At 44.8% G+C, this 1,153,433-nt stretch overlaps 6 protein-coding genes and 1 non-coding gene across 42 annotated transcripts; 2 read left to right on the plus strand and 5 right to left on the minus strand.

The window, feature by feature from the left end:
- Positions 1 to 12,058: 12,058 nt before the first annotated feature.
- On the plus strand, positions 12,059 to 494,164 carry LOC119953729 (protein unc-13 homolog A). 15 transcript variants are annotated; one of them, XM_038778280.1, is made up of 45 exons: positions 12,059 to 12,324; positions 138,566 to 138,589; positions 166,168 to 166,267; positions 195,780 to 195,897; positions 211,868 to 211,991; positions 224,724 to 224,797; positions 228,017 to 228,068; positions 241,846 to 241,881; positions 247,525 to 247,747; positions 252,121 to 252,246; positions 275,626 to 276,000; positions 279,898 to 279,991; positions 281,583 to 281,638; positions 287,246 to 287,324; positions 315,856 to 315,861; positions 317,315 to 317,386; positions 318,151 to 318,370; positions 321,468 to 321,695; positions 345,191 to 345,332; positions 360,371 to 360,540; positions 364,914 to 365,029; positions 369,307 to 369,470; positions 370,311 to 370,461; positions 378,403 to 378,471; positions 381,437 to 381,526; positions 384,691 to 384,825; positions 387,050 to 387,183; positions 392,431 to 392,516; positions 404,870 to 404,996; positions 412,033 to 412,129; positions 417,639 to 417,782; positions 419,121 to 419,198; positions 421,459 to 421,536; positions 427,348 to 427,436; positions 428,713 to 428,865; positions 432,757 to 432,880; positions 433,876 to 433,881; positions 441,758 to 441,787; positions 441,936 to 441,992; positions 442,645 to 442,725; positions 444,891 to 445,038; positions 457,298 to 457,354; positions 458,129 to 458,221; positions 467,712 to 467,871; positions 480,591 to 494,164. In XM_038778280.1, the coding sequence occupies exons 1-45, from the start codon at positions 12,297 to 12,299 to the stop codon at positions 480,874 to 480,876; spliced, it is 5,100 nt and encodes a 1,699-aa protein (XP_038634208.1). In that variant the 5' UTR covers positions 12,059 to 12,296; the 3' UTR covers positions 480,877 to 494,164. The 15 variants fall into 15 exon arrangements, with proteins under 15 accessions (XP_038634208.1, XP_038634207.1, XP_038634209.1 ...); XM_038778279.1 differs by lacking the exon at positions 287,246 to 287,324 and adding an exon at positions 287,496 to 287,583; XM_038778281.1 differs by lacking the exons at positions 287,246 to 287,324; positions 441,758 to 441,787 and adding an exon at positions 287,496 to 287,583.
- Positions 488,203 to 637,483, minus strand: LOC119953728 (unconventional myosin-Va-like). Of its 2 annotated transcripts, none has more exons than XM_038778278.1 (36): positions 637,273 to 637,483; positions 629,121 to 629,231; positions 622,548 to 622,719; positions 607,993 to 608,137; positions 596,688 to 596,844; positions 596,218 to 596,361; positions 593,293 to 593,374; positions 592,007 to 592,114; positions 583,923 to 584,035; positions 582,336 to 582,601; positions 582,164 to 582,245; positions 568,522 to 568,662; positions 567,188 to 567,313; positions 563,415 to 563,498; positions 557,921 to 558,058; positions 556,612 to 556,709; positions 553,933 to 554,019; positions 551,542 to 551,650; positions 548,405 to 548,616; positions 546,872 to 547,028; positions 544,008 to 544,247; positions 533,628 to 533,861; positions 530,551 to 530,644; positions 528,525 to 528,673; positions 518,174 to 518,413; positions 516,833 to 516,930; positions 509,348 to 509,546; positions 502,930 to 503,008; positions 501,882 to 502,022; positions 498,736 to 498,890; positions 497,020 to 497,106; positions 495,767 to 495,917; positions 494,181 to 494,472; positions 491,086 to 491,260; positions 489,376 to 489,456; positions 488,203 to 488,379 (listed from the first exon to the last, which is right to left on the minus strand). In XM_038778278.1, the coding sequence occupies exons 1-36, from the start codon at positions 637,297 to 637,299 to the stop codon at positions 488,227 to 488,229; spliced, it is 5,127 nt and encodes a 1,708-aa protein (XP_038634206.1). In that variant the 5' UTR covers positions 637,300 to 637,483; the 3' UTR covers positions 488,203 to 488,226. The 2 variants fall into 2 exon arrangements, with proteins under 2 accessions (XP_038634206.1, XP_038634205.1); XM_038778277.1 differs by having other exon boundaries at positions 557,921 to 558,061.
- A 62,993-nt stretch (positions 637,484 to 700,476) lies between these two features.
- On the plus strand, positions 700,477 to 700,660 carry LOC119953791. The gene has a single exon (XR_005458107.1). It is a non-coding gene; the product is annotated as a U2 spliceosomal RNA (small nuclear RNA).
- A 26,927-nt stretch (positions 700,661 to 727,587) lies between these two features.
- Positions 727,588 to 754,213, minus strand: LOC119953218 (RNA-binding protein MEX3B-like). The gene is given in 4 exon segments (XM_038777243.1): positions 727,588 to 729,525; positions 753,473 to 753,663; positions 753,665 to 753,725; positions 753,728 to 754,213. Coding segments are annotated over 4 exon segments (1,776 nt in total). The 5' UTR covers positions 753,990 to 754,213; the 3' UTR covers positions 727,588 to 728,263.
- Positions 754,214 to 779,177: 24,964 nt separating this feature from the next.
- Positions 779,178 to 812,532, minus strand: mbd3a (methyl-CpG binding domain protein 3a). Of its 4 annotated transcripts, none has more exons than XM_038777121.1 (8): positions 812,230 to 812,532; positions 800,666 to 800,767; positions 799,723 to 799,882; positions 797,669 to 797,806; positions 796,686 to 796,776; positions 788,806 to 788,983; positions 782,821 to 782,955; positions 779,178 to 779,794 (listed from the first exon to the last, which is right to left on the minus strand). In XM_038777121.1, the coding sequence occupies exons 1-7, from the start codon at positions 812,337 to 812,339 to the stop codon at positions 782,826 to 782,828; spliced, it is 909 nt and encodes a 302-aa protein (XP_038633049.1). In that variant the 5' UTR covers positions 812,340 to 812,532; the 3' UTR covers positions 779,178 to 779,794; positions 782,821 to 782,825. The 4 variants fall into 4 exon arrangements, with proteins under 4 accessions (XP_038633049.1, XP_038633051.1, XP_038633052.1 ...); XM_038777123.1 differs by having other exon boundaries at positions 799,729 to 799,882; positions 812,230 to 812,531; XM_038777124.1 differs by lacking the exon at positions 800,666 to 800,767 and having other exon boundaries at positions 812,230 to 812,531.
- Positions 812,533 to 831,150: 18,618 nt separating this feature from the next.
- On the minus strand, positions 831,151 to 838,896 carry LOC119952938 (cytochrome b-c1 complex subunit 10-like). The gene is made up of 2 exons (XM_038776574.1): positions 838,832 to 838,896; positions 831,151 to 831,268 (listed from the first exon to the last, which is right to left on the minus strand). The coding sequence occupies exons 1-2, from the start codon at positions 838,894 to 838,896 to the stop codon at positions 831,151 to 831,153; spliced, it is 183 nt and encodes a 60-aa protein (XP_038632502.1).
- A 30,499-nt stretch (positions 838,897 to 869,395) lies between these two features.
- LOC119953376 (transcription factor 12-like) lies at positions 869,396 to 1,062,529 on the minus strand. Of its 18 annotated transcripts, none has more exons than XM_038777573.1 (20): positions 1,062,324 to 1,062,529; positions 1,061,076 to 1,061,170; positions 1,060,429 to 1,060,501; positions 988,079 to 988,167; positions 986,262 to 986,364; positions 955,690 to 955,757; positions 943,631 to 943,766; positions 943,152 to 943,201; positions 924,476 to 924,578; positions 920,249 to 920,388; positions 916,586 to 916,733; positions 912,260 to 912,324; positions 911,936 to 912,014; positions 909,310 to 909,383; positions 903,226 to 903,432; positions 895,108 to 895,228; positions 892,875 to 893,037; positions 888,932 to 889,164; positions 873,043 to 873,188; positions 869,396 to 871,586 (listed from the first exon to the last, which is right to left on the minus strand). In XM_038777573.1, exons 2-19 carry the CDS (start codon positions 1,061,148 to 1,061,150, stop codon positions 873,046 to 873,048), a joined length of 2,070 nt encoding a protein of 689 aa, XP_038633501.1. In that variant the 5' UTR covers positions 1,061,151 to 1,061,170; positions 1,062,324 to 1,062,529; the 3' UTR covers positions 869,396 to 871,586; positions 873,043 to 873,045. The 18 variants fall into 18 exon arrangements, 16 of the variants coding, with proteins under 16 accessions (XP_038633501.1, XP_038633507.1, XP_038633504.1 ...); XM_038777579.1 differs by lacking the exons at positions 888,932 to 889,164; positions 1,062,324 to 1,062,529 and adding exons at positions 885,836 to 886,059; positions 1,062,043 to 1,062,192; XM_038777576.1 differs by lacking the exon at positions 1,062,324 to 1,062,529 and adding an exon at positions 1,062,043 to 1,062,192 and having other exon boundaries at positions 888,932 to 889,161.
- Positions 1,062,530 to 1,153,433: the final 90,904 nt, after the last annotated feature.

Genomic DNA, 1,153,433 nt, shown 5'->3' on the forward strand with positions numbered 1-1,153,433 from the left:
CAGAATTTGTAAGGAGCATCCAGGAGGGTTTTCTAGAGCAGTATGTAAATAGTCCAACTCGGTAAGGGGCCATACTGGACCTGGTGTTGGGGAATGAGCCTGGCCAGGTGGTTGAAGTTTCAGTCAGGGATTACTTTGGGAACAGTGATCACAATTCCGTAAAATTTTAGAATACTCATGGACAAAGACGAGAGTGGTCCGAAAGGAAGAGGGCTAAATTGCGGGACGGCCTACTATACCAAAATTCAGGAGGAGCTGCGGAATGTGGATTGGGAGCAGCTGTTTGAAGGTAAATCCACATTTGATATGTGGGAGGCTTTTAAAGAGAGGTTGCTTAGAGTGCAGGACAGACATGTCCCTGTGAAAATGAGGGATAGAAATGGCAAGATTAGGGAACCATGGATGACAGGTGAAATTGTGAGGCTAGCTAAGAGGAAAAAGGAAGCATACATAAGGTCTAGGCGACTGAAGACAGACGAAGCTTTGGAAGAATATCAGGAATGTAGGACCAATCTGAAACGAGGAATCAAGAGGGCCAAAAGAGGTCAAGAAATATCTTTAGCAAACAGGGTTAAGGAAAATCCCAACGCCTTTTATTCATATATAAGGAGCAAGAGGGTAACTAGAGAAAGAGTTGGCCCACTCAAAGACAAAGGAGGAAAGTTATGCGTGGAGTCAGAAAATGGGTGAGATGCTTAACGTGTACTTTGCATTGGTATTCACCGAGGAGAGGGACATGATGGATGTTGAGGTTAGGGATAGATGTTTGATTACTCTAGGTCAAGTCGGCATAAGGAGGGAGGATGTGTTGGGTATTCTAAAAGGCATTAAGGTGGACAAGTCCCCAGGTCCGGATGGGATCTATCCCAGGTTACTGAGGAAAGTGAGAGAGGAAATAGCTTGGGCCTTAACAGATATCTTTGCAGCATCCTTGAACATGGGTGATATATCAGAGGACTGGAGAATTGCTAATGTTGTCCCCTTGTTTAAGAAGGGCAGCAGGGATAATCCAGATAATTATAGACCAGCGAGCCTGACGTCAGTGGTAGGGAAGCTGGTGGAGAAGATACTGAGGGATAGGATCTATTCCCGTTTGGAAGAAAATTGGCTTATCAATGATAGGCAACATGGTTTTGTGCAGGGAAGGTCATGTCTTACCAACTTAATAGAATTATTTGAGGAAGTGACAACGTTGATTGATGAGGGAAGGGCTGTAGATGTCTTATACATGGACTTCAGTAAGGCATTTATAAAGTTCCCCATGGTAGGCTGATGGATAAAGTGAAGTCTCATGGGGTCCAGGGTGTACTAGCTAGATGGATAAAGAACTGGCTGGGCAACAGGAGACAGAGAGTAGTAGTGGAAGGGAATTTCTCAAAATGGAGAACAGTGACCAGTCGTGTTCCACAGGGATCCCTGGTGGGACCACTGTTGTTTGTGATATGCATAAATGATCTGGAGGAAGGTATAGGTGGTCTGATTAGCAAGTTTGCAGATGACACTAAGATTGGTAGAGTAGCAGATAGTGAATGGGACTGTCAGAGAATACAACAGAATATAGGTAGAGGTGGTGGAGGTGGGCATGATAGCGTCATTTAAGATGTATCTGGACAGATACATGAATGGGCAGGGAGCAGAGGGATACAGATCCTTAGAAAATAGGCGACAGTTTTAGATAGAGGATCTGGATGGGCGCAGGCTTGGAGGGCCGAAGGGCCTGTTTCTGTGCTGTAATTTTTCTTTGTTCTCTGTCTACAGCCAGAACGGAATGAAGACGGTTGTCACATAAAACACGGTCCACTGCCTTTCATGTCAGAACGTGGAATTTCAAACACATCAGCAGCAGCCAAATGATAAAGAATGAGCGACCTCGGGTGCACTGAAGGTCTATAAAGATTGCTGTATTGGGCAGGTTTAAAATGGTTCCACTTGGCGTGCTTTTCAAAATGCCTCTTACCCTGAATATGTGAAATGGCCGCTTTTCCCCTTTCCGTGTCTCAGGCAGTGCAGTTTTGGCATCACTTCCACGATTATTCGTGTGGGCTGACAGTTTTGTTCATTTGCAAGTGTGATGACCGAGCTGGAAGCCGTTTCATTTCACCGCAACAGCATTTTATCTGCCTTCCGGTCAACTCCTGGGGTTGAGTCGAGCAATGTCCTGGAAAGCGGATCACGGTTCCCAGCATTAAGCAATAATTCACGGGTGTGTGCGCTGCGCTGAGTCATTACTTTGGAAGCAAATAAGAAAGAACGGAATGGATACAGAGTGAAGGAATGCATTTCGTGAGCATGAATTAATACAGCATAAATATCCCATAACTGCACCGTAGAAAAATCTTCATACGCACAGACATGAAATAACATGTAACAGATTAGCTTGACGTTATGGGAATTAATTTAATGGCCAGAGGACACTTGTGGACTTGGGTTTCAATGCCGATCGTCTCGCCCGTAGAATCCCAGGTATTCTTCCACGGAGGCAAAAAAACCCCACCTTTTCTTAAAAGAACCGACATTCATCACTACTGCCAGGGCGAGGTATCCACGATAGGAAGGGGAGTTATTACCCAGCCCTTTCACCATACATTTATACTTTAAAAAGCTACATGACTCTTGTTGCACCGTGTACACGTTTATTCTACTGATAGTGCTAAAATCTTTGAACACATCTGATCCCAGCGGGCAGTAGGCAGATGACGCAATTCATCATACGCCCAGCCAAGGAAACTGATACGACAACCTAAATGGTCTGTTTTTACTGGAGGCAGATCGAGGCATCGCGTGATTTAATCTAGATTTAACCCGCAGCGATAAAACATTCAGGGCGGCACGGTAGCACAGTGGTTAGCACTGTTGCTTCACAGCTCCAGGGTCCCAGGTTCGATTCCCGGCTTGGGTCACTGTCAGTGCGGAGTCTGCACGTCCTCCTCGTGTCTGCGTGGGTTTCCTCTGAGTGCTCCGGTTTCCTCCCACAGTCCAAAGATGTGCGGGTTGGGTGGATTGGCCATGCTAAATTTCCCTTGGGGTCCAAAAACGTTGGGTAGGGTTATGGGCATAGGATGGAGGTGCTCTTTCCAAGACCCAGTGCAGACTCGATGGGCTGAATGGCCTTCTTCTGTACTGTAAATGCCATAATTCTATGATTGCTACCTGAGCTAAGAAAAGTATGCTGTTGGGGTGGGGGCTTCGGAACACTCAAATGGATTTCCCTTAACACTGCCTCACCACTTAAATGTTGTTTTTTCACCCCCCCCCCCCCCCCCCCCCAATATTATGCCATTGGCCACTTGTTTGTGGTCTCCATTATTAACTGAAGGTTCAACTCCTAAATGCCCCACTTTGCCAAGTTTTGGTCAAAGCGGTGTGAATGCATGGAAAGTTGTGAACGCACAAGATAAATACCGCCGATGAGGAAAATCGGAAACCAGAACCTGCAGCAATAGCCTGGGAAATAGGAGATGTGGACGGCCAGACCTCAGCCCTGAGTTCTCAGGTGATAGCTGAATAACCCTCACCCCTGCATCTTCTGTTTTTTCTGGTTTGTATGAAGGTGGTGCTGGGTGACCAAATTTTCCACTGGTCTGGTTCAGCCCCTTGACTTCCTCCCCCGCTGCCTTAATCCCACCTGCAGCCATATTGTGAAATAGTGGGCGTTGGCCCCTCTACCTTTCATCTTGAGAAGAGTAGCCTCAGGTTTAAAGTTCTCTGTCTCACGATGAAGGTGGCATGGTAGCACAGTGGTTAGCACTATTGCTTCACAGCGCCACGGTCCCAGGTTCGATTCCTACTTGGGCCACTGACTATTCGGAGTCTGCATGTTCTCCCCGTGTCTGTATGGATTTCCTCTGGATGCTCCAGTTTCCTACTAAAAGTCCCAAAAGACATGCTTGTTAGGTGAATTGGACATTCTGAATTCTCCCTCTGTGTACCCGAACAGGCACCGGAGTGCGACGACTAGGGGCTTTTCACAGTAACTCCATTGCAGTGTTAATGTAAACCTACTTATGACAATAAAGATTATTAAAACATTAAATTAAGTCTGCCAATTTAATAGTTAAAACAACACACTAATAAAAACCTATTTAAGTACAAGCAAAAGGGAATCGTTTACAGAATGATAAAATGCAAATCATGACGGAGCTATACCACTAATCACTAGTATTTAATTTGAGATGTTTGAGGTCATAATTGACAAGAGCTGAACAACTTTTTTGGCAATGGTTATAAATGAACAAGTTCAGTGCAAGAATTTAGCCATGAGTTGCAAATCATCCCAGTCCTTTTGAGTTGAATGATAGCAAATTACATTTGAACTTATTTTTAAAGCAAATTGAATCTCCTCCATATATTTCTTAAATGTATAATGTACCATTCATAATGCTTTCCTTCTTTGTACCAGGTATGGAATACAAAAGCAGGGATGTAATGCCGGAACTGTATAAAGACTGGTAGGCCACAGCCAGAGCTTTGCACACAGTTCTGGTTACCACATTACAGGAAATACATGACAGCGGTGGAGTGCAAAAGAGTTTGACAAGAATGTTGCCAGGGCTAGAAAATTGCAGCTATGAAGAAGGATTGGTGAGACCGGGGTTTGGTTCCTTACAACCAAGGGGGCTGAGGGTGATTTGATTAAGGTGTACGAAAATATGAGGGGCCTAGAAAGAGTAGACAGGAAAGACTTATTTCCCCTAGTGGGGCGGTCAATTACCAGGGGGAAGAGATGTAAGGTGATTAGTAGAAGGATTAGAGGGGATGTTAGGAAAAACGTTTTCAACCAGAGGGAGAGGGGTGTCTGGAATTTACTGCACGAATTGGCAGTTGAGGCAGAAACCCAACTCATTTAGAATGTACCTGGATTTGGTCCTGAAATGCTGCAACTGGCAAGGCTACAGAATGGGCCTGGAACTTTCTTATGGCTTTATCTCCATCTGACGATTAGCTATGCAAGGGGACACTTAATTTAATTATTTTCCTCTGGGGCAAGAGAGGAATATCTCTGTAAGCATTTTGTAATTGCACATGGTATGTTAATTCAAATTAACAGTTACTCAGCATACTCAACAGTAATAATAATTGTCGAAAAATAAGCAAAATGACCAGGTTATTCAGAGCTCCACCACTTATATTGCCTATGTACTGGATGTGCCATATCACTAACGTCAAGCAGGCACCCTCTCTATATTAAAACGCGCTTTCCGTCTTTAAAAAAAAATGGGACGAGGTAAGTCAACAGAAATGTATTTGTGCCGCTCATGCATAATGCAGTCATGGTTGAAATAACTTTCCTTCCCCTACAAATAAGGTCTCAAAGGAATTTAAAAACAATCCTCGTTAGAGTGGCAAGCAGTGATTATCTACCATTCGATTAGTCCCAGTTCAGTGAAAAAATTCAATAGCCGTGGCAGATCAGGAGACAGCCCTTCAGGAACCTTAAGACGAAATCCAAATTTTGCACAGAGAATGTAGCGCCCCATTTTTGTCGAAGGGTGGCAATATAGTGTACCTTTAAAATTGCAAATATTCTCGGTTACAGAACCAGGAATGCTGACAAGGTTACATTTGTACCACAGCATGCAGATGGCACAATGATACATTATCGTAATTCATTAGCTTTGCTAAGCATTTTCCGTTGTGGCCACTGCTGTCGACCTATTTCCAAAAATGGAAGTTGTATTAAGGGTGTATGTTTCCTGCTCTGTCGGCACTTTGTCGATTTAGATGTGCCCTTCGAGTTTTGACAGTTACTGTATTTGGGACGGATGTAGCATGCTCTGGTGCCCTGGGTGTATAATATATGTGGGCAGTGGGAAGCGGTTTGTTGATATGTCCGCCGCCCGCTGCTTTCGAGTCGGCGAGTGTATGATTATCTCAAGAATGCTCCACCTTCCACAGTTTATTAATCCATGTTGAACTTTTTATTTGGGGTGGCGTGGGAGTGTTCCTGTCATTATCGCGGTGGGCTGTATTCTCTGGTTACAATTTGGAGGCAACGAGGAGGTTGCACCATGTTAGCGTTCAGCAACGGGATGAGTGTGAGCTCTGTCGGGGCTTGATTGTTGCCTGATAACTCTTCGGATGTCTCACAGTATGCTCCCTCGCGGATCCTTGTCCACAACTGGGCGATTGTCAAGGATTGTGTGCACCTTGTCACAAACCTCTGCAGGCTGCTGCCGTGACTCCGATATTTGGCCGGGCATTTTAATGTTAATTTTTAATTTATCTTTTCACTTTCTTTTCAAGTCGCACTGCTTCCCAATTGAAAAACATTAATGTGGCTGTTTATTGGTCTGTTTTTGGATTGGGATTATGTTTGGGGGTGCATGGGAAAGGATTGCACATTCCACAAATTGTGCATTGATTGGCTGATTGGAAAGAAGCTATCTGATAGTTTGTGGAATCCTGTGGAATCCACAGGAATCCTGTGGATATCCTGTGGAAGGATCCCTCCCACCCGGTTTACTCACTTTTCCAACTTCTTCCATCGGGCAGGAGATTCAGAAGTCTGAGAACACGGACGAACAGACTCAAAAACAGCTTCTTCCCCACTGTCACCAGACTCCTAAATGACCCTCTTATGGACTGACCTCATTAACACTACACCCATGTCTGCTTCATCCGATGCCAATGCTTATGTAGTACATTGTATATATTGTGTTGCCCTATTATGTATTCTCATGTATTTTCTTGAATTCTGTTTAATTCCCTTTTCTTCCCATGTACTGAATGATCTGTTGAGCTGCTTGCAGAAAAATACTTTTCACTGTACCTCAGTACACGTGACAATAAACAAATCCAAATCCAAATGATACCGTGAAGAAACATAACTCCGGCTAATGTTGGCCCAGTCAGTCAGGAAGTGTTTCATCTACTGGTACTCGGGGACGAAAGTTCCCAATTAAGCTGCTTTGCTTTCTGTCAGCGTGGCTGAAATCAGGTTAGACACAGTAAGAAGTCTTACAACACCAGGTTAAAGTCCAACAGGTTTATTTAGAATCACTAGCTATTGGAGCGTAGCTCCTTCATCAAGTGAGTGAGTGAAGGATCACTATGGTAATAACAGCAGGTCAGATGTTGGGAATTCTGTGGTGAGTAGCTCTTCTGACTCCCCAAAGCCTGTCCACCATCTAGTGGCACAATTCAAGGGTGTGATAGGATATTTTCTACTTGCCTGGATGAGTGTAGCAAACAGGCTTGACATCGTCCGGGACAAAGCAGCCCGCTTGATTGGCACCCCATCCACAAACATCAATCCCTTCACCACAGATGCACAGGAGAATCCGTGTGTATCATCTACAAGATGTACAGCAGGAACTCGTCAAGACTCCTTCAACAGCACTTTCCAGATGCACAACCTCCACTGCCTGGATGGAGAAGGACAGCGGATGCATGGGAACACCACCACCTGCACATTCTGCTCCATACCATACAGTATCCTTCACTGGCAATGTGTCAAAATCCTGGAATTCCTCAATGACTAGCACTGTGGGTGTATCTGCACTACGTGGGGTGCAGAGGTCCAAGAAGGCAGCTCAGCACCACCTTTGCAAGGGCATTTAAGGATGGGCAATAAATGCTGACTTAGTCAGTAATGGCCACATCCTGTGAACAAATAAAAATAAAGTAAATTTGAGGCCAAAACTGGAAAAAGTCATGCAGTTGAGAAATCATGGGAGACAGGAGGGCTTACTGTTGCAAAGCAGTAACACAGTTAAAAATAATTGAAAACAAAACAGTAAAGAATAAAAGTAATTGAAGTGAACAAAACAGAAATTAAACTTCAAATGGCCAAAGGAGAAAATCTCTGTGCTTCAGATATCCACATAATTGATTTGTTCTATTTTTGACTTTTCCCCGTTTATTCATAATCATCTTCCACTGCCTGATTTAAGATGAATTCTTCCAGGTAGTCCATAAGGAGTCCGTGGCATTTTGCCACAACGTTTTTGCAGTTGCAGAACTACTGTCTATTTTCAAATCAGGATACCAGAATCAGACTCAAAGCAAGCAAATGATATTACAAATTACAAAACGTGTTTCACCCATAACAGTATTTAATAGGTGACCAGAGAAATGTAAAATTATAGAGTTTACGTTTTGTGCTTTGGACAGATATGTAATGAATAAACTTAATGTTTCATTGCAATTGGTGGTAAACTTCAATATATCTAACTTAGTTCAATGTTTATGGCAATCATTTTAAGGACAATTCACTTTTTTTCAAAAATTGTATCGTAAGGATTTTAGAATCCTTATTAGTTTCACAAGTAGGCTTACATTAACACTGCAATGACATTACTGTGAAACCCCCTAGTCGCCACACCCTGGCACCTGTTCGGGTACACCGAGGGAGAATTCAGAGTGCCCAATTCACCTAACAAGCACATCTTTCGAGACTTGTAGGAGGAAGCCGGAGCACCCAGAGGAAACCCACGCAGTAATGTGGAGAACGTACAGACTCTGCACAGACAGTAACCCAAGCTGGGAAACGAACCCGGGACCCTGGCGCCGTGAAGCAACAGTGTTAACCACTATGCTACCATGCAAAAGATGGTTAAGCAGTGGTATCTTAATATTGAGACTGGTATTCCAAAAAGAACGTGAAGCCCTACATATGCCATCACAAATTCAGGACATTCTCACTGAAATCATGTGAATAAAATGGTTCCATTGCTTTGTATAAGACCATTGTCATTTACCGAAATGTATACTCTGTGTCACCAGCTATAGCTGGCAGTGCTCCTGCCACTGCTACTTTATAGTTTGCTGATGATAAACAAATTCACAAATACTCTTAGATCCATCTCATATTATGCCCTGTATGTTCTAACCCCCCCCCCCCCCCCAAAATATCTGTGAATAACAGAACACGAGCCAATCTTTACACAGCATTATATTTATTCAGAGTTATATCTTACAAGTATACAACTCATAACCCAACAACCACAGTTTTAGGCTGTGCCTATTGATAGCGGTTCAAATGGATCCCCAGTTAATACCCACCATCAATTTACAAATATATACAATTAATTTACAATTAAATTATTTCATGATATTTACACATAATAAATTATACCGTAACCTGTCATTCCAGTCCCTAATCTATAAATAACCCCTCTGCATTTGATTCATTTCCCCCCATCTTACTTACAATATTAATTCTATAATTAGCATCATTAACAAATATGGACGTGTTTGCTTCTGCTCACACTTCCAAGATGTTTCTGTACATTGCAAACAATATTAGCCTGATTACTGATCTCTGGAGCACCCCATTAGTCACTCCCATTCCCCACCATGTCGATTCAACCCAATATATAGCTGATCTTCAGTTCTATTCATTCAAAGAATATCTTAATTCACTTTTCCCCTCGCATTCTGTGTCATTGAATCTGAGTCCTAAATGTCATGATTTCAAAGCTTTTGCTAAAATCAAAATATTCTGCAATATTGTTCTTTGGTCAGGGCTACACTCATGGAGTGTATGGATCAGTGGATCTAGGCCACAATATTGAGCGTTATCTCTGCACTGTGCTTTCCGAAACTACAACATTGCGACATTGACGATAATATGGCAACGTGCCTCAATGACTACCGTCCGATGGCCCTGACTTCAGTTGTAATGAAGTGCTTCGAGAGGTTGGTCATGAAGCACATCATCTCCATGTTTCCAGAATGCCTCAATCCACTGCAATTCACATACTTCCGCAACCAGTCCACAGCAGGTGCCATCTCCCTGGCCGTACACTTATCTCTAGAGCATCTCGACAACAAGGACTCCCACATCAAACTCCTATTCATTGACTACAGCTCCGCCTTCAACACCATAATCCCAGCCAAGCACATATCAAAGCTCCAAAACTAAGGACTTGGCTCCTCACTCTGCAACTGGATCCTTGACTTTCTAACCCACAGACCACAATCAGTAAGAATAAACAGCAACACCTCCTTCACAATAGTCCTCAATACTGGGGCCCCACAAGGCTGCACACTTCGGCCCCTACTATACTCACTGTGCACACACAACTGCGTAGCAAAATTTGGTCCCAACTCCATCTACAAGTTTGCTGACAATACGACCATAGTGGGCCAGATCTTGAATAACGATGAGTCAGAATACAGGAGGGAGATTGAGAACCTAGTGGAGTGGTGCAGTGACAACAATCTATCCCTCAATGTGAACAAAACTAAAGAGTCTGGATCCAGTTGGGATCTGTCTGGATCAGTTGGAGTCTGCCTGGATCAGTTGAGATGAATCTGGATCAGTCGGGGTCTGTCTGCATCAGTTGGGATGGGTCTGGATCAGTAGCGAATGGTCTGGATCAGTTGGGATGAGCCCTAATCAGTTTTGGTCTGTCTGGATCAGTTGGGATGCACCTGAATCAGTTGAGGCCTGTCTAGATCAGTTGGGATGGTATGGATTAGTTGGGATCATTCTGGATCAGTTGGGGTCTGTCTACATCAGTTGGGATGGGTCTGGATCAGTAGCGAATGGTATGGATCAGTTGGGATGATCTCTAATCAGTTTAGCTCTGTCCAGATCAGTTGGGATGGGTATGGATCAGTTGGGACCTGCCTACATCAGTTGGGATGGGTCTGGATCAGTTGGGCTCAGTCTGGATCAGTTGGGATGAGTCTGGATCAGTTGGGATCTATCTGGATCAGTTGGGATGGATCTGAATCAGTTGGGATGGGTCTGGAGTAGTTGGGATGGATCTGAATCAGTTGGGATGGGTCTGGATCAGTTGGGATTGTCTGGATCAGTTGGGATGAGTCTGGATCAGTTGGGATGGATCTGGATCAGTTGGGATCTGTCTTGATCAGTTGGGATGGGTCTGGGTCAGTTGGGATGAGTCTGGATCAGTTGGGATGAGTCTGGATCATTTGGGATCTGTCTGGATCAGTTGGGATGGGTATGGATCAGTTGGGATGTGTATGGATAAGTTGGGATGTGTCTGGATCAGTTCGGATTAGCCTGGATCAGTTGGGATCTGCCTGGATCAGTTGGGGTCGGCCTGGATCAGTTGGGAGGGGTCTGGATTAGTAGCGAATGGTATGGATCAGTTAGGATGAGCTCTAATCAGTTTAGCTCTATCTGGATCAGTTAGGATGAGCTCTAATCAGTTTAGCTCTGTCTGGATCAGTTGGGATGGGTATGGATCAGTTGGGATTGTCTGGATCAGTTGGGATCTGTCTGGATCAGTTAGGATGGGTCTGGTTCTGTTGGGATGAGTCTGGATTAGTTGGGATGGGTCTGGATCAGTTGGGATGAGTCTGGATCAGTTGGGATGGGTCTGGATCAGTTGGGATTGGTCTGGATCAGTTGGGATCTGTCTGGATCAGTTGGGATAAGTCTGGATCAGTTGGGATCTGTCTGGATCAGTTAGGATGAGCCTGAATCAGTTTGAGTCCGTGTGGATCAGTTTGGATGAGCTTGGATCAGTTGGGATCTGTCCGGATCAGTTGGGATGAGCCCTAATCAGTTGGGGTCTGTCCGGATCAGTTGGGATGGGTCTGGATCAGTTGGGATCAGTTGAGATAAGCCTGAATCAGTTTGGCTCTGCGTGGATCAGTTTGGATGAGCTTGGATCAGTTGGGATCTGTCCGGATCAGTTGGGATGAGCCCTAATCAGTTGGGGTCTGTCCGGATCAGTTGGGATGGGTCTGGATCAGTTGAGATGGGCCTGAATCAGTTTGTCTCTGTGTGGATCAGTTTGGATCAGATGGGATGGGTCTGAACCGGTTGGGATGGGTCTGGATCATTTGGGATCTGTCTGGATCAGTTGGGATGGGTCTGGATCAGTTGGGATGAGTATGGATCAGATGGGATCTGTCTGGATTAGTTGGGGGTGTCTGGATTAGTTGGGACGGGTCTGGATCAGCTGGGATGGGTCTAGATCAGTTAGGGTGGGTCTGGGTCAGTTGTGGTGGGTCTAGATCAATTAGGATGGGTCTAGGTCAGTTGGAATGGGTCCAGCTGCTGCTTGTCTTCCCGCCAATTTCACTCTCGCGCCGCCTCATTGTGACGTCAGCCGGTCCAAGGGCTGCTCCCAACAAAATGGCGACTTCAGAGTAACCGTCAGCCAGAGAGAGAGAGAGAGAGACAGACAGACACAGACAGCCAGCCAGCTCGCTACTGAGTCCGGAATAACAGCGGGAGCCAGTCAGCACCTAGTCACTAACCAAACAAGAAGAAAAAAATATATAGTATATAGAAAGTAGCCGGAGGTAAAGAGAGGAAGAAAAGTCTGTGGAAGAGCGGGAGGATCAGTGGAGTGCAGCCGAGGAGAGGAGACATGTCTCTCCTTTGTGTTGGAGGTAAGAGCTGCTGCTTCTTTCCCCCCTCTGCCTGTCACTCACTGCTTCCAGGGCACTGCAATTGCTTATCAATGAATGAATGAATGGATATCAGCGGCCTCTATAGACTTTAGTAGGATCACACACACACACACATACGATTCATTCAGAAATTTTAAGCAAAGTAGTCATTTGGTCCATTTACGTTCACCTGACAGCGAGAGGGTTTGACTTGTCCTGGGGGTTAATTATTTTTTAGGGGAGGGGGTGGGAAGCGTTTCTCTTGGACGCTATAAAACCAGATGAACCAAGTCAGGCCTCGTAATTTGCACCCGGAGTAATATTCACCATTGCAATTAAAAAATAAGATAAAATGTAGATGGTGTATCTGTTTGTTATATATTTGAAAGAATCTGGACATTCTGTTTTGTGTTGTAGGTGAATAAGTACCACCCTTGTACCACTATCATTTATGAATGAATTCGCTGCACTCCATCGGGCATAGATGTCTCAAATTAATAAATGCAGTTTTTCGACCCCCCCCCCAATATTTCCAAATTAAAATATTAACGACGCTACTGTCCTATGCCAAAATATGGGCGGCAGAAGTTGCTGTCACACTCTCATTCTATTTAAATAACATTTTTACTTGTTCTGGGACGACTCAACCATCTAAGCTAATTCATTGGAGCAACATTTGTAAAGTAATGTTAAGTGCATTAGGGAATTAAAACAAACTTAAAAGACAAATTATGCCCCGCATGCTTTTCATATCGTGTCGCTTTCAATGCATGTTTCTGCCGGACATACTTTTTTTTAGACTGTTCCTTCTGCATAATATGATAGCTAGACAGACGGTTTGAACATTTTGTTTGAAAAGGTGGCTGATACAGCTATGTGGACTTTTAATATTTGTGTGCCCAGTGCTCGGGGAAATGGAAAACGAGTAAGTAGAGATGTCATGGCACCCTGCTGCAGCTCATCAGCCAGCGTGGTACAGCACCATGGACAGCTCCCGCACCCAAAAGCAATCAGCAAATGGTTTGATTCAAATCACACATCGCTTTCTTATCCAGCACTTCTCTGGGAAGGCGAATGTGACCTGAGCATTGATTTTTTTTTCTTTTAAGAGTAATTTCAATTTTTCGTGTACACTTCAATTATAGACCATCGCATGGGGCTAGGCAGAGGCGTTTTTTAAATAAAATAAATGTTGGGAGAATATTTCAATAATTTGAGATCTATTAGACCTCTTACTGTACATTTGGAAATAAAACTGGTAGCATTAGCCCAAATAGCCTGACTTTAATAATAAAATGAATTAATTTATACTGTTGTAACATTAAGAACTGGGTGTAATGTTTTTCTGCTACTGTCAAAATATAAAGTATGTGAATTAATTTAATATTTAATATTGAAATTTTATTCAAAATGCACAGCTAGACCCTACCGATGCTTTTCTGAAGATAGTAGTTGAAAATATCAAATGATAATTTGAGCTGGTTATTAGTGAATTAACCCTCATTTTGTAATCCTAGCGAATATACAAGAATATACAGTTGATTAAATTTGTTGAAATTGTTTGGATTTGGGAATTACAGCACTGGAATTGTTTATGGTCTTTATGAAGGCCATAACTTTATGAAGTAATGCTGTAAACTGTACTTCAGAAATTTAAATATTGTTACTGCTTTCAACTCAGTTAATTGTGTGAATGCAATTTTCTTTCCTGAGTCATGTGGATCACTTCCTAATTACCGATAGCATGTCTAAATTTATTTTTAAATGAATTAATAGATTCTATTTTGGTAAACAGTTATTGATTTCCAGTTTTAAAAATGTTAGTGAATAAAACTGTCAAGTAGATCAAGTTAGTTTTGTAATTCTATTTTCATTGAAGGTATCTTTCAATAACGCCACCACTTGTGCTTAAATTAGTCGAGTTACAGGAACGTTTAGGTCTTCTTGATTTGGAAATTAATATCTGAATATTGGATTTTGTAATGATGGAAAATATTTTTGCCATCTATTTTTAAAAATAAATTTAGAATACCCAATTCATTTTTTTCAAATAAGGGACAATTTAGCATAGCCAATCCATCTACCCTGCACATCTTTGGGTTGTGGGAGCGAAACCCACGCAAACACAGGGAGAATGTGCAAACTCCACACGGACAGTGACCCAGAGCCGGGATCAAACCTGGGAGCTCGGCGTCATGAGGCAGCAGTGCTAACCACTGCACCACCGTGCTGCCCTTTGCAAACTATTTTGACCCTACGTCTCATGATGAGATTCTGCTGTATTCAGAGTTGGCCACCTGACATTAATTTCATTTCATTGTGTGATTATAATTTAATTGTGGCTGTTTTGAAACTAATAGTTAGGCCTTCCAAGCTAAATTTCAGGTTTACTTGTAAAATAGCCTCCCGAGTTTTGTGATATGCAATATGCAAAACAATTGACAAAGTTGTTTTTGTTCAGGTTTGTATAAAATAATTTAAATTTCTGTTCATTTTCATCACACTCCAATTGTTGCACATGCATTGATTCAGATGCAGAGCAAACCCAGTTGAATTGGAATGGTGTGTATAATGTGCACTTATTCTTAGAAAATTAAGATCAAGAATAAACTATTCCACAGAAGAAACATCAGTAAATATTTTCATAAAATATCAGAAGGTGTTATCATAGAGATTGGAGATTATGTGATTGGAAAGTTTTGCCATTTTATCAATTAGTGAGATGCACTTAACCCTGCTAACAGCTATTGAACCAATAAATGTACAAATCAAAATTAATATGCATTTTAGCTTCCATAATCAGAAATATTGTAATTCATGAATTGATTTAAAAATGCATAATCTAGCCAAAATATTGTGGTAGGAATTCCACAGGATTAATGATGTTAGTAAATCTAGCAACAAAATATCATGCTTTCGTATCTGGGCGCACGCTGGAAGTTAGATTTATGGTGTACCGTACAGGTTAATAGTTGAGGACAAAGCCTATGTATTGCTTCTATCCTGAAATAATCTTGTAGGTTCACAAAACTGCATGATTCTATGAAATGGGGCTGAATTCTCTGCTTCCCGACAACGGAAATGCAATTTTTTTTTGAGAATCGAGGGTAATCCAAAAATCGTTTTTTGCCCGGCGTCGATTCCAACACCATGCCCTGGTCCTTCACTCTCGGCAATATTGATGTTTGTGCCCTGCGCTGGTGGGACCATGCAAAACTGTCATTTGCATGGATTTTAATATCATTAGCGGCTTGGACACTGTTTACTCAACACTTCCGCGATGCTCTTAGGTGTAAGTGTCACAGGCGCGAACTAGTCGAAGTAGTGAAAAGGGGAACATGTGCAATGGCTGTGGAGGAGGAGCAGGAGGCTAAATTAAAACTGAAAAACCCTCAAATTGTCAGACTTGCTGGGGTGGCTGCCCAAGCCAGGGGCAGTTGCGGGGAGCAACGGTGCCAAGTCCGTGAACTCGGTGTCCCCCTCAGAATCAGGATGGCATAGCTCAAACCGTCATTGCTGCAGTCTGTCTTTTAAATGCGCCCCTTTGTGCTCCTTGTAGGCCTCTGGCTGTTCACTCTGCTGAGAGCTCCCTGTGTCCTTTGAATGCTCAGTGAGCCTATGGTAATCTGGGAGCCCATCAGGCCTCCTCTATCTACACTCTCATACACCAGCTGTTTCATGAAGGGGATGGGCATGGCCAAGCTCAATCAAGCGCCCACCAGGTATTGGCACTCCTCTAAAGTGCTGCCCCACTGCAGAGGAAGCAGGCGATTAGCAGAGCTCATCCAAACCAGAGGTCACCTGCACCGTGGCCTTTGGAACCCTCCATAGTTCTCCACCCCTCTCAGGCAGAGGCCCCAGCAGTGACCCCCACCCCTCCGGATCACCAACTGTCTCCTCCTGGTGAGACTGGCAGCACTGACTGCCTCTGCCACCACCTCTGAGGTGGTGTTCAGGAGGGCAGGCTTGAGTCTGCAGCCCACCCTGGGGAACAACGTGCTCCTCACTGGCATGGGGCTGTGGATCCACCTTGGTCTCCCAACCTCGGAGGGGGCAGATCTTCTGTGAGCCATCTTCCTGGGGTGTAATAGTGGAATGCCTGAAAACAGCTCCAGCTGCCAGGCTCTTTAGCACAAACTCCAGCCCAGTGGTTAGAACGCCCGCTGAGCGAGAATAGCTCTGAAGTTGGGCCAGCAGACTGCTCATTTGCATGTCCTGACTCTCTTACCAAATAGCACCCCAAATGGGAATGCGAATCGCACTCAATTCAGTCCGGCAGCAACACTTACTCGACCAAATGGAGAATCCTGCCCATATTCTCTGTAAAAGACAAATGGTAATTTAGTTAGTCATCCTAGTGAAACACAGACATCTTGTATTTAAGTCATGTGTTGGGCAATGTCAAATTGCATCCAATCGCACTGAAAAAGTCCTGAACTCTTAAGTACCTACAGTAGCACTATTAAAACATTGGTGCAGATAACATTACAAATATGCTTCACGCTTATTTTAACGTACATGTAATATTAATGGTCCAGATTTTACACCCAATGGTGAAGGAATAACACTGCCTGCTGACCCCAGGTCTGGCTGAAGGTGGAGGAGTTGTCTCTAAAAAAAAACAGGTTTCCTCTATTCCAATGCTGTGTTGAGTTTGGCAATATTTTATGGGTAGTATGTGGAATCCAACAACAGGACAGGCAGCAGGCAGGCTAGTAAGCCTATCAGGTTGAATAATTCCAACAGTAAAGCAGAGAGTAAATGCATGCAATATAAACCCCATTAAATAATTTATTAAAAAGGGAAATAAAGATTGGGACATAGACCTGGGATTAAGGGAGAAGTAGAAATAACATTAACTTAAAAATCAAAAAGCATTGTTTTAGAAATCAATCAATTTTACATGTGCTTCTGATGGATTAGTCTCCATGTTAAATTAGCTTTTTGTGGCTCGAGAGGATAGAATTTACAGTGCTGAAGGAAGCCATTTGGCCCATCGAGTCTGCACCAGCCTTTGGAAAAAGCACCCTACCCAAGCCCACACCTCCACCCTATCTCCGTAACCCCACTTACCCTTTTGGAACACTAAGGGCAATTTACCACGCCAATCCACCTAACCCGCACATCTTTGGATGTGGGAAGAAACCGGAGCACCCGGAGGAAACCCACGCACACACGGGGAGAATGTGCATACTCCACATGGACAGTGACCCAAGCTGGGAATCGAACCTGGGACCCAGGAGCTGTGAAGCAACTGTGCTAACCACTATGCTACCATGCTGCCCTAATAGGATGCCCATTAGAAAGTCTGACATATTACACAGTTTTAAGAACCCATGACTGAACAAGGATTAACATTCTCCTTGGTTCTTACAGTGAGAATCGTATATAAAAAGTTACAATTCATGTCGAGTCAGTGATTTTGTGCTGGTTGATTGCATCTGCAAAGACTGCAACTGTGCACCCTATGGAGAAGCAGGGTATCGCTGACAGAAACTACCGGATGTCCGCTTTTAACTTCTCATGCGCGGATGCCAGAAGTTGCTGTCAGTTTGTATTGTAACATTGACATTTTTGAAAGTTTTGCTATTGTTACAATCACAAATCTGGGCTATTATCTTGCAAATATTTGGCACTATGAATACGCTCACAATAAGTAATTCCATTTCTGTAAGTATGAAAACTAGGTATAAAGATCACAGTTTTAAATTAAAAATGGTATCTGTTTTGATTGTTAATTGTTTTTCCTTTTGCGGCCCTTAAATGTAAATAACATACTGGTAATGTCTGAAGATCTGATAGTTGTTCCCATATGTTTAAATAAGCTATGTTTTAATTAGCACGATACCTCAACTTCAGGTTAGGCCTTTGTCGTCAGACACTGGATTTCCACCAAAAGTTGTTACTTTTCATAGTTTTGTATAACAATTATTGTAGCGTTGTTTACAATATACAATTAATTTTCCATGGCTCTGGAATGTTGACAGCTATTACAATATAATATGTAATGTAATTGCTTTTAGGTGATAGGTAGGAATTGTTGTTATTTAATTTTGTTATCATAGAATCATAGAATTTACAGTGCAGAAGGAGGCCATTCGGCCCATCGAGTCTGCACCGGCCCTTGGAAAGAGCACCCCACTTAAGCCCACATCTCCACCCTATCCCAGTAACCCCACCTAACCTTTTTGAACACCTAAGGGCAATTTTATCATGGCCAATCCTTTTAACCTGCACATCTTTGGGCTGAGGGAGGAAACCGGAGCATTCGGAGGAAACCCACGCAGACACGGGGAGAACGTGCCGACTCCACACAGACAGTGACCCAAGCCGGGAATCAAACCTGGGACCCTAGTGCTGTGAAGCAACTCTGCTAACCACTGTGCTATCGTGGTGCCTGTTGTGTTACCGTGCTGCCCCTATGCAGAGTTTATGCAGAATTTGGTCTCAAGTCTACAAATAAAACAATTGTAACGTGGTCACAAATTGTGGAAACCAGTACTGACTGGATGAATATTCTGGCTAGCTGTTCAAAAATTCAATCAATTGACAAACTAATATTTTCTTCAAAAAAAACCTTACGGTTTGCATTCACATTTTAATCATTGGCATCCTTCCATCTGCAAGAGATGATGTGAATGTAACCTCAGAACGTTGGTGATGTGTGATTAAATCATCTACTGCACTTCTTTTAATGGCTGAACAAGGATATCCTAAAAGGCAAATACTGCACACATGCCACAAATGAAGTTGTTCCTTGCTGGTGAGATGATCTCTTCTGATGCCTTTTTTGCAGGGCTGCTGTCAACTTTGGAGCATCTGAAACCATATGTCATAGTGGTGGTGAATTCCTGCAACAGTTGGTGTCCACATTTGCACTGATCATCAGCTGGAGTTTACTGCTTAATATGATTGATGTTGGGGGTGAGGGGGGACGTTTGTATCTCTTTTGACAGCATCCTTGAATTGGGGCTTTGCCCACCCTGCTGGTGTCTCGGTGCAGGATATCTCCCTGTATATTATATGCTTGGGGATGCAACCATCTTCTAGTCTGTGCATAAATAAAAGAAAAATACTGTGAATGCTGGAATTCTGAAATAAAAACAGAAAATGCAGGACAACCTCAAAGGTCTGGCGGCAGCTGTGGAGAGAGTTAATGTTTTGAGTCCTTATGACTCTTCTTCTATTTTGTAAACGTGCCCAAGCCAGCAAAATCTGCTTTGCTTGATTAGTACACGTGTGCGTGGAATGTTTGGCCCAGAAATTATTTCTTCATTGGTGATTTTGTCTTTGCATATGATGCCAAGGATGTCGGAAGCACCAGAGATGGAAGTTATTGAGCCTTTATTCTTGGTGGGTGTATGTTATCCAGGCTTCACTACCATTTGGATGGTACAAGCTTTGTAGATAAACATCTTAGTTCTGCAGGTCAGTTTATTTGTTTTCTATGTCTTTTTGTTAGTCAGCCAAAGATAGTGGCTGTTTTTCCAATGAGACAAGTTGTCTGTCACTATAGATCCAATGTGGCAGAATTTTCTGACTGCTTCAGATAGTGTGCGGTGAGTCTGATCACATGCAGAGATAACATGGACAGTGTTAACACTATAGTTTTCTGAACACTCGGGAGGGAGAACATGATATAGACTTTGGACATAGAATCCATGAATCTTTGGAGCTGGTATTCTGTCTGGGTAACTGGTGCAGCATTATCAGCATACAAGTTGTCTAATCAGAACATGCCAATCTTTTGTCTTGGCTTTCAGACTTGATAGATGAGGAGTTTCCTGTCAGACTTGATAGATTAGGAGTTTCCTGTCTGATCACGTGTGAAGTTACACTCCTTCCATGCCTAGGGGCTGTTTAGCAACAAGGCTAAATCGCTGGCTTTGAAAGCAGACCAAGCAGGCCAGCAGCACGGTTCAATTCCCGTAACAGCCTCCCCGAACAGGTGCCGGAATGTGGCGACTAGGGGCTTTTCACAGTAACTTCATTTTAAGCCTACTCGTGACAATAAGCGATTTTCATTTCATTTCATTTCATGTTGGAAGGGAAAGTGTAGGACAGGAGGACAGAGAAAGAAGTACCTAACAGAATAGCGGCTAGACACAACCGGTTTCATTTTATTCTTTATCTGAAAACTGTCAGAGGGTGAGTTGTCAAACTGAATAATGCCATGCATGTTAGCATGTAAGCGCCATTTGAGACTGCAAAGCTTTGCAGAACATCTAATTTTTCTCTGGTATCCAGGAGAGACTTCTCTTGCTAATAGTGTCAAATGCTTTTTGAGATTCACAATAACACTCTAATGTGATAAATGTAGGACATTTGTGTATAGATTGTGTTACATAATATATACATTATTAAATGCTTGGGTTAAGGTGTATATATGTCTGTTGTAGTAAGATATTTTTAAAAAATATCCTAGTTCAACATACAGACAGGTGGTGTGTCTGCTAAGGCTGCAATTAAGATGTTGCAATGTTGTGAAAGTAAGATAATCATTCATTACAATATGTACTTGTTACAGAGGGGAGCTTAATGGGACTTTTTTATGATTGCTGGCGATTCCCCAGAGATTGGATAATTTGAGACATTGTGTTTCGACTTGGCCAAGCAGGTCACAGGATTTGAGTGTGATAGAGATTATGCAATTAATGAGAGGAGCCAGGTCTGTAGCAAGGCATTTTGGCTGTAGGACCTTTTTAGTATGACAAGGACAGAAGGATTTTCAGGTTGTGCCTGAAAGGGGGCGGGATTCTCCCATACCCGGCGGGGGTGGGGTGTCCCGGCGGGATGGAGTGGCATGAACTGGCGCAGGTCCACGCATGCACAGGAGCGTCAGCGGCTGCTGATGTCATCTCCGCACATGCGCAGGGGGGGTTCACCTTCGCGCCGGCCATCGCGGAGGACCGCACGGCCGGAGTGTAGGAAAAGAGTGCCCTCATGGCACAGGCCCACCCGTGGATCGGTGGGTCCCAATTGCGGGCAACCCCCGGGGCCAGATCGCCCCCCCCCCCCCCCCGGACCCCGGAACCTGCCCGCGCCGCCAGGTCCTGCCAGTAAGGGACCTGGTCTAAATTACGCCGGCGGGACCTGCATAGAACGGGCGGGACTTCGGCCCATCGCGGGTCGGAGAATCGCCGGGAGGGGATCCCGTTGCGCAGGGGCGGGATTCACGCCGACCGTCCCCGCGCCCCCCGGCGATTCTCCGACCCGGCGGGGGGTCCGGGAATCCCGCCCAGGGTCTCTCTCTACTTTTCTGAAAGGAAATCTCTACACAATACTACAGCAAGTTTTGTTAACTTTATTTACAAGTGGCTTTTGATCTGTCATGGGCATTGCTTAATTGGAAATAGGAGGTATTTTTTTTTAGAAAATATTTTATTGAGGCATTTAATATTCTAAACAGAGAGATCCAACACACGCAAAAACCCCACAATAGCACACCCAAATCCACCATCCCTAAACCCTAACTACCCATACATTAGATTTCTTGCCCTTATACGTCACTTCCATGTCTCCCCTTTTCCACACCCCCCCCTCCCCCCAACCCCTGCTGATGGTCAATTTTCCTTGAAGCAGTCGATGAACGGCTGCCACCTCCGAGCGAACCCTTGTCGTGAACCCCTTAAGGTGAACTTAATTTTCTCTAGCCTAAGAAACCCTGCCATGCCACTGACCTAAACCCCCGACTTTGGAGGCTCTGGGTCCCTCCATCGCAGCAAATTCCGTCTCCCGGCCACTAGTGAGGCAAAGGCCAAACCACCCCCCCGCCAGGCTCCCGGATCTTTCAACACTCCACATATTACCATCTCTGGACTCGGAGTCACTCTCCCTTCCAGGACCTCTGACATGACATCTGAAAATCCCCTTCGCCTTGGACATGCCCAAAATATATGTACATGGTTCGCAGGACTTGCCCCACAGCACCCACACCTGTCCTCCACCTCTTCAAAAACCTGCTCATCCAGGTCACAATCATGTTAGCCCTGTGGACCACCTTAAACTGGATCAGGCTAAGCCTTGCACACAACGAGGATGCATTGACTCTCCTCAGGGCCTTCTCCCACAACCCGACTTCCAGCTCTTCCTCCCACTTCCTCTTCACCTCCAATTGGGACCCCTTCCTACTACATCAGTTCCTTATATATTTCCGAGACCCTCCCCTCCCCAACTCCTGTTTTGGTCAACACCTTATCCTGTAGTCCCCTTAGTGGGAGACGAAGGAAGCTCGGGACCTGCTTCCCAACAAAATCTCATACCTGCAGGTAACGGAACCCGTTCCTTTTAGCTCCTCCAAGCTCGGGAAACTCTTCTCACTGAAGAGATCCCCAAATCTCTCAATCCCTGCCCGCTGCCACCCCCTGAAGCTCCTGTCCAGCGCCCAGGAAAGAACCGGTGATTGTCACACATCGGTGACCACACCGACGCCCCCCCCCCCCCCCCAGTCTTCATTGCTGCCTCCATTGCACCCACACTCTCAGGGCTGCCACTGCCACTGGCCTTGTGGAGTACCGTGCCAGTGAGAACGGCAAAGGTGCCGTTAACAAAGCCTTCAGACTCGTGCCCTTACACTCGCTCCCACACCGACCCCTCCCCCACTACCCATTTCCTTACCATTGAAATATTAGCCACCCAGTAGTAATTAATAAAGTTCGGAAGGGCGAAGCCCCCTCCCCACACCCCCGTTCAAGAGGACCTTCTTCACCCTTGGGGCTCTTCGGCACATATAAAACCCCAGATCGCTGCATTCATCTTCCTAAAAATGCCTTGGGGATGAAGATTGGAAGACACTGAAACACGAACAGCAATCTCGGGAGGATTGTTATTTTCACAGTCTGTACCCTCCCCGCCAGTGACAGCGAGAGCACGTCGCACCTATGGAAGTCCCCTTTCATTTGCTCAATCACCCTGCCCAAATTTAGTTTATGTAGCTGACTCCAGTCCTTTGCCATTTGAATCCCCAGGTAGGAAATAGAGGAGGTATAGGGTAGTATTTAAAGAGTCTCGCCGCTTTATTTTGAACTGTTTAACTGTGGTGCCCCAGTAATTGTTGCAGTCCTCTCAATCACCGTTGTTATTGTATAAAGCAATGTTTGTGTCATGAATATCCTATGGTTCAGAGCTTCCTCACCTACATGACCTCTACTGCTGGAATGTCAGCAGGTGAGATGTTCCATACTTTTAATAGCTCAGATGGTATTCCATCATTTCTAGGTTCTTTCCTTGCTGTTAGGGAGTCAATGACCGTTTCAAGCTGATCTAATGAGGGTTCTGCATCAGACTAATACCTAACAGACAGTTGCAGAAGATCGTTGAACATAGATAGCGAGATATCCAGCTCTAAGTAGTGCTCTATCCAGTGGGCCATTTGCTTGTTGTCGTCAGTGAGTATTTCCCCATCTATGATTCCAAAAGAATTTTACAAATATGCTAGTAATAATGCTGTGGACTGAAATAAAACACCACTATATTCACTATGAAAATGTATGAAATTTGTACATAAGATTCAAAGAAATTTTGGAAAGATTATTATCCTTTCCCACGAAGGTGGGAGTTTCACCAAAATCATTTATACTCATTAACAGATCGTGGCAATGCCATTGGCAATTTGCTATTGTTTCCTGAAGTGGTGTTGCAAATGACATAATTAGAGGAACCAAGTTGGAGGAGTTGCTGAGTTAGGGACAGACTTAATGTCACAGAGTAATTTACAGCACAGAAGGTGGTCAGTTGGCCCATTGAGTCCATGCCGATTCTCTGTGGAGAATTCCAGTCAGGCCTATTCCCCTGCTGTATCGCCATAGCCCTGCTAGTACTTGTCCTTCAAGAGCCGATCCAATTTCCTTTTGAAATGATTGTGTCCTGGTTTCCACCACCCTTGTGGGCAGTGATTTCCAGGTCATAACCACCTCTCTGCTTAAAAAAAAAAGTAAATTAAAAAGTTCTCCCATTTATTTCCCCCTACATTTCTTGCCCAAAACCTTAAATTCCTGGTCTTTGTACCTTCAGCTAAAGGGAACAGTTTCCTCATGCACCTGTGTAGAATAAAATCAGGCAGATTTTGAATTTTTCTTAGTACGTTGCTCTGTCACCACAAATATTGATTGATTCTACCTCCGTGGTGGGAAACCCAGGCTAGTGCGTGGGCCGCACGAGTGGCCCTCCTTCATCTCAGTGGGCTGCAAGATTGAAATCAGACTTATTCACTAACCATGGCTTCACGAATAAGATTAAATACATTTAATGCACGTTGAATATTTCATAGCGAGTTATAGAAAATGTTTAAGTCATCAACTTCAAATGGTAATAATAAAATACATATTTACACTTTGGACGCAGAGGGAGCGCTTCGCTCTCACAGTCAGTGTTGTGTGCAATCATCATGCAACTCCCTTCACTTGCCCTTGTTCTATGTGCATATCACTTCAGTCATACCAGGAGGAAAAAAACAGAGATCAGCAGATTGTAGCAACCCTGCGCATGGCCAATGGTCAACAAAATGTCCAATGGGCTGCAGGTTGCCCATCACTATCCTACTTCCTTGCTATAATCAGGCTTAATAAACCTCTCCTCTAATGGGGTAATCTAAAAATAGGAGGCACAGTTTAGTCGTAAAGGGTTTCCCATTTAAGACTAAGATGGGGAGAAATATCTTCTCGGGGTCATTGGCCTTTGGAATTCTCTTCAACACTAGGCATGGCAGGGAAAAAAAGGTAAGATCACATCAGATCAGCCCTGATCTTATTGAATGGTGAAGCAGGCTGGGGAGTCAAATGGACTGCTACTGCTTCTAGATCGTGTGTTCTTAACAACATCCCATATCTTGCCTTTTATACTATTTGGCAGGTTTAAAATTAATACAAATGAAAGGTTAAGTAGTTGGTACTCATTTATTTACAACTGAATCAAATGCATAGTTACTGTTGTTGAAATGTTTAATATACATATTTCACTGAACTGAGAGGACTAGTTGGATGAAGATTAGTTGTGACCTAATTAGCCAATTGACTTAACTGCTGCATTGATCATTTCTCGACCAGAAATCTTCACGCCTCCTATGAGATTGTCAGTGCAGATTTTCCTGCTCATGAAATGGTAACTTCCACCCAACCTCAGACCATTTGAGAAGAAAACTCTGATCCAACGCAATTTGTCTTGCTTTATATTTTTGATTAATTACAAAGAAGGTTTTCTGGAGATATTTGTAACATGGCTTTCTGCCTCCTCACCCCTGCCTTGGCTGATGAAAATAACGCAAAGACAAATTGCGAGTAGGAAGTTAAATTGGGAAATAGTGTGTTGAAAAGATCATTAGTAGTAGTTTAGTTGTACAGTCTATAATCATTTGCATTGTTTTCACGCTTTAAGTGAAAAGGACTGTCACACTTGACATGCTTTATAATTTATTAGTTTTTACATCTGTCCTTGGCTTGTAATGCAATTACATTATTATAATGTTTATGAATCTACCAATTATTGTGCTTGCCAAGTCATAATACTATGGTATACAACTCTGGTCAAAAGAAATTGGCATTTTGTTCTGGAATTCCTTCCAGGCCCAAATAATAATAATAAAATAAAGCATTGCTTGGAAGTCTCCTATGTGTGGCAAGGCAGAGTGTTGAGAGACAGAGGGTAATCACTTGAAGGATGAGCTACTGAATGGAAATTATGTCAGGAATCGAGAAAAGTTAGGCTGGAGAATAAAAGGCAAATGGATAATCTGGATGGATAAATTGGCATTATTGCAAACTCTGCCCAAAGGGGTGAAGACTGAACTCGGAAGAGGAAGCAAAAATAATTCTGACTTAAATGCAATACGAAAAGTGGAGACTGTCCAAAGAGAGTTTGGAGATGAATGTCTGCAAATAAAAGAGGGAACTATATAATTTTGCGACAAAAGAAGCAATTGAGGGAAAAGGTTTAGCAGTAAATTTTCATTTTTAAAAAATCCTTTGAAATTTGCCAAATGGATTTGTATGTTTCTTAATTTTCTGTTTCTGGACAGATCTTAAACTCCCTTTTTAATTTTAATAACAGTTAATTGAAATGCTGTTGCAGTTTGATTTTCAGTTGGTGAGAACTGCAACAAAACCATGGGGCTGGATTATCCGGTTCCCCAGCCATGTGTTTCTTGACGCAGCTAATGATTTAAAAAAGAATTTTAAAAAATTATTTTAAAAAAAAATTATCATTCAGAAATGTTTTTAGAACATAGAACATAGAACAGTACAGCACAGAACAGGCCCTTCGGCCCTCAATGTTGTGCCGAGCCATGATTACCCTACTCAAACCCACGTATCCACAACCCTCCCCCCCCCCCCCACCTTACTTTTATTAGGACACTACGGGCAATTTTAGCACGGCCAATCCACCTAACCCGCACATCTTTGGACTCATTTAAAAAAAAATAATTTAGAGTACCCAATTATTTTTGGACAATTAAGGTGCAATTTAGTGTTGCCAATTCACCTAACCTGCACATCTTTGGGTTGTGGGGGAGAATGCACAAACTCCACACAGATGGTGACCCGGGGCCGGAATCGAACCCAGGACCTCAGCGCCATAGGCAGCAGTGCTAACCACCATGCCACCCCAGAAAAGTTTTTCATTATAGCAAAGTAAAACAAATTAATAACATACTAGGTGGCACTATGGCGCAGTGGTTAGCACTGCTGTCTCATGGCGCCGGGGACCCGGGTTCGATCCCAGCCCTGGGTTACTGTCCGTGTGGAGTTTACACATTCTCCCAGTGTCTGCGTGGGTCTCACCCCCACAACCCAAAAGATGTTCAGGGTAGGTGAATTGGCCGACTAAATTGTCCCTTAATTGGAAAAAAGAATTGGATACTCTAAATTTATATTAGAAAAACAATAACATACAGCAAACACCATTGCAAAATAAACTCACTCACATCTAAACCTCCCAACCCCAAGCCCCCCAACATAAACAAAAAAAACCCAAAAACCATGGGCGCGATTCTCCGCAACTGTGGCGAATCGTAAAGGCTGCTGTGAAACTGGCCGTGTTTCACGGCAACCTCCCGGGACCCGATTCTGCCCCCCCCCCCGGTCGGGGCTAGCAGCGGGGCCCCGTGAAGCACGGCATCGCGGCCTTAGCAACCGTCGCTAAGTCTGCGCGCCAAGCATCACGCCGGCTGACGCACACGATGACGTCATCCGCGCATGCGCGGGTTGGACGGCTCCAACCTGCGCATGCGCGGGGCCGTTATCTCCCTCGGCCGCCCCGCGGACTGATCCTGCGGGGCGGCGGAGGGAGAAAGAGTGCGTCTGTTATGGACGCACTGCCCACGATCGGTGGGCACTGATCGCGGGCCCATGCCCCCCTTGGCACGGCCGTGCCAATCGGGGCCCTGGATGCCCAGAACGGGCATGTTGCGGCCGTTTTTATGACGGCAGCAAGCAGGTGTGTTTGCTGCCGTAAAAACGGCCGTAAAGGCCTGGGAACTCGGCCCATCGGCCTGGGGAGAATCGCTGTTCGCCGTAAAAAACGGCGAGCAGCGATTCGTGTCGTGGGGCGGCCTTGGGGGAGGGGGGGGGGAATAGCGGGAGGGCGTGAAAAATGTCGGGGACGCCCTCCCGCTATTCTCCGACCCGTCGTGGACAGCGGAGAATCGCGCCCCATACCTCCTCAGCAACTGATGGTGATTAATTCACTGAAGAAGGAAATGAAAGACTATCATCACGAGTAGAACCCTTCCACCGACCTCCTCATGGTATACTTAACCTTCTCAAAATACAAAACTTCCATTAGATCACTCAGCCAGACCAGACTGGGCAGTACCGGGGACCTCTACTGAATAGCCGTGTCCGGGCTATTAACGAGGCAAAGGTGAGGACATTCGCCTTCACCTCTAACTGCAGAACCCGCAAGCCCGATACACCAAAAATAGCCACCAACAGGCATGACTCCAGCTGAGTACCCAGAATCTCCAATATGGTGCTGTAAAAGGAGACCCAGAAGCTTTAGGGCAGGACCAAAATATGTGTATATGATTTGCCGGCCCCGAGCACAATGATCGCACCTATTCCCCACCCACCAGAAGAAACCACTTATCCGCACCCTAGTCATGTGTGCCTTGTGCACCACCTTAAACTGGATCACGCTGAGCATAGCACAAAAGGAGATGGAGTTGATCCTGTGAAGAGCCTCACTCCACACCCCTCCATCAAAAAACAGATCCAGTTCACCCTCCCATTTTCTCTTTATTTCCTCCAATGAAGTCTGCTCTGTCGACAGGATCTGACCATAGATAACTGAAATCCTCCCCTTTCCCAATGCAGCCAGAGACGGGGCCCTATTCAAGAGAGAGGCAAAAGGGGAAATGAGGAATCTCTTTACGCAAAAATTTGTGACCTTGCAAATACCTAAATACATTAGTTCTCAGGAGCTGGAACTTCTCCAATAACTCCTCCGTACCGGCGAACCTCCCTTCAATAAAAAGGTCCCCATACCTCTCCAACCTCCTCCATGCTCTGAACAATGCTTCTTCAGTGGCCATTGAAATAATAACCTCTGGCTTGGGCACTGGGAAGGGGGACAGAACAATGTTTAACAATCTCCATATGTTGGCTGATAACTGCCGGCCCTTAACAAAACCAGTCTGCTCCTCCGAAATTACCACTGTAAGGCAGGGCTCCAAATGCATTGCCAACCCTTTCACCAACAACTTAGCATCAGCTTTCAACAACAAAATGGGTCGGTATGACCCACACTCCGTAGGATCCTTATGCTTCTTCAGGATCAAGGGGAATGATTCCTGTGCCAACGTGGCCAGCAACATTCCCTGGACAAGGACTCATTGAACGTATCCAGCAACAGTGGGATCAACTGACCCGCAGATGTTTTATAGAATTTGATAAATAACCCAACCGGACCTGGAGTATTACCCGACTACATTAATCTGTTATACTTCATAACCTCCTCTGGTCTCATCATTGCCTCCAACCCTGTTCAAAAGCTGCATCATTGACAATCTCTCCTCTGGAGGCTCCAACTTATAAAGCACTCGATAAAAGGCCTTGAATGTCGCATTAACCTTCCCTGAGGCAGAAACCAAACCGTCACCCGAATCCTTATGTGTACTATCAACCGGTAGATAGACTGCCACCACAGCTCATGTGTCAAAAGTCGAATGGTCTTCTCCCCCAAGGTTCCCCTCGAGCGCCACAGCTGGTTCACCGCTTTGCCCGTTGAGAGCAACTCAAAATCCGTCTGGAGTTTCTCCTTACTCGCCAACACCAGTGTCCGTGCAATCAAATCCTGGCGGTCCACCTCCACCAGCCTTTGCCTCTCCACCCTTCCAGATTTATCTTTATGTGCCTTGTAAGAGATTATCTCTCTCCCCCCTCCCCCACCCACCCACCCAACAACCACCTTCACAGAATCTCACAGTGTTGAAGGCGAGACTGCCTCGCTCTTTTTTAACTCCCAGTGGCGGAGGACATATGTTCACAGAATGCCTTGTCCACCAGCAAGGCTTTGTGCAATCTCCATGGGGGACATTGAGAGGGACCTGTCTCCAACATCAGATCCACAAAATGCGGTGTGCAGATACCAGGCCCATCCAAGATGGCCACCAACCCCCCACCCCCATAAAACCAGAACAAAGAATACCGGCAGTCTTGACCAGAATATCCCCCAGCAAATCCTCATAACTACATGCCCTCACCCACAATACAAAACTCCTGCAATAAATACAGATTCAAATGCACTGAACAATTAGTTTGTTCCCAGTTCATGCTTCTTTACAAATTCATCTGTATCCTCCGGCGCATAAGTTGAGCCAGGTACACCACAGCGAATCGCACATTATGTTTGTACCATGCGGTCTTGGCCTTTTGAATTTGCCAAGAAGCATAGCAGCAACTTGGTTGTCTACTGCGAAGCCAAAGTCGTAGCAGGACCCTCCGCCATTTTCGCCACCAATGAGGCTCGATGGGTCTCTGAGTCCGATGTGAATTTTTTGCCTGTCTGCTGCCTTGTATTACAAAAATAATCTTTATTGTCACAAGTAGGTCTACAGTAACATTGCAATGAAGTTACTGTAAAAAGCCCTTCGTCGCCACATTTCCGGCACCTGTCTGGGTACACCGAGTGGGAATTCAGAATGTCCAAATTACATAACAGCGCGTCTTTCGGGACTTCTGGGAGTAACCCAGAACACCCGGAGGAAACCCACACAGACACAGGGAGAATGTGCAGACTGTGACCCAAGCCAGGAATCGAACCTGGGACCTGGCGCTGTGACGCAACAGTGCTTACCACTGTGCTACCGTGCTGCCTGGCACTTGGGCATTACTTTTATGTGGGGACCTTATCCCATCGAACAACTCAAATTTGCCCTCAAACGTCACCCATAAACTGGGTGAAAAAGGCCAAAAACAAACAAAGTATCCTGGCAGGATCCACCGGGTATATGACTGCTCACCACATAGCAGTCACCGGATGTTCTCTGGTGGCATGATTCTATACTCCCGTCGCTTATCAATGGGATTTCCCATTGAAGCCACCTCGCGCTACCTGGAAACCAATAGGTGTGGATGCGCTGCAGGCGGGAACAGTGAATCACAATGGCTGGAGAATTCCAGTCATTATCCTTGAATTGTGGCAGCAGGCATTAAATTTTATGAAGAAAGCAATGTGGAAATCCATGTCAGGATTCTGTTTCTTAAATTTGACATTGTATGTTGAGATGTCATAACGAAACTGCTCCAGAAGTATTTTCTTTAAACCAAATGTTTATGATCATGAAGGGACTCCTTTTTTAAAGCTACAATTTTAATATTTTACTTGCCATTTTCCTTGAGGACAACATGCTATTCCAAATTCATGAGTAGATTTATAAAATTTACAGTGCAAAAGGAGGCTATTTGGCCCATCGAGTCTGCACCGGCCCTTGGAAAGAGCACACCACCTAAGCTCACACCTCCACCCTATCCTCACACCTCCCCCCCTATCCCCGTAACCCCACCTAACCTTTTTTGGACACTAAGGGCAATTTAGCATAGCCAATCCACTTAACCTGCACATCTTTGGATTGTGGGAGGAAACCGGAGAACCCAGAGGAAACACACACAGACATGGGGAGAACGTGTAGACTCTGCACAGACAGCGACCCAAGTGTAGTATTGAGGGCTAGTCCTGGAATTGATGCTGAATGTCTAATGCTTGCCTTCTCAATTCTTTATTACTGTCAGGGCTTGTGCATTTCCTGTTTCTGCTCATTGTGTATCCTGCGAAACTGACAGTAATATTCTGATTTGATGAGACTTATCAGATAATTTTGTTTCCATTTGAGAAACACTAAAACTCTTCCTTCGTATTTGCTGTGCTTCACAGACCTTGGATTTACATATTACCTTTCACAGTCTGCCATAAATCACTAGAACCATACTAGTCCATGCCATTTCTGCTTGGCATCCAGGCACTATTTATTGCCTTTGGTTAGTTAGGAAGCGTGAATAGTTTAGTTGCTTGGTAGTACAGAACTTGGAAACACTGCCACCCCAAATTCTCACAGCATTCTAATTTAGAAAATTCCTTCATGGACATTCCATCAAAATCCAGGAAATCTCATCCAAACATCTATGTGGTTGTCCCCTCTCCACACAGACTTCAGTTCTAAAATATGACTCACCATCACTTTCAAGGACAATTGGAGTGGTCCCACATTCAGTGAATATTAAAAAAAATCTGAATTGTTTCAGATTTATATACTTTGGTACACCCATTTCTGGGAACAAATATCCATTGTAAGACTGTCAAGTTTGACATGTGCTTGTCGGTCTACATTTCTTGATTGCAAGTGTGGAAACAACACAGGCTGTCTTCACACTGATACAAATCAAATAACTGGAATGAGCTGGTAGTAGTTTAAACTCCACATTGACAATTGAATCCTTTATTTGAACAGTGAGTTGTGGAATCAGACAGCTGTAAATTGTTTAAAATCTACAGCTGTAGTTGATGGGGGTTTTAACAGAGTGTAGCTTCAACTTATTGTTTGCAATTGATTTATCCTCTTAGGGTAGCTTTCACTGTTCCATCTCATTCCTGTTGTTAAATATTGTTTTTCAGCAATTGCCTCTTCCTTTTTCCATTCTTGCATTTTCTCCTAGTTCCTTGGATTACCTGAATGGTATAATTAGCAAATATCGACTGACCTGTTCAAGCTTTAGAACATATTTGTGGAGAAGGCAAAAAAAATCTGAAACAAACTGGTCAGGAAATTGCACCAATGATTTGGGCAGCACGGTAGCATGGTGGTTAGCATAAATGCTTCACAGCTCCAGGGTCCCAGGTTCGATTCCCGGCTGGGTCACTGTCTGTGCGGAGTCTGCACGTCCTCCCCGTGTGTGCGTGGGTTTCCTCTGGGTGCTCCGGTTTCCTCCCACAGTCCAAAGATGTGCGGGTTAGGTGGATTGGCCATGATAAATTGCCCGTAGTGTCCTAAAAGGTAAGGTTAAAGGGGGGGGGGGGGGGTTGTTGGGTTACTGGTATAGGGTGGATACATGGGTTTGAGTGGGGTGATCATTGCTCGGCACAGCATCGAGGGCCGAAGGGCCTGTTCTGTGCTGTACTGTTCTATCTATGATTCTGTCACTTCAGCACTGGTTATATGGAAGTAGTTAAAGATATTCTGTACTTCCATCATGCTCCATGGCAACTGTTAAGAACTTAGGTGTTATATTTTACCCTGAAATGTGCTTTCAACTACATGTATTTGCTCTATCAGCAAAACTGCCCAGTTTCACCTTCGTAACATTGTTCAACTCGGACTCCCTTTATTTGCTACTGAAACACTCACCCAAGCTTTTGCTACCTCTAGACTTGACTATTTCAATGCTCTCCTGGCTGCTATTCCAAAATTCTGTTGCCAGTATCTTAACTTTCATCAAGACCTACCCACTTGTCGCCCTGCACTTGCTGATCTACACAGGTGCCAGGTCCCGCAACTCAATTTTAAAATATCCTTGTTTCCAAATTCCTCCATGAACTTCCTACTCCTATCTCGTAACCTCCTCTAACGCTAAAGCTTCCCAGGATTTCACTCTCCCAATTCTGGCATCCCACATTTAAATGCTTCAACATTGTCAGCTGCCTTGTTATTAAGGACTCAAATTTTAAAACTCTCCACCTCGCTGTCCACTTAATATGTTCCTTAAAACCTAGCTGTTTGATTTAGCGGGTTATAGCTTGGAAGATCCTCGGTCCAATTCACTGTCTTCGGACACCTCTGCCATCATCCCGGAACTGTGTCCGGAGTTATTTTCGGGGCCTTCTGGTGACCAGGCGACGGGGGCGGCGCAGGCATCTGCACCACCATCTCCCACTGGCATGGGCCCCAGGAGGAGCCTGAGGAGATCCCATCTGTCGATGATCCCGGTGGCAGGCCCATGTCGCCCACCGCACTCAGTGTGGTGGAGGATTTGGGCCCAGAGGGTGACTGTCCGAAGGCTGTCAGCCGCCCAGTGTCGGGAGCGTAGGGTGTACGAGACGCGGGGTGCGGGTCTCACTCGTGCCTGACACTGTCGCCCCTCACCCCTTCTGGGGGACTCCGGAATCTGGCACATCGTAATTGACGGTTCTTTTATTTTTCTGCCTCCGTAGATAGTTAAGGCAGTGGCTTATTTCCAACACTTCGACTCCCTCCCTCCCCACCATCCTCCTTTCCCCTCTCTCCCCACCACCCACCTTCCTTTCCCTTCTGTTGGTTCAGAGGCGAGGGTATCTGGTCTCTCCAGCGCAAAGTTTAGTGTTTGTACCATTTGTTTTTTTGTAGAAACGTGTTGTGAACTGTTTTAATAATCAGAGTATCCTCCTCCTCCACCCCCCCCCCCCATACATTAGTGTTTGTACCATTTGGCCTTGCATATATTTTTTTACTGTTTTAATAAAAAGATATGACTGAACTTTTTTGTCATCTGTTCTGAATTCTTCTATGTTGAGATGTCCATGATAGCACTCTTGTAAAACACTCTTGTAAAACACTTTGGGACATTTTCTTCTCTTAAGTTGCTATATGACTGCAAATTGATGGTGGATTCCCATGATTTCAACTTCCCACCTTTCCGCAGCAGGGGCTTTGCTTTTGTATAATCCTGGACAAATCCGATTGTAATAGTGAAATGTGAAGGTTTAGAAGCTTGGTTTCTATCAATTATATTACTTGATACAAGCTAATTTATCATTAATTCAGATATTTACTGTTTTCACAGTTTTAATTGCAAGAAACTGAGTGATTAAGAGTAAAGTATAATGTCAAATTAAAGTAAATCTTTTTCTTAAAGTAATAGTGTGGTTGTGCAATGTGCATCATTACTGCTATATTATCAAGCTGTCATGACATTCCTCTTTGAAAAGATCACAAAATATGTTGTCACAATATTTCTGTGCATTACAAAGTTAAAACTCATGATTTGAGTTATAATGTGTTCAGTGCCATAAATATAAATCAATCAAAATGTGATAAATATGGAAAAATGAAAACTGATAACATGAGGCTACTAGATCATATTTTTATGTCCCAATATGTTGACAGTGATGCATGCACATCACCGCATTCACAGTCTGTAATTGCCATTTCTAGCCAGACTATTTTAGTTCTTCCTATAGTAAGTTAACTTTATTTTTCTGATGACTGCTTATTATTCTTACTTGCATGATGCACTTTTTAAAACATAAACTTTAACACGCTGTATTTTTGAATGATTAACAGTTGTTTTGTGTCATCAATTTATCTATTAAGGGAGACTAATCAAAAGGCATAAATGCTAATTAGTGGGGAAAGCACATTCGTCACTGTTGTAATTTGAGTCAGACAAGACCTTGAGTCTGCAATCGCTTTTTGGAATGAAGATATGAATAGACAATCAAATAACTTAAAGAAAAATCAAGCTTGACAACAGTGGATCAATCAACTCAATGGGGTTTTCTATGAGTTAGTTTAGGTTTTGCAATAATGTTTGCTCTAATTTTTGTTTGCTTTGCATGGCCTGCTTGTACTGCATGGTCGTCATAATCTTGCTGCATGACTGCACGTGTGCATGTCTTAAATTAGTCTATTTGGGTCCCTGCACAATATATTCCGCATTGTGCAGTCGAACAGCTTGGAGGGAATGTTGGTCTACAGCATAAAGTACAAGTAGAATGATTGAAATTGGTAGTAGTACGGCACAGTGGTCAGCACTGCTGCCTCATAGCGCCATGGATCTGGGTTTAATTCCAGCTTGCTGACTGTTTGGAGTTTGCACGTTCTCCCTGTGTCTACGTGGATTTCCTCTGGGTGCTCCAATTGCCCCTCTCATTCCAAAGGTGTGCAGGTTAGATGGATTGGCCATGTTAAAAATGCCACCTTATGTTCGAAAGATTAGCTGGGATAGGGTGAGGGAATGGGCCTAGGTTAGGCTGCTCTTTCAGAGGGTCGGTGCAAATTTGATGGGCTGAATGGTCTCCTTCTGCAATGTAGAGATACTACGATTCTAGGGGAGCATGGATAGCAGACCTCTGATACGGTGCTGAAAGGTCTGTGTTATAACCCGCACAGGTCTTAGGGGATGGGAACTACCCATTGGGCCTTGCAGAATACAAGCTCTGCTGATGAGGGGGTGGGGGACCTCTAACAATGTCTTGATATGTATAAATAGAGTCGGCCAGTAAGGCACCGACTAGTGAACACCCAGTAGAGAGCCAATGGAGCTGTGTGTAATAGTAGTTGTAAAATAAAGTAAGTTTTCATTTCTACAAACTTGGTGTGGACTCTTCATGGCCTTATAAAACTGGTGACGAGGATAATCCATGGTCCTCTTGTTGATTGACACCCATTCAAAGTGGCTAGAGGTGCACAGGATGGCGACAACCACATCCCGGGTACCCATTGAGAAGCTCCATACATAGTTTTGCATGCTGACATCCCTGAAGTACTTGTCACAGATTATTTTTTTAAATTTGGAGTACCCAATTATTTTTTTTCTCCAATTAAAGGGCAATTTACCGTGGCTAATCCACCGAATCTGCACATCTTTGGGTTGTGGGGGTGAAACCCAAGCAGACATGGGGAAAATGTGCAAACTCCACAAGGACAATGACCCAGGCCTGGGATTCGAACCCGGTCCTCAGCTCCGCAGTGCCGTATTCCCAGTGCTAACCACTGCGCCACATGATGCCCTGAAAAGTACTTGTCACAGATAACGGCATGTTCGGACTGGCCCATTCCACCCAGCTCTTAATGGCTTGTTGGAGCATGTGGAATAAACATCGGGTCTTAAGAAACTGTCTTCTGGTTCGATGGACACTAGGCTGGCTCAATTCTTGTTTTGCTACAGGACCATGCCACATGCAGTAACTGGAGTGCCCCCCCCCCCCCCCCCCCCCCCCCCCGCCCCTGCTGAAATACTGATGGGCCGGAAACTTGGAAACTACTTGGCACCCACCTTAGCATGATCTCTCCAGACCCGGGTGCGAAAGTGCGCCACAACCAGGAACAGCAAGGGCGTTGCCCCATTTTGGCATTGACCGTCTGGGCACTTTGTACCAGGCGACTACGTGTTTGTGGGTCTCTGGCATAATCCTTCGTCAAACAGGGCCGGATTCTTACCTGGGCAAGCCCATTGTCGGATTATGCAAAAGCACCTTGATCACATTCTGTTTGGGCGACCACTCCAGAAAATTCCCCTTCCTCAGAAACCTCTTCTCGAATCATGTTTGCTGTCTGATCAGACCAAGCGGTCAAGACAATGACGTGACTGAGATTGTTGATTCGGACTCTGAGATGGAAACATAGGGAACCTCCGATGGGGAGCTATCGAAGCCACAGCCTCGGCATTGCAGCCACAATGATATCCTTGTCAGAAGTGGCATTCACCTTTTAGATACACACCACCTGACCCAGCACCCCGGGTGCACGACACCCAGCCAGCCACAAAGAGAGTCCAGTGCCCTTCTTCACCATGGGCCTCGGAGGATTCTTTGGACTTTTCGAGGGGGTGGGGAAATAATCTGCGCGGGTCTTATGGGGTGGGAATGATTAACTACCCCGTGGACCTTGCAGATATGAGCTTTTACGATAAGGGGGCAGGGGTCCTCTAATAAAAACAGAAAATACTGGACAATCTCAGCAGGTCTGACAGCATCTGTGAAGAGAGAAGGGAGCTAACGTTTCAAGTCTAGATGACTTTGTTAAAGCTAGAGAGAACTGCAAATGGGGTGCTCTATATCTCTGGCTATGTATAAATAGTCAGTCAGTATGGTGCAGACTAGTGAAGGCCCGGTAGGGACATACTGGAGCTCTGTATACTATAATTGTAAAATAAGGTAAGTTTTCATTTCTACAAACTCGGTGTGGACTCTTCATAACCTTATAAGAATCAGGCTGGCCTCGTTGGAGATCCCGATTATTGGTGATCCTGATATGTTTGGTGATCCAAAGCAGCATTAAATGATTGAGATGGAGTGGACTCGATTCAATAAAAGGAAATTTTTGACTGGAAAACAGCCACATTTTGTTTTTGAGAAGCGGTTAGATATAGCACTTGGAGGGGAAGATGAGATTAGGCTATTGAGTTGGCCGATCAGCCATAATCATAATGAATGGTAGAGCATGCTCAAAGGGCCAAATGGCCTTCTCCTGGTCATATTTTCTATGTATCTATGTAATAAATAAGGAAAGTATTTTTGTTAGAAAACATGCATTTAAAATGCTATGTACTGTTAGTAATGTTTTGCATTTGATAGCAAAAAATGAATTCAATCCTTAGGGGGTGATTTCTCCAATACGGAGCCCAAGCGTTCGTGCCGTTGTGAATGCTGTTGCGTTTCACGACGGCGCAAAACGGGCATGGGGACAACCGATTCTGGCCCCCATAGGGGGCCAGCAGGGGGCTGGAGCGGTTCACGCTGCTCCAACCTCCCTTCCCGGCGCCAAATGGGGGCTGTGCCAACTTGCGCATGTGCAGGGGACTTCTTTAGCGCGCCAGTCCCGACCAACATGGCGTCAGTGTTCAGGGGCTGGCCGCGCCGGAAAGTAGGCTTGGGGGGGGGGGGAGAGGCCGGCCTGCCGAATGGTGGGCCTTGATCACAGGCCAGACCCCATCAGAGGCTCCACCCCCCCCCCCCCCCCCCCCCCTTAGTGTAGTATAATGGAGTGTGTTGGACTAAGTCCCACAGAGGTTTAATTGTAATGGTCTGTGATGTGACATAATTCATATGATCCAAGAGTCAAGGAGAAAGCAGCATGGAATGAAGCTAATGTAAGGCAAGTTTTCATAACTGTAAATATGTTAAAGTGCTTGTAGCCAGCAGTTATTGAAAATAATCTAACCCAAAATAATAATATACTTATTGGTATTCTTGATATTATTAAAGGATTCAGAAAAAACAAATCATGTATTTGGCATGAGAAGCCTACATTTGTAATTTATAAACCAGTGGACAAGTTAGCACCATGTGCATGTAATTTAGAATAATTTTAATTAAACTGTATCCATGAGAATTAGGAGAAGACTTCAAAAAGACATAGAGATTGGCCTCACGGTATTGACTGTGCTAATCTGTGCTTAAATAGAATAACGTAGCTTGTGCTTGGCACACGTTATTTATAACATTGTATTGAGGCTAATTAAAATAATTAGTTATTTGAGAGGGAAAGATAAGTGATAAATCTTAGTTTTTGTTCTTGGTTTTATCTGAGAAGCAGCTTTTCTTCATTTGGCCCAAACTAACTGCTTTAGTGTTCCCTCACACCACTTTTTTAGTTGTGCCATTTTCAGTTACTGGAATAAAATAAAGTAGGTTTGACTCTTAGTCCATTTTTGTTCTCTTTGCTGGAGACAGATCTTTAGGTTATTCCCAAATCTAGGTTCATTACCCGTCATTATATTTTACCCATTGGGAATTCAGGAAGCCGTGCAGACTCACCAATTGCAAATGCACATTGCACAATCAATAATGTTGAATAGTGATAAAAAGACTGCCCTTCTCAGCAATGGAGATAGGAATCTCCATGTTTTTAAAAAAAAAAGGGAAGTTTCTAGCATTTTCTGCTTTGAGTATACAGAACTCCCTGTGTCTAAAAAATGTTACGGTATATTACGAGAATGATTGTAACATACTTTTTAATAAAAACATGAGATAAATTGATTTATTAGAGATTTGTCAATTTGCACAGCATTTGGAAAGCAGTGGTACAATCAGACAAAATCAGCATGGATAAATGGATGATGGGTACGGGGGCCGGTTTGGGAGCGGATGGAGGCTGCTTCAAGCAGGGGCACCAGTTTGGCAGCCTTGGTTATGGCGCCTCTGCCGCTCCCGCCGGCATGATACTCCACCAGCCTAATAGTGGTGGCGGCTCTTCGGATCGGGGGCCAGTGGAGGAAGCATATAGGGGAAGTGAGAGCATTGGTTTGGTCCCCAATCCACCGATTTGCCCCGGGGAATATGGACGGTGGGCTCCAACTGTGGTGGAGGACGGGGATTGCGAGGATGGGCGATCTCTTCCAGAAAGGGAGCTTCCTGAGCATGAGGGTGTTGGAGGAGAAGTTCAGGCTGGCGAGAGGGAATGATTTCAGGTACTTGCAGGTGTGGGATTTCGTACGCAGACTGGTACCATCCTTCCCATGCCTCCCACGAAGGGGGATCCAGGACTGGGTAGTTTCCAGAGGAGAGGTGAGAGAGGGGAGAGTCTCCAACATCTATAAAGAACTAATTGGAGCAGAGGAGGCACAGACCGAAGAATTGAAGCTTAAGTGGGAGGAGGAGCTCGGGGAAGGGGGAGATAGAGGACGGCATATGGGCAGACGCTTGACCGCATCATGCGCCAGGCTCAGTCTGATCCGGTTCAAGGTCATACATCAGGCCCACATGACGGTGGCCCAGATAAGCAAATTCTTTGGGCTGGAGGACAAATGTGCTAGATGTGCCGGAGGACCAGCGAATCATGTACACATGTTTTGAGGTAGCAATTGGTGCAGGAGTACGCCATTCTGCCCTTCAAGCCTGCACCACCATTCAACATGATCATGGCCGATCCTGCAAATTCAGTATCTCATTCCTGCTTTTTCTCCATACGTGTTGAGACCCCCCCACGGGCCGTTCCACCTGGCCCATGTGTGGATCAGCACTGATCGTCATTGTTGCTCTGTTTCGGTCCCAACAGTGTTGCCAATACTGTGGGTATTTCTATTTATCTTAGTGAACCACAAGCCTTCCCTTATATCGATCAAATGACCACACAACCAGTTAGTTAGTTCAAAAGATGGTTTATTTACATACACAAGAATTATCTCAACATGCAAACACAAAATCTACTACGAGTTAAACTACACCTATCAGCTACAATAACCTATACTAACTTTAGGGCGACCAGCACTGTGCAAATGGATAAGGCCTTTATCTGGATTTCATTTGGCTGGTTCGAAGAAAGTGGCTCTGTCTCTGCTGGGCTCATCCATCAGGTAGCGATCGTTGGTCTTGAACTTAGCTGGCTGTTCCTGCTACAGTTGGGTTGGCACAGGCTGGATCCAAAGGAGACAGAACACATGGCTGTGTCCTCTTTTATCCCTCTGGGATTTCGTGCTCTTTGGGGCGGTCCTTAACCTTGGACCCAATAGTTCGATAAGGCTCTGATCACTGCCTTCGATTTCGGCCAATAAAGGTGCCTTGGTGGCTGGGCGGGTCCTTGGCGGTCATTGACCTTGGCAGTTGTGCTTGTGCTTTCTGAGTAAGGGGAGTGCCGCCAATCAGTCCGTGGCTGTACCGGCTGCTTGATTGGAGTTCTATTGTCCTGGGAAAATGGGCCATTAAATTGCAAACGAGCGGGGGTTTTGATCAGGTCTGGTTACCTGTGTTTTAGATACTGTCTTGTGAGAGTACCTTTAAGAAATGGGTGTTTATATCTGTAGTGAAATGTACCTAATTAGGCGGTGGATCAGCATTTAAAGTTGCCTGAGATACAGTTTGACTCATTGGAAATGGCAAAAATTCAGTCACAAATTAAACAAATGGAACATGAGAAATAATTAAAGCAGCTTGAATACGAAAGAGAGAAAAAAGAAAGAGAGAGAGCAGAATAGGAAAGGAAAAGAGATAGAGAGGAAAAAGAAGAGACAGAAGAAAGGAGAAAAGAAAGAATAGCCTGCAGAACAAAAAGAAAGAGAAAGGGAGGTACAGATCAAGGAAAAAGATAAGGAGAGAGAGTTTGAACTTCAGAAAATGGCCATGAATCATGACAGTCAGTTAAAATTGGCAGACATAAAGGGAAACGTACAGTTGGATGATAGTAATGAGGATAGTGAGAAAGAGCATCAAAGTCGAAGGCTTGGTGGGAATCTATTTAAATAGGTCCAAGCATTGGCAAGGTTTGACGAGAAGGAGGTAGAAGCCTTTTTCATTTCATTTGAGAAGGTAGCTAAACAAATGAAATGGCCACAGAAGATGTGGGTATTACTGATTCAAACAAAGCTGATAGGTAGGACTAGTGAAGTGTTACCTTGGAGGAGGTATCTGGGACGTATGAGGAGGTGAAAAATCCATCTTAGGTGCATATGAACTGGTGCCTGAAGCCTACAGACAATGGTTTAGAAATTTAAGGAAAGAATTTGGTCAAGCATACATGGAGTTTGAAAGGTTCAAACAGAGTAATTTTGATAGGTGGATAAGGGTTTTGAAAATAGACCAAACGTATGAAGCTCTCAGAGAAATTATATTTTTGGAGGAGTTTAAAAATTCAATTCCTGAAGTAGTGAGAACTCGTATGGAAGAGCAGAGGGTTAAAACTGCGAGGTTAGCAGCAGAAATGACATGATTATGAATTAGTTCGTATATCAAAGCTTGGTTTCCAACATCAGTTTCAGCCTGTGAGGGATTGAAACTGGGGACGTGAGAAATACTCAAGTGGTAAAGGTAAAGGTGATCTGATAGGAGATAATCAGGAGAGTGTACCTCAGATTAAAAAATAAATCCAGGAGGGTGGAAAAGAAATGAAAAGTTTCAAATGTTTTCATGGTAATAAAGTAGGCCATGTAAAGTCACAGTGTTGGTGGTTGAAGAAAATCACTGGGAAGGCTGATGTGATAAAACAGGATCAGACAGTGGGGTTTATTAAAGTGGCAAAGGAAAGCCCAAGTGAAGCGAAGGGGGAGCAGAAGATTGTACAGCCTGGTCAAGAGGTGATTGATCAGAAGGTGCCAGATCTTTTTCAAGAATTTACTTGTGTGGGTATAATTTACTCATGTGTATCAGGAGGAGCAAGTAAAAAAGTCACAATTTTAAGAGATACGGGAACTAGTCAATCTTTAATGGTAAGAGATGAGGAGTTATGTAGTTTGGGAAGAATGTTGCCTGAAAAGGTGGTAATATGTGGAATTCAGGGTGAGAGGAGTAGTGTTCCATTATATAAGGTAAGGTTGGAAAGTCCAGTGAAGAGTGGTGAAGTGGTAGTAGGAGTAATAGAGAAACTATCTTGTCAAGGAATACAGTTTATCTTGGGTAATGATATAGCTGCATCGCAGCTGGGAGTGATGCCTACTGTGGTTGATAAGCCAGTGGAAAATCAGACAACTGAAGTATTGAAGGTCGAATATCCTGGGATTTTTCTGGATTGTGTAGTAACAAGGTCGCAAAGTCCCAGGTTAAGAGAAGAGGAGAAATCAAAGAGTGAAGATAAAGGTGAAGTGCAATTATCAGAAACAATTTTTGATCAGATGGTGGAGAATAGAACATTACAGCGCAGTACAGGCCCTTCGGCCCTCGATGTTGTGCCGACTTGTGAAACCACTATAAAGCCCATCTACCCTATGAGGCAGATATTTTTAGTTCAGGAAAATTGGCAGAGTTACAACAGAAAGATGTAGATATAAACCAGATGCATCAGAAAGCATACACAGATGCATCAGAAAGCATACTCAGAAGAGGAATCTGCGTGTACTGTTATTACAGTAAAAGTGATGCCTTGATGGGAAAATGGAGACCTTTACATATGCAGGCGGATGAAAAGTGGGCAGAAGTTCATCAAGTAGTATTGCCGGTTTGGAGGTCCGGTCAAGGGTGCTTGCGCATCTTAAAGGTTTGAAAGCCGATGTAGCAATGCTGCAGCAGACTCACTTGAGGGTGAAGGACCAGGTGCGACTTAACAAGGGCTGGGTTAGTCTGGCGTTTCACTCTGGATTTGATGGAAGGTCTCGAAGGGTAGCGGTAATGGTCAGCAAAAGAGAATGCTTCCAGATGGAGAAGGTGGTGGCAGATCAGAGGGGTAGATATGTGATTGTGACAGGGGTGCTGGAGGAGAGGTTAGTGGTGCTGTTAAGTGTATACGGTCCCAATTGGGACGATGTGGGATTTGCAAAGAAGGTGTTTGGGGCCAACCCTGACTTGGATATACGCAAACTGATAGTGGGGGGGGGGGGGGGGGGGGGACTGGAACTTGGTGCAGGAGCCAAGGTTGGACAGGTCACGGCCGCGCTCGCTTATCCCATCATCGGGGGGGGGGGCGAAGGTGTTGGCTGAGCTAATGGTGGAAATGGGAGGGGTGGCCTTGGAGGTTTCTGCACCCGAGGGAACGGGAGTACTCGTTTTTCTCAGCAGACCATAAGGTATATCGCGGATTGACTTTTTTGTGGTGGGGAAGGCTTCGCTGGCTGGGATAAAGGGGTCGGAATACTCAGCAATTGCAGTGTCAGATCATGATCCGCATTGGGTGGATGTAGTACTGGAGAAGGGGGTAGCGCAGAGGCTGGGGTGGAAATTAGGTGTGGGACTTTTGGGGACCAAGGGTTCTGTGACAAAATTGGAAAGGTAATTGAGGAATATGGAGGTTTCAACTGTACAGGTGAGGTGTCGAAGGCAGTTGTCTAGGAGGCTCTAAAGGTGGTGGTGAGGGGTGAGTTGATTGTGTTTAAGGCCAGGGTGGATGAAAAGGAGAGGTTAGAGCGGCAGAGGGTGATAGATGAGATGTTGGAGGTAGATAGGAGTTATGCAGAAGATGGGGACCCAGCGAAGCTGGAAAAGAGGAAGGACCTACAAGCGAGCTTTGACCGACTATCTACCAGGAAGGCGATGCGCTAACTCGGACGAGCAAGAGGTGCAGTTTACGAACGTGGAGATAAGGCGGTGCTTATGTTAGCAGGTCAGCTCCGGAGAGAGGCAGCGGTAAGGGAAATTGTTCAGGTGAGGGATAGGGCAGGGAAGTTGGTGGTGGCTCCGGATCTGATTAACAATGTTTTTGAGGAATTTTATGAGAGATTGTACAGGTCAGAGCCACCTGGGGGAGACCGTGAGATGCAGGAATTTCTAGATGGGTAGGAGTACCTGAGGTTAGGGGAGGGGGACAGGGCTACATTAGAAGGAGTGATAGTGGAGCAGGAGATATAGGATGCGATTGGGAGATATAGGATGCGATTTGGAGGATGCAGTCGGGGAAGGTGGCAGGGCCGGATGGGTTTCCGGTGGAATATGATAAAAAAATTCAAGGATAAGCTGGCACCCCTGATGGTGGGGATGTTTGAAGAGCCAATAGGAAGGGGGTGTTGCTACAAATTTTGGGGCAGGCATCGATTTCCCTGTTGCTAAAAAAAAAGATAAGGATCCGACGGAGTGTGGTTCGGATAGGCCCATATCACTTCTGAATGTGGACGCAAAAGTATTGGCGAAGGTACTGGTGGGTAGGCTGGAGGAGTGCCACGTAAAGGTGATAGGTGAAGATCAGACGGGGTTCGTGAGAGGGAGGCAGCTCTTTTGAAACGTTAGAAGGGTATTGAATGTCGTTATGGCACCGGCAGAGGGGAAGGAAACAGAGGTGGTTGTGGCATTGGATGCTGAGAAGACGTTTGACCGGGTAGAATGGGGGTACTTGATGGCAGTTCTGGAGCGGTTTGGGATTGGACCAAGATTTGTGAACTGGATAAAGCTACTATATAAGGAGCCGAGGACGAGTGTCCGCACAAACGATATCAGCTCGAGATACCTTCCTCTCCACTGTGGGATGATCAGGGATGTCCTATGTCCCCCCTGGTGTTTGCACTCGCGATTGAGCTATTGGCCATCGCATTAAGATGTTCGGGGATATGGAAAGGAATAGTGCTGGGGGAGATAGAGCATAGGGTATCCTTATATGCCGATGACTTGCTGTTATACATGTTGGAACCGAGTGTGTCGATAGGTGGAATATTGGAGCTGCTTCAAGTGTTTGGGTCTTTCTTGGGGTACAAACTAAATCTAGACTAGAGTGAGTATTTTATGGTGTCTCGGCCGGGGGTGGGGGTAGGGGTGGGGGGCTGCCATTCTGTTGGGCAGGGGCTCACTTTAGGCATCTCAGGGTGCAGGTTGCCCGGACGTTTGGGGGGGGGGGGGGGTGGTGGTGGTAGGCTCCGCAGGTACAACATTTCTAGTTTGGTGGGGAGAGTGAAAGCTGATCTGGCAAGGTGGGATGATCTCCCTCTGTCACTGGCGGGTCAGGTACAGGCGGTTAAAATGAACGTGTTGCTGCGATTTCTGTTTATTTTTCAATGCCTGCCGATTTTCCTGCCAAAGGCTTTTTTCAGAGAGATTGAGGGAAGGATTACTTTGTTCATATGGGGAGGGAATATGGCCAGAGTTAGAAAGGTGCTGCTACAGAGGGGAAGGCAGGCAGGGGGTTTGGATCTTCCAAACCTGGTGTATTACTACTGGGCGGCGAATGTGGAGAAGGTGCAGAGCTGGGTCAGAGGGGTTTATTCCCATTGGGTCGGAATGGAGGAAATTTTGTGCAGAGGGTCGCGATTGAAAGCACTAGCAACAGCGCTGCCCCTGACGGCCCCGGGGAAATACTCAGGGTAATAATAGCTTCATTGAGAATTTGGAGGCAGTTTTGCCAACACTTCGGGTTGGAGCAGGGTCAAGGGAAATGCCGATTTGGGGGAACCACAGATTTGAGCCAGGGAGGTGGGATGGAAAATTCGGAAATGGGAGAAGGGGATTAAGAAACTAAAAGATTTGTTTCTTAGGGGTCGGTTTGCAGGGCTGAAGGAGCTGGAAGCGAAGTATGGGCTGGAGCAGGGGGAAATGTTTAGATACATGCAGGTTCGAGATTTTGCCAGAAAGGAGACACAGAGCTTCCCGGTGGAGCTGGCCTCTACATTGCTGGAGGAGGTGCTGACGACAGGGGGACTGGAGAAGGGGGCAATGTCAGCGGTTTATGGAGCTATTTGGGAAGTGGAGAAAGCACCACCGGAAGGGATCAAAGCAAAGTGGGATGGAGAGTTGGGAGAGGGTATGGAGGAGGTGTTCTGGTGTGAGGTACCCCGGAGAGTGAATGCCACCACATTGTACGCGAGGTTGGGGCTGATACAGCTGAAGGTGGTATATAGAGCACACCTCACGAGGGCGAGGATGAGCCGATTCTTTGAAGGAGTAGAAGTTGTGTGTGAATGTTGTGGGGGGGGGGCGGCGCTAATCACGTTCATATGTTTTGGTCCTGTCCAAAGCTAGAGGATTACTGGAAGGAGGTTTTTAAGGTAATTTCTAAAGTGGTGCACGTGAAACTGGACCCGGGCCCCCGGGAGGCCATATTAGGGGTGTCGGACCAGTCAGCGTTGGAAATGGGTAGGGAGGCAGATGTTGTAGCCTTCGCCTCGTTGATCGCCCAAAGGCGGATCCTGATGGGTTGGAGAGCAGCCTCTCCACCCTGTGCCCATGCATGGCGGGGGGACCCATTGGAATTCTTGATTCTTGAGAAGGTTAAGTTTGAACTGAGGGGAAGGATGAAGGGGTTCTACAATTCATGGGCATTATTCATTATGCACTTTCAAGAACTGGGTAACATCGAACATTAGTTGGGGCATGTAGGTGGGAGGGTTGGGGGGAGGGGGGCTGTGTGTCTTAATGGCGACTATGGGTGATCCCTAATTCCTTTTTGTCATTTGTTTGTGTGATCATGTGGGCTAATGTTTGGGGTTTGGTGGGAGGATGGGATCGTTGTTATTGATATGGGTATTGACATATTTGTTACTGATTATTGTTTATTGTTGGGGGGTGTAAATTTGGGAGAAAATATGAAAAAGGAGGAGAATAAAAAATATTTTAAAAAAAAAAGTAGTAGTAATGACCTCCCACTGGTATCTCATGTGCAACTCGCAACACCTCCTTTCTATACCCTACCGGTAGGGTATAGAAAGGAGGTGTTGCGAGTTGCACATGAGATACCAATGGGAGGTCATTTGGGAATGAGGAAAACTCAAAATACAAAAACATTTTTATTGGCTTGGACTATATAAAGGTGTAGTTAAATTTTGTCAATCATGTCACACATGTCAAGTGACAGGGAAACCTCAAGCAGTGATAAAACCAGCGCCCTTAATACCCATTCCAGCATGTGAGGAGCCTTTTACAAGGGTCTTAATTGATTGCATAGGACCACTTCCTAAAACGAAAAGTGGGAATCAATATCTTTTTACTGCAATGGTGCGTCTACTTGGTTTCTTGAGGTCATTCTAGTACATAATATTACACATAAAATGATTGTGGAGGTGTTACTTAAATTCTTTACTAGATATGGACTACCCACAGAAATATATTCGGATCAAGGATCAAATTTTTCCTCCAGGCTATCCAAAGAAGTTATGGATAGCTTAGGAATAAAATAATTTAAATCAACTGCATACCATCCAGAATCGCAGGGAGCGTTAGAAAGATGGCATCAGACTTTAAATCAACTGCATACATAGAATTTACAGTGCAGAAGGAGGCCATTCAGCCCATCGAGTCTGCACCGGCTCTTGGAAAGAGCACCCTACCCAAGGTAAACACCTCCACCCTATCCCATAACCCAGTAACCCCACCCAACACTTAAGGGCAATTTTGCACACTAAGGGCAATTTATCATGGCCAATCCACCTAACCTGCACATCTTTGGACTGTGGGAGGAAACCAGAGCACCCGGAGGAAACCCACGCACACATGGGGAGGATGTGCAGACTCCGCAGAGACAGTGACCCAAGCCGGAATCAAACCTGGGACCCTGGAGCTGTGAAGCAATTGTGCTATCCACAATGCTACCGTGCTGCCCGTCCAGAATACCGTCCAGAATCACATGGAGCATTAGAAAGTTGGCATCAGACATTAACGACAATGTTGAAGAAAGGGAAGACTCACCGAGAGTTTCATGTGAATATGCTTAAAAGGTAATTTGAAAGGGAAGAAGAGAAAAAGGAGGAGGTTTTAATGATTCTAACTCAAAGTGACGAACCAAATCCAGATGACTGTGAATTTGACATAGCTCAAATTAAATTGGAAAAGCAGGATGTTCTTAAAAATTGGGATAAACTGGTGAGTTACCTTCCAGAGGAAAAATGAACTGACCTGAAAGAGTTCTTGATATCACATAGGCAAGTTTGTGGAGATAAGTTGGGAAGTACTAAAAGGCTATACATGATGTAGATGTGGGAAATGCTGTTCCAATCAAACAACATCAATACAGACTTAACCCTTTAAAAGTGGCACAGGTTAACAAAGAGATTGAGAGTATGCTTAAAAATAGCATAATTGAAGTGGGTTGCAGCCAATGGAGCTCACCCATAGTGATGGTACCTAAACTGGACGGTACCCAACTGTTGTGTGTGGACCATAGAAAGGTTAATGCAGTCACAAGAACGGATTGTTATCCTATTCCACGTTTGGAGGATTGCATTGAGAAAGTGGGACAATCAGCTTTTATTTCCAAACTGGATTTACTTAAAGGTTACTGGCAGGTACCTTTATCCGAAAGGGCAAAGGAGATTTCAGCTTTTGTGACTCCAGATGGTATAAACCAATTCAAAGTTGTGCCATTTGGCATGAAAAATGCTCCAGCCACATTACACTGGTTAACAAACAAAGTTGTTTCAGGATTACCCAGTTGTGCGGTATACATCGACGATCTGGTAATTTACAGCCAGACATGGAAAGAACATTTAAAACATCTGTTGGAGTTATTCGATCGACTTCAGGTGGCGGGTTTGGTGATAAACCTAGCCAAAAGTGAATTTGGAAAAGCCCAAGTCACTTTCCTTGCCCATACAATCGGACAGGGTCAAATGATCACACGGGATGTGAAGACAGCAGTTTTTGAGGAGTTTCCAATACCCTCATTACAAAGGGAAATAATGCGATTTCTTGGCATGAGTGGATTTGATCGAACATTTGTGCAAACGTTTTGTAGCGTGATGGCTCCACTGATGGACTAGCTGAAGAAACGTGAAAAATTTCAGTGGACAGCAGACTTTCAACAGGCATTTGACGGCCTCAAAGCTGTGATAACCAATTTTCCTGTGCTGGAGAATTACAAGGGACTCTGTGATAAGATTGAACCAAAGTATCTGACTTTAAAGAGAAATGCTGAGACGTAGAGAAATGGGCGATTCGTGCAGATACCTTCTTGTTCAAAGAGACTGTCAATCGAGAAGGATTCCAGTTGGAGGAAAAACAAAAAATGAACTATATTGTTGTACCTGTTTGCGTGTGTTTTTTTTAAAAACAAAAGGTATATTCTCTGTGCGCATTTCTTGAAGGATAGTGAAAAGGTGAAAAATGAAACCATCTTGAAGTTCATGGTTTATTTGTTTTTTTTGGGGGGAGGTGTCATGTGAGAGTACCTTTAAGAAATGGGTGTTTATAAATGGGTTTGTATATAAATATTTGTAGTGAAATGTACCTTTATGAAATGGGTGTTATTAGTGATGTCAGTGTGGGTGGAGCTGGGCGGTCTTTCAGCTTTTTGCTTTCATTTTAGGCTGTTTGCTTCAGAGTGTGTTTTAGTTTCCTGTTCAGAGCTGGATACCTGCAGTCACAGCCAGAAGGGGTATTAGTCTCTCTCTCTCTAATCTAAAAACTGTAAATTGATCCATTGGTGATTTAAAACTAATAACTGCTCTCAGTAGTGACTTTAACCTAATGTGCTTCTGTTAAAAGTTCTTTTTTTTAAAGTCTTATGGATGTTAAAAGGACAGCTTAAGAATTACTTAGTGTTGTATTCTTTGGGGGTTGCATTTGAATTAATGGTTGCTAAGATGTTCACTGTATGTTTTTAAAAAGGTTAACTTGAGTTCATAGAATAAACATTGTTTTACTTTGAAAAATACGTTTCCATTTCTGCTGTACCACACCTGTAGAGTGGACCGTGTGCTCCCCATACCACAATCTATTAAAAGTGGTGGGTCAGGTGAACTCCATGATACACTTTGTGGTTCTCGAAACCCTGGTCCATAACAATACACATAGGCTGTGTATCTGTCTGAGTCCTGGGTTCGCTATAATTCCCATGGTCCTTTGCAGGTGGCCATCTTAGATGGCTACAGCACCCAGCTGCAGCTCCCTGGGGAGGCCAGTGAGCTGTGAATCAATAGAGGCCGGTGGATCCCGGGTGAGTAGGTCGTAAATAGGTTTGCGACCTACTTCCAGAAGTGGCGTTTGGTCACGCCCATTTGGGGAGGTGTTCTGACTTTGACATTTCGCAGGACTTCTGTGAATCTCGCGAAGTGTGGAGCCTGTCGGGAGGCTCACTGCAGGCCTCTCCCGAGATTCTCCAGCCACGTTTTGCTCTCTCTTGGGTGCAACACAGCCGGAGAATCATGCCCATTGCATGCAATTCCTTCATCCAAATCATTAATGTATATTGCGAACAGTTAAGGTCCCAACACTGAACCCTGCAGTACCCCATTAGCCACTGCCTACCACTCTGAAAAGGGCCCATTTATTCCCACTCCCAGCCTCCTGTCTGCCAACCTGGTCTCTATCCACGTCAATGCATTACCCCAATACCATGAGCTTTAAGTTTGCTCGCTAATCTCTTATGTGGGACCTTGTCAAAAGTCTTTTGAAAGTCCAGATACACAACATCCTCTGGTTCACCCTTGTCCACTCTACTGGTCACATCCTCAAAAAGTTCCAGGAGATTTGACATGCATGATTTCCCTTTAGTGAATCCATGCTAACTTGGACGATCCTGCCCCCCTTTCCAAATGCTCAGTTATTTGGCCCTTAATAATTGACTCTAGCATTTTCCCCACCACCATTCTGTATGATCTGGCTAATCTTTGTTTCAACTCCACGTTCCTGCCCATATCACTTGAGAGGCCAAATGTCTGTCTATTTCAGCCTTAAATATATTCAATGATGGAACATCCTCAACCCTCTGAAATCAATTGACATTTTTAAAATTAATCTTTTCGATCAGTTAATACCATTTTACTGTGTAGCTTTAGAAACGGGAAAAGATTAAATCAAAGATGACAATAGCTTTGAAAACGGTAAAACATTAAATCAAAGATGATAATACCCATTTGAAAGAGAGCCAATTTCAGTGATTGAGAAGAGATCTCTTACGGATGGACTGGAAACAAAGTTTGATAATGAAAAATGATAACTGGACAATGGCAGGTCTTTAAGGTGAAAATTAATGGTACAAACCAAACGTCTATCAATAAGGAGAAGTGATGAAACATCTAAAGTTAGAACTCTTTTGGATGACATAGGGTTAAATTAAAGCAAAAGGAGATTTATGACCAATACCTGAGACAATACAGTAAAAAATTAAATGGCATACGTGGGAGTGCAGATTGGGAATAAAAGGGTACAGGGATTAGTGCTGGGTCCCTTATTAGTGAGATATATAAACTATATAGAAGAAAATGTGGGGGTGGATGATAAATAAGTTTAAATAAAATTTAAAAAAATAAATAATCGCTTATTGTCACAAGTAGGCTTCAATGAAGTTACTGTGAAAAGCCCGTAGTCGTCACATTCCGGCGCCTGTTCGGGGAGGCCGGTACAGGAATTGAACCTGCGCTGCTGGCATTGTTCTGTATTACAAGCCAGCTGTTTAGCCCACTGTGCTAAACCAGTTTGTAGGTCATACAAAGTTTGGCTGAGTGGTTGACAGTGAAGAAGAAGGTCTTCAGTTACAGGAGGATATAGACGCATCAGTCAGATGGGCAGATCAGTGGCAGATGAAATTTAACCCTGAAAAGTGTGAGATGATGCACTTTGGAAAGAGTAACATGACAAGAATGTTATGGGCGGACACTAGGAAGCTCAGAGGGATCATGGGGTGCCTGAAGGCAGCAGGACACGTTAATAGGGTAATTAAGAAGGCATACGGTCATTTATCAGTCATGACATAGATTAAAAGAGCAGGGAGGTTATTTTGGAGTTGCACAGAACTTTGGTTAGGCCACAGCTGGAGTACTGTCTTTGGTTCTGGCCATCGCACTATAGGAAGGATGTGATTGCACTAAAGAGGGTGCAGCGGAGATTCACCAGGATATTTACTGGGACGGAGCATTTGCGTTTTGAACAGAGGCTGGATAAGCTCGGGTTGTTTTCTTTGGAGCAGAGAAGGTGGAGAGTGGACCTGATTGAGGTGTATAGGATTATGAGAGGCATGGACAGGGTGTATAGAAAGCAGCCGTTTCCCTTAGTTGAAGGGTCAATAACAAGGAGGCATAATTTTAAGGTCCATGTGAAAGGCAGGAGGTTTTGAGGGGATTTGAGGAATGCTTTTTTCACCCAGAGGGAGGTGGGAATCTGGAATACACTGCCTGGGAGGATATTTGAGGCAGAAAGCCTCAATCTTTAAAAGGCACGTATGAATCCTGGCCCTGGGTCACTGTCCATGTGGAGTTTGCACATTCTCAGTGTGTCTGTATGGGTTTCGCCCCCACAAACCAAAGATATGCTGGTTAGGTGGCTTGCCATGCTAAATTGCCCCTTTGAAAAAAATAATTTCAAATGTACTTGAAATGTCAGAATTTAAAGGTTATGTGCCGAGTGCTGGTAAGTGGGATTAGTGTAGATTAGAGTTGCTTTTCTTTGTCAGTGCAGGCTTGATGGGCCGAAGGACCTCTTCTGTACTGTATGATTCCACAAATATGACAAATGATTAACAGACAACATAAGTGGACACTATATAGTTAAAGGAACTCTGGGGTTTATAAGGGACCAAAAAAGAGAAAGCTTGTGGAGCAATAAAAGTACTTTGCACCTGTCATCCCAAAGGAAGATTTAAGTTCATATTGTAGTAAAAAGTGGCAAATAGAGATATTGCGTGGATAAAAATAGATTGAAAGGAGATGCTGAATAGGCACTCAAAATTTAACATATCACCTGGTCCAGATGGGATGCATCATAGCTTGCTGAGGTAAGCTTGATGGAAGCTTAACCACAATCTTTCAATCCTCCTCAGACATGGGAGTGGTGCCAGAGGACTGGAGGACTACAAATGTTCAAAAAAGGAGGGAGAAGGATGAGGCAGGTAACTTCAGGTCTATCCATCTAAAATCAGTAATGGAAAAACTAGAAACCATTTCGAGGACAAAATGAATTTTTATATAATAGTGGATCATAAGGGACAGCCAGCATAGTTAATCGCGCCTGATTGAGTACTTTTGAACACAGTACAGTAGGTGCATATATGAATGCTAAAAAGGATTTGATAAAGTACCATATAACAGACTTATTCAGAAAATAGAAGCTTGGAGATGATTCAAACTTGGCAACTTTGTAAATAATGAAGAGGATAAAAGCAGATTTCAGGAGGACACAGCCAGACAGACAGACTGGTGAAATGGGCAGACATGGAGCAAAAGCAATATGATGCAGATAAATAAGAAGCAATGCATCATCAGAGAATGAATATGAGGAGATAGTATTGGTACTGTTTTGAGGTCATGTAAGTGTAGAGGGACCTAACGGAGCACATTCACATCATTGAAGATGACAGACCAAATTGATAAGGCTGTTGAGAAGGCCTGTGGAATAATTGGCTTTGTAAACAGTGGAGTTGGGACTGCTTTCTTATTCTAATTCATTTTGTTATTTTAAACACTAGAGCACACAGCGACCAGTTGTAAAACTAAAACACAGAATCAGGTCATTAATAAGCTCATTACACAATTCAACAGGAGTACTCCGATAAATCATGCCACATGATTCCAGTATGATTGCACAATTCATTATTGAGTCCACAATTCACTATAAGAATGCAAGTACATGACACTCTACAATCCAATGTGACTACGGCATACATTGATTCACTAAAAGCTCTTAACCAAATCTACCTTTGATCTTTGCATTTTGTGCATACTATCACAGAATCAGGATACGTCAAAAGACACATAGAGACACTGGGCGCGATTCTCCGCACCCGCGGAAAATCGCGAAGTTGGCCATGAAAACGGCCAAGTTTTGCGACGGCCCGACACGACCCATTTCCCGAGGTATTCACGTCCGGGAAATGGGCTAGGAACGGGGCCGCGTCAATCATGTGGGTGATGACGCCGGAACGCGGCGACGCTACAAGCACGCCCACGTGACGCCGCCCGACGCCGTAAAAAGGCGCGGGCGAGCACAGAAACTGTAGGCCAAGATGTCGGAGCTGAGGAGAGCAGCCCGCGATTTGTGGAGGCTGATGTGGAGATGCTGCTCGATTCCATCGAGCAGAGGAGGGACACCATCTGCCCGCGTAGAGGGCATCGCCACCCTGCCAGCACGGTGCGCCAGGCCTGGCGTGAGGTTGCTGCTGCCATCAGTGCTGTGGGGCAGACCCCTCGTTCAGCTGACCAGTGTCGGAAGAAGATGCACGACCTCACCAGGGCTGCCAGCGTAAGTGCCAAGAGGGTGCCCCCGGGTCACAACCATCCCTCCCCCCCTTTACTTAATCACCCACCTCCCCCCCCTGGCACGGGGGGTGGAGGGGGATTGTGGCAGAGTGAGTTGAGGGTGGTTCACAAAGCTGTCACAGACCCAGCGCTCTGGCCCCCGTGGAGAGATGCAATCGTCTTATTACAACTTGACCCCCAAACTGTACCAGTATCTGAACGGACTGCTGATACCTGCCGTATTGTAATAATCTACCTATGCCCCCTCCCCAACAGGACAAGACCGCTCACAACACCCGTGAGCGGAACAAGACGGGAGGTGGTTCGCCCATCCTGCGGCCCCTCACCACTTTTGAGCAGAGGGCCCTGGACCTTGTTGGCGGATCTGATACTCGGGAGATCGCGCAATGCGAGGTTGGCGGAGCTGCAACAAGTGAGACAACCCTGCATGACAAACACCCCCTCTCCCCCATCCTCTGTCCCTTCACACACCCTGCCCACTGGGATACCTCCCCCATCCTCTGTCCCTTCACACACCCTGCCCACTTGGACACCTCCCCCATCCTCTGTCCCTTCACACACCCTGACCACTTGGACACCTCCCCATCCTCTGTCCCATCACACACCCTGCCCACTGGGATACCTCCCCCATCCTCTGTCCCTTCACACACCCTGCCCACTGGAACACCTCCCCCATCCTCTGTCCCATCACACACCCTGCCCACTGGGATACCTCCCCCATCCTCTGTCCCTTCACAAACCCTGCCCACTGGAACACCTCCCCCATCCTCTGTCCCTTCACACTCTGCCCACTGGGCCCGTCCAGCGCCCGGCCGAGCGTCTCTAAATAACCCGTTTCATTCTCTTCCCTAGGACGTGATGCCGAATGACCAGGGCCGTCTGGCTCCAGACGGACACAGGCATCTGCCCCACCTCACCCGGGGCCGCACGACAGAGGGTGCTTGATCAGCGGGGAGTCCCATCCTCCCCAACAGAATCTGTGGAGCAGGACGCCCAGAGGGCAGCGACACCGCTAGATAAAGAAATGGCCCGCGAACGCCCTGCGGCCTCTCAGCGGGCCGATGACATCGAGGAGGCGTCCACCCAAGACGACCTCGAGATTGCGGCACAGCTTTCTCCCACACCATCCACCATCCCAGAGACACTCACCCCGGCTGGCCTATTTAGTGATGAGGCTCCTGGGTCACAGTCTGGGTCGCACATCACAGCTGAGCAGGTACAGCAGGTGGAGGTTGGAGCAGCCGAGGGCCCGGACTGGCGGAGGCCAGGCCAGGCCCAGCATGCAGCTGGCTCCCAGACGTTTTCAGAGTTCCTGGACTTTCTCAACCCACCCGCACAGCCGATGCATCAAGAAACCCAGGGACACAATGACGGGATGAGGGCTGTCTTCCAGACTCTGCAGACGCTGTTAGAGGAGTCGAACCGCGTCCACGAGCAGGGAGTGGTGCCGCTCATGGCAGAAACCCAGGCCGACACCGCACGGGTGGCATCCGCGGTGGAGGCAATGGGTGAAACGCTTTCGGCCATGGGTCAGGTTATGCAAGACGTTGGGCTTCACGTGCAGGCGTCATCCCCAGCCCTGGACAGGGTTGCCCTCTCACAGGCAGCAATGCGCCAGAGCCAAAACGACATTGCCGGCGCGCTGCGGGCCTTGGCCGAGTCGCAGCAGGTCATGGCCCAGTCGCAGCAGTCAGTCGCGGAGAGCATCAACCGCCTGACACACGTGCTGGATGGCGTCGTGCACTCACAGGTTGAGGTCGCACAGTCCCTGGCGGGAATGCCTAACTCCCTGGACTCCGTCACTGCAAACCTTTGGATCCTGGTGGATACCGTTGCAGGCCTCCAGGACTGGCAGTGCCAGGTGTCCGTGGCGCGACGGGGCACCTCCCCACTCGCACCTCTGTCCCAAAGTGAGGCCCGGGGGCCACCAAGCTCCCCAAGGGAGGAGGAGGTTTTGGGGCCCGTCCCATTAACTCCATCACGGGTCGTCCCGGAATTCTTGGCCTCCCCCCGTCCCATCCCTGGTGCATCAGGTGGGCAGCAGGCAGAGCAGGGTGGCACAACGTCACCTGAGACGCCCGCAGAGCAGCCTGGCCCATCAAGGCCGGTCGCCCCAGGAAACGCTTGCCGAAGGTGAAACTAGTCGAAGAGGGCGATTCGCAGCAGTCCTCCTCCACTCCTGCTGTATCATCTGGGGAATCACTTAGACGTAGTGGTAGGGCCCGTAAGGCAACAAAGTGAGACACTGAGTAAGTTGGCACGGATGAAGGGCACAGTTTAGTTGTAGGGGCTAGGGCACCTGTAAATGTTTGTTCACATTAAACGCACTGTTCCACCTTACTTGTAATACCGTGTGATTGTTCCACAGCCACAGGATTCGTGATGGTGACCGAGTGTCGCTGGGGTTGACGAGCAGTGAAACTTCGGTGCCGGGTGTGCAGTCCCTTCCCCCCCACCCCCTCCCACAGCTAGCCCACGCGGGCACGTGATAGATTGTCCGTGATGATCTCAGCGGCCACCAAGGTGGATGGTTCAGCTATTGCCATGGGTCAGACTCTCTCTAACGATTCTGAGCTCACAGCTCTTCGCAGAGCGGGCTGTCATCATTCCACATGGCACTGATCACACCCGCTGACAGAGCCATCGATGTTGTACCATACCGTCTGGACCCAGTGGTAAGGGTGATGTCTAAGTGGAGCAGTGTACACTGAGAGGGGGTGGGGGGGGGGGGGGGGGGGGGGGGGGGGGGGGGCTGTGGTGGTGGCAGTTGTGTGTTGACCCTCTGCACGACTAGCGATGCAGGTGGTGGTTTGGTGTTCAGCGAGGATGTCACATGCGATGCGTGAACTGTGCTGCCATCAAGGCGTCGCGTGCCCGCCGCCCTCGCCTGGTCCGTCATGCCGCGTCCTGGACATCACCAGCACCTGGGTCGTGTCTGCGTGCTGCGCCCGCCACTCCGCCTGCCTCCTCCTCCTCCTCCTCCTCCTCCTCTGTGCTGGCACCACTGCCACTGGCTTCTCCCTCTGCCTCCTGCAGCAGGTCATCTCCCCTCTGCATCGCGATGTTGTGCAGCGCACAGCAGACCACAACAATGCGAGCGACCCTGTCGGGCTGCTACTGCAGGGCCCCTCCGAAGCGGTCCAGGCACCTGAATCTCATCTTCAGGAGGCCAAGGCAGCGCTCCACCACACCCCTGGTTGCTGCATGGGCCTCGTTGTATCGTGTTTCTGCATTGGTCTGAGGCCTCCGTATAGGCGTCATCAGCCAAGACCTCAGCGGATAACACCTGTCGCCTAGCAACCAGCCCCTCAGCCGGGGGGGGGACGCCCCTCAAACATCGCAGGGATGTACGACTGCGCCAGTATGTAGGAGTCATGCACACTCCCTGGGAACCTTGCACAGACGTTCATGATCCTCATGTGGGGGTCGCATACCACCTGGATATTCATGGAGTATGCCCCCCTTCTGTTTGTGAACACCTCCCTGTCCCCTGCAGGCGGGCGCATGGGGACGTGAACACAATCTATTGCCCCCTGCACCATCGGTATCCCGGCCACGCTGGCAAATCCACGAGCTCGTGAGTCTTGACTTGCTCGGTCCTCGGGAAAGGTGATGTAGCGGTCCGCGATGGCATAGAGGGCGTCGGTCACATCCCGGATACACCTGTGGACCGATGACTGGGAGATCCTGGAGAGGTCCCCGCTCGGAGACTGGAAGGAGCCGGTCGCATAGACGTTAAGAGCGACCGTCACCTTGATGGCAACCGGGATCGCGTGTCCTCCCCCCGTTCCACGTGGGGCGAGGTGCGTCACGAGGTGACAGATATGTATCACCGTCCGCCTACGCAGCCGGAGTCTCCTCCTGCAGGTGATGTCCGTCATTGTTAGGAAAGAGATCCAGGCACGGTACACTCCTGGCCTTGGTCGTCGCCTCTGGTGCCGTGGCTGCACCCTCACTCTCTCCTCCTCCTCCTCCTCCTCCCCATGCTGCTCGACGACTGGCAACTCCTCGGCCCTTCCCTCTGCTGCTGCAGCTGGCCCTGCATCCACTGCGGGTTGTGGCTGTGGATGCTGCTGCATCTCCAAATGCAGTGCAGCGGCCCCAACCACTGCGCAGAACATAGCTGTTCTGTTTGCAGACATTGTGCTAACCTACAGAAGGGTGGTGGGGGGCAGAGAAACGGGACATGTTAGACGGAGGTTAGTCGACAACTCGGCAGCCGCCTGCCACGGGATACCTGTGTGTCCCGGTGGCCTGGTCGCGCTGCTGACACGCGGGCAGCCTAACCCCTGGTCAATTTCTGCATCCAACGGGCAGTTAACTACGTCCTCTTCACCGGTGCGTCAGTGGCCTGTGTCCGTAAGCCACAGGGGAACCAGCGGCCGTGTACTCGTGACCGGCACGCCATGGCATGGTGGCAGACATTTTGTAACCGGGGTTGGACGGGTCACTCGCTCACTCTCTCTCCCTACACCCCCACTCCCAACCCCCCCCTCCGTCTCCCCCACTCCCCCCTCCGTCTCCCCCACTCCCCCCTCCGTCTCCCCCACTCCCCCCTCCGTCTCCCCCACTCCCCCCCCCCCCCCGTTGCCTTCCCCGTTGTGGCCAGAATCCAGCAGTGCGCTGAGCGGTGCGCTCACCTCCTCGAAGCTCTAGTCAGCCAGCACGACTGGTTGACGAACTTGAAAAGCAGGTGTGTTGGCCGGCGTGAAAACAGTGCGTGATGACGTTGGGACTTCGGCGCATCCGGGCCGGAGAATAGCGGGGGGCCAATAAGTAGCGATTCTGGTCGTGTCGGGGGCGCGTTCGAGGCCTTTGCCGGGAATGCCGACGTGTAGTTTGTGCGGGGTTCGGAGAATACCGGGAGGGCGTCGGACCAGCGTCGCCGTGAAAATTTGTGCGGCCCGCTATTCTCCGAACCAGCTTGAGTGCGGAGAATCGCGCCCATTGAATATGTAAACTTGGAACCAGCTTGATGCACTTTAGTCTACCTCATCTGCTTCTGATCATCCTGTTACCATGTTTATATGATCCACTTAGTCTCTTCAATTACTTTATTGCTATAAACATAGTGACCACAACATCTCTCCAGACTCTCAAGACATTGATGATTGATCTTCAGATATTCCTTCAGTTCCTCATTTTTGCCTTGGACCTTCTTCACAAAACATTTCAGTTCATGGTGTGCTGATCCCACTAACAGCCTAGACATTGAGGTTCATGGATGGTGTGAACTCATATTCACATAAGTGACATTGGATGCAATAACAAGGAAGTCATTGTGATGATAGGTAGACTATGATCTGTATATAATAGGAGTAGATGATCATCATCTGTATGTGTATTATAAGTTATATGTTAAAAGCAAAGTACTGCGGATATAGGATTCTGAAACAAAAGAGAAAATGCTGGATAATCTCAGCAAGTCTGGCAGCATCTGTAGGGAAAGAAAAGAGCTAACATTTCGAGTCCGATGAGCTTTGACAAAGAGTCATCAGACTCAAAACGTTAGCTGTTTTCTCTTCCCTACAGATGCTGCCAGACTTGCTGCGATTATCCAGCATTTTCTCTTTCGTCTAAGTTATATGTTTTACTGTTGTAGTTCTAGCATCCGACCAGCAGGTGGTTCGAGTATGCAGGTGCGGGACCCGGATGCACCATGTGTTCCAGAAGAAGGTGTCAGGAAAGAGTCGATAGCAGTTGCATGTTAGGGTACTCTGTGTTATATTACCTTGTGTAATATCGTTTATTATTCTTTTGAACCAACTGAGTTGATGAAATAAACAATAGTCTTCTTGTAAAGATAAACTAATTTATTGAGTAATATAAATAATATTTATGAGTCCTTTTTACTTAATACTCAACGAGTAAAGAAATAAAATATAGTAAAGATAACTAACTAACTAACTAACTATACAAAGTAATAATGAAATAACATAACTTCTCTCTCTTTTGCTATTCTATATCTTATCTTTTCACTCTCCTGAAGCACACTCTCAGAAAGAGCGGGAAAGTCCTTTTTATATCACCTGATAGTGAGACATCTAGTGTTGAATTGACTGTACTAGTTTTACATACATTGATCATGTATATTGATATACAGAGATCACTACAGCCCCCTTTTTTAAAAAACATTTTCTTGCAAATATTAAAAGAAAATTTTACATATGAAATGCAGTCTATACAATGTACAGAAATCACCAGAATTATGAAAAAGTTCACAAATTCAGACAATTGGGCCTTCTTCTTCTCCTTGCCGATCGTCTTAATGTCAAAGGTGATGAAGTTTTAATGTCTTTATTGATCAAAAAAATTGAATGATGTTGCTGTTCAATTTGTTTTGAAATTGTTTGATTCAAATCAAGATTAGAAAAAAATCTTTGCAGTATCTGTGACTTGAAGTAGGTCTCTCCGATTATTTCTCAGAATGTTTCCATCTGGATAGAATTGCCTAATTATGCAAGTAATGTCAGACAAACCTCCTTCAGGAAGTCTTAATCTAACAGTATCATTCTCAGATAGAGTAGACAATTCTTTTGAATGTAGATCAAAATATTGCGTTTGTTTCATTTTCTTGTTGAATTGTCTTCACAGTACGATGTTTTAAAAAAAAAAAATTTTTATTGAAAAAATTTGAATTTATACAACAACATCAAACCATACTAAAATACCAACAATAACAATAATGACAACAATCATGAACCTTCGCCCCTCCTCAATGAACAACCCAACATATTAACAACTTAAATTAACACAATGTTAGGTTACATAACCGTAGCGAGAAAAAAAGAATAGAAACTATAATAAGGAACACCCCCCCTTGCCTCCCCCCCCCCCCCCCCCCCCCCCCGGGTTGCTGCTGCTATTGACCAATATACATCTTTGAGCCAGGAAGTCCAGAAAAGGCTGCCACCGTTTATAGAACCCTTGTACTGATCCTCTCAGGGCAAATTTGACCCTTTCCAACTTTATAAATCCCGCCATATCATTGACCCAGGTCTCCACACTTGGGGGCCTCGCATCCTTCCACTGCAGCAAGATCCTCCGCCGGGCTACTAGGGACGCAAAGGCCAGGACACCGGCCTCTTTCGCCTCCTGCACTCCCGGCTCCACCGCAACTCCGAAAATTGCGAGTCCCCACCCTGGTTTGACCCTGGATCCAACCACCCTCGACACCGTCCCCGCCACCCCCTTCCAGAATTCTTCCAGTGCTGGGCATGCCCAGAACATATGGGCATGATTCGCTGGACTCCCCGAACATCTGGTGCACCTGTCCTCACCCCCAAAGAACCTACTCATCCTAGTCCCAGACATGTGGGCCCGGTGCAGCACCTTAAATTGGATGAGACTAAGCCTCGCACATGAAGAGAAAGAGTTGACTCTCTCCAAGGCATCCGCCCAAGTCCCGTCCTCTATCTGCTCCCCAAGTTCCCCCTCCCATTTAGCCTTCAGCTCCTCCACTGACGACTCCTCCACCTCCTGCATTACCTTATAAATGTCCAACACCTTCCCCTCTCCGACCCACACCCCCTAAAGCACTCTGTCCATCGTCCCCTGCGAGGGCAGCAAAGGGAATCCCTCTACCTGCCGCCTAGCAAACGCCTTTACCTGCAAGTATCTGAATATGTTCCCTTGGGGAAGCCCAAATTTATCCTCCAGTTCCCTCCCGCCAATAAACAGGTCCCTCAATTTACTGATGCCCACCCTTTGCCACCCCCTAAATCCCCCATCCTTGTTCCCCGGGATGAACCGATGATTGCCACCCAATGGAGCCTCCATCGAGCCCCCTGTTTCCCCCCTATGCCGTCTCCACTGTCCCCAGATTCTTAGGGTCGCCGCCACCACCGGGCTCATGGTATACCTCTTAGGGGAGAGCGGCAACGGCGCCGTTACCATGGCACCCAGGCTCGTACCTCTACATGACGCCATCTCCATCCATTTCCACGCCGCCCCTCCCCCCTCCATCACCCTTTTATGCACCATTGACACATTGGCCGCCCAATAGTACCCCAAAAGGTTGGGCAGCGCCAGCCCGCCTCTATCCCTCCCTCGCTCCAGGAAAACCCTCTTCACTCTCGGAGTCCCATGTGCCCACACAAAGCTCAACATACTGCTAGTCACTCTCCTAAAGATGGCCCTGGGGATGAAGATGGGCAGGCACTGAAAGAGGAACAAGAACCTCGGAAGCACCGTCATTTTGACAGACTGCACCCTCCCCGCCAACGACAATGGCAGCATGTCCCACCTCTTGAACTCCTCCTCCATCTGATCTACAAGCCTGGTGAAATTATGTTTGTGAAGATTCCCTCAGTCCCTGGCCACCTGCACCCCCAGGTACCTAAAACTCTCCCCTGCCCGCCTAAGAGGGAGCCTTCCAATTTCTTCCTCCTGGTCTCCAGGGTGCACCACAAACACCTCACTCTTGCCTAAATTTAGTTTATAACCTGAAAAGGTCCCACACTCAGCTAGCAGCTCCATCACCCCCGGCATCCCTCCCACCGGGTCCGCCACATACAGTAACAGGTCATCGGCATACAACGACACCCTATGTTCCTCCCGACCTCGCACCAAACCTCTCCACCTCTCTGAATCCCTCAATGCCATCGCCAGCGGCTCGATTGCCAATGCAAACAACAAGGGGGACAGGGGGCAACCCTGCCTGGTCCCTCGGTAAAGCCGGAAGTACTCCGACCTCCTCCCATTCGTGGCCACGCACGCCATCGGGGCCTCATATAGCAGCCTCACCCATCTAATAAACCCTTCACCAAATCCAAACCTCCCCAACACCTCCCATAAGTACCCCCACTCCACTCTATCGAAGGCCTTCTCCGCACCCAGCGCCACCACTATCTCTGCCTCCCCCTCAATCGCCGGCATCATGATGACATTCAACAATCTCCGCACATTCGTGTTCAGCTGCCTTCCCTTCACAAACCCTGTCTGGTCCTCATGTACAATCCCTGGCACACAGTCCTCTATCCTGGTGGCCAGGATTTTTGCCAGCACCTTGGCATCTACGTTGAGGAGAGATATGGGCCTGTATGAACCACACTGCTGGGGGTCCTTGTCCCTCTTTAAGATTAACGAGATCAGCACCCGCGACATCGTCGGGGGAAAGTCCCCCCTTCCCACGCTTCATTAAGTGTCCGCACCAGCAAGGGGCCCACTAGGTCCACAAACTTTTTATAAAATTCCACCGGGAACCCATCCGGCCCCGGTGCCTTCCCTGACTGCACCTGCCCGATCCCTTTAACTAGCTCCTCCAGCTCAATCGGCGCACCCAACCCTTCCACCTGCTCCTCCTGCACCTTTGGGAAAGAAAACCCGTCGAGGAACCTCTCTATTCCCCTCCTCTACCCCGTTGGCTCCGACAGGTACAGTTCCCCGTAAAAGTCCTTGAAGACCTCATTCACCTCTACCCCCTTCCGCACCACATTCCCACTCTTGTCTCTCATTCCAGCAATTTCCTTAGCCGCATCCCGCTTGCGGAGCTGATGAGCCAGCATCCTACTCGCCTTTTCACCATGTTCGTACACTGCCCCTTGTGACTTCCTCCACTGTGCCTCCGCCTCTCTAGTGGTCAGCAAATCAAATTTAGCCTGCAGGCTGCGCCTCTCCCCCAACAGGCCCTCATCTGGTGCCTCTGCGTACCTCCTGTCTACCTCCAGCATCTTTCCCACCAGTCTATCCCCCTCACTCCTTTCGCTCCTCTCCCTGTGTGCCCGGATGGATATCAGATCCCCACGAATCACTGCCTTCAGGGCTTCCCAGACCACCCCCACCTGAACCTCCCCCGTATCATTCACCTCGAGGTACCCCTCAATACTTGCCCGTACCCTCCTACACACCTCCTCCTCCGCCAACAACCCCACATCCAACCGCCACAACGGGCGCTGGTCCCGCACCTACCCCATCTCCAACTCTATCCAATGCGGAGCGTGGTCGGAGATTGCAATGGTCGAATACTCGGCCTCCTCCATTCTCGGAATCAGTCCCCTACTCACCACGAAGAAGTCTATCCGAGAGTAGACCCTATGTACGTGGGAGAAGAAAGAGTACTCCCGTGCCCTCGGCCTCACAAACCTCCATGGATCCACCCCACCCATCTGGTCCAGAAACCCTCTCAGTACCTTGGCCGCCGCCGGCCTCCTACCCGTCCTAGAGCTGGACCGATCCATTGAAGGATCCAACACCGTATTGAAGTCCCCCCCATGATCAGACCTCCCGCCTCTAGATCCGGGACCCGTCTCAACATACGCCTCATAAAGCCCGCATCGTCCCAATTTGGGGCATACACACTAGCAAGTACCACCTTCTCTCCTTGTAGCCTGCCCCTAACCATAACATACCTACCCCCCTTATCCGCCGCCACCTCCGATGCCTCAAACGACACATTTTTCCCCACCAGAATCGCCACTCCCCGGTTCTTCACATCCAACCCAGAGCGGAAAACCTGCCCCACCCACCCCTTCCTCAGACGGACCTGGTCCGCCACCTTCAGGTGGGTCTCCTGAAGCATTGCCACATCTTTCACAGTACGATGTTCAGTAGGATCACGAAAATTTTACTGAGGTAGAGTTGTTCTTAAATTCCTGTTATATAACATTTGAGATGGAGATAATCCTGTTAATAGAGATGATGTCCTGTAATTGAGTAAAGCTAGATAAACATCAGATTGTGAATCTTTTGATTTGCTAAATAGCTGTTTTATAATGTGAATACCTTTCTCTGCTTTTCCATTGGACTGTGGAAAACAGTTAAGTTACATGTTCAAAATTGTAATTCGATGAGAATTCTTGCCATTCATGACTCGAAAAACATGGACCATTGTCAGACATAACAATACGAGGAATACCATGCCTGGCAAATATTTCCTTACATGCCTTTATGACAGTACTGGATGTGATGTCGTTCAATTTCACTAGTTCACTAGGAAAATTGGAAAAATAGTCAATGACAATGAGATAGTCCTTGCCAAATAAAATAGAGATCAGCACCAACCTTAAACCATAGTGATGTAACTATATCATGTGGTTGCATTGGTTCTTTGCATTGATGATTATGATGTCACTGACACTTTGAACATGATGATATCATGTCCGAGATATCATTGTTGATACCTTGCCAATAGATTGATTGTCTGGCACGACGTTTACATTTCTCAATGCCTAATTGACCCTCATGAAGTCTAGAAAGCATTTCAGATCTCATGTTGTGTGGAATAACAATGCGATCTTGTCTCAGCAAAATACCATCCACAATAGTCAGTTCTGACTGAATGCTTTGGTATTGCGAACCTTTTGGCCATGCTTGTTGAAGATGATACATGACTTTCATCAAAGTAGCATCTTTTAGTGTTTCAGTGCGAATTTGTTGTAATTTGAAATTAGAGGCTGGAAGTAACTCTCTGAATAATTGCAGTTGAGAATCAATATCATTGATTGATTCTTCTTGAACAATTTCAGTATTGACTGATCTAGATAGTGTCAGCGATTACTAACTCTTTACCTGGAGTATATTGTAGAGTGAAATCATATCTTCTCAATTTCATCATCAGATGCTGAAGTCTGGGAGTCATATAATTTACATTTTTTTTAATGATGTGTACAAGTGGGCGGTGGTCAGTTTCTACTGTGAACTTGGGTAGACCATAGACCATAAACATAGTCGTGGAATTTGGTAATCCCAGTAACTAGCCCAAGACACTCCTTTTCAATTTGGGCGAATCTACACTCAGTCACAGTCATGGATCTTGATGCGTATTGAAATGGTCTTGTTGAAGTAAAACAGCACCTATGCCATTTTGACTCGCATCCATTGAGATTTTAGGATCAAAAAATGATCAGCATGTAGTTTGTATCAATTGTTGTTTTAGATCTGTCCATTCTTCATTAAGTTTTTCAGTCCAAACAAAATCTGTATTTGTTCTGAAATTAGTTACATGTTTTAGCTAAGAGTTTGAGATCTGTGATGAAGTTATTCACTGGTTCGCCAACTTTTTGAACTCATTTGTGAAATTTTAATCTTTCTAAAATTTCATTGGTTTGCATCTTGCAGTGCTCATCGAACTTTGCTATAACTTGATCAAACTTTGATTTATCTTCACCAGCATTAAAATTAAAGGAATTGAAGATTTTGATTGCTTGCTGTCTGCTATAGCAGAAGTAAAGCAATCCTTCTAGCATCTGGTGCAGAATTTAAATCACTATCTTCTAAATAGAGCTGGAACTGTTGATTGAACAATTGTTCCAATTCAAATTAAGATTACCAGTGGTCTTTAGATGTCTGGGTGCTTGAACTTGGTCCATCAAAAAGTTGTTTTCGTCGACGATTCCGATGTTGTGATGACTTCTGTAGTCGAATAGTTGAATCAGATCTTTCTATTTTTTGTTGTAAATCTTTACTAGTCTTTCTTAAAAGCTTAATTCAGTCTGATACCATGTCATGATACCTTGTGTAACATAGTATATTACTCTTTTGAACCAGCCGAGTTGATGAAATGAACAATAGTCTTCTTGTAAAGATAAACTAATTTATTGAGTAATATAACTAATATTTGTGAGTCCTTTTTATTTAATACGCAACTAGTAAAGAAATAAAATATAGTAAAGATAACTAACTATACAATGTAATAATGAAATAACTTATAACTTCTCTCTCTCTAGCTATTCTATATCTTGTCTTTTCGTTCTCTTGAAGCACACTCTCTCAGAAAGAGTGCGAAAGTCCTTTTTAAATCACCTGATAGTGAGACATCTAGTGTTGAAATGACATGTACTAGTGTTACATACATTGATCATGTATACTGATATACAGAGATAACTGCACTCTGTAGTATCTTAGTGTAGGTTAGTATTAGACCAGTATTTCCAACTGTAATAATCTTAAACATTATAGTAATCCTTTAGAGCAGTGTTTTTCAAACTTTTTTTCAGGGGACCCATTTTTACCAACCGGCCAACCTTTGGGACCCACGCCGGCCGACCTTCCCGGCCGACCTGCGCGACCCATCATTTTCTCTTACCTTGTTTGGTGCTGACAAGAATGGAGTAAATGGTTTTGTGTCTCTTTGGCTCCAATGGTCCCTTTGTCCCTTTGGTCCCTTTAGCCCCCCGAACTTGGGGGAAAAAAAAGGCTGCGACCATATAAAAAAAATACGGCCGCACTGCTACATGCGTGCCCGATGATCGGGCACGCATGCACAGTGCAGCCAAAATGTTTTTATCTGTTCCTGGCCATTTTGAAGGCCGCTTGCAGCCGGCATTATTAAAAGCTGACTGCTGCGGCTCTTGCGTGCAAATTTGCGTGATCGGGAGCTCCACGACCCTCCCGACACCTGCCCGTGACCCGCAGGCGGGTTGCGCCCCTGAGTTTGACAATGCCTGCTTTAGAGTAGTGTTAGTAATAAATTGTTTAGTTGTAAAACAAAGTTTAATGTTCTTTGTTAACACTATCACAGCAAGATTCAACATCAGCATAATCAAAGAACATTACAGTCATACATTTACAAATCACTGGTAGGCCTCAGCAGGATTATCGTATATAATTCCGGGTACAATACTTTAGGGAGAAGATGTAGAGAATGTTTATCGGGATGATGCTTTGGATGAAGAACTTCAATTATGTGGAGAAATTGGAGAATCTGGAATTGTTCTCCTTGGAGCAGGCAAAATTAAAGGAGACCTAATGGAGGCGTTACATTTTTTTGCGGGATTTTGATAGAGCTAGTAGGGAGAAATTATTTTCTCTGACATGTGGGTATGAATTAATAAATAGATATCATAGATGTAAAACAATTGACAAAAGAACGAGAGGGAAATGAAATCATTTCTCTGCTTATTAAGATCTGGAACACTGAAAGGCTGGTGGAATCCGGTGCCATATGAATTGCCAAAAGGTGATTGGACATGCACTCAGAGAAATAATTTGCATAGCTATGGGGAAAAATCTGAAGTGTGGGACTCATTTGGACATCTCTTTCAAAATGCTGGCACAGACACAATGGGCTAAATGTTCCCTTCTGAGTTTTGACATGGAAATACTACACTTCTGTTTTGTTTTGGGGATACACGCAGCTAGAATTCCCTGCTCCAAGGAATCCAGATGATCCAGACTATTAAAATCTATCTTAATTCATCCATCCAGAGATCCAAAAACACTTAACAGATATATTCCAGTATGCAATTGTTTCATAAAAGTCTCCAGGGTTTTTTATTTTAACCTTCACAGTGCTACCTGGAAATCCTTGGGCGCGATTCTCCGCTGCCCACGACGGGTCGGAGAATAGCGGGAGGGCCTTCCCGACAATTTTCACGGCCTCCCGCTATTCTCCCCCCCCCCCCCTCCGGCCGCCCCCCGACACGAATCGCTGCTCGCCGTTTTTTACGACGAACAGCGATTCTCAACTGGCCGATGGGCCGAATACCGCGGAGTTTACGGCCATTTTCACGGCCGCGATCACACCTGCTTTCAGCGTTCGTGAAAACGGCCGCAAAGTGCCCGTCCCGGACAACCATGGTACCGATTGGCACGGCCGCACCACGGCCATGCCAAGGGTGGCATGGGCCTGCGATCGGTGGGCACTGATCGCGGGCAGCGGGTCCGATACCCGCGCACTATTTGTTCTTCCGCCGCCCCGCAGGATCAGTCCGCGGGGCGGCTGAGTGGCATGACGGCCCGCGCATGCGTGGGTTTGACGCGTCTGCGTGATGATGTCATCCGCGCATGCGCGGGTTGGAGCTGTCCAACCCGCGCATGGGTGGCTGATGTCATCGTGCGCGTCAGCCGTCGTGACGCTTGTCGCGCGGACTTAGTGACGGTCGCTAAGGCCGCGATGCCGTGCTTCACGGGGCCCCGCTGCTCGCCCCGCCCAGGGGGGAGAATCGGGTCCCGGGAGGGGGCGCGGAGGCTGCCGTGAAACACGGCCAGTTTCACGGCAGCCTTTTCGACTCGCTGCATTTGCGGAGAATCGCGCCCCTTATGTTAGTCAATCACTTTTTGGGATAATTACCTTTTCACTAACTTAAGCCTATGTCCCCCTGTAGAACTCTGTCAATTTATTTCATAATAATTTGGATTTGTCCTTTCCATCCCCATTAACTGTCTTTTATCCCTCTATAGCATCACTTCTTCAATATCTCCTTTCCAAGCTGAAAAGCTCAATACTTCAGTCTATCTTCATGGCTTCATTCTATGATAAACCTTATTGTCATCTACTGCCTCTATCAGTTGAATGTCACCCTTATGTTTGTGTGACCATTACTAGGTGTACTTAAAGTGCACTCTGGTTAGAACACGATATAGTTTGATTAGGACTTGTACTGACTGTTCTAGTTCTGTAGGCCAGAAATATTTGGCTTTGTTTTTATAAATAACTCCAATCATTGGAACTTTTAGTGACATCCTGCAACTTCTTCCATCAACATTGCTGAAATAATTATATAAATAAAATAAGTAGAACGTATGTGAGCTTGGTGGCAATTGTGGAGTGAAGACATAAGTTTCTGTAGATTTAAATACAGATTCACAGAGAGCCAATAAACTTCACTGTAACAAAATACCAACATCTGATATGATGGCATATCTGTTAATTTGGTGATTTGGAGGGGCAACACAGTGGCACAATGGTTAGTATTGCTGCCTCACGGCACCAAGGTCCCAGGTGCGATTCCAGCTCTGGGTCACTGTCCATGTGGAGTTTGCACATTCTCCCCTTGTTTGCGTGGGTTTCGCCCCCACAACCCAAAAGATGTGCAGGATAGGCGAATTGGCCTCGCTAAATTGCCCCTTAATTGGAAAAAATGAATTGGGTACTCTTAAAAAAAATTATTAAAAAACAAATTGGTGATTTACTTTGCAAAGAGAACACCCGTTTTTGAAGTATTTAAGTTAGAAAACATTAATTGACTTTTATTTACAAATAGTTCTTCAATTGTTACAATTATGAGGTTTACAAGGTTGTTATGTTTGAGACTGTGTCTTTAAATTAGGATAAAATAAAAGGGTTGTATGATCTATTATGAAGTCTTCTTGCCAACAGGGCTAAGTGAAGGGGCTGTTAAAGGTTAAAAGAAGGCCCAGATTGTTTTACTGGAAAGAAATCTAAGGGGTTCACATTAGGAGACAATGGCAACAGCATCTGTATTAACAGTGGCTAGACTGCTTCAAAGTCCCAAGAAGGTGTTGAAGGGCTATTGATTTAACAAGATAATCAGCATTTATACCTGGATACAAAGCCTATGTGATTCACTTTGCCATGGAGATTAACTCTGACAAGAGGGTTTATAAGATATCAACTCTCAGACAAGTTAGTTTGCCAGGATCCGGGGGGAGAAGCGCAGCACGAAGCTGAAAGTCTCTATGGTTCACCATGCCGGAATGTGAGTGAAATCTCATGCTCGGTTTGGAAAGACCAAATTCATTGGGAATAAAATGAGGCTGGAAGATTTGTCTAGCTTCTGATAGAAAAGGAATATCTCACTGAGAAACAGTTCTGAAATTCCAGGTTACCACGCTGAGAAAGGAAAGGAACAGGTTTAAACCCAAGGGTGCCAAGAATTACTTTGGACTGAGTCCAGGAAGATGGAATAACTACTTAAGGCAAAATGTAAACTATATGTGTAAAGTGGGTTTTTGGTTGTATTATTAGTAAAAGGGGAACATTTTGTTCTGTAGTTTAAAGTATATGTTGCCTCCACGAATTGGGCCATAATTTCCGAGACCCCTAGTCTCTGATTTGGGGGATACCCCAAGATGCGTTGGGGAAAACCTAATTAGATGTTCAAAGGAAAGTTTTTTGACAGCAATTGCCCAGAAGTGCAAACTTCCTCTGGATAATTGCCCTGAACTGGGAACCAACCAAAAAATTTGATTTTAAATTGCAAACTTTGGATGATTCCGGCTGTGTTACACAAGTTGTAATCCAGAAAAAGTTAGAATTAAAACTGCTTCTAGCTTCTGGGTAACAATTGTAAAAAGACAGACTAATTCTCTGCACTGATGACTAACCCCCATTCCCCGATATCCAACCACCTAATCCTATCCACTGACCTTTGATACTTCTCTTCTTCATGACCAGCCCATTTCAATGGATATTTATACTTGCCTAGTTTACGACAGCTAGTGCCATAGAAAAGGGGAATACCTTCCTTCAATCTGACTCTGCTGCACTATGATGCTGGGCCTCACGGATTTCTGCGCTGCTTGGATCTTGCTAGGTCTGAGTCAGAGGAAATGTTGGTCAGGCCTGGCTTGTATCCACTGGAATTTAGAAAGCAACTGGCAACTTGATTGAAATATATAAGATCCTGAGGGGTCTTGTCAGCGTGGATGTTGAGAGGATGATTCCTCTTGTGGAAGAATTTAGAACAAGTGGTCACTGTTTTACAAATAAGAGGTCACCAATTTAAAATGGAGATGCAGCGGAAAATTGTTAGTCTTTTGGAACTCTCTTCCTGAAAAGGTGGAGGCACCAGAGTCTTTTTTTTTACAGCAGAGGTGGATGGATTCTTGGTAAGCATAGTGGTGATAGATTATCAGAGGTATGGAGTGGTAATCTATCATTGATTACCACTCTGAGCAAGTTGTGGCCCAGTGTTTAGTCAATAATACTTTATCCTATTAAATTAAAGTCTTAAAACATGAAATTTTGCCGACCATCCGGCTATCAACGTGAAGTTTAAATTTTCATTTAAAGTTACTGGTCTTGACAGGGATCGTAACAAAACCCCAGAATAACCTTGTTCACAGTTCTACGATTATGTAGTACTTCTTGAGCAGAAAGCAAGTTCAGGTTACAGGGGCAAACAACGTAATGTTAGTTTTCCTGTTCACCAATAAATAACTAAATAAAATATAGTGAACAACAAGGAAAAATATCTATGGTTCAATATATCTCTGTAGCAGTTGTATAATAAATGGCTGCTATCTCTCCAATTTTTGTTTTCCATCAAATCTGTGTCTCTTTTGTGACTACAGAATTATACAAAAACAGTTGAAAATTGTCTCTTACTGCTTTGTGATTAGCAATTTAAAATAGAATTGTGATTATCTTTCATTTATGTTAGAAATTAAATTCAGTCAATGGGGTAGGAGTGGAAGAAACAATCTGACCATAAGCAGAGGCTTAATACTTAGACTCTCCTTTCCGGGGACTAAGTCCCAACGTCTGCGGGAAAACTGGCGCGAACCACTCCGGCGTCAACAGCCCCTGAAAGTGCGGAATTCTCTGCACTCCCAGGGGCTAGGTAGACGCCGGAGGGGTTGGCGCCACGCCGACGGGACTGCGCGGGTTAGTGCATGTGCCGAAGGGCCGGCTTGATCTCGCGCATGCGCGGAACTGCCGGCATGGTTCTGCGCATACGCAGACTGGCCGGCGTATTCTGGCGCATGCGCAGGGGGTTGTCTTCTCCGCGCTGGCCATGCCGGAGTCCTACAGGTTCAATTCTATCATTGGGTGACTGTGTGAGTTTGTATATTCTCCCTGTGTCTGTGTGGGTTTCCTCTGGGTGCCCGGTTTCCTCCCACAGTCCAAAGGTGTGCAGCGCCGAGAAAGCCCATGCTATTAAATGGGACTCTGTTGCAATCCGAGGCCTCAGCGGGGAATGCCCTGCCGAGATCTCACTTAGTCCGTTCGCCAGAACTCCTCAGTGCAGAAGGAGGCCGACACACCATTTTTAAATGGCACCTTGGTCTCTTGACCCCCCCCCCCCCCAAACCCCCAACTCACCTATAAAGGAGTCTTTGGGGGAGGGGGGAACCCACACCCACCTCACGTGCAGGGCACAGGTGGGGTGCAGGGGGGTCAGTGACCCCCCTTATTGGTGAGTTGGTGCAGAGGCTATGCAGGAAATGTAACAGAGTCCTGTTCATTAGCAGGGTCGTTCTTGGTGCTGTCAGCATTGGGAAACATCTGGCTAAATGCGCTCGGCACGGTACTCTGCTTTATTTCCATTAAACGCGTCCATAATACCTGCACCAGACATTCATTGCAACAAAGTGATTAAAAAGTTTATTCTTGAGAATTATTTACAGAAACAAGGAACTGTGTTGTAATCTGCAGGTGTGGGTAGGGGCTAAAATTGGCAAAATTGTCAACACATTGGGGAGTGGGCTCAAACCTGCTGACTTTGCATTTTGCTGCAACGCATTAGGTTATGTATTTACTCCTTTGGGAGAGGCGATATGTTAAGATATGTTAATCAGTCAATTAGGACAATATTGATGTAGGGTTTCTACTTTATCTTTGAGTCTACGGGTTTCCTGGAACGTGCCAATGAAAGCGAGGTGAGAACCCAGCAGTAACTGAGTGCGCTGACGCCATGAAATATGCTAATAAATTCTCTGTACTCCCAGCCGCCATAATGCTTTATGCTGTGATTCCCCACCCCACCTGATCTCCTCACACTTTGAAGCACAGTTACCTGCCAACCGCTTGGTGATATGGCCAATTACACCTCTCAGAAGCCCACGGGATGATGCAATGAATGCCATATCTCCACAAGATAGATTATTGAACAAACTTGATTTATGTGCTGAAGATGCACTGGAGGGACAGAAAAGAGAGCCTCTTTGGGAGATTCTGAGGATCTGGGGAAAGGTCTTGCAGGCGATGTACATCAACAGGACACACTGCTGCTTGGGTTACTCACATTATTGTGAGATTCACTTGGATACTATTTGTGACATTATGATAAATGTACAGAACTGTAAAGGTTAAGGTTATCTCCAAATCAACCACTAGAGGGAGCTAGAGGCAGCACTTTAAGGCATCAATGCTAAGCCTTCTGGGTGAGAGGTTGAGGAGAAGGCTAGAAGACAGACTGTAGTGTAGGGCAGAGAGTGTGGGTGAGAGCAGATCATAGTTATTGTATTAGTGTAGAGATTAGTAATAGATGAGTGTAGATTATATTTTTATTATCAACTGTTTATTATATAGGAGTAAGTGTTGACTCCAATTAAGTAGTGTAAATAAATCTTTAGCTTTGTTCAATATAAAAGCTAGTTGTGGTCTTTGAGAACACTGCCAACCATCCTCAGATTAGAACCACAAAGAACACCACACTATTAAAAATCAATGATTAACCACAAGCAAATACCATTTTCTCCCTGCGACTGCACCAATGCCATGAGCAGAAAACAGTCCTACAAACAAACAAGCATCCCTTTCACAGCTATGACAGTATCTGTGGACAGAGAAACTGAGATAAGAGGAGCTGAAAACGAAGTGGGAGGGGGAACTGGGGGAACAGATCGAAGACGGGACATGGGCTGATGCCCTGGAGAGGGTAAATTCTTCCTCCTCGTGTGCGCGGCTTAGCCTCATCCAATTCAAGGTGCTGCATAGGGCCCACATGACTGGGACGAGGATGAGTAGGTTCTTTGGGGGTGAAGACAGGTGTGCCAGGTGCTCGGGGAGTCCAGCGAACCATGCCCATATGTTCTGGGCATGCCCGGCATTGGAGGAGTTCTGGAAGGGGGTGGCGAGGACGGTGTCAAGGGTGGTGGGATCCAGGGTCAAGCCAGGATGGGGACTCGCGATCTTTGGGGTTGGGGTAGAGCCGGGAGTGCAGGAGGCGAAAGAGGCCGGTGTGCTGGCCTTTGCGTCCCTAGTAGCCCGGCGAAGGATTTTGCTACAGTGGAAGGACGCGAGGCCCCCAAGCGTGGAGACCTGGATCAATGACATGGCGGGCTTCATTAAGCTTGAGAAGGTTAAATTCGCCCTGAGAGGATCGGTGCAAGGGTTCTTTAAACGCTGGCAACCTTTCCTCGACTTTCTGGCTCAACGATAGGGTACTGGGACAGTAGCAGCGGCAACCCGGGGGGGGGGGGGGGGGGGGGTGGGGGGGGACGTTGATTATGTTAGCTTATTTTATTTAAATTTGATTTATCTAATTTTAATTTATGGTTAAGTTCTCTTGTTTGGGGGGGGTGGGGGAATGTGATACATGTGATGTTACGGTATGGGGGGAATTGTGGGTGTTATGGGGCTGTTAGTTGCATATTACTGCTTTTTGCTATACTTTTTGTTATATTTTCTGTAAAAAATTCCAATAAAAATTATTTAAAAAAAAAAAAGAGAAACTGAGATAAAGTTGAACACCTCAGTTCTCCGCTCCGCGGTCCCTACCTCCTTCAAGAAGACCACCATAATACCAGTACCCAAGAAGAACAAGGTAGCATGCCTCAATGACTACCGACCGGTGGCGCTGATGTCTCTTATCATGAAATGCTGTGAACGGCTAGTCATGAGACAGATCAACACCAACCTCCCAGCCAGCCTCGATCCATTGCAGTTTGCCTATCGCTGCAACCAGTCCACAGCACATGCTACCCCCCCCCCCCCCCCTCCAATTACATCAATGGCTGCGAAGTGGAGATGGTCGATAGCTTTAAATTCCTGAGGGTCACCATCACCAACAGCCTGTCCTGGTCCACACATTGGTGCAACAGTCAAGAAATGTCTCTACTTCCTATGGAAGCTAAAGAAACTCAGCATGTCTGCATTGACTCTCTCAATAGTCTACAGATGTGCCATAGAGAGCTTCCTATTCGGCTGAATCACAGCTTGGTATGGCAACTGCTCGGCCAAAGAGCACAAGAAACTGCAGAGTGTGGTGAACTCAGCCCAATGCATCACACAAGCTTACCACCCCCATATTGATTCTGTATACACCTCCTACTGCCTCAGGAAGGCAGACAGCATTGTCAGGGACCTCTCCCACCCAGGCTTTGCCCTCTTCCAGACCCTTCCACCAGGCAGAAGATATAGAAGTCTGAAGACCCGCACATCCAGACATAGGAACAGCTTCTTCCCCACAGATCCTAGACTCCTCAACGGCTCTCCCTCAGACTGATCTGTTCCCTGCAAGAACACTTCACAACTCTCTCTATGCTGCTCTTGTTCATGTATTTGCTTTGTTTGGCCCTTGTTCCACACTGTAACCAATCACTATTGGCCGATGTACTATTTGTCAGTATACTTCGTTGATTATACTTTTTGTCTACTATGTACATTCCCTTGGCCGCAGAAAAATACTTTTCACCGTACTTCGGTGCATGTGACAATAAATCAATCAATCGAATACTGTATGACTCTTCTTCATACTGCCATACCTGGTGAGTATTTCTCGCATTTTTTGTTTTTATTTTCAGATTTCCAGCATCAGCAACATGGTTTTTATCCCTTTCATAGTCCCATTGGTCACCATCAATTCAGTCTGACCAATCCATTATCACGACTGAAAAGGCCACTTCCCAGCCAGCAACCAATCATAGAATTATCGAATTTATAGTGTAGAAGCAGGTCATTCGGCACATCAAGTCTGCACCAGTCCTTGGAAAGGGAACCCTACCTAAGCCCGCGCCCCCATCCCCGTAACCCAGTAACGTCTTTAGGACACTGAGGGGGAATTTAGCATGGTCAGTTCACCTAACCTACACATCTTGGGTCTGTGGGAGGAAACCGGTGCGTCCGGAGGAATCCCACGCAGACAGGGGGAGAACATGCAGACTCCACACAGACAGTTACCCAATCCGGAATTGAACCTGGGACCCTGGTGCTGTGAAACAACAGTGCTAACCACTGTGCTACCATGCAGCCTTTGGTATACAACAATAATAGGGGCTGGTTTAGCACAGGGCTAAATCACTGGCTTTGAAAGCAGGCCAGACCCATGCAGGCCAGCAGCACGGTTCAATTCCTGTACCAGCCTCCCTGAACAGGCGCCGGAATGTGGCAACTAGGGCCTTTTCACAGTAACTTCATTTGAAGTCTACTTGTGACAATAAGCAATTTCATTTAATTAATATTCGAGTGCTTCAAATTGAACTTCAGTTTCAAATTGAAACTGAAAAATATAACATTGTGTAAGACACCCATGTGGATACTGTTGTCCAACTAATCTTTACACTTACTCTTTCTAGCACTTCTATGTGGTGCAACCCTTGTGGCTTTGGCACTGGTCGAAGCAACTGCTCAGTTTCCTGCTCTGCCTGCTAAGCTCATGACTGACTCCCTCTGGGTTTTGTAGCCCATGAGGGCCTAGCCAGAGACTGATCCACCCACACATGTGTCGGAGCAAACTCTGCCAACGGGGCATGAAACAGCATGTCAGCTCTTGATTGAGGCATGGTGAGGGCAATAGGTGAGAAGTAAATGTTTTTTGAGCAGAGTCCCTACTTCCATGTTCTTTTGCACCGTCATTCCCTCATGTCCAGTTGCTACCAGCTACCACTCTGCTGGACAGCACTTAGTGCAGATGAGTTGGCTGATGAAAGGCAAAAGCCAAGGCTAGGGTGAGTGGGCTGATGAAATGCTAAGGCTAAGGTACTATTCATTCTTAAGGTAGCATTTATAGTATATATGCCATTGTTAAAGAGAACATTTATCAAAAAGGCCTGTGGTATCATGTCATTCATGCTTGAGATGGACTCCCCTCAATATCTCTTTGCGAGTGTACTTGGAATGCCTGCCAGAATGTTGCACATTCTCTGCAGTTACTCAAGAAGGAACTTGTTACGCTTGGATTTAACAGAGCTTGGAGAGTTCTGCACCCTCTGATGCCGACTCTATGCTGCTGCTCTTGATTCCAACATATAACCTTTACTCATTTTTAAAGTGCAAGTCATCATGTGAAAACTTAGCTATCTCTCTCCAACTAGTCTCACTGATGTGTGAGTATCTGAACTGATGCAGGATCTACATAAGCCCTGTGACAGTGCACCCTAGGAGAGTCAGTTCTTCTGTGGTGTCTTCATCATGGCTGACCATGATCTCCTGATGGATAAGTGAACGTCTTGTGGGACATGCGACCCAATGAGTACTGTAAGGATAGAAATACTTGAAGTCATTGTTAGACACAATCATATTTCAATCACTGTTGATATCAGAACAACATGACCAAGTGTTGTATGCCATGTGGCTAATTGATAGTTAATTCTGCCTGATTAATTTCAGACCAGTCTGCCAAACCTTTCTGGTGGGAAAATTAATGGAAAGAATTCTGAGACACTGTGCAATTGTTGACATTGCCCTTGCAAACCCTTGCCAGAACACTCTAAGCTCCGGGCATATTTCTGTCAGATTTCTACCTCTAAGAAAAAACAGTGCACAGAGTAGGAAGCCTCAACACTGAAGGAGTCATACTGTATGCATTTTTCTTCTGTTGATCCACCCTTAAATTGAAGCCAGATAATGTATTGCAGTCAGGAGATGGGAGCATTCAGATTGGGAACTTATTTTCTGAATACTATTTTTGAATAACTAGGTAGGAAGCTTAGCTGAATAATGTAGGAAAATTATATCTTTGCTTGATCTGTGAAGGGGAAGGGAACATACAATGTGAGGCATTGAAAGCAATTTACCACCCTTAGTGAATTTACAGTGGAGCTATTATTCCTCCTACATTTTTTTTGCTTTAAATAAGATCTTGAATATTATTTTATATCTAGAAAAACGTAATATTTTTTACTTTTTTGAAAGTATAATATTTATTAATTCTGAAAATAAATCCCTTGAATTATTTGCAGGTTCAGCCTAATGTTCTTTAATTAATTGGCTCGGTGTATACTTGGACTCGCTGCAGAGCATTTGCTCCACAAATGCACCACATTTGTAGCATCAGCTGGTAGGAGTGTTGACACCTCCTAAGTCAACACTGGGCAAATCACAAATGTGTTAATTAGTTGCAGCATACTGGTGTGGGATAAAATCTCACAGTGACTCATTATTTCTGCGCTGCAGATTTGCTATTAGTCACTTCTACAAATAAATTTAGTCAGTGTAATTGCCTGAAAGAAGTTTTATTCTGTTGACAAAAGGAATGCCTATTATTCCTTATGATTTTTTCCAATTGTACTAAAATAAATCATTTCAAAATAAAGACGACCACAGCAGAGACACATACAGGAGTTATAGGAGATGGTGATTGCAAGAAGCACATTTAATACGCATTCATATCTGCTGTTAATTATAATAAGTCTTTATTATTGTCACAAGTCGGCTTACATTAACACTGCAATGAAGTTACTGTGAAAATCTCCTAGTCGCCACATTCCAGCGCCTGTTCGGGTGCACTGAGGGAGAATTCAGAATGTCCAATTCACCTAATAAGCATGTTTTTCAGGACTTGTGGGAGGAAACCAGAGCACCCAGAGGAAACCCATGCAGACAGAGGAAGAACATGCAGACTCCGCACAGACACTGACCCAAGAAGGAATCGAACCGAGGATCCTGGCACTGTGAAGCAACAGTGTTAACCACTGTCACTGACTCAATCTTTTAACTCTTTACAAGGGCTATTAGCACTTACTTCATTTATAATTGTTTAGCACTATGCCTACTTAAGGAAGTAAAATTCAACTTCAGGCTGCAAAATTGGCAGCTTGATTAAACCATGTCCAATTTTTCAAAATTTACCCCAAACCATCACCAGGCACTATCAGAAATTTTTGATGGTTGGCGATCCACTCATCAAATTAATAAATTTTTTAAAATAATTTTTATTGAGATTTTCAAAAACATATCCAAAACAAAAAATAACAACAAGAAAACAATTTTAACAACAACAAAAAGGCAAACACACTAACCCCCAAAACCAAACCCACCTCCCCCCCCCAGTAACTACAAAGGAGAGATAGATAAACACCCGGCATATCCAATACCCACATATACACATTTCTCCCTTCCCCCGAAACAAACCCCCCCCCCCCCAGGTTGCTGCTGCTGCCGGCCTATTATCCTACCGTTCTGCCAGGAAGTCCAGGAAAGGCTGCCACCGCCTAAAGAACCCCTGTACTGATCCCCTCAGGGATAATTTCACCTTCTCCAGCTTGATGAACCCCCCCCATATCATTGATCCAGGCCTCCACACTTGGGGGCCTCGCATCCTTCCATTGAAGCAAGATCCTCCGCCGGGCTACTAGGGACGCAAAGGCCAGAACCCCGGCCTCTTTCGCCTCCTGCACTCCCGGCTCCACTGCAACCCCCAAAATTGTGAGTCCCCAGCCTGGCTTGACCCTGGATCCTACCACCCTCGATACCGTCCTTGCTACCCCCTTCCAAAACTCCACCAGCGCTGGGCATGCCCAGAACATATGGGCGTGGTTCGCTGGGCTCCCCGAGCACCTAGCACACCTGTCTTCGCCCCCGAAAAACCTACTCATCCTTGTCCCAGTCATGTGGGCCCTGTGCAGCACCTTGAACTGTATGAGGCTAAGCCTCGCACACGAACAGGAGGGATTCACTCTTTCCAGGGCATCCGCCCACGACCCCTCCTCAATCTCCTCACCCAGCTCCTCCTCCCATTTACCCTTCAGCTCCTCCACCGAGGCCTCATCCACCTCCTGCATGACGTGGTACACGTCCAAAATCCTCCCCCCTCCAACCCACACCCCGGAGAGCACCCTGTCCCGTACCCCACGTGGGGGCAGCAGAGGGAAACCCTCCACCTGCCGCCTGCCAAACGCCCTAACCTGCATGTACCTAAACATGTTCCCCGGGGGGAGCCCTAACTTCCCCTCTAACTCACCCATGCTCGCGAACCTCCCATCCACAAACAGGTCCCTCAACCTCCTAATACCTACCCTGTGCCAGCCCAGAAACCCGCCATCGATGCTCCCTGGCACAAACCGGTGGTTCCCCCGTATCGGGGACTCCATCGAGCCCCCCACCTCCACCCTATGCCGTCTCCATTGCCCCCAAATTTTGAGGGTAGCCACCACCACCGGGCTCGTGGTATACCTTGTTGGAGGGAGCGGCAACGGCGCCGTTACCAGCGCCTCCAGGCTCGTGTCCACACAGGACGCCATCTCCATCCTCTTCCATGCTGCCCCTGCCCCGTCCATTATCCACGTTCGCACCATCGCTGCGTTGGCAGCCCAGTAGTACCCACAGATGTTGGGCAATGCCAGCCCCCCCCCCTATCCCTGCCCCGCTCCAAAAACACCCTTCTCACCCTCGGAGTCCCATGTGCCCATACAAATCCCGTAATACTCCTATTGACCCTCCTAAAAAAGGCCTTCGGGATAAGGATGGGGAGGCACTGGAACAGGAACAAAAACCTTGGGAGCACCGTCATCTTGACGGACTGCACCCTGCCTGCCAGCGACAGCGGCAACATGTCCTATCTTTTGAACTCCTCCTCCATTTGCTCCACCAGCCTAGTGAGGTTAAGCTTGTGAAGGGCCCCCCGGCCCCTGGCCACCTGGACTCCCATGTACCGAAAACTCCTCCCATCCTTTTTAGCGGAAGCCTACCAATCCCCTCCACTTGATCCCCCGGGTGCACGACGAACAGCTCACTCTTACCCAGGTTGAGCCTGTACCCAGAAAAGCCCCCAAATTCCCTAAGGATCTGCATCACCTCTGGCATTCCCCCCACTGGGTCCGCCACATAAAGCAACAAGTCATCTGCGTATAATGACGGTACTCCTCCCCACCCCGCACCAGACTCCTCCAATTCCTCGACTCCCTCAACGCCATGGCCAGGGGCTCAATTGCCAACGCAAAGAGCAAAGGGGACAGGGGACACCCCTGCCTCATCCCCCGGTACAACCGAAAGTACTCCGATCTCCTCCTATTCGTGGCTACGCTCGCCATCGGGGCCTCATATTGCAGCCTCATCCAACTGACAAATCCCTCCCCGAACCCAAACCTTTCCAGCACCTCCCACAAGTACCCCCACTCAACCCTATCAAAGGCCTTCTCCGCGTCTAATGCTACCACTATCTCCGCCTCCCCTTCTACCGCCGGCATCATTATAACATTCAGAAGCCTACGTATATTGGTGTTCAGCTGCCTTCCCTTTACAAACCCTGTCTGATCCTCATGAATGACCCCCGGCACACAGTCCTCTATCCTTGTGGCCAAGATCTTCGCCAATAGCTTGGCATCCACATTTAACAAAGATGTGCAGGTTGGGCGGATTGGCCATGAAAAATTGCCCTTAGTGTCCAAAATTCTATGATTAACCTAGAACAGTACAGCACAGAACAGGCCCTTCGCCCTCAATGTTGTGCCGAGCCATGATCACCCTACTCAACCCACGTACCCACCCTATACCCGTAACCCAACAACCCGCCCCTTAACCTTACTTTTATTAGGACACTACGGGCAATTTAGCATGGCCAATCCACCTAACCCGCACATCTTTGGACTGTGGGAGGAAACCGGAGCACCCGGAGGAAACCCATGCACACAGGGAGAGGACGTGCAGACTCCACACAGACAGTGACCCAGCCGGGAATCGAACCTGGGACCCTGGAGCTGTGAAGCATTTATGCTAACCACCATGCTACCCTGCTGCCCCTATGTGCTGAACCTAGGACAAAGGTTCGGCACAACATCGTGGGCCGAAGGGCCTGTTCTGTGCTGTATTTCTCTATCTATAGGCCTATATGATCCACACTGTAGGGGGTCCTTGTCCCGCTAAAGGATCAAGGAAATCAGCGCCCGTGACATGATCGGAGGCAAAGCACCCCCTCCCTGGCCTCGTTAAAGGTCCTAACCAACAGGGGGCCCAACAGGTCTGCATACATTTTGTAAAATTCGACCGGAAACCCATCCAGCCCCGGCGCCTTCCCCGACTGCATACTGCCTATCCCTTTGACCAGCTCAATCGGCGCCCCCAGCCCCTCCACCTGTCCCTCCTCCACCTTCGGAAATCTCAGCCTATCCAAGAAGCGCCCCATCCCCCCCCCCCCCCCTTCCACCGGGGGCTCGGACCGGTACAGTTCCCCATAAATGTCCCTGAAGACCCCATTAATGTCCACCCCCCTTCGCACAACATTGCCTCCCCTATCCGTCACTCCACCAATCTCCCTGACCGCGTCTCGTTTACGTAGCTGATGTACCAGCATCCTACTCGTCTTCTCCCCATATTCGTACACCGCTCCCTGTGCCTTCCTCCACTGAGCTTCCGCCTTTCCGGTGGTCAGCAAGTCGAACTTGGCCTGCAGGTTACGTCGCTCCCTCAACTGTCCCTCCTCCGGAGCCTCCGCGTATCTCCTGTCCACCCTCACCATCTCCCCCACCAACCTCTCCCTCTCTCTTTGCTCTCCGCTCTCCCTATGGGCTCGGATGGAAATCAACTCCCCTCTAATCACCGCCTTCAATGCCTCCCAAACCGTCCCCACCCGGACCTCCCCTTTATCATTGGCCTCTAAGTACCTCTTGATGCACCCCCGAACCCGCCCGCCCACCTTCTCATCCGCCAGCAGTCCCACCTCCAGGCGCCAGAGCGGGCACTGGTCCCTCTCCTCCCCCAGCTCAAGGTCCAAAATGACTATGGCCGAATACTCGACATCCTTCACCCTCGAAATCAGCCCCTTGCTCAGGACAAAAAAATCGATCCGGGAATAGGCTTTATGCACGTGGGAAAAAAAAGAATACTCCCTGGCCCTCGGCCTCGCGAACCTCCAAGGTTCCACCCCTCCCATCTGGTCCATAAACCCCCTCAACACCTTAGCCGCCCGGGCCTCTTGCCGGTCCTGGACATGGATCGATCCTATGGGGGATCCAGCACCGTGTTAAAGTCCCCCCCCAGTATCAGGGCCCCCGTCTCCAGATCCGGAATGCGGGCCAGCATACGCCGCATAAAACCCGCATCGTCCCAATTTGGGGCATAGGCATTCACCAGCACCACCCGCTCCCCTTGCAACTTGCCGTTCACCATCACATACCTCCCTCCACTGTCAGCCACCACCTTTGACGCCTCAAACGACACCCTTTTTCCCACCAGAATCGCCACCCCCCCCCGATTTTTTGCATCCAGCCCCGAATGAAACACCTGGCCTACCCAGCCCTTCCTCAGTCTAACCTGGTCCGCCACCTTCAGTTGCGTCTCCTGGAGCATAGCCACGTCCGCCTTCAGCCCCTTCAGGTGCGTAAGTACCCGGGCCCGTTTGACCGGCCCATTCAGCCCCCTCACATTCCAAGTTATCAGCCGGATCAGAGGGCTCCCTGCCCCCCTCCCCTGCCGACTAGCCATAACCCATCCCCTGCCCGCCCCAGGCCAGCGCCCTCGCTCGGCCCGTTCCCCACGGCGGCATATCCCCCCCCCCCCTGGCCACCCCGCAGACTCCAGCTCCTTCCTGGCCATTTCAGCAGCAACCCGGTATCCCCCCCTCCCCTCCCCCCCAAGGCTAGGACCCCTCCCAGCCGCGTTACTCCCTCCGTAGCACTCCCGTGAGCCAGCTAACTTCTGCTGACCCCGGCAGCTCCCGCCACACCTCCTACCCCTCCCAACGTGGGGCTACTCCTCCTCCCCCAGACTCATCAGCAGACCCTCCTCCTCCCCCTCCCGCTCTTGCGCGGGAAAAAAGCCCACGCTTCTCACCTCCGACCCCGCCCCCATCCACCCTCAGCGCGGGAAACAGAAGAAAAGCCCGCGCTTTTCCTCTGCCCGACCCCGCCCCCGCAAAAAAAGACAGCATACCACCCACCCTAGAAACAACCCACAACCAGCTTAAAACAGCATGAAACAGCATAAAACAAAGACCCTTCCCGCCAAAAGTTAACACAGTTATTTACAAACCCCCGACCCTCAGTCAAAGTCCAACTTCTTGGCCCGCACAAAGGCCCACGCCTCCTCCGGGGACTCAAAATAAAAGTGCCGGTCCTTGTAGGTGACCCACAGACGTGCCGGCTGTAACATGCCAAACTTCACACTCTTTTTGTGGAGCACCGCCTTCGTCCGGTTGTAACCGGCCCTCCGCTTGGCCACCTCCGCACTCCAGTCCTGGTAGATCCGCACTACCGTGTTCTCCCACTTGCTGCTCCGCTCCTTCTTGGCCCACCTAAGCACGCACTCTCACTCAACGAACCGGTGGAACCGCACCAGCACCGCCCGTGGCGGCTCATTCGGTTTGGGCCTCCTGGCCAGTATTCTGTGGGCCCCCTCCAGCTTCAGGGGCCCCTGGAAGGACCCAGCTCCCATCAGCGAGTTCAACAAGATGACTACATAGGCCCCCAGGTCTGACCCTTCCAGCCCCTCCGTGAGGCCCAGGATCCTCAAATTTCTCCGCCTCGACCGGTTCTCCATCTCCTCGAACCGCTCCTGCCACTTCTTGTGGAGCGCCTCGTGCATCTCCATCTTTATCGCGAGGGCCGTGGCCCCATCCTCTCTTTCGGAGGCTTGTTGTCGGAGCTCCCGGATCTCCACCCCCTGGGCTGTCTGCGTCACCAGCAGCTTGTCCGTATTCGCCTTCAGCGAATCCAGCAGCTCCCCTTTGAGCTCCTGAAAACAGCGCTGGCGAGGCTCCTGCTGCACCTGCGCCCACTGCCTAAATTCCTCGAGGCCTTCGCCGGCCGCCATCTTGATTCTCTTCCCCCGCTTTTTCTTAGGCGCTGCCACCGCTATTCTGCTGGCCCCGTTCCTGGTCGAGACCATAGACCACTCGGGATCCGCTGCAGACACCTTCCCACGTAGGGAACCGTCGAGCAAGTACCGCTGGGGGCCCTTAAAAGAGCCGAAAAGTCCGTTCCTGGCGGGAGCTGCCGAACGTGCGGCTTAGCTCCACATAGCCGCAACCGGAAGTGCCATCAAATGAATAAATTAAGAGCAGTTGAAACATATGGGCCGGGATTCTCCGACATCTAACATCTTGCAGTTATAATCTGTTAGCATTTAACAATTGTAGCTTCTATCCACACATTCTCCATGAACATGGCCCCTAGAACAGTTGGATTGTACTAATTTTTATCAATATCCTCAAAAACCTAAGATCAACTGCAGTTCGCAGTGGCTTTTTAGGTTCCTAATCACCAGCTGATTCATTGGCTAGAGTTTGAGTGTGGTGTTGAGAGGCAAGAACATCGACTTAATGCTTCTGATACCAGTGATGTTGGGTATGTGAGGCAGTTATCTGGAGTGACGACAATCCTCCTATTCTTTCACTGATACGTTTTCTCCATTTTACCTATATTTGCAGACTTTGCACGTCTTTTCACAGGTCAATCTCGATGTCACTTGCCCAGTGCTCCACTCCGCTCTGATTTGTCAGTGCAGTCATATGACGCGATTGGACAAGTTTGGCTAATTCAAAGTTACTGGTGTGGATTTTCGGTTTATCATGAGCACTTCTATGGGATTTGCAATCCTGTTGGCAAGATTGGTTGACTAATTCGACATGAGGAGGATATTGTGTCATCCTTGTTTGACTCATCGCGATTTCACTGCAGTTTCATATGCCAAAGTGCAGAATTATGGTTGTTTCATTGTTATACCATTTACAGTTCTTTTGTACATCTAGGGTAAGTAAACTATTTCTTGGCTTAGAGCCTGTATCTCAACTGGTGAGAGTGAGTATTCGATTTGCTTTTGAAATGTAGAGCATCAGCAGCTTTTAATACATCCCAATAACTAATGTATAGAGTGGGAGTCTTCTGTTATAATCCTGAATCTCATTGTCTTTTAACCTAAATATTGGGCTAAAGAAGGTATATCCTGCAGTGCATTGGGCATGTGGGAATGCTTGGCGATGGTGAACTTAAAAGTATCTGGTATAACACACAAAAAGGAAGTCGCACTCCTCAATGTACGTGGAAAATTTTGTAAAATGAGCAAGCTTGTAATGGTTCCTTCAGATGACGAAAAAAAAAACACATGTTCAAACCGTGCAGCTAAATTATTTCTAGCAAAAGTTACACAGTACTGTGAGAACATGCTTATCTAAAATATTGTAAAACATAACACAATTTATTTATTTTTAATTCAGAAGTCTTGTAGTCTGCTAATTCTACTAGCGTGCACTCATTGCCAACAACATCTGCACTGGCTCAGCCGCATCCATTGGATGGATGATGATTGTATGCCCAAATGCCTTCTGTATGGTGAACTGGCCACTAGGTCATGGCCTCCATACCTATGCTAGAAGGACACCTGCAATAGAGATATGAAGATGGTGGACATCGACACTGACATCTGGGCGATGGTCATTGAAGACCGTGCCCTATGGGTGCTGCCTGCTTTGGAGGGGTACTAGAAGAGGCTAGCAAAGACCTAAAAGCTCAGCTGGTTGAGAAGAGAGCCTAGAGAAAATGATGAATCCTGCATCATCTTAGTGCACAATCTTCCTTTGTAGCAACTGTGGCTGAGACTGCCATGTCCGAGTAGGGCTCCTGAACCACACCAAATGACCCTCAACACAGTTGACCACCACGTCTTGAGACAGGAGGCTGCCAATTAAACTTAATAAGAAGTCTTACAACACCAGGTTAAAGTCCAGCAGATTTGTTTCAAACACTAGCTTTCGGAGCACCACTCCTTCCTCAGGTGAACAAAGAGGTATGTTGAGGTATGAACATACCTCTTCATTCACCTGAGGAAGGAGCAGTGCTCCGAAAGCTAGTGTTTGAAACAAACCTGTTGGACTTTAACCTGGTGTTGTAAGACTTCTTACTGTGCTCACCACAGTCCAATGCCGGCATCACCACATCAATTAAACTTAAGAACTGGATTGTGTACCATTTGAAGATTCTGTCAAAAATAGTTTGTCATGTTACATTGTAGTGTCTTCTGAAAACCCAGGTGTCATTTATGTTTAAGGGAGAATAAAAATAAAGGGAGGAGTAGACCATTTTGTTCCTTGATCTCCACCATTCACTAAGATAAGGGCTGATCGGATTGTGGCCTCAGTCCAATGTAGTCCTTTTTGAATTATTCATCCTAACCATTATACTTAATGATGTTCTATGATTCTACATATTTTAGCATGATTATGTGGCAGCATTCTTGGACATTCAGGTCACCTAAATAGCTCACGCAGAACTCATAATTTGACATCATCTGAATTACTGAAATAGATTGTTGCCGTGTTTTATTTCCCCTAGGTCCTCATTGTTACCAATATTGTTTTGCCTAGCATTTGAATATTGATTTTCATTTCTGTCTAAACGGCTTAGCGATGTGCAAAATTGGGGGCCTCCTCTACTTGGGTTCAAAAGCCTTCATCTTATTATAATTGGCACTAAATTATGAGGACAACTGTCAGATGAATAATGTAGCACAGGAAGTATGCAAGTATATTGAGTGGGATTACAATCGAATCCCCTCGCTGAGGAGACCTCAAATTGGTGCCATTTTGCATGAGAGGGGGTTGGTGGGGGAGGAGAGGAGGCAGAGTCTCCAAGGCGATCGGAAGCCCCTGGGTAGGCTCCTCAGTACAGGAAATGAAGGTAAGTGCCGCCGAGGCATGAAAAAATATCAGAGTCCCGTTTAATAGTGGGGTAGTTCCCGGCATTAAACCCGCCCAAACGGGACTTTTTTTTCCCCTGTTAAATTGTGCCCATAGTCCCTAAATTGTGAAGCCATTAAAAAGGGTAGCTTCCTATTGTAAATAAGCCATAATATATCTAATTTTGACTTTTCAAGTATTGCAATTACTCATCATAGTTTAAAAAAATAAAATTATTTATGTTCAGGTTTTCAACATTTTAACAAAATGAAAAACAAACAACCCCATCTTTGGTGGAACGCCTCATCTGCCCCTCTCAAAGCAAATTTCACCTTCTCTAAATACAGGAACTCCATTAGACCCCCCCCCCCCCCGGCCACGTTGAGGCATGGGGGGGGGGGGGGGGGGGGGGAACAGGCAGCTCATCTGTAACTTTATTTAGTGCACCCTATACACCATTTTCAATTGAATCAATCCCAGCCTCATCGATGCATTGACCTTTTCCAGCACTTTGCACAATCCCCAACTCTTCCTTCCACTTGGCCTTAATCCCTTCCATGGACTCCTTATCTTCCTCCATAATCCTGCTATAGATTGCTGAAGCGACCCCACTCTCCAGCCCCTTACCGACAGCACCTCCTCCAACAACAAGGAGGACGGTGCCACCAGGAATCTTAGGAAAACTTTTCTTGTGAAATTCCACACCTGAATATAGCTGAAGTCCTCTTCACGCTGGAGCCCAGACTTCACCCCCAGCTCCTCCAAAATTGCGAATCGCCCCTCCAGAAACAGTTCCTTCATCTCTTTTACCCCTTTCTCCATCCCTGGAACGTTGCATCCATCCTCCCTGGCTCAAACCCGTCATTCCCTCTTATTGGCATCACTCTCGACCCTGCACTCAACTTGAAGAGCTGTCGAAATTGCCCCCAATACATCAGCGTGGCTACCACTACAGGATTACCTGACTACTTCCCCGGGGTGAATGGTAGTGATGCCGTTGCCAGCGCACGCAACCCTGATCCTTTACGAGAAGTCGTGTCCATCCGCACTCACAAATCCTCCGTCTCCTTACTCCAGCCCTGCACCTTTTCTGCATTTGCCACCCAGTCATAGTGCAACCCCCCCCCCAATCTTTATTGAGCTAAATCGCTGGCTTTTAAAGCAGACCAAGCAGGCCAGCAGCACGGTTCGATTCCCGTACTAGCCTCCCCGGACAGGCGCCGGAATGTGGCGACTAGGGGCTTTTCACAGTAACTTCATTGAAGCCTACTCGTGACAAAAAGCGATTTTCATTTCATTTTTTATTTCATTTTCCCTGCTTTAACGAAAGATGAGACCAGCCTGCCCACCCCTCTAAAGATTGACATGACTTTGGCAAAAATGAACAGCAGACACTGGAACAAAAACAGGAACCATGGCAAAATATTCATTTTTACTGCCTGCGGTTCGACCTGCCAATTACAAAGGGAGACTGTCCCATCTCCCCAAGTCCCCCTTTACCCTCCCACCAGGCTCGTGAAATTCAGCTTATAAAGTCGTGCCCAGTCCTGCACCACCTGCACCCCCAAAAACCTAAAAGTGGATTATTGCTACCTGAAATGGCAACCCTGCCGCTCCCTCCCCTGTGCCTGGAGAAGACACCACAAAGTACTCACACTTCCCTAAATTAAATTTTTACCCTGAAAACGCCCCAAATTTCCTTAGCAACGCCATTATGTCCCTTGCCAATGAGCCCATGTCCGAAATGCATTGTAGCAAATCACTCGTGTACAGAGACACCCAATGCTCCACCCCCCCACCCCCCCCTCCCCTCACTATCCCTCTCCACAAGTCCGAACTCCACAGCGCAAAGTCAAAGGCTCAATCACCAACACAAACTGAAGGGGGGAAATGGGGCATCCGTGCCTCGTTCTCCATAATAGTGGGAAGTACACTGAGTCACACATGCTGTCGGATTCTTGTATAACAATTTCACACATGTCACAAACGTAGGCCCAATCCCAAATTCTCCAGCAACGCAAACAAATAACTCCCCTCCACTCTGTCGAACCGCCTTCCTCTTGGACAGGAGATCAAACTTTGCTTGCAACTACTTCCTCCTTACCAAAAGCCCCGATTCCGGATCCTCTACATATCTTCCATCAACCTCCCAAATCTTCTCTATCAGGCGCTGCCACTCCTCCCCATCAACCTTTGCCTTGAATGAGATGGCCTCACCCCTCACTACCATCTTTAATGCCTCCCAAACCATCTACGACAAAACACCCCCACATACTCCTCAATCACCTCCATCTTAATACAAAAATTTGGGTCTGCCAACAAACCCACATCTCGCCTCCACGCCAGCCTGTGGGTTGGAGCGTTCTCCAAGACCACATCCACCCAGTGCGGGGCGTGGTCTTATATCACAAATACTCTGCTTCACCCAGCTAGCAGCGCCTTCCCCACCACAAAAGAAGTCGATCCTTGAGTACACCATACGCACCGGTGAAAAGAACGAATACCACCCACAGAGCCCTCCGCACCCCCCGAAGGGACCAGCAAGTGCGGCTGGGATCTGTCCACCTTCGGGCCGAATGGCATATTCCAATACCCCCCCCCCCCCCCCCCCCCCCCCCGTCTCCCGCAATATCAACAGGTGAGACCAACATCACTAACCTCCCTCCCAACACCCCAGTCACTGTCACATACCTGCCCCCCCGGTCCGTCACCACCGCCTCTATTTGGAACCTCGCCCGTTTACCCATGCGTATCACCAACCCCCAGGCCCTACTGTCAAAACCGAATGGAACACCTGGTTCACCCAGCCCTCCCCGAGTCTCATCTGGTCCGTTACCCTCAGATGGGTCACCTATAAAAGCACTGCACCTGCTTTCAGGCCCTAAATGCAAGAAAGCTCACGCTCTCTTCACTGATGCCCCCAACCGTTGTACCACTCTGAACGGGGGCCCATCAAAATTGACCCACACAGGTTTCCACGACTGTGGCCACTCTCCCGCCTCACCCCCCCAGCCCCACCGTCCCTCCCAACTTGCTCCCGTTCACTAGCTAGCATTATGTTTGCTTGCATAGCAGCCCTGCCAGAGCACCCTCCTCCACATCGAGAAACAAACCACTCCAAAGCCCCCCACACCCACCCCTCCAAACTCCCCATACCCTGCACCCTAACAAACCTTAACAACCATGAACCCAAACCACCCCAGCACAAATCCTTATCCAGAAAAAATTAACCACAACCCCAAATAAAGAAAGAAAAACAAAAGAAATAAGGAAAAACCCAGTTAAAACTGTAATTTCAGTTCTGTCCCAGGCCTTCTACCTTCATAAGTGCCTCCATCGGCATCTCGAAGTAATAGTCCTTGCCATTGTGCATGCCAGCAGCTCGCCGGTATACCACACCAAACTGCACGTTGCACTAGTACAGCACTGCCTTGGCTTGACCAAAGGCCGCCCGTCTCCTTGCCAGCTCCGTCATCAAGTCCTGGCATTTGCGTATACCATTGCTGTCTCACTCCATCTCCCATTTCTGCTTCGCCTACCTCCTCCTTCACGTGAAAATTGTGAAAACAGACGATCATAGCTCTCGGTGGTTCATTAATTGTCGGTTTTGGCTGGAGCAACCAGTGAGCCCTGTCCAATTCATACTGGGAGGGATCCTCTCCCACCCTCGTCAACTTTAACAGCATATCGGTGAAGAATTCTGTAGGCCTCCAGCCCGCCACCCTCTCTGGCACACCCACGATCCTCAGATTTTGTCTTTGTGACCTGTTATACCTTGGCCCTCAGCCCTCTGTTGATCTCTGCCACCCTCCGCAGCCCCTCACCCATCGAGGTGAACTAGTTGCTGTGCTGCAACAATGCCTCCTCCACCCCCTTCACTTTTTCACCATGCTTCTGCACCGCCATCCAACTCTTCATCAACTCCTCTTTCATTGGGGCAAGGGTCTCACCCACCCACTCCTTGAGCGAGGTCATCATCTCCATCTGATGTCTTTCAAAATAGTTCAAAAACAACCGCTCAAACTCTCCAGCCATCACTTCAGCCACCTTCTCCACCCTCATAGGCGTGGCCCCACCCGAGGGGCTCTCTCCCTCCATCTTTCTTCTCACTGCACCCCTCACCACGCTCTGCGGCGGAATTTCGCTTGCTACCTTTGTCCCAGGATTCTTCTTCCCGGTTGTCGACATTCTATAAGTGCCCCAGAACTTCTCACAAAAGAATTTTCGCCAAACACTGGGTGTAAAGGGCTTAAAAAAGACTACTCCAACAGGAGCCATCAAACCTGCGACCTCCACCTGCATGCTGGCACCAGAAGCCTACTCACCATAGTTAATAGGTACACATGTTGGGAAAGAAACTGTAAAGACTCGTGTTTTTAAAAGTCTTATTTTTCTTTCATTGTTTTAGTCGTGAGACCTTGCCAGTTTTAGAAACAGTGAGTGAAATTTCCCCAGTGGCTTGAGTGGATGGAAAAATTCCAAGAGACTGGCAGTCATCTATAAATAGCTACTTGAACTGTTTTTCAAACAGCAGAAAATAATCCATCATAAAATTATGAAAGTGGTAGCTCGTGTACAATAAAGGACCATTTGAACTGTAGAAAACCTGCAATTTATTAAGACTATTAATGCAACGCTTGCTTGTAAAGATAAGGGCCTAAATTTTATGGATGAAAAGAAAGAAAGAAAATTGCATTTATATTCCACCTTTCATATTGTCAGGTTCTCCCAAGGATATTCCAAAACATTCATATTCAATGAAGTTTGTTGATTGTTGTTAAAGATATACAGGTGATGGACATTGTTTGATTAAAGATGCCAAAATAACATTTTAATTTGATTTGCTAAATTTCTTTTAAATATTTTGTCTTTTTCTACATAACTTGTTTAAGGAACTTTCAATTACTTAATTAGTTGGGCGGCACGGTAGCACAGTGGTTAGCATTGTTGCTTCACAGCGCAAGGGTCCCAGGTTGGATTCCCGGCTTGGGTTACTGTCTGTGTGGAGTCTGCACGTTCCACCCTTGTCTGCGTGGGATTGTTATGGGAGAGGTGTTTTCAGAACCCCAAAATGTATCGTGGAGTTCAACCAACCCCCACCTTTAATGGATTGTTGCTTTTGAAGCACACGGTTTGTTCCCCAGGTGTGGTATTACAATTATGGACACGTGGTCTTTAAAACAAAACCATGTTTATTCTATGAACTCAAATTAACCTTTTAAATAAACATTGGATCTCTTTTTTTAAATAATTTTTATTGGAATTTTTTACAGATAACCCCAAAAATAATACAACACTACCCAATCCTGCAAACTGTTCCTTTACACATCCAAAAGACTTAAAAAATCCTTCAAACAGAAGCACATTATGGGCAGCACGGTGGCCTAGTGGTTAGCACAACCGCCTCATGGCGCTGAGGTCCCAGGTTCGATCCCGGCTCTGGGTCACTGTCCGTGTGGAGTTTACACGTTCTCCCCGTGTCTGCGTGGGTTTTGCCCCCACAACCCAAAAATGTGCAGAGTAGTGGATTGGCCACGCTAAATTGCCCCTTAATTGGAAAAAATAATTGGCTAATCTAAATTTTTTTTAAAAAGAAAAAAAAAAACAGAAGCACATTAGATTTATATTCAATACTGACACCTTTTTACAATTCCAATTTCACCAAAGGATTAATAGATAGTCCTTCATGGCAGAGATCACCAGCAATGCAGCTCACAGCCAACCCCCAGCTTTCTTCAAACTGAAACTAAAACTCCCAAAAAGCAGAAGTGAGCTCACTTCAGTAATATGATCAGCTCCATTTCTTAAAGGTACATTTCTTAAACATCCAATTCATAAAGGCACTCTCACATGACACATCCTTGTCTGCGTGGGTTTCCTCTGGGTGCTCTGGTTTCCTCCCACAAGTCCTGAAAAACATGCCTGTTCGGTGAATTGGACATTCTGTCTTCTCCCTTGGTGTACCCGAACAGGCGCCGGAGTGTGGCAACCAGGGGATTTTCACTGTAACCTCATTGCTTACTTGTGACACTAATAAAGATGATATTATTATAAGATCTGTTTTATTGCTACCCAAAATAGTATAAAGTGAGTCTGCTGGGACACTTGATAGTTGTTATGAGGCAGAGATCTGTAATGCTACATCCTATGAATAAACCTCCTATCAAGGAACAGAATTACGTATTGTTTCAAGCATCACCATCCTCCTTGGATCCATTTAACATGACATACTTTTGAAGTGTAGTCACTGCTGTAATGTAGTGAAGCACATCAACTAATTTGTGCATCATAAGGTCCCACAAATAGCATCCAGTTGACTAGATAATCTATTTTAATGATGTTGGTTAAGAGGGGAATTATCAGTCAAAACAACAGAAAAAATCAGCTGCTCCCTTTTCAAATATTGCCTGAGATATTTTGCATCATTTGGGAGGACAAATGGGGCCTTGGTTTTAAAATCACACCCAAAAGGCAGTGTATCTGATCAGTGTTCCCTCTAATTTTCCTTTGCTGTGTGCAGTCTGTTTCTTGCACTGTTTGTGCCTTAAAGATTGCCGCTTAAATTATTTTAGTCTTCAAATCAGGTCACAAAATGTGCTGTGTTGGGCTACTTTTCTGGGCAGCATTCTTGGGGTGAAGTTTTGTGGAGGCGATGGGAATATCAACCGCTGGAGAGCTGGAGAGAGCCCTTCATTGCCTCTTTTTGGGAAGGTCCACCACATCATGTTCCACTCAGGCACTTGACAAGGCAGCAGCAGGTCTTCCCCCGGGATTAAGAACCCTGGATGCGGATGTCCGCCTCCCGCGAACTGTTGCCCATCAGATGCTTATAGTTCTGTTGAACAGCAGTGCAACTGGGGAGGCAGTGGCTGTTGCCTGGAAAACTGACTACAACTTAATATCGTTTCCAGATCTCAGGCCAGAGGTGAGTGATTATGGGACGGAGTATTGTGGGTGGGGGGTAACTCTCGGCTGCATCCTTTTCCTGAGGCCGGCTGCCACGATCAGGCACTGCTGAATGATGGACCCCTCTGGGAATCTGCGAGCAACCCTGCATGGGTTTGCATTTGTGCTCCCTGAAGGCAAACCCACCTGTCTGCTGCTGGGTTAATACCAGTGGCAATGAAATGAGGCCCTTGAAATTATTATTAATTTACGGTATGTGGGCGTCGCTGATTAGGCCAGCATTTATGGCCCATCCCTAATTGCTCTTAAGAAGGTGGTGGTGGGGGTGGCGATCACGAATGGGCGAAGGGAGACCCTGGAATGCAGGGGCGCAGCCACGTGGTGTACACATAGCTGGTGGCCATGTTGGGTGCCCCCTGGACAAAAGGAAACCCCGGAGCCCTGGGGCACGACCTCATGGCGAGAGCGGCGACTGCGGCCATTTTGGACGGCCCACGAACGGAGGGAAACCCCGGAGTGTAGGGGCGCGTCCACCAAGTAAGTATGAGTGATCCTGCAGGACCGGTGGGTCGAAATTCCCCCCCACCAGGATTGTTACCTGGAATGTAAGAGGACTCAACAGCCCGGTGGAAAGATCCAGAGTCTTCACCCATGTAAGAAGCCTAAAAGCAGACATAATCTACCTACAAGAGACACACCTGAGGGAGAAGGATCGACTGCTGGTAAGAAAGGGCTGGGTGGGACAGACATACCACTCATGCTATGGGACGAGGACTAAGGGGGTAACAATATTAATTAGCAAGGGGACGGGTTTTACGGAAACCAAGGCAGTTACGGACCCAGGGGGACGGTACGTCATTGTCAGCGGTGTCCTGGAAGGGGCACCGGTCGTACTGGTAAATGTGTACGCTCCCAACTGGGACGACTCAGAATTCATAAAGAAGACCATGGCAGAAATCCCTGACCTTGACACATACCGACTGATCATGGGGCCATCTTCAACTGTGTATAGGACCCACTGACCGACCGATCAAACCCCAGAGCAGGGAAAAAGACTGGCATGACCAGGGAACTAGGAGCATTTATGGAGCAGATGGGGGCAGTGGATCCATGGAGGTTCCTGCATCCGGGAGAGAGGGAATTTTCATACTTATCACAAGTACACAAGGTATACACCCGTATCGACTTCTTTGCAGTGGGGAAATCAGTGCTTCCAGGGTCACGGGAACGGAGTACTCTGCGATTGTTATCTCTGACCACGCTCCACACAATATAGATGTGAGGTTGGAGACAGGCTGTGCCCAGCGCCCCATATGGAGGCTGGACACAGACCTCCTGGCCGACAAGGCCTTCTGTCAAAAAACATTGTGGGCCATAGGCGACTACGTTAGTAACAACCAAAACAGGGAGGTTTCACCCTCCACATTCTGGGAGGCACTGAAGGCCGTGAGTAGAGGAGAGATCATAGCCTACAAGGCAAGCAGAGATAGGGAAGAGTGGGTGGCCAGGCAGCTACTGGTGGACTCCATCCTAGAAGTCGACACAAAATAATCCGATGCCCCGACCGTAGAGCTGCTGGCGAAGAGAAAAAAGCTGCAAATGGACTTTAACCTGCTATCCACTTGGAAAGCAGTGTACCAACTCCGCCAGACACGGGGGACCTTCTACGAACATGGAGACAAGGCTGGCCTCCTATTGGCTCACCAGCTGAAGAAGCAGGCACCACAAGGGAACTTGCACAGGTAAAGGATAGCAGAGGCGGAAAGGTAACAGAACCAAAGGAGGTCAATCGGACATTTGAGACCTTCTACCGGGGACTGTACACCTCCAGGCCCCCCAACAGGGGTGCGGGGATGAAACCGTTCCTAGACGGACTGGAACTACCAGTTGTGGGGGAAGACAGACGGGGGGAGCTGGAAGCACCAATAGACCTGGGAGAAATCATGGAAAGCATCAGCTCCATGCAGGCGGGGAAGGCACCGGGACCCGATCGGTTCCCGGTGGATTATAACAAAACATTTGCACTACTCCTGGCTCCACACTTAAGGGACATGTTCGCGGACTCACTGGCAGGGAGCGCCCTGCCCCGCATGCTGGCGCAGGCCACAATTTCACTGATACCCAAAAAGATAAAGACCTGACTGAATGCGGATCATACAGACCCATTTCACTGCTGAATGTGTATGCGAAAATACTTGCAGGTCCTGGCCACAAGGCTGGAGGGCTGTGTACCAGAGGTGGTCGCAGTGGACCAAACGTGCTTTGTCAAGGGTAGGCAGCTCACAGCGAACATCAGGCGGCTGCTAAATGTAATAATGACCCCCCCCCCCGCCCCACCCCCGGGGAGCGAACATCAGAGGTGATCGTCTCCCTGGACGCAGAAAAGGCCTTCGACAGAGTCGAATGGAAATACCTCCTCGAAGCACTGGAACGGTTTGGCCTGGGAGCAGGAATCACCGCCTGGGTGAGGCTCCTGTACAACGCTCCCAAAGCGAGTGTCCGAACTAACACCACCAGCTCTAAACACTTCCAGCTGCAGGGAGGAACAAGACAGGGCTGTCCCCTGTCCCCACTCTTGTTCGCGCTAGCGATCGAACCCCAGGCGATAACCCTGCGGGATGCGAAAAGCTGGAAGGGAATCCGGAGAGGAGACAGAGAGCACAGAATCTCACTCTACACAGATGACCTGCTCCTCTATATCTCGAAGCCGCAGGAGGGACTGAAGGCAATACTGCAAATACTGAAAGAGTTTGGAACCTTCTCGGGCTACAAACCTAACCTGGGCAAAAGCGAGGCATTCCCAGTGAACCCAAATGGGAGAGGGAGAGAGCTGGAGTGGCTCCCGTTCAAAACAGCCCAGAACAGATTCCGCTACCTGGCGATCCAGATAGCCAGAGACTGGACACAGATCCACAAGTGGAACCTGACCAGCCTGGAAGAGACCTTCAAAGGTGGGGCTCACTCCCACTCTCTCTGGTGGGGAGAGTGCAGCGATTAAGATACATGTACTGTCAAGTTTCCTCTGCCTGTTTAGATCCATTCCGATCTTCATCCCCAAGGTCTTTTTCCAAAACGTAGACCGTCTAATCATGGCGTTTGTGTGGGTGGGGGGGGGGGGGGGGGGGGGGGGGGAAGAACCCGAGAATTCCCAAACAGACACTGCAAAGAAGGAAAATCAAAGGGGGCTTGGCCTTATCAAACCTGCAATACTACCACTGGGCAGCAACGGCAGAAAGAGTGAGGGGATGGGTACAAGATCCCGACAAAGATTGGGTACAAATGGAGGAGGCATCCTGTAAAGGAACGGCCCTCCAGGCCCTGGCCACAGCAGCACTCCCATCCTCCTCAACAAGGTACACAACGAGCCCAGTGGTAGCGGCCACGCTGAGAACATGGACCCAGCTGAGACAACACTTCAGGATAGCCAAAATGTCCCGCATGGCTCCCATATGCGGCAATCACAGATTCCCCCCAGCCATGCTGGGTTCCACCTTCAAAAGATGGAGGCGGGACGGGGGCACACTGACAGTCGGGGACTTCTACGGAGGGCACAGACTGGCGACACTAGATGAACTGACGAGAAAGTGGAGGCTAGCAAAAGGACAGGAAATGAGACACCTCCAAATAAAACACTTCCTCCGCAAAGAGACAGTAGGGTACCCCGGGGCCTCAGAAAGCACACTACTAGAGGACCTGATAGGCACAAGCAGCGAGAAGGGGGGGCTATGTGGGAAAATACTCGGACAGCTACTGGACAGAGCCTGGTCCACTGGGCGAGACCAGACAAAAATGGGAGGACGAACTGGGGACGGAGGTAGGATGGGGACTCTGGAGCAAAGCACTGAGCATGGTGAGCTCCACCTCCTCCTGTGCAAGGCTAAGCCGAATGCAGCTCAAAGTGGTGCACAGAGCGCACTGACCAGAACCCGAATGAGCAGGTTCTTCCGGACAAATGTGAACGGTGCCAGAGGGTCCCGGCCAACCACACCCACGTGTTTTGGGCTTGCCCAAGCTTGCTGGGTTCTGGACAGCCTTCTTCAAGGCAATGTCCAAGGTTGTGGGGGTGCGGATGAAGTTATGTCCAATAGTGGCAATCTTCGGGGTATCGGAGCAGCCAGAGTTACACATGGGGAAGGAGGCCAACGCCCTTGCTTTTGCTTCCCTAATCGCACGCCGGAGAATCCTGCTCGGCTGGCGATTGGCAGCACCACCCAAAGCTGCAGACTGGCTCACTGACCTCTCAGGGGTGGTGAGGCAAAAGGAAGGTGGGGAAACCACAAGGTGGGGGGGGGGGGGGGGGAGTGGTGGGGGCAGGAGGCAAAAGGAAGGTGGGGAAACCACAAGAGATGAGGGGTGGGGGCAGGAGGCAAAAGGAAGGTGGGGAAACCACAAGGGATGGGGGGGGGGGGAGGCGAAAGGAAGGTGGGGAAACCACAAGGGTGGGGGTGGGGGCGGGAGGCAAAAGGAAGGTGGGGAAACCACAAGAGATGAGGGGTGGGTGCAGGAGGCAAAAGGAAGGTGGGGAAACCACAAGAGATGGGGGGGGGGGAGGCAAAAGGAAGGTGGGGAAACCACAAGAGATGGGGGGGCTAACCCCCTCTTTTGTTTTTTCCATTCTGTCCGGAAAATAAAAGAAAAGCACAGCCAAAGCCAGGGGGGGGGGGGCGGGGGAGACGACAACGCGGAAGGGGGAGGAACCATAGACCAACCCAGAGTGCATTGAAATGCACGTAGGGTCAGTTAAACGAAGGACAAACTAAACCTTCCTGTATAATAAAGGAAATTAGAGCGGGCAAGAAAAATGTGATGTGTATATATACAATTGTTTATAAATATGAGAAATGCCAATAAAAAGATTTTTTTTTAAAATGGTGGTGGTGAGTTGCCTTCTTCAACCGCTGCAGTCCTTCAGGTGTAGGTACACCCACTGTGCCGTTAGGGAGGGAGTTCCAGGACTTTGCGACGGCAAAGGAACTGCGATGTATTTCCAAGTCAGCGTGGTTAGTGGCTTGGAGGTGAACCTCCAGGTGGTGGTAACTACTGCCTTGTTCTTCTAGATGGTAGTGGGTGTGAGTTTAGATGGTGTTAGAATTAGAACAGTACAGCACAGAACAGGCCCTTCGGCCCTCAATGTTGTGCCGAGCAATGATCACCCTACTCAAGCCCACGTATCCACCCTATACCAGTAACCCAACAACCCCCATTAACATTATTTTTTAGGACACTAAGGGCAATTTAGCCTGGCCAATCCACCTAACCCGCACATCTTTGGACTGTGGGAGGAAACCGGAGCACCCGGAGGAAACCCACGCACACACGGGGAGGACGTGCAGACTCCGCACAGACAGTGACCCAGCCGGGAATCGAACCTGGGACCCTGGAGCTGTGAAGCATTGATGCTAACCACCATGCTACCGTGGTGCCCACTACTGTTGTCTAAGGAACCGTGGCGACTTACTGCCGTGAATCTTGTAGATGGTACACATGGCTTCCACTGATGGAGGGTGGAGGGTTTGACTGTTTGTAGAAGGAGGAGCAATCAAACTGCCTGCTTTATCCTGGATGGTGTCAAGTCTCTTGAGTGTTTTTGGAGCTTCACTCATTCAGCCAAGTGGAGAACACTCCATTACACTTCTAACTTGTGTCTTGGCGATGGTGCACAGGCTTTGGAGGGGTTACTTGCTTTAGGATTCCTAGCCTTTGACCTCCCTGATAGTCACAGTATTAACGTGGCTAGTCTAGTTCAGTTTCTGATCTATGGTAACCCCCCAGGATGTTGATTGTGTGGGATTCAGTGATGGTCATGCCATTGACTGTCATGGGGTGATGGTTAGATTCTCTCCTGTAGGAGATGGTTATTGCCTGGTACTTGTGTGGCACAAATGTCACTTGTCACTTCTCAGCCCAAGGCTGGATATTGTCCAAGTTTTGCTTCATTTGGGCATGGACTGCTTCATTATCTGAGGAGTCATGAATGGCGCTGAACATTGGGCAGTCATCCGCAAACACCCCGCTTCTGACCTTATGATGGAGTGAAGGTCATTGATGAAGCAGCTGAAGATGGTTGGGCCTGGGACAATACCCTGAGGAACTCCTGCAGTGATGTCCTGGAGCTGAGATGATTGACTTCCAACCACCACATCCATCTTCCTTTGTGCCCGGTATGACTCCAACAAGCAGAGAGTTTCTCCCCTGATTCCCATTGACTCCAGTTTAGTTAGGGCTCCTTGATGCCATACTCAGTCAAATGCTGCCTTGATATCAGGAGTAGTCACTCTCCCCTCACCTCTGGCATTTAGCTCTTTTGTCCATGTTTGAACCAAGGCTGTAATGAAGCCAGGAGCTGAGTAATCATGGCTGATCAGATAGTATCTTCAAACCTGCATCCTGCCTATCCCCGATAACCTATCATCCACTTGCTTGCCAAGAATCTATCCACCTTTGCCTTAAAAATATTCAAAGATTCTGTTTCCGCCACCTTTCCAAAGTCTCATGACCCTCGAGTGAAAAGAGTTCGCCTCATCTCCGTTTTAAATGGACAACCACTTATTTTTAAACAGTGACCACTTAAGGGCTTCAATTGGCAGCAAGGCAGGAAGACCATCCAGAGGGCCTTCCTGCCATTGACTTAATCAGTATGGAATTGGGAAGGGATGAGGTCTCCACATGCCTCTGTTCCACCTGATTAACTGCCTCTATGTCACCAAAATTGTGGAGGGCACAAAATTTCCACCCTTAGTGTCTATGAATTCTGGTATGAAAGTGCAGCTTCTGATGAGATGTACCAAGATTTTTTTTTCATAGCCAGTACAGAAATTCAGTCCTCAAATACAATGGTTTGAAAGATATCATACCAAGCCTGTGAAGTTTGCTTTTGGTTGAAGAATGGAAACACGGTAGCTCCTTTGATTGGAAAAATATTTGTTTTACAAACAAATTACTGGATGATCCATTTTTGAAAATAAATTTAAGTACTTGATTTGATTCCTTAGCACCTGGACATCTTTGCATGTCTGAAACTTTCATACTTAAGATGGGTTTTTTGTCATTGGATTTGGAGGACTGCTGGTTTACAGTAAAAGTGATTTGCCATGTAATATAGCCAGACAAATGGCCATGCTGGAAACATCTCTTTAATTAGGCAGTGCAATGCTAATCCAAATCGTAACCTGAATAAACAGTGTTGTTTTTAAAAGTTACTGATCTGCACAATGCTGGTCACAGCAGGGGAGTGCAATTGAACCTTGCTTCAGTGCACATCTTCTGATCCGACTCACACTTTCTCAGGCCTCAATCACAATCTCTCTCCTGCCTGGTAACAGTTTGAGAGCACCTGAGATTGTGAGCAGATGTTGGTCTTTTAAGAAAAAGAGAGATTTGCAAAGCCCAGCCTAATTGCATTAGAGTCATGCTGTTTTGTAAGTTGTCAAACTTTTGCCTGATTAGTACCATAAAAAAGAGAGTTTCTATTTTTCCAAAAGTCCTCTATCATGTCAGTGAAGTCGAGGAATAAACAGCTTGGCTACATGTCAACGCCTGGCTGAGTTGACTACAACAAAGCGATCGTTTATTTAACACCTTGCGTCTTAGCTTTCCTTTGAGCTCAATTTACAAATAAAACTCCTTTCAAGTTACAGATCTTCCAAAAGTATTTCTTGGAAATTGAGTTTCAAGACCCTTTCTAATGCCATTGGCAAAGTGATTTTATCACCTTTTAAGAGTAGACCTGATGTAGGTTGAACTTGCATATTGCACCAGCAAAATGCAAGAAGGAAAATGAAAACAAGAGTTACACCAGAAGACTGCTATTAAAGAGTGTTAAAAATTTTGTTTTATACATTTCTTACCTTTTTGTGAAGATCATGCCATTAAATTGAGCCATAATGTTAAATACAAAAGAGATTGAAATTTATATATCAATTATCCAAGTATCAAAACATACTGATCTAGTAGTTGTAAATTGTGAACTCACTGCTCTGAATACCATTAATTAAAGTCTATATTTAAGCTGGCTAGGATTTGAAAGCTGTAGGTCAACAATACCGATAGTCGATGTGGACATGGACCTGGATTTGTACTTCTCACCTATAATTTTAGTGACCTGCTATGGAACATCTTTAAAGGCTGTAATCTGACCAAGTTTGGCAACATGCACGGTTGCCTAAAGATAAGGAAAACAATCCTTTCTTTCAACTAATCTCAAATGATCGAACTTGCACAGAATTTAACAGTTTTCTACTTCAACTTTAAATGAATTATTTATTTGAAATTTACAGAATTTTTTAAGCAAATACATGAGAAATGTACATTTTAAATAGTGAAAATATGATCTGAATAAGATGTTAAAAGCAGACATCAGTCTTTAGTAAGCCTTTTTCTGGTTTTGTTACAATATTGAAATTTATAGCTAAGTTCATTTTTATTTATAAAATCAATTTTCTGTAATTATAAAAGTCAAAATAATATCTTCTAGTGTGTACTACAGTAATAAGGAGTATTCTTAAATGATTTCTGCCAGAATGTATGAAAATTTCCATCTCACTATCACATACCTGATCAGATTTGAAGGTTTTCATTGAGATTTATCCCCTTCCTACTCTTTTGAAGATTTTGACAGAATTTCCAAAAATGACTACCATTTATATGATACCTTTGATGTTGAAAATAAATATATCCAGGTTCACAGATGTATTCATCTCCATCACAGCTTTGAGCGATATTGTGCTTTAGCATAAATTAATACCATGACCAGGAAATTATAGCATTTTTTAAACGTCTGATTGGATACAGATTGTGTAAATCATTCAAGATCAATTTTCTAAATATAGCAGTTAGGCGTGCATATTTTTCCTGAGTGATAATTGAAGAGGAATGTGATGCATGACTGGGTTGCATAATATTGACAGGTGCGCTGTCTTTAAAGTGCTGAATTTTATTGCCTGCAGAATAATGTAAAATAACAGACCTCGTATATTTCAAGTCGACATATTGGTGGAGCATTTGTCAGAAAGCTCCCAAACCATGACCAGAAATGTTATTAAAAATAATCTATGTTGTAAATCATTTAGTCTTTTAGTAAAGCAATATAATTAGCTAAAACACAATTTGCATTGGTATAACATCCCGCAATGATTATGAAGCATACTGGGAAAATCAATTGCTTGCAAAGTACAGTCATTATTGCTATGTGGCATCCAATTTGTGCATCAACAAAAATTGTGATAAATGATCAGTTGTTTTGCTTTTGGTTGAGATAAGTGTGCTGGCCAGGACACCTGGACAATATCCTGATTTTTGACTAAATGCATGGGAGCTTTGTATCGTCACGTGAATAGATGAATAGAGCCTAAATTAATCATCCCATCTGAATAGCAGCATTTCTTTTATATTGCACTAAAAGATCGGTCTCTTTTATGTGCTCAAGTCTTGAGTAAAACACGGACCTCCAACCTTCCACCTTGAAGCAAGAATATATCAATTTGTGACTGTTAGTACATTTCGTTTTTTTGGGAAGGTGATTACAAGCATAGTCTGAGATATTTTAAGGAGACTGGCCTTAAAAAAAAGAATTTGAGGAGAGCATTAAGAGGACAGTGACTTTGGGTAAAATCTCTGGTATGTTTTTCACATCTCCCACCCCAACCAATCCCATTATCGGTGCCAATGTTGGGAGGGCAGACACTGCTGAGTTCAAGGCTACAAAAGGAATTTGAAACCAAGGATTTTGAAATAATTAGGCTCCCGAAATAGGGAGTTATTAGATGTTAGTGGAACTTTGTGCAGGATAGGCTGTGATGAATGTTGGAAATTTTTATTTAGTTTTTATTATATATTTGTTGCAGTAATGTTCTTAAAAGCCTGGGTTACGGTGTATATATAGTAGAAATACCTGTTGCAGTAATAGTCCTGGTTTAGCATACAGGCAGACTCTGTCTGCAGACGGTGCAGTTAAGTTGTCGTAAAGGAATCATCACTTATTCCAACCATGTATATTATCTACCTATATGGGTTCCCTGGAGTTTTGATAACTGAGGGGTTATGGTTAACCTTAGTAAGATGGTCCTAGCCCAGTTAGTGGGATAGAGATGATGTAATTAATGGGGGGAGCCAGGTCTGTAGCAGGCAATTTAGTTTTGCTGGGAACTTGGAGTTCAGCAGCAGTTTTTGCAAAAGGCTGTCAGGTTAAGCAGTGGTCTGGCACAGACAAAAGTCTGCAGGCTGTTTCATAGAATCATAGAATTTACAGTGCAGAAGGAGGCCATTCAGCCTCTCGAGTCTGCACTGGCTCTTAGAAAGAGCACCCTACCCAAGGTCAACAACTCCACCCTATCCCCATAACCCAGTAACCCTACCCAACATTAAGGGCAATTTTGGACACTAAGGGCAATTTAGCATGGTCAATCCACCTAACCTGCACATCTTTGGACTGTGGGAGGAAACCGGAGCACCCGGAGGAAACCCACGCACACACGGGGAGGACGTGCAGACTCTGCACAGACAGTGACCCAAGCCGGAATTGAACCTGGGACCCTGGAGCTGTGAAGCGATTGTGCTATCCACAATGCTACCATGCTGCCCCTTGACACAATCTCTCTCTCTCTCTCTCTCTTCAAGTGGGATTTCCAAGAAATTTACAGCAGGCAACCCTGGGCTGGATTGTCCGTTGGGGAGACTAAGCGTTCCCGCCAGTACTGAATTGTGTTCCCACTGGGGGGCACTGTTTGAACAAAATTCAGGAGATGCAAATAGGCCAGCACTCTGCAGGCATGAATTGCTAGCAATCCCCAGTCCCACTGGCGTCTGATTCGCTGGATCTGCTTATAAGCACTCCATTCACCACACCCTCTCATTCCAGCCATGAAGATGGCTCGGAGAAGACCTGCCCCCTGATTTCGGGAGTCTGAAGTGGACCGACAGCTCAATGCTATTGAGGAGAGGAAGGACACCCTCTTCCCCAGAAGCCTGCCCTCCTGAACAGCATCTGGGGGAAGAGACAGAGAATGTTAGCATGATGAGGATTCCCTTGACCACCCAAAGCCACCAGGTTACATGGTACCTTGAGTTGTACTGCTGCGCCACCCTCAACATGTCCCCATCCCTCACCCGGCCCCTTTGATATGTTGTTGTTGCACTGCACCCCTGTCTCCATGTGTGAGTGGCACCTGGCCAATGATGTGAGTATCCTCTATCCTCACCACCCATCCCTGTCAACAGAGGTGTCGGTGGCTGCTGCAACCCGTGTCAGTGATAGACTTTGGATGCAGTGGGGTCTACTGTGGGTCTCCTCACAGGTGGGCCGTAGTCCACCAGCAGGGTGGCAACTAGATTTGTAGTGGAGATGGTCAATGTGTCACTGGTGGGGCTTCTCCTCTGAGAGGGGCTGTGTGCCACCGAGGGTGCCATGTGTCCATTTAACTCTGCTATTCCCCTGCTTCTGCAGTGTGGAGTGCACTGAGGAGTGACAACACCTATTGAGCCGGTGATTGACTCTGGTCATGCCCATCCCGGTGATGATACTGCTGGGGTCTGAGGGTTTCCAGAGGGGGCGAGCTGAGTGGGTTCCCAGTTGACCAGAGGCTCTCTTGAGCAATTACAGGGTAGAGTGAGCAGTCTGCAGAGTGAAAGGCGAGAAGCCTGTAAATAGCACCAAAGGGGTGTGTAAATAACATACTGCAGCAATGGGGGCCTGGGCCAGATCACATCGATCCTGAGGGTGACACTCTGAGTGCACGGACTTGGCACAATTCCGTTCTCCACTACTCTTTGCGGTCCTGGCAGCCACCTCCCAACAAGCCCGACAGGTTTTGACATTTTTTTAACTTCTCGCTCCCCCTTATCAGCCATGACACCCAGGCCTGCCTTGTAAATACTTGCATCAATTCATGCCCACCTGACTCCCGTCTGAGAGGGGTGGAGCATCGTGGAGGGGTGGAAAATACTGTGTCCAAACTGCTAATCGCATTCAATCCATGCAAGTGACTGACGTGCATGGACCAGCCGGCACGGTGCCTGAACCTCACTGCCGCTGCCAATATGGGACTGGAGCATTGCATCGGAATCGGCAGCAGGCGTAAATTCCAATTTTATCTCCACCTGATATTCTCTGCTTGATCGCGAATCTTGCTGCCATCACTGGGTAGCGAGGAATCCAGTCGCCTGAGTTTGCTAACTTTATTTATAAGTGGCTTTTGACGTGCGATGGGTTTTGCGGGATTGGAGACAGAGGGCACGATTTTCCCACCGCGTTGTGCCCGCCGCTGATCTAGTTGCACTGGATCCAGCACGGGAGAGGCCTAAATCGGGTTCATGCCGGGCTCAAAACAGCGCTCGAGTCCCCTGACCTGCGGTGCCCAGGGCAATCTGGATCATGCGCTTGCTGGGAGGTGGGTTTGAGTGAGGCACTGAAGAGGGTGAACGTGACCTTGTCAAGGCTGAGCCTTATTCAGCTAAAAGTAGTATTTCGAGCACACCTCACAAAGGTTAGAATGAGCCAGTTTTTCGATGGAGTGGAGGATAGATGCAATCATTGTTCAGGCAAGCCAGCACACCACGTGCTCATGTTCTGGTCATGCACAAAGCATGTGGGCATCTGAAGGTCTTTTTTTGATACCATGTCGGCAGCCTGAACATTGGGAGGGAGCCTTGCCCAGTGGTAGCGATTTTTGGGGCTTCGGATGTGCCGAAGCTCCGGACAGGGGCAGGGCAGATGTTCTGGCCTTTGCCTCACTTGTGGAAATGAGGCGGATCCTCTTAAGAGGTTGACTATACCACCAAGCGCCTCGGAATGTCTGGATGACCTGATGGGGTTTTTACACCTCAAGGTCAAGATCACCGTGAATGGGTCAGTGGAAGGGTTTTGCTGTAGATGCCAACCATTCGCTGTTCGCTGTTGGGGGGAGGGGGGGGGGGGGGGGGAGAGAGGGTTGGACGACTATTATTGCTATAATGTGTTAGTGTTTGGTTTTTTGTAAACTTCGTATAAAAATTGTGCTATATTTATATAATTCATGCTGTTGGTTTCATGGTGTTTATTATGGGTGAGAATGGCAAATATTGTCCTTTTTTGTTAGAGAAGCCTAAAATAAAGAATTGTTAAATGTACCCTGGATGCTACAACACTGGCTCTTGTGGAGGTAGTGGATTTGGGATTCTATTTGTCAAATATTTTAAGTGAGATCCTGAAAAATAGGCATACGGAAATAGTAATCCCGTTAATGTTATGTGAATAATTATTCATTGTGGGATAGTGCACAGTCCACAGTATGAATGAGAGGAGGTTATGGGGCTGACCTTGCTGACTTGAAACAAATGCTGGAGAGAAAGGAAATCTGACAGATTAATTGGCTGGATTCAAGCCACCAACTTTCAGATATATCTACAAAAATGGAAATGCTAGTACAAAGGAAATCTAAGGCCTCCCAGAAGTGGGGACATCTCAAAATCTAATGCTTTGAACAGAATATAGAAACCTTTCATTTAATTAATTTTGATTACACTTATGGGCCTGGATTCTCCGCAGCCCTGTGCCAAAATTGTGGCCAGTGCGGGGACAGAGAATCCACTTTCACACCATAATCAGGCCCAGCACCAGTCAGGCGATTCTCCAAGCTTGAAAATCGGCATGACCGCAAAGTATTTTGTGCGGTCGGGAGCCCATTGACAGAGGACCGCCCAGCAAACCGCCACTCCTGACTGGCTGAGTCCCCGACGGTGTGGAATTAACCACCTATTGCTGGTAGGGATGCTGGCATGGCGGCTGCGGACTCAGTCCGCTGCCGCCCTGGTCGGGGGGCGGGGGGGATTGGAGGCAGGGGGGATTTTGTAGGCGGCCAGGGATTAGATCTGCGCGGTTTCGGGCTCAGGCGCGCAGCCGATCGGGGGTCTCATTTCTCGGTCCAGCTCCGCGATCCGAGTCCGCCATGGAGTTCGGCGTGGCTGCTGGAGGCCACCACTATGCACATGTGCAGACACCATACCGGAAGTGCGGGAGCCCGTATCTGCAGCTAAAGCTGCGAGATTTATTCCAGGTCCCTGCTAACCCCTTGCAGGGCATTGAATTAGTCTAACTTTTTAATAGGAATTTCCGGAGGAAAACTCCACCGTTTTTACGCCGGTGTGGGAACATAGTCTCATTTTGGGAGAATCCAGCCCATGACTTCTTATTTTTTATTTAGAGAGAGAGAAGGGAATCTGTTAATTGGCTGAAATGTTCCGTCCTCGGTTGCGGCTGGGATTTTCTGCTGCCGCTGATAGTGATTGGAGTTTTGGCTGAAATGCTTTTTCAGTTCTTGCTCTCAACAGGTCCCACCATGGATGAGACTAGAGAATCCCACCCATTGTATATTAGTTGGGTGTTTAAATTTATTTTGATAGTGTGCACTGACTGAGGATTCACGTGATCTCCTATGAATAAGGGCAGTGAGTTTGCAATTGCATGCCTTTGTAAATGTGTAAAGATTAGGCTCTGGTCCTATGCTTCACTGCCTGGTTGCCATAGACATAACAGGCATGATTGTACAACCTCGTTGCAACAGACACGACAAGGCCATTAAATCTCGCAAGGGGCCTCTTGCGAGATTTACGACACACTGGACGACTTGTGTGATCTAATGAGATCTCGTGAGACGTCACAATCTGAATCTCCCCCTTACAGAGTGGGATCCAGATTTGCATATTGAAGTCTACGTTTGAATCTCCCAAGGCCTGGGATTAAATGTCCACTCCTGGGTGACCTCATCATGGCGCTGTTTGCAGGGGTTTCTACAAATGTAGACTAGGATTAACAGCTCTTGGGGAGGGCGGGGGGGGGGGGGGGGCAGCCACCTGGAGGCCTGCGGATGATCCGGCAACTTGGCACTGCCATCTGGGCAGCCTGGCAGTGCCACCCTTGCCTAGGTGGTGCTACCAGGCTGGCAGGGGCACTTCCAGACTGGCAGTGCCAAGGTGCCCCTGTGACAGGTTGCCCATGCCAGGGATTGGGTCTGGGGTGCTGCCCTTATGAGGTGGGGTGAGGGGGGAGTTGAGGACCCCCTAATAGGGAAGTTGGGTGGGGGGCGGGGTGAGGGGGGTTCAAAGACTGTGGTGTGGTTCGAGAATCCATATCATACCCTCGCCTACAGAGTAAAGACCCTGCCTTTTTGGGTGAATTTCAAGGGTGTACTAGCTAGATGGATAAAGAACTGGCTGGGCAACAGGAGACAGAGAGTAGTGGTGGAAGGGAGTGTCTCAAAATGGAGAAGGGTAACTAGTGGTGTTCCACAGGAACCTGTGCTCGGACCACTGATGTTTGTGCTCTACATAAATGATCTGGAGGAAGGTATAGGTGGTCTGATTAGCAAGTTTGCAGATGATACTAAGATTGGTGGAGTTGCAGATGGCGAGGAGGACTTTTAGAACAGTACAGCACAGAACAGGCCCTTCAGCCCTCGATGTTGTGCCGAGCAATGATCACCCCACTCAAACTCACGTATCCACCCTATACCCATAACCCAACCAGTCCCCCTTAACCTTACTTTTTAGGACACTACGGGCAATTTAGCATGGCCAATCCACCTAGCCCGCACATCTTTGGACTGTGGGAGGAAACCGGAGCACCCGGAGGAAACCCACGCACTCACGGGGAGGACGTGCAGACTCCGCACAGACAGTGACCCAGCCGGGAACCGAACCTGGGACCCTGGAGCTGTGAAGCATTGATGCTAACCACTATGCTACTGTGCTGACAGGACTGTCAGAAAATACAACAAAATATAGATAGATTGGAGAGTTGGGCAGAGAAATGGCAGATGGAGTTCAATCCAGGCAAATGCGAGGTGATGCATTTTGGAAGATCAAATTCAAGAGCGGACTATATGGTCAATGGAAGGGTCGTGGGGAAAATTGATGTGCAGAGAGATCTGGGAGTTCGGGTCTATTGTACCCTGAAGGTGGCAACGCAGGTTGATAGAGTGGTCAAGAAGGCATACAGCATGCTTGCCTTCATCGGACGGGGTATTGAGTACAAGAGTTGGCAGGTCATGTTACAGTTGTATAGGACTTTGGTTCGGCCACATTTGGAATACTGCGTGCAGTTCTGGTCGCCACATTACTAGAAGGATGTGGATGCCTTGGAGAGGGTGCAGAGGAGGTTCACCAGGATGTTGCCTGGTATGGAGGGTGCTAGCTATGAAGAAAGGTTGAGTAGATTAGGATTGATTTTGTTGGAAAGATGGAGGTTGAGGGGGGACCTGATTGAGGTCTACAAAATTATGAGAGGTATGGACAGGGTGGACAGCAACAAGCTTTTCCCAAGAGTGGGAGTGTCAGTTACAAGGGGTCACGATTTCAAGGTGAGAGGGGGAAAGTTTAAGGGAGATGTGCGTGGAAAGTTTTTTACGCAGAGGGTGGTGGGTGCCTGGAACGCTTTACCAGCGGAGGTGGTAGAGGCGGGCACGATAAGAAGCATCTAGATAGGTATATGAATGGGCGGGAACAGAGGGAAGTAGACTTTGGAAAATAGGAGACAGGTTTAGATAAAGGATCTGGATCGGCGCAGGCTGGGAGGGCCGAAGGGCCTGTTCCTGTGCTGTAATTTTCTTTGTTCTTTGTTCTTTGTTTAGAAGTGGGTATGTCAAGCCAGGAAATTCCCTCTAACTGACTTGGGAGTGAAAATCCAAACCTCAGAATGTCAGAAGGTGGGAAATGGTGTTCCACAAGGTTCAGTGTGGAGGCCACTGCTGATCACAGTTTACATTAACGATTTGGAGTCTGGAATCAAAAACACAATTTCCAAATTTATGAATGACACCAGATTGGAGGAATAGTCATTATGGAGGGGTGCTGCAACAGGTTACGGGAGGGCATAATTTGTAACATGGGCAAATTATTACTTGGAAGATGCAATAGGGAGGAGAGAGGAACAAAGGGATCTTGGGATACAAAAACACCAATCACTAAAAGTTATGCCACAGGTTAGCAAGGCAATACAAAATGCAAGCCAAGCACTTGATACACGATCAGTTGCACAAAGACGAGAGTTGGATGCAATCGAGGCTTTAATACACTAAGATGTGTGGCCTCCTACAGCAGCTGGCGAAATGGCTGCTGTACAGGGAGCACACATTTATACTCTTCCTGCTGGGTGGAGCCAGCAGGCAGGGAACTACCCCCGTACCTGTAGTACAGGGCCTTACCACAAATCACAATATATACATCAGTGATGACTACCACAGGGGCTGGTTTAGCTCACCAGGCTAAATGGCTGGCTTTTAAAGCAGACCAAGCAGGCCAGCAGCACGGTTCGATTCCCGTACCAGCCTCCCCGGACAGGCGCCGGAATGTGGCGACTAGGGGCTTTTCACAGTAACTTCATTGAAGCCTACTCGTGACAATAAGCGATTTTAATTTCATTTCATTCACCCCCTGTTAAAATTGAGTCCAGCGGGGTGGAAGAGAACTATATACAAGTACATGTTTTAAAATATAGAGGGAAAAATTGAGTCCAGCGGGGTGAAGGAGAATTATACAGAAGGATGATGTTTCAAGAGTCCCGATCAAGTTACAGGTTCAGTCGGTCGGGAGCCTTGATCTGCCGCTAGGAGCGCCGCAGTGTTGGTGGCAATTCCGGTGTCGGTCTGGTCCTCGGTGACTCCAGGAGTGTGCCGAAATCCTCGTCATCCGCGGGCGTGGGCAGGGGGAGGACGGATTGTCCTGGGGCGGGAGTTGCGGCTGGGTGCGCCGGGGAAGGGATGGGTGGCGCCGGGCCGGAGGGGTGTGTGTGTGTGTGGAACCTGCTGGCGCCAGGTCCCTGATGGAGACAGTATCTTGGCGGCTGTCGGGGTACGCTACATAGGCGTGCTGTGGGTTGGCGTGGAGTAGCTGCACTATTTCAACCAACGGGTCCGCCTTGTGGAATCGTACGTGCTTACAAAGGAGTACGGGTCCTGGAGCTGCAAGCCAAGTTGGGAGCGACACCCTGGAGGTGAACTTCCTGGGGAAGGCAAAGAGACGTTCATAGGGTGTGTCATTAGTTGCAGTGCATAGGAGCGCGAATGGAGTGCAGTGCATCGAGGAGGACTTCCTGCTAGAGGGAAGCCGGGAGATTTCGGGACCGTAGGGCCGGCTGGACGCCCTCCAGACCGTCCCATTCTCCCGCTCCACCTGCCGTTTCCCCGGGGGTTATAGCTGGTCGCCCTGCTCGAGGCGATACCCTTGTTGAGCAGGAACTGACGCAGCTCATCGCTCATGAATGAGGATCCTCTGTTGCTGTGGACGTAGACAGGGAAGCCAAACAGAGCGAAGATGGTGTTGAGGGCTTTGATGACGGTGGCAGACGTCATATCAGGGCATGGGATGGCGAAGGGGAATCTGGAGTATTCATCGACCACACTGAGGAAGTACGTGTTACGGTCGGAGGAGGGGAGGGGCCCTTTGAAGTCCACGCTGAGGCGTTCAAAGGGGCGGGAGGCCTTCACCAGGCGTGCATGGTCTGGCTGGTAGAAGTGCGGTTTGCACTCGGCACAGACCTGGCAGTTTCTGGTGATTGCCCTGACTTCCTCGATGGAGTAGGGCAGATTGCAGGCCTTGATGAAGTGGTACAAACGTGTGACTCCCGGGTGACAAAGATTGTCGTGCAGAGTCCGGAGTCGGGCCACCTATGCGCTGGCACATGTACCTTGGGATATGGCATCGGGGGGCTCGTTGAGCTTACTGGGGCGATACAAAATCTCGTAGTTGTAGGTGGAGAGCTCAATCCTCCACCTCAAGATTTTATCATTTTTGATCTTGCCCCGCTGTGTTGTTAAACATGAAAGCTACCGACCGTTGGTCAGTGAGGAGAGTGAATCTCCTGCCGGCCATGTAATGCCTCCAATGCCGCACAGCTTCAACGATGGCTTGGTCCTCTTTTTCGACGGAGGAGTGCCGGATTTCGGAGGCATGAAGGGTTCGTGAAAAGAATGCCATGGGCCTGCCTGCCTGATTAAGGGTGGCGGCTAGACCGACGTCTGATGCGTCGCTCTCGACTTGAAATGGTAACATGTCGTCGTGTGCATCACGGCCTTGGCGATGTCGGCCTTAATACGGTTGAAGGCCTGGTGAGCTTCGGCCGTTAGGGAAAAAAGAGTGGATTGGATGAGTGGGCGGACCTTGTCCACACAATTTGGGACCCACTGGACGTAGTAAGAAAAGAACCCCAGGAAACGCTTGAGAGCCTTGGGGCAGTGGGGGAGGGGAGTTCCATGAGGGGGCGCATGCGGTCGGGATCGGGCCCCAGAACTCCGTTCTGGACCACATAGCCGAGGATGGCTAAGCGGTTCATGCTGAACGTACACTTCTCTTTGTTGTAGGTTAAGTTGAGGAGAGTGGCGGCGCGGAGAAATTCGGCAAGGTTGGCGTCATTGTCCTGCTGATCGTGGTCGCAGATAGTGACATTGTCAAGGTACGGGAAGGTGGCCCACAGCCCGTACCAGTCGACCATTCGGTCCATTTCCCGTTGGAAAACAGACCCCATTGGTGACGCCGAAGGGAACCCTGAGAAAGTGGTAGAGGCGGACATCTGCCTCGAAGGCAGTGTATGGGCGGTTCGCCTTACGGATGGAGATCTGGTGGTAGGCGGATTTTAGGTCCACAGTTATGAAGACCCGGTACTGTGCAATCTGATTGACCATATCAGATATGCGTGGGAGGGGGTACGCGTCGAGCTGCGTGTACCTATTGATGGTCTGGCTGTGGTCTACGACCATTCTGTGTATCTCCCCAGTTCTCACCACTACCACTTGGGCTGTCCAAGGGCTGTCGCTGGCCTTGATGATGCCTTCATGGAGCAGTCGCTGGACTTCGGAGCTGATGAAGGTCCTGTCCTGGGCGCTGTACCGTCTGCTCCTGGTAGCGACGGGTTTGCAGTCTGGGGTTAAGTTTGCAAATAGGGAAGGTGGGTCGACGTTAAGGGTTGCGAGGCCGCACACAGTGAGGGGTGTTATGGGCCCGCTGAATTTCAATGTTAGGCTCTGGAGGTTGCACTGGAAGTCCAGGCCGAGTAGTAAGGCATCGCAGAGGTCGGGGAGGACAAAGAGGCGGAAGCCAGTAAACTCCACACCCTGGACAGTGAGAGTGGCTAGGCAGTACCCCAGATCGCCACGGAGTGGGACCCGGAGGCCAGGGAGATTCTCTGATTGGCGGGGTGTACTGCGAGGGAGCAGCGCCTTACTGTATCGGGATGAATGAAGCTCTCGGTGCTCCCGGATTCCAGCAGACAGGAGATTTCGTGCCCATCGATTTTCACGTTTGTAGAGGTGGTTGCTAGGTTGTGTGGGCGACACTGGTTAATCGTGACCGAGGCGAGATGCGGCTGGTCGTCGATGGTGGAAGGCGATGGGGTGCCCGGGGGGCATGGGCCCTGATACGATGGCAGCACTCACGGGCCGCACATGTCATGGGGAAGACAAGATGGCGCAGCTTGATGCTCCTGGGGAGGACGAGATGGTGGCGCCCACGGGCCGCATGTGTCATGGGGAAGACAAGATGGCGGCGCTTGATACTCCTGGGAAGGACAAGACGGCAGCGCCCACGGGCCGCACGTGGTGGGGGTTGAACAAGATGGCGGTGCCCACGGGCCGCACATGGCGGGAGTTGAAGAAGATGGCGCCCACGGGCTGCACGTGGTCCAAGGATGGGAAGATGCCGGCGCCCACTGGCCGTGCGTGTATCCGAGGAGGGGAAGATGGCAGTGCTCACTGGCCGTACGATGGGAGGGGGTCCGAACAATAGCAGTGACTGAGCGGGCCTGGCACACAGCAGCGAAGTGCCCCTTCTTGCCGCAGGCCTTACAAAGGGCGCTCCGGGCGGGCAGCGTTGTCGGGGTATTTTGGCTGCCCACAGAAGTAACATCCGGGGCCCCCGGGGTTGGTCGGCGGGCACGCAGCACAGGTGTGGGGTTGGCTGAGTGGGGTCCCCGATGGGGTGGCCATCTGCGGAGTCCACGATGCGTAGGAGGGGGCCGCTCGGCCGGGGATGTAGGCCTGGATGTTGCGCGAGGCGATCGTCCGTGAGAGTGCAAGCTTTTTGGTTGCCGCGAGGTCGAGCGTGGCCCCTTCTAACAAGCCCTGGCGGATGTAATCTGACCTTATCCCCGTAACAAAAGTGTCTCTCATAAGCAAGTTCGAGTGTTCCGTGGCCGTGACAGACTGACAGTCACAGTCTCTGACTAGGGGAATTAGAGCAGACCAGAAATCTTCTACTGACTCACCAGGGAGTTGACTACGAGTGGAGAGGATGTGTCTGGCGTAAAGCGTGTTAGTCCGCTGAACGTAGTTTTCTTTCAGTAGCGCAATATCGTCGTCGTAGGTCGGCGCGTCCTGGATAAGCGGAAAGACGTTGGAGCTCAGCCGCGTGTAGGGGATCTGAATCTTCTGAGCTTCTGGGATAGGGTCTGGTGCAGACCTGATGTAAGCTTCAAAACAGGCTAGCCAATGTTCAGAGTCCTTTTTGGGGTTGCCTGATTGCAGATCCAGCTGCAGGCGGTCCGGCTTGATGCGGAGGTCCATCTTCTGAAAACTTTAGTGGATTAAATTGATGCACGAGCAGCTGGCGAAATGGCTGCCATATAGGGAGCACACATATTTATACTCCGCCTACTGGGCGGAGCAAGCAGGCAGGGAACTACCCCCATAACTGTAGTATAGGGCCTTACCACAAGTCACCTAATAGATAGATCAGTGGTGACTACCACAGCACTATATTTTATTGCTTGATGAATAAAATTGGAAAGTAAGGAAGTTATGCTAAATCTGTATTGTACCTTGTTTTGACCACACTTGGGGCACTGCATGCAGTTCTGGTTGCCATATTACAGACAGGATAAAGAGGTGCTGGAGAGGTTAAAGAGCAGATTTACCAGAATTATAGCAGAAATGCATGGGTATACATATCAGGAAAGGATTGACAGATGGGTCTCTTCTCTCTTGAAAAATGGCTGAGGATGACCTGATACTGGTCTTTAAAATTATGAAAGGATTTCATGGAGTGGGTACAGAGAATATTTCCTCTTGTGGGAAGACCATAACTAGAGACCATCATCAGAAGATAGTTACCAAGAAATCCAATAAGAAATATCTTCAAACAGGCAGCTGGCACAGGGAATGGTTGAAGCAGTATCAATGCATCCTAGGGAAAAACAGACTGGTATGTAGAGAGAGGGAATAGATGGTTGCAATGATAGATCGAAAAATGAAATGAAATGAAAATGAAAATCGCTTATTGTCACGAGTAGGCTTCAATGAAGTTACTGTGAAAAGTCCCTAGTCGCCACATTCCGGCGCCTGTTCGGGGAGGCTGGTACGGGAATCGAACCGTGCTGCTGGCCTGCTTGGTCTGCTTTAAAAGCCAGCGATTTAGCCGAGTGAGCTAAACCAGCCCCTCAAAATGATGGTAATTAGTTAAACTGAAGCATAAAGACTAGAATGGACCATTTGGACAAAATGGCTTAGTTCTGTATAATCCTGTATAATATTCTTAAGTGTTCAAAGTTGTTAAATAATTTGTCAATCAGACATTGGAGTGTGGGGGTGGGTGGCGCATGGTGTGTGTGAGAGAAGGAAATGGAAAGCACAAGATAAGGGGCAAAATTCTCCGACCCCCCGCAGGGTCAGAGATTCGCCCGGGGCCGGCGTAAATCCCGCCCCCGCCGTGGCCAGAATTCTCCACCACCCGGGAATTGGCGGGAGTGGGAATCACGCCCCCCCGCGGCAATTCTCCGACCCGCGATGGGCCAAAGTCCCGCCGCTGAGAATCCAATCCCGCCGACGTGGTTTCAACCACCTCTGGTGGCGGTGGGATTGACGGCACGAGCGGGCCCCCGGGGTCCTGGGGGCGATCGGACCCCGGGGAGTGCCCCCACGGTGGCCTGGCCCGCAATCGGGGCCCACCGATCGGCGGGCGGGCCAGTGCCTTGGGGGCACTCTTTTTCTTCCGCTGCCGCCACGGCCTTCACCATGGCGGAGGCGAAAGAGAACCCCCCTACCGCGCATGCGCCGGTGGTGATGTCAGCGGCCGCTGACGCACCGGCGCATGCCCGAACCGGTGAAGGCCTTTTGGCCAGCCCAGACGTCGGGTGGCGGGCGTCAAAGGCCATTGGCGCCGGTTTTGGCGCCAGTCGGTGTGGCGCCAACCACTCCAGCGCGGGTCTAGTCCCTCAATGTGAGGGCTTGGCCCCTAAACCGCACCTTTGGGGAGATCCGACGCCGGAGTGGTTGGCACCACTCTGCTACGCCGGGACCCCCCGCCCTGCCGGGTAGGGGAGAATCCCGCCCAAGGTTTGAGCAGATACTGGTAGTTGGAATGCTCTGTTGTAGGATATGGCATGAGCTAACAGTTGACTGCAAATTGAAGGAATTAAAGTAGTTCAGTCTGGTCTGCTGAGGATGAACTGTTCTTTTCAAAGTTCTTTAAAATATTTCAGCTGATTATTTTCTTAAGCGTTCATGAACATGTACTACGTGGTAAAAAAGCGTGTTTTTATTTGGTAAAAGGGGCACGATTCACATCTTATTTATTGTAGATATTGGCCTTTTCAGTGCATCTATAACTATACATTTTACAGATTAACATTTACACCCCACCTCCACACTAAGCAGACAATTCGAGCACATAATCTTCACACTCTGCCTCCACACATGATGTTACTAAGTGGAATTCTAGTGAACTAGGGATTTGTATAAAACAAGTCCTGTTCAAAATGCACCTCCTACCTTCCTTGCTTAGTAGCAGACCACTTGTTACAATGGATTTCTTGTGGTTTTCAATACACCGTGTTACATTTAAAATGTCATTGTGCATTATCCTGTAAATAATTGGAAGGTGTGCATAGCTATTAACATTAAACCAACTCCAAACATTAGTTCATACTTCCACCCACAGGTGTATACATTTCTGGGAAGTTGGGGATGGGGGCATATGGGGAATGCTTTACTGGAGAGTTTTGCATTGGAATAAAAAAATATTTCATGATTTTAAAAAAATAATTGTTATTTGGGTTTACCTGTATTTAATGACTTTATCAATTCAATTAAGGCTACCTCAACTATGACACATCCACACCTCTTTTGTACTTCCCTTCTGTAATATCCTACCGGGTGGGAATAATTATCTCCCCCGGGGTCCTTGCAGAGTACTAGCTCTCTATAAATCTCTGTTTAAAAGATCGACCAGTAAGGCACCGACCAGAACAGGTACCAGGTGTGTAAATAAAACTACGTTTCTTTATTGTACTCTATGTGGACTCCCCGCGTCCTTATTAAATCTTCACAAAAGCATTGTCCTCTCCCTAACCACCTCCTGCTCCTCTTCTCAAGGTTGTATTAGTGGTTGTCCTTTCCCTCTCCATTCATGGTGACTCCTCATTGAAATCAGACAGCATAGAAGGTATAAAGGGAGATTTGGGCATCATTAGATGATAGATATTATACTGAAGCCAGTTTAAAAACTTGAGTTCCATCATACTGGGAGAAGGTACAGTGTTACACAGTTCTGACTGGGGAAAAGCAAACTGCTAAGTGCAATAATACAAGGACACAACTAGTGTCTGAAGAGGTGAGTTCCTGGGGTGGAATTTGCAGGTGCTGGGTCTCAAGGTTTGTTGTTCAGTGTGGGACACTGTGCCATTTGCTGTGGCACCAATCTGTCTTCTGATGACAAGCTTTCACAGGAGCCATTAAAACTGCAGGGGGGAGGTGATTGATGGCTACACCCAGATGTCAGACCACCGATATCACTAATTGCAAACCAACATACGTGCCTTTGTAATGATTGGGTAGTTTAATTAAGCATGCAGACCTTAATGTGATTGGTTAAGTATTCTCGTATACTATGCACGATGTAACCTTGATCAATAATCCTGATTGGACATAGATAACTGGTAGCAAATGATTGGTAAGCTAATTTCTTGTAATTGAATCTTGACGTATAACTGTGTATATGTCGTTAAACTGGGCTTCTCTGCTGTCCCACTTGGAATGCCTGAGGCCCTAGCTATACTTGAATAAACTGGATCCTTTACTCCAAGAGTCTTTGTCTGATTTCTCATGAGTGGATGAATGAAGAACACGAAGGTCGAATAGCTATACTTTTCTCTGCAACAGAAGGTGACCATGTGGACCATTGTGTCTGTGCCAGCTCTTTGAAAGAATTATCCCATGACATGTCACTGTGCAATTTTTTTAAAATTCCTTTCGTGGGATTTTGGGCATTGCTGACGAGACCAGCCCATCCCTAATTAATTGTCCCCAAGAATTTAATGGTGTCCCTTTTTGAATGATTGCAGTCCATATTTTGCAGGTACACCCATAATGCTTTTAGTGAGGCGACCTTGGATTTTGACACAGCAACATGAAGGAACAGTGACAGTTTCAAATCAGGATGATGTGTGGGTTGGAGGGGAATTTTCAGGTTTTGGTGATCCTATATCTCTGCTGCCCTCTTTCTCCAAGGTAGAAATTGTGGATTTGGAGGGTGTTGTCAAAGTGGCCTTCGTGAATTACTACAGTGTTTCTAGTAAATGGTACACATTGCTGCCACTGTTGTGGAGGGAAATAATGTTTAAGGTGGTGGGTGGGGTGCCAATCAGCAAGCGTTTTGTCCTGGATGATGTTGAGCTTCTTTCATCCCTGCGAGTGGAGCATATTTCATTACATTGCTGACTTGTGCCACGTATGTAGTTGACAGGCTTTGGGGACTCACCAGGTGAGTTACTTTATGCAGACTTCCCAGCTTTTGACCTGCTCTTGTAGCCACAAGCCACAATATGTAACTATTGCAGTTAGATTTCTAGTCAATGGTAACCCCATGATAATTGGGAATTCAGTACTGGTACTGCCATTGAATGTCATGGGGGAGATGGTTAAGTTCTTTCTTGTTTTAGATTTGTCATTGCCTGACACCTGTGTGGCACAAATGTTGCTTGCCACTTATCGGTCTAAGCCTGAATGTTGTACAGGCCTTACTGCTGTCACTTTTAACTGACTGGAAATTTTGTAGTTTGAAATGAGACAGGAAAAAATACCTAAAATGCAAGGTCATCGTCCAAGGTGAAGGTGGAAAATGAACAAGTCACCCTCGGGGCAGTGGGAAGAGAGAGGTTTTTCATTGAGAAACATGTGGCCATGCTAAATTGCCCGTAGTGTCCTAAAACAGGTAAGGTTAAAGTGGGGGAGTGGGGGGGGGGGGTTGGGTTACGGGTATAGGGTGGATACGTGGGTTTGACTAGGGTGATCATTGCTCGGCCCAACATCGAGGGCCGAAGGGCCTGTTCTGTGCTGTACTGTTCTATGTTCTATGTCACTGTCTAAGGAAAATTCATTAAAATGCAAGGTGCTGGATATTGAAGAAATGGCTGCCACTGGTGGATCCACCCAAAGCACTTAGCTCCTTATCCCATCCAAAACTGCTGTCAATCATAGCAAGTGTTTATAAAAAATGCAGGGTAGTTGAGATGCATTCAAGTGTGCTGGGAAAAATAGATCAGTCAATCATTCACCAAGCAGCTTTCTCAGCAGTCAAAGATTTGAAGCCCTTTAAAGTGTACTTGGCTTGGAGGAAGCTCCTAACACTTGTAAAAGTCTTTTGTCTGAAGCAGCAGATGTCAGGGAAGGTGTAATGACCTCCAATTAGCATTATTGGTTGGCCAATTGGAGTATGAGCTCCCTCAATGATAGCTCATTGAGGGGGCCCATATAAGCACCTGTGTAGGCTTTGTGATCCAGCCTTAAGTTGACTGGAATGCTAGCAGCACTGTTGGAGCTGCTCTTGTATATAGTTATTGGGAATAAATATTGGTGGGGTGACGGGACTCCTGCCTCCTGTGGATTATTACAGTGATGAAGAGGTAAACAAAGAACTTTGCGGAGACCAGCTAACCCACTCGGAGGGTAAGCCTTGCTATTTCAAAAATGCTGTTTTTTGGAGGTTAGATGCATTTGACCCGACTATTGAGGACTGGTCCCAATATGTGGAGAGAATGTGTTACTTCTTCCGGGCCAATGATATAACTATGGACAAAAGGAAAAGGGTTATCCTGCTGTCGGCGTGCGGACCCTCAGCTTTCGCCATTATACGTAGTCTAACTTATCCCGATGCGCCGGACTCAAAACCTTTCCAAGAATTCACGGAATTGGTGAAAGAGCATTATGACCCAAAACCACCCCTCATTTTGTGTAGGTACAGATTCTACACAGCGAAGCGGGAAGACAGGGAGTCAGTCACAAATTTCTTGACCCGCCTGAGAAGGCTGGCGGAAAAATGTGAATTCGGCCCGACGCTAAATGAAATGCTTCGGGACTGGTTAGTGTGTGGCATAAATGACCTCACAATACAGAAGCGCCTGTTGGCGGAAACGCAGCTAGACTGCAGGCAGGTGTTACAGCTCGCACTGTCCCTAGAAAAGGCAGCAAATGGGGTGCAGGAACTACAGGGCACGCCAATGGAGGTAGATACCTGTGAGAGGGACTACCACAATGGGTCCAGCTACCAGATAGCCGCTCTCAGGAAAAGCCTGAGGAATAGAGGGCCAAAGGAAAACCCCAGAACTGCCCCCAAGTCTGCTAGGACTAACTGGAGACAGAGGGAAGTACCGGCTGAGGCTCCCCCAACAGAGAAGGACCGTTTCTGGCACCGGACAGAGTGGGGTAACAGCGACAGAAACCCTAGAAGGAGGTGGCAAAAGAGGAATAGCAGGTGGGGACGCAGGGAAGTACACAACCTAGACGCCCCATCCTCCTCCGAAGGGGAACAATTATATAATATTGCGATGAAGAAAGCAGAACCTATTAAGATTACCCCACGGGTGAACGGTCGGCCAACAATAATGTAAATAGACACGGGGGCGGCCGTATCAGTAATGGGAGTGGCAGCATTAAAAAAAAATCAAAGATGGACTCCAGCCACTAACCCTAACAAAGACGTCGACAAAACTTAAAACCTACACTGGGGAACCCCTGGAAATTCCAGGCATGACTCATGTACCTGTGGAATATGAGAAACAATTGCTCAGATTATTGTTGACGATAGTAGAGGGTTCTGGACCGAGCTTAATTGGATGGAACTGGCTGAAAGACCTAAAATTAGATTGGATGAAAATTTTCCAGAGTGGAAGCGGGCAGTTGAGTGGAATACTCCAAAAATACCCGGAGGTCTTCCAAGAAGGTTTGGGGGAAATCATAGGCGTTAAAGCAACTTTGCACGTGGACCCAGAAGCCTATCCGAAATTTTGTAAGGCCAGGGTGGTACCTTTTGCGTTAAGGAAGAAAGTAGAGGTCGAAATAGAAAGGTTAAGGCGCGACGGCATTATCAGACTAGTACAGTTCTCGGAATGGGCAGCGCCGGTGGTACCAATTTTGAAGCCAGATGGCTCGATACGTCTCTGTGGAGATTTCAAACAGACGGTAAACAAATACGCACTGCTGGACAAATACCCAATCGCGAAAATAGACGACCTATGCACCAAATTGGCAGGTGGGCTTTTGTTCACGAAACTGGACATGAGCCACGCCTACCTGCAGTTAAAATTGGACAAGGACTCCCAGAAGTTTGCTACGATCAACACCCTGAAGGGCCTTTTTCGTTATACTAGGCTACCTTTCGGAGTGTCATCAGCCTATATTCCAGCATACGATGGAAAATATTCTGCAGGGACTACCACAGGTGGCGATTTATTTGGACGATGTCTTAATCATGGGTAGGACGAACAGGGAACACTTAAGGAACCTGGAGGAAGTGCTCAGGCATTTTGCAAAGGCAGGCGTACGGCTTAAAAGAGAAAAATGTGTTTTTCTGGCTCTACAAGTGACGTACCTGGGATATAAAGTAGACGAGTCGGGCTTACACTCATTGGAAGACAGAGTAAGGGCAATAAAAGAAGCCCCAGCTTCCACCACGGTCCAGGAGCTACGATCATTTCTAGGGTTGGTAACCTATTATGGCAAATTTATTAAAAATAGGGCGTCCATCCTAGAACCCCTCCACCAGCTACTAAAAAGGGGCAAGAATGGAAATGGTCCGCCTGCAAAAACCGAGCATTTAGGGACATTAAGGAACAGCTGTCATCCGAAAATGTCTAGAGCATTATGACCCAAGGAAGGAGTTGGTGGTCACTTGTGATGCATCCCCTTAAAGGAGCCGTCTTAGCCCATAGAGGAAGGAATGGGGAAGAACGGCCAATAGCCTATGCTTCGAGGACCTTGACGATGGCTGAGAGGACGTACGCCCAAATCGAGAATGAAGGACTGCCAGTTATATTTGCAGTAAAAAAATTTCACCAGTATCTGTACGGGTGGAAATTCACCATAGTGACGGACCATGGCCGTTATTAGGGTTATTAAAAGAAGACAAGTCAATACCCCCGATCGCATCCGCTAGAATCCAACGCTGGCCGTTGCTCCTGGTGGCGTATAGATACGTTCTGGAGCACAGACCGGGAACGCGAGTAGCAAATGCAGATGCTTTGAGCAGACTTCACCTCCCGGACACCCCGCCGCTAATACCGAAAGTAGAGGAGACAGTAATGACTCTAAATTTTTTGGACACCCTACCAGTGGACTCACAACATATTCGGTTGTGGACGCAAAAAGACCCAGTTTTAGCCAAGGTGAAGCATTTATTGCTAACAGGGGAACTGGAAAGAACGGGGAGCCCCAGATGCACCCATACTGGAGCAGAAGGGACCAAATAACCGTTGAAGACGGTATCCTATTATGGGGAGCCTGGGTAATAGTCCAAGCTCAGGGCCGTCAGGCAATCTTAACCGAGTTACATAACAGACACCCAGGGGTGTCTAAAATGAAGATGCCAGCTCGAAGCTACGTTTGGTGGTCAGGATTGGACACCGACATAGCAGCCTTGGTACGTCGGTGCCAGGATTGCCAACTGGGGCAAAGAGTGCCACCAGCTGCGCCATTGCACCCGTGGGAATGGCCAGGCAGACCGTGGACCCGCCTGCATATTGACCACGCCAGCCCTTTCATGGGCTCAATGTTTTTGGTGATAGTGGACGCCCACTGCAAATCGTTGGACGTCCACCGGGTAAACACGGCAAGCACAGCATCGACAATCGAAAAGCTCAGGGCCTCGTTTGCAACACATGGACTTCCGGAGGTATTGGTGTCGGACAACGGAACGGCATTCACAAGTGGGGAATTTGGAAAATTCCTAAAAGAAAACGGAGTCCGCCACTTACCATCCAGAGGCCTGGCAGAGAGAGTGGTCCAGACACTAAAAGCGGGACTCAAGAAGCAGCCGGCTGCGTCAATGGACACAAAGCTCTCCCGCTGGCTTTGATTACAGGACCACACTGCATTCCACAACGGGCATACCGCCAGCTGAACTCTTAATGGGAAGGCGGGTGCGAACAAGACGGAGTCTCCTTTTCCCAAATTTAACGGGGAAAATGGAGAAACAACAGGAGGCCCAACGCAGGGGACATGATGATAGTCGGCAGCAGAGACTTTTCCAGGGGGCATTGGTTTGGGTCAAGAATTATGTGAATGGACCAACGTGGGTCAAAGGCACGGTAGAGTCCCAAACAGGGCCCATATCCTATGAAGTTTCGATAGGAGGTAAGGTGCTGAAGAAACACCTAGACCAAATAAGGGCAGCGGAACCACACCTGGAGGCAGGCGAAGCAGGACCGCCTCAAGCTGGGATAGCCCAGACGGAAAGGATACCCACACCCCAGCCCCGAGCAATTTCTCCAGACCCCGTCATCCAGTCGTCAGAGTCGGAGATGGACACTTTCGACGAGGAGGAGGAAGAACAACTTCCAAGGAGGTCGTCAAGAAAAAGACGGGCACCTATAAGGTACACCTCGCCCACGTCGGAGAACGACCCGGCGGACGACACAGGTGACAGAACCGGACATGAGGAGCAGGATGAAGCTCAGAGGAATGCCAGCTGGCAGGAATTCCTCGGACCTTGGTGGGGGGGGGGGTGTAATGACCTCCAATTAGCATTATTGGTTGGCCAATTGGAGTATGAGCTCCTTCAATGGTAGCTCATTGAGGGGGCCCATATAAGCACCTGTGTAGGCTTTGTGATCCAGTCTTAAGTTGACTGGAATGCTAGCAGCACTGTTGGAGCTGCTCTTGTATATAGTTATTGGCACTAAATATTGGTGTGGTGACGGGACTCCTGCCTCCTGCGGATTATTACCGAAGGGTAAGTTAAAATGTAGCCATTTTTCACTCCACTGCCTGAACTGTCTTCAGCTTTCATGGAGGAGTGACTGTTGGAGACCTCTGTTTGGGGGGTGGGGGGGGTCTGATGGGGGAGGGGTCACCCTACAGGGTGTTGAGGGGTAATCTGTTCCCATGGTGTGGGAGGAGGATGCCCCTACTTGTAAGCAAAAGGGGGGGTGGGATGCAGGATTGCGTTGTGGGAGGGAAGGGCGGCCTGCCACTGGACCTCGATATCTGGCTGCCTGCTCAAAATGGCAGCTCTATATCCGGATTCTGATGGAATCGCACAAGCTTTCCATGCATACATTTGTGTGGAAAGGGAGAGTGAATCGCACTTGGGCGCTGTTTCTTGTGCCAGCGGAGACCAGTCGGGAGTCTCCACGAACAGGACCTCCTAGTCTCCTGAACGGAGAATCTAGCCCCTTGTTTTGGCTTCTTATTGCCCTTACCTTAAATAGCTAGATACATTTGGATTAGGGAAAGGATATCTTCATGAAAAATAAACTTTAAACGTCTGTTATGACCAACCGAGGTAATTGAATCGAAAGGAGCCAGTTCATCCCTTCTTGCCTGCTTGTAACAATGCATATATTTAAGTATATCAACTTTCCTTTTTAAAGTTGCTATTAAATCCTCTTCTGCCAAACTTTTGGGAAGTATATTTCAGACTATAACTTTCTGGATTAAAAACATTCACTTTATCATCATCACCCACCTCCAGCACCCCAAACCCTGACCATTTTGTCAATATCTTAAATCTGTTCTTTCTGTCAACCATTCATAGAACATAGAACAGTACAGCACAGAAGAGGCCCTTCGGCCCTCTATGTTGTGCCGAGCAATGATCACCCTACTCAAACCCACGTATCCACCCTATACCCGTAACCCAACAACCCCCCTTTAACCTTACTTTTTAGGACACTACGGGCAATTTAGCATGGCCAATCCACCTAACCCGCACATCTTTGGACTGTGGGAGGAAACCAGAGCACCCGGAGGAAACCCACGCAGACACGGGAGGACGTGCAGACTCCACACAGACAGTGACCCAGCCGGGAATCGAACCTGGGACCCTGGAGCTGTGAAGCATTTATGCTAACCACCGTGCTGCCCCTTATTAAAAGCAGGACTGAACCATTGCTTTCATTTCAAAGTCCCATTGAATACACCAAGGTCAAGGGGAGCACAGGTTAGAAACAGTCTAAAAGTCACCCTATGTCATTTCGCACATACAAAATCAATCATTTTTTTTTACTTTTAAATTTAGAGTACCCAATTATTAGGTACTCAGAGAACGTCCTGCTCAGAGAAACAATTTCTCCCTATCTGCTCTATCATAACCCTTCATAATTTTGAACATCTTTATTAATTTGCCCTTTAATTTTCAAAAGTCCCTATTGTCTCTCTTAATCTTCATCCCTGTTTGCATTCTGGTAATTCTCATCTGCTCCACCTCCAAGGTCTGAACATCCACTTAAAATCCTTATTCGCTGCTCTTGGGAATTCCATCCACAACAGATTTATATCCCTGGAGCATCAAGGGTTTACAGCGAGAGTGATTAGTGAGGTGTGGAGCAGGGATTAGTGTTTTTTTCACAGTCCCAGGAGGTTGAATAGTTTGCCTGAGTCTGACCTCCAACCTCCACATCTGTACAAATCCTGGCTGATGAAGTGTGCTACCTTTGGGCTTCTGTGCTCTGGTGGGAATATTCACCCAGGTTTTGACTGATGATCACTGTCTAGCGGCAAAGATGGGACTTTATTGTGGACATCGTGTGATGTTAGAGTCTACATATGATGGTCCTTTGGCCAAATATGTTGCCTTCACTCACTGCCTATAGTCACATCGGAAAAATGAACAAAAACTACCAGAGAGCTATTGCCACCTTTATAAAAAATAAAATAAAAATAAATTCAGAGTACCCAATTATTTTTTTTTTCCAATGAAGGAACAATTTAGCATGGCCAATCGCCTACAATGCACATCTTTTTTGGGTTGTGGGGGTAAGACCCACATAGACAGGGGGAGAATGTGAAACTCCATGTGCACAGTGACCTGGGCTGAGATCGAACTCCGGTCCTTGGCGCCGTAAGGCAGCAGTGCGAACCACTGCACCACCGTGACGCCTATTGGCACCTGTTTTAACCATATTCCAGTATCTTGAGGGGAGTTGGTAAAATTATGTGGCAAATGTAGATTTTCCTGTGTCATTTTCAATTGGAGGTTCATATGCTAGTGTTCAATCGAGATCAATAAGGTTGTTCTGATACAAGGTTTATTAACTTGATTGATAGGAAGTTAACTACTTCTCATTTGTCTAGATCAATTTGTATATTGTTTTGATTTTAATCCTGTTGAACTTCATCTGCACCTATTTATTCAAATTATTGTCGTAGGAGAGTTGTTACTTGTATTTGTCAATGTTATCAAATTTTATTTCGCTTTCAAATGAACCGAGGTTCCATAAGTATTAATTATGTTTCTGGATGTAATCAAGTTTTAGCTCAATACCTAATTTCAATCAGATTGATTGAGTAATCACTTTGGAAAACTGGTGTTCTGTTGAGGAAAGTAACATTTCTTACTAGAACTTTCAATTGAGAATTGACTCAACTATTGTCTTGATTCAAATCAGAAAGCACTTCAGCAATAACTCAGGAGAAATGGATTAATTTAATTAATTGTATCAATGTTATTTGTTGAATTATTTTGTATTTCTGTTTGATAAGTATTTTGAATTAAATTAGCCTGAAAAGATTTGAGTTCATGCTTCATATTCTGCCATTTCCCAAGTGAATATTATTGTAGTACAAAACTATAATAATTCCACCACACTGGTTACTACAAGTAAGATTATTGTTAATCCTGGGAGTCATGCAAGGTAAAACAGGGAAAAGAAACAAATTACTTTTTTAAACCTCTGAAATTGTACAATTTAAGGAGAGAATATTAGAAAAAATAGTCCCTGCAGTAAAAGTCTGATGCAGCAACATAAAATCTTTATTCTGAAACAAACCTAGTTATGGATTCTGGATGCTAAACTTCATTTTTGCTATTTTTCTACTATGTAAGCTGTTGATATTCTGAATAATGTAACTTGATCAGTTACTTTTAACCTTCTTAAAATTTACACCATATGTTGAGTTGTTGAAATTACAACTGCAAAAAGTAGACAGTTTTACAAAATTATTAAGATTTTCCCCCAAAACTCTCCCCTCAGTTGTTGCGGTTACATATCGAAGCGTGTGCAATGGAATGAATTTAATATTCATATTTATTAGTATGGCCAATTCTGTTTAGCTCACTGGGCTAAATCGCTGGCTTTTAAAGCAGACCAAGCAGGCCAGCAGCACGGTTCGATTCCTGTACCAGCCTCCCCGGACAGGCGCCGGAATGTGGCGACTAGGGGCTTTTCACAGTAACTTCATTGAAGCCTACTCGTGACAATAAGCGATTTTCATTTCATTTCATTTCAATTCGCCTACATATTTAAATAATAAATAAATATATATTTATATATGTGGGTGGGTGAATATATTACAGATAGATATAGTATATGTGTTTACTAGGAAGGGACTTGAGGCAACTTTTTTTGCAGTCGCTGTGGCTCTTGATGTTTTTGAATTAGAACCCATAAGGCTGACAGCTGACTAGTGAATTTGACAGTGACATTAGATGTACTGTGCAGTCATACAAGGGAGACATTTTTTTATGCATCAGAGTAAATGTACTATATTTGCAATTTGTCAAAGAAAACCATGATGTTTAGTTTCTGGGAAGCACAGTTTATCAAGATGCTTCGGTATTCTTATGTTTGCTTCTGTTTTAAAAATCTCTTCTGTGTTTCCTTAATGTTTAACCTAACCATTTAACCATTTTAAATAAAGTAATTAAATTGTTAATATTTTGAATTTCTACTTGGAATTTATGTCAATGCTGACTGTTCTCCATTGTATTAGACAGCATATTGTCATTGGATTCTATAAATGGAGTCATCTTTGAAACTACTGAGTGGAAAAGCTGGAAAACGAGGATAAATTGACATGGGCAATGCTGAATACAAATGCCTATTTTCCACGAAGCATTTCAGTGATGAGCATAGAAGTTTCATCCTATTTACGTTGTGGTACTCCAAATTATAGTTCATGATTTTTTTTTGGTGGTTGATTGTAACTAGAACCACGAAGGGTATTCTACATTTTTATTTTACTCTTTTTGGTAAAGGCAGAGAGGATCATTGATCATCCTGAATGCCACACAGACATGCATTGGCTTTGGTAAACTTTGGCTGTTTTGAGATCATAAAATTGGTGCTTTCATGAAGACCCCAAATCTGAGGGTTCTTTTGTCCATGGTCAGTGGCACTTGTAACATTTCAAATACACCAATAATCTTTTCTTCAGCCCATGAACATTTGGCCCATAACTTCGACTACTGCTTTTGGCAATTCCTTATTACCATTGGGGAAAAAATATGATAGGGGAGGTGAATTATAATGCAAATATATACACATTCTAGTTTATATTGCACACTATTCAAGCATAATCATTCACATCTTCTGCTGAACAAAATATGGTGTACTTCTTCACTGATAATATTGATGGCAGTTGCATTATCAGGACAAGCAAAATTCAAATGAGCCTTCAGACTAATAAATTGTTCTGGACATCAAAGTAATCACCTTCCTGTTGCACAATCTTCTGCATTTGTTTTACCAACAATTTTAGAAGTATTACAATTACGTGTTCATACCCAACATATGTAAAGTATGCCAACAAATTTCATAAAGGTTATAGACATAGCAGCTAATGGTGGAAGAGTTGAGAAGATTTTGAAAAAAAATTAAAGGATCTTTTGAAGCTGAGTGGAAATGTAAAAAGGCAGTGCAAGTTTAGAAAGAGTTCTGGAGTACAAGAGTTTGATGGAATTCTCCTATCACAGATCATGTACATAATTAAGTTCACCCCCCCCCCCCCCCACACCCTGATTGGGCGCCCAGTGGCCTGTCAAGGGCCCTCTGTGGCAAGGGCTCTCCCCCCACTCCCTCTCACTGGGGTCTGTGGGATCCTCCATGGCTTCTGCTTTGGGGCCTGATGCAGTTCCATCACTGGCCACAGTTCCTGATGGTGCTGCTGGGACTGAAGAACTGCCAGCCATCTGACAGGCCAACAGTTCTTAGAGGCAAAATCTTAGCCTTTAAAGATGTGCGAACGACAGTGGCTAGAGGCTACCTGCCTGATTGATATCCTGTTGGGGATTCCCAAAAATGGCTGTTGTGGTATTGCTTCTGGCTGGTGGATGGGACCACTGTTATAGTCACTAAATTCATACCCTAGATGCTGAGGAGGTCGTGGATAGCACGTTCAGTGAGTTGGTCACACCGCAGATTAGGATTGGTGACGGAGACAGGGAATGGGTGACCAAAAGGCAGAGAAAGAGCAGGAAGGCAGTGCAGGTGTCCCCTGCGGTCATCTCCCTCCAAAACAGGTATACCGTTTTGGATACTGTTGGGGGAGATGACTCACCAGGGGAAGGCAGTAGTAGCCAGGCTCATGGCACCGTGGCGAGCTCTGCTGCACAGAAGGGCGGGAAAAAGACTGGCAGGGCTATAGTCATAGGGGATTCAATTGTAAGGGGAGTAGACAGGCGTTTCTGTGGTCGAAAACGAGACTCCCGAATGGTATGTTGCCTCCCGGGTGCTCGGGTCAGGGATGTCTCCGATCGGCTGCAGGACGTACTGAAGTGGGAGGGTGAACAGCCAGTTGTCGTGGTGTATATAGGCACCAACGATCTAGGTTTAAAAAAAAAAAAGGGAGGTCCTACAATCAGAATTTAGGGAGTTAGGAGATAGGTTTAAAAAGTAGGACCTCAAAGGTAGTAATCTCAGGATTGCTACCAGTGTCACGGGACAGAGTAGAAATTCAAGAATAGTCAGAATGAATACGTGGCTTGAGAGATGGTGCAGGAGGGAGGGGTTCAGATTTTTGGGACATTGGAACCGGTTCTGGGGGCGGTGGGACCATTACAAACCGGATGGTCTACACCTGGGCAGGACTGGAACCAATGTCCGAGGGGGTGCTTTTGCTAACACTGTTGGGGAGGTTTTAAAGTAATGTACAGTAAGAAGTCTTACAACACCAGGTTAAGTCAACAGGTTTGTTTCAAACACGAGCTTTCGGAGCACGGCTCCTTCTTCAGGTGAATCATTCACCTGAAGAAGGAGCCGTGCTCCGAAAGCTCGTGTTTGAAACAAACCTGTTGGACTTTAACCTGGTGTTGTAAGACTTCTTACTGTGCTCACCCCAGTCCAACGCCAGCATCTCCACATCATGGCTACCATTAAAGTAATGTGGCAGGGGGATGGGAACCAGATTAGGAAGTTAGAGGTCAGTAAAGAAGCAGCAACTAAAGCCAGTAAGGTATGAGACAATAAACTCAATGTGACTAAGGGAAGAGTAGACAGGGAAGAGATGATGAACGCAAAGGTGGTCTGAGGTGCATTTGTTTTAATGCGAGAAGTGTAGCAGGTAAGGCAGATGAACTTAGGGCTTGGATCAGTACCTGGGAATATGATGCTATTGGTATTACTGAGACTTGGTTGAGGGAAGGGCAGGACTAGCAACTGAATATCCCAGGGTATAGATGCTTCAGGAGGGATAGAGAGGGAGGTAGAAGGGGTGGAGGAGTTGTATTACTCATCAGAGATTATATCACAGCTGTGATTAAGGAGGGCATGATGGAGGATTCGAGCACTGAGGCAATATGGGTGGAGCTGAGAAATAGGAAGGGTGTAGTAACATTGTCGGGACTTTACTACAGGCCTCCCAAAAGCTAGCATGAAGTAGAGGTACAAATATGCAGACAGATTATAGAAAAATGTAGGAGCAATAGGGTGGTTGTGATGTGAGATTTTAACTTCCCCAACATTGAATGGGATTCGTGTAGTGTTGGAGGCGTAGATGGAGCAGAGTTTGTAAGGAGCATCCAGGAGAGTTTTTTAGAGCAGTATGTAAATAGTCCAACTCGGGAAGGGGCCATACTGGACCTGGTATTGGGGAAGGATCCCGGCCAGGTGGTTGATGTTTCAGTCGGTGATTACTTTGGGAATAGCGATCACAATTCCGTAAGTTTTAGAATACTCATGGACAAGGACAAGGGGGTCCGAAAGGAAGAGTACTAAATTGGGGAAAGGCAGAGTATAACAAAATTCGGCAGGAGCTAGGGAATGTGGATTGGGAGCAGCTGTTTAAGGGTAAATCCACATTTGAAATGTGGAAGTCTTTTAAGGAAAGTTTGATGAGAGTGCAGGACAGACATGTTCCTGTGAAAATGAGGGATAGAAATGGCAAGATTAGGGAACTATGGATGACGGGTGAAATTGTGAGACTAGCTAAGATGAAAAGGAAGCATACATAGGATCGAGGCAACTCAAAACTGATGAAGCTTTGGAGGAATATCGGGAAAGTAGGACGAATCTCAAACGCGCAATAAAGAGGGCTAAAAGGGGTCATGAAATATCTTTGGCTAACAGGGTTAAGGAAAATCCCAAAGCATTTTATTCATATATAAGGAGCAAGAGGGTAACTAGAGAAAGGATTGGCCCACTCAAAGACGAGAGGGAATTTATGCGTGGACTCAGAGGAAATGGGTGAGATTCTTAATTAGTACTTTGCATCGGTAGTCACAAAGGAGAGGGACAAGACGGATGGAGAGGCTAGGGATGGATGTTTAAATACACTCGGTCAAGTTGTCATACGGAAGGGGGAAGTTTTGGGTATTCTAAAAGACATTAAGGTGGACAAGTCCCCAGGACCGGATGGGATCTATCCCAGGTTACTGAGGGAAGCGAGGGTCGAAATAGCTGGGGCCTTAACAGATATCTTTGCAGCATCCTTGAGCACGGGTGAGGTCCCGGAGGACTGGAGAATTGCTAATGTTGTCCCTTTGTTTAAGAAGGGTAGCGGGGATAATCCAGGGAATTATAGACCTGTGAGCTTGACGTCAGTGGTAGGCAACTGTTGGAGAAGATACTGAGGGATAGGATCTATTCACATCTGGAAGAAAATAGACTTATCAGTGATAGGCAGCATGGTTTTGTGCAGGGAAGGTCATGTCTTACAAACCTAATAGAATTCTTTGAGGAAGTGACAAAGTTAATTGATGAGGGAAGGGATGTCGTATACATGGACTTTAGTAAGGCGTCTGATAAGGTTTCCCATGGCAGGTTGATGGAAAAAGTGAAGTCATATGGGGTTCAGGGTGTACTAGCTAGATGGATAAAGAACTGGCTGGGCAACAGGAGACAGAGTAGTGGTGGAAGGGAGTGTCTCAAAATGGAGAAGGGTGACTAGTGGTGTTCCACAGGGATCCGTGCTCGGACCACTGTTGTTTGTGATCTACATAAGTGACCTGGAGGAAGGTATAGGTGGTCTGATTAGCAAGTTTGCAGATGATACTAAGATTGGTGGAGTTGCAGATAGCGAGGAGGGACTGTCAGAAATACAACAAAATATAGATAGATTGGAGAGTTGGGCAGAGAAATGGCAGATGGAGTTCAATCCAGGCAAATGCGAGGTGATGCATTTTGGAAGATCAAATTCAAGAGCGGACTATATGGTCAATGGAAGGGTCTTGGGAAAATTGATGTGCAGACAAATCTGGGAGTTCAGGGTCCATTGTACCCTAAAGGTGGCAACGCAGGTCGATAGTGGTCAAGAAGGCATACAGCATGCTTGCCTTCATCGGACGGGGTATTGAGTACAAGAGTTGGCAGGTCATGTTACAGTTGTATAGGACTTTGGTTCGGCCACATTTGGAATACTGCATGCAGTTCTGGTCGCCACATTACCATAAGGATGTGGATGCCTTGGAGAGGGTGCAGAGGAGGTTCACCAGGATGTTGCCTGGTATGGAGGGTGCTAGCTATGAAGAAAGGTTGAGTAGATTAGGATTGTTTTCGTTGGAAAGACGGAGGTTGACGGGGGACCTGATTGAGGTCTACAAAATTATGAGAGGTATGGACAGGGTGGACAGCAACAGGCTTTTCCCAAGAGTGGGGGTTACAAGGGGGCACGATTTCAAGGTGAGAGGGGGAAATTTTAAGGGAGATGTGCATGGAAAGTTTTTTACGCAGAGGGTGGTGGGTGCCTGGAACGCTTTACCAGCGGAGGTGGTAGAGGCTGGCACGATAGCATCATTTAAGAAGCATCTAGACAGGTATATGAATGGGCGGGAACAGAGGGAAGTAGACCTTGGAAAATAGGCAACAGGTTTAGATAAAGGATCTGGATCGGCGCAGGCTGGGAGGGCCGAAGGGCCTGTTCCTGTGCTGTAATTTTCTTTGTCTTTGTTCTTAGGTGTACATATTTTATTGGATTTTTGTTAATGTTTTCATTGGTTTTCACAGTTTTTATGTTTCACATTTCAGTTCGTAAGTTAAATTACAAGTCGCATAACTGCACCCTACTACATTGCAAAACAACCAAGGAAAGATTAAAATTACAAAAGAAAAAAAAAAGAGAAAAAAGAAAATGAAACAAACAAAGATCATTTCTATGTTCACTTGTCTCTCCCCCCACCCCGCTGTGTGGCCCGAACGTGTATTAACCAGTGTGTTCTTGTTGTTCACTTTAGTTTTCCATGTGTCCTCTGGCCTGTCCCGTGCGGCTTTGTCTCTTGTCCCTCACATTCTTTTTTTGTGGGCCTTCAACCCCCCTCCCCTTTTCCTTTAGGTTCTGTGGCTCATCCGTGTCTTCCTCCCCCCTTGCTCTATTGGTTGCTGGCTATGAATTAGTTGTGGAATAAGTTGGTGAACCGGCTTCCACGTCCTGTGGAAACCCTCTTCCAACCCCCAGATGGCAAATTTACATTCTCCAGTTGGCGGAATATGCAGTTTGGACAGCCAGTCTACAGGTTTGGGTGGTGCTGCCAATCGCCAACTGAGCAGGATTATTTGGCGGGCAATTAGGGAGGCAAAGGCTAGGGTGTCAGCCCCACTCCTCAAAGTATTCTAATTGCTTTTGGGCATGGTTCCACCCTCAGAATCTTGGATATTGCCTTAAAGAATGCTGTCCAGAACCCATCAAGTCTGGGCAGGCCAGAAATGTGGGTGTGGTTGGCTGGGCCTCCCTGGCACCGTTCAGATTTGTCCTCCACCTCTAGGAAGAACCTGCTCATTTGGGTTCTAGTTAGGTGCGTTCCGTGTGCCAACTTTTTTCTGCATAAGGTCAGCCCAGCGCATGTGGAGGTGGAGTTCGCCCTGTGTAGTGCTTAGAGTCCAAAGGTGTGCAGGTTAGGTGGATTGGCCATGGTAAATTGCCCTTAGTGTCCAGAATTGCCTTTAGTGTTGGGTGTGGTTTCTGGGTTATAGGGATAGGGTGGAGATGTGGGCCTGGGTTGGGTGCTCTTTCCAAGAGTCAGTGCAGACTCGATGGGCCGAATGGCCTCCTTCTGTACTGTAGATTCTATGCCGGAGGTACCCCCTCCCCCCACTTATTTCTGTGCCTAGTTCTTCTTCCCATTTTTCCTTTGTCTCATCCAGGGGGGAAGCGTACCTCCCCCAACCTGCCACCTGTACAGGACCCCACAGTTCCTCCTTCCTAGGCCGCCCACATCCAACAGGGGTTCCTGAACTAGCGGTTGCCTGGTATTTGCGGGTATGTTGCTGTTTCTCTGCAGAGGAGGGTTTTTGAGCTGTATGTGTCTCAGTTCATTTCCTTTTTGGTAGTTGTAACCTCACTGCAAGTTCCTCCAGAGTCACCATTCTTTCGTCTGTGTACATGTCTCTACCTGTAAGTGTCCCTCATCCTGTCTCCATCCTTTTGAAGGTGGCATTCATTGTTACGGGCATAAAGCTGTGTTTGTTACAGATGGGAGCCACAGTGGACATTTCGGTTAGCCAAAGTGTTGTCTCATCTATTATCATGTTCGGAGCGTGGCTACTACCACTGGGCTTCTTAAGTACTTGGTCGGAGGGGATGGGAGTGCGGTTGTGACGAGGGCTCGAAGGGATATCCCTGTGCAGAAAACTCTCCTCCATCCTCACCAATTTCCGCTCCTGGTTTTGATTAGTAATTTTGATGTAATTCTATGAGCAGTGAAAGAAAATTTGAATTTTGAATTAGTCATCGATATTTTTGATTGTCTAGTGGTAGCCACACTCATGGGAGCATGGATCAGAGTTCAAGGTGCAGCATTGTAACCTGGATTTTCTGACTTGTCATTCTGAGAGCGTGTGTGATCCCTGAATTATTCTGAATGTTTACTGCAGTGACTTAAGTGAAAAGGTAATTATAATAAAATTGTTTTTCTTCTTTTTCAGTTAAGAAGCACAACTTGATGGACCGCAAGGTAAGTTTCTTTTCCAAATTCCTCTAGGAGAAATGTTATAAATGTCATCTTTACTATATTTCAGATCTCAAGATTTAAAAGATAATTCACCAATCGAACATTTGATTTAACAAGCTTGTGGAGATGACAATGCTAGCATTAGATACTCTCTTTATAATTTTCTAGTATATTGTCAACAAATGGAATTACTGGGATATTCTTATGTATGTTAAAGATACAGTTCACTGAAAACAATTGGATAGGAGAAATTTGTTTTGTACATGTGGTGATTGTCTCTTTAAGAGCAATGTAGAGCAAGGGGCACATGGCCTGTGTAGCTCTATTGCTCTGTTTAAACTTTATGTTGACCTCTGGAAGCAATCTGCATTGAGTAGCATTGTTGTTCACACCACAGTCTAACCTATCCCTCAATATATCATTTAGGGTGGCTCCAAAATCACAATTAATCTGATAATTCAGTTTAGCAATGTAAATCATAATTGATTCCGCTGGGATTCCCACCCTCAAAATAAATTTGAACCTCTGGAGTATGACTGATGGGTTAAGATTGCGTTTGAGCCTTCACTAAATCCACAAGCTTATTAAATGATTAGGAGTTGGGTGTGCTTGGGGCTGTAAGACTGTGAATAAGGTTATAGGTCTGTGTTCCACAAACGCTTAGAATTGCTTTGTGTTTCACCTCCTCCTCTATTTTTTGCTTGGAAATAATACCCAAGCGCAACATATTGTGTCTACTCCTCAGTGGAGGAGTCAAATGGTCTAATTGCCCAAAGAGAGCCATCTGGTGAGTCCTTTTTTCAGACTTTGATTAAAACAGGATTTTAGGCCAGAGGCAGTGTAAAGGATAATTTTCCTTGTTGCCAGATGTAAAGATGCACTTTCACAGATTTCATTAATGAATCCAAAAAGATTATTAGTAAGAATTGTTCAGCAGCCGCATTACTGTAGCTAGCTCCCAAAATATCTCTTGACTAAGAGCCTCTCTCACCATGGGGGGATTCCACACTCTGATTGGTCACACAGGCCATGCAACCCTGACTCTGCTGTGTTGCCTGGACAATCACCACAGTGCACCAAATATAAATTGTACCTGAGATTAATGACAAAAACTACTGCTGCCATTTTGCATATAATTCATATGACGAGCACAGGATATGGCATTCAATTTTTTCTTTAAATGCTGTTTTTTCTCCCTCTTCTGTACTTGCCAACACATGACGGTATGGGTCCAAATGTGTTGAAAACTATTTGGGACCTTTTCTTTTACGTGCTGACTTTTCTTAATCAGCATTATCAAAGGCATTATCCAGAGCATCACAATCATACTTAATTCAAAATCCATGTTGTGCTTTCCATCCAAGATTATTAAACCATAAAATGTTTCAGCAAGGGTAGATTTGTGTCGACACTTTAAAAAAAAAACCTTCAATTGTACTGGTTATATTTATATTAAAAGAAACATTTGAGATGAAGGAACAGCTACACAGCAAACAAAAATCACAATTTATAGCATGAGACTTGAGGCACAAAGTAGGTTTTCAAAAGCCAGAGAGCTGGAACAACAAGTAGATTTACAAGGAGAACCCCAGAAAACTGGGGCAAAGATATCATGCTTGAATGAAAGGGAGTTTGGAAAGTAAGATGCAGAGCCAGGGCTAGGGTAGAATCGATTGTTTAATCAGAATATTTACCCAGTTTAAATTTTTAAAAAAAGAACTGTGAACAGTGTAAATATGAATTGCTGCAGAGAGATTTGAACAGTACCAGAAATACATATCTCGAGGTGTATTCTCCATTGATTGCTGCGGTAGCGGGTTTCCCAATCTGGCGGAGAATGGAGCATTGGCTAAAGATCAGATCGGCGCCAATCCTGTTTTGCTGCTCCAGTCCTTCACCGCTGGTGGCAGCGAGCTACACTCCCTGTGCCAGTGGCACCATGCAAATAGGTCATTTGCAACTGATCAATGGGCTGGAAGCCCAATTTTCCACCCCCTGAGATGCTCCAGACCTCTCAGCCAGGATTCACGTGGGTGTGAATTTGTTCAAGTACTTTCAAGTGTGGCCCTGATGCGATGGACTCCATAGTGGGTCAAGGCGGTATTACGATCCTGGACCAGACCCCAATAGTTGCTAGGATACTGGACAGAAACCCCAATCTTTTGTTTAAATTTGTAAGTCTGAGGAAAGAATGCTACGCTACAGGAATTTTACACAAAATAGGGAGATGGTATATTAAAACAAACTTTGTCACTAATACAGTATTAATAATCTTCAACATTACACAAGAATATAGCTTATCATTACCCCTTAAACAATGCTAATCAATACAGTGACACAATAACACTTAACTGCTATCTTTAGTTCCACTCAAACAACAAAACCACCACAAGTCATAATCCATTTTTAAATACAGTTAGCAGACTCAACAATACTTTCTGTAAAGAGATGTTCTGGACACTCTACTTTGAGAAAGAGAGATATTTTGAGACTGCTTGACACTCTGACTAATGCAGAATCTCTGGCTGCATTCCTAAAATAAATCAAAAATCTCTCTCCCTGAGACAGGACCTCAAACTTCTCAAAAATCTATTTTCAGCAGGAGCCACCCAGTGTGCTCTACTTCCCCACTACATGCCGTGTCCTGGGTTTGGGGCTGCCGCCTCGCCTCGCCTCGTGTTGAGCCCCTTCCCTCGCCGCTCACTTTGGGCTCGATACCTCCGCTCCGGCCGCCGGACACTCTCGCGGGGCTCCTCCCCGGCTCCAAACAGGCCCAACCGTCACCTGTCCCTCAGGCCTCAAAGTCCAAAGAAATTCGGGATAAAAAAATAACAGGGAAACCCCCGAAATGACCGAAATAGCGCAGTCCGGCGGGAGCGTCTTCTTGACGTGGCCACTCCGTTCGCGAGCGCCACCGGAAGTCAACCATCTGGCTGTGTTCAGAAACATTCTCGGATCACCTTCCAGGCAAAAACTAACACCTAACTTCCTCAACCCAGGCTCATCTCATTAACTACATCATCTCACTAAGCTGAATACAATGGGCGCAATTTAAATGGAAAAGTTTCTAAGTGTCATTTGTGGCAGGTTTTGCTGGGAGCTCCCCTCCACGGGGCACGGGGCAGCAGGGTAGCATGGTGGTTAGCATAAATGCTTCACAGCTCCAGGGTCCCAGGTTCGATTCCCGGCTGGGTCACTGTCTGTGTGGAGTCTGCACGTCCTCCCCCTGTGTGCGTGGGTTTCCTCCGGGTGCTCCGGTTTCCTCCCACAGTCCAAAGATGTGCGGGTTAGGTGGATTGGCTATGCTAAATTGCCCGTAGTGTCCTAATAAAAATTAAGGTTAAGGGGGGGGTTGTTGGGTTATGGGTATAGGGTGGATGCGTGGGATTGAGTAGGGTGATCATGGCTCGGCACAACATTGAGGGCCGAAGGGCCTGTTCTGTGCTGTACTGTTCTATGTTCTATGTTCTATGATCGAATGACATTTAGTCAATGTTTGGGGCCCTGTGGAATTTCTCGCCGGTTTAGCCCACACTTAGAATTTTTTCATCACTGGGGAGCTGAACTCCGAGATTGGGCTGCTATTTTGAAAGGGTGCCCCGACCTCTAAGTGAGCTCCGTGGGTCCCCCACACCCGCTACCCATGGGCAATGTCACCCCCTCCACCCCCGTGAGGACAGCCCACTTTGGGTCCCTGGGCCCCTTTTCTCCCCCCCCCCCCCCCTCTTCCAGGGCCCCCACCTGTCAACCTCTGAGGCTCTTCTTACCTGCTGCACACCCCCAACACCCTTCATGCCCCACCCTCCTTTCAAAGGAATGGCCCCTCTCTGGCCTTGGTCCTTGGCTGGCACCCAGGCACCCTTCCACTGCCACCTTGAAACCCTGGCAGTGCTCCTGCCAGCTTAGCAGAGCCATCTAGGCACCTTGGAAGCGGCTGTGCCAAGGTGCCCGTGTTCCAGGGGAGGGCCAGAGGGCCACCCTGCCCTATCACTGGCCACCTAGGGGCAAATGATGGCCTGGGAGACCCCCCCCCCCCCCCCCGCCGTTACCGTTTTGCCTGGTCCATGTTTGTGTGCACCAGGACTGAATGGTGCATGGCTGTGGCCTCCCTGGGAGGCTGGTAGATACCGGCTAAGTAGGTTTAAGGCTTACTACATGAGCGCAGTTTGGTCCTGCCCATTATGAGTTGGTTCCTGATCCCAACGCCTCGTGGTACGTAGGTAGTTCATGTGAGGCATGTGGCTTTTGGGCTTTGGGAAGCCCATGGGAGGCTTCATCCGGCATCTACCGACCACGCTGCCTCCCATTGGGGCACAATGGGGCTGGTTTAGCTCACTGGCTTTTAAATCGCTGGCTTTTAAAGCAGACCAAGCAGGCCAGCAGCACGGTTCGATTCCCGTACCAGCCTCCCCGGACAGGCGCCGGAATGTGGGACTAGGGGCTTTTCACAGTAACTTCATTGAAGCCTACTCGTGACAATAAGCAATTTTCATTTCATTTCAATATGGCCGGTAGATTGCTCCCCATGATTCTAATTCTCTACTTCGCAGGGAAACCTTATTAGATATAGATATAGAACAGTACAGCACAGAACAGGCCCTTCGGCCCTCGATGTTGTGCCGAACAATGATCACCCTACTCAAACCCACGTATCCACCCTATACCCGTAACCCAACAACCCCCCCCCCCCCCCCCTTAACCTTCCTTTTTAGGACACTACGGGCAATTTAGCATCGCCAATCCACCTAACCCGCACATCTTTGGACTGTGGGAGGAAACCGGAGGAAACCCACGCACACACGGGGAGGACGTGCAGACTCCGCACAGACAGTGACCCAGCCGGGAACCGAACCTGGAACCCTGGAGCTGTGAAGCATTTATGCTAACCACCATGCTACCGTGCTATGTGATAAAAGTCCATGAACCGAAACTTTTGCGATACTTTAATTGCACCTCTAGCTCCAAAGAATCAAGGTGTCTTTTAAACCAGGATTTTTAAAACCCAACACCAGGAGTTATATACTAATCCAGACTTTTAATCCTCACTGCACCAAATACTTAAAATATATCTGAAATCCCCACATTCGTCACAGGGGTCAGTGCATAACAGAGGTCCCCCAAAGTCCCTTGGAAGGCCCCCTCCACCCCCACAATGCAAATCCTGCCTCCCCCATCAGAGACCTCTGCCTGAAAGCTGAAGAGCAGTCCAGGCAGTAGAGTGAAAAATCATTGCATTTTCACTGACACTTTCCTAACATCTGATGCCTCAGTCAAAAGTGTTTAAAGGAGCAGCTGTTACCAGAGGCTTCCTCCAAGGCCAAGTACATAAATTTACATGGAAAAGGAGAGGAAACCGTCCGGTGCTGCTCCTAGCGCCTGCGGAGACCAGTCGTGAGTCTCAGTTGGTGGGAGAACGATTCCAGAACGGAAAATCCAGCCCCAGTTGTGTTGTTATCTATAGAGAACAACCTTTGTGAGCGTTCAAGAACCGGAGGGGGATCACCTGTGCTGCACCCCCTCACCGTCCATGAGCAGAGGACTCTAGACCTCGCTGGGTAGCGCCATGCCAGGTCGGAGGCGCAGGAAGTGAGACTCCCCTGCCTGGCTACACCCCTCAGCCGGTCACCTTCTACCCCCCCCACACTGCACCCCCTACCACTGCCCCCAAGTCCCCCCCCCGCTTTCAACCCATCCCGTGACATAACCCCCCCGACATGCACCCACTCACAATGCCCACACCCAACTCCGGGTGTCTAACGATACAAACCTCATTGTCGTCAGCAGGGCCAGGAGCCGATCATCCAGGGACGTTGTGGAGAAGCCCCTGCCATCCAGATGCAAGCACATCCCCCCCCCCCCCCACGGACGCATGGCAGAGGGGGCAAGGAAGACTGACAGGGGGGCCCTCCCCTGAGGCCGTGGCACTGGAGAGGGACGCACAGACACGACAGGGACGAAGAGACGACAGACGAGGGGAGGGCCGCAAGCCGGGACAGTGACGGAGAGAGGACTAGGACTGTGGACAGTGATGCACGGAGGACGGCCAGTCGATGCATATACCGGACACGGCACCTAATGTGGGCCGCGGACTAGTAGCGCCGGTCCAAAGATCGACCCAGGAGCCCCCAGACCTGGGGACAGATGATGAGCTCGAGTTTGCGGCACTGCTGTCACCCACTATGTCCACCATCGCAGATACACTCACCTCGGTTGGGCACATAAGTGATGAGGCTTCGGGCTCACTTACTGGTGGGCACCACACAGCTGATCCGGTACAGCAGGTGGAGGTAGGAGCAGCCGAGGGGCTGGACAGTCGGAGGGAAGCCCAGGCCCAGCACACAGCTGCCGCCCAGACAGTTCCCAGATTCCTGGACTTACTAGACCCACCCACAGACCAGATGCATTTGGAAACCCTGGGAGTGGACAAGGGATGACGGCCGCCTTCCAGCATCTGCAAACGCAGTTGGAGGAGTCCATCCGCATCCAGGAGCAGGGACTGGTGCCGGTCATGGCTGTAACCCAGGCCGACACCGCACGGGTGGCGTCCAAGGTGGAGGCAATGGGTGCAACGGTTTCGGCCATGGGTCAGTTTCTGCAAGGCGTGGGGCTTGATGTGCACACATCATCCATGGCCCTGGACAGGGCTGCCCTCTCACAGGCAGCCATGCGCCAGAGCCAGCTGGACATTGCCGCCATGCTCCGGGGTCTAGCCCAGTCTCAGCAGGCCATCGCTGAGAGCATCGGCGGCCTTGGCCACGTGCTGGGTGGCGTCGCAGAATCGCTGCGGGAGGTTGCCCAATGCCTCGCAGAGGGATTGCACACTCCCCGAGCTCCATCGCTGGGAACATTCAGACCCTGGTTGATTCCACAGCGGGCCTCCAGGATTGGCAGTGCCAGGTGTCGGTGATGACATGGCGCATGTCTCCGTGGGCACCACTATCCCAGTGAGGCCTGGGGCCACCGGGCTCCCAGAGGGAAGAGAAGGTTCTGGTGGCCGTCCCGGTGACTCCAGCAACGGAGGTCCCGGAACATTTGGACTCCCCCCCCCCCCCCGTTCCGTCCCTGGTGGGCAGCGGGCAGGGTGGCACCGCGCTATCCAGCATGCCCACGAAGCAGCTTGGCCCATCCAAGCCGGGTCACCCAGGAAACAAGCGCTGAAGTGGACTAACGTCGCAGGGCAGGAGTCTCAGCAGTCCGCCTCCACTCCTGCTGTACCGTCTGGGGAAACACCAAGATGTAGTGGTAGGGCCCGTAAGGTCAGAAGTTAGGCACTTAGTAAGTTGGCACTGTGCAGGGCACAGCTTAGTTGTAGGGGCTAGGGCACTTGTATTTGAATGTCATGATTAAACTCACTGTAACACCAAACCTAGGTGCCTCTGTGCTATGTCGGGTGCCTGAGGGGTCGTGTGGGGGACCGAGGACACTGGGGGTCGCAGTTTCCGTGCAACGGTGAGGCAGGGTGTGTGTTCGCCATGCCCCCCTCCCCCGCCAAACACCCCGTCACCTTCTGCACACCAACGGCGGATGCCCCACATGGCCATGTGGTGGGTTGTCCATGACACATACAGGGACCACCGAGATGGAGGGTGTAAGCTGTGGCCATGAGTCAGACATTGTCTTGCGACCGGAGCTCCACAGGTCATCGCAGAGCAGGTTGTCATCATCCAACATGGCACTGATCACACCCGCTGACACAAGCAACTGTGTTAAAACATTCCCAATGTGCTGCAGGTGGAAGGTGCTGTGAAAGTGGCGGTGTGGGCGGTAGGGTTGTGTTCGCTCGCCCAGCCGGAGTCGTCGTGTAGCCCTCCCGGCCATATCCCACCCCCAGGTAGTGTCTATGCACCCCCCCCCCCCCAAATCCTCCTCCTCCTCATGTTCAGAGGCGTCGCCCTCACCGGCCTCCCCATGTGCATCCTCCTCCAGGACCTCGACCATCTGCTGGGCAATGTTGTGCAAGACGCAGCAGACCACAACTATGCGCCCGACCCTGTCGGGGTGGTACCTGAATGTTCATAGTTGCCCTTTCTGTTCAGGAAATCATCCCTATCGTCCGAGGGTGGACGCATACCGATGTGCACCCCATCAAACACCCCCTGGACCATCGGCACCCCAGCCATGGAGGTGAATCCCGCTGCCCGGTTAGCCTGGTGTGCGCGGTCCTCTGGAAAATGAATGTATCTGTCCGCGATGTCATACAGGGCGTCGATGACGGCCCGGATGCACCGGTGCACCGATGCCTGCGAGATTCCCCACTCAATGTCTGGAGGGACCCCATTGCGAAGAAATTAAGGGCAACCGTCATTCTGACGACCACCGGGATATCATGTCCTCCCCCCGTTCCACATGGTGCCAGGTGTGCCATTGAGATGGCATATATGTTGCCACAGTCTCCCGACTCAATCGGAGTCTCCTCCTGCATGCCGCATCCGGAAGCTCCTGGAACGACATGCTGTCCCGATACACTCGAGGCCGCATGGGGCTCCTCCAGCGCCAAGGAACCACCTGCTCTTGCTCCTCCCCCTGCGCCCCATCAGGATCAGCGTCCTCCGCATGCCCGACAATGTGGTGGTCATTGTCACCCTCCACCTCCTCATGCATCTGTCGGGCGGGAGGGCCTGCGGCATGAGCGACGAGCACGGGGCCCTCTGCAGCCAGTTCCTCTGCTGCAGCCACTGCTGCAGCAGCTGCTCTGAGCCGCCTTCGCCGGCGGTGAAGAATGGCTACCTGCAGGCCAGCGCTCCCGCCACGGTGGCAAACATTTCTGGATGGTGCGCGAACATAACAACCTACACGGATGGGGGGGGGGGGGGGGGGTTGGAGGGAGAGACGACAACAACATGTTAAACAATGGCGCTTTGACACCTCGACAGCCAGGGCCCATGGGATACATGGGTGCCCTGGCTGCCCTGTGCCGCTGCAGGACACACATGCAACCTTCGCCCCTGCCCACAGTCTCCATCCACTGCGCACTTAACCCTGTCCCTCCTCATTGAGGCGCCACTTGCCTCAGGCCATCAGCGTGACCTGCACTTGGAAGCATGTCTTCGCCACCGTACTGGCTGGCAGGTCGCTCCCGCGGGTAACCGTGTCCAACCTCACACCCCCCACAACAGCACGGCGGCATAATTTCCTCCACCCTCTCCTCCTACCTCCACCCCCTCCTCCTACCTCCACCCACTCCTACCTCCAGCCCCCTCCTCCAACCCCCATCCCACCCCGGGTATTGTGGCATCTCCTCCAAAACCCAACCTCCCCCCGGGCACTGTGGCATCCTACTCCAAGGGCCCTTTCATCCCACCCCCAGCACCGGCCGTGGACGCACCTCCTGCTGCCGATGGTGAGGCCGGCCACTCACCTCCTTCTTCCACATCTATTTATTTACCAGGTGTGAATGGCGACGGCGTGACCTGGGCTCACGCTGTTGGGACTTTGGTCCATCTGGGCCGCTGAATAGCGGGTGGCCCGGAGAATCGCCGTACTTGGTACCTCGGGCGATTCTCCGGCAGGCGCGGCGCCGACCTCTGTGAAGCTGTTTTCGTCGTCTGGGAGAATTGCAGAACGGCGTCGGACTGACGCCGCGGGAAAAAATGGCCCGCACGGGCGATTCTCCCATACAGCACGGCATGGGGAGGAATCACGCCCAGAATGTCCGACATTAGATGTGAAACTGTGACCTGGACAACATTGCTAAAGAATCCTGAGCGTGCTAAGAATTACGCTGACAACCCAATTTGAGATTATCAATTAGATTTGCAGTGTGGCTAATTTTCGCATGCTAGAGGTTACATTTATTAATACACTGGACCTGTTGTTCACAGACAGAAAGAACATGTGTACACATTGTGCTTGTTTCAACTGAACAAATTAGATGACTGCCATTCTCTGATTCATTCCCCAGGGCAATGCGCTGAACTTTCATACATAGAAAATAAAAGCAGGAGGAAGCCATTTGGCACTTTGAGCCTGCTCTGCCATTCATTATGATCATGGCTGATCCTTCGTCCCCCGTCCCGTCCCCCATATCCTTTGATCCCTTATGCCAAGAGCTATATCTAATTCCTTCTTGAAATTACTACTTTTTGTAGCAGTGAATTCTACAGATTTACCACTCTGGGTGAAGAAATGTCTCCTTGGCTCGGTCCTAAAAGGTCTACCACTTATCTTTAAACTATGACCCTAGTTCTGGGCTCCCCACCATTGGGAACATTCTGAATCTATCCTGTCTAATCCTATAAGTTTCTATGAGCACTCTCCTCACTCTTCTAAACTCCTATATAATCCTTACTGATTTAGTCTCTCTTCATATGACAGTGCCGCCATCCCAGGAATCCGCCTGGTAAACCTTTGTTGCATTCCTTCCATAGCAAGAACATCCTTGGATAAGGACACCACAACTGCACACAATACTCCAGGTGTGGCCTCACCAATGCCTTATACAATTGTAGTAAAAGAGTCACTCTGCCTGCTTTGTTGTTCCCTTTACATTAGGTATTCTTGCAATTGTCGTGATAAGTGCAAGACGAAAAGCTTCGAAAACATGTATTTTTTTCAGCAATATTTCAGTACAATCAAAAGACTTATTAATAATTGCCAAATTAATTTAAACTATTAATTGTTAATAAGCCCCTTTAGGGATGTAGGTGAAAATATTCACGAATAGACCTTTGAATGAGTAAAGAAGCAATTTATCAATTTTAAGAGCTCTGGGAGAATAGGCCTTTGACCTCCACGGTCTTTGCAGCACCTTTTCTCGCCTGAGCTGAGGTCGCACTGAGTTAATAGGAGGAAGGAAAGCAGAATTAGTTTGAATTCGCATTTACATATACCCAATCAATTCTGTTCATGTCACAATCATAAACATGCATCTTCAATGCCATAAGTGGCTATAAGTTAGCTCCTATAGCCTCTAATTGGCAGTTTGCCTACCTGATCAATTCATACATAAATAACGGTTACATAAAGTCATGGGGTCAATAGTCCAGCCACGTTGAACATGTCCTTTCTCCTCCTTGCTAGTTCCTTAATTTGGGGCCCCTTCGTCAGTTACAAATAGCTAAGAATACAGACATTGGGCAAAGGTTGCCAATGGCTCATTGTCTGGTTGTGGATCACTTGTTTTGCACAAAGCTTTTGCTACTTCAGCAGCAGACACTGAAATAACATAGAGGTCAAGAACATTGACAGAGGCGGCATCCATTTTGTATCTTGTGTAGTCCGTTCGGAGTTCGGAATTCTACCTCTTCAGGGAAAGAAATCTGCTGCCCTTACCTGGCCTGGCCTTCATGTGACTCCAGGCTCACAGCAATGTGGTTAACTAAGTGCAATGTGAAATGGGATGACAAGCCAATCAGTTCAAGGACAACTGGGGATGGGCAACAAATGCTGGCCTTGTTAACGATGCCCATACCCCTTGAATTATTTCATTCAATGGTTGGTCATGCACCAACAGACCGAAAACCGATTATGCTAAATTTTTAAAAATACTGCAGCCTACAATTATATTGCACCTTTAACATAATAAAACATCCCAAGGCGCTTCACAGAGCTATTCTAAAACAAAATATGACACCAAGCTACAAAAGGTCAGGGTGATCAAAAACTTGGTCAAAGAGGTAGGTTTGAGGAGCGTTTTAAAGGAGGAAAGCAAGAAAGAGTGTCATAGAGAGGTAGGGAGGTAATTCCCAAGCACAGGGCCTAGACAGCTGAAAGCATAGCCATGATTGCTGGAATGATTCAAAATCAAGGATGCTCAAGAGGCCAGAATTAGATAATAAATTCTAAATCATATGTCCTCGTTACCTTGGAGGTTTGTAGTGTTAGAAGATTTTAAAGACTTATGGCAGAGTGAGGCCATTGAGGGATTTGAAAATGAGCACAATCAGTTTGAAGTCAAGACAGTGCGTGGCCAAGAGTTAATGTACGTAAGCAAGCTAAGGGATGACAGAGGATTGGAAGTAGTGAAAATTAAGACATTACCGCAAAGTTTTGGATGACATCAAGTTTATGGAGGCTAGAATGTGGGAGTCCAACCAGGAATATATTAGAATAGTCGCAGTCTAGAGATAATGAGGGCATGAAGGTTGGATTTCAGCAGCAAATGAGTTGAGGCAGGATGAAGTCGGGCAATGTTGCCAAAGCGGAATTAGGCGGTCTCTGTGATGAAAAATGAAATGAAATGAAAATCGCTTATCAACACAAGTAGGCTTCAAATGAAGTTACTGTGAACCCGCCACATTCTGGCACCCTGTTCGGGGAGACTGATACGGGAATTGAACCCGCACTTGGTCTGCTTACAAGCCAGCTATTTAGCCCACTGTGCTAAACTAGCCCCTAAGCTGATATGTGGCAAGCAGCACATTTGGGCCCAAATATTAAGATTGCAAAAGGTTGGTTTAATCACTGCCTATTGCCTGGCGGAGAGAGGGATGGAGTTGGTAGTTGGGGAGCAGTATTTAGAGGTGGGTCCAAATATAATGGGTGTGATCTATCGGAAATGTTTGTAAATATCATTTCCGGTGGATTTGGCTGGGAGTTTCTCCCTGGCCCTGTTGGCGAGTTCCCCACTGCTATCTAACCACACTTAGTCACTTTTCCGAGCCTGGAGAGTTTAGTTCCGGGCTAGCCCACATTTAGAATTTTTTCCATTGCTAGGGAGCTGAACTCGCTATCCAGATCAGGCCACCATTTTAAAAGAGAGCCCCAATCTTTATTTGAGCATCTGGGTCCCTCACCCACAGGCGATGTCACCCCCCACACATACATGGGCATACCCCACACCAATGCCCACCTCCACCCCAAGTGAAGACACACTGCTATGGGGTCGCTGAGGGGCCGCCCTTTCCAGGCCTTCCCACGCCCCCTTTTGGCCCCCCCTCCCTCCCTCCCTCCCTCCCTCCCTTCACACCCCCACCCTTCCTTTCCCTCTTCATCCCCCCCCATATCCCTTCTTTCATGGGCATGGCCCCCCTCAGGCTCCTACCTTTGCCAGTGGCACCCTGGCACTGCTACCCTGGCAGTGCTCCTACTAGCCTGGCAGTGCCACATGGGCACATTGGCAGTGCCAAGATACAAGCATGGCAGTGCCGAGTGCCAGGGAGAGTCAGGGTTCCTGACCATCCAGGGGCCTCGAAGATTTCCAGGTGCCGTGATGTCTGGTCCACAATTATGTGAATCAGCGCTAATCAGTGTTTGTGTGACCTGTCACCGGGGAGCCGGTTAGATCACGGGAAGCAGATAGATCAGGCTTCCAGCCTTCCATCTCGCTGATGAGAAGGAGATTGCCTTATTTAGCCTCAATTAGCTTCCTGCCTGTCAGCTCAGTGGAATCAGATCCCGCTAGCAGGAGCGGGCAGTTTTAAATCACAAACCGCTTGCCGCGTGATATGGCTGCTGATTTGGGCCTCTCCCATGATCTAACCAGCCTGCATGGATATTCGCCTGGCGCAACGCAGCCGTTAGAATCATGGCCCAATGTTTTCAGTCTTTCCAGTAATTAATTAATTGTTGACATTTGTAGTCAGTTGTGTATAAATAGCCCAATATCATAAATGCACCATCAATATTGTCATGTACTTTACGCAATGTGGTTTGTAAACATTTCTTGTAATACACCCAAGTTATTAATACTATTGGTGTGATTTACAAGCATTAAGTTAACACTGTTCAATAGACCACATTTCAGAATGTCATAGAATGCTGTTCATTCTACACTTGAGCCTTTCAAATTCAACTGCTAATTGATGAGTAGAATTAATAATCAATCATTCATATGATAAATACTGTTACACTTAAACTTCTTTAAAATGGATATGCATTCCACTAGAATACAAAATGCCACTGTGTTTATGTACATCTTAATCCATCTTGGGCATTGGGGGGTCGGGGGGGGAAATGGTGTCAGTTACCTCAATTGGCTGGACGGCTGAAGTGTGGTGTGGAATGATGCCAACATTACAGATTGAATCTCCATACTGTCTGTGATGTTTCCTGGATGTTGCCTTGCCCATATGTGATGTGGAGAGGTGCCCCTCAAGCTATATAACTTATTGTCTCTCTCTTAATGGAGAGAGATGCTTATGGTCCTTCAGGGACCACACTTAATAGCCATTACCAATACAGTGTCTTAGCTATCCTTGGTGATTAAAATATTATTTATTTGGAAGGGACATTCAATTCCTTCACCTTGAAGAATGTTAAGTAGACTGGGACTGTACTCGTTGGAATTTAGAAGGATGAGGGGGGATCTTATAGAAACATTTAAAATTATGAAGGGAATAGATAGGATAGATGCGGGCAGGTTGTTTCCACTGGCGGGTGAAAGCAGAACTAGGGGACATAGCGTCAAAATAAGGGGAAGTAGATTTAGGACTGAGTTTAGGAGGAACTTCTTCACCCAAAGGGTTGTGAATCTATGGAATTCCTTGCCCAGTGAAGCAGTTGAGGCTCCTTCATTACATGTTTTTAAGGTAAAGATAGATAATTTTTTGAAGAATAAAGGGATTAAGGGTTATGGTGTTCGGGCCGGAAAGTGGAGCTGAGTCCACAAAAGATCAGCCATGATCTAATTGAATGGCGGAGCAGGCTCGAGGGGCCAGATGGCCTACTCCTGCTCCTAGTTCTTATGTATCCGATGGCGCCACACTAACCTCTACAAGGGCTGCCTTTGCCCATGGTTGATATTGGCTATTTGGGCAGCACAAGTGAATAGCACTGTGGCTTCACCGCGCCAGGGTCCCAGGTTCGATTCCCCGCTGGGTCACTGTCTGTGTGGAGTCTGCACGTTCTCCCCGTGTGCGTGGGTTTCCTCCGGGTGCTCCGGTTTCCTCCCACAGTCCAAAGCTGTGCCGGTTAGGTGGATTGGCCATGATAAATTGCCCTTCGTGACCAAAAAGGTTGGGGGGGGGGGTTATTGGGTTATGGGGATGGGGTGAAAGTGGGTCGGTGCAGACTCGATGGGCCGAATGGCCTTCTGCACTGTATGTTCTATGGTCTATATTTGATGCTGCTTCAACAATTCTGTGTTGAATTCTCTCACCACCCAGAACAGCAGAATGTGCGTGGGAAGACTATCACATCCAAATTCTATTCTAAGTCACACACCAAGCCGACTTGGACATGTAGTCGACTAATTCCTTCAGTTTCACTGTATACACGTTCTAGAATTTTGACAATCAGCAGCATTCGGAACATAATATGAAAAATAGGAGCAGTAGTTACAGTCTCTTGAGCTTGCTCCACCTTTCATTGTAATCATGGCTGATTTTCTGCCTCAACTGCATTTTGCGGCCTGCTCCCCATATCATTTGAGCCCCTGAGAAATCATAAATCTATCTATCTTGTCCTTGAATCAATTCATGATGGAGCAACCACAACATTCTAAGAAGTCTTACAACACCAGGTTAAAGTCCAACATGTTTGTTTCAAACACTAGCTTTCGGAGCACTGCTCCTTCCTCAGGAGCAGTAACATTCTCGGTGAGGCAATTCCACAGATTTATGACTGAGTGAAGAAATATTTTCTCATCTCATATCAAACAATTGACCCATTGGAGGCTGTTTCCCTCGTGTTCTAGATTCCCCAGAGTATGTCTACCCTATCAAGCCCCTTCAGAATCATTGACATTTCATTGAGGTCATCTCTAATACTTCTGAAGACCAGAGGAATGTGGGAGTATCTTCACCATGTGCAATACAGAGGCTGAAGAGGGTGGCTTCCCATCACCGTCTCCAGTATCTGTGGATGGGCCATAACTGTAGATCTTGCCAGAGGCATTCACAACCTAAGAATTAACTTTTTAAAAAGGTTTTTGGATGCAAATTGACTCTTGGAAAAAAAGATGCTTTGATTTCCTTCCGTTATTTTCTGTAGACATTTGCCTGCAAATGGTGTTAACATTTATGGCATAGGCAGGTGTCATGGATACCATTTTATTTTGCAAAAGCAACAGATCATGAGTGTCTAACTCAGTTCACTTTCATTGTTCTGCAGAGTGCTTAGCACATTACAATGATGTGTGAATTGCAGATAACAGATTAACACTTCATTCAACTCATGCATTTGCAAATACAAGCTGTAAACGTCACCAAATCTGGCTTCTGTCTAAAGCTATACTAATCTAACGCTAATGGCTCAGATTTTGTCATTATCCTGTGAAAGTGACAACAACTTGTGGCATTAACGCATGCACAATTAGGCACGGAAATCCAAAAATTGTTGTCAGTGACTCCCTGCTGCTCCATTGGGTAGAACCTGGTGTTGTAAGACTTCTTACTGTGTCTGTAGGATATAGAGTGTACTGTTGAAGTCCCTGCACATGGCAATTTTAGAAACCACTGAACTGACATGAACTTACCCTCTGTGTTGTTATCTCACTATTTAAAACTCTCAAAACATATTTTTGTTGGGGGGCGGGGGAGATTTTGTGGAGAATGGAAGAGTGGGAAACGTGGCACTCAGGGTTCCTGAGTTGAAGGTGAAATTTCAAACATACACATCAGGGACAGGAGCAGGCCATTTGACCCTTCAAAAATGCTACATCATTTAACAAGATAATGGCTGATCTAATTGTAACCTCGACTCCATATTCCTCTTATCTCTGATAACCTTCCACTCTCTTGGATATCAAGAATCTACCTAGCTCTGAAAAGGTGGAAGCAGAGAGGGTGGTGGGACATGGTAGGGAGGGCGAGTTGTGGTTGTTGGTTACTTATTTAGTTATGATGTGATCTGTTTGTTCTCTTTTTGGTCTTGCTTTTGGTGGTGTTTTATAAATACCTCAATAAAAATATTTATTTAAAAAAAATAATCTACCCAACTCTGCCTTAAAAATATTCAAAGACTCTGCTTCCGCCACCTCACCTTTTGAACTAGAGAGTTCCAAAGACTCACCATGCACTGATCCATGAAAATTCCCCTCATCTCCGTCTTAAAGGGGATTCCCCTTATTTTTAAAAGTGACCCTTAGTTCTAAATTCTCCCAACAAGAGAAAACATCCTTGAACACCCCTCAGGATCTTTTATGTTTTGTACAGGCTGCCTCTTACTCTGATAAACTCCAGAGGATTCAAACCTAAACTAACCAACGTTTCCTCACAAGATAGCTTTAGTAACTTGAGGGCGCCACTGGTAAATGAACATGAATTTATTAAACCATTTATAGAATTCTGCTCGAAGCAGCACTTCACTCTCAATACAATCCTTGCTGGAAGAACTAACCACACCAGGCATTGCTTTGGACCAGCTGTAGGTACATAATGATCCCCAGGTGAGTGGCCTCCGTCCTCTATCTGGGGAGCTTGTACTCCACCAGTCCCACGGTGAGATCAATGATGGTTTCCCTGTGGTCCTAGTTGGGGGGGGGGGGGGTGTTATAACTCCCCTCCCTTTCCCCCCCACCCCCCCAAAGTCCCCATTCAGCCGCCAATGGTGGGAGCGTTCTACGCCCCTCTGCCCGCAGCTGGGCTTCCGCTTGTTGCGGCTCTGGATTGGGTGGAGTGTATCGATTTGCCGACCGTTGTTTTGTGGCTGACCGCTAAAGTGTTACCGCTGGGAGCTCAGTCCGCAATAACGCTGTCGTCTGCTGGAATAGTTTCCTCTGCGTTCATGTCGGATTCTGAGTCATCCTCCTTCTGCTGGATCATTGTGACTTGGTCAGCTGGGTCCCCAGGTTGTGGGGCGGTTCCTGGCGCAGCAAAGCAGCCAATACTGTTGGTCGGGTGTCAAGCTGTATAGGTTCCCGCTTCATCAGGTGGTCTAAGTGTTTGTGGTGGACCTTCCCTTGAATCCAGACCTCGTATGCGATTGGACCCATTCATTCCAGTACTACTCCTTGGAGCCACAATGTTCCATCACCAAACTTACAAGCGTAGACCACATCCCTGGAATAAATGTGCGCCCAAGCATCCTCAAGTCATGGTGTTTTTTCTGCTTTTCCTGTTGTACCCCTATCTTTCTGCTGAGACATGGAAACATCAGACTCAGCTGGGTTCTGGGTTTGCTACTCATCAATTGCTCCCCCAGGTGATTTCCGTCACATGGGGTGTTATGTGATAAACAAAAAGGAACCACACCATTGATCACGTGGATTGCTTTTATAAGACCCTCTTGAAGGTCTGAACTGTTCTTTCTGCTAGATAATTGGAGGAGGGATTACATGGAGCGGTCGGAATATGCCGAATGTCATTCCTTAAAATAAATATGGCAAATTATTTTTGCGAGTGAACGGCATCCCATTAACCTTCACCAGGACCGACCTCTGGAATTCCAAGGGTGCTAAAAATGCCCCAAAGCTTCTCTATCGTGGCCCTGGAAGTTGTGGAGGCCATCTTACTCGCCTCTAGCTACTTCGAGTGAGCATCCATGAGCACAAGGAACACGGAGCCCAGAAACGACCTTGCAAAATCCACGCAGGCATATCCATGGGCATCCCGGCAATTCCCAAGGATGAAGAGATGTTGGAGCGAATTTCTGATGCTCCTGGCACGCGGGCAGCTGCACACAATGTCCCATCGATACCGGGCCACCAGGCATACTGCAGGCCAACATTTTCATTTTAGGTGCCTACGGATGGCCACTGTGAGGTCCTGTAGCAGGGATTCCTTATCAATGGGGTGATGACCACGCGGGCTCCCCACAATATAATGCCATCTTCTTCATTGAACACGGCGAACGGCTGTAGGGTTACCAGAAGGGCCTCCATTTTCCTGCCGCTCAACAGCATGAGACAAAGCTTCGCCAATCCCACAACTTGCTATGCCCACGTGTGCACCTGAGCAGCTGCCACCGGGAAGGTATCCATGACATTGTAATTACCTCATCCGCCACAGGTGGCGATGCAGTGCTCGCAGGCAATGACAGATGACAATCTGCAAAAGCAATTTGCATGCTCGAGCATTGCTGGAATGAATATTCGTACGCAGCGAGCAGGAGCGTCTGATGTTGGATCCTTGCCATTGCAATTGGTGGGATTCCCTTATCCTCCCTGAAGAGGCTGAGCAGTGGCTTGTGGTCGGTTTCAATGACAATGTCACCATAAACGAGATGGTGGAACTGTTTATCCCAAAGATCACCGCCAAGCCCTCTTTCTCTATCTAAGCTTTCGTCACTCTGCGTCTGCCAGAGTTCTCGAAGTGAACAAGATGGGATGCTCTGTGCCGTCGTCCCATCCATGGGCCAGCATGCCCTGGTGCCATAGGGGGAAGCATCGCTTGTCCAGATTAGTGGTCTAGCCAGACCATAACGTGCAAGAAGCTGCATGGAGGACAGATGCTTTTTAGCAGCAACAAATGCTTTCTCTAGTTTTGTGAAGGATCATCCTCCAGCCAATCTGGCATATAAATCCTTTACCCGGGGCATTGGATCTCAGTCTAGTCACAAAGCCCTGTTCACCATGAGTTTAAATTGTCGCAGAGATGGACAGTTTTGTTGGGATTCATTACTGGCACCATAGGCTCAGAACATTCTGAAAACTGAACCGGGCGTATAACCCCAGATCCTGCAGGCATGAATGTTCCGCATCGACTATCGCCGTAATATAAGGGACAGGCCTTGCCCTGAAATATCAGGGTTGAGCCGCAGACTCCACATATATTTGGGCTTTGGCCCCCTTTATCCATCCCAGGCCCTCCTGCAACACCTCTGGGTATTTACGCAGTATGTCGTACAGACGTCCGGTGCCCATTCGAAAGACCTGTTGCCCATCGAAATGGAGGATTCTTAGCCAGTCTCGACCCAATAAATTTGATCCCGGTCCCTGCACCACAACCAACGGAAGGTGATCCGACAGCTGCCCATGCACCACCGGAGTCACAGTGGTCCCCACGATCCTTAAAGTCTCCCTTTGTAGGTTGCCAATCTCGCTTTGGTATCGCAAAGTATCAGTGGCATGATCCATGCATGAAGCCACCGAATGTGTGGAGGTCCACAATGGAGACAGCGCCCCCAGTGTCCATTTCCATCATTGCCGCATGATTACTAACCTGTAGCGTGACTCGGATTGGTGCTACCTTTGGAGCGGTGGCACTGTTCAATTGCATTAAACTGTCCTCCTCATCCAGGGTGCCCACGTGCAAATCCCTGGTTCGCAGTGATCTGGGTGGTCGTCGTGGACGGAGTTCACTGTGTCAAACCTGACGGCCCTGACAGTCGCAAGCTTGCCTCCCACACAATTGGAAATGCGGCCGGCTGTCCCCGCCATCCTTGGGGAAGCTATCTAACCGGTCAGAGGTAGCACCTGAGATTCTAACCCTGTTGTGGAATTGCCTCTGAGACTGCCCCTTTGGAGGAAATCTGGTCAGACAATCACCATCCCCTGATGTTGAGGAGTTCCGAAAGAAAGGGCGAGTGAATCTATGGATGGCATTGTCCATGGACCCCTGCATCTCCTGCACTCTTTATCCGCATGCTCCCGAGAGATGAAATGTGGCCCGTTTCAAATCTAGGGTGCGTTCTGCCAATAGCTTCCTCTGTATGGCCGTGTTGTTGATGCCGCAAATGAGTCGGTCCCTCAGCATCTCCGAGAGGAACGACCCGAACTCCGTGTTCAGTCGGACGTCTTAAGCAGGTCAAGAAGTCAATAACTGATTCGCCTGGACACCGCACTACTGTGTTAAAATGATACCGCTACATAATTATGGAAGGCTTGGGGTCATAGTTTTCCAAAAGCAATGTGACTAGCTCATCACAATATTTGGAGTCTGGCGCCTCCAAATAAGCCAGACTCTTTATGATCCCGAAGTCTGGGCTCCACAAATGGTCAGGAGGAGGACCTTCTGACTGTCTTCCCCTAAATGCCCTTTGCCTAGAAAAAGTACCCCGTGCGTTCCACATACTGGTTCCAATCTTACAGGCCTGCGTCGAAGGCGTCCAAACGGCAGATTAAATGGTTACGACGTTACATCTCAAACAGCAACTCCAAGCAGTTGTATGAGTGAGTCTGGAGTTTCTTTTAATCTTCATCACCAGTTTAGTAACTTGAGGATGCCGGGGGTAAATTAAAATTAATTTATTAAACTATTTACAGAGTTCTGCTAAAATCAGCATATCACTCCCATTACAGTCCTTGCTGGGATAACTAACCACACAAGGCCATGCTTTGGGAGAACTTATAATTTAGTACATAACGAGCCCCAGGCGGGAGGTCTCCACCCCTATCTGGGTGGTTGCACTCCATGGGGGGGGGGGGGGGGGGGGGATCAATGATGGTTTTCCCGTGGGGGTTATGACAACAATCACAATTAATTAACCTCCCCATGGAATTTCTCTTGTTGGAATGTATTTATTCTGTATATTCTGAAATGTCCCTTTAAATGTTACATCTCTATTGAACTCACCCCACCCCACCCATCATCTTTTTCTTAGCTTCCTGTCCTGAAATGCCATGTGCCTTTAATATTCAGGACCCAAAATATGTCATCCTGCAACCACGTCTTTGTCAGGTCCTACTTATTTATTTTTATTTGCGCTATTAGTTCATATGTTTTGTTACAAATGCTACGTGCATTCAGATACAAGACCTTTAGTTTTGTTCTTTCATTATTTTTACAACTTCTAGCCTTATCTGCTAATTGATTCTTAGATTTGTAATTGTTATCCTTTCCTGTCCTATCTGTTTTATCATTTCCTCTAGAAATCTTTCTCTTTTGCCTTCTCTCTACTCTTTGATTAACCACATCTTCCCAAATTGATCCCTTCCCGTCAGTTCAATGACTCTGAGCCAAAGCTCCTCGACCACAATCACTTCAGGCATCTTTGTCCTAGATCACACTGACATCCAGGAGCTCCCATATGCTGCAGCCATGACAAATCACCTGTCCTGCCTAATGTGTTTCTATTAACTAAATTACTTTATTCATTATTTTTCTTTTTTTATATGTCTTATTAACTTTACTACCAGTTTGTGTATTATTTTTAACCGTGGCTATAGAATAGACCTTACACTAGCTAAATGCTCAGAAAACAGACAGGTTCTTGCCCTGAAATGCAGTAAAAAGCAATTCCTACAGGATGGAAAAGTTAGAAAAAGTAATTGAGTACCATCTTCCCCTCTTCACCTTACTCCCTTCCCCAACTCCCAGCACTCTGTTCAAAGTTGCACTCCGTGCTAAGTTGCTATGAGATGCCTGTAGTTATATTTATTGGAACTAAACCACACATGCAGAAAAAACAATTTAAACTGGTTTCCTTAATTAACTAATTTCAGCTGCTCGTCAATGGAGTCCTTGAATATCCCTGCTTAAGCCTGGATGAAATTTTGAATTTCAGCAGTAAATTTCAGTTAGGTATTAAATGCAAACAAAATTACATTTTTTGAAAGAGATTAAGATTATCTCACATGCCTATCTCTCTGCACTCTGTTCAAAGTTTCACTCAGTTCATTTTACTGATGGTAGTTTGCGGTGCAGAAAATTTAGGCCGGAATTTGCTGGCCCCATCACTAGTGGGCATCGTTGCAGGCAGGATGGGAAAATTTGGAGAGCTGTTGACATTCAGTGGCACACCAAATTTTACTGTACTGCCCACAATGCTGGTATTGGGGCCAGAAAAGTCCATCAGCAGCATGTTTGTGGTCTAACCTCACAATGTCCTCTGCCAGGTTCCACTTGTCATACATTTTGCAAGTCATGAATACTCATTAGCGTAATGCATTATTTTAATAAAGTCCTACTTTCAAGATAAAATCCATGGCACATGAGCATTTCTGGTTCACGTTTATTTAAACATGGCATGCACTAATCTGCTGTGTGCAGTTTGGTCTCTGGGCAGTGGTTTTTCTTGTTGAACTCTACAGTACAAAGGAAGGGAATGGGAGAATGACAGCTTTTATTGAGGCTCAGCATCTGCATGAATCAGTGGTGGGGTGTGGCATTAGGGGCATGGACGAATTAAAGAGGAATCCATGAAAGGCTCGAGGGTGGGTTTGGATGCATGGAGGAGTGGGAGATGAATCTAAAGAGGCACAGAGTGTGGGATTGGGAGCATGTAGGAGCAAAGTGGAAAGGGCATGGTGTCCTGGGTGTGATGTGAGGGTGATGGGGACAATGTTAGGCCAGAAAATGAGGGGCCTAATGAGTTGTGTCAGTACTGTGAACATGTGGGTCCATCTCAAGGTTTTGGCTGGCAGAGTCCTTACAGGGCGTTGAGTTCATCTGCAACATTTCAATTATCGCCACTGAGGGTGATCTCAAAAAATGCCCTTATTAACTTTACTACCAGTAACTAAAGTACTTTTTCTAATTTTTCCTCTTTTTTATATGTCTTATTAACTTTACTACCAGTTTGTGTATTATTTTCAACCGTGGGTATAGAATAGACTTTACACTTGCCAGATGCTCAGCAAACAGACAGATTCTTCCCCTGAAATGCAGTAAAAACCAATTCCGACAGTTTGAAAGTTAGAAAAAATAATTGAGCACCTTCTTCCCCTCATAGAAGTGAGGGCCAGTGGTGTCTGCGAGATCAGCCATGGCCCACAAAGTGATGAGTTCAATACTGGACAGTAACATTCAATAAAGAATGAACCAAAAAAATGACATTGTTTCTTCAGGAAATTCCCCTAATACCCTTGCATACTAAACATGGGGCATGCTAGTGTGTTTACATCACTGACTAAGCTAGTCTCAATAAATAACAATGATGCACACATGAATAAAGTGAAACCAGTGTAATGTAAAATATTTACAAGTGAAGTTTAAATTTTAAAAAAAGCACCTATGCCATATTTTTTGATCAATAAGCCTAACGTTAATGGCAATGGAGTTGGGCAGGAAGGCTGAGACCATGATGCAAAGCCTCCCTGTTTGACCAGGAGAATCTTTTATAGATTGCCCAGAGCTGCAGCATTGTCAGCTGACTGTGCGTTTCACCACAGAAAAGCATTCGCTGCTGCAGAATCGCAGCATTTCCTGTGCATTTGCTGCCATTTTAAATTTAGTTGCAATTGCATGGGAATTGGGGAAAAAACAAGAGACCGGAAATGGCACCCACTTCCTGTTTGGCTAACTGGCACACCACTGATATTCTGCCCATTATTTATTGTTGAATTGGGTAAAAGCTCCGTGTTCAACATCGCACCAAGTCATGATTGCTGGATAACATATCTAACTGGAAAATTAGTTTTTCATTTTTGTAATGTTAACTTTTCCCATTATGATTCCATAGTTTTTAACTTTTTAAAACGGCTGAATATGTCCATTCCTAAATATCTCTCTTTACTTAAATACCCATCTTTATTTTTCTCTCTGTAAAATTTATATGAAAATTCTTCAGTGTGATTGGCTACTTACAATGTTTGATGGCATTTACTGTTGCTGGATCTTGTTTACATGGTGCAAAATGCAAATTAACATTGGGAAAGAAAAATCTGTGTCACAGAGATTGCCGAATCTTTGTGGGCCACACAAAATCTGCAGCATACAATATTGCTTCGCAACAGACCACAAAATTCTGGCAAATTGGAATAGGAGTGGTCATTCAGCCTCTCCAGTCTGCTGCACCATACTGTGAGATCATGGCTGATTAACACATTTTAGTAACTGAGGAAGCCAGTGGTAGTGGAACAAGGCTTTATTGAACTATGTACAATGCTCTGCCCATGGCAGTAACTCTCTCCCAACCAGTCGCTGTTGGGACAACCAACAGCTCTGGGCCCTGCTTGGGACGGATTTATAGAGGTCTAACCAGCTTCAGCTGGGTGGCCTCTCCAACCTCGGAGGCTCACAAGTCCCACGGGGAGACTGACAATGGTCTCGCCGTAGTCCTCGTGGGGGGTTATGATGCACATCAATTTCATTTTCTTGTTTTTTCTCTAGGTCCCTTGATAACCTTACCTAATAAAAATCCACCTATCTTGTAGTCTACACAATAAGGTGTAGAACATGTGCAGAGCTTTCTAATCAAAATCTCTCGCATAAAATACACTGTTGGGAACTGTTGTAGCAGAATTCATAATTATAAATCATGCAACTGATAGCTGTGAGCCCAAGAGACATATGGCAATAGGAGGCACTTGGCAATGCAAGTGGGAGGAAGAGGCAGTTGGCAGCAGGAACACGAGGCACACTGCTATGGGGGTGAGAGGTAGTCAGCAGCGAGAGTGGGCTGTAAATCTTCCAATAAGAACAAGAAACTGTATTATAATTTACCCAATGAGGTAGGAGCCAGAACAGCATATGCAGGTGTTCTGAGTCATATTAACTCCTTGTTGCTCTGCAACTGATATGTTTTACATTTTTATCTCTCCTTTTTTAAATAAATTTAGTGTAGCCAATTATTTTTCTTTGCCAATTAGGGGGCAATTTAGCATGGCCAATCCACCTAACCAGCACATCTTTGGGTTGTGAGGGTGAAACCCACGCAGACATGGGAGAATGTGCAAACTCCACACGGACAGTGACCCAGGGCCGGGATTCGAACCCGGGTCCTCATCGCCGCAGTCCCAATGCTACCCGCTGCGCCACATGCCGCCCAATGATTTACATTTTAAAGCTGCGGAATAGAAGCAGCCATTTTAGGCTTGATTTAACTCTGAGGTTTTGAATGAGTTAAATTTTAGCCCAAGAAACACTTAACATTTAAATCTCCATTCCAAAATGATTAGAAATGGAGATGAAACACATTGGGTGCTTACTGTTGCATGCTTACTATTATCGGTATACTTCTGCTCCAATGAGCAAAGAAGAATTGATGATAAATTGTCATCAACTTGAAATATTAACTGTATCTTTCTCTACAAATACTGCCTGCCTTGCTGATTGTTTCCTATTTTTATTAAATTGAAGAAGCATTATCTAGCTAAATTCTGGGACTGAAACTGCAAATAACTAATGCAAAATTAGGCACATAATTGGAAATTAATGATTCCCAATGGAGTTACGAACAATAAAGCTGTGGAAATAGATAAAGAGTGAAAGATAATAAAGGGTGCTGGACTGGAAAAGGGTGAGATTAACAAATATGTGAGTTAATGAGAAGAATAGCGCAAACGAGGAAATTCAGCAGTAGTGGTCAGTCATTTGACTTGAGATGAGTGCAATACAAATAGATGTTGTCACATCTATTATGCTTAAATTACATTACACAGGTAAACAAATTAGTAAGTTCCAAGGGCTACACTAGAACTAGTTTTGAACACGCGACTGAACAGGGTTAGAATGACCAAAAATGACGCTTGCCGTCATTACTCCACTGAAACTGACAGCAACATCGGCAATCCACACATGAGTTGAATAATGTGGAAATCCAGAAGTTGCTGTCAACGATTCTGTTCTCCTCTGGCATTTTTGAGGCTCCCTAGAGTGCAATCCCCAAACAATTGGCAAATTAATGAAATTGTTATTTCAATGCTGTTAGTCTTGCTGTGAAATCCCTTGGAAAAAGTTATACCTTGTTGGATGAGGTGTAACTGTAATTTAATTAGGATACAAAGTTCATTATTACTACTAAACACCCTCACTGGCCTGAAAAACCTACTTTATATTTGTGGAATGGGCTCCACTATGGGCACAATTCCACTAAATGGGATGAAAGTCCCATAGCGAGCGCTTTAGCCCCGTGTTTCCCAGCACTTGCAGCACTGAGAAACACATGGCTATAAAATGCAACTCATGTTAAATAAGGGGGCCTCAATGGGGAACACACGGCCGAGTCCACACATACACCGTTTTCTACACCGAGGAGCTTTGCTCACTGGAACTCCTCAGTATAGCAATAGACCCCCGACATGACCCCTGACCACTACCCCAGACCCAATGCACTATGGGAGCTTGTTGAAGAACATCCATTTGCTGTCCAGTGAAACCTCCAATAATTTAGATTCAATTTCCAGCCATAATTTCAAATGAGTAGTTAAGCTGCCCATTTTATGTGGAGGGCCAAGTGCCGCAGATGAGTGCAACATATTGACATTCATTGACTTAAGAGTGTTTTGCTATTTACAAATTAATCTTGTGCTCTATTGTATGAGCAAATTCTTATTCTAGTTCATGTAATTAAGCAACAATTCTATCTTAATTGTTCACAGTGCAGAAAAGAAATCAAACTCGCATTAAAAAGCTCTTAACAAGCTGAAGGAAAGGTACCACTGTCCAAGATGACAATTTCTATTTCTTTCAATTCAGGAGTTCAGCCAGTCGTATTTTGTTTTAATCATCTGAAGGCAATTTCTATAAATGGTAGTCCATTCTACAAAGCTGCTTCATGATTTGTGAAGAGTGTATTTTTTTAATTGGAAAGCTCTTATTATGGACCCCAAAATGATCACTATGTTTGAAAGTAAAGTAACAATACTTAAGCTGGTATTGTTGTAGATCATGCATTGGTTGCAGATTCAGGGAATTAATGCAAGAGTACCGTAGTCTTGCAAAAAAGCTATTCGCTCTCAATGCTGTTGAAGTATAATATAAGTATATATTCTACTATTTTATTCCCCTTCATTTCTTGCCCCTTTAACATGTTTGGAATACAACTTTTCTGCATGCCATGTGACTTCTGCCCAGAGAATGATTTGCTTCCTGTAACCTCTGTCAGTACTGTTTAACTTGGTCATATTTATTGAAATATGTTATCGATTTCTCTTTCTACAGAAAAATACAACACATATGTGACTCTGAAAGTTCAGAATGTGAAGAGTACAACCATTGCAGTACGGGGGAGCCAACCGTGCTGGGAGCAGGATTTCATGTTGTAAGTTTGAAATATAAAAATGGGTAGTGGCGGCCCTGAGAGTTTGGGGGCAGTGGCGGAAGCATATGGGAGTGCAGGGAGTTTTGGTGTGGGTTCCAATCTGTGGTAATCACCGCTTTGTACCGGGGAGGATGCATGGTGGGTTTCGGAGGTGGCAGAAAGCAGGGACTTAGAGGCTGGGGGCCTGTTAATTGATGGGAGCTTTCCCTGTTTAGAGGATCCGGAAGAGGAGTTTGAATTGCTGGGAGAGTATGGGTTTTGGTATCTGCAGGTGAGGGATTTTGTGCAAAGGCCGGTTTCGACCTTTCCGCTTCCACCAGCGCAGGGGATACAGGACAAGGTAGTTTCTAGAATGGGGGTGGGGGAGGGGGAAGGTATCGGAAATCTATAGAGAACTTATGGAGTGGGAGGAAACCCAGATAGGTGAGCTAAAACGTAAATGGGAGGATGAGTTGGGAAAGGGGTTGGAGGCGGTCTGTGGGAGGATGCTCTGAGTAGAGTCAACACGTCCTCATCATGCGCCAGGCTCAGCCTGATACAATTCAAGGTGGTTCACCGGGCACACATGACGGTGGCCCGGATGAGCAGGGTTTTTCGGGTGGAGGACAGGTGTGTGAGGTGTGCGGGAGGGCCCGCAAATCATGTCCACGTGTTTTGGGCATGTTCGAAGCTTAGCGGATTCTGGTAGGGGCTTGCGGATGTCATGTTCACAGCTCTAAAAACGAGGGTGGTGCCGAGTCCAGAGGTGGCAATTTTTGGAGTGTCAGAAGACCCGGGAGTCCAGGGGGCGAGAGAGGCTGACGTTTTGACCTTTGCCTCCTTGGTAGCCCGGAGATGGATCTTATTGACTTGGAGGGACTCGAAGCCCCCCAAATCAGGAGTATGGGTTAGTGACATGGCTGGGTTTCTCGGGCTTGAGAAAATTAAGTTCGTCCTGAGAGGATCAATGTTAGGGTTCATTCAGAGATGGCAGCCATTTATTGACTTCTTCTGGGAAAATGAAACTGTTAGCAGATTCAATTAGGTGGTGGGCAGGGGGGGGAGGGAGGAGTAAGGGAGGTAGGGAGAGTTCGGCTTTTTTTTTGTCTAGCTTAGGTGGGAACAGTGGGAGATAGAAGGGTATGTTACGCACTGAATTATGTTTACATTTGTATTTGTATCGTTTGTTGTTATAAAACCATAAATGCTTTAATAAAATATTTGTTAAAAAAGAAATATAAAAATGGGATAATAGAACATAATGCTGATCCCCATAAGCATAGCAATGAGGTATGAGCTCCAATGCACATTATTGTGTAAATTGTAATGAGCATACAAAAGACAATCTTGTTAAAGCAAGCATGCAATATATCTCTGCGCCCTTTTGATTTAAAAATAACATTGCCATTGTTGATTTGAGATGCAGGGAAGATGTTTTGTTAGCTATGTGTAGCATCATGGTAGAGGTAATGTGATGACTCCTGTGTTTGTAATGAGGGGAGTTGTAAATATTATCAAGAAATTAGCCAAAAGGGCAGCACGGTGGCTTAGTGGTTAGCACAACCGTTTCACGGCGCTGAGGTCCCAGGTTCGATCTCGGCTCTGGGTCACTGTCCGTGTGGAGTTTGCACATTCTCCCCGTGTCTGCGTGGGTTTCGCCCCCACAACCCAAAAAATGTGCAGAGTAGGTGGATTGGCCATGCTAAATTGCCCCTTAATTGGAAAAAAATAATTGGGTAATCTAAATTTATAAAATTAAAAAAAAAAGAAATTAGCCAAATAATCTTTAAATGATTTGTAGATTACCATGTTAAGTAATGCTGTCAATTTACTTTTTATGAAAGGAGGTTGATCTTGTGATGAAAGCTTAGGCTATAAGTCTTCACACTGTCAGCAGATTGAAGAAAACTACCATCTACCTGGGCTGGCTGGCTTTGCAATTTTTCAGCTCGTACACAGTGACATTGAAATTAAAAATAAATTTAAAGCATACTTCTGTAGTCACATCAATCTTGGATGAGATTTTATGCATCAAGGCTCATGAGCGCTACTGATGAGTGCACCCATTCATACTCTCTATAACTGAACAATACGAGAAAGATGAATTATTCAAAGTGCTGTGCTTGACCTGCAAGAGTATATGAATGCTTGTTTATCAATGAATATCAATCCCATACTAAGAGTATAATCTGCATATTCAGATGATTATACCGAATTTAAGGGTATGTTAATATATGAATAGTATAAGAAACTTTGCTTTCTGTTAAATGGGGTGTTTAATCTGTTGTTTTAATTGTATTGCCAGTTTGGATGATCTAGCATCAAGTCATTATTTATTTTACACATTTCTTTCCATCTCTTGCTTCTATTGGAATCTTATTATTTTTAGTGACTTAAAAATCAACTAATTGAGGTGTCCATATTCTTTCTAATTTGGCTCCCCTTCCTAGCTTGCTCCTAGAATCCTATGTGATTAATAACGTGACTAAGATAAAAAATTAATGGCTCCGTTAAAATAGTGAACAGAAGAGAACTATGCAAACACTTTAAGCATTTGTCTACTAATATTAGTAATAGCCATATTGTCCCACTGAACTACAAACGTTTGAAGCTTCAAAGAAGGTAATTTGCTGCATGGTGTATGTAATAGTGTTTTCTAAAAGTAATCTCACTAACTTGTACTTTCTCTGTGGTGATGTATCTTTGCTAGTTTCAAATACTTATCCAATTTTTCTTTAACGTTGTAAAGTCAATGCCTTAATCGCCCCAGTACCCAAACATTTCCTCCTGTAGCAATCTGCAATGTTTAAGAAATTCTTCCTAACCTTTTTATTGCTCATTTAGAGATCATTTTACATGGTGATCCTTGAATACTGACTCCCAACCACCAGAAATATTATTTTTATATTCATACTATTAAAACCCACCATACCTTTAAATGCTTCTACTCCATTTCCACTTGACTTTCTCTACTCAGTGGAAATACTTCCAGTAACTTGTGTCTTTCCTCATAACTTGCAGCCTTCCATCTTTGGCATTGTTATGGTGAACTATGCTGACTATGTTCTGTGCTTTTAACATCCTTACTATAATGTGGCCCCTGAAATGGCAACTAATACGCTGTGACCTAACCAAAGTTTTGTACAAATGTTATTATGCCTTCAATACTTTCACAACTTCTAAAACCCAAAATGATATTGCTGTTTTTATGGCTTGATCTGCCTCCACTTGTACTTTTAGCAAATTATAAATTTGACTCACTAGATTTCTCTGAGCATCCATGCCCTTCAAGTGCTCATTGCTTATTTTGCCTCCCCAAAATTTATTACCTCATATTTATCTACATAAATTGCAGCTTCCATAATTTAATCATCCTGAAGTCTTTTGCAATCCTGCTTTATTTTTGCTAAGGCATAGACAGAAAAAAAAGCTGTCTTTTCCCAAATGCAAATAATCCATATGCAGAGAATTCCCCTCCATTAAATAACTACTGCATTGCCTTTGTACCACATGCCTGAATGTTTCAAACTAGGCTCATGCGCGATACTGACCACAATTGACGTTAGACCAGCAGGTCAACAGTTATCCAATTTATCTTTTTGCATTCCTCATTCTAAGGTGCTATATTCTAAGGTGCTTCAAAAATGTAATGAGAATGAAAAACAATGACTAGAGTGTTTGCTGGTATCTTTCTGACTTATTTCAACCAACTAGGGTCAGGCAATCAGGGCTTGATGTCCACCTTGAGTTATGTGAATTTTCTTCAAGAAATAATTATTTTTGAACAGTTATCCCTCAACGTGTTCCATATCCTAGGTTTTCAGTTCCATCATTGTTTGTAAATAGATTAAAATATTATAAGGCTATTTTTATTATGCTGTGTTATGTATGTGACATTCACCGCACTTTAACATAACACACGTGCACAATATTTGGCTTCCAATAAATGAGAATTAAGTGTACTTGTTACTTTCAGATGGGGAAGCATCTGTTCATATGTTGGATAGTCATATCACTCCATCCGGGGGAAATATGCTGACAGTCATTGACATAGCTAATGCTGTTTGCAAATTAGTTGAGTTGATCATGGAATTACTTCTGAAAGAATCTATTGTGCATTCGTACTGATATAAATGTTTACATTTTGCATGGATGATAAAGCTAAAGCTGAAAGTTTATTTTCAGCTACTGTCGCTTCTTTATATTTTCGTGATGGACGCTTACATTAGGAATGGTCCTTTTATTTTTGCTGGGATGCTGAGAATACATGATGGATGTATTAACCAAAGCCAATTTTTAATGGCTCTTTTACAGGTGAAATACTTCAGTAGTAAGCATAACTGTTCATTCTTACTAATAGTGAATTCTTTGAAAGCAATTGGTAAAGTTTTATGCAGTAGAGTTAATCCGTCCTTGTGGAATGAAAGAAAATGAATTGGGTTCAAAATATTTGGACAAATTACGAGTTATTGTTGATTAAATTGTATAATTATCGGTTAAAACAGATGAATGACGTTCTTTACTCGTGTCTTAAACTGATACCTAAACTAAAGGTCAACAACCCCTCTGAGTAACGAAGGTTATAATACAAACCTCAACAAGGATGTCTGGCAAAGCATAGGCTCTGACTTGGATAAATCCCAAGGCTAAATAATCAGAAAATAGCTTGAAATGTATACTGGCATGGCATCAGTTCACAGAAGGAAGGATCACCTTCACTTTATCCTCCATAGTATGGATTAGAACCCATATATGACTTCCCCTCATTTTTTTATTTTTAGTATACTCGGATATTCACCATCATACTTCTATTTCAACTTTTTGAACCACAATGTCAAACAGAATAGACAAAGCATTTGTTGGTGGAGGAAATCATTAAGTAATTGAATATCTCTCAGGGCTACGATCAGCATCCTGTCTGTCGCTGAATGATTTGCACTGACTCATACATGACTGATGAAAATTAAATGATTCTTACGAAGAAACATTGAGAAGGATCCTCCATTTGGGAGACTCCGTGTTGATGCCGGGACTAAATTGCATGTGGCTCGCATTTCCATTGGGGGCGCTAGTCAGGGAGTAACTCAGGACATGCTAGTGGGCCAGCAGTCTGCCTACGTGAATCTAGAGCAATTCCTATTCCTGCCAGTGTCTGATTCGCTGAGACTGGAATTAGTGTTGGAGAGCTGACAAGCTGGAGCTGCTTATAAGCACTCCACTCCACACACTCTCATTCCAGCCTCAAAGATGGAACTGAGGAGACCTGCACCATGATTTCTGGACAGTGATCTGGATCGGATGCTGGATGAAGTGGAGGAGAGATGGGACACTCTATTCCCCAGTATGGGCAGGAGGCTCCAGCATGCCATTTTGAACCGGGCCTGGGAGAAGGTGGGAGAAGGTGGGAGAAGCAGTCTATACTGCCAGCCTGACTAGGTGGACTGGCACCCAGTGTTGATGGAAGATAAATGACCTCCTTAGGGCAGCTTGGGTGTGTCATCACCTCTGTTCCCCTGGCATCCCTCACTCCTCACATTACCCCCCTGCCCCGCCCCACTCCCCTAGAGGCTAATTAAAACCCATCTGCCTGCATCTTCCTTATATCCCACCCTCCACCAAACCCCAACACCTGTATTGTCCAATTTGGCCTTGAACACTCACCTGCCACCAGCTACGGATCCCCTGTAGAACTTGCCTCGCTAGAGTTAGCTGATGAAGTACAGGAGAGAGCTATCTCTGAGGCAAAGGTTGGTGTGGGTCATCCTAGTGAGCCCTTAATGCAAAATGATGTCCCCACACCGGGCAAGACCGACTTCTCGTCATTACTGTCACCTTTGAGATGCACCAGTGTCAGAAGGGGGGCATCCGAAGAACTGGAGGCGCAGAGTTGGGCTCCAGCACTTTCTCGTCCCTGACGCATCCATAGGGCCCTGGATCAGCTGTAGTAGGCTCTAGCTGCCTCTGAGTCATTTGGCTCTGCCAATTTAGGGCAGCAGGGTAGCATGGTGGTTAGCATAAATGCTTCACAGCTCCAGGGTTCCAGGTTCGATTCCCGGCTGGGTCACTGTCTGTGTGGAGTCTGCACGTCCTCCCCCTGTGTGCGTGGGTTTCCTCCGGGTGCTCCGGTTTCCTCCCACAGTCCAAAGATGTGCAGGTTAGGTGGATTGGCCATGATAAATTGCCCGTAGTGTCCTAATAAAAGTAAGGTTAAGGGGGGGTTGTTGGGTTACGGGTATAGGGTGGATACGTGGGTTTGAGTAGGGTGATCATGGCTCGGCACAACATTGAGGGCCGAAGGGCCTGTTCTGTGCTGTACTGTTTAAAAAAAAAAAAAAAAAATTCTGAATGCTACCCATTGTCTGCACTATGCTGCTAACGCCCTCGGTGATGCTCCTCAGTGACTGGGACATGCTCTGGAGTGCTTCAGCAATGTCCACCTGCGCATTGGATATGTCCCTCATTGACTGGGACATGATGTCGAAACCCTCAGCCATGGTCCTCACAGACCGAACCATGCCTTGGACACCACCACTCTAGGCGTGGACGTTGTACTCCAGGTTTTCCATTGCGGTCACCAACCTAGCAGTGCTAGCCTGGATGCAATGCATGCCGGCACCATCCTCCCGAGCCTAAGAGCCTTGGGGCTCCTCCAATCATCTTGGAATCGCTGACACCCTCTCCTGAACCTCACGGCTTTGGCCCATTGTCTGCTTCAGCTCTGGGAGAAACTTATCCAGAGACTCGACAACTAACTAGGACCCAGCTGTGACGTGGGATCCAGCAGACCATTGACTGCTATCTGCCTTGAATGTTCCTGCCTCCAGCTGTGCTGTGCGGTGCCCACCAGATAGTGCCCACGAAGCCTGTTCGCCAAAGTCGCCCACCAAGGTATGTGTCTCTCTGCTGGTGTCAGGTGCAAGTGATAGCTGTGATGCATCGCCAATGTTCTCCTCGTCTCTCCTCATCTCTCCTCTGAGTTCTCTTGGGTGGCTGTCGGCATGACTCCAAATGGCCCTGCCTCATCAGATGGTGATCCTCTCCAATACCATATACAAGTTTGCTGATGACGCGACCAAAGTGGGTCGGATCTCAAACAACGATGAGTCAGAAAACAGGAGTGAGATAGAGAGCCTCGTGGCGTGGAGTAATGACACCAATCTCTCCCTCGAAGTCAGCAAAACTAAGGAGCTGGTCATTGACTTCGGGAAGCAAAGTATTGTACACACCCCTGTCTGCATCAATGATGCTGAGGTGGAGATGATTGACAGCTTCAAATTCCTAGGTGTGCACATCACTAACAATCTGTCCTGGTCCACCCACATCAAAGCTATGACCAGGAAAGCACAACAGCGCCTATACTTCCTCAGGAAACCAAGGAAATTCAGCATGTCCACATTGACTCTTCCCACGTTTTCTAGATGCACCATAGAATGCATCCTATTTGGCTGCATCACAGCCTGGTATGGCAAAAGCTAGGCCCAAGATCGCAAGAAACTATAGTCCCGAACTCAGCCAGTCCATCATGCGAACCCGCCTCAAATCCACTAATTCTGTCTACACCTCCCGCTGCCTTGGGAAAGCGGGCAGCATTATCAAAGACTCCTCCCACCCAGGTTATTCTCCCTGCCAATCTCTTCCATCGGGCAGGCGTTACAGAAATCTGAGAACACACACTAACAGATTCAAAAACAGCTTCTTCCATGCTGTTATCAGACTCCTGAATGGCCCTCTTATGGACTGAACTAATCTCTTAACACTCTTTCTATACCAAGTCACACTGCACTCCATATGCTTCACCCGATATGTGTCTATGTATTTACAATGTATATTTATGTATGTCCTATATTTTTTCAATATGCAACGTACTGTCTGAACTGTACGCTGCACAATACTTTTCACTGTACCTTGGTACACGTGACAATAAATCAAATCTAAGTCCCATCAAATCCTGCAAGACAATGGCGTGGTCAGTGAGAGGGAAGAATCATTTTGTGAGGCGCAACAACTCACTTGAAACAGGTCATCTGGATGAAGGGACAGTGGATCCTCACCTCGCTGGAGCAGGCCGACCTCTGTCAGTCACCGCTCCCTCCTCGGGCAACTCCGCCATCTCCAGGGCCCATTCCTCATAAGAGGTGAGAACTCTGATCTCCGGGATTCCTCCACCATTTTCGCACTTTCCATCTTATTATGGGCTATCTTCTACTGCGGGGACAAAGAGGGCATTGTGAACCACACTCTTGATGGGTTGAGGGGGTTCAATAGCAGGTGACATGCATGGGGATCGCACGTAGACATGAAGGGTTTGTGCTGGTGGGTGCCAGGGGTGCTGAGGGACAAGCTTGAAGTCGAATGTTAGGAGGGTGCGAGGTGTCAGCCAGTGGATTGATGGGGGAAGGAGGGTTTTTGGGGAATTGAGGGGTGGCAGGCGGAACATTTGTCAGGAGGAGAGAGGTGGCAACTTACTCTTACAGCTTGTTGGAGGTCATTTGTTGTCTTCTGACATTGAACGACGGTCCTCCTGGTAATGCTGCCCGCACTGACTGCAGCTGCCACTGCCTCCACGTGGCATTGCTGATCCTGCTGCTGATTCGGACTCCTTCAGGGGAACAGGGTGCCATGCCTCTCATCAACAGCGTAGAGAATCTTGGCAGGTTGGCATGGCCAAAGAGAGGAACAGGTCTTTGTACTGCCATCCTCGTGTGTCGACTGCGTGTGAATGGTGAGGGAATGTTTAAAATTTGCTCCCCCTTGTTAGTGAGGCACTCCAGCTGGGTGAATCAGACAGCGAGGAGAGGCAGGTATGTCGAAGTTTATGTGGGGGCTCATTTTTGAGACTAAGTATGCTTGAATATCTTGCCAATGCGACTGATGTGAAACACCGGGCCAAACCCGCCCAAAATGACACAAATGTTTCCACTGAATCGTGCTTACAGTGTGTGTGGTGAATGTAATATATGAATGTATATATACTAATTCACACTTATTGTAAGTGCAGTAGCGCCATCCTACCACTAGGGGGAGTAGCGTTGGGAGCACTTAGGAACTTGGACTGGGCTCCACCCTTGGTTCCGCCCATGACTCCTCCCCCTAGTGCAGCTGTATAAGTATCCGTGTCCAGAGTCAACCTGGGTCACTACGAGTTCATCGACAGGTAACCGGCTGGCTCTGAAGTAAGTTGATTAAAGCCTAGATTCACATCGGAAACATGTGTCTGGTGAATTGATGGTTCCATCAGTGTGATTAGTAGAGTTGAAAAATGGGGGAGTTCTTCCTATTGTCCTGGGTTACCTACCTTACAATAGTAACTACACTGGTGACATGTGAGTGTCCCTTTAAGAAATGTTTTTGTCTTATCACATGGCATCAGTGATTCCATTGTGTGTGGAGCTGGGCTGTGGCTTTGGGTTTTTACTTTCGTTTTTGAGTTGGGAGCTGGCTCTCGCTCCTGAGTTGTATTTTTGCTCTGAGTTTGAACTGGTTTTGTTCTGCACAGGTTGTGAAGAAGTGTCTCTCTATACTTATTTTAAAAGCTGTTTCCAGATTGCTTGATAACTTGAAAATAGATAACTGCTTTCCGGAAGGAATTCCAACCTGCTGTTTGAGAAGGGAAACCGTGTATCAATACCAAGGTTTAAAGACAGTAAGAGTGCCGTATGCTGGGCCACACCTTTGAAAAGGGGTTTTTGGTTTCTACTTGGATCTTGTTATTAAGTTGGAACAGTAAAATAGGAAATCTATTAAGGGTGATACATAGATTACTCTAGATCTGTGGGGTATTTATGTTTGTAGTTGATAAAAACGCTTACTGTGTGTGTTTATAAAAAATGTTAACCAAATTCGTAGAATAAAGCATGTTTTTGATTAAAAGTGCTTAAGGCCTCTGTTGAATAACACCCTTGTGCTCATCGTAACCAAATCAGTAAACCGTTGTAGGTCAGGGGAACTCAGTGATATACTTTGGAGTTTTCTAAACCCTGGCCCACAATACTAGTAATGGCCTGATAATCACGTGAAGTAATGTTGACTGAGGGACAAATCCTGGTAAGGACAATGGGGGAGAACCCTTCTCTTTTTCTTCTAGTATTGTCATGGGATCTATAAATTCATCTAAAAAATGGCACCTCTGTATTACATTGGCCGGGTTCTTTAAAGATTTGTGTGGGACAAAGTAAATTTGAATATGCTTCTCAAGTTCAATTATAGCTGCCAAACATATTCAGACAAACCGACAGGATGCTTACAATTTAAAATTCATTAACCTTATTCCCATCTGTTTCTAATCTACTCAAATCCTTCTTGAACTCTCTGCTCTGCTGACAACAACTGCTTGTGCATTCAACTTTGCCCCACTGTTAGCAGCTGTGCCGCTAGTCACATAAGTTCCAAGCTTTAGAATGATATCCCCAAAACCCCCTGCCAACTCTCCATCTCCATATTCCCCTTAAAAACCAACAGTTTAACTAAGCTTTTGCGAACTCTTCTAATCACTCCTCATGTCAAATTTTAGACAAAAAAATTGATCTTTTAAACAATCTCACTAACGACACTTCAAAAGTACTTGATTGGTTATAACTTGCGTTGGGGAATTCTAATATCGTGAAAGTACCTTTGTTAAATGCAAACTCTTCTTTCTTGAGGTGGAATTGGTTGGCAGATGCAGGGACAAGTAACAAACTTGCATTCTGAGACCTGGAGAAATTTGAAATTCCTAACTGGTCTTCACCTAATTAAAATCACGGTCAGTGTTTCATAAATCCTCATTAGTTTTTTTATTTTTGGTTTTATTCCACTTTCCTTGTATTTGACCGTTGACATGTAATGACAAGAACAAATGCAGGGAATTCCCTTTTCGGCATGGGAATTTACGTGTGAAAATTACCATGGGTTTTAATTTCATTCTGTCAGGCAGGCAGGCTAGTATCACCGTGAATTTTGATCTTCCCTGTGATGTTCTTTATGATTCTTGTTATCAGAATGGATGTTGTAGTGTTCACAAAGACCACAGAAGCTAAGTTCATTTGCAAAGCTAACATTTATTTACACTGCTTATTAAAGCTCAACCACTTACTCCTATAGTAAACAATAATCTAGTAATCTACACTCCACTAACACTAGTCCCTACACTCTATCTATAACTGTACTCTGATCTCTCTCATTACTCCTATGCTCTCCTCTCCAGCCTTCTCCCAGATGTCCGTTCTTTGTATAGTTCTGCATCTAGCACTATCTAGTGGTTAATTATGATATGGCGTTAACCCTTTATATTCTGAACATTTCCCATAATGTCACACCCTGTGATTTTCACCGGAACTGTTTTCAAACCTTTCCACTCTTGTTCAGTTGCTAGGCATGTCCAAATACATGAGCAGATGTGGCATACTGGGTATTTGTGTTCCTGCCACTGTCTGATGATGAATTGCTGGGAACTGTTCATTTTGTCATTGAGACCTTTGAACGATCTTGGTCTTCTGCTGCAACACTTGACATTTTCATTCCATAAAGCCGATAGACCAACCAGCTGTTGCTCTGAACTCTTTGCTGGACTCAGGGTTTGATTTTTCCCACTTAACTGTTCAGATTAGTGTTGCATTCCTGGTGACAATTAAATAATTCTGACAATTTTTGAGGATCCATTCCAATACATGCTTTTCCAGGTCAGACCAGTGGCTGGTCCCCATTCTTATGGCGCATTTGGCCTCGGGATTCTTCTTCAGTGTTATAACTTTTAGCTTGAAACCAGCTACATACTTCATCCATTTTGTTGGAAGGTTTGTTTCTTTCTGTTGTTCACCAAGTGGAGACCGAACCCAAACGATTGAAGAGTCTTGGCATCATATGCACGGTGTAATTTGTGGAATGGGCAGCACCAGTAGTCCTGGTCCTCAAGCCCGACAAGCCATTGCAGGTACTATAAATGAACTGTTAACAGGGCCTCCAGTCTACACTGGTACCCTGTGCTACACATCAAGGACCTCAAAACTGACAGGAGGCCACACTTTTACCAAGCTTGATATGAGCCATGCATACCTCTAGCTAGAACTCAATATGGCACCCAGCAAATATGTAACTATCAATCCCCATTAGGGCTAGAATGAATACACCTGCCTGCCTTTAGGAGTCTCGTCGACATGCACCATTTTCCAGCACATTATGGAAAATATCCTTCAATGGCTTTCTAAGATGGCAGTGTATATAAATGATGTGTTAATCACAGGGTCCACCAAGAAAGAACATCTGGTAAACCTGAAGGAAGTCCTACGATGATACTCTAACACAGGCATCCACCTCAAACGGGAAAAGTGCATGCTCCAGACAGGCAGGCAACATGCCTCTGGTACCATGTCGATTAAGACGGCCTCCACCCGGCAGTGGACAAAGTGAAAGCCATAATAGGGGCACTGAAATATGACCCCATGAAATATGATCAAACTGAAGTCTTTCCTTAGCGCCATGAATTATTATGGAAAATTCACCACCATGTTCTCTACTTCACTGTCATCCCTACACGTACTGTTGAAGAAGCACCAGAAGTAGTTGCGCCAGGCACCACAGGACAAAGTGTTCACGAAAGTGAAACAACAGCTGCTATCATTCACCATCTAGTCGCACTATGATCCCACAAGACAGCTAGTACTAATGTGTGATACCTCCCCATGTGGAGGAGGGGCAGTCCATTCCCATCCATCAGACGATGGCACTGAGGGACCAATTGCACATGTATCATGAACCTTTGGTAGATGCGGAGCTACGCTATGCCCAAATTGAAAAAGGGGCTGGACATGATATTTGGAGTAGAAAAATTCCATCCATATGTTTGCAGCTGGAAATTTATCATAATCACGGTCCATAAACCCCTGTTGGCCCTTTTTAAGGAGGGCAAAGTGATTTCCCCTCATAGTTTGGCTTGGATCCAACATTGGACACTATAGAGGGTGGCCTATGAGCACTGTTTTGAGCACCGCCCTGGCACACATATTGCCAAAGCTGACTCCTTGAGTTGCCTACCGCTGCCCACAAGTTTGGTCCCTCCGCCAGTAATGGAAGAAGTCATAATAAATTTCCGGAGATTCGCTACCAGTCGCGCGTGGGCGATTGTCGCTGCACCAGTCGGGGACTGTTGAAGGCTGCCCCCGCGGTGGTTCTCCGTGCTCAATGGGACGAGTGCCCGCCGAGTTCCACCGAGTCCTGCTGCATTAGTTCACATGTTGTCCCACCCAGTGGGCCCTCGATCGGAGGCTATCGATCGGCGGGCGTGCACATTCCAGGGGGGGGCCTATGTTCCTGTGCACCGGGCCCCTGCAGGGCTCCACCATGTTGCGCAGGCGGGGGCGCGAAGTCGGCTGGCGCGCACATGTGCGATCTGCGGCCGTGCACAACGCACGCCAGGGCCCTGCTAGCCCCCTTGAAGACAGAGAATCACCCCAGACTTTCTGGGAAAAAGTCCAGTGATACCTGTCTGTTTTTCAATGGGCGTGGGGACTTGGTCCTCAGAAGGGAGAATTCCGCCCAATGTCTTTCCCCCTAAAGGTGGCCTCTGGTTGCTAAGCAACAGCTCATTCTCCAAGCTCTTGTATTCTTTTCATACCTTAACCTCTTTAAGCACAAGGAGACACAGCTTAAAATGAAACGACAAACCCCCTTACGTGCAAACACCTTTGTCTAACATGAATCCAACTAGAGTTTTACCTTTTCTTTCAGTGAAACACTAAATTAAACTCACTTGAATCACCTTGTTTCCAACAGTACAAACATAGATCACTTAACAATATCCTCATCCATACATCAAACTCCTGTTAAATGTTTTTATGGAGAAGGGCACAAATTAATTCAAGACCTGGGGCGGGATTCTCCCCTACCCGGCGGGGTGGGGGGTCCCGGCGTAGCGGAATGGCGCCAGCCACTCCGGCATCGGGCCTCCCCAAAGGTTCGGAATTCTCCACACCTTTGGGGGCTAGGCCCACGCCGGAACGGTTGGCACCACACCGACTGGTGCCAAAACTGGCACCAACGGCCTTTGACGCCCGGCGCCGGGGCTGGCCGAAAGGCCTTGGCCGGTTCGCGCATGCCAGTGGTGACGTCAGCGGCAGCTCCCCACCGGCGCATGCGTGCTGGGGGATTCTCTTCTGCCTCACCCGTGGCGGCGGCGGAAGAGAAAGAGTGCCCCCATGGCACTGGCCCGCCCGCCGATCGGTGGGCCCCGATTGCGGGCCTGGCCACTGTGGGGGCACCCCCCGCCACCACCAGAGGTGGTTCAATCCTCGGCGGCGGAGAGGCCTCCCAGCGGCGGGACTTCGGCCCATCGCGGGCCGGAGAATCGCCGCAGGGGGCTCACCGCTCAACGTGGCGCGATTCCCGGGTGGCGGAGAATTTCTGCCACGGCGGGGGCGGGATTTTCGGCAGCCCCAGGCGATTCTCCGACCCTGCATGGGGTCGGAGAACTTCGCCCCTGATTTGTCCTGCATCTGAGGGATTGTAATTCTTTTTGTCTCTGAATGCATCCAACAATAATACTGAGACCAAGTGTGATTCTCACTGTTCATGACACTCTTTACTAATGTCAGAATTCTTCAAAAGCAGATTTCATCAAGAAAGATCTGTTCATCAAATATCCTTACCACCTGGTTCACTAACCAGGTGCCGGAATGTGGCGACTAGGGCCTTTTCACAGTAACTTTATTTGAAGCCTACTTGTGACAATAATCGATTTTCATTTCATTACATTTCAACCTCGGTATTTTTAAAGAATCTACTGTCCTGAGACCACAGTGCCAGGAGAGACAAGAAAAAAGTGAACTGTCAACTACAGCTTTATAGAAATGTTTCACGATTGTGGGATCTACTCAAAAGGATTTTAATTTACTGAGGTAGCATAATTTTGTGTATCTCTTGGCTACCACATCTGCACAATGTTCCCTGCAGTTGAACTATCATCTACTTTGATATCTAGGGACTTGTAGTTAGTAACTATTTCAATGTCCACATTATGACTGCGTGGGAATAATCTAATTAGCTGTCTTTCCCCTAAAGCCTATAACTAATTCTTTTGTCTTAATTTCATTCAATTTAAGAGAATTGTTATTGCACTGTTTTACTAACTTATTCACTATGTTCATATAATTTTGTTCATTATTCCTTATGAGATCCACAAGTACCATAACATCCGCAAACTTCAGGATCATTAGGTCTTTGTACTCTGAGCAACAATCACTTGTAGAAGATAAAAAACAATGTTGAAAGTACACAGCCCTGAGAAGATCAGTAGTCGGTAACATGGGCTCTTGAGTAAATCCCAGAAACAAATACCTACCCGTTGGGTCCTGTTGCGAAGGAAATCACTGATTCAAAGTAAGAGAATAAGATTGATCAAAGTTTTAAATTTGTAAATAAACTTCAGTTATATAGTATTAAAAGCTGAAGAGACGTAAACAAAGATCACTTGAACATAGTTGCCTAATCTATTCATGTGCTATGGGACCAAGTGGACCAAAGTCAGAACAGCACTGATTTATGAGATGGATAGGTAAACGTTTGCTGATCAATATGTGGAACAAAGGATCTAAAAGACTCTTTAACACCACACGCTCAAAACACTTCATGACTATTGATGTTGGTAATCATTCAGCCCGGCAGGTCTCAACTTCTTAGCAACCGGGACGATGATGCCTGATTTCCAGCAGCAAGGAGCAGTGTGCGTGTCAAATGATTTCTGAAAGACCAGAGAGAAAATTCCATTGCAGAAAGGATATCAAAGCCAGAGACAAACACAGTGTAAATTCTTCCATTTGACACTAGGGATGTAAACCTATATTTACAAGGAAAACTTTTAGATATTGATACAATTGCCACTGGGACAAATGGGGTTATTGAAATGATTAAGAATTGGACTTGTGTGGCATAATGTAGGGGGAGGATGCGCATGAGGAGGCTCCCGTTAAAGTACTGTACTTTTTGCCCCTTTTCTTAGTACCACAGGTTGCATTCTCTTGAAAAATGTAATAAAGATTTTGTATGACTGAAATGCCCACAAAAGTCAGGGGCAAGAAGGTAAAAAATAAAGTTCGTCAATGGAGTCTTAAACCCTTCAGAGTTCATTGGCAGGTAAAATGGTGGAGTCAGTCTCTGGAGATCTGGCCGCTCCAATAACGGCCGAGGTGCTTTCTTATACCTTGGCGAAGGAACTCAAGAAGCACCAACGAGCTGGGGGGGGGGGGGGGGGGGGGGGGGGAACAAAGTTGTGTTCTGCTCCTCGCCGAGAACTTGCATCCAAGCACGCAAATTCATCCTTTTGGGCTCCCAACAATGGGGACGAAGAACCACCTGGATTCCAAAGTGAATTAAAGGGGGAGACCTGGGCTCTCAGGAGCGGAGCGATCCGGCTCCCCCCCCCCCCCCCCCACGCACGGCAGGAGAATGCGGGGCAGGTCAAGCGGCTGCCCGGACTAAAGCGGGGACCGAGCCAGCAGCAAGAACTGACACCCCCCACCCCCCCGGCAGGAGAACGCGGGGTAAGACGAGCGGCTGCCCGGACTAAAGCGGGGCCCGAGCCAGCAGCCCCCCCGGCGGCGAACACCACCACCACGAAGCAGGTGGCGGAACAAAGAGGGACTCCCGGCCCCACCAGAAGCCTCTCTCGACCCTGGGTGAGTGAGGGGAAAAAAAAAGAACTTCCCCTTTTTTAAGAAAAAATTGAAAAGAAAACTTTTAAAGAGAAAGAACGTTTCACTTTTAAAAAAAAAAAACAAATTTTCTTTGTCGTACCCTCAATAACGACATGCGAGTGTGGAATGGTAAATGAAATTAATAAGCAGAGAACTAGCCAGCTACAGAGACGTGTGCTTGCTGAGTGCCGCCTACAGGGCGTCACCTTATATATGGCTCCCTGGTGGGTGGAGCCGGAGGCGGAGTCCCCCAGGGTTCCAAACCCGGTCTTAAAGGGGCATCACCTACATGATGTTAAGGGTACAGTAACCATTCATCACATTCACCCCCTGTTTAAAAGAAAAAACGCAAAGTCCGTCGGAGGTGAAGTGGAATCGCATGTCTATTCTTTTCGGCGGCCTGATCGTCCTTGTCGCCCTTCTTAGCTCGGGCGGTGGTGCGGCGGACATGGACGTCTTTGGTGAGGGTACACCTGGGAGCACGGTGGTCATAGCTTTCGTTGGGGTAGCGGGTCAGGGGGCAGGGGAAGTAGCTGGGGCTGGGGGTAGCGGTGCCGGCACCGGCGGGGAGTGTGGAGGGGGGGTCGCGATCGGTGTCTACCAGTGGTGTGGGGGCCGGGGGGGGGCATCAGTGGGGGAACCCGCAGGTGCCAGATCCCATAGGGGAACCGCGAGGCGGGGGCATCAGTGGGGGAACCAGCGGGTGCTAGATCCCGGAGGGAAACCGTGTCTTGCGCGACCGTCGGCATGCGTGACGTAGGCAGATCGGGGGTTTGCATGTAGCAGTTGGACCCTCTCGACCAGGGGATCCATCTTATGGCTCCTCGTGTGCCTCCGGAGAACAGGTCCCGGAGTCGTCAGCCAAAGTGGAAGCGAGACCCCAGAGGTGGACTTCCTGGGGAAGGCGAACAAGCGATTGTGAGGGGTCTCATTCGTGGCCGTGCTGAGAGGAGTGACCTAATGGAGTGGAGGGCGTTGGGTAGGACCTCCTGCCAGCGGGTGGTTGGGAGATGTCTCAACCGTAGGGCCAGAAGGACAGCCTTCCAAACTATCGCGTTCTCCCTCTCCACCTGCCCGTTTCCCCGCAGGTTATAACTGGTCGTTCTGCTCGAGGCGATGCCTTGCTGAGCAGATATTGACGCAGCTCATCGCTCATGAACGATGTACCCGGGTGGCTGTGGATGTAAGCGGGGAAACCAAAATAGGTGAAGATGCTGTGCAGTGTCTTTATCACTGTGGCCGACGTCATGTCGGGACAGGGAATGGCGAATGGGAAGCGGGAGAACTCGTCGATGATGGTTAGGAAGTAGATATGCCCTTTTGCGGTTTGTGGATATGCGGTTTGTGGATGGTAGGGGGCCTTTGAAGTCCACGCTTAGTCGCTCAAAGGGCCCCGAGGCCTTTACAAGGCGAGCCTTGTCTGGCCGGTAGAAGTGCGGTTTGGACTCCGCGCAGATCTGGCAAGCCCTGGTCATGGCCTTGACCTCCTTGGTGGAGTAAGGTAGGTTGCGGGACTTGATGATGTGGATGAGCCGGGTAACCCCCGGGTGACAGAGGTCATCATGGATAGCCCGCAGGCTTTGGCGCACGTGCCACGGGACAGGGCATCTGGGGGCTCGTTGAGCTCCCCTGGATGACACTTAATATCGTACGCATAGGTGGAGAGTTCGATCCTCCACCAAGATTTATCATTTTTAATTTTGCCCCGTTGTGCGTTATCAAACATGAAGGCTACCAACCGTTGGTCTAACGAGGGTGAACCTCCTACCGGCTAGGTAGTGCCTCCAATGCCACACAGTCTCCACAATGGCTTGTGCCTCCTTTTTGACTGCAGAGTGCCGAATCTCAGAGGTGGTGAGGGTCCAGGAGAAGAATGCTACTGGCCTGCCAGAGGGTAACAGCCAGGGCGATGTCTGATGCATCGCTCTCTACCTGGAAGGGGATGGTTTCGTCCAATGCGTGCATAGCAGCCTTGATGATGTCGGCCTTGATGCGATTGAAGGCCGACCGGGCATCAGCCGTAAGGGGAAATATCGTGGTCTTTATGAGTGGGTGGGTTTTGTCCGCGTATTTGGGGACCCACTGGGCGTAATAGCAGAAAAGCCCCAAGCACCATTTAAGGGCCTTGAGGCTACGGGGAGGGGGAGTTCCTTAAGGGAGCGCATGCGGTCGGGGTCGGGACCTAGGACCCCGTTTTCCACGAAGTAGCCGAGGATAGCGAGTCGGTTGTGTGGAAAACGCATTTTTCCTTGTTGTAGGTCAGGTTGAGGGGGCTGGAGGAACTGTTCAAGGTTCGCGTCATGGTCCTGCTGATCCTGGCCGCAGATGGTGATATTGTCCAAGTACGGGTAAGTAGCCCGCAGGCCGTACTGGTCCACCATTTTGTCCATCGCCCTCTGGAAGACGGAGACCCCATTTGTGACACCGAAGGGGACCCTGAGGAAGTGGAAAAGCCGGCCGGCTGCTTCGAAAGCAGTATAGAAGAGGTCTTCTGGTCGGATAGGGAGCTGGTGGTCGGCGGACTTTAGGTCGACAGTGGTCAATACGCGGTATTGAGCGATCCGATTGACCATCTCTGCTATGCGGGGAAGGGGTGCGCATCAAGCTGCGTGAAGCGGTTTCTGGTCTGGCTGTAGTCCACGACCATCCGTTTCTTTTCCCCGGACCGTACTACCACCACTTGTGCTCTCCAGGGGCTGTTGCTAGCCTCGATGACCCCCTCCTTCAGTAAACGCTGAACCTCTGACTTGAGAAAAGTCATATCTTGGGCACTGTACCATCGGCTCCTGGTAGGGACGGGCTTACAGTCGGGGGGTGAGGTTCGCGAATAGTGAGGGGGGTGCAACTTTCAGTGTTGCAAGGCTGCATACCGTGAGGGGGGGGCAAGGGTCCGCCGAACTTCAGGGTCAGGTTTCGGTGGCTGCGTTGGAAATCCAGACCAAGCAGCAGGGGGGCGCAGAGTTGAGGGAGGATATAGAGCTTGAAACAAGCGTATTCGGTGCCTTGGATCGCGAGATTCGCAATACCATACCCTTCAATTTGGACCGAGTGGGACCCGGAAGCGAGGGATATGGTTTGGGAAGCGGGATAAGTGCGCAAGGAGCAGCGCCTTACCGTTTCTGGATGGACAAAGCTCTCCGTGATCCCGGAGTCGAAGAGACAGGGAGTGTCGCGCCCATTGATCTGGACCTGCATCATGGAGTTCCGCAGGTGCTTTGGCTGCGATTGGTCGAGGGTGATCGCTCCCAGTTGCGGGTAGTCTGAGTCCTCAGCCGAGTCGGATTCACAAAATGGCTGCCGCCGTCGGTTGCACGTGTCGGATTTAGAAGATGGGTGCCGCCAAGATGACCACCCCCATGACTCGCACAAGGCCGATGATGTGTCAGAAAGGGGCGTGTCCAGCCGGTGCGGGGCCTGCGGGCCTGTGAGCTCGATTTCCGGGCCTGCTGATCTTTTTGTTTCTGGGCCTTGACCCTCGCAAAATGCCCCTTCTTTCTGTAGTCGCTGCAGATGGTGGAACGGGCTGGGAAGTGTTGGCGTGGATGCTGGCCCTGCCTACAGGAATAGCACGGTGTGTCCCCAGTCTGGGCGGGTCGCCGCGTGGTGCAGGCCCATAGCGTGGCCGAGTCTGGGGAAGTCCAAGGGGGGCTTGCAGAGCCCGCGGGGTACTTGCCTAGGCTGTGGCGGGCCACGTCCAGTGAGGTGGCGAGCGTTACCGTGTCCTGAAGGTCTTTAACTCCATTTTCGAGGATACGCTGTTTGATATAGGTCGAACAGATGCCGGACACGAAGGCGTCTTGGAAGTGCAGGTTCATGTGGACTTTCCCCGTCACATCCTGATGGTTGCAGTTCCTGGCGAGCGCGGTGAGCTTTTCCACGTACTCGTCCAGCGTTTTCCCGGAGTGCTGCCAGAAGGTAGAGAGCAGGTGCCGTGCATGTACCTCGTTTATGGGTTTGCCTCGCCATTGGTGGTCGCCTTCTCAATCATGGCGGAGATTCTATGGCTGACCCAGGCGTGGAGTAGGCGCAGCTTGCGAGCCCCTTCAGGAGCCGCCGAGGATTCCAGGTAGGCCTCGAAGCAGCGGAGCCAGTAATTAAAAATTTCTTTGGCCTCCGGTGTCCGTGCTTCCAGGTTGAGCCTTTCTGGCTTGAGACCGGCGTCCATCCTAACGTTCTTCTGCTTATTAAATTATCGTACCCTCAATAACGGCACCAGAGTGTGGAATGGTAAACGAAGGCTTGAATAAGCAGAGAACTAGCCAGCTACAGAGACGTGTGCTTACTGAGTGTCGCCTACAGGGCATCATCTTATATACGGCTCCCTGGTGGGTGGAGCCGGAGACTGAGGCGGAGTCCCCCAGGGTTCTAAACCCGATCTTAAAGGGGCATCACCTACATGGTGTAAAAACAAAGAAAATTACAGCACAGGAACAGGCCCTTCAGCCCTCCCAGCCTGCGCCGATCCAGATCCTTTATCTAAACCTGTCTCCTATTTTCCAAGGTCTACTTCCCTCTGTTCCCGCCCATTCATATACCTGTCTAGATGCTTCTTAAATGATGCTATCGTGCCCGCCTCTACCACCTCCACTGGTAAAGCGTTCCAGGCACCCACCACCCACTGCGTAAAAAATCTTTCCACGCACATCTCTCTTAAACTTTCCCCCTCTCACCTTGAAATCGTGACCCTTTGTAACTGACACCCCCACTCTTGGGAAAAGCGTGTTGCTATCCACCCTATCCATACCTCTCATAATTTTGTAGACCTCAATCAGGTCCCCCGTCAACCTCCGTCTTTCCAACGAAAACAATCCTAATCTACTCAACCTTTCTTCATAGCTAGCACCCTCCATACTAGGCAACATCCTGGTGAACCTCCTCTGCACCCTCTCCAAGGCATCCACATCCTTCTGGTAATGTGGCGACCAGAACTGCACGCAGTATTCCAAATGTGGCCAAACCAAAGTCCTATACAACTGTAACATGACCTGCCAACTCTTGTACTCAATACCCCGTCCGATGAAGGCAAGCATGCTGTATGCCTTCTTGACCACTCTATCAACCTGCGTTGCCACCTTCAGGGTACAATGGACCTGAACTCCCAGATCTCTCTGCACATCAATTTTCCCCAAGACCCTTCCATTGACCATATAGTCCGCTCTTGAATTTGATCTTCCAAAATGCATCACCTCGCATTTGCCTGGATTGAACTCCATCTGCCATTTCTCTGCCCAACTCTCCAATCTATCTATTAAGGGTACAGTAACCATTCATCACATTCTTGAAAAGAGATTTATGAAAAAATGTGTTAAAGGAGAGAAGGGAGGGGAAAAGAAAAAGGGGGAAGAAAAGGGGAAAAAAAAAGAAAGGATGGAAAAAAAAATGCCAGAAGGGAGCCAAAGTAGAGGGGGAAAAGGCACCAAAAGCGGGGCAATGTGCGAGCCCGTTCAGACGAGCTAATTGACGCACGAAGCGGCGGAATAGAAGGTTTGCCGCAACAAAAAGACCTCAACAGACAGGAGCATTTTGCCCCTAGGCCAGGAAGGAACTGGAAGGCAGCCTTTGCTGATGCGCCAGGGGAAAAACAGCAGGAAAACAAGGCAGAGACCAGAGCAGACATGGAGGCCGCAGTGCAGGCAGCAATGGCCAAGGCCCAGGCGGAGTGCAGCTCGCCCTGGGCAGAGAGAGGAGAAACTGGAAGCGCAAGAGGCGACCATTAAAGAACTGGAGAAGGCCACGACTGACATGAGTGACAGGATCACGGCCCTGGAGAAGGAGGTGGCAATACTGGGCACAACACAGGGGAGCCTGAAGGGCAGAGTGGACGATCAGGAAAACCGCTCGAGAAGGCAAAATGTCAGAATAGTGGGCCTTCCAGAGGGGATCGAGGGTAGAAACACCACGGCCTACGTGGCCGTGATGCTGGGCAACTTAGTTGGGAGGAAAACTTTCCCCAACCCACCAGAAATGGACGAAGCCCAAGGCAGGGGACCACCTGAGGGCAGTTATAGCAACTGCACCGGTACCAAGACAGGAAAACAATCCCGCGCTGGGCCAGGCAAAACATAACCTGCAAATGGAAAGGACACTTCATTAGAGTTTACGAGGACATTGGGGCAGGCTTAGCTAGGTGACCGGCCGAATTCAATAGAACAAAAGCAGCTCTTCACAAGAACGATGTGCACTTTGGTACGCTGTATCCAGCAAAACTCTGGGTCACATACCAAGAAAGAGAATACTTCTTCACAGTCCCCGCCAAAGCAAACAGGTTTGTCAAGGAACACGGGCTGGAAAACCAGCAGCTAGGGTAGAAATAAGGGGCCCCTGGCAAGGGGCAACAGCATGCCGACGGGGTGGGGGAGACAACGCCAGCCCCCCCCCCCCCCCACTCCCACCACGGCGAGCGCACCCTGAACAAAAAGCAAATCACTACCCGAGGGACCGCTTCAGGTGGGAGACCAGGCCCCAGCACAAGGGAACGAGAGTAGCGGAGAAGGGAGAGCAAGCAGGAGGAGTGCAGGGTAGGACGGGGGAAAAGTGGGCAGAAAACCGCAGAGGCCGGGCAAGGGAGAAGCGAGACAGTAACATCCGAGGCGGGGAGGCCATCGCATGAGCAGGAAAGCTAGCGCCGGGGACATGCAACAATGCAGGGCCGCAGTGCTCCCCCAACAGGGGGGAAGGCGCCAGGCCGGGGGGGCACTCAACAGAGGTGTCAGAGCAAACGGGGATAGGAACAGGGGAAAGAGGGGCATACGGGAGAGGGGGGAAAAAAGGGGGGGAAAGGGAGAGACCGGGGGGGGGCGGGGGAGGGGACACAGTGAGGGAGGGACTGGGGGGGGGGAGAAGGAGGGACAAACAAGGCTAGAAAGGGAATAGCAATAGGGTACAAAGTGCCACAACCAAGGGCTCGGAACAAGGAATCGCTGCAAGCATCCACCCAGTACAGTCTTTGGCTGAAGGGAGACTCCAGAGTGCAGGGGACTACCCGCGTGGTGGACGCACAGTGGGCGGCCATGTCGGGTGCCCCCTGGACCTAGGGAAACTCCGGAGCGCAGGGACCCGACCGCATGGAGAGAGCAGTAACAGCGGCCATCCCGGACGGCCCCCGAACAAAGGGAAACCCCGGAGGGCAGGGGCACATCCACCAGGTAAGTATGGTTAATCCCACAGGAGTGAGGGGACAGAAGCCCCTCACCAGGATAGTCACCTGGAACGTAAAGGGACTCAACAGCCCAGTGAAGAGATCCAGAGTCCTCACCCACCTCCGGAATATGAAGGCCGACATAGTCTTCCTCCAAGAGACACACCTGAGAGAGCAGGACCGATTGCGGGTACGAAAGGACTGGGTGGGACAAACCTACCATTCCTGCTATGGGACGAGGGCCAGTGGGTTGGCAATACTGATCAGCAAGAGGACGATGTTTAGGGTGACAAAGCCAGTTAGGGACCCAGGGGGACGGTACGTCATGGTCAGCGGGGTTTTGGATGGGGCACCGGTCATACTAGTTAACTTGTACGCACCCAACTGGGACGACACGAGCTTCGTCAAAGAGACCATGGCAGAAATCCCTGACATAGCGATGCACCGACTAATCATAGGGGGGGACTTCAACTGTGTACAGGACCCAATGACTGACCGACCAAGCCCCAAAACGGGGAATACCTCAAGCATGGCAAGGGAACTAAGTCACTTTATGGAACAGAGGGGAGCGGTGGACCCCTGGAGGTTCACCCACCCAGGGGAGAAGAAGTTCTCCTTCTTCTCCCCAGTACACAACGTATACACCAGAATTGACTTCTTTGTAGTGGGGAAAATGGTGCTTCCGGGGATAGACAAAGTGGAATACTCCGCAATTGTGATATCCGACCATGCTCCAGATTACATGGACATGAGGCTGGAGCCGGGCAGGGCCCAGCTCCCACATGGAGGTTGGACATTGCCCTACTAGCTGTCAAGGCCTTCAACGAAAAGATATCGCAGGCCATTACAGAATACACGGACAACAACCAGAACAGGAAGGTCTCACCCTCCATGTTCTGGGAAGCGCTAAAGGGCATGCTAACAAGGGAAATCATCGCTTTCAAAGCGCGAAGAGATAGAGAGGAAAGGGCAGGTAGGCAGCAGTTGGTCGATTCCATACTGGAGGTAGACTGTTAATACTCTGAGGCCCACACCGTAGAGTTCCTGGCGGAGAGGAAAGAGCTACAAAGGAACTTTGATCTGCTCTCCACCAGGAAAGCAGTGCACCAACTACGCCAGGCACATGGAACCCTGTACAAACACAAAGACAAAGCCAGCCGCCTGTTGGCACACCAGCTGAGAAAGCAGGCAGCCACCTGAGAAATTGCACAAATCAGGGATAACAGAGGCACATTAAAAGCAGAACCAGAAAGATCAACAAAACCTTCAAGGCCTTCTACCAAGGGCTGCACACCTCAGAGCCCCCAATGGCTATTGTAGAGGGCCTCCACTACAAGTGTTCATATGAATGTCCTGATCAGTAAATACCAATGAGAAATATTCATTTAGGATCTCTCCCATCTCTTATGGATCCACATGTTGATGACTTTGTAGACCCTTAAGAGGCCCTACTCTCACCCTCTTTATGTATTTGTAGAAGCTCTTTGGATTCTCTTTTTGCCTTATCTGCCTAAGCAATCTTATGTCCCCTTATTGCTCTCCTGGGGCGAAATTCTCCGACTCCCCGCAGGGTCGGAGAATCGCCCAGGACCGGCAAAAATCCCGCCCCCGCTGTGGCCGGAATTCTCCGGCACCTGGGAATTTGCGGGGGCGAGAATCACACCGCGCCGATCAGCATGCCCTCCGCACCGATCGGCGAGCCCCCTGCGGCGATTCTCCGGCCCGCGATGTGCCGAAGTCCTGCCGCTGAGAGACCTCTCCCGCGGCCGTGGTTTCAACCACCTCTGGTGGCGGCGGGATCGGCAGCGCGAGCGGGGTCCTGGTGGGGGGCGCGGGCGATCGGACCCCGGGGGGGGTGCCCCCACAGTGGCCTGGCCTGCGATCGGGGCCCACCGATCGGCGGGCAGGCCAGTGCCGTGGGGGCACTCTTTTTCTTCCGCCACCGCCATGGCCTCCACCATGGCGGAGGCGGAAGAGAACCCCCCTACCGCAGATGTGCCGGTGGTGACGTCAGCAGCAGCTGACGCACCGATGCATGCGCGAACCGGCGAAGGCCTTTCAGCCAGCCCCGGCGTCGGACGGCGGGCATCAAAGGCTGTTGGTGCCGGTTTTGGCGCCAGTCGGCGTGGCGCCAACCACTCCGGCGCGGTCCTAGCCCCCAAAGGTGCCTAGCCTCCAAAGGTGCGGAGAATTCCGCACCTTTGGGGAGGCCCGACGCCGGAGTGGTTGACGCCACTCCGCTACGTCGGGACCCCCCGCTCCGCCGGGAGAGGAGAATCTTTCTCTTTAACTCTACTCCGACAACCTCTATACTCTTCAAGGGAACCACTTGATCCCAGCTGCCTCTGCATGTCATATACCTTCTTTTTTTTGACCAGGGCCTCAATATCTTGAGTCATCCAGTGTTCCCTACTTCTACCAACCTTGCCCTTCACTCTAAAAGGAATGTGATTACCCTGAACCCTGGTGAACACATTTTTGAAAGCCTCCACCTTACCAGCCGTCCGTTTGCCTGCCAACAGGCTCCCCAATCAACTTTTGAAAGTTCCTGCCCCCAATTTAAAATTTTAACTTTTGGGCCAGACCTATTATTCTCCATAGCTATCTTAAAACTAATGGAATTATGGTCACTGGTCCCAAAGTGATCCTCACTAACACTTCTGTCACCTGCCTTTCCTTATTTCCCAAGAGGAGGTCAGGTTTTGCTCCCTCTCGGCGGCATGTGGCACAGTGGATAGCACTGGGACTGCGGCGCTGAGGACACGGGTTCAAATCTCGGCCCTGGGTCACTGTCCGAGTGGAGTTTGCACATTCTCCCCATGTCTGCGTGGGTTTCACCCCCACAATTCCACAGATGTGTAGGGTAGGTGGATTGGCCACGCTAAATTGCCCCTTAATTGGGAAAAAATAATAACAATTGGGTACTCTAAATTAAAAAAAAAAGGTTTTGCCCCTCTCTAGTCAGGTCATCCACATACTGAATGAGAAATTCCTCCTGAATACACTGAACAAATTTCTCTCCATCCAAGCCCCATTGCCATGGCTGTCCCTGTCAATGTTGGGAAAGTTAAAGGCACCAACTATTAGCACACTATGTTTCTTGCATCTATCTGTAATCTCCTTATATATTTGCTCCTCATTTTCCCGCTGACTATTTGGGGGCCTGTAGTACAATCCTATCAAAGTGATCTCTCCCTTCTTATTTTTCAGTTCTACCACATAGACCCTCGGATATATCCCCTCAGCACTGCCGTGATATTCTCCCTAATCAAAAACGCAACTCCCCCTCCCCTCTTACCTCCTGTTCTATTTTTCCGATAGCATCTGTACCCTGGAACATTGAGCTGCCAATCCTGCCCCTCCCTTAGCCATGTTTCAGTAATAGCTATAATATCCCAATCCCATATACCCATCCATGCCCTGAGTTCATCTGCCTTGCCTGTCAGGCCTCTTGCATTGAAATAAATGCAGTATAATCTAGACTTCTCTTGCTCTCTACCTTGCTTTCTCAGACCATCTGTCCAGTCATGTTTTGTACATTCTCCCTGTGTTTTATTTCTCTTCGCCTTACTGGATCCATTCACTGAGCTCTCCACAGTCTCTATTCTCTGTACTGTGGCCCTTTTTGATCTTTAACCTTGGTTTCTCTGCCTTTCACTTTTCCCCTTACTGCCTTTTGTTTCTGTCCCCACTTTACTTCCCTCTGACTTCCTGCATTGGTTCCCACCTCCCTGCCACATTAGTTTCAACACTCCCAACAGCACCAGCAAACATTCCCCCTGGGACAAAAGCATATTACTGCGGATGCTGGAATCTGAAACAAAAGAGAAAATGCTGGAAAATCTCAGCAGGTCTGGCAGCATCTGTAGGGAGAGAAAAGTGCTAACGTTTCGAGTCCAATGACTCTTTGTCAAATGCTCTTTTCTCTCCCTCCAGATGCTGGAGGGGAAAGAGTGCGTCTCTTGGAGACGCCGGCCCGACGATCGGTGGGCACCGATCGCGGGCCAGTACCCTCCCGAGCACGGCCGTGGTGCTCGATCCCCTCTCCGCCCCCCACAGGCTCCAAACTTACCTTTCGCGTTATGTCCACGCCGGCATCGACCAGGTGTGGTTGCCGCCGGCGTGAACAGGTCGGGAACGTCAGGCCGCTTGGCCCATCCGGGCCGGAGAATCGCCGGTCGGGGTGAAAAACGGCGAGCGGCGATTCCGCGACATGCCATTTTTGGGGGGGTGGGAGAATCGTGGGGGGTGCCAGGGAGGCGTGTCGTAATTCGCCCGGCCCTCCCGCTATTCTCCCACCCGGCGTGGGAAGCGGAGAATCGCACCCCTGATATGCACAAGCAGCGAGAAGGCGGGGCTATGTGGGAAAATATACGGACAGCCACTGGACAGAGCCCAAACACCACTGGACGGGACCAGACAAAAATGTGAGGATGAACTGGGGACAGAGGTGGGATGGGGACTCTGGAGCGAAGCACTGAGCAGGGTGTGCTCCATCTCCTCCTGCGCAAGGCTAAGCCTAATGCAGCTCAAAGTGGTGCACAGAGCGCATCTGACCAGAACCTGAATGAGCAGGTTATTCCTGGAGGTAGAGGACAAAAGTGAATGGTGCCAGAGGGACCCGGCCAACCACACCCACATGTTTTGGGTTTGCCCCAAGCTTGCTGGGTTCTGGACAGCCTTCTCCGAGGCAATGTCCAAGATTGTGGGGGTGAGGGTGAAGCCATGCCCAATAGTGGCAATCTTCGGGGTAGCGGAGCAGCCAGAGCTACACATGGGGAATGGGGCCAACGCCGTTGCTTTCGCTTCCCTTATCACACGCCGGAGAATCCTGCTCGGCTGGCGATTGGCAGCACCACCCAAAGCTGCAGACTGGCTTGCTGACCTCTCGGAATTTCTCCACCTGGAGAAGATTAAGTACGCCATCCGAGGGTCAGAGGAAGGCTTCCTGGAGACTTGGGGGCCGTTCGTCGGCCTGTTCCAAAACCTGTTCGAGGCCAGCAACGAGGAGTAAGCCAGGGAAAAAAAAAGATGAAGAACCAAAGGACTGCGCAACCCGGGGGGGGGGGGGGGGGGGGGGGGGGGGGGGGGGAAAAATGGGGAAACCACAAGAGAAGAGGAAGGGTGCTGAAACCAATGGGGGGTGGGGGGGCAGGAGGAAGGGGGGATATCATAGACCGATCCAGAGGGTACAAAATGTACATACAGTTAGTCAAATGAAGGTCAAAACAAACCTCTCTGTAAAATAAAGTAAATTAGCACGGGCAAGAAAATTGTAATGTATATAAGTAACAACTGTTTATAAATATGAGAAAAGCCAATAAAAAGATTTTCAAAAAAAAATTATGTGTACTTTATGTTTGAAGTAGCAGATGCTACAAGATTACGCAGTGAAAGGAGAGCTGTTTTTTATTTTTGGGTTGCTCTCGCACAACACCAGCAAGGATGGAAAGGGCTGAATAATTTGCTTCGCTGTTGTAAGTTTCTGTAGTCCTATAGTTCTATATTTATTCCTTGGTAATTATTTTTTACATGTTTATCGAATTAACAAGTTATTGTACATGAATGCAAAAAAACAAGATGAGTTGCATATCTCTTTTAGCACTGACTGTAATTCACTGAGCTTTGTTACTGCGATCTCATGTGATATTAATCTGAGTCCTATTTTTACAATGATGTATGTATAAATTTTCCAGTGGTTGCACATGACCAATTTATTTGTGTTATTCCTCAGTGAAATCAACCGTTTAGACCTTGGTTTAACTGTGGAAGTTTGGAACAAAGGATTAATCTGGGACACAATGGTCGGTACAGTGTGGATCCCTTTAAGAAGCATAAGGCAGTCAAATGAGGTAAGCAGTGAGTTTGTAAGTCATGTTTAGTTGTTATCCTGATGTCCTTGGCTGATTTGCCTAGATGGGATAATAAACTGATGCTAAAATTATAGGATAAAGCCAATGTAGGTGAAAACTTGACTCTAGCATGGACCCATCACCACCTGCAAATTCCTCTCCAAGTCACACACCATCCTAACTAACTTCGAACTGTATTGCCATCCCTTCATTGTCGCTGGGTCAAAGTCCTGATACGCCCTCCCAAACAGCACTGTGGGTGTTCTTATAACACATGGACTGAAGCGGTTCAAGAAAGCAGCTCACCGCCACCTTCTCGAGGGCAATTGGGGATGGGCAATGAGCGATTCTCACATCCCATGAATGAATTTTTTTTTTAATTGGAGAAAGACTTCATGAAGGTACTCCATCTTGTTTCGGACTCGTGTAAGCCGGGACTGAGAATGTAATTTATTAGCATGTGGTAAACATGAAATTGTTTTGTAATGTTACATATGAACGTATAAATGAGAAGCAGGAGTAGGCCACTTGAGCCTGCTTTGCCATTCAATAAGACCATAGCTGATCTGATTGTGGCCTCAACTCCACATTTCTGCCTATTGTCAATAACCTTTGGCTCCCTTAGTAGTCAAGAATCTATTTATTTACCTCTGCCTTAAAAATATTCAAATAACCCTGCCTCCACTGGTCTTTGTGGTAGAGAGTTTAAAGATTCACAACCCTCTGAGAGAAATAATTTATCCTCACCTCCATCTTAAATGGGAGATCTATTACATTTTAAATTGCGTCCCTTAGTTTTAGCCTCTCCAACAAGGGGCAACGTCTTTTCAGCCTCTACCATGTCAAGTCCTTTGAGGATTTTGTACATTTCAATAAGATCACCTCTCATTCTTCTGAGCTCGAATGGATGCAGTCCCAGCCTGGCCAACCTTTCCTCATAAGGTAACCCCCCTCATCCCAGGTATCAATTGAGTGAACTTTTTCTGAAATAAGGAGGCCAAAACTGTACACTGTACCCCAGGTATGGTCTCACTAACACTCTATGTACAACTGTAGCAAAATCTTTATCTTCTATTCCCCTTACAATAAATGTCAACATTCCAATTGGCTTTCTAATCATTTGCTATACTGCATGCTTAACTATATGCAATTTCATGTACCAGGACACCCAAAACCCTCTGCAACCCTGAGTTCTGCAACCTTGCTCCATTTAAGTAATAATCTGCTTTTCTATTTGTTACGACCCCCTCGGGGGCCAAGCCCTATACTGTATGCAGTTCCCCTCCTACACTTGGAATACAAACTCCCTAGGTGATTGGGGATGTGGAACTTCCTCTGTAATTGGCAGGAACTCACACGATCTAAACCTCGATCTGAGAGCAGGTCGGGAAGAGTGATCCTGTGGGGTGAGGAGTAGTATTGTGAGTAGAGTAAATAAACCTAGTTGTTATCCTGCCTACCTGGTGTCGAATGAAGACCTTACCTTTGGCTATCACACTATTCTTCCTGCCAAAGTGAATAAGTTCAGATTTTCCCACTTCATTCTACTCTACAGTCTACTCCATCTACAAGTTTTTGTCCACTCACGATTGTTCCATAGTTGTAATGCAAATGCAACTGTACTGACTTTGAAAACAGTGTCAGAAACAAAATGACCATTCTAGCAATCCCCAAAAAATCTACTCTTGCCAATTTTAGTCATAGAATGAATGCACTGTAATGATGAAAATACCGTTTAGTGATGGAACTACTGCATTGGTTGTTGATATTTTAGATGTGTTATTTGAAGCTGAAAATATGCATACATTATTAGAGAAAATTCACTTTGAAAGATTTGTTTTCAATTTGTCAAAAGGAAAAAATGATAGTGTCTTTCCTAGGAATTTAACATAATCCTCTGCTTCATAAATATGGTATAGATAAGCTCTGTGTGTAGAATATGTCCTATTTAAACATTAATTCAATGTTTTATACCAGGAGAGTACTGAAAAAGCAGAGTTAGCTTCCGTTGTGCCAAGCAACTTTGCATTTAAAAATGATGGTGTTGAGTTTCACTATTTTTTGCTGAAACTTTCATTGCTAAAATTAAAATGAATTTATTTTAATAAGTCAGGCATGACATGGGGATGAGGTATCGTTTCACTGCCAGTACCTATGGTTACCAAATTGGGCAGTATTCCATTTATATGTTTACATGTTGGGAAGTGACAAACGCACACTTACAAAGATTTCTACCTATTCATTTTATTGTTTCTTTCATTTTCAGGAAAATAAAATTAGTCATATGATATGAACATAATACCAGTAATTTATAACCAAAGCGCTGCTTGTGCATGGGACCATTAATCAATAGTGATTCTAGTGTTTATAATTTATTTTGTTGATCGTTAATCAGTGCCAGGGTTTTTCTTGTATTAGGGCTACAGACCTTGTGCAGGAAGGTGGGATTAGTCTGGGCATCTCTTTATGACCGATGTGGACGCAATGGGCGGAATAGTTTTTATTTCAATGATTTTTATGACCACATATTGATGTATCCTCTGTCAGCAGTTTGAGGTTAGGAAAGATGGAAGAAAGGGTTGTCCCTCAGGCCTTGTCGAATTCAATAGCAGGCATTACTGCATTTTGTCTGTTTTCTGGCTACAGCCAGCCAGATTGGGAGGTTGGCTAACTGGTTGTTGGGTGAATAACCTTCAACACAGTGGCACAGGGGTTAGCACTGCTGCATTACAGCGCCAGGGACCTGGGCTCAATTTTGCCAATGCGGAGTTTACACTTTCATATAGAATCATAGAATTTACAGTGCAGAAGGAGGCCATTTGGTCCATCGAGTCTGCACTGGCCCTTGGAAAGAGCACCCTACCCAAGCCCATGCCCCCACCTATCCCCGCAATCCAGTAACCCAACTTAACCTTTTGGACACTGAGGGGAAATTTAGCAGGGTCAATCCACCTAACCTGCACTTCTTTGGACAGTGGGAGGAAACCAGAGCACCCGGAGGAAACCCATGCAAATACGGGGAGAAAATGCAAACTCCACACAGTCACCCAAGGCCAGAATTGAACCTGGGACTCTGGAGCTGTGAGGCATCAGTGCTACCTACTGTGCCATCGTGCCGCCCTTTCTCCCTTGTCTGCATGGGTTTCCTCCAGGTGCTCTGGGTTCCTCCTACAGTCCAAGGATGTGCCGGTTTGGCCATGCTAAATTGTCCATTAGCGCTCAAAGGTTAGGTGCGATTATGTGTTTACTGGGGACTGGACCTAGGTAGGGTGCACTTTCAGAGAGTTGGTGCAGACCCATTTGGGCCAAATGGCTTCCTTCTACACCAGTGTTTTTCAAACATTTTTGCCCGGGACCCATTTTTACCAACCAGCCATCCTTCGGAACCCATGACAGATGACCTTCTCGATCCATGTCGGCCGACCTTCATGACCCGCGGCAGCCGAGCTTCGCGACTATAGCTGACCGACCTTTGCGACCCACGGAGGCCGACCTTCACACCCCACCATTTTTACTGCCCTTAATGGAGGGTTGCTCTCCATCCCAACAGGATCCACCTTCGAGCGATCAACGAGGCGAAGGCTACAACATCTGCCTCTGCCCCTGTTTTCAATCCCGGCTGGTCCGACACCCTGAATATTGCCTCCCGAGGGCCAGGGTCCAGTTTCACGTGCACCACTTTATAGATTACTCTTAAAAACCTCCTTCCAGTAATCCTCCAGCTTTGGACAGGACCAAAACGTATGAACATGATTTGCGCGCCCCCCCGCAACGTTCACACACATCTTCTACCACCTCAAAGAGCCGGCTCACCCTCGCCCTTATGAGATCTGCTCTATATACCACCTTCAGCTGTATAATCCCCAACCTCGCGCACAAGGTGGAGGCGTTCACTCTCCGGAGCACCTCACACCAGGACCGCTCCTCCATACCCTCTCCGAACTCTTCCTCCCACTTTGCTTTGATCCCTTCCAGTGGTGCCTTCTCCTCTTCCAAAATAGCCCTGTGAAGCACCAACACTACCCCCTTCTCCAGTCCCCCTGTCGTCAGTGCCTCCTCCAGCAATGTGGAAGCCGGCTCCACTGGGAAGCTCTGTATCTCCTTCCTGGCAAAATCTCAAACCTGCATGTATCTCAACATTTCTCCTGCTCCAGCCCATACTTCGCTCCCAGTTCCTTCAATCCTGCGAACCAATCCCCAAGAAACAAATCTTTTAGTGTCTTAATCCCCTTCTCCTCCCATTTCCGAAAATTTCCATCCCACCTCGCTGGCTCAAATCTATGGTTCCCCCGAATCAGCATTTTCCTTGACCCTGCCCCCAACCTGAAGTGTTGGCGAAACTGCCTCCAAATTCTCAATTAAGCTTTTGTTCCCGGATTCCCTGAGTATTTCCCTGGGGCCATCGGGAGCGGCGCTACTGCTAACGCCTTCAATCCCTTCAAACTCTCCTCCATTCTGACCCACTGGGAATCAACCCCTCTGACCCAGCTCCGCACCTTCTCCACATTCGCCGCCCAGTAATAATACATCAGGTTCGGAAGACTCAAATCCCCTACCTGCCTTCCCCTCTGTCGCAGCACTTTTCTAACTCTGGTCAACTTCCCTCCCCATATAAACAAGGTAATAATTCCTTCTATCTCTCTAAAAAATGCCTATTGGCAGCAAAATCGGCAGGCATTGGAAAATAAACAGAAATTGTGGCAACACGTTCATTGTAACCGCCTGTACCCGACCCGCCAGCAACAGAGGGAAACCATCCTACCTTGCCAGCTTTCACTCTCCCCACCAAACTAGAAATGTTGTACCTACCCCCACACACACAGCGATTAATATATCAAGTGAGCCTGCTTGATCCTCATGATCTCACTTGCTTTGTTATTCAATGTTACATTTCTGATAATGACTTCAGCTGATGATTTAAGATCTCACTGCATCAGTTGAAAAAGATAAAGAGGTTTGTCCTCGAACTCTCCATGCTTCAATGTCTTTGAAGTTTTGAGGGTTTTGCCTGTGCTTCACTGCATATATATCACACATGAACTTTGAATCCTGATTTGCAGTGGCACAATTCAGAACCCACACCTCAAGTGTTCAACTTTATATGCTGCTTTGTTCCTGTTTTCAGCTTCTTCTTCATGGGTTGTTCACCAGAAGGCCTTGGAGTTCGCACCAGCACTGCTGGCATCTGCAAGATGGAGGAATCTCTCTTGCCCCCGAAACACATGACGTCAGTGTACGTCAGCCCCTTACGCGTCCCACGTGACCTGCTCTCTGATGTTGCTTCATGCTGAAAGGCTGCATTGAATTTTTAAAAAATCTTGTCCTGGGTCAGCACACTGATGTCAGGAGGAGGCAAATTTTCTCGCTCCGCTCCAAGCTGCTGAGGCCGTTGGGCACTACTTGCCGCGATCGGGAGCGCTGCGATGCATGGCTCTGCGACCCTCCTGACACCCGCCCGCGACCCACCCTTGGGTCGCGACCCCGACTTTGAAAATGACTGTTCTACACTGTCGGGATTCTATGAACATTGTGTCTTGAGGAGGAGGGAGAGAGAGATTGGAGGCCTATGGGTGGATGGGGAGATTGATCTACTGGTGTTGAATGAGATTGAAGGCCTTGGGTTAGGGGAGGGAGATCGGCAGGTGAGATTGAATGGACCTTGGTGGTGGGCGGGGCAGTGGCAGAATGACGAGAGAGATCGGAAGGGTTGGGCGGGAGTGTTCATGGGGCAATTAAACTGCATCCAGCAGCTTAGCGGAAACTCCCTTGCCTCCTCTACCCAGCAATCCTTTAGTCAATGGATATCGAAGGCTATGAAACCTTGGTTGGCTAGGTCTGTGGTGTATTCTGAGGCATGTATCCTTATTAAAATATTCAAATTACCAAACTGCTACCTCGTAGATTGCAAGCCCAAACCCTTACCGTCTTTGTTAAAACAGGAAGTGAGTGGTTAGATTTCAGCTTTTAAAAAAGTTGCATGTTTGTTTTTGGAGGGCCAAAACTGACCCCCCTCCCCCCGCCCCCGCTACTTCCACCTGACAGTATTGGTGTTTGACTTTCACTTTGTGCCCCTCTTCTCATGCAACATGCACCATTTTCCTATTAGCTTTATACCATTCTTCTTTTAATGTGATTTTTAAAATATCACTTCTCACTGTTACTGCCAATGTAAGATTCAATGGACACAATTTTATGTTAATAATAATGGTAACGCTAACCACTCACCATTATTATGAAGTCAATCAGACAGCAGCTTAGAGTATGTACATGTGCATTTAAAAGTTATCTGCAATGCCCTGCTCCTTCAAAGGTGGAGTTATAACAATCTCAATACTAGATTCTGCTTTGAAATATTTGAAAAGGCATGAAGCTGCCGTACTGACCTACCAGCTACCCACTAATGTGGAATTAAAAGTTAGTGTTACTACATTTAGGAGGTAATGAATCTTTGGAAGTTGTGACAAGTAACAATTACTGCCAAGCAACCTCTACAGTCCTGAAAATTTAATTTTACAAAGGTGGAATCTCATTTCTTCAGAAATTAATTAGTGTTAGAGATTTTTATAAATGTTTCTGTCTTTTATCTCTTTTATCTCTCCCTTCATCTCTCTAATCCCCTGTTCCTTTCCAAATCTAGATCTAATTTATAATTCCTGGTTAGGCTCTGTATGTGTCTGAGGATTTTGCACTATGGTTAAAGAGCCTCTCTGTTTCTTGACCTGCTAACAGATGTCAGATTAGACTTAGTCTACATTCAAAAGCGTAAACCAGCTTCATGGGCAGAAGTCAATGAAATAAATGTCAGATATCATTCCTTCGCCAGTGAATGCAAAATCTGAGTGATTATTCAATTCAATTTCAAAACATTTAGTTTTAAAAGATGTAATTGAGATATACCAGTACAATTATTAAAATATTTCATTTTGAAAGATGGAACTGAGATGGAACGAATCAATTATTAAAATGTACTCTTGTGGCACATAAAGATTCAACTCAATTTTACCACTGCAGTGGTGATATTATTTACTATTGAGAGTTGCTCCATTCGGCAGTTCATTTTTCATGGATTGTTTTGTTTTACGGCTGACGAATAAAAATTACATGGGTAACTCCAGGGCTCCTCGTAGAATGAACTTGTTTGCAAGAGTTATAATACTTTTTCATTGTGTTTTTAAAGTTAATTTTCTACAATCTGAACACGTTCTACAAGCAATAGTACTCCTTCGGTATCTTTTGTTATATTTGAACTTGGACAGAGACTGCTTCTGTCCAGACAAGAACATGAACCTTTGCTGATTGATTTTGTCCGTCTTTCTTCTGGAGAAGCTGAGGCCACTTGCCAGTTGTAATGCCCCTAAAGCTTCTCCCCAGTGCACTGCTGAGAATATCAAACTGAGCTCTGGCCGTTCCTGGCCTACAACAGATATCTATTGCAATTCTTAAAAGTGCTAATGTGAGTGTTGAAGAGTAATGCAGTGACAAACTTTTTATTTTGTTGCAAGTAGGGATATATTTGGACTGTTTTTTTGTTCTAAATCACTTTGTTACTTTGCTCATTGGAGTATGTACACATCAGTCACAACGACAGGTCATAATTGAAACATTATACTTCACAATTCCAGAATGAATCTTTACAGAGTTCATATTACACTATCTTGTATGAATACTCCGATACAACACATTCCACATTCTTGTATAAATACAGCATACAGTATTTCGCTCTTCTAGCTTTGAGGCAATCTACTGATAAATTGTAGCATAATACTCCAAGATACATCAGAATAACAATATGCAGACAGTAAAATGGGCTTTCTCAATCTTCTCCAATCTCCTCTAATTCTTGCGTCATCATGGTTACACTGCCCATACAAATTCTTAAGCAGGTCATGAAGGTGGATGAGAGTTTTAGCAACAAGTCATCCAGCTGGGTGCTGTTAAGACCCATAGGCTTTGCCGTGTGTTTAACTGCATGATTACATATATGGAGAAAGGTGGTGTTCCTTTAAATAAGCTAGAAAAGCTTTGAAAGGATCTGCTAGAAATGAGATAGAATAATTGGATTATGTTGAATAAATAGGAAATTGGTGATTGATAAATTTTATGTATCAATTCCATTGGACACCTTTGCTTCAAATTCAGGAGTAGTCAGGATGGACATTCAGATTACATCAAGTTTAACCTAAATATTTTTAATATTACGTTTAGTGAATAAGTTAATGAATGCATAAATTACATTTTCCCTGTGCCACAAAGGGATATTCTAAAAGTTAACATTGTTTTGGAGAAACTGTTTAATGTTTGGGCTGTTCAGTTGGATAAAACAAAAAGATTATTGATTTTGGGCGATGCTTTTCTTGTTCAAGAGATGAGATAGATGAAACTGGTTTAGCTTATAAACACCAGCATTGACGAGTTGGGCCAAAAGGCATGTTTCTGTGCTATGTATTCTGTATAATAAAATCTTGAAACCAACTTCATCAATAAAATTCTTTTTGTTTAAGGTGTATAAAACATTTGAATACTTTTTTAACCGATATAGATTTTGATATTCTTTGAACTGAGTATTGCTGACATGCTGTTGAAACTTTTTGACTTGCACTCATCAGGAAAGGTGGCAATGCCTCTACCATTCAGAGTCCATTTGTCAACAAATCAGCACCCTCTTCTCCAGCAGCTTAAATTGTTGTTTCCTTTGAAATTTGGTAATCTTACAATCTGCAGGTGTTACAATCCCAGGTGATGTTATAACTTGCGAACAGCCAAAGGGATGCATGTGCTGTTTGATACGATCAACCAGTCTTTGGGACATATGGGGGGAGATTCTCCCAGTCCTGCCCCGGGCCGGAGAATTGGCGCAACCGCGCCACGACGCCCCGACGCCAGTGCGCGATTCTCTGAGGTGCGGAGAATCGGCGCCATTTGGCTGAATCGGGGCTGACAATTCTCCGGCCCAAATGGGCCGAACGACCGCGCCGATACGACAGAGTCCCGCCGGCGCTGTTCACCCCTGGTCGCTGCCAGCGGGAACTCTGGGCGAACGGTCGGAGGGTGGCCTGTGGGGGGGGGGGGGGGGGGGGGGCCTCCGATGGGGTCTGGCCCGCGATCTGGGCACACCGATTGACGGGGCAGCCTCTCTCCCTCCCCCCCCCCCCCCCCGGGCCTACTTTCTGGCACGGCTGGCCCCTGAACACCGACTCCATGCTGAGTCGGGGCCAGCGCGCTAAAGAAGTCCCCCACGCATGCGCAAGTTGGCGCGGTGCCCATTTGACGCCGCGAATGGAGGCTGGAGTGGCGTGAACCACTCCAGCGCCGTGCTGGCCCCCTGCCAGAATTGGTCGTACCAGGGCCCGGTTCTCGCTGTCGTGAAATGCGACGGCGTTCACGGCGGCGAGAACACTTGGGCTCCATATTGGAGAATCGCCCCAATGGCCTTTATATCTGGCATGCTGACACTGAAATATACATGCCACGTTATTCATTTGTGTGATGGACAGAAAGTCTTTTTGGCTAATCAGCAGCATCCTGTTAGGGTGGGTACCACTTGTTTTTACTGCATAATAAAAAAAAACGTAAACCTGCTGTGAAACAGCTAACTGCAACTGTTTCTCAAATTTTTGAAACACAATACTGAGTTAGATTCTGAGTTAGATTAAACACTTTTCAGGATTGGAAGTGGCAACCTTGGGCCCATTCATGCATTTGCGTGATATAAAGTGAGCAATGATGTGATTGGGGTAGCTATTATCCCACAGGATAGCTTCAATACACCCTATTTCACATTCAGATTTGAATGGTGAGCAAATGGCTCAGGCCCCATTTACAAGGTTGTTGATTAGACTAATCCGGTAGTGCATGGAACTGCAGAAATCGCGACGCCTGTATTAACCAGAGAAGGTGAGCTTGCGATAGACAGTTGCAGAATACCCATTGCCAGATTTATTGATAAAACTGAATTCAACTGTGCCAGTTCCTATGTGTAATGGGCAGGATTCTCCGACCCCCCCGCGGGGATCACGCCACGCCGGTCGGGGGCTGTTGGCAGCAGCCCCCTCCCCCCCCGACAATTCTCCGGGCCCCAATGGGCCGAGCGGCCACCCATTTTCGGCCAGACCCGCCGACGTGAAATAGACATGGTCCATCCCGGTGGAACCTGGCTTGCAGGGCGGCTAGCAGGGTCCTCGGGGGGAGGGGGAGGATCAGGCCCCGGGGGTGGGGGGGGGGGGGGGACACGGTGGCCTGGCCACCGATCTGCAGGGAGGCCTGTGCCATGGGGGGCACACTTTCCCTCCGCCCCGGACTCTGTAAGGCTCCGCCATGGCCGGCGCGGAGAAGAAAACCCCTGCACATGTGCAGGAAACACGCCGGCGGTTCTGTGCATGCGCCAGAACATGCAGGCAGTCCTGCACATGTGCCAATTCACACCGGCCGGCGGCGGACCTTCGGCACCGGTTGGTGCGGCGCCAACCGCACCAGCACCGGTCTAGCCCCCAGAGGCGCGGAGGATTCCTCAACTTCCGGGCGGCCCAACGCCGGAGTGGTTCACGCCGCTCTTGGCGCCGTACGGGCTGCCCCGCCAATTGTGGGAGAATCCCGCCCAATGAATACAGATTCATTGCATCTAGATCGCCATGATATAGTGATGTGGAGCAAAGGTCTATGATTTCCTTGAGCGTACATTAGTGAATAGGCTACCAATGTTGAACGAACACCTGGATATGGCATTGGTATCGATCTGCAATCCTGTATGACCTTCCCAAAGGTGAAGGAATCCTTCACAGTGTATGTGGCCAATTTGCTCCAAACTGGTTATAATAACTTGCTCAACCATGTAGCTAATCCATATTGTGCATAACCAGTCATGATTAAGATGGGGCATTAAGGGACATCACTATTGTATGTCTTGAGCAGCCCATACATGCATGAATGCAATGAACTGCGGGGACAAATCTTACATACACCACCAGGCAGCTTGTTACTCTTGCATAGGTCCAACAAGCTTTTTTGTAACTTGCTTTAAAGGAGGGCTGTGCGGCCATGCGTAATAGCAGGTCCAGTGGATACACATTTTGACCTGTCATTAAGAATGGCATGCATTTTGTCGAATATAGTCAGGCTTGTCAAAGATGACTATTCCAACCCCTTTGTCAGGCCTACAGATAACTGGTCCCTGGTGCATTATCCATGGCAATGCTTTTATCCATTTGCCAACCAATCAGCACCTTCTTCTCATGAAGTATAAATTGTTGTTCCCTTTGAAGTTTGGTAATCTTATGATCTGTCTTGACTAGTGCAGGTGTTACGATGCCAGTTGATGTTATAAATGGACTGGATGATCCCAGAACGGAACCTTGGTTCAATAGACCGTAACTTTTACTTTAATAAAACATGGAGAAACAGAGTCACAAGATCGCTAATTAGTTTTAACAAGAGTAAAACATCTATTAAAATGAAAAAACTGGATCATAATACAATGCTCCATTACTCTTTAGCTTAACAATTATACACAGATTTTAAGATTTACATGGATTACAAAGTACATCTTCGGCTACAATGGCCTCATTAACACAAAGTTCCTTTAAGCACACAGATTGATTGTAGTAAGACACTCCTCTCCGAACTCCAATGAATGGCTATGGATTTCTCCTCAAGATCCCCCGAGATGATTCCTATACCGTGAGCCGCCTTATGTCACTGAACTCCGGCTTCCACATGAGTGATATCAAATTCCGCTTTTGAAAGTCACACTTTTAAATCTTCTTCTAAATTTTGTAATATTCCACAGAGGACCTACGGAGTAGGAATGCTTGGCTTCCTGTGCTATGAGCTCCCCCATTAGGGGAGGGGTATCTCAATTACCCATTGTATACAAGGCCAGCCAATATAGTACTGACCAACGAGGACCCGGTAGGGATCTACCATGTAGTGTATATATATTGTTTGTGTACTCCCCGTGTCCTTGTTAAAAATTATGCTTTCCCTCCACTTCTTGCAGCAAGGCTTTACTTTCAGGCTTTATACCTCTCCCTTTTGGTTTCCTTTATCTTAAAGGCTTTTGCACAAACTGAGGCCCAGCCACCGATTTGCAAAATTATTTCAAATAATGGCTCCCAAACATTTGTACTTTCTCACAAAGCTTAGCACTGCTGCACTTACCTTTGTGACCTCTCATGATCCAATGCCTTTTCAACTCTGTGACTTTACTGAACAGCAATCTGTCCTGGTTCCCAGTTTCCTCTGTTCCATTAACTCCTGACTTTTTGGAAATTTCTCTTCATTTCTCTAGTTTCCTTAACCAGCTGGACTTTAGGATTCCGGCATCTGCTTTCTTAACCTTTACTCCATAGTATGGCTTTTCTTCTAGCAAGGCTGAAAGATATTTTTCCTCTTTAGCCTTCCAAAACCAACTGCTTCTAGCAGAGTTGAGAGCCTTCTCTCTCACTACCTATCTCCAATTGCAAACAAATTCAGTTAAACTGAATTTTTAAACTTCAAAACCTAAAAGGTTCTCAACCTTACCAGGCCCCAGTTACTAAGCAGCCACTTCTGGTTTGTTTATTCTTCATGCAGTAGCCCTATCTAAGCACAATAGAACCATAGGTGGAATTGAAACTAACCTCCACTCCCCTCCCCCCGACAACACAAACACCTTTGTCCAGCATGAATCTTCCATTCGCATAAACATTAAATTAAGCACATTAAAAACTATACCTTTGTTCTAATTTTTAGCAATATAAATCCAAATCCCTTAAAACTACCTTTGTTTTCTTAACACAGCATGAATGAGCTTCTTCGGCATATCTTTTGATTTCAGTAATGAAAATGAAAGCCGCCAAGTCCCAGAGGATCATAGGCTGCTCGTCACCTTTTGGAGAGAGAGAGCTGTCTGGTGGTGATTTAACCTGAGGGTCACCACTCCTAAAATGAGGTGCAAGGTTGAGAAGGTGGGGCTTTCATGGATAACCTCAGCCGTACGTGAATTGAACCTGTGATGTTGGCTTTGTTCCACATCATGAACCAGCCGTCTAGCTAACCGACCCCCAGATAAAATGTAAATGTCGCCACAGTCCGAACAGGCCACATGCTGTTCGCTCCTTTGAGAGAGCTAACTGGTGGCGATTCAACCTGAAGGTCACCACGCCTCAGGCAAGGGGCAAGGTTAAGAAGGCAGGGCCTTCATGAATAACCTCAGCATTTATAGGAATTAACCCGCGCTGTACTTCAATACTCAGGTTCTGTAGGAGCAATGAATTTAGTATTATTCATTATTGTGATTACAAGCCAGTGCATTACATCCATAGTCAGGAGCAACTCCTACAAGTTTTTCTAGTTTCAACCATTTATTGTTTTTATTTAGGCCTCCATTCAGATACGCAGAGGTGTTGGGCCTGTGGCTCCAGAAATATTAGATTTTGTGCCTCAATAGAATGAAGTTGATGCGGCATTAGAACATGCAGACCAAGAGATGGTAGTATCAATAGGAGCATTCCTGCTCTTCCTGTCTCTGCAGTGATGATAAGTAAATGTCAAAATATGACTTTTAGGTCACAGGTGACCACGTGGTCAGGTTTTACAGAGTGCAATTGCACTGATGTGACTGCCTCAGGGCAAACGAGTTTAGTCGGGGAAACCTCAAACAGGTTTAAGCCCCTTATTTTCATATGCAGTCCATCTAATGCTTGCTTCAAATGTGGGCAAATGGTGTCTATTTTCCTTTGCCAAATGGCAGGCAGTCCACTCTCAGATGGAAATGTGTGTGAACCTCCTGCTTGCCACATGTGGAGCTTTGTAGCCTCTTTGTGGCAGTTTCAGAGCTAAATTTGTAGGCTTCGGTGTTACATTTTATTTCTAATTGCATATTTTTAAAGTATGTACTAGATAATGGGCTAAATTATCTGCCTCTTGCCACCAGTAGCAGAGTTCCTGGTGAGGTGGAGAATCCAGCACTCGGGAGAAAACAGGATTGGTGGCCGTTTCCGATGCTCCAGTCCCCCACTGGCGTCAGGATCGAGGTTCACACCCGTGCGACAGCGGGAGGATGCAGATGGGTTATTAAGATCAATTTGCATCCACTGAATGGGCCCAGCACCATATCCTCTAAGTCAGCGTGATTCTATGGTCCTCTGGGCTGGGAATCACATTGATGAAAACGTGGTGGACCTCAGCGGTGGGCCAAGAGGGTAACTCCTTAAGGGGTTAAGGGGTCTATCCGAGGTCCACATTTCCTCCCCCCACCCCTCCACAATGCAAGACCTGCCCACCCACCCAGTGACCTCCTAAATTAGGGGACCCTCCAGAGACCTCTACATAAAGAGACTTGTCAGGAAGCCCACCAGAAAAGAGACACCTGCCTGGAAGCTAGAGAGCAGTCCAGACAGAGGCAGTACTCATCCGGGAAATATATCTGCTGGCTCAGGTGCAGGAAGCACCACTTGTCAATTCATGGAAAGAGGAAACCATTCAGCTGTATTTAAATGCCAGCAGATCCTTGAGCTGCAAGTTATTCATTCATTTCCCTTACAAGGCTGTGATTGACAGCTTACACACACACACACCTGTCAGCTATTCTTCATTCATTTTACTTCATGGTTGAGTAACTCTGAAGTGCTCTAACCTCAATGTTTATAAACATGCATCTTCTATTGACAGGTACTGGCCCACTTCAAACAGAATTAAGTGCTTTCCAATCATCACCCTTCACGCTTGAGTGATTGTGAAGTAGTCAGCTGGAAAGTAAAATGGTGGCCCAATAACGGGAATCTCTTGCAATTCTTGCCATTCATGAATTTGTATGGCAAAGGATTGGGAATCTGAGAGTGCAAATCACATGCAATTCAGCTCTGGCGAGAGAACATCATCTCCCAGACGGAGTTTTTTGTCCAATATTTTTAAAGTAAAGTTCCATAGGAGGATGGGGCCCTTGGCCCCGTTGTGTTTATCCATTCAGAAAATTGCAACATCTTCCCCAGCTCATTGTCTAGCTGTTTTCCCTCCCAGATGATTCCATATCCTTTCCCTTCTGCTATAAGATGAATATCAATTTCACTTTGTAAAACTGGCTGTATGAAGGACTACTTGAAAGCAGTTGACTTTGCCTTTCACAAGCTTAATTATCTTAATATCACAACCTAATTTGATATTGTATTCTGTGTTTTCTTTTTCAACATCCCTAACTATCGTAGAGGCCTCTATTGTTCCCCTGTCAGTCGCCTCCTTCTGATGGATGAAAAGTCCAAGTTACTCATGTATTTTCTATTGCTTCGTCTCTGTTGCTAAGAATCATTATTTTTGTACTGCTTCCTTGACTGGCACATCTCTGTCATATTTTTGTGTCCAGATAATTTTGTATTAAATGAAATCAAAATTACTTTTTACAACTTTTTTTTCGATAAATAACACACTTTATTAATCTGAAGGTTTAATACCAAAAGAAAAGACTGAATTTGAACAGTAATTAAAATTTAAAAGAAATTATTATTCGTCTACTTTAGATGGTGCACTTGTGAAGATGGTGTAAAGACTATAATTATTTTTTAAAGCTAAAAATAAAATAGCCAGGTTTAGAAGTTGAATTTACTTTTTTCATAAGGTTCCTGATGTTCACATTGGACATTTTCAGTTACATGCTAAAGGAGTTTCATAAGAGGGAAGATTGTTTAAGTATTAAAGGCCTTGATGATTGAATTGGAACTATTTCTGTCATCTTTATTTGCATGTTTTGAAGGTGGAATGCATCCTTAGCTGCCTGTATTTTTAATAAATTGTACCACTATTTTTGTTTATGAACAATATACATGGATACCACTGACTTAACTATTCATAGTCAATAAAAAGGCACACCCTTCCTCCTTCAATATGCTCCGAAACTTCAAAACTGTATATTACATTCATTCAAAACTAAACTATATCTTTCGTTTCTGTGTTTGTTCATCTTCCTCTGTATCAATCTTTTCTTTCCTCTTTCTCTTTGAAGGAGGGACCTGGTGAATGGCTGACCCTTGACTCAGAGGTTATAATGACAGACAATGAAATCTGTGGAACAAAAGACCCAACATTTCACAGGATTTTGTTGGACACTCGATTTGAGTTACCACTTGGTAGGTTTTGGCTGAGCTTTGGGTTCTTTTTTTCTTCCAATTTCATTAGGGTCCATTTTATAATCACTAATGCTCGCATGACTACAAGGATTGGGGTTTGCTTATTAAATCATACTACAATAGCCTTCTGCAAACCTGTCCTTTGTTACCCTGTGTACTTTTGGTATTGTTGTAAATTATGAAAAATGTTGATGATTTTTACCATGGCTTTCTTCCTTTTTCAGTCTATTTAAAGCATTTAATAATTTTACTGAATGAATTAAGTGATTTCTTTCATTATAACTTTGCATTTGCTTCTTTTACAACTTTTTATTCTATGTAACTTCCTTCATTGGAAATTGGATACAGCTGTGACAGAGAGTCCGTGCCCGATCCGAACTCTGGGATGTCCTGAGCCTCGAGCTGGTGTCTGGGCAGCTCTTCCCGTCAGTGCTTGTCTATCTGGGGGGGGGGGGGGGGGGGGGGGGGGGTTACCAGCTCTGGCACTGGCTGGGGGCGTAGGACTTCAGATGGACCGGCACCATTTCTGGCAGGTCCTGTAAGACTCAAGACGACATGTATGATTAGGCCAGGCTGCCCAGGGGTGTGCGGGGAGGGTGGTTGGTGGGATGGGGGGGTGCCCTCACACATGTCATGGATAACTGCTACTCAGCGGGGTCTCACTTGCTTGCCCGTGACCACACTCCACCTCAGCTACATCCCTTTGCCCTGGGCCACCATCCACGTTCAGGACCCTCTGCTTGGGCAGTGTGAGGGGCCGCAGTTCGGCTGGTCCCCATCCGGTCTTCTCCCACTCCCGGCGGTTGTGTGCGGGGGGGAGGGAGGGAAACACAAACAGCCAAACCATTAAGAGGGTCTGACGCATGCAGCCCGGGGGTTGGGTGGATGGTGGCCTCGGTGGCGATGGCACCCAGCCATGGCGGATGTGGGACAGGGTGGGGGTTTGGCCGTCTTCTGGGGAGAGGGGCCGGGTTACGGGTGTGTGGGGGACGGGGTTAGTGCAAGGGACACGGAGCATCCAACTTACCCTGGCCGTCCTGAGAAAGTCGTGCAGTTTCTTCCAGCACTGCATGCCAGTCGGAACGACTTTGCCCGTGGTGCTGACTGCCTCTCCCACCTGTGCCCAGGCACGGCAGATGGCAGGACCTGGCGGCCTTCCTCCCGGGCCAGGGAATAGGGTCGCCCTTCTCTCCTCCACGGTGTCGAGGAGGGTGTCCAGCTCAGCGTCCCTGAACCATGGTGCTGCTCACCTTCAGCCATCTTGTTGGCTGGGACGGTGTGTGTGTGTGGGGAAGGATCGTTTAAGAGCGGATGCAGCTTGTCAGCCTCATAAGTGCCAATCATAGACCTGGCGAATCTGGCACCATTTTCCAGGAATTGATTGTGTTCCACATAGCGACGGTGCTAGCCCATTTAAAGTAGCTGAATCGGTGCAGCTGTTGCGCTGTTTTTTCAGTCATAAAATTCCACACTTGCTCCACTGGGGTCAACACTTAGCCTCAGAAACGGAGAATCCAGCTCAATATATTTTGAGGACTTTGATATGTGGATGGGTACCAGTGTGACAGCTGAATAAAAAAGTGAAAGCACCAGAATTGGAGTCACCAGCTGTGAATCAATGGCAAATCAATTATTCTGCCTAGAAAATTGATTTTAAGAATAATTTTAAACAAAAGTAGGAAATTCCATGCATCTGTATACCTTGTGTTTGCTGGTAACCATTACAGATTAGAATGTTGTGCAGTACTTTCATCTGGAAGATTAAAAATATTCAACACATCGGTTGTACATAACCTGTGAAAGGTGAGGTTTGATGGACTAAATGACATTATCTTAGACCTCGTGCTTGCATGTTGTATACTGATTCATATATGTTCATAGAGGTGTACATCCTTGGACAGCATGGCTTCTTGAATGTCTTGAAACAATAGTGCTTGTCTTGGCTCTCTCCCCAATCCTCCATATCCTTTGTTTTGGGGTGCGAGGGGGCACCAAATGGTCAGGTAGGTCTCCGTGAAAGGTTCCCAGATTGGCTGGTATTCCCTCTTAAGTTGAAGCCAGGCATCACCTGTTCAAGTAGATTGCTTATGCATGTGTTTAACTAAAATGTACACACTGGGAAGGGTTGTGTTTTACTAATAGTTACAAAATGCTACGACTGCAGATGCTGGTGTTACAGGCAGGATTGGACAGACAAACTGCACTGATTTCCTCTGTCCACCTGCCCGTAAGCAGAAGGTGTTTTGAATCGTTTTTTAAAAACAGGCAGTAGCATGTTTTCCATATCCCTCAGGTTTTGTGATCCAATTTATTACTGATCCACAGCAAACTTGAGTTAGGATTAATTTAGAAGGTTAGTTTATCTTCGCATTCAAAAATCCAGAGGAAAGGAATGTTCACAATGCCACTCACTCTTTCACTCAAGGTGAGGGAATAGGAAAAAGGGGTTTTACAGTACAAGAACCACAAAAACTAATATTAGTCCATGATATCGCCAGTCTCCAAAGCAGAATTATTTTACATAGGAGTTAAAGCTTAACCGGAATTATAATATTTGCTTTTCAGTGGGTGCTGACCGTAAGATTAAGTAGGTACTCAGAGCTGTCTTCCAGCAAAGACAGGTTTTGTCGTACAGGCTGTTGTTTTTCCTGGAGGGTCTGCTTCTTGGCGGTTCCCCAGCTAGATGTCAAAACAGCAGGCTGACTAGTTCTAAGATCTCAAAGGCATAAACGGATTATGAAATGTTAGCGTCTGTCAAGTAACTTTCCTTCTCCACAATGGCTCCATGAGGGATATTTATCCAGCAACTGGAATTAGCTTTGATTTCAGGGCTGATAATGTCCAAGTCATTAGTTGTTGAAAGCGTTATCATCTATGTTGAGGGTCTGATGTCTGGAAATCCATTGTATAGACAGATCCACTGATTCCACTAACAAGGTGGGCTTATGAGATGCATATGATACCACCTTTCAAATGGGCCTGGTCACTTCCAGGTGTGATATGAGTTTGTCGACAGAACAAGTTCTGAAGTGCAGAACGAGCTCCGAAGTACAGGTCTCCTGGTCTTTTGTGATTACAATGTGGTGTGAGATTCCAGAAGCTGATCAAATAATTATTTTCTTCTTCTGGGGGTAGCTCTTAAACAAAGGGTAGCTCTTAAACAAAGGGTTAACTTTGTGGTCAGGTGCCATGTAGCAGCCATCCTTTTGTTCAGAAAAGTCCCTTTTTTTAAAATAGCAAGAAGGATAATGTTTTGAACATATAGGGTGGAATTTTACAACGCATTCGCACCAGTGCGGTTTTCCGAACTGGCAAAATATCAGAAGCTCTGAAAGTAGGCAGTTCATTGGGAAGGAAGAAGAAAAAAATTATGTTAGGAGAATTGTGAGAAAAGTCATAGTATTTTGCATTGCTGTCCAGATATACAACATCCACTGGTTCACCCTTGTCTACTCTATTGGTCACATCCTCAAAAAATTCCAGAAGATTTGTCAAGCATAATTTCCTCATCATCCAGGCTAATGTCCTTCCTTTTTGTTGCATTGATCTCCTCTTTTACCAGCAACACTACCCACCTCCCTTTATCTTTCCTGAATGTTGAATACCCCTGGATCTTGAGTTCTCGTCCTTGGTCACCCTGGAACCAGGTCTCCGTAATCCCAATTATATTGTATCTGTTAATGATTGTCGGCACAGTTAATTCATCAACGTTATTACAAATGCCCCTCGCATTGAAACACAGCCACCAGGCTTGGTTTTTTGACATTTATTGCCCTTTTAGAATTTTTTTTTTAATAAACATTTTATTGAGGTATTTTTTGGTATTATAACAACAACACAATAAACAATGTACATGAAAGTATAAACATAGTGCAAAAGCCGTCTCCCTCCCTTACAGGTCCCACCTTTATTAACCCCCTACTCTAAGCTAAACTAACCCTCCCCTTCTGCTGACGATTAATTTTCCGCGAATAAGTCGACGAATGATTGCCACCTCCAGGCGAACCCTAACAGTGGCCCACTCGAGGTGAACTTGATTTTCTCCAAACAGAAAGCTAGCCATGTCCGATAGCCAGGTCTCCGACTTCGGGGGCTTTGAGTCCCTCCAAGCTAATTGTATCCGTCTCCGGGCTACCAGGGAAACATAGGCCAGAACGTCTGCCTCTTTCTCCTCCTGGATTCCCGGGTCTTCCGACACCCCAAAAATCGCCACCTCTGGACTCAGCGCCACCCTTGTTTTCAATACCGTGGACATGACATCTGCAAACCCCTGCCAAAATCCCCTAAGCTTCGGACATGCCCAGAACATGTGGACATGGGTTGCTGGTCCTCCTGCAGATTTTGCACACCTGTCTTCCACCCCAAAGAATCTGCTCATCCGGGCCACTGTCACGTGAGCCCGGTGAACGACCTTAAATGGTATCGGGCTGAGCCTGGCACATGTTGCGGACACATTGACTCTACTCAACGCATCTGCCCATAGACCATCCCTTATCTCTCCTCCCAGCTCCTTCTCCCACTTGCGCTTCAGCTCTTCGGTCTGCGTCTCCTCTGACCCTATAAGTTCCTTTCCTGAAACCCCCTTAGTGGTAAGAGCGGGAAGGTTGACACCTCTTTAAGTAGGAAGTCCTGCACCTGCATATACCTGAATTTGTTTCCCCATGCCAACCCAAACTTATCCTCCAGCGCCCTCATACTCGGAAAGCTCCCCTGAATAAACCTATCCCCCATCCTCTCAATCCCTGCTCTCCGGCATACCCGGAACCCCCCATCAATACTTCCCGGGGCAAACCGGTGATTATTACAGATTGGGGACCAGACCGATGCTCCCTCTGCTCCCACATGTGTCCTCCATTGCCCCCAGGCTCTCAGGGCCACCACTACCACGGGGCTGGTGGAGTACCGTGCCGGCGTTAACGGCAGAGGTGCAGATACCAACGCTCCCAAACTGGTGCCCTTGCATGAAGCCGCCTCCATATGCTCCCATGCCAACCCCTCCCCCACCACCCACTTCCTGATCATGGCTATATTCGCCGCCCAGCAATAGTTACTAAAATTTGGCAGCGCCTGCCCGCCCTCTCCCCAATTCCGCTTAAGCACTAAGTTCCTTACCCGCGGGGTCTTGCAGGCCAAACAAAGCTAGAGATCACTTTGTTGACCCGTTTAAAAAAAGACCGCAGAATAAAGATGGGGAGACATTGAAACACGAACAGGAATCTCGGGAGGACCGTCATCTTCACCGTCTGCACCCTCCCAGCTAATGACGACGGGAACGCATCCCATCTCTGAAAATCGTCCTTCATTTGGTCTACCCAGGCCAGATTTAATTTATGCAGACGGTCCCATTCCCGCGCCACTTGAATGCCTAGGTACCTAAAGCTTCCCCTGACTAATCTAAATGACAGCTCCTCCAATCGCCTCGCCTGTCCCTCGTCTGGATCGCAAACATCTCACTTTTCCCCATATTTAGCTTATAACCTGAAAACGGCATTTACTTTCCCTATCTCCCTTGCTGCCTCCCTCTTTCTAAGCTGCTGTGCAAGCATTCTGCTGGCCTTCTCTCCATACTCCTAGATCGCTCCCCTTGCCTTTCTCAGCTGCTCCACTTCCCTCCCTGTGGTTAACAAGCTGAACTCTGCCTGTAGCCTCCGCCATTCCCTTAAAAGCCCTGCCTCTGGGGTCTCCGCATACCTCCTATCGATCTGTAGTGTATCCTTAACCAGTTGGTCCGTCTCTCCCCTGTCTACATTCCCCCTGTGGACCCGTATCGAGATCAGCTCCCCTCTAACCACCACCTTCAGTGCTTCCCAGACCACCGTTGCTGAAATTTCCCCCATGTTGTTGACCTGCAGGTAGTTCTGAATACATTTCCTCAGCCGCTTGCACACCCCTTCGTCAGCCGAAAGTCCCACTCTAACCTCCCGTGCGGGAGGTTACTGTCTTTACTAATCTGCAGGTCAACCCAGTGCGGAGTATGGTCTGAGATTGTGATCGCTGAGTACCCTGGGTCCACCACCCTTGCCAGTAAGGCCCTGCTCAAAATGAAGAAATCAATCCGGGAGTACACTTTATGCACATGTGAGTAGGAGAACTCCTTCACCCTCGGCTGGCCGAATCTCCATGGATCCCCCCCCCCCCCCCCATCTGCTCCATGAACCCTTTTAGTTCCTTCGCCATTGCTGGCACCCTGCCCATTTTCGAGCTTGACCCGTCCAGGCCAGGGTCAATGACTGTGTTGAAGTCCCCCCCCATGACCAACTGGTGCGAGTCCAGGTCAGGTATCTTCCCCAGTATCCTCTTTATAAACTCCACATCGTCCCAATTTGGAGCATACACATTTACTAGCACCACCTGCACCCCCCCTCCAGTTTCTCACTGACCATAAGGTACCGACCTCCCACATCCAAAACTATTCTACCCACCTCAAACACCCACCCGCTTATTGATCAGGATCGCAACCTCTCTAGTCTTTGAATCCAGTCCCGAGTGAAAGACCTGACTGACCCAGCCTTTCCTTAATCTAATCTGGTCAGTTACTCTAAGGTGCGTCTCCTGCAACATTACCACATCTGCCTTCAGTCCCCTAAGATGCACGAACACTCGTGCCCTCTTGACCGGCCCATTTGACCCTTAAACATTCCAGGTGATCAGCCTAGTTGGGGGGCTCATTGCCCCCCCCCCCCCTTCGCTGATCAGCCATCCCCTTTTGTGAGCCCGCCTCCAGATCGTGCTCCGCGCCTCCACCGGCCTGCTCCCAGGTAGCTTCCGCCCCCAACATTCTCTCTGCCCCTTGGCCCAAGTCCCTCCCTCGTCAGCAGAACATTTTCCCCCCCGCAACAACACTCTGTAACCCACCCAACCTCTGTGGTAAACCAACCATATGCACAACCCGCACTGCGCTTCCGTGAGCTGGCCCGCCCAGCTAGCTTGGTTGCCCCCCATTCCTAGTGCCGGTAGTCTCCCACGTATTGACGTTTCCCCCCCCCCCGCTCACACAAACAAACTCCAACATCAAACAATTCCCACACAATTGCCCGACAGAAAAACACCAAAATCTAAACAAGCACACCTCCATCCCCCAACAGTGCAAATGAAAACCTTAACTCGCTCAGCTCTGCCACTGGTCCCAAATCAATACAGAAGGCATTACAAACAGCTTCCACAAAACGTAAAACTAGAAACTTTTTATTTAAAGAACAGAGAAACCAAAAGAAAAAAAAAACATGAACGCTGCAGCAAAGTTCAAAAGTTGTCAGTCCACCACCAGTCCTTTCCTTTTCACGAAATCCAATGCGTCCTCAGGCGACTGAAATAAAAGTGCTGTTCCTCTTACCTGACCCAGAGACGGGCCGGATACAACAGTCCAAACTTCACCTTTTTCTTAAAAATGTTCGACCTAATCTGGTTGAAGCCTGCTCTTCCCCTGGCCACCTGCACACTCGGGTCTTGGTAGACCTGCAGGATACTATTGTCCCACTTACAGCTCTGTGTCTGTTTGGCCCACTGTACAATGCACTCCTTATCCAAGTACCTGTGGAATCTCACCACCATTGCCCTCGGTGGGGGGAGTCTCCCGTTTGCAGCTTCCTCACGAGTGCTCTGTGAGCCCTGTCCACCTCCAAGGGTCGGGAGAATGCCCATCCCCCAGCAGCTTCTCAAACATATCTGCGATGTATGCCCCAGCATCCGCTCCTTCGGACCCCTCCGGGAGCCCAACAATTCTCAAGTTCTGCCGGCGGGACCTATTCTCTAGGTACTCCAGCTTCTCCAAGAGCTTCTTCTGCTGGTCTCTCAGCATCCCCACCTTCAAATCCACTGCAGTTTGATGTTCCTCCTGCTCAGCCAGTGCCTTCTCCACCTTGTGGATCGCCCGATCTTGGGCGGCCAATCTCGGCTCCAGCCGCTCAATCGTCTCTTTTATCGGGTCCAAGCAGTCCCGTTTCTGCCTAGCAAAGCCTTCCTGAATAACTTGCATCAGCTGCTCCGTTGACCGCTGGATCGACAAACCAGAGGCCTGGTCCTCCGCCATGCTGTCTCCTGCTGCAGCTTCAGCACAAGCCTTCTCTGTCTTTCTGTTTCTGCCTTTACGAGCACTTCTAGTCCTCTCCATGCACCGATGTGGGAATTCAGTACACAATTGCTTCTGTCTTCAGTTTTACAGTTCAAGTCCGGTTGAAAATCGGGGGAAAGGTCCAAAAGTCCGACTCGAGCGGGAGCCACAAAATGTGCAACTTACTCCTTCATAGCCGCCACCAGAAGTCATCACCTTTTAGAATTATGATGTTATGTGGCCCTTTTTGATTTTTCATCGATCATAGAATTCATAGATCATGGAATTTTGTCTTTGGTTTCTCTGCCTTCCACTTTTTCCTTTACTGCCTTTTGTTTCTGTCCCCATCTTACTTCCCTCCAACTTCCTGCATGGTTCCCATCCCCCTGCCATATTAGTTTAAACCCTCCCCAACAGCACTAGTAAACACCCCCCACCCCCCCCCCCCCAACCAGGACATTGGTTCCCCTCCTGCCCAGGTGCAGACCGTCCAATCTGTACTGGCCCACTTCCCCCAGAACCGGTTCCAATGTCTCAGCAATTTGAATCCTTCCCTCTTGCACCATTCCTCAATCCACATATCATCTTAGCTATCCTGCCATTCCTACTCTGACCAGCACGTTGCACTGGTAGCAGTCCTGAGATTACTACCTTTTTGAGGTCCTGCTTTTTAGTTTAACTCCTAACTTTCTAAATTCAGCTTGTAGGGCCGCGTCCCATTTTTTCCCGATATCACTGGTGCCTATATGCACCATGACAGCTGCTGTTCACCCTCCCCCTCCAGAATGCCTTGCATCCGCTTCAAGACATCTTGACCCTTGCACCAGGGAGGCAACACACCATCCTGGAGACTCGTTTGCGGCCGAAGAAATGCCTATCTATTCCCCTTACATTTGAATCCTGTATCACTATAGCTCTCTACCATTATTTTTCCTGCCCTCCTGTGCAGCAGAGCCAGCCACGGTGCCATGAACCTGGCTGCTGCCTCCTTCCCCTGGTGAGCTATCTCCCCCAACAATATCCAATATGGCATATCTGTTTTGGAGGGAGATGACAGCAGGGGATCCCTGCACTGCCTTCCTACTCTTCCTCTGTCTGGTGGTCACCCATTCCCTATGTTCCTCAGTAATTTTTATCTGCGGTGTGACCAACGTATTGACATGGATAGAAAACTGGTTGGCAGACAGGAAGCATTTTCATTTTCATTTCAGAGAGTGGGAATAAACAGTTCCTTTTCAGAGTGGCAGGCAGTGACTAGTGGGGTACTGCAGGGTTCAGTGCTGGGACCTCAGCTGATCATGATATACATTAATGATTTGGATAAAGGAATTGCATACAATATCTCCAAATTTGCAGATGACACTAAGTTGAGTGGAAGTGTGTGTGCTGTGAGGAGATGCAAAGAGGCTGCAGGGTGACTTGGACAGGCTGGCTGATTGGGCAAAAACTTGGCAAATGCAATATAATATGGGTAAATGTGAGGCTATCCACTATGGTGGCAAAAACAGAAAGGCAGATTGTTATCTGAATGGTGGCAGGAAAAGGGGAAGTGCAACAAAGCCTAGGTGTCATTGTTACTGAACGTTGGCATGCAGGTACAGCAGGCGGTGAGGAAAGCTAATAGCATGCTGAACTTCATACCGAGAGGATTTGAGTATAGGAGTAGGGATATCTTGCCGTAGTTATACAGGGCCTTGATGAGGCCACACCTTGCAGTTTTGGTCTCCTAGTTTGAGGAAGGACATTCTTGCTATTGAGTGCCCAGCAAAGATTCACCAGACTAATTCCCAGGATGGCAGGACTGACATATGAAGAAGACTGGATCAACTGGGCGTGTACTCACTGGAGTTTTGAAAAATGAGTGGGAATCTCATAGAAACATATAAAATCCTGATGGGAGACTGGACAGGTTAGATGTGGAAAGAATGTTCCCAATGTTGGGGCGTCCTGAAGTAGGGGTCACAGCCTAAGAATAAGGGGTCAGCCATTCAGGACTGATATGAGGAAGAACTTCTTCTCTCAGAGTTGTGAACTTGTGGAATTCTCTACCACAGAAAGCTGTTGGGGGCAGTTTGTTGGATATATTCAAGAGGGAGCTGGACGTGGCCCTTGCGGCTAAAGGGATCAAGGGGTATGGAGAGAAAGCGAGAGTGGGATACTGAACTTGCATTAAATGGTGGTGCAGGCTCGAAGGGCCAAATGGCCTACTCCTGCACCTATTTTCTATGTTTAGTGAATTTTTAAGGATATGATGAAAAATGTTTCTATTACCTTGTACAGAAGTGTTCTTTGTTATTTTTCAAGTTGGAATATAGTCCTGGTGCTCCACCTTTTTGAGAGAGAAAGATCCATTGCAGCACATCAGTGTGGTGCAGTGTTACCAGTGGCCTGTGAGATTCATGCTATACCCTTTGTTTGGCTGGTATTATTGCATAATGTATTACCACCCTTGATCCTAATCTTGTAAAGTTAATTTCCTTAAAGCTTGAGGTCAGAATACAATTAAAATATTATACTGGAGAATTTTGACAGCTATTCATAGCTGCACAATTAAAAATCAATTTTTCAGAACAAAAATGAGGGAGAATGATTGCTCCTGGTCAACCATGTCATACTGAAGACTGTACACTCTGCATTGATTATTGCGGAAAGAATTTAGCCTTTCTGGAGGTGCTAAATTTTGGCATGATCTACTTTGTTTCAATTTTTTTGAGTTCATTGATGAGAAAAAAGCAAGAATTGTAATCTAGTAATGTTTGAGAACAATCCATTACATTTAGTCAGTCAATAATGTAATAATATAAAAGCAAAAGACTGCGGATGCTGAAAATCTGAAATACAAATGGAAAGTGTTAGAAACACACAGCGGGTCTGGCAGCATCTTTGGACTGAGAAACTGAGTTAATAATGCGGGTCAATAACGCGACCTAGAATTGTATAACTTTAGAAAGGAAAGGGCATTGGGGCAGGGTGGTGGTGACAGGGTGAGGGATTTAGCTCATCAGAGTTTAAACATTGGCCTCAACATACTGATATTCTCAAAATAAATTAACACGTCGAGCCCATTTAAAAAAAAAACTGACGTGTGTTAACACTTCAACCACACAGCAATTTAGTTGTGTGGTTTGGAAGTAGTCAGGAACTGCACAGAATAGTAAATACATAAGGTACTGAATGTGCTCAATTTAATGTGGTTGAATTACAACACCATTCTTTTAACCCTTATAATTCACTAATATTGGTCAATAAATGCCAAATTTAAGGTGGTGTGAAACCCAATTTTATTTTTAACTGCCCATCTGCAAAAATAATTTCTGGATACTAATTTGAAGATGGCATATAGTAAAAGCACATGAAACACAATAAATTTAGAATCATTTCAAAGTTGAAAACCAATGGGGAATCCATTCTACTTTGCAATTGGTGGGGGTGTGGAAGGCAAATTTGTTTATGTATTTACATTGTGTATTTATTGTACATTCTATGTTTTTCATGTATGGAACGATCTGCCTGGACTGTTTGCAGAACAATATTTTTCACTGTACCTCGGTTCCTGTGACAATACATTTAAATCTAATCCAAGTGATAATTGTATTGGGTGGCACGGTAGTACAGTGGTTAGCACTGTTGCTTAACAGTGCCAGGCATCCGGATTCAATTCCCAGCTTGGGTTCCTGTGCGTATTCTGCACGTTCTCCCCGTGTCTGCATGGGTTTCCTCCGGGTGCTCCGGTTTCCTCCCACAAGTCCCGAAAGACGTGCTTGTTAGATGAATTGGACAATCTGAATTCTCCCTCTGTGTACCCGAACAGGCACCGGACTGTGGCGACTAGGGTATTTACACAGTAACTTCATTGCAGTGTTAATGTAAGCCTACTTGTGACACAAATAAAGATTATTATTATTACATCCAAAGTTGCTAAGCAAGATTATAAACTGAATTTTCTGTGTTCACTGTTGTTCCTCCACCGAAACTGACACCAACTATGGGAGTCTGCAATGCACAGAATAACGCAGAAATCCAATAGTTGCTGCCTGTGATTCTACACTGCTTCAGAGTGTGTATTGTTGAGGGCCCCAGAGTGCAATCCTTAAGAAATCAATGAGTTAGTTCATGTTTATGATTAATAGAAAGTAGTATTTGTATGTAGTTAAAAATTCAAGTCCACACACAGCACCTTGAATTATGTACAAAATGTGACAAACTAAACAAAATGAAATGCACCTCCAAGCATTATAACTGCATTTTCTCATCACAACTCTAATGTGGGACCACCAAGCACCTTAGAAGTATTGATGGATACGGTAATTCAAAGTGGTCAAATCAATAATTTAATCCCATCACCATAAATTCATGGAAAAAAGCAAGTGTTTTTCATAGCCAGTGTTCAGCTAGTTTAAAAAACCTGTACTGACAACAGTGAAATTGCTGTGTGACTCCCAGATACTTAGATTACAAAATCACATTTGTTGCAATGATATTTGACTACATCTGATTTCATTGTTGGATTAATATGATAATTAGATTTTGAGCACCCATTTGGACAAAATATTTTAATAGCTAATTGTATTATCTGTTCATACTATTGAATAGTTTCAGTGACTATTGTGGTTTGTAAAAAGTATACGTTTTGAAATTTAAGCTTCAGATACATTTCTTCAAAGTTATACTTTCCATTGCAGATATCCCAGAGGAAGAGGCACGTTACTGGGCCAAAAAACTGGAGCAACTGAATGCGATGAGGGATCATGATGATGTAAGTGTTAAATACATTACAATTGAACTTACCGCTATGATCACTGTGGGCGGGATTCTCCACAAACCGGCAGGGCAGGCCACTCCGGCGCCAAGGAGTGGCGTGAACCACTCCGGCGTCGGGCCGCCTGAAGGTGCGGAATCCTCTGCACCTTCAGGGGCTAGGCCAGCGCCGGAGTGTTTGGTGCCGTGCCAGCTGGCGCTGAAGGGCTTGGCGCCATGCCAACCGGCGCCAAAGGGCCTCCAGCCGGCGTGAGTTGGTGAATGCACGGGAGCGCCAGCGCGTGCTGGCATCATCCCAGGGCATGTGCAGGGGGGTTCTTCTCCGCACCAGCCATGGCGGAGGTTGATAGCGGCCGGTGCGGAGGGAAAGAGTCCCCCCACGGCACAGGCCTGCCTGCGGATCGGTAACCCCCGATCGCGGGCCAGGCCACCGTTGGGACACCCCCCCCCCCCCGGGGCCAGATCCCCCCGCACCCCCCAGAGGACTCTGCAGGCCGCCCGAGGAGCCAGGTTCCGCCTGTAAGGACCTATTGTGATTTACGCCGGCGGGATCCGCCGAAAACAGGTGGCCACTCGACCCATCGCGGGCCAGAGAATCGCCGGGGGGTGGGCGCCGCCAACCGGCGCAGCGCAATTCCTTCCCCCGCCAAAACCCCAGCGCTTGAGAATTCGGCAGCCGGCGGGGCGGGATTCATGCCGCCCCCCGGTGTTTCTCCGACCCAGCAGGGGGTTGGAGAATCCCGCCCACATATGTGTGTTTCGTAATTCACTTGAAATTTAAGTGTGTTCTCTACTTCTAGGAATAAACTGAGGAAAATTTGGATCATTTAAAATTTTTAATGTTTGAATTTTTAAAATGATCCCCAATACCATAGCTAAACTCCTATTGCCGGGCAATATAATCAGGATTAAATCTTTGAATTTAATAGTTTCCCCAAATTCGGACTTTTAAAACTTTTCAGACAGAAAATTCAATTATCAGCCATAATTTCAAGAGCAAACAGCATCTTATCATTTTGGCAATCCAAGTACTTAACGTTGCCTTCTTGACAAGACTTTTAGACAACTAAAATAAAACCTCCCCTTTGGATTGAAATGTTACATCAGGGGCTGGATTCACTGCAATCGGCGAATTGGCCCAACGCCGGCGCTAAGAACGGCGCAAACCACTTGACGACGGGCCAACCGGAAGTTTCAGAATTCTCCACACTTACGGGGGCTAGGACAGCGTCGGAGGGGTTGGCGCCAAAGGGACTGTGCGAGTTAGCGCATGCGCAGAATCGCCGGCGTGGTTTAGCACATGCGCAGACCAGCCGCCGTATTCTGCCGCATGCGCAGGGGGGTGTCTTCTCCGCGCCCGCCATGGCGGAGCCCTACAGGGGCCGGCGCAGAAGGAAGGAGTGCCCCCATGGCACAGGCCCGGCCGCAGATCGTTGGGCCCCGATCGCGGGGCAGGATCCCCCCGCGGCCCCCCCGAGGACTGTACCAGCCGGCCTACCAGCCAGGTCCCAGGTCTGCTGTGTGGGACCATGTCCAATCCACACCGGCGGAACTGGCCAGAAGCCGACGGTCGCTCGGCCCATCGGGGCCCGGAGAACTGCCAATGGCTCAAACCGCCGTGATTCCTGCCTTCGCCCGAAAACTAGCGCCGGAGAATACGGCAGCCGGCGTTGGAGCGATGGGGCGGGATTCGCGCCGCTCCCGGGGATTCTCCAACCCAGCGGGGGGGTGTTGGCTTTGATTTTGAGAATAGGAATGATGGTGTGACTGTCCATGTTAATCATCATAACACAGTAACTCGGACAGCATCCGTATAAGTGCAGTTAAAGATGGAAATCTGTAGGTTGCTTTCAGAGCTGTCCTGTTCCTCCATAGCGTGTGGAATAATAGATCCTTGCTGATAGATGCGGCATTGAAATCAATGCAATGCCATGAGGTTGGAGTATTTGCTCACAGGTTCTCCACTAAACATGCCAAATAAAGAAGGGCCAGTGCATGCAGGAGTGCATGAATTTTTAATGGTGCGATACTCTCTGCCAAACAGCTTGTCTGACACTGAAAATTTAATTTTAGAACTGTAGCGTTTCATTCCTTTGGAAGTTAATTAATGCTGGAGATTGACCATTTGAAAAAACCTTTTTCTGTCTGTATAATTTCTGCATTTCCTAATCTTAATTGCACTTAATTAATTAATTACTTAATTAAGTATCCCAACCTGAATTCACCCAGCACTTGGGAGTTGACGGCCGTGCCTGCGAGGCCTCAACTGTTTAGCACTGGGTTCTAAAATCATGGACCAGGCGTGAATGCACCTCAGGGGTCTCGCAGGCCGTAAGAGCCCCCCGGATAGTCAGGCATATGGCAGGGTAATACCTTGGCACTGCCAGCCTTGCACCCTGGCATTTCAATGTGGATACCAGGGTGCCAAGAAGGCAGTGCCAATGAACCCTGGTGCCAGATTGGCACTTCCAAGGTTTGGGACTGGGGCCATGCCCATGAGAGCAGGATTTCTGGGGGGCGCAGAAAGGTTGGGGTGTGAAGCGGGTATCCTGAAGGTGGGGAGACCTGCAAAGAGGGGTGTAGAGATCAGGGCAGCATTTCAAATGGCGCCCCGATCTGTGAGGAGCCAGTCCTGCTGGCGAGCTCAGCTCCCCAGTGCAGAAAAACCTTCTAAGTGATGCCTCAATGGGGAGAAACTCCCCAAGGCCCCAAGAAATGGCTAAGTGCCATTGAATAGCAGTGTCAATCTCGGCACTGTAGATGTTGAGAAACACGCTGCCAAACATGGCGGAAACCGGACTTTGACGTTTTTCCGGTGCATCGCTCCCTATACTTCCGGGTTTTGACTTTGCATGTCACAGTGAAAGTTCTTGAATCTCTTGGGTTGAGGACCCTCGCCATTTCTTTCCCTACTCACAGATACCCGATCGCGGCAGCACCACACTTGATCAGATACCAAAGTGGGGCAGGTTTGTGCTCAAAAGCCCTCGAGCTTAACGGGCAAATATCATCATGGTGACTGTCGAGCACTGTTGCCTTGTTGATGATTGCAAAATTTGGGTCAATATGCTGAATAACAGTGAATGTCATGTTATGAAAGGCCTTCAGAGATTTAACATTTAATGTACACTGTCTAAGTGGAGTTCAATACATTAATGTTAATAAGCTGGTGTGGCATTTAATACTGAGGTTTGATGGTACCTTTTTTTTTAATTAGTATGCTTTCCAAGAAGAGGAGAGGCCTTTACCTGTTCCAGGTTCGCAATGTTGTAAGTATCACTGAATACCAATGGTATCTGGAAGTCTAGTTATTAGTTTTCAGAATAAAAATAATCAATTCTTAACATCTGAGAAATACATACCCTACTTTATTGAATCAAAACAGGAGTCATTTAGTTTAAATGGGATGTATACATATCGGTAATTTTAGATACCCTGTACTAATCAGTAATAAAATCATTGTAATTAACTTGTTGATTCAGGAACTTCTAAGGCCATTGAATTACTTGAAAACTAATTAGCACTACTATAAGACTATCAGAACAACTGGTTTTACAGTGACTGAACAGTACTAATATGTGTATTGATTCCTTGATTCAATACTTTCTTATACTTCAGTTGATGCAAACATAAGGTAATCTAGTGCCAAATTGCGCTAACATGATCTGGCATGATTGGATAAAATGCAATGAAGGGCAGTTTGTGTTCCCACTGTTCAGACCTATTTTTTCACATTCACTGTAACAGCTAATGCACTTCATAGAATCATAGAGTTGCTACAATACAGAAGGAGGCCATTCGGCCCATCGAGTCTGCACCGACCCTCTGAAAGAGCACCCTACCTAGGCCCACTCCCTCGACCTATCCCCGTAACTCCACTTAACCTACACACCTTTGGACAATAAAGGGCAATTTAGCATGGCAAATCCACCTAACCTGCACACCTTTGGATTGTAGGAGGAAACTGGAGCACCTGGAGGAAACCTATGCAGACATGAGGAAAATGTGCAAACTCCAAACAGACAATCACCCAGGGTCGCAATTGAACCCGGGTCCCTGCGTTGTGATGCAGCAGTGCTAACCACTGTGCCACAGTGCACCCTCTAGAATCCCTACAGTGCAGAAGGAGACCGACTGGTCTATAGAGTCTGCACCGACCCTTCGAAAGAGTGCCCTACCTAGGCGTAATCCCCCAACCTATCCCCGTAGCCCCACCTAGCCCCTTTCAGTTGTAAAGATATTTAGATTAAAGTGATGACATGTACATGATCCATCACAATACTGATCCCTTTCTGGACCTTACAAAAACAAAGGTATATGTTGAGAAATATTATTCTGTGCAATTTTGTGTTGTGATGTGTTGCAACCAATATTATCTTGCTTCTTCTTCTTCGAAGCTATGACATTTTATACAGGATTAGGGTCAGGATTCAGTGCAACTGATTTCAGGTGCACATTGATATGAGGGTGGGAGTATAACTCTGGATTGAATCCTAAATGGAGTCTGTTTGAAGTATGCTGAGGAAACTCATTAGTTCTCTTGGAAATAAACTTAGTGTTGAGTATAGGCTGTGGGAAAGCGGACCCAACCACACATATGCAGTATAACGGAAATTATTTCACATGCAATATTTACTCAAATTGTTTTTTTTTTAAGGTTTGCTTATTGATGTAGCCCAAGACAAAATATGTTCAGGTGCAATTTCCGCTTTAGGCATAATTAGGAAGCTGGTCACAAACTGTGCTGTTTTTCTGAAATGATGTGATGGTTCAAGCGCCTGTTCAAATCCATTAGCATAATCACAAGGTTAAAATCTTCCATGAACCAGTGAAATTGGCAATAATTTTATTTCTTGAATAAAATATTGGTGTATTTAAGAATGGTTATCTAATACAGTTGTATTAATACAGCTGAAAATGGATTTCTCACAATCCAGCTGTGAATAACCCGGTTTTAAATCCGTAAAATGACTTTAAAAACATACTGAGCCATTTAACAGTTTCATTGGTGTACATTAACCAGATTATTAGTAAATTAAGTATTTGTTAGTGGCATAACCCCTACGAGGATCACGGGGAAACCATCGTTGATCTCCCCATGGGATTTGTGGAGCACGATTTTCCCAGGTAAAGCCGGAGGCCATCCACCTGGGCTCATTATGAGCTAACATAAAAGCAAAACAGGGCCTCCCAGCTAGGATTGTACTGGGAGCGATATGCTGTTTTATATAGACCTTTGTAAATAGTGTAAATAAATCCATGTTCGCTTACTGCTAGCCTCCCCGAGTCATTAAATTTAGTACGTGATAAGTTTTGAAATATACTTACCAGCACCTGTTTGCCCCCAAAAAGCTGAATTTAAAGACCTTCCTCAAATGGTCACTGTTTCAATTGGCACAAATCATCATCCTCATCGTTTCAATATGGCGGTGTGGATAAGTTTGGTTTCAAGTGCAATGGTTATGAATGACTATTAAGATAGTGGCAATTCTGTTTTTGTTTGGTGTAACCTTTGCACTGGATTGACTAGTTTCAGCTGGATTTCCCTGTCATATCCAGTGCAAATTAGCTAAAACTCAAGACTGATGATAGCAATTAACATTTTATCCCACAAGTGGGAAAAGCCACTTGCCACTGTGAACTGGAAAGACTTTGGGGAGCTGCATTTGGAACTTGGGCCTAAACTTATAAATGATTAAAATTCCTTCATGAAATACAATCATTAATTGAATCCTTGAGACACATATATCAAGGACAATTCATCTGATATATGGAAGGGGCAGGAACCAGGGTCAATAAGTGAAGTGATTAGCAGTAATTTCACATCATTGATTGAAACAGCATCTGTACATGAATTTATACAGCATCGAACTGCTTCACAACTAGGTGTACGGAAATGGGCATAGAGTCAGGAGGGAACAGATTAGGAGAGGCTGACCAAAATATAGGTTGACAAGATCATATTTAAAATAATATTTTATCTGGAGGAGGAAAAGCAGAGACTTGTAGGGCTGAAATTCCAGAAGGTAGAACTTGGAGGCATTTAACTGACCAAGATATAGTGGGTGACATTTTACCTTTTTCTCCATTGGCAGCGGCACTAATGCCGGCTTTTTCCACTATATTGTTAGAAACATAGTACAAAGGCTACAAGGGTTGGGTCCCAGGACATCACTCAATCAGAGCCACCCTGCCACCAACTTAGTTTTTTTCAAGAAGATTGGGGCAGCCTTTAAAAATGGAATCCCCCCTCCCCCCCCCCCCCTCCGATTGGATAATCCATTGATCTCCCAAAATGTGCGCTTGGCGGACAGACCTCCCAGAGAGGCTCAGGTGGGGATGACCAGGTGTAGAGGCCAGATGATGAGATTAAAATTTCTTATGGTGGTGTTCCGGATGTTGAACATTGGGATTCCCATTATGTCATTGGCAGGGGTTGGGGAAAATCATGGCGCGACTTCCCACTGAAGTAAAATGTGATTTGGGCCTCTTGCGAGATTTCCGCTCCAATCGCCAAACCGCCCGGAAAATACAGGAGCAAAATATTCCAGCCAGTGTTGGGTGAAGGGAAACCAGTGTAGATTAGCAAAGAAAAGGGTATTGTGGTCTACATTGCAACACAGAGCAGGAATTGAAAAACATTGCACAAATTGATGTTTGTTAGATGGACAATGGTGTTCAGCAAGGAGAACATTGGAATAGTTCAGTCTTGAGATGGCGCAATATCAGCAGGAATTTCAGCAACAAAAGGACTGAGGCGTGGGAGAGGAAGCAGCTGGTGTTGCATAAGTGGAAGTAAGCCTTCTTGTTGATGGGACAGTTTAAAACTCAGCTTGGGGTCAACCATGGTTACAAATAGTAACGTTCAACTAGAAGAGTGGCTGAAGAGGCCGCAGGCCAGCAGTAAGGTACTGGAGTTTATGGGGAGGACAAAAGGCAATGATCTTCCCAATGAACTGCAAGACATTGGACAAGATTTTCTGGTTCCCTGGCAGAAGCTCCCAGTCCCACCGAAGTCCATGGGGATTCAAATGGACCACTGTATCTGCCACACACCGAGGCAGGGCCAGAATGTCTTGGTGTTAGTGCCTCATCCAGGATCTGACATTCTGTCAGGTTGGAAGAATTTTAAGGCTTGAAATAAGTGGTGTCGTAGAGCGGCCTGTCATTACTGTAAATATCTGGAAGCTGATCCCGTGCAAAGTGGTGCTGAGGAGCAGAATGGCGATAAAGAAGATTGAGCCAAGGTTACAGCTTTGGATACCCCAATAGAAACAAGTGAGAGGGGAACAGACACCATTGTAGGGTTGTGCTCAATGAGTTTGTAAGATTTCCATTTTTAAAGGCTGCCCCAATCTTCTTGAAAAAAACTAAGTTGCCTTGGCATCTCGAGGAATTAAAGATTAATCTGGGCACTGCTGCGAACAACCCAGGTGTATTAAATAATTCAGTCGTTTATTTTCCATTTGTTTTGAACACTGATTTATTTGTTGTAAATATATTGGAGATTGCAAAAATAAGGCTGTTTGACTGGGATGGTAGTTGGAAGTAAGTGATACATAAGTTTATAAGACATAGAAGCAGAATTAGGCCACTTAGCCCATCGAGTCTGCTGATATTCAATCATGGCTGATATTTTCTCACCCCCATTCTCCTGCCTTCTCCCCATAACCCCAGATCCCCTTGTGACACGTGACCATACCTCCAAGAATACAACCTGATGTGTTGGGCAGGCTGGGTCGATGTGGACTGCACTTGATGCAGTGTAGCGAGAGACAGACTTCCAACACTTGATGAGCTGCAACACAATTTTATTTAACATTCAAACTATTATACATGTTCAACTGTGGGTTGACACTGTGCTGACTTGACTGGAGACCTGATGCTAGCCTGACCAGACTTACTAGCTACCACATGGTGTTTGCACTGGCTAGCTCATGAGCTCTGACTGTCTCAGAGGCTGGGTCCCGAGAGAGAGGGAAAACTGGTGCCCTCTGGCTTTATAGTGGTCATGTCCTGTCTGGTGATTGGCTGCTCTGTTCTGTGTGCTTACTGGTCATCCTGTGTGTCAATCACTGCCTGTCTGCAGTCCATTATATACATAGATGTATATTATGACATCTCCCCCCCCCCCACTTTTTTTATATTGTTTGTGTTCAGATAATAAATATTAAGGTGCATGTGCGTGCGGATGTGTACATGTGCGTGACTATATACAGAATGTGCTAAAATGAACTTGTATACATTGGAAGGTGTCGCTAGTGCAGATATAGGGCAGTTGAAACGGTAAAGATGATATTTACAGAGGTCAAAATGATGAGGTAACAAAATTGTGCAAATGTTCAGTCTATAAGTTTAGTCTTTGTGGCGGGTGACGAATTCTGGTTGACCGCCTCAAGGGTGGATCAGGGGCCGCCTGCGCTTGGATAGGCGAAACTGCCGCCAATGCGGTGGTCTCAGAGGTCGGCAGGATTGCTGGTAGATTCATAGAATTTACAGTGCAGAAGGAGGCTATTCGGCCCATCGAGTCTGCAGCGGCTCTTGGAAAGAGCATCCTACCCATGGTCAACACCTCCACCCTCTCCCCATAACCCAGAAACCCCACCCAACACTAAAGGCAATTTTTGACACTAAGGGCAATTTATCATGGCCAATCCACCTAACCTGCACATCTTTGGAATGTGAGAGGAAACCGGAGCACCCGGAGCAAACCCACGCACACACGGGGAGAATGTGCAGACTCCGCACAGACAGTGACCCAGGCCAGAATCGAACCTGGGACCCTGGAGCTGTGAAGCAATTGTGCTATCCACAATGCTACATATCGGTGGCCTCATGGTAGGGCACATCCGGAGGAAGCATTGTGTGAGGTGGGACACCATGGCTGGGTGGCGGGCGTGGAAATCTGCGCAGCGCCCGTCTGTTGCGTCGTAGGAAGGAGCCATCAGCCACGCGGACGAGGAACGATCTCGGGGCCACTTGCTTGATCACCACAGCTGTGGCGGACCAGCCGCCGTCAGGCAACTTTACACGAACACTATCAGTTAGGACCAGCTCGGGGAGATCCGTGGCATGAGCGTCGTATGATGATTTCTTTTGGGCCCGAGACTGCTGCGTCTTTTGTATGACCGTGAGGTTGTCAAGGTCTAGAACATGGATGACTGGAACCATGGTTCGCAGAGTGCGATTCATGAGCATCTGCACTGGAGACAACCGAGTGGACAGCGGGGTTGCTCTGTATGCCAGCAGCGCCAGGTTGAAGTCGGAGCCTGAGTCTGCAGCCTTGCATAGTAATCTCTTGACGATATGGACCTCTTTTTCGGCCTTCTCGTTCGACTGCGGGTAGTGGGGGCTGGAGGTGACGTGACAAAAATTGTATAGCCGGGCAAAATCAGACCACTTCTGGCTGTAAAAACAAGGGCCATTGTCACTCATCACCGTGAGTGGTATCCCATGTCTGGCAAATGTTTCTTTGCATGCTCTAATCACCGCTGTTGACGTGAGGGCGGACAGTCTCACCACTTCGGGGTAATTGGAAAAGTAATCGACCAGGAGGACATAGTCACGCCCCTTTGCGTGGAAAAGGTCGACACCGACTTTGGACCAAGGGGAGGTCACTATCTCATGTTGCTGCAGAGTTTCTTTAGGTTGGGCTGGCTGAAATTTCTGACATGTAGGGCAGTTGAGGATCGTGTTGGCAATGTCCTGGCTGATGCCCGGCCAATAGACTACCTCCCGAGCTCTGCGTCGACATTTCTCGACCCCCAGGTGACCCTTGTGGAGTTGGCTGAGCACCAGAGCTTGCATGCATTGCGGAATCACTATTCCATCGAGCTTCATGAGGATGCCATCCACCACCGTCAGGTCGTCCTTGACGTTGTAAAACTGGGGACACTGTCCCTTCTGCCAGTCATTCATGAGGTGCTGCATCACACGCTGTAGCAGAGGATCCTTGGCCGTTTCCTCACGAATTTGAATGACCCTCTCATCAGAGGCCAGAAGGTTGGAGGCACAGAATTGCACCTGCGCGTCGATTTGGCATACAAAGTCAGTTTGCTCACACGGTGTGGTGATAGACCTGGAAAGGGCATCTGCAACAATGAGTTCTTTGCCTGGCGTGTAGACAAGTACAAAGTCGTAGCGGCGTAGCTTGAGAAGGATTTGTTGTAGCCGGGCTGTCATGTAATTTAAATCCTTCTGGATTATGTGGACTAACGGCCTGTGGTCCGTCTCAACCGTGAATTTTGGGAGGCCATACACATAGTCATGGAACTTGTCGATTCCTGTTAGGAGGCCCAGGCATTCCTTCTCAATCTGAGCGTACCGTTGCTCAGTGGGCGTCATGGCTCTGGAGGCATACGCAACTGGGGCCCAAGAGGAGGAGTCATCCCGTTGGAGGAGCACTGCCCCAATACCGTCCTGGCTCGCGTCAGTGGATATTTTGGTCTCCTTGGTAGGGTCGAAGAACGCCAGAACCGGGGCTGTGGTGAGTTTTGCCCTCAGCTCATGCCATTCTTTCTCATGAGCGGGCAGCCACTGGAATTCCGTCGACTTTCTGACAAGATGGCGGAGGGCTGTGGTGTGGGACGCCATGTTGGGAATGAACTCCCGAGGATGTTGACCATCCCTAGAAAGCGGAGGACCGCCTTCTTGTCCTCTGGGGTCTTCATGGTGTTGATCGCCGAAACCTTGTCAGTATCTGGCCGCACACCTTGCTGCGAGATGTGGTCACCAAGGAATTTGATTTCTGATTGACTGAACGAGCACTTGGCCCTGTTGAGTCAGAGGCCATGCTCGTAGATTCTGTGGAATACCTGCTTGAGGCGATCGATGTGTTCTTGAGGAGTTGTGGACCAGATTATGACATCGGCAACATACACGCGCACCCCCTTGATACCCTCCATCATCTGTTCCATGATGCGGTGAAATACCTCTGAGGCAGAGATGATGCCAAAAGGTATCCGGTTGTAGCAGTAGCGACTGAACGGGGTATTGAATGTGCACAGCTTGCGACTGGATGCGTCCAGCTGTATTTGCCAGAACCCCTTGGAGACGTCCAGCTTCGTAAAGAATTTGGCATGAGCCATCTCGCTGGTCAGCTCTTCTCGTTTTGGTATCGGGCAATGTTCCCTCATGATGTTGTGGTTTAGATCCTTGGGGTTGATGCAGATTCAAAGCTCCCCTGATGGCTTCTTGACGCCGACCATGGAGCTGACCCAGTCCGTGGGTTCTGTGACCTTTGACATGATGCCCTGGTCCTGGAGGTCCTGCAACTGCTGCTTGAGGCAGTCCTTGAGGGATGCCGGCACCCGGCGTGGTGCGTGAACCACAGGGGTGGCGTTTGGTTTGAGCAGGATTTTGTATCGGTATGGGAGTGTGTCCATTCCGTCGAACACGCTGTGGTACTGCGCGATGATGTCATCAATTTTAGCCTGGAAGTTTTCATCAGGTGAGGCCGTCGCCTGTGAGGATGACATGGTGTGGACTCGCTGAACCAGGTTCAGGAGTTTGCAGGCCCGAGCAGGGATGCTCTGTCAGGTCCTACGATCTCAAATCGTAGTGTGGCTTTAAATGATTTATTGGAAACTCCGAGTTGACATGAGCCACTGGCAGCTATGGCATTGCCATTGGCGTCAAAGAGCTGGCAGGCCGGTGGAAGAATGCTTGGTCTGACGCGGATGGTGTCGCAATCGGATTTCAAGATGAGGTTCGCCGATGAGCCGGTGTCCAGCTTGAACCGGATGTGAGCCTTGTTGACTGTGAGGACAACACACCACTCATTGTCAGGATCCACGATGAGGATCGGGAGGTGCTTCACTATCTTGGAGAAAGGCAGCGCATGCTTTGTAATGATGCCCACCCGGTATGGGGATTTGAGGCACTCGGCATCAGGATCTGTTGGGCTGTCGGGGTCGGAGTCTGACATGGCCTGCTGTATTGAACGGATGCTTCTGCACCGTGGCTGGGATGGCTGGATGCTGGGCAGTGGAGCAGATCTGCAAAAGGCTGCGTAGTGGCCAAGCTTGCCACACTGTAAACACCGTCGTGACTTTGCCGGACATTGCTGCTTTAAATGGGCGGATCAACAATTTGGACACGTCATGACGCCAACGTCAGCGCATTCCGTGCACCCATGCGCAGTGCGGTCGAACAACGTACGCACCTGCGCAGGCTGGTCGTCGGTCTCACCGGCCCCTTGGTCGTGGCGCGCATGCGCAGGAGCCCGGGAAAAGTGCGTGAAATGGCCACTCTCGTCGATACTTAGGCCCTGCATTTGTGCGATGGCCTGCACCCTTTCCATCTCGTGGGAGGGTAGCTTTGCCGTTTCTGCCACCCTGATGTGGGAGTACCGATTGTTAACATGTTCGTGGAGAATGCACATTTCGATGGCGATGGTGAGCTGCTTGACTTTCAGGAGCTGCTAGCGAAGGGAATTGGAGTGGACCCCGAAAACGATCTGATCCCGGATCATGGAATCAGTTGTCGAGTCATAGTGACATGACTGCGCGAGGATGCGGAGATGGATCAAAAAGGATTGAAAAGGTTCATCCTTACCCTGAAGCCTCTGCTGGAAAATGTACCGTTCAAAGCTCTCATTCACCTCAATGTCGCAGTGGCTGTCGAACTTCAGTTGGACTGTTTTAAATTTTGTCTTGTCTTCGCCTTCAGCGAATGTAAAGAGTTGTAGATGTGGATGGTGTGGTCCCCGGCTGTGGAGAGGAATAGTGCGATCTTCCTGGCATCTGATACAGCCTCGAGGTCGGTGGCTTCGAGATAGAGTTGGAACTTTTGTTTGAAGACCTTCCAATTTGCACTGAGGTTGCCGGCGATGCGGAGTTGCGGAGGAGGGCTGTTTGCTGGTCAACGCTGATTCACTCAAGGTAGGTCCGTCAATTTTCAGCATCACTACCAGGTACCATGATGTGTTGGGCAGGCTGGGTCGATGTGGACTGCACTTGATGCAATGTAGCGAGAGACAGACTTCCAACACTTGATGAGATGCAACACGATTTTATTTAACATCTAAACTATTATACATGTTCAACTGTGGGTTGACACTATGCTGACTTGACTGGAGACCTGATGCTAGCCTGACCAGACTTACTACTCTGCTGTAAAATGTACCGTTCAAAGCTCTCATTCACCTCAATGTCGCAGTGGCTGTCGAACTTCAGTTGGACTGTTTTAAATTTTGTCTTGTCTTCGCCTTCAGCGAATGTAAAGAGTTGTAGATGTGGATGGCGTGGTCCCCGGCTGTGGGGACAAACACTACCACATGGTGTTTGCACTGGCTAGCTCACGAGCTCTGACTGTCTCAGAGGCTGGGTCCCGAGAGAGAGGGAAAACTGGTGCCCTCTGGCTTTATAGTGGTCGTGTCCTGTCTGGTGATTGGCTGCTCTGTTTTGTGTGCTTACTGATCATCCTGTGTGTCAATCACTGCCTGTCTGCACTCCATTATATACATAGATGTATATTATGACATAACCAAGCAAAATCCGCAGCACTATGTTTGGATAGTTCAAAATGGAGCTATGCTAGGACCTCACATGAAGCTGGTCATGGAGGAAGATTTGTGGTTAATAGTATAAAAAGCAATTTGACATTATTTAATGTTAGACCAGTCGTAACTTGATTTAGTAGCTGCGATACGTATTTCTCTCTTGGACTCACTGATGCTTAGGCTACAACCTTTCACTTTACCTGACTTGTAATTGTTTCCTGTTGTTTAGTTACTCCTCACAATCACAGTCCATGCTGTTGGCTTTGGAGGACAATATTACAGCAAAACAAATTGCAACAAAGCAAGTAAACATGCCAAAATATAGAAGTGATGTGACTGAGCACCTAGTGTCTCTGGGGGTTGTGTGTCTTATTTTTGTTTGTATGAGTATGTTGCATCCCTGATCCGCACAAGGTGAACCTTTAAATGAGGTAGCAACATGGTAAAACTGGCTTGTGAATGCCTCCAGTTGATGGGGTGATTTGTTTGCCTCCATCCACCGTGTCACAAAATGGTCCTGCAGTTATTGGTGCCATGTCTTCTACTGTGGTGGCTGCCTGGGCTTGCCAGCTTTCTGGATCTGCATGGGTAATTTTAGTGGATTAGAGTGTATCCAAATTATTTAGAATTACTTTTATTAGGGGAGATGGTGATGTAGTTGTATTGTCACTCCTTGTGACCTGATCTAGATTTTGTGCCTTTTGAACTAGCACTTGGTCTGTCTCTTCAAATCAAACCAAATAAGCACCCAAATATACATTCACAATAAGATAAATAAACAGAACAGCTATTAAGACCCATACAACATACTTTCAAATAATAATGCAATTTTAAAACAAATCTATTGTACTTGCATCAATGAATCAACGGACTTGACTTAAACTTGGAAGAAACATTGAGGATAGCTAAGGCACAGAATGCATTCTGGATGGGATCTTCAAGCCCATATCCAGAATGATACAGTAGCAGAACTACTGAAGTCCTGAAGGACATAGCTGCCAGACTGGGCCTGAGGCAGGTGGTGCGAGAACCTGCATAAGGGAAAAATCTACTTGACCATGTTCTTACCAATCTACCTGTCGTATATTCAGGTATTCTTGATGCTGTTTGTAGAGTCACTACTGCAGAGTCCTTGTGGTGACATCCCGTCTTCACACTCCATCATATTACAAAGCAGTGCAAGTGAAGTGGGATTGATTGAGAATAGATCTAGAAGCTCAGAACTGAGCATCCCTGAGGTGCTTTGGGCCAACAGAAGCAGTAGAACTGTATTTCATTGCAATTTGTAACCTAATGGCCTGGCGTAATCACTTACCATTAACATCAAACCGGAGCATCATCCCTGATCCGCACAAGGTGAACCTTTAAATGAGGTAGCAACATGGTAAAACTGGCTTGTGAATGCCTCCAGTTGATGGGGTGATTTGTTTGCCTCCATCCACCGTGTCACAAAGTGGTCCTGCAGTTATTGGTGCCATGTCTTCTACTGTGGTGGCTGCCTGGGCTTGCCAGCTTTCTGGATCTGCATGGGTAATTTTAGTGGATTAGAGTGTATCCAAATTATTTAGAATTACTTTTATTAGGGGAGATGGTGATGTAGTTGTATTGTCACTGGACTAGTAATGCAGAGACCTGAGGTAATGTTCTGGGCACCCAGGTTCGAATCCCACCATGGCAGATGGTGAAATTTGAATTCAATAAAAATCTGGAATTAAAAGTCTAATGATGACCATGAAACCATTGTCGATTGTCATTTTAAAAAAACATCTGGTTCACTAATGTCCTTTAGGGAAGGAAATCTGTGATCTTAACCTGGTTAGGCCTACATGTGACTCCAGATCCACAACAATGTGTGGTTGACTCTTAAATGTCCTTTGAAATGGATAAACCGCTCCGATCAAGGACAGACAGTGATGGGCAATAAATACTGGCCCAGTCAGTGAGGCCCACATACTGTGAATGAATTTGAAACAAAAATGTTTCTCATCACAGCCCTGCTGCTGGGCATTTAATCAGCATGTTCTCCATAAGGCAGCAGATCATTGGATTGCCTTGCGATTAGTGAACCCTGCGTCAGGGTACCGTTCAGACAATTCCCTAGCATGGTGAATCCAGACAGAACACACTCACTTGGCAGCATGTGGCGCAGTGGTTAGCACTGGGAGTGCGACACTGAGGACCTGGGTTTGAAATCCGGCCCAGGGTCACTGTCCGTGTGGAGTTTGCACATTCTCCCCATGTCTGTGTGGGTTTCACCCCACAACCCAAAGATGTGCCGGTTAGGTGGATTGGCCACTCTAAATTGCCCCTTAAATGGAAAAAAAAATAATTGGGTACTCTAAATTTATTAAAAAGAAAGATATTCCAGGATGTCCCACAGTTGAGTCACAATTCTGCTAAGGAATTTCCACTTCAGTTAAAAGTGGAGGTATCATGCTCTCCATGGTGAACTGCAGTTCCAAATGCAGTCCACTGCACAGATACAGTATGCACATCCCGAACAGTATCAATTTTGGAACTTAGCAACTGAGAATGGCCTGCAGATGATCTTCAGGCCGATGTTTTCCCACTCCTTTGCTAACACCTGAACCTGATGGCCCTTATTTGTATATTATATTTTACCTGATGTGTACGGCTTTAGTTAATCCAAACTTGGAATACCCTCGAGTGCATATTCTAGGCTGCTGTTTGCCTCTAGTGAATTGAATGCTGTTGTGAAGTGGAAGGCACTGCACCTTCAGGCCCTGAAAATTGTTATTCTTAGTACATTATGTAAGTACTAAGTGAACAAGTATTTACATGTAACAATATTCAAAAGCAGGACAGAAAAAGACCAACTGGTCCATTTAGCCTGTGCTATGCAAATAAGATGTAGGTGCTGTCAATCAACTGTCGTCCCCCTATTCTCTACCCACACCACATTTCCCAATGGTTAAACAATTTAGGGGTGAGAGTATGGTGGAAATCTAGGATATCCCGCTAGCAAAAACACATTTCTTCCCTTATTACTAACTTATTCACTTACTAACAAGTGATATTCTTGTGTTTCTGTTATTGCAAACACAGTTCTCGGCCACCTTTAATACATCAACACAAATAATTTCAAGGTATTGTGCCCGCAAAAGCGAGAGGTTTTTTGGTGCCTACCTAGCATTCAACCTTTAGCAGCCCATTTCTGCTTTTATACCAGTTATGCTCTCTCCCTTTTCCGTGTCTCCAGTGCAAATTATTAAGATAAAGATGTTTTTGAAAATACCAGGTAGTTCCCCACAAATCAAATATAAGGTGAAATTTCAGTTATAACCATTAGTATTTCAATTTTAATGAGCTATTAAATGAAAGTTAACATCTTAAGGCCATTACAAGAAACAACTAATTTGCAGAATTATAAATAAAAAGTATTCTGAGTGAAAGTTAGTTTTTTTTATTTGAGTGCTGAGTGAATTTTCAGTAGAACCTCTAGATTCCTTGCTTTAATTATTGTTTATTTCTGTCATTATGATGTAGTTTCTTTTAATTCTTTGCTATCCTTTGCTACCCCACAGGCGACTGGAACTATTTCGGCTGGGGAGACCAACAAAGTATGTAATTATTTATTGCTTCTGGCTGACTCCAAATTTACTTTTCAATTAGAATAAAAATCCAGTCAAATATGTAGGTTAGATGATGGTATACACTGGGACAGTGATAACAATTTTGGTAACGGGCCTATAGATTTTACAGTACCATATGAGGTTAATAGATCAGATTATGTGATTTCCAAAAAAACAGGCACTTATTTGCACATTATTGCTGATGACCAACAAACATAAATTAAAATTGAATTAATTGCAACAAAACTCAATAACCAGAAGGGTAGATGTGTCCCAAAACAGTGCAACCATTTTATTAACTTGTTATTAAAACTTCCTTTTCAAATTAATCAGAATTTTCTTATGAATTGAAATGTACTATTTTGATCCGAACCATTGCCTTTGGTAATGGTACCGCAAACATAGAACACTGTTCACAAACTGCTCTTTAGCAGGTAATTCATTGTGCCTTTAAATTTAATTTATTTTAAATATGATATATGTGTAATCTGATAGATGATTTCCCTTTTATATTGCTAATCATTCATATTAAGATGTTACACTTTGTTCTTATTGCAGAAACGGCATGACATCCAAATTATATAGAAGGTTTCACTGACATTGTATAAGCAAAAATGTGCTAATTTCTTAACAACTTTTATTGAGCACATTGCTAATGAAATCATCTGTTGATTACCCTTCATCTCTGAAGATCTTCATTTGTAATCTAACTCTTGGAAAATGTGTGAAGGTCATTTTCCACTCAAGTCATGAATAATTGCTTCCTGTGAGTCTTAGTTTCATTTCCTGTGGTGCTATGCAACTATCTTGCCAATTTGGTTGTCTCAACTTGGATCCATTCAGGATTAAAAGTGTTGAGAGTGAAAATGTCATGATGATTAAGCAGGAGGTTGAACTGCCTCACAGGAACAGGAGAAAGGGAACTCATGTGTTCTAGATGTTTAATTTATTTTGTAAGTACTACTGTTTGGGCTAGAAACATGAAAAATATTTTACTTTCGATTATTTATATGCCTCTCAACAGCCGTCATGCTAACTTTATCAGACCTTTTCAATTGACTCTGTGCTATAAAATGTACAAAACAAAAATGGATAATTATTTTCCCCTACATCCCTTTTAGAAAAATAGATGGGTTCTGTTCTTGCCTCCCCATAATAACAATACCAAGTTTTGTAATTTGCCAGATGAGAATTATTCATGCCTATCTGCAGCCTATTACTCCATTGCCACAGAAATAGCTTGCTTAGCAGACATGTTGTAAAATATTTCTCATCAGTATTTGATCATTTATTTTCTTAGAAAGTCTGTTATAGTAACTATTAAATGTTGTGGTTGCTTGCATATGCCAATTTTCCAGAGGTTATTGAACTAAATATTTGGTTATGGCATTCCTGGTATTTTGCTTAAAATTATTATGGTTTTACTTGTTTCCAGGAAATTTGGTATCAATATATATCCATCACCAATGGAGTTGATTTCTGTGCAAATAGATGCTTACAGTCCAGCCAACTATTTGTTTTGCCTGATAAGAATATTTTCCATAATTTCGTAATAAAACTGTGTTGAACCATAGAATGAATCGGCAGAGGTCACTGGACCTGTTGCGACTCTTGCTACCGAAATAATGCCACTGTTCTGCTTTTTCCCTATTATGCTGCAATTCTTTCCCTTTGAAGTTTTTATCCACTCCATCTTTTGAGTTATTATTGAAGCACCGCCCTGTCTGCCAATGAACTCCAAATTTTAACTCATTGTGCAATCTACTGTCACCAATGAGCATCAACAAGATTGGCACTGGAAAGCATTTCTCTTGAGGGTTGGGAGAAGTTCAGTATTCAGCAAAAGTGGGCCAAGAACTCTTACATGACTGCTTAGAGACAGTGGACTGGTCCATATTTGAGAACTCAGCGACTAACTTAAATGAGTATGCCACCACCGTCACAGACTTCATTAGCAAATGTGTGGATGACTGCGTTCCAAAGAAAGCAGTACGTGCTTTCCCAACCGGAAACCCTGGTTCAAATGTGAGATTGACTCCCTACTGAAGGACCTGAGGCATTCAAGTCAGACGACCCTGACCCATACAAGAAATCCAGGTATGACCTCCACAAAGCCATCCGAGATGTCAAGAGACAATATCAAACCAAGCTAGAGTCACAGACAGACTCTCGGCGGTTGTGGCAAAGCCTACACAACATAACGGGCTACAAAGCGAAGCCGAGCAGTATCTCTGGCAGTAGCGCACCCCTCCCTGATGAACTCAATGCATTCTATGCTCTATTTGAGCAGGAAACCAACAATCCGCTGCTGAGTGCCCCAGCAGCCCATAACTCACTCATTCCCACCATCACAGCTTCCAAAATCAGATCGGCCTTCCTGAAAGTGAACACTCGGAAGACGACGGGTCCAGACGGGATCCCTGGTCGTGCACTCAGAGCCTGCGCGGACCAGCTGGCAGATGTGTTCGCGGACATCTTTAACCTGCCCCTACTCCACTTCGAGGTCCCCACCTGCTTCAAGAAGACCACCATCATACCGGTGCCAAAAAAAAACAGGCAGCGTGCCTCAATGACTACCGTCCAGTGGCCCTGACTTCAGTCGTAATGAAGTGCTTCGAGAGGGTGGTCATGAAGTACATCACCTCCATACTCCCAGAAGGCCTTGATCCACTGCAATTCGCATTCCGCCACAACCGGTCCACAGCAGATGCCATTTCCCTGGCCCTACACTCATCCCTAGAGCATCTCAACAACAAGGACTCCTACATCAGACTCATATTTATTGACTACAGCTCCGCTTTCAACACCATAATCTCAAAGAAAGCTAATTTCAAAGCTCCAAAACCTAGGACTTGACTCCTCACTCTGCATCTGGATCCTCGACTTTCTGACCCACAGACCACAATCAGTAAGAATAAACAGCAACACCTCCTCCACAATAGTCCTCAATACTGGGGCCCCGCAAGGCTACGCACTTACCCTCCAACTCTACTCCCTGTACACACACGACTGTGTGGCAAAATTTGGTTCCAACTCCATCTACAAGTTTGCTGATGATACGACCATAGTGGGCTGGATCTCGAATAATGACGAGTCAGAATACAGGAGGGAGACAGAGAACCTAGTGGAGTGGTGCAGCGACAACAATCTCTCCCTCAATGCCAGCAAAACTAAAGAGCTGGTCATTGACTTCAGGAAGCAAAGTACTGTACATACCCCTGTCAGCATCAACAGGGCTGAGGTGGAGATGGTTAGCAGTTTCAAATTCCTAGGGGTACACATCTCCAAAAATCTGACCTGGTCCACCCACATCGATGCTACAACCAAGAAAGCACAACAGCACCTATCGTTCCTCAGGAAACTGAGGAAATTCAGCATGTCCACATTAACTCTTACCAACTTTTACAGATGCACCATAGAAAGCATCCTATCTGGCTGCATCACAGACTGGTATGGCAACTGCTTGGCCCACGACCGCAAGAAACTTCAGAGAGTCGTGAACACAGCCCAGTCCATCACACGAACCTGCCTCCATCCATCTACACCTCCCGCTGCCTGGGGAAAGCCGGCAGCATAATTAAAGATCCCTCCCACCCGGCTTACTCACTCTTCCAACTTCTTCCATCAGGCAGGAGATACAGAAGTCTGAGAACACGGACGAACAGACTCAAAAACAGCTTCTTCCCCACTGTTACCAGACTTCGAAACGACTCTCTTATGAACTGACCTCATTAACACTACGTCCCTGTATGCTTCATCCGATGCCAGTGCTTATGTAGTTACATTTTGTACCTTGTGTTGCCCTATTATGTATTTTCTTTTATTTTATTTTCATGTACTTAATGATCTGTTGAGCTGCTCGCAGAAAAATACTTTTCACTGTACCTCGGTACACGTGACAATAAACAAATCCAATCCAATCCAAGAGGTTGATTTAAGAGGTGAAAAATAGAGTATGAGAGAAAACTTGCTAGTAACATAAAAGTGGATTATAAAAGCTTCTATAAGCATATAAAAAGAAAAAGATTATTGAAGACAACTGTAGGTCCCTTACAGTCTGAAATGGGATAATTTATAATAGACATCAAGGAAATGGTAGTGTAACTAAACATATACTTTAGTTCCGTCTTCATGGAAAAAGACACAAATAACTTCCCAGAAATGTGAAGGAATCAAGGATCTAGTGAGAAGAGGAATTGAAGAAAATTAGTATTACTAGAGAAATAGTATTGGAGAAATGAATGGTCCAGGGTGCCGGGCTGGCACTGCCAAAGTGCCAGGCTGGCACTGCCAGGGCAGCCAAGTGGCACCAGCAGTGCAGGTCACCACCCTGCCCAAAGGGCATGAAGCGGGGGGCCTCCGATCCCCTTGGAGACCCCAATGAGTGCCGTTCCATCTGGTCCTTGTTTGTGGGGACCAGTGCCAAATGGCATTTGCCTGAGGCCAGCATTGGCGAAGTACAGAGATTTGGAGGATTATTGGGCTGATGGAAGGTGTAGGGCCATTGAGGGATTTGAAAAGACAGCGGAGAATTTTAAATTGATGGGTTGCTGGAGTGATGGGTGAGCAGGACTTGATATGAGATACACACAGCAGTGATTTGGGTTAGCTTCCCTTTACAAAGGGATATAAGTTTTTTTTTAACCACTCGGTGGGTTAGTCTTAAACGAGGGAACAGAGCCAGGTCATCCCAGGGAGAAGTTAGGAAACACGTCTTCATGTGCAGTGTGCTGTATGTTTTGATGTTTTTCCTAAAAATGCAGTAGCAGTTAACTTTAAATCTAAGATAAATATACCTCTGCTAGATAAGGTATAAACAGATGTGGAGTCAAAAGTGTGTGGGTACAGTTAAGACACAGGTCAGCCATGATCTCACTGAATAGTAGAATGGGCTTGACGAGCTGCATAGCTTAGACATGTTTCTATGACCCAAGGAAGGATGATGCATTTGGAAAGTTAAGTAAATATTAGGTTGAAGGCCAAAGGATGATCCACTTTAAGTTTTCCATTTATTCAAAGAGAGACTAGGCTGGTTCAGTTGGTAAAGGTAATGCTGAAAAACTAATGATCAACGTGGACTTGAGCCACACAAACAAAGATCCGAGTCGCAGATGCAGTGTTTGCTGTATTAGTTCATCACAATTGAGACAATAATAAAGAGTTAACTTTGGACTCTACGCTACCTGCTCGGGGAGGAAAATCAACCAGGTACTAGAGAATGATCAATCCCACAGTGTTACAGTCCAAGAAATATTCCCTGTCTTCAGGAAGGTGAAGGGACCTGCATTGTTTCCCCACTACTTGTGCCAACCTGCTGAGACAGCAATGGAGCTTGTAAAAGGGATTTTTTGAAAAGTGTTCATATATAACTTCCTTTAACATGAAACCAACTGTTTAATAAAGCTTGAGATTGCAACTAATCCGTGTATAGTATTCTGGTTACTATTGTTTTTAACATTCCATAAATGTACTTTTCTGGTATACAGGATGGTAAAGTAAGCATGGAAAGTTATAAGAATTATATGATTACAGATGATTATGTTAAAGCACTAAGTAAAACTTTAAAACTAGTACTTATTTTACAGTTCTGCACTTTCAACATTGTAGAAATGTGATTTTCATTGTTTATAGACAATGAAGATCCTGACAGTGCAGTAGATGACAGGGACAGTGATTATCGAAGTGAAACGAGCAACAGCATCCCACCTCCATATTATACAACATCTCAGCCTAATGCATCAGTCCATCAATACTCCATTTCTTCACGGCATCCGCAGAGTGGATCACGGGATTCTTGCACTGACTCTATCCACAGTTACGAACTAGATTATTCAGATCATCAGACGCCAATAAGGTACAATTTATTATGTTGACTTCTTTTTGATTTTTCTAAACAGGCAATTGTTCAGTGCACTATTGTTAACGGCAAAAAATGTAAGGTAAACTGGTGGGCCAGTGCAGAGATTGTGGCTAGATTTTGATCCCAGTGCTCATTGTGGCATGTTCAATAAAGGAAGGAGGAAATTCTGAGAAAAGGACGATTGATGACTTAACATGCATCACTTTCATAACTTAGCTTTCTGGCTGTACAGTAACATGACCAGAAACTTAAGATGCTTACCTTCCCACTCGGTGTGGGGAAGGGAACTGAGATGACAAGATGTAATAATTAATTGCTTTGTTCCGTTACTTTTCTGTCCATAACTGAAAATATCTATGGTTTCCTGATGCACATTTTCTTTCCAGCTGGCACAAAACCTTCAGTTTTCTGAACAAATATTTTCATTACCTTTGAATAATTTTGTTCCCTGACCTGGTGAATGGCTTGGCAATGGTGTGAGATGACCTCATATGTCGGTGCTAAATGATTACATCCCGGTGTAAACCGATAATCCCTAATTATGCATGCCCTAATTATGTTGCTGAGCTTCATTGGTTAACAACAACCTGGGAAAAAATAAGACAAACCTGATTCAGTTTAATTCACTTTTAGGAAGATATTTTCCTCCCTCTAGTCAGCCAACTAAGCAACATTAGAAATGAATTTGTGAAGCACTGCATGCAACTTGTTTTCATTTCCAGAAATCTTTCTCTTAGCATGAGCTGGAATAAAATTATATATAAATTGATGAATAAAGTTAATCTGCACTACAATGAAAAAGGTAAGTTAATTTGGAGTTTGCAATGAAAATGTGATTTTGCAACCCCTACTTGGCTTTTTCACTTAGACATTAAGTTCTGCCATTTTTGAGTATTTTTGTTTTATAGTTTTTCATTGTATGGTGTCAACTTATTGATTATTTACATTAAATGAAATTAAATTAAATGAAAATAGCTTATTGTCACGAGGAGGCTTCAAATGAAGTTACTGTGAAAAGCCCCTAGTCGCCACATTCCGGTGCCTGTTCGGGGAGGCTGTTACGGGAATCGAACCGTGCTGCTGGCCTGCTTGGTCTGCTTTCAAAGCCAGTGATTTAAATGCATGGAACTAGGACAATATTATTAAATTGTTGCTTGGTAATTCAATTTTTTTTCATGAAATGTTCTAAATTATAGAATACCTTATCTGTTTTTCATCGTTGAACATGGAATTTGAGTATTGTGTACATCATGGAGTGTCAATAATTACGAAAAGCAACATTTCCAACAATATACATTTCAGTTTCAAGTCAATATTCATATACTTTCTGAAAATTTGGGCATCACTCTACACATTCGGAGGTGTGCAGGTTAGTTGGATTGGCCATGCTAAATTACCTCTCGTATCCAAAGATGTGTAGGTTAGGCGGAGTTACGGGATTGCAGGGATAGGGTGGGGGAGTGGGCCTTGATATGGTACTCTTTCAGAGGCCCAATTGCCCAATAGCCTCCTTCTGCACTGTAGGGATTCTGTGATCTATAGGGAGTGAACAGAAATAATGTCAGAACAGACTCTATGCGACACTTCAAGCTACCCTGAGAAACTGCATAATTACTACTCTAAGGTAAGCAAAGAGGAGCCGGTAGAAGCAGTATGCTTGGATTTACAAAAGGAATTTGCTGTGCAGGATAACAGCTCATGGAGTTGGGGGTTTATATTATATTTATAATAAGATAATTGGTTAATGTACAAGAAACAAAGCTTGGGATAAACAGGACATTTTCAAGTTGGCAGGTTTTAACTAGTGTAGTAAGGATTAGTACTGGAGTTTCATCTATTCACAATCTATGTTAATTACTTAATTAACAGACCACAGAGAATGAGTAATAGCTGAAAAGACTGAGAAATATATTGAAGTCTGCTATCAACACAAAATTAAGTGTGAATGTTATCTGTGAGGATACAAAAGAGGCTGCAAATACAGACAGGTTAAGTAAGTGGACACCAAGGAAGTAGATGGAGTATAAGTTGGGGAAATGTAATGTTATTCACTCTGTAGTAAGAATAGAAAAGCAGTATTCTTTAAAAGGCATGGCAGTTCTAGATGTTTATGTGCAGGAAAGCCTGGGTGTACTCGTACAAGGGACACAGAAAATTAGCATTGTAGTACAGCAAGCAACTAGGAACGCAAATGACATGTTAGGTTTCATTGAAAATAAACTGGAAGAATAAGCATAAGGACGTCTTGCTACAATTGTCTGGGTTTTGTTGAGACCACAGTGAAATATTGTGCACAATTTTCATCTTCATGTCTGAGGAAGAATATACATTCCTTGGAGATGGTGAAGGGAGGTTTCTCTAAAGTTTTCTGGGATGTGAGGGTTCTCCTCTGATTCTCAGAGGCTGAGTAAATTCGACTTGCCTTCTCTGGAGTTTGGCTGATCGTTTGGGACTTGAGGCATGAATTTCTTTGCTCGGAGGCTTGCAAATCTTTGCAATTCTGCGCCTAGAGAGTTGTAGGCTCTCCATCATTGATTATATTTAAGTCTGATAAAGGGACTGTGGGAGCAGGCAGGAAATTGGAATTGAGGTAGAAGATCAGCCATGATTTTGTTAAATTATAAAACAGGCTTGAGCAGCCGATGCTTCCTTCTGCTCCTATTTCTTGTGTTCTTTTATTTTTTGTTTCATTTCAAAAACATTTTTAATAATATTGTCCTTGAAATGTGAAATAATACAGAAATTCACCTGGTGCATTTATATTTGTGCTTCTGCTTGGTTTTAATGCTTTAATTTTTGTCAGGGTTAAAAGCCCTATTTTAACTATTTATATTTTTCCAGGTAACTCCGGATAAAGCTTTAATGTAATTGAGTTTAAATATCTGTACATTAGAGAGTATGTATAAGATACTGCAGATTCTTATTTTTTACAGTGCACACCAGGTTTATGAATGCACTTTAAATTCTAAAATGGATCTTTTCTTTGGGTTTCTCCCTGCTGTTTGATACAGTGTACAATATATAATGTATGTGTTATTAAATAATTGAATCACTTTCATAGTTTTGTTTTGCACTGGAGATGGTGTTGCTGCTGATCGTCTCTAGGAGATCAGTATGCAGTCGTTTTTCTGCTAATGTAGGGAAGGCAACTGCATGGAAGTGTTTAAGGGAAATATCTTTGACCATTTTGAACCATAAAACAACATTGCTTAAATGATATTTCAGTGTAACACATTGTGGGTGGGTTTCTCTGTCCCGCCACGCCAGATTTCTGGTTCAGCACGCCGTCAGGATTCTCCGTTTCGCCAGCTGGTCAATGGGGTTTCCCATTGTGGGGCAGCCCAACGCCATCGGGAAACCCCCGGGCTGCCGGTAAAATGGAGCATCCCGAAGGTGGAGAATTCAGCCCTGTACCTTTGTCAGCTTTTTGGGAAATATGCATATAGTTCAAAATAAAGAGAATAAAACCTCAAGCATACAAGACACATGGAAAATGTATTTCATAAAGGATAACACATACGTATATACTGTACCTGAAAATTTACATCTACAGTTTATATTGTTACAGTTTTGATGTACAGAAATAAACCTGTTAATGGGAACACCTTTATCATTCTCTTTTGCTGGTCATTCCTTTTGGGAAATATTGTACAGTGGCTCAATTGTGTATCTGTAATTATGCCCTCTAAACAACTGTTCCCATTAACTGGAAATGTGGTAATAAGACTTTGTATTCACAATTTCATACTGGAAATATTGCAACAAGTCTTTATATAGCAGACTGTTATATTTTTAATCTGCGTATATAATTTGATTTTCTATCAAAAGTTCTTAAAGAATGAGGTTGAACTTTAGAAATTGAAGGAACTATTGCTTACTATGTTCTGAGACTACTGTATTTTTAAATACTCCGTGAAGTTTAAACTAGAAGATTAGTCATGGTGTTGGACCACTTTTGTTGACATTTCCCGAATGTAATTGAAATCATTAACTTTGCCTAATGCACTTGGCTAAGCATTCCCAACAGGAAGGCTGAGAAGTCAGAATTACATCTATGGGTACTGTAAGTCCTTCTAGTGGTGTGTTTGCTGCAGAGGGCTTTGGTAGTTGACCAATGAATTATTTCATTCAATGCATCTGCCACCCCCACCGCACCCAATCCTTCCTTTCACCGTATCCTTGCTTTCTCTTGCCCAATCCATTGGCTTCACTCTGGATATTAAGTAAGTTTGATTTCATATCCTGATCCAGAAAACACAGTTGTCTCAGTAGGGTATGCAATAAAAAAAATGTTTAGAGTAACCTTTTGATATATTAAAATTTTCCCTCATTATCTTCCTCTTTGTGCTTTCCACTTTCTCTGGTAGACGCTATGATAGCATAGATTCTGCCACAAATGGACGCAGTGACCTAGAGACTGCGTCAGACTCTAGCAGGCTAACCAGTCGTCAGTATTCCCTTGAAAGTAGGCAGTCTCTAGATCTGTCGGATAGGTGGGTTTGAACTGCATTTATTGCATTGTTCGTACACTAGACATTTGTGGTCTATAATGTGCCGTGGCTTCTTGTCTAGTAGTTGTGTGCATGCTTGCTTAAATGTTTCCTCTGTTTTTGTGGATTTACATTGGTTTCAATGAAGTAATATCAGAAGATGAAATTGTACAATATTGATCAGTGTAGATTGACTAAAATACAAATGTTATTGATATTTAATAAGTGCATAAATTTATGCAAACAATATTCAGTTTCTTGTTCTTTAGATTTTCATATTACTCAACCTAATTTAATCTATAAATTGTAGTAAAATGTTTGTTTCCATAAGAATGTGGCATCATATTTTGCTATTTGCCTCTAACCCTTTAAGTTTTGAACATCATTATCAACGTCGGGAGGACTGGGTCAGCAGCAGTTACTGCCGTCTTCTGGAACTTCCTTTATTGACTTTGGGGGTTGGAAAAAAAATTCTTATATTTTTTCCTAAACGGGTTTAAGATTACTTTCTCTATTGTATTGGCCGTCCCAGAATATTGTGGGACACAGGGTTGGAAGTGGTGGAGTCACATAGGATGCACCATGATTGGATAAGACATGCTTGTTGAACTAACTTTTCTCACACTTTTATATGTATTCTTGTCTTGAATGCAGCATTTGTAAGTTGGATATATTTCGTAAACCCGCAACGATGAATTATAGACAAGTTGTAAATGAAGCTGTACTTTTTAAAATAAATTCTCAAATCAGATTACAAAATGATACCTTTTTGAGCTGGTAAGAAAATCAGAGATTAAAATACAATTCACTAACTGACTTATTTACCATGGTGGCTACTGTTTTGCTCTTAAATTATTAAGAACTTTTAGATCATCTTTCAGTTTTCTTTGTTTTCAACTAACTTCCATATCACCATATTTTAAAAATTAAATTATTAGTTTTTCAAAATGGTATGCTTTACAGTTTTTTGAAATTTGATATTGATCAAAAGTTCCTTTCACATACTAAAGTTTTTGTTGCAAGTATGAACTTTACTGGTTTAAATGTTTATTATTTTTTGGTCCGATTGTTGATGTTTAAATTGCGTTCGGCGATTGGCCACCCAGGAATTGGCGGGAGCGGGAATCACGCCGCGCCAAACGGCGAGCCCCCCGCGGCGATTCTCCAGCCCGCGATGGGCTGAAGTCCCACCGCTAAGAGGCCAATCCCGCCGACGTGATTTCAACCACCTCTGGTGGCAGCGGGATTGGCGGCGCGAGCGGGCCCCCGTGGTCCGGGGGGTGGGGGGGGGTGGCGATCGGACCCCGGGGGGTGCACCCACGGTGGCCTGACCCGCGATCGAGGCCCAACGATCGGCGGGCAGGCCAGTGCCGTGGGGGCACTCTTTTTCTTCCGCCGCCGCCACGGCCTCCACCATGGCGGAAGCGGAAGGGAACCCCCTACCGCGCATGTGCCAGTGGTGACGTCAGCAGCCACTGACACACCGGTACATGCACGAACCGGCGAAGGCCTTTCGGCCAGCCCCGACGCCGGGCGGCGGGCGTCAAAAGCTATTGGCGCTGGTTGTGGCGCCAGTCGCGTGGCACCAACCACTCCGGCGCGGGCCTAGCTCCTCAATGTGAGGGCTTGGCCCCTAAAGGTGCGGAGAATTCCGCACCTTTGGGGAGGCCCGATGCAGGAGTGGTTGACGCCACTCCGCTACGCCGGGACCCCCCCGCCCCGCCAGGTAGGGGAGAATCCTGCCCAAGATATGGTAGGATACAGTCCAAGGAAGAACTGATATGTTTTTGGTAAAGATCTGCATCCTTTAAAGGAACTGTCAGCATTGGGAGATGGGGCAAATTTACTTTTTTTAATGCTGTGGGTTGCCTTAGAATGTTGTAGATTGTCGCAGCTGTTATTGTATAGTTTATCACAGCTGCAAAATATGAGCAGAGTTTCTAGAACAGGTTGTTGGATATGGATTGGCCTGAAGCCTCCTCAGTGAGATTGAAACTCTTCATAAAAGTTATTTTATTTAGCTTTGTAATTGCAGAGCGTCAACCAGATAAGGAAAAGCATCGAGAAGGAGCTGTTTTTTTGAAATAACATTGAGTTAACAGTGTGGTGGAGGTGTGTGCTCTATTGAGTGTCCACTTTGCTTGTTATTTATGGATTGAGTGATAATGCATAGTTAGAAATTATTTGGTCTTCTTAATTAGTGGTTGTACTTTTCTCCCATTAAAGGTCCTAAATTTGAACACCAGGTTATTGGTAAAATAAGCTAGCTTGTATTAATAGGCAACAACATGATGATGGAATTGCACACAAGGGCTACAGTGTATTTGTCCATTAGACTAATCAAAAATATGCACTGAAATATTATAGTAGACTGTTGCCCAGGTTGTAGGGAAGAATGATTTAAACAGGCAAATTGGCATTCCTCCACTATCAATTCTGCAAAAATTTCATAAGTTCTAAACATGTATATTGTTCCTCTCTGAATTAATGCCTTAATTGTGCAGTTGCAGTAAATACTTTTCAAAGAAAGAATCTGCATATTGAAACACGGGTGCATTCAGACAACTGGATGAAACAGGGATATTTACAACTATGAAGCAGATGAGATGGCATTGTGCTCTTGTGCACAACTAATAGTCAGTAAAGATCAAATTGCATTATGTTTTCTATAAATGTTTTCTATATTTTCTTTAAAATAAATTTTTAGTTAGTTTTCACTTGGAATTAAATCAGAATAAATTCCTTGCGGCGGCGGCTAGAATATCATGTCACCTGCACACTGTAAAGACTTCTTATGTAAAATTGCTGCAAACTTAACATGCATTCATCAGTTTATATATGCTTCATCAAAATTTGATACATTAGGTTAAAAATTATTTATAATTATTGATTTAGTCTTAAATAATCTTGTATTCCTTTCTATTAAAATTGATTTATGGTATCAGATACCGAGTTGGAGAGACTCTTAACATGACTAGTGGCAAGATCTAAGTCAAATGACCATTAACCTGAAAATGTTTAACCTCGGACGGGAGTCTCCGGTCTCCGACACCGAAATCACATTCGGCGATCAGCCGGAGAATCCCTGTCGGCGCCGAAATCGGAGGCAGCACCGCTTTTGCGATGTTCCGCCCCCTCCAAAACGGCACATTCTAGGAGTACGCTGCACGCCGTCGGGACGGCCCCAGGACGTTACCTGAGGCCCTCCCCCTGATGCTCTGTCCCCGATGGGCCGCGTTCTCGACGGCATTGGTCGTATGTGATATTTTCTTTCAGGAACACGGCATGGCGGCTGCGGACTAGGTCCAGCGCCGCCTCAGCCATGGGTGGGTGGGGGAGGCGATCTGTGGGCAGCGGGGGCTTTGGCGGGAGCTGGGGGCACTTGTTGGGGTTGGTCCAGATGTGGCGAGCCTGGCCAAAGGGGGTCACTATTTGGCAGGTCGGATCCACGTGCAACCGGCGCTATGTTGCACAGCGCCGCCGCTGTGTGCATAATGTGGCACGGACCCGGCAATTCTCCGGCCGTATCCGCAGGTAGATCCAAGGGCTCTACGCTGCGTGCCTGCTAGGCCCCCACCAGACGGAGGATCAGTGGCCGTTTTGCACCGTTTTATCGGTCATAAAACGCTACAGTTCCCACGCCGGTGTCAGCACGTGATCTCAAACTCAGAGAATCCAGCCCCTTGTTTCAGTTTCAAGTAGCATCCTGGTCAGGTCGCTGTGCCAACAGCATAAGCATTTTAGACTTAATAAATAATTGTGAACTAAAAGTGCATTAGCAATTAATTTTAAAATCACTAGTGGTTACAAAGGAGACTAAATCTTTTGTAAATTGGTTAATCCATTCATAGAAATACTTTTCATTGTATCAGAGATTAATCCACCAATTGATCGTTGAAGAAAATCTCATCTGCTGACAGCCAAATCCTACCTGGTATAGGTATTTTCATACAAATTTCATTTGCAATATAGTTTATTGCCTACATTCTTGCGTATCCAATCCTTGACTCATAGCCATACCTACACTTACCCTCTACAAATGTTGGGCAGAATTTTCCAAAAAAATGGCAAAGTAGCATTTTTGGAGAGAAAATCAGTGCAATTCCCACACATAAAAAACGCCACGCCTGAGGCGTTAAGTGTCTGATTCACCTGCCTCAAGGATCATTTGAGCATTTCCATCGAGGGGGCGTTGCATTTAAACTTCATTTAAACAGCAGTTGCTCACAGTCAAGCCAAGAGGCCAGCGCCACAATTCTCACAAGAATATTGGATGACTTGGAGGAGAGAAGGGCAGTTATATACCCTCAGACTGGCGGGTGACCCTCCAGCAAGGTCATGAATCCTGCCTAGTAGACAGTGGCAGCACAGGTTAGTGCCAGCATTCTGACCAAGAGGACACAAGAACAGTGTCAGAAGAAGATGAATGACCTAGTACAATCAGCATGGTAAAAGCTCTCTGTCTTCTCCTGGCACTCCCCCCTTCCGTCAGCTCTGGAATGTCACCTGGAACCCACAAGCCGCCACTTCGCAGGTTCCAAGCACTCGACCTCCCAAGCTAAGGTTCCTGACTCCATTCAAGGAGAAAGCCATGTAGCTCATGTTGGGAGGAACAGGAGCAGATCAGCACTGAGAGCAAGGTTGCCCTGCGGGAGAAAAGTGAAGAGCCACTGCACCTTCATCCAGATGATCAGTTTCAAGTGAATGCTTTGTTGTCCAAATCCTTGACCAGGCCATGTACCTTGCCATGTAGGAACCGTCAACCGAAGTGCCTGGCCCATTGACCAGCAGTGCCCCACCACCCACCCTTGAAAGTACCTTGGAGGAGGACACAGATAAAGCAGCACAGCTACCAAGCGCACCTCCACCATCGCTGAGACACACACGCCTCGCTGGGAGAATGTAGCAGGCAGGTTTCTGGGTTACTTTCTGGTGAACACCACACTACTTCTGATGCACATCAGATGGAGACAGAAATGTCCCAGGGATCGTACTGTCACAAGGTCTGCTGAATCCCAGGACACAACTGTGTCCCAGCCAGGTGCTGTGCCTCTGAACATGATTGGCCCTCAGCTACTTGAGATGCAAAGTCAGAGCTGGGAATACCAGGAGGGGTTGTCAGCAATATTCCAGCGAATGGAGGAGTCCCAAAGCCTCCCATCGCAGGAGATGTTGCCGACAGTGCGTGACACACAGGCCAACACTGCAAGGGTGGTAGGCACAGTCGAAAGCCTGGGGCAAGATGTCAGATCCATGATTGCTGTACTCCAAGGCATGGTTCGATCCATGAGGACCTTTGCTGAGTGGTTTAACACCATGGTCTAGACTATGGCGAGCCTCCAGGATTGGCAGCGCAAGATGACGTTGACACTTTTGGAGCTCACTCCAGCTGCCTCTCCATCACATGGGTAACCCAGGGGCCCACGAGCAGCCGGAGGGTGGAGGAACTACTGGAGCACCTTCCAGGGCCTTTTTCACCCAAGAGCCTGGGAGTGACCAGCCCTTCTGAATCCTCCCTACCTGATGCTGGCGCACCTCACAGGCAGTGAGCTGAAAGGGTGATGCGGCAACACCAGTGCCACCCTAGAATAAGCCGGGGCCATCCAGGTCCTGGCCCTCCACATGACGCCCATCAAGTGCATCTCTGGCAACAGTGCCACCTCCACCTCTGATGTGCATCCTGGGTTTGCATCTAGATGTAGTGGGAAACTTTGCAAGGTTAAGGAATTGCAGGGGCACAGAGTGGGCCTTGGTAAAGTTAGGCACAGCTAGCTGGAGTCTTTATCAGATGTCACAAATGCACATGTTACCTCATTAAAAACACTTGTTCTTCACAACCTTGAGGTTATTAACCCTCCTCACAGTAGGATATCGCTTCAACTCATCCTCACACAGCTCTTTAAATCATTCAAACGGTGAGGCCCATTCAAAGTGAATATAACATAATTCCAGAAAGGACTCTAGCAGTAATCAGTGAGCCCTAGACCCTCACCCCTACTCCTCCTTTAGTGCTCTGTGACAAAGGGATCTAGGGCCAAACCTCACTCGCACGTGATGCAGGGGACCGGCAATATAAGCAATAGCTGAAATGCATCACAGAGCTTTTCTCCCTGAGAATCATCATTACCCTCCTGTATTTTCTGATCAGCAGGCGCTGTAGGTCTCCCCGGGGAGCATTGCTGGGGGTGGGGGCTTCCATTGGGGAGATTTAGGGTGGGACTGGGGGATTCCGTGAGTGGCAGGGTCCTGTGCCTGTGGGGGGAGGGCGGCTCCTTTTAATTTTTTTTTAGATCGGGGCACCGTTTTTCTGTCAGGTACGGTTCTGCCAGCCTGATGTCATGGGTCCCACCTCCATATTTTTGCAAAGTGTTTAAAAATACAACAGGAAAACATAGCATGGCAACAGGCAGGCTGCCTTCCGTTTTCATGCTGGAGACAACACTTTGACAAGTAAAATCGGAAAATTCTTCTTCAGGGACCAGTGTTCAATTCCGGTTTTGGGTGACTGTGTGGAATTTGCACATTCTCCCCACATTTGCATGGGTTTCCACCGGGTGCACCAGTTTCCTTCCACAGCCCAAAGATGTGTAGGTTACAGGGATGGGGCAAGGGAATGGGCTGAGGTCAGGGACTCTTTCAGAGGGTCGGTGCAGACTCGATGGGCTGACTGGCCTCCTGCACTGTAGGATTCTATGATTACAGCTCACAAGTTTCTGTACTGTTGTTTTTACAGTGATTCATTTGGTAGGTTTTTGGAATGATCTAATTTTTTGATATTGTTAATAAATGGATAAAGTAGGCCAATCAAAGTAGGTCAGCATTCAGGTGCATTGGCACAGCAAGGCCATATGCAAACTCAACCTTTCTTTTATTCTGGATATGTGACACCCATTCATTTCTGTTGAAGAAAATCCATAGCCCAAATCTTCTGGTATCCATTTCACCAAAATTGGGACTTAAGTTGGGAAATGCACGCAAGGACTTTGCGTAAGTCCTGACCACACAAATATGTTGACATTGTCTGGGAAGTTTAAATGTCTGCTAATCCTGTGTGAAAGTCTCCTACACTGAGCCCGGGGTCAGATACTTGGGGCAGATATGCAGCCCTTACCTGAAAATGAAATTAAAATGAAAATCGCTTGTTGTCACAAGTAGGCTTCAAATGAAGTTACTGTGAAAAGCCCCTAGTCGCCACATTCCGGCGCCTGTTCAGGGAGGCTGGTACGGGAATTGAACCATGCTGCTGGCCTGTCTTGGTCTGCTTTAAAAGCCAGTATTTAGCCCAGTGTGCTAAACCAGCCCCAATTATGTCCTGACTCTTGACTGAATATTAACATTGTTCAAGTCTATCCTGCTTAATAAGAGCAGCATTTATCTTCCTAGCTGTTTTATAAAGTGCTGCATCAGAAGGAGGCAAGTGCTATGATTTAGTGCAGCGATGTTATTACATATATAAACAAGCCACAAAAACATACCTGCATAATTACCCGAGAAATGTTATGTTGGTTAATACCTGGTCTAACTCATTAGTTAGCATAACTGAACTAAGCACTACAACTGACCACTCCCCACCCTCCAATATTCTCCGCTGACCAGGTTCTCTCTTCCAATTCCACCACCTCGATCCAATCTGTCTAACACCCTCCCACAACCCGATCCGACTCTCTCCAACCACCATCCCCCCCAACCTGTCTGTCTGATCACTTGCTCACTCCTCACCCAACCACTTACTCACTCATCAACTCACTAACCCGGTGAAAGAATTTAACAACTTACCTGAATATGGCAACTAATGCTGTAAAAAGAGGACGTGTACTTGCCCATCATCTCCTGCACTTGTCCGTCTTTTATCCAGATGGCTGCAGTGACCTATTGCAAAAATGTCAAGGCACAGATATCTTTGCATTCAGTGGCAATGCACACAGTATTGGCTGGTGGGAAGATCTGAGCGCATGAGTTTGTTAAGAATTTTATTGAATTTAGAGGATATTTCAGATGCATTAATTGTATTTTGTTATTTTGACTTCATAGGCTTAAGATGTTTGCCATGTTTTTGTGGCTTGTTTATATATGTAATAACATCGCTGCACTAAATCATAGCACTTGCCTCCTTCTGATGCAGCAGTTTATAAGACAGCTAGGAAGATAAATGCTGGTCTTATTAAGCAGGATAGACTTGAACGATGTTAATATTCAGTCCAGAGTCAGGACATTAATTTTACTCTGGGGCAACTCCTGAAAAGAAGTCAAGTTATGTAAAATGCACCAAACGTTTTTTCAGCAAAATTAAATACTTTCATGGTACCGAATACTTGATGATTAATATGCTTCTGCAAGTTGTGGGTATATTGCCCATGATCCTCCCACACACACAAATACAATATTCCAAATTAATATGAACTGTCTGCAAGAAGCATTGCTCTAAGAGGAGGGATCAGAGAATTGTAGTGTTCCATAACTTGCCACATTCTAACAGTTGTGCTTTTGGACTAAGACTACATGGCAGGTTCTTGGTCATATGTGTGATATTGTGGAAGGGCCACTTTGGGAACCAGTAACCAGAATATAGATTGGTTACTATACAGAAAAAGCCACTTGGTCTATTGTGTCTGGACCAGCTCTCTGCAAAAGCAACTCACCCAAAGCCACTCCCTCATCTTTTTTCCATAGCCCTGCAATTTCTTTCTCTTCAGACAATTATCTAATTGTCTTTTTAAAGGCCTCTATTAAACCTGCCTACACCACACTCTCAGGTAGTGCATTCCAGATCCTAATCACTGCTGTGCTTTAAAGAAAGGTATTTCCTCATATTGCCATTGTTTCTTTTGGCAATTATCTATGAATTGGTGTCCTCCGATTCTGAAACCTTGTGTTAATGGGATAGTTTCTTCCTAAATGATTTAATGATTTTGAATATCTCCATCAAATCTCCCTTTCACCTATTCTTCTCCAGAGAGAATAGCACCTTCTTCTTCAGCCTATCTATGTAATTAAGTATGAAATATTTTTGAGTGATGGTACTTGATTGGAAAAAAAAACCTAAAGCCTCTTAACTGGAAGGAAAAATAGGCAAATAGACTCATAGACCAGCAATGGGAAATGTGCAAACAGGAGATGGGTGGGGTCCAAATCCAGAGTATTCCTGTGTGGGGTGGGGGGAACCTGTAATAAAGGTAGGGGTTTTGTGGATGAACAGAAATTAAATCAAATGTGAAACATTAACATCTAGCTGTTAAAATGGAAAGTTAAACCATGATGTAAAAATATAGGCTACTTTCAAACTGAAAGAATCGGAGAGCGAAGAGAGGGAGCATGAGCATAAAATTGGCAACAGATCAAATTGCACCAAAAAGTATGCATGATAATAGCAGACAGTTACAATAAGGGTAGGGGTGCTTAAAAATTAATGTGGAAAACTGGTTGGTGTGCTTGAAGACCACAGGATATCAAATTTGATTCCTTCCTTCAAAAAAGAAGGGGGTAAGGCAAGAAATTGCAGGTTAGTCAGTCCTACTTCATTTGTTGCTTTTAAGAAAAAGTCCTTCATAAGAGATAACATTACTAGACACCTGTTGGGGGGGAGGGGGGTGCAGTTGGTAGTGTGGACATTAGTTAATAAGGGTCCGTCAGCACAGACTTACCACCATGTTAGACTGACATTACAGAATACTTTGAAGAAGTAAAAGGAATTAACAAAAAATGATAAACCCTCACATAGAAGATCTGTCACAATGCAATGGACATGAAATTAATAATTGAAGGTAGCTAAAATTAGTTCTCTTGGTCTTGAAAGATCTGGGACGGGATTCTCCAACCCCGCCAGGTCGGAGAATCGGCGGGGGCCAGCGTCAATCCCGCCCCCGCCGTGTCCTGAATTCTCCGGCACTGGAGATTCAGCGGGGGCGGGAATTGCTCCACGCCGGTCGGCGCCCCCCCCCCGCCCCGCCCCGGCGATTCTCCGGCCTGCGATGGGCCGAAGTCCCGCCGCTGTCATGCTTCTCCCGCCGGCATGGATCAAACCACCTACCTTACCAGCGGGAGCAGGCGGCGCGGGCGGGCTCCGGGGTCCTGGGGGTGGGGGCGCGGGCCGATCTGGCCCTGGGGAGTGCCCCCACGGTGGCCTGGCCGGCAATCGGGGCCCGCCGATTGGTAGGCGGGCCTGTGCCGTGGGGGCACTCTTTTCATTCCGTCTTCGCCATAGTCTTTAGCCATGGCGGAGGCGGAAGTGACCCCCTCCCCTGCGCATGCGCGGGGATGATGTCAGCAGCCGCTGATGCTCCGGCGCATGCGTGGACTTCCTCCGGCCGGCGAAGTCCCTTCGGCCCCGGCTGGCGTGGCACCAAAGACCTTCCACGCCAGCCAGCGGAGCGCCAACCACTCCGGCGCGGGCCTAGCCCCTCAATGTTAGGGCTTGGTCCCTAAAGGTGTGGAGACTTCCGCACCTTTGGGGCGGCTGACGCCGGAGTGGTTCACTCCACTCCATCACGCCGGGACCCCCTGTCCCGCCGGATAGGGGAGAATCCCGGCCCTGGCTAGTTCCATAGTGCCGTTTGTTGAGGCTGCTTTTATTTTATGTTCATAAATGATTGTGAGAACAATATTGACATGAACTGATGAAACTAAACTGGTAATAAACAAGTAAAACAATTTCCAATAAGAATTATGAAAAATTACAGGAGAGCACGTGGGTTGCAGATAATGACAACAAGAATTTATATTCATATAATTCCTCTAATGTAGTAAAATGTCTCACGCACTTCACAGTTGCATTATTGAACAAAATTAAAACCGAGCCACATAAGGAGATTTTAGGCCTGATGACCAGTAGCTCGATCAAAGAGAGTGGTTTTAAGGCGTGTCTTAAAGGAAGGACGGAAAGTGGAGCGAATTCCAGCGATTAAGGGCCTTGGCAGCTGAAGTCACAGCTGCCAATGTTGGAGCGATTAAAACCATGGATGCTTCAGAGGCCAGAATCAGAGCAGCACAAATATCTCTAGAGGTTATAGGGCTACGGGTGACTGCAAGCCAGGGAGAGATGGGTGCATGAGAGATTTGAAAGCAATAATGAAAAATTTTAAATTGAGGCATTACTTAACTGGGAGCCAATATCGATCCATAAGGATGGCAGTGATGGTTGAATGGGACTTTGTTTAGGATGAAAAAATTGCACCTGAAATAGTCGGATTCTAAATGGAAAAGTAGATAAGAACACAAAGTCAAACCTTTGACTTTGAAATTTTTGTTTTTATATAATAAATAGACTACAATATATGAGAAAGCATGTATAATGTTGAGTTTGTACAAGCCCTTAATTCACAGGTGGAGTATTGTCTACAGATTTGGGCACTACATTTTATAGGAAGGCTATAAGATTGACGAAAACGTTGCAGTGTAGATGCACTAGGTAATTAGTCAACACTGGGGCCGGAACTTTCCAGCCGTTCACACCAGTGGGATCTTCTGATCCTGCTGATGGCGCACCTCCACTGTGGGTTTCATGGTGGCAAGGGGTGTATTCAAAGAGAAACCCCGTTGACAACAACGAGACCAGAAGATCCAGCTGCCAGCCAATAGCAGGCTGCCTCGTGCCAGGTTGCACGGCAAATCCCACCCTAATGAAGGTTTCGCTCCTAATTTTTTTCTCCCTGCAGTTTTTCTCTCTTCCTCTCTGCTGGAAATTGTTTTGCTTTGCCTCACATTTTTGCCTCCATTTCCTCATATTATACGATTGAGACACTAGCACAGCTCTTTGCATTTGAACATATAAAACAACCTATCCCAGCTTTGCATTCTGTGTAATGAGTGACCCTGTGAGAAATGGTTTACACCAAATTTCCTCCCTGGGGAAGATGTTGTACAAATGTTTTAATTAATTTAGATTGTACTAATGATCTAATTAAAGGTAGAGAGTTCAGTTTGATGAATTGTTGTATTTAAATTCAACAGTGCTTGCCTGCTGCGTTATATATTTTAGTACCTTTGAAAAAGATGCATTCTTCCAATGGGTAATTCACTAAGATTTATTCCTGAAATCCGTGTCCATTTTAAAACCCGCGGTGGTCATTTCCTGCTTGCAGTCTTGTTAGTGTTCATAATGGAATGGTTACTTTTAAATTACTACAAAGGTTCAGTTTATATTATTCGTAATCAAAGGCCAAATGGATTAGCACTCGAGCAGTAAATCATCATATCAACCAATTATTGTGTTAAGATTTGGACCTGGCTAAAATAAATCAAACAGTGATTAATCTCTTGGACTTAGGCGGCAGTATGTAGGCGGGAAGACTTACATAAGGTGGCTCCTGCTTGGGTACTGTATTTTTAGCTCTTTTCGTCCAGTTTCTGGGGGTATTTTTGTTTAACGTCCCAGTTGATAGATGATATAATGTGCCCACATAAGGGAAATGCCCAGAAGGACCAGAGCAAAGAAACTTGAACGCAGACGTTCGTCGACGGACTCGGACATCGCTTGGAGGAGAAAAGGCAGAGGCAGCCGAGACTCCGGCCACTCCACTAACAGCCGAGGTGCTTACTGACATCTTGGTGGCACAATTCGAGAAGCAATGGTGGATTGTGTCAGGGGACCTGCTCTGGGGAAGATGCCCTGGCTCCCATTCGGTTAGCATTGGAGAAGACCATCAAGGCGTTAAAAGCGCATGGCGATGCGGTACCAGGCATGGAGGTAGCTCTTTCGAGGCATAGCGACCAGATTGCATCTCTGCAAGCTGAGATGTCTCTGATGGCCAGTATGAAAAAAGCACTGAAGGCCAAAGTGGATGATTTGGAAAATTGTTCCAGAAGGCAGAATATTCAGTCATGAGGTTGCCGGAGGGAATTGAAGGCCCAACTCCCACAAAATACTTTTCAAAGGTGTTTGGGAAGATGGTAGGGGAAAAGTGGATTTATGTCCCCTTCCGAGCTAGATAGAGCCTACCGGACACTGACAGAAGCCCGTTCACACAAGCTGTTAGTGTGTAGTTCTACAGCTTCCAGGAAAAGGAACGGCTCTTGAGATGGGCTAAGTAACTGTGCGACTATAAATGGGAAGGCATGCCATTAGGCTTTATCAAGACGGTGGTGCGGAGCTGGCAATGAAGAGGGCAGCATTTAACAAGGCTAAAACCACATTGTATCAGAGTGGAGTTCGATTTGGGGTGGTGCACCCGACGCGGCTCAGAGTGACTTATGAGACAAAATACTATATTTTCAATGTACAGGAGGATGCGGATTCTTTTGCTAAAAAACACCAGCGGAGTGTGTGTTGATTGAGGTTTCTGTGACGTTTTTAGATGTTGGGGGTGGGCATGTGGGGCAGTTGTTTGGGTTCCTTGTTCGCATTTCTTTATTCTTGTGTGGGGTGAGTGTTTCAAAAGTTGGATTTGGGAGGTGGGCTTAATGCTATGGGGGGTTTTATTCTACATGCTATAACTGTTATGGGATATATACAGCTCCTTGTTGGAGTAGGATGTTTCAGGGTTTTTTAATACTTTGTGTCTTTTTTTCTGTTAGTATTTTTCTTCACTCTGAGCAGGGGCCACCCTGCTAGCCAAAGAGTTAGCTAATGGGAGTGGAGCAGTGGGGGTAGCTGCAGCTCATTATGTTAGCTTGGTGTTTTCGTTGTTTTTGGAGTTAGGGTTAGTAGAAGTAGGGTTTAGTGGTTTTTGTTCTCCTGCTGTTTCTTTATATATGCATGTGGGTGGGGTACTGTTTTGGGGCGGGAGTGGGGGAAGGGGGTCGGGGTAGGGATAGTTTGCCGACACTGACTACAGACTTTTCTTTGTTTTGTCTTGCTGGTGCATTTGGTGGCCATGTTGGGCTGACCTGGTGCCTTACACTCTCCGGATAGAAGGGGTGGGAGGCTCACAATTTGGTTAGTTACCTGAAGTGTAAGGGGGCTGAATGACTGAGTGAAAAGTTGATTTGATTTATTGTCACATGTACCGAAGTACAGTGAAAAATATTTTTCTGCGGCAGAGGAACGTACACAGTACGTACATAGTAGACACAAGAATAATCAACAGGGAACATTGACAAATTGTACATCGACAAAACAGTGATTGGTTACAGTGTGGAACAAGGGGCCATCAGGGGGGGAGATAATTTCCTACCTACAGGCGAGGTCTGCAAGGGTTGAACAGCAGAGGCTGCTGAACTCCATCCTTGAGCTAGACCATGAATACTCACTTGCCCCTACCCCGGAGTTGCTTGTGAGTAGGAAAAAGCTGCAGACACAATTTGAATTACAATCAACAGGTAACCAGTAAGCCAGTCCCTCACTGCCCGTTTCATTTGCGCAGACTTCTATTTCCCTGATCATGGAATGTGGCTCGTGTTGACCCATTTCGCTTTTGAATGCAGATGCTAAATTACTCGCACTACAGTTGGAGACCTCAATATCCATCACCAAGAGTGAAAGCATTGATAGATTCAAAGTTTTTCAGCACTTTCACAGCGAGTCGCATGGCGTAAAAGTACCTGTGAGAACAGAGAATTTGGCGCTCAGCCAAAACTCCATTCAGTGGCATGGGGGCCAGAGAATCCCGCTGGCATGAACAACGGAGAGTTCTGGCCACTGATAACAATTTCTGGAATACTGTCAGTTTCAGCGGAGTGATGACTGCTAATGCTGACAATTCCACCTACACTACTACCGCAAAATTCGATGTAACCAGTCCATTGTAGTCACTGCACAGTACCATCAAATATTTCTGCTGATTGTTTGAGTTTTAATAATTGATTGTATTATGCTTGTTGGTGCAACCAAAATTCAGTAGTTTTGTTTCTCGTCTTCTATTCTGTTCAAATAAACTTATTTTTTATGTACCAACTGTGAAGCATCACCAGTTTAGACATTTTAAAAATGTCCGCGATGTAAGTGAGGCAACCAGTATAACTTTATTATTTTTAGAATTAAGCAGTTTTTAAGTTTCTGCTAAGAGTGCAGTGACATTTAGCCAAAAAAACATGAAAGAAATAATCTTTATTGTCACAAGTAGGCTTACGTTAACACTGCAATGAAGTTACTGGGGAAAGCCCCTAGTCGCCATATTCCGGCGTCTGTTCGGGTACACTGAGGGAGAATTCAGAATTCTCAGTTGGTGCAGGAATTGAACCTGTGCTGCTGGCCTTGCATCACAAACCAGCTGTCTAGCCCACTAAGCTAAACCAGCCCTCCACATCTTGTGGTTTATTCTTCCATTCCTTAGCACTTAATATGGGTCAGTGTTAAGTTTGTCTGTCCCTCTGAAATGAAACTTTGCAAGTTAAATTTTCACACCAACTTAATTTAAAATAATTTTTTAATAAAAATGAATAAAAGTGGTTGCACACAGGGCCCTACCGGATCATAGGAAACCACGGTTCCCTCGCTTGACCACTTCCTCCCTGCCTGACAGGTGCATACTTATTAAGGACACGCAGTAGCTGTTCCTTGAACGAGCTCCACATTTCAATTTTGCCCATTCCCTGCAGTTTCCTTCCCCATCCTATGCATCCTAAGTCTTGCCTCTCGCATCATAATTGCCTTTCCCCCAGCTATCACTCTTGCCCTGCGGTATGTACCTATCTTTTTCCATCGCTAAAGTAAACGTAACTGAATTGTGGTCATTATCACCAAAGTGCTCACCTACCTCCAAATCTAACACCTGTCCTGGTTCATTACCCAGTACCAAATCCAATGTGGCCTCGCCTCTTGTTAGCCTACCTACTTACTGTGCCAGGAAACCCTCCTGCACACATTGGACAAAAACGGACCCATCTAAAGTAATCGAACTACAGCGTTTCCAGTGAATATTTGGAAAGTTAAAGTCCCCCATAACAGCTACCCTGTTACTTTCACTCCTATCCAGAAGCATCTTTGCCATCCTTTCCTCTACATCTCTGGAACTTTTCGGAGGCCTATAGAAAACTCGCAACAGGGTGACCTCTCCTTTCCTGTTTCTAACCTCAGCCCATACTAACTCAGTAGACGAGTCCTCCTCAAATGTCCTTTCTGCCACCGTAATACTGTCCTTGACTAACAATGCCACCCCTCCCCCTCTTTTACCACCTTTCCTGAGCTTACTGAAATATCTAAACCCTGGAACCTGCAACAACCATTCCTGTCCCTGCTCTATCCATGCCTCCGAAATGGTCACAACATCGAAGTCCCAGGTACCAACCCATGCTGCAAGTTCACCCACCTTATTCCGGATGCTCCTAGCATTGAAGTAGACACACTTTAAACCACCTTCCTGCCTGCCAGTACACTCCTGCAACCTTGAAACCTTACTCATGACCTCACTACTCTCAACCTCCTGTATACTGGAGCTACAATTCAGGTTCCCAACCCCCTGCTGAATTAGTTTAAACCCTCACTCTGGGTTTGATTCAAAGCCACAGAGGTGGCTATCTTGCTGAGCAAAAGGGCGGGGTTTATAGGGGCCAAAGACGTGTGGGACCCATGGGGATGTATGTGACAGTGAATGGAGTGCTGGAGGGAACGCCAGTGGTGCTAGTGAATGCATATGCGCCAAATTGGGACGACGTGGGATTTGTGAAGGGGCTACTGGGAGCGATCCCAGACCTAGACACGCACCAGTTGATTATGGGTGGGTGATTTTAACTGTGTGTTGGAACCCAAGGTGGACAGATCTAGCCCTAAGTCAATGGGAAGGTTCAGGATGGCGAAAGAGTTGGGAGGATTTATGGAACACATGGGAATGGTTGACCCATGGAGGTTCAGGAACCCAGACGGAGAGGGAGTACTCTTCCTTCTCGCAGGTGTATAAGGTATACTCCAGAATTTTTTTTTTTCTGGGGAGCCCAATGGTGGGGTGGCGTATGCGGGAATTGTGATTTCAGATCATGCACCGCACTTGCTGGAGGTGAGGCTCAATTCGAGGCAGGAGCAGAGACTGGGATGGAGACTGGATTTAGGGCTTTTGGCGGATACTGGGTTCTGTGAGAAGATGGAGCTGAATCAGAATGAGGAGGTGACAACGGCCACGCATTGGGAAGCGTTGAAGACGGTGGTCCGGGGTTCACTTGTTCAAGGCGCACAGGAAGAGTAGGAGGAGGGAGGAGTACAGACGGTTGTTGGACGAGATAGTCGAGGTGGACAGGAAATATTCGAGGGATACCACCAAGGAGGGGTTTGCGGCGAGAAAGAGGTCACGGGGCAGTTTGACAGGCTGACAACGGGAAAGGCAGTGAGGCAGTTGCAAAGGGTGAGGGAGGAGCAGTATGAATATTGAGAGAAGGTGAGTCGGATGTTGACCCACCAGCGGTGGAGGCGGGCCGCATCCAGGGACATTCTGAGGGTGCGGACAGAGAAGGGGGAGGTAGTGTCAGAGCCAGGGAGGATAAATTAGGCGTTTAGGGACTACTAAGCTGTTCAGGGTTGAGCCAGGCCGCTAGGAGGGGGACATGGGGCGGTTTTTGGATGGGTTGGAGTTTTGAAGGCTGGAGGAAGAGAGGAGTCTGGCACTGGAAGTGTCATTGGGACTGCGGGAGGTGATGGAAAGCATAAGGGGGCTGAGGTCAGGCAAGGTTGCTTTTCGGCTGGGTTTTATAAGGAGTTTGTGATGGAGTTGACATTACACATGCTGGGGTGTTTGGTGAGGCGTTGAAGAAGGGGAGCTGCCAGAGACATTGACACATGCGTCGATTACGTTAATCCCGAAGAAGGGGAATGACCCGTTGGAGTGTGGGTCATGTAGGCCCATATTGCTGTTAAACACAGATGTGAAGGTGCTGGCCAAGTTGATGTTGGGGAGGATGGAGGGGTGTGTGTTGGGGTGATCACTGAGGACCAAACGGGTTGTGTATAGGACAGGCAGCTCTCCAGTAACATTAGGAAGCTGTTGAATGTGATTATGACCCCGTCGGCAGGGCAGGTACCAGAGGTAGCGGTCTCTATGGACGCGTAGAAGGCTTTTGATTGGGTGAAGTGCAGGTACCTATTTGAGATCTTGGAAAGGTTTGGATCTGGCCCGAAATTAGTGGCATTGTGCGTCTGTTGTATGTGGCCCCGGTAGCGAGCCTGCGGACAAATGATATGACTTCATGAAGTTTTGGGTTGCGCAGGGAAACGAGGCATGGTTGTCCACTGCCAACGCTGTTGTTCACGCTGGTGATGGAACCCTTGGCGATGGCCCTTAGGGTGTCAGTGGAGTGGGAGGGGATCATGAGGGGGAGTGTGGAACACCGGATATCGCTGTATGCAGACAACCTGTTGCTGTTTGTGTCTGACCCACTGGTGATTATGTGCAGGTTTACTGGAAAGGTTCGGGGCCTTCTTGGGACATAAGTTAAATGTCAGGAATAGTGAGGTGTTCCTGGTGAATGCGGCAGGTTGGAGAGACAACCTGGAGGTGTTACCATTTAGGATAGCCAGGGATAGGTTCAGGTATTTGGGGTCCAGGTGACGGGGGAGTGGGTGACGGTGCACAAGTACAAACTAATAAGGTTGATGGAGGATGTTAGGGGGAATTTTAGGAGGTGGGATAATCTGCACCTGACATTGGCGAGGAGGGTACAGGTCATTCAGATGAATGTGCTGCCAATATTCCTGTTTGTAGTCCAGACCCTCACGGTCTTTGTCCTTTAGGCTTTCTTCCGGAAATTGGAGACAGTAATTTCAGAGTTTGTAAGGGCAGGAATGCTGCCGAGCAAAGAGAGCCCTGTTACAGAAGCAGAGGCAGAAAGGGAGGCTGGCGTACCCGAACCTAATGCATTATTACTGGGCAGTGAATGTGGAGAAGGTGAGATGGTAGTGGTGGGGGGAAGGGGTTGGAGTGGGTTAAGATGGAGGAGGAGTCCTGTAGAGGGTCCAGTTTGGGGGCCATGCTGACGGTGTCGCTTCCGCTAACTTCGGGGAGGTACACAGTGAGCCCAGTGGTACAGTCCACGATCAGGGTGTGGAATCAGCTGAGGAGACACTTTAGGATGGAGGGGATGTCGGTGCTGACACCGTTGTGTATAAATCATAGGTTTAAGCCGGGGGTGATTGATGGGATGTATGATAGTGGGGAAGTGGGGCTGGTGAGGGCAAGGGAAGTTTGCAGGTCTGGAAGAACTGCAGGCGAGGTTTGAGTTGCCAAGGCGAAATTAATTCAGGTATATGCAAGTGAGGGATTTTGCGCGGAAGGAATGGAAAGAGTTTCCCATGTTGCTGGAGTATACCCTGTTGAAGTGGCTGTTGCTCCCGGATTTGGAGAGGGAGGGCAAGATTGGTGATATTTCTGGTTAGCTGGGCGAGCAAGGGTGGTGAGGATCAAGAATAAATGAGAGGAGGAATTGGATGGGGAGTGTGGACCGAGGCGATGCGTAAGGTAAACTCGACCTCCTCGGGTGCGAGGATGAGCTTGATTCAGTTCAAGGTGGTGCTCCAGGTGCGCATAACCCTGGTGAGGATGAGTGGGTTCTTTCAGAAGATGGCTGGTGAGTGCGAGAAGTGTGGGTGTGGGGCTGCAAATCACGCGCACATGATCTGGAGCTGAGAGAAGTTCGAGAGATCCTGGGAAGCGGTTTGCGACTCTTATCGAAGATTGTGGGGGTAGAGGTCAGGCCGGACCCAATGGTGGCAATTTTTGGGGTATCGCAAATGCCAGAGCTGATGGAGGGGAAGGGGGCCAAAGTCGTGGCCTTCGCCTCTAATTGCCCGGTGAAGGATATTGCTGTATTGGCGGTCGGTAACGCTGCTGGGGGACCTAAATGACTTCCTTTGGCTGGAAAAGATCAAGTTCGAGTTGAGGGGTCCAGCGGGGGGGGGGGGGACTTCGAGAAAAGGTGGGGCTTTCATGACAATGTTTGAGGAATTGTTCATCATGGGGGGCAGGGGTGGGGAAGAGGGGGGATGAACAGGGGGAAATCTGTACAAAAGGTGAACTGTGGGGGTGTTGAGAATGATGTGATTTGGGTTGTATTTTCGAGTATGTTTGGACTAAAGTACATTTTTTAAAAATGATTTTACAGAGTGTAGGTACCTTGTATGTTATATTTCCTGGTCATGTGTTAGCAAATTTATTGAGTTTAATTTCACAACATACCCTGTTCTGATTTAAACTTGTGACCTCTTGTTTTTCTTTCCATATCATAACTAATACACAACCATACCCTCTTAAATTATAAAGAGCCACCAACTTGTTAATCTTCGTTAATTCATACAACAATATTCATTGCTGCAGATGGAAAATGTTGACTTGCATATAGTTAATTCATCATTAACAGCAATCGCTTGACATATCTTTAACTTTTTAAAAACTTGGGATCCTGTTTATGAGAATGAAATCAGAGCTTTAGGAGTTTTTCTACATGTTCCGTTCACTTACATACATAATTAGTTAGAAGCAGGTTAAACTATGCGCAGTGAATTGTTTTTGTAAATAACCCAGTGGAAGTGAAATGACAATACTGAAAAGTCTCAATTAGTGAAACCCATTCAGCTGTATGAGAACTAGCCTAGATTATCCTTCACCTTATTTCAATTGGTGATGCTGATAGACTAAATTAATTAACAGCACTCAAAAGAGATATTCAATTTGTTCAGCAAGGTACCGTACTGCCTACCCAATACTTCCTCCCTTTCAGAAGTAACAGCTTCTGAGATATAACTTTAAAAAGTCATGTATTGTAGCTTGAACGTGATCTTCATCTTTCAGCTGGTTGAGCCAGCAATTGACTGCGCTTCTTCATGATTCTCATCATCATGTGAGTGCTTTTATAATTTACTGACCACAGAGAATGTAAAAAATATGATCCACTTGAATCCATGGGCTGGATTTTACACACATATATTTCTGGGGAGGGGGAGAGGCCCATAAAATGTAATCTATGCACTAACACTGTTGGTGTGGGAAGGCCGATTTTAATAAACATGTTTAAGGTTGGGTGGGATCTGTCGTTTGTTTGGTGGGGGGTGGAATGCCCTGTGCGCATTGGGGGCTCCCCCACCCTCCTACGTCTCCCTCAGCTGCAGATCCTTCCCCATCTATAAAGGTCAGACTTTCCAGCGTTCATCTTTTCTTCTTCTTCCCCTGCTTCCAGCCCTGTCAATGCCCAAAACTGAGCTCTGGCATTGCCCGAACTGCAGGATCTGTTGGCCAATTAGATTGGTCAGCAACTCTTTAGGAAAGGACTTCCTTTCACTGAGGGGTGGAGGTTCCGCTCACACCTAGTTTAGCACAACCTCAACTTGTTATGGCTATGGGGTGGGCTTCTTTCAGGTGCATTGGCTACCGGCAGACTTTCCTTCCGGGGGTTGGGGGGGGGGGGGGAATGAGATGTGTCTCCCTGCAACCCTCTCCCCATCTCTGTAAAATACAGACCCATGCTTATCACAGCTTGCCCTGTGTCACAGCTAAATAAGTATTGGAAGCTCTCATTGTCACAGACCTATAGTGTATTTATTTCTATTCATTGCTTGCATTAATTTGGAAGAATTTTTAGTATTCATATTACTTTAGTTTAAATATTCATAATGTTCAGTATTTTAGTTAAGTGAAACATCTGTAGTGGAATATTAAAAAGGAACAATTTCTATTAAAAAGAGTTGAACATTTTTCTTTATGAACCTGTAACATACCAAACATTTTATTAAACACATTGTTATAAACTTGTGTTTAACATTGTAGTAAATTTCCTCTGTTCTCATTCGTCAAAGAAAAATGCTCATGAATCTCTATTTCATCATCACAGTGCGGTTTTGATAGATATTTTCTAAGCATGCAGCTGCACACTTTACCCATGACCACACCATTCTATATAACGGCATTCTCTACAAATGTCTGCTGCAAGCCCACTTTCATTGGTCAATGTACGTGTTGAGATTCCAACAGTTCCTTGTACGATAAGATTAACCTTATCAGCAACGTTGTAAATAGGGCTTGAGCCATTTGCTCAATGTGCAAGTTTGATGCTGAAATGGGGCACATGGAAGCAATCTTGGGGATAGCTGATCAGATATTTGCTCGCTGAATATTGCTCAAACTCATGAATGAGTCTAAGGCCACCATTTCCAGTCCTGAAAAGTGCCCAGTCTTTCTCAGATTACCCTGGAAGGGTAAGACGCTTCAAAAATTTGAACAGCAAGTGAAGCTTGTGTGTCACACTGCCACTTTGCAGTACCAATGAGTGGTATTCTCCACTAATAGGATGTCGCTGTCAAGTCAAAAAGACGTTTTGCCTATCACTCACATAGGTAATGTAACATATGAATTTCAATGCTGGTGTGATGCAAGGTAGGTAGGCTGTACAACCCAAAGACTGGTGAATCATATCAAACAAGTATGTCCCTTCACTGTTTGTAATAGGCAAAACACTGATCGTACTCAACCAGCCCATGCCTGCAAAACTCAGAACATAGTGTTCAACATTAGATGTAATTCTGAAATAGGAGAACACTTGCTATACAATCCTGAGTGTGCTAATAATTATACTGGCAACCAGTTTAAGGTTAACAGTCTGGTTAGCAGTGTCACTCACTTAATGTAAGCTAGAAGCAATGTATATTCACACACAGGGCCCTGTTCTTTGCAAAGAATTGACACGTCCAAGCATGGCACCTTTTCCAACTAAACAATAGCTTGGGAGACATTCATTCCTATAGCAATGCCATAACCAACCAGATCCGACTGCCTGGTTTGAGTTTAAACAAAAGTTTGGCAACACCTCTACCAATCAGAGTCCACTTCCCAACCAATCAGCACCTTCTTCTCATGTAGTATAAGTTGTTCCCCTTGGCGATATGTTATTCTTGAAAATCTGCCCCTATATAAAAGTTGTTCCCTGCTTTGGTTTTATTAATGTTATGAATGTTCAGAGGTATTGTGAAAAAAAATAGTGATGTTAATAATACATAGTGAATAGAGGAAATTTCCCCCTCCACCTCATTTACTAGACTGAATAAAATATAAGAGCCATTGGTCTTTGTCTTCCCTTGCAGCCACAAAATTAATTATTTATGGTACTGATTTGGTAGTGCAACTGAGGTACATTTTTTTCCCACACCCTTTCCAGCATTGCAGTAGAGGGGTTAAATCCGTGAACACATATTTGAATGTTTTCTATTTTCGGCAGTTGAGCAGCAGCTAGTGTCAGGAATAGCAGTGTCATTAAATTGTTCAGGTGTTCATGTCTGCCTTCCTGTTCAAGCAACCGATAATGATTGCATTCAGCTAAGGACATAAGAGATTATATTTTTTTAAAGTTATATCTTTTTAACGTATTTCTTGATTGACTGTGTTGCCCGATTTATTTACAATATATTTTAATTTTGTCACCTCCACCTGAACTGGGGAAATACTCAATTAGAATTTTTATTTTAAAAATTAGTCAGAGGTATTTTACCAAATTATTTTGTACCTGAAATCAAAATTCTAAATATTTGCCATTATTTTGCAGTCCCACAGGTAGCAGCAGGTATGCTTCATCCGCAGAACTGAGTCAGGGCAGCTCCCAGCTCAGCGAAGAGTTTGATCCAGATAATGAGAGCCTGCAAGGCTCAGACATTGATGATGAACGCGATGGGGATTCTTACCACTCCTGCCACAGCTCAGTGAGCTGTCAGAAAGAATCTTTGGATTGGGACAAAGAGAACAATGAACCACTGGAGATTTATAGTGAACCTGATGAGATCCAGAAGGAGGAGGAGGAGGAGGAGGAGGAGGAAATTTATGAGGAGAAACCTAAAGAGGAGGAAGAAATTCCAGTTCCAGTTGAAATTCTACCTGAAGCTAAGATAACGCCAGAGCAGGTTGAAGGAAAACAACTAGAAACGTAAGAATCTTAAAATATTTGAAGTTGTTAAATACTTTAAATATAATTAGTTATTGGTGAGTGATCCAAAATGACAGACAATGAGTTGATGAGTGGCATTATGACGGACAGTGCAGACATGGTGCTTAAAGTAATTTGACGTATTTAATTATCGTGCAACATTGGAAAATATAGGAGTATATTCTGCCATGCTATTTTCCAATAGTTGCATTTCAGCTATTACAATTCAGTTAAAGACCAAGTTAACTTTTTGTCTAAAGAAGTCACTGGTTGAAATCCCAGTTACCCACAGGGAGTGGAAAGCTACAAGATTCCACAGTTTTAAACAAACAAAATAGACATTATACAAAGTCAGAAAAGTAAAGCAATTTATAATATTTACTTTATACTCTAACTTTCAAAATTAACTTGAGGTAAATAGGAATGATCTGGCAAACTGTGGTTAAACACACCACACTGAATGGCAGATGCAACCAAGACAGATCCCACCAAGATGTCAGTGACCACTCTGAGTCACAAAACCTTGTATAAACTCTGGGCGCGATCGAATGGCCTCATCCCGTCCGACTTTGTGATGCGACAAGGCCGTTAAATTTCATTAGAGGCTTCTCGTGAGATGAGAGATGCTCAGAACACCTCATGAGATCTAATAAAATCTCACAAGACATCGCGAAGGGCAGCACGGTAGCATTGTGGTTAGCACAATTGCTTCACAGCTCCAGGGTCCCAGGTTCGATTCCCGGCTTGGGTCACTGGCTGTGTGGAGTCTGCATGTTCTCCCCGTGTGTGCATGGGTTTCCTCCGGGTGCTCCGGTTTCCTCCCACAGTCCAAAGATGTGCAGGTTAGGTGGATTGGCCATGCTAAATTGCCCTTAGTGTCCAATATTGCCCTTAGTGTTGGGTGGGGTGACGGGGTTGTGGGGATAGGGATGGGGTGGAGATGTGGGATTGGGTAGGGGGTGCTCTTACAAAGAGCCGGTGCAGACTCGATGGGCCAAATGGCCTCCTTCTGCACTGTGAATTCTATGATCTAGATCTCGCCCTCTCTGTGAGCTGTTAGGCTTATTTAAACATGTTGGCACCCGATTCTCCCAAGGACTGGGAATGAACACCTGCACTTGGGTGATCCCACCATGTCGCCATTTAGCACTGGTCTACCCAAAGTTGGACCAGGCGTAATGGCATCTGGGCGGGGTGTCACCTAGGCCATCATAGGCCCCCAGTGGTTTGGGCTCTGGGCAGGTTGGTACCTTGGCAGTCCCGCTATCACCTGGGCACCATGGCACTGCAGCCTAGCAACTTGGCAGTGTCACCCAGGTGCCTTGGCAGTGCCAAGGTGTTTGGCTGCCCATGCCAGGGTTTGGGCCCAGGATTGCCCTGCCCTTAAGTGGTGGGGTGAGGGGTGCTCAAGGACCCACTTGGAGATACGTTGGAGCAGCTAGCGTCCGGGGACCATGGTAGGTTTCTGGGGGGTGGGGGGGGGGGGGGGGGGTTGAATGATCAGGGCAGCATTTTAAAATGGCGGCCCAATCTCTTCCTGCACTGTCGAGCTCGTCAGTGCAGGCAGGAAACAAATTAAGTGCGGCCTCAGCAGGACATTCCCGACCAAGATCAAAAAAAGAGTCCCATTTGATAGCGGGACTTTGTGTTTTGCACGTTAAATTGCACCCTCTGTCACCATCAGGAGGGATTTCAACTCTTTACTTTTAAAGATCTAGCCTCTGAATTTCCTCAAAAGCCGTTCCGACTCAGACTGCCTCTATGACTACTCACCTCCCAATGGTTCAATCTCTCATCCTGCATTTCATGGGATTCATAAAACTGCTGTTCAGTCTCCAATTATCGGCACAATTCCAGCTCTGTCACAGACTGCTGGCTTCACTAAGCTGGAACTGCCCCAGGTTTCTCCAAGCTCCAGTCTGCTGACTGGACCAAGCTATAAATGGCTCCCAGAGCTTCTCTGAGCCCTAACTGCCAGGGACAAAACCAGCAACCTTCCACCCGCTTCTCTGGAAACCTTCTGAACAGCCATTTCCTTTAGATATGCGCGTTCCATAAGATCCAGCATTTTAGCTACCTAAATTTGGCATCATGTCACGTTAGGAGATGTTAAAACAGTTTTGAAAAGCTCAGTCAAAGGATTGTCTTCAGGGATGAAAGGGAGATGGAGAGGTTTAGAGAGCAAACCCCAAAACTGGAGGCCTTGGCAACTGAAAACAGGATCGGCAATCGTGGAGTGATTAAAATCAATTGTGCAATCTCCATAGCACACGTTTTGTTCTTTTTCAAGTATATATCCAATTCACTTTGTAAGTTACTATTGAATGTGCTTCCACCATCTCATCAGGTAGCTCATTCTAGTAGAAATTGAAGCAAATTTGCAGTCAAGGAGGATTAGTTGAAGAAAAATAATAAAGCATTGAAACATGGACTTGCCCCATCTTTTTTCTGCTACTTCAATTCTTGAATTGCATTCCTAAACTATAATAATTTTAATCTTGTTGAGACCACAACAGATGTTATTACTGAGCTAGCCAGCTCCCAGAGGGAAACCTGTTTTACTGATCGTAAAGCATTTTTTTTTGCATTTTGAAAATGAGGGGGAAGAATTACAGACCCCAAAAATATATAACTCCAGGAATAACTTTAGTATTTTAAACATTAAAAGATTTCATTTTAAAAAATGTAAGCATGTAAGATTAAATTGAATAGTTAAAACAGCCTTAGCGAACAACCCCCCAAAACCCCACTTGGTCAAAAATACAGAAGTAAGCTCCTTACTTGGCAAGAACTCCCTTACAGATTTCTAACTATAAAAATCCAGTAATGTTACCCAAAGCAAAGAATGGTTGTCAGTTTAATGAGGATATATCACTTTCACTCTGATGTGGAAATCCAAAAATTAGATTCAGAACATATTACTTTCTAAAACAAAAACAATGACTTTTCTGGCTTGAAACTGGAAGGCTGCTTCAAATTCAAAACTTTCCCACCTTCTCAGCACACATGTCTGATTTTCAGGGCATCGTCTCCACACAGCCACATCAAGTCACCTAAACATCTTTCCTTAAGTATGTTTTCTCCCTTTCATAAATGTTATTGTTCTCAACTGCCTTTATGAGCTCCCTTCTCTAAATATAAAAATCTGGTAAGGGCTCATACTGCCTCTACTTTTGGGTCAATGAAAGTTAACATACCTTCCCCTATTTACCAATGAAATTTTTGTAAATTCAACAGCTGAAAAACCATGTCGCCTGTTACCTTATAGTGTGAATTTTAAATTCAACCTCTTTGCTTGTCAGCCAAATGTACCGTAACTCTTCATTACAAATGCACAAACTTATCTCTTTCACCCATTTATCTCTCAGTTCTCACAGACAAGCTATCTCTATTAACTCCCCCCCCCCCCTTTAATCACGGATGTACACACACACCTTTCTTTACAGAATATCACCATAATCCGCAAAATATTTTTTAAAATACACCCATTCTTCACAATCTTACGTTTCTGTACAGTCTCTCTCTCTTTGGGGTTTCCCATCTCACGGTAAAGACCAGCTGAGAACGTGATCCAAGTCCACAATTGAGCACTCAGCATTTACTATCAGAAACACATCTAAAGATTGCCATTTGAGTGAGTTCTGAGAGAGTTAAATTGGTGCTTGCTGAACAATGTGCTAGCAAGTGTCAGCACCTCCAAATAAAGGAGAAAAATGGAATGGGTAGAAAAGAAATTGTAGAGCAAAAGATCCTTGGATGTCTCCAGCAAAAAGTAAGGATAATTATAATGTCATGCTTCTATTGCTTAGTAGAATTAACAGGGAAAATTTAAGTGAGAAATTTCAGCCTGTGGAAGTTAGTTTAATTGTTTTCATCATACTATTGTCACCTCTTTAGTTACAGAAATGAGGAGGAAGGACATCCCAATATATCTAGAGCAAAAGCCAATTGGATCAGAGCTTTCAACAAAGTTCGTATGCAGATTCAAGAGGTATGTGTGGTGTTCTTTGGTATTCTTATTATCAGGATGGATGTCATAGTGTTCACAAAGACCAGAGAACCTAAGTTCAATGACAAATCTAGCATTTATTCCAATACTTATTAAAGCTTGACCACTTACTCCTATAGCAAGCAATAATCTAGTAATTTACAATCTACTAACACTAATCTCTACACTCTAACTATAACTGTACTCTGCACTCTCTAGACCTCTCCTCTGCACTCTCTCCAGCCCTCTCCCAGAAGCCTGAGAGTCAGTGCTTTATATAGTTCTGCATCTAGCCCCATATAGTGATCAATCATGATATTACATTAACCCTTTATATACTAGACATTCTACATAGTTTCACAGTAAGTTAGTATTTCCTTTTGTTGACTGAGACAATCCTTGGTTTTGTTTGTCAACATAGAAAAAATTACTTCACTGCAGATAATAATTGCAGTCTATTGGAAATATACTTTGTTGGCAATAGGACATTTATGGAATTGTAGAATTAAGTATTGACAGTACATGCCTCTAACAGTAGGACATATGTTAATTAGCTTAAATGGATTTAAAAACCAACAAAACATGGTTACTGAAAGGAAAACTATAGAACACTGACAATATTAAAATTTTCTACAACTATGTTTGTATTGTGAGTAGTGGCACACTACACCTTTTCAATCTTGCTTATTCACTCACAACTCATAACTAGAGTTAAGGCAACACTTTGGACTGAAATTGGGAAGTCTGGATTTCTCCACACGCTTAACATGCATTTTTACTCTTACTTTTACTCCAACCTGGAAGTTGGCATGATTGAATTATTGATAAATTAAGTAGTTGGAGGTGAAATAACATGCAGCCAATCTTATTGTGATCCTTTTGATCATTTTCTTTTTTTCTTTAAATAATTATTGTGACTAGTTTTGATGAAGCTTGCTGGTAGGGTCACCACTGTGGGCCTTGCAATCTATACAAAGGTAACAGACATTGAACAAAGTTAGAGTATAAAGTCCTTCCCTCCTTTTAAGACTGTTGGTTGACTGCAGATAAACTATTTTCTCTCAGTCAATTCTAGTTTTTAACCATCATCTGTTGAGTGCAGGTAGTGGATGACAGAGAGAAGGACTTTGTATTCTCTCTAACTCTGTATCGACTGAGGATTATGGGAATCTTTATAGGCATGCTTGTTTTTTTTTGACAGGGACGGTAGAGAATCTCCTTGGTAAGAAGGAAAGGGAATAATATGCTAAAATAATCATGTGTGCCTTTGGATGGAGTTGCCTTGAATGACGAATGGCCATTTTCCATGATGGACATTTAGTCTTGTCTCTAAAATTGAGCTGCATTTTCAAGGCATCATCAGAAGTATTAAAATAAATGACTAATTTTAATTCTCACATTGAAATTTGATTTTGTTTGCTTTCAACTTGCAAGCAACAAATCGCTATTGAAATGCTTTCGGCAGCATCTGTATCAAAGCACATTGGAAAGTGTAATTATTAAGGAGTACAGAGAGCTCCACTGTTGAATTTTGACAAATTGCTATTAAATGAGTATCAATTATGTTGCGTTTTGCAAATATATTTTTTCTTAGGCACAACTTGGGGAAGGAGTTGGTGATCTACCCAAGCCGCTTTGGTTTAAAGGAGGGCAAGTATAATTTAATCAATAGTATGTCGCAGAAACTGCACTTTATACAGACTGAATACATTAATGTTAAAATACATTATCATTTTTTAATTTCTCAGTACCAAGAAGTACTTTAAGTGCTCTATATATTTTTATAATCCCATGTAGCGTCCAAGAAGCCTGATCCTGAGGGAAAATGTGTTAGTGCTCCCATTTTGTTTTCAGAATGCAAGTCTCGAAAGTATCTTTTAGCTTTGTAATATGTTGATTTTCAGAGTGTGACACAAATACTTATTTGTCTGTACAATATATGATGAACACAAAAGTGACTTAATTTGACGGGTAAGCAATGTTTGCCTTCAAGTTAGTTAAATTTTTACAAACTCTCTTGATTGTTTTATGTGCTTTAGAAGCAATTTAAATATGTAGCAGTGGTAGGTTTTAAACTTGTCGCTCCGACGTAAGATGCAGATTGTGGATCACAAGGCCATATTTTGCCCTAATTGACACATTTACAATTATGTAAAAATTACACCGTAAAATTGTTTGGATTTTTAAAAAATAAGACTGTACTATGGTAGAACCGTGTCGTTTTCACAGTTAAATGCACACTGATACAGCAGCATAGGGAGGCAGCAGTGTAGTGGTATTGTCACTGGACTAGTAATCCAGAGACCCAGACTAATGCTATGGGGTCCTGGGTTCGAATCCCACCATGGCAGATGGTGAAACTTGAATTCAGTAAAAAATATGAAATTAAAAATCTATTGATCATGAAACCATTGCCAATTGTCCTAAAAACCCATCTGGTTCACTAATGCTCTTCAGGGAGGAAATCTGACATCCTTACCCGGTCTGGCCTACATGTGACTCCAGATCCACACAGCGATGTGGTTGACTCTTAAGTGCCCCCCACTGAAATGGCCTGGTAAGCTACCCAGCTCAAGGACAATTAGGGATGGGCAACAAATGCCAGCGATGCCCCAAGAAAAAAAATAATGAAGCTCCTGCCAACTGTTGAGCAAATGATGTTGACCTAAATGAACATACTGACTGTGGAAGACTTCTCTATTATGGAATGCAATCAATCTTCCACCAATTTGAATGATTGCCACCACGTAAGGCTTCTTTCACATGATGAAAGGATAGGCTGTACATTATTACGTTGAATAATGCACTGATGAACTGGAAAATTGCATTTAAGATCTCCTTTAATATACTTTTCACTAGATGATAAAACAGGAAGCAGTAGTCTACTGCCAGGGTTAGAGCAACACAGTACACCAGACCACTCAATGTCTTTCCCTTTAGCCATCAGCCCATGTATTAGCAAATCGGGACTTAGAATTATGAAAGTTCAGAAGGCAATACTAGACATTATAACAAAGTGGTGAAAAAAGGATGGAAGGTGAGAAAGTGGTAGAAGAACTGGGCAGTTGTTAAGCAGCAGGTGCAAAAAGGAGGATGATGCAGATTGTCTTCACCTTGGCATTGACTTTGGAGTCAATAGTGAAGTGATGGTGCTTGCCGCTGATCTTCAAGAAAGCTGTCCACTAGCATATAGTGATCACTGTTGTGTAGATTTCACCTTTCCCGACATTAGTTTCATTCCGGTGCCAGCTGTATGGGATTTCTCTTGTCATCAGGCAGGTTAAGCAGCTAATAACATTGTGTTATGGACAGGAGGGGGTTTGATTTAAAACAGTCCTGAGTCCTCCTCTCACAACTCGTCTGTAAATAGAAAGGTATTTTTGATTTACCCCCTTTTTAAAATGGTGACATATTTCCCACAACCCATCTGATTTGGAGTAATCCTCAATTAATAACCCCATAGCAAACTTAAGCTAGGGTAAAATCAGATGGTTAGTTTATTTTACACACACTCAAAATGCGGGAAAGGGGGTTCGCAAAATAACTCCAGTTATTCGCAAAATAAAAAAGGGATAATGGAAAGAAAGAGGTACTGGGCAAAGATCACAGACAAAATGGGAATTATTGTTTCACGTGAGTCCAGGGGCCAGAATCAAAAGTCCAATGGTGTATTCCTTCAGAGAGGTTGGCTGGCTGAAACTGATGTGGGGTAATCTACCTTTACAGTAATGCTGACTTCCACAATGAGAGAAGCATGTTGAGATGAATCAGCCTTGCAGTAGGCGCTGGTACAGAAGTTCAGATGTTCCAGGAGAAACGGTAAAGATAAGAGCCCAGCAAATTAAATCTGGGCAGAACTCTTTCTGCTGCTGCTTTGTTGGCAGAAGGTGGCAGACGACCCTTTGTTCCACTCCACAAGGCAACATTACAGGTTCTAGCAGCTTGTGGTGGGGGTGGAGGGCCATGTGACACAACTCCCATCTCCTCCCCTTGGTTTGGACAAAGGACCCATTTTCCTGAACTGGATTCTTATGATAGTTAATAATTCATCCATTAATAGTATGAGGTTTCAAGGTCCCTTTGTCCTCACAGCCGTATCATCCCCATTGTCTAGAGCTCTGTGGGAATGTAAAAGGTTTTTGTGCATTTACTAGTAATCTAATTTCTGCAGTCACAGGTTACATTGTTGCGTCTTTAAGGATAATGTGATTCTTGCTGTTTTTTGAAGGCCAGAAATTTATTTTGTGAGAGTCAGAACTATGTCAGGCTTCAGTCAGTGTAAAGCCATTGGCAGTTTTTAAAAAATGTATAAAGTCGTCAGGATGATATAGACATTGATAATTATATATATATTTTCCTTCATGTCTTCTGGACATAACAATTGAAAGTTTTTCTCAGATATCAAACTGGGAAGTAACAAGTAGGTTTTGGCATTCACTGGTTATAATTCTCCAGAAAGCAAAATAAAGATTAGGGCATATACTTGTCATTAAGGATAAAGCTGAAATATCAAAACATTTTTAAAAATAGTTTAATTGTGGAATATTAAACATGGATTAGAGAAATTTGACATTACATAAATATAGAATTAGCTTTTCAGGACCAGAGAAGTTGTTTCACAGTAATTATGACTTTGCATATATTTGGAAAGCCAGTTCCACCTTATTCAACAAGGTGTAACATTTTCAAGGGTTCTTCCACAGAATCCATAGAATCCCAGTGCAGAAGGTGATCATTCGACCCATCGAGTCTACACTGGCCCTCTGAAAGAGCACCCTAACTCGGCCCACACCCCCACCCTCGCCCTGTACCCCCACCTGACCTTCACATCTTTGAACACTAAGGGGAAATTTTAGCATGAGTAATCCACCTAACCTGCCCATCTTTAGACTGTGGGAGGAAACTGGAGCATCCAGAGGAAATCCACACAGACAAGGGGAGAACGTGCAAGAATTGAACCTGGGTCCCTGGTGCTGTGAGGCAGCCTTGCTGCCATGCCAGTGAGAATAATGACACAAGAAGTGGAATTTCATGTTATATTAGCAATTTCTAATCTATTTCCATCTGCGAGGACAGCCTGTGGAGGAGTAGGATATCAGGAATTTCTGCATTAACCTGCATTTGTGGATGCCAGAAGTTGCTGTCAGTTTTAGAAGGTGGTGGATGTCAACAGTTTTGCCTCCTTCACAGTTGCAAAACATGGCTTGTGCTTGGTCTTTCTACTTTCCAGAAAATTCTAATTAAGAACTTTGAAAGTGTGAAGATGTGATTTGATGTAATTCTCCTGATAATGGGAAAGATGGATAAGCAATTCTCTGATGTTAAGTTTACTGTTGATACATGTTGCCATTGCCATTGTAGTGACAATAGTCGGTGGCATTTGATTGATTTGAATCTTTTGTCTTGGGGTTCAGAAACGTTTGAATATGCTTGCTGAGGAGAGACCATCCCAAATTTGTTTGCAAGCATATGTGCAGACACATCTGACTGAGCTTTAGACTTTTTAGGGAATACTAGCAACAACACAAGGGATCTAAAACAAGAATCCTCAAATCCCTGAAGGGCCATGTGAAGATGGGTTTGGTAGTCACCACTTTAACCAAAAGGCGTCTTATGAGCAGCGGCAGTTTTCAATTTCTGGCCTTCATGAAGGGGAGCAATTACCTTTGTCCAGCCCACCACAACCACAGTTAGATAGAAGAGGACAACTGGTCGATGTTGGTAGGCATTCTAGAAAGACTCATTTGGGGGTAAAACATACACACACAAGTACTACCTTACAAGTATTGCATTAACTGCCCTACATAAATTCATTATGGAAACATAGGTACCTCAAGTTTCTTGGCATGGCTATAGTGCCTAAATGAAGAGAGCATGATTTGTAGCTTACAAGGATCTAGGAAGTTCCATTCATTACATGACTTAAGTTGTCAACACGTACAAGAGTGAGTTGGTTCCAGTTCATAATATTATAGAACTAGGCATCGATGATACATGTGACGTGCATCGCATGCATTCGGCCCTCACTAGAAGATTATGCCTCACTAAACTGAGAGTGAAGGTCTGCCCAATAAGAAAACACGTTTGTACATCTCATACTTTATGTTGAAATACAGCTTCATATAACCAACGAGTTTTGAAACTAAAAACCACAAATAATGGTATAGGGTATGTGTGAGAACGAGAAATGACAGCAAGCTGATCACCCAAATAGCCTGTTAGAAACAGACATTTTACTTCAGATGGTGTAGCCAATGATATTTAGGGTATATTTTGCTGTGTGGCCATACAAAATAATTTAAAGTGACCACACGCTCCATTATTTTAATGACCCATCCATTTGATGGGCTGTGTTAGAGAGGGAACTTTACATTGCCAGTCCAGAAAGCCCAATGCTGGAACATGTTTTGGAGCTTAAAAAAAGAAGAAATAGTAGAAACATTAGGATAAATGGAGTGGCAATTTGTAATATTATCTGGTCATTTTAAAGCCATTTTATTTATCTGCAAATAGAGTTTGATATACAAATATGTTGGGCAGGATTCTCTGGCTTCCCAGCCGTATGTTTCTTGGCAGCGGGAGGCGGCATGCCATTCACTGATGAGGGGATTTCCTGGTCCTGCTGCTGTCAATGGGAAGTTCCATTGAAGCCACCCCACGCCACAGGGAATGCTACCAGCGGGACGAGAGAATCCCGCTGCCAGAAAACAGCCGGAGAATTCCAGCCAGTGTTTTCCATTCTGAATACACTGAAGCTTTTGCCGCAATTAACAGAATTACAAAGTAGATTTACATTGAAAAATAATTGAGGCGGTTATGTATGAGAACTTGGATGGCAATTTCGAGTTCATACCAAAACTGACCAGTTTCTATTAATTTGTTTCTGTTCAATATTACTTTGTGAGACTCTAAGGTGAATCTGGAAAAAGTGTGAAAAATCTGGAAAACAATACTTAAAAATGTAACTTAACTAGTAAGTATCATTTTAAATTGGAGGAGTTTCAAAACTGGTCTCACTTCTTGGTTAAAATAAAAATGTTCCAAACAATTATTGACAATGTGTTCCTTCAATACTTAAAAATAGATTCAAGGAATACATGTATTTTCATTTCTTTATCTCAGTAAATGCAATATGCAGCTTTGGTAATATTGTTTACATTTTGTTCTATATCATACAGGATTACTGGTTAGGCCTCAAGGAGTTTTTTTCCTCCACTGTGTGCTCGTACTTCACTTGACTATTGCTGTCTTTTCTAGGCCTGGCGGTGGGCTTTACAGTATTGACAGTATGCCAGATCTTCGAAAGAAAAAACCCAAAAATCTTGTTAGTGATTTGGTGAGACATCTCTTTTCTCCCACAGTGACCTGCCACTATGCACTGAGGCATCTGATAGTCATGGAATTGTGCCTGTTGCCTTGCTTGCTAGTAATTCTCTCTTTCTTTTTTTTATGTATGTTTACTTTTATTTTTGTTTTCTTTTGTCTTTTGTTTCACTTATAACTGTAGGGGAGCAGCGGTTAAATTTCTGCGTAGCATTGACAGCATGCCTGACATTAAGCCTCGGCGTAAATCCCTCCCACTGGTCAGCGACCTGGTGAGAACATCCTTGACTGCTATATTCAAGGGAGGGCATTACAACATCAACGTGCAGCTAGTTTTGATCACAGTATTATACGGGCCTCTGGGTTCAGCACTAGACTGAAAAACTTTGGTTTCTAACGTTTTGGCATTCTTTTAATTGATGAATAACATTTTTATTCCACAAGCATTTAATCTGGTCCTGTACATAAACACTCCATTCTAGCTGACAAATCATAGCTAAATGTATTGAATGTAAACAGCAAAGTATAAAATCATTCTCCCCAAAGCACTCTTGCAATTACTGAGAAGCCAAATTTGCTTTAATCTACTTTCAGGATGGTTGAATGCAACATAGATTTTGTTTAAGAAATTCACAAAATTTGTTTTATAAAAAACTAGATGCTTATGTACAAAGTTCTAATTCGGTGATTGATATTTAACTAATATACACAGCAAATTAGAAACCAAAGTTTTTAAATATTGCTTCACTTTCTGTTGTTTTTCTGATTATATTTTTTTAAGATATTTTGCTTTCTTTTCTGTTTGCGCTGCCTCTATCAGACCTTTATATTGCCTATTAATTTGTTTATTCAGTCCTGCAGTCTGGCCCCGAAGCCCGTAATAGCCTTCTCTGTGTGATGTTAGTGTAAAAGTTTTATTCAAGTTCAAATACTTGCAGGCTTTAAAATTTCCAAACCCTGAACAAATTTTTCACTTATTTAAAGAAACATCTGCCAACTGAAATTGTAGGGCATTAAGGTGAATCGGTTAACAATGGTTTGTAATAAAACAAATGGACAAATTCATTGAAAAATCAACATTAATTTATTTGTTAAGCATTAAAATAGACTTTGCAGATTTAAAATGAAAAATTATTATACAGAAATATATGTCAGAAATAAATTTTAATACCTCAAGTAACTTCATAAATTAAAATGATAAAAAGTGCTGCTTAATCGTTGATTCAACATTTAAAGAATGGCTGACCTCTTGGAATTAATGTAAGAACCCTGGATGTAGCCTGGAATTGGAGGTGAGAAAGTAAGTGATTATACATAAAATTTGTGGGTGAAACAGCACTTATACATAAACTTGCAAATTTTGAATACTTACTATTTTTAAGTTGTGAAAACTGCATACAATCAAGATTTATGGCTGTGAGTGAATGCTGCTGATCATAACTTATGGTTATGCACCAAGAATGTGAAATAGCGTGGGTGCAATATTGTGTCTTTGAACACCAGGCAGATAAGCCAACGTGGGTAGAAGACCTCCTGTTCAGTGGCACAGGAGTTGGAGCATCAGGGCACTGTATACCCGAGACTGTTAAAATATTTGTGTTTGGGAAGACAAATATTTAAATAAAAAAGCATCTCAAACTTGTGTTAGCTTCTACAATCCAGGGCGTAACATCCAGATAGTCTGGCCGCATCAATGGACCGAGAAACAGAGTTAACGTTTCGAGTCCAATATGACTGTTCTTAGGAACTGGAGAGAGGTAGAAATATGATGGGTTTTATACTGTTGAAAAGAAGGTGAGGCCAGGTGAATCAAAATAGAAGGTCTGAAATAGGTTATGAGGGCAGGAGAGATTAAACTGTTTCTCTGCTTACTTGCTATAAATATGGCGGTTAATAAGGTCGCCTTTCTTAATCCTAATTATGAGTATGCTTCAGAGTCACCAGGTATCTCTCGATACCGCCACAAGGTTCAACCCGAATACCGATCAAAGAGCCAATACACCAGTTAGTTAGTTCAAAGTCAATACTACTTTATTTGCACACAGTATGATTTACTCATGCACAATAACACTACAGGCTAAACTATATCTATCACTAGCACCTATACTTAACTTGGGTGCCCACTTAGGTCAGAGGAACAATGGCTGTTGTTCAGATCTGAGGCTGTTGGTTTCGAAGAGGTAACAGGAGTACAGCTAAGGTCGTGCATCTGGTAGCGAGCGTTAAACTTGAACTTACTTGCTTCTGGTGGTGCTGGTGGAAGGGTCTCTCCACTTGAGAGCCAAATCCAAGAGACTGAACCTTTTGCGGGGGTCCCTTCTTATACTTGGAGGGGCTTTGCGCGCTTGTAGGCGGGCCTTAAACTTGGTCCCAGTTAATTGGGCTGCTTCTTGATTATTGTCATCGATCTAAGCCAATAAAGGGGCGGGTGCCTTGATGGCTGGGCGTGTCCTAGGTGGCCATTGACCTTGCTTTGTTTCTGTCTCCTGGTTGAGGTAGTGGCGCCGGACTGTCTGAGACTGTATCAGCTACCTGAGCACTCGTTCTTTGTTTCCCAGAGATGGGCCATCAATATGAAAATCGACCCAGAGTTTCGGTTCCATCTGCAGACTGCCTTCCAAATATACATTCAGGCTCTGTGCCTGCTTGTTTGCTTTGCATTGTCCATTTTCCCTATAGGCTCTGCGAGTGTCCATTTTATATACTGAAAGACCTCATTAGACTTCATTAAAGAGCGGAGAGACAGGGGCAAGACTTCATTAAAGAGCGGAGAGACGGGGCGAGACTTCATTAAAGAGCACGGAGAGTTTTTCAGCGGTAGCAGCGAGAGCAGTAACCAGGGGGCTGTTGGGAAGGTAGGTTTCCCATTTTAAAAACTTACCTTACAGGAGCGGTGAGAGGGAGGAGCTGAATGGGACCGGTTGAATTGCGCTCTGGGAAGGTGAGTGAACTGATATATTTGGGGAGCGGCTGAACCCGAGACACTACACGTGTAGTGTCTCCCACCCGCCCTCCTCCTCTCACCAAAAAAAAAAGACTGGTGATAAGGAGCAGCGGCCTTTAGATTTTCTGCGCGAGCAGTGGCCAGGGGTCTGTCGGGAAGGTAAGTTTACCTCTTTAAAAACTTACCTTGCAGGAGAAGCGGCCTTCAGATTCTCGGCGGGAACAGTGGCCAGGGGTCTGTCGGGAAGGTAAGTTTACCTCTTTAAAAACTTAGCTTGAAGAGTGACATCACAGCAAAGCAGTGACCTGATTGGCTGGTAAGGAAAGTGCTCCAATTAGCAGTAGCTGGGAGAAATTTTACTCTTCGTGAGTTGGTAAGTATTGTGATTGGTAAGTAAAATCCTTATTCCTTTCACTTATTCATTATTTGATATTATATTTGTAATCTGTTAAGGTAAAGTGTAAAAATGGCAGGAGATCCCAGACCCGTATTATACTCCTCGTGCTTAATGTGGGAGTTCAGGGATGCAGCCGATGCCCCTGACTCCTTCATGTGCGGGAAGTGTGTCCAGCTGCAGCTCCTGTTGGACCGCATGACAGCTCTGGAGCTGCGGATGGACTCACTTTGAAGCATACGCGATGCTGAGGAGGTCGTGGATAGCACGTTCAGTGAGTTGGTCACACCGCAGATTAGGATTGGTGAGGGAGACAGAGAATGGGTGACCAAAAGGCAGAGAAAGAGCAGGAAGGCAGTGCAGGTGTCCCCTGTGGTCATCTCCCTCCAAAACAGGTATACCGTTTTGGATACTGTTGGGGGAGATGGCTTACCAGGGGAAGGCAGTAGTAGCCAGGCTCATGGCACCATGGCTGGCTCTGCTGCACAGAAGGGCGGGAAAAAGACTGGCAGGGCTATAGTCATAGGGGATTCAATCATAAGGGGAGTAGACAGGCGTTTCTGTGGTTGAAAACGAGACTCCTGAATGGTATGTTGCCTCCCGGGTGCACAGGTCAGGGATGTCTCAGATCGGCTGCAGGACATACTGAAGGGGGAGGGTGAACAGCCAGTTGTCGTGGTGCATATAGGCACCAACGACATAGGTAAAAAAAGGGGTGAGGTACTACAATCAGAATTTATGGAGTTAGGAGATAAGTTAAAAAGTAGGACCTCAAAGGTAGTAATCTCAGGATTGCTATCAGTGCCATGAGACAGTCAGAGTAGAAATTCAAGAATAGTCAGAATGGATACGTGGCTTGAGAGATGGTGCAGGAGGGAGGGGTTCAGATTTTTGGGACGTTGGAACCGGTTCTGGGGTGGTGGGACCATTACAAATCGGATGATCTACACCTGGGCAGGACTGGAACCAATGTCCTAGGGGGTGCTTTTGCTAACACTGTTGGGGAGGTTTTAAACTAATGTGCCAGGGGGATGGGAACCAGATTAGGAAGTTAGAGGTCAGGAAAGAGGCAGCAACTAAAACCAGTAAGGTACTAGATAATAAACTCAATGTGACTAAGGGGAAGAGTAGACAGGGAAGAGATGATGAATGCAAAGGGACAGGTGGTCTGAGGTGCATTTGTTTTAATGCGAGAAGTGTAGCAGGTAAGGCAGATGAATTTAGGGCTTGGATTAGTACCTGGGAATATGATGTTATTGGTATTACTTGGTTGAGGGAAGAGCAACACTGGCAACTAAATATCCCACGGTATAGATGCTTCAGGAGGGATAGAGAGGGAGGTAAAAGGGGTAGATGGTCAGAGATTATATCACAGCTGTGATTAAGGAGGGCACAATGGAGGATTCGAGCACTGAGGCAATATGGGTAGAGCTAAGAAATAGGAAGGGTGCAGTAACATTGTTGGACCTTTACTGCAGGCCTCCCAAAAGCGAGCGTGAAGTATAGGCACAAATATGTAGACAGATTATAGAAAAATGTAGGAGCAATAGGGTGGTCGTGGTGGGAGATTTTAACTTCCCCAACATTGAATGGGACTCATGTAGTGTTGGAGGCATAGATGGAGCAGAATTTGTAAGGAGCATCCAGGAGAGCAGTATGTAAATAGTCTAATTAGGGAAAGGGCCATACTGGAACTGGTATTGGGGAATGATCCCGGCCAGGTGGTTGAAGTTTCAGTCGGTGACTACTTTGGGAATAGCGATCACAATTCCGTAAGTTTTAGAATACTCATGGATAAAGACGAGAGTGGTCCTAAAGAAAGAGTGCTAAATTGGGGAAAGGCCAAGTATAACAAAATTCGGCAGGTGCAGCTGTTTAAGGGTAAATCCACATTTGAAATGTGGGAGTCTTTTAAGGAAAGATTGATTAGAGTGCAGGACAGACATGCCCCTGTGAAAATGAGGGATAGAAATGGCAAAATTAGGGAACCATGGATGACGGGTGGAATTGTGAGACTAGCTAAGGTGAAAAAGGAAGCATACGTAAGATCGAGGCAACTTAAAACTGATGAAGCTTTGGAGGAATATCGGGAAAGTAGGACAAATCTCAAACGCACAATGAAGTGGGCTAAAAGGGGTCATGACATATCTTTGGCTAACAGGGATAAGGAAAATTCCAAAGCCTTTTATTCCTGTGTAAGAAGCAAGAGGGTAACTAGAGAAAGGATTGGCCCACTCAAAGACAAAAGAGGGAATTTATGCGTGGAGTCGGAGGAACTGGGTGAGATTCTTAATGAGTACTTTGCATCTGTATTCACCAAGGAGAGGGACATGACAGATGTTGAGGCTCGGGATGGATGTTTACATACTCTAGGTCAAGTCGGCAAAAGGAAGGGGGAAGTTTTGGGTATTCTAAAAGGCATTAAGGTGGGCAAGTCCCCAGGACCAGATGGGATCTATCCCAGGTTACTGAGGGAAGCGAGGGACGAAATAGCTGGGGCCTTAACAGATATCTTTGCAGCATCCTTGAGCATGGGTGAGGTCCCGGAGGACTGGAGAATTTCTAATGTTGTCCCTTTGTTTAAGAAGGGTAGCAGGGATAATCCAGGGAATTATAGACCTGTGAGCTTGACGTCAGTGGTAGGCAAACTGTTGGAGAAGATAGTGAGGGATAGGATCTATTCACATTTGGAAGAAAATAGACTTATCAGTGATAGGCAGCATGGTTTTGTGCAGGGAACGTCATGTCTTACAAACCTAATAGAATTCTTTGAGGAAGTGACAAAGTTAATTGATGAGGGAAGGGCTGGTGATGTCATATACATGGACTTCAGTAAGGCGTTTGATAAAGTTTCCCATGGCAGGTTGATGGAAAAAGTGAAGTTGTATGGGGTTCAGGGTGTACTAGCTAGATGGATAAAGAACTGGCTGGGCAACAGGAGACTGAGAGTAGTGGTGGAAGGGAGTGTCTCAAAATGGAGAAAGGTGACTAGTGGGGTTCCACAGGGATCCGTGCTTGGACCACTGTTGTTTGTGATATACATAAATGATCTGGACGAAGGTATAGGTGGTCTGATTAGCAAGTTTGCAAATGATACTACGATTGGTGGAGTTGCAGATAGCGAGGAGGACTGTCAGGGAATACAGCAAAATATAGATAGATTGGAGAGTTGGGCAGAGAAATGGCAGATGGAGTTCAATCCAGGCAAATGCAAGGTGATGCATTTTGGAAGATCTAATTCAAGAGCGGACTATATGGTCAATGAAAGAGTCCTGCAGAAAATTGATGTACAGAGAGATCTGGGAGTTCAGGTCCATTGTACCCTAAAGGTGGCAACGCAGGTCGATAGTGGTCAAGAAGGCATACAGCATGCTTGCCTTCATCGGACGGGGTATTGAGTACAAGAGTTGGCAGGTCATGTTACAGTTGTATAGGACTTTGGTTAGGCCACATTTGGAATACTGCATGCAGTTCTGGTCGCCACATTACCAGAAGGATGTGGATGCTTTAGCGAGGGTGCAGAGGAGGTTCACCAGGATGTTGCCTGGTATGAAGAAAGGTTGAGTAGATTAGGATTGTTTTCGTTGGAAAGACCGAGGTTATGGTGAGACCTGATTGAGGTCTACAAAATTATGAGAGGTATGGACAGGGTGGATAGCAACAAGCTTTTTCCAAGAGTGGGGGTGTCAATTACAAGGGGTCACGATTTCAAGGTGAGAGGGGGAAAGTTTAAGGAAGATGTGCGTGGAAAGCTTTTTACGCAGAGGGTGGTGGGTGCCTGGAACGCTTTGCCAGCGGAGGTGGTAGAGGCGGGCACGATAGCATCATTTAAAATGCATCTGGACAGATATATGAACGGGCAAGGAACAGAGGGAAGTAGATCCTTTGAAAATAGGCGACAGGTTTAGATATAGGATCTGGATCGGCACAGGCTGGGAGGGCCGAAGGGCCTGTTCCTGTGCTGTAATTTTCTTTGTTCTTTGAAAGTGGCCATCCCAGATGGCTACAAAACGACAAAGATGTCGGAACACAAAACAAAGGGAGGGGTAATGATAGCAGAATAAAGGTTAGCACTGTCAGAAAGCAAAACAGAAGAATGTATTAATAGCAGAGAAAGGGTCTAAAAGCAAAATCATGAGAACAAGATACAGACTGACATTTGGGGGGGGATTCAAAATGGAGGACAGAGTTCATGGTCTGAAGTTACTGAGCTCAGTGTTAAGTCCAAAAGGCTGTAAAGTGCCTAATGGAAGATGAGGTGTTGTTCCCCCAGCCTGCATTGGGCTTCACTGGAACATTGTCGCCGGCCGAAGACAGAAATGTGAGCATGAGGACAAGATGGTGAATTGAAATGGCATGGAACAGGAAGGTCGCCTAGTCTGCATTTTGTTTCCCCAATGTAGAGGAGACCACATTGTGAGCAGTGAATACCGTAGATTAAATTGAAAGAAGTGCAAATAAATCACTGCTTCAACTGGAAAGAGTGTTTGGGGCCTTGGACAGGGAGCAGACACCTCCTGCAATTGCATGAGAAGTCATTATGCAGTTCAGTTCACTACTGAAGTTATAACATAGCTAGGATATTTTGGGTATGTTCTGAATATTTACTGTTCGATTATCATGCAGGTAAACTTAGATAGGCCGAGCAATTGTTTTCCTGTCTGGCATTCCTTGAGTACAAGGCAACATCTATTGCAGTCATTTTCAAACTCAGGATCGCCACGCACCTGTGGGTCACGGGTGGATATTGGGAGGATCGTGGAGCAATCAGTCATGACATTCCCAATCGCGGGAAGAAGTGCCCAACGGCCGCGACTGGCTTTTAAAAATGTCGGCTGTGACCAACTTTCAAAAATGTCGGCCGTCCTGCTCATGCATGTCCCGTCAAGCTGGATGTAGCAGTGCGCAGGCCTGGAGCCCAGCGGGCCAAATTGCTGCCTCCGTACGTCAACACGCTGTACCAGGAGCAGACGTTTTTTTTTTAAATCAATGGAGTCTTCCTGCCAGAAGTGGGAGTAGGTCATGCGCCGGGTACACTGACGTCACGTGTTCAGGGTGTGAACTGAGGAGAGCTTCCTCCATTTTGTAGCTGCCAGCAAGCAAGCAACAAGACTGTGTGAAGAACTTAAGATGAATATTTTTGCACTGGGGAAGGGAGGGCAAGAGATACAAACAGGCCAGGATCTCACAACTGAATTTGCTGGAGGGAGCTTCACAAGAGAGTCCAAGGTAGAACAAATTAGCCCGGTGTGAGCTCCAGGGCCTCTGATGAACAACGCATACATAAATGTAACATTGAATGACAAAGCTAGTGAGATCGTGAGTGTTGTGTTCTTTGTTTTAGTTCTTTCAGGATCTGAAAGTTGTAGGGCTAACAAAGAACAGCAAGCTGTGTTTAATAAACACAGCTAATTTATTACACCACACTGAATTTAAATACTATGGACTTAGTTACGTAAAGATTACATTACACATCTACACTATTAACTATGCTACGAGTTCAATTACTCTGTCTTGCTCTCTTCCACTCTCTATGTATCTCCATCTATCTCCCAGAAGTCAAGGAGGCATGTGATATTGTTGCTCTATAGCACCACCTGGTGACTAGAGTAGTAACATTACATTAACCCTTTATGTGCTTTACAATAACCACACACTGTGACAGTGAGGACCAAGCAGGCTCAGCTGTGCATTAAAGGTAAGCGAAAAGGTGGGTTTCGCGACGGTCGAGCAACCAGTGTGGGTAGCAAAGATTAGCCAGCTGGTGTGGGTCCTGAAGGATGGCTGCGCGGGTCCCAAAGGTCGGCCAATTGGTAAAAATGTGTCCCCGGAAAAAAAGTTTGAACAACACTGATCTATTGCCTTTTTTGTAGTGTACCACAACACATTTCCTTTTAGCATTTGATCAGGTAACTGTTCATGTAACATGCGTCTGGGCAAGCTCCCACCTTGATGGAACCAAAAGTTTCACAACTATCCTAAATGTAAAATAGATTGCTGCAGGAGATATTGACCACATGCTGAACATTTGTGCTGACACTTTTACTTAATCTCCTTACTTGTCACAAAAGATTAAAATGAGGCACTATCTGAAGGAAGTAATATAGTGGAGTATAATCTTTGAAGTATTAAACAAATGTGGATGCCTTGTGGCATGAGTCACGATTAGCTGTTTGAGTCATTGTCGTGTATTGCATGTTTCACAGAGGTATTTGCATGCTGAGTAAAGATGAGCTGGAGCAAGAAGGAAAGCTCTTAGACCTTGCAGGAGATCAGTGAAACAGCTTGCACACAGCATTAGGCAAAGCTTCACAAATCAAATCAAACCCAATCTCAAATATTTTTTTAAGGGTTTTTAGTGTAAGCTGTTACGGACAGGGAAGGGATGAATTTAAACAGCTTTGATTTCACCTCTCACTACCTGTGTGTATACAGAAAGATGTTTTCGATGTAATTCCATTTAAGTAGTGTTTATTTTCCCTAGCTCTAAAATTTGGAGTGTTCCAATCTTCCAAGAATAACTCACACAGCAAACCCGAGATAAGAAGATAAGCAGGAAAGAGGATTCACAATATCCACCCTTTTTGCACTCGTACAATAAAAGAGGGATGAGGGAAAGAAAGGGTTACAGGGCAAGGGGAAAGAAAGGGGTCCAGAGCAAGACCATGATAAACATACGAGTTATGGCTTTACGTGCGTCCAGAGTCCAGAATGAAAAGTCTACTAGTGTATTCCTTCCAAGGGTAGTTGGGTGAGCGTTGCAGGGTGGTCTTTCCAGAAGTGAAGACTTTCATGATGGGAGAAGGCACGTAGAGTTGAATTATTCTTGAAGGCACAAGTTCCAGTAGTTCACTCTGTAGATGAGGGACAGATTTCTCCCTGTTGCTATCATCTTGATGGTAGGATAATAGGGGCACGTTGCTTGCCTGGAACACTCATCGGAGATCAAACAATGGGGAGCACGGTAGCATAAGTGTATAGCACTGTGGCTTCACAGCGCCAGGGTCCCAGGTACGATTCCCCGCTGGATCACTGTGCGGAGTCTGCACATTCTCTCCGTGTCTGCGTGGGTTTCCTCCGGATGCTCCGGTTTCCTCCCACAATCCAAAGACGTGCAGGTTAGGTGGATTGGCCATGATAAATTGCCCTTAGTGACCAAAAAGTTTAGAAGGGGTTATTGGGTTACGGGGATAGTGTGGAAGTGAGGGCTTAAGTGGGTCGGTCCAGACTCGATGGGCTGAATGGCCTCCTCCTGCACTCTATGTTCTATGTTCCATAATGACTGAAGATAAGATCCAACAGCTTATCAATTAAAGAAATTCAGACAGCTCAAGTCTCGATTAGAACATAGAACATAGAACAGTACAGCACAGAACAGGCCCTTCGGCCCTCAATGTTGTGCCGAGCCATGATCACCCTACTCAAACCCACGTATCCACCCTATACCCGTAACCCAACCCCCCCTTAACCTTACTTTTATTAGGACACTACGGGCAATTTAGCATGGCCAATCCACCTAACCCGCACATCTTTGGACTGTGGGAGGAAACCGGAGCACCCGGAGGAAACCCACGCACACAGGGGGAGGACGTGCAGACTCCACACAGACAGTGACCCAGCCGGGAATCGAACCTGGGACCCTGGAGCTGTGAAGCATTTATGCTAACCACCATGCTACCCTGCTGCCCCTGCTGTGACAAGGTGGCTTCAGGTTGACTAACAAGGCCCCTGGGTGAAATCCATTGTATTTCTGAGCAGGTAACGGTTGGGTCATTAGCACCACATTGGAGATTAGGAGTCGGTTGCCTTTGTCCATAGCTGGCTGGGAAAAACATTCCATCACAAGTGGCTGGAACTCTGCTTTAGGAATGTAATGAAGCTCTCGCAGTTCCAGGAAGGTGCAATAACACTTTTTTTAAAAGAGTTAACAAGACTGCTGTTTGTCTGAAGGTTAGAAATTCCTCTGGTATAAGTCATGGTTAGGCAGGGTAAAGCATTGTCCATTTTTTAGATAAAAGTAACAATTTTATGGAGTAGCCAGGTTGATGGGGCATTTATATGTCTCCTGTCTTTCTGTCTCCTGTCCAGCACAAACGGCTGGCTTAGCACACAGCTAAATTGCTGGCTTTGTAAGCAGACCAAGGCAGGCCAGCAGCATGGTTCAATTCCCGTACCAGCCTTCCCGAACAGGCGCCGGAATGTGGCGACTAGGGGCTTTTCACAGTAACTTCATTTGAAGCCTACTTGTGACAATAAGCGATTTTCATTTCATTTTCATTTCATTTCATTTCAAAGGAAGAGAAAAGTTTAATTTATAAATTGATTTGAATCATCACCATTACCATTGCCATATGGCCATCAGGATAGGAGTGAACTGAATGGATCATAGTCTTTTCTCAGCTAAAAATTTCTATATTTTCAAATTGGCTCATGCTGCATCAGTCTTCCAAGTGCAAAGGATTAATTTTGGAGGGCTGTCTCGTATTCCGCAAAGACACCTGAAATAAGTCCAATTCCAAATTGGCTTGGTGATTTTTCAAACTTTCCTGATGGCCACCTCAAACAGCATTAACCCCTGTTTTAGGAACAGTTTCTGGAATTGGCTGTCTGGACAGAGCACGAGCCAGATCTGTTTGTTCAAGTTTTCCTGCATGGATTCTGTTCGACAAGCCGCTGTCGAGAAAAGGAAAGTTATTTTTTTTAAATTATTAATGTGATGCCAAGGGTTAGAAGCAGGAATATCCAACAGAAATTCAGAGGGTCATTACCAGCTGAAGGATACAAATGTGTTCATTGTCTGCATGCTTGATGTTTGTCTTGGTGAAACTATCGATGAAGCAAATTGCGAAATGCAAACCCAGAAAATGGAAAATAGGTGTTCTCAATACTACAATTCCATCCATCTCCCTCTTTTCAGTTACTATTGCTTAGGTAGTAGGTCATTATAATAGTGTCCCATGTGGTTAGTGTCTTGGTAGATACAGTGGGCTGTATTGTAGCATGAAAGGTTGATCTTGTCAGTATTCCTACCTTTCTATAAGAGAAAAGGAAAATAAATACAATTAGCACTTCAAAACTTTAATTGTTGCATTAAACATGAGCTATATTTGCATGAGGACAGGCACATTGCTTTTAACATGATTCCAATTGTCATTGCTCATTAACAGCATAAGCTTCTCAGCACCTGTGTACTGTGTTCTATACATTAGTTCCAATGGCCATCTGTGATACATTGAACATGTGGAGTTAACTTAACATGAATCCTGAATGTTTAAGTCTACATAAACTTCTGAATCATCTGGGCCATGCACTGTGGCACATACTTTATAGTTTTTGAGTAAGGGCAGGAGGGGTTGATGCTTCATGACATGTCTGTCACTGGTTGAGCACTTGTTGACTGCTGCCTTTACTGCAGGAAGAAGAACAGCACATTACACGCAATGATACCTCTGAGAGGAGCAAAATGATGCACCATATTGTTAAACTGAAATGCCTACGTGAATGTATGAACCATTTAGATGCCTTTTACACACAAAACTAACTTCTCAGATGCTGTTTTGTGTGTGTTTAATTGTCTATATTTCCCTATTCCATATCTTTATTATTTGTCTTTTGTGCTGCACTTATGGAATAGGAAAGATGTTAAAGAATGGGTGCAGGGATACTTCCAGTGGTGGCCTAGGTGTGAGTGGTCGCACAATTGGTGGCTTTCGCTCAAGGTGGATTTTTTTGAACCTTCCCCATCCGAATTGTGTGGTATTTGATGGCAAATGGTGCATGAGTGCCGAGGGAATGTGATACGACCCTGGTGGGACTGGTTTATGGCTCATCGGACGAGAAGTGCAACAAGGAAGAGACAGCAACTTGAGCATGGAAGTTTTTGTGGTGCGGCACAGGAGAAGATGGCAGAGAAGAGGGGGCACAGGAGAAGATGGCAGAGATAAAAGGGAACAGCTGGTGAAATTCCTGAATGGCAAGTTCCAGCAGCAGAGGAAGGAGGCCTCAGAGGACCTGGCCAAGGTGGTGGAGCCACTTACACAGCAATCGGGCGGGTGGCACAGAGGCAGGAGGCACAGGGCCTGACAATCCAAAAAAAAAAGGTGGAGGAGTCAGGGGAGCATTAGGATTGGTTGATTTCGATAGAGACGGTGATGGTGATGGTCAGCCAGTGCTGTGGAAAGAAGCCTTACAGAGGGTGAATGTGTCGTTTGTGGGGTTAAGCTTCATCCAATTTGAGGTGGTGCATAGGGCCCACATGACGGTTGTTAGAACGAGCTGGTTCTTTGCAGGGTTGGAAGTTGGATGTTGGCGGTGTGCGGTTGGGGGGGGGGGGGGGGGGGGGGGCCTGCAAATCATGTCCACATGTTTAGTAATTAATTTTTATTGTCACAAATAGGCTTACATTAACACTGCAATGAAGTTACTGTGAAAAGCCCCTAGTCGCCACATTCCAGCACCTGTTCGGGTAGACCAAGGGAGAATTCAGAATGCTCAATTCACCTAACAGCACGTCTTTCAGGACTTGTGGGAGGAAACCGGAGCACCCGGAGGAAACCCAGGCAGACACAGGGAGAACTTGCAGACTCTGCACAGACAGTGACCCAAGCCAGGAATCGAACCTGGAACCCTGGTGTTGTGAAGCCATAGTGCTAACCACTATGCTCTATTCTGGGCTTTTCCAAAGCTGAGGGGTCCTGGCAGGTGTTCTCGGATGTTATGTCCAAGATTCTGTGTGTAGGGGTGGCCCCAAGTTTTGAGATGGCGATATTCGGAGTGAAAAAAAGAACTGGGAGAAAGGCAAATATCCTGGCCTTTATCTCCCTGATAGCCTGGAGATGGATTCTGTGACCTGGCTGGACTCGGAGTCGCCAAAGGCGGGGCTGTGGGTGAGCAACCAGGCAGAATTTCTGCGCTTGGAAAAGGTCAAGTTCGCCTTATGGGGAGCGGAGGAGTGGCTTTACTGGAGGTGGAACTGTTTATCAACTTCTTCGAAGTCAATTAAGGCATCAAGGGAATGGGGGGGATTGTGAAGATAAGGGGGGGGGGAGACTAGTGGGGCGGGGAGAGTTGTAGGCTTGCTATCAGTGGCTGTGGTCAGCTTGAGTTTTTGTATCTGTGGTTTTCTGATATTTCTATGTAATATGCAAACCTTTAATAAAAATATTTCTACTATGATATGCCTATGGAAGACGTTAAGATTCTATTTCATGTAGTACCACACCCGATACCTGTGTCTGTGTATTTACATTGTGTATTTTATGTTTGCCCTATTATGTAATTTCTTTTCATGTGCGGAATGCACGCACGCAGAACATACTTTTCACTGTACCTCGGTACACTTGAGAATAAATCCAATCCATAGAACATAGAACATAGAACAGTACAGCACAGAACAGGCCCTTCGGCCCTCGATGTTGTGCCGAGCCATGATCACCCTACTCAAACCCATGTATCCACCCTATACCCGTAACCCAACAACTCCCCCCCTTAACCTTACTATTAGGACACTACGGGCAATTTATCATGGCCAATCTACCTAACCCGCACATCTTTGGACTGTGGGAGGAAACCGGAGCACCCGGAGGAAACCCACGCACACACGGGGAGGACGTGCAGACTCCACACAGACAGTGACCCAGCCGGGAATCGAACCTGGGACCCTGGAGCTGTGAAGCATTTATGCTAACCACCATGCTACCATGCTGCCCAATCCAATTCAATATGCTAGCAGCCAGTCTCTTTTCATACTCTTTCTCTGCTTCTGTCATTTCCTTTTTCATTTCCCCTATGAACCATCCATATTCACCTGGTTCTCAATTGTATTATCCACCTAACATCTGCAATAAGCACACTTTCTTCTTAATCTCTCACGTTCGTCATTCAGGGAGCTCTGGATTTGCTCACCCTACTATTCACTTCATGGGAATATACCTCGACTGTGCCAGAACTATCTGTACTTTAAAGGTATCATATTGATTAATTACCACTTTTCCCGCCAACTGTTGATTCCAATTTAACTGACCCAGATCCATTCTTACCTCATTGAAGTTGGCTTTCCCTCTGTTAATTATTCTTACTCTGGATTGTTCTTTGTCCTTTTCCATAGCCAACTTAAACTTTATGACACAATGACCACTGTCCCCCAAATGTTCTCCGACTGCCATTTGAACCACTTGGTCCAGGTCTAGTGGTTTCTCCTTTCTTGTTGGACTGGAAACATAATGCTGTAGAAAATTTTATTGAACACGCTCTAGGAGCTCTTGCCCCTCTCTCCCTTTACATTACGACGATAATTAAAGCCTCTCCAATTTAACTACGCTATAATTCTTCTTGCACCTGTTTGTAATTCCCTTGCAAATTTGTTCTGCTATATCTTTCTTACTATAGACTGCATCTAGGAATATAATTGCACCATTTTTGATCCTTGGCTCTAACCAAATAAATTCTGTCCTTGATCCCTTTGGGGTCCCCTCACATCAGAACTGCAATGTTTTCCTGAATACCGCCACCTCCTCAATCTTTTCTTCCTTTTCTCTCTTGCCTGAACAGCTTGTATCCAGGAATGTGTAATACCTCATTCTGCCCTTTTTTTGAGTCAGATCCCTATTATAGCCGCAACATTGTATTTCCATATAGCAACTGCACCTGTAACTCAACAACTTTATTTATCGTACTGTGTGCATTCACATAGATGCGCAGTAACCCTGATTTAGGCTTTATTACTTTCGCCCTTACTCTGAACCCACCTAATAACTTTCTGCTTAATTTGTTGGTACGAATGTGGACAACAACAGCTGGCTGTTTATGCTTTGCATCAAGGTGCTATGCAGTCATTCAGTGACATCCCAGGGAGGCAGCACACCAGCCTGGATTCACATATACAACTGGAGAAACGCTTGTCTATTTCCCCTAACTATTGAATCACCTATCGTTTTTGCTCTTCAGTCTTCTTTATTCTTCTCTGTGGCCTCTGTGGCTGAGCCACCTGTGGTGCTGTGGACTTGGCTCTGGCTGTACTCGGCTCTGGCTGTACTCCCCAGTGAATCATCACTTTCATTAGTATTCAGAATGATACCGTTTGCTGAGTAGGCATCAAGCCAAGGCTGAGATTTTTCCAACTGGATTATCACCTACATGACTGCAAAGCTTCTATAGAAATGTAAGCAAAAGATAAATGACACCCATATATTTCAACGCAAATTCAATATCCTTATACATGTATATTCCTCTATAAAGTAATTATGCTGGAGACACATACATGTCTATCTTTGTATCTTCCCATACATGGGCAGATTCTTCCAGTCCTATCAGCAGTGGGAAGCAGTGGGTGGGGGAAATAATTTTGGCAGGAGACCTAAAATCAGTTTCTCCATGGCAGGATGAACTTTAGGAATTAGATTCTCGCGAATTTAAGTGTGTTGAGCTTCCTGATGAAGAATGTCGGAAAAGCCTTTTGCCTGCACAAGCATGTCATACATGCTCATTAAAAGGCTACTCGCTGGAATTAAGTTCCTAATTAAATGCCCCGTCAGCCAAAAATTTAAAATGTTCACATTTATGACTGTTCGTAAGTGGCGCACACCTGACCAATTTGACTTCTTCCTGCACTTTGAGGTGAGTAGATGCTGCTTTGTCTTTCTTGGGGATCACTCACAATTCTCAACCTCTTGATTCATGTAGACCAAACTGCAGTAAGGCTGGACACTGGAAGCAGGCTACGGTTGGAAAGATGGATCGGTAGCTGGTCACTGGAGGCAGGCAAAGGGCTCAAGGGTGGAACGGAGGTTGGACACAGGAGACAGGCGAAGGGTGGAATGCAGGATGGCTGTCTGGGGAAGGAAGGCAGATTGTCTGGAGTAGGGAGCAGGCTGTGAGGGTGCATAGATTTGGGATGGAGTGAAGGGCCTTTCTTGGTTCTGGGGATCCTGTGGTTGGATGGAGGATGGGATTTCCAGGCTTGGAGGTGGGTTAGAGAGAGTGGGTCCCAGAGGGTAAAGGCAGTGCTTGCGGGCTCTGGCGGTTGAGGGTACTAAGCAGCAGAGGGAACATTTACTCTGAACGGAGGGCAGGAAATGCAGTAGGTAGTTGGTCTAGGGTGGCATAATGGGTCGGGTGGGCATGGGGATAGTAACAAGTGTAGGCGCCAAGGATAGAGAGAAGGCATTTGTAGTATAAAGATTACAGGTGCAAGAGTAATAGGGGAGGCTCCAGGACATGGGAGAGGAATGGTTATATTGGACATGTCAAGGGGGTGGGGGGGAGGGGGGGAGGGAGGGGGGGGGGGTGGAGTTGTTGGGTGACCGGGTTAAGGTAGAAGCTGGCGGAGCATATTGGGATTCTCAGCAATGCAATGCTGTCACACTGAAACTGCAATCCCTTGAAGTGGGTGGAGGATCTTTTTGGGTGGATGGACTTCAATGTCAGCATAATTGGCCAACTGAAGGGATACGCTAATGATCATGAGGTGACTGGATGCGAACTATGCTCATTTGTGCTCTCTTCTCTATGGTTGAAGCCCACATGGTAGGTTTGCATCCTGACTCATGCGTCTCATAACATCGGGATCCACACAATGTGGAGCTGCTGTTCATTTCTGTGCGATTTCCCCATCTGCTGTCCTCAGAGACAGGGATGAAGGGAGAGAGATAAATGCCTCCAAAGAACGTGACTCCGAACCACCATCCTTCCTGATGAATGGTCATTGCTGACAAAGGACTCATGTGGTAAGTCTTTCTCTGCTGCCAAGCCAATGGTCTCTCTATAGAGTCTTGAGGGTAACGGAGGCAAGATAAATAGTTTCTGAGGGAGGGTTTTTGTACATGGCTGTCAATCATGGCTGTTATCCCAATCAAATGTCAATATCACCATGTGCAATCGTGTATGAACTGGATAAACCCGGATGATCCTTACCTGGAAGGGGTCGGGTAGGGCTGCCATATCTACATGTAACCTAGGCACAGAGTTTGGCAATGGCTTGGTGGCTTTCATAGAATCATAGAAGTTACAGTGCAAAAGGAGGCCACTCGGTCCATCGAGTCTGCACCAGCCCTTGGAAAGAGCACCACACCTAAGCCCAAACCTCTACTCTATCCCCGTAACCCAGTAACCCCACCCAACCTTTTTGGACTCTAAGGGCAATTTAGCTTGGCCAATCCATCTAACCTGCACATCTTTGGACTGTGGGAGGAAACTGGTGAACCCGGAGGAAATCCACGCAGACACTGGGAGAACGTGCAGACTCCGCACAGAGTGACCCAAGCCAGGAATCGAACCTGGGACCCTGGAGCTGTAAAGCAACTGTGCTACCACTGTGCTACCATGCCCCCCCCCCCAAAGGGGGGAAATGGAGGAAAACCTAAATGGAATATGTTCAGTAGATTGATTACTGTAATTTGTTCATGGATCCACTGAGACCTAGGTGATGCATGCTCCAGGCAACCCTGGCTTTCTACTGATTGTCATGCAGATGAGGAGAAGGGGGGAACTGGTGCATGCTGGCACAGGGCCAGGAGGTGCAATGGCCTGAGCAGCAAGAGGCAGCAGGGCCTCAAGAAGGTCAAAGTGGTGACCAGGAGCCAGTGCAAGAGTGAGTATTGGCCTAACCATGAGTATATTGCATGAGTGAAATATGAGTGATGAGTGAAAGGCTGGAGGTATCTTAGAATGTCCTGAATTGTGGTTGCATACATCTACTAACTTCTCCACGACAACCTGTGGCCAAAAGGACTTGGAGGCAATCCCACGTTTGTGGCATTAAAGGTCACTGCCGCCTTAAACTTCTTTGGTTCTACTGGGGACTTGTGCGGCATCTCCCAATCAGCAACACACAAGTACATCTGGGAGGGGAAAGATGCTCTATTCAGGAGAGGGCATCAATTTATCCAATTCTGCCTGGATCCCAAAAGCCAGACTGCAAGAGCAGTGTGTTTTGCAGAAATCTCGGGTGCGATTCTCCGCTCCCCACGCCAGGTGGGAGAATCGCGGGAGGGGTGGGAGAATCGCGGGAAGTCCGGGCGACTCGCGACACGCCCCCCTGGCACCCCCCTTAATCCCCCCCCTCCCCCGGCTCGGAAGAATCGGCGCTTGCCGTTTTTCACGGCGACCGGCGATTCTCCGGCCCGGATGGGCCGAGCGGCCTGCCGTTCCCGACCGGTTCACGACGATGGCAACCACACCTGGTCACTGCCGTCATGAACATGGGCGCCAAAGTGCCGTTTGAAACTTGTGGGGGGCGGAGAGGGGAGTGAGCACCACGGCTTTGCTCGGGAGGGGACTGGCCCGCGATCAGTGCCCACCGATTGTCGGGCCGGCCTCTCAAAGCGACGCACTCTTTCCCCTCTGCCGCCCTGCACGTCTTGTGGGGCAGCGGAGGGGAAGACGGCAACCGCGCATGCGTGGGTTTGAGCCGTCAGCCGTCGTGACGTCAGCCGTGCATGCGCGGGTTGGAGCCAGCCAAACTGCGCATGCGTGGTTGATGTTACTTAGGCGCCGCCGTCACGTCTTTCTCGGCGCGCCGCCTTGACGCAAGCGTCAAAGCCCGGCGGCCGAGAGTTACGGAGCACCGCTCCTAGCCCCCCGGGTGGGGGTGAATAAGGTGAGAGGAGTGGCCTCCGAGGCCGTCGTGAAACTCGACCGAGTTCACGACGGCCTTCCCGATTTATCGTGGGAGCGGAGAATTTCGCCCCTCAGGTTTCCTGAAAGTGCAAGGAGCGATTGGCTGCACACAGAGAGATCCCTGGCAACAGCCAATCACATTCATCGAGGAAAAATTTCCATTTTTATAATGAGGCTGATATGTAATCACACAAGGCAAATCCTGCTTAGTTCCCAGCTTTCACAACACCTATATTCTTACCCAATCTCAGGTGCCACAGGTTTTTGAAGGACCTCAGCAATTGAAGGGCTTGCTCCTTGAGGACGAGGGTTACCCCCAGTAGAGTTGTCTGATGACAACAGTTTGCTAGCTTCAGAGTGCTGTTGAGAGGAGGTGCAATGCCACACATGCCTCCACAAGATGCACGATTGAGCAAATGATAGTCCTCCTAAAGATGAGGTTCAGACTTTTGGGCTGCTCAGGTGGGGCTCTTGAATACTCACCACAGAGAGTATCATGAATCATTGCTGTCTATGTACCCTGCACAACCTTGTGTTCCAAAGAGGGGATGTCTTGACCGAGGGGGTCATGGAGGATCGAGATGTCTCCTCTGATAAGGATGGTGAAAGGACTGGTGCTGACGAGAGTCAGGATGTCACGGTGCCATGTGCAGAGGCCATTGGAAGGGTATGATGTGGCAGATGGGCCAATGGCAATCTGATAACTAACAGATTCCAGGCAGAGTAAGCTGCTGAGGCTTTCCTTGACTATTTGGTTTTCTATCGCCTGCTGGTTGGAAGGCCTCCGCTCCTTTTTGTTTACAGACGTTATACTTTGCTCGAATGTATCTTTATTTTTGATAGTTGAATTAAATTTCACTGGTTAAAGTCTGCCCTGCTGGTGGTTTGATCTTTTGCAGTTGCCAAACTGTGCTAATATAGAGGGACAGATTCTCCGATTCTGAGGCCAAATGCGGAGGATCTGTGGCGGTTTCCGTGGAAAAAATCGGCGCCGCTCGTCACCGATGCTACGACCGGTGAGGGCTAGCACCTGCGGGACTTGAACCTTCCAGCCTCCATGAACTTAAAGGCTGGAGAATGGCTGGGGCCGTGGCCGTGCATGAGTACAGAAACGACCTGCAGCGGTCGCGCCGTAAAACATGGCGTCGCCTGTGTGCGGACCCAACCTGACAAAGTGCCACCCAGCTCCACCCCTTGGCCACACCCCACCAGCCGCCCCAGCCCTCGCGTAAGCCACCCCGGCCAGCAGCATGGCTCCCGCCTGGCTGGGGCAGCGCTGGACACAGTTCACAGCCGCCAAGCTGGGTTCCAGCACAGCTGAGACCAGAAGTGAACCGCGCTATCATGTACTTGGCCATCAGAGGCGGAGCATCGGGGGAGGGCCTTCAGATGACGCGCTGAGGCCGTTCCAACGGCATGCGCCGCACACTGCGATGACGCTGTTTCAGAGGGGGTGGAGCATACAAAACCTGCATCAAACAGGTGTCGCCCCCAATTTCGGCGTCAAAAGGCATTCTCCACCTAATCGCCGATTACATAATCGCCGTCAGGGAACAGAGAATCTCGCCCAGCGAGTCCTGGTGTTAAATGCACGTATCAGAATTTGCAAAGCACTCTGTTCTCCCATGACCTTGGGCACCTATAAGTAGAATTGAGATTTTTTTCCATCTCCATGGCAACTTGGAAGCAATATCAAATCTTACCTCTGCATGGAGGCAGTCATGTCACCTTCATACCTACTCCCAATAGGGGGCAGACCTTTTGGAGACCTCTTTCAGTTGGAACCAGATATGTGGGTCCGCAGGGACGAGAAGCACAAGAACCATTTGGCTCCTAAAGATTATTCCTTCATGCAGATTGATGGGAACATCATGTTCCTGCCACCTTCAAACCCCTCCCTCCCCCAATAGTTTATCCATTTCCCTTACCATCTTTATCATGCCGTAAAGTTTTAATTCTGTTGCATCCATTCACTGAGTGCATTATGAGTTGTTGAGTAGCAAGCACTCCAGACCTTCCATTCGCAGAGACCCAAGTTTCTCTCTGAGATGATCATAGTATTAGTGCAAGACTCTGATCCTTCACAGGCAATGTAAACATCTTTACTGCATGGATCTACAGACCCCTGTTAGAGTTGCTAATGCTTAACCTGGATAGCCTCATAGTCCGGGCTCAGTTCAGCACATAGACCTTTTCTACCCTCTCTCGTCTCACGACTAAAACCCCAGTCCTTCAATGAGGTCCGATGCATTTTGGTTGCAAGCCAATTGTGCAATATCTACTGCAACCCTTGATAAGAAGACAAGTAAGCCAAACAGATCTCCTTGTGAGGTCTGACAAAAGCTTCAGTCAACTGCACATAAACCTCAATCTCTTGCAGTCAAGGCAAACTCGCCTGTTGCCTCCTTACTTGCAGTCTTCACCTGCATCGTAGCTCAAAGTGACAAATCAACAAGGAAGGCCGTTGACAATTGGACATACCCACCACAGTTTTCTCCAAATATGTAGAGAAGCCTCTGATTTTCTGTTGTTAGTAAGACATTGTAGAACTTTACTCTTTCAACTCAAACGGCATCACACTCTTGCCTGCCAGTCACTTAGCATGTTCAACCTCACCTCTCGCCTTGCTAATTCTGTATGATACCAATGCCTAGAGAGACAGAGTACAGGGCTGAATGCATATCTGTATCTATAACAGGTTTCTTGGGGCTGAGTCCAGAGGCTTGTCATCTGCATTGAGCTGAGCAGGGGCCTAGCCTCCACCACTCATCTGAGTGTCAGAGGCTTCAGCTGTCACTTCTTCCACCAGCTGTGGACCCATGTCTGTGATATACTCAGCAAATTATCATTCTAGAATCACTATAGTGCAGAAGGAGGCCATTCGGCCCATCGAGTCTGCACCAACTCTCCAAAAGAGAACCCTATCCAGGCTTACTCCCCCTATCCCTGAAACCTGCACAGCCTTGGATACTAAGTGACAATTTAACACAGCCAATCCACCTAATGTGCACATCTTTGGACTGTGGGAGGAAACTGGAGCACGCAGAGGAAACCCACGCAACGCAGGGCAAATGTACATAGTCACCCGCGGCTGGAATTGAACACGGGTCCCTGATGCTGTGAGGCAGCAGTGACAATCATTGTGCCACCGAGCCTACTACGTGCTCTCACTGAGGTGAATATATTATCTGCAGCGGTGGAGGATGCAGGAGAAAGCTGTAATACTGTATCTTCTGAAGCATCCTCAGAGGTAGGGTTGGAGATCAAACTCTGCTGTTGGAGGGTCCTCACAGATGCATACGTAATGAGCTGAACAGTGCAAGATCGCACATGGTCAGCCATTCCGCCCCACAGCAGGAATCACTCCCACTTCCGAACTTGCCACCAAACTGAGATCCCAGACCGGAAGGTCCTGGACATGATCTGCACTGTATTCTACATTGACTCTCGCAGGGATTTTCTCACAAACCTGCTGAACTTGCTGCTTCTTTGGATGTCCTTCAAACCTGTTTGAAAAAAACTTCTTCAAGTAGTCAATTATAATTAGTAGGATATTGTGAGTGAACCTAGCATCCCTATACTTGTTCTAACTATTGCACTTAAATGTGTTGATGTTGTAATTGTGCTTACTCATTGTGCATTATTTATAAGCCATGCATGCAAATTACTGCTTAAAATGTGGCTTAAACGACTTTATAGCAAATTGTAATCAGGTTAGCTGTTCTGTTCTACATTAACATGATACATCACACCTAAAAGATAGTACACTAAATAATGTGCTGAAATGTGTAAAGGAGTTAGAATTAGCTCTGTGAAGTATGTTTGAGCTAGATTTCTTGGCTTGTTCATACTTAATATGCAGGTTTATGATTAGGAAATTTCCAAAATTTCAAAGTGAAGATTTGATCGAATAATTTGGACTAAGGTCATATTTTCAGTAAAATAATCAATTTATAAAATGTATTTTGAATAAAATATTGAAGAAAAACTTTATCATCTAATGTGGGAGTTGAGACCACGACCCTGAGCCTCATTACATACCAACTGAGCTAGTCAGGGTCTGTAGGAACTTCTTGAACAAAGCCTTTTCAACCTGTTCAGCCTTTCTATGGAATATCGGCCTTCTATCAGTTAAAATGTAATCTTACCTGCTGTAATATTAACATGTATCACAGCATGACAAGAGCATTTACAAATTGCACTTTATTCATTTTTAATCACAATAATAATGTTGGAATGGGAAGCATGATACCAATAACTCCTGTGTCATAATAAACCTTTGATGTTCAGTAAATGAACCTGAATTAATTGAACTCAATTTCTGGCCTCCAAAATGAGGACTTTAAAGCCAACTGTGCATTATCTTTATAGCTAGAGCCAACAACCAAAGGTTGTAATACACACGTCTGAATCTTCGATTGCGCCATTGACAGCAGTGTAGGCCAAGTGCACACGTGCGCATGATACCTTTCTGGTCAGCGGTAGGAGTTAGTGTTTTGCTCTTTCTGACAAGCTGGCTTGACAGTTCCCAGGGCGGCAGCAGGTACACATTGGTCAGGATCTGCTGCGCACTGATGGAGCAGTACTTGTAATGGGCCACGCAATGTGCTCAATATTGTTCCCAAATTAGCTCATGATGCTCTGGCTTTGGAGGACATTCCAATGCTGGGTTGCATGTGTTTTGTCACTTTGTAGATGGAGCAACTCTCTCCTTCCTTGACCATTTCTGGTTCTTTCCACCATTTGCTGATCCTTTTTGCAAGGCTTTTTTGGCAATCTTTGTCGGCAAAATAAATTGGGTCGCTTCTACCATTTGAAGGCCCCTCAAGTTAACAAACAAGTTGAACATTTATCAGTTTTGATCTAATATCCAGTGAAGATAGGTCCACCAGCAAAGGAAGTACAATCTGGAGAAACTTTGACACTAGCATGATTATTTTGTAACTGGGAGAATGGGAATTGCAACTAAAGTCATTTTTGAGCTATGGTTGGCCTACACAAACTGCACCAATTCTATTGTGATTACCAAAACAACACATTGTCTATCCACAATCATTCCTATTTTGAGAGGATAAATGTGAAGCCTTAGCTTACTGATGGAGTAATTAAATGCTGAGGTAATTACTATAACCTTTACAAATATCACCTGTTATATAATGTATGCCCACCACAATGTGAGATCATGTTATATATAAATGTCACGTGTGTGGGGGTAATTTAAATTATTCCTTTTAATATTGAAAATTGTAATAAACCCTGTACTTACATTTGCTGGACAAAATAGATCTGCTTGAGGCATTGCTGCACTTTTGTTTTTTTAATTCTGCAGCTCCATATCACATAGTGAGAGATCATTTATGGTTTTGCTTTCTTGATCAAAGAACTGTCAAATTACAACATTAAAAGCAAATGCTTTTTGTAAATTTGGTGGAATGAGAATATGTTAATAAAGTTGGGGATGAAAAGTGATTATTACATTAATGATCAGTTTCAAAATTAAATTCAAAATGTAATTTATGTAACATTTTTAGAGGTTTCCAGTGGTAAACCTATTTAAACTGCACCACTGCATTTAAACATAGAATCAGTTAACAACTAAAATATTTTAAAATGTGTATTTTGCTGAAAGGTTCACATTCTAAATTATTTTTATGAAAACACAATAATTGCAAAGAAGTAAAGCATTGTTTTATAGAAAAGGAGGGAAACTTCAGGATTACATATACTTGAATGTTTTATAAAGCCCTAATGACCAGTCACAGATACAGGTGGAAGGTGCCTAAGTGCATCTCTTTCCTAATATTAGGTTAGGGATGGATTTGCAGGTCACACAGAAACATGGAAACAGGAAGTGGAAGATATTGGTAATTGTAAAATCCAATGGAAGAGACGCAGGAACGCATAGCAGGATAGGAATGAACAAAGGTTTATTACGGTATACACAATAATTACAAAAGCAACAACTTCTCTCCTCGAAAGGGTGACCCTCTTTGACCTGCACCCAGGTTGAGGTTTTTATACTGAGAGGTTCCCCCTTGTTCAGGGGAAACTCCACCCCCAATTATTGGGGGAGTTCATACTCTGTGGTAAAGGTGGGGAATCTTAAGATAGAGCACAGTCCTTGGCCCCTGAGGGGGTCATTATGCCAAAAAAGTAAACCGTTAGACCATTAATCTGGATAAACTTTTAACTCTCAATCTAACTGACACCTGCATGTGCACAATATGTCGAAGTATGTTAAATATTGGCTAAATAAAGCTGCATTTTATTGCTAATGGAAAACCATTTCAGTTGGCAGGTTTGTTTTACCCCATTGAAAAAACAATTGAATCAAAATATCAAATGTCTATGCTGTGATGATGTTTCACTAAAATCTTGAACAAAAATTTGGTTTGGAAAGTACTAATTGTGTACAGTGCTATAAAACTATTCAGAAGGTTGGCTCATGCTCATAAGGTATGTATGTATGGCTTGTAGACCCACAAAATAAAATAACATGACTGGTACAAGGGTGATTAAAGTTGATCGCCATAGATTTGTTTATAGCTAAAAACCATGCTTGTTTTGGCAGCAGTTCTGAACAATTTCCAACAAAATAAAATGTGTAAAAGCTACTGAATAATCCAGTAGGTTTTCAGCAAATATTAAATGATGATAGATATTTACAGTTTATGACTATTTTCTTTTTTTTTTTAAATATCTGAATTTAACTACATGGCCTCTGCTTCAACATCAATTCTTACATATATAAAATTGCACAGCAATGGTGACTGGAACCATGTGTTCAAATTAGCTCAGTGAAGTGATCGCATTAGCATATTAAGAAATATGTCAATGGTACTTGTAAACTGCTCATCATAATGACTCCTAATAACACAATCTGTAGAATATTACTGCATGTACTTGCAAATCACTTTAGTTTACCTATTTAGAAAGTAATATAATCTAATATTCACAACTGGCTTCAATGCTTGTTTTTGGCAATTAAGGACTGTTATTTCCATGAACTTTTGGAAACTAGTCTGGGGAAAAAACCATCACTTGTAGCTAGTATATAGTAGATGAGAGTAGTAGCATGCTTATTATGACATCACATTTGAAATATTCTTTCTTTGTCATCCTATAAATTAAAAATAATTATAATATTCAGGCAATGGTGCTAAATGCCTAGCTGCAGTTTCTATTTTGTTTCAAGACTACTGATGCCTTGTGTCGAACTCCATGAGCCATCCTATAATACTTAGATTCTTAATGTAGCTTCTTCCATATGCTTCACTTTTAGATCACTCATGTATAGTGTCTGGCTGAGTTGATTAATGTAGGTGCATAAAATTGTGACAATTGTGACTGTGTCAGAATCATGGGCATTCCTACCTCCACAAGTTAATAAACTGATAATTAACAATGCTAAATAGTCACAATGCAAATATATCTTAAAATATTGATCCATTTGATTCTACTTTTTTGTTTGACATCATTGATGTGAGTGAGGTAGGTTGCAAACAAAGATGCTGTGCATCTGATAAATAGACCAAATGAACATGGCTGTACTTCTTGCATAACGAGCTCTCGATTCCAACCAAGTCTTGGTGCAAAAGTATAAAAAGATCTTTACCCATGGGGTTTAGAGGTAGAATCAGCAGACAAATCTCTCTGCCCTATTTCTATGATCCTGTTTGCAAAATCATTCCAAAAAGCCATTAACAGAATTCGGAATACATGATAAATGCTGTTTCTCTCAGCCAGGAAATGTTATCTAGTGTCAGAATATGTAAAAATTAAGGAGAAAATAAGTACAACCTTGTGAATTGGAAGCAATTTATATTTTCACTTTTAAATGAAATAGTAACTAGTTGAGATTGCTACAGTATATGCATTTATAGGAAATATTTAAAAAGACTTTGAGAAGCCCGATAATTTTAATGTTTAATATATCAAAACAGTGTATTTAAACCTGGTTGCTAAGCACAGTAATACTTATAACATATAATTTTGATAACCTTTATGATTGTGTGTTGCAGAGCCTAAATCTGCATATTATGAGGGGTGGAGTAAGCTTCTTGATGATAATTAATAATTGATCACACATTAGCTTTGGAAAGCTTTTTAACCTGTTATTGTATTAATGAAACAAACATAGACTATGTACTCAATAGAATCTCTCTAAATAGAGGTGTACATCAAAGAAGGTATCACTAAACAAATAATACATCTCGAATTCAATCATCAGGAGAGCATTGAACAGAATATTTATTTGCAATCCAGCAAGAATTATTCATGATCGGTCAGTAAAAGTAATCAAGTGACAAAAATATTAATCTTCTCCCTTAAGGGAATTTATTTTTTTGTTTTTCCTGTTCAATGATTACCAAGTTAAAACAAAGCATGTACAGTATAAAAAATAAAATCATTAGTTGAAAATGGCACACAAATCTGATTTGTAGTTAAGTGAATACAACTTATTCCTATCTTGCCAACAGTGTCCACGATGACTGACCTTGTGGTTTGTGTTCAATGTCAAGCCTTAGATGTTTTTTAATCCGTGTATTAATGTTTTGTAATTTATTTCATCATTGCATTCACTTTGTGCAGGCTATGGTAAGTGCTTTATATGTGGTGTAAACTAGGTTAGTGAAGATCTATTAGTGATGAATAGACCATGAACCAAATAACTAAACTAGGTCATGTAAAGTGTGGTATGAATCCCCACAGGCTGTACTAATTGGTCAGTTTCTTACCTTATTGGAACAATTGAAATTTGCAGTTACCTGGTAACATAGGTTTACAAGCTTAAAAAATAGCAATTTCAAAACACATTTTGAAGACAATCTTCTATCCAGATCACATTGTAATAAAATGCTTAAAGTGTCATATTTTACAGTGGAGCAAGAAGTAAATTGTCAGAAAGTTAACCAGGGATTTAATGAACTTTTGTGATTTATTTCTATACTTATGCTGCAATTTTATTTTATTGAGTTATTAGATATGAATAACAGGTAGCCTGACAACAAAATGCTCACAAAAATTGACACTTATGGTCTTACCTATAATGACCTGTACCACATTGTACATCTGCTTAGTTTGGATCATTTCAGTTCAAGGTTCATGTACTCCTACTTCTAATTACATATTTTCTTCCCATGTTTTTATTTTGTGTAGAATTATTATATTAAATTTGATAGGGACAGTAACATAGCTTCATCAATGACCAAACAATTTTTTAAGAAGCCATTGCCAGCTAAGCAGTTTTAAAGGTGTTACTTGAATGTGATTCCATTAAATATTAACATTTTTAGTTGATCTCCAAAATGGAGATTATGATGTGCCAAATCATGTCAGCTCTGTACCAAATCCTCACTTCTTCATCTAATGTTTTTGCAACACTATTGTTTTATGGGTCTTTCTAGGCTGAAGTTCTTTCTAGAAACTGCTAAACTGAAAGCTATTGACACATTAATGAAATTATTTCTAATTTTCAAATCCAAAGCTTTACAAATTCTGAAGGAGTGAATAATATTATGACTGCAATATAAAGCAAAACTAGCACAGATGGCAATAGAATTAATAAAGGAAAAGACACTAGTTATTTGAGATTTTGATTCTGGTTTACCTATTTATCAAATAATGGAAACTCACTATTCTGCCGAATGTACCTTCCGTAAAATTCTGTGAGCATTAAACTTCTACCTTTAGTCTTCCTGCTGATACAACTTCAGATAATTATTGCACAACAGGATACCTAGTTTCGTATGTTTGTTTTTTTTTAAAGAAAGCCATTGAAAGACGTTTAATTTATATATTAAATGTGAAAGTGCAGTACTTGTATAAAATTGTTTATGAGGGAAAATGCTTACAATGTTTAAGTTTTTTTGCTGGCCATAGGGTTCTATTCTGGTTATTGAATAAGTAATGTTGCTTCCTTTTGGGGGATTAGTCTCCCTGTTATATTTTACTGCATAATATCAGCAGTTTAAAAAAAAAACACAATTTGTCTGAAAAATGTTTGGCATGTCTTCTAATGTATAGATAATTTATCTCTTTATTTATATAGTCTTTGGTGCAGTCAAGAAAAGCTGGCATTACTTCTGCACTGGCAACTCGTACTCTTAATGATGAAGAACTGGTAAGATGAGTTACTGCATGATTTTGTTCCAAACATAAATTCTTTTAAAATATATAATTTGTGAATCATTTGTTGTGCTTCTCCACAAAGTGTAAACTATATATAATTTATAGTTCTGTTTTTCTGGTGGAGAATGGAAATATCCATTTCTGGGGAAAAAAGGAGGAAGATGACTGAATACAAAAATAGATTGGTGGTAATATTAACCTCCACCAAAACAGGTTGGTTTAGTTTGGTTGGGGGATTAATATATTATCTCCTCCATGCCTTTGTTACTGATAGACTTGACTGTTCCATCTTCCACCCTCCATAAACCTGAGCTCATCCAAAGTTCCCGTACCAGCCTCCCCAAACAGGCGCTGGAATGTGGCGACTAGGAGCTTTTCACAGTAACTTCATTGAAGCCTACTCGTGACAATAGCGATTTTCATGTTCAGTACTGCTGCCTGTATCATAACACCTAATTCCTGTTTACCTATCACCTGTGCTCACTGATGTATGCTGGCACCTAGTCTAGAAAGATGTCAATTTCAAAATTGTCCTAGATTTTGGATTCCTCCATTGCTTTGCCCCTTTTTAATTTCTGTAACCTCTTCCACCCCTCCAGTGCTCTGTGAGGAGCTAGCTATAATAGTCAGGAGAAGAATTGGCAGATTTTTTAAAAAGAAAACTAACATTTTTTATTAATATATACTCAGAAACATTGTTTGATCTGATCCTCCATACAGCAAAACGCAAACTAATGAAAGACTTCTGTTTGTTAGAAAAACCATGTTTACAAGAAGACCTTGCAAGCCTTAATCTACCCTATTTCTTGCACAACACCACACAATTTTGAAGTGTGGACAGCAACCACTCCCACATATTGCTATGAATGTGAAGGCTTGTTATGGGGAATCGCTCGCCAGGGAATGCGCTGCACTGAATGTGGAGTTAAATGTCATGAAAAATGCCAAGATCTTCTCAATGCAGATTGTTTACAACGTAAGTCACTTGCATGGATTTTTTTGTTTACTTATCTGGAGCTTTTTGATTTGTTAAGTGACTGCTACATTATAGGTATTCACAGCACTTAGACCCATTTGAATCATGTAATTGCAGCACCATTTTTACAAGTTCACTCTTACACAAAATACATTGAATTTTTATCTCTTGGCGGGGCACCCAAATGCTTTCCGATAGGGTGGTTGGATTTAAATATTTTTCAATCCAACTTAAATACAATTCAATAATGAGCAGAATGTAGCAGTGTTTTAGATTGGGTGATGCAGTTTACTCCTCTCTTGAAGTGGAGCACACAGCACTGTCGACCAGTCTATTATAGAGCAGAGAATCTCACGGTTAAATTCAAGTGATAAATGTGGGACTCAAACCACAGTGTTATATTAGTTGAGAGAGAGACACAAATGCCCCCCCGTAGCGTATTTCATGGCAGCGGAGGCAGCCCACCATTGGCTGGTGTTGGGGTCTTCTGATCCCACCGCTGTCAATGGGGTTTCCTGTTCTATGTATCCCCACTGCCGAGAAACCCACCGCGAGACCGGAAGGTCTCACTGGCGAGAACCGCTGGAAAAAGTCCGGTCAAAATACTCAGTTGCTCTTTTGTACCACTCTATTCACCTTGTTTCAGGTTGAATGTTGCAAGTATTTGTTGTATTTTTAGTATATTTAAACTGGCACTTGACCGAACAATTTAAATCAATGTTCAACGTAAACAAGTCTAATTTCACAAATCTTCTATGATGTGGAGATGCCGGCGTTGGACTGGGGTGAGCACAGTAAGAAGTCTTACAACACCAGGTTAAAGTCCAACAGGTTTGTTTCAAACACGAGCTTTCGGAGCACGGCTCCTTCTTCAGGTGAATGGAAAGGCTTGTTCCAGAAATGTTTATATAGACACAGTCAGAGATGCCCCGGAATGCGAGCACCTGCAGGCAATCAAATCATCAAAGATGCAGAGAGAGAGGTAACTCCAGGTTAAAGAGGTGTGAATTGTCCCAAGCCAGTTCAGTCGGTAGGCCTCTGCAAGTCCAGGCTTGTTGGTGGGGGCCATCCCCACACCCCCACTACTGGCCTTCAAACAACCGCGCAACCTCAAACAAACCATTGTTTGCAGCAAATTACCCAGCCTTCAGAACAGCAACCACAACACCACAAAACCCTGCCAGGGTAATCTCTGCAAGACATGCCAGATCATCGACATGGACACCACCATTACACGTGGAAACACCACCCACCAGGTACGCGGCGCATACTCGTGCGACTCGACCAATGTAGTCTACCTCATACGCTGCAGGAAAGGATGTCCCGAAGCGTGGTACATTGGCGAGACCATGCAGACACTGCGACAACGAATAAACGGGCATCGTGCGACTATCAACAGGCAGGACTGTTCCCTTCCAGTTGGGGAACACTTCAGCAGTCAAGGACATTCAGCCTCTGATCTCCGGGTCAGCATTCTACAAGGAGGCCTTCAGGAGACGCGACAACGCAAAATTGCTGAGCAAAAACTTATAGCGAAGTTCCGCACGCATGAATGCGGACTCAACCGGGATCTGGGATTCATGTCGCATTACATTCGGCCCCCACCAACAAGCCTGGACTTGCAGAGGCCTACCGACTGAACTGGCTTGGGACAATTCACACCTCTTTAACCTGGAGTTACCTCTCTCTCTGCATCTTTGATGATTTGATTGCCTGCAGGTGCTCGCATTCCGGGGCATCTCTGACTGTGTCTATATAAACATTTCTGGAACAAGCCTTTCCATTCACCTGAAGAAGGAGCCGTGCTCCGAAAGCTCGTGTTTGAAACAAACCTGTTGGACTTTAACCTGGTGTTGTAAGACTTCTTACTACAAATCTTCTAAGCAGCTGAGACTGCCACAAAGTAGGTGCTGGTATTTGTTTAATTGGATGATAAATTGAAAAGCCAAACAGGGGAATACAACCCATTTAAATGTTATATAAATGTCTTGGTGACGAGCACGGATCTATCAATAAAAAAAGAATTGGTTATTGAAGTCTTACTGGGAATAGATTTCCTGCACATTATTAAATACACAAATATATAATGGTCATAATAAGTGTCAACATTTATGAACTAGTATATGTAGATAATGTAAGATTCTTTGTGACATTTAGGCCTTTAAAATAATGTTTGCTTATATTCACAAAGCTGAACATTGTTTGGAGACATTTTGAAATTTTAAAATTATTTGTGGCATTGTTTTATTGTTATTTCTCTCCTCTAAGTCTTTGCAGTGCCATATATCTAACCCTACAGTTGACATCTGTTGGTGCCAATCTACAGTGCACAACATTGCACACTACCATTTATAGTTAATAATAACTCATGTACTGCATTGAATATGAAGGTTTCTTGTGAGGCTGATAGGTAATTCATGATAACATGATTTTCTGGTTTCCCCGTGGTGAAGAACATACTGCCTGCTCAATTCACCCAATCTCAGGAACTGTTGAGATTAGAGTGAACTGAGTGGAAAATCATGAATGCAAATCTGTGTCTGATTAGTCTGATGATATGCTTTGGTACTAATATGCTATGTTGCAGGAAAAAATGTCTTTATCTTAGCATTGTATTCCTCACCATTTATCTCATAAGTCATTGATACGTCCTCAAAAACAAAACACATTCATCTAAGTCTTGTTGAACAAGTTATTTTTTTAGCACATCAATTTACATGACCTTGCTGTATATTAGTAAACAACTGTTCCAATATGCCACTATATTCAAAATGTTGTTAGATTTCATCTACTAGTACTAGTGCTACTACGGTGGCACAGTGGTTAGTACTGCTGCCACACAGGGTCAGGAATCTGAGTTCGATTCCGACCTTGGGTGACTGTGTGGAGTATGTACGTTCTTCCAGTGTCTGTGAGGCTTTCTTCCAAGTGCACTGATATGCTCTCGCAGTCCAAAGATGGGCTGGTTAGGTGGGGTTACGAGGGAGTAAGCCTTGATAGAGTGTTCTTTCAAAGGGTCGGTGCAGACTTGATGGGCCGAACGGCCTCCTCTCCATGTAGGGGTTGTATGATTCCATACTTCTATCTGTAATTTCAGGTGCTGCTGAAAAGAGTTCAAAACACGGTGCAGAAGATCGAACACAGAATATCATCATGGTTCTAAAAGATCGAATGAAAATCAGGGAAAGAAATAAGCCAGAAATCTTTGAGCTCATCCAGGAGGTATTTGGACTTCCAAAATCAGCACATGCGCAACAGATGAAGGCAATTAAACAAAGTGTACTGGATGGCACATCAAAGTGGTCAGCAAAGATTAACATCACTGGTAGGCTTTTTGAATTTTGTTAAAATAAAACAAAATGACTATGATTTTACCTCCTGTACAAATTGTAGTTGCAGATTGTACTTCCTGGGGCAGTCTTCCTCCCTACGAGTCAGGAAGCGAGAGTTGAGCTATTTCCTCATGTCGCATTATCAGCCCATTCACATGGAATTTTCATCATCCAGAGTCAATGGCAGGCTGTAGTCATGATTGTTATATTTAGATTTATTGTCACGGCAACCGAGGTACAGTGAAAAGTATTGTTCTACGCACAGTCCAGGAAGACCATTCCATACATGAAAAATATAGGACATACGATAAATACACAATGTAAATACATCGACGTAGACATCGGGTCGGGTGAAGCAGACAGAGTATAATGCTACAACTGTAGAGAAGATGCGTGGAGAGATCAGTTCAGTCCATAAAAGGGCCATTCAGGAGTCTGTTAAGCGGGGAAGAAGCTGTTTTTGAATCAGATAGTCCGTGTTCACAGAGCGTGCTTCAGACTTTTGTATCTTCTGCCCGATGGAAGAGGTTGGAAGAGAGAATAATCCGGGTGGGAGGGGTCTTTGATTATGCTGCTTGCTTTCATAAGTGTGTAGACAGAATCAATGGATGGGAGGTGGGTTTGGGTAATAGACTGCGCTGTGTTCATTGCTCTCTGTAGTTTCTTATAGTCTTGGGCCGAGCAGTTGCCATACCAGGCTGTGATGCAGCCTGATAGGATGCTTTTTATGTTGCATCTGTAAAAATTGTTGAGAGTCAATGTAGACATGCCAAATTTCCTTAGTTTCCTGAGGAAGTATAGGCGCTGTTGTGCTTTTAGGTCGTCACATCGATGTGGGTGGACCAGGGCAGATTGTTGGTAATGTGTTTGTTGGTAATTTGAAGCTGTGAACCATCTCCACCTTGGCACCATTGATGCAGACAGGGGCGTGTACGACACTTCGCTTCCTGAAGTCGATGACTAGCTCCTTAGTTTTGCTGAAATTGAGGGAGAGATTGTTGTCATTGCACCATGCCACTGGGTTCTCTATCTCCCTCCCAAAGCAGGGGTGCCTCCCAAAGCAGGCCTGAGGTGATAAGATGCCAAGGCTGGCAGAATGGATGGCCCACCTCTGTTTAGTGGGACATCAGCCCAGTTCTCCACATGGTGGTTAGGCCCCTAGCCCTCACACCTCACCCTGAGTACCCCCTCCATTCCCCCATGCATCCTTCATGCTCTCTCTGCCCTCTGTGTCCCCCTCTGCTTCCTCGTTGCCCTTTGCATCTTATGTGCCCACTACTATGCCGCCACATATCTACTATGTACAGAACCCATAAGCTTTATAACATTGGAAAATTTTGAAATGCTTAAAAAAAAAATTAAAAAGACAATCAATCACTCAAACTCCATTTGAAAAGAATTTCCCCGTCTTAGAAGCTTCTAACTGTTGACCAAACTCAGCCATTGAAGCTCTCGTTGAAAAAAACAATCTCTCCTCTCAGGTGCTGATTAATCTGTCAAAATAAACAAAACATTTAATCCAATTAGCTGGTCATAAAACTGTCAATTGAACAAAGCACACTTCCTCTCCATAGCTGTGTCAACAATCCCTGTTCCAGTCACCTTTAGCAATATAACATTGGGTGAAGTAGCAATTAAACTTCAATTAATCTCAAGGAACAAGAGACTGAACTGGAATTAATGTAGATATGTTTCTCACAATTATTATATTTCCCTGCTTCTAGGCAGGTAAAGATAATACTATTTTGTACATAATTATCGTTAACATTTTAATAATTTAGTTTCAGAATTTTAACATCACAGCTTTAACTGAATTTAACTTAACATATCCTAACTCACTTTTAGCATTCTGGAATCACAATCTTTGTGACATTCCTCTGTGGTATGCTTTTTCCATAAAGGCCTTTATGTACCTTGTGGATCAAAGCAGCATTGCTAAGATTCTGATTAAAACAAAACATTATCTGATGTTTTACATTTGTGCAGTTGCTTTGCATCTGCACTCAATTTAAAGATGACATTTAGATGCTGTGGCTGATGGAATGAGTTGAAATGATCCCAGGTTCCAACACAACTGACTGTGTGAAAGAAGAAGAAATCAGATTTGCAATGAATGAGTCCAGTAAAGAGAGCACAAGGGGAGTGCAAAATATTCATGCTACTTGCTGATTTGCATGCACACAAGCAAGGCAACCATGCTACAAATGCTGCATGCCTATTGGTCATGAAAGGTTGCCTTGGTGTAGGCAGTGGAGAGGAGTAAGATTCTATTTCCCTTCATTGGGGTTGGGGGTTGGGGGGGGGGGGGGGGGGGGGGGGGGGGGGGTTGGGGGGGGGGGGGGGGGGGGGGTGGGGGGGTTGGGGGGGGGGGGGGGTTGGGGGGGGGGGGTTGGGGGGGGGGGAGGCATAAGATGATCACACTGGATTGAATCAGGAGACCATGAACAGTGGTTACCAAGCATGTCTATGTGGGAGTTAAGTACCCAGGGTATGGCTGCAATTCTGAAAATGGTTATTAATCTCACTGGAGTTGCCAAGGTAACAATTATGACTATCTCTAACACCTCCACCTCCAGTCTGTTGTGTGGCACTGTATCAAATGCCTTCTGAAAGTCCAAGTTCACCACATCAACAGCATTACCCTCATAGACCCTTTCTAGTACCTCCTTAACAAACTCCAGCAAGTTGGTCAACACAATTTCCCTTTAGAAATACATGCTAGCTCTTCCTAATCAATCCACATTTTCCCGTGTGACTTCTAATAGAGAAGCTTTCCAACTACTGATGCTAAACTGACTGGCCTGTAATTGCAGGGGCTATCCTTAAAATCTTTTTCGTGCAAGGGCATAACTTTTGCAAGTCTCCAGTCCTCTGGCACATCCCCTGCATCTGGAGAATACTGGAAGATTATGGCTAGTGCCCCTGCAATTCCTATTCTCACATCCTTCAATATCCTTAAATGCATCTCATCTGGTCCGGTGCCTTGTCAACTTTTGTTACTGACAGTCTATTCAACACTTCCTCCTTATCAATTTTGAACCCGTCTGGTGGCAGAATTTCCTCAACTGTCACCATTGGTAAAGACGGATGCAAAAGGGACAGCACAAGGACACCTCAGAGGGCAGCGAGGCTATATGGGTAGAGATCAGGAATAAGAAGGTTGCAGTCACAATGTGGGGGGTTTACTACAGGCCTCCCAACAGCCAGCGGGAGATAGAGGAGCAGATAGGTAGACAGATTTTGGAAACGAGTAAAAACAACAGGGTTGTTGTGATGAGAGATTTAAGGGAATCCTTGGGCTGGATTCTCCGCCCCACCATGCCATATTTCTATTTTACCTCGCCAGCGGGATGCTCCGTTACGCCAGCTGGTCAATGGGGTTTTACATTGTGGGGCAGTCCCACGCCGTCGGGAAACCCCAGGGCTGCCGGCAAAACGTAGCATCCTGCTGGCGGAGGATCTCTAGTTTATCTCTAGTTTACTCTCATTAGTTTCTAATTCTCAGCTGAGACCTCCTGGTTTGTTCAAATGGATGTCTGTTACTTAGAAGATGATTTATCACATTGGTCATTACTTAAGATTGACTGGTGTCCATCAAATTTAGCTCAGCAGCTACATGCACAGTCTCATGAAAATAGATTTCTCACTCCACCACTGGCCGTAGATCTTGCTGTAATTAATTAGTTGATACATTCTTATTGCTGAATACACTGAAATACAATAGTCAATTCATTATATGAAACATTCACTGAAACAATGTCTAAATGTTCACAGTCAAGAAACTTTCATGCTTTACCTATGCGTTCAATTAGCACCTAAAACCATGAATAAATCAATAATTTATCACTATGTAATGTGTAGTGTTTGAATAAAGCAAAACATGGTGACTTCGAATTGGTGACTATGAAGTACAGTTGCACTACAGATTCTGCAAAGAAAGTTGGATTGAATCACAAACTGGAATGTACAGTACAATTCAATATGTTAATAAAGAAATGACGAATGTGTTTAGCCCGCTGTTGCAAAAATACTAGCAGTCCTGCAAACATTATGTTGATGAAGTTCCATTGTTGTAATTACAATAAATATGACATTTCAGCTTCAATTAATTGGCCAATTCCATAATCATAAAAGTCAATAGGAGCATTTTTATAAACATAAAAGGCACATTACCGTTTATGTAATAATTTAAGGTCTGTTGAACTCTGAATTTTTTCATGGTTATATTCTCTGCTGCGGGTTGATAACATTAAAATCGTCTCATGCATGCATTACCTTATAGATCAAACAACGGTTATAGTTGTGGTTACAAGATGCGGTATTACAGTGCAATGAAGGTCTAATATATTCTTCATGGAGCCAAATAAAATAAAAGAGAAAAGCTTAAAATAACTCCAATCTCACATAATTTTGAAATGTTTAATACATCGTATAAATTCTATATTCTAATTTTATATCCACTTTACAGTGAAAACGTATTTCAATGTAATCTTTACTTCATTGCAGCCAGTTGTTTATATATACACACACACACTTCATCTATTATATTGGCAGCACTCTGTATGAAATGAAGCCAGAAGTCGTAGTTTTAACCTAATGTTCTCTATGAGAATGTAGTTGGATGCTCAATTTACATCCTGTCTGAATTTTGGCTCCACTGAGTTCATTGGAATGCAAACTGAGCAAAATGACCAGAAAGGACCAGGGTTACAATGGGGACTATAATATCCCAAATTTAGGCAGCACAGTTCTAATTAGAAAATTATAGTGTACATACATGCACTAGCAATTTATGTACTGTATATTGTCTCATTATGTCTAATACATTGTGATTTTTATCACAGGATAAAAATGATGGAAATTCTTAAAGTGACAATTTGAAGTAGAACACTAAATTGATTTTTATGGGATGTGGGCATCACTGGCTAGGCCAGCATTTATTGCCCATCCCTAATTGCCCTTGAAAAGGTGGTGGTGAGCTACTTCCTTGAACTGCTGCGGTTCCTGTGCTGTAGGCACATGTACGGTGCTGTTAGGGTAGGATTCCAAGATTTTGACACAACGACCGAAGGAATGGTGATATATTTCCAAGTCAGGATGGTGAATAACCTGGAGGTGTGCCTGCAGGTGGTGGTGTTCCCATGTGTCTATTTCCCTTGCCCTTCTAGATGGTAGTGATCATGGGTTTGTAAAGTGCTGTTAAAGGATCCTTGATGAGTTCCTGCAGTGCATCATGAAGAGGACATATCCTCCTGGCAATGTTTGTTGGTGGTGGAGGGAGTGAATGTTTTTGGAAGGGATACCAATCAAGAGGGATGTTTTGTTTTGGAGCGGAGTCAAGCGTCTTGAGTATTGTTGGAGCTGTACTCATCCAGGCAAATAGAGAATATTGCATCGCACTCCTGACTTGTGCCTTATAGATGGTGGACAAGCTGTATGAAGTCAGGAGATGAATTACTCACTGCTGGATTCTTAACCTCTGACCTGCTCTTGTAGCTACATGGCCATCCCAGTTAAGTTTTTCTCCTTATTTTCATTGACTCCAGTTTTGCTAGAGTTCCTCGATGTCACACTTGGTCAAATGCTGCCTTGAAGTCAAGGGCAGTCACTCTCACCTTACCGTTGGAATTTAAAAAAAAAACATTTTTATGGGATTTGGGCTTCGCTGGCTAAGCCAGCATTTGTTTCCCATCCCTAATTGCCCTTGACAAGGTGGTGAACCGCCTTCTTGAACCGCTGCAGTCCATGTGGTGTAGGTACACCCACTGTGCTATTGGAGAGGGAGTTACAGGATTTTGACCCAGTGACAGTGAAGGAACGGCAATATATTTCCAAGTCAGGATGGTGAGTGACTTGGAGGGGAACCTCCAAGTGGTGGTGTTCCCATGTATCTGTTTCCCCTGTCCCTCCAGATAGGTAGTGGCTGTGAGTTTGGAAGGTACTGCCTAAGGAGACTTGATGAGTTCCTGCAGTGCATCTTGTAGATGGTACACACTGCAGCTACTGTGCGTTGGTAGTGGAGGGAGTGAATGTTTGTGAAATCAAGCGGCTGCTTTGCCCTGGATGGTGTCGAGCTCCTTGAATGTTGTTGGAGCTGCATTCGTCCAGCCAAGTGGGGAGTATTCCATCATAATCCTGACTTGTGGCCTGTAGATGGTGGACAGGTTTTGGGGAGACAGAAGGTGAGTTATTCGCCACAGGATTCCTAGCCTCTGACCTACTCTTGTAGCCACAGTATTAATATGGCTGCTCCAGTTCAGTGTCTGGTCAATGGTAACCCCCAGGATGTTGATAGTGAGGGATTCAGTGATGGCAATGCCATTCAATGTCAAGGGGCATTGGTTTGATTCTCTCTAATTGGAGATGGTTATTACCTGACACTTGTGCGGCATGAATGTTAATTGCCACTTGTCAGCCCAAACATGGATATTGTCCAGGTCTTCCTGCATTTGCACGTGGAGTCGCAAATGATGCTGAACATTGTGCAATCATCAGCAAACATCCCCACATCTGGCCTTATGTTAGAAGGAAGGTCATTGATGAAGAGCTAAAGATGGCTGGGCCATGTTTGAACCAAGGTTGTAATAATAATAATAACTTTTATTGTCACAAGTAGGCTTCAATGAAGTTACTGTGAAAAGCCCCTAATCACTACATTCCGGCGGCAGTTCTGGGAGGCTGAGGGAATTTAACCCATGCTGCTGGCATTATTCAGCATTACAAGCCAGCTGTTTAGCCCACTGTGCTAAACCAGCCCCTAATGCGGTCAAGAGATGAGAACGCCTAGTCTAGCCTTAATATCTGTAATGAACAGATTTTCTCTTCGATGTATGCTAACATTGAATAAAAATGATGGATTTAATTTTGAAATTGAGATTGTAGATTTTTTTTGTGTGGCATTTGGAGGATTCCAGCCATCACTTTCCATCTTTTGTTTACTTTTTATCTAATTTTTATGCTTAATCTAAATAATAGCTTCACTCCTTCTTCCCTATCTAAATATTTCACCATAAATGCTTTATTTATTTCTGTTCCTATACCAGAGCCTTCCATGTATGCAGTTATTTTTCTACAGCAAGGTTTTCATTTGAGATCTTCAAAAAATGTTACTAACCTTTTTACGGACTTCCTCTATAAAACATGAAGGCTTTTGCCAAATTCCTGGGAGAAGTTGCTTTTAACTCCGTTAATACAACTACAATTTTCATAGACTTTAGAATGGATTTTCCTGCAGTATGGTGACCAGAAGTCCTCTTCACAACCCATCGTAATCAACTCTAGCAGACTAAATAACACTTAAACTTTAGCTTCCAAATTGGGTTAAAACTGTAGTTGCAGGATATGCCTGACTGATTAGTTTTTTAAGGGTGCAAAAATGCGGCAGTTGTAGTAGTGATGCTACATGACTATTTCCATTTCACAGATGTGAGAAACATTTAGGGTGGGATTCTCTAATAATGGGGCTATGTCCCCACGCCGGTATGAAAAGTGGCGCCAATCACTCTGGCATCAACGGTGCCTGATAATGGGGAATGCTCCCCTTCCTAGGGGGCTAGGTTGGCGCTGGAGTGGTCCCCACAGCTCCAACAGGCGCGGAACGGCCACGTATTTCTGCGCATACGCGCCGCGGCCGGTATTTCCGCACATGCATGGGGGTTCCCCTCTCCGCACCGGCTTCTGGGCAATATGGCAGAGCAATATAGGGGCCCACCGTGGAGTGAAATAGGCCCCCACGGAACCAGCCCGCCCGCCGATCGGTAGGCCCCGATCGCAGGCCAGGCCACAGTGGCCCCCCCGGGGTCAGATCAGCCCCGCTCCCCCCTCCCATGACGGCCCCTGCAGACTCACCTTCCAGGTCCCGCCGTGTGGGACCTGAGTAACCCACGCCGGCGTGACTCGGCCAAACCCATCGGCCACTTGGCCCATGGGGGTCCCGAGAATTGCCGGGTGGGGGCGCTGTCAATGGCCCACGGCCGGCATGAAGGGAACCCCGCAGGTGCCCGAGAATCAGCGGCGGAGAATGGGGAAGCCGGCGTCGGAGCGCGATTCTCGTGTCCCCCCCGGGGATTCTCCAACCCGGTGCCGGTCGGAGAATCCCGGCCTTAGAATCTATAATCAAGCACTACTTGGATTTAACAACATGTGGGGCAGAATTCTCCCAGCCCTGGGCCAGGCCAGAGAATCCTCGTGAATGGGCCACGCCGCCCTGACGCCGGCACCCGATTCTCCGCAGAGCGGAGAATCGGCACCATTGCTGCTGGCGTGGTTGGCGCGGTCGCGGGCCACTCTACGTGGCTGGCCAGCCGATTCTCCGGCCTGGATGGGCCGAGCAGCCGTAAGAAAAGAACAGAGTCCTGCCGGCGCTGTTCTCACCTGCTCTCAGCCGGCAGGACCTCGGCGCTGAAGGGTCGGGTAGCAGCCTGTGGGGGTGGAGGGCGGGTCCGATCCCGGGGGGGGCCTCCAATGTGACCTGGCCCGCGATTGGGGCCCACCGATCGGCGGACCGGCCTCTGAGGCTGGGGGCTTCCTTTCCTACGCACCGGCCCCTGTAGTCCTGCGCCATGTTGCGTGTGGGTCCGGTGCGTTGAAAGAGGCCACTGCGCATGCTGTGCCACTGCGCATGTGCGCGTTGGCGCTGGCGCAACTGCGCATGCGCGGATCCCGTCGCGCACAGTTCACGCCAGGATCGGCAGCTGGAGCAGAGCAAACTGCTCCAGAGCCGTGCCCATCCCATGTAGGGGCCAGATTTAGTCCTGGGAGCGGCCCGTTCGCGCCGTCGTAAAACTCGACGGCGTTTACGATGGCGTGGACACTCTGCTGCAGGATTGGAGAATCACTCAACTCATGTTCTGGCAGGACCTGGCAGGTAAGTCGGCGGGGGCGGTCATCGGGAGGGCGTGGGGGGATCCGATCCCAGAAGGGGCCCCAACGGCAGCCTGGCCTGCAATCGGGGCCCACTGATCTGCGTGCGAACCTGTTCTGTGGGGGCACTTCTCCCGTCCGCGCCGGCCCCTAGTAGGGCACCACCATGGCCGGTGCGGAGAAGAGAACCCCCATGCATGCGCCAGTCTGCGCATGCGTGGAACCACGCCGGCGGTTCCGCGCATGCACGGATCACGCTGGCACTTCGGCGCATGCGCTGGAGCAGCGTCAACCCCTCCGGCATCCACCTAGCCTCCGAAAGTGCGGAGATTTCCACACACTCTGGGACTGTTGATGCCGGAGTGGTTGGAGCCGGTTCTCCCGTCGGCGTGGGCACATAGTCCCCAGAAGGGAGAATCCCGGCCCAGATTCGCAAAGTGCTCAAGACATCAAAAGGACTTGCTGGACAATTTATCAACTTATCCAGAGCTGATTTAACTGTATTGAGATTGTGGACATTCCTGTTCCCTGATCTGTGAACATCTGATTCACAGTCAGGCAGTATAAAGAAGATCTTACCAATTGCGAATGGACACTGTAAATATTGAAGTGAGTTCTGTGGCTACAATATTTCTGTACTCTTGATCTGAATCAAGGTGCTGGAATATAACTTACACCTGAAACTGGACATTAGGGTGTTTCTTCTTTTTTTTAAATGATATTGATAATTATGATTTAAAAAATAACCAAAAAACAAAACTATTTAGTTAGTGAGATAGAAACCCAGATTCTAATATGTACTGTGCATGCACTGGCCAAAGGTAATGTCAAGTCAAAAGCAAATATGGCAGACCTTAAAGTTTCATTTTAATGAGATTGTCTTTGGAGAAAAGAACTGAAGAGAAGCTGACTGAGGGTGGAATTAGCATCATGTGGGACAAAATTATATTCAGTTGACTAAGTTGTTGTTTCCAATGTGTGGGGGATCCAGGGTTTACTTAAATGAATCCTGGAAGATTGTCAGACTTCTGATAAATATCTGTTTGGAAAAGTGCGTGGGAACTGACTAGCTGTAAGAGGTTATCCCTTTACCCTATGCATATACTTCTCAGCCTTGGCACAAAGCAATTAGCTGTGGAGGGTTGGTGAAAGTTTTGCGACTGTGATTGTAAAAATGAGATAGACTTCTATTATTAATAAAATAACGACTTTGCTGAGACGATCGACATCTACCTTAAGGAATTGCTGGAGCACTGATGCACGGATTATTACTACAGACACATTGAAGAATTTTCTGTGTCATGTATGAATAAAAGATCATTTCTTTTTACAGGAATAGGAGCTGGCTACTAGAGATGTCATAACTGAAATGTTCTTCAAACAGTTCAAATTAACACGTTTTATCTCATAAAAACATTAATTAGAACTAAATTATGCAGTCAGGAGGATAAACGGAATGATTAAATATCAAGTAGGATGCAGTTGGAATAAGTTGGACTTTTAAAAGCTAGAAAAGAAGTAATGATATATTAAAAAGGATATTAAAATGTATGTACTTTTATCAAAAATAAAATATATCTATAAATATATATAATAATAAAGCTTACGATATTATAAAATTCATAAATGCTGAACAAAGATTTTGATGCTCTCAATGTATTTTCACAAATGCAACACGCACGTTCCTACCATTTTCATATCTTGAAGCCCTGGCCCACATTGTTTATGCATATTTCTTCTCGGACATAATTTTACTTTTACTGATTCTCCTCTGCTCCTCCAGCCCCAGCAATCTAGTTTCTCCTAATTTTATTTACTTTCCCAACAAATGATTTTAAGTTGCAGATTCACTGTTGCTATGTTTCAATTCAGTTTGAAATGGTGGAAAGTGACCACCTTGTTTAAAAATGGCCAGTGGAGTAGAGGATTTGGACCACCAGGGCATTTATAAACTTAGGGAGGGATACTTTAATCATTCTTGAGAATGCAGACATTTTTGCTCTCAATACATCCAAAGCTTGATGGCTGGGCATAGAGCTTTGCATGTAAGCAGGTCAGGACATGTATTATACTCTCTTCTGGCCTTGAGAGCTTGACCAGTAGCCAAGAATCATCAATCTTGTGCTGTCAAGTTGGAACTTGATTCAGTATCTTCCAGTAACAGCCTCATGTCCCGACTGCAATGTTGACCCAAAACAGAAGTACAAGTTTCAAGGTACTTAGTCTGCAATGGTTGCAATTTATAAACACTATTTCTCCAATATGTTAATTATTACATAAGTTCCTCCATACTTTATTTGTAAATAACCTGGTCATCTCCCTTTTGTTGACAGAAAATTGTCACTCATAAGGTGAAATATATGCATGGGAAAATATCAGATATGAAAATTGCAGGTACATCATGGCCGGAATTTTCAGTTTGGGAGACTAAGGGCTCAATTCACCCAAATGGGAACAAAGTCCCATAGCGAGCGTGTTTAGCCGCATGTTTCGCAGCGCCAAGAAACACGTGGCTATTCAACGCACTCCGATTGTAAAAGGGGCCTCAGTGGGGAACACGCGGCTGAGGCTGCACATAGCCCTGCTTTGTACATTTGCATTTCCGTTGGGGGCGCTATTTGGTAACCAAGTCAGGACATGCAAATGAGCCAACCCTCGACTGGTGTGAATTGGAATTCCCAGCCCAGTGGGTATTGTAACCACTGGGGCTGGAATTAGCGCCAAAGAGCCTGAAAGCTGGAGCTGTTATTAAGCGCTCCACTTACCACACACACATTGAAGCCATGAAGATGGCTCACAGTAGACCTGCCCCCCCCCCCCCCCCCCCCCCCACCACCACCACACACACACATACATACACACATACACAGTACTGGGGTCCGACATGGGCTCTCAGCTGCTGCCAGTGAGAAGAAAAGGGGCACCCTCTTCCCCAGGGTGGGTCACAGACTCCAGCCCGCCCTCCTGACCAGCGCCAGGGTGGTCGCAGAAGCTGTCAGCACTGCTAGCCTCACCAGGAAGAGACAGCAGGTGATCCTGAGGTCACTGGTGAGGCCTCTTGCATGAGAGAGACAGAGACCACAGAGAGTTCTGAAGGCCACAGTGCAAGTGTCCTTTTGTTGGGGTGAGCTCTGCAACTCTCCTACTTCCTCTGCAGTGAGCAGTGCTTCTGTGGGGCCCATACCTTATGGGCCACTGGTTAAGCTTGACCATGCCTAACCCCTTGATGAAGCAGCTGGGGTGGCCTGAGTGGGCTGCTAGATGACCAGGGGTTCTGTGTGCATTCAAAGGATATAGTAAGAAGTCTTACAACACCAGGTAAAAGTCCAACAGGCTTGTTTCAAATCGCTTTCGGAGCACTGCTCCTTCCTCGTGTGAATGGAGAGGTAGGTTCCAGAAACATTTATATGGACAAAGTCAAAGATGCAAGATGATACTTTGAATGCGGGTATTTGCAGGTAATTAAGACTTTACAGAGCCAGAAAGAGGGGTAACCCCAGGTTAAAGAGATGTGAATTATCTCAAGCCAGGACAGTTGGGAGGATTTTGCAAGCCCAGGCCAGATGGTGGGGCGGTGAATGTAATACGACATGAATCCAAGGTCCGGGTTGAGGCCGTACTTGTGTACGGAACTTGGCTATAAGTTTCTACTCTGCGACTCTGCGTTGTCGCGCATCCTGAAGGCCGCCTTGGAGAACGCTCACCCGAAGATCAGAGGCTGAATGCTCTCGACTGCTGAAGTGTTCCCCGACTGGAAGGGAACATTCCTGCCTGGCAATTGTAGCGCGATGTCCGTTCATCTGTTGCAACCATCCCCCAGCAAACCCGACAATTTTTGAGGGTTTTTCAGTGTTCTTTTAGCTTCCTGCTCCTCCTCCGCAGCCATAGCGCCCAGGCCCCACTTGTAAATACTTGGACCAATTGCGTCTGCGAAACCTCCGGCGAAGATGGGCAGAGCATGAATTGTCCAAACCACTAATGATATTGAAAGCCACACAAATGACGGTTTTGCATGGATCCGCTGGCGCAGGGCACAAACATTGATATCACCGCCAGCATGGGGCCAGAGCATGGTGTTGGAATCGAGAGCAAACTTTGATTTTTTTTGACTACTGCCGTTCTTTGCCCGTTCGCAATTTACATTTCCAGTGTCGCAAAGCGGAAAATCCAGGCTTGTATCGTAGGAATTTCTACTCTCCATGCAGGTTGTCAATTCCTTTAAAAATTCTAGGTAACTCCCATCCCACCAAGTGAGTCAGCTTCCCTGCAAGGTTTGCTACAGAAACCTTGATTGCTACAGAAACATTCCGAGGAGTAGTAATTGGCTGCAGACAGGCCTTCCGCCCCTCAATTGGGAGGAAGTCCCGCCTTGGAAAACTAATGGCATCTGATTGGCTGATAGATCTTCAATCCCAGCAGTGCTACTGGGAGCAGTGGTCACTGTTGCGAATGCAAAAGTCCCACCAGTCTAAGGGCCAGAGTTCACAATACCGTATAGTTTTCAAGGTCTCGTGCCAGAGGCAGGTTGGGAGGCACATGGATAAGGGGAGTGGCGACAGTGATTGCAAGGCCAGGCAGTGGATGGGGGAGGCAGGCAGACCTTGAGAAAGAAACCCAGCCTGGATAAGAGTGGGTTCAGTGATGGAGGTGCCCCCCAAGCAGGGTGATTTGCCTTGTCGCTGAACTCCTTTTCATCGCCAAAAATTTGCAGCCAGGCAGAGGAACAAGCCAGGTTCTTAAGTGATCAATAAGGTCTCAATTGGGCAAGGCTGGATAGGCTTCCCCCCCCCCTTTTAAAATTGCAGACAGGTTGCAGGAGGGCAACAAGAAAGTCAAATGGGGAGTTTTACTGGTCCCCCTGCCTGCAAACCAGTGGCAGAGGAACGTAACATTCTGTCCTATATTGACTTTTTACTAGATTATTTTTGTACAGAAACTCCTCAGTTATATCTAATAATTGATTCCACTGTTTTACATGAAAATCAAGTAATGCCAGTTGCCTTCAAACAATCTGACCTTCGGGTGAATCCAGAAATAAAGGTAGATTTTGAGTCCGTGTCTGTAATCGTATTTCTGATTGCTACACCATAAGACCCAGAAGACATAGGAGCAGAATTAGGCCACTCGGCCCATCAAGTCTGCTCCCCCATTCAATCATGGCTGCTTTTCTCATCCCCATTCTCCTGCCTTCTCCCCATAACCCGTGATCCCCTTATTAATCAAGAACCTATCTATCTTTGTCTTAAAGAATCTCAGTGATTTGGCCTCCACAGCCTTCTGCGGCAAAGAGTTCCACAGATTCACAACCCTCTGGCTGAAGAAATTCCTCCTCATCTCAGTTTTAAAGGATCGTCCTTTTAGTCTGAGATTGTGTCCTCTGGTTCTAGTTTTTCCTACAAGTGGAAACATCCTCTCCACCTCCACTCTATCCAGGCCTCGCAGTATCCTGTAAGTTTCAATACGATCCTCCCTCATCTTTCTAAACTCTAACGAATACAGAACCAGAGTCCTCAACCGTTCCTCACTCGACAAGTTCTTCATTCCTGGGGTCATTCTTGCGAACCTCCTCTGGACCCTTTCCAAGGCCAGCACCTACAGAAACCTTCAATCATATTAAAATTACATTCTAATTCAATTTCAATATCCATGGCTATTTCCCATTCTCCCAATCTTTAGCTAATCCTCTAACTAATGCTGTTCCATGTTGGCTCCTGTTACCTATCAGCTCCAAGGATCTCCGACAGCCTGAAATTCACTCCAGCTAGCTATCAGTGCTTGCCTACACCACAGTGGGAGAAATTAGAGGCATAATAGATTTGAGATGATGTCGACCATACTTGCCAATGGGATTAGACAAAGTCAACATTGATTTATGAAAGGGAAATTATGTTTGACAAACCTACTGGAGTTTCTTGTGACAAGGGTGAACCAGTGGATGTGGTATATTTGGTTTTTCAGAAAGCTTTTGATTAAATCTCCAAGTAAGAGGTTAGTGCACAAAATGAAAGCGCAAGGGATTGGGGGTAATATATTGACATGGATTAAGAATTGGTTAACAGACAGGAAACAGAGCAGGAATAAATTTGTCTTTTTTCAAGTGGCAGGCAGTGTTTAGTGGGGTCCCGCAGGGATCACTACTTGCGCCCCAGCTGTTCACAATATACATCGATGATTTCGATAAGGGAACTAAATGTAATATTTCCAAATTTGCTGACGACACAAAATTTGATGGGAATGTGAGCGGTGAGGAAGATGTTAAGCGGCTTCTAAGTCATTGAATGGGCAGATACATGGCAGATGAAGTATAACGTGGATAAATGTGGAGTAATCCACTTTGGATGGAGAAACAAAATGGCAAAGTATTATTGAAATAGTAATAGATGGGGAATGTTGAATTATAAAGGTGTCCTTGTACACCAGTCACTGAAAATAAGCCTGCAGGTACAGCAAGCAGTTTGGAAGGCAAATGGTACGTTGACCCTCATTGTAAGAGGACTTGAGGACAGGAGCAAGGAGTCTTACTACAGCTGCAGAGGACTTGGTGGGACTATGCCTGGATTGCAGTTTTGGGGCGCGATTCTCCCAAAAGGGAACAAAGTTCCCAAGCGCGTGTGTTTAGCCATGTGTTACCCAGCGCTCACAGTGCCACGAAACACATGGCTATTCAACATGACTCGTGTTGAATAAGGGACCTGAATGGGAACACACAGCTGTGCCGCACATAGCCCCGTTTTATACAGTGCGGAGCGCCGCTTGCTGGAACGCCCCATTGTAGCAAATGGCGTCCCGATTTCCGAGGCCCTTGAAAAATCCAAGACCCCCCCCCCCCCCCCCCCCCCCCCCCCTCCCACAAGCCCGAAGGAAATATGGGAGGCTAATTGATGGCAACTGAGGGACTCAACCCTCTGCTGGTAGGCCCAAATTATACAGGAAGCCCAGCAGCTTTATCTGCAGAGGCTGATGTCAAGCAAGGTTTGTGGGGTGCCCTTTGCAGATACCCTGGATTGATCAGAGACATCTCACTCCCAAAGGTTATTTCTACCTGTTATCCTCCTCGTGGTCTCTTGAACCTGGCCCCTCACCCCCCACGCCAAACCCCTGACTCTATCTTTACCCGGGCCCCCCTGCGTGATGGGCTGTCTATATTCCCAGTGTCACCACCACTTCCAGTTGCAGTTTCTACGATTGTGGAGCCAAAATCAAGGTGGAAATTTCGCCTTAAAGCACTTAATGCTGCTCCCAGCGTTAAACTGCTGTAGGGCAGTCGTCAGGATTGACGTTAGCGTGTGAGGGAACCACAGTGCTCTGTAAAATTAAGACCATTATCTTCACTTCCTGTGGTGGTATGATTTGCATAGCTGTCTGTCATTGGTGCAGAACACCGGCTTACCATTGGCCCTGGTCGGTCATGTGCCTCTCGACCGATTGGTTGAGACCAGTCATGTGACGGCTCTCCGATTGGTCGAGAGGCTGAGTTAACCACGCCTCCATACCGAGGTATAAATAGTCGGAACGCCCGGCGGTCGTCCATTTTATTGTAGTCAACCGCAGGGCTAAGTTCTAGCTTATTAAAGCCTAACTTTTGTACAGCAACTCATCTCATGTGCAATTGATGGCTCATCACTTCCCATGTCAATTCCCCTCCACCAACTTCATCCGACTCCTCGGCCACTGTCTCAGGCTGAATCAGGCTGTTCACAACCTTGATGTCCTATTTCACTCCAAGTGCGGTTGCAACACTGCATCCTGTCCATTGCAAAGGCTGTCTATTTCCCCCTCCACAACTGATAAATATGACTTTAGACTGCTTGTTTTCTGCCCACATGTTATTAATGTTTTGGTGTTATTGGCATAAATGGATCACATCTGGCATAATGATTATATTAGAATAATAACCCAGTCTGTTTTACATGAGTGAAGACAAATTGGGTTTTTAGAAAATAATGCCTAATTTGTAACATTAAATGGGTTCTTTGCTGTGTGGTTTAATGTAGGAGACAAAGCTGATTATATGATTTTCTAATATTTTAATCAACTGTTATTTTACATTTCCTCATAGTCATTATAATCATACAAGTATCATCTGATCTAACCCTTCCTTGATACTCAATGAAAGAATGTAATTATTTTTCTGCTAATACACTCCTAGTTCTGATTTAAAATAAGTATGGTAACATAAATAAATCAACACATAAAAGGCTCAGAGCTGTGAAAAGTTTAAATAATGCTCTGTCACATATTATCCAAACAGTTATTGTAGGAGTTATGTCTAATTGTTGCAACCTCTGGGAGCCATGCTGAGATGAAAAATTACAGTTGCTTGTGCATTATTGAGCAATTAGGTTAGTTATGGGTGCTTCATCATTGCTTTGTATTTTTAATTAAATTGGCAGCACATGAAGTCACAACTGCAGGAAATCAGGGTAATGGTAGATTTATATAGGCAATAAGTTCACTGCAGGTTCATCACTCATTAGGAATTGCTTGCTGCTGTTGCTGACAGGCAGCATTAAAGGCCTTCTAATAAGAGAGCTTGAGTGGGTTGCACAACATTCTGAATCAGGTTAATAATATGCATGATTTCCTATATTGAAGGACAGGGAATACCTGACGAGAAAAGGGCGTGTGCCACTTCCGTGCCAGTGTATTGTCATGCAAAATGATATTGAGTGGCGTACCCAACATCATCACGGCCGACCGTGATAATAAGGTTGGTGGACAGAAATCGGGAGCCCACACAGTACCAGTACCAGCTCCCGTACCAGCCTCCCCGGACAGGCGCCAGAATGTGGCGACTAGGGGCTTTTCACAGTAACTTCATTGAAGCCTACTCGTGACAATAAGCGATTTTCATTTTCATTTCACAGCCACCTTATTCCAATTCAATTAAATTGCTTATTTAAACTTAATAATGCCATAATTGACTTGAATAAACCATGTTGGGAGCAACTAAGCGCTTGGAGAGTCTGAATCATGCAAGGTGGGTGATCGGGTTTTTTTATAATGATTGTACGGTGGGTTAAAAATCACCCTCAGAAGTTCAGGATGATGCGTGCTGCCAGTATTTGATATTGAGAGTTATGGTTTGGGGGGGATATATTTGCTGTTGAGAGGCATCAGATCTTCTGCAGAAAGAGGAATTTAGATCCTCAAATGTACCTCTGCCTTTTGGTAGTGAATACATGGGAAGATGCATCCTGCAATGAAGAGGAGATTGAGAGGGAGAGGAAGGAGGGCAAACGGTGAGGTTCAGCGTGAATTGGTAATTTTGTGAGGGTGGCAAATCTGTGCCGGCACACAAGAAGCTGATGCAGGTATAATGCTGCAAGAACAGTGACACAGAAGGACTTATACTGCTAATGGGCAGAGAATAGGCAAACACCTTCAGATGTCAGAGTCACAGGCCTAAATTTTCCAGTCCTGCCTGTCATGGGAATCGTGGTGGGAAAGGTGCATAATTTGATGGGCAAGCAAAAGGTCGTTGACTTTGGGCTGGTATTTTTGATCCCGTAGCGGGTAGGACTGGAAAATCCCACCCAAATGCAAGAGGAGATTTGGGCTGTCCAGGCTTCAGTAATCCCTCTTTGTGAGATTCTGGCAGGAGAGGTAACTTCCACCTGCATTGATGGTCACCCAATGCTGGTGACCATTGTGCTGAACGTCTTTGCCACTGGATCCTTTCATGCTGTCTGTGGAGACTTCAGAGGAATAATTCAACCTCACATCACTGCATCAAGGCCTTTCGAGGTGCAACGTCCCAAAGATTAGCTCAGTACACATCATTTTCAATGGACCGCAACAATCACCTGGAAAGAACTAGAGGCTTTTCACGATCACCGGTCTCCCCAGAGTCGAAGGAGCAATAAACTGCACTCACATCGCCATAAAGGTTCCAGCAGGCCTGTACATTCATTAATAGGAATGCCAATCACTCCTTAAACATTCAGTTGGTGTGTGGCCACAAAGATGAATTATGCAAGTATGTATAAGGTACCCGGGCGACTTTCGGACTTTCGAACTATATTCCTCTGATGATGGTGTCGAGGAGGTGAGGCAATATTGTTATGCATAAAAAGTAATAGTTTAAATTTACAAACCTAGTGACTGTAATTATTGGGCAGCCAAGGGCCAAAGACTTTGGGTATTTTTCTAAAAATTAATTCAATTGTTTTTTTGTTTTTTTTTGATAAACAATTTTGTTAAGACGTTTTGGCACAATAAACACAACAACAATATAAAACAGTGTGGAAAAACAATCATTTTAGTGCAAGAAAACTAGCTCCCCACCTACAAGGACCAGCTTAACTACCCTCCCTAATCTACATTGCCCTAACCCCCCCCCCCCCCCGCGCTGATGATTAATTTTCCGTGAAGAAGTCAATAAATGGTTGCCACCTCCGGGCGAACCCTGACAATGACCCTCCAAAGTGACCTTAATTTTCTCCATACTGAGAAAGCTCGCCATATCCGATAGTCAGGCCTCCGACTTCGGAGGTTTTGAGTCCCTCCATGCCAACAAAATTCGTCGCCGGGCTACCAGGGAAGCAAAGGCCAAAACATGTGCCAGGCTCAGCCTAATTCAATTCAAGGTCGTCCACCGGGCCCACATGACAGTGGCCCAGATGAGTAAATTTCAACATCAGCATCGCCAAAATATCAGCCTCTCTTTCCTCCTGGACTCCCGGGTCCTCGGAAACCCCAAAAATAGCCACCTCTGGACTCATTACCACCCCTGTTTTCAGTACCCGGGACATAACATCCACAAACCCCTGCCAGTACCCCCTGAGTTTTGGACATGCCCAGAACATCTGGACATACATGGTTCGCCAGCCCTCCCGAACATCTGGCGCACCTATCCTCCAATTCGAAAAATTTACTCATCCGGGCCACTGTCATGTGGGCCGGGTGGACGACCTTGAATTGAATCAGGCTGAGCCTGGCGCATGATGCGGTCGTGTTTACCCTACTCAGTGCCTCTGCCCATGCGCCCTCTTCCATCTCACCCCCGAGCTCCTCTTCCCACTTAAGCTTCAGCTCCTCGGTCTGTGTCTCCTCTGCTCCCATAAGTTCTTTATATCTATCCGAGACCCTCCCCTCCCCCACCCATCCACTGGACACTACCCTGTCCTGGATCCCCCTAAGTAGCAGGCGGAATTGCGGATAGCGATTAGGACTGTCAGAGGATACAGCAGGATTTAGATTGTTTGGAGATTTTGGCGGAGAGATAGCAGATGGAGTTTAATCCGAACAAATGTGAGGTAATGCATTTTGGAAGGTCTATTGCAGGTAGGGAATATACAGTGAATGGTAGAACCCTCAAGAGTATTGACAGTCAGAGAGATCTAGGTGTACAGGTCAACATGTCACTGAAAGGGGCAACATGGGTGGAGAAGGTAGTCAAGGAGGCATACGGCCTGTGGTTCTGGGTCTCTGCCTTCTATGACCTAGCCAGTTATGTATTCATCTTGCCAGCTCAACGCTGATCCTGTGTGACGTCACCTTTTGTACCAGTCTGCCATGAGGTACCTTATCAAAGGCCTTACTGAAGTCCATATAGACAACATCCACTGCCCCACCTGCATCAATCATCTTTGTGACCTCCTCGAAAAACTCTATCAAGTTAGTGAGACACGACCTCCCCTTCACAAAACCGTGCTGCCTCTCACTAATACGTCCACTTGCTTCCAAATGGGAGTAGATCGTGTCTCAAAGAATTCTCTCCAATAATTTCCCTACCATTGACATAAGGCTCACCAGCCTGTAGTTCCCTGGATTATCCTTGCTACCCTTCTTAAACAAAGGAACAACATTGGCTATTCTCCAGTCCTTCGGGACATCACCTGAAGACAGTGATGATCCAAAGATTTTTGTCACGGCCTCAGCAATTTCCTCTCTAGCCTCCTTCAATATTCTGGGGTAAATCCCATCAGGCCCTGGGTACTTATCTACCTTAATATTTTTCAAGACGCCCAACACCTCGTCTTTTTGGATCTCAATGTGACCCAGGCTATCTACACACCCTTCTCCAGACTCAACAAGCACCAATTCCTTCTCTTTGGTGAATACTGATGCAAAGTATTCATTGATTACCTCGCCCATTTCCTCTGGCTCCACACACAGATTCCCTCGCCTGTCCTTCAGCAGACCCACCCTTTCTCTGGCTACCCTCTTGCTTTTTATGTACGTGTAAAAAGCCTTGGGATTTTCCCTAACCCGATTTGCCAATGACTTTTCATGACCCCTTTTAGCCCTCCTGACTCGTTGCTTAAGTTCCTTCCTACTTTCCTAATATTCCACACAGTCCCGCTGTTTTCAGCAACATCTCCCTGTCTGCTCTGCCTCCAAGCCATACTGGCCCTATTCCCTAGTTCTCCCTCAATTTTTTCACCTTCTGACCTATCGCTCCAGTAGCCAGCCCACTGCCATACTAGTTTAAACCCTCCCAATTGACACTAGCAAACCTCGCAAACCTGGTGGCATGCTTGCCTTCATTGGCTGGGGCATTGAGTATAACAATTGTCAAGTCTTGTTGCAGCTGTATAGAACCTTGGTTAGGCCACACTTGGTGTATAGTGTTCAATTCTGGTCACCACACTACCAGAAGGATGTGGAGGCTTTAGAGAGGGTGCAGAAGAGATTTACCAGGATGTTGCCTGGTATGGAGGGCATTAGCTGTGAGGAGAGGTTGAATAAACTCAGTTCGTTCTCACTGGAACGGCGGAGGTTGAGCGGCAACCTGATAGAGGTCTACAAAATTGTGAGGGGCATAGACAGAGTGGATAGTCAGAGGCTTTTTCCCAGGGTAGAGGGGTCAATTACTAGGGGGCGTAGGTTTATGGTGCGAGGGGCAAGGTTTAGAGGAGATGTACGAGGCAAGTTTTTTTGCACAGAGGGTGCCTGGAACTTGCTGCCGGAGGAGGTGGTGGAAGCAGGGACGTTAGTGACGTTTAAGGGACATCTTGACAAATACATGAATAGGATGGGAATAGAGGGATACGGACCCAGGAAGTGCAGAAGATTTTAGTTTAGACGGGCAGCATGGTCGGCACAGGCTTGGAGGGCCGAAGGGCCTGTTCCTGTGCTGTACTTTTCTTTGGTCTTTGTTCATAATGGCACCACAAATGGATCAGAGCCACAAACAGTGACTGCTGCAAAATGCTGCCAAGGTTGAGCATTTTTGTGCCTTCACTGTACCTACCTTGCACAATAACATATTTAATGAGGGTTTACTCACCCTTGCCGATCTCAAGCGGTAACTCAGCCTCTTTTTATTGTCTCCAGTTTCGAGGCCCGACTCCCATGCTCTGACCTCCGTGACCGCCTCCTCCCAGACTGGTCGGGTTAAAGAGGGAGGTTTCCTCTTCTCTTTCGCTGGTGTAAGAACCTCACATCGGGCATCTGTGGAGGAAAACATGCAGGAACTAAACAGCTGCTAAAATTTCAGACCCTAACATATGCATGATCAGATTTCATGCCATCTGTGTTCACTGGCAACAAAGCCTCTGCAGAATTTAGCACACTTATCAGAATGATAACACTTACCTCAAACAATGCCTGATAATCTTTCAGATTTCAACTTCACAAAATTACCTCCGTCCAGGTAATGGCTCATGATTACAGACGCCGAACCACCCACCCTGTAGCTCAGATTGGGTGGGCAAACATCATGCCTTCAAACTCACCCCTGCAGCTACTAATTTGCTTATTGCCATTTTATATGGCAGGGAGCTGGAGTTGGCAATCCACCCACTTCCAGTTGCAGGTCCCACTTACCGAAATGCGACAGCCCCACGTTTCAGTTAATTTAATAGTCATATGCTATTAAGGGTGTGGCAGAAATTCTAGATCTGGCAATGTTAGATTTTCATGCAGAACACCAATGATTAATCATAATGTAACATTTTATTCCCAATTATCGAATGGAGCTCAGTTGACTTGAGTGTTCGGAGATGAAATGCTTTCAAGCTAGAGAAATCCCTTGTGTTGGTGAGCAAGAAATCCAGTTCACTGCATGGGCGGAAGGTTTTAACAACTTTAATTCTCAAAATCTGCATTCATTTTATACTTCTTGCTAGTTGATTGAGAACCTTTGCTTTACATCCTTTTCCTGCAAAGTATCCAGAAGCTTTATTTTTGTGGCTACTTAGAGGCTCACTCAGAGGTGTGAAAAATCTGTTGTTGACACTCCACACTCAATATCACAGATGAGGCTTTACGTTTATTCAAAAGGCCTAACCACTGTCTACCAGAATAGACTTCATTTCAGTCCTTCATTGGAGGTGCTGTGATTGTAATAACATGGATGAGATGAACTGGGCGTATTGCTTAGAGGCAATCTGGCTTGACATTGAGTTTTATTTCTCATGCGCATTTGATCTTATAGGAAGTTAAAATTTTACTGACTTCCTCTTTTTTTATGATCAACAAATCAATTTCCAGAATTTCCTGTTTCTATTTGTTTTGCAGTCGTTTTATCTGTTTCCCATGGTACATTTGAAAAATCTTTTGAGTTGATTTGAAATGTATTGCTACAACAAAAAACATTTATCAGAATAAATATTGAAACTTTGGAATGTTCCCTTGAATATTGAAATTGCTAATTAGAATCAATCTTTGAAATCTACAGTGGTCTGTGCTCAAGGTCTGCAAGCCAAAGATAAAACTGGCTCAAGTGATCCTTATGTCACAGTCCAAGTTGGGAAGACCAAGAAGCGAACCAAAACCATCTATGGGAATCTTAACCCGATCTGGGAGGAAAACTTCAATTTGTAAGTTACTTTGTATTTCATGTATGCATTTCATTTTCATATTTGTTCCAATATATGTAAATTTAACATCCAAAATGGATCAGCTCCTTCCTCCCGACACTTACAAAAAACTGATATTGGCACATGAAAATACACGATTTTGCATTCTATCGTTGCCACCTAGCTTGTTGAACACATTTTCCATCGTTCTGTTCAAATTTCTTCATTCTAGTTTCTAGCGTGTCTTGGTTAAAGTTGCCAGTGAGCTTCTATGGAACTATGACTGTAGTACATTACCCATTATCCTTCCTAATCTCTGTTCAGTAGTCTACCCTCTACAATGTTATGACCATGTGAGGAGGGGTAAAATTACTCTCCTATTCTCCCATTCCAGATTTGACCTTAAATGGGTTTTTTGTTGTTGAGTATTTCGAGATGGTGTGTTTTGCTAACTCTACAAGAGTCCCACTATTTATGTGTGAGGTTACTCAGACAGGTTATCTTTGGTTAGCCAAAGGGCAAGGTAAGTTTATTGAAATTATTTCCTGAGCTAATGAAAAAGTTAAAATGCAACCATTCAAATGGTCACACACATTCTTTTGGGCCCACACACAGTTTTTTACAGTTCATGAAAAATCAAGTTGTATCAAGTTAGCTATTCCTTGTCTGATCTCGATGTGATGGTTCCACACTGTGGCCATTTTGTTCAGGTGTCTTCCTGGATGTTGTTTGCAGCAGATTTCTTCTCAGAGTAGTTACTTTGCAAATCAACACAGCACTTCGAAGAGAGAGCGACAGAGAGGACACGCAACAACAATCAGCCTGTTTGGTACAGAGTAGTTTTTTGTTACTCTCTGGTATAGGATCATTTTTTTTTTGAAAATCTTTTTATTGGCGTTTCTGATATTTATAAACAGTTGTTGCTTATATACATTACATTTTTCTTGTCCGTGCTAATTTGCTTTATTTTACAGAGAGGTTTGTTTTGTCCTTCATTTGCCTAACAGGCAGACCAACTGCCCCCAAGTATCCAGGAAACCTCCTTCTGACCCTCGGATGGCATACTTAATCTTCTCCAGATGGAGAAATTCCGAGAGGTCAGCGAGCCATTCTGCAGCTTTGGGTGGTGCTGCCGATCGTCAGCCGAGCAGGATTCTCCAGGGAGAGTGGCAGCGAGCCCCACCGTTGAAGGTCTTTTCTGACTTCCTCCACCAGGCTGGTCAGGTTCCACTTGTGGATCTGTGGCCAGTCTCTGGCTATTTGGATCCGTAGGTAACGGAATCTGGTCTGGGCCATTTTGAACGGGAGCCCCTTCAGCTCTGTCCCTCCTCCTTTTGGGTTCACTAGGAATGTCACGCTTTTGCCCAAGTTAAGTTTGTAGCCCGAGAAGGTTCCAAACTCTTTCAGTATTTGCAGAATTGCCTTCAGTCCCTCCTGTGGCTTCAAGACATCGAGGAGAAGGTAATCTGCATAGAGTGAGACTCTGTGCTCTCTGGCTCCTCTCCGGATTCCCTTCCAGCTTTTTGCGTCCCGCAGGGCTATCGGCAGGGGTCTGATCGCTGGCACGAACAAGAGTGGGGACACAGGGCAGCTCTGCCTTGTTCCTCTCTACAGCTGGAAGTATTCAGAGCTGGTGGTGTTAGTTCGGAACTCGCTTTGGGAGTATTGTACAGGAGCCTCACCCAGGCGGTGAATCCCGCTCCCAGCCCAACCCGTTCCAGTACCTCGAGGTCCATTCAACTCTGTCAAAGGCCTTTTCTGCATCCAGGGAGACAATTGATGTGACCATCAATTCACAAGACACGTGGTTGGAAGTGAACAGTGGTTTTAATAGTCTTACAACAGAGCCTGCCTGCGACGAGATGAACTGGCAGGCAGGCTCACGACTGCCAAGCTTTATACTTCCGGTTATTGGGAGGAGCCATGGGCTGAGCCATGGGCGGAGGCAAGGGTGGATCCCAGTACAAACTCCTCATCTCCCACTATTGGCAAAGCCGCGCAACTGCTTGTATACCGAGCTTACATAGACACAGTACATCATATATAATAACAGTGTAAATTACACGTACTGTGATTCCCACAACCATCGCCTCTGGTGTTCTCTCCCTCGGGGGGGGGGGGGGTCATTATCACATTCAGCAGCCGCCTGATGTTCACTGTGAGCTGCTTACCCTTGACAAAGCCTGTTTGGTCCTTTGCGACCACCTCTGGTACGCAGCCCTCTTCCAGCGCGGCCCCCCCCCCCCCCCCCCCCCCCCCCCCCCCCCCCCCCGGTCTGTCTTCCCCACCACTGGTAGTTCCAGTCTGTCTAGGAACTGTTTCATTCCTGCATCCCCATCGGGGGGCTCGGAGGTGTACAGTCCCAGTAGAAGGTCTCGAATGCCCGATTGACTTAGAACATAGAACAGTACAGCACAGAACAGGCCCTTCGGCCCTCGATGTTGTGCCGAGCAATGATCACCCTACTTAAACCCATGTAACCCGTATACCCGTAACCCAGCAATCCCCCAATTAACCTTACACTACGGGCAATTTAGCATGGCCAATCCACCTAACCCGCACATCTTTGGACTGTGGGAGGAAACCGGAGCACCCGGAGGAAACCCACGCACACACGGGGAGGACGTGCAGACTCAACACAGACAGTGACCCAGCCGGGAATCGAACCTGGGACCCTGGAGCTGTGAAGCATTGATGCTAACCACCATGCTACCGTGAGGCCCCTTGGCTCCTTTGGCTCTGTTACCAGTCTGCCTCTGCTAACCTTAAGCTGTGCTATTTCTTTCATGGCTGCCTGCTTTCTCAGCTGGTGAGCCAATAGGCGGCCAGCCTTGTCTCCATGTTCATAGAAGGTCCCCCGTGTCTGATGGAGTTGGTACACTGCTTTACTAGTGGATAACATGTTAAAGTCCATTTCCAGCTTTTTCCTCTCCGGCAGCAGCTCCACGGTCGGAGCCTCGGAAGTATTTTCTATCGACTTCCGGAATGGAGTCCACTAGCTGTTGCCTGGCCACCCTCTCTTCCCTATCTCTACTTGCCTTGTAGGCCATGATCTCTCCTCTGATCACAGCCTTCAGTGCCTCCCAAAACGTGGAGATTAGGACCTCCCCGTTTTGATTGTTACTAACCTGTGGCCTGTGGCCTGCAATATGTTTTGGCAGAAAGCCTTGTCGGCTAGGAGGTCTGTGACCAGCCTCCATGTGAGGCGCTGAGCCCGGCCTGTCTCCAACCTCACACCATATAATGTGGAGCGTGGTCAAAGATAACGATCGCGGAGTAGTCCATTCCCGTGATTCCTGGACGCACTGATTTCTCCGCTGCAAAGAAGTCGGTACGGGTGTATACCTTGTGCACCTGCGAAAAGAACAAGAACTCCTTTTTTCCCGGGTGCTGGAACCTCAATGGGTACACCTCCCCCATCTGTTCCATGAAGGTCCCTAGATCTCTAGCCATGCCAGACTTTTTCCCCGTTCTGGGGTTTGATCTCTCAGTCAGTGGGTCTACCATGCAGTTAATGTCACCTCCCATAATCAGCCGGTGTATGTCAAGGTCGGGGATTTCCGCCATGGTCTTATTAGGAATTCTGAGTCGTCCCAGTTGGGAGCGTACACATTTACCAGTACGACCGGTGCCCCTTCCAGGACACCGCTGACCATGACGTATCTTCCCCCTGGGTCCGTAACTGTCTTGGTTCCCGTAAACCTCGTCCTTTTGCTAATTAATATTGCGACCCCCCCCCCCAGCCCTCGTCCTGTAGCATGAGTGGTACCTAGCCCTTACTTACCAGCAGTCGGTCCTTCTCCCTCAGGTGCGTCTCTTGTAGGTAGATTATGTCTGCTTTTAGGCTTCTTAGGTGGGCGAACACGCTGGATCTTTTCACTAGGCCGTTCAGTCCCCTAACATTCCAGATAACAATCCTAGTGGGGGGTTTCTGACACCCCCGGTCCTGTGGGATCACCCATACTTACCTGATGGACGTGCCTCTGCTCTCCGGGGTTTCCCATTGCTAGGGGGCCGTCCAAAATGGCCAGGGTCACCTCTCTCACCATGGGGTCGGGCGCCAGCGCTCGGGGTTTCCCTTTGCCCAGGGGGCACCCAATGTGGCCACCAGCTGTGTGTACACCACGTGGGTGCGCCCTTGCGCTCCAGGGTCTCCCTCTGCCCTAATGCCCTCTCACGTGGCTGTTTGCAGCACCCTCTTGGTTCCTCGCCTTGCTCCACGCCCACCGAGGCCTATGTCTGTACTGCTTCACTGTCTCACCGTTCTCTTTGCTTCTCTTTTGTTCTGCGTTCTCCCCCAGACTCCTCTCTACCCCCCCCCCCAGCCCCTGTCCCTTTGTTCCCCCCCCCACGGGTTCTCCCCCCCCCTTCTGCCCCCACTCCCCTCCTTGTGCCAGGTGCTCCTCCTCCCCTCAGAGGTGCACCGTGGCTCTCCTTGTCTTACCCTCCTGTTTGCTTTCCTCACCCTCATTTCCCTCACTCCACTCCTCCCCCCGCAATTGCTTTGAGAGAGGAGACAAGCTCTGAAACGAGGCAGCACAGTCCCGCGCAAGGCATAAAACACATGTGCACAGTTCATGAGTCCATTGTTCTTGTTTGCGGTCTGTCCTCCGCTCTTTGTCCTTGTTTTCCCTTCCTTTTCCGTACCCATTGCGTCTTTCATTGCAGTTGTGTGTGCTTCTCCCCCAGTTTGTTCACTCTAACAAACTTATCAGCCGCCTCTGGGGTGTTAAAATACAGCTCTTTCCCCTCAAATGATACCCGGAGTTTGGCCGGGAATAACATCCCAAATTTTATCTTGCTTTTGTGCAGTGCTGATTTCGTCTTGTTGAACTCAGCCCTTTTTTTTCGCCAGGTCCGCCCCAATGTCCTGATACACCCTTATGGTCTCCTTCCCACATGCTCAGTTTCAATTACTGGGCCCACTTTAGGATTCTCTCCCGGTCTTGGAAACGGTGCAGCCTTGCAATAATTGCTCTGGGCTGGTCTCCGGCTTTGGGCTTGGGTTGGAGCGACCCGTGCGCCCTGTCTATTTCTGGTGGGTTTGGGAATACCTCCTTTCCCACCAGCTTGCCCATCATTTGGGTGATGTAGCCTGGTGGGACTCTGCCCTCTATCCTCTCTGGCAGACCCACTATTTTAATGTTCTGCCGTCTGGACCTATTTTCCTGGTCCTCCACTTTCCCTCTTAGGCCCCCCTGGGCCCTTACTAACCTTTTGACCTCTGCTTCTAGGGTTATCACCCTGTCGCTCTGGTCCGAGGTGGCCCTCTCCAACTCCAGAATCGTTTTTTTCTGCACCTTCACTTCCCTTTCCAGGCTTTCGATGGTCTACTGCATTTTGTGTGTCGTCTCCTTCATCATTGCTTGGAGCTCCGACCAGAGCGCCTCCTTTATGCTGGTCACTGCGTCCTGCTCTCGCTCCGCTGCTTGGTCCACCATCGTTTTCCCTTTCAGGCTCGCCTGTACCACCGTCTCGTTTGGTGGGGCCGCCTGCCTGCACGTCCGCCGCTCATGCACCCTTCCTTTGCTGCTGCTTGCGTCTCGCTGTCCCTTCGATTTGGTGTTTTTCTTTCCTCCAGCCATCTGTCTGTCTCTCTTTCTTTCCCCACTGCTGTTCCTTACCCTGAGGTTACTCTTCCTTCCCCCGCTCCTCTACTCTCGCTTGATCTGCCTCGGGCTTCGGGTTTCCTTTCTTTTGTTGGGGGGTGGGGCGGGATGTTGTGGGTGGTTCCCTTCCTCTTTTTATGAGGGCCACGAAGAATCCAGCACATGTTGAAGGATAGAAATAACATTTATTTACAATAACATTGTGGTGAATGTATAACATAAATTCACATTGTATATCACTGTGTCCCTGTGGGCTCCATCTGTGAGCTGTTGCGCGGCTCTGCCCACAGGGGGAGATGAGGAGCATGTATAGGGCTCCGCCTTTGGCTCTGCCGATGACTCCGCCCACAACCGGAAATATGAAGTGCTGCTGTCTTGCGAGGTTGCCTTCAGTTCAGCTAGTCACAGGCAGGCTCAGTTGTAAGTCGATTAAAGCCACACTTTACTTCAACTCGTGTCTCTGAGTGAATTGATGGTCGCATCAATTTAATCGACTTAAAAAACTACCATGGAATCAGCCCTCAAACCTGATCGACTGGAACTCGATCCACAGGCCGCAGAAGCGAAGGAAATATTTCTGCATTGGCTTCAGTGCTTCAAGGCCTACCTGGCTGCTATCATTGAGTGGTGCATCGGACAGCTGAAAATGCGGTTTTAATGCCTGGACTGATCTGGTGGTGCACTACACCCCCCAGAAGGTCTCCCACTTTGTGATGGTCTGCTGTGCCCTCCACAATCTGTCACAGCAGTGGGGCAACATGTGGGACTACCTCCGCTGTTACTGAAGAACAGAAACTCAGTCTTCTACACGCACGGGTGAGCCATCGTATTTCAACTCAACTTGATAGTACCGACTCGTACACCGAGGCCCTCGCGATACTCGACCGCCTGTACATGCGGCCCGTAAATGAAGTTTATGTGCGGCACATTTTTACAACCCGCCACCAGCGCCTTGCAGAGTCGCTAGAAGAATACCTGAGCGACCTGAAAGCTCCAGCACGAGAATGTAACTTCCAGGCTGTGGCAGCCTCCGAGCACGTGGAACTCGCCGTCCAAGATGTGTATGTTGCAGGGGTCCGGTCTAATTACGTGCGCCAGCGTCTCCTCGAAAAAGGGGCACAGAACCTGGAAGACACGGTAACGCTAGCGACTTTGTTAGAGGTCGCTTTTCAAAGCTTAAACTCGTTCCCGGCCGACCACGCGACCCCATTGTGGACCCCCGACCAGAGACTACCCCAGGCCTGCACCGCGCGGCCGCCCGCCCATCACGGATGGCTATTCTGCCACTTTTGCGGCCAGCCCCAACACCCCGGCAGCACTGCCCGGCCCGCAACGCGACCTGCAGCAGCTGCGGGCGGAAAGGACACTTTGCGAAGGTATGCCTAGCTAAAACTAAAAACTCCAACTCGAACGCTAACCAGAGCACTCACCCCTCCAACTCACAGGCCTGCAGACCTCGCAATGTGGAAGCGTGTCTGCCGACTCCGCCTCCGCACGACATGTGCGACTCATGGGGGCCGCCATCTTGGCAATCCTCCCCCACGCGGCCGGCCATGTGCGATTCATGGGGGCCGCCACCTTGGGCGCCATCTTCCTCGCCGCCAGCCACGTGCGATCAACAGCGGCCATCTTGGATGCCATCTTCCTCGCCGCCCGCCACATGCGATCAATGGGGGCCGCCATCTTGGCCATCACCCGAGATGCCACTCAACGACTACGACCTTCGCGGACAGTCATCACGGGGCCGCTCCTGCACCGCTCACCATGCCACCGACTACCCGCAGCTCAGTGCAGTCACTTCGGACCAGTCACGGCCAAAGCACCTCAGAAGCTCCATGATGTCCATTCTAATCAACGGATACCAGACACCGTGCCTCTTCAACTCCGGGAGCACCGAGAGCTTCGTTTACCCTAACCTGGTAAGATGCAGCTCGCTCCTGATATTTCCAACACAGCAAACTATCTCCCTCGCCTCGGGGTCGCACTCTGTCCAGATACAAGGGCGCACTATTGCAACACTAACGATACAGGGCGCCAACTACTCCAACTTCCAATTGTATGTACTCCCAGACCTCTGCGCCCCTCTCCTCCTAGGACTGGATTTCCAGTGTAACCTCAGGAGCCTCACACTCTTCGGCGGACCCCTTCCCCCTCTCACTATATGCAGTTTAGCAACACTAAAAATCGACCCCCCTCCACTTTTCGCTAATCTCACCACTAACTGCAAACCAGTGGCCACTCGCAGCAGGAGGTATAGCCTGCAGGACAGAGTATTTATTAGAGCCGAAGTCCAGCGGCTCTTACGTGAGGGAGTCATAGAGGCCAGTAATAGCCCCTGGAGAGCTCAGGTGGTGGTCGTCAAAACCGGGGGAAAGCTCCGGATGGTGGTTGATTGCAGCCAGACCATTAACTGGTTTATGCACCTCGATGCGTACCCACCCACAGATTGCAGACATGGTAAATCAGATCACCCAGTACCGCATCTTCTCCACGGTGGATCTGAAGTCTGCATACCACCAGCTCCCAATCCGCCCAGAGGACCGCCACTACACGGCGTTCCAAGCAGATGGCCGCCTCTTCCATTTCCTCCGGGTTCCCTTTGGCGTCACAAATGGGGTCTCGGTGTTCCAACGAGCAATGGACCGAATGGTGGACCAGTACGGGCTGTGGGCCACGTTTCCGTACTTCGATAATGTCACCATCTGCGGCCATGACCAGCAGGACCACGACGCCAACCTCCACCGATTTCTCCAAACCGCCCAAAAACTCAACCTCACATATAATAAGGAGAAATGCGTTTTCCGCACAACCAGACTAGCCATCCTCGGCTACATCGTGGAAACGCGCCCCCTCTTACAACTCCCTCTCCCCCACTGTTCCAGAGCCCTCAAGAGGTGCCTCGGATTTTTCTCCTACTACGCCCAGTGGGTCCCCCAGTATGCGGACAAAGCCCGCCCACTGTTTAAGACTACACACTTCCCACTGTCAGCCGAGGCCCGCCAGGCCTTCAACTGATTTAAGGAGGGCATCGCCAAAGCCACCATGCGGGTGGTGGATGAATCCGTCCCATTTCGGGTGGAGAGCGACGCCTCGGAGGTCGCTCTCGCTGCGACTCTGAACCAGGCAGGGAGACCAGTAGCGTTCTTCTCCCGAACCCTGTCCACTTCGGAATTTCGACACTCCTCAGTCGAATAGGAAGCCTAAGCCATTGTGGAAGCCGTACGGCACTGGAGGCACTACCTCGCAGTTAGGAGGTTTACCCTCATCACCGACCAGAGATTGGTTGCCTTTATGTTCGATAACTCGCAGCGGGGCAAAATAAAAAATGACAAAATCTTGAGGTGGAGGATCGAACTCTCCACCTATAATTATGATATTGTATACCGTCCGGGGAAGCTTAACGAGCCCCCAGATGCCCTGTCCCGCGGCACATGTGCCAGCGCGCAAGACGACCGACTACAGGCTATCCACAATGACCTCTGCCACCCGGGGGTCATCCGGCTCGCCCACTACATCAAGGCCCGCAATCTGCCTTTCTCCACCGAGGAGGTTAAAGCTGTCACCAGGAATTGCCTGATCTGCGCGGAGTTTAAACCGCACTTCTATAGACCAGACAAGGCCCACCTGGTAAAGGCATCCCGGCCCTTTGAACGACTGAGTTGATTTCAAAGGGCCCCTCCCCTTGACCAACCGTATTATCTATTTCCTTAATATCATAGATGAATTCTCCCGCTTCCCGTTTGCCATCCCATGCCCCGATATGACCTCCCATACAGTCATCAGAGCCCTGCACAGTGTCTTCACCCTGTTCGGTTTCCCCAGCTACGTCCACAGTGATGGGGGTTCGTCCTTCATGAGCGACGAGCTGCGTAAGTATCTGCTCGCCAAGGGCATCGCCTCGAGCAGGACTACCAGCTATAACCCCAGGGGGAACGGGCAGGTGGAGAGGGAGAACGCGACGGTCTGGAAGACCGTCCTACTGTCCCTATGGTCCAGGAATCTCTCGACCTCCCACTGGCAGGATGTCCTCCCCGACGCGCTCCATGCAATTAGATCCCACGTGTATGGCCACTAATCAGACTCCTCACGAGCGATTATTTGTTTTCCCTAGGGGCACTACCACGGGGCCTCGCTTCCATCCTGGTTGAGGACACCGGGCCCTGTCCTCCTTTGGAAGCACATCCGGACACATAAAACAAACCCGCTGGTAGAGAGGGTCCTACTCCTGCATTCAAACCCCCACTACGCATTTATCGAGCACCCCGACGGCCGACAGGACACCGTTTCCCTCCGGGACCTGGCACTTGCAGGATCTACCACTACTACTACCACTACCGCCGAGGTACACCACACCCCACCTGACCCTGCACACCCTGCGGCCCTGCAGGTTTCCTGCGCCCCCTTTCACCCATCACACCGGTCAGGAACAAAGCTCTGGAAGAACCACCCCTGGAGTCCACCCTCTGATTCACACTGAACATCTGCACACAGCCATCCGAAGCGGCTGCAACACGGTGCTCCGCCGGTCCCAGCGAACGATTTGAGCACCGGACCGACTAAACTTATAGACCCGTCACCCCTGCCGGACTTGATTTTTTTAACAGAGGGTGAATGTATAACATAAATTCACACTGTATATCACTGTGTCCCTGTGGACTCCATCTGTGAGTCGTTGCGCGGCTCTGCCCACAGGGGGAGATGAGGAGCATGTACAGGGCTCTGCCGTTGGCTCCGCCCTTGGCTCCACCCATGGCTCCGCCTACAACCGGAAGTATAAAGTGCTGTGGTCTTGCGAGCCTGCCTTCAGTTCAGCTAGTCGCAGGCAGGCTCAGTTGTAAGTCGATTAAAGCCACAGTTTACTTCAACTCGTGTCTCTGAGTGAATTGATGGTCGCATCAAACATACACACACACACACATATACAACAGCAGCAGCAACTCCCTTGCTGCTCACTCCTCTCTAGCTGGTTCCAACTGGACAACTCTATTTATGCAGGGAATCTGCTAATGATTTCTCCACCCCCCTCATTGGGGAAGCTCATACTCCCTAAGGATTGTGGGATTGCCATTAGTCCCCAGCCAGTGGTAAGCAGGCAGGTTATAACCTCCCTCCCCCCTGGCGAAGGAGGACGTCGAACTAATTTTGCCGCAGGCTGGACACCATTTCCACGAGGCCCTGGAACGGACAGTGTGTAACAAGATGGCGCTTTTGTGATGAACGTCATAACAATTGTACATCCACGGCCCGTGGGCCCGAGGACTCCCCCTCTGAGGCGTCCTGTGTCTCCATCTTGGAGTCGGAGTCCGCTGCCTCAGTCATCTTGGCATCTCTATCTCCATGCGGTTCTGAAACGACCTGCACAGGCTTTGAGTGTGGCCCCAGAGGAAGATTGTGAGGAATACTCTCCACTGTGTCTGGTCTCTGTGGCTGTAGAAATGAGCTCCGGGGGCAGGGAATCTTTGGAAGAGATGGTCTTCTGGGCCGAACATGGTCTACATGCTTGCACTGGAGACGACCCTGGGCTTGCACCTGGTAAGAGAAAGGGCCCATTGGGCGAAAGAAAATGCCAGGGACCCACTGGGCACCACCAGCAAAATTTCGAATCAACACTGGGTCACCGGGCGACAATTGCCGAATCGGCCGATGCCGAGAAAAACCATGTCCCTGCCGTTCTTGTGTGCGGTGTACTTTTGCGCCAATGTCCGGGAAAACCATGCTAAGGCGGGTGCGAAGTCTCCGGTCCATTAGGAGTTCTGCGAGAATTACCCCAGTTACTGCATGTGGGAACTGTATGAAAACAAAAAACAAGCCAGTCTCGTGTCCATAGACCCGAAGACTGCTTCTTTAGGCCCCGTTTGAATGTCTGCACTGCGCGCTCCGCCAACCCATGGGCAGTTGGGTGGTATAGTGTGGTGTGGATATGGCATATGCTGTTTAACTTCATGACCCTCGCAAACCCCTCACTTGTGAACGGAGTGCCGTTGTCCGTGACCAGCACCTCGGGGACGCCATGTATACTGAAAGACAAACAAATCTTCTCGATTGTTGCGCAGGACGTTGTGCCTACGATCTTATGCACCTCTAACCATTTTGACTGAGCATCGATTAATAAAAGGAACGTGGATCCTTGAAAAGGGCCGGCGAAATCTGCGGATTTCCCAGTGATGTAGGAGCGCGGCCAGCGGAAGCTTCTGCTGCTCCTGGCAAATGGAGCAGTTTTGGGCCGCCTTCTCAATGTCGAGGCCTGGCCACCTTCTCAATGTCGAGGCCTGGCCACCAGACATAACTCCAGGCCAACATTTTCATTTTGGTCACACCCGGATGCCCATTGTGCAAGTCCCTCAGCATCAGCTCCTGTCCTTTTTCTGGGTCAATCACACGCGTCTCCCACAAGAGGATACCGTCTTCCACGCTAAATTCTGACAGCTTGGAGGAAAATGCCTGCCACTCACCTGGGAGCTGTCTATGCTGCCCACCATATATGACTATGTGCCGAACCTTTGATAGGACTGGCTCCGTCTGGGCCCACTCACGGATCTGTGATGCAAGGTGTCCATAAAATTTAGGGTTGCAACCACCTCACCAGTCGTGGGGGTCGTTATGGGGCTGGTCGATAAAGGCAATCGGATCAGTGCGTCGGCATTCGCTAATTGGGTTCCTGGTTTGTGCTCCAGAGAATGCTCGTAGGCAGTGAGCAACAAAGCCCAGCGCTGGATCCGTGCGGAAGCAATGGGCGGTATTGGCTTATCCTCTCAGAAAAGTCCCAGTAGAGGCTTTTGATCAGTCATGATAGTGAAATGGCGCACCATACTGGTGGAAGCGTTTCACTGCAAAGACCACCGCCAGGCCCTTCCTCTTTCTCGATCTGCACATACTTCTTTTCCGCTGTAGTCAATGTTCGGAAGGCGAAAGCTATCGGCCGCTTGGCCCCGTTTTCCATCCTGTGGGATAGGACGGCCCCAATACCATAAAGGGGTGCATCACACGTGATGAGCAAAGTTTTTCCAGGATCATAGTGGGTTAGTAACCCAGATGACGACAATTGTTGTTTTAACCGCCGGAAAGCGGTTTTTTGCGGCTGACCCCAAACCCAGGTATGATTCTTCTTCAGCAGAAGATGCAACAGGGTCAGCGTAGTTGCCAGATTGGGGAAGAGCTTCCTGTAATAGTTTACGAGGCCGAGAAAAGAACAAAGATGCAAAGTGTCAGTCGGCGCGGGGGCCTGTTGAATTGCGCGCACTTTCTCTGCGACGGGGCGCAAACCTTCGCCGTCCACCCCATAACCCATGTAGACTACTTCCTTCGCCTGAAAGACACACTTTGTACGACGTAAACGGACTTCAGCCTCTGAAAAGCGTCTAAGGACAGCCTCCAAATTTTCCAAATGTTCCTGCTCCGATGACCCTGTAATCAAAACGTCATCTAAGTAGACAGCGGCACGTGGTTAACCTCTCAAGACCTCCATGACCGTTGAAAAAAAGCACAGGCAGAGGATACCCCAAAGGGCAACCATGTATATTCCTACAGGCCCTGGTGTATATTAATAGTCACATTTGGCCGGGAGGCAGGGTCCAGCTCAACTGTAGGTAGGCGTGACTCATATCTAATTTCGTGAACGAGAGTCCGCCTGCAAGCTTCGCGTAGAGATCCTCTGTGCGAGGCATTGGATATCGGTCGAGCCGGGAAGCCGTATTCACTGTAAGTTTATAGTCGCCACACAAGCAAACTGTGGCATCTGGCTTTATTACAGGTACAATTGGTGCTGCCCAGTCAGCGAAACGGATGGGCCTGATAATACCCAAGGACTCCAAACGAGTGAGCTCCCCTTCTATGTTCTCGAGCAAGGCGTAAGGCACGGGCGCGCCCGGAAATAGCGCGGCGTGGCTCCTGGTTCGACTTGATACGGGTTACGGCCCCTTTTATTTTCCCCAAACCGGGCTGGAGTACATCTGGGTACCGTCCTAGTACCTCCGTCAATCCTCCAGAACCTATTTCGAGGATGTGCTGCCACTGCAGCCGCAAATGGCACAACCAGTCCCGACCCAACAGGCTGGGCCTGTGGCCGCGCACCACGATAAGTGGGAAACACCCCTCCTGGTGTCCATAAACAACAGGGGTCATCGTAGTTAAGCAGTTAAGTGCTTTCTGCTGAGAAGAAAGACGAAGTGTAAGCCCTTATCTTCTAGATATTTATAAACATTGTGGCGAGCTTCAGAGCACGGTGCCTGAGATGCATTCAACCATGAAGGAAAATGGCAATAAATAATCCAGACACCTGACTCTCTGGAAGCAATTGCCCTGTCAATTACAGCCTACTAAATGCTATTTAACTTTAAAAGTGAATAGAAGCCTCGCAGATCAAAGAATCTGAGGGAGTTTAAAGCTTTGTGATGTGTTTTGACTTTCTGCTGCTGTCAACACTTCTGTCTGAGGCAGCAGGTGTAAGGGGCTAGAATGACAAAAAGCAGATATTTTTCACTGCTTCTGCCTGGACTGTTTTTTAGCTCTCAGGTAGGAGTGACTGATGGGAGGGGTGGGGTAGTCTCTGATATGGGGTGGTCTTTGATGTGGGGTCTCTTTTGGGGGTCTGATGTGGGCATGGGTGGGAAGAGATTGGGTCACCCTCATGCATGTGTGCATGCTGTGAGGGAGTGACCCATATTTCCCATTGTGCTGGGGGGTGTGTATGCTCCTAGTTGTCAGCAGGGATTGGGGGTGGGGGGAGGTAGGATTTGCATTGTGGCGGAATGGAAGCCAGTCACCGGACCTCTGTATTGAACCACCCGCTCAAAATTGCGGCCGGATAGCAGGATTCCAAACAGAACCCCACCGGCTTCGGGGCTGGTTTAGCACACTGGGCTAAATCCCTGGCTTTTAAAGCAGACCAAGGCAGGCCAGCAGCACGGTTCAATTCCCATACCAGCCTCCCCGAACAGGTGCCGGAATGTGGCGACTAGGGGCTTTTCGCAGTAACTTCATTTGAAGCCTACTTGTGACAATAAGCGATTTTCATTTTCATTTCATTTTTCATACGTTTGCATGGCAAAAGAGAGTGAATGCTACTGGCCGATTCTACTCCGGCGGGACCACTTAGTCTCCCAAACGGAGAATCCTGCGCTGTTTCTCTCTCTGCCGATTCTGTGAGACTTTGGGTATTTCCAGTATTTTCTGTTTTAATTTCAGATTTCCAGAATCTGTTGTTTTAAAAATTATTTTGTCTGTTTCTTCGCTGTTTCGTACACCTATAGTCAGAGCTTGATTTGCTCATGCATTTCGGCCAACTCTGTTCCATAACACCTATTTATTCTAAATTATACACAGTACCTTAACATATAAACTCAGTTAATTTGTTGAAAATTCATACTTTCATCTATTTGAAAATGTTAAAAAGCAGAGTAAGTTGAACAGAGAACTTTGTTGATTCAGAAAATAACAATTGTTTCACTTCAGTGAATGTCACAATTCATCTGACCGAATTAAAGTACGAGTTTGGGATGAAGATGATGATATCAAATCACGAGTAAAACAAAGGTTTAAGCGGGAATCCGATGATTTTTTGGGTCAGACCATCATTGAAGTTCGAACTCTAAGTGGAGAGATGGACGTCTGGTATAACCTAGGTATGTGCCAATATTTAGCTTTCCCCATTAGATATTTGCTCTGGCTGTTCTGTATTGCTTCTAGACATGTCTTAGTGGATAATAATTTGCAATGTGACAATGCCCACACAAATGCAAGTTGCCCAGAAGATCTATCATACTAAGCCCCAAAATGCTGTGTAGAGCAGCGTGATGATGGACATGCAAAAATGAATACCTCGACCTTTTCTATTGAATTAGGGCATGACGAGATGACTAACAATCAGGATACAACAGTCATGGAAATAGCATCAACACATTCTCAATATAATTTGTTAAGTGGTGCAGACCTCCGAGTTATGCTGCTAAAAATATGTTGAATATTTTTATTTGTTTTCATTTCCTTTTTCAGTTACTGTTTTAAAGTCTATTGATGTGAACACAGTCAAAAGAAAATGCTGCAAGGCCTGAGATACATTACCATACAGGTTTTTGATTTTGTTTTAAAGTGTGTGTCTGTATTGTACAAGCTTAAAGATAAATTAAAGATCATATGCTACTCTGCATTTCAACTACAGAGTTCAACACATAATATCTAATATAAAGTTATCAAAACACTTTATGTTTTATTAATGACATTCAGTGTTAATAATTTTACCTGTTTTCATTTGTAACAAAACTCTCAGTAAATAATGTTGTTTAAACAATCTATTTAAGACCTTGAAATACAAGAAATTAAATACAGTAAAGGTAAATATAGAATTAATTCTACTTTAATCTAAATGAATTAAATACCATTTATATTTCAATAAAATATGAACATATAAAAATTCAGCATATTTATATCACTGCGCAGGGACAAAGTGGTCTACTTTATTTTGTACTTGCACATTGTGCTATGTAAGGTTGTCATGAAAGTTCTCCAATTATACAAGTTCCAACTTGCAATCGGCCACTCGGGGAGGCAGGCACCAGCCTATTTCTCAACACTGAGAGGGGGGTACTTTGATAAGCTGGTAATAGCTCAACCACAATCATTATGAGAAATTATAGATTCTCTGGCAGAAGCTAAAGAGAAAAATAAAGCCTTTTGTAGTGTTTTGTAATGAGAAGAATCAATAATGAGCTTTGGATTGATTGCTCGTGCAGTAAACAAAATCTAGTGAGCTGTCATGCCTTTTCATCGCATTGGTTGACAGTATTGTCAGTGAAATATGGTTGTTTTATTGGATTGGATGGCATCAGTATCTACGGAAGTAATCCTACAGCTGCTTTGGATACAAAAAATATATAAAAACATTGGCATTTTTAATGATTAAGCACTTGTATCAAAGTCTGGAGGTCCAGATTCTCCAAGTTTTGGAAAATGTGACCTTTTAATAGTCTAAGAAAGTAACCAGCCAGATATTTAAAGATAGCACCCTTTCTGTGACCCTATTTTCTCAAACAGATGCGCTAAACAATGTAAACGACAACCATTTTCTAAGAAGTTCTCCTCAACATATATGATCTTTAATTAGATTGTGGTGCTTTGCTTAGTGTTCATGCTGAAACAGAACTGTGTTTTTTTTTAAGAGTTTGCACATAATCATTAATCCATTCTATTGTTTCTTCTATTGTTTTTATTTGATCTTTTACCAGAACATTCTAGAAGACGATTTGAAAATAAAAATGGCTACCGATAAGAGTGTTTATTAGAGCATGAAAAAATGATTAAGTTATTTATACTTCAGCTATCTCTGAAAGTTGTGCGTAACCATATATTTGTCCATTTGCTATCAACCAGCATAGCATTAGCTGCTTTATCTGCATCTCTTTTGGAGGGGGAAGGAAGGGGTAATTTCTAATCTCAACCATGGTAAATTAATTATCATGACCTCTAGTGTTGACCCAAATAAATAATGTATTTACAAATACACTTTTACTATTTTAAAAATCTAGATTGTGGCTTCTTTCAAACTTCCTTTCTGTGGTGAGAAAAATAATCAAATTCATTTTAAGTGTCTGCATAATTCAGAGCTCTAAATCTTAGTATCTTCCTTGTTTTTTGAATTAACAACTCTTTGAGCTGTTAAAGAAAAATATGAATTTCAAGCGAACTGGACTACGAATCTTGGTACTAAACTGTCACATCAGACTTGTTTTTGAAGCTATCATGGAGTGAGCGCTTATTAATGCAAATATTGGCTGAGTATCAAACACTTTAGCATGTCACTGTAAAAAATATATAAGTACTTTGTTTCAGCTGCATCAGCTTACTTAAAATTGCAAAAGCTATTAAAAAATTGTCAGTTTGAAAGGAGCAAAATACTTGTTCACCCAGCTTCTCTTGAGTCAACTGCTTCTTCCTCTATCTTCCATTTTCTCTCTGCTAATACTTCTGTCTTCTTTTGAGATAACACGTTCTTTATTCCTTATTCCTGAATTAGAAGAAACTGGAGCAATACTTTGACAAATAATAGAATGTAGTTGCAAAAAACCCTCTGATACAAACTGTAAAGAAAAATATATTCTGTAAAATCTAGCTGCCTGAAGATTTTTTAAACTTAAATCTAAATTCAGAACTAACTCTTCCTAGCAGCACTGTGACTGTACCTACGTCAGATGGACTGCATTGGTTCAACAAGGCAACTCACCTTCTCTAGGGCAATTGAGGATAATCATTAAATGCTGGCCTTGCCAGTGACATTCAAATCCTATGAATGAATAAAACAAAAACTGAAAGGAAATGTGCTACACATGTACTGAAACACACCTGAGCTTTTTGCTGAGTTAGTACAATTCTTTATTCATTTATAATCAAAATGACTTGGAAAGTAAGGTAATTCATGCTTCCCATACTGACAACAGGGAGCTGCACTCTATCTTGAGGAATCAGAGTTACAAGATGCTGAATTTGCACTGAAATCAATTTATCTATGGAATTATTTTTTCCCAGTTAAAACAATAAGTGGACATGTAAGTTACTTTATTAGGCTGAGGTCTTTTGCAATGAATGGCAAGCTGTGACATAACGTTTATATATTAAAATACACAAAAAATGTTCCTCCTTTTCCTCATCATTTTAGCGAAGATCAAAATGGTAAATCTGTTTCATCCCATGTGTTTAGTCGCTAATAACATCATACTGAATGGAATTGTGTATAACTCTTCATATTTGAACTCAAAAAGATGAATTAATTTGTTCAAAGCAAATAGTTGCTTGCTATTATATGATGAGCCCTTTAAAGCCTTCTTAAGTATCTTATAATCAAAGAATAACATTGATTTTCTTTTTCCTGTTCTACTATCCAAACTGTAAGATCTGAAGGACGGTTTTTTTTCCGTTTAGTTTTCTACTGTTTAATATAAAGAGGAATGTGCCGGTATGCTTAGAATAGTCAAATTGTGCCCATGGTAATAACCTCTAAGGAGGTCTTGTATCACATTGGGTAGCATCCCTACCTCTGAGCCAGAAGCTCTGGGTATGTTCAGAACATGGCCAAACAAGTTTATTATCAAGCTGTAGATTCTTCTAATACATCTATGGTCGGCAGTAAGGGTGGGAGAGTCTTCTCGGGGGCCATGTTTGATACAGAGTAACGTCCCTTAAGCCATAGCCCCTGGCTACTGGGTTACCTGCTCCAGGAAAAGTAAGCTACAGAAACAGACATCGGCATGAGCTATGTTTGCTCATGTATTGTTAAACGTGGGAAGCTTCTCAGTCGAACAACAAAGTTACAAAAGTGCTTCTATAGGAGTCTGTTAAAATATAAGTATCTAATCCAAATGTTCAATTGCTTATAAAATATATATATGAATGTAAAAAGAATTCCCAGTCAGAAATTAAGCCAAGAATAAAATGATTTTTCTTGTAAATTACTAGAAGGATACATGCAATTTTCTTTAATCATTTAAGCTATTTAGTTCTCACAATTAATGTTTGATTAAAATTTTTGTCAAGGACAAACATAAAGCAAAAACTGTACCAAATTACAAAGACATAAGCCGGGATTTTCAAGTGGCAGAGGAAGTTTACCATTGGCCAAAGTCGGGATCTTCCGGTCCTTCTGAAGTCAATGGCCACTGGCATTGTTTGCCAGCCTTCCTGGAGGGAAGGACCGGAAAATCCTGCCTATAATAAAAACATTTTTAAAAACAGGAAATTCACTTGTGCCGTCCTTCAGTGATGGATATAATCATTTATAAGTTTCTTATACATTTCCGCATGAATATTCCTCTGAGCCTCATTAGGAAATTATAAATTCTTGAGGTCTAGTTGGGAGCTGCATGTCTAGAAATTAGTTGCTGCTGTACAAACTTGTTCTTTTCTTTTAAAAAAGCTTGAATAATTCGATTCAGACCTTCCTTGGCTGTAATTTTATTTGTAATGTTTGATTTCTTTTCTATATTCTATTGATAATTTCCACATCCAGATAAGCGTACTGATAAATCTGCAGTGTCCGGTGCTATCCGGCTACATATTAGCGTGGAGATAAAAGGAGAGGAGAAAGTAGCACCCTACCATGTTCAGTACACGTGTCTACATGAGGTAATGGATCACCCATGAATTATTACATTGGTGTCATTGTTTATTTCTCAATGTGGAGTCCTCTGAAGACCACCTGTTATCCTGGGTATTGGGCAGGAGTTTCTGGAACACCCCCACCCACGGTGTGTTTTCTGGTGGTGGAGGCAGCTTGTCATTGGCCGCCAGTGGGATATTCCAGTCCCTCCACTGTCTACAATGTTTTGCGTGGCTCGCCCACCCCGTCGCTGGGGAACCCACAATAGGGGGGGGGGGAGGTCGCCTTCCGCGGGACTCAGAGTTTCCGTCAACAGGAAGGGCTAGAAAATCCCCCCCCATTTGTGTTTGTCAAGAACACAAAGGAAGAAAACGAGAATTAAAATCTTCAGCAACTGTGTTTCTCCCAGTGGTGTCTTTATTTTACTGTATTCTACTGAAAAAGCATACATAGACATTAACAGCATATTTTCTAGAAGTCACGGGGGCAGATATCAGCGTCTTTCTCTAAATCTACAGAAATATGTAGGTTGCTTTACTGGAAAGTTTTGTTTCCAAATTTCTGAGATATCAGCTGTTCCAGATGGGGTTTTTCCATCAGCTAATTGAATGTCTGACAGTTTAAAATGAGGTAATAAATAGATGACAGTTATTCAACCTACATTTTTGTATTAATGAAAATGTGTTATTCTTATACATTTATTTATTATATTGGAATCATCTGTCAATTTTAAAAAAAAAAAATAATCGTCCCAATCTGGGGCGTAAACATTCACCAACACCACTCGCTCCCCCTGCAGCTTACCACTCACCATCACATACCTCCCGCCACTGTCAGCCACCACCCTCAACGCCTCAAACGACACCCTCTTTCCCACCAGGATCGCCACCCCCCGATTCTTCTCATCCAGCCTTGAATGAAATACTTGGCCCACCCATCCCTTCCTCAGCCGAACCTGGTCCGCCACTTTCAGGTGTGTCTCTTGGAGCATGGCCACATTCGCCTTCAGCCCCTTCAAGTGCGCAAACACCCGGGCCCGTTCAGCCCCCTCACATTCCAGGTTATCAGCCGGATCAGAGGGCTCCCTGCCCCCCTCCCCTGCCGATTAGCCATAACCCATCCCCTGCCCACCACTAGCCAGCGTCCCCTGCTCGGCCTGTTCCCCACGGCGGCAACTCCCCCCCCCCCTCCAACCCCAGCACCCCCTGCATACTCCAGCTCCTTCCTGGCCATTTCAGCAGCAACCCGGTACCCCCCACCCCCCAGGCTAGGACCCCTCCTATCCACGCCCCTCCCTCCATCGCACTCCCGTGAGCCAGCTAACTTCTGCTGACCCCGGCGGCTCCCGCCATACCTCCGACTCCTCCCCACGTGGGACTACTCCTGCTCCTTCGTGCCAATCAGCAGGTCCTCCCCCCGCTCTTGCGCGGGAAAATAACAACCAGCAAAGGCTCGCGCTTCCCAGCCCCGACCCCATCATCCCACAGCACGGGAAACCAGAGAAAAGCCCGCGCTTTCGCCCTGCCCAACCCCGCCTCCTCTAGGGCAACTCCCATTGCCAGTCCCCATCACCAGCTCCCCGCACTCCCAGTTTACCTCCCTGCCCGAACCCGTCCACCAGACCCATACAAAAAGACATAACAACATCACCCCACCCACCCTAAAGCCAACACACATCTTGCATTAAACAGAGAACCCCCCCCCCCCCCCCCCCCCCCCCAGAGCAAAAATTAAACACAATTACATTATCATACAAAAACTCCCATCTTTGACCCTCCGTTTGAGTCCAGTTTCTCGGCCTGCACAAAGGCCCACGCCTCCTCTGGGGACTCAAAATAATGGTGCCAGTCCTTGTAGGTGACCCACAGACGTGCCGGCTGCAACATACCAAACTTCATGCTCCGTCTGTGGAGCACCGCTTTCGTCCGGTTGAACCCGGCCCTCCGCTTAGCCACCTCCGCACTCCAGTCCTAGAAGATCCGCACCTTTGTGTTCTCCCACTTGCTGCTCCGCTCCTTCTTGGCCCACCGGAGCACGCACTCTCGATCAACGAACCGGTGATACCGCACCAACACCGCCCGCGGCGGCTCATTCGGCTTGGGCCTCCTAGCCAGAATTCTGTGGGCCCCCTCCAAGTCCAGGGGCCCCTGGAAGGACCCAGCTCCCATCAACGAGTTCAGCATAACGACCACATAGGCCGCCAGGTCCGACCCCTCCAGCCCCTCCGTGAGGCCCAGGATCCGCAAATTCTTCCGTCTCGACCGGTTGTCCAGCTCTTTGAACCGCTCCTGCCACTTTTTATGGAGCGCCTTGTGCACCTCCACCTTCCCCGCGACGGCCACGGCCTCATCCTCCCTTTCGGAGGCCTGCTGCTGCAGCTCCCGGATCGCGGCCCCCTGGGCTGTCTGAGTCTCCATCAGCTCTTTGATGGTAGCCTTCAGCGACTCCAGCAGCTCCACCTTAAGCTCCTGGAAGCAGCGCAGCAGAGTCTCCTGCGCCCACTGCCTCAGCTCCTCGAGGGCTCCGCCGGCCGCCATTTTGTTTCCCTTCCCCCGCTTTTCCAGGGGCGCTTCCACTGCTTTACTGCTCACCCCACTCCTGGTCCGGACCATAGGACCCTAAGGATCTACTCCAGACCCCTTCCCACATCGGGATTCGTCGAAGAAGTTCCATTGGGGGCCCTGAAAAGAGCCCCAAAGTCCGTTTTTAGCGGGAGCTGCCGAACGTGCGGCTTAGCTCCGCATAGCCGCAACCGCAAGTCCATCTGTCAATTTTTATCTATTAAACATTAAATATGGTTACATTACAATTATTAATGTTTCAGAGTGGTGTGACCTAATTAGAACATCATGGATATCAATGTCTCCCTCGATAAGCAAAATTTTCTTTTAGGGCTAGCCATAAACTCCACATCATTTATGGTAAAATAAAACATTTACTTCAGAAGAGATGCAATATCAGTAACTGGATTTAGTTAACTTTACAAATCACTTTATAGCATAGCTGGATTTCTTGATTAAGTTACAGTCTACATGCTCTTGGCTGAGTGTAATTCTCAACATCTTTCTGATTCCAGTGTTGATGAAGTTTGCTTTTCCTTTGTTTCCATCATTTTAAAATGTTGTTTTTCGATTTTAGTGGCAATCTTGAAATTTTTCACAGGAGTATACAACTGGTATACCCCATTTATGCCAACAATCAGAACCAGATTTACTTGAACTTGATTGATGAAACTGTTCCATTTATATACAGTACTGTGAACGGTTTCAAAAATGGGAAGGAACAAAGCAACCCATTTTCCGTTTTCCCGCGAATGCCTTGTCCTGTATATCACATATTCATATTTGATATATAATTTCAGAGTTACATTAATAGTGCTCACATGTCTGTGATGAATATAAGGATTCAGATGTATTGTGTTATAGGTATTTTGCGCAGTGAGGGTTAAAAGCCTGGGTTAGTGTGTGTGTGTGGGAACTGGGGTACAGTCGAACCATTGTAAAAAGCTTGGGCTAATAGAATTTTGTTTTGATTAAAGGAATTCCTTGTGGAGTTAATTAGATTTCAACTTGGTAAGATGATGTCATTGCTGGGTGGAGCTAAGGCATTAGGCACTTTGTGGAAAAGCAGGTCAGCGCATTTCTGAGCCGAGTAAAACTGTGTTCAGAAGTGAAGCAGTTTTGCTCTCACTGCAATTCAGCTAAAACAGATCAGCAGTCTTTAAAGCAGTGTAGACTTGTCTGAGAACAAGATGAAGCAAGATGAGAAACCGCTTCTGAAGTAATACAGCCAGAGTTTCTGCCTGGCTCTGACAGGAGTCAGATCTTCTCTGTAAAGCAGTATCAAGAGATTTCTCTTTCTCAAAGAACATCTCTGTTTTGAAAGTAATCCTGTGAACTGAGAGCTGAGATTTTTTTTTTCCTTGTTGCTTAAGTGGGAATAAAGATTGCAATTATTCACTGTATTGAGTAGTATTGTTTAAGGGGTAATTGTAAACTATTTCCTGGTGTGATGTTAAAGATTTTAATACTGTGTTTGTAATAACGTTTGTTTTAATATACCATATCCCTATGTCTTTATGAATCACTCCTGGAAAGAGGTATCCTTTCCTCACAGTCTTAAAAAACTAAAATAAAATATTGGTGTTTCGGTCCAGTATCCTAGCCACTGTTGGGGTCTGGTCTGGTATTGTAATATGACAATGCCTCAATTAAAAGTTTCAAATAAGTTTGTTTTTTATAAACCGTATTAGTTGTGATTTACCGTCAAAAGAATATTGATTTTTGTATGCTTCTACATACAGAATGAATTTCATTACCTGACGGATATACAAAACAATGGAGTTGTGAAGATTCCAGATGCAAAAGGAGATGATGCCTGGAAAGTTTATTTTGATGAAACTGCCCAAGAAATAGTGGATGAGTTTGCAATGCGATTTGGTATCGAATCCATTTATCAGGCTATGACGTAAGTTTATGCCGTTGTTTCAATTAGTACTTTTTGAAAGAATGAATAAGGTGATCTGTTAAATGCTGACAGTTAGTATGCAACATCAATGGTTCTTCCTTCAGTGTGATTTAAAATATTGTGCTGAATTCCAGTCAAAGGATTGTAAAAAATGTCAAAATTTTCACAAATACTTATATTTTACCTTAATTCCTATAACAAGCAGGAATTATTCTTTGACCTCACCAATTCATGTCAAAGGTATCATAAATATTGCATCCAGTAGATTGTTCAGTAAAAATGCAGAGTGTAAGCATGTGACATCACTTCAAACCACTAAAATCAACATAATTCATTACTATAGATGTCGCTGTCATTCCTGTCAGTACTGTTGTTAAGAGAATATTTGTTACTTGCCAAATTAATTTCTGACACACACATGAAATTATATAGCAAATAAAAACATTTTATTTGACTCAAAGAGTTGACCTCTGGTTTCATATCTTCAGTAAATCATAGGTTGGCAGCCCCAGCCATTACTTGGTTAATATTTCTGTTTCAGATACAATTTTCCTTTTCTTAGAAACTTTTTCTGTCAATTGTCCTCCACTGTACACCTGTGTTGAATGAATTTATTGACTATTTTATTCTGTGATGCCACCCTCTGATTCCTTGTTCCCATGGCCAATTTTTAAGTGTAAATGTTGGTAGGGAAGTGGACATAATCAAGCTATTCAGAGTTAGAGCCACTAGTGGGATTGCATTTAGCTTCAATAGATATTGTATATTTAAAAGAGAAATTGAAATTTACAAAAATGCGCTATTACCTCTAACTGTTATATTTCTATTATACTTTTGTAGGCATTTTGCCTGCCTGTCTTCAAAGTACATGTGCCCTGGAGTACCAGCTGTGATGAGTACTCTGTTGGCAAATATCAATGCTTACTATGCGCATACCACTGCCTCTACCAATGTATCTGCCTCTGATCGTTTTTCAGCCTCCAATTTTGGGGTATGTATTAATAACAGGGCAGCACTTTTTTCACATTTTACATTGATTCTCTGCGATTGTAAAGTTGTCTAAAGATTTCTGTGAGGGTTGTGAAAATTCACCTTTCATTTCATTGATTTGGTCTTGATTAAAGGTTTTGGCAGCAAGATTGAAATGAACTTGTTTGAAATTTTTATTTTCTAACCCAAAAGACCATGAGATTTGAACCAATATTCCATGGACAATTTACAACTTCCGTTGTTGCAATAATAGAAAGGATGTCAGATTTGTTCACTGATGAACTATTTTTAACAGGAGCTTTTATCTTGGAAGGCTAGAAGTTGAAAGCAGAGATGTTGACCTAAACTTGTACATCCAAAATTATTAAATTTTCTACAAAGCATTGCAATAATTCACATTGACTGTTATGATAGCCATCTGAAATAAAGCATAATATAATGTTTCCTGCTGTGTATTACATCAGTAATTGTTTCATATCATCTATTTAGTGATTAGATAAATACATACTGTCATGGAAGTGTCTCTTCAAGAAATGTTTTGTCTTATCAAATAGCTTCAGTGATGCCATTGTGTGGGTGGAGCTGGGCTGTGGGTCTGAGTTTTACTTCTGTTTTTGAGCTGGGAGCTGTTTTGTGGCTCTGAGGTTTTTTTCACATTTGGAAGCTGAATTCAGACAGAGAAGTCGTGTCTTGTCTCTCACTCTCTGCGTGTTAAAAGGTGTCTCCAGATCACTTGATAATTTAAAAGTGATAACTGTTTTCTGGAAAGAATTCAAACCTGTTTTGGACAGGAAACACAAAGTACCTATGCCAGGTTTTGAGTGCTGTGTGCTGGGCCATGCCTTTGAAAAGGGGTTTCTGGTTTATGGGATCTTGTTACTAAATTGAGACAGCTTAAAGGGGGAAATTTAATAAGGGTTATATATAGAGTACTGTAGTTGTGTGAGGTATTTATGTTTGTAGTTAATAAAAATGCCTACTGTGTGTGTTTATAAAAATATTAACTAAATTTGTAGAATAAACTTTGTTTTTTGATTAAAAGGGGAATCTCCAGGTGGTGGGGTTCCCAGGTATCTGTTGCTCTTGTCCTTCTAGATGGTAGTGGTTGTGGGTTTGGAAGGTGCTATTTAAGGAACCTTGGTGAGTTACTGCAGTGCATCTTGTAGATGGTACACATGGCTGCCACTGTTCATCGATGGTGGAGGATTTGAATGTTTGTGGAAGGGGGATCAATCAAGTGGGATGCTTTTTCCTGGATGGTGTCGGGCTTCTTGAGTGTTGTTGGGTCTGCACCCATCTAGGGAAGTGGAGAGTGTCCCATTACACTCCTGACTTGTGCATTGTAGATGGTAGACAGGCTTTAGGGGTCAGGAAGTAAGTTACTCTATGTCAGTCACCGCCATGTTTGCTCTCAGAGGTGCAAATAAACTAGGAATACTCCAATTGCATGGTTTAAAAGACTGCAGAATTTTTGGTGTAAGCGTGTTAACAGCATGAATATGATACTTCCAAGTTGCCTTTACCTTTTATGGTCAGCCCATCAAGCCTTCTGCCTCATTTAATGTTTACCCATAAAACTGACCTCACACAACTAGATTTTCATGTGCAGCAGGAATTAACATTAGCCATCTGATGTTTTATTTCAATTTTATTTCAGTTTTTTTTAGTTTTCTTTTCAACTCGCTGAGACCTGGGGCTGGGTTCCCTGCTGCCTGCCGCCGGTAGCAGAGTTCCCGACACAGCGGAGAATCCAACATCGCAAAAATGGAATTAGCGCTGGGCGCCGATCTCTTTCCGCTGCTTCAGTCTCCCACTGGTGCCAGTATTGAGGTATGTGCCCTGCACCAGTAGTAGGATGCAAGTAGGTCAAATTGACCCATTCGCATCCTGTTAACGTGCAGCACACCAGGTTCTCCAAGTCTGCGTGATTCTCCAATTCATATGGGTGAGAATTGGCTCTTGAGGTGGGACAAGGGGGTCACCTTTTGAGGGAGTTGTCCCCACAGTCCATCGGAGGACCCCACACCCCCACAATACAAATCCTGCCTAAACCCCCCACCACCACCAGAGGCCCCTCCGGAGAGACTCCTCCATGAGAGAGAAACTGCCTTTAATGTGGTCCAAGAGCTGTCAAACATAGCTAGATGTTAATAAACATTGTGGTTCGTTTCACAGGGTTCTTGAGATCCATTCAAGTGTGAAGGGAAATGAAATTTAAAAATCCAGACAGCTGGCTGTGTACAAGCTGTCGATGACAGCCTAGTAAAATCAATTTCCATTGATATGAATGAAAGCCTTGCAGATCAAAGATCTGAGGTGGTTAAAACCCAGCTCATGTGTTTTTCGCTTTCTCGGAATTTGCAAGGTCTGCTTTCTTTGCCTGAGCCAGTAGCTGCATTGCACAGGTGAGTTTTAAAGCAGTATTTTTTTCACTATCTCTGACTGGTCTGCTCTTTAGCTTCCAAACATGAGTCTCTGTAATGGCAAGAGTCTCTGGTGGGGGTCTGTCCCATGGGCAGGGGGGGTCTTTGGTGGGGGTCTCTATAATGGGGCGTCTCCGTAATGGGGGTGTCTCTGTTGTGGGGGCGTCTCTGTTATGGGGCTTTCCAAGGGGGGGTCTCTAGTCGGGGAGGGCTCTCTTATGGGATCTCTGTAATTGGGGGTTCTGTAATGGGGGGGTCTCCCTGGTGGATGGGTCTCTCTGGTGGATGGGTCTCACTGGTAGGGGGGTCTCTGTAATGGGGGTCTCTGTAATGGTGGGTCTCGGAAATGGTGGGTCTCGGAAATGGTGGGTCTCTGTAATGGGGGTCTCTGTAATGGCGAGTCTCTGTAATGGTGGGTCTCTGTAATGGGGGTCTCTGAAATGGTGGGTCTCTGAAATGGTGGGTCTCTGTAATGGTGGGTTTCTGTATTGGGGATCTCTGTATTGGGGGGTCACTTATGGGTCTCTCTTATGGGGGTCTCTCTTAGGCGGGGTCTCTGGTGGGGGATCATGGGGAGGGTTTCTCTCTTATGGGGCAGGTTTCTGGTAGGGGTCTCTGGTAGGTTGTGGCGGGGTTGGGTCACTCTCGTATTGTGGAGGGAGGGCGAACCAGCAAATCCCATGGTGAAGGGGTAGTGGAATGCCAGCAATGATTGTCGCGGAGAGAGCTTCGATACCTCCGTAGTAGTGGCTGGAGGCCATTAGGTTGCAGTGCTGATTGGGGCTCCCTTTAAAGATCTCTGTGGAGCCGGTTGCCAGCTCTATCACGCCCCACCCCTCCAGTGACAGCAGAAACCTTGCCCACTCATTTTCTTTCTTTAAGAGGCTCAATATCTGGAGAGAAATCTGCTCTGTGTAGCTGGAGAGTCATATACCAATTTTAATTCTAAGCCTGACTCTTTGCCAAATTCTGAGAAGATTCTGCCCAATATAGCTTGCCAAATTTGCAAGCGCTGCATTTCCAATTGTTCTTATATATTTTTCACTCTTCTATGGTTCTGATCTTCAATGCACTGATTGCATGCTGGAAAATGTTATTTAGTTGCTTTTTTGATATTTTGCGACACCTGAAGCACTACCCACACGACCAATCTCAGTCATTTAAACTGGGGAAAGTTTCTGCAGCAGGAGATGAACTGTTGAGCATTCATGGTGACTGGCCTGAATTAGAACATCACATGTTCTCAGACTTTTATGCTCCTCTTCAGAAATTTGAGATCAAAGATCATCTTCATTGTGTAGATGATTGTGGCGTTCTAGCTGGAATGTACAAAATCTTTCCAAGTATCTTAGAAGCTTCATGTAAATCTAAGATACTTTATAAGTCCTGTCATTAAAAATTGACTTCCGTGGGTGGCCCAGCCATTCACACCCAGATGTCCTGGGCATGCCCCAGACTTATCGGGTTCTGGACAACCTTCTTTGAGACAATGTCCTATGTTGTGGGGGTGACGGTGAGCCTTGCCCAAGAGTAGCAGTCGTTGGGGTATCAGACCAGCCAGAACTATTTATGTGGGAAGGAGCCAACGCCCTTGCCTTTGCTTCCGTAATCACCCGCTGAAGAATCCTGCTTAGCTGGTGATCAGCGGCACCACCCATAGCTGCATACCAACTGGCAGACCTGTCAGAATTTCTCCACCTGGAGATGATCCAATTCGCCATCCACGGGTCAGAGGAGGGCTTCCACAAACGTGGAGGCCATTAAACAACTTGTTTCAGGACCTGTTTGAAGCCAACAGCCAATACATCGAGCAGGGGGGGAGGGGGGCACACAGGAGCCAACGAGACAGCAAGCAACAAACGGAGGGGAGGGGGTGAGGCCAGAGGGAGAAGAGTGGGAGACTGGAGATGGCCGGAATGACTAATAGGAGGCCTAGAGCAAGATGACAAAGAACAGAACCCACAAAGACACGCCAAAAACAGGATTTGAGCCGATACCAATGGAAAAGTTCTTGGGCGCGATTCTCCGCTCCCCACGCCGGGTGGGAGAATCGCGGGAGGGCCCCCCGCCTAATTTCACGACCCCCTGGCGCCCCTGCGATTCTCCAACCCCCCCGCTCGGAAGAAACGGCGCTCGCCGTTTTTCACGGTGACCGGCGATTCTCCGACCCGGATGGGCCGAGCGGCCTGCCGTTCGCGACCGTTTCACGACGGCGGCAACCACACCTGGTTGCTGCCGTCGTGAAATCGCCGTGAGATGCCCGTTTTGGGGCTTGTAGGGGGCCTGGTGGGGAATGAGCACCACGACTGTGCTCGGGAGGGGACAGGCCCGCGATCGGTGCCCACCGATCGTCGGGCCAGCGTCTCAATCGGACGCACTATTTCCCTTCCGCTGCCCCGCAAGATCAAGCCGCCACACATGCGTGGGTTCGATCTGTCAGCCGTCGTGATATCAGCCGCGCATGCGCGGGTTGGAGCCGGCCAATCTGCGCATGCGCGGCTGACGTCACATAGGCGCCGCCGTCGCGTCACTCTCGGCGTGCCGCCCGGTGGCCGAGAGCTACGGAGCACCGCTCCTAGCCCCGCCAGGAGGGAGAATAGGGGGCGAGGAGCGGCCTCCGAGGCCGTCATGAAACTCGGCCGAGTTCACGACGGCCCTCCCGATTTTTCCCGGGAGCGGAGAATTCCGCCCCTTGTATACTGTAGTGGTGCGCATACCCTTGTCTATTGTACAGTATATAAAATGAATAACTGCAATATAAACATTTTCTGCAAGAGGGAACTAAAAGGAAAAGAGGTTGGAGGTAAAGAAGGGTTGGGCTTGTTTTTCTTCAATGTTTGGTCATTGCAAATTGCATTTGGTTTGTACAGATTTGTTTATTTTGTAGTGTAGGAAATGAAAAAAAAAATCTAATAATCTTTATTCTTGTCACAAGTAGGCTTACATTAACACCGCAATGAAATTACTGTGAAAAGCCCCTAGTCTCCACATTCCGGTGCCTATTTGGGTACACAGAGGGAAAATTCAAAATATCCAATTCACCTCACAAGCACGTCTATTGGGACTTGTGGGAGGAAACCCACGCAGACACGGGTAAAACGTGCAAACTCTGCACAGACAGTGACCCAAGCCGGGAATCGAACACGGGTCCCTGGCGCTGTGAAGCAATAGTGCTAACTGGTGCTACCATGCCAACCCGACCCTAATAAAATCATTTTCCAAAAAAATTGACTTCCCAGGTGGCTTCTTGAAAGTGTATTACTTTGTTGCCATATAACAGGAAACACAAAATGGAAAATCACGGCATCACTGCATCTTGATTATTCCTGAAACAAGTGTCTATAGATAATATACATTGGGTAACTGACATAATAAGTCACTTCATTATTCTTATTTTGACTAGATAATCTTTTGGCTTTAGTCAACTCTATCTCTCGATTAATTTTATTTTTTTCATTGACAGTGATGCATGTAAACTGGCAATGGGACATGTCTGTCCTTGATAGCTTATAGTTGCTTGTCTAAGCACCTTTGTTCAGAAATTAAGTGAATAGATGCAGTGTGAAGTAGTTCTGTCAGATATAGCCCTTGGGTAAGAGCATCCTCCTCACACCTGCTCTGCCATTCCTTCAAGAAATTAGAACTATGGGGAGGATTTTCCACCCCCATTTTTGAAGGGGGCAGAAAAGCCGGTGGGAATGGAGAATCTGACGAGAGTCCCCAAATGGCTTTCATGCCGGTGGGGTTTCCTGTTGTCCCCACCTCCGTAAATGCAATCGTGAAAGATCGCGATCGCCATTACCATACAGTTAAAATTTACAGGCTTCGCTGCTGCACCTGGCAGTGCACGGTGCTGGGGAGGCTTCCATTGGGGAGGAACAGGGTGGGATGGGGTGGCGCTCCTGGGAGACTTGGAAGTCCTGTGTCGAAGTTCAGTAGGCGGGGGGGGTGGGGAATCCCATTCATGGAGGTGGGGGCGGGTTGTCCGTAGGCTATTTGTGCTTCTACTCTTTGTGCTTATACTCTTTGTGTTTTCAGATAAGGGCGTCCCAATCTGTCAGGGTCCTTGAGAGCTGTCGGGGTAGACTCATTCAGAGCCCACCCCGCCAACATGATGTTGTGGGACCGGTCTTCAGGGTTTCTTTTGATAATGTGTCAAAAAATATGGCAAGAAAATTCGGCAGTGCAGTTGGTGAGCTTGCACACTGCATTTCCCGTTTGACTTGACACATTGTCAAAAAGAGAAAATTTTGCCCTATGTAAAACATGTCTTCAAGAAATGTCTTGGAAGAAAATATACACGGCAAGATTCTCCCTTGTATATAAAAGCATTGTGAGTCTTGTGATATTGTCGCTGATGTCACAATTTATCTTAAAAGGATAGTTGTCCCTTTCCTACTATGTTGAGGCTTGTTGCTGGACAATCTTAACATTGTAAGTGTAAGGAGGATGCTTCTACGGGTAAGGTCATCAACCTTTAGTTAATATTTTGAATGTGTCAATGAGTAATACCTGGTAATGAATGTTCTTGCACCTTAAGACATTTTACAAGTTGTTTTTTTCATTCTCAATTTGAATATCTGATGTTCTCTTCAGCCTTCTCAACGGTATTTAGGGATGGGCAAGAAATACTGGACTAACCAGCAATGCTTACATCCTATGAATTAATTTTTAAAAATCATCAGGAGGTTGCTTTTCACCTTTAGAAATTTGCTGATAAGATCATACTTCCTCTTTAGCAGAATTGTACAAGCTGAAAATGTACGTATTGTTAAAGATCAATAGCCATTCTGGTAGTGTGAATGAGATGAATTAAACATAATTTGAACACACTGAATGTTTTTTGAAACAAACATATAGTGCAGACCCATTTGGCCAAGCACTATTATTAGTATAATTCTTTGAGTTAAAACCGTGCAGCGCCCATACTATCTATTTATTCATATTTTTTTACCTGAAGATAAAGCCCGCATAAAAATTAGTTATGGGTGAATTGTACTTGAGATTGGAAAATAATGTAAAAGCTTAAAGTAAGCATTCGGCAGTAAATATGACAATAAAATAATGAGTACAGTTTTCTACAGAACATGATGGCTAATTTTCCATTTTAGAATCCCAGTGGAGTCTAGGGTGTTTGAATCATGTGGAGATGCAGCAAAAATAAAAGTCAGGACCACACCATAGTGGTATCGCAATTATGTGAATGAGTCACAGTACTAATTCTACAACTGCTCTGTTATCATGAATGACCGAGTGTAGATGTTGCTTAGTTCTTCTGAGTCAGTTCAGAACAATTCCAAATGACCCCTTTTGATTGAGATGATATAACCATTACTTGGATAGGCAGATCATTGATGAGAGGGGATTTTTTTTGTTTCCAACAGAATCAATAGAAATGAAAATTTGACAGTTCCTAGAAGAGTTAGTTGCTCTTCAACAGGAGTTTAATGGCCAGGCAGTATGTCGGCAATCTACCCTTGTGTTTCGAATCATTAAAATGTTTCTGTTTTCTCTTGCAGAAAGAGAGGTTTGTAAAACTTCTGGACCAACTGCACAATTCTCTTCGTATTGATCTGTCAATGTATAGGGTGAGTTTGGCATAAAGGGTTTTTAAAGTTTCTTTCCATCTAAGCAGAATTATGTCATGATTAAAAATAGTAATAAAAAGCCTAATTAGTAACAGAAAATAATGTTGTATAAAAGATACGGTAGCCTGAGTTAATGTCAGTCACCTTTTGAGGGTTACCTATATTGTACTGGATTCAGAAAATAGCCGACAAGTGACAATAAAGAAAATACAATTACAATGAAGAAATAAACATCTTCTGCAGATTATCCAGCTTGGTGTCCCAGAGTGAGATACTTATTTGCATGTTTGGGCTTCTGTTAGTGCAATATTCATTTTGTTACAGAATTAACCTGCTGTATTAACTAAATCGATACTGGTATATAAAGTGTTAAACAAGGTGTTATGGATATATTTTGTACTTAACTGTCCCCTGCAATTCCACACCTATTATGTATGTGTATGGGAGAGAGTTACAGCAGGTCAGTAGTAGCACAAAAATAAGCTAATGTAGAACCCTGGTTAACCTTCCTATTACTAATAATAGGATATTGGCAATCTTATTTTTTTTTCTCAGTAGGCTCAAACTGACAGAAAGAAATTGCTTATGTCTGTTTGAAGTGAAAATGCTGTGTCAGAAATCAAATGTCCAGAATATTGAGACACCATTTAGGATTAAGATAATTGAAATTAACAGAAAGTGCTGGAAACATTTTCTGATTCCAGAAAGTGATTCCAGCATTTTCTGTTTTTATTTCAGATTTCCAGCAATATTTTGAGTTTGTACAAAGGTAATTGTACTGAAGGATACTGCTGAAACAGTGTTAACATTTTTGTTTATTTATTCAAAAGTGATCCCATTAACTCTTTGAGCATAATTGTTCTCAAAATAAACTTTAAAATATGTATCATTCAACCAAAAAGAATGTATATCTGAATAGCCCTCAGGTCAGACTTGCAGGGGTGGGAGGTGGATAGGGGCTAATGCAGGCTGGCGGTGGCCTGCAATAGTGTTGCGGAGCTGGGAGGAGATCCCCTGTGTGTTGTTACTCGTGTCTTAATAAAGCTCGTAGTCTCAAATGTGGAGAAGATGCTTTATTGTGAGTTCGTTCTCTCTTCAGAGCTGTTTCCTAAGGTTACCTTCAGTGTTCCTAGCTGGCGTGTGTGTTGTATCTGTGTTGCTCCAAGTTCTGCCCTTAGTGAAGTGTGTCCTCACTTCCTGTCCCCGTCTATTTATATGGCTCTCCCGTGCCCCCTCTAGTGTTTGCTCAGTTGTATTGCATCTAGTTAACTTGTGATCACCACACCCTGCTCCTCTTAACTGCACATGAAAGTAATTTCTTTTGGTTGCCAGTCCTTTAAGAACCATTGTTTTAGGCCACCAAAATAGCTAAATATGAGTATAACTGGCCTTCGTCATCTCTGTGCTAAACTAATCCAATAACAAGTGTACGAATTCTCATTAGTATCGGTCAGGGAACTAATGCATTCTTTAGACAATATGGAGTTGAGCATGTTTCAAACTCGGTTGGGCACAGAATCATGAAATTGGTGCTTTTTGCATCAAAATTTGACCTGTTAAATAGGCAGAATCCTATTGCATGGTTTAGTCTGTTCCTTCTACAAAGATTACTCTAATTTATTCATTTTTTTGTGTTAACTGAATCTATTCTATTGTAGCGCATTAAATGAATCAAAAGCTGCAGCAAGTTTGCTTTCTACCATACAATTCAAATCTTATTCATATATATGTGAAATAGATTAGGAAAGTCTAACTTATTACTTGAAGATTTATGTAATGAGTTGTAAACAATGCATTCTGCAACATAAAACTTTGGTGGTCTGAAAGTTACACTTAAGTTGTTAGGTAGTGTGGAATATAAAGTATGGTTAGATTTAATACAAAAATAAATATTATTGAAAGTTAAACTACCTGAAATGCAGACCAAAAGAAGCTACAAAAATGTTTGATATTCTTGAATTTGTCCCATGGTACAAGGATAGATAGATAGAGATAGAGAAATACAGCACAGAACAGGCCCTTCGGCCCACGATGTTGCGCCGAACTTTTGTCCTAGGTTAATCATAGAATTTTGGACAATTTTTCATGGCCAATCCACCCAACCTGCACATCTTTGGACTGTGGGAGGAAACCGGAGTACCCGGAGGAAACCCACGCAGTCACGGGGAGGATGTACAGACTCCGCACAGACAGTGACCCAAGTCGAAATCGAACTTGGGACCCTGGAGCTGTGAAGCAATTGTGCTATCCACAATGCTACCGTGCTGCCCTTAAGAAGTTAACCTACACTCCATTATTCTACCCTAATCCAAGTACCTATCCAATAGCCGCTTGAAGGTCCCTAACTTTTCCGACTCAACTACTTCCACAGGCAGTGCATTCCATGCCCCCACTACTCTCTGGGTAAAGAACCTACCTCTGACATCCCCTCTATATCTTCCACCATTTATCTTAAATTTATGTCCCCTTGTAATGGTGTGTTCCACCCGGGGAAAAAGTCTCTGACTGTCTACTCTATCTATTCCCCTGATCATCTTATAAACCTCTATCAAGTCGCCCCTCATCCTTCTCCATTCTAATGAGAAAAGGCCTAGCACCCTCAACCTTTCCTCGTATGACCTACTCTCCATTCCAGGCAACATCCTGGTAAATCTCCTTTGCACCTTTTCCAAAGCTTCCACATCCTTCCTAAAATGAGGTGACCAGAACTGCACACAGTACTCCAAATGTGGCCTGACCAAGGTTTTGTACAGCTGCATCATCACCTCACGGCTCTTAAATTCAATCCCTCTGCTAATGAACGCTAGCACACCATAGGCCTTCTTCAACAATGATGTTGATGCGTAGAGCAGAAATGCTAAGTTCTTCGATTGAATACAATTAGAATGTGTTCTATACTTTGTAATTCCATTAACATCTGAATGGATTTGTTCTAGTTGTGGATAAAATACTTTCTTTCAAACAGAACAATTTCCCAGCAAGCAGTCCTGAAAGGCTACAAGATTTGAAGTCTACAGTTGATCTCTTAACCAGTATAACCTTCTTTCGAATGAAGGTAGGTTAACATTATTCTCCAAAAATGGGGCTATGTCCCCACGTGGTGTAAAAATACTGGCTTTTTACTCCAGACTTTCCTGAAAAAAAAATAGAGCAATTCACTTACCTGCAGGGGGCTAGCAGGGACCCGAGGAGCTTCACGCAGCTTTGGCTGCGGATATGGGCCCCCGCACTTCCCATTTCGAGTCTCCGCATGCGCACGGCGGTGGCGGCTTCCAGCAGCTATGTATGTATTTATCTGATATTGTCCAGGTCACATATTATCTGACAGAAAAATACAGCCTGAGCTCCAAAATATAGTCACAGCATGAAAACATATTGGCCTAGGGTGCTAGGTGGCATTCCACTCACCCAAAACCGGCGCAAAATACAGAGGAACTGCCAAGTGCAAATTGTACCCAGTAAAAAATCAAATTGTCACCATCTTTTGCACCAGTTTAAAAAACAATCACGGAAAAGATTGTGCTAGTTTGACAAAAAAATGTTTTGCTGAAATTTTTAGTCAACCCTTTTTATACATTGCAAAATCTTCCATGAACCAGCGAAATTGTGCAATTTTAGAATCTGATTTTTAAAAGAACATGAAAAAACATTCCTTGCATTATACGTAAAATAACAGCAAAACATATATCAGAGACCATATTATGTGCTATTTCATACAATTGTTAAGGGACCTGAGGTTTGTCAGTTGCTAATGTCGCTGATAACAAATATGAAGTATGTGATTATATTGTCTATGGATTGGGTAAGGTGCACATTATTGCTTTGTAACAGAAGGGGCATCATATTGGTTTGCATATGAACTTGGTAGAGGAAAAGGAAGGGAATTCCTGATGTAGAAAGATGCAAAGTATTGAATTAGACTTGCTATCAGAAGACCTATTTTCACGTAAACTGCATGATCTATCCCCTTTGCCTCAGAGATCTCAGGCGAGCGTCGTTCAGTCCTGGTCTCCATAAGCAGTGACCGGACGGAATGGCACTCGTGGGAGTCTCCCAGGGCATCGGAGGCCCCCAGGTGTTTGACCTTTGGGTAGGGTGGCACGCTGGCACTGCTGGTGCCAGTCTGTCACCTTGGCACTGTCAGCCTGGCACCCTGGCAGTGCCACCTGGGTGCCAGCCTGGCACAACCAAGGTGCCCAGGTGGACCTGCCAACTGGCAGGGGCACTGCCAGGGTGACAGGCTGGCCGTGCTAATGTGCCAAGCTGGCATTTTTTGTGAGGTGGGGATCGGTTCATAGGGTTCCCTGCACAGGTGTGGGGGTTTACAGGGGTCCCAAGGACTCTTTTATTCATCAGTTGGGGCTTGGGGTGTGTTTGGGGGTCGTGAAGGGGTTTGAGAGATCAGGACGGCATTTTAAAATGGCGTCTCGATCTCTCCCTGTACTGAGGACGTTCGGGAGCGGCAGTCCTCAGTGCAGGAAACGGGACCAAGTGCGGCCTCAGCCACGTGTTTCTCTGCTTAAGACTTCTATCTAACCGGAGTCGCATTAGATAGCGTTGTTTCGCGGCACTGCGAGCGCGAGGAAACACACGGCTAAACGCGCTTGCTATGGGACATTATTCACATTGGGTTCGATCATGACTGAAGTCTGACCATATAGCTCGAGCACCTTTTCTTGTTATTTGCACGGAAGTAATAATTTTGAGAATATTCACTTTCCTGAAACTCCTGTAGCTTTAAGCATTTCTTTAATGTTGAATTTTGGGTATGATCAAAATTTCTCCTTTAAACCTTTCACACCTGCTTCTTGCAAAAAAACAACTGCCTTTCTTTGGTGAGGAGTATAATCCAGCAATGGATTACTTGGGATAGAGCCATAAACACAAGATGCTTCCAGCCCTTGCATTTATGAAGTGACTGATTGCATAAAAAGCAATTTGAATCTTAGTTGGAGTCCAATGTGATCTCTAAGACTAGTTTTGATCACCTAAAAAGATCGGAAGGGAATGTTTCTTCATCTGCTTCAACTTTTTTCTGGTTTCTCACTGTTCCCAAGAGATTACATAATAATGGCTCTTGGTGGGTAAGATGTCTTTTTGTGATGCATAGGATAGACGTGATGGACAGTTGATCTTTTTTTGTCTGTTTATTTTTGTACATTGATGCATAAGGTTGGGAACATATGAACATAGAAGTCGGATCAAGGCCCTTCAGTGCGTTGAGTCTGTTTTGTCATTTAATTAAATCCTGATCTTCTACATCAGAACCATTTTTCTTCATTATCCCCATATCTCTTGATGTAATTAGTATTTATAAAATGATTGATCTGTCTTGAATATTTTTAGTGACTGAGTCTCCATAGCCCTCTTGTGGTAGGTAATTCCAAGGATTTGTCACTATCTGGGTGAAGAAATTCCACCTCATCTCTTAAATGACCTGCCACTTATTGCAGAACACCCCTCCCTTCCTAATCCACCTAACCTGCACATGTTTAGACTGTGGGAGGAAACCGGAGCACCTGGAAGAAGCCCACGCAGACACTGGGAGAACGTGCAAACTCCACATGGTCATCCAAGGCCGGAATTGAACCCGGGTCCCTGGCGCTGTGAGGCAGCACTGCTAAGCACTTTGCCACCACATCCCCCAAATGCATTACTACCAAAATTCCTAGATAGATGTGGCTATTAAATTCAGATGTGATTTTCACAATTTTGCAAATGAATTATTCTACAGATATCAATGCAAAGATTACAAAAATAAACTCTGTAAAAGATCCAATGTGAACATTAGGAGGAAAGAAATTGAGACATTTGAGAATAATTAATGAATCTATTAAATGACTCAGGATGCAGCTTAAGCAAATTTGGGTGGAGGGAACATTAAATGGAAGATAGCGAAATCATCTCCAGTTTATATGTGTTGAAATTTCCTGTGGTATTACTATGTCTCATTACTTTTTTGATCACTCAATCAATAATCTATGGAGAATATGAGGTTGAAATGTGTTTGATTTTTAATTGTAGGGCAACACATGTAGTTTTCCTAAAAGGAAGTAATATTCAGCTGTGAAAGATTTTCAGTTTTGTATAATATTTCTTCTTCATGTAAACATACTAGTGTTTTGAGGGAGTAAGGCCTGTTGGAGGTATTAAGAAAGTATAGAACAATGTCTTATGATTTTGCAGTATTTTCAGGCTTATTTCATTTTTTTTTCTTAGGTACAGGAACTGCAGAGCCCACCGCGGGCCAGTCAAGTAGTGAAAGATTGTGTAAAAGCTTGTCTGAATTCCACTTATGAGTATATCTTCAACAACTGCCATGAACTGTACAGCCGAGAATATCAGACAGATCCAGTAAGTTTATATCCTACTACATAGATGTTTTATTATATGTTTCAGAGTAGAAAAAACTACAAGGAGTCCACAAATTTTTTTTGTATATTTGATATACAATATATATTTTTACCTTTATGTTTAACTATTCTCTTTTCCTGACATACATAGTTTAGAATGCAATGAGGCTTAATTGGTCTGGGGGAGGAGACTGCAACTTGTAGTTAGAGTTTGGAATGCACTGCCTGAGAGTGTGGTGGAGGCTGATTCAATAAGCACTCAAAAGGGAATTGGACTGTTATCTGAAAAGGAAGAATGTGCAGGGTTACAAGGAGAAAGCAGGGGGATGGTACTCAGAATAGTTGCTCAATCAGGGAGATGCTGCAGACATGATGAGCAAATTGGCCCCCTTCTGCATCTTAACAATTCTGAGGTTCTGTGAATTCTTCCAGCTCTGCTTGAACTTGCACTGTGCCAGAAATAGCATAACAATTGCACTTGGATGAAATTAAAATTAATTTATTGTAGCATATTTATTAAAATAATAGGATGCTTTAGAAAGGCATGTACATTGACAAAATTATACCATAGGGGCTGGTTTAGCTCACTGAGCTAAATCGCTAGCTTTTAAAGCAGACCAGCAGCACGGTTCGATTCCCGTACCAGCCTCCCCGGACAGGCGCCGGAATGTGGCGACTAGGGGCTTTTCACAGTAACTTCATTGAAGCCTACTCGTGACAATAAGCGATTTTCATTTCATTTCATTTTTTCATTTCATTTCATTTCATTTCATTTCATTTTCATTTCATATTAATAATAGCTGACCTCCACATTAGAAGATCCTGTTAGCATGGCCTAGAGATTTAACTTAATTTGCCTAGAGATAACAGAAAATCTACACACACATGGAAATGTGAATATCTTACAATGCTTTGCTTGTTAATCTGTCCCTCTGACAATGTCTCTTCCTGAATGAATGAAGTAAAAATAGATACCATTCACACCATCAGAAATGTCTTTCCGGGTTTGAAATATTAAACCAGTCAAAAACCTAGATCATTTCAACTGCACAGGTGCAATGGCACCCATCGACCATCTTAGACGCATACAATACAGCCTGCTTAAGCCTTATATTTTTGGAGAATATATGATCTGTGCAAGACTACACTTAATCACATAGGCACTTTTGGTTAGTGGGTAGTGCGGTGGGTGGGTGAGGTAAATAAATAAGAGGATAGGGCAGTGATGAGGTAAATGGTTAAAGGGGTAGGGTGTTGTGTCAAATGGATGAGGAGGTAAGTTGGTAAGGGGTAGAATGCGAGGTAAGGGAATAAGGAGATAGGATGGGTGAGATAAGTGGGTAAAGGAGTAGGGTGGATTAGGTAAGGGTATAGGATGGCACATGGGTAAGATGGTAGGTGGGTTAAATAGGGTGATAGGTGGGTAGTGAAGTTGGTAGGGGGCAGGTGGGTGAGATGGTTAGGGTGGCAGGTGGGTTGGGGGGTAGTCAGATCACAGAGCCTTAAGAAACATTTTTGCTAATATCGTTTTGTACAATTATAATGACAGTAGTCAATAAACCAAACTTTTAGCATATATTTTATGGTTAACTATAGTATATTGTTATTGAGCATTGATTCACTATACAATTTGCATGATGTGCCACTTCCTATAGTTCTCATCGTGTTAACATGTCTCATCTCTGTAAATGGTGTTTTTTTTCCCAAACTATAATGCTTGGTATCAGAATCCTTGTGTCACAAAACAAAGCTACAATTTTGAGCAATTTTCTTATAAGTACCAATCGCTTAACTTATACATACTAACAGAATTTATACAGAGCATTTGAACAAAGTATACATTTGATACTTTTCTGATGCACTATGTGAAATTGAGAAAAGATTCCTCGATTGACATTATAGTTTAAGAAAAATTGCAGTTATACGAATGAATTATCAGGATTCCTTTCAAAAAGATGACATTTGATTTATGAAAATAATCTTGTAAGGGTTGCAGTGCAATAGGCGATTAAATTCTATCAGTGCTATTCTTGTTATAATGCAGCACATTTCGATGTACAGAATGGGGAACAAATCTAATACCTGAGTAGACAGTGGCAATTTTTAAATTAAAACTATCCATCATTGAAGGGATAGAAGTAGGCAAGATTTGCATTTCCATGTGCCACTTGTCGCAATAATTCTTTGAGCCACTACAGATAAAACTTTATTTTTTATTTTTGCAGAGTAAAAAAGCTGAGGTTCCCCCAGAGGAACAAGGGCCAAGCATCAGAAATTTGGATTTTTGGTCTAAACTTATCACGCTCATTGTTTCAATCATAGAAGAGGACAAGAATTCATATACGCATTGCCTCAATCAGTAAGTATCTATATTTGTCATTTTAGTTTCCAAATCACTGCCGTACCATACATATTATAAAAATTCTTTCAAGTAGGCATTTAATTGCTTGTCAGCCAAAGATTATGGCCAGAATTCTCCGTTTGGGATTCCCACTGGGACTGAATAGCGTGCGATTCGCACTTCCATTGGGGGCGCTATTCGGTAAACGAGTCAGGACAAGTAAATGGGCCAGCACTCTGCCGGAACAAATTGAGAGCAATTCCCGGCCCAGCGGGCATTGGAACTGCTGGGGCCGAATTAATGCCAAAGTGTTGACAGCTTGAACTATTTTTAAGTGCTCCACTTACTACGGGCAGTACGGTGGCGCAGTGGCTAGCACTGCTGCCTCATGGCACCGAGGACCCAGGTACGATACTGGCCGCAGGTCACTATCCGTCTGGAGTTTGCATGTTCTCCCCGTGCCTGCGTGGATCTCACCACCACAACCCAAAGATGTGTAGGGTATATTAAATTGCCTCTTAATTGGAAACAAAAATAATTGGGTACTCTAAATTTATATTTAAAAAGTGCTCCACTTACCACACACTCCCTGCAGCCACGAAGATGGTCGAGTGAGGAGAGGAGGGACAGTGTCTTCCCCAAGGTGGGCAGCAGACGCAAGCCTGCCCTCCTGAAAAGCACCTAGGAGGAGGTGGCAGAGGCAGTCAGCGCTGGTAGCCTCACCAGGAGACAGCTGGTGACCCTGAGGGTGGGATGGGGGGTAACTGGTGAGGCTTCTGCCATAAAAGTGGCTGAGAACCAGGGAGGGTTCCAAAGGCCACGGTGCAGGTGCTTTGATTGGGACAAGCACTGCTGCTGCCCTGCTTCTCTGCAGTGGGACAGTGCTGTGGAGTGCCAACATCTGGTGGGCCCCTGATTGGGCTTGACTACGCCCATCCCCTTGATGAAACAGATGGGGTGTCCAGAGGGGTGACTGGTTGGGCTCCCAGGTGACCAGAGGCTCTCTGGTTTAAAGGTCACAGGCAGAACTCAGCAGTGTGAGCAGCTAGGAGCCTGTAAGTAGCACCAGAGGGGTGTGTTTAAAAAACGAACTGCAGCAACGGTCTTAACGACGTTTCGATTTACAACACTGTTTTCGATACCAATTACATCTTAAGTTTGAGGTCTACCTGTACCTTCTTGGTACACACCCCCTTATAGATTTTAACCATAAAAATCTAGTAATATTACTTAAGTCAAGGAATTGCTGTAACTTTAATACAGGTATACTGCATACTTCTCAAACACTTCCACCCTGATATGGAATTCCAGAAGGTGGTTGAGAAACAAAGTTTCCTAAACAAAGACACTCCAGGCTTAAAACTGGGTGGCTGCCTCCAATTCAAAACTTTTACAGCTTCGCAAAAGCTCACGTGCAATAGAGCTAGTCTATAGGGCTTCCTCCTACTACCACCACAACTCATTTTAAATATCCTTATTTAAATATCTTTTCATCTCTGGTTCCATTGTCATCAAACACTTCTTTGAACTGAAATTATCCAAACATAAAAACTTTCATGCGTTCTATTTTGCCTATACGTTGGATCAATAACATTTCAAATCACTTTTCCTGTTTATTCATGGAACCTTTGTAAGATGCAAATTTTCCTTGTCACCTCTGAACTCCCTTTTGAAATTCAGCAACTTTAAAACCAAGGATGCGATCTTCCCAAAAGGGAACAAAGTCCCCCAGCCAGCGCGTTTAGCTGCGTGTTTACCAGCACTTGCAGTGCCGAGAAACACGTGGCTATTCAACGCTACTGACCCTGTTTTTTACAATGGGGAGCTCTGCTCACTGGAACTGCCCCTTGTAGCGGGAGATTGGGACGCCATTTTTAAATGGCGTTCCGATCTCCAACGCCCACAAATAAAATCACTGACATCACCCCCCCCAGCCTGAACGCAACATGGGAAGGTCCCCCACCGCCTCCCCCACACCCTCTAACACCCACAGTGCCAGGGTGTCAAGCTGGTACTGCCAAGGTGCCAGGCTGTGGCAGCCAGGGTACCTAGGTGACGCCAGCAGTGCCAGGGCACCGCCCTGTCCAAAAGGCATGCAGCTGGGGCCTCTGATCCTCTGAACAGCGCTCGCCCAAGGCAAAGGGATTGAATCCCAAAGCCTCAGGTACCTTGGAAATTTGCACATTGCAGTGAGGCTTACTGCCTCGCTCAAATATGCAGATTTGCCTAAAAGTGATCACGCCAAGTGATTCCTTGAGCATTGCCAGCACAGGCAATGTCTTCTCTTCTTCTGTCTCTAAAGTGATGTTAAACTGTGTTGCAGAAAAATCATAGAATTAGGGTGGCATGTGTCTGCGTGAATTTCTTCCGGGTGCTCCGGTTTCCTCCCACAATCCAAAAATGTGCAAGTTAGGTAGATTGGCCATGCCAAATTGCCTCTTAGTGTCCAAAGGTTGGGTGGGGTTACAGAGATAGGCCGGGGCGTGGGCCTAGGTAGGATGTTCTTTCAGAGGGTCGGTGCAGATTCAATGGGCTGCATGGCTTCCTTCTGCACTGTAGGGATTCTATCATTCTAGCATTCTCAGAATCATAGCACAGAAGCCAAGGTAAAATGGTGCCAACAAAGATTCCAAACCAGCAGGGGCTGGTTTAGCCTACTGGGCTAAATCGCTGGCTTTTAAAGCAGACCAAGGCAGTTCAGCAGCACGGTTCAATTCCCGTACCTCACCGAATAGACGCCGGAATGTGGCGACTGGGGGCTTTTCACAGTAACTTCATTGAAGCCTACTTGTGACAATAAGCGATTTTCATTTCATTTTCATTTTTCAATGTTCCAACTTCTATCCCTACTTCAAATTACTCCAGAATCCCTCTTTGGAACTAGTGCAAATCCACATCTTCCATTGACTTGGGGTACATGTCATCTGGTGGCACCCCACTTCTTTAACTCAAGTCATGTAGACTGAAGACAAATGTCCATCCCTTGTTCCCTGGACCTTCAAAGTTTACATTTCATTGTGAACAAATGACACATTTCCTTTGGATGTAGCAATTAAAAACAATGTCACATCCTCTTGTCAATAATACACCCATTGTAAACATTCACATCAGCATTTTTTAACCTAAACTTCATAGATACTAACTCTTACTACCATAATATCAAAACAGAAACAAAAGTTTCCCTCTAATACAGATGTTCTGTCCCACAGATATGGTTAATCAATTTATTCAATGCATGGGTTTGATTCAAGATATCATTCAAAGTAAACCATTTCTTCAAACTTGATTTAAAAAAGGCTCTTAATTACCCACAATATAATTAGAACAACATACAATTGCTGAACCCACACTCTAAGGCAACTTTGTTATAGATCCATTAAATGTAGTTTCTCACACTCAACAGCTGCCATCCAATAAAGTGCCCCCAACTAGCAAAAATCAACCTGAACTGCTTAAAAAGTGGTTAAAAATAAAATCCTTAGTTATCACTTAAGATTAGAATAGAATCCAAAAATTAGTATTATCAAAATCTTACATGTCTACACATCATGAGATGCAGTTCAACTGAGGTGGCAACAGACACACCATTGATGGGTTGATAACAGCTGGATGAAAAACACAATTGCATATCATGTGGGTTTTCTATCAGGTCTACAAAGTTATTTTGTAAAGCCAGTTACAGACAAGGTTGACAGCTTTGAGGGTTCAGCAGAACCTTATTGCCATTAATTGCAAGTTTAGCACAGTGAAAATAAGGTGCTTCTAACTGCCTAATGTATTCTGAGATGATTTAGTTGACACCTTACTTTCCCTAAATTAGTTAGATCATTAAACTTCTATGGCCACATGAACAAGCACTTATGTGAAGTACAGTAAATAATTAATGTTAGCCTGGAATTGGGAGCCAGAAGCTGATTAAACTGCCATCATTTTTAATAGATTCATTTCAAAGCCTTTCCTGCAGAGCTTACCACTGCTCAGAGCTTTATAGAATCTCGACTGGTTGGGGGAGATCTCTGCAATCTCCGCAGGGTGCCCTTGTGAGTGGCTGGGGTTGAGGGGCAGCCTGAAAAATGGGGGAGTAAAATGGGAGAGATGAGTCATAAGAGCTCTGGGTAGGAAGGATAATGGAGAATAGGGTCACTGTGAGGTCCAGCATTTTTGCACAGAACCAGGAGCAGTAGCAACAGAGTGGTGCATGCAAGTGGTCCTGAGAGAGGTGCAGCCCCCCCACTCCCGTTGAAAGAATAAGTGAATACTGGGGCCTTACTGTGGGTAAACAGTGAATAATTGTTTCCTCTGGTGGGAAAATGGGGAACTAAGGGATGGAAGCCAAGTATTCTCACTGGAAAAAATGAAGGTGTAGGGAGGAGGACGATTCTTGATCTGATGCTAGTAGACTGTGGACTCTTTCACATCTGTGGCTATCGCGATAGAGAAAAACTATAATTTCAAAGAGAATGGGATAGATATTTACTCATGCAATCATAGGTCACAGGATCAGGAATCAAATGATTAGAGATGATCAAAACATCATGTCATCAAACCTCCAGGAACGTTTCCACCTGTTGACCAGAACCCATAATTCCTTCTGATCCTGATTAAGACACTATCTCTATTTCATTCTCTTGCAAATGTGAGGGTCTTGTGCCCTGAAACTGACCTCTGACCTTCAGGAGGTCTTCCTCCTGAACAAAATTAGTCCTGAAGAGCCTAGGCCTTATAAGCAGTTGCAGGCATTTAAATTACTGAGTTCTTGCCATTCTTGCCTCTGCATTTTAAGTTTACAATCACAATACAAATACCCCAAACATTCACTGAGTTCTTTAGATTGTTTAAGATCTGACAATTATATCATTCAGGAAAATTTAGCCCATGTTTGGAACAATTCATAGACTGACTTTCCTTGTGTTCTTATGAGGTTCTGCTTGTTGGCTGAGGCAGCAACAGGTGGTCAACACAAGCTGTTTCCCAGATAGTATCTGCTGCAGAGCAACCAAGATAATTGAAGAGTAATTAAGTGAAACTATGTGCTGGTTCTTTTATTTTCATATTCCTGTGTTCATCAATTATAAGTAAAAATGGTGACTGCTTCTTGTAGCAATCATTTCCCATGGAAGGAGGTGACACTAAAAATGATGCAAAATACATTCCAATTTTTGTTGTGAAGTTCACCTTAATTAGGCAAACAAAAAGTATAATATATTATCAAGTACATTGTTCATTTATCATTTCCTTCAGCCATGCAACTTTTTTCTCTTTTAGGTTTCCACAAGAGTTGAATGTAGGAAAGATAAGCGCAGAAGTGATGTGGAACCTTTTTGCCCAGGACATGAAATATGCAATGGAAGGTTGTACTATTTCTATTGTATGTTTGGTTTACAAATTCTAAAGGTTTTTTTTTAACTTCTTGACATGACTGGACTATGCGCCAATTGCTTGAACATTTGTTTGAGTTTATCCTATTTATTATTTTTAGAAAACATTTTATTGAGGCATTTATAATTTTAACATTCTAAACAACAGAGTGGAAGTTTATTCTATTTATAATGTTATTAAAAACCTTATTTTAATCCAGGTGACTTATCCACCGGCTGACGAGCCAGTGAGAGCCCTGCATCAACTGCTTTGAGTTAAGTAAAATCGCCATAATCCCAGATGACCATATGTTGCTTTCCCCCTTGAGAGGGAGAACTGACTGTTGATGATTTAACCTGAGGGCCACCACACCTCAGGCGAGGGGCAAACTTGAGAAGGCAGGGCCTTCATGAATAACGTCAGCCAGTACGGGAATTGAACCCGCGCTGTTGACCTCGCTCTGGATCATGAACAAGCTGTCCAACATCTGAGCTAAACCGGCCCCTGAGTAATTACTCAATTCTTTTGAGTAGGTGACAACCAGGCCCATAAGTTGCCATCGGTTGGCCTTCCCTGGGATCAAAAATCCTTGGGGGGGGGGGGGGGGGGTGGAAATCCCGCCCCTGATAATTGCTGGTCACTCAGATGTTGGCAGCTATCTATTGCAGGTAGTGCCACTGGGGCAATGGGGCCTTCAATTGCTTACAAGGATGAGCTTCTTTGGGACTAATTTTGTTTAGGAGGTCAGTTTCAGTTTCTAACAATCATATTTACAAGAGGATGAGATGCAGATTATGCACTCGTCAGAGGCCCAGGATCAGCAAGCGCCCAGACCAAGTGAGAGAGGGCAGGATGAGGGAAACGGAGAGGCGGGAAAGGGAGTCAGAGGCATGCATAGGGGAATGGCTCTCCATGCCTCCCAATCTTACCAATGCCAGGTCCCTTAATCTGGTGCTGATTTTAACACTGATGCTTTGGGGCATGTCTCTGTGCCTCAGTACTGCAGTGACTCTCCTGTAAGAACTGGAGTAAGTCATTCAGCCCCTCAAGCCTGTCCCACCTCTACATTTGATCACGGCTGATCTGTATTTTGACTCCATCTACCAACCTTTGTTCCATGACCCTTAATTCCCTTTTCTAACAAAACTCTATCAATCTGAAGTTTTGAAAGTTTCAACTGACCTAGCCTCAGCAACTTTTTGGCAGAGAGTTAAGATTTCCACTACCCTTTGTGTGAAAAATGTACTTTCTGACATTCCTGAATGACCTTGCCCAATTTTAAGGCCTTCCTCTCCTGGGACCTCCAGCTAGAGGAAAATCATCTTGCATAGCATTATGTAACATTTACAACATGGAAATAGGTTACTTAACCCAACAGATCTATGCTGGTGTTTACGATATGTACCGCCTCCCAATGTTCTTTCTTTCTCTCTCATTTACATACTTAGATTCCTTACTCAAATTCCATTCTCTCTCATTTACAAATAGCATTTTTAAAGCCTAAACAACTCAATCTTCTAAAATCAATAGTACTGATAAAAACAAATAGCTCCAGGAGTATTGCAAGTCATTTTTGTTTTTTAGACTATTAAAATGCAAACCTTTTGAAGCTTCACAAACTTGAGGCCATCCACAACTCTGCTGCATGTATCCTTCATTCCCTTTACTCTTCATCGCATGTTTGTTGCTGTACATTGGCTCCCAATTTAGAATCCCTTGATTTTTAAAACTCACATCCTTGTTTTCAAGCCCCTCCATGCCTTTGCCCCTCCCGATATCCTCCAGCTCTACAAATCATCAAGATACCTGAGCTCCAGCGGATGGTACGATGGAGCAGTGCTGGTGCTGCTGACTCATGGCGCCGAGGACCCGAGTTCGATACCAGCTCCGGCTCACTATCTGAGTGGAGTTTGCACATTCTCCCCATGTCTTCATGGGTCGCACTCGCACAACCCAAAAATGTGCAGGGTAGGTGGATTGGCCATGCTAAATTCCCTCTTAATTGTAAAAGAAAATTCAAAATAATTTTTTTTTTAAAAAAGATACCCGAGCTCGTGTAATTCTAGCCTTCTGGGCATTCCTTAATTCAGTCATTCCACCATTGGCAGCCATCCTTTTACTGCCAAGGCCATAAGCTCTGGAATTTCTTACCTAAATCTTTCCATCTGTCTATTCATTTTTTCCATACTTAAGATGCTCATTAGAATCTACCATTTTGACCAAGCATTTTGGCATCTGTCTTAAAATTGCCCTGTATGGCTCGATATCAAATGTTTCACCAGGCTTCTGTGAAACACCGCAGCACATTTCACTATGTTACAGATGCTATATAAGTACAAGGTGTCATGAAATTAGAATATACATATTTTTATTATTTTTGTTAATGCTTCACTGTTGGATGACATTCCGATTGCAGTTTGAGAACACGAGTAAAGGTTTTTCATTTTAAAAACAGAAAGTAACCCTTTTCCACATTAACATTTATTGTATTGTCTTCTTGAACAGGATTAAGTGGATTTAGAGTGTCAATCAAGTGTCAACTGCAGTAGCAAAGCAGGCTTGAATTTGACAAAGATAAACATCCTTACTTATTTTCTGTGTGAAAGCAAAGTTATTTCAGAAGTGATTATCAATTGTCACCATAAGCTTTTGTTTTCTTCCGTATGTCACAAAAGACTAGCACATTAGCCTTGTACAGCCTATTACTTTAATGATTGTCAGCTCTGTCAAAAGCTTAAAAGCGCAGCATCCAATGAATTATATCCTGTACTAACTCAAAGTTCTGGGTTCTATTCCTAGTGTGCACTGAGATGGGTTATTGTAACTGAGGCAGACGTTGGGAGGCTAATAATAAATCAAGGTGTGTCAGAGAGATGGTGGTCATCAGAGGCAAATAAGGTCAAGATAAAGAGAAGTGAGATAATGCTGAGAGCAAGCAGCCAGTGAAAGAAAGAGATTTGCCAGGGAGGAAGAAGTTAACTCAAGGCCAGCCACAAAGGCAGGAAAAGAGTGAATATCTTAAAGAACCAGGCAAAGAGAAAAAAGTGATTAACTAGGCCTGATGTCTGCAAGCTGTATCTCATGCAGGTGAATTGTGGGATAGGGGGAACAGACTGGCTAGAGTAAATAAATCTTAATTTGCCAACTATGACTACAAAGTCATGAATGTAATTTTTCTTTTACGCATTGGTGGATAACTGGATAATGTGTATCGGCCATCTGTTCCATACTCCGCTGAGTTGCACAGCCAGTATCCTGCAAATAACCACAGTGAAAACTATTTATTCATGAAGTACATCCCGAGTTGGACAAAAGAAGCAGTACTGCTGAAAGTCATTGCTGCTGTATAATTCTGGATATCTTTACAGAGGCAAAAAATTAGAAAATTGTTCCGCACCGGCGGCTGTAGCGGTCCGCCATTGCCGGTGCGGAAACGAAGCCCTCTGCGCATGCGCGGGGTTGACGTCAGCACACGCTGGCGCTCCAGTGCATGCACCAACCCGCGCCGGCCGGCGGAGGCCCGTCCGCACCGGTTGGCGTAACGCCAAGCCCCTTTCCCGCCGCCGGCGGGGCGCAAACCACTCCAGGGCGGGCCTAGCCCCTGAAGGTGCGGAGGATTCCGCACCTTTGAGGCGGCCCATCGCCGGTGTGATTCACACCACTCCTCGGCTCCGGGACCCCCCCCCCCCCCACCCCGCCGGGTAAGGGAGAATCCCGCCCCGATGTCTGGGCTGCCATTTTCAAAGGTTGGGTTCGTAGCTAGAATTCTTCCGTAGCTTCGCACATAGCCAGGAGTGAAAATTTGGGCCTATATTTTTTTTGTTGGCACTCTTTAGGAAAGCAGCCTAATCAATTGATATCACAACAATATTGACATAAAATAGGTTAGGTGTGTTGCACATTAACAATACAAAATATATTATGAGTACATTCTACAAGAATCTTTTGCTTAAAAAGAGAAATGCAAAAAAGGGGCGGCATAGTGATATTCTCACTGGACTACTAATCCATGACTCCCAAGGTATGCTCCAGGTACCTGGGTTCGAATCCCACCAGATGGTGAAATTTGAATTCAATAAAATTCTGGAATTTAAAAAAGTCTAATGATGACCATGAAACCATTGTCCTTTGTCGTAAAAACCCATCTGGCCCTTTAAGGAAGGAAATCTGTCACCCTAACCTGGTCTGGCCTACATGTGATTCCAGACCCACAGCAATGTGGTTGACTCTTAAATGCCCTCCGGGATGAGGAATAAATGCGAGCCCAGCCAATGACGCTCACATCCCATGAACGAATGAAGATTTTAAAAAGTCTTAGTTTTGATATTGAAATTATCATTTGCACCCACAGAATAAAAATGTTTATGAAGTTCCAAAAAACCTAAGTGAAAATGTATCTAGAGTCCTAGAGCTCAGAACAAATTGTGTCCAATCGCTGTCTGTAGACCACAGTATGTAATGTATGGTAACATATTGGGAAAGGGAAAAACCACATCAGAGTACATTACCTGATTTCAACCATATCCTTTCTGCGATTCTAGTCTTGCATCCAGTATTCGTAGTGATGCAATATAGTAGCTGATATTATTTTTTTTTTAGTGCAGAAAATTGTTAAATTCCCTTCCCTAGTTAAGCAAGTTTGATAGAAACAGCCTTAAAATGTCACTTTAAATACCTCCTGGTGTAATCCTTGATATTTTTATGCGAAATGTCCTTCATCTTTCACGAATGATTATTTCAGAACCTCCTGCAATGCAAATCTGGGATGAGAACCAATTATCACTGGCAATCATCTCATCTTGAGCCTTCAAACTCTAAGAGCTACTGCTGATGAAATAATAGTTAGTTAATGAGGCAAAACTCCATTCAGTTCTAAATTTTAGCTGTGCTCTAGTATCTCTAAAATCAGCAACACAATATCCTGAGTTTTATTAGTGTATTTGGTGTGAAAGTTCTGATACATATATCTGGGGGGTTTCTGAAGGTCAGAAACAATGCTAGAAAAAGATTTTGAGATCTTGCACTTCGCATGTGTTTGTCATGCCATATCTTACAGAAGTGTCACATATTGGGGCATTTTATCTTGGGCAGAAATCAGTGATTGGCTAAGTTAATTAAATCAATCAAATGTCAACTTGATTGTTCGCAAATCTAAAAGTGTCTGATTCAGTTGGTAAGCAACCAGTGACAACAGAATAAGCAGCACCATTCTATTTTTTCAGTTTACTGTCTTTAAAAGTAACTATTGATTAGCAAGTAGCAATCAGAATCAACATTCTATTGTTCAGCACTGTCATATCTCATCTTAAGTACATTTCTCACAAAATGTAAAAGAACAAAGTAAAAGTCGTTTTCTTTCCATTTATCTATTCATTGTATGTCATATTGTTAATACCTGAAAAGGAAATTGTAGTAACCCTCACAAGGCCCATGGGAATACCCTAATCGATCTCTCTGTGGGACTCATGGAATATGAGCTTCCCCGTTACTGGGTGGAGGCCTTCCCAGCTAGGGCCCATTACTAGACTATTTAAAAGCCATCCTGGACAGGGACTGGCATCTTGGTAGTCTCAATAGGGACTTATTCTTTACTTAACTTCTCGGACCTCCCAGGTCTTCATAAAAATCGCTCTTCACTATAAAGTGAATGGGATGAAAATAATGTTTTTCCATTATCTCTTCATTATTATTGGCTAAAGGTGTGAAGCTTTGTATCTTCTCACACTTGCCTCTTATTAGTGATAACATTGCATAGAAGCCAATGTTTTGGCAGTTCTCTTCAGCCGGCATCTTTCATGAACCGCACCTAGGTTATCATCCATGCTGTGGAAAGCCAGCTGGCCATTGGATTGAACAGAAAATTCTTTCACCATGGCCAGATTCTCCATTCAATACCGCTCCAATTGGGAATTCCTATTTGGTGGTGAATAAGGTGTTGAGGGAAAAACAGGTTTGGCGCCAGGCAACAGCAGGAGGATGCAAATCAAGCATTTTTTTAAATTATTAATGTCATCAATGGGCTTGAAGCCAGGTGTCCCCCCCCCCCCCCCAAGAGTGGGAAGTCCACCCGGCGGGTTATGGTGCAGGTTTGCCCAAACATGGTCCTGACGCGGTGGAACTCAAGGGGGTCTGAGCATAATTGAGGTGCTCCCCAAAGTGAATTGAAAACTGCCTCCCCCCACACCAATAATCCTGCTTCCCCTGCATACAAGTAGGGGGATCCTTCCGCTCCCTCCCACCACTACACACACAAATGAGGGTGGCCGAATCCTCCATCAGAACCCTGCCAGCAGAGACCCCCATCAGTTACCCCTGCCTGGAATCACTTCATTTTCACTTACCCTTCCCTAACATCTGCTGCCTCAGACAAAAGTGTTTAGAGCAGCAGGCAGCTTTTCGCAAAATCAAAAGGAGCTAAGTGCTTTCTACTGAGGAAAACAGGAAGGGGAAGCACTTAGCTCTTTTGATGTAGTGAGAAGCAGTCAATCATAGCAAGAATGTTTATAGATATTGTGGTTAGCATCTATTGAGGATACTTGAGATGCATTCAAGTGTGAAGTGAAAGAAAAATGAAAATACCCCATACCAGCTGTGTCTAGACCAATAGAATTGTTAATTCCTGACTAGTGAAACGTAGAGCTGTGTGAAATTGAATGGAAGATTTGCATTTCAAAGGCTGTCAAGGAATTTGAAGCCCTCTGAAGTGTACTTGGCTTTCAAGGATGGCTTTGACATTTGTAACTGCTATTCCTTCAAACACTTGTCTGAGGCAGCAGATGTTAGGGAAGGTGAAGTGATTTTTCACTACTGCATGGACTGCTCTTCAGCATTCAGGCAGGGGTGACTGATGGGAATGGCCATTGGGGGTTCTGATGGAGGAACCTGATTTGAGGGGGGGGTGGCTGGGGGATCACCCTCGTGCATGTATGCTGTGGGTGAATGATCCATTACTCCCATGGATGGGGCAGGAAGGATGCCCCTACATGTCAGCATGGTGGAGGAGGCAGGATTTGCATTGTGGGGGTGGGGTAGGCCACCTTGGTATTGGGCCAACCATTCAAATTGGCAGCCCGATACTGGGATTCCAACAGAATCAGGTGAGCTCCCTCCCATGCATAAATTTGTGTGGTAAAGGGGAAAAACTCATATACCAGACCCCACTCCTAGCACCAGTGGCTACCAGTAGTGATTCTCCGCTGGCAGGAGCACTTCGGCTCCAGTACAGAGAATCCTGGCCCATGCTATTTATATTTGACAGTGTAAATATCAGGACATTTTTGAGCAACTTCCATTGCTGCTGAGCTGATCCATTGTCCAATAAGACTTCTTTTAACGCATCTTTAAGTTCAATATAATTTATCAACTAGGCCTATAAATATTCTGCGGTTACTGGTCTCATCAGTGTGGCAGAATGTGTGTTCAGCATACTAAAATTTTAATGCCTTGGAGCTCATCCCTCCAGTAAGGTTTTCGTGACTAAAGAGCTTTGTGCTCAACATAAGACGGTTAACGTTTTTTATGTGACCACAGTGTTAATGTGGTCACAGTATTTGCTTTTTCATTACAGTTACAAAACATTGATTATGTCTGATTGCTGACTATTGTTCTAAAAAAAAAAGAACTATAGACTGAAGGGGCATTTCAAAATGTCCAAGCTTGGTTTAAAATCATTGAATCATAGAATCCCCACAGTGCAGAAGGAGGCTATTCGGCCCATCAAGTCTGCACCGCCCCTTCGAATGAGCCCTCTGCCCTTGCTCACTCTCCCCGATACCCCATAACCTAACTTGCACATCCCTAGACACTAAGGGGCAATTTAGCATGGCCAATCCACCTAATGCACATCTTTGGACTGTGGGAGGAAACCGAAGCACCTGGAGGAAACCCACGCAGACACGGGGAGAACGTGCAAACTCCACATAGACAGTCACCCAAGGCCGGAATTGAACCCGAGTCCCTGGCACTGCGAGGCAGCAGTGCTAACCACTGTGCCGCTCACAATCCTGGCACAAAGATAAAATGGTGTGAGAATGCCAAGTGGCAGAAATTTCACACCGTTTGCCCTGAAGCTACTTTTATGTTGGTCTTTAAATTTGGAATATGAAAGCCAGCAGCCAGCATTAATACCATTACAAATCCATTAACGGGATTGACAAGCTTGCAGAAAGCTTTGGGAAATGGATTTAACAGCATAAAAACTGAGAGCTGGCTCACAGATAAAGGAATTCAAAAACCTGAACTAAAAATAGACCAACATAAAAACAACTGAAGTGCACTCAGATATGATTGGAATCGAACTCCCAAGCGTGATACCAAAATAAAAGCAAAGTACCTGTGGATGCTGGAGATCGAAAAGAAATAGTGTGCTGGAAAACCTCAGCAGATCTGGCAGCATCTGTGGACAGAAAAACAGTTATACTTTCTAGTCTTGTTCAAAAGAAGAGTCAGATTGGACCTTATTTTCTAATATCTTTTACGGTTGAATGATTCTGGCTGGTTTTGAAACTTTGGGCGGGATTTACCAGCTGTTCATGCTGGCGGGAAATTCCGGTCCATGCAGGCATCGAGGGGTGCAATAAGCAGGATATCCCGTTGACAGCGGCAGGACTGGTAGATCCCACTGGCAGGCTGCCTCCGCCACAGAAAAACTCGTGGCAGGGTTGTAGGTGAATTCCGCCCTTTGTATCCAGAGATTTAGCACTGACTTCAAACCAAGTTATATTAAATTGGAAATTGTGCATTTAATGTGATTGAGAATATTTTGAGCACTGTTTATTATTGAGTTGAGGAGAGAGGTCTTGTTATGACATAAATTACATTACGATTTATTTTAAGTTTGTAATATGCCCAGTGAAGCATATTAGCAATCCATAACAAGAGATCATTTTCTCTGCAGTGTAACTGAACATCAATTTGCAAACTTTCAATAAATGAAAAGAGTTAAAGTGCATGGGATGAAAATAAGACCCTTTCATTATCTCTTTCATTACTATTTGCTAAAGATATGTAGTAATTTATCTCATCACTTCGGTAGTTTCTGATGAGTAATTAATCCATGGACCTTTGGGCATTGACCATCTGCTTGGTTACAGATCTGAAATCTCAAAATAAATGTTCATGGTGAAGGTTAATTATCTGAATCTTGAGGGAAAAAAATCATGCCTTCAATTAGAACTTTGCAATATTACTATTTTTCTCAGAAAATGGATTTTAAGAGGATATTGCATTGGAAATATTTGTATCATACAGAATACTATGTGGTCTAGCATTTTTCAGATGATGCTTCAAAGAAATGAAGTTGTCATAGATACAAGCATAATTCACAATTATTTTACATATAAACTGTGATCAGATTAATGAAATCAGCAACAGGAAAATATTCACAACCACTCGGCACAAGAATATTTTTTTCCAACCAAAACCCAAGTGGAATTTGCCTCAGTATTAATAAAGTATGTTTCAGAATCATGAATGTAACTGCAACATAAGATTAGTTCCAACCTAGTGATAATGAAAGATTGCTTAGTAGTGGAAAGAGTGGAAAGGGGAAAGGAGATGCGTTCTGTTTAAAGTGATTCCGCATAGCTCTTAAAAATGCATATAAACACTATTTACTATGTTCTAGAAAATAAGTAAGCAATTCATCCTGATTTTCAGACTGATTGAGACTGTCATTTGGGATTTCTGCTTTCTTCCTGAGCCATTGGTTCAAAGATAGCCAACATTCATGCTGTGGTGCATAACCTCTAATTTAAGTGGCTCTGAAGGGTAGTAGACACCTGAGATGCCATCCGCATAATCCTGAAAATAGCCATCCACTTCAATTAGCAGCTTGCGGGGCCGATCCCAAGAGAGTCTTGTGACAGACATAATACTACCGGCAGCAATGCCCAGCTGGCTCAGCTTTGGCTGCTGCAACGCTGGGACTATTTTGTTAGATGGAATACTTAATCAGTTGTATCTGTACAAACCAGTACTATTCTTACCCAGACATCTGCAGCTGTTTTTTTAGAGGCACGAACATAGCAGCATACTGCTTTTATTAGGAGTATGCCATTCAAGTCTATAAGACCACAAGACATAGGAGCAGAATTAGGCCACTCGGCCCATCAAGTCTGCTCCACCATTCAATCGTGGCTGATATTTTTATCATCCTCACTCTCCTGCTTTCTCCCCATAACCCCTGATCCCCTTATTAATCAAGAACATATCTATCGCTGCCATAAAGACACTCGGTGATTTGGCCTCCACAGCTTTCTGTGCAAAGAGTCCCACAGATTCACTACCCTCTGGTTGAAGAATTTCCTCCTCATCTCTGTTTTAAAGGATCATCCGTTTATCTGAGATGGTGTCCTCTGGTTCTAGTTTTTCCTACAAGTGGAAACATCCTCTCCAAGTCCACTCGATCCAGATCTTGCAGTATCCTGTTAAGTTTCAATAAGATCCCCCACCATCATTCTAAACTCCAATGAGTACAGACACAGAGTCTTCAACCATTCCCCATACGACAAACTGTTCATTCCAGGGATCATTCTTGTGAACCTTCTTTGGACCTTTTCCAAGGCCAGCACGTCCTTACTTAGATACGGGGCCCAAAATGGCTTACAATACTCCAAATATCTGCTTCACTTTATTTTCTCCATTCTTGCTGGAAGCGATAGTGAGGTGGACTTGCAACGTAGCTGCACCATTCCACAATATGCTGTTCTTTAATCATGCAGGGTAGGTTAGGCATAAAACCGACAACAGTTTTCACCATTCCCTCCTCACCCTGAATTTTATGGGTACAATTATCATCAGCAAAGTACAATTCTCTCTCTCTCTGTCTCTGGTCATGACAGTCCCGATGGTGTAGCTTTCCAGAAATCCTTTTTAACCCAAAACACCTTGGTTCACAGTTCGGTCATTTCTCGAAAAACACCCAGCTCTTTGGCGTCTGCGTTATTCACACAGCTTTCCAGTTTTTCAACCTTTTTAGCCAACTTGCACGTTGCCTCTAAGAACTCTTGTTCCTTTTCTATAAAGCAGAAAAAGTGGCCTCTTCTTGAGAATAATTGCTTCTTCTCCCCATAAGAACTTGGTGTGTTCTTCTTTCTGTCTCTGTCAGCTTTCTCTTTGTGTCTGCATCAGTGCCTTCACTTTCCAGCTCGCTTGCTTTCAAAAAATATTAAATAGCAGCAGAAGTAGGCCATTCAGCCCCTCGAGGTTGCTCCAGAATTCAATAAGATCATGGCTGGTATGTTTGTGTTTTGAATTCTACATTCCCACCAACCCAAATAACCTTTGATTCCTTTGCCTAACAAAAATCTACCTACCTCTGCCTTAAAAATATTCAATGACCTCGCTTCCATTGCCTTCTGAGGCAGAGTTATAAAGACGCACAACCCTCTAAATATTCCTCTTCAACCTTGTCCTAAACGTTAGTCATGGACTGAAAGGTCACCCTACGCAGTCCTCGGGTGGGAGGTCCCTCTCTCCCTGGCTCCCTTTTCACATAGGACTTGGGCCTCTTCTCCTCTCCCCCCCCCCCCCCCCCCCCCCCCCCAAGTTTTTCACCTACTGGGTAGTCATTCATATTCATCGCTGGACCTTACAATCTGGACCCCTACCTCCCCTCTCCCCTACCCTTCCCTGGTCTTTTCCCCCAACCTCTTCTCACAGCTTCCAACCGTCTGACTGTCGGACTTCGAATCCTGGGACTACAAGTAGTCGCAGGAGTGGCCTCTCCTCCCGGTGGCTCTTCTGGGAATACAGAACAGCTGGTCAATTAGAGTGGCTGGAGTTCCTGCAGTGAGGAATGAAAAATCCACCTCCAGCCAATTAATACTAGGGTGTTAAATGGCAGTGAGGTAGCCGCCACCAGCGGGGATGCGCTCCCCACTGACTCTTCCTACCCAACCACCTGACACCCTGGTGCCCGTAAAGTTCTTCCCAAGGAAATACTTTTAGGCTGCTCATATTCTAATTGGGTTTTGAATGGAAGCGAAAAACAATGCAGCGAGTCATAAAGAACATCGGACAAAGTGAGAGTACAGTTCAGGTGATAAATTGAATATAATGTTCCAGACGTAGAGGCATTCACGTACTAGCAATTACATCTAGATGTATGTCATTTGCAAGAAATTACTCTTGCCAACATCACGGCTATTTCATTTCAAAAAGTAATTAATTGCATAAAAACACTTATAATTATACACCACCTTTTACAGGCAAATGTTTCGAAGCATTGTAACAAAACAAATGCAAGAATGCTGAAAAATTGTTGAAAAATTGCATGGTAACCATTAACCAAGACACAAGTGGACCTTTTGATTCTACTGCAAAACTTATCATTTTTGTCTTTCAGAACATGAAAAGCACAGACTCTGCAAAAGCGCAGATTACATGAATCTACACTTCAAAGTGAAGTGGCTGTATAATGAGTATGTAAAAGACCTGCCAGCTTTCAAGAATTCAGTTCCAGAGTACCCAGCGTAAGTACTCCTCTAACCAATTCAGAAAATAAATCTTGGTATGGCAAGTGTTTGGATTTTAACGGCAATTCTACCTTTAGATGCTACGAAAATGTAATGAATTAAAGCATTGATTGGTCCTTGAGCTTCAGGAGAGCAGTAGTCAAGTGGAAACCTGCAACAATGTCTCCCTTTGTTACTTCATCTGTGTGACACTATCCTCCACTTTCAAGACCTAGATATAAAAAAAGTTATGGCGTTATGGAAACAGCTATTTCCTATTTTTTATATTTTTTATACAGAGATGTTGTAATCCGACTGCTGACAAACACTACGAAGTGCATTTCTTGAGGAAAAACTCAGATATTATCACAACATTTTGAGTAGGATGCTTTTTAAAACGTGAATGAACTGAAAGCGATAGATCTTCTTTCCTCTGAAAACCATGTGTATATTTGTCTACTTTGAAGCAGTAGAACTATTTGGACTCTGGTTCTAACTTAAATCATTGCGTGGGCTAGTCTAGGACTCCCTTCATTATAAATGTAGGAAACAAGCTTCACTTCCATATTATAAACAACCATATTAGGCTGGAGACAAAACACCTCCAGATTGGCTAGGTGCCCTGCAAGACCGATTTATTAACTTGTATTTGCCAATGTTTGACAAGTTCACCACGAGTTCTAAATAAATAATTCCCAATGTAACTTAGAAATTTCTAATAAAATTGTACCAGTTCGGTATTAAATCATGTCATGAAATGAAAATTGTAAATCAGCAAATAATATTAATACAAAAATGATCTCTATAAAATAGAATCTTTTACTTTTGGAATTTATTGTTCTGTATGAGGTTGCATTGAATTATTTTACTGAAGTTCCATTGTGAACCAGTAACAGGCAGCACAGTAGCACAGTGGTTAGCACTGCTGCCTCACGGTGCTGAGGACCGAGGTTCAATTCCAGCCTCAGGGGCTGAATTCTCTGACCCCTCGCCGGGGTAACCCTACCTACCCTTTTGGGCACTAAGGGGCAATTTCTCACAGCCAATCCACCTACCCTGCACATCTTTGGACTGTGGGAGGAAACCGGAGCATCTGGAGGAAACCGACGCAGACATGGGGAGGATGTGAAAACTCCACACAGTCACCTGAGGTCAGAATTAAATCCGGGTCCCTGGTGCTGTGAGGCAACAGTGCTAACCACTGTGCCACACGTGTGGGGCAGCACTCAGCCAGAGCCTTTGGGACGGGATTCTCTCAGCCCATGCCGGCGCAGAGAAGGAGGCTACCGCGCATTCGCGCGGGTCGCAGCACACATGCGCAGACCTGCGGCACCCATTTGCCGCCAGTATCAGCAGCTGGAGCGACGTGGGTCTCTCCAATGCTGTGCTGGCCTCCCATAGGGCAGAGGATCGCTACACATAGCGGTCCGATGACGCCATCATTAAACTCTCCAGTTTTTATGACGGCATCAACACTCTGCCTTCAGATGGGAGAATCCCGCCCAGGATCTTTCTAAGAAGTGCTTCAGGACAAAGCCTCTTTTTTAAAAACTGCACTTAGAAAGAACATCTTCTCAAAAGAGGAAGTACTTCAGAGTTAATGGACCCCTGTAGAGTTATATAAATAAACAACAGTAATCCTTCCTCTGAAATTGCCAAAAATGGAAAGCTGTCCGGATTCTCTGCTTACCGGAGGACTGAAAACGGGAGAATTGTGCCCAAATACTGACCAAATGACAGCTGTCATTACTACCATAAAAGAGAGAATAGAGCTGGAACAATCACAATACAAATCCACACTCTATGAAACCACCAGAAGATATTATAGTACACACCACCCACCAGTTAGATCATTAATATCAAAGATATTGGGCGCGATTCTCCCCAAAGGCGGCGGGTCGTGAAGGCTGCCACGAAAACGGCCGTGTTTCATGGCAGCCTCCGAGCCCCCGCCCGGGACCCGATTCTGCTCCCCGGTCTGGGCTAGCATCGCGCGGCCGTGAACTCCGGCATCGCGGGCTTAACGAATTTCGCTAAGCCCGCGCGCCAAAGTTAGTGACGGCTGACGTCAGCCGCGCATGCGCGGATTGGACGACTCCAACCCGCGCATGCGCGGATGACATCATCATGCATATGCGTGAAACCCGCGCATGCGCGGACCATTATGCCCCTCACAAGCCCCGCGGACGGATCCATCGGGGCGGCGGAGTAAGAAAGAGTGCGCGGGGTAAGTACCCGCTGCCCGCGATCGGTGCCCACCGATCGCGGGCCCACGGCACCCTTGGCACGGCCGTGGTGGGGCCATGCCAATCGGTGCCATGGTTCCCCAGAACGGCACTTTACGGCCGTTTTTACGAACGGCGAGAGCAGGTGTGTTTTTAGTTCGTAAAAACGCCCAAGAAGGCCTTGGAAATCGGCCCATCGGCCAGGGAAGAATCGCTGCTCGCCGTAAAAAAACGGCGAGCAGCGATTCGTGTCGGGGGGCGGCCGTGGGGGGGGAGAATAGCGGGAGGGCGTCGGACCAGCGTGGCCGTAAAAATTTGCGCCGCCCGCTATTCTCCGACGTGTCGTGAGTCCGGAGAATCGCGCCCATTGTTATGCATCTGTCAAACAACTCTTTGGTCACTGCTTGTTGCTCATAAGCTGAAAGAAATGGGGAGGCAGACAGCCATGAAACATCACTTCTTGACAGAATAGAGGACACAATGTGGAAGACTGCACTGAAAACAGACAGACCTGTAGAGTGGGTGGATGAATGGCAAATTAAATTCAAGAAAATGAAGTCATTCATTTTGTTAGAGGACTAAAGATGCCACATATTCCCTGGAATTTAAGTAACTAAATAGAATTTCTGGAAGACAGTTCGGAATATAGATACATCAATCACAAAAGGAATGATGCAAGTTGATAAAGCCATAAAAGATGAAAACAAAGTACAAGGATTCATTTCCAGAATGCAAAAGTAGAATGTGGTATTGTTAAATTTATACAGAGCCTTGGCTAGACCACAATTAAGAGTGTTTTCTGCATGGTACGAAAAGGATTTTGAAATATTGGAGAAAGCCCAGAAAAGATTTCTAAGGAAGTTACAAGGATAGAATTGAGGAATTGAGAGGATGCAACTCGCAGGAAAGGTTGAAGAGTCTGTGGTTCCTTTCTCTGGCAGACAAGACTAAAAGGCTTGATAGAGATCTTTAACATTCAAATTATAAAGGGATTCAAGAGGGCAAATGGGGAGAAACTTTACTACTTGTGGGTGAGTCCAAAACAGGGGAGCAAAATTATGAGATAGCAACCACCTGATCAAATTAGGATCCCCACGCCAAGTGCTTTTGCATCTTTATACCTTTCTCTTGGGGAATAGTGGGAAACTTTCCAGGGTAATTAGTGATTAAACATGATGCAACATGATTGCTCCTTCCATGGTCGTAACAAACATTATACTGGCTGATGGTATGTTTATTCTTATATGATGGGAATTACATGGGCACCCACGCCCATTGTAACACAAACATCACACACAATGTCAATGATCTGAGATCTGGGGCTGGATTCACGGTTTGGGAGTCAATGTTCTCCCACCAGAGCTGAACCAGTGCTGTTTTGCGTAGCGCTAGGATCAACGCCCAGAAGTGATTCACTCTCCACAACCATGCAATTAATGGATGGCCAGGAACGCAAGGGATTCCATTCTGAAACTTGCTATCAAACTGTCATTTTGAGCGGATGGCCCAATAGCAAGGTCGGGCAGCTGCCCCCAACTCTTCCCCCCCCCCCCCCCCCCACACACACACACACACCCCCGCACGCCCCTTGCAATGCAAATCCTGCTGCACCAAATGACTAGTAGTAGTTTCCTCTCAATCCCCTTATCATGGGAATTGCTGGATCATTCTTCCCCCTCCACATCTGAGGGTGACCTAATCCCCTCCATATCAGAGCCCCCTCAATCTTAGAGTGCCCCTCCAATATCAGAGCCCCTCCGATATTAAAGATCCCCTCCAATATCAGTGCCCCTCCAATATCAGTGCCCCTCCAATATCAGAGCCCCTCCAATATTAAAGATCCCCTCCAATATCAGAGCCCCTCCAATATCAGAGTCACTCCAATATCAGAGTCCCTCCAATATCAGAGTCCCTCCAATATCAGAGTCCCTCCAATATCAGAGTCCCTCCAATATCAGAGTCCCTCCAATATCAGAGTCCCTCCAATATCAGAGTCCCTCCAATATCAGAGTCCCTCCAATATCAGAGTCCCTCCAATATCAGAGTCCCTCCAATATCAGAGTCCCTCCAATATCAGAGTCCCTCCAATATCAGAGTCCCTCCAATATCAGAGTCCCTCCAATATCAGAGTCCCTCCAATATCAGAGCCCCTCCAATATCAGAGCCCCTCCAATATCAGAGCCCCTCCAATATCAGAGCCCCTCCAATATCAGAGCCCCTCCAATATCAGAGCCCCTCCAATATCAGAGCCCCTCCAATATCAGAGCCCCTCCAATATCAGAGCCCCTCCAATATCGGAGCCCCTCCAATATCGGAGCCCCTCCAATATCGGAGCGACCCCCCCCCCCACTATCGGAGAGCCCCCCCCACTATCGGAGAGCCCCCCCCCCCCACTATCGGAGAGCCCCCCCCACTATCGGAGAGCCCACTTCCCCACTATCGGAGAGCTCCCCCCCACTATCGGAAGGGCCCCCCCCCACTATCGGAGAGCCCCCCCACTATCGGAAGGGCCCCCCCACTATCGGAGAGCCCCCCCAATATCGGAGAGCCCCCCAGTATTGGAGAAACCCCCCCACTATCGGAGAACCCCCAATATCAAAGAACCCCCCCCCCCCAATATCAGAGATCCGCCGCCAATGTCGGAGAGCCCCCCCCCAATGTCGGAGACCCCCCCCAATGTCGGAGACCCCCCCCAATGTCGGAGAGCCCCCCCCCCAATGTCGGAGAGCCCCCCCCCAATGTCGGAGAGCCCCCCACCCCAATGTCGGAGAGCCCCCCCCAATGTCGGAGAGCCCCCCCCAATGTCGGAGAGACCCCCCCCAATGTCGGAGAGCCCCCCAATGTCGGAGAGCCCCCTCCCAATATCGGAAAGCCTCCCTTCCATTATCGGAGAGCATCGCCCCAATATCGGAGAGGCCCCCCTAATATCGGAGAGCCCCCCCCAATATCGGAGAGCCATCCCCCCCCCCCAATATCGGAGAGCCCCCCTGGAGGTTCTGAGCAGTCCAGGCAGAAACAGTGAAAATTCACTTCTTTGTCACTCACTTGTCCCTTACTCCTGCTGCCTCAGACTGAGGTGCGGAAAGCAACAGCTGTTAGAAAGCCAAAATACATCACAAGGATTTAAACTCCCTCAGACGCTTTACTCTGCAAGGCTTCTATTCACTTTTAAAGGGAAATATCTTTTAGTAGGCTGCAATTGACAAGGTTATAACTTCCAAACAGCCAGATGTCTAGATTGTTTATTTTAATTTCCCTTCATGCTTGAATGCATCTCAAGTACCCGGCTGTGAACTTAACCGCAATGTTTATAAATATCTAGGAGTTAAGTGCTTTCACTTCGTCTTTTTCCTCACCAGAAAGCACAACTGCTTTTGATGTGATTAGGCGCCGTCTATCACAGCCAGGTGTTTATAAACATTGCTCTCTGTTATGTGGGTATTTGTTTATGGGGGGGGGTCTCTTATGGGGGGTCTCTTTTATGCGGGTCTCTGTTATGGAGAGTGTTCTGATATGGGGGGTCATCTGATATGGGGGGGTTTTTGGTATGGGGTCTCTTATGAGTGTCTCTGTTATGAGGTGCCTTTGATGTGGAGGGTTTTCTGATATGGAGGTCTCTGTTATGGGGTGTCTCTGATATGGAAGATCTATGATATGGAAGGTCCCTGATGGGGGTCCTGATGCTGGGGGTGGGCAGAATTTGTGTTCTAGGGAGGAGGGGGCCCTCTGATGGACTTTGGGGGCACCTACCTTAAATACTTATCCAATTGGTCCACCGCTTCAGGGCCACGCTGGCAAATACTTGCACAAATCCATACCCGCGTGAATCCCATCCCAGAGGGCCAGAGCGTTACGGAGGCATGGAGAATCCGGTGTCCAGCCTGCTAAGAGGATGCAAATGGCTTCAAATGATGCATTTGCATCCTCCCGCCGGCAAGGGCGTGAACCTCAATGTCACCACTAGCGAAGGATCGGAACATCGGAACACACAGTCCTGTCGTGTCCCCCCCCCCCCCCCCCCCCCCCCCCCCGGGACACAAGACTCTCCACCACATTGGGAACTCTGTTACTGGTGGCAGAGAAACCCACTCTGGTCTGCACACTCTATCTGCAGTAAGGTTCAAACCTTCACCTTCTGACAGTGAGGTGGGCACAGAAGGTGGTGAAATGTTATTTTCTACCATATGGAAAGGTTGAAATTGGAAGCTTTGCTGCACTTGAGCTAAGCTTCATGCATAAATGAGCAAGAAGGGAATTGAAGGTTGGAGGAGACAGGATAGGAAGGACTAATTAGACAGGAAGGAGCGTTGTCTAGAGTACAAACAGTAACACAGATAAGTTGGACCAAATGGCCTGTTTCTGTGCTGTAAATTCTATTTAATTCTGTCTGGCTGAATTGTCTTCAGGAATATGTCGGCCCCTGCTGTACTGGTGGATTCTGCAACTTGCCATCACAACATCAGAATTTCCGACTGGCATTGTTCTACCTTTTGGAAGCCAGACAAACTAGTTTGTCTTTAATGGAAGGGAATAAACCTGGGAAACCTGTTGTAAAAGGCGTGGGTAATGTTGTCCAGTGGAAAATCCAGGCCAGATGTTTTCTCTTATCTTTCTGCCTTTCTGTATTAGGGTTATAGACAATATTATCTAAACTGTTCTGCTCTGATGGAGTGTGTCTTATGAAATACTGTTAATCTTGTTCAATGATTGTTTCCTTTTTCACTGTTATCAATGCACAGCTGCTCCTGAATTATATTAATTGTGAATGAAGAGGCAGACATATTTTTCAAATTTAAAAGGTATTAAAATGTATAACTATTTTTCCACAGCTGGTTTGAGCCATTTGTTATACAGTGGTTGGATGAGAATGAAGAGGTGTCCAGAGACTTCCTGCATGGAGCACTGGAACGGGACAAGAAGGATGGTGTAAGACGATTTGCATCTACTACTGTATGAACAGGCTGCTGCATTTGAATATGCAGAGAAATTGGTTTCAGTTATTTTATTTGAAGACATATTGATTTGGCAGGAGGCATGGGAGGGGTGGGGGCAGGGGAGAGAGGATTATTACTTTAATGACTCAGGAGGCTGGCGGTACATGAACATAGATTTATTTACACTATTTACAAAGGTCTGCATAACACAGCCTATTGCTCCCAGTACAATCCTAGCTGGGAGGACTAACCACACCAGACGCCATGGGAGGAATTCTCCGCTCCCGGGAAAGATCGAGAGGCCGATCCTCGCCCCCTATTCTCCCCTCCCGGCGGGGCTAGGAGCGCATGCGTGGGTGACGTCATTTACACGGCGCCGGCTGCGTAATTTACGCGGCGCCGCTTTCACGCGGCGCCAAGGCCCGGCGCACATAATTGACGCGGTGCCGCTTCTAGCCCCCCGGGGGTGGGAGAATAGGTGGCGAGGAGCGTTTTTCACTCCGGCGTCATGTCATAGTCTCCCGATGGGAGAATCTTGCCCCATGTTTCTGTCTTTCCTTCCCTAACCCTTGATTCCCTTGTCCAATAAAATGTATCTCACTCAACTTGAACATATTCATTGATTCAACTACTTTCTGGGGAAGAGAATACCACCGACTAATAACCCTCTGCGAGAAAAAGAAATTCTCCTCATCTCCATCTTAAAAGGGAGATCTCTTACTCTTAAACAATGTCCCCTATTTTTGGTCTCCCTCACAAGAGGAAGCATCCTTCTGGTATCCACCCTATCAATTCCCCTCAGGAACTTTTGTTTCTGTAAGATCACCTCTGATTCTTCTAAACACCAATGGGTATAGTGCCAACATATTCAAATTTCCTTCATAAGATAAGCCCTTTATCCCAGGAACAAATCACATTAAACCTTCTCTGAACTGCTCTAAGGTATCATCCTTTTTCAAATAGAGACCAAAACTTTACACAGTACTCCAAAAGTGGTCTTGCCAAGGCCCTGTACAGCTGCAGTAAAACTTCTCTACGTGTATATTCTATTCCCCATACAATAAATACTGGCATTCCATTTGCCTTCCCAATCACTTGCTGTTCTTCCATACCAACTTTGTGTGATTTGTGTACTGTAAGATCTGGGGTTCACACTAACTTTCAGACTCAAGTCAATTACAGTTGTTAGACTGAGTTGGGAGAAGGTTAATTGCAATAAGTGCAAAAAGTGCAATAAATGGTAAAGGCAATGGAAAGGATCAGTTCTCTGGAGCACTGGCCCTTGACTTCTGGTTCACTGTGGCACTGCCTCTTGTTCTGTTTAGCAAAATTTACCTTCTTGCTTCATGTTGTGTGCCTGACTGCTAAAAGCTGCTGCTTATTAATCCTTGCTAGCTACTACCTTGGTGCATGATCAGTAGTATCCCTGCAGTCTAAGTGGTCATAGCGATACATGATCAGTCCTTGATTGGTTAAGTGGTGCATGATTAGTGTCTGATTGGTCTCTTAAGGTTGATAGTTACAATACTGGTATGACCTCTTGTTAACTCTTGATTGGTTCTTTAATATGTCAGTTACTTCTGGGCGCATCCTTCTAATTACAGCTTTTCTTTGTTATTTTATTAAGTTTATAGTTCTCTACTAAGATAGCCAGGCACCACAGGGTAATTTGTTTGTTTGTCTACATGAGACATGAGGATTTTTGGTGTCCATTCTTGATGATTAATATTTTAACCTCAATATTCCAAAATGCCACTCACCACCCTCTCACCAACCCCCCCCCCCCTCCTCCCAACCTCACGACACCACTTGCCACCTCACTCATTGCTTCACTCGCCACCCTGCTTCCAACCCTTGCCCTTATTGCTAGATGCTCTGCTCCCAAACCTTGGCCTCTTTGATCACCAACAGCGAAGGAGCTTGGTGGCAGTGAGGTGTCAGGAATGGAGTGGCCGGTGAGGCAGCGAGCAGGGTGATGAGCAAATTGAATTGCATCCCAGGATTTTAACTGGTATTAACTGGCATTGCCATGGTGAAAAAAATCACATTACTGTTGCACTTGTTTAAATATCTTTACATTGCTCAGTATTATGGATAGTCCAATTCTTTGATGCAAGCAGCTATCTGTAGCATCAGTGCTGTCACAGATACTGCAATTGATTGTCCGCTCAATGTGTCCCCTGCAATTGCAGTGGCAGCAATTGCAACCTTCTAAATCGAGTATAACTGAATAATGCTAATGGCTAGGGAGTATAATGGTTCCATACTCCGAACCACTCGAGCATGACTGACTTCACAACTCTTGCTCTGAAGTTAAACTGTAAAAGTATACTTTGCAAAGGACTAGAGCCATGTGGCATATTTCATTTGTCAAGCAAGGATGCAGCAACAGACGAAGGCTCACACGGTGTGGTACTAGTGCCTTACATTAACTACAGCTAAACAGAGTATCATAATAACTTAATTGAATACTTCAATTACTTGATCATGACACATAACTAAATGCTAACCTAATTATTAAACATGGCCTTTCCTGCAGAACCACGTCACCCAGATTCCTCAGTAACACCAAATTGTGCAGTTTCTCAACATTTAAATACTATACTGATTTTCTATTCTTCCGGCCAAATTGGACAAGCTCATATTTTCCCACATTATGCCCCATCTGCCAATTTTTCCCCACTCACTTAGCCTATATATATATATATACCTTTGTACATTCTTTACCTCCTCTTGATAGGAGCGATGCTAATTTATGCATGACGTGGAGCTCTAGCGTTTCCATTCCGAATCCCGCTATCAGGCTGCCAGTTTGAGCAGGCAGCCCAATACCTTGGTCTCGCAGGCAGGCCCACCACAATGCAAATCCTGCCACCCCCTCCCCCCCCCCCCCCTCTGCTGCCGAGTAGGGGCATTCCTTCCCCCCCCCCCCCCCCCCAACCATGGGAATTAGTGGGTCACCCACTCACAACACGCACGCATAAGGATGACCGGAAACCACCCTTCCAGATCCAAGACACCCCTCCTATTGAAAGACCCCGTATCAGAGACACCCTTCATCAAAGACACCCTGCCCCTCCAAGTGCCCTGCTTTGAACCTAACCACATTGTTTATAAACACCTAGCTATAATTGACAGCTCCAGACCACATCAAAAGCAGTTCTGCTGTAAAGTCTTGTTTCTGGATGTGTACCCCCATTATAGGGCATCAGCTTTAGGGCTTCACCTTGGAGAGAAAAAGATAGGGAGAAATCATTTTTTGGTGCACTATTCAGGATCCGAAAAGGAAATTGATCCCTAAAGTGTGATTGATGGAACTTGTGTTAACTGTTGCTCCCAATTATATAACATATTTTCCATAAAAATATGTCCTAAGGCAGATAAATGATTTTAAAAATGTACTCTGAACCAAAAAGATATGCTGGAGTAATTACCACAATTGTGGTCAAAGAGGTACATTTTAAGTAGAGCCTTAAGAGGAGAGGGTGGTGGTGGCATGTCCATGTAACAGAAAGTAATGTAGGACCTGAGTGGTTCCAGTAGGGAAAAAAGGAGGCAGAGATAATGGGCGTGTGACTGGAGCAGCGCTCAAAGACACACATAAATGGATTCATAGGGATATTCGATTGCATTGGCAATATGTAATGCTGCATGTGTGCCAGTGGTGGAGGGCGTGAATATTGGAGGTGGTGGATGGGGTAAAAATCAAGTGGCTGCTTTGTCCTGGATGGTGTCGAACGTCTTGAATGTTATTGGAGCTACAATCATCCCGGCGAGTGGAGAGTATTTCATCATACTCTTGATCTGTGCCTTATAGACAGTGGACAGGCTTTGGGGAGGCAGGAGGTGAATTACTCTCCGTTGATTTCCCAGCCTCTTGCATGCACTTTTAGCTACAGTATTTATATTGCTGGTAGTATTTTTTCCTATTTTATTTTTCAATGTCTGTTATGAAATCGGCAAATGTGTGCTGTAAACCAATTTTTTTCACTTGAATGAGAGTGTCAGTACTGTTTAGGCAGTTTGGATTTATTAGGATTCCTATTACTTAGTAATTTCAAATATCTGTCATTTTTAGTTATGTAATATGACAAGAAATCCACAACTCCCTCAGGAGAAAATACAGTGCGATCATTCTATACATTGTAGCCAGGAATTCATTTTTTTTTTAAGTGAGCATAATAAAGCAAGTAGCGAACAAGTTAAATTCTATAAATAGTCTAATTACGCTAAATATGTTAAACACATTCAGGAACTGAATTCTGTTGAATGACATCAGAAAATTAATTGTGAAATTTAACAAGAAAGATAATTTAGTCAATAATTAAATTTGAAATTAAATTATGGTGTAATTAATAAATAACAAAGTATGGTTGTGCCCAATGATGGCTCCTGATGCCTTGTTTCAGAGGAATAGATATTGTATGGAATATACCACTCTCAGTAGCAGTCTCAATAACATATCAAGAGAATATGTTAAATTTAAATCTGAAACATAGCAAATCCCCAGTTCCACAGCCCCATGAAAATGTTTCAGCTAAGAATACACGGCCTCTATGAAGCATTAAACAAATACACTACAGACCCCCAGGAAAATTTATTGAGATCAATCTAATGACATTTTTTTGGACTTCTAGCAGGGTGTGTCATTACTCTTCCATTACCATCTTATTTGGACTCTTGCCATGGCAGAAGACATGGATGGAGCTTTATTCATTAAATGCTGAAGTAAATCTTTCGAAGTGTTTTTTTAAATGTTAGCCAATTGGACATTTGGTCAATTGGAAAATTGTCCAATAATCAAACACTTCACCACTGCAAAAAAAAGGCCAGATTTACTTTTATTTATGTGGATAAATAAATTTTGTACCAAAGGCAATACTTTGTAATAGTCATTTGATAATGCATTGTGCAAACAACATTCTTGCAAGGGATTGAAGTAAACTTTAACATCTGTACTGTGTTCCTTCTGTATTGTGTTTCTTTTTTAAAAAGGAGAGTTTCAATTACTTTCATTTTACACACCACTAACATGTGAAACAAGAAAATTACTACCATTTATGTGAGACTTAAAACGTTTAAATCTGGCACCAGACGCTTACATGAGCATAAGGGCAGCACGGTAGCATAGTGGTTAGCATAGTTGCTTCACAACTCCAGGATCCCAGGTTCGATTCCCGGCTGGGTCACTGTCTGTGCGGAGTCTGCATGTTCTCCCTGTATCTGCGTGGGTTTCTTCCGGGTGCTCCGGTTTCCTCCCAGTCCAAAGATGTGCGGGTTAGGTGGATTGGCCATGCTAAATTGCCCTTCGTGTCCAAAAAATATTAAGTGGGGGTTACGGGGATAGGGTAGATACATGGGCTTCACTAGGCTGCTCTTTGTAAGGGCCGGTGCAGACTCAATGGGCCGAATGACCTCCTTCTGCACTGTAAATTCTATGATTTGCACCTATTTTGTTTGGGAGCAAGGAAAGCTAATTTTCTTATTTTTTTAAATCACAGTTCCAACAAACATCAGAGCATGCCCTCTTCTCCTGTTCTGTGGTGGATGTGTTCTCACAATTGAACCAGAGCTTTGAAATCATTAAGAAGCTGGAGTGCCCTGATCCTCTGATTATCGGACATTATATGAGAAGATTTGCCAAGGTAAAAAAAATTAGCATTTACAAGGAATGTGGGTGCAAAGACATCTGGCCAATGGATGAAAAACTGCATTAGAGTCAAAATTCAGCTTTATTATCAATCAAAACGCTTTCATATAACAAGTTCAAAGGCAGAAATTGTTCTCCTGCTGTTAAAACTTTGAGGTATATTAGTGTAAAGTTTGATACTATGGGCAGAATTTTTAAAGTCCTGACCACCCCGAAACTGGAAATTCCCGCCCAAGGTCAACGGATCTTTGGCTTGTCCGTCAAATTTGACGATTACCGGAGCGAGTGGGACCAGAAGACTTAGACCTATAGCTCCAGGTTTCTATTGGGTTGGTGGCATTGCAGGCTTTGCATCTCTGTTCCATGATCCTCATCTTCAGTGATCTTCCATGGTCAAGGTCACTTTCTTGTTCATAGTGGGCTCCTGACGATTCTTTTAATGCCACTGGGTCAACTGCTTCAGGTTGTTGGTGAGATGGGCTGGGAAGGTGATTGAGAGGGAAGTTGTTGTGGCTCCTGATATCGAACATCAGTGATTCCTACGGCTGTAATAACAAAACCATTTTTTTTAAAAGTGTGCAATTTGCTTAATGCAGTCGAACACTCTGTAATGAATTGGACTTGGCTTGGCAGTTTATTGAACATTTTCAAGCAGGTCTTACTCACTACCCCAAACCACATAAACATTCACCACGTCCAGCCTTATAAATGTTGACACCCAAATTGGTAGGGCCTTTAATGATGCAAAGATGTATCAAATATTTTATTCCCCTTATTTGCCTGTCATCTAAATGTGTCAGATGTGGACAGACATATTCAACACTTAGCATCACTTCCAGGTGAAAGTTCCTGAAATGGAAACACGTGCCAGGAAGATGATGAAACGGTTTCCTGTCACAAAACAAGTGGGGAAAAAGGGGAAATATTGGACGCTGTTTCTTGTAACATAATGAAAAGTTGCAATATTTGATTTAATTCATTAATGTGAGACCCAGAAACAATGACTGTTCTAACAGAGCATTTGGGCTATGTCTGAGATCCAGCATTGCCCTACTCTATCGCCTTTTTTACTCTATTAATGCAAAGAATAGGCCAAAACACTCTCATCAATGGTTGTTGTCATGAACACATGCTGTGCAAATATACCTTGTGTTTCTTAAACACCCTTAAAGCAAAAATACGAGGTAGATATAGTATTAGAAGAAAATGTTTTAAAACTTTGAATAAAGCGCACAGTGGGTCAGCATTTCAATATCTACCATTTCCTGCCTTTCTATGCTGTTTTAACAAAGGAAAACTCTTGTGTTGCTCACAAAATTATTTTCTTTTCCAGACTATCAGCAATGTGCTACTTCAGTATGCTGAGATAATAGCTAAGGATTATGCATCATACTGTTCGAAGGAGAAAGTGGTAACCTATTCCTCCATATTCTAGACAGAATGTTTATTGTAACCTGCAAAGTACCTGAGAATAGATTCAAGTAATGTTAGGAAAACAGCAATTCTGATAACATGGTGGATAAATGGTTTATGTGCAGAATTTTTGTGAGAACTGAGGGTGGGTTTTCTTTTTGCTGATACTAATAAGCCTGAAATGTACCATATTTATGGATGGCCTGGCAAATATTTACTCCACGACCAACATCACTGAACACAGATTATCTAGATGTGCGGGTTAGGTGGATTGGCCATGCTAAATTGCCCGTAGTGTCCTAATAAAAAAGTAAGGTTAAGGGGGGGGGGGGGGTTGTTGGGTTACGGGTATAGGGTGGATACGTGGGTTTGAGTAGGGTGATCATGGCTCGGCACAACATTGAGGGCCGAAGGGCCTGTTCTGTGCTGTACTGTTCTATGTTCTATGTTCTATCACATCTTTGTTTGTGGGATCTTGCCTTGCGCAAGTTGGTGCTACATTTTCTACATTGCAACAGTGATTTCTATTCAAGAGTACCTAATTGACTGTAAAGCCCGTTGTGATGCCCTGCAGTCGTGAATAGCTCTATTTTTATACAAAAGTTTTTTCTTTCTTTCCAAAATTTCTGTTTTTATTTCAGCTTTTCACTATTAACACTATTAGCAGTTTTTTTTCCATCTCTTGCCATACATAGGGTGCAGATGATATCGGTTATGATTCCATGTGGAACAATTTGGTTACCTTTACAAATCTTGCTATTTGTTTTGATGAGCATACACAAATAAATCCCACACCGCCACTTGTCTAAAACGTCTGGGGTCTAGCAACACTCTTCCATGTCTCAGACCCATCTGTACTGCTTAAATCTGCCTTTCCTTTTTATTTTTTTGCCATTTTCTTGCCTGTTTCTGACAGGTTTAATTTTTTAATGTCTGCTTAATTTTCTCTAATCAAAAAATGCCATGGCAATAAAAGGTTCTGCAGCATAACAAAATCACAATGTTGCTCTTTTGTCACCAGAATTTAAAATAAAAATAAGAAAGATCTTCTGCGTTCCTCGCTTGCTAGTTTACAAAATTTAAGAAAAACTTGCTAAGAATGATCTTGCGAACCTTTATGTGCAAGGGTAATAAATACTTTAAAAGATACACTAAAGTTCAACTATCAAAGATTAGGTGTAAAATACCGGCTGTTCAGTTTTCTTAGCGACGATAGGTGCAGTCACCGGGAAATCCCGTTGACAACAGCCGGGTCGGTAAATCCTGCTGGCGGGCCGCCTCCACCCTGGCATGTTGCTCAGTAAATACCCCTCATGGCATCAAAGAATGGATAATGCAAAAGTCTACACAAAACCCATGACTCATTCATTGGCATCTCCATATAATTTCACTAAATGTTTTTATGCTCCAACAAATGATTTAAAGAGAATCTAGGAAGGCATGCCCCATTAATCTGTTTGTCTCCAGCTGCACGCCATCTCATGTATTAATAGGGATCAGAATTTAGCACTTGACTACATACAGATCATATCTGTATTGCCATGAGAAACATTTCAAAGGTATCCAGGCTTCCCCCCCTATTTTGAAAATCACAAGTTTAAAATTTGTGTAGGAGTTACTTGTGGGTGGCTGTAGCTGTATAAGAATGCTGTCCCTTATGTTTTATGCCAACGCTTGTCTTGTGATGTTGCTCTGAAAATAATTGTATAATATTTTTATACAGTTTGATGATTCTCTTTTTGTTTGTTTGAAATATTTGCCTGTGATATTTCCTTTAAAATAGTGTCACTATTCATCGATCAATAATTGTTCAATCCTTCAAAAAAGCACTTTAATTTTATATTTTTAAAATATATAATTCAGTAGAACTCTGAGACACTTCCAGATGTCATTACGGCAAAACAAAGTTAATTACTCTATAAACCTTTAAAATATATTATATTTAGTTTCACGTTTATTTTTGGTTTAGCTCAGATGGCTGGACAGCTGGTTTGTGATACAGAGCGAGGCCAACAGCGTGGGTTCAATTCCCGACTAAGGTTATTCATGAAGGCCCAGCCTTCTCAACCTTGCCTCTTGCCTGAGGTGTGGTGATCCTTAGGTTAAATCACCACCAGTCAGCTCTCCCCTCAAAGGGGAAAACGGTCTATGGCCATCTGAGACTATGGTGATTTACTATTAGATCAGTCATTTTGTAAACATTTTGGCCGTAACTGTATTTAAAAATAAATAACTATATCATGTTAAACTTTTTGTAGCCATGTATTCTGATGAACAACATCCAGCAACTTCGAGTACAACTGGAAAAGATGTTTGAAGCGATGGGAGGAAAAGATGTAGGTCCCATTTTTACTTTAAAATGTTTTTGTGGAATTATGTTAATTTTGACTTTAAATCTCCTGGACGTCTGTGGAACCATATAGAGTCAGAAGATGCCATTCATTACCTGGGAAGCAGCACAGAGATTCACTTCATTAGATAATTTGCATAGGAGCAGCTGTTTTAGGATAATTCATATGTGTAATAAATGTGAGCTTCTGAAACTCCAGGATATTTGAGTACCTTGGGGTATTTTCCTTCTTAGTCTGCTCTTACATCACTATGGCATCTCCAATGTAGTTATTTTGGAAGCAACATGGCAATACCTGTGTTCACAAAGCAAACAGACAAGCAGCAGGAGAGTGGTGATGTTCCAGGTGGCGGGCCTCAAGTCAAAGCCTCTTGGGACTATGGTCCTAGAAGCCTGGCAACCTGCACTGTGTTAAGGTTGGTGGCACTTTTGGCTGACTCCCTCAGTAGAGCAGTCCAGGAAGAAATTCGATAATCTACCAGATCTGGTATGGCAAGGCAGTCACTTTGGTTGGCATTTTCTGCTGGTGTTTGCCATGGTCAAAAATGCTGACCCCCAGCGGAATATTCCGCTGGACCACTAAAACGATAATCTCGGCAGCGAGATCCTGTTCTCTGATTTGCTTTGCCCCTCATTGGTGACAATCCCTTTCTGGGAGGGAACCTCATTTAAATTCATCGGAATCAGTTTAAGTACATTTAAAGGGTTTCTCCGTCATATGTTCCCTCCCGCACAAAGAATTCCCCACAGAAAGAATTCCCCCCAGGTCGGCGAAGTTTACAACTGCTTTTGCGAAATATGAAGCAGTTGAGGAGAACCCGCCAGGAGTGCAAAGGTAAGATTAGTCCCCAGGGACATGCCAGGGATGGGCCCGCTTGGGAGCTCCATGGGGGTGCAGGGAAGTTCCCCTTATGGTGCGGGGGGGGGGAAGAGGTTGCTCTTGTGTATGTTGAGGGTGTCACCCTGGTGTTTTTTGGGGAGGATCTCTGTCTATGTGTGGGGCTGGACAGGGTAGTATTCTTTTCAAGCACCTTTAAAATTCTTTATTGGCCCACTGTAGGCCTCCGACATGTTGCTCTGCGCCGGCGCGGAGATGGCAACCACACGCGTGCGCCGGTGCGGGTCTGTGCAGGACCGCTTTTGGGCACCGGAGCTGCCCCCTGAAGATCGCTGAATTGCTGGGCAGAAGGCCCATTGACGCTGGCGTACATCACTCCGATGTTTACGCCGGCGACAACACTTGGCCGGGATTTTGGAGAATCCCGGCCGTGGTGTCCAGCGGGAAATGCGGTGCAATTCCCACCAGGTGCGACCCACCCACAAAATTATATTGGGGAGGGGGAGTTTTACACACCGGCACTGAATGGAACCAGCAGAATGGTAGGTGAATGACAATGGGCATAAGTAGCGAAGAGGGCAATTTATTAATTCAGAGTTGTGACACTCAGAATTCATGGGCACCAACCCCCCCCCCCGAACAAATGAGGAACATAAAATCTAGGTACAAGCTCCAGCATGTGTGACCTTTGAGAGGTGTGGTTGTTGAGTTAACAGTTCTCTTTTGCAGCAGCAGCTAATAATAATAATTATGAAGGCTTCTCTCCCGTGAAGGTAACAATGCAGTACGTGGCAGCTCCAACAGGTCTCCAGATGACAGGCAGCCAGGAACTAGTGGAGACTTTGATCTCCATTGATGCACAAACTGCAACAATGGAAACAACTGGAGAGAGACACAGCAGTGCACTGTATTGATCCCTGCCTTGACTACAGCCACTGTCATTTCATAGTAAATAGTAAAAGTTGTGGGTCAGGTGATCTCCATGATATAATTTGAAGTACATCTGTAGAAGAAAGCTAAAGTGATGCCACCATAGTCCTTCAGTCTATTAAGAAATCTTGCAGAAGCTTCCCTCTATGCCCTTGTTGTGGCAAATGGGTGGACTGCCTGATTTATATTACAGATGAATGGCTTACATGGTATTGTCTCCCCTTCCTGTTCATGCACATCAGTGGTTGTTTGGTTGGCATCTTCAATGTCAAATGCATACCATCATAGCACCCTATACTGTTCATGTCCCTTAATTATTCCTGCACACATATTCACTGACAATTGTTATGGGCCAGGGTTTAGAGAACTCCAAAGTATATCATGGAGATCACCTGACCCACAACTTTTACTAGATTGTGGTATGGGGAGCACATGGCCCACTCTACAGATGTGGTGCAGCAGAAATCTAAAAGTATTTTTAACGCAAAACAATGTTTATTCTATGAACTCAGTTAACATTTTTAAAACATACAGTGAACTTCTTAGCAACCATCAATTAAAATACAACCCCCAAAGAATACAACACTCTAAATAATCCTTAAACTTTCCTTTTAACGTCCATAAGACAAAAATCCTTTTTACATAAGCACATCAGGTTTAAATTCTCTACTGAGAGCAGTTATCACTCTGAATTCACCAAATGATCTAGAGATAGATGGCAGAGAGATCAAAATTACACCTTTTGCTGGCTGTAGCTCCAACACTAAAATGAAACTAAAAAAACACAGACGCACCCAAGCTTTTCCTCAAAGCGAAACTAAAAAGCAGAGCCAAAGCTCAGCTCCACCCACACTCTGACATCACTGCAGCCACTTGAGCAGACAAACATTTTTCAAAGTGACATTCTCATGACACAATGTAGAAGGATGCAGAACCATAAAGTGTGAGGGGGCTGCCACTTTAATTGCCACCGCAGACCAATTCTGGCAGTGGAGAAAATTGGCAGATCTTCATGCTGAAATTGGCAATGATGTTCAATGACACCCATGGACAGGCACAGCTGCTGTTGCATCACTGCTCAGACAGGTCTTCTTGGACTAATGTGACCTGTACACATGGTATAAACAATACCCAGTGAACTTCGACCCTCTGCCTAATTTTCCAGGCCTAGCCACACTGCTGCTGCAACTCCTCCTCCATGATGGCATGCCCATGGGGAACCATCCCTTGTCCAAAGTCAACTGAATGCGAATGTCGGTGGTGGCGGAAGTCAAGGTTTTCAAATATATTTTCAGGGAGAAGTGGAAAGCACAACAGTAAAATTAAATGCAGGTATCAGTGATTAAAAATGTGAAGGAAGTTTAAAACCAGTTCCTTGGATGTCTGTAATCTAAAGGTGAAGTAGGTGCAGCTCACCACCTCCCCTCATACATTTGTCTGAAAAGTTGCACCTGTTTTTTGGGGGGATCTAAATTAACACGTTTGCAGGTCTGGTATTACTCTGGAAACATCCACTTGCTTGGATAATTAAGCTACAGAATTGTACCCTGAGTAGATTTGATGGGGATTACATGTGAGGAAATTTGCTTGTGCAAAAGCAGCACCCACGTGCCATACTGCACTAAAGCGCATGTTTCCACTAACTTTCCGGCACTATAACAGCAGAACTGTGGTGTCACTGTCAAAGATTGTGAGACTTCCCACCCCCTTTGCTTATTTTAATCCATTTTATTTTCACGTATTATCTTTTACATGCAAAGTAGATGTTTGGATCCTAGCATCTAAACAAATATTGTATTAACCAGATATAATGGCCTGGATTTTAGCATCAAGTACTGTTGGATTGCTGCTGTAGTGGGAAATTCCTCCAACTCAACACTGCTGCACTTTTCTACCAGGATCTTCCAAACCCAACTTCCAAAGAAATGCGCAGTGCAGTGTCCGTCAGGGAACCCGTTGAGGCAACAGTAGAGTCAGGAGGGAGACACCTTTTAATGGCATTATAATAATAATTATCTTATTGTCACAAGTAGGCTTCAATGAAGTTATTGTGATAAGCCCCTAGTTGCCACATTCCGGCGCCTGTTCGGGGAGGCCGGTACGGGAATTGAACCGCCCAGCTGGCCTTGTTCTGCATTACAAGCCAGCTGTTTAGCCCACTGTGCTAAACCAGCTGTCCTATGGTATGTTTAATGGTCCAGTTTGATTGTTAGCAAATAAATGTTAGTGGATGAGTAGGTAAGTGGATAAGGTGGCAGGGTGGTGAGATGGTAGATGGAAGATTGGGTAGTCTGGTCTAGTCAGGGTGGTGTAGTTGGATTGGGAGGATCGTTTTGTTGGATGTAGTTGGGTTATTTGGAGGGCATAGTCAGGTTGGGACTAGTCAGGTGGTTGGGGGTGTAGTTAGCAGAGTCAAGGGGTAGTTGCCGAGTCGGTTAGTGGTTAGTTGTGCAGTTACCCAGATGAAAGACTAGGGCCGGGATTCTCCCCTACCCGGCGGGGCGGGGGGTCCCGGCGTGACGGAGTGACGTGAACCTCACAAAGGTACGGAAGTCTTCGCACCTTTAGGGGCCAAGCCCTCACATTGAGGAGCTAGGCCCTCGCCGGAGTGGTTGGCGCTCTGCCGGCTGGCGTGGGCAGCGTTTGGCGCCACCCCAGCCGGGGCCAAAAGGACTTTGCCGGCTGGCGTAAGTCTGCGCATGCGCCGGAGCGTCAGCGGCTGCTGACATCATCCCTGCGCAGGGGAGGGGGTCACTTCCACCTCCGCCATGGTGAAGACCATGGCGAAGGCGGAAGGAAAAGAGTGCCCCCACGGCATAGGCCCGCCTGCCGATCGGTGGGCCCCGATTGCGGGCCAGGCCACCATGGGGGTACCCCACGTCCCCTCCAGGACCCCGGAGCCCGCCCGCGCCGCCAGTCCCGCCGGTCAGGTAGATGTTTTGATTCCGGCCGGCCGAAGAGGTTTGACAGCGGCGGGACTTCGGCCCATCGCGGGCTGGAGAATCGCCGGGGGTCCCGTCGACCGGCGTGATTCCCGCCCTCGCCGAATCTCTGGTGGCGGAGAATCTGGGAAACGGTGGGGGCGGGATTGACGCAGGCCCCCGGCGATTCTCTGACCCGGCGGTGGGTCCGTGAATCCCGCCCTAGGTTTTAATCTGTCTAATGTTTCCTGGGTAACTACCAAGGGTAAATACAGTAATCTGTCCGAAGAGGGGCTGGTTTAGTACAGTGGGCTAAACAGCTGGCTTGTAATGCAGAACAAGGCCAGCAGAACAGGTCGAATTCCCATACCAGCCTCCCCGAACAGGCGCCAGAATGTGGTGACTAGGAGCTTTTCACAGTAACTTCATTGAAACTTATTTGTGACAATAAGCGATTATTATATTAAGTCTCGCAGAAGTTACAACTTCCTGGGCAATTCCCACGTAGGTCTGTATGCCAGGACCTCCACAGAATGAAGATTTTGTGGAAGCTTTAGGGTTTGGTCCTATTTTCTTGCATAAAAAACAAGTACTGTCTCCTTCTTGGTTGGCCATTCTTCATGGTTAACGTGTACTGAGAAAGCATCGCATACAGCCATTTGCTTCTGAGGTAGAGTGTTCACATATGTCAAAAGCAGTAACTATTAGTGTTGAACTTAGTGATTTTTAAAAATTCTACAGTATGATATTAGTGCGTCATTCAAGAGCAGCAGTGAAATGTATTATTCAGTGGTCCTCCATCCTGTTCATGGAGATTAAATTGTACACCGTTGAGTTCACACACTCCAAGACAGCACTTCAGCTTCAGGATTTATCATTATATTGATCTGTGGCTCAAGTATGCAATTATGAAAAATATATGAGCATGTAATAAAAGACTGAAAGGAAAATAATATTTGACCTACCTTGCTTTTTGCATCTGGCCCTTTAAAATGTATTTTTGTTTTCAATTCTCCGCTCATCTCCTCGCTCACCCACCGTGTTCAGCTTGGCTGTGGTTTTCTGAATAATGGCAGTATATACAGTGAATACTTGCTTGTATTTTCAGCTGAACGCTGAAGCCAGTGACATTTTAAAAGAACTACAGATAAAACTCAACAACGTGCTGGATGACCTCAGCAGGGTGTTTGCAATAAGGTAAGAATTTCAATATGTTTGTAATATTTAAAACATCTGCAATTAAATACAGTCGTGCATTGGCCACCTTTTGTTTTGAATGATTAGTTTCAAAACCAAAAGTTGCAAACCAAACCTAATGTGCATTTGGTAGTTTATTAGACTTTTATTCCAACAACTGGTAGGCAACTAAAGGCTGTATGTACTTGGGCTAGACAATATTGTGATGAATGTAGAAATTTTGATATATTTCATATTTATGGCAGTAGCGTGATTAAACACCCTGGATTAAAATACATACAGGCAGTGTGTCTACTAAAGGTATAATTAAGGAGTCATAAAAGGTGAGGTGATTATTGATTTGAACCATTTACTTGTTTACAGAGGGGTGGATATTAAGGTATTGTTTTGATCACTGGATATTCCTTGGAGTGTAGATAATTTGCGGAAAGGTGTTTAGTCCTAGCTAAGCAAGTCATGGGGCATCTTCATGGGATGCACACATTGTAATTAATGGGAGGTACCAGATCCATCTTTATTTACAGTTTTGCCAAATGCTGCTAGGCTGAGCAGAAGAGTCTCAAAAACAGAAGGATTTTCAGATTGTTCATGAAAGGGTTTCTCTCTCTCCAAAGGTCTGCACAGATAAGCAAGTAACCTGTTTTGTTAACTTTATTTATAAGTGGCATTTGATCTGTCTTGGTTTGCTTAATTGGAATTGGTGGCAAGTGTAGATAATAAATTAAAGTTTTTTTCTTTTATTTAACAACTGTTAACTGTCAAGCTATTTCTTTGATATTAATATGGTTAATTCTGTATTAAAATTAAAGTGTGTTTTAACATGAAAGATACCTATTGGTCAGAGTCATCACTTCTGGGGTGAAGATTCCTTCACTCACAGTTTTACAAATTGAAAAAGTGTTGGGGGTTCCTGTCCAGTATCCAAACAAAAGTTGGGTCCAGCATCCCAATAGTATACTATGCAGAGATGGTGAATTTGATAGTGATCACTTTGAAAATTTGATTCTATAACAATAATGCATTTTAAACCAGGTAGCTCCGTCCAGAGAGTTGATACGTTTCATTGGGATAAGAAATACTCATTATTTTAATTAAAATTAAAATAAATATATTATTTTAATGTTTTACTTGCAGTGTAACTATTACAAATAAAAGAAATGACATGTCACAAAAGGTACCAGAATGTAATGTACAGTGTTTTACATCCTTTGCTTGGCATGTTCAAATGTATGGTTTATTTATAAAGTCGTGCTTGATTCTCTTTGGTATTTTTCAGTTTTCAGCCTCACATTGAGGAATGTGTGAAACAGATGGGAGATATTCTCAGCCAGGTGAAAGGAACAGGAAATGTCCCTGCCAGCACATGTAACAGTGTGGCTCAGGATGCTGACAATGTTCTCCAACCACTCATGGACCTGCTGGATAGCAAGTTAGTCAGAGTTTTCTATAATTTTAATTGAGAACATTTTTGAGCACATTATTGACTCATGAGAGGGTAGCGTTGAATCCTATTCACCTGCTTTCAAGATCCCTACATATGCGAAAGGCCCAATTTTTGTCTTAATAAAGTCAACGGCAAACAAAATCAGGAGAGGTATATAACAGATGGGCCAAGCTAATGTTCCCAATTTTACACTTTTATCAAAGGTCAAATTTCCATTTAATTGGGAGTAGTGGAAGAAAGACCTCACACCATGTTGTTTGTGTAATCCTGGTACCTAACTACTTCCAATAGTATACAAAACAAATTACCTGAATTTATTTTAAGATTGAAGGACACTTTGGTGTTCCTCTATCATTATGGAATGAAAAGGATTTACGTTGACTGTAGTTAAAATATTGTGTGGGATTCTCTATCCAGCAATGTCGGAATTGAAATCAGGCGGAGAATTGGGAGTCAGCCACAAATCGAGGTTGGCTCTGGTCGCCACTTGGGGTGGCGTGCTCCGAGCGCCTTCAGCAGGGATGCGTTCCACGCCCCGTGTTAGCGTGGGAATGCAAATCATGCAGTAACATTCATTAACGCATCGTTAATGGTCAGACCCAGTCTCCGGCCTCCCATGATTCTCAACATTTGCTTTTTCCTGGTACACTTGTTGGTGCCCGCCACTTCGAGGTGCACCCCTGGGTCAGGGGCTCTAGGAATTGCGGTCACCTATCTCTAGGCCTCAGGACGATGCGGAGACCGGCTATAATGAAACTCACCACAACATTGTGCTGCAGGGGGGACGTGTTGGAGGAGGAGGTGGCGGAACGGCAAGCCTCATCCAATGAGGAGGATGTGAGGAGGGCCAAGATAGGCACGCCATGGGGCCCAGGCAGGCACGGGAGGCTGCACAACGTGTGCACCAGGGCTGGCGTGCACAAGACAATTTTAATGTCTCCATTTTTGCCGACGCAGGGGCCTAGCCACTGGCAGCTCAACCATCCCGTCCCAACCCTGCAATCACCCAACCTCACTCTTCCCCCCCCCCCCCCCCCTCCCACAACCCATGGGCAACCTCTCCCTCCCTGCACTCCCCCCCCCCCCCCCCCCCCCCCCCCCCCCCCGCTGAGCTTCTCACCAGCTTCACTGCAGGGTGTTGGCCCTGGGTCGGCAGTATCAGCGGGTCTGGTCCATGGGGCGGAGGATGATGATGACCAGCTCCGCAATGAGCTCCGGTGCTCTGCACCATCTGTCTTCTGCCCCAGTGTCGCATACCACTTGGGCGAGGAGGGGGTAGGAGTGACGTGCTGGGAGTGAGAAAGTGGGGGGCTGCCTCACATGCCATAGGGACATCGCAATGCATTGGGCCTCACTTGGTTGTCCCATGCCGATTTCCACCTCGGTGACTATCCATTCTGCCACCCCCGCTGGCCAGACCCAATGCCCTCTATTCCTCAACAGTAAGGGGCCGCAGGTCCAGCAGGCCCCTTCCAATCTTCACCCGCTCCCAGCAGTTGTGCACCACCTTCCCCTGGGGGATCATATAATGCACAGTGTGAGACAATCTGACACGCGCAGCGCAGGGGGTCTTCAGCTGCTGGCCTGTGTCTGCAGGGCATCTGGCCATGCTGGGTAGTACAGTGTTGGCATGTGGTGAAGGGTAGGGTGGAAGTGTACTGCCGGTAGGTGGGATTTAGTCGCCCGCTGGCGATGGATGGATGGTTTACGGGGGTGTGGCGTGGGGGTGATGCCAGATGCGCAGAGGTGGCGGCTCACCATGGCTGGCCTGGGGGGGGGTTGCTGATCCTAAACCAGCACTGCCTACCGGTCTGCCTGGTAATTGCGCAAGAGGGTGGGTGGGGGTGAGAGGTGTTGGATGGTGGTGTGTGAGATGGGGGTGGTGCCAATGGCACTGAGGTGGTGACTCACTCAGGTTCCCTGAGGAGGTCATGCAGCTTTTTCCATCACAGCTGCCTGGTTCCCGCAGAGGGGCCCACTTTGCTCATGGCTTCTGCCACCTGCCCGGTTGACATCAGTGGGTGGCTGTCTCCTTCCCACTCTGGGCATCCAGCAGTATCTCTAGCTCTGCATCCACAAACCTCGGAGCCGCTCTTCAGAGTGCCATCTTCTTGGCTGGATTGAGTGTGCTTGGGGAGTAGAGTGTTTATATGCAGCTCCAGCCTGTCAGGCACTCCAGTGCCAATCCCGACACTGGCGTGAGTTGGAATTGCACTATTTCCACATGGCATAAGGGCTAGCCAATTAGCATGCCTTGAATTGCTCCGGGACTGGCGCTGCCATTGGGACCGTGCAACCCCCCCCCCCCACCCCCCACCCTCCCCCCACCCCATTCGGTCCGGCATTAGCACTTAGTCAATTAAACGGAGAATCCCACCCATTATATCAGTACAAGGGAAGATATTAATTCCTTTACATTTTCCCTTCTTGTCAGAATAATGCTTGATATGGTATATTTAAAGGTATATTATATACCTGAGTATAAATAGACATGGGGCATATTCTATCAGGTGTTGTACATGGATCAGTTGATAGCATTGTCACTTCTGAGTCAGAGATTTGGGGTTCAAATGCCACTCAAACTTTTTTAAGTACAAAATCTAGGGTGACACTCCAGTACATTACTAAGGAATGCTGCACGGTTAGAAATGCTGTCTTTTGGGCGGCACAATGGTGCAGTGGTTAGCACTGCTGCCTATGACACTGAGGACCCAGGTTCGATCCCAGCCCCGGGTTACTGTCTGTGTGGAGTTTGCACATTCTCCCCGTGTCTGCATAGGTTTCACCCCCCACAACCCAAAGATGTGCCAGTGGGTGGATTGGCCAGGCTAAATTGCACATTAATTAGAAAACAAATAATTGGGTGCACTAAATTTATTTAAAAAAAGAAATGCTGTCTTTTGGGTGAGATATTAAACCAAAGTCTTATCTGGCCCCTCAGGTGAAAAATAAAGGCACCATCATACTACTTTTTAAAAAAAACACAACATAGATAATACTTATCCTTCAGCCAACATCACTTAAAAAAAAACAGATGTTCTGATCATTATCATCGTACTGTTTATGAACCTTGCTATGCGCAAATTGCCTGCCACATTTTCTATCACACAAGAGACTACACCAAAGAGCTATGGATGTCCTGAGTTTGTAAAGGTGTTATATAAAGGCAAGTTCTTTATTTATTTGTAGCAAGTAGAGGATTAAACAGACTTAGTACATTTTTTATTTAAATAAACTACTATTCTCTAGTTGCAAAGCCAATGTGACTCAACATAATCTCTATCACCAAGATTGTCTACTTCGACATCTCTAATATTACATATGTTCCATCTGCCTCAGCCCATCAAAAACCTTTTTTATCTGCAAACTCTACTTTTCTAAAGTTCTCTAGGCTGGCTGCCTACCTGTAATCCTCCATTAACTACATCTCATCCAAAATAATTCTGCTAGTATCCAACGGATGGTATGCCGTCAAACATGACCATTTTGTTCACTGACCTACACTGGCTCATGGTCTGCCTGTGCTTCAAATTTAAAGATCTCACACCTTCATACCCTTACCCTGCTCCATCTCTTTAGCCTCCTCCAACTCTGTAACTTTACAAGATCTTTGCACTCCTCTCTGGCCTCCTGTACAATATTGATTTCTGCCACTGTATCATTGACGGTAATGTTCTCCGACTGCCTCGGCCTTTAGTTCTGGAATTCCCTCCATAAACCTCTCTGCTTCTATACATCCATCTCCAACTTTAAAACATACCTTAAAACCTACTCCTTTGAAGTGTTGTGCGACATTTTTCTAAGCTGGCCCTAAATGACAGCAATTTGTAGCAGTTACCCATTTGAATATTTGTGCAAGCTTTCTTCCTCTTCCAGTTTGACACTTTTTGCAAAGATCTGTGAGAAAACTGTGTTGAAGCGTGTCCTAAAAGAGTTGTGGAAGATTGTAATGAACACAATGGAGAAAACTATTGTCTTACCACCTTTAACAGATCAAACGGTAAGTAGCAAGTTCTGAATTAAAATCCATATTTCTGGCTAATGAACCGACAGAGAAAATTAATGTAGCAGAGTTGAAAAAATATCAGATTGATCCATCATGTCTGTAGAAAGATAAAGTGACCGATCATGTTGATATATAATCTCCATTCTTTGTAATAACAAGTTACCTAATAATTCAGTTTACTATTTATTATAAGTCACAAAGAATCTGCAGCAAATTAATAATAAAATGTCTATAAAACTGACTATATGGATTGGGTTGCTTGCCCTGATGCCTTCTAGTGCATGAACGAATTGGGGCATTGATCAGTGTAAATGTTAAAAGAATGCATTCTGTTCCAGTCATTGTAAGCATTGCTTTTACTCACTAATGCTGTAAGTGTGACTAAAATAAAGAAAGAGCAGGCAATTTCTCGTGAGTTGGGCATGGATAAAAGAGTGAAGAAAAACATTGCTAATCTAAGTTCATTTTCGCGAGATAGCCTGATGGTGTTAAACACTTGCTTGTATATATACATATAATTGTAATTAAATATATCCTCCCTTACAGCAAAAAGGATTGTGTAACAATGTTAATATTAATTGCTTACCTATCAATAATTTGATATCCATGATGACCTTTGACATTTTTTGTATCAAGAGATTTAGAATTTTATTCAGAGTGAAGTATGGGCACTGATAAAGTACTTTTTTTTTAAATTTTGTGTAAATCCAATTTTAATTAAACAATGTTTGAAAGGGCAAAAGTTTTTTAAAAATCAAATGTGTAGTAGTGGTCTCTCTTGACATTTTGGCAATCTTTTTTAATAATTAAAACCTTCAGATCTCAGTCTGCATGTTTTTTTATATTTAACCAAAAGGGCTCGAGTGTTGCTCAGTTTCCATTAACAACATTGTAAAAATCAACTGATTTGAAAATTGCATTAAATTAGAAAGTAATATGATGGTCTGATTATCATTTTCTTTAATTATTCTGCTCTCTGATAATGGCAGATGATTGTAAGTACAGCACTACGTGTCTGTCTGTCTGTCTGCTGTGCGTTCAGTAGAAACAGCCAGTATTGTTGTGTGTGGCTGCGCTCGTCAGTGCATGCTGCCACAAGCTGATGCACATGGCTGACTCTGATTAATAATAACTACCTCTGCTAGGCTCCCATACCTGAGATTCCCCTTGTTTTGTCAACTGAATGTTTGCTCCTCTTGGATTTAAAAAGTCTGTTAGAAGTATGTTGTATGTTTACAGCTGGATGCTGGATGTGCATATCAAGGAAATGCCCATCTCAGTAAAAGCTAACTGCTTGTCTTTGTCGAAATGTTATTATGTGTATCAGTTGCTACCACTGTTGAAGTAACAGCTGTAGTACATGTGTTTTCAACCGTTGGCTGATTCCTTTTCTGCAAGAGATACCCAATCAAAGATACCATGCTGAAATGCATCTGCAGTCATGTTTTGTTCATTGTTCATAATAAGAGCTGTTAACAATGATGATTGATGCAATATTCCAAAATTGTCTTCTGAAGTTAGTTTAAACATTATATTCTGTGCTCTTAGTTGTTTTTATTATTGATAGTGAATAAGAACTTTGATTGTTAAAACATTAGAACAGTATAATCTCTGATTAGAAATAAATACAATTATACATTTTTTGATGCAGTCATCAGGATAGTCATCTTGAGCTGAAGTAGCTGAAAAGCGCAGCCTTTCCTTTACACCACCACACTTTTTACTATCTTCACCTGATGAAGTACAATCCCGCAGGCCCTAGTAGCTCTCAGACAAGTGATCATTTATCATGTGTTAGTCTAAGTGGTGAACATATGTAAGCTATTTGACACTGGAACGATGCACAGTAGACTCAAAATAAAATGGGTTTATGTCAGGAATCCTTAGAATCCATACAGTGCAGAAGGAGATCATTCAGCACATAGAGGTCTGAACCAACCCTCCGAAAGAGCACCCTACCGGGGCCCACTGCCCCACCCTATCCCCGTAACCCCGTACATTGATCATGGCCAATTCACCAAACCTGCATATCTTTGGACTATGAGGCGAGACTGGAGGAAACTCACGCAAACACTGGGATAACGTGCAAACTCCATGCACACAGTCCCCCAAGGCCAGAATCCAACCCGGGTCCCTGGCACTGTGATGCAGCAGTGCGAACCACTGTGCCACCCTCATAAGAATCTGTAAAAATGTTACATCAGGCATACACCATGAACAGTAGATTCAAATTTTGGTGCTAAAATCAAAAGGGAACCCCAATACCATGTAGTACACATACACATGGAGCCAACTAGGTGTACAAATTGTAAATGCACCTTTTTCTGGAGATTTTCGTGGTATTTATTTTTAAAACATAATCTTCATAGGCCGGCCCATTTGTGATGCAGAGCCTGTGGTGCCTTTTTTTATAAAGCATCTTCTAACTGAACACAAGTAATTGTTTTATATAAGACTCTAACAGGATATTGTAGAGCAACTTGAATTTCTGAGAAATGTGATGGCCACATTTTTTAATATTGTGTTCAAATTAAGGTATATCAGTTATTCAGCTGGTATCAGTCATCCAAATTTGACAAAAGCTTCAAAAGCCTGAATTAGCCATATCTGCCTTACAGCTAAGCTTATTAGCCATAATGGAGATTGATTAATATTAATTTAACCCAATAATAAATCACACTAATAACAACTATGGCCTTTTCGGAGGATATCTTCAGACTGAATCACCCCTCTTACAAATAATTTTTTGTCACAATGGAAAATAAATTTATCACAATGCTTGAAGAATTAAGTTTTAATAAGTATTTGCACATTTTACGCACATTGCATTTCAATCTATCAGCTAGCATTTGATGCGAAGCATTCGTGTAGATTCATACAAATCTAAATTAGAAAAATGCCAGCATCTCTGATCCAGGCTGCCTAGACAAAGATGGTTTAGTATGGCACTTAACCCTGGAGGAGGAAATGAATTACCAGCTCCAGTCCAGTAGGGCAGAAATGCATAAAAAATGGCTAATTATGAACAGTTATAGACGGTGGGCAGAGAGATGCTGGAGAGACTCATTATACATTCCTCTCAGCATATTATCTCTAAAAGAAAGGATTTAACTTGCAAGTATCCTTACAAAAGCCTGTAACTTCTATTAGTAAGGTGTATGTACTGTTTAAAGAATGTGACACTAGTTTGGATTTGTTTTCTCCATGGCGAAGGAACAGCACTCGCTAGGCAACTCATTGCCAACTGCCCAAATACTTTTTTTCCAAGACTCCTAGTAATCCAGGGTATTTTCCAGTGTGGCATCTTTGATGTGGAATCTGCAGCATCTGTGAACAGTGCCAGCAATAGCAATTGAAATACCTTTACTGAGAAACACAGAGCCCCAATCAGCCAGGATACAACAGGAAGAGTCCAAACCAGAAAGTATAAACAGGAAGTTTAAGTAAGATTTAAATCATCTAGTGAAAGCAAAAAAGATTGGGAAGTATAGATGGGATTAATGATGAGAGATAAACAGAAAAAACTTTTAAAAATAATTTATTTATTTATTTTTTTAAATAATTTTATTCTCCCCCTTTTCGCATTTTCTCCCAAATTTACACCCAACAATAAACAATCAGTAACGAATGCAATGTCAATCCCCATATATAATAATAATATAATAATAACAGCTTATTGTCACAAGTAGGCTTCAATGAAGTTACTGTGAAAAGCCCTTAGTCATCACATTCCAGCGCCTGTTCGGGGAGGCCGGTATGGGAATTGTTCTGCATTACAAGACAGCTATTTAGCCTAGTGTGCTAAACCAGTCCCAGTGAAGGAACTGACTTTGATCAATGGCATATCAATGACAACAATCCCATCCTCCCACCAAACCCCCAAACATAAGCCCGCATGTTAACATAAACAAATGACAAAAAGGAATCAGGAATCACCCATAGTCACCATTAACACATACACTACCCCTCCTCCCAGCTCTCCACCCCCCCCCCCTAACATTCGATGTAATCCAATTCTCGAAAGTGCATAATTAATAACGTCCATGACTTGTCGAACTCCTTCAAAATAATTTATTTTTACAAAGAATCTGCACCATTAATTTTCTTCTGTGGGAATGAGATCCTGCACCTACAAAATTAGTTTTCAGGGCCACAGAAATGTTTCTAGTGAGGAAGTACTGCAAGTTCACACCATTACACTGATTGCAGAGCTGAAGCTTATTGACAAAGACTAGAACAATACATCCTTAGAAGGATTAGGATATTTCTGACAGAAATGCCTAGATTTGTGTGTTTAACTGTGAAGGCATGGGGGTCAGAATTGCTGTCAGATTCACCCTGTAATAGTAGTAAGTGCTAATAGCCTCGCTGTTATTATTTTAACAAAATCCAGGCAATAAATTGCCTCTATGAATTACCAATAATTTATCTTTAATATGGCTAATAGCAAAATTGTTAAACAGCTGTGGGAGTTTCAGGCTTTAGAGTGTTTTTAGCAGTGTAGATTTTGATTGGCCATAACATTGTCTGCAGGATTGGGCAGCATGGTGGCACAGTGGTTAGCACTGCTGCCAGGAACCCAGATTTGATTCCGAGCCTGTGGCCTTGGGTCTGTGTGGAGTTTACACATTCTCACCATGTCTGTGTGGGTTCCTCCGGGTGCTCCGGTTTCCTCCCGCAGTCCAAAGATGTACAGGTTAGGTGGATTGGCCATTCTAAATTGGCCTTAAGGTACAAAGGTTAGGTGGGGTTAAGGGGTTGCAAGGGACGGGGGTGGTGCAGACTCAATGGGCCGGAAAGGTCTCCTTCTACACTGTAGGGATTCTATGATTCTATGAAGATGACACTATGCATAATTTCACAGGCAGATAAGACACTTGAACTACATATTTGGTTCCTGCTGATGCTTGCTACCAGAGAGTCTGTATGGAGTTCTGAACGCAGCATTTGGAGATTTTGTCAAATTAAATGCAGGGAGATCATAGGACATTTGCCTTATTATCTTGCTACATAGCTTATTGATTTTTTTCTTTAGGTGAGAAGCTTTGAATTTGAGTTTGTTTAATTTTTCCCAAGTCACAGTACGTTATGAAAATACCCCAGCTAAACGCCATGAAGCTTTCAGGCCTAAAGCTGTCCATCAGACTCGATAAGAGTGCTTTATGTGTCCTTCCACCTAATGATGTCTTGCTAATTTTCTTTTATCTTGTTCCTTCAAAAGTCAATAAATCTTTGCCAGAATGATAATATATTCTCTATACTGCATAAAGTTACAAAGCCTATTGTTTTTGACTTTGGTCTGGTCAGGTGTAACGATTGGATTGTATTATCCCTTAATCAATACTTACAAAACAAGAGATTAAACTTTGTCCTGACTGAATGAATTTCAGTTTGATGTACAATTATTGGCTATACCTGGAATGATTTGGGAAGGATTCATTGTTATTCCAGTGGATAAAAGAAGACTTTAAAGCTGAATTGAATATGATATAATAATATTGGAATTAGTAAATATCAGTCTTGGCTGAGTGCTGGTGTTCTTCCCTTTCAAATATCGGGGCGATTTTCAACATGCATTCGCTGTCAGAGAGAACAGCAAAGCAGGTGGAAAATCTGGAGAGAATTGGGAAACTCGATTTTCTCCAGAGAGATCGTGTTCCCTGATTTTTCCTGCGCTTCGCTGGTGATGTAACAAAGATCACACCCACAAAGGGTGGTACCTCATTTAAATGCATTTCAATCAATTTTAATATTATTAACGGGCCTTCCCACGGGAGAGGGTTTGAGAATTTTTTTTTCCAAATAAGGGGTAATTTAGCACGGCCAATGCACCTAACCTGCACATCTTTAGGTTTTAGGGGTGAAACCCATGCAAACATGGGGAGTATGTGTAAACTCCACATGGACAGTGACCCAGAGCCCCCGGGATGGAACCTGGGACCTGGGCGCCGTGAGGCAGCAATGCTAACCACTGCACCACCGTGCTGCCCAAACCACAGACAATTAGAGAATTAACAATTTTAAATTTCTGAGCGCGCATCCAACCTGCTGAAAACAGGGTTAGGGTAGTTTTGGATTGTCGCGCATAGATCAAGCACATCTACGATGCTGTGCAGCTTTTGTGCTATATACTATGCTATCGTAAAACCAATCTCATATTTGCGATATGTCAGAAACTTATAACACAAGTAGTTTGCAGTGTTCTTCAAGGATCTTTTTTGTGACTTGCAGAGAAGAAAATATAGACAATGTTATGTATTCCATCAAACCTTACTTGAAATGACCTGATTGTTGAACAAGGGGTTTTATTTGGATTGCATTATACCTTTAAAAATCATGTTCAACACCTTTGTCATCTTAAACATCATAAGACCATAAGACATAGGAGCAGAATTAAGCCACCCGGCCCATCGAGACTGCTCTGCCATTCAATCATGGCTGATATTTTTCTCATCCCTATTGTTCTGCCTTCTCCCCATAACCACTGATCCCCTTATTAATCAAAAACCTATCTGTCCTGTCTTAAAGACACTCAGTGATTTGGCCTCCACAGCCTTCTGCTGCAAATAGTTCCACAGATTCTCCACCCCCTGGCTGTAGAAATTCCTCATCTCAGTTTTAAAAGATCGTCCGTTTAGTCTGAGATTGTGCCCTCTGGTTCTAATTTTTTCTATGTGGAAACATCCTCTCCATGTCCATTCTACCCAGGCCTCGCAGTATCCTGTAAGTTTCAATAAGATCCCTTCTCATTCTTCAAAAATTCCAACGAGTACAGACCCAGAATCCTCAACCGTTCCTCATACGACAAGCTCTTCATTCCAGGGATCATTCTTGTGAACCTCCTCTGCACCCTTTCCAAGGTTAGAACATCTTTCCTTAGATACTCGGCCCAAAACTGCTCACAAAATTCCAAATGGGTCTGACCAGAGCCTAATACAACCTCAGAAGCACATCCCTGCTTTTGTATTCTAGCCCTCTCGACGTGAATGCTAACATTGCATTTGCATAAGAGTTGATTGTTATCAAATCTGAAAAGATATTTTTGTCTACTAAATTACCACTCGAGCAAAGTGGGAAATGTGTTATAAGATTAATTGTCTTGCAAAATTATTTGTCTCTTGTTTGTCTTGTGATCTGCAACTATCCTGAACACAAAGAATATTTGATAGGGATTTATTCCAAAAATACAACTACTTCATACAAAGTGGGAAATAATATATATATGCGCAAGACAAACATTTCCTAGGGAACATTTATTTTGTCTCTGAAGATTCACACAAATTACTAGTTTCCAGACATTCACGATGAGAAATAAATTTGGCTAGGACTGATCACAGGAAGTTTTGCAACTACAATTACGTGCTCATTAACAATTCAGAACATTGATCTTTATTTAAATTCTACTTAAATCGACAGGAAAAAAAACACACATTGTGACACAAATGAAGATTAACTACTTCAGGACAAAAAATAAAGTGACGTAGATTGGAAGGGAAAAATAATTTTTATAGTGTCATCAGATTCTTGCCAGCAGGCAAGCAGCTGATCCACTTTATGACAAATGAGTCCATTGATCTGTACAGGCAATTAATTGTTCTTGTGGGCTAAACAAGGATAGTTTAGCCAACTACACGTGGTTGTAATCTTCGTAAATTTGGTATTCAAAGTTTTTCTACTGTATGTACTATGGCCCAGATGTTGTGGTGAGTAATGAAATGGTGTGCTCACTGCTGACCTCAAAGAAAGCTGCCCACAGGATCTAGCGATCTCTGTGGTGTGGATTTTACTTTCTCCCATGTTAATGTTTCTGGCACCAATTATAAAGGATATCTGTTGTCCAGCAAAAGTGATGTCATCAAACATGGTGACCAGCCAGTTGCTTTGAAGAATCCTCACTGGCAGCAAACTAGGAATTAAAATACATTTATCATTCTCTTGGGATTACAGTAGAAGTTTAAATATTAAAAACCTTCAAAATTATTATACAAAGCCTGTGGGATTTTTATAATTAAGGAGAAATTTGACATTTCACAAATAAACTTAAATTTTCCAGAGGTTTACGACGGTGGTATATGGCTCACCCCACTGTGGGATTCCCAGCGGCGAGGGATACATTAAATGGGGACCAGAATGGTGGGCCACCTCAGCCATCACAAAACGTGGAGTTGGATGCGCAGTAAATCCCGCCCAGAAAACTAACTTTTCTGGGTCAGAAAAGTTGCTGGGCATTACATTATGACTTGAGTACGGCATTTAAAACTCAGCTGCCCCTCATTCAACAAGGAGGAGGTTTTCCAAGGGCTTTTACAGTGAGACTATTCGCAAGAGTAAAAGTCCAAGGCACGTGATTTCAAAAGATTTCTACCTTTCGGGATTCCTATGACAGAGCAGGAAATCACTGGCAGCAACTTATGGATTTCCGCATTTAATTGTACACGTCCAGATGCCTGAAGTTGCAATCAGTTTCACAGTTATAATAATGGAGAATGCTGACAGTTTCACCATTGTTACAACCACAACGCCCAGACCTATGTAGCTTCATTTTACACAAGCAAACTGCATGTGTTGCATTGTATGATTTTGTTAGAGTTAATCTGAGCAGAAACTTAAGCCTCAAAATGCAACCTAGTTTTACGCACTAAAATCTTATCACCTGCTATGTTTTGTACCTCATAACCATGAGAACTGAACACCAATTTGAATTTAATCATTCTTCATATCTGTAATTATCAGCTACTTAAGGCACATTTCCATTTCCTGTTGTAAAATTCTCTCCCTGAATGTGTGGCCACCACTGTGATTTTTTGTTGATGACTTTCTGCATTCAATTCATAAGCAATATGTGAAAAGTAATAAATACTCTCTTTTCAGGGAAGGGTGAAGCTTGTCTGTCACAGCGATGTAAGAAAATAATTCGGTGTTGAATGTGTCTGTGAATGTATTTTGAAAATGTTTTGTGCAGTGCAAGATTGTAACTGTTGTTTTTATAGACTGTTATTTTAGCTGAGTTTTGGCATTCATTTTTATTTTCATCTTTTCTGTACCAAAGGGCACGCAGCTTATTTTCAATGCTGCAAAAGAACTGGGGCAACTTTCCAAGCTAAAGGTAGGTGTGTAATGCATCTTAATCCACATCATTACCCCTGTGACATGCAATCATCTACATGGTGAGGTTGCTTCTGTAGTAGAATTCCTGTTGTTCAGTGAACACTATAATTCCAGCCCATTGTACAAAATAACATGTTGTGCAAGGACAATTTATTCCACTGATTTTGCTCTGTGTCTAAATAGAGTATATATACTTGCTGGACTAAAAGCTAAGCATATAAATGAAGCAATTACATGTCTTTCACTTGTTTCTCTCGTATCTCCTCTCATGTCAGCTCCAGGCTCATTTTACCCATGTTTTAAATTAATATTCTACGAGGTAGTTTTAATTGTAATAGGTCATTGGTAAATTATAACAACCTCCTGCTCACTTTATCCTAATCCACCTAAACTGTTGACCATGTGGGTTTCCATCTTGGCCCTCTTACAGTGAAAAAGGTTGATAATGGTAAAAGCGCACAAGAAAATTTGAAATGCTGTCATATCTTTGAATGTAGAAAATAACACTTAGCGAATATGTGTCATTTTTTGGAAGAAGAAAATGGTTAGAATTAATATAAGAAATTTAGTGCTAGTAGTATATGAAGGCAAGCAGCTTTTCTATCCTTATTTGTTTTGGTACTCATTTATAAGGTCTTTTGTACTTTCAGGATCATATGGTCAGAGAAGAAGCCAAAAGTCTTTCCCCCAAGCAGTGTGCTGTAGTGGAGCTTGCACTAGATACTATTAAGGTAACAACTGTTTCAATTAATAAAAGCCTGAGGCTGAACTTTTCATCAGAATGCGAATGTTGGGATTAATTCTGGGTTCGGACCCCACACCGTGCAAGTGTTTGATCCCCAATAGAATTTTAAGAAATGGCTAATTACTGGCTAGATGGCACGTTAGCTGTTCAATTTATGATGGTGGGCAGGCTCCTGAGACAGGAGGGCCAATAGAGCAGGTCCTTTAGCACTGAAAGATCACCAACCCCATAGTCTTGAGGTCAGTGCTGCTGCTGTAGGTAGGAGAAGGAGTGAGTTGCTCTCTGAAGGATGTTCAAAACGTTAATTGAAAAGGTGGTCACAATTGCCAGATCATCATTGTGGAGGGAAACTTTCTCCATAGGGCAACTGTCCCTCTGGCTATCGTGGCTGCAGTGGAGGCTTAACATTAATGCTGGAGTACTGGCCCCTTGGTCTGTTTCCAGGAGGCCACCACCATTCATTGGCTGGGTTTCAGCCTCAGCTGGCAGGTCTGCACGTTGACTGAAAAACCTTGCAATCATCCCCACCCCCAGCCACTTCTGAAGCAGCCTCTTGTAAAATGATCTGGAGGTGGGCACATGCTGATCGGCTGGCCAGTAGTGAGAATTTTCCAGCCTGCCTGCCTGCTGTCCCACCTTGACAACTGAATGAAAGTTCAACCCTTGGTTTCCTGTGTTAATAAATGCACTTGATGGCAGAGGCGGACTTTCAATGAAATACACTGCACCAGTGGGGGGGGGCGGGCAGCCTGCGGCATAAATGAGGTCGCCGATCTAACATTTGGGTGCAAGACTGCAAAGCCTTCAGTGAGGAGGAGGTGCTAGCCAATGGCCATCGAGTGAGAGGGCTGGCCAGCAACCAACAGCGTCTTCTTGTTGTTTTTGCATGTTGAATTTACTACCATTTTTGGTGTCAGTCATTTCGCCCACTGATGGGGGAGGGGCTCGATGTCATTGGGGCGGGCTGCCAAGTCAACAGGGAGCTGTTGTGGGGCTCCCGCAAAGAGGGAGAGTGCAGGACCACCAATAGTGTAAGTCCACCTCTGCTTGATGGTCAGATTTGTATTTATTATTATGAAGCAGCATAATACAGTATCGATATTCCTCAATGATTAACCAGATTTAACACAAAATTAACCAGTCTATCAGACCATAAGACGATTGATAAAATGACTTAATGCAAGATGGAGAGATGTAGTAGTAGTTATCCATTAGTTAGAGTTGTAACTGAATCAGATCATATTCCAATTCCAGTGGCAAATATTTCAGTCCAGTTTGTTTTTATTCAGTACCCACTAATAAATACATCAATATGAAGATTAAACCATCTTAACCATGGCTAATCTGATCACCTATAGAGTTTATACACTGAACTTTGCAATTTCATACTCACTTATCCCTCTGTTATCTTTGCGTGATTTTCTTTATTGCTTACATTGTTATGCTGAATAAATGTCATTTTCTTTTTTTTTATTTTGTATTATTTTTGTGTCCTTATTCTTGAAGTCCTTGTAGTAAAACAGTGAAAGCAATACTGGCCATAATGTAAACTTGAGCCGCAGCCTCAAATTCAGAGCCATCTTGACTGATGCACTCCTAATTTGGATGAAGAGTGCTCTGGCTAGTAGATGTTTATATATTATTTTTCTGGACTGTGAGTGGCTTTATCATTACAAAGTTAGACAACCCTTGTAATGTAGATAACAGCCAAGTTGAACAAAAAGAATAATTGTCCATTGTTGGCTTTGTTTGGTGTTCGGCTTGGCGTCAAGGTGGCACAGCGGTTAGCACTGCTGCCTCACAGAGCCAGGGACCAGGGTTCGATTCCGATCTCGGGTGACTGTGTGGAGTTTGCACTTCCTCTCTGTGTCGGCGTGAGTTTTTTCCGTGCTCTCCAATTTCCTCCCACAGTCCAAAGATGTGCAGGTTAGGTGAATTAGCCATGCTAATATTGCCCAAAGGTTAGGTGGGGTTGCATGGATAGGAGCAGGGGATAGGTAGAGTGCTCAATTGGAGCAAGGGCCAGTGCAGACTCAATGGGCTGAATGGTCTCTTTCTGCATGTGGGGATTCTATGATTCTATGTGAAACATGAGTGTTGTGAACTTCAAATGAAATTCATGAAGTTGACTGAGAATCTTTAATAATTTAGCAATATTTCCATGCTGGTGGAGTTGGCCTGAAGAAGACCTTCTTAGAAAAGAGTCCGGACCTCCAATCTCTACGGTATGCTCTGTCGCTCTACACACAGGCTACTGACACCCTTATTAAAACATTTATCCAGTCTCAGTCATCTCAGGGTAAGTATAGCTTCAGTCTATCTGTTTCATTTGCTAGATGCACACCTGTTACCAGACAATCTTATCATTTTAGTCTGATTTGATTGCATATTCTGTAACGTTTAGATAACTTTAAGGGCCCTTTTAAGACTCATGATTGTGAAGGCTCACGAAAACTGACCATATTAATAGATATTAAAAAGCTGTATTCTGGGAACAAATGCGCTGGGTCAAAATAAGCAGAAGAAATATTTGAACTACTACTATTGATTTGTCTTTGCCCTTGCCTTGATGTCCCTTGTTTGATCAACTCTGTCCCTTATTTCAACACAGTTGCACTGAAATATTCATCAATACCATTAATAGTGGCATGTATATTGGTAATTTACGAGTGAAGTGTTTTCATTCTAAAACAATAAAGGAAGTCATGAATATATGTATTTACCTGTCTAATTTATGACATATTAATAGACTACTATGCTAAATTTAATTAGAAAACAACTAGATTTCCAGAAGTGTTAACATTATGGATCGTTAAGGGATCATTTGAAACAGTCATAACACTTGAAAAGCTGTAGCTGTTATGCTTTATTGAACACACTACTTGCTGCCAAATGTCACTAACTCTGTAGAGTTGGGATGCATTTATAGGGAGGCAACGGTATTGCCACTTAACTCATAATCCAGAGACCGAGGGCAAGATCTGGGAACCCGATTCAAATCTCAACACAGCAAATGGTGAAATTTAATAAGGAAGTCCGGAATTAAAAGTCTAATGATGACCATGAAACCATCGTTGATTGTTGTAAAAACCCATCTGGTTCACTAATGTCCTTTAGGGAAGGAAATCTGCCATCGTTACGGGATCTAGCCTATAGGTTACTCCAGACCCACAGCAATGTGGTTCATTCCCTCTGAAATGCTAACCCTAATGCTGGTCCAGCCAGTGACACCCACATCCCATAAATGAATTAAAAAATAATTTTATTAAGCATTTAATCATATTTATTCATCAAAGTGGGGCAGCACGAAGGCACAGTGGTTAGCACTGCTGCCTCACCTGCCACGGTCCCAGGTTCTATCCCGGCTCTGGGTCACTGTCCGTGTGGAGTTTGCACATTCTCCCCGTGTTTGCATGGGTTTCGTCCCCACAACTCAAAGATGTGCAGGGTAGGTGGATTGGCCATGCTAAATTGCCCCTTAATTGGAAAGATTAATTAGGTACTCTAAATTTATAAAAGAAAATGCATCATCAAAGTAAACTTTTCATTGAGGATGCTCTTTGTCTGCTCTTGACAACTTAATAGTTAGAGTTTAATTAATTACATTAATTAGATTATACATTAATTTTATAGCTTTTAACTTGCATTTATTTGTAAAACATGAGATCAAGTGCCCTAATAAAATGATCTACTCAACCACCCCTGATGCCCTAGTCTCTGTTAAAGCTGTTACTCATAATCACTCCCTTGCATTAGATGGTTCAGACCAGATTCAAGCAGCAATATCTAAATTATCGTCAACTTCTACATTTGAAGGGCAGCACGATGGCACAGTGGTTAGCACTGCTGCCTCACATGCCGAGGTCCCAAGTTCGATCCCGACTCTGGGTCACTGTCCATGTGAAGTTTGTACATTCTCCCCGTGTTTGCATGGGTTTCGCCCCCACAATCCAAAAGATAGGCAGGATAGGTGGATTGGCCATGGTAAATTGCCCCTGAATTGAAAAAAATAAATTGGATACTCTAAATGTAAAAAAAAAAATTCTACATTTGGTCATTTGCTGACTGATTAAACTATTTCTGACATTTGGAATAAATTTCCATTTTTGTCAATATTATTTCTATGTACGTTTATTGCAATCTTTGGACCTTATGAAATAAAATACTTTGTGTAGCGTTTATCCTTGCTTTTCCCATACTTATTTCCTTGCAGCCAAATGCAAAATCTGCCATGAACTAGCACAATCATACATTTTAAAACAAAGGGCGATATTTACTGGCTGTTCAGGCTGGTGGGCTATTCCAGTCTTCCCGGTGACCAACGGCAGATCAGAAAATCCCACTGGCTGGCTGCTTCCGCCGTCGGAAAACATGCAGCGGGTTGGTCAGTAAATCCCACCCATAGTCTTTTTTGAAGAAGGTTTTGCCTTGGAGAATACAGCTTGATTTGCCATATGGTAACTTGATAAAACTTGATTAACACAACTGAAAATGGGTTCACCATGAAAATGAGCATTTTCAATCACAGGGTGACATTTTACCCATATTTAGCAGAGTTCAACAGCGAGCCGTAAAAGTGGCACTGCAGCTGTCAGCACCAATGCCAGCTTTCTGTGCCATAACATTGGAAACATAGGAATAAAAAGGCAATGGGTGGGTCCCGTGACATCATGCTGGCGGGACAGGCTATGATTGAGCCCGATAGCCCCACCAGCAGCGTAGTTTTTTAAAGACTGGGGCACTATTTTTAAAAATAAATTTAGAGTACCCAATTCATTTTTTCCAATTAAGGGGCAATTTAGCATGGCCAATCCACTACCCTGCACATCTTTGGGTTGTGGGGGCGAATCCCACGCAGACACGGGAAGAATGTGCAAACTCCACACGGACAGTGACCCAGAGCCAGGATCGAACCTGGGACCTCGGCGCCGTGAGTCTGCAGGGCTAACCCACTGCGCCACCGTGCTGCCCTAACTGGGGCACTATTTTTAAAGGTTACTTCAGTGTACAAATATACATAGGGAATTTCACCCGGCACTTGCCCCAGACAGTGCGGGGGGCTCTGCCAATGGCAGTGCCTTGGCATAACCTCACGTACTCACCTGAGCTCACCTGGGAGGTCTGCTAGCCAGGTGCATGTCGTGAAAGACCAGTTGGTCTACCCGCACACCGACGTGAATTGATTTTTTTAACGGGGAGTGATTCAGGGATAGAGGCCTGATAATGATGTGTAAATTAGCTCATTGGGCTAGACAGCTGGCTTGTAATGCCAGCAGCAATTCCCATACCAGCTGAGAATTCTGAATTCTCCCTCTGTGTACCCAAATAGGCGTCAGAATGTGGTGACTAGGGTTTTTTCATAGTAACTTCATTGCAGTGTTAATGTAAGGCTACTTGTGACAATAAAAGGATTATTATTTATTTATTTAAATGTATGATAATGATGATCCTAACATTAACATTGGAATTCCCTTTTTGTCACTTGTGGTGGGGTGTAACCACGTCTCGCTTTTATATCGGCGTAAAACGCAATTTGAACATCTTGAGCTATTCCGCTCATGTCGCCAATTCCTCACGAAAAAAATAGGAGCAGAAAGTCCCCTCCCCACCCCCCACAGTGTCAATCCACTGCTTGTGAGTAACTTAATCTTAAAATATTAACAATATTATTAAAAATATCCAAGAGTGAGATTGGGGTACAGTAATCAATCCCATTCATTTTTTAAAAAATCGTTCACAACCTTTCAAAAAATGTATCTATTAATGTCCTTGCGGCCCAAAAATCCAACTTGATTTTTGGAGCCGTTAAATTAGCAATGAGCATAAAATCCCAATCATAAATAATTCCCCCTGGGGACAAGACCAGTTCTGATATGCAGAGCTTGCTTCTAGCATAATGTTTTGAAGACTAGAGCAAATGATCGCAGAAACTCAACTTGCACTCCATGCAAATTATACTCCTCAATCTTTTGTGTCAGTTTCACCAATGTCGGACATTGCATTAAGAAAACCAGGACAATCAAGCAGAAATTCCAGGGCATAGTTTTTACAAGGCATAGCATAATAGCGTTCCCACTGATTAACATTTATATATACTTTAACTGCCTTGTGTTCAGTAACTAGAAAATAATTTCATTGCCAAATGTGGTTACGTTTGTTATTTCCAGATCCTGCTAAAGAAAAGTTTGCTGAAACCCACCATTAGATTTTATCCTGGACATAATTATTTAAACAACATAGTTTCAAAGCCCAGTGGTTTGAAAGGCAGATATTGTATGATGAAATGGAATTGAGATAAGATACAAAACATGTTATTAACATTGCCAGAAATGCTGTTTCGATAATAGATGCAGGCCAATGCACAAAACATAAACAAAACCTCACACCACACATGGAATCAGTGGCCATTCACTGCATATCAGTCATTCTACATCTCTTGGAGGTTACCTGCAGAAATTCATCAGTGAGTAGATTTAACCGTTCAATATTTTGCACAGTTGACTTGGCTTGGCACAACTCCTTTTCACTGCATTTACATCATTAACATTGACAACATAATTTTGCTTTGACTGTGAACAATGGAAGATACTTGACCAAACAGCAGTGTAATTCTTTTTTCATTTCATTCATTTCATTTTGTTACATTATTAGTCTACTGGATCTATTAGGCACCTGGCTGTGAAAATATTCTATTACCCCATCCTGGAACGATCAGAGTGTGGTAGTTTCACCATGAAAGCATTGAAAACTGCAAACTTTTCATTGCTCGTCATGTGTGGTGTCCAGGTCTCTTTCCAGTCAAACTTTATACAAAATGACTACTTCCTTCATGTATTCCATAAAGTGGAAATGAGACCCCACTAAATAGTAATAGTCCAACTACAATTAGTTTGAACAAGGTTAAAGATGTGAATGTATGAAAGAGGAAACAGAAAAGATTCATGAGAATGGTTCCAGGAGTGAGGTACTCAGTCACAGAGATCGGTTCGAGAAGCTTGGTTGTTTTCCTTCGCGAAAAGAAGGTTAGGGGGAGATTTGATGGAGGTGATCTGAACAGAGTAGACAGGAAAGAAACTGTTCCCATTGGCATAAGTGTCACAAAGCGGGGGACATTAATTTAATATGAATGGCAAAAGAACCAGGGCAACATGAGGAACTGTTTATATACAAGTAGTTAAGATCTGGAAAGTATAGCTTGGAAGTTGGATGGAGGCTGATTCAATTAAGACATTTGAAAGCGCACTGGATAACTGTCTGAAGAGAAAACATTTGTAGGGCTACAGGGAAAGGAGGTTTGGAGGGATGGGGGGGGGGGGAAGAGTGGGACAAGCTGAGTTTTTCTTGCAGAGACCCACAGGTCGCAGGCTTTTTGCTTAACTATTTGCTGGCCATGAGTAACTCTATTACTCTCCGCAGATTGCTAATATCTTTTAAGAAAGTCTTGTTGAATCCATACTGAGGGTGGGATTTTCTGTGCAACACACTGCTTGTTTTGAGGGGGCGGAGGAGGCCCGCCATTATGGAGGGCGACGGGATCTTCTCATTCTTTCCTGTTGAATGCACACCTCGCCCCCGAGAAAGCCACAGCGGGGGTGCATCGCCGGCAGGACCGGAAGATCCCATCAATATGAACGGCCATAGAATTCTAGCCTGGGTGACTACCGTTTGTCTAAGTAGTCAAATATATTAGACTGCAGGTGAAATCGATATTGTATAAATGCTCAGGTCCTAATGTGTGCCAATTCCACAACACTTCCCAATAACTTTAATATTTTATTTGAACAAATGGATCCCCCATGATAAACAGATGGGACCAGCTGTGCCACAGCAGCAGGTTTATTTCAGGATCAAACTTCAGATCTACAGCTCAGCTTACCTATGTATCCCAGAAGCTATTAAAACTGTTTTATCACACAAATATAATCTCCAAGTCTTGATCATTTATTTGTAAATACAATGCATGCCAGTGAAAGGACCATTAATCATTTATTACCGGTGCCTGTTGAGAAACTGAAGACTGCAAAGTAGATATTAACAAGACTGATACCCTGTTAGATCTGCCATCATTGACCCTATATATGTCCTATTTCCACCAGCAGCGGTGTGTGGTTGGGAGGGTGTGACCCTGGGAGCCCTCCGCATTGACTTCGGACCCCATGGCCAGAACTGTACATTCCCCCCTACGCCAGCACATTCTGAGGTTGGGGGGGTGGTGGGGCGTGTGAGATTGCACAAATTAGATTCCCTCCGGGTTCCCACCTTCCCAGATCTCTCAACGATTTTATGTGCCAGACAGGGTCTTGGATGGGAAGTTCACCCATGTCCCACTTGAGGCCGTTAAGTAGTGGCCACTTGGTGTGTTTCCTGCCCAGCCTCAATTTTTGGGTTGGCATGTGGATGATAGCTCAGATGGTGAAACCCAGAATTGAAGAAGGATCCATCTCAGGCGGGATGGGGGGATGGAAGTTGCTCACCTAATACTTCGTAAGTATTAAATATACTTAAAAAGCACAGAAGACAACGTGAAAGTTTCTTATGCTTCAAGGTCCAGGCTTCCTTGAATGCTGACAGCACAGCCAAAGTCTGTCTTGTTTCTGAAGTGATGTTAAACTGCGTCGCAGAAGAATTGTAGCACCAAAGAAGCAGTGAAGCTGTGTCAACCTCTAAGGATTAAGTTGTCAAGTTTTATCCCCTAATCCTAAGGATTCCTTGTCCCTTATTAGGAAGTAGTCTGAATTAACCTTTTTCAGTGGGTAAGGGTGAGGGTCACATGGCATCACCTCATCTCTGTAACAAGAGGCATGTAAGTTGACACATCTGTCCATCCCTTTTTGTCTGGGCCCCACGTAGTTACTGCAGTAAAATGGCCAACAGCCTGAATCTTGGGTCCAATACAGAATTGGATATTTTAAATTAAAGCCACAGTCAGAACTACAGAGAGGTCTGATGGGAAGTCAAACAGCCAACCCAAATGCACTGACCAGAGACTGATGTGTCACCCTATTCCCATGGATACTCAGGATATTAAGAACAAATGCTAGTTGTAATATTTAGCAAGGTCTCTTCATGAAATATAGATGTTCTTATGCTACAGTTATGGTTAATAGATCAAAGCATTATCAAATCTAAGTCGAATTTTAAAAAAGGGGTTTAGTCTAAAAAATATCAAGACAAAGAAGCCATACTGAATTCAAACTGTTGGTCAAAGCCTTTGCTTATTCCTTTAAAGCTGACAGAGGCCTCGGATTACACATGGTCTAATTAAAACAGAGGACAATTTTGATCTGGCCAGTTACTGTCCTATCACTCATCAGTAAAGTAATGGAAGGAGTCAGCAACAGTGCTATTACCAGCAATTACTCAGCAATCACCCGTCCACCAGTTTGCGTTCCACCAGGCTCATTTGGCTCCAGACCTCATTATAGCCTTGATCCAAATATGGACAAGGGCTGAATGCAAAAGGTGAAGTGAGAGTAACTGCCCTTGACATCAAGGCAGCATTTGACCAGGTGTGACATCAAGGAACCCAGAGAAAATTAAAGTCCAGGAAAATTGGGGGGGAAATCTCTCCATAATTAACACAAAGGAAAAGTTCCTGCAGGAGTTGCCCAAGCACCTTCAAATACTTCATTAATTACTTTCAATCCACCATAACATGAGAAGTGGAGATGCTCACTGACGATTGTGCAATGTTCAGAATAATTAGTAGCTCCTCCAATAGAGAAGCAGTTCATGCCCACATGCAACAAGACCTGGACAACTTTCAGGCAATGTCAGGGAGGCACTGACAGGTTGGCAGGGGCACTACTATCCACCTGCATGCCAGGTTGGCACTGCCAGGGATCAGGCCCGGGGTGCCTGCCCTTATGAGGTGGGGTGAAGGACGGCTCGAGGACCCCCTAACAGGTATGTTGGGTGGGGGGTAGGGGTCCGGAGGCCGCGGTGGGAGGTTCCAGAGATCAGGGAGATCAGGGAAGCAATTAAAAATGACCCCGATTTCTTCCTGCACTGAAGAGCTGAGCTTGTGAAATGAATCTGATTTTACTCCAGTATTGGAAATATGGTCAAAATATGTAACCCAAACTGTTTTGGGTTACAGTTTCCAGCTGATTTATAAACTTTCAGATTCAGATGTGACAAACTTTTCATAAACAACATTTATTTAATTTTGAAAAACTGAGAGTAAGGCTGTTCTAAATTCCAATTGAAACGCTTGAAACTGATTCATAGTGAAGCTATAAATGCCCGCATTGTACTGTTTTGACTGTGATCCAATTCACTGTATCTTTAATGGAGCTTTTAGTCATTCTTAAATAAAACGGTAACTTAACTGGAATTAAATGTGTCAGGTAGGTGGGGATGAAGTATTGGATGACTTAGTGAGTTGCAGTACTATCTTATTGATGTTTGAAACCAACAGCAACAATGTGCCTTTACATGGTGCCTTCAACATAGTAAAACATCCTAAGCACTTGACATGAATGTCAAAAAACAATATTACGGAGTGTCTAAAGAAGGATAGCTCCAAGACAAAGGGGTTTCGGGAAAGAATTCCAGAGCCTCGGGCCCAATCAGCTGAAGGCACAGTCACCATTGGTGGAATAATTAAAATGAGGAATGTGCAAGAGGCTATAATTGGAAGGGTGCAGACATCTTGGAGTGTTGTATGCTGGAGGAGGTTACAGAGATGGGGAGAGACAAGACTGTGAAGGGTTTTGAAAACCAGTCTGAAAATGTTAAAAACAATGCGTAGTTAGATCAGGAGCCAACATAGGTCAGTGAACATAAAGGTCATGGCGGTGGAGCGGGGGTCTTTGTGGGTATTTAGATATGGGCAACAAAGTTTTGGATAAGTTCAAGTTAATGGAGGGTGGAAGGTAGGCCAGCCAGGAGAGCATCAGAATAGTATTGAAGATGGTGACATTGTGGTAATGGAGATGGTGGCATAGTGGGAATGTCACTGAACCAGCAATCCAAAAGCCCAGACTAATGCTCTGGGGTCATGGGTCCAAATCCCACCATGACTGCTGCTGGAAATTAAATTCAATCAATAAATCTTGAATTGAAAGCTAGTCTCAGTAATGGTGACCACGACAACCATCATCGATCATTATAAAAATCATGTGATTCACTAATGCCCTATAGGGAAGGCAATCTCCCATCATTGCTAGTTTAGCTTACACGTGACTCCAGACCTGGTTGGCTCTTAACTCCCCTCTGAAGTGACCTAGCAAACCAATCTTGCCAAAGATAATTAGGGATGTCCTCTGCAACGACACCTGCATCCATTAAAGAATGAAGGGGGAAAAAAAGTAACATCTAGAGGTAACAAAGATGGGCCGGGATTCTCCGATGCGAGTCCGCCCAACTGCCAGCGAGAATGGAGAATTTGGAGTTCAGCCAAATCTCCATTCACTGCAGCGGGCATGGAGAATCCCGATACGTGAACGGACAGAGAATCCCGACACGTGAATGGACGGAGAATCCCACCCGTAGTTAGCAGTGTCAGCAGTAATGAGTTGCAGTGGAAATAGGCAATGTTACAGAGATGGAAGTAGGCAGACTTGGTGATGGAGTGGATATGTGGTCAGAAATTCATCTCAGAGTCACATAGGATGACGAGGTTGTGTGTGGTCTGGTTTTGCCTCTGTAAGTGACCAGGAAGAGGGATGGAGATAATGGTTAGGGAATCAGGGGTGGAATTCTCCGACCCCCTGGGGGGTCAGAGAATCACCCAGGGCCGGCGTAAATCCCGCCTCCGCCGTGGCCAAAATTCTCCGCCACCCGGGAATCGTCGGGGGCGGGAATCGCGCCGCGCTAGTCGGCGTGCCCCCCGCGCCGATTCTCCGGCCTGCGATGGGCCAAAGTCCCACCGCTGTCAGGCCTCTCCCGCTGACATGGTTTAAACCTGGTGCCGGTGGGAGCAGGCGGCGCGAGCGGGCCCGGGGTCCTGGGGGGCGCGTGGGGCGATCTGACTCCAGGGGTTGTCCTCACGGTAGCCTGGTCCGCGATCAGGGCCCACCGATTGGCAGGCGGGCCTGTGCCGTGGGGGCACTCTTTTTCTTCCGCCGCCACCACGGCCTCCACCATGGCGGAGGCGGAAGAGACCCCCTCCACCGCGCATGCGCCGGGGTGACGTCAGCGGCCGCTGACGCTCCGGCGCATACGCGGACTCACGCTGACCGGCGAAGGCCTTTTGGACAGCCGTGGCAACAATCGGCACGGCGCCAAAGGCCGTTCGCGTCGGTCGGAGGGGCGCCAACCACTCTGGCGCGGACCTAGCCCCTAAAGGTGCGGAATTGGGGGGCCCGACGCCAGAGTGGTTCTTGCCACTCCATTACGCCGGGACCCCCCCCCCCCCCCCCCCCCCCCCCCCCCCCCGCCCCGCCGGGTAGGGGAGAATCCCGGCCCAGGTTTGTGGTGGGGTTCTGGAGACAATGACTTGAATAATTCCTTGGAAGAAGTAATGAATCAAATCAAATCAAAAATTCAGGACACATGGTGGGCAAGCAATGTTACCAATCAAACAGTAGAGAGTTTGAGAGAGAGATGATTCTGAGATAGGATTGAGTGTCACCAATGTGCATGTGAAAATTCACGTTTTAGGATTGTGGGCTGATGTAAATGAGAAATAGTCCGGGACTGCATGTAATTCTCTAACTATGTTTGGAGAGACCAGAGGAAAACCAGATGAAGCAAGTCACATCATGCTGGGTGAGAATGTTATAGTCAGCCATGCAAAAAGCAGACAAGAGGTCAAGAAGAATGAGGATTACCAGGATCTCAATCACTTTGGATGTCATTTATGATGCCCGATGGATTAAATGATTCCCCTCTCTGATTGATTTAAATGGGGAATGGTTTTGACCAGTTTATGTAGTTGTTCTCATAATTTGCAAGCATCAAGGCTGCCCATGATTCTGCAGTAGAATCATAGAATTCCTACAGTGCAAAAGGAGGCCATTCAGCCCATCGAGTCTGCACCAACCCTCTGAAAGAACACCCTACTGAGGTCCACTCTCCTGCCCTGTACCCGTAACCACACAACCCCACCAAGCCTGCCTTTAAATTGACAGCTCATCTGAGACTGATGTTATAAGAAATGGAGGTCATACTTGTGCACAGAATACTGTATTGCACAAGTTTTATGGCTTTGGGACAGATGATTAGAAATGTTCTCAACTTTTAAATTGAACTTGTTTTGCAAAAAGTTAGTAAAAGTTATATTTCCTATGTCTTGTACAGTGTGCTTCAATATTAATATTGATATATATGTTGGGTGTGATCACAATTTACTCATTGTTCAATGTCTTGTATCAAAACCTGTTTTTGAAATTTCTCTACAGTCAAACTCTAAGATCACTGGAATATCAAACAGATTGTAACTAGTATATACTTCACCATCATAATTAAATAATTAAACTAATGTTGGGATATAACAAGAGTAAAGCAAAATTTAATTGGAAATTATCACACTTAGTATGTCATTCGTTTACATGTTATTACTGTGACAAAACACACTGTAATGTCTTAATGCAATGTATAAAAATTTGTCCTAAATTGTAATGTGTTGAAAGGTCAGATGACAAAGCTTAAAAATTGATCTTTGCGATGAGTCAATAAGTTTTTACAATGCATTCAGTGTCAAAATTTGGATTTTGCAGATCAGCTACGGAGCTAATATGGAAAACTAAATTTGTTCTTTAGGTAAAAATTTACAGATTGACTTTTAAAAGTCTTATTTTTGGAATAATTTCATAGTTCCCAATTAATTTTCTGATTCAAATCTGAAGAAATTAAAGGAATAAAACAAATTTTTCGACCCAGCTAAACACTAATAAATTACCCCAGATTTATCAAGTGAAACATAGATTGTCGATAATAAACAGAAATTTTGTTATAGCATATCTATATGTATATATAATAATGGACATTTAACAAATTTTGTATAGAAGTTGGTTTTCCAGCTTATAATCATACTGGAAAATATTCACTCAATTACCCGATAATCTGAAATATTAGTGTCAATATTCGACATCTGAGAAAGTCGACCCACAATGTTTGCTCCAAACCTTATTTTAAAAGTATAAAGTATGGTAGGTAGAGCTATCAGAGTATGGTATCAAGCTCCCTCTTTTGAGGAATTATGAAATGATCTGGATAAAATACCTAGTGAATAAAATTGTAGAGCAGGTGATCTATTAATTTGCTGAGTTCTATGCTTTTCCATAACAACAGAATACTGAAAAAATGCCTGGTTTCAACATTCTATTAATAGTACATCAACTCTAACACCACATGAACCAACCAATAATACTGACTTCAAACAAGGCAACAAAAATATGAGATGGTTCTCAGCATTGTCATTTGACCTTTACAAACCTTTGATTGAAAATTGTAGTATCCTATGAGTGTCTGAACTGTTTTCTCTGATAACCTTCATTTGTCTAAAGATGTTTGCAGGTTAACTGCTGTGTCTGTCTACTATGCATATTCTCACTTCAATTTCTTCTTCCTTTCATTTTCGCCTGCCGTCTGGCTTTGATTTCACAACTCAGTGCATGGTGGGAAGGGTATTAGGTTTACCCATAGCGAGGAGGTTTATCCTGAAAAGGGTACGTTCGAGCATAATGTTGCCATTAATGGCAGCATTAGAATGCCTGGGCTTGAAACAACTGTTCACTTGATGTCCAAGTGGGACTTTCAAGAATCTAGTACTAAACACCCAAATTGAGCAGTCTTTGTGCATGTTTTTGTAGCATGCAGCTTCCTACAGAAAATCGAATAGTGTAGTGGGGTTGCTTGTTACAGCTGTAATTATATGGAGGAATTTTTAATTTGGGTAAAAGGAAAGGTTTCTTGCAAGACCCTGAAATGGAATTGCCTCTGAAATAATATATTCAGTTTGTAAGGAGAGAGAAAACAAACAAGGTTTGAATATATCTGTTGCGAGAGCATAAGCTCTTGCATGATCGATCTACAAAATTACTAGTTTTGACCATTAAGCGCAACTTGGATTTATTGTCTAATTTTAAAGTATTTTAATTGCAATTTGACTCCCAGCAAACTGAATTACGTTTGTCATGCAGATTCGAATGTAGGCTGGTGCCTGTTATTTGTAATTGCATCAAACTCACCAGAGCAGAACCAGTGGCATTTATGATGGCTGATATCTTGCTTGCACTGGGACAGTGGTTGGGGGGGGGGGGGGGGGGGGGGGTAAATTCAATTGGAAGAGTTTAAGCATGTAGACTCATTGGCCTGTCCCAGTTACTGAATTAAGCCCTTTCACTGGGGCTCACTTCGCACACAGTGAGTCTTGCACCGAATGCTGCGTATATCGTTGACCATTAGGTGGCATTTAAAGTTTCATATGTGCTATTTCACAGGATCTGGTGTGGATGATCCAGTAGGAGAAGTGTCCATCCATGTGGAGCTTTTCACACATCCAGGAACTGGAGAGCACAAAATCACAGTTAAAGGTCAGTTCGAATGACTCAAGCTCTAACTTACTTTTTAACATTCATGGAATTATATAAATATAACATTTTTTAAAACTGCATCCTCTGAACATCCTACAAGATGTGAGAGCCTAATTGCTAAATTTTTAACAATTGAAACTTACATACAGAAATGTATATCACAAATACTATGGGTGTTGCCTTTTAGAATGAGGGTAGAATCTTGTAGACACAAAAAAGTGCCAATTTGCCTAATAAATGTTAACCCACTTAATATATTCAACAACACTTGCTAAACTTTGCACTGTTTAAAAAAAAAGCTAGGTTACATAAATTGAATTTTTGGAGATTTGCATTATGAGCAGAAGTTTGTTTTTCTATTTGGGTTTACAAAATATCTTTTGGCACTGGAAAATCTTAAATAGCCCATCTGGCCCCTTCATGTGTTGGGGCCAGTGTCATTATGGCTTTGGGTTTGCACAAGAACTGAGATGCCTTGGTTAACTTCATGCAGGAAAATATTGAATATGCCCTAGATAAAAGTATCTTGAGTAAATGAACAACAAGTAGTAAGGAAATAATAAATCTAATAAAGAGACAAAAGTAAATGCAAGAAGGTGATTTGTCTCACTTTTAAAATTATCCGATTTTGTGTTGTTACAACCAACGGGGTGAACTGACTCCTCTATCCCATTCCTAAGTTGGTTATAGAGTTTGCATTTAAAAGCGAGGTGGTATGCCAATTCAATTGTCTATAGCTTGATGCATGAAATAAGCCAACTAGGCTCCTTAAGAGTTAGTTTTATTGCTAAAACTCACTCCAGTAAAGGTGCAGAAATTAATAAAAGATTGACAAAGTACAAATATTTCCAACTACCCAATAATGCAGAAGAACACACACACAATGCCCCCCACGCAAATCACGCATGCAAAAAAGTAAAACTCTGCAGAGTATCAGATTTTTAAAACTTGGCCAAGAAACAGATATAGGGCGGGATTCTCCAATAATGGGGCTATGGCCCCATGCTGGCATGAAAACCGACGCCAACCACTCCATCATCAACGGCCCCCGAAAGTGAGGAATCCTCCCCTTTTCTTGGGGGTTAGGCTGATGCCGGACTGGTTCCCGCAGATCCAGCCGGCGCCAAAGGGCCGGTGCGAATTTGCGCATGCGCAGAACAGCCAGCGTATTTCCGCGCATGCGCAGAATGGCTGGTGTATTTCCACGCATGCGTGGGGGGGGGGGTCCCTTCTCCGTGCCGGCCCCCGGGCAATATGGCGGAGCCCTACAGGGGCCAGGTGCGGAGGGAAGAAGGCACCCACTGAATCAGCCCACCCGCAGATCAGTAGGCGCTGATCGTGGGCCAGGTCACCATGGGGGCCCCCCTCCCCGGGGTCGATCCCCCCCCCCACCCACCCCCCAGGATGTCCTACCTGCCAGTTCCCGCTGTGTATGAGGTGAGTAATCCACGTCGGAGGGATTGGGCAAAACTTGTCGGACACTCGGCCCATCGGGGCCCAGAGAATCGCCGGGGGGGGCCGTTACCAGCAGCCCCAACTGGCGTGGCTGGAATCCCGCAGGCACCTGAAAAATGGCACCAGAGAATAGGGAAGCCGGCGTCAGGGCAGCTGGGCGGGATGCGCGCCTCTCCCCGGGGATTCTGCGACCCGACACTGGGGACCTTTTTGACAATGGAGCAGTTGGTCTACAGTTGTGACTGGTTGATACAGAGTTCTCCTTTAAGAACTCTTGGTTTGCAGCAATGAGGGCTTCTGATGAGTTTTTCAAATCACAAACAGCTCAGCTTTGATAAGAAAGAGAAATGAGATAGAACTATTATCCCTGTGGCAGTCTCTGATTATTCTAAATCTAGCTACAGTAAGCAAGTGTCCTTTGCTTGGGAAAAGTGTTCTTTTCAAAAAGCGCAATACAGATTTCCAGCGGATGACATTATGAAGTGACATAGGTCCAGCCAGTGACATTATAAATTAACTGTACAATTATATTATATAACACATCTTCATAAGTGTGTTGAACCAAATCTTTGTGAACATAGTCACAAGCAGAAATATGCATATCCAGGGCATCTCGCAAATCTTTAGTAAGGTTGATGCACGCTGGGCACTTAAAAGATGAAACCCCAGATATTAACATTGTGCAAATTGTTGGTGAGGGATTTTCAGTCGCACTCCCAAAGTGGCTCTTCAAGCATAAACCATAAATATGATTAAAAAGCGATGAACCGCATTGACCCACACTGGTCACAAGGGAATCAGTAGTGCCAATAAAATTCTGCTATAAGATTTACAGAGATCAATATTTTTATGGGCCCCATCACTGACACTGTGATTCTGGTAAATGCCTAGCAATATAGAATTGTTTTTCCTTCTTTCTCTCTCCCTGACTCAGCTTTCTTGTTTTTAAAGTATTTTTATTTGCGGCATTTTCAGTTTTGTACAGAAAAAAGGATACATAACATCAGATACAACCTTCACAAATCTGACTCCAAACTTTCAAACCCCTCTGTCACAGCCCCTGCCCCATTTTCCAACTGTAACAAGAGAACCCCCACCTCGCTGACATTGCACCACTCTTTAAAGAAGTCAATGAACAACCTCCACCTCAAGAAGCACCCCTCATCAGTGCCTCTGATTGCAAACTTTGTCTTTTCCAGGTGCAGAAACTCCGCCAAGTTGCTCAGCCACACTGTTGCTTTCGGCAGTTTTGAGTCCCACCACCCTAACAGTATCTGCCTCCAGGCTATCAGAGAGGCAAAGGCCAGCACGTCAGCCTCTCTCCCCACCTGCACTCCTGGATCCTCTGAAACTCCAAGTATTGTCACCCATGGGCTCAGAGCGGCCTTCACCCCCCAGAACCTTCGACATAATTCCTGCAAAGGCCTCCCAAAACTCTTCCAACTTCAGCCATGCCCAAAACATGTGGACATGATTCACCAGTCCCCTTGCGCACCACCTGCATCTATCCTCTACTCCTGGATAGAACCAACTCATCCTTGACACCGTCATATGTGCCCTATGCACCATCTTGAACTGGATGAGACTCAGTCTCACACTTGAGGAGGCCTCAGTCTCTCCAGGCCAAAGAATAGAATTCATATAATGCAGAAGGAGGCCAATCGGCCCATTGATTCTTCACTGACCTACACCCACTCCCCACCCTATCCCCATAACCCCACCCAATCTACATATCATTAGACACTAAGGTGCAATTTAGCACGGCCAATCCACCGAACCTGCACATATTTAGACTGTGGGGAGTGTGGGAGGAAACTGGAACACCCGGAGGAAATCCACACAGACACGGGGAGAAAATGTAAACTCCACACAGTCAGACAGTCAGTCATGCAAGGCCGGAATTGAACCCGGGTCCCTGGTGCTGTGAGGCAACCCACTGTGCCATCACCAGCTCCTCTCCCCATTTCCATTTTACTTCCTCTACTGAAGACCACGCTCTCTCCATCAACTCCCCAAGGTATGTCCAAGATCCTTCCCTCCCCAATCTTGATTGATTGTTTGTCACATGTACCGAAGGGCAGTGAAAAGTATTTTTCTGTGGCCAAGGGAACGTACACAGTAGACAAAACAGAATATTAGATAGTTAGTGAATGCGAAGAAGTACACAGTACATCGACAAATAAGTAATTGTTTTCGGCGGAACAAGGGCCAAACAAAACAAATACGATATGAGCAAAAGCAGCAAAGGGCATCGTGAATAGTGTCTTACAGGGAACAGATCAGTCCGAGGGAGAGTCGTTGAGGAGACTAGTAGCTGTGGGGAAGAAACTGTTCCTATGTCTGGATGTGCGGGTCTTAAAACTTCTGTATCTTCTTCCTGATGGAAGAGTCTGGAAGGGGGCAAAGTGAGAGGTCTCTGACAATGCGGTCTGCCTTCCTGAGCCAGTGGAAGGTGTACACAGAATCAATGGGAAAGTGGCAAGCTTGTGTAATGTGTTGGGCTAAGTTCACCATACTCTGCAGTTTCTTGCGATCTTGTGCTGAGTAGTTGCCATACCAGGCTGTAATGCAGCCGGATAGGATGCTCTCTATGGCACATCTGTAGAAGTTTGTGAGAGTCGATGCAGACATGCCGAATTTCTTTAGCTTCCATAGGAAGTGGAGACATTGCTGGGCTTTCTTGACTATTGCATCAACGTGAATGGATCAGGACAGACTGTTGGTGATGGTGACCCTCAGGAACCTAAATCTATCGACCATCTCCACTTCGGAGCCATTGATATGGACAGGGGCGTGTGTCAAACTGTGCTTCCTGAAGTCGATGATCAGTTCCTTGGTTTTCCTGACTTTTAAAGAGAGGTTGTTTTCAGTACACCATGCAACAAAGTCTATCTCCTTTCTGTAGTCTGACTCGTCATTGTTTGAGATACGACCCACCACAATCGTATCATCCGCAAACTTATAGATAGTCCTCGGACAAAATTTTATCTTGCAGCGCCGGGGGTGGTAACTTCAGAAAAGTAACCAAAAAGTAACCAACTCCTTCCTAACGAAGTGTCTAACTTGCAGATACCGATACCCATTCCCCTTCAGTAGTTGGAACTTCGCCTCTAGCTCTCCCAACTCACTTACCCTCCACAAACAGATCCCAAAAGCACTCTATTCACGCCCTCTCCCACACCCTAAACATGGAATCTAGACCTGCCAGAACAAATTGTGATTGCCACAGATCAGCACCCACAATGACATTCCCTCCATCTTAAAATTCTGCCACCGTTGATTCCATTCCATTCTGCACTGATACTACCACCACGCACTTGGAATACCTGGTCACTTTTACCCATGTTGGGTTTATACCCTGAGAATGAGCCAAAATCCCCCAATGTCCCCGTGATCCTATTGAAGCTCTCTACCAGGTTCATAATATACAGTAAATGTCATCTACATATAGGAAGACCAGGGCCGGGATTCTCTGATCCCGCACCGGTTCGGAGAATCGCTGGGGGTGGGAGGGACAACGCAAGAATCGCACCACGCCGCTCCGATGCCGGGCCGTTGATTCTCCGACGACTGGAGAATTGGCGGCAATTGCGCATGCGGGATCGCCGCCGCGCCGGTCAGGGGCCATTGAAAGCGCCCCACCCCCCCCACCCCCCCCGCCGATTCTCCGCGCTACATGGGCCGAGTGCCCGCTGAGTTCGGCCGAGTCCCGCCGGCATGGGTTACGTATGATCCTACCCGGCGGGACCTCTAAGTTCTGGTTGCGGGGGATGTCCTTGTGGGGGGGCGGGGGGAACCGACTCCGGGGGGGCCACCACCGTGGCCAAGCCCGCGATCGGGGGCCTACTGATTGGCGGGTGGGCTCATTCCGGGGGGGGGGCCTATGTTCCTCCGCGCCGGGCCCCTAAGGGCTCCGCCATGTTGCCCGGGGGCCATTACGGAAACGGAACCCACGCGCATGCATGGAACGGCGCCGGAGCAGCAGGCAGCACTCTGGCGCCATTCTAGCCCCCTAGGAATGGGTGAATGCCTCGGCCTGGAGGCCCATTAATGCCGGCATCGCTCACGCCAGTTTTGACGCCGGCATCAACACTTGGCTGGGATTTCAGAGAATCCTGGCCCTGGAGCTCCATACCCCCCCCCCCCCCCCCCCCCCCAATGATATCTCTCCAACCCCCTGAGGCTCTTAAGTGCCATCGCCAGAGGCTTGATCGCCAAAGCGAAAAGCAACAAAGACCCCGGACACCCCTGTCTCGTTCCCCAAAATACCCCGAGCTCACATTGGTCGTAAGAACCCTCACCCAGAGGGGCGCCTGTACAGCAACCTAACCCAATCTACAAACCCTGCCCAAACCCAAGCCATCCCACCACCTCAAACAAATACGCCCATCCACGCAGTCGAACACTTTCTCCACATCCATAGACACTATCACTTCTGTTTCCTGGCCTCCCGGGGAATCATGATTTCATTCAGCAGACTTCTAATATTCAGTGACAGCTGCCGCCGTTTCTCGAATCCCATTTGGTCCTCATCTATCACTCCAGCACACCGTTCTCTCTAAGCGTTGCCAGCACCTTCGCCAATAACTTCAAATTCTCATTTAGTAACGATATCGGGCGGTACGAGCCACATTCCTGGGGGTTCTTATCCTTTTTTAAATTGAACAAAATTGAAGCCTGAGATAGCATAGGTGGCAGCTTCCCCGTACCGACCAACTCATTATATATCCCTACTTGTAGAGGTCCAAAATCCATGCCAGACGTTTTAGAGAACTCTGTTGGGAACCCGTCTGGATCCAGGACTTTCCCAGACTGCATTAATCCCACGCAGTCCATTACTTCCTCCAGTACGATTGGGACACCCAACCATTGAATCTTCCCTTCCTCCACCACCAAGAACTTTAATCCATCCAAAAACTGCCTCATGCTTTTTACCCCGCCGGAGGATCTGAGCTATACATTCTACGGTAAAAGGCTTCCCCCAACTCAGTGACCACCTAAATGGAAAAACCCCCAGATTGGCTCCCCAACTCGCCGCATTCACCGGAAACACCTCACTCTTTCCGATATTCAACTGATAACCCGAGAAGGCCCCAAACCTCTCTAATATGTCCATTATTCTCCCCATAATCTCCAATGGGTCTGACACGAATAGCAGCAGGTCGTCTGCATACAGCGACTCCGTGATTTCCTTACTCTCCTTCACAATCCCCTGCCACTAGCTTCTTACTTTAGCAACACCTCTGATCCACCTCCAGAATGGCCTCCATTAGTCTTTGCATTTCTAACTGCACCCCCCCCCCTCCGCCTTATGCACCCGGATCAAAATAATCTCCCCCTGATCATGCTTTCAGCGTTTCCCAAACTACGGAGGCGGAAACCTTGTTCGTCTTATTTAGCTGCACATAATTTTGTATAGCCACCCCTACCCTTTCACGGATCCCTTAACAGCCAATAACCCCACATCTAACCTCCATTGTGGTGACTGTGAACTCCCTCTTACAAATCCCCTGTTTCATCACAAATCTGCCCCCAGGAACTGCCACAATACTACCAGCCGAACATGCCACCCTCTTACTCACCAGAACTGCTACTTGGTTAGCTCGGTCAGTAGTAGCACTTCGGTGATGGGCATTTAAGTCCCCCACCAAGAGTACATTCTATGTCGTTGCCACCCTCAATGCTTCCTCCAAGTGGTGATCAACATGGAGGAGTACTGATTCATCAGTTGACAGTGGACGCGGTACATGTTAATAAGTCCATGTTTGACCTGAAGCCATGAGACTTCATGGGGTCCGGAGTTGATGTAAAGGACTCCGAGGACAACTCCCTCCTGATTGTGTACCGCTGTGCCACCACCTCTGCTGGGTCTGCCGGTGGGACAGGATGTACCCAGGGATGGTGATAGTGGTGTCTGGGATGTTATCTGTAAGATATGATTCCGTGAGTATAGAACATAGAACGATACAGCGCAGTACAGGCCCTTCGGCCCTCGATGTTGCACCGACATGGAAAAAAAATCTAAAGGCCATCTAACCTACACTATGCCCTTATCATCCATATGCTTATCCAATAAATTTTTAAATGCCCTCAATGTTGGCGAGTTCACTACTGTTGCAGGTAGGGCATTCCACGGCCTCACCACTCTTTGCGTAAAAAACCCACCTCTGACCTCTGTCCTATATCTATTACCCCTCAATTTAAGGCTATGTCCCCTCGTGCTAGCCACCTCCATCCGCGGGAGAAGGCTCTCGCTGTCCACCCTATCTAACCCTCTGATCATTTTGTATGCCTCTATTAAGTCACCTCTTAACCTTCTTCTCTCTAACGAAAACAACCTCAAGTCCATCAGCCTTTCCTCATAAGATTTTCCCTCCATACCAGGCAACATCCTGGTAAATCTCCTCTGCACCCGTTCCAAAGCTTCCACGTCCTTCCTATAATGAGGCGACCAGAACTGTACGCAATACTCCAAATGCGGCCGTACTAGAGTTTTGTACAACTGCAACATGACCTCATGGCTCCGGAACTCAATCCCTCTACCAATAAAGGCCAACACACCATAGGCCTTCTTCACAACCCTATCAACCTGGGTGGCAACTTTCAGGGATCTATGTACATGGACACCGAGATCCCTCTGCTCATCCACACTGCCAAGAATTTTACCATTAGCCAAATATTCCACATTTCTGTTATTCTTTCCAAAGTGAATCATCTCACACTTCTCCACATTAAACTCCATTTGCCACCTCTCAGCCCAGCTCTGCAGCTTATCTATGTCCCTCTGTAACCTGCAACATCCTTCCGCACTGTATACAACTCCACCAACTTTAGTGTCGTCTGCAAATTTACTCACCCATCCTTCTGCGCCCTCCTCTAGGTCATTTATAAAAATGACAAACAGCAACGGCCCCAGAACAGATCCTTGTGGTACGCCACTCGTAACTGAACTCCATTCTGAACATTTCCCATCAACTACCACTCTCTGTCTTCTTTCAACTAGCCAATTTCTGATCCACATCTCTAAATCACCCTCAATCCCCAGCCTTCGTATTTTCTGCAATAGCCGACCGTGGGGAACCTTATCAAACCTTATGAAGTATAACTATGTCAGGCTCTTGCTTTTGGCACAAGTTCCTAGATGTTAGTAAGGAAGACTTTGCAGGGTCAACAGGGCTGTTGTCGCTCCTAGTGCCTGGGTTGATGTCAGGTAGTCCATCCGGTTTCTTTCCTTTTTATTGGTTTGATAAAACTGAGTGGCTTCCAAGGCCATTTTAAGTGGGCATTTAAGAGTCAACCACGGTGAGGACTGCAGATTTCCTTCATGGTCATTATTAGACTTTTAATTCCAGATACTTATTGAATTCAATTTCCACCAGCTGCCATAGTGGGATTCGATCCTGGGTTTGAACCAGTCCAGTGACAATACCACTCCACCACCACCTCCACTGATTGAGATTGTTTTGTTCCTCCCTCTTAGCTCATTCATATTTAGGCCATGGGAACATGACCTGTTGACTTGTACTTAAAAAGCACAATACTGTGGATGCTGGAAATATGTTTCTCTCTACACAGAGAGAAAACAGTCTGTTTCGGTTTTTATAATTTATATACTGTACATTTTCTACTGCCATTTAAGTGTTCAGCTGATCAAATTTGAAACAGCTATTAGTGATATCCAATTAATGTTCAAGGGAACCACAAACATTGACCACGCTCATTAGAAATTATTAAAAAAAACCAAGAGAGCACATTTTTGTGCAGTTGATTTTTTAATAACGAATTCTAGTGGTGTTTACTGCTTAGAATGTGAACTTCCATAGTTCATAAATAATACTGTTATAAAGAATGGATTAAGTAGGCATAATTGCAATCTTGATGTAGCTACACAATGGGCTCTTAGGAATAGCATCATGTATTGTGACACAACTGTGACCTCTGGATCTAAATTGCACGTTAATCCTCTGACATTCTCGCACCAAGAAACTGTTTTTAAACCTATAATTAAGTCTCTGATTTTTTTTCCCCTTTGCAGTTGTGGCTGCCAATGATCTAAAGTGGCAAACAACTGGTATCTTCCGTCCATTTGTTGAAGTTAATATGATCGGGCCTCATCTTAGTGACAAGAAAAGGAGGTTTGCCACTAAATCCAAAAACAATAGCTGGGCTCCAAAATTCAACGAAACTTTTCAATTGTAAGTATCTTTTTTTCTAACTCTATTTTGTAAAATGCTTGCTTCAAACAACTTGTGGATTGTCCCAGTTGCTGGAATTTGATCATTCTTTTCTAAGTTTGTACAACAGGTTTGGTTAGTGCACCTGAGGCAGAAATCAGTCAGTCAATTGTGATGTACTGCTGTATGTCGGTAATGTTCGCATTCTGTGGGATTATCCTACTTGTAAAATAATCTTCCTCTTTCAGGTGAACATTTTGGCCTATTTAGGAAACTCTAGCAATGTGAGCAGAAAATTACCCAAAGGTGAAATTTAAAGGGTTACATATATCAAGTTATTTCGGAATCACAATGGTTCAAAAAGCATTTGGTTCAACCAGTCCATGTCAGTGTTTATTTTTCATGTGAGCAGTAAGCTTATGCCAATTACTTTCCCATGTCCCTTTATTCCTTGATCATTGATGCACCCATTTAACTTATTCCTAAAAGGTTGGCAAGGTTGCTTCAATCACTACATTATTCCACAGGCTCACAACCCTCCCTGTGAAAAAGGTTTCTCCTGCTCCCTGTCTGAATTCAATCCCATCTATTTGTTTCTGTCCCATTTCTGTACAATTTCTCACACCTTTATCAAATCAAACAATTTTAAAAATTCAATCTTGGGACATGTGTGTCACTAGCTGGGCCAGCGGTCATTGCCGATCCCTGATTGGCATTGAGAAAGTAGTGGTGAGCTGCCTTCTTGAACCACTGCAGTGCATGTGGGTACACCCTCTGAGGGAAGGTTTTCCAGGATTTTGACCCAGCTACAGTGATGTATTTCCAAGTCAGAATGGTGATTTTCTTGGAGTGGCATCCTCATCTGTCTGCTGCCCTTGTCCTTCTAGATCAGTGTTTTTCAAATCTTTTTTCCCGGAACCCACTTTTGCAACTGGCCAACCTTTGCGACCTACACCGGCCGACCTTCACGTAACATGGCATGTTCACTTATCTTTAATGTGAAAGGGGAGCCTGCTTGGTCCTTGTGATCTCACTTGAATCAGGTTCAAAGGAGGAGCCAGTGTTGTGCATATCAGGTGTATGTAAGTCAGTTCCTTTGTGTCGACTTCACCTTTGTGAAAATGGATAATCCAACCTTGCACATGTAGATCATCATGAAGGACAATAGCAAAATTTTCCGGTTTTACTCTGCACTGGGCACTCCAGGGAGATGCTACTCCAGTATGCTCATAGCCTCATGGACTTCTGGCCTGTTTTTAATGGGGTATCACACAGGTCTGGTACAGCAGTGTCAGCTGTAAGTTAATAACGGACTCTGAGGGTCTCAACCTCAAAGAATTTTTCACCCACCACTTCTCTTTCAATATCTGAAACTGCTCTCATTTGCCAACACTCCCTGCATATAACACACATGGGCTTTGCATTGGCATAATTGACAAAACCATACCTCAATAAATCATCTTTATACTAATTTGTTCCTAGCTTAAGTTTCTTCTTTGTAGGCTGTTAACCAGAGGCCCTGGAGCTCTGTCAGAGCTAACACTAGCACTTCTCTAGCCCTGGACTCTCCTGTGCAGCTTTCTCCAGCAGATTCTGTTGTGAGATCCTGTCCTTTGGTGCACTACCTATTGAGTCTCTGGTCATCTCGTCCTTGTGAGAAAATGATCCATCTTCACAGTCCTCGTGCCTTGGTTGCCAGTAGCTAGAAAATGGAAGCAGCTGCCTCTGTGATTGGGTGCCAAAAGCACATACATAGAGGGTGCTTGACATCAAATGTACATGGAGGGCACGAGATCTGCTCACTGCTGCTGCTTCTGGCTGGAGGTAGTGGCCATTGGGCGCTTCCCTCACGATCAGGAACGCTGCGACCAATCGCTCTGCCACCTGCCCACGACCCAACCCCAGCTCACGACCCGTACTTTGAAAAATCCTGTTTTAGATGGTTGCAGTCATGGATTTGGAAGGTTCTGTTTAAGGAGGCTTGGTGAGATTCTGCAGTATACCTTGTACACGCTGCTGCTTCTACGCATAGGTGACAGAAGTGTGAATGTTTGTGAATCAATCAAGCAGACTGCTTTGTCCTGGATGGTGTTGAGCTTCTGGAGCATCATTGGAGCTGCAGTCATTCAAGTAAGCAGAAGAGTCTGACTTGTGCCTTATAGATGGTAAATTACTTGGCACAGGATGCAGAGTCTCTAACCTGCCCTGGTAAATGGTTAGGCCAATTCAGGCTCTGGTCAATGGTAACTCCCAGACTGTTGATAGTGGAGAATTCAGCAATGGTAATGCCGTTGAATGTCAGGGGGTGAAGGTTATATTCTCTCATTGGAGAGGGTCGGTGCCTGCTACTGGTGTGGTGCAAATGTTACTTGCCACTCCAAGTTTGCATATGCCAGATCTTTCTGCATTTGGACATCTCAAATCGTACCAAATGTTCTATTAGCTATTACTTACTGTACCCGAATTCTAGCCTTTTGTCATGCACTGAGACACCCAGAACTCTGCATCTCAAGAGCTCTGCAATCTCTCACCATTTAGATTATAAGCTTCTTTATCCTTCCACCAAAATGGATAATTTTAAATTTGCTCATATTATACGCCGTTTGTCAGATGAGCGGGATCCTCTGTCCTAGCAGCCGGCCAGCCAATGGGGTTTCCCATTGTGGACCCCCCCAGTCAGGGAATCCACAGGCACGTATACCTCCGCAAAACGGAGGATCCGCCGATGGAGAATCCAGCCCATTATATTTGGCCCCCACATCCAAATAAGTGATAAGTCTTGCAGTACCGCAGTAGCCACAGCCTGCCACTGCAAGAATAATCAGTTTATTCATGTTAACCAAGCCATGCCAGTATGTGCCTCCTATCCTATGTGCTTTTATTTTCCTGATCAACCTCCTGTGGGGACTTTATCAAAAGCCTACTGAAAATCCAAATATGGTCTGTCAAACATCCTCAAAAAACTCCCAAGTTCATCAAACATGATTCCCCATTTGTAAATCCATGATTACGCCCAATCAGATCATAATTATCCAAGTGTCAGTTTATCATAATATTTTCCCTAATGTAAGGCTAACAGGCCTTTGCTCATGCTCTCACTTCATAAAATAGTGGAATCCACCATCTCCATAGCAACCTTTTTCAACATTCTGGGATGCACAATATCATGTCCCAAGATGCATCAACTTTCAGTCCTAATTCTCCAATACAACCTTTATACCACTTTTCAACTCTGCATTGTCCCTTATCTCTATATCGGAAATTACCTGCATCTTCCTAGTGAAAACAGACAAAGTAATAATTTAGCTCCTCTGCTATTTCTATATTCTTTGTTATGAATTCTCTCCTGCCTCTGTCTGTAATTAACCTATACTTTTAGAAAAATTCGTTACTCTCCACTTAGTCCAGATAAAGGCCTCATTATGGGAGATTCTCAGCTATGCATGTCCCACATCACCATGATCTCTTCCATTATATCAATTGCTGGTGCTGCTTAATTCCTTGTTCTGACCAGGAGAAAATTAACAACCTCAATTTAAGTTTGGACTTTCTAACACTTCCCTCCCCTTGCTGAACTTCACAGATCAATACAAGCTCACTTCCAACCTTGCTTTCTGTAAAGACACCATCCTCATTTTCCCAGGTTCAGGTCTCTCTCATTCACCGTGATGTCTCAATTTTCTACACCAGAGCTTCAGAAATGTCTTTTCACTTGCCACCATTTTTTGCACACTATCAACAAAACCATAAAATATCTCCACTTCTGCTTACTCATTCTCAATATTGGGATCCCACTTTGCCTTTTTTTCCTCCACTCCAACAGGCCTGCTGGCTTCCATCCTATGAACCATTGTGTTATGGGCCAGGGTTTAAAGAACCCCAACGTGTATCATGGAGTTCACCTGACCCACAACATTTAATAGACTGTGGTAGAGGGAGCACACGGCCCACTCTACAGGTGTGGTACAGCAGAAATGGAAAAGTCTTTTTTAAAGCAAAACATTGTTTATTCTAGGAACTCAAGTTAACCGTTTTAAAACATAGTGAACATCTGAGCAACCATTAATTCAAATACAACCCCCAAAGAATACAACACTAAGTAATCCTTAAGCTGTCCTTTTAACATCCATAAGACTTTAAAAAACCTTTGAAACACAAAGATCACGTTTAAATTCACTATTGGGAGTAGTTATTAGTTTTAAATCACCAAAGGATCGATTTACAGTCTTTAAATTACAGAGAGGCTAATACACCTTCTGGCTGTGGCTGCAACTATCCAGCTCTGAAAACGAAAGTAAAAAGCTGACAGACAGCCCAGCTCCACCCACACTCTGACATCACTGATAAACACCCATTTCTTAAAAGGCATATTTCTTAAACATCCATTTCTTAAAGGTACTCTCACATGACAATTGTCTATTTCCAACAACTACAACAAGAGGGGCGGAATGCTCTGATAATGGGGGGGCTATGTCCCTACGTCTGCAAGAAAACAGGCACAAATCATTCTGGACTTTCCTGTGAGATTCTCAGTTTTGCAGGGGGGGTTGCAGGGCCCTGGAGTCTCCTCGCAGCTCCGGCTGCAGATACGGGGCCCTGCACTTCCAGCCACACATGGCGGCCCCACACCGCATGCCGGCCCCGACAAAAATGCCCCCCCACCCAGAGATCACACGCACCCAATCATGAACCCGATTGTCCTGGAGGCCCCTTTCCAGTGACAGATAGCCCGACCCCCACCAGGGCAGCTGCGGATCTAGTCCACAGCCGCCACTGAGCTCCCACCGGGTGGAACCACGAGTGAACCAGTTGTCGGCAGAGAATCGCTGCCAGGGCCTCTTTCAATGGCCCCCGACCAGCACCGCCTCAACCTTGCACACACGTTTGACGGTGAGCCTCTGGTCCATGGTGTGGTGTCGGACCTATCACAAGAAATGTTAGCATAGTATCCAATTGATTTCCCACGTTTACGAAACCTGCTTTAGGTAAACGTGTTCCCTGTGGTGCTACGATAATCAGCATATCAAAGCCTTAGTTCTTTCAACTCCAGCAATCTCATTTCCATCTTAAAAAGATAGCTTATTTCCCTTTACTCCAACAGCCACCAGAACATATTCTCAACCATTGAATTTCTTATTTGTTCCCATTTTATCACCATGTCCTACTTGTTAAGACAACCAAAATTGTACACAGAGTTTTACCAAGTCCCTAGAGAATTGCAGTAAGGTGGATGGCAAGATACCATTTAATCATAGAATTAACAGGGCAGAAGGAGGCCATTCAGCCCATCGAGTCTGCACTGGCCTTTGGAAGAGCACCCCACTTAAGCCCACACTCCCACCCAACCTTTTAGGACACCAAGGGCAATTTAGCATGTCCAATCACCTAACCTGCACATCTTTGGACTGTGGGAGGGAACTGGAGCACTTGGAGGAAACCCACGCAGACACGGGGAGGATGTGCAGACTCCGCACAGACAGTGACCCAAGCCGGGAATCAAACCTGGGAACCTGGAGCTGTGGAGCAACTGTGCTTACCACTGTGCTACCATGCTGCCCAAATACTTTCCTAATTGCTTGCTGTATCTGAATGTTAACTCGGATTCATTTTCAAGACACTTGGATCACTCCACATACCAATTTCCATGTAAAAAGATTCTTATTTTCTACTTTCCTGCCAGAACGGATAACTTCACATTTCTCCTTGCCATAATTCATCAACCAGATTCTTGTCCACACACAACCAACTTGTCGGAATCTTTTTGCAGTCTCTTTACATCCTCCTCATAGCCCATTTTCTCACCTTTACATAATCTGCAAATTTCAACACATTCCTTCATCTAATTAAGTAGATTTAAATAGCTGAGACCCAAGTATTGATCCTTGAAATATCCCTCTGGTTACAGCTTGCCAACCTGGAAATGCTGCATTTTTCATACCCTGTTTTCTGCCCTTAAAATTAATTCTCAATCCATGCTAATGAAGAATTCAAGAGGCATACCTAAAAATGAGATGATAGCTCCGTGAAGCTACAGCACTGGACTGCTGCATGCCAAGTGTGAGCAGCATGTGATAAGACAGAGCAAGTGAACCCACACCACTGGATCAGATCTGTTGTCCAACCCAGCCAGTCGTTTTATGTGGTGGACAATTAAACAACTAACTGGAGGAGGGCAGCCAGCACATCTGGACAAAAGGCAAGGATTTGCAACCACCTTTAGCCAGAAACCATAGATGATTACCATGTGCCCACCTGAGCTCCTCAGCATCACAGCTCCCAGTCTTCAACCAATTCTATATATTCCATGTGATATTCACAAAGGTACTGAATACTGCAAAGGCCCTTATAACATCCCCAAAATAGTACTGAAGATTCATGCTTCAGAGCTAAACGTGTCCCTCGGCAAACTGTTACAGTGCGGCTACAAAACTGGCATCTGCCCAGCAATGTGGAGAATTGTTCAGCTGTGTCCTGACCATAAGCAGGAAAATCACCTGACCATTGCAGGTGATTGAATTTAAACTCAATAAAATATCTGGAATTAAAAAGTCTAATGATGGGTGATGGCCATGAAACCATTGTCGATTGTCAGGAAAACCCATGTGGTTCCCTAATGTCCTTCAGGGAAGGAAATCTGCCACCCTTACCTGGTCTGGCCTACATGTGACTCCAGACCCACAGCAATGTGGTTGACTCTTAACTGTGCTCCAGAGGCATTAAGGGATGGGAAATTAATGCTGGCACAGCCTGCGACACCCACATCCCATGAACAAAAAAAAACTCCTCTCCTGATTTCTATAGCCTTGGTCCAAACCTGGACAAGAGCTGAACTGCAGACTGGAAGAGAGCAGCCAGCACATCTGGACAAAAGGCAAGGATTTGCAACCACCTTTAGCCAGAAACCATAGATGATTACCATGTGCCCACCTGAGCTCCTCGGCATCACGGCTTCCAGTCTTCAGCCAATTCTATATATTCCATGTGATATTCACAAAGGTACTGAATACTGCAAAGGCCCTTATAACATCCCCAAAATAGTACTGAAGATTCATGTTCCAGAGCTAACCGTGTCCCTCGGCAAACTGTTACAGTGCGGCTACAAAACTGGCATCTGCCCAGCAATGCCTTGAGATCACAGCACAATTTGACCACACATGACATCAAGCAACCCTCGCAAAGACAATGGCCGTTATGGGGAAAACTTCACTGCTTGGAGTTACATATAGCATAAAGATAGATGGGTGATATTGTTGGAGTGTCGATCATATCAATCCCAGGACATCACTGCAGGTGTTCCTCAGGATAGTGTTCTAGGCCTAACTGTTTTCAGTTGCTTGAATTACCTTTCTTCCAGCATAAGGGAAGAGGTTCACTGATGATTGTGCAATGTTTGCCACCATTCACAACTCCACACAGATTCTGTAGTAGTCTATGTCCAAAAACAGCAAGACCTGGATAACATTCAGGCTTGGGTTGATTAGTGGCAAGTGACATTTGCGCCACAGATGGGCCCAACAAGGTCCATCTCCACTTAACATGGCATTACATTGCCGAATCTCCACCATCAACATCCCAGGGGTTACCATCGAGCAGAAACTGAACTGGATCAGACATATAAATACTGACTACAATTGCAGGTCAAGAGTTCGGTGACGAATAACCAACCTCCTGACTCTCCAAAATCTCTCCACTACCTGCAAAATGAGTCACAAGTGTGATGGAAAACTCTCCACTAGCCTGGATGAGTGCAACTCCAGCAACACTTAAACATGACACCATCGAACACAAAGCAGCCTGCTTAATTGGCACCCCATCCACCACTTTAAAATTCACTCCTTCCAACAATGTCACACAGTGGCATCAGAGTGCACCATCTACAAGTGCACTGCAGCAGCACACCAAGGCTCCTTTGACAGCACCCAGGACCTTTATCACCTAGAAGGACAAGGGCAACAGTGGCAACTGCAAGTTTCCCTCCAAGCCACACACCATCCTGATTTGGAACGAAATCAGCGTTCCTTCACAGTCACAGGGTCAAAACACGAAGTCCCTCCCAAACAGCACAGTGAATACTCCTACAATGTATGGACTGCAGCAGCCCAAGAAGGTGGTTCTTCACACCTTCAAGGGCAGTTAGTGATGGGCAATAAATGCTGGCCAGCCAGCAATGATCACAACCCACAAAAGAATAAATAAAATAATTTCCACTTCCAGGAGCTCTAATTTTGTAATAAAACAGAAACCTCCTTTTTTAATGGACTTAGAATGAAATGATTCAAACTCTGACCCAGTTTAAAAGCAGACTGAGCTAAATATTTTTAATATTTCAAAGTATAATTGGCCCATATTTGTAATACATTATATTGGGAATGAGAATAGTTCCTCTCCATCTTTTTTCATCTGTGAACCAAACTTTAGTCTACATTAATCTAAGATTTTAGTTGCAAGCAAAATGTTGTGCGCACAAAGATAATTAACAGCAGTGTAGTTGAATGTTATAACTTCCTATAACTTTGAATTCTATTAATATGGGTATAAAAGGTGGGAAGAGGGCAGAGATGCTAATTAATAGGGATCACCATCCGCTCTTTTTGAATTAGTATAACTGCTATTATCATAGAATTGTTACTGTAGATGGATGTCATTTAGCCCTCGTGTCCATGCTGGTTCTCTACAAGAGCAACAGAATAGTCCTACTTCTTCACCCTTTCCCCATAGCCCAGCATTTTCTCTCAAGTGCTTTTCTAATTCCCTTTAGAAAGCCACAGTTGAATTTGCCTCCATCACATACTGTGCATTCTAGATCCAAACCAATCATTATGTAAACATTTTTTTTCACATCATTGTTGCTTCATTTGCCCTCTGCCAACAGATTTCCTCCATCTATTGTATCACAATCCCCACATGCTTTTGAACACTTGCAACTATCCGCTCGCACGAACATATTAAATTAGGAGCTGAAGTAGGCCATTCGGCTCATCTAGCCTGCTCCGCCATTCATTATCATGGCTGCTCAGTTTTTTCAAATTCCACATACCCATCCACTCCCACTCCTGCCCTTCCCTAAAAGAATCTATCTACCTTCACCTTGAAAAGTATTCAGTAACCCTTCTTCCACCACCTTCTGAGGCAGTGTTCCAAAGTTGCACAACCTTTGGACAGAAAAAAATTCTCATCTGTCCTAAAAGGGCAGCCCTCTAGATTCACCGACAAGAGGAAACATCCTTTCCACCCCTTTCAAAGACCATTCAGGATCTTATATACGTCAGTCAAGTCACCCCTTCACTCATCTAAACTCCAGTGGAAACAAGCCCATATTGTCCAACCTTTCCTCATGACAACCCGTTTATTCCAGGTATCAATCTAGTAAACCTTCTCTGAACTGCCTCTAACACATTCAGATTCTGTCTTAAATAAGGAGACCAAAACTACAGACAATATTCAAGATGTGGTCTTACCAGTGCCCTGTTTAACTGAAGCATATATTAAATTCCTCTCCAAATAAGTGATAGCATTCCATAAGCCCACGCACTGTAGCTACATACTAAACTTTTGTTGACTCATGCTCTAGAACATCTAAATCCCTCTGCACCTCTGAATTCTGCATCTGTTCGCCGCTTAAGTAAAATTGTTTTTTTTATTCTTCCTGCCAAAAAGTGAACAATCTCATTTTCCCACATTATTCTCTACGACTTGCCCATGGTGATCTTGCGGCGAGGAGGGCAGAAGAATCCAGCCCATAATTTTCCTTTCACAAGCCACGCTGACTCTTCCCAATTACCTTGCGTGCCCCGCTATAACTTCCTTACTGATAAGAGTCTGATACCTTCCCCATAACAGACATCAAGCTAACTGGCCTATAGTTCCAACTGTCTCCCTCCATTCTTGAATAGAGAGGTTGTGGTTATATTTGCTACTTTCCATTCTGGTGAAACTTTTCCAGATTCTAATGAATTTTGGAAAATTAACACCAATACATCAACTAACTCACTAGCCACCTTTTAAGACCTTATGGTGAAGTCCATCAGGACCCGGAGACTTGTCAGCCCGCCGCTCCTAGTGACAGTAATTTCACCCAGTTACCCTTTCTTTCCCACCTCTTGATTTACAGTTCTTACTGGAATATTTTTTTGTATCCACTATAGTAAAGACAGAAGCGCAACATTTGTTCATTTCATCTACCTTTTCTTTATTATCTACTATTAACTCTCCATTGTCACTCTAGAGAACCAACACACTTTACTTACCTCTTGTCTTTCTTAAATGCCTGTAGAAACTCTTGCTATCCATTTTTACATTTTTTTAAAAACATATTTTTATTCTCCTTTTCACATTTTCTCTTAAATTTGCACCCACCAACAATAAACAATAATCAGTAACAAATGTAATGTTAATCCCCATATCAATAACAACGATCCCATCCTCCCACCAAACCCCAAACCTTAGCCCGTATGTTCACATAAACAAATGACAAAAAGGAATCAGGAATCACCCATAGTCACCATTAACACACATAATCCTCCTCCCCCCGCCCCCCCCCCCAATTAATGTTCGATGTTATCCAGTTCTTGAAAGTGCATAATGAATAATGCCCATGAATTGTAGAACCCCTCCATCCTTCTCAGTTCAAATTTAACATTCTCAAGAATTACAACAGGTCCCCTCGCCACGCTAGGGCACAGGGGGAGCAGTTGCTCTCCATCCCATTAGATCCGCCTTCGGGCGATCAACTAGGCGAAGGCTACAACATCTGCCTCCACACCCGTTTCCAACCCCGGCTGGTCCAACACCCCGAATATGGCCTCCCGAGGGCCAGGGTTCAGTTTCACATGCACCACTTTAGAGATTACCCTAAAATCCTCCTTCCAGTAATCATCCAGCTTTGGACAGGACCAAAACATATGAACGTGATTTGCCGGTCTCCCCCTCCCACCGCCCCGCAACGTTCACACATATCTTCTACCCCTTCAAAGAATTTGCTCATCCTCGCCCTTATGAGGTGTGCTCTATATACCACCTTCAGCTGTATCAGCCCCAACATCGCGCACGAGGTGGAGGCGTTCACTCTCCAGAGCACCTCACACCAGAACACCCCCCTCCATACCCGCTCCCAACTCTTCCCCCCCCATTTTGCTTTGATTGCTTCCAGTGGTGCCTTCTCTTCCAAAATACCTCCATAAACCACCGACACTAACCCCTTCTCCAATCCACCGGTCATCAGCACCTCCTCCAGCAATGTGGAGACCAGCTCCACCGGGAAGTTCTGTCTTGCCTTCCTAACAAAATCTCGAACCTGCCATGTATCTAAACATTTCCCCCTGCTCCAGCCCATACTTCGCTTCCAGCACCTTCAAATCTGCAAACCGACCCCCAAGAAACATATCTTTTATTGTCTTAATCCACTTTCCTCCCATTTCTGAAAAATTCCATCCCCTATTTTTACATTTCTATCGTGCTTCCCATCATAACTTCTTTCTCCTGATTAACCATTTTCTGCAGTCATTATATTCTGACCAATCACCTCAACTGCCAATTGAAAATTGTACTCTTTTTCCTCAAGTTTGATCCTTTCATTTACTTCAGTTAACCACGGATGCAGTCCTCCTCCCCTTAAAGAATATACTTAAGTATTCTGAAATATCCCTACAAATGTCTGCTTCTGCTTCTCTATTGATCAATCCTCTAGCCTAGTATCCAGTTCAACTATCTGAGCTTTCATGCCCACATAGTTTCCCCTTATTTAAGGTAAAAATACTAGTGTTAGGACCCACTCTCCTCCCTTTCCAACTGAATGTAAAATTCAATCATAGTGATCGCGGCCTTCACTGAGGTAATCAATAATCCTGTCATAAATTCATAATACCAAGTCGAATAACCTTTTTCTCTTTCTGCAATCTATCCCAAGTAACTGAAGTCCCTCATCCCTGGAACCATTCTTGTAAATCATCTTGGCCCTCTCTCTCATGCCTTCACACCCTTCTTAAAGTGCATTGCCCAGATTAGACATCTCTCCACCTCAGGCCGCCAGTGTTTAAAAAGTTCACCATAACTTCTTTGCCTTTATTTAAAAGAGCAGAATCCCATATGTCTTTTTAGCCACCATCAACCTGTCCTGCCACCGTCAATGATTTTTATTTTCCACATATACCCCAAGTTTTCTCTCCCTGCACCCTTTTAAAACACATATTGCCTTCCCAAACTCGTTACCAAAGGGCATCACTTCATACCTCCCTGTATCATCTGCCACATGTCTACCCATTCCAACAGCCTGTCTATGCTTTCTCTCACCGTTCACAATGCTTCTAGGTATAATGTGATCCTACTACTGACACCTAGGGAACCTTACTTTATCTTTCTACAATCTGAAAAGCCTCCATTCAGCACCATTACGTTTTCTGTTACTCAGACAACTTCATATTTATGCTGCTAATGTCCATTTTATTCCATGGGCTTCAACTGTGCCGACAGGTTAATTATGTGGCACTGTATCAAATACCTTTTGAAAGCCTGTGTACACCACATCACCTACATTTGTCTAGTCAACTCTTGGGCTTGTGTGCTGCAACTGTTATGCTGTCCGTTAATTTATTACAAATTGTCAACTTAGTTCTTACTGTGTTATTGCTACTATCGACAGTAGACAAAGGTGATTACAAATAAATTTAGATGCTGTACTGGAACGGAACATAAATTAGTTTTGCAGGCATACTATTGACTTAATTTGCTTCATTAATTTTCAGCACCTTGAGCGCCGAGGATGGACCAGAATGCTATGAACTCCAGATTTGTGTGAAGGATTACTGTTTTGCCCGAGAAGATCGAAGTGTGGGAATTGCCGTGATGCAGCTGCGTGATATTATTCAGAAGGGAAGTTGTGCCTGTTGGTTACCACTTGGCCGCAGAATTCATATGGATGAGACAGGACTAACTGTCCTCAGGATACTTTCACAAAGAAACAATGATGAGGTGGCAAAGGAATTTGTAAAATTAAAATCTGACATACGTTCTGCAGAGGAGGGCAGTTGAAAAAAGTGGCCAAAATCAAAAGAGCAGAGTTTAGAACTTTAATTTCTTACTTTGGAGCTTCAGTTTTCTCATCTAATGAAGCCACATGTCCCACTTACGAAATAAGCAAAAAACAAAATCAGCAAGAGGTCTGATTTCAAGTTTTGGTAAATGCATGATGTCTCTAATTTTTTTGCCAGCGTGGACAATTAATTTTATTTTTTGTTCATGAGAGGCAGCACCCAGCCCCTTAGAAATCTGAATATTCACAAGTAACAATTGGATTGACTTCATCTTAAGGCTAATATCACTTGTGTAAATAAATCCCGCATGACTCTACTGAGCCTGTGTATAATGAGCACTGTGATCCTGTCCTTGTGGAGAGACCTACAGCTGAGAGAACTTATATACCTCTTGTGAAAAGTCTCAGTTACCTTCCTCTTTAACACCAAAATGCCAAAGTGTCTTTATACTCACTGGTGTAGCCAATTTCTTACACATTCCACAGTATTTCTTGAACAAATTGCTACACTGGAGCTGTACTCACAAACAGGCTTGGTATTCTACAAACCATAGGATTAGACCCAAGTTTTTGCATTTATTTTATTGCACTGCAAAAGAAAATGGCATCTTTAAAATAATAGGTTAGTTCCTCAACATACATTTAAAATTCTGGTGTAATGGGAAAATGGAAAGATTAACATCTAATAGCCATTCTAAGGACCAATAAAACTTAGGTAAATCCAGAGAAACTCCCATCTATTAATCAATTTTGTTTCAGCTTGTGCACTGAATAATATTACTGTAATAAGCATCATGAGTAGCCTTATGAGCCACAATTGAAATAACAATTTACATAAAATTATTAACATGTACATACTTTGTCCTTTTTAACCATCCTCTCTTCATTCTACCTATTTTTATTCCGACTTTTTAAAATTAATTTGCAGGATGTGGGTGGCACTGGCAAGGCTTCCATTTATTGTCCATCCCAGTTTTCCCTTGTCAACCGAATGGCTTGATAGGCCATTTCAGAGGGCAGTTAAAATTTAACCACTACTGTAGATCTGAAGTCACGTATAGGCAAAGACTATGCAAGGAGTTCCTTCACTAAGTTTGTGAATGGTTTATACGACAATCTGCTAATTACATGGTCATCATTAATGATACAATTTTTGAAAAATTCTCAATGATTTGGATTTCAGAATTGTCAGTCCAGTAACATATGTTACCATTCCCACTAATATAATTTAATCCATCTATTCTAATCCTTTTTTGTTTCTTTTTCTTTGCTGCCACTATACAGAACTTAAGTTTTAAAAAAAATAATTTTCTGCAAAGAACCTAAGGACTGATAAAAGAACAGAGAATTGGCAAGGCTTATTATAACCAAGAAACGTATTCAATACAAATCCTCGAGTTCCAAATTTATAATATCAAGATCATCACAAGAATCTATTTGCATTCACCTGTGTCAAGGTTGCAATTAAGAAGCCAAAGCAATACCTAGGGATCTTCGTTTTTGAAATCTTAGGCTTTCAGGAGCTGATATCTAAAAAAATTAAAACTTCAGCTCGCACTGGATCTCACCTGATGTTTACTTTTTAAATATCAAAATTGTCAAACATTAATAGTCTGACAGCAGGAAATGTGAATGGTCAGAACATATTTTAGTCATTTCTGATCATTTTAGCCATTAAATTTAAGAAAAAATATTACTTTTCATAGCCCCAATGCAAGTACTTATCTGGTCAAAGTATTAAATAGTTCTAAGCAACGAATTGAGCAAAGACCCTGATTATGTACATGAGTCCTCTAGAAAACAGCTCCACAATTAGTGGAAGACTACTCTCTACTGAAAAGAATTAACTTATTTTTTAAACTCACCATTATTTGACTCCCATTATCATGGCATTTGTCTGCTATGACTAATTTTGAAAGCACAACTTTCTATTAAATCAATCAAAACAACTTAGTTACGTTACTGATGTCTTCCTACCCTTAGCATACAGTGGCACACTTAGGATGGCTGGGTGTGCAGTTCCCATTGCAGTCCAGACAATAGGGCCTTTTGTCTGACCTGGCCAAGGACAGACCAGGATTACATTTAAAATAGTCTATGCAGAATATGAAAAAGGTACCATTTTACTAAGAGAACACAAATATTTTTTTTAATGAATTTAATACCAAACTTCCCACATTGACTATGCAGGGTGGGAAAGGAAAAGAGCAGTATTCATCACCCCTTTCCTCAGTTCATTATATATTTCATGAGCCGAGAAAAAAAAAACTTTTGTCTAATCCTTGGAGATGATTTTAAGGTAACTTCACGTTCTGTTTGGAAACCACATTGCTGTACCAACAGTGGTATTCTCTCATGTTCACTTGTTTTGCTGCCTTACATGCTAATTTTAATGTAAGAACTGATTTTTTGTAAGTGAGGGATTGCATGACAGTAAATAGTTCCAAATGAAGGGTGTGGCATTTTCTGTGGCTGAATATTCATTACTCAATTTTATTTGAAGACAATTAGAAAAATAGCATGTAGTTTTAAATTTTATTGAAATGTAATTTTAAATGTGCTTTGTTTCTAATATATTTTCAGCACCCAGCATGCTGAAAACCATTTCAGAACCCTATTGTTCAGAACACCCTAAACAAAGCAGCCCATTTAATTGCAGCAATGTTCAGCAGGCATTGGATGGTGTGAAATAATTTGCACTATTTACTGCCTTCACCTTTAGAATCCTATTCCAAACTGGTCTTCATCAGGGAGGAAACCTTTCGCTGTTGCTCATTTATGGCACTTTACAGAATTTTTTTCTTTTCAATTTTAATATTTTGTATTTCAAATATACTTTGCAAAACTGTCCTGTTTCTTGTTTGGCCCAGATCCAAGGGCAGCTGAGAGTCCCTTCTGGAATAAACTTAATCACACCTTTATTTATTTTATTAACTTTGGTTTTGCTTCAAAGTTCATAAATGACTCCAACAATTTTACACCAGAATTTAAAAATCTTTAATTTTAGATAATTCATACAAATTTTTTTAATGGTTCTTACTTTCACTTTGTAATATTCAGTATTAGAAACATAACATTACAATAGCAGTAGCCAACTGCACTACCAGATTTAGTACTGTGCCATACAGATCTGGAAGAAATGAAATTTGATCCCAGTTTCGAGTAATTTAAATGGGGTAGCAATAAGGAAAGGAGAAAAATCAATTAAATTGTTTTAAGGGGACTCCTGATGATAAGTTGCTCGTCTGCTCCATATCCCTTGAAATCTTTTAACAAATATGGGTAAATGGAATGGGGATACAGATTAACCACGCTATATTTAAACGGTGGAACAGACTCGAAGCTGAATGGTCCAATTCTGTTTTTGTCACTGTTGTGTTGGTCCCGAAGCAATTTGGAACATCAAGAAAGGCACTACAGAAATTTTTTTAAAAATCAATGCTGGAAATACTCAGTAGGTCTGGCAGCATCGGAGGATTGTGTCCATGAAATTCATTGTTAAGGTGGACAGCGATCTCTCAAAAAACAGAATTCCAGCATTACCGCCAAACAAAAAGTTGTTAAATCTACGCAGCCAAATCAGACACATATGTACACATGGTATTACCTCTAACTCGAGGGATAAAATGTTTTCCAAAATGTTGCCAACTAGATTAGCAAACAGAAACAGCAATTGAAATTAAATGGAAGAAGGGGAATGCTAGGTTAATACATGTACAATCATGAACAATTACAAGATTGGATTTTCACAAAAGCGCTCGAGATGCAACTTTTTAAATGAAGGTGTATGTAAAGTATCTGAACAATAACCTATAATAACAGTAAGATGCACAATGCAATAATAACTGAAGCAAGGCTCAACCTAGTTGGACAAAATGAATGTAGCATGAAGGAGATGGTGTTTAGTAAGGAGGGATGCAGATCGGGACAAAGATCTGAGAGGAAAGTACCACGGATCTAAGAAAGCTCCAAGTTAAATTGTTGACAGCCATGTAGCTGAAGGACAGAGTAGAATGCTTTGAAAATCACATTTAGATCTTCATTGGTTGAGTACTTGAAAACCTAAAATGAAAAGCTAACCAACTTGTCTTTCATACTTTTCTTTTAAATTTCAAGTGCCCAATTCTTTTTTTCCCCCACCAGTTAAGGGCAATTTACCATGGCCAATCCACCTACCCTGCACATCTTTGGGTTGTGGGGGCGAGAACCCCACAGACACGGGAGTGCTCCGCACGGACAGTGATCCGGGCTGGGATTGTACCCGGGTCCTCGGTGCCATGAGACAGCAGTGCTTCCTAACATGCCATTTTATTAAGGCTTCAGCTACCAGGAGCCAACTTCACACGTGAGGAGGTGAGATAAGGATAGTTATTACATAGTAACTCAAATCTTTTAACTTTCAACCTCTACCATAAAGATTTACAAATACTAAATGGGTTCTAAATTTTACGTTATAATGAGTAACTCAATTACTCCAAGTTATTGACACTAAAGTAATACACCTTAGAATGCTTATTAAAAAGTCACTGGCAACAGAAATGGGAGGCAGCCAGTTATTTTTTTTGTTTCTTTAGACGTTAAAGCAGTAGGACAAAAATAAATTAACTTGAGAAATGCAATCCTTGATAATAAATGAACAAAAAAAATCAATGAAGATCAATCAAGAGGGACCCAGGGATCAAAGCATGCATATTAGTGTTATAGCAATGCAGTCAGTATTAAGCTGTGAGACCTAGGAGTTACTTGTGCTATTGCAAGCTGCATATTGGAATGAAAACATGTTTCTTTGGTGAATACTTAGCATAAAACACTAAAGTATAAAGATCAATGTTGAAGATTGAATATGCCAGAAGGTCGGAGGCATTAAATAAGTAAATTCTAGGCAATGAACAAAATGGCTTATTTTGAATGCAAGGTAAGCCCGATTTAATTGCATTCCTATCTTTCTATAAACACACCAGAGAGTACTTTGTTTAATGGACAAAAATTGCTTCCCTAATTTGCAAATATATACTCTGGTGGTTTCAACAAACTGTTCGAAGAACTTTGCAAATATTTTCTAAAACAGATAGAATGAATACGAAAATCAATTAGAGCCAGATATCCTTGTTCATTCCCGGTCATTTAATCGCCTCGTTTATTTTTTGTTTCTAAATGGGTCCAGTGATCCAATAAACCAATCAGAAAAAAAAGGGACTCCATGTATGGTATAGATACCTTGCACTAAGTCATCTAGGAAGAGAGGCACCAAATCTCTTCCTTTATGGCGAGGGTCTCCTGCACTTTTGGAAAAGGTGCAGAAGGGAGAAATAATAGTGAGATGGTTATTTCACTCATCATCCAACATTGTTTTTCCAAATCCTTTCTATTATCTGATAGCCTGGATTAGAATCTAGCATCAATTGTGTTGAAAAAAAAATTGTTTATAACAATTGGAGAAATGTATTTAGTTCAAAATCTGATCTTCAGTGACTAGTTTGATCTCCAATCTCATCAGTTCCATCTTCAAACACATTGAGATATTTTGTAGCACTTTACTTAGCTATAATATCATGATGTTAGATAGTTGCCTCTGCTTACTCATACAAAAACATTTCCAAATGCAAACAACTTACTATTGCAGAACAACCTTGAGGCAGCAGTAAAAAAATCTATAATCGATCTATCTGTTCAAATATGAAATATTAAATCCAAATTAAAAGCAATGGTCTCCAGAGAGCATTAATATGGACCTACATGACCCAATGACATTTAAAATTAGATTTCCTAGGCACGTATAGCATTCATATGTCACTTTTCCCTTCAGCAAAAATCAAGATCCGAAACTTTGCATTCCGGAGATTCAAAAGAGCAAACCTCTATCCCTATTACTCTACTGTGGTACCAATAGAGTGCAGGGCCAAATATCACAGCAAAGAGATAGTACCATTTATGGTAGTTTAAAGTGTCATTTAATCAAAGTCGAAATAAACCACCAATAACTTTTGGATTACCAGACTTCCTCAATGGCCATTCAAAAAGATTGCATCATATATTGTCATCTATCATGTTACAAAGAAAAAAAGATGTCAAACAACAAAATATGCACATTTCAATTTTGAGAAATATTGTCTGTGTTATATCAGAAATAAATCTTAGTTATCAATATTGCCTTCTGGGGCCAAAACAATGATGTAACTGCCATTTTCTCCACTGCTGATTATTTACTAATATTTTATTAGAGAATACTGAATTAAAGAACATCCTTAAAAAGGATTAACATCCCGTCTGACAATGAAAAGTACATTAATAATAAAGTACAGTAATATATTACAGGACAGCAACAAGGAAGTACATTGAAATAATTCTATAAAATCAAATCAGTTTCAATTACCGAATAGTTTTTTTCATATGCATTGCAGAAAAATGTAAATGTTGGATTGGAACTTCATTGTCATTTTGAAAGTGTATTAGTCTATTTACATGTACATTTTGCAATGATTTGCTAGTCAATATCACAAAAATATCCTCTTACAAATTAAAAGTTGATTTTATTATGAATAATGCAAGAATAAATAGTTTTAAGCACAAACATGGGACAGAACTATATCAATCTCGGGTCTGCTTTATTTAGTTGTGTTTCCCCTCACGGGTTAAGCCACTGAAAGGGGAAATTTTGAGCATCAGGGGAGGGGGACAGGGTTCTTAAATCAGGGAAATGATTCATATGATCTCAAATTTTCTCTTAGTTTATCAGTAACATAAATCAGTGACATGCAACTTAAATATTGATTACCCAACTCCCCAGGTGGAGGAAAAGTGGACAGTAATGAATAAGTGCCATAAAAATATAAATTGCATTGTGTTTAAGTTAACTGCTCAAAAACCTTCAGCCCACTTTCAGTTTTGAATCACAACTAAACTGAACATCTGAGTAAAGATTCATTTAGTGCATGTTAACAAACATAGTGCATGTTTAGTGCAAAGTGCTCAAACTACACTTCAAACATTTCAGTGAGCTTGAATCAATTACCTCAAGCTAAAATCCCATCTGTGTCCGTATACCTTCACAAACGCTTCCCCACCCTAGGTTTTGGGCTTGGATCCACTAGAGGGGTGTTTTATGCTTTAGGCTTCTAAACGATGCCACCCGTCATTTTAGAATTAGCTGTTAGTTTCAAAGGAATTGTTTTTTCAATTGAACTTATATTTGTTTAGCATTAAGAGGGCTATGCTATTTAACTACACAAATGTAATTTTGCAGTCACTTGCAACAAGCTTCTACTTCTGCAAAACTATGCAGCTTTTAACCAAAACCTTGCCAGTTGTAAATCCACTCCAGATGACCAGACCTATATCTAAATGCATATTCAGAATCTATTTAGAAAGTCCAGCTGCAAGGTTACAGGGATTTTGATCTTGTCCAGGTTCACAGGAGAAGGAATGATGGGAAAGTTTACAGCAAACACATGCTTTTGCTCCATTAGCAGTTGACAACTTGGACTTCTACCTGCCAATCGATTCTATAAGACAAAACATTCAGTATAACCAGTTATGCCCTTAGCTGTGATAATAGGTTAGACAGACAGCGGGGGGCTAATACATTTCAAAACATTACTTGTAAAGGTAATAAGGTTCAGATCTGTTCTGCAATCCGTGGACAAGGTAATCCAACTGCAGAAATTATTAGAATATACTTTATCAAAAGATCACAAGGTCAAACAATTGCCCAACAACAGCAAGCTAATCTCAGCGGTTTTCAGCATTTCAGTTTAATAGTCACTCAGCACAATAGTCAATGCTAAGAAACATTTGGGGGGAAATCTCCAATTGACTTTTTTTTTTGAGGGAGAGATGGTGGTGTGGTGGTTCATTTACCAAAAGGAAAAATAAATCCACATGCACTGTTGAAATCATATGTTTTCCCATCCATGAGCTAGATCCAGGGAGGAGATTGAATGGAAATGTGATTATGACGTATACCTTCACTTAAAAAGCCACTACATTCAAAGATCAGCAATCCACAATTCTTCTGTTCATTAAATCACACACATAGGTTTAACCCCGTTTTTCATAAACTCTAACTCATGGTAGAGTAAGTTACCCCCACAGAAGAGTGAGGCACTGATAATATATTTTCAAGATGGCATTTCCATCAGAGTTGTGCAAATTAGTATTGTTGTACCATAAATTAGTTAAAATTGTGCCTAGTAGAAAAATCAAAAAGCATTTATATGTTCAGAAGCCCAAGGAATTGGGATTTGTTAAAGATGGATTATCCTCAGTTGTTGTGTAGAACAGTGAAGAAAAAAATCAGTAATGCACAAGAAAGCTTGCAAAGCTTTTCCCCAAAAGCCCCCTCCAAACCAGTCTTAACTATTCAAAAAGGAATTTAAGAGATATGGGAATATGATCATGCAAAGAAATGCTAGATGTCTAAACATACGAAAGATCAAACATTAGGTGTAATTACTGAACATGCCTGGCTTCAACAACTATGATTAATTAATAATAGATACCTGAATATTCTTTATAAAAGCTACAGTAACACGTTCTTCAAATTCATTCATGGGTGTATACAGGGTCAGTATTTTCACAATCTGTTAGAAAGCAAAGGGTAAAAGCAGATCAGTAGAAAAAAGTTGTCAGGTTGAAATTCTAATTTCAAAGTAGCAATTATAGGGAGAGAACAGATGCAGCAAGTTAAAGATCAAATGGTCTTAATTCCATCAAAATGGCAGGAGAAGTTAAATTTTTGAAGCACCTGATCAGATGTTTACTCGGCAAGGGTGGCATGGTGGCGCAGTGTTTAGTACTGCTGTCCCACGGCATCCAGGACCAGGGTTTGATCCTGGCTCCAGGTCACTGTCCATGTGGAGTTTGCACATTCGCCCTGTGTCTGTGTGGTTCTCACCCCCACAACCCAAAATGGTGTGCAGGATAGGTGGATTGGCCACGCTAAAATTGTCCCTTAATTGAAAAAAAATGAATTGGGTATGCAGTGAATGCTGCTACTGCCCCATCAATTTGGTGTGTTGTGCACGAGAATGAAACAAGAGTTATCCAAAGGTAGTTTATTTGGGCAGCACAGTAGTTAGCACTGTGGCGTCACAGCGCCAGGTGAATGCCGCAAGAGCCTTCACATGGGCTTCCCAACATCTTCACACTTCGCAGGATTCATCTAAGTCCCACAAGACGTCAGAGCCAGAATCCCGCCGAGAAGGGGTGGGGCCAAACGGCGCACGCCGAAGTCGGTTTTCAACCGCCTTCAGCAAACGTGCGTGATATCTTCCAGCCTCCCTTGATTCTCCGGCCCCCCCCAGTGAGGCCACAGCCAGGCGCCATTCAGCACAGGTCTACATAAACATGGACCAGGCAGAATGGTACCCGGGAGGGTCTCCTGGGCTATTGGAGACCTCTGGGTGGTCAGGGGAGTGCAGGGCGGCTCCCTGGCACTCCCACTATAATGTGGGTATCTTGGCACTGCCCAGCTGGCACTTTGGCAGTGCTAAGGTGCCTGGATGGCACTGCCAAGTTGGCAGGAGCACTGCCTGGCTGCCAGTGCAAGGGTGTTCATGGATGGGGGGTGTGGGGGACCCATAAGCCCACTTTGAGATCAAGGCACACTTTCAAAATTGCGGCCCGATCTCTTTGTTCAGCTCCCCAGTGCTCAAAAAAGTTCAGGGAGAAACTCCCCAGAGCCCCAAAAAAATGACTAAGTGTCATTAACAGAGTTGGCAGGAACTCCCTGAAAAACCCACCACTAATGAAGTTAGAAATTTTTCTGGAGAATCGCGCTCAATATTTTTAAACATTAGTTTTGAATATTATACCTCCTCAGGCATTAGCTGTCCCCTCTGATGCCACTATTCTGGATCAGGCAACACAGCTCTTCCTGATCTATATTATGAAGTCCCTTTAGAATCATAAAATTCTTATTCCAATCAGAAACTAGTCAATTTACATAATTGCTCCTCATAATCCAGTCCCACAATCAGCTTAATTCTAGTTGCAACTGCTGTATCAATAGTATAAAAATGTTTATAGTAGAGGCCAGGTCTGTGAATATGATCTTCATGTTCATTACGCTCAGAAACCATCATTCCAACAGCATTTTTGCTCTCTCCTTAAAAGACATTCCTGTGAAACCTAGTACTTTCAAACAAACAACTGAACCTAGATAGCGGTGGTTTTGCATGCTCAAAATATGTGAGTAAATAGAAATGTACCTGTGTCTTGGAGAGTGCTGTGCACATTGAGCAGATTACCTCAGCATCTGCATCAGTCGTCTTATTCAATTGCAAGAGCTGTGTAGCTTGAATCAGTGGCTCCAATGTCTCAAGTGCACCACTCTGATGTAGACTCTTGCCTCTTAGCCAATCCGTTAGCTGACTGACATTGTTTCTGGATTGGGAAGGAGGCGAAGAATGACAACTCCAAATGATTAGGCAACCTAAGTAATAAAGACTCGCACAGCAAAGACCAAAGAACGTTTCTCAACAGTCTGGCAAATTTTATGACAAGATAAGCACAAAGTCAAATGTAAAATGTTGGGAAGATCATATCATGGTATACCACTGAACTCACAGATGTGCTGGAATGTCAGTCTATTGTATAACATAATTGACAGTCCTGTGAAAACTTAATAACTTTGTTTTAATTTCACAAACCAACCTTAAGAGCAATGATCAGAATTTAAATTTGTATCATGTATTATGATGTCTGAAGAGGCCCAAAGTTTGATCTGTGCTTAACTGACTCACTCGCAACACATCAGCACAACTTTAATGCAGCACTGATTAGAAAACTTCATTTCAGAGAAAGGAACGAATACAATTCAGTGTACTTTTTCTATGTATGTGATAGTCAACACATTGGCAGATTCATAAATATGGCTTCAGGATTGTACAGCTCTAGATTTTGTTTTCCAAGGGATATAACTTCAACATGGCAAAGGAACTTCTTGCCATTTATAAAGCAAAACACGAACCAAGTTTCAAGTCTAGAACTTGGAAGTGCTGATTCAGACAGATCTGCCTTTATCAAGTCATCTGCAGTCTTCCTAAAATTTTGCAAAACTCTTCCTCTAATTGCAGGTCAACGCATTGCCAAGTTAATAGCTAATACTATTGGATAGACTACAATTCCCCCTACATCTACAAATATGACATTTCTGAAGGATGCACTGAACTTATTTCAGATGAAAACTGAACATTACATTTAAATATTCTGTAGATCTTTTCAGATTGTTCAGCATTAGAGATTTTGTTTAACTGCCTTTTCCACAACTAAATGAGTTTGGTTCATCAACAAAACCAGAATCATCAAAATAAACAAATAAGGTGGCACATTGTCACAATTATGCGATAAGATAATATGTTGGAACTGTCTTTAAATTTAGGATAAATGAAGGGAGTTGAGACCAGTTCTGGTCTGCTTGACAGTAAACTTGGGTAGTTTGATTGTTGGAGATCAAAGGAAGGCTTAGATTGGCTTACTGAAAAGATGCAAGGTATTTATACTTGGAGATAAAGGTAGCAGTCTCTGGATTTGCAATGAGTAGACAGAGTCTCTCAAAGTCCTATAAAGGTATTGGGCTGCAAAGAATTGTGGTGTAAAAAGTCCACATACTTCTAATATGAAAGAGGTAAAGAACATTGTGAGCCTTGCACCCAGTAGAAATGCTGTGTGTTTGATGTTGCCATTGGGAAAGAGGGCAGAGGAAGTCATTTTTGAGTTCCAATTATAACCTTCCCTACAAATTAAGGTGGTCAGCATAAAGAAGAGGCTACTTGGTTTTGCAAGCTACTACAGCTAAGTGTGGGAGGTTGGAGACGGTTTCAAGTCAAAGAGATGCATCCTGTAGCCATCAGAAGATTAGCCTTAGCGTGGTTGGGGTGGAAGGTGGGGGGAGAGAAACTCATCAGAACAGGTTTATTGCTGGTGGTGGAGTGAAGAAACTCTCAAAGCTGAAAAAAGTGCCTGGAGGAAGTCATTAAAGTTACTACTCAATGAAAGGGGGATACAGGGCATCGGGAGCACTGTGGGCTGTTTTCTTTATGTTTTCCGACTATGACGGGAATAAAAGGAGAATGTTCCTCTGTAGTTTGAGGTACATGTTATCTCTGAAAATGGTGTTTAGTCATGAGTACTTTTAGTTATTTGTTAGAGTAAAAGGTTTTAGAATGGGAAATATTGATGAGTCGTTCTTTAGCTATTAACTGGAGCTTGAATGTCTTTTTATTTTAAAAAGTATTATCAATCTCTACGGGGATTATGACGAGATTTATACATCTCATTGGCAAATGCTTCCAAACAATCTTTGTATTCAGCTTGAATACAATTCCCGGTAAGGCTTTTAGAGGATAACCTGCACCATTCGTAAATGACAGTAGCCATTTTGTGTTGTTTCCACAGACAAGGTCAGATCATTAAAAATAATACCAACTGGCCATTTTAAAGACAGGTTGCACAATAGTAACAAATGGAGACAGAGCTCCAAAATTGTTTCAATTTTGGGATAAAATTCAATGCTGCATTTCAAACTAAGTAACTGTTTCGACTATGCTCATGGTCAGTTCAAAAGCATGGGAAAAATGGCTGGTTGGATTTTCTATAATATAGAAGTCTACCTTCACTCTGTTGCAGCAGTTCAAGTAAAACATTTCCGTTTTAATGTTGGTCTTCAGCTTCAAGCTGCTGCAGAATATATTCTGTGTAGCATGCATGCACATCCAAATAAATTTACTCGAGGTAATCACGTTAAAAGTTTGCTTATTTTACAACCAGCCTGAAACATCTTCATTTCCACCTCCCCCCCCCCCCCCCCCCCCAATTGCATTTTTTTCGCTCTTGGCAGCCATGGACTTTGGTGAGGTGATTACATCTCACATCCGCACCATTTCCCTTCTACTGATCCACAGATGCATATTGGTCAAAATGGCAAGTCTCTCATGTGCTGCACACCTGATTCACATTACAAAAAGAAGTACAAGAGTAGCAGCATATTTGGCTCACTCTCTGAAGACCGAGAACACCAAGGCAGTTCTGGTTGTACACCAACCTCAATATTGCTGCTGATTATGTTATTACATGATAAAACACAATATTGGATGCCATGAACTGAAGTTATCTGTTATTCCAAATTAAGTCAATTGCCTTTCAGGCATTGACCAAGGGCTGAACAACTATTGTGGCTTGTAGCACAAACTGAGTCACCACTGTTCATTTGTCCTTTTACCATGTTGACCTGTACGGCAAAGTTTAATAATTTTTGCATTTGCTGCCAATAAAAGATTCTAACATTAATCAGAGAGACTTTTACCTGATTTGTACTCCATTACTAAAGGAGCACACATCCCTCCTTAGAAGCAAGTTGTTCAGTGTGACTGCTGCAATTATGTAGTAAATCTGCCGGTAAACCTGTTTAACAATTTCAGGATGCAAACCGTGTTTGGAGATGATGTTGTGGAACAGGTTTAATTGTTGAATGATTGAATTCAGTGTGTATGCAGTGTTTCCTCCAGAAAGACCTCCCAATTTCTTTCTATAGCCTGTTGGTTTTGCAATCATACTTGAAATGCTCTGAATGGCATCATTTTCCAGCATTCCCGACACTGCAAGCACAGATTAAAAACAGACTATTGTAAAAAAAATCATCTTTTATGTTTAAAACCATTGCACACTACTCTTAACCATTTTACAAACACAGTGGGTGGGATGTTTTGCGACGGTGGAGGTGGTCCGCCGTTGGCTATAGCAGGATCTTCCAGTCCTGCTGTTGTCAAAAAAGGATTCCAGTTTAAGAACATAAAAACTAGGAGTAGAAGTAGACCATCTGGCCCCTTGAGCCTGCTCCGCCAATCAATAAGATCATGGCTGATCTTTTTGTGGAGTCAGCTCCACTTACCCACCGTTTACCTTGACCTTTTATTCCTTTACTGTTCAGAAATCTATCTATCTTTGCCTTAAAAGCATTTGAGGTGGTAGTCTCAACTGCTTCACTGGGCAGGGAATTCCACAGATTCACAACCCTTTGGTTGAAGAAGTTCCTCATGAACTCAGTCCTAAATTTGCTCCCCTTTATTTTGAGGCTATGCCCCCTAGTTCTAGTTTCACCCACCAGTGAAAACAACCTCCCTGCTTCTATCCTATCTATTCCCTTCATAATTTTATGTTTCTATAAGATCCCCCCTCATTCTTCTAAATTCCAACGAGTACAGTCCCAGTCTACTTGGTCTCTCCTCATATGCCAACTTTGCACTCTCCACTGCCGAGATGGCCTGAAAATCCTGCCCACGTATCTGAGGAAAAGTCAGTCTGTAGAACTTTACTGATGGTTGACTCAAAGCACAGACAAACTTCCAAATGCTTTCCTCATTTTTACCACTTGCAGTTCCCGGCTGATAATGTACAGTTTGATTCTGAATTACCCAAATTTACAAGCCAGTGGCAGAGGGAGAAAAAACTACTTCCATCATGTGGAGTGATAATTATTCCCATCAGATTCTTTATATTTCTAAGCACTATATATGTAAACAAATTACATTTTCTTCTCCCGCCACCCTCTTTCAAAGGGGAAATTAGTTCTTCTGATCCTTATCTGACTTTATTTGCAGGTAAACCAACAGGATTCCGGATTTGTCGAGACAGAAATGCTGTTTCCACCATTACCCTTCCCTTAACATTTAGTGACATTTTTTAATTACAAAAATCAATAATTAGTCACTATTGTTGAATTTTCAAAAATTCTTTCATCCGACATTCAATAGTATTTGCAGACACTGATCGAAAAGACAGCATTTAACAGAGAAATGTCAAATGTGAAGAATGCATTTTTTTTTTTGAAAAGCTACTTTTTCCTAACTGGCGACAATCAGAGTATGTTTCAATTAGCACGGAATTACTTACCAATCATTTCCTGAAGTTTTCCCTCTGCGACTTTGATTAATTGGTGGTAAAGTTGAATAGCAAGGTCAGACAAAATCAGGCAATGCTGAGAAAGATCAAAATTCCTCAAGGCGTGCTTTCTTTGTTCAGGTGTGTTCATTTCTACAGAGTTCTGTTAAACAAAAAAGTTACTGGATTATATACTTAAGAGGTTATGGTCTAGTTAGACATCTTTACTTACGTGCATTATTATTGAGTCAATGCAGTCTGTTAAATTCTTAATAATAACCTTTATTACATTAGCTTACATTAACATTGCAATGAAGTTACTGTGAAAAGCCCCTAGTCGCCACATTCCAGCGCCTGTTTGGGTACACAGAATTCAGAATGTCCAAATTACCTAACAGCATGTCTTTCAGGACTTGTGGGAGGAAACCAGAGCACCCGGAATAAACCTATGCAGACACAAGGAGAACATGCAGACTCCGCACAGATGGTGACCCAAGCTGGTAATCGAACCTGGGACCCTGGTGCTGTGAAGCAACAGTGCTAACCACTGTGCCTTTATCATAGAATTTACAGTGCAGAAGGAGGCCACTCGACCCATCGAGTCTGCACCGGCTCTTGGACAGAGCACCCTACCCAAGGTCAACACGTCCACCCTATCCCCATAACCCAGTAACCCCACCCAACATTAAGGGCAATTTTCACTTAAGGGCAATTTAGCATGGCCAATCCACCTAACCTGCACATGTTTGGACTGTGGGAGGAAACCGGAGCACCCGGAGGAAACCCACGCACACACGGGGAGGATGTGCAGACTCCGCACAGACAGTGACCCAAGCCGGAATCGAACTTGGGACCATGGAGCTGTGAAGCAATTGTGCTAACCACTATGCTACCGTGCTACCTTTAGTTGAGATGATGTGGGATTGGTGTGTATATTATATTTGATGGGATATTTATCGGAGGATGGAGGATCATACCCAAAGGGTCACTCAGAAAATTGCCTCAGTTCCTTATGCAGTAACTCTAAATCACTGCAATTAAACTGTACATTTACATTGAAAATATGTATATTTATTTTTGTAAATTCAAGGAGATTGATAACCTCATTTAAAGATAAAGTAATAACATCTTCATAACCATCAGTCTTTTAAAGCTTATGATTGATAATTATCTTTTCCTGATTTAATTTATCCTTTTGTGCCTTGGTGGCAACCTGCACTATGATCCTTCGCAATGGGTTCTCAAGATAAAATTAAAATACTCACCTCATCCCCACTATACTGCCTTAAGCAGACCAACAGGCGGTAAGTGTTGGATAGCCAGAATGCCACCATCTCAAAATCAGAGCTTCTCTGCCAAATTTAAATAAAACAAGATGATAAGAATAAAAATCAGAGTCTTCAGTTTTCCATCCGCTGTTCAATCAGAATAATTTAGGTCAAAATTATTTAAAGCAACAAAATCTCCATTACAACAGTTAATTCCTTGCTGTGCCAACTCTACACATAATACCAAGGGTGTAGTAAGCTAAAATACTAACCACCTGATGGTTAGGTGAACATGTTGCCCTAATTTTCAGTTGTGATCCAGTTGTCACACTCTTGCTTCCAAATCAGAAGATTATGGGTCCACATCGCACTTCAGAGAAATTAGCATAATCGCGCCTACACGTTCCTGCGCAATATTGAATTGTCGTCTTTGAGACATTAAAACCATGCTCCCATTCGCTATCATTTGGATGCAAAAATCTCAGGCTACTATTCCAAAGATGATCAGAAGAATGGATGAATAATGGGGCACTGGGGGAGGGGGGGGGGGGGGTGAAGTTTATGTAGCACATTTCAGTGCCTCGCTATTTCGCAGAGCCTTTTAAAGCCAAGTACATTAAATGCAATGAATGCAGCAGCCAATTTGCACACATCATGCTCTCACAATCAACAATGAAAATAAATGACTAGATAATCTGTTGCAGGTGTTGATAGAGGGATAAATATAGACTAGGACATCTGGAGAACTCCACTGCTCTTTGGGTGGATGCGATAAAACCAACAGCACTTTTCAGAGGGCAGATGGAGCTGGGGTCTCAGTTTAATATCTCTTTGGAAGACCGGAGATATCCCAACAAGAAGCAGAAAATGCTGGAAAACTCAGCAGTTCTGGCAACATCCATGGAGACAGAAACGAGAGTTGATGTTTCGAGTCTGCATGACTTTCAGAGGAAGGTGTTAATGGCAATGTGATGGACGAGAGGTGCTGATGTTGGCATAATGAAGGTCACTGTTCAGTGAAAGCAAAACTTAATGAGTGACAAATGGTCCTGTGTGGGAGAGGGGTGGACTTGAGTAATAGATGGCTCAGGGGGGGGGGGGGGGGAGGAAGGTTTTCATTGGGCAAAACATTTAGATGAAAAAGTTATCCCAGTTTCACGGCCAACATTCTCCCTTCAACCATCACTCTGGATAAAGGCCATTAACCTTCTCTTGAGACACTATATGTAATTTGGCTTGTGTTTACCTGTATAAATAATGGCCATTAATTGAAAATACTGCTTCTAAAGGTCCAGCAGATGTGATCAGCAGTAAATAATTGTAACTTTTAAATAATTTATAATCTTGGACTGTATTCATTCCTAATAATGAAACATACAGGTTGTTTGAATAGGCTGTGTAGGAGACTCAGATCTAGGTTTCCCACACGTAGGTGGTGCAATTTCGGAATATATATTAAAAGCCAGAAAGCCTCAGCCTACTCAACAGGCTAAAGCGAGAGTCACAATTCTTCCCTGGAGTGCAGATTAAAAAGGGGAGGATTCAATCCAGTTTAACTATGCAACTCTAGAGATCTGACAGCATCTCACTGGTTAATTGCCAACCATGAAAGAGAGAGGGACATGACACCTGAAAAGACATCTTAAGACTACATTAAATAGGCACATAAAGAACCACATTGCAAATCTGGATTAGTTCAATTTTTTTTCCTACCTTTAGGACCTTTTTAATACCATTAAGCATGGCTGTAAACAGGGAATGGGCTCTCTGTTCATCATTTGTGTAATCTGCATGCCTGATGCACATGAAGAAAATGAAGGCTGGAAGTGTTGGTTGCGCACTTAATGCATCAGATTGTGGTTTGAGATCTAAAAATAAAATTAATACACCAGTCACCATAAAATTACCTGTGGGATATTAAAATATATTGGCCCAAATTTTGCTGTCAAAGTAATAGTGTCACCTTTGTGCACAAATCTCACAGCGACGTCAGGTGAGGGCAGAGAGTGATTTAATGCATAAATAAACAGTTGCTTTTAGAGATGTGCCATCACCTCACCAACCTAACCATAAAAAGTGTGGGAAGTGGTCTTGTGGTGCAGTGGATTGCATCCCTGCCTCGGATTCCCCTTGAACCTCAGGAATGAGTCAAGTGAACTATCTCTGAACTGCTAACACCATTATATCCATTTTCAAATAAATCTACTGGATTTCTTCGAGGATGTAACGAGTAAAGTTGATGAGTGGGAGCCGGTGGATATAGTTTATTTGGACTTCAGAATGCTTCCGACAAGGTCCCATATGAGATTAGCAAGTAAAATTAAAGCGCACGAGATTGGGGTTACTGTATAGAGATGGATAGAAAACTGGTTGGCAGAAAGGAAACAAAGAAAAAATAAATGGGTCTTTTTCCAAGTGGCAGGCAGTCACTAGTGGGGTACCGCAGGGATCAGTGCTAGGACTCCAGCTATTCAAAAGTATATTAATTATTTAGATGAGGGAATTAAATGTAATATCGCCAAATATGCATATGATACAAAGCTGGATGGGAGGGTGAGCTGTGAGGAGGATGCAGAGATGCTTCAGTATGATTTGGACAAGTTGAGTTGAAAACACATGGCCTGTGCAGTATAATGTGGATAAACGTGAGGTTGCCCACTTTGGTAGAAAAAAAACACAGGACGGCAGATTGTTATCCTAAAGGATATAAATTGGGAGTGGGGAATGTGCAACGAGACCTGGCTGCCCTTGTACACCAGTTGCTGAAAGTAAGAATGCAGGTGTAGCAGGTAATGAAAAAGGCAAAGGTATGTTAGCCTTCATAGCAGGATTAGAGTAGAGGAGAAGGGATGTCTTGCCACAGTTATATCGGGCCTTGGCGAGGAACACACCTGGAATATTGTGTGCAGTCTCTATTTTGTCTCCTTAGCGGAGGAAGGAGGTTTTTGTTATGGAGGGACTGCAGTGAAGGTCTGCCAGACTGACGTACGAGGAGAGATCGTGTCAGTTAGGATTATATTCACTGGAGCTTAGAAGAATGAGGGGATCCAAGAACGAAGGGGATCTCATAAATCTAAAAGATTCTAATAGGACTAGACAGGGTAGATGCAAGAAGGATGTTCCCAATGATGCCAGAGTCCAGAATCAGGAGTCACAGTCTAAGGATGCAGGGTAGAAAATTTAGGACGGAGGAGAAAATTTCTTCACCCAGAGTGTTGAGCCTGTGGAACTCACTATGATAGAAAGCAGTTGAGGCCAAACATTGTATTTTCAAGGAGGAGTAAGATATAACTCTTGGGCTAGAGATCAAAGGATATGACAGGGAGGGGAGGACCTGTAAGAGTGAGAACAGTTTACTGAGTTGGATGATCAGCCCATGATCAGAATGAATGGCAGAGCAGGTTCGAAGGCCCAAATGGTCTCCTTCTGTTCCCATTTTCTATGTTTCTATGTAAGCCGATGTCCTGTACAGCTGGAGTAAAACCTCCCTACTGTTATATTGCATTCCCCTTAATGATCCGTTTGCCTTCCAGATCACTTGCCATACCACCACACTAACCTTTTGTGATTCATACCAGGACACCCAGATCGTTCTGTACCACAAAGTTCTGCAATCTCTCCCTATTTAAATAGTAAACTGCTCTTGCATTCTAGTTCAGAGTGCAGACACCTTTTTATCTTGTCAACTCCCATCACAAATAATTTTCATTCCTTGAACAGGTACAGCAGATTAGGTTAAAACCTCAACAATTTTTGCATATTGTAAAGAAAAACCTGGAGTCAATATCCTTCTGGACACTATTTAAACTCGAGCCAGGGAATTGAAAGAAAGTACAGAAAATCAGCCCATTTCACATGATCAGCTTTGTAAATACTCTTCCATATCATTTATCAAACAGAATGAGGGAAACAGACTAATCCATGGCAGAGTGTCTGTCACAAGCCCAGGCTTTGACAGAGCTATTGTCACCCCCACCAGTCCCCAGCCCCCACCTTTCTATCAGAGATGGAATCTCCCAAGGATTTGATCCAGACAGAAACTAAACTATTTACTGGTAGTGATTGAAACTCATAGCAATCCGAAACAGGAAATGTTCATTTTTAATCTCAGTAAAAAGACAATGAACATCAGATCCACCAAGACAAAACTGACATCACCACAGAGTCCTGCAGCAGGCACTCGAGTTTAATGAAATAACAATATTTTCCGATTAGTGTTGAAATTCTTTTCAGGCTTCTGAAAAAATTCTCAACGACAAAAACGATTGCACGGTGGGTCCTGAACATGACGCACAAAAAAAATTACCACGAGATAAAAGGACACCTCAGCCAATCAGATGTTTTGTATTCATGAACCTTATACAAAACTCCCTCCCCAGAGGGGGGGGGGGGGGGGGGGGGGGGGGGGGGGGGGAGAAAAGAGAGAAATGGCAAGAAAAGCTGTCCGACTCCAGTTTCCTCATGGGCCTGGAGCAGGAGTGCTCTTCTGGGCCACATGAGGAATCTTGAGTTACTACTCTCCAGTCCCATCCCCTGACGAGAATCTGCTGCATTTACCAGGAGCATTTACCTTGTGGCGTGGGTCTTTTCACGGAGACTCTGGCTTTACTCCTACTTAGCAGCAATCATTTTTAGAGGGAGAGTCAGAAAGCAGCATGTTAATGAAAGCAAACTGTTAAAATCTTTTGCGCAACGGTTTCCTAACAGGCCAAACACTCAATTAGGCTATCCCCTCCTGAGAAAGGAATCCTGAAAATGATTAAGTAGGCTAGTTAGAAAGATCTGCAGGTATAAAAATTTCATTGGCATTCCAGCAAGTGACCCTGCAATGCAGTCAGCTCTCAATTCTCCTGTCTTACCGGTGATAAGTTTCCTTATTAAGCAAGCTTCATCTTCTTTTCTGCATTCTAACATTCCCTGGAAGTCCTTAGGTTTCCACGGGATGGAAGGTACCTTAGGTAGTTCATCCGCCTTAAAGTCTGCTCTGTACGTCGGCATCCCTAGTGAGCAAGAGAGATCAAAAGATAAATCACGGACACAGGCTCCCTAATGCCAACTGCAGTGAGCAGAGGCCTTTAAGACAAACACCAATCTATGCTCTGATTAATTACAACCTTCCAGTTGCAAAATATTTTGGATATTATATCCTGAACTAAATAACTGCAGCTAAACCATTAAGGGTTTTGGTGCAACTGTGGCAAAGGGTTTCATGAGCACATTTAATTGCACAATCCTTACACACTATACAAAATTTAGCACAAAAGTGTACGTCCTTTCAATTACATGCAAAATTGGCAGACACGTTTGACAAAAAACAAAATTCTGGAATCATCTTACAGCAGCCACATAATTTGAATGCGACGGGATTATTTAAACCCAACAAGCCTAGGTTTTTTTTGTGGGGTGGGGAAGAGAGAAGAGCCATGCTGGGGGAAAAATGCAGGACAATTAACAGACGCAAACAGAGTTGAGTTAGTTTGAAACTTCAAAAAGGAATGAAATAAGCTGGAAAAGTAAATTACAAAATAAAATAGCTCAAGCATATAGAGATCGCAGCCAATTGGTCGAGGAGCAGTTTGGTATTGCAACTGCGAAGAACATTATACAATTGCCAACTTTGCATTCAAAGAAAATTGCTTAGCGAGCTCAGTGTAGGATATGATAATCTGACACGTGTTCAAGATGGAAAAATAATTCTTCAGCTAAAACAATTTAGTTAAAGATTTTCTGTTCGTTATGGTGGGCTCACTATCAGAAATGTGTCTGTAGATTAGGACCATACTTATCTGGATTAAATAAACTCCCCCGGTGAAGTAGAATGATCTAAAATACAGCATCTAAGATAAGACAGAAAAGACCCAAAAAGTATATTTTCATTTAAAAATGTTAAACCACAATGAAACATACTTGATTCCTTCATGGATTTTAACTGTTTCTCCAGTTTATTTACAGTTCCTTCCTGCTTCTCAATTTGTTCCATTAGATCCTACAGAAAACAAAAGTGCTTAAATTGAGGCTGAAACATCTGTAATGCCGTAATTCACAGATTATGTCACATTAATTGATCAAGGATCTTTTCCATCGTGAACAGCAAAAGTATTAAACAAAAATTGAAACCTTAAACAGTAACTAATTTAGTTCATGAGCCTTTAACATGCATACTAAATTAATTATTCAAAGACTTAACACGTCATCCATCCCATAAAATGATCTACTGACACTGTCGCAAGAGGCCAATGAGTGAAGATGCTTTGTTTGACTGAAAGCACAGTAATAGTGTACTTCCAGAAAAGTGAAACATGTGCAACTGCCTAGTTAGTCCAACTTGGCAAACAATGGAATTGATTTGAAACAACAATGAGCATCGATATGCTTCCCGTCATATTTTTATAATGGTACAAAAGCACCACACAAAGGATTGTATGAACACATTGGGTGCGATCTACAGACCAGTAGATGACAGGAGAAGCCTCCCCCGGGTGTCCTGGCAGCCTTTATGCTTTTCAGGATATACCCAAGTCCTGTGAGGCATCAATATCAAAATCCCACCCAAAAGAGGCATGACCAAACAGCACACACCCACCTAGATTTTAAACCTACATAGGTGTGCTTACCGGGATCTACCAGCCTCCCCAGAGAGGCATTAGACGGGTGCCACTCAGTACTGGTCCGTACAAATATGGACAAGGCAGAACGACACCTGGGGGATCTCAGGTTATTTGAGGCTTCCTGGCCCTCCCCTGAAGTGCAGACATATTGGCACTGCCCAGGTGGCAATACCAAGCTGGTAGAAGCACTGACAGGATGGCAATGCAAGGGTGCCCAGGTGCTAGGTTGGCACTGCCAAGGGTCAGAGCCCATAAGGGAGCCTTGACCATGAAAGGAGGGGACATGAAGGGTGGAGGGGTGGAGGGTAGGCACCTGTAAGGGGGTGTGGGGTAATGCCCATGTGTGCGGGGTGTGGCATTGCCCCTGGGTAGGGGTACAAGCTCACTTCAAGATCGGGCCGCTATTTTGAAAGGGTGCCCCGATCTCAGTTCAGCTTCCCAGTGCTGAAAAAAATTCTAAGTGTGAGCTAAACTGGTGACAAAACTCCCCGGGGCCCAAAAAGGTGATTAAGTGTTGTTTGATAGCGGTGGGGAACTCACCAGCCGAGCAGATGGGAAGCTCCCTGCAAAATCCACCACAAACGAACTTAGAATTTTTTTCCATTTAATTCCGCTCATTGGGTATTAATTTTAGGTTAAGCACACAAGAACACATGTACATAGATAGAAAACTGGACATCAGCAGCAGAGCTGTACACGGCCAAAGTGAAATGGAGAATGGATCACATGATACTTCTCTTCTAGTGATGGCATGCTGCTATCCCTTAAAAGGCATATATGACACTTCCTGCCTGATTAACCTGGCCCCACGATATACCCAAACATTCAGAAAGCTTCCAATTAAATTGCACATGAAAAGCTTTTAGACAAGCTCGAGGGTGGTAGATTTCTCCCCCCGCAAGATTTGGAGGTGGACAAAGTATTGGCTAAAATTAACTGGAATCAGATAGGTGATAGATGTCAGGTTGAGACAACGGATGTAGTAGTGTCTGTCAGAAATCTTCGCTTGGGTTCCAGTTGTCCCTGATCCACATGAGCTGGTTTCAGTAAAATAAATTGAGGAAAGGGTCTGGCAAGCGCTCCAGCTTCCAGAAGAAGCAGAGGACCCCTTATGCACCAAAAGCAACATATGAAGTAGATTAGGAAAAAAATATTCTTGAGCACAACTTTCAAGTTACAAGTTCTCTTGTTTTGCAGTAATTAAAATTAGCGAAGGCAACATCACTCTGTATGTGAAGAAACACATCACAGGCAGAGATTACCAGGAATGGTTTGACATGGAATATTTTAGCTGCTTCAATTGGGGTTTAGGGTGGGATCGTTCACTGAAAGAATATGCCAGTTTTCCACTTGGCGTTTTAATAATCCACAAGTAATGAGACAGTGGTTCCACCAGTGTTAACTGATATCCAGTATGGTGGTGATGGATAGCCTTAAAATGGCCCCAAAATTCCTGTACTAAGTTCAACAATTCCACTGCTGAGTAATTAATTTCTATTGCAAGCTCCCAGTGTTTCAAATTCGGATGTAATCACCCTCAACCTTAAACACTGATCCAACACTAAAAACTGGCCATTTGTTTAAAGCATAAATTAAATGGTAGTACCTGAAGAACAATATCCAAGTAGGAGGAGGTACCTTCAATGAGAAGGTATAGAAACAAACTCCTTGTGCAATACAAGTCAACAGGAAATGGGTAAATAGACCTCCAGCCACCCCCACCCACAAATAAAGCTAAATCTAGAACTTCCCATACAAAAACAAAATCAACAAATTTCCAATATTTCACTCATTCATGTGTTGCTTCGTCAAATTTGGAACTTGATATTACTTGTGAGCATTATAATTCCTGCTAAAGATAATTTAAGTTCAACACCACACGGGCTAGGATAATTAAGAAACCAGAAGTAAGCCACTGTGCATCACTGAAAGAGCTAAATCTTTAGTAGCAAACTTAAGCATGCATAGTGACTTCTTATCTAATGCAGGCAAACATAAATAGCATGTGGGATTTCTGCATGGATTCAGAATGGTGGGGTGGCACGGTAGCATAGTGGTTAGCACTGCTGCCTACGACGCTGAGGAATGAGGTTCAATCCCGGCCCTGGGTCACTGTCCATGTGGAGTTTGCACATTCTCCCCATGTCTGCGTGGATTTCACCCTCCACAATCCAAAGGTGTGCAGGTTTGATGACGGGCAATGCAAAATTGCCCTTTAATTAGAAAAAATAATTGGGTACTCTTACATTTTTAAAAAATAGATTCAGGATGGTGATCGATGGTGTTTCAGGGGCCTCGGAGATCGGGACGCTATTTAAAAATAGCATCCCTCGCACAACGGGGAGTTCCGGCGAACGGAGCTTCTCACCGTTCAAAATAGGGCTATTGTGGCCTGTTCAGGCCCATTATTCAATGCGAGTTGTGTTGAATACCCATATGTTTCTTGGCACTGCGAGCGCTGGGAAACGCGTGGCTAAATGCATTCGCTAAGGGACCGTTCCCTTTTGGCAGAATAGCACCCTGAGCATCACGTTGTTTTACAATCCATTACACAACTGACAACACCTGCACATTATTGTCCAGATTAATATAAAACTGCTCGAGAAAAAAAAAGCCTTCCTCTGGGGCTGTTAAATAATCTTTGGATTTGTTTTATTTGATTCATAGAGTCATAGAATTTACAGTGCAGGAGACCATTCGGCCCATCGAGTCTGCACCGGCCCTTGCAAAGAGCACCCTACTGAAGCCCACGTATCTACCCTATCTCGTAACCCAGTAACCCCCACGTAACATTTTTTGGACACGAAGGGCAATTTTTTTGGCATGGCCAATCCACCTAACCCGCACATCTTTGGACTGTGGGAGGAAACCGGAGCACCCGGGAGGAAACCCACTCAGACATGGGGAGAACGTGCAGACTCCACACAGACTGTGACCCAGCTGGGAATCGACCCTGGAGCTGTGAAGCAACTGTGCTAACCACTATGCTACCGTGCTGCCCATAAATATTGTCAATATTTCTGTTCCAAAGGCTCTAAAATTCCTCTACTACCAGTGCAAGCTTTGACAACGTAGTTTGTTAGGATTTGTTAGTCCTCAGAATCTAAAACAGTATATTTAAATTAACCCAGCCTCCAAATATTGCAAGGCAACATTTTACATATTAATTTCCATATTTATAACCAACAGCTCCTTCTGACGCACACCAATTAAGGTGCTAAACTTGGGGTTCTGACCAGGCACAAATCAGCTGAGAAAGCAGCACGAGTGAAGTGGCACCAACTTAAGAGTGACCCATGCTGAAAAAGTTGATATTTGTGGATGCCAGGCGAGGGCAGTACTGGGTCCTCCTTCCTCTACAGAATAGATCAATATTGGAGGGTGTGCAGCAGTATTTCATTTTTATAAAAGCCAAGCAGAAAAGCTCGTGGCAGTAGCGTGCAGCTGGGTTCCCGAGTAATGGTCCTTGTCAATAATAAAGGGAGGACCGCCACTTTGGAGCCCATTTTGCCATTTAAGTAAATTATGGAACCCAACACTAAATACCCAATTTCTCTCATATCCCCAAATATCTTTTGTAATCAATCGATTTAAACAAGGGATCTAGCATCAATCGCCATTTGTAGAACAAGAGTTCTCAACTCCAACCACCTCAGCAAACTGATTTTGCAGAAAATAAATTCAATAAGATTTTAAATACAGACCATTGATAACATATTACACATTGTGCTGTAGCACAAACAACCCATTAAGTTTGTGCCCGGTTGTTTAGTGTAATATCATTCCAGTTCACTCCCCATAATTTTCAACATTCCTGGTTTCCCAGAACTATTCATCAGCTGCTACAGTAGCTTGTAGCTATAAGAATCCACATTCTACAACAGGCATTTCAAAAAATATTCTGCCTGCCATTTGAATTTATATACTTTAACGATATCTTATCCCTCATGATCTTTCATGGGCTGCAGTCACATTTAGCACAAAGGAAGAAGGTGGTGGATAGTTCAAGGCCATTCATCTGCACTGAAGAACAGCTGCTGTGATGTCCTAAGGCTAAGTGTCCTAGTCCCAACCATCTTCAGCTGCTTCATAAGTGACCTACAAACATACAAATTAGGAGAGGATGTGGAAGTAGGATATTCAAGCCATCAGCCTGCTCTGCCAGTTCACGGCTAAAACAATTGTAGCCTCAACTCCACTTGCCTTCCTATCCGCCAAACCCTTTGACGCCCTTCTCAATCAAGAATCTATCTAATTCAACCTTAAAAATATTCAATGACCCGGTCTCTACCATTCTCTGCGCAAGAGAATCCCGCAAACTATCACCACTCCAAAAAATAATTCTCACTGGTCTTAAAACGGTAGACCCCTTGTTTTTATATTGTGCCCTTTAGTTCTAGTCTCTCGTGCTCAAGGGGAAACATCCTTCCAAATCTACACTGGATCCTGTAATCTTTCAATAAAATCACCTCGTTCTTCTAAACTCCAATGGATACAGGGTTAAACTTTCTTCGGATAACCCCTTCACATCCAGGAATCTGTTGAATGAACCATGTCCAAAAACTGTACACAGTATTCAAAATGTGGTCTCACCAATACCTTATACAACTGTAGCAAAACATCCCTACTTTTATATTCCATTCCCCTTTCAATAAATGACAACATTCCATTTGCCTTCCTAATCACTTGCTGCACCTGTAAGATGGAGATGTTCACCAATTGCAAGACTGTACAGTACCATTCGCAACTCCTCAGATACTGATGCAGTTGTTACCCACTGCTGCAAGACCTACATTTAGGTTTATGTTTGTTCCTGGCAATAACCACTGTGCCACAAATGTATTAGGCAATAAACATCTTAAACGAGAGAGAATCTAACTACCTTCCCCTGACATTCAATGCCCATTACTATCGCTTAATTCCCACCAATATCCTGGAGGCATCATACCATTGAGCAACGATTTAACCGGACCAGTCACATAAATACCGTGGCTACAAGAGTCGGGTACTCTGTAACGAGTAGCTTACTTTGACCCCCCAAAGCCTGTCAGGCTCAAGTCAGGAGTGTGATGGATGAGTGCAGCTCAAACAACACTCCAGCAGCTTGGCCTCCTCCAGCATGAAACAACCTGCTTAATGAACACCCCAACCATCACCTTAAATATTCACTCCCTTCACTCCTGAGGCACAGTGGCAGTGGGGTGTCCTTTTCATATGGTGAACTGCAGCAGCTTGCCAAGGTTCCTTCAACAGCACCTTCCAAACTTGCAACCTCTACCAGCATGAAGGACAAGAACAGCTTGGGAAGACCATCAATGTTCCCCTCCAAGCCACACACCATCTTGACTTGAAATCATATCAACGTTCCGTCACTGGTCACTGGATCAAAATCCTCAAACCATACTGTATGGCACTTAAACAAGCTCAGCATTACCTTTTCCAATTCCGAATGGGTAATAAATGCAGATTTTCTTATGGGTAGAGGGCATCACTAGCAAATTTTTAAAGTCAGGAAAATACCTTGGTTTAACGACAAAATCCTCAAGTCTCTCCTTCACTCATCGCTGGCAACGTATGTTAATACATCCCATAAAAAGGGAAAATATACATAAGACCATAAATGTGGATATTGCTTACTGTTAAAACTAATATCCAGGATTAGAATGTTGATCATCATATTGAAAGACAGATCAAAAATGCCTTTGCAATAGTATTACCAGGTTTTCATTGGCAAGGCGTGCGATTTCCTGCTGTAACCCAACTTCCATTTGTGCCTCTGACGACAGCTGTAGTGCCTGAGCGAAGAATTTCTGTTGTTCATTCAATTTCTCTTTAAAGTCTCTGGCTTCAATTTTAAAAGTCGCTATTTCTTTCACATGCTGTGCCTTCTGTTCATCTAACTGGCCCATGAGAAGTCTGTATAAGGGGGAGGAAAATGTTTGTAAAATGGTGAAAAAGTAGTAGCCAATTGATCAAGTCAACTTTAATCTACAGGATAGGGTTGGGGCAAGGAGAAAGTGACAGGCATAACCAAAAACAAAGCAAGAGTCCCCAAGAACTCAGTTGTCCAAGTACCAGGTAGAGGTAGGTAAATGTTTGATAATAGTAGAGCAACGAGAGTGAGTGAGTGAGCAAGAAGGTATCATCTTCAATTTGAATTAGGGTTTATGGGAGAAGGGAAAGGTTGTAAAAGTGAGACATGCTCCAGGTGTTTGGAGTTCCACTGATCGCTTCCATAACTCTGGCAGAAGCCTCAGGTACACGCAAACCCAGGGTTTCCACCAATCAGGAGAAATTCAAAGACCCGACCTTAAAACGATGACATCAAAATACATGCGTGACACCTTCTTTTCCTATTTAGTCATTTTATGATGCAAGCAACCCTGCCAATACCATGCCGACCTGAAATGATAATCACTTGAAGCACTGAAAATGACGGGGAAAATTGTTTGAGACTACAAAGTATTTTTACATTTGGAGTATTTGCAATGAATGGAAAGGAAACTTGCATTTCCTCAGTCTGAACAAAACTGAAATCCAGGTGCATTAAAAGTGAAAGGGTAGTTAGAGGTGTTGGAAAGGTTGCATGTTTGGACAATGGATATTTATTGATAATATAACTATAAACATATATACAAGATTCAGTCCTGATTAGGTACTTCATGCCAACCTCTACACCACATTACTCCCATGTGACTATCAAATGTGGGCAGCACTGTTTGACCCATCCTAAATCCTTCCTATACACTAATACTAGGAAGACCTTGCCTGGTCAGTGAAAATACCAGAGTGGATGGAATGTATCTTTTGTGCTGCCCGACTAGCCGAGCATGTGCCCATTTTCCACCTTCCAGAATGAGGGGAACACGTTGTACTCCGTTGAATTATGGAGGGGTTAAAAATGAGAGCCACATCAAAGTGGCCCAATGCCAAATGGAGAACGTCACTGACAACAGATTTTTTTTAAGAAACGGCATGCCTAATTGAAGAAAGGCAGTACTGAAAATAAAACTGCTGAGTTCTTCAAATGAAGTGTTGAGTAACAAACAATAGGATTGGTAAATCACAATGGTGACAAGGATCGTGTCAGGCGGAACAGAACAGATGTATGGCAGTTGGAACAGATGGGTATCAACAGTAGCGGAACCTGCACTGCAAAACATCGACAAGGCACCCGAATGAAAACCGGCTATCCGAACAGATTACCAAACTGCAGTGGCAGCAGTAAGATATGGAAATTGGATGTGCCAATCACACCAAAAATGCAAACATTATTTTAACATAGTGATCGCTGCCATGTTACAGCATATTTGTAAGTTTGATTAAAACAGCTTGTGCCATTTGCTGCACTCCGATGTCCAACCAGTTTACAACAACTTTAGTGTGTATATCTCAAGACAGGACAACTTTGTAAATCTCGCGCACACAAATGTAGGATTATTTTGAGTTCAATGTTTTTATATTAAGCATTTTCAATATGTGACTAACTATATAAACTCAACTACTAGAAGTGGGAAGGAGAACGCTATCCAGTAGACTGGCACAGGCTCAAAAAACAAACAAGATATTCTTTGAAATTACTGGGATTGGTTCTATAAGTGTTTTCTAGGACTGCATTCAGGCACGAGGTAAAATAAAGACATTGTTTAAAAAGTAGAGAGGAGGATCTCTTCATGGGGAGGAGAGCGGTCAAATTCGCCATCCCAGGTTCGGATGATGGCTTTGAGGTACAGCTGGAAGCGCTGTTTGAAAAGTTTCCAGTTCGAGCCCAGATTCCCTGCAATGCGGAGAGGTGGCGGCGGGCAAACGGAGTCCATTCTGTAGGATGGCGCGAGACTGGTGGAAGGCAGATCACTGAAAGGTAGGTCTCAGAAGTGCGAGCATCCCTCAACTCCTGGTATCATGAAGTGTTGGCTAGTGTAAACTTGAGAGATGAACAGACACTTCCAACACTGATGAAGGTTCAACCCAATTTTATTAACTACTTCTAACTAACTAACACACGATGACTGTGGGTCTAAATGATGCTAACTTAAACTAGAGACCCAAGCCTTGTCCGAACCAGTTGATTCTCTCAGCACGTGAGAGTCTGTGCTGGGCGAGTTCCTGTTACACTCGGAGGCAGCACCCAGAATGAGTGGGAACCGTGGTGCCCTCTGCCTTCATAGTATGTGTATTCTAACTGGTGATTGGCTGCGGTGTTTGTACATGTTGATTGGTCCCTGTGTGTGTCCAGTGTGTGCCTGCACCATGATATACTGGTGTATATTATGACAATGGCTTCTTCAGAACATGGGGGCCATTCACCCAACTGTTCCATGACCCGTTTGTGGCCAACGAACAAGCTGATAACTAATTAAGTAGTCAACAGCCGGGGAAAGTAGCTGAAACAGGTGAGAAGAGAGAGGGGGGAAAGACCGGGGGGGGGGGGGGAAAGACCGGGGGGGGGGGGGGAAAGACCGGGGGGGGGGGGGGGGGGGGGGGGGGGTTAACAGTGCAAGAGGATGTAGCTAAGCACAATAGAAAAGAAAGGAGAGCTGTAGGGAGGGAGGGAAAGGGGGAGGGAAGAATGAAGGTCAGGGGGCAAAGAACAATAATGGGGAACCGGGGAGGGAGACAAGGGCAACACAAACTGGAAGGCGAGCACAGGAAACAACAATGGCCATGATGAACACAGCAACAGAGAGTAAGAAAGTACGAGTAAGAAATGCTGAATGGCCGAAGCAGAGGCAAATGCGCAACAATCAGCGAAAACTGACTGGGAGAAGCAAGCAACATCAGGCACCCACCCACCCAGATCTGTTTTATATTACTGGTGTTACATGTATTCTCTTTTTAAAAAAGCGGAAGAAAAAAAGGGACTGGGTGGCTTTCCTACCTCCCCCCATCCCACCCCGTATACAGGTATACTGCAATTGTCTCTCCAGTATCTCGATGTATATACACTTCCCCAGTTTTTACTTCCCCCAGCTTGGTTTTTTTTAACCTATTATTTACATGATTTTGCTAATTATATAGTGTTGTTGTTTTTAAACTTGTTTGTATTAGCTTCTCTTTTTTTCTCTCTTTGTGTACACCTTGTAAATATACGATGTTTGAAAAACCCAATAAAAACATTTATAAAAAAAACAAGTACAGAGGAACTTGGTACCTTACCTTTTAACCAATATTATACAAAACTAAAAATTTACATTTCTGAAGTACTTTATTTCTGCAATATTGTAGTTCTGTAGACCAAACTAATAAAACTGTATTACTTCAGTTGCTATTGTTCTGGTAGTCAGCAGCTGATCACAGGTCAGAACACTGCTCACCTTAATCCACAGTTTGCGCTCCAGACAGCATCAAATTAGTTTTAATACCTGCCAATTAGGAATGGAGGCAGAAAATTCCCACCTCCAATTGTTAACTGGTGTATCTGCTAGTAGTCAGCAAATGTGGATAGTAGATTAAAAACAAGCAGAATTTTATACATTTCAATTAGATCTCCTCTTATTCTTTTAAATTCCGGTGAATACAGGGCCAGACAACCCACTCTCTCCTCGTACGAGTATCCCAGGAATCAGTCTGGTGAACCACCGCTGCACTCCCTGTGGCAAGTATATCCTTGCTTTGATAAGGAGACCAAAACTGCATACCGTACTCCAGGTGTGGTCTAATGGTCTAACCTGTACAGCCGCAGCAAGACATCCCTACTCCTGTACAGTTGATAGCTATAGCAACTCAAATGAAGGACTACATTAAAGATCACAATCGGTAACTAAGAAAGATGTTTTTGCAACTTCCATTTAACTCACATTGCAAGTGAGTGAGAATAATTGGCCCCAAAACTAAAAGCTTATAAAAGGACGTGATGGTAGTAACATATTTGAATACTCAGGTTGAGCACTGCTTGCAGTTTATAAATTTATCTTGGAATCACACATCACTGGCACAGCATTTTCAATCAATACCCTCATGGTCTTGCATCATATAAATATGCTGCTTACAAATGAAGCAAAGTAGAAAACCTTTGCAATTACCCAATTAGTGACTTCTCGGACTGGATTGCTCGTTCTCAGATTCTATTTGGTCAACTACCTGGAAAGGCAGAGTGTCACGAGCGAGTGTGATTTGGGTGGCATGGTGGTTAGCACTGCTGCCTCACAGCACCAGGGACCCGGGTTCGTGTAGAGTTTGCACTTTCTCCCAGTGTCTGCATGTGTTTCCTCTTGGGTGCTCCGGTTTTCTCCCACAGTCCAAAGATGTGTAGGTTAGGTGGATTGGCCATGTTAAATCGCCCCTTAATTTCCAAAAGAATTAGATGGGTGTTACTGGGGATAGCGTTGGGATGTGGGCAGAGTGCTATTTCAGAAGGTCAGTGCAGACTCAGAGGGCCGAATGGCATTCCTCTGTACCGTAGTGATACTATGATTCAAGGCATTCATACCCACTGCCTGTAACTGCAAATTAGAAGAAAGAAAATAATCTCTTGTATCTTATTCCCTAGGTGACCCATAAAGCAGACTTCAACTGCATAGTATGCACAATGACCATTTAAAATATTGCCACAAGAGAAGATATAGTTATGGCACCTCGATCCAAAAAATTACGTCAAGAAAACACATCTGCTGAATTTTTAAACAATGAAGTCTGCATTTTTATTTATATATTCCCGATGCCTCATTATAATAAACCATCTTGCCCCAGTTCCCCACCTAAAGTAACATTATTGATACAGATTCAGAAAGTTACAAACCATCCTCCCCTGCATGCATAATTGAAGAAATGTATTCAAAAATAATGGGCCATAACGTGATGTACCAGGTGACCTATTTGCTGCTGAAAGGAGGAGCAGGAGAACAGGGCATCTCCTGACCCAGATTCAAAGATTTGTGAAATAAACAGCGGAAGGATGGCCAAGGAATGATAGAGTAGGTGCAAGCAATCAGACCAGGTACAGAAAGGGAAGTTGGGTGCTCCAGCTGCAAAGGTGTGCAGGTTAGGTGGATTGGCCATTCTAAATTGCACCTCAGGGTGGTCTTTCGAAGGATCGGTGCAGACCTGATGGGACAAATGGCCTCCTTCTGCACTGTAGGGATATGATATTTTTAAAACTTAAACAGATATAAATTTTACATTTTATAAAGTTGTCAACATTTATACCTGAAGTAATGAAACTCCACACCTGTAATAGTTTAGTGTCAGATTGTGATATATGTTCATTACTGTCAATCATTGTTAAATGGGTACTTATTGAAATGGACACGACTTTCTGTAGCAGCCTTACCAGTAGTCCGTACCTATTTATTATCACATGCATTAGCCGCAGTCACAATTAGTTATTGGGTATTCAGACACAACCAATGGTTTTATTCAGCAGAGTGTAAAACACACGTGATTTCAATATTCATGCAAATAGGAGTTATGAGCAACCTCACCATTCAATACATTTGAACAATGAGGTAGATACCACTTTTCCATGCTATGGATCAGTACAAGTCAAACAGAATCTTTTGGATACTTGATTGCAACTTCACATCTGCCCCTAGCCTGAAATTGCTGTACCATTTTCACATAAACAACACTTCTTACTAATAGAAAGTGCGGAGGTTCTAGTCTTGCAGGAATAGTGACTGCAGTCAAACTAATGCTAGCAGATTTTGTACATGAGCAGTGGGTCAGTTAGACTTTCCCTACAGCAAGAAATTGCTGTTCTTGATTATAATATTGAATCATGCTCTGTTCCAAGCAGTTGTCCTTTCACTTGCGTATTGGCCACCCAGAGCCAAGCAAACAATTTCTTCCTTCCGTTAAATGTCAACCCTGTGGTATTATCATAACTGTAAGAACTGCAAGAGTTAATGAAATATCTAGAGTAGCCACTAGAGGGAGCTATAGATACAAGTATTCAGGGCATTGATGCTAAGCCTTGTGGGAGAGGGTACTCGAGAAGTTAGCTAGAGACAGTCAGATCTATTATTAGTGTGAGTTAGAGCAGATCATAGATTATACTAGTATTAAGATTAGTTGTAGATGACTATAGTTTGTATGTTAACAACCAACTGTATTATTTAGAAGTACATGTCAAATCCAAATTCATGTTAATAAATTTATATCTTTGTTTAAGTTCAAGCTATTTGAGTTCTTTGTGAACACTACGCCAACCATCTGAATTAAGCAACACAAATAACACCACAAATCATTTTTCTGTTTAATTAAATTTTCACAACCACATTTGGAATTTGATCAACTTAGTTGCCCTCAAGTCTGTTGTCACGCACAGTAGCCACTATAGTAGAGGTGTGGAAGACAGTTTTTGGGCACGTGATCTCAATATTTATTCACACAGCAGATGTGTGCACGTAGTTTAATCGTTTTGTGCATTTGTTGGCAAATGACAAAAGTAGAATGCGCAAGTTTTTTGATTAATATGTTTTACTTTACGGATTGTTCAATTAGGGTAGATAATTGTTTGGTAAATACGTGGAATATATTTCACCGCACATGGTGTACGTGCATCTAAAGTGTGCCCCACTAAAATTAGTATACGTGGCTAAAATCACCACCATAGCCACTTCTGCTGCTAGTCAGTCATTTCCATTTGGTAACACTGCCCACCTCAAGTCAGCAGACAATGGGATCTATCTTTAAAGGAGGGGGACTTCCAATCAATGAAAGACCAAAGATCCACTCAATATTGACACAGTGCCGATCTTTCCATTTCTTTCTCTCACTCCCCTGGTTTTGCCTTACCAGTCAGTTTTCCTTGTATTTGTTCCATTTCACTGATTGCTCGCACTGATCGTCCCTCTAACTGCTCATTCTCCTGCCTTTATTTCAGCTCTCATATTTACCACATACAGTTTGCACATTACAATCCACTTTGCTATTAATATGCATCCCTCTCAAGTTGCATATGACCAGAATTCGGATCCATCAGCACTTTCCTTGGAGGAATGGAGATTTAATAGAGGTGTATGATGTTATGAAGGGTGACATGAAACAAAACGAAATGAAAATCACTTATTGTCACAAGTAGGCTTCAAATGAAGTTACTGTGAAAAGCCCCTAGTCCCCACATTCCGGCACCTGTTCGGGGAAATTATTTCTGTTGGCAGGAGAGTAAATAATCACGGGACACATTTAAGACGACATAAAATTGTTGTTTTTGATTAGTTATAAATCGACTCCTGCTCCAAGCAAGATCTCCTTTCACTTACTTATTGGCCACACGGACAGCATCATAGGCATATCGGAGATCCTCCTCAGACATTTTAGATCCATCTTTAGGTAACCCTAATAGGTCTGCCATAGTAGCCTACAAAAAGAAAATACCCCATTATCCACAAACATGCAAAGGATGCAGGTAAAAAAAGGACTGTCCAATTTTTTAAAAAGGCACCATCTTCTTAATTACTATAGTATTTTGGTTGCATATCCCATTGACTCATTGATCTTGAAAGATACAATAGCCTTTGGAAACAAGACAGACATCATAGTTTACAAATTTCTGGTGCATAGAGAACCCCTAACATGCACCCTGAGTGCATCACGCCAAAGATAACATTTTAGATCAGATATGCTGTGGTTCCAGTATTGCCAACCGGTCTTCCAGGTTTTATGAACAGTGCTGCTTTTCTCATCCAATAACTCAAATTGGTTTGAGCCAAGCTCTTGAAAACTACAAACTGATTGATAAGTTGCAGCCTTTTCGTTTATTTACCCTCAAACAGATGCTGAGACTCTCTGGATTTGTGCAACAATCAAGATAAATGATGCAAGATTTGTTTGAAGATTTTTAGTACTGCCCCAAAGCTTTGCAGGCATTCAAACAAAACTTAAAACATCTGAACAGAATTAAGTTCAATGGAGAATTCCAATCGCAGCTAGATTTCAAACATTGTTACACTGCAACTGCATTTAAAAAGAGAGAGAGACAGACAGAGACACTACACCAAAATCAGATCACCAAAAAAGTTAGAGATGCAAATCCACATGTTAGGACTTGGACCTTATAATATGTTGACACGCCAACACTTTATTTAGCCTGGTTCCAAACCCATGGCATTTTTATGCTGCTGGAAAATATTAATTTGTGTCTCAGTACAAGGCACGATGCGAGGAGACATACAATTGTTCCAACAGAGAATTTAACCCAATTTCAATCTGAGCCATATACATTTTCCTTGAGCAAATTGAAGTTTAAAATATTGAACAGATGTGGCTGCAAAGGAACAGTGCCCAAAAGGAAATTGGGCTTTGAGTGTACAAATACGGAATAATTTCAGAAGAAAACAACATATATGCAAAAAACAACAGCGGACAGGTCAAAATCAAACTGCCAGGAATCATGAAGAATATACCAGGAATCATTTTGGATATAACTGAATGGGTTACCTCGATAGAGTGGAGGTGTGGGCTTTAAGTAGGGCACGCTTTTCAAGGGCCGGTGCAGACTCGATGGGCCGAATGGCCTCCTTCTGCACTGTAAATCTCGGACTCTGCAAAAAAAAAATCACTTCATCCGAAGCTTTGGAATATTTATTTTATGCACCACTTGCCTTGTTTCTCATAGCGTCAATTTCCTTCTCTGCCATAAGGAGCTGCGATTTTAGCCAAATCTGCTCTTCTTTAAGTCTGTCAATCTCCTCAGTGGATGTCTTGAGCTGGCTCATCGAATGGTAACCAGCATCGTTCTGCTCCATGGTATCATTTGCAGCAGAATTGCCACCAACAAAGTCTTTCCTTAGCTGATCAAGCTCATTCTTTAGTCTCTGGTTCTCCTGTTCAAGTTCTTGATACTAGTAAACATTGAAATATTGCGGTTAGGTTTATTTACTTCATATTGAGGCAAATCATAAAAAATATTTTTACAATGCTTATAAGTAAATTTGAATCTAACAAAATGTGAAGGATCGGATAGCAAGATGTTGACAAGCAAAGTGATTTAAAACACGCAATAGATTATATAATGCTTAATTACTGCCACTCATTCTCGCCCAATACAGTGATAAGTACAAACTGCTATAATCAAAACTTATGTAAATTTTGACATCAAACTCATAGCTAATCACTTGTAAGTAACAAATGATATGGCAACAGCTCAACATTACAGCAAATTATAGCTTTACAAATTTAGCATTTTCAGAAGCCTAGTCACCTTTGCGTCTGTGCAATTCTTAATACCTTAGCAATGCTACATGTCACTGCAATATCTCTCATTTAATTAAAAGTCACAAATGATGATAGCAGATGATAACATAATAGTTCAACATCCATTTATCTATCTCTGGCCCAAATCAAAAAGAGGTACAGAAAACAACTTCCAATGGCATAGACTGGTAATCCCCTTCAAAAGATTGACGGTAATTGCCAACATAAAGACTGAACTCTTAAGAAACTGACCAAACGGAGGAAACTAAACCAATTGACTAAGTATTTTGGAAGAGATAACAATTGAAAACAAATCTCTTCAAACAAGGGTATTGTTAAAATAATAAGTCATACCTTTAATGTAATAAAATGTCCTCAGGCCCCTCAAAATAAATTTTGATACTAAACCACAGGTATTAGGATGGAACCAAAATCTTGGTCGGTCAAAGAGTTAAGCTTCACACCACGTCTTAAAAGGAAGGGACTGATAGACAGAGAGTGGTTTAGGAAAGGAATTCAATGGCTTGGGGCAATTGAAGGCATGACTACCAATGGTGGAATTAAAAATTGAAGATTGGGTGAAGTGACATAGTGGAGGATTTAAAAACCAGGATTATTCTAAAATTGAGGCATGGCCTACCAGGAGTCAATAAGAGCAAGCATAAAAATAATGGTGAATGGGACTTGGTTGCCACTGGGTGTCATCAGTAGACATGTAGAAGTAGACTTGATGTTGCCAAGAGGACATGTGGATAAGAAATAAGAGGGGGGGCAAACATGGATCTTTAGGAGACACGGGAGGTAAAAATGCAGGAGCAAGAAGAGGTTACAGGCAATTCTCTGGCCATGATTAGATAGAAACTGCAGGCCCTCTCAGCTGGATGATGGAGATAGACATTGAAGCAGAATGGCATGGTTATCACATGGAGACAGACAAGTATGCCCAGAGAAGAAAGCAGGACAACAAAATATTGAGGTGAACCAAGAATATATCGGGCAAACAGACTTTTAAAGTATCAACAAAAGTGTTTGAAAAATTGGGAGTAGTAAAAGAGCATAACTGAATCTTCTGGAAACAAGGGACATCGAAATGACAGCAAACAAAGGAACAGGCATGCAAAGGAAAACTAATGAGAATATTCCAAGGCAGGGGACTTCCGGTTGCGGCTATGCGGAGCTACGTCGCACGTTCGGCAGCTCCTGCTAGGAACAGACTTTGGGGCTCTTTTTAGGGCCCCCAACGGTACTTTTTCGACATTTCCTGGTGTGGGAAGGAGTCAGCAACATTTCCCCGGCAGTGTATGGCTTGGACCAGGAGTGGGCCGAGTAAAAAAAGTGGTAGTGAAGCCAAAGAAGGTGCGAGGGAAGAAGCACAAGATGGCGGCGGGCAGTGACCAGGGGGCGTGGATGCAGTGGGCGCAGGAGCAGCAGGAGGCTCTTCAGCGCTGCTTCAGGGAGCTTAAAGCGGACCTGATGAAGGCTTCAATTGATAAGCTGCTGGAGACCCAGACGACCCAGGGGGTGGCAGTCCGAGAGGTCCGGCAAAAGGTCTCCAAAAACGAGGACGAGATCTTGGGCCTTGCGGTGAAGGCACACTGGGCGCTCCATAAAATATGGCAGGAGAGGTTCGAGGAGATGGAGAACCGCTCGAGGCGGAAAAATCTGCGGATCCTGGGCCTGACGGAGGGGTCAGACATGGGGGCCTACGTGGTCACCATGTTAAATTCTCTGATGGATGCTGGGTCCTTTCAGGGGCCCCTGGAGCTGGAGGGGGCCCACAGAGTATTGGCATGGAGGCCCAAGCCTAATGAGCCACCACGGGCGGGGCTGGTGCGGTTCCACCGGTTTGCTGACCGGGAGTGGGTGCTCAGGTGGGCCAAGAAGGAGCGGAACAGCAGGTGGGAGAACGCGGAGGTTCGGATGTACCAGGACTGGAGCGCGGAGGTGGCGAAGAAGAGGGCCGGGTACAACTGGACGAAGGCGGTGCTACACAGGAGGGGAGTGAAGTTCAGCATGCTGCAGCCGGCATGTCTGTGGGTCACCTACAAGGACCAACACTTCTACTTTGAGTCCCCGGAGGAGGCGTGGGCCTTTGTTCAGGCCGAAAAATTGGACTCATACTGAGGGTTGGGTACGGGGGTTTGCGTGTAGGGGTGGTCAGGGATAGCTGTGTTACATTTTGAGGGGGGGTTCTCTGTTACTTTTGGTTCTTTGTTGCTTTGAGGGCGGGTTGGGCACTGTTTTTGCTTGGGTCTGTCGGATGGGCTCGGGGAGGGGGGCAGGTCTGCGTTGTGGGTGAGGGGACCGGGCCTGTAAAGGGAGCTGCGTCAGAGGAGGCGGGATCGGGCGGGTGGAAAGCGTGGGCTTTTTCCCGTGCTGAGAGCGGTAGGGGGAGGAGGAGAGCCTGCTGGTGGGCAATGGGGAGGAGGGGAAGCCCCACACTGGGAGGGGTTGAAGGAGTGGTGGGAGTGGCCGGGGTCAGCAGGAGTCGGCTGACTTACGGGAGTGCAATGCGGGGAGCAATGCAACGGGGGGGGGGGGGGACCGGGTTGCTGCTGTAATGGCCAAGAGGGAGCTGGAACAGGTAGAGGGGGTCGGGATGGGGGTCTGCTGCCATGGGGAGGGGGGAGGATTTTAACATGGTGCTGGATCCGGCACTAGATCGCTCCAGATCTAGGACGGGTAGGAGGCCAGCGGCGGCTAAGGTGTTGAGGGGGTTTATGGACCAGATGGGAGGGGTGAACCCATGGAGGTTTGCGAGACTGGGGGCCAGGGAATTTTCATTCTTCTCCCACATTCATGAGGCCTATCCCCGGATTCATTTCTTTGTTATGAGTAGGGTTCGGATTGCGAGAGTGGAGGATACTGAGTACTCAGCGATAGCCATTTCTGATCATGCCCCGCATTGGGTGGACCTCGAGGTGGGGGAAGAGAGGGACCAGCGGCCGCTTTGGCCTTAAGAGGTGGGGTTGCTGGCGGACGAGGAGGTGAGCGGGCGGGTCCGAGGATGTATTGAGAGGTACCTGGAGGCCAACGACAATGGGGAGGTCCGAGTGGGGATGGTCTGGGAGGCGCTGGTTAGGGGAGAGTTGATCTCCATTCGGGCCCACAAGGAGGAGAGAGCAGAGAGAGAGGGAGAGGTTGGTGGGGGTGATGCGAGGGTGGACAGGAGGTACACGGAGGTTCCGGAGGAGGGATTGCTTAGGGAGCGGCGTAGTCTCCAGGCTGAATTCGACCTGTTGACCACCAGGAAGGCGGAGGTGCAGTGGAGGAAGGCACAGGGGACGGTGTATGAATATGGGGAAAAGGCGAGCCGGATGCTGGCACACCAGCTTCGGAAGCGAGATGCAGCCAAGGAGATCGGTGGAGTTAAGGATAGGGGAGTGAACGTGGTGCGAAGTGGGGTAGGCATCAATGGGGTCTTCAGGGACTTCTACGAGGAACTGTATCGATCCAAACCCCGACTGGAGGGAGGGAGGGATGGGTCGTTTTCTGGACCGGCTGAGATTCCCGAGGGTAGAGGGGGGGCAGGTGGCGGGATTGGGGGCGCCGGTTGGGTTGGCGGAGTTGGTAGAAGGGATAGGGAGCATGCAACCGGGGAAGACACCGGGGCCGGATGGGTTCCCGGTCGAATTCTATAAGACATATGCGGACCTGCTGGGCCCTCTGTTGGTTAGGACCTTTAACGAAGCAAGGGAAGGAGGGGCTTTGCCTCCGACGATGTCTCGTGCGCTGATTTCCTTGATCCTTAACCGGGACAAGGATCCCCTGCAGTGTGGGTCATACAGGCCGATCTCACTCTTAAAAGTAGACGCCAAGTTGTTGGCGAAGATTTTAGCCACGAGGATAGAGGACTGTGTGCCACAGGTTATTCACGAGGATCAGACGGGGTTCGTTAAAGGGAGGCAGTTGAATACTAATATATGGAGGCTCTTGAATGTTATAATGATGCCGGCAGTAGAAGGGGAGGCGGAGATAGTGGGGGCGATGGATGCGGAGAAGGCCTTCAAGAGGGTAGAGTGGGGGTACTTGTGGGAGGTGCTGAAAAGGTTCGGGTTTGGGGAGGGGTTTGTCAGGTGGGTGAGGCTGCTATACGAGGCCCCCGTGGTGAGTGTGGCCACGAATAAGAGGAGGTTGGAGTATTTTCGGCTACACCGAGGGACGAGGCAGGGGTGTCCCCTGTCCCCCCTGCTATTTGCGCTGGCGATTGAATCCCTGGACATGGCGTTGAGGGAGTCGAGGAACTGGGGGGGGCTGGTGCGAGGTGGGGAGGAACACAGAGTGTCGCTCTATGCGGATGACTTGTTTTATGTGGCGGACCCTGTGGGGGGGGATGCCGGAGGTGATGAGGATTCTCAGGGAGTTTGGGGATTTCACAGGGTACAAGCTCAACATGGGGAAGAGCGAGCTGTTCATTGTTCACCCAGGGGACCAGGAGGGGGGGATTGGTGAGTTCCCACTAAAAAGGGCGGAGAGGAGCTTTAGGTACTTGGGGGTCCAGGTGGCTAGGAGCTGGGGGGCCTTGCATAAGCTTAACCTCACGAGGCTGGTGGAGCAAATGGAGGAGGAGTTTAAGAGGTGGGACATGCTGCCGCTGTCTTTGGTGGGTCGGGTGCAGTCAGTCAAGATGACGGTGCTCCCAAGATTTCTGTTCCTGTTCCAATGCCTCCCCATCCTTATCCCGAAGGCCTTCTACAGGCGGGTTAATAGGAGCATTACGGGGTTTATGTGGGCGCAGGGGATCCCGAGGGTGAGAAGGGTGTTCCTGGAGCGAAGTAGGAATGGGGGGGCTGGTGCTGCCAACCCTCTGTGACCCCCTCTGCCAACGTGGCAATGGTGCGCAAGTGGGTGACGGAGGGGGAGGGGGCAGCATGGAAGAGGATGGAGATGGCGTCCTGTGGGGGCACGAGCCTGGAGGCGCTGGTGACGGTGCCGCTCCCTCCAACGAGGTATACCACAAGCCCGGTGGTGGCAGCTACCCTCAAAATTTGGGGGCAACGGAGACGGCACAGGGGAGAGGTGGGGGCCTCGGTGGGATCCCCGATACGGGGGAACCACCGGTTCCCACTGTTGCCGCCAAGCGGGGTCCAGGACAGGGTGCTCTCGGGGTGCAGGTTGGAGAGGGGAGGATCTCGGTAACGTACCAGGTGATGCAGGAGGGCGGCGAGGCCTCAGTGGAGGAGCTGAAGGGTAAGTGGGAGGAGGAGCTGGGTGAGGAGATCGTGGAGGGGACGTGGGCAGACGCCCTAGGGAGGGTGAACTCCTCCTCCTCTTGCACGAGGCTCAGCCTCATACAATTTAAGGTGCTGCATAGGGCTCACATGAACGGGACAAGGATGAGCCGGTTTTTTTGGGAGTGAGGACAGGTGTGTTAGATGCTCAGGGAGCCCAGCATTGGAGGCCTTTTGAAAGGGCGTAGCGAGGAGGGAGAGGGGGGGGGGGGGGTGCATCTCTTTGTTTTGAAGGGGCGTGTATATTTGTTCAATGTTGATGACGGGTGTTAATTTATTTCTTTTTTGTATATATGGGGGGGGGGGGGGGGGCGGGTTGTTTCATCTCCTTTTTGTATTTTGTTATTGATATTTTGTGAAAATTTGAATAACAATTTTTATTTTATTTCATTTTTTAAGAGAATATTCCCAGGCAGGCAGAATGTACAGCTGGTGAACTTTGCAAAAGAGAATTTGAGAAAAGAGAACTTAAAAACAGAACCGTTTCTCAATACAATGGTATTCCAAAAGGACTGCTGCTGAAGATGTGGTAAAGGAGTGAATGCAGAACGGAATTAAGGAAGCTGGGATTTGAAACTCAGTTCAGGTCAAAGAGGTCATTGGAATTGTGTACTCAACCCCAAGTAGGACGGCAGGAGAAGGTGGTGTATTTGGTGGCAACCAAACACAATGAACTTGGGCTCTACCATGTTTAAGGAAGTTCTTACATATGTGATCCAAAATTGGATAAGTAGAAGATCGGTGGCTGATCTCACCCACCTGACTGGTCAAGTTAAAATGTTAAAATGATCTTGCATATAGTAATCATTTATTTGCAGGGGCTACAAAAGAAAGGGGTATTGTTCTTATGCCCGGCATTGCGCAATGTCTTCATGTGCTTTAACTGATCAGATTAGGCTCCTCCAATTGAGATTTCTTGCATGACCTAGAGATGGCCAACATGAAGTTGATTGCATTAAATTCTGAAGCAGTTTTCTCTTAAAATTATCAGAACTGCATTTTTCATGACCAGTTACTCTCCAAAATGACTTCGATATGTTTTTCATTGAAAGAATTAGTTCCATGAATTCAACAAGATTAAATCTATTTTAAGAACGCAAGATATAAAACTTCTGAATAAATAGGTTTTGTTTCAAGTCCCATTGCAAATGAATGCACAAAACCCAGCCCCAAGGCGAGGAGAGCTGGAAAAATGTTCGCCTAGATTCTTGCTCGAAGTGACTCTGCCAAATTTTTTTTAAAAAGAGAACATCAGGAACGCGAGGGTTTGCTGGATGCTCCTCACATTCAAACTCTGTTTGGAGTGTGGAAAATACCAGGACTAATAGAAGGGATATGAGCCGATGTGGTGGCCTTTACCACATTGATCGCACAGAGGCACATTTTATTAGAATGGAAGTCAGAAGATCTGCCAAAAATAAACTTGAGAAAATGATTTTATTTTGAGTGGGGGGTGGGGGGGGGGGGGAGAAGAGAGAGAGGGGGAGGGGAAGGAGGGCTGGAGGGTTTGGATTGGTAGGATTAGTAGTGACCTTGTTATGTTCAAGGAAGGAAGTTCTCCTCTCTCCCACCACCTCTTCCCCCGCCCCCGCCACCCCTCCTTGTCTAGAATTGATGTTTGGTGATGCCCGCTCCTCTCCTCGTCATTCTTTAATATATTACTGCTTTCTGATCTGGCCTTGAGAAGAGTTTAATTTATGCTGCAGGGTTGGTCGATTGACACTAATTCTGGGACTCCTGGGACAGCTTTCTTCATTGTCATTTTTTTTTTTAAAGTTCTAGATATGATGTGCTGTTCCGATAGAGCTACAACACAGGCATCTACCTGGCAACATGAAAAATTATCCAGGTATGTCCTGTACACAGAATTGGGAAAATCAGCAAAGTGATGGAAGGAAACATCAACAGTGCTATCGAGCGGCACTCAGACAGCAATAACCTGCTCATGAATGCTCAGTTTGGGTTCTGCCAGGGTCACTCAGCTCCTGACCTCATTACAACCTTGGTTCAAGCATGGACAGGAGCTGAATGCCACAGGCGAGGCAAGAGTGACTGCCCTTGACATCAAGGCAGCATTTGACCGAGAATGGGATCAGGGGACCCTAGCAAAACTGGAGTGAATGGAAATCACAGAACATAGAACATTACAGCTCAGTACAGGCCCTTCGGCCCTCGATATTGCGCCGACCTGTGAAACCCCTCTGAAACCCATCTACACTATTCTCTTATCATCCATATGTTTATCCAATGACTATTTGAATACCTTTAGTGTTGGTGAGTCCATTACTGTTGCAGGCAGGGCATTCCACACCCTTACTACTCTCTGAGTAAAGAACCTACCTCTGACATCTGTCCTGTATCTATCTCCTCTCAATTTAAAGCTATGTCCCCTCGTGCTAGACATCACCATCCGAGGAAAAAGGCTCTCACTGTCCACCCTATCTAATCCTCTGATCATCTTGTGTGCCTCAATTAAGTCACCTCTTAACCTTCTTCTCTCTAACAAAAACAGCCTCAAGTCCCTCAGCCTTCCCTCACAAGATCTTCCCTCCATACCAGGCAACATCCTGGTAAATCTCCTCTGCACCCTTTCCAATGCTTCCAAATCCTTTCTATAATGCGGCGACCAGAATTGCACACAATACTCCAAATGCGGCCACAGCAGAGTTTTGTACAGCTGCAACATGACCCCGAAACTCAATCCCTCTCCCAATAAAAGCCAACACAGGGGGAAAAATCTCCGCTGGTTGGTGTCATATAAAGGAACAAAAAGGAAGATGGTTGTGGTGCTTGGGGGTCAATCATCTCAGTTCTAGGGATCGCTGCAGGAGTTCCTCATGGTAGTGTCTTAGGCCCACTCCCCTTCAGCTACTTCATCAATGACCTCCCTTCTATCAGGAGGTCAGAAGAGGGGATGTTTGCGGATGACTGAGCAATGTTCAGCATCATTCCCAACTCCTCAGATAATGAAGCAGCCAATGTCCAAATGCAGCAAGACCTGGACAATATCCAGGCTTGGGCAGACAAGTGGTAAGTTACATTCACACCACACAGTGGCAGGCAATGATGGTCTCCTACAGTAAAGAATCTACTCATCAGCCCTTGACATTCAATGGCATTACCATCGCTGAATCCTCCACAATCAGATCAGAAACTGAAGTGGACTAGTCATATTAACACTGTGGCTACCAGGGCAGGTCAAAAGCTAGGAATTCTACAACGAATAACTCACCTACTTCAATGGAATACCCTCCACTTGCCTGGATGAGTGCAGCTCCAACAAGAAGCTTGACACCATACAGGACAAAGCAGCCTGCTTGATTGCTCCCGATTCCACAAACATTCAATTCCTCCACCACCTACCAATAGTGGCAGCTGTGTGTACTAAGTACACGGTGCAGTGCGGGAACTCGCCACGGTTCCTTAGGCAGCACCTTCCAAACCCATGACCCCTACCATCTAGAAGGACAAGAGCAGCAGATACCTGGGAACCTCATTAGCTGGAGGCTCCCCTCCCAAGTCACTCACCACCCAGACTTGGAAATATGTCACCGCTCCTTCACTGTCACGGGTCAAAATCCTGGAACTCCCTCCCTAACAGCACTGTGGGTGTACCTACACCTACCTCAGACTTCAGCGGTTCAAGGTAACAACTCACCACCACCTCCTGAAGGGCAACTACGAATGGGCAATAAATGCTGTCCTAACCAGCGACACCCACATCGCGAAATTATTATTATTTTTTTTAATTGTTGGTCTGTGATGTTGCCTGCATTCTGTTTTGGTGCAGCCAGGTCATATATCCACAAAGGGAATATGTTGAGGATTGTGCCCCGATTTATCCAGTCTTATTTGCTCCCATTCTTGCGATGACTACTGTTTTGTGTTGTACTTGGATACCTATGGCTTGTTTTTTGTAAAAATTGAAAATTCCAATAAAAATTTTTATAAAAAGGAGAATAAAAACTTCAATCACTTGTCAATGGGTGGGAGGAAAAGTGAGATAATCTATTGTAGAAACATAGGAAACCCATCAGATTCTTTCAAGCTTGGGCTTGATTTTTTTACTAGTGTAAAGCAAAAGGAGGTTAAACTGTTGCCCCCTAGTGGTCTTGCGCACAACAAAGGAATATCAGTTATGCTTTTTATTTTGCATTGTACCAGGGTGAAAAGCTCACTTCAGCAAGGAAAGAAACACAGTATAAATGCAGCATTAGTTTGTGCTAGCGCCCCATTATATAATCTGCCCTTTTCATTTGCCCCAACATTTAAATATTGAATATATTCGCAACATACACCCAAACGCATGTCTCTAACACCCCAGCCCCAAACAGCCATGAGTATGTTAAATTATTTATAAGTATAACAACCTTTAAAATTTTAAAAGTTCATTAACATTCCCATTTATCAAAAAAATAAAGGTCCCACTTTTAAATAGTCAAGTGCGCTGGTATGCTCAGTTACATGTGTTATGGTACAAGAATTCAGCCCAAATATTTACAATATTGATAAATAGAGCTAAAATCACCTTAATGAAATTAATTTCATCGTTCAGATTTTTGTATCTTTGTTCTAGGCAAGAGAATTCTTTCACAAGGTTCTGATAATGGAACCGTTCTTCCTCAAATTCTGCATGTAACTGATGACTCTTCAACGCCACCTTCAGGGCAATTTGATCTTTAATACACAAAATAAAACTTTCCCATTAATTGTATGGAGGGTGGGTGGGGGAGATGGGTGGAGGTGCAGAGGCTACAAATCCTATGGTGCGTAACTCACTTCCTGACCCCCCCAAAGCCTGCCCACCATCTCCAAGGCACAAGTCAGGATTGTGATGGCTCAGGAGTGTGATGGAATACTCTCCCCTTACCTGGATGAGTGCAGTTCCAACAAAAGAAGCTCAACACCATCCAGGACAAAGCAGCAGGCTCGTTTGGTATCCCATCCACTAATATTCACTCCCCCACCCCACCCCACCACTGACAGTACTGTAGTATCTACAGAATACGTGCAGAAACTCACCCAAGCTCCTTAGACAACACCTTCCAAACCCTCAACCACTACCATCTAGAACAGGGGTGGGCAAACTATGGCCCGCGGGCCGCATGCGGCCCGCCAAAGGTATTTCTGCGGCCCGCCAAGTCATTAAAAAAAAAAAAAAAAAAAATTTTTTTTTTTAAATTTTTTTTAAAATTTTTTTTTTTTTTTTTTTAAATTTTTTTTAAGGTTAATGGAGGCGGGCTGTTGGGTTACTTACTGGTATAGGGTGGATACATTGACTTGAGTAGGGTGATCATTGCTCGGCACAACGTCGAGGGCCGAAGGGCCTGTTCTGTGCTGTGTATGTTCTATATGAGGCGCCCAGAATCATAACCGGGTGAAGTAATTATTTTACTTAATATACTATGCGGCCCTTTGTGAATTGTGAATTTTTGAATGTGGCCCTTGCACGGAAAAGTTTGCCCACCCCTGATCTAGAAGGATAGGTGCAGCAGATACCTGGGAACCCCACTACCTGGAGGATCCCTTCCAAGCCAAAGGAGGGACTCACTGGGCAGAATTCTCTGACCCCCCCCGCCGGGTTGGAGAATCGACGCGAATTGCCACGCCGTCCCAACGGCGGGACGCAATTCTCCACAATGCGGAGAATCGGCACCATCGACGTCGGCGTGGTGCCAGTCGGGGTATGCGCCAACTCTCGGGCCCGGGCCGGCGTCCCACCGGCACCGTTCTAACATCCTCTGAGTCAGCGGTACCTCAGCGTTGAAGGGTCCGGGTGCGGCCTGTATGGGTGAGGGATTCGACCACAGGGGGGGCCTCCATAGTGGCCTGGCCCGCGATCGGTTCCCACCGATCGGCGGGCTGGTCTCTCTCTGCCCCCCCGGCCTCCTTTCCTCCGTGCTGGCTCCTGTAGCCCTGCACCATTTGGCTTCAGGGCCAGCACGGGGAAGAAGGCCACTGCGCATGCGCTAGATGGCGCCGGCCCAACAGCGCATGGGCGGACCCCGCGGCGCCGAGTTCAGGCCGGGATTGGCAGCTGGGGCAGCGGAGACCACTCCAGCGCCGTCCTAGCCCCCTGTGGGCCACAGAATGGGGTCCCGGAACAGGTGCCGACGCCGTTTTTACTCTGGCATCAGCACTGAGCCGCCCGTTGGGTGAATCCTGCCGACTATCTCTGCAGAGAAGCTAGCTAAAGCTCATAAGAAATGGGAGACAATCAAGATTATTTTTTCTTTGGAATGAGCATTTATACAGAATTTAAGAGATTATATAGATGGGGAGGGAGTGGGCATTGGATAAAATGAACTAGATATGTGGCAGCAATATATATGATCAGCTTGAAAGTCTTTTCTAGTTTCAAGCTTCACTACTTTAACCAAGAAACAATTCATATTTGGTGCTATTTTTAATGCTTTAATCCACTTAATATTGTATAAGTGTTGAGATCTTAATACAAATTTGTTTTACACAAAATGGTGCTTAGAACAGAATCTGTCAGTAAAGCATGTCAAAAAGGAATACCAATGAATTCAAAATAACCTTCTTAAAAATACCTTCAATATTCTTTGACTGCTCCTGAATATATTTATTAAAAGCTTCTTTTTCAGCACTTAACTCAGTTTTCTCCTTTTCATGAACAGCAAGACGCTGAAAAAGATTTAATAGCTTCATCATCAGGGATATTGAAAAGCTGAACCACAAATAAAGCAGCGTTTACAACTTTGATATGGGAATGATATCTTTGAAAATATCAGACATGTTCACCTCAGTATGAATGCACAGTAGCAAAAGTTCTCATTTTAAATTATGCTTGTTCAAATCTATAAAAAAAAATTACCATTATGCCCGGTGCACATAAAGTCGGCCTGAAATTGGTAAAGGAATAAGTCAGTGCTGCAAGTTTTGGTTTATTGGAAACTGCTGAAGGTTTTGTTTCTCCAGAAAATGAAGCAGAGGGGTGATTATTCTTGGGTGATAACAGCTGTAGCTAGCTTGAAAGGGGCTATTGTCAGATATCACCTCTGCAGCAGTGGGAGAGCAATTGGATAAAATAACGACACTCAAAACTGTTAGGATTTCCATTTAACCTTGCTTAATTAAGATGCCTGCTGGAATGCAAATATATAGAATAGAAGTTACCTTAGTGAATCCCTATAGTTCAATTGCCTGATATAGAATAAGAACAGCTAGACTGGAAGGCTTGTTCACAGCGACTGACATAAATAACCGATAATTGAAGAAATGCAAATAATGAAACCGTTGCAAGTTAGCTTTGAAGGCCAACGGTATAATGTTTCTAAGGAGAATGAAGATAATCAGCAGGAATAACACAACAAGATAAGGAAATTATGTAAACACCTGGATGATCAAGGCAAGAAGGTATGTGTGCGAAGGCTCAAGAAGCTAATGGCAAGTGGTCAACATTTAGGGGAGGCTTTCATCCCACAGTACAATCAATCAAAGCATTCAACATTTTATTGGGAATTTTGAGAAGGAAATCTTTCTAGGGGAAAGGTCAGTCAATAGTAACCAGATCCACCTCTGAAAAACATTATAAAGCAAGGTTCTTTGGGGGTCCTCAGTGCAGTAGGTGATAGGAGATGAGTTTGAGTCAGAAATAAGTCAGACCATGGGTGGAATTCTCCGACCCCCGGGAATCGGCGGGGGCGGGAATCGCGCCACGCCGGTCGGTCAGTGGGCCCCCCACGGCGATTCTCCGGCCCGCGATGGGCCGAAGTCCTGCCGCTGACTAGCTTTTCCCGCCAGCGGGAATCAAAGCACGCCTGGTGCCGGCGGGATCGGCGGCACGGGCGGGTGCCGGGGTCCTGGGGGGGGGGGGGGCGCGGGGCGATCTGGCCCCGGGGGGTGGCCCCACGGTGGCCTGGCCCACGATCGGGGCCCACAGATTGGCGGGCGGGCCTGTGCCATGGGGGTATTCTTTTTCTTCTGCCTCCGCCACGGTCTCCACCATGGCAGAGGCGGAAGAGACCCCTCCCCCATGCATGCGCGGGATGACGTCAGCAGCCACTGACGCTCCAGCGTATGCGCGGATTTCCTCCGGCCAGCGAAGGCCTTTCGGCCCCGGCTGGCGGGGCGCCAAAGGCCATTCACGGCCGTCGGCGGAGCGGAAACCACTCCGGCGCGGGCCTAGCCCCTGACTTTTTGGAGGCCCGACGCCGGAGTGGTTCTCGCCACTCCACAACGCCGGGACACCCCGCCCCGCCGGGTAGGGGAGAATCCCGGCCCAGGTGACAACGACAGATTCCTTTTTCTAAAGGACATTAGTGAATCAGCTGGATTGAAGATGGCAGCTTATGGTTGCTTTAATCGTTATCAGTTTCTTTCCTTTTTAAAAAAATGCTGAATTGAAAGCCTTAAACTATCATGGATGGGATTTGGATACTTTCTTTCGACAGTCCACTGACATAACCGAGACACCACTGCACCAAACAAAAACCTCATTCCTCTTTGCACTGGAATTTATGTTTTTGATCAGAATTCATTCATTGTTATCTCTAATATTGTTCACGTGATAAAGCTTCAAGGAACCATTCTAACATTTTTTGTATTTGCATTGAACAATATGTCTAGACCCTTAAAGATTTAAAATTTAAAATAAATCTTAGCCAAATAATTGCTTACCTGAAAACATTACATTTAAACTATTAAAGTAATTTATCAGATTTTGGGAGTAGATTCCATAAGGCTGGCTGAAGAGGCTAGAATACGTGCATTTTATCAACAGGTTCAGAGATCAGCCTGTTGCTGTAGACAGACAACATCACTTGATGTGAAAATGACCTTACATTGTGTTTATATTGCCAGCTAAGAAACCAATCAGCCTTTTCACCCTTACAAAATATGTGACACATCACCAGGAAACCAACTATGTAGCGATTGTTTGGAGAAGGGTCAATTATCAAAATTGTCATGAAATGGCAATAAAAGATTGATGCACTGGAGGAGTGCATAGCATTGCAGTCGTCGTACTGGTCTAACATACCAGAGGTCCTGAACTTGATGGAACGTTGTGGAATCTGAACTTAATCAACCAACCAGGAGTTTGAGGGCTGGCACCGCTGCCAAATTCTTGTAAAATCCCAAATATTTCACAAATGCCTTATATAATCTAGTCTAGTGGCTCAGCAACTCAGTTGTCACAATTTCCATCAGGCACATCAAACAGCTCACACCAACTGGGGCAATAAATTTGACCTTGCAACTTGAAGCAGGAAGACATTAAAGCTGTTTTTGATTTAAAAAATTACTATTAATGTTAGCCCGCTACCATCAGATTATATGCATCATTCATTTTAACCAGGTGAATCATTTCTCCCAATCAATATTTGCTTCACCACAATCCACCAGGTCGAGGATAGGGATAGGAATGAAGAACTAACAGAAAAACTATCCTGCCAATTAGAAGAGTCGCTCAAGAGCCCAGCAAAAAAAAAAAAGAGGGATATCAACAGAATTCCATGGCCTTTTTAAAAATCAATTTACCAAAACCAAGATTGCTGCTAGACTACAAGTGCAATTCCTGCTATTTTTAAACAATGGGAATTCTGTGGGATGCACATGAATTACCAAATCGATAAATTAGAGGGGGGAAAATGTTATATAATCCTACTTGTTTCAGTCGAGCTAGCTCCCCAGAAGCTTTAACTTCTACATCTCTTCTGTCCAGGTGTGCGCACGCCAGTTCCTCTTGGAGCTTTGCAATATGCTGCTGCAGATTCAAGATTTTAGTTTCTTCCGCATTACACCCGAGACGCTCTATTTCATTCTCGAGTTTCTCTACCTCTTTTCTATGAGAAATGGCAAGTGCGGTCACTTGCTCCACCAGCATTTTGTGCTTCTTGTTCTGAAAATAAATTTATAAACGAGGAGTTACCTTGTTAGCTCACATCAGCTGAGAGGCTGCTTCAGATCTAGGAACATCAGCTGTTCCTGGTTGGTCAAAAAAAAGATGCCAAGTTATAATGGAAGGAACGGTTAATACACATCATTTAAAACACTGCTCAGTTATGTTAATTGTGTTTAAATCAAAAGAATATTTAAATCAATCATTTGAATCCATCTTTGATTGAATTTTTTTTTTTTTTACAAATTTAGAGTAGCCAATCATTTTTCTTTTCCAATTGGATTGGATTGGATTTGTTTATTGTCACGTGTACGGAGGTACAGTGAAAAGTATTTTTCTGCAAGCAGCTCAACAGATCATTCAGTACATGGAAGAAAAGGGAATTAAACAAAATTCAAGAAAATACATGAGAATACATAATAGGGCAACACAAGATATACAATTTAACTACATAAGCATTGGCACCGGTTGAAGCATACAGGGTGTAGTGTTAATAAGGTTAGTCAATAAGAGGGTCATTTAGGAGTCTGGTGACAGTGGGGAAGAAGCTGTTTTTGAGTCTGTTCGTGCGTGTTCTCAGACGTCTGAATCTCCTGCCCGATGGAAGAAGTTGGAAAAGTGAGTAAGCCGGGTGGGAGGGATCCTTGATTATGCTGCCCGCTTTCCCCCGGCAGCGGGAGGTGTAGATGGAGTCCATGGATGGGAGGCAGGTTCGTGTGATGGACTGGGCGGTATTCACGACTCTCTGAAGTTTCTTGCGGTCCTGGGCCGAGCAGTTGCTATACCAGGCTGTGATGCAGCCCGATAGGATACTTTCTATAGTGCATCTGTAAAAGTTGCTAAGGGTTAATGTGGACATGCCGAATTTCCTTAGTTTCCTGAGGAAGTATAGGCGCTGTTGTGCCTTCTTGGTGATAGCATCGACGGGAGTGGACCAGGACAGATTTTGGGTGATGTGCACCCCTAGGAATTTGAAACTATTAACCATCTCCACCTCGGCCCCGTTGATGCTGACAGGGGTGTGTACAGTACTTTGCTTCCTGAAGTCGATGACCAGCTCTTTAGTTTTGCTGGCATTGAGGGAGAGATTGTTGTCGTTACACCACTCCACTAGGTTCTCTATCTCCCTCCTGTATTCTGACTCGTCATTATTCGAGATCCGGCCCACTATGGTCGTATCGTCAGCAAACTTGTAGATGGAGTTGGAACCAAGTTTTGCCACGCAGTCGTGTGTGTACAGGGAGTAGAGTAGGGGGCTAAGTACGCAGCCTTGCGGGGCACCGGTATTGAGGACTATTGTGGAGGAGGTGTTGGTGTTCATACTTACTGACTGTGGTCTGTTGGTCAGAAAGTCAAGGATCCAGTTGCAGAGTGGAGTGCCAAGTCCTAGGTTTTGGAGCTTTGATATGAGCTTGGCTGGGATTATGGTGTTGAAAGCAGAGCTGTAGTCAATAAATAAGAATCTGATGTAGGAGTCCTTGTTTTCGAGATGCTCTAGGGATGGGTGTAGGGCCAAGGAAATGGTGTCTGATGTGGACCGGTTGCGACGGTATGCGAATTGAAGTGGGTCAAGGCGTTCCGGGAGTATGGAGGTGATGCGCTTCATGATCAGCCTCTCAAAGCACTTCATTACAACTGACGTCAGGGCCATCGGGTGGTAGTCATTGAGGCATGTTGCCTGGCTCTTCTTTGGTACCGGTATGATGGTGGGCTTCTTGAAGCAGGTGGGGACCTCGGAGTGGAGTAGGGATAGGTTAAAGATGTCTGTGAATACCTCTGCCAGCTGGTATGCGCAGGCTCTGAGTGCATGACCAGGGATCCCATCTGGGCCCATCGCCTTCCGTGGGTTCACTTTCAGGAAGGCCGATCTGACTTCGGAAACTGTGATGGTGGGTATGGGTGAATTATGGGCTGCTGGGGCACTCGACAGCGGATTGTTGGTTACCTGCTCAAACCGAGCATAGAATGCATTAAGTTCATCGGGGAGGGGTGCGCTGCTGCCAGAGATACTGCTCGGCTTCGCTTTGTAGCCAGTTATGTTGTTTAGTCCTTGCCACAACCGCCGAGAGTCTGTCTGTGACTCTCGGATGGCTTTGCGGAGGTCATACCTGGATTTCTTGTATAGGACAGGGTCGTCTGCCTTGAACGCCTCAGATCTGTCCTTCGGTAGGGAGTCAATCTCGCGGTTGAGCCATGGTTTCCGGTTGGGGAACGTACGTGCTGCTTTCTTTGGCACGCAGTCGTCCACACATTTGCTGATGAAGTCTGTGATGGTGGTGGCATACTCATTTTAAGTTAGTCGCTGAGTTCTTAAATATAGACCAATCCACTGTCTCTAAGCAGTCACCCAAGAGCTCTTCTGTCTCCTCAGACCAGCACTGCACAACCTTCTTAGCTGGATTCTCCCGTTCGAGTTTCTGCTTGTAAGCCGGGAGAAGGAGCACAGTCTTATGGTCTGAATTCCCAAAGTGCGGTCGGGGGATGGAACGGTAGGCGCCCTTGATTTTTGAGTAGCAGTGGTCAAGAGTGTTGTCGCCCCTGGTGGGACAGATGTGCTGGTGGAATTCTGGCAGTACACTCGAGGTTGGCTTTGTTGAAGTCTCCGGGCACAATGAACAAGGCCTCCGGGTGTTCTGTTTCATAGTTGTTTATGACTGTGTACAGTTCATCCAGCGTCTTCCTCACTTCTGCCTGGGCTGGGATGTAGACCGCTGTGATAATGGCTGAAGTGAACTCAGGTGGACGATAGTATGGGCGGCACTTTATGGTCAAGTATTCCACGTCTGGCCTGCGGCGCTGAGGACCCGGGTTCAAATCCCGGCCCTGGGTCACTGTCTGTAAGGAGTTTGCACATTCTCCCTGTGTCTGCGTGGGTTTCACCCCCACAACCCAAAGATGTGCAGGTTAGGTGGATTGGCCACGCTAAATTGCCCCTTAATTGGAAAAAATGAATTGGATATTCTAAATTTAAAAAAAAAGTATTCCACGTCTGGGGAGCAGTAGGTCGCCAGGGTCACCACATCCAAGCACAGGGAGGAGTTGATGAGGAGGCAAACCCTACCACCCTTCGCTTTGCCTGAAGGTGCCGTGCGGTCCGCCCGGTGAATAGAGAAGCCTTCAGGTTGTATGGCACAGTCCGGTGATGCGGGGGTGAGCCATGTCTCTGTGAAACAGAGCATAGCAGTCTCTTACTTCCCTCTGAGAGGTAAGTCTGGCGTTAAGTTCATCCAGCTTGTTTTGAATCGCTTGGACGTTTGCCAGGAGTATGCTGGGGAGAGGGGTCTTGAAACCGCGTTGCTTCAGTCTAACCTGCAGACCGCTGCGTTTCCCTCGCTTTCTCGGTCGGCGGCTGCTGCTGGATGATCCTGGGATCCGATGGGAGACGTCAGCCCTTGTGGAAGGTAGGTGGTTGCGTCTGGCGGGGTCCAGGGTGCTAGCGAGGTCCAGGGCGCTGTTTACGTTTCCGGGGTCGCGTCTGGCAGGGTCCCGGGCGCTGGTTGAGATAGAGGGGTTGCTGGAGGGGGGGGGGGGGGCGAGTTTGCGATCCGGATGGGTCCCGGCGTTGTGCGGGCGCAGGAATACCTTGCAGCGTGTTCGGGTCCTCGCGCGCTGTCTCCGTTGTTCCTGGATCGTGGGCAGGGGCTTCCTGGGGCAGGTTGGGCTTAATTAAGGGGCAATTTAGTGTGGCCAATCCACCTAACCAGCACATCTTTGGGTTGTGGGGGTGAAACCCACGCAGACATAGGGAGAATGTGCAAACTCCACATGGACAGTGACCCAGGGCTGGGATTTGAACCCGAGTCCTCAGCACAGCAGTCCCAGTGCTAACCACTGCACCACATGCCGCCCCCGTGATTGAATTATTAAGAGAACTACAAATCAGGAAAATCTGAAATAGAGATCAGTCAACGTGCAAGGAAAAAAGATTGTATTATAATTTTATGTGCATGCCCTCCAGCAAACCCAGCATGATCAAGAATACAAACTAAATCATAAGCTCTCTGCTCTTTAGTGATACTGAATTGCCTGTTATGCATTTAATAGTGATTAAAGCCTATGGTGTCTAAACAGATCATCGGCTGGGACTAGTCATGTGATCTGTTTGACAGTTGCTGATTGATCTCCTGTAGGTTTACTAGACTATGGTGGTGTCCACTTTGGATATCATGTAATAGATACCGTGTGTTTGTAAGCATATGTAAGTTCTGGGCTTATAGGGTGGCACGGTGGCAGTGGTTAAGCACTGCTGCCTCACAGAGCCAGCGACCCGGGTTCAATTCCGGCCTCCGGTAACCGTGTGGAGTTTGCACGGGTTTCCTCCGGGTGCTCCGGTTTCCTCCCCAGTCCATCTTTTTGCAGGTTAAGTTGATTGGCTAAGGTAAATTGTACCTTAAGTGTTCAAAGATTAGGTGGGTTTACAGGGAATGGGCCTAGGTAGGATGCTCTTTCAGAGAGTCAGTGCAAGGCCCAACCCGGCCCGTACACTTCAGTGGAGAACGTAGATCCTGAACTTTGGTGCTTGGAGAGGTTGGGCATCATTAGGCCTTTGCACCAGCCATGGGAATGGATGAAGGCCCAGAATGAGGCATTTAGGAAGGTGCAACTGCAGTTGCCCTCTTCAAGGGTGTTTGCGTGAGTGGGTAGCCCAGTGGTCCCCGTAATGAAGCCGGATAAGACAGTCCGTCTCTGCAGAGACTATAAATTGGCAGTGAACACTGCTTTGAGGTTGGACCATTATTCTTTATCATGCATGAAGGATCTGTAAGCAACATTGGCCGCCGGAGACTGTACATTTACAAAATTGGACATGAGCAATGCTGGTCTGCAGGGAAGTCAGCTCAACCTATCAGCATGCGCAATCTGGGTCGCTGGGCGGTGCTCAAATGTTATGAGCTGGAGCTCGATAAGTCATTACGATAGTACGTAACGATCGATACAGACAAGTGACCAGTACACCTGGCTTCAGTTCACAGTATTGCACCACCCCTCCAGACACATCATTTTACGTGTTTGTAATATGTTGTTACTCTTTTGCTTACTTCGGAATGGTCTGATGGTTGTAGTTCAATGAAACTATCAGTCTTCAAATTAAGGAAATAGCATTTAATGAACAATGAATAGAAATATCAATGAGTTTGTTCACTCTTCTAAAACCACAACTGATGATTAAGTAAATAGGAAGTAGAAATAATGTTTAACTACACGTGCCAACTTAGCCATCTCTCGAACACTTATCTAAACACTCCTGATCCGAAGAGGTGGGAAGAACCGGAGTTCAGTTTATATACATGGATCTGGTGCTGGCCCTTGAAATCTAGGTTGTCTAGCACTATGATACAGTTGTTAACCCTTTACATACCAGCAGATACCCAGATCACTACAGACACCACCGAGCTTCACTCTTTTCTTGGACTAGTAAATTACTTTTAGCGATTTATTCGAAATCTGGCAACCATCCTGGCCCCCCTTCACTTGCTCCTCAAGAGCACCAGCTGCGAGGGCAGCACGGTGAGGCAGTGGGTTAGCAGTGCGGCCTCACGGCGCCGAGGTCCCAGGTTCTTTCCCGGCTCTGGGTCACTGTGGAGTTTGCACATTCTCCCTGTGTTTGCATGGGTTTTGCCCTCACAACCCACAAATGTGCAAGCTAGGTGGATTGGCCACACTAAATTGCCCCTTAATTGGAAAAAATGAATTGGGTACTCTAAATTTTTTTTAAAAGAAAAAAAAAAGAGAAGCACCAGCCATGGGAATGGGGCAAGGTCCAGGATGCTAGGAAAGTGAAACGGCAGTTCTCCCCTTCGGGGGTTTTGAAGAATTTTGACCCTTCAAGATCACTAAGTCACAAGCGATGCTTCGCCTTACAGGATTCGGTCTCATTGGATGAGCGATGGCCGTGAACGCCCAATCGCCTTTGCCTCCCCGACGCTGGCTGCAGCAGAGAAGAAAATATGTCCAGATAGAGATGGAGGCCTGACAGTTGTGTTTGGGGTTAAACGGTTTCATCAGGACATCTAGGACCGCCATTTCTTTATCTTCACGGATCACAAGTCATTGCTGGGCTTTTTCTGTGAATCAAAGGGGTCCTGCCAATGACGTCTGTGAGGAATCAGTGCTGGGTCCGGTTATGCTGAAGAATATTCTTTTGAGCACCACCTAGCGACCCCGATTGTGTATGCTGATACGTTGAGCCGTCTTTCCCACAGGCCCAATCCACAACCTCCACCCCCGTAATAGACGAAGCAGTTTTGGTCCTGAATTTTATGGATTCCTTGCCCATCACTGTATAGTGTATTCGTAACCACCGATCCCACCCTTGCCAAGGTGCGGCATCTGGTGCTATACGGTGGGAAATATAGACAGCTACCAGGGGAGTCAAAAGCATTCTCCCCCAAGCTCTCGGTGCAGACTGTGGAAGATGGTATCCTCCTGTGGAGCGCTAAGGTTGCTGTTCCGACAAAGGGTTCGACAACTATGTTGAAGAATGATCACAATGGGCATCTGGAGTGTTCAAATGAAGACGCTGGCGAGAAGCTACGTCTGGTGACAGGGTTTGGACGTGGATATTGAGGTGTTGGCCGAACAGTGCTCAATCGACTAAGAGCACCAGAAGCTCCCTGCAATGGCATCCACGCACACTGATTTATCTAGTCCACTCCTGGAGTTGATCGTCCCCATCCTGGTGGACATCCACTCAAAGTGACTGGAGGTCCACAGAATGGAGATGATCATGCCGCAGGTGACCATTGAGCGATCGCGCATTTCATTTTCCACTCACTGAATCCCCGAGGTGACAGATAACGGGACCTTCTTCCCCGAGTGACGAGTTTGCCGCTTTTGTGCGAAACAATGGGATTCACAATGTCCGTACTGCCTCATACCATCCAACATCAAATGGCTTGGAAGAGAGGGCCATGAAAACTGTTGAACAGGGGCTAAAGAAATGAATTTCGGGCTCAACACGGTGTTTGTTCATCACTTCCAACAACGTGTTGACTCTCGAGGATTGTCGTCCATCAGCAGGGCCAGTCTCTGCTGTTCGGGTCTGGGGGGCAACTAACGCGAGGGCATTTGGATCACATTCGCTCATGCAGGTTACTCCTTCATGAGGTTCCTTGAAAGAAACCAGTCCTGGTTCCTCTGGCCCCATTGCCAAACCAGTCTGCTGCGATGCCTCTGGTCTCTCTTAAGGTCTGCACTTTCTGTTACTGCATATATTTTGTGATGCCCCACCATGCAACTAACAATGCAGAATCTTTGACTCTACTTTTCAGTGTAAAGTAATTTTATTTGGTATCTATTGATTGATTATAACAGAAATTCTTGTTATAGAATTTACAAGGTTCTCAGTTCAGCCCTTGCCTGCAAAAGACTGTTTCGAGAATCAGATTATCCGTAGTAACTTACAGACGACTTGAATTCAAAATACAATAGCAGTAACGGTTTCTTTGCATGAAGCAAGACAGCTGCGTAGATCAAAATAAATCGTAGAATGTAGACTGCTAGATATTAGACAGAACGTAGCTTCTCAGCAAAAAGTATAGGATGATTCTAGAATGGAAATAATAGCCTAAAACTATTACCTTTAATGAATTTGTTATCAGTCTAAGTCAATCTATTCCTGCTCCTGTAGCATGCTGATTGGTTTGGATGAGTCATCAATACATTTGTTTCGATGATTGGGTTGTCAATCTTCAATATGTAACATTAACTGAATTATCAGCCATGTTGCTTCTGTGAATTCTTTCGTGAGCACTGGTATGCAAAATCTGTTCTCATCATTGACTGATGTGTGCTTCATCTTATGATTCCTTCTTCCGTACAATGGAAGGCTCATATGAACTCTTACCGTCAACCTGACCTTCATTAGAAATGTTGCATTTGTTTAGCTCGTTGCAAGCTGTTCCTTGCAAACAGATATCCATTTTTCAGAAGCAAGCAATGTCCATTTTGCAAAGGCAAGCAATATGCATTTTGCACAGTCATGATGGAATCCATTTTAAATGGTTTCTGATTGAGCTTTTTAAGTCAATTATTAATTCAACTTATTAATTAACCCTCTTTTAATTAAAATAAATAGCTAGTTTCTTTCACTCTCCCAATGCCAACATGCTCGATATTGCATCTTCCGACTCAGAAATGGAGACAGAGACATCGGAGGTCTGGTGCGCTGATCAGCTGCCTCCTGTCGATCGTTCGCCACAGCATTCCTGTCGCAGGCACCGTTCACTAGAACGGTATATGCCGATCAATCCAGTGGATCTGCTCAATGGCGAATTGCCGGGGCCAAAAAGAATCTGATGTCTCTGCCTGTTCCTGCTCTACTGCCGTCGGGGGGTTTTCAGATTTAGAGGGGCCAGTGAGCAATGGAATAGCATGCACAGAGGCTACAGGGTGGGAATGATCTTCCCCGTGGCCCTTGAAAAGTACAAACTTCCCTGCAGTGGGATGGGGCATCTCTAATGACCTCCGTATACAAGGTTGCCCAGTAACGCACCAGCCAGAAAGAAATCTGGTAGGGATCTTCCAGGTAGTGTATGTATTTGTGCTGTAAATAAAAACTGTTCCTTTAATTTTACTTGGTGTGGACTCCCATGTCCTTATTAAACCAAGGTCAACTTTAGAAATCTTATTCCAATGCAACAAAAAGGTCAAAATGGGAATTAACTCAACACCAACGAGTACTAAAATACAAAGACAGGCTATTTTTGCCAAGACTGTCATGTACAAGGTCAAGAACTTGTTTTGAGAATAACATGCTATTTTGTTGCAATATTCACATTGTGCCCTCCATCCCATCATAGACCTTCCCATTTTCTTACTGCCCACTCTTTCCCCATTTGCCTCGCTTACAACCAATTACATTTCTAACTGTTCCCAGTCCGAATAAAAGGTTATGGGCCTGGATTTGGATTCCCTGCCCCTAGCAGGGTGTTTCTCGGCAGTACACCATTCACTGGCAGCAGGATTATATACTCCTGCCACTTATCAATGCGATTTCTCATTGAAGCCACCCCATGTCGCTGGGAAACGGCAGTTGTGCACGGCCAGCTGGAAAAGTGGAACGCAACAGCCGATGCATTCCAGCCATGGACTCGAATGTCTGCATTGCTGAGTATTTCCAGCATTTTCTGATTATATATTAAGTTGATTACATCACAATCTATTGCAGAGAAGATCCTTTATGTCTCAGTTACGTAACTTTTCCCTTTCAGCCATCTTTGACTTGCTTACCTCAAGAGCAGCTTAGTTGCAGAGCTGAGTAGGAATGTTTTCTGGCCTTGGTCACTACCGAATTGAAACACAAAGCCCAGCAAATTTCAGCTATACATATGGCTAACAAAACCTATTTGTTCATTAGTCCAGCTGGGATTTTTAAATGCCCGACAAGTGGGCGATCAATTAGCTTCAAAGCTTGGTTTGAGAATCAATATTCAGAATTTTAACTTACCGGCTGTAGTTTTTAAACAACATTTTGAACTGGTCAAGAGCGTCAATTGGCAACCTTTTATAATCAGGCTGACCATGTGAAGAACTGACCAGGTGCCAACCTCAACTGGGACCTTATAAACCAATTAGGTTTTTTGCCTCTTCAACCTACTTTATATTAATCTTCGTCAGAAGACAGACCTTTACTGCAGCTCTTTCTAGAAATCGGCAATAAAGCATGTCTAATCCAAATAATGCAGAATTTTGTTCAATGTAAATTTTAGCTCAGTTTGAACATGGGAACGTAGGACCAAATAACCGGCTGCTCTTATTTCCTTCAAGCCTGCTTTGTCCTTTGATATGATCATGGCCGATTTGATGAAGGTTTCAACCCATTTTCCTGTCTTCCCCAATAATCCGAGATTCCCTCGACTGTCGGAAAATCGAACTGTGCCTCAAAAAATTCAATAATCCTGCCTCCGCTGTTTTCTGGGAAATCGCCAGGATCTGCTACTGTCAAAACCTTACCTCTTTTTTTGCCATCTGTGGCCTTGATTGCTGCAATGCTATACTTTGGCCATGCTTCATAAACTGATTGGATGAAAATGTAGCTTATGCATATTCTATCCTGCATCCATCTGTCCCACACCAGTGTACTCAGATGTGCATTTCACACGGCCAAATTTACGCATACATATGGATTCCCAAATATCACCTTACCTGATCATTCACTTTGCACTGCAGCTGAAAGATCTTGTTTTCCATTCCTTTGTTCAGTTTTTTGTAGTGCTCAACTGAGCGGGCTTCAACCTTCAGCATCTTAAGTTGGCGATACGCCATCATTCGCCGGTAACAGCACTGCAAGTAGATGACTGCATGCCGAATTCTTTGAAATCGCAAAAAGGTTAACCATCCTCGTACATATTTCTGTAGGACAGTAGCCTTTTGCTCCCGGACCATCTAATTCAAAACAAGTGTATGCATCTTTAGTAATGCTAAACAATAGCTTCCTTCCATATGTCCCCAACTTTCCACTCATCCACAGAAAGCTTACGTGTGTCATGTTCTTCAAAGATGCAAGAACTGTGAAAGCAAGCACTTTTTAAAGAACACAGCTGGACAAATATTAATAAAACTCTTTTTGCTTCCAACAAACACGTTTGTGAGGATATGGCAAAACGAGAGACTTGCATTGATATAGCACCTTTGATGATCGCAGGGTATTCTAAAATGCTTCACAGCCAACAAAGATACTTTGGCAACTTAGCCACTGCAGCGATGTAGGAAATCAGCAGCTAATCTGCACACAGCAAGTTCTCAAAAAGCAATGCAATAATGATCAGGACACGAAGGGCACAGGGTAGCAGAATCAATTGAAATTTTAAAAGGGTGGCCAACCCTGCTCTTTGAGAGTTACCCTAGGCCAGGGGTGGGCAAACTTTTCCGTGCAAGGGCCACATTCAGAAATTCACAATTTTAAAGGGCCGCATAGTATATTAAGTAAAATAATTAATATTTTAAATAGCCAAAATAAAAAGGTCTTTAAAGAAAAAAAAGCACATTTATTTGAAAAACAAAGTAACTCAGTAAGTAACAGAACAATGTCAATGAGAATGATGTCAATGAGAATGATGCATCTGACTGCAGTCATTTACCAGTTTGTTGAAATTAGGTGTCAAGTTGCTTGTGCTGATCCTTAACACTGACAGAAGCACAGCCTAGCCGAGTCAACGATAAAAACGCAAGTAGTGGGGTGGATGAGTGGGGCTGCCTTATTGGTTGGTTTAGTTGGGTGTGCGACCAATAGGAGTCCAGGTTACAAACAATCATAAGGCTTATTGTTTGTAACCTGGACTCCTATTGGTCGCACACCCAACTAAACCGACCAATGAGACAGCCCCACTCATCCACCCCACTACGCGCGTTTTTATGCGGCCCGCCAATGAGGTGCTCGGAATCATAACCGGCATTTTTGAAAAGCTGCCGGGGAAAAGCCGCTGAAGTAAATGCGCTTATTGAATAAGCGCATTTACTTCAGCGGCTTTTCCCCGGCGGCTTTTCAAAAATGCCGGTTATGATTCCGGGCACCTCATTGGCGGGCCGCATAAAAACCTTTGTCGGGCCGCATGTGGCCCGCGGACCGTAGTTTGCCCACCCCTGCCCTAGGCCAAGCCAAGGGTCACATGCTCAGGGTGGCCAAACTTTTTTGGTGATGACGGATGAGCTGGAACCTCAAGAGACAATGGCTGCTTGCGGGAAGGGACTCATTTATTTGCAGCACAGAGGGAAAGGAGTTGGAAAATCATCTCCATGAATTATTTTCCCTTTTTATATATTGCCCATTGAGATTAAAAACAAGAGGGCAGCACAGTGGCACAGTGGTTAGCATTGCTGCCTATGGCGCTGAGGACCTGGGTTCGAATCCCGGCCCTGGGTCACTGAGGAGTTTGCACAGCCTCCCCGTGTCTGCGTGGGTTTCGCTCCCACAACCCAAAGATGTGCAGGATAGGTGGATTGGCCACGTTAAATTGCCCCTTAATTGGAAAAAATAATTGGGTACTCTAAATTTATATTTTTTTTTTAAAAAAGAGATTAAAAACAAGAGGCTCTTGCCAGCACCTGAAGGAGGAAAGGAAACCAATTGACTGCAAGGCATGGAGAAATGAGCAGAGGCCCTGCCCTTGGTCGGATCACTGCCACGGAGAAATCATATGCTATTCTTAAAAGTAGCACCATGAACCTTTTTACATTCAGCTGTGGGTCTGGTTAGCCACGGCTTCTGTTTCAACAGTTCAGCTGAAAAACAGCACCTACAACAGCGCAGCACAGAAGTGGCGGGCTGGATTGTCTGTTCAAGGGCCGGGACTTCTGACTCAGATGAGAGCAACCAACTAAACCACTTCAGCATAAATTATTCACAAGGTATTAGAACATACAGTGCAGAAGGAGGCCATTCGGCCCATCGAGGCTGCACCGACCCACTTAAGCCCTCACTTCCACACTATCCACATTACGCAATAAAGCCTCCTAAACCTTTTGGTCACTAAGGGCAATTTATCATGGCCAATCCACCTAACCTGCACATATTTGGACTGTGGGAGGAACACCCAGAGGAAACCCACGCAGACATGCAGAGAACGTACAGACTCCGCACTGACAGTGACCCAGCAGGGAATCGAACATGGGACCCTGGCGCTGTGAAGCCACAGTGAAGCCACAGTGCTATCCACTTGTGCTACCCTGCTGCCCATGATTGATCAGAATAAATCATTTTCAAAATTGAAGATAAAACAATTACTAAAATTCTTTAGACAAAAATAATTCCACAAGGGCAACATGGTGGCGCAGTGGTTAGCCCTGCTGCCTCATGGCACTGGGGACCTGGGTTCGATCCTGACCCCTGTCCGTGTGTAGTTTGCACATTCTCCGTGTGTTGGGTCTTGCCACCACATCCCAAAGATATGCAGGTTAGGTGGATTGACCACGCTAAATTGACCCTTAATTGGAAAAAAGAATTGGGTACTCTAAATTTATATATATATATTTTTTAAACAAAAAAAAAAAATAATTCCACAAAGACTTGCCTTGCGATACACGTGTCGTGTGATCATGCCTTTTGCATAAGCTTGAATAGTAATTGCTGCTGTACGGATGAGTACATACAGCCTCCTCACAGTCAACATTCTGTATTGCCTCTGTATAATTATGGCAGCCCTTGTCAGTTTTAAATGATCAACTCGGCTAAAACACAAAAAAATTAATTAGAAAATACTGCAGATGCTGGAAATCTTAAACAAGAACAGAACATGCTGGAAAAACTCAGGTCTGGCAGCATCTGTGGAGGGAGAAAAAGACTTATCATCGAGTCCAACATGACACTTCTCCAGTACTACGGCAATAGAAATATGTTGGATTTTATGCTGTTGGAAGGGAAAAAGAGAGCGAGAACAGATAGAAAGTGAGGGATAAATTATATTTATGTGCCCTTCACACAGTCATGCTCAAGTCTACATGTAGAGTATAACAATATGTATGACTTATGGGAAATTAGCTTATAATGTTTGGCTCAAGGTTGCCCTTGTGGCATTATCATAACTGCAAGAACTGCAGAGTTAATGAAGTGTCTAGAGTAGCCACGAGAGTAAGCTACAAGTTACCAGTATATAAAGGCAGTGATGCTAAGTCTTGGAGAGAGAGTGTGTGCAGGAGTTAGCTAGAGTCAGAAGTACAAATAGTGAGTGAGAGCAGATCATAGTTTATATGGGTATTAAGATTAGCTGTAGAGGAGTGTAGTTTAAATGTTAATAATCAATTGTGTATTCTTCAAGAGTGCATGTTGAATCTAAATTAGTAATGTTAATAAATTTGCAGCTTTGTTTAGGTTCAAGCTATTTTGCGGTCTTTGTGTCGCTTATTTCAGGATGGTTGGCATAATGTTCACAAAGAACATCACAACCCTTACATTGTAGCATATGTGAATCCAAAAAGATTAAATACATATCCACTGGAGGAATTAAACTTTCATTTTGTGGTGAATGTAATATATAGATATATATGATAATTCACACTGTCTTTGTAAGTGCAGTAGCGTTATCCTACCACTAGGGGGAGTAGCTCTGGGAGTACTCAGGAACTTGTACTGGGCTCCACCCTTGGCTCTGCCCACGACTCCTCCCCCTAGTGCAGCTGTATAAATACCCTTGTCCAGAGTCAGCCTGAGTTCACTAAGAGTTCATCAACAGGTAACAGGCTGGCTCTGAAGTAAGTCGATTAAAGCCTAGATTCATATCGGAAACACGTGTCTGGTGAATTGATGGTTCCATCACATTTGTAGAAGGAATATCCGGCAGGATCCAACTCACGTCAGTTGAAGGAGGAAGTGCAATTGACAGAAGAATTATTTCTAAAATCAGACATCAAAGTGTCCATGCACTTGGTATTAACAGAGGATAAAAAGTGTATAAATGAGGGATCCTTGCACTTTGGTGCCAACATGTAAGCCACATCCTTCTTGCAAAGGTTGTTAGTTATGAGGCAGCAACACCAAACACGTTTCGTCATTGCACAATGCATTTCGTCTTTGCTGACGGGGTGCTCTGACACATGACTATACTTACTGCTTTGCTAGGAGTCTACGAGAATATTTCTGGATGACAATAATGGCTCTGCATATCTGCTGATATTTTCTTCTTTGTAGCCAACCTCTCATCATCTTCTGTACCATTACGCAGGCAGCTTGGAGTTTGTTTGCACGGAGCTTTTCAAGATAAGCAACTTGTCCTGCAGAAAAGAAGATCTTGGTCTTTCCAAATTTATATCGGTGTTCACCCTGTGAATATGAAAAAGCAATGATTACGTTCCTGCAACAAAACATTCGTAAATTTCCAAGAACCGTCATTGGGCAGCACGGTGGCAGAGTGGTTAGCACTGCTGCGTCACAGCTCAAGGGTTCAATTCTGGCCTTGGGTGACTGTGTGGCGTTTTCACTTTCTCCTCGTCTCTGCGTGGGTTTCCTCCGGGTGCTCCGGTTTCCCCCCACAGGCCAAAGATGTGCAGGTTAGGTGGATTGGCCATGCTAAATTGCCTCTTAGTGTCCAAAAGGTTAGGTGGGGTTACTGGGATAGGGTGGAGGCCTGGGCTTAAGTAGGGTGCTCTTTCCAAGGGCCGGTGCCAACTCAATGGGCCCAATGGTCCCTTTGTGCACTGCAAATTCGATGAATTTCTGACACCAGCAATAACTAAAATCAAAATCTTATATATCCTTGCGTTAAAAACAAGGTGCATTACAGTGCAATATCTCTCCTGATTTCGACAGGTGCTATGCTTGGGCTGAGAACAATGAAAATAGGCAAGTTTGGTTGGGGGAACCTTCTGGCACAAACTAAACATTCTCAAATTAATTCAAGAACCACAGAGAGAAAAATATGACAAATGTCAACTCTGGAGGGCAATTGTCCACTTTTGGAATGGTCAGAATGACTTTTCAGCTTACATTTATTATTATTATTATTTTCCAATTAAGGGGCAATTTAGCGTGGCCAATCCACCTACCTTGCACACCTTTGGGTTGTGGGTGTGAAACCCACACAGACATGGGGAGAATGTGCAAACCTCACGCGGACAGTGACCCAGGGCCGGGATTCGAACCAGTGTCCTCAGCACCGCAGTCCCAGTGCTAACCACTGCATTACATGTCGCCCCAAGCTTACATTTATATAGCACCATTCACACCCACTGCAGGCTGCCCAAAGTATTTATCATTCAATGCAAAACTTTTTGAAATGTAGTTAATGGTTAATGTAGGGACCACAGAAGCCAATTTACCCACAGCATGCTCCCACAAACAGTAACATTTTTGACGCTGATTTCTGGATTTGCTCAGGTTACTAACCCTACCATACACACCCCAAAACAGCACCCTCCCACCCCCCTCCTTCCCACACTCTTCAAAATAGGAGACAGACAGTGCCTTGGTTTAATATCTTATCCAAAAAATGGTACTTCCAACAGGACAACATTCGTTTAAATTGCACAATTGTCAGCCTTGATATTTGTGCCCGAGTTCAGAAGTGGGACTTGAAGCCACAACCTTGTGATTCAGGGGAGTGCTATCACTGAACCATAGCTGAAACATCAGGAAATGTACATCTTCAGCTTTAATTTATATCAACTATTCCTCTCCCACAGACTGCCAGAACCAAGAATTTAAGGCAGATTACAAGTAATCATAGCGTAGGGATTGCTAATTTAAAAAAAACCATCAAAATCCCTCCCATCTGCACAAGAAATGGAAACATAGGGCGGGATTTTCAGTTTCTGAGACCGTGTTGATGCCAATGGAGAATCCGTGGACTTTCACAATGGAAAGATCGGCACCACACCTGCACTGATTCCGCTACTATTAAGGGGTTAGCACCTGGATTCCCCAGATCCGTGATTGACACTCAGACAGGCTGCAGCCACACAGACATTACACACCCTCTACACACTTATCCTAGCCAAAAAGATGGCACTGGTTGTGGAGTGCGCCCATACAGATAATGGGTCATCTGGGCCCAGAGGGCAGCCAGAGGGGTGCCCTAGAGGGGACACCAAATGACCCGTGGCACCAGGTTCAAAGTGAGCTGTTAGCGGTGTGCGCAGCTGCATGGCTGCCTTGCTGGCTGTGGCAATGATGCTCTGCGCCTGTCCACCCCAATTCCACAGCCCACCTCCTGGCCACCCCCCTCCCCCACTACTCCCTCCAACCCTGGCAGAAGCCCCCTGGCCAGTGGCACAACTGTCGGCACACTATGGTGATGTTAGACACCTTCCGTACCCCCTCTCTCCCCCTCAGCAACCGCCACGCCGTTTTCACGATTTTTAAAAGCACAAGTAAACCACGCCGTTGGAAACTCGGCCTTAGGAGGCGGAGAATCGCAGAGGCCTAGGAGTGTACCAGGTCGGGCCCGCTAATGATATGCAAACGGTGCCCACTATATGGGGAGAAACTCATTGACACCATTTGAAATGACGGAGAATCTCGATTTGGCCTCAGAAGCTATTCACCCAATCACATTTCTCGATTATGGCTTTGACTAATGGAGAATTCCGCCCATAGTCTTTGGGATTTCATGGTCTTCCTGAATATTTCTATATATCTGGAGTTAGTTGATTGATCAAACGATACCCACAATGATAAACAGATTGAACAGAACCATAGGGTTCCTACAGGGCAGGAGGCCATTCGGCTTGTCGAGTTTGCATCGACCCTCTGATGAAAGAGCACTCTACCTAGACCCACTCCCCCACCTTAACCTCATAACCCCACCTAACTTACACACCTTCGGACTGTGGGAGGAAACCGGAGCAGCACCTGGAGGAAACCCATGCAAGCATAGAGAGAAACGGAGTGCCTCCCATGGCTGGAAATGAATTCTGGTGCTTGGCGCTATGAGGCAGCAATGCTAATCATTGTGCCATTATGCCACCACAATGCTCCCAAATATAATTGCTCCTATGTCAAGAGGCATCAGGAGAAGCAACTAACAAAAGTTCAATATTGTAATATCAGATCGGAGATTCACTCACTTGCCAGGGAAATTTGCTTTACTTCCTTTGTTTCAGAAACAAAACATTTACAAATAGCTGCTCTAATCATAATCCAATCTTTCAATATAAAAAGGACATACTTCCCCACCCCGCACTTGCCCACACCCCAATAATAACAATGCCCTTTAAGCAGGTCAAAGACATGGTATTGTAGCTTTTAAACCTTGATTAGATTTTCCAGCACGCTTTTACAGGTCTGTTCCTTGGTCGCTTGAATGTCATTTTTTCTCATCAAAACTCTGTAGCGGTTAAAGAATTCTACATAGGTCCACCTAAAATACAAAAACGACCATTAGGAAATTTAACAAAAGTCAACCCATTATAGAATCATAGAAAATGTTACAGTGCAGAAACAGGTCATTCAGTCCCATCAAATGTCACTACATCCAAACAATCACATTTGATATTGCCAATGTGATCATAACCTTTCCACAGTGAATTAAGCTATACTGGAATGGTTTGGTGGTCATGCACAGGCTTCCAAATGTTGGAAGGAAATGGGTACAATCCATTTACTTCGTAGTAATCATTTTATTCTCTTCTCAGCCTTTTGCATATTTATATTGCAATCTCTTTTCCTGCCCTCCAATTAAAATACAAATCTCTTATGGGGTTGCTCAAATACACATTTGAATGGAAGTTTTGTTTTTGAACTCAGATGTTTGTTTCGCTCACTTTTTGTCGAGTCATCAAATCAGGAAGTTTGTTTGGAGCCTTCAGAAAGACCACACCGGTTACGAGGGGCAAAAAAAAAATGATATTGCTTTCATAATTTAATACAGCAACTATGGCCCCATACCAAATCTAACAGCATCTGGCATATACAAACTTCCACATTTAGGATGTTTGAAAACTCTTTGCAAGGCAAGTTGCTTAAATGCAAGCCAGTAACAACATAAGCAAGGAAACCGGGCATCTGAGATCCCCGTAAACAGGACAAGCAATCGCGCTTCTTCTTAATCAATCAGGTTAAGGGATTACCAAATTCACAGCACAAGCTCAGTTCTGGAAGTAACCTAGAGTGGGTGGATTAAATGTCAAATCCGGCACGGAAAGCAAAACAGTGCGGCCATCTAAAATGGCTACCCGCAAAGGATAATGGGAATTGTGGTCAGGTTAGGACACAGACGATACACAACCCGTGTACTGTGCAGAGGAAACCAGACCTACACAGAAACTTGCACTTGCCAAAGGTCAACCACCAATTTCGCCAGGACAATGGGACACAGATTGAAACATAGCAGCAGTAACAGACTCGGGGGCGCCTATTTACCTAATTTGGGAGTGCCTATGTGCCTTGGGCAATAATAACTAGGACCCGCCCAGATAGCAAGGTATCCGCCCCTAATTGGTCAGAATCAATTAGAGTGATCGAAATCCTATCGATCCATTGGATCCTGGGTTGGGACTGCCCAAAAGAGTGCAAAAGATCGGAGGATAAGAAGAACTGCGCGACCAATATTCCGTCTCTTTTGGGACCGACCTCTGCCCCACGAACTGTAGCACATCGACCAGCCAAGTTCAAGGACCTGCAATTGCTACCTGAAGGATGAGCTGCAGCCTAGACATCCCTGACAACTTCCAGCCGCCACACGTGGGGATTCAGACAAAGGCCTTGTCTAACCTGCACAGAGCCGGTCATTTGAAAGTTAAGTAAAGGTCATTTAAGTTGTTATGGTTATAGTTTAATGTGTAGCCTCGTGTAAATTATTATGCATAGAACCGAGCCTATGTTTAATAATAAACAATAATTGGACTAATATACGGTTTGTGTGGTCATTTGTCGAGTACACAGAATGTACTCGAGTCTTTTGGTTATTATAATAAAGATAAAAGAGCAATAAAGGGTAAAGACGAATTGATTTAAGAACTTAATTCTTACATTTGTAGATCAACAAATAAACCCTGAAGGAATGAGACACCACATTTGCAATAGTTAATTTTCAGTACCATAGGGGTTGCAAGTATCCTTTTCAGGATTTGGTTAATGTTATGACAGACATAGTCAAGCCCTGATCCTTCATGGAGAGTTTAGCTTGTATCTGCTGCTCAAATACACCATAACATTGGATCCATTTCAATTGTAAACTTAGTGAATAAAATGCTATTTCCACGATGGTGGAGGGACACATCTTGGATAGCAACTTTTAAGACTCCCATGTTTAACCACATACAACTTCTCACCTAAATCTGCAAGTTAAATTGATACCACTTTGACAGAAAATTACAGCCCAGATGAGGAACAACCAAGGTGAAGCACTATAAAATGCATATAGTGTTGCTGGTATTCCATAGGCTTGGTTTTTGGCTATCAAACATATGTATGCACATATAGTAGCAATCTCATACTATTTGAAAATTGCAGAAACTAGAGAAGCTGAAATAAAGTTTGCTCAATCACTCAGCACACCGAAATTTGCAAGACATCTAAGGTCGTGAAAGCACTATCCGGGGCAGAGAGTGTTAGGGCACATACAAAAATATTTCAGAAGAGAAAAATTAAAGAAAATGAGCACAGAGTTCTCCTTTTGAACCACATTCAATGCATACAGACCTAGATGGATATCCAGCAGCACTGAGACGGATTGTTTCAAGAACACCACAGGCTCTTAATTGTTGCACCATTCGATTTGGATTAAACCTGCAGCAGAAATTCCAATCAGTAGCCATTAATTACAAATGAAGGCGTGTAAACTTCAAATACTAAACTCAATGAGTCTTTTGCATTGCTTTCCTATAAATCAGTATTTTACAGTTGTTCATGCTTCAATTCTTTTTAAACCTTCGAAGGCTGTCTGCTCATTTCTGCCTTCCAATAGTCAACACTGCAACTGGGTAGCACGGTCACATTAGAAATCATAAAAACACACAGCACAGTAAGAGGCCATTCATACCATCATGTCATTGCCAACTCTTTGGTGGAGCTAATCAATTAATCCCACTCCCCTACTTGTTCCCCTATTATACAGCAAAGTTTTCCCCTACAAATATTTACCCAACTCTCTTCCAAACACACAGCACAGTAAGAGGCCATTCATACCATCATGTCATGCCAACTCTTTGGTAGAGCTAACCAATCAATCCCACTTTCCTACCCTTTCCCCTATTATCCAGCAAAGTTTTCCCCTACAAATATTTACCGAACTCTCTTCTCAAAAATTTACTAATGAATATTTTCCTCCCGCTTTCGGACAGACACACTCTAGATTACAACAACTCTCCATGCAAAATGTCGTTTCCCCATGTCGTCTCTGGCTAATTGCCGCAACCTCCTTAAAATCGGTGGACTCTGGTTCTCAACCTTTCTGCCACTAGAAACGCGTTGAAATACTGCAAGACAAATCAATTAGGGCAGGGGTGGGCAAACTTTTCCGTGCAAGGGCCACATTAAGAAATTCACAATTTTAAAGGGCCACATAGTATATTAAGTAAAATAATTAATATTTTAAACAGCCAAAATAAAAGAAAAAAAAGCACATTTATTTGAAAAACAAAGTAACTCAGTAAGTAACAATGAGAATGATGTCAATGAGAATGATGCATCTGACTGCAGTCATTTACCAGTTTGTTGAAATCAGGTGTCAAGTTGCTTGTGCCGATCCTTAACACTGACAGAAGCACAGCCTTGCCGAGTCAACAATAAAAACGCGCGTCGTGGGGTGGATGAGTGGGGCCTTATTGGTCGATTTAGTTGGGTGTGCGACCAATAGGAGTCCAGGTTACAAACAATAATAAGGCTTATTGTTTGTAACCTGGACTCCTATTGGTCGCACACCCAACTAAACTGACCAATGAGACAGCCCCACTCATCCACCCCACTACGCACGTTTTTATGCGGCCCGCCAATGAGGTGCCCGGAATCATAACCGGCATTTTTGAAAAGCCGCCAGGGAAAAGCCGCTGAAGTAAATGCGCTTATTGAATAAGCGCATTTACTTCAGCGGCTTTTCCTCGGCGGCTTTTCAAAAATGCCGGTTAGGATTCTGGGCACCTCATTGGCGGGCCGCATAAAAACCTTTGTCGGGCCGCATGCGGCCCGCGGGCCGTAGTTTGCCCACCCCTGAATTAGGGTATAGCCGAACAAACCAGCAGCTTTACAGTAATTGTGTCTCTGAGCCTGATCAGATAAATACTTTCCCTCTAATAAAATTGATCCCTCATTCGAATGCCTTCACACCATCAACCACACCACCAAATTAATGAACCTCGTGCAGTTGCATAATTTCAGTTGTTAAAGTCAATGCTCAACGATCATTGTAAATACACACTGATCACAGTATCACTGCTGTCTTTAAACTGAAACATTCACGCTTCAGAAATAACTGCAATCAGATACATGAAGGGTAATGACTATGCTGCAACATGTTGTAGCCTCCCTTCATGTATCAAAAGTGTACATGTGTAGCAAGAATGAAACATTTTCTCAATACTGTAACTATCACTGCCATTCTGCATTTACATGGCATCGTCAATTTTATTTTTGTAAGAAGTCTTACAACACCAGGTTAAAGTCCAACATGTTTGTTTCAAACACTAGCTTTCGAAGCACTGCTCCTTCCTCAGAAGCGTGGCATTTCGGAAAAAGATGTGGACATGGAAAAGTCTGCACCAAGCCATAAAGTCAGAGAAAGAGGCGTTGAAGAAGTGAAGTAGAGGGGTAAAAGGATCATGGGGAAAACTGGTGGAAGTGTTCAATATAGAGAGGTTTAGTAAATAGGGATAAAATACTTTTACTGGTCATTGAGTCAATAACGAGTGTGCATTCATTTACTTGCAGAGTATTAAAATCAGGCTCGACAACTTCATTGAAAGACCAAAGCAAAAGGTTTTGAGAAAATTCTGTTTAAAATGCAGTGGATGCTCCACCAACAACGGCAATGGAAACAGAATCCTTGGTAGACTTTTTTTTAAAATGAATAAATATCTGAAAGGGGAAATATTGAGAAGTTGAGGAAATGGCAGGGGGCTGGAGGAAAAAGAGAAGAGAAAGGGGCCAAATTGTATTTCTATGCATTTTCCCTTGAACGCTATTTTATTTGTGCAGTTGACAGCATTTGATAGGATTAATTTGTCATTTGCTCCAGTTTTCTTTCGGTAAAATTAAATGTTGTTGCATGTTTTTATTTCATTTTACCTCTACGCAATGCTTACATTTGATTACCACTATTTTAGGAGACATTTAAATACATCTACGCTTATTGATATTGAAAACAATAGGATTTGATTGACTCACGAGAATGGTTGCTTTGTATCATTTGGTTTCAGGCAGCGGATGTAATGAGGTGTTGTTGAATTCAAAGCTTCCATTAGTAGATGGAGCGAAGCTCTAAACTGCAGAAATGTTATAATTTGTTTATTACTAAGTAAACACATTGATGAAAATCTGAAGTAGACAATAATAAACCCAAATACAAAACAGTTGGTCCATAGATGAAAATTCATTTTTCATTTAATAGTTTTTAGTAGACAGATGATGCTGCGTACTAGATCAACACAAAGTAGTGCGTGTAAGCATGTTCAATAGCCCCTCCACCATAATATTATCACTTCTCTAAGAAGCAGAGCTGGAGGAAGAAGGAGGGGAGAGAGAGAGAAAACTGGAGTTCTAAATCCCCACAAAATGCTTCCGGCGTAGAAGGGAACCATTTAGCTTATCGACTTTGTCAGAGGAACCCAAAATGCGCCAACACCCACTGTCCGACATCTTCAAATAGTTATTTCCTTTTCCTCGAAAATGAACATGATTAAATATTCTGGAAGAATCTTGGGCAGTGGTGCAACTGGTATAGGATCAATTACCTGTTTTATGCAGCACTGTATATTCAGCAACACTGCGGTCAATTGCGACACCCCGCTGTTGCAAAAACCTTCCGCCTCTCCTAATGATATTCTGTCATCAATTCTTATAGCTTAAGGGAAACTATCATCCACACAATAGGCAGCATTTAGTTACTAGCTATTGGCACCCAAAAATCCAACTCTAGTGACACCTCACAGTCTTAGGAGTTCCTGTAAATGGCACAAATTAGATTCCATTACAAGATCAGTCTATCCATGCCCCATGCTGGCTGTTGTGACTGTAGCCCAATTGTGCCCATTTTGGATGCCCTTCTCTACACCACCACTACACAGTTTGCTATGTGCAAAGTTTCCTTTTTTTGCAAAAAGGTTTAGGGAAATATTTGAATAATAAGATTTGCATACCAGAGTATTTCAATTTCTAGAACCATATCTATCATGTTTATGTAAATCCAATTAGGAAAAAGCCAACTTCAAAATCTTTGGGAAAGTAATACCTCGAGTAGTTTTATGTTTTCCCAATTGATGTAAGGCATAAATCCATTAATGTCCTTCCTTTCCATTTGAGTCACAATAAAATCAAAATTCCTACATGAGAAATTTTAGGTTCATCACATTTGCTCTAAAAACTGCAAAGGTTAAATAAACTACAAGTTTGCGAAACAATTCTTCATAACCTTCAGCTGTAACTTTGAAAATACAAGCTATGGCGGTTCCGAAAATAATGCAATTATTTAAATTACCTGATATCCCACGGTTTTCTTGTGCTCACTTGTCGGTGGCAGTGTTTTTCTTAAAGATTTTAAAGATATATTGGAGACGTGACCTCTCCCAGCAGAAGCAGCATCCTCATCGTGGAAAAGCTCAGCAAGCAACTCAGGCTTGGAAGCAATACAAATAACAAGGTGTAAGCAGATCCCAACATTGGGACTTTCTCCAACTACATTGTGGATAACTATGACCAATCCCATTTGAACAATATTAAAACAATTGGAGCTTCACCCCCACACAGCTATAGAATAATAAACCCCACAGTCATCACCACCCACTCCACTGGAATATTTGCTTCCTGTCCACTCACCATAACTAGATCACTTTGCTTCAATTACCAATGGCATCCACAGTTCCTGCAAACAGGTTTCCCTCAAATTTCTGTACTGTTAACCACACCATTCATCTTATCTGTGATGATTCATGCACGTACCATATCAGAGTTCCATTTTAATTTTCCAATGGACACATTCTTGCTTCCTCCTAAACATCTACATTCAACCTCTTGGCAACAGTATTCATAATCAAGCGCACAACAACAACAACAAAAGGCCAAATTATGCCATTAGTCTATTGTTTTGTCCAGCTTCAAATTATGGATAAATCAGAACATTCTTCAGCTCTACATTGGTTTGCACCTTCAGCTGTAGTCCATGTCCCTTGACAACATGTTAGTACAAGCAGAACTCAATGACAAAAATGGTCTTACTTGTCACAAAGGTCAAGCTTCAAACCTGAACCATAATATTGCTAGTCTCTGGCTGTACATTATCCACAATCTTGCAATGCCGGAAATCAATTTCAGATTTGTCCCACATTCTCCTTACCAATCTCCCACATTCCACCTACGCTACACAAATTTCAACTCATCCAAAACCTTGCTAAAATCATCCAATCCCAAGAAACCAAGCTCACATATTGCCCATAAACTTCACAATGTGCAGCAAGGCATGAACGTAAAAAAAATCCACAAATCCGTTGACTTTGCCCCATGCCACTTCTGTAAACCTCTCCCAAGAACCCAACATGCAACCTCCAATCATAGTTAGCACAAATATCTGCCATTATGCGCTAGAACCCAAATTCTCTAAAATCCAACTGTTTTACCACCATTCTTAAATGCCTTTGAAAAACATCTTACAACCTCACAGTTTTCCCCCCATATCCACACCTCCGCCCATGTTGGGTAAATCACCTGGGGAATGTTCACCTCTATTAAGAAATCTATCGCTGCAGTTTTACAATCTAGTTGCCGCCGCATGTCCAAGCCAAATTGATTCACAATCAAGAGGCATAGAGAATAGCAACAGAACAAACTAAAATCAGTTCATTAAAAGCAATTTTAAAATTATTGAATGCACTTGATGTTAGGGGAAAGCAGCTCTAGTGAGCCATCATACACTGTTATGTATTGGTCATTTTCTTTTAATATAAAAAGTACTGGTCATTTTTTAATATAAACAGTTATTTTTAGAATGTAGATGTTGACAACCCAGCATTTATTTTGCATCCTTGTTACTCTGAAAATATCCAAGAGTTAACAATCCTGTTGGATTGGAGTCCACTTTGGAATGAAGAAGGCAGAAGGCGGGTTTATTTACAATAACATCCAGGACAATTCAATTAAAAACTAATCAATATGGAAAATCATAATCGTGAAATTAGTTCAACAGTTTGTGAAAGAACAAGATTCCGAAAAGGTGTATTAAAAGAAATCCCAAGTCTACTTCACACCCCAAATACACAATTTAGCACCTTGTGTTAACACATGGTTCAAATTGGCCAATTGGCCCAGCACAAATTAGGAATAAAGCATTTTGGCATTTATAAATGTTTAAGTTCCTATTTTTGCTTTATGCGCAGCCATATGGCAGTGGCTGTCACATGGAGAACAATTCTAGGCCATTTCTTAAAACTGTGGAGACACAGAAGTTTTCCATGCAGTGGTAAGCAAGTCTACTGCCACATCGCAGTTTTGTTTTAAAATGCAACCATGTATCAATGAAAGTCGAAACAAAGAGAGAAATCCAGTCTGCAGATCGCAACAGAAATTGATTTGTTTATCTGTCTGTAGAGTGTTGCAATTTGGAAAGAGTTTCATTAATACAGGAATGAACCACATTCAGCTGAATTCAAGTGGCCTGGAATCAAAAGAACGAGTGAACCATGCTGGTATCAAACTCAACCATCTAAATGCATCCAGTTAGTAAGGATAGAAGTTAAATTAAATGTAAAATGAAAAAGTGATCATGCAAAGAGGAAGCAAAAATGTTAAAATTACCTTCTGCATAATTTTATCCGGATTTGCAAGAGAACAAAGAGAAAGTCTTAAATTCTGTCTAAATCAATAGATCTAGATAATTATTAAAATGAATGTGACCATTTTTTGCACATATAGACACACATACTTAATATATACAAAATTATGAAAATATTGAAAATACTTAACAGTACTATTTCTGCACGAGAGAAAATGATGCCCGAGAATGTGTGTCAAATTTTGACAGGAGCAGCTGGGTAACCAAGGTAACAACTGCTACAAGCTTCACACAATCTCTGGAAACGGAGCTCAAGAGACAGTTTGGTTTTGAACAAGAGGAGGCTTTGAATGGTAAATGTGAGGAGTGGCACGGTGGCGCAGTGGTCAGCACTGCTGCCTCACGGCACCAAGGACCAGAGTTCGATCCTGGCCCTGGTTCACTGACCATGTGGAGTTCGCACATTGTGGAATGGTCACGCTAAATTGCCCCTTAATTGGATTTTTTTTTGGTTTTTTTTGAAAAGCATGTGGTAGCATATAATCAAAGTTTACGTTATATGAGAATTTCTAGAAACTGAGCATGGCCAGAAAGAACCATCCACAAATAGGCTTGTTCAAGGTTCAGATATTGTCCTATAGAAAGCAGATGAAGAGTATGGTAAGTGGATCACCATGAAGGAGGTGAGGAAATGAATGGCAGCAGTTTAAAAACTTAACACAGATGTATGCTTTCTGGGTCATAGGAGAATACATTATTGATAATTACATATGGAATCACTAGATTAGGAACAGCTAATTAGGAACAGTTCAGGTGGATTGTCCAAGTCCAGGTCACATATGATTGACCGAACCTTTGCTAGATTAGCAGAATGAGTAACTGCACTAGATAGAGCCTATGCTGAAGCCTTTTAAATTTGTCATTTATATTAAAAATAACTCGTTTGTGGGGCAGTACGGTGGCACAGTGGTTAGCATTGCTGCCTACGGTGCTGAGGACCCGGGTTCAAATCCCGGCCCTGGGTCACTGTCTGTGTGGAGTTTGCACATTCTCCCCGTGTCTGCGTGGGTTTCGCCCCCACAACCCAAAGATGTGCAGGTTAGGTGAATTGGCCACGCTAAATTGCCCCTTAATTGGAAAAAATAATTGGGTACTCTAGGGGCTGGTTTAGCTCACTCAGCTAAATCGCTGGCTTTTAAAGCAGACCACGCAGGCCAGCAACACGGTTCGATTCCCGTACCAGCCTCCCCGGACAGGCGCCGGAATGTGGCGACTAGGGGCTTTTCACAGTAACTTCATTGAAGCCTACTCGTGACAATAAAGCGATTTTCATTTCATTTTTAGGGGCTGTTTAGCACACTGGGCTAAATCGCTGGCTTTGAAAGCAGACCAAACAGGCCAGCAGCACGGTTCGATTCCCGTAACAGCCTCCCCGAATAGGCGCCGGAATGTGGCGACTAGGGGCTTTTCACAGTAACTTCATTTGAAGCCTACTCGTGACAATAAGCCATTTTCATTTCATTTATTTTAAAAAGAGCATTTAAAAAATAACTAGTTTGTTACAGTTAGCAAATTTTTGGTTTGATATACAGAGAAAGAGGAAGCTAAAGAGAGGAGGCAGAGAGAAAGTGAATGCAGTTCAACAGAAAGAAATCTAAACATGTATATTTTTGAAAATTCTACCCTACCGGAGAAACAAAAAAGATTAAAAGTTAAGATTTTTAAATTGGTGAAAGCCCATAAAACCTGGATCTAGAACAGATTATTGAATAGAAATGCAAGGCAGCAGTGGTAAACCTCTTCAGCACATAAAAGTGAAGACAGACTTGAATGATGGTACCAGGAATTTGAAGCAAGCTCCAAAATACTGAAGCTTAAAAAAAAACTTTCCCTGTAAAATAAACAAGGGGATTAATAGGTTAAAAAAATTAAGTAAGGTTATGTAAAGTGAAATAAGTGAAAGGAAGCTAGCTGGATATTAAAATGATCACAGGAAAATATTTTTTTACAAAAGGATACGAGAACATGGAATTCTTTATCACAAGTTACTATTGAGGCAAACATACCTTGATATTTAAATCAAAAATTTGAGTGCGTATTTGAAAGAGTGTATTAAAAGAGGAAGGGTCAAGACTGAAGAGGATCGTGGACCAATTGGAGCCAGAGGTGCAATTAACTATTGTAAAAAGTTTGGGCTACTGCAATTTTGTTTTCATGGATGAGATTCCCTGGGGAGTTGGTTAGCTTTCAGCTTGATGAGGTGATGACAGTGCTAAGGCAGCAGGTTTTTTGAGAAAGCGTCTTCAGTTCCATTCTGAGCTGAATGAAGCAGTGTTCGGAAGGGAGACAGTTCAACAGCAGTTCAGGCTTGCCCAAGGAGAAGGGACACCAGAAATTAGGCAATTGAAAAGACCTTTGAAGACATGCAGTCAGGGTTTCTGCATGGGTCTGACCGGAATTGGATATTTTCTGTGAAGCAGTTTGAAGAGATCTCTTTCTCAAAGAATAACTAAAGCAAGTATTCCATTGTGCCATTGGTATTTAAAGGTGGATTAAGAGCAGAGAGGGCGGTTTTCTTGTTTTTAAGTGGGAATAAAGATAGCAATTAAGGGTTTTGTATTTACTATAATTAGTATTGTTTAAGAGGTATTTGCAGGCAATTTTTGGATGTGATGTTAAGATTTTAATACTGTGTTAGTAATAAAGTTTGTTTTAATATATCATATCCCTATTTCTTTGTACAATCACTCTTGGAGCGAAGTATCCTTTCCTTTCAGTCTTACAAAATTAAAATAAAGTATTGGGGTTTTGGTCCAGCATCCAAGCCACACTTGGGGTCTGCCCTGGGATCATAATAGTTGGTCAAATGAAGGCAAAAAGATTGCAGGTAATTGATGTGTTGAAACTGTTCAAATTGATGAGTGTTTCCAATGTGAATAAGATGCTTACTTTGTCTACTCACAGCTTCCACCAACTTTGATACCAAACTTAAATGTGTTTGAATACATTTGACGGTACTCAAAACTGCAAGCTGAGTATGTTCGTCTTTGTAAATTCTGGAGAATTAAAGCTCCAAACTGCAATCCTTGAAATTCAAAATAATACCTACAAATTACCCCATTCCACCCCTCGAGTACTATCCACACAGTCCCAATAGAACAGGTTCAAGACAATGTATGCACCACTGAAGCAGGTTAAGAGTGCTTACCTTGCTCGCTTTCAGAATGTTAATTGATTCTTCATAAACTGTATCTCTATTTTTCTCTAAAAATCCTTTACACTGATACAGCACCTGAAGGCAATTCATAAAATTTATTTATAGAGAGGACACTGAATAAATCTTTTCGGCTCAGCCACTTTGAATTTTATGAATCCTGATTTATAGTCACAGATGAAAAATTAAGGCTTCCAGTCTGGGGAACTGTTTGCTGGCCACTAGCAGCAAAGCGAAGGATATCAAATGGAGTAAAAGGGAAGATTTTCTCACATTCAATATCTTCAGTACATTGTGCAGGAAAGGTATTGCATACTGCTCAAAACTTTAGTGCAACCCATCTTGCTTGCAGCTATTCCTACCAAGAGATCAGCTGCCATGGTACACCACTCATCTGTCTTGCACATATTCCCTATAGCTCATCTGCAATCACTCTCGTCATTCATCAATCAACTATACATAGGTCGACCCCTCTCTGTTGCCTGCTACTTTGCCCTCTGGAAGAGATCGCTGTAGCTTTCATCGCTGATCAAATTACTGAAATACTAGCATTTTATTTTCTGGAGGCAGAGTTCTTTTTGCTCTAGCAATTACTGGAACCTAATTTGTCTGATGATCTGCATATGGAATTTTTAACATACACCTGATTACCCACATTTCACAGGCCTCTATTTTCTTCCACAGATATCGATAGACTTGTTAAAACAACAATAATAATAATCTTTTTGTCACAAGTAGGCTTACATTGACACTGCAATGAAGTTACTGTGAAAAGCCCCTAGTCACCGCATTCCGGCAACTGATCGGGTACATGGAGGGAGAATTCTGAATTCTCAGTTGGTAAGGGAATTGAACCCGCGCTGCTGGCCTTGTTCTGCATCACCAACCAGCTGTCTAACCCACTGAGCTTTGTTGCCCAGGTTGCGGAGGAAAGTCTGTTGAATGTAGCATCTTTTACTCATTTCAAGCTCAAGTTGTTGTGAGCATATCCTTCTACTTCACAAAATTAGTTTGGTTATTTCTATCCTTCTCACTTCGGCAATACATCTATCACCTTGTGTTATCATTTGTTCCAAGTAGACAAACATATTCCAGTGTAACATCATGTTTTTGTCTCTTTGGGGTTTGTAAAGATTCTCTTTTAGAGACTCTATTAGTACACACTTACAAGATATTAATAAGATTTGTTCAGCAGCTTGCTCCCTACATGTTTCCTGCCCGAGAACAAACTCCACCCCCTGGGGTGATTACCCACTGAATCCCAACTAGTCACCCAGGCCAGGTGACACTTATCTGCTGTGTTGTTCTTAAATGGGGAATCACCACATCTCTCCCCCTCTAAATGCTTTATATAATCCTCAATAACTAATTTGCACCATCCTAAATTATGACTAAACATTATATACACAAGTTGGACAATCTTTTGTGTGGGGGGGGGGGGGGGGGGGGGAAGAGAGGTTCCATTCCTTGTAGAACAGCATAATTCTATAGTCTGAGATGCTTCCACAGGATTCACATTAACAGGAACTGCAGTAACTTCTGGCACAGGCAGTTCATCACCACTTGCTTCCAGAGAGACATTGGTTATGTGTAGAACAGGTTGATCAGGCATTTTGGTGTTTATGGGTTCGAAAACATTGGCGACTGGAGCATCTCTCTACTCATCTGATCCACATGCTTACAAATGACCAGTCCCTTTGTTTCCATTTTTAATGGTTGACGGCACAACTGATCCACTACCGAAGTTTCATTTATGACATCATGTCATTATGTACTGAATATGGGTTTTTATGTTGTAGTGGTGATGGTTCATTGATAGGTTCTGGAGGCGGTGTTTTAAAAAAAAACTTATTGGTAGGCTTCAACTATGCACATGGTCTTGCATGGAATAGTTCCATGCCGACGTGCTGTTTCCGAAGTGCAGTCCGAGACTGTTCTGAGCATGTGACTACATACATCACTGTGGGTGGTGCCACGTAGTCCCAAGTTGACCCTTGCTCTGACAAACACCGTAATGCATGGAGGCATATATCACAATTCAACGAAGTCTTGATAGATCTTTCACAATCTTGGTCTGTCAAGAATGGTCATGGTACTCATTTTTGGTACTTGGGTTGTATGAAGTTTCTTCTCTTTCTACCATTTCAATTCAGAATCTTTTCCATCGACCATTTTATCACATTGGAAAAGCACTCATGACCATTTCAGCAATCTTGTTCTGGTCTCAGTTGCTTGCACAGTCTGAATTGCAGATTCTGCCGTCAATTTCAATGTTTTTACCTCTTCAGTTCATTTCCCATTGCCAAGGTACCATTCTTCAAGCATGTATTCTCCTGTTCCAATTCTTCACTGGAATCCTTATTTTCTAGTTGCTCTTCATGGAGTTCAGCTTATTCTAAATTCTCTCATTAATTGCTGCTTCATTTTGTAAATTTTTGTGCAACATTTTTCAAGTTTGCCGTCAGTCATTTTGTCTTCTCTAGAGCTTTAATTCTTTTTGCTGATTCCTCTTCACGTTCAAAAGTTGCTGGTTTCTTTTGAAGTCTTCAGTTTCTGCATTCAGAGGGGAATACCTCATGTTTTTACATTTCACAATTGGAACCTTCATTTCTACTTGTCTCAACTTTCAGCCGAACCCTTTCAGCTTCAGTGTTGGTCAGGTTGGAGCTGTTCCCTCCTCCAAGGTCTCATGTTGCTTGCGGATCTTTCTTTTTGAGAGTTGCCCTCCCATTTGAGGTCTTCTGATTTTCCTGTCCACAGGCATTTGTTCCATCTTGAAGTTGCCACTTAATATATTACCCCTTGAAGGGTGTTGTCGTAGTTGCTCTGATACAGTTGCTCTGATACAGTTAGCTCCCCTTTGCAGGTATATTTTTCAACAAATGTATCAATGCAGGTACAGAATGTCTCTGGCCGTTTCTTTTCTGTTACCAAGCAGCAGCACAGCATCCTCGTGTCAACCATTTTTTTAAGCTTTTGAACTAACGCAGTAATTCTTTGCCTTTTATCCAAAACCTTTCACATTTGAAGTCACGGCTCTTCCAGCTGCCAGCTCCACTAGGCCATCTTCTCTTGTTTTGTTATTTTAAAACTCTAAAGTTCCTTTTTTAAACCTTTGCCTCAGCCAGTCAATTTTACAAGTTTGTTTTTCCAACTCTGCCTTTCAGTTTCTTTAAACTGAGCATCTTTTAAATGTCCATCTTTTGATTCTACATTACACAGGGTCTGGCAATATCACAGTAGGGCCTATTCACCCAAAGAGAGCCATTGTGGTGAGTATTTCAGACTTCCCTTAAAACAGAACGCTCACAGGTGTCGAGGCTGAGGCAGTGTCATGATAATTTTATCTTCTTCACCAGATGTAAAGATGCACTTTCAGAGACTATTAGTAAGTTTTTTAAAAAGGTATTGTTCAGCAGCCATAAAGCTGCAGGTGGCGCCCTAAGTCTCCTGCCTAAAGGTTCTTACCCCCAGGATGATTATCCACTGAGCCCCAATTTATCCCCCAGGCGGGTGACCCTTAATTTGCTGTGTTACCCTTAAACTGAAGTGTTAAGTAAGCACAGGCTGAAATTTGAAATGTATGCTCCTTTAAAGTTCACTGGAATTTCACAAAATCCATTGTGCCCTTTGGTTCTTTTTTTGGACCCCAACCCTTCAATGTTATTCTTTTTAAAAAAAATATACAGACCAAATGACTGTGACAAAAAACTAACTGCATACAATAATTAGCTTGGGTTATAGATGTTAAAACTAAAACCACCTACATCAGCAGCAAAATGTAGAATAATGAAAGCAGAATTTGACATCCTGGGTTTCTGGAAGTGATGACTTGTCTGCTGGTGTCGGTCATACAGCTTTTGAGCCCACTTCTCATCTGTGCCATTAAGTATCTAAAAAAAAAATAAACACCATTTAGAGTGTCAACAAGTAGAGGGATCAAAATGTAACAAGTCAGTGGAAGGTAAAGGTTAACAATTCTGCATCATATTGGTTCACCATCATATTGGTTCACCAGCTTGGTGAGCAGAATTGTTACAATTTTGTTAATGCGGAGAGAGAATGTTTGCAATCAATATCAAACAATGAACTAATTTCCTCCATTTTGATTCATACTTTTCAATAAAAGCATCTAACTCCCTAAATCATACTCACAGGACAGCAACATGCAGAATTGCCATTTAAAAAAAAAAATCAACCCCTTCAACCTGATTCACAACACAAATAATTCTTCAAAAAGGAAAACTAAAAAATATTTTCTTTTCTCACATCGTCCATATCACCAATTGTCTCAAAAGCCAATTCTAGCAATTTTGTAATAATTGCAACTAATTCTTTTTGCCGCTGTTTTTTCAGGAATCTCTTAAATTAGCTCTAATCTGTTTTACAGGGGCTGGTTTAGCACACAGGTGCTGGTTTAGCACAGTGGGCTAAGACAGCTGGCTTGTAATACAGAACAAGACCAGCAGCACAGGTTCAATTCCCGTTCCAGCCTCCCCGAACAGACCCTGGAATGTGGTGACTCGGGGCTTTTCACAGTAACTTCTTTGAAGCCTACTTGTGACAATAAGTGATTATTATTTTTATTATTTGAAGAAAGGACAGACTGGCTAGCTAGCCAGAAAAACTGGTGATGGATTTTCGCAGGTGTTGGTGGAAAGGAAGAGGTTCCAATAAATGCTGCTAAGAACAAAACTGGGGCAACTGTGAAAATCGGCCAACTTTCCCACATGGCGTCTCGCCCCTGTTTGCTAAGGAATTGCATAGGGCAGCTCCCGGTGGTCAATATCATTTAGCAGGGGAGGGAATTAGACCTGAAGGTCTCAATGAAATGAGTGCTGCTTGCAGAGGGCACATTTACCTGCCATGAATACCTGGAGAAAATAAGTCAAATATCACTTATTTGGGGCTCAGTGTTTCAAGCTCCTTTTTAACCTTCATCTCTTCTGACTACACCCTCAGTATTTTGCACCATTAACTTCTTGCGTGTGTAACATTGGTCTCCCAACCAGAATAAGGTGAAGACATTTGCTCAGTTACATATAATCAAAATTAAATGGTCCTAAGTTTCACTGACTGATGAATGTACATTAATTCTTACCCTACATTCTTCATCTAGAAGATCCAAGATCCCAAGCTTTGCTTCAATGACATCAATACAAGGTTGATTGTCATAGTAATCAATTAGAGTCCATGGCAATCCTTCAGACAAGTACTCATCCTGCTCGAGCTTAAACACATGCTAGGAAGAAAAGATTCACACACATGGACAAAGATTAGACATCATAATTTAACATATAGCCACGGGTGAGAAAAGCTGTTTGGCGGCAATCTCCCTCCTCCCCCCACCTGCAAATTCTATGAAGAAATAACAGCCATTTATTGAAAAGATTTTACAGTTATGTTCCACAATAGCCCTCCATTACAAGCTACTGAAGGAAACTTTACAAACTTTAAAACTGCACAGAAAGAACCTCAAACGGCTATGCATGGCTATACACCCCCACCGTCCCTATTTGATGCATTATCTGGTAATATGACAAGTGGAGGTGTTTCATCATCAACTCTGTCCGTAAGATCCAGCTGACTAAATATAGACTCACTCGGAGCAATTATGGTGGCACATCTTCAGCAAAACAAGATTTGCGTTGCCTTGGTGAAATAGAAATATTCCGTGCATTAATATTGTGTTTGGTGGGGAGAACCAAAGAGCACAAGGAAAAAAAACAAAATAATTGCTTTAGTTGTGCAATGGGAGCTAATCAAGAATCATAGAATCCTTACAGTGCAGGAGGCCATTGAGTCTGCACTGGCCCTCTGTAGAGCACCCCACCCCACCCTATCCCTATAAGCCAATCAAACCTTTTGAAAACTAAGGGGAAATTTAGCAAGGCCAATCCACCTAACCTGCACACCTTTTGGACCATGGGAGGAATCTGGAGCACCCGGAGGAAACCCAAGCAGACATGAGGAGAACATGCAAACTCCACACAGTCACCCAAGCTCGAACTGAACCTGGGTCCCTGGCACTGTGAGGCAGCAGTGTTAACCACTGTGCCACCTAATCGAACAACTTAATCAAATGTTTTAAGGACAGGGGGAATTCAAAAAAACTCGGACAAAACAAAAGTTTGTTAAAATTGAGAGCATGGGGTTGGTGTCCACAGGAAAGGTGGTAGGGCAATTGCGGAGGGCCAGAAGGGCAATGTAGGAGTATGGGGAAAAAAACGAGCAGAATGTTGGTGCACCAACTGAGGAAGCAAGCAGCAATGAGGGACATCGGAAGGGGGAGGAAGGCAAGGTGGTGTCAGATCCAGAGGGGATGAATGAGGGTATTTGAGGCCTTCTACAGAAGGCTGTATGAGTCACAACCTCCACCTGGGGGAGGGCGGCATGAGGTGGGTTCTTGGATTGGGCTGGAGTTCCCACGGCTGGGGGAGAAGATGGACTTCCTAGGTTCGATGCAGGCGGTGAAGGCCCCAGGGTCAGATGGATTTCCAGCTGAGTTCCAGTAGATGTCTTTGTGCAGAGCTGGGGCCCCTGCTGTTGAGGATGTATCATGAGTAGAGAGGAAGGGGGGAGTGCTCTCCCTTCCCCCCCCCCCCCCCACATTGGCGCAGGTGTCTATCTCGTTGATTTTAAAGAATAATAAGGACCCAGAGCAGTGTGGGTCGTACCACCCGATTTCACTGTCATATGTAGATGCAAAGTTGTTAGCATCGTGTATAGGGGACTGGGTGACTGGTGTGACAGGAGAGGACCAGATGGGGGTTGTGAAGGGGGCAGCATATGTCGACAGATGCCCTTAGAGCAGAGGAGGCAGAAGTGGTGGTTGGAATGGACTCGGAGAAGGCTTTTGTTCTGGCCAAATAGGTGTGTTTGTTGGAGGTGCTGGGCCGGTTCAGGCTGACCAGGGTTTAGTGGATTGGGTTTGGCTGCTGTATAGGGCAAGATAGCTAGTGTCCGGGTGAATAGGACGAGTTCAGAATACTTCAGCTTCAACTGGGGGACGAGATAGTGGTGCCCGCTCTCCCCACTGCTTTTTGCTCTGCCGATGGAGCTGTTGGCAATGGCGTTCAGGGCGTTGAGCGGTTGGAGAGGGATTGAGCAGGCGTGGGTTGAACACAGCGTTTTGTGTATGCAGATTTCTGTTATATATCTCAGACCCTTTTGTAAGAAATATGGAGATCTTGAGGGAATTTGCCTGCATCTCTGGGTATAAATTGAACATGTGGAAAAGTGAGGTGTTCCAAATTAATGCCAGAGGGCAGGAGAGGCAGCTAGGGAGTTGCCATTCCGGGTGGTGGGCATGAGCTTTTGGTATCTCGGGATACAGGTGGCTCGGAGCAGAGCCCAGCTGCATAAATTGAATTTGGTGCAGCTAGTGGAGGATATGAAGTCGGACTGTGGGATGTTGCCTTTGTTGTTGGTAGGGTGCGCGCAGTGCTTAGAATTACGGTGCTGTCCAAGTTCTTGTTCGCGTTCCAAAATTTCCGCACTTTTGTTCCATCGGGCAGGAGATACAAAAGTCTAAGAACACGCAATAACAGGTTCAAAAACAGCTTCTTCCCCGCTGTTATTAGACACCTAAACGACCCTCTTATGGACCGATCTGATCTCTTCACACATCTTCTCTCCTGAGACTTCTGTATGCTTCACCCGATGCCCATGTATTTGATGTTTGCCCTATTATGTATTTTCTTTTCATGTAAAGAATGTTTTATCTTAGCTGCACGCAGAACAATACTTTTCACTGTAACTCGGTACTCGTGACAATAAACCAATCCAATCCTTTTTTAGGAAGGTGAATGGGTTAATTTTGAGGTTCATGTTGGCAGAAAAAAAAAAATCTGTGGGCGAGGAGGGTGTTTTTGGAAAGGGGGCGGGGGGGGGGGCTGGCTGGCAGGCACTGCCAGGTTTGCTGAATTAATATTGGGCTGCGAATATCGCAATGGTCAGGAAAGGAGCAGTGGAGGAGGGGTTGGTTTTGGGGCGGATGGAGGCAGCATTGTATAGGGGAATGGGTCTGAGGGCACACATGTTGGTACCCCTCCCGTTCTCACCAGCCTGACATTCAGTGGGCCTGGTGATGGTTTCAGAGTTGCGAGTCTGGAATTTGTGCAAGCAACATTTCAGGTTGGAAAGCATGGCAACAGGGCTGGATGTGAGGTTCCGGGGGTAGTGCAGGTGGGGATCGAGTACTTCAGGGACTTTTCTATTGGGGATAAGTTTGCAGGCTTGATAAAACGTATCAGTTGCCCGAGGGGAATAGGCTCAGGTGCCTGCAGGCGAGGAACTTTGTGTGAGGAAAAGAGGTGCAGTCGTTCTCAGGGCTGCCACCTCCGATGTTAAAAGACAAGCTGCTGTCTGAAGATGACGCTGAGGGGCGGCAGGGACACACACACACACACACACACACACACACACACACACACACACACACACACACACAGCGTATCATGTCCACATCTTCTGGGCATGTCCAAAGCGGAGATGGTTCTCGGACGCAACATCCAAGATTTTGGGTGTTGGGGTGGCAATATTCGGAGTCTCGGAAGAGCCGAAATTCCAGATGGGGAGAGAGGCTGATGTCCTGGTCTTTGCCTTCCTGGCGGAACTCAGCCGCCAAAGGCAGGTGGTATGGGTGAGTGACCTGGCAGAATTAGAAGCCGTTTATCAACTTCTTTAAAGTGAATTAAGGCGTCTGCTGGGGGTTGAGGGGTTTCATATGTTTTTGGGAGGGTGGGGTGAGTTGCAGGCTTGTCATCAGTTGCTGCAGTTGGCTTGTTTTTTTTTAAAAATCTGCTGTTATTTGTTCTGATATTTCTATGTATACATGCATGCCTTCAATAAAAATATTTTATTGATTGAGGTCACGGCCGTCAGAGGGAGGATGTAGCAAGATAGAAAGGTAAGAAACAGATGTGATCATGTGAGAGCACTTTTAAAGCTTTCTCCATTGATGGAGATCGTAGGGCTGCTAAAGAAACCAGGACATCAACAAGGGTTTTAAAAAACACTGACGGTAGAATTGAGCAAGACGAGCATGAAGAATAAACACAGCACAGTCCAAAGATGTGCAAGTTAGGTGGATTGACCATGCTAAATTGCCCTTAGGTGTCCCAAAAGGTTGGGTGGGGATACTGGGTTACAGGGTGGGTATGTGGGCAAGTAGGGTGCTCTTTCCAAGGGCTGGTGCACATTCAATGAACCGAATGGCCTCTTTCTGCACAGTAAATTCTGTGAAATCTACATTCCCTTGGGTCAAATGGCCATTTATCTACGTTAGCTGCCAGCCTCATTGTCTTAAGGTTGTTTGATCTCTCAGGTATGGAGGTTTTTCTGGTTGAACATGAACTGTTGGTTGTTAGACACAGATCTCCACTGTACAGCACCTTGCAGAGCTTTGTTGACTTCTACAATATTCGTCATGCTATCATGTGACTCATCATAACGTGGGCAATGTTTCCCCAGCCCCATATTAACACTTACTACCCAAACACCCTTACACTACACTATAGCCCCCAACAACTGCGTCCTTACCCAAACATATTTGCATTACATTTCCCACCAAGTCTCAAACTTGGAGGATTTACAACTCTTCCTGATCCTATTCTCTTCCCATTCGGAAGAGTATAGTAGTTACACCAAGTGAAAACTTGGGCGTTTTAAATAATTTAACATCTGGCTTGCTAGCTGCACTGTTGTTCATCGACAATCCATCTTCTTTGATTGAATACAATGGACTTATCCCATTCCTTCTGGAGGGAGTGTTGGCAGCGTTTGTTCTGTTCAATCCTAAAAGTGGACTCTTGTTTTCTTTCTCCATGAAGTTCACCATAATCTTCCTGGAAGTTGATCTCAAAAATGGAATCTTAATTTCCACTTGTTTCACCAAATCCGACCCAAATATTGGTTTCCTCCTAGCATCCAGTTATTTTCCAAACCTGTTAAACCTTTCCATTCAGCAACTACACTGGCGAGTGCATTTGTCCTTGCTTCAGATTTATCTGCAGAATACTTATACAACCTTAAACACTCCCACCTGGACATTCAGTTCCTTTTGGAATGTTTCCATCATGATTTAGGCTACTCTCTAAACTCTTCCAATGCCCTTATTAGGTCCTCAAATCTGTTTAAGTACCCAATTTGATTTCCCCAATTAAGGTGCAATTTAGCATGGACAATCCACCTATGCTGCACATTTTTGGGTTGTGGGGGTGAGACCAACACCGACACAGAGAATGTGCAAACTCCATACGGACAGGGACCCAGGGCCGGGATCGAACCCAGGTCCTCAATGCCGTGAGGCAGCAGTGCTAACCACTGCACCAACGTGCTGCTCGGTTTTAGAATTTTCATTCAGTTTTGTCAGGGTTTGCTATGATGAATGAAAATGAAAATGAAAATCGCTTATCGTCACGAGTAGGCTTCGAATGAAGTTATTGTCAAAAGCCCCTAGTCGCCACATTCCGGCGCCTGTTCGGGGAGGCTGTTACGGGAATCGAACCATGCTGCTGGCTTGCCTTGGTCGGCTTTCAAAGCCAGCGATTTAGCCCAGTGAGCTAAACATGTACTGTGGACCTCGTCTTTCATGTTCCAATGTCCAACCGTTCAATTCATCAGCCATTCATTTTGTTCTCGACATTGTCATAATAGACTTCTGACAACTTAATTTGCTTCTGCCAATTTATTTGGGCATTTCAAATACTCATTCAAGTGTTCTGCTTCCTGTGAGCGACACGCCAATATTCTCATCAGGTCAAGTTTTCATTGGCAAACTTCATTTTCCCATCTGAACTGAACAGATTCTCCTTAGCATGGCACAATTTCTGTGTGCTATCCTTCAACCTCCGTTTAATTTGACTTCTGATTGTTTACTGACACTTCGTGCTCATTTGTCAGAACCTCTTTCTCTTGCAACCGTTCAACACCGACAATCACACTTTTGGGTTCTTGATTTCTATTTCAGCCATGTCATTGCCCAACAATGGTTCTCAGTAAGTTTTGAGACAATGTTTTTCCTTCGAGGGGGTACGCGTCGAGCTGCGTGTACCGATTGATGGTCTGGCTGTAGTCCACCACCATTCAGTGTTTCTCCCCAGTCTTCACCACTACCTCCACATGCGAGACGAGTGAGAGGCTGTTGCTGGCCTCTATGTTGCCTTCCCGAAGCAGCCGCTGGATCTCGGACCCGATGAAGGTCCTGTCCTGGCTGCTGTACCGTCTGCTTCTGGTGGAGACGGGTTTGCAATCCGGGGTTAGGTTTGAGAATAGGGAAGGTGGGTCGACCTTTAGAGTCACGAGGCCGCACACAGTAAGGCTTGGTCGGGGACCGCCGAATTTCAATGTTAGGCTCCGGAGGTTACACTTGAAGTCCAGGCCGAGTAGCAGGGCAGCACAGAGGTTGGAGAGGACATAGAAGCGGAAGACGCTGAATTCAACGCCCTGGATCGTGAGCGTGGCTATACATTACCTCCAGATCGCCACGGAGTGGGACCCGGAGGCCAGGGTGATTCTCTGATTGGCAGAGTGTACCGCGAGGGAACAGCACCTTACTGTACTGTATCGGGATAGATGAAACTTTCGGTGCTCCCGGAGTCCAGCAGACAGGAGATTTCGTGCCCATCAATCTTCACACTGGTCGAGGCAGTGGCTAGATTGTGCGGGCAAGACTGGTCAATTGTGGCCAAGGAGAGTCGCGGCTGGTGTCGGAAGATGGGGTGCCCGGAGTGCATGGGTCCTGGTACAATGGTGGCGCCCATGTGCCGTGGGGGAGACAAGATGGTGGCGCCTTAAGATCCTGAGGTGGACAAGATGGCAGCACCCACAGGCCGCACGTGGCGGGGGTTGAAAAAGATGGTGGCGCCCATGGGCCACATGCGATCCGTTGGGGGGGGGGGGGAGAAGAGAAATGGCGGCACCCACTGGCCGCGCGTGGTCCGAGGAGGGGAAGATGGCGGCGCCCACTGTCCGTACGTGTGGGGGGGGGGGGGGGGGGGGGGGGGTTGGGGCGATAGCAGCAACTGAGCAGGCCTGGCACACCGTGGTGAAGTGCCCCTTCGTGCCGCAGCCCTTGCAAAGGGCGCTGCAGGCCGGGCAGCGTTGGTTTTGCTGCCCACTGAAGTAACACCTGGGGCCCCCAGAGTTGGCTGGCTGGCATGTGGCACAGGCGTAGGATTGGCTGAGTGGGGTCCCTGGTGGGGCGGCCGTCTGCGGAGTCCACGATGCGTAGGAGTGGGCCGCGCGGCCGGGGATGTAGGCCTGGATATCGCGCGAGGCAATAGTCATTGATAGCGCCAGCATTTTGGTTTCCGCGAGGTCGAACGTGGCACCCTCTAAAAGTCGCTGGCGGATGTGGTCTGACCCTACCCCCGTGACGAAAGCGTTTCACATGTGGAGGTTCGAATGTTCAGTGGCATGACGGCCTGACAGTCACAGTCTCTGACCAGGGGAATTAAAGCACGCCAGAAATCTTCTACGGACTCACCAGGGAGCTGACTAAGAGTAGTGAGTATGTGTATGGCAAAGAGAGTGTTCGTCCGCTGGGCGTAGTTCTCTTTCAGTAGCACCATGGCTTCATCGTAGGTCAGCGCGTCCTGCGTCCTGGATAAGCGGAAAAACGTTGGAGCTCAGGGACAAGTAGAGGATCTGGATCTTCTGAGCTTCCGGAATTTGATCTGGTGCCGACCTGATGCAAGCTTCAAAACCAGCAGGCAGGGACTACACTGTACCTGTAGTACAGGGTCTTATCACACCTCTCCTAATATATACAACAGTGGTGATTACCACACTGACGCTTCACGCTCCTTTGTCAGAACCCCTTTCTCTTGCAACCATTCAACACCGACAATTCTGATTGTCGGTTCTTGATTTTTATTTCAGTCATGTCATTTCCCAACAATGGTTCTCAGTTTTGAGACAATGTTTTTCCTTCTAGTTCCTTAATTTTCAGTATCAGATTTACATTTCCTGATCTAATTTCTCCCTTTTGTTTCTCTGCCTTTGCCTGCACCAGAACGTTGCCCTCGTTCAACAGGTGTTTCCATCTTGTTTTGGTTCTGTAATCTCACTACTCATGGCTTCACTGTCTGCCTGAAGTTTGGAACGCTCTACAGCTTCTCCTTTGCTTCCTTTTATATTCTGCTGGTTTTTCGGCTCTTCCTTGCTGAAGGAAACTGCCCACTTCTAATAGGTAAAAGGTTAACTGATTTAGCCAGTTGTGTAAAAACTAAAGCCCAGTTTAAAATCCATTTTAAAACGGATTTCATCATATAACTTCAAGCATAATTTAGATTACAAAGACATAGCTTGCAGAATTTGCAGTGGCAAAACACAGGATCTGAAACATTCAAAGAAACTAGCTCGAGCTTATGAAACATTTTTACTGATATCATCAACTGACCATTGTTTTAAATAGCAAAAGCTATGCAGCATACCAAAGGTCGCCATGACAACATGAACACACCATTGTTCAGAATTCAGATAGAAGCACAGTCAGCAATAAACCAGCAAAAACTAGAATTGATTCCAACACACACAAAAGTCTACAAATGGAACATATCCGAATACATGTTGCACATTGATGATTGACAACTAACCATCCAACCAAATGTATTAGAAACCCATCCAAGCCAATCAGCACATTGCAGGGGTAGGGACAGATGACTGATAACATTCTCCTTAAACATAGAAGTTCGGGAAGCCATTTTCCATCCGGATCAATCTGTACTTTTACTTGCCTATTCGCTATCCTCATTTTCATATTTGAGTAAATCTTATACCTGTGCCTGGTTCTATTCCAACTCCCTCTTCAAATTTGCCAATAATGGGAGTCAGAGCAATTTCCTCCTTGCACTTTTCAGGAGAAATGTACAGAGAGGTTGCGCAGGATTCACATTTGAGCCGATTGCATTCTTATCTTAATGTTCAACCCATGTGTTTCAAAGCTCCCTTGTATGTTGTGACACTTCAAATATATTTGATCAGATCTTTAACAGTTTGGTTCACTGAAGATTTTAGCATATCATGCTTTTTCCAAGGTATCTTGCGTTTTAAGTCTTCCAATTATAAGAGTCATAGAATTTACAGTGCAGAAGGAGGCCATTCAGCCCATCGGGTCTTCACCAGCTCTTGGAAAGAGTACCCTACCCAAGCCCAGTCCTCCATCTTACCCTCATAACCCAATAACCCCTCCCAACATTAAGGGTAATTTTGGACACCAAGGACAATTCCGCATAGCCAATCCACCTAACCGGCACATCTTTGGACTGTGGGAGGAAACCAGAGCTCCCGGAGGAAACCCACGCACACACAGGGAGAATGTGCAGACTCCGCACAGTGACCCAAGCCAGGAATCGAACCTTGGACCCTGGAGCTGTGGAGCAATTGTGCTAACCACTATGCTACCGTGCTGCCCTACAGTCCTTCCCTGTTAATTTCCTTGGATCCCATTTCTTTACTTTATTTTTATTATTGTGTTCCCTGTGGACCCATATTCGCGCCCAAGGTTCAAACAGCCTGCTTGCCAGGACACTGTTTCCCAGGTTTCATATTTTGGAAAGGAGAAGCCAGACTCTTCGACACCAAGTGGATCTTAGGAGCACAATCTTTGGAGGGAGTTGGTTCAATTGGTTAACTGGAAACCAATGGGTTAGTCATGTTAAATCGCTGGCTTTTAAAGCAGACCAAGCAGGCCAGCAGTACGGTTCGATTCCCGTACCAGCCTCCCTGGACAGGCACCGGAATGTGGCGACTAGGGGCTTTTCACAGTAACTTCATTGAAGCCTACTCGTGACAATAAGCGATTTTCATTTTCATTTCATGGACATGCTCTGCCTGGCAACAGTCAGTGATTGGTTCCCATGTGACGCTTTGAGAGAACTCGTGTTTAGACCTTGCAAGTGAAAGGAATGCACTCCTCTGCTTGAAGTGAAAACTACTCTATTGCTCTGAAAGCAGAGTGCCTGCCACACCCTTCACTGTGAACCTAAAATGATGCTGAGACTGGAGAGAAGGTGGACAACCTTGCCACAGAAAACAAAAGCCAGAGCTTCAGAAAGAGTCATCCCAATGCAAATTTAATCTTTCCTTTTCAGTGAGCAAGTGAGACAATAACTTACTGGGCTCAACCAAGGAACTCTTCTTGTAAAAAAAATCTAACTTCAGCTTGTTGCGACTCCGGGTCATAGGAGACTGGAATTGACTGCACACTAGCCCAGGGCATCTCGACACTTCAGCTGGAATATGAACTTTTTCCCTGTAGAATAGCTTCATTTTTCTTTTTGTTTTCAGCTTTCCTCCATCCACGGCCATCTTCTCACTCCACACTGCCACCTTCTGTTTCAGTTTGGGTAGCATGTTGGCATTTTCAAATAGTTCTACGTTTAAGTCTTTCAACCTCACTCCCTGGCACTAAATTCTTCCACTCGTGCACTTCATTGCACTGACATGATGTGAAAATCTTTTCTTTTGCCTCCCTCATCCTGGGGTCTCCTTGCCCTTTTGATGCTTTATCGGAGGGTTCTAGACCTTTCCTCAAGGTCTGCACTCTCCACAACCTGGGGAGTTTAAAATAGTTGTCAAAGGTTTGAAAGACTTCAGCAAAATGCAGTTGAGTCATCTATACCGAATCTTTTGATGGTGCTGCCAGTCATTTCACCAAATAGGTACAATAATATATTAACTTGTGCTTCCTCTGATTTCCTATTCTTATGGACACCTGGTCAGATCCAACAGTAGCCGAGATACTGGACGGGAACCGTAACATTTTTTATTTTTAAAGACTGCAGAAAGATCGATTCACTCCAGGAGTGATGACATATCAAAGAGAGCTTGGTTATTTTTATAAACAAAAAACTTTATTAAAACAAACGATAAACTTCAAACCTAACAAGGCCAGCTTACATGCATCTCTAACACTAACACATGGATCCCATTAAACAGCATGTGAAATGAGCATACAGCTCTCAACTCCACTTCTGCAGACAGGCAGAAGTGATAGTTGCATTGTTAGAAAATATTCCCTCGCAGTTACCAGTAGACCTCTTTTTGAAAGCCCATCTCTGTAGCAGCTGTTCATGACCTCTGCCAGTGGCTTTCAAAATCCTTCTTCCCCCACCTGTTCGAACAGGATTCTTTTTCTGAGTTGCACCCAGCCCCCAAAACATCTGGGGTGTCCAGACATGAACTCATCACTATTTGTGTTTTTGATTGTCCACTGCCGTTTACACAAAGGAACAAGGTCGTGCTCTAAATATGCAATTATCCTCCAATTTACAGACAAAAGAGGCCATAAGACACTAATGGGCTAATGGCTGGTGTCATGAGAGTACCTTTAAGAAATGGATGTTTAAGCAATGTACCTTTAAGAAATGGAGCAGCTCATATTATTGAAGTGATGTCAGAGTGTGGGTGGAGCTCGGTTTTTAGCTCAGCCATTTTGCAGTGTTTTGGTTTCAGTTTGGAGGAAAAGAGCTTGGATGTGTCTGTTTGCAGTAAGCTGGATCTGCGGTGATCTCTGCCATGAAAGACTATCTCTGAATCATTTGGGTGATTTAAACTCAATAGTAATGTCTTTAACCTGATCTGTTTCTGTTTGAAGGTGTTAAGTCTTTTGGAGGTTTGAAGGAACATTTTGAGGGATTATTTGGTGTTGTATTATTTTCGGGGTCATCTTTGAAGTAAGGGGTGTTAAGGGATCCAATGTTTATTTTAAAAGGTGAAGTTGAATTCATGGAATAAACATTATTTTGTGTTTAAAAACCCGTGTCCATAATTGTAATACCACACCTGGAGACCAAGCCGTGTGCTTCAAACGCAACAATACATTACAGGGAGAGGTTGGTTGAACTCTATGATACATTTTGGGGTTCTGAAAATGCCGCTCCCATAGCACTGGTCAGATCAGAGCGTCCCAGAGGACAGTAGATCTTGAGTGAATTACACCGGCTGAACAGGGGTATCCTGTTTATTCCCATTAACGAGTTTAAGTCTGTTGCAACTCCAGCCAGGTGTGGACATATACTTCTGACTCAGTCCTAGCAGCTTTACCCTCAGACTTTAATCCTTAAAGTTCCCACTGCATCTTTGATCCAATTTCCTAACATCACCCTATCATAACACCACTTACCCGGCATACACCTGTGATGAAAAAATATTCTCCATGATGCCAATGTTTACATTTTCTTCGGCCCTTGCACAAGCTTAAATTGGTCTGGTCATTTTAATTTACTATTCATGGCTGATTTTCAGCAGAGTTTGTGTTTTTTTCTCAAAATGATACTCCACTAACATTTTTCTTCCCGCGTTTGTCAGGTTTCAGCAGGATGCCCCATTGCAATTACGGAACTGCCAAAAAGACTTGGTCATTATGTAGGAAGTCCTCAGAACAAGCCACTTGGGCCAGATAGTCTGTTTTTCCAAGTGTGGAGTGTCAAATGGAAGGCAATTTTCAGCTCTTGCTGCTGTTTAAAAAATTATTCCCTCCCCCCACCCCACACATTCAACCTCAGCCACCATGCAGTATGGCAGCTTGGCCACTAACCAGAATGGCACCAACTCTGGACCAGGGCTGTAGCGTTCTTACACCACACATTATGAATAATCTGTATGTTATGCATGATTAGTGCCGCAATTATTTTTAAAATGTTACTTCAGCCTTTTAAGTGAATTCTGCTCACCATTGTGGTCAGGCTAGGTCCTTTGACTCTTGCTTGATCAGATTTGGTAATGGACCGCCATGTGTTGTGGTGGAGTCCTTTTCAGTTACACAGTGGATCTTTCTTCTGCCCTCAAAACGAGGGGATAGAAATCAGCACTTCACTCAGACTGTATTTTCTTTATGTATTAATTCTCTGGAATTTGGGGTCTTTTACCTGCTATTGCTGTTGTAAGGTTGTTGTCGCACCAAGAGGTCTGGAGGTATATGTGGTTGAACATAAACTGTTTATTAACACAACTTGTTCAAGTGGAGCCCTTACTAGGTACGACCTTCATGCTGACTACGTGACTCTTTTGTTATAACACGGGTGGTACAATTTTCCCGGTCCCGTATTAATCCTTACGAACCCAAACACCCTTGTACTACACTGGAAGTTCACGGGGGATGGGAATTCCCACGGTCCTTTGATTGCAAGAAACACCTGCCACTGCCCAGTTCAGTTCCCGGAAAGGCCTCAATTTCCAAAAAGCAAGGGAACTCTCAACGGCTTGCCAGACAGCAGGCAAAACCCCGTCACTTCCATTAATATTGCCCCTGTGGCCTTCCAAGAAACTACCAATTTTATGCTGAGTGCCCACAAACTCTGGTTGTTTAGTTGGAACTGCCCAAAATTATACATAAAAAGCCCTTTGATCCCAACAATTTGAACTGATTTATTTGATTCGCAAGGAACATTGCTGTTCATGCACCATGCGTCACTGCTTGCAGGGCTGTTTTCATCCATTATATTCCCAATATCCGCATTAAGCAGCAAATGACCAGATTGTGAACACTTATTCAAATTTATCATCTCTAATCACAAATTCCTGCTCAAGCAAAACTCCATCTCAGGAAATAACCTTGGATGCCAGAAATATCAAAGCACCACTTATGACCAAAGATATTTTCGTTAAATGTTCTGTGTGCCCTCAAACAGAATTTTATTTTAAAAAATAGTCACAGGATAAAAACAGAAGGCGGCCAGGTAATGTTGGGGTTGTGCAAAAGGCACTTTAAATTGCTTTCCTTGTAGAAATCTTACCAAGTTAAATTGTTGCTGCAGCTTTTCATTTGCATAATTAATGCAAAACTGTTCAAAACTGTTATTTTCGAAAGTTTCAAACCTAAAACAAATTTTTAAAAAGTTTAAACAACAAATATGATCGTTCTCTTTTTGAAAATACTGGATTAAGCAAAAAGCTGGTCATTCTTACCCATAAATATCTAACACTCCAATGAACGCATGCTGCTTGGAGGAGGATCTCAATGCTTTATTGATTTGATTCACAATCCAGTTGAACAGCAGCCCATAAACATGTTTTGCAAGAGCATCCCTGGATCGGGTGGCCTGTTTTATGGTCATTGCTTTGATGTAGGTTTCACTTAATGTAACAAGCTTGCGGTGACAAAGCCAATGTGCCAACTGCTTTCTCTCCAGTCGCAGTAATTTGCAGAATAGATGGAGATGTTTATCATTCGACTGCAGACCAAAGGAAAAGCACATTTGGGTCACTTGTTCTTTTTAATAATTTAGAAGACTAAGATCAGCAACTCATAGAAGTCATAAAATCTCTACAGTGCAGGAGGCCATTTAGCCTATCGAGTCTGCACCGACCCTCTGAATGAGAACTCTACCTAGGCCCACCGGACTGGATCTCTAATTCTGAATCAGCTTCCCAAGGCCTTTCAGTAAAAGCAGCAAATGTCAACATAGAATCTGGTCTCTGAAGGAGTCCGTGAGAAATCTTAGAGTTGGAGCATACTCAACCCTCCAGCCCCCACGCCCACCCCACCACCAAAAGCTTCTTTTCAACTCATTCCACTAAAGAATTGGACAAAGATGAATAGTAGTGGTTAGTCCGTTCTCAAAACTAAATGCATTTTTAGTAAGGAAATGCAAACTTCAACAAACAGGGACCTTTCACTATTCTGAACCGTGATGGGTGTCTTGTGTGTAGCGCTGCATTTTTGCAACTTAATTTTCTTTGGGTTGCCCAATGACACAAACCTGGTCAGCTTTTAGAACATACATACATACAGAAGGCAGTGAGGCGGGGCATTGAATTTTTTCTTTGAAAAATGTGGGGGTAGATAGATTCTGATTAGGCAAGGAATCCAAGGTTAGTGGGGTAGATGGGAATGTGGAATTCAAAATAAACAGATCAGCCATGATCTTATTGAATGGCAGAGCAGGCTTGAGGGGCCAAATGGCCTACTTTTATTATACGTTTGCATGACCATAAACCCATAGGCAGGTCACCAGCAACAAGGCTACCTTTGGCAGGCCAACATGCCAAAGTGATATTAAAGCAGCCGTGGGCTCATTGACATTGCCTGTTGCCAAGGTCCCAAAACCACCCAGGGAGGCTAGATTCTATCATTCTATAATTTTCATTCCATCTTTCATAGACGAAAATCATATACCATATTAGTCAGGACTATGTCGGAAGGACACATTAGACCTCCAGAACAAGATAATTTGGTGAGCAAGTGGATGGGTTTAATACCTTTGCAAAGAGTTCAGATCAGAGGGATTCATTCTAATTTTGAAATACAGTTGTTAGAATTAAAATGAAATAATTTGCACAAAAGGGAAGCTATACAGAAACATTGAACGTGTTATTTAATTTGAACTAGTTGTTGCTGATGTAAAGCCTTAGCAGGCTTCATGACATTCCAAATCACTGCACATCGAAATACTCTTTGAAGTGCACTCGCTTATAGGCAATTACAGTAGGTGATGTGTACACAGCAAAGGTGGTCTTGCCAAACATAAAACTAAGATTGTAAAGTGAACTTACATTAACAAAGCTATTTTCACCATCACGGTCATTTGATTGAAAGTTTATATTTCCCAAGTGAAGAACAGAAGCTATAATCTGAAAAATTTCTACTTGATAAGAGTCAGAGATACCTGGAAAATATTGATAAATAATATTTAATCCCTCATACATATTGCTGAACTTTACAAGACAGTTACTCATGAAGTCTGATGTTAACTCAAAGTACAACATAGAACATAGAACATAGAACAGTACAGCACAGAACAGGCCCTTCGGCCCTCAATGTTGTGCCGAGCCATGATCACCCTACTCAAACACACGTATCCACCCTATACCCGTAACCCAACAACCTCCCCCTTAACCCTACTTTTATTAGGACACTATGGGCAATTTAGCATGGCCAATCCACCTAACCCGCACATCTTTGGACTGTGGGAGGAAACCGGAGCACCCGGAGGAAACCCACGCACACACAGGGGGAGGACGTGCAGACTCCGCACAGACAGTGACCCAGCCGGGAATCGAACCTGGGACCCTGGAGCTGTGAAGCATTTATGCTAACCACCATGCTACCCTGCTGCCCCTAAAGTAAAGCAGAGCTCTGGATAAACACTTCAGCTCAAGAGACATGCCCATGTGATCTGGTTGCCATAGGGAGAGAAACTAAAACAGAAACCCATTGAAGGCAATGGCAGCTTTAACACCTTTACACAGTACAGCATCTTACAGAAAGATGTTCCTGCGTGTTGACATGCGGAGAAACAAAGGAGCTGCTGTTGTGTAATTTAATTACAGTTTGAAACGGTAAGATTCCTAGTAAGAATGCAAACTCCCATGTAGAGTTAGATACTGATACCCATTACTTTGAAATCTGAATTTAGCTTTATGAACATCAAATAAAATAAATGAACACATATTTGGTAGTTGAACCTTCAATTTCTTGGCATAAAATCCCAAAGCTAATGGCTGCGCAAGTTGGACACCTCTCGTCACCAAGGCAGATACACAAATACACAATCCTGGATGCCCAGGGAAGCAAAACAACATCACTACCAGCCCCAACTGGTGAGCATTTGGCAGGAATCTCATGCTTCGAATTGTATCATGCTTATAAGAAGGGGGTCAGACTCCAGATATATAAAACAGCAAAGAAAAGACCCTTAATTTGTGACACTGTTTTATGCATATAAAACATGCATAAAACATACATCTGGACTTACTGAAAGGAATATCAACCCTTTATTTAATAAAATTCATTTCAATAGATTTTCCCAAAATGGCAACACTCTTAACATGCAGGGTGGCACAGTGGTTAGCACTGCTGCCTCACAGCGCCAAGGACCCAGGTTAAATTCCTGCCCTGGGTGACTGTGTGGAACATAGAACATAGAACATAGAACAGTACAGCACAGAACAGGCCCTTCAGCCCTCAATGTTGTGCCGAGCCATGATCACCCTACTCAAACCCACGTATCCACCCTATACCCGGAACCCAACAACCCCCCTCTTAACCTTACTTTTATTCGGACACTACGGGCAATTTAGCATGGCCAATCCACCTAACCCGCACATCTTTGGACTGTGGGAGGAAACCGGAGCACCCGGAGGAAACCCACGCACACAGGGGGAGGACGTGCAGACTCCACACAGACAGTGACCCAGCTGGGAATCGAACCTGGGACCCTGGAGCTGTGAAGCATTTATGCTAACCACCATGCTACCCTGCAAAGTGGAGTTTGCACTTTCTCCCAGTGTTTGCATGGGATTTCTCCGGGTGCTCAGGGTTCCTCCCACAATCCAAAGATGTATGCGCACGTTAGGTGGGCCGAATGGTCTCCTTCTGCACTGTAGGTATTCCATGCTTGGATTGTAAAAAACAAATCAGCTGCTACATACAGAGCAATATTTTGTTTCTGGGGAGCACCACGGCAGTGCAGTGGGTTAGCACTGCGGCCTCACGGCGCTGAGGTCCCAGGTTCGATCCCGGCTCTGGGTCACTGTCCGTGTGGAGTTTGCACATTCTCCCCGTGTTTGCGTGGGTTTCGCCCCCACAACCCAAAAATGTGCAAGCTAGGTGGATTGGCCATTCTAAATTGTCCCTTAATTGGAAAAATGAAAATGAAATGAAATGAAAATCGCTTATTGTCAGGAGTAGGCTTCAATGAAGTTACTGTGAAAAGCCCCTAGTCGCCACATTCCGGCGCCTGTCCGGGGAGGCTGGTACGGGAATCGAACCGTGCTGCTGGCCTGCTTGGTCTGCTTTAAAAGCCAGCGATTTAGCTGAGTGAGCTAAACCAGCCCCTAATGATTGGGTACACTAAATTTTTTTTAAAATAATATTTTGTTTCTGGACAGCACTCAGAAGTAACAATTAAAATTGGATCCTGGAGCAGTATTTTGTGCTGGGCAAAGAGTCCATGATAAAGTTCACACATTGCTAGGAAAAATAAGAAAATTCTATCCCACAATAAGAAAAATATTACATGCTGATCGCAAACTGGTAGGATGTTGTTCAGATCAATGTCTAAGGATTCTGAAGAAACAATTAAAATTAATTTCTGTAATAGGGCAAGAGTCGTCCTTAAAGCTGGAATCATCACTTTAACACAAACCACATCACATTTAAACTGCAAAAATAAAACAACCATAAGATGGAAGATTCATTTTTTTACTTCTCTTATGGCAAACAGCTATTTAATAAACGTCCAATGAATGCAAAATCACCACTAATGAAGTCAGGTCAGCTTTCATACTCAAAAAATAAAACCCATCAAGTAGATTTCCATGCAGCAAATAGGAAAATTGTAAATCAACAGTCTCAGGGGAAACCTAAACTTGAAATAAAGAGCAGTTATCGCCCTTACTCTAGATTTTCCCAGTCCTCAATATCAGAGAGGGGAATGCTTCAAAAAAAGGTTGGGGGGCTGGTGAGGAATGGGAGAGCAAGGGACAGAACAAAAAGACAGATCCACTGCATACCCTGCCCAGAACCAACACTTACAAAACATCCACAAATGTTATTATGGAGGGCCAAGAAGGTCTAATGCTCACTCTCCCGCCGCCCAAACCTTTCCATGAATTATTAAAAGATGCACATGTAGGTCCTATCATTTTAAGCTTAAACTTACTTATAAAAGACAAGGGGATTCCAACACAAAATAAGAAACAATTTAAGCTTCATGACTCAAAGCCTTTCTTTACTTTTAAACATTTAAACTCAGATTCTCCACAACTTAAATTCCTCAAGAGAAATGTGTACCCATAAACACTAGTCAATCAAAACCAGTTACATTCCATTGCTATGAGTTACATCAAAACTAGATTCCAATTGGAAGTCTTCAGATTGGTTGTAGGAATAACAACAATAATAATAATAATAATAATAATAATAATAATAATCTTATTGTCACAAGTAGGCTTCAATTAAGTTACTGTGAAAAGCCCCTGGTCGGGGAGGCCGGGACGGGAATTGAACCCGCGCTGCTGGCCTTGTTCTGCATTACAAGCCCACTGTGCTAAACTAGCCCCTTTGACCAAGACAGCAGGAACAGCATTCCCCTGTCATTATTTAGGAGACTGGGAATGGCAAAACCAACGAGAGTTTCAATTTTTTGTACTTTTATCTTCATGCTTTCCAGCACAGCTCTCCTTTGTGCTTAATGTTTTGATGAAGTGTCACTTGCTTGAGTGACTTGGAGAGAAAAAAAAATAAATCAGTATTCAATTTCTCTTGAAACCATTACATCCAGGACCCCATGTTAAGTACATTGTACTCTGGACACAATCTGTCCTGAGTCTTGCTCTGGGCATCTGACCCCAATGTCATTAAATATCCTTGTCTATTTAAAAACCATTACCCGGATCATAGCAGAAGTGTTTTCCGCCTTGCCCATTCCTTTAGTTCCACAGCCCAGTCATTGATTTTGAGCCTTACCATTATATTTGGAGAAGTCTGTAACTATTCTAATCAATTGGCATGATATATATATTTGTTTAATTCTCATGTAATCTCTTCTTCCCTCATCCCAAAATGAAAATTCAGGAGCAGAGATGAATGCAATCACAAGCAGGGGAAAACAGGGTTTCAGGTCACAAATGCAACAGATATAGGCCACACAAAAAATTGTGGGGCGGGTGGAAAGATAGAAAGGGGACACTTGATGCAGTGGTACCAGGATAAATTTATCAAGCAACAGAAGTTACACTAAAAGGCAAGGGTTATCCTAGATGAGATGATTATTGCGTCCCACCAACCCTGGCAGCACAAACAACTCAGGAAACCTTTATGTCTCCCACAACCCTCCCCCAAGTCTCCTCGAAATCTGTGCAACAAACCGCTCCAAACATTGGTTCATTTTATCTCCTATAGCCAAGGGCTTTTCAGGTGTCTTGCTATCTGTCTGCCCATCAATTCTTACAATAACACAACCATGACCAACATGATCCATAGTCACAGCACAATGTTCAAAGAGCACGGCTGATGGCAAATGCAGTGTTATTCCTGAAGGGAAACTTGAAAAACTTAATATTGCCCTCAACAGTATTTTGCAATTTGATACAACAGGAGGAAAGGTTTGAAATCTAGAGAATCATGTCCCAAAGTTTCATGGATTTTAAATAAAAATGTTTAAGCAATAAAACAATGCCATAAACTAGAAGTACCCTTAAATAGGACAATGGCTATAGACAGTATCGTTACCATTACCCAATTACAAACACTCTTCATTGCACCAGAGCTAATTCTCCCTGAACATTCCACAACATCTTTGTTTTAACGATACCACGCCAGGCAGTTATACCTCTCTGGGGTTTGCTTCAGAGATAAAAATAAAACTGGCTTTTCAAGACCGACTTCCTTCACAAAAACTGCTTGGGAGTTAAAAAGCTATTCCCCCTGTGGCAGAGGTCTGAAACAGCTACCCTTACAAAAGGTTTAATCACATCCTGCTGTACAGTTTTTCCCCTTTGATCTTCCCTCATCGGAGCAAAGCTCTTCAAAAGTTAATTTCTTGAGTCTATCTTTCAAGAGGGTAAATGCAAAGTTTACACCTTGGGCGCAACCTAGAGGCCACGTCGTGCCCGACAAGTGACTGGTAAATTTCACGAGAGGCCTTTCGCGAGATTTACCCAGCTTGCTGCGCCTCACAAAATCTAAAGGGATCTCGCGAGACGTCGCAATCTGATCCTTCCCACAATGGGCGGGACCTAAATTAGCAGGACCTAAATTAGCATATTCAAGTATGCAGCAAGGCTCACTTGAATATGCAATCCCCGGAATTACCCCAGTTAAGATCTAACCCCCGTGCCTCCGAGACATCAAGAGCGCGCCAGTTAGCCCTGATCCCCAAACGTGGGGGTCGCAGGCGATTGAGCGCCCCTGGGTGGTTGGGTTCTGTGCCGGGTGGTACCCTGTCAATGCCATCTGGGTGCCAGCCTCAGAGTGGCAGTGGCATTTTGGCTACACTGATAATCGGGCCCAGGAGTACCCTAACACACGAGGTGGGATGCAGGGGGCTCACTGACCACCTTATAGATGAGCTGAGGTGGGGTGGGGAGGTCTAGAGATCCCAGATTTCTGCACCAACGATCTCTTCCACTGCAGGAAATGGGACGGAGTTCAGCCTCGGCAGGGCGTTCCTCGCTGAGGCCCCAAAATGAATAATTATAATAATCTTTATTGCCACAAGAAGGCTTACATTAACACTGCAATAAAGTTACTGTGAAAAGCCCCAAGTCGCTATATTCCAGCACCTGTTTGGGTACACAGGAGGAAGAATTCAGAATGTCCAAATTGCCTAACAGCACATCTTTCGGGACTCGTTGGAGGAAACCGGAGCACCCAGAGGAAACCCACGCAGATACTGGGTGAACGTGCAGACGCCTCAGACTAGTAACCCAATCCAGGAATCGAACCTGTGAAGCAACAGTGCTACTGTATCATAAAGCAGAGTCCCATTTGACAGCAGAGTCGTTCTCGGCACTGCCAGCACAGGGAAATATCTGGCTAATCGCGCTCGACACGGGACATTTTCATTTATGTTAAATTGCGCCCCTCATCTCCTCCTTTGAACCTCTAACACTTTGTTCAAAACACTATGTTCTATAGATAAGACCAACAGGATCAGTAGCAAACAAACATAAACCCGAGTAACAGACAACACACTTGTGGGTACGGCCACCGAGAATAGTGAATTGCACACTAAGCATGATGGGACCTAGACCAACCAGACCTGACCACACTCCTAGGAAGGACAGACACGTACGGAATGCAGGTTCTTCAGCTCAGCAGGAATATTCCTTATCTTCAGTTCCAAACAGCCAGACAATGATAATATAGCACCATTCAGAGACAGAAGCAAGATAAAGACGGTTCATACAACACATCAAGGACAGTGGAGAAGAGGAGTCTGGGAAACATCAGAACACCATGAGTAAGGCCCCGCAGATGCATGAGCTAGCCACACAGCCCCAGGTTGCCCAAAAGCAATTTTATTGGTCGATGTAATCTGCAGCCACAAAGATTGGATAAGTCCAGCTGAAGCAGGGCTGCTGATTTTTGGAAATTGTATAATTGTTGAATCTAAAGCAATGTAACGTAGAGTTAATCTGCCCCAGATTGCTCTCCCATTATATATTGGCAAATAAAGATTGTTTTTATCAGAGTTGCTGCCTCCGTGGGTCGGTGTGTTAGCTGAGCTGTAATTAAGGGACTCCCCCACGTGGAAGCCAGATCAACTCAACAGCCTCTGAAAACACTCCTAGGTACACAAAATGGATTCCTGTGCCTACATATTGTAAAATATCATGCAGTGATAGAACGTAGATTCTGAACAGTGCATAGAATCCTAACAGTGCAGGAGCAGCCATTTGGCCCATCAAGTCTGCATCAACTGTCTCAAAGAGCACTCCACCCAAGTTCACTCCCCGCCCTATCCCAACAAGCCCTTAAACTAGACTACACAAACTCAATACGGACAGTTACCCGAGGCCAGAATTGCACACTGTGCCGCCCGTGATGGTAAAACCTGGTTCTGATTCTTGCAGTTAGAAATATTTTTGGGGGCAGCACGGTGGCTCAGTGGGTTAGCCCTGATGCCTCATGGTGCCGAGGTTCCAGGTTCGATCCCGGCTCTGGGTCACTGTCTGTGTGGAGATTGCACATTCTCCCCGTGTTTGCATGGGTTTCACCCCCACAACCCAAAGATGTGCTGGGTAGGTGGATTGGCCACGCTAAATTGCCCCTTAAATTGGGGGGAAAAAATGAATTGGGTACAAATTTATTTTTTAAATTATTTTTTAAAAGAAATATTTTTTGCCCCATCTCCATAACCCCACGTAACCTGGGCATCTGATGGCCAACCCACCTAACCTGCACATCTTTTTGACTGTTGGGGGTAACCTGAGCAGCCCCATGCAACCATGGAGAATGTGCAAACGCCACACAGACTGTCACCCAAGGCTGGATGTTTGTAACAGGAGATTACCATGCATAATTAATGCAATCACATGGCTTCAGTGATGTCATTTACGTGGGTGGAGCTGAGCATGAGAGATTTTGGGTTTCACTTTCACATTTGGCTGCTGTGGACTCAGACAGAGAACAGAAGTTTTTTTTTAGCCTGTCTCTATCTTCATTTTAAAAGCTGTTCCAGACTGCTTGGTAACTTAAAAGGTAAATGCTTTCTGGAAATAATTCAAATCTGCTGTTTGAAAAGGGGAACAGAGTATCAATAACAACTGCCTTATACAAGTGAGAATGCAGTGTGCTGGGCCACACCTTTGAAAAGGGGTTTCTGGTTTTACTTGGATTTTGTCATTGAATTGGAACAGTTAAAGGAGAATTCTTTAAGGGTTATAGATAGATTATTGTAGCTGTGTGGGATCTTTATGTTTGTAATGGACAGCAATTCCTGCTGTGTGTGTTTATACAAATGTTAACTAAATTCTGAGTAAAGTTTGTTTTTTTGATTAAAAGCACCCAAGAGGTCCGTTGAATAACACCTGAAAGGAAGGCTCTTATGCTCATCCTAGCCAAATTCAACAAAAAGGTAAGAGGTCAGGAGTTTGGGGTTTTCCAAACCCTGGCCCATAACACTACTTACCCAACATAGAGAAGGCATTTCGAGTTTTTTGAAAGTCTGCAGCATCATCTTTATCATCAACATAAATATCACCTCCTTGATTAATATAGAAGTAATTCTCGGCATTACCTGCAAAGTCATAGATAATACAACTTATGATTACAGTGTGAATTTTTTTTTTTTTTAAATAAGAGGCAGTTTAGTGTGGCCAATTCACCTACCCTGCACATCTTCGGTTGTGGGTGCGAGACCCACGCAGACGCGGGGTGAATGTGCAAACTCCACACGGACAGTGACCCAGGGCCGGGATCGAACCTGGGTCCTCAGCGCCGTGAGGCAGCAGTACTAACCACTGCGCCACACCCGCTGTGAAATTAGACATTTCCTTCTGCAAGTTTCAGTAGTAACCCAGTGTTAACAGTAATGTCCGAAGAAACAAAATGGCTCACCAACAGGTGGTAAACCCGGACCTATCTCCTGTAACCCTACCAAAATCATTTGTTCAAGTTGTACAAATGTTAGAAATTTGAGTAATTGTAAGCCTAAAAATTCCTAGATTATCAGATGTCATATGTTGTGGTGACACTAGTGCTCTTTCATAATAATTCATTGTATAGCTTTGAAGAGACATGGTTATTTGTGAAGGATTGCGAGCACAAATACAGTTACATATAATCTGTATCCTTAAAAGAAGAAGTTTATGCCAATGGTATCTTTACTCTTGTTCCCGAAGGAAGTATATTCCAACACAATGTTTCCTGAACTCAATGATAGCTTCTTAATGAATCAAGAGCAAGATTGAAAATAATTTATGGAGCAAAACCTTGACACAAAAACAGAATCAAAACATAGCAACAGGTGACTTCACCATGACCCTGCACTCCAAATTGCATTACACAGACACGTGTCTTGAGTAAATTAGGGTAGAAATGATACATGGTATCACTTGTACTCTTGATTAAAAGGTCATAAAAAAGGGGAAGAAATTACAGCAAATGGTCTGAAGCGATCCAGAAACAGAGACTGAAATCAGTTGTGGCAGGGTCCTCTCAATCATTGATCTTTAGTGGGCTTTTCAGGCATTCATTTGTTGGTAAGCAGAACTACCTGCAACTCACAAGAACCTGACTTCATGTGGTGCCACAACAGTAGACAAAACAACAATTCCTTAATAATGTAATATATTACATCATAACTGTGTGTACATGATTATGAAAAATTGCAGGCCGACAATCCAGTATATTCTACAACCACTGGTACGTACCCATTTATGTTAATGCTTCACATGCCTCATAGCCAACACTTACCAAGATCCAATTCAGAAAGTTCAGCCAGTGTAGCTGACGCACAGAGCTGATAGAATATATGATAATTTCTCTCCTCACGAGTCTGCAAAATGAAGCAATATTGCAAAATTATCACATTATAAATGCAACTCAAATCTTGTGAACTGGAACTAGCAGTAGCAGGATCAATTTGGGACTAAAGCAGCAAGTTCTGAACAAATGGGAATTTGGGAAAAGAGGACGGCATTAGACTTGGGAATAGGCCTTGGGCACAAGGGGACAAGTGCACAGGCTACACAGGGCAGTGGGGCATCAAAATGAAATGAAAATGAAATGAAATAAGGGGCTTATTATTGGGAGATAGTCGAGGTCTGGTAAACTGACCAACAGACTTGCCAGAAGTTTCAATGAAGGATGCAGTTTCTCGGCATCCTAACAATAGTTACTTCCGCCAAATCAGGAAAAAAGAATGGCACAAATGATTTTTCAACAGATTGCACGCCATACTTTTAATTAGATAAAGAAATACTGTTCCACATTGGCCAATGGAGATAAAACAAATGATCAGCAATCTTGCAGAAAAAGCTCTTGGAGAAAGGAATTATACATTCTTTTAGCAGCGGGGCATGTTACGTATTCACCAGTTTGCTGTGCACCATATCAGATATATCTCGGTAAATAAATCAGATGGCAGTGTGGATCTAAAATCTGACCACAACACCCTATTAGCAACCCAAATAAAACCGAACCCCAACTCACCAGTGAACATTTACAAAACACTAAAATGCAGGACCAACATTTTTTTTAAATTAGACACTGACAGTCAGGGACCTATACACGGACGACAGGATCGCAACACTGGACGAACTGACAGAGAAATTTCAGCTAGCTGGGGGGAACGAGCTACGGTACCTGCAGCTCAAAAACTTCCTACGAAAGGAGACAAGGACGTACCCACAACCGCCACGACAGACACTACTGGAAGACCTACTGGACGCAAGTATCCTAGAGAAAGGGAACTGTAGTGACATGTATGACCGACTGGTAGATAGGGACGACACCGTACTGGACGCAACAAGGAGGAAATGGGAGGACGACCTGGGGATGGAGATCGGGTGGGGACTCTGGAGCGAAGCACTGCATAGGGTCAACTCCACCTCCACGTGCGCAAGGCTCAGCCTGATGCAACTAAAAGTGGTACATAGAGCCCACTTAACAAGAACCCGTATGAGTAGGTTCTTCCCGGAGGTGGAAGACAGATGTGAACGGTGCCAAAGAGGCCCGGCCAACCACGCCCACATGTTCTGGTCTTGCCCCAGACTCGTGGAGTACTGGACAGCCTTCTTCGAGGTAATGTCCAAAGTGGTGGGAGTGAGGGTGGAGCCATGCCCGATAGTGGCGGTCTTCGGGGTTTCAGAACAGCCCGATCTATTCCTGGGGAGGAGGGCGGATGCCCTTGCCTTTGCCTCCCTGATCGCCCGCCGTAGAATCCTGTTTGGCTGGCGGTCAGCAGCACCGCCCAGAGCTGCAGACTGGCTGTCCGACCTCTCGGAATCTCTCCAAATGGAGAAAATCAAATTTGCCATCCGAGGGTCGGACGACGGCTTCCACAGAACGTGGGAGCCATTCATGCAACTGTTCCGGGACCTATTTGTGGCCAATGTACAAGAGGAAGAATAGTCGGGGGAAGGTAGCGGGAGGGGGGGGGGGGGCTACAGGTTCGTTACGGGGGTTCGATGGCTAGCTAAGGCCCAAAACCAAACTAAATAAACATGTTGAGGGGGGGGGGGGGGGGCGCAGTTACTACTACGAAGATGCTTACCTGTAAATATGTATGTTAATTTTTGAGTGTTTGTTTTTTTTTTTTTTGTTTTTTTTTCTCCTAACAATTTGTAATTTGTTCAATATAAAATATGAAAACTGAATAAAAACATTTATTAAAAAAAAATTTTTTTAATTAATTCAAGCAGTCGGAAGAGTTAGTTTTCCTATATGCCTTTCTGCCTAAAGCACCAGTTGGCATTGTGGGCCAACAGATTCAAAAAAATGTTGTTGAAAGTCAACGACATTGCTTTAGCTTAAGTTATTTAGATTGCCTATTCCAAATCTACAACAGGTTTATTGACAAATATCTTAGAACTCTTCAGGATCAGCTCAGAGCCTCAGGTCTTCCTGGAACTGAACAATCAAGTGCATTTACAGAGATCAGTTACCAGAATATCCAACAGATCAATCAAGCCATTGAACATTACACTGTAGATCTTGGAGAAGTAAGCCAATTAGTTTGAATACAAAAAGTTTAGATGATGCACACTGTATATTTGTTGCATTGGAGACTAAATCTTGGAAAAGTAAATGAAAGAAAAAAAAAAGTAAGTACTTTGGGGGTGATTCTCCAATATTGGGCCCAAGTGTTCGCACCGTCGCGTTTCACGACGGTGCAAACTGGGCCCGGGCACAATGGATTCTGGCCCCCATGGGGGGCTAGCACAGCGCTGGAGTGGTTCATGCCGCTCCAGCTTCGCCAACCTGCACATACGTAGGGGACTTCTTACGCGCACCGGCCCCGACCCAACCCCCCCCCTCAGGCTGTCCCCTGACCGTTCCTGCAGAGTTCCCACCGGCAGCGACCAGGCGTGAAAGGCGCAGCCGCTCGGCCCATCCAGCGGCCCGCGGCCACGCCGCACGTGCCAGCGCAAATGGCGCTGATTCTCCGCACCTCGGAGAATCGCACACCGTCGTCGGGGCACGGTTGCAGCCATTCTCCGGCCGGCGCGGGGCTCAGAGAATCACCCCTTTTGTGTTTTCTCTATTGTCATTGCTCATTTTCAATTATCTACAAAGCCATTGTTAATATACAGGAGACTTTTTTTTTAAAGTCTGGGCAAGAACAAGGTCAGGAGACATTTACAGATTTCTCAAAGTACTGGGGAAAGCATTCTTTACCTGGAATACCACTCTCGATTTCTCCAACAGATATGTTCTCATATTGGCTCCAATTATGTGATACCCGTGACTGAAACTGATCTCTATGTATTTACCAAATCGACTACTGTTGTCATTTCTTGTTGTTTTTGCGTTTCCAATTGCCTGTTTGGGAAACAAAATATTTTTATGCCAGCATTCAAAACTTGTTCATCAATGCATTGCATCATTTAAATTACACACAGTCAGAACAGGTGCAACACAAGTAGTATTGGGATGGAGGTAGGGAGGGAGGGAGTGACAACAGCTTTGTCCTTTTGTCATCCAGAATCTGCTGCATCTTGCAAGGCATTCCAATATGGCTGCAACACGGCCAATTACTTGACAATGTAGAAGACTGATACTATAACTACAGAAAGTAGATATGTGAAGTATTTTTTTTTTAAATGACCTTTAAATTAAGTACACATACAGCAGTGTACAAAACATACCTCCATGATAGGGTTGGATGCCAGAACCTTTTCCTCCACATTCGTTTCACTGGTAGATCCTCCAACAGTTGCAAAATAGCGCATCATGTACTTAGCAGACATGGTTTTCCCTGCCCCAGATTCTCCACTTATAATAATGGATTGGTTCTTTTCATCTCTGTAAACAAATCAGACAATTCATTTCTAGTACTACAATGGATTCTGCTAGCCAAACAGTAGGGTGAAGATTACTAGCTCAAACCATTTCAATAGGCAGGACCAGTCACACTTACAACAATATGGTATAAAACCACAGAAAAAAAGGCAAATGAAAACATTAGTTGAATGACCAGGAAGGCCAAACTCCAAATCTAAATAAATCAGATGACAGCATGGATAAAATCTGATGGTGACACCCTCTTAGCAACAAAATAAAACTAAATCCAACTCCCCAGCGAAGATTTCCCAAACACCAAAATGCAGAGCCAATGTTTAAATAATTATTTAATTCAAGTGGTTGGAAGGGTTAGCTTTTCCATTTGCTTCCATAAAGCACCATTTGGCACTGTGGACCAACAGGTTCAAAAACATTTTGTTGAAAGACAAAAAGATATTGCTTAAAGCAACAATGCAAAGAAAGGCAGTTTTATGGAGAAAAATACAAACAACGTTTCACACCATAGATATAACTTCTAGCTAATCTTTGAAGTTGATCAATAATAAGTAAAACTATTGAACTGGACATGAATATTCAATGAAGCAAATTAGACCAAATTGACCAGATGTGTCATTCAGGCAAATCAAATTAATTCACAGGCAATAACAGTAATTTATTACCAAGGTAAGAAATGCAATTAGATGCAAAGTTAAAGGAGACATTGTTGTTCATTAACTAAATTAGTGCAGCTATTTATTGTGCAAATTATTTATAAAAATGAGACTCAAATGTATCCAATAAGAAAACAAAGCAAAATGGTCTTGTTAGCAAGTGTTCCAATTTATATAGGGCAAGATACACAACATGGAGATTTCTGACCTCCAGATGTCCCCTAGATACAGTGATCGAGAATCCCAAAATGCTGAAAGCAATCATAATTCTAGCTGTACAATTTTAATGCAAAAATAATCCATTAAAACTAAACTCAAATTTGCATTGCTAGCTGAAGGATTACACAAATTAAACCACTTGCACAGATTTTAACCTGTATTCTCCATCTAGAGAGACTAACAAAATATTACAAAATTGCCCACATGCATTTTCATAGCATTAATTCCAAAACCAATGTTCAGTGTCACAGCAATATTGAATGATAAAACCAATACACCCAGAAAATACTGCATTGCTGTCACAGGATATGACACTTTAGATTTTAATCTCATGATGTTAAATTGGTACTTGTTGCCACGGGAGTTTACAATTGTGGCAGTGCTTAGTGGAGTACGACACTTGGGCTTGTTTAAACGGGTCTTATGGGTCTAACTTGGGTCTAAATATTAGCCTTCGTCTGAGCACTGTAGTACACTATACAAGAAAAGATTACCCTGCAGTCAGTCACTTAAGGAAAATCTACACATCCACTTACTACACAAATTCATAAATAACTAGGGAAATATGGGGTACATGTAAGATAAATTTGCTTGAAACCATCAAAAATATTTGGCAAATTGTGCTTTTCACAGGAAAAGCAATTTTAAGCAAGGCTATTATCCTCAGTAGTTAAGAAACCGATCATATGTTAATAATGTCTTGATTAAGTGCAGCAAAAGAATGGTTTACAAACCAACCTTCTGCACCTTGAACAAATGTATAAAATTCTAATGAATAATAAATCCAGCTGCACAACCTTTCATGGGATTTGGGCATTGCTGGCAAGGCCAGCATTTGTTACCCAACCTTAATTGCCTTTGAACTGAGTGGCTTGCCAAGCCATTTCAGATGAGTAGTAAAAAGAGCCAACCAAGCTACTATGGATCTGCAGTCACATGTAGTCTAGACCAGATAAAGATGGCAAAAAAAATACATAATTAAACCATATGGGATTTTACAATGTTGCTTGTTCTGAGTTAGTGTGTTTAACACTCCTCCAACAGAGGAAGCGTGCTTAACACTCGCTTGGCTCTGTTTCTTGTTTCTATGCTCTGGAGTCGCCAGGTGCCGTAAGAGACACCGTCACAAGCATCAAGGTCAAGTTCAAAGCAATAAAGCTATACACCAATTTGTAAGTCCAAACAGTTAGCGTTTATTATAACAATTATAATAAATACTCATGCACACGCTAAAGACTAACTTACTTCTCTACCATTAAACGACTAATACTTATCTAAGAAGGAACAGGCAAGGTCAGGGAACAAGGCCTTCGTTCCGTTCTGGTCTGCAACCTCTTGTTACTACTGGTCGGCACGGGTATAAGTAATGCCTGGGTCAAGGTAGCGATCGTCGTTTTGGCACTTACTTATCGATGGCTGCTGCTCGACGGCTGGTGTAAAGACAGGATCTGGAGGCTGGAGTCGGAGGCCGGAGACAGGAGACCGAACCATGTGCGGGACCTTCCTTTATAGGTCCCAGGAGGTCCGTGCCCCTTTTCCCAATCGATATGATTTGAACCCCCTTATCCTAGGGTCGTTCCTGGATGGCTGGGGCGGTTCTTAGGACTCATTGTCCTGGTTTCGCTGGCTCCATCGTGTCTACTTCGCTTTTGAAAGTATCGATTGATACTTGAGTGTATCTATTGTGCCCGGGACTGTCCCGGTATCACCTCATTAATATGTAAACTGTTTTCCAATTAGCAACGCTGCCTGAACTCTGCAGCTGTCGGGAAACCGGTTTTTGCAAGTGTCTCAATGCTGACTGCTTCTGCAAGCTGTTTGCTTTTGACCATGTCCGTTTTTCCCTGTATTCTTTGCAATCTTCCATTTTGTGTTACTGGTGTCCATCTTTGATGGCTACACTCCCTCCTTGTGATCCTCACTAGAAATTGTGAAGGATCACCTATGTACGGTTCCTTTGTGTTCTTGTGTGTTCTTTTGGGTTCCTTTGGGTTCCCTGACCTTTGCGAGTTCCAGGGCGTCTACTCGGTCCTTAACTATGGCAAAAAAATTTAGATAACATTTCTCTAATTGCCGCTATGTCAAAGGGGACATGCACTACGAATACACGGGAACCTCTACCTATCACAATAACTACTCTCGTCTTATTTTAAAAACATTCTATCATATCTTAAAATCTTACTCATTCATACCACAGTACATCTTGCTTTCTGACTCGGCAATCGAGTACAGAACCATATAATACATCCGTATCATTTTTATTTACAGATCGCTATAAATAAATTTCTTATGCATCAAGGGGTTGGGGGGATTGGTTAAAACCGAAAATAGGGGATTGAACTCCGTAAATGGTTGAGGGGGCAGGAGCGGGAGGCTCTCCTTTTCCATTTCCTCAGCCTGAGGGTCTGCATTATGATGCAGAGAATTGCAATCACCAAAAGTGATTCAATTATGTATGACATCGAGTACCAGGTCATGAATTTGGTGCACCAGGTCTGAACCTCGCTGATCATCGCTGAGCATGGAGAAGTCGGTGTGTGGGAAACATTAACGGCGGGGGTCATGGGGGAAACATGGTTTGCGTTCGCGCGCAAAAATACAACAATAATCAGTAAAAATATGTAGGCTTCCATCGTGGTCTTCTTTCTTCTCTTCCTTTTGTATGGCTGATCTTGCTGTGAACCCTCCTTCGACTGTTCGAAAGCTATGGGATCAAGCACAGTATCTGTCAATACACAGTTTGATATCTGTTATGCTAGTGTATCTGTCCTCTCATTCCAATTGTCCCTTAAATGAATGGCCAAGTCACTCCCTGTGACTCCCCTCATTTTTTTTTTCAAAATGCGAATTTAGGACTAGACATACACCTAACAACTTTTCCACTGCGAGCCGTCTCGCAGGCTTTGCGATTTACCATCCGAATGTTCCTGGATGTAAATAGCATGTGGGATGGCTGCCGAAGGGCTACCTAAAGAAAAATGAAACCAAATTTTGAACGAAAAGGTCGAATGAGTTACGTATGGGCCGCTACGGGCAAGATTTGTATGGGATCCTCAGGTAAGGCGTGCTGTGCCGTACCCGAGCTTAGCTGACCAAAAGGGGGTTCTCAGACAGGGCGGGTCCTCAATGCCGTTTCTCCACTGCCTGAGCAACCTGAAATGAACGGGTATGAATGTATTCGTCGTGGAATTGCAGCCTCTATTCACAGAATAGAGGGGCACCTGAAAAAACAAGGGAGGAGCCAAGATGCTCCAACATCTGAAAACATAAGACAAGTCATGAACTTTGTCAGTTCACCAGAGGATATCTAAGTTCTCAGAGATATCTGCGGACAAGCTAACGTGTATGTGAGGCGGTCACAAGCTTTTCAGCTGAAAAGACAGTGTCCGATCTGCAATCAAACTCTTAACATATAAAAAACAAACAAACGTGCAGGTTCCATCAGTGGTGGCGTGGGGCTGTGAAAAGCTGTTTAAATTTAAACACTGAACATTTAACAAACGCATACAAACAAACATGCAACGAATATCGTACAGGTTCCATCAGAACAAAGGATACCGTAAATTACAATTGGCTTGGGGTGTAACTAGCACATGGAGTCAGTGTAGTGTGATCGAAGAAGAAGAGGGGAAGGAGAGAAACAAAAATGAACTGGCATTGCTGAGGTATCCCTGCCATGAGAAGTGGTGGGTAAGCGCTCATAGTTTGCATGGGGCAGCTGGGACCTTGTAGCTGCTGTGGGTGGTGTTCTCTTTCATATCTGGGGGCGGGTCTAGCTGGTGCTGGGGGTCTCCTGAAATCTCGGGCGAAGTGTCCTGGCTGCCTACAGTTGTAACATGACCCCTGAGGCACATAAGGCAGAGCAGGCACTCTGGTGCATTGTTCCCTTGTGTATTGTTCCCCGAGTGGGGGGTCTGGGCTGTTGGTTTCGTTGCTGCTTCGGGGGGCATTGGTGGGCTGATTCTGCTGCTGTTTCGGGGGGGGGCTTGACATTCTCGAGCGTAATGCCCTAACTGTCCACAGTTAAAACATTCCTGTGACTTGGTCTGCTGTGGGCTGTTCCTTCCCTCATTTACACGTGTGGGGTTTTGATGTGTTTTAACTGGGTGCATGTCTGCATCTGCCTGCTCTTCTTCGGGATTTATAAATGCTGTTTTATTGTGGACGGATTGCTGCCAAACGCGGGACAATCTTTTCAAGACCCATTTTTCATTATGGGCCTCTTCCAAGGGGTCATAATTGCTACAGACATTCTGTCCTGCATCTGTGGCGTGGGAGATTATGGTGCGGGTCCATTTAACCATATTGTCTCGGTTTAAATGCGCGCGGTCTAATTCGCCAAAAACGGCAGTGAAATGGATCCACAGCCTTCCTGCGAATGCTGTGGGATGCTCTGTCCTCTTTTGCCTACATTTATTTAGGCCTTCGACTGGCTCTCCTCTATTATATCCTATCGCATCCAAAATGGATGTATGCATCTCTTCTAGTGTGCCTCCTCCAACGTTCTGTGGGTCGGGGAGGGCTGCAACTACTGATGGGTCTAAGCTCAAAACAGTGAGCTTAACCTGCTCTCTTTTGTCCAGGCCGTACATGGTAGCCTGCTGTTTTACCTTTGCGAAAAATTGGTGGGGGTTTGCGGTGGGGAGAAACGGAGTGATTTTCTCACACGCGTCCCTGAGTTGGGTTACAGTTAAGGGGGTGGTGTAGGTGATCTCGGGTGCGCCGTCTGTGGTTGCCTTTCTTTGGGTGGTGACTGGGTTCATAGGTACGGGTGCTATCTGATCTGTGGGGGGTTGGGGTGCTTTCCTTTTCTGCTGCGCTGCTGGTGCACATGTTCCCTGAACATAGCGCTGCGCTGTCTCGCTCAGTTCCTGCCAATCTGGGGCATTCTCCTCATCTAACTGTGTTCCAAAAGGTGCTTTGGAACCCATTCTGCACTGAAAGCAGCGATTGCAGCTCCGCAATCTGCTTCCTGCATTTTGCGTGGTCCACTGTGCTCTGTCTTTGCTCAGTGGTGGCAGCGTGGAGTGCTCTTAAAGCTGCCTTTAGGTCAGAGCATTGCCTCTGCAATGCCTCTACCTGCTTTTCTGATTCATCTCGTATCAGGACTGCACGTTGCACATCTTGATAGGCTTTTTCATATTGGGTCTGGGAACTGCTCAAATGGGCTAGACGCGACTGATGTGCCCTCTTGGCATCATCTACCTCTCTACCCTTCTCTGCCAGCTTCCCTCTTAGCTCGAGGTTTTCCTTTTCGATGTCCCTGACATCCACTTTCTGTTTTGTTCCTCTAACTCTGCTCGGAGCGTCCGAACGACCTCCTCAGTGCCTCGCAATTGTGCCAAACAGGACACGATTGCCATCGGCTTGCGTGCTTTACTAAGATTTTTCTTATGAATTTAAGAACATAAGAACGAGGAGCAGGAGTAGGCCATCTGGCCCCTCGAGCCTGAATTGGAGAGAGGTTCTCCCACCAAGTATGTCCTATACTCCCGGGACCTATCTCCTCATTCATACTAAACTCATTCCAAAGGGGCCATCCTTTCCCTTTTAGATACTTGCGGAGTTCCAGCTCCCACACAGGACACTGGCCTACTCTGCTACTGCTGGTCGCTGCGACCAAGAACTGCTCTGGATTCATGAGGCGTTCCATTGCCTGCATGGCCATTTCCTCCTTCTGTCTTAATTTTGAACAGGGGATGTTCTGGTAATGTTTTAAAAGACGGGCAAGGCTTTTGCTATGTTCTGCTTAAAAAAACTACTGACAGTTTGTCGCAACACAAAAATCTCTCAGTTTAACCTTACAACCCTGTTAGTTACGCATGCACAAAACACACTTCCGAATTATCGTTATTGATTTGAACTCCTTGAACACTTGTGATATTTCCTTTTTCCCAATTAGATTTCCAATTCAAATTTCTGGGTTCTCTCGGAGTGGGGGTGCCACTTCTAATCAAGTCCCGGCGGAGTCGCCACTAAATGTTGCTCGTTCTGAGTTAGTGTGTTTAACACTCCTCCAACAGAGGAAGTGTGCTTAACACTCGCTTGGCTCTGTTTCTTGTTTCTATGCTCTGGAGTCGCCAGGTGCCGTAAGAGACACCGTCACAAGCATCAAGGTCAACCGTCACAAGCATCAAGGTCAAGTTCAAAGCAATAAAGCTATACACCAATTTGTAAGTCCAAACAGTTAGAGTTTATTATAACAATTATAATAAATACTCATGCACACACTAAAGACTAACTTACTTCTCTACCATTAAACGACTAATACTTATCTAAGAAGGGACAGGCAAGGTCAGGGAACAAGGCCTTCGTTCCGTTCTGGTCTGCAACCTCTTGTTACTACTGGTTGGCACGGGTATAAGTAATGCCTGGGTCAAGGTAGCGATCGTCGTTTTGGCACTTACTTATCGCTGGCTGCTGCTCGACGGCTGGTGTAAAGACAGGATCTGGAGGCTGGAGTCGGAGGCCGGAGACAGGAGACCGAACCACGTGCGGGACCTTCTTTTATAGGTCCCAGGAGGTCCGTGCCCCTTGGGGCGGGCTTCCTCACCTGCTAGGGATCGATTGGGCCTTTTCCCAATCGATATGATTTGAACCCCCCTATCCTAGGGTCGTTCCTGGATGGCTGGGGCGGTTCTTAGGACTCATTGTCCTGGTTTCGCTGGCTCCATCGTGTCTGCTTCGCTTTTGAAAGTATCGATTGATACTTGAGTGTATCTATTGTGCCCGGGACTGTCCCGGTATCACCTCATTAATATGTAAACTGTTTTCCAATTAGCAACGCTGCCTGAACTCTGCAGCTGTCGGGAAACCGGTTTTTGCAAGTGTCTCAATGCTGACTGCTTCTGCAAGCTGTTTGCTTTTGACCATGTCCGTTTTTCCCTGTATTCTTTGCAGTCTTCCATTTTGTGTTACTGGTGTCCATCTTAGATGGCTACAACAATCGATAGTTTGATGGTATCATTACCAAGACTAGTTTTCATTCCAAATTTTCTCAATTACATTTAAATTCCACTAGTAGCCATAATAGGGTCTCAAGATTACTTGTCCAGTGACTGGGAGCAGATACGATGGGCCAAATGGGCCTAATTCTGCTCCTATATCTTATGGCCTCTGTCTCCCCCAGCACCAGGAACTGTAGCTTCCTAATAAATGTAATGTCAAAAGCAGCTATGACTTGCTTGCAGAAGTCCTTATTGCAAGAAGAAAAGGGGTTATAGATCAACGTCAACATAAGTGACATACGGTCGAAAGTCACCAATTTTAAATTCTGGGCAATCCATGTATCTAGTAAAAATTAGACCATGAAAGCTCCATCTCCCACAAAGAACCCCCACCACCACCCCCAAACTCTCAACATATTTCAATTTTAAATTAAGATTTGCTTGTCTAACTCCATGGCCTGGCTTTGCGCTATTCCTACACACTATTACTTTCCAGTTGTAATAGTTTAATTCCTCCAATTCTAGCTTTCTATTTGTGCCATTCCTTCTCCGACAGCAAAGCCTGCAGTCATTGTCCTGCTTTCTGGAGCTCCTTTCAATGCTCCCTCTTTCAGGATTAACGTTCATTTCCAACATCCATCTATGAAACAACAGCAACATTCAAAGAACAAAGAAAAGTACGGCACAGGAACAGGCCCTTCGGCCATCCAAGCCTGCGCTGACTATGCTAAACTAAAATCTTCTACACTTCCAGGGTCTGTATCCCTCTATTCCCATCTTATTCATGTATTTGTCAAGATGCCCCTTAAATGTCACTGTCGTCCCTGCTTCCACCACCTCCTCCGGCAGCGAGTTCCAAGCACCCACTACCCTCTTTGTAAAAAAAATAAAAATAAAAAAAATAAAAACTTGCCTCGTACATCTCCTCTAAACCTTGTCCCTCACAATTTAAACCTATGCCCCCTAGTAATTGACCCCTCTACCCTGGGAAAAAGTCTCTGACTATCTATCCTGTCTATGCCCCTCAATTTTGTAGACCTCGATCAGGTCGCCCCTCAACCTCCGTCGTTCCAGTGAGAACAAACAAGAGTTTATTCAACCTCTCCTCATAACTAATGCCCTCCATACCAGGCAACATCCTGGTAAATCTCTTCTGCACCCTCTCTAAAGCCTCCACATCCTTCTGGTAGTGTGGCAACCAAATTGAACACTATACGGCCCAACTAAGGCTCTATACAGCTGCAACATGACTTCCCAATTTTCATACTCAATGCCCCGGCCAATGAAGGCAAGCATGCCGTATGCCTTCTTGACTACCTTCTCCACCTGTGTTGCCCCTTTCAGTGACCTGTGGACTAGTACACCTAGACCTCTCTGACTGTCAATACTCGAGGGTTCCACCATTCACTGTATATTCCCTACCTGTATTAGACCTTCCAAAATGCATTACCGCACATTTGTCCAGATTAAACTCCATCTGCCATCTCTCCGCCCAAGTCTCCAAACGATCTAAATCCTGCTGTATCCTCCAACAGTCCTCATCGCTATCCACAATTCCACCAACCTTCGTGTCGTCTGCAAACTTACTAATCAGCCAGTTACATTTTCCTCCAAATCTTATATTAAAAACACCCTTCCATTGCTACTCTCTGCCTTCTATGACCTAGCCAGTTCTGTATCCATCTTGCCAGCCCACCTCTGATCCTGTGTGACTTCACCTTTTGTACCAGTCTGCCATGAGGGACCTTGTCAAAGGCCTTACTGAAGTCCATATAGACAACATCTACTGCCCTACCTGCATCAATCATTTTTGTGACCTCCTCGTAAAACTCTATCAAGTTAGTGAGACATGACCTCCCCTTCACAAAACAGTGCAGCCTCTTGATAATACGTCCACTTGCTTCCAAATGGGAGTAGATCCTATCTCGAAGTATTCTCTCCAGTAATTTCCCTACCACTGACGGAAGGCTCACCGGCCTGTAGGTCCCTGGATTATCCTTGCTACCCTTCTTAAACAAAGGAACAACATTGGCTATTCTCCAGTCCTCTGGGACATCACCTGAAGACAGTGAGGATCCAGGGCAGCACGGTGGCCTAGTGGTTAGCACAACCGCCTCACGGCGCTGAGGTCCCAGGTTCGATCCCGGCTCTGGGTCACTGTCCGTGTGGAGTTTGCACATTCTCCCCGTGTCTGCGTGGGTTTCGCCCCCACAACCCAAAAATGTGCAGAGTAGGTGGATTGGCCACGCTAAATTGCCCCTTAATTGGAAAAAATAATTGGGTAATCTAAATTTATAAAAAAAATAAAAAAGACAGTGAGGATCCAAAGATTTCTGTCAAGGGCTCAGCAATTTCCTCTTTTTCCTCCTTCAGTATTCTGGGGTAGATCCCATCAGGCCCTGGGGACTTATCTATCTTAATATTTTTCAAGACGCCCAACACCTCGCCTTTCTGGATCTCAACGTGACCCGGGCTGTCTGTACACCCTTCTCCAGACCCAACATCCACCAATTCCTTCTCTTTGGTGAATACTGATGCAAAGTATTCATTTAGTACCATGCCCATTTCCTCTGGCTCCAGACATAGATTCCCTCCCCTGTCCTTCAGTGGGCCAACCCTTTCCCTGGCTACCCTCTTGCTTTTTATGTACGTGTAAAAAGCCTTGGGATTTTCCTCAACCTCAGACAGAACCAACCATCTGGAGGAGTGATGCAGGGAGAGAAAGGATAATCAGAGAATGAGAACTGTATCAATCAAGAACCAAGTATGATGAGTCACCATGTTCTTTAGCTGGCCACTGTCACCACCACCCCACTGAAATTCTTCCTATTTTCCAATTCCCTCTTCGTTTCATCTCACCAGTAATAACTCTTACCTTCAGCTCACCTCCCACTCAAATTCCCTCACTAATCTCCTCAGCCTTTGCTTCTTAAGACCCCCATTAAAACCAACCTCAGACCAAGTTTTTTTCTTTCCTCCACTAGCCTCCACAGTCTGACAAATCTGAACATTATGTTTTGAAAATTACTGCGTGAAATGCAAGTCATTGCTTCGCTGTGATGATCTTTGTATAATCAGTTTTGCAAGTAATCTGTTTTTGGTCATTCAATCCATTAATTAGAGTAGGCAGCATATAGCCAATTCTTCGTTTCTACTTATTCCCCCTTCCTACCACCATTTGTTTGTTCAGCCGCAAGAGACTGATGTCCTTTCAATCTGGATGAAAAGTCTACATCTAAAATTCGTTACAAAGACTGGATATTGTTTTGTTCTATTTAATACTTGGCTGTCTTTTAAAACAACACATCAGACACTCATCCCCAAGTACTTACCTAACCATCTGTTTGTATGCTTCCTCAGCAACAGCAAATATATGGGGATCCATGTCACCCACATTTTGTCCACTGTAGGCATACATTACATTATCTCCATAAAGAGGGAGCTGGTCATATGGATTGATGGCAACCAGAATAATACCTACAAGAAACATCCAAATTAACAAACTTAAGAATTCAGGAGGTTATTTAAAATTAATTTTAGGATAGTCTTAATCCCCACACTAGGGGCAGTTTATAGATCAACAGGGGTACACCAATGCACAATGTCCCAAGCAGGCAGCGTGTCAACTTAAAACAATATTTTCAGTCTTTTTAAGTTTGGCCCTCATTTTGAAACAAGCAACCTTCCTTCTGACCCCGTGGTAAGAGAAGAATGAATGATCAATGCATGCAACATGTCAAACCAGAAATTTCTACCACCAAATAGGGCAGAATTTACTGTGGCTAAATTTGCTAGAGCAGGCAATCGAACGGTGTCTGCCATTTGTTTGACTTGCCCATGGAGGTGTTTGCAAGCTTTACATGGCAAGCACAAATTGTTAATATTTCATGGAGTGGGGTAACAGGGCATCTGGGCCTTGAGTGAATGGGATAACCAGGAGTCTTAAATGCTATAACCAAATTGAAGGATTGCAAAATAAACAACACAAGGACCAAAATTGAAGTTTAAATTAAGGTGATTGTCAAATTAGATAAGGAATAAAATTGTGAGAAAGGAAGATTGGATTCAAAAGAAACATAGAAAGGAAGAGCAAAGTACTTATATCTATTACGATTTTTAAAACTTTTTCAGCAGAGGTTGATTGACAGTAATTAACACTTATCACAATGACAATTTAATTTGAGTTTAGTCCCCACTTACCATGCAAATAACGCAGCTTCGCTTTACGCATTTTAATGGTGAAGCATTGGTAGAAAAGTGCTTGCATTTGTACACCATCTTTCACAACCTCAGAATATCCTGAAGTGCTTTACTGCCAATTAAATACTTCGTGACTGCACTATCACCACACTAATCAGCTCTGCTTTTAAAATAAATTGATTCAGGGTAATTTCTTCCCACCTTCCCAAAATAAGGCTCGTTTATAGTTTGTAATACAAACCTCATTATTACCGATTTCATCTTTATTGAATAGTCTTGATCCAATTCTCTTGCATTTTGGAACTAAACCAAAAACACAAGATGTCCATTCCGTTGATTTATAGCCAGAATATCGGAATATCAAAATTAAATTTATGTCCTGGTTCTAATGGAAAGTCAATTTCCTATTTTTAAAATATAAATTTAGAATATCCAATTTTTTTTTTCCAGTTAGGGGGAAATTTAGTGTGGCCAATCCACCTACCCTGCACATCTTTGAGTTGTGGAGGTGAGACCTACGCAGACATGGCGGGAATGTGCAAACTCTATGTGGACGGTGACCCGGGGCCGGGATCGAACCCGGGTCCTCGGCGCCGTGAGGCAGCAGTGCTACCACTGCGTTACCGTGCCGCCCCAGAAATTCAGTTTCCAAGTAGTTTACAAATGCATTTCTATATAGTACAGAATTTGAATAATTTCAAATTGATTCACACTGAAGTTACATTTTTCTACTGGAAATAAAGGGTTAGCCATCTTCATGCTTTCCTCTGAAACAGTTTTGGTTTATGCTTGTAATGCATCCAAAAATTGGACAATACCCAGTGTTATTCATTATTTAATTAACTACTGTTGAACACATGTTAAATTGACACCTTCCATCCAAATTCAAGGCTTCTCTTTCCCGTCCACTCACGGGTGTTTACATTATACATGATTTGCCTTGAACCAAAGATATGCATCGTTGTTATTTGGTTTTGTTTTTTTCTTTGCAGCGTGCACCAATTTCTTTTCTACCAGCTGTAGTTGTACATTTATAGTTGTCTTTCTTGGTTAGGCAATGCTTCACCAGAGTCAACCCGTCTGGTTTTCATTTAAACCAAGCTTGGCAGTTAACCGTCAGTCATCAGTTAACTGATGCATTCTCCATGAAACGCCAGGGTCCATTTGCCAACCAGTCAGCACTCTCTTCGCATGAAGTGCAAGTTGTGGTTTCCTTTACATTTAGCATTCTTATAAAATTGTCCTGATGAGGACCAGACAAAAAGCTTTGACAACATTTGCCTTTTTTCAGCAATAGTCAACTATTAATGTAGTCAGCATTAATGTGAATTTACAGTTTCCTGTTATGTCAATGTCACTATCCAACAATCTGAATAATGTATCACCTAATAATATCTCTCAATCAAAGGGTTGGTCATTCCCTTAAATTTAATCCTATTTCAGCAACGTCTTTCGACTGGTTGTTTGGGAGCTTAACTGTTAAACCCTCCAGTTGAGAAGGCAGCATGACGGAACAAAAACTTCTCCAGTGTCCTGGCTAACAGTTACCACTTAAATCAACACCACAAAAACATATTATGGTCATTATAGTAGGATCGGAAACCTCTCCAAATTGAATAAAATCAAAACCCACAGATAAGTACTGCAAATAAACAGGCCAAACCTCAACACAAAAAAAAACACGCAGGGGTTAATTTTCAAAATATTCAAATATTGAAGCAAAACCGATGTTATAAAAAGGATGTTGTCACAACGATGGCAAGTTAGCTGCCATCAGATAACTCAATTAGCAGGGGACACAGTTGTAAAAATGCCCGTAGACAACTAATATCACATATGGTCTTACGGAGAAAGGGCAGGAAAATAGACACGAGTGTCTAATCAGCCATGGCCTTGGGTGGGGTGCTCTTTCCGGGAGCCGGTGCAGACTCTATGGGCCGAATGGCCTCCTCCTGCACTGTAAATTCTATGAAATAATCTATGAATGATCCTATTGAACGGTGGAGCAGGAATGAGGGGCCAAATGGCTTACTCTTGTTCCTATTTATTACGGTCTTATATTCTCAAACAACAGCCAAGATGGGGATGATGTTACATGCATATCAGTCTGGGAATCTCACCTGAAGGGGTCCATTGTTTCAGTTGTGGAAGCAACATCAGCAATGAATGGGTCTGTCTGGACGAAGCATGTAACAGATTAAAGGGATAAGAGGTGCTAAACACAGTGCCAGCAGGATGATTTCAGGAAATATGTTCACCATTCAGCAGAACAAATCGCTTTGATATTTTCAATAAGGGATCATCATAAAAAGGATTAAGATTGAAGCATCTTGTTCTGCAGTCAAGGCGGTGTGTCAGGAACATAGAACATACATTGCAGAAGGAGGCCATTCGGTCCATCGAGTCTGCACCGACCCACTTAAGCCCTTACTTCCACCCCTATCCCCGTACCCCAATAACCTCTCCTAATCTTTTTGGTCACCAAGGGCAATTTATCATGGCCAATCCACTTAACCTGCACGTCTTTGGACTGTGGGAGGAAACCGGAGCACCCGGAGGAATCCCACGCAGACACGGGGAGAACATGCAGACTCCGCACAGACAGTGATCCAGCAGGGAATCGAACCTGGGATCCTGGCGCTGTGAAGCCACAGTGCTATCCACTTGTGCTACCTGACGCAGACCTACAACCTTTGATGGAGGTGGGCAGGTACGGTCAACCTGACTCACGGACCTACAACTTTTGATGGTAGGGCTAACCGTGTGGGGAGTTTTAAATTATGAGGCAAATCTGTGAAGGATATTGGGGTCACGGTTTAAAAGGTAACCAACGCCTGAAGGGATTGGGTTGGATTAAGGAGGGTTTTGGGGAGAAAGACAAGGTTTTGCCTGTGGTTTTTAAGCAGAGGATTCTGTTTTTTTTTAAAAAGCAGTGGTGCTTTATTTGTGTATACAGGGAGGCCGAGGTTAAATTGTGGCAGGATTAAATAAGTGTTGTGTGGTGGCATTTCAAATTTATGGCAGAGTCTGTCTAATTTTGTCCTTTATAAAATCTTAAGTCAAGAACCACTAGCAAGGGGAAATCGGGAGCGTAAACCTCTACATTAGTTACATTATTTGCAGATGTTGCTGCTGCACATTTCCTACATAACTGTAAAGTATTTTGACACGTCCATGGTTTTGAAAAGCACTTTATTAACAAACTAGTGTACATGCAGAGGAATGAAAACCCTCTTGACCTTGCAGCCCCAGAAGTGAACTGATGTGTTGGGTAAGCTGGGTCTACGAGGACTGCGTTTACTGCGTGGAGAGAGAGACAGGCTTCCAACACTTAAAAATGCAACTCGACTATAATACATGCTTTAACTGTGGGTTGACACTATGCTGACTTGACTGGAGACCTGAGGCTAACCTGACCAGACTATCTTACTACCACATGGTGTTTGTTCTAGTTGCTGCTCATGAGCTCCGACTATCTCAGAGGCTGGATCCCGAGAGAGAGAGGGAAAACTAGTGCCCACTGGCTTTATAGTGGTCGTGTCCTGTCTGGTGATTGGCTGCTGTGTTGTGTGTGTTCACTGGTCATCCGGTGTGTCAATCACTACCTGTCTGCACAACATCATATACCTGGATATATATTATGACATGAACTTGTCGGTACAGTAAAAGAGCAAGTGGCATTAACGTGCAGCAAGTTTCTATTTAGCCCATTATGTATATGCCAGATTTTGGTTTTTTTTATTTAAAGTCCTTTCAAATCATTCCTGCTTCCCAGCAAGTGCTTCTTCTTCAAGGAGGTATCTAGTGTGAAGACTGCATATTCCAATTATCAGCTTCAGTGAAAAGGTTTTCTCCTCACTTACTCCAACAAAGGGGAGTTGTGAAGGGGATTTAACCTTTGTTGCTTATCAGTGCAACATACAGTCAAAGCTAGTGTGCTAATTATATTTTACGCCAGATTGCAGTGCTCGGTGGACAGCACAGTAGCATAATGGTTAGCACTATAGTTTCACAGTGCCAGGGTTCCAGGTTCGATTCCCGGCTTGAGTCACTGTCTGTGCGGAGCCTGCACGTTCTTCCTGATTCTGCGTGGGTTTCCTTGGGGTGCTCCAGTTTCTTCACACAAGTCGCGAAAGACGTGCTGTTAGGTAATTTGGACATTCTGAATTCTCCCCGTGTATCCAAACAGGTGCCAGAATATGGCGACTGGGGGCTTTTCACAGTAACTTCATTGCAGTGTTAATGTAAGCCTACTTATGACAATAAAGATTATTATTGACTGCATGGCTATCCGGTACCACACTTGGTGCCACTTCATCAACTGGCCCATTTCCCAATGGATTAAAATCTTCCATCTTCATATCCCTCCATAGCTAGGCCCACAACACTTTTTTAAATATAAATTTAGTGTACCCAATTAATGTTTTCCAATTAAGGGGCAATTTAGCGTGGCCAATCCACCTACCCTGCACATATTTGGGTTGTGGGGACGAAACCCACGCAAACACGGGGAGAATGTGCAAACTCCACACGGACAGTGACCTAGAGCTGGGAGCGAACCTGGGACCTCGGCGCCGTGTGGCTGCAGGGCTAACCCACTGCGCCACCGTGCTGCCAAGGGCCCACCACATTTTGTGCGATCTCTATTTCTAGCCCCCACCAAAGGCCTCTCATTCTGGACGCAATGTGCAACCTCCCAACTCAACAGAGGCTTCAACTACTTTGTCTAAAATCTTTGTTATCACCTTTAAAAATCCTTCTCGAACTTGGGAAGGACGAGGAAGATGATGGCAACTTTATAGCCCAGGCGAATGGTGAAATGGCAGAATTATATTTAAACTGTGGCTTTTATATCCCAAGCCAATTCAACATCAATGACTTACTTTGAAATGGACAGTCGGTTATTCACCAAGTGAAAGACAGCAGCCATTTTGCATACATGAGCCAAAGGGCAATGTCTAACAGTTTTGGGTGCTATTGGCATTTGGGGTTCAGGGGAAGGGGGTGATGACAGGAAAGAGAGATTTACTGGAGGTCTTGTTATGTTAGATAAGACATTACAATTATGTTAGCATAGGTCTTGGGAGTGCAACCTGTCATGTTCTGTAGACTGGCCGAGATGAATGATGCACGATAGGACATCTAGTTTTATCATTAAACAACTGTGCGGTAAAGATAACTGGATAAGTAAATAATAAACTACTAACACAGGCTATTATAGAGCTACTGTAAAATATGTCTTTCCACAAACGTGATTTACACCCAACAGGGAAGAAGCTGTTTTTGAACCGGTTAGCGCATGTTCAGACATTTGTATCTTCTGCCCAATGGAAGAGTTTGGGAGAGAGAATAACCTGGGTGGGAGGGGCCTTTGATTATGCTGCCCGCTTTCCCAAGGCAGCGGAAAGTGTGGACAGAGTAAATGAATGGGAGGCAGACTTCCGGTGGCAGCTATGAAGGAGTAAGTCGCACATTTGGTGGCTCCCGCTCGGGTTGGACATTTGCCCCCGATTTTCTACCGGACTTGAACTGTAAAACTGAAGAGAGAGACAATTGTGTACCGAATACCCACATCGGTGGATGGAGAGAAGGACTAGAAGTGCTCGTAAAGGCAGAAACAGAAAGACAGAGAAGGCTTGGGCTGAAGCTGCAGCAGGAGACAGCATGGCGGAGGACCAGAACTCTGGTTTGTCGACCCAGTGGTCAATGGAGCAGCTGATGTAAGTTATTCAGGAAGGCTTCGCTAAGCAGAAACAGGACTGCTTGGACCCGATAAAAGAGTCGATTGAGTGGCTGGAGCAGAGATTGGCTGCCCAAGTTCGGGCGATCCAGAAGGTGGAGAAGGCACTGGCTGAGCAGGAGGAATATCAAACTGCAGTGGAGTTGGAGGTGGGGATGCTGAGAGACCAGCAGAAGAAGCTCCTGGAGAAGGTGGAGGACCTAGAGAATAGGTCCCGCTGGCAGAACTTGAGAATTGTTGGGCTCCCGGAGGGGTCCGAAGGAGCGGATGCTGGGGCATACATCGCAGATTATGTTTGAGAAGCTGCTGGGAGATGGGGCATTCTCCCGACCGTTGGAGGTGGACAGGGCTCACAGAGCACTCGTGAGGAAGCCGCGAACGGGAGACTCTTTCCCCCCCCCCCCGCCCCCCACCGAGGGCAATGGTGGTGAGATTCTACAGGTACTTGGATAAGGAGCGCATTCTACAGTGGGCCAAGCTGACACGGTGCTGCAAGTGGGACAATAGTATCCTGCAGGTCTACCAAGACCCAAGTGTGGAGGTGGCCAGAAGAACAGGCTTCAACTAGATTAGGTTGATCCTTTTTAAGAAAAAGGTGAAGTTCAGACTGTTGTATCTGGCCCGTCTCTGCGTCACATACGAGGAACAGCACTTTTATTTCGAGTCGCCCAAGGACATGCTGGATTTGGTGAAAAAGGAAAGGACTGGTGGTGGACTGACAACTTTTGAACTTTGCTGCAGCGTTCATGTGTTTTTTTTTATAAATTTAGATTACCCAATTATTTTTTCCAATTAAGGGGCAATTTAGCGTGGCCAATCCACCTACTGTGCACATTTTTGGGTTGTGGGGGCGAAACCCACGCAAACACGGGGAGAATGTGCAAACTCCACACGGACAGTGACCCAGAGCCGGGATCGAACCTGGGACCTCAGCGCCGTGAGGCGGTTGTGCTAACCACTAGGCCACCGTGCTGCTTCATGTGTTTTTTTTAATGTTTCTCGCCTTTCATTTTGTGGAAGCTGTCTGTAATGCCTTTTGTACTGAATTGGGACCAGTGGCAGAGCCGAGTGAGTTAAGGTTTTCATTTGCACTGTTGGGGGATGGAGGTGTGCTTGTTTAGATCTTGGCGTTTTTCTGTCGGGCAATTGTGTGGGGATTGTTTGATATTGGAGTATGATTGCATGAGTGGGGGGGGGGGGGGGGGGGGGGGAAACAATAGATGGGAGACTATCCGGTGACAGGGATGGGGGCCACCAAGCTAGTTGGCCGGGCTAGCTCACGGAAGCGCAGTGGGGGTGAGTGCATATATTCGGTTTATCAAAGAGGTTGGGTTACAGAGTGTTGTTACTGGGGGGGGGGGGGGATGTTCTGCTGACGAGGGAGGGACTTGGGCCATGGGATAGAGAGGAGGTTGGGGCAGAGGCTGCCTGGGGGTGGGCCGGGCCGGTGGAGGCACGGAGCAGGAGCTGGAGGAGGGCACAAAAAAAAGGGTGGTGATCGGCGAAGTGGGGGGGGGGGCAGTAATGAGCCCCCCAACTAGGCTGATCACCTGGAATGTTCAAGGGTTAAATGGGCCGGTCAAGAGGGCACGTTGGTTCAGGCATCTTAGGGGACTGAAGGCAGACATGGTAATGTTGCAGGAGACGCACCTTAGAGTAACTGACCAGATTAGACTGAGGAAAGGCTGGGTCAGTCAGGTCCTTCACTCCGGACTAGATTCAAAGACCAGAGGGGTCGCGATCCTGATCAATAAGCAGGTGGTGTTCGAGGCGGGTAGAATAGTCTCGGATGTGGGAGGTCGGTACATTATGGTCAGTGGGAAACTGGAGGGGGTGTAGGTGGTGCTAGTAAATGTGTATGCGCCAAATTGGGATGATGTGGAGTTTATAAAGAGGATGCTTCCCCTTATAAAGGGGAAGCTACCGGACCTGAACTCGCACAGGTTGGTCATGGAAGGGGACTTCAACGTTATTGACCCTGGACGGGTCAAGCTCGAAAATGGGCAGGATGCCAGCAATGGCAAAGGAACTAAAATGGTTCATGGAGCAGATGGGCGGGGTGGATCTCTGGAGATTTGGGCAGCCGAGGGTGAAGGAGTTCTCCTTCTACTCACACGTGCATAAAGTGTACTCCCGGATCGATTTCTTAGTTTTGAGCAGGAGGGGTGGCAGGGGTGGTGGACATGGGGTACTCGGCGATTACAATCTCAGACCATGCTACGCACTGGTTGACCTGCAGGTTAGTAACCAGCGCCCGCAAGGGAGGTTAGATGTGGGACTTTTGGCTGACGAAAGGGTGTGCGAACGGCTGAGGAAATGTATTCAGAACAACCTACAGGTCAACGACAAGGGGGAAATTTCAGCAGCGATGGTCTGGAAATCACTGAAGGCGGTGGTCAGAGGGGGCTGATCTCGATACGGGCCCATAGGGAGAAGGTGTACAGGGCAGACACGGACCGACTGGTTAAGGAGATACTACAGATCGATAGGAGGTATGCGGAGACCCCAGAGGCAGGGCTTTTAAGGGAACGGCGGAGGCTACAGGCAGAGTTTGGTTTGGTAACCACAAGGGAGGGTAGTGGAGCAGCTGAGAAAGATGAGGGGGGCGATCTAGGAGTATGGAGAGAAGGCCAGCAGAATGCTTGCACAGCAGCTTAGAAAGAGGGAGGCAGCCGGGGAGATAGGGAAAGTAAATGACGGATATGGGAACCTGGTTGGAGATTCAGCAGGGGTGAATAAGGAGTTTCAGGAGCTCAATTCAGGGCTGTATAGGTGGGAACCCCCTATGGAGCTGGAGGGGATGAGGCACTTCTTGGGAGGAGGGGGGGGGGGGGGGGAGAAGAGACGGGTGCTGGTCGAAGGGCTGGGGGCCCCGATCGGGTTGGAAGGAGATAGTGGGGGGTCTGAAGGCCATGCAGGCGGGTAAAGCCCCAGGGCCGGAAAGGTACCCAGTGGAGTTTTATAAAATGTTCTCTGCGATATTGGGGCCGGTGTTGATGAGGATGTTCAAAGAGGCAAGGGAAAGAGGGGTGCTGCCCCCAACGATGTCACAGGCCACGATTTCACTGATTCTGAAGCGGGACTAGAACCCGGAGCTGTGTGGCTCCTACAGGCCGATAACCCTGTTGAATGTGGACGACAAACTGCTGGCCAAAATTTTGTCCTCCAGGATTGAGGATTATAGAACATAGAACAGTACAGCACAGAACAGGCCCTTCGGCCCTCGATGTTGTGCCGAGCAATGATCACCCTACTCAAACCCACGTATCCACCCTATACCCGTAACCCAACAACCCCCCCCCCCTCTTACTTTTTAGGACACTACGGGCAATTTAGCATGGCCAATCCACCTAACCTGCACATCTTTGGACTGTGGGAGGAAACCGGAGCACCCGGAGGAAACCCACGCACACACGGGGAGGACGTGCAGACTCCGCACAGACAGTGACCCAGCCGGGAATCGAACCTGGGACCCTGGAGCTGTGAAGCATTTATGCTAACCACCATGCTACCGTGCTGCCCATTATGTTCCGGACGTTATTGGGGAGGACCACGGGGTTTGTCAAGGGTAGGCAGTTGGTGGCCAATATAAGAAGGTTGTTAAATGTGATCATGATACCCCCGGAAGGTAGGGAGGTGGAGGTAGTGATCGCAATGGATGCAGAAAAGGCTTTTGATCGGGTAGAATGGGATTATCTGTGGGAGGTACTGGGACAGTTCAGATTTGGGCGGGGCTTTATTGACTGGGTCAGGTTGCTGTATCAGGCTCCTGTGGCAAGTGTACGGATGAATAGGACAACAATCGGACTATTTTAGACTCCACCGGGGGACGAGGCAGGGATGCCCCCTCTCCCCACTGTGGTTCGCGCTAGCTCTAGCTAAAGGGCTGTTCCGGGGGGGGGGGGGAGAAAAGAGAGAGAGCGAGAGAGCGAGAGCGCGAGAGAGCGAGAGAGCGAGAGAGCGCGAGAGCGCGAGAGCGCGAGAGAGCGAGAGAGCGAGAGAGCGAGAGAGCGAGAGAGCGAGAGAGCGAGAGAGCGAGAGAGAGCGAGAGAGAGCGAGAGAGAGCGAGAGAGAGCGAGAGAGAGCGAGAGAGCGAGAGAGCGAGAGAGCGAGAGAGCGAGAGAGCCACACAGTCTCAGTCAATACAGGCGACCTGCTTCTGTATATATCGGACCCATTAGAATGATGGAAGAAATCATGAGGATTCTGGGGAATTTGGACGGTTTCATGGTACAAGCCAAATATGGGGAAAAGTGAGTTGTTTGCGGTCCAGGCGAGGGAACAGGTGAGGCGATTGGGGGAGCTGCCATTTAGATTAGTAGGGAGAAGCTTTAGGTACCCAGGCATTCAAGTGGCGCGGGAATGGGACTGGCTGCATAAATTAAATCTGGCCCGGCTAGTAGACAAAATAAAGGACGATTTTCAGAGATGGGATGCGCTCCCGTTGTCATTCGCTGGGAGGGTGCAGACGGTGAAGATGACGGTCCTCCCGAGATTCCTGTTTGTATTTCAGTGTCTCCCCATCTTTATTCTGCGGTCCTTTTTTAAACGGGTCAACAAAGTGATCTCTGGCTTTGCCTGGGCGGGCAAGACCCCGCGGGTAAGGAAGGTGATGCTTGAGCAGAGTCGGGGAGAGGGCGGGCAGGCGCTGCCAAATTTTAGTAACCATTACTGGGCGGCGGATATAGCCATGACCTGGAAGTGGGTGGTGGTTGGAGGAGGGGGAGGGGGGGGGGGGGGGGGGGGGTGTCGGCATGGGAGCGTATGGAGGCGGCCTCATGTAAGGGCACTAGCTTGGGGGCGTTGATAACGGCGCCTCTGCCGTTCCCACCGGCACGGTACTCCACCAGCCCCATGGTGATGGTGGCCCCGAGAGTCTGGGGGCAATGGAGGAGACATGTGGGAGTAAAGGGAGCATCAGTCTGGGTCCCCAATCTGTAATAATCACCGGTTTGCCCCATAAAGTATGGAGGGTGGGGTTCCAGATATGGCGGAAAGCAGGGATTGAGAGGAGAGGATGGGAGATATGTTGATAGAGGGAGTTTTCGGAGTACGAGGGCGCTGGAAGAGAGATCTGGGTTGGCATGGGGAAATAAATTCAGATATCTGCAGGTGCGGGACTTCCTACGTAGACAGATGCCTTCCCACTCCTACCGCTAAGAGGGATTCAGGACAGGGTAGTTTCCAGAGGGTGGGTAGGAGACGGGAGCATCTTGGACATTTACAAGGAACTCATGGGGTCACAGGAGATGCAAACTGAGGAGCTGAAGCGCAAGTGGGAGGAAGAGCTGGACGGAGAGATAGAGGATGGTCTATGGGCAGACACGTTGAGTAGAGTCAACGCGTCCGCAACATGTGCCAGGCTCAGCCTGATACAATTGAAGGTCGTTCACTGGGCTCACAAGTCAGTGGCCCGGATGAGCAGATCCTTTGGGGTGGAAGACAGGTGTGCAAAACGTGCAGGAGGACCAGCGAACCATGTACACATGTTCTGGGCATGTCCAAAGCTTGGGGATTTTGGCAGGGGTTTGCGGATGTCATGTCCACGGTGTTAAAAACAAGGGTGACGCTGAGTCCAGAGGTGGCGATTTTCAGGGTGCCAGAAGGCCCGGGAATTCAGGAGGAGAAAGAGGCAGACGTTCCGGCCTTTGCTTCCCTGGTAGCCCGGAGACGGATACTATTAGCTTGGAGGGACTCAAAGCCCCTGAAGTCAGAGACCTGGCTATCGGGCATGGCTAGCTTTCTCTGTTTGGGCAAAATCAAGTTTGCCTTGAGAGGGTCACTATTAGGGTTCACCCGAAGGTGGCAACCGTTAGTCGACTTCTTTGCAGAAAATTAATCGTCAGCAGAAGAGGAGGTGGGTTAGTTTAGTTTAGAGTAGGGGGTTAATAAAGGTGGGACCCGTGAGGGAGGGAGACAGCTTTTGCACTATGTTTATAGTTTCATCTGCTTGTGATGTTGTTGTTATAATAACAAAAAATACCTAAATAAAATGTTTATTTTAAAAAATGAATGGGAGGCGGATCCGCGTGACTTTCAGTAGCATCTTACAGTCTTGGGCTGAGCAGTTGCCATACTAAGCTGTGATGCAGCAAGCTAGAATGCTTTCTATGGTGCACCTGTAAAAATTGGTAAGACTCAACGTGGACATGCAAATTTCCTTAGTTTCCCGAGGAAGTATCGGCACTGGGGTGTTTTCTTTGTCGTGGCGTTGACATGGGTGGACCAGTTCAGATTGTTGGTGATGTGCACATCTAGGAATTTGAAGCTGTCAATCATCTCCACCTCAGATCTACCATGACTTGGAGGTGAGTGTGCTACCATTGGGCCACGCATTTACATCTGCTTTTTAAAAAATATTAATTTAATTTAGAGTACCCAAATATTTTATTTTCCAATTAAGGGGCAATTTAGTGTGGCCAATTCACCTAACCTGCACATCTATTGGGTTTTGGGGCAGACGGAGAGGATGGGCAAACTCCACATGGACAGTGACCCAGAGCCGGGATTCGAACCCGGGTCCTCAGCGCCACAGTCCCAGTGCTAACCACTGCGCCACATGCCACCCTTGTTTTTCTTTCAAGTAGTAGTCAATTATATAGTCACGCTGGAAGCAAGTCCTTCTAATGATCCACAATTATAGCCTTTTCGCTCCTATGATATTGCTCCTATGAAAGGTACAACGTGATAAATGTTTAGCAGTTAACTTGATAATGTTAGATAATTTTCAACATGGAAATGCCTCAAGCGGATAGGATCAGCTTCCAACATTAAAAGCTCTTAAAAATGGGCAGATGCAGAAACAATCATTCTTTAGCTAGTTCTACAGGATTTTCTGAATTGCTGATTAATTCCATCCTATCTTGGAGACAAAGACCAGCAGCGGAATTCACCGATCGGCTGGCAGCGCACAGCGGGTTCCCCGGTGTGGGGGTGGCCATAATGGGAAACCCCATTGCCCAGCTGAGGGAATGGAGAATACCGCTGCTGCGGGGGCAAGCCATGTCAGAAAAAAAAACGTCTAGCGGACTGAAGAATCGCCACCGCAGAAGTTCACTGAACCCAAAATTAAGATCAATCATTTTGCAGAAGTATCGAAAGGGCTTCCCTCAGCCATGGAACACAAGTCACCACACCATTGGGCAGGGGAGAAAAAAAAAATCAGTTGAGAATAAACGTTTACGGATAATTAGGGAAACACAAAGTGTAAACAAGCTATCATTGCAGACTTATTAGCTCATGGAGTAAGAATGTAAATAACAGGAAAACATCAACTCCTCTAAAATATTGTCAGAGAAGTGGACAAATCCCAGATTTAACAGGGAGATGTGAAGGAAATGATAAGAGCACAAGTTTGGAATAACTTGCACACTTATTAGCTCATGGAATAAGAATGTAAATAACAATAAACATCAACTCTGCCAAAACATCTTCACAGAAATGGAAAAATTCCAGATTGAACAGGGACGTGATAAGAGCACAAATTTGGAATAGCAGAGTGAAATTGATGGAGAATTTGCCTTCATACCTTAAAAGCATGAATTGAAAAAAAAAAGGTTCAACATAGAACATAGAACAGTACAGCACAGAACAGGCCCTTCGGCCCTCAATGTTGTGCCGAGCCATGATCACCCTACTCAAACCCACGTATCCACCCTATACCCGTAACCCAACAACCCCCCCCCCCCCCCCCGCTTAACCTTACTTTAATTAGGACACTACGGGCAATTTAGCATGGCCAATCCACCTAACCCGCACATCTTTGGACTGTGGGAGGAAACCGGAGCACCCGGAGGAAACCCACGCACACAGGGGGAGGACGTGCAGACTCCACACAGACAGTGACCCAGCCGGGAATCGAACCTGGGACCCTGGAGCTGTGAAGCATTTATGCTAACCACCATGCTACCCTGCTGCCCCAAACAGATGCCATAAAAGTCAACTTACCACAATACGTATAGATACTGTTGGACTCCAAAAATCTCACTTTCAGGTTGTGAAGCACTGCAGGCTCATGAAGGTAACCGAGTGCCGTCAAATCATTTTCACCCATTAGAATGTCAGGGTTCCGCAGATATGGTAATTCTTCAGTTTTTTCATTTAGGTGATACTCAGTATGCTACAAACATCAGGAAAAAAAAATTACCCAACACAACAAGGTTTTTAAAAAGAAAACTCTTTACACAATAGGTTCCTCATTAGTTCTTTTATCTTGATATTTATTTTCAGAGCGACTGGAGGACCGTTCTTGTGCAATGAAAAAGTCAGACAATATCTTAACGTGGTCAAAGTTGACACTGGTATTAGCATTGCTGCCTATGGCGCTGAGGACCCGGGTTCGAATCTCGGCCCTGGGTCACTGTCCGTGTGGAGTTTGCACATTCTCCCCGTGTCTGCGTGGGTTTCACCCCCACAACCCAAAGATGTGCAGGTTAGGTGGATTGGTCACTTAATTGGAAAAAATTAATTGGATATTCTAAATTTTAAAAAAAGAGTTGACACTGGTATGATCTTTCTTGATTGAGGCAGTAAATTAAATTAAATATTAAATTCTAGTTATTTACTTAAAGAATGAAGCCACAAGATTCCATGATTTAAAACAAATAGATTTTACTATACAACAATCAAACACTAAATACCATCTTGGGTAACCTCTATACTTTAAATCCCAGAATCAGCACAAGTTAAACATGAATTAACAGGCAAATTGTAGTTGATTACAAACTACAAATGAAATGGTATAAATGGGCACAGTGGTTAGCACTGTTGCTTGACAGCTCTAGGTTCGTTCCCGGCTTAGGTCACTGTCTGTGCGGAGTCTGCACGTTCTCCGTGTCTGCGTGGGTTCCCTCTGGGTGCTCCAGTTTCCTCCCACAAGTTGAGAAAGATGTGCTTGTTAGGCAATTCGGATATTTTGAATTCTCCCTCTGTGTACCGGAACAGGCACCGGAATGTGGCGACAAGGAACTTTTCATAGTAACTTCATTGCAGTGCTATTGTAAACCTGCTTCAGACAATAAAAGGATTGATAATAAAAAAATGTGAATTATTAAATTATTAATTAATAATATACAACTAAAACAGTCTTACTAATTGGCTTGGCAATCCACTCAGCACATTAAGGCAACTCGGTCACTAAAAAAGTCCTTCAAAACTGTCTTCTCAAAGAATATCTGCTCCTGTTCAGCCTGATCCTCGGCCAACAGCTGTGCTGACCCAACCCAAAGTGCATGGACTCAGTCCTCAATAAAAATAGCGCACATCTGCAGAATGTCCTCAGCTCTGCTGTTGATGGGCTGGATGGCGTAGATCCAACAAAGAACAGCAACAGCTGCAACAACTGTATATTTGCTTATGCACAACTTCTGGATCTAGTGTCTTCTCTTATCTACCTACCTGTACTGCACCGCTGGGATCATCATCTGAATGCTGATGGCTGTGCCCTTTAAAATGGTTTCACATGTTTCAGTCTCGCTGGAATGTTTGGTTCCAATTGAAGTTTTCAGTTTTACTTTCCTTGAAAATGGTAAGGGGTGGTGGTTTTGTTTCAGTTTATCCTTTGTATGAAGCTCCATCAAAAATGGTAAGCTGAGACTTGCATCATAGAACCCACAAAATAAATATCGCTTTCCTCTTCTGATCTACTCATTCCATATAGAGTTCTTAAGTACCAGATATCCCTGCTATCACCAAGGCCAATATCCCCAATTTCTATCTGCATATACCATGTGGACATTCCTCCCAAGCCATGCAGAAATTCCTCCCAAGCCATGTGGAAATTCCTCAGAGGCCAGAATTAGAGGAGCTCAGATATCTCAACGGGTTACAGGGCTGAAGGGGATTACAGGTCTGAAGGGGATGACAGAGATGGTGAAGAGCGAGGCAAATGGAGGGAGGAATTTGAAAAATGGGATGAAAATTAAAATTAATGCAGGTCAACAAGCACAGGAATGGTGGGGGAAGAACAGGATTTGTTGAGAGTTAGGACACAGGCAGCAGAAGGATAACTTCAATTTCGAGGGCGATAGAACGTGGGAGACTAACCAGCAGTGCATTGGGACTGTCGGGTCTAGAGGTAACAGAAACACAAATGAGGGTTTTACAGATAAGCTGATGGAAGGCAAAGTTATGGAGAAAGAACGAGGCAATCTTTGTAATGGCACGAACGAGGTTGGAAGCTCATCATAGGAGCAAATTGTGGTACTATGACTAGAGGTACTACGGTACCTGGGAGTGTGAGCTGCTATTGGTGTAGAAGGCTTGCTGCCCATTGGCCCAAAGTATTGTCTTCTCCTTGGTCGAGAGGACGGTAGCCCCGCCTATGAGGCGGAGTATAAGAACCCGTGTTTCCCAGCAGCCACCGTTATTTCTGTACTCCTGCTGCTGGGCACACGTCTTGTAGATTAAAGCCTTCGATTCGGACTACTCCTTCGTTTCTGTGTTCATCGATTGCGCATCACAAATACAGCAGGTTGCAAACAGACTGGCTAAATCGCTGGAGTGGGGGACAGAAAATGGTTTCAGTGTTGCCCATTTTTAACTGAAGAAAATGTGTGCTCATCCAGTACTAGATATCAGATAAGCAGTACAATTGAGCAGAAGTGGAGGCATTAAAAGAGGTGTATACCTGCAGGAACCTAATGTGCCTTTGGATGATGGGGGTGAGGGGACATGTAGATTTAAAAAATAGGAGGGTGACCAGGATAAATCTTTGGGGGACCAAGAGGTAACAGTGCAGGAACAGGAAGAAAATAATTGCAAGTGATCCTCTGACTTTGATTATACAGATTAGAATATTAGAACAGAACCGTGTAAGAGTCCCATCCAACTGGATGACAGTACAGAGCATTGGAGGAGGATGGTGTGGTCAACCATTCCAAGGTCTGCAATGATCGACGAGGGAAAGGTGGGAAAATTCAGCTTTGTTACTGTCATAGGATGTCATTTACCATTCAGGTAAGAGCTGTTTCAGTACTATGGAAGAAGCAGAAACCTGATGGGAGGGTTTTAAACATGGGGCTCTGGGAAAGATGGGAATAGATTTGGGGCAGGTAACACGTTCAAGGACAAGAGGAAAAAGGAAGGTTGGAGATGGGATGGTAGCTTGCAAGAATAATGTATTCAAGGGTTGGTGAGGAGTGCTGATGGCAGATTTAAAGAGGGACAACACTTAGCTAACATGAGGGAGGGCCAGGAGAGGTTGGATGATCAGTAGTTCAGTGCAAATCAAGTTGAGGGACCAGAAGATGAGTGTCAGGAAGCAGAGGTAGCATTAAGCAATCTATGTTTGTATTGTTGGATATTAGAAAGTGTGTATAGATTCCAGTTTTATTTTTTGTTTCTGTGTAAGAAAAGGGTTAAAACTCTTGTTATATTCATGTTAAACAAAGGTGCCTGCGTGTATGGGGTTTTGGTTTCATTTCAAACAGTTTCCGCATTGTGCTTAGAGAGTTTACGATGTGATAAGTAAACAAGAGCTTAAAGAAAGGCTGAGCTGTTACTTCACAACCAGGGGCTAAGTTTTTTTGAGTTTAGTTCTAACTAGACCCAAAGCAGTTGGAGCTCAGCAGCCAAGGAAACAGCTCTGCCGGAGGCAGAAAACAAAAAGCAGGATAATGGAGTAATGGAGAAGTCCCAGAAACTAAAAAACAGCTAGTTCTAGAAGTCACAGAATGAAAATAGGTGTCCCTGGAAAATTGATGTCAAAGGGCAAAAGGAACTGGATTTTGAACAAGGTAGTGCTCACTGAAGTTAAAGACAGACCTGATGAAGTTGACTCGCAAGAAGCCAGTTATATGAAGCAATCCTCAGGTTGCAAGTACAACCTGTGAAGCAGTTGTGTTTTATTGGTGCCTGGAGACCAGAGAGGTTGTGGGGAAGCATGAATGCACGTGGCAATAAAGACGGAGGAATACAGAAAGGAAGTTGGAAATCCTGGAAATGGATCTTTGCTAAAAACAGTCGAGAAAAAAACTGTTTCGAAGAAAATTCTAAGGCAGATCTGAGAGTGGTGTTTGGAAACATTTGTTTAATGACTATCTGGGGGTCATTGGAAGAAAAATCCACAGGAATTTGAATGGATGGTATTTGTCACTTGTTTCCAGAGTGGGACGTGTTTAACCAGAGTTAGCCAGTTGTTTTATAGGGACTGTATATTTACCAAGATATATTTTGTATGCATTATCCTTAAAATCTGCGTACACTTAAAGTGGGATTGAAAAAGTACATTTACCATAATCATAAAATGTTGTGTTGTTAAAAGCAAATTGGCATTCAGGTGACTTTGCCCATCCACGTTTTCTAAAAATGTTATTTGGGGGGGGGGGGGGGGGGGGGGGGGGGGGGGGGGGGAGAATGATTATCCTGACGTTCTCATCAGTGGACTCTTCAGTTGGCGGTGAACCCCTGCCACAGGTTTCCCGGCAGCATGATTCAAAGGGAAATCCCAATGGCAACGGAGGGACCAGACGAACCCACCACCTGCCACTGAGATAAATGCCACGGAGGGAGGGGGGCATGGAAAATCCCTTCTTTTGATGCAGCAGATACTGGAAGGGCTGATACAGGAGGAAAACAAAGTGAACTGTCATAGCAGAACAGGTCCTGCGATTATTGCGTCACAGCAGTGCCTTTTCACCATTATACTAGTGTTACACTTTCCTATACCGCAACATGCAAATCACACAACTAGTATCCAATGGCTAACCGGCTGTATCATTTGAAACTTAGTGACATCTGTCACAAATTTTACCTTTGAAAACAAAAATCAACACATAGGCCTGATCAATTGTAACCCATTTTAAAAGATTCGTTTTAAAAATACGTTTGTGTACCTTATGGAATTGGCTCAGCAAATTGTTTTACCTAATTTTGTAAACCAACTCTGAAATCATGCAGTAGGATCTATTTGAGAATTCAAATGTGCCCCAATGAAGTTCAACGTCACCAAGTTATTTACAGGGTAATTTACAATCATACTGAAAGAAATGATCTTGCAAATGAATCAATGACCGAAAGTATATATTTTATCACAGTCTAGATTTTTTTTTAAACCAATAAATTCGGACAGTATTAAGCACTGCTTATTATGTCCAGTTCGAATGTTTTTTGATGCTTAAAATGACAAAGAAATTGCTAGAGGAGTTGCTTTTGATAGCAGTATCAATACTCACCAATTCAAACATTTGGAATGAAAGTTCTGCATTGCACATTGAGACTTGAACACTGTAATGAATCCAAACTCCCACTAGAGGGCAGTGTTTACCACTAGAGGGCAGTGTTTAATGCAATGTCACTTTTTTAATACAAAAACATAACCAGGTAACAACGCTGCCACATAATACTTTAATCTTAAAAAAAAGGTAAATTTTCTCTTCTGACCAACACCACACACACATACATTAAAAGTTTAGCATAGAAGGCCATACCAATAGTCATTTATGGGTCAAATATCAACTTGTTCCAGACATTTGTGTAAAAATAAATACGCTTGTTGGACTGGTTACATGAATATATATCTGTAAACTAAAACCTTGCATATGGGACGCATTTAGATGCCTAAATCTTACTTCAGCTATCAAGCTTTCATAATGGAAAAGTCATGTTACAGTGGAAACTCAAATGTTTACATATCTGCGCAACCCAAAAACGGGCCAACATTTGATTGTAACATTTGGCTGTCACACAATGCTCAACTATTCAAACCCTAGGAAGAATCGAGTGCCGTTCTCCTCTACCCACCACCCAGTAACAAGATGCAGGTGCAGATGTTAACAGGAATTTACATAGTGCCTTTAGCATAATAAAATGTTCCCATGCACATCACATACAAAATTTGACACCAAGCCAAATAGAGTTATTGAAACAGGTGACCCAAAGCTGCATTGGAGGTCAGTTTTTAAGGAACATCTCAAAAGGGGAGGAAAGAGGGGGTTAGGAAGGAATCATTCCAAAATTCAGTCATTTAAAAAAAAAAATCTATGTACTTAACAACATGTTTAGATGTAACTCATTAAACCGTCTTGTATTTTAATAGCTTGATTTGAGCCTCCAACTCACCACAAGCGATCTTATATTTTATTTTGCGAATACAGTTTATTGTACAATGCCTTTGCTGGATTTCTGCTTGGTAGGAACAGGATGGAAGCAAAGATATGGAACGCCACATGGGATGGTTGGAACTGGTCCCAAGCACGGTACATTTATCAAAATTTGTAAGTGATTTAACTTTTTAAAGGCAGATGTAAAGCTACCACTTAAAATTACCAATGCAGTTAAATGAAATGTCATTATAATAAATGCACACCCAAGAGTTATGTTTTGGTGTTAAAGGGTTGCTATTTTAATAAATAGCAAAGATTTGAGAAAACCCATTTAGAAATAGGAATAATTAGACCAATTAGACATAACATATTCACTATCACAAACACCATTGGTAGAAAGAAAAAAAACAAAAATGTTGCAGTGGTTTTCTCAAACTTTTGAAGGAATTGAGGGATATCATACACTGCTTAAACTTACAGTTCCATCTTCCAGTTTGAGGTAAAGGATGTGGTCCTCTTTTTTGAAATCTTTTATTAGTTCAGCTGACTTCCACACCTCCTCGGTGTCAGGAATCCATATTTTGGTTGACTAAAAAATAGACAATGTCAAGAGTATAATTTTGGGGAAAAACTTTTGATCAGTGAGATCAATGCAATTTAAGTACATACTGTTTTGACGCAAAACCAATATTACTGTCATGACAATTTCATCAACCCATGCTATAAACAGCAGCAGCATGCACACACTATTGCATATAGATGCCAACATACAAATCAGAAGCTTACCAACAGCCTCAAAAATCCAACATTCTCAGTGCAGAACTCAGCTGTGGTTCAATGGTAGCATGCTCAACTCAGTCAGAAGCTTGGGGCAGCATGGTGTTGCAGCGGTTGGATCTACTGCCTATGGTGACGAGGACCCGGGTTCGATCCTGGCCCCGGGTCACTATCCGTGTTGAGTTTGCACATTCTCCCAGTGTCTCACTGGGTTTCACCGCCACAACACAAAGATGTGCAGGTTAGGTGGATTGACCGTGCTAAATTGCCCCTTAATTGAAAAAAAGTAATTGGGTACTCTTAATGGAAAAAAAACTCAGTCAGAAGCTGGTTGATTCGTGTGGCGCAGTGGTTAGCACTGCTGCCTCAGAGTTCCAGGGAGCCAAGTTCCTGTGTGGAGTTTGCACGTTCTCCTCATGTCTGCGTAGGTTTCCTCTGGGTGCTCCAGTTTCCTCCTACAGTCCAAAGTTGTGCAGGTTAGGTCGATTGGCCATGATAAATTACTCCCTAGTGTCCAAAAAGGTTAGGTGGAGTTACAGGGATAGGGTGGAGGCGTGGGCTTGGGCTCTTTCAAGGGGCCAGTGCAGACTTGATGGGCTGAATGGCCTGCACTGTTTATATGATTCCATTAAACCCCCCCAAAAATTGAGAAACAATTTATTAGTGAAGTACTGATCGAATGCTGCATCAGACACTAACCTTTCCTAGATCAACATAATTTACAGATGCCCAGGAAAAATTACTCTCAAAATACCATCCATTAAATTCCACTGCTTTATATGTAAAAAAGAAAGAGCTGATTAATACAGAGATAATAACATTATCGTGCCCGAATGGAAGCCAGAATATAATTATTTATGCACAAATGTTTGCCTTCCCAGTCAGATCAATTTTAGGCTCTAGGTTTTTACAAATTCTAGCTCAACTTTTACCTACATCTCCTCTCCCGATGCGTCATACTTGAACATTCCCAATGGGACTCTTTTTTTGGCAATGGATTCATTAGATTTTATTTTGCTTCATGGAATATGTTACCCATTATTTTGCAATGGTTTAACAATTTACCCAAAATTTTGTTGAATTTTCCGATTACAAAATAAACCTTCAAAAAAGATATGGGAAAACAATTTGGTATGATTATTAACTACTTCCACAATGTAACCAGAATGACACTTGGGAAGAGTTTATTGGTCACACGTCTGCTCAGACGATTTCAACCAAGGGTCCAAAACATTGACCCAAAAGGATTGCAAGGCTATCAGAATTATGCCCATTTGATCAGAGTGTTTCGTATGCTGCTGACATACAAGCTTGTGTTTTCTCCAGCCAACACTAATAATGTTTCCCAAATTTATGGCATTGTTTCCCTTGGACGGATGCCATCCTTTCAAAAGCCACATTTAGCAGATTCCAAGAACATGCCAGTATTTACATGGAGCCCTGCAAGGTAAAAATGAAAAAAAAAAGTAGAGTGCATCAGGAGTTCAAGTGAGAAGGAAAATGTGGTCCCTGTATTAAATTGAAAAAGGTGCTGCTACATGAATGAAAATGTTTGCCTTCACGCAGCACTTCTCCCCAAAAAGCTATCACACAAAACAGATTATGTTCAAGGACAATGATTACTGCAGTCATTTGCACAACAGAGCCCACAGGAATAAGATAACCAGTTAACCATTAACAGAGAAAAAAAAGGTTAAGTTGGAATATTGGTCCATGCAAATCCTCACAATGTCTATTCAACAGATGGCAGGCCTGTCACATCTCAATGTTGGCTCCTTCCAGCTATGCAGCATTCGTGTGTCGGTCTAGACTAGGTACAGTACTCCAGACCTGGAAGGAGGTTTGGCTTTAGAATCTCGGAGATTTCAACCACAATACTGAGCATATTTTTAAACATTCATTACTTTGAAGCCTTGTGTGGGAGTCTGGTGCAATTTTGGCAACTGCCACAAAGAACCAAGCTGGGTTGCCGTAGCAACAGAATCTCATCAGAGCAGCACAAGCGAACAGAAGAGAGGCTAAAGAGCAACGCTATTTTTGTATTTATTTAGGATTAACTTAGTGTACCACCTGCTTGCAATTTCTTTGTTAACCGTGCCAAGTATGTGCGACCTCTCCTTTCTTTCTAGATCTTTTTTTTTTTAAAAACACACTTGCAAAACTTTCAGGTCATCAACACAAAAATAGGATGGCAAAGGTGGCATCATCGGTGCAGCGCCAACATCTCATTGAATCACAGGCTTCAGATGCTGCTGTGGTGAGAATGGAATGGAAAACAAATGCCCAATTTTGATACGGTTTAGTCAAAGCATGAAACATCATTATTTCAATAACAGCACTATCCAAAAAGAAAATGGAAGTAGCTAATTTGCCATTTGCTGCTACACAACGTTGAGAAAAGGAATTTGACCCTTGTTGGGGGAGGGGGGGGGGGGGGGGGGGGGGGGGGCAAGTGTCAAATTTGGGCATAAATTGCACTAGTTCCATTACAGTTCAACTTCCCACAGAAACTCAAACTCTAGTCACTGCTCTGCGAATTAGCACAACTGGTAAATATAATTGAACACTAGCTTATCTCTTAACATATTAATTGCTTTTAATTACCTAGGTAAGTATTAATGCAGCAAAAAAAATGTTACCCCAAAATATTCTTCCGCCCCCCCCTGGATTGCCAGGCCGTTTTAGAGTCAACCATATTGGTGTGGGTCTTGAGTCACATGTAGGCCAGACCAGGTGAGGGGGATAGATTTCCTTCCCTAAAAAAAGGACTTTAAAAAAAACAGATGGGTTTTTACAACACGGTTATCATTTGATTTTTATTGAATTCAAATTTCACCACCCGAACCTGGGTCCTCAGGAGAATTACCCTGGGTTCGTGGATTACTAATCCAGCAACAATGCCATTCATGGGGATTTTCACAGTAACTTCATTGCAATGTTGATGCAAGCCTATTTGTGACACTAATAAAGATTATTATTATGCCACTGTCTTATACTTAATAATATCTACACCACTGAAGCGGTCTTTAAAACCCAATATAAAACCACTTCATTGGTTTAATTCTTGCAGAGTGAATTTAATAATATGCCTTTTTTTTTAAAAAAAGGTGCCTGTGCGTCCAAGAAAATAAGGTCGATGTGAAGATCTTTCATGGACAGCTGCAGTCAATGAAGGCTCACCATGCCCATTATTTCAAAACGAGTGTATGTCAGTTTTGCAAACCAGCTTCAGGCAAAACTCTAAACGGACAAAGATTGTGGAAATTCACTTCATGCTTTGTTTAACTGATGTTTAAAACTCCCCGATCATTTGCACTGGATCAGCCAGTTCCCCGAGATTTCCCTGATAAAATTCAACAAAACTCCACCAGTCAGCCTTAGATGAGAGCCTACACTTTGCTGCAAATAATTTTGCCTGGGAGCTCATTTTAAAAGGAAGTAATTTTGGTAGCGAGGACACAGGCGTGATCAAACCTGGCTAAAAAGACCGTAACTTATACTTCTTTTTGAAATAAAATGTGGGGGAACAGAACAGTTTTGACAAAAATTTGATAATACAATGCGCCTTTACTTCCCCCCCCTTAGCTTAACAATTACACACAGGTTTTAAGATTCACACGGATTACCAAGTACATCTCAAGTATGATGCGACCATCAATTCACTCAAAAGACATGGGTAGAAGCAAACCAAGGTTTTAATCAGCTTAGAACAGAGCCTGCCTGCGACTAGTCCAATACTGTGGACCGCCTACAGGTCAACTGCTCTTTAGAACATAGAACAGTACAGCACAGAACAGGCCCTTCGGCCCTCGATGTTGTGCCGAGCAATGATCACCCTACTTAAACCCACGTAACCCGTATATCCGTAACCCAACAATCCCCCCATTAACCTTACACTACGGGCAATTTAGCATGGCCAATCCACCTAACCCGCACATCTTTGGACTGTGGGAGGAAACCGGAGCACCCGGAGGAAACCCACGCACACACGGGGAGGACGTGCAGACTCCACACAGACAGTGACCCAGCCAGGAATCGAACCTGGGACGCTGGAGCTGTGAAGCATTGATGCTAACCACCATGCTACCGTGAGGCCCCCCTCAGGGGAGGAGCCATGGGCGGAGTCCGTACATGCCCCAACATATCCCCCTGTGGGTGAAGCCACACAATGGCCCATAGGTGGAGCCCGCAAGGTCAACAACACAACATAGCTGTAACACAATGGCAGAACATGATACTAATAAACTGGTGAATTACTAGTACTATACATTCACCATAAAGTACAATGGTCCCATTACATAAAGTCCCTTTTCAACACACCTATGGGCAAATACACTCTCCACTCTAAAACCCCAGTGAATGCCTCCTCAGATCCGACCCCCCCCCCCCCCCCCCCCCCCCCCCCCCCTCCGCAAGATGATTGTCACATGTCATATCATCTGAATGTTTCGAAACTCCATTCCCAAAAACACACTTTAAAATAATCTCATAAGTATGCTTCTCCCCTAATGGTTGGCATTTGGAAATCCAGACCAGGGGCTCGATTCAGCCAAATGGGAACAAAGGTCCACCGCGAGCGAATTTAGCCACATGTTTCCCAGTGCTCACAGTGCATCTCGCGTTGTACAAGGAGCCACTGCGGGGAACGCACAGCCGAGGACGCACATAGCCCCGGTATGTACACTGGGGAGTTCCACTCATCTGAACTCCCTAGTGTAGTGAGCGATCAGGACGCCATTTTCTAGACCCCCGAAGCGATCCCCTAACTCCCCCCAGCCCGAGCGCACTATAGGAGGGTCCCTGCCCCCACCCTCAACACCCATGCGGAGCACACCCACCCGATTGCAAGCACACTAAAGGTGCCAGCCTGCCACCACCAAGGTACCATCCTGCCCAAAGGGCATGCAGCTGGGGGCCTCCGATCCCCTCGGGGAACAGCCATCAGTGCCATTCCGTCTGGTCCCCATTTGTGGGGCCAGTGCTGAACGGCGCGTGCCGGAGTATCCGAGGCGAAAGGGATGAATCTCAAAGCCTGAGGTACCTCGGGAACTGCACATTAGAGAGGCTCATGGTCTTGCTCCAATATGCAAATTTGCCAAAAAGTGATCCCGCCCATCGTGGGCAAGATTTACATCGCAACATTTTGCGAGATTGTATCTTGCGTGGATTTGCCAGCCAGGTAGATCCGGAAATGGTGTCTTCCGGTTTTTACCGACTATGCTGCGCCACAGCAAGTTGCTTTTTCGACACAGCATGGCCACTGGCATCCCGCCCCAGGTTTTCCAAATGACACTTTTAAACAAAGCTTCCTCTCCACTTTTAACAAATCCGGTTCAGGATTTTACACCAACCCCTTTTTTTTTGCCTTGACTGCTATGCAAACTGCTCACAATTGCTTTAACTCAACTTCCATATTAATTTGATATTAAGATATCAAACATTTCATCTACCTCTGAAGTCTGCTGTCCCATTTTAAGTCTATTACTGCAATTGTTGTCTTAAAACTCAGAACACTTTGTTTACTCTTCCTTGAACAATACCTTGGTCTCTGTTCACTCCACTTTTTTCTGTCCCAATCCTTGGTTATCCGGTCTGTAACTTGTAAACTTGTACTTTAGGAACTTGTACTTTAGGAAGCCTGGCTATTTGCAGCTCCTGCTTTGTCCAGTCTTTTGGCAGAGTTGAGAGGTGTTCATGCTCCACTACCCCAGGTCCCATCTCCAATTACCAATAAATGAGCTAAATTTGAAGTTAAAAGCTTCTCTACCTTTCCAGGATCCAGTTATTAAGCAACGTCCACCTACTTATGCCTTTTATTTATTCTTCATTTCTAGCCATAATAGAAACAATTGGAACTTAACCCACACATACAAATATCTTTGTCCAGCATAGATCTCATTATTGGTTTTACCCTTAGGCACAAATTAAATTAAAGTCACTTAAAACTATTCCATTGTTTACAAATACAATATCTGAAAACTACCTTTGTTTTTCTAACATATGCACAGAATCCCCAGTGCAGAAGGAGGCCATCAGTCCGCCCCAGCCCCCTGACACATTATGGAGTCAGATACTTACAGCCAACTCAACAGTAAGATCATACATCTGCATGCACTATCCCACAGTTACCATAGAATTTACAGTGCAGAAGGAGGCCATTTGGCCCATCGAGTCTGCACTGGCCCTTGGAAAGAGCACCCTACTTAAGCCTCACACTTCCACCCTATCCCTGTAACCCAGCAATCCCACCTAACCTTTGTTTTTTTGGGTGATTTAGCATGGTCAATCCACCTAACTGCACATCTTTGGACTGTGGGAGGAAACCCACGCAAAAACAGGGAGAATGTGCAGACTCCGCACAGACAGTGACCCAAGCCAGGAATCGAACCTGGGACCCTGGTGCTGTGAAGTAACCATGCTAACCACTGTGCTACCCATAGAATCCACAAATTCCACACCCATACTAGGCAACTACTGCAAACAGAATGACACATGTCGGTCACACTTCTGCATTCAGTCACTTTGAATAGCAATCCAAAAGTTCACTGGGAACATCGTCCTCATGGAGGACTTCACTTACGTGCTGGGCCAGCATAGCAGATAAAAAAGGAACCACTCAACAAGCAGTTAGCGAAACTATCTTTGAAAAGTAATACTCCTTCTCCCAGCAAACATGTGACTGAAACACACATGGGATCTCCATTAGATCAAAACAAGTGGCTTTGGTCTTTGCATAGACAGAGTACCAGATATCCTAAATGGACACCATTTTAATTAACCCATTCAGCATAGCAACCCATCCATTTGCCATGAGAAGCACCAACCCCAACCAACATGTCCACCAGGAAGGCAGGCCCCAGAACCAAAATTGTCTCAAACCCGGTCTAGTGTAGCCCCACACCCAACATCACCACCACCACCCCATACACATTGTTAATATCACTCACCATACCTTTACACCCAAATACATCATGACTTCAGGCAGTTATAGAACATAGAACAGTACAGCACAGAACAGGCCCTTCGGCCCTCAATGTTGTGCCGAGCCATGATCACCCTACTCAAACCCACGTATCCACCCTATACCCGTAACCCAACAAACCCCCCCCCCCCCCCCCCCCTCCCCCCTCCCCCCCCTCCCCCCTCCCCCCTCTTTTAACCTTACATTTATTAGGCCACTACGGGCAATTTAGCATGGCCAATCCACCTAACCCGCACATCTTTGGACTGTGGGAGGAAACCGGAGCACCCGGAGGAAACCCACGCACACAGGGGGAGGACGTGCAGACTCCACACAGACAGTGACCCAGCTGGGAATCGAACCTGGGACCCTGGAGCTGTGAAGCATTTATGCTAACCACCATGCTACCCTGCTGCCCCAATTCTACATGAATTACCTTTATTCATACAATGGTTTCAAAAAGTATGTAAAGTCCACCTTTTCATTACAATTAGCCTTGTACGGGATACATGTTAAAGGTGTTGTATCAATACAGGTTTCTGTTGTGCATATTGAACACTTGATGTGATATTTCACTTGGGCGGTGTCAGTTTTTACTTCGGTCAGTTTTTACTTCGATACATTTTTCACCCTTTCCTAAACTTAAAATAAATTTTGTTCCATAAATGTGAACTGAAAAATCGAGTTGTGGCAATAAGAAAATCCAAACATTGAAATGGTTTGTTTAAATTATAACGCCTGGCATGGGTTTTTTTTTGTAACTATAGATAAACATCATCTCTCCCGTCTTTTGGAAATAAAACTTTCTGAAGCAGGGACACAAATCTCCCAATGTCCGAAAGCACTTGATAAACTGATCAGTTTTTAAGCAAAGCTTTTTGGCTGGTCGTACCTTGGTGTAAAGTTCAACCACAGCCATTTCGTCCAGACAGAGACGATCCGCTCCTTCCGTTACGCACTGGCCGGGCGGGTTGAGAGGGTGTTAAAGAATTTTCCACACCTGCCGTTGGCCGGTCGGCGCTGCCCCGCGTCCCGCCAAACACTGCGCGTGACCGCAAGCACCTGGAAGGAAGGAGCCTCAACTCAATCAGATCACAACAGCCTCCTTCTCACTGGCTGAGGAGGGCCAGAGTAAGAAGCACAACGTTAGACACGTTCCCCCACAGCCAAGTCAATAAAGAATGCACTTAATCATTAAGTCCAACTTTAACTCTCATCAGTTCCAGAATAAATTGTAAACTTGTCATTAACAGGCCCAGGGAGCGGGTGCCTGGAAAGGGAGCATGCAATGTCCATGGGCACCGTCACGGCCTTCTGTGCCCAGTGGGCACCTCAGGGGCTGGAGTGCTTTATCGACCCTCTTAATCGCACTTTGATTTTATGTTTGTTAAGTTTCTATTGATCTTTGCAGTGCCCCATCAGGAGCAGCCCCGTTTGATTTGTGCCTAAGTTTGTTTCTTTCTCTATAATTATTTGACCTCAGAAGAGTCCAGAGTAAAATTGAACAACCCAGGAAGCGGGTGACCAAGGGGGTCATCTGACCCGACTGTCTGCCCTTCTACCACGGCTACATTAGTGGCCGGAGGTCCCTGGAGAGGGAGCACCTGGTAGCCCCTTTGATCCCTTCTGTGCCCAGTGGGCACCATGGTACTGGGTGACCCTCTTAATCACGTTTTGATTTGACGTCTTAAGTTTCATTTGTGATTTGTTTTTTTGTTTAAGGCAGTATCCCTTTAAGGGGCTGCCCTTTCAATTAGTCCCTCAGTTTATTGGGTTTAATTTAATTGGCGTTCTGTTTTACCCCAAAACAGGAGTAAAAATGAACAAGTTTAAGGGCGAGAAAGGGTTGCTGGACAAATTTCATACATTAACCTGGCTCTTGCAATGAATTTAAAGACTTTCTTGTTTCAACAAAAATATTTGGGTGAGTGGTGGATTGGAGAATAGCTAGAGTGATTCACCAACAGTGTTAAATGCAGGGCAGCACGGTTGCACAGTGGTTAGCATTGCTGCCTCACAGCACCGGGGTCCCAGATTCAATCCCGGCTCTGGGTCACTGTCCGTGTGGAATTTGCACATTCTCCCCGTGTTTGCATGGGTTTCGCCCCCCCACAACCCAAAGATGTGCAGGTTAGGTGGATTGGCCATGCTAAATTTCCTCTTAATTGGAAAAAATGAATTGGGTACTCTAAATTTATTTTTTTTTAAATAGTGTTAAATGCAAGCATAGAGGAGTGCATCATCATCATGGAGTCTGAACAAAATTGAGGCCAACCAGTATCGAGAGATATAGAAGGTGGTTGTTGGAGTCTGTTACAGCAGCCAGTGTCTAGGAGAAACCCAATTATCTTTAGGTGCTTTATTAGCCCTCCCTTTGTCACAAGCTCAAGAGTGGGTTTGTTTGTTTTCGATTCTGCAATGTACAACTTCATTCACACCTCCAGTCTATAGCAGGCTTGGTCTCACTAATGGCATATGCCACATATGTGCCAGCCAGGCAATGACCAACATCAACAAAATACCCAGCCACCCATCCCTATTGGGAGAAGAGTGAGTGAAATCCCGGAGCACCAGTCCAGGGAAGACACTAACTTCTTGACACTACTGTCACCTGCACACTCCACTATCACAGAGACTATCATCTCAATGGAGCATTTTAGTGAGGTGGCTCCTGGGTCACCTTCTGGTGCGCACTTCAGATATGTTGCAGCACATCAGGTGGAGGTAGGGACATAGGGACTCCCGGGGGAGCGAGCGATCCCAGGAAACAGTTGTGGTCCGGACAGGTATTGCGCTTCTGAAAAGTATGATTCCATCACCTATAGGGATGCAGACTCAGAGCCAGGATTTACAGGAGTGAGGTATCACCGACTTTCTAGTACCTGAAGGTACATCTGGAGGAGTCCAACTGCCTTCAGATGTAGGAGAAGGTGCCAACACTGGGGTATCCAGGCCAATGCTGAAAGGGTGGCATCCGCAGTGGAAGCCTTGGGGCAAGAAATCAGAGCCATGGGTCAAGGCGTCCAAGGCTTGGGGAAATCTGTGGGGTCGATGGCTGAGGCACAGGACAGGGTAGCCCAGTCACAGGCAGACATGTGCCGGGCCCCAGAGCTTGGCCCAGTCACAAATGGTCATGATTGAGGGCAACAACAGCATTGGCCAGGTGCTGACTGACCTTGGCCAGTCACAGAGGGACATGGCATAGTCTCTGAGGGACATTTCACAGTTCCAGAGGGACATGACTGAGGCAGTGAGGGACATGACTGAGGCAGTGAGGGACATGTCCCAGTCTCAGTGCTCCATGGCTAAGGGCATCGAGACCATGGCTCAGCCGAGAGTGTGCCTCCAGGACTGGCAGTGCCAGGTGACGGTAGAGCCTTCAGGCCTCCCCTCCGTCCCATGGAGGGGTCCGGGGTCATCAAGCACCCTGAGGGAGGAGGAAGTGAAGGGGCCCATGCCAGTATCTCCCACTGGGGAGTCCTGGAACACCTCAGTGGTTCTGAATCCCTCCCACGTGATGCTGCTGCATCTGATGGGCAATGGATAGAACAGGGTGGCACCTCATCACCTGTGACACCCAAGGTCAGCCGGGCCCATCCAAGTCCAGGCCCTCCAGAGGATGGCCGCCAAAGGCATCTCAGGTCAGAAGGCAAGAGACGCAGCAGGCCTCCTCCATGTCTGAGATGCTGTCTGGGGTAACACAAGTGATAGTTAGAGCACAGCATATTAGAACATTCTAAGTTGGCATGGTTGTATCACATAGTGATAGTTAGGGATCAGGGCACATCAATGCATACAGTCACCAGTAAACACTTTTTCACCAACATTCCGACCTGCCTCTATCCTCTGTCTGAAGGGTGTTAGAGATGGGCTGGGGCTAAGTTTAGAGGGTGGGCTGGGTGGGGGGTGTGTGAGGATGGGAAGGTTTTGGGGGGGCAGCGGTTTGGAGGATGGCATCATGTAGGGATCCCAGGACACTTAAACGTTCCACCTAGGGACACCCGCAGCGAGAAGTGGCAGGGAATAGAGGCCACCTTGTATGCCAGTTGTCCCATTGAGTGACCCATCACTGTTCACCATCTCCAGATTCCACAGATGGCACAGGTGATGCACAGTCTCACTGGTTACCCAACTGGTTAGGCGACATACGTGGTCCGGCAGCTCCTCGAAGAACAGGCGGTGATGGTATACACATACCCCGATGCAGCTCCTCTTTCGCTCCTTCTCCTCAGCCTGTTGGATGACCAGCACTCAAGCCTCACCAGCTGGCCCCTGCTCTCCTAGGGCAGGCTTCCCTTGGGCAGGGTCCTCCCTGAGCTGGCCCTGTGCCTCCAGCCTCTGTGCATCCACAACGGCAGCTGCGGCCAGGTAGATAGGGAGCATTGCTGACTGTACGCCGTAATTCATTCTCTGCAAGGGGGAAAAAGAGACATCATGCTGGCATGATGAGCATTCCCTTGATCATCCAAACCCAAAAGGTTACATGCTGACCGCGAGTTGTCACCCCCACAACCCTATCAGCCGGTTCCCCTGTTATGTTGCCATCTGCACTGCACCCCTGCCCCAACTGAGAGTGGCATCAGGCCTGTGATGTGGGGAGCCTCTATCCTCACCACCCATCCGTGTCAACAGGGGTACCAGTGGGTGCCGCAACCGATGTGAGCAACAGGCTCTGTGGCCCCTGTCCTGTCTCCTACAATGGGGTCTACTGTGGATTTCCTCACTGGGTGGATCATGTGTTATCCACCAACAGGGTGGAACCTGGTTGTGCGGTTGAGAAGGTGACCTTGTGCCACCAATTGCCCCCATGGTTGGAGACTGTGGAGATCTACCATGTGGCTCAAGTAAAACAGAAATAGAAATAGAACAGTACAGGCCCTTCGGCCCTCGATGTTGTGCCGAACAATGATCACCCTACTCAAACCCACGCTATACCCGTAACCCAACAAAGTCTTGCTAGCAAAAGACTTAAAGAGCAGTAATTTATAAAACAGTTTAACTTTCAAAATAATACAGAAATGGTTTCTTGCTTACGGCAAAACAGTTTGCGCGAACTTCAAGAGTTAGAGTGGAAAAGTGAAAATATGAAAATAAGGATAGCAAGTAGTTAGATCAAAGTATAGAGTGATCCTGGATAGAAAATGGTTGTGCGGACCCTCATGTTTAAGGAGAATGTTATCAGTCAGATGCTATCTGTCTATACCTCTATGTCGGCCTAATTGGTTTGGGTAAGCTGTCAATCCCCAATGTGCAACATAAGTTTTAAATGTTTCATGTTTGAATATTTGTGTGTGCTATGGAATGTGATTTTGTGTTGTAATCAAGTCTGGTTTTTACTGGTTTTCTGCTGACTTCACTTTATCCATATTCTGAACAATGGTAGTTTCATATTGCTATGGTGTTTATTTCGACCTTGATCTTGATTACCGGTACAGCCCATTTCTCAATATTAAACTTACTTTGAAGAACAATAGTCCGTTCATATTGTCAGTAAAAATTTCATTTTTATCTCCAATTAGTTTGTGGATGTGTCAGACTTCGTACCTCTGTTTAAGTTATGTGTTTTGTCATGACCCAAGGTTATGAATACTGAAATCCTTATTTAAAAATGGGTATTAAAGACTGGGCTTTAATATTTACATTAAAATCGCCTTTTACCTATCAGAAATAGTTGATTTCCTTCAGAGGCTTGTGTGTGGACGGGCCCTACAGATGGGGGTGAGCAAGGGAAATGTGCATCTGCTGGGAGCTTAGCTGCAGTGTGATGTGGATCCTGGGTGTGTCAATCTGACCGGGCTCAGGAATAATGGAGGCAGGGGCGCAGTGGGCAGGGAGGGCTTGGAGACAACTGGCAGTCCTCAGAGGTTGGCTGACTGATAGTGTTACTGGTGCCTCTGCCCTGAGAGGGGCCGTGTGCCAGGGAGGGTGCCAAATGCCACATGCATGTGCCCATTGGGGTGAGCTCTGCTATTCCCCTGCTTCTCCTGCAGTGGGACAGTGCTCCTGATGAGTGTACTGAGGAGAGCCAGCACCTGGTGTGTCACTGATTGAGCTTGTCCATGCCAATCCCATTGATGATACTGCTGGGATACGAGGGGAGGCCTGGGTGGCCACCCAAATGGCCAGAGGCTCTCTGAACATTTACAGGACAGCGTGAGCAGTCAGCAGAGTGAACAGCCAGGGGCCTGTAAGTAGCCCAAAGGGGTGCATTTAAAACACATACTGCAACAATGGCAGCCTCAGCCAGGCCATCCTGATCCTAAGGGGGACACCCCTAGTCCGTAGACTTGTCACCAAGTCGCTTCCCGCTACTGTCCCAGCCCAGGCAACCACCCCTCAGCAAGTCCGACAATTTTGCAGAGTTTTTTAAAAATGGTTACCTTCCCGAACCCACTCAGCAGCTATAGCGCCCAGGCTCCATTTCTCAATACCGGCACCAAGTCGCGCCCATGTGACTTCCACCTGCGAGGGGCGGAGCATCATGGAAGTGTGGAAAATACTGTGTCCAACCCTCTAAGTAGATTTAAATCCATGCAATAACGGTTTTGCTATGGATGGACTGGAGCATGGCGCTAGAATCAGCACCGGGAGCCAACCTCGAACTTTGCTGCAGCTCAATTCTCTGCCCAATCGCGAATCACGCTTCCGGCATCAAAATAATTCAGCTCATTATCTTCTCTAACAAAAACAAGTTCATGTAGTGCCTTCAACATAGAAAAACAACCCAGGGCACTGCACAGAGGGTTAATCAGATGTAAGTTGATTGCAAAAAACAGATTTCCTCTGCCTCAGCAACACCATTCTATTTTCATGTGACTGTTTCCATGGGTCAGGAAGTCGTTGGGTGTAATTGCACATAACCCTCTTCTGAGGTTGGGGTTGCCATTGTGATGACCACAGGCTATTTGAATTTCCTTCCCCCTCTGTAATGCAGCAACAGTATATATGACAAGTGTATATAGCCTCCGACCACTAGGTGCCATGCAAGAGAAACAGGACACTGGAACCGGACAAGACCAGTCTTGGTCAGAGTTACAGGAGTTGTTAGTAGAATGGTTAGAAGCTCCACAGTTTGGTTAGCAATAGTTTAGTTTACCCACAGTTTATTCAACATTAAATAACTAGCCTTGAACTAGATGTTCTGTCGTACACTGATTAATTTATCATAGTACACAAACATAATATCCTCTCCCGCTATTTTTGTGTACTAGTGTGGATTTTGGCAGCCCTAAAAACAAATCGTTAGGTTTGAGAGCTCGTGACCACTGAGGGAGGCTTGGTGAGGAGCCAGGAACATTCTGGCAGGTAAGATTTAAATGTTTTGACATATCCAATGTCACTATTAGAATGTGCTATAACACATTCAATAATGTAGTCAAATGTGCTGGAAACCTCATCCGTCATGACTATGAGTTTAATGTGCAGGAATCTTTAACTTTGAAAAACAAAGTGTCCTTCAGCTGAAAGTTAAGAAGCACTTGCTGTACATCACTGATTAATGGGCAATCTTCTTTGAAATTAAAATGAAGTACCATCTGTTCTTTCAGAGTCAGGGGCTCTGGAATTTTAAGCTAGTGTTTTGATAGCTGTAGCCATTATGAATGCTTGGCTAAGTTCCAAAAACAATGGACTACTCAGTTCAGAAAGCGGTCTGTTGGCCATTGTCATTGCATAGCTCCTGAGGACTGTACATAGTGACCACTAGATGAATGGTTATGGAGGATAAATGGGTGGCGTAGTAGTTAGCAGTGCTGCATCATGGCGTTGAGGTCCCAGGTTCGATCCCAGCTCTGGGTCACTGTCCATGTGGAGTTTGCACATTCTCCCCATGTTTGCGTGCGTTTCACCCCTACAACCCAAAGATGTGCAGGTGGATTCGCCACGCTAATTTCGAGTTTTGCAAACCTGGGAGAAAAATTCAAGGTTAAGGGTGCAATTTAATGGCCTCATCACGCCTGACCTGCTGTCGGGCTGAGGCCACTGAATCTCATGAGAGGCTTCTCGTGAGATTCGCGACATTTGAGAAGTCTCACAAGATTCAACCAAACCTCGCAAGACGTTGCGATCTGGATCTCGCCCTTGCTAGGAAGGTCCAGATATGCATATTTAAATTATGCATTAGGCTCATTTAAATATGCATGTGCAGGATTCGCCCCTTGCACGGGACCTAATGACCTCCCCTGGGAGACTCTGCCAGGACTCCATTTAATACTGGTCCACACAACTCTGGACCAGGCTTAACAACAACTGGGGGCTCCACTAGGCCTTTGGAGACTCCTGGTGGTTGGGGACAATGGCCTGGTACGCCTGCTCACACCTGAGCATCTTGGCAGTGCCAGCCTGTCAGCCTGCCACTGCCACCTTGGCGCCACCAGGGTGCAGGGTGGCAGGCTGGCACTGCCAGGGGTCAGGGCCTGAGGGGGGACATGCCCATGAAAGGGGGGGGGGGGTGAGACGCTATGAAGGGTGAGGAGGGGTGAAGGGTGGAACTGAAGGGGCTTCATGGCGGTTGGGGAGTGAAGGGTGCAGGTCCTGAAAGTGGGGTGCCCATAAGAGAGTGTGGAGAAGCCTGAAAAGTGAGCGCCCTCAACAACCCCATAGCGGGGTGTCCTCCTGGCGGGAGGGGGCAGGAGTGAGTGCAAGGGGTGACATTGTCTGTGGGCCAGGGTTTAGGGAACCCTCAAGTTCGCTTAGAGGTCGGGACACTCTTTCAAAATGGCGGCCCGATATCTGAGTAGTTAGTCTCGCTGGCAAGTTCACTCCCCGCTGTTTGTTTCATATTTTTATTCTCCATTTTCACATTTTCTTCAGAATTAACACACCACCAACAAACAGTAAACGGTAACAAATATAATGTCAATCCTCTTATTAACAACAATGATGCCATCCTCCCACCACCCCCCAAACAACGACCCACCTGACAATATAACCATCAAATAAAACAAACCCTCCCAAGGTGGAAAAAAAAAGAAAAAAAGAAAAAGGAATCAGGAATCGCCTATGGTCACCATTGACATATATAGTCCACCCTCCCTACCCCCCCCCCCCCCCCCCCCCGCCTAATATTCAACGCCATCGATTCCCCGAAAGAGTACCGTGAGCACTCCCCACTGTTGAAAAAATTTCCAAGTGTGAGCTAGACTGGGAAGAAACTCGCCATACCCCAAAAAATGACTGTGGGTGAATAGCGGTGTGTATCCCACCCTAAAAGATGGGAAACACCCCACCAAACTCGTCCGAAATAACACAAAAAATCTTTTGGTTAAATGCCACCCAAAGTCTCTCAAAATACAATAATCAGAAAATCAGCCTTTGGTCATTAACCCAAAAGTTCTGATGTAAATGTTTTTGTGTGTAACATGAAGGGTTAACTTATATATAAAAATAGTACATTTTACTTGGAGGGAAATGGCAATACTTACATACTCAACCAAATGTATTCACAGGAATAAAATATCTGCCTTTTAAGTTCAAGGTAGATAGCACTGGATAAAAAACAATTATACTCCAAATTGCCTTGGAGTGTTTTGCAGTTTTTTAAAATTTAAATTTAATTCAGTTGAATAACCAAATAAGTTAAAGCACAAATTGCTATTTAATTGTTTTGTCCCTAGCCCACTGAAATTTTAAATCAAATATGAAGTGTAACAGTGGATTATTGGTAGATTTATCAGGTTCAACTATACATTGTTAATGAAGAGGGGAGATTTATTATCGTGAATCTGGAAATGACATCGTTCATATATTCAGTTCATGCAATTTTGCATGACTAGTTTGTGACACATTTGATTCCCTATTGATAAGGCAAAATAAATGATAAATAACAAATGTATTAGATATTACCTGTGTGCATTTATTGCTGCAAACATAATATGCATTAGAATACAATATTTAAAAATCTGTACAAGACTTCCTTGAATTATTTTACTCTGAATCTGTCCAGAAGTCTGGAGAGAATCTAATGTAGCATCGGTCGAATTTAATCAATGATCCTCCAAGGGTTCTTTAGCTGGTGGGTATAATTAATCTCTGGCGCTTTGAGCAAAATCAATATCATAAATAAATTATTACTCAAGGTGAGAAAGACTTGATTTCCTAGTAGCAATTACAAGGTGGGGGGAGGGAATATTCATAGAAAGTAATCCTGCTTTACAAAAGTGATACAGCAAAGTATAAGACAAAGCATTGTCGGTAAGTTTGAAGACTAAAACATCGAAAAAGCTTCTTGGAAATTTAAAACATTACTTACAGAGCAATTTGATACAATTTTTTTTTTAAATTTGCATTTCACTATCGTACCAGCCAGCAAATGATAAACCAATTCATTAAATGTTGAATAACATCTTTAGGTTAAATTCAGAACAAACATTTTAGAAGCCTTTCACATTTTCTGAGGAAAATTAACTTTTTTGGATACAATGTTACCTTTTGTGTTTCATTTGAAATAGTTAATTATTAGATTTAAAGATAAATAATTTCACTCCTCCATGATTTCCAGTGATGTTCCCAAAAGTGATCCTTTTGGTAGATAATACTTTACGTTATAACAATATTCTTTGAGTGGGTAAAGAGGAACTGTGTGTATATGATGAAAATACAAAGGTGAACAGTCTTGCATGGTGACGCTGACCTTTATAGAATAGACTACTTTATTGATCTTGGTGTGTTTGCTTTTTAAATACAAAATGGATTTTTCTTGCAACCCAGAATGTACAGCAGAAAATAATGATTGTACTGATGAAGTACCGTTCCTCTGACAAAGAGCCTCAGGCACTTTACAATGATTTGGAGGTTTCAGAGCAGGAAGTGAGATATGAGTTATGCGGAAATGTGGTCCATGAAAAGGCTGGGACTGTATGCCAGTCAAGACAGATCCTGGAGCAACTTTACATGAGGTGGATTTTTAATTGGTTACATTCACCATCCAATTAAGGTTGGCAATGGGTTCCAGGGATTTGAACCCCAATGAGAGGGCCCACAGCACTGGCCAGTCAGCAACCCCAACAGGAGAGGTGAGCAATGGTAAGAAAGAATGGTGAATGCGAGGGTGCCTCAAAGTGGAGGCACCCTTGGAAGCCTACTGTCATGTGAGAGTACCTTTAAGAAATTGATTTTTAATCAAATAGCTGTAGTGGATGTACCTTTAAGAAATGGGTGCTTATCAAATAGCTGCAGTGATGTCAGTGAGTGGGTGGAGCTGACCTGTGACTCTGCTTTTACTTTCGCTTTGAGCCAAAAGGCTTGTCTGTGTGTTTTAGTTTTGTTTTCAGAATTGAAGAAACTGCAGTCACAGCAAGAAGGTGCATTGATCTCTCTCTGCAATCTAAAGACTGTCTCCAGATTATTTGAGGATTTCAAAGTAATACCTGTTTCTGAAGAGAATTTAAACCTTCTGTCTTTCTGTAAAAAGGGTATTTTGTTCTTCTGGATGTTGTTAGGAAAGTTATGAAGGGTTACTTATAGAATATTGTACTGGGGAATTATTGGTGTTGATAGTTGTTAAGATGTTTACTGTGTGTTTATGAAGTGTTAACTGGATTCATAAATAAACATGGTTTTGTTTTAAAAGTACTTTAGATCTCTGTTGCATCACACCTGTAAAGTAGGCCCTTGTGCTCCCCATAACAACAATCTATTAAAAGTCGTGGGTCAGGTGAACTCCAAGATACACTTTGGTGTTCTTTAAACCCTGGCCTATAACACTCCTAAAAATATAAAATGAAAGGAGATCCACAGTTACTTTGGCCTTCAGGGTGGAGGGGAAACCTCTCCACGGGAATGGTTTTGGACGTGGCTTTGGCCCTTTTTATGCTTGTGGCTCATTCATTCGATCAGTGAGAAGAGGCACCAATGGCCTTTTGTTCTGCGACCAGGCGGTTTCCCCCAAGTTGCTGCTGGTCTCTGGACTTAGCAAGAGGTCTGTCCAAGCCGACCTGTTCAGAAAATGGTCCCTAAGTGGCCTACTTGGCTTCCTGTTTGCATTGAGCAGATTGCCAATTTTCCTGGCAGCCCTCCACTGGTAAATGAGCCTGCGGTGGGGTAACCCCCAGGAACCATCCACTGACATACAGCTATCTGAATCTCTCTGCTCCACCCACCTCCATACCTGCGACAAAATTAAATTTGCCAACTTTATTTCTCTCTCCACTGATGCTGTCTGACCTGTTTCGTATCTCCAGCGTTTTCTTTTCTTAGTTCAGATGTCCAGATTTTGCAGTATTTTATTTTTATACCCTTAAGATGTCGTGCTCAGATATGTTTTAACTAGGGCTTTGTATTACTGCCGCAAAACCTACTTCCCTTTATATTCTAGCCCTTAAGTTATAAAGGCTAACAATCTATCAGACCTGTTGATTACTGTATTGCTGTACCTGACCACTGGACTTACACAGTTCTTAGCGCTTCATCATTTAACTAATATTCTGACTGCATCGGTTCACTATGATGACCTCACACTTGCATGCACAGAATTCTATCTTCTAGACTTTCGCTTACTCACTTAATCTAACAATGTATCCTTGTAATTTTATATTCCCATCTATACTACTTACTATACTATCAATCTCGGTATAATTGGCAAACTTGGATTTACAGTTCTCTGTTGTCTCATCAATAAAGACAGTGAATAGTTCAATACCAACGTGGAACCTTGTGGGACACCACCAGTCCTTCCAATTCAAGTGCATACCCATTGCCTCACCAGATCAATACTATGCCCTCAATTCCATGAGCTTTAATTTCAGTTAACGGTCTGTTATGTGGTTTGACAACTCATCTGGGGCTTGACGAAAAGACAGATTCAAGGTTGGCTCTATCATTTACTCCCATCATATCCTTTTTCAACTAAATAATTTAAAACAAGAGGAAAAATAACTTGTTTTTGTGATTTTACACCATCGCTGTAAACAGGCAACGATGCAGGACAGTTGACCAGACAGAAAAGCAAAAATAAATACAAGTCTATGTACCTTGGACAGCTGGGTTACGATAATTCTCAGGCAAAAGTTTGGATTCAACTTAACTTTGCATCCTCAGAAGTGCATTTACAACTTAATTTTTAATCAATTTCATAGATTAAAATGAAATTCATATTACTGGATAAATGAAGGATAATAATTTACACTAATAATCACATTTATGTTATAATTTGCAATTATAATCAGTAGATAGATCTTTTTTATTATTCGTTTTAACGGGATGTCGGCTTCGCTGGTTAGGCCAGCATTTGCTGCCCATCTCTAATTGCCCTTGAGAAGGTGGTGGTGAGCTACACCCACTGTACTATTAGGGAGTTCCAGGATTTTGACCCAGCGACAGTGAAGGAATCGCGATATATTTCTAAGTCAGGATGGTGAGTGACTTGGAGAGGAACTTCAAAGTAGTGATGTTCCCATATATCTGTTGCCCTTGTTCTTATAGATGGCAGTGGTCATAGGTTTGGAAGTTGCTGCCTAAATAGGAATGGTGAGTTCCTGTGGTGCATCTTGTAGATGGTACGCACAGCACCTACTGTAAGTCGGTGGTGGAGGGAGTGAATGTTTGTGGAAGGGATGCCAAACAAGCAGGCTGCTTTGTCCTAGATGGTGTTGAGGGTCTTGAGTGTTGTTGGAGCTGCACTGATCCAGGCAAGCGTGAAGTATTCCATCACTCTCCTGACTTGTGCCTTTTGGTGATGGATAGGCTTTGGAGAGTCAGGAGGTAAGTTACTCACATAGGATCCTATCCTCTGAGCGCTCATATAACCACAGTATTTATATGGCTAGTTCATTTCAGCTTCTGATCAATGGTACCCCCAGGATGTCGATACGGGGGGATTCAGTGATGGTAATGCCATTGAATGTCAAGGGCGATGGTTTGATTCTGTCTTATTGGAGATGGTCATTACCTGGTGTTGCCTGTTTCTCTTTACTATGCTCTTTACTCTGGCTCTGTTCCAATTAGGGCAATCAGTGAATTTGGCTTCTTTCTATATTGTCTATGTCCGAATGCTTAGAGTTGCCAGGTATCGAATGATACCACCACAAGTTTCAACCGGCTATCGATCAAAGAGCCAAACACCAGTTAGTTAGTTCAAGGTCAAGGGTACTTTATTTACATACAATCAATCATGCAACATAAACACTACTAGTTAACTACACCTATTACTAAGACAACCTGTACTTAACTTCGGGCACCCGGTTTAGGTCAGGAAACAGTGGCCGTTGTTCAATCCTGGATCTCTTGGGTTCGAAGGGGGTAACTGCTGCTCGGCTGGGCTCGTCCTACTGGTAGTGGGCGTTGAACTCGAACTTGCTTCTGATGTTGCTGCAATTGGCGATGCCCGCGACCGGGGTACCAAGGCCAAAAGAGAGCGAGCATATGGCAAACTCTTCCTTTATACTTGGGGGGCTTTTGCGCTCTTTTGGGCGGTCCTTCGATTTGGGCCTTACTAATTGGGTGATCCCTGATCACTCCGTTCGATTCCTTAGCCAATATGTGGGCGGGGATCTGGATGACTGGGCGTGTCTCAGGCGGTCATTGACCCTGTTGTTTGCGTTTCCCTTGGACAGGGAGTGGCGCCGAAATGTCTGGGACTGTCCCGGTTGCTGGAGTACCAGTCCTTTGTGTTGGGGGAGATGGGCCATCACCTGCTAATTGGCCTGATTAACATGCTAATGGGACCGAGTTTCGATACCGTCTGGACTTTGCTGGCAGATATGTATTTCAGGCTCAGAACCTGCTTGACTCTTGGCTTGTCCATTTTACCCATCAGTCTTTGTGAGTTGCTCTGTGCTTAGTTGGAAGTGGCCATGTCAGATGGCTACACTGGCACTTGTGTGGAGCGGATGTTACTTGCCAGTTGTCAGCCCAAGCCTGGATATTGTCCAGGTCTTGCTGCATTTGCACGTTCACAGTCTGAGGAGTCGCGAATGGTGCTGGACATTGTGCAATGATCAACGAACATCCCCGCATCTGACCTTATGTTGGAAGAAAGGTCATTGATGAAGGAGCTTAAAATGGTTGGCCTAGGACACTACCCTGAGGAACTCCTGTAGTGATGGCCCGGACTGAGATGACTGACCTCCAACAACCACAAGCACCTTCTTATGTGCGGGGTATGACTCCAACCAGCAGAAAGTTTTCCCCTGATTCCTATTGTCTCCATTTTTTTAGGGTTCTTTGATGCCATACTCAATCAAATGCTGCCTGGATGCCAAGGGCAGTCACTCTCACCTCACCTCTGGAATTCAGCTCTTTATTCCACTTGTGAAATAAGGCTGATCAGGAGCTGAGTGATCCTTGTGGAACCCAAACTGAGCATCAGTGAGCAGGTTAGAGCTAAGTAAGTGCCGCTTGATAGCACTGTTCATGACTTCTTCCATCACTTTGTTGATGATTGAGAGTAGACTGATAGGGCGGTAATTGGCCGGGTTGGATTTACCCTGCTTTTTATGTACAGGCCATACCTGGGCAATTTTCCACATTGCCGGGTAGATGCCAGTGTTGTAGCTGTCCTGGAATATCTTGTCTAGGGGCATGGCCTGTTCTGGAGCAAGTGGGGTGAATCAAATTGGCTGAAGACTGACATCTGTGATGCTGAGGACCTCTGGAGGAGACCAAGATGGATTATCCACTCTGTCCAAGTTATGGATACAGGTATGCCTTACAAAGCCAAACACATAGGCTCTAGGAAATATATCCAGACGGGAGGGGTCTTTCCTCCCCTCTCTTCTTTCCTTTTTACCGATCATCTAACTGGGCCATTGCTTGTTTTCCCGTCCCGTTTTTCTTTGTGTTCTCTCGCCCTGCTGTGGTTGCTGCTACTGTTGTCCCCCACCCCCATTTTCGTTTTCTTATCTGTTCCCCCTTCTGGGCCCCCCTTTCTGTTCCCCACCCCCTCCTATCCCTCCCTTCTTCACTGCTGCCCCCCATTATTTCTTGCTGGGTTTTGCTACCTCACCTTGCTCCCTCCCGGGTCCTCCCTCGCTTTCTTCTTTCTGTATCGTACCATTGATGACGCTGTAAATGACAATGTTATAAGTACAAGTGCCTCTAACAGTAAACTAGGGCTAGCTTCAGAGTGAGTTGAGAGAAAGTGTTTCTCACTGAAGCCTGTACTTAAGAGCTGGGTTTTTCTCCAGTGAGAGATGGTTCTGTACTGGGAGAGGGTCCAGACGAAAAGACTAGAAACTGGGATTTGTTCCAAACTATAGTATAATAATAAAACTGATACGAATCGCAGAATATCTTCTGGTGCCTAATTCGGCAAATGGATGTCCACCCGTTAAACAATAAGTACTGGTCTGAGAATAATGGTCTGCAATAAAACTGAGCTTGCAGATAAACAGTTCTCTCCAGGTTAAGAGATGGTGGTGATAATATAACCTGGGCCACTTCTTTAATCTTATGATGATAATTTTTGAACAGGTAAATAACACGTTTGACAGTGGGCATGAAAACAATGATGTGAAAAACAAAAAGTACAAATGATATCGATCAAACTTTAGATACACAGCACGATTCTCCCAAAGGAGAATAAAGTCCCCAAGCGAGCGCGTGAAACACATGGCTATTCAACACATCTCGCGTTGTATAAGGGCCCTGAGTGGGGAACGCACGACCGAGGCTGCACATAGCCCCATTTTGCATAGCTCCGCTCACCAGAACTCCCAGTGTAGCAAGAGATCGGACGGCATGTTTAAATGGTGTCCCAAACTCCGAGGCTCCCGAAGCAATCCCCGACCCCCCCTAGCCTAAATGCACCATGAGAGGGTCCCCGCACCTCCCCCCACCCACCGCCCCCCCCCCCCCCCCCCCCCCCCCCCCCGCCCACCCACCCCCACCCCCCCGCACCCCCCAACACCCACATAGGGCACCCCCGGCCCGATCATGCCGTTGCCACGCCCACAGCCCCAACCCACTAAATGAGTCCGCCTCCATCCTCACCCACAAAGCCCCCACCTCGCTATTCCATCCTTGAAACTTCTCTGCATTCACCGTCCAATAGTAATACATCAATTCGGGAGGCCTAACTCCCTCCGTCTGCCGTTCCCTCTGCAGTATCACCTTCCTTATCCTCACCACCTTCCCCACCCAGACAAACGAGGAGATCAGCCTGTACACCCCCCTGAAAAATGCCTTGGGCAAAAAGACCAGCAGGCATTGAAACAAACACAAGAATTGCGGCAAGATATTAATTTTTACTGCCTGTACCCGGCCCGCCAACGACAGAGAGAGATTGTCCCACCTCAACAAGTCGGCCTTTACCCTCCCCACCAAGCTTGTGAAATTGAACTTCCGGAGACCTGCCTAGTCCGGGTCACCTGCACCCCCAGATACGTAAAATAAGACGCTGCCAAACAAAATGGCAGCCCCCCCCCAACCCCTGCTTCCACTCCCGGAGAGGAGACCATTAAGTACTCACTTTTCCCTAAATTCAATTTATACCCTGGAAACATCCCAAATCTCTGAAGTAAACCTGTAATGTCCCCCACCGAAGAGCTTGGCTCCAAAATATACAAGTCATCTACATATAAGGACACCCTATGTTCCACCCCTCCCCCCTTACTATCCTCTTCCACAACCCCGAGCTCTTCAACACAATGGCCAAGGGCTCTATAGCCAATGCAAATACAATGGGGGACATGGGGCACTCCTGTGTCGTTTGCCGGTGCAATGCAAAATACCCTGAATTCATATTATTCGCCTGCACACTCGCCATCGGCTCCTAATAATAATGATCTTTATTGCCACAAGTCGGCTTACACTGCAATGAAATTACTATGCAAATCTCCTAAGCGCCACACTCGAGCGCCTGTTCGGGTACACTGAGGGAGAATTCAGAATGTCCAAATTACAACAGCTGCACCACGGCACAAACTTCGGCCCAATTCCAAATTTCTCCAACACCGCCATCAAATAACTGCACTCCACCTGATCAAATGCCTTCTCCACATTGAAGGCCGCTACCACCACTCCCATCTCTCTTCCCTCTGCCGGAGAAAGCACCACATTCAACAGCCTCCTTCAATATTTCTTTTATAATTCATCTAATAGTCATATTTACATCACACTTTGAAATTAAAAGTACCTGACTGGAAGGATTTCAGATTTCTGTTTCAGAGAGAATATTTAAGGGCAAGTACCCTGGGTGGGGCTAAGCATTAGGAGACTGCCTAGTAAGAGTCACAAAGGGATTATGTAAGAATATATTTGGATTATAACTTGTATGCATGCATGGCAATTCTAAATAGCAAGTTTTTTTTTAAATCACATCAGTAAAAAAATTTTCATTGAATTATTTCTAAGACATTATTTTCACTTATACCCCATTTTCTGTCTTCCAGCAGTTGTCCAAGATTGTGCTCCCAGTAGCTTCCATGTTTCCATTGCCACAATACCTCCGGTCAGTAACAAATCTGTAATTGGTCCCAGGTTCATCCTGTAAAGATGTTATTTGTTCTCCCCTCCAGCACTGCTGGCTCCAAACAGAATAGGCTTAGGATCCTTCACACTGGGAGAGTGAACAACGCAGAACATGTTCCTATCTGCACTGCGGTGTGTCCTGGAGCTATCGTGGCTAAGAATAATGTTCAAAATAAAAGTAATCGTGTTATGATCAGATGAGGAGGGGGGTCAAATGGCTCCCCTCTTTTCCATATCCTCGTCTGACCGCAACAGGACTTTTTCTTCTTAACCGATAGCCTTGCCAACTCACTCAGTGTTTAACTGTTCACGCGCTGTGGCCATAGAAGTCATGATCAGACGGGTTTGTCTTCAGTTTTAAAAAAATATGGTTTTATTGTACTTAACCTGGTCCAAGCAAAATAATAAAACCACTTTCACGTACACAAAAACTGAAAGTCCACACACACAAAAATAGAATACAGAGTGGGTGGATAGATTAAGTAACAGTGAGTCCAGTAAAATTAAAGGCGTTTACAGCTCTCGAAGGTTGATGACTCGGCTGGCTTCAACCTGAACTTGGTGATCTTGCTCCTTTCACTTGGCGATCCTACTGCTTTTGGAGTTTTGGACAGTTGGACAGTTTAGCTGTTCACCTGGAGACAACAGCATTGGGTTGAGTTTTATTTAAAATCTCTGGATAGTTGAAATCAGCAGACAGGATTCAAAGAACGCGCAAGCTGGATGGAGAAAAAGAGTTTTTATTTCTTCAGCATGTCAGTTGCTTGTCTGGTTCTTCCCAGAAAGCAGGTGCTTAAACACATAAAGGGTTGTCCTGTCATATGACCTCTCTCCAACTGCCCAATGACCCAAATATGGTGGTGGCTAGTTTGTTCCAGTTACCGTGATTAGATCAGGCTAGGAATTCCTATCTCAGCCAGGGTTCTAGTGTCCAAGTGATTATGTTTGATGGTTTGATTCCCTCCAGTTGAGAATGCAGGTGATTCGACGCTTTGCTAATGCAAAGCCTGAATGTACACGTACAAGGCAAAAAACAGGAGTGTGATGGAATACTCTCCACTTGCCTGGTTGAGTGTAGCCTGAACAACTCTCAAGAAGAACTCTCTTTAAAATTTTAATTAACTTTACTTTATAAAAAGATAGGGAACAGTTTTACCTTTTTCAGCTGGTCCACACATAGAAGAAGAGTATGATTTAAAATACCAGTACGAACCATTAAAAACTGCACATTCGCTGAACCAAATCACTGATGTACCAAACGCGTTTGGTTCTCAGATATACTGGAGGTATTTTCAATTATGTATCCCTGGACATTACTTCAAAAGCTGAAGACTCCATGGTAAAGACCCTGAAGGGATCAAACATCCAGAATTGATGGATATACAGATCATTAAACGAAGCACTCTGTACTGTAAACTGAAGTGGACTGAACAGATTTTAATGGTTCTTACTGGTATTTTAAATCATATTCCTCTTCTGTGTGTGGACTAGCTGAAAACGGTAAAACCGTTCCCTATCTTTTTATGGAGTAAATTTTAGTTTCAAAGAGAAATTCAGTTACAGAAATTACTAATACATGCAGAAATGATGCACCTCTCTGCCAAATGCACTAACCTAGTGGCGAACCTCACTGAATCATGCCTCAGGGCTTCTCTATCATTCTGTGCAACTGACTTTCTTGTATCGCCCAGGCTTTTGTTCCCTTACTACCTCTTTCTCGAGAAGATACCACGCTTTATTGCTTTTGCTTTGCAACCTAGAGTTTTGAAGATTCATCTCGCGCAACATAAAATCTGTATGAAATGGCAGCAATTCAGGAAATTAATCCCCTTATCACCTCAAAAAAAATTACTCTTATTTTACAATGAAGAATAGCACCTAAAATCATGTGTCTTGATTATTCAAGCCATTTTGTCCCGGAATATAATTACATTAAAATATTGGGGTTTAAAAGAAGATGTATTCACATATTTAGGAGGTAAAAATTATTTCTGAATGTTATCATTGGTTAAAATAGTAATGGTAATTATTTCCACTAAAGACTGTACTAATAAGCAATTTTTTAGATGATTTCAATAATTTATAAACTCCTCATACTCATTGGGTGAGAAATTGGGATCGTTTGTGCCTGCTTTTTGAATGCAATGAAGTACCCTGAGCTCTCCAAAAGTGGATCCACAGAATGAAAGCACACCTCTGGTGCGAACTGCAGATGCCACAATGGCGAAGCCGTGCACATAATAAACATGCATTTGATGCCAGCAGTACCATTTTGGAGCTCAATGTTCAACTTGGGCCCTCTGTTAACTTTGCACAGCTGAACATGCATTCAGCAGCAGGAAGGGCCATCTTTATTTAACTACTTGCAGGATTAATTGCTGTTTGATTTTTTTTTGACTATTGTTCATTATAACAGTTTGTCCTCGGTTGGAGTTTCTTTCTGCATGACTGTTAGCAACTGCTCCAGTCAAAATGTACCTGCCTTTTGAGGAGTGCAGGTGAACTTTAAGCAGTGCTCATTTTCTTTTTCTTTTTTTATTAATTTTTATTAAGATTTTCATAAAATATAAACAACAAAACAATATTAACAAAACAGCCATGGTAAAAACCCAAGAACAACACCCGCCCAACTACAAAAGCAACTACAGTCGGGAGGGAGTTACCCTGGGAGTCCTCAACATTGACTGGACCCCATGAAGTCTCATGGCACCCTGGTCAAACATGGGCAAGGAAACCTCCTGCTGATTATCACGTACAGTGAAGGAGCCAACGAGATGGAAAAACATACTTGAGCTCATCCTCGCCAAGCTGCTGTGGCAGAAGCATCTGTCCATGATAGTATCGGTAGTAACCACTGCAACAGTCCTTGTGGAGACAAAATCCCATCTTCACATTGAAGATACCCTCAATCGTGTTGTGAGGCACAACCTTTGTGGTAAACGGAACAGATTCAGAACAGATATTGCAACTCAAGTCTAGGCATCAACGAGGCACTGTGGAACATTAGCAACATCACAATGTTCAGCACCATTCGCGACTCCTCAGACACTGAAGCAGTTCATGACCAAATGCAGCAGGACCTGGACAATATCCAGGCTTGTGCTGACAAGTGGCAAATGACATTTACGTCACACAAGTGCCTGACATTGACTATCTTGAACCAGAGAGGATCTAACCATTGCCCCTTAACATTCAATGGCATTACCACCACTGAATCCCCCAGTATCAGCATACTTGGGGTTACCATTGACCCATCCCATAAATGGATTTTTAAAGAATTTAGTCTCTGTGCCATTTCTCCATTATTAATTCTCCTGACTCTGCCTGTAATGGACGCACATTTGTCTTAGAACATGGAACACAGAACATGCAGCACAGAAGGAGGCCATTCGGCCCATCGTGTCTGCACCGACCCACTTAAGCCCTCACTTCCACCCTATCCCCATAAACCAATAACTCCTCCTAAACGTTTTTGGTCGCTAAGGGCAATTTATCATGGCCAATCCATCTAACCTGCACATCTTTGGACGTCTTAGCCAAACACTTTCTTTTTACATTCCTATAGAAGCTTTTACAGTCCATTTTTAAAGTTTTTTTTCTAGGTTAGAATCTGTAGTAATCCAGAAGACATGAAGATAAAGGTATTTTAACCACATATATTTAACTCAAAAGTAAAGCAGCACCCAAGGTATAAAACACCAGCATCCCAGCCCGGAACGAACAGGAACTCCCAGTCCGTGTCTGGGACAGTATTTAAAAGGCATGGTAAAGAAACCCAGCTGGATGGGCCTTAGCCTGTTACCATGGGAACCTATACTCAACGGGCCTCACAGGGAGATCAATGAGTGATTCTTCATGAAGTTCGTGAGGGTTATCACTCCACCCCCCCCCCCCCCCCCCCCCCAAGTCCGGATCATCCCTCTTGCTCCCCTGACCATGAAGCCTGCTACGCCACTTCACAAACCGCCTTGAGTCCATCGTCAGTGGATGGGTGATTGTCACTTCCACTACTGCATAACAACTGATGGGGGTTTAACCACAATGTCGATTTCTATTTGTGGGTCTGTCACCTCAGTTTCCATGTCGGAACTTGAGTCTTCATCCTCCTGGGGGACAACACTTGAGTGTACCATGGATTTAGCTCCTTGCCTGGTGGTAGGTTCCTAGGACGTTGAATGCATCACTCTGCCCAGAGTAGTCTCTGAAGTTGAGGGTCCCCTGATGGTCTACGTGCTTTTTATGGACCTCTCCCTGCTCTTGACCTGTACAACAACTACCACTCCCAGGATCCAAAGGGACCCGCCTCCGAAATTACAAATATAGACGCCATCTCCCAGCCTGAAAGTCCTATCGGGTCGTCTTTCCCACTTAGGTTAGAAAACGGTAAATTGAATCTAGTCCAGAGGCATCGGCCCATCAGCAGTTCCAATGGTGCATGTGGTGTGGTCCTGTAGTTGAGAAGGAACTGAGCCAATTTTGTGTCAAGCAAGCCGGTGGTCTATTTTTTATATCGTTTTTAAATGTTTGGACTGCCCGCTCGACCAAGCCATTAGAAGGCAGCTGGCAGGGCACCGTCTGAATATGCTTCATCCCATTGGACTTTGCGAACATCTGGAATTCTCCACTGGTGAAGGGAGTCCCTTTGCCGAACCCGAGGACCCCCCCCCCCCCCCCCCCCTCCCCGTGTCCCATAAACCCAAAATGATTGCCAGAGTTTTTCTATAGTGGCGTTGGAAGTCGTGAAGGATATCCAATGTATGTCCATCCATTTGGAATGGGCATCAACCAAGATAAAAAACACTGACCCCATAAATGGCCTGGCGAAATCCACATGTACCCATACGCCAGGTCTTCATAGCCATTCCGTGTAACCAGGCCGACAGCAGGAGCTTCTGATTTTCCTAACAAATCGACACTGTTTTACCAAACCTTCAATGTCGGAATCAAGCCCGGGCCACCAGACATAGCTCTTGGTAGCATCACCTTGGAGATGCCTGGGTGACCACTGCGGATCTCCTTTAAGATTAGGCACTGGCCAGAGCAAGGGACGACTACTCGGACTCCCCACAGGATGATGCCATCTTCATGTTGCAGTCTCAGCATTTGGATAGGAAGGACTTCAGGTCCTCAGTAGGGTGTCCTTGGATTCCGCCGTTTAGTTCACGTGGCATTGTTTCGCCAATGTGAGGGCTTTCTGGGTTCATGTCTGGATCTGCCTGCTGGACACAGGCAGGGTGTCCACAAAATTCTAAGTCAAAATCCATTCTCAGCAGGGAAGATGAGCTTGTGGGTAACGGTAGGCAGCTTAAGACGTCAGCATTGGCTATGTGCATTTCCAGGTGGGGCTCGAAGGATCATTCTTATGCTACCAGCAAGAATTTTTTAAAAAAAAATTTTATTATAAATTTAGAGTACCCAATTCATTTTTTCCAATTAAGGGGCAATTTAGCATGGCCAATTCACCTAGCTTGCACATTTTTGGGTTGTGGGGGCGAACCCACACAGACACGGGAAGAATGTGCAAACTCCACACGGACAGTGACCCAGAGCCGGGATCGAACCTGGGACCTCAGCGCCGTGAGGCCGCAGTGCTAACCCACTGCACCACCGTGCTGCCCTTGCTGCCAGCAAGAATGGCCAGCGCTGAGATGGGTGGGATCGCTTTGTCCTCCTTCAGGCCCAACGTAGTTTATGGTCCGTGATTATCATAAAATGTAGGCCATAAACATATGAATGGAATTTCTTCACTCCGAATATCACGGCCACACTCTCTTTTTCGATTTGTGTATAGCATCACTCCACATCTGCCAGGGTTAGCAACGCATATGCAATCGGTTGCTTGGTGCTATCATCGCAATGATGGGAAAGGACTGCCTCTACTCCATAGGGAACGGCGTTGCATGTTAGCACTTGTGGTCTTGTGGGATCTGAGTGCACAAAGATATTGGACAACAGCAGCTGTTTCTCCACTTCTGGCAATGCTTCGTCCTTTATCACCTGCCATGACCGCTTCTGATTTTTCGTTAGCAACGTGCGTTGGGGTGCCAGTAAGGTGGACTAGGTTGAGATAAATTTCCCACAATAATTGATGTGGCCCAGGAACAGCTTCAATTCTGTCATGTTTCACAGGGTCAGTGTCCCTTTCATGGCCAACCTTCGCAACACACCATTTTCACTTATCTTTAATGTGACAGGTGAGCCTGCCTGGTCCTCATGATGTCACTCCAATCAGGTTCACAGGAGGAATTGGTGGTATGGTGGCATAGTGGTTACCACTGCTGCCTCACAGCTCCACGGATGTGGGTTTAATTCCGGCCTCGGGTGACTCTGTACAGTTTGCACGTTCTCCCCGTGTCTGCGAAGTTTTCCTCTGAGTACTCCAGTTTCCTCCCACAGTCCAAAGATATGGAGCTTAGGTGGATTGGCCATACTAAATTGCCCTCAGTGTCCAAAAGGTTAGATGGGGTTACTGGGTTATGGGTTAGGGTGAAGGCATTGACATAAGTAGGGTGCTCTTTCTAAGGGTCAGTGCAGACTCGATGGGCTGAATTACCTCTTTCTGCACTGTAAATACTGTGTAAATATCAGCTGGGAGTTCAACTGGTTCCTTTGTGCTGTCTTCACCTTTGAGGATGGAAAATCCAACCCCGTACATGGAGGTCATTGTGAACGGCAATACTAACAAAATGCTTGTTTTACTCAGCACTGGCTACTCTTCGGAGAGACTACTCCAGAATGCTGGCGCCCTCATGGAATTGTGGCACGTTTTTAATGTGTTGACACAGATGAGGCACAGAAGTTAAATCTCTTTATTTGGAATCAGTTGTACATTAATCATTAACATTGGGAAAGTAGCAACGACAACTGTTGATCAGCGCAGCCAAGTGCGATTGAATAAGGCTTACCGTTCTATTGACAGTTCCCTTACTAACATTGTTTTCTTCGATGTCTCATAGCAGTGTGGTGAACATGTAGTAGATTTGGCTTTGTACTCACACTTGCTAGCCTTTCAATTACTTTTGGAAAGGCTCTATTTCTTCACAGTATCAAAAGCAATCATCATCCTTCCCTTGCAATTTGAGGTTGTTTGTTTAGAATTGAAAAGATGTCTGTAAGGTAAGACATAGTTAGCATCCAAGTTTCATCACCAAACGAATCAACCAGAGGGCATGATTTCTCAAGGAGGAAAGCTTGGACTTCATACCTCAGTTCGTAAACTCTGCCAAGCACCCAACCTGTTGACAGCCAACAAACCTCTGTGTAGAACAATAAATGTCTGTGCTCGGCCCGCATATTGGAACACAGAGCCTCAAAAAGTCTGATATTGAGTGTGTTGCTTTTAATGAGATTCACAACTTTCACAATTCTGTTCAGCACCACTTAAAGATCGGATGGAATTCCTATCGATGCCAATGCCTCACGCTGAATAAAACAATAACCTGACCAGCTGCCACTTTAACCCTTATTATAACTCTACTGTTTTTCCGCAGTCTTGTTGGCGGCCCCATCACTTGTGATTCCTCTGCAATGAACCCAGTTGAGCCCGTACTTTCCAAGCACATAGCTATTCAATGCTTCAAGAATCTGCGCGCCAGTCATGCTGGTTGGTAATGCCAGGCAGCATAGCAAATCCTCAAAGAAACAGCTGCGCCTGTGGGAGAGGTTTGAGTTAGTGAGGGGGAGTGAGTTTAGGTAATGGCAGGTGCGGGATTATGAAAGGAGCTGCTGATGTTCCCCCAACTACCAGAGTACACACTGCTGGAGAAATTGCTATTCGCAGATGAGTTGAGGGAGGGCATGATCGGGGACATATACGGGTGGTTGGGAGAGCAGAGTAAGGCGCTAAGGGAAAGGATTAAGCGGAAGTGGGAGGGAGAATTGGGGAGGGAGATAGGATGGGGTCTCTGGTGTGCAGCTATGCTGTGAGTGAATTCAACCTCCTCCTATGCCACTTGAACTTGTTTCAGTTTAAAGTGGTTCGCAGGATACACATGACTCAAAAATCAAAAAGGGCGACAGTACAAGGTACAGTGACTGAGGGGAGTTCAGTGAATAGGCCCAGTAATACTAAAAGGAATAAAACTGGAGATGTTAAGATTCAAAACAGAGGTGAAAAAAAACCCAACATAAGTGTACTTTACCTGAATTCTCGTAGTATTCGGAATAAAGTAAATGAGTTGATGGCACAAATCATCGTGAATGACTATGATTTAATGGCCATTACTGAAACATGGTTAAAGGATGGTCAAGACTGGGAGTTAAATATCCGAGGGTATCAAACTATTCAGAAGGACAGAGTGGATGGTAAGGGAGGTGGTGTTGCTCTGTTATTTAAGGATGACATCCGGGCAATAGTAAGGGATGACATCGGTGCTATGGAGGATAAGGTTGAATCCATTTGGGTGGAAATCAGGAATAGTAAGGCGAAAAAGTCACTGATAGGAGTAGTCTATCGGCCCCCAAATAGTAACGTTATGGTGGGGCAGGAAATAAACAAAGAAATAACTGATGCATGTAGAAATGGTACAGCAGTTATCATGGGGGATTTTAATCTACATGTAGATTGGTTTAACCAGGTCGGTCAAGGCAACCTTGAGGAGGAGTTTATAGAATGTATCCGCGATAGTTTCCTAGAACAGTATGTAATGGAACCTACAAGGGAACAAGCGGTCCTAGATCTTGTCCTGTGTAATGAGACAGGATTAATTCATGATCTCATAGTTAGGGATCCTCTCGGAAGGAGCGATCACAATATGGTAGAATTTAAAATACAGATGGAGGGTGAGAAAGTAAAATCAAATACTAGTGTTTTGTGTTTAAACAAAGGAGATTACAATGGGATGAGAGAAGAACTAGCTAAGGTAGACTGGGAGCAAAGACTTTATGGTGGAACAGTTGAGGAACAGTGGAGAACCTTCCAAGCGATTTTTCACAGTGCTCAGCAAAGGTTTATACCAACAAAAAGGAAGGACGAAAGAAAGAGGGAAAATTGACCGTGGATATCTAAGGAAATAAGAGAGAGTATCAAATTGAAGGAAAAAGCATATAAAGTGGCAAAGATTGGTGGGAGACTAGAGGACTGGGAAATCTTTAGGGAGCAACAGAAAGCTACTAAAAAAGCTATAAAGAAGAGTAAGATAGAGTATGAGAGTAAACTTGCTCAGAATATAAAAACAGACAGTAAAAGTTTTTACAAATATATAAAACAAAAAAGAGTGGCTAAGGTAAATATTGGTCCTTTAGAGGATGAGAAGGGAGTTTAATAATGGGAGATGAGGAAATGGCTGAGGAACTGAACAGGTTTTTTGTGTCGGTCTTCACAGTGGAAGACTCAAATAACATGCTAGCGACTGATAGAAATGAGGCTATGACAGGTGAGGACCTTGAGAGGATTGTTATCACTAAGGAGGTAGTGATGGGCAAGCTAATGGGGCTAAAGGTAGACAAGTCTCCTGGCCCTGATGGAAAGCATCCCAGAGTGCTAAAAGAGATGGCTAGGGAAATTGATGATGATTTACCAAAATTCACTAGACTCTGGGGTGGTCCCGGTGGATTGGAAATTAGCAAACGTGACTCCACTGTTTAAAAAGGGAGGTAGGCAGAGAGCAGGAAATTATAGGCCAGTGAGCTTAACTTCGGTAGTAGGGAAGATGCTGGAATCTATCATCAAGGACGAATAGCAAGGCATCTGGATAGCAATTGTCCCATTGGGCAGACGCAGCATGGGTTCATAAAGGGCAGGTCGTGCCTAACTAATTTAGTGGAATTTTTTGAGGACATTACCAGTGCAGTGGATAACGGGGAGCCAATGGATGTGGTATATCTGGATTTCCAGAAAGCCTTTGACAAGGTGCCACACAAAAGGTTGCTGCATAAGATAAAGATGCATGGCATTAAGGGTAAAGTAGTAGCATGGATAGAGGATTGGTTAATTAATAGAAAGCAAAGAGTGGGGATTAATGGGTGTTTCTCTGGTTGGTAATCAGTAGCTAGTGGTGTCCCTCAGGGATCCGTGTTGGGCCCACAATTGTTCACAATTTACATAGATGATTTGGAGTTGGGGACCAAGGGCAATGTGTCCAAGTTTGCAGATGACACTAAGATGAGTGGTAAAGCGAAAAGTGCAGAGGATACTGGAAGTCTGCAGAGGGATTTGGATAGGTTAAGTGAATGGGCTAGGGTCTGGCAGATGGAATACAATGTTGACAAATATGAGGTTATCCATTTTGGTAGGAATAACAGCAAACGGGATTATTATTTAAACAATAAAATATTAAAGCATGCCGCTGTGCAGAGAGACCTGGGTGTGCTAGTGCATGAGTCACAGAAAGTTGGTTTACAAAAGGTGATTAAGAAGGCAAATGGAAGTTTGTCCTTCATTGCTAGAGGGATGGAGTTTAAGACTAAGGAGGTTATGTTGCAATTGTATAAGGTGTTAGTGAGGCCACACCTGGAGTATTGTGTTCAGTTTTGGTCTCTTTACGTGAGAAAGGACATACTAGCACTGGAGGGTGTGCAGAGGAGATTCACTAGGTTAATCCCAGAGCTGAAGGGGTTGAATTATGAGGAGAGGTTGAGTAGACTGGGACTGTACTCATTGGAATTTAGAAGGATGAGGGGGGGATCTTATAGAAACATTTAAAATTATGAAGGGAATAGATAGGATAGATGTGGGCAGGTTGTTTCCACTGGCGGGTGAAAGCAGAACTAGGGGACATAGCCTCAAAATAAGGGGAAGTAGATTTAGGACTGAGTTTAGGAGGAACGTCTTCACCCAAAGGGTTGTGAATCTATGGAATTCCTTGCCCAGTGAAGTAGTTGAGGCTCCTTCATTAAATGTTTTTAAGGTAAAGATAGATAGTTTTTTGAAGAATAAAGGGATTAAGGATTATGGTGTTCGGGCCGGAAAGTGGAGCTGAGTCCACAAAAGATCAGCCATGATCTCATTGAATGGCGGAGCAGGCTCGAGGGGCCAGATGGCCTACTCCTGCTCCTAGTTCTTATGTTCTTATGTTCTTATGACTCGGGCTCGAATGAGAGTGTTTTACCCGGAGCTATCAGATGGATGTGAGAAGTGTGGGTGAGGACCGATGAATCATGTTCTCATGTTTTGGGGTGTGAGAAGTTGGAGAGCTTCTGAGAGGCGGTGTTTGGGACCTTATCAAGGATAGGGGGGCCGAGGTGAAGCCGGACTCTATGGTGTATTAATCCAGGAGACACGAAGATAAATGTTAAACCAAATTTATTTTAACTCCAAAATAAAGCCGAACCCGCCACATGGAACACTACCATTCGATCCTGGGGCCAACAGGAACTCCCAGTCCGGGTCTGGGACGGTATTTAAAAGGCTTTATAATGAGTCTCGGCTGGACGGGCCTCAGCTCCTTACCATGGAAACCTGTACTCAATGAGCTGTGCGGGAGATCAAGAGGGTGATTCCTCATGGGGCAACCCTCAGTTGCCACACATTCAAAGTCTGTTTACCCTTTCTTTATCAGTTTCTTTGCTTCTAAAAACCTCCCAATCCTCAGATTTACTAATATTTTTGGCAACTTTATAAGCCTTTTCTTTTGATCGTATACAATCCTTAACCTCTTTTGCCCGCCACGGTTGCCTGGCTTTTCGGGGTTTTGCATCTTGAAGGAATATATAGGTGCTGTAAGCAATGTAATCATTTTTTGAAGATTACCCATTGCTTATGCACAAGTCATACCTTTTAATGTACTTTCCCAAACCACCTGTTATTTTGTCCCTCATGCCTTCGTAATTATTCAAATTTAGCACCCTGCCTTCAAATTGAACTTCCGCATTTCTTTTTAGAAAATGGAATAGTAGATGAGGCAAACGGCGCTCGATTCTCTTGAGTGTGTGTGGGGCAAATTATAAGTTGATGAGGAATCTAGCCATGCCACGGGAGATTTCATTTGCAAATTTAGTTGCTCAGGTCCAGAATCACCATAACCCAAAGCCCTCGATGATTTTACAGAGATTCAAATTGCAGGTAGCCATTTTCAAAAAGCAGGTCAATCAGTAGCTAACTTTGCGGCAGAATTTTTTTTTTTTAAAGTAGCCAATTCCTTTTTTTTCCAATTAAGGGGCCATTTTAGCTTTTTCCCAGGGTAGAGTAGTCAATTACTAGGGGACATAAGGTACGAGGGGCAAAATTTAGAGATGTGCGAGGGAAGTTGTTTTTTACACAGAGGGTAGTGCGTGCCTGGAACTCGCTGCTGGAGGAGTTGGTGGGAGCAGGGACGATAGTGACATTTAAGGGGCGTCTTGACAAATACATGAAGAAGATGGGAATAGAGGGATACGGGCCCCAGGAATGTAAAAGGTTTTAGGTTAGACGGGCAGCACTGTCGGCATAAGCTTGGAGGGCCCTAAGGGCTGGTTCCTGTGCTGTACTTTTCTTTGTTCTTTTACCCTGAGTCAGGAAAAGTCTGAGTCAGCAACCGTTACCGTTAACATGGCAGAAGGTACTGCTGCTGTGGGTGTTCACCAGGAAGTGAACCTCGGTTTCCAGGTTTGACAGTTGACTCGGCTGTCGGAGGGGAAGAGCAACGCACAGGTTCTCAATCTACCTCCTCATCTACAATTCCAGATTCACTGTTAAAAAGATTTACCAGTGATATTGAGTAGGTCACAATGCAACCGCAAAGCTCCTGACAGACTTTCATATAGTTAAGACATGTATTTTCATTGACCGCTGACGGAGGATTGAAATTTGAGGGCGTGGAGACTTGTTAGAGACTTGTAAGCCTTTCTCCCTTCTGAGCATGTGTGGGCTTTGGGCAGGACTTCAGTCTGCAAGTGAGTCCTGCAAGCCCAGATGTGTGTCCTGTTATCTTTTGTTTACTGCTCTTTTGTTAAACTTTGTTATTTATTTAAGGAAGATCCTTCTTTTAACAATGCATTCATCTACTTTATTTGTGGACTCAAGTTACCACAACAACAATGGTTTCATGGTCCGGATTTTTTTAAAATTTAAATTTCACCATCTGCATTGGTGGTCCCTTCAGCATTAGCCTGTCTTTCTGAATCACTAAACTAGTGACAATACCACTGCCTCCCCTAATACACAAGGACAATCACAGGCAATCATTGGGTTTTCATTAACAGCAGAAAACTATTGTGGGTAGCTCTTTTCTTAATGATAAAAGATCAATTGCAGAGTATAAAGTTAACTCATAATATTTAAAATATTTTCCGTGGGTCTTGCCCCTAAACCCCAATTGAAGAATACATCACTAATTTTATGCTTTCAATATTTGTTTTTTACCCCTTCAATCCTTCATATACTTACTCATTTTCAGTTATTGTAAGAATTCCTGTGTTTAAGTACTTGTAAGGATCTTTCTAGAGTTGTCAGGTTATTTGGGACTGATGTCAGCTTTTCTGAAGCTGTCGATGAAACATTGTTAGATTGGAATTAGGGTCCAGGAATTTAAGAAGGGCAAGTAGATTGTGAAAGTTGCATACAGTTGCTCCTACACAACTCCATGCAGTCTGTTTGAAAGGTATTGGTGAAGACGAATTGTAGCAGATCATCACTGTTCTGAGCTGTAGTTGTTGTGTATAGCAGAGGAGCCATGCAATAAGAAAAAATAATTTGCGTTTAAATTAAAAATGCAGAGGGGTAACTTGTGCTCATCCATCATAACTTTAGCACAAGACTAAAGTTTTTTCCTGGCTGCAACTCTTCCACCAAAATCATGGCAGATAAGCAGGAGAATGACCCTTCATCAAACTTCACGCCCTGCTGTGTTTATGTCATTGTTGAACGCTTGCTTTTTGTGATGTAAGCAAACAACTTGCACGTATGGAGTTACTAAAAGTCAAATCTCAGACTTTAAAACGCCAAACGATCTTGTGGACTGCTATTATGAAATCACATTAATAGTGTAATTGTCCCCTGAGTGCATGTACTTTAATAAACTGGAGCATACAGTGCGAGGTCTGAACACTCAGCAAGCACCACTGATGCTCTTTTGATTACTACCAGAAGATTATTGATCGAGGTAGAGAGCTTCTTCCCCCTTTTTGTTCAGTTGAGTTCATCAAAGAGTAGGAGTTGTGATCTTTTAGAGCGCCAATAATCAATAGATTCTGTAATGAAAGAAGTAACTTTCGACAAAAGTTAAGATGTTACTTGCTATTGTCAAGGGACAGTATCAGTGATAGGGGGAAACTGCTTCATCAGCACTGATCAAAACTGCATTGTACGTTTTGTCCTCTATAGTAGTCATTTTCAAACCCAGGGTTGCATCCCGCAAGTGGGTTGCAGGCAGGTGTCGGGAGGGTCATGGGGTCACAGGGTCAAGCGTCGCGGAATTCTCGATCGTGAACACAGGAAGTGCCGACTTTCAGAATGCTGGTCGTTCCGCGCCTCCGTGCCCCCTCAGCAGTGCACAGGCCCGATGCCAGCAGGGCAGAACGTCTCCTCCTGACATCAGCGTGCCGACCAGAAGCAGATTTTTTTTTTTAATCACTGGAGTCTTCCTGCCTGGAGTGGCGATAGAGAACAGGTCAGGCACTCTGTACACTGACGTCACTTGTTCTGGACATGAGAGCGATTCCTTAATTTTACAGCTGCCAGCAGTGCTGTAGGCTTCAGGGCCTCTGGTGAACAACCCATGAAGAAGGAGCTGAAAACAAGAACAAAGCAGCATAAAGATGTTTACTTGAGGTGTGTTTTTTTAAAATTATGTCACTGCAAATTAGGATTCAAAGTCCATGTGTACTATAAGCAGGAAAGCACTGGCAAATGGAAGTTTAAAACCCTCAAAGACATTTGAAGAGTAAGCATGGCGAGTGAGAGGACAAACCGCTTGATTGTTCTCAAAGGATGCAATGAGATCTTAAATCATCAGCTGAAGTCATTATCAGAAAAGTAACACTGAATGACAAAGCAAGTGAGATCGTGAGGACCAAGCAGGCTCTCCTGTCACATTAAATGTAAGTGAAAATGGTGGGTCATGAAGTTCGCGCAGCATGGGTCACGAAGTTTGGGCGGTGTGGATCATGAAGGTTGGCCGGCGTGGGTCGCGAAGGTCAGCAGGCATGGGTACCGAAGGACTGCCAGTTGATAAAAATGGGTCCCAGGCAAAAACATTTGAAAAACACTGCTCTGTCATAAATTTCCAATATTGGTTCTTTAATTCAAAGAAGATTCCCACTAAAATAGTTCAGTTCAAATTATTTACAACTAAATCATTCTCAACTTTCTATACAATGTGCAGAAGAATGTTTTTCACAAGGAAAAGTAAATCTTTTTTCCACAAATACCAAAACAAGTCCAGTCAAAGCTGGCATGCAAACCTGACAGACACTTTGCCAGTTTGCGAGAGGACATGACTTAGCCCCTCTGCTCAGCTGTCTTTCCGTCATGTCCCAATGTTAACCTGGGGCTGGATTCTCTGGTCCCCCAGCCGTGTGTTTGTCAGAGGTGCACCATTTGCTGGTGGTGGGATTCTATACACCTGCCGCTTGTCAATGGAATTTCCCAATGAATGAAGCCACTGTTGGGAAACCTGTGGGTGAGGATGTGTTGCCGGCGGGAAAACTGAATCGCAATGGGGGTGAATTCCAGCCTTGCTCTTTTGAGCAGGTGAGCAGGTCACCCATCGTGGAGTCTTCTTTATAAATGCAGATTAGGTTCCAATGACGGGCACAATTCTCCGAAATGTGTTCTCCAGTGGGAAACGAGGTGCGATTCCTACCGAGTGTCTCGGCGCGTGCCAGATTGCAATCCACTTAGATATGTTTTTGCGGTTGGGGTGAACTGCCCCATGAATGAGATGTACGGGACCAGACAATGCCAACAGGTCCAGCTCCTCAGAGATCAGGGCGCCATTAGTTTTTCAGTGAAAAATATTTTATTGAAGGAATTTTAAATAGATACATAATCACAAAAAATACAAAAGCCAACCGCAGGAACAGGTAACAAAACCCCCTCTCCCTGTACCCCCCCCCCCCCCCGAACCACAGCCCCCACTCATTTCACTGCCACCCCGGTACCCAACACCCTTTTCCATCTTATCACTTACCCCCTCAAACAAAAAAAATGAACAACCACCACCCAACCGGCTGACGATTCAATACCGCTTAAAGAAGTCGATAAACAGCTTCCACCTCAAGGTAAACTGCTCCTCCTCACCTCCAATTTTTAATTTCAATTTTTTCCAAATGCAGGAACTCTGCCTGAGCTCCGAGTCTCGGCAACACAACAAAATCGATCTCCGGACTATCAGAGATGCAAAGGCCGAAACGTCGGCCTCTCTCCCCACCTGTACAACCAGATCCTCCAACACTCCAAATGCCACCACCTCCGGACTCGGAGCTACCTCGAGCCCCAGAATCTTTGACATTATGTCCGAAAATCAATTCCAAAACCCCATCAACCTCAGACATGCCCAAAGCATATGTACATGGTTCGCCGCTCTTCCCCACCCCCCACCCCCCCCCCCCCCCCCCCCCCCCCCCACACACACTGCCCAAGCCTATACACCACCCCCGGGAAAAATTATTCATCCTGGACACCGTTATGTGGGCTCTATGCACCACCTTAAATTGGATAAGACTTGGACTAGCACTTGACAGGGACACATTCACCCCCTGCAGAGCTTCCCTCCACACTCCGACCCCCAAACCCCACGCAATTCCTCCTCCCACTTACGCCTAACCTCCTCATTGGGGCGCCATTACTAAAGAGCGCTCTGTTCTCAGATTAACGTTCCCCCTCCCTTCTCGTTGTCAAGGACCGCCCCCCCACTGCTGGTACCAGTGCCCCAGGTGAGCGACACTCTGCAATGGGGTCCCCAAATGCCACCCTTTCAGCTCTACCCCTTCAGGGCCCACCCCTTTCAGATCTCTGTTTGTGGAGATCAGTAGTGATTCGCGCGGGCTCCGTGCTAGGGAAATTGCAGGAGCCAGGAGTATCCGGCCTAAAACAGATCCTATATATTTAAATAAAGATTTGAATACGTTAATCTGGTTCACGCCCAGCGAGGGCCTGAACCTGGTCACGCCAGCTGGAGGGGTAGGAGCATCAGAAATTGTTTGGCACCTGGTGAAAATCCCGTTTCGGGCCTCTGCCGATATAGCGGGATTTGTTCCGGGCGTAATGCGTGGCTGGGGAATCACCCCTGATGTCATGCTCATATACATTTGTCTAATGTTGTTTAGCTAGCTGTTAATTTAAAGCTCAGCCATTGTACAAAGGGAGTTCAACATCCTAACTTGCTGACACAAATGCCACTTAGCAGCCCCGGCCATGATAGTGTGCAGGTCTTGTGCATGTGGACGTGGACTGCTTCAGTATCGGAGCAATTGCAAATGGAACTGAACACTGCAATCAAAACATCGGTCAAAGACACAAAGCAAATTATAGTTTTACATGTAGGTGCCACTCCATATTGTGGTTACATTTAGCCAGCACATGCTTTGGGCTCACCTTATATTCTTTTATGACGGGACTTCAGGTTGCGGTGATGCGGAGCTAAGCCGCACGTTCGGTAGCTCCCGCTATTTTTGGTCTTTTGAGCTCTTTTAAGGGCCCGCAGAGCGGTGCTGGTTGGACTTTTCCCCGGGTGGGAACACATCCACTGCGCTTATCTGCCGGTGGATGGACTGGACCAGGAGCGCAGCGGTCAAAAAATCGGCTTTGGAGCAGAGAAAGGTGCGAGGCAGGAAGAACAAGATGGCGGCGGGTGGGGAACCGGCAGCGTGGCAGCAGTGGGCGCAGGAGCAGCAGGAGTTGCTCCAGCGCTGCTTCAGAGAGCTGAAGGCTGAGATACTGGAACCATTTAAAGCCTCGCTGGACAAGCTCATGGCGACACAGACGGCTCAGGGTGCGGAGATCCGAGAGCTACGGCAAAAGGCCTCGGAGAGCGAGGACGAACTCCTGGGCCTGGCAGTGAAGGTGGAGTCGCACGAGGCGCTTGACAAGGAATGGCTGGCAAGGATGGAGGAGATGGAGAACCGCTCCCGTCGGAAGAACCTGCGAATTCTGGGCCTCCCGGAGGGGCTGGAAAGTTCGGATTTGGGGGCCTGCGTGGTTGTGATGCTGACCTCGTTAATGGGCGCGGGGTCGTTCCAAGGACCCTTGGAGCTGGAGGGTACCCATCGAGTGCTGTTGAGGAAGCCCAGGCCAAACGAGCCATCGAGGGCAGTGCTGGTCCGTTTTCACCGCTTTGTTGACCGTGAGTGCGTGCTGAGATGGGCGAAGAAGGAAAAGAGCATCAAGTGGGAGAATGCAGTGATTAGGATCTATCAGGACTGGAGCGCGGAGGTGGCGAAGAGAAGGGCTGGTTTCAATCGGGCAAAGGGAGTGCTTCACAGGAAGGGGGTGAAGTTTGGCCTGTTACAGCCAGCTCGCCTCTGGGTCACTTACAAGGACCGCCAGCTCTACTTTGATTCTCCGGAGGATGCCTGGGCCTTTGTCCAGGCAGAGAAGTTGGACTCGAACTGAAGACCGGGGGGCTGGGGAATGATGTACATAGTCCGGAAGCTCGGTCCTCCTTGGTATCCTTTAGTTTTTATTGACTGTGTTTGATGTTGCCTTTTTGCTGTTCTGCTTTTTCACTTTTTGGGGCTGTTATTTATTTATTTGGGTGGTTTTTTGTTTTTTCACTGGTGGAGGGTTGGGGAGCTGTTCGCGGTCCTGCTGGGTCATGTGCCCGTCTTTTTCCCGCATGTTGGGTCGGGGGGGGGGCGTTGTTTGGGATGGAAGTGCGGGTTTCCTTCCCGCGCTGGAGGAGCAATGGGCGGGGCCGGCACTGGGAGGGGGGAATGGTGGTTGTGTTGCAACGGGGGGGGGGGGGGGGGGGGGGGGGGGGGGGGGGGGTGTCGTTGGGATGGCGGGAGCGGCCGGGGTCAGCAGGAGTCAGCTGACTTACGGAAGTACAATGAAAGGGGTTGCGCAGCTAGGGGGTCCCTAGCTTGGGGGGGGGGGGGGGGGCTTGGGGGGGGGGGGGGAATAGGGGGGTACCGGGTTGCTGCTGCAGGGACCGGAGGGGAACTGCTGGTGATGGAGGGGGGTTGGGTGGAGGGTGTCTGCCACCATTGGGAACGGGCCTGGGGGGTTCTGCGGGCACATGGTGAGCCGAGGGCAAGCTATGGCTGACCGGCGCAGAGGGAGGGGGAAGACCCCCCAGATGCGGCTGGTCACATGGAACGTGAGGGGGCTGAATGGACCGGTGAAGCGGTCCCGGGTCTTGGCGCACCTGAAGGGGCTGGGAGCGGATGTGGCTCTGCTCCAGGAGACGCACCTTAAGGTGGCGGATCAGGTGAGGCTGAGAAGAGGCTGGGTTGGACAGGTGTTTCACTCGGGGCTGGATGCGAAGAATCGAGGGGCGGCGATCTTGGTTGGCAAGAGCTTGTCGTTTGTGGCGTCGAGCGTCGTGAGTGGTAGGCTTCAAGGGGAGCGGGAGGTTCTGGTTAATGTGTACGCCCCCAACTGGGACGATGTGGGCTTCATGCGGTGAATGTTGAGCCGGATCCCGAACCTGGAGACGGGGGGCTTGATCTTGGGAGGGGACTTTAATACTGTGTTGGATCCAGCTCTAGATCACTCGATGTCTAGGACGGGCAAGAGGCCTCGGTGCTGAGGGGGTTCATGGATCAGATGGGAGGGGTAGACCCTTGGAGGTTTTTGAGGCCAGGAGGTAGGGAGTTCTCCTTTTTCTCCCATGTCCACAAGGCTTCTTCCCGGATTGACTTTTTTGTTCTCAGTAGGGCGCTAATCCCGAGAGTGGTGGGGGTGGAGTACTCGGCGATAGTCATATCTGACCATGCTCCGCATTTGGTGGACCTGGAGCTGGGGGAGGGGAAGGATCAGCGCCCGCTGTGGAGGTTAGATGTGGGGCTTCTGGCAGAGGAGGAAGTATGTGGGCGGGTCCGTAGGGGTATAGAGGGGTATTTGGAAGCTAATGATAACGGGGAGGTGCAAGTTGGGGTGGTTTGGGAAGCGCTGAAGGCGGTGGTTAGAGGGGAGCTGATATCCATTCGGGCGCACAGGGAGAGGGGGGAGAGGGTTGAGAGGGAGAGGTTGGTGGAAGAAATGGTAAGGGTGGACAGGAGGTATGCGGATGCCCCGGAGGAGGGGCTTTTGAGGAAGCGACGCAGTCTCCAAGCGGAGTTCGATATACTGACCACCCCGAAGGCGGAGGCGCAGTGGAGGAGGGAGCGGGGGGCGGTATATGAGTACGGGGAGAAGGCAAGTAGGATGCTGGCCCACCAGCTCCGGAAGCGGGAGGTAGCGAGAGAGACAGGGGGAGTCACAGATGCAGAAGGGAACTTGGTGCGGAGTGGCAGGGACATTAATGGGGTGTTCAGATCCTTTTACGAGGGGCTGTACCGGGCGGTGCCCCCTAGGGAGCTGGGCGGGATGGACCGCTTTCTGGATAAGCTGGAGTTCCCAAGAGTGGAGGACGAGCGGGTGGAGGGCTTGGGGGCCCCAATCGAGTTGGTGGAGCTGATGGAGGCGCTGGGGAGCATGCAGACAGGGAAAGCACCGGGACCTGACGGGTTCCCGGTGGAGTTTTATAAGAAATTTTCAGATCTGCTGGGCCCGCTGCTAGTGAGGACCCTGAATGAGGCGAGGCAGGGGGGGGGGGGGGGGGGGGCTCTGCCCCCGATGATGTCTAGAGCAATAATCTCACTGATCCTGAAGTAGGATAAGGACCCCCTCCAGTGTGGGTCTTACAGGCCGATTTCGCTCCTCAACGTGGACGCAAAGTTGTTGGCTAAGATACTGTCCAGGAGGGTGGAAGATGTGGTCCCGATGGTTATCCATGAGGACCAAACGGGGTTTGTGAAGGGGAAGCAGCTGAATGTCAATGTACGACGGCTTCTTAATATTATGATGATGGCGTCGGCGGATGGGGAGGCGGAAATAGTAGCATCGATGGATGCGGAGAAAGTTTTTGACAGGGTGAAGTGGAGCTAACTGTGGGAAGTGCTGAGAAGGTTTGGGTTTGGTGAGGGATTCATTAGCTGGGTGAGGCTGCTGTATAGCTCCCCGGTAGCGAGTGTGGTGACGAATGGGAGGTCGGAGGACTTTCGGCTGTCCCCGGGGACGAGGCAGGGGTACCCCCTGTCTCCCCTGCTCTTCGCGTTAGCGATTGAGCCCTTGGCCATGGCGCTGAGGGATTTGAAGAACTGGAGGGGGATTGTGCGGGGAGGGAGGGGGAGCACCGGTTGTCGCTGTACGCAGATGATTTGCTGTTGTACATCATGGATTCGGTGGGGGGGGGGGGGGGGGGGGGGGGGGGATGCCAGAGGTGTTGAAGATACTTGGGGAGTTTGGGGATTTTTCGGGCTATAAGCTCAACGTGGGGAAGTGTGAGCTGTTTGTGCTGCACCTGGGGGACCAGGAGAGGGAGATAGGAGAGCTCCCGTTGAAGAGGGCGGAGAGGAGCTTTAGATCTCTTGGGGGTCCAGATAGCTAGGAGCTGAGGGGCCTTGCATAGGCTAAACTTTTCGAGGCTGGTGGAACAGATGGAGGAGGAGTTCAGGAGGTGGGATGCGCTGCCACTCTCTTTGGCGGGTAGGGTCCGGTCAGTTAAGATGACGGTGGGTTTTTGAGTTGGCATAGGGCAGACATCAGGCGGATGGGGGACCTTTTCCTCGATGGGAAGTTTGCGACTTTAGAGGAGTTGGTGGGGAAGTGGGGCCTCCCCCCTGGGTTTCAGGTATATGTAGATTAGGGCGTTTGTCAAGCGGCAGGTGGCGAAGTTTCCGCTACTGCCGCCTAGGGGGGTGCAGGACAGGGCGTTCTCGGGGACGTGGGTCGGTGAGGGTAGGATCTTGGCAATTTATCAGGTGATGCAGGAGGAGGAGGAGGCCTCGGTGGAAGAGCTGAAAGCGAAGTGGGAGGAGGAGCTAGGGGAGGAGATCGATGATGGGACGTGGGCGGACACCCTGGGGAGGGTGAACTCGTTCTCTTCTTGCGCACGGCTCAGCTTAATTCAGCTGAAGGTGCTGCATAGGGCACACGTGACGGGGGCCAGGATGAGCCGGTTCTTTGGGGGGGGGGGGGGGGGACAGGTGTGGGAGGTGTTTGGGAGGCCCGGCGAATCACACCCACATGTTCTGGGCGTGTCCGGCGTTGGAGGGGTTTTGGAAGGGGGTGGCGGGGACTTTGTCCAAGGTGGTCGGTTCCAAGGCTGGGGGCACGCGATCTTTGGGGTAGCATTGGAGCCGGGAGTGCAGGAGGTGAGAGAGGCCGGTACCCTGGCCTTTGCATCTCTAGTAGCCCGGCGTAGGATTCTCTTACAGTGGAGGGACGGGAAGCCCCCGAGCCCGGAGGCCTGGATTAATGACATGGTCGGGTTCATCAGGCTGGAGAAGGTCAAGTTTGCCCTGAGGGGGTCGGTACAAGGGTTCTTCCGGTGGTGGCAGCCCTTTCTCGATTTTCTGGTGGAGGGTTAGAGGGTGGTCAATCTCAGCAGCAATCCGTTGGGGGGGGGTTTGGGGGTTGTCAAATGGGTTTGTTTTTGCAACGGTGTGTTTGCTATTTTCTTCTTTTTTGTATTGTTATTAATTTATTGCTTTGTATTGGGGGGGTCCTTCTTTCTGTTTATTTCTACACCTTGTTTACTTTATTGTTGGGAGAAAATTTGTTGTTGAAAAATTTGAATAAAAATTATTTAAAAAAAATATATATTCTTTCATAACATGACAGCATATGAATATATACAGACTGATGGGGTTCATAAAACGACACGAGTTAAAAATAGAAAATGTTGTAATTACTCAACATGTCTGTCAGCATCTGTAAAGAGATGGGTAGGTCATTAATTTTGGGTTTATGACCTTGATCACAAATTAATTTTAAAAATAAACAGGGACTTTCATGAGATCTATCACACTCTTGATTTGTGACATTGGGGAGTCGTGAGGAATCACTCACCACAGAATACCCATCAAATCAATCTGACCTGCTGATATATTCAGAGCACTTATGAGGAAGGTCCAGTTAAGTTTCTGGTCAATGCTCAGTCACCCCGGGATGTTGGTGGTCAGGGTTTGATGATGGTAATGCGATTGCATCATATCAAGGGGAGAGGATTAGACTCTCTTCTTGCTGAAAATGGTCATTGCCTGGCACTTACGTAATATGAACTGAGTCTAAGGGAGAAGGGGAGAGAATCAACAGGTAGGGCAACACGGTAACATAGTGGTTAGCACAATTGCTTCACAGCTCCAGAGTCCCAGGTTCGATTCTCGGCTTGGGTCACTGTCTGTGCGGAGAGAAAAATATGTGAACTCCGGGGAGGAATATGCGGCTAAACACGCTCGCTAGGGGACTTTGTTCCCTTTTTGGAGAATTGTGCCCTAAATCTTTTTAAAATGAACTTGACTGTGTCTATTGAGAAGAATGCAACTGTATCATTTGATTTGGAACATTCTTAATCAAGGATTATGTATTATAATCAACATGTCACCGCTTGTCTTAATGAAACAGGTTTAGGCTACAACCACTTATATGCTGACAAGCTCTGTACAGTTGGTAATACTATACTAGCAAGGATGGCAGTATAACTGGGGCCGGGATTCTCCCCTACCCGGCGGGGCAGGGGGTCCTGGCGTGTCGGAGTGGCGTGAACCACTCCGGCATCGGGCCGCCCCAAAGGTGCGGAATTCTCCGCACCTTTAGGGGCCAAGCCCTTACATTGAGGGGCTAGGCCCGCACCGGAGTGGTTCCCACTCCACCGGCTGGCGTGAACTGCCTTTGGCACCACGCCAGCCGATTCAAAAGGACTTCGCCGGCCGGCGTAAGTCCACGCATGCGCCGGAGTGTCAGCGGCTGCTGACGTCATACCGGCGCATGCGCAGGGGAGGGGGTCTCTCCCACCTCCGCCATGGCCTTCACCATGGCGGAGGTGGAAGAAAAAGAGTGCCCCCACGGCACAGGCCCGCCCGCCGATCGGTGGGCCCCAATCGCGGGCCAGGCCACCATTCAGGTACCCCCGGGGTCAGATCGCCCTGCGCCCCCCCCCCCCCCCCCCCCCCCCAGGACCCCGGAGCCCACCCGTGCCGCCAATCCCGCCGGTCAGGTAGGTGGTTTAATCCACGCCGGCGGGAGAGGCCTGTCAGAGGCAGGACTTCAGCCCATCGCGGGTTGGAGAATCGCTGCGGGGGGCCCGCCGACCGGCGCAGTGCGATTCCCGCCCCCGCCAAATCTCGAGGGGTCGGAGAATCTCGCCCATGGTTCCTGAAAAGTTACCCTGCAGTTAGTCAAAATAGGCAGACATGACACCAACCTAAATGGAGAAACTGAAAGGGTAACTGTTTACTGGGCAAGTATTGCTACTAGAGCTAAGGATATTCAGTAGAGCACCATCATCATTTGTTCACTCCAGTGGATTCATGGGCATTGAGGTGGGATAAGCTGGATTGGTTCCACTTTTTTGTCTTCTACATTAGAAAGAAAGCTAGTGATTCGAAACAAACCTGTTGGACTTTAACCTGGTGTTGTAAGACTTCGTACTGTGCCCACTCCAGTCCAACGCTGGCATCTCCACATCACAGCAGAAAGAAAGAGAGCAAACAAGAAATAGAGAGAGTGATTAGAGAATGAGAGAAAGGAAAAACAAAGAGACATCAAGCAAAAGAGTTAGAGCAAGAGAAAGAGTAAGAGCGGGAAAGGAAGAACTTGAGTATATGGATATAAAAAGCCATTCATATCCCCTGCGAAAGTACTTCTCATCTAATAAAGTACTTTTTGATGTGTAGTCATTGCTTAATATAAGCAACACAGCAAAGTTGCACAAACAACCGTGAGATAAATAATCAGATAATCTGTTTTAGTGGTACAAGCATTAGGTAAGGATTAATTTTGGCCCAGATGGGTTGAGAACTCCTTTGTCTTCTTCTCTTATCCAGGCTGAGACTGCTTTTAATTATCCTAGATAAAGCTGGTTCTTGATAATATTAGGAAATGAATCCATTTGTGGTTAACGCACATCTTTCTGCGTATGGCTGCAAATTTCCAAAGATCTAATAGTCTCTTGAAGCATTCTAGGCTCATCATCTGAGAAATGGTAACTTGAATGGTCTACTGGAGAAGTGTTAATACCCTTTAAAGGTGGTTGAACATAAAGCAGTCAGGGAGACTTAAGCAAGAGGCAAGACTTGTGTCCCCTATTTCAATCAAAGCCAGAATGTCAATACAATCGGCAATAGGAAGCTGGGCACACCTTGCAAGTTAACAGGCATTTTGAAAGGAAACATGGAGATAGGCAGTGATCACCGATCAGCTGGGTAGAGTCTGGTGCGGTCAGAGTGAGTGAGGTGACTAGAACATGACGGAGGTAGACAAAGCTAGACACAATGAATAGTTACATGTTATGAATTGTAACAAGGGGCAGCACGGTGGCCTAGTGGTTAGCACAACCGCCTCACGGCGCTGAGGTCCCAGGTTCGATCCCGGCTCTGGGTCACTGTCCGTATGGAGTTTGCACGTTCTCCCTGTGTCTGCGTGGGTTTCGCCCCCACAACCCAAAAATGTGCAGAGTAGGTGGACTGGCCACCCTAAAGTGGAAAAAATAATTGGGTAATATAAAATTTTTAAAAATTAAAAAAAAAATGAATTGTAACAAAAAGACAAATTTCACAACCTGCCAATTCTGCGAGGATACCCACTGCCTTATTAGTTTCCTATTTTAAGGGGCTGCGAGAGGAATACCTGATGGGAGTTGGCGAGTTCCAGAGGGATACATATTTTGTTTTGTGTTGAAGCGAATCACAATCCGAATAATGCCTGCGTTTTGTTAAGTTTGCAGTCACCTTCTGAGCATCTTGAAATACAAAGACTATCCACTCCCAGTTTGAGTATGGCCCAGCGGATGTGAAACTATAATCAATATCAACAATGGGGGCCTCACGGTAGCATGGTGGTTAGCATCAATGCTTCACAGCTCCAGGGTCCCAGGTTCGATTCCCGGCTGGGTCACTGTCTGTGTGGAGTCTGCACGTCCTCCCCGTGTGTGCGTGGGTTTCCTCCGGGTGCTCCGGTTTCCTCCCACAGTCCAAAGATGTGCGGGTTAGGTGGATTGGCCATGCTAAATTGCCCATAGTGTAAGGTTAATGGGGGGATTGTTGGGTTACAGGTATACGGGTTACGTGGGTTTAAGTAGGGTGATCATTGCTCGGCACAACATCGAGGGCTGTACTGTGCTGTACTGTTCTATGTTCTATGTTCTAATATCTGCAGTTTAATTTAAAAATTAGGTTTCTCAGTAAGTAAAATAATTTATATTCTGCTTCGCCAGTTCTGTATCCGAGCAGAATGTTGGCTTACCATAATAAATAAGGTTCCATCCAATGCAATTCAAAAATCAAACTGACTAATTTGCTTCAGTGTACCAGTAATTCATCTTCTGAAATGAAAAAAATAAATGAAAATGGAACTCGTCTTAAATATTTCCTTGAAAACTAAATGAACATGAACACAAGTACATGAAAAGATAGGCTGGAAATGTTCTGCTTCCAAGCCCTATTCCTATCACATCACACAATGACAGAGAAGCGCCAGCGACAAGAAAATTCCCCGGCACATATTGTGTTTAATCCTGTCTATTTGACCTTTTCATAGTGCTTACTATGTCTCTGGATTTTCTTCTGTCAGCTTCACAGTAGAGATTTATAATTTCCATGCATGAGACAACTGTCCTCGATCAGTCGTTGCTTCCAGATATTTAGGTATTTTGCAGCACACCCAAGGAATAAACAGAAAAGCTTCTTCAGTTTATTGCAGTTATTGGTTATATCTCCTCCTTTCATGGTATCAGTTTTAGAAGGTTGCAGAATAAGAATACATAAAATTTTGACTTAAGCTTTAGCAAACCAATTATTAAAAATAAAACAAGCCAATAGCAGTAATAGTAGAAGACTTTGACAATAGTAAATCACAGCTTACATCTTCATATTGTAGAAATAATTAGTTTACAATTGCCGGGTTCAACAATGATACAAGGTAATATGTTTACCAATGATTTATTTTCCTTTTCTAGTTGTGGATGGAAACGATCCAGTTGCCTTTTTTTTTTAATGTTCTTCGAAATGTAGATGATGTTGGCAAGATAGCATTTATTGTGAATTCCTAACAATCTTGAGAAGTTGGTAGGGAATTCCAGGATTTGCTGAGTATCAAAGCCAGGGTGGCATATTACTCGGAAGGAAACCTGGAGGTAATCATGTTCCCATGGCATGCCCAACTGGCTCGCTTTGAAAGCCACAGAAAGGTTTAATGATTTGGGGGAAAAAAACGCTTTATAAATATTGAAAGTAATTGGGGCCACACAAAGTGGCATAATTTGTCATTTTTTAAAAAAATGCAGCAAATAAAATTAGATCTATCTGATTTGTCTTCTGCTGTCCTGATGGATGGCATCTCATTCTCACGGAAGGGAGAGAAAATATTTCAAGAACACTCTGAAGGCCTCATTGAATAGCGGACAAAGTGACATCGGTGCATGGAGAGAACCTGCAGCTAACCACGGCAGGTGACGTTACCTCATCCAAGAAGTCACAACACAGTCAGAAAATAACCACAAAAACTCTGCTGAGGAGAAGTGGCAAAAGCACAAGGAGAGAGACAGAGAGCAGAAACCCTGGCTCAAGAACCCTCCTTCCTCACAGCAACTCTTAGAACATAAGAATTAGGAGCAGGAGTGGGCAATTCAGCCCTTGAGCCTGTTTCGCCATTCAATTCAATCTTGGCTGATATCACCTTGGCCTCAACTCCACTTTCCTGCCCATTCTCTATCACCCTTCAACCCATTACTAATTAAAAATCTGTCTATCTCCTCAAATTTAGTCAACGTAAATCCACCACATTTGAGGCAGTGAATTCCACAGATCGACTACCCTGTGAGAGAAGCCATTTTTCCTCATCTCTGTTCTAAATAGCCTCTCTGCCCAAAGATTTGTGACTCCATGATTGGCCTGCTGAGTCACCAGAGGATACACAAATCAAAAAGCCTGGCAGAGGCCATTTCAAGGGACTGGTGACAATGATGAGTATCATAATACAATGATAATGGAATTGTTGATTAACCATTATAATCAGTCCCTTCCAATTAGGTTAAAAATTTCCAGAAATGATGAGTGGTGGAGAGCTTTTGAGGGCCATCAGTCCAAAGTCATCCCTTTTTTTTGTCTCAAACATGCCACACTTCCATCAAATCACATTTGGAAAAAGATCCTACAAGATATTTGTACTTGTATTGAATGACACGGTCCCACTCCCATATTATTTTAGCAAGTGCCTTAAACACCTCAAATATCATGACAGAATTAAAAAGCCAAGGCTGCTGGATATTTGATAAAAATGCTTTATATTTGATACATTGCCAGCCTTACAGTTTTCCCAATGTCTATGGTTGAATGTGAAGGCATATACTTGCAAGAGCAAAAATTATGGCACGTGATTTAACAAAATAACTGAATAATACATGCAAAGACCACTTCAAGAATTTTTTAGAAAACACACAGACACACAATTCATTGTTTTTAAAATGGAACTTACAGAAATTGAGATTGAATACTGCACCATTTTATATTTAAATCAATACAAATCGGACCTGCCTTAGGGTGACACGGTAGCACAGTGGCGTGCACTGTTGCTTCACAGCGCCAGGCCCCAGGTTCGATTCCTGCTTGGGTCACTGTCGGTGCGGAGTCTGCACATTCTCCCGTGTCTGCGTGGGTTTCCTCCGGATGCTCCGATTTCCTCCCACATGTCCCGAAAGATGTGCTGTTAGATGAATTGGACATTCTGAATTCTCCCTCTGTGTACCCGAACAGGCACCGGAGTGTGGCGACTAGGGGATCTTCACAGTAACTTCATTGCAGTGGTAATGTAAGCCTACTTGTGACAATAATAAAGATTATTATTATTATTAACACTAGATTACCTTGTTGCATGCAAGCATCACAAACTTGACCCAATATATACGCATTGCACTGAGCTATTAGTACTACCTATTTATTTGGGCAGAGACTACAGCATTTGAACATTAACTACATATTTAGATTTACCTGTTTGATTGCATATACCAAGAACAAAGAAAAGTACAGCACAGGAACAGGCCCTTCGGCCCTCCAAGCCTGTGCCGACCATGCTGCCCGTCTAAACTAAAATCTTCTACACTTCCTGGGTCGGTATCCCTCTATGCCCCTTAAATGTTACTATCGTCCTTGCTTCCACCACCTCCTCCGGCAGCGAGTTCCAGGCACCCACTACTCTCTGTGTAAAGAAACTTGCCTCGTACGTCTTCTCTAAACCTTGCCCCTTGCACCTTAAACCTATGCCCCCTAGTAATTGACCCCTCTACCCTGGGAAAAAGCCTCTGACTATCCACTCTATCTATGCCCCTCATAATTTTGTAGTCCTCTATCAGGTCGCCCCTCAACCTCTGTCGTTCCAGTGAGAACAAACCGAGTTTACTCAACTGCTCCTCATAGCTAATGCCCTCCATACAAGGCAACATCCTGGTAAATCTCTTCTGCACCCTCTCTATAGCCTCCACATCCTTCTGGTAGTGTGGCGACCAGAATTGAACACTATACTCCAAGTGTGGCTGAACTAAGGTTCTTTACAGCTGCAACATGACTTGCCAATTCTTATACTAGTATATCCCAGTAGCAGGGGTATTCAACCAAGAACCATGTGTAACCCCAAGCCCAGTCATCTCAATCATATTTGTTGTCTTTCCCCAATTGAGATTTGTGATTTGGAGGTTCGGGTCTCCATTTGAAGAGATGCATCCTTCTATGGATTCCAGGAGATTTGTTATGGGATGGTCAGGAGGAAGAAGAATCATTGGCTTTCCTGCAGGTGGTGGATTTAAGAAACTCTCTGAAAACTAAGGCAAGCATGTGGAGCTGGTCACTTGAAGTTACTACTCAGTAAAACGGAGCCACTGGAATCCATTTGAAGATGTATGGACTGTTTGCCAAAAGAATTGTAATCCAGAGGAGAATCTGATGAGTGATAAGCATACAAGGGAAATAACACTTTCTGTAGTTACGGTCAATGTTGCCTGCAAAACTAAAATAAGTGTTTAGTCAATAGGGCTTTTTAGTCATTTGTTACAGTAAAACTTTAATACATCAAGTCTTGTCGGGTCTTTCTTTCAGTTAATAACTGGAAGTTCAAAGTTGTTTCTAAAAGTTATCGGTCTCTACAGACATTGTAACAGTTGATGGAGAAATCCAAAATCCTAACAGCAAGATCTGTTAATATATGCAGGTTCAGATATATGTGCATGAATGGAAATTAAAACTTTATGCGTGCTCCCTGAAGCTCCAGGACGTACAACTTAAGGCTCTGAATACTAAAAACTTGGACCATCTGCCAGAGAGTAAATAAACTCTTACTTTCTATCTGTAGCAATAAAGTAAAAATAACTTCTGGCCTAGCACCAATTCAGTGATGCATATACAGATGGAGCACAATCACAGATTGCTTGACTCATTTATAATTCACCCACCATACAAATCAGTGTTACATGGTTTTTTTTTTAAACCATGAGTTTTCTCTGTTTCAAACTGTATGTGTAACCTTCTTCATGGTTCAGGCTTTTAACACTTAACTTATGTGTACAGTAAAAATAATTCCTGTAAGTAGCTATGAGCTACAAAGCAAACCTATATATTTGTGGATGCTATGAATAGGATAACACTAACTAATTAACTATGGAATTTGGGCTGATGATCAACAACCACCTCTATGTATTTAGCATCTGTAACATAATAAAATGTCCTAACGCACTTCACAGCCAGATCATAAAACAAAGCCACTTAAGACTATAAAAACAGAAAATGCTGGACGTTCTCAGCAGGTCTGAGAACATCTGTGGAGAGAGGATGGAGCAAACGTTTTAAGTCTGGATGACTTTGTCAAAGCAGTAATTTCCTTTCCACTTAAGGATATATTAGGTCAAGGGACCAATAAGATAGGTTTTAGGGTGTGTCTTAAAGGTGGAAAGAGGGGTAGAGAAGTGGAGAGGTTTGTGCAGGAATTTCCAGTGCTTAAGTGCTAGTATCTAATAGATTCCGTTGATGGATGTTAAATACCAAGAAGGTTACGGTAATACGGTGTTGTGTATTGATTAGTAAATTATACTCGTGTATGTAAAGAAGAGTCAGCCAGTGCTAGGGGAGTATGTTTTAAAGTGGAGAAGTAGACTGTGCAATTAACAGTCTCTACCAAGAAATCCTCGTCTCTGTCTTCTTCACAGCCAGGTTTGGGAATTTCTCTTCTCCCATTGATGGTCGAGAATGTTTGCCTGAAAGTGAAGATTGGAGACGAAGATTTATTTCCAGACAGAAGGTTAGAATTGATGTTCATTGTTTTTGAGAGAACGCTGTAATTGATGACTCTTTGAAAACAGATGACTGAAACTAGGTGTGAGGTGGCAGGATATGATTTTCTACCATTGTTTTTAAAAACGGAACCTTATGGTCAATGGACACAGATAATGGGAAGAATTCTCCGTTTGAGAGACTAAGTGCTGACGCCGGGACTGAATGGCAGGTGTTCCACGGTCCCAATGGGGGTGCGATTGCCAGAGCCATTCAGTACTTGCAAATGGGCCAGAACCCACGCCTCATTGAACTAGTGCAATTCCAAAGCACGCTGGCGTGTGAGTCGCTGAGGTGGGGACCGACATTCGAGAGCCTGACAAGCCACAGCTGCAAATAAGAGCTCCACTAGCACTTCACTCCCCTCACACTCTCATTTCAGCCAAGATGATGCCACCCTGGAGAGCGGACGCAGAGCTTGAGATATTACTGGATTCCTTGGAGGAGAGGTGGGACACCCTGTTCCCCAGGGTGGGAGGAGGCTGCCACCCGCCGATGTCACCCACCTGGGCGGAGATGGCAGAGGCCATGTGCCTCACCACGAGGACTGGACAGCAATGCAGAAAGAAGCTGCACAACCACCTCGGGGCAGCCAGGATGAGCCACCAGCTCCATGCTCTTGGCACCAACCCCGGCCCACACTCCCCACACCCATCAGCCCTCAACTCACCTCCCCCACCCCCACCCCCACCCCAATGCGGCCCCCACCAGGCAATGCTGTGTGAGGATAAGCAACCCCCCCCCCCCCCCCCCCCCCCCCCAAGGCCAGCCGGGGTGAGTCACCACCGTGCCCCTGGCAGCATCCCTGTTTCACACTCACCTACACCCATCCCCCCCTATCTAGACCGCCGGCAGTCTGTTCGCACCCTACCCTGTACCACATGCCAAAACCCATACTGCCTACCATGGCCGGGCGCCCTACACACACAGGCCACTGGCTGCACCTCCCCATGTTGCTCGTGTCCCAGTGTCTCACACTGTAAATTATCTGCCCCCCCAGGCGAAGGCGCCTTTCAACCACCGGGAGCGGGAGAATGCCAGAGGAGGTATGCCAGACCTGCGGCCTCTCACTATCATGGAGCTCAGGGCGAGGGATCTACTCGACGGGGTGGGACAGAGGCAGTTGCAGAGGTGGAGGTCGGCATGGGACAACCAAGTAAGCCCCCAATGAGTTGCGATAACCCAATGGCACATGTGTGCCCTCTCCCCCACAACCCACCTAACCGTGATTTCACCATGCATCTTGTCTTGTGGCTTGCTGGGTCACTTTCTGACGAGGCGGGACCAACTGGTGTCCCTCATATCCTGCCGCAACCCCATGACTCACCTGCTGGCGAGGCAGAACCATCTGGGGTCCCACACCCTCTGCCGCAACACCCCAGAGCACATGTCTGGGGATGACACCAACGTCTTGTCACTGCTGTCACCAACACCCTCCACCATCTCAGAGACTCTCACCTCAGTTGGGCACTATCTGGAGTGCATGACACAAATGCAGTGGTGCATCAGGTTGAGGGACGGATGATTGGAGGGCGGCCCGATCCCAATGGTCCTGTCAGGTCTAGCGCTTCTGTAAAGGGCGATCCCATCAATTTTGGAGATGCAGACGTAGAGCAGGGAACTACATGAGGGGGTGTCAGAAACCATCCAGCACCTGCAGGTACAGTTTGAGGAGTCTAACTGCCTGCAGGAGCAGGAGGCACTGCTGACAATGTATGCCACCCAGGTCAACACCACATAGGTGGCATCCGCGGTGGAGAGCTTGGGGCTTGGGTCACGGCCAAGGGTAGGATGCCGAATGCCTGGGCACAATGCGGATGGTGTTTGAGGCCCAGGACAGGGCAGCCATGGTACAGGCAGCCATGCGCAAAGGCCACATGGACATTGCTGCAGTGCTCCAGAGTGTGGCGCAGTCACAACGTACCATGGCTGTGGGCATCGTGAGCATTGGCCGGGCGCTGGCTGACCTGAGCCAGACACAGAGGGACTTAGCACAGTCACTGAATGACGTGGCACTGTCCCTGTGCTCCATGGCCGTGGGTATGGAGACCCTGGTCGAGAACAGAGAGGGCCCCACAGGACTGGCAGCGCCAGTTGACGGGGAAGCCCACAGAGTTCATTCTAGCCGCACCCATGTTCCAAGGAGTAGCCCAGAGACCATTGGGCACCCCGAGAGAGGAAAGACGATGGGGCCTATGCCAGTGACTCCCGCAGGGGAGATACTCGAACACCGCAGTGCCTCTGAACCCCCCCCCCCCCAACCTGTCCCTGGCACATCCGATGGGCAGCAGGCAGAACAGGGTGGCACCGCACCACCTGTGACACCCGAAAGACTGTCGGGCCAACCCAGGCCTGGCCGCTTCAGAAGATGGTCGCCAAAGGGGACCCAGGCCACAAGGTGGGAAATGCAGCAGGCCGTCTCCACCTCTGATGCACCGCCTGGGGACCCACCTAGACGGATCATTAGGACACGCAAGTGGGGGGGCAGGTGTTGGATGACAGCACAGGCCAGGGCCCCCAGGACAGTAGTGGGTAACTCCCTGGGACACCCCCAGAGGCGGCGGGGGACCAGGCCGGAGATGTGGGGGCATCATGTGCTAGGGCCTACCTGGTGAGTGATCCAGCACCGTTCACCACTCCCATAACCCCCCGCCACCCCCAACACACTCCCTCCCCCCCCCCCCCCCCCCCCCCCCCCCCCCTCCGAAAGTCTGTGGGCCCATGTGATGTTCCGTTGCCAGCGCACATGCAGGGATCACCCGGGCGCTCAGTGGAATGTGGTACCCAAGTGGGAGTCAGACACTCGAAGGATGCAGAGCACAGGAGCTCATTGAGGAGCGGATCGTCATCATCCTCCACTGCATGGACTAGGCCCAGTGATACTGCCTCCCAGGGACAATGCCCTGTGGTGAAGCTGGTGGGAAGCAAGGAGAGGGGTGGAGGTGCTGGAGTGCAGGGGATGGAGAGCAGGTAGGGGAGACATGGGGGTGGGGGTATGTGGGAGTGGGATGAAATGGTTGAGCTGCCACTGGCCAGGCTCCCTGATCAGCAAACCTGGAGGTGATCGGGCAGCTGTGGTGCACACGTCATGAGGCCACCTGTGCCTGTCCAGGCCCAATTTCCTGTCCATTCTGGCCCTCCTCCGCATTCTCCTCATTGAACGAGGCCTGGCGTTCATCCTCCTCCAGCATGCCGCCCCTCTGTTCAGCAATATATTGCAGGGCACAGCAGGCCACCACGACGTGGAGACCTTCCGAGGTCTGCACAGGAGGGCCACACCAGAGTGGTCCAGGCACCTGAACCGCATCTTCAGGATGCCAGTGCACCCCTCGATGACACTCCTGGTTGGTGCATGGGCGTCGTTGTAATGGTTCTCTGCATCAGTCTGGGTCTGCGGATAGGCGTCATCAGCCACAACCACCGGGTAACCCCTGTCCTGAAGAGCCTCACCCAAGGGTGCGCCTCGAAGGTATCAGGCACCAACAAATGTGCCAAGACAAAAGTGCCGTGCACACTGCCTGGATACCAGGCGCAGATGTGCATAATGTGCAGCCAGTGGTCACACACCAACTGCACATTCAGTGTGCAGTGGGGCAGGGCTTCCGATTGGTGCATGGAGGAGCATCAGCACCTGGTGGCCCACTGGCTGTGTTGGACCACGGCCATCCCATTGATGGGTCGTCTGGGGCTTGAGGGTTCCCAGGGGGATGGCGCGGGGTCGGGGGGGGGGGGGAGGCACCCCCATACCGCCGGTGGAGCTCCGCACGTTTACGGGTCACAGTGGGCAGTTGTTGAAGGCACAGTCAGATGGTTACCTTATAGAATTTACAGTGTAGAAGGAGGCCATTTGGCCCATTGTGTCTGCACCGGCCCTTCAAAAGAGCAGCCTACTTAAGCCCACCCTATCTCCGAACCCAGTAACCCCAGTTAACCGTTTTGGACAATTTAGCATGGCCAGTCCACCTAACCTGCACACCTTTGGACTATGGGAGGAAACCAGAGCACCCGGAGGAAACCCACACAAACACGAGGAGAATGTGCAGACTCTGCACAGACAATGATCCAAGCGGGGAATTGAACCTGGGACCTTGGAGCTGTGAAGCAACTGTGCTAACTACTGTGCTATTGTGCTGACCTTGCAGGCCACAGCAATGACGGTCCATGCCCGGATACACCCAGATCCAAGGCTCATCTCCTGGTCGACCCCGCTACATCTCAGGCCTTGGTGGATGCTGTGGCCATCTAAAATGGCCGCCCGCAAAGGATAAAGGGAATTGTGGTCAAGTTGGGACACAGACAGTACACAGCCCCTGTGTATTGTGCAAAGGAAAACTAGACCGAACTGAAACTTGTTAAAGGTGAATCACCGATTTCCCCAGGACAATAGACTCAAATTAAGGAATAGCAACAGTAACAGACTCCCCAGCGCCACCTCCCCTTATTTGGAAAGGCCCACCTACTTGGAGCAATGGTGACTAGGACCGGCCCAGCCATCGAAGTACCCCTAATTGGCAGTATCGATTAGAGTGATCGAGACCCTATCGATCCACTGGATCCTGAGTTAACCCCACCCAAAAGGGCACGAAAGAGGAGAAGGATAAGAGGCCCTGCGCACTAGGGATCAATCTCTTTTGGGACGGGCCTGTGCCCACACCAATCGCAGCATACCTACCAGCCAAGTTCAAGACCCGTGATCGCTACCTGAGCAAGACGAGCCGCAGCCGAGACGAACCTGACAATTTCCAGCTGACACACGTGGGGACTCAGATAAAGGCCTTATCTACCTGCACAGAGCCGGCCATCCAGACGTTAAGTAAAGGTCATCTTAGTTGATAGGTGTAGTTTAATGCGTAGCCGCATGTATCATTGCACACAGAGATAAATCTTACGTTTAATGGTAAACTGTCTTTTGAACTAACATACTAGTTGTGTGGTCATTTGGTCAATACAAGAAACATACTCGATGCTTGTGGTTTGTTAATAAAAGTACCAATGATGCCCTGCAGCCAGTGGCACAACTATCAGCCCACTGTTGAGCCTTTGGTATCTTTTCTTACCTCCTCTCTCTCCCTCAGCAACCATGCCGCCCAGTCGCTGTTTTTAAATACCACAAGTGAACCGCGACAGCGCAACTTCCGTCTGCCGCAGACGGAGCATCGCAGGAGGCCAGAGACTACTGCGACCGTCCCGTTAATGATATGATAACGAGTGCTATTGTTCAATTTGCATGCCCAAGCTGGCATGGGGCATGGACACATTCATTGGAGGCACTGTGGAGCATGGTGCTCCGTTGGGCACCCATCTCCAAACTCGATTTTCGCCTGATCACGATTCACAATTCCAGTGTCGATGGACGGAGAATGCACTCCGATGTTTTTACCAAAGAGAAAGCTTTGGCAGTTTTGCTTCCCACCAGAGGTAGAATCAGGTGTGAAGTATTTTCAGAGCTAAAAGCTCATAATTTGGATGCTGAGGAAGATTTCCATCGTCTGTTAAAATTTATGGACAAAATTTACATGAAAGTTGACTTATCGAAAGCCGATGGCGCTTGGTCGAACTTGGAGAAATTTAGAAAATTGATGGATATTCCATAGAAGAACACAGAGTTTAATCGATTATACATGAGAGTTCAGTGATTCCACTTGGAAGTTCCTAAATCCATTCGTGCCTTTAAATTATTCAACTGTGCTCGCATATCAAACATGAATAGCTCTTGATCTTGATTGTTGGATAGAAAGTCAGAAACCTTTCAAATAAAATTCTGGGAAAGCATTCATTTCCAGCTGTTTTTATGGTGCAAATGGGATCTTCAACAGCGAAGCCATATTGGAATTTCAATGAATATAGGCCAAATCACTGAGTGGCTTTAAGGCAGAAGTAGCTAGATTCTTGATTAATAGGAGATCAGGGGTTATGGGGAGAAGGCAGGAGAATGGGGGTTAGAAACATAGCAGCCCTGATTGAATGGCGGAGCAGACATGATGGGCCGAATGGCCTAATTTTGCTTCTCTGTCTTATGGTCTAAAACATCTGTAAGAAAGAAGGATTACAAACAAAAAGTATGAGGACAACGCCCCTTTTTGGGAGTTTAAAAAAATAAATTTAGAGTATCCAATTATCTTTTCCCAATTAAGGGGGAATTTAGCGTGACCAATCCACCTACCCTGTACAAATGTTTGGGTTGTGGGGGTGATACCCACGCAGACACGGGGAGAATGTGCAAACTCCACACGCACAGTGACCCAGGGCCGGGATGGAACCCGGGTCCTCAGCGCCGTGAGGCAGGGCTATCCACTGTGCCACCGTGCCGCCCTAGATTTGCAATTTATACAGTTGGGACATTATTGTATTCCGTTAAGACCTATCAACTCTGGGCAGAATGTTAAAGAGGTATTAGTGGCATCTGGAGATGGGAATTCAATGGAGAAGAAGCAAATTATTACAAAATTACATTGACAACCTGCACATCCCTCTGGCCACAGGTTGAAGGTTCTGTTAAAGGTGCAGGGATACTGGATGAGGAATACACGACTTATTTGGGATTTTAGTTTTAAAAATGCGGTATTTGTAAAAAGTACAGAAGAATATCCTCACGACAAGTAGTAAGTCTTCTGTTGGCGAGAGACTTCAACGAAACCTCAAAGTAAGGGATAAAGAAAAAAAAAATGTTATTCTACATTTTGTGGATGTAATCACTCGATTTAGTCTGTCAATGGTAATTTATAGTAAAGACAAAAAAGTAACTATCAATAAGATAATGGAAATACAGACAGGAACGGGGCTGCGAGCACCTTAACGGACAATGGAGGAGAATTTGCCAATGATGAATTCAGGAGTATGTGTGAAAATTTGAAAGCTGCAGCAATACATACAGCAGCAGAAAGTCCTTTCAGCAATGGGATATGTGAGAGAAATCACTCTGTGATTGACGAAAAATTTTAACTGACTAACTGAATTGTAAATTGACAATTACTTTAACGAGGGCAGTGCATGCAAAAAACACGCACAAAGTGGTTTGAGGCTACAGCCCTTATCAATTAGTTTAAGGTAGGAATCTGAAGATATCTTCAATAATGTTGGACCTCCCTCAACTTTGATGGGGACCTCTACTAATTAAATCTTTGCACAACATCTGAATGTCATGCATGCAAGGAGGAGAGTATTTATTAACGTGGAGGTTTAAAAAAAATCAGGAGGGGGGGTCACGTGATGCAAGTCATAGAGGTTTACAGCATGGCCCAACTTGTTCATGTTGCCCAGTTTTTAACCACTAAGCTAGTCCCAATTGCCACCTTTGGCCCATATCTATCTATACCCATATAACTGTCTAACTGCTTTTTTAAAAAAGACAAAATTGTACCCGACTCTACTATTGCCTCTGGCAGCTCGTTCCAGACACACATCCTCTGTGTGAAAAAAATTGCTCCTCTGGATACTTTTGTATTTCTCGCCTCCCACCTTAAACCTATGGCCTCTAGTTTTAGATTCCCCTACCTTTGGGAAAAGATGTTGACTATCTACCTTATCTATGCCCCTCATTATTTTATAGACCTCCAAACGATTATCCCTAAGCCTCCTACGCTCCAGGGAAAAAAGTCCCAGTCTATCCAGCCTCTCCTTATAGAATCATAGAATTTACAGTGCAGAAGGATGCCTTTCGGCCCATTGAGTCTGCACTAGCCCTTAGAAAGAGCACCCCACTTAAGCCCATGCCTCCACCCTATCCCCGTAACCCCACCCAACCTATTTGGACACAGGGCACTTTATCATGGCCAATCCACCTAACCTGCACATCTTTGGACTGTGGGAGGAAAGCGGAGCACCCAGAGGAAACCCACGCAGACACAGGGAGAACGTGCAAACTCCGCACAGACAGTGATCCAAGCCAGGAATCGAACCTGGGACCCTGGAGCTGTTAAGCAACTGTGCTAACCACTGTGCTACCGTGCTGCCCACAGGGGTTTTAACTCAAACCATCAAGTCCCAGTAATATGCTAGTAAATATTTTCTGCATTCTTTCTAGTTTAATAATATCCTTTCTATATTATTGACCAAGGTCCTGTTGCAATCTTAGATAACCTTGTTTACTGTCCACAATGCCACCAATCTTGGTGTCAGCGGTAAACTTACTAATCATGCCTCCTAAATTCTCATCTGAATCATTAATATAAATAACAAATAACAGTGGACCCAGCACTGATCCCTGAGGCACACCACTGGTCACCGGCCTCCAGTTTGAAAAACAACCCTCTACAGCCACCCTTTGTCTTCTGTCATCAAGCCAATTATGTATCCAATTGGTGACCTCACCCTGGGTCCCATGAGATTTAACCTCAAGCAACAACCTACCATGTGGTACCTTGTCAAAGGCCTTGCTAAAGTCCATGTAGACAACATCGACTGCACTACCCTCATCTCCCATCTCGGTTACCCCTTCAAAGAATTCGTAAGACATGATTTTCCACTCACAAAGCCATGCTGACTGTCCCTAATCAGTCCTTGCCTCTCCAAATGCTTGTAGATCCTGTCTATCAGACTACCTTCTAATAACTTACCCACCACACACGTTAGGCTCACCGGTTTGTAGTTCCCGGGCTTTTCCCTGCGGCTCTTCTTAAACAAAGGCACAAACATTTGCTACCTTCCAATCTTCAGGCACCTCACCTGTGGCTGTCGATGATTCAAATACCTCTGCTAGGGGACCCCAATTTCCACCCTAGCCTCCCACAACGTCCTGGGATACATTTCATCAGGTCCCAGGGATTTATTTACCTTGATGCACTTTAAAACTTCCAGCATCTCTTTCTCTGTAATATCCTCAAGGCACCACTATTTATTTCCCCAAGTTCCCTAACATCCATGCCTTTCTCAACAGGAAATACAGATGAGAAATATTCATTTAGGATCTCACCCATCTCTTGTGATCCGCTCATAGATGACCTTGTAGATCGTTAAGAGGCCTGACTCTCTCCCTAGTTAATCTTTTGCCCTTTATGTATTTGTAGAAGCTCTTTGGATTATCCTTTTCCCTTATCTGCCAAAGCAATCTCATGTCTCCTTTTTGTCTTCCTGATTTCTCTCTTAACTCTACTCCGACAACCTCTATAATCTTCAAGGGATCCACTTGATCGCAGCTGCCGATGCATGTCATATGCCTCCTTCTTTTTGACCAGGGCCTCAATATCCCGAGTCATCCAGGGTTCCCTACTTCTACCAGCCTTGCCCTTCACTCTACAAGGAATGTGCTTATCCTAAATCCTGGTTAACACACGTTTGAAAGCCTCCCAGTTACCATCCAGCCCTTTCCCTGCCAACACACGCCTCCAATCAACTTTTGAAAGTTCCTTTCTAATACCATCAAAATTGGCCTTGTCCCAATTTAACATTTTAATTTTTGGGCCAGACCTATCATTCTCCATACCTAACTTAAAACTAATGGAATTATGGTCACTGGTCCCAAAGTGATTCTCACTAACACTTCTGTCACCTGCCCTTCCTTATTTCCCAAGAGTAGGTCAAGTTTTGCCCCTTCTCTAGTCGGGCCATTCACATTCTGAATGAGAAATTCCTTCCGAATACACTCAACAAATTTCTCTCGATCCAAGCCACTAATGCTATGGCTGTCTCAGTCAATGCTGATAAAGTTAAAGTCCCCTATTGTTCTTGCATCTATCTGTAATCTCCTTACACATTTGCTCCTCAATTTCCCGCTGACGATTTTGGGGGCCTGTAGTACATTCCTTCCAAAGTGATCTCTCCCTTCTTATTTTTCAGTTCTACCCATAAAGACTCAGTGGATGAACCCTCAGATATATCCCCTCTCAGTACTGCCGTAATATTCTCTCTAATCAATTACTCCACTCCCCCTTCTTTTTTACCTTCTGTTCTATCTTTCCTCTAGCATCTGTACCCTGCAACATTGAGCTGCCAGTTCTGCACCTCCGTTAGTCATGTTTCAGTTATGGCTATAATGTCCCAGTCCCATATACCCCGGGTTCATCTGCCTTGCCCGTCAGGCCTCTTGCAGTGAAATAAATGCAGTTTAATCTAGACGTCCCTTGTTCTCTGCCCTGCTTTCTCAGACCATTTGTCCAGTCATGTTTTATACATTCTCCCTATGTTTTATTTCTCTTAGCCTTACTGGGCCCATTCACTGAATTCTCCACAGTCTCTGTACTCTGCACTGTGGCCCTTTTTGATTTTTGATTTTGGTTTCTCTGCCTTTCACTTTTCCCCTTATTGCCTTTTGTTTCTGTCCCCACTTTACTTCCCTCTGACTTCCTGCATTAGTTCCCATCCCCCTGCCTCATTAGTTTAAACCCTCGCCAACAGCACTAGCAAACACTTCCCCTTGGACATTGGTTTCAGTCCTGCCCAGGTGCAGACCATACAGTTTGTACTGGTCCCACCTCCCCTAGAACCAGCTCCAATGTCCCAGGAATTTGAATCCCTCCCTCTTGCACCATCTCTCAAGCTACATATTCATGTTATCTATCCTGACATTCCTACTCTGACTAGCACATGGCACCAGTAGCAATCCTGAGATTACTACCTTTGAGGTCCTACTTTTTAGTTTAACTCTGAACTCCCTAAATTCGGCTTGTAGGACCTCATCACGTTTTAACTTATATCGTTGGTGCCTATATGCATCACAACAGCTGGCTGTTCACCCTTCCATTCCAGAATGTCCTGCAGCTGCTCCAAGACATCCTTGACCCTTGCACTAGGGAGGCAGCACACCAACCTGGAGTCTCATTTGCATCCTCAGAAATGCCTGTCTATTCCCCTTACCATTGAGTCCCCTATCACTAGAGCTCTGCCACGCTTTTCCCTGCCTTCCTGCGTAGCAGAGCCAGCCACGGTGCCATGAACTTAGCTGCTGCCAGCTTCCGATGGTGAGCCATTTCCCCCAACAGTATCCAAAACGGTATATCTGTTTTGGAGTGAGATGACCACAGGGGACACCTGCACTGCCTTCTGTCCTCTGTCTGGTGGTCACCCATTTCCTATCTCCATCAGTAATGTTTAACTGCAGTGTGACCAATTCACTGAACGTGCTATCTACGACTTCCTCAGCACCGTGGATGCTCCAGAGTGAATCCGTCCGCAGCTCCAAAGCCATCAAGCAGTCTAACAGGAGCTGCAGTTGGTCACACGTCTTGCACGTGAAGGAGCCTGGGACGCTGGAAGGGTCCCTGAATTCCCACATTATACAAGAGCAACATGACACGGGTGTGGGATCTCCTGCTTTGATTAACCTTTAAGTTAACTCACAACAACAACTACAATACCAAGAGAAAAAAGAAAAGAAAAACTACTTACCTGTCACCAGCCAATCACTTACCTGCTGGCTCTGACATCACGGTTTGATTACCTTTTCCCTCTCACTTGCCCTTGAGTCTCCCTCGTAGGTCCGCCTCTCCACTCCTCTCGATGACGAGCACCTCTTTCTCCTCAGCACCAAATTCCCACTCAGCTCCAAATTCTCAATACCCTCACTCTGGCTGAAATCTCACTCCGGCTGACTGATTGTGCGAAAGCGCTCTGGTGTGGGAATAGCATTGTTTCCGTGGGCTCTTGCGCTACTCATCCCTTAATCTTCTCATTTATCATGCTTACACGGCCCATACTTAACCTCATCCGGGAGTGAAGACTTCATATTGGCTTGTAACCTCAGTTTATCAGAGGGTAACCATGGCCCACTTATACTGGGTGAGAAAAGTGCGCATTTACCTGCACTCAAAAAGCGCAGCGAACTTTCCGACTCCGGCAGCAGCCTGGGGCCTGCAATTGGACACTCTACACATGCCCCATCGTGGTGCAATTTGAATGTTGCCACACACCCTTATGACAGGGAAAGTAGGAGAACGCCCATTGAGGGCAGGGATTCAAACTGCCGGTTTGTATTGAAGACAACAAGCAACAGGTTTCACCGTTGTTTTACAGGTATGTTGAAGTTTTCCGTTCTTTTATACAGGCAATGCTATTGTTATTTATTCTTTTAAAGTAATTTTTATGTTTGAAGATGATTATTATTTAATATTTATATATGAATAGCTGCCGAGGTCCTAGGTTCGATCGCGGCTCTGGGTCACTGTCATGTGGAGTTTGCACATTCTCCCCGTGTTTGTGTGGGTTTTGCAGGGTAGGTGGATTGGCCACGCTAAATTGCCCCTTAATTGGAAAAAATGAATTGGGTACTCCTAAAAAAAATGTTTTATATTTATAAGTGAACATAAGTTTTATGATTTGTTTTAAATCTGTGAAACTACTATTTAAATCTGCACTATAATATTACCTAACTTTATATGTGGCATACTTAAAAATGTTCGTATGTTTTAATTTACAATACGGCACCTGAAAATTCAGTTGGTTTTGTAAGGGGCAGCGAAAGGAGTCACACCGAGTTGTAGAGAAAAACAAAACTTACTTTATTTAATACGTTAACTATTATGTACATCTCCAGTAGTTCCCTGCTGGGTCTGCTTCAGTTGGTGGCTGACTGGCCGACTCTATACAAAGGAGCATGAACTTTGTTAAGGGTCCCCCCGCCCCCTTATCTGGGGAGCTTGTATTCTACAAGGTCCACAGGATAGTGGATCATTCCTACCCCGTAAAACCCGTGCGGGTTATAACAGTTGGGAAGAAGATAAGTCAGAACTTCTCAGACCACAAAACAATGGAGATTTTTGAAGGACAAAATGTGAATAACACCATCTTCTTAGAGGCCTGCAGAAGGGGTCATAAAATGCTGTTCCAGTCAGAAACAACTGTGGTGGAGCCGGCTCCTCAACATGGCGACTTGAGGGCAGCACGGTGGTGCAGTGGTAGCACTGCTGCCTCATGGCGCCAGGGTCCCAGGTGCGATCCCGGCTCTGGGTCACTGTCCGTGTGGAGTTTGCACATTCTCCCCGTGTTGCGTGGGTTTCACCCCCACAACCCAAAAAGATGTGCAGGGTAGGTGGATTGGCCACATTAAATTGCCCCTCAATTAATTGGGTACTCTAAATTTATTTTTAAATGAACATGGCGACTTGATCTTCGAATGGGCTCTCAATCCAGCACTCCCAAAGACATTACAGCTGGCGACTGCTGATATTATTGAAGTCATTGATGATAAACTCTGCTTATTAGCGTAGAATATTAATGCTCATTAGGTTGAACTGCAGAATACTAGTAAGAGGCTTGATGAAACGGAGGAAAGAATACTTACTGTCGAAAATGTAACTTCCTCGGTTGAGGCCCGCTTGCAATCATTGGGTAATCATCTACTTGGTCTGCCAAAATTCCTGGATGATCTGGACAACCGAGGCCAGAGGTAAAATGTCCGGGTTGTCGGTTTACCAGAGGAGTGGAGGGTAACCTCCCTATTAAATTCTTTGCGAGCTGGCTCCCACATTTTCTTCATCTGGATATGGCCGTATTAAGTTGGAAGGGGCACATCACAGTCTGTCGCTGAGGCCTCGGGCCAATCAGCGTACCCGGCCTGAAATTATTTGTTTTCATAATTTTGGAGATGGCCAACGAGTATTGGAATAGATGAGGCGTAACGGGGCCTGCTCTATGAGGGGCATCAACACAACCAAAGTGCAGAGGCTTTGATGAAGTTAGAAAATAGTTGAAGGCTTTTGGGAGTGTATTATGCCCTGCTTTATCCTGCTACCCTGTGGGTGATATCCAACATCTTTGTAAATATATTCGACAATTCAGTTAATGGTGGGTAACAATCTGGAGGAACAATTGCAGTTCACTGTAACTCTGAACTCTATCACTTGTCATTATAATGTTGTCATTTATCATGTTAACAGGAATGTGTTAGTAATTGAGCCTACAATTAATGATGGTAGTCTATGCTTTATGGTCTCCCTGGCTTAAACATGATGTGGCGACTAGGGGCTTTTCACAGTAACTTCATTTGAAGCATACATGTGACAATAAGTGATTTTCATTTCATTTCATTTCATATGAGTAGCGCCACTGCCAGGAGGTGGGCGAATGGTTTAAGTCCTAATGGGTGGGTTCAGAATGCAGGAAGTTTATTCGGCATTCTTCCTTATTGTGGCATATCTTAACTCCTTCTTTTTGAGGGGAATAATTCCTGGGTGTAATAATGGAAAGTTTGTAGGGATGGCCATATGGGTTCTCACATGCGGTGAGAAATACCCCCTAAGGTGCAATGACTTCACAAATTTTAAAAAAAATTTGGGGGTTAAAGTATTGTTAACTGGTTCCTGCAAAGGTACAGGCAGGTCTCATATCAGAGATAACAATGTTATAATGTATCATTGGTGCCTCTGATATAATTGGAGTTGGGGTAATCGCTTCTCGGCCTTTTGGCTAAGATGAAGTGTAGTATTGGAGTTGGGGGTGGTGCGTTTAAGTATACACCAGAACGGGGTCCGATAAATCTTATCCTTTTTTTTTTCTTTGGCTGAATGAGCAATGGCAGTAGCCACTATGAAACTTTGCTTCTGGAATGTGCGGGGAGTACATCATCTTATTAAGAGAAAAAAGATTTTCTCTTCCCTTAAAGAGAAAGTTCAGGGTAAGTGGATTGGGCCACGCTAAATTGTCCCTTAATTGGAAAAAATGAATTTGGGTACTCTAAATTTATTTAAAAAAAGAGAAAGTTGACATAGTTTTGTTGCAGGAAACTCATTTAGATGACAGGAGCACTTAAAGTTGAAGAGGGACTGGGTAGGGGAGCGGGCGGCGTCGTTCTTCACCAGTAGTCGGAGTGTTAGTAAATATAAATGGGCCTTTCAAAATGGAGGACTGTGTGAGGATAAGTGGGGTAGTCAAGAGATTTTTATATGGGGGAATTGTCTCAACAATGAATGTATATGGTCCTGCGATACGGAAGAGCAGGATATGGCAATTTATCACAAAGATCGACTACTGAAAGTTGGACCTACGGTACCAAATATGCCAGAAGTGACTAGTGAATGGAGTGAAGCTGCCACAATAGGAAGGACAGAAAAGGCCACGAGGAAATACAAAAGCTGGCTGAATCTACAAGTCAAGAAGCAGAATATCAGGTCTAGGGATTGGCAGAAGGAAGTCGAACTGTGGTAAGCCAGGAAATGAGGTTCAAGTTCAGACAGTGAACCTAATGGTGATCACAGCCCAAGGAAAAGATCAAGAACTTATGAAAGGAAGTCTAGTTGCTGGAGGGGCAGGTCAAGTAGTAATCCAGAAAGGAACAGGAGATCTATTTGAGGATGTAGTTTAACAAGAGCAAGGACCAATATACAGGTGAGGGTGGAACAAAAAGAGAATCCCTCTGATACAGAAGCTCTAGTGGCTACTAACAAGTTAGATGGTAAATTGGTGAAGGAGGAAAAACAAAAATAACTTGACAATTGGAGAGAGTTTGGTGTTTCCAGACAAACGACAGCCAATGTTGACCCATAGATGAATATGAACAGAGAAAGTACTGATGTGACCATCAATTCACTAGACACGTGATTGGAAGGGCTGCAGTGCTTTATACTTCCAGTTAGTGGGCGGAGCCATGGGCGGAGCCCAGTACAAATTCCTCATCTCCCCCTATGGGCAGAGCCGCGCAATGGCTCACATACAGAGCCCACAAGGACACAATACATGCAAGGCAATACAGTGTGAATTACGATGGCATATAATTCACCACAAGTACTTCCTGACTGTATGTATAAAGGTACGGCCAGGCCAGAAGCTATGGGATTTGGATACCAGCTAAGTTAGAGTAGTAAGACTTCCAGTGGTGGCCATGGAGTGAGTGGTCGCACACAGGGTGGCGACCTGCCTGGAGGCACTGGATTTGAGGTCTGGGCAGAGTAGATAGGAAGAATCTGTTCCCACTCGTCAAAGAATTGAGAACGAGAGAGCAGAGATTTAAAGTAATTAGTAAAAAAGCAGAAGTGATATTCGGAGAAACCTTTTTACACAGCAAGTGGTTAGTGTTTGGAATACATTGCCTGGGAGTGTGGTGGAGGCAGCTGCAATCGTAGCATTCAAAAGGAAAAATGTGCAGGGTTATGAGACGAGTTGCTCATTTGGAGAGCCGGTGCAGAGATGATGGGCCAAATAGCCTCTTTCTGCGCCATAACAATTCTGTGAATCTGTACACCACCTCCCAGCATGAACCTGCATGCTCTCAGAAGGGGGCACATTTTTCTGCTAGCTTTATGTGCCTGTGAAATCTGTTTGGACCTTTAGAGAAGCCTATCATCTTAAGTACATGACTGGCGAAGAAAATGAAAATCGCTTATTGTCACGAGTAGGCTTCAAATGAAGTTACTGTGAAAAGCCCCTAGTCGCCACATTCCGGCGCCTGTTCGGGGAGGCTGTTACGGGAATCAAACCGTGCTGCTAGCTTGCCTTGGTCTGCTTTCAAAGCCAGCGATTAGCCTCATGCAAAATAGATGGAATTTGGAAGCCTATATGTTTTCCATAAGGTTGTGACAAATATAGAAACATGGAAAATAGGTTCAGGAGCAGGCCATTCAGCCCTTCAAGCCTGCCTCACCATCCAACAGGATTATGACTGATCCTTTATCTGAACACGCACTCTCCATTGCCACCTTTAGAGTCTAGAAATCTACCTATTTCCTTCTTAAATATATTCAGTGCTTTGGCCTCCACAGCCTTCTGTGGCAGAGAATTGCACAGGTTCACATGTGCCTGAGACTTCAATAAATTTGCAGCGGAAAAAAGAGGGACACATTACTGGTCTCCAACTTCAACCAAATGATGCAGAATTCAACATGCTGTGCATTGAGGTGATTCCATTTTAAAAGTAATGGCATATCAGTAATGGCATATTTGATTGGCGCAGGTAATGGGAATGGTAAGATGTATGAAAAAAAGACACATACAGTGACCCATGGCCTGTTTCAAACTAATACAGGGTACGGAGATAGCATTTGATTGGCTAAGTTTTCTCTGGAAAACAGAAGTAATTCCTCTTCCTCACCCTGCCCTTCTTCAGTTCTGCTGGAAGAGCAGATATTGAAGTACAAAGCTATGGCCAAGATAATTCAATCCAAACAGGCTACAGGATCTGGGGTTGAGAAGAATGTGGTATTTGGTATGTGCAATTGAAGTTCCAACAGAGCATGATTTTCTCATCGCTATAAGCTGGAGTTGAATTCAGGTCGCTGCTTAGCTAACACATAAACCAGGAGTCTGAGTAGTTTACATATTTTGTTGGTCTGCATCTTGCCAAATGAATACATTATACAGTAACTGAACTTGAGTCATCCCACATAAATCCCTCTAACAATCAAAACAAATGGTTCATTTTAGTTGAAACACTGTACGTCAGATCTATTACCCTTAGGTGGAAATCTAATTGTTCACATTATGCTAGGAAACCTTAGATTGACTCAACAGCCTAAAGTAGCAATTATTTTGAAACTCGTGAAGGAGAGGATATGCATAAGAGTGTAAGAAACAGGGAATAGGCCAGGAGAGGCATTCTTTGCATTCCAAGACTTCAGCATGGAAGACCCTTTTCTAGAAGTTGTTGGAACCAACAATTCTACGGACACGTGCTTGTAGGATTAGAATAGCGGTTTTAATATACTCACAACAGAGCCAGCCTATTAGCCATTGAACTTTCGGTGAACTGGCCGGCTGACCATGTGGCACTGATCTTTTATACAGCAGCTTCCGGGGGAGGAGGCCTGGGCAGAGCCAAGGGAGAAGCCCCGTACAACTCGAGCATTCCCAGAGCTACTCCCCCTGGAGGACAGGTAGTGCGACTGCACTTACAATACAGACACATGTATATACAGATTATAATCCGATGTGAATCACATTCACCACATTAGTATTGAGATTGCATGACTCAAATGGCCGGTTGATGAGCAATAGAAGCTAGCGAGAGAATAAGGGTTCCACCATATGTTATTGTTATATGGGGCGCAGTGGTTAGCACTGCTGTCTACAGTGCTGAGGACCCAGGTTCGATCCCGGCCCCTGGTCACTGTCCGTATGGAGTTTGCACATTCTCCCCATGCCTGCGTGGTTCTCACCCCCGCAACCCAAAGATGTGCAGGTTAGGCAGATTGACCACGCTAAATTGCTATTTAATTGGAAAAAAATAATTGGTACACTTTTTTTTAAAAAGTTGTTACTGATATTGAATTTACAGGTCTTATAGGGCCACAATTCTCCATAAACCTGAGTTTTGAATAAAGAAAGCCACAAGGATAGTGAGAGGGATATGGATCACTACCAAGACAAAGGCATGTTTTTTTTTATAAATTTAGATTAGCCAATTATTTTTTGCCAATTAAGGGGCAATGTAGCGTGGCCAATCCACCTACTTTGCACATTTTTGGGTTGTGGGGGCGAAACCCACGCAGACACGGGGAGAACGTGCAAACTCCACACGGACAGTGACCCAGAGCCGGGATAGAACCTGGGACCTCAGCGCTGTGAGGCGGTTGTGCTAACCACTAGGCCACCGTGCTGCCCTTACAAAGGCATGTTTTAAATATATATTTTGAGTTGCACTTGGGTATACAATGCCTCATGCCAAAGTTTACTTGGTGACGATATGAAACTCAGAAATATAGCAATAGAGGAGAATAATAACAGATTATACGAGGACATAACACGAGTAAAATTGGCTGACACATGGCAGATCAAATTTAATGCAGCAAAGTCTGAAGTGATATATTTACAAAGGGAGAATGAGGAGGTGCACCAATTTTAAAAGATAGGTAAACAAAGAGGTCTGGAAGTGAGCATGCACAAATCTTTGAATATGGCAGGACAAATCAAGAAGTCCGATTTTAAAAAAACTTAAGGGATTCTGGAATTTATTAAAAGGGGAAGAGATTCCAAAAGCAGAAAATTATGCCATACCTTTACAAAACACTTGCTGAGCTCCAACTGGAGTATTGTGATCTTGTCTAGGCACTATACTTAAAGAAGGATGCCAAGGTCTTGGAGAGAATGTATAAAAGATTTATTAAAACGGAACAAGGATGAAGGACTTCTGTGTTGTTGCATTTGCAGCAGGGAAGGTTAATTGGAGATTTCATATGTGTTCAAAATCATGAATGGCTTTAGTAGAGTAAGTAAGGGGAAGCAGTTCGCAGTGAAAAAGAAGTTTTAATTAGAAAAATCTGACCATTCGCTTAAGGCCTTGCTAATGTTCTTTTAATGAACTCATGCAATATTCACGTTGAAGAGTAAATATTTTACTTCAGGGAAAACCAAGAATTTTAGTTGCTCGGCTCATTCCTTTGACTAAAAATTGCCGACTTTACAGCTGGTTTAATTAACCTTAGTAATAAACATTTATACTGATGAATTGCCTCATTTACTGCTTTTGAGGCATTTAAAGGATCATTATAGAAGGCCCAATGTGATTGGCTGCTCATTTATCATTTAACGGATAAAAATAATTTGGTGCTTTGAAATACCTGCTATAATGTTCTTAATAAAAATTTTAATTTTCACTGTAATGATCCTTTCAATGCCTCAAAGGTGATTTTTGGTGGAAGTAGCTAAACAAGTGAGAAAATTCTGGTTTGCCCTGGTGTGAAATATTCCCCTTTCAATTTCAATGTTGCATGAGTTCATTAAAAGAACATTAGCAAAGCCTTAAATCAGGGGGAAAAATATGTTTTGAAATATAATTAACACTCCCTTTTGGAATGAAGGAAGGTGGAGATGAAAGAAAGGCTGCATTCAAATAGCACCTTGAACAAAAAGTTGGTAAAAAGAAAAAAAAATTCACTGAAGAGATTGATAACTTTTCAAAAAGAAAGGAATCCCCATGGGGCCAATGGAAAGAACGGTTTCACTTTTAAAAACTCTTGCTGCAACAAACCAACTAAAATCACCACAATTAAAGCATTAATTAATACACCATCAGTGTCTCAAACAAACAGGTAAATTTCACTTTAAATAGTCAATGCCACAAAGATACACCTCACAAAGTTACAAGCATTCACATTACTTCCCACAAAAATGTGGCAAAACATGCATGCTCAGTCTTTCCAACACTGCCTCCACTATGTAGGGTCTCTCATTTCCTATCCAATCATGTTCTGTACAAATCCCCAGACATGGTTAACCGCCATCAACACACATTGTTTCGAACCCTCTCTCTTTTACGACAGACCAGACCCCAGTAGTGGATCGAAACCCCAATATTCTAGTTTATTTTGTAAGCCTGTGTGGAAAGAATGATTCACTCCAGGCGTGATTGCACGAATAAAATAGAGCTTTGGTGTTTTAAAACAAAACTTTATTATGAATACAATATTAAACTCTTCAACTTCACACCCAAAAAGAACAGCTTACAATTACACCTTAACACTACCACTCAACTCCCTACTAAACAAGAAAAGAAACATACGGCTCTGAATCCTTCATGGATCAGCATGGCATACTTCCTTTGCGGAACAAATTTTGGCCGCGGTTCGAACCCCTGCAGTCTCTGACAAAGATTGGCCAGGAGGTTAAAAGTGAGGTTGAGTAATATAGCCATGATCAGGAAGTGGGTGGGGGGGGGGGGGGGGCAGGGGTCGGCATGGGAGCGTATGGAGGCGGCTTTATGCAAGGACACCAGTCTGGGGGCGTTGGCAACTGCCCCTCTGTCATTCCTGCCGGCACAATACTCCACCAGCCCCTTGGTGGTGCCAGCCCTGAGAGTCTGGGGGCAATGGAGGAGACATGTGGGAGCATCAGTCTGGTCCCCAATCTGTAATAATCACTGGTTTGCCCCGGGAAGTATGGATGGGGGGTTCTGGATATGGCGGAGAGCAGGGATTGAGAGGATGGGGGATATGTTTATAGAGGGGAGCTTTCCGAGTATGAGGGCACTGGAGCTGAAGTTTAGGTTGGCGAGGGGAAACAAATTCAGGTATCTGCAGGTGCGGGACTTCCTACGTAAACAGGTGTCAACCTTCCTGCTCCTACCACTAAGGGGGATTCAGGACAGGGTAGTTTCCAGAGGGTGGGTAGGAGAAGGGAGCGTCTCGGACATTTACAAGGAACTCATGGGGTCAGAGGAGACGCAGACCGAGGAGCTGAAGCGCAAGTGGGAGGAAAGATGGTCTATGGGCAGACGCATTGAGTAGAGTCAACGTGTCCACAACATGTGCCAGGCTCAGCCTGATACAATTTAAGGTCATTCACCAAGCTCACATGACAGTGGCCCGGATGAGCAGATTCTTTGGGGTGGAAGACAGGTGTGCAAAATGTGCGGGAGGACCAGCGAACCACATCCACATGTGCTGGTCATGTCCGAAGCTTAGGGGATTTTGGCAGGGGTTTGCAGATGTCATGTCCACGGTGTTAAAAACAAAGGTGGCACTGAGTCCAGGGGTGTCGGAAGACTCGGAAATCCAGGAGGAGAAAGAGGCAGATGTTCTGGCCTTTGCTTCCCTGGTAGCCCAGAGACGGATACTATTAGATTGGAGGGACTCAAAGTCCCCAAAGTCGGAGACCTGGCTAACGGACATGGCTAGCTTTCTCTGTTTGGAGAAAATTAAGTTCGCCTTGAGAGGGTTACTGTTCGGCTTCGCCCTGAGGTGGCAACCGTTCGTCGACTTCTTCGCAGAAAATTAATCATCAGCAAGAAGGGAGGGGGTTAGTTTAGCTTAGATTGGGGGTTAATAAAGGTAGGACCTGTAAGGGAGGGAGACAGCTTTTGCACTATGTTTATAGTTTCATGTACATTGTTTATTGTGTTGTTATAATACCAAACAATACCTCAAAAAAATGTTTATTAAAAAAAAAGTGAGGTTGAGTGTCATGGGTTACAGGAAGATACAGACAGGATGGTCAAATGGACAGGTATGATAATAATAATCGTTATTGTCACAAGTAGGCTTACATTAATACTGCAATGGCGTTACTGTGAAAAGCCCCTCTCTGAAGGCGAAGGGGCAGCTTAATAGGGTGGTGAAAAGGCATATGTGGCACTTGCCTTTATTAATTGAGACCTAGATTACAAAAGCAGGGAGGTCATGTTGGAGTTGTATAAGACTTTGGTGAGGCCAATACTGGAATACTGCGTGCAATTCTGGTTGCCACATTATTGGAAGTATGTGATTGCACTGGAGGGGGTGCAGAGGAGATTCACCAGGATGTTGCCTGGGATGGAACATTTAAGTTAAGAAGAGAGGTTGGATAGGCTTGGGTTGTTTTTGTTCGAGCAGAGAAGACCGAGGGTGACCTGATCGAGTTGTACAAAATTATGAGAAGCATGGAGAGGGTGGGTAGGTAGCAACTGTTCCCTTAGTTGAAGGGTCAGTCACGAGGGGACACAAGTTCAAGGTGAGGGGCAGCAGGTTTAAGAGGGATTTGAGGAAAAACCTTTTTAACCGGAGGGTGGTGACGGTCTGGAATGCACTACCTGGGAGGGTGGTAGAGGCAGGTTGCCTCACATCCTTTAAAAAGTACCTGGATGAGCATTTGGCACATGAGAAACATTCAAAGCTATTGGCCAAGTGTTGGCAAATGGGATTAGGTGTGCAGGTCAGGTATTTTTCGTGTGTTGGTGCAGACTCAATGGGCCGAAAGGTCTCTTCTACACTATTATTTATGAAAATATTTTTCATGATACAGCATTTCTTCAGGTTTCAATAAAAAGAATCAGAAGCAGAACAAGTAAACACACTTCTTTGCTCAATTGCAGATCTCATCATTGAACAACAAGATATTGATGAGTCGTTCGGAAAATTTGAGGTTTACTTAAACCTGAGATCCAACAGAATATTGGAAAGTGCTAAATTCAATGAGTCCAACTGCCTCGGGAACCTGTCAATTCCTTCATAAAATGCTGCAGCTTGATCTGCCCTCACAGGAGGGATCAGTGACCTGCAAGTACAGCCCAGTACTTCCACTGCAACAGCACTGTTGCTTCACAGTGCCAGGGTCTCAGGTTCGATTCCTGCTTGGGTCACTGTGCGGGGTCTGCACGTTCTTCCTGTGTCTGCGTGGGTTTCCTCCACGTGCTCCGGTTCCTCCCACAAGTCCCGAAAGACAGGCTGTTAGGTGAATTGGACATTCTGAATCCTCCCTCCGTGTATCCGAACAGGCGCCATAGTGTGGCGACTAGGGGATTTTCACAGTAACTTCATTGCATTATTAATGTAAGCCTACTTGTGACAATAATAAAGATTATTATTAATACTTTGGAAAACTGCAAGTCGAAATCCCAGAACCACACAGATAGCCCAAAGGTAATCCATGAGGTTGAGACAAAAACCCAGAAGAAACACCACCATGCTTCTTGGGTGAGATCAAAGATTGTGGTTCCTCATTTTGGAATGCTAACATCCTGGCAAATGGTCATTGTAAGGGCAAAATGATTAGGTTCAGTAAAATGGGTGAATAGATCGAACTCCCCTGCATTAGGGGTGCATGGCAGGAAGCAAGGGGTGATGTTTGAGGGGTGTTTTTCTGACTGGAAGCCCGTGTCCAGTGGATTCCGCAGGGATCGGTGTTGGAGCCCTTGCTGCTTAGGGTTTATATAAATGATTTAAATATGAACGTAGGAGGGTTGATCAGTAAGATTGAGGATGATACAAAAATTGGTGGGGTGGTAAATAGTGAGGAGGATAGCCTTTGATTACAGGAGGATATAGTCAGGCTGGTCGGTAGCACGGTAACACAGTTGCTTCACAGCTACATGGTCCCAGGTTCGAATCCCGGCTTGGGTCACTGTCTGTGCGGAGTACAGCACAGTTCTCCCCGTGTTTGTGTGGGTTTCCTCCGGGTGCCCCGGTTTCCTCTCTCAGTCCAAAGATGTGCAGGTTAGGTGAATTGACCACACTAAATTGCCTTTACTGTCCAAAAAGGTTAGGTGCTAGTGTGCAACTCTCACTCGAAGTCCCCCCCCCCCCCCCCCCCCAAAACCTGGTCCCTCCTTAGTCTGTGCAATAGGCCCCTTACCCACCTGAATACATATCCAGCCGACAACCCCACCCAAGGGCCACCTTACACATTCCTTACCCATGAAGAAAAGATGCAAAATCACAAATCACCTCCTCCCAAAAGGAAAAACATCAAACCTTTGCAGATTCAGCTCCTCCATCTCATACCACTTCTCTGTACGCCCCCAGTTTATGGTCCCTTATAAAAGTCATTAGCCTCAGCTGGCATCTCAAAGTAGTATTCCCGGCCGTCGAACATAACCGAAAGTTTCGCCGGGTTCAGCACCCCAGGCCAAATCTTCCTTCGAGACAGCACAGCCTTGGCCTTGTTGAATCCCGCACACGTCTTCGCCAGCTCTGTGCCAATGTCCTGGTGTATTGGGACATGATTCCCCCATTCGCAATCTCGCTTCTCCTTGGCCAACCTCAGAATTTTCTCCTTCTCCACGAACTTGTGTAACTGCACAATCACCGCCCACGGCGGTTCCCCTGCTCTCGGCTTCTGCCTCAAGGACCTGTGTGCCCGGGCTTTATCTAGCACCTTTTCCTCCACCAGTCTGGTCAGCATCCTCGACACATACTTCATGGCGCTTGTTCCTTCGCCACCCTCTAGCAGACCCACAATTCGCCGGTTCTGCCACCTGGACCTATACTCCCGCTCCTCCACCTTCACTCGCAGTGACTTGCATAGATCCCCCAGGATCCCCACCTCAAAGACACAACTCTGGGCAGACACCACCTTCTCCACCTCACATATCGTCATCTCTTGCGCTCCGAGGCACTTCTTCATCCAGTCCAGCGATCCTCTGCCGCTCAACCACCTTCGACCAGTCACCATGCATTTCATTCCTCGGCAAAATTCCTTCTTGACAAAGGCCATCAACTGCTCCACCTGGGGCTTTCCCAACTCCGGCTACCCTTCCCCCACTCTCGAAATTGCTGCTGCGCCACATGTCCCCTCCAATCTCTTGGCCAGGTTTTTAAACTGTGTTTTTGCCGGGTCTGGTAGCCAGTAGACATGCGAATCTTGGGGCGAACCTCTCCTCCGACACATTCCGCACCACTTTTCTGCCGGAACTACCCCGCTAACTGATATAACATGCCTAAACCAACGCCTTCGAGCCCGAGCTGCCCTCTGTGCGACCACTCACTCCATTGGAAGTCTCCTTCTGACTTTTTTATTAATTAAGATTAGCAGTGAATATGAATCTACCAATGACAAAAATATTAACTTCCTCTTACTAAGGAGAACAATCTGCGTTTTCCGTACAGGTGGTGATAAGAATGATTCATTGCAAGGAACTAGAAAAAGAGAACTATTTTTTGTATTAGTCCCAGAGATTGAATCCAGCAAAGTACAAATCATTTTTTGGTGGGGCAGATCCATCAGACAAATTGAATGCAGGAGGAGCTGCAAATTTAGCTAAAATATACAAACGAGGAACAGTTGCAGGTAAGTTTATTGCACACAAGAAAAAAAACTAGGTATTTGATGCTGATTTATTTATTTATTTGTTACATTTAGAGTACCCAATACCTTTCTTACAATTAAGGGGCAATTTAGCATGGCCAATTTACTGAGACCCACACAGACACGGGGAGAATGCACAAACTCCACACGCAGTGACTTGGGGATGATTTATTTAAATAAAAGCAAATGACTGCGGATGCTGAAATCTGAAACCAAAAGAGAAAATGCTGGAAAATCTCAGCAGGTGTGGCAGCATCTGTAGGGAGAGAAAAGAGCTAACGTTTCGAGTCTAATGACTCTCTGTCAAAGCTGATTTATTTAACCTTGACATTGAGAGCTACACTGGGGTTTTATGAAATGGCATTTCAACAGGAGCACTCACCACGGATCAGCTATCTATGCAGTAAATAGTTAACGCCAGAGGACTGGAGAATTGCAAATGTTATATCCTTGTTCAAAAAACAGCGCAAGGATAAACTGCAGGACAGTCAGTGGGAACCACTTCTGAAACAATAGCCTGGAAGAAATGATTGGAGGAAGGTAGGCTCAGGTTATCCCCAAAACTCAGAGATTGGACCACTTTTTTAAAAAAGTATATATATTATATGTGTGTGTAGATAAATGACGTAGCTAATTGGAACACTATCAAATTTCACTCAGGATACCAAACTTGCAGGTGTGGCAAACAGTGAGATGAAACAACAGCACAGGGCATAAACTAGCAGAATGGGCAGACAAGTAGCAAATTTAATGCAGAGAAGTGTGAGGTTGTGCATTTGGCAGAAGGGATGGGGTGATGCAATATATACTAAATGCCACAGTTCTAAACACTTTGCAGGGATAGGAAAACCTGGGGATTTACGTACATATGTTTTTGAAGGTGGCAGGGCACATGGAGAGAGTAATTAGCATAACTTTGGGCACGATAGAGGTAGCGTGCAAAATTAGGGAAGTTGTGCTGAATCTTTATAATTTTTGGTTAGGCCACAACTTACGTGTTGCATACAGTTCAGGTCACCATACTTTAGGAAGGATGTGAGGTTTTTGAGAGTGTGCAGATGAGATTTGCCAGCATTTTTTGTCCTCACTTATTGGAGAAGGTGTTGAGCTGCCACCTTGAAACATGCCCGTGTTTCAGATTTTGATCTCATGACAGTAAAGGAATGGCGATATTGTTCTCATGCATCTGCTACACTTATCTCCTAGAACTGTTGCTGCTAAATCTATTCCCCTCAATTTGAAATTCTTTTGTTTAAATCTCTTCATGACCTCTTTCGATCAGTTTCTGTAACCACCTTCAATCCTACGATACCCCTTGGAACTTCAGCCAGTTGTGCATCCTCTCATTTCACTTCACCAAGTAGGCTAAGCTTCAAGCTGTCCAGGCTCTCTGCTCTGGAACTCCCTTCCTTAAACGCTTCCACCCACCAATCAGATCATTTGAAACCTTTCCTAAAATCTACCACAGATGAAAAATGTGTGGTCACCTCTTCCCAAGTCTCCCGAGGCTTGCTGTTCCATTACCTTGTCTAGTGCCTTGGAATTTTTCTGCTCAATCTATGCAGTGCTGTTGCTGAACATTGGGATTGAAGCCAGCCAAGGAGATCCAGTTGGGCGATTGAAAACAGCACGCAAAAGCAAGTAGGAACAACACAGCAAGTTGATTGGTTAAAGAAGAAGCTAGCTGTTTGGTGTCTAATGTTTATTCCATTCCTAAGGTTTAAAATAGTATTGGCACTCTACTTTCACAAGTTGATGGGCTGGTAAGTGATCAGTGTTAGAAGCAATGTGTTAATAGCCAATTTAGGACATGGGAGTTGCTATTATCTCAATTTTAAAAAACTAAAGCCATAAAATTAAATTCAAATAAACATGTAAAACACAATCCCATATAGATAAGAAATGTAGAAGTTTTAGTTGTCAACGGTACTAACATTTAATAAGCACAGCAAAATGCAACATATATAGGAATTACTTTAAGGTAATTAAATTAACTAAATAATACCAGTAACAATAGGACGATAGGTGTTCTGTTGCAGTTGTGGAAGCTCTTGGATACCAAGGCAATCCAGAATACATACATCTGCAGAAAATTAGAGCAGCTGATGAATTCTGGATCAAGTTATTGATTTGGAAGCCAAACTGCAGACAGTGTGTAACAGATAATGGAGGGGGAGAAATACCTGGACATTGTCCCAAATGATGGTCACATTAAAATAGGGTAGTGTGTTTTGGTTAGTGACGTGGGACAGGAGGATGCGACCATGAATGAGCCAGGTAAAGGGATCATGCAGACAGGATTGGAGAAGCCACTTGCAATTACCAAATAGTTTGAAGTGCTCACATGGATGTCACCATAGTAGAGGAAATTGTTCAAGTGAGAAAGCAAGCAGGAATGTAGTTGTTGTAGAGGACAGTATAGGGAGGGGGATTGACACTGTTCTCTGGAGCAAAGAACGAGAATCCAGACTGTATTGCCTGCCCAGTGCCAAGGTTTGGGACATTTGCTTAGGTCTGGAGAGGAACTTGTACAATGAGAGGGAGAGGATCCAGTTGTTGTGGTACATAGTGCCACCCGAGGCCGGTTCTCCACATCAGATGGGGGGGTGGTACAGGTGTACTAACATCAGTGTCCTTCATGGAGCCAAGAGTAACCAACATCGAGGCCATGATCATCCAAAACCAACTCCACTGATCCTACCAAGTGCTTGGGATGCCAGAGTCCCAAATGCCAAAACCAATCTTCTTCACCCAGCTCAAGGAAGGCTCCCCAACAGAGGACAAATGAAGAATTTAAGACACCCTGAAGGCTTACCTCAGGAAATGCAACATAGATGTCAATGCCTGGAAGACTCTTACTCAGAATAGACCTACTTGGATGAACCTCCTGATTGAAGAGACAAAATGAGGAGGAAGCCAATGTATGTGGTATATTTGGACTTTCAGAAGGCTTTTGACAAAGTCCCGCATAAAAGATTAGCGTGTAAAATTAAAGTGCATGGGATTAGGGATAGTGTATTGAGATAGATAGAATACTGTTTGGCAGACAGGAAACAAAGAATAGGAATTAACGGGTTATTTTCAAATTGGCAGACATTGACTAGTGGGGTACCACGAGGATCCCAGCTATTCACAATATATATTAATGATTTAGGTGAGAACACAACATTTTATATCTCCAAATTTGCAGATAACACCAAGTTGGGTGGGAGGGTGAGCTGTGAGGAGGATGCAGAGATCCTTCAGTGTGATTTGGATAGAAACCTATAAAATTCTAACAGGACTAGGAGTGAAGATGTAGTATGTTCCTCATGGTGGGTGTAACCACAACCAGGGGTCCCAGTCTGAGGTAGACCATTTAAGACAGAGATAAGGACAGCTTTCTTCACCCTGAGTGGTCGGCTTGTGGAATTTGTTTTCATAGGAAGTAGTTGAGGCCAAAACATTGCATGTTTTCAAGAAACGAAATGAAAATCGCTTGTCACGAGTAGGCTTCAATGAAGTTACTGTGAAAAGCCCCTAGTCGCCACATTCCGGCACCTGTCCGGGGAGGCTGGTACAGGAATCGAACCGTGCTGCTGGCCTGCTTTAAAAGCCAGCGATTTAGCTCAGTGAGCTAAACCAGCCCCTGGGAAGGAGTTAGATATAGCACTTAGGGCGAAGGGATCAAAAGATATGGGGAGAAAGTGGGAGTTGGATGATCGGCCATGATCATGGATGATCAGCCATGATCATAAGGAATGGCGGAGCAGGCTCGAAGTGACAAATGGCCTCCTCCTGCTCCTATTTTCTATGTTTCTAATTCTTCAAGAACACCCAATGGCAAGAGGAGGTCTGAAAAAGGTGCCTGAGAAAGTAATATCAGTGATCTAGGGTTCAAGGACATATCCCACTCCCTGGAAACACCTGCCAAGTGTGCAGTCGGAGGTGCGGCTCTAGGATCGAGTTCATCAGCTACGCGAGGACCCACAGAACCCATGACCAGTGACACTGAGTTTCTCAGGTGGACAATCATATTTGTTAGCAAGTGATCGCCAAAGAAGTTACCAACAGCAAAGGTGCTTGGAACCAAATTAAGCAGAATCTCAAAAGGTAATAATCACTGGGTTATTACCTGAGCCACGTGCATATTTGCTTCGGGAAAATAAGATATGGGAACCGAGTGTGGCTTAGAGAATGGTATGGGATGGGCAGCACGGTGGTGCAGTGGGTTAGCCCTGCTGCCTCACGGCGCCGAGGTCCCAGGTTCGATCCCGGCTCTGGGTCTCTGTCCGTGTGGAGTTTGCACATTCTCCCCGTGTTTGCGTGGGTTTCACCCCCACAACCCAAAGATGTGCAGGGTAGGTGAATTGGCCACACTAAATTGCCCCGTAATTGGAATGAATTGGGTACTCTAAATTTATTTTTAAAAAGAATGGTATGGGAGAAGTAGGTCCTTTTCATGGGGCACTGACATCAGTACTAGGGAAATTGGGGGCTGTACCATTGGGAGTCTGTACCTGAAGGGTGCTGGGACCAGTGTTCTAGCAAGCCGCGTAACTCAGGAAGTAAAGAGGGCTTTAAATTAAAGGGGGAAGGAGGGATCAAGCTTGGCTGGTTGCAGCAAATCAAGGGATAGAGTCAAGGAAGGAGAGCAAAATAGTAATATGCAAACGGAGGATCAGAGATGACAGGAAGACACCAACAGTCAAGACTACATGTTACAAAGATAACAAAAAGACAAAAATAAAGGCTCTGTATCTGAATGCGCTTAACATTCATAACAAAGTAAATGAATTGATGGTGCACATTTTAGTAATTATGATCTGATAGCCATTATGGAGATATAGCTGCAGGATGACCAGCTATATGATGCCTGAATATTATGGGGAAATTACATTGAAGAATTGGAGGCTAGGTAAAGATGGGGGCATAGCACTGGTTCAGGAGATCAGGATGCAGAATCAGTTTGAATGGAGATGAGGAATATTGGGGGAAAGAATTAACTCATGGAAGTGGTCAGGCTCCCCAACAGTAACCATGATGTCAGACAAAGTATACAAGAAATATTGAATGTGTGATAAAGGGACGACAATAAACATGGATGTTTTTAATCTGCATATCAACTGGAAAAATCAGATTAGCAATAGTAGCCTAGATCAGGAGTTCATAGAATGCTTTTGAGATAGTTTCTTAGAGCAGCACGTTCTGGAACCAACCAAGCGCAGGTTATATTAGACTTGATGTGTAATGTAACGGGATTATTGATCCGAGAGTGAAGACATCTCTAGGGCGCAATGACCACAATCATTGAATTTAACATCCAGTTTGTAAAAGGGAAGAGTAGATCGAAGACTCGTTTTTGATACTTAAATAAGGGCAACTATGTGAGCATGCAAGCTAAGCTAGTTGCAGTGAATTGGGATACTAGGCTAGGGGATAATCAGTGCAGAAGCACTGAGGGCAGCACGTGGCACAGTGGTTAGCATTGCTGCCTCACGGTGCCGAGGTCCCAGGTTCGATCCCGGCTCTGGGTCACTGTCCGTGTGGAGTTTGCACATTCACCCCATATTTGCCTGGGTTTTGCCCCCACAACCCAAAGATGTGCAGGGTAGGTGGTGCAGGGAGGTGGGTTGAAGGTAAATTGTCCCTTAATTGGAAAAAATGAATTGGTAATTAAATTTAAAACTTTTTTTTTTATGTGACAGATGTCATTCCCAGTGAGATATTTAAGGGGATAATTAAATACGTTTTTGCTAAACTTCACAATGGGGAATACAAAAAAAGCATTCCAGTAATAACTGCAAATCAGGAGGTGGAAGGGACAGGAAAACGTGGTGAAATTGCAATCACTAGTGTGACGATGGGGAGATGTTAGGAAATTGGATTGAATATGTCGTGGCCAATTTAGGGGTCAACAGCCTGAGGGGTAAAACTGCTAGCATGGAGTTAGAGGTATACACCCACACCTGGCCCAAGTTACATTGTCCCATTCAGACTTAAATTCGTTAATGGGAATAAACAGAATACCCCTGTTCAGCCAGGGTGATTCAATCAAGATGCATTGTCCTCCACGACACACTGGTCTGACCAGCCATTAGCCCATTAAAGTCGGATGGCCTCCTTTTGTCTGTAAATTTGAGGTTAGTTGCATATGCATAGCCTGGCCTTGTACTTTTGTGTAAAAGGGAGTGGATAATCAAAAGTCCAGATAGCGATGAGTTCAAGTCTGGACAGAAACATCTTTGACGGGCTGGGCAGAGCTTAGAGAGACAAAAGAACCCTGTTCAAACAGGTGAGAGCAGAGGATTTGGAGAGTGATTGAGAACAGCCATGAAGAAACTGCCAAGCTTTCAGAAAGGGTCTGATTAACAGCAGGAATATGGTCTGCAAATGCAAGTATCATTTTTGCCTGCATGTGAAGGGTTTCATTTTACCTGTGCTGTTTAATGGGAAATCGTATTAGTGTTAAGAGATACTTGTACACTGTTCTTGTTAGGTTCAAAGTTTAAATATTGTTTTTCTTTTGTTATAATGAAGGTTTGTCTGCAACAGTAACCAAGCCCTACTTCTCATGCAATCACTCCCAGAGAAAATCAATCTTTCTGCATGGTCTTAAAAATAAAAAATAAAAGAAAGTTGTGGTTCTGTTCCAGCATCTTAGCCAGAGTAAACTGATGGGGGCTCTGGGCTGACAAGTCTCTGGGTCCTGATGGACTTCATCCTAGGATCTTAACAGAGGTGACTAAATGAGGTAGATGCACTGCTGTTCAATTTGCAAAATTTGCTAGATTCTGGAAAAGTTCTACCAGACTGGAAAGTAGCAAATATTCACGGAAGGGAGGCAGAGTACAGGAAACTTTGGTCAGTTAGCTTGACACCATGGGAGTCTGTAGATAGACTTTACTTGGATTTTCAGAAGATATTTGAGGTGGTGCCACATATAAAGATTATTGCAGAAAATAAAAGCTCTTTGTTTAGAGGTAACCTATTATCCTGGATAGAAGATTAGGTGACTGGCAGTGTGAATGCAGAAATGGGTATTTTTCTGATTGGCAGAATGTGAGAAATGGGGACCCACAGGGGTCTGTGCTATATAAAAATATCAATTGTTTACAATTTATATCAACAGCTTAGATGAAAGTAGCGGAAGCACAATAGCTAAGTTTGCAGATGACAAAAAGGTAGGCAAATTTTGTTTCAAAGGCTTATGGAGATTACAGACAGATATGATAAATTGTGAGTGGGGAAAAATCTGGCTGATGAAGCATAATGTTGGAAAATGTGAAGTTGTTCACTTTACCAGGAAGACTAAAAAAGTAAAGTATTATTCAAATGAAGATCAGCTGCAGAATTTGGAGATGCAGAGGGATCTAGGTGTTTTCAAACTCAGGGTCGCGGGCAAGTTTTGGAAAAGTCATTCCCGATCGCGGGAGGAATGCCCAACGGTCACAATCGGCTTTTAAAATTGCCAGCACGGCGGACTTTTAAGATCGCTGGCCATCCCGCGCATGAATGCCAGATCAAGCAGTGTGCAGGCCAGAGCCCAAAAGGAGTGGACCACCAGCTCCCGACGTCAGCACGCTGTCCAGGGCCAGTTTTGTTCTTCAGCAGTGCTGGTGTGAACTCCTGGGCCTCTGGTGACAGCTCACAAAGAAGCTGAAAACAGGAACAAAGCAGCATAAAGATGATTATTTGAGGTATGGGTTATTCACTGCAAAGTTCATGTACGTTATATGCAGGGAAGCACTGGCAAAGTTTAAAACACTCAAAACCTCAAACACATTTGGAGACAACATCGTGAGTTTGAGGACAAACCTTTATTTTTTTCAACAGATGTGCAGTGAGGTCTTAAATCATTAGCTGAAGTCATTATCATAAATGTAACACTGAACAAAGCAAGTGAGATGAGGACCAAGCAGGCTCACCTGTCACATTAAAGATGAGTGAAAATGGTGGGTCGCAAAGGTTGGCCGGTGAGGGCCACAAAGGTCAGCCGGCGTGGGTGAAAAAGTTCAGCCGGTGTGGGTCCTGGGTCCCGAAGGATGGCAGTTGTAAAAATGAGTCCCATGCAAAAAAAGTTTGAAAAACACTTCTACTGCATGAGTCACAGGGACAGAAAGTAATTAAGGTGACTAATGGAATGCTATCCTTTATTGCAAGAAGAACTGAACATAAAAGTAATGTTTTGCATCAGTTAAAGGGCATTGCGCAGACCACATTGAATATAGTGTAGTTTTGATCTTGTACATGCTTTAGAGGTGGTTCAGTGGAGGTTTATCAGATTGATACCCAAGATGAGTGGGTTGTCTTCTGGGGAAAGGCAAGACAGACCGGGCTTGTTTCCACAGTTTAGAAGAATAAGGGGTGACTTGATTGAAGTTACAAGATCCTGAATGGTCTTGACAAGGCTGTTTCCTCTTGTGGGTGAATCCAACACTATGGGCTCTGCTTTAAGAGTAGGGGTCACCCTTTTACAACATATTAGGAGAATTCTCTGAAGATTGAGACACTGGAACTCTGCCTCAGAAGGCACTAGAGGCAGCGTAATTGAATATTTTACGGCAGAGGTAGATTTATTCCCTTGCCTAACAAGAATCTAAGGTTATCAGGGGTAGATGGAAATGCGTAGCTTGAAACAAACAGATTAGCCATGATCTTATCTTGGCTGCTCCAATTTTATATGTATGAAACACTATACACTAAGCCACTACAGACGAGAGAAAATATTACGAGAAGACATATTACTGATTTGAAAATTTTCTTCAGTGGTCAACACAAAAATTAGTATCCAGGCAGGACACTGATGCAAAAAAAAAACTTGACAGTAAAGACATCTGGCTGCAATAATGGCATTTTGAATTTCCTCTAGGTGGGCATAGGGAACCAAAAGGCCAACACCATCTTGATAGATTTTGTGACATTGAAGCTTTCCTTTAAATAAAGATTAATTATTTTTCAAATGGTAAAAAATGGAGGCTAAGAAAACAACAGAACAAAAGACTATACAAAAAGGATGAATTAGCTCAAGACAGAAAAAGTGCCACTTGCACTGCTGAAATAGGGTTTCACCTTAATTATGCAGCACAGTAGCTTCACAGCTCCAGGATTCCTGGCTTGGGTGACTGTGTGGAGTCTGCACGTTCTCCCAGTGTCTGCGTGGGTTTTCGCCGGGTGCTCCGGTTTAGTCCAAAGATGTGCAGGTTAAATTGCCCTTTGTGTCCAAAAAAATAGGTTAGATGTGGTTACTTTGTTACGGGGATAGGGTGCTCTTTCCAAGGGCCGGTGCAGACTTGACGGGCCGAATGGCCTCCTTCTGCACTGTAATTTCTATGATTCTATGCAGTAGGAGAAAAATAATCAGACTGACAAGATTTAATTCAATTTTAATATACCCCACACAAAATCCAATGCCTAGAAATGAAATAACATCACAGCATTTATTTTTGTTCGGTTTAACACAGCTTTGAAAATTGAACACCATTAATTTGTTGTAAGCAAGCATTTCTAACCCTGCACTGATCATTCCATTGCTCACTAGTGACTCAATTGCTTCAGTATTATGCCATTTTATACTGCAATGCAATTTTGGATTGCAAGGACACCAACCTGTAGCCCAACATTTCCATCAAAACAAGTTGTGTATCCCAATTTCTCACTCTGTTATATTAAAAACAAAGCTAAAACAAATTGGGCTGAGTGAGCTAAATCACAAACTGTCAAAATCAAATTGCAGCTAAACGTGATTTAATCCATTCTACAAACTATTAAGATAGCTTTGACTAATTTTAAAATTGGGGCTATGGATTACATCACAGCCATAGACAAGAGCCCCAAGGCCATTCAAATTCACCGCACATCATAACTTACACATTTGTCCTAAGTATAGTTCAGTATTTTGTATGAAAACTGTCTTGACATTGTATATGATGCAACCTTTTCTAAGGAAGTAGCAAATGTTTTGCATCTTCAATATTGTGCATCAGAATATACGGCTGCATATTTTCAAAGTAAAAATTTATAAAGCACTCGTGCAACTTATCACACCACAGTTGAATTTTAATTGAATTGAGACTTGTTTTAACTTTGCAGCAATTTCTGCCACCATCTCACCAATTGTTCTTCCGTCCTGAGGACATGACTACGTCCCCAAGTTCTGGCAACTGTCAGGTACATGGCTGTCCTTCACGTGCAAACCTGAAAAGTGAGTTCAACAGATTGTTTGAATGTGGAGGGCCTAATGGTTGATTCTGTCCTCACAGCAGGAACTATTGGATAGCCAAGTATACATTTTCCAAGCCAAGAGGTTTGAAGAGCAACACAACCACTGCCCCGGCTGAAAGCTAATTAGGGCAACTCAGAACATTCCAGGCTTTATGGTACAGGGCTGCACTAAGATTGGATGACCATAACATCTCAAGAAAGGAGGAAGAAAGAAAACAGGTCACGTAGCTTGACAATAGTTAGCAAAATGTGAGATAAAATAATTGACGCATCATTTAAGGGTGTTAATGGGCATTTCGTTTCATGAAATGGAAATAATGTTTGACAAATTTATTCTTTTTTTTTTTAAAGAATGCAACTACCAGGGTAAATAAAGAGGAACCCATGGATGCAAGTTATTTGGATTCAGAAAGGGATTCAATACGGTTCCACATAAAAGGTCTCATGGAGTTAGGGGGTAATATATTAGCACAGGTCGGATTGCTCAATGACAGGAAGGAGAAGCTTGATAAACAGTGCATGTTGAAGTTGACAGGCTATAACTAGTGGGGTTCCACAAGGATCAATGCTGGGGCTTCAGCTATTCAAAATCAATATTAATGGCTTAGACAAAGAGACCAGGAGTAATGAATTATCCCAGTTTGCTGATATGCAAAAGTAAGCTGTGACGACAACACACAAGAGGCTGTAATGCGATAAAAGGCAAGCTACAGAGGGTCTGAAGGCCATGCAGTCGGGCAAAGACCCAGGACCGGACGGGTACGCAGCCGAATTCTATAAAAAAGCTCTCCGGAATATTGGGGCCAGTGCTGATGAAGGTCTTTAACGAGGCTAAGGAAAGAGGGGCTCTGCCCCAGACGATGTCACAGGCCATGATCTCGCTCATTTTGAAAAGGGACAAGGACCCGGAGCTATGTGGGTCTTACAGGCCTATTTCCTTATTGAACATAGATGCCAAACTTCTGGCCAAAATCCTGTCCTCCAGGATTGAGGACTGTGTACTGGGCGTTATGGTGGAGGATCAGATGGGGTTCGTTAAGGGCAGGCAGCTGGTAGCCAATGTAAGAAGGCTACTAAACGTGATCATGATGTCCCCGTAAGGTCGGGAGGTCGAGGTAGTGGTCGAGGAGAAAGCCTTTGACTGGGTCGAGTGGGATTATTTATGGGAGGTGCTGGAGCGGTTCGGGTTTGGAAGGGGCTTTATTGGCTGGGTTAGGTTGCTGTACCAGGCTCCGGTTGCAAGTGTACGGACAAACAGGATGACTTCAGGCTATTTCAGACTGCACCAGGGGATGAGACAGGGATGTCTCCTCTCCCCACTGCTATTTGCGCTGTCGATCGAGCCACTGGCAATTGCTCGGAGGGCCTCAAGGGGCTGGCCGGGGGAGGGGGGGGCACATCGTCTCACTGTATGCTGCTGACCTACTGCTATACGTCTCAGACCCAATAGAGGGGATGGAAGAAATTATGGGAATTTGTCCGGTTTTCGGCGTATAAGCTCAATATGGGGGAAGAGCAAGATGTCTGTGGTCCAGGCGAGAGGTCAGGAGGGGCGACTGCCGTTCAGAGTGGTAGACGTCAGTTTCTGGTACCTGGGTATCCAAGTGGCGCAGGATTGGGACCGGCTGCATAAATTGAACTTGGTCCGGGTGCTGGATCAGGAGGAGGATTTCCGGAGATGGGATGCGTTCCCGTTGTCTCTGCCGGTCCTCCCGAGATTCCTATTCGTTTTCCAATGCCTCCCCATCTTCATCCCGCGGTCCTATTAAAAAAAAATTAGAGTACCCAATTCATTTTTTCCCAATTAAGGGGCAATTTAGCATGACCAATCCACCTAGCCTGCACATCTTTTGGGTTATGGGGGCGAAACCCACGCAAACATGGGGAGAATGTGCAAACTCCACATGGACGGTGACCCAGAGCCGGGATCAAACCTGGGACCTCGGCGCCGTGAGGCAACAGGGCTAACCCACTGCACCACTGTGCTGCCTGCGGTTCTTTATTAAGCGGATCAATAAGATTATTGTGGGCTTTGTGTGGGAGGGCAAGTCCCCGTGAGTGAAGAGGGCAATTCTCCATCGGAGTTGGGAGGAGGGGGGGGATGGAGGGCTGGCGCTGCCGAATTTCAGCAATTACTACTGGGCGGCTAACATAGCCATGGTGAGGAAGTGGCTGGTTTGTGTGTGGGGGGGGGGGGGGGGGGGAATGAAAACCGCTTGTCACGAGTAGGCTTCAATGAAGTTACTGTGAAAAGCCCCTAGTCGCCACATTCCGGCGCCTGTCCGGGGAGGCTGGTACGGGAGGTGAGGAGGTGGCTGGTTTGGGTGGGGGGGAAGAAACGAAAGAGCCGCCGTGGGTGTGCATAGAGGCGGCTTCTTGTAAGGGCACAAGTCTGGGGGCATTGGTAATAGTGCCTCTGCAGTTCCCGCCGGTGCGGTACTCCACCAGTCCAGTGGTGGTGGTGCCCCTAAGAATCTGGGGCAGTGGAGGAGACATGTGGGAGCAGAGGGGGCATTGGTATGGTCCCCAATCTGCGATAATCACCGGTTTGCCCCGGGGAGGATGGACGGGGGTTCCGTATTTGGCGGAGCATGGAGATCGAGGGGATAGGGGCCATGTTTATAGAAGGAAGCTTCCAGAGTATGAGGGCGCTGGAGGAGAAGTTTGTTTTGTCGGGGGGGGGGGGGGGGGGGGGGGGGGGGGGGGGGGGGGGGGGGGCATTTTGATATTTACAGGTGCGGGACTTTCTGCGGAGGCAGGTGCCAACCTTCCCACTCCTGCCTCTAAGGGGGATTCAGGATAGGGTGGTTTCTAGAGGATGGATAGGAGAGGGGAGCATCTCGGACATATATAAAGAGCTTATGGGTTCGGAGGAGTCGCAGACCGAGAAGCAAAAGTGGGGGGAGAGATAGGGCATCTGGGCGGATGCGTTGCGTAGGGTTAACACGGCCGCAACATGTGCCAGGCTCAGCCTGATCCAATTTAAGGTCGTTCACCAGGCTCACATGACAGTGGCCCGGATGAGCAGATTCTTTGGGGTAGAGGACAGGTGTGCAAATGTTAGGAGGGGGGCAGCAAACCATGTCCATATGTTCTGGGCATGTCCAAAATGGAGGGGATTTTGGCAGGGGTTTGCTGACGCCATTGCCACCCTCATATTTAATACCATGGACATGAGTCCAGAGGTGGTGGTTTTTGGGGTGTCGCAGGATCCGGGAATCCAGGAGAAAAAGAGGCAGATGTTTTGGCCTTTGCTTCCCAGGTAGCCCAAAAGCGCATATTGCTAGCATGGAGGGACTCAAAGCCCCCGAAATCAGAGACTTGGCTTTCGGACATGGCTGGCTTCCTCTGCCTGGAGAAAATTAAGTTCACCATGAGAGGGTCTCCGTTAGGGTTAGGTTACCATAGATTGGGGGGGGGGGGGGGGGGGGGGGGTAAACAATGGTAGGACCTAAGGGAGTGGAAGCCGGTATTTGCACTATGTTAATATTTTCCTTGTTATGTACATTGTTGATTTTGTTGCTGTTACAATGCCAAAGAAATACCTCAATAAAATGTTTATTAAAAAAAGGCAGGCTACATGACTGGCAGCAAGATGACAGATGGCAGTATGTGGGAAAATATGTAGGAATAAAAAAAGTAGGTATTTTTAAAACGGTGATAAATTATTAAATGTTGATGTTGAGAGATTTGGTTGTCCTCAGACATGAAACACAAAGTTAAGCAATTATGAAGGAAAATGGAATGTTGGTCTGTATTGCAAGATGGTTGGAGTTCAAGAGCAAGGAAGTTTTGCTACAATTGTACTGCATTTTGGCGAGACTACTCCTGGAGTAGTGTAGTTTTGATTTCCTTATTGAAGGAAGGATACCTTGGAGGTGGTATTTATACTGGTTTATTCTGGATAAGAGGGTCATCCTATGATAAGCGGTTGAGTAGAATGAGCCTATATTTTCTGGAGTTCAGCAGAATGAAAAAGGTGATGTCAAAAGATTTGAAGAGGATTGACAGGGTCGGCGTTGAGAAGCGGTTTTCTCTGGCAAGAGTCTAGAACTCAGGGCATAGTTTCAGGATAAGGGTTCAGTCATTTTAGACGGAGATGAGGGGAATTCCTTCAGTGTCGTGAATCTTTGGAAATGAACGTGTAATTGACCGCTTTGAAATTCTCTCCCGCTGAGCTTGGATGCTCCAATTGTTGAGTATATATACAAAGCTGAGATGAACAGATATTTGGACTCCAAGGAAATCAAGAAACAGGGGGATTGGTTAGTAAAGTAAAATTGAGGTCAGAGATCAACCATGATTCCACTGCATGACAGAGCAGTTTCAAACAACTGTATGGCTTTCCCGTTTCTTATATGATGCTCAGAAAATGTCCACAAGTTAAGCATTATGGACTAAACTCCTGCACCTCACTGCTCCAAATTTGACAGCTTTGCCAACAGGAAGTAAACTTGTATTACTTTCAGAAATGCCTCAGATAATTGCTGCTTTGTGAAAAATTAATTGAGGCATAAGATGACAATGATGTACTACAGCTAAACAAAAAAAAAAAAAAAAAAAAAAAAAAAAACTTACTTTCCAACAGAAAACTGATCCTCATTTACCTGACATTACATTTCTGAAAGCAAGTCAAATTGCTAATAGCTATCTATGCACCTAGTGTTATACATTACTCTTTGTACTGTTGATAAAACAAAATAATGTTTGTAATAACAAATGAGACAACAGCCTGATCTGTGCATGATAACCCAAATTTGTAATTCAGTGAACATTGTGACAATACAAAATTAAGGCATTACAGAAGATCAAATTATAAAATTGTTCTGTCCCAATGTATAAAACACAGATATTTGGGTGGGAGGAGGAATTGATTTGATGCACTTCAAATTTGTGCATTATTCAAAACTCAACATTTGGTCTTTTCATATTATAGATTACATCAGCAAATATATAAAAGTTGCTAGTTTGAAGCTCATGCCAATCACAGTCACTAAAGACTGTACAGCAATCTTGTAAGTTCAAGACATCAAGAAAATCATCAGTACTTCATCGATCTCTGCTTCTTAACGCCAGGATGTGGCACTTACCTTGACATTTAACAAAACAACATCCTTCACATCTGGACACGACTCCACATTAATACTTATGCAAACACCTTTTGTGCAAATTAAACACCAGCAGGATTTTAACATTAAGGTATTAAACTACTTGAAAAACAAAGACAGACTTTGTATGACTGAATATTATTCTAAAAGCAAATATCTGAACATTTGACACCAAAAAGTGTCAAACAAAGCTCAATTTGTTTTGAATAATGTTTAATTATAGAGGATAGTGTACACAAGTACTTTCAGTAATCTTTTCCTCAGGCTATGGGCAATAAAGAAAGTTGCGAGTGAGACTCGCATTATGTTAATTTACTTTGTTTACTGAGATTTTAAATATTGATGTTTGTTCATTCACACCAACGTACAGCGTAAAGTGGAGTTGAGATCTCAATCACATCAGCCATGGTCGGACCAAATGTCGGAGCAGGCTCGAGGGGTCAAATGGTCTACTCCCGCTCTTAATTAGTATGTCTGCATGAATAGCAGTGTCAATTCTAATAGTTTCCCCCTCAATAATGTTCACAATGTAGCTGAAGACTGTTTTAAAAAAATAATACGGCGCAAGGTTTGAGAAGATTTAATTTATAAAGATTTTAGCAGTCACTTGGCTTGGATAGGGCTGCTCCATTTTTCCAAGAATCTTCACATTCTTATTTAAAATTGAGAGCTTACTTGTTGTTACAGATTTCAAATGGCAACTTTTCTTTGTGCCCCTATCAAATGGTCACACAACAAAATGTTTTTTATTCCACACAACATACTGTAAAAAGTTTTTATTAAGAAGGTTTAAGTCAAAAAATAAAACTCTTAATACAATTTCATACCGTCAAGTCAGTTCAGCAAATATATATCAGTACTTTAGCCATATAAGGTTAAAGGTCCATTATCTTAAAATAAAATATATTTAGTTTTTAAAATTTATTCAAATAAAGTACATTTTCAGTCCTATAAATTCCCTACATATACATAGTAAGAGGTAAACAAATGATAAAACTTGAATATTTAGTAATCTGTACTGGTGCTGTCACAATTAAACTCTGGTGTTATAAAACATACAACCACTCGGCTTTTCTCAGCTATGTGTTCAAGATATATTCTATGCATTAAAAAATAAAATGCTAGGTAGAAATTTTAAAAACTCATATCTGCAAAGTGCGGCGGACCTTTCCTTTATTTAAATCTAACTGAATACTGTCATAGTAACTTTGACAAGCAGTACACAATCAGCACATGTGGTTACAACTGCTCAACAATATCTAACTTATTCCAAAATTGCCAATGATGACTGGGTTAAAATTAAAGCTAATTTGTAAACATCTCCTCTAGGAAATATAGTCTTCCAGTCGAAATAAAATAAGGTTTGTCTAGGGTATATTGTACAGCGGTTATTCTGTTCTTTGTGTTGCCTGCAGTACTTGCTAGGACATGATGCCGCTAAGAAAATATACGAATGGCCTGTGATGCTGGTTTTTGGCAGACAGGGCACTTGGGCTCGGCTTTCTCACATATGCGGTTGGCACACTCCATGCAGAAGTAATTGTGACCACAAGGAACAAGTGCTGCAATCACTTCGCTCTCACGGCAAACTACACAGTCACGGTTGTTTTTCTGCCTGCTTTCAGAACCACTAGAGTCTGTGGGAGAGCCAGATGTTGCTGAGGTACTCCCTGGGAGTGAAGATGATGAATAGCCTGGGCTGTTGGAAAAGGCAGACAGGGATGTCTGGTTAGGTAGCCACGCTAAATTAGCTAAAGGGTCACTTTGCACACGCCTAGCCAGCGGATGATCAAGGGCACTACCGTCAGAAATGGTGGGTGATACACGGAGAGCGGAAGAACCACTAATGCTGTTAGTGCGTCTTTGGACAGTTGAGCTACCATTGAAGGCTTGAATAGGATTGCCAGGCTCAAATGGAGACCATATCATGCTGTGAGGCCCACTAAGACAATCAATTGCTGGATACTCCAAGCCCACATCACGCTCATCTGAATTGACAGAGGTAAGTGATTCCCCAAATGTGAAGCCACCACTGCCTGTACTGAATGGACTTGTTGGACTGGTATCTGCTAATCTATTGCTGTAATAGGAATCAGTGGAGGTACTTCCTAAAGAACTTAGGCTGTCATTTCGAAAGCTAGCAGCAGGTCTGCGGGCTGGATTTGGGGCCTTGGACCATAGGCTTCCAGTAGTGCCGATGCCATCTAAGCTTACATCAGTTCCATTGGAGTGAAAGTCATTGTCTGCAGTTAAGTCGATGAGCACTCCAGTTCTCATTGAAATATGAGCCTCAATTTCTTCTCTGGCCCGATCCACATTTTCTGGCATGCCTGTGACCTCAAAGACTGGTTCTTTGTCACGGCTTGGAGTGACTATGTATGTATGAGTTGTTTGTTGAATTCGTTTTATGGTAGCTCCTTTGGGTCCTACGACAAGCCCCACCACACGATAAGGCACACGCACCTGGATTGTTGTCTGCCCTGGCAAGTTTGGAGGTCCTGCCACAGCTCCTGCCAGTCCATTTGTTTTGTTGCGAGATGCTCGGATCATTGAGAAATGTTCAGCTGCAGAAAGAATCTCTCTTTTGGCCATGGCTACATCCTCCTTTCTCCCAGTGACAATAAATACAGGTTCTTCACCTCGAACAGGGGTCTTTATGTAAGTGTTTGTCTTTGCTCGAAGGGCTTTAATTTTGCAACCTTTGAAGAGAAAAAAAATGTTAAACAAGTTTTTAAAATACTGCCTTTATTGAAACATTTTCAAAAATTGGCAGTTGCTGGTGTAATTTGCAAAGTGTCATATGTTGAGCAAACAATAAAGACCAATGCATTTTTAAGGGCGCTTGACAAAGATGGCATGAAACTCCTCAGTTTTGTGGAACTGAAGAAATGCTGTCTTATAAACATGTTCATTAATACATTTAAAGCTGCAATGTCCTGTACCTTAAGAAAAATATTGCACAAAACTTCACTATACATATATATGAGATTTCAGTTTTAACATATGTTGTCATGAGCAGGAGATGAAACATTTCCAACAGGAGCACTATCTTGGGATCGCATTACCCAAAGCATATGCATAAAGAAACAACTGCGTGAAACCATGATCAGAATTTAAGAGGCAAGCTTGCAAATACAGTGATTTGTGTGTTCGTATCTTGATTTAAAACAAATGCTTTTCTAAACACAAGCATTAAAACAAATTGTAAAGATATAACCTATTGCCTGGCCATCCCGCACTATTGAAGATGTAGTTTTAAAAATCAAATTAGGATTCTGTTTTACAACATTGACAATATTGTACAAGTACAAACTGGATGCATATTTAGGCTGTTGGTTAAACACTTAATTCAACTGATTTAAAAAATGGAATCAGAATAATCTGGAGTCGTAATTTCTATGTATGAGACAAGACATTCAGAGAACTAGTATCAAATAACGATGTAATCTGTTGGGGAAATATAGATTTCCAGTAGCTGCACAGCTACAATATTTCAAACCAAACCACAAATTGAAAAAGTGAAACGGTTTACACTTTACTGCAGCACTACAGTAGAAATTGCTCCTCTGAAGATGAGGTAACGACATTGGAGTAGAGTACATGGTGCTTTAATTTGTGACTAGTTGACAGTGTGTGTGTGTGTGTGTGTGTGTGTGTGTCTAGTTGACACTGGTGTGTGTGTGTGTCTAGTTGACACTGGTGTGTGTGACTGACTAGTTGGCACTGTGTGTATGCGCGTGTGTTTGTGTGACTAGTTGTCAGTGTGTGTATGGGGGGGGGGGGGGGGGGGGAGAAGAGATATGGATGCGGTTTTTGGCATTGTGAATAAAAAACAATTCTCTCCTTCACACTGACATTAGGATTTACGTGAACAGTACAGAAGAAATTAACCCTTAAAGTTTGTCACCATACATGATGTAGAATAAATATAGTAGCATCTTTAGCAATCATGATACCACAAAAGATGTAGTCTGTATTCTGATAAGGAAACAGATTGACAACCTAATTGTCTGAATAGAATCTGAACATCGTGCTACAGGGATATACAATATTACACCAATACATGAAGAATATGAGATTTGAAACAAACGTGAAATGTATCCTAGCTGGTAGTACATCACCAAGGGTGTTTGCATCATGTTGCATTTAAAGGTCACTACCAACATTTAGTAATACTAGGTCTCTATTGAATTGCTCAGGTACCCCGGAATCAGAGTGTGGATTCGAACTTTTATGACAGCATCATCACACAACAGTGCTTTATTTTTCATTCTAGTGCAGAAAATTTACTTGAGTAATATTTCACAACAATCAAGATCAGGGAACATTAACTATCACACTCTGACCCAGGAGTATATAACAAACCCTCTGTCAATGGTACGAAGTCTTCATCCAAAACACAATTAATTCAGAATTTCAGCTCAATGGTTTCAACTATATAAAAATGCTGAGGAAAATTAACTTGTTCTGTTGAGTTCCATGGAAGCATATTGAAAATACTTTGTCAAAGTAGTTTAAAGTCTTAAAGGCGGAGGGGGAAGCAGAGTTTAGGAATGGATTTCTAGACCATAAGACATAGGAGTGGAAGTAAGGCCATTCGGCCCATCGAGTCCACTCCGCCATTCAATCATGGCTGATGGGCATTTCAACTCCACCTACCAGCATTCTCCCCGTAGCCCTTAATTCCTCGCGACATCAAGAATTTATCTATCTCTGCCTTGAAGCCATTTAGCGTCCCGGCCTCCACTGCACTCCACGGCAATGAATTCCACAGGCCCACCACACGCTAGCTGAAGAAATGTCTCCGCATTTCTGTTCTGAATTTACCCTCTAATTCTAAGGCTGTGCCCACGGGTCCTCGTCTCCTCGCCTAACGGAAACAGTTTCTTTGTGTCCACCCTTTCTAAGCCATGTATTATCTTGTAAGTTTCTATTACATCTCCCCTTAACCTTCTAAACTCCAATGAATACAATCCCAGGATCCTCAGCCGTTCATCATATGTTAGACCCGCCATTCCAGGGATCATCCGTGTGAATCTCCGCTGGACACGCTCCAGTGCCAGTATGTCCTTCCTGAGATGTGGGGCCCAAAACTGGACACAGTACTCCAAATGGGGCCTGACCAGAGCCTTATAAAGGCTCAGTAGCACATCGCTGCTTTTATATTCCAACCCTCTTGAGATAAATGACAACATTGCATTCGCTTTCTTAATCACGGATTCAACCTGCATGTTTACCTTTAGGGAATCCTCGACTAGCACTCCCAGATCCCTTTGTACTTTGGCATTATGAATTTTCTCACCGTTTAGAAAGTAGTCTATGCTTGGATTCTTTTTTCCAAAGTGCAAGACCTCACATTTTCTCACGTTGAATTGCATCAGCCATTTAACGTGAGAGCTAACGAGACAGCTAACACCACTTGGGAGTGTTGACCACAGAGTGGTCATGGAAGGTTGCTCCATTAACACGTCGTAAGTCAGGAATTTGGTGAAGTGGGAATTCCTTTGGCAAATATTTCTCAAACTAAATTGTGTTAATATTTAGAATTTGACGTAGAACTTTAAAAATGGTAAAAGAAACTGCAAGCTAATTCAGGCAACTAGTTTAACAGAAACTGCCCATCAGTGGCACAAGTCAGTTAATCAGCTGAAAGCAGTTGCCCGAGTAGGTGTTATATATGGTGGCAGGAAGCTGAATTCATGAAATGAAAATTGCTTATTGTCAAAAGTAGGCTTCAAATGAAGTTACTGTGAAAAGCCCCTAGTTGCCACATTCCGGCACCTGTTCGGGAAGGCGGGTACGGGAATTGAACCGTGCTGCTGACCGGCTTTAATGAAAGCCAGCTATTTAGCCCTGTACTAAACCAGAATTCAAAGTTGTAACTTGGGTTTGAATTAAACTGTACTGTGGTTCTAAGTAAACAATATTGCTGTCGCACAGTAGTCATGAAAGAGTGCTTTGTTAACAGAGTGGCAAAGTTGGGAATTCAATGCTGAGGAAGGAGGTGTTGCTTATTTTTTTTAACTCCAATATGCTGAGTGTCTTTCCTTTGTCTGCAAGCCAAGGAACTGTAATTATATATTACATCACTAAATTAGTAATAATAGTAATATTAACCAACTAGAAAATTATGAAAATAATCAATGAAAATTAACTTAGAAAATAAATAAGGTTAGGTAAATATGAGAGGTGATGAACACATGAAAGTTTGTGGAGCACTCTGATCCCTGATATGCAGCTCAGGGATTGATGAGAAAGTGGGACTTGACATAGAATAGGATGCGAGGAGAATTTTGGATGAAGGCAAAATGAATCTGTCTAGGTGAGAGTAGGAATAATCATGTTTAGATATGACAAAAGCTGAGTATTTCTAAAGAAAATGGGTGAAGCAAAGGAGTCCGATGTTGTTAGAGATGAAAAAATGGTGGCTGAGAGGATTAGAAGCTTCGCTGAAGGTCAAATCGTAAGCAGAGGCTGAAAACCCATCTGATTCTCTCCAGACAATGACCGAGAAGGGATAGAGTGTGGCAGAAGTCCAAAACAATGGCTTCACTCTTCCCAGTGTTTAATTAGTGGAAATGGCAGTTTATCCAAAACAGGGTATCAGACATCAGTTGGACAACGCAGAGGCAGTTGGCAATGAAGTCAAGTTGGATTTCTCTCTTGTACAGGGTGGTGGACAATTAGAGAAGAATGAGGCTTGATGGCATCTGATGCGGTCCAGTATGATCCTTAGTAGATGACTAACCCAGTTACATACATAATTTATACCTGCAATTTCCTACTGTGGGATCTTGATGTTTGGAAAGAGATGCTGCCAATGATGTTCCTCATCGAATAAGTCTTCAATCAGAATGCGAGAAATGCTGGTATTGTGACAATATTAAGTGCATATATGAAATGGTCAGACACAGCAGCAACAATGCAGATAAATTAGAAGTGATGCATTTTGGTGGGGGGGGGGGGGGGGGGGGGGAGAGAAGGAGAATATGAATGAAATAGCACAACTTTAAATGGGGTGCAGGACCAGATGCCTGGGTGTGCGAGTGTACATAAATCTTTGACGGTGAGAGGACAAGTTGAGACGACCATTTAAAAATGCATGTGGGCTCCTTATTTTTGTACTATATTTCAAGATTAATAAAACTAAGAACTTTATGCTAGACCTTTAAAGAACATGGGTTAGTTCTCAGTTAGTGTGTTCAATTTTGGACACCACACTAGAATGGTATCAGGAATGAGGGACTTCAATTATATGGAGAAACTGGAACGGCTACGGTTGTTATCCTTAGTGCAAAGGTTTGACAGGGTTCAAAATCATGAATGCTTTTGAAAGAAAGTATGATCAATTTCAGATGGATCAGAGGTGACATGAGGAAACTTTTGTTTCTTTTTACACAGCAAGTTGTGATCATGAACACACTGTTTAGAAGGGTGGTACATTCAATAGTGATATCCAAGAGAATTGGACAAACATTTGGAGGAAATGTAACGGTCAAGCAGGAACAAAGAGTGGGATTAATTCAGGTCTTAGGTCCACCAGACACTCAATGGGCCGGAGGTACACCATTCTATAATTGCACGGTGTAACCTAGGCTTCATAGCAAACTGGGACCAAAGAGGTTTGGCCATTCCTGTTGTAAAATGACTCAAGTCAATATATCAATACAGTTTAAATGGATGGAAACTTATTTCCCCCCCTTTTAAAAAAAATCAAACGCCGCCAAGGTATTGTTGATGTTTCTGCAACTAGATGACCTACATTTAATTACTTATTTTAATGAACATTTCCATTATACGCTATTACAAATGGCTAATAAGTCTCGTCTCAGTAGCACCCTGCCTCTTCCATATTGGGCTACATTATACAATGAATGTGCAGACATGAAAAAAAAAAATGAGCATTCTATTAGCTCAAATGCATAATTTTCCATAGGATCAGAGTTGCTTACTGTGACCCCATTTTTTCTTCTCAAATGAAAACAATGAATATATCCATGGAAAACATCAGCACAATAGCCTCCTATTTACAGATTTTAAATTGGAAAGCAACAGCCAAATACTTAGGCTGGTCGATATGAATAAATGTATGAGTGAATACTTTCTCATGCTGGAGGATGGCATCAGGTTGAAGTTAAGGAATAACAGTATTGACAACAGAGCACTTTCTTACTTTGGCACCCATCAAAAATAAAGCACATCCAAGTGTTTTAACTGCATTTCTTTACTTCAAGTTCTTTTTTTTTTAAAGATTTCACATCAGCTGTCCACCAAGTGCTCATTTAATGCCAGTGGCAGTTTTGTGCTGGGTGCCCTTTTCCCCTCAAAGATACAAACTAGAAGGGCAGCACGGTGGCACAGTGGTTAGCACTGCTGACTCACGACGCCGAGGTTCCAGGTTCGATCCTGGCTCTGGGTCACTGTCTGTGTGGAGTTTGCACATTCTCCCCGTGTTTGCGTGGGTTTCGCCCCCACAACCCAAACATGTGCAGGCTAAATTGCCCCTTAATTGGAAAAAAATGAATTGGTAATCGAAATTTATTTAAAAAAAGATACAAACGAAAGAAACCCAAATTCATTGCATTGAACAATTGAATTCCCAAGGATCACTTTGCCTAAGTTGGTGGCATTCTATTTAAGGATTGCAACACAATTCTAGTCTCAAGTTCTAGTCTGTGCAATGCCAAAGGAGACTGGAGGTATTTTTGTTGTTGTCGTTCTCATCTAATAGTTCAGATATAGTTGAAATATAAAGTTCCTACAACAGTTTTCATAAAATCAGATTGATCACAGGAGGCATTCAGCCATTTGTGTCAGTGTCAGGTCTTTGCAAGAGCACCTTAACTAGACTTACTACCCTGCCCATTCCCCATAGCCCGACAAATGTTCTTTCAGGTAATTCCCTTTTGAAAGCCACAATTGCCTCTGCCTCCCAACACACTCCCAGTGCATCTGATCATAGGCACTTGCTGCATCAACACTTCTCATCTTTCATCTTAAATTGCTGCCCTCTGGCTTAAGTAGAATATGCTGTGTTTTGGCCCAAATGCCTCCATAAATGATAGTTTCTCACTAACGAACATTACTTCACTAATTTCACCCTGCATTCCCACAGTCAGCAGCTTTAAATCCAAACAGCACCCTACTGGCAATTTACAGTCCATTCTAATGGGGTCCTTCAAGTCTCAGCTCCTTGTTCACTGTGTTCTGTGAAATTCCTGTGTTAACAGTATCCTTTCCAATTGTCCACCAAACTGCGACATTTAAAGCTGGCAAACAACATGAAAACTGATTTAGCAAATACAAAGTAATAATAATAATCTTCATTAATGCCACAAGTAGGCTTACATTAACACCACAATGAAGGTACTGTGAAAATCCACTAGTCACCACATTACGGTGCCTGTTCGGAGGGAGAATTCAGAATGAACAATTCACCCAACAAGCCCGTCTTTCGGGACTTGTGGGAGGAAACCGGAGCGCCGGAGGAAACCCATGCAGACTCATGGAGAACGTCCAGGCTCTGCAGTGACCCAAACCGGGAATCAATCCCATATCCCTGGTGCTGTGAAGCAATAGTGCTAGCCACTGTGCTACCATGCTGCCCGGTCTGGTACAAAGAAAGATACAGAGCAGAAACAGGCCCTTTGGCATTCCAAGTCTGCGTCGACATTGCTGCCAGTCTAACCTAAATTCATTTCCATTTCTGGGGCCTGTATCCCTCTATTCCCATGCTATTCGTGCATTTGTCAAGATGCCCTTTAAATGTCACTGTTGTACCTGCTTCCACCACCTCCTCCGGCAGAGAGTTCCAGGCACCCACTATTCTGTGTAAAAAAAAACTTCCCTCGCACATCTCCTCTAAACTTTGCCTGTGCACCTTAAATTATGTCCCCAAGTAATTGAATTTTCCACCCTGTAAATATGAATCTAAATTTTCTTTATATCCCAATCAATATTCTAGAACTTATATTTTACTTGCCCAACAGCCGAATTTTAATCCCTCTTGTGTAAATGCAGCATATATGGAACTGTAGAAGTTTATAATTTACTTACCATTTTATTAGCATAAATGATCCTCGGCTGAAACAAAGTGAGCTGAATAAAACTAGGTAATTTCTTCAGGTATTACAGCATTACAATGCACAAGTGGGTGTGACTGTATTGACATTGTCGTGTAAAACAAGAATGCCAGAAGCTTCCCGAGATAAAAAAATGTTTATTCTGTAGATACACAACTTCTGATGGAACCGGAATTTTAAAATGGTGGGTTTTGTATTCAAGGTGATGGATGGATGGCATTAAAAATTGGCAGTAATGGAAGCATTGTTTCCGATGTTCTCGCCCAGTGGCATCAGTCAACCTCCTGCAGTGCAAAGTTCTCAGTCCTAGTCAGCTAGGACCTCTTCACCACACTGCACTTTGAGTCGACACCATCTACCTCAAATTCCCTTTAAATAATGTCTGGCAGACAACACTATGTCTCTATTTTCACATTTCAGTGCTTCATTGCTGGAGCATTGCTCAATCAATCTCATTTGTCAATATTGCTAAACAGGTTTCACTTTTGTAAAACAGCAGAGTGGTTAGCAGTTGCTTCACAGCGCCAGGGTCCCAGGTTCGATTCCCGGCTTAGGTCGCTGTCTGTGCAGAGTCTGCACAATCACTCCGTGGCTGCGTGGGTTTCCTCCGGGCGCTCCGGTTTCCTGCCACAAGTCCCAAAAGACATGCTGTTAGGTAATTTGGACATTTGAATTTTCCCTCTGTGTACCCGAACTGACGCCGGAGTATTGCGACTAGGGGATTTCCACAGTAACTTCATTGCAGTGTTAATGTAAGCCTACTTGTGACAATGAAATTATTAATAATTGGACCTTTTTAATATCTCTCAATGGACTAGATCCTCGTGAATGTATGCATATCTACACAAGAGTGGAAACTCCAGCAAAAACTCCCAACTGTTGTTGCTGAGTGATCAGAATAAAGAGAAGGGCAGCATGATAGCAGGGGGGGCAACACGGCAGCAGTGGTTAGCACTGTTGCTTCACAGCTCCAGGGTCCCAGGTTTGATTCCTTGGTCACTGTCTGTGCGGCATCTGCACATTCTCCCTGTGTCTGAGTGGGTTTCCTCTGGGTGCTCCAGTTTCCTCCCACAGTACAAAGATGTGCTGGTTAGGTGGATTGGCCATGATAAATTGCCCTTAAATGTCCAAAAAAGGTTGCGTTGGGTGGAGTTACTGGGATTGAGTGGAGGTGTGGGCTTAAGTGAGGTACTCTTTCCAAGGGCATGTGCAGACGCGATGGGCCGAATGGCCTTCTTCTGCACTGTAAACTCTATGATGATTCAAAATCAGTGGACACAGACAGAAAGACCCCATATACAAATCTCAACTACTAGATGCATCTTTGAGCTAGTCTGCCACCATATTGTACAAGTGTGGTCTTGCAGCATGCCCTCATCTCTTCTGAAAGCGCTGACTCCAAGATATAACCCCATAGCTACTGAGTCCATTTGGTACTTCAGTTGGAAGCCTAGCCACTAAATGGACTATTCTGCCACCAGAAGTACTGCAGATCAGGCAGATTTTATGCATCACAATTTTCTCACAAAAACACTTTCCTGCAGGAAGCAACAATTTCACAGGCAGAAATTGTCGGATTTTTCTGTCCACTAGTCCTGAAAGCACTGATGCAAATGCTTAAAACACCCCCTATCTTTCCTTCCGTTGCAGGCAAGGTTGAGATCAACTGAGTCAGCAGGTTAGGGAAACTGGACCCTTCCTGCCTGCCTTACATAAATGCACTGAACCAAAGCAGCCCAGTGTTTTTTTTTAAAGTACTGTTCTCAAAGACATTAAGGCTCTTGTTGCTATTACGATTCAGATTCGGCTGCTTGCTCATTAGGAATTTAACAGTGCACCACTGAATCTTTAAAAGGAAACGACTCATTTGGGCAAGACTAAAATTTGCACTATACTGCAAATATCTGAGACACGCCATGTGGACAACATGAATTCGGCTCAAAGTAAAAGGATACTAAACAGAAAATATTTACACTTTTGGCACGAGTCCCTCGCTCCAAAGTTATATATAACTATGGATCCATTTACTCTGTCTCAAACACATTGAATTCCAACGTCAGAGGGTCTCCCTAACATCATTAATGTATGGTTTACTGTTCACACACACACACACGAAAAATTATGGGTAGTTTTCTACTGCGACTTGACCACTAACAACTGGGCCAGGCTAGTCCAAACCTACCTGAGGAACAGCCAAAAGACTGACACTTACCAGCATTGTCTAAAATTAAACGTGTGAAAGTAAAGGATGGGATTTTAAATCATAAATGCTGATTATAGTACTACTGTAGAGGCAGCCCAAGTGCCTACCAACAGCTGCACGATTACTTCAACACAACTTCCATCAAAATCAAAGCATTACCGAATCAAAACAGAAAATGCTGGAGAAACTCAGCAGGTCATTACCAAATCAAACTTGATCACTATAAATTAATGTGTTAAAATGTACTTCAAATGAAAAACATTAACATAACTCACTGGCATAAACTCCCCATCATTACATCTTTAAGTACATATTAAAGTATTTTATGCTGCATAGCACTGATAATGAAACTCATAAAATAAGCAGGACTTCAGCATCTTAAACTCAAATTCAATTGTCTGCTCAATTTCAAGTCAACTTCAAATTGTGCAATTCCACAAATGTCACAGCTGCCATTAGAAACACTCAAAATGGCAAAAGGCTCCTAAAAAAAAGGGGATAAAACATTTATGGGTTTATCTTAATTTATGATGAAAATCCACTGAATCTTAACTGAGCAGTCTGTAGCAGCATTAATGTACAAATGTTCTGCTTAAAGCTATACCAAATAGAATTTCTAGAGTTTTCCTCAGCTATAATTAAAAAGACGTGCACAGATGCTAACATTTTTAAAATTAGTAAACTGAGCTTCACAGACTTTACTCTGCTGTTTAAAAGACATCTGAAATGTTTCAGCTATGAACTTTTCAGCTTTCACTTTCTGCAAATTGTCTCCCGCTTAATATTTCTCAGGTTGCACCATTTCTATCTTTACCTGTAATCTCTGACTAACTACCATCTCCACCAAACAAGTTAACTTTGCACTCTCGCTATACTTAAAAGCTCAAATGTACTTGTCAACTGACTAGTGTGGCGGATACTGCCAAATACACCTGGGCCACCGTAATATAGAGCATCACTCCATCACCCTGAGTGTCATAGAATTTACAGTGCAGGAAGCCAATCGGCCCATTGAGTCTGCACCAGCTCTTGGAAAGAGCACCCTACTTAAGCCCAAGCCTCTACCCGAGACCCTGGAGCTGTGAAACAACTGTGCTAACCACTGTGCTGCCGTAAACTAAAACGGTTTGTATCACCATTTTGCTGGAGCAGGAAACAACTCAACCGTTGCACACTAAAAATTCATGAATGTGATCAAGATAATTTAGAGTTGTTGCCTTCCAAGAACCACCAGCTTTCCCTCCATCTCATTCTCTGTAGTTTCTTTACCGTCTTCATGCTCATCATTGGCCAGGTGAAGAGGGCAGCTGAGGCCACAGTTTTACATATCAGCCAAAAGACAGCACCGTTGACCATGCAGTACTAGTGTCAGCCTGGATTATGTTGCTCAAGTCTCTGGAATGGGAATCTTGTGGGCACCCAAAAGCTTCAGGCAAGTGTGCTACCACTGAGTAAAGGGTAAGAACAGTATTGAACAGCATGAGACTTTTTTTATGGGATGTAAACATCACTGGCAAGGCCAGCATTTTACTCCCATCCCTAATTTCCCTTAAACTGTGTGTTTTGCCATGCCACTTCAGAGGGCAGGTCAATCACATTTCTATGGGTCTGGAGTCACGTAGGCCAGACCAGGCTGCCGATCTCCTTCCAAAAAGGACATTGGTGAATCAATGACAATCAAATCATTTCAGATCACCATTTCTGAGACTCACTTTATCATTCCAGATTCATTAATTAAGTTCAGATTTTATCAGCTGTCATGGTGGGATTCGAGAGAATCAGCTTGAGCATCTAGATTGAGTCCAGTGACATTGTCACAATACCCCCATCTCTCCACTGAAGATGTGACGTTGAATGGTCAGCATTTGGTTGTATGATAATTGAGAGAGCGTGACTTTGAATTTGAAACTTTGCAGTGTACAAGCTCATGTTACATCATTATTTTCTCTATTCGCCCCATATCAACGCCCTAAACAATACAACCACCTACTAAAAGGCCACAGAACTTAATCACTGCAAAGGGAGGAAATCAAATAAAAACAATATTGAAAGGACACGGTAGTTTTATTAGCAGTGATGACACAGCCTTTGATCGAATAAGTTGGGATGATGACATTACAAAATATGCAAGTTAGCTAGCTCACTATTATCATTGCCTCATGGTGATTGCAAACTAATATGATTCCTTGATCATACCCAGGAGTGTCCACCACTGTCTAAAAGGAAGACATTAATCTGCAAAATTCAAGGCAGAAATATACCAGAGGGCATCTCCAATCCCAATGTGGTAGCGTTAACTGGAAACTAGAAACATATTTTCTTTTAAATAAAATCTTTTAAATTAACCATTGCCGACCGTGTTGACTATTCAGGTAACTGAGGATATAATGATTTACTGAAAATCAAAATGCAATCCATTTGAAACAAATTTTAAACTAATACTTTAAAATGGTGCACCCTGTTTAATTTTGATTGGAAGAATGCTCCAAAACACTCCACTTCCCCAAATTGCATCACCAGTTTTGTGCCTTCTATATTTAGATTTCCATGTGCAATGTGTTTCCTCCCCCCACAAAAAAAAATTCAGGTGAAGAAAAATTAGGTATACTTACATGTTAGGCTATATAATATATGTTTAATAACTTGCTTTCATACATATCAAAGCTATTATTCAGCTGCCAGCTATTTTCAAGTAGTATCAGTTTTTGGTAGTTTCCCCACAATAACTCATGAACTCAACAAAATCCAAAAATAAAAAGTATATCATGCTTCATCAAGTCTAACACTGCGAGCAGATGTTTTTCAATTAAGATTTTAAATTAGGAGTTAGATGATGCTAAAGAGTTCCATCAATAGAAATGTGTCATCTCAATTAGAGGTAAATTATTTCTGAATTCATTGCAATTAATCTTTCTTTAATGCACTCAATGCATTAAAGTTTTTATTTTAAAACTTAACCAAGACATTTATTTCAACAATTGTATTATGAGGGTGGTGGCAGCAGAAACAGTCGATGATTTCAAAAGGAAATAAATCTGCAGGGCTATGGGGATCAAGCTGGGGAGTGGGACACAATGAGTGCATTGCTCCTCGGAGAGCCAGCATGGACTTGATGGGCCATATGGCCTCCCTCAGTGCTTTATGACTATGAATATTTGTAATATATTACATACAAATCTTTTTTATAAACGTGTTTCTCAATGCAAAGTTAATGTCATTGATGTCACTTGATGTCATTTGTAATGGCCGTGCAGTAAAATCCATTTTACATACCCCCTCGGTTATCAAGAACATCTAGCCATTGGACAGATGCAATATAAAGCTTTCCTTCTGCTCTTCCCCAAAAAATGTACTTCCAATTCAACCAAAAACACATACTTATTCTTTCTAACATGAGCGACGATTCCACTTCATCAACAGCCACCTTTGGCAGCATAATTTTATGATATACTGCTCAGCCATTACAAATGAAATCCAGTCTTCCCAAACTAATTTTCTACAAGAATCTTACTGCTTCCACCTCACAAAAAATACTTTCAATTAGTCTTGGCTGAAATCACATTCAGGTTTTAAAGGTAAAAGGATAAATACTCTAAACCTCTCAGAAATACCAGAATTTTGAAATGCCAGCTCACTGTCAATGAAAATACACCTAGAGTTCTATATTTCACATTTTATCAAAACTACCATACCCAACAGACAAGACAAAGTTCTACTGTGTTCATTTAAAATAATTACCACTGCAATACTGCCTTTCCCATATTGAAAGCTGCATGCATTTCAGTGTAGTAAAGATATTTGTGAGCTGAGTTACAGTAACACTAGCATAACAACATGACTCTTTAATGATGTCTTAAGTGTAATAAAGTATCCAAAACACTTTACAGAGGCAAAAAAAACCCACCCAAGTAATAATAGGAGAAATACCATTAGGTGCTGATCAATTCATGACGGTCTAGGTTGTTGGCCAAAGGCAAGGTGAAACAGGAAAGATTGTCTTACACTGTTGAATGAAAGACACAGGAAAATTGAAGGTTTTTGGAAAAGCACATAGAGCAGTGACAGCGGGAGACTCAGCTATGTGATGCAGAGGGGAAACGGAAACAGCCAAAAGAATGCAAAAATAATGTGAAAGAGGTCAGGAGGGACAAGACAAGACAATGGAAGTACATGAAGGCAGCAATTTTGAAATTGATGCACTATATAATGAAGAAATTGATGAAGCTGGGAAGAACAGGGTGATTGTGGAGCAGGACAAAGGTATTTTGGTCAGGCTGCAACTTGCTAAATTTGGAATTCAGAAGTTTGTTCTAAAGTAATTGAATGTAGGGGAAATCAAAGCAGAATAAAATAGAAATGGAAAAATATGGTCAGTCGTGTGGGGTTTACACATTCTCCCCGTGTTTGCTTGGGTTTCACCCCACAACTCGAAAGATGTGCAGGCTAGGTGGATTGGCCACGCTAAATTGCCCCTTAATTGGAGAAAATGAATTGGGTACTCTAAATTTATTCAAAAAACAAGAAATGGAAATATACTCATTCTAATTATGGCAAAGCAGCCATTAAGGAACACAGAACTTATTTTTAAATTACCTGAAAACCAAAATGTTCCCTAATCCAACTGAAGAAATTGTGATGTATAAATCCCCGCCATACCCATTTATAGTTAGCCAAAACTAGGTTCAAACACATATTAAAGAGTAAACAATGATGCTTCCTGTGGTTGAACAGCCTGCTTGCTGTCTCTGAAAAAAATCACATGGGCACTGTGCAGCACACAAGCTTTGGCAGATATATTGCTGCAGGTAGGCATATCAGAAGGTAGGAATATCAGAAGGGATTGTTAGAAAATGGCAAAAGTATAAATTCCATCCCCTTAAATAAGAGTTGCAATACTAAGTATCCATCAGATTGTACTTTTGGCCTTCCTGTTAATTTTGATGACGAGCTGCCCATATAATTAAACTTTGCAAAAAGAATTTCCTACAATTCCAATTGAATGGTTAGCTATATTGACATATGCAGTATGTACAACTTTTAACCATTAGAACGCTGTGGTGTCAGGGCAGCATGGTGGCACAGTGGTTAGCATAGCTGCCTCACAACGCCAAGGATCCTGGTTCAATCCTGGCCCTGGGTCACTGTCCTTGTGGAGTTTGCACATTCTCCCAGTGTCTGTGTGGATCTCACCTCCACAACACAAAGATGAGCAGGGTCGGTGGATTGGCCACTCTAAATTGCCCCTTAATTGGAAAAAAATAGAAAACTGTGGTGTCCACAAAATGTCTTTGTTGTGCAACAGTAGATAATGTTTTGGATTCATGGAACATGGAAGGCTGCTGAAGTAGGGACATGAGAAAATTAAACATTGAATGGATGCAGAGCAGAGGTCCAGAGAGACCCCCCCTAATAACATGCCTTAAATACATTTCCAAATATGAAACTCCAACTGCATTAGTATACCGTAATCGTCTTACCTTAGTTATTGGATAAGACTGTCAATTTGGTACATTTATTGATCATATTTAAGGGGTATCTTGACAAATACATGAATAGGATGGCAATAGAGGGATATGGACCCAGGAAGTGTAGAAGATTTTAGTTTAGACGGGAGGCATGGTCAGCACAGGCTTGGGAGGGCCCAAGGGCCTGTTCCTGTGCTGTACTTTTCTGTTCTTGGTTTGTATATATTTTGCTATTTTGTGCAGTTTCCAGACCCCAAGTTGAAACTGCCTAAAAGTCAACAGGTGAACACTGATCAAGTTGCAGACTGGTGTTCCAACTGAGTGTGTCATCCAGCCCTCTCGAACAGATTTTTGATTCAGTAGAATGCAACAGATGCTGTGACACAGATAATTCAGTTCTTTTAGTGGTTGTAACTTTAGGCAGTTTGGTGCTGTGTAACCAGACCCAGTGATGTCGAATAAAACAATTAACTCCTAAAATCTTGAGATTATATTCACTGCCAATTTCAGGAAAGTCACATTTCTAGTCGGCACATTTAACTAGTGACCCGCTAGTTAAACTGTTCTTTCACATGGTAATCATGTATTTTGATCTGTTACAAATAGGCATTTTCTTTTAATGCTGTGAATCAATATTGTCAACAATTTACTTTTATCTGTTTATATTAAGAATTAAGACAAATCTGAATTTCTATTTTCTAAGTTGCTTTTTGGCCAAGATCACAACATGCAGCTTGCATTCTAGAATTGCTTACTAACAACCGCACAATGTCAATGTTGACTCGAATGGCAAGTACTGTTCAAACCAGAGATCTAAACTGCTTAATTAAAAGAGGTGCATTTGTAACAGCCAGTGTCGTAATCTAACTGGTACTCAGTTATAATGCTCCGGAGACAAATGTTGGACAACTTTAAATGTGGAAAATAAACAAACCGACAAACCTGTCAGCTGACCAGCACAGAGAGTTTTAAGCTATTAGCTATCCTTTCATTTTGCAAAAAGACCCCCAAAGCAGTTAAGCACTGCTTGGTATAGAATTGACAGAGGGTTACAGGTTAGATCTCCAGTAGGGATGCATGTGGCAGAAATGCTAGTTACCCCAAGTTTCACGCAGGACTTTGGACAGCTTTGCGCAAGTCAAGGAAACACAGCCGGAGTGAGACATATCCAGAGTGGGAATTTGGAACTTGGTAATTTGGTGCAGTGAGGTAATTCGGTGCAAAGTGGGAGAAGGTGCTTTTTCCCTACTGTTTTGTTCTCTCTTTTTCTTCTAGCCTGTAACTTTTAATCTGCAGGGAGAGAATTAGAGAGCATCTGAGAACCTGTAAATGTAAGTGATTTTTAATACCGTTTCAAATCGTGTGGGGGGTACAACTGAAGTGACATCACAGTAAAGTGACCTGATTGGCTGGTGGGGAAGCTACACTAAATTAAAAAAATTAAGCATTGTTAAACTAATTAAACATAACTACTTAATTATAATTCAGAGGGGTATCTAAGCCAGAGATCGGAGGGTACTGTATTTAGCTTTCACATTTATAGTAGAAATCTAGTGCTAGGAAACATATAGCTAACAGTAACTTTTTTTTCCTAACTTTTAAATTTAATTTACTAATTAATTGACACAATGTCAATTAGAGGGGTGTAGTGCTTTGACTGTGAGATGTGGGAGGTCCGGGAGGCTTCCAGCATCCCGGATGGCTTCCAGCATCCCGGATGGCTTCATCTGCAGAAAGTGCACCCAACTGGAGCTCCTCTCAGACCGCATGGTTCAGTTGGAGCAGCAGTTGGATGCACGTAGGAGCATGCAGGTGGCAGAAAGCCGCATAGATAGCAGTTATATAAATGTGGCCACACCCAAGGTGCAGGCAGAGAAATGGGTGACCACCAGAAAAGGCAGGCAGTCAGTACAGGAATCCCGTGGTTGTCCACCTCTCGAACAGGTATACCCCTTTGGAGACTGTCGGGGGGTGGGGGGGGGGGGGGGGGGGGGGGGGTGATAGCCTATCAGGGGAAAACATCAGCAGCCGGAGCAGTGGCACCACGGCTGGCTCGGATGTTCAGAAGGGAGGTTCAAAGCACGGAAGAGCAATAGTCATAGGGGACTCTATAGTCAGGGGCACATATAGGCGTTTCAGTGGACATGAGAGACTCCAGGATGGTATGTTGCCTCCCTGGTGCCAGGGTCCAGGATGTCTCCAAACGGGTAGCGGGCATCCTGAAGGGAGAGGGTAAACAGGCAGAGGTCGTTGTACATATTGGTACTAACGACATAGGCGGGAAGGGGCATGAGGTCCTGCAGCAGGAGTTCAGGGAGCTAGGCAGAAAGTTAAAAGACAGGACCTCTAGGGTTGTAATCTCGGGATTACTCCTTGTGCCACGTGCCAATGAGGCTAGAAATAGGAAGATAGAGCAGCTAAACACATGGCTAAACAGCTGGTGTAGAAGGGAGGGTTTCCGTTATCTGGACCACTAGGAGCTCTTCCGGGGCAGGTGTGACCTGTATAAGGACGGGTTGCATCTAAACTGGAGGGGCATAAATATCCTGGCCGCGAGGTTTGCTAGTGTCACACAGGGGGGTTTAAACTAGTATGGCAGGGGGGTGGGCACCGGAGCAATAGACCAGAAGGTGAAAGCATTGAGGGAGAACTAGGGAATAGGGCCAGCATGGCTGTGAGGCAGAGCAGACAGGGAGATGTTGCTGAACACAGCGGAACGGGTGGCCTGAAGTACATATGTTTTAATGCAATAAGTATTACGGGTAAGGCAGATGAATTTAGAGCTTGGATTAGTACTTGGAACTATGATGATGTTGCCATTACAGAGACCTGGTTGAGGAAAGGACAGGAGTGGCAGCTAAACGTTCCAGGGTTTAGATGTTTCAGGCAGGATAGAGGGGGAGTTGCGCTACTAGTTAGGGAGAATATCACAGCTGTACTACGGGAGGACACCTCAGAGGGCAGTGAGGCTATATGGGTAGAGATCAGGAATAAGAAGGGTCACAATGTTGGGGGTTTATTACAGGCCTCCCAACAGCCAGCGGGAGATAGAGGAGCAGATAGGTAGACAGATTTTGGAAAAGAGTAAAAGCAACAAGGTTGTTGTGATGGGAGACTTCAACTTCCCCAATATTGACTGGGACTCACTTAGTGCTAGGGACTTAGACGGGGCAGAGTTTGTAAGGAGCATCCAGGAGGGTTTCTTAAAATAATATGTAGACAGTATAACTAGGGAAGGGGCTGTACTGGATCTGATATTGGGGAATGAGCCCGGCCAGGTGGTAGAAGTTTCAGTAGGGGAGCATTTCGGGAACAGTGACCACAATTCAGTAAGTTTTAAAGTGCTGGTGGATAAGGATAAGAGTGGTCCTAGGGTGAATGTACTAAATTGGGGGAAGACTAATTATAACAATATTAGGCAGGAACTGAAGAACCTAAATTGGGGGCGGATGTTTGAGGGTAAATCAACATCTGACATGTGGGAGGCTTTCAAGAGTCAGTTGAAAGGAATTCAACCAGCATGTTCCTGTGAGGAAAGAGGACAAATACGGCAAATTTCGGGAACCTTGAATAACGAGAGACATTGTAGGCCTCGCCAAAAAAAAAAGAAAGAGGCATTTGTCAGGGTTAGAAGGCTGGGAACAGACGAAGCCTGTGTGGAATATAAGGAAAGTAGGAAGGAACTTAAGCAAGGTGTCAGGAGGGCTAGAAGGGGTCACGAAAAGTCATTGGCAAATAGGGTTAAGGACAATCCCAAGGCTTTTTACACGTACATAAAAAGCAAGAGGGTAGCCAGGGAAAGGGTTGGCCCACTGAAGGATAGGCAAGGGAATCTTATGTGTGGAGCCAAAGGAAATGGGCGAGGTACTAAGTGAATACTTTGCATCAGTATTCACCAAAGATAAGGAATTGGTGGATGTTGAGTCTGGAGAAGGGTGTGTAGATAGCCTGGGTCACATTGAGATCCAAAACGATGAGGTGTTGGGCACCTTGAAAAATATTAAGTCCCCAGGGCCTGATGGGATCTACCCCAGAATACTGAAGGAGGCTAGAGAGGAAATTGCTGAGGCGTTGACAAAAATCTTTGGATCCTCACTGTCTTCAGGTGATGTCCCGGAGGACTGGAGAATAACCAATGTTGTTCCTTTGTTTAAGAAGGGTAGCAAGGATAATCCAGGGAACTACAGGTCGGTGAGCCTCACGTCAGTGGTAGGGAAATTACTGGAGAGAATTCTTCGAGACAGGATCTACTCCCATTTGGAAGCAAATGGACGTATTAGTGAGAGGCAGCATGGTTTTGTGAAGGGGAGGTCGTGTCTCACTAACTTGACAAGAGTTTTTCGAAGAGGTCACAAAGATGATTGATGCAGGTAGGGCAGTGGATGTTGTCTATATGGACTTAAGGCCTTTGACATAGTCCCTCTATTATGGTAGACTGGTACAAAAGATGAAGTCACACGGGATCAGGGGTGAGCTGACAAGGTGGATACAGAACTGGCTAGGTCATAGAAGGCAGAGAGCAGCAATGGAAGGGTGCTTTTCTAATTGGAGGGCTGTGACTAGTGGTGTTCCGCAGGGATCAGTGCTGGGACCTTTGCTGTTCGTAGTATATATAAATGATTTGGGGCAGCACGGTGGCCTAGTGGTTAGCACAACCGCCTCACGGCGCTGAGGTCCCAGGTTCGATCCCGGCTCTGGGTCACTGTCCGTGTGGAGTTTGCACATTCTCCCCGTGTCTGCGTGGGTTTCGCCCCCACAACCCAAAAATGTGCAGAGTAGGTGGATTGGCCACACTAAATTGCCCCTTAATTGGAAAAAATAATTGGGTAATCTAAATTTTTTTTTAAAAATGATTTGGAGGAAAATGTAACTGGTCTGATTAGTACGTTTGCAGACGACACGAAGGTTGGTGGAATTGTGGATAGCGATGAGGACTGTCAGAGGATACAGCAGGATTTAGATCGTTTGGAGACTTGGGCGGAGAGATGGCAGATGGAGTTTAATCCGGACAAATGTGAGGTAATGCATTTTGGAAGGTCTAATACAGATTGGGAATATACAGCGAATGGTCGAACCCTCAAGAGTATTGAAAGTCAGAGAAATCTAGGTGTATAGGTCCACAGGTCACTGAAAGGGACAACACAGGTGGAGAAGGTAGTCATGAAGGCATACGGCATGCTTGCCTTCATTGGCCGGGGCACTGAGTATAAGAATTGGCAAGTCATGTTGCAACTGTATAGAACCTTAGTTAGGCCACACTTGGAGTATAGCGTTCAATTCTGGTCGTCACACTACCAGAAGGATGTGGAGGTTTTAGAGAGGGTGCAGAAGAGATTTACCAGGATGTTGCTTGGTATGGAGGGCATTAGCTATGAGGAGCGGTTGAATAAACTCGGTTTGTTCTCACTGGAACGACAGAGGTTGAGGGGCGACCTGATAGAGGTCTACAAAATTGAGGGGCATAGACAGTGTGGATAGTCAGAGGCTTTATCCCAGGGTAGAGGAGTCAATTACTAGGGGGCATAGGTTTAAGGTGCGAGGGGCAAGGTTTAGAGTAGATGTACGAGGCAAGTTTTTTTTTTTTACACAGAGGGTAGCGGGTGCCTGGAACTCGCTGCCGGAGGACGTGGTGGAAGCAGGGACGATAGTGACATTTATGGGGCATCTTGACAAATACATGACTAGGATGGGAATAGAGGGATACGGATCCAGGAAGTGTAGAAGACTGTAGTTTAGTCGGGCAACATGGTCGGCACGGGCTTGGAGGGCCGAAGGGCCTGTTCCAGTGCTGTACTGTTCTTTGTTCGGAGTGATTTGTGTGAAGAGAAGAACATAGAACCAGTCACCATTCAGTGAATCCTGCTGGATATTCCATTAAGGGAGGCTAGACAATCAAACGATCTTTCCTCTCTAGAGAAATAACCCCCTGACACTCACCGTCTGCCTTGTATACATCCACTTGGATGGAATACCAGAGGGAACCTTAGAACTGTATCACTTTCAAGGAAACAGCAAGAAAAATTGGATGGGGAGCAGAAATTATTTACAACAGCATTTTGTGATCCTTTTCCTCTTTCCTCACAGATTTATTTTTACATTTTGTATAAAATGAAAAACAGCACGCAAAAAATGTCATTATATGTAAGAAACACAAAACTGCAGCCCATGCAGCAGTATTTTCTGCATAAACAGCTATTTGTTTTACGAATATCAAGGATAATCCAACGGCAAGTAGTTTTGAGAGAATATATATGTCTCAATTTTCAAACAATCGTCTGTTTTTCAAGGTTTTCTCAGGTTTTATACATCAACTGTAGCCAAACTAATTGCAGTTCTCGGCTCTGAAATTGTAACAGACCCAAGTAACTCTAACCTTCCCCCCCCCCCCCATTGGAAGCCTTGTTTATAAGACATGAAGCTGCCAATCTAATGATTTCTGAAGTAAATGTGTAATTAGCATAAAATGATGGAAATAAGGTTAAAAAAAATAAAATTGTGAAATTATAGAACAAAAATTCCAAAAAATGTATTAGCACAGCTGACCGGAGCATTAACTAGAGGGTGGTACATTTGCGTGTGAAATCCTATACAAGGTCAAGCTAGCTTTCTCAAGAGATCACCAAGATCAGAAATAAAGCCATTACTCACCTGGTGAGGGTTGTATGACCAGGGTGAAAGTTACCCACCATCTCAGCCAGGTTTACCAGTGACGGTTGTAGGTTTAAAATAGTGTACTTACTCTTGCAACAAGTAAATAATTTTAAACAAATTTATTTAATCACTCAAAGCCAAAGTGACGTAACTGGTTCAAGCGAGATGACACAAAATTCAGTTTCTGGAAATCGCTCAACATGCTGGCATGCACTGCATATGAAAGTGCTTCATCTAAGTAAATACAAGTGTGAAAACAAAAGCAATTACTGCGGATGCTCCAAACTGAAACAAAAAATACTAGACAATTCCAGCAGGTCTGACAGCAGCTGTAGAGAGAGAAAGGAGCTAACGTTGAGTCTGGTTGACTCTGTCAAAGCAAGTGTGAAAACGTTAAACTATCTATTTGGTAAGCGGTCCCAAAATCTATTGAGCCCACATGACAATTGTCTCGGGTTCCCACACTTGATTACTACTTATGACCCTGACAGTGTATGCACAAGCATCAAGTGACGGCCTATCAAGCTTAAATGTGATTACCCTTTAATGAAACAGCCCAATAGCTCAGTCTAGTCTCAACAATGAAACGCCCAGCTCCTTGCATGAGGCATCCAATGGGTGTCAATCAGATTCCAATAAAAGTTACTAGATTCAAAAAGAAGGGGATGGACGAGGAAAGGGATGGGAAAATGTAAATTAAAACTTGCAAGAAAGTAACTCAGCACTTTCCAACAGTGTTCAAGATTCTATACTATTATATTGCTTTAGTAGTCTTTAAAGAGACTTCAAAAATGACTATGCCAGTATAATTCATTAGCAAAAATGCAGTGTTAAGAACTTGTTAATGTGAATATTTTCTACAAAATCTAGTTTAAATATTTCACTCATCCTACATTTAAAGAATAAATATATTTTACTTTCTGAAAATAAAGATTCAATACATTAATGAACATTTCCACTGTGCAGTGTAATGCTAAACTAACAAGTTATTTCAACTCTACATAACAAAATCACATTAAGTTAGCATTGACCAAATACAACTGCAATGTACATTAAATACTCAAAATTCGGCAAAGGCTCAGCAAGAACCATACTTTGACAAAAAGCTTTAGTAAGCATTTAAATTGTAATAAATGTTCAACTGCCTCAATTTTGCTATCTAGAGGAATTTTGGAAACTAATCTATTCAAATTATGGCAATATTTCCAGCTCTAGAAACAAAAAAAACGTGAAACTGTTAAATCAATCCCAGACTCCCAGCCCTACAGCCTATGATGTCAGCATATAAATCAGAGCATGGTTTGATTCCTGAACAAAGGAAACAATGAACCAGTGAAAAATCTGGCCTCCATTTACTTAAAAATGGTCACCACCTTCAATTCCAACACAATAACTTACACTTTTTTGCTCACATAACAGCACTGAAACAAAATGTTGTGTTTGATGGGAATTTTCAGTTCAATCTTACAACGTTCAGTTCCACTCAGGGTTGGATTCAGAATAACCATCCACCAAGCTTGGGTGTGTATTGGGGATATATAAATAAATAAAACAAGAAGAAAAACGGAACGGTCCCACATTCCAAATGAATAATTTTCTCAATATAAAGAAGCATTTAGGTAAAACAATATTTTGTGAGCAGATTGCGATTGACAAAGAAATTCACCGTTTCTATCGGATGGGGATTTCCTGATGAAACGCTCCATCTGCGGTACTTCATCCATACAAGTCCTGCCCCCAAAAAAAGCTATTTTTGCCCCCCTTTCGCGCCACCCCACACAAAGAAACGGCATCAAAGCCGACTAGAGTCTGGACACCTCCCAACATTTGTAAAATAAAAAATAAGCATCGTAAACTCTCAGCTCCTGTGCAGTCAATCGATCCATACCGCTACAATACACACTTTTGGGAGGTTTAACCCTGATATTGAAAGCATCGTTTGGAACGACACAATAACAAGACAATGTGCCTTCCACATCCCAACATACACATTCTACACAATACACCTCATACATAAGAATACGTTTTGGCCGCTCTAGGATTTTTCTTTTGCATTCTAGCCTGTGTTTTACGAAGTTTCCTTCTCAATTTAAATGCATATTTTAAGGCTTTCCATTGCACATTGCCAGCTTGTCTTTTGTGCTACTGCTGCTTAAAACTATTTGCATCTCCCTTTGGAGTTTGCAAAACTTTCCTTTTTAAGTGTTTTTGTTTTGTCGCTTTCTCAATGCGCGTCTCTTTTTACCTTGCCTTCCAACGATCTCGGCCACATGTTCGGAGCTGGGCACCGGCACACACTCGGTCATGTTGACGCTCTTCCTGCGGCCGGGGTCCCCGGGCATGGTGAACAGCGGGGGAGGCGGCGCCACCAGCGGCGGGTGGAAGAGCGAGGCGGCCGAGTGCGGCAGCCCGGCGAGCCCATTCATGCCATTCTCATCCTCCACTTCCTCCTCCTCCTCCTCCTCCTCGTCCTCCTCCTCCGCCACCACCACCACCACGCCACCGGCACCCATTCCTCCCCCTCCTGCTCCACCTCCCCCCTCGCCCAAGAGGCCGTCTCCTTCCTCCCCCAGTCCCAAGATGGAGAGATGATCCAAGGCGAGCCGCAAGGATTTCTGCTCCTCTTCCGACCCGGCGGCGGTCCCACCAGCACCGACGACCAGAGCCGAGCCGGCACCGCCGCCACCACTCACACTCTCCCCGCCGCCGTTACCGCCAGAGTCGCTGACAGGCTCCATCTCGGAGAACATGGAGCCTGGCATCCCGCGGCCGCCCGGCCGGCTGGCTCTCGGTGCGCGAGAGTCCGGGCTCGCGCTCTCTCTCTCCTCCCCCACCCCGAGCTGACTGGCTGGCTTGGCGCGCACGCGCGCTCTCGGCTTTCTTCTCCTCCCCCGCCCCGCCGGGGCTCGCGCTCTCTTCACTTGCCCGCGCCTTCCTTCCAAGCCCCGGCTCGCGCTCTCCCTTTGTCTCGGCCTCGCGCGTGCGCGCGCCCTTATTCCCCACCCCCCCTCTCTCTCTCTCTCTCCACCTCCCCTCCCCCGCCGGTGCCTGGCCGCCTCGCGCTCCCTGTGCCCCTTTCTTCTCCCGTCCCCCGCCCCCCCCACCCACCCTCCGCCGCGCGCGCGTGTGTGTATGTATGTGTGTGTGTGTGTATGTATGTATATATGTGTGTGTGACTCTCTCTGTCCCCCTCCCTCCTTTATTTTTCTTTGTCTCTCTCTCTCACCCTCACTCACTCAAACCGGGAAATGTGCTCAGTGACGTCACCGCAGCAAAACAATGGGAACCGGCCATCCGCCGCCGGGTCAGGGGTCAAGGCGCAAAAAAAAACACACCCAGGCCCCGCGCCCGCCCGCTGCAAAGCATGTGCTGAACGACAGGCGACAAACGCCGTCCGGGGGAACGGCAGGCCGGGGAGGCGGCTCCCTCAGCACGTGGCTGAGAGGCCACGCGGAGGACCTCTCAGAACACCCCAGTCAGCCAGTGTGGCTTCACTCGGCCAGAAGATTCAAGTCCGGCTTCGGGGCCCGAGCACGACGGACCTCTCTCACTTGAGGGGCTGTCACTTTGTGTATGGGACGGATGTTGCTGTGTCTATATCCCACTGGCGGCTGTAAACGATCCCTCGGTGCTATCGTGAAGAAGAACGGAGCCCACGCAACCCCCCCCCCCCCCCCCCCCCCCCCCCTAATGTCAACCAACAATGTGGCTCAGTCAACATTTACAACTGTGATTACACTTCAGAAAATATTTCATCGCGTGTAAAATGCTTTGGGACGTACATTTGGTAGTTGTTATAGGACTGGAACAGTCACATAGAATTATCAAAGCAATATATTGCTTAGAATAGGAATGTACATTTCCATGTGTGTGGACATTTTTAATTTCATAGTTTTGTTAATAAGCAAAAGTGAGCAATTTAGTAAGCAGTCATCAGGCAGGCACGGTGGTTAACATGCTGCCTTACAGTGCCAGCGACCCGGGTTCAATTCCAACATTGGGTGACTGGAGTTTGCAGGTTCTTCCCCTGTTTGCTTGGGGTTTTCTCCTGCTGTTCGGGTTCCTCCCACAATCCACAAAGATGTGTAGGTTAGGTGGATTGGCTACGCTAAATTGTCCCTTAGTGTCCAGAGGTTAGATGAGGTTTCGGGGAAGTGGACCGGAGTTAGGGTGCTTTCTGAGGGTCAGTGCCAACTTCTGCACTGTAGGAATTGTATGAATTCTAAGATCCGAGGTTCAATCACTTGTTTGATCTAGGTGGTGGTAGCTCAGAGTACTTTATTTGGCATATCTTCACACTCCTCCCTTTGGTGACTGTTGGAAGGATTTTGAAAGCTGATTAACAACCTGCTTCACATGAACACTCCTGTGACCAACAAGTCCCAGACTTGAACCTTGGGCTTCCCATTAGGAATATTGAAATTACTGTTGAAAGTGAGGAAAGATAGACATTGTGTAATGATAGGTTTTTGTTACATTCTGATCTCCTCCATGGTCAAACATTCTGTCATACATCAAGGATCATAGTTCATGCGAGGATCTAACACTTTCAAGACGGGAGGGGAGAAAATACTTCATAGTGTATAATGTATATGGAAAGCATCTAAATGTAGCAACAATGTCGAGTAATTTACTTTTGTGTTTAGAATTATACAGAACAGTCAATATGCACTTATTCAAAAGCAAGAGATACAATAATCTAACATTTATTGCAAACTTCAATTTGACACAACGTATTTAACACAACTTGGCATATACATTTACAAGCAATTGAAAAATCCACATTTCCAGAGTTCTTAGTTAAGTCATTTTTTAAAAATACTTCTTGAATCAGATGCCTTAATATGTCCTCTGAACTGTAGTTAATTAGAAGCAGTTTCAGAGCTTTTGGTACATTTTTAAGATACTTGTGTGTTAACATTTCAACCTTTCTCTCAAGTAGACAAATATAGAAATGTCTTTGTCTCCTTTTCAGACTTCCAAGGTACAATGTCTATGTGCACCAGTTAGGGATGGGAGAATTTGATTGCCTGCCAATTAATTTCTTAGATGGTTAAACATTGGCATAAAATGTGACAATGATTCAGGTCTTTTAACTTCATAGTTCAGATAGTGCATCAAATATAATTCACTTGAAAGGAACGTAAGTCATGTCTCCACTTGGGTTTGTCTCTTTTTCTGTCAATTACACTGTCACTGAGTGATCACACTGCCAGAAAGTAAAAATAACATTTCCCAACAAGTGGCAGGTAGCATTCTGCCATAAACACATTTTCTTAGTGTAATATCTTGCAATTTCCAAACAAAACTCATAAATATATGGTAGCTGTTAGGACCACATATCCAGTACATTATACATGAACATTACCAATAAAATATTTATGATAATGCATTCAAAAGAGCAGTTTGGTTTAAAATGCAGCACGGTAATACAGTGGTTAGCATTGTTGCTTCACAGCACCAGGGTCCCGTGTTCGATTCCTGCTTGGTCACTGTGCGGAGACTGCACATTCTCCCCATGTCTGTATGGATTTCCTCTGAACATTCCGTTTTTTTCCCACAAGTCCTGAAAGACATGCTTGTTTGGTGAATTGGACATTTTGAATTCTCCCTCAGTGAATCCGAACAGGCGCCAGAATGTGGCGACTGGAGGATTTTTGCAGTAACTTCATTGCAGTGTTAATGTAAGCCTACTTGTGACAATAATAAAGATTATTATTATTACCACAACAATTTCAATTCCTATTACAAATTTCATGTTTTATTTTAATCTCTATAATGTGAAATATGAGAACTTAATTATTAATCTGAGTTACAAATTTGTTTTCAGCAATAAAATTAATTTCACATCAATATATTGAGATGTATATTTCACTATTTCAGCTTTTTACACCTAGTCCTGTAAGACCTTAAGAAATAGGAACAGGAGTAGGCCGTTCAGCCCCTCGAGTCTGCTCCGCCATTTAATAGGATCATGGCTGATCAAACATTCCTCATGTCCACTTTCCTGCCCTTTCCACATAACCCTTGATTGCCTTACTGATCAAGAATCTATCTAGCTCAGCCTTAAATATACTCAAGGACTCTGCCCCCACAGCTGTCTGTGGCAAGGAGTTCCAAAGACTCGCAACTCTCTTGAGAGAATAAATTAATCCTCAGCTCAGTGAATTGGCACCCCTTTCTCCCATATGAGGCTATGCCCTCTGGTGCTAGACTCCCATAAGGGAAACATCCCCTCAGCATTTACCCTGTCATGCCCCTTAAGAATCCTATATGCTTCATGAGATCACCTCTTGTACTTCTAAATTCCAATGAGTAGAGTCCTAACCTGTTGAACCTTTGCTCATAAGACAATCCCTCCATATCTAGTGAACCTTCTGCAAAATAAGGGGACCAGAACTGCTCACAGTAGTCCAGATGTGGTCGCACCAGTACCTTATACAGTTGCAGCAAGACTTCCCTACTCTTATACTCCAAACACCTTGAAATAAGGGCAAACATTCCATTAGCCTTCCTGATAACCTGCAGTTTTTCTCCATTTAAATAATGCTCTGTTCTTTCGTTCTCCCTTCCAAAATGAACATCACATTTTCCCGCATTATACTCCATTTGCAAACTTTTTGCTCACTTACGTAATATCTCTTTGCAAACTGTTTGTATCCCTCTTGCAACTTGCCTTCCCACATATTTTTGTGTCTGCAGATTTGGTTAGGGTACATTACCTTCTTCCAAGTCATTAATATATATTATAAATAGTTGTGGCCCCAGCATCGATCCCTGTGGAATCCCAGTGGTTACAGGTCAGCAATCTGAAAAATAACCCCTTCCCCCCATTTTGTTTTTAAAAATAAATATAGAGTACCCAATTATTTTTTACAATTAAGCGTGGCCAATCCACCTCTCCTGCACATCTTTGGGTTGTGGGGTTGAAACCCACGCAGACACAGAGAGAATGTGCAAACTCCACACGGACAGTGACCCAGGGCCGGGATTCGAACCCGGGTCCTCAGTGCCGTAGGCAGCAATGTTAACCACTGTGCCACCGTGCTGCCCTTACCCCCATTTTATGTTTACTGCCCATTATGACAATCCCGGACCAGACCCTAACAATTGCTAGAATATCGGACAGAGAACAGAATAGTGGCGCAGTGGCTAGCACTGCTGCCTCACGGCGTCAAGGTCCCATATTCAATCCCGGCTCTGGGTCACTGTCCCGTGTGGAATTTGCACATTCTATCCGTGTTTGCGTGAGTTTCGCCCCCACAACCCAAAGATGTGCAGGCTAGGTGGATTGACCATGTTAAATTGCCCCTTAATTGGAAAAAATGAATTGGGTATTGTAAAATTTATTTTTGAAAAATGATATTGGACAGAAACCCCAATATTTTATTTAATTTGTAAGACTGTAAGGGAAGGATACTTTGCTGCAGGAGTAATTTCATGTACAAATTGAGATATGGTACATCAAAACAAACCTATGGTATATCAAATCAATACTAACACAGTTTACAAGAGCAGCACGCAGCACGGTGGCACAGTGGTTAGCACTGCTGCCTCACGGTGCTGAGGACCAGGGTTCGACCCCGACCCTTGGTCACTATTCATGTGGAGCTTACACATTCTCCCCGTGTTTGCATGGGTCTCACCCCCATAACCCAAAGATGTGCAGGCTAGGTGGATTGGCCACACTAGATTGCCCCTTTTTGAAAAAAACATAATTGAGTACGCTAAATTTCAAAAACTACGAACACAGTTTACTAACTTTAACATCACAAAGCCAAATAGCTTTCAATTACCAGTTAATGCTTAATAATACAATGAAACAATCACAACCGCGATCTTTATCGCCCCTCTCCTCAAACGACACCCATCTCTGGTCAAAATCCACTTTTAAATATAGTTAGCAAACTTAGAAATACGTGCTGTAATGAGAGGTCTTGGATGAAACACTTTGAAAGAGAAATCCTCCAGGAAACAGCTTGCAGAATTTTACCTTTTCAGAAATTTCTGGTCTGATCACAGATAAACATCTTTTACCTAAACTGCTAGGAGAGAAGAAGCTAGTCTGTTCACAGGCAGATCCAAAACTGAACTGAACCTCCTGAAACTACTTAAGTCCCTGGCTCCTCCAATTAACTACATCATCTTACTAAGCTGAATACAATGTCTCTCATCTACTCCCCAGGGAATCCGCAATATAAACAAAAGTCCAGCACCTAACTTTTATGATGCTTTAATTGCACGTCTGTCTCCAAAAGCCTAGCAGTCTTTCAAACCAGGACTATTTTTAAACATGACTGCAGCAGTCTCGTACTAACTCAGGCTTTTAACCCTTACTGTACCAAATACATGTAATACTGTATATCAGATTCCTGCATTCATAACACCATTAGCCAATAAACTACCTCCAACACCATGTGCTCTTATGGTTTAACCTTTTGTGAGGCCCCTTGTTGAACATCTTCTGAAGTCCAAATACAACACATCTACTGGTTCCCTTCTATCCACTATGTTTGAGACTTCCTAAAAAAAAACTAATAAATTAGACACAATTCCCCTTTCATGAATTCATGCTGACTCTGCTTGATTAGACTGATTTTCCAAATATGCTGCCATTGCATCCTTAATAATTGATCTCAACATTTTTCCAACAATAGATGTTAGTCTAGTCAGCCTTTGGTTACCCATGTTATAGCTTGCTCCCTTTTTGAATACGGTTGTCACATTGGCAGTTTTCCAATCCTCTGGCACTCCTCCAGAATCCAAGAATGTTTGTAAAATCACAACCAATGCATCCAATATCTCTGTTGCTACTTCTTTTAAGATCCCAGGATGCAAGCCATCAGGGCCAGGGAACTTATCTGCCTTTAGCCCCATTAGTTTGTCTAATACTACTTCTCTAGTGATTTTGATGGTATTTAATTCCTACCCCATATTCTTTAGTATTAATGGGATGTTCGAAGTATCTTTCACCGTAAAGACTGATGCAAAATATCTGTTAAACTCCTCTGCCATTTCTTTGATCCCCATAACTATTTCACCAGATTCATTTTCTAAGGCAGTCATTTTCAAACGCAGGATGAGTGGGTCGCAGGAGGGTTGTGGAGCGCTCGGTCGCGGTGTTCCTGATCATGGGAAGATGTGCCAAACAGCCGAGTCTGGCTTTTAAAAATTGCCGTTGCGACCGGCTTTCAAGAATGTCGGCCATTCTGCATACATGCCCTCTCAGCCGGATCTGGCATTGTACAGGCCCAGAGTCCAGCGGGGTGGACTGCATACTGATGTTAACGCGCTATTCGAGGACCACATTTTTTTTTAAATCATGGATTCTTCCCGATAAAAGCAATGGCAGAGAGCAGGGCACACGTCCCATACATTGACGTCACATGCTCTGGGCGTGACATCACGGAGCAGATATTCCTCCATTTTGAACCTTCCAACAAGCAACAGGACTGTGAAGAACTGAAGATGGATCATTTTGTAATAACAGGAAAAGACGGCCAGACACAAACAAGTCAGGATCTCACAATTTAATCTGTTGGAAAGAGCTTCACAGGAGAGTCAAAGGCAGGACAAAGCAGTGCTGATGTGAGCTGATCCAGAGTTCCAAGGCCTCTGGTGAACAAACAATTAAGAAGAAACTGAAATCCGGAACAAAGCAGTATACAGATGATTTCTTGAGGTATGGCATTATTAATTTGCCAATGCAAATGATACAAAGTCCATGGGCCGGATACTCCACAGCCCCGTGCCAAAATCGTGATTTTGGTGCGGGGGCGCGGAGAGTCCAATTTCACACCGAAATCGGGCCCGCCGCCGACCCAAGAATCGGCATGACTGCGGAGTATTCCACGCGGCTGGTGGCCCATTGCCAGAGGCCAGCCCAGCAATCCTCCGCTCCTGACCGGCCAAGGTCCCAACGGCGTGGAATTGCCGGTCGGGATGCTCGCCTGGCGGCTGCGGACTCAGTCCGCAGCCGCCCTGGTGGGGAGGCAAGGGGATCAGACACTGAAGGGGGGGGGGGGGGGGAGGCCTTATAGGCGACCGGGGGACAGATCCGCATGGTCAGATCTTGAGGCGCACGGCCAACTGGGGGGTCTCTTTTCTCAGTGTGTCATGAAGATCAGCTGGTCTGGGTCATGAAAGTTGGCCAACGTGGGTCGCAAATGTCAGCATGGGTCCTGAAGGTCAGCCAGTTGGTAAAAGTGGGTCCTGGGGAAAATAGTTTGAAAAACACTGTTCTAAAGGGCCTTTGTTCATTTTAACCTCTCTCTCGGGGCTGGTTTAGCTCACTGGGCTAAATCACTGATTTTGAAAGCAGGCCAGCAGCACGGTTCGATTCCCGTACCAGCCTCCCCGGACAGGCGCTGGAATGTGGCGACTAGGGACTTTTCACAGTAACTTCATCGAAGCCTACTCGTGACAACAAGTGATTTTCATTTCATTTCATTTCTTCCCTTTTGTATATTTAAAGAAGCTTATTGTCAGTTTTTATATTCCTCGCTAGTTGCCCTCAAGGTTTATTTCCCCCCTCTTCATTTTCTTTTTAGTCCTCCTTTGCTGGATTCTGAATTCATCCCAGTGTTCGGAACAATCACTGACTTTTGCCTCCATTTGTGCTTTTTCTCTCAACTTAATACTCTCCTTAACTTCCTTGGTTAGCCATGGTTTATCCCTCTCTTAGAATCTGCCCTCCTTACTGGGATATATCAATCCTGGTTTAGCTCACTTGTCTAGACAGCTGGTTCGTGATGCAGAGCAAGGCCAGCAGCACGGTTTCAATCCCATACCGGCTGAGGTTATTGAAGAAAGCCCACTTTCTCAACCTTGCTCCTCACCTGAGATGTGGTGATTCTCAGGTTAAATAACCACCGGTCAGGTTTCCCCTGCAGAGGGGAAAGCAGTCTATGGTCATCTGGAAATATGGTGACTTTACCTTTACCTATATCTATGCTGAGAGTCGTAAATTACTTCCTTAAATCTCTGCCACTGCTTCTTTGCTGTCTTTCCTGCTAATCTGTCTGCCCAGTCCACTTTAGCTAACTCTATCCACATTTTGTTGTAATCCCCTTTGTTTCAGTTAAACACATTTGTTTCCACCCCAAATTTCTCACCCTCGAACGGAATATTAAATTCTATCATATTCTGATCACTATTTCCTGGGGATCTTTTACACTGAGGTAATTTATTAAACCTGCCTCATTACCCATTTCCATAATCCAAGATAGCCTGTTCCCTGGTTGCCTCCATGATATTGCTCTAGGAAACTATCCCTAATGCACTCTATGAATTAATTGTCGTAGCTACCCATACCATCGTGATTAACCCAATCAACATGAAGATTAAAGTCACCCATAATTATAGCTCTATTCTTTTTACATACTTCTATTATTTGTTGATTTATACACCTTCCTACATGTTTATTGTTTGGGCGTCTATACGGTGCTCCTACCAATGTCCAAATCGACTCCACATCATCAGAGTCTAGATTGTCTCTCACAACTGTCCTCATTTCATCCCTTATTAAGAGTGCCAGCCCACCTCTTTTCCCTTCCCTCCTGTCCTTCTAAAAGTTTGTTGCTCGTTCTGGGTGAGTGTGCTTAACACTCAATTTGGCTCTGTTTCGTTACGTTCTGGAGTCGCCAGGTATCATTAAGATACCGCCACAAGTTTCAAGGTTAAGTTCAAAGCAATAAAACCATACACCAATTAGTAAGTTCAAACAACTGAGTTTATTATAATACAATTATAAAACTACCCATGCACACGCTAAGAGGATTAAACTATTCCTACCACTAAATAAACAAATACTTATCTCGAAGGAACTGCCGGATCAGGGGGCAAGGCCTCTTGCTCTGCTCTGGTCTGCAGACTTCAGGTTGGTAAAGGTTAAAAGGGGTCAGGAGTGTCTATCTCTGGTAGCGATCGTTGTGAGACACTTACTTGCTGGCGGCTGCTGTCCCCAAACCTCTCCTCTTTTTTGTTCAAGGTCTTCTTGGCAAAGCTGGTCGAAATGCTGGTCCAGAGAGGAGGGCTGGTTCAGAAGAGCGAACTAAGTGTGGGACCTGTCTTTTATAGGTCCCAGGGATCTGCGCCCCTTTGGGCGGACCCCTTTACCTGCTCGGAATCGATTGGGTCTCTTCCCAATCGATATGTTTGAATCCCCCCCAATACTGAGGCTGTTCCTTGGCTACTGGGCGGGCTTTCAGGTGCTTTGTTTTCGGACCCCGCTGGTGCCAGGGTGTCTGGTATCCTATACAATGTTGCAGTTACTTCCCCATTTGTGTCCATTGTCTCTGGGATCGTTCCATTACTGTGTTAACTATCCCGGAGATTGCCTCATTAGTATGCGGAATGTTCGTTTCGGTGCTATCTGCTCTCTTAGCAGACAGAATCCACATTTGCTTGGTGCAGCCTGCTGGTGCTGCAAACATTGGCCATTTTAACCTGTATGCTTTGCATTCCTCCATTTTGCATTTAAGGAATGGGCAACTTCGGGTGCTACAAGTTCAAATATCCCTGAATGTTACATTTCCACTTTTAATCTCCTTGTAACCATGTTGCAGCATGTGTCAGTAATGGCTATGAGACCATATCCATTTGCCTCAATTTGTGCTGTCAGTTCATCTACATTATTCTGAATGCTTCGTGCATTAAGATATAAAGCCTTTAGGCTTGCCTTTTTGCCATTTTTAATCATCCTAACGTTTCTTTGTACTGTGACCCTATTTGCCTCTCGCCCTTGATTACCCTGTCCACTGTTCTTGAATTTTACTGTTTCTTTTATTACTGTCCTTGTTCCTCTTTCCCTTGTCATCCTGCTTAGGTTCCCATCCCCTGCCATTCTCGTTTAACCCTCCCCAACCACACTAGCAAAGACTCGTCCTAGGACATCAGTCCCAGTCCTGCCCAGGTGTAAGCCATCTGTTTGTGCTGGTCCCACCTCCCCCAGAACCGGTCCCAATGACCCAGGAATCAGAAACCCTCCCCCTTGCACTGTCTTTCCAGCCATGTATTCATCTGATATATCCTGCTATTTCTACCCTGACTAGCACGTGGCACTGGTATTAATCCTGAGATCACTATCTTCGAGGTCCTACTTTTCAATTTACTTCCTGACTCCCTATATTTGGCTTTAGGACCTCATCCCTTGTTTTTACCTATGTCATTGGTATGAATGTGTACCATGGCCACTGGCTGTTAACCCCTCCACAACACCCCCCCCCCCTTCCCTATCTCCGTACCCAAGAATGTCCTGTAGCTGCTCTGTGACATCCTTGCCCTTAACACCAGGAAGGCAAGATACTATCCTGGAGTCTCTTTTGCCACCACAGAAATAACTATCTATTCCCCTTCCAGTTGATTACAGTACAACTATTGCATTCCCACACTTTTTACTCCTCCTATGTGCAGCAGAGCAACCATGGTACAGCAAAATTGTTTGTTGCTGTTTTCCCCTGAGAAGCCATTCTCCTCAACAGTATCCAAAGCGGCATCTCTGTTTTGCATGGGAATAGCCACAATAAGATTCCTGCACTGCCTGCCTAGTCGTCTTGCTCTGCCTGATGGTCACTTCTTCCCTTTCTGCCTGTGGACTCTTTGCCTGCGGTGTGACCATCCTTCTATATGTGCTGTCCACGATACTCTCCGCCTCACAGATGTTCCACAGTGTTCCCAGTCGCCGCTCCAGCTCTGAAACCTTGGCTTCCCAGAGCTGCAGCTGGAGATATTTCCGCACACGTGCTGCCCCCACGCACAGGAAATATTCCTGGCTTCCCACATGGACGAGGAGCACATCACACTTGGCACTCCCCTGCCATGACATACCCCTCTAAATTAAACCTTTGGAGGATGCTTGATATCAGTTTATATCCAGTTCTCTAGGACCTTTCTTCCCTGGTCCTTGCTACCCTTATAAACTTTAAGCCACGAAAATCCCTACAGATTTTTTAAAAATTAATTTCCGGGACGTGGGCGTCGCTGGTTGGGCCAGCATTTATTGCCCATCCCGAGTAGTTTTCAGAAGGTGGTGGTGAGCTGCCTTCTTGAACCGCTGCAGTCCCTGAGTTGTCGGTACACCCACGGTGCTGTTAGGGAGGGAGTTGCACGATTTTGCCCCAGCGACAATGAAGGAGCGGCGATATGTTTCCAAGTTAGAGTAGTGAATGACTTGGAGTGGAACCCCCAGGTTGTGAAGTTCCCGGCACCTGCTGCTCTTGTCCTTCTAGATGCTAACAGTCGTGGGTTTGGAAGGTGCTGACTAAGGAACCTTGGCGAGTCACTGCAGTGCATCTTGTAGATGGTACACACAGCTACCACTGTTTGTCCGTGGTGGAGGTTTGAATGTTTGTGGAAGGGGGAGCAATCAAGCAGGTTGCTTTGTCCTGGATGGTGTCAAGCTTGAGTGTTTTGGATTATAAGTGACGATAAGTGATCATTAGTGATACAAGTCCTCAAATGTCATTGTACGTTCTCCATCAGATTTGTACTAATCTCTGAAGTAAATTATCCAATTTAGGAGTAAAAACATTCACCAATGAAGGTCAAAAAATTTCAAGTTACATTGGAATTCAAATTTGTGACAATATAATGCTCAAACATATATGTTGAACTTTGCCCATGTCTTTGTATAATGAGATTTATCAGCTAATTTTATCAATTTTGCAAAGAGGATGGCGCACCCTAAAAAGCACAAGTCTTGTAAAAACTTAAAGCAAAAAGAGAAAGTTATATGCGCCATTTCTCAGCTTTTACAAGAGGGAGGATCAGTGCATGGATGAAAGGGTAAATAAGGAACAAATACCATTGCGTTCAGGGACATCTAATGTGTTGCCCAAACAATGAATCACTTTGAAGTGCGTTTATTGTTATGTGTGCAAATTCAATTGCCATTTTGTGCACACAAGATCCCCCATGCGCCAATGAGATGAATTGCCAGTTAATCTTGTTTTGGTTGAGGAAGGGTTGTTAGCCAGGATTTGAGGTGGGCTGAATAGTTTTCTTTGAATAGCCAGGAGATGTTTAACTCTCACCTGAACCACTGGAAAGAGGAAACTAGGTTGCCTGAGGGAACGATGTTTCAACACTTCAGCGACGCAGCGTATCATACTGAAATGTTACTCTGATTATATTCAGAGTAAATAAACACATCTCAAAACTTATAAAGTAATGAGGCAACAGTGACAGAGCACAACCTAGGATGGGGGAGAAACCTTCACAATAAGATTACCACGTTAAATTTCAGTTTCGCTGATGCTTGGATTTGTGCAATGTGCTTTGGAGTTTTCTATTCCAGGAAAATGAAAGACTAAGGTCAGTGGCTCAAATCTTATTGAAACTATGTCTCCTGATGTTTCAAAGAGAGATGGTTTCAAAAACTAGAAAGAAGTCTGGATGGGAAAGCCTCCTTCAGGACACAAATGCTGATACCCAGGGAATTGAAAATAACATGACCAAGAACTGAATCTGGCAGAAATTAAAAACATTTGAATTCTAAAATCATTAGTAAGATTAATTTAAATTCTTAAAGTATGATACAGTGTTTTTATTTTACTTTCTGTTTACTTATTAGGGAAAGGGCTGAAGGCTTTTAGCAAAAGGCAGTACACAATGGAAGCTAGTTTGCAGGTGGCTACGGAGTCTCCGAAGTGAAGTAAGCTATGTCTAATTCCTAGGCCTGAATTTTACGTTCAGCACAAGTGGGAACGGATGTGAATCCACCAGTTAACGACCATCCAAAATTAAACACGCTCAGTGAAAGGCTGACAGGAAAGGAGAATGCTCGGGCTGGTAATTCCAATGTGCTTCCTCAAGGGCGGCAGCCGCTGCAAAACTGTCTGAAGGAGCTGCGGACCTGTAAAAAATAAATGTCAGCATAAAGACTGTGACACAAGGGTCTTGGCAGCACAATGATACACCTCAATCTACAGACACATTGTGCAACTTTATTTGAGCTCTGAATTTCATCCCGCCCTGAATCGAGGTTGTGGCTTAAATGTAAAGGTTGCCTGACCAATCATAAAGGCAACGGGCAATGTAAAACCTCAGTCAGTTGCTGTTAATTAATTTAAATTGGCTTCTTGATTGTTAGTGCTTGCCCAATGACTGATACATGGCGCGAGGGCACGATAACATGTGTCACTTGCTTGACGTTTCCTCGTGCGATATTACATGCTTCCAGGTTGGGCATGCCCCCGAACTTCATATGTAAAATTCTGGTCCAGGTAAATAGTTCATTTATGTGAAGGGTTCATCTGCCAGGAGAACACTTTAAAGATTAGTAAATTAGTTTGGAGGAAGAAGGAAACTTAGGTAGAACATTTTCAGCCAGAGAGAAAAGGATGAATGGAAGAAATTCAACACCAGTAGACAGTAGCAACAGTGTGTACCATCGACAGGATGCACGGCCGCAACTAACCAAGGTTCCTTGGACAGCACTTCCCAAACTCCTGACTCGTACAACCGAGAAGGACAAGGGCAGCAGGTGGAATGGAACACCACCACCGGGAAGTTCCCCTCCAAATCCCATACTATCCTGACCCAGGAAAATATTTAATTGTCTCTGGGTCAAAAACCTGGAACTCCTTCCCTAGTATAACTGTGAGTGTACCTATGGTACATGGGCCACAGTGAATCAACAAGGTGGCTCACCACCGCCATCTCAAGGGCAATAAATGTTGACTTTGTCGCCAATGTCTGCATTCCATGGACAAATAAAGAAAACTACACCACCTATATAGATGACATTTGTTTTTAAAGATTCTACACTTGGTAAAGGTTCCACATGTATGCTGATATCACCAAGCTCTACTTCCAGTGTTTTGCTCCAACTAAATATTGGGAAAACCGAAGCCATTACTTTACGACCCTGCCACAAACTGCTTTCCTAGCCACGGACTATAGGCAGAAACTTGTAAGCCCGTTGGAAGTAGGAATAAAGATGGACAGGCCCAGATTCCCCCCCCCTCCCCCCCCTGCTCACTGGAATACTGGTTTGTTGGCATAATCCCAGGTAATTTTAAGGAAACTGGGTTGGGGGCATGGGTGTGAGATCTTGACCCATTTGCAAATGGTGGGTAGTCAATGAAGGCCATTAAACGACCTATAAGATGCAATCTTCCACACCAACTGGAATTTCAGTTGGTGGGTGGGCCCCCCGAAGTGGCTGAAACACAGTCAGAGATAGGAGGTGGTGGATAGTGGGTCAGCATTCCATTTCATTATCTAGGCATCCCTTCTCCCCTTAGCTGATTTACAAATGGCTTCACCAAGCTGGGAAGTGTTCTCCATCCACAAAGGCAGTCAGACAGCTGTGACCATGTGTAGTCTCAAACATTTGACGGCCCCTTCATTTTGAGATGCCCTCTCTCTCCCTTACCTGCATCAACAGGCTACAGCTATCTCGCTGCTACGGAGCCATCGTTTGGCCCTCCAGTATCGGCAACCTGCACACCATCTTTAATTAGACAGCAAGTGGTCCTCTGACCATTAATTGACCAATCAACAAAAATCAAGCTTGGCTTGTGCTGCCCATGCTGTGCGGGGGCTGGCACCCGATAGCAGGATAATTTCCAGGGTCAGGTCCTGACATCCCAAATAAAAGTCCTGCCCAATTTCTCACCCTGATCACTTTCTGAGGTATCCAAAACTCTGCTGCCGTATCCTAGCCTGCACTAGTTTCTCACCTGTCACACCCTTATTCACTAACTCACATTGGCTCCTGATCTAACAATGCTTCAATATTAAAATTTTCATCCATGTTTCCCAATTTTCCCATGGCCTCACCTTGCCATATGTATGTAACTTCCTTGACCACCCTCCCGTATTTTTTCACTGCTCATTCTGGCCTCTTGCACATCCCGGATTTTAATTTCTGTACCTTCGATGATTGCAATTTGAACTAGATTGACCCCGGAGCTCTGGAATTCCCTCCTGAAGACTCTCCACCTCTCTAGTCTCCTTTAATGCATTCCTTAAAACCTCCCTCTTTTGCCAATGTTTTTGTTACAATCCTAATATCTCATCACGTATCTTAACATTAAATCTTGCTTGATAATTCTCCTGTGAAGCACCTTGGGATGTTTATTACATTGAAGGTAGAAATGCAAATTGTTGTCAAACTATCTAAAAGATTATAAGTAACACATTACTCTTAATGCACCCTTAATGGCTACTAGGTTTATCCATTGGCGTGACTGAAATAATATAGACCAGGCAGGTCCCAGCTCTGCTTTGGTAATGGAGGTGCAATAATTGCCCTCAGTACCTCTAATTTAGGGATAGGGAACAATCTGTCAGTGTTCCTGCTTTTAGTTATTATGCAGCAAATCCTGCATTCAAAAAGCCCTGCGTCAATGCCACCCTGAGCAATGGTAAAGGACCCAACGGTGCGTATTGCCCTCTGTAATTGCCCTCAAAAGATTGCCCGGGCTATTGTCCCCTAGGAACAACTTTAATGACAGAAGCAGCTTATTAAATACCCACGGTTGACCTGACGCTTATGCCACGTTTCTCCTTGACAAGTTTAGTGAATGATTTACCACAGTAATCACTAGAAACTGTGTATAATTGATATGAATTGGTTATTTTAAGAGTAATTTAATTCTATTTTAAGAGTAATTTAATTCAATTTAGTCAGTAAAAAGTTTTTTTCATTACTTTTCATATTAGAATAAGTTTGACAACGTACGAAAATACCGCTAATCCGTTTCCAACCCTCACGGTAAGGTAGATGGACTTTAGGATTAGTTTACCACGCATATAAGAAGCTTTTTTTTCTGTGAAATGGCTATGGGGGTCCACAAAAAAAAATTAAGAGGAAAAGGGGTCCATGGGTTAAAAAAGGTTGAGAACTCCTGATTTAGACCCACAGTCATCGTGAGTTAGTTAGTAGTAGTTAATAAAATTGAGTTGAACCTTCATCAGTGCTGGAAGTGTCTGTTCATCTCTCAAGTCTACACTAGCCAACACTTCATTAACTGCTATCTAATCTCTAACCCCCCCCCCCCCCCCCCCCCCCCACCCACACCCTTTTAACTTGCCCTACCCTCTACATACACACACAGACAAAGAGGGATAATGATGAAAGTAAAAGGATAAGAGTCTTTAGAACATAGAACAGTACAGCACAGAACAGGCCCTTCGGCCCTCGATGTTGTGCCGAGCAATGATCACCCTACTCAAATCCACGTATCCACCCTATACCCGTAACCCAACAACCCCCCCCCCTCAACCTTACTTTTTAGGACACTACGGGCAATTTATCATAGCCAATCCACCTAACCCGCACATCTTTGGACTGTGGGAGGAAACCGGAGCACCCGGAGGAAACCCACGCACACACGGGGAGGACGTGCAGACTCCGCACAGACAGTGACCCAGCCGGGAATCGAACCTGGGACCCTGGAGCTGTGAAGCATTTATGCTAACCACCATGCTACCGTGCTGCCCCATTTCAGATGGATGTCTTCCAGTTAGTTTCTTCTTCAGTTTAGGCTTTCAGATGGATTTATCTTTGCTTTCAGCTTATGATGGTGTTTACCGTAGACTCACAGAAATAGTAGGCAGTCAGAATTTGCGAAAGAGAGCTTCTTCTTTCAGAGTCTAAAATCTTCTGCCTTCAGACAGTAGGCAGCTGAGGAGAGACAGAGGGCTGCTTCCCCCTTGAGGGTACATTATGAATTCTTTCCAAAAGAAGCCCACCTGACAGGAACCAATCGCTGTCGTTTGCTGGGCAGAGCAGAATACTGTCCCAGGCCAATAAGTCGAAACAAATTCCTCCAATCTTTTGGGTGCCATAAAATCTGGGTTCATCTGCCCAGAATACAAAACTTTATAATACAATGTACTGTTTTGAGTTCCTTACTTCCTCTGCTCAACTTAAAGGTATGTCTCCATTAACAATCCATGGACCAAAAACAATAAAGACAAAATAAAAGAAATAGGAACTAAAGGAATTAACAAGAAAGGCCCTGACAATACTATCCAGTAGGAACATCAATGGATTAGCACTCAGTTGACCTTCAGCAATATTAAACTCTGCTTTGTTTGACACAAACCATGATAGTGACCTCTATTAATTGATCTCGTCTGCCGGAATCATAGAATCTTACAGCACCAGAGAAACCATTTGGTCCACTCTGCCGGTCCTTTGAAAGGGCGCTCCAATTAGTCCCATTCCTCTGCTTTTTTTCTCATAGCTCGGTACATTTTGCGCTTTAAGCATTTCAAATCCATTTTGAAAGCTTCTCTTGCATTTTCTTTCAGCAAACTTTCAGGCAGCACATTCTGATCATAATTCACTTGTGCAAACAAACTGACTCCCTGGTTCTTTTACAAACTACTTTAAACCTGGATCCTCAGGTTTATCGACCCTCCTGACAATGAAAATGGTATTTTTCCACCGACTATATCAAAATCCTTCATGATTTTGAACACATCTATCAAACCTTCCTTTAACTTTCTCCATTCTTTTTTTTTTAAATTTAGAGTACCCAATTAATTTTTTCCAATTAAGGGGCAATTTAGCGTGGCTAATCCACCTAGCTTGCACATCTTTGGGTTGTGGGGGCGAAACCCACGCAAACACGGGGAGAATGTGCAAACTCCACACAGACAGTGACCCAGAGCCGGGATCGAACCTGGGACCTCGGCGCTGTGAGGCTGCAGGGCTAACCCACTGCGCCACCGTGCTGCCCTACTTTCTCCATTCTAAGAAAAACAATCCTAACCTCGCAGTATCCAATTATTTTTTTTCAATTAAGGGGTAATTTAGCATGGCCAATCCACCTATCCTACACATACAGGCTCCTGGGCGACAGCATTGTGTAGTTTCCTCCAGTTTCACAAACATCGGTTCACCTCTGCTCTGCTTTCTTTCCCGTAGTCAATTTTATTTTCATGTTGTCACTGTCTTTAATCCCAGAGGCTTTAATTTTACTAACAAGTTTATTCGGTGACACATGATCCAACATCTTCAAAAAGACACATCACTAACTGCATTTGTTTCATCAGCCCTCTCTGTTATTCTAGCGAATAACTTAATCAAGTTTGTCAGGTGTGATTTGCCTTTAACAAATCTCTATTGGCTGTGCAACAAAATTGTGCTTTTCTAGACATGGTCCCCAGGAACAGTAATGAACCTTTCAGGTGCTGTTACTAGAAATAATGAATTAAGATCAATAACCTAAGACAATATGGAAATAAAGGATACTATGCATTTAGAGGTATATTATAATTAAGTTACCGAGCTTGAAAGATGGATGGTTATTAAATTTTCCTGTGCCAAAAAGGTGTCTCAAATATAACAAATATAATTATGGAAGCTGCACTTCCATAAGTAATAGTCATATGCTTTTGCCCTAATTAGGCATCCTTTTAATGATAAAAGATGCAAATGTCTTAACTACTTTAAAAATAATTTTGGAGAGCCAACTATCACAACAAATTGACAGTTTAACTTCCATAAGTTTTGCAAACCACGTGGAGAAAGTTACTGTCTGTTTAGTAGGATCAACATTCATAGCTGATTTATCCCTTTTCAGCAAATTCATTTTGTTCCATGGTACATGCCAAAAGACCTTGGGCGGAATTATCCACCCCCCCAGGGCCGGGTCGGAGAATCGGCATGGCGCCCCGCAAATCGCGCCACGCTGCCCCGATGCAATCGGCGCCATTGTGGATCTCATTAGGTCTTAAGGTTTCAAGTCAAATAGGACAAAAGAAACCTCCTACTGATTACAACCTACCACTTTGCTTTAATTAATGAATCATATATCATAGAATCCCCATAGTGCAGGAGGCAGCCATTTAGCCCATCGAGTCTGCACTGACCCTCTGAAAGAGCACTCTACCTAGGCCCATTCCCCCACCCTATCCCTGTAACCTAGTCACCCCACCTAACCTTTTGGACACCAAAGGACAATTTAGCATGGCCAATCCACCTAACCTGCACATCTTTGGAATCAGTATCCAAGTTGAATTGTCACTTCAAGGAAATACTGAAGGAAGCAAGGGCACAGAAATGTCTATGGGAAATGGACCTCAATGTCTGCAAATGACGTGTTCACACCAAGCCTAATCAGGAACTGGCTGAATTCTGATGGGCACAGCTCCTAAACTCTCTTTTGTGGTGAAGGAATCAATATGAATTGAGTAACCTACTTTGACCTAGTTCTCACTGACCTACAGATTGCAGACTCCTCTTGTTCATGATAAGAGTGACCCACCGCAGAACTTCTAAAGACAAAGTCTCATCCCATAACAGACTCTCCGTCATTCCTGTAACAGCCTCCCCGAACAGGCACGGGAATGTGGCGACTAGGGGCTTTTCACAGTAACTTCATTGAAGCCTACTCGTGACAATAAGCGATTTTCATTTCATTTCATTTTTTTTTCATTTCTTCATGGACTTCATCGTACACTATAGCACTTTTGCCATGCATAATATTTTAATGATCAATTGTTGAGAAAGATTTGAGAAATTCGTAAAAGAAAGCCCAAATTATTGAAAATACATTTGTCATATATATAGTTGCTCTAACAAAATTAGAGAATCCCCAAGCAGAGGTTATGCAGAGGAGCTCTTGCCCAATGATAAACATTTTAATGGGTTTGCTAATGTAACATAATTTCTTATTCATTTCATGCCAATTCACTCGGTAGTTGCTAAGAGACCCTTGGAGAATGTCACATTCTCCCTAATTATTATAAATTTCTAACTATTTTATCGGTACAAATGTAGTTTTCTCTGAAGGAATAATAGCCCCATAACCCTATATAGCAATTCTCCCCTCTGCATAAATAGACTAAAAATTTGTAGCATAATAGCGAAGTATTGCCATGGAAATGCACATCAGGGAGTACAGTTTTCTCAAGGCAAGCTTTACAAGAAAATATATGACTGACCTCACCTGCTTCATACTGATATTTAAGCAGTCACTGAAATTGGTGATCAAAAGGCAAATATATTCGTAAGGTTTCAGTTGAAAACTTCATATCCCGTTATAAAAGAAATATGGCTTGGTGTTGGGCTTAGGAAAACTGGCCTCTTTTGATGTTTCTCCGTGTTGCATGCAACTTTATTTCAATAGCAATTGCTCCCAAAGCAATGAACAAATCATGCTTACAGAATCATGTAAAATCAATTTTATTTGTAATAAATCAAGAAAGTGTCATCTGAAATAGTGAAATCTATTTAAAAATGTAGACGTGCATCAGAAAAACAAAGTTACTAGTTTTGGAATTACACAGACGCAAAGGTACAGTAGCTTGCTACAAAAATGGATTCCAATACTGCCTACCAAACTATTTACGTTCATGACAGACTGATTAAATATAATTTCCGAAGTGATTATGTTTCTCAGGTTAAATGTCTTTTTAAACCTCCAGACATTCTCTCCTGAAGGCCTTGACTTTCTGAGATGATATCTCAGAAAACAACCCTGATCTCCCACTTCATTTACGTTTAACAAATGTAGGGATTTTTGGCGCTTCACTGTGAAGCCGATCCTATCCTCACTCAATATTCACACAGACAACTTTCAGCAGATCTTAGGTATGAAGATTGGGAGATTCTGGAACACAAACAAGGACCTCGGGAGAACCGTCATCTTCACCGATTGCACCCGTCCCGCCAGCAACAGAGAGAGCACATCCCACCTCCTAAAATCTTCCTTCATTTGTTCCACCAACAGTGAAATTGGCCTGTAGGACCCACACTGCTCTGGAGGAGAAAGTACAAATTCCACACACAGTCACTAGAAGCCAGATTTGAACCCGGCTCCCTGGTGCAATGAGGCAGCAGTGCTAACCACTGTGCCACCCATGTAGGGTAGGGAGACTGAAAAGGAGTCACAAAATGAAAATGACCCTCTGGGTCTCTGTGCTTGTGCCACCAATTTAAGCTCAAGTTATTCACACTAATTTTATGTTATCTTCCTGTGTCTTTTTATATTCACTCGGCCAGTCCTGCCAGCTTAATAATTAGCTCATCATCAGTAGTTGTGGGGCTCTGTTAGCAGTGCAAGATTCTACCGTAAAGAGGGAAAATACAATATGAATACATGCAACACAAGATTGTGGTCTAAATTGTACTGGTTTAATGTGCACAAGTGATAGGCTGACAAATGGGTATTATAGTTTAAGGGTCACAGAAATACACTGCAGAAGAGGCTCTTCGGCCCATTGAGTCTGCACTGACACATGAAAAACACCTAACTACGTATGTAATCCCATTTGCCAGCACTTGGCCCTTAGCTTGGATGTTGTGACATCCAGGTACTTTTTAAAGGATATGAGGCAACCCGCCTTCCAGGCAGTCACCATCCTCTGGGTAAAAACGTTTTGCGGATGAAATTGGGGAGTTACATATACATTTGGGTGCCGGAGAAACAATTGCAGAGGGCAATACGTGAATGGATCCGGTGTTGGTGTCGTCACTCGCTTCTTCCTATTCACCCTGTTCATGCCCCTCATAATCTTGTGTATGTCGGTCAGGTCGCCCCCTCAGTCCCATCCAACCTTTCTGCATAACTTAAATGTTCCATCCCGGACAACATCCTGGTGAATCTCCTCTGCACCTTCTCCAGTGCAATCACATCCTTCCTGTAATGTGGTGACGAGAATTGCACACAGTACTCCAGCTGTGGCCTCACCAAAGTTCTATGCAACTCCAACATGACCCCCCTGCTTTTGTAATATATGCCTCGATTGATAAAGGCAAGTGTCCCATATGAACTTTTCACCACCCTATTAACCTGCCCTCTGCCTTCGGAGATCTATGGACAAACACAAGGTCCCTTTGTTCTTTAGAACTGAGTGTTATCCCATTGATTGAACACTTCCTTATCAAATTACTCCTTCCAAAGTGCATCACCTCATGCTCTTCAGGGTTAAATTCTCTGCCACTTATCTGCCCATTTCATCTAAAGCTTCCTGTAACCCAAGACACTCAACCTATTAACCAACCGGCCAATCTTTGTGCCATCCACAAACTTACTGATCCTAGCCCCCACATAGACTATGTTGTTAATATACATAACAAATAGGGAACTCAGCACAGATCCCTGTGGTATGCCACTGGACACCGGCTTCCAGTCACTAAAATAGTCTTCTGTCATCACCCTCTGTCTCCTACACCTAAGCCAATTTTGTTCCACCTGATCAAATTACCCTGTCTCCTAGGTGCATTTGCCTTCTTTGCAAGTCTCCCATGTGGAACCTTGTCAAAGGCTTTGCTGAAATCCATATAAACTACGTCAACTGCACTCCCCTCATCTGCACACCTGGTCACCGCCTCAAAAAATTCATTCAAATTTGTTAGACATGACCTCCCTCTGACAAAGCTATGCTGACTATCCCTGATCAAACCTTGCCTCAGATCTTACTGCAATAGTTTCACCACCACCGACATGGGATTCACGGATTTGTAGTCCTCTGGTTTATCTCTACAACCCTTAAAATGTGTTCTCAGTCCTCTGCACCTCCCATGTGGTCAGAGAGGAATTGAAAATTTGGGCCAGAGCCCCTGCAATCTTCTCCCTCGCCTCCCATAGCAGCCTGGGACATAATTCATCCAGACCTCAAGATTTGTCCATTTGTAAGCTTGCCAACATCTCCAAAACCTTGTGACTCCAATGTCACTTTGCTCAAGAACCTCACAGACTGTCTCCTTGAGTTCTATACCTAATTCTCCTGGGTGAGGACAGCTGTGAAGTATTCATTCAACACCCTACCAATGTCCTCTGGCTCCACGCAGATTTTTCCCTTGGTCTCCCAGGTTATCCTCTCTCTCCCCCCCCCCCGTACAGACAACCTGCTTGTGGTGCCAGAAGCCTGACTCTGTCTTCACTCCCTGGAGGCACCATCAGCTGCCAAATTGGAATATTGATTTGCGAGTGGGACCCCAGAGACTCCTGAACTACCTCCCTGTTCCACTTGGACTGCTTAGTGGTCACCCATTCTCTTCCTTCCTCTCTAAATATGCTATCCACGATGCTCTCAGACTCGCAGATGCCCCAGTGTCCTCAGCCATTGTTCTAGCTCTGAAACCCAAGCTTCCAAGAGCTGCAGCCCACACTTCCTGCATACATGCTGGTCCTGGGGGCTGGAAATGTGCCCACCTACCCAGAGGAGCATTCCACAGTTTTGAGCTCTCTGCCATTTCTTAATCTTTCAAATTACTTTAAAAAAAAATAAAACTAATCAATTAAGTCCCTACCCTTGCTCAAATACAATTTAATATAGTTGGAAAATACCCACCAGGACTTACTCACCAATCAGCTGCTCCTGTTGGTCCCACATTGCTCTCAGAACTGTGATGTTGCCTCTGAAAGCAGCTGTTGTTCATCCCAATGCCCCCCATTGCAAGGCTGTCCCTTGCCTTGGAGGACAGATAGAAAATGAAAAGAGCACCTTGCTCCCTCCTCACCGAACTCCCTCAGTCATAAAACTCCAAATTGAAACTTCTTTGAGCCAGTTACTTAATTAACTTTGACAAGGTAATCCAGACTCGAAACGTTAGCTCACTTCTCTCTCCACAGAGGCTGTCAGATCTGCTGAGATTGTTCAGTATTTTTTTTTGTGTTTAATTAATTAGTTGCTGCTGTCGAGCCTGAATGGACCCGGTTTTAAAGCTGGCCAAAAATCCACCTTCTTCCAACCCAAACAGCAACTTCTAGTTAATTACTACATTAAAGACTATACTTTAGATAGAAATTAACCCTTAATTTGCCCCAGTCACAAAACTCAAACTTAAGCACTCCAGTGCAAACAATGCCAGCACTGAAAAATGGCCTGCTTTTCTACTGTCCGAATTTAGCCTCTGAAAACCAGTTAAGCAAGTTATCTAATCAACTAGTTCCAGCTGCCATTTCAAGCTTTGGACATGCATCAGTTACAGTGGTGGTGACACTTTTAAATTGTCCAAACATTTTGCATTCATCAGGAAATGTGTGCCTGGATTGTCAGCTGTAGCCATGGTTGTGGGTTCAAGTTCCACTCCAGACCAAGCACAAAATCGAACCCGACTTTTCAAGGCTGTGTACTTAGGAAGCGCTGTTTTGTCAGAGGTGCATCTTTCAGATAGGATGTTAAGCCAAGGCTTCTTGTATCTTTCAGGTGGATGAAATAAATCCCATTACATTATTTTGAAGAGCAACAGGGAAGCTTATCTCCCCAGTGTTCCAGATAACATTTATCCATCAACCAACAAATTATTTGGTCATTATCACTTTCCTGTTTGTAGACATTGCTGTGCACACTGGGTGCCATATTTCCTACATTATTAAAATGTGACTACACAAAAAATATTTCATTGGTTGTAAAGTGCTTTGGGACAACTGGAGGTTGTGAAAGCCATTATACAGATGCACGTCTTTCTTATTATAGCATAAATTAGGGGTGCAACAGAACACCCTTATGATCTGAACTGAGTATCATATCTTTCCCAAGACCCACACTAACATATTGTGAAATCTAAAATACAAATTGTTACACTATTTTCATTTACAGTCAGGTGGGTTACAGATATTGATTTAAGTTAGCTGCAGAACTCAAAACAAACTTCCAAAGATTGGCTAGTCTGGCTTCAATATATCTTCAATGCATGAATAACAAAATACCCTTTGTCTCGGTGGCTTTTTAAACCAGCGAGAGTTTTAAAGATGGGACATGGTTCTCATTAGTACCCGACTGTACAAATTCAACATATGCAACAACTGCCTATTTATCATCTCCCATGTCATTACATAATCCCAAAATACTTTGTTATGTGAGGTAAGTTTACTAATTTATCTTCAAACATAGGTCCCAAAGCACGCCAATTCTTTTATGGAACTTTGTTATTGTGGGGTTGCAGCTGAATCCAAAACTGTGGTGGGAGAAGTACTGTAAATTACATCAACTCTAGTAGCACCTCAATTCACCTCCAAAATACTAATTAAAATAGAAAATATTTAGCAAATAGATTTTATTGACAAGCTTCTTCAGCTTTTACAGTTTGGTTCCACTACACATAATGTACACTTACTGAAAGTGGGAAGAATTGGAAACATGCGTTACAAAACACTTTCAAAACAATTTTCCACAGAACATGCATGAATGCAGATTGCCTCATTACAGGATTAAGAATGCAATGTTCTAGAAACGTAACATACAAAACTAGAAATATTGGATTTATTCGTTAGTGCTCTCATCACCAAAGATGTATGTATGCATATTTCACGATTAAACCGCAAACAAAGAATATACCTACCAATACACAACTTGCACATATCAAATTTTACAGTATTTTACAGAGCTTTAAAAAATGTGAGCATATAAAAACAAACTTCAAGTTTAAAAATGATTACTGGCAATGGTCTACATGCCCATCACAATGACTGTTTTCATCTGACAAAAAGTACTTTTATTTTTAAACTGGAAAAGTAGTTCTTCAAACATATTATAAACCAGTTCGGATGTAGAAATTCCAAATGATACAATTATTCAGTGATTCTCATCCTTACGAATATTTTCACTCATCTTTATGTCCACACATCCCTGAAAAATATTGGATTCTAATAATTTCCTGCCAAGAAAATAAATAGAAATTCATATTGCAGAAAATATGAGCAATACATATTGCTATATACAAACATCAAGCTGCTCTGCAAATTCAATCAAATCCTTCCTTTAATTTACGCCAATTGTGAATTGACACATCTTTGTAACTTGGCACAGGAGTGGCCCTGCCAAACTGAATTTCACCTGACTAGTCTAGATTCTGACTCGGGCTCCAGATGTCAAAAGACAATTACATTTTAAAGCATTTCTTGAGTGAGAAAATATTTATGCTAAAAATGTAAAGTCGCCATGGTCCCAGATGACCATCGGGTAGATTCCCATTTGAGGAGAGCTGACTGGAGGTGATTTAACCCATGGGTCACCACATCTCAGGCAGAGATAAGGTTGAGATGGCGGGGCCTTCATGAATAACCTTAGCTGGTACGGGAATTGAATCCGCGCTACTGGCCTCGCTCTGCATCACAAACCAACTGTCCAGCCAACTGAGCTAAACCAGCTAAAAATGTACAGGGTAGCAGGCCTTTCCAACTGCCGATTCAAGAAGTCCAAGAAATGGGCTCCCCAAAGGCATATAAGCAATGATGTGATAGCCAGTCAGAAAACACATTCAGGTCAGATGTAGGACTGAGCTCTCCACTGGCCTCCAACAACCCAGCATTATGTTAAGAACTCTTTCCTAGTAGCAAACAGAAAAAAATATTTCTGAACAAAATATAACGCTTCCTTCTAAAAGATAGACCACTTACTATAAGGAACAAAACAGCATTAATTTATAACCTCCGCAAATATATTTTTTCTCTCCTGGTAACTCGATCCACTATAAACATTGTGATACAGGATGGTTTGATGTCATTTAATTGGAGCTTGAAACTGCAACACACTGCATTACTGGATTAAAATGTTGTCCAAGTAAACTTGTGCTAACTTCGAACATTTAGCTGTAAAGAAAGCGAGCTAGATTCAATCCCTGGGCCAAAAGATGAAAACGAACATTTAGATTACTAGCAAATCATTTCCTAGCCCAAGCATTTATATCAATTAGGAAGAGATAAATGTATAATTATTTTATTCCGGATATATGAAAAGTGAGACTTGTGGTATTCATTTCTACATGTGAACAATATCTGTAGCATACTAAGGCTGCCTGAACCGACAATTGCTGAATTACTTGAAGCTTAGTTTAATAGTTTAAATACATGCCCATCCGTATGAAGGCGAGAAGAAAATATACCCAAATGGAGTTACAACTTTGAAAAAAAAATGAAATATGATACCTGTAGTTATAAGTCCAAATGCCACATGGAAATTGACATTTTGAAGTTTGACTAGGCCAGGTAATCACCAGGAATTTGAAGCAATGTACTGCTCTAAATCTTTCATTCATTGTGGTACATGGGTTTGAAACTAGTCAAAATAAGAAATAGATGGTTGCTGGAATCCCTCTCTAAGCTTCTGGGCAGGGCATATGTATAAACCTGAAGATGCTTTTAGTAGCAGTTGAATGTGCCATTAATCTCTCTGTTGAAGATATTGCTGCAGTCTCGGGGGAATGCAAAAGAAAACATAGGAAAGCAAACTGGCAGATAGAGTTACTTGGCCATAGACAATGGCTCTGTGTCAACTTACAACCTGTTGCTGTATTTCGATAGTCTGATGCAGGTCCTCAATGAATGGGGTGACTGGTTATTGTCAAGGAGCGTGTACTATGTTCCCTTTCACCTGAAAGCATGGTGAGTGAACCTAGATCACTGGACTTTGTGGCACACAATCACTGAGTGGCAGTGCAAAGGCATCTGGGCACGCTTAATCACAAAGCCACAGGGTTTGTCATTTGGGATTTGATGCAAGGGTATGCTCCATCCCAAGTGTAGGGACTTTGGGAATTATGACATTCAACTGTAGAATAGTCAAAAGACTTGCATTCATACATAGTGCTTTTCAATTAAGTGTTTTTGAAGTGTAGTCACTTGTAACATAGGTCAAGGCTTTGTTCTTAAAGCAAGTGCTCCTAGACTCCTCATATTTCTGACTGGAGCATTCTGAACGCTTCTGGTCCAAATCCACTTCAGGTTTAGTGGGAGTTGATGTTACCTTTCTCCCTTGTATCACAGTACCAAACAGATTGTATTTAGTTGTTTGATAGTATTATACAAACAGGGGAGGACATCAATCATTTCTGCACTGGTATTGAACAGGTCAAATTATGATCAATTTTGCTTGAGCTTTTTGACAAATTATCCTGATTGATTCTAGATATTATAAGGAACCAGTCCCAGTAAACAGCCAAGAAAATGTGTGACATGCAACAATTCAAGCCTTTCATTTGGCTTGAAATCAACATGGTGCTATTTGGCACTAGGCAGTGGTACATTTGGCACTGAAACAGATATTGAGCAAGAAAGGGGCGTTGCGTTAGCACTGCTGTCTCACAGCACCGATCCCAGACCCAGGTCACTGTCTGTGTGGAGTTTGCCCATTCTCCCATGTCTGTGGGGGTTTAACCCCACAACACAAAAAGATGTGCACGGTAGGTGAATTGGCCACACTAAAATTGCCCCTTAATTGGGGAAAAAAAGAATTAGGTACTCTAAATTTATTTTTTAAAAAGATGTTGAGCAAGAAAATAGAGCATTGGTGAGGCATAAGCAACTGATTAAAAAAAGGCTAATCAATCTTATTCATTCAGGAACAAAACAATAACTGAGGTTACCTACCCAAAAGTAATAGATTGTAAATGTTAGAATCACCAACAGGAAATTTATTCCCGAGTAAAGAAACTTGCATCAGGTCAGGTCAGCACTAGTGAATTTTATTATGGACTGATACCAAATGTGTCACTTGCGTGTGTGCCTGACACCAGGGTCACTTTCCGAACAAATATCAACCAACTTGGCTCAACTCCAGTAAAGAATGGAGGCTGCTGAATGAAACTCACATATTGTGATGTATTTTGTTGGTGGAAACTCAATGCAACATATAAAGTTCATAGTAATTGGACAACCACTAAGATTCTCTTCATATGCAAGATACCTTGGCTATACATCCTCTTCTTTGTCTTGTGCTATATCTGACCCCTTGCCAGATTCTTCAGCATGTGCTAGCATATCAGCCATCAGCGCCTCCTCCAACTTCTTCCGCACCTGTTGTACAAGTTCTTCTTGCTTCCTGCAATAAATACATGTGAACACTTTAAATAGTGGAACGTTCAGCTATTTCTTAAAGGCTGATCAAATATCTTACTAAACGGGCAGATCTCAAATGTTGTACCAGTGTCTATTTCTGGATCATGGACATAGAATGTAGATCATGCAAGAATTTAAAAAAATTTCTTCCAATTAAGGGGCAATTTACTGTGGCCCGTCCACCTACCCTGCACATCTTTGGGTTGTGGGGGTGAGACACACGCAGAATGTGCAAACTCCACATACCCAGTGTCCTCGGTGCCATGAGGCAGCAGTTCTAACCACTGCGCCATCGTGCCGCCCATGAAAGAATTTTAACGGCAGAGGGAAGCAATTACAGATACATTGGCCACCCTTTTAACTAATTCTCTTCCACTTTTGCCTCATAAATCGCTCATTTCCACACCTCCTCAATCATTTCTCATTATTACTCTTCCCAGTCAATTGTCCCTCACTGAAATCATAAATGATTGACAGCAATGAGAAAACAGGCAGAAGGAAAAAAGGTGTGCGTGGCACAAAAACATCCATTAACTGCTGATGGCCATGGGCCAATGGACAAAAAGCTTGAACAGCATGTTAAGACAATGTCTTAATTTGGAATGGGGACAAGCCGATATATCAGTAGCTTTGCAAACTATGGGCATGCAACTGTTTGAAGTCAATGCTAATAAAGTAGCTTATTGCTGTGGTTCCAAACTATTTTTTGCTTGGAGCGAAATCAAATATTAATATAAAACAGTTGGTCCCCTGAAGCTGAAGTTGCTTTGTTTTTATCACCCAGTCAATAAATAATCTACTCTGAAAGAACTGACTAAAGCAGACCTTGATTTTCGATGGTCTTGCTCAATACCATTTGCAATTTCTCAGCAGCTAGTCCTCTGTGAGGTGACGCCCACCTGAGATAAATGGATCTTGAAATGAAGTCTGAATCTGCTACAGTGCAAAAGTAAGCCCGCACTAGTGTAATTCCCCAGGAGGGGAAGGTGTAAGAAATCAATTAATTTTCTTCACTTTTCCATTTGATTTTAGTTCAATGAAATATTGTTACTAAGTAAATTAGAGGCAGAAGGGTTTAGATGGCAACAGCAGCAAAAGTAGCTAATTGTACTGCAGGTACATATTCCCAAATATTACCTAGACACCCGCAGTGTGAATTTAAATACGTCAAAAGTTAACTGATCACTTACAAGGTATAATTAGAGATAGTAAATATAATTTAGGATTAGATTCAGAGTATTTGTAACAATGTTAGATATGGATGGTATGGGGGCGCAGTGGTTAGCACCGCTACCTCACGGCTCCGGGGACCCAGGTACGATCCCGGCCCCGGGTCACTGTCCGTGTGGAGTTTGCACATTCTCTCAGTGTCTGCGTGGGTCTCACCCGCACAACCCAAAGATGTGCAGGGTAGGTGGATTGGTCACGTTAAATTGCCCCTTAATTGGAAAAAAAATGAATTGGGCACTTTAAATTTATATATTAAAAAAAAAGAAATACAAGGTTTGATATAGGCAAATGGAAGATGCTAATCAGACATGATGCTGGTAGTGTCAGAAAAAGATAGAACGCACAGTATGTGATTTCCATCTCCAGACTGCTGCCAGGTGAAGATGAAAATCTACTCCAATGGTTCTGTGTCGTCAATGTGGGACCACTCTTCAATAAAAAGGAAAAGCAAACAATGTGTGTTTAGCAGGCTGATTAAACAGTGACACCAATAAACTAACATTCGGAATACAAACTTGCATTTATAAAGTACCTTTCACAGCCTCAAACCATCAGAAAGTGCTTGAAGCCAATGTAGTACTTTGAAATATATCAATTTAAGAGATGTAACAGCCAATTTGCACAGAAAAGCTCCCATAAACTGCGATATTAGAACTATGCCTTTAGTGATATTGATTGAGGTAGAAACATTGGTCAGACACCAGGGATAGCTCCTGTGTTCCTCTTAAGTGTAGACAGAGCCTCATTTGGTGTCTGATCCAAAAGATGGCACCCTTGACAGTGTAATGCTCCCTCATACTGTCTACCTTTCATCTCATGAGGAAGATTGCGGAGACTGTAGTCTGGATTGTGTGTGGCTTGAGGACAATTAACAGGTGGCATTCCTAAGCATCTGCTACTCTTGTCCTTCTAGGTGGTAAAGGTCATGGCTTTGAAGGTGCTGTCAAAGGAGGTGAGTTGCTGCAGTCCACAGTGTCTAAGGCGCACACTGCTGCCACTCTTGGTGGGAGGGGGTGTGACTGTGTGGGAGAGGGTGATGGGATGGGATGCTTATCAAACTGTTTTATCCTAGATGGTGCTGAGCATCTTTGTTTTTGTTGGAGCTGCACTCATCCAGCCAAGTTCCAAGACATTCCTGACCTGTGCTTTGTGAATGGTGGACGGCTTTGGGTGTCAGTTGGTGAGTTACTTGCCACTTAATTCCCAGCCTTTGACCCGTTCAGTCTGGTCCAATTCAGTCTGCTCGGCTTTCTGGTCAATGGTAATCCCTAGGATGTTGATGGTGGGGGAATTCAGTAACGGTAAATATTGGAAGCAGAGAAAGAGTAGAGCCAACAGGGCAGTGAGATTAGTTTTGGATTGCACGAACAGAATCTGGAAAGAGACAAAGGGTGGAATTTTACCGAAATGGTGCCATGTGCAGCAGGAGGGGTAAGAAGTGTGTCGGGAACCCATTTTTAAAGAAATCAGCAGATTTTGTTATGGCTCTTTAGGTCAGTCATCACATTAGCATCCTGCTTCCGAGTTTCCTGACCACTGCACAGGTGTGATGATGGTGGCTCACATTTTGTCAAAAGGAAGATGCTCTAGGTAATGACCCCAGATGGGGTCAAAATTGCCAAGTTGCCTGCCTCCCTGGCTGATGATTCTTCCCAGAAGGTTCAGCTGAATGTGAGGGATGGAAGTGAACTACATCTCTATCTGAACAACCACCCTAATCTTATTTTTTTTTTTTAAATTTAGAGTATCCAATTATTTTTTTCCAATTAAGGGGCAATTTAGCATGGCCAATCCACCTAACCTGCACATCTTTGGGTTGTGGGGGCAAAACCCAAGTAGACATGTGGAGAATGTGCAAACTGCACACGGACAGTGACCCAGGGCTGCGATTCGAACCCGGGTCCTCAGCGTCGCAGTCTCAGTGCTAACCACTGCACCATTTGCCATCCTCGCCCTAATCTTATTGACATCTCACATCCACACCTCTGTCACCCTCCACAAAAGTTGCAGTGAAGTCTGACAGCAAGGAAAGCCAGATCAAAGCAAGGCCAATATTAGTCAGAAAGGTGGAAATCACCCACTAAGCAAAGAAATCTTGCTCTCTGAACAAATGCTGTGAGCCCGAGCCTTCCACATAGGCAGCCCATAGTAAGCAAGCTTTCATTGAACAATGGCTCTAAGCTGTGCTCTCACCTTTTTAACCGTAGCAAATTTTGCAGCTCAAGAAACCTATTTGCTGGTTGTGAAGACAGAACCTGGGTTAAATTTGCAATTAATTGACAAAAAGCATTAAAATTACTTTTCCAACAGCTCCACAGGGGATTTTTCACTTGCCTCCAAATGCACTGTGGCTAAACCCATATGTGGGCCGGTATATGTTGGGTTCCCGGCTAGACACCACTTTTTAGAGGGTTAACACCCCACCCTGACTTGTCCCTCAGAGTTAGAATCTGCCAAAAGTGTCAAATGAGCCATTTTCTGTGTTACAAAGTTCTATGGCTCATACAGAATTAGGTAATTTCAACTGACTAAGCTTGCGTATTTCTGATCCAAATCTGGCCCTCCAGTCATAGAATCTAGAATAGCTCGACAATAACAGTGGTGTTTGAGAGGAATTGTCTGCTCATTTTCTAGTCACTGCAAGGCAGTAAACAAAATCTGCCACCAAAGTAAATACTTGGGAAAACTATTTATGCTCTGCCTTAAAAAAAAAGACACTGATGTGGCTGGTTGGTGACTATTTGGTCTTCTGTTGCACAAAGACACTGGAATTGTACCATAACGCCAGTTCATTTTGACATGAAGCGAAACTCATCGCAAATTCCTGCATAGAAAATACATATCTGTAGCCATCTGGGATGGCCACTTCCAGAATACAAAATGGATGTTTGCAAAGAACATAGGGAAACATGAACAATGCTAAGAAAGCAGGCAGGCACAGAGCCTGGATGCCTATTGAGAAGGTAACTCCCAGACGAGACTGAAACTGTAGGTCAATTAGCATATTGATGGCCCATCTCCGGGAACAAAGGGTTAACATTCAAGTAGACAATACTAAGGCAGACACCCCGGCGCCAGAAAAGACACAAAAAAGCAAGGCCAATGGCGACCTAAGACACGCCCAGCCATCAGGGCACCCACCCCTTTATTGGTCGAGACCGATACCGATGATCAAGAAGCGGTCCAATTAATTGGGGCCAAGTTCAAGGCCCGCCCAAAAGCGTGCGAAGCCCCCTTCGAGTGTAAGAAGCCCCCGAGAGAGAATCACTCTCTTCGACTCGGCTCTTGAAGCGGAGAGACCCGTCCACCAGCTGCACCAGAAGCAAGTAAGTCCACGGTCAGCGCTCGCCATCAGACGGACGACCTTAACTGTTCTTCTGTTACATCTTCGTACTCAACAGCCTCAGATCCGAACAACGGCCATTGTTCCTCTGACTGAGTGGGCACCCGAAGTTAAGTATAGGCGTTAGCATTAGAGATAGTTTAGTTTATGGTATTTGTGCACGAGTAGATATTACTGTGTGTGTAAATAAATAGTATTGACTTTGAACTAACTAACTGGTGCATTGGTTCTTTGATCAGTATTCGGGTTTGAACCTTGTGGCGGTATCGAAAGATACCTGGCGACTCTAGAGCAAACATAATCAGGATTAAGGAAGGCGGCCATATTGACCGCCATATTTAGAACCAGATAAACAGAGCAACATATCACAGCACGAAGAATATGCAAAATTCAAAGAAAGATCATCCTACAAGGTAATCTTTATTGTAACAGCACATCAAAGTTGCACCATTTGGTACACAGAGAGGAAAAAGACATAGCAAAGATCATTATTAAGAATTGCACAACTATCAGAACTGAACTTCCAAAAGCATTGATGCGTTGTGTAATTAAAACTGGAAAGTTTGGTTGAAGAGCAAGCGAGGCCAATGAATCAGTTGAAATGAGTAGAGAAATGTTCAGTGTCCCCAACAAAGTAAATACTGTACAAAATGGACTGAATGATTCATTTTAATGTCCAGGGTCCTAGAAACACAGAAAACAAACAGCTCTAAAGTAGTAAAAGTGTATTGCAAACATGATTAAATAACAAGTTTGCATTTAATGGCATTGGGGTTTGGCTTGCAAACGTTATGTGAGAATACATGCTAAGCAGGTTATCCTTCAATGATTTAAACAGAAAAGTGTGAAAAATTGAGATAACAGCACAAATCCAAGCGTAATGTGATTCTGAACCAATGTCACATTCTGAAGATAATGCCGTATGTGAAGGAACATCATTAATTAGGACTAACCAATTTGGGCCACCAATGCAAAAATATTTCCCATTTGCTGCATTTATACTGGATGCCCTGTGAAAACTAACCAATGCACCCATCACTGAATGTTTGATGACTGAATGTATTGGACTCCAGCTGAAATTTTAATCTTACCTTCACTGGGTAATCCTGTCTCTGCTTACTGCCAGAACAAAACATCCCCAAGAAGAAAAAACTTTCCAACTTGCAGTAAATGTACAAAACCAAAATCACTCCAGTTCATATTTATGATTTAATGAAATAACTCAATAACACAAAAGGACAGGACAATTAGTGCTCCTACCTAATGTCCTCATCTGTGACCATGAAAGCTCTGCAGAGGGGTTGAGAGGTATTCAGCCATACACCAGGATTCTTATCTACTGCTGCAGAGAGCTGTCCAGTAATAGGATTGGAACTCGTGTGCAAAGCACTTGCAATAGCAGACAACAAAGTTTCATCTGTGCAACTTGGCCCCACACCTGTAAAAGAATATATGCAAACAATTTCAATTAATAATCTGTTTTTTCAAGAAGCAGATTTTTGCAGTCACCCTTAAGCCCTAAATCACTTACCCAAGTAACGGATATGCCAGTCTTAAAGTGTCTAAGAAGCAAAAATGCCAGGCTTTTTAAATGAGAAAAGCTAACTTGCAAATAGCTTCTGAAATGCCAGTAAAGACATGAAAATATTAGTTTAAAAAACAATTCCTAATAGATCCTGATCAGCTGTAAGATGGTTGTCGAAGGCGTGACCTGACTTTTGCAACTTCAACATCCTGGGAGGCTTTCTGCAAATTTCCAAATTGGATTATTATGGATTGGGACATCTCTTGAATGGACATGCCTGAAGAGCAGTCTTCTGTGGAATTTCACACCTGCTATTGTCAAGACTCTGACTGCAGCTCTGCCATGTAACAAAGGAGGGCAATCAAGAACAAGTATTGAGACTGAAGTGCTTGAACCGCTATTTAACTTCTGTTGTATATCAAAGCTTTTGACCATGCGCCTGAAGATCCTTCACTATGAAATACCATCATTTGCCTTCCATCATGTATCAAGGGCCAGACATGTGATTGAAACTGCCCTCTGATTTTTGAAGCCATTTTATCCAAAATCAGAGACTGCAGTCTGCAGACCATCAGTAACAACATTGCAGCTGCAAAGAAAAGACTGGCCTTGCCTTTCAGACCTGTGAAATGTAGACTTTTAAAAGCCTCCTCCAACCTGTTTCAAACAGCTCGGAGTTCACCTGCAAGAAATTGGAGGGACCCATCTACATGACCTGCTGAAATGTCTTTACTTTGAAGGACCTGTACAGTCAATCCGGATTTGACCCTAGGCATCTGAACTTAAAATGCAGAGTGAGAAAAGCTCCCTCCTTCATCAAACTCGGAAAGACATGTGAACTGCTAACTATTCCATTAGGTTTTAATGCACAACTGAGTGCGAGCTGTGCATTTATGCAGCGAAAGACCTCTCTTCAGTGAGTACTGAACAGTGAACATCTCCACTTTAAAAAAAAATTTAGAGTACCCAATTCATTTTTTACAATTAAGGGGCAATTTAGCGTGGCCAATCCACCTATCTTGCACATCACGCAAACACGGGGAGAACGTGCAAACTCCACAAAGACAGTGACCCAGAGCCGGGATCCAACCTGGGACCTCAGCGCCGTGAGGCTGCAGGGCTAACCCACTGCGCCATCGTGCTGTCCCAATATCCCCATTTCTGACCTTATAATGGAAGATTGCTCATTGATGAAGCCGTTAAAGATAGTTGGACCCAGGGCGGCATGGTGGCACAGTGGCTAGCACTGCTACCTCACGCTGCTGAGGATCCGGGTTCAATCCTGTCCGTGTGGAGTTTGCACATTCTCTCTGCGTCTGCACGGGTCTCACCCCCACAACAAAGATGTGCAGGGTAGGTGAATTGGTCACGCTAAATTGCGCCTTAATTGGAAAAATAAATAATTGGGTACTTTACATTTAAGGGGAAAAAGGATAGTCAGGCCCAGGACATCACCCCGAAGAACTCCTGCAGTGATGTCCTGTACGGAGATGATTGAACCTCCAACAACCACAAGCATCTTCCTTTGTTCTATATATGACTCCAACAAGCAGAAGGTTCCCCCCCCCCCCCGGATTCCCATTGACTTTTTGCTGGAGCTCTTTGATGCCTTATTCGAGCAAATGCTGCACTGATGACAAGAGCAGATCTCTGGAGTTCAGTTATTTTGTCTATATTTGAATCAAGGCTGTAGGACGGCCCAGTGGTTAGTGCTGCATACTATGGCGCTAGGCTGGGGTTCGATCCCAGCCCCGGGTTACTGTCTATGTAGTTTGCACATTCTCTGTCTGCGTGGGTTTCACCCCAATAACCCAAAGAATTGCATGTCAGGTGGATTGGCCTCACTAAATTGCCCCTTAATTGGAAAACAATAATTTGGTATTCTAAATTTATAGAAATTAAAATTATAAAAAAGTTGAATCAAGGTTATGAGCTCATTGATCCTGGCGGAACCCAAATTGAATGTCAGTGAGCACGTAATTGCTTTGCAAATGCTGCTTGATGGTACTGTTGATGACCCCTTCCATCACTTCGTTGATGATTGAAAGTACAATTGAATTGGTTGAAGGTTGGCATCTGTGATGCTGGGGATTTTCAGGAGGCCAAGATAGAGCATCCACTCGGCACTTCTGGCTGAAGATTGTAACAAATGCTTCAGCCTTAACTTTTGCACTTATACGTCGAGTACAATTTTACTGTCGACAACCTATAGCATATGATAATTGCCCAACCTTGTTAGGTCTGTTCAAAATCCAAGCCATGTAATGTGGTGGTAGTGCCACACAACATGGAGGTATTTTGTCTCTCCAAGGACTATGCGGTGGTCACACCTATCAATACTGTCCTGGACAGGTGTATCTTGAGGCCTAATATGTTCTTCTCTCTTGTTGGTTCCCTCACCACCTGCTGCAGACCAACTCTAACAGTTGGGACCCTTACAACTCGACCAGCTTGATACGTAGTAAGGCCAACAAGCTCCTCTTAATGAAGGATATTGAAGTCCCCCACCCAGAGTATATTCTGTGCCCTTGCCACCTGCAGTGCTTCTTCCAAGTGGTGTTCAACATGGAAAACCGATTCATCTGATGAGGGCAGGACATTAACAATCAGCAGGAAGTTTCTTTGCCTATGATTCATCGGATGCCAGGAGACTTCATGGAGATTCCCAAGGCAACCCCTTTCCGACTGAATACCATTGTGCTGCCACCTCTCTTTTGTCGGTCCTGCCGGTGGGACAGGAAGCATGCAGGAGGTGTGACACCGATGTCTGGGACACTAAGATATTATTCCATGAGTATGACTCTCAGAGTTGGTGGCATAGTGGTATTGTCACTGGAGCAGTAATCCAGAAACCCAGGTTACTGCTCTGGGTTTGAATCCCACCATGGCCAGTGGTGAAATTTAAATTGAATAAAAATCAGGAATTATAAATCCAAATGATAACCATAGTCAATTCTCGCAAAAAACCCAACCTGATTCACCACATTCTCATCTGGTCTGTCCTACATGTGACTCCTGACCGCAGCAATCCCTAAAATGGTATAGCAAACCACTCATTTAAGGGCAATAAATGCAGAGCCAGCCATATTCCATGAATGAATAGAAAAATAAACTATATCAGGCTCTTGCTTGACAAGTCTGAGAGACAGCTCGCCAATTCTGGCACGAGCCCCCAGATGTTAGTGAGTACTATTGTTGTTTTGGGTGCGAGGCTGATGCTGAGTTGACCATCCAGTTCCATTCCATCTAGTCATTTTGTCATGGCATTTCAGAGGACATTTGGCATTGCTGTGGATCTGGATTACTTGTGGTGACAATAATACTACATCACCACTACATCTTAATTAGATCATAAAAAACTGATAAAGGATTAGTTAAAATTTCACATAGGTTACACAAGCTTAAGGCAGTGGCTAAAATATGGGAATGGATGAGGAATTCTAAAGAGAAAGCCTTGGGTATATGTTAGGGAAACAATTGTTGGCATGGGTGATATGTACAGAGGATCAAACTGGCTATGGGTGATATCAAGAAAATGGGAGTGGCGACAGACTCAACATGAACGTGTCAAGTCATGCAGAATAGCAACCTACAAAGTAAAATGGAAGCATTGATTTAGCCAGGAGGCGGCCATTCAGCCAATTGTGCCGACCCTGGCTCTTTCAGAGAATATGGAGTGACAACATCAGATTAAAAACTTATATACGCTTTTAACGTAGCAAGACATTTCAAAAACGCATAGTAAAAAGAAAATTCTAAACCAAACAAGTGATTAACAAGATTGTTGATTTAAGAATTTTAAAGACCACCTTAAAAAAGGTGGTGGACAGATTTAGGAAGCAAAATTCAGAGCGTGGGGTCTCGACAGCAATGGGCAAGACGGCAAAGGAGGAGCAAAGAGATTGGAGGATGGACAAAATCTCAGAGTTGAAGCAATGAGGAGGAGATGGAGCTGGAGAAGGTTAGAGATGGGACAGAATGAACCCATGAAGAGATTTGAACAGAAGAATGAAACAATCGACACCCAAGGCATTGCAGGGACCAACAGCCAAAGTAGATAGGGTGATGGGTAGCAGGACGTTGTGCAAGATGGGAAACTGAGAGCAGAGATTTTGAAGTTACAGAGGTACAAAATGGGAGGTCAGCCAGGTCAGGCCATGTTGCAGACTAATAATTAAGTAGCCTTCATAATGGAGATTATAGGGTCAGAAACTCAGCCCAGGGTTGAATATGTCAGAGGTCACAACAGCATGTTTAAGCCAGAAAAAGATAGTGAGAGAGAAGTTTTTTTGATGGGAGATGAAGACAATGACTTGTCAATATTAAACTGGGGGATAATCATGGCTCAGAAAGGACAATGGGCGTGATTCGGCCCAAAAGTTTCTAAGTTAATTTGTGGCAGGTTTTTCAGGGAGTTCCCCACCGCTATACAATAAACCACTCTTTTAGGCTCTGGGGAGTCTCTCACCCATTTAACCCACACTTCGAATTTGTTTTAGCACTGGGGAGCTGAAGCAGGCCGCCCATTTTGAAAGGGTGCCCTGATCTCCAAGTGTGCTTGCAGGTCCGCTCACACTTCCCACACACCTGGACAGTACCCCACACCCCCCCAGGTGGGGACACCCATTATGGGGTCTCGAGGGGTCGCCCCTAAAACCCTTTATAGCACCCCCTCCCTTCTAGGAACCCCACCCATCACCCCCCCCATCCCCACTTTCCCGGAGGCCCCGACTTACGTGCCCTGTACTCCCCCACCCTTCAAACCCCCCCTCCATCTTTGCTTCATGGGAATAGCCCCCCTTGTTCCCTGGTGGTGACAGCCTGGCACTTGGGCACCCTTTCACTGTCATCCTGGCACCCAGGCAGTACTCCTGCTGGCTTGGCAGTGCCAAGGTGCCCACATTCCAGGGCGCCACCCTCCATTTACCCTGACCACCCAGGGGTCTCCGATGGCCCGGGAGACCTCCTGGGTGTCATTCCACGTGGTCCATGTTTGTGTAGGCCAGCACTGATCAGCGCCCACCTGCAACCTCCCTTGGGAGACTGGAGAATCAAGGAAGGCCAGTGGATCCTGGGCAGGTAGGTAAACTTACTTGGATCCGTCTTGGATTTCCACAAATATAATTTGGTCCCGCCCAATTCGGGGGTCCGACTCCAACGTCTTGCGGGCCTATGGTGAATCTCACAAGGCAGGGAGCCTGTTGGAAGGCTCGCTGCAGGCCTCTCCCGAGATTCTCCTGCAATGTTGTGCTCTCGCTTGAGCGCAACGCGGCCGGAGAATCGCGCCCAATGACAGACAAGCAATCTCAACAGAGGCAGTGGAGGGTCAAAAGTGGTGATTGTCATCGGCATGTATATGGAACTGACCCAATATCTGAAAATAGCGTCAGCAAAGAACAGCATGAAAATGAGGAAGCCATGAGTATATCCCTGGTGGGTGGATGGGCGGGATCAAGTTGCCGCAGGAAAATAACTCACTGCTGGAGATACTAATCGATAGACATCAGTGAAACCAAGAGAAGGCAGACTGAGTGAGCTGGAGAAGTGTTGTCGATGGATGACAAGAGCTAAAAGCTGCAGAAAGACTGAGAAAGACAAAAAAAAAGATACTATTGTCACAGGCATTGATTGCCACTTTAGACTTGTTAGGGCTTTTGCGTTGCTGTGACACTAGCAGAAACCCAATTGGAAAGTTTTAAAAGTAGCGGTGAGAAAGATTGATATGGATGTATGGGTGTGCAGCAGTTGGCAACACGCAAGACAGAGTCAGAAAATTGCGGTTCAAGTCTTACTCCAAAACCTGAGCTCGAAAATCAAGGCCAACGTGCCCGGAGCAGCAGCGAGTGTGCTGCACTGATGCAAGTGCAGTGTTTTGATTGAGATGTTACACCAAGGCCCTTATACACCCCTCAGAAGGCCATAAAATATGCTATGGTACTATTACGAAGTAGAACAGAAGAGTCATTCCTAATCAATATCTATCCCTTAATCATCATCACAGAAATGTCAGCTGGGTAGTACCACATTGCTGTCTATGGGAGTTTGCCGGGTGCAAATTGGCCACCACATATGTTCCCTACAGTGACTGTACTTCCAAAAGTGCTTCATTCACGGTAAAGTACTTTGAGAAACATGGTGGTTGTAATTATATGGCGCCTTTCACAAGTCTGTCTAACAATACATTGAAGGAATAAAAACAGCAAATGCTGGAAATACTCAGCAAGCCTGGCAGAAAGAGAAACAAAGGGATTGTTTCAGATTGTGATTCATCGCCAGAACTGATAAGCATTTTCTAATGAATTCAGATTTCCAGTATCTGCGATATATTTAAGGACTTTGGCTCAAAAGGGGATTTGGAGATGCAAAACAAGTGTTTCGAGGAAATGGGTGACTTTTTAAAAATAAATTTAAAGTACCAAATTATTTTTTCCAATTAAGGGGAAATTAGTGTGGCCAATCTACCTACCCTGCACATCTTTGGGTTTTTGGGGGTGAGACCCACGCAGACAAGGAGAGAATGTGCAAACCCCACACGGACAGCGACAAGGGGGACAGTGCTTTAGAAAGGGACAACGGTCCCCAAGATAGTGAAGTTTAAAGTCATCATGATCTGGTCTAGAACATAGAACATACAGTGCAGAAGGAGGCCATTCGGCCCATCGAGTCTGCACCAACGCACTTAAGCCCTCACTTCCACCCTATCCCTGTAACACAATAACCCCATCTAACCTTTTTGGACACAAAGGGCAATTTAGCATGGCCAATCCACCTAACCTGCATGTCTTTGGACTGTAGGAGGAAACTGGAGCACCCGGAGGAAACCCACACAGACACAGGGAGAACGTGCAGACTCCGCATAGCCAGCGACCCAACAGGGAATCGAACCTGGGACCCTGGCACCGAGAAGCCACAATGCTATCCACTGTGCTGCCGATAATCACACCTTTAAATCTGCTTTCATCTCTGCTCACTGAAGAGTAGATGGGGATAAAATTACAGAAGCTGCCAAAAATTCCCAGCTCTAGGTTCATGCTGCTTCTTTGTTACGACTCACTTTATTCATTTGTCCAACTACTTTAACGACTGGACGGGGGGGGGGGGGGGGGGGGGGGGGGGGGGGGGGAAGAGAGGTAGGAGGAAGATCAGGGATCTGCAAACTGTCAGGTTGTACTCTTTTCCTGTCCTCTCACTAGTGAATGGCCAGGTCGCACAGGAGTTCAGATTTTTGCTGTCATCAGGTAGGAGTGAATAGGTCTGCGGGGGTTATCTTTGCTACAAGCAGTTCTAATTGGGCATAATTACAATGGATTTTGGACAGTACAGCACACTTTTAAGCACAGGAGACAGCGGGACGAGAAAGACTTGCTGCGAGAAGCTGCTGAAAGGCCGAAATCTAGCTCAGCACAATTTATGTATATCTGCAGGAATACGAACATACAATTGCACAAATTTCTAAACTCAAGAGACTATTCAAATTTTAGTACACAAAAGCAAAAGTGATGAGCACAACCATCTGAAAATAATTTAAGTCAAACTGTGAATTAAAACCTGCCAAAATATCCTCCCTAATTCCAAATAAAAAAGTAGGCAATATTTCAAAAATCTGTGTGTTCACCTTGTAGGCCTTTAGGTAGATCCATAGTCTTGATGATTTCTTCTGCAATATCAAAGGCATTCAATCCAGTCAGCTTCCTCTCCCAGAATAACTGAAAAACGTTATGGAAAAATATTTTAAAGCGCAAACTGGGGGGGGCAATAGTTTTGTTATGTAAGCTAACTCTTTTAAAGAAGCATTTTAATTAAAAACAGTAGGAACTCAAAGGCCATTTTATTTGAGCGGAAGTTTAAATAGAAATTGCAGACAAGTCTGTAGGTTTATAAGTTGGGGGGAGGGGAGGTGGGGGTACACTGCTGACGGTGACATGGGGTTTCTCGGTCAGGCCAGTCACTTGGAATGATAAACTCAAGTACACCGTGAGGGGAGCTATCGAGGGGTTCTATCGGAAATGGCAGCCTTCTATGGTTTCTTCCAAGGAATTGGTCACTGTTAGTTGTGGGGTGGGGGGGGATTCAGATTTTGAGGGGTTTTTCTTTTTCTGGTTGACGTATGTCAATTTGTTTATTTTTTCTATCTTGCATTTTTCAAATTAAAAAATGTTAAAAATACTTTTAAAAATGAAATTGCAGACAAATAAAAGTGGACAGCCTTTAAAAACACGAACACCCCAATGGCTTGCTTAGTCAGCAATATATAGTATGTGACAATACTAAACCATATTAGTCATTACTATCCAATATGCATGTGAAAAGCATATGCATGCAGAGGTTGGCTGAGACAGAATTAAGCTCTGAAGCAATATCCTGGCTTGGACAATTAAGCTCTAGATACACAGATTCCTCATATTGGCAAGCTGCCAGAATGTTGCTGATGCATTAAAAAAGGATTTTTGCAAGCATCAGTGCCTTTGGGTGGGGGCAAATAGGGGAAAAATATTGGTGACATTAATTACATACTTATGAAATTGGACAAAAACAAAAGGCTGCTGCAATAGTCTATAAAATTTGCACGGATTTACAAATACATTGATAATCAGTCACCTGTCGGGGCTGTTCTACAGCTTTCTGTGGATCCATTTTTACTTTGTTGTTGGGGTGGTTGGTCACTTTAGTAACTGGTTGTTTGAAAATTGAAGCAGTCTGTCTAACAGGTAGTGAAGTGTTCAGATCTGGTTTGCCCTGTAAAAATTAATCAATTCATGAATATGGATGATGTGCCCGAGCTGCAACTAGTACCAATTTTAAACATTTTAGAATACATGATATTGAACAAATTAATCAGAATCCAAAGACTAATTTTGCATTATAAATGTGGCCAAATTTAACACAATACACAAGATTTGGACATTATAATATACACAATATACTTCTATAAAATGATTATGGTATATTACATATATTTTATTATGTTTTCAATATTAAGTTACCAAACAATTCATCACATATGGGGAATTTCAGCAGCTTTACCTTTTCCACCGAGATAATGATTTCTTGTTGAGAGTTCTAGAATTCAATAGTGTACAGAAAGGTCCTAAAATCTGCAAATGCCTTAGTGGTTTCAAATCGGGTGCAAATTTTCTTAACTGATATGACATTTCTCCTCTTCATTCGTTTATTTTTACAATTCAGCCACCCACTTCCTCCCGAAGTCCCCTCCACTGTGAAGTTTAACATAGAACATACAGTGCAGAAGGAAGCCATTCGGCCTATCGAGTCCGCACCGACCCACTTAAGCCCTGACTTCCACCCTATCCCCGTAACCCAATATCCCCATCTAACCCTTTTGGTCACAAAGGACAATTTATCATGGCCAATCCACCTAACCTGCACGTCTTTGGACTGTGGGAGGAACCCGGAGGAAACCCACGCAGACACAGGGAGAACGTGTAGACTCCGCACAGTGACCCAGCCGGGAATCAAACCTGGGACCCTGGACCTGTGAAGCAACTGCGCTAACCACTATGCTACCGTGCTGCCCCCAAAGTCTTACTGGACAGTCAGAATCATGCTCCGAAATGATATCCTCCCCCTTCAAGTACTCCCTGACAGTTATCACCATCATATTGGAGAAACAGTCACTGCTTGAGAAAGGGGAGCAAAATGAAAGAAAGAGTGACCATCCTTTCCTAAGATGGTGGCCTCCAAGTGAAGACAGAATGCTCCTTAGTTGGCTTTGATGCCCCTCTGCCTTAATCCCAATGAGCAGTGTACACCTTTGAGTGGTGGCCAGCAGCAGTATCAATGGCGCCAAGGTCCCAGGTTCGATCCCAGCTCTGGGTCACTGTCCGTGTGGAGTTTGCACATTCTCCCCGCATTTGTGTGGGTTTCGCCCCCACAATCCAAAGATGTGCAGGGTAGGTGGATTGGCCATGCTAAATTGTCCCTTAATTGGAAAAATGAATTGGGTACTTTCAATTTTTAAAAAAGTATCCATATAAGCAACTGGCAGCAGGAAAAAAAAATGCACAAGATTATCCTTGTTGTCCAGATGCTGCAATAAATGGGCCATTTTGGCTCAGGGAAATTAAATTCACCCAAGGGCAGAACGAGCAATGATATGAACCTGAAATCATTATCTTATGCAAAAGCCATTGCATGCTGATACTTCTAGTCTCCCCAAACATTTCCACCAGTGAAACAGATTACACATGATTGAAGATATCCGATTTTTAAAAAAGATACGTTGCCAATCTTAACCATATCAAGGGATGGTCAGGAGCTTCACTATAAATGATGAAGCAAACGTATTCCATGCATCAGTCTATTTTCACACACCTTCAAGCAGCTGGTTATACTTTCAGCTTCAGTAGAGGCCTGGAAGCAGGTCTCCAAGGCTTTCATTGGCATTCCAAACTCAAATAAGTGAAAACACTCAGGTTTGTAGAGCAATTTCATCTATTCTGCTGAGCATGCATAATATGACTGGAGCTTGGACAGGCAAAGGGTGGAGTCTGTTTTGCTTCCAATCTTAGATATATAAAAGCCAATTGAGTTGATAGAAATTTCTATCGGGAATTAAGATAAGGGCATACGGATGATTCTTCAAATCATTGTGAAATACAATAAACTGGTGAAAATGTTGAAATCGCAAATACCTTGACCTGGTTGGCAGAGTCGAAGCGTAGCCTTTGTCTGTTCTTGTTCAGTTTGCTGATCAGCATTTTCCCTGTTCGAAAATCAAAACTGCTCAGATCCATAGAGTTCCCCAGGTACCGTGCAAGCTGTGGCTTGCTTCTGAACTTCTTTCCACTTGGGCTAAAGTGATGCAAACAAAAAGAGAAATGTCTCTTATTGCATTTTATAAAACATTGCAAAATTGTTTTCAAAAAACTTACACTTTCAAAGCAACTAAACTCTACCAATTAATATGGTATATACGCTGCAAGAACTTTGGACATGCTATTGAAACCATCATTCTACACGGTCACAGATAACAGTCAACTAAACAGCAATCTAGTATGAAAACCACTTGCTCATCGAAAGGCATTATGATCATATTTTTATTTACTTTTCAGTTTAAATGGGGTTAGTCATGACAATCCAAGAAACCATGTAGAATCTACACTAGTGGACATCACTAACAATTAACCTTTTGGCATGGCATAGTAACACATTTTGGATACTCAGTTTTCCACACAAGATGCAGAGCACAGCCATGCAAAAGAAGGACAGGAGCTTCACCAAAGGAAGGGGAGAGGAGAAGAAAGTGCAATTTTTTCAGACTATTCTCAAAAACCTCCAAGCTGCTGGTTCAACAGCAGCATTGGCAGAGGTCTGGAAGTAGAATACCACAACATGTTCTCAGCCAGGAAAGGTGACCTGTGCAGGGAGACTTCAAGGGAAAAATAATAAAGCTGAAAAATCAAGGAAATTAAATTTGTAACAACATTTACATAGTCCCAGAAACTCTAGAACTTCTACAGTGTTAGTCGTTTGGACCCATGATCCCCACATACCAATCTCCTGATCTCAATCACGCTAGAGAAGGAGAAGGTGTCACACGCTTCCCCATGGGGAAGAAAAAGGACTCTCACGCACCTCCTAGTGGACAGCTCAAGAGCTACATTGGCAGAGGCCTGGTAGCAGATCACCTGCCTCTCTTCTTGGCCAGGGAATGGTGCGTGATGATGGACAGGCAACCTAAACAAGAGGGGAGAAACACAATTTAAAAGAGGGGATGGAAATGGAACATAATTAAGCATTTTGAATTCTTCCCACCCCATCACCTTCACTGAGATCATTGCAGAACTTCAGAATGATAGCACTTTAGACAGCAAGGGATTGGTATCGTAATTTAAATGATAAACATGTATAATTGAACTTTGCTTTTTCTGGAAATATTACTTTCACAAATCAACCTAAGTGTATTTAATATTTAAGATCTGTACAGATCATAGTTCCAGGATGGAGCATTTGGGCTTCCTACTCACCATAAATTTCAAATCTCAAGATGAGACCAACATATGCATATCAGAGGGGCATGGCTTTGAATTTTCAACCATACACTACCATTGTCTCGGCGAGACTTTCAATGCTGAGTATTACTTACTGATGACAAAATGGGCAATAAATCGTCTAATGGAATAAATTAATCATAACTGATTCTGCGCAGCTATTCTTATTTTTAATTTGAAACAACTTTTAGTTTTCAATTCACACAAAGATCTTTTAGAAGTTGCAATCATTGATACAAAGTCCTGAAGTTTTAACAGCAGCAGAATAGGACTAGGTGGGAGTTGAGAGAGAGAGAGAGAGAGAGAGAGAGAGCAAGAGAGCGAGCAAGCGAGCGAGCACAGGAAAACGTTTTTGAAGCAATCTCCCCAGAGATAATGAACAGATTCTGGGAAAATAATTCTTTCAGACAGTTGATAAACACCACTAAATATATAAATTGTAAAAAATCAAAGCATGTAACATTTTACTATGTTGAAGATACTATAAATGCAAATTAAGTCAATAATTGGCTCAAAATATTCATAAATGTTATAGATCATACAGTGCAGGAGACCATTCGGCCCATCGAGTCTGCACCGACCCACTAAGTCCCCACTTCACCCTATCCCTGTAACCCAATAACCCCTCCTAACCTTTTTGGACACTAAGGGCAATTTATCATGGCCTATCCACCATAGCTGCGCGTCTTTGCACTGGGAGAAAACCGGAGCACCCGGAGGAAACCCACACAGACACGGGGGAAACGTTCAGACTCCACACAGACAGTGAGCCAGCAGGGAATCGAACCTGGGACCCTGGCGCTGTGAAGCCACAGTGCTATGCACTTGTGGTACCATGCTGCCCCCGCAGCACGTTTTGTTATTACTATGGACGTGCCCTAGGATGAACAATAATTCCTTCTGAGAGCTTGTGGTTTCTTACAATCCCTCTACCCATTCCCCACCACCCCTATCCCTTTTAGGGGTATACTAAATGAAAGTGTACAGACGCAAAACAATCCCAGTTGAATCATTATTGTGAAATGCTATTTTAGCATCTTACACAGGAAACTTAAATATTTTGAGAGAAATTTTTCATAAATTATAGCTTGAGCCATGAGGAAGACAACAAAACAACAGAAACTGATATATCACTAAAATATATACAAACTGAACAAGAGCTTTTTAATCCTGCTTTATAACTACAAAATCTGGTCCAAGAATGATTCCAGGATATAATACAGGACACATATACCATGTACCAACACCAATTCAAATATATGATTTTGATTTGTGTTTACAATTACGACATACTTAGGGCGGCACTGTGGCACAGTGGTTAGGACAGCTGCCTCACAGCACCGAGGATCCAGGTTCGCTCCCAGCCCCAGGTCACTGACTGTGTGGAGTTGGCACATTTTCCCCGTATCTGCATGGGTCTCACCTCCACAACCCAAAAGATGTGCAGGCTAGGTGGATTGGTCAGGTAAAAATTGCCCTTTAACTGGGAAAAAAACCAATTATGACATACTTTCCTCCCCCCACCCAATTACAGAGCTATCCTTTGGGTAGTATCAATTGAATCAAGTAAGAAATAGTAGGCCATTCACAGATCTTTATAGTATAGGAGGTCATTTGGTCCATTGACTCTGCTTTGACTCCCTGAAGGAGCATTTGATCTAGTCCCACTGCTGCCTTATCCCTGTAACCCTGCGGATTCTCTTTTCAGATAGCAATCGAATTTCCTTTTGAATACATCGATCAAACTGCCTCCACAACCTTCTCAGGAAGTTTGTTCCAGACTCCAACCACCCTCTGGGGGAAAACTCCATCCACACATCATTTGTACTCACCGTGTCCAAGGAAGACTGGAAAACGAACACCATTGCCTCTGCAATTTTTACTCACTTCTGTCAATACCTTTGGATGCATCTCATCCGGTCCTGGCATGTTAAGATAGCTTTTCTAACTTCTCCTTCTCAACAATAAATTCCTTGAGTGCACCAGTTACCAACACCTCTCACCTCTGTCTGGACAGCATCTTTTTCCTTTGTAAAGATGCAAAAGTATTTATTTAATACCTCTGCTATTTCAGCCGCAAAACCATGATTAACTCTTTCACAATAAATACCCAATTGTTTTATCCAATTAAAGGGCAATTTAGCGTGGCCAATCCACCTTGCCAGCACATTTTTGTCATGTGTGTGTGGGGTGGTGGGAGGGAGAGGGGGGAGAGATACACAGAGAGAGAAAGAGGAGACCCATGCAAACACTGGGAGAATGTGCATACTCAACATGGAATGGTCCAGACCCTCAGCACCATTGCTCGCCACTGCGCCTACCATCCCTGATATCAACTCTAATCTTTCTTTTATCACCCTTTTATTATTTAGGCTTATAGAAGACCTCCAATTTTATGTTATTTCATGCTCTTTTCTTGCTTTTCTTATTAGGTTTTTTTCCATTGCCACCTGGACCTTCTCTATTCAGCCTGATTCGCCATTGTAGAGTGTGCGGTCTATATCCTGCGCCACTACGCTCGCCCCCTCCCCTCCCTCCCAGAACAAGGATAGAGACCCCTCGTCCTCACATTTCATCCCACCAACCTCCGTATGCAAAGCATAATCCTCTGCCATTTTCGCCAACTTCAGCATGATGCCAACACCAAACACATCTTCCCTACACTCCCTCTTTCAGCATTCCACAGAGACCGCTCCCTCCGAGATAATCTAGTCCATTCCTCCACCATACCCAGTACCTCTCCCATCACCCATGGCACCTTGCCATGCAATCGCAGGTGTAACACCTGCCCCTTTACCTCTTCCATGCTTAACATCCCAGGCCTAAAACACTCATTCCAGGTTAAGCAGCGTTTCACTTACACCTCTTCCAATCTGGTCTATTGCATTTGCTGCTCCCAATGTGGTCTCCTCTATATCAGAGACACCAAACGCCGACTGTGTGATTGCTTTGCTGAGCACCTTCGGCCTGTGCGCATTCAGGTCCTCGACCTTCCCGTTGCTTGCCATTTTAACAAAAGACCCCGCTCCCATGCCCACGTCTGTCCTTGGTCTGCTGCAATGTTCCAGTGAAGCTCAACGCAAACTGGAGGAACAACATCTCATCTTCCGGCTAGGCCTTCCGGTCTCAACATTGAATTCAACAACTTCAGATGATTAGCTCTACCCCACCTCAACCCATTTGTTTTCATCCCATTTCATCTCAACTGTCTCTTACCATTTCTTTCTTTGTCTTTCTTCATGTATATTTAACCCTCCCCCCTCAATCTTATCCACATTTCCTTACTTCTTTGTTTCCCCCTTCCCCTCCCCCCACATCTCCATCTGTCACAGTTGAACCTCTGATGTTAGTTTCTCTGTTTGGCTTCTCACACCTTTTGTTCTCTCTGGGGACTGCCATTAGCACTCTTTCCCCTTGGTTTCTGTGGCTATGACTCATCTTTCATTCTCACTCCACAGTATAAATATTCACCACTTTCTCTGTCTTCTTTGACAAAGAATCATTGGACTCGAATCGTTAGCTCTTTTCTCTCCCTACAGATGCTGCCAAACCTGCTGAGATTTTCCAGCATTTTCTCTTTCATCTCCATTGTATTTTCTACCCGGCATCTGCTGTACATGCAGTTCTTCCTTTTCATCTTTACCTCGATCTCTCTCACCATCTAGGGCGCTCTAGATTAATTTGTCCTACTTTTCCCCTTCAAGAGAATATACCTTAGCGGTGCCTGCAATACAGTTTCTTTGAAGGTGGCCCATTGTTCAGTCACCATCTTTTCTGCCAACATTTGCTGCCAACTCACTTGATGCAGATGCATTCTCATCCCACCAAAGTTGGCTTTCCGCAATTGATTATTCCTGCTCGCATTGCTCCTTGTCCTTTTCCATGGCCAACCTACACCTTATGATACAAGGTCCCTGTTCCCTAAATATATATATATTTTAATTTAGAGTACCCAATTATTTTTTCTCCAATTAAGGGGCAATCTTAGTGTGGCCAATCCACCTAACCTGCACATCTTTTGGGTTGTGGGGGTAAAACCCACGCAGCCATGGGGAGAATGTGCAAACTCCACACGGACAGTGACCCTGGGCTGGGATTCGAACCCGGGTCCTCAGCGCCGCAGTCCCAGTGCTAACCACTGCACCACATGACGCCCTTCCTGTTCCCTAAATGCTCTCCCACTTGGGCCAACTCATTGGACTGGAAACATACTGCTGCACAAAATGATCTTCAACACATTCTAACAATTCTGGTCCTTCTTGTCTCTTTGCACTATCCCTATCTATATTTGGATAATTGAAGTCCACCATGATAATTCTTTGTAATTCTTGCACCCCTGCAAGTTCTTTGCAAACTTGTTTCTCTACATCCCTTCCACTAGTAGGTGATCTATATACTACACCAAGCAATGTTATTATACCTTTTTCATTTCTTACCTCTCGCCAGAAAATAATCAGTCCTTGACCCCTCTGGAACATCCTCTCCCTCCAGTATTGTAATGTCATCTTTAATCAATACTGCAATTCTCTTTCTTCTTTTCTCCCCCACCTCATTTTCTTCCTTTCCTGTCTCTCCCAAGTTATAACGAGAGGCTGGATAGACTGGGACTTTTTTCCCTGGAGTGTTGTAGGCTTAGGGGTGAAATTATAGAGGTCTATAAAATAATGAGGAGCATAGATACGGTAGATAGTCGACATCTTTTCCCAAAGCTAGAGGAGTCTAGAACTAGAGGGCATATGTCTAAGGTGAGTGATACAAAAGAGACCAGAGGAGAAATTTATTCACAGAGAGGGTGGTGAGCATTGGAATGGGCTGCCAAAGGCAGCGGTAAGGTGGGTACGATTTTGTCTTTTAAAAAGCAGTTAGACCATTACATGGGCAGGGTGGGTATAGAGGGACATGGGCCAAATGCGGGCAAGTGGGATTAGCTTAGTGAAAGAAACTGGGCGGCAGGGAAAGCTGGGCCCAAGGGCCTGTTTCCATGCTGTAAACATCCGTGACTATGAAAATATCTTATACAGGAATAATTAAGACCCAGTCCCGACCTTCTTTGAGACAGGTCTGTAATAGCAATGATATAATTCCCTTCGTCGACCTTTGCCTATAGTTCACCAATCTTACCACACACACTGCATTCACATATATGATGGAGATGCCGGCGTTAGACTGGGGTAGGCACAGTAGGAAGTCATACAACACCAGGTTAAAGTCCAACAGGTTTGTTTTGAATCACTAGCTTTCAGAGCGCAGCTGCTTCATCAGGTGAGTGGAGAGGTGGGTTGTGGTTGTGGAACCCATCTCTCCACTCACCTGATGAAGAAGCTGCGCTCCGAAAGCTAGTGATTCACTACTGTTCACAAAAGCGCATATCAATCCTGATTTAAGTTTATTTTTAAACTTCCACTCTTCTGCACTATATTCTATGATCCTATCTTACTCAGACCTCATCTAATGACATATTAACCTGCTCTAATACTATCAAATTTTTCAACTACTTTACTTATCTTGATACACTGATATATCCATTCAGCCCATTATAATTCTCTATAATGGCAGCTCTGCCATCAATAAGATCATGGTTGATCTGATGCTGGCCTTAACTTTAATCATCAACTCCCTTGTCAATCATAGAACATAGAACAGTACAGCACAGAACAGGCCCTTCGGCCCTCAATGTTGTGCCGAGCCATGATCACCCTACTCAAACCCACGTATCCACCCTATACCCGTAACCCAACAACCCCCCCCCCCATTAACCTTACTTTTTTTTTAGGGCACTAAGGGCAATTTAGCATGGCCAATCCACCTAACCCGCACATCTTTGGACTGTGGGAGGAAACCCACGCACACAGGGGGAGGACGTGCAGACTCCACACAGACAGTGACCCAGCCGGGAATCGAACCTGGGACCCTGGAGCTGTGAAGCATTTATGCTAACCACCATGCTACCCTGCTGCCCCGTGAATCAAAAGTCCTTAAATCAGCCACGAATATATTCAAAGGCCCAGCCTCTATTTGCTGGGAAAGAGAATTCCAAAGACTAACAACGTTCAGAGAAAAAAACTCTCACCACCTTAAATGGGAGTTCTCTTATTTTGAAACTGTTTTTTTAAAATATAAATAAACTTAATTTTAAACCTCGCTCTAGATTCCCCAAGAGGAAACATCCACCCTGCATCTATGCGATCAAGCCCCCTAAGAATCATGTGTGTTTCAAGAATGCATTGCATTCCTCGAATAGGTATAAACCCAACCGGCACAACCTTTCTTCATTAGATAATCTCTTCACCCCAAGAATCAGCCAAGTGAACCTTCTCTTAACCGCTTCCAACACAATTATATTCCTCCTCAAGATGACCAAAACACCACCAGGTGTGGTCTCACCAATGCTGCAGCATAACTTCCCTACTTTTATACTCAATCCCCCTAGCAATGAAGGCCAACATTCAATTTGCCTTCCTAATTTAGTTGTTGTATTGGCATGTTAACTTTGTGATTCATGTACAAAGGTACCCCTATACTTCTCTGCACTAGAGAATTCTGTAGTCTCCCCATTTAAATATTCCACTTTTCAATTCTTCCTGCTTAAGTGGATCTCAAATTATACTCTATTTGCCAAACCTTCGTCCACTCTTAACCTCTCCACATACCTCAGACTGTTTCCTCCACACAATTTATTTTCTTACATATCTTGTTTCATAATCGAATTTGCTGCAATATAGACGGTCCTTTCATCCAAGTCATTATCATAGATTTTGAATGCCAGATTCAGGAAAATGAAACTTATGTTCAAAATCCTCCAGATTTAATTCTGCAAATCTAACATACAGAAGTAGTTGAATCATTATTACATTGAGCTATTGCAAGGATATACGGGTGTGCTGTCTTAGGGAAATACACCAAGGAAAAGCAGTGTACTTCACGTGCTACAAAACAGGGGCATTGAAGAGAAAAGATCAGGCTTCCCAAACTGTGGGCCGTGGCCCCCAATGGGATTGCCAGGGCACCGTGGAAAAAGTTTGGTAAGTACTGGAAAAGACAATTCTTCAAATGACTTTGCAGTTGTTATGACAATGAAATAGCATGAAGAATCCTGGCTACTGCCTCTTCATTACCAATTTCATAAAGCACAACAATTGTCAATTCAAGAGTGGGTTGAATTGCAGATAAATGACAAATCAGCATATTGTGCTGCACATGCAAACTTATTTAAAACTACGTTGCCTCATTGAAGCAAACTTGTTTGCCAGTTATCATTCAAATGATTACACAAGCAGGTACTTCCTTGACTTCTGCAACAGAGTAAATGTTCGCTGGTTAAAATATTTTCAATTCCGTATCCTAGGTTGCATAGATGTTTGTACAAATAATGTAAATCCCGTTCTCTGAAAATCTGTTGGTGCTAGTTGAACCAACAGTACCACACTGTGATAAAAGCAATATTATTGCTAGACAACTATATACTATTTTAGGGGTGCTTATTTGATCCCCAAGAACTATAATTTATTCATTGCACAAATTAATGATTTAATGGCAACCGTGATTAAACCAACAAAGATCACATCAATTAAAAATGTATAATTTCATAAACCTTCAAATTGTAGCTATTGTAATATATGCCTACTCAGCAGTTACTCTCAACATTTGCACTCAATTTGTGTTTGCTGCACAAGATCTGTGGAAAGCACAATCATGTATTTTCAATTTCCCCCATAGTTTCTGAAAGCTATGTATTTCTGTGAATGGTGGAATACAAAATTGGTTTGGCAGACCAAGTCAAGTTCATTTTATAAAGTGCACCTCTACTGTGAGAACAAAAGATACAACTTGTGAAATTCTCATTACAGATGGTGCACAGATGTTTCAAATTAATATCCTACCATTTTATATCACTTCCATGCAGGTGAATCTCCCATTAGATTAGTTGATCCTTTTCAGATCAATCCTTTTCACATCAACGCCAAGTTTCCTACTTTTCAATTCTATGTCTTAAATTCAGTTGGTAATTTTCTGCATAGATTATTGTAAGACTGCTGGATTTAGGAATAAATTGGCATAAACCTTTGCAATTCAGCATAACAATATCCTGAATTATTGAGCTACATAGGAACATCGGACCTAGGATCAGGAATAGGCCAATTGAAGACCTTCAGGTCTTCTCCATCCTTTAATGTGATCATAGCTGATCTGTGGTCTCAACCCCACTTTCTGGTCTGTCCCCCTTAAACCATAACTTTCCTGTCAATCAAATATCTATTAACTCAGCCCTCAATAATTTCAATGACCTAGCCTCCACTGCTCTCTGGAGAAAATAATTCCACAGATGAAGAACCAGCAATTATAATCTCTCATCTCCAGTCTTAAAAAGGAGACCTCTTACTCTCCATTTTAGTAGTATACTGTTTTTCCATTCTTCCTGCTAAAGGGTACAAGTTCTCATTTTCCATTATATTCAATCTGCCATTTTTTTGCCCACTCACTTAACCTATCTATGTACCCCTTTGTAATTGGGGGTTAAATAAATCCTACTGTAACACGGCTGTCCGACCCCTAGCAGTGCACGCAAGATGCTAAACAAAGACATTTGCTTTGGATTATGCCATAATCTCAATTGCACAATTGGGTTCTGATTACTGCAGATAAAACTTCAGAATATATATTCATAACAATTGGATTTAAAAAAAATACACTGTAGAAAGTTATGTATTCATAATAGCAAAGAGCAAGACTAGATACTATAAAAATAACGGTGGTATAATTTTGGCATATCTGGCATAACTAAAAATATATCAAATCAGAAGAGTAGGACTAGAATTGTTTACCTTAGAGTGAATGCAATGAAGGTTCACTGAACTGCTTCCTGGGATGAGGGGATTGTCCTTTGAGGAGAGAATGAGTAGACTAGGCCTATATTCTCTATTGTTTAGAAGAACAAATGAGGATCTAATTGAAACATATAAAATTCTTAAGTGGCTTGACATGGCAGATGCTGGGAAGATGTCCCCCCAATTGAGAACTAAAGATCAGTTTCAGAACAAGAGGTTAGTCATTCAGGGCTGAGATAAGGAGAATCTCCTTCAGTCAAAGGGTTATGAACCTATGAAACACTACAGCCCAGCAAACTGCGGATGCCCACTATATATCCATGACAGATATCAACAGATTTTTGAATGCTAATGGAAATTAAGGAAAAATGAAATAGTGCTGAAAGGTGTTACTGAAGTAAAAGATTAGCCATGATTTGATGAAATGATGGAACAGGTGCGAGGGGTTTACTGGCCCTACTCCAACTCCTATTTCATGTGCATATAAATTGAAATATACTCTACATAATTTAGTTTATGATTTTAATTTGCATAGAGTGGCAGTTAAAACAGAAACTTTGTCTTGGACTATTGGACTATTTTCACATCAATAGTGCATTTTTATTTTCATGTTCAGTTCCATCGAGTTTCTTTCACCCTCAGATACAATGAAAATTCTTTACGCACATCTTCAACTGGGCTAGCCTCGTAAATCCTTACATATCCTGTGCAGATACAGAGACAATTGTAAGCCTAAACAGAGGACAAATGTGCGGAGCCATGTCACTTTCAGTGAGCAGAGATACAAGTTGCAAGTGATGGATATTGTCCAGAATAGATGCAACAGTTGTTTAAAAAAGTTAGTTTACTACAATTGGTGTAATTTTGGATGTAATTAGTTTATTTCTACCAACAGGTGATAACCTACAATTCCTTTTACTTTTCAAATAATGAAGACTAGGTAAAGACTGCTGGCTTAGCTAAATTGCATAACTCATAACACATACCCCCTCACCCTTCAATTTGGTTCCCCATCCTGCCAGAAATGAATGAAGAACTCAAACATTTCTTCAACCAGTCCCAAAGGAGCTACTTTGGAGCATGGTCCCTTAGGTACCACCTTTTGCATGAGGCGATACAAAATACATGTCAATGCATTAAATGGATGAAAGGACTTTCCTGTGTTATTAACTTCCCAACTCTGGTGGGGGCATGAGGAGGAAAACTGGATGGAGATTCCCTTTCCTGGTTGCTATCCAGCAACTTTGGATATGTAAGATGCAATACCCCTTTGTCATCAGCCTACTAGTATTCACTGTCTATACTCACTTCAAGAGTGGCCACCTGGACAAAGAATTCAGTTGCCTATGATCTAGAGGATCCTATTCGAGAAAGATCTCTCTACATCATAAACAGGGAAGTTTGCAAAATATCGTGACCAGCAGGAAGTACACAACTTTCTTTACAAAGCCTTTGGCAGTTTGCATATGCTTAAAAGTAGCACTGTCAAGATTCCACCTGCCATCAAAACAGCAAGTTCAAAATCAGACAAAAAAAATCTGGAAGAAACAGAATGAAAAACTTCTCTTGAAAAAGTTTTATTTATTTTACTATAAGAAACGACTGCCTTTTAAGTTTTGACTCCGAGCCCAGAGTGAGTCTGGCAGCCACGTGGGTTGAGTGCTACTCTGACTGGTGCCATTACTGAAATGTACAACACAGGAAGAAAGTGACGATGCATGAATGAATCGGTTTTCAACTTGAGATGATTTCATCCTGGGACTTGCGGTGCCAGTGGGCACGGGAAGAAAGAAAGAAAAAAACCCTCCACGGCGCAAACGTACAGCTGACACCCAAGTACTTTCCCCCAACAGCCCAGCAGAGGAAGTAACTTTCCGAATCGTCCATGTCAAACGTTTCTTTCTTTAAATGTACATATTGCTCTGTATGTGTGTAAATGGAGGTGCAATTTGGAGTGAGACACCCGAGCCCAAGAACGGGGTGAGGTTGTGAAGTTTGAGGAGAGGCACGATTGCTGATTGTAACGGGCACCGAGCGCAAGACAAAAGAACAATATATATGTACCTAATGTGGAGATGTAAAGTTTAAAGCCTGCTGAGTGGCGGAGCTGGGGGTGTAACTCTGGCCTCGGGCAGAAAGAGGCAGTGAGCCCGAACAATGTGCACAAAAAGCGGCTAGTGCTTGGGGGGGGGGGGGGGGGGGGAGCAAACAGCCAAGGCCGAGGAATCCCAACCCCGGGGAGGGAGGGAGGCAGGCTGGGGCTGCCTCTCCCCCTCTCCTCCCCGCCACCGTTAGGCCGCGGCCTTCCCCTCCACTCACTCACCTATAGTAATAGACGTCGCTCTTCCCCGCCGACAGGCCTGACTTTCGAGTCACTTCTTCCCTCTTCCAGCCGGAGGGGAGTGCCGAGCACTCGAAACGCTTCCTTTCCATCTCCAGGATTGCGGGCTGGATGTGGACAAAGACCTAAACAAAAAAAAAGGTGGGGTGCGGAGGAGAGGGGGTCGGGGAGGAGATGGTGGTGGATGAGGGGGAGGAAGATGGATCCTTGGCTACCACCCCGGGGCCGCCAGCCTTTCCTTCCCCCCTCTCACCGTCTGCCTCGCGCGCGCGCGCCGCCGCCTGCTGCCCCAGCCCCGCCCCGCAAACACTCCGCGCGCGCGCGCGCACATACACAGACAATCGACCTCCTCACTCTCACCAACCAGCAGAGCCCTGCCCCCTCCTCCGCGCCGGGAAAAGAGCGCCGCCGCGAATGCAGCTGCTGCATCTCTGGTCCTGACACAAGCGGTGAGCACTCTTGGCGGAGACAGCATTGCCTGGGTCTTCAAAAACACACGCGCGGGACAGGAAACCCTAGTTTGCATTTAAAACCGACTCTTGAATGCAGACAGAAGAAACGTGCCACCCCCAACAAAAAAACCTTATTTTCCGCCCTCTCCAAACTGGAAGTCTTTTAAGCAGTGGCGGACTGGGTCTAAAAATATTGGTTGCCAGGAGCCCACCCACAACTATAATGCTATCATTTAATTTTCATAACGAATAAATAAAATTTTCAAAAAATACATATGGAAAAAAGGGTACAATTAAGATTTTTGTGGAAAAAAATGTGTATTTCTTAGTAATCACAGTGTACATGTACTGTACATAATACTGGCAGTAGATACCAAATGTAAATACAGAATGTTATAATTGAATTTTTTTATTTTAAATTTTTTTTAAAGTAATTGGTTGATATTTTAAAATAGTTTACTGCACAATTTGCACATTAACAGATAGTTCAAAAGCACAATAGAGCATTGCATGCAGTCCACTATATTAAGTGCAATTGTTTGTGTTTGCTAGATGATTGTGCGAATCTGCCAATAATTGCTTCTGCATCCAATTCATCTAACAATTCCTTTTCAATGGATAGCAACATGTATGATTCCAAATTCTCCTCAGACAGCGAATTTCTTAACCTTGTCTTTATGATCTTTAGCTTTGAAAATGTCCTCTCACATTGGACTTGTAACTGATAGTGTGCAGATGACTTTATAAAGTTCATAAAGGTTATCATATGCCTTGTCATGAAGTCTGTTGGATGCCAGAATTTTTAGTACACACGATGGGCAAGTGCTGCAAATTTTACAGTTGTTGCAACTGGAATCCATATTCTCACCATCATTAAGCAATAGCTTTAATACATCAAAGTTTGAAGCAAAAGAAAACAATTCCAATATTACTTGATCTTTGCTGATTTGTGGAAACAGCTTAATAATACCTTCCAATGCTTCATCTTCAAGGCCCTTCTCTGCAATAGTTTTAAAGTTTGCTGGGTCCAAGCAGGACAAATCTTTATACAACAGTTTGTGTTGTACAAAGCGTGATTCTAGTGACTGGACAATGCGATCCATTAATAGGTTAAACACATTTACTCGAAAATCAGCTAGAGAATCTGAGGAATTTCTTTCATCATCAATATGCTCATCTGCCATTCTTTTCTTCTTCCTCTGCCTCTTAACTGGCAATGCTGTTTCCAACGCATCAATTTCCAATGTTTGATTTTCATCCATATTCATCTGTGAAATCCTGTCATTACATTTATTTACAAATTCCAAAGCCTTGCTGTGAACGTTATCAAATGTTCTTGTCTGTTCCTTCAACTTTGTTGTAGCTGAATCTACCAAACTCCATGCAGTAAACATATCTAAACCACTTGCCTGTAGATAACGTGGTTGTAGTTCAAATATATACAAGTAAGTAAATGCTGTCAATTTGGTTTCAAACTTTAGAAGACTTTGAAGTAAAACATTTGCTTCATGTTTTGTTTTTGCATCAAACTTTTCTGAATCTTGTATCATTGATAAGCATGTCAATAGATTTACAAAAGTACTGGCAGCGGCATCATCAAAACGTCCAAATATAGTTGTTGCTGCATTGGATTTTCCTGACCATCTGGTCTCACCAATTAGCTTTAATCGTTTCATTTTTTCTTTTCCTAGATGTTTTCCAACAACTTCTATCCATACAGCCATTCTCTTATATGATGCTTTCACAAAAGTTGCTATATTCTGGAGCAAATTGAAAAAAGAAACTGCAGGCACACAACATTTTGTTGTTTCAGTTATCACCAAATTGAAGACATGGGCATAGCACCATATATGAACATGTTGATTAGCCACATCAGCAATTTTACTTTGTAAACCATTATACTGGCCATAGTAGCTTGCAGCGCCATCTGTGCTATCAGATAAACATTTTTGGGGGTCAATTTTAAGATGCTGTAATGTTTCAATCAATAGATCAAAAAGTCCCTGTCCTGTACCATCATTACTTGGCACAACTGAAAGTAGTCACTCACAGGTAATACCTTTAAGCACATACCGAATAATAATGCTAAACTGATCGATGGATGAATTATCTTGTGTTGAATCAACCTGAATAGAATAATATTTTGCTTGAGAAACTTCATGACTAATTCTTTCTTGTATCATATTCTTCATAATTTTGATTAACATGTTTATAGTTGTTTTACTCAGTCCACCACGGTCTTTACTTTGAGCCTTTCCTTGTTGCTCTAATCGTTTGATTCTTTGTTTAGACTTGTTTTGCACTGCAGAAACGTGAGCTGCCATAATGGGGTCATATTTTGCCATCAACTGCACTGTCGCTAAAAAATTGCCATGATTCAGAACCTCATTATCTAGAGTGTAGGCCGATTCATTTCTGTGACCTCGAAAAGGAAGTGGTTGCTTGCCTAACATCTTTATGATGTCTATAATCCTCATGACAATACTTCTCTGCTTCAATACTTCTTTCCTTTTAATTAGTGATGCTGCAAAAAATTTATCTGCCATCATTAACCACACTGATATATTGCTGAGCATTTCTGACATGTGTTGTTGTCGATTCATGTAAAGTCAAGCTCTGGCTAATACGCCTGTAGTCACTAAAGCCACGTACAAAGAGTGATGGATTACAAGTGTTGGGAAACTCAAAGGCTAAGCAGTATGAACAATATAAGCATCTATTTTCTTTGTTATATGTTAGCCATTTTCTTGGGACTGAGTCATTCATAATTTTCCTCTCATACAAACGAGCATCAAATGGCAGATCATCAAGTGGCTGAAGTGGATGTTCAGCAAAAAAACTGTTTTAGCTTTGCTCGTGATGGATATTGGAAGATTCCAGTAATTGATCTTTCATTTTCTTGCGTAGGTTCATTTACAGGATGTGCTTCAGAAACCAAGTAATTTATGCTTGAAGGAATATCTGATTCCCTGTCACTAGTTGAAGCTGAATGGAATACAATGTTGACAAATGTGAGGTTATCCATTTTGGTAGGAATAACAGCAAACGGGATTATTATTTAAACAATAAAATATTAAAGCATGCCGCTGTTCAGAGAGACTTGGGTGTGCTAGTCCATGAGTCACAGAAGGTTGGTTTACAAGTGCAACAGGTGATTAAGAAGGCAAATGGAATTTTGTCCTTCATTGCTAGAGGGATGGAGTTTAAGACTAGGGAGGTTATGTTGCAATTGTATAAGGTGTTAGTGCGGCCACACCTGGAGTATTGTGTTCAGTTTTGGTCTCCTTACTTGAGAAAGGACGTACTGGCGCTGGAGGGTGTGCAGAGGAGATTCACTAGGTTAATCCCAGAGCTGAAGGGGTTGGATTATGATGAGAGGTTGAGTAGACTGGGACTGTACTCATTGGAATTTAGAAGGATGAGGGGGGATCTTATAGAAACATTTAAAATTATGAAGGGAATAGATAGGATAGATGCGGGCAGGTTGTTTCCACTGGCGGGTGACAGCAGAACTAGGGTGCATAGCCTCAAAATAAGGGGAAGTAGATTTAGGACTGAGTTTAGGAGGAACTTCTTCACCCAAAGGGTTGTGAATCTATGGAATTCCTTGCCCAGTGAAGCAGTTGAGGCTCCTTCATTACATGTTTTTAAGGTAAAGATAGATAGTTTTTTGAAGAATAAAGGGATTAAGGGTTATGGTGTTCGGGCCGGAAAGTGGAGCTGAGTCCACAAAAGATCAGCCATGATCTAATTGAATGGCGGAGCAGGCTCGAGGGGCCAAATGGCCTACTCCTGCTCCTAGTTCTTATGTTCTATGTGTTCAGATGTTGCAACTACAGGCAGTACAGATACCGGAACAAGGAAGCCAGAAGAAATATTGGGCCTGGGTTGATTAGTAATGGATGCACTTGTATTTGTCTCTACATTCAAAGTAGCTCTTCTCTGTTCTTGTAACTCGCATGTCATTGCATCATCACCATGAGCATTGTTTCTTGCTTCTTGATTATTTGTTGCAGAACTGGATATTGATGTGGATTGTGCTTGTGGTATTATAAACTCTGTAATAGGCCTGCATCGCTTGGCTGATTCCTTCCTTTCTGCTTCTTTTTGTTATTTGCATTTTAGTGACCCAGATTTATGCTTTTTCTTTTCTATGCTGGTAGGGGTAATATTCCTGAAATTAAAACTTAATTAAAAATAGCCCACATTGGGAAAAATGAATATTGATGATTGCAAGAATAACTTGAAGGAACGCCAGATAAATCTCTACTTGATAAAAAATATAAAATAACTTACTTACACTTCAATAGGCTATGTTCATTAGTCAATACTACTGTGGCCTATGCAGCTTCAGAAGAGGAGACAATCCACTGTCCAGTGTTCACACCAGCAAGCAACTGAGACAACTGTTGAAACTTAGAAGTTTGGTTCGACTATAGTAAGACATTACGAATGGTCCCACGACCAAAGTTAACATGTCCAGTTTGATACCAGTGTAGTGTTACAAGTCGCAACCCTTTGAGTTTACCGATCATGGCTTATCACTTCAATATCTTTGACCTCATGATTCACGGTCAAAGGTACTGCTTCTCCTTTTCGGTGACCTCACGACCCTATGTACTGCTTGATATCCTTTCAAGTTGCCGACCATCTCAAATCACGAACTGTAACTTTATCTTTAAATTCACACACTCTTGCTGAAAACGTGGATTTCCAACTATGTCCGACCCGGGTGAACCAGCCCCCCCCCCCCCCCCCCCCCCCCTACTCCTTTTCACATCCGTTTAACACGGCTTCGTTCCTTCATACACTGAGTGATTATTTGTTTGTTTCTTTATTGCATTTTTATTTGGTATTGCTCATTTTAAAAACAATTATATTTTATTAAGTTAGAATACAAATCTCAGGAAAGAAGTTGGAGATTTATTTATCTAATTAATTATAATTTTTAAGGGCCCTTCAGAGATTCACAGGCCCCTTCTTGGCTCTCCGGGCCCTGGACCGATGTACCGGCTGAACCAAGACTACTGCTTGATATCCTTTGAAGTTGCCAACCATCTCAAATCACGAATTGTAACTTTATCTTTAAATTCACACACTCTTGCTGAAAACATGGAATTTCCTTAATTATGCCCGACCCGGGCCCCCTATTCCACATCCTTCCACTACCTCCCCTGCTTCGTTTCTTTTCATGCACTGCTTATTTGTGTCCTGTTCTCTTTTTTACTTATTCCTTTTTATTTCTAAAACAGTTGTCTGTGTTTGTTTCTTTATTGCATTTTTATTTGATATAGGGGGCCCACTTGCCATCGGGCAAGCTGACACCCTGGCCAGTCTGCCACTGCTTTTAAGGTTGATCAACTAATTATACTAAAAGAAACAAAGTCAGGGACAAATTAAACTCCAATCTGAATCGCCTGTCTCTCGTTAAGACTGCAAATGAAAACAGTTTTATTCAGAAGAGTTACAAAGAAAAGCTAGCATTTTCATCCAGCCCCTCTTTCATGACCACAGATATGCCCAAAGCTTCCTTATGGCCAGTCAAAGTACTTCTTTTCTTTTGTGTGTTGTCACTATTATAACATAGGGGACGCGCCACTCAATTTGCGCACAGCAAGGTCGCACACACAGCAAAGTGACAATGACCAGATAATCTGTTTTGTGATGGCAATTGAGGGATATTGGCCAGGGCAGCAGGGATAATTTGCTCTTCTTCGAACAGTGGTACAAGATCTTCCATCCTCTTCGAAGTGGACGGGGCTTTGGTTTCATTACCATGCAAGGGACACTTCCAGTAACAGCTTTTATAATTTGTGCTCAAGTCCTGGAATGGGACTTTAATCCACAATGTTCTAACTCATAACAAGTACACTGCCAACTGGGATACTGTTAAAGACAGCGAACACAATACAGTACAGAAGTTTGCACATCATGATAGCCTCTGGAAATGGGTATTGTGCAAATGGGACAGTAGTAGGATTCTCAATTCTGGCAGATGTAATTTTCAGCACATGACCTCTTGCGGACCACCCCCTTCAAATCCCATTGTCCTGTTAGACAGTCTCCAATAGCATTGTACCTAATAAATAAATGCATTAAATATTTGAAAAAAAAAATCATAATTTTTTAATGCTTCAGTGAGATCCCAGGACAAATCTAGAGGGTTAGTCACCCTAGAGTGTACCTGTTTTAAAAAAAAGATATTTCCCTTTGGGATTCCAGACTGACCTGTGTCCAATGCCAGCTACGGGTAGAGCCCAGAGGCAACCCAACCAGTGGATGAACTTGGCCAATGCTGAGCTTTCTCTTCAGAGAATTCAGAATTGTGATGAAGGACAAGGAGAGCATTTGGCCCACCATGCCTGTACTGGCTCTCCGAATGAGCAATTGTGCAGGCCTCTTATTGGTACATGCACATTGGCAGTTCATCTGGGTAATGTTCCTTGTCCAAAAAGTGTCGCTCCTATGGCACTTGTTACTGTGGTAACTTGTTGTTCCACTGCAGTTGTTGGGGACACATGGACCTTGGGATTGATTGGTGTTCTGTATCAGTACAGCTGGTGAGATTTCTTCTCTCTGTCTAGCCATTTCTCTGGAATTAAATTAATCTGCCAACTGTCCACCCATACTAGCAACTCATCTAGGTCATTTTGCCTTATAGCAAGAAGTCTTACACCAGGTTAAAGTCCAACAGGTTTATTTGGGATCACAAGCTTTTGGAGCATAGCTCATGTCATAATATACATCTATGTATATAATGGAGTGCAGACAGGCAGTGATTGACACACAGGATGATCAGTAAGCACACAGAACAGAGCAGCCAATCACCAGACAGGACACGACCACTATAAAGCCAGGGGGCACCAGTTTCCCCGCTCTCTCAGGACCCAGCCTCTGAGACAGTCAGAGCTCGTAAACTAGCCAGTGCAAACACCATGTGATAGCTAGTAAGTTGGGTTAGGCTAGTATCAGGTCTCCAGTCAAGTCAGCATAGTGTCAACCCACAGTTGAACATGTACAATAGTTTAGACGTTAAATAAAATCGTGTTGTATCTTATCAAGTGTTGGAGGTCTGTCTCTTGCTACACTGCATCAAGTGCAGTCCACATCGACCCAGACTGCCCAACACATCAGCTCCTTCATCAGGTAATGAAGGAGCCACGCTATGAAAGCTCGTGATTCCAATAAACCTGTTGAATTTTAACCTGGTGTTGTAAGACTTCTTACTGTGCCCACCCCAATCCAACACCGGCATCTCCACATCACATCCTTTGCCTTATGGCAATGGAGATTAATTTGGAATTTTGCAGTGTACAGAATAAAATGCATCACTGCCAACAATGCACTCAATTGCATATTTGAAGTTTTAATCGGCTCTCGAGTATAGCAAATTTAAATTTAAAAAAATATTTTGGTTGTGTGCTTCCCTGCTATGGTTGCAACGAAATCAGTCAACCCAAGTGCCTCATTCAGAGGACTTTATTTGGCCTTGACATTAAAGGTTAGAGACAAACCCAGTGCTATTCTCAAACATTTATACAGTTCAAGCCTGAGTAGCAAACTGGAGCAGATACCCTTCCAGAACAATGTTGTGAGAATTCACTGCCCCAGATGGGTGGCACGCTAGCACAGTCGTTAGCAGTGCTGCCTCAGTGCCTGGGACCTGGATTGGATTCCGACCTTGGGTGAGTGTGTAGAGTTTGCGCATTCTTCCCGTGTCTGCGGGGTTTCCTCCGGGTGCTATGGTTTCCTCCCACAGTCCAAAGATGTGCAGGTTCAGTAGATTGGCCATGCTAAATTGCTCCTTAGTGTCCAAAAGGATAAGCGGAGTTACAGGGTTGGGGTGCTCTTTCGGAGGGTCGGTGCAGACTTGATGGGTCGAATGCCCTCCTTCTGCACTGTAGGATTTCTATGATTCGATGAAATATTGGCTCCAGATGTCAACTGTAGTTCTTCTTCTACCCCCCCCCCCCCCCCCCCCCCCAACACCCCCAAGTTGAAATAAACTAATTCATCACAGGCCAGGGATTAAACCTGGGATGCTCCTATCTTTAAGACTCAGCTAGTCGCTGGATAAACTCAGTAAACTGGTGAGAGTTGGATTTGGGTTGTTCAGTTTTATCTTTTGCACAAGCACTCCAATAATTCAAGAACAATAATATAGAATATCACAGTATTATAGAAATAAAGTTGAGCATGAGAAGGAAGAGAATTCCATTCATTTTCTTTCCAGTGGAAACACATTTTGATGTTAGGAAGGATAACCTGAGGTGAACTTTCAAGGAATAACATGAAGAATCAATGACAAATATCCTTTATACACGACACCACTCTATAAGAGATCAATTTTATGTTACAATAAAATTAAAACAAGCATTTAACATCTTAAGCTGTTTTATGGCCCAAATAATGTATTTTGGTAGCAGTTAATATCAAAATCTATGTAAGCTCAATAGTCTTGAATAGAAGAGCACATTGATCCTCCACCTAGAATTTCATTTTCCTACAGCAACCAACTCAATGCTAACATCTGGTGTTACTGAAATGGAAAAGCATATTTCTTAATATTTACAATGAGTGAAACTCAAGAATAGATTACCTGCACCTCATAAGGAACAAAACAAGATTCTTGCTAAGAATTTTAAGAAGCGTCAAGACTTAGCTAAAAAATTATTCCTCAGAGAAAGTCAGTTCTTTTTACATATACATGTATAATTTTCATTGTATACATGTACAAAATAATAATTTGCCCCCTACTTTATAACATGTTCTTAATCGTTGCCCTTAATCCCATCTATTTTTAAAATAACTTGTACGCTCAGAGGAACAAAGAAGAAAATGGATAATCAAGATCAGTTACATTAAAAAAAGGCAATAGAAACAGAAATATTATATCAAGGAAATAGAAAATAAAAATATTTTAAAATATACATTCTCAAAAACAACCTACCTGTAGAAAAGAGACTCCTTTTTACATTGTGCCCCTTTCTGTGCTGGAGCCATTGAATGGCAATGCAGGAACATAACTCTTGTCATTAGAAAGATTGAGCCGATAAATAGCAGCCCTAACTTTCTGTAGTGTGTCTCATAGGGAGGCAGTGGTGTAGCGGTATTGTCACTGGACTAATAAACCAGAGACCCAGAGTAATGCTCTCTGGACCCAGGTTCAAAACACCACTGCAGATGGTGAAATTTGAATTCAGTAAAAAAAAAAAATCTGATAACCATGAAAACCATCTGGTTTACTAATGTCCTTTAGGGAAGGAAATCTGCCATCCTTACCTGGCCTACACGTGACTCCAGACCCAAAGCAATATGGTTGACTCTTAAGGGCAATTAGGGATGAGCAATACATTCTGGTACAGCCTGCAATGCCCATGCCCCTTAAAAGAATAAAAAAAGTGCAGGAATTTCATGAAACTCAGCAAAGTTGAAGACTGCTGCTTTTTCATGAGGCTAATGACAGAGTGGCGCAATATCCGCTCCAGCTAGCATGATCAAGATCTCAGCCAGAAAGGACAAGAAACCGATCATTGCTAATTTGCATTCATTTTAATCTCATAAATGAGTTTCCACCCCCAGCCACAGATCACCTGTATCCGAATCATTACAGGTCCTTAAAACAGTGAACCAAGAGCCATGGACTCAAGAGGGGGAGCAAGGAGGTGAGTAACCCTCTCCACATACCTCCAGGAAGCACAAGAGCACAGCAGCGACTGACCAGTGGCTCTGTGGGAAGATATGTTTGGTGGTGGAATCATGCTGGAACTGGTGAAGGAGGATTCTTTGAATGAGGCTGATGGGGTGAGATTCCACCACCAAACACATCTTCCACTCATTCCCAGAGTCAGCATTTCGCAGGGGCTGTTCGCTCCAGGATACACTGGCCCACTCCTCCAATCACCCCCAACATCTCGCCCTCTTCCCATGGCACCTTCCCATGCAATCGCAGGTGTAACACATGCCACTTAACCTCCTCCCTGCTCACCATCTCAGGCCCTAAACACTCTTTTCAAGTGAGGCAGTGCTTCACGTGCAGCACCATCAATCTGGTCTATTGCATTTGCTGCTCCCAATGAGGTCTACTCTACAGACTGGTTGACTGCTTTGCAGAACATCTCCAGTCAGTCCGCATGCAGGACCCAGACCTTCCTGTTTCTTGCCATTTAAACTCACCATCCTGCTCTCAAGTCCACATGTCCATCCTTGGCCTGCTGCAATGTTCCAGTGAAGGCCAGCGCAAACTTGAGGAACAGCACCTCACCTTCTGACTAGGCACATTACAGCTTCTGAGTTCAGACTGAACTCTCTCCACCTTCACCCCATTTTTATTTCTATCAATTTATTTTCATCTCTTCCCTTGATCTGTTTTTTCATCACCATTATTCCCCCTCCCCCTCCCCCACTTGGACCAACTGTTTCTAGTTGCCCTTTGGCACACTGCTAACCTTTGTTCCGCCATTCACATTTTAATCTCCATATATACCACTATTAACATTCGTCTTAGCCTTAATCACCCCTATTTACATTATTTTGGTCTTCTGTCCTCGATATCCTTGTCAATCTCCACCTATCGCTGGCCCCCCTATCCAGCCCCACCATTCCATACACCCCCACTACAGTATAAATCTGACCCCATTTTCAGTACTCTATAACTTGGACAAAGAATCATCCACTCAAAATGATGTTAGCGCCCTTCTCTCTCCACAGATGCCGTCAGACCTGCTAAGAACGTCCAGTATTTTCTGTTCGTGTTTCAGATTCCAGCATCCAAGTCACTTAGTGCTTGGTTGATTATATGCCATTTCACCCCCTTGAAGTTTTCCCTTGGTACTTGCTTGTTTACATTCCTTTCACATCCCATTGACTTTTAAGAGCCTCCTTGATTGACAGCTGAAGGCTATGTCAAAGGTGGATTTTTTTCGTTAGTTTTTATAGCACTTCACAGACCATCAACTCTGAAGCACTTACTCATTTGAGCAGGTGTCCTGTTCGAGTGCTTTTTTCCCCCCACAGTGGTTTTTTTGTCTACTATGTGCTCTTAGTGCATTTGTGTTTCACATTGGGTTTTTTTCTACTCTGAAGTGCTTCCGAGAAAGACCAGAAGACTGAAGAGGCTGAATGGGGAAACTGAGGGGGAAGGGGCCCTTTGGTGAACCCAAAGCATGATGTCACGGACATGGGGGAGGGGGTGGAAGAGAGCTGATGCCAGCAATTATGGGGACCTTTGCCAGCAATTGTGAAGGAGGTGGTCCTTGCCCGTGATTAGGGAGGGTGTAAGGATATTCTGAGAATGGGCACCCTTTAAAAGTGGCACCCTGATTTCTTGAGGTTTTGGCTTTGCCGGCTTCTTCGGGTCCCATGCACGAATCACCCCAGCTCCAAAAAAATTTCTAAGCGTGGGTTGATTGCGATCTGGATCACGCTGATCTGTCCAGCTAGAAATCGTACTTCGTTTTGGGCCAGAGACCATACTCAGAAACCCGGGGCTGGATTGTTTGGTTCCCGGTGCCAAAATCGTGTTCGCCGATCGGCCAGAGAATCACAGTTCCTGACCAAATCAGGTGCGGCGCCACTTTCACGATGCTCCGCCCCCTCCAAAGCGGTGTACTCGGGAACGTGGTGGCTGCAGACTCAGGGCCCATCCGCGGGCAGGAGGGGCTTTATCAGGGGCGCGCAAACCGGCCAAAGGGTGGGCACTATTTTGCGGGCCAAGTCTGTGAGCGGCCGGCGCCATGTAGCACGGCGCGGTCGTGCGCATGAGCGGCCACGGCAATTTTCCAGGTCGTATCGGCAGCTAGAGCCGGGTGCTCTACGCAGCCTTGCTGCTAGCCTCCAGCCAAATGGAGGATCGGTGGCCGTTTTACGCCATTTCCTCTATCGTAAAACACCACTGTTAGGACATAGCCTCAAAATCGGAGAATCCAGCCCCTTTTCAGGGAATTCCGCCATTGTATATTCTGCTGCTGTAAATAGGTACGGTAAATCCAAAGATCTGCTGGCTACGGTCAGAAAAACTAGTAGGAAATGATTACTTTAATGCCGATTATAATCTGAAATGCGATGGGCACACATTCGATGCTGTTTTAAAAAAAAAAACAGAGATTGGACCCGACCCATTGAAATGCTTACTTAGTTCATGTGACTTCTATTCAGTTCTGTTATTACATTGCAATTTATGATTCTTATGATGCATCTCGGTAGGAACTCCACTCTTCCTCCTTACATCAGTAAATAGCACCTTCCACAACTTGCATGTGATATTAAATTAACTTTGAAACAGGAATATGTTGCACAAGAGATATTAAAACACAAATATGCAGTCAAAAGAAAGATGGTATTTTTTCTAAAGAGAATTCACAGAACATTTTTAAAAATCTTGTTCTTCGCCATCCTGTTACTTGCTCAAATTTCATTCACTACACTTCAATATTAATACGATGGAAAATTGAAGGAAGGTCAAGATATTACTTCCTTCTATTTTCATTAAAACAACTTGCTCACCAATTACAAGAAAAATGACAGGTGGTGATGATTTGTGAAACGGGTATGCCCTTGATTCTCATGAAAGCACACAACATACTTAGCTCAGTGGAAGTTTACTCTTTTAACTCTACATATAGAAAATAATTTTGCCATTTCAAATACTAAAAGCCTTTGAACACGGCCGCAACTTAAAGAATTCTTCCACCTTCTCTCTCAATTTATTTAGTGAATATACAACAATCATCAGGAATTTCTAAAATTCGCAGTACAAAACCTGTAAATTATTTTTACTTTAAAACAGGCAATGTTATGAGAGACTCAGGAAGAACAGGTGTGCAGAGGGAAAAAAAAAATCATTGCCAATAATTAACGTCCCAAAAACATATTTGTAATTGATGTTCTCAGAAATCACTGATTCATTGCAGGTGTACAGAAAAAGGCAAAAAGAAACAAAGGAACCATCCAGCCATGGGATCCAGTTGAAGTGCACACAACTCACTTAATACACCGGGGCTGGATTCTCCAGTCCCCCAGCCCAGTGTTTTACAGCCGTGCACTGTGCACTGGCAGCAGGATTCTATCTTCCCGCCGCTTGTCAATGGGATTTCCCATTGTGACCACCCACACAACCGGCAAACGCACAGGCTGGGGTGCGCTGCCGGTGGGAAAAGTGAATCACAAGGACCGGAGAATTTGAGCCACAGTTGTATTATCCCAAGAATGGTATTGAGAGTCATTAGATTTTATGCATCATAATGATCAGGGACACACAGGTTATCTCGAGGTTAAATACAATACAGTTCTTCATAATTATTGTTTTTAGCTCTTTTAAAAAAAATTTATCTTATTCATCAAACACTAACAGAGACACAAGTTTTAATAGTGACTATGCACTTTTTTGGCATAATATGTTTTGAACCTCAATCACAATTGCCTTCTCATTTTCGACCCCAGACATTGTCTTGCCTCATTTATTTTTTTAAAGAATTTCAACCAATCTGAAAATGCATCACCATACTCACTTTTTCTCTTATATTTTCACTGTACTGATGGCCAGACTTATCGTATCATTTTAGTTCAAGTTATTATTCCCAGCGCCTGGAAACAGAACACTGCTCGATTTACCTGCTCCCTTTCAACTGTAATTTGATAAATGCACACACCTACTGTATTTAAGCCCTGCTGAGTCTACAAAGCAGAGATTGAATTGGTGAGTCAATCAGTAGTGCAGGGAAAATCCAAAATTCCCCAAAACTCCCAACCACAAGTACTTTGTATTTTTTATTATGCAGTCAGATTTTCAAAAATCAAGGACATGATCTTTATCATAGGGAAATGTTTGTCCTTCTCACAGCAAAGGTTAGCTGGCCTCATGTAATGACATTGCTGAGTAAGGGCAGCACTGCTGCCTCATGGCGCCGAGGACCCGGGTTCGATCCCGCCTCCCGGTCACTATCCATAGAACATACAGTACTGAAGGAGACCATTTGGCCCTGAGAGTTGCACCGATCCACTTAAGCCCTCACTTCCACCTCCTAACCTTTTTGGCCACCAAGGGCAATTTATCATGGCCAATCCACCTAACCTGTACGTCTTTGGACTGTGGGAGGAAACCGGAGCACCTGGAGGAAACCCACGCAGACACGGGGAGAACGTGCAGATTCCGCACAGAAAGTGACCCAGCGGGGAATCGAACCTGGGACCCTGGCGCTGTGAGGCCACAGTGATATCCACTTGTGCTACCGTGTTGCCCTATCCGTGTGGAGTTTGCATGTTCTCCCCATGTCAGTGTGGGTCGCTCCCGCACAACCCAAAAGAATGTGCAGGGTACGTGAATTGGCCATGCTAAATTGCCCCTTAATTGGAAAAAAGAATTGGGTACTCTAAATTTAAAAAAAACATCGCAGAGTGAAAAGGTTGTGCATTCAAGCCCCACTTCGAGACATAATCTCTTGTCCCTACTGGATGTGTTAGAGAACAGCATGTCATGTTCTTGTTGCCATGGTTAAAATTTGTCCTTTATTCAACACCATCACAAAAAATATCAACGCATCATTAAAGTCATTTACAACACAGGAGGCCATTTGGCCCATCAAGTGCAGGGTTTCAGTGAGACCACATCTGGCTGTGTTCAGTTTTGGTCCCCACATTTAAGAAATGATATACTTGCATTGAAGGCAATGCAGCAATGATTCACTAGCTGGGGTGAGATGGTGATGCGAGTCTTTTGAGAGGCTAAGTAAATTGGGGTTATAAATCTCTAGGGTTTGGAAGAATGAAAGGTGATCTTATTGAAACTTACAAAATTTGAGGGGACTTGATTGGGTGGTCGCTTGATAGGGTGGTCAGATTATTTCCTCCTGTTGGGGAATCTAAAACAGGTGCACAGTCTCAGAATAAGGGGCCAATCATTTAGGACTGAGATGAAGAGACATTACTTCACTTGAAAGGCTATGAACCTTTGGAATTCTCTGCCCTAGAATACATTTAAGACTGCGATAGATTGGACTTTTTGACTCTCAGGGAATTAAGGGATGTGGGCAGCAAAACCTAATTTAAACCCAAGATCAGCCATGATCATATTGAATTGCGTAATAAAGCCTAATGTCTATATTGTGTTCATGAGTCCATGTTGGCTCTCCCCAGAGCAATCCTGTCAGTCCCACTTCTCTTTCAATCCACTAGTCCAGCAGGTTTCTTTCCCTCAGGTATTCATGCAAAGTGAGCAAAGATCTGACCAAATGACATGTGCATCACATCCATTCCTGATCTACTAGGCAAGGATCCACATTATTTCCATGCCAAGATACAGTTTCATGTATTCAGTACGGTTAGTTCTGGCGAGTATCCAAAATGATAGGTCTCCAACAGGTTGTTTCCTCCCTGGGAAAATGGTGATAAGGTATTAAAAATTCTTCTATTAAAGACAAACTTCTACGTTTCTGGGGTTGTGGTCAGTTAGAGAAGGAATGCAAAAGCAAATTATTGTGGATGCTGTAATCTGCAGATTATTCCAAATATCTGATGACTAATTACCAGCAATGTGCAGGTTGGCATTTGCTACACATCTGCATTAAACTTCAGAAAAGAGGACTCAAGTTTGCATCTTTGTCTTCATGAAGGGTATATAGAATAGCACACTATTTTGGTTGTTGATGTAAGGTTTTGAGCAGTCTTTGCTGTTCGGCACCTTAAGTTGTGGACAATGGTAAAAGTTTACCAAATTATAAAAAGTAATAAAATTGACCAAGGAATGTGTTCGGAGGTATAAAATGTGAAAATACCAAGTTGTTTAGATACTTTTTTCAACTAAAATATGCTTATATTTTTTATTAAATGTACTATAATAAATCTAGGAAAGTCAGATCCTATCACTCGAATGGAACACCTATTAATTCTATAATTTCACTATGCTCTGATCACATAAGTGCAGAGATTGTAGGAGATGCTAAATATATAAACACATTTATCAATGGATTACGAGATTTCATATTTTATTTCAGAAGATTCAATTTGGGGCAAAACTCAAAAGGTTGGAGTAGTCAGAACACAAAATGCTCACGTGGATATAGTCTATTTGTTTCACATTAACATAGCCATTCAAAAGCTGCTAAAAATGATTCCTGCTCCAAGTTTAAAGTTCAAAAACAAAGTTCAGTTGAGGCTGTACTGATATCTGCCATAGGTCGCTTATCTGGATTGTTCATCTGCAGCCTGCAACACACAAAACACAGCTAATAAGCCATCAAATGTATTTAATACAACAGTGCTAGCTCTCGCTAAGACAGCCAAACAAGACTGAAATTTCTACTCGGCAAACATTTTCCTCAATTCTTGGGCTGTAGGAACAACATGCGCAAGTAAGTCACTGAAACTAAAGAGCAGTCTTGTGGATTCAGAAGATGGTGTTCCATTTGCTTGATTCATATGCAGGATTTAAAATATTGGGTAGGGATTAGATGGAGGAAGAAATTGTACAGAGAACAAAGGAATGGGAAAAATGGCAGTGATTAGACTGCATCTTGAAGGAGGACTAGAAAAATGAAGCAGTCTGGGTAGACTGAGTGGCTATTTCCTGTTTGCATATGTCACAGGTGAGCCAGGAAGTACAATTTGGTCTAGTCAAATAGGACTATCTGGACTGACCATTATAATTCCTTTTCATGGATATACTGAAGTCGCAAGTGCAGCCCAGTGGCACAGTAGTCAACACTGGGACTACGGTTCGAATCCTGGCCCTGGGTCACTGTCCGTGTGGAGTTTGCACATTCTCCCCGTGTTTACGTGGGTTTCACCCCCACAATCCAAAAGATGTCCTGGTTCGGTGGATTGGCCACGCTAAATTGCCCCTTAATTGGAAAAAAAATAAATTGGGTACTCTAAATTTTTTTTTTTTTAAATGGATATACTGAAGTCAGCATTTTACAAATTCCAACCAAGTGAACAAAAGCCAACCATGAAGTATTAGTTGATTGATATTGCAATAAATCAATTTTCAATAGATTCTCTGTAAAATACCATTTAAACATTTTTATTTTCTTAAGGTTTGTCCGTTAACCCCAGCCTTATTGGCACACTGACCCGTGGTCTACCACAATTTCAAATTTTCTCTCATTTTAATCCCACCCCATGAATAACCCAACAACAAACTCTTTATTCCTACGATTTCACCATGGTTCTTTTGCTTCACCCCACCAATAGCAGCCACACCTCCGTCACCTAATAATCTTCTCCAGATGATTCAATGCTGCCATCAATCCTTTAAAACCACCTTTCAAGGTGATCTATTTAACACAGCCTTTTACCACCCCTGCCAAAAAACTTAATTTGTCTGTCTGTGTTTCCTTTGAGGAACATATGCTAAAGATGTTACATAAATGCACATTGTCATTTAACCCCCACTTTCCTTTATATCTTTAAAAAGTCCTCTAGCACCTCACTCAAGTAGTCATTCTTCTGATGTGAGCTTAAACTACTGCAAAACCGTTGTGAAGGATCAAGGGCCGTAGTGCAGAACATAAGGAACAAAGGAAGATCAGGAAAATCAAAAAGCACCGGCCAACACGGTGGCGTAGTGGTTAGCACTGCAGCCTCAGGGCCTGGGTTTGATCCTGGCCCTGGGTCACTGTCGGTGTGAATTTCCACATTCTCCCTGTGTCTGTGTGGGCCTCACCACCATAACCCAAAAGATGTACAGGGTAGGTGGATTGCAGGAGTATTTTATTTATTTATTTATTTATTTATTTTAATTGGCCACGCTAAATTGCCCCTTAATTGGAAAAATAGAATTGGGTACTTTTTAAAAATAAAATAAATAAAAATGCACCAATTCATGGTACTAGCTTGGCTTTCAGCAGCATGAATACTATAAAATGAAGGACTGAGAGAGACAGGAATTACCCATGTTCAACTCCTGAAAAAGAATATAGGACACAATGTGTATCAGATAATGAATTAATGGTAACTAAAATCCAGTCCGATAGGTAGCATAACAGAAGGAGTTGTCCGGGATTCAGACGATATGCCAATTCAAAGGCTAGGAAGCAATCATCCAGCAAGGACACAGACATTTTTGCCAGAAAAATAGGTCAATGGGAACTACTGCTATTATTTATTTGAAACAAACCAACATTACTTTTCCTGTTGCTCCATGTGCACCAGTAAATATGTTATAGCACACACTCTAGATTTGTAGCAGAAATCAGTTCTACATGTTGGGTTTAGGACCCCATGAAATAAGATCGACTGAACTCAAAGCCCTCACTGTAGACAGTTCATTATTGACATACAAACTGAGATTCCCAAAGTATCTTGAACAGACAAAGACTGTCAAAGAGCATAGTGATCATTGATAATAGCACCACTTCATTAACCTTTGATTTCACTACTCAATATCCTTACTTTAGTCTGAATAGAAGTTGAGGAAAAAAATAAAACTGTGACTTACCATTAAAACATGATTAGTTCATTCAGTCTTGAATTTCCCTCTTATATATGGGATACGGTCAACTATTACTTTCCAATCTGTTGCGTACACCAGTGCCACACAACCAACACCTCCCCATGTTGCCATTGTTGGAATCCTAGAAAAATAAATGACATATAAACGTAGAAATATCATACTGAGTTCGGAAGCACATTTATGCTAATACATTGCAAATTTCATGCTCTTAATCTTTGCTCATAAGATTAATAAATCACTTCCTCCTGTCTTTGGTGCAGTTTCAAGAACATTAAATCTTCAGTTTTTGCATACCCTATATTTGCTTTATTTCTATGGATAGCTCAAAAATAATAGTAGTTACTGGATTAGTACAGAAGTGATCAGTATTTCATTATTAACCATAACTAACATCTCATATGTTGTTCTTTTTTCATTAATTCGAGACACGTCTTCAGCACTGCAGTTAGGATGTTGTTGGGGCCCAGTCTTTGCTGTATGCTATGCCCTCAGCCATTTCTTGACATCACACGAAGCCAATCAAATTGGCTGATGACTAGTTTCTGTTATGGTTTTTGTGAAACTACCCACAATATTGATAAACATCAAGCTACGATTGACAGCTCCTGACCTTATCAAAGAGAGTTAAGTGCTGTTAATTTCACAGCTGAATACTTCAAAGTCACTCGATCCAAAGGGAGATGAATGAGGTATGTGCAGTTTTGGACTCCTTTTCTGAGGAAAGATGTTCTTGCAGAGGGAGTGCAGCGAAGGTTTACCAGACTGAATCCTGAGATGGTGGGACTGATGAATGAGGAGAGATTGAGTAGGTTAGGATTGTATTCGCTGGAGTTAAGAATGAGGGTGCTCTCAGAAACCTATTAAATTCTAGAATGAGGGTGCTCTCCGAAACCTATAAAATTCTAACAGGACTAGACAGGGTAGATGCAAGAAGGATGTTCCTGATGGTGGGGTGTCCAGACCAGGAGTCTTAGCCTGAGGATACAGGGTAGACCTTTAGGATAAAGAGGAGACAGTTCTTCACCCAGAGTGGTGAGTCTGTGGCATTCGTTACCAGAGGAGGTAGTTGAGGCCAAAACATCGCATGTTTTCAAGAAGCAGTTAGGTATAGCACTGGGGGCAAAGAGGATCAAAGCATATGGGGGGAAAAGCGGGATTAGGTTATCGAGTTGGATGATCAACCACAATCATAATGAATGGCGGAGCTGGCTCGAAGGGCCTCTTCCAGCCCCTATTTTTTATGTTAGAATGCAGATAGCCGGGTGTGTGGAAGTTGTCAAACACAGTTTATTAAAATCAATGGCAGATCAAACATCGGAGGGATTTTAAACGCAGCTGACTGTATTTCGCTTTCCAGAAATTGACAGGTGCTGCTTCCTGTGTCTTAGCTAGGTGTATTGCCCAGGTGAGTTTTAAAGCAGTAATTTCTTTTCACTGCCTCTGCCTGGACTGCTCTTTGGCTCCTTTTATGGGGGGGGGGGGGGGGGGGGGGGGGGGTGTCTCTGGTGGGGCTGTTTTTAATTGGGGGGCCCCTGGTAGGTGTAGGGAGGGGGAGGAGCCTAGCCACTGGACCTTGTTCAAAACGGCGGCCCGATAGCAGGCTTCCCGAAGAAATCAATTTTGCAGAGAGACATGGGTGTGCTAGTGCATGAGTCGCAAAAAGTTGGTTTACAGGTGATTAAGAAGGCAAATGGAATTTTGTCCTTCATTGCTAGAGGGATGGAGTTTAAGACTAGGGAGGTTATGCTGCAATTGTATAAGGGGTTAGTGAGGCCGCACCTGGAGTATTGTGTTCAGTTTTGGTCTCCTTACTTGAGAAAGGACGTACTGGCACTGGAGGGTGTGTAGAGAGATTCACTAGGTTAATCCCAGATCTGAAGGGGTTGGATTAGGAGGAGAGGTTGAGTATACTGGGACTGTACTCATTGGAATTTAGAAGGATATGGGGGGATCTTATAGAAACATATAAAATTATGAAGGGAACAGATAGGATAGACGCGGGCAGGTTGTTACCACTGGCGGGGTAAAAGCAGAACTAGGGGGCATAGCCTCAAAATAAGGGGAAGTAGATTTAGGATTGAGTTTAGGAGGAACCTCTTCACTCAAAGGGTTGTGAATCTATGGAATTCCTTGCCCAGTGAAGCAGTAGAGGCTCCTTCATTAAATGTTTTTAAGATAAAGATAGATAGTTTTTTGAAGAATAAAGGGATCAAGGGTTATGGTGTTTGGGCTGGAAAGTGGAGCCGTCCACAAAAGATCAGCCATGATCTCATTGAATGGTGGAGCAGGCTCGAGGGGCCAGATGGCCTACTCCTGCTCCTAGTTCTTATGTTGTTAATCCCTGCCATGCAAAAGTTTGCATCGCTAAGGATTGGGAATCGCTTCCTGATTTGTGCTCCCAGTGAGCGCAAATCAGGTGCAATTCAGCTCCAACTGGAGAACATAGCCTCCCAAATGGAGAATACTCCCTACAAACAGAGAATACTCCCTGCAAATAACTACGCCACAAATTACTCCAAAGTGCTTTGCAAGGTCTAATTTGGCAGTTACCGATATCAGCTGTTTGTTCTAGATTTATTTAATAAACTGAAATTAATTTCACCAGCTGCCATGGTGGGAATTTATGAGTGCATCATGAGTGCAGGCCTCTGGATTACTAATCCAGTAACAAACACTATGCTATTGTGCCCCTGTTCTAAAGCAAAACGCAGTCTGGATTAATAGGGCTCCCAAATGTACACTAAAATCTGGGTAACAATAATGATGGCTCTCTTTCTCTCCAACTCCCTCAGTCACACCCCCAGTCTTTAATCTTTCCTGGCGCTTTTATTGCACTCTTCTTTCTCTCACTTCCTGGAACACGGAAAAGCCAATAAAAGGCTTTACCACAGATTTTATTTTGCACGTCCTGATTGAGTTTTTCCTCAATAAATCTCCTGAAATTTGCCCTCTAACATTGCATCACATATTTTGTCAATGGATGTCAGAAATTGCAAGTTATAAAAAAACATAGACTGGATCCGGAGAAATTAGGTACACGGCACAACCCAACATCAGTTCATAACTTCGGCTAAGGGAAAATGATCAATTTCACAGTTTACGATTTGGAAAAGGCCTGCAAGGGAAAACTACAATTAAAGCATTAAGAGGCAAGTTGATTGATATATTTTATGTTATTGCTATTTTTGAAAATTCTGATTACATTTTTTTGAACATTAGTGTTAGGATATCAAACCAGGCTCCAACAGTTGTTAGAATACCAGACGGGAACCTCAAACAATTTTTCAATTTCTAAAATTGTGAGGAAATGATACTTCACCCAAGGTGTGAAGATCCTGATCAATAGATATGTTCAAACAAACTTTATTTTTAACACAGAATTAATCACATTATCAAATAAATAACTTTTTGATTATCAGTTAAACAGTTTTTAAACTGCTGTTAAACTTAAAATCCTATAACAGACTGCAAAACTACAGACAGACCTAGCTCCTCCCATTCATTGCATCACCTGTATCCCACTAGGTTCCATCACCTGCTCAGCTAGGACTATACACCACTACCATCATAAATTATCGACATTCCAGGAAATCACGAGCAATCAATTATTCTATTAATCCTTTATCTGTAACCAAGTGGTTGGAATGAATAATTACCTCACCTTTTATTACACTTTAATTACAGTGTTAGTAGACACACTGCTTGTATGCATTTTAAACCAAGGTTTTTAAATAACATTACTATCACAAATATGAAATATATTGTATATCAATTTCTACATTCATCACATTAAGAATTTTGGCTTGAAGAAATAAACTGGTAACACCCCCCCCCCCCCCCCCCCCCCCTCCCCCTCCCTCCCCAGGCATTCAGGGATTTGTGGACAGTCAGCGATTGTGCAGCAAGTGTTCCATGAGCAATGATATAGATGGGGGTTGGTGGAGTGGGCAATAAAGTGGCAGATGGAATTTAACAGAGAAGTGCGAGGTCATGCATTTAGGGAGGTCAAACAGTTCAAGGGAGCACACAATAAATGGGAATATACCAAGAGGGGTAGATGAAGTGAGACATCTTGGTGTACAAGTACACAGATACCTAAAGGCAACAGTTAGTAGACAAGGTTGTTAAGAAAGCAAATTGAATGCTCCCTTTCATTGGCAGAGGTATAGAAGATAAAAATAAGGATAGAATGTTGGAATTGTATAAAACATTGATGAGGCAGTTCTGGTCACCACATTATAAGAAGGATGTAATTACTCTGGAGAGAATGCAGAGGAGGTTTACAAGAATGTTGCCAGGGGTAGAAAAGTGTAGCTGTGAGGAGAGATGGGATAGGTTGGGGTTATTTTCCTTGCAATAAAGAAGGCTGAGGAGTGACTTAATCGAGGTGTACAAAATTATGAGGGGTGAGATAGAGTGGACAGAATAAAATTGTTTCACTTGGTGGAGAATTCTACAACCAAGGGACATAGATTTCAGAAAGTGTAGAAGGAACACAAGGAAGAACGTTTTTACACAGAGGGTAGTGAGAGTCTGGAATTCACTGCCCGATTGGTGGTGGGGGCAGAGACCCTAAACTCTTTTAAAAATAACCTGGATTTATACCTTAAGCGCTGTAAGTTACAAGGCTATGGATCGGGTGCAGGAAGATGGGATTAGAAAGGGCACCTGGGTGTCTTCGGGCTGGCAGGGACAAGATGGGCCGACTGGCCTCCTTCTGTGCTGTAAGCTTTCTATGGTTCTATTCACAATTATAAATGCGATCAGGGCGGCACAGTGGTTACTCTGCTGCCTCATGGCACTGAGGTCTGGGGTTCGATCCTAGCCCACTGTCCGTGTGCAGTTTGCACATTCTCTCCGTGTCTGTGTGGGTATCACCCCACAGGGTAGGTGAATTGGCCACACTAAATTGCCCCTTAATTGGAAAACAAATGAAATGCGTACTTTAAAATTTTCTTTTTAAAAATAAATGTGATCACAACGTTGTGTTTTGTGGTGTAGAAAGGAAGTGCACACATACCGAAGATTTTTTAATGCTATAGCTAGAAGGAACAAAATATTACAGTGATCCTTTTTCAACAGCTCTTGTTTCTATTCTCTAAGACTCTATAACACTTATGGAAGATTTTTCTCTTAGTCCAAGAAAAAGCAATTGAACTGCTTCATAGTGTTACTTTGTTTTTGCAATATTTTTCCTTGTAATGCTCACATGGTTGCTAGAGATCAGGAAGCAGCAGGTAGCACAGATGACAGATACAATTTTTCAGTCAATAATTTCATTCAAAACCAATGCTCAGGGGTTATAGGCATCAATGATGCTTGTATTTAAAAATGGACATCTAGAGTTGTATCAAAGGTATACAAACTAAACCATTTGTATGTTTAGCAGTAGCTGGTGAGGGATTATAATAATAATCTTTATTGTCACAAGTAGGCTTACATTGACACTGCAATGAAGTTACTGTGAAAACCCCCTAGTCGCCACACTCCGGCGCCTGTTCGGGTACACTGAGGGAGAATTCAGAATGTCCAAATTACCTAACAGCACATCTTTCAGGAGGTGTGGGAGGAAATCCACGCAGAAACAGTGAGAACGTGTAGACTCCACACACAGTGACCCAAGCTGGGAATCGAACCTGGGACCCTGGAGATGTGTAGCAACAGTGCTAACCATTGTGCTACCTTGCTGCCGGATAGAAAATTACCATTCAGAAATCTTCTATTATCCTGGCGCTGAGGTCCCAGGTTCAATCCCGGCACTGGATTCCTGTGTGGAGTTTGCACATTCTCCCCGTGTTTGTATGGGTTTCGCCCCTACAACGCAAAGATGTGCAGGCTAGGTGGATTGGCCACGCTAAATTGGCCCTTAATTGGAAAAAATGACTTGGGTACTCTAAATTTATTAAAAAAAAGAAATCTTCTATTAAATGGTGGCACAGTGGTTAGCACTGCTGCCTATGGCGCTGAGGACCCAGGTTCGAATCCCAGCCCTGGGTCACTGTCCGTGTGGAGTTTGCACATTCTCCCCGTGTCTGCATGGGTTTCACCCCCACAACCCAAAAGATGTGCAGCATAGGTGGATTGGCCACATTAATTGCCCCTTAATTGGAAAAAATAATTGGGTACTTTAAATTAAAAAAATAAATCTTTATTAATTAAACCAACATAAATTTGCAATTATAAATATATTGTGAGGGCTGCACGTGGCGCAGTGGCTAGCACTGGGACTACAGCGCTGAGGACCCGGGTTCGAATCCCGGCCCTGGGTCACTGTCCGTGTGGAGTTTGCACATTCTCCCCATGTCTGCGTGGGTTTCGCCCCCATGACCCAAAGATGTGCAGGTTAGGTGGATTGGCCACGCTAAATTGCCCCTTAATTGGAAAATAAATAATAATTGGGTACTTAAATTTATAAAAAAATAAATATATTGCAATCACTATTAGCTAATGAGAATGCTCATAGGGGTTACATCAGATTATGTGTACATTAAGTCTTGCATATAGCTCATCACATATTACAATTTCTCAAACTGGTTTGCAGCAGGAAAAGAACATTTTCCCACTCGTTCAAGGAACTAACCATTCTCATTTTCTAAGATATAAACAGCAACATAATCAACTGAAAGACAAGAACTTCTATAATGATTTCCTGCCCAGTAATTCAACCAGCCATTATTATTGCGAACCTAGTTGATATGTATCTTGTAAATATTGTTGTCCAGCTAATGACTTATATAATTCACCCAAAAAGTATTAGAAATCCCCAGACAACTGCTTGCATTTTATCCCAAGTTCCGAACATATCATTTACAGTCTGTCCTCTTGTGCAGCAAGATGGGGCTTGGAATTTGGGGATTTACAGTACCAGTGGACAAATTCTGAATATGGGATAGAGAATTGTCAAAAGGGTTTGTACATTTCATCCTACTACAGTGAAAATCCAAAACTTGAAGTTTACTTTATCAAAGTGGCATGATGGCCTGACTGGGAATATTTCTGGGAAAAAAAGGAGCCATAAAAGATCACAGCTTCTGTTAACAAAACGTGCAAATGATTCATAATGAGAGCTGTGGTTTTTCCTTGACTTTTGAACCACTGCATTGTTAATGATTCTGATCCTACCACAGCAATGAAACCGCTCTAATCAAAATCACAAAAATCATCCTACATTTCCACAACCATAGTGCACTATCCATCCTCATCCATTACAATTTGTCTGCAGGCTTTGAGATGGAGGACTAGCATTCCCCTCCTATATCTCTCCTCCATTGCCTGGCTAACTGGGGCTGCCCTGGTCAGGTCTAATAATTAGGTATTCAATTGTAGTCAGAGAATATCATGCAGTGACTTCTCTTCCCTTCCCACACAGTTGTCTCAAGAGTCCACCACGGGTCTATTTTTGACTCTGTCCTATCTTCCATCTACATGTTGCCCCTCAGCAACATCATCTGAAAACATGCCAGGTTCCACGTTTACGAAGATGACACCCAATTCCTCCATTGCCTGGCTGCCTCCGGTCAGTCCTTTCTATTAGCCTTCAATTAACTATTGGGGCAATAACATCTTTCATTTCCACTGAAAACTACTTTCCCCAGCCATGATCTCAAGCTGAAGCACATTGTTCACTGCTTCTACATCCTACTGACCAGGAGTTCAGTTCCTCTCAGACATGAAAGCCACATACTTCAAGCTCTTCTGACTGTCCTCCCATCTTCCATAAATATTCTCATCCAAAGCTCTGCAATCCATATCCCAACCTGCAGCATTTCCTGCTCACCCATCTACTACCCTCCGATCATTGACATGCATTGAATCAGAGTCCACCAATGCCACAATATAACACTTCTCCTCATATTTAAATTCCTGTATAGTCTTTCCTCTGCAGATTGTTTCTCAAATCCTGCAGCCCCCCCCCCCCCCCCCCCCCCCCCCAAAAGAGTTTTGCATTCCTCCAATTCTGGTCTCTTGTGCATCCCTCAATACCTTCACTTGACAACTAATGATTGCATCTTCAGCTGTCTAAGTCCCAACATATGGACTATCTTCCCACAAACACTTCTCCTTTAACCGTTTCCTTAAATCCTATTGTGACCAAGTTTTGATCACATTTCCTAATATCTCCTTTGGCTTGGTGTCGATGTTTGTCACAGTTTGCTTCTGTGAATTATCTTGGGATATAGTACTAAGTTAAAGCCGTTATATAAATGCACTCTTCTTGAAACATGAGCGAGTTGTTGCTGATGGAGAAAGTAAATATCAAGTTCACTCTAGCAGAGGCACCAACCTGTATTTTATTTATTTAAATTTAGAGTATCCAATAATTTATTTTTACAATTAAGGGACAATTTAGCATGGACAATCAACCTACCCTGCACATCTTTGGGTTGGGGGGGGGGGGGGCGAGACCCACACAGACATGGGGAGAACGTGCAAACTCCACAAGGACAGTGACCCAGGGCCGGTTTTGAACCCAGGTCCTCAGCGCATGAGGCAGCAGTGTTAACCACTGCGCCACCATGCCGCTCCTAGCATGAACCTGATTAACTACTTGGTCACTGGTAATGCAATTGTCACAAGCTGCTCTTGTGGTTGCAACTTTCAGATGAGTTCCAGGATATTCCCCAATTTCAGCCATGTAATGTTGAAGAATTTGAGGGATCAAGAGATGAGCCTCTCATTGTAAAGTAGGCTACTGTATTCTTGGACTTCTGTTGATAGGTCAAACCCGGTTATGTTTTCGGTCAATGTTGGTTCTCAATATATTGATGGCAAACATTGCAGTCTTTGAAGGTAATGGGGAAATTCTGAACTTTGTGGTTATTACCTACCACTAACATAGTGGCAATGCTACCTTCAAACTGTTAATATTTAGTTTAAATCGCTGCAAAACATTTACGTCCATCATCATTTATTTGCAGTACTATTCCTTTTTGTTTCTCACCAGACACAATGTACAATGAAACATACAATCTCATTTGTGATTTGCTCCTTCATACGATGGCCTGTAAATATAGCTCGGCAATATACACAGATGTGACAATGTCATTTACTGAGAAAGCAGTTGTAAGGCACAGAAGCACGTTGCATCCAATTCCTTCATTCAAATCAAGTAGGAGTAGCAAGCATGTTACCAAAGTTATCACAAGGTTAGAAAATAGTTTACAATTAACTTGGAAACACTGTGTGGCTGTTTTACCTTGTTAAATAAGTTGCTACATTGCCCTGTAAATATTGAATTTAAAGACTTTCAGAAAGGAAATTGAACCTTTTTTTGGCAAGGTGTACCCCACAACAAATTACATTTATATAGTACCTTTAAATGTTGAAAAATATCCCAAGGCGTATCACACAACTAAAATAAAAGACAACTGGACAAGGGAGACAATATCAGGAACATCATAAAGAAAGGTTCATGAAGCATCGGAATTAAGGAAAGGGATGTGAAGAAGCAAATGAGTGCAAGGAGAGAAATGTGGGGCTTAGGCAATAATTGCAAATGCCAGAGTGTGGGGTGTGTGATGTGCACAAGTTTCAAAGCAATGGTTTAGTTTGTGTTAGGGTGGAGTTGCCACATTGGAGGAGTTTAAAGTGAGGCCATGAAGAGATTTAAAACACAAAATCATTTTAAATTTGTTCAGTTGGGGGAATGGGAGTGTCATTGAAGACAGGGGTGACCCGTGATTGGAACCTGTCAGAGATGATGTTGGAGTGAACAAGTTTCAAATTTGAAATGACGAATCAACAGGATCAGGTCAATAAAGCTCCGAGTTATTTCAGGTAATATTTTACAATGGAAAAAAAGTGTTTCTGACACCACAGAATCTGGTTTTACACGACTGCTTATTTGAAATATGGACAAGAGCTTACAACCTTGGAGAGCAGTACTGGGTCACCATTCTGAGGTTGCAGTACTTTATTTACCAGTTCACGTCTCTGCCCAACTAAAAAAAAAAATCATAGTGCATTCAAACTTGAGCTATGGGTTCTGATGAACAATAGCAAGAATGAACAATAGCAAGAAATTCTAATTGTGCCATACATTGATGACAACAGTCTAGATTATAACCTCAAATATAAGGCTGCTACGCAATACTAGATTTATAAGTCTCGTATAGCTTTTCCTGGTTTCCATTTTATTCCCAGATGGAAAGGGGGCAGGAATTAATCAATGCTGCTCCAATAACCAGCTCCAAAGTGCTACCTTCTTTTTCCCAGCCTCAGAACTAGCAAAGCAAAGCAGAAACTACAGATGGCTATGGGCATATACTTTCATTACTTCCAGAGAGAGAAAGTGTTTGGTCACTCCATATTTATAGCATTAGAAATAAAAGCAAAATACTGCAGATGCGGGAAATCTGTAACAAAAACAAAGTGCTGGAAATACACAACAGGTCTTGCATCATATGTAGACAGAGAAAAGTTGCATGTCAAACATGACTTCTTCAAAAGAGATGTGATAGGTTTTATGCTGTTGATTGGGGGGGGGGGGGGGGGGGGGGGAGAGAGAGAGCGAAGAGACAAAAGCCGTTGTCTTTTACCCATCCTCATTCCGAGGGTTGGTCGCACTGCCAGCAATCTTTCACCACCGATTTCTACTCTCCACTGCCTGTCGCATAGAGGGGCCAGTCCATGTTCTGATATTACCTATCTATGCCAATGTTGGCGTGTTTCCCAGATGTTTAACCTCGCACGAGCTCTTTTTCCAAATACATTAGATGTCCGAAACATGAGAGCTTGGTGCAATGCTGTTCAGAAGTCATATTCCACTCGAAACGTTAGCCCCGTTTCTCTCTCCACCGCGGTTCCAAGACCTGAGCATTTCCAGCACTTTCTGTTTTTTATTCCATCATGTCAGGTCCTCGCTCCAAGGCCATTGCGTTGAATCGGGGGCGGAACCGAGTGATTTCATTACAACAAAAATACCAATGGCTCGGATAACTATGGGAAGCAGAATTACATGCTATCCAACTGAGGAATAAACGAGCAGTCAGCTACAGATAAGAACACCGAACTTTAGTTTTAACCGAGGAACCAAAAGAATGAGGAGGATCAGAGCAGCGGTGAAGGTTTGCGTTTACAAAAGACAGAGCGGGAAATAGTGGCCGGGTTTAAATCCTGGATTGTGGGAGAAAGGAGGACGGTCAAGGTGAATCCAGCCTCCGGCCCTCCTGGAAAGTCGGGGGGGGGGGGGGGGGGTGGGGGACGCTTCAAACCTTCTCCCTCCCTCAAACAAAACCGACCCTCCCCATCCCATAACGTTGAATTCAGCCGCCACGCTCACGTCCTTACCAGTTCTTTATCAACTGGACGTATCTGGGACCGATTAATTTCGCCAACATCCCGGTGACCGCTCACTGACCCACTCCAGTGCCACAAAATGGCGGTTTCAGGACCCCCCCCAATATAGACAGCCCCAGTCAGCGCCTGTCGAAAATAATTCAATGCACCGAATAAAAAAAATCACTTTTATAATTCGTTTTTAAAGTTAAACCTTTCATGTTGAAAAATAGATTGCACTGCACTAAAATTGCCAATGGCGCGACTCTCTCCAAGGGTCTTCGCAGTGTGGTTTCTATGGAGTGATATGCTCGGTGCTGCCCTCTTTGGCCGGGGTTGGAAGCGGCTTTGATCGTCCACCAGTTGTCCATTGCCCAGAAACTGGGCGCCCATATGTTGAAATTAAATATGCAAATCTGGATCTCGCCCGTCGCAGGTCGCGATATCTCGCAATACCTGGTTAGGTCTGACGAGACGTTCAGAGCACGACGAATCCCGCGAGAGGCTCCCGTGTGATTTAATGGCCTTGTCGCATCACAGTATTCCTCAGTAACTGGTTTAGGTTTGGCATATTCCTGGAGATTTAATCATATGACAGTGCCTTAAGGCCGGCCCTTGGAGGTGAACAGAGCTCACAGAGCACTCGCGAGGATCAATGGTGGTGCAATTCCACAGGTACTTGGATAAGGAGCGCAGTGGGCCAAGCAGACATGGAGCTGTAAGTGGAACAACAGTATCCTGCAGGTTTACCAAGACCCGAGTGTGGAGGTGGCCAGGAGAAGAGCAGGTTCAACCAGATTAGGTTGATCCTTTTTAAGAAAAAGGTGAAGTTCGGATTGTTGTATCCGGCCCGTCTCTGGGTCACGTACGAGGAACGGCACTTTTATTTTGAGTTGCCTGAGGACACATTGGACTTCGCGAAAAGGAAAGGACTGGTGGTGGACTGAGAACTTTTGAACTTTGCTGCAACGTTCATGGTTTTGTTTTGGTTTTTCTGGGTTTTTTTTTTAAGTTTCCCGTTTTGTGGAAGCTGTTTGTAATGCCGTTTGCATTGATTTGGGACCAGCGGTAGAGCGGAGTGTGTTAAGGTTTTCATTTACACTGTTGGGGGATGGAGGTGTGCTTGTTTAGATCTTGGTGTTTTTCTGTCCGGCAATTGTGTGGGAATTGTTTGATGTTGGAGAATGTTTGTATGAGTGAGTGGGGAGGGGTTGATAGGTGGGAGACTATCTGGCGCCAAGCTAGCTGGGTGGGCTAACTCTCGGAAGCGCAGTGGGGGGTGTGCATATGTTCGGTTTATTAAAGGGGTTGTGTTACAAAGGTGTTGTTACTGGGGGGGGGTGGTAAATGTTCTGCTGATGAGGGAGGGACTTGGGCTAAGGGACAGATAGGAGGTTGGGGGCGGAGGCTGCCTGGGGGTGGACCGGTGGAGGCGCGGAGCATGGGCTGGAGGCGGGCCCAAAAAAGGGGATGGCTGATCAGCAGCGCATGGGGGGGGGGGGGGAGGGGGGGTGGCAATGAGCCCCCCAACTAGGCTAATCACCTGGAATGTTCGAGGGTGAAATGGGCCGGTCAAGAGGGCATGTGTGTTCACGCATCTTAGGGGACTGAAGGCAGACGTGGTAATGTTGCACCTTAGAGTAACTGACCAGATTAGACTGAGGAAAGGCTGGGTCAGTCAGGTCTTTCACTTGGGACTAGATTCAAAGACTAGAGGGGTCCCAATCCTGATCAATAAGTGGGTGGTGTTTGAGGTGGGTAGAATAGTCTCGGATGTGGGAAGTCAACGACATGGGGGAAATTTCAGCAGCGGTGGTCTGGGAAGCACTTAAGGTGGTGGTCAGAGGGGAGCTGATCTCGATACGGGCCCAGAAGGAGAAAATGGACAGGGCAGAGTCGGACCGACTAGTAAAGGAGATACTACAGATCGATAGGAGGTATGCGGAGACCCCAGAGGCAGGGCTTTTAAGGGAACGGCAGAGTCTACAGGTGGAGTTTGGCTTGTTAACCACAGGGAGGCAGTGGAGCAGCTGAGAAAGGCGAGGGGGGCGATCTATGAGCTTGGAGAGAAGGCCAGCAGAATGCTTGCACAGCAACTTAGAAAGAGGGAGGCAGCCAGGGAGATAGGGAAAGTAAGTGACGGATGGAAATCTGGTTGGAGATTCAGCAGGGGTGAATAAGGAGTTTCAGGAGCTCTACAGTAGGCTGCAGAGGTCGCAACCCGGGGAGCTGGTAGAAGGGTTGGGGGCCCTGATCGGGTTGGAAGAGATAGTGGAGGGTTTGAAGGCCATGCAGTCAGGTAAAGCCTTGGGGCTGGATGGGTACCCAGTGGAGTTTTATAAAATGTTCTCTGGGATATTGGGGCCGGTGTTGATGAGGATGCTCAATGAGGCAAGGGAGAGAGGGGTGCTGCCCCCGACGATGTCACAGGCCACAATTTCGCTGATTCTGAAGCGGGAAAGAACCCAGAGCTGTGTGGGTCCTACAGGCTGATAACCCTGTTGAATGTAGATGCCAAATGCTGGCCAGGATTGAGGATTGTGTTCCAGACGTTATTGGGGAGGACCAGACTGGGTTTGTTAAGGGTAGGCAGTTGGTGGCCAATGTAAGAAGGTTGTTAAACATGATCATGATGCCCCTGGAAGGTAGGGAGGTGGAGGTAGTGATCGCAATGGATGCAGAAAAAGCTTTTGATCGGGTAGAAAGGGATTATCTTTGGGAGGTCTGGGACGGTTCGGATTTGGGCGGGGCTTTATTGACTGGGTCAGGTTGCTGTATCAGGCTCCTGTCGCAAGTGTACGGATGAATAGGACAACATTGGACTATATTAGACTGCACCGGGGGACATGACATGGATGTCCTCTCTCCCCACTGTTGTTCGCACTAGCTATAGAGCCATTGGCAATGACTCTGAGAGCCTCAAGGGGCTGGTCTGGTGGGGGTGGAGGAGGGGGGGGGGGGGTGGGGGGGAGGTGGAGCACAGAGTCTCACTCTATGCAGACATCCTGCTTCTGTATATATTGGACCGAATAGAGGGGATGGAAGAAATCATGAGGATTCTATGTAATTTGGCCAGTTTTCGGGGTATAAGCTAAATATGGGGAAAAGTGAGATGTTTGCGGTTCAGGCGAGGGGACAGGAGAGGCGATTGGCGGGCTGCCGTTTAGATTAGTAGAGGGAAGCGTCAGGTACCTAGGCATTCAAGTGGCGCGGGAATGGGACCGGCTGCATAAATTAAATCTGGCCCGACTCGTAGACCAAATGAAGGACGATTTTCGGAGATGGGACGCGCTTCCGTTGTCACTGGCTGGGAGGGTGCAGACGGTGAAGATGACAGTCCTCCTGAGATTCCTGTTTGTATTTCAGTGTCTCCCCATCTTTATTCTGCGGACCTTTTTTAAACGGGTCAACAAAGTGATCTCTGGCTTTGATTGGGCGGGCAAGACCCCACGGGTAAGGAAGGTAATGCTTGAACGAAGTCGGGGGAGAGGGCGGGCTGGCGCTGCCAAATTCTAGTAACTATTACTGGGCGGCGAATATAGCCATGATCAGGAAGTGGGGGGGGGGGGGGGTCGGCATGGGAGCGTATGGAGGTGGCTTCATGCAAGGGCACCAGTTTGGGGGCATTGGTAACTGTGCCTCTGCCGTTCCCGCCGGCACGGTACTCCACCAGCCCCGTGGTGATGGCCCCGAGAGTCTGGGGGCAATGGAGGAGACATGTGGGAGCATCAGTCTGGGTCCCCAATCTGTAATAATCACCGGTTTGCCCGGGGAAGTATGGATGGGGAGTTCCGGATATGGCAGAGAGCAGGGATTGAGAGGATGGGGGATATGTTTATAGAGGGGAGCTTTCAGAGTATGAGGACGCTGCGCAAGAAGTTTGGGTTGGTGAGGGGAAACAAATTCAGGTATCTGCAGGTTCGGGACTTCCTATGTAAACAGGTGTCAACCTTCCCGCTACGACCGTTAAGGAGAATTCAGGACAGGGTAGTTTCCAGAGGGTGGGTAGGAGAACGGAGCGTCTCGGACATTTACAAGGATCTTATGGGGTCAGAGGAGATGCAGACTGAGGAGCTGAAGCGCAAGTGAGAGAAGGAGCTGGGAGGAGAGATAGAGGATGGTGTATGGGCAGACGCATTGATTAGAGTCAACGCATTCGCAACATGTGCCAGGCTCAGCCTGATAAAGGTCATTCACCAGGCTCACATGACAGTGGCCCGGATGAGCAGATTCTTTGGGGTGGAAGACAGGTGTGCAAAATGTGCGGGAGGACCAGCGATCCATATCCACGTGTTCTGGGCATGTCCGAAGCTTGGGGGATTTTGGCAGGGGTTTGCAGATGTCATGTCCATGGTGTTTAAAACAAGGGTGGCACTGAGTCCAGAGGTGGCAATTTTCAGGGTGTTGGAAGACCTGGGAATCCAGGAGGAGAAAGAGGCAGACGTTCTGGCCTTTGCTTCCCTGGTAGCCCGGAGACGCATACTATTAGCTTGGAGGGACTCAAAGTCTCCAAAGTCGGAGACCTGGCTATCGAATGGCTAGCTTTCTCTGTTTGGAGAAAATTAAGTTTGCTTTGAGAGGGTCACTGTTAGGGTTCGCCTGGAGGTGGCAACCGTTCGGCGACTTCTTCGCAGAAAATTAATTGTCAGCAGAAGGCGGTGGGGGGTTAGTTTAGCTTAGAGTCGGGGGTTAATAAAGGTGGGACCTGTAAGGAAGGGAGACGGCTTTTGCATTATGTTTATAGTTTCATGTACATTGTTTATTTTGTTGTTACAATACCAAAAAAACCTCAATAAAATGTTTAATAAAAAATAACTTTCTTTTCCCTCTGCTCCATGATTGTCAGATGCGCCTTCTTCTATCCAATGCTCTGAATTATTTCCTTAAAGCTCTCAAAGAACAAAGAAAAGTACAGCACAGGAACAGGCCCTTCGGCCCTCCAAGCCTGTGCCAACCATGCTGCCCATCTAAACTAAAATATTCTACACTTCAGAGGTCCATATCTCTCTATTCCCATCCTATTCATGTGTTTGTCAAGATGCCCCTTAAACGTCACTATCGTCCCTGCTTCCACCACCTCCTCCGGCAGCGAGTTCCAGGCACCCACTACCCTCTGTGTAAAAAACTTGCCTCATACATCTCCTCTAAACCTTGCCCCTCGCACTTTAAACCTATGCCCCCTAGTAATTGACCACTCTACCCTGGGAAGAAGCCTCTGACTATCCACTCTGTCTGTGCCCCTCATCATTTTGTAGACCTCTATCAGGTCGCCCCTCAACCTCCGTCGTTCCAGTGAGAACATACCAAGTTTATTCAACCTCTCCTCATAGCTAATGCCGTCCATACCAGGCAACATCTTGGCAAATCTCTTCTATACCCTCTCTAAAGCCTCCACATCCTTCTGGTAGGGTGGCGACCAGAATTGAACACTATACTCCAAGTGTGGCCTAACTAAGGTTCTATACGGCTGCAACATGACTTGCCAATTTTTTCTCCCATCCTTTAAAGCCCTTGTAAAAATCTACCTAATTTGACCAAGCTTTCAGACAGCTCAACATTTCAATTTCTGTTCCGATTACACTCCTGTTAAATAATATTCCGGTTAAGACCATAAGACCATAAGACATAGGAGCGGAAGTAAGGCCATTCGGCCCATCGAGTCCACTCCACCATTCAATCATGGTTGATTTCAACTCCATTTACCCGCTCTCTCCCCATAGCCCTTAATTCCTCGAGAAATCAAGAATTTATCAATTTCTGTCTTAAAGACACTCAATGTCCCGGCCTCCACCGCCCTCTGTGGCAATGAATTCCACAGACCTACCACTCTCTGGCTGAAGAAATTTCTCCTCATCTCTGTTCTAAAGTGACTCCCTTTTATTCTAAGGCTGTGCCCCCACGTCCTAGTCTCCCCTGCTAATGGAAACAACTTCCCTACGTCCATCCTATCCAAGCCATTCATTATCTTGTAAGTTTCTATTAGATCTCCCCTAAACCTCCTAAACTCCATTGAATATAATCCCACGATCCTCAGACATTCATCGTATGTTAGGCCTACCATTCCTGGGATCATCCGTGTGAATCTCCGCTGGACCCGCTCCAGTGCCAGTATGTCCTTCCTGAGGTGTGGGGCCCAAAATTGCTCACAGTATTCTAAATGGGGCCTAACTAGTGCTTTATAAAGCCTCAGAAGTACATCCCTGCTTTTATATTCCAAGCCTCTTGAGATAAATGACAACATTACATTTGCTTTCTTAATTACGGACTCAACCTGCAAGTTTACCTTTAGAGAATCCTGGACTAGGACTCCCAAGTCCCTTTGCACTTTAGCATTATGAATTTTGTCACTGTTTAGAAAATAGTCCATGCCTCTATTCTTTTTTCCAAAGTGCAAGACCTCGCACTTGCCCACGTTGAATTTCATCAGCCACTTCTTGGACCATTCTCCTAAACTGTCTAAATCTTTCTGCAGCCTCCCCACCTCCTCAATACTACCTGCCCCTCCACCTATCTTTGTATCATCGGCAAACTTGGCCAGAATGCCCCCAGTCCCGTCATCTAGATCGTTAATATATAAAGAGAACAGCTGTGGCCCCAACACTGAACCCTGCGGGACACCACTTGTCACCGGTTGCCATTCCGAAAAAGAACCTTTTATCCCAACTCTCTGCCTTCTGTCTGACAGCCAATCGTCAATCCATGTTAGTACCTTGCCTCGAATACCATGGGCCCTTATTTTACTCAGCAGTCTCCTGTAAGGCACCTTGTCAGGTACTAGATAGAGGAAATTGTTGTCCAAGGGTCCTGCCAATGACATTAGCAATGCTGCTAGCAAGGAGCCACAGCAAATGCTGTAACCTGACACATGAGGGCAACTGGGCCATATCCATCCAGTTTAAGTTCTTTAAAAATTTTAGAGTACCCAATTATTATTTTTTTCCAATTAAGGGCAATTTAGCATGGCCAATCCACCTAACCTGCACATCTTTGGGTTGTGGGGGTGAAACCCATGCAGAGACGGGGAAAATGTACAAACTCCACACGGACAGTGACCCAGAGCCAGGATTCGAACCCGGGTCCTCAGTGCCGTAGTCCCAGTGCTAACCACTGCACCACCGTGCTGCCCTTCCATCCGGTTTAAGTTGTGACTAATCGAAACACATCTCCAGGTGGGTTTTCAGTGGCGAGGCTGAAGTGGAGCAAGTGCATTTTGCAGCTGAGATTTTCCAGCATTTTCCCTTTCGTTGCATTTTGCAGGCTTTGAGCTTGGAAAGGAACGTTTGAGCAATTAAAGAATCTCCAGAGCCCAGGAATGTGGCTAAGCACAGGATTGGATTGGATTTGTTTATTCTCACGTGTACCAAGGTACAGTGAAAAGTATTTTTCTGTGAGCAGCTCAACAGATCATTAAGTACATGGGAAGAAAAGAAAATACATAATAGGACCTTGGGGCTACCTTGGGGCAGCAGGGTGGTGAGCCTAAATGCTTCACAGCTCCAGGGTCCCAGGTTCGATTCCCGGCTGGGTCACTGTCTGTGTGGAGTCTGCACGTCCTCCCCCTGTGTGCGTGGGTTTCCTCCGGGTGCTCCGGTTTCCTCCCACAGTCCAAAGATGTGCGGGTTAGGTGGATTGGCCACGCTAAATTGCCCGTAGTGTCCTAATAAAAGTAAGGTTAAGGGGGGGGGGGGGGGTTGTTGGGTTACGGGTATAGGGTGGATACGTGGGTTTGAGTAGGGTGATCATGGCTCGGCACAACATTGAGGGCCGAAGGGCCTGTTCTGTGCTGTACTGTTCTATGTACTGTTCTATGTTCTAGGACAAAAGAAGATATACAGTGTAACTATATAAGCACTGGCATCGGATGAAGCATACAGGGTGTAGTGTTAATGAGGTCAGCCCATAAGAGGGTCATTTAGGAGTCTGGTGACAGTGGGGTAGAAGCTGTTTTTGAGCCTGTTCGTGCGTGTTCTCAGACTTCTGTATCTCCTGCCCGATGGAAGAAGTTGGAAGAGTGAGTAAGCCGGGTGGGAGGGATCTTTGATTAGGCTGCCCGCTTTCCCCAGGTAGCGGGAGGTGTGGATGGAGTCAATGGATGGGAGGCAGGTTCGTGTGGAGGCAGGTCATTTGAGATTTGATAAATTATGGAAAGTTTTTGCCACACCTTGTGACAATATGTGTATTGTAAGAATAATGGGCGGGATTCTCCGACCCTCCACGCCGGAATCGCATGGGGCGGAGAATAGCCGTTCACACCGGAAGTCCGGCGCTTCCGCGGACCCGCCAGTCGCACGCGGTTGCCACGGCGCTGGTTGGGGCCCGCTGAAAGAGGTCCCGTGTCAATTCTCCACGGGCGCCCGACCGAACTCACGCCGAGTCCCACCGGCGTGTTTCCAACCTAGTACCATCGACGGGAGCTCAGACCTGCGGCTGCGGTGGACGTCCTGGTTCGGGGGGGATCTGACTCGGGGGGGGGGGGGGGGGGGGCTCCACAGGATCCAGGCCCGCAATAGAGTGCTTCCGATCTGCGGGCACCTGCGATATGGAGGGGGTCTACTTCCTTCCGCACGGGCCTGCTGTAGGTCTCCGACATGTTGCTCTGTGCCGGCACAGATTTGGCAACCACGCGCATTCGTGGACCCGCACCGGCTGGGCAGGACTGCCTTTCCGCATGCGCAGCACTCCGGCACCATGCTAGCTCCCTGAAGACCGCTGAATTGCTGGGCCAGGAGGCCCATTGACTCCAGCGTACACCACTCGCGTGTTTACACCGGCTTCAACATTTGTTCAATGTCAACCCAATGAAGGGTTAACAATTTACTGTAACTACATCCAACCACTAGATGGCCATCAAGCGCATGCACATGGATCATGTGATACTCTTGATTCAGAGAGTAGGTTGTTAGGCGAAATAGTGAATAGTTGTATTATTAAGAGCTCTGTAGTATCATAGTTTTAGTCAATCTGTTATCTTTTATCAAGACAAATCCAGTTATTTTGTAGTGTAAATAAATTAGCTTTGTTCAAAACATAGCTTGATGTTCTTTGTGAGACACTACACTTCAAAGCCATCCTCATTAAGAAATCAAAGAACATCACAGACCTGTCTACACAGTGTTGGCTCTCCAATATCTACTTCTGCATAAATAAACCAAATGGAAGTGGGAGTCTGCACAGAAGGTGGCTTTCAAAGAAATGAGAGCGCTGTTGCAATAAAAAAATCTGCGGGATAGGGCAGCAGTGGTTAGCATTGCTGCCTCACGGCGCCGAGGTCCCAGGTTCGATTTAGCTCTGGGTCACTGACTGTGTGGAGTTTGCACATTCTCCCCGTGTTTGCGTAGGTTTCGCCCCCACAACCCAAAAGATGAGCAGGGTGGGTGGATTGGCCACGCTAAATTGCCTCTTAATTGGAGAAAACAAAAATGAATTGGGGTTGTAACTCTGGGAGAGGCACTTTATCATTTAATGGAGAACGGGTTGAAAAACCATTGATTTTGCATCCAGAACAGTGACAAAGGCTGAAAATGGATATTTGCAGTTGGACAAAGAAGGTCTTGCTCTCATTTTTGTGGTAAAAAGATTCCATCAGTATCTCTATGGTCAGTCATTCACCATATGTACCAACCACAAGCCTTTGATGAGCCTTTTTAGTGAGTCAAAATATATTCCTCATTGCCTCGTCAAGAATACAGTACTGAGCCCTTGCATTGTCAGCTTATAAGTGCAGCATCATGTACAGGACAGGGAAGGACAATGCTAACGCGGGCACGTTAATTCGACACCCTTTACCGGATTTGCCAAGCCAGGTAGCCGTGGCCTCCCGAGACGATTTTCTTTTTAGAGACTTTCCCAATCTCCAGTGAGTGCTAAACAAATTAAGCAGTTAATGGACAGAGATTCTTTTCTGTCACAAGTTAAAACATTTCAGATGCATGGATGGCTATGATAAGAAGATGGTAGGTTGAAGCCCGTGGCGGGATTTACTGACCACCTTGCCATGTGTTTTTTGGCGGGGGAGATGGTCCGCCAGTGGGATCTACTGGTCCCTCCGTTATCAGTGGGATTTCCCGTCGACAGCGCCCCTTTGTCTTCAGGAAACCCGTGCTGACGTGGGACCACAATTTCCTGCCTGCGTAAACTGCCGGTAGATCCCGCCCCTTAATTGAGACGCAAAGATGAGCGAAGTGTGCAGGATAGTTGCATACTGCGGGGGTTGAGAGTGGTTGTTCCAGGGCAGCAGTGGTAGCACTGCAGTCTCACGGTGCTGAAGTCCCAGGTTCAATCCCGGCTCTGGGTAACTGTCAGTGTGGAGTTTGCACATTCTCCCTTTAGGGTACTCTAAATTTAAACAAAAAAAAGTTTTTTAAAAAAGTGGCTGCTCCGCCCCCTGGTCGTTCGCAAGTAGTGGATGAAATTCATGAGGCTCATCCAGGTGTCTCTTGAAAGAACAGTCCAGCCAGGTCATATGTTTGGTGGCCTAATATGGACCAAGATTTGGAGAGCAAATTGAAATCCAGTTCTTCATGTCAATCTAACCAGAAGATGGCACCACCAGCACCATTACATCCTTGGGTGTGGCCTGATCGTCCTTGGTTGAGAATTCATGCAGATTTTGCAGGTCCTTTCATGGGTCACATGTTTTTAGTCATCATGGATGCACATTCTAAGTGTTTAGCAGTATACACCATGAGCAACATTACAGCTCCCAGTAGCAGAGAAGCTACACTAAGGGTGCAATCTTCCCAAAAGGGAACAAAGTCCCCTAGTACGCATGTTTCCCAACACTCACAGTGCCAAAGAAACTTGAGGTTATTTAATGCTACTCGTTGTGTTATGCTTCTTCATGCAGCATAAGCTGCTTCCTTCATGTATACTCTGACAAACGAAGGTTCAGACTTGGAGTTAGGTTTAACACATTTATTGAACAGTTAACAATTCTCCTACTTGAGTTTGACTCTCCTGCTAACCTTGCTAACTCAGTCTAACTAACCAGTCTGCTCCAAGTCATGCGGTGGGTGTGATGCTTCTGATCTGCCCCTGTCTCTCTTGAGTGTTGCCTGTGGAAAGAGAAAGAGCATGTGTGCCCTGTCCTTTTATATGGGTTACCCCCTTGTGGTAGTGTCACCTCTGGGTGTCTTGACTGCCCATTGGTCATGTCCTATTCTATGTGCTCATTAGCTGTATATCTGCATGTCATGATGTCTCTGGTGCTCCCTCTGGTGTGTACTTAGTCTTAGTGTATTTACATTAACCCCTTGTGTATTGACAGTGATGCATATCACCACACTTGTGTTAAATAAGGAGCTTGAACAGGGAACATGTGGCGAGGCCGCATGTAGCTCCATTTATTTACAACGGGGAGCTCTGCTCGCCGGAACTGCCAGTTGTAGCGTGAGATTGGGACGCCATTTTTAAATGGCACCCTGATCTCAAGATGCCCACAAATAAAATCCCCGACCTCCCCCCAGCCCGAATGCAACATGGGAGCAACCCCGGCCCCCCCACACCCACTAATACCCACGGTGGGCAACCCCAGCCCAATTGCACATACACAGAAAATGCCAGCTTGGCAGTGCTAACCTGCACCATGGCAGTGCCAGGATGGCACTGCCAGGGTACCCAGGTGGCACCAGGGCACCACCCTGCCCAAAAGGCATTCAGCTAGGGGCCTCCGATCCCCTTGGGCAACTCCCATGAGTGCCTTTCCATCTGGTCCCCATTTGTGGGGACCAGTACCAAATGGCGCTCATCCCAGCTGAAGGGATTGAATTCCAAAGCCTCGGGTACCTTTGAAATCTGCCCATTAGAGTAAGGCTTCCTGCACATTTGACAAAAAGTGACCCCGCCCACTGTTGACAGGATTCTCCTTGCAACATCTCACGAGATTTGCAAGCCAGGTGGATCCCAGGAGCGGAGTCTCTCGACTTTCACCGGCCATGCTGCGCTGCAGAGAGATGCTTTTCCGGCACAGCGTGGCCGGAAGATCATGCCCAAAGTCTCTGCAACTCATGGGTTACCGGATTCTCTGGTTTCTGATAATAGTACAACATTTACGAGTGAGTTGTTCCAAGAGTCTAAGCAAGGAATGGAATACACCATGTGCGTACTGCGCTTTTCATCCAGCTTCAAATGGTTTGGCTGAGGGAGCTGTTCATACATTGAAGGCAGGGTTGAAGAGGATGGCAGGTGATACTTTAGGGACCAAGCTCTCAAGTTTCATATTTCAATATCGTATCACATCACAAACAACTACAGGACTCTCACCAACTGAATTATTAATGGGTAGGTGACCAAAGTCTCACCTGAATCTGCTACATCCAGATGTCAAAGCAAAACTGGGGAGGAGACAAGAAAAGCAAAGGGACAGACATGATTATCATGCTAAGGAGAGATGTTTTAACCCAAATGATTGTTAGATGTTGGATTTGTTTATTGTCACGTGTAGAGGTACAGTGAAAAGTATTTTTCAGCGAGCAGCTCAACAGATCATTGAGTACATAAAAGAAAAGGAAATAAAAGACAATACATAATAGGTCAACACAAGGTACACAATGTAACTACTACATAACACAGGCATCGGATGAAGCATACAGGAGTGTAGTGTTAATGAGGTCAGTCCATAAGCTGTTTTTGAGTCTGTTTGTATCTCCTGCCCGATGGAAGAAGTTGGAAGAGTAAGCCGGTTGGGAGGGGTCTTTAATTGTGCTGCTCACTTTCCCCAGGCAGCGGGATGTGTAGATGGAGTCAATGGATGGGAAACAGGTTCGTGTGATGGACTGGGCTGTGTTCACGACTCTGATGTTTCTTGCGGTCTTGGGCCGAGCAGTTGCCATACCAGACTGTGATGCAGACAGATAGGATGCTTTCTATGGTGCATCTGTAAAAGTTGGTAAGGGGCTGGTTTAGCACAGGGCTAAATAGTTGTTTTTTAAAGCAGACAAGGCAGGCCAGCAATGGGTTTAATTCCCGTACCAGCCTCCCCGAACAGGTGCTGGAATGTGGCAATTAGGTGCTTTTCAGAGTGACTTCATTTGAAGCCTACTTGTGACAATAAGTCATTTTCATTTTTTTTTTCAGGAAGTATAGGCGCTGTTGTGTTTTCTTGGTGGTAGCGTCGATGTGGGTGGACCAGGACAGATTTTGAGATGTGTACCCCATGGAATTTGAAACTGCTAACCATCTCCACCTCGGCGCTGTTGATGCTGATAGGAGTGTGCACAGTATTTTGCTTTCTGAAGTCAATGACCAGCTCTTTGGTTTTGCTGGCATTGAGGGATAGATTGTTGTCGCTGCACCACTCCACTAGGTTCTCAATCTCCCTCCTGTACTCTGACTCATCGTTATTCGAGATCCGGCCCACTATAGTCATATCGTCAGCAAACTTGTAGATGGAGTAGGAACCAAATTTTGCCATGTATACAGGGAGCATAGTAGGGGGCTAAGTACGCAGCCTTGCAGGGCCCCGGTATTGACTACTGCAGAGGTGTTGTTGTTTATTCTTACTGATTGTGGTCTGTGGGTTAGAAAGTAGAGGATCCAGTTGCAGAGGGATTGTGTTTATATCAGGAATTTTGGCAGTAACCAGGATTGGCTATCTGAAGTTATTCTTAACCGAAGTGGTGCAGTATCTTTGGCAGTGAAATTGAACACTGGAAAAGTTGTTCACAGGCACCAAGATCATATTCGTCCATGCCAGTGATTCCCAATGTTTTCTTTTACGGGGACCATTAATAGTCATCGAAAATTTTTGCGGACCACCATGTACGCAAACCATTTAAAACAATACCTTTTATGTCTCCTGGGGCTGGTGGGAGTCAAATTTGTATTATATATCAAGATGGGTATTAAAAACTCAGCTACTTCTAATAGTTTATAATGCACGCTCACAAATGCATTGCACTCGTCACAGCACATTTCCTTAAATGGGCCTACGAGAGGAAACAGATAATGCTTACCCCTTAATGAGATGGCTGGCGTTGTTTCGCAGATGTAAAATGCTGGATGTCAGGTTCCAGGCATGACAGTCTCAATTGTAGATCTGGTTCAGTGCTAAGTTTATTCCGATATTTGGTCTTCAGTGCGACAAACCCTTAAAATCCAGTTTTGTAAAGGTGGGCTGGAAGAAAAGGCTTCAGAAACTTTACTGTCTTGTGGGACATTTGTGAGGGCCACGAAGAATCCAGCATGAGTTTTCAGGATACAAAGAAATAACATTTATTTATAAATTAACAGAAATATATATATATATTATATATATATACACACACACACACACACACACAACAGCAACAACTTCTCTTGCTGCCATACTCCTCTGTCTGGTTCCAAACTGGCCAGCTCTATTTATGCAGGGAGTCTGCTAATGATTTCTCCGCCCCCCTCATTGGGGAAGCTCATACTCCCAAAGGATTGTGGGATTGCCATTAGTCCCCAGCCAATGGTAAGCAGGCAGGTTATAACATCCCTCCCCCCCAAAGTCCAAGGAATCCACCGAAGACCCTAGCGAAGGAGGGCGCCGGACTCGTTTTGCCACAGGCCAGACACCATTTGCACAAGGCACTGGATCAGGCGGCGTGTAACGAGATGGAGACCGGCGCTTCCGTGATGAACGACGTAACGGTTGTACGTCCACGGCCTGAGGATTCCCCATCCGAGGTGTCTTGTGTCTCTATCTCGGAGTCAGAGTCTGCTGCCTCCGTCATCTCGGTGTCTTTATCTCCATGTGGTTCTGTCACGAGTTGCGCAGGCTTTGAGTGAGGCACCAGAGGAAGATTGTGAGGAATATTTTCCATTGTGTCTGGTCTCTGCGGCTGCAGGAATAAACTCCTGGGGCGGGCAATCTTTGGCAGCGATAGTCTTCTGGACCGAACATGGTCTACACGTTTGCGCTGGAGACGCCCCTGGGCTTGTACCTGGTAAGAGATAGGGCCCGTTTTGCGAAAGATTACTCCAGGGACCCACTGGGCACCACCAGCAAAATTCCGAACACTGGGTCACCGGGCGTAAACTGCCGAATCGGCCGATGCCGAGAAAAACCATGTCCCTGCCGTTCTTGTGTGCGGCGTACTTTTGCGCCAATGTCCGGGAAAACCATGCTAAGGTGGGTGCGAAGTCTCCGGCCCATCAGGAGTTCTGCGGGAGCTACCCCAGTCACCGCATGGGGGGTGGTCCTATACGAAAGCAAAAGCCGAGCCAGTCTCGTGTCCATCGACCCGGAAGACTGCTTCTTTAGGCCTCGTTTGAATGTCTGCACTGCGTGCTCCGCCAGCCCATTTGAAGCCGGGTGGTAAGGGGCAGTGCGGATATGGCGTATGCCGTTCATGTTCATGAACCTTGCAAACTCCTCACTTGTGAACGGAGTGCCATTGTCCGTGACCAGCACCTCGGGGAGGCCATGCGTACTGAAAGACAAAACGCATCTTAAGCACCTCTAGCCATTTAGACTGAGCGTCGATTAATAGCAGGAACATGGATCCTTGAAAAAGGCCGGCGAAATCCACATGCAAGCGGGCCCAAGGCCGCCCTGGCCATTCCCAGTGATGTAGGGGCGCGGCCAGCAGAAGCTTCTGATGCTCCTGGCAAATGGATCAGTTTTGGGCCACCTTCTCAATGTCGGTTTCGAGGCCTGGCCACCAGACATAACTCCAGGCCAACATTTTCATTTTGGTCACACCTGGATGCCCATTGTGCAAGTCTCTCAGTATCAGCTCCTGTCCTTTTTCCGGGACAATCACACGTGTCCCCCACAAAAGGATACCGTCTTCCACGCTGAATTCGGACAGCTGGGAGGAAAATGCCCGCAACTCGCCTGGGAGCTGTCTATGCTGCCCTCCATACAGGACTATGTGCTGAACCTTTGACAGGACTGGCTCCGTCTGGGTCCACTCACGGATCTGTGATGCCATGACAGGCAAGGTGTCCATAAAATTTAGGGTTGCAACCACCTCATCGGTCGTGGGGGTCGACATGGGGCCGGTCGATAAATGCAATCGGCTCAGTGCGTCGGCATTCCCTATCTGGGTTCCTGGTTTGTGATCCAGAGAATACTTGTATGCAGCGAGCAACAAAGCCCAGCGCTGGATCCGTGCGGAAGCAATGGGCGGTATTGGTTTATCCTCTCAAGTCCCAGCAGAGGCTTATGATCAGTCACGATAGTGAAGTGGCGGCCATATACGTACTGGTGGAAGTGTTTCACTCCAAAGACCACTGCCAGGCCCTCCTTCTCGATCTGCGCGTACATTTTTTTCGCTGCAATGTGCGGGAGGCGAAAGCTATCGGCCGCTCGGTTCCGTTCTCCATCTTGTGGGACAGGACGGCCCCAATACCATACGGGGATGCATCACATGTGACGAGCAACGGCTTTCCAGGATCATAGTGGGTTAGTAACCCAGAAGACAATTGTTGTTTTACCCGCCGGAAAGCGGTTTCTTGCGGCTGACCCCAAACCCAGGTGTGATTCTTCTTTAGGAGAAGGTGCAATGGGGCCAGCGTAGTTGCCAGATTGGGGAGGAACTTTCCGTAATAGTTTACGAGGCCGAGAAACGAACGAAGACGCAAAGTGTCTGTCGGGGAGGGAGCCTGTTGAATCGCGCGCACCTTCTCTGTGACGGGGTACAAACCTTCGCGGTCCACCCGATAACCCAGGTAGACTACTTCCTTCGCCTGAAAAACGCACTTTGTGTGACGTAAACGGACTCCAGCCTCCGAAAAACGTCTAAGGACAGCCTCCAAATTTTCTAAATGTTCCTGATCCGACATCCCTGTGATCAAAACGTCATCTAAGTAAACAGCAACACGCGGTAAACCTCTCAAAATGCCCTCCATAACGCATTGAAAAATAGCGCAGGCAGAGGATACTCCAAAAGGCAAACGTGTATATTCATATTCATTACATATGGCCGGGAGGCAGGTTCCTGCTCCAACTGTAGGTAGGCGTGACTCATATCTAATTTTGTGAACGAGAGTCCGCCTGCAAGCTTCACGTAGAGATCCTCTATGCGAGGCATTGGGTATCGGTCGAGTCGGGAGGCTGTATTCGCTGTAAGTTTATAGTCGCCGCACAAGCGAACTGTGGCATCTGGCTTCATTACAGGTACAATTGGTGCTGCCCAGTCGGCGAAACGGACGGACCTGATGATACCCAAAGTCTCCAAACGAGTGAGCTCCCCTTCTACCTTCTCGAGCAAGGCGTAGGTCACCGGGCGCGCCCGGAAATAGCGCGGCGTGGCTCCTGGTTAGACTTGGATACTGGCTACAGCCCCTTTTATTTTCCCCAAACCGGGCTGGAATACATCTGGGTATCGTCCTAGCACCTCAGTCAACCCTCCAGAAACTGTTTGGAGGATGAGCTGCCACTGCAACCGCAAATGGCGCAACCAGTCCCGACCCAACAGGCTGGGCCCATGGCCGCGCACCACTTTAAGTGGGAAACACCCCTCCTGGCGTCTATAAACAACAGGGGTCATCGTAGTTCCTGCAATGTCCAATGGTTCCTCCGTATAGGTGGCCAACCTGGCCTGTGTGTCAGTTAATGTAAGGGTCTGTGTACCCTGCCTGATGCGGTCGAATGTCCTCTGGGCGATCACGGAGACCGCTGCGCCAGTGTCCAACTCCATCTCAAGCGGGTGACCATTGACCCGTACTGTCACTTTAATGGGGGCCACACGGGGAGCTGCCAGACAATGCAGCTGCAGGCAGTCATCCTCCAACTCCATGTCCTCGGGAGTAGTCGCCGCAGGTTCATCCAAATGAAAGGTACGGCCCCTGGGCTGGCCCCAGCTTCGGTCTGAACGACGGTGCCTCTGGCGCCCCCAGGACCGGCATCCGCGACGGGGTCGGCGCCTACAAGTCTGACACGGACATGGCTCCTCATCCATTGGTTCTGGAGAAGGCTCCCTTTGGGGAGGAATGTCTGACGGCCACTGGCGTCGATCCGGACGTCGCCTTGCCCAAGGTACCGCAGGGGTGCGGGGGGATGCTTTCGGAGGGAAGGGGCTGCGCCCCAAGGCATGCACCTCCATTCCCTGTAGCTCCTGCACTCCTCGTTCTGCGCTCTCTCGGGACAATACTATTTGAATGGCCTGTTGAAAAGTCAATGTTGGCTCGGCTAACAACTTTCTCTGGGTGGCCGCATTGTTAATACCGCAAACCAAACGGTCGCGTAACATTTCTGACAAGGTCTCACCAGTCACAGTACTCCGCAATCCTGCGTAGCCTGGATAGAAAGTCAGCAAGGGATTCTCCTGGGGTCCTCTCAGCGGTATTAAACCGGTAAGGTTGGACTATCGTGGATGGGGTTGGGTTAAAATGTTGCCCCACTAAGTTCACAAGTTCATCAAATGTTTTGGTGTCTGGCGCAGCTGGGTACGTAAGGCTCCTAATCACCCCAAACATATGCGGGCCGCAGGCGGTGAGCAACATGACCACCTGGCACTCGTTTTCGGTGATGTTGTTTGCCCTGGAAATAGTAATGCATCCTTTGTGCGTACTGGTTCCAGCTTTCCAGCGCAGCATCAAAAACATCCAAACGTCCATACAGAGGCATGGTGTAATAGAAAACAACTTCCAACCTGTGTCCAACAAAAATCCAGGGAGGTGGCTTCAACAGTGTAGACAGCTATTCACTTTAACCCTCGTCGACAGTTTTGTGAGGGCCACGAAGAATCCAGCACGAGTTTTCAGGATACAAAGAAATAACATTTATTTACAAATTAACAGAAATATATATAAATATACACACAACAGCAGCAACAACTTATCTTGCTGCCAAACTCCTCTCTCTCTCTCTAGCTGGTTCCAAACTGGCCAGCTCTATTTATGCAGGGAGTCTGCTAATGATTTCTCCGCCCCCCCCCCTCATTGGGGAAGCTCTGACTCCCACAGGATTGTGGGATTGCCATTAGTCCCCAGCCAATGGTAAGCAGGCAGGTTTTAACAGGGACAGTTCTAGGTATTTGTGCAACTTTAAGCCAGAGGTCAGTCAGGTAGTTCTGAGAAATCCAGCTGTAAACCATGGTCACAAGACAGTTCCATAAAGCTATCTTGCTCTCTCTCCCCATAAGGCCTGCAAGGATGTCATCAAGGCTCGCAAAGGGATTTTGTATCCAGTTGAATGTTGGGTTGGGAACAGGGAAGTACTCATGTAGCGTTGCTCTGCTTTCAAACTTTGCAGGTGCTCTCTGATGTCCTGCTTCACGCTGTTTGGAAACTGACAGATATGCTAGTTTGTCAAGTCACTGAAAATCGCTGAAGCGTTATGAGAGTTTAAACTTTTGAGTCCAATAAAAAAAATCTCACTTCATCATGCAACTTGAAAAGACATGCCTTTCCTCAGGAGAGCCAGCAGACTCTACACACAACAGTGTGTAGAAGTAGTTGATGGTGATCACTGCCCACCTCGTCACATGGAGTCGCAAATACTCACGAGTTCAGTGGTCGGGGTTTTGATAAAATTCACTGTTTAAACCGCTTCCTCCAAAATGGCCATGAGATCAGCAGGTATTTTCTTCACAGCTAATGTCTCCCTACTGATGCTGTCATGAATGGATGTTGCTAGTGGAGCCACTGCTCTTACCCGCGTAACAACCCCACTGTGTTGGCCTAACATTGCACGGGGCCCATCTGTGCTAACACCTCCATATTTTGCCCATTCAATCCCATTTTGAATTATAAGTGTTCAATATGTCAAAATATCCACCACAGTTGAGAGTGTGGGCAATAATTTACAAAGAGAAAGTCATATATTTCTCCATGGTGTTCATACCTTACATACATGAACAGGTTTGCTGTGTCCAGTGATTCATCCAATTGAAGTGCATAAACTCAATTGCTTGATCGCTACTAGTTGATCACTCATGTTGTGGGCATCAACGATTCTGCATTGCGCGGTGTTATCTGACAATTAAATTGTTAGTTTGCTTACAAGCCTTCTCTCCCAGCAGAACAACCATCTCCTTAGCCGCTGGCAATGGCAATATCAACTCTGTCCTGATTGTGGCTTCCCTGTCTTTGCTATGAGCAGAGCTATCGATACAAGGCCTCCATTGCCTTAACATTTATCACTGCCTGTAGATGTGCATTCCATAATTTTCTTGCTATTCTGAAATTTCTTTCAAAACATTGGATTGGCTTAAGATGACGGTGAAGATTAGCAAGTTTTAAGTTTTCATTCGACATGAGCTTCATAACACAGGGCACACAAGGGCAATGACTCCTTTTCAGTGCATACGTATTTCCGGCTGTATTTTTTTTTCCAATTAAGGGGCAATTTAGCACAGTCAATCGACCTACGTTGCTCATCATTGGGTTTGTGGGAGTGAGACTTACGCAGACACAGGAAGAATTTACAAACCCCAGTGACCAGATTGAACCCGGGTCCTCAGCGCCGTGAGGCAGCAGTGCTAACGACTGCACCACTGTGTTGCCCTACTGCTGTATTTACTCTGCACTTTGCTTACTTCTGTTGTGCTGAGTTTCATTTGCTGATGCCTCAACACCATTTTGACATTGTCTGTTTTCTTCAGCCCTCGATCCATTTTAACTTGGTGGCGCCTCAGTTTTCTCCCTCTTTCATAATGTTCCTCTTCCACAGGATGCAATATTGGAAGTCCTTGTAGGTAGAAATCTTAAGAAAACATTTCATTTGATATGATCTTTCACTATTTATCCTGTTAGTTTCACTGTAAAAACTCTTGAAATGTTACATCCATTTTGACTTAGGCCCTAACCAACTATCATGGTGACTTACAATGGTGCCACACTATTTCATTGCAGGGATTGTGAAAAGTTTAACAAGATTTGTACGCTACATACAAGGTATCCGTTTATCTTTTCTCCACGGACATATTTTTTTCTTCTTCAATGATCACACGGCACCACCTCCAGTACCCTTGTGGACCACTGTTGCAGGTGGTTCATGTGTCCACTGAAGAAAAAGTTGGTGAAAAAAATCCACGGAGAAACAAAAACAGGTGCCTCGTATGTAGTATACTAATCCTGGTTAAACTATTTTCGCAACTGTCCGTGTGGAGTTTAATTATTTTCGGTATTATTCGGGGATTTTGTATGATGTCATTGTAAGGCGCCACAGGTCTACACCATGACGCGGAGACCATAAAAGTTCCAGACAACAAAACAGAAGGAAATGCGGCTGTAGAAATTCAACAAGAAGTGGTTCCTGTTGTACCAGGATTTCCAGTGGACTCCACTTCAGGGGGACACACATGCACAGATACTCAACCTACTCCTACTCCTACACCCACAAGTCAAGCATCACCAGAGTTCACGGAGTCACCAATGGTAATGCAGAGTCACAAAACTCCTGAAAGACTGATGTATAATTAAGGCATTTAGCACACTTGGCAAATAGCTGGCTTGTAATGCAGACACAAGGCAGCAGTGCGGGTTCAATTCCTGTACAGGCCTCGCCGGAATGTGGGATTTTCACAGTGACTTCATTGAAGCCTACTTGTGAGAATAAGTGATTATTATTATTAAAGATTAATTTTTAAGATTACCGGGTTTCAACTTTTTGTGGTCAAGTTACCACACTGAAATTCATGTACATTAGGCAGAACATCTTTTTGACTTGATGGCAGCATCCCGTCAATTTGCAAATACCACGTGTTGCTACTGCATTGTAGAAGCGCGAAACAGCTAGTATGCCTCATCTGATACTCAAAACTTTTGAGCATCTTACTCTTCCATGATAACCCCCAAGGTAGACTAGGAAATTTTCATGGCCGAAAATTATAGCTTTAGGCCTGTTTGTGAATTTTAATTATTATAAATTTAGAGTACCCAATTCATTTTTTCCAATTAAGGGGCAATTTAGAGTGGCCAATCACCTAGCCTGCACATCTTTGGGTTGTGGGGGCAAAACCCACGCAAACACAGGGAGAATGTGCAAACTCCACACGGACAGTGACCCAGGGCCAGGATCGAACCTGGGACCTCTGCGCCGTGAGACTGCAGGGCTAACCCACTGCACCACCGTGCTGCGCTAGGCCTGTTTGTGAATTTGCATGATACACAGCAAGAAATTATCTGATCAGGGTAGCCATGTCTTGCAGGATGGATGCATTTGATGTCGCCTATCTCAGCATCAAGCTTGCACAGTGAGCAAATAACTGGCCCTATTTACTAGATTGCCAATAAATCCAATCTTATAGTGCATGGAACGGTAAGACTCCTAAAATGTAAATTGACCAGAGAAGGTAGGTCGTGGTAGAGAACCACCTGGCAGATCCCTCAACTGGTAAGTCCAGAAAGGAGAGCTCATTTGGCTGCTCTATTTCAAAGGTGAATTTGAAATTTGCCCGTTAAGGCATGTAAGGAAATGGGCAGCAGGGTAGCATGGTGGTTAGCATAAATGCTTCACAGCTCCAGGGTCCCAGGTTCGATTCCCGGTTGGGTCACTGTCTGTGTGGAGTCTGCATGTCCTCCCCCTGTGTGCGTGGGTTTCCTCCGGGTGCTCCGGTTTCCTCCCACAGTCCAAAGATGTGCGGGTTAGGTGGATTGGCCATGCTAAATTGCCCTTAGTGTCCTAATAAAAGTAAGGTTAAGGGGGGGGGGGGGGGTTGTTGGGTTACGGGTATAGGGTGGATACGTGGGTTTGAGTAGGGTGATCATGGCTCGGCACAACATTGAGGGCCGAAGGGCCTGTTCTGTGCTGTACTGTTCTATGTTCTATGTAGTTACATGCAGCTATGGATTTAAATTTGACAAACATATCAGAAATATGCCAGGTGAGGTTAGGTGACATTCCCATGAAAGCACATTTCCCATGGAACCCAACAAAGATGTTGGCAAGAGCTGGCAATAACATTTATTTGGGCACATATGGTCTTGCAGCAACTGATCTTAACTGCTGAAGTCAGAGTTCATAAATTCAATGAATACTTATTCACACAATGGTGAATGACCACAATATAGTGGTACAATGCAAACATCTATGACTTTAAGTGGAAATTTGGTTAATAGGCTAGCAATGTCAAATGAGCACATGGACATAGCATTGCTATGAACATGCAAGTTCTGTATGGTCTTTACAATTGTGAATTAATCTTTCAGTGTGTCTGGAAAACGTGCTCAAGAATAGCTGTTACAATCCATTGTTGGAGGAGTTCGAACTCAGCTTTCAGTTTGATCTGTAATGAAGGCACAGCAATGATAGAGGGGTTTGGTGTTTAACGGCATCATTAATTGCGTTACCAAACTGCTTGTAAGTTTATAACGTGGATGTGTTTCAAACCGTCTTTATATATGATATAGGCATCTATTGAAGCAATATAGCAGCAGAAATTTACACACTTCAGACCAAGAACAGTGTAAGGCACGGGCTAAATTAGTAACCCTATAATCAATCTCATAAAATGTTCATATGATCATAGCATTGTGTCTTAATGTACATTACCAATACGTTTGGGAACAAAAACTGGCACAACCTTGGGTTTAGTACACTCCTGGGAAAATGGCAATTAACTGTCACTCATCAACTGGTATATTCTCCATGGCAATGTCTCTACCAGAGTCCACTTGCCAATCAATCAGCTCTCGTCTCATACAGTATTAAACTGTTTTCCCCTTATATTGGTATTCTTGCAAAGTATGCTGATGCATGCAAGATGAAATGTTTTGAAGTCTTTCTTTCAGAAACATATCTTCTCTGCTTCTTTATTCTGCCATTTCCCCAGTCAATTTAGCTTAAACCCTCCGCAACCAAATTTGTGAAACTTCCATGAGGGTATTGGTTCAAGTCCTGTTAAGAGGTGTAGCCTGTCCCTTTTGAACAGATGCTTCTTCCCAAAACCACAGGAAACTTCAGCATTATCTCCTGCACCACACTGCAAGTGCATTGCACTGGGAGTAATCCAAAAATCGTTGCCCTCGAGAAGCTACATTTTAGAAATTATCCCGAGCCTCTAAAAATCTGACATTAGGACCTCAATACCTGCCCACTCTTGCATCATTGGCAACAGCACAGAAAGGGTGGAGAATATTCTGTAGGGAAGATATGTCCTTTGCAGTGGCACCAGGGGGATATCACTTGGCACTCACAATTCCCATCATGCTAACTTAAGCTCCTATAGCAACTGCATTTTGACACTTTGCTGTTCCCTCCTGCAGTCGCTTGCCCATTGGTGCCCTGGAGTGCACTCCTTCAGGATTTTATCATTCCCAGCATCTCAAATATTGAGTATTCTGAAGACTTCTGCACCATCTACTTCTGTTAGGCCACCCATCCTGGTCTCTCACTGCTTGTGAGTGACTACCTCCTATGCCAGGAACCACTCAATCCTCCCCAGCCTTCGACAATGATTCCACTGCCCCAGGTAGCATAAATGGATAGCACTATGGCTTCACAGCACCAGGTTCCCAGGTTCAATTCCCCGCCGGGTCACTGTCTGTGCGGAGTCTGCACGTCTCAGTGTCTGCATGGGCTTCCTCTGGGGCTCCGGTTTTCTCCCACAGCCCAAAGATGTGCAACTAAGGTGGATTGACCATGATAAATTGCCCTTAGTGTCCAAAAAGGTTAGGAGGGGTTATTGGGTTACGGGGATAGGGTGGAAGTGAGGACCTAAGTGGGTTGGTGCAGACTCGATGGGCCGAATGGCCTCCTTCTGCACTGTATGTTCTATAAGCTCTCCCTACATGTAGTTACCCAAGCCACATGATGTGTTTTGAAATTCTCACATGACGCAGGAGTTGCATGCAACAGGCACCAGATGCCCATCCACAATGTAAAAATAAACCTTGTTCCCTCTTTAACAATCTAGTTAGTGCCTGATTGATTTAAACTTTAATTAATGCCTCTGGATCTGCTATCTTTTCTTTACAGCTCCAGTGCAATGTTCTTCCCTAAACAAGGTAGGAAGAGGAGCCAATTTACTTCATTGACCTGACTGAACCGGATGGGTGGTAAGATTACATTTTAGCACATTAGAAGTTTTACATCACAAGGATGAAAAGCAAGCACTAAACCAATTGGAAATGGACCACTGACATCTATATGCATGTTTCAAATATTAATTGGCACATTAAAAAAAGTTATTCAGCAATGATAGTTTAAAGCATTTTTCCAAACTGCCTAAGCATTTTATAACCCATTTCAATACTGGATATATTAGAAACCAAAGCAAATTTTGCAAAAGAGCATTTGTCTGAAATTGCAACATTAGAGTTAGCTCCTGTCACAGTAGCAAAGTTTAAGGAATGCCTGATGAGCCTAATTTTCATGTTATGGTTGTCAACATGCAACTAACTACATAACATAGAACAGTGGTGGAGGTGAATTGCGGATCTCAAACATTCACACGTCTGCTGCATGTCCAGTGATCAACTGGACGAACACTTGGAAGAAAAATAATTCCCTAAGGTAACTCGGGCTGCAGAATACTTCATACAATCCAACCATAAATCAAATATTTTGTGTCAATTAAATAAAATCTGCACGGTCCTTCTATGGAATGACAATATATCGGCAAATACCAGTGGAAATATACAGGTGCCAAAATACCAGAAAACATTGAAATTAGCCTCCACGACGTTAGAACCCAGAGGTTTAAAAATAAAAATTTGTACTTTGAAGTATGGAAATAAACAGGATGATATGCATTGCAGGGAAGCCTCCAGAATCAGTTCCTAGATGTGGAATAAAAGATGGATGAGAAAAAGGGTTAGGTGGACCAGAATTAATAACAAATTAAACTATTTCTGTTCCTTTCAAAAGGCTGTCACATGTATCTCAAGCCTAGTCGAAGACTAATTTCAAGCATTTTGAAAAAAAAAAGCTGAGGACCTCTTAGCGATTTTTATTCTTCCTTGAGACAATGAGTGCTGCCGTAATTAAGTGGGTCAAAGAGTGCTCCAGAGGCAAACACTAGTAATGAAGGCCAGAATTAGGGCAGCATGGTGGCGCAGTGGTTCGCATTGCTACCTTACAGCACCGAGGTCCCAGGTTCGATCCCGACTCTGGGTCATTGTCCGTGTGGAGTTTGCACATTCTCCCAGTGTTTACGTAGGCTTTGCCCCCACAACCCAAAGATATGCAGGGTAGGTGGATTGGCCACACTAAATTGCCTCTTAATTGGAAAAAATGAATTGGGTACTCTAAATTTATAAAAAAAACAAAGGTCAGAATTTTATGCTCCCTCGCTAGCAGGTTTAGATAGGGATGGGGGAAAACATGAAATTGAAGGGACGAGATTCTTGCCCGCTCTGACCATCTGATTTCAAGTTGGGATGGGCAAGGCCTCCGACCAGGAAGTCCACCAGTGTCCCAATTGAGGCCCACCTGCAGTGAGCATGAAATGACTGCTGGCCCGTGTCAGCAGGGATGTGTCCCATGCCTTCTCTTTCCTTGCCAGGAAGAGTGACCCTGTCATTCAAAAACTTTCGGCAAAGTTTAGAAAAACAAAATGGTGACAGAAAGGAACAAAAGGGAGGAAGAGAGAGAAAATGTGAAGTGTTTTTGACAGCAGTTATTGTTATGATACAAGCAAATGAAATTTCACACTGAAAGGTATCAAACAATAATAACCAGATAACGCTTTTAGTTCTGATAGTGGTAGATAAATACTGGACAGGATAACAAGCTCTTCTTTAAGTGGTGCCATGGGATCTTGGGTCTATCTGAAGGATTAGATGGGGCTTCAGTTTAATAATTCATCTGAAAAAAAGGCAACTCAAAAAGTGTAGAACCCTCAAGTATTGTACTGGGGCCAAACCAGGTTTATATGCTGGAGTCTCTGGAGTGGAACCTGAGCCAAAAAGAACATGTGCCACTACTAAGCCGAGGCTTCCATTTTAGAGATATAATGAGAGTGAGACATAGACAAACAAAGGTAGAAAGAGCAAGAAAATGAGTGATAATGCAAGTAGACATTCCACTACTAGTAGAGAACTGTTTTGTTGGACCTGCTCAAAACAACATTCACAGCCACTGACCTGTAGCAAAGTTTCACATTTCAACTACTTTTACAAATAATCAACATTTTACTTCAATTAACAAGTCATAACTGACACAGTCAATATGTACAAAAGGTTGCAAATGAGCAAACGGCTATAATTACAAACTTCTGAAAGCACGTTGCCAGATAATGCAATAATTGAGATTAGGCCAGAATAAACACATTTTTGAATCGGGTACTTTCTGCTCTTATTCTCCAAAAAATATAAAAAATAAAGTAAAGGGTACAGATGCAAATAACACTTTTTCCAATATATATTTGCTAATTTACACAGTGAAAAGTTAAATGAAGCTTTTTTAAATTTAAGGTAAACCCTTTATTACAATGACATTGGGTATACAAGATTAAACGGACATTAAAAAGGAGGGGCATTCCTGTTATAAAAATGGCACATTTATTGCTACATTACTGTTATATACATGACAGTTCTCATTAGCTACTAAGACAAAAGGAAATGATTTAAACTACTTCTCTGAATACTCCAGCCAGCTGTTTTGATGCTTGTACAAATACAAAAAAAAACACAAGGAACTTGAGGCACTCAGCAACACAATCAGAAATCTAATTGTGCAACATTTAAGTACTGTATGGGTGCTAGAAGAAGCCTTACCTAAATGTAGTAAAATAAACTTCTGGAATCAGACATTGAGTAAAAATCTACAAAAAGTAACATTCAGAATCCAAGACATTTTCAAGATTTATGGTATAAAAGGATTGCTGTTGTGAAAATAAGCCAACTTTTTTCCTTAAATTTCACTTTGTAAGGGTATACTGCAAGTCTTTTCTTAGCAAAAAAAGCACTAGACAAAAAAGAGGCTTTTAATGAAATGTTAGGCACTGGTCATTTTTCATTCTGTTCACATTGCATCACAAGTACAAGAATGAAAAGGCCACATGTAATTCTTTTTTTTAAACTATTACATACATCTGCAATACTCAAAATGAGCTGAGAAATGTCACTGCATAATATTTAATGCAGTTCTAGAAGTGTCAGGCATTTTACCCTAAAATGTCAAAAACTTTGTTCATTCAGTCCCACGGTTTCGTTGCCCGTTTTCCACTTGTTCACATCTTTTTTTTTTAAAAATAAAAAAAAGTTATGTCAAAAGTACTGTGTCTTCTGCTTGGCTGGTGAAAGTCTTGAATATGTTCTCAGTGGAAGACTGATTCCGTGTTTTATTTGTAATGGGTTTGTTTCCACAGTACACAGGTTGCTGCAAAAATTAATTCAGCTTGGCATAATGCAAGCCACTGATACGCAAGTTGCTCACATCCTCATTAGATTCCACAACCAATTCATATGAATTTTAAACATTTAAACAGTTCATTGTGCAGGAATCCTACAAAAGGTGGAAATTTTTCCCACTCTTGAATAAGTCCATGACAAACCTATGGTCATACAATACCTAGAATCTACAACATTATCTGTTGCAGTATGAAAGTCTTCAAAGACCTTTCAATTTCTAAGTACACACTATGCCCAGCTACCTTAAAAAACTACAATGTAAAGTCTAATAATGCAAAAATATAGTTTTGCTCATTTTACATAAAATAACTCCCTACAAATGAATGAACTAGCTTTTGTAATGCACTCATTATGTTGGCCCTCCAGATATACCTGATCGTAAAGGCAGGGCAAGAGAAGATCTGTAGAATATTTTGTCCGTTGGCTTACAATCCCTCCCAGCCAACTACCAGGGAGACATGGAGTGGTCGTGTGTCAATTGAGTAAGACAAATATTTTTGCTGGGAATGCTGCAAACCAAGGACACCAAAAGTTTTCTTTTAAAACAATAAGACCAATTGCTTACAAAACAAGCAAAAAAGGACTTTTGAAATTTTGTTCCAAAACAACCTCACATCCTTGTAAGTTTCATTAAAACATACTGGGATTTAAAATAAGCTTAGGCACTAACTCCTTTTTTCCACTGTGGGGAAGATTTTTTCTTTGGGCTGTAGAAAAAAACCTTTTATGCAGCACAGAGATCCAGTACTTCAATGATATATGACGACTTTCCCCCCTTTTTTTTTTTAGATAGATACAGCAAATGTATATGTTCACATTTGCAATTCTGATCCAGAAAGGATTTGTCAGTTTATCATCTTTTTGGCAGAACAAGGTTTCTTCCTTAAAGAGAAAGATGACATGACGTGTCCCTCTTGCTCACCACCTTCAGTTAAACCAGGCAGATGGAGCTAGGGAAAAAAAATCAATTGTTAGAATATTTTACTTTGTGCAGTGCACAGTATTTCCAATTATCTAGACTACTTTAGGACTATACACAATATTGCATAAATTTTTATAAAGGCATTTCATGCTCAACAAAACTAATTCTCCACAAAATGCTAATTTATTATGAATTCACAGCATTAGTAAAAAATATATTGCTCATTTTCTATTTTTTACTGAATCAGAAATTAAACGTAAGTAGTGTTTTTGCTGGGAAAGAGACATCTAAAGTAAATCCAATGAAGTTTTCAACATTATGATTTAAATTGACAAAACTGATCAGGGATGTAACGGTTCACTGTGATAAAGGTTTCAAATACTGGAGTAAACAAATGGAAGAATTAAAATAACACAAATAGTTACAGAATAAGTTACTGGGGAAAACCATTGAAGAGCAGCACGGTGGCACAGTGGTTAGCACTGCTATCTCACCAGGGACCCAGGTTCCATTCCGATCTCAGGTGACTGTGTGGAGTTTGCACATTCTCACAATGTCTCTGTGGGTTTCCTCCGGGTGCTCTAGTTTCCTCCCACAGTCTAAAGATGTGCAGGTTAGGTGGATTGGCTATGCTAAACTGTCTCCGAGTGGCCAAAGGTTAAGTGGGGTTACAAGGATAGGGCGGGGATTGGACAGTCTTTCAAATGGTCGGTGCAGACGTGATGGGCCAAATGGCTTCTGTACTGTAGGGATTCTAAGTGACGGTATCAATGGCTTCAAGGGATAAATGAGGGGGAAAGTATTTATATTCTAAAATGGAAATTGTTCCTTATTACTTAATCTGCTTTTTATTTAAACTGGACAAATTCAAATTATGCAGCACTTTCAACATTGAATGCATTTTGGAAAGGGCTACTTTATTTGGTCTCTAAAAATTTACCCTCGTTTTACCAGTGTTAAACGAATATTACCCACTGTTATAGTCAAAGAAGAGAAAATACATTAATTTTTTTTTAAAATACTCGCCGTCTTTCCTCTTCTAAAGGCAGTAACTCCTATTGCTCAAAAGGTACTGTAAGATCTCTGGCACTTAATCCACTGCACAAGTCGAATCAGCAAGTATCAGCAGGCATGCCACCAAAAAGGAGGCATTTCCCAATCCTATATCTATGAACTTTATAGCAGAGGCCACCAGATTAGTCATTGGGATCAAAGAACTAGCCAACCATTATTTTGCTAATTCCAAGACACCAACTCAAAGCAGAGTCTGACCACCTGAGATCCACTCTACATCAATAGTACAATAGTTGCTGCCTTATCAGGGAGTCCTTCAGCACAAAAGTTTATTTTGAGGAGAGTTTCAGGAAAAATTAAATACATACATTCAGATGCTTGAACTGAGTTGTACCTATTTAGGCTTTTAAAAAAACTTTATTCAAATTAGCATCCCAAAAATTCTAGCATCCTACTGATTGACATTTTACCTCCTACATGTGGCTCACTGCATTGTGATTATCTCCCAAACCAGGATGTGCAGCTGAAAGGGGCAGTGGCTGCTCTCCTACAACTGCAGATACCTTCTCCTCTTCCCTTCGCTTAAGGCAAGCAGCTTTAGGATTCAAATTGCGTTCTGGAAACAAAATAATACAGAAAAGTTCAAAATTTAAAAAAACCCATAAAACTATAATACAATTGTTAGAAGTGCGAGGATAGTACTCCTTTTTAACTCACAAATTAAAAATGAATAACCATTCAAAGAAAACCCAAAATATATTGAGAATTATAAGCTGTAATTGAACTATTTTAGATTAAAATTGAAAATTACATAGTCCCATAAAACAAAATGTAGTCAGATAATTCAGCTTCATGTAATCTGTAACAGGAAGCCAAAAAAACTGTTTCGCTCTGCAAAGTATACAATTTGTAAGGAAAAACATCAAGTGTCAGATCAATGATTGATGATACAAAAAGCAATGCGGAGAACATTAAAAAAAATTAAAGCACAAAGTAGACAATTGTTCTTTTATTCAACAGAAAAATATTAGCCGAGATATTGCAGTCAGTGGCAAAACAAGTGCTTGCCGCTGACCTTGTAGTAAGCCAATCAACAGAGGTCTAGCCAGCTCTGTGGCATTGATTTCCTTTTTCCTAATGTTAGTTTGAAATTGGTGCCGAGCAATGGTGGGGGGGTCTCTAGGCGCCCAGCAAGAGTAATGTCATCAATCATGATAAGCAGGCAAACGCTGAAGTATGTCACAGAAAACCAGGACGTAAAATGTACTGATTATCCCTCAGTTTTGTAAATTTTACATAAATAAATTATTGGGGCCTATACATTAGAAACTGAAATATCAAACTTCAAAACAATTTAAAAAGCTTTCAATTGTCATCATAATTGAAAAAATAGTGACATTACACAAATAGAAGATTTCCAGTGAGGTTCTTCAGCTATAGTTATGATTTGGTATGCTATTAAAAATGCAGTAACACCTCATTATTAAGGGGTTTCTAATAAGGAGGCTTTTACATCAGTGATATTAAGTAAAAGGGGAGGTTCTACTGAACCACTAACTGATGCCAACAGCACACCCAACAGATATAGAGGATCATTAACAGTAACTTCTAGATTTCCACACTGATCTGCGTTAAGTACAGATTTCACAAGTTGCTGATAACTTCAGAGGTGCTATGAAACAAACATTGATAGTGGGCTGGATTCTTCAATGCTCCCGATGCGGAGGAGAATCCAGCTTCGGCCAAAGAGTGTGATAGGCAGCTGATGCTCCAGTCCCCTGCTGGCGGTGACATAAAGGTTACCACCCCATGCCAGCAGAAGGATGCAAATATGTCAAAATGGACGGGGCAACGGATTCCCCAAGCCCATGTGAATCTCTGGTCGCCTGGGCCGGTGAATTGGTGCAGGTATTTCCCAGCGTAGCCCTGAAGCGGTGGACCAAGGGGGAACTCTTTTAAAGGTTGACCCCAAAATCCATCAGAGGGCCAGCCCTCCACAATTCAAATCCACAATCCAGAGACTACCCCCCTCTCCATGACAGATGCCCCCCCCCAGTGACCCCGCCTTGAACTTGCCCCCCCCATTACAGAGACCCCCACCTGGAAGCCCCCCCCCTCCATTACTGACACCTGGAAGCCACCCCCCCCCCCCCCCCAACATTAGAGACCCCCACCTATAAGCCCACCATTTCCCACATTACATAGATCCCCACCTGGAAGTCCCCCCTCCACACATTCCAGGCACCCACATTTGGCAGCCCTCCCGCCACCCCATTACAGACCCCTGCCTGGAAGCCCCCCATTACAAGACCCCTGTCTGGATGCCCCCCCCCCCCGAAATTATGGGACCCTTGCCTGGAAACAGCTCCCATTACAAGACCCCTGCCTGGAAGCCCCCCCATTATCAGTGCCTGGAAGCTATCTCCCCCCCTCCCCAACAATTACGACCCCTGTCTGGAAGCCCTTCCCCCCGCCCCATTACAAGACACCAGCCTGGAAGCCCCCCCCTATTACAAGACCACTGCCTGGAAACCCCTGATTACAAGACCCCTGTCTGGAAGCCCACCCAACCCCCTTTACAAAGACCCCTACCTGGAAGCTCTCCCCAACCCCCCCCATTACAGAGACCCCTGTCTGGGAGCCCCGTCACCCACCCCCATTACAGACCCCTGCCTGGAAGCCCCCCCATTACAAGACTCGTGCCTGGAAGCCCCTCCCATTAGAGACCCCTGCCTGGAAGTCCCCCCAATTGCAGAAACCCCTGCCTGGAAGCTGCCCCCCCCCCCCGCCCAATTACAGAAACCCCTGCCTGGAAGCCCTCCCACCCACCCCCCTTACAAAGACTCCTGCATGGAAGCACCCCCATTACAAGACCCCTGCCTGGAAGCCCCCCCATCCCATTACAGAGACCCCTGCCTGGAAGCCCTTCCCCCAGTTAAGAGATGCCTGCCTGGAAGCCCCTCCCATTACAAGACCCCATGTTTGGAAGCCCCAACAACCCACCCCATTCCCAAGACCCCTGTCTGGAAGCCACCACCACATCCCTCCCTACAGAGACCCGTGACTGGAAGACCCCCATTACAGACCCCTGCCTGCAAGATGCTCTCCCCCCATTACAGACCCCTGCCTGAAAGACACCCAGACCTCTTTAGAGACCCCTGAATGGAAGCTGCCCCCCCCCCCCCCCCCAATTAGAGAATCCGGTCTGGAAGCCCCACCCCCATCTTTACAGGGTCACCTGCCTGGAAGCCGACTTCACCCCTTCTATTTCAAAATCCCTGCCTGGAAGTGCGCCTCCCTGCCCATTTCAGAGCAGAGCCCCCTGCATGGACGACCATGCCCCATTACAGAAACCCTTGTGGAAGACCCTCCCCCATTCCAGAGACCCCTGTCTGGAAGCCCCCCCATTACAGTGACCCCTGTCTGGAAGCCACCCCCCCCAAATACAGAGATTCCTGCCTGGCAGCCACCCCCACATTACAGTGACCCCTGCTTGGAAACCGCCCATTACGAGACCACTTCCTGGAAGCCCTCCATTACGAGAGCCCTGCGTGAAAGCCCCCCATTATGAGATCCCTGCATGGAAGCCCCTCATTACAAGACCCCTGCTTGGAAGCCCCCCCATTACTTGCCTGGAAGCCCCGCATTAGAGACCCTGCCTGGAAGCTACAAAGCAGATCACACAGACACAGTAAAAAAAAAAATCACTGCTTTAAAACTCAGCTGTGAAATACACCTGTTGGCTCAGGTAGAGGATGCAGCACCTATAAATTCCTTGAAAGAGAAAACCACATCACCTGTGTTTAAAATCCCTCAGATCTTCTATCTGCAAAGCTTTCATTCTAATCAATGTGAAATAGATTTTACTAGGTTGTGATTGACAGCTTCCAGCTTCCACACAGCCAGCGGTCTGGATTATTTAATCTTATTTTCTCTTCAGCATGTGTGGGTTTCAAGTAGTCAGCTGTGAAACTAATACAATGTTTATAAACATCTAGCTATGACCACAGCTCTTGGACTACATCAAAGACAGTTATGTGCTCTCTGCAGAGAAAAAGAGGAAGTGAGAAATGCACTCAAGTGTAACCATTGTACTGTGTTGGTGATGGGGGGAGGTGCGAGAATCCAGAAAATCCTGTGGTGGTGGTCGTGGGGGGCCCCTGCTGCTGGACCTAATTATTGGGCTGCCCACTCAGAACGGTAGCCCGATAGCAGGATTCACGAGGGAGTCCCTCTTAATCTCCACCATGCTTAAATTTGCACGCAAATTAGTGGTGATTCATCTCCGGCGGGAGAACAATCTCCCAAACAAGAATTCTGGACGATTTTTACTATAATATTTTGGCACAAATCAATTGGTATTTCCTGAATATATCTTCACAATCCATTTGATGGACTGAAAATGTTTCCAGCAGTAAATATAAAATCCATTTCAATGGTGCACCTCAGATTAAAACTGCTCTTCATCAATTATGTCATGTATACTGCGAAGGCTATGAGCCCCGACTTCCAGCAATAATACTGAAGACTTGTGCTTCAGAACATGCTGTGGCCGAGCCAAGCTGTTCCAGTACAGCTACAACACTGCGCGCAATTTTCCACATTGCTGGGTATGTCCTGTACACAAAAAGCGGAACAGAGCCAACCCGAGCAATTACCGCCCCAGCAGTCTACTCTCAATCATCAGTAAAGTGATGGAAAGGGTCATCAACAATGCTATCAAGCTGCATTTGCTTAGCAATAATCTCCTCACTGATATTCAGCTTCTGACCTCATTACAGCCTTGATTCAAACATGGACAAAAGAGCTGAATTCCAGAGGCGAGGTCAAAGTGACTGCCCTCGATATCAAGGTCGCATTTAATCGGGTGTGACATCGAGTAGCCCAAGGAAATCTAGAATGGGAATCGGGGAAAAGCCTGTGCTGGTTGGAGTCATACCTGGCATAAAGGAAGATGGTTGTGGTGGTTGGATGTCAATCACCTCTGTTCCAGGACAACACTGCAGAATTCCTCAGGGTAGTGTCCTCGTCCTGACCATCTTCAGATGCCTCATCAATGACCTTCCTTCCAATACAAGGTCAAAAGTGGGTAGGTTTGTTGCCAATTGCACTATGTCCAGCACCATTTGCCACTCCTCAGAAACTGAAACAGTCCCTGTCCAAATGCAGCAAGACCTGGACAATATCCAGGCATGGGCTGTGAGGTGGCAAGTAAAATTTGCACCACGCGAGTGCCAGGTAATGACCAATAAGGGAGAATCTAACCATGACCCCTTACATACAATGGCATTACTATTGCATAATCCCCCGCTATCAACATCCCCGGGGTGGGGGGGTTAACCACTGACCAGAAACTGAACTGGACTAGCCACATGAATATTGTGGCTACAAGAGGTCAGAGGCTAGGAATCGTGCGGTGAGTAACTCATTTCCTGACTCCCCAAAGCCCGTCCACCACCTACAAGGCACAATTCGGGAGTGTGCTGGAATACTGTCCACTTGACTGGATGAGTATAGCTCCAACATTCAAGAAGTTTGATTACATTCAGGGCAAAGCAGCCCGCTTGACAAGTAGCCCAGCATTGATACACCATGTTTGTAGTGTGCACCATCTACAATATGCATGGCAGCATCTTGCCAAAACCTCTTTGATAGCACCTTCCAAATACTCCACCATCTAGAGGGCCAGGCAGCAGCACATGGGAACACCATTATCGCTGGGTTCCTCTCCAAAGCACACACCAGGCCCTTGCCGCTGGTTCAAAATCCTGGAAGGTCCTACCCTATAACACTAATTTCAAGAAGGCAGCCCCCCCCTTCCCAAGGGCAATAGGGATGGGCAAATGCTGAAATTGGCATTGAAGCCCACATCCTGTGAATTAATGAAAATAAAGCAAACTCATCTCAGTCACGGAATAGAACTCCAATCCTTTCCTACCCGTCTACCTATTTGCACTGCTGGGAAGGAACAGTTAATTTTTACATAGATAAACTTTCAAAATATTTGGTGAGCTGAATTAAGCAGGTCTGTCTTGGGGAAGAGCAGCACTGACATTCTAATAGGCGAAAAGTGCAGTGCACTGTTGGAAACATTTCATAAGCTGCTATTTCTATTTGTAAATATGATGACTAAATAAATAATTAAGCTCAACAATCCTAGCAAATAAATAATCTCAGAGGTTACTCCATTTGATGCAGTGCATATGACACTTCTCTTCAATACGGGTGTTAAATATACTTTTTTCGTTATTCCAGGGATGTCGGCAGTGCTGGCAAAGCCAGCATTTGATGTCCACCCCCAATTGCCCTTGGAACTGAACACTTCAGAGGGCAATTCTGGTGTCTAATATAGGCCAAATTGGGTAAGGATGGCAGATTTTCTTCCCTAAAGAACATTAGCCAGAGTCATAGAGCATAGAAAAGGCCATTTGGCCCATCAGGTCAGCGGCAGTCTAAAACGACCACCTAACCATTCTAATACCATTTTCTAGTACTTGGCCCATAGCCTTGTATGCCCTGGGATCGCAAGTGCACATCTAAATGCTTTTGTTATGAGGGTCTCTGCCTCCCCCACTCTTTCAGGCAGCAAATTTCAAACCCCTGCCACACTCTGGGCAAAAAGATTTTTCCTCACATCCTCTCTAAACCTCCTGCCCCTTACCTTAAAATCTATGCCCCCTGGTCATTGACCCTTCCACCAAGGGGAAATATTTGTTCCTGTCTATTCTATCCATGTCCCTCATAATTGTATACATCTCAATCATGACCCCCCTTAAGTCTCCTCTACTCCAAGGAAAACAATCCAAGTCTATCCAATCTCTCTTCATAACTAACATTCTCCAGCCCAGGCAACATCATGGCAAATCTCCTCTGCACCCTTTTCAGGGCGATCACATCCCTGAGTAATGTGGATTCCAGAACTGCACACAATACTCTAACTGTGGCCTAACCAACGTCTTCTACAGTGCCAGCATAACCTTCCTTCTCTTAAACTCTATACCTCAACTAATAAAGGCAAGTATACCATATGCCTTCTTCACCACTGTGTTCACCTGCTCTGCTACCTTAAGGGACTGGTGTACATGTACACCAAGATCCCTCTGATCCTCGGTGCCTCCTAGGGTCCTGCCGTTTATCATGTATTCCCTTGCCTTGTTTGTCCTGCCCAAGTGCATCACCTCACACTTATCCGCTTTGAATTCCACTTGCCACTGACCAGCCCGTCTATATCCTCCTGTAATCGAAGGCTATCCTCCTCACTATTTACCACCCACATTTTTTGTATTATCTCAACCTTACTGATCAACCCTCCTACATTCATATTGAAATCATTTAGGTAAATCACAAACATCAACAGTATTGCAGGACTCCACTGGCACAGGCTTCCATGTGAGAAAAACACCCCATAATCATCACACTGTTTTTGTCATGCAGCCAACTTTGGATCCAATTTGACAAATTACCTTGGATCTCATGGGCTCTTACCTTCGCTATCAGTCTCCCAAATGGGTCCTTATTAAAAGCCTTGCTGAAGTCCAAGTACTAAAATGAAAATCGCTTATCGTCACAAGTAGGCTTCAAATGAAGTTACTGTGAAAAGCCCCTAGTCGCCACAATCCGGCGCCTGTTCGGGGAGGCTGATACGGGAATTGAACCCGCGCTGCTGGCCTGCCTTGGTCTGCTTTAAGGCATTTCCCTCATCTACACAGCTGGTCACATCTTCGAAAAACTCAATCAAGTTGGTCAGACATGACCTCTCCTTAACAAAACCATGTTGACTGTTCATGATTAATTCTTGCCTCTCCAAATGCGGATTCATTCTGATGCTCAGAATTGCTTCCAATAGTTTCCCCATCACGGAGGTTAGACTGACTGGCCTGTAGTTTCCTGGTTTATCCCTTCTTGAATAATAGTACCACATTGGCTATCCTCCATTCCTCCGGCACCTCTCCTGTGGCCAGAGAGGAAATGAAAATTATTGCCAATGCCCCTGCTGTTTCCTCCCTTGCCTCACTGAACAGCCTGGGAAACATTTCAGCTGGCTCTGGAGATTTGTCTACCTTTAAACTTGCCAGACCCTCAGAACTTCCTGGCTATGTTAATCCCTTTAATTTTATTGCAGTCCTTCTCCCCGATTTCTATATCCGCAGTATCCCTCTCACAAGTGAACACTAACACAGTATTAATTTACAACCCTAGCTACACCCTCCAGTTCCAGACACAAATTACTACTGTAATTTAATGGGCCCTACTCTTTCCCTAGTTATCCTTTTACCTTTAATGTACTTGTAAAACAACTTCGGACTTCCCTTTATTTTACCTGCCAGTATCCTTTCAAGGTGCCTTTTTTGCTCTCCTAATTTCCTTTTTAAGTCCCCTCTTGCATAGGCGGTACAGTGGTTAGCACTGTTTCCTCACAGCACCGAGGACTGGGTTCAATCCAGACCCAGGGTCACTTTCTATGTGGAGTTTGAGCATTCTCCAAGTATGTGTGTAGGTCTCTCCCTCACAACCCAAAGGTGAGCAGGGTAGGTGGATTGGCCACGCTAAATTGCCCCTTAAATTGGAAAACAAAAAAATAATTGGGTACTCTAAATTTATATTTTAAAAAAAGACATCGGGGCTCAAAACGGCAGAAGCAGGAGAGGTATATAGAATGTGCAGGAGGGAATTGCCCCTTAACTGGAAATAAAGAATTGGGTACTCTAAATTTATATATTTTTAAAAAAGTTCCCTCTTGCACATTCTATATGCCTCTAGTGCTTCTGCCGTTTTGAGTCCCGATATCTTTTTTATTAATATAAATTTAGAGTACCCAATTATGTTTTGTTTTACAATTTCAGGGGCAATTTAGCGTGGCCAAGCCATCTAACCTGCACATCTTTAGGTTGTGGGGGTGAAACCCACGCAGACATGGGGAGAATGTGCAAACTCCACACGGACAGTGACCCAGTGCCGGGATTCGAACCCGGGTCCGCAGCGCCGCATGTCCCAGTGCTATCCACTGCGCCACATGCCGCCCACCTGAGCCCCGATATCTGCCATAAGCCTCCCTTTTTCTCCTTATTCAAAGCTGTATATCCCTTGATATCCAAGGTTCACTGGATTTGTTGGTCCCACCATTTTTCTTGATTGGAACGTATTGGCTCTGCCCTCTCCCGGTTTCCTTCTTTTTTTCAAATAAATTTTTGTACCCATTAATTTTTCCAATTAAAGGGCAATTTAGCGTGGCCAATCCACATACCGTGCACCTCTTTGGGTTGTGGGGGCGAAACCCATGCAAACACGGGGAGAATGCCTACTTCCTTCTTGAATGCATCCCATTGTTCTGTCATAGATTTACCCATGATGTGGAGATGCCGGCGTTGGACTGGGGTGAGCACAGTAAGAAGTACCTGGTGTTGTAAGACTTCTTACTAGATTTACCCAAAAGTGGCCGCTCCCAGTCCACTCTGGCCAAATCACATCTGATCTCATTAAATCGGCCTTCCCCCACTTTAGAACTTTGATCTCAGGCCCATCGTTGCCTTTTCCCATAACAATCTTGAATCTAATGGAGTTATGATCACAGTCTGCATTGATACTTCAACCACCTGCTCAGCTTTGTGACCAAAAATTAAGTCCAGGACCTCTTGTAGGTCCTTCTACATACTGGTTTAAAAAGTTTTCCTGGATGCATTTTAAGAATTGCATTCCCTCTAAATCTTTTACACTTTGGCTTCCTCAGTTAATATTGGGGAAGTTGAAATCCCCCACTATCATGACCGTATTACTTTTACACTTTGCTGCCGCCACTATCACCACCGTATTACTTTTACACTTCCAAAATTTACCTACATAGCTGCTCTATTTCTCTCGGGCTGTTTGGGGCTGATAGAATACTCCCACCAACGTGATTAATCCTTTTTGGTTTTTAAGTTCTACCCATATGGCCTCAGTTGAAGAGCCCCCTAAGATGTCATCACTCCTTCTTGCTGTAATTGATTCCCTGATCAAAAATTGCAACACACCCTCCTCTTTTACCTCCTTCCTATCTCACCTGAAGATTCCATAGCCTGGAATATTGAGCTGCCAATCCGGCCCCTCTCTCAACTCGTGAACCAGATGGGTCTGGATGACAATCGATGATAGCTTCATGGTCACCATTACTGAGACTATTAATTGAATTTAAATTCCACCAGCTGCCTTGGTGGGATTTTAATCCATGTCCACATAGCATTAGTTATTGGATTACTGGCCCAGTGACATTGCCATTAAGCCACCAACTCTCCCAAAACTGTGAATGCAAGCTTGGTACTGGTATAAGAACAGAAAATGATGGAGAAACTCAGCAGATCTGGCAGCATCTGTGGAGAGAGAAACAGTTAATGTCCACAAGATAACAACCCTGTGGACTGTGGGTACAAATTCTGTAATGGCAGCTAAATCTCAAGTGTGGTCAAAAATGGGATTTGCGCCTGTGAGATCGGAGTTTGAGATATTCCCTGTCACCCCCACCAATGACAATCCATATATTTAAATAAATTAACATATTTACCAACCTTGATGCCGTAACATCTGTCTATGTCTTATCCTTCCATCCACCCAGCGTGATGTCACGCCAGCGTGAATCATGACTGGTTTCCAAAAACCAAAACCAGTTGTAATGACCACACTGAGGGTGCACAGCAAGATATAGTCCCCAAGTGGTGCAGGGCATGGCTGAGCAAGCCAGGAGCAAGTGCTCTGGAGAGTCCCTTTGCGGGGTGGAAGAGTGCGCCTTGTGTATGTGTGTGAGAGAGAGGGGATTCCTTTATAAAAGAGGTGCCTGTGAAAGGGGGGTGGGGTACTTTAAATCTAACTTTGAGATCAGAGTCCCGGTGTTAGGCCCTGCCCCTACAGCTGGCAGTGCGATCTTCGCCAGCACTCAAATTGCAGAGTGCCTTTTAATGGGCGAGAAAAGTAGTCTGTGAAGCTGCCTGTTTCACACAGCTGTGCTCGCATGATCCAGCACTCTGTGAACTGAGTCCATATGACTCTTCTGCAGAACTGGAGAGGGATAGAAATGTATGTGGTCCTTACAGGAAATGACCTGTGAGGAGCTGTAGTTGTCAGGGGGTTTGTAATGAATATTGGTGGCCAGTCTATCAGAAATGGAGAAAGATAGGTCAAGGAAGGGAAGTGTCGGACATAGACTATATGAAGGTACTTGTCTTGGACGGGCCCTCCATTCTAGAATATACCCATTGCAAAAGCATAATACCAAAGTGTGGAGGTCTGATGAAGACAAAGCTGAATTTTACCATGTTCAATTTCACATAGGCAGCGGCCACTCAGTTGAAATATCCAAAGGATGCTGGCACTTCTGGAAACGTATTCGGTCGGCACGGTAGCACAATGGTTAGCATTGTAGCTTCACAGCACCATGGACCTGGGTTTGATTCCCGGATTGAGTCACTGACTGTGGGAATTCTGCACCAAAAGGTTAGATAGGGTTACGGGGATAGGGTGGAGGTGTGGACTTAAGTAGGGTGCTCTTTCCAAGGGCCTGCGCAGACTCCATGGGCCGAATAGCCTCCTCCTGCACTGTAAATCGTGTCACGTCTTTTCGTCCGACGTCACTTCGTCCAACGACACTTCGTCCACGTCTTTTGGTCCAACGTCTTTTTGTCCGCCCGTCTTTTGGTCCAACGTCACTTCGTCCAATTATCCAATTACAAATTAACTCCGTATAAAACCATTTAATTGATAAAATGCAAGTACAATACAGCAAGTGAATTTAATTGCTAAAATGCAAGTAAAATGCAAGTTGAAAAATGCAGTTAAAAAATCTAAAAATGCAGTTAAAAAATCTAAAAGTTTACTAATTACTTAAAATTCCCGAATTAAGAAAGAGAACGGTAATATCTATCCTTTAACGAGGCTCGTTAAAGGAAAGAGAACGATAATAACTATCCTTTAACGAGGCTCGTTAAAGGAAAGAGACCGGTAATAAAAATCCTTTATTGCATATTATACCTTGCTATGTGCATTAGAGAAGATTTCTATTTACAAAAAGTTAATGTGGGGAGTGGAGTGGAGTGCTACTAAGCAAGTTACAAAAAGTCTTTTACAAAAAAAATCATCCGACAAAAAAACGTAACAAGTCACAAAAAGTCTTTCACGAAAAAAATCATCGGACAAAAAGACGTTGGACCAAAAGACGGGCGGACAAAAAGACGTTGGACCAAAAGACGTGGACGAAGTGTCGTTGGACGAAGTGACGTCGGACGAAAAGACATAGCACCCTGTAAATTTAATGATATTCCAGCATAATCATCACGGTGAGGAGAAGTAGAGGTGATTTGCTCCTGGCCAGATCATATTTTCTCTCAAACTACAAACCAAGTGCCTGGCCTTCCTCCATCTCAAATTCAGACAATTTTAAGTTGGGCAGATATATCATGTGCATTTGATAACTTGCTAGGCATGGGAAGGAGGAGGCAATTAAAAAATTTACGTGCATGAAAGCAACAATTCTGGGGCTGCATGTGGTCCTAAGTCCTGCACCCACATTGTGTTAATTGAATCTATGGTGGTTGGTGAAGCTAAAACCAAGACATACTTCAACCCACCAGTGTCCCAGCTATCCTCAATTATAAAAGTGTACACACACCGATCATCTGCATAACAATGTTAAGGTTTAATGGCAATTACAAATGTAATTCATAAGACAGGACACACACTGTTAAAAGTTAATTGCACCCAGGAATAATTCACCTTTGTCAATCCTCAAATTTCCAAAAATCTAAGCTTCATATTTATCCACCACCGCCTCCTGTGTTAAGCTTGCTTTCTCACCTACCTTTAGTGGTGCCTTGTATTCTAGCCCTTGGCCCTTCACCTTAAGCTTCCCGAATTAAAAGAAATCTGACTTGTTACTCTCAAGCATTCTGTCTGCATGACAGTTCAAAAGTGAGATTTACTGTTCAATAGGTTTTAGCAAATGAAGCCTCACTTCATAACTAAGCATTTCATCTAAAATGTGCATGTGTGGCTGTACAAATTTTACAATTCCAGACTTACCTAGGTTCATGGAATTAGAACGAAGTTATAAAAGATTTTCTAAAAGTGTATTACAAAAGATCAAACTTGATTAAAGTTAATTCACAGATATATTTCTAATGGATAGGTTACGAGTTTCAATTGCTCAATATTCTTGCTGATAATCAATCACTACAACACAATTTAAAAACAGCAGAAACAGTGTTTGGTCTCCATACATAATTAGTTGCTGTACACTACCTCGTACTTGCTGTTCAAGGCAGAGAATGACCTGGACGGCCTGCTGCAGGATGATCAGTTTGGTTTGAGCTTTATCAGCTTTTAAGTGCGTCTGACACATGCGGCCCAACTCTTTGAAAGCCTCATTAATGTCTCTGACGCGAGTTCGCTCCCTTACGTTATTTGCCATTCGCCTTTCACGGTCCTTCATCTCTTTTTCTTCGCCTGTAAAGCCTTCATCAGTACTGCAGGGTTCATAGTGCCAATAGGTGTTAGTTAGGGATTTTAAAGCCGCCGTAATCCTTTTGTAGGCACATAATGATATGAATGCTATCAAACCTGTATAATCAATGCACCAGTATGTAGCTTCAGATTTAAAGCTTCATAAGGTGGTCAAATTTGTTGTAACAAATTGGTTTGCATATCTGAATTTGTAACGTTGATGGAGTGAGATGCCGAAGTATTGCATACAGATGTGGTCGATAGATATAATCATAAAGCCAACAAAAGGATACAATGCCTTTTAATGTTTGAAGCAATAAACTATCACACCCAGAGCAAACTGCTAGAAGAGATAGGTACAGGAGATTATATAACCTTAAGGAGCTGCAATGTTATCTCTCACAGACCTATCTATGTATCTTTATAAATTTACAAGAGTAGCTGTTGCATTTGCTTGATTTATTTCCACAATTGTTCAGATTCTCTTGCATCGGTTAGAATCAATCCAGAATGAGTGCCGAAAATAAACCGAAAATAAATGTACAAAATTGAGTAGCAGTCCGGCTTAAGTTAAAGGCAATTTACTTAAGATGCATCTTCATTTTTAAGACTGCTCTTAATAATTAAGTCTAATTTCTCACTTGTCCAATTATTGTCAAATTTTTCTTATTACATGCCTTTCAAATTGGATTTTAGTTGCCAACATTGGTTCCTCCATTGCAATAGCTAATACAAACCAGTGTCTCTGAAAGCCCAACATTTCCAACAGCTCAACCTAATTTTATAAATCTAAGAACTATTTCCTCTACTTCCTCAATCTGTATCAACACTTCACAGGGGTGCTAGCCAACTTGTTTTTCTTGATCCCATTTTGTCTCTCAACTACTTTTCAACATTGCTCTTCATTCTCTTTGCATTAATGATGCCTTTCTCACTTTTGCTTCGCTCTACCCCCCTGCCCCGCTATCATTTCATGGCCATTTGCATCAAGCATGCTAACACACTAATGCATTTGTATTGTCCATAGGAATTTTGTAATAGCTGTCTGCTATTTACCTGAAGCCAACTAAGAATTATATCTCACTTTTAATGCTCGGGGTATATTAGAGGGAACTTGAAGCATGTTTTGTAATTTAGACAGGGACTGCTCGAGTCAAAACTCCAGTAAATTAGTTAGTTGCACACACGTAACAATTTAGAAGCCAGAACCCCAGGTAAATCAGAACTTGGAACTATTACAGTATCAGTAATAAAATCAGAGTTGCCAGACATGTCAGATTGAATTATTTTTACATTTGATATCAAATTCCTGCTTTCAACACTGCCAAGCACCAAGTACGAGGTCAGAATGGAACGAGTGAGTCGCCATGGCTTGGGACCATCCAAGCCAAGACAGGAGAGCAGAAAACAGGTGTTACGGAAATTAGATTAAAAGAACATGACTAAGAGCAAAAGCTCGCTGTACGGAAATACTCCCAAATTCAAGTTTGTATAGCGAACTGCAAAGGAAATGTTAAACTGCGCAAGTATGCCAAGATGTCTACATGTGACATGCACTTAATTTGGAGGGCTGGAGAGGAGAGAAGAAGAACACAGAAGCATGGTGTAGGGCTAGATGGATAGGAAATATTCTGCAGATTCAGGACACCTCTCAGAAGGTGCATCAGAAGCACTAAAATACCGAGCACCTAAGCAAAGATGTCATGGTTAAGATGACCCAGGACTCCAGGTTAACCTTAAGGCAACCTTTGAATGCACCGAGGCTGAATGCAATCCAATTATATGGACAATTATCACACAGCGATTCCTTTCCTGATTTGAATCTTGGAATTTCACAGGTTTTATAAATGTTTTGAGGTGTGATGAAAGTTGCGTTAATTGAGCTAGAAGAGTAATTAACAACTACTGCTCTTCAAAATTAGGCTCAACTATGTACAGCCACATACAAGTGTAGCCAATTGAGAACTAGAAAGAAAATTGTCACTTTTCAAAAATAAAGTAGGGGCAGAGAAGAGAGAACAAGGTTGTGCCCAGATTGTTCACAACTTGCAGGAATGCTCTATTTTCCAGGAGGAAATGCTCATGCTGCACAGCTGGAAGTGATGTCCAATCTCAGGTCATGGGTTCAGCAAATGCACGACAGACTTCATGAGGCATCTTCTCTTCTTCCACTGTACTTTCTTTTTCTTTCCCCCATCTCATTTGAGGTTGGTGACTTGTGTGTGCCAGAAGGCCTCAGGTAATTTGCACAAATGCCTATTTTATTGTGGAAGGCTATTCCACTGCGTTCCATCACAGTCGAGCCCAACGCTGTTCCCTTGGGATTTCCAGGTGTGTGCACGCATATCAAGCAGCACTCATAATAAAGTAGTCAGGTGTAGGCACCATTCATTTCCTTAGCTCAAGGGTTTTGAGACCAACTGTGGTGCCATTGCTGCTGCCTCAGCCAAGATGAGCTCAGTGTGAATGGAACCTGCAGCCTTCATGTCTGTATGGTACAGCAGGAGGTGTACTCACCAGGAGTGAATTTTCAATGAGTTCTGGGGTAAATTTTTATATAGGCATTTTATTCAAAAATTATGCTGGGTAAAACTTCTGGACTAGACATGCCTGCATGTACAGTTTCATAAACTGCATTAAAAACAAGCCTCATCCTCATGTCATCTTCACCACTTAATGTGGTTAAGAAAAGCATAAATGTGAAACTGATTTATAATTTTATATTTAATTTGTTGTGAAATAAAATGCTAGGATAAATGACAGGCATTGCATGCAAGTGCTAGAGTTGTGTAAAACAGAATTGGTATCTTCAGGATAAATGGGAAAGGTAAGTTTAGGCATGTTGCACAAGTACAGACAGCCCCATGCCAGTTGATATCACTATGACCAACTGACCTCTGACTTGTTGTTCCAAGTTGAGAATGACTGACACAGCCTGGTGGAGAATAAGCAGTTTTGTCTGTGGCTTGTCACTGTTAAGGTGGAGTTGACACATGCGTCCAAGTTCCTTGAAGGCCTCATTGATGTCACGCACACGAAGGCGTTCACGAGCATTATTAGCTACTCTCCTCTCCCGCTCTCTCTCTGCCTTTTGCTCTGGGGGAAGGTGTTCATCATCATCTTGACTACTGACCAAAATATAATAAAAACAGCCCTCAAGTACAAAATATTATATGCAAATTGTTGAGGCATTCACATACTGAATTTCAAATGCATGAACTGGACAAAAGCATCGACTGCTAATCACTTTAGTATTAAGCGATTTTAATATTCACGCAATTTTGAAGGCTGCAACTTGATAAGTAATGCAATTTAAAAACTATAACTAATTTTCATTTTACATAAAATAATCATTTAATAGGCACTGATTAAAAACGATTACTCAAGGCAAATTAAGTTCTGTTTTGAACAAAGATTATTACAACTCTATACATTATGGTTCATGCCCTTGGGTCGTAAACTTTTCTTAATTAATGTGCACAAGCCTGTACTTCACCTGCATATCAACATAAATTTGTGGAACATTTTGATACCTCTGCAAGACATTTAACCCGCACTTAAATATGTCCCAGTGTCACATGACTGAGTTTGGTACATTGGGTAAGAAACAACACACTTAAGTTTAAGTGGATACGGTTAACTTTATTCCCAAGGTTTTTGCTCAAAAAACAACTTTCACATTCTTATTTTGGGAGCTCTAAGAAAATACACAATTGCTGATTGATCTTAAATTTCAATTTCAACTTCAGTGATAAGAATTTGCAATTCTCCATAACCATGTTTTAGAGATTTCGAAATGCTCAAACTGGAACACGACACTCTGGGCTGAATGGCTTTGTTCGGTGCTGTATCGTTCTATGCCTGCCCTGACAGAACACAAACCATACGAGGTATATCCACTACCCCAAATAAAGCAGACAAATCCCGAACAATGAAATGCAACAGCTCCATAGATGCTCACCATAAACACCATGTCAAAATGGGATTGAAGCAATGCAATTACTGAGCATGCAGATTGCCTTTCAGGAAGCTTGAATCCCACTAGATGTTCAGTTTTATTTCACACACTTTACTGGAAAGCACTCCAATGTTATAGGAACCCCAGCAAGCTGGTCTATTGACCCAATGACTAATTATTGCAAATATGGAAATGGCACACAGACTCTATGACAACATTGGACATGCTGGAATCCAATGGACAATTTCCACTTGACACTAAAATTGAATGAGTGTTTTCCATGACATTAATTGTACCTGAAGTGTTTTGGGACATGTTACTATGTAAGGTGCTACATAAATGCAGGTCGTAGAAATGGAAATATGAATGTCTTGACAATTTTATTGTGTCTCAAGAGCAGCCCTCAAACCTCAAACCGAAGCTTGGAGGAGCATCATGCCCAATTGGCCCTGAAGTGGAGTCATCAGGTGCTGCAACAAATTGAACTGTTCTTGAAGAGTCAACTTCTGCTGCCAGATCTTGCCGCTGCTCAAAGTATCTGCGGTGACATTTTATGCACTGTAAGGTTAAGTTTCAAAGAAACAAATGTAATATCTACATCGTATTGAGGCACTGGAGTTGGAAAGGAGCCTTTTTCATTAAATGCATCTCAGTTACAGTATATCTGCAGTCCCCCAGGAGTCATGTTAACAACTGTTTTCACACACTGCTGCCAGTTCTTCATATTCTCTAGCATCAACTGGACCTCCTCCTCCCTTCAAAACTTGACAAAAAAGCTTTGACTTCAGTTTGAAAGCAAATCGTGAAACTGTAAACCAACTGTGTCTGCTGACTAAGATGTCTTGGGCTGTAAGAGAACTGCAGAGGCACTGCACAAATCTAATACTCTTCATCCTGACACGAGTAAATAAAGATGTCACAGCACCAATGTGTGCTTGCTCCTCTGACCCCAAATCCTTTTTGGACACGATCTCTGGATTAAACATCACGTAAAATTAGCGCATCCTCTTTTGAAAGTCACTATACACAAAAATCAACCCAGCATCCTCATCTACACTCTCCATTATTTCATTTCCTAGTGCATTTTCACCCCAAATGAAAATTGACCTAGATTATTCTCAGTGGGGATTTAAAAAAGCATAAATATGGCTTCAGAACAGCCCAAGCCTTAATAGAACATTGCTGCAATACTACCCCATGCCCTCCAGATGGCAGCTTAAAATATTGCTTTGTAAAAATTGGATATCGAGGGTAGTGGAACTATTTTAATGCCACACGGCAATCAAATGCAAAATAGCATTTAGTTTAATTCTTATTGAAAAGCAAAATATTTCCTATTTAAAATTAATCCGTAGAAAATATTATGGTCTTGCCTAATTGTATTACTGCTCCCTTATATCTAATGTTCTAGAAACAGTAGTACAGACCTGTTGATTTTCAATGAAACGGTCAGATCACAATGTATAATCTTTCCCTCCATGTAAAATACATTATAAATAATCACTTGGCATGGCCACATTTTGCTTAGCTGTTCTCAATGATGATATTGAAGTTTCCATATGAAATTGCATTTATATAGCACCTTTGGCGACCACAGAATGTCCCAAAGCGTTTGATAGTTAATGAATTCCTTTACGCTGGTTGATGTCAGTGGCAGAAATAGGCACTTCTGGTGATGAGAAAAATTGGATCCACACAATAACTTTGACATTCAACCCAAATATGCAACACGCGTTCTAGCTGTGTTCTACAAAGGGAAAGAGCTCAATCCTTGCTTGAAAATCAGCTATTTTTAAAGTGTTCAATTTGCTTCTAGGATTTTTGCACATTGAGCTCTTTCCAATTGCCATAGTCAGCTAGAGTTTTATAGTTCTTTAGTATCAAGAACAAGAACGGAATTTAGAAAGGGGCTGGTTTAGCACACTGGGCTAAATAACTGGCTTTTAAAGCAGACAAAGGCAGGCCAGCAGCACAGTTCAATTCCCATACCAGCCTCCCCGAACAGGCGCCGGAATGTGGCGACTCAGGGCTTTTCACAGTAACTTCATTTGAAGCCTACTTGTGACAATAAGCGATTTTCATTTTTTTTCCCCATTTCAAATTCTGCATCAGAGAGAATCATAAATATCCCCCATACGTGACAGATGGAACTTAATGTAGATCTATTCCACAAATGATGGAACAGGGAGAATGAAAAGTCACAAGATCTGTGACTCTCTTATTAGCCAAAATTTAGAATTCAGGTATCAAATCAAGGACTACTGGGTAGATACCCTCCCAAGTCAACACTAACTAGTGACCAGAGCTGAAACCTTCCTGGTCTATAGAATTCCAAGCAACATGCACATTCACCCAATACAGATACAATGAGTAAAAAGCACCTACCATTTCACCAACAAGAATATCTTTTATGAATTTGCAATAATTGTTTAAAAACTTGCTCTGCTAGGAGTAGTATAACATTTTATATAGACTATCTTGCTGAACTGCATACAATATTAGTGCAAGCGTCACCTTATTTTTCCTGGTGACAATTCCCCATCAAGTTTTGTGGACAACATCTCAACTGTTTTTTAAAAATATTGCTGTTCAATCCAGTTGTCCTGATCAGAAAATACATGTGGCCAGAATAGATATAAGTGAAAGTCATTGTCAATGCCTTGCCGACTTTATCCAAACCTTCCACAAATTTTCATTTACCATGGAGATGACGGAATCCAAAAAGCTCTATTTGCAGCTTCCATATTTCTATGCAATAGTCAATAAATAAATCAATTATAAATTTATAAAACAGGGTACACCCAAATATGATTGCACAGTTTTAGAAAGAATTACTCCAGGCCAGGAAATTGGAAAATATTCCAGGACAATAAGAAATACCTTGTTCTTGATGCCCTTGATGACATTTTGGAATCTTTCCTCTCATCCTCCGACTTGTCTTCTGAACCAGAGGAATTGTGATTTTCGTCCTCCTCCTTGTCTTCTCGTTTAATGTCAGCGCTAGACTGACTAACACTTGATCTCTGCAGACCACCGGTCATTCCTATAATAGGATGCAAAGAATCAAAAAAGAAGTCACACTGCTGGAATCAACTACTTATTTAACAAAAGGAAAGACAGGGTACAGTCACAGATGGATTTACAAAGATTAATCGGTAATGATTAAGATTTGGACAAACTTTACAATTGTGACTATTTTGTAACTTGGATTGGATTTGTTTATTGTCACGTGTACCGAGGTACAGTGAAAAGTATTGTTCTACGTGCAGCTCAGACAGATAATTCCGTACATGAAAAGAAAATACTTAATAGGGCAAACATAAAATACACAATGTAAATACACAGACATAGGCATCGGGTGTAGTATTACTCGGTAGAGAAGATGGTGAAGAGTCCATAAGAGGGTCGTTAAGGAGTCTGGTAACAGCGGGGATGAAGCTGTTTTTGAATCTGTTAGTGCGTGTTCTCAGATTTTTGTATCACCTGCCCGATGGAAGAATGAGAAAGTTGGGTGGGAGGGGTCTTTGATTATTCTGCCCACTTTCCCAAGGCAGCAGGAGGTGTAGACAGTCAATGAATGGGAGGCAGTCCGTGTGATGGATTGGGCAGTGTTCACTTCAAAACTAAAATAGTTGCAGCCCACCATTTAATGGCATTTCAACCTTGAAAGGAATTTTACAAGCTTCCATTTGACAAATGGGAGATTTCAGTGGAAACAAAATAATTAGCATAACCCCAGGATTTTTTTAAACTGTAGTTTAGGACCAAGGAACCATAGTATCCTACAGTTAATATGGAGCATGCAAATTAAAGTATTGTGTTTACACAAACACAGTTGTGCAATCTATATATAAAACATCTGGTCCATCTTTTCATTTTTGAAAGCATTAACCTAATTTATCAGATTCTATCAATTTAAAAAATAATTACTTTGGAATCCTCAGTGAGGGAGATTTTCAGCCAAGTGCTACTTGAGGACTGTAGCTATTTGAGCAGGAAGTGTCTACATGACCCAGAATTGGTGGGAAAACAGGATTCTGTTTGATTAATCAAAGTTGTAAAAGTGGAAAAGGTTCTGGTCAATCAAAGAAAGACTTCAGACATGAAGGGCAAGAAAGTCTTTTCAGAATCGGTGGCCAATGGAATTGCATTATCCACAGTCCTCAACATTACTGGTGCTTTTTATACTGTCTGTTTCTTCTGTTTCTACAGGAAAACCCAACACCATGGCTATCTCAGAACCCAAAGGAAGGAGAAAGCTTTCAGTGTGTACACTTTCCAAAGTAAGCTTCGGGAAGAAAGAGAAAACATTGCTGACTTTTATTTCTATTAAAAGCCTCCCAAGCAGGAGATAAATCACCTGAAGCTGGTCAAAAGACTATCCCATATAGTTACCTTTAATAATTTCTTCAACAAAATTACAGGCAAGCCATTATTCCCCACTGAACTGTCAGAAGAGTTAGATTGGGAAGAAAACACAGTGCAATATCTTTGGATAACAATATTTGTTACCGTATCCTTTTAACTGTATTGAGCTACCTATTCATGCACTGCAGCTTTATACATACAGAGTGAAAATGAAAATCGCTTATTGTCACGAGTAGGCTTCAATGAAGTTACTGTGAAAAGCCCCTAGTCGCCACATTCCGGCGCCTGTCCGGGGAGGCTGGTACGGGAATCGAACCGTGCTGCTGGCCTGCTTGGTCTGCTTTAAAAGCCAGCGATTTAGCCTTGTGAGCTAAACCAGCCCCTGTACAGGACATGATGCTTAAAACATGAATTCTCCTTTTCGGATCACAATACACAACAGTCAACACAGAAACAACTTGCCCCTATTTCTCCATTGCTGCTCTATAACTAGTGTAGAAGCCGGATGCTGCCCATAGGGACTCCATGCAATAAATCAATTTAACTCTGCAGCACCCCTTAACTCTACACCTCAGGTTAGTAACACCAAGTGCTGACTCATTAACCTAACACTCATTTTGCCACGATGCATCAGAGTGAGGCTTTAGAGCTCTCTGCTAGTTTACAATTTGTTTGATATTTACATTGTTTGAAAGAAATAAGTGCACAATGCATTTTCTTTATATTAAGATGTGCCCATACTAACCACTATAGGTTTCTTGCGGTCGGTTCAGGTCCGACAGTGCAGTGGACTGTGATGGCAGTGCACGGTTAGGCAGAACACTAGCGTTACTAGATATTCCTGAGCCTTCTTCATGAGCTCCAACCTGCAAAAGAAATTAGATTAAAGAATAGATTTTTGCATTATCCGAATGTTGAGCAAAGGACAGTAAAAGGAAAATCTAGAAACGCAAGAAGAAATGTTAACATATTTATGAAATCTAACAATTAAACACTGCAGAACTACATAAACATTATCCAGTGTTCAGAGTGTACTGTACTGCCAGTGGTGCTGTCATTTAGATGAAACCATAATCCAAGGTCTCGCCTGCTGTCTCAACAGAAGTAAAAGACCACTATTCGAAGGACAGAAGGCGAGTTTCTCCTGGTATCCTGGCCAATATTTATCCCTCGACCAATGCCAGTTTTAAAAAAATATACAGGGCGGCACAGTGATGACACTGATGTCACACGGCGTCGAGGAACTGTGTTCGATCCCTACCCGTGGGGAGTTTGCATATTCTCCCAGTGTCTGCTTGGGTTACACCCCACAACCCAAAGATGCGTAGGGTAGGTGGGTTGGTCACACAAAATTGCCCCGTTAAAGGAAAAAAAAATTGGGTACATTAAATTTATTAAAAAAGATAATATGGTCATTGTAGTTTATGGGAACTTGATTTGTGCAACTTGGTTGCTATTCCCTCTACTTTACAACAGAGACCAAAACCCTAAAAAAAAATCCAACTGGCTATATGTGCTATGCTAAGGTCATGAAAGGTGTTATTAAAAAAATGCAAGTGTCTGTCTCTCTAATTTTAGGAGTAATCACATTGGAATGTAACCCAATATCTCACAAGGGTGTTAACATAATACATTGCATCAAGAAAAACTGGAAGGGGACTTTCGGTGGCGTGGGCGAGCAGGGTGGCCGCAGCGAGAAGGGCTCCTGCTGGTGGCCACGATTTGTGGCGATTTCGGGGAAATCCCCAAGTCTTCACGGACCCCCCGACTATCGTCGGCCTTTGGGGGGAGTCACGAGCAGCCAGCGGGGCCGGTTTAAAAACTGGCGAAGAACCCCGCGCAGGTGTCGGGGGCTGAGGCGCTGGGACCAGTGCGGCGCCGAGGTCAGAGCAGCAGGGGCGGAGCTTCGAGGAGGCCGAGGCGGCAGGCCCGAGACCAGGGCACGATGTAGGTGGGATGTCCCACATCGGATGGCTCCCACCTAGGAGGAAGAAAAGAAGCCGAAGGCTGATCCCAGGGGTGCTCTGGGTGAATGTAGAGGAGAAAGAAAGAAGGTTTAAGGAAGTTGGTGAAAAAAAAAATTTCTCTCCCCTTTTTTCAAAAACAAAAAAGAATAATTCAAATTGATGAAGGACAGGAGGATGGAGGGGGAGAGAGGAGAAAGAAATAAAATAAAAAACAATAAGCCACTAAAGGATGCAAAGAGCAGCGTCGAAGAAAGGAGGAAACGCGAGTTCGCCGCTGAAGGAGAAGACAAGCAAAAGTGTTGACAGGATGGCGGAAGCCTAACTGCAAGGCGGGGCCGCACTACTTACGGTGGAGAAGATGACCGAGGTGATGGCGGTGGAGCTGGAAAAACAGTTTGCAAGGCACATGGAGGCCTTGAGGAAGGAGACGGCGGTCGCATTGAAGCTATTGGTGGAGGAGGCAATCGCCCCGGTGAGGGTGGTGGCGGCAAAGGCATCGGCCGATGTGAGAGAGCAGGGCGAGAAGATGAAGGAAGTGGAGGAGGCCGTGACACAGCACAGAAACCAGGTCACCTTGATGGGGATGAGCTGTGGAGGGTGGTGGAGGTTAACGGGGAACTCCGAGCAAAGCTTGAAGACTTGGAAAACCGCTCAAGGCAGCACAATTTGAGAATTGTGGGCTTGCCCGAAGGGACAGAGGGCCCAAGGCCAACACAATACTTCGCTAAAAAGTTGGCGGAGCTGAAGGCGAGAACCCCTCCCAGTAAGAGCTAGACCGAGCTCATCGGTCATTAAGGCCGAAGCCCAAAGTGAACGAGCCGCCGAGGGCAGTAATTATCTGCTTCCATAAGTTTTGCATGAAGGAGAAGGTATTAAGCTGGGTGAAGCAGAAGCGGGAGGTGCTGTGGGACGGTACTGCGGTTCGGATCTGCCAGGACTTGACAGTGGAGTTGGCAAAAAGACGAGCGGCGTTCGGGCGAGTGAAGGCTGTACAAGAAGGGGGTGCGATTTGGTATGGTGTACCCAGCAAAGTGTAGGGTAATGTATAACGCCAAAGACTTTTATTTTGAGACAGCGGATGCGGCTGAGGCATTCGTGAGGGCAGAAGGCTTGGGACAGACGAGAAGAGTGGAACTGGAAGAGAGACTGTGGACTGTGATTGAACAGCTGGAAAATGTATTAATGTTACAACTTTCTTTTTACGGATTTGTATTGTAATTTACTTCTCTTTGCATTGTTACAGAGTTCAAGTTAATGTTGGGTTGATTGGCGTTCTGTGTTGCGACGGTTAAATGTTATGTTAGTGAATTGTAAGGCTTGGATTGTTGGGTTTGTTTTGTTGTTTCTTTCTCTGGGGTTAGGTGGAAGGGGACGATATGTCTTGGCGGGGGGAGCCACCCATGCTAGCTAACTAAAGTCAGCTAGTGAACGGAGATGTGAGAGGAGGGCTGTGGACGTTGGAGCCTGGATAGCAGGCTTCAACGGGCCTACGAGGCGAGCGAGGGGGGGGGGGGATGTTGGATGTTGGGGGATGTTGTTTCAGGGGGAAATGAAGGGGGGGGGGTGGGGAGTAGGGGTTCGATGTTAACAAAGGACAGGGGCAGGTCAGGCTTATGGGGCAGGGCCCGGTGGTATGACGATGGTGGATAAGAAAGATGGGGGGGGGGGTGTGCGAGAGACCCCCAGTAAGGATAGTCACGTGGAACATGAGATGGCTAGGAGGAGGCAATCGCCACGGTGAGGGTGGCTGTGGCAAAGACATCGGCCGAGTCAGTCTGTGAATGGAGGTGAGGTGAGAGGAGGGCTGCGGACGTTAGAGCCTGGATAACAGGCTTCAATGGGCCTATGAGGCGAGTGAGAGGGGGGGAAGGGATTGATGCTGGGAGATGTTTTTTCAAGGGGAAATGTAGGGGGTGGTTCTTGGGAGGGGGGGTGGAAGGGGTTTGACGTTAACAATGGACAGGGGCGGGTCAGGCTTATGGGGTAGGGCCCGGTGGTATGATGATGGTGGATAAGAAAGGTGGGGAGGGTGAGAGACCCCCAGTAAGGATAGTCATGTGGAACGCGAGAGGGTTAAGAGGTCCGGTCAAGAGGTCAAGGGTGCTTGCGCATCTTAAAAGTTTCAAAGCCGATGTGGTAATGCTGCAGGAGACTCACTGGAGGGTGAAGGACTGGGTGAAACTTTAAACGGACTGGGTTAGCCGAGTGTTTCACTCTGGATTTGATGGAAGGGCTCGATGGGGAGCGGTGTTGGTCAGCAAAAGGGTGCGCTTCCAAATGGAGAAGGTGGTGGCAGATCAGGGGGGTAGATATGTGGTTGTGGCAGGGGCGCAGGAGGGGAAATTAGTGGCACTGTTAAGTGTATTCGGTCCCAGTTGGGACGATGTGGGATTCGCGAAGAAGGTGTTTGGGGCCATTCCCGACTTGGACACAGATGAGCTGATTGTTTGGGGGGGGGGGGGTCCTATCGGGGGGCGTGAAGGCGCTGGCTGGGCTAATGGCAGAAATGGGAGGGGCGGACCCTTGGAGGTTCCTGCACCCAAGGGAACGGGAGTACTCGTTTTTCTCAGCAGCCCATAAGGTATACTCGCTAATCGACTTTTTTGTGGTGGGAAAGGCTTTGCTGGCTGGAGTCAAGGGGTCGGAATACTCTGCTATTGCAGTGTCAGATCACGTTCCACATTGGGTGGATATGGTGCTGGAGAAGGGGGTAGCGCAGAGACCGGGGTGGAAATTGGATGTGGGGCTTTTGGGGAACCATTTGTTCTGTGAGAAAATTGAAAAGGTAATTAAGGAATATGTAGGTTTCAACTGTACGGGTGAGGTGTCAAAGGTAGTCGTCTGGGAGGCTCTAAAGGCGGTGGTGAGGTAATTTTGTTTAAGGCCAGGGTGGACAAAGAGGAGAGATTGGAGCGGCAGAGGGTAATAGATGAGATGTTGGAAGTAGATAGGAGTTATGCAGAAGATGGGGACCCAGCGAACCTGGAAAAGAGGAAGGAACTACAGGCGAGCTTCGACCGACTGTCCACCAGGAAGGCGGTGCGCCAACTGAGATGACCAAGGGGTGCAGTTTATGAACATGGAGATAAGACGCGGCGTATGTTAGCAGGTCAGCTCCGGAGGGAGGCAGCGACAAAGGAAATTGTTCAGGTGAGGGATAGGGCAGGGAAGTTGGTGGTGGCTCCGGAGCTGATTAACAAGGTTTTTGAGGAGTTTTACGAGAGGTTGTACAGGTCAGAGCCACCCGGGCGAGACCATGAGATGCAGGAATTTCTAGATGAGTTGGAGTACCCGAGGCTAGGGGAGGGGGACAGGGCTACATTAGAAGGAGCAATAGTGGAGCAGGAGATAAAGGATGCGATTGGGAGGATGCAGTCGGGGAAGGTGGCAGGGCCGGATGGGTTTCCGGTGGAATATTATAATAAACTCAAGGATAAGTTGGCACCCCTGATGGTGGGGATGTTTGAAGAGGAGATAGGGAAGGGAGTGCTGCCACAAACCTTGGGGCAGGCATCGATTTCAATGTTGCTAAAAAAAATAAGGATCTGACAGTGTGGGTCGTATAGGCCCATATCACCTCTGAATGTGGACGCAAAAGTATTGGCGAAGGTACTGGCATGTAGGCTGGAGGAGTGCCTCCCGAAGGTGATAGGTGAGGATCAGACGGGGTTTGTGAAAGGGAGGCAGCTGTTTTCGAACATTAGGAGGGTTTTGAACGTCGTTATGGCACCGGCGGAAGGGAAGGAGATAGAGGTGGCTCTGGCATTGGATGCTGAGAAGGCGTTTGATCGGGTAGAATGACGGTGCCTGATGGCAGTGGTGGAGCGGTTTGGGATTGGACCAAAATTTGTGAACTGGGTAAAGCTATTATATAAGGAGCCGAAGGAGAGTGTCCAAACAAACAATATCAGTTCGAGAGACTTTTCTCTCCACCGTGGGACGAAACAGGGATGTCCCATATCCCCCCTGCTGTTTGCACTTGCGTTTGAGCCGTTGGCCATCGCATTAAGAAGTTCGGGAGCATGGAAAGGAATAATGCGGGGGGGGGGGGGGGGGGGGGGACCTGGACAAGAGTGAATATTTTGTAGTGTCTCGGCCGGGGGTGGGGGGGGGGGGGGCTGCCATTCCGTAGGGCAGGGACTCACTTTAGGTATCTGAGGTGCAGATTGCCCGAGAGTGGGGGAGGCTTCGCAGATACAACATCACTAGTTTGGTGGGGAGAGTGAAAGCCGATCTGGCAAGGTGGGATGGTCTTCCTCTGACACTGGCGGGTCTGGTACAGGCGGTTAAAATGAATGTGTTGATGCGATTTCTGTTTATTTTTCAATGCCTACCGATTTTCCTGCCAAAGGCTTTTTTCAGGGAGATTGAGGGAAGATTTGCCTCGTTCATATGGGGAGGGAAGGTGGCCAGAGTGAGGAAGGTGCTGCTACAGAGGGGAAGGCAGGCAGGGGGTTTGGGTCTCCCGAACCTGATGTACTACTACTGGGCGGCGAATGTGGAGAAGGTGCGGAGCTGGGCCAGAGGGGTTGATTCCCAGTGGGTCAGAATGGAGGAGAGTTTGTGCACGGGGTCGGGGCTGAAAGCACTAGCAACAGCACCACTCCCGATAGCTCCGGGGAAATACTCAGGGAGCCCAGTAATAATAGCTTCATTGAAAATCTGGAGGCAGTTTCGCCAACACTTCGGGTTGGGGGCAGGGTCAAAGGGAAATGCCGATTTGGGGGAACCACAGATTTGAGCCAGGGAGGTGGGATGGAAGTTTTCGGAAATGGGAAGAGAAGAGGATTAAGACGCTAAAAGATTTGTTTCTTCGGGGTCGGTTTGCAGGATTGAGGGAGCTGGAAGCGAAGTATGGGCTGGAGCAGGGAGAAGTGTTGAGATATATGCAGGTTTGGGATTTTGCCAGGAAGGAGATACAGAGCTTCCCGGAGGAACCGGCTTCCACGTTGCTGGAGGAGGTGCTGACGCCAAGGGGACTGGAGAAGGGGGCAGTGTCAGCGGTGTACGGAGCTATTTTGGAAGAGGATAAGGTACCACTGGAAGGGATCAAAGAAAAGTGGGAGGAAGAGTTGGGAGAGGTTATAGAGGAGGGGGTCGGTGTGAGGTGCTCCGGAGAGTGAATGCCTCCAGCTCATGTGCGAGGTAGGGGCTGATACAGTTGAAGGTTGTATATAGAGTGCACCTCACGAGGGCGAGGATTAGCCAATTTTCTGAAGGAGTAGAAGATGTGTGTGAACGTTGCGGGGGAGGGGGGCGCTCATCACGTTCATATGTTTTGGTTCTGTCCAAAGCTCGGGGAGTACTGGAAGGAGGTTTTTAGGGTAATTTCCAAGGTGGTGTGCGTGAAACTGGACCCGGGTCCCCAGGAGGCCATGTTCGGGGTGTTGGACCAGCCAGGGTTGGAAACAGGCGTGGAGGCAGATATCATAGCCTTCACCTCGTTGATCGCCCGAAGGCGGATCCTGCTGGGATGGCGAGCAGCCTCTCCACCCTGTGCCCCGGCGTGACCTGTTGGAATACTTGACCCGTGAGAAGGTTAAGTTCGGACTGAGGGGAAGCTCAGAGGGGTTCTACAAGTCATGGGCACTATTTATTATGCACTTTCAAGAACTGGATAATATTGAACAATAGTTGGGGGGGGGGGGGGGGGGGGGCGGAGGGGGATATTAAGGATGACTTATGGGTAATCCCTGATTCCTTTTTGTCATTTGTTTATGTAAATATGCAGGCTGATGTTTGGGGGTTGGTGGGAAGATGGGTTCGTTGTTATTGTTATGGGGTTTGACATATTTGTTGCTGATTCTGGTTTGTTGTTGGTGGGTGTAAATTCGGGAGAAAATGTGAAAAAGGAGAATAAAAATATTTTTAATAAAAAGAAAAACTGGAAGGGGTATTTATCTTGTGCACCCAGCTCTAATCAGCTAAGGGACTGTGGCAGTAGTTGTACTAAATCTGTAGAATTGAAGTACGCCCATATTAGCGATTATAGTGTGTTAAATCTGAAGTCAGTTTCCAAACTGGATCACGACACAGATTGATCCCACTGAATCCGGTTTTAATTCAAAATAATTTCAACACAAGTCACTCTAAAAACAAACGTGGGCACGATAAAATAAAATATTTTATAGTTGCCACTGTGATCCTATATTTACACAGATACTCTACTGGGTATTTCAGGTCAAATATTTACAGCATGCTTTCCCTTGAGAGCTTGGAACATTGCAGGAAGTTGCATGATGTTTCTTGTTTAATTGCTGATTGTGCAAATTTAAATCTGACTTCTGGCACAGGTTAATACAAGTATGGGTGGTGGAATTCTGATCATGGTTCTAATTATTGCACGTCTCAACCGAATGACAGAACATTGAAGGTAGAAAAAAAAATCAGAAGCAACAAAGAAGGAGTTTTCCAAAACGATCTACAGGATCTTTCACAATTTTGGCAAAACTGTTAAATTTAGAGCGGGCCAAGCAGTAACCCAAGAACATTTTCCTCTGAACACTGCCGCAGATAGAAGATGGAATCCAAGAACAAAGCTTTCACTCCAACATAGGCCAGTGGATTAGCTCAGTAGTCTTGAGGGGAGAAATGCTTTAAAAAGGGAACCATCCCAGATTCACCTGTTTTGGAAGCTGATCTTACTTGTATGTGGAGGACCAGGGATGATGAAAAGAAAAGTTAAGAAACCCAGGCGAATTTTTACTGAAGAAAATAATCAGTTCTCTATAATGGAATTTATAATGCAAAAGCTTGTATTTGAACAAATATTAATTTTTGCATCTTTTTAAAATTGCGATTTGGATGAAGGATTAACCCTTTAAATCCTGATGGTTATAGAGACTCAACTAGAATAGACCTTGCGAATAATGTTAGCATTATAAAACAACTCTCACCATAGAATGCCTGTTGGTGGACATCAGCACTGGAGGTGTAAATCCTGGGCCTATACCTCCCACTGGGCCATTGTGCGATGGTCCTATTAATACGTGCAAGTCACCATGGTTACCAGACATGGCAGTTGCTGATCCAACAGCATGACTTCGCAGCACGTGAATGGCATCGTCCAGCCGGTCTAGTCGATCCTCCATTTTACTCTGCTGCTTGGAAAGAAATTAAGTGCTCAAAGTTTTTTTTTGAAAAAATAAAACATCAATTGCAGATTACAGCTTCAATTTTGTTTTGAAAAGTGCAGCAAATTTGACAGTTAAAAGATCAAATATTGTACCGAATAGAAATGCAAGTCTTAAGGAATGCTTTACAAGTTCTATTGCTTCTGATGTACAAGATCATTTTATATATAACGGCTATATCTTAAGAATCCCTAAAGTGCAGGAGGTCTTTCAGTCTGTATCAAGGAAAGAGCACCCAACTTGGGCCCAATCCCCCACTCTATCCCCATAACCCCACCTAGGGCAATTTAGCATAGCCAATCCGCCTCACCTGTGCATCTTTGGACTGCAGGAGGAAACCGAAGCACCCAGCCGAAACCCACGGGAAGAAAGTACAAACTCCACAGACGGTCACCCAAGGTCGGAATCAAACCCAGGTCCATGCCGCTGTGAGGCAGCAATGCTAACCACTGTGCCACCGTACCACAAAAGTACCTCACTGATTTGTAAAGTGATTTGGGAGATTCCTGAGGTGTGAAAAGTGCTATATGAATATAAGTTCTTCACATCACTTGAAAAAAATATTTCTTATTCTCCTTTTTCACATTTTCTCCCAAATTTACACCCACCAACAACAAACAATAATCAGTAACAAATATGTCGATCCCCATATCAATAACAATGATCCCATCCTCCCACCAAACCCCAAACATTAGCCCGCATGCTCACATAAACAAATGACAAAAAGGAATCAGGAATCACCCATAATCATCAACACACACCACCCCTCCCCCCAACCCTCCCACCCACCGCCCCCAACTAATGTTTGATGCTATCCAGTTCTTGAAAGTGCATGATGAATAATGCCCATGAATTGTAGAACCCCTTCATCCTTCCCCTCAGTTCAAATTTAACCTTCTCACGAGTCAATAATTCCAACAAGGCGCCATGCCAGTGCACAGGGTGGAGAGGTTGCTCTCCATCCCATCAGGATCCGCCTTCGATCAACGAGGCGACGGCTACATCTGCCTCCGCACCCGTTTCCAACCCTGCCTGGTCCAACACCCCAAATATGGCCACCCGAGGGCCCGGGTCCAGTGTCACGTGCACCACTTTAGAAATTACCCTAAAAACCTCCTTCCAGTAATCCTCTAGCTCTGGACAGGATCAAAACATATGAACATGATTAGTGCCCCCACCCCCGCAACGTTCACATTCATCTTCGACTCCTTCAAAAAAAATCGGCTCATCCTCACCCTCGTGAGGTGTGCTCTGTATACCACCTTCAGCTGTATCAGCCCCAACCTCGCGCACGAGGTGGAGGCATTCATTCTCCGGAACACCTCACACCAGAATCCCTCCTCCATATCCTCTCCCAACTCTTCCTCCCACTTTGCTTTGATCTCTTCCAGTGGTGCCTTCTCCTCTTCCAAAATAGCTCCGTAAACCGCTGACACTACCACCTTCTCCAGTCCCCATGTCGTCAGCACCTCCTCCAGCAATGTGGAGGCCAGCTCCACCCGGAAGCTCTATATCTCCTTTCTGGCAAAATCTCGAACCTGCAGATATCTAAACATTTCCCCCTGCTCCAGCCCATACTTCGCTTCCAGCTCCTTCAGCCCTGCAAACCGACCCCTGAGAAACAAATCTTTTAGTGTCTTAATCCCCTTCTCCTCCCATTTCCGAAAATTTCCATCCCACCTCCCTGGCTCAAATCTGTGATTCCCCGAATCGGCATTTCCCTTGACCATGCCCCCAACCCAAAGTGTTGGTGAAACTGCCTCAAAATTCTCAATGAGGTTATTATTACCGGACTCCCTGAGTACTTCCCCGGGGCTATTGGGAGCGGTGCTGTTGCTAGTGCTTTCAATCCGGACCCCCTGCACAAACTCCCCTCCATTCTGACCCACTGGGAATCAACCCCTCTGACCCAGCTCCGCACCTGCTCCACATTCACCACCCAGTAGTAATAGATCAGGTTCGGAAGACCCAAACCCTCTGCCTGCCTTCCCCTCTGTAGCAGCACCTTTCTAACTCTGTCCACCTCCCCTCCCCATATGAACGAAGTAATCCTTCCCTCAATCTCTCCGAAAAAAGCCTTTGGCCGGAAAATCGGCAGGCATTGAAAATAAACAGACATCGCGGCAAAACGTTCATTTTAACCGCCTGTACCCGACCCGCCAGTGACAGAGGGAGGCCACCTTTGCCAGATCATCTTTCACTCTCCCCACCAAACTAGAAATGTTGTATCTGCGGAGCTCCCCCACCCCCCCCCAAAACCTGCACCCCGAGGTACCTAAAGTGAGTCCCTGCCCTACGAAATGGCAGGCCCCCTCCCCCTAACCGAGACACCACAAAATACTCACGCTTGTTGAGATTTAGTTTGAACCCTGAGAAAGACCCAAACAGTCGAAGCAGCTTCAATATTCCCCCTATCGACACACTCGGTTCCGACACGAATAACAACAAATCATCGGCATATAAGGACACCCTATGCTCTATACCGCCCCCCCCCCCCCCCCTGGCACTATTCCTTTCCATATCCCCGAACTTCTTAATGCGATGGCCAACAGCTCAATTGAGAGTGCAAACAGCAGGACACCCCTGCCTAGTCCCATGGTGGAGAGAAAAGTATCTCGAGCTGATGTTGTTTGTGCGGACACTCACCCTCGGCTCCTTATATAGTCGCTTTACCCAGTTCACAAATCTTGGTCCAATCCCAATCCACTCCAGAACTGCCATCAAGTACCCCCATTCTATGTGGTCAAACGCCTTCTCAGCGTCCAAAGCCACAACCACCTCTGTTTCCTACCCCTCTGCTGGTGCCATAACGACGTTCAATACCCTTCTAACGTTTGAAAACAGCTGCCTTCCTCTCACGAACCCCATCTGATCTTCACCTATCACCTTCGGGAGGCACTCCTCCAGCCTATCCGCCAGTATCTTCGCCAATACTTTTGCGTCCCCATTCAGAAGCGACATGGACCTATACGACCCACACTCCATCAGATCCTTATCTTTTTTTTAGCAACAGGGAAATCGATGCCTGCCCCAAAGTTTGTGGCAACACTCCCTTCCCTATCGCCTCTTCAAACATCCCCACCATCAGGGGTGCCAGCTTATCCTTGAATTTGTTATAATATTCCACTGGAAACCCATCCGGCCCCACCACCCTCCCTAACTGCATCCTCCCAATCGCATCCTTTATCTCCTGCTCCACTATCGCTCCTTCTAATGTAGCCTGTCCCCCTCCCCCAACCTCGGGTACTCCAACCCATCTAGAAATTCCTGCATCTCACGGTCTCCCCCAGGTGGCTCTGACCTGTACAACCTCTCATGAAATTCCTCAAAAACTTTGTTAATCAGATCCGGAGCCACCACCAACTTCCCTGCCCTATCCCTCACCTGAACAATTTCCCTTGCCGCTGCTTCCCTCCGGTGCTGACCTGCTAACATGCCCCGCCTTATCTCCATGTTCGTAAACTGCACCCCTTGCTCGCCTCAGTTCGCGGACCGCCTTCCTGGTAGATAGCCGGTCAAAGCTAGCCTGTAGTCCCTTCCTCTTTTCCAGCTTCGCTGGGTCCCCATCTTCTGCATAACTCCTATCTACCTCCAACATCTCATCTATTACCCTCTGCCGCTCCAATCTCTCCTCTTTGTCCACCCTGGCCTTAAACAAAATCACCTCATTCCTCACCACTGCCTTTAGAGCCACCCAGACAACTGCCTTCGACACCTCACCTGTATAGTTGAAACCTAAATATTCCTTAATTACCTTTTCAATTTTAGGAAAACCAATGTTGTTGGTCAGGGCAGTCATTAGGATTTCTATCTTGAAATCATGTCAGTTTTGTTTTGGATGGAGATCATGCAGAACAGGACAGAGGTTAGTGAGTTTTCTTCCTCTGTTTCCAAGTTAGATTATCCAGTGGCGTGTGGTACAGTGGTTGCATTAGTCACCAAATGAAATTCGGTGCAGATTAAAATTCCACGATATTCAGAACACTTAAAGAGCTACCCTCAGGAGGGACAAAAGCAAATAATTAAAACTAATAAAAAGAAAATGTTTCTTTAATGTGCTAAAGGCCCCATGATGACAAGAACTTCACATCAGAATGCAGAATTATGCTTTGTGAATGGGGCTATGATATTGCTTGCGAGACTGGGGATGATATATGAAGCTTCAACACAACAATCTGTTTATGTTTTCTTATGTAGCATAGGAGGTAAAGATACTAACAATTGGGTGAAACCACCATGCCATTTACTTTAAAGCAATATAAATATTTTGAGCGCACTTGAAGCGATTCACAATTGTGCAGATAACGTGTTCCAGAGTAGCTGTCAACTTGTTAGTCCCATATCTGACAGGAACACAAGTGGGATGGTCTAAGCTGGGGCCTGCAATAAGGTGGCAGGATAATTAAATGGGTCAGGAGAGTTTCTGCCCATAACTGGCAAAACAAAGAACTTTGACTCCTTGCCAGTAGAAGCACTGCAGGGCGTGGTAGAACGCTCCACAGGTTTGAAGGTCCTCAGTTTGATTCCTGCCGAGTTATCCAGTCTCAGCTGGAGCAACCTCAAAGCCTCCGGGCCAAGACAAAAAACTCGACTCATGACACAGAACTGAAACGTAGGTAGGCACCAGAGGGCTGCTAGCACCTGTGGACTTATGTTCCAGCAATGGTCATTTCCTTCAGAAGCAAAGAAAATTATGAATAGAGTTTCTCACCTAACTACAAACAAAGTTCACTGGTAAGATAAGATCAATTTGGCTTGTTGACAATCTGTAGTTCAGGATGTTTAAAAACAAGATCCTCATGTGAGGAACTACTTCTTCACTTCAAAACAAATACAAAATCATGATGGACACCAACAGTAGGTTTTATATTACGGAGTTGACATATTTGACAAACAAACATTTTTCTTAACATAAATTGGTCTTGCAAGATATATATTCCAAAAAGCAGAGTAACAAAATGTGAAAATATTGAAGATTTGAAGATGGGAGAACAAATGCAACACAACACAGCTTACATTTTCAGATATTCTAATTGCATTTTCTATTAAATAGAAGTTAAATTCCCAGCTGTGCTGTCTATCAGACAGCTAAATGGACAAGACAACAACTTTAGCATAATAAATGCCACAAAACCATATTATCACAAAGGAAATTGATATACAAATTTGTCTTACTGCTCAGTGCACACGATCGGCAAGAGTTCAATTAAAAATTTAAGCTTGAACATAAACCTCAAAATGTGCTGACAAAAGAATAGCAGACCATTTTCTTCCAAATAATTACTTTTGCGTGGATCTTTGACGAATACACAGGAATGAATAAAATTCTTTAAAAATAAATTTAGAGTACCCAATTAATTTTTTCCAATTAAGGGGCAATTTAGCGTGGTCAATACACCTACCCTACACATCTTTGGGTTGTGGGGGTGAGACCCCCGTATTTGCATGGGTTTCCTTCGGGTGCTCCGGTTTCCCCCCTCAGTCCAAAGATGTGCAGGTTAGGTGGATTGGCGGTGCTAAATTCCCCTTTGTGTCAAAAGGTTCGGTGGGGCTATTGGGTTACGGGGATAGGTGTGGGCATAGGTAGGGTGCTCCTTCCAAGGGCCGGTGCAGACTTGATGGGCCGAATGGCCTCCTTCTGCATCGTAAATTCTATGAGTATGCAAACGCCACATGGACAGTGACCCAGAGCCAGTATCGAACCTGTACCTTGGCGCCGTGAGGCAGCAGTGCTAACCACTGTGCCACCGTGTTGCCCCCGGAATGAATTAAAATTAACACTATGTAGATTATAATTTGCGAACTAGTACAAACTATGTACAAAAGAATTAAGTATGAAAATCCTACCAGGTTATGTACTGTCCCTTCATAATTCGGTGATAATGCACCTTGGCCTCCAGATCTAGACCACTGACCTGTACCTATAAAACAACAACGACAACCAGTAAAGCTGTGTTTTATCCATCATCAATTATACAAATCTTAAAAAATCCAGTTTACTTAACTCTCATTGGATCCACTCCCAAGACCTAGAACTTTTAACAATTGCGCGACATTATATCTCCAAGCACCACCTCAAACATTCACTTCTTCCACCACCAGCACACAAATATTTGCATGGCATCCCATGTGCAAGATGCACTGCAGCAATCATCAAAGGCTTTTTGGACAGAACCTTCCAACCCTATAATCTCTACCACATGGAAGAATAGTCTCCCTCCACTTCATGCACCATCCAGACTTGGAGATATATCCCTGTTCTTTAATTATGTCAAACTCCCTCCCTAACAGCACTGTGGGAGTGCACACACCACACTGTAGCAGTTCATGCACCCACATCCCACCGTATATCATTTAAACATTGCTGTAATTTCAGTTTTGAACACTGGATGGTGCAATAGCACCACCATACTCAAACATAATGGAACAGTAGTACATACACATTTATTTATTTTGTTTTAAAAATAATTTTCATTGAAAAATTTTGAATTTATACAACATTAAACCATACTAAAATATCAACGATAACAGTAATGACAACAATCATGAACCTTCGCCCCTCCTCAATGAACAACCCAACATATTAACAACAACTTAAGTTAACACAATGTTAAGTTACATAACTGTAGCAAAAAAATATAGAAACTATAATAAGGAACACCCCCCACCCCCCCGGGTTGCTACTGCTATTGACCAAGATACCTATCTTTGAGCCAGGAAGTCCAGAAAAGGCTGCCACCGTTTATAGAACCCTTGCACTGATCCTCTCAGGGCAAATTTGACCCTTTCCAACTTTATAAATCCCGCCATGTCATTGACCCAGCTCTCGGGGGGCCTCGCATCCTTCCACTGCAGCAAGATCCTCCGCCGAGCTACTAGGGACGCAAAGGCCAGGACACCGGCCTCTTTTGCCTCCCGGCACCACCGCAACTCCGAAAATCGCGAGTCCCCACCCTGGTTTGACCCTGGATCCAACCACCCTCGACACCGTCCCCGCCACCCCCTTCCAGAATTCTTCCAGTGCTGGGCATGCCCAGAACATATGGGCATGATACGCTGGACTCCCCAAACATCTGGTGCACCTGTCCTCACCCCCAAAGAACCTACTCATCCTAGTCCCGGACATGTGGGCCCGGTGCAGCACCTTAAATTGGATGAGACTAAGCCTCGCACATGAAGAGGAAGAGTTGACTCTCTCCAAGGCATCCGCCCAAGTCCCGTCCTCTATCTGCTCCCCAAGTTCCCCCTCCCATTTAGCTTTCAGCTCCTCCACTGACGACTCCTCCACCTCCTGCATTACCTTATAGATGTCAGACACCTTCCCCTCTCCGACCCACACCCCCGAAAGCACTCTGTCCATCGTCCCCTGCAAGGGCAGCAAAGGGAATCCCTCTACCTGTTGCCTAGCAAACGCCTTTACCAGCTAGTATCTGAACATGCTCCCTTGGGGAAGCCCAAATTTATCTTCCAGTTCCCCCAGGCCCGCAAACCTCCTGCCAATAAACAGGTCCCTCAATTTACTGATGCCCACCCTTTGCCACCCCCTGAATCCCCCATCCTTGTTCCCCGGGATGAACCGATGATTGCCACCCAATGGAGCCTCCATCGAGCCCCGTTTCCCCCCTATGCCGTCTCCACTGTCACCAGATTCTTAGGGTCGCCGCCACCACCGGGCTCGTGGTAAACCTCTTAGGGGAGAGCGGCAACGGCGCCGTTACCATGGCACCCAGGCTCGTACCTCTACATGACACCACCTCCATTCTTTTCCACGCCGCCCCTCCCCCCTCCATCACCCATTTACGCACCATTGACACATTGGCCGCCCAATAGTACCCCAAAAGGTTGGGCAGCGCCAGCCCGCCTCAATCCCTCCCTCGCTCCAGGAAAACCCTCTTCACTCTCGGAGTCCCATGTGCCCACACAAAGCTCAAGGTACTGCTAGTCACTCTCCTAAAGAAGGCCCTGGGGATAAAGATGGGCAGGCACTGAAAGAGGAACAAGAACCTCGGAAGCACCGTCATTTTGACAGACTGCACCCTCCCCGCTAACGACAATGGCAGCATGTCCCACCTCTTGAACTCCTCCTCCATCTGATCTACAAGTCTGGTGAAATTATGTTTGTGAAGAGTCCCCCAGTCCCTGGCCACCTGCACCCCCAGGTACCTAAAACTCTCCCCTGCCCGCCTAAGCGGGAGCCTACCAATTTCTTCCTCCTGGTCTCCAGGGTGCACCACAAACACCTCACTCTTGCCTAGATTTAGTTTATAACCTGAAAAGGTCCCAAACTCAGCTAGCAGCTCCATCACCCCCGGCATCCCTCCCACCGGGTCCGCCACATACAGTAACAGGTCATCGGCATACAACTTACATACACATTTATAACTGAACAATTTGACCAGATGCCAACCTTAGCATTTCTGAAAATGAACACACGCATCTCAGACCATGGGAAAAACATAAAACTATAATATACCTGCAATTGCCTGTGGGGACCCAACTGGTGTTGATGCATTTGAATGGAAGTTATTGCTGGTGTGATCAGGTGAATAGATCTGGAAAAAACGTAAGGCCCAAAATGAAGTTATACTTTTCTAATACAAAGACTATTTACTTAATTGCACTCTTTAAAAGTTCAATTCACAATGAACAATGGTATCTGAAATGTGGTTAATAAACATTCTGAGCGTTCTAAATTTGACTGCGTACACAATTCTAATCTGGCAATAAACTGGGTTCATGTTAATTAAAGACTGTAAATTAAATCCTTACTTCAAAATGACTTATTATGCAAGCTTACCGAGGCTAGAGCCTTTCCCAGTGCATCACAGGTTTGTGGGCTGCCAGCTGAGCTTCCTCTGTTAGCTAAAACCAGAATAGATACATTAACAGGAAACCCAGCAGGTAAATACAGTAAATATTTTATGTTAAGATAACAGAGGTATTTGAAGCTCAAATAAACCACACCAATCACTTATTTTTAAAAAACCAATTACATAGAAACATACATTTATTAAATAAAGATCTTGTAATTTATTTCCTAAACACTGGGTTATCCCACTAATAAATTAGCAAATAATATTTGCATATCTAAATATGGCTTAGTGAAGCAGTTAATTTTGCTAAGCAAACTTAAATAATGGACAACACTGAAAAACTGTTTTAGTTAAGTTTTAAAAATGGCATTTGATTTAAGGAGAAAAAAAACAAATGCACTTGTGCCTACAGTGACAAATGGACAGAGTAGTTAAACCAGATATATTAATATTTTATCTTTAAAATCTGAATACCACAACCTGCACCAAGTTAGGACACCATGGAAGTTTACTTTCAAGTGACATAAAATCTGTGATCAATATACTATTCTTAAATATTACTTTGATCCAACCTGGTGACAAGGCTGGTCATCAATTCACTCCTAACATCTGTGCTCCATTGGTAATAAAAATAATCAGTATTTTTTAATGTTTTATAAAGATGACTTGTTTTGCCAAGTTACTAAAACTATTGTTCCTGTATCAACTAAAAGGTATGCAACCCAGGATATAACAAGTACCCAACTTTAAGCACCTCCACATGCACCACAGGATAACAACCAAATGAGATTGTCTACCATTATGGCATGGATTTTTTTTGCTGCTGACCTCTAAAAAGCTTCCCACAAAGATCTAGCAATCGAGATGACATGGACTTCCCCTTTCCTCACAACAGTTTAATTCTGGTGTCAAGTGAAGAGGATCGGCACGTATCCAGCAGGTTAATCAACCAAACATGATGACATCTAAAGCACTTTATCTTTCACTTTTAATTCAAATTTTCAGATAATAAAATAAATTATGATTCGATTAAGGTAGAAACTAAAACAAGTAAACATTTTAAACATGTGGGTTTTTTAAAAACACGATCGTGGAGAAATCTGACATTCCATAAATATAAAATTTAACTTGTCATGCAATTGAGTTTTGGCAGGAATCGTAGTTTTTGTGCTGTTAAAAACCTAATTCAACAAGGAGAAATATTTCTCCAAGGGTTTTTACGGCAAGACCAACAGGGTCAGAATGGAAGACCTTATCAATAAATAGATGACCCATTGATCGTAAGGCACGTGGGAGCAGGGGTTGGGGAGAAGAGATGGTGGTGGACACCTCAACAGTGCCCTACAGCAACATCTGGATCACTACTTTATTGTGTGCACGTGCAAATTCCCAAGTTATTGTCAATTTTAGTCATGTGATGAAACCAAACCATGACAATTTTGGCATCAATTACCACTGCAAGGTCCAAGTCATTATGTTGCAACTTTTAAAGAGTGTACTATATATAATCCTTTTTTAAAAGATACATTTACAGTACCCTATTCTCTTTCTTCCCCAATTAAGGGGCAATTTAGTGTCGTCAATTCACCTACCCTGCACATTTTTCGTTTATGGGGGTGAAACACGAGGAGAATGTGTAAACTCCAACTCCACACGGACAGTGACTCGGGGCCGGGATCAAACCCGGGTCCATGGTGCCACGAGGCAGCAGCGCTAACCACTGGGCCAATGTGCTGCTCATTATATATAATCCTACTAGAAGTACTCAACCATTAAATACATTTTCCCATGGGGCTGAATTCTTAGTTTGGGAGACGGTTCTCCTGCCAGAGATGAATCGCCTCCGATTTGTGCTCACCCTGGGAGCGAGAACCCAGAGGTGATTCACTATCCCTCGTCATGCAAATTCCTGTATGGCAGGGATTGCGATGGATTCACTCGCGAATCCAGGTAACAGGCCACCATTTTGAGCAGGTAGCCTGATAGCAAGGTCCGGTGGCTGTTGCTGCTCCCCAGTAATGTAATTTCCCACAGTACAATGGTGACCTGGCCTTCCCCACCAGCGACCCTATTACAGAGTCCCCAGAAGTGAGCCCCACCAGAACCCTCCACAGAGACACCCCCCAGAGAGACACCCACCAGAGAACCCCCCCCCCCCACCAGACACCCCATGAGATGCAGTTAAGTGCTCTCACTTCCTCCTTTTCTCTTCAGAAAACACTTAACTACCTTTGACATGGTCCAAGAACTGTCAATCATGGCTGGATTTTTATAAACATTAATTTTTATTTTTTTCTAAATTAAGAGTACCAAATTCATTTCCCCCCCCCCCCCCCCAATTAAGGAGCAATTTAGAATGGCCAATTTACCTACCCCTGCACATCCATTTGGGTTATGTGGGTGATACCCACGTAGACACGGAAGAATGTGCAAACTTCACATGGACAGTGACCTGGAGCTGGGATCAAACCCGGGTCTTCGGCGCCATGAGGCAGCAGTGCAAACCAGTGCAAGATGTTTACAAACATTGTGGTTAGTTTCACAACTGGGTACTTGAGATCCATTCAAGCGCAAAGGGAATTGAAATCATACATCCAGTCAGCTGGCTGTGTGCAAGTTGTCAATCGCTGTCTAGTAAAACCAATTCACATTGCTGTGAATGAAAGCCTTGCAGATCAACGTTCTGAGGAGATTTAGACCCAGCAGATGTAGTTTTTGCGTTCTCTACCCGAGGTAGGTGTATTGCACAGCTGCATTTTAAAGCAGTGCTTTTTCACTGTCTCTACCTGAACTGCTCGCTAGCTTTCAGGCAGGAGTCTCTGTTTTTGGGGGGTGGCGAAGAGTAGGCAGGATTTGCATTGTGTGTGTTGGGGTGAGGGGGCCTCCAATGGACCTTTGGGTCAACTCACATAAAGAGCTGCCCCCTTGAACCACTGCACCAATACTCACCATGTACGGCCCAGCGGACCCAGTAGATCTGGGAGAATCTAGTGCCTGGCCCTTTGGTAGGATACAAATGGTCAATTTGACATATTTGCATCCTTCTGCTGGCGCGAACCTCGATACCACCGGCAGAGCATCAGAGCGGGATTTGTGGTCTATGCTGGATTTTCTGGCACATCAAGAACTCCACCCATAGTATTCTAACCCTACCTGTGACCTGCAATCTCTTCACATGTGGGATCAATGTGTTTATAGTGAATGAGGTTTAGCATTTAAAAATAAAGAATGCATTTCTAGCTAACATAATCTCTCCCAACTCTCATCTATGTGCCTTCTGGTCATTACCAGCTGTGATCACCAGCAGGAGCAATGCAACACTGGAATAGCAAAGAGATCTTTATTAGCACATTGTAATATTTTCTAATAGGTTATTCATGAAGGCCCCGCCTTCCCAACCTTGCGCCTCGCCCGAGGTCTGGTGGCCCGCAGGTTAAATCACGAGTGAGCTCTCCCCTACAAAGGCAGCCGATGGTCACGTGGGACTATGGTGACTTTACTCAATAGTTTTTAAATAGGAAAAAGTAAGAATTTAAAGAAACATTTCAATATCTTAAAAACATATTCTGCACGAGATTCAAAATCTAGAGGAAAGGCAACAGAAAGATCTCACGGAAGAACTAATTATCTTTAGACTCAGGGTGGCAACATTTACTAAATGGTGAACATGAGACGAAGATTATGATGATGCAGGAAAAGCAACTCCATCCTTTCTTGTACCTGTGTGCAACTCATCTTAGCAGGTCAAGTAATGCCAAATGCCACAGAACACAATATGTTTTTATGGGCTCAAATAAATCAAGCTTGGATGCCAGATCTAACGGCCAGGTTCAATTTAGGTCAATTATTTTTAACATTCTGTTTTATCGAAATGTATGAAATAACAGTTCAAAGTGAGGCACAAAACTAAAACAATGTGAAACAGAATTTTGTGCAAGCTTTTTGTTCTTCTTGTGAACTGTCTGAGAATGCATCTCTTAGCAGGACTCTTCAATTGTTGAGGAGACAAGGAAATGCAATGATCTAGGTCTTGACAGTCAGTGTAATGCAAAAGTGATCATGATATTAACAATGCCAACTGTGTAAACTCAGGTTGACAATGGAAATTTCAACTCTTTAAATAAATACCTTCACCACAGAAAATAAATCAACAAAAATGAGTCTCAATCATGTGGAAAGCACTCAAAGGTATTTGTAAGTTCTTCGTAGGGTCTCTACTTTCTATCAACATATGGACGACAATGGGCACTTCATTGCCCTGAACAGATCAAAAGGTGTTCTGCAATTGTGCATTAAAAAGTCATACATACTCATGATGGTTTCTGACCCACTGATTGGGGGTGTGTGAGATGAAACGCCGTATGCAGCTGAACCTGCGTTATTGGAACAGTGGAAACCAGACAGAGAAGGAAGACTTCCATTAACTTCTGTTGATGGCACACTGTGTATTGGGTAGCTCTGCAAGAGAGGAATGCAGTGGTACAAAGCTCATTCACCAAATTTATGTATGCTGAAGGTACGGTGGTTATAGTGCAAATGCTGAGAACAAGTCAACTTTCCAACCTGGATTTTATCACTGAATTAAAAGAAAATAAAGTTAGCAAAGGCATAGGGCATAATCAGACAACAATCTTAAAACAAATACAATTACTAAAACCTCGTTATCTCACTTACTCGACTCATATCTCTATCACAATGGATGAAGGAAAGGTTGACCACGGAACTAATATTTGGACTGTGGGAAGAAACCGTAGCACCCGGAGGAAACCCACGCATCTTTGGGTTTGTGGGGGTAAGACCCACACAGACATGAGACATGGACAGTGACCCGGGGACGGGATTGAAACCGGGTCCTCGGCACTTTTGAGACAGCTCTGCTAACCACTGCACGACCGTATCACCCACAAGCCCCATTACATTTCTGAAGCAAAGCCCTGGCCAACAGAGACAATGCACCTGCGAAGACAAAGAACCTTGAAAATTTGAGCGCTTTATTAATGAATGTAACAATAACCATCTCAAGAATCCAGTCCAGGAGTATACAAACTGGGCGGGATTCTCAGTTAGCCGATGCCAAAATCGGGGAATGCGTGCGGGAAGAGAACAGCTTCTGCCACCAAAACCACGGCAGGCAAATTGCGATGCTCTGTCACCTCAAAAGTGGCGTTAATGCAATGCATGCTGCGCGTACTTTCAACACCATTCGCATATCATTAGTGGGCCCACCTGCGATTTTCCACCTCCGATGGGCCGAGTTCCCGACCGGGGTGGGGAGAAAGAGAGAGGAGCGAGCGAGCGTACCGACAGTGCCCAACACCGCCATAGTTTGCCGGCAGTCGTGCCGCTGGCTGGGGGGGCTTCTGCCAGGGGAAGTGAGGGGTGGGCTGTGGGGTCGGGGTGGACGGGTACGCAATACCATTACCGCAGCCGGCAAGGCAGCCATGCAGCTGCGCATGTTGCCGGCAGCCCCCTTCAAATCTGGTGCCACCCCACCCCCAATGCTCTCTGGCCCCAGCCGACCCATGTGCTGAATGGGCGCTCCAGCACAACCTGTACCATCTTTTCGAAGTCGATAAGTGCGTATGTGGGGAGTGTGTTTATGCATGACTGCAGCTCGTCAGCCCTGCGAGTGTCGATCAACGACCTGACGAATCCCGCATTGTTTTTCATGGGATTCGATGTGTGCTCCACCTAGCACCAGTGCTAGCCCCTTACCGGTCGCATAACGGGTGCCAGTGCGGTGCTGATTTTCCTGACGTAAAGGTCCACAGATTCGCCATTGACGTCAACAAGTAGTCGCAGAAACAGAGAATCCAGCTCCCTTTGTCCTAACCAAGGGGAGGTAGTGTTACATGTAATCCCCCCCGCCTTCCAGGCTACTGGAACCTATAATGTTGCCGTGTGAGACTAAAGGAGGGAGTCTACCATCTTCCATCAACAGAACAGTTGTAGAATTAAAATTTTGCCCAGGTTTGAATTGCCTGGCCCTCACCTACACCGTTTCTACTGGAATGTCTGGACTTCTGTCCCAGTGCCTACTAGAAGACTTATTCATCTCGACGTGCTTCTCCCAATATGGAAGTCAGTGCTACTGGAAAATAATAATGACCCATAACATGAAAGTGGTCAAAGCGTCACTCAGATAGGAGGGTTTTTAGAAAATGAAAAACATGTGCTCGTTCAGTACCTGCTCATTCAGGTCAGGACGTTCCTGGGAGGTTGGGGTAGACTGTTACATACAGCTCAAAGATTCTTACTTTCCATCTGGCTAAGTTATATTGGATTTCTGAATGATTGATTGATGTAGCTTTCCATGTCTCAAATAGGAAATAGGTTGCTCTCTCCAACACCCCAATGCAGAATATACCTTTGACGCCTAATTTGTTTTAGCTGAAAGAAAATTTTAATTTCTCTACTGGCATAAAAAGTTCTTAATTTCTTTCCCCTCTGTTGCCTGGAGACCTGGTACACAAGCAAAGACACTGGGGGGAAAAGGCACTGGGGAAAAAGAGAGAAAAGAAAATGAGACTACAGCCTTCTCAATCACTGATGCTGATCCAGATCAGTCAATGATTTTAGAAATACAATAGTGATCGAACACCTCTGTGTGTTGTGTCTACATCACCTAAGCTGCTCATTGCGGTCTCAACTTGCCATGTGTGTCTGGGTCACAAAAGAAATGGAGTAAAAAAAATTGACAAAATATTTTCCGAACAGGTACAGGGAATTCGGGTTTTGTTTCCTTTAGGAAATGTGAATGGGCCGAGAATGCAAAATTCAAATCTACCACAATAACTAATACTTTCCATTGTAAAGTACTTTGCATGCTCCTGTTGAACCAAAACAAACAGGAAAATTTCAAGGCTCATTAGTAATAGCCATAGCTAAAATGATAGTTTTCACATCCTTGTGAATGCGGAACTGCACTGCATGCAAAGTCATGAATGAATTTCCACTTGTGGAAGAATTTATCTTTTGCTTTAAACAAATAAAGTAAGTTGTAACCTGACAAAGAATCACCTAAAAATTGGTCACAAAAATTAGCTTTGATGGATCATTGTATTCCCTTGTGGTTTAGCCCAAGTTACAGCTAGAGGCATTATGACTGCCATGGGATGTAGGTTCAGAATTTTTTATTCTGGCACTTCCTTCAAAATGACCTTCAAATAAAATAAACTGTGCAATTGGACCAAGGAAATTATATTGGATACAAATACTTATCACGTAAAAAAAGGGAACAATATTGTGTTGGGGGGGGGGGGGAAGGGAGGAGAGACACTGACAATTGCCACTAAACAAATGGAAGTATATTATTCTGTAACAGAATTATATCTGCTCTAAAGACAAATGGAAATGAACTTGTCCACAATTAACGATGATGAATAAAAGAGGATTATTAAAAAGCTATCGAATTTTCTGACCTTGTTTTTCAATTATAAATTCTTACTCAAGAAGGTTTTTATAACCATGATTTTACCTCTCTCCTGTTACAAAAACCTTGTATCCAAGCGCACAAATAACCCATAATTCGTTTACGCACAAGACAGAGCAAAATTTGCTACGGCATAAATGCAGTTAGGTTTTCATTAGAAAAAAAGTTATTTAACAACTAATCTACGACTTTGGTTTACTCAAAATTCTGAATAAATTTATGTGAGCCTATTCGTTGAAAATTAACTTTTTCCAAAAGATCAATAAATAAATTTAGCACCATAACCTGTATACACATTCTCAGCATTGGTCAAATAGCTGATTGATAATTTAACTACAATCCAAATAACTCTTAAGAATAAAATATCTGCAGCATTGCGTGGATTTTTTTTACAAAATTGTGAAACTTACAATATAATAGTTTTACCACTTGCTAGAACTCTGTACAACTAAGAGGAACATTATCGTGCTTTCTTAAAAATTAGTGGATAAGTATGCATTTCCGACCTAGGATCATTATTCTGGAGACAAAGCTCACTTACCAGTCGTTCTTGTGGATGAAGGTTGCTGTAGCCACCAGATTGGGACAAATGGGGTGTAGAATTTGCCAACAAAGCTCCATACCCTGGCTGACCCATTCCACTGGACGAGTTCCAAACATCAGGGCCGTTGTGAATACCATCTAGAATGCAACAAAAAGCTTATTTAAACAGTGTGCCCCACAGGAATTAAAGGTAATTCATTTTCACACTGTACATATTTCTGATCTCGGAACCCATATAAAACGAAGTTAACCATTTTTAGGTGAAACATTTTTGTTATTTCAGGTTATTCTAATGAGGAAATCAGTGGAATCTGATTATATTGGTGCAGGAAGAAAATCTGTTGGGAACTGATGCAACTGATTATAACCCGCTTCGTTTTCTTTATGGCGGGGGAAATAAATGCTTTCTCTCCCTAATGTGGGATGAGTTCACAAACCTAATCCAGTTCCTAGTGGATATAAGCCTACCAGACAGATATTGACCATAATTCACCAATAATTGCACAATTCCAGTCAGAAAGGCCAGAGGAACGTCTGGCATGTTAAAAGGAAAAATATAATTAGTGGAGGGTCCCCTTCCAAGATTAAGTTAGCACCATTGTTGGGACCGACTAGAATGAACTTTCAATTGCAACTAATAATCCACGCTTCTTCCCAATAAGCTCTAAGTAACTAGAAAAGGAATAACAAAAAAGCAGAAAATGCTGTAAATGACTGGGGTGGCCGGGGGGGGGGGGGAGGGGGGGGAGGGAAATTAGTCAACTCTTCTTCCTTGTTTTTAATTCATGCCCATTCAACTCCATCTTCCCAATCAGTCTTTTAAAAAAAAAAGAAATAAAAGGTAAAGCGACAAATTAACACAAAAATGTCTTTTTTTTTACATAACAGATTGTAGACTATCAAAAGTCTATTAAACTGCAGTCATAACAATCTAGTTTTAACATACTGAAACAACCTGTTTTCAGCAAAGATGAAAACATAAAATGCTGGAAAAGCTCAGCAGGTCTAGCAGCATCTGTGGAGAGAGAAACCGTAATGTTTTGAGTCCAATGTGACTCTTGTTCGGAACATATACAAGTTCTATAATATGCATAAGTTCTGAAGAAGTCATATTGGACTTGAAACGGCAACTCTGGGCAAGATTTTCTGGTACCGCCGAAGGCAAACCCGTGGCAAGGTGGGTGAGCCACACAAAATGCCATAGACGGCCCATGTCAAACGTCCTCCACCATTGGAAAACACACTACGGTGTGGGGGCCCAAAAATCCACCTGATCCTGCTGAGTTTTTCTTGCACTTTTGGTTATTTCAGATCTCCAGTATTTTGCAAAGATGGTCTAATATATTCAGTATGTGGAAGGCTTTAGCAGGATCATGGTGCCTTGTTCTTGTACAACTAAAAAAACCTTTGGCAGATTAAAACTTTAATGCAATTTATTTTCTCATTTACCCGACACTCAGCCAGGGGGATGGATATTTCCGTGAAACTTTTTTTTTTAAAGTAGAAAGGAATTTGGCTCAAACTTGCCTGCTAAAGAGGCTGGTCCTTAATCATGTGTGGAGGCAGTGGCATAGTGGTATTGTCACTGGACAAGTAAATCAGAGACCCGGAGTAATGCTCTGGGGACCCAAGTTTAAATCCAGCCACTGCAGATGGTGAAATTTGAATGCAATAGAAAACAAATCTGGAATTAGAAGTTTAATGATGGCCATGAAACCATTGTTGATTGTCGTAAAAACCCACCTGGTTCAGTAATCATCCTTTAGGGAAGGAAATCTGCCATCCTTTCATGGTCTGGTCGACATGCGACTCCAGAGCCCTAGCAACGTGGTTGACTCTTAACTTCCCCTCAAGGGCAATTAGGGATGGGCAATAAATGCTGGCACAGCCGGCGATGCCCATGTCCCATGAACGAATTAGAAAATAAATATTCGCCAACAGGATTATGGATGTTGCAAATGGCAGAATCCTCAAACCAGATAGCAGATCTTTTCAAATGCTTGTAATATATAGCTGGCTTTCTGGACAACACAATACTTTGAGGGTTACCCAGGAGACTTAGGTTCTACTAAGACACATGTTAAGCTAATAGCTGACTAACAAGTTGCATCCAACCCTGAATGAGTTCCTTGTTCCTATACTAAAGTCCTTGAATTGAGGCAGAGAATATAGTGTACGTTTTCAGGCCCAACTTATCTACCTTATAAAACAGTAGAAATAATGGCTGCTCAAGGCATCAAGAGTTTCAGTAAGAAGGATGAACAGCCTGGAATAAAAGTTAACCATACCAAATTTCTAAGAAGACTATTACGAAAGCAAAATACTGCAACCGCTGGAAATTCTGATGAAAAATTCAGACCTGAAAAGTTACCACTGTTTCTGTCATCACAGATGCTGCAAGCCCTGCTGAGTATCTCCAGCATTTCCTTTTTTTTATTTCTGAGCGAGTTATGTCTGCTTAAATTCTGCACTTTGGGGTAAAAAAACCAAACTATAGAACACAGAAAAAAAACTAGAAAAATAAAAACTGCCCTCTGGAAAGTTTAATCTGTTTTAAGTTATGAAGTAGATACCCCAGGAAGATTCAATTTGGAGCTTCTCCAGCTTCACATGAAATTTGAAATAAAATCCCATGTGGTATGCAGGCCTCTCCTGACTCACTTGGTGTGAGGATACTCAAGCCAGACAACTGCCTTAAGTGCATTTGAAACTTCTCCAAATACATGTGGGGAGGTTACCATGACTACAGGCATGTAGAAAAAGTTCTGGGCTAATTGCAATAGATGTACAGATTTATTTAGAACTTCAATTTTTCTAACAGATCCCTCCAATAACAACATTGAGCCCATGGATGCCACGACACAATGCATTTCGGATTCTGTACCCACAATGGAATTGGTCATGTTTTTAAAAGACCTAAACTAGAAATTGTAAATCTTCAAACTGAAAACAGTGGAAACTATGATGCACTTTGCTACTATTTTCACTCAAATCCTAGCTGATCCAGACTAGTTATTCTGGTACGCCCCTTAAAAGCTGCTTTGTAGGTTCCATCTGCGATTTCCAATAATCAATTGGTACAACTGAATCACCCACCTAAGGCAAATAATCAATTGAATCCCCGGTATCTGTTCCAACTGACTTGCTCATATTGTCGTGTTATGCGCAGTAAATATTTGTCACTCTGAACCTGCTTAGGTGAAGCGGGAGATTTCTCTCCACACAAAAGAGACAGGAGAGGAATCAACTGAGTGAGATGGGATCAGGTTTCAGCATCAACCAGAGATTGATGCTGTAGCCACTGATTATTTATTATTAGACTAAATCCAAAGTTCCAGAATTGGCATGGCTAATGGAAAGCCAATAAAAGCACTAGCTATAGCTGTCACAATTCCCTTGTACCTCAGATGGACTGCAGGAAGACACTGATGTACTTGATCATTACATTTACAAAGCATTCTGGACTGTTCAATCAAAATCTTTGATCAAGAGACATAGAAACAAACAAAACAAAAGGAAATTGCACAGGGGTTTATACAGTACAAGGGAAAAAACTGGTTTGATAAGTTGCACTCAAGACTCAAAGTATCTGCAAATGTTCTTGAGCCATAATGGTTTTGACCAACACTTGTGTGGAATGCAAAAAAAGGAAGACGCCAATCCTCAAGTTTAATTCCTTACGGTTTTTCCTTTATGGACTTGGGTTCCTGCAGAATTTTTACAATGAACCTCTAAGTAAATTCAGTTCTCTCAACCTATAAATTTTCCTCATGGTGTTATTATTGGGCTTCCTTTCCATTTAATTTCTTTGGGTAATATTTCAGAGGGGTTTTTAAGCATCAAAAATGTACAGAATTAAAATTACACAAGTCAACAAGTAAAATATTGCTGATGCTGGAAAGCCGATATAAAAACAGAAAATGTTGGATAAATCCAAGTCTGGTAGCATCTGAAAAAGTCATATGGACTTGAAACGTTCACTCTGTTTTTATCTATGGATGCTGCAAGACCTAAATGAGTTTATCCAGCATTTTCAGTTTTTATTTCACATTAACAAGTAGACATTGTCTCAAAGCTCATTTCCCATAAAACACAGGAGACTTTTCAAAAGTTTGGCTGTGCATTAATGATATCAGGCATATTTTCACAATCAGCTGTGAATCATGAATTGTGACTTAAAAAATGAAAAACACAAAAACATATGACAGGTCAATTAGCCTTTTACCTTGGATATAGAAAGAGCCTGGAAATACAGAACCTGAAGGTTTGGATGAAGAATATCCAGCTGATTCTCTGCTATATTCTTCACTTGATGTTGAAGCGTAGACCTGCAGAGAACAAAATGATGTTGTTTTATAAATACTTACGTTAAAATATAAGTCATGATCTTTAAACTCAATTTCCACAGTACTTGCCATTTTAACTCAAATACTTCCCCAATAATTAATTCAAAGGATTTTGCAATAAATATCATCGCAATTTACATGACCATAATCATAAACTTTTATAATACTTGGAAGAGTTTCCTCAACATAAAAGGTGGACATTTCATATCCCTCACCTTTATCACTCACCCTGATTAGCACAAGATGTCCAGCAGTTTCAAGCATGCCTACAAACATCTTGAGAATAGTACCACTTGGCGTTTTCACGCTAACAATATTTCTTCTCAACGTATTCATCACTGAGCACAGCAGATTTTTTTTGCTAACTGATACAGAGAGCTAAATAAATCAAATACAGTTTTCCTTACATAGGGTTTCAGAATGTTGTTACTTTTTTTCCTGGGGAGGAGAATTTGCATTCCGTGATTAAATCATTCTGCCCAATTGTACGAGGTGGAATAAAACAATCTCATTTTTAAATTTGGAGGCATTGCAGTATTTCTTTCCTGGTATCTGAAAGCAAAATCCAGTTTTTCTCTGCGTCAAAGTCAAATCAATGGTCTTTATTTACTGATCATTCAATGCTTTCTGTATGTGGGATCTGATTGTGTACCCATTAGTGTTCACTTTTTGTCTACTCCAGAAAGTCTGTAATTCACTGGCCGTGAAGCATATGGGCAGTCCTGAGGATGTAAAAGATTCCAGTAAAATGCTAATTATTTTTCTATTTTGATGAAATGTATGTAGTTCAGATGAATTCCCAACAATAGCCTTTTTGCAGATAAGTACATTTTTGTTGCATATACTATCCTGTTTTTGTACGGCAACATATTGATATTATACAAAACAAAGCTAGAGTACTTTCTAACCAATTCAATAACTCTTCAATACCAATATTATCTCCCACCGCCCCAAATCCTTCTTTCCCCTGATCCTATCCCTCTTTCCAATCTCACCCCGACTTTGCTTTCACTAACCCCCCCTCAGATTTTCAGTTCTCAGCATAGGCCTCATCCCTTAACCTTATGCCAGTGGCTCTCAAATCGGGGTCGGTGGATCCCAGTGGGGCTGGAAAGACTTTCCGGAAGTGGCGCGGGGTGGCAATCCGCAAAACAGTCAAGCAATACAACCATGAGCGATGGCTAGAGGCGAGTTTGGTATGAACCGGGAGAGGATTGCGGATTGTGTGCAAGCAACGTGGACTTCCTGTCTCATCTGGGAGGAAAGTGCACATGGAGGACGACCTAGAGCAGAAGAACCACCAGGTGGACCCAGTTCAAGGCTGGTGGTGAATTCAACCTTTCTCAAGAGAGGGTTTTTTCAAGAAATAATTTAAAGTATTACATGCAGTGCTGTGCAGTATGCATGTCCCGGTATTATATTTTGGATTTTGGGGGGGGGGGGGGGTGCAAAAGAGGATCCCGCGTTTATTAACCCATTTGTCTGATAACATTTGAAAACTCCGTCTTACAGCCCCATCTCAATGAAGTTCGAACTGAACATGACATTGAGCTCTTCAGTCAACTTCATGGCCACTCCTTCCCATATACAGATCTTCTCTGATCTTCAGAATTCTCATTTCATCTGGATTCCTCCCTCTGGACTCTTACCCTTCTAATTCGGTGGGGGCGGGAATAGCGCCGTGTCTGTCGCCCCCCCCCCCCCCCCCCCCCCCCCCAAAGACGATTTTCCTGCCCGCGGTGGGCCGAAGTCCCGCCGCTGTCATGCCGGTCCCGCCGGCGTGGGCGGGGTCCTGGGGGGACGCGGGTTGATCTGGCCCCGGGGTGTGCCCCTACGGTGGCCTGGCCCGCGATCGGGGCCCACCAATCGGCGGGCAGGCCTGTGCCGTGGGGGCACTCTTTTCCTTCTGCGTTCGCCATAGTCTTCACGATGGCGGAGGCGGAAGTGACCGCCTCCCCTGTGCATGCGGGGGGATGACGTCAGCAGCCGCTGACGTTCTGGCGCATGCGCGGACTTCCGCCGGCCAGCGAAGTCCCTTCGGCCCCGGCTGGTGTGACGCCAAAGGCCGTTCCCACCGGCCGGGCGCCAACCACTCCGCCGCAGGCCTAGCCCCTCAAGGTGCTGAGACTTCCGCACCTTTGGGGCGGCCCGACACTGGAGTGGTTCACGCCACTCCATCCCGCCGGGACCCCCCGCCCCGCCGGGTAGGGGAGAATCCCGCCCTAGTTCTTTCAGGTGCAACCCTAACATACATAGAAAATAGAAGCAGGAGGAAGCCATTTGGCCCTTCAAGCCTGCTCCACCATTCATTATGATTGATCATGAAGTTCAATACCCTGACCCCGCCTTCTCCCCCATATCCCTTAAGCCCCAAGAGCTATATCCAATTCCTTCCTGAAATTACACAAATGTTTTGGCCTCAACTACTTTCTGTGGTAGTGAATTCCACCACTCTCTAGGTGAAGAAATTTCTCCTCACCTCAGTCCAAAAGGTTTACCCCTTATCCTCAAACTATGACCCCTAGTTCTGGGCTTCCGCCACCATCGGGAACATTCTTTCTGATTCTACTTCTCGAATCCTGCTAGCATTTTGCAAGTTTCAATGAGATCCCCTCTCATTCTTCTAAACGCCAAATGAATATAATCCTAATTGACAAGTTTCTCATATGATAGGCCCACCATTCCAGAAAGCAGCTCCCTCCATAGCAAGATGATCCTTCCTCAGATAACATGATTAGGCGGTGCTGGTGTTTGGTTAATTGACCAATACTTTGCGGGAGCAAAAGTATGTCAATGGGCTGACAACTCCTCCTACCTCACCCTTGGACCATTGCCCACATCACCAAGCATCTAAACATCAAGCAATCAATTCCAAGACAGTCACCTCATCTCTTGAGATCTTCCTTCCACAGCCTGCAACTTTCAGTATCCAACCCTACAACGTTCACTTTCATTTCCTTTTCAAGTTTCACAAACAGAACTCGCTGGTAGAGCCATTTTTTTCTGTTTCAGCCTGTTCATGCCTCCACAGAACGGATTTCTTCCTGCCTCGACTATTACTTCTCCCCCATTTGGGTATCTCCCCATCTAATTCCAGGACTCACTAATGGACTCCATCTCTATGTTTCTAGTTTTCCGGCACAATCAGTCCCTTTTTCACCCTTCCACAGTTCTACCCCCTACCCGGGCAGCCAGAGAGCCCTAATTTTCTTTCTTGAACAGAAGTCCAGCCAGTCCTTATCCAAAGTCACCGTCCTCTGCCTAGCAGAACTTGTTCTTACATGGAAAAACTTTGCTTCTGACTTACTCACTTCCTCTGAATAAAAGGTGTTGCTATGGAGGATATATATGGATCTCCGCTATGCCTGCCATTTCGTGGGCAGCACGGTAGCACAGTGGTTAGCACAATTGTTTCACAGCTCCAGGGTCCCAGGTTCGATTCCCGGCTTGAGTCACTGTCTGTGCGGAGTTTGCACGTTCTCCCCGTGTTTGCGGGGTTTCCTCCAGGTGCTCCGGTTTCCTCCCACAGTCAAAAGATGCGCAGGATAGGCAGATTGGCCTTGCTAAATTGCCCTTGGTGTTGTGTGGGGTTACTAGGTTATGTGGATAGGGTGGAGGTGTGCACTTGGGTAGGGTGCTCTTTCCAAGAGCCGGTGCAGACTTGATGGGCTGAATGGCCTCCTTCTGCACTGAAAATTCTATGAATTTCATGGGACAAGAAAACATTCTTTGTTCTAATCTTTCACTGGCCTACTCCCTAAACACTTACTGGTACACCTCCCGTGGATGCAATAGAGGGCAAGTAAACAGGCAGGAGGTGGAAGGGCTCCAGGAAGCTAACAGAGAAGAGCAGCTGGACGGTAGGTGTAGCTAATCAAGACATTTTGTTTAAAAAAAATGAAGAGCAGTATACCCTAAATATCAAGATTCTTAAACATGAATTGGAACAGAGGGATCTCAAGTGAGCAGGAATAATGATTATCAAACAGGAGTTCATGAAGAATAGGCACATTGTAATCTAGATTTCATACATGGGACTTGAATGCAAAAGCAAGGTAACAATTATACAAAATGATTGATTAGATCACAACTGAAATACAACATGCAGTTCTAGGTACCCCATTACAGCAAGCAAATTAAAGGAAAGTGTTCAGCCACATTTACTGAATTCATCACTATTAAGAACAGCTTAAAGATTTAGGGACTTTTCAATGATCTGGAGAGCCAAAGGGAGCAGTAAGTTTTCAAATCTACAAAGGAGTTTTGTTTTAAGAAGAGGATACACACTGATGGATTGCTACTACTGATTAATGAACTAGAAAGGGGCACAGACTCCAGATTGGAAGAATTAATGAAGTAGGTCATTATAAAATCCAATGTCTTTCCACAAAATGGCATAAGGCAGACAATATCAACTAAGGGAACATTTGCAAATTATAAAAAGATCCAGAGAATGGCAGGCAAATTCACAGTTAATAAATTAGAACCAACACATGCATGATGGGCCAAATGGTCTCCTTTCATACTGTAATTTCCATGATTTGTTTAATGAATGCTTAATAAAGATTAGTTTTAAAAAGATATGTTTCGCATAATGAAAAGGGAAGATATAGAGAACAGCATCTTTAGGGGTAAGCATTTTAATTAAGTTGCCTTCAATTAAATTATATTTTCAAGTATTTGAAATGTGCAATACATTGCAAAAGGCAAAGGCTAAAGATTAATGCCATTAGCTTGTTATCGCAAGAAGAGACAAGTATTTATGCAGCCTCCTTAGTAATAAAGCACACAAAAGCATTTCACAGGAGCTTTTTGTACCAAAGCACATAAGTAGACATTAGGACAGATGGCCAAAAGCTTGATCGAGGAGGTGGTTTTTAAGGTACGTCATAAATGAGGAAACCGAGGTAGGGGGTCAAGAGGTGAAGGAAGGAAACTTCTAGATCTTTGGGCCTTGGCAGCAGGAGGCATAGCCGATGGAGAAACAATTAAAATCAGGAATGCTCAAGAGGCCAGTATTTAGAGTAATATAGATAACAGAGGATTGTGGGAATGGAATTTACAAAAAAAGCAAGGATAAGAATTTTAAAATTGAGGTGCTGATGCACTGAAGCCAATGTAGACCAGAGAGAAAAAGAGCAATTGGTGCACTGGACATGGTACGAGGTAGGAAACGGGTAGAAGATTGGATGAGGTCAAGTTTCCACTGGGCAAAATGTGAGGTGCTGGCCGGGAGTGCATTTGAATAGTCAATCCCAGAATTAGTAAAAGGGATGAAGTTGGGAAATGTTAAGGAGGTGAAAATAGGTAGTCTTGGCTACGGCACAGATTTTGGGTCAGAAGCTTGTTTTGGGGTCAAACACAAGACCAAGATTGTGAATAGTGTGGTTCAGCCTCATCCACTGGTCAGGGGAGGAATGGAATTGATAGCTATTGGACAAAATTTGTATGGAGACTTGGGCTTTATCTGCCCAATATTTAATTGGAGAAAATTTCTGCTCCACTAGTACTGGATATTGGACAAGCACTCAGACAGTGAAGGGGTTGAGGGAGTGAAGGGATTGAGGGAGATGGTGCTGAGGTACAAGTGGGTGTCATCAGTATAGTTATGGAAACTGCTGCTGTATTGTCAGAGGGATAGCTTGCAGATAAGCAACAGGAGGGGGTTGAGGACAGATCTTTGGGGGACAACAGGGGTGCAAGAGTGGGAAGAGAAGCCACTGCTGCCGAGTGCCTGGCTAGGATTAGATAGAAAAGACTCTAGACTAAAATTTAAAATTAGTTTAACTCTGCAAGATCTTAACCTAGCAATGCTTGATAGCAACAGCGGGTTTCTCAAAATGGAAAATACTCCATTCCCAAAGCACCTACAACTTGATGAACACAATTTTTCTCATCTACTATCAATTATAAAATACTTCCAATATTGCGGGCAACAATGCATAACTAGAACTCAAATGCAAATATTTTCTATTAAAATACACCTTTGTTAAATCTTTAAATTTCCATTTACAGCTGGGTAAAATGGAACAGATTACTGAGTTGAATAGGAATCTCACAAAATGGACTTTAAAAAAAATAATCTGATTAAATAGCAAGCATCAGGAAGGGAATTGAATGATGCACATCAAATAACTATGCCATCTGTCCATTTCTGGCACCTTCCCAGTTTTAAACACAGCTGGGCAGGAGGTGTGCCTGCCTCAGGTTCTAAATAAACCTGATGAGGCCAGAAAATCATCACCTTGCAACGCAACAGCAAAATATGTAAAAAGCTTCAACTGAAGGTATGTCCCCCCCCTTATAAATTCTAGCATTTGCTTTCCAATAGAAGCAGCAAACTAGACTTAGTCACAACGGGTACAAAAAGCAATTTTAGAAATTGGGAGAAACATCTCTTGCACACTGCTGCAAAAAGCATAACGAGCCTACAAATGGGAGTTCTACTTATCCTCAAAGCTTGATAATCTTGCAGAAGTTACTTTCCAAATTCCATAAAATTATTTCAACCCCAACTGAGCACAATATGACAGTGGCTCTCAACAAAAACTATGGCAGGAAAAGAACTTGTATACTCAGCACAAAGTAGTATTTTGGCTTCATTTGATAGATTCAGTTTTTAGAAAAGGGCAAGGTTTCTCACGTGGTTATTGGTCATATATTTGAGCAGGTATTAGGGTCAATTCGTACACTTTAATGTACATGAGTTTAAAATCAAAATTTAATTGCATTACCCATCCAGGTAATAGATGAAAAATGTGCACCACAAATAATCCATGAATAATGTTGAAAAAGCAGAGCACAAGTTTAATCCAATATTTAGGGTCAACTTGATATTCAACTAGTCTAACCTGAGGTATAGCGGATAGGAAGTGGTACCCGAGAGAAGGATCTGATGCAGTACTTTTATGGTGCAGGAGTGGACAAAGGAATAAAAAAGGTTAAAACAATTATTTTTAAAAATTCATTCATGGGATATGAATGTGGCTGGAAAGGCCAGAATTTACTGCCCACCCCTTAACCACCATTGAAAAAGTGGTATTGAGTCACCTTTTTGAACCGTTGCAGGCCTCAACACTGTTAAGGAGAGTTTCAGGATTTTGACCCACCAACAGTAAAAGAGCACAATACCATTATCAGGATGGTGTTTGACTTGAGAGGAAACCTGTAGATGGTGGTATTCCCATGCCACTGTTGCCCTGCTTGATGAAGTCGCATGTTTGGAAGGTGCTGTCAAAGAAACCTTGGAGAGTTGCTGAAGTGTACCTTGTAGATAGTACACACTACTGCCACTGCTATGCCAGTGGTACATCAAGTGAATGTTGCAAGAGGCTGATAACTTCCTACTGAAAATACACATTGCAAAATGCGATTGTTACTTAAGCACTAGATATTTGTTCTCCAGAAAACTACAAAAGAATCCAATCCAACAACAGAGCAGAAATAGCTAAAAATGTACCTGGAGCTACAAAGATAGATAACACTGTACAAAATTAAGAATGGTGACTTGGCTGATTTTTAGTTTAGAGGCAGAACAGTAACTCAAATCTACTTGTGTATAAAATTGATACTTGCAGAGTTGAGCATCCAGTTTTGCATTAGTTTAAAAACCTAAAATTAATTCTAGAGTTAGTGAGAGCATTGCATTTATGTTCATACTATTTGAATTCTGTCCACCTCCTCCTGTATTAATAGGCCAAAAATCTTTCTGTCTCGAGGGTGTTGGCTATGAGGAGAGGTTGAATAAACTAGGATTGTTTTCACTGGAAAAACAGGGGCTGAGGGGAAACCTGATAGAGGTCTACATTAGGAGGCATAGACAGACAGGGTGGATAGTCAGGCTTTATCCAAGGGTGGAAGTGTCAATTACAAAGGACACAGGTTCAAGGTGAGAGGGGGAAAGTTTAAGTGAGATGCGTAGGGTAGGTTTTTCACGCAGAGAGAGGTGGGTGCTTGGAACACGCTGCCAGATGATGTGGTGGAAACAGGCACATTAGCAACATTTATGAGGCATCTGGATGGTTACATGAATAGGGAGAAATATAGGGATACGCACCGAGTAAGATCAGAAGGTTTTTTTCTAGTTACGGCATCACGATCGGCACAGGCTTGGAAGGCCGAAGGGCCTGTGCCTGTGCTGTACTTTTCTTTGTTCTTGTGTATTGACTTCTTTGGCTGATTAAACTTTATTTGCAACCCTTGTTTTTTTTTGTCATACTTGCATCAACGCTCTCCATTATATACAAATATGTCCATATTTCAAATACTGTAGAAACTGCCAACTGTAAACTTGTCATGCTGTAATTGAGAGTGGTGGGATTCCTAACCCTCAAATTTTGCTTCTCCAGCTCCTCGGTTCATACTGCACGAAAAAAAACCATATTCCAACTAACTCTACTTCTTGGCTTTCCAGATTTTCGCTATTTAACCAGAACAAATAAGGTCCAAATTATCCAAGAATAAACACAATGCAGGACTTAAGAGACTGAACTGTAATTTTTCTCCACTGGTTCAGTTATTTCTCGCTCCCCAATGACCATGTTTTTGTCTGCTCCAGCTCATTTATTCTCCACTCCCCAACTCCAACTTATCTGCTGAGTACAGTTGGCTTTGACTGGCCATGCGAAAACTATGGATAAAAATGCTTTCTGCAGTGACAGAGCTGCTTTTCAGAGATCTGTGAAAACGGGTCAATATTTGCAGGGGGAACTCAAGCAGAAAGTTTGAAAATGACACTTGGCTAAGTAATGTGAGCAAGGCTGTAGATTCCTAATAAACAAGACAAACAACTCCATACTGATGTAAACTTTCAGCACTTTTCACGGATTTCCAACTGCACTCAACAATGATATTTCAAGCTAAGAGATCAGAAATGTGACACTACTTTTAACACAAAAAGCCAGAGTAGTGATAAATACTCTATGTATGTGAAGCACCAGTGTGTGCTTCAGCTTTGAATGTCACGTTAATGTACTCACCAGGGACTGATAATGAAAGATAATCTTGCTTCTATCCTACTCGACTATGTCGCTAGAGAACTGCATAAAACAATACTTGAACTGTAACTACACGTCAGTCCACCTTAATTGTCTTTTCATCCAGTTATAATGGAAACACCCAGTTGGGTTCTTACAAAGGAAAAATAGAAACATGGTCCCCAAAGGCATCAGTGTCGCCACTTGGCTGCTGTAAACAAAGCCCATATTGAATGCTGAATCAGCTGAAATCAAACTTTTAGTGTTAAGTAGTTCAGATTGGCTGACTAAAGATGTAATTTACAGATGGGCTTTTGCATCATGATTTGAATGCAGAATTGCAGAACACAAATTCTTATGAGTGGAAACTCATTTATCTCAATGACATCCTAAAAGAATTGTGTGTCAATTTTCAGGTTAAACACACTTCAGCCACAATTAAACTGCACTACAACTTAGGGTGTGAATTTCACTAACAGCATTACTTTGCTTTAAGAGAAGACCTGTTTATATGTTCTTTTCCATTTACAACATTAAACACAATTTAAGTCTAAAATAATCCCACAATAATAATTCCGCTCCTGGAATTTTACTGAACAATGTAGGCGTAGTATCAGAGTATTTTGAAACCAAGCTGAACTTTAATGATATTGTTCTGAAATCCTAAACTTCTGCATAACTGTTTGTAAGACTTCGATGTTAGTGTAGTCTAACCCATTGAAAACAAAGACAAAAAAGCAAGCGGAATAGACAAAATGAAGACTTGCATATAGACACTTGGAACAAGGTTCTACGGCCCCACCCATGAAGTGTCTCCCCCCAGCGGTTGCTCTGGGCCATTTAAATTACCATTTACTTTGGTGGGACTGTACAATTCTGCCAGGTGGGAAGGGCCATAAAATCCGTGGCAATTAAGGCAGACGTAATGGTGTAATAGCACCCTCTTGTGGTCTTTGTATACGTGTATAAACCAAAACCAGAATAAAGCATTTCAGTGGAGAGTTGAACTCCATGTGCAAGCACCAGTCTGTTTTTGTCCTGCAAAACCATCACGACTGGCCATATCTCTTGCATGCATCACACTTTCTTTGGGGACTGTGAGGAAGAAGAGATGGCCTTGATTGGATCCAGTGGGCCAACCCTATTGTACTTTAAGTACAGACTGATGCTTTTCTTCTTTCTTCAACCCAAGCTACAGCTACTGACAAAGCATTTATGCAATGGGATATCTGATTTTTTAATTTAATGTCACATGTACCGAAGTACAGTGAAAAGTATTTTTCTACGGCTGAGGGAACGTACACGTACATAGTAGACAAAAAGAATAATCAACAGAGTATAGTGACAAATGGTACATCGACAAACAGTGATTGGTTACAGTGCGGAACAAGGGGTCAAACAAAGCAAATACATGAGCAAGAGCAGCATAGGTTGTCATGAATAATGTTCTTACAGGGAACAGATCAGTCGGGGGGGGGGGGGGGGGGGTCGTTGAGGAGTCTTATAGCTGTGGGGAAGAAGCTGTTCCTATGTCTGGATGTGCAGTAAACCTTCAAATTAAACTGCCAGGTTTAATTTGCCCCGATATAACCAATAGGGTTTAACACACTAAACTAAAAAATCTGCAAGTATTCTTGAAAATGGTATTCATTTTTCAGAGGATTATCACCTTGGGATGGAAAGTAATGAGCCTGAAGAAAAATGTTAAATGGGACAAGGCAAATTAAAAGATAAACGCTAACTGCCAACAACATAATCTTAATACACAACATGCGCCGTTATCCTGCTACGAGCACAAATTATATTATTCATTTGAATTACAATAGTAGCCAATCGCTTCAGAAAACTTGCTAGTTGTTCTCTACTTTCTCAACAGAGGCTGTGATATAGTCTTGATTTTTTGCAGATGTTTTATTATCATTTATTAAAGAGTACAGATAACAGAAGCCAAGAAAAAAAGCAGCATACCCTTCTTAAATAATTCTACAGAGTACTGGATTAACATTTAGTTAGTCCATAAATATTTTCAACCAGTAGAATGCACCACAAATTTTGTGGCAAAAGGCGTTCACTTCAAAGTTTCCATTCCAAATGGAAAACGATGGCTACTTTCACCATTATAGATGAAATTAAAACAATTACTGGCTATCGTTTTATCTTGTTTCAACTGCTTTTCATTTCAGAAATTTGTTGGTTTGTTATCTGAATGTAAAGCTAGCTCTGCTAATTTTTACTCTCCAACAATAGTGCACATTTAGGGATGGTCTTCTATTACCCGATATTCCTAGGGGACAAAATGGAAGGAAAAGCTAACCATCTGACAGGCAATTCATCAATGAGCTTTAATCTATTTTTGTTCTTTTGATACTGTACTCCGTATTTCTGGAAACTTTCCTTTTTCTTCGAAACACAAATTATGAATCATGTATCATACCTCAAGTTATTCCTTCTTTCAACAAGATTTACTTTGAATTCAAGTTTGGCTCCCAGAATCATTATTTCCAGTTCTATTTTTTTGTTGCCCTCTTATCATTTTGCTCCTCTACACCTGCCATGGCACTGAAATCAAAATTCATAATAATTCATCATAACCCTATAACTGAGGCATTCCACATCTCCCTCAGATTTTTCTTTCCTACAATCTTCAGCCTTTGTAGTCACCTAATCACTCCTTTAAAAAAAACTATTTTTAAAGCTAAGAATGTCCCGCAGCAGAGGTCATGATTCTTTATTATTGCTTACTCATTTAAAACAAATGCAGTCTTTGCAACTAAGTAGAGACTTGCAATTATATAGCGCCTTTCACCATCGTTATACAGCCATGGAAGTACTGCTTCAAGTATAGCCATTGTAGTGTCTGAAATGCAGCAGCCAATTATGTACAAAAAGCTCCCAAAAACAGAAACATGATAATGACCAGATTGTGATATTGGTAGAAGGATAAATATTGGCCAGGACACCAGGGGCAACTCTCGTCCTTTTTCAAAATAGCGCCACAGGATCTTTATGTCAACTTGAGAATGCAGAAGGGGCGTTGGTTTAACATCTCATCTGAAAGATGGCTACTCCGATAGTGCAGCACTCGTCAATCCTGCACTGGAGTGTCAGCTTTGATTTTTGTGTGGAGGCTTTGGAGTGTAACAAGTCAAGTAACAATGCTCCCACTCAGCCAGAGTTGATGCAGATAATAGAAGAATCTCAACAATTTAATTTATGAAATTCTATTTCTTAAAAACCCAGTTTACAATTAAATCATTAATTACATTCATCCCATATGCTTGTGCTGGATCTTCAAATGAGAGTTATCCAATTAGTCCCATCCCTCCATCATTTCCTCAGAGCACTTTCAGCATTTCTCCAACTCACTTCTGAAAGTAATTACTGAATCTCCTTCCACCACCCAGTGCGCTGTAGATCATAACTTTTGCGTTTTAAAAAAATTCTTATCGTGTTGGTATCAATTACCTTAAAAATGAACCATCATGGTAGATTTGAACACCCATCCTCCGAATCATTCATCCCAAGACTATGTATTACTCTGTATAACCATTCCACATACCTCTATTGATTTATTAATTTAAAATGTCGGTCATGAGGTTTGGAAACGCTGCCATTTCCATTATCCAACATGGCGGCCTCTTCTCTTTTAGCAATTAGCATAATTACAAATGTACGTGATTCTGCAGCTCATGTTTTGGTTTCTGTCTCATTCAGGGCAGACGATGTTGCTTATAATTCACCACAAAAGTAAAATGCGAGGTGGCCTAGAAACTGTAACTGTTGAACTCAGCATATTAAATTCCCAGTTTCAACATGCCCAAGGGCATATAAACAACAGCACTTGAAAAAGAAATCGGTGCTCGTCTCCTGGGACATATACAAATCATAATCCGTTGTTGCGTCCCTGCCTCTCAAGTCAAACAGCTAATGCTACAATCAGCAGTGGCTAAGTTCCCAAGAGTGCACTTGAATAACCACATTTTAGGGTAGCAGAGTTTTAATAAACACATGCCCAATGCATATCTTAACAGAGGCAACCACCATTCTCAATGCTTCAAGAATTCTCCATTTTCTCTCCAAACAGCCATGATCAAACTAATCTTCAGACTGCATTCCTCAATGCATCAGCATGAGCGTTTCCACTTTTGCAGCTTCTGACCAAGGTTGCCAACGTTTAGCACTGCAACCACAAATATGAAATGGAGGCTAACCTAAACTTATTGGTCATCCCTTAAAAGGTGAAAGAATACCATTTGTGCACGTTTACCACTAGAATTATTCCTGCTTTTATCACTTGGTTCTTTTAATTCAGGGGGAGAAAGAATGAAAATGCATTCAGGAGGAATGGCTGTGGAAACAAACATACAAAAAAAGACTTGAATGAACTGGCATGTTTTGTATTCTTAGTGACCCAAGGGAATTTTGAACGTTATGAAGTTTTATCCAAACAGTGCCTTGCATTTAGATAGCGCCTTTAACATAGTAAAACATTCCAAGACACTTCACAAGAGCATTTTCAAACAAAATGTGACACTGAACCACACAAGATATATGGGGAGATGACATAAATGTTTGGCCAAAGGGGTAGGTTTTAAGGAGCATCTTAAAGGAGGGAGGAAAAAAAGAGAGGAGGAAACGATTAAGGAGTGAATTCCAGAGCAGCTAAAGGCACAGCCACCAACAGTGGAACTATTAAAATTAGGGATGTTCAAGAGGCCATGATTGGAAGAATGCGGTATCTCAGTGAGTTGGAGGGCTTGGGAATTCAGAGTTGTGTGGGGGAAAATTCAAATCAAGAATAAGAATTTTATAGCTGAAATATTAATTAACTGAGAGTCAGGGTGGCTCGCACTGTGACTACGGTGCTGAGGAACCGGGTTCAAATCCCGGCCCTGGGTCACTGTCCATGTGGAGTTTGCATATTCTCCCCGTGCCTGCATGAGTTTCACCCCCACAATCCAAAGACGTGCAGGTTAGGTGGATTGGCCACGCTAAATTTCCCCTTAAATCGGAAAAAATAAAATTTGGCTACATTAAATTTATTTTTAAAATTGGAGAGTCAATGTCGACAAAAAACAGGGCTAGGGAGAGAAATAATGCTTCTGTTTCCGGGTCCTTTATTCTGCCCATGCTTTAACCCCCCCCCCTTCAATGCTTGGATAATCTGCATGAAATGGGCTTCAAATAATAATGGTCAGAAAACAGTGAAACGTTCCCCACCCCCCCCATCACTTGCTTTATTATGTTTCATTATTAACCATACTCTCTCTCTCGATCTTTGCTGGAGAAATTTGATGGTAAGGGAAAAGCTGACAAGAGTTAGAATTCTTAAGCAAGCCCACTGTGCTCACCCCAACTGCTCTACAAAGGCTGCGCTCACCCACTGATGGACCAAGTCAGTGAACAAGCTATGAGGAAACATTAAAGAGGCTTATGCTTTACAGTCTAAAAAGAAAAGATTAAAGGAAATGCCTCATTGAAGTATATGAAATATTAATTACTGTAGATAAGGTGTGCCTAGATTGCGACTGTGATGCATGCTAAGAGCGAAGAATTAGAGGATAGAAAATAGAAATTAACTAAAAGCAAATCTAAAGAAAACTTGAGTTAAGATCACAAGTAATAAATGGAACAGTCTACCAAACAGGTAGAGGCCAAAAAATTAGGGTTTGTCAAAGTACAATTAGTTTTCTAATGGGAAAGCTAATTGTACGAGGGGAATGGAAGCAAAATCTATTTGTCCAGATTTACCTTGGTAGTTATCCTTTAATTCAAGCTAGAAGAGTTTTTAAAAAACTAGCTAATTGAAACCCAGGTCCTCAGCCTAAATTAGTTACGAAGAGGTTGTCGACAATGATATCAAGTGGCATTTATTCAACAGCAACCTGCTCACTGACGTTCAGTTTGGGTTCCACCTGGGCACCACGAGAACCCTGACCTCATTACAGCCTTCACTCAAACATGGACAAAAGAGCTGAACCCAAGGCGAGGTGAGAATGACTGCCCTGGGTATCAAGGCAGCATTTTTCAAAGTGAGACATTAAGGAGCCCTTTCGAGTGAATGAGAATCAGGGGGAAATTTCTCCACTGAGCCATACCTAACACAAAGGAAGATGGTTGTGGGGTTGCAGATCAATCATCTCAGAACATCGCTGCAAAAGATCCTCAGGGCGAACCATCTTCAGGTGCTTTTTCAATGACCTTCCATCTGATGCATGGTCAAAAGTGGGATGCTCGCTGATTATTGCACAAATTTGTACCATTTGTGACTCCTCAAATACTGAAGCAGCCATAACCATGTGCAGTAAGACCTGGACAATATCCTAAACTGATAACTGGCAAGTAACATTGGTCCACACAAGTGCCAGGCAACGATCACCTCCAAGAAGAAATTATCTATCCATCATCCCAAGACAGTCAATGGCATTATCATCGTTGAATTATCCTGGGGGTTACTAGAAACTGAACTGGAACCAGCAGTATAAATACTGTGGCTATGAGAGCAAGTGAGAGACTGGGAATTATGCAGGAAGTAACTGAAATGAAAATCGCTTATTGTCACGAGTAGGCTTCAATGAAGTTACTGTGAAAAGCCCCTAGTCGCCACATTTTAACTCATCTAACTCCCAAAAGCCTGTCCAGTATCTACACACCACAAGTCAGGAGTGTGATGGACTTGCCTGGATGAGAGCAGCTCCAACAACATTCAAGAAGCTCAACACCATTTAGGGCATAGTAGTCCACTTAACTGGCAGCCCATCCATCACCTTAAACATTCACTGCCTCCATCACCAATAATGTACCATCTACAAATGCACTGCAGCAACTCCCCAAAGGTCCTTCAGTCACATCTTTCAATCATGGAACCTCTACCACCAACAAGGGCACGATGCCTGGGAACACCACTTGCTTCAAGTTCTCCTCCAAGCTATGCACCATCCTGATTTGGAATTATATCACTGTTACTTCAGTGTCACTGGATCAAAACCCTGGAACCTGGCTTCTGGGTTGCCGGTGGCGGCAGGAGGAGGAGAAGGAGAAGGAAAGGAGAGGAGGAGAAAGAGAGGATGATGATGTGTTAAGCGGATGTAGGGAAGGTGGCTCTCCTCCGGGAACTCAGAGAAATTGAACTTTTTGTACAAAAATAGCCCACCAAACCTGTTGAATCCCTTCCCCCCCACCCTCTCAAGACAGTCGCAACTACTGTGAAATGCTTGGCAATAACTTGAGGACCCGAAAGGATGGCAGGGCTATCAAAAGCCTGGAGAGGAGGAACGGGACATGACTGGAGGCAACAATCATGGACCTAAAGAAAGCGGTGGCTAACCAAAGTGACCGAATCGCTTCCCTGAAAAAAGAAGTGGCAAGGGTGGTAGTGACGCAAGGGCCACTGAAGGGGAAGATGGAGGACCAAGAGAATTGGTCGTGTCGCCAAAACCTCCATATCATGGGTAACCTGGTCAGAAGGGAGAGCTTTCCCAAACCCCTGGAGATAGACTGAATCCACAAAACACTCCGGCCAAAACCTAAGGTGGGGGAGAAGCAGCACTGTTACAAAGACTGGGAGAACATCCTGAACTGGGCAAGGCACTCTTGGTCCTGCTAGTAGGAGGGTCATCCAGAGTCTACCAGGCCATTGGGACAGACCTGGCCAAGTGCCACACTGAATTTAACACAGCTAAGGGTGGCCCTGCACAAGATTGGGGTCCGGTTTGGTATAATGTCCGCGGCCAAACTGTGGGTAACCTTCCAGGAAAGGAATTCTACTTCACTGCACCAGCCGGGAAAGTAAACTCACTTTAAAGAGAAAGACATTTGCGTGGGACAAAACTGTCTTTCTTTCGACCTAGCTTTGAGCCCCAGGAAGGAGGGGGTGAGAGCAGAAAGGGGCAGAAACAGGTGAGAGTGGAGAAAGGGAGGGGTAGTGAAAGAAGACAACAGGGGGAGGAAGACAGGGATCGTTCCCCGGAGGGGCCACACTAGCGAGCAAGACAGCGTAGGGAACTAGGGGGTGAAGGAGGAGCCACAGCACAGCTCCCAACAGGGAGGGAGTACCTGGCAGAAAGGGGAGGGGGGTGGGGGGTGGGAAGGCCAATCCAAAGAAGGTAAACCAGGGTACAGGGGTAGAAAGTTGGCTACGACAGGACACACATGGCGGCAGTGAAAACAGCGGCACCAAGAGCAGCCATCTATGTGGACCCTGAAGCAAAGGAAAACCTTGGAGTGTTGGGTTCCAGTAACATGGAGTGAATGACAAAGATGGCCATTCTGAGGGTCAATGTTATCTTCCTCCAGGAGACATACCAGAGGGAGAAGGAACGACTTGGGTACGGTAGAGCTGGGTGGGTCAGTTGTACCAATCGTGTTATGGGACGAGGGCTAGGGGTGGCCATACTACTGAACAAGAGGACAGCCTTCATGGAGACAAGACAGTTATGGGGGAGGGTATGTCATGATTGCTGGTGTCCTGGAAGCGGCACTGGTGGACTCGGTAAAGATGTACACTCCGAACTGGGACGAGGCGGATTTCATAAAGAAAACCACGGTATGGACACGCATCAACTCATCAATGGGGTGGGGGCATCGACTCATCAAGGGAGTGGGGAGAAAGAGAGAGACACTCTGGATCGAAGCACTGTACAGGGCGAATTTCACTTTCGCGTGCACAGGGCTGAGCCTAACGCAGCTAGAAGTGGTTCACAGAGCGAGCCTAACCAGAACTCAAATGAGTGGGTTCTTTCAGGTGGTGGAGGACGAATGTGAACAGTGCCAGGGAGGCCCAGCCAACCACACCCACATGTTCTGGGCATGCCCCAGATTCGTTGGGTACTGGACGACCTTCTTTGAAGCCAGTCTGGGGGGTGGGAGTGAGGGTGGAGCCATCCCCAAAGGTGGCAGACTCAAGGGGTGTCGATGCCCTATCCTTTATCCCTGATCGCCCGCCAGAGAATCCTGCTCGGCTGGCAATCGGTGGCACCACCCAAGGCTACAGACTGGCTGTTCGATCTGGCGCAATTTCTAAGAAAATAAAATTTGCCATCCGTGGGTCAGAACAAGCCGTCCACCAACTTGGTGGTGGTGGGGTGGGTCTCTCACAGGTTAGAGAAGAAAAGGAAGTTTGGGGGAGGGGGGTGGTGAAAGGGAGGGTGACGGCAAACCGAAAGAACGCGAGGGACAAAGCTGCAAGGGTCAGGTCCGAGGGCTAGCTAAAGCCCAAACCAAACTGCAAATAAACGCTTGTAAATAAGATAGGAGTAAGATTGGCGTCTATGGAAGAGTGTTTGTGAAAGGGACAGAAGACAATGGCTTGGTCGTCCCAAAATTCAGTTGGGAGAAAGTTTCTGCTCAACTCTGACTGGATGTTAGACAAGCAGTCTGGTAACTTTGCTTGCTTCTAAATTAGCCCAACTCTGACTGGATGTTAGACAAGCAGTCTGGTAACTTTGCTTGCTTATGAATTAGCCCAACTCTGACTGGATGTTAGACAAGCAGTTTGGTAACTTTGCTTGCTTATGAATTAGCCAAGTTACTTTCAGCCAGCTATTTTAATAAGAATGTTATCAAGAAACAAAATGCTTACCGAAGATGGAAGGCCAGGAGGTACCTTTCGTACTTTCTTGGGCTGCGGTTCTAGGGAGGGATAATATGGATTAACATTCAAAATTATAAAGTGAAGCTAATAAAATGAAGTTTGCATTTTGAACGAATGAACTAGTTTGCAATGCCATTTGCGGAATTAAAGTGAACAAGAAATTGAGGGCAAGAGAATGAGAGCAAGAATGGGCACGCGAGGAAGGAAGAGAAGACAGAATCAAATGGGCGAACATTAGTGGACCAAAGAGAAGAAACAACATAATCAGAAACACTAACAGTAACATTTAAAACACTTTCCATTATTGCACAAAATAACATACCACAAACGAGAAAGAATGCGGTTTTTATCCCTTCACAAAAAGATTAACTGCATGTTTACTAAATTGAGGAAATCAAAACCAAGGATGGAAGAGACACTGAGAAAACTGCATACATAATACAAAGCAATTTCTCTGTGGATGTTACCTAGATTACTTGTTTCTTGCACTGGTCGCCTTCGAGGATTGCTGGCATAGGGGTAATACTGTGAGCCCGATTTGACTCCAGTTGGCGATATTGCTCCTGAATTAGCCATTCCCATTTCAGAGTTCAGAAAACTTCCCTATATCAGAACATAAATGCATTCATGATCAGTATGAGCATCTTGGTTTACTACAGTACAATTAAGAATTACATTTAACATTGTTTAATTGGTGCAAAAAATTTAATCCTATTTCTTTCCTTTTCCAACAATGTTTGAGTTAGCGCACTGCACTGAATTTAACTCACGAGAAGCAACAATTCCATTGAAGTTACATGACTTCAGTCAATGCTGTAACTGTAAAATAAAAAGCCATGGAGATTGCCACACAGATCTTAATAGTTTAATTGAATGAATTTTGATGGCTGAAACTATATAATGGTATAGTTAACAGGCCACGTTGGGATGAATATGCTTCTCCATCAAGCCATACTGATAAATTAATTGCAGGATTATGTTACTTGGCTTCTCAATGGCTTGGTGAAACAGCAAGTGACTACGCTGCTCATTCAGAAAGCTGATGTTGAATATAAATGTCTAACGCACTTTGCAGAGGTCAATCTTATGCATCTTTATACAACACGACTGATGAATTCTGATAGAAGAAAAACAGCAGTGAGGGGGCAACAGGGTGGAATTCAGTAAGTTATTAAATGCAGACATACAAAAAGAAACCTTTTCATACCACTGTTAGCTCAAGAAGTTTCAAATCTAACCAAATATTTTATAATTCAAACAGAAATTATTCACACAAAATAAGTACTCCTTTTTGAGGATTTTAATAAAGAGACATTTTGGAACTGTACAATTATTTGTAACATTATCAAAATAAAATGGCTGACCATACCAATTATACGTTGATCTATGACTGAATCAATTTGGCTTTTGAGAACACGGATTTTCCCCCCGCCAGGTTGTTATGATTCAGTAATCAAATTCTTAGAAATTAAATGGGACATTGTTGGAACATCCATAGTTGCAGCAAGCCGATTGCTAATTGTTAAAAAATACATGAAAAGCCACTGAGGGTTGTAACAACTAAACTGGCTGAATGAAAAGCTAAACATGGATTTCTTTTGTACGCTGTTAAGCCTAATGTCGTTGGAATGAAAGAAAGTTTGTGCTGATCATTGACGCATAGTGGATTTAAAAAGTTTAATTTTCTCTGTAACAACATCCGCACGAGTGGCAACAGTCATGTTGGTAACAGTTCCGAGGAAAGGTGATCAATCTAAAACATCAGGGGCGGGATTCTCCCGCAACTGGCCGGTTGGTACAATGCTGGTGCCAAGAGCGGTGCGAACCACTCCGGCATCGGGCCGCCCAGAAGTTGCGGAATCCTCCGCATTTCTGGGGGCTACGCCGGTGGGGTTGGCGCCACGTGGACGACCAGCATGTTCTGGCGCATTCACAGAATGGCCGGCGTATGTCCTGCACATGCGCAGGGCGTCTCTTCTCCGCGCCGGCCATAGCGGAGCCTAACGGAGGCCGGCGCGGAGGGAAAGAGTGCCCCAATGACACAGGCCCGCTCGCAGATCGGTGGGCCCCGATTGTGGGCCAGGCCGTGCCCCCCCCCCCCCCCCCCCCCCCCCGGGGGCGGATTCCCCCTCGAGGACACCGCTAGCCACCCTCCAAGCCAGGTCCCGCCTGGATGGACCATGTCCATTTCACACCAGCGGGACTGGCCGACGGGGCCCGGAGAATTGCTTGGGGGGGGGGGGGGGGGGGGGCGGCGGCGGCGAGAGAGCCGCTGCCAACGTCCTCAGACCGGCGCAGCATGATCCCCGCCCCTGCCCGAAAACCGGCACCAGAGAATTCAGCAGCCGGCACCGGAGCAGGATTCACGCCCCCCGCCGATTCTCCAACCCGGTGGGGGGTGGGAGTTGGAGAATCCCGCCCCAGCTGTTTCTCTGTCTACAGGTGCAGCCTGACAAGAGTATTTCCAGTTCTTACTGTGTATTTTCAGCACCTGTGTCATTTTGCTTTTGCATTAATGTTAAAATTTAAACCCACTTACTTCTTGTGCTTATGAAATTCTAAAGAAATAACCAAATTAGTCAAAAATTTTACATAATGAAATGAAACAAAATGAAAATCACTTATTGTCACGAGTAGGCTTCAAATGAAGTTACTGTGAAAAGCCCCTAGTCGCCACATTCCGCCGCCTGTTCGGGGAGGCTGTTACGGGAATCGAACCGTGCTGCTGGCTTGCCTTGGTCTGCTTTCAAAGCCAGCGATTTAGCCCAGTGAGCTAAACATTAGTATCAGCGAAGAAATCATGCATCAGTTATCTATTTCAGAGCTTTTTGTACTAATATGGCTTTAAATGAGAAACAAAATGACACTTAAAGATTCAATGCCCTGGGCAGCACGGTGGTGCAGTGCTTAGCACTGCTGCCTCACGGCACCGAGGTCCCAGATTCGATCCTAGCTCTGGATCACTGGGGTCCCAGGTTCGATCCCGGCTCTGGATAACTGTCTGCGTAGAGTTTGCTCATTCTCCTTGTGTTTGCGTGGATTTCGCCCCACATTTGGAATACTGCGTGCAGTTCTGGTCGCCACATTACCAGAAGGACGTGGATGCTTTGGAGAGGGTGCAGAGGAGGTTCACCAGGATGTTGCCTGGTATGGAGGGTGCTAGCTATGAAGATCCAGCAGAGGGCAGCAGAGCAGAGCTACTGATCAGCTGTTCTGGGGAAATTTGCATACGTGCAGTGCGGTCAGCCTAATTTGAAGGTGTACCTGCGAAGGAGACCAAAGGAGTTTGAGTGAAGACAAGCATCCAGCAGAGGGCAGCAGAGCAGAGCTACTGATCAGCTGTTCTGGGGAAATTTGCATACGTGCAGTGCGGTCAGCCTAATTTGAAGGTGGTTTGTGGAGGGGCTGTTGTCAAGTGACAGTTAAACCCGAAACACTTCGTCAGTGTTTCCCACCCTACCTCCTCCTCTAACCAAAAAAAAAACCCTACGGTCGTTGGGAAGCGGGAGCAGGGGCCTGTCGTGAAGGTGAGCGAGTGCCTTTAAATTTGCTTACCTTTCAGCGGGAGCAGGGTTTGAGGGAATATCAGGTAAGATCTTCCTTTATTTTTCTTTTCTTGTTTTTTTTTTAATCTAGAGGTGATGTCAGGGAAGGCAGTACAATGCTCCTCCTGCAGAATGTTTGAGGTGAGGGACACCGTCAGTGTCCCTGCTGATTTCATCTGTGGGAAGTGCACCCAACTCCAGCTCCTCAAAAACCATGTTAGGGACCTGGAGCTTGAGCTGGATGAACTTCGGATCATTCGGGAAGCAGAGGGGGTCATAGATAGGAGCTTCAGGGAAGTAGTTACACCAAAGACTGGAGACAGATGGGTAACTGTAAGAGGGACTGGGAAGAAGCAGTCAGTGCAGGGACCCCCTGCGGTCGTTCCTCTGAGTAACAAGTATACCGTTTTGGATACTTGTGGGGGGGGGGGACAACTTACCAGGGGTAAGCCATGGGGTACGGGCCTCTGGCACGGAGTCTGTCCCTGTTGCTCAGAAGGGAAGGGGGGAAAGGAGTAGAACATTAGTAATTGGGGACTCAATAGTCAGGGGCACAGATAGGAGATTTTGTGGGAGCGAGAGACTCACGTTTGGTATGTTGCCTCCCAGGTGCAAGGGTACGTGATGTCTCGGATCGTGTTTTCCGGGTCCTTAAGGGAGAGGGGGAGCAGCCCCAAGTCGTAGTCCACATTGGCACTAACGACATAGGTAGGAAAGGGGACAAGGATGTCAGGCAGGCCTTTAGGGAGCTAGCATGGAAGCTCAGAGCGAGAACAAACAGAGTTGTTATCTCTGGGTTGTTGCCCGTGCCACGTGATAGTGAGATGAGGAATAGGGAGAGAGAGCAATTAAACACGTGGCTACAGGGATGGTGCAGGCGGGAGGGATTCAGATTTCTGGATAACTGGGGCTCTTTCTGGGGAAGGTGGGACCTCTATAGACAGGATGGTCTACATCTGAACCTGAGGGGCACCAATATCCTGGGGGGGGGGAAGATTTGTTAGTGCTCTTTGGGGAGGTTGTTGCAGGTTCCGGGGTTTAGGTGTTTTAGTAAGCTCAGAGAAGGGGGCAAAAGAGGGGGAGGTGTGGCGCTGCTAGTCAAGGACAGTATTACGGTGGCGGAAAGGATGCTAGATGGGGACTCTTCTTCCGAGGTAGTATGGGCTGAGGTTAGAAACAGGAAAGGAGAGGTCACCCTGTTGGGAGTTTTCTATAGGCCACCTAATAGTTCTAGGGATGTAGAGGAAAGGATGGCGAAGATGATTCTGGAAAAGAGCGAAAGTAACAGGGTAGTTGTTATGGGAGACTTTAACTTTCCAAATATTGACTGGAAAAGATATAGTTCGAGTACATTAGATGGGTCGTTCTTTGTACAATGTGTGCAGGAGGGTTTCCTGACACAATATGTTGACAGGCCAACAAGAGGCGAGGCCACATTGGATTTGGTTTTGGGTAATGAACCAGGCCAGGTGTTAGATCTGGAGGTAGGTCAGCACTTTGGAAACAGTGACCACAATTCGGTGACCTTTACGTTAGTGATGGAAAGGGATAAGTATACCCCGCAGGGCAAGAGTTATAGCTGGGGGAAGGGGAATTATGATGCCATTAGACATGACTTAGGATGTGTAGGTTGGAGAAGTAGGCTGCAAGGGTTGGGCACACTGGATATGTGGAGCTTGTTCAAGGAACAGCTATTGCGTGTTCTTGATAAGTACGTACCAGTCAGGCAAAGAGGAAGGGGTCGAGCGAGGGAACCGTGGTTTACCAAAGAAGTGGAATCTCTTGTTAAGAGGAAGAAGGAGGCCTATGTGAAGATGAGGCGTGAAGTTTCAGGTAGGATCAAGGAAAACCCAAAAGCTTTCTATAGGTATGTCAGGAATAAAAGAATGACTAGGGTAAGAGTAGGGCCAGTCAAAGACAGTGGTGGGAAGTTGTGTGTGGAGGCTGAGGAGATAAGCAAGATACTAAATGAATACTTTTCGTCAGTATTCACTCAGGAAAAAGATAATGTTGTGGAGGAGAATGCTGAGACCCAGGCTATTAGAATAGATGGCATTGAGGTGCGTAGGGAAGAAGTGTTGGCAATTCTGGACAAGGTGAAAATAGATAAGTCCCCGGGGCCTGATGGGACTTATCCTAGGATTCTCTGGGAAGCCAGGGAAGAGATTGCTGAGCCTTTGGCTTTGATTTTTATGTCATCATTGGCTACAGGAATAGTGCCAGAGGACTGGAGGATAGCAAATGTGGTCCCTTTGTTCAAGAAGGGGAGTAGAGATAACCCCGGTAACTATAGGCCGGTGAGCCTCTCGTCTGTTGTGGGTAAAGTCTTGGAGAGGATTATAAGAGATATGATTTATAATCATCTAGATAGGAATAATATGATTAGGGATAGTCAGCATGGTTTTGTGAAGGGTAGGTCATGCCTCACAAACCTTATCGAGTTCTTCGAGAAGGTGACTGAACAGGTAGACGAGGGTAGAGCAGTTGATGTGGTGTATATGGATTTCAGTAAAGCGTTTGATAAGGTTCCCCACGGTCGTCTATTGCAGAAAATACGGAGGCTGGGGATTGAGGGTGATTTAGAGATGTGGATCAGAAATTGGCTAGTTGAAAGAAGACAGAGAGTGGTGGTTGATGGCAAATGTTCAGAATGGAGTTCAGTTACGAGTGGCGTACCACAAGGATCTGTTCTGGGGCCGTTGCTGTTTGTCATTTTTATAAATGACCTAGAGGAGGGCACAGAAGGTTGGGTGAGTAAATTTGCAGACGACACTAAAGTCGGTGGAGTTGTAGACAGTGTGGAAGGATGTTGCAGGTTACAGAGGGACATAGATAAGCTGCAGAGCTGGGCTGAGAGGTGGCAAATGGAGTTTAACGTAGAGAAGTGTGAGGTGATTCACTTTGGAAAGAATAACAGGAATGCGGAATATTTGGCTAATGGTAAAATTCTTAGCAGTGTGGATGAGCAGAGGGATCTCGGTGTCCATGTACATAGATCCCTGAAAGTTGCCACCCAGGTTGATAGGGTTGTGAAGAAAGCCTATGGTGTGTTGGCCTTTATTGGTAGAGGGATTGAGTTCCGGAGCCATGAGGTCATGTTGCAGCTGTACAAAACTCTGGTACGGCCGCATTTGGAGTATTGCGTACAGTTCTGGTCGCCTCATTATAGGAAGGACGTGGAAGCTTTGGAACGGGCGCAGAGGAGATTTACCAGGATGTTGCCTGGTATGGAGGGAAAATCTTATGAGGAAAGGCTGATGGACTTGAGGTTGTTTTCGTTAGAGAGAAGGTAGTTAAGAGGTGACTTAATAGAGGCATACAAAATGATCAGAGGGTTAGATAGGGTGGACAGTGAGAGCCTTCTCCCGCGGATGGAGGTGGCTAGCACGAGGGGACATAGCCTTAAATTGAGGGGTAATAGATATAGGACAGACGTCAGAGGTAGGTTTTTTACGCAAAGAGTGGTGAGGCCGTGGAATGCCCTACCTGCAACAGTAGTGAACTCGCCAACATTGAGGGCATTTAAAAGTTTATTGGATAAGCATATGGATGATAATGGCATAGTGTAGGTTAGATGGCCGTTAGTTTTTGACTTCCCATGTCGGTGCAACATCGTGGGCCGAAGGGCCTGTACTGCGCTGTATCGTTCTATGTTCTAAAGGTTGAGTAGATTAGGATTATTTTCGTTGGAAAGACGGAGGTTGAGGGGGGACCTGATTGAGGTCTACAAAATTATGAGGTATGGACAGGGTGGATAGCAACAAGCTTTTCCCAAGAGTGGGGGTGTCAGTTACAAGGGGTCACGATTTCAAGGTGAGAGGAGGAAAGTTTAAGGGAGATGTGCGTGGAAAGTTTTTTTACGCAGAGGGTGGTGGGTGCCTGGAACGCTTTACCAGCGGAGGTGGTAGAGGCGGGCACGATAGCATCATTTAAGAGGCATCTAGACAGGTATATGAACAGGCAGGAACAGAGGGAAGTAGACCTTGGAAAATAGGAGACAGGTTTAGAACATAGAACATTACAGCGCAGTACGGGCCCTTCGGCCCTCGATGTTGCGCCGACCTGTGAAACCATCTGAAGCCTATCTGACCTACACTATTCCATTTTCATCCATATGTCTATCCAGTGACCACTTAAATGCCCTTAAAGTTGGCGAGTCTACTACTGTTGCAGGCAGAGCGTTCCACACCCTACTACTCTGAGTAAAGAAACTGCCTCTGACATCTGTCCTATATCTACCACCCCTCAATTTAAAGCTATGTCCCCTCGTGTTGGTCATCACCATCCGAGGAAAAAGACTCTCACTGTCCACCCTATCTAACCCTCTGACTATCTTATATGTCTCTATTAAGTCACCTCTCAGCCTTCTCCACTCTAACGAAAACAACCTCAAGTCCCTGAGCCTTTCCTCGTACGACCTTCCCTCCATACCAGGCAACATCCTAGTAAATCTCCTCTGAACCCTTTCCAAAGCTTCCACATCCTTCCTATAATGTGGTGACCAGAACTGCACGCAGTACTCCAGGAGCGGCCGCACCAGAGTTATGTACAGCTGCAGCATGACCTTGTGGCTCCGAAACTCAATCCCCCTACTGATAAAGGCTAGCACACCATATGCCTTCTTAACAGCCCTATTAACCTGGGTGGCAACTTTCAGGGATTTATGTACCTGGATGCCGAGATCTCTCTGTTCATCTACACTACCAAGAATCTTGCCATTAGCCCAGTACTCTGCATTCCTGTTACTCCTTCCAAAGTGAACCACCTCACACTTTTCCGCATTAAACTCCATCTGCCACCTCTCAGCCCAGCTCTGCAGCTTATCTATGTCCCTCTGTATCCTATAACATCCTTCAGCACTATCCACAACTCCACCGACCTTCGTGTCATCTGCAAATTTACTAACCCATCCTTCTACAACCCTCTTCCAGGTCATTTATAAAAATGACAAACAGCAGTGGCCCCAAAACAGATCCTTGCGGTACACCACTAGTAACTGAACTCCAGGATGAACATTTGCCATCAACCACCACCCTCTGTCTTCTTTCAGCTAGCCAATTACTGATCCAAACCGCTAAATCACCTTCAATCCCATACTTCCTTATTTCTGCAATAGCCTACCGTGGGGAACCTTATCAAATGCCTTACTGAAATCCATATACACCACATCAACCGCTTTAACCCTCATCCACCTGTTTGGTCACCTTCTCAAAAAACTCAATAAGGTTTGTGAGGCATGACCTACCCTTCACAAAACCGTGTTGACTATCGCTAATCAACTTGTTCTTTCAAGATGATTATAAACCCTATCTCTTATAACCTTTTCCAACATTTTACCCACAACCGAAGTAAGGCTCACAGGTCTATAATTACGAGGGTTGTCTCTACTCCCCTTCTTGAACAAGGAGACAACATTTGCTATCCTCCAGTCTTCCGGCACTATTCCTGTCGACAAAGACGACATAAAGACCAAGGACAAAGGCTCTGCAATCTCCTCCCTGGCTTCCCAGAGAATCCTAGGATAAATCCCATCTGGCCCAGGGGACTTATCTATTTTGACATTTTCCAAAATTGATAACACCTCCTCCTTTTGAACCTCAATTCCATCTAGCCTGGTCGACTGAACCTGAGTAATCTCCTCGACAACATTCTCTTTCTCCAGTGTAAACACTGATGAAAAATATCCATTTAACGCTTCCCCTATCTCCTCTGATTCCACACACAACTTTCCACTACTATCCTTGATTGGCCCTAATCTTACTCTAGTCATTCTTTTGTTCCTGATATACCTATAGAAAGCCTTAGGGTTTTCCTTGATCCTATCCGCCAACGACTTTTCGTGTCCTCTCCTCGCTCTTCTTAACTCTCCCTTAAGGTCCTTCCTGGCTAACTTGTAACTCTCAAGTGCCCTAACTGAGCCTTCATGTCTCATCCTAACATAAGCCTTCTTCTTCCTCTAGACAAGTGCTTCAACTTCCTTAGTAAACGACGGTTCCCTTGCTCGACAACTTCCTCCCTGCCTGACAGGTACATACTTATCAAGGACACGCAGTAGCTGTTCCTTGAAAAAGCTCCACATTTCGATTGTACCCATCCCCTGCAGTTTCCTTCCCCATCCTATACATCCTAAATCTTGCCGAATAGCATCATAATTGCCTTTCCCCCAGCTATAATTCTTGCCTTGCGGTATATACCTATCCCTGCCCATTGCTAAAGTAAACATAACTGAGTTGTGATCACTATCACCAAAGTGCTGGGCAGCACGGTAGCATGGTGGTTAGCATAAATGCTTCACAGCTCCAGGGTCCCAGGTTCGATTTCCGGCTGGGTCACTGTCTGTGCGGAGTCTGCACGTCCTCCCAGTGTGTGCGCGGGTTTCCTCCGGGTGCTCCGGTTTCCTCCCACGGTCCAAAGATGTGCGGGTTAGGTGGATTGGCCATGCTAAATTGCCCGTAGTGTCCTAAAAAGTAAGGTTAAGGGGGGGGTTGTTGGGTTACTGGTATAGGGTGGATACGTGGGTTTGAGTAGGGTGATCATTGCTCGGCACAACATCGAGGGCCGAAGGGCCTGTTCTGTGCTGTACTGTTCAATGTTCTATGAAAATGAAATGAAAATCGCTTATTGTCACGAGTAGGCTTCAATGAAGTTACTGTGAAAAGCCCCTAGTCGCCACATTCCGGCGCCTGTCCGGGGAGGCTGGTACGGGAATCAAACCGTGCTGCTGGCCTGCTTTATAAGCCAGCGATTTAGCCTTGTGAGCTAAACCAGCCCCTATGCTCACCTACATCTAAATCTAACACCTGGCCGGGTTCATTACCCAGTACCAAATCCAATGTGGCCTCGCCCCTTGTTGGCCTGTCTACATACTGTGTCAGAAAACCCTCCTGCACACACTGCACAAAAACTGACCCATCTATAGTACTCGAACTATAGTATTTCCAGTCAATATTTGGAAAGTTAAAGTCCCCCATAACAACTACCCTGTTACTCTCGCTCCTGTCGAGAATCACCTTTGCAATCCTTTCCTCTACATCTCTGGAACTATTCAGAGGTCTATAGACAACTCCCAACAGGGTGACCTCTCCTCTCCTGTTCCTAACCTCGGCCTATACTACCTCAGTAGACGAGTCCTCAAACGTCCTTTCTACCGCTGTAATACTTTCCTTGATTAACAATGCCACACCCCCCCCCCCCCCCCCCCCCCCCCCCCCCCCCTCTTTTACCATCTTCTCTGTTCTTACAGAAACATCTAAATCCTGGAACCTGCAACAACCATTCCTGTCCCTGCTCTACCCATGTCTCCGAAATCGCCACAACATTGAGATCCCAGGTACCAACCCATGCTGCAAGCTCACCCACCTTATTCCGGATGCTCCTGGCGTTGAAGTAGACACACTTCAAACCAGCGTCTTGCCTGCCGGTGCCCTCTTTCGAACTTTTAACCCTATCCCTGACCTCACTACTCTCAACATCCTGTACACTGGGACTACTATTTAGGTTCCCATCCCCCTGCTGAATTAGTTTAAACCCCCCCGAAGAGCACTAGCAAATCTCCCCCCCAGGATATTGGTACCCCTCTGGTTCAGGTGAAGACCATCCTGTTTGTAGAGGTCCCACCTACCCCAGAATAAGCCCCAATTATCCAGGAAACCAAAACCCTCCCTCCTGTACCATCCCTGTTGCCACGTGTTCAACTCCTCTCTCTTCTTATTTCTCACTTCGCTAGCACGTGGCACAGGTAACAACCCAGAGATAACAACTCTGTTTGTTCTAGCTCTCAGCTTCCACCCTAGCTCCCTGAATTTCTGTCTCAAATCCCCATCTCTCTTCCTACCTATGTCGTTGGTACCTGTGTGGACCACGACTTGGGGCTGCTCCCCCTCCCCCTTAAGGATCCCAAAACCACGATCAGAGACATCACGAACCCTGGCACCTGAGAGGCAACACACCAACCGTGAGTCTCTTTCGTTCCCACAGAACCTCCTGTCTGTTCCTCTAACTATGGAGTCCCCAATAAAAGATAAAAGATCTGGATCGGTGCAGGCTGGGAGGGCCGAAGGGCCTGTTCCTGTGCTGTAATTTTCTTTGTTCTAACTCAAAGATGTGCAGGCTGGTGTGCAGGTGGATTGGCCATATCCTTTCATTAAAACAGTAACCATCACATTTGTACAAGGCCAAATGATAATCATTAATTTGACTTTGGAGAAACTCTGTACCAACATACGGCGAGGATACCCTGATTATTAAAACAATTCACAGCACAGTTGTACAAGAAACAAATGGTACAAGCACTAAACTTTGCGCTAGAGAGACCAGATACCCTCGTCTCCGCTAAATTGGAAAAAATGAATTGGGTACTCTAAATTTATTTTTAAAAAAAGATTCAATGCCCTTATTCTCAACCAAATACTTAAAACTGGTTTCTGACTACATAGATCGAAAGACAAGGACAGATAATTAAACCAATATCTAAGGAGGAACTGGGAGATATACAACATGCATTTTATCAAAGACAAAAAAAAACAGGTTGAAAATAGTCCACGGTTATTCTTTCCACAGTGTTGCCGAGACAATAATCCATATAAAATCACAAGTCTAATGTAAAAATTACTGTCATGAAAAACTCATAAGCTAAGCTCCTGACAATTGGACTAGTTAATTGATCAGTGCAAAGAAAACTCCAGCAAATTTACTCGTGATTTTAGCATACTGGTATTTCACAAGTATGCCGTTTTCTTTTTGTCACTATTGCTAGTATTTATATTTAACTGTAAAATACTCTTTTACCATTAATTTTGAAAACAGTTAAGCCAATTGCTTATTGACGCCCTCGTCAAATCTACTTTGAATTGGTAACATTGCACTAATTTAATCTGTGGTAGTTGTGGAGGGGAATAAATTACTTCACACGCAATTGCTACCAAAAGAAAAGAACGTTGGCTGAATACATTAAACTTAAAATTGTTCAGGAGCCCACCTACCTGATTTAAACCTGGCATGGTCGAGTCTCTTCCAAATGGTGGGAAAGGAACCCTCTCAGCATTTTTGACTATAAAAAAAAAGTTACACTCAATATCCATTTGGTCATAAAATACTACAGTAATACAATATCTCCTACTCTGGCACTCTTTTACACACCAGTTGTACAAATATCTATAACATTATCAATTGTACAACTGTAAATTGCACTTTCATTCCTGTAATCAGACAGAAAGTTGAAATTTTCCTGATGCATGCAGAGAACATGGGAAAAAATCTTTACATGCAGAAGTTGTGTAAATTGTGCACTGTATGGCCTTTATGCCAAACTGAAACCTTATATGCAAAACTCCAAGTTTCAAAATTAGCAATTTCAACATGTTCAATCTTTAGAACTTAGGTTTTCAGTTTTTTCTAGCAGAAGGTCAAGATCAATTTACATAATTACATTTTTAGAAACAATATCCGATTTTAACACTAGGTTTCAGAGGATAAAGTAATTGATGTACAAGATTATCCTGCTGCATGTCAGCGCAGAAAACGTGGCAGCACAATTCTGGAACTCAGCTGGTCAAGACTTCTCCGGGTAAACAAACTCAACTTGGACTTGATAGAACCCAACTCCAAAACAGTGTGAAGTCTAGTTTAAAAGTGCTCAAGCAACCGACTAATCCATTTGGGCATTTTACAAACTCAAGTATTTTTTAATGTTTCGGGAGCAGATGTGCTCGGATGCATTGGAAAACATTTAAACGTTGACCTGTGGATGTGAAGCACTTACATATACATGTACAGAGCTCAGTCCTGGCAACCAAGTGTGCAATTCACACCCAGGGCAACATGTAACACTGCTCAAACTGTAGTTATTTGTATTAAGTTTGTACTGCAATTAACAGCAGCTCATTTCCGCATCGCTGGTACCTAAACTATAAGTATGTACATTTAATCAACAGCTAAAAAAATCCTCCTGCCCCAGAATGACGCAAATGGGCACGAGTGAGTTACAAAGCCAAAAGGATTTGCTTTTCCAACAAAAGAAAAGGTCAGCTTATACAGGAAGCAAACAAAATCAACTAAAAATGGACTATTATACAATTATTTCCCTTAAATACCAAGAATAATCCAATTGTTACTTATTTTGCAGAGCTTTGCACGCAGTGGTTAGCATTGTTGCTTCACAGCGCCAGGGTCCCAGGTTCGATTCCCGGCTTGGGTCACTGTCTGTGCAGAGTCTGCACATTCTCCCAGTGACTGCGTGAGGTTCCTCCGGGCGCTCCAGTTTCCTCCCACAAGTCCCGAAAGACATGCTGTTAGGTAATTTGGACATTCTGAATTGGCCCTCAGTGTACCCGAACAGGTGCTAGAATGTGGCGACTAGGGGGCTTTTCACAGTAACTTCATTGCAGTGTTAATGAAAGCCTACTTGTGACAATAAAGATTATTCTATTCATAGAATTTAGTGCTGAAGGAGTCCATTCGGCCCATCGAGTCTGCATCAGCCCTTGGAAAGAGCACCCTATTCATGCGCACACCTCCACCCTACCCCCGTAACCCTAGAAGGAAGTCATTCGGCCCATCCAAGTCCGCACCAACCCCCTCTCAGAGCACCCTACCTAGGCCCACAACCTCACCCTATCCCCATAACCCAGTGATCCCACCTAACTTGCACATCTTTGGACCGTGGGAGGAAACCGGAGCACCCGGAGGAAATCCACGCAGGCACGGGGAGAACTTGCAGACTCCACAACAGTGACCCAAGCTGGGAATCAAACCTGGGATCCTGGAGCTCTGAAGCGACTGTGCTAATGTGCCGCCCTAATATTGCACAGGAAGGACTTCTGGTTTCGCGAGCACCCAGTTAAATGGATCAAGATTTATAACAAATAATACAAACTATACCAGCTACTGTATTATGCTCATAAAATGTTGCATAATTCGCCAGAGCACTGTTTCGGAAATGCATTTTATGTTTAGCTAAAATCGGAAAACTAGCAGCCAAGAGAAGCTAGACAGCTAATTTCTCCCTGTTCACGATCAATAGCCCAAATAATCCCATTTTGATTTACGAAATTTAGCTCCTACTTAAACCAGGCATTAAAGGCACGACAATGTGCATTAATTACTGCAAACACTTTCACTGGCACACATGCTCTCATAGTTCAATTGGTAAAATTCCTGCCTTTGGGTCTGATGGTGTCATTCAAGTCCCATTGAAGATTTGAATACCTAATCTACGTCAACACTTCGATGCATTACGAGTTTTATGTTGTCAGAGGTTCCATCGTTCAGATGAGACATTAAACTACAATCACATTTGTCCAATTCGGGTGTTAATACGGATGCAGAATTCAAAGTTCTCTCAGCGCTCTGACCAATTTTTCTCCCATAACCAGTAACAGAGACTCGCATTTTATGTATTGCATTTCATGACCTCGGGATGCCCCAAAGCGCTTTACATCCAATTAAGTAATTTGAAGCATAGTCAGTGTTGCAGTGTAGAAAACACAGCAGCCAATTTGTGCACAGCAAGGTTCCAAAAGCAGCAATGTGATAATGTACAGATAATCGGTTTTTCCTCTTTAGGTGATGTTGATTGAACAATAAATATTGGCCAGGGCACAGGGGAAAACAGGGCTGTTCTTCAAAATAGTATAGTATGATGGAATCTTTTAAGTCCACCTCAAAGAGCAACGGAACCTCAATTTAACTTTTATTCTAAAGATGGCACCTCCAAAAGCACAGCATTCCCTCAATTTAGATTTTACTCCAAAGTCTCCAAAAATGTCTCAGAAGCAGAGCATTACCTATTAAGCCACTGCTAGTCAGCATATTCCAAATGAAGGCACTGTGTGGTGACTTTCAATATTTATAACATAGGTGCTACATGAATGCAATTTTTTTTTCTTTTCAGTAATAGATCCGTGCTTAAGAACTCAACTTTATTAGTGTCACAAGTAACACTGCAAAGAAGTTAACTGTGAAAATCCCCTAGTCGCCACACTACGGTGCCTATTCGGGTACACAGAGGGAGAATTGAGGGAGAATGTCCAATTCGTTGACTTGTGGAGGAAACTGGAGCACCCGAAGAAAGACCACACAGACAAGGGAAGTACGTGCAGACTCCACATAGGCAGTGACCAAAGCTGGGAAATGAACCCAGGTGCCTGGCACTGTGAAGCAACAGTGCTAACCACTGTGCTACCTTGCCAACCCCAGTTCCACTAGATCTTCAAGTTTAAAGGACTAAACGATTAACAAGCATTTTAATGGAAGTTTAGTACTGAAATGCTTATTCATCATATTTGTCCTGCGCTAAAAGGTGGCCTATCATTGCATTATCTATGTATCAGCACCCATAATAATTACAATATTAGTACCATTAATTTAATTAAGCATCTCCAACACATTAAAATTTAAAGAACTGTTTTACCAGTTTCTGGATTAAAAGCAAAGGCCTAAACGATTTAAAGAAATGACACACAAATATTTTGCATCTAAAAATGGCACTGTTTAACAATCAATTATCAAGAGGTTGCAACAAGACACAAATCCAAAGTTTTACTTTGAGCAGTTATGTACAAGATGGAACTACAGCAGGTTGCAGCACCAATTACTGTGACAGCAGGGGGTTAGACAATTTCACATGAATTTTGGAGCATCCAATCTCAGAATTTTTGAGGTGCAACAGTGAGCTGCTGAGCCCGAATTTGACATTGGCCACTTTTAATGGTGGGCAGCAGTGGCAGAGGTGTGGAAAAGGGAAGCCAAATACATTTGACAGACAGCTCATAAAAAAATAAAGAGACTCCACAACCTCCCACGTACTATGTATGCACACACCCTACCAGAGATGACAAGTATAGACAGCGCACAAAGTGAAATAGTACGAAATCTGGTGATCGGAAATACAAATCATAAAAAGATGGAAACAGTCACTCAATTGGAAACTTAAAACCTACGCAGGTAAAAACAGCTGCGCCAAATGAAACAATTCAAAGGCTATTCAGAGGAAGCATTTTTTATGACATTGGTTCAAAGATTTGTTAAAGCAAGAACAAATGGAGTCATGTAATTATTCGTTTGCTCCACAATAGATTCACCAACATGTTAGAGAGAGAGAGAGAGAGAGAGAGAGAGAGAATAGATGGATTAAACTTTTGCTTGGCTGAACTGCAAAATACAGTTCCAAAGATTGCTTCTAATATCAAATTAATGGTGCTATGGTCCTGCATTTATAAACCCAGTGAAATCATTGTTAATTCCAAAGATGCAGGCGTCACCGGCAAGACATCATTTGGTTGTGCACTCGTTATTACTCGGGTGTTTTGATACAATCAAGTGCCTTTGGAGCATAGTTAATAGTCAAACACATGGGACTGGGCTAGACAGAGTACGGTTGCATGTATCCTTTCTCAAGAAGGACATTAGTGAACGAGCAGAGATTTTATGACTATCCAAGGCTTTTACCAAAATAGATTTTTTTTAATATAAAAAATATAGGGCGCGATTCTCTGCACCCGCGGAAAATCGCGAAGTTGGCCGTGAAAATGGCCGACTTTTGCGACGGCCCGACACGGCCAATTTCCCGAGGTATTCACGTCCGGGAAATGGGCCAGGATCGGGGCCGCGTCAATCACATGCGCGATGACGCCGGAACGCGGCGACGCTACGAACACGCCCACGTGACGCTGCCCGACGCCGTAAAAGGGCGCGGGCGAGCACAGAAACTAGGCCAGGATGTCGGAGCTCAGGACAGCAGCCCCGCGATTCGTTGAGGCCGACGTGGAGACGCTGCTCGAATCAATCGAGCAGAGGAGGGGCATCATCTGCCCGTGTAGAGGGCATCGCCACCCTGCCAGCGCGGTGCGCCAGGCCTGGCGTGAGGTGGCTGCTGCCGTTAGTGCTGTGGGGCAGACCCCTCGCTGACACCAGGGCTGCCAGGGTAAGTGCCAAGAGGGTGCCCCTGGGTGACAACCATCCCTCCCCCCTTAACTTAATCACACCCCCCCCCCCCCGGCACGGGGGGTGGAGGGGGATTGGGGCAGAGTGAGTTGAGGGTGGTTGACAAAGTAGTCACAGACCCAGCGCTCTGGCCCCCGTGGAGAGATGCAATGGTCTTATTACAACTTGACCCCCAAACTGTGCCAGTATCTGAACGGCCTGCTGATACCTGCCGTATTGTAATGTTATACCTATGCCCCCTCCCCCAACAGGACAAGACTGCTCACAACACCCGTGAGCAGAACAAGACTGGAGGGGGTTCGCCCATCCTGCGCCCCCTCACCACGTTTGAGCAGAGGGCACTGGACCTTGTTGGGGGATCTGCCACCCGGGAGATCGCGCAATGCGAGGTTGGCGGAGCTGCAACAAGTGAGACAACCCTGCATGACACACAACCCCCCCCTCCCCCATCCTCTGTCCCTTCACACTCTGCCCACTGGAACACCTCCCCCATCCTCTGTCCCTTCACACACCCTGCCCACTGGGACACCTCCCCCATCCTCTGTCCCTTCACACACCCTGCCCACTAGAACACCTCCCCCATCCTCTGTCCCTTCACACCCTGCCCACTGGGACCGTCCAGCGCCCGGCCGAGCGAATCTAAATAACCCATTTCATTCTCTTCCCTAGGACGTGATGCCGAACGACCAGGGCCGTCTGCCTCCAGGCGGACACAGGCATCTGCCCCCACCTCACCCAGGGCCACACGACAGAGGGTGCCCGATCAGCGGGGAGTCCCATCCTCCCCAACCGAATCTGTGGAGCAGGACGCCCAGAGGGCGGCGACAGAGCAAGAGAGAGAAATGGCCCGCGAACGCCCTGCGGCCTCTCAGCGGGCCGATGACATAGAGGAGGCGTCAACCCAAGACGACCTTGAGCTTGCGGCACAGCTATCTCCCACACCATCCACCATCCCAGAGACACTCACCCCGGTTGGGCTATTTAGTGATGAGGCTCCTGGGTCACAGTCTGGGTCGCACATCACAGCTGAGCAGGTGGAGGTCGGAGCAGCCGAGGACCTGGACTGGGGGAGGCCAGGCCAGGCCCAGCATGCAGCTGGCTCCCAGACATTTTCCGAGTTCCTGGACTTTCTCAACCCACCCGCACAGCCGATGCATCAAGAAACCCAGGGAAACAATGACGGGATGAGGGCTGTCTTCCAGACTCTGCAGACGCTGTTAGAGGAGTTGAACCGCGTCCACGAGCAGGGAGTGGTGCCGCTCATGGCAGCAACCCAGGCCGACACCGCACGGGTGGCATCCGCGGTGGAGGCAATGGGTCAGGTTATGCAAGGCGTTGGGCTTAATGTGCACGTGTCATCCTCGGCCCTGGACAGGGTTGCCCTCTCACAGGCAGCAATGCGCCGGAGCCAAAACGACATTGCCGGCGCGCTGCAGGCCTTGGCCGAGTCTCAGCAGGTCATGGCCCAGTCGCAGCACGCCATGGCACAGTCACAGCAGTCGATGGCACAGTCCCAGAAGTCGATGGCACAGTCCCAGCAGTCAGTCGCGGAGAGCATCAACCGCCTGACACATTGTCTGGATGGTGTTGTGCACTCACAGGTTGAGATTGCAGTCCCTGGCGGGAATGTCTAACTCCCTGGACTCCGTCTCTGCAAACCGTTGGATCCTGGTGGATACCGTTGCAGGCCTCCAGGACTGGCAGCGCCAGGTGTCGGTGGCACGACAGGGCACCTCCCCGCTCGCACCTCTGTCCCAAAGTGAGGCCCGGGGGCCAGCGGGCTCTCCAAGGAGGTGGTTTCGGGGCCCGTCCCATTAACTCCATCACGGGACGTCCCGGAATTCTCGGCCTCCCCCCGTCCCATCCCTGGTGCATCGGGTGGGCAGCAGGCAGAGCAGGGTGGCACAACGTCACCCGAGACGCCCGCAGAGCAGCCTGGCCCATCAAGGCCGGGTCGCCCCAGGAAACGCTTGCCGAAGGAGAAATAAGTCGAATGGGGCGATTCGCAGCAGTCCTCCTCCGCTCCTGCTGTATCATCTGGGGAATCACTTAGACGTAGTGGTAGGGCCCGTAAGGCAACAAAGAGACACTGAGTAAGTTGGCACGGGTGATGGGCACAGTTTAGTTGTAGGGGCTAGGGCACCTGTAAATATTTGTTCACATTAAATGCACTGTTCCACCTTACTTGTAATACCTTGTGATTGTTCCACAGCCACAGGAATCGTGATGGTGAACGAGTGTCGCTGGGGTTGACGAGCGATGAAACTTCGGTGCCGGGTGTGCAGTCCCTTCCCCCCCACCCCTTCCCACAGCTAGCCCACGCGGGCACGTGATGGAGTGTCCGTGATGATCTCAGCGGCCACCAAGGTGGATGGTTCAGCTATTGCCATGGGACAGACTCTCTCTAACGATTCTGAGCTCACAGCTCTTCGCAGAGCGGCCTGTCATCATTCCACATGGCACTGATCACACCCGCTGACACAGCCATCAATGTTGTGCCATACCGTCTGGACCCAGTGATGTCGAAGTGGAGCAGTGTACACTAAGGGGGTGGGGGGGGGGGGGGGGGGTGTTGTGGTGGTGGCAGTTGTGTGTTGACCCTCTGCACGACTAGCGATGCAGGTGGTGGTGGTTTGGTGTTCAGCGGGGACGTCGCATACGACGCGTGAACCGTGCTGCCACCAAGGCGTCGTGTGCCCGCCGTCCTCGCCGGGTCCGTCGTGCTGCCTCCTGGACATCACCAGCACCAGGGTCGTGTCTGCGTGCTGCGCCCGCCACTCTGCCAGCCTCCTCCTCCTCCTCTGTGCTGGCACCACTGCCACTTGCTTCTCCCTCCGCCTCCTGCAGCAGGTCATCTCCCCTCTGCATCGCGATGTTGTGCAGCGCACAGCAGACCACAACAATGCGAGCAACCCTATCGGGTTGGTACTGCAGGGCCCCTCCGGAGCGGTCCAGGCACCTGAATCTCATCTTCAGGAGGCCAAGGCAGCGCTCCACCACACCCCTGGTTGCTGCATGGGCATCGTTGTATCGGGTTTCCGCATTGGTCTGAGGCCTCCATATAGACGTCATCAGCCAAGACCTCAGCGGATAACCCCTGTCGCCTAGCAACCAGCCCCTCAGCCGGGGGGGGAGGACGTCCCTCAAACATCGCAGGGATGAACGACTGCGCCAGTATGTAGGAATCATGCACACTCCCTGGGAACCTTGCACAGACGTTCATGATCCTCATGTGGGGGTCGCATACCACCTGGATATTCATGGAGTATGTCCCCCTCCTGTTTGTGAACACGTCCCTGTCCCCTGCAGGCGGGCGCATGGGAACGTGAACACAATCGATTGCCCCCTGCCCCATTGGTATCCCGGCCACGCTGGCAAATCCACGAGCTCGTGAGTCTTGAGTTGCTTGGTCCTCAGGAAAGGTGATGTAGCGGTCCACGATGGCATAGAGGGCGTCGGTCACATCCCGGATACACCTGTGCACCAATGACTGGGGGATCCCGGAGAGGTCCCCGCTCGGAGACTGGAAGGAGCCGGTCACATAGAAGTTAAGAGCGACCGTCACCTTGATGGCAACCGGGATCGCGTGTCCTCCCCCCGTTCCACGTGGGGCGAGGTGCGCCACGAGGTGACAGATATGTATCACCGTCCGCCAACTCAGCCGGAGTCTCCTCCTGCAGATGATGTCCGTCATTGTTAGGAAAGAGATCCGGGCACGGTACACCCTCGGCCTTGGTTGTCGCCTCTGGCGCCGTGGCTGCACCCTCACTCTCTCCTCCTCCCCCCCATGCTGCTCGACGACTGGCAACTCCTCGGCCCTTCCCTCTGCTGCTGCAGCTGGCCCTGCATCCACTGCGGGTTGTGGCTGTGGATGCTGCTGCATCTCCAAATGCAGTGCAGCGGCCCCAACCACTGCGCAGAACATAGCCGTTCTGTTCGCAGAAATTGTGCTAACCTACAGAAGGGTGGTGGGGGGCAGAGAAACGGGACATGGTAGACGGAGGTTAGTCGACACCTCGGCAGCCGCCTGCCACGGGATACCTGTGTGACCCGGTGGCCTGGTCGTGCTGCTGACACGCGGGCAGCCTAACCCCTGGTCACTTTCTGCATCCAACGGGCAGTTAACTGCGTCCTCTTCACCGGTGCGTCAGTGGCCTGTGGCCGTAAGCCACAGGGCAACCAGCGGCCGTGTCCTCGTGACCGGCACGCCATGGCATGGTGGCAGACATTTTGTAACGGGGTTGGGCGGGTCACTCGCTCACTCTCTCCCTACCTCCCCCCACAGTCTCCCCCACTCCCCCCCGCTCTGGACCCCCCCTCCCGTTCTCGGGGATGCCTTCCCCGTTGTGGCCAGACTCCAGTAGTGCGCTGAGCGGTGCGCTCACCTAATTGAAGCTCTCGTCAGCCAGCACGACTGGTTGACGAACTTGAAAAGCAGGTGTGTTGGCCGGCGTGAAAACAGTGCGTGATGACGTCAGGACTTCGGCCCATTCGGGCCGGAGAATAGCGGGGGGCCAATAAGTAGCGATTCTGGTCGTGTCGGGGGCGCGTTCGAGGCCTTTGCCGGGAATCCCGACGTGTAGTTTGTGCGGGGTTCGGAGAATAGCGGGAGGGCGTCGGACCTGCGTCGCCGTGAAAATTTGCGCGGCCCGCTATTCTCCGAACCGGCGTGAGTGCGGAGAATCGCGCCCATAAATTCTAAAACTGCCATGGTCGGACGTCAGTGGTTAGCACTGCTGCCTCACAGCACCAGGGACCTGTGTTTAATTCCAGCCTTGGGTCACCCATGTTGGCGTGGGTTTCTTCCCACAGTCCAAAGATATGCAAGTTAGGTGGATTGGCCATGCAAAATACCCCTTAAGCGTCCAAAAGGTTAGGTGGGGTCACTGGGTTATGGTGATAGGGTGAGGTTGTGGGCCTAGGTAGGGTGCTCCGAGAGGAGGTCGGTGCAGACTTGGATGGGCCGAATGACTTCCTTCCTTCTACACTGTAGTGATTCGAATTCAGTTTTACCAGATTAATAGCCCATCCCTATGGATTATTAATTTAGTAATTTAATCACATAGGCCATCGCATCCAAATATTTTTTTAATAAATATTTTTATTGGGTTTTTGAACAAAGTATATTTACCGTTATGTGCACCGAATCAGAAATATATATAATACACACACAAACATAATATATATATATATATTATATATATATATATATAGAGGAGAGAGAGAGAAGAGAAGGGCACACCCAAACATACCAAAAAAATGTAATAATAATAAAGAAAATAAAGTAAAATAGAATAACTGGTAGGGTATTGTGCACCAGCTCAACAGCAGCAACTCTGTACAACTAGCAAAATTATTTACAACACACAAGTAGGCGACTGTGTGTGTGGGCTGTATTCTCCTTGTTCTGTTCCTGGAGATGCCAAGATTGTTATCGTATCCCGTCCCCTTTTTCCGGCTGTCATTTCCCTGCCTCCCACCCACCTCCCTGGTTCTCCTCTCTTGTTCCTGTCCCTTCCCTCTCCCCCTCCCCTCCCCAGTTCGCCTTTATTTCCTCTTAGGTTTAGCTGTTCTCCCCCCCCCCCCCCCCCCCCCCCCCCCTCCCCACTCCTCAGTCTATCTCTCCCTCTCATGCTTTGGCTACTTTCCCCCCGATTCTTGGCTACCTGGCTACTCTTCTGCTTGCTTGTTGGCCACAAACAGGTCCCGGAACAATTGTGTGAATGGAAGCAGTCGTCTGACCCTCGCATTTAATTTAAATCAACTTCAGTTATTGAGATTTGATCCAGATTCTAATTGAAGTAACAAAGCCAGTTGTTTCTTGGATGCGTTTTGCAGATGTATCCATCATCTTCTATCTTTATTCCATTTTTATTTTTAAACCATGAAGTCAAATGTGTGGTTATTAGTGAAGAAATACCACACTAGCAATGGAAATTAAAAATAAAAGATATGCATTCCAAGACCACAACAGACAATTTGACATCAGATGTTATGAGCTTACTACAGCAATTTCTTTCTTGGTATACTTAGTTTATCTATTTCCCTGTCCTTCTCACTCCAGTGGGTGTGTCACTGAATGACGATTAGCTGTTGCTTCTGCACCACATGATTAGACCCAAATTAACATGAGAAACCATTTCATTGGGTATCCCAGGAGGAATTATGGCTTCTATACCATCGTTATTTAGGACACTTGGAAAGGGTATTCATTGATGTGTAAATCAAAAGATACACTTCTCAGACAGATTTTTATCATTTTAAGTAAACACACTACTCGCCGAATACTCCAGACACAGAATTTTAAGGACCCAAAGAATGAATTTAGAAGCATGCAGGCGTCGCCTTTTGTTTTTAACGCTTCCCAATTCAGAGTTTACCACTATTCATATCCATAATTCCCAGATGCAAATCAGTTTAATCCCCACTGAATTTCTGATTTGCTTTTCCTATGCTCCAGTTCATATTTTCACCTTGTGCATCAAACATACCAAAGAAACATTGCTCACACTAAAGCAACTGGGTAACGAATGACAGATAGTGCTCAAACATTTTAACTAGATAAATTTTTTAACAGCTGCGATATCCCCATGTTTAATGCTTACATTTCAACAAAGTTCTTTAACAAATTAGGGGAGGTGGAGGCAGTGGCATAGTGGTATCATCGCTGAACTCATAATCCAGGGACCCAGAGTAATGGTCTAGGAACCTGGGTTTGAATCCCACCATGGTAGATACCAGAATTTGAATTCAATAAAAAATAAACGTGGAATTAAAATCTAATGCCCACCATGAAACCACTCTCGATTGTCATAAAAGCCCATCTGGTTCACGAATGCCCTTTAGGGAAGGAAATCAGCCATCTTTACCTGGCCCGTCCTTCATGTGACTCCAGATCCACAGCAATGTAGTTGAAACTTAACTGCCCCCTGAAATGGCCGAGCAAGCCGCTCAGCTGTATTAAACCACTACCAAGTCCATAAGAAATGGAAGCGGACAGACCACTCCCATTGACTTGGGACACCGGAAATGACAATGGCAAACTCAGCCCCATCGACCCAGCAACAACCTCCTTATGAACATCTGGGGGCTTGGGAGAGCTGACCCACAGATGAGCCAAGCAACAGTCCGACATTCTCATGGAATCATTCCTTACAGATAATGTCCCAGACATCACGACCACCACCCCTAGGTATGTCCTGTCCCAGCAGCAGGTCAGACCAGCAGAATGGGCAGCACGGTAGCATTGTTGCCTCACAGCGCCAGGGTCCCAGGTTCGATTCCCAGCTTGGGTCACTAACCGTGTGCAGTCTGCACATTCTCCCTGTGTCTGCGTGTGTTTCCTCCGGGTGCTCCGGTTTCCTGCCACAAGTTCCAAAAAACATGCAGTTATGTAATTTGGACGTTCTGAATTCTCCCTCAGCAAACCTGAACAGGCGCTGTAGTGTGGCGACTAGGGGATTTTCACAGTAACTTCATTACAGGGTACTGTAAGCCTACGTGTGACAATAATAAAGATTATTATTATTAGGTGGCAGCGCAGTGGTATACAGTCGGGCAGTAGCTACCCTAGGGGTCCTCAACATTGACTCAGGACCCCATGGAGTCTCATGGCATCAGGTCAAACATAGGCAAGGATACCTCCTGATCACTTTGTACCACCCCCCACCCTCCCCCAGCTGATGAATTAATACTCCTCCATGTGGAACACCACTTGGAGGAAGCATTAAGGGTGGCAAGGGTGCAGAATGTACTCTGGTGACTTCAATGTCCAACACCAAGAGTGCTTGGCAGCATCGCTATTGATCAAGCTGGCAGAGTCCTGAAGAGCATAACTGCTAGAGTATGCGTGCAGCAGGTGGTGAGGAAACCAACAAAGAGGGAAAATGTACTTGACCTCATCCTCACCAAACTGTTCATGGCAGCATTGGTAAGAGTGACCATCGCATAATCCTTGAGGAGATGAAGTCATGTCTTCACACAGAGGATACCCTCCACCGTGTTGTGTGGCACTACCATCATGCCAACTGGGATAGATTTCAAACAGATCTAACAACTCAAGACTGGGTAGCCATGAGGTGCTATGGGCCATCAGCAGCAGAACTGTACTCAACCACATCTGCAAACTCATGGCCCAGCATATCCCCCACTCTACCATTACTAACAAGTCAGGGAATCAACCCGGTTCAATGAAGAGTGCAGGGAGACATGCCAGATGCAGCACCAAGCACATCGAAAAGTGAGGTGTCAACCCGTTGAAACTACAACACAGGACTAATTGCATGCCAAACAATGCAAGTAGGAATTGATAGACAGGGGCGAGATTCTCCGGTCACCCAGCTGTGTGTTTCTCAGCCGTGTGCCTTTCATCTGTGGCGGGATTCTATCTTCCTACCGCTTGCCAATGGGATTTCCCATTGTAACCACCCCACACCGCTGCGAAACCCACTAATGGGGCTGCACTGCCGGCAGGAAAATTGAATCCCAATGGCCGGAGAATTCCGGCCAGAGTTGCGAGATCCCACAGCCAACAGATCCGATCTAGGATCTATGAATCCAGTCTTGATTGGGTGAACAGTTAAACAACTGACTGGAGGAGCCTCCACAAATATCCCCATCCACAACATTCATGTCACACAGGTGCCAGGCAAGGACCATCACTAACAAGAAAGAATCTAATCATCGCCCTACGATATTCAATGGCATTACATTTGCTGAATCCCCTGCTATCAATATCCCAAGCAGTTATTATTGACCAGAAACTGAACTAGCTATATACACTGGCTACAACTGCAGGTCAGAGACTGGGAATCCTGCCATGAGTCACCTCCCGGCTCACAAAAGTCTGTCTACCATCAACAGTCATGAGTGTGATGGAAAACGTGCTTGGTTGAGTGCAGTTCCAACTCAAGAAGCTCCCCATTACCCAGGACATAGCAGCATGTTTGATTGGTACCCCATCCACAAACATTACAGCCCCTCCATTACCGACACACTGGCAGAAGTGTATCATCTACAAGATCCTTCAGAGCACCTTCCAAATTCACGACTGCTACCATCTGTACGGGCAGTAAATGCATGGGAACACTACCACCTGGAACACCTTCCCAACTTGGAAACATACTGCCATTCATTCACTGTCACTTGTTCGGAGTTTTCTGATGAGGTATCAGAGAGGACTGATGAGGAATACCAATGACATGGCCGGGATTCTCCGAGCCCCACAGCGGGTCGGAGAATCGTCGGGGGGGGGGGGGGGGGGGGGGGGGGGGGTGCATGCGCGACACCCGCCGGGTCACCAACTGCTGCCAACCGCGCCGCGTAGTCGCCAGTCTGGGGCCGCTGAAATAGCCCCCCACGGCATTCCCTGCGGGCGATGGGGCGAACTCCCGCCGAGTTCCGCCGCCGTGATTCAAACCTGGTACCGCCCGGCGGGAGCCCGAACCCGCAGCTGATGAGGACATCCTGGTGGTGGTGGTGGATGAGACTCCCGGGGGGGGGGGCCTCCACGGGGTCCAGGCCCGCGAGCGGGGGTTTCCGATCGGCAGGTGGCCGCGATCTGGAGGGGGCTTAACACCTTCCGCACGGGCCCGCTGCTCGGTCGCCGCCATGTTGCTCTGCGCCGGCGCAGAGACGGCAACCACGCACATGCAGGGCCGGCCTTCGGTTCCGGAGCAGCGCACAGCACTCCGCCGCTGGTCGTTATTCAGACTGGGGGAAATATCTATAGTGGAGTTCCCAGAGATCAGTGTTAGATTCCTGTTCTTCCAGATATATATTAATGACCTAGACCTTGGTGTACAGGGCATAATTTCAAAATCTGCAGATGATACAAAGCTTGGAAGGATTTGTGAACTGGGAGAAGGATAGTGTAGAAGTGCTTTTCAAACTATTCTTTTCCCTGGGACCCATTTTTGTCAACTGACTGAATATCGGCCGACCTTCGGGATTCTACATTATCCGAGTCAAGATCGTCTCTCAACTGTCCTGATTTCATCTCTTATCAACAGTGCTACCCCACCACCTTTTCCTTCCCTCCTGTCCTTCAGAAAGGTCAAATATCCTTGAATATTAGGTTCCCAGTTTTGATCTCCTGGTAACCATGTCTCTGCAATGGCTGAGAGATCATATCCTTTTACCTCGACTGGCACAGTCAGTTTTCCTACCTTATCCCAACTGCTTTGTGCATTAAGATACAAACCCCTTAGGCTTGCCTTTTTGCCATTTTTAATCATCCTGACTTTTCTTTGTTCTGTGGCCTCTTTGCCTCTCCCACCCTTGATTACCCTGTCTCCCGTCTTCACATTTTACTGTTTATTGCTTTCCTCGTTTCTCTTTTCCTGGTCACCCTGCTTTGGTTCCGACCCCCCTGCCATTCTAGTTTAAAGGATGGTGGAAATATTGAACTCTCTCACAAAACTGATAAAGCTGGAGGATAACAGGAAATTACCAAACTGAAACGGATATGTTTTTAAGTGCTTAAGGATTATAAAATGAAGCTGAATAGATGAGAGTCAAAATACAGACCAGTCATGACCTCATTTAATGGCAGAACAGACATGAGAAAGAATAGATTACTTCTGATGCTACATTCCTACCTTCCTAATTCTGGACTGAACAAGTTTTCAAATTCTCACCCAGTCTGTACATGTTGCCTGTTAAATTTAATTCTTCCACCACCTCTTCATAAAGAAAAACTAAATCTGGAGGGAACAGAAACAAGTAGTATCATCCTTCTGTTGAGACCATTATTCTCTCAGTACTGATAATCTCTGGTCCCGAACTAGAATTCCACACACAACTCAGCTCCCAGTATATGCTGCAGAGAATTAAGTATCCTCCCCGAGCTGCATTTCCTGGATAAATATCAGCCAGTGCATGGGGTGATAGCCACACTGCTGACATGTCTTCAGCACGGCGCCATGGGACCACTTCCGAGAGAATGAGAAGGTGGAAAGGACCTTGGTTTCACATCTCTTTTGAAGGACAGCATCTCCAATAGTGCAGCACTCCCTCAGTACTGTGCTGTGTCAGTTTTGCTTGTCACACACAAGCTCTGGAGTAGGATTTGAAGGCACACACTGGTGTTTCAAAGGAAATGCAACCACGTCAGTCCAAGTGAAAGTATTCCCAATCCACAGCTGCATGACTGGGGCATTCTCCTGTGTTTGCCTGGGTTTCGCCCCCATAACCCAAAGAGGTGCAGTGTAGGTGGATTGGCCACGCTAAATTGCCCCTTAATTGAGAAAAATGAATTGGGTATAAAAACAAAAGGGATGAAGCAGTTCCTTGTTGGACTGGACATGCCGGTTGTGGGGGAAAACAGGAAACAGGGCCGAGAAGCACCACTAGAGCTGGGAGAAGTCATGGAGTGTATCGACTCCATGCAGGCGGGGAAGGCGCTGGGGCCAGATGGATTCCCGGCAGACTTCTACATTTGCGACAGCACTGGTCCCGAACTTGCGGGAGAGGTTTGCAAACTCTGCCTCCAACACTAGCAGAGGGCTCAATATCGCTGATACGCAAGAAGGACGAAGACCTGACTGACTGCAGGACCTACAGGCCCATTTCTACTCAATGTAGACTCAAAAGTCCAGGCAAAAACCCGGTCTAAAGGACTGGAGAGTCGCATGCCGGAGGTAGCCGCGGAGGACCAGCCGGGCTTTGTCAAGGGCAGACAGCCAACATCGAACAGCAGGCACCTGCTGAATGTGAAATGACCTATTCCACTTAAAGAACACCAGAAGTCATCATCTTGTTGTCCCTGCTGTTTGCTCTGGCAATCGAGACACTGGCGATCCGCCTCAGAACAGCAAAGGGTGGAGGGGTATGCAGAGGGTAGGCAGAGACCCCATGCGGATGACCTGCTCCTCCACATCTCAAACCTCCGGGCCATCATAGAAGAGATAATGATGCTCCGAAAGGAATTCAGAGTCATCTTGGGCTACAAACTCAACCTGAGCAAAAGAAGTGAAATCTTCCTGGTGAACCCACAAGGGGAGGGACATACCTGAAGGGACTACCATTTAAACAAGCCCAAACCAAATTCCGCTACCTGGGGATCCAAAAAGCCCATGACTGGACATGGATCCACAAATTGAACCTGATGAATCTGATGGAGGAAAAGGACCTGCAGAGGTGGGACACTCTTCCAGTCCCACCGGCAGTGTGTGCGCCTGTTTGTGTGTGAGAAACTGAAGATCCAAGGTCCTGCAAAGGAGGAGAAACGTGGGAGGCCTTGCCCTCCCAAACCTATTGAGCGCCCACAGCAGGAAAAGTGAGGGGGGATGAGTGAAGGAACCTGAAGCGGAATGGGTGAAAATGGAGGTGTTCCTGCATTAGGACATCCCTCTAAGCCCTAGTCACAACTGCTCTCCTCCCCATCCCCCTCCCGACCAGGTACTCCGGAAGCCCAGTGGTAGCCGGGCTCCAAACATGGCATCAGATGAGGCAGCACTTCGGTCTAACCAAAATGTCCACTATGGCTCCCATCTGCAACAACTGCAGGTTTACTCCCACAATAATGGACCCCACCTTCAAAAAGGTGAAGAAAAGACGAGGGGACACTGATGGTTAGGGAGATGGACACAGACGACAAAGTAATGACCATGGAGGAACGCACGGAGGGGTTCCAACTACAAAAAGGAAACAAACTAAGACACATACAGTTCAAAAACGTTCTCTGTAAGGAAACAACGACGTACCCCCAGATGCCAGAACATTCGCTAGTCGAGGAACTGCTGGGCGTGGGCGACCTAGGGAGGGACAACTGTGGGGACCTATGTGGGCAATTGTTGGAGGGGGTATGCTCCCCCCAGATGAGACAAAGGAAAAATGGGAGGAGGTGGGGGGAGGACTCTGAATCGAAGCACTGCACATGGCAAACTCCACTTCCACATGCGCAGAGCTCAGCCTAATGCAGCTAAAGGTAGTGCAGAGGGCACCTAACCAGAACCCAAATGAGCAGGTTCTTTCTGGAGGTGGAGGACAAATGCGAGCCGTGCCAGGCAGGCTCAGTCAACCACATGTTCTGAGCCTGCCCCAGACTTGTTGAGTTCTGAATGACCTTCTTCAAGGCAATGTCTAATGTTGTGGGGGCGAGGTTGGAGCCACGGCCAAAAGTGGTGGTCTTCAGATTTTCAGAGTAGCCAGAACACTTTATAGGGGGGCCGACGCCTGAGCCTCCCTATTCGTTCGCCGGAGAATCCTGCTCAGCTGGCGATCTGCAGCACCACTCAAAGCTGCAGACTGTCCGATCTGGCAGAATTTCTCAGGCTTGGAGAAAATAAAACTTACCGTCCGGGGGTCAGAAGAGGCCTTCCACTGGACATGGAAGCCTTTCACCAACTTGTTCCAAGATCTGTCATGGGTATGCAACATGTAATTTAACTTATGAACTGAACATAAAATGTGAAATCCAATAAAAACATTAAAAAAAAATAGCTCAACCATCAATGCATGGCAGCAATTTCAATTTTGACCTATTTCTTTGCTGCATCGATCGCGCTCTTATTTGGTTTTTTGACGGAATCTGAAATCTGAAAATTAACTAAAGCTTTATCTTAAATTTTCTCTTCAGGACTGAGCAGGAGAACAGTGCAATCTTATGACAGGAAAATTTTGTCATTTTACACAATAAGATGAAATCCGGCACCGAGACCAGACACACATACACCATGACCCTGAACTACGTGACCCTTCTCATACCCGCCTGCAACCCACCCACTGGTCACAACCTGCACTTTGAAAGACCCTGATGTAGAATTTCAAAAAGTCAAGAGACAGCTTGGTGGAATGAGCTGACAAGTGGCAGGTTAAATTTAATGCAGCAGAGTGTGAAGTGATTCATTTTGAGGAGAAGAATGTGGAGACAATATAAAAAGAGCACGATTTGTAAAAGGGTGCAGGACCACAGGGACCTGGGTGTATATGCAATAGAATCACTGAATGCGGCAGGGCCAGTAGAGAGAGCATTTAATGCTTCCTAGCAAATACACAACAAAAGGAAGTTATGGATTTGTATAAAATACTAACTGCAATAATGCTTTGCATCACACTTTAGGAAGGTGCAACAGCAAAGAACGGTTCCAGGATGAGCAATTTCAGTTTCATGGATAGACGGGAGAAGTTGGAACCGTTAATCTTGAGAAGAGAGGGGAGAGAGGAGATTTGATATAGGTATTCAAACTCAGGAGGGTTATGGGGAGATATAGAGTAGAGTAGCTAGGGAGAAATAGATCCCATTGGTGGAAGGGTTAAGAGCCAGAGGTCACAGCTCTAAGGGATTTGTCAAAAGAAGCAACAGCACCACGAGGAGAAACGCTTTCACACAGCAAATGGTTAGGATCTGGAATGTGCTGTCTGCAAGTATGGAGGAGGCAGGTTGAATAGATACATTCAAAAGGGAATTGGATTATTTGAAATGGAACAATGTGCGGGGCTACAGTGTGAAGACAAGGAAGTGTGAATCCTGACCATACAAATATGGAATATTTTTAGTGAGCAATAGCAATTCCGCTGAAGTCTGTGTGTGCAAATCCACTGCTCTCTGTCTGGCCTTTAGCCACATGGATCAGGATATCCTGGGAGATCTTGCATCAATGTTGAATCCAGCCCTCAAGGCAATTGGGATCCTGTAGTCAACCGTAACAGTTTGGACAAAGGAAGAGTTGCCACTTCTGGTAGCTCTCTATGGGGGAAAAAAAGCAGGTGCAAGCAATGAATGAAGGCACGGTGGCACATTGGTTAGCACTGCTGCCTCACAGCGGCAGGGACTCGGCTGACTGTGTGGAGTTTGCATTTTCTCCCCGTGTCTGCGTGCGTTTCCTCCGGATGATCCAGTTTCCTCCCAGTGCAAAATGTGCAGGTTAGGTGGATTGGCCATACCAAATTGCCCCTCGTGTTCAAATATGCTAGGTGGGGCTGCAGGTATAGAGCGGGGCAGTTGGGTCTAGGTAGGGTGCTCTTTCAGGAGGACGGTGCAGACCCAATGGGCCAAATGGTCCCACACATTAATGCCAATTAAAGCCGATACTTGGGCCGCTCAATTAAACCAGACCTTGCCAAAATGAGATGCGAATGTTAGGATGAATGGGCACGTTGAGTGCTGCATTGCTATTTTAATCACTCTACTGCCTGCTCCCACACAGTGGAGTAGCAGTGCAAAGCTCCTAATTCTGGCCCTAAAGTCTATTTTAAAAACAATATGAAAAATACCATATTTTTATCTACTAGTGCATGAATCCTGATTTTAACTAATAAACTGTAAATGGAGAAAAGACTTTCTGAAACTCTTAACGTCAACTGTTTTTTTGTTTTAAAAACCCACCATGCCAGTCAAACCTTTACTGCTGAAAATCTCTCACTCCATATAGAGACTCATATTTGCAATGTAGCAGCAAATAAGTGATCTTTTACCACCTGAAAACAATTAAATTAGTATCCAAGGCTTTCACCATTATGTACCAAATAAATTCCAGAAAATGTCTAGTGCAGGTTAAAGGATTACACAATTCTTCCATTACTTAGATGGGACACTATTTTGGTATGATTAGTTCTACTTATTCAACAGCTCACGTCAATACTTCCAGCTATTTCGGTATGTTTTCCATCACATTCAAAATGACAAGAGATCGAGTTTCAGTTTAGCTTGCAGACACTGTTTTGGACACTCAAACCGCATGTTCTATTAACTCCAGCCCAGGTGAAAACCTGGGAAACCACACAATCTCATTTTCTCAAACTCTTCCCAAATGAATTTGTTAATAAGATTGGAAGCTGTCAATTTTTCATCAGGTTGAATAGCTTAATTTCTATTACTCTTGCAGTGAAAGGCAACAGTGAAACTCTCTTTATAATAGTTTGAATTGATTAATCAGGAAGAAACCAACAATCTCAGCAACAAGCAATTAAATTGTACGGTCATGAGGTGAAAACTAGCAAATCATCTCTTGACTCAAAGGGTTGCCAATTTGACTGCCTTGGAAAGTTATGTCAGTCATCTACACTGGAATAGAGTAGATTTGCTTTGGACATTGATTCTTTTTGCTCAGGCTGGCTGTAAGTGTTGGTTCAGAACTGGAGGTTAATGCTCCAAAATGCTCTTCTACTACAATAAGAAAGTGGTTTAAAAAACCCTAAAAATTGGGATTGCACAGATAAACGGAACATTTTATTGATTAGTTTTAAACCAGAGGTTGGAATTTCATGTGACTATCACATGACCCCAAACTTAAAATAGTACTGAAACTGAAATTCAGGGTAATAGAATTTTCTCCTATTCTATATGTAAACAGAAATTCACAACAGAAAGTGACATGGGAGCCTTTTTAAAAAAAAACAATTTATCATTCATACCAGGTGTGGAACTGAATACAAAAAGAATCCAATGGATGCCAACATACTTTGCTCCCCAAGTAATTGCCAATTAACAGTAGTTTGGTAGTATGTAACTTCAGTATTGCTGAAAAAAGACATGTTGTCGAAGCTTTTTGTCTTGCACTCATCAAGATAATCACAAGAATAAGAATGTGAACAACTTTATACTGTATGAGAAGTGAGTGCTGATTGGTTGGCAAGTGGACTCTGGTAGAATTGTTGCCCTGGGGAATGTATCGGTTAATAGTGATGGACAGCTGCCAAGCATCCTTTGAAAATTTTAACCCGGTAGCTTGAATGGTCAGTGCCCTGAGGAATGAGCCAGCGAATGGCTATCACTTACTTTGTTTAGCTGAAACAGGCTCAATGTTCTGTCTCCAATGAACAGGGCCCTGTTGCAGATTCTAGTACATGGAAATGAGCCACTCGACAAGCCCAACTGACAATTTTAAATTGGTTGGCAGCGTAACTTTTAGCTCTCTGAGGATTATTTAGCAATGTTGGCAATCACAGAACCACATCTAATGTTGGACACTGTCTTTTGAGGTTTGCAAGCGTGGGCTAGTTGGGTACAATCTGTACCTTGCCAGTTGTGATGTGGAGATGCCGGCGTTGGACTGGGGTGAACACAGTAAGAAGTCTTACAACACCAGGTTAAAGTCCAACAGGTTTGTTTCAAACACTAGCTTTCGGAGCACTGCTCCTTCCTCAGGAGAAGTTGCCAGTTGTGAACAGCGGAAGGGACATGCTGCTCGATACCATCTACCTTGACACCACCCTCAGCCTAAAATTCAGTTGCCACCATATTTTTACCTGGTTGACTACCACCGGATTTACAGAATATTTCGCTCGCGGGAACAGCAGAATGCCATCATCAAGGCTTGTGGCCCGTCCCTCTACATGAAGCCGACTTCATCTATACCCAACTAACATCCTGATCCCCAAACCACTCCCAACAGCTTCACCGTGCTGGCCGCCCTGAACCCAGAAATAGCGAAAACTGGTACCCAACCGACGGAATGGCAATTCCCCCCACCCCAACACCCCCTTCAAAGGGCTAACCTCAAAATATTCACTCTTACCAACATTTAGTTTAGAAACTGAAAAAGAACCGAACACATCATCAATATCCCCATTATCTCCCGCACACCTGACCCTGGATTAATTACGAATAGTTAACAGTCATCTGTATATAGGGACACTGAGTGCTCTACTCCACCCCTCAATTCCCCTCCACTTTTCAGAGGCCCTGTAATTGCCAATGGTTCAATTGCCCAATGTGAACAACAGACGGGACAGAGGCCATCCCTGTCTCGTCCCCGTGTAGCCTCAATGACCCCGAATTATTCCAGAGTAATCGGAGGTAGATTGGGTATTATCCCAGTATATCTTTGATAAGGGTGGTGCGGTGGTTAGCACAGCTGCCTCAAAGCGCTGAGGACCCGGGTTTGATTCTGGCCCCAGGTCACTGTCCGTGTGGAGTTTGAACATTCGCTCCGTGCTTGGGTGGGTCTCACCCCCACAACCCATATTGTGCAGGGTAGGTTGATTGGCCACACTAAATTGCCCCTTAATTGGGAAAAAAAAATTATTGGATACTTTAAATTTATTTTTAAAAAGGATGTCTTTGATGTGCCCTGTTTCAGCATCAAGCTTGCATGGTGAGCAAATGGCTCGGCGCTACATACAAGGTTGCTAATACGGCCAATCTTATAGGGTAGGAACTGTAAGTATCTGAATGCGTGTATTAACCAGTGAAGGTAGGCTTTCGATAGACCGTGATAGAGCACTCTCTGGCAGATTGCTCAACTAGGCCGTAATGGAAAGGTAGCTCATTTGACTGCACCATTTCAAAGGTGAATTTGAGCTCAGGATGGAGTCCATTTTGCTATGCAAGGAAATTACTACATACTGCCATGGATTTAAAAATATAGCGAAGATATCACCCACATTTCAGAAATATGCCAGAGGGAGGAGTTAGGTGCCATTCCATCGAAGACACGTTTCTCATAGAATTCAACAAAAAGCAATGTGATAAATGAATTTCAGTCCCAGTGTGATGCTAGGTATGCAGGCTGTACATTCCAAAGACTGGTGGATCATATAAAGCGGCATGTCCCTACCACTGTTTGCGATGGACAAGGTATAGACTGCATCAAATCAGCCTGTGTTTGTAAAACAAAACAGTGTCTAACATTAGATGCGATTCTGCAATTGGACAACATTTGCAAAATAACCTCTGAAAATTACACTGCCATCCAATTTAAGATGGTCACAAGTGTGGCGCATCTGCATGTACTGGAAGCTACATATATTAATACCTAGGGCACTGTTCTTTGCAGACAGAAAGAACATGTACACACACATTACGCCTTCTTCAGCTAAACAAAATAAGTGATAGCCATTCGCTTGGTTATTATTCAGGGCAATGCCTTGACTGAAGTCAAGCTGCCTGATTTAAATTTTCAAAGTGCTTGGCATTTAACTGACAATCACTATTAACTAGTGCATTCTCCATGTCAACATCGCCACTCGAGTCTACTTGCCAACCAATCAGCACACTCTACATCTAGTTTTCCCTGACATAAGCATTTTTGCAATTGTCCTGGTGAGTGCATGAAAAGCTTCAACAAAAAACTCTTCACAGAATCACAGAATTTACAACGCAGAAGGAGGCCATTTGGCCTATCATGTCTGCACTAGCGCTTGGAAAGACCACCCCACTTAAGCTCACGTTTCCATTCTATCCCAGTAACCCCACATAACCTTTTGGACACTAAGGAGCAATTTAGGATGGCCAATCCACCTAACCTGCACATCTTTGGACTGTAGGAGGAAACCGGAGCGCCCGGAGGAAACCCAAGCAGACACAGGGAGAAAGTGCAAACTCCATACAGATAGTCACCTGAGGCCGGAATTGAACCCGGGACCCTGGAGCTGTGAGACAGCAGTGCTAACCATTGTGCCACCCAAACTTGTTCAGCAAAACTATTGCTGACATCAACTTAGAGCAATACAATTTTAATGACAGGATCTAGGTTGAAACTAGCCTACACTGATGGAGTATTATCTTATCTTTGCAAACTGCTAGAGCTCCAAGTGCAGACAACCATATGATCATTGTATTGCTTGTTATTTAGCATCTTTGGCCCAATATTGAAGATAGCTACGATATAAAATGGAAAATGCTGAGGCAGGTGGTATTGTTAAGAAAGGCAAAGAATAAACCTAATCTGACAATGGTCATCATTGACCATGGGTCAATTATTCCATTTCTTAGCATACCTCCCACAAATAACCAAAATAGTTAACAAATGGAACAATATCATAAGCTAGTTAATGGCTATACACAGAATGGTTCTCATATCAATCTGGGACAGTTTACTGAAATTCAAGCTAATTAGTTTAGCGATATTTGATAAGTGGAAAAGAAATAGAAGAGGAAGGCACATTTTAATTCCATACAAACCATGAAATGTCCATTTTGTAGGGCGCTACAGATAGTTTGGTCCAGGTAGAGCAGCCCTGGTTGAATTTTCATGCAGTTCATTAATTAAATACTATTACAATGAATAATGCCTAACACTCCAAATTTTAGAAAAAGTTCCAGAAAAAAAGACTTGGACAACTTCTAGTAAGACAAATACAGAGACTTATTTGAAATAGATAAAAGGCAGATCATACCTAACAAACTCTAAATTACGAAGAAGTGTGCCTGCGCCTGAGAGTTAGCTTTATTTATTTTGAATGAGTGTTATCAAAATTTACTAAAGTAATTTTTTCCAGTTAGTACAGCCAACTTTACTTTCCAAATTATTTGAAAAACAAAAAATTGAAACTTTGGATGACAAACCATTTTTCAAGACATGGGTTAACTTCCAGAAGCTTATCTGAGAAAAAAGAAATACAGGCCAGGGTGGAGTCAGAAAAGACAGCGTAACAGAGAAAGAAAGCGAGAGTGAGTGAGCGAGACAGATAAATAAAGTGAGAAGGTGCACGGGTATGGGTGGAGGGGGGGGAGGGGGGGTGGAAAAGTGAGCTAGGGAAAGAGTGCACAAGACAGAGAAACAAAGCGCGAGATAGAGGATGTGCGAGACAAAAGGTGAGAGAGTGAGCGAGCGAGACAGAGAAAAGTAGTGTGACAGTGCTCAAGGCAGAAGGAAAGCAAAAGAGTGTTAGAACATAGAACTCCTACAGTGCAGAAGGCAGCCATTTGGTCCATCGAGTCTGCACCGACCCTCTAAAAGAGCACCCTACCGAGGTCCACTTCCCCACACAATCCTGCACATTTTCGGACTGAAAATTGGCGGAAACTGAAACGTCTGAAATGTAATTAATTTATCTTGCTCCGTAACTCCATAAATATCCAAATTTCTATTAACTTTTACAATTCCAGCCAAATATTTCCTTGTCACATGGAAATATCCATCTACAACAAGGACTCGAAGTTAATGCCTTAAAACTCCACAGGAACATTCAGACAAAATTGGACACAAGGAGATATCAGGACAGATGACCAAAAGCATGATCAAAGAGATACGGCTTCAATGAGCATCTGAAGAAGGAATAGAGACGGGTGAAAGAGTTTAGGGAAATAATGCCAGAAGTTGAGGCATAGACAGTCAAAGGTATGGCTGACAATAGAAGGGCGAGGGAAAAATGTGAATGCCAGAATTGGAGGAATGCAGAGCTCCTGGTGGGTTATAGAGCTGGAGATGGCCTCAGCTAGGGAGAGATGAAGCCACCGAGTGGTTTGAATAAAATAATTTAAATGTTGAGGCACTGCTGAACCAAAGCCAATGTAGGTGATGGGTAAACGGGACGCGGTGAGAGTTCTCATTGACAGCAGAGTTTGAAATGTACTCAAGTTTATAGAGGGAGTTGGGAGGGAGACCAGGATAAACACTGGATTAGTGGAGGCTTAAGGTAACAATGGCAATGGGTTTCAGTGAACAAAAAATTATAATCAGAAGTCATTTTTAAAATCCAGGTGCTTCAGTGGGAAATTAACTTAAAAATGTTGACCAATATCTGCATTTTATCTTCATTGTCATTAAACTCTAACATTTTCAGCTAAACGTGAAGATATATCATCTGTTTTCCAATTGGCCAAAAGTAACGTTGGGGAATAACTAAACAGAATTAAAATATGACCTGTAAAAAAAGTGTAGATTTTGCAGACTTCATTTAAAATTTGCCCTCAAATCCTCTTCACTTGGTTTTGTATACATTAAGAGCTGCTAGCCTAAGATTACAAACAGAAATATAAACAAAATCATGTCTATGAGGGGTCAAAAATATTTTCCTTTAACAATGCAAATTTAAAACAATCAAGTTATTTTAAATATAAAAAAATCTTCCCCTTGGCATAACAAATTAATCACTCTCAAGGGTAGCAGGTGCAAAACAGCCACATGGCACTGTACTGTTTTCCTAATCCACAGGGAATTCACACATGGATGCCCACGAATTGCTCTCTGCAAATCCTACAGGACAAACATCATTCACACATCTTACATTGTCGCCAGCAAGTTCTTTGCCTCTAATCATAATCATGCAGCTAAACTCCAGATAAAAACCCCTCCAACGTGCAAAGGATCCTAGGCTCCAACTACTCACACCATTAACAAAAAGTGTTTGCTCCTGTTTTTTTGAAGCAGAGTCGAGCAATGTTACAAGGATTTTATTCTCCCTTTGTAATTAATCCAACAATCTTCAGTGAACCACTACTCCAACTAGCAGTACTTAAAATCCCATCCATATAATTATAGGTTGTCGTCAGCTAACATTTAGTAAACTAGCATCTCTTATTGCTTTTAGTATTCATTGTCTGCCACTTCAAAATTAGACTGTTCTACTTTGAGTCTAATTTGCCCATTGAACAACATTTCCCCCATTTTAACATTTTTTTGCTAATGCGGAAACTGAAAAAGTTAAAATAAGCATAACTTGAGTCATTAATTGTATCTTCAGAATGCATGCAACCATCAAGCATTGAAAAATTCCATTACAATTTATTTATTTAACATTTCAGGATTAACAGTCCAGTACCAGTAGTGATTAAAGCATGGTAGAGAGACTTGGTCAGTTTGACAAACAGATGGCCCTATGATGTAACTGCACCCAACTCAAATAACATTCCTCATTTTGAAGTTACTTGCAGTTTAAAATTCAAATAGGCTTCAATATCCTTCCATCCGGCTTCTGAAGACTCTTGCAAAGCCAATTTTCAAATCAGCAACTCTCACTAATTTGGGTAATACATCACAAACTACTATAGAAATATTTAAAATTGCAGCCAAAACAGCAGGTATAGGTTAGGCTTTCATATTATAAAGTCTCTGCTCCATACATTGTATGTTCAATGGTTGTAGCAAACCTTTCTTGCAAGACTTTCTGTACATATCTAAAATTGCTCTTACTAGTATCACCAGTCCTTCACACTAATCCCACATACAGGAAAATAATTGAACTATATGGCACTTTTCCAAATTCAAATAGGCATATCACATTCTTAAATAAAAAAGCCCGAATATTGAAATTGACAAACAACTGGCAGTGTATACACAATTCTCTACCTCAAACCACCATCATAAACATAACTCTACAATATTGCTTCCTGATTGCATAACTACAAAGGATTTTTTAATATACACAACCACCACTAAACGAGTACAACTGTACAACAATAATAAATGCGATCATGAGACAGCAGTTTCAAAAAGATTCTACCTTCAACCCTGTCCTAAATTGCAACCTATTGTACTCCCAGGAGTCTGTTTTGTTTTAATTAAACAAAAAAAAGTGGCCCAGTAACAAATAATGTATTAATTGTTTCAAATTATTTACTGCAGCAGTATGGAGTAAATAGCCTTCTCAGTAAGCCCCTAAAGTGTTTGCATGGTGCAAGCGAGGAGTTGCTCCCAAAGCACTGTTAAACTCAGCGGGAAAGAGAGTCCCAGACGGCATTTGTAGGTTTCAAAGGAGTTGGAAAGCAGAACAGAAGCTCATTAGAGAAAGCTACAGGGTCTGAAAATGCAGCAGACAAGTCAGGAGTAAGTGAGACGAAATGCACAGTAGTAAATGGATCATAGAAAAACATAACACAGGGCACATCGGTAATAGTTTTATCAGAGATAGCGGAAATGGAGTTGCCAATGCAGGGCAGATTGGAATTAAGAGGGCAGGCAGGGAAAAAAAAACACTGCTCGTAATAAAACAGAAAAGCAAGCAAGATATTCAGAAATGTACCTGGAAAAGATCAAAATACAACAAAACACCAGGGATCTCTCAGAGCAGATCAGAGCCAAAATAACTACTGCAGAAAGCAGCTTAGGGCTGTCAGCAGAGATGCTTCATTAGTTATGCTTCATGTACTATGGTATGGGAGCCAATTCAAGTAGAAAATTGCAAGGATATACCTCTGAGGAACTTTTCCATGAGAAACTAAACTCCTTTCCCTTCCCTAAATTAGAATGCATTTTCATATTAATACGAGAAAGAGGACAGTATGCCTTTGGCATGTCCTATCACATCAAGCCTACAGTTGAAATTAGATTTATTTTTTCTTGATATTTTGTCTTGACAATAGAGACTGCTCATGGTCAGAATAGTTTGCTTTTTGTAATGTGGTGTCACACAGGGTTGGCACTTGAATTCGCCTGGGTCCAGACAATGAGAGTCAACCCAACAGAAATCTTTATGTTCATCTCTTGATTACAAGATAAACTCTTCCAGCCGTCATCTCTTATTCACAAATATTCCAAAAATGTACAAGCATGAAGTTCCCATTGACAAGAGCAATGTTTTTTTTAAAAAACTATTTCTTGGCAGGAGTGTTAGACCTGGATTCCAAAAGATCTGTATTTTTACCACCTCCAATGGTGGGCAATGGTCTTTGCCAGGGTCTAATTCAAGGAGAAAGCCCTTCTGCCAAACCTCGACTCACCTATTTATAATCAATTAACATTCTGTACACAAGAACGTAGGTCTGTTTTTTTTCAATCCTAGATATGTTACAGTTTGCTGGATTGTGATCAACAAAGTGTAGATCTAACTTCGGGAGGTGGATGCTTGCTGCATTCGGACCATCGGGACAGTTCCATTAAGTCTTAGAAACCGAAGAATGAGCTCCAATATTTCACCTCTTAAAATAATAGCATCTTTCTCAGCAGTTTATCCCAAAATAACTCCTCAAACAGAAGCTAAGCATGTTTCGACAAAATTATTTTGTATAAAGTAATGGCTAGAGAACATCAAGGCAGAAGTAATTTTCTTTGACTCCAGCAAATATCCAAATGGTGCTGTCCTTCATCTAATCCATTTCCAGGTTACCACCTTTGGTTTAACCTGATGTGCAACTCTGACAAATTATGGATCTTGAGCTCAGGTTTCTTTGTTCACATCCGATCAGTAACACACCAAAATATCACCTCTACCCCTCCTCCCCAAAAACCCATTCCAGATTTTTTATCATCCTAGAGGTGTGGTTCTCCACTGCTCTCTTCTACAATTCATAAACTAAGTCAGCCACAATTCAGTAGAATTTTATTGACCACACTAAGACCACACAATCTTGGCCTCAAAAGTTTCACCAAGTCTTTCTGTAACCTAGAAAATCGACCAAGATTTGCATCCTCAAATTCGTCCACTATCCCACAAGTCACTGACATTCTTCAGCTATGTGGCGCCAAAAAATTCCCCATTGCCAAACCTAGAGTTTTAGACCTGCCCATTTTTGAAACAAAGAACTACTGCAATTAATTACAATTATAATATTAAACACTTCCAGATAGAATCAGGTAAACTTACTAATAAAAACAACCCATATGATCAGAAGAGTTACTAGGTGACCCAAATTAGAGAATAAATCTAGTAGAGACTTGAGCCCTTGGGCTGCCCAAATAGCGCTGGGCCCATCTAAAGGAATAAACGCGCAAACCTATGACTGTTTATATATGTAACACATATACTACTTCACTGAATTATAAATTCTGTATTCAAACAGGTTACATAGCAGGGATCACTACAAATTCCTGCATGCTAACATAGGGTGGAGGGCATGAATAATTTGAAGGGGAAGGGGGGGGGAATGCCACTGAGAAAGGCAGTTACTGGAACATTTCCTGATTCTGAATGCCAATTGTAATGCACACAGTTGAGGGAAAATCCAAATCAGTAAGACTATACCGAGCAATTAACCCTGCCAGAAGATTCAGAAAACATTTCTACTCACCAACAAGGCCAGGATTTATGTAGGATGAAGAAGAAATGCCATCATGTGATGACAAGTCTCTGTTGGATACATGATCACCATAGTGGGAACCTTCACCATAGCCCTATTTAAAAAAATGAAAAGTTAGGTGACATGTAGCAGAGCCAGTAAGGTTTAAAGTAGTAAACATTAGCATACAAGCAAAGAAAACATTAGCATACGAGCAAAGAACAAAATCAGTTGTTATTCAATAACAACCAACAGTAGCATTTCACTACACAGGTTGCATTTTCCCATTGCTGATTTGCAAATAAACGGCAAGCGAGTATTTATAGATGCAACACCAGTTCAACCATCACCAGGGGTAGAAATCTTGTGCCCAGAATACCAGCACTGACTTGTATTAACATTTAGCTATCACCAGGAAATGAAAAATGAAATGAAAATCGCTTATTGTCACGAGTAGGCTTCAATTAAGTTACTGTGAAAAGCCCCTAGTCGCCACATTCCGGCGCCTGTTCGGGGAGGCTGGTACGGGAATTGAACCATGCTGCTGGCCTGCCTTCAATGCCAGTGATTTAGCCCAGTGTGGTGAACAATGGATTTAAGCAATTCTGGTAAAGATTTGAGCAGATATAAACTAAAACCTGGACTTGAAATACTCAAGGCAAGCAAGTTTGAAGCTGGTTCACATCTGAATCAGGTGTGAACTATCCAAATATTTGCTTGGATTAGTACAGTGGTCAAACAAAAATTAGACTTTAAGCTTTTGCCTGTAATATAAATCCAGGCAACAATCTCACCTTTTGTAAATAAGTAATATATTGAAGCAATTCAGGTCATCAAATGCGTGACTCTATTTAATTAAACTATTTGGTAATTATAAAACAAAATATCCTGCTGCACCTCATTTTAATGCAACATTGAATGCTAAAAGTTCCCTGTGTATGGAAGGCAGCTCAACAGGAGACAAATTATATGGCCAGCTTTAACTGGAGCAGTCACATCTCCCAGCATGGCTCCTTCCATTAGACTTCCTTGTGCTCATTGCAAGTGCGGGCTGATAACAGTGCAGCGAGTGCAACAGGGCTTCTGGGACCCTGGTGAACAATGGGTCAAACAGTGTATGTTGTATGTCCTCAACCAAAGTGATGGAAAGATTGAGAAATAAACAGAGCAGGACTAAGGAGGAGGATGAATTACAGTAGGTTAATGCACTGTCAAACTAGAGATAGAGAAATAGGATGAAAGAAGATGAAATAAAAGAAAAAATGAAATAAATAAAAAATTTAGAATACTCAATTCGTTTTTTTCCAATTAAGGAGCAATTTAGCGTAACAAATCCACCTACCCTGTACATCTTTTGGGTGCGGGGGGCAAAACCCACGCAAACATGGGGAGATTGTGTAAACTCCACACGATTGACCCAGAGCCGGGATCGAACCTGGGACCTCGGCGCCATGAGACAGCAGTGCTATCCACTGCGCCACCGTGATGCCCTTTAACTCGCTGTATTGTTTACCAGTAGCTTGAGGCCTGAAGACTCTATCTGTTTTGCTGGGTTTGGCCGCCGCTCCTGCACTACAATAGTAAATTCAGCAGCAGAATGAAATTATAACAATTCTGTACACATGCCATCATTGCAGTGTAAAACATATCCTAAAAGTGCCTTAAGTGACTAGAATTTGGTCAACATACAAGGAACATTTTGTGGAATACAAGTAATTTACCCTGCTCAACCTTTTAGAGGCAATGGGAAAGACAAAAGAAACCTGGGTATTTATTCAAATCAATGAAGGCTGAAGAAAGTAATTTAGGAAGAAAAAGGGAGAACTGACCATTCTTACCCTTGCTTGCTCATATGTTGATGGACTACTGCTCTGTGTGCCTCCTGCCCATGGGCCAGGGCCTGTTCTTTCATCCAAACCTACAAGTTAAAACAAATATTAATGAAGCAGGATTCTCATGTGAAATCAAAATACTCCAAGAAAATATAGAGGCTCTGAAAATAAGTAATCACTTAAATTAAGTACAGATAAATGTGATCTGACATGACAGAAGAAGACAGTAAGTTCCCAAGGATGCCAAGACGTTGCAATGTCATATTGAAGGACAATAAATAGACTGTGCGGCATCCAAATCAGGAAAATGAATGGTCTGTGAAGCGTGGGCTACAAAAGCATGAAACGTAATTCCTGTTTCACGGTTAATCAAAAGTACCTTTTGGAAAATTGTAGCTGTCCCATAGACAAACTACTAACAAATAAATGAAATGGAGAGCAAATGCTCTTTACATAAGAAAATGGGAAGGGAACGAAAACAGTAGGGTTAGCCAAGAATACTACACATTTCATAGAGGTTGTCTGTCCTCTTTCAAACGCTTAGTGGTTTACAATAGAGAGAAAGAGAGAGAGGAAAAGGGATAGAGAAATATGAAAGAGAGAGAGAGAGAGAGGAGGGGCAACAGAGAGAGGAGGGGAGAGAGAGAGGGAGAGAGAGAGATAGGGAGAGAGAGAGAGGGGGGGAGAGAGAGAGAGAGGGGGGAGAGAAGAGAGGGGGGAGAGAAGAGAGGGGGGAGAGAAGAGAGGGGGGAGAGAAGAGAGGGGGGGAGAGAAGAGAGGGGGGGAGAGAAGAGAGGGGGGAGAGAAGAGAGGGGGGGAGAGAAGAGAGGGGGGGGAGAGAAGAGAGAGGGGGAGAGAAGAGAGAGGGGGAGAGAAGAGAGAGGGGGAGAGACAGAGAGAGGGGGAGAGACAGAGAGAGGGGGAGAGACAGAGAGAGGGGGAGAGAAGAGAGAGGGGGAGAGACAGAGAGAGGGGGAGAGACAGAGAGGGGGAGAGAGAGAGAGGGGGGAGAGGGGGAGAGAGGGGGGGGAGAGAGAGAGGGGGGGAGAGAGAGAGAGGGGAGAGCGAGAGAGGGGGGAGAGAGAGAGAGAGGGGGGAGAGAGAGAGAGGGGGGAGAGAGAGAGAGGGGGGAGAGAGAGGGGGGGGAGAGAGAGGGGGAGAAAGAGAGGGGGAGGGGGAGAGAGGGGTGGGGTGGGGGGGGAAGAAACACCAAAAGTCAGTTGAGGACATCAGGAGGGGTGGGTGCAGGTATAACCAATGTGGATTCAAATCTTTCAAGTTTCTGCAGGCATATTCTAACACCTCACTGCTGTATGGCGGTAGGGTAGCATAGTGCTTAGCACGGTTGCTTCACAGCTTCAGGGTCCCAGGTTCGATTCCCAGCTTGGGTCACTGCCTGTGTGGAATCTGCACTTTCTCCCCGTGTCTGCATGGGATTCCTCCGGGTGCTCCGGTTTCCTCCCACAAGTCCCGAAAGACATGCTGTTAGGTGATTTGGATATTCTGAATTCTCCCTGTGCACCCAAACAGGCACCGGAAGGTGGCGACTAGGGCTTTTCACAGTAGCTTCATTGCAGTGTTAATGTAAGCCCACCTGTGGCAATAAAGTTTATCTAAATGTTTAGGCTTGGAAGTGCATAATTGTTGATCAAAACATTTCACCACTGGATTTAATGTTTGACAATAAATCTCTTCAGTAATGCCAAACGGTTCAGAATATCAACTTTGCATTTAAAAAAAAAGTATTACCTTCAACTTCAATTAAAAAAAAGTGCTATCTAGGATGAGAAAACAAAACTGTCAAGGCAACCCACAATATTAACAGTGTGGGATGTAAAAACCATACTAAAACTATGTCCTAATGAGCACGTGGGCTCCTACAAATGTTTCATTCCAACAGCTTTTTCTTAAAAAAATACAATAAAGTAGAGCTTCAAAGGGTATATCCCACAATTATCTGCAGTGCTAGCATTAATGTAAAAACCAAACAGAGAGATCATGCAGAATGAATGGTAGGATACAAAATACTGGTTTATTGAAGGTACACACGAAGACTACTCCACTCCCACCTACACTCGGGTCAGGGTTTTTATACCATGTGGGCTCCCCGCATTAAAGGGGAAGCCTTGTCCCGTTACCGGGGAAGTTCATATTCAGTAGACGTCACGAGGAACTGGATGGTCCAGTGACCTCTGTGGGAATGCAACAGTTAACTTGCTAAGAAACTGGAAAATATACCAGAGAGAGAAAAAGAGAGACAGAGAGAGTGAGAGAGATAGAGACAAAATAAATATCTGGGCCGTCACAACAACTGCACGCACAATGAGTCACTGGACAGTGATATTAACACATTAAAATAAATTTGGAGTGGGTCATTTTTACATGGAATTAGTGACACATACGCTGCTAATTCTAATTCTGGTTGAAACTGGTTTACATAAACTATCAAAACCCTAAAAGTAGTTCATACCGGAGATCCTTGGTCAGGAAAAATTTGAAGCCCATTTAACTTACCCATTATGTACAATGCCTGTTGATTAGTACACTACACACTATCCATTTTCTTTCAAACTTAAAGTAAGGAACAACCTGAAGTTAATTATGCAACTGCTCGAATAACCTCATCACTGAAGAAATATTTTTTTCATCTGAAATGTTCTCCTATGGGTTTCTGCAGAAGTTAGCAATCCTCCAGTGCCAGAGCATCAAGGGTGATTCACGTGAATAGAGATAGCATAGTGTCAGCTGCTAATTAACCTGGAGGGGTAACTTGTTCTTCCCTCATCACTGCACACCATTTCCTACAGGACCCTTCTATTTCAATACCTGCTTCTGAGAAATTTGTCATCATACCCTCCTCCAACCATGACCCACTACTAAACCATCTCCAATTTCTCTCTTCTTTCAAAATTTCTTGAACACAAAAGCAAAATACTGCGGATTCTTGGTGTGTGTATGTGTGGGTGGAGTCTGAACAAAAAACACAAAGTGCTGGAAAAACCCAAGTAGGCCTGGTAGCATTTGTGGAGAGAGAAACAGAGTTATCGCTGAGTCCATTGTGGCTCTTCATATTGGACTCAAAACAGTTAACGAATTCCTTCCCCATAGATGCTGCCAGGCCTACTAAGTTTTACCAGCACTTGTTTCTATTCCTTCAACATGTTATCACATCCCAAATCAGTTCTAATCTTTCTCAGAACTCCATGTTTGAAACTGTCTGTGGTGAATGTAATATATATATGATAATTCACACTGTCTTTGTAAGTGCAGTAGCGTTATCCAACCACTAGGGGGAGTAGCTCTGGGAGTACTCAGGAACTTCTACTGGGCTCCACCATTGGCTCTGCCCACGACTCCTCCCCCTAGTGCTGCTGTATAAATACCCTTGTCCAGAGTCAGCCTGAGTTCACTAAGAGTTCATCAACTGGTAACAGGCTGGCTCTGAAGTAAGTCGATTAAACCTAGATTCATATCGGAAACACGTGTCTGGTGAATTGATGGTTCCATCAATTTAATCGACTTAAGAACAGTAAAGATCGATCATGGAATCGGCCCTCAAGCCTGGACGCCTGGAATTCGACCCGCAGGATGCAGAGGCTAAAGAAATCTTCTCCCACTGGCTGCGGTGCTTCAAGTCCTACCTGGCGGAAGCGAGCACAGCCGAAACGACAGAGGAACAGAAGCCAAGTCTACTGCACGCGAGGGTGAGCCACAGAATCTCTACACAACTAAACTTGGCCAGTTCATATTCTGCAGCGCTAGCACATCGCGATAAAATTTATGTACGGCCTATTAATGAAGTTTACGCTCGCCATGTGTTCACGACTCGCCGCCAGCGGCCTACAGAATCACTCCCCGAATTTCTACGGGAACTCAATAACTTGGCCAATGACTGTAATTATCAAGCAGCTACCGCGGCTGAACACAGGGAACTTGCTGTACGCGATGTTTTTGTAGCGGGCCTCAGGTCTAACTATGTGCGCCAACGACTGCTGGAAAAGGGGGCCCAGGACTTAGAAACGACTGTGGAAGCTGCTACCACGATGGGAGTTCTCCTTCCGCAGCCTTAACTCGTTCCCCGCGACCCAATCATGGGCCGCCGACCAGCGACTCCCCCAGGCCTGTGCTACGCGGCCGCCCAGCCACCATGCTGCCCCAGCCAGCCACTATGCTGCTCCAGCCTGCCATTTCTGCGGCCAGAACCAGCACCCGCGGCAGCACTGCCCGGCCCGCAACACGACCTGCAGCAGCTGCGGCCGAAAAGGCCATTACGCAAGAGTGTGCCTCGCTAAAAAGGGCCCCAGCTTCCAACTCCCCAACGACTCGAAGTAATCGCTCCCCTCACTCACAGGCCCGCGGGGCCCGAAACGCTGCGGCCAATACCCCGACTCCGCCCCCTTCAGCCACGTGCGATCCATGGGGGCTGCCATCTTGGAAAACCTCCACCACGCGGCAGGCCACGTGCGACTCATGGGGGCCGCCATCTTGGACGCCATCTTCCTCGCCGCCCGCCACGTGCGATCCACGGGCCCGATCGGCATCTCCGCGCTCGGACAACTCAGCGGAGGAATACGACGATGAACTCAGAGGGCAGTCATCACGGGGCCACTCCAGCACAGCTGATCGAGCCGCCGACTACCCGCAACTCAGCGCGGTCACCCTGGACCAATCATGACCAAAGAATCTACAAAACTCGATGGCAGAGGTCCATACCAACGGGTACAGAACGCCATGCCTCTTCGACTCCGGGAGCACTGAGAGCTTCATACATCCAGACCTGGTAAGACGCTGTTCGCTCCCCGTTTTCCCCGTGCAGCAAACTATCTCGCTCGCTTCAGGCTCCCATTCAGTCCAGATCCAGGGGCACACCGCCGCGACACTCACAATCCAAGGCGCTAGCTACTCGAAATTCAAACTCTACGTTTTGCCCGAACTCTGCGTGCCACTCTTATTAGGCCTAGACTTCCAATGTAACCTCAAGAGCCTCACCCTCAGCTTCGGAGGGCCCCTGCCCCCACTCACTATCTGCAGACTCGCTACGCTGCGAATCCCCCCCTCCTCTCTTCGCCAATCTCACAAAGGACTGTAAACCCGTAGCCACTCGTAGCAGGCGGTATAGCCTGCAGGATAGGGTATTTATCAGAGCAGAGGTCCGAAGGCTACTCAGTGAGGGGGTTATAGAGGCCAGCAATAGTCCCTGGAGAGCTCAGGTGGTGGTCGTTAAGACCGGGGAAAAATTCCGTATGGTGGTCGACTATAGTCAGACCATAAACAGATTTACGCTCCTCGACGCGTATCCCCTCCCCAGGATTGCAGACATGGTAAACCAGATCGCCCAGTACCGGCTCTTTTCCACGGTGGATCTGAAGTCTGCATACCATCAGCTCCCAATCCGCCCGGAGGACCGCCACTACACGGCATTCGAGGCCGATGGCCGCCTCTTCCATTTCCTCCGGGTCCCTTTCGGCGTCACTAATGGGGTCTCGGTGTTCCAACAGGCTGCGGGCCACATTTCCGTACTTGGACAATGTCACCATCTGCGGCTATGACCAGCAGGACCACGACGCCAACCTCCACCGTTTTCTCCAGACGGCACAGAAACTGAATCTCACGTACAACAAGGAGAAATGCATTTTCCGCACAACCAGACTAGCCATCCTCGGCTATGTCGTGGAAAACGGAGTCCTGGGCCCAGACCCGGACCGTATGCGCCCCCTCTTAGAACTCCCCCATTGCGCCAAGGCCCTCAAACGGTGCTTGGGCTTCTTCTCCTACTACACCCAGTGGGTCTCTCAATATGCGGACAAAGCCCGCCCACTCTTTAGGGCCACACGATTTCCCCTGTCAGCCGAGGCACACCAGGCCTTCGACGGCATCAAGGAGGACACCGCCAAAGCGGTCATGCGGGTGGTGGATGAATCCACTCCATTTCAGGTAGAGAGCGACGCCTCAGAGGTAGCTCTTGCAGCCACGTTAAATCAGGCAGGGAGACCAGTCGCATTTTTCTCCCGTACCCTCTCCGCTTCAGAACTCCGACACTCCTCAGTCGAGAAAGAAGCACAAGCCATTGTGGAGGCTATCCGTTACTGGAGGCATTACCTCGCAGGTACCGACCAAAGATCGGTTGCCTTCATGTTCGACAACACGCAAAGGGGCAAAATTAAAAACGACAAATTCTGAGGTGGAGGATCGAACTCTCCACCTACAATTACGATATTAAATATCGACCCGGGAAGCTCAACGAGCCTCCGGATGCCCTATCCCGTGGGACATGCGCCAGCGCGCAGATCGACCGATTAAAAGTCATCCACAATGACCTCTGCCACCCGAGGGGTCACCCGGCTCGCCCACTACATCAGGGTTCGAAACCTGCCTTTCACCAACGAGGAGGTAAAAGCGGTCACCAGGGAACTGCCCGATCTGTGCGGAGTGCAAACCGCACTTCTATAGACCAGACAGGGCCCACCTGGTCAAGGCTTCTAGGCCCTTTGAACGCCTCGCGATTGATTTCAAAAGGGCCACTCCCCTCAACTAACAAGAACGTTTACTTTTTAAACGTCGTAGACGAGTTCTCCCGTTTTCCATTCGCTATCCCGTGCCCCGACATGACCTCCCACACAGTCATTAGGGCCCTGCATAGCATCTTCACCCTGTTTGGTTTCCCCAGCTACGTACACAGCGACCGGGATTCGTCCTTCATGAGCGACAAGCTGCGTCAGTACCTGCTCGACAAGGGCATTGCCTCGAGCAGGACTACCAGCTACAACCTCAGGGGGAACGGGCAGGTGGAGAGGGAGAACGCGACGGTCCGGAAGACCGTTCTACTGACCCTCCGGTCCAGAAATCCCCAAGTCTCCCAGTGGCAGGAAGTCCTCCCAGACGCACTCCACGCTATTAGGTCCCTTTTGTGCACGGCGACCAATCAGACCCCTCATGAGAGGCTCTTCATTTTTTCCAGGGGCACTACCATGGGGGTCTCACTTCCGGCATGGCTGAGGACGCCGGGCCCCGTACTTCTGAGGAAACCTGTCAGGGCGCACAAAACCGACCCCCTTGTTGAAAAGGCGCGCCTGCTCCACTCCAACCCCCAGTACGCATTCGTCGAGTTCCCTGACGGCCGTCAGGACACGGTATCCTTCCGGGATCTGGCACCCGCCGGATCCAGTGCCCCCTCTACCCCCATAGAAGGACCTCTCACCCTACACCCTATGCTGCCGCCCCCGTGCGCGCCCGAGCCCACGAGCTCGCTCCACCAGTTCCGTGCACCCGCGCCGGCCAGCCCCCAGTCGAACCAGGAGTGTATGAAGCTCGGATACAACCCTCCCTGGAGTCCGCCATCGTACCCCAGCACACAACACCCATCCAGCCACCGCAAGAGGCTGCAACCCCGGTGCTCCGCAGATCACAGCGGACAATTCGATCACCAGACAGACTGACGTTGTAGACCACCACCCCCGCCGGACTTGATTTTTTTTTTTGTAGGGGGTGAATGTAATATATATGGTATGATAATTCACACTGTCTTTGTAAGCACAGTAGCGTTATCCAACCACTAGGGGGAGTAGCTCTGGGAGTACTCAGGAACTTCTACTGGGCTCCACCATTGGCTCTGCCCACGACTCCTCCCCCTAGTGCTGCTGTATAAATACCCTTGTCCAGAGTCAGCCTGAGTTCACTAAGAGTTCATCAACTGGTAACAGGCTGGCTCTGAAGTAAGTCGATTAAAGCCTAGATTCATATCGGAAACACGTGTCTGGTGAATTGATGGTTCCATTACCGTCCAAGTCGATTTCAGTTCCTGCCACAGAAATGGGACAGCTCTTTAAAAGTTACAAATGACACCCTATGTGACGGTGATAAAGGTAAACACTTTCTCTTCACATCCTTCTCGACCTTTCTACACCCTTTGATATGGTTGACCACATCATCTCCCTCCATCGCCTCTCCACTATCACCCAGCTGGGGCTGCTCTTAGCAATTCTAGAGAATCACTTGCAATGGATCCTCTTCCTGCTCCTGCACTGCAATCTCTGGTGTGTTCCAAGGATCAATTCTTAGCCCCCTCCTATTTTGCATCCACATGTTACCCCTCAACATCAACTGATAGCGTTGCATTAGTTTTCACAGGTGCAACCTCACCACCAGTTCTCTTAACTCCAATTCATGCTAAAATTATTTATCTGCTCGTCTGTCATCTAGCACCGGATGAGCAGAATTGTCTCCAATTGAATATTAGGAAGACTGAAGCCATTGCTTCTGGCCCCTGCTGTAAACTCCATCCCAGTCACAGAGACGTCCCTAGCTACTAACTCCATCCCTCTCCCTGACAACAGTCTTGAGATTAAGCCAGTATGTTTGCAAACTTGGTGTCAAATTCAAGATGAGCTCCTGACCTCATTCCCTCCACATGAATACTGCCTATTTCCACCACCATAACATGGTCCAACTTCACTCACCCCTGCTGCTGAAACCCTCATTAAATGTCATTAGCTTTGGACTTGACACTCTTCAAACATTAAAATGCAAACGCTGTGGACCTGGCCTCAGAGTATACCCACTTGTAAGAAAACGTGCTGTCACCTGAAGCAAGTTCCTGTTCCCCATCACTCCTGTGCTCATTTACCTATATTGGTTGCCAATCAAGCATTCACTTGATTTTAAAATACTCATCCCCATTTTCAAATTGTTCCATGGCCTCTCCATCCCCATCTCTAATCTCCTCGAGTCCTGTAATCCTCAACTTGTGCTCCTTTAATGCATCTCCAATTTTAACTGATCCACAATTGGTGGCCGAACCTTTAGCTGTCTTGGTCCCAAGCTCTGGCACCACACATTGGAATGATGTGAACGCATTGGAGCGAGTGCAGAAGAGGTTGACAAGAATGGCTCCAAGGATGAGAAATTTGAATTAAGAGGATAGATTGGAGATGTTGGGACGGTTCTACTTGGAGAGAAGGCGACTAAGAGGAGATTTCATAGTGATGTCCAAAAATGTGAAGATTGGGTGGATTGGCCATACTAAATTGCTCCTTATTGTCCAAAAGGTTTGGTCAGGTTATAGGGATAGGGTGGGTGACATGGACCCAAGTAGGATGCCCATCAGATGGTCGGTGCAGACTCGATGGGCTGAATCATCTCCTTCTATATTGTCTGGGTTCTATGATTCCATGTTCACAATCCTGAGGGGGTTGGACGGGGTAGATAGGGAGAAACTCTTCCTGCTCGTAAAAGGATCACAAATGAGAGGGCACAGATTTAAAAGTGATTTGGAAAAGAAGTGAGAAAAGAAAACTTTTTAACACGAGTGGTTTGGTCTGGAATGCATTGCCTGGAAGTGTGGTAGAGGCAGGATCAATCAGGACATTAGATGATTGCTTGAATAGAAACAATGTGCAGGGGCATGTGGAAAAATGTAGGGGAATGGCACTAAATCATGATGCTTGTTTGGAGAACTGGTGCATGCACAATGGGCCATATGGCATCCTTCTGCACCGTAACAATTCTGCGATCTTATGATCTGACCAAATATCCCCTTGCATGGTTCAGTGTCATGTTTTAGTTCCTGCCCTTGGGATGTTTAACTATGTTAAAGGCACCATACTTACATCTTGAAAAAAAAATATTTTTATGGGATGTGGGCAATGCTGGCTCAGACAGAGTTTATTGCCAATCCCCAATTACAATTGAGAAAGTGATGGTGAGCTGCCTCCCTGAACCCCTGCAGGTGCCGCTGAAGGCGCCTTAGCTGTTCCTGCAGTGCATCTTGTAGATGGTACACACTGCTGTTACTGCACAGTGGAGGGAATGAATGTTTGTGGAAAGGGTGCCAATTAAACGGGTTGCTTTGTCCTGGGTGGTGTTGAGCTTCTTGTGTTGGTGGAGCTGCTCTCATCCAGGAAAGTGGGGAGTATTCCATCACATTCCTGACTTGTGCCTTGTAGATGGTGGACAAGCTTTGGGAGTCAAGTGGTGAGTTACTCGCCGGCGGATTCCTAGCCTCTGATTTTCTCTTGTAGCCACAGAAATTATATGGCTAGTGGAAGATTCAATTATGGTAATGTCATGTAATGTCACGGAGTGAAGGTCTGACTCTCTCTTATTGGAAATGGTCATTGCTTATCACATATGGTCATTGTTTATCACTTAAGTGATACGGGTGTTACTTGCCACTTTGTCAGGTCCAGGTCTTACTGCATTTGCACATAGATTTCTTCAGTGTCTGAGGAGTCGTGAATGGTCCTGAACATTGTGTAATCATCAGCAACCATCCCAATTTGGCCTCATATTGGAAAGAAGGCCATTGATCAAGCAGCTGAGGGTAGTGTCTTAGGTCCAACGATCTTGAGGGACTCCTGCAGTGATGTCCTGAGGCTGAGATGATTGATCTCCAACAAACAGCAATCCTTTTTGTGCTAGGTGGGAGTCCAACTAATGTAGAAATTTCTCCCCGATTCTCATTGACTTGGGTTTTGCTCGGACTCCTTGATGCCATATCGGTCAAATGATGCCTTGATGTCAAAAGCAGTCACTCTCACCTCACCTCTGGAGTTCAGCTCTTTTGTCTATGTTTGAACAAGGCTGTAATGAGAAAGAGCTGAGTGACCCAAGCGGAGCCAAAATTAAGCATCAGTATGCAGGTTCTTGCTAAGTAAGTTCTGCTTGATTGCCCTGTTGATGAACCCTTTCATCACTTTACTCTGATTGAGAGTAGACGGATACTGCGGTAATTGGCCGGGTTGGATTTATCATGCTCGTGTACAGGACATATTTGGGAAAGTTTCCCCGTTGCTGGGTAGATGACACTGTTGTAGCTGTGTAGCCATCCAGGATGGCCACGTCCCGATTACAAAATGGACACTTTGCAAAGAATGCAGGGAAAATGGACAACACTGAGAAAGCAAGCAGGTGCAAGGCTTGTCTGTTGATTGGAGCCGTAGCTCCCAGACAAGACCAATACTGTAAAGCCATTACCATACTAATGAGCCATCTCCGGGGACAAAAGGGTAACATTTAAGTAAACAATACCAAGGAAGACACCCCGGCGCCAGAGACGACTAGAACAAAGCAGGCCAACGACCACCTAGGACACACCCAGCAATCAGGGCACCCACCCCTTTATTGGAGGAAATCGATAGGAACAATCGAGAAAAGGCCCAATTAATTGGAGCCAAGTTCAAGGCCTGCCCAAAAGCACGCAAAACCCCTTTTGGGTATAAGAAGGATCCCCCAAGAGAGACTCGCTCTCTTGGCCTTGGCTCTCAGCGAGGAGAGACCTGCCTAGCAGCTGTACCAGAGCAAGTAAGTCCAAAGTCAACGCACGCTACGAGATAGACGATCTTAGCTGCTATTCCGTACCAGCTCAAACCCAGCAGCCTCAGAACCGGACAGCGGCCATTGTTCCTCTGACTGAGTGGGCGCCCAAAGCTAAGTATAGGCTTTAGTAGTAGTGATAGTTTAGTTGGTAGAGTTTTGTGCATGAGTATATTTGACTGTGTGTGTAAATAAATGAGCATTGATTTTGAACTTACTAACTGGTGTATCGAGTCTTTGATCAGTATTCTGTTTTGAACCTATCGAAAGATACCTGGCGAATCTTGAGCAAACGCAATTAGAATTAAGGAAGGCGACCATATTAACCGCCATAAACAGAGCCAATTAAAGAGAGAACACAATTAGCAACATTTACTGGCGACATCTGACGGGGCTCGATTTAGAAGTGGCCTAACCACTCCGAGAGAACCCAAATTTGAATTGAGAATCCAATTAGAAACAGAAAAACCACAAGCGTAAGAACAATACTGATCAAGCCTCCGAGATTCGGAAGTGTGTCAATGCATGCGTACTAACAGGGATACAAGGTAAACCCAAGAGATTTTGTTGCGTTAAACTGTCGGGAGTTTTGTAGGCCGGAAAATAGTGTAAGCCGTCCTCGTGTTTACATCACTACTTTGTCACCCCCTGTTCCAAATTCAGTAGAGAACATAGATAGAGAAGATGGCAATGGAACACCTTATGAACCCCCAGGAATTCGAGGTCGCAGCGACCAGTAGAGTAGGACTGTGTCCCGTATGGGAAGATGAGATCAGAAAATATCTCAAAGGGAAAGGATGGCCCCTTTGGAGTGAATTCTGCGCCAATGACGAAACAGGTCCCGGAAGTATAGGACATACTTGGTTGGAGAACCTGTCAGAGATCCACAAGAAGAGCTTAGGGAAAGCTCGCAAGCCGATGACAATCGTGTCCTGCTTGGCACAACTGCGAGGCACAGAGGAGGTGTTAGGACGCTCCATAGAGAGATTGAGGAGACAGAAATAGTGAGGTTGATGTGAGCAAAATTGAGAAGGAGAATAAGGATTTAAGAGAGAAGTTAGCAGCGAGGGACAGAGAGGTGAATGATGCCAAGACGGCACACCAGTCTTGTCTCGCGCATTTGAGTAGTTTCCAAACCCAATATGATAAGGCCTACCAGGACACGCAACGTGCGGTCTTGGTAAGACAGGAGACCGAGCAACAAGTTGAGAAATTGCAGAAACAGTGCAATGATTTAAAAGCAGCCCAACGAGCACTTCACACTTCCACAACGGTACAAAGGCAGAGCTCCGTAGATCACGCAAAGTGCTGGAAGAAAATTGCAGAATTGTAATCTCTGCTTTTCGTTCAGAATGGGTTTCAAAGTATATTTGGACCCCAGTTAGATCAGGAAAACGGCCCCGATTGGCAGGAATTGAATGAAACTGCCCATAGATACATGCATGGGACATGTACGCAGGAAAAACCCCAGAAAAGGAGAGCACCCCAACCCCCTACTGCCGAGGCAGAACATATCCCCATGAACCCTGTAACCACACACCGCAGGGCCGCAGCAGGAGACGCAGATTTCCTTCATACAACCCCGTTAACCGTAACCCAATTACGGGATGTGTGTGGAAGAATCACACCGTTCCTTCCCACATCAGACCCCCACCAGTTTTTCGCTAGAGTTAAACAGCAGGCCACCATGTACGGCCTGGACGAGAAGGAGCAGTGACGCTCATGGTTTTAAGCCTCAACCATTCAGTCGTGGCAGCCCTTGCCGACCCACAGAATGTAGGAGGAGGCACACTCAAAGAAATGCACACCTCGATCCTAGATGCGATCGGCTATAACAGAGGAGACCCTCGCTGCTAACTGCTCTCTTAAATCCTTATTCTCCTTCTCAACTTCGCTGCTAACTGCTCTCTTAAATCCTTATTCTCCTCAACTAAGCTCACATCTACCTCACTACTTCTGTTTGCTGGACGCTTGTGGATACATTTCACAGCAGTTTTCGGAGTTAGTCCGTGCCCATTTGTCCGCAGATAATATGGCCAAATGGACTCTAATCCTGGTCTCTCACACGACACACGCAGGACAGAGCTCTTGCGCAAATTATGACCCCTCAGACGAGGCCCACAATGAAAAATGGGTTTTGAAAAGGCCGTCCCGCGCTTGGGAGCAATCAGTCCAAGGCAAAACCGTATTTATAAAACCAGATGAAGAGCAGGCAGCTATGAATCCAGTTAAAGCGCACCAGAACCCCGCATGGGTAAATGAGGGCAGGAACAGCCCACCCCAGCCCAAATCCCAAGAATGTTACAATTGTGGACAGTTAGGACACTTTGCATGAGAATGCAACGCGCCCCAAAAGCAGCAGAGAAACCAACAGACAGGCACCCTAAATAGGAATAGGGCAAAGCCGATCCATAGCGTTAGTGCCCGTTCAGAGAATGCAGACATGAACGGCACCGACTGACTGTGTTCGGGCTCCCCAACTTGGGTCTGCGACACCCTTTGGGACCGGTAGTGGCAGGCAAAGTCCGGGGACACGCCGTAGAATTTCTTTGGGACACAGGAGGGTCCCGCACCACACTCAATTCCTCCACGATGTTTCAACGAGACACGTGGCCCACAACAGACACCATCACACTCAGCGGTTTTACAGGTCATTTGCAACAGGGACACATCACAACCCTTGTAGCGATACAAATAGGTAACATTACAACTAAGCACCCTGTAGTTTTAGTTGATCTGCCCCAGACAGCTGAACATATCCTAGGGATCAATTTTATGAGCTCCCACAACCTTCCTTTTGATCTGGTAAACAAGTGTGTTTGGAAAATGGCAAAGGCAGCACGAGCCCCCGCCACGCTCACAGTTGGAGAGTATGAAAACAGGATTAGCTCAGTAGACTTCTGGTTCGACCCTCGAGCCATTAGTCCAGACAAACAGGTTAGGGCAGTCCTGCAGGAACACAAAGCAGAATTTGCACAGCACAAGTACGACTGTGGCAGATTGACTGGCTTTGTGCATATTACAGGTCCCGACCCCAGAACCCAGAAGCAGTACAGATTTCCCCAGGAAGCAGAGGGAGAAATCTCAACGGTAATAGAGAGTTTACTTGCCCAAGGCGTACTCCGATCAGTAGCTTCCACAAACAATGCACCCATTTGACCAGTCAGGAAACTGGATGGATCATGGCGGCTGACCATTGATTACCGGGTACTGAACAAAGTAACCCCAGGAACAGCCCCCACCGTAGCCACGAGTCCCGACACCATGCTCAAACAGGGACTCCAGTCAAAAGATTTTTCGGTTTTGGACATTAGTAGCGGCTTTTGGTCCATTCCATTGGCTAAAACGTGCCAGTATAAATTCGCATTCACATTTGGAGGACAGCAGTATACGTGGACGTGCCTTCCACAAGACTTCCACAACTCCCCCTCCATTTTCCACCGATAGCTGGCAAATGGATTCGCAAAATTTTCCCGCCCCGATTGTCTGGTCCAGTATGTAGTTGACTTGCTACTACAAACAGACACAAAGGGAGAGCACATTTCGCTTCTTGCCGAACCCCTAGGACTCCTAAAAGAAATTGGATGTAAAGTCAACCCCAAGAAGGCCCAGAATTTGAAAGAAAAAGTGATTCACTTGGGTACAGTAATCACTCATGGTAAACGCGAGATCGAGCAAAAGAGAATTGACTCGATCGTCAAATTGCCCATTCCCCACAATGTCTCCACCCTCCGGTCATTTCTGGCACTGATTCGCTACTGCCGAAACCATATTGACTGTTTTGCCACTAAAGCAGCACCCCTATCCGAACTTCTCAAGAAGCAGGCACCTTGGGAATGGCTTCCACAGCATACGAATTCCGTGGATGCTTTAAAAAGAGCACTCAGCACAGCCCCCGCACTACAGGTCCCAGATCCACTTTCCCCGTATGCTATTGAAGTAGCAAGCACCGACTGAACCCTTTCCGCCATGTTCCTCCAGGAATGCAATGACCAATTACGCCCCGTAGCATACGCCTCACACGTTTTAAATCCTGTCGAGCAAGGATTTTCTGCCTGTGAAAGGCACCTGCTCGCAGTTTTTTGGGCAGTACAGTACTTCGCTTACATTACAGGACTCAACCCCATCACCATTATCACTGAACACACCCCAACACAGCTATTATTAGACGGCCGACTTAAAGATGGCACAGTCAGCCAAATCCACGCAGCCCTTTGGACCCTTCTTTTACAGGTACGAGACATTACAGTAAAAAGAACCAAGACCCACACCTTCCTTGCCGATAATTTGCAGTATGCAGGCACCCCTCATGAGTGTGAGATCATCACCACAAAACACAACACCGGCCCATTTATACCGAAGACACTTCCCAGGAAAGCAGGTAATAAACCCCAGAGACCCCAGCCCACAGACACGTGCGCACCCCTGAAAATTTATGTGGATGGCTCCTCCAGTTTTAAATGGAATGAGAACCACCGGTTGCGGCTTGATGTAGAGGACGCATAGGGACACGCCCTAGATGAGATTTCACTAAAGTTGCCAGGACACTTAGGCTCGCAGGCAGCAGAGCTGGCAGCAATCGCTTATATTGTAGACCACCCCGACTCGTTCCCGACCCCAGCAGACATCTATTCGGACAGCTTGCATGTCTGTAATAGTTTAACAGAATTCCTACCCCTGTGGGAAACGAGAGGATTTGTTTCCGCAGACGGAAAGCCCCTACCCTCAGCCCCATTACTCCGACATATCTTAGAGACAGCTTAAGATAGAAAATATGGTCTCATTAAGGTTCGCAGTCATCACCGTTCTTCCCCCCGCCCCGGTAACACTAAAGCAGATGCCCTAGCGAAGGCAGGTTCCAGGCATGGTTATTTTTAGAACCCCCCCGCCGAAAGCACCCCAGTACACGCAGTTCAGGTCTCACAGACCAACATTCAGGATCTAGCGAAAGCACAGAAGGAAGATGAAAAACTCAGGGAAGTTTTAAAGGGAACCTTCCCAGCCCTGTATGATACATTTAAAAATGCAATAACCACGCATGACGGTGTGATTTTGAAAGGCACTTATGTAGTTCCCAGCCAGGACAGGAACCAGATCATTTGTCAGTTCCATGACAATCATGGACACCAAGGCATTGAACCCATCTTAGCCCACCTCAGACCGCTCTGCTGGTGGCCTGATTTAAAAGCCGATGTAACCCACTACATTGGGCATTGCTTGATCTGTGCCCAGAACAAACCGGACAAATATGCAAAAAAGGCTCAACTTAGTCATACCCGCCCCGTTAATGGCCCCTGGACGAATCTGCAGATAGATTACATAGGACCCCTACCCCCTTGCAGAAATGGTTATAAGTATGTGTTGGTGGTCATCGACACCTTCACAAAATGGGTGGAAGCTTTTCCATCAAGAACGAATACGGCGAAAACAACAGCTAAAATCCTAACACATCACATCTTCACAAGATGGGGCCTCCCCCGCAGTATAGAGTCCAATCAAGGCTCCCATTTTACAGGACGCATAATGAAAAACGTCCTCACAATTTTCAGCATTAGACAAAAGTTTCACATAGCATACCACCCCCAGTCAAGTGGTATTGTAGAGAGGATGAACAGGACATTAAAAGCCACCCTCAGGAAAATGGTGCAGCAGAATAACAGCACCTGGGGTCCAGTTCTCCCATTTGCTTTAATGTTTTTACGGAACACTGTATCCACGCCCACAGGATACACCCCCCACACTCTCATGACCGGACGCCCCATGGAAGGGACAGAGTATTTATTAGGACTGGATTTGGCCAGCCCCGCAGTCACAGCCCTCACACATGAAAACGCTGTACAGCAGCTAATTGTGAATATAAAGGCAGCCCAACTCGCAGCAGCTGTGAGACTTGGGACACGGAGGAAACAGAGCAAGGCTTGTTTCAAAAAAACAGTACACGGCACTGAGTTTGCAGTAGGGCAGCAAGTGATGCTTTCCCTACACAACCCCAGTTCATTCCTTTCCCCCAAATTTTCCGGACCGTACTTCATTTCAGGAAAAAGTCAGCCCCTCGGTATACAAGATTACATATCCCAATAGCAAGTCTGCGTGGTTTCACATAAACCAGCTCAAGGCTTATGGCTCGCAGAATAACCATACACACATCTTGCTCGCAGCAGCAGACGAGCACACCCCACCCACAGATGACGCATTCCTACCCTCCCCCAGCCAGTCCAGCCCGTCCTCAGACACGACTTCAACTCCACCCCCAGAGGCACGACTCCGCCTCTCCCTTCCTTCAATCAGCAGCGACAGTGATAGCGATAACGATGACGACAGCCACAGCACACCACGTTATGATTATTCCCCTGTACCAGGCCCCACTCTCAGCTAATCAGAGCATGATTCCAGTGACCCCTTCAAAATTACGTACATCAAAGCCCCTGACCTAGACCCACCACCCGACGATTACGGATTAAACCCTAGTAGCTCCAACCTCGACACGCACTTCTGGCACCGAGACAATTTGTTCAGGCTCATCCAGAATGATGGTATGGACCCCAACTCGCCCCAAGCAGCTTTAGCAAAATTACTCCAGTCAAGAGTATGGCAGCCGGGAGAAGATGATGACATAGAGTCTGACTCCCACCAAAAGAATCCCTTTGCGACTCTGTTCGCTATTGAGCAATGAGGTGTCCAGATGATGGTAAAAAGGAACCGATGGAGAGATACGGTGTCCTTTCTGATGGAACCTGCACAATGTTTGTTGCATGTTTGTTCGTTAGTGTTAAGTGTTGGTTGTAAATTTGCACGTTTCTCACGGCCCCACACCACCACTCCTTTGACGCCCACTGGCAGTTAATGGAACACGTTTGTCCACAACCGTTCAGAGGAACTAGTTTGTCAACAGAAACCCGTTTAGAGGTACAAGTTTGTCAGCAAACGCCAAGACAACCCCCACGACGACCACATTCTTACCCGTTCTTGCCGGTTGCTCAGGCAGTGGAGAAACAGCACTGATCCCCGCCCTGCCTGAGGACACCCCCTCTGGTCAGCTACACTCGGGTAAAGCACAAACGGCACTGATCACCGTCCTACCCGGGTATTCCACCCATTTCTTACCCGCCGCAGCCCATACGCACCCTATTTTGGCACTTTCTAGTTCGAAAATGTTTTGGTTTGTTTATGGCGACCCTTATGCTATTATGCTTCCGTATGCTATTTACATCCTCAAACACTGGGATGGTAAATCACACAGGCTGCGAGACGGCTCGCACTGTGTCGGTATTTTTCTCGGATGTCTCGTCCAGATATTCGTTTTTTTTTTAAATGAGGGAGTCACAGATGGTGACCAATTATAAAGGGTAATTGGCAATACAAGGACAGACAGACGAGATCTTAAGCAAGATAATAACAGATATTATGCTTGTGTTCACAGAACTCCGGAATCTTAGGAACCCCAGTGGAAGAGAAAGAAGACGACCGACAACAGGAAAGGTGAAGACGACCTCCATCTTCTTCACCTGGATCTTAGCAAGATCCCTTCAATTGCACGTGGACGCTACCCCCTGACCCCTACCACACAAGCCATGAATGATTCCCAACCCTGCAATACACAGAATCCAGACATAGTTAGCCCCGCGACAGTTAACAATACCCCGACCTGGTGTGATACGTTGATCACCTGGTATTCACTTCCGTATGTAGTAGAAACCCTCTTAGTACTGGCGATACTTTGCAGTGTCGTGCAGACACTTAGGATCAGGAAATGGCGAAGGAGAGCCTACCGCTCTCGCACCCCGGTATGCACATTTAGGTCCCCTATTTTTGGACTCCCCCGAACCCCTTGACATGAATTAAAGTGCATTCGTTTTTCTTTGTGTGTTTTGTTCAATAAAGAAATGTAAACTTCTGTGCTTGACTGGCAAGCCAGAGAAGTTTGTGTGCTGCTATTTGTACAGTTTAAGATGTTACAGATTATTTTTGGATTGTTTGAGTGAGGATAGTTTATTGAGGATAGTTAGAGGTTCCAGTTTTTTAAATTTTGTAATGCATGCCTTAATGTCAGAGCGCCCCGTAGAGTTTTATGATAATGTATGTATTTTAAATGATTTTAGGTAAAATTGTGTTTCATAGGATAGGTCAGTGTAGAGCCTGCTTATGGGTGCCCCGCTTGGCCCGAGAACGAAGATGACGCGTTGTCTTCACGTTGAGGATCACAAGGAGGGAGTGTAGCCATCTACGATGGTCACGTCCCGATTACAAAATGGACACTTTGCAAAGAATGCAGGGAAAATGGACAACACTGAGAAAGCAAGCAGGTGCAAGGTTTGTCTGTTGATTGGAGCCGTAGCTCCCAGACAAGACCATACTAATGAGCCATCTCCGGGGACAAAAGAGTAACATTTAAGTAAACAATACCAAGGCAGAGACCCCGGCGCCAGAGAAGACTAGAACAAAGCAGGCCAACGACCACGTAGGACACGCCCAGCAATCAGGGCACCCACCCCCTTATTGGAGGAAATCGATAGGAACGATCGAGAAACGGCCCAATTAATTGGAGCCAAGTTCAAGGCCCGCCCAAAAGCGCGCAAAGCCCCTTTTGGGTACAAGAAGGATCCCCCAAGAGAGACTCGCTCTCTTGGCCTTGGCTCTCAGCGAGGAGAGACCTGCCTAGCAGCTGCACCAGAACAAGCAAGTCCAAAGTCAACAACTCTACCTGAATGCAGTGCCCATGTGCTCCACATGGACTTTGAGGAAGGATTTCTATGATATACCTGAAAATATACAGATGTCAGTTTACCAAGGTATGGGAGAGACTGCAGTTAGAGGCCAAAAGTCTCTAGGGTTTACCACACAGATGTGGGTGTAAGCTCGCGCTGGATTGGAAAGACCAAATTAATGACAAGTTAAAGCAAAGCTGGAAGATTCACCGAGCTGGCATTAAAGGGAGTGCTCCACGTAAACTCACATTATGAAACAGTTCTGGAGTTAGAAGTTGGGAAAGGAAAAGATCAAAGTAAGCCCTTGGGAGCTGAATTAAAAAGTTGATTCTGTAGTTTAAAATACAAGCTGCTGACAAAGAAAGTGTGTCAGTCACTAGTGCTTCAATTATTTTGTTACACTAAAAGTCTTAAAGAGGAGAATCTTGCTGTGTCATCCTTTTAGCTGTTAACTGGAATTTTGAATTTCTAAGTGGGATGTGGCACATCGAGCTGCCACATTCCATTAGAGCAAATTAGACACACAGGATGTTCCACAAAAATAATCGTGCTTCCAAATAGACAAAACTCCATACTATGACTTGGGTAAAAAAAATGAGATACTGAGATCTCAAAAAAACATACTCCAGAAGCAAGAACATTTCAGAAATAGCCAAGAGGCAGTTTACTATGGGTGAGATTTTGACACTCTTAAAAAGCCATGCCAAGACTCAGTATAAATTTAAATCCGTAAGCTACTGGATGAAGGAAAACAAAAATTTCCAGACATGGTTATGAAGTAAACACCACGGTCCATTACATTACAGTTATATTGGATTTACTGGCATCAGCTGGAGCTCAAATGGCTCCACCTTCAAAAATTGTAGGTAGTAGGTTTGCCAACCATGCTTGGATGGATCATGTGATATTTGTTCTTCTGGCATTTACCCACTGTTTGCAAATGTTATTGGTCCAGATTTTGCTGTCAGTAGTGAAGTGAGCCACTTGCCGATGACTGCCATCGCAAAAAACTGCACAAGAGATCCAGCAAATGCTGTGATAAGACCATAAGACACAAGAGCAGAATTAGGCCACTCGGCCCATCAAGTCTGCTCCACCATTCAATCATGGCTGATATTCTCCCCATAACTCCTGATCCTCTTATTGATCAAGAACATATCTATCTCTGTCTTTTTTTTTTATAAATGTTTTTATTCAGTTTTCATATTTTATATTGAACAAATTACAAATTGTTAGGAGAGAAAAAAAAAACAAACACGCAAAAATTAACATACATATTTACAGGTAAGCATCTTCGTAGTAGTAACTGCGCCCCCCCCCCCCCCTCAACATGTTTATTTAGCTTGGTTTTGGGCCTTAGCTAGCCATCGAACCCCCGTAACGAACCTGTAGCCCCCCCCCCCCCTCCCGCTACCTTCCCCCGACTATTCTTCCTCTTGTACATTGGCCACAAATAGGTCCCGGAACAGTTGCATGAATGGCTCCCACGTTCTGTGGAAGCCGTCGTCCGACCCTCGGATGGCAAATTTGATTTTCTCCATTTGGAGAGATTCCGAGAGGTCGGACAGCCAGTCCGCAGCTCTGGGCGGTGCTGCTGACCGCCAGCCAAACAGGATTCTACGGCGGGCGATCAGGGAGGCAAAGGCAAGGGCGTCCGCCCTCCTCCCCAGGAATAGATCTGGCTGTTCTGAAACCCCGAAGACCGCCACTATCGGGCATGGCTCCACCCTCACTCCCACCACTTTGGACATAACCTCGAAGAAGGCTGTCCAGTACTCCACGAGTCTGGGGCAAGACCAGAACATGTGGGCGTGGTTGGCCGGGCCTCTTTGGCACCGTTCACATCTGTCTTCCACCTCCGGGAAGAACCTACTCATACGGGTTCTTGTTAAGTGGGCTCTATGTACCACTTTTAGTTGCGTCAGGCTGAGCCTTGCGCACGTGGAGGTGGAGTTGACCCTATGCAGTGCTTCGCTCCAGAGTCCCCACCCTATCTCCATCCCCAGGTCGTCCTCCCATTTCCTCCTTGTTGCGTCCAGTACGGTGTCGTCCCTATCTACCAGTCGGTCATACATGTCACTACAGTTCCCTTTCTCTAGGATACTTGCATCCATCTCTGTCTTAAAGACACTAGGTGATTTGGCCTCCACAGCCTTTTGAGGCAAAGAGTTCGACTGATTCACCACCATCTGGCTGAAGAAATTCCTCATGTCAGTTTTAAAGATCATCCCTTTAGTCTGAGATTGTATCCGCTGCTTCTAGTTTCCCTAGTGATGTGGAGTGCCAACTTTCCAGAGGTTAGTTGCATTCTGGCATCCAGTAAAAATGATGTTATCAAGAAATGAAATACACTGAAGAATTCCAACAGTCATCAAATCAGGAAATAACAAGCATTTTCATCACTCACCTTTTAAAAATTGGGACATAAACATGAAATATCAAACTTTTTTTTTAAAGTGTGAAATTGCTCTCTAAAACTGAGAAATTTGATATTTCACAAATATAAAATTTAATTTTTTCAGGGCCAGACGTTCTTTAGCATTCATGACCCGGCACACCATTAAAAATCCAGTTGCAGGGCAGCACGGTGGCACAGTTGGGTTAGCCCTGCTGCCTCAAGGCGCTGAGGTCCCAGGTTCCACCCCGGCTCTGGGGCAGTGTGGAGTTTGCACATTCTCCCCGTGTTTGCATGGGTTTCGCTTCCACAACCCAAAGATGTGCAATGTAGGTGGATTGGCCACGCTAAATTGCCCCTTAATTGGAAAAAGTGAATTCGGTGCTCTAAATTTAGCAAAAAAAATTCAGTTGCAGCTTAATTAGTAAAGCTGTCCAATAACACTTCACAGTTGTTTTACAGCAAGAAAAATAGCACAAAAATTGAAATCCATGAGATCACAGTGGCATGGTAGCACAGTGGTTAGCACTGCTGCTTCATACCGACAGGGACCCGGGTTCGATTCCCACCTTGGGTCACGGTCTGGGCGGAGTCTGCAGGGTTTCCTCCGGGTGCTCTGGTTTTCTCCCACAAGTCCCGAAAGACGTGCTGTTAGGCGAATTGGACATTCTGAATTCTCCGTGTACCCGAACAGGAGGAGTGTGGGACATGGGGATTGTCACAGTAACTTCATTGCATTGTTATTGTAATGTACTTGTTACACTAATAAAGATTATTAATATTTTCATTTGTGAGGACTTCAAGAGAGCCAGGAATCACTGACCACCAACACCCAAATTTCCATGTTTTAAGTTTATGTGCCTAGACACTAGCTGCTGTCAGTTTCAGAGTATCTCCAGCAGTTTTCACTGTCTTTAGAACACAAAATCAAGACTTCAGTTATCTTTTTTGAATGTCTTACTATCACTAAACCTCAAACAGAAATTTGACTTTGTTTTAGAGTGAGCGGAACAATATAATTTATCCAAGAAAGTCAGAATAGAAAAATTCAGGAGTATTTAGTTGGAAACTACCTCTATGTTACTACAATATTGACAGTATCAATGAGAAACACCAATTCCACTGATTCAAAGTAGTGCTTAACTGTGCAATATTATGACTGTTCTTTTAAGTACACAGCAAGTTACACAAACGTGCAATCAAAAGCTTCTCTCAGTATTGTGACAGTAGTTTTAGGTCAACGGTTTATGTCAAATAATTATTTACTCAACAGGGCGGCATGGTGGCACAGTGGTTAGCACTGCTGCCTCACAACGACAGGGACCGGGTTCAATTCCGACCTCGGGTGACTGCATGGACGATGTACATTCTCCCAGTGTCTGCATAAGTTACCTTCGGGTGCTTCGGTTTCCACCCACAGTTCAAAGTTGTACAGGTTAGGTGGATTGGTCATGCCAAAAGGTTGGGTTGGGTGGATAGGGTGGGGTGCTTTTTCAGAGGGTCGATGCAGTCGCAATGGGCCAAATGGCCGCCTTCTGCATTGCCTTTGATGCAGAGCCACAGACTTTTAAAAATCATTTTGAACCCTCATCCCAAGGTGGCCAACTCCCATTTGCTTTACTACATGTTCCACATTTCATATCATTGAAGTCAGTCTTTCTGCAAAACCCAAAGACTATGACTTCAGGAGAGCATGAAGGACTCGTATCTCTTGTCTAATTACCAAAGCATCTCAGACAATCACCCGAGGTACTCAGTGTGCCATAAAGACGTATGCTTAGACAATGGGATCTGGCTAGGTTAGCACCAAGACATTACATTTTTTGTTCCCCAGAAATTTGTTTTGAGCATCTTTTAAATTCTCTATCTCCTATGTTTAAAGCAGGGATTGACACATTTCTAAATACCAATGATATAAAGCGATAAGGAGCTTGTCTGGGGGAAAGGCATTGAATTGGATGGTCAGCCACAATTATTTTGAATGTCAGATCGCATTCGATGAGCTGAATGGCCTACTCCACACCTATGCACGAATCAAGTGACCGTTGGAATACGCAACAATTATTTCTTGAAACATCCCCCGACTGGTGGAGGGCAGGCCATAGACAAGCTACCCTCAAGCATGTTTTCTCTGCTGAATTGTTCAAGGATAAGGACCAAATAAGAGTCCCTCCTGCCTCCTCCAACCTATCTGGTAAACTTTGAGCCATGTGTGGGTGCGTGCGGAAGTATTATATTATTTTACTTAGATCAGATCGCTTCAAGTAAAATAAAGCTAACCCCTTTGTGAAGCTCAAGAAAACCCATCCTATAGGTGCTTTTATGATCTCATACATAAACAGTTACGCTCCCACTGTACTGGCAGGTGCTCTTTTTTAACAAAAAAACCTGCTGCAGTCAAATGAGGAAAAATGTGGCCTCCTCACCTGGTCATAACAGAGAAAAATATTAGCCCATAACTTTTTTGTTCCCCAGTGCCACACTTGGCAGGTACCCCATTGATGCACTGGGGTAAACCCTCTTAGATGTTCCCATGTAAGGGTTTACCAGGCAGTTGCCCAGAAGGGCCAACCGCCCCTAGATAATTGCGGTAGGCTGGGAATCATCGGTCAAAGCCATTAAATTGCTAACTTCGAATGGTTCTGCCAGTTTTACCCGGATAGTTACTCTGAAAGAGTTAGCAGGAAAAAAAAGAAAATCTAACTCCAGCGTAACTATTTCACAAAAAAAACAGACTCGTTAATCACTGATCGAAACTGGATCCACATCCAGTGGGAAAACCAAAGTAAAAAACTGAGTCCAATTCTGTTGTCAAATGAAAGTAAAAGGAAGCTTTTTCCCATATATGTATCCTATATAATTAAAAGATATTTAACCATTTTGCTATAGCTATGAAAAAATAAGTATTTGACTGAAACAGTTAAATCCCCTTCGGCCATAAGCCTTTTCTTGACATCTTTTGTCCAAGAATTGGCTCATGTAGATTTCAGGTGTCCAGCTGTCCTAAAATCAGTACAGTGCAGAAGGATGCCATCGAGTCTGCACCAAATCTCCAAAGGAGCACACTACATAGGTCCACACACCTGCCCTATCCCGGTAATGCTACCTAACCTTTTTGACCCAAATGGGCAATTTAGCATGGTCAATCCACCCAACCTGCTCATCTTTGGGCTGAGAGGGGAAATTGGAGCACCTGGAGGAAACCCACAAAGACACAGGGAGAACATACAAACTCCACAGAGACAATCAACAATGACTGGAATTGAATCTGGGTCCCTGATGCTGAAGAGGCAGTGCTAACCACTGTGCCACTCCTTTAAATTACTGACCTATAAAAAGTATTTAATCAGTTAGTAATGGATACCAACTATGCTTGCACAATTTCATTTGGTAAATTATTCTATTTGCATAATCTTTCTTCTCTTGTAAGGCAACAATAAGAGCATTGAAATTTTTTCCAACCGTATTGTCACACCACCTAATCCGCAGAAAATTTACAACTACGTTAAATTTTTTAATTGTCTGACGGTAGCTCTATATATAATCTGAAAATTTTCAACAAGTTTCCCCTACCTCCCTTCCTTGAAGCATCCTCTCCCAGTTCGGTTGGTTTTGAATGGCTATTTTCTGTACAATCTTCGGATTGGTCCAGATACCAGAATGACATATCATGATTTCAAGCACAAAATCGGGAACAACTCTTAATCTGAGAGATCAATATTCAACCTCCATCTAAAAGCTGGAAATGCCATGGAGTTCATTTCTTTGAAACCCACTTGGCCTGTATCATTCATCCGCTTGTATCATTCATCCCCAAATACCCGAGTTATTATTGCCCAAATAAATAGAAAGATGCCTGCAACTCATTCACAGACTACAACCCAACTAATAGGTCCCTCCCTTAATCAAACCAAGCTCTAGAGACAGAAAACAAATTGTTTCAATCCAATTCTCCCCAACTGTAACACAACTATGGTCAAGACACATTATTTCAATGCATCCTCTAATAAGCATCCATCAATACCTTCACACAAACGTAAAGCAACTTCACTGCAGTATCACATTTAAATAGAAAATAAAAAATAAAACTCTCCCTCCAAATTACAAAATAAAAAAATCATCAAGAAAAAACACTTTAGTTTTTCTATTTTGCACTTTGGTCCAATAATGGGTCATTAAATGATTCCCAAGTTCAATTCTCGGCAATTAATCCCACTAACAATTTACGCACTGAGCTGATATATTGCTATATCAGATTCTAGTTGCTAGGTGATTCTGTGCAGAAATTTATATGTGATATCGTTGGGCCAACACTATTGAATGGCTGCAAAAGGGTTTCAGAAGAGCAACTCAATGGAATGGTGTCAAACGAATTCAGAAAGTCATGTTTCTAAAAGTAGGAACGTAAAAACAAACTGGCACAGGAACATCCATAAATATTAGAGGGGCTCCAAAATTGACATTAATTCAAATTGTCATGGCACAAGTGTACAGGGAGATGTACTCTGCACCTGATCCATGCTATAACTAAGCTAGTAGTGCCCAATGTTTACACAAGCTGTTTTTATATTGATCTTCGGAGGCCAGCCCTAGCCGGCAGCAAAACGAACATAAAGCTGTCATGCTTTTTTTTTAGATCGGTAACAAGAGTGACCCAGTCTTAGAGCCAGTTGCTAGTTTCGTTACGGTCAGTAAAATCATGCACCGCCAACTAATTTATCTTTAAAGCGTGCGCTTTGCTGACTTCATGAAACAATACATATAGGCTATTCTCATATTAACAATACAATTGCAATTAAGGTAGCAAAAAGAGAGAGAGAGAGAGAGAGAGAGAGAGAGAGAGGGGGAGAGAGAGGGTAGGGGACACTTCAATCTGCAGGTGCACTGGGAAAATCAAGTTGGTAGTGGATCCAAGAAAAGGAATTTGTGGAATGTTCACAAGATGGCTTTTGGAGCAGCTTGTGGTATAGGGACCAGGCAATTCTGGATTTGGTGATATGTACATAGAACATACAGTGCAAAAGGAGGCCATTCGGCCCATCAGGTCTGCACCGACCCACTTAAGCCCACACTTCCACCCTATCCCCGGAACCCAATAACCCTCCTAACCTTTTTGGACACTAAGGGCAATTTATCATGGCCTGTCTACCTAAACTGCACATCTTTAAACTTACTGGAGCACTCGGAGGAAACCCACGCAGGCACGGAGAGAACGTGCAGACTCCTCACAGACTGTGACCCAGCAGGGAATCGGATCTGGGACCCTGGCGCTGTGAAGTCACAGTACTAGCCACTTGTGCTACCCTGCTGCCCCGCGGTATGAGGCAGACTTGATTAGGGAACTAAAGGTGAAGGAAACCAAATAGAAAATGCTGGAAAATCTCAACAGGTCTGGCAGCATCTGTAGGGAGAGAAAAGAGACAACGGTTCGAGTCCAGATGACCCTTTGCCAAAGTGATTCCCACTGCCTGTCCTGCAGTTTATCCTTGCGCTGTTTTTTTGACCAAAGATGTAACATTTGCAATTCTCCAGTCCTCTGGCATAAACTATTTATTGCATAGATAGCTGAACCATGGTGAGCACTCCTGTTGAAATGCCACTTGTATAAAACCCCAGCGCAGCTCTCAATATCAAGGTTAAATAAATCAGCGTTGACAACGGTCATCTGGACTCGAAACGTTAGCTCTTTTCTCTCCCTCCAGATGCTACCAGACCTGCTGAGATTTTCCAGCATTTTCTCTTTGGTTTCAGATTACAGCATCCACAGTAATTTGCTTATGTTAAGGTGAAGGAAGCCTTAGGAGACAATGACCACAACATAAAAAAGAAATGGCAAAGGACGAAATTACGTACTTTGCATCAGTCTTCATGTGGAAGACACCAGTGGCATATAGAATGTCCAAGATTCAGGGGGCAGAGGCAAATGCAGTGGCCACCATTGAGGTGGTACTGGAGGAATTGGAAGGTCTGAAGGTGGATAAATCACCTAGACTCGATGGACTACACCCCAGGGTTCTGAAGAAGATAGCGGAGGCAAGGGTGGTGGATCTTTCAGGAATCACTGGAGTCAGGGAGGGTCGCAATGGAAAATGGCTAATTTACACCCCTGTTTAAGAAGGGAAATTATAGGCCAGTTAGCCTGACTTCAGTCATTGGATAGATTTGAGAGTCCATTTTTAAAGATGAGATTGTAGAGTACTTGGAATTGCATGTTAAAATAGGACTAAGTCAGCTGGCTGCGTCAAGGGGTGGTCAAGCCTGACTAAATTTATTTTTTTTTAAATTTAAGTACCCAATTATTATTTTTTTCCAATTAAGGGGCAATTTAGCATGACCAATCCACCTAGCCTGCACATCTTTGGGATGTGGAGGTGAGACCCACACAAACACTGGGAGAATGTGAAAAATCCACAGACAGTGACTCGGGGCTAGGATCGAACCCAGGTCCTCAGCGCCATGATGCAACAGTGCTAACTACTACTACGCCAGTGTGTTGCCATGTCTGACAAATCTGTTTCAATTCTTTGAGGAGGTAATGAGGAAACTAAGGTAGAGCCAGTGGATGTGATCTATTTGGATTTCCAGAATGCCTTTGACATGTGCCATACAGGAGACTGCTAAATACGATAAGAGCCCATGGTGTTAAGGGCAAGGTACTGGCATGGAAAGAGGATTGGCTGACTGACAGAAGGCAGAGAGTGGGGATAAAGGTTTTTTTTCAGGATGGCAGCCAGTGACTAGTGGTGCTCTGCAGGGGTCAGTATTGGGACCACAACTAGTCCCGATATATGGGGCTGGTTTAGCACAGTGGGCTAAATCGCTGGCTTGTCATATAGAACAATGCCAGCAGCGTGGGTTCAATTCCCATACCAGCCTCCCTGAACAGGCGCCGGAATGTGGCAACTAGAGGCTTTTCACAGTAACTTCATTGAAGCCTACTTGTGACAATAAGCGATTATTATTAATTATTATTGATATACATCAACTATCTGGAAGAAATAACAGAGGGCATTGTTGCTAAGTTTGCAGATGATACAAAGATATGTAGAGGGACAGATAGTGTTGAGGAAGTGGGGAGGCTGTTGAAGGACTTGGACAGGCTAAGGGAGTTGGCAAAGTGGCAGATGGAATACAATGTGAAAAAGTGTGAGGTTATGCACTTTGGTAGGAAGAATAGAGGCTTTTCACAGTAACTTCATTGAAGCCTACTTGTGACAATAAGCGATTTTCATTTCAAGGTAGCACAGTAGCATTGTGGATAGCACAATCGCTTCACAGCTCCAGGGTTCCAGGTTCAATTCCGGCTTGGGTCACTGTCTGTGCGGAGTCTGCACATCCTCCCTGTGTGTGCGTGGGTTTCCTCCGGGTGCTCCGGTTTCTTCCCACAGTCCAAAGACGTGCAGGTTAGGTGGATTGGCCATGATAAATTGCCCTTAGTGTTGGGTGGGTTACTGGGTTATGGGGATAGGGTGGAGGTGTTGACCTTGGGTAGGGTGCTCTTTCCAAGAGCCGGTGCAGACTTGATGGGCCGAATGGCCTCCATCTGCACTGTAAATTCTATGAAACTATGATTCTCTTAAGGTTAACATGCAGGCTCAGTTGACAATTAGAAAGGCAAACGTAATGTTAGCATTCATTTCAAGAAAGCTAGAATTCAAGAGCAGGGATGTACGGCTGAGGCTGGAAGCTCTGGTCAGACCCCATTTGGAATATTGGGAGCAGTTTTGGGCCCCAAATCGAAGGAAGGATGTGCTGACCTTGGAGGGGCTCCAGATGTGGTTCACAAGAATGACCCCGGGAATGAAGGGCTTGTCATAGGAGAAGCGGTTGAGGACTCTGGGGTCTGTACTCTATGGAGTTTGGAGGGATTGGGGGGGGGGGGGGGGGGGGGGGAGGGGGGGGGGGGGGGGGGGGAAGAGAAAGAGTCCCACTGACACTTACAGAATACGGAGAGACCTAGATACAGTGGACGTAGAGAAGATATTTCCACTAGTCGGATAGAATAGAACCAGAGCCACACCTAGGACTGAAGGGACAATCTTGTAACACTGAGAGGAGGAGGAATTTCTTCAGCCAGAGGATGGTGAATCTGTGGAACTCATTGCCGCAGAAGGCTGTGGAGAAGTCATTGAGTGTCTTTAAGAGAGATTGAAGGGGAGTTACAGGGAGATGGCAGGAGAACGGGGATGAGAAACATATTAGCCATGATCGAATGGCAGAGCAGACTTGATGGGCAGAATGGCCTCATTCTGCTCCTATATCGTATGGTCTATAACAATGGTGTCACTGGCTGAAGATAACATTGCATGATTCGTGCTTGCATGCACAATGAGCAATTTGTCTTGTGGGTATTGCACATGCTTGCGGCTTCAAATGCATGCGGCTGCCAGATCAACAGGAGACAGTGGTGCAGTCCACAAACTACAAGAGTTGCATTTATGCCATTCGGTCAAAATCCAGTCAGTAATATTAAATGTGCATTGTTGTACAAACAACATGGAGGCTCATCCTAAACTCTTTTTTTCTATACACAAGTCCTGCAGATTTGATTCTGCATAAATTCATTCACGTTTATTTCAAATTTTCCACCATGAATAAAACTGCCACACTGGAGTCCAGAGCCCGGTACAAGACAGGAGCTACTAATGCATAATGAAGCAATTATCTGGTGTGTATCATCTTGTCCATTCACATTATCCAAATTCTAAGGCAGCACAACATGGTAGAACATCAATGGACAGTAGAGGGATATTTTGTTAGTGGAATAGGAATGCAGCAAATGGCAAGTTAGAGACTCTCCTGTGAATATTTTAAATAAATAAAACTGTCCTACTAGATGGGAAATATGCTGATAACTGATAGAATCTGCACCTCATCTGGAATCTACCAGGTTTTATTTTGTGCTTAAAAGCCTAACCTGCTATGCCCTGGGACAATGGTTGGTGCATTAAATATACAATGGTTAAAAGAACTGAAAAACATCCAAACAATTTTAAACTTTGTCCTTCCAAACTCTGCGTTGTGTCAGACGAAAGTATTTTTATCGAACCAGGAGCAAAATACTAGTAAAGGCAAGCCAAGATGAAGAATCTGAGGACCCAATTCATTTTTCCAATTGAGGGGCAATTTAGTGTGGCCTATCCACCTACCCTGAACACGGGGAGAATGTGCAAACTCCACATGGACAGTGACCCAGAGTCGGGATCAAACCCGGGTCCTCGACACATGAAGGCAGCAGTGCTAACCATTGCGCCACCGTGCTGCCCCCAAGATGAAGAATTGAGAGTATCCTAGAACAGGAATATGTTGTAAGAAAAATTGAACCAAGCGGCACTAAATGGAGCATTGTAGCAGCTTTGGACTAAAATCAAATTCTGTTACTCTCGAACAGCATTACAAAATTTCAATCTTGGAAGGGATGAGGACACTAAAGAGAAGCCAGCAGTTTAGAATTACTGACCAGTCAGCGATTAAGTCACAGGTAAGCAGTACATCTGATTATTATTTTTTTTTCTTTACAGCTTGCCTTCCACAGTTTCATTACATAACTGCATTCCTTTGTTATTGTACATACAAATTCAGGAGTAGAACCCTTTCAATCAAAAAATGTATTTTGGCACATTTCATTAAATTAAATTGGTCCATGAGGATGAAAGAGAATATTCCAGCTCCTGATGCACAAAAACAATTTTAAGCACATACTAGATGAAAATCAAAACTGGAAGATCCTCAGCAGAAAGGAACAGATTATAGGATACATGCCATCACTTCATTTAATCCACTTCGATATCTGCTTCAGGAAAATAGCCAGTGGCTGAAATTATTTGATGAATGGAAACTGACTTCTCATTGTTCTGTTGGGTACACTTCTATTGCTCTCTATTAGCTCAACAACAGTAGATAAATCAGTAGTGCTGCAAATAAGCAAGATTCCGCAGCAACAATTGATCATAAAATAAAAACTGACTTAAATTTTATATGACAAGAGGCGGCATGGTGGTGCAGTGGTTAGCACTGCTGCCTATGGCACCGAGGACCCAGCTTCAATCTTAGCCCCGGGTCACTGTCAGTGTGGAGTTTATACATTCTCCCAGTGTCTGTGTGGGTCTCACCCCACAACCCAGAGATGTGCAGGTTAGGTCGATTGGCCACACTAAATTGTCACTCAATTGGAAAAACATAATTAGGTACTCTAAATTTAGAAGAAAAAAAGGAAAAAAACGTTTTATATGACAAAACATCTTACAACTTAAAAGTTAGATTGTGCTGAGCAAATTCAGTTGCACGTTTTATAACTACCCCAGTTCTCTGCACCACTTTAAATACAATCCTGAAGAGGAAAGCTCTTTTTTCATGAAGATATCCATAAATGACAAACGAGCGTCATGATCGACTACAGTCGTCCCCCTTTATAACGCGGGTGTTGGGGTCCAAGACAGCCACCCGCGTTGCAACCGAGCCGCGGATATCCACGAAGGGGGTTTTAAATTTATTTTAAAATCTATGCTAGCGCTTCCCATTGAGAGTCTACGGGGGGCGGGGGGAGAGGTCAGACCCCCGTAGACTCACAATGGGAAGCGCTAGCATAGATTTTTAAATAAATTTAAAACCCCCATCGTGGATCTAATTAAAACAGTGTCAATTTCAGCGGCCGGCTCACTTTGATCCGGAGAGGGAAGCTGCTCTCTCACTGAAACAATCAGCCGGCCGCTGAAATTGACACTGCCGGCTGCTCTCTCCCTCCAATCCAACTTTTAAGTTTTAATGTTTCTGATTGGAGGGAGAGAGCAGCCGGCAGTGTCAATTTCAGCGGCCGGCTGATTGTTTCAGTGAGAGAGCAGCTTCCCTCTCCGGATCAAAGTGAGCCGGCCGCTGAAATTGACACTGCCGGCTGATTGGAGGGAGAGAGGAGAGAACACAGGAGGAGGTCATACGGGCCTCTGCAAGACCAGCATGGTCTCACATCACCCCTCCCCTCTGTATCTGGGGTTCAGGCTGTGGCTGCTGGGGTACAGGCTGTGGCTCCTGGGGTACAGGCCGTGGCTGCTGGGCTTCAGGCTGTGGCTGCTGGGGTACTGTGGCTGCTGGGGTTCAGGCTGTGGCTGCTGGGGTACAGGCCGTGGCTGCTGAGGTACTGATTGGAGGGAGAGAGCAGCGGGCAGTGTCAATTTCAGCGGCCGGCTGATTGCTTCAGTGAGAGAGCAGCTTCCCTCTCCGGATCAAAGTGAGCTGGCCGCTGAAATTGACACTGCCGGCTGCTCTCTCCCTCCAATCAGAAACATTAAAACTTAAAAGTTGGATTGGAGGGAGAGAGCAGCAGGCAGTGTCAATTTCAGCGGCCGGCTCACTTTGATCCGGAGAGGGAAGCTGCTCTCTCACTGAAACAATCAGCCGGCCGCTGAAATTGACACTGCCGGCTGCTCTCTCCCTCCAATCAGAAACATTAAAACTTAAAAGTTGGATTGGAGGGAGAGAGCAGCAGGCAGTGTCAATTTCAGCGGCCGGCTCACTTTGATCCGGAGAGGGAAGCTGCTCTCTCACTGAAACAATCAGCCGGCCGCTGAAATTGACACTGCCGGCTGCTCTCTCCCTCCAATCCAACTTTTAAGTTTTAATGTTTCTGATTGGAGGGAGAGAGCAGCCGGCAGTATCAATTTCAGCGGCCGGCTGATTGTTTCAGTGAGAGAGCAGCTTCCCTCTCCGGATCAAAGTGAGCCGGCCGCTGAAATTGACACAACTGACAGCTGGGGTCCATAAGCCCCCCCGCGGTATATCGCGAACCGCGGTATTGTGGAGCGCGGTATAACGGGGGACTACTGTATTGATGACCTAAGCTGGGCAGCCTGCCTTCCATCAAGCCTTTCTAGCTCAGTCCCGAAGAAAGCTTGCTGTCTAAAGCCGCACCTGTCTGAGGCAAAGAAAGTGCCAGGCTTATTTTCAGTGCTCTCACAAATCACTCCCTGTCCGTTTGAACTGGCCCTTCCTCTCCTCTCCATTGCTCTGCCTCCCCGTCACAAGAAAATCCCCACAGTGCTTAATGTTTTTGAACAAGTTCCCAGCTTTTCAGATTTGCTAAATGCTGATGTGAGACTGCCAAAAGAATTTCCTCATCACAGTGAGAGCAGCCTCAGGCATTGTATATAATTGCTGGCACTCAGCATTTCCAGTAAAACTGCAGCATTTACTTTGGAGTACTTACTTGAACATTGAACTCACTGCAGTGCTGACATAAAACTTATGCTGTTTTTTTCTCTTTTGGAGGCTGGCTGTTCTGCTGGTTATTTCCAGCATTTTCCAAAAATGTCAGTGTAAAATTTACCTCCTCTTACACCTACACACACACATAGTTGTAGGTCCAAGCTCTGTTCCAAACTTCAGCATAGGTTTGGGACATAGATTTAAAGTCCATGGGGCAAAGTTTAGAGGAGGCGTACGAGGCAGGTTTTTTTTTTTTGCACGCAGAGGGTGGTGAGTGCCTGGAACACGCAGAGGGTGGTGAGTTGCCAGGGGAGGTTGTGGAAGCACACACAATTACGGCGTTCAAAAGGCATCTTGTCAAACACATGGATAGGATGAGTATAGAGGGATACGGCACAAGGACGTGTTGAGGGTTTTGGCAAAAGTTGGTATTATGACCGGTACAGGCTTGGAGGATCGAAAGGCCTGTTCCTGCGCTGTATTTTTCTTTGTTCAGCACTTGGGCTGGCATGTCACTCCTGAGCCGTCCTTCGACTCTTCAATGAACTTGCTCAGGTGAAAGTAAAAAAATACCATGGCGTTTAAACAGCAGCGAATACGTTCCTTATTATTGCCTCATAACAAAGGCACACCCTTCATTGTTTACAGTTAGTGTTCTCCAAAACATTCCACAACAAGATTGAAATATACTGCCCTTTAAAACAGGATGTGCAAAATAAATGGTTAAAAATTATATTTTTTTAAATGTACATTTAGAGTTCTGGGGTTCTATATATATTATAGGCTTCAATGTTTAATATTTTAGAAATTACAACACTTCTAAAAATAGCCACACAATCTGTAAAAGTTCTGGAAACATTCTAGTGGGAAATCAAATTTAATCACAGTAATTATTTCTCGCTCCAACTTCTGCTTTTGAACATGTTGCAGGTTTCACAGCACTAGCCTGTGGCTATTTGAGAGACATTTTAGCAGTTAGAAAACATCAATTTTTCCACAACAACAAAATTTGGTAAATTCTTCTTGTTCACAAAAATCATCTCCATTGCTGAGAAGACCAGGATTTGTCTAGCCCTAATTAATTCCCTTTGAGGTGGTTGTGATGATCCACCTTCATGAATGGCAGCAGCCAACCTGGTGAAGATATTATTCCCAGTACTGTTTGGTGGGACATAGTTTCAGGACTTTGATCCAGCGATAAGTAAGGATGTTGTGCGACTTGGAGGGGAACTGGAAGTGGCGGTGATCCCAATCTGTATTTTCTGTATCAAGTGTCACCCAAAAACATAACGATGAATTTACATAGTGTCTTTAACAGGTTTAGCAAGTCATTTACTCCGTTGCCCAGTCACGTTGCCAGTCACTTGCATCCTGGGTGTAACACATCTCTCAATTTAGATTCCATTTACTGTAGTACGTCATATAGCCATCAGAGAGATAACCAGACTAGATACCAAGGCATTATACTCATAGAATTTAGTGTGCAGAATTAGGCTATTCGGACCATCGAGTCTGCACTGGCCCTTGGAAAGACCACCATACGTAAGCCCACACCTCCACCCTATTCCCGTAACCCCACCCAACCTTTTTGGACACCAAGGGCAATTTTAGCATGGCCAATCCACCTAACCTGCACATCTTTGGACAGTGGGAAGAAACTGCAGCTCCTGGAGGAAACCCACACAGACACAGGGAGAACGTGCAGACTCCTGTAGCCACCTGGGGTGGCCACTTCCCAATTCTAAAATGGAGGCCCGCAAAGAATGCAGGGAAAATTGGCCAGCCACAGGAAAACAAGGAAGTGCAAGGTTTCCTGTGTATTAAGACTTGTAGAACCCAGACATAACCAAAACCAATAGCCATCTACATACTAATGAGCAATCCCCAGGAACAATTAGAAACATTGAAGCGATTGGGACCAAGACAGACTCCCCGGCGCCAGCGGGAGCCAGGACAAAGGAAGGCCAATGGACACATAGGAACCGGCCAGCGATCAGGGAACAGCTCCAGTATTGGAGAAATCGATAGAACCGATTGGGACATGGTCCAATTAATTGGGACCAGGTCCGGGATCCGCCCACAAGGGCACGAAACCCCTGGGGACTATAGAGTCCCCAAGTTCAGTTCGCTCTCTTGGCAGTTCTCAAAAAACTCTTGACCGTGACTCTCAGCAAGGAGAGACCTGCCTAGCAGATGCACCAACCAAGTAAGTCTCCAGTCAACGCACGCTACGAGATAGACGCTCCTAGCTACTATTCCATACCAGCTTTGAAGCCAGCAGATTCAGACCCGGATAAAGGCCATTGTTCCTCTAACCTGGTGGGCCATTTGAAAGCTAAGTATAGGCCTTTAGTTATAATGATAGTCTAGTACAGGGGTGGGCAAACTTTTCCGTGCAAGGGCCACATTCAGAAATTCACAATTCACAAAGGGCCGCATAGTATATTAACTAAAATAATTACTTCACCCGGTTATGATTCTGGGCGCCTCATATAGAACATAGAACAGTACAGCACAGAACAGGCCCTTCGGCCCTCGACGTTGTGCCGAGCAATGATCACCCTACTCAAGTCAACGTATCCACCCTATACCAGTAAGTAACCCAACAGCCCCCCCCCCCTATTAACCTTAAAAAAAAATTTAAAAAAAAAAAAAAAATTTTTTTAAAAAAATTTTTTTTTTTTTTTTTAATGACTTGGTGGGCCGCAGAAATACCTTTGGCGGGCCGCATGCGGCCCGCGGGCCGTAGTTTGCCCACCCCTGGTCTAGTAAGTAGAGTTTTATGCATGAGTAGTGATTGACTGTGTGTATAATAAATGTGTTTTGATTTGAAACTTACTAACTGGTGTATTGAGTTATTGAACAGCACTTGGCTTTGAACCTCGTGGTGGTATCAGAAAGATACCTGGCGACTCTAGAGCAAAGGTTATTGAAACAGAGCAATTAAGTAAAAGCACACTTAGCAATACTCTGCACAGATAGTGACCCAAGCCGGGAATCGAACCTGGGACCCTGGAGCTGTGAAGCAACTGTGCTAATTACTGTGCTGCCGTGCCGCCTACTAAACTGCAACTGGTCAAGCTGCATGAACTAGCCTTTAAGCGCAATATAACCTGCAGCCAAATCAACCACAGCTTGGCATTTAACATCTGGCGTGAGGCTACCTTTATAAACTAGTCTCATACCAAAGTAATCTTTTGTGCTACATTACAGTTCTGTTGCAATTGTTAGGAAGACAACTTTGGAAAAACACAGACCAGGCAACTTGCTTGGCCATCTTTAAACTTGTTACCTCTTTTCCAACATTAGAGAAGTCAATAGCAACTGTGCAGTATAAAAGTTTGCAGCCTTCACCCTGATAAAATGTCACTTAGAAAGGTTAAATAATTACCGTTGAATATCCTTTCAATATGATTGAATGGGAATGGGAAATTTATTTTAAAAAATTAAAATCGCAAAAGTGTGTATTGTTCAAATTGCAATGTTCAACTGCAATTTTCCACTTCAATGTAATTATACACAGGATAAAAATGTTGCTTTACCTGTGATTTTTACACTTTTCAATTTTTAAAAAAATGTTCTCTGCGAAAATATGCTGCTTACATATGTTTATTTGGATGTTCAGAAGAATCAAATTGTTCCCTTTCCCCTCAGAAGAGAAGCCCAGCTGTAAAAACGAAGACTGCCAAGCCTCTGGCGGTGCTGCTCAAATATATGCAGAGAAGTGTGCACAAGCGCAAACAGAATTGCCCAAGCACACAGGAATTATTTAAATGATCATAAACGTCTCTCGTGTATGCAGTTAAATGTTTTGGCAAATGCTTATTTTACATTTGTATTGCAAACTATACTATAGATTGCAGTTTTGATAAACTGATCAATACATAAATTTATAGAACCACAAAATACATTGATCGAAAAGGTGAATGCTATACCAGATTCATAGGTTGGATGAAAATTATATGCGATGGGAACCTGCCAATAACTAACTATTTCCAAGTGCATTTTCTGTAAAATAGAAACGGACTTGCTGGACTTTGTCCTACTGGATGTAAAAGAAAATCAATTTGAAACTGATATTTGCAAGTTATAAATGGAAGTTGCTATCTTACTCAACTATTTCATCTACAGCTATTACAGAGACACAAGATATTGTTCCTTTTCTTCAACTCCTTTCCAACTTCAATTATCCAAAAGCATCCCAAAGTCTTGTGCTAAGTGCAATCAAACCAGACAGTGCATCCGTTCAAGAAACTGAACACTACTGTACTTTATTCAACAGTCCAGTTCCTCCGACACATCAATATCAAATAATTACAGAAAAATATAGACATCTCCAAGAACATTTTCAAAACAGATAGTGTACAGTTCTGAAACTTAAGAATGGCAATATACTGCAATTCTCAGTGATTATAATCATTAAGCTTTAAGTATGCTTCCTAAATGGCGAGTCACTGGTTTAAATGAATCCCCCCCCCCCCCCTTTGACTAAGGTGAACCCAATTTGGTGGGTGGGAAACACAAGGGACACATGGAACGCCGTTTATAAACCCAGCTCCACTGGCTTCAGTTTCTTGAACGGATGCAACATCTAGAAAAAGAAAACTGGTTTGATGGCACTTAGCACAAGACTTTGGGATACTGTGGATAATTGAAGGTGAAAAGGAGTTGAAGAAAAGGGACAATATCTTGTGTCTATGTAATAGCTGTAGCTGAAATAGTTGAGTAAGATAGTAACTTCCATTTATAACTTGCAAATTTCATTTTCAAATTGATTTTCTTTTACACCAAATAGGACAAAGTCCAGCAACTCCTTTTCTATTTTACAGAAAATGTACTTAGAAATAATTCTAAGTATTCTAATAATTCTAAATTGCATATAATTTTCATCCAACCTATGAATCTGGTATAGCATTCACCTTTTCGATCAATGTATTTTGTGGTTCTATAAATTTGTGTATTGATCAGTTTATCAAAACTGCAATCTATAGTATAATAGAGAACAAAACTGATAAAAGCACAAAATGTGCACTGCACTCAATTTCTCAATGACTGCATTAGGTTAAAATTGCATCCCACTCCCACACTAGCAGCCCTCCAGTGTCACAAAGTAGCTACTTCTATTGCAAGAGCCTCAATTATCAGCAGGCTCGTTTATCACTGTAGCAGAAGGTGACCATCTATTCCCATTCATATCTCTGCAGGTCTATATACCTCGGGACCAACTGTCTCCACGTTTGCCCAACTAATTCCACCAAGAGCTGAAAAGGTATGGATTAGGGGTTCTGAAATATGCATAAATAAAACTCAAACTAGCTGAAATAAGCCTTCTTGTAAAACATTTCCAACAGAGGTTGCTTTCCTGTTGAATTGTTTTGTTTAAAAATTACCTGTACTAACTGATGGCTCCAACTCCATCTACAAGTTTGCTGACGACACTGATGTGTTGGGTATGCTGGGTCTGAGAGGACTGCGTTTACCATAGCAGTGAGAGAGACAAGCTTCCAACACTTGGAAAAATGCAACTCTATTTTATTGATTTACCAACTGTTAAACATACTTAAACTGTGGGTTGACACGATGCTGAGTTGACTGGAGACCTGAGGCTAACCTGACCAGACTATCTTACTACCACATGGAGGATGTTCGTGTTGTTGCTCACAGGTACTGACTGTCTCAGAGGCTGCATCCCCAAGAGAGCGGGAAAACTAGTGCTTTATAGTGGCCGTGTCCTGTCTGGTGATTGGCTGCTGTGTTCTGTGTGTTCATTGGTCATCCTGTGTGTCAATCAATGTCTGTCTGTGCACCATCATATACTTGTGTGTATATTATGACAGACACAACAGTAGTGGGTCAGATCTTGAACAATGAGTCAGAATACAGGAGGGAGATAGAGAACCTAGTGGAGTGGTGTAACGACAACAATCCCTCTCTCTCAATGTCAGCAAAACTAAAGAGCTCGCCATTGACTTCAGGAAGCAAAGCATCGTACACACCAAAATCTGCATCAATGGGGCTGAGGTGGAGACGGTTGACAGCTTCAAATTCCTAGCTGTGCACATCACCAAAATTCCATCCTGGTCTACCCACGTCGATGCTACCACCAAGACAGCACCTATACTTTTGCAGGAAACTAAGGAAATTCAGCATATCCGCACTAACTCTTACCAACTTTTACAGATACACCATAGAAAGCATCCTATCTAGCTGCATCAAAGCCTGGTATGGCAACTGCTCGGCCCAAGACCGTAAGAAACTACAGAGTCGTGAACACCGCCCAGTCCATCACACGAGCCCGCCTCCCATCCGTTGACTCAGTCTACACCTCCCGCTGGCTTGAGAAAGCGGGCAGCAAAATCAAAGACCCCTCCCACCCGGCTTAGTCACTCTTCCAACTATGTCCATCAGGCAGGAGATATAAAAGTCTGAGAACACGCACTAATGGATTAAAAAACAGCTTCTTTCCCACTGTTACCAGACTCCTAAATGACCCTCTTATGGACTGATCTCTTCATACATCTTCTCTACTGAGGAGTACTACACTCCTGTATGCTTCACCCAATGCCTGTGTTTAAGTATTTACATTGTGTATTTATGTTTGCCCTATGTATTTTCTTTTCATGTACGGAATGATCTGTCTGAACTGTACGCAGAACAATATTTTTACCTGTACCTCGGTACACAAGACAATAAAAAAATCCATTCCAATCCAATGTTGACAACAGGGGATTGCTAATCTCAAATTCTTCAAGTGCCCCAAATCAAAAGGCAGGACAATTAACCCAAAACAGTTTTTAATACAATATCTCAACAGGCACATTGACTCAGATCTGTAACAACACCCAATTCAAAAATGCCAAGCTACTTGACCCAATACATAAAAATGCAATCTCACAATGCACTTAGGACCACAGCAATGTCAAAGTTGACAGGTTATTTGATGTCTATTAGAAGTGTACATGGTTCTGTATCACATGAAGTTAAGACAACCTATTACAGCATCCGTGGAGAGAAACAGAGTTAATGGTTCACAGAATCACAGAAGTGTTATGGTGCAAGAGGCCATTCGGCCCATCGTGAGTCCACCAGCTCTCCAAATGAGCATTATGACTTAATGACATTCTTCTGCCCTTTTCCCCATACCCTTGCACATCGTTTCTATTCAAATATTTATCTAATGCCCTCTTGAATGCCTCAATTGAGTCTGCCTCCACCACACTTCCTGGCAGTACTTTCCAGACCTAGACCACTAGCTGGTGTGAAAAAGCTTTTTCTCGCAGTACATTTGCTTATTTCGGATCTGTAACCTCTCATTCTGTTCTTTTACAAGCAAGAGAAATTTCTCCCAATTTATTCTGTCTCACTCCCTCATGATCTTGAGCACCCCTATCATACCTCCTTTTAGCCTTCTTTTCTCAAAGGAGAACAGTCCCGACCTCTCAAATGGAGGCACTGTAGCACAGTGGCCAGCACTGTTGCTTCACAGTGCCAGGGACCTAGGTTCGATTCCTAGCTTGGGTCACTGTCTGTGCAGAGTCTGCACATTCTCCCAGTGTCTGTGTGGGTTTCCTTCGGGTGCTGCGGTTTCCTCCCACAAGTCCCGAAAGACGTGTTGTTAGGTGAATTGGACATTCTGAATTCTCCGTGTACCCGAAAGGCGCCATAGTGTGGTGACTGGAGGATTTTCACACTAACTTCATTGCAGTGTTAATGCAAGCCTGTTGGTGACACTAATAAAAATTATTAATCTCTCCTCATAACTGAAGTTTCTCATCCCTGGAACCATTCTTGTAAACCTCTTCTGCACCTTCTCCAATGCATTCACATCCTTACGTGATAACCTGAATGGTACACCATACTTTCAGCTGAAGTCTTAACTAGTGTCTTGTGTAAGTACAGCATTCACCCTGCAGATGGAGATGGAGAAGCTGGAGTAAGATGTAACAGTATTACAATTAAATAAGGGAGACCTGAGGGAGGAGCTGGCCAGACTTGATTGGAAAAGGAGTCTAGAGGGCAGCATGGCGGTGCAGTGGATAGCACTGCTGCCTCACGACACCAAGGTCCCAGGTTCGATCCCGGCTCTGGGTCACTGCCCGTGTGGAGTTTGCACATTCTCTCCGTGTTTGCATGGGTTTCACCCCCACAACCCCAAGATGTGCAGGCTAGGTGGATTGGCCACGCTAAAACTGCCCCTTAATTGGAAAAAAAATTAATTGGAAACGCTAAATTTATAAAATATAAAACAAAAGAAAGAAAAGGAGCCCAGCAGGCAAGACAGTGGAACAGGAATGGCAGGGTTTTTTCAGGAGGCACAGCAGAAATTCATCACAAGGAGGAGGAAACATGCTAAGGGCAGGACAAGGCATCCATGGTTGACGAGGGAAGTCAAGGACAGCATAAAAGCAAAGGAAAAAGCATACAAGGTGACAAGGATTAGTGGGAAGCCAGTGGATTGGGAATCCTTTAAAAGCGAGCAGAGGACAACAAAAAAAGCAAGGAGAGAGAAGATGAAATAGGAGTGAAAGCTAGCTAGTAATATAAAAGAAGACAGGAAGTTTATTTCAATATATAAAAAGTAAGAGGGGCAAAAATAGACAATGGACCACTGGAAAATGTGACTGGAGAAGTAATAACAGGAAACAAAGAAATGGCAGACGAACTGAATAGTTACTTTACATCAGTCTTCATGGTGGAAGAAACCAGTGGGATGCCAGAGCTCCAGGAGAACCAGGGGGCAGAGGTGAGTGCAGTGGCCATCACTAAGGAGAAGTTTCTGGGAACACTTAAGGTCTGAAGGTGGATAAGTCACCTGGATCAGATGAACTACACCCCAGGGTCCTAAAAGAGATAGCTGAGGAGATGGTGGAGGCATTGGTGGTGATCTTTCAGGAATCACTGGAGGCAGGAAGGGTCCCAGAGGACTGGAAAGTGGCTAATGTAACACCACTGTTTAAAAAGGGAGGGAGGCAGAAGACGGGAAATTATAGGCAGCACGGTAGCATTGTGGATAGCACAATTGCTTCACAGCTCCAGGGTCCCAGGTTCGGTTCCTGGCTTGGGTTACTGTCTGTGTGGAGTCTGCACATCCTCCCCGTGTGTGCGTGGGTTTCCTCCGGACGCTCCGGTTTCCTCCCACAGTCCAAAGATGTGCAGGTTAGGTGGATTGGCCATGATAAATTGCCCTTAGTGTTGGGTGGGGTTACTGGGTTATGGGGATAGGGTGGAGGTGTTGACCTCGGGTAGGGTGCTCTCTCTAAGAGCCGGTGCAGACTCGATGGGCCGAGTGGCCTCCTTCTGCACTGTAAATTCTATGAAAGGCCGGTTAGCCTGGCTTCGATCATTGTAAGATTTTAGAGTACGTTATTAAAAATGAGATCACGGAGTACTTAGAAGTGTATGATAAAATACGACTGAGTCAGCACGGCTTTGTCAAAGGGAGGTCATGTCTGACGAATCTATTAGAATTCTTTGAGGAAATAACGAGGAAGTTAGACAAAGGAGAGCCAGTCGACGTGATTTATTTAGATTTCCAGAAGGCCTTTGACAAGGTGCCGCAAAGGAGATTGTTAAATAAATTAAGAGCCCATGGTGTCAAGGGTTAAGATCCTGGCATGGATAGAGGATTGGCTGACTGGCAGAAGGCAGAGAGTAAGGATAAAGGGGTCTTTTTCAGGATGGCAGCTGTTGACTAGTGGTGTGCCTCAGTGGTCTGTTCTGGGACCATGACTTTTCACAATATACATTAATGACCTGGAAGAAGGAACTAAAGGCACTGTTGCTAAGTTTGCAGATGATACAAAGATCTGTCGAGGGATGGAGGAAGCAAGGGGGCTGCAGAAGGATTTGGACAGGTTAGGAGTGGGCAATGAAGCGGCAAATGAAATACAATGTGGAAAAGTGCGAGTTAGGCATAGACTATTTTCTAAATGGGGAAATGCTTAGGAAATCAGAAGCACAAAGGGACTTGGGAGCCCTTGTTCATGATTCTCTTAAGATTAACGTGCAGGTTCAATTGGCAGTTAAGAAGGCACATGCAATGTTAGCATTCATGTCAAGTGGGCTAGATTACAAGACCAGGGATGTACTTCTGAGGCTGAATAAGGCTCTGATCAGACCACATTTGGAGTATAGTGAGCAGTTCTGGGCCCCGTATCTAAGCTGTGGAAAGGATCCAGAGGAGGTTCACAAAAATGATCCCTGGAATGAACAGCTTGTCGTATGAGGAACCGTTGAGGACCCTGGGTCTGTACTCGGAATTTAGAAGGATATGGGGGGGGGGGGGGGGGGGGGGGGGGGGGGGGAGAGATCTTATTGAAAAAACAGGATATTGAGAGGCCTGGATAGAGTGGTCGTGGAGAGGGTGTTTCCACTTGTAGGAAAAACTAGAACCAGAGGACACAATCTCAGACTAAAGGGACAATCCTTTAAAACAGAGATGAGGAGAATTTCTTCAGCCAAAGGATGGTGAATCTGTGGAACACTTTGCCACAGAAGGCTGTGGAGGCCAAATCACTGAGCATCTTTAAGACAGAGATAGATAGGTTCTTGATTAATAAGGGGATCATGGGTTATAGGGAGATGGCAGGAGAATGGGATGACAAAAATATCAACCATGATTGAATGGCAGAGCAGACTTGATGGGCCGAGTGGCCTAATTCTGCTCCTATCTTCTTGTTCATCTTCTAATTCAAGGTTCGTACTCAATTTCTGCCTCAAGCAGTTTTGCAATATTTGGCGCTCACAGGTGGACTGAAATCACCTCCAATTACATCATGGGTGCAATTCAAACCCTCAACAATAAATAAAAATTGTGCATGATTCATGCTGTCATGCACTTGTGGTATGGAGATGTTCTCTCGCCCAAATCTTGCCAGGTGTGAAAACGTCCACTCAAATCAAGGGTGCAAACACTGTATTAGTAAACAATATATAGTTTGTTATATGGCATCTTTAATCTAGTCATACTTTCCAAGAATATCATAGTTTATCATAGAATTTACAGTGCAGAAGGAGGCCATTCAGCCCATTCATCCTACTTAAGCCCCACACCTCCACCCTATCCCCTTTATCCCCGTAACCCAACTTAACATATTTTGGACACTAAGGGCAATTTAGAATGGCCAATCCACCTAACCTGCATATCTTTGGACTGTGGTAGGAAACCGGAGCACCCAGAGGAAACCCACGCACACACAGGGAGAACGTGCAACCGCCACACAGTGACCCAAGCCTGGAATCGAACCTGGGACCCTGGAGCTGTGAAGCAACTGTACTAACCACTATGCTACCGTGCTGCCCTATCTAGAATATTTAACACCGAACCAGTGATATATTAGGACAGGTCACCAAATGTTAGATCAGAGGTAGGCATTAAGGAATGTCTTAAAAAGGAGAAAGGGGTGTAGTGATTTAGGGAGGAATTTCAGAGTTGAGGGCTTTGGTAGCTGAAGCTGAGGGGCAGCAGGGTAGCATGGTGGTTAGCATAAATGCTTCACAGCGCCAGGGTCCCAGGTTCGATTCCCGGCTGGGTCACTGTCTGTGTGGAGTCTGCACGTCCTCCCCGTTTGCGTGGGTTTCCTCCGGGTGCTCCGGTTTCCCCCCACAGTCCAAAGATGTGCGGGTTAGGTGGATTGGCCATGCTAAATTGCCCGTAGTGTCCTAATAAAAGTAAGGTTAAGGGGGGGGGTTGTTGGGTTACGGGTATAGGGTGGATACGTGGGTTTGAGTAGGGTGATCATGGCTCGGCACAACATTGAGGGCCGAAGGGCCTGTTCTGTGCTGTACTGTTCTATGTTCTATGAGCAGGAGGCCAGAGTTGGAGGAGCGCAGAGATTGGAGATCTACAAGACCCCACAGAACTATGGATAAATAGGAAATTAGTTAATTCCCACTGTTGCCAAATTAGTCCGTTTATATCTCAGAACAGATATGACAAAGGACGGGCATGCTTAAAAATTTGGTCAGATGGAACAATAGCAGTATTGTGGCCAATCTGTTATCAATGTTGAGGAAAAGGGCTGCACTGATCAATAAGCACAAATCACTGGTCAAGGTTGTGACCAGGAGAATCCTGTGCCCCAACAATTCAACTTTCCTCCCTTTGGCAGGTTCCATTCAATACATCAGATAGCACTACCACGCCGTGCACTTACTACCTCCGGAACTAGAGCACCACGTAACAATGTGGAAGATGGCAGCTAATTAGCAGTGCTTAACTTCTACACCAGTCTATCCTTTAAGTCACTCAAATATCAAAATGTCCATTTATGTGGATGCTGCTAAAAGCACATTTAAAGAGGGCAGCACGGTGGTGCAGTAGGTTAGCACTGCGGCCTCATGGTGCTGAGGTCCCAGGTTCGATCCCGGCTCTTGGTCACTGTCCGTGTGGAGTTTGCACATTCTCCCAGTGTCTGCGTGGGCTTCGCCCCCACAACCCAAAAATGTGCAAGCTACGTGGTTTGGCCATGCTAAATTGCCCCTTAATTGGAAAAAAGGAATTGGGTACTCTAAATTTTTAGGGAAAAAAAAACACATTTAAAGAATAAATAACCTGCGGCTGAATTCTTTTCTGTACAACCTGTGAATTTTGCTTTGATTAATATGCCTTTCGATAGGGGTGGCGGGTGGCAGTAACATCCTTGAAGGTTTTTCACTCACCACCTCGGACTAAACTTGTCACATGAAAATTAAAAGACATGGTAAGATGCACCATTTCTGAGGATTGGTTAGCAACTGATATGCAAATCAAAGTACTTCTCACCTTTCTAGTGTATGGGTTGTGAGGAACGATTCGTAGTCAGATTATCAACGTTTACGAATTGTAACTTTATACTTGCTCTGCAAGTGCAATTGGATTTAATTTAGCGGTGCGTATGAACCTTGTGCAGGTTCCAGTTACTGGCAAATCTACTCATAATACCAAATGGGGTATAGGTATGCATAATAACAGAACCATTTCTACTGGAACATCTCTGGAGTAACCCTTTCCCTGGACACTATTATAAACCATTCCCATTGCTCTCATCACCACTCAAATCCCAATTTGCTGCAAAATAATGCAAGTGTATGTTACATTTTTGCACACATATGCACATCTTTAAAATAGCAAACCCAAATCAAAACAGAAGAGTAACAGCACAGGGTGGGAAGAGGAAGGTATGAATAGAGCCTGCACAGAGCTGAGCAGCATCAAATTTGAATATTGAGCCTGGATTACTGCAGCCGGTCTCAGCACAATTTAAACATATAAATTTACAGGAACTGAGCCAATTTTTTTTTTTGAAACCACATGTGAATATATACCTATTCTGTATAATTATATAACAGGAACAGAAAGATTCAGCAGTGCCCAAAAACGGGAGAAAACCCTGTCAATACCACAACACCCTTTGCAAATCTTCACTTCCATTTTTAGGATTATGTAAAGCACTTTTGAAGAATAAACAGTACCAAGAAGTAGAATTTTACTGTTGTACATTTCCAAGATTTTCAATTTGATATTCCAGATTTTATATTTTACTTTAGCCCAAGGATGCACCAATTGATCCACTGAAAAATAACATCGGTTTATCTTACCTTGACCAGCTTTTCAAATTAAAGCACCTTTTAAACCTTTAAACCATCACCAAAATAGCATACTTGATAAGAAAATGAAACTGAATCTTTTGTCCACTTGTAGGTCTACAGCCAATTTCTCCACTTGCAGTCTACAGCCAATAGTCACCCTGGGGTACATTGTCCATTATCTTTAAGTGAGCCATGATGGCAACCAGTTCAATCACACAAGAGTAGTGGGAGAAACATTGACATAGTTGACCCAAGCCCAAAGCTCTGCAGGAACTGAACTCGACCAGCCCTATAAACACTGTAGTTACAAGGGCAAGTCAGAAGTTAGGAATCCTGTAGCAAGTAACTCATCTCCTGACTCCTCAAAGCTTGTTCATTATCATCTACAAGGCACAAATCAGGAATTTAATGGAATACTCTCCACTTGCCTGGATCAGTGCAGCTCCAACAACACCCCAGAAGCGTGATGCTATGCAGGACAAAGCAGCCCACTTGATTGGCACCCCATTCACAAACATCCACTCTCTCCACCTACACATGGGATCACCACCACCTGAAAGTTCCCCTCCAAGCCACTCATCACCCTCACTTGGAAATATATCATTGTTCCTTCACTGTTGCTGGGTCAAAATCCTGGAACACTTTCCCTGACAGCACTGTGGGTGTACCTAAACCACACAGACTACAGCAGTTCAAGGCGGCAGCTCACCACCTTTTCCAAGTGCAATTTGGGATGGGCAATAATTGCTATCCTAGCTAGGGACATCCATGTCCTTGACTTGTTTTAAAAAAGTATATATTGCCAGAAATTGCCAACAGTTAGCCCTAATTTATTTTTAATCCATGGGAATATACTGAAACTAATTTAGTTTGCCCAAAAAGGTGGTCATAATTGGGATGGAGCCAACTCAGCAAAAATCAGAGACTGAATTGGGGCTCTTCTAGTCTGCACAACTCAGCTGCTTATTGGATAAGCTTGTTGAAAATCTATAAAAATTCTAATCTACAACCAGCTATCATAAGCAACTTGAGCTAGGCATTTTGTGCAATATTTCAGACGATACCACAAAATAAAAGTTGATTACAGTGTGCATGTGCAGTCAGTTTAAAAAAAAACTTGTACTTTCGAACTTCAAACCAACCGAGAGAAGCAGAGCTTTTTCGATCTTTAGGAATAAAACCTGGAACTAGAGTCCAAGTAAGAAAAATTGTTAACATGTCACTATCCCCAGTTGCAGCACAAAGCAACAGCATGTATGACCCATTAACATATGATTGGATGAACTGAAAAATCAGAGACATGGCATAGTCGAAGTTTAGGCTGTAATCAGGAATTGTGTTGTAAATGTCTAAAGCAAAGGGCGTTTTGTCTGGTAAGATTCGTAGGACTGTTGCTATACAAAACACAATGAACAAAAGTTTGTAGTCTGTTCTTTTTTTTAAACAAGCAAAACAGACGGTGGGGAAATCAACCATCAAGATTGGCAATAATTCAAAAGGGAGTGATGTCATTGAGATTACATTTTCTTCAGACACGCCATCAAATTTATAAAGTATCCCCATTTTCATATGGAAATCATTTGAATGGAAAACACCTCCAGCTGATCAAAACTTTGAGTTAATAATGTGGGAGGCCATCTAGTCCAGATCACCGTTTCTGATTTATTGAAGTGCTATATAGGGTTAGGTCTACTTCTCTTTCCCCATATCCCTGTAATTATTTCCCCTCTTCAAGTGTTTATCCCTCCCCCTTTCAATTTTAATACCAAACCTATTTCCACCACTCTTTCAAGCAGTACATGGCAGATCACAACAACTCACCATGTAAAACCACTCGTTGCCACTAGTTCTTCTGCCAATCACCTCAAAATCATTCTCCTTAAGTTACTGGCCTGTCTGTCCACCACTGGAATTAGTTTCTGCTCGTTTACTCTATCAAAATCGTTCCTCACTTTTTAAAAGACATCTTCTTAACCTTCTCCAGTCTCTCCACACAAGTTCTTCATCCCTAAACCACCTCTGCATTTGACACCCTAAAACATCCTGCCCAAAATTGATCAAATGCATTCAAAAGGTTTCGCACAGCTTCTATTTTTTCTTCTACTCTACACCTCTTTGCCCTGGATACCCAAGTTCAGATCATTAATGCATTAAAAAAAAGTTGCACAATACCCGAATTCACACACAATGCTGTCTCAAACCAAAATATATTTTTACACGATTATATCATAACTGGTCAACACTGTATCCTAATCCTACAGAACAGAACCATATACCATTTCTTGACAACCATGAAATGTGAATCTACTTTCCATCTCAAAATGACCATATTACTTTAACAAAAGAACCAAATACACTGAAGATACAAGACAGAGGTCTCGCCTTCAAGCACGGACAAAGAGCACAAAATATGTCTTAATTTCTATTATTGTTATTTCTTTTTAAAATCTAGCAGCAACATTTACAAGAATTTCTCCAGTCACTACTATACACAAAAAAGGGACTCTTGGGCACAGTCTACTAACACAGGATTTCTCACGCTGCTCAATAAAAAAGGTCCCGCAAAGCCTCTAACATCCTGGTGACTTGGAGGAGTAGCGACACTGTCGGTGATACTGACCCTTAACCTGGAGATCTCAAGTTCATGGTGTTAAGCTGACTGACTAATTAGGCTAGGTAGAAATTTTTTTTTAAAATGCATCACGGTAGCATGGGGCCTCACGGTAGCATGGTGATTAGCATCAATGCTTCACAGCTCCAGGTTCCCAGGTTCGATTCCCGGCTGGGTCACTGTCTGTGTGGAGTCTGCACGTCCTCCCCGTGTGCGCGTGGGTTTCCTCCGGGTGCTCCGGTTTCCTCCCACAGTCCAAAGATGTGCGGGTTAGGTGGATTGGCCATGCTAAATTGCCCGTAGTGTAAGGTTAATGGGGGGATTGTTGGGTTACGGGTATACGGGTTACGTGGGTTTAAGTGGGGTGATCATTGTTCGGCACAACATAGAGGGCCGAAGGGCCTGTTCTGTGTTGTACTGTTCTATGTTCTATGTTCTAAGTTAAGAATTTACAGGTGGGTCAGTGAAATGGCACCAGAATTAATCCAATATCAGCAAAACTCTAACTTTCCACTCCTACCACTAATGCAACAGCAGGAACAAAGCTAAAATACATTTGATGATAGTTTTATGAGCATCTTGGTCACAGAACACTTCAAGCATAATCAGTAGACACAGTGTAATCCCTCTTCAAGGTGATCTGATACACAAAAGAAATCAGAGCAATGCTTCCAGCATTCCAACAGATCCTAAGCATACAGGGCATCCTTCAGCCTAATGGGTAAACGCACTAGGATATCCTCCAATCTGCTCATATCCTCTTCTCCCAATGCATCACACAAAAAAACTAGAACAATATTCAATTATACATTTACAATGTCTTATGTGGTTGAAGGTTTTGCAGATGTCCTTCATTGCAAAATAGGATTAAGGAATTGTTTCAAAATCCCAAGCTTCTTTTCTCCAGGCGAGAGAGATGTCCAGAACATCCTACTGTGCCTGAAGAATATGGTATAATGGTCACTCAGGTAAGGGACCAGAATGCTGCCAGTATCCATGCATTATACCCTCGTATGAACTAGATAATCATTGATGTTTCACATGACAAAAGACCCACATATGGGTCTATATGGGGGTTGGGTGGAGGAGGTGGGACAAATTTTGAAGACCAAATCTGCAACTCCTCAAGATATCTTAGTCAGCTCCATAGCTAAATGTTTTGAAGTGTAACCATTGTTATATTTTGAATAGAAAGGTCCCACAAGCTAACAAATGTGTAGGTGTAGGGTGGGATTTTCCAGCCCTGCCGCAACATGCTTTCTAGCAGCGGAGGCAGCTTGCCATTGGTTGCTGATCGGATATTCCGGTCCCACCTGTAGTCTATGGCATTCTGCAAGGTCAGTGGGCTGCAGTCTAACCCCTCATCAAAAATAGGAGCTCAACAATGCAGCACTCCCTCAATACTGCACCATAGCGTCTGCTTGAAGTACATATTCAAGCTACTGCAATGGGGTGTGAACCATCAAACATTTGAGAGGAAAGAGTGCTGCCCATTAAATCTAGACAACAAAACACCTTGACAAAGATAAAGCTGTGTAAAGTCTAAAGAATACAGAATAAATACTCGTCAAATCTAGCTACCTACCCCAATTAACCTAGGGAACCACCATGGATTCAGTCTGCATCTGCATAATGCTTTTCACAAACACCAGATGCCTCAAGGTGTTCTACAGCCAATAAAAGTACTTTTGTGCAGTCACTATTGTAGTGTAGGAAAACTAATTTGTGCACAGCAAACCCACACAAAATAGCAATGCGATGACAACCAGATAATTTGGGTTTTTGCAATGTTGATTGAGGGATAATAGGTCAGTTCACCAGGGATAACTCTTCCACTTTTTAAAAATTGCGTCATGGGATCTTTTACATCTACCCGATCAGACAGATGTGGCCTTGACTTAATGTCTGCCCTGAGAGACGGCAACCCCAACAGTACTGAGCTTCCAAAAGATGCTGTTTCAATATTGTCAAAAGCTTATTTTCTCCAGCGCATCATTCTGTGACGGTACAATATGGCACCTGGGTTATTTTGGCTTTAATCGAAGTACAAGGAGCTGTCCCAATACCCATGAATACCAGAGGCAAAAAAAGTCTCAGTCATCAGCTGATCTGAGATAGTTCAATTTTGTGATGAAGAACGGAGGGGGCTAGTACACTGGATTTGAAACCATTCTTTAATTTAAGTTTAGTCCAGCAAATATGGGTGAGATAAAGTCAACAAAAAGAATCATCTAGTTTTGGCACTCTAAATCTGTTCCTAGTAGGCACAAGTCCACAACACAACTATCCATAATTCAGCATTAATGTGGCATTAAATTGGCAGACACACCAAGTTAGTCTACAACAACCATTAGCGTGGGAAACAAAAAATGAATGTATTATAATAAGGGGTACTATTTCACAAATCGGGTTGTCACATTGTTGGGGTTGTGATTTATGCCAGATTTAATTTCTGCTTATGCCTATTTGAAGATTGTTCAATATAGACCGTATAGGAGAAACATCTGCACAAAAATTACATATAATGTAATTCCAGATCAGTAATGGCATGCAGATACAGCATCTCAAAACTAACAACTGGGAGAGAGTGCGTTTTTGTGAGTTCTGCCTCTACTCTGTTGTCTGCCCTGACCAACTCGGAAAGTGGGTCCTGATAATTGTGGTGTATGGGAGGCAAGTTACAGATGGAGTTTGAAAATTGGCTGCCATGCTTTAGTAGTCTTGATTTGGAGTCTGGAGAAGGTTTGACAGAGCACATTGTATTCAGTCTTCGAGGCCTGGGTCGGTTGGGGCGCCCAACCATTGGTCTTATATTATTGGGTTCTCTATGCTCGACGTGGAGGGCTAAAGTGGCTGGTCGTGTAAAGTCATCCGCCCGGCCGGGGCTCAAGTTCCTAGTTGACTGGGCGTTGGTGAAGGCACTTCGTTTGATGAAATTGGCGAGATCCTGAGGATTGTTAGACGATAGCTTTGGTCGTTCCACGTACATAGATAGTCTTATTACCCTGCAGTTAATCAATAATCCTGGGCTTTGCTCCTCTTGATTTTTTTAGTCTTTTCTCCTAGTAAGGGTGGGCGAGATGTGATCATGAGGGCAAAGGACATCGGTTATCCTGTTTTAGCAAAAAATCAGAGTCGGTAATGTGATGTGGTTTGTGCACAATTTTGCTCCTGTTCTTTATCTTCTGTAATTCTTGCAATTATGAGAAGTGAGTGCATTTTAGACATCCCATATCTCATTTATATTGAAGATGAGTGGAGCCTCGGCAGGGTGCTCGTGTGGAGGTGGGTGGTAGGGTTGGTCAAGTCCTCACTAGGATTGAGGATAGCCCCTAGTTCGAGCTAAATGGTATCGGATTTTTATTTTGCTTTTTCTATTATTTTGAATTTCGAGAATCCATGCTAGTCTCCTTCGAAGGCTGGGGCAGATCATGTATCCTGGAGAGGACTGCATTCCTTCCAATTCTTCGGTGTTTTTTTTTTAAAAAAGAGCTATTGGAGGGAATTGAGTAGAGGTGCACGCCAGGTGGGGATGCTTAATCCTTGTTTGAATTATTGAAATGAGAGTCTATAATTCTGTGTCTCCATGTTGCAGGAGTGCATCGTCAGTTTGGGGAAAAGCTTGGAGGAGTTGAGCACCCTCCTCCAAGGGCTGCACGGTGGCAGTGGTTAGCACTGCTGCCTCACAGCGCCAGGGTGCTGAGTACAATTCCAGGCTTGGATCCCAGTTTCCCAGTGTCTGCGTGGGTTTCATCTGGATGATTTGGTTTCCCCGCCACAGTCCAAAGATCTGCAGGTTAGGTGGATTACAGGATTTAGATGCTAAATTGCCTCTTAGTGTCCAAAAGGTTAAGCGGGGTTACTGGGATAGGGTGGGGGCATGGGCCTGGATAGGGCGCTCTTTCAGAGGGTTGGTGCAGATTTGATGAGCTGAACGGCCTCCTTCTGCACTGTAATGATTCTATGATTTTAAGTGGTCTTGCATAGTGGTTTCCAGAATGTCTTCTTCGGTGGTGGGTCTCTCCGGTTTGAGGCTGGTGTGATTTTTCTAGTGTTAATGGGGTTGGTGCACAGCCCTGGGTGTGGTCGGTGAGGTGCAGGGCCAGCTGACTGGTAGGTCTTCGTGTGTGATGAGTGTTCTGACTCGTGTGCCAGAGTGTTCTGACTCGGCCAGATCCGGTGATGTGGCTGGCATCCTGTTGCCCCCTTATGCTTGTGGGTCCCTTCTCGAAGGCATTTATTAGGAGGCGTCCTGAAGATGCTGGGTTTTTATTTTGATGTGTTTGAATATCTTTGGTGGACTGACTCTTTTGTGCAAGAGGGCCTGGGGTTGAGCAGAATCCTGGACTCTGGTTGTTTATCTTGTTGCCCCCAGTATGGTTGGGACGTCCCCTTGTCTGAATGAGTAATTTTTCCTCTTCATTAATAGGTGGTTAGGAAGGCGCCTGAGGAATATGGACCCTTGGCTGGGTTCTAGCCCTCTCTTATCCTGTGACCTTATGCCCACAGTAGCACCCCTCACTTTGGTTTAAAATCCGGTTTCGATTAAGTTGTTGGGATGCACTCGTGGCACAGACCATAATCCAAATATACAGCTGGGTAAATGTGAACGATGATTGTTCTATTCTGTGCCCAAAGTTGGGTTATGTTGCATCGTCTGGTATAGGTAGAACATCCATTTAGAACTGGGTTCTCGTGTATTTTCTTTGTATTTTTCCTTTTCTGTTATGGTGGGTATAAAGAATCTATGATTGATTCCTGTAGGGGTACAGATGGGTCTGTTATCTGAAGGGAGGAGGTCGCAACGCGTCACTGATACTTCTCGTTCTGGTGTTCGAGGGAGGTGTGCTGGTCCAAACGTGGCGTGAAAAATTTGTCCTGACCTCTCGTGGTTGTTATGAGCAATCACCACGTGGGACGGTGTGCATCGTTTTACCATGTTCTCATGGCGTTATCCTTTTCTCCCTTGTTCTCTGGTGATGTGTATAGACAAGAGGTATCTATCTGATTGAGTCTAATGATTGTATGGAGCCAGTTATATTGCTGTTCCCGTTGCCCTCTCTAGCCATGTTTGTTGAGACTTATTTTTGCCTTGCTGAGCTGTAGCATTCCTGTGTTTTAATTGGATTTTGTTAAAATATAAAACTTCAATAAATATACTATTTTAAAAAATGAGCAACCTGGGTAGCTATGGCCAGAATTCGGATTTTTAAAAAAAAATCAAAACCTCGATTTCATGTGTCTCCCTTTGAATTAAATGATTACATTTCTTTATATAAAAGTTTTTTTAAAAAGTTATGCAAGTCAAGAAATAACATCCGAAAAAAACCAAACAACAAAGTACGGCTGACTCGTCTTAGGGGCCAAGAGTGTACAGAAAAAGACTATTGAACAAAGCCAATAACTAGACCCGTGCACCACTGCAGTGCCTTAGTCGAATTGTTCCAGTAATTATTTTATTTTTTAATAACAATTAATGAAAGGCAGCTTATAAAAATGTGCGGTTTTCAGACAGCCAGATTTGAGATACTGTACCGGCACTTGCAGGAGCTACCAGCATTACATTAGTAAAGATCTGAAAACCCAAGTTGTGTTAGACTGGTCAACTTAGAAAGCACATTTCAAATTTATCACTGATCTCCACTTTAAGCTTGGGAGTTCGAAAACAAGGTGACCCAAAGCCTCGTACCAACCTCGTTCCCGCACCAGCCTCCCCGAACAGGCGCCGGAATGTGGCGACGAGAAGCTTTTCACAGTAACCTCATTTGAAGCCCACTTGTGACAATAAGCGATTTTCATTTAGGGCTGTTTAGCACAGGGCTAAATCGCTGGCTTTGAAAGCAGACCAATGCAGGCTAGCAGCACGGTTCAATTCCTGTACCAGCCTCCCCGAACAGGCACCGGAATGTGGCGACTAGGGGCTTTTCACAGTAACTTCATTTGAAGCCTACTTGTGACAATAAGCGATTTTCATTTTTCAAAGATCAACTTCAGTTAATTGAAAAATAACCACACATTTTTACATGCAGTCAGTGAAAATGTTCCGAAGGCCCAGCTTGCTATCTGCAGTTGTATATCTTGCTTCTAACCTAAAGCTAATCACAAGTAATTACTTCCATCTAATAGTGAAGCTTTCATATAAAACTCTTCATTCTTCACAGAAAAATAAAATTACATTTAACAAAAAGTTAATCAGTCCAAGGGTAACACATCACTGGGACACCCTCTTGCAAGGGACATACAACGAGGAAACATATGATCTTTGCACGTTTACACATACTGCTGGATTGCAAGAATTGGTTAAAGTACACACTTTCAATATTATGAATATGACCGACTGTGAACAAGCCTACAGTTTTCCTCTGCAATTTAAAAAAAAACATAAATGGGGAGAGGGAGAGAGAAAACAAATCAACAGCAGCAAAATATTATACTCCTTTCTGTCTGTAAAATATATGTTGGATAGGGCAGCACAGTGGCAAGCATTGCTGCCTACGGCGCTGAGGACCCGGGTTCGAATCTCGGCTCTGGGTCACTGTCTATGAGGAGTTTGCACATTCTCCCCGCGTCTGCGTGGGTTTCACCCCACAACCCAAAAGATGTGCAGGATAGGTGGATTGGCCACGCTAAATTGTCCCTTAATTGGAAAAAAATAATCGGGTACTCTAAATTTTTTTTAAAATATATATATATATGTTGGATTGAAAAGTCCAGGCAGAGTGGAATTTAGATACTTCTATTAAAACTATGTGCAACTAAAAACACACAAGTAATTCTTGCCCTCTGGTTGATTCAGCATACTGTCAGTATCGGCATTTCTGTAGCATTTAGTTAATTTTAGCACTGATTACAGAAGGTGACACTCAGAACACTTGTTACATGAGCACACAGCACAATTGCTATTTACCCCATCACTACAGAAACAATATTAGTTGATGGAACCAACCTCATATGCTCAAATCAGTAGACAGTTCCAGAAATCAGCCTAAACCTAGCCAATAAGCATGGTTACTGAAATTACTTTCTATTTGGACTTAAGTATTGTTCATTATTTATCCTTTGTAGCTGCATACTCAAGGCAGTGTTTAGATTTGATGACTTGAATTTCCATTCATAATAAACACAACTTGATATTTTTCGACTTTTGCCAGCATCAAATCTGTTCCAGATCTCTCTTCTCCCGGAACTGACAGTAATTCCGTAACTACAAATAATGAAGTACTGAAGTACTTTACTCCAAATCCAGAACCATCATCACCCAACACACTTGGTCCAATGAGCATCAAAACTATGCTAGAATAAAATATGGAAATCTCACTCTTTTTTTTAAAAAAAGCTGTATTTCCCCTGAACGCTAATGAAACTATCAAATTCATAAACCAATTCTTGCAGTTGTGTTGCAAGCCAACCAAACATAAATGCAAGCAAGCAAAATGGAACGGTATTCATTCATTATCTGATAGCTGCAAGAGAGTTCAAACCACATGAGGGGGCGGTAACTGCAATTTGCCACCACTAAACCCCCAAAGCCACTGGGTCTTTCTCAGCCACAGATTGATCCGTCAAAATGCAGGACAGAGTGTCAAAAAACAAAGTCGACCAGTAACAACTCATTGAATCACCAATTGATTTAATACCCACTCGTGAAAGCGCACGTCCTATGCTTCACTTACATGTGCATTTTAGAGCAGCTCAAACCAAACATGAAGACAATCTAAAAAGTCTGCTTTCAGCCAGAGCTTACTTACATTGAACCTAGTCATAACATACAATCTAAACTCCGAGAGGTGGCAATACAGGGTCAAATACTCTTAAACACAGGTGTGTTTTTTCCAAAACAAAAAAACGGTTTAAGTATACATCCATGCAAGTACACAAAACACAACTTATTTCATGCAAGACTAAATGAAAGAAAGATATCCACTTAATGGTGATCTACAATAAATAAGATACATAATATGTTAAGCACCTTATTTTGTTTTGATAAATTTATTTACTTTACTGCACTAATCAATCCTATGCTGGGTTTTCACATAGGTCATACACATCCAGTTACTTCTGGCTGCACCACGGACAGATTATAGAACAGGTTTTTACAGAGACTTCTTTCCAACCAATGTCTAAGGATCAACAATAGAAGATGTACATCATCCATCACAGTATGCAGACTGAGGGAGAAGAATCACATGCCTTTACCACTCCACTTACGTGCACAGCTTAGACAAAACAAAGATGACTGAATGATTTTGAAGACTGATCTTGAACCATCAAAATTAACCTTGCAATTTACAGTACAACTTGAAATAGTTAAAATGCAGATTTCATTATATATAAATATTACCTTTTACTTGACAAGAGATTTTGCTCGATACTTCACTAGGTTTTGAATACTTCACTAGGTTTTGGTCAGTAGTGCCAATGGGACCAGTTACTTTTAGTTTCTAAACTGCATATTTACCACCCTCATCTAAAACTTTGAACTGCAGATTCAGAATTAATTTAATGTGCTAAACCCAAAACAAATTTTAACTTTGGATCAAAAAATAATAAAATGGCAGGCAAGTGGGCCTGTGTATTTGCCCCTCCATTTTGTGTTACAAATAATGAGATTTCTTAACATTTATTTATTTCTGGCATTGCTTACCTTTCCCACCTCTGCCCCCACCCACCCCCATCTTTGGTTTTACATTGCAAACTGAATAATGCAATTTACTGGAATAGGAGAGCTTCCTATTCATGTAGCTACAGTTTTCCTAAGAACTTAAGTTTTCCATTTATAAGTACATATTTTAGCTACATTCCAATAAATCTTTTGAACCACCTATCAGAGCTCTAAACCCAGTGACTGCAATTTTAGTTTTCACTGATTTACAGACAGGATGTTGGAGGTCATTTATGCCATCAGTCTCTTTCAGGCTGCATGATTATTACAGCAAGAATACAAATGCACAAATCTACTAGACCAATCTGCTGACTACTGAGCATTTCAGTGTTTGATACACCAAACCTTCAACTTGCTGTGGTTATAGGCACTGATTAAATTGATGATTTCAGGGATGAAGAATGGGCAGCAAATCTTGAGCTGTGTCACGTGGACTCCACCTTAAGTCACCACACTTAAATCACTGGTATTGGTATTGGTCAGTGGTCAGTGTTTAAATATTGGGACAATGGACTCCCCATAACATTACAAATGGTGAGTTAAAGATTACACTGGAACAAAAAGGGGAGAGGCAAAAAATGTGGATGGGCTAGAGGTTGAGTACCAAGTTTACTGGTTTTCCACATGCTACTATTATTTAACACACAATAAGTGTACAAGATGTGAACCTGCTATTTACTAACGCCAAGTGCTATTCTTATCTCCCATGCCAATTTTTTTTCTAAAAAATGTTTATAATGATTTGGCTGAATGGCCCGAGTTCAGAGCCATATTTTAGCTGGTTGAAGTCTTTCAAGTTTTTCTTCAAAGGACATACATCCCTGGGCATTTCAGCCTAAAGGCTACACAGCTTCTTGTCAGAGCAAACTATCCAGTCAGTGGCTCTACAAGAATGAAGCCTCCATGTTCAGTGCTCCCAACAGTCAACACTGGGAATGATCAGGTGAATAATAAATAATACACAAAAAAAGTCAAGAGACATAAAAATTAGTATTAGACTGACGTTACACTGGTTTCATGCCATGTTAGTTCCACAGGTTGTCAGGGCACAAGTCTCTTGTGTAAACCTCAACATAAACTTACCAACAAAAAACAGAAAATACAGGACTCACAGCAGGTCCGACGGCTTAAAAACACTTGCAACGGTCTCACCCTTGAAAATTTTGGTTTCAAAGAAAAACAAAAGGATTTCCTACACAGCCCACCTTGCCCCGTTCACTTTTAGATTGCTACTGGTTACGTAACACCAATACATCAGGAACCAGTGGGAAAGCAAACCTAGTCTAACTATAATGGGAATGGCAAATTACATCAGTTTAATCTCGAGCTGCTTTTACTAGGCAATACTCTCATTTTCCAACATTTATTTTCAAAAATGCTTTTTAACTTCTCAAGAAAGATAGATAGTCTCCGCAAGGAGACGACAACATACCCATGGACGCCGAGACATTCAATGTTAAGAGGAGCTACTGGGCAATTTGGATGAGTGAAGGATTAGGAGGGGGAGAACTGCAGGGACCTGCACAGATGACTGCAGGGCACACTCCCCACTGGACGAGACACAGGAAAAATGGGAGGAAGAACTAGGGATTAAATAGGGTGGGGATGCTGGAGTGAAGCACTGAACAGGGCCAACTACACCTCCACTTGCGCACGGTTAAGCCCCATGCATGAGCATGGCACACCTAACCAGAACCCGAATGAGCGGGTACTTCTCGGAGGTGGAGACGTGTGAACTGTGACAGGGAGGCCCGGCCACCCACAGACACATGTTCTGGGCATGCCCCATACTTGTCGGGTACTGGAAAGCCTTCTTTGAAGCAATGTCCAAGGTTGTGGGAGCAAGGGTGGAGCCAAGCTAATAAAAATTCAGTTCACTTCTAAAAACAAAACTATCTGGGTGCATGCATCAACTGGGAAAGGTGCCAAAGATTACTCATTAGATTCTGCAATAAGAGGCTATTCAATACCTTGTGAATCCATACATATGCAAAATAAATATAACAATTGAAGGATGCATATACTTAATTTAAAAAGATTGGTGCACAAGAGAAAAGAAATGGCTTAAACGTCAATACAATGACATTGTAGCCCTTTAAACTTCAGGGATGACTTTAATGCAATGATGTTATAAGGCTATTGAAGCAAACAGATGATTAATTTAAACAGTCCAATACAACCCTACAAAATAATCTTCAAAACATGTATTTGAAATCTGCACACTTCATATTTGGACATACTTAACATTTTAAAAAATATTTTTATTCTCCTCCTTTTTCACAATTTTTCTCCCGAATTTACACCAACAACAATCAATAACCAATAACAAATATCTCAAACCCCATAACAGTAACAACGATCCCATCCTCCCACCATGCCCAGACATCAGCCCGCATGTTAACATAAACAAATGACAAAGAAAAAAAAAGGAATCAGGGATTACCCATAGCCATCTTCAACATACACAGCCCCCCTCCCCCCCTACTTTCTCCCCCCCCCCCCACAAACTAATGTTCGATGTTATCCAGTTCTTGAAAGTGCATAATAAATAGTGCCCATGACTTGTAGAACCCCTCCGAGCTTCCCCTCAGTTCGAACTTAACCTTCTCACGGGTCAAGTATTCCAACAGGTCCCCCCGTCACGCCAGGGCACAGGGTGGAGAGGCCGCTCTCCATCCCAGCAGGATCCACCTTCGGGCGATCAACGAGGCAAAGGCTATATCTGCATATGCCAACCCGCATATGGCCTCCCGGGGACCCGGGTCCAGCTTCACATGCACCACCTTGGAAATTACCCTAAACACCTCCTTCCAGTACTCCAAGTTTTGGACAGGACCAAAACATATGAACGTGATTAGCGGCACCCCCCCCCCCCCCCGCAACATTCACATATATCTTCTACCCCTTCAAAGAATCGGCTCATCCTTGCCCTCGTGAGGTGTGCCCTGTACACCACCTTCAGCTGTATCAGCCCCAATCTTGCACACGAGGTGGAGGCATTCACCCTCCAGAGCACCTCACACCAGACCCCCCTCCTCTATAACCTCTCCCAATTCTTCCTCCCACTTCGCTTTGATCCCCTCCAGTGGTGCCTTATCCTTTTCCAACATAGCTCCGTATACCGCTGACACTGTCCTCTTCTCCAGTCCACTTGCCGCCAGCACCTCCTCCAACAACGTGGAGGCCGGTTCCTCAAGCTCTGTATCTCCTTCCTGGCAAAGTCCCAAACCTGCATATACCTAAACACTTCTTCCTGCTCCAGCCCATACTTCGCTTCCAACTCCCTCAATCCTGCAAATCGACCCTGAAGAAACAAATCTTTTAGAGTCTTAATCCCCTTCTCTTCCCATTTGCGAAAGCTTCCGTCCCACCTCCCTGGCTCAAATCTGTGGTTCTCCCGGAACGGCATTTCCCTCGACCCTGCCCCCAACCTGAAGTGTTGGCGAAACTGCCTCAGATTTTTAATGAAGCTATTACTACCGGACTCCACGAGTATTTCCCCGAAGCTATCTAGAGCGGGGCCGTTGCTAGTGCCTTCAGCCCCGACCCCCTGCACAAACTCTCCTCCATTCTGACCCACTGGGAATCAACCCCTCTGACCCAGCTCCGCACCGTCTCCACATTCGCCGCCCAGTAGTAGTACATCAGGTTCGGGAGACCCAAACCCCCTGCCTGCCTTCCCCTCTGTAGCAGCACCTTCCCTCCCCATATGAACGAGGCAAATCTTCCCTCAATCTCCCTGAAAAAAGCCTTTGGTAGGAAAATCGATAGGCATTGAAAAATAAACAGAAATCGCGGCAACACATTCATTTTAATCGCCTGCACCCGACCCGCCAGTGACAGAGGGAGACTATCCCACCTCGCCAGGTCGGCTTTCACTCTCCCCACCAAACTAGTGATGTTGTATCTGCAAAGCCTTCCCCACTCCCGAGCAACCTGCACCCCCAAATATCTAAAGTGAGTCCCTGCCCTACGGAATGGCAGCCCCACCACCCCTGCCACCAGCCCCGGTTGAGCACCACAAAATACTCACTCTTGTCCAAGTTCAGTTTGTACCCAGAGAAAGACCCAAATACCTGCAGCAACTCCAATATTCCTCCTATCGACGCACTCGGCTCCGACACATACAGCAGCAAGTCGTCGGCATACAAGGACACCCTATGCTCTATCCCCCCCCTCATTATTCCTTTCCATGCTCCCGAACTTCTTAATGCGATGGCCAACGGCTCAATCGCAAACAGCAGGGGTGACATAGGACATCCCTGCCTCGTCCCACGGTGGAGAGAGAAGTATCTTGAACTGATATTGTTTGTGCGGACACTCGCCTTCGGCTCCTTATATAATAACTTTACCCAGTTCACAAATCTTGGTTCAATCCCAAACCATTCCAGCACTGCCATCAGGTACCCCCATTCCACCCGATCAAACGCCTTCTCGGCGTCCAGTGCCACCACCACCTCGGTTTCCTTCCATTCTGCCGGTGCCATAATGACGTTCAAGACCCTCCTAATATTCGAAAACAGCTGCCTCCCTTTCACAAACCCTGTCTGATCCTCACCTATCATCTTCGGGAGGCACCCCTCCAGCCTACCCGCCAGTACCTTTGCGTCCACATTAAGAAGTGAAATGGGCCTATACGACTGACACTCCGTCGGATCCTTATCCTTTTTAAGCAACAGTGAAATCGATGCCTGCCCCAAGGTTTGCGGCAGCACTCCCTTCCCTATCGCCTCTTCAAACATCCCTACCATCAGGGGTGCCAATTTATCCTTAAATTTTTAATAATATTCCACCGGAAACCCATCCGGCCCTGCCACCTTCCCCGACTACATCCTCCCAATTGCGTCTTTTATTTCCTGCTCCAGTATTGCTCCTTCTAATGTAGCCTTGTCTCCCTCCCCTAGCCTCGGGTACTCCAACCCATCCAGAAATTCCAGCATCTCACTGTCTCCCCTGGGTGGCTCTGACCTGTACAACCTCTCGTAGAATTCCTCAAAAACATTGTTAATCAGCTCAGGAGCCACCACCAATGTCCCGGCCCTATCCCTTACCCAAAGAATTTCCCTTGCTGCTGCCTCCCTCGGGAGCTGACTTGCCTTGTCTCCATGTTCATAAACTGCACCCCTCGCTCGCCTGAGTTGGCACACCGCCTTCCTAGTGGATAGTCGGTCGAAGCTCGCGTGTAGTTCCTTCCTCTTTCCCAGCATCGCTGGGTCCCCATCTTCCGCATAACTCCTATCTGCCTCCAACATCTCATCTATTAGCCTCTGCCACTCCAACCTCTCCTCTTTGTCCACCCTGGCCTTAAACAAAATTACCTCACCCCTCACTACCACCATATCCACCCAATGTGGAGCGTGATCTGACACTGCAATTGCAGAGTATTCTGACCCCTTGACTCCAGCCAGCAAAGCCTTTCCCTCCACAAAAAAGTCAATCCGCGAGTATACCCTATGGACTGCTGAGAAAAACGAGTACTTCCGTTCCCCTGGGTGCAGGAACCTCCAAGGGTCCACCCCTCCCATTTCCACCATTAGCCCAGCCAGCGCCTTTGCCCCCCTGATGGGACATACTTATCATTTATTTCTCCACATCCTTGAGAATGTCATTTAGTTTTCTAAGTTAACAATAAACCTAAAGCAAAGTCTTGAAAAACTATTTATAGCCAACATAAAACCAGGAAAAAGCTTATAAATGATAAATAGATCCCATTGTTCCTGTTTACTGGGAATTCAGCAAGTGTTTTGGGTAGCCAGGAAGATTAATTCTGTGGAGGTACCTTTTTTCATAAAGATCCAGGAAGTCTGGAGGCCCATTTTAAAATATTCTAACAATGGGGACACAGTACTAGTTCAAACATGTTGAAACGTCTTGAACCTATCCCAATACAGGCATTTTTCTTTGCCAACCACCATTTTACAGGTTTAAGCCACTGCAAGTGAAAATCTATAAACAAAGGGGGTGTGAAAGTTAAAGTATGTCACAAGCTTATTTTTTCAATGAACAATTATGTTTTTTTTTAAAAAGAGTTTAGAGATATGCGCATTAACTTCAGAGTCAGGCTTAAGGATTTCCAAAGTACATAAGCTATGACTAAAGTGGTAATTCGTCTGGAGCCACCTATTCCATTTTCTCTGCGTCTACGGACAATCTATTTTACAGTAAGCCTAACCGCTACCGCATCATTTATGACAAAAAAATCCAGGGGTTTCAGCATAAATATGTGCAATATTTCTCAATCAGCAACAAAATTGATGATATATCAGTAAATTATATGTTAACTTTGAAGTCTGTCAAAGTTCCCAGGTGACCCAATGAACTACTTTCACTTTTTAAACCATCAGTTACTTTCTAACAGGGGAGAACATGAAAACTGTCATCAGCATTCAGGTGCCATTTGGCAGAGTTCTGCTTTCTCCTGACAGCAGTGTAAATCAGTGCTGCTGGCTCACACAAGTTCTAAAAGCAGCTACGACTCTCAGACAGTGCCTGGTGTACAACTGCAACATAAACACATTATGGGATACTGTAACACATTAATGGTGTCTAATGTGCTTGCTGAAGTAAAGAGTAAATGTTTCGGCACTGTTGAAGTGCAGGTAGTTAGTTCATTCTTTTTCATTTTGTATCTGAGAATTTCTTGCTTCAACTTCACATGTTAAGATAAAAAAAGAAGGAACGATAAGATCATCAAATTTAGCTCAGTGGTCAAATGGGAGGAAACAGCAACATAATACAGATAATAATCCAGACCCGAAAACAATAGAGGTGTTTCTCTAACACAGACCTAGTTTCAAAGTTCCTCTCAACAGCAGCCATGTTAAGATGGTTTCTGAACAAAAACACCAGTAAACACCATTTCAATATAGTCTAGGGCCTAACATACAAGTTGAACCTAAAAACAGCATAGGATAGAATTAAGAGCAAGCTAGATCAGAACAGGCCTCTTTGAAAAGAAAATCAAACACATTACAGCTATAGCAGATTATTACCGATTTACAGCAGTAACTCGAGGATGATAACATCTCGATTCAAAAGGTTGCTTAATTCAATTTGTTTTCTTTTTAAATATACAACATACCTCAAATTTCAGAAAATAAAACTGTCCTTTTCATATTTCTGTACTAATATACAAACGTGAGGCAGCAATGGAAACAGGATATTGACATCAGTTTTTTTCTGGCTAAGGGTGGGGTGAACTATAAACCCACCTAAACCAGGACAGTGATACTGTATTAAAGCTTAAAGTCAGAACTCTTGCAACATTAAATGACTGCAGTTATATCTCAGTTGCCACCGATGGCCTGAAATACACCCCTCAGTATGAATAGGGTGGACTTCAGGTCGATGGATTACAAGAAAAGTTGCTTGAACATAGAAAAGACATTCACATCACATTTCGGATTCTGACAAAATAATTTTTCCAGAATCAGAAATTGTAGAGCTCGAGCATTAGGAAATTGGGGACTGTGTCAAAATACATAATGCTACTGACACCACACATTTAGAAAATAGATGAAAGTCAATAGTTGCTGAGATGATACAGTAATCTAGACACACATCAGGAATGTTTATTTAAAAATCACTTAAATGGGTCAGACAAAGGGTTTAAATTGAGGTGTTACTGGTGATTAGATGAGATAAGTGTGAAACTATTAGCCTTTTTGTCTGCGCTCTGTCTGTTATTTCCTGTGCAGAGAATCCCCGGGGGAGTGCCCTGTATTACTCCTGAAACTTCACCCAGGGATATTTCTCGCCAGGAGGCCAATAGTAATGCAAAGGAACTAAACATAGACCATACCACAAGCAATTCATCCAAACAAACCATGGTTTCTGTAGAAACTGGAGAACAGAGTATTCCATCAGCTGTTAATTCTTTTCAACTACAGAAAAAGCCCAGCTTGAAGCTGCTATGTGGCATTCTTGATTCCCCCTAAACTATGGTTTATAGAAATATGCACACCACTTAAAAGCTTGCTTGCTAATTTCATTCAAAATTTTGAAGTATTCAACATAATTAAAATAGGAGGACATGAGCCAAAATAGACTTTTTTAAACCACAGCCACGTATTTATACAGTACTGCCTTTTAACTTAGAAAAACATTTACAAGCACTTCAAAAGGGCACAAGGAAAAACAGATGGCTAGCCAAAATGAGAGAGATCGAGTGGGGGTGACCAAAAACTTGGTTGAAGAGGTGGGTTAAAGTGGGTCTAAAAGGGAAATGAATGAATGAGGTCACTTGGGGTGGGAATTGCAGACCATGGAGCCCAAGATACAAAAGGTGCCATTGGTGGTCAGAGGGAGTAGGTGCCAAGCCCTTTTGCAATGACTGCAAACATATGTTGCTAGCAGTAAGGCAAAAAAAAGTCTGAATTTTAAAGCACATGTAAATATTGTCAGCATACATTTGCATCTTTCTTTTGGGTGGCATTCTATACACAATTACTCTTTTAAAAGGTGTCGGGCTCCCTCCGTCAAAGTTCAGATCAATGCAACAATAAGTTTTGTCATTACTTTTAAATCAACAGTACAGCAGACCGAACAGTTCAGCCTTTCAAAAAAGTCAAAATATTTCCATTTTTTTGGAATGCTGTGCAATGATTGTGCCAGCTTTTAATATGGACAGTCCAGAGTAACTTCAATGTAAACCTTTAGGTACTCCTCAGAAGTGCCCATTCACCAAGTGAATATAGAAAATCTAGTAACAAATCGGAATCTTCAGTCACGTGACAATTATTTTAAAATTCATTCTTTCCATCATACAGGAAGCCATTGCTCATTCAAAAGTCAACTTGTGCAATGGTTAACATGTAATTACAAGCTCAGATAATGCCAATAAACTGCACAATAAGACCAAAACTGCTGGTCACTGCAGAAAGATCAAAAAGTCACCACTGAAACACCAGAAATATATTAAACAGGAACTGTATTTTGGCCAGTGATTCAACTTCACAAGTTTTGATGACTTTCACTCATGTGGTTTAAGAACTTATTGGAATCCCTCATTGTAAGAGCCCTGCAATACTATGGGCCATGGGAGCATATTACTAATGTCGCATCGACCTATATGTAGTCCACATCAAAGTCATTCCTTACTTCACATGCGTGTTCTAAAAACATAATTTCTTTCAACCATGAAGTGCTAATGTGAAAAAAGATACCGTAATTAGAATTTCTACACCTTTCATTTCCGCAAGTGGAATAAATATTTTCTGTTTCTAACTGTGGTAAAGAGGGGGACCAAGTCAGGAAGACCTTACAATGATGAAAAATATACAAAAAGCATCAGCTCCAAAAGAGGTCGCACAGAACCATTTGGGCATGCATTCATGGAGGTTCAGAAACCTGCATAACTTCAATTTTCCTCCCCTAACATGTATTGTGAGCTTTACAAGCAAACCTCCAAGTTTCCATTGTAATCATGTTTTCTTAAAATAAACTACTGCATCATTACAATCATTCATCTATTTGACATCATAGAGATTGAAGAAAACTTTTATAAAATACAATATCCATAAATTATGAAAGTAAATGTACATGAAGAACAATGCAGGCCATTCTGAGAACATGGCGCCACATATTAAAATCACACCCATGTACAAACAAAACAAGCTGCCCAACTGAGCCAATTTCACAAACAGAATCATATAGCCCCGAACAGCCAATATTGAGTACTATGCATTCCAGCTTTTCACATTTCAAAGCCTCACTGGTGCACACTCAGCTGCTATACTGGGTACACCAAATCTATACTTATAACAATTTGCACTCAAGAGCACCTTTAAAGTAGTAACACATCCCATGGAGCAGTAGCAAACAAAATTTGACACCATGTCACATAGGATGATATTCAGGCAGGTGACCTAAAGCTTAGTCAAAGGAGGTTTTAACAAGCATCTTCAAATGGAAGAGAGGTTTAAAGAAAGAAATACCAGTGTTGAAGGCCACAGCAGCTAAATGAACAGTCATCAAAGCTGGAGTGGACAAGAGGCCAGAATTGGAGAAGTATGGCAACTTCAAAGGGTTATTGGGCAGGAGGTGGTTACAGAGGCGAGGTGCAAGGCAGTGGAGACATTTGAAAGCATGGAATGAGAACTTTAACTCCAGGGCTTTGCTCAACTGGGAGCTAATGTAGGTTAGTGAGCACAAACGTGATGGATGAACAGAACTTGGTGTGGGTTCAGATATAGGCAGCAGAGTTTTGCATCAGCTGAAGTTAATGGAGTGTGGAAGATGGGAGGCTGGCCAGAAATGCATTTGAATAAATCAAGTCTGAAGGTAACACAAGCATGGACGAGGGTTTCAGCAGCAGATAGGAGGTTGGGGCGAAGTTAGATGATATTACCAACGGAAAGCAGTATAGTGCCTACCGAAAACATAGTTTGGGCATTATACAAAGATTTGTAATTTAACCAGGTCTTGCATGAGGATCACAAAACATTTAAAATCAATGTTTACACAGTACAATATTCGTATTTAACAGAATGGTCTCCTGTAATGTATGGATCAACTAAAACCAATAATTACTGCATTGTTTTATGGAGTACAACCCATCAGAAAATGTAACAGTTGTTACTGAAAGATAAATGAACAAAGGTATTCAACTTTCTATGGTCAGCTGTCTTACAAAATGCCATCAAGAAAAGCAGCATAATACAAAGGAATTGACCTAAAGCACGAATCAAGTAAGGAAGGTTTTACAATGTGTTTTTTTCAAAACATGGCTGAAGTTACAATCAAGCTCTGGAGTGAAAAATTGCAGAAAACCACTAAACTTCAATCTATCATCTTATAAGATGCACACCATTATGCATCGCAAGTTAAAAATACTAATTTAATCTCGCTAACGAATCATCAAAATTTTGCCCTCTTACAAAAAACCTCAAAGCACAGCTACAATGTTAAAAAGTAATAATTCAAATTTACAGTGTTATATATTTTAATATAACAACAAATGTTGTGCAGAGAACCAAAGATTTTCATTCAATCTCTGGATTCAACAGGCTTTCACAAACTCTTCAAGCGTTCCCATTTTGATTCAAGGCATCAGCAGCCAGCTGGAGAGCTGGCAAAAGACTCTTTTTGGGAAAGCTGGACAAATCTTGTTCCATGTCGGCATTTGACAAGCCAGTAGCAGCAGCAAGCCTTGCCCTGGGATCAAGGATTCTGAGGGCCGAAGCCAATCAGAGGTGAGCAGTTCTATTGAATACAGTGCCACCAGGGTGGCATTGGCTGCTACCAGTAGGACATCAATCAGTGAATTCTAAGTCAGAGAGAGAGAGAGAGAGAGAGAGAGAGAGAGAGAGAGAGAGAGAGAGAGAGAGAGAGAGAGAGAGAGAGAGAGAGAGAAAGAGAGAGAGACACAGACAGAGAGAGAGAGACACAGACAGAGAGAGAGAGAGAGAGAGAGAGAGAGAGAGAGAGAGAGAGAGAGAGAGAGAGAAAAGACACGAGTCGGAATTCTCCGGTCCTTGCTATTCACTTTTCCCGCAGGCAGCACACGTCCGCCCGCGGGTTTCACAACGGCATGGGGCACCTTCAATGGGAAATCCCATTGACAAGCAGCTGGGCCCGCGCTGCTAAGAAACAAGTGGCTGGGGGGCTGGAGAATGCTGTCCATCAAGTATTAAGGTTGGAGAATGAGCATAACATCACAGGTATTCAACAGACCCGAGTTTACTAAACATGTTATGATTGATTGTTCATTCATAGTTAGATTTATACTTTAACATTTTACAGAAAATTATGCTGTTGTTACAAAACTCAAAGATGAGATTTCTCATCTTTTCTTTCATAAAGTCTCCAGTGGGAAGGTTTATTTCAATTATGCTGCCACAACATAATGTAACTGGAGAGGTTTGTGAGCCCTCAGAAAGTTATTTGCTTCTCTCCAACTCACCCCCACCATGCCTGTAAACGATAAATCTTAATCCAGCGTGTGATTAAAGTCAAACACTCAAATATCCCTCGCAGCAGAAAATAAAAATTGTGTCTGCGATTATCTACTTTCAAAAGACAACCTGACATCTCAGTTGCACAATATTTTTTCTCAACATTATATATTTTTATACGAATATGTTATACAAGTAGATTTTTAGAGCACCATCTTAGCTAAAGTGATCACTTTTTAAAAAAAAAGGTTTTCTCCACCTTAATGACATTAGTTTGCATGGTGTGGAAATACAAACGATCAAAGTCTTAAATATTTAAGGAGTTACTTTTAACCCAAATACCAATCTCAATTTTATGCACACATGATGGTTAGCACTGTAAATATGCAACCATTCACATGGAGATCAATCATCTTGCATCTGAGCAGTGACGGTGAAGTACAAAATCCACCAATAAAGGCACAGAATGCACCATATTTAGTACAAGATCAGTGGCTTATCCAGCAAGGATATACTTATTGTATTTTTTTTAAATCTAACGCATGACAATCGCTAGATAAGATGTCCACAGCCATACAAAAACAAAATGCAATTTCTACGAGAGATGTTTGGCCACTATTTGGAACGTGAGACAATCTAGTAAGAACATTTCTGTTGATGTTGGATTTTATCCAATTACATGGGAAAATTATCAGGAAAAAGCCACATAATTCCTATGATTATCTTTTTTTTTGTTCAGCAAACCATTGCTTCTTTTTACTACTTCAGTAAAAAACCCTCAGGCTGCTTTCCAAGATACCTTACTCCACATTCCCCAACTGTGATTACTATGCAAATTATTTTTAATATAGATCATAGATTTAAAAAGACTTAGAACTAATTCTTTCTTTTTCCAATCTCCACACAAAACCAGATCCAGAGTCTGAGGATATAAACTGTGCCATAATACCACATTCACATCTATACAACACCCAGCCAACAATAAAATATTAACAGAGTGTACCTGTTCCTCCAAACTGGTTGCTTCCTAACGTGGTTGGTCGGTTCTTTCCATTAGATGCAGGCGGAGAAAACATCTAAGAAATAAAGAATAAAGTGGAATTTGAATAAAACTAGTTGACAACAGGGTGCCAAATCATTCCCTCCCTCCCAGTACAGCCAGGTTGATCAACAATGCGGCCTGTTTTTTTGCCCTTAAAAATAAGAATATTTTGATTATGTAAATTCATTAAAACCAAAACCAAACTCGGAATTTTCACACTAGTTCCACTAGTCTCAAAGTGCATCCTTTGCTCTATGTAACGACTGCATTTGGAACTACCAAATTGCAGCACATATTCTTAGGATTAAACATCATCTAAAAAAAAGTACTCCCAAACAAAAGATTGCCAAGTATACACATTTACTGAAGCTCTTCTGATACTCTCACCACTGTCTGGCTAATGGCTTTCCCAGAAACTCCCCCAACATCCGAGTGGTTGTATACTTTTATATAATCAAAGAAAAAAAAACACGGAAATCTACGATACGCGAAGTAGCAACACGAACCAGCTACTCTTACCCCGTAATTACACTGAGTGAGACCGAGAGAGAGATCCTGCAAAGAAAAATATCGGTCACAAATACATGGTACACCGTCATAATCCTTACCGCACTGAAATCCAGCAAGTCGCTGAGTTCTTTGTCCGTCCCTATGGCTGCCATTCGCTGTTGCTGAGGATTCATTTTGACAAATTAAAACACCCCTAAAGAAAGGTTAAAAAAAATAAATGGAAAGCAAGCCTTACTACCCTCGATTAGATGCGACGTTAAATCACGAGAATCAAAACAGCCCAGTCAGTCTTCGAGTGAAAAGTGAGATGGGGGGGGGGGGGGGTGGAATTTGACATTTTATTCCATTGGGGGGGGGGGGGGGGGAGAAAACATTCAACAAGAAGTGCAAAAAGGACAAGGCCACTTTTCGTACTCGCTGGGAAATCAGATCCATATATTTATTTTAAAATTCCCTGATGAAATTGAGAGAACTCGACTCGGGATATCAATTTTTTTCCCCATAAAAAAGGGGGGGGGGGCGCTGATGATGATGATGATTGGGGGGAGGGGGGGGGGAGGAAAGTTGAGGGAAAAGCGTTTCCTGCTAGAAAACATTACCTCAGCTTCTCGCAGGCTGAATCCATTCCACTAATTCAATCCCAACCACTCGAGTCAAACAAAAATTTAGTGCATGTGCGCCCCTCGCTCCAAGAGAGTGAGTGAGTGAGTGGAGTGGCTGCAAGAACTTCCAGAAAGACATCTTTTTTTTTTGGAAAAAAAAAAGCAGCTAATTCACTTCTTCCCAGAGAGATCGACAACCCCCCCCCCCCCCCTTGCCAACACCAACACTTTAAAACGGTGCTTGGGGGGGGGGGGGGGGGGGCGATTAACAATCGCTCCCAACTGCTGGCCCGGGGATTTATAAACCTTGGCCGGATCTTTAAACTGGCGTATACAAAATATATTTATTTATTTTACACACACCGATAGCCGAGGGCGGGCGCGCGCGCGCACACACACAGACCGAGGCACACAACTTTCTCGCTCCCTCACAATAAAAAAAAAGTACACGCCGTTTGTTTACCTCTTGGCCCAGCGGTCCGAAAGTCAACATGAAATGGAAAGGGAAGCCCAAACGACCGCCGAAGCTGCAGCCGCGTCCACCCTTTCCCGGCAGTTTTAAGCGATCTCCTCCTCCCTCCCTTCCCCCCCGCACTCCTTCCTTCCTCGGCCGCCGCCGCCACCACCACCCCGTCCCACCACCGCCGCCGCCGCAAAACTTTTGCGAGGTTTAGAGCCGATCGCGATGCTCACGGGCGCCAGCTACACTGTAACCGATGCATTCCCAGCGGCCGACATATTTACCCTCTTCAACATTAGCACATTGGAGAGGCGGCGAGATATCCATGCGCCAACATCCGGGGGCTCATCCAGCACACACACAAAAAATAAAACTACTTGAAGAATGACGCGACCCGCGGGCGGCCCCGGCTCCACGGGAGATTAGGGGTGGGGAGGGAGCTGGAAAGACGGGTAGGGGGGGTGGTTTGGGCGTGTGGGGGTACTCCGGGCGAAAGGCGCGCCCGATCTATGTAGGGGGGGGGTGGTGTGTGTGTGTGTCAGGGAGGGGGGGACCGCGCGTAGGTGGACAGCGGGCGGCTCGAGCTCGCCTCGAGGGGCCCCTTTTTTGACTGACAGATGGCGCGGGCCAATCAGCGGGCGCCCCCGGCCATGATTGACACGGTAGGGGGGGTGGGGGAAGAGGCCGGGCCGTAGCCAATCGGCGTGCTGATGGGCGGCCGCCGGGCTATGATTGGGCGCGGTGCCCGCCCCGCCCCTCCCCATCTCGCGCTGTGTGGAGAGAGGAGGAGGAAGGAGTCTCTGCTCGCAGCCACTTCAACACACACACACATAGGGAGAGAGTGAGGCCACTTCATAGACAGGGTCGGCGGGTGGGAAAGAAGGAGCTGCTGGGAGAATGCAGCAATGTTGACCCGATAACGACCCCCACCGCACCGTGCAAACTCCTCGAGTGCTATCGCAAGACACAGACCTCTCTTCCCACCCCCTTTCAAACTGAGAGTGGGCGACTTTTTGGGGGTGGGGGGAGAGAAGAAGATGATGCGACCGTCGGAGGAGGGTCGGGGCAGAACCCAAAACTCAACGAAGCAGACATTTCGCAGGAGAGGCAAAACCTGGCTGGGTAGAACAAGCACTTTGGTGGAATGGCAGTGATGTCGTCATTTCACTGGAGGGCTTCCAAGTCGCCTCAAATGTCCTGCCACTGAGATGTCAGACGTAGTCAAGAGCCAGGCTGAGCCCAAACCAAATTGTGAATTCAGTACGCCCCCAACCCGAATCACCGTTCAAATCTTCCAAATGCCGAGCAAAACAGCAGATTTTGCAACACTGGGGGGAGGGAGCGTGCGAGGAAAGTTCCATCTACAAGGAGCAATATTTCTCTTCCCCCGCCCCCCCCCCCTACAAACACTTGTAGTCTCTCCATACAATGGGCGAAACTTCCTTTGGTCTCTGATTCAGCGTGTGCACAGGGTATGGTTTTATTTTACACGGAGCATGCAAGTTTATATGTACAAAAATAAGTATAAAATAAACATGTGCTATAGAGGGTCGTCGTAGAGATTAAATACGTTGTGCTTTCATCTGCAAGTTCAAATCTAATTCAGACTCCAGGAATAAAAGTCTCCTTCCCTCGGTGCAGGCTATAATGGTCCTCTTTCAAATTAGGTTCAGTAGGCTAAACATACACACCTACCAACAATGTGGCACCCCCATCTCACGCAGCAGCACCTTTGTTGTGGAACATCCATAGGGAGAAGCAAAAAAAATGAAAGATTTCGGGCATGTCGAATTAATTTGGGCAGGTGGTTGAATGTTGTTGGGATGGATTTTAAAGTTTTTAGAGAAGATGAGAGGCATAGTGTTTTACCGAGGACGACCTAAAAAGTAGAACCAAACCAAATGATTGGCAGCAATGGTGGGCTAACCGAACAACAGCATGAACAAAAAATGTAGCCAATTGATGAGTGCAAGGAGGACATTAGACTAAGGAGGCTGCAGTGATTACGTGGTCGAGGCTGTGGAACGTTTTCAAGATAAGGATCTTGAAGTTGGAATGCATAAGAAATGCTGTGTCAGCTTGATTCAGTTGGTAGCACTTGCTGCCTCTGCATTAACAGTGTACAGTTTGAAGCCCTACTCCCAAGATGAAAATTTGACAAAGACTAAGACCTCAGTGCTACACTGAGTTCAATGTTACATTATCACATAAGGGTGGAACTATTCAAGGGAGAGAAGATGATTTTACCATAGAATACCAAAGAACCATACAGGGCAAAAGGAGGCCATTCAGCCCATCAGGTCTGCACCTACCCTCTGAAAGAGCACCCCACCTAGGCTCAACCCGTAACCCTACCTAACCTGCACATCTTTGGATACTAAGAGCCAATTTTAGCATAGCCAATCCACCTAACCTGCACATCTTTGGACTGTGGGAGGAAATTGGAGCACCTAGAGGAAGCCCAAACAGACATGGAGAGTATGTACAAACTCCACACAGTCACCCAAGGTTGGGGTTGAACCTAAGTCCCTGGCGCTGTGAGACAACAGTGCTGACCATTGTGCCACCATGCCACAGTGCTTTGACCACTGATTTCCCCCTGAATTGTCACTAAAACCAGTATAGTGGTCGTTCAGATTGAGTGGAAATTTGCTGAGCATCAACTTTCTATCATCAAACAGCAAGACAGTTCAAAGTAACTGCTATTCTTGGGCTAGGAATTTTCAATGTCTGGCAATAGGTGCCTGAAAGGGACAATCCTGCCTTCTATTAACACAGGCACCCCTTGTGTTAACAAGCACAAACTCACCACAAATTGTATTCTTGCAAAAAAGTAACTTAATTAGTATGTCGGGACACCGCGGACAGGCTTTCAAACACTCATTCTGAAACCAGCTATCAGCATTTTCATCTATGTTGTACAGTGCAATAGGTTTGTTAGTGATGACTGTTGCTCCCTGACGCAACGCATTTGAATACAGCTACTAAATATTACATACATGTTTTACAAATAAAACATCATATCGAAAACGAAAATAGTTGACATCTAAAAAGAGGAATTCTGAACTGAATTTGTGTCAGATTGCATCTAGCTTCATTCCTTAAGATGCAGTGAAACATTCACCTAAGCCTGTCTCAGAATAACTTGGGTTTAACTATTAATAGGTCATTGAGTACATTGATCCCATCTCTCAGTCTGATGCCAAAATATCCTGGAGATATAATTGGTGAAACTCAATAGAAATATATCATAATTCTGCCATTCTCGATTGCAGATTGAACATTTAAGAGGTGGTAAGTGTCATGAATAACCATGTAATCAATACATCTCAAATATTGTTACCACTGATGTCCAATTTTTCAGAACAAAGTATATAGAACATAGACCAGTACAGCACAGAACAGGCCCTTCAGCCCTCGATGTTGTGCCGAGCAATGATCACCCTACTCAAACCCACGTATCCACCCTATACCCGTAACCCAACAACCCCCCCTTAACCTTACTTTTATTAGGACACTACGGGCAATTTAGCATGGCCAATCCACCTAACCCGCACATCTTTGGACTGTGGGAGGAAACCGGAGCACCCGGTGGAAACCCACGCACACACGGGGAGGACGTGCAGACTCCGCACAGACAGTGACCCAGCCGGGAACCGAACCTGGGACCCTGGAGCTGTGAAGCATTTATGCTAATCACCATGCTGCCCAGAAACAGGTCATTCAACCCATCAAGTTTGCACTACTGGTTTTCTCCATGCGACCATCCCATTCTCATATTTTCTTCACATACCTTTTAATACAGGTGCAGTATCTCAAAACCAGAAACCTCAGGACTGAGGCTGTGCCGGATTTTAAATCTTACCGCATTTCGTGGTTTGGGCCATGGGCGATTGGGTCAAGCCAGTTTGGGTGGGGTCAAGGGTCTCTCGGAGTGTGGCAGCAGACCAGTGTGCAAACTATTCAAGTGCCACCATGCCAATGCAGTGCCTAGTCAAATTGTCTGGGTAAGATCTTTTCAATTTTCCTCACTGACACATGGCGCGTTGTGAAAATGTCCAGTTTTGGACAACTCTGGTTTTTGAACAGCCGGTTTGAAACACTACTGTACTCCTTTTATGAATGGTTGTCTAATTCTCATTTAAAATACTATACCAACTCTACTTCTGTTTATGACAAATGTTCTAGATTCCTTTTTTTAGACTATTTTTAGTGAACCTTTGACGTTATATACAAAACAATAGCAAAACATGGATCAACGCCCAAAAAGACAAACTCCTATCCAAAACTATAACAACCCTCCCTTAAAGAAAATCTAGAACACCCCCCGCCTAACAGCGAACAGTGATCCGACCCCTTAAAGTGCAATATGAGCGGCCGCCATCTACGATAGAACCTGTTTATCATCTCCCTCACAGTGAACTTTTAAAAAATAAATTTAGAGTACCCAATCCACCTATCCTGCACATCTTTTTGGGTTGTGGGGAGCGAAACACACGCGAACACGAGGAGAATGTGCAAACTACACATGGACAGTGACCCAGAGCCGTGATCGAACTTGGGACCTTGGCGCCATGAGGCAGTAGTGCTACCCACTGTGCCACCGTGCTGCCCCTCCCTTGCAGTGAACTTGACGTTCTCGAGCAAAATCATCCAGCCACGATTCGGAACTGGTAGTCTCGCCTGGCCTCCAACTCAGCAGAATCCACCACTGAGCCAGCAGTGAGACGAATGCCAAAGCAACCGCCCCACCCGCCCTCATGTCTGGCTGGCTCGACACCCTAAATATCGCTACTAATGGACAGGGCTCCAGAATCACGTTTAGCATTGCTGATATGGTGGTGAGAAAAGACCCCCAAAAATCTACCAACTTGGGACAGGACCAGAACATGCATGTGTGGTTCTCAGGTGCTCTCAAACACCACTCACATCTATCCTCAACCCACTCAAAAAATCTACCCATTCAGGACTTGGTGAGGTGCGCCCTGAACACTAACTTGAGCTGTATCAAACTTAACCTCGCGCAGGATGATATAGCGTTCACCTTGCAGAGGGACTCACTCCACACTTCCTCCTCCAAAATGGGTCCCAGCTTCTCCTCCCACCTGGCCTTCACCTACTTAACCGAAACCTGCTCTTCCCCTATGAAGTCCGGAAATCCCGGACGTGCTTCCCTCCTCCGGCCCCAGGCAGGAGAGCATAATTTCCAGAAAAGTGGATGGCGGTGATCTGGGAATGTCGGAAAAACCCGCTGACCCAATATCGCACTTGAAAGTACCTGAACAGATCCACCCCCCCCCAAATCCTAGTTTCTCCTTCATCTCCTCCCAGCTAGCAAACCGACACTCCAAATACAAGTCCCTTCCCCTCTTCAACCCCGAAATGTGGCATCCAATCTCATTGGTTAGAACAGATGGTTCCTACAAATAGGGGCCCACCTTGATACTACCCACAGCTTAAAATGCTGGCAGAATTGCCGCCATATCTTTAATGTGGAGATGACCACTGGATTCAAAAAATATTTAATTGAGGCGAACAGCAGAGATGCTGTCACCAGTACCTCCAAGCATGATCCCATGCACGATCCGGACTCCATCCGTACCCAAGTGACTTCCTGGTCCCCAAACCAATCCAGCAGCTTCTCCGCATTGGCCGCCCAATAATACAATATCAAGTTTGACAGTGCTAACCCCCCCGCCTCCCATTCTGCAAGACCCTCCTCTGAAACCGAGGAGTTCCCCCTGCCCATATGAATCCCGTTATAAGTCACTCCAACCCCAAAAAATTGTTTTAGGCAGAAAGACTAGGAGGCATTGAAACAAAAACATAAATCTCAGCAAGATATTCATCTTAATAGATTGAATCAGGCCCGCCAGCAACAATGGAAGACTGTCCCACCTCTGGAAGTCCACCCTCACCCTACTTGCCAAGCTAGTGAAGTTCATTTTGCAAAGCCATGCCCAATCCCATGCCACCTATACCACCAGATAGTAGAAACTAGTCCCAGCAAGATGAAACAGCAGCCTTCTCCAACCCAGCTCCTCTCCTTGGGGGCCCAATCACAAAATACTCACTCTTGCCAATGTTTAGTTTATACACCAAAAAGGAGCCTAACCTCTTTAATATCCCCTGAATGTTCCTGGGTTCCTTACATACAGAGAAAGATCCTCGGCATACAAAGACACCCTGTGCTCCACTCTCTCCCTCACAATCCCTTTCCACTTGTCCAGAGCCCCCAAGGTAATAACGGCGACGTAAGCCAACTCTGTCTTGTCCTTCTATAGAGCCTAAAGATTCCCAAACTCATGGTGTTAGTTTGCACACTAGCAACGGTGACTTATAGCAGCTGCACCCACAAAACAAACACATGGCCAAGCCCAAATTTCTCCAGAATCACAAACAGGTAGCTCCATTCTACCCTATCAAACGCCATCCCCATCTACATCTTCACCAAGGCCATGCAAATCTCCTCCAATCCCAATAGCCCTCTAACTCCCCCCACAGTTCCTCCCCCACCTGGGGGAACTCCAAACCGTCTAAGAACTTGGCCATCCCCTGCTCGTCCTCTGGTGGCTCTGACTTAAAATGCCCCTCATAGAAGGCCCGGAACACCCCATTGACATACTCTGGAGTTGGACACTACGCCGCCCACCTCGGTTCCCACACCTGTACAATCTCTCTAGCCGCTTCTTCCCACCCTAACTGATGAGCAAAAAGACGGCTAGCCTTTTCCCCATACTCATACACCTACCCTTTACAACACGCAGCTGACGCACCGCCCGACCCGTGGACAATAGGACAAACTGCAGCTTCTTCCTATCTGCCTGGGGTGGCGGGGTCACTCGCATACTTCCTATCCACACCCACAATCTCATCCACCAGCCCTGACACTCCTGCCTAGCCTCCCGATCCATATGCCCCTTGTACGAGATGATCTCCCCCTGACCACCATCTTTATTGCCTCCCACAACGTAGACATCGAAACCATCCCTTTCTCAGTCCATTCCACGTATTTCCAGAAAACCCAAAGTCTGCCAGCAGTCCCACATCCAACCTCCAATCCGTACGCTGCCTCCAGCTTCTAGTCCACCCAATGCGGTGCGTGGTCTGAAATAACCACCGCCGAATACTCCTCATTTTTTACTCCCGGGAGCAGGCAGGGTCTTACCCATAACAGAAAAGTCAATCTTTGAGTACATCTTGTGTACCGGCGAGAAAAACGAGAACTCATTACTCCCCCCTTCCCCAGATGGAGAAGCCACCACGGATCCACCCCTCCTGTCTCCTCCATGAATACGGCTAACACCTTTGCCATCCCCGAAAGGGACAGCAACCTCGGCTGGGAGCGATCCGACTTCGGATCCAGAACGCAATTAATACCCCACGCCCCGCAAAATCAGCTGGTGCGTATCTAACTCCAGAATGGCAGCCAACATCCATTCCATAAGCTTAACATCATTCCAATTGGGAGCATACACATTCACCAACACCACCGCCTTCCCCTCCAGTGTACCTGTAAGCATCACGTAACACCCTTGTCATGTGAATGTCACTTTAAGAAATGTTTGTCTTCTGAAGTGGCTGCAGTGATGTTATTGTGTAGGTGGAGCTGAGCTCTGCTCTGCTTTTTACTTTCGCTTTGAGATGGGAGCTGTTTTTGGCTTTGTGTTTAGTTTCGCTTTCAGTTGGAGGATTATATTCAAAGCAAGCAGGTGTGTACGCATCTCTCTCTGCAATCTAAAGAATGTCTCCAGATCACTAAATGATTTCAAAGTTATACCTGTTTCTGTAAGGAATGCAAACCTACTGTCTTTGTTTAAAAGTGTTTTTTGACTTATGGATGTTGTTTGGAAAGTATTAAGGGTTATCTACAGAGTACTGTATCTTTTTGGGGGGTTATCAGTGTTGGTAGTTGGTAAGATGTTTACTGTGGGTTTATAAAATGTTAACTGGATTCATAGAATAAACATTGTTTTCGTTTAAAAATACTTTTAGTTCTCTGTTGCATCACCCAGTAAGTGGGCCCTTGTGCTCCCCATAACCAAAATCTATTAAAAGTTGTGGGTCAGGTGAATTCAATAATATACTTTGGTGCTCTCTAAACCCTGGCCCATAATACCCTCCACCACCATTTCCACTGCATACGAACCTTCCTGCTGACCAAAATCAGCTCCAGCGTGTCAAAAAAATAATCTTTTGAGTCTATGGTGACCTGTAACCTTGCTGGGTACACCATCCAAAAACCACACTCCCTTACTGAAAAACACCACCTTTGCCCTGTTGGAGGCCCGAACGTTCTCTTCGCCAGCTCTCAGTCCCAATGTTCGATATAGCTGCAACCATGTGCCCACCCCCAGTCAATGTTCCAGATCCTCTTGACCAACTCCAGACCTTCTCCTTCCTTTGATAATTATGGAAGCTAATAATCACCACCCCGTAATGGCTCATTTCGCCTTGGCCTTTGCTTATCATCCGATGAGCTCTGTCCAACTCTGGAGAATCAAACAGCTGATCTCCTCCCAGAGCTGAGAAAACATCTCTGAAATTACTGGGTCGACTTCGAAGCCCTCCACTCCCTCCAGCAGCAAGTTTAACCACCTTGACCTGTTTTTCCAGTTCCTTCACTTTTAACTTCAGGCCTTTGTTATCCTTCGTCACCTGCAGCAACTCTGTTTCCAATTAGGCTAGCTGGTCCTCTTTTGCGACAAGACCTCCTCCACCCCCTTCAACCTTCTCGCCTTGCACTTTTACCACATTCAAGATCTTCACCAATTGTTCACCAATCGGGCCACAGCCTTCTGATCCAGTGTGATGATATGCATAAGCAATCATTTAAATAGTAATGTACATGACCTCCAACCAGCAGGTGGCAGTAGAGAACAACCACATTACACTGTTACCTAAGGGAGTCCAGAGATAGTCGGCGTAGTGGATAGTCCACATTTGTAGTAGCTCTTAGATAATTTATAATAGTTAGTCGTTTTGATAATTTTCTTATGGTTATCGAGCCGATGTTATTGCTTAACAATAACATTAATTAGTCACAACTAGACATTCTCTAGTGCACTTATTCTGACCAGCTAAGCACCAGAACGTAACATGGTACCAGGGTTGGTTGTTAAGATCTAACAAAATATTAGGATTGGTTCTGAAGATCCAAAGAGACAAAGATAACAGAGAAGAAAGAAGAAAAAGAATTTCTACTGACCACGTACAGTACTGACAGATATCACTCAACTGATATCTAAGTTACTTGAGAGCTACTGTGAGATGCAACTGTCCTACCATCCGGCCTAGTACCATGCCACGTCTCGTGAGTCATCTGATGTATATCTGGCTCCATATATATCTGGCTCCACCGACTGGAAGGAGGTCATAACTGTCAAACATGTACTGATGATCAGCTTTATACATTTGTACAATTATATACATATAATTGTATATATAATTATACATATAATTATACATGTGCATATGTGCATATCATCACAGATGGAAGATCTGAAGACCCCATCCAGCTTCAAGTCACTGGTAATGTAGATGTGAATTGGCACACTTTTAAACAGCAATTCACACTCTACGTAGCAGCTCTAGGTTTTCAGGTGCAGCCTGATGAACAGAGAATAGCATTGCTGCTCACGGTAGCAGGTCCAATGCGACAGACATCTTTGGCACCTTCACATTCGATATTGAAGCTGATAGAAATAACTTCGCTGAAGTTGTGAAAAAATACAATCGACACTGCACACTGAAAAAAAACATTCGAGCAAGTATGCTTTTTGCATGCATACACAGCAGGCAGGTTAATCGTTCGACAGCTTCTTAACAAACTTGAGGTTAAAGGCTTTGACATGTGACTTTACTACTTTGCAGTTGCCGATGACAAAGTTCAGGAGAGATTGTTGAAGGAGAATGAATTCTAGCTTGACGATGCCATTAAAATTTGCCATGCCAGCGAGCTAGCTGCGCAGCATATTAGCACTCTAAACTTAAAGAATTTGACACAAAGATGAGAGATGGAGCCGATGCCAGTATGTTGTCTACACCCTAAGGTAAAATGTGGTCCCAGCAGTGGTGGCCATTTTAAACGAGTAACCAAAACCACCATTTTGTGCAAGCGATGCAGCAACAAGCATTTACAAAAAGCAATGTCCAGCATTTGGAAAAGTCTGTTTTAAATGCAAAGGCAAGAATCACTTTGCAAAACAATCATTCCTCAAATAAAAAAGCGCAAGTACCAAAATAATCAATGTGATTGATGAGATAAATCTCAAGACACATTTTTTTATAGACATAATATCTAGTGAAGATCAGCATTGTAACGGCATGCAAGCAGACAAGGCTTCAAACAAAGTTGCAGCAATAGCTATGCAAAATGGCAAATGTTCAAGGAGATAACTGGACAGTTCCTCTGATGATTAATAAAACATTAATCAATGTTAAACTCGGCATGGGAGCTAGGGCCAATCTTATAAGTTTATCGGATATGCAAGAAATGAAAATTAAACCGCACGTTTTAAATAAAATGGTACTTTTGAAAGATTACAATGGCAAAAGAATTAATACTCTGGGAGTATCCGAACTAGAGGTCAGTGAAAAGAATAAGGTGCATAAAGTAAGTTTTCCATTGTAGAGTCTGAACGTGAATCATTACTGGGAGTGGAAGCATGTGAAGCACTCAATTAGTAAAAAGAGTATACAGTGCTGACTGTGCTGCAACCACGCAAAGTACACCAGTGGATTCTATCCTGAAGCATTTCCAGAAATATTTCAAGGATCAGGACTTCTGCCATTCACTTATCGAATCCAGTTTAAAAGAGAATGTGCAACCAGTCATCCACGCACTGAGGCGAATACCAGCTCCATTAAATGAAGGACCTAAAAATGAACTAGAGAGAATGACAATCTGGGGATGATAAAATGAATTGGAGAACCAACGCATTGGGTGAACTCTATGGTCTGCGTGAGGAAAATAAATAATGGCATGAGAATCTGCATGGATCCCAAAGATCTCAATTTAAACATAATGGAGAGCATTATCCTGTTCTGAAAAGAGAAGAGATTTGTGGTGAGATGTCAGGAGCGACATGCTTTAGCAAACTAGATGCATCGCAGGATTTTTGGCAACTCAAGTTGGATGAGGAGAGCACAAAGCTGTGCACCTTTAACACTCCATTCGGGCAATACTCTTTTCTCAGAAAGCCATTTGGTATTATTTCAGCAACTGAAATTTTCCATTAGGCAATGGAATATGTCATAGAAGGAATTCCAGTCTTCATTGTATACGATATTATCGTTTGGGGCACAACAAGAGAAGACCACGAAGCATCAAAAAGCATGGTCTGAAGTTAAGTAGAAGCCAAATGCCAGTTTGGTGTCGAAAAAATCACATTCTTGGAAGACAAACTTTCTTCTAGAGGTATACAACCTGACCAAGAGAACATAAAGGCGACATTAAACATGCCACGTCAACAGACAAAAAGGAGTCCTCAGGATGCTAGGTGTGGTAAATATTGTAGGAAAACGTATTCCTAATCTATCAGCAAAAATGGCATGCTTGATTGAAATAATCAAAAAGGATACTATTTTCCAATAGTCTGACAGACATGAGGATGTGTGCCAAATGTTACAGGAAGCATTGACAACACCTCCAGTGCTGACATTTTGTTTACCCTACAAAGAAGACAAAAATATCGACAGATGCGTTGAAGTGGGTTGGGAGCAGTGTTATTGCAGCAAGACAATGATGAAATTGGCTTCCAATTGCCTGTGCTTCAGGTCAATGACTGACACAGAGCGTAGATATTCTCAAGTAGAAAAAGAATGTTTGGACTTGATAAATGGATTAAATGCAGTACATATATGGCCTATCGACATTCTAGTTGAAACTGTTCATAGACCACTTGTAGCGAAAGTGAAGAAAAATCTAAAAGTGATGCTACCAAGAATACAACATATGATCAGCTTTATACATTTGTACAATTATCTACAGATATGCATATGTGCATATCATTACAGGTGGAAGATCTGAAGGACACCACCCAGCTTCGAGTCACTGGTAATGTAGATGTGAATTGGCGCACTTTTAAACAGCAATTCACACTCTACGTAGCAGCTCTAGGATTTCAGGCACATGTTACAGGAAGTAAGACCTTAATCTCATTTATACAGCAGGAAAACATCTTGTAGTAGCTGATGCACTTTCTCGAGCTACGGACATGAAGGAAGAACAACGTACGGATTGCGGATGTGCAAGTATACATGAATCGTGTGACAGAATCCCTTCCAGTGTCCGATGAGAAGTCAAACTAATCAGTGATAAAACCAAGAAAGATGAAATCTTACAGAGATAATACAATATCTCACGAGGAATGGCCAAAGGATCCTGTTCCAAATATTTGAACATTACAGCAGAGCGAAGTACAGCAATGGTATTTGCTCAGGCAAAACAGGATTGTCATACCACAATCTTTACGATCCATATTCTAAAGAAGATCATGAGGGGCACTTAGGCATAGGAAAATGCAAACAAAGAGATAGGGAAACAGTATACTCGCCAGGCATCAATCAAGACGTTCAGATCATGAGAGAAAACTGTGCAACTTGTCAGAAATTTCAGTACAAACATCAAAAAGAACCATTGCAAATGGGCAAAATAATTACGATTACATGGCATAAAGTGGGAATGGATCTGTTCTATCTGGCAGGAAAAGAATACCTGTTAGTGACCAACTATTTCTCTAACTTTCTAGAAATGGTACAACTAGCAAACTCATCAGCTCGGTGTGTCATCAAACATACCAAAGATATTTTTGCTCACCATGGAACTCCTCAAATTGTCATGAGCGACAATGGCCCATGTTTTAGCAGTCATGAATGGACAGAGTTTGCACAGAGCTATGATATCAACATATTACTTCTAGTCCTCTGTATCTGCAATCCAATGGGTTAGCTGAAAAAGATGTTCACATTGTGAAAGCGGCTACTCAAAAAAGCTATGGACAGCTGGGAAGATCCATTCTCACTAACTATAAGGCAGCACCATTGATTATGGATTATCACTGTCACAATTGTCGATGATATGACAGCTCAGAACAATCTTACTTAACATTCCACACGGAACCAATGATTGAAAACCTGTGAATAGCTCACATTTCAAAAAAGGAGGCAGAAGTATTATGATAAATCCACAAGATGTCTGCAACCATTAGCAAAGAATGACACAGGGTAGAACATCCTGATGGAAATGGACGGTTGAAGTGTGCAAAAGTAATACAACAATCAGATCCTCAGTCATACATCATCGTCACCAATGTCGGGCAAGTTCTCTAAGAAGAAACAGGAGAGCCTTGCTGAAGGTTCAGCAACCCTTTGTTTCAGAACCACAGGATGATGTTGAAAGCAATCTTAGGACAACTGAACAAATGCGACCTCAGCATACAGAAACAGAACAAGCTGAAAAGGTACAAAACACAGAAATACAGCAAGAACCATCTTGAACAACCATTTGAAATTCAAGAAAACTTACAAGTTCAACCAATGCTTAGAAGGTCGACAAGACACAGATGAAAGCCAGACAGATTGAATTTGTGATGGACTGTAAACATGTAAATAATCAAAGCATTATGCATATCATATATATTGTGTATTAAATTCAAACACTGTATGTAAATGTACATTTCCAAAGGAAAGGGGATGTGATGATATGCATAAGCAATCATGTAAATAGTAATGTATACAACCTCCAACCAACGGGTGGCAGGAGAGAACAACCACATGACACGTTACCTCAGAGAGTCGGGAGAATAGTTCTCGTAGTGGATAGTCACATTTGTAGTAGCCCTTAGATAATTTATAATAGTTAGTAGTTTTTGATAATTTTCTTATGGTTATCTAGCCCACATTACTGTTAACAATAAACATTTAAGTAGTCATGAAGACGCTCCGACTGGCCAAGCACCAGAACTTAACAATCAGTGGCTTTAAAGGATTCCTTTATCTCCTGCCCTGCCGCTCGAACTGCTGATCCAAATCTTTACCAAATTTATCCAGGTCCTGCGCCATCACAATTGGCAACATGTCTAATGTAATGGGCATGGTGGCTATCTTTCCTCCTGCAACTCCTTTCGACGGGCAACCCGAACTGAGCGTTTCTTTGTTGACGATTTTGACATGCCTTCACTGGGAAAAACGTCTCTACACACAAGGGCGTTTGGGCATCAACCCGCCCCCTTCATAACTGCTGCGTTCATTTCAGAGAAATAGCAATATACATTGCATCTTTCCCATCCTTCCTGTATGGGATTCACAAAACCAATAACCCAACTCTAGCCTAACGTAACTACATCTCCTCTGCTGGTCGCACTCCAACCAAGATAAGAACATTTGTGTGAAAACAAGCAAATGATATTTAACCAAGTTTATGATTCAAGCATAAGGGTTGTAGAATTATTTAACCCTCCCTTTTCCCCAACAATGAAGTCTTGAATCAATCCTGACTTTGTCCTCTGGTTCTAAGGAGCAGCATATAGTACTGAAGGATAAGACTCAGGAGACATTGGTCTGCATTCAAACACAACCAACCTTTCATTGCATTTGTACCAATGAATACCATTGGAAAGAGCATTGACCATGGGATTAATGTAGGCCAAATTGTAATATTTACACTGATAAATTATCCTTGCATTAACTAATTTACAAAAGAGAGGTGGTTATTATTAGTATTCCAATGTACTGCATTACAGAAATGTAAGCAGTTTTGGGTCCTACTTCTTATCTCAGTAAAATCAGTTGTGGAGGAGGTTGGAAGGATGAAAGATTGCTTTTTAAGATAATTCTCGTCCTCACATGGAAAGTGATGATTAGAAGACAAGTCATCTGGACTCTTCCGCCTCATACGGCCAATTCAGAGCTACAGAAATGCGGAATATATATGTCTGTTGGTTCTTTCAGATAAAATGTGATGTACATCGTGAGGAATCATATAGGAAGGAGGAAAACATTAAAAATAGAGCATGAAATAGTTAAAGATAAAATTAGCCAACTCTGTATCTGATACTGATACAACTTTGTTTGATACATTGTTGAATGACACAGGCCTTGCTGCCAAAATAATAATATAGCTCCAAGAAAGACAGATTTAGGGCGGACGGTGGCTAGCACTGGTACCTCATGGCGCCGAGGACCCGGGTTCGATCGCAGCCCCCGGTCACTGTCCGTGTGGAGTTTGCACATTCTCCCCGTATCTGCTTGGGTCTCACCCCCACAATCCAAAGATGTGCAAGATAGGTGGATTGGCCACGCTAAATTGCCCCTTAAGTGGAAGAAAAGAATTGGCTGCTTTAAAGAAAAAAATTTTTAAAAAAAAGAAAGACAGATTTGAGGAGAGGGCTGGACAAGCAATGATTATGCCATTGAGCTACCATCTTTTTCTATCAGTGACTATTAAATATAGTCTTAAGAGCCTGTCAACTGTGTTCAGAGGTATGCTTTAGCTTTTAAATTAATGTCATCCATGATATGCTCTTTCATTCTGCTTGGCTAATGGGACAAGGAAAAGAGTTGGACTCAAGTTATTTGCACGTTGATCGCGAGAAAAAGACAATTTTGTGGAGTTAGGTGTGACATTTTAAATATGGCGATCCTTTAAGATTCATTTTAGAAGTTGGAGTTGGTGCTTGCCTGGTAAATCACCTTGGGTGCAACGGTTGGAAAAACTATAGGAAGGGAATGGATACATTCCATTAGGGCAGCACAGTGCAGGGAAGGCACGGTGGTTAGCACTGCTGCCTCACAGTGCCAGGGACCTGGGTTCAATTCCAGCCTTGGGAGTTTGTACTTACCCCCTGTGTCTGCATTGCTTTCCTCCGGTGGTCCGGTTTCCTCCCAGAGTCTAAAGATGTGCAGGTTAAGTGGGTTGGCCATGATAAATTGCCCCTTACTGTCCAAATGGTTAGGTGGGGTTACTGGGCAATGGGGATAGGTTGGGGGTGTGGGCCTAGGTAGAGAGGCTGTCGGTGCAGACTCGATGGGCTGAATGACTTCCTTCTGCACTGTAGGGATTCTACGATTCTTCTATGACAGTTAACAATGCAGTTACAAACATTTGAAAAACCACAATGTCAGTTGGTAATAAAGCTTGGCAAACGTAGCCAAGTTGATGCTGAAATTTTAGACAACTAGTAAACATACCAAATAAGCATGCATGTGTATTTATTTAGGATGGGCTAGATTGGGTGGGGTTTGGGGTATGGTTGAACCTAACTACCTGCAAAGATCTAGCCCATCCAAGAACAGTCGGAACAAGTAAAACCAGCTTCGTCACCTATTCAATGCAAATATCCTGACTGTAAAATAAATAAAATTAACAGGCAATTATTGAGAGAGAGCTTCAAATAATTGGGATTGAGCTTTAGGCTATAATTCAATCTTGGTGCACTGTGACATTTCTAAACCACCTGAGCTTTATTCTTGCAGTATTAAATGCTATCTAAATCAGTTAATTAAATTGAAGTCCTTTAACACAGTGTTGTCCAATAGGTTAACCACATGTGGCTAATTGAGAATCCAGATGTGGTGAATTGAAATTCTGATTAGGAAATAAAAATGAGTAATAGACGTCATTGTTGAGAATATGATCTCAATATTTGTTCAGATGCCATAAGCATGTGTATTTTAATCTTTTTTGTGTTTGTTCATAAAACGGTAAGATGAAAAGCAGAATGTGTAAGTGCTTTTGGATTGTTGTTAGTGCTTTACTTCCTTGGTGACAGATGATTGTTAAGTAAATAGACACGTGTCAAGTACTGTGTCTGTATTGTGTGAGTGAATGTAAGCTGTTTTCCACTAAAATTAGCAATATGACTGTAAAATCTGTGGCTGATCAACAAATTCCATTGGGCAACACTGCTTAAACTCTTTGCCAATTGTCTATTATCCAATATGAAAATGAGTTTATTGAATGGTAAAAATATAACTTAGTGTTTCCATCTGATTGAAGACACCTTTTATGCTTATGAACCTTACCCCTTGGACACAGTGTGGGCTTTGCCTCAAGCATGGCTTCTGTGTTACTTGCTAGGCAGCTTGGACCATGGATAGTTGTGAGGTTGTGTTGTTTTGGAATAAAGGTGCATTCTGCATCACTAATAAAGATAACCAAGCCCCGTCTCCCAGCATTAACGAGGAGTCTGCACATTTTATTAGGCTGCAGTTTGGCCTTGTAATCCTGGTCATTAGGTAGCTGGTTTGCAATAGGCTGGAACTATCATGGCATCCTTTGGTCCCGGAATGCTACAGTAGCCAGTACAGAGCTTATTTTGCACATTTCAAATACAAATAGCATTTTGCTTGAAGCCATTAATTCCCATCATATTGGATCTCCGCATCAGTCACCGGCCTCTGCGCTGGTGTCATCTGCCAGCTCCTAAGCGAGTACTCCTTATCCCAAAAGAGCCAACCAGTCATCCTGGGGTGTCATTTGAAGACGTCAGGGATCTCCGACTGCCCCAGGATGTAGCTGTCATGCACACTCCCTGGGAATTGTGCACACAAGTGCATGATCTTGAGGTGGTGGTCGCACATAAGTTGAATGTTCAGGGAGTGGAACCCCTTCCTGTTAATGTAGGCCACTCCTGGGCCACACGATGCACGCAAGGCCACGTGCATGTCATCTGTTACCCCCTGGACCTGCGGCATCCAGATGATGGCGGAGAATCCTGCTGCCCAAGAGCGGGTATCCTCCTCTTCCACGTGGTGCCAAGTCTGCAAGAACATGACACAGGTACCCCACCAACCCCTTGTTGAGGCGGAGCTTCCCGCAACACATGCTGTCCAACATCTCTTCATATGACCTGCTATATCTGTACACATTGGACTGAAACTGGCCTCCCCCTCTGTGTCACTCCCTAGCCATCTTCAGGATGTTGGATGGACCCCTGCACATGGGCTGGCACCTCAGGCCTCTGTTGATGCTGCTGTCGCCGCCTTCTCTGGCGTATGGCCGCCTGGACTGCCATCGCCATCGAGAGGGCATCTGCTGCAGGGTCTACATTACCATCCATAATGTGATATCTGTAAGGAATTGGAGGGTGTGAGACTGACAATCCACCCTGGTACCCTCGAATCCCCCAAGCCCTTACATTCTCTGCCATTTCTCAGGGTGCAACCCAATGAGCCAGTTGTGCTGGGGGACCTTGCCCTGCACAACCACCCCCTAGCCATAGCAGGAGTCCCTGGGCACTGGACCCCAGACCCCTGCTGGGAAATGCACTGGGACCAGGGTCAGGAGGTACCCCCCCCCCCCCCCCCCCCCCCCGGATATCCCCAATGTTGTGTCCGAGCTCTTGGGTGTTTGATTGTTGGCTGCTGCCCCTGTGGTGTTGAAGCCACCAGTGTTCAGGCAAAGTGTCCAGGCCTAACAGTCTGATTGGAATGCTAGGCAGTAAAACCCGCCTTCAACATGGCACGTCTACCCATGCGAATCCACTGGAGAGCTGTGAAGTGCTCACATTAACTAACATTGGCAATTCCCTGGGCGGGATTCTCCCAGAATCGCCCAGGGCCGGCTTCAATCCCGCCCCCGCCGTGTCCCGAATTATCCGCCCCCCCCCCCCCCCCCGAGATTCGGCGGGTTTAATTCCCGAAACCCGAAACCCGCGCTGCTGGCCTTGTTCTGCATTACAAGCTAGCTGTTTAGCCCATTGTACTAAACCAGCGTCCCATGATCTAACCGGTTCCCTAGCACACAGCCACATGGATGCCATTTAGCATACCTATTTAAAAACGTGAAGCTTGTGTAATGGTTGCTGTGGGGATTGGAGGAAGTGAATAGCCATCTTGGAAAACAGGCAGACAGCCCAAGGGGACAGGGGCTTCTGCCCCAGTGGCCGGGGTGCGCGTGGGGGGGGGGGGGGGGGGGGGGAGACGAAACTGGGGGGTCAGCTGCAATCAGTGGGGGTTGACCCTGGGCGGCGGGAGCTCAGCACCTGCGGTTCTGACATGCCACCCTTCAGATCGTGGCTACCCATATAAGGGGCAACTTCAGCATCTACCTGTCTGTCCCACCAAACACCTGCACGACAGAGCCCTCTCTATTATAATTGCTGACGGTCACTTTAATCCCCACAGACTGTGGCAGCCTTTAGCAACACCGCTGAAGGCTATTACTAATAGGGGCCGGGATTCTCCCCTACCCGGGGGCGGGGAGTCCCGGCGTGTCGGAGTGGCGTAAACCACTCCGGCCGCCCCAAAGGTGCGGAATTCTCCACACCTTTAGGGGCCAAGCCCTCAAATTGAGGGGCTAGGCCCGGATGGGGCTGGTTTAGTTCACCAGGCTAAATCGCTGGCTTTTAAAGCAGACCAAAGCAGGCCAGCAGCACGGTTCGATTCCCATACCAGCCTCCCCGGACAGGCGCCGGAATGTGGCGACTAGGGGCTTTTCACAGTAACTTCATTGAAGCCTACTCGTGACAATAAGCGATTTTCATTTCATTATTGGCCTTAATTGGTGAATATTGGTTTCTTGCCAAGCCGCTGATGGGATCCTGATCTCGCCAACGGGAGGGGGCCGGTTAGATCAGAGACCAATCGGCGCCTGGCATGGTCCTGATTTTGGACTCTTCCGCAAGCTAACTGGCTGCCTCAGATTCACGATGCGGTCGTTAGATCATGCCTTATATCTATAATGTAACAGGGAACTGAGTGAAGACTATGGCTGGAATGGGATTGGGGGGGGGGGGGGGGGGGGGGGTGGGGGGGGGGTCGCTTGAACCTATGGCAGAAGCTGCATATCTGATTGGTCAACAACAGGCTGTACTTTTCATGTTTATCATCAGTGCTTAGCATGCACCAGTAAGATTGCGAAGAAAGCATGTCTTCATCAATTAACTCAATAAATAGGTGAATCAAGACAAATGTAATTTTTAATTAGTTGCTCATTCTGTTCATTTTTCTTATACTTCTCCTGTGCCTGTCCTTGAAATACATGGTTAAATCTACAATGTGGATTCAATTGATTATTTTGTTGCAAAATGAAGTATTTGAGGAAATTTGCAACTTAAAAAAAAGAGAATTGTGATATTGTAATGACCTCCAATTAGCATTATTGGTTGGCCAATTGGAGTATGAGCTCCCTCAATGATAGCTCATTGAGAGGGGCCCATATGAGCACCTGTAGGCTTTGTGATCCAGTCTTAAGTTGATTGGAATGCTAGCAGCACTGTTGGAGCTGCTTTTGTATATACTGTAGTTATTGGCAAAAATATTGGTGTGGTGACGGGACTCCTGCCTCCTGTAGATTATTACAGATATGGATACTTGTTCAAATCCATTAACTCAATTGTCTGTTGGTATCAGCTTTTCACAATTTCATTGCTCTTTTATATTTCATGGACTTACCCACGAGAAGTTTATTTCAACTTTAATTCAGGTTACACTTGATGTACATACTGGATGTACCAGTATCTGAAATTCAGAATGCCACTATCAATACTGAAGAAATTGAAGAACCCAGTGTATGAAGGAAATGAGATCTGGCACAAACATTACATCTACCAGCTCAAGGAGACTTGACTCGCACTGCTAAAGCAGAACTAGAGTAGTTCATTGCATATCATGACATTCATTAGATTCTACGATTACGTGGGCTTCAGCTGTATGATTGGACTCGTGCAAGACCACTCTGAGGCTATGTCTCAGTGGAGGTATGTAGTTGCAGCAGAGGAAGATTTGGCAGCTTCTTAACACAATTTCCACAAAGATTTATAGCTTTTGAGCCAAATAATTCATGTTTCTGAGCCAAATTCACATCACCACAGGCAGAAATTTGGCACCCGAATTACAGCATAACAAAAGGTATTAATTACTAATCAACATACTCTTAGCAGATAGAGCAAGCAGGATTATGAAGTATTTGCTGGTGCTGTGGGTGCTTTTAGTACTGCAATAATGATTGTGTTCCAGATCAAAGTGTTCTTTTAGCTGGCTGCAAAAAAAAGGCCATTACATATTTGGCTCTGTTAACATAATGGCCATTTTTTATGTCCTGCCTAACATTTCTTGAGGCTGGTTGAAGTGTAACAATACAATAATTAAAGGTGGGATGATATTTTGATATTCCTTATTGAGTATAGGCAAGCACATAAAACAAATCAACTAAACACTTGCTAGTTAGTCAAGTGAAATACATACAAGCTGGCCAAACATTGATATAGGAAATCTAATCAAGATATATTTGTTTATTAATTTAACTATTGTTCTGTATAAGAATATCTTTATAAAATGATTACGATGCTTTTGATAAAACTCTATATAGACATCTTAAAGTTTGAAAGAATAATATTTACTCTGTTTCTACTGGAGAACTATCCAAACACCCCTAGAGGCATTATAATTGGAATCCAGTATGTTCAACAACTTTAAGCAGCAATTGGCAGTCAACATATTTATCTAACTTTCAGTTGTCTAGATTTTATCATATTATTTTGGATTATTCTTTTTCGAGCATATATCTTTTGGCAACAGAGGAAACATAACAATGACTATGTGTGGCAATAAGAAATAGATAGCCCCTTAATGACAAATTCAGTGGAAAATTCTTAGCCATCACTTGCAGTTACGAGATGAAAATCTGCAGATACTCAGACAACTTGGAAGGGACAGACAAAATATCACGAAAGCCAAATACATAATTGGAGACCCCGCCAATATTCAGAAAGTGCCGTAGAATCAGTCTCTGGTTTTGGATAACACACACAATAATCTTTGAAAACAATGCTGCACTCTACAACTGTAATTGTCCAGGTGGTTGTAATAATTCCAGGAGGTGCGGAATGAAAGGCCAAACTGGTTTTTTAAACTGCAAATAAAGCCACTGCCATGACACACAAAACAAACGTCCAGCCCAGGCCCAGCTCCCATATCCAACTCCTTCTAGGGAATGGCCATTGACCAAGCAGCAAGTAATAAACAGAGCTGAGTGATCCCACAACAAACACTCGGATCTAAGCCCTGCAGTCCTGCCACATCCAGCTGCAACTGCTGGTGGACAATTCAACAACTCATGGGACTAAGTGCCTGTCCGGGTCTGGGAGTTACATTTAAAGATTCCGCTAACAAGTCCAAAATGGGCGGACTAGGGGCTTTTCACAGTAACTTCATTTGAAGCCTACTTGTGACAATAAGCGATTTTCATTTCATTTCATGGGCGGGCCTCCACCCGCTCACCATGGAAACTCATATTCTATGAAGCCCATGGAGAGATCAATCAGTGAACCCCTGTGATCTTCAGGGTTGTATTATCCCAAGGCTCTTTAACCACTCGAGTTCACTCTCTACTTAGGTAAAACTGTGGTGGACTGGCCGTGCCCTGAAATATTTGCGTAGGGCTTTGGGGTCCACAAAATATTTGCCCTGGCTCCATTTATTCTCCCAAGGCCTTCTTCAAATACTTTGGACTATTTGTCAATGACCTCATACAGTCCACCGGTTCCTACTTTAAAAATTTGTGGCCAGTCCAGACAGATCCTCTGGAGCCAGCCTCTACCTACGAGGCTGGGTCCTGGTCCTTGTACAGCCATGAGCAGGAGTCTGGCTGCCTGCTTATATAGGTAACCAATAATCCTCAAAGGTTCCTAAATGTGGTCAACCTGGCCCTGGTGTCTTGCAGGACGAGGGGTGAGATGCTCATCTGGAGATAATGGAAATTCTGTTCCTTGATGATGGGGATGGCAGCTCCCATATCCAACTCCTTTCTAGGGAATGGCCATTGACCAAGCAGCAAGTAATAACAGAGCTGAGTGATCCCACAACAAACACTCGGATCTAAGCCTGCAGTCCTGCCACATCCAGCCGCAACTGCTGGTGGACAATTCAACAACTCAGGGACTAAGTGGAGGCTCCACAAATATCCCCATCCTCAATGGTGGAGAAGCCCAGCACATATGTGCAAAAGATGAGCTGAGGCATTGCAACAATCTTCAACCAGAAGTGCCGAGTGAATGATCTATCTTGGTCTCCTCCCAGAGTCCCCAGCATTTCCGATGTCAGTCTTCAGCCAATACAATTCACAATGTGATATCAAGAAATGGCTTAAGGCACTTGATAATGCAAAGGCTATGGACCCTGACAATAGTCCCGGCAATAGGGTATTGAAGACTTGTGCTCCAGAAGCTGTCGCACCCCTAGCCAAGTGTTCCAATACAGCTACAACGCTGTTCTGTACACAAGAAGCAGGACAAATCCAACCCAAACCAATTACCACCCTATCAGTTTACTCTCATCATCAGCAAAGTGATGGAAGGAGTACAATCAAGCACTTACTTGGTAATAACCTGATCTGGACGCTCAGTTTGAGTTCTGCCAAGGTCACTCAGCTCCTGACCTTATTACAGTCTTGGTTCAAACATGGACAAAAGAGCTGAATGCAGAGCTGAAGTGAGAGTGACTGCTCTCGACATCAAGGCAGCATTGTGCTAGTATGGGTATCAACTAGCCCTGGCAAAACTGGAGTCAATAGGAAGCAAAGGAAAGACTCCCCTCTGGTTAGAGTCATACCTGACACAAAGGAAAGATGGTTTGGTTGGTTGGAGGTCAACCATCTCAGCTCCAGGAAATTACTGCAGGAGCTCCTCAGGGTAGTATCCTCGGCCCAAACTAACCTTCAACTTACTCACAATGACCTCCCTTCCATCCTAAGTCAGAAGTGGGATGTTTGCTGATTTTCAATGTTCAGCACCATTCGCGACCTCCTCAGATAATGAAGAAGTCCATGCCCAAATGCAGTAAGACTTGGTAATATCCAGGCTTGGTTACAAGTGGCAAGTTATATGTCATTGCCACACAAGCAATGACCATCTCCTACAACAAAGGATCGAACCCATCACCCTTTGAATTTCAAGGCATTACCCATCGCTGGAATCCCCCACAATCATACATCCTTGGACGTTTCCAGTTGATCAGAAAGCTGAACTGACTGGCCATATTGATTACTGTGGCTACCCTGGCAGGACAAAGGCTATGAATCCTATGGTGATTAACTGCCGCCCTGAATCCCCCCCACCCCCCCCCCCCCCACTCCCCCCCCCCCCCCCGCCCCCCCCCCCCCCCCCCCCCCCCCCCCCCCCCCCCCCCCCCCCCCCCCCCCCCCCCCCCCCCCCCCCCCCCCCCCCCCCCCCCACCCCCCCCCCCCCCCCCCCCCCCCCCCCCCCCCCCCCCCAATGCCTGCCCATCACCTCCAAGGCAAAGTCAGTAATTTAAAGGAACATGCCCGGATGAGTGCAGCTCCAACAACACTCAACAAGCTCGACACCATCCAGGGCAAAGCAGCCCACCTGACTGCTCCCCCTTCCACAAACATTCAAACCCTCCACCACCGATGAGCAGTGGGTATCATCTATAAGGTGCACTGCAGTAATCCGCAAATGTTCCTTAGCCAACACCTTCCAAACTCAGGACCGCTACCATCTAGAAAGACGAGAGCAGCAGATACCTGGGAACCTCACCACCTGGAGGTTCCCCTTCAAGTCACTCACCACCCTAACTTGTTCTTTCACTGCCGCTGGGGCAAAATCTTGGAACTCCCTCCCTGATGGCACTATGGGTGTTCCTACACCTCAGAGACTGCAAAGGTTCAAGAAGCCAGCTCACCACCACCTTCTGAAGGACAACTAGGGATGGGCAATAAATGCTGGCCTAACCAGCGACCCCCACATCCTGTTATTGAATTTAAAAAGTGTTATCTTTATCGAGGCAACCTTAGGGTGATGATGCACTTTACCTGCATTGTTTCATCCTCTACGGACTGATAGACTTGCAAAGCACATGCCCGAGGTAGCTTTGGCTTCTGGTCTGAGTGGAACGGGTACTGCTGGCAGTCTTGCCCACATCGTGTACATTGGCCATACTTACACCAACCTTGTGGCTGGCACTTGTAGTCCTCTGGGAAGGCGCTCCTGGTACTTCTAGCATTATCTGGCCATCTTTTGGGATGCCATAATATCCTGGCTGAATATTGAGTTGTTGATCAGTGAGGCACAAGGGAACCTTCACTGGGAATTCTGGCTTTTCTGGATGAGGGTCCTCCACCTCCTCAGGCTGAGAACCCTGTTGTCCATCATCCTTTGGTGTTCTGGGCCCCTTTCTCGGTGTTCTCCGATGACAATGCTTATTCTATAGCTTTTTTGAGGTCTAGGCCAACAATCGCTTTGTATCATGACATTATTGATCCCACACACTAGCCGGTCATGTAGTATCTTGCTCCGGGATGGACCAAACTCACAGTCTTCGGCCAGATTCCTTAATCTAGCCAGGAATTCTGTCATGGGTTCCCCAGGTATCCTCCCAGCTGTGTTGAATGGGTAATGCTGGAGGATTACCGATGGCTTTGGGTGGCAATAGTCTTTACTAGATCCACAAGCTCGTTGAACATTTATTGTCCGGGGCTGCAGGATATACTCTTCATAATACTGAATGTCTGGGTCTTGCATGATGTCTAAAGGATTATTTTATGTCTGTCATCCACTGGTGCCAGTCCTCCATGTCTGCATCATAAGGCTCGAGCTTCCCAAACAATGGCATTTCCAGGTTTTTCTTTTTGCTTTGTTTCTTACCTGAGTTGTCTTTGGGGAGTTTCAAAAGGGCTGCTCAGAATCTCGAGCTTGATCCTCGTCGCCAACGTAACAATTGCAGGAGCCATGGAGCAAAATGCCAAACTGGTTTATTTTAAACCGAAAATAGAACCGCTGCAGCGGCACACAAAATAAACGTCCCACCCAGGAATATCAGGAACTGCCGGTCCATGTCTGGGAGCTACATTTAAAGGTCCCACTAACGAGCCCCAGCTGGGCGGGCCTCCTTCTATGAAGCCCAAGGGAAGCTCAATCAGCGATCCTGCGTGGTCCACAATGACGCAGTAGTAATGGCACTCGACTAGCAACCCAGAGGCCCAAACTAATGCTCTGGGAACATGGGTTTAAATCCCGCCATGGCAGATGGTGCACCACACATTAATGTATCAGATTGACTTAACTGGCAGCAATCGCACACTGAGTTATAAGGTTGTAGATTCAAACACCACTCTAGAAGTTGAGCATATAATCAAGAACAATGGTTTAGTGCGCCTCTGGGTGAATGCTTCATTCAGGGACACTGTATCCATCAGATAAGACATTAAACAATGGCTCAATCTGCGATTTGAGATGGTTTTGGGATCCGATTACATTACTTAAAGAGCAGGGAGTGGTAAGATTTTGGACAACATTCTTCTCTTAACCGCCAGTGCCAAAAATAGCCGAATTAGTCATTTATTTCCCTGCTGTTTGTGGGATATTGCTGTGTGCAAAATAGGAGCAGCTTTCAAAACAGCAATGATTGCACTTCAGAATAATTAATTATAGATGAAGGGCTTTGGGACATCTTGAGAAAAATTATAAGTTGCTTTATTAATGCAAGTTCATTCTTTCTAGAATCAGTGTAAATACTTCAACCAGAGAAGATGCTTGTGTGGAATACTCTAGTCAATACTGTGGAGGCTCCAATTCAAGCCCAAAGTGAATCTATTGAAGAAAGCCAACCAACTGTTGAAAAGGGAGAATTTGACAAAGACACGACAGATGCACAGGGCCATTGCACCTCTTCAGGCAGGACATGGCAAAGCATGTGATAGTCATGCTAACCGAAGGCCTCTACAGATGTTGAAATCATAGAAAGGTAGCAGAAGCATCTCAAGAGCACTGCACAAATGTTGCTTTCAATTAGCCGACTGTTTTGTTTTACGTGAAAGATTGTAAATTGCAGGTTAGTGTGAAGGAAGAGCAGCTTGAACTCAGTTGCTGTGTAGCAGTTATAAAGACAAAGAAAACTAGACCAAAGAATATATAATGTACATAATTTTGGCATAGGCAAGATGGGCCGAATGGCCTCCTTCTGTGCTGTAACTTTTCTATGATTTCTATGATTTTAAAGCCATTTCAATGGAAAACCCTGCAATGGGTATGATGAACAGCATCCATTTTAAAAAATCACACTACTGGGGCGCGATTCTCTGGAAAAATTTCGAAGTGTGGTAGCGAGTGGGTATTACCGTGAGCTTCCCGCCGCTCTGCCCAGCAAGACTGGCAACGCAATTCAACTTTAATTGATCCACTTAATGAGGCATCTTGCTGGAAATGAAGGCTCACCAGCTGATTCGACGGACTGCGCGTGCCAGCCCCCCGCCAACAAGGCCGATCAGCACCTTAAGCTGCACTTGCTCAGCCAACCCCAGCCAGCAACTGACCTGGGGAGGCTGCTAGATGCTGTGGAGGCCAGGACAGATGTTCTGTTCCCTCAAGGGTCTAGGAGAGTCAGCCACAGGGCAGCCAGTGCTGCCTGGGATGAGGTGGCGGCAGCTGTGAGCTCGGGAGTATGACCAGGGGGACTGGCCTCCAGTGCCGAAGAAAGGTCAACGACCTACACTGGGCACCACAAGTGAGTAGACAACAATGTCCCCCACACCCCCTCAAGGGAGTATCCAACCCCAACACTCCAGGCGACCTCCAGCCCCCTCCCCCTTCAACTCCCCACCCCAACCCTCCTTCCAACCATCCCTCACCATCGTGAATCACGCATGTGGCTAATGATGCCCCCTCTGTGTCTCCTCAGGAAAAGCTCTACCATAATCGTCGGGAAAGGGCCCAGTCTGGGAGGGGTGCTGGACTTAAGAATCCTCACCTCCTTCGAAGAGTAAACCCCTGGAGGTGACTGGGGTGGCCCAGGACAGGGTGGTCACCCACGCGGAGGCTGGCGGATGCTGCAGAGATGAGGAACCACCAGGCTCCACCCGGGGGACCTATCAAACGTGAGTACTGATTGCCTTGCTGACATCCCTACCACTGACCACATGTTTATTCTCCCACAGATCCTCCAGCTGACGGCACTGGCCCATCCCAGGGGGCGCCCTCTCCTGCCTTGCAGGAGACCACCTCGGAGGAGAGCTCCAAGGATGCACCTGTTATAGCTGTGGCACAGCTGTCATCGTCAACCTCCACCAGTGCAGATGCACACGCCTCGGTGGGACATGTTAGTGGACAGGCTTTGTGAGCATTCTGGTGAGCAGCACACCGCTGATGATGCATATCAGGTGGAGGCAGGAACCCCTCGGCGAGATAGGGGTCGGAGGGCTACTAGATCCCTGGATCCGGCTGGGTCCCACCCTGATGCTGAGTCTGTGGAACAGAGGTACCTAGAGCAGATGGAGACGATCGGGACCAGCCTGGATATTCAGTGGGAGATGTCAGCATCACTCCAGCAGATCCATAGCCGATTGGAGGAGTCCCAGAGGCTACGGGCACAGGAGATGTTGTCGGCAATGTGCGGCACTGAAGTAACGTTGGTGGCGATCGCAGTGGAAAACCTGGTGCACGACGTTGGCACCATTAGTGAAGGTGTCCAAGGCGTCGCGCGGTCGGTAATGGCCATGTCTGAGGGTTTCAGTAGAATGTCCAACTCGTTGGGGGATGTGTCCCAGTACCAGGCTGACCTTGATTAAGCTCTGCGGGATATGTTCCATTCTCAGATGTGCATGGGCGAGGTGCTGCAGAGCTTGTCCTAGTTGCAGGTGGGCATGGCTGAGGTGCCGCAGAGCATGGCCCAGTCACTGAGGAACATCACCGAGGGCATCAACACGATGGTGTGGACCATGGGGAGCAACCACGGCTGGCAGAGCCAGATGATGCAGGGGCAACCAGCCAGGGCTTGAACCAGCTGCACCTCCATCCCAAAGTGAATCCCAGGATCCTATGGGCACCGACTGGGAGGAGGGGGCACAGGGTGCCAACCTGGATACATCACATAGATTGGCAATGGTGGACACCAGCTTCCCCTAGTTCCAGCCCTCTGATGAGGCTGCGTCTCAAAGTCAGCACAGGGCAGCACGGCTGTGGATGTGCCATCGACAGGTGAGCCGGGGCCCTCTGGCCCCAGAGCCCCCAGAGAACGCCCACCAAGGGCATTGAAGGTGGCAGGACGAGTTAAGCAGCTAGTAGCCTCCACCGCTGATAAGCACCTTGTGGAGACACCTAGATGTAGTGGTAGAGCTAGGAAGGCAAAGCACATCGAGAATCACTGAGGGCACCGGGGAAGGGGGAGGGGGGTGGGGGTGGGATGGGGAGATAGGTGTGGGGGTGAGGGGGCTGTGGAGGGTGGGGGTCAGGAGAGTGGGGACTTGTATAAAACATTAAATACCTTTGTGCACAACCAGTATGATGCCTCTGTCACTTTCTTCCACAATGGGGGCTGACCTCTGAACCCTTGGCCCACCTCTCCATGCATCCCTTCCCTCCCCAGGCACACTGCGTGCTGTTGATGGGTGTGAGCGAGCACTCAGCAGATAGGCAGGGGTCAGACTATGGCACCGATTGAGGAGCAGCGGCGCTCAGCTCTCTGCGGGTCATCATTACCCCTCTGCCTTCGACAGTGACCTGCTGATGGGGCCAACACAGCCGTGGCACCCTGGAGTAATGTAATACATACCCATACCCCCACCCACATCTCCCACCTTCCCAGGGTAAGGTAGCGATGATGGATTAGTCCACGTCCTATGTGAAGCAGTGAGTATTAGGGCCTCCCTTGCCGGACCCTCGTCGCCTGCCGCGCAGTCGCGAGCTGGGCCTCAGGTTCCTCCCCGACCTCGTCCTCCAGCCCCCGCTGGTCCGGCGCCTCCTCATCATCCTTGTTCTCCTCATTCTCATCCTCCTCCTCCTCCTCAAAGGTGGCCACATGTTCCTCATCACCAACCTCTCGCTCATCGCCATGTTGCTGTGTGAGGTTGTGGAGGGCACAGCAGACAACCACAAAGCGGGTGTCCCTCCGAGCGGTGTACTGGAGTGCATCACTGGAATGGTCAAGGCATTGGACCCGCATTTTGAGGAGCCTGCTGCACCGCTCGATCACAGCCTGGGTGGCCACATAGGCCTCGTTGTACCGGGTCTCCGCTTCGGTCTCTGGCCTCCATACTGGCGGCATTAGCCAGGTCCTCGGCGGATACCCATTATATCCCAAGAGTCAACCGCCCAACCTGGGTGGTCCTCGAAGTGGACGGGGATGATCGAATGCCTCCCTGGCCTGTCGTGCATACTCCCCAGAAAGTGCACGATCTTCATGTGGTGGTCGCACACGAGCTGTAAGTTGAGGGAGTGGAACCGCTTTTTGTTAACATAGGGCGTCCCCAGATGGACCGGTGAGCACAGGGCAAAATGCGTGGCATCTCTTATCCGCTGGACCTGGGGCATCCCGGCGATGGAGGAGAAACCTGCTGCCCAGGCATCTTGCTGAGCTTTGTCCATGTCAATGACTATGGGCGGGATTCTCCGATGGCCAACGCCGAAATCGCTTTTGGCGATTGGCCGGAGAATCCCTTTTGACGCCAAAATCAGGGGTTGGCGCCATTTTACAGATACTCTGCCCCCTCCAAAATGGTGCCACCACATAGTATGCCGCACGCCATGGGATGGCCTCAGGATGTCACTTGAAGGCCATCCCCCCATGCTCCACTCCCAATGGGGCAGAGCATCGGTGCGGGGGCGGCGCTGACTTTTTTGGTTGGAAGACTAGGTAGATGCTCCGGACAGGGCCTCAAAATTGGAGAATCCAGCCCTATGTAGTTTTCTGCCCAGGCATACAGGGCATTCGTGACCTACTGAATGCACCTGCGGGCTGTGGCCTGTGAGATACTGCGCGGGTCCCCACTGGAGCCCTGGAATGATCCCGAGGCGTAAAGGTTCAGGGCTGTGGTTATCTCGATGGCCACCGGGACCAGGAGTCCTCCTCCTCCATGTGGTGCCAACTCCGCAAGGACATGGCACAGGTGTCGCACCCTCTCCTTGTTGAGGCGGAGCCTCCTGCGGCACATGCTGTCCGTCATCTGATCAAAAAAAACAGCAACGCCAGTACACCCTTCTGGGTCCCTGCCTGGCCTGATGGGCGGCTGGGTCCTCAGGGTGTGGGGCGGGATCCAGCACATGGTGCGCCGCCTCGAGCATCTGCAGATGCTGCTGCTGCCGCCGTCTCCATCGTCTGACCGCATCGCCTAGCAGCAGCACCACTCGGGCAACTTCTGGATCCAACATCCCTGCCATAGCGTTCAATATCTGTAAGGAATTGGGTGACGGTGTCAGACTGATAAAACAGCAGTGGCTCCCACCCCAGGACCCTCAATTCTCCCATTGATTCCCCCTCCCCCCCCTACCCGAAACGCGCTGCCCACGTACTCCTGGCCGCAGCGGGTTTCCCTCACCACTTACTTATCCCCAGGCCCTGTACCCCGGACATTCGCTCACAGCGTTAACTGGACCGGGCGCTGGTTTCCTCCCCGTGGCACTCACCCACCCTCCAGCTGTGGACGTGTCCATGGAGCTGTGTCCCATCCACTGGGTGTTCGGATGTTGACTGCTGCGTGTGTGCTGTTCAGTAACAGTGTCCACGCTTTGCGATGTGTGACTTCACCATGATTGCCAATTCCCTATTAGAAATAGCCTTCATCTGCACGACCAGAGGCCTCGGCAGTCAATGGGGGTTATGGGTGGCCATTGGGGCAAATGGGCAGGGACAAGGTTTGCCTCCAGAACGGGTACATACGATCCAGGAGTTGGCATGGTGGTGCCATAAACGGTTGCCCCCCCCAGCGCCTGCCTCGCCACTCTCCCATGTCGGCATGGGGTCGGCATACATCTGCCAGCGCCTATTAGAAGGGGGTACGCCCGACCTCACGGCGACCAGGTAACTCGCGAACTCGCTAACGGTAACCTCCCGTAACGTACAGTCGTACACGACCGACCTCACGGCGCCCTCATAGACATCATGGGCCCCACCAGCTGCTGCCCCCAGCCCACCCCAAGCCAGTGCTGTGTGGCAGCCAGCCAACCCCGGGGGGCCCAATTGCTATTTCTGTGGGCAGACCAAACACCCCCAGCGGCGCTGCCTGGCGCGGAGTGCAATCTGCGGGAAGAAGAGACATTTTGCTGCTGTGTGCCAGGCCCGGTTGATCGCTGCTGTACCTAGGCGCAGCATTCCTGCACCCCCCACGTCTGACCCGTGGGTACCGCCATTTTCGTCCCTGCAGACAACATGCGGCCCGTGGGCGCCACCATCTTTAATGCCGCCCGCCATGTGCGTCCTGTGGGCGCCGCCATCTTCAGCGCCATTTTGGACGGCACCTCAGGACCCCTGCTCGTCGGGGACTTTGTCTGGCTGTTCATCGCCTGCCACCGCCTCCGACCAGCCTGGGGCCTACCGACAACAGTCGCAGCTCACCCCCACCACGCTCGACCAGTCCCAGCTGCACAATCTCGCAATCGCGACGACGACGGTGAAAGTCGATGTGCACAAGACCTCCTGCCTTCTTGACTCCGGGAGCACGGCAAGCTTCATCCACCCCTCTACGGTAAGGCGCTGCTCCCTCGCGGTACACCCCGTTACCCAGAAAATCTCCCTGGCCTCCGGATCCCATTCCATGGAAATCCAGGGGTTCTGCATCGCCACCCTCACCGTCCAGGGCGTAGAGTTCAGCAACATCCGGCTCTACATTCTCCCCGACCTCTGCGCTGCCATGTTACTCGGCCTGGACTTCAAGTGCAACCTCCAAAGCCTAACTCTAAAATTTGGCGGACCCCTACCACCTCTCACCGTATGCGGCCTCACGACCCTTAAGGTCGACCCACCTTCCCTGTTTGCAAACCTCACCCCGGATTGCAAACCCGTCAACACCAGGAGCAGACGGTAGAGTGCCAAGGCCAGGACCTTCATCAGGTCGGAGGTCCAACGGCTGCCCCAAGAAGGCATCATTGAGGCCAGCAACAGCCCCTGGAGAGCCCAAGTGGTAGTAGTAAAGACTGGGGAGCAACACAGGATGGTCATTGACTACAGTCAGACCATCAATCGGTACACGCAGCTCGACGTGTAGCCCCTCACACGCATATCTGATATGGTCAATCAGATTGCACAGTACTGGGTCTTTTCCACAGTGTACCTGAAATCTGCCTACCACCAGCTCCCCATCCGCAAGGCGGACCGTCAATACACTGCATTCGAAGCAGCCTTTACCACTTCCTTGGGGTTCCTTTTGGCGTTACTAATGGGGTCTTGGTCTTCCAACGTGAGATGGATCAAATGGTAGACCGGTACGGGCTGCGGGCCACCTTCCCGTACCTAGATAACGTCACCATCTGCGGCCACGACCAGTAGGACCACGACGCTAACCTTCTCAAATTTCTCCACACCGCCAAACTCCTTAGCCTCACATACAACAAGGAGAAGTGCGCGTTCCGCACCAACCGCTTCGCCAACCTTTGCTATGTTGTGGAAAATGGAGTCCTAGGGCCCGACCCCGACCGCATGCGCCCCCTCATGGAACTCCCCCTCCCCCACTGCCCCAAGGCCCTGAAACGATGCCTGGGGTTTTTCTCCTATTATGCCCAGTGGGTCCCTAACTATGCGGACAAGGTCCGCCCACTCATCCACTCCACCGTTTTCCCCCTGACAGCTGAGTCCCGCCAGGCCTTCAACTGCATCAAGGCAGACATCGCCAAGGCCACGATGCATGCGGTCGACGAGACCCTCCCTTTTCGGGTCGAGAGCGATGCATCGGACGTCGCTCTAGCCGCCACCCTCAACCAGGCAGGCAGACCCGTGGCATTCTTTTCCCGCACCCTCCATGCCTCTGAAATTCGGCACTCCTCTGTCGAAAAGGAGGCCCAAGCCATCGTGGAAGCTGTGCTGCATTGGAGGCATTACCTGGCCGGCAGGAGATTCACTCTCCCCACTGACCAACGGTCGGTTGCCTTCATGTTTAACAACACACAGCGGGGCAAGATCAAAAATGATAAAATCTTAAGGTGGAGGATCGAGCTCTCCACCTACAAGTATGAGATTTTGTATCGCCCCGGGAAGCTCAACGAGCCCTCTGATGCCCTATCCCGAGGTACATGTGCCAGCGCAAAAGTGGACCGACTTCGGGCCCTACACAATGGTCTCTGTCGCCCAGGGGTCACCCAGTTCTTTCACTTCTTCATAAAGGCCCGCAACCTGCCCTATTCCATTGCGGAGGTCAGGGCTGTCACCAGAGACTGCCAGGTCTGCGCGGAGTGCAAACCGCACTTCTACCGGCCAGACCGACTGCACCTGGTGAAGGCCTCCCGCCCCTTTGAACGCCTCAGCATGGACTTCAAAGGGCCCCTCCCCTCCACCGACCGAAACACGTACTCCCTGAACGTGGTTGACCCGTCCTCCTCCGCAAACACGTGCGGATCCACAAGGCGGACGCATTGGTCGAAAGGGTACAACTACTGCACGCGAACCCGCAGTACGCCTACGTGGCGTACCCCGACAGCTGCCAGGACACAGTCTCCCTCAGGGACCTGGCACCAGCTGGATCCCCACCCACGACCCACCACCCACACTCCCCCCAGTGCACCTCACTACAGCCCCCGCCCCAGGACAATCCGTCCTCCCACTGGTTCCACCCGGGAATGAAGATGAGGACAACACGCTCCCGGAGTCACAGGTGACCAAGCCGGCGCCTGCATCACCACCGGGACCGAGGCGCTCACAGCGGAGGATCAAGGCGACCGACCAGCTGAATTTGTAAATTTTCACCAAACTGTAAACTTTAATTTTTCACAAATCTGTAAATTTTTCCACCACCTCCGCTGGACTCTTTATTAACTGGGGGTGAATATGGTAGTCACCACTGATTGTATAATAGTTGATATTAGAGGTAAGGTTCCTGTACTACAGGTACGGGGGTGAAACCCTGCCTGCTTGCTCCGCCCAGTAGGCGGAGTATAAATGTGTGTGCACACCGAGCTGCTCCCATTCTGGTAGCAACTGCAGGAGGCCACACATCTCTGCGTAATAAAGCCTTGATTACTCTCTACTCTCGTCTTGTCGTAATTGATAGTGCATCAACCAGCTGCTGGGAAGGCCACTGAATGACAGGAGGATATGGGGAGGCTCCCGTTAATTGTATGGAAATAGGGCTTCAGTGGTGATAATTGGTTTCTCACCTCACTATGGCGATTTCACCTACGGGAGCGGCCTGGTTGCATCGCAAACTGTTTAGCGCGGTTCGCGTTTTTGGCCTCTCCCGGTATTCACCGGCCTCATTTCGCTTGAGCGGGAGCGTAACGAGGCCCGAAGATCATGCCCTGGATTTCAGTGCCTCTTATTAACCATTACTAACATTGCCCTTCAGGGCACATGATTCCCTGTTATCGGAGCAGATGTGAAATCTTGTAAACAATGCAGCTCTTCCTTAATGTGCATAGTTATGCACTATATAATGCTTGTTAGACCATGCAGAGTGCAAAATTAAGTTTCAGATAACAACATCAATAACAATCCAAAAATTGCATATGATATCGAAAATAGTTGTCCTGCCAAATGCTTTTTCCATTGACTATAATTGTACCAGATCTCCATAGATGAAACACTTCCCCATCATTTGCAATCATTATGGATTGCAAAATTACCACTTTGATAGACCAAAGTGCAAAATATTCTTCATGAGTGGTCATGGAGGATTTAACAACTGTTAGTAAAAATGATTGCTCAACTCCAATGTGCATCTCAGCTTGGGAGAGCTAAGTTCCTTGAATAAATAATTTGTAGAATTACCAAACCTTTGACATTGGAGCTATTGTGGTGAGAAATGTCATCTCTTTTTCTGGAACTACTTACATTTATCTCATTTCCATGCTCTTTCTCTTTCCACTTTAATATTTTAATCATTTAAGAGTTGATCTAATTGTTTGCTAAATTATATGATTGACTCAGATTCAGTAGCCACTTAATACATTCCCTATTCTAATACTCCTTTATGCATCTAGTACAATTGCTGAGATTGTGCTCCTTTGCTATCAATTCAATAGCCTGTGGAAATAACCTTTTACTATTTACATTTTGTAATGCACAAAATGAACATTTTTGAGAACCACCCTCCTTGCACCATTCCCTTATCCCTCACCACTGCCCATACCTTCACTAGTCTAGTGAATGTTGCCCTAGTTTTTCTTTTAAGTCGCTGATGAAAAGAAAATCCTCTCTCGCAAACCTACATTGCACTTTTTTCCGTTGCTCTGATGTCCTCTCGACATTTTGGCCCCCTTATAACTGCACACGTTAATCCGACTGGACTCACCAAATGCCTCGTGTAGATTCATCATCATTTCCTCACTCTTATATTCAATGCCCTGACAGATAAAACCCAGAATCCTATTTGTCCAATTTATGGCTTTTCACACTTGTAACTTTGCTTATAAATATTTGTGGATCTGCTCCTCTAGATTCCCAAACTAGTAGGTATTTGGTATATTCCCATTTTCTGTTCTTTTTCCCAAAATTTATCACTTCTACATTGGATTGCATATGCCATATATTTGCTTATTCCCTACACGTCTACATCCTGATGTAGGTGGGCAGACCCAGGAAGATTCGCCATCATTGACCTGACCAAGCCATTTGATTCTTTAAATCGTGAAGCTCTTTGGATCGTCCTCCAACACTTTGGTTGCACATTGAAGTTTGTTACCATTCTGAGACTCCTGCAGGACAATATGACCATCACCATCTTGAGTGGAGGATCTGAAACTGACACCTTTCACTTCCAGACCGAGGTTAAACAAGGTTGTGTGATCGACCCCACCTTGCTCCCCATTTATCTGACCATCTTCGTCCATCTCATCTGGGATACCCTACCACCTGGTGTCAGCATCCAGTATCGCCTGGATCGGAAGCTTTTCAACCTTGGTCACTTCCGGACAAAAACAAAATTGACCACGACCTTCAGTTTGCAGATGACTGCTGTATGTTGGCTCACATGGTACAGGACACGCAAAGGATGCTTGAACTCTTTGATACCTCCTATGAGAGGTTTGGCCTATCTTTAAAAATCGCCAAGACAAAGGTCCTTCACCAACCTTTCCCAGGCCAGATGAGCATGCCCTGCACCAGCCATGTGGCTCTGGAGAATGTGCAGCATTTCCCATAGCTCAGCAGCCACCTCTCCCAAGGGTCTTGCATCGATGAGGAAGCCCCAACACTGAGTCAACTGTGCCTGTGCTGCTTTCTTCAAGCTGTGCCAACATGTCTTTAACCTTTGTCAGGAACCTTTGGAAGTCAACAAGAGTCCAGGTTTATAAGGCAATTTGATTGACTATCCTCCTCTAATGTAGTGAAAATTACACTTGTCTATTCATGCTTTAATATCCTTGAGAGCTTCCATCAGCGGTGCTTGTGTTGAATCCTGGGGATCAAATGGGAGGACCGCCAGACCAAATAGACATCCTCCATGAAGTTGCATCTCCAACATTGACATCCTGCTCCTACGGAACCAACTGTGACAGATGGACCATTACTTCCGAATGCCTGGAAACTGCCTCCGTCAACAGGTTCTCTTCTCCCAGCTCTCTGGCCAAGGCTATAAGGGCGGCTAAAGAAAAATATATAAGGATATGCTTAAGGCTGCCCTAAAGCATGGAAGCATTAACACTACTGGCTGGGAAAAGGCTGGACCACTCGGCATGGCTCCAGCTGGTCCATCAAGGTGCAAGCCACTTCGAGGCTCAGTGACTTGACAACGAGGCAGATCGGCGGCGAGAGAGAAAGGAGAGGGAAGTCAACCCAGGGCGGTGAATTCCGCTCCCTCTGTGCAACATCATGTCCCCCACGGTGGAAGAACATGTGGATCCAGAGTTAGGCTCCTCAGTTATCTGAAGACTCACCAAGCCTGACTTGCGTCATCCTCTATTTCAAGGGACCACTGCTGACAACGTATCCTGATGTGGTCCTCTCCATTTCTCCTCATTGGGAAAAAGAACATAAGTACATAAAACTAAAAAAAAGTTTACTTATAGATACAGTTTACTATTTGTCATTCAAAATTTTCAACGCTTATCTTGTGTTTAAGTAGGAAAGATTGAGAAGGGAATCTAAATGACTCCCATTTCTAGATCTTAATTTTCACATCACGGACTAGGCCCCATGGTGGGGATGGGGAGGGTTTCCCACTTTAGAAGACCTGATGGGAGGAGGAGGCCATGCAGGAAACCCAATGCTGCATGTGTGCAAGTGGTCGCGAGCCGTCAGTGCCCATGTGGTTATCAAGAGATCGGTAACACAGTGCAAGAAGAGGATGAATGGCCTTATTTGCTCTGACAGGGTAAGTCTCATAGATGGTCACATAATTCACAAAGACTCCAATATGTCAGGGTCCAAGGCCCAGCGGCAAAAACAAGTCCTGCCTCATAGCACTACCTCAGTGCATCCACACTGCAGATGAGTGACCACTGTGCCTACATCACCCTTCAGCAGACATGGGACACTGCCTGGGTGTATGGTGGTGGTGATGGTCGTGCGGGGATAGAGGGGACCCAGCATATACACAGAGGGAACTAGCAACCTCCGCATATCATGCGCATGTATGAGCCTTCCCTTTGCATGTGGTTGTGCTCAGCTCTCTGGAGGGAGCTGGTCCACATCCCTTCTATCTAATTCACACTGGTGATGACCTGCCACACAGAGGCGGGCTGTCTTACGAGAGGAGAAATAAGGAATGAACCAAATTCCAATGTTTCAATCAATGCAACAACTCCTCTCAAACATGTTCTCTTACTTGAACAGGAGAAGCTCTGTCACAATCTGAATGGGAGAAGACAAATGTGGGATGTGTTGTTGAAAACTCACCACTATTCTTAGAATTCCCCCAATACCAAAACGGGCCAACATTCTAAATGGTGAACAGGGATTCTCTCTCCCTGATTCCTATGCAGGTTTCAGTGGGTGCTATTCAGGTCAAACTATATTTTAAAGTTATCCCCCGGTATAACCCATACCTTCACAGAAGATTTCATCTACTTACCACTTAGTAGCATCGATCCTGGGTCCCGCATTGCTAAGTAAGTAAAGTCGACTTAGGAATAACCACTGTTTCAGGTTAAAATTTTAAAGTTATTTTATTATTATATATATATTTTTTTCACAATGCAATCACTGTCTTTACAGAAAGGTAAAAAGATCTTGCTTCTGGATCCTTCTGGTTGGTTGAAGGGACCTTCAGGCCCAACTTGACAATCAATCTTTTTAAAATCTGGTCTTCTTTAGATGTATTCGCTGGTGAGCTCGGTTGCTATGTCCTATCTTTCCCATATACCGAGCTTTGAGTGCTTGCTCTGCTCGCTGTCTCTGAGCTGACTCTGAGTTGACTCCGCCTCCTCTTTAAATTCTGGTCTTCCTTAGATGTATTTGCTGTTTTAGCTCGGCTACTTTGCTCTGTCCCTTTCCCATGACTGAGCTGACTGTAAGCTGACTCTGAGCTGCTTGTTCCTTCTCTGCTTCTCTCCTTCTCTCTGAGTTCTGGTAGTTCCTGCTCTGGTCTGTGGGTTTATATTCTCTTTCTAACAGTTATGTAGTTTTGATGACTTTATTATAAACTAACTTTTGTTTCACTTTGATTGTAAAAGGCACCTTTAATCTAAATTTTTCTAACACGATTAAGTATTCATTTTGACAGGACCTCAGCTCATACATCTCTGATTATATTATTTCCTTTGTGATGTTCAAGGTTCCTTTGTGATATTCAAAAATGCTTTGGTTTAAATAGGCGTGTGAATTTTGGATCCTGTCATTTCTATAGTTTTATTTTCCAATTGTGCCCCCAGCTCATAATTTTGACTTTGATTTTGGCTTTAAATTATGTTTCTCGTAGACTGATAGTCTCCAATTTTCTTTTAATTTACTTGGTGTTAGCAGAATTTCACACCTATATATTTGCCCCTCTAGTCATTCTTTTCTATCTGCTGATTTTATTTCAATGAAGGTGTGAATCATTGCTTTTAGTGTAATGCTAAAAATCCACTTGGTTATAACTTGAAAGGTTTACATTTATCACCTAATTCAACTGAAACCCTCATCCATGCTTTTCCCGGTACTTACTAAGATTTTAGTTTCAATGAAGGTGTGAGCCATTGTTTTTAGCTTCATATAAAAGTCATGTTTGTTTGCTAAGTCTGTTTGGAAGAAGGAATCTGCATTTTATAATCCTGCTCTTTGCAGCTGCTGTTAACCCTTTGTGGGATCTTTCCCTGTATCCTCTCATGTTTCTCTCAGACCAGACATTGCCAGACTTCCATGTTTCAAATATATCTTTCCATATTTTCAATTACAGATGACCATCCCTGAGGGCTCCGACTGAAGTTGAAAAGAGGGCATCTGAGCTCGCAGGAGTGGAGCATGTCAGAGTCATTGGCATTGGAGATCTTAGCCTTTGGTGTCCAGTGGTAAGGATTCATCCAGTCAATGTAACCTTGAGGGTTAAATGTGCTTCCATGTTGGAGACAGCTGATGCTGTCACTTGCACTCTTTTATTTCACTTAAAAGTATCTCCAGGAAGAGACCCAGGTCTGAGGAGGAGGACTCACTATTAGACCTCAGCCCTAGCCTCAGCCCTAGCTCAGAGATGAGCCAGGAGGGAACGGAACAGGACAGCTCCACAGCTGTCGAGGCATCACAGTGCTCACCTGCGTGCTTCTCCAGCTCAGGAACGAACTCCTCGGTGAGTATTACTGATAGTTCAGGAATGGTCTCACTATCTGATAATCACCACATGGACATTTGGAGGCAGGTTCAGCCGAGCTTCCCGGCTCTTGGAGGGCTACAGGGAAAGAGGCATCCATGTGCTCCGAGTCAGATGACGAGCCTATGGAATCGGCATTGTAACTCATGTTGGAGAGTCAGCAAGAGGTGGGGCAACATCAGTTAGAGCTATTGGGGGTCCACAACAGAGAGGCACACAAGTCGGAGGAGTTTGTCTGCCTGATGTGATGCTGACATGTGTGCCCATCATGGTCTCCATGGGGAGGATGGCGGACGTCATGAAGACCTTAGTCCAGCAAAACATCTAATTTCTGCCAGCGATGCATGCAGATCTATCATGGATGAGTTCATACAGTGGCTACATGAGAGGGGGAATGTGTCACCTCGATGTCTCCCCAGGTGTCCATTCCCCACAAGGAATTAAGCCAGGATCCTTCGGCACCCGAAGTTCAGAGGAACAGCGGCTGGACACTCCTATCTCATCTACCCAGGACTCTCGGAGGTTGTCCACTCCCTCTGAATCCCCTCGGCCTGTTTCAACCTCGTCCTCTGCCGGCATAGAGGAAGCTGCCTGCGGTTCTCTCTCAATTGTCTATCTGAGCTGACTTGCATCTCCACCAATCCACAGATTAAACTCCAATGCAGCACCTGTACCTGTCTGACACGAGGCTCTGCTCACTTACGATTTTTCAACAGCTCCCCTCTCATTTCCCCTTTCCTAGTTGCCCATGTCCTTTTCCCCACCACAGTGGACTCCGCCTTCCACCTCCCTATCATTACAATGCAAACCCTTCTCCTTCAGGAATGTCCAGATGAACGTGCGTGTTCACTACCTGCCAGAACATCCCAGTCCCATCCACATTGACTTCCTGAACCTCCTCCTTCCCACATTTTGTGTCTTGTATCCTCAACAACCACCCTCACCTCCCCTTCTACCGACACCGATTAATTCTCACCCTACTGGCTCCCTCTGTCTCCTCTCACATTCACCATCCCATCCTATCATGCCCACACTCAGTTCGCTTCTAGGAGGCAGTCATTGACTACACAACCCTCATGCTTGCACCTTCACCTGGACATTCCATCCCCCCTTTCTCCTTCCTTCCCCTTACCTCTTCCCCACTTCAAACACTCCCTTATTCCTTTCTCCCCATTACATCTACCTTCCTACTTATGTAAATTTCCCCATTACTCCTTTTTCCCCCCTTTATTCCTTCTCCCCATTAAACTCCCACCCTTCGCAGCTTCACCCACCTCAACACCTTTGACCAGAAGTAGAATGGAATATTCCAAGAGAACTTTGGAAAGTGTTGAACATTGTTTTCCTTCGTAATTGAGATTCTTTGTATAGATAACTAGTAGGAAAATGTATACATAGATCATCAGTTAGTTTATATTAAACCATAACAAGAGTTAAGTACATAAGTAAGTTGTGGAAAGAATCTACTAAAATGAGAAAATATTTACATGTGCTAAAAATAGAGTATGTGTCTTAAAGCAGATTTATACCTCAGCCATCGGTATGAGATTAGTCACGGCAGCCATTCAGTATTTTGTTTAAAATGCTTGGTTTCAATCAGAATTCTCCCACCAGACGGAAGACACGTTGGCCATGCATGCTTACAGACTATTGCTCATATCCAACAGCATTTTCTAACTTCAGCTTTAGTGTAAGACCAGAGGGCATTGATTCAAGTTTCCTGCAAGGCTAGAAATACATTTTTGTAGCATGGATCCTCATTAAGATTAGCTACCGCTAATGTTTCTTAAAAAAGGACTGTGGAAGCGCGGCCTTTTTAAGCGATGTGCCCTCGTGGCCCACGTGACCAGCTCGGGGCCTATCGTGTGGGAACCCGCAAGTCCTGACCAATGGGGAAACAATGCGGGGCCCTCGTAGGGGAGTGAACCCTGGAGCCAGAGTGTGAAAACCTGTGTAGAGATTCTGTGCTGTGCATAAATTACCCTTATTAGTTGCCAATAAGATCTTTCTTCCTTTATCCTGGTAGTCTCCGTGGTATTGGCTCAAGCCATCACAAGGGCTTATCAGACATGTGTTGGATTGAATGTGATCACATTTGGACATGCATAATTAATTTAGATTTTGGCTGACTGATGTCATTCAGTACAGGGCAAGAATGTTTGAAAGGAATTCATTTCATTAGCTATTTTGAAGAATTGACCTGGTTAAAATTGCCTTTCTCGAGAATTATGAGGTGACATTCGCAGCCTAGCCGTGGCATTCTTGCATTTAAGTCAGATCATGGGTTCAAGACCCATTCCAGAGACACGGGCACATATTCTCTACCCACAATTCACTGCAGTGCTGTGGGAGTGCTGCAGTATCAGAGGTGTTGGGTGAAATCATACCTTTGTTCTGCAGAGTGTGGCAGCGGGCGGGAAAATTGGCGTCAAAGCTGCCGACATAAACGGTAGCATTCACCGATGTATTATTAGGAACATAGTTCAAGGGTGGTATCCCACGACAGAGCCCACCCCGCCAGCAACTTTGTTTTTTAAAAGATTGGGGCGCCATTTTTAAAGGCCGCCCCGGTGCACAAAATGTATAATGCTGCCTGGGCATCATCTGCTCCTTGCTGAGAGTTGCACTAACCTGAACTCCTCTGGGAGGTCTGCCCACCATGTGCATGCCGTGGGAGACCAGTTGTAATTCAGGCCGCCATGTCCTCACACTGACATGGATGGATTATCCAGTGGGAGGGACTGCTCAGGTGTAGAGGTCTGATAATGAGATTCAAATTTATTATAATGATGTTCCCAACCTTCAACATCAGGATTCCCAATAAGCCACTGGCAGGGGGCGGGGACAATCGTGGCGAGACTGCCCGCTGATGCAAAACGTGATTGGAGCCTCTCGCAGGATTTTCTGCTCCTGCCAGCAGACACACCCGAAAAGAACGGGAGCAGAAAATCCCTGCCGTTGTCTGTTATGTGAGATGTCAAGCTGAGACTGTGGGCGGGATTCTCCACTCTCGTCCGTGCTGGCACCCGTTGGGAGCAAGAATGGAAAATTTGCATTTCAGCCAAGACTCTAATCACCTTCAGAGGCACCGGAAAACCCAGCCGTGAATGAGAATGGAAAATTTCCACATTTGTCTGCTCTCTCAGGTGGACTTAACAGATTTCATGGTACTATTTGAAGAAGAGCAGGGAAGTCTTCTGTATCATCCTGGCTAATATTCATTCCTCAATCAGCTACACTAAAACAATTATCTAGTTATTTTCTTCATAGCCATTGGTGGCAGCTTGGAGTGTGAATATTGGGCGCATTGTTTCCTCCATGACAATGGTGACTATTTGTTGTCATGAAGCTCCTGTAATTGGCTGGAAAACTCTTTTGGAAGGTCTTGAGGTTCCGAAAAGTGCTATATAATGCTAAGTTCCTTCTTTTCTTTACTATTGCTTGGGGAGGCAAAGGCTGTGACAATGCAATTGTAACAGGGGGAATAAGTTCCAGGAGTCGTATTGCCTTTTCTCGTCGCATTAATTTTAAAATTAAGCTTTAAGAGTTCCAAGAATATTGGCAGGGGCATGCACACTTTTCAAATACTTAAATCTAGCTCTGGCCAAATGTAAAAAGTGTTTATGATCAATGGGGCTCAGTGGGAAATTTTAAAACCAAGTTTGACACTACACTGGCAATATTCCTCATGCACTGTCAAACCAAAGCTGTGTGAGATTGGTTTCTGCAGGAGGTCCCACATTTCATCCCTCATGAGTCAGATCGAGACTCAGCACTGGAGTTAGTATGCAACATTAGCAAAGCTGCAAAATGGAAGTTTTGGAGCGCAGAGGAGTTTTCGGTCCTTCAGCTACATTTCAATATTTAATGTGAGTTGAATAACAGTCACAAAACCTTCCCTTGAATAAAGTAGGATGATGTAGCAATTTCAAGTCCGAAAATGCATGTGCCTTTCAACTGGATAGTTTGACAGAAAACCCATCAATCTTGAAATGTTGGTAACTTCACAGAAATAGGGTCAAAAATCTTTAATAAGGAAATCTACCAGAAAGTTGAAGTCCTATAATGCAAAGATTAAATTGGAAAGAGAGATAACACAAGGGAAATCTGCAAATAGTAATTAGGTGACGTTAAAATTTTCAAAGATTGTAGGAGGATGACATAGTAGAGTACACAAAATAGTTAATAAGTTGCTGTTTTAAGGTCCTGCGATAGAATGAGGTAGCATTTTCTTTAATTTATTCATTCACAGGATTTCGCATCACTGTCAAGACCAACATTTATTGCCCACAGATAAATTCACTGGGAAAGTGAAGGTAAATCACCCTCATGAGTCACTGTGGTTCTAGTGCTAATGTTACACTCACAGTATGTGATGTAGTGAGTTCCAGCATTTTGACTCAATGATGATGAAGGAATGGCAATACAGGTCAGGCTGGTGTGTGGCTTGGAGGGGAACCTGCAAGTGGTGGGTGTTCCCCTGTGTCTGCTGCCCTTGTTCTTCTAGGTGGTAGAGGTCACTGATTTGGGAGGTGCTGTTGAAGAAACCGTGTTGAGTTGTTGCAGGCATCTTGTGTATGGTACACACTGCCAGTGGTGGGCAGAATGAATATTTGAGATGCTGAATAGGGTGCCAATCAAGTGGGCTGCTTTGATCTGGAGCAGGTTGAGTTTCTTGAGACATTTAAATTAAAAAATAATTTTAAAACATTTTTAAAAATTCAAATTAAGGGGCAATTTAGTGTGACCAATCCCCCTACCCTGCACATCTTTGGGTTGTGGGGGTGAGACCCATGCAGACACAGGGAAAATGTGCAAACTCCATACGGACAGTGACCCATGCCGGGATTGAACACAGGTCCTTGGCGCCATGAGGCAGCAGTGCTAACCACTGCGCCATCGTGCCACCCTCCGAGTTTCTTGAGACTTGTTGAAGCTGCACTCATCCAGGAAAGTGGAGAGTATTCCATCACACTTATGGCTTGTGCCATGTAAGTTGTGGAAACACTTTGGGGAGTCAGGAGGTGAGTTATTTGCCACAGACTTCCCAGTCTCTAATTTGTTTTTGTAGTTACAGTATTTATGTAGCTGCTTCAGTTAAGTTTTTCGTCAACAGTGACTTTCAGAAAGTTGTGGTGGGAAATTCAATGATGGTAGTGCCATTTATTGTCGAAGGAAGATGGTTGGACACTCCTTTGCTGGAAGTAGTCAATTCCTGGCACTTGTTCAGTGTGAATGTTACTTGAAATGTACGAGTCCAAACCGGAATCCTGTCCAGGTCTTGCTGTATGTGGACATGTGGCTTCATTATTTGAGGAGTTGCGAATGGAATTGAACACTGTGTGATCATCAGTGAACAACCTCACTTCTGACTTTATGATGAAGGGAAGGTTGTTAATGAAACAACTGAAGGTGGTTGGACCCAAGACATTGTACTGAAGAACTCCTGCAGTGATGTCCTGGGGCTGAAATGACAGACCTCCAAACTCCACAGCCATCTTCCTTTGAGTTGAGGCTTTATTTAGACTACATATCCTCTGCATCAGGACCATTTACTTATACCTCGAAAACTTCACCTATCTCCATCTCTGCTTTAGTCAATCAACAGCTGTTCTTCTGTTTCGTATCTCCAGACTTTAAAATTTTTTTTAGAGTACCCAATTAATTTTGTCCAATTAAGGGGCAATTTAGCATGGCCAATCCAAATAGCCTGCACATCTTTGGGTTGTGGGGGCGAAACCCACGCAGACGCGGGGAGAATGTGGAAACTCCACATGGACAATGACCCAGAGCCGGGATCGAACCTGGGACCTCGGCGCCGTGAGGCAGCAGGGCTAACCTATTGCGCCACCATGCTGCCCCTTCGTATCTCCAGACTTGCCTGTCCCAATGCTATCCTGATTTGTGTCCCATTTCACACCCTCTCGAAAGCTCAGCACGTCCAATACTCTCTGTTTCCTGTTTCCTAACTTGTTCCAAATACTGCTCAGTCATCCCACCCTGTTTTCTCATCTATAATAATAATCTATATAATAATAATCTTTATTGTCACAAGTAGGCTTGCATTAACACTGCAATTAAGTTACTGTGAAAAGCCCCTAGTCGCCACATTCCATCACCTGTTCAGGTACACAGAGGGAGAATTCAAAATGCCCACATTATCTAACAGCATGTCTTTCTGGAAGTGTGGGAGGAAACCGGAGCACCCGGAAGAAACTCACGCAGACACAGGGAGAACGTGCAGACTCCACACAGGCAGTGACCCAAGCCGGGAATCAAACCTAGGACCCTGGCGCTGTGAAGCAACAGTGGTAAGCACTGTGCTACCGTGCCGCTAATAATGTCGCCAGTAGGCTTACATTAACACTACAATGAAGTTACTGTGAAAATCCCCTAGTCGCCACACTAAGGCACCTGTTTGGGTACACTGAGGGAGAAATCAGAATGCCCAATTCACCTAACAAGCATGTCCTTTGAGCCTTGTGGGAGGAAACCAGAGCACCCTATATTAACTTCCAGTCTGCCAATGAACTAACTTTAAAATTACCATCATTGTGTTCAAATCCATCCATGGCCTCACCCTCCCCTATCTCTGTAACCTCCTCCAGGCTTACAATCGTTCAAGATCTCTGAGTTCCTCTGTTTCTGGCCTTTTGTGCACCCTTGATTTCCTTTACACCATGATTGGCAGCCATGTTTTCAATTGCCCAGGCCTCAAGCTCTGGAATTCCTTTCCTGAATCAACTCAGGATCAACTCAGCCTCCCTCTCCCCTTCTTTAAGTTCCCACTTAAAATCTACCTCTTTGCGCAAGTTTTTGGTCGCCTGCCCTAATATCACAATCAAATTTTTATAACACCTCTGCGAACTGTGCCTTGGGATTTTTTATTTTGTTTAATGTGCTGCACAAATACAAGTTGCTGTGGCATGGGCAAATTTCTAAGGAAACGGGAAGATAAGCATAGTGAAAGAGACTTTGAAGCTACTTTGAGATCACATCAGATTGGACACACGCACACACAGACATATAGGCAGACAGACACACACACACACACACGCACTCACGGACACAGAGAGACAGACATACAAACACTCACAGACACACAGACATGCACCCACACACACCATGCACACACTCACATACTGACACACACACGTGCACACACACAGATGGACCGACGCGCGCACGCACACACACACATAAGCAGATGGACCGGCATGCACGCATGCACATGTACACACACAGACGGGTCGACACACAAACTCATACGCACAGAAACACACACACGAGCAGATGTACACACAAACAGATGTGTGCACACAGACACATGTATACACAGACACACACATTCTATATATCCCACCTTAACACATTTTAGATGGCAAACCTCAAAATCATCCGGGAATTCAAGAAGACAGTACATCACCTGTGTAAAAAATGGAGTTCAGTATGCTACACATATGAGCCTTTGAGAAAACTATAGAACTATAGGTGGAGCTTTTAGAAATTTTCACTTCTTCAAGATAATAAGGCAACAGGAGGAAGATGGAAATAGTCTTACAAGAAATTGCTGAGAAATACAGGAGTATGTAAAGCACTGAGTTGCGATTTGCATATGGCCTTTGGTATGGTTGTATTTTTGCCCACTAACAGAATGATCTGCAAATTTTATACAGATAGAATACTTCCTTTCTGAGCTCAAAATAACCGAACCGAGTCAAGCTTAATTTGTATGCAAATGATGTATCTCAGGTTTCATACAAAAATGTTTTTTTTTAACTGTCCTTAGTTATTGAATTGGAAATTATAAATAAAAAAGGCATAAGGGTAGAAATTGGTATGCATTGCACCCATTTTTCCGGTGCCAAACAGATGCAAAGCATACCAATTTAACAGTTAGACGACCTGTATCCAAATCGGCTGGGTTCTTGGAGTCCCACTGCTAAATTCATGGCATCTGGGCAGACTCCCCAAACAGGCATTCGGCCCTTTGAATGTGTTGTTCAGAGCTCCAACTCCTTGAGAAAACCTTGGAGAAATTAACTCCCAATGTGTGACAGAGGTGTCACGCCTGGACTATTCAGGATCCTCCCCATGGCTGCCAATGAAACGTATGCATGGAAAGTCTTTTTAAAAAATCTCTCTCTGTGGACTAAGGTGGCGTAGGAGTGTTCCCCCAACTCCTGAGGCTTTGCTTTCCAGTTCTCCTCCCACCCCCGTTGCCCTCGTCCGTTTAACAGTTTCATTCATTCCCTCCCACGATTTACCTGGGGGATAGGTGGCAAGCGGGATTGCGGGGGTGGGGGGGGGGGGGGGGTTGCGGTTCCTGGCAAGGTAGCCAGCTTTAAATTGGACTCTTCTGTTGGTGAACTGCCTGCAGTGGCACAACCAACGTCTGCAACTTGCCCCAGTTATGCAGATAACGCCCGAGGAACAACGCTTATTGAACCTTAGGCATCAGACACACAAATCCATCAGACTTAAAGCAATTTTCGTTGGCTCAGTTGTATACACTTCGAAAATATAAGCTACTTAGTAAAATCCTAATCCAAACTGATATGAAAATACAAACTGGGTTTATTTGGAAAATGTAATAAAATCTTATATATAAAAGCATAGATGCCCCTTTACACATGTGCAGTGCTGACATTTTGGAATACACCTATGTGTACAGAGAAATGTTTTGCATCAGAATCCCTGGTTGAAGATGATGCTATCCGCGTTGTGTTTCCTAATTTTAAATCAATCATCCGTTTTCAAAACCCGACAAAGCCCGGTCTTTCCTGTTGGCACAATGACCAATTTTAAATTGAAGACTTGGACTGAAATGGTCTGAAACTTAGATGCACCAAGTTGTAAGTAAATATATCAATGGCTAGTTGGATTTAAGATCAGGTTAGATAGGTGGTTGAGGGAAAGGGGATAAAACAAACACAAAGGGCAAACCTTTGGCGTTAGGACGATGCTCATTTGGAGGATAAACACCCAACATGGACTGAATGATCCTTCCTCCGTGTGGTAATTATGGTGCAATGCTATGATTTATAAACCCATCAGTTCTTGTGACAATCATTTCCCTGTGATTGTGGAAATGATCCGGATCTGAGCAAACAGCTCTTAACCGTCTCCCTCAAAAAGCAAGCAAGGAAATGATGGAATAAATCCAAGCGTATGGCGGACTGCCAACATTCACAAATCCGTATTGAAAGCACCATTTGAAGTTCGAACCTATCAACACAAAAAGAAATATATCCTGTTTACGTCAGTCATAGTACTTTGCAAAAGCTTTCTCATGAAATACCTCAACGTTGAGAAAATAGTGCAAGAATGTTTTTATCACCGTTGCTGTACATTAAATTCAGTTCGGAGTCTAGTCAAATGCTCTTTACATTCCATGACAAATTGGTTAACAATTTTACATTAGCTTCCTCAACGTCAAAATAATTAGTACCACCTACTAATGAGGCCATATAGTTTATTTATAATCTCATGTCTGCCAAAAGTTACTAAATGATAGGGAATGAAGATAAATATAAGGGAGTTATCCAGTGTACTTCCAAAAGGCAATCATTGAGAACTATCGGGAGTGGGATCAGCTATCCATTGTGAGCAAGGAAAACAAAACTATCCTTCCTCAATTGTAGCACAAGTGGATAGCACTGTGGCTTCACAGCGCCAGGGTCCCAGGTTCGATTCCCTGCTGGGTCACTGTCTGTGCGGAGTCTGCACGTTCTCCCTGTGTCTGTGTGGGTTTCCTCCGAGTGCTCCGGTTTCCTCCCACAGCCCAAAGACGTGCAGGTTAGGTGGATTTGCCATTATAAATTGCCCTTAGTGCCCAAAAAAAAAGGTTAGGAGGGGTTATTGGGTTACGGGGATAGGGTGGAGGGCTTAAGTGGGTCGGTGCAGACTCGATGGGCCAAATGGCCTCCTTCTGCACCGTATGTTCTACGGTCTAATTGTTAAGATTCTTCAACAAAACATGTTAGAAAGATTAAAATGCATCTCCATAAAAGTGTTTTCCAGCAATGGGCAGAATGCTCATTTTACAATGATAATATTGTTCCACGTGGAACACATTGGGCGGGATTCTCCCAACGGGAGTCTAGTGCCGACGCCGGAGTAAAAGCCGGAGTGTTTTACTCCGGCGTCGGCACCCATTACCAGACGCCTATTCTTCCCCCTCCGTGGGGCTAGCATGGGCATCGCGGGTTTTATGGGGTGGGGCCTCGGCGCGGCGTCAGAGACCCGGCGCCAACTAGCGCATGCGCGGTGGCTGTTCTCCCCCAGCCCGCCCCGCAAACATGGCGGATGGATCCAGGCCTGCCGGCGGAGAAAGGAGGCCCGCCGACAGAGAGTCCCGCTCGCCGATCGGTTGGTCCCGATCGCGTACCAGGCCACTCCGGAGTCCCGCTCGGCCCATCCGGGCCGGAGAATCACCGCTCGCCGTATTCTCCGAGCGGCCCGGCGCGATTCACGGCGCGCTGGTTCGGGGAGGTGGGAGAATCGCGTGCGGGAGTCCCCACGGTGCCCCGGCGATTCTCCCACCCGGCGATTGGTGGGGGGGAGGAGAATACCGCCCACTGTGTCCTGGAGAGCCATTTCTCAATCTCCAACAATTATTTGGGAAAAGGCATGGAGCACAAACTGGAGGCAAAACACACAGGGAAAAAAGAAAATGCAGACCCGTGAACTAAGTTTCCATTTCATCAACTGTCTCAAAAACCGCAATAGAAGAAGCTTGGCAGGAGGTTACTTGACCCTCCCAAAAATGCCAAAATATGGGGGCAGGCAGTGGTATTGTCACTGGATCAATAATCGAGAGACCCAGGGATGTGGTTTGACTCCCACCATGGCAGATGGTAGAATTTGAATTCAATAAAAATCTGGAATTAAAAGTTTGATGATGACCATGAAACCATTGTCAATTGGCATAAAAATCCATCTGGTTTGCTAATGTCCTTTAAGAAAGGAAATCTGCCATCCTCACCTGGTTTGAGACTCCAGACTCACAACAATGTGGTTGACTCTTAAATGCCCTCTGAAATGACCGAGCAAGCCACTCCGCTACATCACATCACTGAAAAGTCAATTTTAAAAAATTGAATTGGACGGACCATCCGGCGTCGACCTAGGCACCAGAAACGACAATGGCAAACCTATTCTTGTTGACTCTGCAAAGCACTGATTGGCAGCCTAGGCTAGTGAGTGGGCAGCATGAGTGGCCCTCTTTCATCTGAGTGGACCTCAAGATAGAAATCAGGCTTGTTCACTAACCATGACCGCATGAATAAGATTAAATTCATTTAACACGCACCAAATATTTCATAATGAGTCACACAAAATGCTGAATTGTTTATATATTAGTAGAACAATCATCAATTTCAAATGGCATAAACAAAATGGATATTTACACTTTGGAATCAGCACAGATCCCACAGTCCCTCACTTCACATGCTTTACGGGCGTATCACTTCAGTCATGTGGGTAGGAAAAAAAATCAATGCAGATGGAAATCGGCAGAATGTGGCAACCGGTGTGTGGACAATGGTCAACAAAATGTCTCGTGGGCTGCACTCAAACCCTGAAGGGCTGCATGTGGCCCTGGGCTGCAGATTGGCCACCACTGTTGCAGTGTTCCTTTCTAAGGAACTTGACTTCTTTTGATACTTAAGTATATATAATTAATTATATTTGTGATGAAATGGTGAATGCTAATGGCACAACTGGTTAGCTACCTTTAAACATTGGATGAATCCAGTAGTATAAGGAAGACTGACTTATATCCTGGCTATAGTAGGATTTTCAGTTAGTTTACACTTATTGCATTGAAATGGTGGCTGATAAATCCTAGGATAGAGAAGCCGAAGTATACTTTTGCTCACTCAGTTGTGGCACCGTTAACAGGATTACTTGAAATGGATGTTTTGCTGTAGGGTTGTGTTGGCCACGTTATAACAGGAGAAGCCAGCAAAGCATTCCAGAAATTGAAGTGTATGTTGAAATAGGTCTATTTACATATTAATGCAAGATTGATGCTCCCTCGGGTCTATAGATTACCTGTGCACCTAAAACATACTCTCACTCGGCTGCATGTTATCCATCCTTCATGAGCTAACGAAGCCTTGCCACCTGTTGTGGAGTGCAAAGGAAGATCAGAGTGTTACTCTATATTCCTGTTCCTTAGGTCTCATCCTGATTAATTATGCAAGGAGCTATGAGACAGAATGAATGCATTCTGGCCAAATCCAGGACTGGGAAATGCGTGAGATGATATGAAAGACCAACTGCATGTTTGTGAAATGGATTCTTGTTGACAGAAGTAACTTCGTAGGCCGAGGATCCTCCTTGTTCTATACAAATGTAACCAATTGTCCCAATAACTATCCTTTTGCTCCTCTTGAGGTGGATGGGGAAATTGAAGCAGCCACAGAAGCTGTTCAGATGGCTGAAACAAATGTGACTTAAATAACAGGTTTTATACATGAAAGTCATCGGATATACTAGCCGTACAAAAATACAGAGAAATCATCAGATTCAGTGCTATACTGACAAGACAATGGCATCTGAACACACCCACTAGATCGCTCTGAAATTTAGCCCATTGATTAAGAGAGGTTTTCTCATTGAGGTAGTTTTGCCTGCAGTTGATTTGACAGGGCTTAATGCTTTCTTTTGTGTCCTTGTTAGGTGTGAGTTTAGCTCAATTAGCACCCTCACCTCCGAGTCAGTAGCTTTGTGTACCCATACCACGATTTTAATGTATAATCTAGGCTGGCATTTCAATGCAGTTTTGGGGGTATTGGATCATTAAGAGATTTTTTAAAAAATGAATTGTCAAACCAACGCAAGATATATCTGTCCATTGGATGTGAACGATCCAAGACAACTATTCCATGAAAAGCAGGAATGTTTTTCTGGTGTCTGCCCAATATTCCTCCCAGTTTTCCCCCTAAATACAGCAACTGCATTTCAAAAGGTAAACCATTGGCTTTTAAAAAAATATTTCATGGGATGTAGGCATCACTGGCTAGGCCAGCATTTATTATCCATTGATAATTGCCCTTGAGAAGGTGATGGGCAGCTGCCTTCTTGAACCACTGCAGCCCATGTGACGTATGTGCATCCATGGTGCTGTGGAGCACTTTGAAGTACTTTAGGACTTCCACAAAACATGGCATGATAAATGCAAGTTCTTTTTTTGGGAAAGCACTTGATGTTTGCTTTTAGATAAGAAGAATAACAAAGTGAGCATCAATAAGACGATAAGACATAGGAGCAGAATTAGGCCACTCATCCCATCGTGTTTGCTCCGCCATTGAATCATGGCTGATATTTTTATCATCCCCAATCTCCTGCCTTCTCCCCATAACTCCTGATTTACTATAGAAAGTGCGCGTAGGGTATTAATCATGGAAAGTAGGACTATGGCAATTGAATTAAACAGGTATTTTGTATTGGTCTTAATAATAATAATCTTTATTAGTGTCACAAGGAGGTTAACATCAACACTGCAACTATAGGGGACACAAGTAATATCCCAGAAATAGCTGTAAATGAGGAAATGGAGGAGAGGGAGGATCTTAGGAAAATTACAGTCACCAGGGAAGTGACATTGAGCAAATTGTTGGGTCTGCAGGCTGAGAAATTCCTGGGTCCTGATGGACTTCATTCTAACGTTTTGAAAGAAGTGACTAATGAGACAGTTGATGCATTGGTTTTCATTTTCCAAAACCTCCTAAATTCAGGAAAAGTTCTATTAAATTAGAAGATAGCAAATGTAACTCCTTTATTCAAAAAGGGAGGGAGACAGAAAGCAGAAAATAACAGGTGAGTTGGTCTAACGCCTGTCATAGGGAAAATGTTAGAAGCCATTATTAAAGATGTTATAGCAGGGCACTTGGTAAATTTCAAGGCAATCAGGCAGAGTTAGCATGGTTTTGTGAAAGTGAAATCATGTTTGACCAATTTACTGGAGCTCTTTGAAGGATTCACATGTGCTATGAATAAAGGGGAACTGGTGGATGTACTGTACTTAGCGTTCCTTCCAGAAGCCATTTGATGAGGTGCCATATCAAAAATTATTACCTAAAATATAAGTTCATGGTGTAGGGGTAAATATTGGCATGGATTGAAGTAAAACCAGAAAATGCTGGATAAACTCAACAGGCCTAGCAGCATCTGTGGAGAGAAACAGAGTTAAGTTTTGAATCCAAATGATCCTTCCACAGAATTGTAGAAACTGGATTGAAGATTGGCCAGTTAACAAAGAGTTTGTATAAATGGGTCTTTTGTCGGTTGGCAGGTGTTGGTGAGTGGTGTGCCACAGGGATCAATGTTGGGCCTCAAATCTTTACAATTTGTATAAATGACTTGGATGAAGGGACTGAAGGTGTGATTGCTAACTTTGCAGACGGCACAAAGATAGGTAGGAAAGTAAATTGTGAAGAACACATAAGGAGGCTACAAAGGGACGTTGATTGTTAAGTGACTGGGCAGAAATCTGGCAAATGGAATATACTGTGGGAAAACATAAAATTACCCATTGTGGCAGGAAAAATAATTTTTTTTAATAAATTTAGTGTACCCAATTCACTTTTTTTCCAATTAAGGGGCAATTTAGTGTGTTCAATCCACCTAGCCTGCACAGCTTTGAGTTGTGGGGGCGAAACCGACGCAAACACGGGGAGAATGTGCAAACTCCACACGGACAGTGACCCAGAGCCGGGATCGAACCTGGGACCTCAGCGCCGTGAGGCAACAGGGCTAACCCACTGCGCCACCGTGCTGCCCTGGAAAAATAAAAAATAAGCTTATTATCTAAATAGTGAGAGATTGCAGAGGGATCAGGGTTTCTGAGCACATGAATCCCAAAAGGCTAGCATACAGATGCAGCAAGTAATTAGGAACACTAATAGAAATGTTATTGTTTATTATGAGGTGGATTGATTACAAAAAAGGAGGTTATGCTTCAGTTGTACAGTGCATTGATGAGATTACTTCTGGAGTATTGTGTACAGTATTGGTCTTCTTATTTAAGGAAAGAAGCAGCTCAGAGAAGGCTAATTAGACTAGTACCAGGAATGGGCGGGTTGTCTTATGGAGAAAGGTTGGAGAGGTTGGGTTTGTAACCACTAAAGTTTAGAAGAGTAAGAGGCAACTTGATGGAAACCTTTAAGATCCTGAGGGGTTTTGACAGGATGGATTTGGAGAGGATGATTCCTCTTGTCGGAGAATCTAGAACTAGGAGTCACTGTTTAAAAATGAGGGGTTGCTCATTTAAGACGGCGATGAGGAGACATTTTTTCACCCAGAGGATCATGAGTTTCTGGAGCTCTGGAGCAGAATCTTTGAATATTTTAAAGGCAGAGCCAAATAGATTTTATTAACAAGGGGGTGAAAGGTTATCAGGGTGGGCAGGGATGTGGGGTTTGAGATTATAATAAGATCGGCCATGATCATGTTGAATGGCGGAGCAGGTTTGAGGGGCTGAGTGATCTACTCCTGCTCTCAATTTGTATGCTTGTATGTAGTCACATTTCTTGGCATCTCTGCCCCTCTCAGAGTATTTCAATGAAGGCCACCGTGGCTTATGTTAAATTGCCAAACCCTTTTACTCAGTTTCCTGTTATTAACCCTAGCCTTTGACTAGAATTATTACAACAATCATTTAAAAAAAAAATTTAGAGTACCCAATTAATTTTTTCCAATTAAGCGGCAATTTAGCAAGGCCAATCCACCTACCCTGCACATCTTTTGGGTTGCAGGGACGAAGCCCAGGCAAACATGGAGAGAATGTGCAAACTCCACACAGACAGTGACCCAGATCCGGGATCGAACCTGGGACCTCGGCGCCGTGAGACAACAATGCTAACCACTGCGCCACCGCGCTACCCTTATTACAATGATCATGTTATGCGCACAAGCGTGTATGAAAAAACATGGAGCCTTGATACCCTGATTATCTCAATTAAACATAGTAGAAATTTACTATGCAGGAAAAACAGCACAATGGTTCAATTAGAAGTGAAAGATATCGCACTGCAAAACAGCTGTATTTACACCAAATGAAAATGAGCTTGCATATTGTACTTATATTGTTGCACCAAAGTAAAAATCCCACTACATTACAAATTCCTCGCCTCAGCCCCTGTGCATCATGATTATGTGGAGTACGTTTTACTCAGTCTAATTCTTTACACTCTTCCTTTAAGGAATGGATGGAATGATTCTTCATTCATAGTCATAGGAGGGAAATTAAGCACAATGGCCGGCATTCTCCAGTCGTTGGGATGCTCTATTCCCGATGGCAGTGCAACCCCGCCTGCGGGTTTCCCGGCGGCATAGGGTGGCTTCGATAGGAATTCCCATTGACGAGTGGCAGGAAATGAGAATCCTGCCACCAGAGAATGGTGCGCCGTCGAGGGGGCTGGTTTAGCACATTGGGCTAAATAGCTGGCTTGTAATACAGAACAAGGCAGCAGCGCGGGTTCAATTCCCGTACCAGCCTCCCTGAACAGGCTCCCGGAATGTGGCAACTAGGGGCTTTTCACAGTAATTTCATTGAAGCCTACTTGTGACAATAAGTGATTATTATTATTATTATTATTAAACACGTGGCTGGGGATCAGAGAATTCCATCCAATATATTTTGAAAATTAGAAAGGCCCTAAAAATTAGTTGTGCTCATATTATGGTAGTTTTACACTGATAATATGGAGGGGTGTAGCCATGGAATGCTACAATAAACAGCAACAGTGAAAAACCTATTTGATGAGTTATTTATTTATTTTAAATTTTGAGAACCCAATTCATTTTGTGCCAATTAAGGGGCAATTTAGCGTGGCCAATCCACCTACCCTGCACACTGTGGGGGCGAAACCAATGGAAACACGGAGAGAATGTGCATATTTGATGAGTTATAGTGAACCACTGAATTCTTACAGTACAGGAGGGGGCCATTCAGCCCACTGACCCTCTCAAAGAGTACCCTCCCCAGAACCCCCAACCCTATCGCCATAACCACACCTAACCTGCACATCTTTGGACACTAAGGGGAAAATTTAGCATGGCCGATCCTCCTAACCTGCACTTCTTTGGACTGTGGGAGGAAACCGGAGCACCCGAAGGAAACCAACGTAGATACGGGGGAGAAACTGCAAACTCCACGCAGACAATCAGCCAAGGTTGGAATTGAACACGGGTCTCTGGCGCTGTGAGGCAACTGTGCTAGCCACTGTGCCGCCGTGCCACATTATGTTATTGATTTTGATGCTACACTGTACATTGTCAAATAAGCTATAAAGTTATTTTTTTTAGATCATGCAGCTGGGAATTCCGCTGAAAATATATACATTTATATTTGAAAAGAAAAGTTTAGAAAAGTTCAAGCACTTTTCAGTTTCCTTCAATGTTGCCATTTTAGCAAAGCACCAGTTTGGGCAGCTGCACTTGTGTGTTTGTCTCATCTCTTTGTTTCACCTCCCACTGTGATCTTATTCCCATTTCCCTTACGCCATATGGTATTGGGAGAGATGCACTATGCTTATACTGCTTCTGCAATTGAAGTGAACCCTGTGATTAGAAGGTAGTGGAGCGTGTGCATTGCAAAGAAAAATGGGAAGATTGTTATCACGGCTAACACATCTGGTATCCCACAAAGCTATATTTTGTTTGGTGGCAGGACACATGCTTGATAGTTACATGGCAGAACTCTTGCAATCATTCTAATATCAGAGGTGTCAAAATATTAGAAATTGTTACATTTTCACAATTATCACTCAATGCTATGCAAGTTAATCTGGCTGGGATGTTCCTAACATACTAAAACTCTTCATGTTGCTGCTGGAATTGAAATTTGGCAGCATTTTGCTCTTCCACTGAGATATGAATACTCCAGGAAAAGTCACAAAAATAATTTGCTGAGACTTGCCCTCCCCCTCCGCCCCCATCTTTATTCTGTTATTCAGCTCAATAACACAAGGAAGATAGCGTAACCTTGGGAGATTATATTCTTCTGCATAGAGTAACACTTAGCTGCAAAATGGCCCAGCCTCCTGTTAGCTGTTCTCCCAGTCCTAGCCTCCAGAGCCTTTCTGCATTTCTTAAAGGACCAAAACACTATGGCTAGGAATTGGATTGCCTCCATTTGCGGGTACAGGGGTCACAAAGTCCAGGGCATGCCCAAGCCGATATTGAGAGAGGTCGGAAGCATGGGACTTTAATGCTCCCACCTCGGCTTCAAGATTGTAGAGCGGCCCCATGTTCCTCGCCACAATTGATGGAGGCACCGTCTGAAGAGAAGTTAAAACATTTTCACCATCTTCACATTACAATGACCACGACTGCCTAGCCCTCATTGTGGAAGGCCACCAATGGTGATTAATGGGTCTTGGGGTTGCCCCCCAGTGGAGTGAGGTACCTGTCCCCTCCTACCCACACCACCCACAAGCTTGCTTCCATTTTATACCCTACCCACACCACACTCTACCCACACCACCACATGATAATAAACAAATCCACACTCCACACCACCACCACCATTGTCTGCAGGAGCTCGCCTCCATCCTCTTTCTGTTCCTTTGACCTTAATGGCCGATTTCCAAGGCAATTGGAAAAGTCCAGTTGACTTCTGCAGAGTGGCCTTAATGGACCATTTAATTGACCTGATAGGTTACCTGCTCCTTGTAGGCAGATAACTATTACCACCACCACCCAGCTCTGCCCCACCTCCACCCTGAAAGAATATGCTCAGAGGCAGGAACATACCAGCAACCTGACACAATGTTCTTCGATGCAATGCTTTGGCTTTTCCGCCTCGAGCCCAACTTCTGGTGTGGGGGAGGGGGCATGAAACCTTCAATGCACGGCCTCAGAAAGCAGGTGCCAAGGGTTGTAAATGGTCAGTGCGTGTCACCAATGTGCGTGAGCAGTGTAGGATGGGTCATCTTTTGTTCCAGTTCCTTAGAGGATGAGCTTGCAGGCAAGTTGTGCTGCAGCAGACTGGGATAAGGACATGGTTGGGGCAGGCTACCGGAAAATGATGATTAATATCCACACATTGATGCTTGGTGCATTGGCACACACATTGATGCTTGGTGCATTGGCACACTCATTGATGCTTGGTGCATTGGCACACGCATTGATGCTTGGTGCATTGGCACACGCATTGTTGCTTGGTGCATTGGCACACGCATTAATGCTTGGTGCAGTGGCACACGCATTGATGCTTGGTGCAGTGGCACACTCATTGTTGCTTGGTGCATTGGCACACACATTAATGCTTGGTGCATTGGCACACACATTAATGCTTGGTGCATTGGCACACATATTGATGCTTGGTGCATTGGTACACACATTAATGCTTGGTGCATTGGCACACTCATTGATGCTTGGTGCATTGGCACACGCATTGATGCTTGGTGCAGTGGCACACACATTGATGCTTGGTGCATTGGCACACTCATTGATGCTTGGTGCATTGGCACACGCATTAATGCTTGGTGCATTGGCACACGCGTTGTTGCTTGGTGCATTGGCACACGCATTAATGCTTGGTGCAGTGGCACACACATTAATGCTTGGTGCATTGGCACACGCATTGATGCTTGGTGCATTGGCACACGTATTGATGCTTGGTGCATTGGCACACGTATTGATGCTTGGTGCATTGGCACACACATTGATGCTTGGTGCATTGGCACACACATTAATGCTTGGTGCATTGGCACACACATTGATGCTTGGTGCATTGGCACACATATTGATGCTTGGTGCATTGGCACACGCATTGATGCTTGGTGCATTGGCACACGCATTGATGCTTGGTGCATTGGCACACACATTGATGCTTGGTGCATTGGCACATGTATTGATGCTTGGTGTATTGGCATACTCATTGTTGCTTGGTGCAGTGGCACACACATTAATGCTTGGTGCATTGACACACACATTAATGCTTGGTGCATTGGCACACATATTGATGCTTGGTGCATTGGCACACACGTTGATGCTTGGTGCATTGGCACACGCATTAATGCTTGGTGCAGTGGCACACACATTGATGCTTGGTGCATTGGCACACGCATTGATGCTTGGTGCATTGACACACACATTAATGCTTGGTGCATTGGCACACATATTGATGCTTGGTGCATTGGCACACGCGTTGATGCTTGGTGCATTGGCACACATATTGATGCTTGGTGCATTGGCACACGCATTGTTGCTTGGTGCATTGGCACATGCATTGATGCTTGGTGCATTGGCACACATATTGTTGCTTGGTGCATTGGCACACGCATTGATGCTTGGTGCATTGGCACACGCATTGATGCTTGGTGCATTGCCAGATCTGCCAGACAGCCTCCACTTCAATGTCAAGAAGCATGGAGGAGTCTGACATCAACACGTTGAAGGGCATTGCGCAAAGCCTGGATAGATCCCATGCCTCGGTAACTCGGGAATTTGCACATTAAAGAGAGTCTAGCTGTCTCGTTTTAATACGTAGATTTGCTAAAAATTGATCTTGCCCACAATGGGCGGAAATTACATTGCAATGTCACGCAAAAGCGGGGTTTCCCGGCTTCTGTCAGCCATGCTGTGTCGCAACGGGCTGATTTTCGAGCATAGCATGGATGTTGGATCGCGCCCTAGATGTTTCCACAATAATTTCCCAATGCAGTAAACAGGATACTAAATTAACTTAGATGTATGTTCCATAGGGGCAGCACGGTAGCATTGTGGATAGCACAATCGCTTCACAGCTCCAGGGTCCCAGGTTCGATTCCGGCTTGGGTCACTGTCTGTGCGGAGTCTGCACATCCTCCCCGTGTGCGCGTGGGTTTCCTCCGGGTGCTCCGGTTTCCTCCCACAGTCCAAAGATGTGCAGGTTAGGTGGATTGGCCATGATAAATTGCCCTTAGTGTCCAAAACTGTCCTTAGTGTTGGGTGGGGTTACTGGGTTATGGGGATAGGGTGGAGGTGTTGACCTTGGGTAGGGTGCTCTTTCCAAGAGCCGGTGCAGACTCGATGGGCTGAATGGCCTCCTTCTGCACTGTAAATTCTATGAAAATATCTGATTTCTACAACAACCGTTTTACAAATCGAGATGAATGCCATTATTAATTCTTTCCTGTTTAACAGACGGCTGCAAATTTGGGCCAAAGGTTTTACTTTGAAAAGATGCTCTCCCAGGAAGCAATAATTTTGATGGTGGGTCATCAACCTGAAAAGTTAACTATGTTGATTTTTCCACAGATGCTGCCTGACCTGCTGAGTATTTTCAGAATTTTCTGTTTTTATTTCCAATTTCCAGCATTTGCAGTATTTTACTTTTGTAATCGCTGCATACATTTCACCTTACCTCCCGACCTAAAGATGCTTACTCATAACTTCTAGAACAATTAAGGCAAGCAAAGTTTTATATATTTAGAACTGTCTACATGCTAACTCTTAGAAAGTTGCTCATGATTCCGCAAGCATCTCTTTCACTATATTGAAACAAGCTGTGTTGTGTCCAGATGTGCAGTTCTCAGCTTGACTGCAGATGGCTGACTCTGTTCACACCAAAGCCAGCTGCAAATGAGCCAAGCGAATGTAATAGCTCCGCAATACTCGTAGTGATTACAGTTGGCATTGCAACGTGAATGCGGTTCAAATGGTACTTCTTTTGACTATAGGAGTCCCAATTTTCTGGATCTGCCAAAGGATCAAAAGCTAGTATGGGATGCAATATTTTTTACACAAGTCATGTTCAAACTCTTCAGTGCAGATTCCAGGCGACCGGCATCAATACTGGGCAAAATTCTCAGATTCCCCTGCAGGGTCGGAGAATCGCCTGGGACTGGCGAAAATCCCGTCCCAGCCGTGGCCGGAATTCTCCGCCACCCGGGAATTAGCGGGTGCGGGAATCACGGCCTGCCGATCGGCGAGCCCCCTGCGGCGATTCTCCAGCCCGCGATGGGCCGAAGTCCCGCCGCTGAGAGGCCAATCCTGCTGCCGTGGTTTGAACCACCTCTGGTGGCGGTGGGATCGGCAGCGGGAGCGGGCCCCTGGGGTCCTGGGGGGGGGGCGTGGGGCGATCGGACCCCAGAGGTGCCCCACGGTGGCCAAGCGCGCGATCGGGGCCCACCGATCAGCGGGCGGGCCAGTGCCGTGGGTGCACTCTTTTTCTTCCACCGCTGCCACAGCCTCCACCATGGCGGAGGCGGAAGGGAATCCCCCAGCGCGAATGCGCTGGTGGTGACATCAGCGGCAGCTGGCGCACCAGCTCATGCGCGAACCGGCGAAGGCCTTTCGGCCAGCCCCGGCACAGGGCGGCAGGCGTCAAAGGCCGTTGGTGCTGGTTTTGGCGCCAGTCGGCATGGCGCCAACCACTCCGGCGCGGGCCTAGCCCCCAAGGTGCGGAGAATTCCGCTCCTTTGGGGAGGCCCGACGCCGGAGTGGTTGCGCCACTCCGCTACGCTGGGACCCCCCACCCCGCCGAGTAGGGGAGAATCCCGCTCACTAAATCTGGGGCAGGATTCTCCTTTCCCCCAGCTGGGTGTTCCCTGGCAGCGCGCTGTCTGCCGGCGGCGGGATTCTCTCTTCCCGCCACTTGTCACTGACATTTCCCATTGAAGCCACCCCATGCCGCCAAGTAACCCATGGGCGGGGCTGCACGGCCCGTGAGAAAAGTGAATCGCAACGGTCGGAGAATGCCAGCTCGGGTGTCTGAAACCCAGTGGCAAACTCAGAGGTTTTTTTACTGGGTTTACAAGAATGCTGCTGGTAGATATGAGTTGGCCTGAATGAACTTCATTCTTGTAATCTGAACTAAAAATTGCAACGGTATCTTTTTCATCAGTTTTGTGCCATGCCTGTGACATGTGAGCCTAGCATTGCCATATTCATTAAACTAGGAAGATCCAATGTTTTAACTGCAGCAGTGAATCCATCAAGTTTATCGTGGGATTGCTGCCAGTTCCATCATGTGTTGGGAGCTGGCCACACGCATAAGGTACAAAACCAATGTGGAAACAACTTTAAAGACACAACATTCCCTGTATATGACAAAACAAATTGTAAAGACATATATCGTTGTCAGATGTTAAATATCCCACTAAAATCAACCATTTATTTTAAATTGTTAATATGTTTTGTACCTTTCCAGAAAAGTAATATCATTTGACATCAGGAAGAATGATTTCTAATCGGGCGAATGTAGATTACCATGACGTGGTTAAACTGATTTTGCATCAGAGAATTCCATTGTTCCAAGTTTCTGAGCTCATTTAGAAGTCGAGGGAGGAAGTTGCTAAAGGGACAGCAGTGGAGTTATCCAGCCTTCACATCAACATGTCTGATCTTCTCGGTCCTCTCGATTAGGGAGGCTTACAGTGTGAGCGAGACCCAAGAAGGAGGAAGAGAAATACTTCTAAAATGAAAAAAGCATAATTACAGATTTAAAAAAAAATTGAGCTAACTCACTGCAAAATAAATACCAGTAATACCGCAATGATAATACCACAAGGGATTAACACTTTCACAAACATTATGCATCAAGGGTTTGCAAAGTGAAGTGATGCAGTCAGCTAGCACTGGCATAAACACCTCATCAGAAAGAAATGGAAGGAGTTGAAGAAACGTAAACAAAATGATTGCCACAATAGGACATAGCAGCCTTGAGGGAGGGAGTTCAGATGTTCCAAGGCAGTTATAAATTGTTTTAGCATGATCGTATCTGAACCCCTCAATCATTTGTCATTATACTTCCCTGCCATATTTGCAGTGTTATTTATCCTACATGTTATGTGCTTCTCAGGCCTATAAAAATCTCCTTCAGGAAGGAAAGTGTGACGATCTGCCTAATATACTTCCCTATCCTTTTGCATTTGGCTGAAGCAAGGAGAAATTTCAATGGACTATGTTAATTTAATCCGGTTATTCCCCTCATTCCTATCATTGCATTAAATGATTCATTTATTTGTATGTTTGTGTAATGTTTTCACGTCTGTGGCTTTGTAATCTTAAGACACAGCCATAAAATGTCTTCATACATTCATTTGATGTTTGCATTCAACAACTGTGAGGGGTGATTTTCAGCCTATCTGTCCATCAGAAAATAGGTGTGTGGCCACTTAAAGAAGGAAGAAAACTTGAGCATTGACATCCTGCTTGTAACCTTCTCTTCTAGGGAATGATACATTATCAAAGTTGGGAATATCCTTATTCAGTATGAGGATTGAAGTTCCTGGGCTGGTTTAGCTCAGTGGGCTAGACAGCTGGTTTGTGATACAGAACAAGGCCAGCAGCATGGGTTCAATTCCCGCACCAACTGAGAATTCTGAATTCTCCCTCTGTGTACCCAAACAGATGCTGGAATGTGGCGACGAGGGGCTTTTCACAGTAACTTCATTGCAGTGTTAATGTAAGCCTACTTGTGACAATTAAAAAAAAAGATAGATGAGAATGTTGGATCACATCAGCTGTTTTAATTGGTGCACTGAGTAGGGAAGCTGTTGTGACTTTACCTACCAAGTGAAAATCCACCTGTGCCTCATTTTACAAGTTTAGGGGGTTGGTAATAACCTCGGCCTCTGCTTTTCTTAATTCCTGCTCCAGGTTAAAATCAGGGGCGGGATTCTCCGATCCCCGCGCCAGGCTGGAGAATCGCCGTAACCGCGCCACGCCGCCCTGATGCCAACAAGCCGATTCTCTGGCCTTGATGGGCCGAGCGGCTGCCCGGAAACGGCAGAGTCTCGCCGGCGCCGTCCACACCTGCTCACAGCTGGCGGGAACTCTGCGCACAGGGTCGGGGGGTGGCCTGTGGTGGTGGGAGGGGGGCTCCTTCACTGTGGGGGTCCTGGCCCGCAATCGGGGCCCACCGATCGTGGGCTGGCCTCTCCAGCCCCGGCCTTATTTTATTATGCGGTTGGCCCCTGAACCCCCGCGCCATGTTGCGTTGGGACTGGCGTGTTGAGGAAGTCCACTGCGCATGCGCGGGTTGGTTCGGCGCCCGCTTGGCGGGGGGGGCGGACCCGAGGGCGGGGCGGGGGGGCGGACCCGAGGGCGGGGGGCCGCCCTGGGGGCGGGCGGCCACCGCGCATGCGCTGGTTGGCACCGGCCCAACTGCGCATGCGCGGGTCCCGAGTCTCTGGCGCCCCCGAGCACATGGCGCCCCGGGCGACTGCCCGAGTTGCCGGTGCCTTGAGCCGGCCCTGCCGGTGCCAGCCTAACCCCCGGAAGCGTGGAGGATTCCGCAACTTCTGGTCTGCCCGACGCCAGAGTGGTTCGCGCCGTTTTTTATGCCGCCGTCGGGCCATCACGGGGATTCGGGAGAATCCCGCCCAAGGTATCCAGATTTTATGGCTGCTAAAGGTGTGACGAAGGGGTCAACAGCTGGGCAGACTGTGATGTCACTCAGGGGCTGGGTCTGTTTTGGTTTTGTATTTCAGCCCCACCCTGTGTCTGTTCTTAAGTTTCATTTTAGAGTTCTGCTCTGGGTCCTGAGGAAAGGAGTTGTGTTTCTCTGACTGACTTCAGAAAGCTTCTCTCCCAAGGACTTTGTGAACAAATCTGTAAGCCACTATTATTTATTAATAAGTAGCATTTCACTTTTTTGTGGATTTTGCTTAATTGAAATTTTAGAACTAATAAGGAAATTAAGTTCAAAGACCTTTATTTATTATTTTTTTAACAACTGTTTAAATGTTAATTGAAATGCTGTTTTACCTTGGATATTAATGGGGTTAATCCTGTGTTACTAATAAAGTTTGTTTTAATACAAAAATTCCTGATTTGTCAGTGGAATCCCTTCATGGGATAAAGTATCCTTTCCTCATAATTATGTTGGCTGTAAAAAGCAATGAAGAAACGGGTTTTCTGATTTGCTTCTAAGCATGGAAGACAGAGCAGAAAAAAATGGAGAATGCAATATAAAATGCAGTATGAAAATTTATGAAATAAAACTCAACAGTATGTTCATTGCATAATTAAAACACTGGTTAGAAAGTAATACTTTTACACAATACACAAACACATGGAAATTAAATATTTATGCAATATTCATGGCCAGTTTTATGTATTTTCTACACTTTTGTTGCAACTCACTAATGTCCTCCTGAAAGCAATAAAATTTGCTGCAGTCAAATTCTTTTCAACTTAATATCTTCAAGAGGCAGCTATAGGTCACATGGAGCTATAAGCCAGATCTTTTCTGATGGATTGGGACCCAACAATATGGGTGCCAATCATTTGCACAAAGTCTTGGCTGAGAACATTATAATATATGACCATCTTCAACAAGGGAGAAGTCAATGTCAACGGCAATACATTGCTGAATTCCCCACCATCAACATCCCCTGGGTTACCATTGACCAGAAACTTAACAGAAACAATCACAAATACTATGGTTACAAAAACAGGGAAATGGTTAGTGATTCTGCAGCAGGTAATTCAATTCTTGACTCACCAAAGCTGGCCCACCACCTACAAGGTAGAAGTCAGGAGCATGATGGAATAGTCCCCATTTGCCTCAGAGTGCAGCACCAATCAATACTTAAGAAGTTCAACATTAACCAGGACAAGGCAGCTCACTTGATTGACATTCCATCTGCCACCTTAAACTTTTGGGTTGGACTGAATTTGTTTATTGTCACGTGTACCGAGGTACAATGAAAAGTATTTTTCTGCGAGCAGCTCAACAGATCATTAAGCACATGAAAATAAAATAAAAGAGAATACATAATACGGCAACAGAAGGTAGACAATGTACACAAATTTAACTCCTTCCAGCACAGAAGCACAGTGGGAGCAGTGTGTACTATCTCCAAAATGGGCAATAGCAAATCACCATGCTTCCTTCAACAGCAGCAAGTGCATGGGAACACTACCACTTTCAAGTTCCCATTCAAGTCATGCATCGTCCTAACTTGGAACGTTATCACCGTGCCTTCCATTGCAACTGGGTCAAAATCCTGAAGATCTGTGTTTAATACCACCATTTGTGTATTTACACCATACAGACTGCTGTGGCTCAAGAAGCACCTTCTCAGGGGCAATTAGGGATGGGCAATAAATGTTGGCCTTGTTAGAGACATCTAGGTTGCATGAGGAAATTAGAACAAGATGATTATTAGGAGAGTGCTGAAAATGTAACAGATCTAGAAGAATGATGTGTGCCAAAACCTAACCCAAGCACTGTTACAGGAGTGGCATATCACTGAATGTGGAAACATCTTTGTCACTTATGGTGACTCCCTGTCAAATAACTTAAATCCTCCTTCAATGAAGGAGATAATAACTGATTATTGTGGCTGGTGAACATGCCTAATGCCAAAAATGAGCTCATAGGTTTTGTCATGTTTAAATAATCCTTGTTATCAAGCATGTGAACGATGCATTTATTCATTACTTGCCTCTATTATGTCTTGAAACATTAAATACGATTGTGTTTTGCAAACTTATGGATGTTTAAATGTTCCAAAAAATCACATGTATAATGTATCACCAGCTATCACCGGATCCTATCACCAAACTGCTAGAATTTGCTGTTCAATCAACAATTACAAATTGCACCCCTTGAAACAAAGAGTTAACTTGGACGAACAGATAAACTGTCTATCCTATTACACACATCAATCAGAGCCACTTTGGATGCAATCTAACCAAATTGCAACAGAGTTTCTTGACAAGGGCGTTTAGCCGGTTGTTTACCGGTGCTCGCAGCGTCGAGCAACACCATGCTATCTATTGGGACTCTGTTGCAATTCGAGGCCTCAGCAGGGAACGTCCCACCAAGGCCATTTTAAAATAGCTTTCCAATTTCTTGACCCCCCTGATGCAACCACCGAATCCTCCCAAAACCCCAACTCACCTATAAGTGAGTCCTCAGGCCCCACCCATACCTCACAAATGCTAAGCATCCCCAGGCCTGATCCCCACCATTGGAAAATATGCCAACCTGGCACCTTGGCACTGCCAACCTGACAGTGCCCCTGCCAGCACCACCTGGGAACTTTGGCAGTGCCAGGCTGGCAGTTTCAGGGTTAGGGTGCCCCCACCTTGGGGCCTCCGATGACCTAGGAGATTCCCCCAAGTGCCATTCCGTCTGGTCCCCGTTTGTGGGAACCAGCACTGTACGGCACTCACCCGAGGTCTCCAAGGAGTTAGATCTCAGGGACATGGTGGATCCGGTGCGTGCATACTAGAGTGAGACTAGATGCCTCGCTCTAATATGCAGATTTGCCAGATAGTCATCCCCCCCTCAATGGCGGGATTCACGTTGCGAGATCTTGTGAGCTCGTGTTAGATCCTGTGATGCAAGTGGGTAGACCCTGGTGAAGGATCTACCGGCCAGCCTGCGCAACCTTTCTGGTGCAATGCGGCCAGTACATCGAGCCCTTTGTCTTTGGTCTTATTTTATTCCAGAGATATGTAGAAGAAAAAAACAATGAGTATTGCATGATAGAGCAGCCTTATTTTGTGACCATTTAAAACATCCCATGGTGCACAGTCCTTGAATAAAATTCAGTAGTATTATCTTGCAAGAAAGCCATTGCTGTTTCTAGCTACTCCAGGAGATCTACTGTTACATTATGTCATACTCGCCTGTCTTGTGCCACCCTCACATACCCACTGTGGCTCATCTGCAATCGCTCTGTGACGTTCATGACCCAACCACACCTAAGCCGATCCCTTTCTCTGCTGCCCTCCACTTTTTCCTCGAGCAGAGATCTCCGCAGCTTTCCAGCACCGATTAAATTAATGAAATGTTGACATTTTATTTTCCGGATGTCATATTTTAGAGTTTCTCTTGCAAGTTCAATACCTCTCCATTTGTCTTATGGTTTGTATATGGAATTTTTAGTTTAAGTCTCAGCATCCACAATTCAAAGGCGTCTATTATCTTCCTCAGACCTTCACCTATTGTCCAGGTGATTATTTCTTTGTTGTCTAATTTTCAAGATCACTTCAATCCGATCACTCATTGGGCTTATATTTTTAAAATAATTGCAGTTCATTGTTTTGGGTTTCGTAGGTAACTTAATGAATAATGAATATCTCAAGTCACTTGGAATGCATCCTTCTGTATATATGTGATCACAAATTTCTGTTATCACTTCTACTCCTGTTTCTCCAAGGGTTTTTTGATGTTCTGTTGTTACTTCATGAATGCCTGGATGGCGTGTGGTGGCTACAATGGGAAACCTCATTGGCACACCGCCCAGGAAAATGCAGCTGGCAGACCAAAGAATCCCGCCCAGTGTCTATTTATTACCTATATGCAGTAATCAAGCTTCGCCACCTGATGTGAAGTATTTATATTACATGTTCCTACTCTCATGAAACTACCTCTTCCATTGAGTGTAACAGGCTCAGAAGTTAACCTCTCTTGTGAGATCAAGTCAACTTTGTCATAAATCTGTTGGCTACTTTGTTGGGCAAGGGCTTCTACTTCCCAACAGAATTGGTTGCAGGGCTCCTAACCTCATCTGTTTTCCTTATCTTCGACTTTGACTTTCCATGACTAACTATGGACTTTATACTGTGTGAGGTCCCAGACTCTTCACACATGACTTACATTGCCTTATTTAGTGTCATAATGCTTGGTTGTGTCACACCTTGCTGGTCTCCACCTTCCGGACCATTGTCCTAATAACTTGTTAGGATCTTCTGCCGTTCCAAGACTTTGTGTAGATTAGAAAGGGTGGCAATCCCACACCACACCAGCCAAAACAGATGTATTTTCTGTTTTCACCCCCTTCAATTTTCCTTTTTTTGCTGAATTCCATCCAGTGGGGAAACCAGTCAATTTTTGGGTAAAATTGAGTTACCCAATCTCTTTGCCCAGCATATCTATATGGAATAGAAAGAGCATCTGTTTCTGTGAAATTGAAAAAGCATAGTAGTGTTTCCTGAATGGCGGTATCGTAACTAGCCGCCTTTCTGCTCTGATTTTGCTTTCTATCTCATATTTTTGCAATACTCAAATGGTTTCCCATGATCTTGCAGTTCAAAGATTGCGCCACTCAAAAACCAGAAGCTGATACTCTTTGTGCTTAATCAGGTTCATACTCTTCAGTTAATGAAATACAGAAACAGAATTTTGTTCGTAGTCACAGAATTGATGTCTTGTGGTGATTTGGTGTGGCGTTTGTGGCTGGAAACAACTACTTATGGGGTACAGTGAATCAATACCTATCACATATTTACTTGTTTCAAAATTTGTGAACCTGTGTTTATTGAACTTTAGAAATTATAACACGTCTGGGGATGATGAACTCTTTGAAGCTGTCTACCCGTGTGCTAAGTAACAGCATTTTTAGTTGGTGATCTATTCATTGCTCCTTTTGATCTGAGTCACAGTGCTTGTGGACTACATCTACAGATGCGTCTTGGGACAGCAATTAGTGTTTTTTTTAGAATGATTGATTCACTTAAACAGACTCTTGTGATTTTGCAACATTTAAAAAAAAATCTAATAGGGTAGATTGGGATTTTCTAATTTTGATGACTGCATATTCCTTAGCCAATATTTCACTTATACATACTTAATAGTAGCCTGCTTAATGGCCTGATATCTTGGTATTCCCTCATCGAAAAATGACTGAGGACTTGTCAGCTAAGACAGTCCCTTTTGAATTGAACCTACTCTGCCACTCACTCTTCTACCAATTCTACTCTTGTCAAAACTTATCATAATTTCCTCTCTTGTCCCTTTTTAAGCTCCAAGGACAGTTGAAATAAAGATTCACTGTATTATCTCATACTCTAAATACACGTTTTCCAGTACTTCAGAAATATTAATCTCCTTCGGTCTTTCATTCTTCCCACAGTCTTTAGAGTTTAAAACCCAGGTTTGTCACTGCCTGATCGTTGCTTTGTTTTCTGTTTTCCATCACGATGGGTTTTTATGCTGTGGGCTTTGATCCTTCACCTCGTTCTCTCAAAAGTGCTCCATTTTTTACAGCGTAAACTTGAAATACTCAACCATGTTGAAAAGAAAATTGTTCAACAAATTTTTCAATTTAACCTTTTACTTTCCTAAATTCTATTTTTTTTAGATGTTAATTCTGGTTCAGCTTCAGGAAACACAGTTATCCATTTATGCAAATGACATAGTCAGTTACAAGTCAGGTTCAACACCCCAGGGAAAAGATAATGAACCAGTGTTGCAATTACCTCAATTTCAAGCTGAGCTGCTTGTTGGTTCAAACTGAACCTTGCATATTTTTCTATTTCAAACTGTTGATCAGAAACGGTCAATGAGTCAATTCCTCATTGGTATTATGGGCTCGGTTCTCTGGCCTTGTTGCACTCTCGCTCGAGCGAATCGAGGCCAATGAATAGCAGGAGAAGCCGAAAACGAGAATCGTGCCAGGCGCCAAACAGTTTGTGATGCAACTGGCCTGCTCACGTAGTCGAAATTGGGATCTCACTGCAGTGTGGCGAGAAACCAATTATCACCACTTAAGCTCTATTTTCAAACAATTAACAGGAGCCACCCCATATCCAACGGCCTCCCCTCATTAGTCGGCCACCCCAGCAAGTGGTCATGCTGGCACCGATTAGTACTTCTTTTGAAAAACGTGAACCTGGCGGAAGGGCTTCTGTGGGGAGCCGAGGAGGGGAGTAGCCATCTTTGCTCACAGGCAAAGACATGGGGACGCTGGGCATCCCACACCAGTGCTCGGCAGGGGGTAGAGGACCCTTGGGAGGCAACACCACACACACAACAGCCAACATTCAAACACCCATCCTTTGGGGACTCTGAGGCTGGAGGGCCCCGGCCCACTTGTCGATGGCACATGCACAGCCGAGCCGCCCTGCCCGTGTGCTGACTGTGAGATGCAGACTCATCTGAGGGGTAGAACTCAGGGGAGCTGGTGGACACCGTCGCCACTCCATGGGTCGGGTCAGGGTTGGCATCCAGCGCCCCCTCCTCCCATTGGCCCTGGGGTTCAACTTGGGATTGGGGGAGGTAACTTGTTCGAGCCAGGCTGCCCTTGCATCATCTGGCTCTGCTAGACCTGGCGACTCCCCGATGTCTGCACCATTGTGTCGACTCCCTCAGCAATGTTCTTCAGTGTTTGGGCCATGCTCTGCAGCACCTCGGCAATGCCCATCTGTGGCTGGGACAAGCTCCATGTGGTAAACCACTATTGCACCTGTATTAGTTGATGTACAGTAGGACTTGTACTACAGGTTCGCTGGAAGTCTCTGCCAGCTGTATAAATATGAGTGTCCTCCAGCTAGCAGCCATTTCGCCAGCTGGTGTGGGAGGCCACACGTCTTATAGCAATAAAGCCTCAGTTGGATTCAACTATCGTCTTTGTCTAATTGATCGTGCCTCAATTTATTGCTATAGAATTTTCTAAAAGATGGACCTCCGAATCAAACCACATCGCCTGCAGCTGGATCCGCAATCAAGCGACGCCAAAAAGGACTTCAATCACTGGCTAGCTTGCTTCGAGGCCTACATCAACTCAGCGACCACCCCTGATCCGGAGGCTCAGAAGATACAGACCCTGTACTCAAGGTTGAGCTCCAACATGTTTCCGCTGATCCAAGACGCCTCGAATTATGCCGACGCCATGGCAGTCCTCAAAGAAAACTACGCACAGAAAACGAACACGCTCTTCGCCAGGCATGTACTCGCCACTCGCTCTCAACTCCCTGGTAAGTCCATAGAAGACTTCTGGCGGGCCCTAATCCCACTCGTCCGGGACTGTGACTGTCAGGCCATTATGGCCACTGAACAGTCCAACCTTCTTATGTGTGATGCGTTCGTAACGGGGATTGGGTCTGTAGCCACCTGGGGTGGCCACTGCCCAACACAAAATGGAAGATTGCAAAGAATGCAGGGAAAATGGACATGTTGGAAAGCATGCAAGGCGATTGTCTATTGGGACAACTGCAGAAACCGGTTTTGACTGCTGCAGTGACCAGACAGCACTGTGAAAGAAAACCCGTTAACATACTAATGAGGCAATACCGGGTGAGTCCCAGATACAATGGACACAAGTTAAGAACAAATCGATACATTCTATGGAAGGCCAGACCCAGTGGCGCCAGAGAAGCCCAAAACAAAAGGTCCCAAGAACCGCCCCAGCAACCAAGGAACTGTCCTAGGATTGGGGGGTTCAAACATATCGATTGGGAAGAGACCCAATCGATTCCAAGCAGGTAAGGGAGTCCGCCCAAAGGGGGGCAGACCCCCTGGGACCTATAAAAGAAAGGTCCCACACATGGTTCAGTCTCCTGTCTCCGGGCTCCTGTCTTCTACTCCAGCCATCGAGCAGCAGCCACCAACAAGTAAGTGCCTAACGACGACAACCGCTACCAGACATAGGCACTCCTGACACCCTTGGCAATTGATAGCAATCCGAAGTCTGCAGACCAGAGCAGAGCAAGAGGCCTTGTTCCCTGACCTCGCAGTTCCTTCGAGATAAGTATTAGTTGTTTAGCGGTAGGAGTAAGTTTAATCCTTTAGCGTGTGCATGGGTAGTTATTATAATTGTATTATAATAAACTCTAGTTGTTTGGACTTACTAATTGGTGTACGGTTTTATTGCTTTGAACTTCACCTTGAAGCTTGTGGCGGTGTCTTAACGGCACAAGCGACTCCAGAGCTTAGAACGAGAAACAGAGCCAAGTGAGTGATAAGCACACTCACCCAGAACGACCAACAGGTCGGACCGCATACGCCAGAGACTGTTAGAAGGGGCCTCGCTCGACCTAGCTGAGACAAAGAAGCTAGCACTCTCCTTGACGGTTGCCTCACGTAACATTCAGGCCTACCACGCCAGCCTCGCGGCCCACCCCTCCTACCCCTCATGGACCCCACAGACGCCCGCATCAGCAGGGGCATTACCCAGCCAGTACGCCTGCGCCACAGTCCAGCCCGCGCATCCCGGGGGTCCCCGATGTTACTTCTGCGGCCAGCTGAAGCACCCTTGCCAACGCTGCCCGGCCCGGGCTGCCCTTTGCAAGGCTTGCGGCAAAAAGGGGCACTTCGCCGCGGTGTACCAGGCCCGCGCAGTTGCCGCTATTGCCCCCACCCCTCTAGTCTACACACAATGGGGCTGCCATCTGCACCCCCCGGACCACGCGCGGCCAGTGGGCGCCGCCATCTTCACCTCCCCTGGCCACACGCAGCCAGGGGGCGCTGCCATCCTCACCTCCCGGGGCCACGCGTGGCCAGTGGGCACCGCCATCTTCTCCCCCCCCCGTACACGTGCAGCCCATGGGTGCCACCATCTTGTCCAACCCCCGCAACATGTGGCCCATGGGCGCCGCCATTTTGTTCCCCGCAGGATCCTTAGGCGCCGCCATCTTGTCTCTCCCACGGGACATGGACACCGGCAGCATTCCAGGACCTGGGCCCCCCAGACTCCCCATCATCCGACGTCAGCGACGACAGATCACGACTCGCCTCATTAACAATCGACCAGTCTCGTCCGCACAACTTGGACACCGCATCGACCAGTCTCGTCCGCACAACTTGGACACCGCATCGACCAGTGTGAAAATCAATGGCGACGTGACCTCCTGCTTGCTGGACTCCGGGAGCACCGAAAGCTTCATACAGTAAGGCGCTGCTCCCTCGCGGTACACTCCGCCAATCAAAGAATTTCCCTGGCCTCCGGATCCCATTCCGTCGTGATCTGGGAGTACAGTACGGTCGCACTCACGGTCCAGGGCGTAGACTTCAGTGGCTTCCGCCTCTACGTCCTCCCTAACCTCTGCGCTGCCCTGCTCCTAAGCCTGGACTTCCAGTTCAATCTCCAGAGCCTAACCCTCAAATTCGGCGGGCCCCTATCAACCCTCACTGTGTGCAGCCTCACGACCCTAAAGGTCGATCCGCCTTCCCTCTTCGCCAATCTAACCCCGGATTGCAAACCCGTCGCCACCAGGAGCAGACGGTACAGTACCCAGGACAGGACCTTCATCAGGTCCGAGGTCCAGCGGCTTCTTCGGGAGGGCATCATCGAGGCCAGCAGAAGACCTTGGAGAGCCCAAGTGGTATTCGTTAAAACTGGGGAGAAACACAGAATGGTCGTGGACTACAGCCAGACCATCAATCGGTACACGCAGCTCGATGCGTACCCACCCCCCCCCCCCCCCCCCCAACGCATATCTGATATGGTCAACCAGATTGCACAGTACCGGGGGGTCTTCTCAACGGTAGACCACAAATCCGCCTACCACCAGCTCCCCATTCGTAAATCGGACCGTCCATACACCGCTTTCGAAGCGAACGGTCGTCTCTATCACTTCCTCAGGGTTCCCTTCGGGGTCACTAATGGGGTCTCGGTCTTCCAAAGGGAAATGGACCAAATGGTCGACCGGTATGGTTTGCGGGCCACCTTCCCGTACCTAGACAATGTCACCATCTGCAGCCATGACCAGCAGAACCACACTGCCAACCTCACCAAATTTCTCCACATCGCCACTCTCCTCAACCTCACCTACAACAAGGAGAAGTGCATGTTTAACACGACCCGCTTAGCCATACTCGGCTATGTGGTCCAGAAAGGAGTTCTGGGGCCCGATCCCGTCCGCATGCGTCCCCTCATGGAGCTTCCCCTCCCTCACTGCCCCAAGGCTCTCAAATGCTCCTGGGGCTCTTCTCGTACTACCAGTGAGTCCCAAACTATGCGGACAAGGCCCGCCCACTCATTCAGTCCATCCACTTTCCCCTGACGGGTGGGGCGCAACAGGCCTTCACCCGTATCAGAGCCGATATAGCCAAGGCCGGGATGCACGTAGTAGACGAGACACTGTCCTTTCAAGTAGAGAGCGACGCATCGGACATCGCCCTAGCCGCCACCCTCAATCAGGCAGGCAGACCCGTGGCATTCTTTTCCAGCACCCCTCATGCCTCAAAAATCTGGCACTCAACCGTCAAAAAAAGAGGCCCAAGCTATTGTTGAAGCTGTGCGGCATTGGAGGCATTACCTGGCCGGCAGGAGATTCACTCTCCTCTCTGACCAACGGTCGGTAGCCTTCATGTTCAATAAAACACAGTGGGGCAAGATCAAAAACGATAAAATCTTGCGGTGGAGGATCGAGCTCTCCACCTATAATTACGAGATTTTGTATCGTCTCGGCAAGCTCCCCGCCAACCCCCAGTATGCCTACGTGGCGTACCCCGACGGCTGCCAAGATACTGTCTCCCTCCCCTCCCCTGGCGCTCCCAGCATTAACTCCACCAGGACCATCCGTCCTTCCCCTGCCCATGCCTGAGCATGAAGAGGATTTCGGCACGCTCCCGGAGTCACCAAACATCAGGCCAGCACTGATATCGCCGACACCACTACGCCCCTCTCAACGGAACATCAAGGCACAGGACCGGTTAAATCTCTAACTGGCACCAGACTTCAAAAGACATTTTTTTTTGATCAAATACTGTAAATATTAACTCTATAGTTCTCCACCACCCCCGCCGGACTCAATTTTAACAGGGTGTGAATGTGGTAAACCACTGTTGCACCAGTATTAAGTGATGTACGGTAGGACCTGTACTACAGGTTCGCCGGTAGTCTCTGCCAGCTGTATAAATATGCGTGTCCTCCAGCTAGCAGCCATTTCGCCAGCTGCTGTTGGAGGCCACACATCTTACAGCAATAAAGCCTCAGTTGGATTCAACTATCGCCTTTGTCCAATTGATCATGCCTCACTCCACAACGCCATGACCATTCCCAGTACGCTCGGGGGAACAGGACATCTCTCCTGGAGAGATCCCCACATTTGCATTGCCGAATCTTGGGGCTGTTCTCCTCGGCATCGTTATTGTGAGCTGACTGGGGTTGGCTGAGCAAGTGCGGCTTAAGTGCAGCTCGACCTTGTTAGTGGGGGTTTGGCGAATTGGCTGGCGAGCCTTCATTTGAATGAGAAGCCCGTGGGACCTCGTGAAGTGGACCAATTAATGTTGAATAGTGTTGCGGGCCTCGCTGGGCCAAGTGCCACAATGCTTTCAGCAGTTCCCGCTCACTACCACACTTAGAAACCTTTCCGGAGAACTGCGCCCTACGTGTCAATAGTGGCAAAGTTAATGAGTAGCAAATGAATAAATCTAATCTTGCAGAATATGATCATTTCATAATGTGAATTATCTGTACTCATACTTGCAGCTGAGAGGCAAAGATACAATGGGCTCCCAAACTCCAGCGTGTACCATGTCTCCCATTTCTCTTGCATTTCTCCATCTATTATTTTTCAGGCAGGTATTTTACTGTTTCTGATTTATTTAGTCCTGGTGCCTGGTGCTTCCTTGGGCCAAAAGTTTGGCTCAAGAATAACTTATTACATAAGGCACCATTTGGAATTAGGCATCTTGCATGGAACTGCTGCTGGCTTGTCTCCTCTCCTGTGTTATTCCACCTCTAGTTGTGGAGAAAGTGATTGTGTTAAGTAAATCTTCAAGGTGGGGAATGAGGGTTTGGGGGATGTTGGGGATGGGTGTGCTTCTGAGGCCCAGTAGACAGGTGATGCCATTTATGATGTCTGTAGCTTCATGGATCACTCTATAACAGGATGATTGCATTGGGGGCTTGACCAGGGCACACATTGAAGGCTGTCGATTTTGCTCCAGCCCCTCCGTTTTGGTGGAGTTGCAATTTGTGCAGATCCTGTGCAACGTAATAAAAATTACATTTTTCCTGAGCTGTTACTCATTGATAATTAAGTACTCTGTTCCAGAACTGCTGGAACTATGGGAATATTGTCTATGGAATGCAACTGTTCAAAGTTGCATAATGTTGATGTCAAGTTAGATTCAAATTCTGGAATTTTCACTTGATTATGTCCAGGGCCAGGGAGACATTTCACATTTCTTTCCTTGAAACGTTTGACTAATGATGCATCTTTGGAGGGAGAGAGAAAGAGAGAGAGAGATTAACAAAATAAAGTATAACCTACAAGTAGTAATTTAGAAAGAGCAGGACTAATTAGCCCTTATAAATTTGTAACCCCTTTGCCAGAAGCTGGAAGAAATCTCGTGGCATTTACTTATTCTGTGGATCTTCATTAAAAACAGGTCACAAAATTTGTCAAATGGGGATTGTTATGTATTTGCATTAATCCTTATGAGCTCTAGTGAAGCTCTGTTGTATTAATGTATTCACCGGAAGAGATTTCATAAGTTCTAGTGCGGGAAACAGAGAGAGAAGAACAACCATGTAGGCATAAAATAGTGTAAATAGTTCCCTTGTTCTAAACCTCTGTGCTCCCTAGTATCACAACTCCAAACATAACCTAAAAATTGTCGATAAGGACTATGAACGTACGCTGGCTGGCCACCCAGGAAGAAGATATTTACAGAGGAAAGTCCAAAAAACAGAAAAGTTTGAAAGGAAAACATTTTACCCGGCGCGACATGTACGACAGAGAACTAACGGGCTAGGTGGGCGTGAGTAACAATAATCGGCCTGCAGAACAGATTATATAGCTGTCTGCGATAAATAAGAGGCTGAAGCTCGGGTTGTTGCCGTCTGTATGAGGGAATCAAGATAGCTGCTCAAAATGCAGATGTGAAGTATGCATACGGGAAGCCTCCATTAGTACAAAAATGGAGGGAGTTTTCGGCGTTGTGGGGCCCTTTAATGAAAATGTAGAGAGCTGGAGTTCCTGCACTGAGTGTTTTGACTATTTTGTTCAGGTTAACAAAATAGCCGAAGATGTTCTGGTGCCCACTTTCCTGATCACGTTTAACCTGCTTTGTAGATTAGTGCAACCTGAGAAGCCAGACATTAAGACGTACAAGCAGATTGTAGATATTTTGCAAGCATGTTTTTCACCGAAGTCCATGGTGATTGCAGAATACTTTAGATTCCATAAAAGAAACCAAGAAGAGGGGGAGTCAGCTGTGCAATTCGTGGCTGCGCTTAAAAGACTCACAGAGGGCAGCACGGAGGCGCAGTGGTTAGCACTGCTGCCTCACGGCGCCGAGGTCATGTTCGATCCTGGCTCTGGGTCACTATCCGTGTGGAGTTTGCACATTCTCCCTGTGTTTGCGTGGGTTTCGCCCCCACAACCCAAAGATGTGCAGGTTAGGTGGATTGGCCATGCTAAAATTAACCCTTAATTGCAAAGAAAAATTGGGTACTCTAAATTTATAAAAAAAACTCACAGAATATTGTGAGTTTGGAGATATGCTGAATGACACTATTTGGGACAGTTGGTTTATGGTCTACGCAGCGAAGCGATACAGAAATATTTGCTTACTGAGAAGAATTTTACTCTTCAGAGAACTATGGAAATCACTGTTCCTATGAAGCTGGTTGCAAAGGAAGTTCAGCAATTGAGTTTGTCTACTCAAAATTATCACTGAACCGACACACCCAAGAATCTTGAGATTCGTACATGTTACCGATGTGCAAAGCCAGGGCATTCTGCTGCTGAATGTGAGTGTAGAGACGAGTACGTCGAAGCTGTGGGAAAAAAAGACACAGAGCACACCTGCAGGAAGATAAAGAAACCTCTCAGTAAAAATAAGAAGCAAGAACAAACCAAAGCAGCATTTAAACAAAATAAAAGGAGAAATGCCCATGCTGGACAAAAGGGGCAAGGAAAACAAAGTGACTCACAGTCAAAGGAGGAACTGTCACTTAATGTGCTAGCCATTGCTGCTACTACACACCAATATTGGGTCACCCCACTGCTGGATGGACAGCCAGTAAGGATGAAGGTTGACACTGGGACAGCAAGACAGTTGGTGCCAGAGACTGTGTATCAGGAGAAATTTAAACTTATTTCCTTAAGGCCATCAAGGATGGTGCTGAAGACATACACAGGAGACGTGGTTCCACTGAAGGGCTGCCCTGAAGTAACTGTGCAACTTAATGAGAAAACAGCAGATTTGTCTCTGCATGTAATAAAGCTTGATGGGTTGAACATGGCTGGAGAAGATTGGACTGAACTGGACATGATCACCAATAGAGAATTCGGCCTCGCGAAAATTTTAAGGAAGTGCACTGTTGTGATCGATGGTGAGTTAGGGAGGATGAAAGCTATTACAGTTAAACTGAAAATAAAAGAAGGAAGCCAAGCAAAATGCTTGAAGGCGAGGCCTGTAACATATGTTATTAGACCAAAGGTGGAGGCTGAGTTAGAGCGACTTGTGAAGTCCGGAGTCTTGGGACCTGTCAGCATCAGTGAATGGGCCATACCAATAGTCCCAGTCATCAAGAAAAATGGATCTGTAAGGATTTACAGGCATTTCAAGGTAATCATAAATCCAGTGTTGTGTGCTGAACAGTACCCATTACTCTCACATTGACAAATTGTTTCCAGGATTGGCAGGAGGCCAATATTTCAGCAAAATTCATCTGAGCCAAGCTTACTTACAGATAAAGGTGGACAAGAGGTCACAGGAACCTCTGACAATTGTGGCACAAAAAAGACGAGTTGCGGTACTGGAGATTGCAATTTGGTACCACATCAGCTCCTGCAATGTTTCAAAGAGCAATGGATCAAAACCTGAGTGGACTGAGTGAAGGAGTCCAGCGCTATCTGGATGACATCTGGAAGAAATGAAGAGAAACACCTTTGAAATCTTGATGCCACTCTCCAGAGATTGGGAGACGATGGTGTGAGAGTCCTTTAGGACAAGTGTGAGTTCTTCCAATCCTCCGTTGAGTATTTGGGACATGTAACATGATGCCACTGGATTTCACAAATCTCCTTCAAAGGTTAAAGCCATGACAGAGGTGCCTGCACCTCAGAATATTAACCAGTTACATTCCTTCCTGGGATTGTTGAAAGATTTATCCCAAACGTGGCAACAATTCTAAAACTATTACATAACTTCTTGTGCCAGAACAAGAAGTGGAAGTGCTCGGATCAATGCAATAATGCAAGCCAAAGAAACGTTACTTAGATTTGAAGTTCTCACACACTTTGGTCCTATGTTACCTTTACAGTTAGCTTGTTATGCATCTCCGTATGGTGTAGGAGCAGTGATCTCTCACATCATGCCATTGGGTGAAGAAAGACCATTGCTTTTGCTTCTCAAAGGTATCAGGAGGTAACACAAAGGTATCAGGAGGAAATAATGGTTGGCAAGTCAAAGCAGGAGTTGGGAAAACTCAACCAACTGTACAGCCAGCCACAAAAGCAGGAAGAGAGGTACTCAAGGAAGTTGTGGCCTTTAAAGAATCTTGGAAGAACCAATGTGGGCCCCTAGAAAAACATAAGGAGTTAAAAAAGATGTTGAACGCTACTTCAGACAAATCTGTGCTGGAGCTATCAGTAGTGACAAAGCGATACACTGAAAGACAAGAGCTGAACAAGAAAATAAACAGTTGAAAAAACAGCTAATTTTTTTTCAGGGTCAGATCAAAAAGCAATACCTAACGCTTCATCAACATGATGGAATAAAGACTACCTTAAGCAGCAGAAAGGCAGAACAGCAAAACAAACTCAATGAGACTCTGGTAAATTACAAGAAATCTCAGGGCGAAGCAATTGAGCTTCGCAATGAAAAAGAAAGCCATTGAAAGACGTTCACATGCTACAAGGTCAGAGGATGCTTCACATATCTCATGTCAGAGTTTCCTCCTCTGGAACATTACGAAGTGAAACAAGTGAAAGAACCGATGAATCAGTTTTCAGAGAAGACTCAAGGTTGAAGCCAAGAGGTCCAATAAAGAGATTGCAGCATTGAAGGATACTGTTTCACATTTGCAAGAGACCTTGGAAAAACCTTACCTTTCCAAACAGATATATATACAAAGAGATGAAATCCGAGAATATAGAATAGCAAGCAAAGGTAGAAGTTCTCACGAAAGAAGTGTCTCAAAAACAATTGCCAATTATAGAATGTGAGCTTGAAGGGTAGCATAGAGCAATTACACTCTGCCAAGGAAAAGTGTAGATCCGTGTAGAGCTTTCATGTATGAATGATGAGCTTGTTAAGGAAAAATGAGAAGTGATGAGAACACTGGAATGTCGCTTGCAGGAAGTAGAACACATGAAAGAGGTCTTGAAATGCTTAAATGTTAAACTTGTACAAACAAATTCAACAAAGATCGGCTTCAATTAAAGGTTGATGAACTTCAAGCATCTGTTTCTTTTGTAAAGATCACGAGAAATGGCTGCGACAGGAGAAGGAATTACTGAAGTCTCAGAATGCAGAATTAACGCTCAAAACCAGGAAATTGTTGAACTTCGATCCAATTTTTTAAAAATTCGTTCGTGGGATGTGGACATTGCTGGCTTGGGCCAGCATTTATTGCCCGTCCCTGAAGGCGTTTTAAGAATCAACCACATTGCTGTGGGCCTGGCGTCACATGTAGGCCAGGCCAGGTAAGGATGGTGGATTTCCTTCCCGAAAGGACATTAGTGAACGAGATGTGTTTTTACAACAATTGACAATGGTTTCATGGTCGTCATTAGAGTTTTAATTCCAGATTTTTATTGAATTTAAATTCCACCGACCGCCCTGGTGGGATTCAAATCCAGGTATCCAGAGCATTGCCCTGGGTCTCTGGATTACTAGTCCAGTGACAATACCACTCTGCCACTGATGAAGACTTGGGCAAAGTGTAGTATGTGGGTCTGTGACTTGCAGGATTAATGTGGGACTGAATACGATTCTGGCCACACAGAGATGTAAGAAAGCACATGACCCCGGGGTCTGTGTGGTGTTGAGCAGAGGTGGGTTAAGACCGAAGCACTAAGATAGCTCCTATCTTGTACCATTTACTGTACATATGTATATAGTTATACTTGTTAATAAAGACTTACAGTTAACCTACTGAAGATTGCGAATACTTCTTTTAGAGACACCATTCTGTAACCAGCATTCTCCCACCACCATGTAATGGCAGAATGTGCTTTTCTTAGATCCTGATGTAACACACACCAAATGGAAAAGAAGGAGAGGTGGACAAGATGATCTCAGCTGTGTAACAGGGCACGTTGTACTGCTGCGCAAAGGAATCATTGCTTGAGGTGTGATGTACCAGACTTCTCCTGTCCCCTGGTGTGGCAGGAGTGACATGAATTCAGGTAAATGAGAAATGTCATTGGAAATATCCAAAATTATACAACTCAGTGCAATATCCTTAATCTTTCTACAAATGCTTTTTTTTTCGCAAAAAGTATTTTTATTAAGGTTTTGCAGAATTTTTCATAATAAAACAGTAGTAACAATAATAACAAAACAAAGTAGAGTGAACATTAACATAGTGTAAAAAGAGAATATACAATAATAAGTAAATAGACATTACCCCACGTGACCCAGTCTTCCCACACCATCCCAATAAAGCACTCACCCCCCCCCCCCCCTCCCCCTACGGATTGCTGCTGCTGCTGACATTTCAATTTTCCCCGAGAAAGTCAACGAATGGCTGCCACTTCCGAGAGAACCCTAGCGTAGACCCTCTCAAGGCAAACTTTATTTTCTCGAGGCTGAGAAACCCAGCCATGTCGTTAACCCATGTCTCTACACTCGGGGACTTCGAGTCCCTCCACATTAATAAAATTCGTCTCCAGGCTACTAGGGAGGCAAATGCCAAGACGTCGGCCTCTTTCACCCCCTGAACTCCCGGGTCTTCTGACACTCCAAAGATCGCTATCTCTGGACTCGGCACCACCCGTGTGTTGAGCACCTTGGACATTGCCCTCGCGAACCCTTGCCAAAACACTCTAAACTCCAGGCATGCCCAAAATATGTGGACATGGTTTGCAGGGCTGCCCTTGCACCTCATACAACTGTCTTCTACCCCAAAATCTTGTTCGTTCGCGCTGCCGTCATATGTGCCCGGTGGGCCACCTTAAATTGAATTAGACCGAGACTGGCACATGATGAGGAGGAATTAACCCTGCCAAGGACCTCTGCCCACCTCTTTCTACAAATGCTTATCAGTGTTATAGGACCCCTCTCCAAAGTATTCTCCCAAAATTTATATGGAAAAGATATGATTCTGCATAAAGACCCTCTCCTTTATTTTATCTTGCACTGTTCTAGCCCTTGAACTGTTGCCTCAATTTTTATTTTATTCGTTCACAGGATGTGGGCAAAGCCAGCATTTGCTGCCATCTTTAATTGTCCTTGAGAAGGTGATGTTGAGCCACCTTCTTGAGACACTGCAGTCCGTGTGGTGTAGGTTCACCCACTGTGCTGTTGGGAAGGGAGTTCCAGGATTTTGACTCCGTGACAGTGAAGGGACGGCGATATAGTTGCAAGGCAGGATGGTGTGTAGCTTGGAGGGGGACCAGCAGGTGGTGTTCCCATGCATCTGTTGTCATTGTCCTTCTAGATGGATAATATTAATTAGGTTGTCTGAAGAAATGCATAGAGTGGAGACTGCCCATTTCTGATGTTGAGCTCAGGCCAGGTATTTGGAGAGGTCTTGAAGCAACTGCCCCATCTTCCTGACTTGGGAACGCTGTACAGCAAGAAGTGGGGAAGTGGGTGTGGAAATGAGGGAGACAATGTGACAGGGAGTAAATACATAAAAGTGGGACAGAAAATAGTATGCTGCTCATTCAAGTTATATTAGCAAAAATTACAGTTTGCTTCCAGAGATATGCTCTAACCAGATTTTTTGTCAAATGCTTTTGAAATAAAAGCAGTCATAAAAACTTCAAACAAATGAATTGAGTCACTTGTTACCCAGTGTCTGCAATCATTTGTTAAAAGTGAGTCACACTTCTGCAACATGCAATTTAAATAGTTGTCTACTGACACGTTTGTATAAGATTGTCTAAATACAGCGGATTTAAACACAGGCTTTGTATGGCAAGGAGAACATGTTACTGTTCTAGAACAAACCTACAATTTGTTTGTCAGCAACAGTATTTATAGGACTTTGACTGGAAATTAGTGCAGGAAGCGATATTTTCTGGTAGCCAGGCAATTTCTTCCTTTGACAAAATGACCTAAGTATTAAAATGTATTTGAATCACATAAACCTTTTTCTGCTAACTGAATCAACTAACTAAATAATTTTAAAGCATTTATTTCAACTTAGCATTTCTGAAACATTTTACACTGCTGAGAAAACTGGAATGATATTAATCTAAAGATATGTCCCAGAATATTAAAATTTGCTTGGAAAAACAATTATTTTGGAAAGTTATTGGATGGTAGAATTTGCCTGAGGTGAATATTTTAATCATCTGTTATAGAAGTGTTCAGACTCCCTAAAATGTCCGCACAAGTGGATTTATAGAATTTGATTTTATAATCCATAGTTGTCGAGAAATTAGATTGAACCTGAATCAGGGTGTGCTCTGGGTGTATGTGCCAAAAATGGCCAACAGCTGAACTGTAGTAAGTTGGTCCTCTGGCCTCTATAATTGATGCTGGTGAGCCATAGGTGCCAGTCCGAGTCCCAGAAGCAGCTGGCAGGCCGTCAGGGGGTAGCAAGATGGGACATTAGCCAAGGGCCTCAGATGAGTCTAAGCCTGGCTCCATAATACGGTAAGGATTTTTAAAGTGGCGGTCTCAAGCAGTCTTTTAAGGTCTATGCCATGTGTGAACCAAGTCTTGCATACAGCAATAACAAATGCCTGCTGCGTTCAGGAAAAAACAATATGGGTTCTAAAACAGATGCCTGGCCCCTTTTTTAGTGTTAAAAGAATGGACTGAATTTTCTGCACAAGCAGAGATGGCCCGGCATTGCTGACGGCGGGATCTTCTGGTTCCGTCATTGTCAACGGGGTTTCCTATTGAATGTGCCCCTCAGGGGCAGGAAAACCAAGGTGGGGGTGCGCAGTCGGCTGGACTGGAAGATCCTCCGGCATCAACAACCGGAAAATTCCGACCAATGTGTTTCTGATGCTGTTTGCGCAAGAGTTTAGCCCTGTAAATTAGAACAGTTTCCAATTGTAAATGAACGCAACCAGGCTCATTTCCACCCTACCTGTCTATAATGGGCATTACAGAGTAGTACAGAAAGTACAAGATTATGTGACCCTTCCCTCCATGGTAGGTTCCCCAGCGACAGTATGGGTGAGACGCACAAAACACTAGTAGTGGGATTCTCTGCCCGCCGCCCCCACCACCCCTCTCCCCGGCCGGGTTGGAGAATCCCCGGGGAAGCAGCGCAAATCCCACCCCGCCACCGGCTGCCGTATTCTCCGGTGCCGGGTTTCCGGCGGGGGGCGGGATGCACACCACGCCGGTTGGAGGCCATTGGCAGCAGCCCCCCCCCCCCCCCCCCCACCCGGCAATTCCCCGGGCCCTGATGGGCCGAACGGCCGTCCCATTTTGGCCAGTCCCGCTGGCGTGGGTTCGGCATGGTCCCACATGGCGGGACCTGGCAGGTAGGTCGGCTGGGGCGGTCCTCGGAGGGGGGGGGGGGGGGGGGGGGGGGGGGGGGGGGGGGGGGGGGAAGAGGGGTGCGGGGGATCCGACCCCGGGGGGGGGGGGGGGGGGCAGAATTTGCTGTAGGATAGAGAATCCCGACGTCAGGACCAAATGGTGGCCCCGATCATACATCTGCCTCAAGGCTAGCTCGGCAATATTCCGGGAAGGATCCCCTAATTGGTTATCTCTGTGTATTTAGGATAGTAGGTGAGCTCTCAATGTTGCAGATCAAAGCAGAGGGCCGGCAGTTCTGGAGCCTCTGCAGCCCCACCACAAGAGATGGGCACTGCAGAGGCAGGCCGGGTACCGCAAGAGTGTCTCAATGTGGTGGCATCCTCACTGAGAAATAAACTAAATCTAGGCTGGCAGTACCATCGGGGTGAAGGTGTAAAATCCCTCCGCTGGATCAGGACCGGCCATAATTGTGGCCTGTTATGCCCACAGCTCTGTCAATAGCACAAGGAAACTTTGGCTCCAATGATTCCTCCCACCTTAAAACAAGCAGGCAGCCTCCAGCGAGGCTGTGAAATCTCCCCAAATGTGGGCCTTAATCAGTTTAATTGAGTGCCCGCCTTCAAGGAGTGGGCAGCTGATCCACTTCCCAGCCTGTTCCCTGGGAAATTTTCCTGGCGGTGGGAATGCGACAAGCAGCCGTCTCAATGTGGCTCCCCTCTATTTTCCCAGCTCCCCCCCACCCCTTCCAAGCCCACTATCACATGACAAAACTTAGCCCAAAGTTCCAAAACACATTTTATGTTCATTTTAAGAACAAGGATATAAATGACGTTTTGTGCTAGTGAAATAACCACGTGCTTTGCTATACAGAGCTTGTTGTTATCCATACTGGGCAGGTGTTACATTTTTTTTTATAAATGTTTTTTATTCAGTTTTCATGTTTTATATTGAACAAATTACAAATTGTTAGAGAGAGAGAAAAAAAAAGAACACGCAAAAATTAACATATATATTTACAGGTAAGCATCTTCGTAATAATAACTGTGGCCTCCCCCCTTTAGCCGGCATACATATTTTACATTCCCCAATATGGCCGAGGCACATGTTTATTGGCATTTATTTACAGTTTGGTTTTGGGCCTTAGCTAGCCGTCAAACCCCCATAACGAACCCGTAGCCCCCCCCCTCCCCTCCCCCCCCCCCCCCCCCCCGCAACCTTCCCCCGATTCCCATCCATTTTCCCCTGATTCTTGGCCACCCAACTATTCTTCCTCTTGTACGTTGGCCACAAACAGGTCCCGGACCAATTGCATGAATGGCTCCCACGTTCTGTGGAAGCCGTCGTCCGACCCTCGGATGGCGAATTTGATTTTCTCCATTTGGAGAGATTCCGAGAGGTCGGACAGCCAGTCTGCAGCTCTGGGCGGTGCTGCTGACCGCCAGCCAAACAGGATTCTACGGCGGGCAATCAGGGAGGCAAAGGCAAGGGCGTCCGCCCTCCTCCCCAGGAATAGATCTGGCTGGTCTGAAACCCCGAAGTCCGCCACTATCGGGCATGGCTCCACCCTCACCCCCACCACTTTGGACATAGCCTCGAAGAAGGCTGTCCAGTACTCCACAAGTCTGGGGCAAGACCAGAACATGTGGGCGTGGTTGGCCGGGCCTCTTTGGCACCGTTCGCATCTGTCCTCCACCTCCGGGAAGAACCTGCTCGTACGGTTTCTTGTTAAATGGGCTCTATGTACCACTTTTAGTTGCGTCAGGCTGAGCCTTGCGCACGTGGAGGTGGAGTTGACCCTATGTAGTGCTTTGCTCCAGAGTCCCCACCCTATCTCCATCCCCAGGTCGTCCTCCCATTTCCTTCTTGTTGCGTCCAGTGTGGTGTCGTCCCTTTCTACCAGTCGGTCATACAAGTCGTTACAGTTCCCTTTCTCTAGGATACTTGCGTCCAGTAGGTCTTCCAGTAGTGTCTGTCGTGGCGGTTGTGGGTACGTCCTTGTCTCCTTTTGTAGGAAGTTTTTGAGCTGGAGGTACCGCAGCTCGTTCCCCCCAGCTAGCCGAAATTTCTCTGTCAGTTCGTCCAGTGTTGCGATCCTGTCGTCCGTGTATAGGTCCCTGATTGTCAGTGTCCTCCCGCCCTGTCTCCACCTTTTGAAGGTGGCGTCAGTCAGTGCTAGTGTGAACCTATGGTTGTTGCAGATGGGAGCCTTGTCCGACATTTTGGTCAGGCCAAATTGCTGCCGCAGTTGGTTCCAGGATTGGAGGGTGGCTGTCACCACTGGGCTGCTGGAGTGTTTTTTGGGTGGGGATGGGAGTGCTGCCGTGGCGAGGGCCCGGAGGGAGGTCCCCATGCAGGAGGCCTCCTCTGCACGCACCCACTCGGCTTCTGGCTCCTGGATCCATCCCCTTACTCGCTCTGTTGTTGCCGCCCAGTGGTAGAATTGTAGATTCGGGAGAGCTAGCCCCCCCCTGAATTTTGTTTTTTGTAGGACCTTCTTTGGGATCCTAGCATTTTTACCCCCCCCCCCCCCCCATAACGAACGCCATGATAAGTTTGTCCAGCACTTTGAAGAAGGCCTTGGGGATGTAGATCGGAATGGATCTAAACAGGAAGAGGAACCTGAGCAATACGTTCATTTTGATCGTCTGGACTCTCCCCGCGAGGGAGAGTGGGAGTGTGTTCCATCTTTGCAGGTCCTTTTTTACTTCCTCCGCCAGGCTGGTGAGGTTCCATTTGTGGATCCCTTTCCAGTCATGGGATCCCCAGGTAGCGGAATTTATGTCGGGCTTGTTTGAACGGCAGCCCCTTCAGTGCTGCCCCCCCCCCCCCCCCCCCCCCCCCCCCCCCCCCCCCCCTTGCTGGTGTACTGGGATGATCTCGCTTTTGCTCATGTTGAGTTTGTAGCCCGAGAAGGCTCCAAACTCTTTCAGGAGCGCGATGATTCCATCCATGCTGCTTTGTGGGTCCGAGATGTAGAGGAGCAGATCATCTGCGTAGAGTGAGACTCTGTGCTCTCTGCCTCCCCTTCGGATTCCCCTCCAATTTTTTGCTGCCCTGAGCGCGATTGCTAGCGGTTCGATTGCTAGTGCGAACAGCAGCGGGGACAGTGGGCATCCTTGTCTGGTGCCCCTGTGCAGCTGGAAGTATTGGGAGTTGGTATTGTTGGTCCGTACACTCGCCATGGGAGCGTTGTATAGGAGCTTTACCCAAGCGGTGAACCCTTGCCCGAATCCAAGCCCGAACCGCTCCAGTACCTCTATGAGGTATTTCCATTCGACTCTGTCGAAGGCCTTTTCTGTGTCCAGGGAGACGATCACCTCTTGTGTTCTCTCCCCGGAGGGGGTCATTATCACGTTCAGCAGGCGCCTGATGTTCGAGGTGAGCTGTCTACCTTTGACGAAGCCCGTCTGGTCCTCTGTGACCACCTCAGGTACACAGTCTTCTAGCCTTTTGGCTAGGATTTTGGCCAGTATTTTGGCGTCTGCGTTCAGCAGAGATATGGGTCTGTATGACCCACATTCCGTTGGGTCTTTGTCTTTCTTAGGTATCAGCGAGATTGAGGCCTGTGCTAATGTGGGTGACAGTGTGCCCCGAGCTAGCGAGTCTGTGAACATCTCCCGCAGGTGGTGTTACATTTTTAAGGTATCATTAAATTAACAAGTAACAGCAAAAATCCTTTATGTGAGCAACAAACAAGAATAACTTTATTTTCTGCTCTCCAAACAAAGATTCCTTCCATGAATGTAGAAAAGTTAAAATTGCGCATTTAATTTAATTTATTATTGTGTATGGATGAGGATATAAGTTTTTAAAAGTAGGTAATATAGTGTTAGAGAACACTCCGAGTGATGCAGGCTAATCAGGAATAATCAATGTGGAGTTACAAAGGGAAGGTCATATTTGACTGACTTAATTGCATTCTATCAGGGGGAATTAGCCAGCGCAGACAAAGGGATTGCAGTGGATGTAATATATTCAGACTTCCAAAAGCATTTGATAAAGAGCCCCGTGATAGCCTTGCCAACATTAAAGGCGAAATGGTGAATTGAGGGATGGAAAGCTGAACGGCAGAAAGTAGATTATAGGCATAAATGGAATTTTCTCCAGTTGGCAAGTGATGTCTCCCAGGGATCCGGGATATATTATTTTTGTTAATTCTTCATGGACATGAAGACACGTGCAACGTAGGAACATCAGCAAAATGTTGTGACAATGTCACCTTAAAGGCTACAGTAAATTGGAAAATTAAAGGTAATTGCAGAAGAACGCAGACAGAGTAAGAGCTGAGGCAATATGTGCCTAATGCAGTTCAATGTGGACAAATGTGATACAGAACATTGTGTAAGAACAAATAAAAAATTAAACATACCCCAACCACTAAAATTCTAAATGGAAGGGGGTGCAAATAAGTAGGTTTGCAACTAGGTGCTACTTGGGCAGTGATCATATCATGTACAATGTAAATGGGTTAACAGTTAACGGATCTCTTGACCTGGTTTTTGATCAGTGATCTGAGAGATTCTGGGCACGATTCTCTGA

This window comes from Scyliorhinus canicula, chromosome 18 (assembly GCF_902713615.1).
Source record: "Scyliorhinus canicula chromosome 18, sScyCan1.1, whole genome shotgun sequence".
NCBI lineage: Eukaryota > Metazoa > Chordata > Chondrichthyes > Carcharhiniformes > Scyliorhinidae > Scyliorhinus > Scyliorhinus canicula.

Bases quoted from the DNA above. Each gene is read 5' to 3' on its own strand.
- LOC119953729 (XM_038778279.1), top strand. From the start codon at position 12,297: ATGTCTCTCCTTTGTGTTGGAGGTAAGA. The intron at 276,001-279,897 runs GTAAGAATCTTA...TCACCTCTTTAG, and splicing joins GAAGGAAAACAACTAGAAAC to TTACAGAAATGAGGAGGAAG. The intron at 321,696-345,190 runs GTAGGCTTTTTG...TGAAATCTACAG, and splicing joins AGCAAAGATTAACATCACTG to TGGTCTGTGCTCAAGGTCTG.
- LOC119953728 (XM_038778277.1), bottom strand. From the start codon at position 637,299: ATGGCTGTGGTTGAACTTTACACCAAG. The intron at 528,674-530,550 runs GTATTTTTAAGA...TGTGTATTAAAG, and splicing joins GCAGTCAAAGAATATTGAAG to ATCAAATTGCCCTGAAGGTG. The intron at 491,261-494,180 runs GTAAAAGTCTCT...TTCCCAATCCAG, and splicing joins AGTAATGGAGTACAAATCAG to AAACAATGTCAGTCAGCTAA.
- mbd3a (XM_038777121.1), bottom strand. From the start codon at position 812,339: ATGGAAAGGAAGCGTTTCGAGTGCTCGGCACTCCCCTCCGGCTGGAAG. The intron at 797,807-799,722 runs GTATTTGCGATT...TAATTTTTACAG, and splicing joins ACTCTGCCAACCAGGTCAAG to GGCAAACCAGATCTGAACAC. The intron at 796,777-797,668 runs GTGACTGATTAT...AACGTTTTTCAG, and splicing joins CTGTAGAACAGCCCCGACAG to TTATTCTGGGAGAGGAAGCT.
- LOC119952938 (XM_038776574.1), bottom strand. From the start codon at position 838,896: ATGGATTGCAGAGCTTTGGATGAGAATATTTATGGAAGATGGGAGGAC. The intron at 831,269-838,831 runs GTATGTGGCTTT...TTATTTTTCTAG, and splicing joins GACAGTCAGAAGAGCTTGAA to GATTCCAACAATGGCAACAT.
- LOC119953376 (XM_038777573.1), bottom strand. From the start codon at position 1,061,150: ATGAATCCTCAGCAACAGCGAATGGCAGCCATAGGGACGGACAAAGAA. The intron at 943,202-943,630 runs GTAACATCCACA...ATCCCTCCCTAG, and splicing joins GCAAGAAACAAGTAATCTAG to AACCGCAGCCCAAGAAAGTA. The intron at 912,015-912,259 runs GTAAGCTTGCAT...CGTTTTTTCCAG, and splicing joins TGGGAAAGGCTCTAGCCTCG to ATCTATTCACCTGATCACAC.